Source organism: Eurosta solidaginis, chromosome 1 (genome assembly GCF_040869045.1).
Source record: "Eurosta solidaginis isolate ZX-2024a chromosome 1, ASM4086904v1, whole genome shotgun sequence".
Taxonomy (NCBI): Eukaryota; Metazoa; Arthropoda; class Insecta; order Diptera; family Tephritidae; genus Eurosta; species Eurosta solidaginis.
In genome coordinates this window covers 263,832,571-264,986,003 of record NC_090319.1, presented here as the reverse complement: position 1 = coordinate 264,986,003, position 1,153,433 = coordinate 263,832,571, and the positions used below count along the sequence as shown (strand labels likewise).

The following is a 1,153,433-nucleotide window of genomic DNA, read 5'->3' as shown; positions in this document are numbered from 1 at the left end:
AGAAGTCGTCAAATTACTATGGCCACAAATTTCCGGTGAACCCCTTTCGCAGTTGAGGAAAGAAGCGTCCTCAGAAAAACGCGCGACACTCTAGCTAAACCTCGGTCTAGATACTGAAATAGGTTCAACTCTTTTTAACTCATATCTTTATGGTCCAACCCTGTTGAAGCTGCCAGTTTCCTCGAACTCCTGTTAGAGCATATTGATGACAATTTGTGAGTGATCGAACTTATTCGATGGGGAGAAGCAATGCTACAACAACAACAACAAAAACAAACACATTGATGCCTCTTTGGAAAGTAACGTTTGATCTTATGACCATTTCGGAGAGCCGTTGGCTTATTTAGGCCCACTTGTAGAACTGCAAGTCATCTTTATAACTCAGAGTTTGCTTCTCACGAAGGATTAAACACTGAGTTAGAAATATATTTTGCCGTTTCTTCAAGTGGGTTTTAGAGGTTTAGTTGAAATGTTTCTGTATACTTCGAAAAACTGTTTTGTAATTCTGCTTTTTACTGGAATGAAAGCAGAATACTTTAACTTTCAATCAATGCAAGGTAAATCGGTGACACCCACCGAACAGAAGATATGTATTTTGGGAATGTAATACTTAAACTATGCAAACAAGTTTGGAAGCAGACCAGTAAAGAAATTATAGCACCAACGGGACTATGAAAGCAGTGAGTTAGCGCTAACAGGTGATAAGGTGGGTTGTAATTAGCTGTAAGCGAATTACGATAATGTAAAAACAGTGTGAGCTTGCATTGCCCTAGTAAGAGGTGAATAGAGCACACTCTAGAGTGTGAAGCCAAAGCATTTGCCTGTATTTATTTGAGAAATGAGTGGATCCAACTGCTAATAATACATAGAAAAATCATTGAATTCGTCATAATATATTCTTCACTATATTTTTACCAATCACCTTTCTTCCACATTCGATCTTCACCCCAAATAATTGTAATTCTTAATAATTCCACTGACTTACACTTGACAGAAATTAGTGTTCCTTCAAGCATAAAATCGAACATTTCCGCAATGACAAATTTGAAAGCACAATAATACTCATATCGTATTTGTATTTATATTAAGTACTTATGGTTTTCAAACAAATAAGCTTTTTCAATCAAATGGTGGGGAGGAAAAAACTTGAAACAAACAAATAACAATAGAAAATCTGTAACACCACAGCAGATGGATTAACACTTTCCGGTGACGGCTGCAGCGAAAAGAGAGCGGCTAATATGATACACCACTGACTGCCAAGCTAACTTTAACATCAACATCAACGTCAACATTAACATTAACACCAACAACATTAACGCGAGCAATGTTTATAAAAGCCAAGAATGAAATTCGTATAACAATAACAGAATTAACAATCATAACAATAGCAAATACGCGCAACAAAAGAAAACTTGTAGTACTAAGTATGTACGTATGTAGTTCCCTAGCATCAGACTAACAGTGTACCACACAAATAAACAAACATGTAGATATATGCCGATAATGGGGGAATCAAAGCAGCAGTCAGAAATTGAGAGGCCTGTCAAAAATTCTTGCAGAAAAGGCACCAACGGAAAGCAAAAAAAAAATTGGAAATCAGATTATTAAGCGAAAGAATAACAAACAATATGACAAATGTTGCACGAATACACTGTGGTGGTCTTGTGGTGGGATGTATGATTGCCTGCCACCGTTGCTCTAAATCTGTGTATAACAACAAAAACCCAGCTACTCAAAGCTAATCGTTGTCAAGAAGTCAATTGCAGTTGCAATTTCAATTACAATTTCGAAATTAAAACAATCACATTGTTACTGTTATGTATGTGTATCAATGAGTGTTGTGTTGGTGTAATTGTTGTCAGAGCCGCCGCAAAGGGAGCAGTTACAAGTTAGGGTTTAAAACCTTCGAATGCACCAACACAGTGAAGACATGTACCGTAACTGGTAGTCGTTATATTACATGTTCTGTTTAGAATAATGTACGAGGATATTATTCCAATATCATATATAGAGTTAATGAGGGAATTAGTCCAATTTTTTACATTAAAGCTCTTATACAAATTTCTCACAGAGAACTTATCAAACCATAAGTCAAATTTCTACAATAAAAGGTTGGACGGACTTCGATCAAATTTTAAAGCGGGTAGATAAAATAAAAATAAATAAATGTAAGGCGCGACAACCTTCGAAGAGATTTTAGGCGTCGTGCTCCTTTTAATTTTTCCTACAAAATTGGCGGGACGGGAGCTACATACACTCGAAGTATTTACCACATCAATGCCTAGGGGCGACCCTGTTTAGAAAAACTTTCTTCTAATTGAAAAAACTTGTTTCTAAAATTATGATGTTGTTTTTCCCCTGGGTCTGAACCCAGGATCTTCGGCGTGTTATTCGGAGCACGCTACCACCATACTTGGGAGGCCGCCACAATAGGGGTGGAATTGTATCATACATTCTTCGATGATTTTGGGACTGGTTCGTGAACATTTTGGAATGAATTCAGGAACTCTTCGGTATTATAATAAGGACCATTTCTAAGCTACTTGTATAAGTGCAATTTGGTGCGGTTTCAGGATAATTCCTTGTTTATTTTCGGAATTACTTCGAGGGTATTTCAGTACCAATTTTGAAAAATTTGAGGATATTATAGTTATCACATAATTTCAAGATGATTTCGAGCCTATTTCTAAATGAGTTAGAACGATATTAGATTCTCTACGGGAATATTTCAAATAACATTTCGTGACAACTTCTGGATCATATCAAACCCATTTCCAATCATTTCAGGACTATTTCCAGAATGTTTTCGAGACAATTTCGAAAACAATTAGGAACAGTTTTAGTTTCACTTCGGGACTGTTTTTGGGATCATTTCAGTATAGTTTCTAAATTATTTTCGTACTCATCCCGCACCGAACTTTTTAAATTTATGGGAGTTTTACTGAAAGTTACGAAAAATTAACAATTCATAGGTACTTTATTAATTATCATGTTAACTAGCAGATCCCAATAAGGCATTCTTTACTTTTAACATATCGGAAGAGGTAGGCTTGAGTAAAACCAACATAAAAAAAAAAAAATAAAATAAAAAAAAGTTAATATGCAGAAAAGAACAGATCCCAAATAACCCCGAGATGATCCCGAGGGAGTCCCCAAAAGCATCCCGAAATGACCTCCAAACGACCCCGAAATGATCTCCAAATTAAACCGGGAGGGTCCCGAGTGGGTTCCCAAAATTATCTTGGAACGACCCCCAAATTACGCCGAAGTGACCCCCAAATAACCCTGGGAGGACCCCAAGAGAGTTCCACCAAATCATCCTGAAAGATTACCAAAAAAGCGCCGGGAAGATTCCGAGGGAGTTCCCAAATTCATGCTGAAATTAGACCTAATTTACCCCGGTTGGACCCTGATAAAGTCACCAAAATCATCCCGGATTATTTTCTAATAAGAATACAAGTATTGTCTCTTCCATCCCGACAATGGGAATTCCGCTGCCTGATTAAGTGCACTAAGTCTTTTAGCTAAACATTTGTAATTTAGCTGCATTTATGCACTGAAAGAAATGGTGCTAGTAAAATCAACAAATCGGTTCTGTTGTTCTTGACTTAACGGAGATTCGGTGAAATTGATCGAATTATGGTTAATTCGACCGAGTTCTTTGTACAACGGACATATTACTTTAGTCATTTCAACAGAATAGAAATTGTCGCTCTTAAGTGAACTAAATTCTGTAAAATTGACAGATTCCTGGTCAATATAACTGATTTTTTTGTTAACACAACTGATCTCACTGGTCATTTCAACAGCGATCAACAGTCAATACATGAGCAAATTTCAAAGAGAATTTTGTGCTCACTGCGCTCTCTGCTTTGTACTTATGTACTTGTTTAAAAAAAATACCAAAATAAGAAAAACACCAAATCGAAAAAACACACAAAATGGGAAAACAACAAAAAACTAGTTTTTCAGTTATCAATACAAAATGAAAAACCCTTTTTTGAATTTACTGTGCAAAAAATTACGAGATACCGGAACACCTATTTATCGGGTACAATTTTGCAGCTTCTCGTCCAAGCGAAATGCAAAATTGCGCCCCCTTGTTGCAAAAGTTTTGTTTGAACGAACAGGATTTTTCCAAAGTTAGCAACATTTTGTTCAAGTTTTTACGAATTTTCACTCACGCGAACGAATTTAATAAGATAATAAAAAACATCTTTTTTATGTTGATGTTTCCGAAAACATAAAAGTTTGAGTTGTTTTGGAATCGTTTAAACTTAAAGTGTTACCAAAATTAAACTTGCTGAATGACATGTAAAGTTACTCCAGTGGTGAGTTACCTTCTAGCGATTTGATTCTTTACTTTTCTATAACTTACAAGTTCTCTATTTAAAATGTTATGTCAAATATTAATACAAGTTTTGTTCGAAACAATCAAGTGTGGCAACTCTACATGCGAGAGAAGAAATTGAGAATGAGCTGAGCTGCAACTGAAAGAATTGCGAATCGGTTTTGTGACTTCTATTTTCATTTCTATTTGCAAAGCGAAGTTCAAAACTATAAATTAAATAAATTATAAAATATAAAATTTTGTGAAAGTGCGTTTAATAAAACAAAATAATAAAGTGTATAATGTTTAATGTGTGCCAGCATATTTGATGTAAGCCCAATTAACGTTCGGTTAGTAAGTGCCACCGTGGTGTGATGGTAGCGTGCTCCGCCTGCAGAACCGTATGCCCTGGTTTCGCATCCCGGGCAAAACAACATCAAAATTTTAGAAATAAGGTTTTTCAATAATAGAAGAAAATTTTTCTAAGCGGGGTCGCCCCGCGGCAGTGTTTAGCAAGCGCTCCGAGTGTGTTTCTGCCATGAAAAGCTCTCCGTGAAAACTCATCTGCCCGCAGAAGCCGTTCGGAGTCGGCGTAAAACAAGTAGGTCACGCCCCGCCAATTTTTAGGGAAAATCAAGAGGAGCACGACGCAAATTGGAAGAGAAGCTCGGTCTTAGATCTCTTCGGAGTTTATCGCGAATTACATTTATTTATTTATTTATGTATATGGAAACATAGGCACTTTCGTACAAAGCTGCCGCAACAACTTTTTTTGTTCATTTGACTACTAAAACGGTCAATTACGAATCAACGATTTGTGCGCAGTTGATTCAACATCTTGTTGCGATGGATAAAAAATAACAGAAATTTCGGTTGAATTGACACGTATTTCGGTTAATTTTACCAGTCGTTTTCTTTCAATGTGTGGTACATGGGATATTACGGCCTTAAGAATTGTTAGTATTTTCCGTTTTATTCGGTTTTGAAGTTGAAGACTTGGTCTCAGACAGGGATTTGTTTGAATCATTAGGTCGAAACACTTCCTGAAACAGATGAGGGATTTCCTTAACACTTCTGTTGACCATAGGGGCCATACTATACGGGCTGTAGGTTTCTGGGTCGGCCCTAGAAGCAGAAGTCGCCGTGTATTTACCCCCTTAGTAAGTATGTATTCTAACATATAGCTTACTTGTCAGCGACTGCGCCCGTGACTTTTTCGTTTCAGCTTGTCTTTGCAAGTGTTATAGACTTTTCGTGCATTTTGCAGCTGCTAGGCTTAGTTTTGTATATCATGCTCGAGCTGCATTCTAGCTGGTGGCCATGTTGTCAACGTTTATTGTTGTTTTTGCTGTTAATTTTGATTTTTGACGAATACCCACATGTCATACAAACGATAGATGGACGTTATAGAAAAAAGGGGAAATAAGCAAAGGGATGAATGTCATATTTGGTGCAATTTGTAAAGGCTCACAAGCAATGCATGAGACCTTTTTATCGTCACATACACTTACACATTCACGTATGTATATGTGAGCACACAAATACGAATATGAATATTTTTCATTTGTGTAGCATCAAACACCAGCTGTCAACTGGATTGTTTGTCTGTCAGCAATTAACACGCTATTCATCAAACGCTTGACTTTGCATCACATACATACAAACACACACGTGCACAAATATATATCCCCTAGATCTGGCAAACACGCCTAGTTGCCATCATCCTTTTATTACACACTTACAAAAATATATACATGTATGTATGTATATGTGCGTAACTATTCAATACTGTAGCGAACATTTGACATTTATGCGCTTCGTCTATGCCATTTAAAAAACCAGATCAACCGGCATCAGGATGCCACTGAGCCTGCTAAACAACACCAAGCGATGCTACGACAAATGCGGTTGTGAAACGTGTTTGTAATCCGTTTCGGTTTAAAATGAATAAAATTTAATTTTATTAAGTGGATTGTTCTATAGGCGAATGTTAATTTCTTTATTCATCAGTGGAATTTGGGATTTTGGTTGGATTTGGGATGAGGGGATGTCAGTGATATTAGGTAAACATAGTAGTTAGCGAAGTATGTAGTGACTGCTGATTTGCAAATGACAGTTAGTTTTTAGGGCGACTTACGCCACGCGCACCTGCAGCGGGTATATTCTAAGCCCCCTAAGCCGCTGGGGGCCAAAAACACCTTCTTATGTGCTAAATACACTTTTATTTAAAGGCGGATTTCATCTCGATACTCCAACCCAAAAACTTTCTAAAAAAAATCTGCAATTTCTAGTGATTGGAGACACACTCATTTAGATTGGGCAGTTATTACAAATAAAAAATTTGTCATTGAGACCAGCTACCCTAAAAATTAACTGTCATTTGCAAATCAGCAGTCACTACATACTTCGCTAACTACTATGTTTACCTAATATCACAAAATACCAACTTGATTTAAGAGATTGTGCGGCGCGATTTATAGCTTGTCAAACCCAATTTTCAACCTCACTTACCCGTGACGAATACTGTTTCTTTAGCAGCCGAGGCTCTGGCAACCCCAAGTTTCTGATGGATCTAGGGGGTGGTAGGGCGGGATGGCCTCGAAAGTTTCATGTGGTCTTATTAAATCGTTCCCGAGATGGTCAAGCTGGTACCTTAATTGTGCTTGTTATCGAAACGTACCGGATCTATATCCGGGAATGGACCATCAACATCGATAACACTCCCCAAAACCATCGGGGGATTTGCGGGACAGATTGAAGCCCACCGTGAATCGGTTAATTGGACTTTCTCAGTGCGGGTTCAGATCTGGTAAATATACCATCGACCAGATTTTCACTATGCGTCAAATCTTGGAAAAAATCCACAAGAATTGATACACATCGCTCGTTCGTCGATTTAAAAGCCGCTATGCCTGTTAGGTTCCCTGCAAAACTTATACGGCTGTGCAAAATGACGTTAAGCAACACCACCAGCTCAGCCAGAGTTTTAAAATAGCTGTTGTTGTTGTTGTATTAAAGATAAAGACAAACCCCGAAGGCTTTGGGGAGTGTTATCGATGTTGATGGTCCTTTGCCGGATATAGATCCGGTACGTTCCGGTAACAAAGCACCATTAAGGTACTAGCCCGACCATCTCGGGAACGATTTATATGACCACATTAAACCTTCTAGGCCATTCCGCCCCCTACTCCCTAGTTTCATGATTAACTTTGGGGTTCCAGAGCCTCGGCTGTTAATGCAACAGGATTCGCCACGGGTAGGTGACGTTGACAATATATAAATTATATAAATTGCGCTGGCAACTCCTTGATTTTAAAGAGAGGGGGGCGGGAGGGGGGTTTTAAAGGACTTCTCCAAGCCGTTCGAAACTAAACAAGGTTTCAGACAGGCTGATCATCGACATTCATATCATTGGCCTGAAAACCCGCGCCGTAAGTTCTGCTTTTCTCCAAACTGGAAAAAGAAACGAAAAGTTGGGTTCGAATGTGAATGAGGATAAAACGAAGTACATGCTGCCATCGGGCAAAGATTCAGCGAATTTGCTTTTGGCAACCTCGTGACTGCCGGCAGCCATAATTTCAAAATAGTTTAAGACTTGGTTTTTTTGGGAACGAGCATCAACACAAGCGACAGCATCACTTTTGGAATCCAGCGAGGAATCACTATTGCCAACAAACGCTACTTTGGACTAGGTAGGCAGTTGTAAAGTAAGGTCCTATCTGGGCAAACAAAAATTGTGCTCTACAAGTCACTTATCATACCCAACCTGCTCTATGGTGCACAAGCATAGCCCATTACAACTTCATGCTACTCTGGGAGTGTTTGAGAGAACAGTTCTTCGAAAGATTTATGGACCTCTGTGTTTTGGCGATGTACTGAATAATGTTAATTATAAGCCGTACGAGCTTTACATAAACATAGGTCAGCGAATTAATACACAGCGGCTACGCTGGGTAGGCTAGGTTATGAAAATATGACGCTTCAGCTAAGAATGTATTTTTATCGGAACCCTTCATATGGATGCAGATGAAGAGGAAGGTTGCGACTCCGCTGTGAAGACCAGGTGAAAAACTATTCAAATTACCCTTTTTTCATCATTCCTAGTTTTTGCCAAATAAATTTCAAAGGGCGACTCTAATTGTATGTAATTTTTCCCAAACTCTCAATTTCGGTATGGTAGACGAACACATATACAAAGTTGTTACCTATAAATCTCCACAGTTTTTCTTATTTTTCAAAAACCAATTACACAAATCAAAAGGAAATAAAATTAACTCTCAGTTTACACGCTTTAATTGCGAAAACAATTTGTTTAGCTGCAAAAATGTTTGCTCGAATTTAAAATATAATTTATATGAAATTAAAAGCAAGTGGCAAGTGGCAAATGCTACCACTTGTTGACTCTATCCATATAAGAGAGGGTATAAATAATTTTTGAATCAATTAACATTGCGCTATTAAAACGAATAACAAACGAAGAAAGATTTTATAGAAAGAATCACCAAAATAACATTAATCAAAATGAACGCAATTTTTATGCCTTAGTATGCGTGTTTGTACATATGACGTATGGATATATGTATTTATGCTCATTTTTTGGTTTTTCCTTGGTTGAAATATATAACAATACTAGCAGACCCGGCAGACGTTGTTCTACCCTAAATTTGGTCTATCTGCATACATTTTAATAAGCTTTTTCCGTCTAACTCTGCCCTACCCCTCTACACTTTTTCCTAATCTCTTTATTCATTCCTCCCTCCGTCTTTTTCGCTTCATCTCCATCTTCGTCTCATTCTATCTCTTTCTCAGTATCCTTCTCTCTTTTCTCTTTTCTCAAGTTTTTCTCCTTCTTCTTCATCTCCTATTGCCAGTCCCAGAGGGTGGCGTGTATTTTGTTCCCGTCCCATTCCGAGTCTCAGTCCCAGTCCCACTCCGAGTCGCAGCCTCCATCCCAGTCCTAGTCCTAATCCAAGTCTCAGTCCGTCTCTATTATACTTCCCGAAAGAAAGCATCGTAAATACTAATATAGGCAAATTTATATACGAAATTTCAGGCAAATCGAATAGGACGTATGCAAATAAGTATGTTGGTATTATTAATTCATGTCTTTATTTCGGCTTCGTATGCATATTTATCAGTTTTGCCAGGTTGATGCGACTAAATCAAATATCACAATGAACTTCAGAGCTCTCAGCAACAGCTTTCATTTGATAATCATAATACACACATATTCTACCGGTATCCGGGTCCATTTTTTGGCCTATATTTCGAAACCCTAGTCACTCAGCGGTGCAAAACTTACTCTGTACTAAAGCATAAATCAACAGCTTCAATTTGATATCCATAATGTAAAAACACATTCTAGGTGTATCAGGGTCCGCGTTTTGGGCTATATCTCGAGACCCTCTCCTCCCAGTTGTATGAAAATTATCCTGTATTATATCACTCATCAAAAGCTTTCATTTGATAGCCATATTGTATAAACACATTCTAGGGGTACACGGGTCCACGTTTTGGGCTATATCTCGAGAGCCTAGCCTCCCAGTTTTATGAAAATTATCCTGTACTATAGCACTCATCAACAGCTTTCATTTGATATCCATATTGTATAAACACATTCTAGGGGTACCCGGGTCCACTTTTTGGGCTATATCTCGAGACCCTAGCCTCCCAGTTGTATTAAAATTATCCTGTACTATAGCACTCATCAACAGTTTTCATTTGATATCCATATTGTATAAACACATTCTAGGGGTACCCGGGTCCACGTTTTGGGCTATATCTCGAGACCCTAGCCTCCCAGTTGTATGAAAATTATCCTGTACTATAGCACTCATCGACAGCTTTCATTTGATATCCATATTGTATTGTCACGGATATTAGCATCACTAAATTATCCCATCACTAAGGCGATGCTAAGGCCATGCCAAGCAGTATTTACGTTAATAATCAAATCAAGTATACACATATATAAGGCAGCCCAGAGAGATGTCACACACAGATGCATTTACTTATATTCCTATGTGCGCGCGAGAGACTGTAAACTACAAACATTCACATCAATAATTCAATCTTTATGTATCTACATAAACGAATAAATAATTGCGTCTACCCATATGTACGTATACGAGCAGCGGAGCGGCAATGCACAAACACATGCATATATCTTATCTGAGTTGTCACAAGAGAGAGCAATAATTTGTGCACGTAGTTGTGGCTGGCGATTTTGTAGCCGAAACAACTAGTAAGTTCTGGAAATCGAAGAGCCTAGAAGTATGCAGCGTAAACTATAAAAACGGGGCAAGCGAGTAAGAAGGAATTCAGTTTGAGTTGAGCAATCAATCAGTTATTGATTAAGCACGCGATCTGGCGGCCAATAGTAGAGTTTAATTTGAGTTATCAATCAGTTTGGTTATTAAGCCAGCGAGTAGCATAGTATAAGTGTTATTGTGAAGTACTTTAATAAAGGCCATTTTTCCATTATTCAATATTGGAGTTATTTATTCAACAGTTTAGTGATTCGAACTTAGCAGAGGATTGCAAATAAGAATATTTGCAAGTAAATTCGTTACAGTATAAACACATTCTAGGGGTACCCGGGTCCACGTTTTGATCTCAAGACCCTAGACACGTAGCGAAAAAAAGGTAGACGTTGGCCGATTCTCAGACCTACCCAATATGCTCACAAAATTTCATGAGAATCGGTTCACCCGTTTCGGAGGAGTTCAGCCTCTAAAACCGTGACAGAAGAATTTTATATATTAGATACGCTAGACATTATTGCCAAATAAATAAATAAAAATTCGGCATAGGGTTAAGGAATCGATGAGAGTGTACGTGTATGACATAGGAAGCCTTTAGAAGTTGGGTAAGAGTATGCTGCGAGCTAACTGTTCATTTTGTAAATATAATAAATGTGAAAATAATTATTCGCATTCTTATAGGGTGATTTAAGTACTTCTTATGCACATTCTCTACTACTCCATACTAGAACATACAATTTCTTCTCGAACACAAGCGAGAATTTCGAGACACGAGCAATCGAGAACTCGGCTTCTTGCTAGATTCTCGTATCTCGAAATACTTGTAAATTTCGCGAGCTCCCGACATTGTACTTAGTCGCTGTTTTGACACTATTTACACTCTGTGTTTTTTAATCGTGTTTTTTTTTTGTTGATTATATTGACTTTCCAATGACACTTCACTCAAAACATATTTATATAATTTTGTTCATAATACTGTAATTTTTTATTGAGAAGAGGTGAACTCGGCTTCTCTCGAGATTCTCGAATCTCGAAACACTCGTACAACTCGCGAGCTTCTCGATATTCAATTAAATTGCTGCATTGACGGTACGCTATGCATTTCGGTGTTTTGCAATTGTGGTATTGCGAACATTTTCGCTTGTGCTCCAGAATAAATGGAAGCTTTATATAAAGTGGCCAATGCGTCGATTAAACTTAATGTCGATAAGCTCGCAAGCTTTACGAGTATTTCGAGATCCGAAAATCTCGCGTGATACACATCAAAAAGTGCAGGCATAGTTGGTATATGTACTGTACGGAGTACTAGAGAATGTGCAAGCATAGGCTTGGTGTGGGGTATTGGTAGGCTCTATGGAGTTATAGAGAAAGAGAGCGTAAACGTAGATACTGCACTGTGAAGTAGTGTGGGAACAAGGTAGTTGGTACATTTAATATCAGCGAAACCACACAGCAAGTCAAGGAAAACACGTCACCTACTTATAAATTGAAGTCTAGGAGCATATACACAATTTTGTACATGCAAGCGCTCGAAGAGGTGTTAATGAGTAGTATCTCACTAAAACATCTTTTCGGGTTGTCCTTAATCTGTAGGACGGCTATATAACAAAAACATTCTTGAAAAATATGAAAGATATGAATAATACTGTGCAATACTCGGTCGGATATTGAACCAAACCAATTTTCGAAGGAAGCCTTTAAAAATAGAGTTTGGCTTTCGAAGTTCGAATTTACCAGGTAAAATTTTTTAATAAATTCTGCATTTATAATTTTAAAACACCTAATTTTAAACACCCTATAAATATCGAAATGTAGGAGCACATACACACACATTAGCTGTATATTTGAGGCGGGTTAGATGGAAATGCGGCCACCGTGGTGTGATGGTAGCGTGCTCCGCCTATCACACCGTATGCCCTGGGTTCGCACCCCGGGCAAAGCAACATCAAAATTTTAGAAATACGGTTTTTCAATTAGAAGAAAATTTTTCTAAGCGGGGTCGCCCCTCGGCAGTGTTTGACAAGCCCTCCGGGTGTATTTCTGCCATGAAAAGCTCTCAGTGAAAACTCATCTGCCTTGCAGATGCCGTTCGGAGTCAGCATAAAACATGTAGGTCCCGTCCGGCCAATTTGTAGGGCAAATCAAGAGGAGCACGACGCAAATTGGAAGAGAAGCTCGGCCTTAGATCTCTTCGGAGGTTATCGCGCCTTACATTTATTTATTTATTTTTTTTTTAGATGGAAATTGCGTTGAAATCATATCATTGAATAAAAATCTAAACAAATCGCGCTCGAGATAATTTATGAACATAACCAATACAAAGCAGAAAACCTTTAAGCAGAGTGTTACAAGTCAAAAAAAAAAAAAAAAACGGCGCCAGCACGTACGCATATTAGTCGACAGTGCCAAGTCAACAGTCTTATAGCTGTCCTCCATTTAAAATTTGATTACACATTTTGATTGTTGTTGTCGTTTATCGTTGGCACAGATATAGCGACATAAGCGACATAAGCACTATGCGTCCATGTGGTGAATGGCATGGCGAAAAATTCTTGTTTATATTTTATAAACGACAATATATCAAAACTCCAAAAATTTTAGTCGAAAAAGGGGAGGAGTGGAAATAATAATTTGTTTTCAAATAAAATATTGCCTGTATATTTAAAATGTTTTGCCACACAACTAATTAAATGCGAATAAAAGAAATTAATGGTTTACTTATAAATATTAATATTTAATTTGAAAAAAAAAACGTTCATCAAAAAATGGGTAAGAGACAAGTTAAAGATTGTAGGAAAAAAATTACAAATTATGTGTAGAAATTTGTCATTACGTACGTTTGTATAAATCAAAAATGTTTATTACCGAAATTATCTGTGACATTTTATGTGATTGTTATTACGTACTTACTGGTTGTCGAAAATTGGCCGTGTGACATTTAATGGCGTTTCTATACGGACGCGCGTGCGCAAAGCGTTGAACACGCACAATCTCTTACGTCAGCACATTTTTATTAATCTAAATTATAACAAGTAAGGAAAGCTAAGTTCGGGGGTAACCGAACATTACATATTCAGCTGAGAGCTTTGGAGACATAATAAAGGAAAATCAGCATTTAGGAAAATGAAACTAGGGTAACCCTGGAATGTGTTTGTATGACATGGGTATAAAATGGAAGGTATTAAAGAGTATTTTAAGAGGGAGTAGGCCATAGATCTACAGATGGTCGCCATTTAGGGATATCGCCATAAAGGTGGACCAGGCCTGACTCGAGAATTTGTTTGTACGATATGGGTATCAAATGAAATGTGTTAATGATAATTTTAAAAGGGAGTGGTGGTAGTTGTATAGGTTGTCGCCTTTTTTAGATATTGGCATAAAGGTGGACCAGGGGTGACTGTAGAATGCGTTTGTACAATATGGGTATCAAGCGAAAGGTGTTAATGGGTATTTTAAAAGGGAGTGGGCCTTAGTTCTATAGGTGGACGCCTTTTCGAGATATCGCCATAAAGGTGGACCAGGGGTGACTCTAGAATGTGTTTGTACGATATGGGTATCAAATTAAAGGTATTAATGAGGGTTTTAAAAAGGAGTGGTGGAGTTGTATAGGTGGTCGCTTTTTCGAGATATCGGCATAAAGGTGGACCAGGGGTGACTCTAGAATTTATTTATACGATATGGGTATCAAATGAAAGGTATTAATGAGGCTTTTAAAAGGGAGTGGTGGTAGTTGTATAGGTTGTCGCCTTTTCGAGATATTGGCATAAAGGTGGACCAGGGGTGACTGTAGAATGCGTTTGTACAATATGGGTATCAAGCGAAAGGTGTTAATGAGTTTTTTAAAAGGGAGTGATCCTTAGTTCCATAGGTGGACGCCGTTTCGACATATCGACATGAAGGTGGACCAGGGGTGACCCTAGAATTTGTTTGTACGATATGGGTATCAAATGAAAGGTATTAATGAGGCTTTTAAAAGGGAGTGGTGGTAATTGTATATGTGAAGGCATTTCCAGATATCGACCAAAATGTGGACCAGGGTGACCAGAACATCATCTGTTGGATACCGCTAATTTATTTATATATGTATATAATACCACGAACAGTATTCCTGCCAAGATTTCAAGGGTTTTTTATTGCGCCCTGCAGAACTTTTTCATTTCATTGTAATTAATATGGCAGGTGTCACACCCATTTTACAATGTTTTTTTCTTAAGTTATATTTTGCGTAAATAAACTAATCCAAATACCATTTTTCATACCGTTTTTCGTATTTGGTATAGAATTATGGCATTTTTTTCGTTTTTCGTAATTTTCGATATCGAAAAAGTGGGCCTGGTCATAGTCCGATTTCGGCCATTTTTTATACCAATACAAAGTGAGTTCAGATAAGTGCGTGAACTAAGTTTAGTAAAGATATATTGTATTTTACCCAAGTTATTGTGTTAACGGCCAAGCGGGAGGACAGACGGTCGACTGTGTATGAAAACTGGACGTGGCTTCAACCAATTTCGCCCTTTTTCACAGAAATAAGTTATCGTCCCAGAATCTAAGCCCATACCAAATTTCACAAGGATTGGTAAATTTTTGTTCGACTTATGGCATTAAAAGTATCCTAGACAAATTAAAAGAAAAAGGGCAGAGCCACGCCCATTTTGAAATTTTCTTTTATTTTTGCATTTTGTTGCAACATATGATTACTGGAGTTGAATGTTGATATAATTTACTTATCTAATATATAAAATTCTTCTGTCACGGTTTTAGAGGCTGAACTCCTCCGAAACGGCTGTACCGGTTCTCATGAAATTTTGTGAGCGTATTGGTTAGGTCCGAGAATCAGCCAACGTCTACCTTTTTTTCGCTACGTGTCTAGGGTCTTGAGACCAAAACGTGGACCCGGGTACCCTAGAATGTGTTTATAAAATATGGATATCAAATGAAAACTGTTGATGAGTGCTATAGCACAGGATAATTTTAATACAACTGGGAGGCTAGGGTCTCGATATATAGCCCAAAACGTGGACCCGAATACACCTAGAATGTGTTTTTACTTTATGGGTATCAAATTGAAGCTGTTGATTTATGCATGCGAAGCCGAAATAAAGACAAGAATTAATAATACCCACATACCTATTTACATACGTCCTATTCGATATTAGTATTTACGATGCTTTTTTCCGGGAAGTATACCAGAGACGGACTGGGACTGGGATTAGGACTTGGACTGGGACTGACACTGAGACTCGGAGTGGGACTGGGATGGAGACTCGGGATGAGACCTGAACAAAATACATACCTCCTTCTGGGACTGGCAATAAGAGATGAAGAAGAAGGAGAAAAACTTGAGAGAAGAGAAAAGAGAGAAGGAGGCTGAGAAAGATATAGAATGAGACGAAGATGGAGATAAAGCGAAAAACACGGAGGGAGGAGTGAATAAAAAGATTAGGAAAAAGTATAGAGGGGTGGCGCAGAGTTAAACGGAAAAAGCTTATTAAATGTATGCAGATAGGCCAAATTTAGGGCAGAACAACGTCTGCCGGGACTGCTAGTATACTGTAAAGATATTAAATTTTTTGTTAAAATTTGACTTAAAAACATTTTTTTTTAAAGTGGGCGTGGTCGTTCTCCGATTTTGCTAATTTTTATTAAGCATACATATAGTAATAGGAGTAACGTTCCTGCCAAATTTCATCATGATATCTTCAACGACTGCCAAATTACAGCTAGAAAAATTTTAAATTACCTTCTTTTACAAGTTGGCGGTGTCACGCCCATTGTCCACAATTTTACTAGTTTTCTATTCTGCGTCATAGGATCAACTCACCTACCAAGTTTCATCACTTTATTCGTCTTTGGTAATGAATTATCGCACTTTTTCGGTTTTTCGAAATTTTCGATATCGAAAAAGTGGGCGTGGTTATATTCCGATATTGTTCATTTTAAATAGCGATCTGAGATGAGTGCTTAGGAATCTACATACCAAATTTCATCAAGATACCTCAAAATTTACTCAAGTTATCGTGTTAACGGACGGACGGAAATGACTCAATCAAATTTTTTTTCGATCCTGATGATTTTGATATATGGAAGTCTATATCTATCTCGATTCCTTTATACCTGTACAACCAACCGTTATCCAATCAAAGTTAATATACTCTGTGAACTCTGCTCAACTGAGTATAAAGACACCGATAGGTGCCGCATGTATCGAAATATTTCAAAAAATGGTATTTGTGGTCCGATTTGATTCATATTGGGAACACATAATACATACATAAATAGAAAGCAACCTATGAAAAAAATCGCCGCTAGATGGCGCAAGGATCAAGATATTCAAAAAAACCGTATTTGTGGTCCGATTTAGCTCATATTTGGAACACTTAATACATACATGAATAGAAAGCGACCTATGAGAAAAATTGCCGCTAGGTGGCGCAAAGATCGAGATATTAAAAAAATCGTATTTTATGAATTTTCGAAGTTTTTACAGTGTACTTTTTAGTAGCTCAGTCGCAATTTTTTTTTTTTTTTTTGGATTTCAAATTAGGTGTGGTCGCGCTTCCATAAAAAGCTTTTGGCGATCCCTGCAGTATACTGTAGCGTAATTTGTTGACAAGGTAGAGTTGATAAGAGCAAAATCACACAGCATATCTGGGCAAACACGTCATCCACTTGTAAGGGCTCTGAGCATATACACAATTATTGTGCACGCAAGTGCTCGAAGAGCTGTATACACAGGTAATTTGTTTGAAATAAGGAGTCAGAGATATGGCGTGGTCTTCATTATTTATATACAAAGTGTTTACAAAAAAAAGCACATGGTTAGGTATTCAGGTTTAGGTTGTAATTTGTTTCTCTTTAGAATTTCGTTTGATTTCACATCTCTGTAAATTATTTGGTTAGATTAACATGACACATAGAAAGGTAAACAAAGAAAAGATCCAATTAAATAAAATAAAGCAAAAGAAAACAAAGAAAAATAAAATAACATAAAGAAGTCAAAAATAAAAAAAAAATTTAAATAAGCTAAAATAATTAATTCTCTTCTCACTCACTTAATCTGACCTCTCCGTACTTGGCACATCGCCATTATTTTCCCCCTCTTTCTGAATTGCCGCTTCTTCGCTATTGAAGTCACTTCGCCCGACAGTTTTAGATTAAATGACTTGTCGATGCTGCTTCACGGTCTTAAGGCTGGATATTTTATGTCTTTTAAAAGCTGGCTTATTGCACTCAGCAACTTTCCGCCCATGCGTAGATATTCTCGCACCCTAACCACTCGCTCCTAATGTTTTGTACTCTTCTTAAGTCTTCTTCCTTTTTTGGAAAAACCTGTCACTCTCTCGCTAACCTCATTTCTGCTACCTTCGCTATTCACGTCTTGTAGCGACCATATCGGAAAACTAGATCAAAACAGCAATCAACTAAAAAAATTGCAATATTCAGGAAAGGCAAAAAACTGATTGACTTCCACATATGCTCCAGTGGGAGTTGAATTGGTAAGGTGTGTGTGCTTAACCCATTATTGAGCGATGTGTGCGGTATATGGAATGGAATTAGGTTCATATCAGATGATCATCGCAACAGGGGAAATGCATTCATACCAGACCCTTAAATAAGCTCATAAATAATTTTAACGTTCACATTTAGGAAACATTTTTGACTCATTTGTGACTCCGAATGTTTGGTTGCTTGTGAAAAAAAAAGTTATATCACTTGCAGTACTTTAAAAAAAAAGTTAAGTACACAATTTTTGTTTTGTTCGAAACCGGTTTTAGACTTATTGCTCTGTTCAGGTTAGTTTCAAATAAAAACCATAAAAGTTGAAAACCCGTAGTATTTTTTGAGAAGTTTGAAATATGAAGAAGTTTAGAAAATGGCTTAAGTCATGATGTTTTCCAATTTTAAAACTTAAAATTTTAAAACTCGCTTTAAATTGTTTGCCATAATTTTTCGACCTTTAAGATATAGTCAGAGCTGGCTAAATTCAATTCCATTACATTACCCATTACATTCCTCAGTAATTGGAAAAAGTAATCAATTCCTTTCCTCCACGGCAAAGGAATTGATTACATTTCAATTCCTCAAAAAAACAATACCAAAAGTAATTTCGTTTTTTGAGGCTCAAGTACAAACAATTTTTTGCTTGTAATTGAAAAAAAAAAAAAAATACTTTGCTCAAATGTAATTTCTGCGCCAGTACTTTCGAAAGGAATTGCAAATGTAATTGAAAATTTTCCAATTACATTACAAGGAATTGAAAAAGTACTTTCGAATTTCCCATTCCATTCCTCAAAGGAATTGCGAAAGTAATTGAAAAACTACAAGTGTATAGGAACTTACGCGGGTTGATGTGGGTGACTTTTCGGGTCACACTTTTCATTATTTCATCAGATTTTTCTTTTGAGTGGTAACTGGTAAGGGATCTCCTCTCCTTCCTCCGCTATCAAAGGGTAGTGGCTATAGGTAAGCAGCACACTTTTTAATTCTCTTTGATTCATTCAGCTGGCATAACGTAAATACCAATAATGTTCCAGAAAACTTTTTTTCTCGTATTCTTGATCTTTTGATCCATCAATAGTTGCCTCTTCTGAACCATATTGTAATAAATAATATTAAAGCAGACAATGACAAGTCGTCCGTATAAACGTATAAAACCTCAGAAGCATTTGAGGTGAAGTGTAGCTAAGGTATAGCGGCACAAGGTGCTACTAAATTTCTCAATGCCAAATGCTTCTTAATATTTAAAAGTTTGCGTAGAAATAATGCATCGCTTCGCCTCCTTGTTTGAAAAGTTTAGTGGTCAGATGTTCTTCTGTGCCTCATTGATTTTAAGTCGGGATATTTGCATTTCCACCTCCTCACAGTACGATGTTATCCTCGCTTTTGGCAATAAGGCGTTACGCAAAATTTGTGAGTTTTTAAGTAATGGTATCCCCATTATTCCAGGGGCTGAAACTGTTATTCCTTTTATAATATAAGTCCTTGCAAAACTATTTATTTTGGACTTTAAACATATTTGGATGAAGAAAAAAATTATTTTTGTGGTTTTTATTTTTTGAGTCCGATAGAACTAGTTAAACTCAGACTTTTAAAAATAAAAGTCCGGATATAAAACTTAAATCAAGACTTTTATTTTTTAAGGCCGAAATAAAAGTCCCGCTTGATAACGAAGAAACGACTTATCCGAATTAAAAAAATTTGGTACCAATCGATTATCTTGGATTCCCAAAATTTAAAACCTTATGGACTTTTGAAAATTTCTGTTAATAATACTAGAAATTTATCATAAACAAACTAGATCGAACATCTCGTAGTATAAATGGTGAACTTGCAGTGGATTTTTGCAATAAATTTCGTTCCAATACAACTATTAGAGTGAAAATTGGTAAACCGCATTCTGCTATGATAGGAAAGCTTTCCAAAAAAAGAAATGGTCATAATCGGTCACTAGCCACGCCTCTTTCTGTATATAGAAATTTCCGCACAGAACATGCAATATTTGAGTATCTAAAGAAGCCACGTTATTTTGAATTCATTGCTAAGTACGTGAATATGTCGGAGTTATTTCTATTTCGGGATCATTTGGGGATCCTTCTGGTATCATTCCTGGATGACCTTCGGGATCCCGTCAGAGTCATTTCGGGACTTTTTCGGGATCATTTGGGGATCCTTCCGGCATCATTTCTGGATAGTTTTCGGTATCCGTCCGGGATTCCGTGAGGATTATTTCGGGACTTTTTCGGGAGTATTCTGGGATCATTTATGCATGGTTTTCTGGATCGCGTCGGATTTATTTCGGTATCATTTGGGGACTCTTCCGGTATAATTTCTGGAAAAAATCTTATTTGGAAAGTAGTTGGTGCCACGCCCATTGTCCAAAAAAATTATGTGGATCAACTAAATGCAATGTCAGTAATTTACGTGCCAAATTTAAATAACGTGGCTTCTATAGATACTCAAATATTGCATGTTCTGTGCGGAAATTTCTATATACAGAAAGAGGCGTGGCTACTGACCTATTATGACAATTTCTCTTTTTGGAAAGCTTTCCTATCATAGCAGAATGCGGTTTACCAATTTTCACTCTAATAGTTGTATTGGAACGAAATTTATTGCAAAAATCCATACGAGATTTTCGATCTAGTTTGTTTATGATAAATTTCTAGTATTATTAACAGAAATTTTCAAAAGGCCATAAGGTTTTAAATTTTAGGAATCCAGGAGAATCGATTGGTACCAAATTGTGCTGCAATATCACCAGGCTCAGCGCTATGATTCGAGCTCACCTGATATATGTTTAAAAATTAATTAAAAGATTCTGTAAAGTCCTTATCTAACCCAAAAAAACACAATGATAACACAGGCCGACAGCATCTTTGACCCAGAAACTGGACTATATACTTTCGAAGGATTTTCATGCTATGAGTCGAAATCTGGCCTCAAAATTTCTCTATCAGCTCTGGTTTTCGAGATATCCTAACCTAAAAGTGCCTAACCCCTAGAAACCACCCCTACCACACCACAAAATTTCAAAATGCGATATATCAGGGGAAAAATATTTAAGCAAACTCAACGCCATTTGAAAGAAGAAGACTTGTATTTAAAGATGGCATCCTTAAATATTGGTGAAAGAAAACATCTGCAAGACTACACAACCTCAAATATGGGCAAAAACGGTATTTTTTGCACTTTTAGGTTAGGATATCTCGAAAACCAGAGCTGATAGAGCAATTCTAAACCTTCAGAGCATCATAAACCTTCGAAAATATACCGTCCGGTATCTGGGTCTGAATGTTGGTTAAATTTTGTCGGCCCGTGTAATTTATCCATCGCCTTTGGCGATAAAACTCTTGTGACTCGAAGAGATGCGTGAGCGGTTTTTGCCGATATTTTTTAATGCCCGGAATTTTTAATTCTCCAGATGAGGTGAACATAGACACAAACACGACGTGTGACCCGTTACCATCACCGCACAGAGGTTGAAGAAGCCATGAAAAGAGCCAAACCTTCTAATTCAATAGGTCCAAATGGAGTAGTCATGCCAATGCTAAAACATCTTGGCACTGAGGAAGAAAGCTATCTGACGCACGTTTTCGAGCCTGGGAAACCGGCTAACGAAGGTGAGTTATAACGACCGGTATTACTCTGTTCGCCAGTAGCGAAGACATTAGAAACCTTCCTGCTCCATTTAGTGCGAATCTTCGCCTAGCCACTCATCAGCATGGATTTCGCAAAATATATAGCACTACCAGCACTGTAAAAAGCTTTTGACACAGTCAACCACGGTACTATACTCCAAGATATAGAAGATTCACCCTTTCCCCTTTGTATAAAAACATAAACTGCAAATTATCCGAACCTATCCGGCCAAATCCACGGTCACTGTTTTGCGACGTGGAATATTGGACGTTGACGTCGATGGTGTTGCGTTACCGATTGTCAGCCATTAAAATATCTTAGGAGCAACATTCGGTCACACTCTCACCTTCAAGAAGTATGCCATCGAAGTTGTATCTAAAGTACAAATCCGCAACAAAATCCTCAAGTCGCTTGCCAGTAGCACTTGGGGAAAAGATGAAGAAGCATTGCTAGCCACGTACAAAGCAATTGGCCGGCCATTCAACAGAAAATCTAAACTACGATGATACAATCTTACCATAACCCTCCTCATATATGGGGAGAAGAAATGAATTGCAAGTCACTGAAGGCAGTGCTTGTGTTTTAAAAACATTTTCTTATGGTCCAAAAAGTTACAATGGCCTCATAAGATAACCACTTGAATCGCAAAAATATTTTTTACACTAAGAATTCTTTAATTACTTTTGCAATTCCTTTGAGGATGGGAAATTCGAAAGTACTTTTTCCATTCCTTGTAATGTAATTGGAAAATTTTCAATTACATTTCCAATTCCTTTCCAAAGTACTTGGGCAGAAATTACATTTGAACAAAGTATTTTTTTCTCAATTACAAACAAAAATTTGTTTGTACTTGAGCCTCAAAAAACCAAATTACTTTTGGTATTTTTTTTTTAGGAATTGAAATGTAATCAATTCCTTTGTTGTGGAGGAAAGGAATTGATTACTTTCCTCAAGTACATGTAATGGGGAATCGACGGGTACTGATTACCTAAAGTAATCATTACTACCCAGCTCTGGATATAGTGAAATGTTTATGCTTTCATAATCTCCACTCAAGCACATATCGAAAGCTAAGTGGAATATCGCCCTATCTTCGCTGCCAGTAGGAAAACGTCCTATGTTTTACATTTTTCTTAAATTAATTTAGATTGGCAATAATAATTTTTCATAGCAAACGATTGGGTTATTAAATATGTTTACCTGTTGTTTCTAATTTTTCAGTGGAGTGAGTGATTTCGTCAAACAGCTGACCTGCCAACAAATGTCCAATGATTGTCGTAAACTGACAGCAAAATATTATGGGATAAGTTACTTAACAACATTGTTGATTAGCTATGACTTTGACTTTTTATGTCAAACAATTAGGATTTCAATTTCAATTATGAATACCAATATACATATATTTATGTGGGTAATTATATGAAATGATCAATCGACCATCGAATGATAGCTTTTAGCAGATAACAATTAAGGTGTAAATATCGTTGCAGTTTCCATAATCGTCGCCACAGGGTTTTCAGGTGGGGTGTGCAGAATGGCATACAGTCCCGACGTCGGGGTTGTTTACAGAGCTCCCGTAATGCTAAGCATTGGTAGTCTGCATACCCCTTTTTTGAGAAAGGTACTTTTCTGTGTGACCGTACACCAAAGAAGGACTCAATAGTATAAGAGAGTCTTCACAATCGCTGTAAATATACAATAAGTCAGAGAGCGCCAGACCCCACGTACATGCCAGCGTTGTTTAACATGCATTAATTACCTTCGATGCCTTCTTCAGTCTCTCCTCCTTGTTAACCTTCCCTGACAACTTACTGTCTAGAATGACTCCTAGATATGATTCTCTTGCGGGGGTTGAATCCATAATCTTCGGTGTGGTAGACGGATCACGATGCCACCAAAACATAGCCGCTGTCCCCTCCTGGTAAATAACATCATATCCGTCTCACCGCGTTAGTGCTCAACCCAACATTAAATGTCCAGGTATGTATATCCCCGATCCATCAAAGAGCTAATTGTTGGAAGGCACAACTGCAACGTCATCTGTTTACGCCGTAAGTTTTCCGAAAGACAGTTTAAATATAGGTTTAATGATAAGCGAAGAAGGTAAAAATAAATTAAATAAATCCAAATAAAACGAAAATAATTTCTTGTATTCCGGCCTTTTAGTTAATATATTCAAGGTCGACCAGGTGCATTCATAAGTTCCTGAAGATGACTTCAGATTGAAGTCGAAATATTGGCAAGACAAACCATTCGACAAATATATATACATTGTTTAAACACATTCGCTGTATTTTAATAAACATATGTATATATTGGCCTAGAGCTCAAACATACCTTGAATATAAAACGAAAATATTTAATAATTGTTTTGACTAACTGAAAAGCGAATAAGTTCTGTATCTTAAACCGATTGAAACAAAACAACTTTTCGCTGTACAAAAAAGACAGTAGTTTAGGACTTATTAATACGCAACTCTAACCGCTTAAGAGATATTCCGATTGACTTTCCTTAGAGACAACCTATGTATGTAGTTTTCAAATTTTTTTTCCAGGGATATATGCATGGATCCATGCGCATACATCCGCTCCCATTCCTCAACCGAAATGCATCAACCAAATTGTCACAATTACAATGGAAATGTGTTTATTTTTGCTGGGAATGGTAAAGTAGAAGATATTTGAAGAGAACAGCAGAGTCAAAGTAACAAACAAAAATAAAAATGTAAAATAAAAAAAATATTCTAATAAAAGAAATGGAAATGGGAAAGTCTTTCACAAAAACGCACAAACGAACAAACATACAAATCTGTAAGCATTCAGCCGCGTAGACAATCAAAATAAAGGGCCAAAGTGCGAGTACAAAAGAATTGAAAAGATTTAATGTCGACTTTGTTTGATTTATTACGAGGGAAATTGCGTTGAGTGCATGCAATAAGGATGCAGGAGCAAGAAGCACAACAACAACACTAGTAATGAATGCAATAACAACAGGGCTTAGTATTAGTCGTGGTGGTGTGAATGCTGTCACAAAAAAGGGCAATAGAGTCACTACAACAACAAAAGCAGGAATGAGAACAACGATTTGCTACATTTGTGTTGGAACAATCGAAGGAGCTGACAAAAAGAAATCAGCAGAATGCTTTGAAGTAAGAAAGGACACTGTGAAGAGTCAATGCATAAGCACTTATATACATACATTTCTATTTAGAAGAGGGATATATGAGGGATGGCAAGAGCGATCAAAGCATTAACAGCGAATGATTTCACTTTGAGCTGATATGGCTAATGCTATTAGGACCGATGACGATTTGTGTTGGTCGAATGAACTAAAATAAAGCGTTGTGCAATTCAATTGCAGCGTGTTTCGAAAATTGTTTTTAAAATCAAAATTATTGGTTGCGCGGTAACGAAAAGGAAGAACTCTTGCGAGTTTGATTAAAAAAATATGACGCTTACCACAAATTTTGTATATGGACTGTACAAAGAGTACGGTCCATAGTCGCATTTCAGAAACAAGTACATTTATTTGAGAGAAGAGCAAGGATATTGGAGAAACGTGGAATGTATTTGAGAAATGGCCAAATGAATTTGAGAAAGAAATATTCTAAAGACAAGAGTAAATTTTTATCCCATATCGAGATATTTTTAAATATCAGATGTAACTGGTGCTTAGCATCCCCTGTTCTTCTACGAGAACAGACAAATAACATACATACATTCCATTAAAATAACAAATAATACATTATAAAAAACTATTGGCTCTGAGAATCACCAAAGCTTATACATATATCCACCTTAAAATTTAATCTTTCGGATCCGCGAGGTAATATTGGTAAACGTTTTACTAAAATGTGTATATTGGAGTGATTTTCGTCATCCCTTGTAAAATTTGGTTTGGATACAAACCGGTTTTGGCGTTGTGACATCTTCAGTGTAATTTTTCATTCTAGATATGGAGATATATGTTGTCATTAATCTCGTATTATTGAAAAAAAATAATAATAATAATAAAAATAAAGAGGATAATTCAAAGTGAATCGGCATTGATTCAAATTCTAAGCAGTTTCCTTTTAAATTGTCGTTTAAGCAGTTTTAAAATTTGATCACTTAGGTTAGGTTGGGCGGTAGCTTCCCTGATAGAGGAAGCTCACTTGGACAACATGACGGTCCGTTGTGATACCACATATAATAAACTAAACTAACGGTGACGTAGATATAACTACTTAGAGAATCGTTGGGTAGCAACGATAAAGTTCCGAATGATCCCGATCTCAACCTTGTATAGCTCCTCGGGAGATCCAAGTGAGTCACGACCGAAATACTTTCGCCTAGTTCTGGCAAAAGCTGGGCAGTCAAGCATAAAGTGATTTGGTGATTCCACCTCATCATCCTCCATACAGCTGCAGCAGGATGGAGTTTCCAATATATTGAGACGTACCGCATGGATACCCATGGGACAGTGCCCTGTCAAAACCCCAATGACCATTGATAGGTGAGCCTTAGTGAACCCAATTATTTCAGCAGACCTCCTGCCATCCACTTTCGGCCAGAAAGATCTTGATATCCTACAAGACGTAGTGTCCGCCCAACGTTTGCTGAGCTGACTCGAGGCCCAGCTATGGAAGAGCAATCCACAGGTGGCTAGCGGAATCCCGAAATCCCTACAGCCATCTTCATCCGGTTCAGTTGTACCGATTCGGGCTAAGAGATCCGCTTGACAGTTACCCGGAATATCACTATGGCCCGGGACCCAGATAATCTTAATTGTAAAATAATTCGGTGCAATCGCAAGTGAGGTCAGGCACTCCCAGACCACCCTCGATCGCACTGTAGTTGAGCTCAAGGCCTTTATAGCCGCTTTGCTATCAGAGTAGATGTTAAAATCCCTAACCGTAGTAGCGCTGGATAGCATTTCATCCACCGCATCCTTAATCGCAGCAACTTCCGCTTGGAATACACTGCAGTGATCAGCCAACTTAAACTTGCGGCTTACATTTAGCTCTTGACAAAAGACCACCCCGCCAACCTTTCCGTCCAACTTCGACCCATCCGTGAACAAGTTAACCGGTCCCATGCCCCAGATAATTCCTCTTCTCCACTCCTCCCTCGGGGGAATGACCGGGTGAAGGTTGTATAGGGAGCGGTCACCGGCATGCTATAGTCCGTCCTGTCCGGGATAAAGTCGAAACTAGTAAGAAGGCTAGAGTGTCCGAAATCAGAAAGCATATAACCCATATCACGAAGCCTGACCAACGACCGGGCCGCGGCTGCCTTTCCCGCAATATCTACTGGATGTATATTCAGCATGACATTCAGTGCCAAGGTAGGTGTTGTTCTCATAGCGCCACTGATATCGATAAGCGCCGTCCGTTGCACTGACACTAGCATTTTGGGGGTGCTCGCCGTGTCCAGTGCTTTCCACCAGACCAGCACCCCATATAGCAGAATCGGTTTGACCACCATAATTTGATCACTTGAAGATGGATATTTTTTTTTTGAATACGCGGATAACGAAATGTAAAACTTTATTTTGTAATTTACACACAAAATTATCACTTTCTAACAGTGGTGCGTAGGACTTCTTAATTGCTCGCCATATTTGTGGATGATCTAACTTCCTTCTTTTCGAAATTGTCTGTACCATATGTTTTAATCAGAAAAAAAATCCAATTTGTGCTTTAACGGATGGGACAATCACATTGGAAGAAAATATTTCGTGGACATTAGCTTTTTTTTATTCCCGAACAAAGAAACCGAGCCCAAAGCCCGGCTCAAAGACCACTTTGAAGATAAAAGTTCAAAACCGGTTCGAACCGCTGAAGCTGACTGGTCACATTTTTCATCCGGTCCCTGCACCTGATTATTTGCTTGTAGCTCAAATAGAAAAGTTACTTAAAAGTCGATGCCAATGTCCCTTTGTTCTGTACTGATTTTCTAGAAGTTCTTAATATCTCGACTCCGGCCTCATCTAGAAACATTTTATAACCTAAATATCGCATTCAGAGACTTCTAAGGTATGTTCATAGTTTCAAGTTAGATTATCGGGAAAGTACTTAAAGCTTGACCGCCAGTTCTCAAATTCGAAGAAACAAATTTTGGTGTCAAAACAACACTTTGTGGTGTTGCTCTGTATAAAAAGCAAAAAACTGTAAATTTTATCCTCAAGAAGTGCTGAAAAAAAAAATTTCTAAAAATAGAACATAAATTATAATAATAATAAAAAAATGGGATCTGCAAGTAAATTAATTTTCCCTGAGAAGTTTTTCACGGCTCAAATATATATGTACATTCTGGGTATTCGCTATACCTCTGCCGAGGGGCGATGCCTCGTCGAAAAGCTTCTTTCTAATTGAAAAAACTTCTTTCTAAAGATTTTGATGCGCTATTTCCATTCCTTGAACCCTGGGCCTTCGGTACGGTATGCGTAGCACGCATGATCGTAAAAGTATATTCAAAGTCGAAAAGGTCTATACTTTGTATTGATCACTATTGCACAACACTGTACATAGCACAACTAACAATATAAACTAGATAAACCGATTTTTACACATAACTTAAGGAAATAGAATGGAATTGCATGAATTACCGAAGCAGAAGCTGAAACTGAATATTTGTACTTTCATTTGTACATACATAAGTATATTATAAACATATATGTATAGATATACAAAAATAGCCTACTTTCCTTTAAAAAGAAGAGGGTGTGAAGTGGTGTGAAGAAATTTCATAAAGTTCAGTGAAAATTTTCAAGAAGATACGCACTTCGAAGCATCGCCATAAATGTGAATGAACGCTAAATTGAAAGCGTGAGAATTTTTTTTTATTTTTTGTTGACTTTTTTTTATGAATTTTTGAAAATTTTAAGTAAATTTATTATATCTGAGAATTGTTGTTTTTTTACTATTTTTATCTTGTACCTGTCATCTTTATTACAAAACTCACAAAGGTTTATAGGTAATTAAAATGACAATAGCCGTAAAGAAAGAGTAAATTTGTCATATCTGCATCATTAAGATTTAAAACTATGATGACGAATTTCAAAAGAAACCACATCTGAGAGGTTATATATTCATTTTTATATGTATATGCACTTACACATACATACATACCTCTATAGTTGGGTATTAAAATTATAAGTACAGTGAGTTTTTTTTACAAAACGCTTTTTTTGTCCTAAAAAACATTTAACTTTTCGTTAAAATATGTAGTTCAGTATACACATAAAAAATAGCTAAGTCTGCGAAAGTTTTTTTAAAAGATTACCCTCCGGAACCAAGAAAATGTGGTGGGGCTGTCAGCGGAAACCCGTTGAATATATATGCCAATTCTGTAAACCAGAACAATACTCGAATAAGAACTCTAGGTTGTGATGACGATCTTGTTCTTGATGATCTTGTTGTAACGGTAGTACAAGGAAACTTGCAGTTTCAACAGGTGTGGACAACAACAATATGACGATCTTGTCAAACGTTTTAAGTACTGATTGAAAATGCTATGCTTAGGCGCTTAACATAAACAGAGCATATAGCACGAGCTAAGTCGTTTCTAGAGCGAATAGTAGACGAAGTTCTGCGTAACAGAGCAAATAACATTTTTTCTTGCTACCACTCCATAACAAATAGTATATCGTTCTTTCGTTCTGAAAAACGACTTAGGTGGTATCAGTGCATAATAAACGCTATCATTTTTTTGCACCGGCTCTGCTCTATGATCTGTTATGCTCTGTTCACAACCGGATGAGCAGAGCAGGGCAAGAAAGGAGCGTTTGATCCTACAGCCGAAAAATCCAGCTTCCACATTTACAAATGGGTTGAGGTTGATCAACTCCATAATATGACATCTGTGGTACTAAGTTTCAATATAAAAATATACACCAAGGTCCTAGATGAAAGGAAAATGAACAAAGCCCATCTCATCGTTGGCGATAGTTCTAGTCTAGTTCCTCTATGTCTCACGTACTCTAGGAGGTCCCAAATATCGACTTGGACCATTACCAAATATCGACTTCGGGATACGCCCACAATTTTGTACAAAGATGTGAGTGTGCGCATTGAGGCAGGGAAAGCTTGCTGTCGAGAAGCTTCTCACGAAACAGACAACTAATGATTTTAATACTCGGTTCTCACTTCTGTTCACTGAGAGTCATATTAACTTAACAAAATAAGCTAGCAGTGGTCGCAAATTTCTTACTATCTAAGTACATCCGCTGCGGGTGTCATAAAGTTCCAACAAGCCCAAAAAAAGTACAAAAGAAATGCAGCGCTACCTTGGACAAAAATAGGACTATGCCGACATTGCTGCTTAGGAGCACAACAACGATCGGTGAAGAGAGACACGCCAAGTTAAAAGAAAAAGATGCGAATTTTAATGGCGCAAGTGTGGGAAATTTTTGATGTTTGATAGAAATAATTTTCGAAATTCTTTCAGAAAATCTGGCGAAAGTTGGAAGGTTTCAAGGCCGGGAAACATTTCTGAGTGATCGAAAATAACCACATGATAGCCGTCGTAGTGATATTACTTAAGTTATGAACAACAAAAATTGCCACTTTGTTGTCGAGGGAAATGACTTACTTCACCCTTCAATCCCTGATTCCTAAAAATAAGTTCCGCCGCCTAACTATGATGATATGGCGGTGGCCTATTGGTCGAGTTGTTCAAACAGCGAAGCGAACGGTTGATAAAAGCATGTATAAATGTTTATTCAAAATATAATGGGAGGAGCGCCACAAAACATTTGATCACACAAACTGCTCCATCTTCAGAGAAATTAACTTGCTTGAATTGGGTCTAGAGCGCTAATTCATAGGTCAAATTGGATTTTATAAGTGAAACTTCAGACCTGCTAAATCTACTATTGAACATTTTTAATGCTACACCGAACCCTAGATAAGTCCCACGAAAAGGTACACCCACCAGCTCTTCGCAAACTGTAGTTTCCATACAAGTCTTATTCAGCTTTTCTAAAACATGCTTTTCTTTATTGACGCGAGCATGTAGACGCAGTTGAACCTAAAGTTCAGACACGTAACAAAAGTCACGAAGTCCCTCGCTGGCAGCACTTGTGGCAAAGACAAAGAAACGCTCGTAGTTACCGATAAAGTAATTGGCCAGCTGCTTGTGTGCTACGCATTTCCGCTGAGCTTAAAAGAAACACTTCATCTACGTGCTGCAAAATTTTGAAAACACCGCGCTCAGAACTACGACGAAACGAAATGCTGAAGAAAAAGAGCTCAGTCCTTTGCAGAAGATGAGCGTAAGCAGGCCCTCAGCCCCACCCCCGACGAGTTGGTAGAGCTTTTTTCCCACAAATTCTCGGCTAACCCCGTTCTCAGACAACCGAAACTTGCAGTTGAGAAAAGCATAATTCTCAGGAAGAACTCTTACTTATTCAGAATAAAATCCCACACACACAATGTATTTCCTGCATGTAATTTGTATCCACATGACACCAAACTTTTCAGTGTCTCTAACAAGCGTGGTTCTTTGGCCCTATCCTACTTAAACTACAAGTTTCCTTAGATTTCCGCCAGAGGATATCAGAACAATTTGTGAGTGATCACAACTACAGGATGGGGTGAAGCTCAACTACAAAAAGAAGAAGTATACATGGAGTAACACCATCACCTTGGTAAGGAAAGGGGGTGAGCTCTCCAAGCCATTTGAAACCAAACAAGGATTTATACAAGGCGGAGAAGATAATTCCAGCAATAGATCTAAATCATGGCGGTACCATCTGCCTTCTCTGACTTAGGTAAAGAAACGAAAAAGTTGGGTCCTCCGATGAACGCATTCGCACCTTGAAGCCATTTCTTCTGTTGATGTAAGAAAACGTTGATAAGTGAACACTTTAGCAAAAAATATCAGGAATTGAAATTAAAAACCCAAGTTAAATGAGTTTGGCCTTTCACGTCGTGCTAACAAATTGCTATTCCACTTTTGAAATCTCCATGAAGAAAATTTTCGAGCCCCGCACATTTTCAACATCAGCAGTGGGTTTGAAACAACGGGTGTACCATGGCTTTTTTAAAGATCTTACATATATGGCTAAATGATGGGGCAACTTTGTTAGGGTTTTACTCAAGTGTTACAGGTAATATCCTTAAAATACTTATGTCATTCACTTGTTAATAAAAAAAAAACGACCATGTCCAGAGTTGCTCAACTCCTATATACTTACAGAACTTTTGTTTTTCTTTTGCACTAAGCCATAGGCACAGATACAAATTTACACTTCAAAAAAAAAAATTTTAAAGCACTCCCATTTGCCCTCACATATAAATAAAATTCATATAGTAGTTTTGGATTTTCATATGTAAGCAAAGGCACTTTCATATGATGAACGAAAACTTCGGTGTAGAAAACAAATTGATAATTAAAAATTATTCAAAAATATTATGGCACTGAAAAAATTTTTTAGTCAAAATCGATTCATTAAGAAAATTAAAATTACTCCAGTCATTTAAGGGTTTGACTTCGGAATTTTAGATAAGACTTGGAAACTTGCATATGCCTTTATTTTATTAATGGTATTAAATTTCATGATAAGTCGCATGTGCTCGTCTTGAGATAATCGAGACTCGGGGTCGCAAAATTTTGTACTTTGCAAATATCTCGCTTCCCATGTCTTGCTCGAATTTCGCGCTCAGTTCGAAGCTGAACATTGTGAAATTCTCCACCCGTCCAGCTATTTCTAAGTTAAGGCTCGAGCAGTTGCTGCGACCTAGATTAGATTAGATATTATTGGAGCGAACTCTTTCAAATATTGTTTTTGGACTAACATATGCGTCGCCAGCAACATCGATTCAAAATTTTAAGATATGAGGATTGCTGCGCAATTTTTAAACTCAGTGTTTTCACCACAATTCCGAAGCTATAACAGTGCAGTGAAATAACTCCCAAATGAAATAAGTCCCAATGAAATAAGTCCCTATAAAAATGAAATAACTCCCAACTTTAATAAATGAAATAACTCCCAAAGAAGGAAATGAAATAACTCCCAATATTTGCCAGATATTTCATAATGAAACCAAAAGTCCAAAAAAAATTAAATAACTCCCAAATGAAATAAGTCCCAAAAAAATTAAATAACTCCCAAACCAAAATTTGAAATGGTATCTTTATACTATATAATCAGCTACAATGAGATTTGAAAAATACAGCAAACTATTATGTACATATGTAAAAGTTACAATTACAAGAAAACTTGAATAGCCTCGTCGAAGTAAACGAAATTTACTTTAAAAGATCGCATTTTTTTTATGAAATTAAAATAATTTATTAAAAGTAAATAATAAAAGGAAAAAGTCTGCGTAGAGCACCTTTCTGTATAGGCGGCCTTCCGCCGCGCTTATAAAAAATAACCCTGGGCTACGCCATGCCAAGTCCGGGTGTGTGGTATAACCGTGGCTACCGCCGCGGCGATGTCCTTCTACACAGAAGGGTGTGCTACGCAGAATTACTGCGCATCGCGCGATTTTTTATTCCAAATTTTCTATTTTTTTGTAAAATAAATAATAGAGTTGAATGAAAAAAGGTCAATTTTCCTCGTTGGTACTATTTAAAAATTTTTCATTCGTTGGAACAATTTAAAGCATCTGGTATCACAATGCAAGCAGTGAATTGGATAAAATGGCTGTATGCTTGTGTTCGCGGAAAGTAAACAAATAAATCATTAAATTTTACAATAATACGCAAATTTAAACAAATGGAAATAGTTGATTGTGGTTTTATAAACATTATAAAATATACTTATATATAAAATGCTTGTGAAAGTGTTCGTATGTAGATAAAAAGTGATAGTTATACCATGGTAAATTTAACTACTAATTACAAGTAAATTGTTAATAACAATTAAAAATTACTTACTGATTCTCGTTGGGGAACTCCCTGAGAACTTATGTGCAAAATTTCAAAGTTCAAACCCCTTTGGTTTACGAATAAAACCAATTGGTCCCTTAATGTATAGCCGACCAATAGAAACTGTTAGAAGAACGTCAAAGTTTGATAAAATTGTATTTTTAAGAAAGTGAAATAACTCCCAACAAAAATGAAATAACTCCCAATCTCAAAAAATTATGAAATAACTCCGAAAGCAATTTTATTGGGGATTATTTCATTTGGGAGTTATTTCATAATGAAATAAGTCCCAATTTGTATGGAAAATATTTGGGAGTTATTTCATTTTTTTTGTTGGGAGTTATTGCATTTGGGAGTTATTTCACTGCACCAGCTGTAAATCCGGTGATAACTCACGCATAGTCCAAAAAATTGGTGGCGATGATTTGAATGCTCTACTGATGACAATAACAATTGAAATAAATATCAACCGGTGCTGGGTGAAGGTGTTGTGCTGGATTTTGATATTTAAATTTAATTGCTCACGAGTATTGTGATGATATAGCGATTTACGAAATGTTTTAACAAATCGATATATTAAAAATTTTAAGCTTTTTGAACATATAAAAATTTAATTTTTATATTTTAAATAAAAAAAAGTTCAGTGTATATACAATTTTGTACATGTATTGTGATTTGCACTTCAATATAAAAAAATTTGAGCATATCAAACACGGCCTATACTACATACACCTTATGCCTTATATGAAAAAAAAAAAACACGTTATCAATAAATTAAAATTTACGTCACCAATTAAGCATTGATTCCCTCCCATAATCGCTAATTGAGCCGGATTTAAGCGATGTACAAGCTGAAAACGTAACAAACTCATTTGGTATTAATTTGCAATTTCCTGCAGCAATAAATTTTGCGCTCCAACTTCAAGCTACATCAAATCAATTGACAAACATTGAATCTTTAATTACAAAAAATAAGAATACATAACAACAAAATGCTTAGTGAGTAGGCAGCACAAATGATGACTGGACAAACCCTACGCTAAGCCATGGAAGGATCACGCCACACTCGGTTGATAATCAATACAAAGTGAATAAAGAAAACAACGAAAATAATCAATGTAGTTACTATTTATTTGTAGTAAAAACCGGAATTAAGTTGAAAAAATGGTTGGGTCATATAGTAAAACTGTGCAATATTGAGTACTTAAAAAGTGCTCCTCTATCATGCAGTAGCGGTCTCTATGCGAGTTCGCAGTTCTCTATAAATACAGGACTAGAATTTTCAGACTAAATTCTTGACTAAACTTTCCAAATTGCAAGGTTCAATCTCCCATCCTTTATGAGGATGACAGAATTTAAAGGAATATCTACACAATACCGAATTCTGAGTATAATGTCACCCTATGTCAACAGCCGTTTCGAAAGAGCACTCAACAAACTTTTCAAAAATGTCGGAAGTTTTTGGAATAATGCCATATATTTAAACAAACTCTAAGGAAAAGAATTCTTTAAACTTTTCAAAAATATCAAGGACACTAAGCTAATGGCGTATAAAGAAAAATACCTGCTCTATTCCAAATTATTCAAAGCGTTAGGCAAGAGGCTCCATGGTAACTATGTTCGTAATTTTGAATCTGACATTAAAGAAAACCCTAGGGCGTTCTGGAATTTTGTAAATTCCAAAAAACGATGCTCAAGTATCCCGGCCTCAGTCATTTATAACTCTGAGCATCAATAGCTGAAGCGGCCAATCTTTTTGCAGCCTTCTTCTGCTCCAATTTCGTTACGTCACAGGAGGTCCCGCACGAGTTGCCCACTGTTGTTGACACTCCCATTAACTTTGGCGCGCTGACTCTATCGATTGAAGAAATGGTCGATGGAATCCAGAATATTAAATCATCTACCTATAATGATATTGACGGCTTATCGTCTTATCTTTTGAAAAATTGTTTGGCTCTGGGTGTCTCCCTCCTTTTAATTTTCAACAAATCTTTAGAGTGTGGCGAATTTATTGATGGGTGGAAGATAACCTTCATCAGCCCGATCTTCAAGTGTGGTAACAACAACAATGTCGCAAATTATAGGCCCATTGCAAAATTATTATCTGTTTCAAAATTATTCGGGTACATCGTGAAAAAAAAAATGTATTTTGCTGTCAAACTTCTAAACATTGAAAATCAGCATGGTTTTATGGCAGGTAGGTCCACTGTAGCAAACCTATCTATCTTCTCTGATTTTTGCCTATCTTCTTTTAACGACCGTTGTCAAGTCGATACTGTGTAGACCGATTTCTCAAAAGCATTTGAGAAAGTTAGTCACCCAATCCTGATTTCTAAATTTGCCCGTTGGGTTTCCACTCGATGTTTTTATCATGGATTAAATCGTAACTTCACCAGCACAGCTGTGTTGTAGTTATGGACAATGACTCTTCTAACCCATTCACGTCCACCTCTGGGGTGCCTCAAGGTAGTATACTTGGCCCGTTACTTTTTGTAATTTTTATAAACGATACTTCCACCTGCTTCTAGCACTCTAATTTTCTATTATACGCTGATGACCTAAAGATTTTTAATACCATCACAAACTGTGATGACGTGATTTAGATAACGTTGATGTCTGGTACAGTGCCAATAACTTGCCACTAAATGTCAGCAAATGCTTTCTTGTAAACTTTTCTAAATCACGTGGCCTCATTCTCACTTCCTACCCCCTTGATGGTACCCGCCACTCAACTCTTAACGAGATAAAGGACTTGGGTGTTGTCTTCGATTCGAAATTTTCTTTCACGACCCATATAAATTCTACTATTGTTAAGGCGTATTCACTTCTGGCCTTTATTAGGCGTTGTTGCACAGACTTCACGGATCCCCACACCTTCAAGTTATTGTTCACTGCAATAGTTCGATCGAAACTGGAATATGCCTATTTTATTTGGAGGCTATATCATGAATGCTATATTGTTAGGCTTGAACATGTGCAAAAAACGTTTGTTCGGTTCGCGCTGCGCTCGATGAACTTTTCTGAACCTATTCCATCATATAAAGCCAGGTGCTCACTTATCAAACTAGAGTCCTTGGAATGTAGAAGAACTCCTATCGTTAACGTTTGTTTATGACATCATCAATGGTGTAGTTGATGCACCTTGTCTCCTTAAGAGTCTCCGTTTCCATATCCCTATAAGGCCTCTTCGTAATGTACCTATTTTTTATACAGATTGTGTCCGAACCCTCTATGCCTCAAACGCACCTTTGCTTAAAGCTATGACGGACTTTAATCGTATCTCTGATTCTTCAGCTATTGATTTTGCTCTTCCTAAGTCTACTTTTAAAACAATACTTATTGATATCTATTCAAACTGATTAATGTTCTGGTCAATCTCTTCGTAGCATGTAAGTTTTATTGTGTCTATACTCAACTTATGTACTATTAAGTAATTATCTAATTTTAATTAAACATTGTTATCTAGTCTGTAAGGGCTTTAAATGTCATAGACTGAAATAAAGAAGTAATAATAATAAATTCGGAGAGAGGTGCTGAAACAGGGTGATACTGTACTGTAGAAAATTCGAAACTATTGAGGGTCAAACCTTTTTTCAATGATTCTCTGCAATAAATCTGCAGCCGGTTGAAATTTTGAACAATTAAAAAAAAATTTTTATCGCAAACAATTTTAACAAGTTGGCTGCACTTGTATCACCGGTGATTTTCCAAGCTTGGAGGTGGCTATGGCGGGATCATACAAGATGGCATCACGGCCACATACATACAAACATAAAGAAACATTACATGTACTTGCTTTTGTAAATCGATGGACTAGTGACTAAGTCGTAAAGCGCCAGAAGTTGAAGTTTCCAATCACATAAAACGTACTAATCAGCTAATTTCCGGCAGTCGCCTGTTCCAGGTTCCGCCATTGAGGTAGCTCTTTGCTGTGATGCTACTGGCAGCCAATATGTTAAAGTTTGAATTGTAAACCAAATTTTCGTTGCTCATACATAAATGTAAGCTATATAATTTAAACTATGCTCCTACCCCCACAACTTTGAAGTGCTATTAGTTTTGGAGTACTCTTTAGCCATTACGAAGTACTTTTTATATCCGATTTTCACAGCAAAACATCCAAACTTACTGACATTCACACATATACTACATGTTTAGATCCTCATACAATTCGATTTCTCATCGCATTTACTTTAGTGACAGCGAGTTCTGTGACTTAAAGATAGTGCAGCAGTAGACGTTTAACAGCATCGATCTTTGATGTGACCGCCACGAGTGCAGAAATCAGAGATCATAAACTACAATTTGTTACGATACACGTTTGGAAATGTTTTGCACATTCAGTTTATTAAAGTGGTTGAACTTGATTTTGGAAGAAACGACAATAATAACAAAACAAAGTTAGGTTGAGTAGTAGGTGTATAGAATGGAAAGGATACCAAAGTGAAGGGGGATGTATGGAAAGCCAACATATTAAGTTCAAGGGGCTTTGGATATTTTCATGTGAGGATTGTTGCTTGCAAACTGAATTTTATATATGCAACACGTAACAAACGGTGTTGTGGCACTGATTGGTTTTACTGATGACAACCTGCCTTAGGTCGGTTCTCTGACCTGCCCTAAATATTCCTCTTTTAAGGCGGAGTTGACATTTCGTGCAGTCATTAGTTTGGGATTTTCATTTTGTCGATTTTGTGTCATGACTTTTTTGAAAAAAAAAAGACACAGCTATGTTCTTCAGGAAGTACTGCGCAATGCCAAATAGAGGTGAAAAAGTAGTGGTCGCATGGCACGACTTCTCCAGTACATTTCGCTTCATACCGCACTCCTCGATTCTTAAAGCACTGGAAATGCATGACGTGCCGGGCATGACTATTAAATTATTAAGGGTGCAGAGTGCATCTCTTTTCGCATAAGCATGCAGGCGGAAGCATACCAGGGATGCCCACTAAGCCCTATATTACTTCACCTAGTTCTGAAGGTCGTCATACGCACGGAAGCCGAAGAAGGCTGATCAAGTAAAACACAGACAAGTTATGAATGAACTTGCCTAAACGTGTAAGCGCCAAACATGCTTTTCGTCCGCCTCATAAAGGAGGTGGCGATATATCCAACCCGGGGATTCATTGGGTTAATAAGCGCAATTCATAGCTTTCGCAACCCAATTGTCAACCTCATCTACGCGAGGTGAATCCCGTTACAAATATGCATGTATCATACGCATATTTAGCAGGCGATACTTTGATGATCCCAAGTTTCTCATGGAAATAGGGGTTGGGGGGCGGAATGGCCTCGAGGATACAATATGTTCATATTATACAGCAACAACAAAAAGGTATCTATCATCGAACAAAATTAGCAGCAAGGCCAAATTCCACCGGATATGGTCCTCACCCGGGTCTGCGTTGTGGATAACGTGGGGTTAACCGACCAACCCTGAAACCAACCTCAAAAAATTAGATTTATTACATTCCATCGCTAGACGTGTTGACAAAGAATATAACAGCTGGAGCGCTGACCATATGGCCATAGTAGTACAGTGTCATCACAGGGCAAACAGACTATTTGACTCCGTATTTGCGTATCGAAGGGGCTTTTAGAGTCATAATAGAGGTTGATGGTTGGGGCAAGGGAGCCCAAGTGGCAGATGATACACGTGTACACTGATGGTTTCAAAAATAATGGAAGGAGTAGGGTCATCGTTATGAAGTGCTAATCCGGAAATAAATAGATCCTATAAGCTGCGAGAACACTGTAGTGTTTTTCAGGCAAAAGTAGTAGCCGTAACCAAAGCAATTGAAATACGGGAGGAAAATAGCTTAAGCTGCAACCGCGTCAACTTTTATATTGACAGCCAAGCAGCAATAAAGGCAAGAACCTCACACGGCATCTATGTGTTAGAGTGTAAGCAATCCCTGTAAAGAATCCGGATAGAAAGAACTAAATACATACAGTGGATCCTAGGGCAAATGGGAATTAAAGACGCATCTCTCGAAGCTTGCTCCGTAGATGGACCAATTAGGTTGTGCGAGATTAAAAGAGGGCGAGAGCTGCAATGATTTACCAAACAGGAAAGGCGTGGAGCCAAGCGGCGGACTGCAAAGTGCTGAAGATCATGTGCAACTCACTTGCAACCTTAGATTAACAAATTTATTTCTATCATTAAAAAGAAAGGACTGTAGACTTGTGAAGATTATTCTGAGTTGACACTGCCTTCTGGCGTCACATGCTTTTAAATTAGGCTTGGACGGTGCTAACCGAGGAAGGAAGTGCGGGTTGGAGGATGAAATAGTCTAACACGTTTTGCGACCGTGCGTTGCGCTTGCCAGGATAAGACTCCAGCTATTTGGAGTGATAGAGCTGTCAAAATGAGAACCGGGTATAGTAAAAGAATCCAGCAACTTTACAACATAAGTCTTCGTTTTTGGTGGGGTTTTTCAGTTGGGTCGTTAAACAAACTTCTTCTTATTCAATCTGTGACAAGGTCCTCACGCAACGGCCAGTTTAACCATACTTAACCTAACCTCCGAATAAAAAATTCAATTTTCTATGATTTCACTTTTTACACCTAACTGCCTTTTTGCTATAGGCAGCGATATATTAAAGTAGCCTTAAAAAATAAGAAAATCCACAAAGGCTATGAAAAAAATTAGGAAAAATGTGACAATGTTTTGAAATGGCATAACGATATACATGACCATTTTGTCTTGAAACGGGTGTGCTTAAAGGAGGAAAATCGTAGCTCCCTTTACCCTTTGCTGTATTTATTGAGTGACAGCTGAAGCAATCGTTTTTTTTTTTTTAATCAAGAAAACTCTCACTCTTTGCCCAACAAAAAGAACAGCCCAACATCCAAAACTTAAAAAACAAAAAAAAAAAAAAAAATACTGACACCAAACAAAACGGTTGGACTAATTGGCTTAAATGGAGGAAATTTATTTAAACACATTAGTGGGCTATTGGTACCTTCTTTCTTTTTGCATATTCGTAGTCCCACAAAAAAGGCATTGTAGACTTTTGTCTTTAAGTTTCTGAGACTTTGTAAATATTTTTAAACATTGAACATCTTTTTATTTTAATTTGATTCTCCCTAATCTCTTTCATTTGTTCTCTTTTCACATTTTTATTTGTTAGCTCTTGGCATTCTTTAATATTGTTAATTAGCCCGAGTAGCTGACAGCGTGCCACAGTCGCGCTAACGTCACAGAAAACAAAAACATATTACCCCTATACATAATATATAGAATTTAGCGATATGTCTATACTAAATTTAAAAGCTATGTGTTGGGCAATGGCAAAAAATCGGTATTTTTCTCAGGGCTAATAACAGGCAAATGCATTTTTTATTTATAGAGAAAAATCGACTGTTACGTAAATGGAATTAGATAACTCTATGCAAAACTTGGCGTTTTTCTCCCACTCCCTCATACTCAACCTTAACTTAATTGTCAGTCTCATCCTCTAAATCACTGTTACCGTCTTTCCTCCCCTAGCCCTGTTTGCTTTGAACTCTAAATTCGATTTTATCTAAAAGCGGTCCTTGGCCCCATTTCCGCAAAAAAGTTTCCTGTAGAATGACAAAGGCAATACATTACGCTAACTCTAAATGTCAAGCACTGGTTCACAGCCCGGGCAAAGCAACATAAAAATTTTAGAAATAAGGTTTTTCAATTAGAAGAAAATTTTTCTAAGCCTGCTATCCCCCCTCTTCACTTTTTCCTCATCCTTTTATTCACTCCTCCCTCCGTCTTTTTCGCTTCATCTATCTCCATCTTCGTCTCATTCTATCTCTTTCTCAATCTCCTTCTCTCTTTTCTCTTCTCTCAATTCCTTCTCATTCTTCTGCATCCCTTATTGCCTGTCCCAGAGGGTGGTATGTATTTTATTCCAGTCCCAGTCCCAATCCCACTCCGGGTCTCAGTCCCAGTCCTGGTCTTATCCCAGTCCCAGTCCGTCTCTGGATAATATATTACTATGTACTAAAGCACTCATCAACAGCTTTCATTTGATATCCATATTATATAAACACTGTCTATGCATTCACTGGCCCACGTTTTGGCCTATATCAAATGTCATAGTACCTCTAAAAATGTCATAGTACCTCTAAATTTCAAAGTAAATCGCACAAAAACTGTACTGTACTGCACTACTGAACTGTATTGTAATGTACTGTACTATACAGTACTGTACTATTTTGTACTTTTCTTTACCTTAATGTACGGTACTCTACAATGCATTTCTGTACTGTACTATACAATACCATTCTGCACTATACTTTAGTGTAATGTTCTTTACTGTACTGTAACAAAATATTCTGTATTATACTGTTCTGCCCAATACTTTACTGGAATGTTCTGAACTGTACTGTACTTTTTTCTACTGTACTGCACTGTAGTGTATTGTACTATACCATACTCTACTGTACTCTACTCTACTCCACTTTACTGTACTGTACTTTGCTATAATTGCATTGTACTTTATTGTACTGTTCTCAGCTCTACTCTATTCTACTGTACTGTAGTGTATTACATATCAAAAAGCTCCGTAGGATGAATTTAGTGGAATGTATTCTCCTTATATCAAAGTAAGCCTCACTAAATTTTTGACTGGAACTATTCAAACATGGGTGATTTTGCAGGCTGATTGGATCTCATTAGTGCGGCTTCAGACCAGGCAAATCTACCATCGATTAGATTTTCACTATGGGCCAATAATTGGAAGAAAACCCGCAAAAAAAACTCAACCAGGACCCTTTCCCAGATTTTAATACCGTCCATTAAAAAGCTCAGCCAGGATTGAGAAGGCCGTTTCCGAACAGTTCGAAGGCCCTTTCGGAACCATTCGCTTCAGACAGGGTAACCCCCTACTGTGTGATTTTTTTAGTTTTCTGATGGAGAAAATAATAAAAGCTGCAGAACTTAAGAATAATATTCTATAAGAGCGTGCAATTACTGGCGTAGGCTGACCACAATGATTGAAGAGTCTGTACGAGACGACGACGGCGAGTACCGAGAAAGATTCTATAATGAGTTGTACGAGCTCATTACATACATCTACATATCCCAGCGAATTAAAACACTGTGTCTCCTCTGACTAGGTCATGTTATGCAAACTAAAGATGGTGCTCTCGCCAAAAATGTATTCTTATCGAAACCCACGTATGGAGGCAGAGAAAGAGGGCGGCCCAAATCCCCTGGAAGGACTAGGTGAAAAGTAATTTAATTTTCCTTGGTGTTACTAATACGAACAAATTAGATCAATGAAGAAGCGATTGGCGTGCCTTGTTGGACGGCTATAACCGTTTAAACGATTAAGCGTCAATTATGTCGGTAAGGGCTAAGACCCGCTCTATTCCTAAAAATTGCTTTTGAAGTTTTTTGAACAGAATGAGAGAAAGAGCCTTGATGGATATATAAGGTACGGAGAAGGGGGGAAAAGGTACAGGGAGACTAATAAAAACTGAAAGACCGAGAGAAAATGAAAGATATATACAGCCTGTTTAACCAAAAGTAAGTTGTGGAAGGGAGAGGAAGAGTTAATTTAAGAAAAGAAGAGGTGAGTGAGCGGTAAACACTCCTTCAAAATTTATGCAGGTAATTAATATACTCAATAGATCATATAATCGCACTATATTGTCCAGTTATTATATTTTTCTCCTTTTCTTTTACATACTTAAGCGTATGTATATTAGAGTGGATATATTCACATTTAAAAATGAAGCAGTATAAGTTCTACCTCGAATTTGAAGCGTATGCATATTCCTTCAAAAAGGCTATATTTATCTTTCCAATTTACTTTTGGTATCCGGAATCATTTTCCCACTGTAGTTCTTTCAAATATATGAAAACACCATCAGAGCTTAAAGGGAAATAAAAAGGAAATATGAAAATGAATTTTATGAATCAATAAATTTCAATTTTAAAAATCAGAACTAAATGACCAAGGACAAAAAAATCATACATTTGGAACAGTCTAATGTTCCTTCATGTTTATGCATTTGAACGTACTTGAGTAAGTTTATTTTGTTTCATAATTTATTTACACTAATTTGTGAGTAAATATATTTTATCATAGCTACTGTTGTGCGCTATTTAAATATAAATATTATTTTATTTAAGCTTGTGACAGATTTGTTCGGTGAGCACATAAATTTTGTGAAGCACGGCGGTGCCTAAACAAATTACTTTATACATTTGTTTACCTATATTTCTATGCTTTTACGTATGTCATCTAATGGCGTAATGTAGCTGCGCGTTGGAAATGTTGCCACAATGTTCACCGATTGTATCAGAATACTCATATGTCGTCTTTGTTATTTTATATCATGATTTACATACAAATACTATTAATATTTTATAAGCCTCTTTATTACTTAAGATAAAATATTTATTTTGTCGTCAGTCTGGTTACCCCCAATACGTTCACGTTTTGCAGCAGAGTTCATTGGTCTGATACTGGATAATTTTTTGGATATTTTTTCATTCCTTCACATTTATTCACACAAAGTGGCCTAGTCAGAGTCTCTGCTTTTGTTTAGTGTACTATTTGGACGAAATTTTCTCGCATGTCCCTAAGAATCTTCAATTTTCAAGTTCTCGTGGTCCAGGACGGATATAAGATACTTGTTTTTTATCATTGTTGTTGGTAGTCTATTCTGCTAAAAGTATAAACAAAATAATTCCCGGTTTCATATTTATTGCTATTACCGGGACACAAGCGGCATTTATGACGCGATTTAAAATTTTACAACAATTGCATGGAATACCCTTCTCTCACCCTCTCCACAGTTTTTTTGTCTCTATAAACATTTAGAGAAACAAGAATTCAATAAAGAGAAGAAACACCCTGTATACTCCAGCTCTGGATTGCGATCAAATCTCACTGAAATAATCCGGATCAGTTCTAAGTGAGCCGGGAGCACTCAACTCACATAATAGTGCGACTGTTATTTATTAACTTTTTTTCCCGAATCGCCCTTAATTCTTAAAACATGCCACAAATATTTTCGCGATTTCACGTTCAAAAACAAAATAAAATTGTAATACTTAATAACCGGCGCCGGCAGTTAAAGCACGTCCAAAAATGTCAGGAAGGTAATCGCAAGAAGCGTTTTGAACCAAATAGCAATCATCCGAAGGCTGATAGTAAAACGTTTACCTCTGTCTGGAGCTAAACAATTGCACATTTCGCTTTGATTCTGGCCTTTTTCCTATTTTGTTTTAGATACGCAGGTGGAAAACTTATAGTTTATTTATCATGGTTTAAAAATAATATTATGTAATTATTACATAACCTTAATAAATAGTTTCAGACTTGAAGAAAAAATTTATCGAGGGTCGAGGGGATGCAAATAATGCATATCCTACTTCATAGTAAGCGCTACCAAAAAAAAATCTACCATAAAATATAAAATCAGCAGAACCACCCTGTGGATCCGAAATTTAAGCAGATATATGTCCAGATCAACGTTGTTCTTGCCCTTGCAAGTTGCATTTTTATCGAGATCTAAATCAGTGTTCATTGGAACTCAGATTATGTGCACTTAAAAGCAGGTTGATTTTTAGGGAATCGAAAACACAGAAAACTGCACATACGAAAAACTTTCTACGGACTATTCTGAGCAATAATATTGTGCCAAGGTCGCGCTTTCAAAAAATTAGGAATGTTGTGAAAAATAGACCTGGCCTAATATACATATATATGCCCATACATCAAAAACAACGTAATCTTAGATTGCAGAGTTATAAAAACTTCCATCCGTTCGTACGTCATTGACATTCTGCGGAGTTGTCTCGTTATGTCGATTTCACTGCAGTCTTTAGCTACAGCATTTACACCGCAATTTACTTAACTCAATCAACTAATAAAATATGTACAAATTTTGCAGATTCATACGTTATTATCTGGTTTACCGCTTTTTGTTCAGATAATATCAATTTTTTTTATTATATATAAATTTGCCGTATGTAACTCATACAATGAGCGTAATACCATTTTATTGAGCAGATTTCAGCATTTTAAATGATTTATAATTTAATAAGGCCTGCAACCTAGGACTGAGTAGGCAACTGAAAAGTAAATTCCTCTCTCGACGAACAAAAATCACTCTCTACAAGTCGCTCATCAAAGGGGTTGACAAGCACAATTCATAGCTTCCGCAGCACAATTGTCAACTTCACCTACGCCAGGCGAAGATCTGGCGACCCCAGGTTTCTCATTAGTTCCATGAGAAACCTAGGGTCGCCAGATTTTCGCCTGCCAAATATGAGTATGATACATGCATATGTGGAGTGGGGGCGGGATGGCCTAGAAGGTGCAATGTGATCATATTAAATCGTTGCCGAGATGTTCGGGCTAGTACCTTAACGGTGCTTGTTACCGGAACATCGACAACACCCCAAACCTTCGGCGGGTGTCTTTATCGCTACATCATCAACAACAACAAGCACTCATAACAATGTGCGTCCAGCTAGAGGCCGAAATTTCGGCAAGACATTAGGGAGATTCGTTTTATCTTGCAAACGGTTTGCATATATTATACGGACCAAGCAACAAAATTCAGGCAAACATTTAAATTAAATCCGAGCAATTTATAGTATACTCAAACCTATGTATTCCTCGCAATCCGCTCATTTCGCTCACGAAAAGATTGGGCAGTTGATTTTCATATTTTTTGGCCATATTTTGTTATTTATGAGCATGTATTAACGCTTCTATTGCAGTGGGCCGCTCTCGTAGTCTTGTATATTTTGTCGTAGGATATAAACAATCCGTGCAATCCATGCACAGTGAATCAACGTATTTTCTTTTCGTAGGGGTAGCCTAAAGTTCGTGTACATTAACTCCCTAGAATAAGATGAAAACACTTTTTAATTCAACGAAACATAGCTAAAAGAATAACTATGTAAGAAACTTGATAGAACATTTTTACAAATTAACAAGGTTTATTTTTAAATGTCAATTAGCGCTAACGAACCCCTCTCTTAGGCAATCAATACTGTAATATGTTAAGGTAGCTTTCCTGTCAAACATACGCACATATAACGAATGTAAATAATAAGTATATTATTATATACTTGTCCAAAGCAATTAGACAATGTCAAACAGTAGAAATTTAATAATTTAGTATAGTTCATGGCAAGTTTTTCAAATCAAGTTTAAAGTTAAGCTGAGTTTATCTTTAGCACTAATTCGCACTGAAAATACGAGCCTTAACAAATGAAGTGGTACGAATAAAGGGTGAGTTTAAAAATGCGTGATGTATATTTCGTTCTGATATAGGTAAGACGCAGTATAAGTAAAACTTCTTTTACCAATAGATTGTACTGTTTATGACGTTTTTTGTGCTTAATAAAAAATACCTATAAGGCATTTATTCCAAGTATCGCTCCAGAAATAATGGCCCTGTCAAAAATCAATTTAAAAAAATGTAACTTTAATTTAAACCATTCATCGATTTAAGCAATTTTTAAACTTTTTTGTTTTAAATAGGAAACCTCTCATTTTAGACAATGCGTGTTGCGGTATAAATTTTTAACTAAAGACCTCACATTGACTAAATGTGTGCATAGTGTTATCAGAATTGCAGAGTGCAGCCCCTAGCAGCTGCGGCCCTAATACTAGGTTCAAACACACACCAAATTGGCAATTTATACTATTTGGGCAATTTATTACGCAATTTGTCATATAATAAATTGTAATAATAAATTGCCAATTTAAAAAAAATTGCGTAATAAATTGTTTCAAACTGCAAATGCAACAATGCAAAGTGTGTATATTGAGTATATTTAAACGTCAGTTACGCACGGCTGAACTATATGGTTGGCTCATCTCATCAGCTGATTTTATGTCCTTCATTTCACTGGAGTAGAGATTGTCAAAGGAAGATGGCAAACTCAAAATGAAACCAAAACATTGAACACGTTTTCTTACAACACACAAAAATTTCAAAGTTTTATGTTTTCATTCCATTTCATTCGCCCTATACCAACACGCACATTTTGACAGTATGAACAAAGGTATGTTCTTGCTGTAGAGATGAGCCAACCAGCTATCAAATTACTATTGTGTAAGCTAAATCGAGTTGTATGAACAGCACTCAATTCAAATCGAAATTTCCTCAATTTATTTTTCTGTTTGAACATAGTATAACCTCGCGATCGCAGGATATGAAAACAGAACGTACTCAACCGTTTCTTTCTGCAGCTCGCACATCCTATATCTGATGTTACTGATGAGGCCTTTCTAATAAGCATGTGACGCCGGAGCGCAATGCTCAGTTAGTATGCCCAACGGGAACCTTAAGTCTCTCTTTAGATATATAAGCAACTTTTTGAATCTAACGTCGCAGGATTTCACATGCAGCCCTGCGCTACTGTATACCTGCTTGATGGATCATATGCAACTCGTGTCTCCTTTTGATTTCTTCCAAATGGATTGGGACGTCTACCGTCGATTCATCGAGTGCTGCATTCTTCTTTTCCCACTTAACTGCTTTTTTCGTTAGCTTTTATCCCTTTATGACAGGTAACCCAGTATACTGCCTTCCTAATAAAGAATGTGGGTGTTTGCATTTCTTTATTCAAAGATTGGTTATTTACAAAGGCGTATTCGTAAGAGGATTTCAGGTTTGAACTTGTTTTTCATAAATAGAAAGATCACATACCACATAGTCAAAAATACTTATATTTAATGACAGGTTAACTTCAATGTGCTTGTTTCATAAATAATATAGATACCCACATTTTTTCGGAACGGCAGTATAGATGTATGGTCCAGACTGAGCGAAGTCTCTATGTTGCTTCTTTGCATTCCACGACACTTCGTGGTATGTGAGATGATTTTCTTGATCGCTGCCTAACTATTAATATATATATTGATACGATTCCGCCTGAAGTACACTACAGTGATCTGACAGCCTTATGTTAATTTGGAACCATCGTTATTCACGGTTCTATTGTTGCCCCAAGATCTCTTTCGAAGCTCAGGCAATGTGTCGTGTAGTCGATTTGCCCCATATTTAAAGGTACTTTACTGCTACGGCCGTACGAGCGCCACTCAAGCTGCCCCGAGGCCTGAAGTCTGGTTGCAGTTGCTAACGCAATACTTTTGACCATTAGGTCTGGAGGTGCGATCTGCAGAATGGCATGCAATGCTGCTGTAGGAATACTTTTCAAGGCGTCTTTCATGATAATCTGCATACCCTCTCTATTTTTTTTTTTTTTTTTTTGTATACGTTGTTTTTTGTGTGGTTTTCCACCAAAACTGAACGCCATAGTAATGTATGGGCTTGACAATTTCCGTTAATACCCAATGAGAGAGTTTGGGCGATAGGTCCCACATGCATTCTAGCATCCTCTTACATGCATACAGCATCCACGAAGGCTGTTTTCGCTCCCTCTTCCTGATGGACTTTCTACAACAACTTACTATCTAGTATAGTTGCTAGATATTTTGTGCTGTACAGGTGACGTACTCTACAAAGACAACATTAACACCAACTTTGGTGGATTTTGGAGATATAAAGTTTTTCGAGTCGGAACACTTAACTTGAAAACCTCATATGAAGTACAAAAAAGCTTCATGTTGATATATACGTTTTCCTTGCTGGAGCCTGTCTAGCTTATGTAGTTTTCTCTCATAGGGGCCCATGTTCTTCTATGAGTTTCTATGAGTTTCTTAGTTTATTTTCTAGTAGGGTTCTTACCCCTTACGGTTAGCTTACGTACATCTTTACCATAGTTGTTCGTATAGATTGAACACCAATGAGATGATGAAGCAAACACTTCAAAAATAATTTGGTAAATAAGAACATTAAGAAATTATAGTAGAATCGCTCCACGCTAATTAGGTAGATGAAAAAATAACAGAAAAATTATTAAATACAACTAAAAATATGTAGCTTTGTATTGTAAAATGCCAAGAAAATGTCAACTTGCTAAATGACTAACTAAATATGCAAATGACAAAAGGTCTTGATTATATTTAAGGAAGGAAAAAGGGACGTAACAAATGAATTTATTTATATCAATGGAATTAAATGTTGATGATTCAATTAGTTATGAGGCATATGGTAAAAAGCATGTTTTGACCTTAAAAAATTAACTTTGCATAAACCTTCACATTTTGTACTACACTGGATAGCGATACCCTGCAGGAAAATAAATGTTCCCGCTCGAAAAATTTGATATCGCCAAAAACCACCAAAGTTGGTAAAATGTGGAACCAACGCTCCTAACACTTCTCTCATTATGGTCTACCCCTGTTGAAACAGCAAGTGTCCTCGGACTCCCGTTAGAGGACATTGATGACAATTTGTGATTAGTCAGACCTATTGTATGGGGCCAAGCATTGCTACAACAAAGGCCGTTTATTCCGTAAAGCGACCCTGCACTGTGGCAAGTAAACGATTAATTACGAGATTATATTATTAATAAAGGATTGCAACAAAACGAAGAATTAGATTTTTCTAGATCGGAAAGACAGTATAAAAATCAAAAAATATTTCTGTCGAAAAATATGTTTGAGGTAAAGCTTGTTAATGGCGAAATTGTGAAGAGAAGCTGGTTGGTATACTCAGAATCCACAGGTCGTGTGTTTTGTGGTGCTTGCAAATTATATGGAGGAACATCCGTATTTGCCAAAAGTGGATTTAATGACTGGAAAAATTCTAACTTAATAACTGATCACGACAATTCTCCGGATCATCGTAAATATTTGGGACAATATGTATGTAGAATAAAACTTTCACAACGATTGGATACGTAAATAGTCAAACACTATAATGAAGAAATAACTTATTGGCGAAATGTATTAGTACGTGTAAAGAAACAGTTAAGTTTTTAGCTTCTCGTGGGCTTCCATTTCACGGTCAAAAAGTAAATTATTGGATCTGCACTAAACGGCAATTTTCTTGGATGTATATATCTAAATTTGATCCTTTCCTGGCTGAACATTTGGTGAGATTTGGACACAAAGGCAGAGGTTCTCCATCGTACTTGTCATGCTCTATAACCGATGAGTTAAAAAGGAGGCGATCTTTCATCATTGATAATTATTATGCAGCGATTGATTATCTTAAAGTGCACTTACAAAACCGGCAAATTATTTATAACACAGTAAGCACAAAATTTGGTTTCTTATGGGAATTGCATGAACTAGATGACAGTGAATTTATTAGCAGCAAAGCAAATGAGTTAAAACAACTATGTGGGGGCGCGTCCTGATTATTAGCCTAGAAAGGTCAAAACTCTTGATCAGGCGCTGATGGCCAGACTTTTATTCTGTCCTTAAAGAATAAAAGTCCGGATTTAACTTTTACTATCGCATTTATAAAATAAAATTCCTGACTTTTCTTTCATTTGTGGATTTTTTTGAAAAAATTCCGCAAAATGAAAAGATTGCATGACTCGCCATGAAAATGCCATGGTTATCCCCGAGATCTCATCATCTTTCACTTTGAACAATTTTTGACGAGAACTTTTACAACTCAAAAAAAACTTTTGAAACTTGTCCCTGCTCCTTTGCATTATAGGCCGTGTTCGATTTGCTTTTATTGTTGCTCAAAATAGAGCCAAATTATTCTCCAAAATAACACTTTGTGGGGTAATGTTTTAAAAAATAGAGCACATGTATTTCCTTATACAAATGTAGGGGCCACTTTGTGGGGAAAGTCAACTTTTATTGGTTTTGCAGCTGCTTTATGGCGAATGTTCTCTTCAACATTTAATCGAGAATGCATACCACGCACAGTGTATTATTTTCATGTTCTACAAAATATTAATTAAAAAAAGCATATTATTGAATTTCAAAAATTCTTTTGAAATTCTATTTAGAAATGCATAATTAAGCGAAAAAATAAAAAACTAGGAAATTTTAACTAAGTTGAATCGACTAACGGAGCTTTATTTGGAAGCATATCAATTGAGAAAAAGTTTTAACTCGAATTCTTGCCATTGAATGTGAAAGTTTAAATTGCTGGCCTGCTGTGAGTTATACTTCAATTGCTAAAATATTATATTGTTTTTATTTTCTGAGGTATGCTTATTTTCGTAACTATACATTTTTGTGATTATAATTGAACAGGAATTAGTTTTTCATGTTATAGTGGGATAATGTTAAATTAAGTAAAATTTTTGAAATGTTTTGAATTCATAAGAATAGCAGTCTCGTTATGCGCGTTTATCCGCTTTAATTTTTATCTAAATTTGTTTGCTACTATTCGTATAACAAAAATAGTACAACTTAAGCTGCAGGAAAATGCACGTTTTCATGTAATACTTTGTTTTCAGGAAATATGGCAATTTCAAAGGATGAACTTTTCGAGATTCATAAGCAAAATAACGCAACAGAAAAAAAGGACAGCTCAAAGTTGAATCCAATAAAAAAAGCCGTTTCAAAATGTGTGAGTGGAAAAGTTGCAGACACATTGTAAAGATGAAAGGATGAACACTGATATCTTTTTCGGAGACTAGTCATCAGTCCAAAAGGAAAAAGTTATCACATTTGATAAGAAACTATTCAAAAGAAGAGTTGACTTTTGCAACTGCTTCCAGCTTGAGGTTATCAGGTCAGCGGGATGCAGAATTAATGGTAGAAGCCATCAACAAAATTGCAATCGCAATTAAAATATAACACGCCCTTACTCGTCCAGCCTCAGTGATAGTTAAATATACTCCTGAAGAGGCAGTAGCTCTATACGTAAAACGAAAGTTTACAGTTAAAACGTATTTAGAAATACGATCTGGGGCTAAATAAAGTTATGCTGACATTTACCCAGCATATGAATTAGAAAAGAAAAAATTGCATGCCATCCTCCAAAAGAATCCATTCTTATAACTGATCTGTCAGCGGAAGTCCACCTGCAAGCGTTGGTGAACAAAACTCTTGAAGGAACCGAAAAAAAGATTGTTGAAGAGAGAAAAAAAGATTTAAAGAAGACATGGGGTTATTAGTAGATTTTCCAAAACAAATCTTTGGGACGACCAACGATGGCAACACAGCCAGACGTTTTTTCAATGCCCTTCAAATGCTGTGGAAATAACGGGAGTAGACGACAATCTAATTAAGCGATTTGCTGTCATACTTCAAACTATATCATGTGGATTCGCCGTTGACCACAAAAAAATATTTGTAGATTTGTACCCATGGTATTACATGCCATCAAGCATTCACAAAATTTTGATTCATGGGGCAGACATTATTAATAAAGCTTTACTTCCAACAGGAAAGCTCTTAGAGGAAGATCTGGATAATAGAAATGAAGATTTTAAGAGCTACAGGCAAAACATCATAACAAAGATGTCTCGTAAATATACAATGGAAGATTTATTCAATATTTGTTTTTTGTCGTCGATCCCCTAATATACTCTATTTCAGAAAAGAACTCGAAGGAATTTAAGGCAAATTCGACAAAGAAGTACTTAAACTATTGTCAAACCCAGAAGCAAATTTTGTTCAAGGCTCCGATATCTCAGACCTAGATGAAGAGTTCGACTCAAGTTTCAGCGATTAACATAACGTTATCGACTTAGATTTGTTTGATTTTATTACAATTATTTAAATTTATAGCAATTAGTTATTACTACATACAAAATAAGTTTTCTCTAATGCATTTATTTAGCTTTAATATAACCTTTCTTAATTTAAATTTATTTAGCTCAATAAAAACTTAAAAAGTGGTGAAATAATAATAAATATTTACAAATATTATATTTATTTTTATGTAAAATCGTTAGTTGGTGAGTAGAACTAGAAAAATTAATTATTTATTCCAATCGTGACTATATATCAGCTAGGTTGATGATAATTTACACTGTGCCACGTCGGAAAAGCGTCCAAACATAGCAAGGTACAAAGCACTTTTCAGTAAAAAAAAAATTATAATGAGGGATAATCTCTAGTTCAAAACTGGTGCGCTTCTATTGCATGTAGAACCACTACTAGTTCGCAATCTATCTCTTTTACATGCTTTTAACTGGCGAATTTAACATGGCGATATCGTCGTTTTTTTGTATATAGCCAAATACGTTATAGGTAAATAAAATAAGATGATGTAGATTTTGGAATTAAAATAAATCTAGATAACTAACATATAATTTAGTTCTTCAGGTCTAGTTCTGAACCAGAAATTTAATTTCTAGTTACTGACTTCCCTTCGGGGTTGCTTAAAATAAAGGAGATTCCTGCAGGCTTGTCTATTAAGGCCAATAGCTCGACAATTTATTTATATCTTATATGTTGTTGTTTTGGCCCTTAAATGCTTGAGTGTAATTGCTTGTAATAAGGCGCTTAAAAAAATATCTGTATTCTCATTAATTGACCCCTTACACGCCAACACACATTTTACAGTCAGCGACATTCCGTGCAGAATCTGACCTTGCCTTTAATGCAGCTCCGCTCATTTTCTTCATTATCGTCCTGTTGAAAAAGGTGTGTGGATGGGCGGACGCATAAATATTTCCATAATTAAGCAATTACGCATACGAAAGCCATACAGTAAGGAAAACGAGTGATACACCATACATATACATGGGTAATTGACTGGGTGAGGTGCTGCAAATAGAGACAATAGATGTGCATGTGTGAGTCTAAAGTTTTTTCTTATAGCGTGTCCTGTCGACAAAACTTTTTTTTTGTTTTTATTTTCGGTCTACTCTTTAGTACAACAATTTTTTGTTAATACCTTTTTTTTTTGTATTTATTTCTAGTTTTTTAATTTTTTGCTTTTCGCTGATTAAAACCGACTGATTAACTTCATAAGCATGAAAAGAAGAGAAAGTGTGTAATGCATAAAGAGGCAAAATGCTTCAAGTCATTTATATTAATTTGCGTGAAACCACTGACAACGTTTGTCACAAATGTGTCGCCTGGTACATATCAACTCATCACATTCACACGTTGCCAACGACAGAAAAATTAAAAGAACAAGCAGTCATTCATATTCATATATAAGAAGTATAGTAGATATGTTTGTATATTAACTCATTTGCAAGCGGTAATGTATAAAAATGCTGTTTTTGTAATTTGTGCTATTTGTAGTTCCTTTCTGTCGTTATTTATAATTTCGCTTCTTATACTCAGCTGAGCAGAGCTCACAGAGTATATTAATTTTGTTCGCATAACGATAATCCGTAAAGGCATAAACTAATCGAGATAGATCAAAATGATCTGGGCGAAAAAAGAAATTCATTTAGCCATGTCCGTCCGTCCATCCGTCCGTAAACACGATAACTTGAGTAAATTTTGAGGTATCTTAATGAAATTTGGTATATAAGTTCCTGGGCACTCATCTCAGATCGCTATTTAAAATTAAGGAAATCGGACTATAACCACGCCCACTTTTTCGATATCGAAAAACCGAAAAAGTGCGAAAATTCATTACCAAAGACGGATAAAGCGATAAAACTTGGTAGATGGGTTGATCTTATGGCGCAGAATAGAAAATAAGTAAAATTTTGAACAATGGGCGTGGCACCGCCCACTTTTAAAAGAAGGTAATTTAAAAGTTTTGCAAGCTGTAATTTGGCAGTCGTTGAAGATATCGTGATGAAATTTGGCAGGAACGTTACTCCTATTACTATATATGCTCTAACTAAAAACTAGCAATATCGGATGACGAACGCGCCCACTTAACCAAAAAAATTTTTTAAAGTCAAATTTTAATAAAATATTTAATATCTTTACAGAAATTATGCCAACATTCAACCCCAGTAATGATATGGTGCAGCAAAATACAAAGATAAAAAAAAATTCAAAATGGGCGTGGCTCCGCCCTTTTTCATTTAATTCGTCTAGAATACTTTTAATGCCATAAATCGAACAAAAATTTACCAATCCTTGTGAAATTTGGTAGCTGCATAGATTCTATGATGATAACTGTTTTTTGTGAAAATTGGCGAAATCGGTTGAAGCCACGCCCAGTTTTTATACACAGTCGACCGTCCGTCGTTCCGCTCGGCCGTTAACACGATAACTTGAACAAAAATCGATATATCTTTACTAAATTTAGTTTACGTACTTATCGGGGGGTCAATTCACGTTCTATGAAGTGAAAAAAAAATCCATGCTCGCTGAGAAATAAATTTTTTCATGTTATCACATCACTTTTTCTTATTAGGCGATTCGTGTTATTTGGAATAATCGTTCTGAAAATCTAATAACGAGCACTGTGAGTAAAAAAAATGATATTTTCTGTCAAAAAAAAAAAAAAATTTAATGAATGAAAGTAGTAAATACTTTCAAGTTTTCAATACGAAGAGAAGAAAATGCCCAATATTCGCCTTTTGCTTTCTTTGAATTCTCATCTCCCTCTCGCGACTGCATAGCATTCCATCAGGATGTGCTTTGTAGTCTCATCTTCGTGATCGCAGAATCGACAGAGGCTACTAGACAATATACCTAGCTTATTCATGTGGCTCTATAGCCTGCAGTGACCTGTTAATTATGCCTGTTAAAATTCTAAAGCTGCTTTTTAGGAGCTTAATCATGGCTTTATATCGCTTATCCTCCTATCCTAAACTTTCGCGCCAGTGTTGTTCTCTGAGTCACGCTTCTTTTTGCCTGAACTCTTCCCTTATTTTGTGTGACACTATCGGTATGATGGGCTCGGGTCCTATTGGCTTTTCCTCCGCCGCCAACCTGGCAAGCTCGTTACCATCCACTCCTCTGTGTACAGTTACCCAGGCTAAACGGATGGTGTTATTGGCCCCTAGACTGCTTAACCTCTCTACTCACCTGACTGTCGCTGAGTATAGCGATTCCCTCGTTTGTATATCCCCGCTGTAAATTTATCTCTGGACACCGGCTCATGGCGAAAACTTCGGCTTGGAAGATGCTCGGACATTTTCCGATTGGTAGGGACATTTTGATTCGGGGGACAAAGATCTCCGCTCCTATGCTCTCCGGTGTATTCGAGCCATTGGTGTACCTTATTATAGTGTGTTCCTGGTGAAGCGCTTCAATTCTGAAGGTGTCCTATATACACTTGTTCCCCAGCTCTATTTTGAAGCGCTTCTCAAACTTAATTAGCTTCCTCGTCTCATCACTGGGAATTTGGATGAGAGGAATCTGCTCCTTCAGCTTCTCCATGTTTCGTGACTGTATCATTTTGCCTCTTCCGTATCCCTCTTTAGCTATGTTTATTAAAGTACTCTGGCTGACTGCTGAATTATTATGCGTAGAGGCGTTAATTTAAGCAGCACCTCTATTACTGCCGTTCGGCCATGTTCGCATACCTCCCGTAATGCAGACACATGCCAAGCGGTGAAGCTTCGTGAGTGACTTTTGTACGGTCACCATGGTTGTCTTTGATGCCCACGCAACTGCTTCATACACTGTGATAAGACTCACTATAATAGTGTACATCCATCTTGGGATCTTTGGGTTGCATCCCCCGGATCTTCCTGCAATACGTCTGCACACCAATGGCTGTCTTATTAGGGTTAATACTTAGCTCCACCTCAGTACACCATTCTTTCGTTACCCTCAATGCCTTTTGAATTATGTCGCAAAGGGTGCTTTCAAATCTGCCTCTTACAATTATAACAATATCATCCTCGTAACCCTGACATCGGATTCCGTTCTCTGAGAGCCTCTGTTGAAGTTCGTCTACTACCAGGCTCAACATCAGGGATGTCAGGACACCCTCTTGTGGACATCCCTTCGTTGTCTTGAACTCTACTGTACCGTCCCCACTCGAGGGTTCGGCAATCCTCGTATGCAGTAGAGCGTTTATCCGCATACGGATTAGACGTCGTATCTCTCTTCTCTCGAGTGCCCGATTCACACTCTCGTAGGCCGTGTTGTCGAATGCCCCCTCTATGTCCAAAAATGCAATAAGTGCAACCGCTCCACATTCGAACGCACTTTGGATTTCTGACAGCTGATACAATGCAGTTTCTTCTCCATTGCTTTCAGAGCAAAGGATGTCAATTGCTGTAGTGACCAGCCAAATTAAAATTTGCGGCTTACATTTAGCTCTTGACAAAAGGCCCCCCACCAACCTTTCCGTCCATACTCGACCAATCCGTGAACGTGTAAACCGGTCTCCTTCGCCGGATGAGTCCTCTTCCCCATTCCTCTCCCGGGTAATGACTGGGGTGAAAGTTGCAAAGGGAGCAGTTATCGGCATACAATAGTCCGTCCTGTCAGGGATAAAGTCGAAGGCTAGAGTGTACAAAGTCATAAAGCCCATAGCTCATATCAGTGGATCCCCTAGTAAATAATAATCGACTTTTAAAGAATTTTGGCAATTAGTGCGTCTAATTTATTATTTGTTTTTTTTTTTGGGCATTTAGCATCTCTTTAGCCTCATTATTATGGCTCTTCCTCTTCTCCATCTTTTTATATCCCTCCCTCTCATTCTGCTTCTAATCGGTCTCCCCCTCTCCCTCCGCCTTTCCTCTCCTCTACCGGTCTTTTCCCTCTTCCTTCCCCTTTTCCGTTCCGTTTTTCTTCTCCTTTCCTTCCCCTTCTTTCCGTTTCCTTTTTTTTCCTTCTTCCTTCCCCTTTTCCATTCCGTTTTTCTTCTCCTTTCCTTCCCCTTCTTTCTGTTTCCTTTTTCCTTCCCCTTTTCCTTTTCGTTCTCCTCTACTTCCCCTTCCACTTTCTCTTCCTCTTCTCCTTTTCCATTTCTTCTCCTTTACGTCTCCGTCCCCCTCTCCATCTTTTTATCCCACTCCTTCTCAGCCTCTCTCGTTCGCCCTCCCGATCTCCAACTCTTCTCCATTTCTTTGTCCCCATACTTTTTAATTTTCGTTTCCGTTCACATTTCCTTCTCCTATGCCTTCTTCCTCTCCCTTTTCCTATGCTTGTTCTACCCTTACCTGTATTCTTGTATCTATTCTTATTCGTCGGATAGGGACCATTCTCAAGAAGTGGGTTTACCAGTGACCTCGTCCGCAAGGAGAAAATAAAATATATGGACTATTCATGTTAACCTGCACATCAAATTATTTGTTTTAAAAAAGAATAGAGTAAATAATGAGCTGATAACCTGATAGGATCCCCAAATGACCGAAATTATAAAGAAAAAGCCACGAAATGAGACCGACGGTACCGCGGACGGATCCCGAAAACCATCCAAAAATGCTTCCGGAAGGGTCTCCAAATGGTCCCAGAATAGTCCCAAAAAAGTGCCAAAATGATAACGACGCGATTTTAGACTGATCCATAGAACCACACAGAACTGATCCCCTGAAGGGTACCTAAATTAACCCGAAATAGTCTCGAGAAAGTTCCGAAATGACCCTGACGGGCTCCCGGATGGACCCCAAGCACCATCCGGAAAAGGTCCTTAAATTATCCCGAAATGTCCCGAAATTACCCCGACGTGATCCCGGGCGGATCCCGAAAACCATCCAGAATTGATCCCGAAATGACCACGACGAGATCCCAGAAGGGTCCCGAAATTACTCTGACCGGATCCCGAAAGTCATCAAAAAATTGTGCCAGAAGAGTCCCAAAATAATCCCGAAATAGTCCCGAAATTCCCCTGAACGGATCCCGAAAGCCATCCAGAAATGATGGTAGAAGGGTCCGAAAATTATCCCGAATTAGCCCAAAAGTGTTCAGAAATTACCCTGAGGGGATCCCGAACGGATCCTGAAAACTATCCAGAAATGATGCTTGAAGGATACCGAGAATGTCCCGAAATAACCCCGAAGTGATCTCAGATGGATCCCGAAAACTAGCCAGAAATGATGCCTGAAGGATACCGGGAATGTCACGAAATAACCCCGACGGGATCCCAAATGGATCCCGAAAACCATCCAAAAATGATCCCGGAGGAATCCCCAAATAACCTTGACATAGTCCCTAAAAAGTCCCAAAACAACCCCGACGGGATCCCGGATGGATCCGGAAAGCCATACAGACGGGATAAAAAGTATCGTATGTCCGTCTCCTGGCTCTAAGCTACCTCTCGCACCAATTTTCAGCCAAATCGGTTAATCCGTTCTTAAGTTATAGTGTAACTAACTGCACTTTCTTTTATATATATACATTTTTCACCGGCAAATTCAACGGTGAAAAAATATTCGTTAAAAGAAAAAAATTTGACAATAAATATCACTTTTTTTTCGAACTGAATCGCATATCAGATGAAGTGGGGATAAATGCTTTCACTTCACAACTTCATAGAACGTGAATTGGCCCCCTGAGCTCATTCTATCTTGGTATTAAAAATGGGCGAAATCCGACTATGACCACGCCTACTTTTTCGATATCGAAAGTTTCGAGAAATGAAAAAAAAAAATGCAATAATTCTATACCAAATACGAAAAAAGGGATGAAACATGGTGATTGGATTGTTTTTTTGACGCAAATATAACTTTGGAAAAAACTTTGTAAAATGGGTGTGACACCTACCATATTAAGTAGAAGAAAATGAAAAAGTTCTGCAGGGCGAAATCGAAAGCCCTTGGAATCAAGGCAGGAGTACTGTTTGTGGTATTACATATATAAATAAATTAGTGGTACCCGGCAGATGATGTTCTGGGTCACCCTGGTCCACATTTTGGTCGATATCTCGAAAACGCCTTCACATATACAGCTAAGGGCCACTCCCTTTTAAAACCCTCATTAATACCTTTAATTTGATACCCATATCGTACAAACAAATTCTAGAGTCAACCATGGTCCACCTTTATGGCGATATTTCGGAAAGGCGTACACCTCTAGAACTATGGCCCACTCCCTTTTAAAATACTCTTTAATACCTTCGATTTGATACCCATATCGTACAAACACATTCCAGGGTTACCCTAGGTTCATTTTCCTATATGGTTATTTTGCCTTATTTTGTCTCCAAAGCTCTCAGCTGAGTATGTAATGTTCGGTTACACCCGAACTTAGCCTTCCTTACTTGTTTTCCTTAGAATAAGCGTTCTTCTGGTTGTCACTGAAACTTTCACAAATATATTTACACAAAATAACCCAGCAAAAAGAGGGTGGAAGTATTAACCAATCTCTCAGCTTTTGTGCTTAGTTTTTACTTTAAAAAAATTCTACCAACAAAGACCAAATATTGAATTATATTTTTTATCAAGGTTACGTTAAATAGTCAGCTCATGAGAACTTTGCATAGGCTGAATGAATGTTACCATGTTAGTTAGTGTTAACGACCAAACTGAAAAACCCTATCAAAAACCAGCACCTTTGTTATAGAACAACTCTGTCCTTTGGCAAATACTAGAATCTTTCTACGACCAATGCAACTTGCTGCTTCTAGATCTGACAGGTGTATCGCTTCTTTTAGGTGGAGTCTTAGCCTGGAAAGTGCAGGACACGAGCACAAGACGTGTGCCCCAGCGGGTTAGGGGATCAGAATATACCCGCGGTAGATATGCCTGTCGTAAGAGGCGACTAAAATACCAGATTCAAGCGGTTGTGTAACGCAACCCTTCAGGTTGCCAGCGCAATATATAGCTTCTCCGAACCCAATTGTCAACCTCACCTATCCGCGGCGAATCCTGTTTCACTAACAGACGAGGCTCTGGCGACCACAAGCTCCTCATGGAACTTGGGGGTGGGGAGGGGGGAATGGCCTGAAGGTTTAATGTGGCCACATAAATCGTTCCCGAGATGGTCGGGCTAGGCAAAAGACCATCACATCGATAACACTCCCCAAAGCCTTCGGGGAGCAACCTTATCGCTACAACAACAACAACAACAGCACAAGACGTGTTCAATCATATACAGTCCTCTTTTTTCAATGATAGAAGTAATTTTGTTAGTCTAAGGTTGTAAGACATACAAATGATCTTCATCACTTTACAGCCCCGCGCTTGGGTCCGCCCACACCATTCCAGTTTGGTCGATTATGCCTACGGAGCAAGCTCCGAGGGATGCGCTCTTTTTAGCGAACTGATTCGCTTCTTCATTCCCTTCTTTATGCCATATGCCCTGAGACCCAATTAATTAATCAATTAATTGCTGCTTGGCTGCCAATTTAAAAGTTGACGCGGCTGCGATGAAAGTTATTTTCTTCCAGAGTTTCAACCACTACTTACGCCCGAAAAACAGTTCAGTGATATAGCATTTTGAAAGGTCGGTCTATTTTCGGATCAGTACAGCATACCCTACTCCTTCTATTACTTTGAAATCATTGGCGTACACGTCCGCCTCATCTGCCATTTGGGAATCCTTGCGCCAACCATCCATCTCTAGTCTGACTATAAGAACCCCTTCGAAGCGCATGTATAAAATTAGGTAGTCTGTGCGTCCAGTTATTGATGACGCTATGCTACTACAACCATATTGTCTGCGCTTAAGCTGCCCCGAGGCACTGAGTCTCGTCAAAATTATTAACGCTATGTTCTTTGCCACCAGGTCTACAAATGGAATTTGCTGAATGGAAAACAGTGCAGCATCGGAGTTTTTTCAAGGCCCGTAATGGTAATCATTGGTAGCCTGCAAACCACCGCCTAATTTTTTAGGTCGGACTCCATAGCATAAGACTGGCTTGACAATCGCTGTAAATAACCAATGAAAGATATACGACGATAGACGCTACGTACACCCCAGCATTCTTTTACATGCATCAAGTGCCGTCTATGTCTTCTTCACTCTCTCATCCACGTTGAGCTTCCAAGACAACTTACTGTAAAAAATGGCCCCGCATATTTTGTGCAAGGTTTATCTGGCAGGGTCACCCCTCCTAGCTTAGGCATAGTCCAATTTGAGACAGTGTACCTCTTAGTAAATGACGCCATATCCTTCTTCTACGCTTTGGCTGTAAACCCGACATTAGATGCCCAGGTATGTATATCCCGAGGTGCCCAATCCATCACAGCGTCTACAGGAGAGGTGCCCCGCCCGGTGGCGTTCCTTTGTTTACATATGTATGTATGTTATGCAATTTGTAAAGGCCGGATGCATTTCAATCGAGTTGAGGCTGTCGATGATTGTTTGTTTTGGGACAGCTCAGGGCTTTCTCTATATTCATGACCAACCTATGCTTTGCAATATCAACTGACATGCCTATGTATAAGCATGTTGTGCTGGAGAGAATAATGCTTCTTTCATATTTGGTTTTGTAGTCTTGGGAGTAGATAACTGGTTCTTTCTGCTTTCGGTATCAGTTTATGACTTCGCTCTAATTTAAGGCTTATAGATCCTCAGCAGATCCCCATGTTCTTCCTCTCGCTTTCCGCAACATTTGCAAGCTTAAAAATTTTCTTTATCTGTTCTCTAAAAATAACCAACTCCTTACTTTGCCATGGCGGCTTTGCTTTTCCCTTGTATCTTATCAGAGGACAAGCTCTGTTATACGCAGTTGTCAACGCCTTTGATAAGGAGTTGCTCCACTCCACCAACTCCTCCAATGTGGTATCCTTTTAGGTTGCCCAAGTCCTCTTAGTTCATACGTATTTCCAGAATTTGTAACAGACCGTTTTGCTAAGGTCTGAAAGGTTTTCGTATTCTCTACCTTGTTTAGGAGGACGCATGGTCTGAAAGGGATAGCCCGTCATGCACATTCCATTCATATCCTGATATATCATGCTCAGAGCTCAGAGCTCGTGTTACTTTACTTTGGCCTAACATGTTGGAAAAAACTTTGCTTAATTTGTTTAACGAAAAAGATCAAGGAAAGGAATGATGGCCAGTGCACTGAACATACATTGCCAAAGGACCCATTTTCGGTACTATTATCGCAGAGCTATCGAATAAAGAGACGGTACTAGTTTTTATTTTGTCCCTCGCAGTGCTTTTAGCTGACATTTTTTGCATTGTGATGTCCCACGAATTGGCAATAGCTCCTCCCCCAAACCTGTCAGACCTTCCTCTGAATTAGTCTCAGCCTTTGATTTATCAACTTAAATACGTATAGCTCAGACTTAAGCGCTGTTTATACAGATGTGTCGAATAACTGTTCCGCTGTGCATCCGATTAGCACTAGTACGGAGGTAAGCACTAAGCCTGTAGTGCGAAACTATTTCCCATATTCGCTGCAGGGTACATATGTATGTACATACATACTCTTTAGTGAAATGCTAACGAAGATGAATTGGTTTTTTATTTAAATGTAATTTGGCTAAACGTCTTGTACAACACCTTTAAACAACTTTTTATTTTAACTTAAGACATTCGTAAATGTATTTCAATTCTCTTGGAATGGTGGATGGGTGTGGGAATTTATGTAATCACTAGCCTTTACCCGCGGCCCCGTCCGCAAGGAGAAAATGAAATATGTGGGCTATTCACGTTAGCCTGCTTATAAAGTTATCTGTTTAAAATTTTTTTTCTGTCTAATGCATTTTATTTTTGTAATTGAGTAAAAAAAAGAACTTTATGAGCTGATAACCTAATAGGATCCCAAAATGATAACGAAATTATCCAGAAAAAGCCACGAAATGACCCCGACGCTATCGCGGACGGATCCCGAAAACCATCCAGAAACGCCCCGGAAGTGTTTCCAAAAGTTCCCGAAGTAGTCCCAAAAAAACCCGAAATGACAACGACACGATTCTAGACTTATCCAGATAACCACACAGAAATGATGCCTGAAGGGTACCAAATTGATCCCGAAATGGTCCCGAAAAAGTTCCGAAATTACCCTGACGGGCTCCCGGACGGATCTCAGAAACCATCCAGAAAATATCCAGGAAGGGTCCCTAAATTATCCCGACTAACTCCAGAAAAAGTTCCGAAATGGCTCCGAGGGGATCCACGATGGATCGCGAAAACCATACAGAAATGATTCCGGAAGGATTCCAAAATGATCCCGAAATAGTCCGGAATTGACCCAGATGGGATCCCGCACAGATCCAGAAATGATCCCGGAAGGGTGCAAAAACTATCCCGGAAAAGTAACAAAAAATCCCGAAATGGTTCCTACGGCATCCCGGACGGATCCAGAAATGATCTCGGAAGGGTCCCCAAATGATCCCAAAATGGTCCCGAAATGACCCTGATGGATCCGGCAAACCATCAAGAAATTATGCCGAAAGGGTCCCAAAATGATCCCGAAATAATACAGAAAAAGTCACGAAACGACCCCTAGAGGATCCCCAAATGATCCCGTATTAGCCCCGAAAAGGTCCCGAAATAACCCCGACGGGATCCCGGACAAATCCCGAAAACCATCCAGAAATGATGCCGGAAGGAATCCCAAATGATTCCGTAAAAGTCCCGCATTGATTCCGACGGGATCCCGAACGGATACCGAAAATCATCCAGAAGTGACACCGGAAAGGTCCTCAAATGATCACCTAATAGTCCCGAAATGACCCTTAAGGGGTCATGGACGGATCCCATAAACCATCCAGAAATGATCCCGATATATTCCCGAAGAAGTCCCGAAATGACCCTGACGGGATCTCGAACGCACCCCTAAATGACCCTGACGGGATCCCGGACAGAACCCGAAATCCATCCAGAAATGATCTTGGGAGGGACCCCAAATGATCCCGAAAAAGTCCCGCAATGATTCCGAGGGGATCCTGATCGGATACCGGTAACCATCCAGAAGTGATGCCGGAAAGGTCCTCAAATGATCACCTAATACCAAAATGACCCTGACGGCATCCCGGACTGATCCCAAAATCCATCCAGAAATGATCTTGGGAAGGTCCCAAAATTATCCCGAAATAGTCTCGGAAAAGTTCAGAAATTACCCTGACGGGTTCCCGGACGAATCCTGAAAGCCATCTCTAAATGATCCCGAAAAAGTCCCGAAATGACCCTGACTGGACCCCGAAAGGATCCCGAAAACTATCCAGAAATGATGCCGGAAATGTCCTCAAATGATCACCTAATAGTTCCGAAAAGACCCTGACGGGATCCCGAACGGATCCCGACAACTATCTAGAAATGATGCCGAAAGGGCCCGCAAATGATCCCGTATTAGTCGAGAAAAAGTCCCGAAATGAACCCGACGGGATGCCGGACGAATCCCAAAAACCAGCCAGAAATGATGCCGTAAGGGACACCAAATGATCCCGAAAAAGTCCCGCAATAATTCCGACGGGATCCTGAGCGGATACCGAAAACCATCCAGAAGTGATGCCGAAAAGTTCCTCAAATGATCACCTAATAGTCCCAAAATGACCCTGAGGGCATCCCGGACAAATCCCGAAATCCATCCAGAAATGATCTTGGGAAGGTCCCAAAATGATCCCGAAATAGTCTCGGAAAAGTCCAGAAATTACCCTGACGGTTTCCCGGACGAATCCTGTAAGCCATCCTTAAATGATCCCGAAAAAGCCCCGAAATGACCCTGACGGGATCCCGAAAGGATTCCAAAAACTATCCAGAAATGATGCCGGAAAGGTCCTCAAATGATCCCCTAATAGTTCCGAAATGCCCGTGACGGGATCCCGAACGGATCCCGACAACTATCCAGAAATTATGCCGAAAGGGTCCGCAAATGATCCCGTATTAGTCGAGAAAAAGTCCCGAAATGACCCCGACGGGCTCCCGGACGAATCCCAAAAACCATCCAGAAATGATGCCGGTAGGTATCCTAAATGATCCCGAAATAATCCCGAAATGACCTCGTCGGCACCCCGGACGGATACCGAAAATTATCCAGAAATGATGCCGGAAAGGTCCACAAATGATCCCCTAATAGTCCCGAAATTACCCTGATGGGATCCCGGACGGATCCCGAAAACCATCCAGAAATGATGCCGGAAGAGCCTCCAAATGATCCCGAAAAAGTCCCCAAATGACCCCGACGAGATCCCGCACGGATCCCGAAAACCATCCAGAAATGATGCCGAAAGGGTTCCCAAATGATCCCGTATTATTCGCGAAAAAGTTCCGAAATGACCCCGACGGGATCCCGGACGGATCCCGAAAACCATCCAGAAATGATGCCGAAAGGGTTCCCAAATGATCCCGTATTAGTGGCGAAAAAGTCCCGAAATGACCCCGACGGGATCCCGGACGGATCCCGAAAACCATCCAGAAATGATGCCGGATGAGCCCCAAAATGATCCCGAAAAAGTCCCCAAATAACCCCGACGAGATCCCGGACGGATCCCGAAAACCATCCAGAAATGATGCCGGAAGAGCCCCCAAATGATCCCGAAAAAGTCCCCAAATGACCCCGACGACATCCCGGACAGATCCCGAAAACCATCCAGAAATGATGCCGGAAGAGCCCTCAAATGATCCCGAAAAAGTCCCCATATGACCCCAACGAGATCCCGCACGGATCCCGAAAACCATCCAGAAATGATGCCGGAAGGGTCCCCAAATGATCGCGAAATAGTCCCGAAATGATTCCGGAATAGTCCCGAAAATGTTCCAAAATAACCCCGACGGGATCCCGGACGGATCCCGTAAACTATACAGAAATGATCCCGGAAGGGTCCCAAAATGATCCCGAAATAGTCCCGAAAAAGTCCCGAAATTACCCCGGCGTAATCCCGGACCGATCCCGAAAACCGTCCAGAAATGATCCCGGAAGGGCCTCGATATGACCCTTACGGGATTACAAATAAGGTGAAGCTAATTATAAAACCATGTTAATAAGGCAGCAGGCGCATTGGAGCGAATAAAAAGTTAGATAGAAACATACAGGTAAAGCTAATAAAAGCGTGCTAATAAAAACAATTGATGGAGGGCGGATGGCGGGAGTAGAGGAGAGGACCACTGATCGTTCCTCCAAAATTGTCTAGATCTCGTCCTGTATGTACCAGATATCAAAAACTATTGATTTAGGAGAAAATTTAGATTGAGTTATAACAATTTATGGATTTTACACCAGAGGGGGAGATAAAGGGGGGCGGGCGGAGGGTGTCACTGCTTACTTTGTAAGCCCTTGACTTATTTGACCCCTTGAGTCTGTGATATTGGTGAAGGCCAGTATACGTAAAGTTATAATGTGTAAAAATTATGAAAAATAATTTCTCGAAGGGTCGTGGGACCCCCACCCCTCTTTCCATGTTCGAAAAAAATTTCGCTAGTAGACTACTGTCTGTGTCCCAAATTTCATCAAAATCCGTGTAGCCATTCTGGCGTGATTCAGTCGCAAAGAAGAAAAAATATAATAATTAAATTATAACTGTTCCTAGGGGGCGGGGACCACGCCCCTTTTGAAAAATATATAGCTAGTAGATCCTTCTAGACTATTGGCTATATGTGTACAAAATTTCATTCAAATCGGTCCAGCCGTTCTTGCGTTATTGAGTCACAAAGACAAACGTCTGGACAAACATCCAAACATCCAAACATCCAAACATCCAAACATCTAAACATCCAAACATCCAAACATCTTAACATCCAAACTTTCCCATTTATAATATATATTAGATTTATGAATTTGTTTTTGTTGTTATAAGAATAACCGTATTATTTTTATGCTAAAAAACAATAAAATCACAACAGTTAATTAAATATTTAAAAAAACGTGTAATATGCTTATTGTATAAATTTTTCATTCTCCTATATATGACCCTTTTATCCCCAGTTCTTTGTAAGCATATTTCCTTTAGAACTAAACTTATATAATAATTACTGGGACGTAATAAATCCCGTTCCTGGATTTTCTCTAGGCTTGGAATCTGCCACGTAAAAACACGTTCCAATGAAAAATATAAACAAGCCTCGGATAAGAACTCTTTGTTTCTGATGACTATTAGGACAATCGTTAATTCGACTATGATTTTAAAGACCATGATTTGAGGGCATGAACCTGGAATGTCCGAACTGTTCCAAGGTACCGATACCCAGCTGTTTCGGGGCAAGGCAGAAGAGCAACACGGTCCTGCGAAGCAACCATATGAGCTTGTTCATGGAATTCGGAGCCAAGGTGTTGGTTTCGTGGTGGAAAAGAAATTCGCCGCCGAGTAACATCGTTCAATGCTGCTAAAGAGCATCTCGCCGCGAACCGCATTAAAGTGATTTTTTTTTTCAATATTTCGCGTATGAAAAAATGAAAATGATAAAGACTCCTTCTATGAGAAACTAGAGAAGACCTGCTATAACTGCCTCCGCCATAATAATGAAATCTTTGAGTCTTTGGACCTACAGTCGGGAAATTTAGACTCCACAATTTAACACGAAATGCACTACGTACCGCCGCTGCTGACACCGTAGGTTTCCAGCAAGCCTGCAAAAATAACTGGTACAATGAGGAATGTTATGTTACTTCGGAAAAGAAGAACGAACTCTAGGGCCACGCAGCGTAAGGGCGCGGCATCGCGCTCTATTGTAGAGTTGTCTTGAGGCGAAGAAGGAAGAGAGACGTCTATTTAAAAGTAAAACACACGAGGCATAACGGCGTGAGTGCGAGAAGCTTGAGCTGTTGGTTGATAGAGATAGTACCCGAAAATTCTAGAAAAACTTCTGCAGATGGCGGAAGGTTTCAAGATCGGGCAGATTCCTGCAGAAATTATAATGACGGCCTGATGACTGCCGTACGAAAAATGTTTAAGTAAGTAAGATGGAAACAGTGCAGAGCATTAAAAAAAAACAGAAAGATGTTACTGTTAGACAAATAAAATTAATACTATCTGCCTGCTGTCCGCGGCTGAGTATAAAAAATCATTGCGGACGGGTTGTCGCTCTTAAACTTTAAGTGAATTCATTTTTCTACTCGTCAAACACATTTACGTGGCTTGGCTGTGCCCCCCGAACACTAAATAGCGCTCGGAGTACCACTTTGATGCAAATTTCTCATGGAACCAAGCGCTGCTGTTTTACTACAGCAAGTCGGTACTCCTTTCGAAACATTTGATGCTGACATCTTTAACAGAGCATCTTCCTTAAGTAACGACAGTATATTACATAGGTAGTGCGTGACTGTTTCTTTGCTGTCCTTCTCGCGGCAGCTCCAGCAAACGCAAATAAAAGGGATCCCCATTCTCTCGACACGCAGGCCAAGTGTCCAGTGACTTGTAATTATGGTGATGATCCTAACAATGTCTTTCCTTGATCTATTACCTCTCTTTTCCTACTATCGTAGTTTGGCAAGGTTTTCTTTGTTATCTTGCAGGTGATCTGGGAGTACCGGTTGGAGACTGCTAACTCCTTATATCTGCTATATATGTTTATTTTGATTGATGTAAGAGGATGATACCTTGGCAAGATCGTCTGCTTTCTCATTAAATAGCTGCGGCTTGAAGCTGCTGACGGACCTAGACAACGTAACGGGGGAGCTAAGCGCCATGAGACATGTCTTTCTTTACCAAACTGATTGTAATTAATTTTTAATTTGCAATATAGATTCCCCGGGCCGGGGTTTCTTAGGGGACCCGCGATTTAGAAACTTTTTTTTTTAATTCAAGAGAGTCTTTAGCTGTTCCATGTGCAAATTTAAAGCCGAATTTCGAAAGCAACGAATATTGATAATGATTTTTTGCTTGGGCCTTCGAACAGTGAGGCGACAATGAAAACATCGAACAAAAATGTATGTTAACATGAATCCGAAATCGTAGAGTTTTCGTGGTGACACTGATGAAGGTTCATCTTCAAAAAGTCTTCCAACAATACCACCAACTCTGTATCAAAGTCCAAATTATTTAAACGACTTCGATATCGGTACCGTGAATAGTGAGTTTTTGCGATCTGAAGAAGTCAACGAAATAATTCGTCGAGGTCCTCAAAAGTGTGCTGTTATTTTCCCACGTGATTGTCATGACGAGGCATTACCGACCTCGTTGTTAAACAGAATCTTGCCAAATGGAAAGAAAGTGGAGCGTGATTGGTTAGTGTGGAGTGCCAGTAGCAATGCTTTGTATTGCCTATCGTCTGTTAAGCGCCAATACTTTAAATCGACCTAAAATTTGTTGTGCGGATATTCGGTATACCAGGTATGAAAGAAGCTATACGATAAACTGCCATCACACGAAAATACTCAAGATCACATTAAATGTTTTATTCAATGGTGATCTTTACAAAACCTAATTCAAAATGGGGCTACAATTGATACACTTATCAATGAACAGCTGACATTCAGAACGAGTTCATAGAAATTTGTGCAAAGCACGTAAGGGAAACTATATTAGATCAAGGCAAGTAAGCCAATTATTTTGCTATTATCATTGATGCTATCCTGATGCTAGTCACGTTGACTACGTTCATTTTGCCCTAACTCCACTTCAATTAGAAAGCAGCAAATTTTACATTTCAAGAACGGGCTTTGGCTTTCGTGAATTGTAACCAAAAAACTGGTCAGAAAATCGCTGATCTAATTTGCCGTACTCTAGGTAAACATGAAATCCCATTCAAAGATTGTCGTGCACAGGGGTACGATAACGGCGCCAATATGAAAGGAGCTTACAACGGAGCACTACGTCGATTTCTCGACAAAACCTCGAATGCTGATTACTCGCCTTGTGCAACCCACAGTCTCAATTTATGTGGTTTTGTTCCTGCAGAATGTTGTACAGCTGCAGTTACTTTTTTCGGAGTTATACAAACACGTTTTACTATTTTCAGCAGCACTCCACAACCATGCGACATCCTAAAAAAATTAACCGAGCTCTATTCATAGTCTTTCAGCCAGAAGCCAAATTTGACTGCGCAAGCATAAGGCGATGTTACCGGAATTCTCAAGTACATCCACAAGTTCGAATGTATCTTAAATAAAAAAAAAATAAATGTAAGGCGCGATAACCTCCGAAGAGATCTAAGGCCGAGCTTCTCTTCCAATTTGCGTCGTGCTCCTATTGATTTTCCATACAAATTGGCTGGATGGGACCTACATGATTTTATGCCGACTCCGAACGGCATCTGCAAGGCAGATGAGTTTTCACTGAGAACTTTTCATGGCAGAAATACACCCGGAGCACTTGCCAAACACTGCCGAGGGGCGACCCCGCTTAGAAAAATTTTCTTCTAATTGAAAACCTTATTTCTAAAATTTTTGATGTTGCTTTGCCCGGGGTTTGAACCCAGGGCATCCGGTGTGGTAGGCGGAGCACGCTACCATCACACCACGGTGGCCGCCAAATGTATCGAATGTATCTTGCTGTCCTCAATTTGGTTCAAAATACTGACTACCATTAATGAAAGAAACGTGGTCCTCCAAGCTAGAAACGCCACCATAGATGTTGGGGTCCGACATCTAGATGCCTTATTAGTGGAATTGAAGCTGATCAGGAGCCAATGGGAAACAATTTTAAACGAATGCAAAACAATTGCTTTTCAATTGAACATCTCGCCAAAGTTTCCGGACATTCGAAAGAGAAAAGCCAAAAGACGATCTGAAGATAATTTAAATGAGATGATTACGGATGATCCAGAGTCTGATTTTAAAAACAATACATTCCTGGCGATCGTTGATTCGGCAATCACTGGCATTACTGAACGGTTTGCAGCTATGAGAAATTTGAACGAGACGTTTTCCTTTTTGTGGCAATTTGAAGACATGGATGAAACTACGGTTCGGGCGTGTGCAGCAAAATTTGTCGAAAAATACAAGTCGGACATTTCTCAAAGCTAAGAATGCGAAATAATTCACTTGAAACACATTTACGAAGCAAATTTTGATAAAGGTCTGTCACCATTGGAATTGCTAAATGCCATCTATATATGTGACCCCGCCTATGAAAAGGTGGCTTATGACTCAAAAATCTAATCAAAAATCAAATTACTAAGAAACTGAAGAAATACATTGTTTATCTTTAACAGCTGTTTCTCGCAATTTCTTTTTTGAGTCATAAGCCACCTTTTCCTAGACCGGGTCACATATCGCTTCCCCGGTTCAATAATGACGCAATTGTAAAATATTACGTTTTGGTGAAGCAAGGTTCAATATTTGCATCAACTAGGAAAATGTGCGAGTGCAATAACGACGCAAGTGGTCTAGCGCGGAAACTATTTGTAATACAATTATAAAATTTATACACAGCAAAGATTAGTACTCTTTAAAGCTTTTGTGCGCGTTATCTCGAAACTTTAAAATTGACATTTTCGTCATTATTGAACCGGGGTAACAGCACGGAAATTTACAAAGTAACCAAAGTATATAAATTCTTGCAGATCTACAGTTGTCTGCTAAGCAGGTTTTACTTGAACGCCGATATCTACTCATAATTTCTTTTAGAGATAATTCTTGCGATATTTCTATATGAAAGATAATTTTCCTATCCGAATATGCATAAAGCCGTGGTTACTCACGAACGTACGTAGAAAAAACGTGTCAGCTGACACGACCTATCTTATGAGTGTGCAATGTAAACGAAAACTCACCGACGTGCAACGCCCGTACGTACGTAGTCCGGAACGTAGAAATCAAAACAATTTTGATTTTTTCCGTATGAACGTGTCAGCTGATCGCTCTCTCACTAGACAGAGTTGCCTAGTAAACTTTTGTGCGCTAATTTTTAACCGTTTGCAATTTTATGCAAAAACGCCTAATTAAAGTTTGAAAAATTGTGAAAATAATTCGAAATAAATATGGAAAAGTGCTGATTATAAATATTTAATCTATTTATACTTATTTAATAGTATTCCGGCCTTTTACAATATCAAAAATTAAATTGGAAAAAGTTGATGTTTCCATAAGCATACATGCAAAATGGTCAATGGCAACAGTGCTTATCTGTAAACAATACACACACAAATATCTTATGTACATGTACACAGACGCACACATTGATTCCTACGGGCTTGAGAGTTCGGTCAAACGTGCTTCGTACGACAAACGTCCTTACGTACGGTACACGTCGGTGGGTAACTGCCGCATAACAAATTAAATGTCTCGGAAGCAACGATTTCTACATACTAAACTGTCAAAATATCAAAAGTGCTTGACAGACGTCAAAAATGTATGGACAAATCAATAAACCCACTTATTCCAATAAGAGACAAAACGACGGGTTCATAGCTGTCAACGCTGGTGCTATGATAGCCTTAAGCGCCAGTAAATTCGGAAACTCTCGCGAGCATATCATATTCCAGTGTCATCATTGACAACACCGACAGAGGTCGTAGTATACTCGTATAGTGAAACTGACAGCTAAGCGAACACCATATATTAACAACAAGCTGAAGGATGCTTTTAAGCGCTCTCACCAAAGCAACTTAAGAGAGTGGATGGCTAGGGTGCGCGCATTTTATTGATGGCTAATGCTAATTTTGCGAAAGGAGCGCGATGCGTCATTAAAATCACATAAGATGAGAACAAATGTCAAACATTGCTGAGGTTGACAAAACAGCATGCGATGGTTGAGGAATTTGCTTGAGAAGGGGCATTTGACAAAGAGTTCATGGTTAGTTTTGCGGTATTGATGTCCTTGCAAATTTTGATTTTGTACTACAAAACAAAACAATTTCTGTATAATTCCTATGCAAAAAAACCGGTTAACTCTACTGTTTGTAATGAAACTCTTCGATTGAATTAAAATGTTTAGTAGGCAGCTGGTTAAGTAAATGCCGACCATTGTTTTGGCGCAGGCACTGTTTACTCTCTCGCACTCTTGTGAGTTGTTGTCAAATTATATTAGTGAGTTTTGATTTTTGGTTTTACTACGTTTCGTTGGTGCTTACTCCAATACGAATGTTGTTCCCAGGCAACATTCTAAAACTTAAACTTTCCTTATTGTCTAAAATTTCGATTTTCAATAATATGCTTTGCAGCTGTAAATTAAACGTAATCAAGTCCGGTAAACACCAAACTATTGACGGAATTTAGCTGAAAGCTGCTTAAAGATATTAAAGCTCATAGAAAAATTTACGCCAGATATCCGAAAGCGGACTATTTAATGCTTGCCGAAAAAATATAAATAATCGTTTCTGGTATCGAGTTTGTGATCTCATCGAACTACATATGCGACTAGGTAGGGATTTCGGAAATGCCCAAACTTTAAGGACAGCCTTCAATATGCTCACTTGGTTGAGTTATTCCTATATCATTCATGATACCAGTAAAAATGCACAATTGGAAAACTATACGAAAAAGTATTTCTGTATCATCATGGTCCATTGCATACAAAAAATCAGCTGCTATATATGTCTACATCAGAGGTTTTCATTTAATAGCACAGTCATGCTCCCCATGCAGGCTCGCGGCCTAAATGCTTCTCGGAGGACCCATTCATATAGTCACTGAAAGCATATACGCTTTCTCCGACCCCTGCCATCATTCGGCGTAGGGTAGGCTAAGGTAATGGTGGAATATACGAATCGTATGCACCGATCTGTTTCGAAATCCTAAAAGCTGTTAGATCTATGAAGTGTTTTTAACTTACATGTGTTCTGGGTCCTCGATCATATGGGAATAGTGTTGAAGTCTTACGACATTTGACTGAAAAAGTTACTCCCATAATTAAAAAAAAACGTACTATCGGGTCATCATGGGCTTACTTACTGCGTTCCCCCTTTTGGGGTCAAATACTCAAAAATTTGATCTGGGCTGCTACGAAAAGTGGGTTGGGTCGGTCAAACCTTTCATATTACAGCTTGAGTGATCAGGTTTTTGGATAATTTGTGGACTACTTTCTGGACCATTTATAAATCGCCTCCTGATCCTTTTTAGAATAACTGTTTGAAAATTTCGAGATCTCTTTTGCCGTATTGGGTATTTTTTTCTAATTTCTTAACAGTTTCGGGATTACTACTAGTATATCTTGGCATTGCAGAATGATCGGTATCATTTTCGTGAAGGGATTATATCAATTTAGTTTCCCTATTGTGCTCGGTCGTTTCCTCCCTCAACTCGCACTTCCTACACCTATCACTGACCAAGCCTATCTTAAAAGTATGTGAAGCCAGAAGGCATTGTCCAGTCAGAATACCCGTCATGAGTCTACAACGTTCTCTTTTTAATGATAGGAATAACTTGGTTAGTCTAAGGTTGTAAGACCTACGCTCGATCTTGTGTCAACGCATTTCCCACTTGGTCGATCGTGTGTAGCTCTCACCTTTTCTTAATCTCGCCTAATTTGATAGGAACGTCTACGGCACAAGCTTCGACCCATATGCCCTGGAACGCAGTAAAGATGTATATATCTCCCTATCCTGATTCCATTCAGGAATTCTTTATACCCAAACATACTTTTAAATTTTGTGCTATGAGCGATTATAGCCTTTATTGTTTGCTTCGCTGTCAATGTAAAAACTTACGCGGCTGCAGTTTAAACTATGTATTTTCCTCTGCACTACAATGATCTTGCAACTTGTAGGATTTGTTTATTTATGGATCTGCGTAGTATGACGCAGACCCTACTCCTTCCATTACTTTGTAACCATCGATATGGACGTATATCGCTTCATCTGCACATATAGGAAACTACATACGTGCACATACCGTGCAGCCGTCGGGGTTGTTTTTAGGGTTCCCGTAAGCATTGACAGCCTACATATCCCCTCTAATGTTTATACTCAGCTGAGCAGAGCTCACAGAGTATATTAATTTTGTTCGCATAACGGTACGCCGTAACGGCATAAACTAATTGAGATAGATATAGACTTCTTGTATCAAAATGATCTGGGCGAAAAATACGATAACGTCTGTCCGTAAATACGATAACTTGAGTAAATTTTGAAGTATCTTAAGGAAATTTGGTATGTAAGTTTCTAGGCACTCATCTCAGATCGCTACTTTAAATAAACGAAATCGGACTATAACCAAGCCAACTTTTTCGATATCAAAAATTTCGAAAAACCGAAAAAGTGCGATAATTTATTACCGAAGACGGATAAAGCGATGAAACCTGGTAGGTGGGTTGACCTTATGCCGCAGAATAGAAAATTAGTAAAAGTTTGGACAATGTGCGTGGCACCGCCCACTTTTAAAAGAATGTAATTTAAAATTTTTGCAAGCTGTAATTTGGTAGCTGAGCATGTAATATTCGGTTACACCCGAACTTAGCCTTCCTCACTTGTTTTAATTACGTTCTTTTTTGAGTTGTTGTCTACCAAACAAGAACTCCGTAGTACAGGATAGGCTTTACAATTTCTGTAATTATCCAATGAAAGAGAAAGTGTGATAGACACCGCGTACACTCTTTTACATGAATCAATGCCCTAAGATAGACTCAGTGTTTTCCAAAGTTTTTCAAAAAGGTTGATGTGCGATTTGTACTTTCTGCAACGATATGATGTGAATGGAGCGCTGGGAGTCCACTATTGTAGCCGTCATCACAATCGTCGCTAAAAGTGTCGATTGTGTTAGCTGTCACTTTGGTTTAGCTCCCTTTGACAAAAACCCCATACAACAAAGGCAGCGCGAGCGAGCCTGAGCACATACATAGCCTCATCAGTGTGTGCGTGTGTTTAGTTGTTTTTTGTGTTTTGTGTGCACCGCGCTGATGATGATATTGCTGCTGCTGCTGCTGCTGCCGCGACTTCTAATCAAAATCGAACGAAATAGAATTTTTTGTGATATTTTCACGTTTTCCTAAAAAACAAAAGCAATACTTAAAATAATACTGGGCAATGAGCCGCGTGAATAAATGTTCCTAGAAATGGTGGTGAAAGTGTTAGTGCATGAGTTGCAAAAAAATGGAGTTTAGAAAAATGTGCAAATATTTAAGGTGGCTTCTAAACAGTTAAAGCTGTCTCGACATGCTTTTGGTCGTCTGTGTGTGTATGTACATCTTTGTTGGAAATGAAAAAAGTGAGCTTCTTTTACATTTCGGATACGTTAATTTAATTAAATTCGTTTCCGATATTCACAATAAATTTGTTTAGTAATCATTCTTGCCGTCTCCGTGAATACTACCGCTATTCCTCCCCCCCCCCCCCCCTTCCCCCACCAAATACTTCAGCTAACCCTCTTAGAGTGCAAAAATTCCAAACCCTATTCATGGTACGGGTATGGTGTTGTGGTGACGGCAGGCGCCTTACTTGCCTTGTCGCTATTGTGTCAGACAATGTCGATATGTCGCGGCTAAAAATCGTTGACTGGAGCTCGACACAATGGAATTTCGCGTATTCATTCACCCCTTTCGTCGTGTTGTATTGCTTGTCTCCAAACTTCTAAACACAATCAACTCAACTAACCGCACTACAAGTTTGACAGTAAGTGTCATTTAAAAAAAAAAATTTGTTTCATTCGTGTTTACATTTTTTTAAGCTAAAATCAAACACTCTCTTCGCCGCTCTATGACTTTGACATTTGCCATCCCCCACTCAGATGGAGTTCAATTCTCTTGGCTCCATTTGACTGCTATGCGGATGCTGTGAGCACCGTATTTTGTATCTGTGGAGAGAGTTAAAAGTAAAATAGAGTGGCAGGACATTTGTGTTTGTGTTAACGCGTGTTGGATGCGCAAAGAAAATGCGCAAAAATTTGACAACTGCTGAAGGAAGTGTCATACCAAATATTGTTTTGACAACTGTGATGGTTTATAAAGTTTGATTGTTTACTTTTTTGCAAGCAATATGTAAACAATAATAGTTAACTGTAAATGATTGAAAAATTTAAACATTTTTGCCGATTAAAATATGAAATGAGAAAACAGCCTTATGAAAGGGTAAATTATTGGTAAGTAGTGAGTCAATATATTAACTTTTTTAATACCCTGTAGGAAAAAGTTCGATCTAAAACAGAAATATTAAATAAAAAATCTAGTTTATATCGATTTGGAATATTTTGTATATTTAACCTTGCTTGAACAACTAATTACAAAGTTCGGTTACTTTTGGAACACAATATTTGCAAACAGATTTCTTAACCACACGAAAATATTGTCAAATATACTGGAGTATCTGACAGGCTAAACTTAGCGTGATTGAACCAGACTTGGTAAATTTCCATTAACAATAATCTTTAACTTCGTTGACTTTTTTAATTTTAGTGATTTGCAAGTTTTTTTCGCATGACCTAGCAATTAATAATTAATTCAAATAAAAAAGTCAAATATAAATGGAAAAATTAGCCATTGTTATGGACTAAAAAGTAAGGAAGGCTAAGTTCGGGCGCAACCGAACATGACATATTCAGCTGAGAGTTTTGGAGACAAAATAAAGGAAAATCACCATTTAGGAATGTGTTTGTAAGATATGGGTTTCCAATGAAAGGTGTTAATGGGTATCTTAAAAGGGAGTGGGCCATAGTTCTATAGGTGGACGCCATTTCGGGATATCGCCATAAAGGTGGACCAGATGTCACTCTAGAATGTGTTTGTACGATATGGGTTTCCAATGAAAGGTGTTAATGGTTATCTTAAAAGGGAGTGGGCCTTAGTTCTATAGGTGGACGCGTTTTCGAGATATCGCCATACGGGTGGACCAGAGGTCACTCTAGAATGTGTTTGTATGATATGGGTATCAAATTAAAGGTATTAATGAGGGTTTCAAAAGGGAGTGGCCTTAGTTGTACATGTGAAGGCGTTTTCGAGATATCGATGAATTTGTGGACCAGGGTGAACCAGAATATCATCTGTCGGGTACCGCTAATTTATTTATATATGTAATACCACGAACAGTATTTCAGCCAAGATTCTAAGGGCTTTTGATTTCGCCTGCAGAACTTTTTCATTTTCTTCTACTAAATATCACTCTCACTCTCACTCAAAATCACACTCATTTTACAAAGTTTTTTCTAAAGTTATATTTTGCGTCAATAAACCAATCCAATTACCGTGTTTCATCTCTTTTTTCATATTTGATATAGAATTGTAGAATATTTTTCATTTTTCGTAATTTTCGATATCGGAAAAGTGGGCGTGGTCATAGGCGGATTTCGGCCATTTTTATACTCAGCTGAGCAAAGCTCACAGAGTATATTAACTTTGTTCGCATAACGGTAATCCGTAACGGCATAAACTAATCGAGATAGATATAGACTTCTATATATCAAAATGATCTGGGTGAAAAAAGAACTTCATTTAGCCATGTCCGTCCGCCCATAAACACGATAACTTGAGTAAATTTTGAGGTATCTTGATGAAATTTGGTACGTAGGTTTCTGGGCGCTTATCTCAGATCGCTGTTTAAAATGAACGAAATCGGACAACAACCACGCCCACTTTTTCGATATCGAAAATTTCGAAAAACAGAAAAAGTGCGATAATTCGTTACCAAAGACGGATAAAGCGATGAAATTTGGTATGTGCGTTGACCATATGACGCAAAATAGAAAATTAGTAAAAGCTTGGACAATGGGCGTGGCACCGCTCACTTTTAAAAGAAGGTAATTTAAAAGTTTTGCCAGCTGTAATTTGGCAGTCGTTAAAGATATCATGATGAAATTTGGCAGGCACGTTACTATATGTATGCTAAATAAAAATTAGCAAAATGGGATGACGAACACGCCCACTTGAAAATTTTTTAAAGTCAAGTTTTAACAAAAAATTTAATATCTTTACAGTATATAAGTAAATTATGTCAACATTCAACTCCAGTAGTGATATGGTGCAACAAAATACAACGACTGCCAAATTACAGCTTGCAAAACTTTTAAATTACGTTCTTTTAAAAGTGGGCGGTGCCACGCCCATTGTACAAAATTTTACTAATTTTCTCTTTATCGTCATAAGATCAACTAACCTACCAAATTTCATCGCTCTATCAGTATTTGGTAATGAATTATCGCACTTTTTCGGTTTTTCGAAATTTTCGATATCGAAAAAGTGGGCGTGGTTGTAGCCCGATTTCGTTCTTTTTAAACAGCGATCCGAGATGAGCGCCCAGGAACCTTCATACCAAATTTCATTAAGATACCTCAAAATTTACTCAAGTAATCGTGTTTACGGGCGAACGGACGGACGGACTGAAGGACATGGCTAAATGAATTTCTTTTTTTACCTAGATCATTTTGATATATAGAAGTCTATGTCTATCTCGATTAGTTTATGCCGTTACGGATTACCGTTATGCGAACAAAGTTGATACACTCTGTGAGCTCTGCTCAGCTGGGTATAAAAAAAAATCAAATAATTAAAAATTATCAAGTATTTTAAATTAATCGAGTAATCATGATTAATAAAAAAAAATTATTTTATTTTAATATCAAAAACACGGATCTAATTTCATGATCAGCGGCCCAACCAAACAGCTCCATGTTCCCTACCCAAACACTGGCCGAATCTTAGGTGCCAAATTAGCCTGTAATCGGGTGTACAATGATAAGATCTTACATTGGTATGATACGGAATCCATCAAACCTTTTACAATTTAAAGGATAAAACATAAATAATTCGCTGGATGATTTTCTTACCATTTGGCACAATACAATCAGATACATGATACAATTCCATGTTTTCAATACAAGCATCAAGGGATGTGAACAACCTTTTCTGAGCACCAGGATAACCTGCATTACATAAGTAATTTAATCAGATTGTAAAAATATCCGTTCGAGTCCAGGATATAAGGCCTCATCTTCAAACACAAGTGAGCGCAAACCCACTCTTGCAGTTATCAACTGTTATCCACAAAAGATGGGCATCTGCCTAGCCAATATACATAAGTCGATCATTTTCAACCATTTTTCATCATAACTAACGAACTTGATCTACCTTTTCTTTGAACTTTCGCAGAAAAATCATTGACAAATTTATTCTTAGGCTAAAATGGAAAAAGGGGCTGCTTTACCATTGTGGGCGAACCAAGGGAAAACGTTATTGCCAACTTTCCAACGAAGAAGACCACATTACTCCGTAGAGAATGCTTTATTGCGAACTTCAGACTGCATATCTTCGTTAAGTATGCTTTAATGTCAACTACTCCCTCACATGTTGGGAAAAAACCAACCATGCTAGATGAAATCACAGCTATAACGGGAATCTCCCACTCCCCGATCCCAAGGACAGGAGATGAGACCTGTATACGATAATGACTGTAATAGTGACTAGCGACAGCTTACTGAATTCAGCTGTTAATCTAACTACAGTTGCTGCGTTTACATAGATTTTGGTTTGCATTTTAGGGGGCAGTTGTTCGCCATGCCGTATGAGTAACCCAGGTACTCAGCTCGACTCCCAGTGCAGACAACATAAACCTTCATGTAACCGGGCCGTATTTAGCCCGCAAGGAAAATCTCTAGTTCAAAACTGTTGCGCTTCTAGTGAATTTGGAGCCAGTACTAGTTCGCCATTTATCTCTTTTACATGCCTTCAACTGGTGAATTTTACATGGCGATGTCCTAGGCGGTGGAAATTTTTCCCGTTGTATGAGTATTTTCTCTAGTTCCGAACTAGATAAAAACTTCCACTTTAGAACTAGTTGCTTTATTGACAACTGTTTGATAGTTCCGGACTAGTGTAAAAATTTACAGTTCTTTTCATGGTAATATTTCGTTGGCTCGAACCGGACCGAAATTATAGATGTTGTTTCTGGCACAATATCATCCCCTTTGTCGTTAGTTCTGAACCGGTGGGGAAAGTGTGGGCAAAAAGGCATACTCATGGTCTAAGCTGTTTAAGCTGGTAGCAGTTTTTTTGTGGGTGGCCAATTTCTCAAACATATCTTAAATATGAAATAGAATAATCAAATTGTCAATTTTATAACGGGAGAAAATCTATTTACTAACAAACTAGTACTTATTTGGCACTTTAGGTCTAGCTCCGAACTAGAATTTTGTACCATTAATGATTGACTTCCTTTCAGGGTATTTACTTATTTCACATTTGAATGCAATTTTAAATATTTATGTATGTAATATTTGCATTGTCCAAAGAAGTATAGCCAAACAACCAAAAATGGATGCTGCCACATATGAATTTGAAAAGAGGCGTGACATTTTTATGAAATCGAAATTTCTGAATATTTGAGGCTTCTGTTATTTTCATTGTATTGTTTAAAATTTGAGAGACAGTGGTGGTAAATTAAAAAATATGCACATCGCCTCTTCCAATGATGGTCAACTAGAACATTTAAGTTACACCGCTCAAGTTTTTTATTAAGAGACTGAAAAGCTTCCGATTTTCGCTGCACCAACACCTGAGAATGCAAGCATATGCATCGGATAATACTGGAAATGATTTCTATTACATGAATTTTTATATGAAATTATTTCCTAAAAGTGACTATGAGTCAATATCCAACACAAATGTTTATTGGGAGTGAAAGTCTTCCAGTTAGTCAATGCTGCTCACTTCATTACTGTCTGCGCTCGCCTTATTTCATTATCAGCCATTCACTCTGTTAACATTGCGGTAATGGTTGAGGTAATGGTGACATGAGGAGAAAGTTAATTAAAATAATGAGCTTTTTTGTGCACACAATTGTTACCTGAATATAGTGACGAAACTAACTGGCATTTTCACAACTCAGTTATTACACTTTGTTGGTAAGTTAGCTGTCTGTTTGCTAATTTTGGCTTTCTCTTGGCAAAAGCCACTCATTCCAAAAATGATCCTTTAAAACGATACTCTATTCCCTTGTCTACTTAATTGTGATATACCATTTTAAATTTATATATTTTTTAAACTCAATTAAAGTGGTTTATTTATTAGGAATGAAATTTATTATTAACTAGTGTATCCGGCAGATATTGTCCTGCCCTATATTATATATAAATATATATATCAATTGGATCTCCAATCCCTCTATCTCCCACTATATTCCTTTTATCTCCACTCCCTTATCATTATAATTCTCCCTCTTACTCCCCCCTACCTATCCCAAATAATAATCTGGAATTATGCGGAATCTATACGCCAAATATTGAGGATTCGCTTCAAAAAATTACGGAGGCATTGCGAAATAAATTTTTGTTGCATTCACATTCTCACTACTGAACCCACTTCCAAACGCTCTACCTCTCCTAATTACCACATATATGGAATCTGCACACCCAATATTGAATACTGCCTTCCAATAATTGCGGATGTGTCCACCTCTACTACCTAATTTTTTCGATAGTTGGAATTTCTTTACCAAATATTGGATACCGGCTGCAAATAATATGGAGATGAAGAGAATTCAAATATATTCTGGTGTCTATGTATTTTCAAATTTTACAAAGCTAAAAAAATACCTGGTGACCGTGAAACTTTTTTGAAATTTTTGTCAAGATCTGTTGGACGCCTATATAACACGCACACACATCCATTTTTATACTCAGTTGAGCAGAGCACACAGAGTATATTAACTTTGGTTGGATAACGGTTGGTTGTACAGGTATAAAGGAATCGAGATAGATATAGGCTTCCATATATCAAAATCATCAGGATCGAAAAAAATTTGATTGAGCCATGTTCGTCCGTCCGTCCGTCCGTTAACACGATAGCTTGAGTAAATTTTGAGGTATCTTGATGAAATTTGCTATGTATCTTCCTGGGAGCACATCTCAGATTGCTATTTAAAATGAACGAAATCGGACTATAATCACGCCCACTTTTTCGATATCGAAAATTTCGCAGGAACGTTACTCCTATTACTATATGTGTGCTAAATAAAAATTAGCAAAATCGGATAACGAACACGCCCACTTTAAAAAAAAAAATTTTAAGTCAAATTTTAACAAAACATTTAATATCTTAACAGTATATAAGTAAATAATGTGAACATGCAACTCCATCAATGATATGGTGCAACAAAATACAAAAATAAAAGAAAATTTCAAAATGGGCCTAACTCCGCCCTTTTTCATTTAATTTGTCCAGAATACTTTTAATGTCAAAAGTCGAACAAATATTTACCAATCCCTATGAAATATTGTATGGGTATATCTTCTATGACGATAACTGTTTTCTGTGAAAATGGGCGAAATCAGTTGAAGCCACGTCCAGTTTTTATACACAGTCGACCGTCTGTCCTCCCGCTCGGCCGTTAACACAATAACTTGGGTAAAATACAATATATCTTTACTAAACTTAGTTAACGTACTTATCTGAACTTACTCTATCTTGGTATTAAAAATGGGCGAAATCAGACTATGACCACGCCCAATTTTTCGATATCGAAAACTTTAAAAAATGAAAAAAATGCCATAATTCTATACAAAATACGAAAAAAGGGATGAAACATGGTGATTGGATTGGGTTTTTGACGCAAAATATAACTTTAGAAAAAACTTTGTAAAATGGGTATGACACCTACCATATTAATTAGAAGAAACTGAAAAAGTTCTGCAGGGCGAAATCAAAAGCCCTTGGGATCATTGCAGGAATACTGTTCGTAGTATTAAATATGGGGTATTTCATCCTATTTCGACCAATTTTGAACCCGACCCCTTTAGAATTGGCTGAAAGTTTTTCTTATTTTTCTAGCTTACGAAAGACGTTTTTCAGAATTTTTTCAAATTTTTTCATCCAACTAAAAAAAAGTTATGAATTTTAAAAAAAACACCGTTTTTGTTTTCAAAATGCTATAACTTTTTGAAAAATTGACCGTTTGGGATCTTTTTTTTTTAAATTTGTTTTTAAATGTACTTTTCGGAAAAAACACAAAAAAATTTTTAAAGTTTTTTTTTTGCAATTTTTCAGTTTTTCGAGATTTTTCGAATTTCGTCATTTTTTTTTTCTCACAAAAAACTTCAATCAATGCTGCAATCATCCCTACTAATCCCGGAGTGGGCCGATTTTTTTTTTTTTTTATTTAATTGAAAAAAAAAAACTGAAAAGAAAGAAACATTTACTGGCATATTGCGATGGACCCATTTCGAAAACCGCCAACGTAATCATCATCAGGCAATTTTGTAATGTTATCAAAGGTTTCACCGGGATTCGAACCGTGAATTACATGGTGAAACTGCAGTAGTCTTTAACAACTAGGCCATCCTGCTGGTATTTGTTTTCATGCTTAATTCAGTTTTTCTCATTTCTACACTAACCACACCATTGAGACATTTTGTCTCTATATTGATTTTTATGCCATGTAGATTTTGTTTTTGTAAAAGCCGGTGTTAAGCTCATGAATTCTTAAATATAAGTATAAACTGAACACACAATTAAACAAACATACATAAATATGTACAACTGTGCCCGAGTTTACAAAGCTTCTCATTCGCAACGAAGAAGAACTTTATTAAAACAAATCTACATGGCACACAAATCAATATAGAGACAAAATGTCTCAATTGTTTTGTTAGTGTAGAAATGAGAAAAACTGAATTAATCATGAAAACAAATACCAGCAGGATGGCCTAGTGGTTAAAGGCTACTGCAGTTTCACCATGTGATTCACGGTTCGAATCCAGGTGAAACCTGATGATAATTACGTTGGCGGTTTTCGACATGGGTCCATCGCAATATGCCAGTAAATGTTTTTTTTCTTTTCAGTTTCTCTTAGAAAACATAGTAATTGAAATTCAATTATTATAAGCCGGTGTTAAGCTCATGAATTCTTAAATATAAGTATAAACTGAACACACCATTAAACAAACATACGAAAAAAAAAACTTTAAAAATTTTTTTGTATTATTTCCGAAAAGTACATTTAAAAACAAATTTAAAATAAAAAAAGATCCCAAACAATCAATTTTTGAAAAAGTTATAGCATTTTGAAAAAAACACGGTTTTTTTTTAAATTCATAACTTATTTTGAGTTGGACACCGTTTTTGTTTTCAAAATACTATAACTTTTTCAAAAATTGACCGTTTGGGATCATTTGTTTTTTAAAAAATTTTTTTTAATTGTCTTTTCGAAAAAAATACAAAAAAATTTATAAAGTTTTTTTTTTCAATTAAATAAAAAAAGAGATGATTGCAGAATTGATTGAAGTTTTTTATGAGAAAAAAAAAAAATGCGAAATTCGAAAAATCTCGAAAAACTGAAAAATTACAAAAAATAACTTTAAAAATTTTTTTGTATTTTTTCCGAAAAGTACATTTAAAAACAAATTTAAAAAAAAAAGATCCCAAACGGTTAGTTTTTGAAAAAGTTATAGCATTTTGAAAACAAAAAACGGTGTTTTTTTTTAAAATTCATAACTTTTTTAGAGTTGGATGAAAAAATTTGAAAAAATTCTGAAAACCGTCTTTCGTAAGCTAGAAAAAGAAGAAAAACTTTCAGCCAATTCTAAAGGGGTCGGGTTCAAAATTGGTCGAAATGGGATGAAATACCCCATATATAAATAAATTAGCGGTACCCGACAGATGCTGTTCTGGGTCACAATGGTCCACATTTTCGTCTATATCTCGAAAACGCATATACAACTAAGGGCAACTCTCTTTTAAAACCCTCATTAATACCTTTAATTTGATACCCATATCGTACACACACATTATAGAGTCCCCCTGGTTCACCTTTATGGCGATATCTGGAAAAGGCGTCCACCTATAGAACTAAGGCTCACTCCCTTTTAAAATACTCATTACCACCCTTTCTTTTGATACCCATAACGTACAACCACATTCTAAAGTCACCCCTGGTCCACCTTCATAGCGATATCTCGAAAAGGCGTCCACCTATAAAACTAAGGCCCACTCCCTTTTAAAATACTCTTTAATACCTTCCATTTGATATCCATGCCATACAAACACATTCCAGGGTTACCCTAGGTTTATTTTCCTACATGGTGATTTTCCCACGGAGATAGTACTGTAACGATATTTACTTGCAAATCCTCTTATTTGCAATCCTCTGCTAAGTTTGAATCACTAAACTGTTGAATAAATAACTCCAATTTGTAATAAGGCAAAATGGCCTTTATTAAAGTACCTCACAATAACACTCAAATGATGTGCAACGAATAGCTGGCTTAATAACCAAACTGATTGATAGCTCAAATGAATCTCTACTATTCAAAATAATACTGCTGTTGCTCGCTAGATATCGTCTTAATCGAAACTCAAATCAAACTGAATTCCAGCGCCTCTACACTTGTTGCCTTATATACTGTCTGATTTCAACGTTGCATCTTCTAGGCGCTTCCAGAATCTACTAGTTGCCATTAGCTCTCAAACTTCTCAGCTGTAACTACAATTGCACAATTTTATAGCTTTTCTCATTGCATACTTACAGGAGTATCTCAGATGTATGCATGTGTTTGTGGGTTGACTCTCCGCTGCTCGTATACGTACATGGTACATGTGTGTAGACGCAATTATTGTTTCGTTTATGTAGATACATAATGATTGAATTATTGATGTGAATTCGCGTCACTGCTTAGCATCGGCTTAGAGATAGCAGCACCCCTTAGTTTTGCTAATATTCGTAACACTGCCCTCCACCTAAGTCTGATCGTCCCGATCAGACAAATCTCTCGATCTAAACGCTGCTAGCATCGCCAAATGTACCACTCTTCTATTTCGTAATTTTCCAATTGCTTGTATGCGGTAGACGACATCACTGATCGTCTTCACAACTCTGTACGGGCCTTCCCAACTGTACCGATATTTGGATGGAACACCTTTCCGCCGGTGAGGGTTGTATAGCAGTACCAAATCTCCCTCCCGGAAACCTTCCAAATTATTTTCTTTGTCGTACCTGTGTTTCATCTTACTACTCATTATCCTGGATCGTTCCCTCGCACTCTGTTGCTTGGCCAATGAACTACTTCGTAGAGCTTGCGCTTGACGGATTGGCTTCGCATAATCAGTATCGTTGCCACATTTCACAACAGTAGTGCGCTCCGGCTTGAAAATACCCTCGCATTCTTTCTCGGAAATTCGTTGCTTCGTTTTCCTGCGTCTTTTAGGTTTTGCCAATGCCAGTGTTTTTCTCGCAGGTACTTTTGGTTTTGCTTTATTTGGCCCACTCGACCTATTAACCTTTGCTTTTGACTTCCGTGGTTTTTGTCGAGTCTTCTCCACCAGTAGTCGATTACTACTGAACCCTTTCTCCAACTTGAAGTTAAGTGGTATATCCTGGTTCTCATAACGCATCACCCTTCTCTGCATATCGATCTTGACGTCATGGTCAACCAAGAAGTCTACTCCCAATATGACTTCTTCAATGATCTTCGCCACAACGAATTTGTGTAGAACCATGACCTTTCAAATCAAGACTTCACATATCACTTCTCCCTGAACTTGGTTATACTCGCCAGCAACCTTGCTCCAGGTAACGGTTTTATTCTCCTGTTGACCAAGTCAGATCGGATCAAGGAATGAGATGCGCCCGTATCTACAGTCAGTACACGTTCTTTGCCATCCACATTCCCTCTGACGGTAAAACTGCTCAATTTTCTACCAATTTGCAACACAGATATCACAGGGCATTCAATAGCTGGATCTAGCTCTCGATCTCTACCTCTTACTCGCTCTTGCTTATCTCCTCCAGCTTTGCGTTTACGGCCATCCACATTGTTGGAACTATTAGGACCAAGATCGCAATGACGTGCAATGTGACTTGGGTTGCTGCACTTGAAACATTTAATAACTCCGGCATTCTTCTGTTGAGATCCCTTCAGTGCTTCCAAAATTGTGTCTACCCACTCTTTTCTACTTCCACACGGCGTGCTTTGAAAACTGGCTTACACAGAAGCGACGCTGTTTCCTGAATCAGAGCTTGTGACACCGTTTCTGCGAATGTTGGCTTTGGGTTTGCGTATGTAGCTCGCTTTGTTTCGGCGTCCCGTATGCCATTTATAAAGCTCTGAATCTTTACCCCTTCAGTGTACTCCACTGGTGCGTCCGCATTCGCTAAATGTGCTAGCCTTTAAATATCCGACGCAAACTCTTGCAATGTGTCAACAGGCCTCTGGAAGCGGTTCAGCAACTCCATTTGGTATATCTGTTTTCTATGCTCGCTTCCATAACATCGTTCTACAGCAGCCTCAATGCTTCATAATTGTTCCGATCTCCTTCGGGAATCGTCTGTAGGATTTTCGCTGCTGGCCCCTTCAATGCCACGAACAGTGCAGCAACTTTATCTTCCGCATTCCAGTTGTTCACTGCTGCGGTCTTCTCAAACTGTAGCTTGAAGACCTGGAATGGAACAGAACCATCAAACGTTCAATTGTAACTCCTGAATCCGATCTTGCAAAGCATCTATCTCGGCCTCCATTTTATCTTGTCGACCACTGAACCCTTCCTGAAACTGCGTTAGTTTCTCTTCCATACGCGATTCTAGTTGTGTAGAGATCTGCGATGATACCTGTGCTGAAATTTGTGTCAACATTTCTGATATACGTGCCTCTTGTGCTTCAATTTTAGATGTTATTTCTGACGACATTTCTGAGATACGTGTCTCCTGTGATTTAATCTTTGCTGTTATACGCTTCTCCTGTGATTCTAGTTGTTTTTCCATCTTGGGTGTTATGCGTGTCTCTTGGGATTCCATCTGTGATGACATATTGGTGGATATTAGTGATGACATTTCTGTTATACTTGCCTTTTGCGCTTCCATCTTGGATGTTACTGTCGATGTTTGAGCAGTTATTGCAGCCAATATCATGTTCAAGTCTGTGCTGGTAATTGTCTGCGATGTTTCGTTTTTCCCTTCAATTTTTGTTGTCACCTCCCCATCAAGATGAAAGACATACTCTTCCACATCAATTCCTTCTAATTCCATTGCCTCTCGTAGTCGTGCCTGAAGTTCGAGTTTAATGCCGGTTGTATTCAATCCACGGTTCTCCAACTCCTTCTTCAGTTGCGGGATCTTCAACTCACTTAACTTTGCCATGTCCTTGTTGTCCTCTGGAATTTATTCAACAATTCCTCTTCTGACACCAATTGTAACGATTTTTACTTGCAAATCCTCTTATTTGCGATCTTCTGCTAAGTTCGAATCACTAAACTGTTGAATAAATAACTGCAATTTGTAATAATGCAAAATGGCCTTTATTAAAGTATTTCACAATAACACTCAAATGATGTGCAACGAATAGCTGGCTTAATAACCAAACTGATTGATAGCTCAGTGAAACTCTACTATTCAAAATAATACTGCTCTTGCTCGCTAGATAGCCTGCTTAATCAATAACTGCTTGATAGCTCAAACCAAACTGAATTCCAGCGCCTCTACATCTGCGGCCTTTTTATACTCTCTGGTTTCCTCCTTTGCATCTTCTAGAATCTACTAGCATTGTCCATTAGCTCTCAAACTTCTCAGCTGTAACTACAATTTCACGATTTTATAGCTTCTCTCTTTGCATACTTATAGGAGTATCTTAGATATATGCATGTATTTGTGTATTGACTCTCCGCTGCTCGTATACGTACATGGTACATATATGTAGACGCAGTTATTGTTTCGTTTATGTAGATACATGATGATTGAATTATTGATATGCATTCACGTCACTGCTTAGCATCGGCTTAGAGCTGGCAGCACCCCTTAGTTTTGCTAATATTCGTAACAATACATAATGATTGAATTATTAATGTGAATTTAGTTTTGCTAATATTCGTAACAGTACTATGTTTACTTAAGCCTCAATCTCTACGAAAAAGTGGGTTTGTCCAATACCCAGAAAAAAAGTTGATTTTGTCGCATAGCGTTATTATTATAAATACGAAACTGCAGGTTTGACTCACTTATTTACTTTGACTTCTCCTATTCCTGATATTTGGCATATCTTTATTAACTTTTCAATGCAAACCCTGCAATTTTTCCTCCAAAAATATTATGAGTTTCAGGTCTAAGTATAATAAGAATCAGGTAAAATAACAGTTGCAATAAATATTGAAAGTGCTATAACTTCTTTGTTTATTATTTTAGTAATATGGTTTCAAAGCAACATTTTCTTGCATTTTTAAGTATTTTCGTTTGGTAAGGAAAAAAAAACATATATTAGGGGGGGGGGGGGGGGGGGGGGGGGGTTTAATTTTGTTAGCTGACCTAATCATGTGAAAACGACTTCATAGCTTAAAGGGACATTAAACAGAAATGTGAATCTTCTCAAGGCCAAAATAACGGCATATCAATTTTAAAAATCGGACGTCAAATAACCAAGTTACAACGAAAAAACCTTTTTGACTGTATTTCGAAGGATCAAAAAAAAATTTTAAAAAATTTTTCCGAAACCCTCTCAACATAATCTTCAAATTTAGGGGCGGACATTAGCAACTTTTTTTTTTGTATGGGGACCAACCCAGTCTATTCTACACGTTTTATTTACATACAGTTTCTTCAAGATAAAATTAGAATTGTTATCTTATGATGATGATATTGATAACATCTGCCTTTCATAGGCCCCGGAATCAAGAACCGTGCCGAAAGGAGACCAGATGGTCATTTTGGTGTTCACGGGAAAGGCTTTCAGGAAGATGTATGCTCCAGTCCGTTATATCGACTGCAGATCTCGACAGAGGTATAATGGTGAGCTGTATAAGCTTTGCGCAAATTTGAAGATGTATTGTCTAGTAGTATTTCTATCAACATCCATATTTAGAGGCAGAGGAAGGGCAACACCTCCACTGAGTTGATAGAGACAAGTGGAGGCCGATGTTTTTTTTAGGTGCCCAATTGGCGTCAGTTAACTCGAAACAGTGATAGCTGGCGTGATTTGTTGCGGAAGAGCCAAAGTTGCTAAGGCGGTTTGGTGGCAATTATTAACGATGCTAATGAATATTGCTCAGGTTCACAGTTCATATTAACTATATTTCTTCCATTTTACCATATTTATTTAACACCCCAAGCATCCGTACATTTTTAACTCAAAACTGATCTCTGTTGACCTTTGATAGCTTAAAATTTTAAGATAATTTATTTGCAAATGGCAATGCAACAAAATTTTAACTTGACATATTTAGGTGTGCTATGTATTCACTGGCCTAATTTGGCATACAGAATACATTTTTAAGCTTTTAGTAAGAATATTTTTAATGTAGCAGTCAAAACCATATTTAGATGCGTCGTAGCACAGATTTATTTCTTCCATTGAGTGGCGGTGATTCGCGAGCAGTTATTGCTTATAAATATGTGCTAATCTACGCATATGCAATAGCTTTTTTGTTGTAGTTGTGTATTGGCGGTACATATTTGTCATTGGACTTGATTTTAGTAATGCTTATACCTTCCACTAAACGGTGATTGGTTTGGCAATTCTTTACTTTAGGGTACAACTGCTAAAACTCCTCCAAAAATATCGGGAGAGGTGTCAAAAGACGCGCTTTGGACCCGGGATCACCAATACGAAAGCGGAAAATGTTCATGAGGTTGTTTTAATTTCCATCATTTTGTTACCCACAAGAAAAACTGTGGGTAAAAGTATTTTGTGCGGATGTAGTTTTGGTCTCAAACCGGTGTTGCACCCACCCAGGGTAATTTTTTATAAGAGCGGCCGAAGGCCGCCAATGAACAAAGGTGTTCTGGGCAAAAATACTATGGATCCCATCCCCGGCTTCGGAACGCTCCGGAGCCATTTTTCGGTTTTTTGGAAATATATTTTCACATTAATAAAGTTCTTAATTTCTACTTTCGGATTCTTGGTCACAGGATGAAAACGCGTCTCTTGATACCCCTATTAACTTTTTTAGTGAAATTTTAGAAGCTGTACCCTAAAGTAAAGAATTACCATTGGTTTAAATCAGAGCCGGCCACACAAAGGCTAAAACAATTGCATAAGTGTGTGTAGAAATTGAGTTACAACTCCCCACAGTGTGCTAAAAGAAAATGTGGACTGTGAAGTTTGAAATTAAAAAGGACTTTGGTTATTTGATTTCAAGCTAATCCTAACTATATTTACTTATATTCGTATAACTAAGAACGCGGAGGTCGAGCTAGCCATATAAAACTTTTTTATAAAAGAAGGTATGGTGTTTCTGCGATGCAAAATTTACTTAAAAAAATTCACTTTTTCATTAAGAAAGAACTATAAAACAAAGTAAATGTAAAGATATATATTTTCAAAACATAAAGTTATTCAATAAAAAAAAAAAATTATAAAAATTAATAAAACTAACTAAAACGTATAAAAAGTTACTTATATTAAATTTTCAATATGTATTAATAATTAATAAGTTGTCAATATTAATATGTATGTTCAAAGGAACTTAATAATACTAACTAAAACGTATTACACTCAGAGAAAAACGCCGTTCTAAAATCCAGCACCACCGGACTCATTTCAAGCTTTTCATGTTCTTACTTTTTTGTTCTTGAAAAACGAACGACCTGTTCTCAAAACAACAACCTTGTTCTTGAACTGACAACCATTTTCTTGAAAACAGAACGGCTGGTTTTAAAATATGAACAAATGTTCTAGTAATGAGAACAATGTTCTTAAATTAAGAACAATGTTCTTAAATTAAGTTCAAGAAAAAAGAAACGGTATAATTCGTGTGCACTAAAATGTTAAATACAACATTTGGCACAATCTATCGAGCAGTTGTAGTGGCTCAGCGGCTACGATGTTGCTGTTGTAATCGTGTGTCTCGAGTTCGATCACCGCCAAACTCTGAAGTTTTTTAAAACAATTTTTTTATATTCTATTTTTTTAACTCTTATTTTTCGTTCAGTTCCACTCATATATGTACAGCTAATTCTCAAACTTGTTATGAAATGTTTTAAGTATATATTCAGATTGCATCAATAAAATGAACAATTTCTCAATAAGAGAAAGACATAAAAAAAATGCATATTATGCGTTTTTCATCTTTTGGTCTTTAATAATAGCTTTTTTGTTATTAATATTTTTTATTAATTACAAAAAAATTATTATTAATAAAAATAAATAAATGAGTACTAATTGGAAAAATCACCTTCCCTCTCCATCCCCCACCCCCTCCAACAAAGATCAAGAACAAACCGTTCTTGAATTGAGACCGAAAAATTTTAAATCGACCACAAATCGTTCTCGAAGCGTGAGAACGAAAATTCTTAAATCAAGCCCAAGTATTGCTTGAAATGAGCACTGAAGGTTCACACATCAATACCAAAGTGGTCATAAAATACGAACGGTGTGCTTGGAAAAACGGTTCTTAAAACAAGCCCATCGGTCACGAGTTAAGAAAAAACGTACTTAACAGACTTTTGTCAACGAATGTTCTTAATTTTGAACTTGTTTCGTTCGTTTTAGAACGATTTTTTCTCTGAGTGTAGGTCACTTTAACATTGCAGTATATTGTTTTTATTATGTGCCCAAAAAGTAGCATGGACTTTTCCTTTTGCACTCACTGTTGATTTTAGTGAGTGAAAAGCGAAAGCAAACGATCGTGATCACACATCGTTAGTGTCGGTGAGGAAATACGAACTCAAATTGCACAATGTGCAACTTTTGGCCGGCTTTGGTTTAAATACACATGTACCTATTAGAGGTTTACGCCGATCGCTTTATCGGCGGCGGCGGCGTAGGCGGCGCGGCGGCGTACGCCGGTGATCTTACTTTAAAAAGCTTGATTTTTCTATTTAAAAAAATAATATTTAGGAAAGGTTTTGTTTGTATGTATTTAAGGAAATCAACGTGTTGGCCATTTCGGAAAGATCCGGGTTTTTTACCTCAAGATATCGCAGACCGTTCAAAATTTTTCAGGAGTAGCTCCTTTCGTAGGGATTGTCCCTCGTTCACTTACTCCAGAGAGGCTTCGAACCTAACTCTGGTCTTTGGAATTGGTACTGCTGCGTCTGCTGAAAAGAAATAGAGATACATAAAATAGCCACACTTTTGTCTGCATATCTCGTGCAAAGCGTAGTTTCACCTAGGGTTAACTCCTAATAATCGTCGCGAACACATTTTCTTTAAATCATTTGTGGCTCCTTGGCGGTCACGCACAAAGGCGACTTACGGTTGCTATTAGTGGTTTATTAATACTCATTACTCTCGTAGCACAGGGCGCCTCCAGTGTTTTCGACTGTTTTAAGAGCTACAATTACCGATGTGCGAACAGTAGCAATCCCTACAACCAGTCGCTACCACGACTCCTGACCCTCACATCATATGCCAGTACAGAAGCTATAGGACCGCAACTTCGAACTCATACCTTCGTCGACTTCACTTTCCTAGAAGCTCTAGGTGTAGCCCCGAAGACTTTCCAACGGATGCTTTTGTCGCGCTATGCTGCCGAGCTACACCAGAGAAACGCCATGAAACGTTACGGAGTGACTATTCGGCCAAGGATGCCGCCTTCGAAATCATAAGCAATCTAAGTGGAAGTCATTGCGTAATGGGTGAAAACCGTATAATACTCGGCGCATCTGAATGATTAAAATTTTACAAGGACCCTGGATAAAATTTTTAAAATGTAGACCAAAGTTTGCAGACGTTTGTGTTCACAACATTGATTTCAATAGGCTTCCTTAAATCAAAACGATATATTAGAATGAGACTCGACCAATTTTAAGTTGAAAATGTTTCTGCTGTTTTCCGGCCTTATGATATAACAGCTCATTATGGATGACCACGTAGCTTCAGTTTTCAGATTAGTTCGAATGTCCACTACGTTAGGGTAGTAGCACACACGGTCGTTAGTTCGACTGTCTTGGGAAAGCTTTTGCTTCACCACTATGAGTGTTCTTGCGAAGGACAAAGCCTCACCTGGTAAACATACTTATGTGCCTACGTATTAACATTTTTAAAAGGAGCCGTAACGTGTAGGTGATATTTAAACTTGTTTGATAGGCTATAATCAATGTAATTCACTCCAAAGGACTAGTTTTGGATAGGACCAACTTTAGGAAATGTCAATATACAGGGAGACTTGGGTGTTGAAGGATGAAGTGTGAAAATCAAAATTAAAATTTCAGACGCTATTGCATAATTTCGCAAATAAACAAGAGATGTTTGAATGTAAGCCCAAGCGATTTTTCAAACCCTTCTCATACATACATATATCCTCAACTTAAGTATGAGGTAAGAATCATTTCAATGGACTGTTTATGCCCCTAGAACCTGCTAAAGGATTTTGCATCCCTGATTTCGATTATTCTTTCAGCCAATCGCAATATAATATTTAAAAAAAAAAAATCGGCGCCTTTTTGGGTATTTTGGTTTTTTTTTTCAACTTGACAATTTGAAAACAATTCGAAACGCCTTGGGTCATTTTATTTGAATTCGTTATTAATTTTTTGAAAAAAATATGCAAAGTGAGAATATAAATTTATTATATAACTTTTCTTTTAGTGTTTTGTTTTAATAATTTGGTGAATTTGGTGATAGAAAGTCCGTGTTAAGCAGACATCGAAAACGCCTGTTTTTTTAAATAACTTTTGAACATTTAGAACGAGTTAAATTTCACAATTAGTTTCTTATAACTGGCAGTAGAAAACACAGTAACGCGCCGGACGCCGCCGCCGCCGCCGCGCCGATATTTTTGACTTTCGGCGGCGGCGTGCGAAAAACGATCCTAATCGGTGATCCTATCTCTAATTTATATAAATTATATTTTATATTTTTGTATATGGTTGTGAAAGTGGGCGGGGCCACGCCTACAAGTAGTATAAATATCACTTACCTTACAACGAATATCCTTGAAACTTTTTCTGCTGAGTCGCAGAGCTTATTATCCAAAGGTGAGTGTACAACAAATCCTCCGCCTGTTTGTTTATTTGCAGGGGGTAGTCCTAACTCTCTTCCGTAGGTCGAGATACAGTAAGTGCCTTTCGATATTGTGTCGGTATATTCAGGCTCTGACTAAAGGCTTCAACACGCATGAGCTTTACCCTTTGACCTTTACCATCATGCGAATCTAGGCTTTATCCACCCTCTCAAATCGCGCGCTTGTACCTTAATTGATTCATTCCGCATCATCTTGAGCACGAAGCTAATAGATAGGGGCTTCCATTCTATATATGTATCTCCTGCTTTCGGCAGACATCTGTCTGGGACTGCTTCGCCACGTCACTTATACTCTCAAGAACAGCCAAAATCTTAGTGTTATCTCCGTTTTGCTAACCACCCACTTCCACAGCCGTTTTTGGCATACCGCATATTTTTCCACCCTCTTTCTCAGTCGCAGCTTTTGGATATGTTGCTTCCGAGTGCTGCAGGAAAAAATGGTTGGGAACGTTTTGTGTACGTGTCCTGCACTCGTCAGGTCAAGGGTCCAGTTAGTTGGAGAGGCAGAGGTCAGATAGCGAGGCCAAGATTATTTAGTTATTTTTTAGCCTAAGTCCTGCTACCTAGTTGGAGTTTTTCCGTTTGGTCGTCAAATAAGTTCTGGTAATACTATCGACACATTCAGCCTATGTGAGATCTTTGTCCACCGACCAGTTCAACCTAACCTAATCTTGGTTTTTTGAATTTTCACGTCCACATTATATCAAGGCGTAATAAACAACGTCCTTTAAACATTGTTGTTGTAGCGATAAGGATACTCCGCGAAGGCCTTGTGGAGTGTTATCGAGTTGATGGTCCTTTGCCGGATCCGGTACGTTCTACAGGATTCGTCACGGATAGGTGAGGTTGACAATTGGGTTTGGAGAAGCTATGTATTGCGCTGGCAACTTGAAAGGGCTGCGCTACACAAACCCCTTTAATCCGGTATTTTAATCGCCTCTTACGACAGGCATACCTACCGCGGGTATATTCTAATCCCCTAACCCGCTGGTGGGTCCTTTAAACATTCGAGTATTTTTATGTATTTTCGAAGACCGCTCACTACAGGCATGAGCTATGGTACTAATAAAAAAAATAAGAGAGATCTATACTTAGTTCCATATGTATGTACATACATTCTTTGTAACCCTGTAAGTATCTTCTAGTACATGAAAGACAAACTCATGTTTTTTTACTTGAATATTTTTTTCTGTGCATATTTTCTTGTTGTTTAGCTGTTGCTGCCGTTGATATCGCCCGCTATCTCCTCTCTTTTCACATACCAATCCATAGCCCAAGCTTATGTTTATTTATCTTTTAATATGGTTCAGTTTTTGCTGACATTTTTTTTTTTATTTAACTCTACACATTGCAATTAAAATCATGTTCAGAGCGCATGCGCAAATTTTGGAACGACGTATGACAAATTCTATATAGCTATTGTACGACAGTGTATTGTCCCACCACAGATTTGTAGGCACATATATACAAGTTTGTGATTGTTTTTCTTGCAATTTACAGCACTGCTTATTTTTAGTTCCCTACACAACCATGTTGGAGAGGAGGCCACCATCAGAGCTACTGCCTCACACAACCAGCGTTATTGCCATATAATCATTGTCAACGCGACACATGTACGCTCCCAGCGCCATGCCATGCATACGCAAATGACATGAACGTGGTGCTTCCAGATGAAGACCCCTGGGCCCGCTTAATATAAATACCATCTCATTGCAATGGCTTACTCTTCTTGTTACCTCCCTAGAAACAGTAACGCCGCCACATGTATTTTCCTCCTTGCTACTGTTATTTCTGTTGTTGTTGTGTTTCCTTGTGTTTGTATGTCGTTAATGTTGTTCGTTGGCGCTGGTATCTGCATGTTGTTGGACACACACGCTGTTGTCGCGCCTGCGCTATTCTGGAATCTTGTATCCATAGAATTTAACATGCGTGCATCCATTCATATGTATGTACAAATGTATAGATATAGCAACAAAGTTTGTTTAGTGTGTTCCCAATAAGCACAAAAGATTGACCTAAAATTTGAAAGCGGCGGTAATCATTTATCGGATATGACACCGGTACTCTCCGGTAATTACACGACATCGGCTGCAACTATATTGCAAAGAATCGATGTTTTGAAATTGTTCGGTAAATGTATTTTTTAGTCAGGAAAAAGAACTGTTCGACGGCCATTACATTACTCTACCTCAAATGCGTCAGAGTAACGGAGTACAGTTTTTTTATGAATTGAGTATTCAAAAACACATTTTCTGCAATTTCATGCTTTATGAATCACGCATAAATCTAACCTAATTATAATTTTTGCAATTATTAAGTTCAAACATATTTTTATTTAAAACAATGAACGGCCATTTTTTCAAATAAACTTTAATGGCGGCCGCCGTGGTAAGATTTTTGAATTAGAAAAAACTTTGAGCCGTCACTGGACGCCTGGCAGATGTGAAACATGGACATCATTTTCCAAAATGAATATGCAGAAAAGAACAGATTGCGATAGAAACTAAATTTGGCATAGCTAAAGAATAAGATAAAAGGTTTTTTTTTTTTTTCGAAGTGATCCCCAAAAGACCCCAAAGTATCCCGAGAGAGTGCCCAAAATAATCCCGAAATTACCTTCTAAAGACTCCGAAGTGCTCCTACGAGGACCCCGACGTAATCCCCGACGTCGTCCCAAAATGGCCTCGGGAAGATCGGTAGGAGTTCCAAAATCATACAGAATAGACCGCCAAATGAGCCCGTGAGGACTACGAGGGAATGTTAAAAATTATCCCGAAATGGCCTTGCGAGGACCCCGAGAGCATCCCAAATAATCTCGAAACAACGCTAAAATAACCCCGGGAGGACCTGAAGATAGTCCCCTGGAGAATCCCAAGGGAGTCCCAAAATCATCCCGAAATGACCCCGGGAAGATTCCAAGAGAGTTCGAAAAATCAGACCAAAAAATGCCCTGGGAGTCCCCTATTATTTTTATTATTATTAATAGGTCTGGAAGCACTGCGATCTTTGTGCAGATCTATTGACCTTTCAGCCTAATTTTGTATCTGGAGGCTCTTGATGTATCTAAGTACCTCTTCAGGCTTTATACTCCATATCACATAGGGATTAAGAATCCCACCACCTAGATGGGATAGTCTCCGCCTTGCTGGAGTGACGTATTCGCAGATAATGTGAACCGGCGTTTCATCATCCAGCTCACAGAAATGACAAATTTGGGTATCAGATAGATTTAATTTACTGAGGTGATATCGTAGACCGCAGTGTCCCGTGTAGTACCCAGTAAGAGTTCTTAGGTCCACCCTGCTTACGTTAATGAGTTTGGCTGATTTTCCGGAAGTATAAACAGGTTGGCCCGCCTTTGCCTTGGGTAATCAATCCAGTGACGTCTGAATTGTTTAGTTTCCCAGTTACTTATAGTTTCCCTGGTGTATGCTTTGGTGAGTGCACAAAAGGACTCTGGACCATAGAATGCTGATGTAGCACCTTGCTTTCCTAGGTAATCTGCATGTTCATTACCTTCATATCCCTGATGTCCGGGATCCCATCCCAACAAAACCTTGTTTTTGGCTCCCACGGCATTAAGGATTTCAGTGCATTCATCCACCAGCTTAGGTGTAACTATGTAGGATTGCAAAGCACGCAGTGCCGCCTGGCTGTCGGACAAAATGTAGATGCTCTTCGATGTTGAGCCTCTCTGCAGACATTCTCTACCACAGACCTCTATTGCATGAATTTCTGCCTTAAATATGATGGGGTAAAATTCCATTGGTATCGATTTTTTGAAGTTTGGCCCAAAGATGCCAGCTCCCGTTCTTCCGTCATCGAATTTCGATCCATCCGTGTACCAGACCTCTGAGTCAGGGTCGTTATAAAGATTCCTTATTTCCCAGTGGGTCCTGTCCACAATGGACACTTCAAAGTTCCGTGAGATTCTCAACTTAGGGGACATTACGTCACGCAGTTGTAATGAGGGATTTCCTATGAATTTTCTTATTACTCTCATATGCCCTATCATATTTCCTTCCTTCAACTCAGAAATATTTGGAAGTCTTAGTGCACCTAGTGTTGCCTCTTTCTCTATCAGAATAGGGAAGGGAGGTATTCCCACTAAAGCACTAAGTGCGTCAGCAGGGGCGGTTCTCATCGCACCCGTTATGCCAACGCAAACTAGTCGATGCAGTTTGCTTAGTTTAGCCCTTGTCTTTCTTTACGTGGCCTTCTATCACCAAGCTAGAGAAGCATAGGTGGCTATTGGCCTTACGACAATATTAAATGTCCAATATACCATTTTTGGACAAATCCCCCATGTTTTGCCGTAGAGACGAGTACAGGCGAAGAAAGCTCTTGTTGCCACGTGAGGGTTCTATCCAGTGTGACCCCTAGATATTTAGCCTCCATTGAGAATTGTATTTTTGTACCACCCAGGGATGGTTCTGGGATGGATACTTTCCTTCTCCGGGTGAAAGGGAGTCCTCTAAGAAAGTCACCAAAGTCATCCCTAAATGTCCCTACCACTTTTTGTTTATATAGTTTGTATGAAAGAAAAATGTCCATTTTAAAACTCACACTTACTGAATACAGCTCCTGGAGAGTCCTCTATTGATGTTTCATCTCAAACAGTTTTTCTAAGCGAGGTCGCCCCTCGGCAAAATCACTGTTAAACACTCCGAGTGTATTCCTGCCATTATAAGCTTGTCAATGAAAATTTATTTTCCTTGCAGATATGCCGTTCGGAGGCGGCATACACATCGTAGCCTCACTGGAACTGAAGTTAAACGATTTTGGGCATGTTAAGCATTGTTATTGTTTGTCGGTCTCCTAGTTTTGCTAGATCGTGGGCTCGAATAACAGTGTCTTTCTTTCTTTAGTTATATGTGTGTGTATGCGTGAGTAACACCTTCTGACTACATATGTGTATGTGAGATGTATTCTTTGCTTTGAACTGCGGGTTATGTGTGTGAAATTCTACGTCGCCTTCTATGGATGTGTGTAAATGGCTTACGTTGATGTGTTCATGTACACAAGTGTTGCTACTCGCTGTTTTTGTTGTTGGGATTATTTACTAATAGTGATGTTAATATTCGCCACAATACATATGTATGTGTGTATGTTGCATTTACCAAATGGGCAAATGCATTCAAGTTTACTGTCATTCACTTATATTAAGTTCAAGTCATACAGGAAAAAAGGCCCAAACACATTTACCTTTTGGATTTTTTTTTCGCTGGCGTTACCTTGAAACAACGCATGTTGGTTTGAAAGCTTTCCTGTCATAACAAAGGTAAATTTAATTTTTTGTCATTAGGAAAAAAATAAAAATAAGATTTTTTTAGATATAAATCAAAAATACTTTCTAAACTAAAAAAATATGAATTTAAATTAGGAAATTCAAAATTAGCTGTTGAAGCAATGTAAGCGCCAAAAGAACTCAAAATTCGAATGTGTTTAAACCTAAAGTGTCTCATTGCATAACTCCATATATAATATCACTCTTAGCACCAAATTTTGTATGATGCCGCGAACACTTTACATCGCAATCACCCATATTCACATTAACTACAATATAATATCGACATTTTCACAATGACACTGAAGTGAACTGTCACTCTCTGAAGTTAGTGAATGCTTCAGTATTATACGAATCCGGTATTAAGGGTCATATTATGAGTCGTATTTTCTCGTGTGAACCAGAATTCGTTTAACATAAGAGCATTCATTCACTTCAGTGAGTGAAAGTAAACCTGATTGCCTTTGTGAGATTTTTAGTATTATATAGGTGTGAATGTGTATGCCAGTGACTGCGACGCAAAGTGTCAGGGCGTCATACATAATCTGGCCCTAAGCGAGAAAAAATATGTAGAGTTGCAATATAAATAATTTGCCCCTCATGAGCTCCACAGCATGTGACAGCACGTGGCGGGGGCGCAAAGTGCGACACATAACAACTGACGTAAGAACAGTTATTTAGCCGTACAATTTTAGATTCTATGATCAAAATAATAACAGTTTATCAACTAATAGCCGTGCTAATTTAACACACCAATTTTTCGCAGGCATACTATAAACGGCAAAACATAAAGTGAAGAAGCATGAAAGGGACCAAAAACGAATAATTTTGTTTTTCCGGAAAATTATTTTCTCGATTTCGAAAAATTAAATTCAAGTAAACCTAACTTCGCGGATCCGCATGCAATTCATAATATTATCCTCTTTTTTTGGGTTTATTGGGATATTTTTGTTTCTTCTTTAGATACATATGAGCTACGTAAGTAAATTTTTTTTTCATTGTTGCAATTTTATTTTTTTTGCTGCTTAAATAGTGGCAACATGACCACCGCGTATTGGTGCAATATGAATTGATAAAGTGCCGCGTATTTACATGCATACATACATACCTTCATACAAACAAATATACATACATACATAAGCAGATACAGATTGTTTATTTGAACACCTAAAATAGCCCCTGCTAAACCAAGATGGTGTATTCGTGTTCTTTTCAGTTTTTCTAGGTCTGCTTTTAAAGAGACAGATTTTCGACACCCCCAATTATGTTTGTTAGCTAACATTTATACACAAAAGAATGTAAGAAAAGTAACATTCCTTCCAAAGCTTTCCTATTTTTGTTGGTGTTCTTGTTGTTGTTGTTGTTGTTGTTGTAGCTATAAAGGCACTCCCCGATGGTTTTGACAAGTGTTATCGTTCTTGACGATCCTTTGCCGTCCGTATATAGGTCAGGTACTCTCCGGTAACAATCACCATTAAGGTATAAGCCCGACCATTTTGGGAACGATTTAATATGATCACATTGAACCTTAGAGGCCATACCCCCCTCCCCACTCGCTAAACCCACTAGATCCATGATGAAGTTGAGGTTGCAAGATTCTCGGCTTCTAAACGAACAGGGCTCGCCGCGTGTAAGTGAGGTTGAGAAGCTAGAAATTGTGCTGGCACCCCTTGAAAAGGTTGCGCTGTATAATCATTTGGGTTTTTTAGTTGCCTACTACGACAGGCATACCTGTAACCTAAGTAACTTACCCGCTGGAGTCCTATTATCCTTTAAAGTGTTGTTTCATCCACAAAATTGTGTTCCTAGCGCTCCCTTGAGTCTGGGTCGCTTATTCTGTAACCTACAAATAAATGCAATGCTGCCTTGATGTCATCTGTACAAACCTTGCCCATTGCATTTAAAGCTAATGTTATCCTGTAGTATGTCTGTCTATATGGTAGGATAACAGTTTTACTTTTTTCATATCTGCTATTTAAAGTGCGTAAAGTATTATTTATCGAGTGACAAGAAAGTCTGCAAATTGCAGTTGGCTTCAATAAATTGTCCATACAGCATACGAAGGAGTAAAAATAAAAAGTTGTACAACTCTTTTATTGACAAAAGATAATCACAAATTTGCATACCGTTGCTTGGTAAATATATATAGATATATATTTATTTATGATCGTTACATAAAAATCTTTAGACCACAATCTAGCTGGCATATTTATTGGAATTTTAGTGCGTGGTCGGAAAATGTTTATTATGATCGCATTCTGATCGCTGCAGGCATCAGAAATTCAATATTTCTATTACAATCTATTTATGTTCTTACATGTCTACATAGTAAATTCATTTTTTTTTTTCTCATTCGAAACACCAATGTAAACATGATGCTAAAAAATGTTTTTTTGGGAAAGCTACTGTTGAAACTAAAAGGAGAGTCGGCTGTTTTGATTACATCTTATAAATCTCTTCAAACGGTTTTCATAGTCGCAGCATCACCTTTAAATCGCATAACATGGCCTAGGCAGCGTAACCGCTGCGTTTTACTTCTCTGGACTATGTTGATGTGTGCGTAAAGCTCGTAAAGCTCATCATTAGATCTTCTGCGGTACTCGCCGTCGCCAACGCGTAGAGTTCTGCAAATCTTTCGAAGAGCTTTTCCCTCGAACACTCTTAGAGTCGTTTCATCAGATTTTGTCAGTGTCCATGCTTTGCGCCGCTGAACGAGTACGACAAGTGACTTGTAGAGCATGATTTTCGTTTGTCGAGTTAGGACTTTACTTTTCAATTGCCTATCTAGTTCAAAGTAGCATTTATTAGCAAGAGTGATTCTTCGCTGGTTTTCAAAGCTGATGTTGTTGCTAGTGTTGATGCTGGTTCCCAAATAAACGAAGACTTATTATTTCGAAACTATGACTACCCACAGTTGCGTGTTTGCCTAGGTTCAAATGCGCTGACTCTTTGTTTGATGACAGCACGTAATTCGTTTTGTCCTCAATCAACATCAAACTCATCTTTTCCGCTTTTTTTCTAGTTTGGAGGTAGCCGAACTTATGGGGGTTCAGGCCGTTTATATCAATGTCGTCAGCATACGCCAGCAGTTGCATGCTTTTATAGCATATTGTTTCAGAGTGGTCAAGTTCTGCAACTTGTATTATTTTTCCAGCATCAAATTAAAGAAATCGCAAGAAAGGAGGCCTCCATTTCTAACACCTCATTTAGCTTCGAACGGATAGGTGTTTCTAAATTCTGACTGAGCTGATGGTGTTGCTCAACTTCATTTTGCAAAGCCGTTTTTGCGGGGTAACCAATTTGAGACATAGCGCCATCAGGTCCAATCAGCCGATAAACTGTGGGCTTCAATCTTTCGTACAAAACGCTTTACAGTACCATATATGTGATATTAATAAGGCTGATTCCGCGACAGTTGGCGCAGTATGCAGAATCCACCTTCTTGTGGACCGGGAAAAAGACGCTTAAATTCCAATCCTTACCAACTTCTCACCACCGTTTTTGAATAGCCCCACAGGCAACCCATCAGCGCCCAAGCCTTTTTTAATTTGGTTGTTGCTACTGTTTTTGTTGTTGTAGCAATGCTTCACCCCACCTAATAGCTCCGACCGATCACAAATTGTCATCAATATCCTCTAACGGGAGTACAAGGAAACTTGCTGTTTCAACAGGGGTGGACCATAATGAAAGGGGTATTAGAGGCGTTGGTTCCACATGCAATTAAAGAGATGGTTGGTGTCATATGGGAACACATTGGAAGCGGGGCATACATTTGGGTTGATTCTGGATATGTAAGAGTTTAACCTGGTACAGTATCCAGAAAGAAGTTGAACCAGAGTGACTCGCGTTTCCCGGAGGAGTATGCGTTCCTCTTCCGCAAGTTTTGGGTACTGTTCTTTGAGCACTGGATTCTCCGGAAAATTCCTGGCATGAAGGTCCGACGCCTGTTTATGGAGTTCACCAAGGACCTGCTTGTGTTTTTTTGCTTCATACGGCTGAGTTCTCAGGTGCCGTACTTCCTCAAAATTCTTACGGAGATGGCTCCTTAAATCCCTAGGCGGTGTTGGCTCATCAATCAGATGTCTGTTGGGATGCCCAGGTTTCTGGGTATTCAACAGGAACTGTTTGGTTAGCATCTCATTTCTCTCCTTGATGGGGAGTATTCTCGCCTCATTATGTAGATGATCTTCTGGGGACTTAAGAAGACAGTCTGTGACGGTTCCCAGAGCAGTATTTTGGCAGGCCTGTAGCTTCTTCCAGTGGGTAATTTTTAGGCTTCGCGACCATATAGGGGACGCGTAGCACGCAATCGGCTGGCCAATTGCTTTGTATGTGGTAATGAGCGTTTCTTTGTCTTTTCCCCAAGTACTGCCAGCAAGGGATTTGAGGATTTTATTACGGCTCTGGATTTTCGGTACAATTGCGGCTGCGTGCTCACCAAAATGTAGATCCTCATCAAACGTCACACCCAAGATTTTAGGGTATAGGACAGGCGGCAGCGTAGTGCCATCGACGTGGATGTTCAAAATGGTCGACATTTGGGACGTCCATGTTGTAAATAAGGTCACGGAGGATTTAGTCGGTGATAATACCAGATTTCACGAGGCGAAAAAACTGGAGATATCAGGGATGTAGCCGTTTATTCTGTTGCACAGCTCATCGATCTTTGAGCCGGGGCCTGTGGCCATTATTGTGCAGTCATAGCCGTAGGAAACGATTTAATTTGGTTGTTGCTACTCTGACTCTACATTCGACATTAATTCTATAATCAAATGGTGAAAGCTGGGGTTCGTCATCTTCCCTAGGTGTTTCGTCGGTATTTCCATTTAAAAAACAGAGAAGTGTTACCTCTGAAATCTTAGTTCTCTCTGGGAATTCAGATCGCCGTTTTCGTTCATACAGGATTTGCCCCGGGCCTAAAGCCTTCTGTCTGCTTGATAAAATTTGCACGCGTTATTCCTTGTCGCTAGCAGCTCAAGCTCCTTGCACTCACGCCGTTCTGCCTCTGCTTTTCTTCCTGTAAATGTACCTCGCTTCAATTTTTAACTCGCGGTAAAGTATGTGTTGGTGCGCTGGCTTTTAATGTAGTACTGTAAGCAGCGTCTTTACGGTTGCATTCTTCTTCGTACCGATGTCGCCGGTAACAAGTCTTTTCTGTGGCGGCGGTACAAAGCGCTTCAGAGATGTACTCCCAATGCTTCTGCATTCCGTCGGGTTGACTTGTGCTCTTAGAAAGCATGATTGTTATGCGTGTACCTCGTACTAGAAATAGTGGGTGTAAAATTGGTATAACTGCATCAAAAAGTAATTTTTGTAAACAAAATTTACTATTTTTTAAATTAACAATTAAATTTTATAAACATATGCTTGCCATCTTCCATCTAGAACATTGCATTGAGCACACAAACAAATTGTCATGTTCATCTTGGTTTGCTACTTGGTACGAATGACAAAATCACCTGCTCCAATTGACCCGTCCGCCTTCAAAAACTTCGTCATTAGCATTTCATACCCCCACAATAGAGCATACCTGGACAGGTGCGGTGAATGTTGTAACCATAATTTAACATTTAGCATTGCATTATCTTGCACATTAAGGCTACAATGACAACGTAACAAAATAGTCAAAAACATTGAAGACACAAAATATCGTCTAGAAAAGCTAGCCTGACAGCAAAGTCTCAATTTCGTGGCAGGCATTTGCCATTTTTTTTAACCTTGTATGTTTTGGCGTTTTTTTGTTGCACAACTATACAGACATAGCCACTTTAAACTTATCTTCAACATGATAATTTTAAACAAATACATTCATACAAATAAATGCACCGAGTCGATTGGGTCGCGTCATCTCAACTCATTTGCAACACCAATCCATACTGAGTTTTGGTAATGATGCATTCGCATTTTCTCATCGTTTGTTTGTACACATACATTGCCAGCATGTAAGATCTGGCTAAAAAGGTAAAAATAGCAACTACAACAGAAACCGACCAAGAATAGTAAAAGTTTTGGCTGAAATTCTATACCCAGTACCGTCTAGAACTATTATTTTTTTTACTCGGGTGCTCTGATTCTTCTCATTTTCGTAAAACTGAAAGCCGAGTTTAAAAGAACGCATATTACAAACTAGACCATAATCGGAATTTACGACCTAGTAGATAATATAGACCATAATACCTGCATGCCGATTCCAAACTCCAAATTCTAGGTTAGGTTAGTTTGAACTGGCAGTTCCGTGAAGACCTCACCTGGACTGAATGAGTTCATCTTATTACGAGAAGTTTTTTTTTTTAACGACCAAATTGGAGGTTCAGTCCCCGCATATCTTGCTTTCACGATCATGTGCAACTATAGCCTTCTCTTAATCTCGCTCATTTTAATTGGGCCATGCATGGAGCAAGCTTTGAGAGATGGGCCTTGTTTAGCTAGCTCATCGGCTAGATATACGCACCTCTCAATCCCGATTCTTTCTAGGGATTGCTTACACTCCAACACACTTTTATATACTACAGTGATCTGGCAGCTTGTAGGATCTCTTTATTTCCGGATCAGCACAGCATGCCGCAGGCCCCACTCCTTTCACTACTTTGCAACCATAGGTGTACACGTACGTCGTGTATAATTCGGGCACCCATACGCCAAACATCTCTCTATTTTAGCTCTAAAAGCCCCTTCGAAACGCGGATATGGAATAAGCAAGCATCTGCTAAGACAGGCGAATATTTTCTAGTAAGCTTTTATGAGCTCGAAGACTTACAGTGTTTCTAAAACCTTTTAAGTTTTTGTTACCACCAAATTTGAACCGAGAATATTTGAGAAGCAAGGTAAGCACACTATTATACTGCAGCCGCCAAGTTTTAATACTGGGTATACAAATTATATGAAAAAGTATGTATGTTAAACAAAATCCCAATAAACATTTTTGTTCAATAAAATTTGAGAACAAATCTTATACTCGGTAATTTGGGATGGGTATTTCGTTTTTAAAATATAAGTCCCGGACAGCTCAAACTTCATTAGTATTCGAATGCTAAATGGAATATCTCCATATGTCGGTTGCCGTTTCGAAAACGCCGTAGAACTCGGTTGAAGAACGCAAAATTTCAGAATTTGTTTCAAAAACGTTCTATTTGAGCTTAAATTCAATACATTTTGACATTAGCTGGGGCTTTTAAGAAAAAAAATTGTGAAGTAAGGTCTTTTTGAAAAGTATTCTCAGATACTTTGGGCGATTTCAAATGGGCAACCGAGATAGGGTGATTTTCCACTCAGCCGTATTGGCATTTACAGAAAAAATTGTTTTGGAACCCGTTCTTTTTTGGAAAGATTTTTTTTTTTTCGGAACCGATTACTTTTTCACATCCGCTCCATATTTAAAGCTTTAGGCTTAGGAGAACCGGTTATTGTTTTTATACTCAGCGTGCCTTGCACACAGAGTATATTAACTTTGATTGGATAACGATTGGTTGTGCAGGTATAAAGGAATCGACGTAGATATAGACTTCCATATATCAAACTCATCAGTGTCGAAAAAAAATTTGATTGAGCCATGTCCGTCCGTCCGTCCGTCTGTCCGTTAACACGATAACTTGAGTAAATATTGAGATATCTTCACCAAATTTGGTGCACGAGCTTATCTGGACCCAGAATAGATTGATATTGAAAATGAGCGAAAGCGGATGATAACCACGCCCACTTTTTATATATATAACATTTTGGAAAACACAAAAAGCCTGATTATTCAGTAAATAATATACCTAGAATCAGGGCCGGATTAACAAGTAGGCAGATTTTAGGAAGCCCCCGAAAAATGAAGAGGACTTCTAAAATTTTCTTACAAACATAAAATTCTAGAGAGTGAAAGAAAAACATAATCAGAACTGAAAATAAATTTTACTTAAATAAATAAAACTCAATTGGCCGCATTCGAAAGGCGCGACCGACAAACTAGACAAGGTTCCTAAAAAGGACATTTCCGACTTATTTGACATATGAGCGTGCAAGAAGTGTATGGAAGTGAAAGGATAGTATATTGAATAATAAAAAAGGTTCATAACTTTTCTTCAGTTGGAAGGTCATACTCGTGAAAGTCTAGCGAATCAAACTTTAAAGTTTCTTACTGAAGACTGTGGTTTAGATATTCAAAATTGTAGCGGAGAATAATATGACAACGCATTAAACATGTCCGGGAAGTATAAAGGTATGCAAGCCAGAATATTGAGTTTGAATGAGAATGCGATCTATGTTCCCTATTCCGCGCATTCCCTTAATTTGGTTGCTGAGCATGTTGTGAAGTGCTGTTTTTATGCAGTAGATTTTTTCGCCATTCGACATTATATAATTTTTTTTCCACTTCCACCTATCGTTGGGGCGTATTAAAAAATAAAATAAAGAATGAGAAAACTTTTGAAGACATTTTCAACTTCACGCTGGGAAGCACATTCGAATGCGACGAATGCAGTTTACGATTCATTTGATAACATATTAGAGGCTCTAGAAATCATTGCTAATAACGAATCACAAAATACTGATACTCGTTATGAGGCGACGTGTATCGCAAAAATCCGAATTTGGTTTCATGTTCATTTTATGGAACTCTATTTTGCCTGCTATGCATTCAGTGATTAAGTCACTGCAAAGAGAACAAGTAAGGAAGGTTAAGTTCGGGTGCAACCGAACATTACATACTCAGTTGAGAGCTATGGTGACAACATAAGGGAAAATAACCATGTAGGAAAATTGAACCGAGGGCAACCCTGGAATGTGTTTGTATGACATGTGCATCAAATGAAAGGTATTAAAGAGTATTTTATGAGGGAATGGGCCATATTTCTATAGGTGGACGCCATTTAGGGATATCGCCAAAAAGGTGAACCAGGGCTGACTCTAGAATTTGTTTGTACGATATGGGTATCAAATGAAAGGTGTTAATGAGTATTTTAAAAGGGAGTGATCCTTAGTTCCATAGGTGGACGCCTTTTCGAGATATCGCCATAAAGGTGGACCAGGGGTGACCCTAGAATTTGTTTGTACGATATGGGTATCAAATGAAAGGGGTTAATGAGTATTTTAAAAGGGAGTGGGCCATAGTTCTATAGGTGGACGCCATTTAGGGATATCGCCATAAAGGTGAACCAGGGCTGACTCTAGAATTTGTTTGTACGATATGGGTATCAAATGAAAGGTGTTAATGAGTATTTTAAAAGGGAGTGATCCTTAGTTCCATAGGTGGACGCCTTTTCGAGATATCGCCATAAAGGTGGACCAGGGGTGACTCTAGAATGTGTTTGTACAATACGGGTATTAAATTAAAGGTATTAATGAGGGTTTTAAAAGGGAGTGGTAGTAGTTGTATAGGTGGTCGCCTTTTCGAGATATCGCCATAAAGGTGGACCAGCGGTGACTCTAGAATGCGTTTGTACAATATGTATTTCAAACGAAAGGTGTTAATGAGTATTTTAAAAGGGAATGGGCCTTAGTTCTATAGGTGGTCGCCTTTTCGAGATATCGCCATAATTGTGGACCAGGGGTGACTCTAGAATATGTTTGTACGATATGGGTATCAAATGAAAGGTGTTAAAGAGTATTTTAAAAGGGCGGGGGGCTTAGTTCTATAGGTGGACGCCTTTTCGAGATATCGCCATAAAGCTGGACCCAGGGGTGACCCTAGAACTTGTTTGTAAGATATGGGTATCAAATGAAAGGTTTTAGTGAGTATTTTAAAAGGGAGTGGGCCATAGTTCTATAGGTTGACGCCTTTTCGAGATATCGACCTAAATGTGGACCAGGGTGACCCAGAATATCATCTGTTGGATACCGCTACTTTATTTATATATGTAACACCACGAACAGTATTCCTGCCAAGATTTCAAGGGTTTTTTATTTCGCCCTGCAAAATTTTTCATTTTCTTCTACTTAATATGGTAGGCGTCACACCCATTTTACAAAGTTTTTTTCTAAAGTTATATTTTGCGTCAATAAACCAATCCAATTACCATGTTTCATCCCTTGTTTCGTATTTGGTAGAGAATTATGGCTTTTTTTTCATTTTTCGTAATTTTCGATATCGAAAAAGTGGGCGTGGTCATAGTCGGATTTCGGCCATTTTTTATACGAATACAAAGTGGGTTCAGATAAGTACGTGAACTGAGTTTAGTAAAGATATATCGATTTTTGCTCAAGTTATCGTGTTAACGGCCGAGCGGAAGGACAGACCGTCGACTGTGTATAAAAACTGGGCATGGCTTTAACCGATTCCGCCCTTTTTCACAGAAACCATTTATCGTCCTATAATCTAAGACTCTACCAAATTTCAAAAGGATTGGTAAATTTTTGTTCGACTTATAGCATTAAAAGTATCCTAGAAAAACTAAATGAAAAAGGGCGGAGCCACGACTATTTGGAAATTTTCTTTTATTTTTGTATTTTGTTGCATCATATCATTACTGGAGTTGAATGTTGATATAAATTACTTATATACTGTAAAGATATTAAATTTTTTGTTAAAATTTGACTTTAAAAAAATTTTTTTTTAAAAGTGGCCGTGGTCGTTCTCCGATTTTGCTAATTTTTATTAAGCGTATATATAGTAATAGGGGTAACGTTCCTACCAAATTTCATCATGATATCTTCAACGACTGCCAAATTACAGCTTGCAGAAATTTTAAATTACCGTCTTTTAAAAGTGGCCGGTGCTACGCCTATTGTCCAAAATTTTACTAATTTTCTATTCTGCGTCATAAGCTCAACTCACATACCAAGCTTTATCGCTTTATCCTTCTTTGGTAATGAATTATCCCACTTTTACAGTTTTTCGAAATTTTAGATATCGAAAAAGTGGGCGTGGTTATAGTCCGATATCGTTCATTTTAAATAGCGATCTGAGATAAGTGCTCAGGAACCTACATACCAAATTTCATCAAGATACCTCAAAATTAACTCAAGTTATCGTGTTAACGGACGGACGGACGGACGGACATAGCTCAGTCAAATTTTTTTTCGATCCTGATGATTTTGATATATGGAAGTCTATATCTATCTCGATTCCTTTATACCTATACAACCAACCGTTATCCAATCAAAGTTAATATACTCTGTGAGCTCTGCTCAACTGAGTATAAAAAGCAAATTTGCAAACGTGTGGTTTTCTGTACGGATTGTTAGAAGAGAGTTTCCGTAAAAAGTTCAATGATTTCGAGGAAAAAACAAAACAGTTATTACCTGGTGTAGGTTATACAGAAATCGTAAAATGTACTCGTCGTAGAAAAAACCAACCTAATGACGGAAGTGCTCCAGAAGTCCAGAAGTAGAATTTTCGCCTCGCGATTATTTTATTACAAAAGATTTCCTCGAAATCATCGACAATCTTCACTGTGAAATCAAACGACGTGCGAAAGTGTATATGGAAGTTTCAGATAGATTTGCGTTTCTCATCAACTTTTCTCTAAGTGATGGAGACCTCCACGAAGCTATAAATAACTTAGTTCGTTTTTATTATAGAGATTTGGAAGAATTTTTCATTGAAATGAAACAATTCCAAAGTTACGTGAACTCCAGATACACTGATGCACAAAAAACTCATAGTCATTTGTATAAGATTTTAATGGAAGATCAATTAGCCGATGTATTTCCTAGCACAGAAATAGCTCTTTGGATTTTTTAACATTAATGATCACAAATTGTTCTGCCGAACGATCCTTCTCGCAATTAAAAAGAATCAAAGCTGCTGAAAGAGCTACAACGCGACAAGAGCGACTCGAGATATTAGGTATACTTTGCATTGAGTCAGATTTATTGAACAAAATCGATATTGATGATATAATTGATGAATTTGCCGAAAACAAATGTAGAAAACGACATGTTTAAAATGTAGATAGTATTTTATTGATATTATTACATTGTGACAGTAAAATTTTAATGAAATATATAAGTTTGTATTTTTTGATCGAAAAAAGAAGGAAACGGACGTGAAAAAAGGGTCCCAAAATTGATGGTTGCCTAGGGCCCCTTGAGGGTTAATCCGGCCCTGCCTAGAATGTTGAAATTTGACGTGTGAACTGATATTGAGACTCTTGATAAAAATTAAAAAAAAAAAATTTAATGGGCGTGGCACCGCCTACTTTTGATAAAATCAATTTTACAAATTTTATTAATCATAATTCAAGAGAGGTTGCCTCTACTATAAGAAGAAAAATTAACGAAATCGGTTAAGAACCACGCCCACTTTTATATAAAAGATTTTTAAAAGGGTCGTGGACGAATAAAATAAGCCAAAGCTTTGCAAAAAAGAGCTTTATATCAATGCTATTTCATTTCACAAGTGGATTTATAAAAATAAATAGGAAAAACTTCAAATTCTTAAAAATGGGCGTGCCACCGCCCCTTTTATGACCAAGCAATTTTCTATGTTTGGGGAGCCATAACTCGAAGAAAAATTAACGGATCGTAATAAAATTGGGTACACAAATTTTCCCTATAGAGAAAATATTTCTAGTAAAAATGGATGGGATCGGTTAAAGACCACGGCAACTTAGATATAAAACAAGTTAATGAAGGTTGTAGATTAGAATAATAAGCTACAACTTAGCAAAAAATAGTTTTGAATCAATGATATTTCACTTATCAAGTTTTATTGTAAGAGGAAATGGGGGGGGACATTAAACGGGCGGTGCCACGTGTTATGTAGAAAAGTAATTTATCTGAAATGTGCAATTGAAGCTCACGCTGAGTATATAATGTTCGGTTACGCCCGAACTTAGACCGCTTTACGTGTTTAAATTCATTTTACTTTTTTGGCGTACCGGTTATATTTTGGGAACTGGTTACTTTTTGGGAACCTCGCTTATAAAAATTTACCCTGGATGGGTCCACCACCGGTGTGGAGGCCAAACGCCGCCAATGCAGAAATGTGTTCTGTGCAAAAAATGTATGGCCTAGAAGGTATAATGTGGTTGTATTAATTGTTCCCGAGATTGTTGGGCTAGTACCTTTTTCGTGCTTTGTTATTGGAACGTACCGGATCTGTATCCGGCAAAGGACCAAAACCTTCGGGGAGTGTCTTTATCGTTAATGCAACAACAACAGAAATACAATTTTTATTTTCGACTTTCATTTCCGTGGTCCTCTGCCGATATTTTTGGAAGTGTTCTAGTAGCTGCAGGCTAAATCGAATAATTGCTCAGTTGCTTTTGGGAACATCTTGGCATTAGGGAAACCGGTTACAATCTTCCTTTACGTAAATATTAAGACTTAAATTTTTTAATATATTGAATACATTAGTTTATGTACTTTAGGTTCATTGTTAAGAAAATTTTGAAATTTAGGATTTTCAAGCATGGTATTAAGCCAAAAATAGACATTTGATAAGAGCTTGAGAAAATTTTAAATGTTAGATAATAAACAATGCTGCAATAGTATTAAAAAAAATAACATTTCCTAAGCTTTTAATAATTATATTGTTGTTGTTTATTGGGATGTTGCTCATAAGAGCCATTTGAGTAATGGTTTATGATGTTGTGCTTTTCCATATTCTATTTTTTCCATTTTTTGTTGTTATTGCTCACTCACTGACCATCGCCAATTATGTTGCCGTGAATGTTTCAGTTGAGGATTCGAGATGCGTCGTCGTTCATTCGTTGATTCTAGGTGAAATCTGATACATTTTGACATTGGCATGTTGTTCAATGTATGTATATTTTTGTTGTTGTGGAATTTGTTGTCGTCATCTTCATCGCGTTGTTGTCGTTCTTGGTCATCAGCGACATCACAAGCCAACATCATCTTAGCATCAGCAGCACCAACATTTCTCATTTTGGAACAACATTACAACAATACCACACACATATGTATGTACATGTAGTAGATATGAAAGCATATAGCAAGCTGCTAAAACATTTTAGCTGCATCAAATTGGTATATCGCTGTCTTTTGTTGTACATTGGTGCCAACAACAAACGTACAACGTACAACCACATTCTTGACCACCGCACAACGTTCCTAACAATGTAGTCACATTTTTCACGCTTACACCCACCATGAAATTGAAGAATATTATCGATATTTAGAATACAAAAAAATTATTAAACGTGAATAATGAAGAAAAAGGAACACCAAAAACTTTAAGATATCTACAATACAGTGAGGTCAAGGTATTGTTGTACGAAGTCGACCCGGTGTCCGTTAGTAACATTTGTTCTTGTATAGGTGCGCTGGGGTATGAACTGCCGTGACGTGACAGCCATGCGATTCTTTGCTAAATTATATTTCTCTTCATTTTCGCATCATTTTACAAGAAATCCAAATTGTAAATTATCTTTGAACTCTTAAATATATGCGTCTATATTGCTGCGTTTGATAAATTACTGATTAAAACGGTTAAGGTTAAACTCGCCAATTGTCAATTTGTAAGTCTCAGTGATTGTATAATTTTTTATCGGGTACTGAAAATAATACTTATTTATTATAAATTTATACTAAAGTCATATTTAGAGACTATTCTAGCTGCAAAAAAAGATCCTCACACATTGGGATTGAAGCGGCCGATAAGCGCAGTTCACATCGTCCGGAACCCAATTGTCAACCTTACATACGCGAGGGAATCCTGCTAGAAAAATGAATGCATCATACACATCTTTAGCAGGCGAGGCTCTGACGAAGCCAAGTTCCTAATTGCTGGCCGCCTTATAGATGCGATTTAAAATACTATGCAATCTTCAGAGCGTCATCAGTAGCTATCTGAGTGAGCACATTCTTATATACCAAATCTCGGATTTTCCGCGGACCAACAAAGTACGGGGATCAACTCTCGACCTGTAGAACGTCTGTTACGATAAAATTTCAAATCTTGAAATTCCTGATGAATAATTCTTAAACAAATTCGTAGTGGACATTGCCGCAGTCATTACAGCCCGAAAACAGGAGATGCATGCATGAAATTTAATTAGGGTTTTTTATCTGTATCAGCCGATACGACAAATTGCTGCCATAAAGCTTATTACCGTCAGCGAATTATTATCGTCGAGTTATTGGTTTGTTGATGGTTTCTTATTGGCTTGTTACATATGTGTAATTAATTTTATAGTGTAGTTTTATCCGATCTGTTTCATAACAAATCGGTGAGTCGTCGATAACAATTCGATATCACGCCCATAACAAATAGGTCATATTCCGATAAAATTTATAGCTTTATGATTATAATTTTATAATAATTAATAATGTATTCAATAACAAATCGATAAATTCTAAACAATAAACCTATTACACTCCGATAAAAAAATGTTAACACTTCGAAACGAAATCGATAAACTTTTTAAAACATTTCGACAACTTTTCGATAATAAATCGATAACTTTTCGATATACTTGTGCTCAGTTTTTTATTAATAAGCGGTAATTCGTCGATAAGAAGTCACGTACTTGCTATCCTTAGCATATTCTTAAAACTATGATAGCAATTCAATAACTCGGCCATACTTGTAACTTAATAAATTTTCCGTTAATTTAAAATATGTCAAGTTGGATGGCCACTCTAATGTACATACATACTTCATGCATGTATACTATGCTCACAAATGATCATGGAACAAAGTGCTTACACCGACTTAAATTTCCAATTGAACTCCATTCATTTTGGTCACATTTTCAATTCTATTCCTATACTTCCATTCTAATTTCTATTAGCGATTACCATTTTCAAAGTTACAGCAACAACAATAATAACAAATACAGCATCTAGCAAGCGACGAGTGCACAATCGACGACACAAAAAGAAGATGGATTGACTGTCGTTTATTTTAATGTTTTGTCTCTACAGTTGGTCGGTCCGCTGTAGTCTGGCTTTTGGAGTCGTATCGTTTCAAACGTCAACTTAGTACAGCAAGTGAAATGGTTTTGGATTGCAACGCGCACTGCAGTCGGTGTTTCCTTTTCAACTATGCGCTGTCTTTATTTTATTATTAAGGTTTTTAGTTTTTCTATTTCTGTATTTTTTCTTGGTAGCGCCTTTAGTTTTCTTGCTGGCTAGACAATCTGTTGGTCGGTCAATCTATCGGTTTGTAGTTTAACGTTCAGTATCAATCCTATTTCGTATTACCCGTTTCTTATTCAGATATTGCGCTATATTTTGTTAATAAGTATATGGGTATGTTTGTATATTACATTTTGGAGTTTATGTTCCAACACAACCCAATAAACAATAGAAAAAACTCTCAAAATGTTATGAAACTGACATTATGTTTTTAGAAAGCTTGGAAATTAATTTGAGAGCTAACGAAACCCCAACCGTGCGGCTCGATATGCATTTGAGAACAAAATTTTGAGATTTGAAAGGCAGTACAGTTCTCAAGCTTTAAAATAGAGATTGAAGAAAACAGTTGATTGGGAAATCTCAGTCGTCTAATAACGTCATGACTGTTTTGCGCACACCAGACTATCCCAGTGGTGCACACCGCCTGCAAAGCTTCGAATACAAACGCAAATTTTATGTGTTTACATGGAGAATGTGGGAGCTTAAAGTTCGAGCATGGGATGTTTACTGCTAGAAGTACAAGCTAAAACTGATCACGACATTTACGTGAGTGCCGAATAGTTTCCGGCCTTCTACGAAGCTCTCGAGTGCACCACTGGTCTATCCACTGATTCGTTTGCCGTCTGCCGGACGAAGTACTCACTCATTCGTCTAATAATTAGTGAATTGGTCAGCCAGTCTATTGACGTATCCATCGTTTTGTTCATACATTTATGATTGTATACATTGATATATATCTTTGTATATTAGGGTGCTACATACATATATTGCTACATTGTCCTACAAGGCAATACCCGCTTTAAAAATCTACGTCAGGAAATATTAAACTTGCTTTCGTATACTTTTTATGCTGATTAGAAATCACTCGGTATCAAGTAAAAACGAAAATCGCTGTGAGGCACCTCATAACATTAAGGGCATTATCCTATTACGAAACGAACATTCGTTTCGCCTCAGAGACGAAGCGCAAGTGTATTTGCACTTTGTTAAACGATGGTAACATACTACTTGACAATTGCTTACGCCTTCCTGTTTGACATAAATTAAGAAACGTAAAGGCCGATAGAAAATAATGAAATATACCATTGCTAGACGAAATCCTTTGGAGGCGAATCATTTGTCTGAGTTTTCGTTCGCAATACGGAATGAAGCCTTAAAATTAAAAGCTGCCAATTTTACGCTCTAGTTTTCGATATACTGAAAATATTTCTACGTTATCGTAAAAGCAAACATTTTTTTGTTCACCCGCCCTAATATACATATTAACATAAAACCACCAAAAAATGTTCACTTAATTAACTTTTCGTTGTCAAAATAACTTGCATAGCTACTCCACGCTATCACCACTAATATAGAGAAAGGGACTGCTTTCATGAACTATACTCAAGACATCTCTGTCGACATAGAGAGAGATTAATAACGTCTATTCTAACGAAACTAAATATCGTATCATGTCTGGGAATAGTGGCACTCCCAAAAGAGGTGTTTTATCTCTTTCACTGCGAAACTTTGTGGTAAACTCCTTATAATTGAAGCTAGGAAGAACTGTTTGCCAAGTTATCGCTTACGGGAAGACTAAAATGGTTCTATTCACCAGATACTACAAAATATTACCTTTCAAAACCACCGTTATTAAATGGGATAAGACTCGTGCTATCACCAGAGGTTGAAGTTATTTAAGGCAGTTAATTTAACGGAATAAACATGTCGACGACAGATCCAGAAGACCCATAACTGCGCTTCAAGCTTCTAAGGCATCCGTGGGAAAATTTTTGGGTTTAAAGAACCACATTATGCATTGGTTGTACACCGTGGTTGTTAGAACCATCTCATTCTATTGCATTACGGTTTGGTAGCCGACACTCGAAAGAATCAGCCCAGTCAGCAAGATGGCTTTATTGCAGCTGTCAGCCACCATGTTTATATTGGGGACACTACCACCCACACCCACATTGTCTCCAGAGATTATACCAACCCTTCTCCCAATAAATTCTTCTAATTCGACCCTTCCTCTAGACAAACAGTTGATATCTCTATTCCATACCTAGAAAGCACAGATGTTTTCACAGATGGTTCCATACTTAATGGCAAGGTGGACAGTGGTATCTACACAAATGATTTTTCATTCTCTAGGCAAAACTAACAGCTTTTAAGGAGGCTACTCGATGGCTGCTATCTTAAAATCTAACGTCCGTTGGAATCTACTCCGACAGTCAAACGGGTATCAAAGATTTTCAAGGCAGGAGCACATCCGATGAACTAGCGAGAAAAGCCTCTGAACAGGCCGATCCACTTCAGTTATGGCATCTCGATTCTCCTCTTGTTACGTGCAAACACGGTCTCATGTCTGTATATACCGAGAAATCCAATGCCAGATGAGCATTGGGTCCCACTTGTGATCTGTCTCAGCAAAACTGGCCTTACGTAAATGAGAACGGAACCAGGTTCATTGATCGGTATATTAGTGGGCTACTGTCTGATGAGAGAAAACGGCGAAGGCATGGGAGTCTCAAACGACTGACTTCTGTAGGGATGAAGGGGAGACAGAAAGTGCTGAACATTTCCTCTGCACATGACAGAAAAGAAAAAAAAAACTGGTAAAATCAACCGAATGGTCATTTTAACCGATATTTTTTTATCTATGGCAAATAGCTGTTAAATCAACTTCGCACAAATTGTTGATTCTTAATTAAGCGTTTCAACAGTCAAATCAACAAAAAAAGTTCATCGACTTTAAGCCACAGCTCTGCTACGAAAAAAATACAAATTAAACCTTTTATCAAAATATTTTGGTCTTGCTTTTCCAGTCCTTGATCCAGGGTTTTCGGTGCGGTAGACGTAGGCCGCCTAGCTCTGGTGTATTAACTAACAATTAGTAATGTCACCCTTAAAATACCAAAGAAAACTGTTAAAATAACAGATTTTCGTCAACATTAGAAAAACATTGGCTATTCTTTCGATGGTATAGAAATTTTTATGGAAAGATAGTATTAACAACAATGTAGTGAGGGCCGTGAGCGTAAGTCTCCCTGCAAAAATTGGCTGATGCATTTGCATAATATTGTTCGCTGTTGAAATGACCAATGAAATTTGTTCTTTTAAGAGAAAAATCATTGATGAGATTCTGTAATTGTCTGTACAGAATATTTTTAACTTGAGACCAACAGTTTTTCTTCTAATGAAACGACAGTACAAGTTTGTTCTCTTGAAAAAAAAAACTTTGTTGAATCAACGATAATGCTATCAACTTCACTGAATAACTTTCAAATAAAGAACAACAAACCTTAAAGTTTGTTTGACTAAGGTCATAAGAGTTGCACAAGATCTTCAACACTTTGCAGCTCGCGCTTGGTTCGACACCTTTTCTGCTTGATCGGTCATGCGCCTTCTTTTTATCTTGCCCAAAATTATTGGAACGGGTACAGATTAACATAGGCTTATTGGAACTATTTGTAAGCTAAAATATCGACAAGACTATAAAGTGTTCAGAGCTTTGAAAACAACTTTGGCATCAGTTCGATGTGGATCGAACTCCAAACAAGCACTGCTACTGGCTCAGAACTGCATACACCAATTTATGTTGGATACGTTTATCTTTACATTCTTGCATACATTCATGTTCTTAATATATTTTTTGAATATTAGCAGTAATTTCTAATGGATTTTAATTGTGTATTCACATTTGTTTGAACGACTATCCATCGACGCACATAACTCACCAGCTAAGACCAATTATACCCATTATTACATACACATACAAACATTTGTTCCTAACTATCGGGCATTTGACTTTAGAAGAAATTACAAAAACAAGTTTTTTGTTTTGTCGTTCAAAAGTTATGACCTTTCTATTGTGCTATTTAGAATTTTAGTGAATTAATATTTAAATGACTGGTGCCTTATTTACATAGATAAACTATCAGCTATTTTTCTTCTTATTCCGTATATTCTTATGTCCTCAAGTTAAGAACTGATGCAGTCATATAAACCAAAAACTTTGGTATTCGAAGCATCTTTTTTATTCGCTTAGTTTGATTTATTTAGTTGTTGGGTTTTATTGGATTCCATTTGTTGCTGAAGTTAATTTTTCATTTTTATTGCATTGTATTATTGTTTTAATATGAAATTTATTAATAAAATCTTTTTTAATTACACCAGCAGTGCCTTTGTGGGCAAAGTAGCTTATTGACTTATGTGCATATGTATATACAATTTTGTTGTTGTTAGAATTCAAGATATATGTAAATATATTTTGTGCAATCTTAAAGGTGGATGTGTCTCAAAGCAAAAAGGTCAATCATATTAAGTTTAAATTTGTACCATATTTTGAGGTAGTTAATGATAAAATTTAGTAGGTGGTTAATAATAACTTATTTTTTTATTAAGACGTTTTTCTATTTTGTTTAGATTTTAGGCTAGACAGTCAGTTTTCATAAAATGACAGTCCAGAAGAATATATGAAAGAAATTGGCTACGAATATGAAAACAACATCGGACACAAACGAAGATGGGGATGGCCACTATTATGAACAAAGAGCCTCTATAGGCCCCGCTGCAAGAGACCATTATTAGTGTTTGTAGGAGTATAATCGACGGTAACTTCACACAGTCCTATTCCTTTTACCAAGGGGAAAAACTATCCGTGACAGAATGCCAGCCCTAGATGGCACAGAAATCACCTTAAATAAAGCAAGGAGAGCTTGTTTCGCCTGCACTCCACTCAATGGCGAAACAGCCACAATGTCTCACAAAATGATATACCGGACATTTAATACAGTTTTTAAGCCAATAGTCACTTATGCTTCCTAAGTTTAGTAGCCGAAGACAACGCAAACTGCATCCATTAGTTTGTATTGGCATAACGGGTGCAATGAGAACGTCTCGTGCTGATGCACTTAGTGCCTTAGTGAGAATAACTCCCTTCCCTATTCTAATAGAGAAAGAGACAACACAAAACTACAAAAAATAGCTCTAAGCTGACAGGACATATCAAAGTATTAAGAAAATCCATAGGAAATCCCTTATTGAGGCTACGTGACGCAATGGGCCCCACGTTCAGAATCTCGCGCAGTTTTAAGGTGTCCATTGTGGACAGAATTCTTTGGTAAAGAGGGAATCCATAAACTGACCATGACCCAGAGGTCTGGTTCGCGGATGGATACAAATTAGATGACGCAAAAACCGGAGATGGCATCTATATTTCTTGCAGAAATCCATACAATAGATCTAAAAAAATCTAAATCTATTTCCAAGAAAGTTGAGGGCATGCACAACAGTGCACTGGTTTCAAAAGGGGTTGGAAAAAATGCAGTGGTGAAGGAAGATCAGATAAGACGTATCAGATAACAGTTGGAGCTGTTTGTGATTGATAAGCTAAAAAAGATGGTAATGTAGCTAATCAGGTCCCAAAGAAATCACATATAGCAGACCGGTGTTGGAGGAGTATGATGCTTCCAAAGGATTCTCCCGCCTTTCAAAATACCACACAAACCCACTTGCTCGGTGATGTTGCTAAATAGATCCTGACCGCTACATGCGAAGAATCTGTGGAAGCTCTAGCTTAGGCAGAGGATAAGGTTGTCTTTGCCTAACGACCAAAATCGTGAGTCATGATGATGAAGACGAGCCTGAAGTCGTGGAAGGGACAGTTTAGCTGCTGCGGGGTATCAGCATCCATAATAAAGACACAACAGAGCTCCAAATGCGTACAAATTACTCTTCTGCAACTACTCCATAAAATTTGGGTACCCAATGACAGTAATAATATCGCGCGGTATGCCTCCGAGAAGGTTAAGGAAGGACTTTGGCGGGGTGATATAAGGTCAAATGTCGAACATAAATTGACCTTATAACCACTCATTTTTGAGTTGAGCCGAGCTCACAGAGTATATTAACTTTGATTGGATAACGGTTGGTTGTACAGCTATAAAGGACTCGAGATAGATATAGACTTCCTTATATCAAAATCATCAGGATCGAAAAAAAATTTGATTGAGCAAAGTCCGTCCGTCCGTCCGTCCGTTAACACGATAACTTGAGTAAATTTTGAGGTATCTTGATGAAATTTGGTATGTAGGTTTCTGGATACTCATCTCAGATCGCTATTTAAACTGAACGATATCGAACTATAACCACGCCCACTTTTTCGATATCGAAAATTTCGAAAAACCAAAAAAAGTGCGATAATTCATTACCAAAGACGGATAAAGCGATGCAACTTGGTAGGTGAATTGAACTTATGACCCAGAATAGAAAATTAGTAAAATTTTGGAAAGCATCGCCCACTTTTAAAAGAAGGTTATTTAAAATTTCTGCAAGCTGTAATTTGGCAGTCGTTGAAGGTATCATGATGAAATTTGGCAGGAACGTTGCTCCTATTACTATATGTATACTTAATAAAAATAAAGTAAAATTTTAACAAAAAATTTAATATCTTTACAGTATGTAAGTAAATTAAGTCAACATTTAACTCCAGTAATGATATGGTACAACAAAATACAAAAATAAAAGAAAATTTTAAAATGAGCGTGGCTCCTTGTGAAATTTGTTAGGGCTTAGATTTTAGGACGATGACTTATTTCTGTGAAAAAGGGCGAAATCGGTTGAAGCCACGCCCAGTGTTTATACACAGTCGACCGTCTGTCCTTACGCTAGGCCGTTAACACGTTAACTTGAGCAAAAATCGATATATCTGTACTAAACTCAGTTCACGTACTTATCTAAAGTCACTTTATCTTGGTATAAAATATGGCCGAAATCCCACTATGACCACTCCCACTTTTTCTATATCGAAAATACCGAAAAATGAAAAAAATGCCATAATTCTATACCAAATATGAAAAAAGGGATGAAACATGGTAATTGGATTGGTTTGTTGACGCAAAATATAACTTTAGAAAAAAACTTTGTAAAATGGGTGTGACATCTACCATATTAAGTAGAAGAAAATGAAAAAGTTCTGCAGGGCGAAATAAAAAACCCTTGAAATCTTGCCAGGAATACTGTTCGTGGTATTAGATATATAAATAAATTAGCGGTACCCGACAGATGATGTTCCGGATCACCCTGGTCCACATTTTGGTTGATATCTCGAAAACGCCTTCACATATAAAACTACCACCGCTCCCTTTTAAAATTCTCATTAATACCTTTAATTTGATACCCATATCGTACAAACAAAGTCTAGAGTCACCCCTGGTCCACCTTTATGGTGATATCTCGAAAAGGCGTCCACCTATACAACTACCACCACTTCCTTTTAAAACCCTCATTAATACCTTTAATTTAACACCCATATCGTACAAACACATTCTAGAGTCACCCCTGTTCCACCTTTATGGCGATATCTCGAAAAGGCGACCACCTATAGAACTAAGGCCCACTCCCTTTTAGAAAGACTCATTAACAACTTTAATTTGCTACCCATATCGTACAAACAAAGTCTGGAGTCACCCCTGGTTCACCTTTATGGTGATATCTCGAAAAGGCGTCCACCTATAGAACTACCACCACTTCCTTTTAAAACCCTCATTAATACCTTTCCACCTTTATGGCGATATCCATAAATGGCGTCCACCTATAGAACTATGGCCCACTCCCTCATAAAATACTCTTTAATACCTTTCATTTGATACACATGTCATACAAACACATTCCAGGGTTACCTTCGGTTCATTTTCCTACATGGGTTATTTTCCCTTATGTTGTCGCCATAGCTCTCAACTGAGTATGTAATGTTCGGTTACACCCGAACTTAACCTTCCTCCGCTTATTTTTCCATACTTTGCTTTCATTAGTGTTGAAAAATCTAGCGGTTTTTTATTGGAAGCTTTCATTTTCGGCGTTCTGGTTTCGTTCCAATTAAAAATCTGATTAAAAACAGGTTTGGTTTTAATTCCTTTGGAAAAAAAGCTCTTGGAAAGTTTTCTGTTTCTATGCTGGTTTCAATTCCAAATATAGTTATGGTTTTTTCCCCCAAATGGTCGTTAGATCCAATGGAATTGTCTTAAATGACCATTAGTCAGATTTTAAAGGGTCATAACGTCAACTGAGCTGATAGTCAATCGGCCATAAGGCCAGCTGACTTTTTGATTGTTTGCACTGGTTATAAGATCAGCTGACTTTATAGCCGTTGCACCTGGCAGATGAATTTTTATCTCAGTTGCCCCTCATTTGCGTTGGTTAAAAAAAAATAAATGTAAGGCGCGATAACCTCCAAAGAGATCTAAGGCCGAGCATCTCTTCCAATTTGCGTCGTGCTCCTCTTGATTTTGCCTGCAAATTGGCCGTACGGGACCTACATGTTTTATGCCGACTCCGAACGGCATCTGCAAGGCAGATGAGTTTTCACTGAGAGCTTTTCATGGCAGAAATACACCCGTAGCGCTTGCCAAACACTGCCGAGGGGCGACCCCGCTTAGAAAAATTTTCTTCTAATTGAAAAACTTTATTTCTAAAATATTGATGTTGCTTTGCCCGGGGTGTGAACCCAGGGCATATGGTGTGGTAGGGGGAGCACGCTACCATCACACCACGGTGGCCGCCGGATGGCCGGTTGGTTATCTTTGGTTAATCAGACCAGCACACGACTCTACATCACGGCGGCCGCTAATGCATCATTAGATCATGATAATAATAATAATAATAATAAACCCAACGGATTAATACCCTCCAAAGCCCGCCCAACCGACACGAGGGGCGCATCCGCATGACGCACGGATTTGTTTTTGTTTTTGCCGAGTTGTTGATAGGCGGAGGTTTGTTAAGCGTCGAGATCTAAAACTGCTCAGCTACAGAATAAAAATCATCAGCTGAGTATTATATACATAACAGTAGAAAATTATACATATAGTAAATTGTTAAATAAGTTAAGGATTTAGCATATAAAGATTTTTATTTTTTATTTTTATTTTTATTTTGTTACGAGTTAAGATAGGATAGGACAGTTTTCCTTATAGTAAAAAGTGAATCCGTTATATCAAATGAATTCGAGTGAGAGTTAAAATCATAACACAAACACCGGAAAGGTTCATTTAATTCGAAGTTAGTTCTACACTGCCTCAAAAGAAGAGGTTTGTAATGTCTTGACGCTCGTGATGGGATATTGAAGTTTACTTCGTTCAAAAGAAAGGGGCTAGAAATTAGTCCATTCAGTAGTTTAGCCATAAATAATACTCCTAGCATTTCTCTACGGCTAGCGAGAGTTGGAAGATTGATAAGCCTTAACCGACTAGTATAAGGTGGAAGATTATATGCAGAGTCCCAATGAAAATTCCTTAAAGAAAAAAGTAAAAATTGCTTCTGTATTGACTCAAGCCTATCTGCATGAACTTGATATCGCGGATTCCAGACTACTGATCCGTATTCTAGTATCGGCCTAACCAATGTGGTAAAAAGGGCTTTGGTTACATAAGGGTCACTAAATTCTTTAGACCATCTCTTCACGAATGATAGAACACCTCTAGCCTTATTGGCAGTAGTCATAATATGAAGGTTGAAACTAAGTTTAGCATCCATCGTAACTCCCAAGTCAACAAAATAATTTACTGATGCAAGACAAAAATTATCAATTACGTAAGAGGCTGCTGGCAAAGATCTCCGAGAGAAGCACATGAACTTACATTTATTGATGTTCAGCGGCATTGAATTCGCGTTGCACCAAGCAACTAAGCAGTTTAAATCCGCTTGAAGCAATGGACGTTCTTCAATAGACTCATAAGACCTAAAAAGTTTTACATCATCAGCATACATTAAAATTTTGGAATATTTTATTATGGTACAAATATCATTAATAAATAGCAAGAACAGAATTGGACCGAGATGACTGCCCTGTGGGACGCCAGAGGGAACATTAATGACCTCTGAAAGAGTATTTTTAAAAATTACTTGTTGCGTTCTACCGCAGAGATAAGAAGATATCCACTGAGTGAGACCTGGTTGGAAACCAAGTCGATCTAGCTTGTGGATAAGCAATGAATGGGAAACTTTGTCAAATGCTTTACTGAAATCAGTGTAAATAACATCGGTGTGAAGATTTTCTCTAAATCCATTAGAAACATGCGTTGTGAATTCAAGTAGGTTGGTAATGGTAGATTTGCCTCTACAGAATCCATGTTGAGAGTTTGCAATCAATGCAGAAATGGAAAATGTTAGCTGATTAGTAACAATGGCTTCAAACACCTTTGGGATGGCAGACAATTTTGCAATTCCTCGATAATTTTCTACACATGACCTACTGCCGTTTTTGTGGAGGGGTATTAGAAAAGATTCCTTCCAAGCAAAAGGAAAAACTCCATGTTTTAGGGACATGTTGAATAAATCAGTTAGGGGCAGATAAATGTGTTCTGCACATCTTTTGAGAAAACATGTGGGAATTAGATCAGGACCGTATTTATAAGATTCCTTCAAAGAAGTTAAATATGTAAGAACCTCTTCTGGAGATATTGATGGAATATTAATTGCGTTAAGTGAGTCAAGTTCATACGGGTATTCACTAGACAAAGAAATTAATTCAGCGGAATAGTTAGATTTGAAAAATTGTGCAAATAAATTAGCAATAACTTGATCGTCGCTAGAGAAATCATCACGGTATCATACCAGAAGGAAAGCCTTTAACCCTACGTTTAGAGTTCACGAAATTATAGAAAGCTTTCGGATTGCAAGTTATTTTCTTTTTCATGGCACAGAGATAGGTATTGTAACACTTTTTATTTAATTCAAAATATTTATGACGCAATATAGAGTACTTCAAGTAGTCGGAGTGTGACCCCGTCTTCTTGTACAGCTTGAAGGAACGCGTTTTTTTGTTTTTTAAAGATTTCAGTTCTTTGGTGTACCATATTTGGACTAGTTCAGTGAAAACACGTTTACGCTTAGGTACATGTCTGTCCAGAATAGCGTGAATGACGGCGTTGAAGTCAGAAACGTTTTTGTCAATATCTGCACCGTATTTGGGCCAAACTATTGTAGATAAAATTTGGTTGAGTTTATTAAAATTAGCCTTCGCGAATTCGAATCTAAAACTAGAGTCGGTTTCTGTGGTAGTGCAACTCCGAGAACTTTCTTCCAATTCGTAAACTATTTCCAGCGAAGGATGGTAAGGATCCTCAGGTACAGTAAGAGGTTCACCCCTCCTAAGAATGGATTTTGAAGTATCATCAACAAATACCAGATCAAGTACCCTCCCGTACATGTTTGGAACTATATTTATCTGTCTTAGGCAAAGTTCAGTTATTTCTGCTAAAAAGTCGATGCTGGAGAATTTTGAAGAAACCGGTACAATACCATGGTCGGATGTGGTCCATGATACGTGCGGAAGATTAAAATCACCCAAGACAATTATCGAGTCAATAGGCTTCAACAATGAACTAATATCTTTCAGTAACGAAATATGGTTCATATACACCGAGGGATCTGAAGATGGTGGGATATAGCAAATGGCAATATAGGTAAAACCTATTCCCAGCTGGGTTCTAATGCACTTAAATTCCGTAGCTTCAATAACAGGTAAATTTACCTCAGCGGAAGGTATAGAAGAATGTACCGCGAGCAAAACTCCACCTCCAACTCTGTTCAAGCGGTCATTTCTATATATTTGATAATCATTGCAAAGAATCTCCGAATTAAAAATATGAGGCTTTAACCAAGTTTCAGTAAAAGCGATGATATTGTAATTACAGTTAAATGATCTCAAGTATAGATCAGTTAGTTTTGTGTTTAGGCCTCTTACATTTTGATAAAATATATTAAGGACAGGTTTAATATTTAGTTTTTTGCAGCATTATTGGTTTGAGGAACGGTAGCAAGATTACGAATATTAACGTTGCGTCTATGCTCGAATTCACGTACAAAGGCTCCGGGTGGCCAAAATGAATTATTCAAAATTGTTTCAAAATGTTGCGCTGATACGTCGATCCTAAATGACGAAATGTCTCTAGGATAATTAAAATTAAATTTACGAATAGACACATTTTCAGATTTAAGTTTACTTATGATGTACGACTTCAGGTCCTCTTCTGTAGTGTCTCTCTCGAATCTGGAGACGAAAATCGACTTTTTAATCGGGACAGTAATCAATCTACCAGCCGGCGGTTCAGATTCCGCAGAGGGGTTTTGGGGAACCTGGTTCCTTTTTGTGGAGGGTACAGTAGATACAGCTGAATGAGCATTCGATGTCGATGGTTGAACTGCCAAGGGACTCGGAGAGGACAGATTTATCAATTCAATAGTTGGGGGTGGAAGATCTGGAGGTGAAGGAACTTTCCGCATAATTTCACTGTTGCTTCCATCTTATTTCTTTGGGTTCGTTTGTTCGTATATTTGTCTAGGATTTGATGTCAGATTTCGTTCAACTTTCGATACAAAGTATACCAATGAAAACGACTTGTCTTACAACAACAAATACGGTTGCAGTTCGTTTTGACTATAAAGAAAAGGGCAATTGCCCAAAGGAATGTCAAATTTGACTATCAAATTTCGTTTGCCAACTGGTGTCCCATCAATAAATAATGTCAAACCCTGTGAAACAATGGGAGGTAATGAAATGGGTTGTAGAATAAATGAACATAAAATTTCAGCGTGGATTTTGACCAAGCACTGCTTTACCGACTTTGAAGTATAATGGGAATTGGTTTGACCCGGTGGTCAGGGGCCAGCTGGAGGCATTTTTTGAAGTCAGTAATTTCGACTTAATGAAAACCAAGCATGGGATTGTTTAATAACAATTTTTTTAATGAAATTTGACGTAGTTCGGCACATGGTTCGCTGCAAAAACGACGAATAAGAGAGCAAAATGAACGAATGAGAGATTACGTGTACACATCGCATTAGTATAAACGCCAATTAAATATAAAATGTTTTATTTGCAAAATCTGACCGTAAATTATGAATGTAATTCTTAGTTTGCAGTAAGAAATCAAGAAAAAGTTAGGAACAAATACCGGGTTTAAATATTTAAGACTGCACCCGTCTGTGTTAAACATTTCTAAAATATATTAATACTAGGCACGAAATATTTATTGTTGCAACATATGATAATAACGTAAGCGCTTAGAAGTTAGACAGTAAGCTAACTTAGCTTGGTTTGTTGCAGTTATGATTAAATATTTAGTAGTTTGCGTGTGCGATTGTGTGTATGTGGGCTTGAAAGCATTAACGCCAAGTCCACACAAATCCACTTTATTTAATGAGCATCAAATGTCTTGCATTCCCAGCGCGCATACATAATTCAAAACTTGCAAAAACACCAAATGTTATGAGTAAAGTAATTTACCAAACAATAATATGGGAATACACTGCCGCTATTCTGACAAAAGGATGTATGTGTAAAAATTAATTTTTTTATAAAAAGTTGAATATATATTCACTCAGAAAAAAAAGACTTACCTAAAATGAGGCAAATATTTCCTAAAAAACTTTCTTTTAATTGCGGAAAATTTCAATTTAATGAGTAAGATTTTTTTTAATTTATGTAAAAAATTGTTTCATTCATTTGGGGGAAAAATGTTCTTAAACCAAAAAGTAAAATAAAATAAAATAAAATAAAATAAAATAATATAAACTAAGGTAAAATAAAACCCTTACGACGACCCCGGAGAAACTAAAATTAGAAGATAAGCTTCTACCTATTCAAAAGGCAGTAATTCTATCAACAACATCCATTGTTCCTTCGTTTTTAGACATTGACATGTAATTTACAGATTATTATGAATTTACCTATGTATATTTAGTATAAATAGCTTTATATGTGTTATTGTATACAACCGATGTATAATGTATATCCCAAAGTGGAGCTCAAGGAAGAAATAAAATAAAATAAAACTGAATAAAAGAAAATTAAATTAAAAATAAAACAAAATAAAATAAACTAAAGAAAAATAAAACAAAATGAGTTAAACTGATTTTTAATGGACGAGTTGTTATCGAAAAACTCGCGATTTGCTATCGGAAAATTATAAGAAAGTTATCGATTACTTACAGGAAAATTAATGACATGTTACCAATTTTTTTTGACGAGGCGTCATCGGTTTGTTATGAAACAGATACCGATAAAACGTTAACCTTAAATCGATGACACCTGTACAACCAATCCATAACAAACCGATCAGAAACCAATGAGAAAGTGATGAGAATCTGATAACAAATCGAAAACTCGGCGATGATAAATCGCTATCAGTTATAAGCCGATAATAAAACCATAACTTGTCGGTATAGGTTGTTTCCGTTAAGAAGTCGACGACGCTCTTCTAAAAAAGTCCGAAACTATTTGTTTCTGGTAAAGTTAACTATTCTAGGCGACCTCAAAACCATTATTTTCCAAAACGTAGGTACACCTGCACTTGGTACTCATGCTTTTTTTTGTAAGAATTTCTCCGTTTTTAAGAAAATTAAATTTTTAACCAAGGAAAAAATAGTTTTATTTTTAAAGAAAATTATTTGTGCAGTTATAGGAAAGAGTTCCTGTGGTAGAATATCGAATGATTGTATAATATAAAGCAGTCAAAAGTTAATCAACTAAACGGACTAGGTCGACATTATAAAAACGTACGTTCATATTGCGCGTTTAAGCGCGATGAGGCATAATAGAAAATCTCTAATGCGCAAAGTAGCATCAATAAATGGAGGTATTTGGACGATAAAACAACATTTCAATTCCGACACAAATACATATCGTGGGTGAAAACTCAATATCGCTAATTCTAAAACCGCGTAACCTATAATCGTATCATACTTATTTTCAACCACCTTTCATCAGGAATTTTTCTCCTTAAAGGTATAAGGAAGGTTGGAGGAATTATAAAAAAACAATCGAGCTTGAAGCGATTTTATTATTTAATAAAATTAACTTTTATTTAGTGACAAAACCACGTAAATTATAATGAGACCTAAGTGCCGTTGCAAATGTTGCATAGGCGATTTTGCATCTTTACGGTTACTATGCATGTATGTTCTTCCTAACTCACTTCATAACAATTGAAAAGGACACTACAATACACTATATAAGGATAATCACTTTGCTTGCCACACCATTGGGAATTCGTTTGACAGCATTTGCAACAAAAAGACAAGAAGATATAAGAATGGCTAACAAGTGAAATCAATCGAGCAGACAAATAAGAAAAATGTAACGTCAAGTTTGCGGATGTGTGTGTAAGCGCACGCTGATGAGGAAGAACATATAGTTGATAGTATATATTTGGTGTCGTTACCGTCTCACACCCAGAAAAAATATACACCCACAGGACTCATGGTAGAGCAGGGAAAAGCATAACGTAATAAAAAAAATCATTGAAAATATGTTCGTATTTTGGTGGCATTAGTTGATCAAGTAAAAATATTAAGCTCAGGTAGAGTATATACCCAGATGCAACTCTTGTTTACAAAAACTGAAATAAATATTCGAATGGTTGTTGAGAAAATGGGAGGAACAGTGAAGATATATGGCTAAGAGAGTCGAAAAGAAAGAGGATACACTTCAAAATATAAGACAAGTATTTGGACAGATTTGGCTAAATATACACTAGAGCGGCACGATCTCCATACGGAATAAAAAAGTTCCATAAGGCCGGCCCTAAATTTAAAGTTTTGTTAGTTTTATCCTTGAAAATTCACCTGAAGGTGTTTTTATGTTGTTGCTTGCTGATTTGATTTTTAAAATTAAAATGTCATAATATTTGGTCCCAAGAAGCTCTTCTTTATAACATCCGTTTGAACTCTGCACTAGCTGTCACATTTTTTCATTGTTGGTTAAAACGAGAAGCAAAGTTGAAGGGGATAAAGCTGATATAGCAGACAGAGGTTAGGTTGAACTGGCCAGTTCGCAAGGACCTCACATACACTGAGCAGCAATATCACAAGCGGGTATCAAAGGCTAAAACGGTAGTTTTCATTTCCTTTACTATATCCAGACAAGCAAGCAAAAAACGTGTCGTCTTCTTCATTGCTGACCTATTGTTTGGCTGCACATCGGTCGCACTTTAGGGAATTCGCTACCACTAGCTATATATGTATGTAGTAGCGGACTTTCACTTTATGTGCGACTTACTTATTCTACATACAACAGCTCACACTATATGTCTTAATGTATTGTTTTAAGCAAATATTCTTTTGGATTGTCTAACAAAAAAAAAAAAAATAAATAAAAAATAAAAGCAATTTTAGTAAAACGTTTTGTCAGTGCTTTTACGAATTTAACATATTGAGAAAAAGCTGCTTTGCGCCTCCCTCCAATGAGCCCATCTTATACCTGATGCTGAGTGCGTATGCGAACTCGCCACTTTCTGTTGCTTACTTAAAGCCCCGACACATAAGCAGTTTTTCATATAGATGAGTTTAGCACAAGCTTATGCATTATGAGTAGATTGCACGTATTTTTATGGAGAACGGTAGATTGGGCGACACTGGCGCCATCTGACATGGAAAAGTAGCCAACTCCCAAATTTTGTTACAAGCAAAGCATAAGAAGAAGAATTTGACATTTGCTTTGGCTAAGGGTCCGTTACTTTGCTGGATTTTTTGGTAGAAGTTTCGGGCATTGTTTACTATATAGTTTGGCAGCTTAAGTAGAGGTTATGTTGCGAATAGAGTGGAAGGCAGTGGACTAGGCAGTCGAATGTCATATAATGAAGGAATGGTGTTCGGTGATTTTTCAAAGTTAAAAAAAAAAAATGATAAAAGCTTTAATATAAATAAAACTATTGTTTTAATAACAACAAAAACGCCATATATATTCTGTATACATAAATTTGTAAGGATTATCTCACTTTAAAATTTGAATTAAATAATCTAAAGTTTTGTTTTGAAACTGAGTCGAGAACTGTGCGTGTGAATGTGCGAATTTTCGCCGATCAGCTGTTAGTTGCGCTACTTGGTAAAATTTACAATGGTTTCGGGCATCATTCCTATCAGCCAGCATCTGAAGCTTGCTGTACTCACGCCGTTGTGCCTAACGTTATTCGGAATCTATATTTGGAGCTCACTTCCAGTACACTGGAGCTATACCCACCATAGATCACTAAATGATCGGTTTGTTTTCGGCCTACACCGCACCCGGCTCATTTCCGATTCCACTCGCATTTCGAATAAAAATCTAAATATTTAATACAACCGATCATTAAGTCGTAACTATAACTCATTTACCAATTAAAAAATTCACGGCTCTTGGCACTTAATATTACGCAATCGGCACTATTTAATAAAAGCACAAAACCGTACTTTTATTCATAAAATGTTCATATGTTTGAATGTGTGTTTGCATTTCATTGTAAATACTCTTTTTTAATTCTAAAATGCATTGATACATACATATTTTGGGCACATACGTATGATATATCAATGTAGCAACAAACTATTTCAACGGTTTAGAAGACTTTAGGCCACATTGAGCTGACGCGCTTAGGCTTGTAAATCTTACTTTGAGCAGCATTGACATGTTGCAGGATTAAATTGTCAATTTACGCTTCCACAAAAACGAGCACAATATATATAATGCGCATATGTTAAAGTTCATACTTATAAATACCCACCAAAAAATATTTTGCACCTTATCAGCACACATTTAGCAGTTTGGTCGCATATTAGCATATACCTCAAAATGCGCCACTTATTTTTGTATTTTCCTTAAAAATTTGGACTTCAAAGTACTACTAAATGCTGCCGCATTTTAGCATTAGCATTATTAATACGGAAATCTACATTTTATTCTTAGAAAAAATTCACACAAAAGCGGCAATCCTAGTTAATTATCTTTTAACTTCCCTATTCACTGTCATTCCTCAATGCAAGTGCCTAATTTATTTTACTTCAATATATTTGTCTATTTAAAATAAATATATTTATAATTATGGATGCATCATGTGTGATTTAATATTACTTGCTTACGTAATTGGCGCTTAACCATTTAAGCTGTTATGGCCGTCCAGCAGGGCGCGCCAGTCGCTGTTCTATCTGATGCCAATTGGTAACACGAAAGATATTTATGGAGTGGGGACCGCTCTCCTTCAGAGCTCATGAGAAATTTTCATTTTATTTTCGTAAAATAATTTTTAATACTTATTATTTATCTAAAAGATTTTGAAGTCGTGTTGAGATATCTGACTTAAAATATAGAATCAGCGCTACGAAATGCAGCAGAGAACAGAAAATAGCAGTTACAATTTTTGCAGACCAATCTCAAAAACGTCTTCGAAAAATTCGAGAAAATTTCAAACTTTCTTCTTTGTTTTAAATTTCTAACAAATGTTTCCATAAGGTTCTCTTTACTTTCTGTTCTGTTTTACTTTCGAAAATTAAAAAAAACTTTAAATTCCAGAATGAAACAATGCAAATCAATTTCAAGAGCTTTTTGGAAAAATTGGAGAATATTTTACGAACATTTTAACCAGGGTTTTCAATTTTAATATTTCGTTAATTAAATTGTTTTTCTGTTTTATTTTCGATTAGCTAAGAAAAACTTGTACAAATTTTGTAACTAATCAACCTTAAAAAACGTTTTCGAAAAAATTCGGAAATTCAAGAAAATTTCTTATTTTGTTTTATTTTCGATAATTTAAGAAAAAGCGAGTAATTTGAAAGAAAATTTTGCGAAAATTTCGAACTTCTTATTTATAGTTTCCCGTTTTTATATTTCGTCAATTAAATTATTTTTGTGTTTTATTTTCGATAAATTAAAAAAAAAAAATTGAATGAATTTCATAACTGAAACTATGCAGACCTATCGCAAAAACACTTTCGATAAATTCAAAAATTCGAGAAAATTTTCCGAAAATTCCAAACTTTTTATGTAGTGTTTTGAATTTTTATCAAACTTCGTAAGTTTTTGATAATTCAAACAAATCTTGAATGATTTCTTTACCTTTTACGAAAGTTTCGAACGTATTATTTCGGATTTTTAAATTTTTATAGAATATCTTTATATCTATGCTAATATCTTATTATTATGCTGTTTTCATGTGCGCTAGGTAAATGTATAGCCCACTTTTTATATGTGATAGGGGAATCATTAGCCTGATACATCAATTTATTCTATATCAGTTTATAGTTGGCCTGAACTCAATGGGCTGCAACAACACTTACAACATTTATTTATACACTAACGTAGAAATGTGTGTTACGTTTGAACGTGCGTATCAGTTGAAGGTCGCTGAGTGAAAATTGTTTATGGAGAATTTATTACAGGTTGGTATTTTGATGGATTTGCATTGATTTATTTATTTATGGCCTTATAGCAGACACACAATTACAGCCGATGGTTACACATATGTACATACATACATAGTTACTGTTTTTATTGCTCTTGTTAATAATGGCATTATTGTCCTTGCTTGATTTTGCAATTAGCAAGTATTTTGCATGTTGTCGATCACACATTCATTAACTCATTTACTTTAAGTGCGTGTATCAGTGGGTCGTTCGTTTACATACCAACAATCAATTTATAATTTATTAGTGCATCAGTGGGCAAAGGATACAATTGTGCCAAAATGGAAGTTGGAGTGGTGAAAACTTACCCTCACCACAATGTCCACCGTATGATATAAAGTTGTGCATCAATAAATTTTGTTCTTGTTATGGGCCCGTATTCACAAGTTCTTTGCCATGGAGGAGCATTTGTAATTATTTTCTGAATGTGTCGGGTTTCATCGTTTGGCGCACGACTCAAAAACAATTTTTATATTCAAACTACAAAAGTTCAGCTTAAACGCTAGGTACCATTAAGTTTATAGAAACATTTCCTAAATGATCCCATGAAATGGTTTTGTAAACAACTTACAATACTCGCCCTCATAATTTTAATTGTTGCTTCTTGAATTATCTGCAGCATTAATTTCTTCAGTATCATAAAAAAATATTGATTATCTGAAATACGAAGTAACTTGCAGAAAAAAAACGCCTACGCTCTGAGTTCCATTTTGTGGGAGGATTCATTTCCTTTAGTCAATTGAACTGAATGGGTGGACCATCACATTTTCCACAATTAAGGAATATGGAAACATACTGCTGACGTCAGTGAGGTGATTAACGATCTGGAACAATATCATGAAGTTGCGTATGAGTATTTGGGAGGCTTGTAATGCGAAAACTCGAGACTGTATACCTTCCGAAGTCCCTTCATTTATCTATGTAATCCAAGCGTCGATATATGCTCATTTACCAGAAAAAGGTGGCTGGATTAAAAATATATAGAGGCAGTGGTTTAATAGCAACGAACTTGGCTTATCAGAACTTTATTATAAACGGTATTGGTTTACCCTGCAAACGTTTAGATAAACATGAAATACTTCCAGCCTTATGAGCAGACCCGCAAGACATTGTTCTGGCTTAATCTCCTCTGGCTCTTCTCTGTCCAACCCTTTTCTCTCTTAGTTCCTCTCCCTCTGCATTTTCTAATATACCTTTGAGTTAGGTTAAACTAGTCGGTGCTTGAGGACCCTATTCTCACCTTAAACGGTGCATTCAATTTCTCATCCCTTTCATTCTTCGGTAAATCTTGCAGCTTTTCCTCTTACTTTTCTTACTCTTGCTCTTATTCAAGTCTTGAGAAAAAATTAGTCAGTAGCATGGTGCCAATTGAAACCGAACCCTATCCCCATCAATTCTTAACTTTTAGCAGGTACTTTTTCAAGTAAAAGTGATGTGAATTAAAAAAAAACTTAATAAATAAGAGCACAAAAGCAAAAAAAAAAAAAAAACACTACACATCTTAGGTGACTTTTGTTGTATGCATACAAATTCGTTTTGGTTTGATTTGACTTTTAATGAAGGAGAAAGTGCATTCACGTATTCAGAGGGAAGGAAAACTAATCTAATCCACTTATCCGCTGCGCGTGCATTGGGAAAAAACCTGAATTTTTAACAATTTTCTTCAGATCACTTTCTTTGACTTTCAAAGGAAACAAATCCCTGTAAATTTAATTCAACAGGATTTTCTCAGTAATCAATTTGGTGCATATTGAATTTCATGCACACACCCAAACAGATGCCTACACATGGATTCGAATATATGTATGCCATGGGTGCCGGTGACAATACTTTGGGAGGAACTTTACATATCTTAAGTTAAACTGCCAAAAAATGCTAAATACTTGATATAGGAAGCTTCTTATTTTAAATATAGGTATTTATCTGCTCATTAAAAATTTTTTGCAGTCAAAACTAAATATGGTGTACTTTCAAATTTAGGACAAAAATAGTGCAATGTTTGGTGTAATTGTACAGTTTTAGACTTTTTAGAGTGATATTAAAAGCAATATTGGAGTCAACGCTGTTGCTCTCGGCTTTGACACCAACATTTTGTTTTTGTGAGTAATAGTAATAATAAAAGGGCTTTATCGCGCCAGGATGTTAGGCCTAAACTTCTCCGCTAAACTACGTTTGAATTCTTCCTATAATTTGGGGATACCTACGGAACAGATGAAAACCTTTTCAGTTCTGAAATACGTCCGGAAACTTTGCCAAAGCACCGTTCAAGAACACCCCCTTTTAGAATAAATGTTTAACCTTCTTTTGATACTCGTTCCGAAAATAAAGAATAGAACTTTAGATATAATAGTGTTCTTTTCAACTTAAAGTGAGCATTCCGTTCTTATCCTTTCGTCAGATTGGACGTGCAGTGCCAGCCTCGGCTCAACGAAAATATTTTCGGGCGTGACTTAGTTGAGGTAGTTTTCGCCTAATGGACCTAAAAGTGACACCTAAACTCCATTCTGGCGAATTGAGGGAGTTGAGACGTGCAATGCTTCCCTAAACTAGATTTAGGGAAAGTTTTTGCACTCCCAACAGGAAGTATTGTAAATTAAAAGGGTGTGACACCATATAACTGTGAAACAAAAATTGAAGTAAAGCGAACTAACGGAACAAATATAACAGATCGCAATGGGACAAAGGAAAACACATGGCAACACGCCACATATTGAAACTAAAACATACATATAGATATTAAAATAAGAAAAAATTCTCGTAATTTAGTAAACTAAAACTATAATTATCAAAGCACACTAAACGAATTGGCATTGGCGTTTTAGCTTCCGAGCTGGCCAAATAATTGGAAACTTATTCGACCTTCATCCGGTATTACTATATACCATGAACCAATAAACAGATCCCGCATTAAAACATGAGAGGGCTTAAAATCATAGTTAGCTGTGAAATACATTTTCTCGTCGTGACGTCACGCTTTTGACAACATGTTTCATTGCTGATCCAGTGTTCAGAATTTATTCCAATCGGAGTATTTTACTCCGCTCTTACCTCCTACTGTATTTTTTATCTCAAAGGTTTATTTGGGTCGAGTTGAAAACTAAATAGTATTACTACCTAATATCTTTTGGTTGAAGTTTTTATTATATACGTATGAAAAGCTGATTGTTTACAAGTGACGATTGGATGAAATGACGTGAATTCATTTTTCGTGTCTTAAGACATGTTTCTTCACATTGTACTCACAATTTTTGTACTTTTTTCGTACGGAATGAGAATAGAAGGAGTAAAATGTAAGCAAAAAATGTGTCTTGGCGCGATCTGTAAATCCTGCCAAAATTCAAAGTACTGTATGTTCTTGAAGTTTTATATAAAAATTAAGTACGTTAAGTCAGTGAGGCCAGCTAACCCAGTTTTGCGATAACAGTTGCCAATTGGGGGCACCAAGCTGGGTCAAATCTTCCTCCAACTATCTATTCCAACTCAGCGAAGGTCTTCTCTTTCCTCTGTTTACAAACTGCCGGAGCGTATTCGTTCATCCGCATAACATGCCCCACCTAGCGAAGACTTTGGAATTTTAATCGCTGCACTATCGTCTTGTCTGCGTAAAGATCATATGGCTCATCAGTATACCTCCTTCGATACTCGCCGTCGACATCACGCATAGGATTATAAACTTTCAGGAGAACTTTTCACTCGAATAATCCCAGAGACATCTCATCTTTTCTCGACACCTTCCATGATTCCGAGCCATACATCAGGACAGGTATGATGAGTGACTTGTAGAGCGAGAATTTTGTTCGTCGAGAGAGGACTTTACTTTTTAATTGCCTAAAGAAGCACTTGTTGGCAAGAGTTATTCTCCATTTGATTTCTAAGCCGACATTGTTTTTGCTTTTAATGCTGCTTCCCAAATGAACGAAATCCTTCACAATCTCGAATTTATATCCGTCAACAGTGAGCTACAAAGGCCGCGATGACAGCAAGTACTTCATCTTGTCCAAATTTACTGCAAGACCCACTTTTTTTGTTTCTTTACCTTATACCAACTCTTCGCCTCCCTGTTTGAACAGCCCGGCGGGTATCCCGCCATTACTTGGCAACTTGTGATTTTTTAGCCGTGATATTGGATGCCGGGGAGTGTTTTTCATCATCGGCGATCGCGGTATCGGGTTCGTCTTCCCCCACACTCTGTACGTCAGTTAGCAGGTCGCCATTGTCGTTCCTACAGGAATCTGGCCCATGTCTTCAAACCCTAGGTCATTAAAAGAGCATGAAATATATATGGTAAACCGAAGATAATAATAATAACATTTTTTCGCGATAAATATCCGTGGGGATAGAATGTGGTGTGTTAATGGGAGCATTAATTGGTGATCCTACACGTTTTAGGCCGAATCCATGTGCATCTGATAAGGCAGATAACTTTTTTGCTGAGATACATTTCATCGCAAAAACACAATCGAAAGGCTTGCCAATCCACCACATCAATTTGATGTTAGTTGTTCGCCCGCTTTCAAAAAGGAAGAAAAAAAAAAATACTCCGAAATTTTAATTTTTACTCCGGCGTAGTCGTTTAGTCAGGTAACAGTTTTAAATACACCGAGCACTGGCAGCAAAACATGAGAGAAATCTAATAAATCGAAAAATTTCAAAAGCGCTACGTCATCAAACTTTTTTTCAAATTCGATTACAAATACAACAATTCCGGAATGCGGGATCTTAGCTCATTCGATTATGACTACTTACGCTCAATGAAGTAACTTAAATATCAAAAAAAAAATAAAACTTACCTTGATTTAATTAATGGTATTTCAGGGATTTTGGTGACTTCTGAACCTCAAACCCCCGCTCCTGCGTGCGCCAATGATGAGTGCCATCTATTTTGTAGCATTCCTTTGCATGAATGGTGCACAATCCAAAAACAACAACAGCTTCCCTTGTTGTATAGCCAAAAATCGAACGCTGCTAAAGGACAAGAAGTCACAGTTTCCAATTTATGAACGTTTCTAAATGAGCGATTTCAGTTATTGTCCCTCCTCATTATACATGCCTATATTTGTATAGAACTGTTACATACATACATATTGGATATGCATTTTGTGTATATCACTTTGTGTCCTGCTGTTATGTGATGCATTGTGTGCCGATGTGAAAATTGCTTTGAGTTGACTATTTTGACTTTTCTCGTGAGCTTCATATTGACTTTCATTTCTTTCTTTTTCAATATGACATATATTGGAACGATTTTCCGTAATCCTTCATCAAATTTTGTTAGGAAACAAACCGCTTTCGGTGTTGCGCCATCAACAGTGTCATTTTTCGAAAGGCCCTGCCTAAATTGAGGAAGTCATATAAAAAAAAATATTTAATACAAATAATTATTGTTTCACCATTTTTCACGGCTCTCTAAGTCCAGAAAGTCTAGGAAGATGGTCGTTTTGGTTTTCATATTAATCATAACAAAATTACATATTTGTGCGAAAAGTAACGCATTGCAAAATCTTTTGTCTGTTTTAATGTGATAGTACCGATCGCCCCACTCAGGAAATTCTTCAACGATTTTGCAATGTCAAGAATGCCACCAACAGCAAATTCTTTTTATTCTGCGGACCACTCTTTTTGCTCTACAATATAGTGGAGAGCTATTTCCGTTGACCTGCTCGTTGACTGTGAATTCCCAAGGAAGCATATCCAGTTTGTAGAGCCACTGCAACATTTTTAGGAGAAACGACGAGAGACTGTTTGCTCCCTTACTTCCAGAGTTCGGTGCGTAGCCCCCTTTTAGGTAGTTCGTGTGACGAAACAGCCAACAAGATGACTTCCTATCTCAAATTATTTTAAGTTACTTGCTCGGATCAACTGATAAGTTGGTTTAGGTAAACTCTGAATGCTATCTCACCGCGAGCTTGTACATCTGTATATGTTTCCAATGTAAATATTTATAAAGTCTAGGACACCCCTCTTTGTATGGCCTTTATGCACTGAGACATTGCACTGAAAGAAAAAACTGGCACAATGAACCGATTCACGAGTTAATTCAACCGATATTTCTGTGAATTTTATCCATCGCAAATAGCTGTTCAATCAACTTGGCTCAAATTGTTGATCCGCAATTGACTATTTAAACAGTTAAATCAATAAACACAAAGTTCATAAAATGTAAGGCACATCTCTGTTAAAAAAGAAAGAAATAAAAAAAAAATGTTTCTAAAGATTTATATGTTGCTTTTTCGAGGCCTTGATAACAGGATTTTCGGTGTGGTATAATCACACCACGGTGGAATCGCGTGTTAACTAACATTTATTAATTTCACCCTAAAAATACCAATAAAAAATATAACAGTGGATATTATCATTACAGAAATTTCTGTGTCACGATAGTTATGATCAAAGTAGTGAGCGCCATGAGCGTAAGTCTCTCTCTAAAATTAGCTGATGCATTTGCATAATGTTGACAGTTGTTCGTTGTTGAAATGACTTATGAATTCAGTTCTTTTAACAAAAAAATCAGTTAGATTGATTAAAAATCTGTCATTCTTACAGTATATTATTAACTTTATACGAACAGTCTTTCTTCTGTTGAAACTAAACAAGTTAGTCCACTTGCCAAAAAACCTCTGGTGAATTGAATGTGATCAATTTTACTGAATAACTATCAATACAAGAATAACAAAGCTGAGTTGTTGATTTTACTAGTTCCATTTCTTTCGGTGTGCATTCAAGAATAATGATAATTTTACTATTACATTTGACTTTGGCTATGACGCTATAATTGAACTCACAAACTGGTGTTAATGACCATCGCAGATTGCAACAAAATTGTGAACTGTGTAATTTCACGCGCTCGTTTGTAAGCAAATTGAGAAAAAACAATTGAAAAATAGTAAAATTCGTAATGAAATTCAAGTCGAAAAAACATTAAATTTCGAAATAAAAATTAAATAAAAACACTAATTTTCTAAAGTGTTCACAACTTAATTTACAGAGCCGTAAAAATACATATTTACAAACATTCACACACACACACACACACACACACATATATTTCAAATGTAAATCAAAAGTAGCTGCATCAGAAGTTCAAAATGTAAAAGTAATAAAAATTTTTTAAATAAAAGGGACATTGATGGCTCGAATGAGTCGTAACTTTTTAGTTCAGCCCTTTCGTATTTGTATAAAACTTTGTATTATGTAATTTTGTAGTTCAAAGCGCCTCATCAAATTTGTGGACAAGGAAATTTTCTGGAGCACTTGCTACTCACATTATAATTGTTGTTGTCTATGGTGGGGTTCCCAGTAGAAAATATGAAAGTGTAAGAAGCACTTAGAGAGTTGTTCGCTTGTGTCTGAAAGGCCTGAGCGTCTTCATGATTTGGTAAAGATTTAAGCACACAGCCGTTGTAGAACCTCTAGTTTTCAAAAGTAACACCTTCCCAACTAGCTTCTCGAAAAATAGCTGATAAAACACTCTTCATGGCATGCAATAGCTTCCAAGGAAGGTGAGGTAAGGTTGAACTGACCAGCCAATAAAAACCGCACATAGACTGAATATGTCCATAGTATTACCAGAATTTGTTTGACGATCAAACGAAAAAACCCCAATTAGGTATCAAGACTTACGTTATAAAATAACTGCATTCCCTTGGCAAATGCCAGAAGTTTTCTAGGACCTAGCTTAATTGATTCCCAGGATCTGGCAATTCTGCCGCCCTTAATAGCTGGAGCCTTGGCCGGGCGAGCGCAGGACACAAATACAGAAGGCGATCTACCATTTTGTCCTGCAGCTCGCACTTCCTACATCTGCTGTTAATGACGACGCCTAACTTTAAGCATTTGACGCCATAGTGAGCCTTAAGTATTCTCTCTTTAGAGATATGAACAACTTTAGAGATAGGCAACTTGAGTCTAACGTCAAGTTGCCTGCTTGATGGGTCATATGCAATTTCTGCTGGTTTCTTCACGGCTACAATCTCTACCTGAAATACAACGCAGTAATCTGGCAAACTGTGGGATCTACTTATTTCTGAATCGACACAGTAAACCCTGCCAAGGAAAAGCGCTTGACAATTTTTTCTTCTGGGTTGTTTTTAGTTAAATATAGTACTTGTTAAATGTGTGTCTCTGCTGTTGTAAATATCATGTTGACAATGTGCATAAAAACCACCTAAAAACCCTAGTGCGACAATAAAATTTGAAATCTTATCAGCACGTTTCCCACTCAAGACATACACCTCAGCAAATCCTCTGAAACCCTTCATCAGTGCGACTTATGTGGCAAAGTAAGTTTTGTTGATGTTGTTGTTGGTATGCGAACTCAAAGAATTTATGTGTTGTTAAGTAGGATACATATTTACGTCGGTATGCTTAACTTCAATTGTTAGTATTTCAATCATAGTCATATAACTATGTATGTACATTAGGTCGTTTCGTAAAGATAAGTTTGGTATGTTAATAGCACACTGTTAGTGTTAACGTGATCCAACCCCTCTACTCCGGGGTATCATGCAGATGGTGTATATTGGATGATTTGCAACCAGAGCAGCCGTTGCGATATGGCGCCCCTCGGGAAGTAAATGTGACCTTACCATTGCCAAGGGTGCTCCTGTTATGGACGAGTTTTCTTCCTCATGTTTAATATTAGTCCGCTTAGTGTGCTTAATCGGACACATAAAATCTTATAATGAAGATAAGGAAAGGAGAAAAGGAAAATAGTGGCGAGAAAGATAGAAGCGCTGCAAACGATTAACTGGACTTGGAAACCGAAAATGGTGAAGAGTTTATGAGCGGTACACGTGAGAACATAGAAGAAGAATGGATAAGGGTCAGAAGCGGAGAGACTAGGAGAGCACTTCCAAAGTACATTTCAGCATTAAGAACTATCGAGCGCTAAGGAACCGAGAGAGTTAACACTATTTGATAGCTCGGCTCCTCTGTTATTTTAGAATTTATTATTTGATGTCCCATTTTAAGAATAGCTATTTCAATAATTCAGTTTTGGAAAGCTCTGTTATTCCTTTTAATTTTGTTTTGCGTCGTTTTCATACAGTTGTTCTTCCATAGTTTGTCATACGGAGAAGCATGCTTTAAGGGGCTGCAGCTGTTTTAGCAGACCAAAATATATTAAAACGACTTTAGAGCTCAAGAGGTCATTAGAAAGAAATATAGAATTCCTAAATGCAAAAATTATGAAATATCATAGCATAGACAAACGATTTTTTTATTTATTTTTTAGGTTCCCGCCCTTTTAACATAAATTTTAAATTTAGGCGCAAAATTTTCTTGGTTTTTTTTTTCTACCCAGTCTGATGTACACTTTGCCTTCTGTCGGTTTCGGTATCTTTTTTACGATTTTTATAGCGGAATTATTTTCATTTAAGCTTCGACTTTTTACGATCAACAAATTGTCCTACAAATTATACGTTAAATAGAAAATTATGACAAATAACAACATTTGCAGTACCATAACTGTCACTATGCTGCCATTGGTTAAACGTGGTGTAGGTTTTTGTTATTGCCTTTGTACAAGTTGACGTTTATATAGGTCGAATTAATGTACTAAGCTACCCATATCTTTGTCTTCTGTAACTAAAAGAACGGCTCATCAATACAAGCGGCAAGTAGAATAATAAAGAGAGTAGCGCCATAGTTGGATGCACATACATACATATGTATAATTGTGACTTTTATATGTAAGAATGCATGTATGTATGTATGTTGACTTAAGTGAGTTAAGTAACTTTTTCGATACGGGCGATCGTAAAATTCCTGTTATGTCAATTTGACATTTAAGTAAGTGTCATTGTTATGATGATGTTGTTTACAAACACAACACTTTTCCGCTTTGTCAAAATTTATGCCCTTCTCACATACACTGCTTTAACTGTATATTACATATGTAGGTACACACACGCATACAAAGGTCAATTGAGCTGTTGCGTCGCGCTTGTTTGCTGCTTTTTTTGTGTTGGTAGCAGTGATTTTCCAAACTGGCTTGAATTATAAAAGAAACTAGCACGAATATTTATTGTTATTGTTGTTTTTATTAGCAGACTGATACACTCAATCAGAAAGTCGTAAAATTTGCGCTGGGAAATGATGAAATTTTTACGACCTTTACTTATGTTTGCTGCTTGTGCGGCCGGCCGGTCTTCAAGTGCCTGCGGTGGTAATTGATATAGCAGGTGTTTTATCGTCAACATGCGGGTTGCGGGTGCCAAAAGTGGGGGAAGTATATCATAAATTTTTATAAATTATAAGGAAATATAGGCGAAGAGGTAAGTAGCATTTGCTGCTTGACAGCTGTATTTTTTCAAGCATTGTCTTGCTTTGATTTGATTTTATTTAAGGTATTTAATTATGTTTATGTTAACGGTTCACGATGGGCACTGCCTTCTGGCGTCACATGCGTATAAGTTAGGCCTCGTAAGTAACAGCAAGTGTAGGAAATGTGAGCTGCAGGAAGAGACGGTTGAGCACGTTCTGTGTCCATGTTCTGCGCTCGCCAAGACAAAGCTCCAGCTATTAGGGGCAGCAGAGTTGCCAGATCTTGAGGCAGCAATTAAGCTGGGTCCTAGAAAACTACTAGTATTTGCCAAGAGGACGGAGTTGTTCTATAACATATGTCCTGGCACCTTATTGGGTTTCTTCCGTTTGGTCGTAAAACAAATTCTGGTAACATTATGGATGCGCTCCGTCTACGTAAGGTCTTTATTGACCGCCCAGTTCAACCTAACCTAACCTAATGTTGCGTAAATATTATCAAACGTTTCGTTTTGTTACAAAAGTCAGTAGATATCCTACATGCGGCTGAATTCAAAATATTTGTTGGTTTGTATATATGACACTGAAATTTCTTTCGAAATTGGCTTCAACTTCTGCATTAAACAAATTTTTAAAATGTGAAAAATATATGTGACCAGGAATCATGAAATGACCCTATTGTGCGAAAGTACCGTTGTTCACTTTTTGAGTGATTCTTATAGGAAATTTAACGCTCTTTCTAATGGAATAAACCGCAGTTATCTGTCCTTCGCATTTAAAGCCGAATCGGACCACAAGTACGATTTTTTGAAATATTTCTACCCACACGCCACCTATCGGAGATTTTTTTCTTATTATTGCATTGTTATCGGGTCCTGAACTATATTCCAAGTTTCAAGCTTGTAGCTTATCGGGAAGTTACTTAAATTCTAATTACAAAATTCGTTCACAACGGCCGGCCGCTACACAGAGCCAAACTATACAAAAACTTTGAACGCGTTTTTCCCGAAAACTTGTTTTCGCACAATAGGGTCGTTTCATGATTCTAGGTCACATATATTAAAACTAGCAGACCCGACAGACGTTATTCTACCACAATTTTGGTCTAGTTGCATAAATTATAATAATTGTTTACCTCTTACTCTCCCTCCCCCTCTCTATGCCTTTTCTTTGTACTTTTATTGACTCCTCTCTACATATCTTTCTCCCTCTCCGTCTTTTCCATGATTTCTTTTCTCTCCTTCTCGCTCCCCAGCTCCATCTATACCTATCTATGTTCGTCTACCTCTCTCCCTCCTCCCCTTGTTTTTTTCTCCTTTCCTTATTCCTAGCTCCAGTCCTAGTTCCTTTCTTTATTCCTAATTCAAGTCCCAGTTGCTTATCTTAGACATACATACGGAGGCTCGACACACCAACCGGGATACACCGCGCAGGTAATTTGTTGTTGCAATCAAAAAAGTCCATAATACCTACAAACATTGTTAATATACGAGTAATTAAAAATTTGTAGACGAAGCGTCCATGGAAGAAAGGCGTCCATACCAATTTACAAAGGGAACGAAAAGAAAGGCTTTGATAATATTCAATGTGAATATTAATATGAACGCGAATTTGTTCAGAATGAAATACGAATATCTGCTCTAAAGATTGCTGAACACTCTTGACAGAAGGCTCAAATCTTTTATCATATCCGAGTCATAAAGACGCCTATCATATTTCTGAGAAAGTTTGAGGGAAATTGTAATCGAATCTTCAAATCACTTGAAAATTTATGGTGCAATTACAATTAATTTTCTGTATAAGTTTCAAAGCAATTTGCTTCAGCATCTGAACTCTTTGTTCAGGTAATCAATATCGTTTTTTTTTTTATTTAAGAGCTTAAAATCAAATATTTGCACAACGTGAATTGAACACCCGCAAATTGCTTGTAGCAGACGCACGTTTTACACTTGCATAGTAGCAATAATAAACAAACATGTATAAACATAAAAACGTTTTACAAGACATTAATTTAATAAAAACAATAACACAAAATACAACAAAAAAACAAACGTTTTAATTTTTCACTCAAAGCGTGAAGTCATAAAACTGCGAGTAATCATTTGATGATACCGTAAAAACCATAAAAATACAAGAAATTCACATATCATAAATTTCATAAGAGAACAATGAAAATAAACAAAAAATCAAATATAAACACACTATAAATGTCTGTGCACATGCGCGCAATAACAGAAGTGCTCAAAATGATTGTACAATAAAAGTAGCTGCAGCTGGCGCAAGACACTATTAAGACATCGTAAAGATTGAATTTTGCATTTGACACACTACAACAACAACAACAACAACAACAACAAAAGCCAATTTATGAAGTTACATTTTTTCAGAATGCAAACTAAAAAAACGCAAATAAATCGACATAAAACAAAAACATTGATGTGGCGCAGCCTTTAAGCTTGAGTCCCTGTACGCTCACGTTGGACGAGCTGATAGCAAAAAGAAAACTTTTAACCAAAATAATAATCGTAAGCAGTAAATCTTACAGCTGACACTGACTTCAAATGTGCGCATGCGCACAGCCTCCAACATAACCTCGTACACATACGCAATCTTGCATACGAATACTCACGCAACCAGATGCATATTTCCATGTTCATGGGTAAAAACTTGGGCGCATGTGCAAGCGCGTTGATAGATTTATGGCGCCAAATGATATGCTATAAAATAAAAACAAAATGCATTCGTAGTAAGTTTGGGCGTAGCGCAATTCTTCAATAGCTATTGCAGCGCGGTTGTATGACATACCTACATACACACATACATATGTGCGTAGGTCCAATTTTGCGGTGTGTGTATAAACTGCAGTTAAAATTGAGCTAAGTTTAAAATCTTGCCACTTTTTCAATTGAAACCAGGGGTGTCAAATACCTTTTACTGAAGGGGTGACGCCATTTGCTTAGAAAGTTCTTTATTATACAGACGAAGGAAAATATATACTTAAATATGGAAAAATGGTATTTGATATTTCCTCCTTAAATCGACACAGATAATTTTCTTAAAAATTAAAATTATTTTTTCCCTAGTTATGGAAAAATATTTTCTTAAAAATGGAGAAAATTTTCTAAAAAAAATTTAATTTAAGCGAAGTGCTCAATTTTACAGATAAGTGATCTTATTCACCGAGCTATCTCGTACATGTAAATATTGTGAGAAATATTCAATAAAGTATTCTTGATTGAAAAAACTTAACAAAAGTTTTCACTTAAATTAATGAAAAGTTTTATACAAAAATTATAAATTCTTACTCGTTAAGTTGAAATTTTCGTCGATTTAAAGAATATTTTTTTAAGAAATACTTTCCCCATTTAGGGCAAGAATTTTTTCCTAAGTGTATGTTAAATATCCATATCAACAAGATTGACATGCGTCTCCAAGGGCAGTTTGCGTTCCCCTTTTGTAATTGTTGCAAATTTAGATCTGACAACTAAGCTAACTGGGCGTGAGTTGTTAAAGAAGGCTTACGGCTAGGTTTGGGAGCAATTGCGGTTCCACTTACGTTATTGAAGTATATGTTGCAAGAGCTCGTCATTTTGCTATCACGGATTGTTCCTTATTTACCATGTTGTGCTACGTAAAAGAGTTTGTCGTCTAGAATAACTCAATTTATGAATATCAACATTTCATTACGGTCTTTAACAATTTTGTCAATTTTCTTTTCAGTATGCCAATGAGCTGAAAGATCATAAGGAGACAGCGCAGGGAAGTTCTTAATGCCAGGTTTTCAGGCCTACGGTTTTTTTTTTTTTCAATGTATTTATATCTTATAAGACTACTAAACTGTGACGATGCTGATTGATACAGATTATTATTAAGGTTATTATCACACAATTTTAATGTAATTTCAAAAGTAAATTTGCCTGATATATAGACATATGATTGAGTAATTGATGGATACAACATTTTTTCTAATAACTTTTTGTGATTCAAAATCAAAGAGCGAACAATAACAAAATACTCAAGAAACAAACTTGAATTATTGAAACCTTTTTCAAAGCCTTAGATTTTTTGGGGTATAATTTAGGGAATACATAATTTAAGCGTAATGTAAGTGTAAGCGTAGTCGTAGTGTTTAAAAAAAGCATGCTACATGGCGGATTATATAAAGTAAGTGTAAGCGTAGTGAGTGGTATTGGCATGCTATATGGGGGAATACAAAATGTATTAATAAGCGTTAGTATGGTCGAAGAGAAAAGAAACGGAAAGGAAGTTTAGGAATTTTAGGAAAAGACAAAAGGAACTGGCCGGTCAATAAAGACCTCACATAGACTGAATGTATCCAAAGTGTTACTAGAATTTGTTTAACGACCAAACGGGATAACCCCAATCAGTGCCAGGACTTATGTTATAGAATAACTCCATCCTCTTGGCAAATTCTAGAAGTTTTCTGGAACCTAGCTTAGTTTGCTGTCTCGATATCTGATAATTCTGCCGCTCCAAATACAAAATGTTGCAGCCACGCGCTTCTGTCCAGGCCTTTATGGACCATATGCAACTCCTATCCCCTTTTGTATTCTCCCAAACGAATTGGGACGTCTACCGGCGATACAGCTAGTTCCGCACCCTCGGGGAACCAGTATAGACGTCGGGTCCGACGTGAGCGAAGTTTTTCCAATGCTTTCTTGCATTCAATTCTTGATGAAGTGCTGTGCGAGGTTATTGACTAACTGACTATCAATATAGATATTGATACGACTGCAGCTTAAGCCCGCTTCCTGCAAAATGCCTGCTGATTTCTTCAATTTCCGCTTTATAGATACTGCAGTAGTCTGGCAGCCTGTAGGATTTACTTATTTCTGGAGCGACACCGTAAAGCAGATCCGATCTCTTCCGGTAATTTAGAACCATCGGTATGCAAGTGTAAAGTATTGCTTGCTGATATACGAGTATAGGTTTAACTTTTTTATTGAAGAAAATACACATTCAGCAAGCAATTTTGAAGAGTGAGTTATAAAATCCATTTCCAGGTTGTGTTCAGGATTATTTGGATACAGTTTAGGGAGATGTTCGGGAATGTTTCGTAGGCGTTTTAATTTTAGAAAAGCTGCCGAAATTTGTTTCAGAATCATTTCGAAACTATCTCCATATCATTTCGAGTATACTTCGGGATGATTTCGAAACTTTTTAGGGACAATTTCAGAACTCTCTCCGAAACACATCCCGAGAATAATGCTGTGATAATTTAAGAATAGTTTTGGGACTTTTTCCGTATAATTTTGAAATTGTTTTTGGGATGATTTGGACTGCTTCCTAATCATTCCCTGAATCCTTTCGAGACTACTTTTGGGATCCTTTCCTTTTGGGCCAATTGCGGAATTGTTTAGGGATTTATTATTTATTCGAATTATCTAGGGATTGTTTTGGGATTATTTGCAGATCATTTTGGAATCTTTTAAGGACCATTTCTTGATAATTCTGGCATGCTTTTTGAGATAAATTCGATACTATATACTTCTAGATTATTTGGGAACCATTTAGCATAATTTCAGGACAGTTTTGGTACAATTTCAGTATTACTTTCTGGGATATTTTAGGACTATTTTAAACTAAATAAAAATTAGTGGATTTTTGTAATTTTTTTTGCAAAGTTGCACAATTTTGTATTGCATTGGTCAGATTTGTGAAGAGAGCTAAAGCTTTTTTATGAGAAAGGTACTAATGGTAAAAAGGTGCCGTTATATTCAGTTGCAAAAAAGTTCTCCGCCACTTACTTAGTCTTTACTTTGTGCCGTTATAATTAATTTGAAAAATATTAATGAAATAATGATTATTGCACTTAGAAAGTGTTAGACCTATATATGCTGTTCTGTTTGAGTAATTAAGTTGAAACCTCGCAATCATTTACAATATAACTAAACATTAGGTAAAACAAGTAAGGAAGGCTAGGTTCGGGTGTACCGAAATTACATACTCAGTTGAGAGCTATGGTGACAAGATAAAGGAAAATAACCAAGTAGGAAAATGAACCTACGGTAACCCTGGAAATGTGTTTGTATGACATGTGTATCAAATGGAAGGTATTAAAGAGTAATTTAAGAGGGCCATAGTTCTAGGTGGACGCCATATAGAGATATCGCCAAAAAGGTGGACCAGGGCTGATTCTAGAATTTGTTTGTACGATATGGGTATCAAATGAAAGGTGTTAATGAGTATTTTAAAAAGGAGTGGTGGTAGTTGTATATGTGAAGGCGTTTCCGCGATATCGACCAAAATGTGGGCCAGGGTGACCCAGCACATCATCTTTCGGGTAACGCTAATTTATTTATATATATAATACCACGAACAGTATTCCTGCCATGATTCCAAGGGCTTTTGATTTCGCCCTGCAGAAATTTTTCATTTTCTTCTACTTAATATGGTAGGTGTCACACCCATTTTACAAAGTTTTTTTCTAAAATTATATGTTGCGTCAATAAACCAATCCAATTACCATGTTTCATCCCTTTTTTCGTATTTGGTATAGAATTATGGAATTTTTTTAATTTTTCGTAATTTTCGAAATCGAAAAACTGGGCGTGGTCATAGCCACATTTCAGCCGTTTTTTATACCAATACAGTGAGTTCAGGTAAGTACTTGAACTGAGTTTAGTAAAGATATATCAATTTTTGCTCAAGTTATCGTGTTAAAGGCCGAGCGGAAGGACAAACGGTCGACTGTGTATAAAAACTGGGCGTCGCTCCCTACCAAATTTCACAAGGATTGGTAAATTTTTGTTCGACTTATGACATTAAAAGTATCCTAGACAAATTAAATGAAAAAGGGCGGAGCCACGCCCATTTTGAAATTTTCTTTTATTTTTGTATTTTGTTGCACCATATCATTACTGGAGTTGAATGTTGACATAATTTACTTATAGTATACTGTAAAGATATTAAATTTTTTGTTAAAATTTGACTTAAACAAATTTTTTTTAAGTGGGCGTGGTCGTTCTCCGATTTTGCTAGTTTTTATTATATTTATTTTATTTTTATTATTTACTATATATATAGTAATAGAATTGACGTGCCAATCCAAAGTCCTGCCAAATTTCATCATCATATCTTCAACGACTGCCAAATTACGGCTTGCAAAACTTTTGAATTACTAATTTTCTATTCTGCGTCATAAGTTCAACTCACCTAACAAATTTCATCGCTTTATCCGTCTTTGGTAATGAATTATCGCACTTTCTGTGTTTTTCGAAATTTTCGATATCGAAAAAGTGGGCGTGGTTATAGTCCGATTTCGTTCATTTTAAAAAGCGATCTGAGAAGAGTGCCCAGGAACCTACATACCAAATTTCATCAAGATACCTCAAAATTTACTTAATTTATCGTGTTAACGGGCGGACGGACGGACGGACGGAAGGACATGGCTTAACCAAATTTTTATTCGATACTGATGATTTTGATATGTGGAAGTCTATATCTATCTCGATTCCTTTATACCTGTACAACCAACCGTTATCCGATCAAAGTTATTATACTCTGTGAGCTCTGCTCAACTGAGTATAAAAAGTGCATGCGTGCAAATCTACAAATTATACATTTGTGCGTTATTAGTTTCTTGGATGTATTTGAGCAACACTGGTAGCTAATAATGTTATGTACTCCTCGAATTTCGAAAATGTTTCACTTCGTGTTTGCGTAGAGTGCTTACATATTGCATATGTATAAACGTAGCGGCCCAAAAATCAATGGAACTAGTTCCAAATGAACTTACAACTAGTATACTTTAGAAGCTAAACTAATCTTCAACTCTCTCTTTTTCCCATTCAATCAACATAAGGCTGTCCAATGAGTGAGAACACTTAGATCGGGGTCTAATCAAAAGTAAAAGGTATCACACTCCACCATCTCTCCACTTCACATCAATTGCAAGAACAAATTCCAAAATTGTTTTTGGGGCCCCTTCTTGATAATTTAATTTTTTCGGACTATTTTGGTTAAATTGAACATGCCAGAAGTCAGTGTCCAGTCAAAATACCTATCTTGAGCCTACAGTCCTCAATTTTTCATGATAGGAGTAACTTTGTTAGTCTAAGGTTGTAAATGCTGCACATGATTTTCGACACTTGGCAGCCTCGCGCTTGGTTCAACCCCTTTCCTGCTAGGCCGATCATATGCAACTCTCACCTTCTTTTAATCTCCCAATCTGATTGGGACGTCCATGTTACAACTTCGAAGGTTGTCAATCTAGATGTATATTCCCGCTATCCTGCTGCTTTCCAGGTATTGCTTACATTCTAACACACTTTCCTATGTTGTGCTATGAGAGATTTTAACATTAATTGCTGCTTGAAAGTCAATGCAAAAAATTGATGCGGTTGCAGTTTAAGCCATTTTCCTTCAGCATTGCTATTGGTCTAGTCACCGCAACTATTTCCGCCAGAAAAGCACTATAGTGATCTGGCAGCTTGCAGAATTTGTTTGTTTTCGGATCAGCGCAGTGTACTATAGACGCTACACCTTCCATTACATTGCAGCCATCGGTGTACACGCGTATTGTCTCTTCTGCCATTTGAGCGCCCTTGCATTAACCTTCTACTTCTATTGTGGCTCTACACAGAGACACAAGCGCAGGTAGGGAACTATATGGTCTGTTCGTCCAATTTTTGACGGCGCTATACTACTATGCCGTATGGTCTGCGCTCGAGCAGGCACTGAGCTTCGTTGCAGTTTTTAACGCTATGTTCCTTGGCACCAGGTGTATAGGTGGAATAGGCAGAATAACATACAGTGCATCCGTCGTGTTTTCAGGGCCCTCAGGGCATTCAAAGCCTACATACCTCTCTGATTTTTGAACTAAGGAAGGTACTTTTTAACATGATTATATTAGCTTCACTTGTATGTATGTATGTATTTTTTTGTCTGTAACTCTCTAGGCCTGGCGCGCCAAACAGAGTTACAAACAACTAAATATAGTTTAAAAAAACTAAAAAACACGCTTTTAAATAATATCGAACTAAAAAATTAAAACTAATTTTCAAAATAAGTTAAAAACAATAATGAACGAAAAATACTAATATTATTGTGAAAAAGCGTGGGCACTTTGTGCCATATTTTTCGTATATCGAACACCCGGCACCTTTTTCACAATAAAACTAGTATTTTAGACTCGATTATCGCTTCTAATTTTGTGAGCATTTCAGGAAAGTTTTCAAGTGTTTTTTGTTGTATATTGCCGAAATTTCAGGAAAATTTCAAGATTCTTTAAAAAAAAATCCGGATATTTTTGATCATATCGGGGTGGCTTTTACAATCGATTCACGACCACTTCGGGAGCACTTTAAGAATAACTGCGGTTATTTTCGGGACTAACCTCGGAACATGATTCTGTTTGAATAGTATTTGGCTTGTTTCCGCATACCTTTGGGACTATCACGGGATCAATTTGCAATAATCGTTGGATCATTGCTGGACTGCCTATGGATATATCGACTGGCATATCGACTCTTTTTCTATATAGTTTTCTACCATTCCTGTACCAATCAAAAAACAATTTTCGACTAATGCGGGACTATCTCTAAATCATATTAATATAATATTTTGAAAGGATTTTCAGAATTGTGCATAGAGAGACTCTATCGATAGCACTTCGGAATTGCTTCAGGGATCGTTCTGGTACAATTATTTTATTGTCTTCGTGTTAGTTCGATATCATCACCAAAAAAAATTGGACTATTTCAAGATTATATAGGAACTATGTCCCAGTACTTTCGGCGCGTTCTTTAGAACATTTCGGGATGGTCTGAAGCCGGTTTTAAGTATCATTTCAGCATTGTTCTGAGTTCATTTCTAATCATTTTAAAAGTCTTTTGAGATAGTTTCTATGTTTTTGTTTGAAATGGTTAAGGCACTATCTTCGAATTATTTTGCGACTATCTGAAGAGGTTTTGGGTATGGTGCCGGGATAGTTCTGGGGTTATTTTCTTCATTTTAGTAATACTTTGAGCTCGTTGTCTATATCATTTCGCTCCAGCAGTCTTCTGAAGTTGTGGATGATACCTTCACTTTTACGAACTTGTTCTATTTCTGTCTGAAAATTCCTGTTGTAAACTAGTTATCTTTCAAGGCAAGGGACATTGTGAACAGCAAATGTAAGCGTGTGTGCAATTGAGTTATGGTATGTTCTTTTATTATACTTGATAAGTCATTAATAACAGTACTGCAATTCAACTTTATCACTAACATATTTATACTAAAAAAAAAATAGAATAATGAATTATGTATGTATGTACATAATTTAGCAAATTTTTTTTGCAATGTAGTTTTGATTTGTTTTATTCTTATTTGAGCAAAAATTTAGATGGGTTTTTATATGGTTTTATGTTATTTAGACTTACTTTTGCACAATATAGTAGATAACAAACACGCAATTTTGTTGGTTTGGTTGTTAACTTCATTTAAAGTTCAAGTATCTATATTTTTTTTTTATTTTATCGTATTTAGTTGTATTTAAAATACAATAATTCTACTTACAATACTAGAAAGTTTTCATTAAATAGCAACTTGAGGTACAGCAAAACTTTCGTAGCAATTGTTGTTTGTGTTGTTTTCGTAATTGGTCTTACCTCGTTGACTGTGGCATGCGAGGAGGTTTTCTGATTTCGGAATTTGATATGCTCACGCATGATTATACTTACAATTCATACTTGTGTGATTAATAAATAAAATGCATGGCCACCCAAAACACGCATACGTGTATATGTATGTATGTTTGTATGTACAACTGTTTGTTTCAAATTTGTGGCTCCAAATGCAACTATTTGGAATGGATTGCTGCCATGCAAGACTTCATCCATGATAACTTACACTTTATTGTTTTGGTAATGTGATACTTATGATTCTGCAGCGATGATCCCTCTCTCGGCGCACGCACACAAATTTTGTATGCTTTTGTTGTTGTATTTGATATATTGTTCGATGTTGCAAGTTGTTTTGTTTTTGTTGCATCATATCTTGTTATGTTTTCAAGCTTTTCTTTTTCGCTGGAAACGTATTCTGTCTGGCGCGCAATGAAGCATTGATGGAAAGTTTTGGACACAACAACACTTCTGACCATTTCGATAGCATTGGCTTTGTCGATAACGAATGCCGTTATCGTTGGCGTTAATTTATTTATGTTGTGAATCTTAACAACAACCGCAGCAACTATACACGATCAAAAATTGCTGTCATTTCACATGTTCAACTAGACTCGCTCCTTCTTATCCTTTGGTAATTCCGTAAAAGGTACCACCTAAAATAATCAGATAATGTTTAAAGCTCAAGTCACATATGCTCATAACACCTTTGGTAATAAAATCTCAATTAAATCAAGATGATTTGATAAAATGTCCGTTTGTTTCTGATTGATAGTAACGAAAAAAAATTGGAAATGAATGAAAGAAATAAGTAATATGAAAGTAAAAATGTAAGCAATTCCTGGAAAGAATCGGCATATGGAGAAGCATACATCTACATTGAATCCTAGGGTTTGTTTATGGGAATAGATGATAATGAAAAAACGAATAAGCTAGCTTAAAACGGCGCATTTCTCGTCCCAATCAGATTGGGCCACGTTAATAGAAGGCGAGAGTTGCACATGTTTCACCAAAATTGTCATCAAAAAGAAAGCACTGTGGGCTGATGACGGATTTTCTTACTTCTTGCGTTACATGCTTTCAAATTAAGTCAAGTCAGTGATAGCAGAGATAGAAAGTGCTAGAACGGATCAGACCACTTTAGCATATACAACCGAATTTTTAGTAAAAAGGTTTTTTTGTCATATCTTTCTCAATTTATCAGATGAAAGCTTCAAATTTCACCAGATGTTTTCATATGTGACACATAAAAAAAAAATCCCAAAATTGAGGATAATTTCAATAAGGAAGAATTTCTTATTTTTGTATAATAGTAGGTAGGTAGGTAGGTGAAATGGCTGCGACCCTGGTCGCCCAAGTAGCTATTTAAAGCCGTTTTGATGCCATGTAACTCGTCTAAAAACGTACGGAATGTTACGGTCAATGTATTACAACCAGCCAGAGTTTTTGATAAAATTAAGAATATTCGGGATTGCTATTACAGATAACCCTCTGAGGTCTTCTAGAAACGGGGTTCCAAGGAACCTTAGCCAGGCTATAGCTAGAGCCGGGCATTTACACATAAAGTGTTCTACTGTCTCCCTGGCATTTGGATCTTTGCAGCTTCTGCAGTATTCGTTATATGTAATGCCCATCCCCAATGTATAATACTTTTCATTAATTTGAGTATAAAATTTTCTCATAATATTCACATGTACGAGTAAGCTCAGTGAATGAGAGTTCTCGACTGTAAAATTACAGACCTGGACTAGAAATCTACGGCCGTTTAATTTTCGGGATCATTTCAGAGGTTTTTCGGGATTATTTCGAGACAATATAGAGATATTTTCAGAATCACGTCATGACTATTTCGGGATTGTTTTAGGGAAAATCTGTTAACCATTTCGGAACCTTTTTGGATGGTGCTCGCAATCATATCGAGTTTATATTGAGATTATTTGCGACCCAAAATTACATAGCCCGATTTATTGTATCTCACAACAGACGCCTAGTAAGATTATGTTCGCATACATAGAATACTCCTAGATGACCGGCCCAGTGGTCTTTGAATATAATTTTTGTAATGAATGTGTAAATAAAACTTTAATTGCGTTTTCCCAACAATTCTCTAAATAATTTTCACTCAGTCTATATAATTTTGCAAGGATAGTGTCTCTGCCAAATTTCAATGTAATACCTTTAACGACTTTTGATTTACGGCTTGTTGAATTTCCAAATTTTCTTCTTCTAAATGTGGGTGCCACGCCCATATCGTATTTGATGAAGATATTTCATTCAATATTTGCTCAAGTTATCGTGTTAACGGACGGACGGACGGACAAACTGACGGGCAGACGGACGTGGGTTAATAAAAATTTTTTCGATGCGTAAGTTTTGATATATTAAGTCTCTATCTATCTCTATTCGTCTATACCTAAACCACCTGTGTACAAGTACAGGGTATAAAAATGTTATCACTACCAATGCCCAACACGTTTTTAAAGCTATGAGAATATTTACACCCACACTACGAACGTAACATGTGTTTGATGTTGGTGTGTTGAGAAAAAACACCTGGTAATACTTTCTATCAAATTTTTGCAAAAAAGCTATCCAATGGGCTCAGCGCTCTTCTAGGGCAGTCTTCTGCAGCAAGGTTGATTCTAAACCTGGTACTTCCCGCTTGAGGAGGGTGCTCTCTCGATCGCAAACGATTCTTAATTGCCTTTCATTAAAAACACAACGATTTTTGGCATGTAAGCCTACACTCAGAAAACACCGTTACCTAAAATGGGGAAAACATTTCCTTAAAAAATTTCTTTAAATTAAGGAAAATTTCAATAAATTGAGTAAGAATTTTTAATTTTTGTTTAAAACTTTTCATTAATTTGAGCAAAAATTTGTATTCATTTTCTTTTTTTATACCTTTATATTAAGTCCCCTTCATGTTTCTCCACTCATTTCCATTCGAACTTTGACCCACAGAAAAGTCTTTTTCGGTAACTTCCCGTTGAGCTAGACACTTGATACTTAGAACATAGTTCAGATCTGGGAGACGTTACAATGCAAGTGAAAAAAAATCCGCTAGGAACCGAAATATACAGAAAATTTAAAATGGAAATTTTTCGATCGACTTTTAACTAACTTTTCGGTGATCCAGGGACATGAAACTTAGCACATAGTTTGCGATTCGATGGCACTACAATCCGTGGAAAACAAAATGTCGCCAGGTGGCAGACGAATCGAGATAAACGAAAATCCCTGAAAATCCCAGAAAAACGCATGGAATTTTGCGATTAATTTTTAAGTAACTTCCCGGTGAGCTAGAGACTTGAAACTTAGGCCGGGAGTCAGAACCCGGTGACAATGCAATATTTGATCAGAAAAGTTTCGCCAGGTGGTGCATGGATCGAAATATAAAAAAATTTATTTTAATTTGGGAATCTTTCAATCCATTTTTAACTAACTTGGCGGCGGCCTAGAGACTTGAAGCTTGGCACACTGTTCGAGGCTTAGTGACAATACAATTTACAGAAAACAAAATTCCGCTAGGTAGCGCGATAAGTGAGATAACTACTAATTCTTGAAAAACGAGGGGAATATTGCAATCGATTTTTGAGTAACTTCCCAGTGAGCTGGAGATATGAAACTTGGGCCGTAAGTCAGAACCCGGTGACAATGCAATATTTTATCAAAAAAAATCCGCTAGGTGGCGCATGAATCGAGATATTGAGAAAACTAGTTTTAAATTGGGAATCTTGCAATCGATTTTTAACTAACATTCTGGGTATCTAGAGACTTGAAACCTGAAATATAGTTTAAAACTCGGTGACAGTGCAATGTTTGATAAACTGTTTGAGCTAAGTAACGGACAAGTCGAACTAATTAGTAGATTATGCCATACCTTCATGGCTATCTTCCTGAGTGTTGCAGACGTTGTAGAATTCCACCTCCTTGAAGACCCAACTCAATGCACGTCCTTGCATACTTTAGGCGTACGCGACTTTCAACACGATTCTTTTAGACTTTCAGGCGTATGCGAATTTCGCCATTATTTTCAGTTGTGCAAATTAAGCAGCTGACAAACGAGGTGGAATTCTCTTGTTATGATGCGAGGTGGAATTCTGTTGTTTTCGCCAGTGTTGTCAGCGGAAATTCCACTAATTCTCTTAAATCTTGCTATTTTGAACAAATAAATAAAGATACGAATTTTCACTTAGGAATTACTTAAATTACTAATCAAAGTTGAAATTGTCGTTTTGTAGGCAGTACTCAAAAATTGAACATAAAAAGATGATACAAAAATTTTAAGGACTACCCTTATATAAATGTACCAAAAAATAGAAGCAATTTTTCCATTAATACAGACATAGTCTTGTTGAATTTTGACTAAAAAACTTTAACAATAGCTCTTGTAAAAGAATTTTGGGATTTAAAATTATAAAGGTAGAGCGCGTGTTTAAATTTTAAATAATCAATTAGTTAATCCCAAGTACATGGTTTGCCTTAAATTGAAAGATTGCGCTCCACATTTATAGTTTTAAATCCCAAAATTATTTTACAAGAGCTAGTGTTAAAGTTTTTTAGTCAAAATTCAACAAGACTATGTCTGTATTAATAGAAAAATTGCTTCTATTTTTTGGTCCATTTATATAAGGGTAGTCCTTAAAATTTTTGTATCACCTTTTTATTTTTCAATCAAGAATACTTGACTGAATATTTCTCAAAATATTTACATGAACGAGTTAGCTCAGTAAACAAGAGTATTTTTTATAAAATTTTCTTCACTTTTAAAAACTATTTTGAAAACTACCGAAACAATAGTTTTTGTCTACAAATAAAATCTATTCTTTAAATTCATCTTCAACTTAAAGAATTTATATTTAAGGGCAATAGTTTACCAGCCTTAACATTCCATCAACGTCAATGCTATCATAAGCACTTAAAATTGATCGTTCGTTCGAATTCACAAAACAAGCACTCGCCAAGCATTTTCTGCACACAATAGACAGGAATGATATAAAAAATTTTATCACACAAATAACAGTCATCAAAAGCATGTATTTAATTTGATACTAAATGATGGTAGGTGAGCACACGCCTATAATATATTTATGTAGGTATTTAAAACATTAAAATGCATTTTATTAAGTACACACCGACATTTATCCTTGACAAAGGATGAGCTCATTTTTATGGACAAAAAAACTTTACGAATTAAGTATCTATGTAGCAATGGATATCATAAACTACGGTTATTGCAAATAATTCATTAAGAAATTTTTATTTAATTTAACATAACTATCAAAAAAAAAATGTTAGTAATAAAAAAGGGATAACTGCCACTTTAAACGACTTCACGCATGGGCAGTGCATTGTAAAACGAAAGAGCAGAAGCGATGACAATGCCGGCAATACGTGTGACTGATAAATGCCCACAGTTTGGCTGGCTGATGCCATTTTGCATTGTTGGCTATTAAAGTTGGTTTTATTAGACTAATTGTAAATTGTCTAAGTAACGAGTATCTCTTGGACATTTGACTTCTAAGTGTAGATAATCAGCTTGACGCCTTGTTAGTATGTTCGCCTGTCGCCCCGGAGGACCTGGATTAAAAATATTACAGCGGACACCTCTCAACTTTGCTGAATATACTTGGGAACGTTTTTAGTATATATTTTTCAAATTTCAAACCAAAAAGTTAATTAGAAGGAATTCATCGACTTTTATATAATACCGTCTATCAGCAAAAACACAGAAGAAAAAACCTTTTTGACAGCTACATACATATACATATTGTAATTGCTAATAATATAAAGAACCCCAGTGGGTGGTAAAAAAAATAGTGAGATCTCCATACCGAGGCTCTTTAGTGGGTATTATCAAAAACTTTAACAGCTTAAGGACGGGCAGACCTGGCCAAATCTTTCAACCTCGATAATATGGATTTACGTAAGTTTATGTCTACATCGAACAAATAAAGCTATAATACATATGTATAAGTGCACAGCTGAAAATTTTGGTTTAAATCTTTAACTTTTTGATCTACATATATGACCAAATTTATTTTGGTTTTAAATGCAGGCCTTGCAAAGTTTAAACAAAAAACAACAAGTCAGTAATTTCAAAACTTAATTGTTTGAATGTGAAACCAAAAAATATTAGAACTAAAGCACTCTGCTTTTTAGACCCTTGAATATATATTTGAAACCTTCAAAAACTATAAGCAAAACATTGCAGTTTAAATTTTAGACCTAAAATGGTCCATATTTTAAACCAAAGGATCTATATTTAAAACTTAAAAATGTATGTAAGAGTTTAGGTAATAACTTGAAAATAAATCTAAGAGTTTAGGTTATAATGGGAGGAAGGGAGGAACTGTTTGGCTTTTAATTTTAAACCACTCACTGATCTAAAATTTAAATACAAAAATATTAGAAATTAGCCTCCAGGCTAGCTTTTAATGCAAGACTTTGAGGTTTTAATCTAAAACCCTCTATTGGCAATAATATTTTTCGAATTGCTGGACTAAAATTTAAGTCTAAAACGGTTAAAACACTGGATTTATCCTCTAATATTTTACAATATAGACCAAAGAAGTTTAAAAAAGCGGTACGGGTAAAACTTTTTGGTTTTAGTTTTGAACTTTCCATCGAAAACTATATTTTTCTTATTATTTTGTCGGAAAATATTTCAGTCTCGAAACTACCTTCTCGATACTTTTGAACTGTTTTAAGGTCCATATTGTTACTATTGCAGTATGATCCCAGATTAATTTGTTATTTTTAAGTTCCTTAATCCGTGGATACTTTAAATTTTTAAGGTAACGTTGGGGTGGTTGCGAAAATGTTTTCGGAATAATTTGGAGGCAATATCAACATCATTTCCGGTCTTCTTCTTCAGATAATTTCGATATTGTGTACGGGATGTTTTTGGGCATTTTTTTGGAATTGGTACAAGAATATTGTTTTCCGAATCTTTTCGGGCCTATTCCGAAAAGTTTTGGGGTAATTTTCAGAACACTTCGTGAATATTTGGATATGGTTTTTTTTGCGATATTTTCTTGCCAATAAGGGTTTTTTGGAACTGTTTTGTGTAGGATCTGAGGAATTGTTAAGTACTGCTTTTGGAATTGAAAATTGGAGAACACTGCGGCACTATTTCGGGATAATTTGGGACTATTTTTATACAGTTTCGGATTGGTATAAGGATTATTTCGAAGCCAATTCGGGATAACCTTAGGTTAATTTCGGGATTATTTAAGAGATCTTCGGTACTTTTTCTGGATCATTTCAAGTTCTAATTTGTTTTCTGAGTTTTCAACATAGAAAGTGGTTGAAAAATAGCACATACGACGAATAGGAGACCTTGTGAATTGCATAATTGTTTTTTTTTTTAATTTTAGCATTTAAAATTTGTGTTAATATAAAATTGTTTCTGTTATACATGATGTATGTAATTATGAGCGCCTGTTGCACTTAACTAGACGAAATAATTGTCAGAACTGTGAAAGACGGTATTGTCCATTGGGATAAATGAAGGAGTTTGTATTTCAACTCAAATGCTTTTTTTAATTATCTCAAATTAGAAAAGATTCTTGGAAGCGATCAGGAATTCGCTAAAACTGCTGCTGGCTTAGTTGCTACTATAGGCAGGAGGGGCTTTTCTATATGGGCAATAAGGGCTGCTGCCCAGGGGCGACGTGTTATATAGGAAATCCATTAACGTTAATGGAAAGAAAAATAACATAGAAATTCAAAAATTTAAATTGCCAAAAATTATGAAATATTAAGACTGCTGCCTTATTATACTAAAAATTTATTGGGTCGCAATAAATACTCAAAAAATATCTATAAATTCTAAGTAAAAATTCGTTTATTCTTCGCAATTATTGAAATAAGTTTCAAGCTTAAATTTAAATCGCGAGAACTTGTAGCCCATTCCACGATTATTTCATACACCCTGCACTGCTCTTAAGGAACATTTACGCATTTAACCGTTTAAAGGTGAGCTCGTAGCTTCTTTGCTCTTCTAGCTGGTGCCAATTGGTCCCATCAATGGAATTTAGATCGTTTTTCACCTGGTCTTCACAGCGGAGTGGGGGGCCGCGTTATTCCTCTGCTACCATGGGCGGGTTCCGATAAAAATACTTTCATCTTTCATTCCCACAGCCTAACCAGCGTAGCCGCAGCGTTTAAATTTGTTGGACTATGTTGATGTATGCGTAATAGTCGTACAGCTCATCACAAAATCTTCTTAGGTACTCGCCGTCGCCAACGCACAGAGGTCCGTAAATCTTTCGAAGAATTTCTCTCTCATTTATTCAATATTATTTCAGTTTCGATAATTTTCTTATAGGTATCTTAGCTCATCATAATAAATCTAAGTTTGGTACTATCTTATACACATTTAAGAGCTTTTACTTTTGTTTTTTTTTTTTTTTAATTTTCTAAACTTTGATATAAAAAACTTATAACAAGGTTTTGTGATCCATTAGATTTTAGTCTTACAGAGTGCGCCTATTTTGTAGTTATAGCTTACAATTTTGTTCTCGAAGAAAAATTTTGCAGAAGCAAACCTTGGTGAAAACTGGGATATTTAACCTATATATATGTTTTAGAAAAAATATCCTATGTTCGTAAGGCTTTTACGTTAAGTAATGATATTGTAACGAATTTTGTGCAATTCCTCTTATTTACAACGCTCGAACCACTAAACTGTTGAATAAATAACTCCAATATTCAGTAATGGAAAATGGTCCTTATTAGACTACTTTCCAATAACACTTCTACTTCTCAACAGATAGCGTGCTTAAATCAAACTGATTACTGCTTACTCAGCTTTAACTCCTTTTACACTCTGCGATGTCTCCTTCGCATACTTTTAGGCGTTTCTATTTCTAGAATTTACTACTCGTTTACCCGCTATAAATTTCTCAGCTATAACTACAGATGCACGATTATTATAGCTTCTTGCATAGCCAATGCGCGTGTACATGTGAGTGATACTTCCACAGATGATTGCCTACTTTTGGGAGTATCTCAAATATATGCATGTGTTTGTGAGACTCTCTCTGCTGCTTGTATGGACATATGTACAGACATAATGATTGATTTATTGATGTGCATACAAATCACTGCTTAGTATTGGCTTAGAGATGATAGTCCCTTAGTGTTGCTAATATTCGTCACACTGCCCTCCACCTAAGTCTAATCGTCCCGATCAGACAAATCTCTTGATTTAACGATGCCAGCCTTTCCAAATGTACCACTTTCATTTTGGTTCGTGGTTTGCCAATGGCTTGTATGCGGCACACTACATCGATGATCCGTTTTACAACTTTGTATGGGCCTTCCCAATTACACTGCAATTTCGGGGACAACCCTTTTTTCGTTGTGGGTTCTATAACAGCACAAAATCTCCTTCCTGAAAACCTTCCGAATTAATTGCTTTATCGTATCTGGCTTTCATCTTGTCTCTCATAATCTTTGCTCGTTGCCTTACAAGATCATTTATCTCTCTCAGCTCTTCTTCCAAGACACCAGTGGATTTCTTGATATTTCTCTCCGCATCGGCATCTATCCCAAACTTCAAATCAGCTGGTAGTCGAAGGCTATTGCCAAAAATTTCCTTTTTAGGAGTTTGGCCCGTTGTCTCATGCACTGTCGATCGGTAAGCCATCAAGAATAATGATATGTGTGTATCCCACTCCTTATGGTATTTGTCTACTACTTTCCTTAAATGCTCCTCCACGGTTCTATTGAAACGTTCCACCATACCATCGGACTGAGGATGCAATGCAGTTGCCGTGTTTTTCGAATATCCAATGATTTACACATTTCCTAGAACACAGCTGATTCGAAATTCCTGCCTTGGACACAATGGAACTCTATTGGTACACCATACCTTGCAACCCAAATGTTTATAAACACTTCTGCTACTGTTTCCGCTTCTTGATTTGGGATTGGGTATACCTCTGGCCATTTGCTGAAATAATCCATAACCACCAGTACATATTTGTTTCCGCAGTTGCTAGTAGGAAATGGACCTTCGACATCCATAGCGATCCTTTCAAATGGCGCACATGAGTTACATTGCTTCATCTGGCCATGACTGCGGGTTTTGGGCCCTTTCGCTCTGCTGCAAACCTCGCAGTTTGCAATACACTCAGTGACCGACTGACGGCAACCAACCCAATAGAATCTCTGTTTAATCTTCTCGAGCGTCTTCGTGATTCCAAGATGACCTCCGCTTGGACCATTATGCAGCCCACTGGGCACATCAGGAATCCTCTTTCTGGAAACAACTATCAGTTTCTTCTTGCATTGGCCATCCTCACTCTCCCATACTCGATGTAAGCAACCGGATATCAATTCTGTTCCACTGTGCCCAATATGACTTCGCAATGGGACTCTCTGCTGACATCTCCTCTCTTTCGTTTCGTCCGAGCCCTTGCATAAAATGTGACAGATCAGCATCTTCTAGCTGACACTTCCTTAATTCTTCCTTGTCCCATTCATCCGTACATGTTATAGTCATTAGCCGGACATCTGTAATGTCTTCTTAAGCCTCGGCCTTTGAACAGTGCTTGCATTCCAAACTACATGGTCTTCATGACATTGCATCAGCATTTCCATGGGTACTACCTTTTCGATGCTCAATGGAAAATTTATAGCTTTGTAGTCGCTCGATCCACCGTGCCAATTGGCCTTCCGGTTACGGAACTGCAGAAGCCATTTCAACGCTGCGTGATCTGTCCTGATTTGGAATTGCTGGACGTAGAGGTATTTGTGAAAATATATAATGCACTCTACCAATGCCAAGAGCTCTCTCCGTGTAACGCGGTAGTTCCTCTCTGGTTTTCCAATTTAACAGCTGTAATATGCAACTACCTTCTCCTGTCCATCGACCAGTTGTGATAAAATGCCTCCTATAGCATATCCACTCACATCTGTATCTAGAATAAATGTTACTCCTGGAATCGGATATGCCAAAATTTGGGCAGTGCACAAATGCTCCTTCAATATTTGGAAAGCCACCTCTTGCTCTTTCTTCCATTCAAAAGCTTAATTTTCCTTGTAAGCTCATGGAGGCTATGGGCTACGCTGGAAAAGTTTGGTACAAATCGGGGGTAATATGTGCACAGCCCAAGGAAACTTCTTAGTTCATGCAAGTTCTGTGGTCTTGGCCAATCCTTTACTGCCTCTATCTTTCCATTCGCAGTACAGATGCCTTCTGTCGTTACCTTGTGACCCAAATAATTTACTTCCTTTTTAAACATCGACCACTTTTTGGGACTTAGTTTTAGACCAGCGCAAGCTATTCTCTGGAAAACTTCCTCCTAGTTCTTCAGCTGTTCTCCGAAGTTCTTTTCCAATACGATGATGCCATCCAGGTACACCAAGCATGTTTTCCAATATAGTCTTTTCAATACCTGATCCATGAGTGTCTCGAAAGTAGCTGGTGCATTACGTAGTCCAAAGGGCATTACTCTAAATTGCCAAGGACCATCACCGGCACTGAAGGCTATTTTCTCTTTGTCTTCCTCCTTTACTTCCACTTGCCAGTAGCCGCTTTTTAAGTCCAGTGTGGAAAACCATTTCGTACCAGATAGCGACTCCAGAGTATCGTCAATTCTTGGCAATGGATAGCTATCCTTTTTCGTAACATCATTCAACTTTCGATAGTCCACGCAAAACCTCATTTTTCCATCCTTCTTCTTCACAAGTACCACAGGTGAGCTCCATGGACCAGCTGATGGTTCGATGACGCCGCTGTCGCTCATTTCTTGTACGATTTGACTCACAACTTCCCGCTTCGAGGAGCTTGACGGATTGGCCTCGCATCTCCATTGTCAATTTTATGTTTCACAACGTTCGTGCGGCCCGGTTTGGAGCCATCTTGGTCAAATATGTTGGCGTACTTGAGGAGCAGTTGTTTTGCCTTACTCTGATAGGCTTCTTCTAGTCCCTTCGTCCATGCCGTGATGTCATTTGAAAGATCAGTATTACTAGATGAAACGTGTTCCTGGAGCTGTTCACAGTTAATAACTACTTCAGCCTCTTGGCATCTTCCCAAAATAGCTCCTCTGGTCAGTTTGAGTGGTGACTTGAACTCATTGAGTACTTTTATCGGAATACGTCCATATTGTTTTGTAACAGCCAGGGTTTTTCCTACAAGTATGTTCGGTGTTGATTTGTTTGCTGCCTCGACAACCCACAATTTGTTTGTCCCACAATCTCCATCAACCTCTGCCCAGATTACTGCTTCGGATTTTGGTGGTATTTGCTGACTCTCTTCCACCAGCACTCGTTTGCTGCTGTAGCCTCTCTCGTAGCCGAAATTGAGTGGCACATCCATGTTCTTATATCGCATCGTCTTGCTTTATATATCGATCTTGATGCCTTGGTCGATTAAGAAGGCCACTCCAATTATGATTTCACAACAATCTCTGCCACTATAAAATTGTGTACTACCGTGATGTTCCCAATTTCTACTTCACAATTACTACTTCCAATTACCTGGGTGTCCTCTCCCGTGGCTGTACGTAATCTTGCTCCAAGCAATGGTCTTATCTTTTTGTTGACTAAATCTGATCAAATGATGAAATGAGATACACTCGTATCTACAGTCAGTAAATGTTCCTTTCGATCCACATGGCCTCCGACAGTAAGATTACTTGACCTTCTTCCAATTTGCGAGATAGAGATTATGGGGCATTCAATTGAGGGAGCCAGCTGTCGCTCCTTGCGGCTGACTCGCTTTAGTTTAACGATTGAGTGGACTTGGAGATTCGCTCATCTCCTTCAGCTCTGCGTTTACGGCCACCCACATTGTTGGAACTATTAGAACTGGTGCTGCAATGACGTGCAACGTGACCTGGGTTGGCGCACTTGAAACATTTGACGGCACCATCGTTTTTCTACTTCGTTCCTTTTAATGCTTCCAAAATTGTGTCTACCCAGTCTGGCCTTTCCACTTCCACGCGATGGGCTTTGTATGCGGGCTTACTCAAAAGTGAGGCAATTTCCTGATTTAGTGCATGTGATACTGTTTCAGCAAATGTTTGCTTTGGGCTTGCGTATGTAGCTCGCTTTGTTTGGACGTCCCGTATGGCATTTATAAAACTCTGAATCTTTACCCTTTCAGTGTATTCCACAGGTGCGTCCGCATTTGCAAGATGAGCTAATCTTTCAATGTCTGAAGAAAACTCCTGCAAAGTCTAGTTAGATCTTTGGTAGCGGTTTTGCAATTCTATTTGGTAGATTTGTTTCCTGTGTTCGCTTCCGTAGCGTCGTTCTACAGCAGCCATCAATGCCTCATTATTGTTCCGCTACTCTTGGGGAATCGTCTGTAGGATTTCGGCTGCTGGCCCCTTCAATGCTATGAACAGAGCTGCAACTTTATCTTCAGCATTCCAGTTGTTCATTGTTGCGGTCTTCTCAAACTGAAGCTTAAACACCTGGAAAGGAACAGAACCGTCATAGAATGGTGTTCATTGTTGCGGTCTTCTCAAACTGAAGCTTAAACACCTGGAAAGGAACAGAACCGTCATAGAATGGTGTTTTTACCTTTGGATTACTCGCTGAACAGCTGTGCAATTTAGTTGTAACTGCTCCTTACGACCCTTCAAATCATCGACTTCTGCCTAAAATTGAGCGATTTTTGCATCTTGCGCTTCCAGTTTTGATGATACCCCGTGCTTCCTATTCTGGCAGTTGCGAGGATATGCGAGTTTCTTGTGCTTTCAACTGCTCAGCCATATATGTCTTCTGTTCTTCTAACTGTGTTTCCATCTTAGATGTAATTTGTTTCGACATTTCTGAAATACGCGTCTTCTGTTCTTCCATCTTGGATGTTATGCGGTTCTCCTGCGATTCCAGTTGAGATGACATTTCAGTTGATATTTGTGACGACATTTACTTCAACACTGCTAGTATCGCGTTAGTGTCAACACTTGCCAATAGATTCGGGGTCTCGATCTTTCCTCCAAATTCGTCGCTGGCTCTTCCACATCAGGATAAAAGACATACTCTTCTACGTTAGCTTCTTCTGATTCCATTAGCCCTCGTAGTCGTGCCTGACTACAGATGCACGATTATTATAGCTTCCCGCATAGCCAATGCGCGTATATATGTGAGTGATATTTCCACAGATGATTGCCTACTTTTGGGAGTATCTCAGATATATGCATGTGTTTGTGCGTCTCTCTCCGCTGCTTGTATGGACATATGTATAGACATAATGATTGAGTTGTTGATGTGCATACAAGTCACTGCTTAGTATTGGCTTAGAGATGATAGTATCCCTTAGTGTTGCTAATATTCGTCACATTATTTTTAGTATTTTACATAGTGTGGGCGCTCTAGGGCTAAATCCGGCACTGACTATAGTGCAATATACCTGTTTCGCTAGTAGAAAATCTCTACATTGCTTATTGACAAAATTACCAAAAGATGTAAATACATATCTATGAACTACATATATAAATACGTATGTAGATATATATTTTTAAAAAGTACATTGCACTAATCGTTCCCATTGTCTCGTAAACTGTTGCATTTTATGACACCAAAACTATCAGAATGGCTACAATACTTTTTTGCTATTTCAAAGATTACATTTCGAATTATTATTTTTTTTTTATTTTTTTTATGGTTCACCTTCATTTCTAGGTATATTTTTTCATAACTTGGCTGTCAACAAACTGATTTCATGGATACTTCGTCCGCTTAGTACTTGCTGAACTTGAATATTCATTTTTTGCTTAGCTGCCAGTGATGCCGCCGTTGCTGCTGTCTGCTTTTATGCAACATTAATTTTAAGTGTGGAAAAAAGGCGTGAAACGTTCAATTATCGTAAAATTTACGATGGATGTGTGACAGGCAAGAAAATGTCTGAGAACACCTGAGCAACATATGGAAGCGGCGTTTTGCACAATTCAAGTACAAAGGGTTTAGCTAGTGTGGTCATAAGTTAGACTTAGTGCGAGATAAGCTACAGCAGGTGAGGTCGTAGCAAACAATGAAGAAGCAAAGAAATAAATGCAAAAATAAAATTGCCAATACGCAGCATGAGATAGTGAAAACTAAACTCAAGGTCTAATGTAAAAATTTAAAAATTCTAAAAGCAAATTTTGAATGTGGCATACATACATACATATATACCCGTATATTCAATATATCTATGTTTATATATACATTATATTTAAAAAAGAAATTAAGTAGCAACCCGATTATGGACATTCTCATAATGTTTATTCTTAACAGTTTTCTTTTTTCTATTTATTTATTTTTGATGTGTAAACATCCCTGCTCGCTGCATGGCGGAGTACTGAGTGTGAGTGTAAGGTATAAGCATAAACGTTAGGGTGGGTCGATTTGTATGGACGAAAGTTAACCGATATCGCGCCCAACCGATATACCCAAAAAAATAATTTTCGGGCTTACGAAATTTCATTTTTTTTACTTTTTTTCGACTTTGATTTTTAAGGTTTTTTTCATAACCTAACAAAAAAAATTTCATATGGACATGTCTGGGTCGGACAGAGTATACATGAAAATTTTACAATCAAATGAAAATTTTTTAGTAGGTCATGTCATGAAAAAATCTTAAATATCAAAGTCCAAAAAAGTCAAAAAAATTAAATTTCGCAGACTCGAAAATTATTTTTTTGGGTATGCGTAGTGGAACTTTTTTTCTTGACCCCAAATCCTATCGAAAAATCGATGGCGCGATGTCGGTTAATAAATCGACCCAGTCTAATAAACGTAGGCTTTGTAAGTGCTATGCTATCTGGAGGATATACATGTGTATGTAAAACGTAAGTCCTTGAGCTTATACACAATTTTTATGCATTCAAGTGCAGGAAGAAATAAACTAAAATAAGAGGAAAATATATTAAAAAAAATAATAATAATACAGAAAAATAAAATAAAATTTAAAAACGTAATAAAATAAATTCACATAAAATAAACTTAAATAAAATAAAACAAAATTTAAAAAATAAATAAATAAATAGAATAAAACAAAATAAAAAATGTAAAATTAAATAAAAAATAAATAAATAAAAATAATATAAAATAAAATCAAATCAAATCAAATTTAAAAAATTAAATGCAATAAAATAAACTAAAATTAAAGAAAATAAAATGAAACAATGTAAAGAAAAATGAAACAAAATGTTTGATCGACGAGATATCGGTTTGTTACCGAAAAGTTATCGATTTGTTTCCAGAATATTTTCGATTGGTACAGATTTTTAGCAATGTCTTATCGGAGTGTTATCGATAAGTTATCGATTTGCTGTCAAAAAGTTGTCGAATACTTATGGACAGCTGTTGAGATGTTATCAAAAGTATATCAATTTGTTTTCAGAAATTTATAGATATGTTTACCAATTTGTTCTCGACGTGTTATAAAAACATTAACGATTTTGTTATCAAGAATGTACCCGTTTGTTATCGAAAGGTTATCGACTTCCTCTGTTACCAATTTTTTATCGTTAGTTTTCGATTTCTTAGTAACGATGCATCGGTTTGTTGTGAAACAGATACCGATTAAACTTCAATATAAAACAGATGACACGTTTGCAATCCTTCGATAGTAAACAGATAAAAAAACAACAAGAGGACGATCACAAGCTGATAACAAATCGAAAACGAGCCTCTAATAATTCGCTACGAATAATAAAGCAATAACTTGTCGGTGTCGGTGCATACCGATAAGCAGACGAAAGCTATTGTTTCTGGTAAAGTTACCTCTGTTGTGGCTTAACTTCAGCCCCACGTTAACTTAAAACCCTTAGTTTTCTAGACTTCGCCTTTTTCTATATATATATGATTTTTTTTTTTTGACGAGTAATAAGATTTAGATATTGGAAAAAACAACCTAGTTTCAAATCCCTTAGTGTCATAAAATCGCATTTAAATTTCATTTGCCGAAAATCTTTTCTATTTTAAGTACATGTCTTATTTATAAAACAAATAAATGTGTGCACTCGCTTCTTTGTTGCTGCTAACAGATTCATTTGCGTCACAAAACACTTCATATCGATTCGTGGGCTCTTCACTTCACTCTTCTGCAATGCGTTACATTCATTAAGTGTCTTTTGGTTAGAAGGGAGGAAAATAGGAAAAAATAGAAGTTATAAATAAAATTCCTCAACACTTTACCACTTCATCATATTTCGGCGAACTCATCGCTATGTTTTGCCCTACAATGTATGACATACTTCAATAGAACATATGTATATTTGTATGGGAGACTGTATTTACTGCTGGCGGAATAAATAGATATAATAGGGTGTACTTAAGATCCCTCCTTTTGGTGTGGCATCTGAAGTTTCAAGTTTCTGTGTTAAAAATACGCGAATATCCGATCAAACAGTTATATAAATTTTATTTGGTTTTAGAACTGGCAGTTCTTAGAACTCAAATTCTAACCTGCAGTAATTTTTTTATTATTTTCTACTAGGTACTATTCATGTTCCAAGTCCATTTTTTCTTAAAACAGCAAGATCAGATGCAATTATACTAAATGTAGGAACTCCATTAAAAATTTCATATTTTATACATTCTCGTTTGATTATAAATTTTGGAGCACGATTTTGGCAATTATTAGTTTTGAGACGATTAGTTTTGAGGCGCTAGTTAATACTGGACAAAATAACGTTAAGAAATGATGAACAACCCAATTATTGCTTTATATATACATATCTACATATCCTTTTAAAGGAAACACTAGTTTATAGATATATGCAAACATCCATTCATATAAGTACATCTTATGGCAAAAATTCTTAGGTTTTTCTAAGAGGTAATCTCATTCATTCCTAAAATATGTATGCTTATACGAACGAACACTAAATTTAGTGTAACAGCGCCAGAAGTGTGAATTTGTGAGTCGTAAATCAAATGCCTTGCGTTTATTCGACTAACAAATTGGTTAAGCATGTGTGGTGTTTATTTCATCATACGTTGGACGCCTTACATCTGTTAAAGTAGGTACAAGCTTAATTTCAAACTGAGAAAGAAAGAGCAAAGTGGGGCTATCACGTATTTACAGTGAAATCTTTAAACGTAAATCATACCGAAAACAGTGACCGTAGTCTTTTAAAGCGAATGTTAATAGTGTTCCTCAAAACGCTCTTCACAGCGGTGTTGTTTTCCGTACCGAGCACTTCTGATGTAGCAGTTCTCATACGCGGACATCAATTTAATAGTCGAGACATTGCGATTCATAGTCATGATGACAGTTTGCGTAGAATATCTGAAGAAGGTAGTCGAGTTACTGGAGAGCAGACACGCGAAACGGTCCCATCCATGAACTATGACGCATGTAGTATAAGGGAACACTCATTTAGTATTATATATTTGGTTGAGGTATGAGTTTTTATGTTTCAGAACAACTTAAGTAAATGATCCTAAGTAATTTCCACATACATGGAAGTGTACACTAGGCGCGTTATGAAGCCTCGCTCAACCATGGTGCATAGATAAATGTACAATTCCGGAATTTTTCAATAATTATACCAGTCTTGTAAGGGTACAAGGTTAATCTTTTTTAAGAAAGATATAACTTAATGCCAATGTAAACTTTTACCGCTTTTTCCTATAACATTGTCCAAACTTTTTAGTGCAGGCGGTTTTAATAGCCTCCCACGGCATCAAACAATCTTGTACTCTGAATAAATGTATGAATGCGTTTGTAATTAACTACACCGAGATCACCTATGTCATACATAAGACCTACATATATTTAAGAGAATAACTTCACCTAGTACAATACTTTGTTGTGCTTTTCCATGATTTTTATTTCACTCCATTTTATTTTGATTTATTGCTTTTAGGGTTTTCATTTCCAATTAATAAAAATGTATGAATGTATGTAAGCAACCGTCTTCACGCTGTTTAATTGAAGTCAATTTTGCTTACGATCAATTACTTCTAATTAATCAGAGCAATGCGCTTTTGTTTTAGGGGTTTTTTTTTATTGTAAAGTGGCGGTCATTAGGGTTCAAGACATTACAAACGAGACCCGCACTTAAAAGATTCAATACCTGTTCCAAAAAAATGACTCATATTCAATTTCAATAAATATGGATAATTATTTATTGCGATTGTAGATATTTCAATCTTAAATAACTTCAGAGTAAAGTGATTGTAATCACGTTTTGATTATACAATCACTGATTGTATAAAAATTAGAAGCATACGTTTTTTTTTTAAATAATCGCTTGTTCATTTCTCACTTCTTGTGATTTAAGTTATTACTGCTTCTTTGAATTGAATCAAGTTGAGTGCAAACGAAGTGATTATATTTATTGAAACTTTAACTTTTACAATTACAATCTTAGCAACAAAGTTTTATTGCAATCATGTAACAGTTCTGCAACTAAGAGAGAATTAAGGGAACAATTTTGGAATAATCCAGGGATTATTTCAGTCCGATATCGTAATTTTTTGTTTTGGGGTCATTTCGGGTATTTTCCGGTATTTTTTGGAATAATTTAGAAGTTTTTTAGAATCATATCGTTATTACTAAGGATCACTTGGAGGAATATTTTGAGATTAGTGTGGACTAATTTAAGAGGTGTTCCTGCATAATGTTTCTAAATAACTTTATCATTTCAGAAATTTTTCAGGTCATTTTGAATAGTTCGCCACTTGGCGGGATATTATTACCTCTGCTGTGGACGCTGAGCAACCAACTGCTCAGGCGATGCCATGAGGAACCCGTAAATTTCACGGCGTACGCAGATAACGTTGAAATTTTCATAGGTAGAAAGTGCCTTCCGACAATTGCTTCGGGATATTCATACCTGGGCATCTAATGTCAGATTGACCGCCAATGTGGCGAAGACGGATATGGTCTCATTATCCAACAGGTACAAGATCCCAAATAAGACCAGGCCTAAGCTAGGAGGGGTACCCTGCAGTAGAAAACTTGATCAAAATGTTTAAGAATCATTCTAGGCAGTGAGTTGTCGTGAAAAAAAGACCTCGAAGGTCCTTATATGTATTTAAAGCGATTGTTAAACCTATTCTATATAATGGAGTCCTTGTTTGGTGGACAGCCAGACAAAAAAGAGCTTATCCCAAAAAATTTAAGGGAATATGCAGGCTATTGACCTGACCACAACTCCGACGGCTGCACTGTATGCCATTCTGACATTACACCTGCAGACCTGCTTGTAGCTTCAGCGCATCCCATACGACCATAGTAGTTACAGGATGAAGTGACTACCTGATTCTGTACCTGCGCTTTGAAGGGGCACTAATAGCCACAAAAGAGGTGAATGGTTGGCGAAAGGGTACCATATAACATACGAGAAGGAGTAGGGTTTACGGTGTACTGGGCTTTTTTTTATATTGATAGCCAAGCAGCAATTAAGGCTATAATCTCGCATAGGCCAACATCTAAAAGTGTATTAAAGTGTAAGTAGTTCTTGAAAAGAATAGGGATAGGGAAAAGCATACATATAAATTGGGTCCCAGGGCATATGGAAATAAATTGGAATTAATAAGCAGATGAGCTAGTTAAAACGAAAGCATCCCTTGAAATTTGCTCCGTAGACTTTACACATGGTCGACCAAGCGGGAAAGGCATGGACCCAATCGAGTGGCTGCAAAGTGTCGAGGATTATGTGTAGTTCTTAAAACCTTAGACTACAAACCTCTTATCATTAAAAAAAGCTAACTCTATACTCATGACTGGTATTCTAACTGGGCACAGCCCTATGGCGCCACATGCCTTTAAAATAGTCTTAGTTACTGATAGAAGATGTAGGAAGTGAGGGTTGGAGGACGAAACGATTGAGCACGTTTTGTGCTCGTGGTTTGCGCTTGCCGGTCGTCGGGCTAGGATTGCAGCTATCAGATCTATAAGCAGCAAGTGGCATAGGTCCTAGAAAGCTTGTAATATTTGCCCAGAAGACGGAATTATTTTATAACATACATCATTTACTTCAATAGTGTCATAACTCAAAAAACACAATTTTCCAGGAGAACCATTCAAATATTTTAACTGCCATATGTTGCGCCTATAAGAGCACATTTGCATTTTTATAGCATGTGGCAAATTTTTAACTGATCACAAAGATTTGTTTATACAACATAGATCATGATATTGGGTACGTTTATGTGTTATTAACTTAAAAGTCGTGTTTTTGAGTTATGACACTATTGAAGTAAATGAGCAATATGTCCTGCTTTTTGATAGGGTTTTTCAGTTTGTTCGCTAAACAAACTTCTGGTAAAAATATGGCCCTCACCGACCGGCCAGTTCCACCTATGATGAAAACACTGTTTCAAAGATAGTTGTCGATGATCCGCTATGTAGCTGTTGTGTGGCAAACTAGGTAAAACGCGAAAGTCTAAAACAAAAGTCGTATTTTATGAGAGCGTTCACTCACCTCAGCGTAATTTATTTGGTATTTTATACTGCTGAGTTGAAATAGAAGCGACAAGAATTGAACTTAAAAGCCTCGTCACTCAAGCAGATTTTCATATATATGCGTTTAGCGCAATCTTATGCATGTTGAGTAAATTTTAATGGACAACGGCATGACATGAAAAAGTAGCCAACTTCCAACTTTTGTTGCAAGCAAAGCATAAGAGGAAGAATATGACATTTGCTTTGGCCAAGGGTGCTTTCACACTTTGCAAGTGAAATTTATTTTCCCACTTTTTAGTACTTTTCTAACATGTTTGACAGTTAAAAACTGCAATTTAACAAATGAATAGGACAAAAAATATTTTAGCAAGTATTTTTCTTGTGAGAATGTTTATGACAGTACTTCGCGAAATTTTGTATGTGAATTGGCAAGGCGAAATAAATTTCAATCGCCAAGCATGAAGTTCCTTTAGTGGTGTTACTGGCATGAATAAGACTTCGTTGGTCGCATCTGTATGAAAAACTTTATTGTGGCTCGGTCATAATCCGGAATTGAAAAACTCACCAGAGATAGCTAAAACTTTTCAAAAAACGACTTTTTCAAATATAGATGCTTTGGCGATATACATGTTTAGGGACATACATAACGCGGAGTCTTCTTATCTTAAGCGCAATATACAGATCACAAGAGAACGCATACGATTTTTTTTAGTTTCCTTTTGTGAGCCAGATTTAAAAATTTTTATTGTAAACTATATATGTAATTTGCTTTGGTTGGACTAGCTTAAAAGACCTTTTGGACCTAGTGCAGCGCACAATATTTTAAAAATATCACTGGCAAATTCGTCGCACTGGCGGCCGCCGTGGTGTGATGGTAGCGTGCTCCGCCTACCACACCGTATTCCCTGCGTTCGCACCCCGGGCAAAGCACCATCAAAATTTTAGAAATAAGGTTTTTCAATTAGAAGAAAATTTTTCTAAGCGGGGTCACCCCGGCAGTGTTTGGCAAGCGCTCCGAGTGTATTTCTGCTATCAAAAGCTCTCAGTGAAAACTCGTCTGCCTTGAAGATGCCGTTCGGAGTCGACATAAAACATGTAGGCCCCGTGCGGGCAATTTGTAGGGAAAATCAAGAGGAGCACGACGCAAATTGGAAGAGAAAGTCGGCCTTAGATCTCTTCGGAGGTTATCGCGCCTTACATTTATTTATTTTTTAAGTTCGTCCCTTGTCCAAGTTTAATGCTTGACATAATGCATATTAAAGAATTAGAATGTTTTCTTTCCCCTTTTGAAATAGTCTTTAATACTAATATCAAATCCAAACTGATTGGTAAAAGCCTAGGTTAGGTTAGGTTAAAGTAGCTGCCTCCGCTGTCCGAGCGGAGACCCATATAGGCCGTTGTGGCCCGTTGTGCTACCACGCACACTTTCCCTACTTTCGAAGAAGAAGAAAGTTTAGACCCCAGTGAGGCTAAACCATCGCGTTTGCCTGATGAAACGCAAGATGTCGTTTGTGTTTGTAGATTCAAGCTCTGGAAGGCACCCAAAGGAGTGTATTCGGAGGCATGGTACCTGGTTTTTGACAGCGCGGGACAGTGGCACAGATAGTGCTCTACGCTTTCAATCTCCTCTTCGTCCCTACAGCTGCGGCAGAAGTCATATTTCTGTAGACCCATATAGGCACCGTGAGTGCCAATGAGACAATGACCTGTGAGCAGGCCCACTAGTGGGCTTATAGAGATACGGTTTAACAATATCACCAATTGCGATCTCTTTTCATTCAGCTTAGGCCAGATTTGCTTGGATATACTACATGTAGGTTCCTTGACCCATCTGGCGTCTGCTTGTTCCGTGAAAAGAGATCGTAGGCAGGGTTTGCAAGTGTTTAGAGGAGGGCTGGCCCAGCCAGCGGAGGTTATTGTTTGCAGGTTGGTGCCTTCCCTAGCTAGTTCATCCGCGGCGCAGTTTCCTGAGATGTCAGAGTGGCCAGGAACCCATATTATACTTACGTTGCAATTTTCAGCTAGTTTGTTGAGGGTTTCTCTGCACTTCAATGTCACTAGTGACGAGGTGTTACTGCATTGCAGGGATTTTATGGCAGCTTGGCTGTCAGAGAAAATCGAAATAGAATTGGTCACCTGCAGGTTGGCCAGATAGAGGGCTTGGTAAAGCCTAGCTTCTACTTTAATTTAAGATATGCCAAACACAGCTGGGCAATTTCATTCATTATTAATATTTTCGCCCCCTAAGGCTCGAACCCAAGAACCTCTCGAACATGAGTCGGGCACTCGCTCAGAATGTTACATAATCGCGGCTGTTATTATCTACCAACTAACTAATTTGTCGATGTGTGTCACGTATACATTTATTATTTTATATTTATTGATAAATAAATCTTACACGAAAGCATAAACTGTAAGTGTTTTCTGTTATGTATGTATATATATATGTACATACATACATGTGTACATATGTATGCATGCAAGTATTTTTGTTTTTATTTGTGCTATTAAAATAATGATAAATCTCAATCGACTTTGTGGGCAATTTGTCGCTATGTATTAAACGCTGTGTCAACGGCGGCATTCCTTGTTGGATGCTGGCTAATTTTTTTTGGCTCACAAATCACATTGGAAATTGTTGCTGTTTTGTTGTTGTTTTCGAGTGTGCCAATCTATTAAATGTACATAACTCATTTCTTGCAATAATATCCAAGCAGGCGGTGAAAACGTTCCATGCACTCTCAAACGTGGTGTTTGTCCAAAAGGAAGGGGGCAGACATGGCTACAAGCAATTGTGAGCATAGTTAAAAGCGAATTCGAGCTTTGAGTTTTTCACTTATTTTTTTTTTTTCATTTATACTACATGCTTCAACTGAGGTCAAAAGGCTTGAACGGTGCTTTTATGGCATATTGATGTGAAAATTCGTAGTAGCTGCTGTTGTTGCTGTAATTTACACTATTGTATTCATTTGATAACGCTGCTGTTGTTATTGTTACTTCTGCCAATTCAACTACACCACCACTGATTGTCTCGCACAGTGCTTTTGTTGTTGTATGATTTTGCAATTTGATTTATTGCCGACCTTGTTACATTAATGCAGCCCCTTCATATCTCTATTTCACTTTCTCGGCCATTACGAATTTTCTTGAGTAATGGTTGCTGCTACAATCGAAGTTCATCTCTGGTATAACAGCAGCTGTAAGAAATAAAAAAACAACAAAAGTAACGTGCTATAAGAAATATCTTGAAAACTTCAGGAGAAGACTATGCTCACTCATTTACGCCCTACAACAACGTTCAAAATAACGTGTACGTGTGAATGAGCTAGCATGCTTCGTATTTAATGTTAAGGTGTGTGAACAAGTGAAATAGCATATGTGAGAGTTATCTTCGTAGCTGAGAGGAAGTGTACTTTTAACGAGTACAAACAAGTGGTACGCTTCAATTATAGGGGAGGGTAGCATTAATCACACAAACGTCAGTCATTGTGGTCTTTGTCGTCAATTTGATGCGTTCCGAAAACGACACTGCATATCAACGTGTTTGTACACAACATTTTTGCTCATGTGAGGGGAAACAGCTGCATGCAATAACAAAAACAATATCTACATCATAAATGTATCGTGTGAAGCGGAGAAATTTTGGCATTGGCATTTCCCCTTTTTATAGCATGAATAGGGGTAAGTATTTATGATTTTGGTATTCGCTTGTGCTTTTTTCACTTTAGTACTTTCAGCGAGTGATAAAAGCTCACTATTCCTTAATAAGGATAATGATGATAATAATGCAGCTTTTTAGCGCCGTAATGTACATAAATATGAGGGTATATACATATGTATGTAGATACTTTATAGCAAATGTAATAAATTTACATAAAACTAGTTTCAGCCCCTAAATTTTAAGCTAACGTATGTTGCAAGGGTCTCCGAAAATTAAAAGTTTGTTTATTCTTGCATTGGCAATACAGCGAAGCGGTTCACCTTTGAAAATTGGTTATTTCTTATGGTCTGAGAAACTCTCGAAATTTTGAGGTGGACATTATGGATAGAGCTCTTTGTGAAAGAGGGCATCCATATACCGACCTTGGCTGAGAGGTCTTGTGCACGCATGGATGAAAATGTGATGACGGAAATCGATACCAATGAGATAAATCCTCACTATTTGAAGGACTCATGTGCGGAGAAACTTATCCTCGAGGATTCAGACAACCAACAGCCTTGCGTGTCTTGCTATCTTACAGAATCACGTGCTTCTAGTGTATGAATGCATAGGAGTCCATAACGATCTCGGAGCCAAAATTAAGGTTATGGTTATCATGGTTCCAGGGCATCAGGTACATGAAGGTAATGAACATGCAGACTAACAAGCCATGGAGGTTGCTATAGCAGCATTCTATGGTCCAGAGCACTTCTACGAACTCACAAAGGCACACACTAGGGAAACCGTAAGTACATAACTGGGAAACAAAGCAGTTAAGATAATACTTGATTCAATGCACAGGGCAGAGACAAGCCAAATGGTTTATACTCCCAGCAAAGAGAGTATGCGTGAAACTCATTTATCTAAGAGAGACCACTACGAACTCTCACTGGGTACTATACCGGACACTGTAGTTTATGATATTACCTTAATAAGTTAGATCTATCCGACACATAAATCTGTCACATTTGTGACCTGGAAGATGAAGCTTCGGTTCACACTCTCCGCGAATGCGTCGTTCTGCAAAGCAGAGACTCTCCCATCTATGTGGCGTAACTCTGAATCCATTCGTGATATGGAAATTAATGTAGTTGCTAACGTGTTTTGGTGTGTTAAGATTTTAGCTCACGGTACGGAGGACTAAATAATGTAAGCGTAAACGTAGTCTTTGGAAGGGGTATGCTGTATGGGGGAGTAAAGAATGTAAGCGAAATTGTTTCTACTACATTGTAGCATAATTTGGAAAAAATATACTGAGATATGGAAAACAAAGGAAGGGAAATATTTGTAATAGGTATTTTGTTATCAACGAGGTATAGACAAGTTACAGTTTTCTTATCGTAGTGTTTTAAATTTTCTATCGATAACGGTTTGTTATCGAAGAGAGTATTAAAATGTTATCGATCTAGCAACGAAACCTTATCGATACGTAATGAAGCAATTATTGAAAAGGTATCGATTTGTTATAGTTGTGTTGTCGATTAGTTATAAAAAAGTTATCGATTTGTTATCTATTAGAAAGCAAACTCTGCAATAACAAGCCAATAAAGAACAGGTAACTACCTATCTGATGATAGTTCGCTATTGGTGATAATGAAACAATGACTTGTCGGTATCGGTTGTCACCTCTGATGGGGTTAAACTTCAACCCCTGGGCGAGCTCTAGCTAATTTTAAAATATTAGCTTTGTAGACGTGCTTCTGTATGTTTTCACATTAAACTTCACCATACTTGGTACTCACAACTTTTTCAGAATTTTCTATAGAAATAAATATGGCTATACATACCTATATACATACATATGTATATAAAAAATAGAAAACATTTTGTTTGAAATACCTTTAAGTGTATTCTACATAATACTTACTTACATACGTACTCATGACATGTGACCTTGCGACAATAAAACTTAAGCCGCTTGTCAGATCTGTCAGAAAGTTTTGCAAAATTTGTCTCAGAGATGAAAAAGTAGATACCTATTTATGACTCAGCAACATATATTGCAAGGTAACTAATATATAAGTAGAAAGTAAATTAGCGAGACAGGCTCATATTGTTTTATACAATTATTTTTGTTATTGATATAAGAGAAAAATAACAAATTTTACACACGGCGATGGTTACTATGACATATTTCTGAGTTTCAATTTTTCAGCAGGTAGTTTTTCGGGAGCTGAGTTTTGAACTCGAAAACTTCTGCATTCATACTGGTGTAAAGGCAAATGCCTCTATCCACTCAGCCATATAAATGACCCGCTGCATGCTTTGTAATTTTTCTGTAAGTATTGCCTTTTTGTTGCTATTCCTTTTGAACACAATTTGATACACTTTTATAATACATATTTTTTAGTCCTAATTGTGAGGAATATTTAAAGGTGCGCTTCAAGAGCTTAGTAATATTGCATTTGTAGCAATGCTTTCGCTGTTCACTATTATACGCTGCAGCGATATATTTTTGAATTTCTTCGCTATATAACAAATTAAATGAGATTTTCCAACAAAAAAAACAAATTTTACGTTTGAGGGTAAATGATGCCGTTAAAACAATAAGCAAGTATAGGACGATTTCTCTTATTTTCGAGTAGCTGTGTCGCAGAACAACTTTTCCATCCTATCCTATAAAAACTCATTTGAAGTCATGCGCGAAATCTATATTTTTTGGTATAATCGATGTGAGAACGAATTTTAATAGTATTATTCTTAATGAAAAATTTCAAAAATTTTGATAAAAATACTCTTTTGGTGAAATAAAATACATGAATTAATTGAAAAAAGATTGATGTTAACCCTTACCATTCAATACTCATAAAAATGTATCTGCTCATGTAGCTGCATGTAGGTACATATGTACATATGTGCCTTTGTTTGTTTAGTTTGGCGGGTTTTTCAATGTCATCGATTACATTGCAAATTTTACGCCAAACACAAAACATGACACCATCGAGACGAGTCATTCGGCTAGACTCGCGGGCCACCTTCAAAAATTTTACTTAACACTGACAAACTCATGACAGCAACAACAACAATAATAAAAAATAAAATAAAAACAATATAATATATTATATATAAATTCATACAGAGGAACGTAGTACAACGACACAACACCTACGCTCGTGACGACAAAAGCTGTGTCAGGATGATCAACAAAAACATCATCAATAAAATCTAAAATAACTGCATGAAATGCTACGCGAGCTATACATACAACCACATGTACATATTGAGCACGTGTGCCTATTGTGTGGCTAAAAAATTTGCTCCTTGAATTAGGCTTATATAACTTCATAATAAGCCTTTTAAACTTGGCCACCGGTACCTTCGCGAACACGATATCTTGACCAATTTTCTATATCGAGGATTTCGAAACATGGGATTTCTCATTGATTAATACCTATATACTCATGAAACTAGGCTATATGTTTTTCGGAAGATTTATGATCCAGCCCGTGATGCCGACGGCGAGTATCCAAGAGAGTATAATGAGGAGATGTATGAACTTTACGCAGATATGACGATAGTACAACGAATAAAAGCCCAAAGACTTTGCTGGCTAGGTCATATTATGCCAATGGACGAAAAAAGTATTTTAGCCAACACCGCAGTTTGGAAGCAGAGCAAGGGGAAGATCTCCACTGAGTTCAGAGAGGCAGGTGGAGGAAGGCCTGACCTCTCTAGGTGGTACTCCAAATTGGCGTCAGGTACCGGAATTGTTACGAAAAGGCCAAAATCGCTTAGGCGATTAAGCGCCAATTAATGATGATGAATTAAGGAGAAAAGGCTTTGTAAAAAAAAAAAAAAAAAAAAAAAAATTTACGGACGTCGATCAAATTTTGAAAGAGGAGAAATTGTACCACATATTCTTAGGACTGCTTCGGAACTATTTCGTAAGATTTCGTTATGACTTCAGGAACATTTCGGAATTATTGTAAGGATCATTTCGAAACAATTTCTACTTAAATTGGGGGTATTTTCAGAATCACTTCTGAACTATTTTCGGATTAATTTCGAGATTATTTCGGGACATATATTATTTTAGGACCATTTCAAGACTATTTCGAAACCATTTTAGGACTATTATAGGATAATTAAGGAAATATTTTAAGACTATTTGAAGTACTTCTAAACTATTTTCAAATCGATTCAGGATTGTTTTCTGAGTTATGTGGGAACCATTTCGGAACCATTTGGGAACAATTTCAGAATCACTTCGGGGTTATTTCAGGTATCATTTCGGGATAGCTTCTGGATCATTTCGAAATCATGGAACTGTTATAGGACCATTTCAGTATCACTTCGAGATTATTCACGGAATCAAGTTCGGAACTATTTCGGAACAAATTTGAAAGCATTTCGAGATCACTTCGGGATTATAGTAGGAATGATAACATGTCAAATAATACCGAATTAGTTCTGAATTGATCTCGTAAGTGCCCCGAAATTAGTTGCAAATATATACAATACAATTCCATCACCTTTAGAATTTGATCAAAACCCGTCAATACGTTACGTATGGAAACAGGGCAGCACTTAGCTCCATATTAGTTGATATGCATGCGCATCCCCCATTTACTGAATAATATGACTTGACCATCTTTAATTGTATGATCTGGTATGTCTGCTTCTATGGAAAATTACGAGTCCCCGTTTTATTGTATGAATCGATGTGACTTAATTAAAAAAAAATAAAAACACGACAATTTCCGTTTATACTGCGCTCGTTCGTTTTGTCTATCGTATAAGGCTTATCAGTTGTTTGAAATAAACGATGCAAAAGGCTCATTGGATTATCACATATTGTTACTTACATAATTTTTTTTTGGCTACTTAAATACTATACATATACAATTGCAGCTAGTTCAATGGCTCAATGTTGTTGACATGTCAAATACTGTAAATGACACCTTAGCGCCATCTTTTGGTGTATAAGCTGACTGACTGTCAGTTTGAGATATGTCAACGGCGACTGAGTTTATTTGACTGATGCCACGTGTATATACACATGGTTGAACAGTATATAAATATACATACATATTTATAGATGCATTTCTTCAAATACATAAACATTTTAGGTTAAGTTGAACTGGCTAATCCACGAGGACCCCAGATAGACTGAATGAGTCCATACTGATACCAGACGATCAAACTCCGTCCTCTGGGCAAATACTAGAAGCTTGTATCTGGAGTCTTAGCCGTGCAAACGTAGGACACGAGCACAAAATGTGGACGATCGTTGCCCATCGTGCATTTCCTACATCTGCTATCACAGACAAGGCACAAGCTTTCAGCAATGCGCCCTCTTCAACTAGATCATCCACTATTTAATTTCCCTCTGTTTCCATATGCCCAGTGACCCAATATAGATGTATGCTCTCCCTGTCCCAACTCTTTCCAGGGATTTCTTACACTCTTAGCACCGTTTGGCCGAAAATGGCAAAATTGAATCGTTACGGCTACTACTCCAACCTGAAAAAAGGCTACAGTAATCTGTATTTTGTGCAAGGTTTCTCTTGCAGGATCACCCCTGTAAGCTTAGACTTAGTCCAATTCGGGACCTTTTACATCTTGGATTGCGCTGTAGTTAATTTTTTTTTTTTTTAATTTTTTTTTTCAAAGAAGAATCTATTCAAATTATATTAATTAAATATTTCAAATATATATATTGGTCCACCGACAGGTTTCGAGCTGGCGTATTCCACAATGTATAAAACATGTATGTATGCTTGATTTATCTCTATGAAACATGAACACTATATATTTGTTGTTGTATCTATCTGTTATTTAAATGTCCTGCAAATGTCTTCCTTATAGTTTAAATACTTTTTTTTTTACCATCCTGGTTGCCTATGTACGTAAAATAAATATTTCCTACTACTTTTTTTTATACTCAGCGTGCATTGCATTGCATAACTTTGATTGCATAATGGTGGGTTGTACAGGTATAAAGGAATCGAGATAGATATAGACTTCCATATATCAAAATCATCAGTATCGAAAACAAATTTGATTGAGCCATGTCCGTCCGTCCGTCTGTCCGTTAACACGATAACTTGAGTAAACGAGCTTATCTGCACCCAGAACAGATTGGTATTGAAAATGAGCGAAATCGGATGATAACCACGCCAACTTTTTTATATATAACATTTTGGAAAACACAAAAAACCTGATTATTTAGTAAATAATACACCTAAAATGTTGAAATTTGACGCGTGAACTGATATTGAGACTCTAGATAAAATTTTGAAAACATTTTTTAAAATGGGCGTGGCACCGCCCACTTGTGATAACATCAATTTTACAAATATTATTAATCATAAATCCAAAATCGTTAAACCTATCGTAACAAAATTCGACAGGGAGGTTGCCTTTACCATAAGGAATGATTTGAAGAAAAATTTACGAAATCGGTTAAGGACCACGCCCACTTTTATATAAAAGATTTTTAAAGGGGTCGTGGACGAATAAAATAAGCTACATCTTTGCAGAAAAGGGCTTTATTTCAATGGTATTTCATTTCCCAAGTGGATTTATTACAGTAAATAGGAAAAACTTCAAATTTTATAAAATAGGCGTGGCACCGCCCCTTTTATGACTAAGCAATTTTCTATGTTCCGGGAGCCATAACTCGAAGAAAAATTTACATATCGTAACAAAATTGGGTACACATATTTTCCTTATAGCAGGAAATATTTCTAGTAAAAATGGACGGGATCGGTTAAAGACCACGGCAACTTAGATATAAAATAAGCTTAAAAGGGTCATAGACTAGAATAGTAAGCTATGACTTAGCAAAAAATAGTTTTGAATCAATGATATTTCAGTTATCAAGTTTTTCTGTAAGAGTAAATGGGGAAAATTTTTTTTTTAAATGGGCGGTGCCATGTGTTATGTAGAAAAGTAATTTATCTGAAATCAAATGTACAATTTCACGCTGAGTATATAATTTTCAGTTACACCCGAACTTAGACACCTTTACTTGTTTATACTAATTTTAAACTCTTCCTACTTAAATCGAAATTGCAGTTAGTTACTCAGCCATCAGTTAGTTCTATGTTTGTTGTTCGTATTTGATATTGTTTACATTAACGATTATTATTATACCTTTCATGAAAATGAAATGGTATATTAATTTCGTCACGAAACCGAAAATTGTAAGTCCTTAAAGGAAAATAGATAGACCCACCATTAAGTATACCGAAATAATCAGGTTGAAGAGCTGAGTTGATTTAGCCATGTCCGTCTGTCCGTCTGTCTGTTTGTATGCAAACTAGTCCCTCAATTTTTGAGATATCTTGATAAAATTTGGTGAGCGGCTGTATTTGGGTGTCCGATTAGACATTTGTCGGAACCGACCGGATCGGACCACTATAGCATATATCCTCCATACAACCGATTTTTCTGAAAAAGAGGATTTTTGTAATATCTTACCCAATTTAACAGATTGAAGCTTCAAACTTCACCTTATACTTTCGTATATTGCACATATTGTTGCCTGAAAAAATTTATGAGATCGGTCGTATATATAGTATATATCCCATACAACCGATTGTTCAGATAAGGAACTTTTCGTAATTACTGCCCTATTTTAAGAGCTAGAGGCTTCAAATTTCAACGAATGCTTACGTATATAGCATATATTGTTTTCTGAAAAAATCATAAAGATCGGTGGTATATATAGTATATATATGGTGGTATATATAGTATATATATATAATATATATATATATATATTTTCGCAAATTTTAGCCCCATTTTAACAGCTAGAAGCTTCAAATTTCACCAAATATTTACGTATATAGCATATATTGTTGTCTGAAAAAATCATAGAGATCGGTTGTATTTATAGTATATATCTCATACAACCGATTGTTCAGATAAGAAAGTTTTCGCAATTTCTACCCCATTTTAACAGCTATAAGCTTCAAATTTCACTGATTGCTTACGTATATAGCATATATTGTTGTCTGAAAAAAATCATAGAGATCGGTTGTATATATAGTATATATCTCATACAACCGATTGTTCAGATAAGAAACTTTTCGCAATTTCTACCCCATTTTAACAGCTAGAAGCTTCAAATTTCACCAAATGCTTACATATATAGCATATATTGTTGTCTGAAAAAATCATTGAGATCGGTTGTATATATAGTATATATCTCATACAACCGATTGTTCAGTTAAGAAACTTTGCGCAATTTCTGCCCCTTTTTAACAGCTAGACGCTTCAAATTTCACTATATGCTTACGTATATAGCATATATTGTTGTCTGAAAAAATCATAGAGTTCGGTGGTATATATATTATATACCCCATATAAACTCTAATCTTTGCCCCCTTTTTACGGCTAGAAGCTTCAAAATTCATCAAATTTCATCAAATAGTTACGTTTACGTCATATATTGTTGAAATACGTGATTCGTAGTCATAGTTTTTACATGCAGACCACAAAAAAACCTGAAACTTTGCATCCTCATACAAAGTACCTACCTGTTTTTATTTTATATTTATCTTAAAAATCGTTAAGGTATGTAGATCTGTTCACTATATATTTCTTATCTTATACATCCGATTATTCGGAGATTAGGAACGGGATAAGATTATTGTTCAGCCCCATTCATGAAAGGTATGAAGTCTTCGGCACAGCCGAAGGCAGTCCCGTTCTTACTTGTTTTTTGTTGTTTTTTGTTGATGTCTATCATAATACATATTTGTTATAGATGTGGCCATTGAAATTTCTTCGTTTTGCTACTTTCCTAATGCATACCAATAAACTGGACTGAGCAGGATTATTTTTTTGTTATTGTTGTTGTTGACTTGTGGGTATGGCCTCTGATACAACTCGTCTAAGTCTGCTGCTCGTCCTTCGTGCTGTGCTCTTGCGATAACAGAAAGTAATATTTGTTATTTGTTTTAGCGGAAACAAATGCAATTGTTGTAACAAAAACAACAAAATTAATAAGCGTCACAACAAAAAATTTATATAGTAGCTAGTACAGTACAGTGTAATAATGTTGGCAATAGCAACAATTTCTAAACGGAAATGCGCATAAATTTTGTGAATATACATACATACATACTTACTTGTATATTATTATGAGCTGCTTTTGCCTTTTTTTATTATTGTTGTTATTTATAACGAACTGTGTTGATACAGTTTTGGCCACAACAGACACATTAATGTGCTCCAAAAACTTAGCTTATATCAAGTAAAGAAACAATTATTTGTGTATCTTTATTTTAAGAGTTTTTCGTCGTTCCCTGCCAAAATTTTTGTTCCGGTGTTGCGTTGTGTTGCGCCATCTTCAGCGTATTTTTTCTTTCTTAAACAATGTGCATTACAGTAAAAACAAATATATCGCGTTCTTAAATACAAAGAATACAAAAATAACTGAACTTGTTATAGTGTTAACTACTTTGTATTCTTAACTTGAATTTTTAAAATAATTTTTAATTGAGTTTTCGTGTTAACTTAAAATTTATGAATAACTACAAAAAAAGAAAATTCTAATTAGTTTGAAAATAATTAAACTCAATAATAAACAAAAATAAATTTTTAAAAATAAAATAAATATTTGGCTTATTACCAAATATATTGGCGATCTTGCGCGAATCTTTTATAGTATTGTAAAAATTGACAGCGCCAACGAACAACAATAACTTGAATGGGTCAATTAATTGTTAAGAATTTTACCATAAATTGAACACAAAAGAACTTTATCTATTTGTTATTCAAACTCACTAAAGATATACACCATTTAAGTGTGAACTTGTAAAATAAAATACATAATTAAACTTTGAAAACAAAACATCTACTTAACTTAATAACTGTGGCGAAATGTGAAATATATTGCGAAATAAAGTGAACAACAAAGAAATAAACTGAATTAGCAGCTAGACGACAAATAGTCGAACAACAACAAACATCAGCGGTAACTATAAAATCATTGACGCATATTTAATGATAATACATAGAAGTTTTGATAGAAAATATATCATAAATTTACAAATTCATCCTATTTTAAAATTTGATTAGAATTACAATCTAATTAAGTGAAATTTTGTGTCCAAAATAGAAGACAAGAAATATCTACCAAAACTTAAACGTCAAATATCTAATTGAATGATTTCATATATGTACATATTTCTTTAGGTTCAGACATACATATAACATTTTTAAGTGCACGACTTGATTTGCAAAAGCAACAAAATTTACTGAAGAAAAATGATTTCAATTAAATAACATATAGATTGCATTGAAAGAAATGGATTTGTAGATAAGGAGATTTTGACTTTCACTACAAACTTAATTAATATTCTAATCACAGTTAAAGTCATATTGAGATTTTGTATAATTTGTGCATTCTACATGTATGAAAGCTATTTGCTCATCAGAGAAATCAATATACATAACTCAATAGACCTTCTCATCACGGCCAGACTTCCAACTACAATCAAAACGAAAATATTTATCAAAATCAACAATCAAAATTTCTCGAATAACGTAAATACCATTGCAAATCATCAATCAATATTCAACAATAAAAATTTCAATAAATATATATATTTTTTTTTAACTTTTTATGATAATATATTCATGTGAGTATATATATATATATATTTAAAATAATTATTTTATTAAAGAATTTATGATATAAAATTAATTAAATTTAATTATTATTTTTTTTTTTTAATATTATTGATTTAAATATAAATATATATACAATTGTTAATATTATCTATCAACTATTATCTTATTAGTATCTTTTTGTTGTTAACTCCCTTTCCAAAAAAAATTCTTAAATATTTTCTAATTTTCAAATTATTCATTTAATTTTTTTTTTTTTATATGGTTCTACGTTCACCAATACGAACCCGTAATTTTACAAATTCGGAAAATCGAAATAACAACCATACAAATAACATCATGACTCACAATACAACTCAAAATTCTAACATTAATACAACACAAAACAACATCTCTAATATAATACAAGTTACTTCAACACAAGATAACTTTACAAATTTTCCTTCTACTAAATCTATTAAATCACCACAATTTTGGCAAGATTGTCCTGATGCTTGGTTTTTACTTATTGAAGGACAATTTGAAATTAATAATATCACTGATGATAATTTAAAATTTCAAAATGTTCTAGTTACCCTTCAACGCGATACTATTTCTAAAATTTTAGATGTTATTAACCCTGCTCCTCTTTTTAATAAATATGATACAATCAAAAAAATTCTATGTGAAAGATTTTCTCTTAGCGAAGAAAAACAATTAGAACAACTATTTTCAAAAGCTGAACTTGGTGATCGTTCACCATCTGAATTATTCAGATTTATGAAATCACTTATAGGTTCTGACTCCATAGTTAGCCAAGAATTACTCTTTAAATTGTGGATTCGTAAATTACCACAAGAAATACAAATTCATTTGACTTCCAATAATAATCAAAACAGAGATGAAATTATTATTTTAGCTGACAAACTTTTTGATTTAATCATCATCATCAAACCTCATTTTTCCAAATCTCCTGTAGTCTCAAGTATAAATAATAATATTTTAGAACAATGTGTTAAAAATTTAACTGAATTAACTATGGCTATTTATCAGAATTTAAATAAAATTTCTAATGATATTAATCAATTACAAATCCGTTTAAGATCTAAAGATAGAAATATATCTAAATCTCGAAATTTTTCAATATCAAGAAATTTTTCAAACAATCGTAATTTTAATTCACAAACAACTATTTGTTGGTATCACAAAAAATTTAAGAATAACGCTCTTAAATGTCAAAATCATAATTCAAATTAAGAACAAAATTTAAACTGAAACGATCCATTATGACGGTGACGGATAATAGAATTATTATTAAACCTACTCGTCGCCTATTCATATTTGATAAATTCAATAAACTTAATTTTCTTATCGATACAGGTGCAGTTGTATCAGTTATTCCTTTTTCTAAATTTAAAATTTATAAAAGAAATTCGGATCTTACTTTAACTGCAGCAAACGGTTCTTCAATTGAAACTTTCGGTACAAAACTACTTAATATTGATTTAGGTTTAAGAAGAGATTTTGAATTTCCATTCATTATTGCGAATATTGATACACCAATTTTAGGAGCAAACTTTTTAGAAAAATTCGGAATTATTGTCAATATTAAAAATAAAGAAATAATGGATTCTACTACAAAAATTAAAGTTACTGGATCTTCTGGATTTTCTGATATTTTCTCACTCAAAATTCCTATTGTCGAAAATAAGTTTTCAAAATTACTTAATGAATTTCCATCTATTACCTGTGAACCAGATTATACTAAAAAAGTTAAACACCATACGGTTCACAGAATAGAAACACAAGGTATTTTACCATTTTCGAAACCCAGACGACTTGATCCAATCAAACTTAAAATCGCTAAAGCTGAATTTGAATTTTTAGTTAAAACTGGTATATGCAGACCCTCAAATTCTCCTATTGCATCTCCACTTCATCTCGTTCCTAAAAAAGAACCAAATGATTGGAGACCTTGCGGAGACTATCGAAGACTTAATTTTATTACTACACCAGATCGGTATCCTTTACCACATATTCACGATTTAACAATAGATTTAAAAAACAAACAATTTTTTTCCAAAATTGATCTTGTGCGTGCTACCACCAAATTCCAATGGCAGAAGAAGACATTCATAAAACTGCAATAACTACCCGTTTTGGAATGTTTGAATTCGTAAGAATGCCTTTCGGTTTACGAAACAGTGCTCAAACTTTCCAACGCTTTATTAATGAAGTATTTTCTGATTTCGATTTTGTATTTACATACATTGATGACATTCTTATTGCCAGTGATAATGAAGATCAACATATAAATCATTTAAAAGCAGTTTTCAAAAGACTTGAAGAATATAATTTAAATATCAAACCTTCAAAATGTACTCTCGGTGTAAATAAATTAAATTTTTTAAGTTACGAAATTTCAGGCGAAGGTATTAAACCATCTTTAGATAGAATTGAAATCATAACAAATTTTGAAAAACCAATTTCTATAAATAAATTACAAAAATTTTAGGTATGATAAATTACTATCACAGATATATTAAAATGTTAGCAACAGAACTTAGTCCTCTGCATGGAATGTTAACACATGCAATTAAAAACAAACTCAAACAATTAAATTGGACAAATGAAACCACAACAGCTTTCGAAAATGTTAAAAAAACTTTTTGCTAAAAATACTTTACTTACACATTTCGACAAAAATGGTACTTTATCATTAGCAGTAGATTCATCAAATGTTGCTATTGGAGCAGTTCTTCAACAAACTAGCAATAATATACTAGAACCCTTAGCTTATTTTTCAAGAAAATTAACTACAACAGAAACTAAATATTCAACATTTGATCGTGAACTTTTGGCAATTTATAATTCAATTAAACATTTTAAACATTTTCTTGAAGGTAGAACTTTTACCATTTATACTGATCATAAACCGTTATTCATGTTCTAAATTCTAAAGTAGATAGATCTCCTCGTCAACTACGTCATCTTGAATATATTGCTCAATTTACAAATGATATTCAATATATACGTGGAAAAGACAACATAGTTGCCGACACACTTTCCCGTATTCCAGAAATAAATGCAATTTCAACTAAAGATATAAATTTAGAAACTTTATATAAAGAAAAACAAACTGATACATTTTTACAAAAAAACCATTTCTGATCAAAATTCTAAAAATAATTTGAAAGAAATTCATATTCCAGTTATTAATTTAAACATATGGTATGATGTTTCTCTACAACCTTTTCGACAATATGTTCCACATTCTATGAGAAGAATTATATTTGACAAAATTCACTCATTATCTCATCCAAGTATAAGAACAACTAGAAACTTAATTCAAAATAAATATTATTGGCCTAACATGCGTAAAGAAATTAACGATTGGACTTCATCTTGCATCAATTGTCAAAAATCCAAAATTTCAAGACATACTAAATCTCCTATTCAAAAAATTCAAATACCATCAGGTCGTTTTGAACATATTCATATGGATATTGTTGGACCTCTTCCAGTTTCAAATGAAAATTGTTATATTTTAACAATTATTGATAGATTTTCACGTTGGCCTGAAGCTTATCCACTTAAAGATATTTCAACAAATACTATAGTAAAAACTTTTATTCAAAATTACACTGGTCGACGGCCAAAATTTACCAGAGACGCCGTTATGAAATTCGTATGTAAAACCACCCCCTGATTTCGAAAATCGAGTTCATTTTTGATTCTATGGTACCGTTTTTTAGATATTTGCCATTTACCGTTATTCGAAAAAACCAAAAAGATGGCTCCCTTTAATTATGTATATCTCACGAACGGGTCAAGCAATTGCAAACAAGTTTACAGAATCAGAAAAACGATAAAATTTGCTATCATACATTGTTTTTTACTCAACCAGATAGTTTTCGAGATATTAGCTTATCATTTCAGGTTTTTGTTTTTTTTATGAAAAAATATGAAAAAAATTACTTTTTGCGAGGGCAGCATTCCAAAACCACAACTTTTTTCCTAGATATTTTTTCTTTGCGTAAAGCTCCGTTTAATTAGAAAAAAGATAAGCTTTCATCGAAGAAATTCGATGCAAAACTACGTAAGTTATAAGCGATCAAATAAAAATACCAAGGTTGCGCAATTTCAACGTATACCTCAAAACGTATGTATGGTATAAAGAAGAGTGAAATATCTAGCTATGGTCTGTTTCTATTTAGTTAAAAGTTAAATTTATGAATAAAATTACCCATATTTTTAACTTTTTTTTAAATTTATTTATTTTTATACTATATTCTAACAATCTTTATCATAATTTGATTTTACTATGTAGTCGAAATAATTATGTGTTCTACTTTGACGCTTATTCAGTTTAGGATCGGATTCTCTTATGAGAAACCAGCAGTAATCACCCATCATTGCGACGTCCCAGAATCCTTGATATCGATTCTCAATTAATTTCATTTGCTGATGAAACCTTCCGCCATGTTCGTCACTTTCGCGCCAAGATTTGCCGGAAAAAACTCAAATGTGAGTGCAGAAAGTGAATTTTTAAAGACATGTTTACGCCAAGAAAGAAAATATTAGTTAGGTAAACAAGTTATAGAATTTGAGGAAATTAATTTTAATAAGCCTTTAATATTTACCCATTTTCGCATAATTATTGATTAAGTCGTTCACTATCTGCTCGTAGTTAGGACTTTTGTGTCTACTGAGAAAAGAAGCAACGACCTTTTCAAAGGATTCCCACGCTGCTGCCTCAACTGATGAGAGTAGTCCTTTGAATTGATTATTGTTGATCAACTTTTTTATTTGTGGTCCAACAAAAATACCTTCCTTTATCTTGGCTTGAGAAATATCTGGAAATTGTCCAAAGCTTTAACAAATTTTTTAATGAGACCGAGCTTGATGTGTAAGGGTGGAAGTATGATTTTCTCTTTCTTGACAAGAGGGGCGTATTTGATGTTATCCACACCAACGGTAAACTCGACTCTTTCCGGCCAATCCTTTCTGACATAGTGGTCCTTACGAACTCGGCTATCCCACTTGCAGAGGAAGCAGCATTGTTTGGTGTAGCCACTTTGTAGACCGCATAGAATTGCAACGACTTTGAGATCAGAACATATTTTCCAATCATGTTCTTCATATTTGATAAATTTGAGTAGTTTTTGCATTTCCTCGTAGGTTTCCTTTGTATTTACTGCATGTGCGATCGGGATAGGCTTTTTGTTACCAATATGCAATAATACAGCCTTCAAACTCAGTTTATTGCTGTCTATGAACAATCGCCACTCTTTTGAATCAAATGTTTGACCAAACTCTTTGAATAAACCAGGAATGTCGTCGCAGTAGCATATACTGTCTTTCTTGGTATAGTGTTTGGAAAATGGTTCGTGACGAGTTCTACAATTTAAATTGTTGCATACGAGAAGTGTGGATTTCGGCCTTTTCCCTGGATAGTTAAAAATCTCTTATCCAATCATTAAGTTGTGCTTGTGATAGAACGTTTCTCTCCTTTCCCATGCGAAATTCAGTACAACTTGATTCCCCGCACTCAGACATTACTGTTGACAATGGAACTGAATCCGCAACTGCCGTTCAATGTAATACTGGTAATGTCACTGTAGGTACGCTGGCATAGGTTACTCTTCTTGATCTTCCAACGCTAAGTACTTTTGTTTGACAAATATAACACTCTATTGAATGGCAAGTAGGTTCTCTCCATATCATTGGTGTATATTCTACTCGACACTATGTACACAAAGTGTTCAATGTCCATGGTTTTCAGCAGTTTTAGGCTCAATGCCAAAATACTACCTGCTTTAGATGTGGGCTTTAAAAATTTTCTGTGTCTTATAATTTTGAAAATCTACCTGCATACTTACCGAACGGAAATACATGTTTATAACTACATGCCTACAGCAGGTTTCGAACCCAACCACTCTTCCTTTCGATGCAACCACTCTACCTACTATAAAACAATTCGAGTATTAAAAGTACTATTTGATTTATTTAAAGAAAAAGTATTATCATTGTTATGGTGTTATTCGTTTATCCGGATAATATCCCATTTGCACTTTATACCTTTAATATATGTATGTATACATACATTGAAGTTGCGCAACCTGGGTATTTTTATTTGATCGCTTATAACTTACGTAGTTTTGTATCGCTTTTCTTCCATGATATACTATCTTTTTTATAATTAAACGGAGCTTTACGTAAAGAAAAAATATTTGAAAAAAAAGTTGTGGTTTTGGAATGCTGCCCTCGCAAAGAGTAATTTTTTTCATATTTTTTCATAAAAAAAACAAAAATCTGAAATGATAAGCTAATATCTCGAAAACTTTCTGGTTGAGCAAAAACAATGTATGATGCATTTATAGAAAATTTTATCGTCTTTCCGATTCTGTAAAAGGTTTTTGCAATTGCTCTACATGTTCGTGAGATATACGTAATTAAAGGGAGCCATCTTTTTGGTTTTTTCGAATAACGGTAAATTGCAAATATCTCAAAAACGGTACCATACAATCAAAAATGAACTCAATTTTCGAAATCAGGGGCTGATTTTACATACGAATTTCACAACGGCGTTTCTGGTAAAGAGAAAAAGTTGAAATTCGTGGTCCAGTGTTATATACCACGATTTGGTATACCACTAAATATTACAGTAGATCAAGGTTCACAATTCACTTCAAAATTTTTTACGGAATTAACTAAACTTTTAGGTTCTCATAAAATTCATACATCTCCTTACCATTCCCAAGCAAATGGCATGATAGAGAGATTTCATCGAACTTTAAAAGCAGCAATTATAGCATCAAACGACTCGGTTCATTTGTCTGACATTTTACCATTCATTCTACTTGGTTTACGAACTTCTATTAAAGAAGATTTAAAATGTTCATCTACTGAACTTGTTTATGGCCAAACACTTAGAATACCTGGTGAATTAATTATTTCAAATAGTAATAAAGAACATGATTTTTCTAATGACGCTCTTCATAAAATAAGAGAATATTTTTCGATTGTTCGTTCTAAAGTTTTTCATCATAACAAAGAAAATTTTTTCGTTCCTAAACAATTAGAAAATTGTGAGTATGTTTTTGTTAAAGTTCTTCGTAAATCTAATTTAGAATCACATTATGAAGGACCTTTTAAAGTTATCTCTAAGAAACATAAAACATTTACAATTCAATACAAAAATACTATTAAAAATATTTCAATTGATTTACTTAAACCATCAAACATACTTATTAACACTAATTTAAATACAAATACATTAAACAACAAAAAACAAAAAAAAGGTTACATTTAATATTAATTAATAATTTGTTTGTTTCAAATTTTCTTGGAGGAGGAGTAAATATAGTGTTAACTACTTTGTATTTTTTACTTGAATTTTTAAAATAATTTTTAATTGAGTTTTCGTGTTAACTTAAAATTTTTGAATAACTTCAAAAAAAGAAAATTCTAATTAGTTTGAAAATATTTAAACTCAAAAATAAACAAAAATAAATTTTTTAAAATAAAATAAATATTTGACTTATTACCAAACTTGTATACAAAAACGTTTGACGGTAGTTCAAAACTATCTAGTAGTGGATAAATCATCTAGATATTGTTTTTCCTTGTATTCGGAATAAATATGGACGAACTAGTCATGCGACGGTTCGAAGAAGGACCCGTTAAACTTACGGCTTATGCAGATGACGTTGCAACTTTGGATCTACATCTAATGTCGCGTTGACCACCAACGCGGAGAAGATGCTTATGGAGGAAGACCTCGACGTCACGTTCTTCATGTACAATAATGCCGGGGTGTACGTGGGATACTTACAGAGATTTTAAAACCTATCCTATACCAAGAGTACTTGTTAGGTGGACGGCCACACAAATAACTACCTTTCTCAAAAAATTATAGGTACTATGCAGGCTATCAAAGCTCAGCATTACGGAAGCCCTGAAAACAACCCCGACGGCTGCAATTTATGCCATTTTGCACATGCCACTGCATTTAAGGCAATAATCTCGCATATCACAACATCTAAATGCGTGTTAGAGTGTAAGCAATCCTTGGAAAGGATCAGGATAGGGAGACACATACATCTATATTGGGTCCCATGGCATATGGGAATAGATGGGAAAGGAAAAGCGGTTGGGCTAGCTAAAAATGGGGCATCTCTCGAAGCTTGCTCCGTAGACGTCCTAATTAGATTGGGCGTGATTAAGATAAGGCGAGAGTTTCACACGATCCACGAAGCCGGAGAGGCCACAAGCACGGGCCTGTAAAATGTAGAAGATCATGTGTAGGAATTTCAACCTTAGATTAACAAAGCTACTTCTGTCATTAAAAAGAGAGGACTATAGACTCATGACGGGTATTCTAACTGAGAACTGCCTTCTGGCGTCACATGCCTTTAAATTAGGATTGGTCAATGACATCAGATGTGGGAAGTGCGGGTTGGAGAAGGAAACGATCAAGCACGTGTTATGCTCGTGCCCTGCGCTTATAAGGCTAAGACTCCAGCAATTAGGAGTGATATAGCTGTCAGTTCTAGGAAGTGGTATAGGTCCTAGAAAGCTTCTAGTATTTGCCAAGAGGACGGAGTTAATTTATATCATAGGTCCTGGTTTTAGATAGGGGTTTTCAGTTTCAGATCTTGTAACAGTAAAGACCTTCAGCCTATGTGAGCTCGATGAGTAAGCGTTCAGGTATATAGTTAAACTATAGCAGAGGCAGCTTTACTAGAAACATAAAATTTCGGGCTTTGCATTTTTTTTAACTAAAATAAAGTTGTCTTATAAATTGGCTGTACATGTTTATACCGACTCCGAAAGGCTTCTGCAAGGCAGATGGATTTTAACAAGAAGCTTTCATGGCAGAGATACACTCGTAGTACTTATTTGAGTAAAACTTATTTCTAAATGTTCAATGTTGCCTTTTCTAGGCCTTGAACACAGGACCTTCGGTGTGTTAGCCGGAGCACGCTTCCACCACACCATGGGGGCTTATTATAGAAAGCGAATTATTATCGTAGAGTTGGTTTCTAATCGGCTGATTATACACGGGTAAGAGATGTGCCATCGATCCCCCCAAGCGGGTTAGGGGGTTAGAATATACCCGCGGTAGGTATGCCTGTCGTAAGAGGCGACTAAAATACCAAATATATTCAAGGGGTTGTGTAGCGAAACCCTTGCAAGGGGTGGCGAGTCCTTCTTCATTAACAGCCGAGGCTCTGCCGAACTCCTCCTGGATCTAGGGGCTGGGAGGGCAGTATGGCCTAGAAGGTCGCATGTGGTCATACCAAATCGTTCCCGAGATGGTCGGGCTTGGTACCGGAACGTACCGGATCTGCATCTGGCAAAGGACCATCAACATCGATAACACTCCCCAAGGCCTTCGGGGAGTGTTCTTATCGCTACAACAACAACAACAACATGTGTCTTCGATTTTGCAGTGTAACTTCATCGGTATCTACACAAATAGGTAACAGAAAAATCGATACATTTCGATAGCAAATCGATAACTATTTGATAATGTAACTTTTCGATATATGTACATATAATCGATAATAAATCGATAACTTCCCTTTTTTGGTAATTATAACTATACACACATACCCTGACATAAACATACAAATATGTAAACCAAAGACTATATCGCCTCATCAAACGTTATTCATTGCAAAATAGCTGATCAAACGCTTCACTATTGTTCCAATTGCTGACTGACACTTCCAACCCATTTCATTTGCACTTATATTTTTTTATCAATTGTTTTTCCATTGATTGGATTTTTGTTTTGCACAAAATTTTTTTATTTGTATTTTACGCATTGTTTGATATTAGGAACAAAAACGCGTTTCGGCTTTTTAAAAAATTTTTTTTTTGGCTGACAACAAAATTGTTCTTGCAATAATAAGCAATGGCGTGGTTGGCGGAGAAGATGCAGATATTTATACATACATATGTATTTATTTATTTATTATACTCAGCTGAGCAGAGCTCACAGAGTATATTAACTTTGTTCGCATAACGGTAATCCGTAACGGCATAAACTAATGGAGATAGATATAGACTTCTATATATCAAAATGATTTAGGTGAAAAAAGAAATTCATTTAGCCATGTCCGTCCGTCCGTCCGTAAACACGAAAGGTTGAGTAAATTTTGAGGTATCTTGATGAAATTTGGTATGTAGATTCCTGAGGGCGCTCATCTCAGATCGCTATTTAAAATGAACGAAATCGGACTACAACCACGCCCACTTTTTCTATATCGACAATTTCGAAAAACGGAAAAAGTGAGATAATTCATTACCAAAGACGGCTAAAGCAATGAAACTTCGTAGGTGCGTTGACTTTATGACGCAAAATATAAAATTAGTAAAATTTTGGACAATGGGCGTGGCACCGCCCACTTTTAAAAGAAGTTAATTTAAAAGTTTTGCAAGCTGTAATTTGGCAGTCGTTGAAGATATCATGATGAAATTTGGCAGGCACATTGCTCCTACTACTACTATATGTGTGCTATATAAAAATTAGCAAAATCGGATGACGAACACGCCCACTTTTAAAAAAAAAAAATTTTTTAAGTCAAATTTTAACAAAAAATTTAATATCTTTACAGTATATAAGTAAATTATGTCAACATTCAACTCAAGTAATGATATGGTGAACAAAATACAAAAATAAAAGACAATTTCAAAATGGGCGTGGCTCCGCCCTTTTTCATTCAATTTATCTCCAATACTTTTAATGCCATAAGTCGAACAAAAATTTACCAATCCTTGTGAAATTTGACAGGGTGCATAGATTCTATGGCGGTAACTGTTTTCCATGAAAATGGGCGAAATCGGATGAAGCCACGCCCAGTTTTATACACAGTCGACCGTCTGTCCTTCCGCTCGGCCGTTAACACGATAGCTTGAGCAAAAATCGATATATCTTTACTAAACTCAGTTCACGTACTTATCTGAACTCACTTTGTATTGGTGTAAAAAATGGCCGAAATCCGACTATGACCACGCCCACTTTTTCGATATCGAAAATTACGAAAAATGATAAAATGCCAAATTCTATACCAAATATGAAAAAAGAGATGAAACATGGTAATTGGATTGGTTTATTGACGCAAAATATAACTTTAAAAAAAACTTTGTAAAATGGGCGTGACACCTACCATATTAAGTAGAAGAAAATGAAAAAGTTCTGCCGGGCGAAATCAAAAGCCCTTGGAATCTTGGCAGGAATACTGTTCGTGGTATTATATATATAAATAAATTAGCGGTACCCGACAGATGATGTTCTGGGTCACCCTGGTCCACATTTTGGTCGAAATCTCGAAAAGGCGTTCACCTATAGAACTAAGGCTCACTCCCTTTTAAAAGGTTCATTAACATATTTCATTTGATACCCATATCGTACAAACACATTCCAGGGTTACCCTAGGTTCATTTTGCTAAATGGTCAAATTCCCTTATTTTGTCTCCAAAGCTCTCACCTGAGTATGTAATGTTCGGTTACACCCGAACTTAGCCTTCCTTACTTGTTTATATATGTTCATATATGCAACTGCTTTGGATTTTGTATATTTATTCAACTGAAATCGAGGTATTGTTTTGAATTTTAATTCATATCGCAAACATGTTTACTTAAAAAACAATTAAACAAATATGCAAATAAATAAATGAATAAGCTTTTGATTCCATAAGTGAGTGTTATTTGAACAAATAAATAAAATCCACTTCATTTTTTTATAGAAACACTTTCATACATTTACGCATGGTATCAAAAAGAAGGTGTTCCACTCAAAATTTTTTGACGTATTTGGGGATTTTTGAAATTTCATAATTGTTGTTGTTTTACTAGAAGCGTTGCCATACCGTTACTGTTTAAGGCGAAATTGTGGTTTTTCGGGAAGACAATTTCCTTCAGAATGAAAACGCAATGGTCATCTGAGACAATAATAATATCCTTTAGCACGATTTATGTGCATACATGTTTATTCAGAATACAGTAAAATACGCAATTTTATTGAAAAGTAGTGGATAATGACTCATACATTGGTTAATGGCTCATATCTTTATGGCAGATTGACCCCTAGACAGAAAAAAATACACGAAAAATCCTGTTGTTCTAGCATGGCCCTAATATCATGTCTCTGCAGTTAATATTTCTCAAGGCATGTTGAGAAAAAGTGTACCTCCAAAGTCTGGTAGGTATTTAATTTGTTAAGTTTGTGGGACGCTACATCCATGTCAGTGCTAAAATGGCACAGAATGTGTTGAGGCGGGGCTTGCCCAAAGGTGACCCCTGGTACAACGGGCAAAACAACTCTCATTACTAGTGGCTTACCTGCAGAGCTACTGGGCATTTGTTCTCCCGGCAAAATGGTTTAACAATTCCCTCCTCAAGCGATACGCTTGAATTATACAATAAATAAAAAGTGTGGACTCGTAGCCAATTTATCACCATTCAATTTCATAAAACTTGCGTTTAAGTGTGCTAAACTCTTTAGAAATTGCGGTGTCCGCTTATAAGGACCTCCTTTGGCAATCAGTTGACAAACGTGTATGTTTTGTCAACATGTTCTGGGCAAACGTACGGACACTTAAGAAGGCTATATTCCCTCGCTTTGTACTTCTAACCATGTTTGTTCAACCAAAGCAATTTTTCTGGAGCTCGAAAAACTTATTGAATACCTTCTTTTCTACGCTGATATTTCGTAGTAGAATATTTCCAACGCGGCGGCCACCGTGGTGCGATGGTAGCGTGCTCCGCCTATCACACCGTATGCCCTGGGTTCAACTCCCGGGCAAAGCAACATCAAAATTTTAGAAATAAGATTTTTCAATTAGAAGAAAATTTTTCTAAGCGGGGTCGCCCCTCGGCAGTGTCTGGCAAGCGCTCCGATTGTATTTCTGCCATGAAAAGCTCTCAGTGAAAACTCATCTGCCTTGCAGATGCCGTTCGGAGTCGGCATAAAACATGTAGGTCCCGTCCGGCCAATTTGTAGGGAAAAATCAAGAGGAGCACGACGCAAATTGGAAGAGAAGCTCGGCCTTAGATCTCTTAGGAGGTTATCGCGCCTTACATTTATTTATTTTATATTTCCAACGCATGCGGCTAATTTTTTTATATTTATTTAAAATAACTATGAAAGTAATAAAGTCGTATCCGTTATTATGAAACCCATCAAAATTAGAATAATTCGTAACATTTTTCAATCTGGTAGCTTGTTTTTTGTGAAATTGTCATTGTCCCCGCAAAAGTCTAGTGGCTAACGTCACACTAAATGGAACTACCTCCATTTTTTGTATCATGCATTTACGTATGTGCTGACATTAGAATGCTTCACAATCGACATAAAAAAATATTTTGAATAATAAAAATATTTGAAACTACAAAAAGTTGCACAAAAATATATTTTTAATGCAATAGGGGAATTCGCCTTGTCCCGCAAATGATGGACAATTGCATGGATTACACGGATTGTAAAGTCACAACAACAAGATACACGCAAAAGCTTAAACGCAATCCGTGCAAATTAAAGTGAAGTCAAACCTACATTTTCCTGCAAAGAATTGCAGGATAATAAAATCAACCCTACTTTAAGGGTATTCCCTTTAAAGCTCTCATTTCGCTAATAAAAATATTGAGAAATTGTTTTCATTATTTTTCGTTTGTATTTTGTTATTTTCTAAGCCAATTTTTTGGCGCTTCTTAAATGGTGTGCTCAACTAGTCTTGCATATTTTGTCGTAGTACAATCCCTGCAATCCATGCACTTTGCAAGACAATGCGAATCTACTTAATATAAATTAGGAGGTTTGTGATGTCGTATGTAAGATATTTCCGTAAAAAAAAATTTGCCCGGTTTAATAATTTTAAGTGTCTCTCAGAACATAGGTTATGTTGAAATGGCCGGTCAATAAAGACCTCACATATAATGTGTCCATAGTTTTACCAGAATTTATTTTACTACCAAACGAAAAAATTCAAATTAGGTACCATGACTTATGTTGTAGAATAACTGCGCCCTCTTGGCAAATGCTAGAAGTTTTCTATGACCCAGCTTAATTACTGCCCCAAATCTGGCAACTCTGCCTTGACCTCACGAGCACACATGAGCACAGAACGTGCTTAACCGTTTTTGCCTGCAGCATGCACTTTTCTTCATCTGCTTTTACTGACTTACTTTTTATACTCAGTTGAGCAGAGCTCACAGAGTATATTAACTTTGATTGGATAACGGTTGGTTGTACAGGTATAAAGGAATCGAGATAAATATAGACTTCCATATATCAAAATCATCAGTATCGAAAAAAAATTTGATTGAGCCATGTCCGCCCGTCCGTCCGTTAACACGATAACTTGAGTAAATTTTGAGGTATCTTGACGAAATTCGGTATGTAGGTTCCTGGGCACTCATCTCAGATCGCTATTTAAAATGAACGATATCGGACTATAACCACGGCCACTTTTTCGATATCGAAAATTTCGAAAAATCGAAAAAGTGCGATAATTCATTACCAAAGACGGATAAAGCGATGGAACTTGGTAGGTGGATTGAACTTATGACGCAGAATTGAAAATAAGTAAAATTTTGGAAAATGGGCGTGGCACAGCCTACTTTTAAAAGAAGGTAATTTATAAGTTTTGCAAGCTTTAATTTGGCAGTCGTTGAAGATATCATGATGAAATTTGGCAGGAACGTTACTTGTATTACTATATATATGCTTAATAAAAATTAGCAAAATCGCAGAACGACCACGCCCACTTAAAAAAAAAATTTTTTTAAGTGAAATTTTTACAAAAAATTTAATATCTTTACAGTATATAAGTAAATTATGTCAACATTCAACTCCAGTAATGATATGGTGCAACAAAATACAAAAATAAAAGAAAATTTCAAAATGGGCGTGGCTCCGCCCTTTTTCATTTGATTTGTCTAGGATACATTTAATGCCATAAGTCGAACAAATATTTACCAATCCTTGTGAAATTTGGTAGGCGCTTAGATTCTAGGACGGTAACTGTTTTCTGTGAAAAAGGGCGAAACCGGTTGAAGCCATGCCCAGTTTTTATACACAGTAGATCGTCTGTCCTTCCGGTCAGCCGTTAACAAGATAACTTGAGCAAAAATCGATATATCTTTACTAAACTCAGTTCACATAATTACCTAAACACACTTTGTATTCGCATAAAAAATTACCGAAATCCGACTATGACCACGCCCACTTTTTCGATTTCGAAAATTACGAAAAATGAAAAAAATGCTATAATTCTATACCAAATACAAAAAAAGGCATGAAGCATGGTAATTGCATTGGTTTATTGACGCAAAATATAACTTTAGAAAAAACTTTGTAAAATGGGTGTGACACCTACCATATTAAGTAGAAGAAAATGAAAAAGTTCTGCCGGGCGAAATCAAAAGCCCTTGGAATCATGGCAGGAATACTGTTCGTGGTATTACATATATAAATAAATTAGCGGTACCCGACAGATGATGTTCTGGGTCACCCTGGTCGACATTTTGGTCGAAATCTCGAAAACGCCTTCACATATACAACTACCACAACTCCCTTTTAAAATTCTTATTAATACATTTAATTTAACACCCATATTGTACAAACGCATTCTAGAGTCACCCCTGGCCAACCTTTATGGCGATATCTCGAAAAGACGTCCACATATAGAACGAAGACCCACTCCCTTTTAAAAATACTCAATAACACCTTTCACCCCTGGTCCACCTTTATGTCGATATTTCGCAACGGCGTCCAGCTATGGAACTAAGGATCACTCCCTTTAAAATACTCAGTAACACCTTTCTTTTGATACCCATATTGTACAAACAAATTCTAGGGTCACCCCTGGTCCACCTTTATGGCGATATCCCTAAATGGAGTCCACCTATAGAACTATGGCCCACTCCCTCATAAAATACTCTTTAGCGCCTTTCATTTGATAGACATGTCATACAAACATATTCCAGGGTTTCCCACGGTTCATTTTCCTACATGGTTATTTTCCCTTATGTTGTCACCATAGCTCTCAACTGGGTATGTAATGTTCGGTTACACCCGAACTTAACCTTCCTTACTTGTTACTTATAAGCATGTGCCGCCAGAAGGCAGTGTCCAGTTAGCATACCCATCGTGAACCTTAAGTCTTATTTCTTTAGAGATCTGAGCAACTTTGTGAGTCTAGCCTGTTTTCCGTCGATTCATCGAGTTCTGCAGGCTCCTTTGCCAACTTATAGGCCTTTTCGCTACCTTTTATCACAGGGAACCTAGTATATATGGTCCGGCCTGAGCGATGTCTAGTGCTGCTTTGCATTCTAATAGCGTTTTCTTTTCTGAATTAAATTGTTGCCTAAGTAAATGGTAAAACCTTAATAGAGTTACTCCTACCCCAGAAAATTGTCAGCATTTATAGTGCATGCAAAGAACGTAAATGGCTACCCCGTGTATTAGCTGATTTTCACAAACGCGCTGTCAATGATAATAAAAATTCATTAGCAATTATTTCCTTCATTTCAATTTTCTTCGCTAAAAATATGTGAAGTTATGAAAATAAAGAGCAGAGCTGCACTGCCACACCGCCATTTTATGCAGGGTAAAATTGTAACGCTTTTGCGTTGCGAGCAGGCAACAATTTTCACAAAAGAACGAAATACGCCGTAAAGTGTTACCTGCTTTTTAGAACAGAACAAAATATATTTACAACCCTTGCGCGGCGTACAAAAAGCGTAACACTTTTGCCAGAAAAGAAAACGCTACAAGACTTCGCTTCCCAAGGCAGTCGGTTCTATGTACCGGAGCGACTCGGGATTTTTCCCGCGCAAGGACTGTCATTTCAGTGTAACCCCATTTAATTTGTTGCGTCCCTCCCACAAATTGTGATCCTGCCAGCAGCTCCTTGCAGCGGGACTGCTCCATATTCTCTTGCTCTAGTAAGGTATCGAATCCAATCCGGGTCTGTCTCCTGACCCCGGTCCTGAGAAATGGTTTTGCTGCATCTGCCGGAAAAGAATCTTTTTAGGACGGTCATACTCTGTTCAGTGTGTCTCGTGTAAGGGATGGTTGCATCGGACAGGTTGTTCTGGGCTTGATCCCAAAACTCGACGTCCACGTAACTTTTATAAATCTTTTGTGGCTCCTTGCTGTTCACGTCCAAGGGCGTCTTGTAGTCTACGCCTTAGCGCCCCCCACTACCTTCCAGCAGCCCCGCTGCTCAGCAAGCCACAACTAGTACCCCCTGTTGCTCGCGCCCCGCGGCGCCAACAACTCAAACAGCTGCTACCACTCATAACTACTATCTTCGTAGTAGAGTCGGTAGCAATGCTGAGCATCAGCCCTTGCCCCCGTCTTCTCCCCCCCCCCCCTTTCCGGTAGCAATCGTGTAGGTCAGGGAAACAGACTCTTAGTTCCTAACCCCGTTTGCACCGTTTGCCAGCACAGAATATATATGTTTGCGACATCCGCCCAATGCAGCTCCTGCCTTGGGCGGTGCCACTTTCCTAGATGTTCTGGTCTCCGCGACGGCAACCCCACGACGGGTTTCATTGCGCCATGTTGCCAGGTCGCAAACCCCAATCTACCGGGTACCCCAATGCTTGCCCAAGGACGCCCAGTCCCAGGGCCACAACAACAGTTGCGTTCTGGCCTTCCTCAACCCAGGCGTAGTCATCCGTCACTTACTCCCAGAGTGGTGACGTCTCCCCCTATGCACTTCAGAATTCTGCAGTTAAACTGTAATGGATTAACTGGGAAGATCAAGGAGATAGTCGATTTCATGAGACTAAACTCACAGCAAGATCTGCACTGCAAACCTGTTCTGGGTATAATGTCCACAGAAAAGATCGCATGAGCTTTGACTCATGACTTTAATGCCCATCACGATCTATGGCATTCAAACTTGCGGGCGGACAGTAGGGGGGAGATGTTGGCGGATGAAATAGAAGAAACGACGTTCTGCACAATAAACGGAGATGCCCCCACACGTATGGTAGGAAGCTGTCACAGTTCGCCGGATATCTCAATCGTGAGCGCAGAACTCGTAAACTGCGTCAACTGGCAGCCGATGGTAACATTGGCATCCGACCACCTGCCTATACTAATTTCGTTCGAGCGTACCGCCGACGTCGAAATCGTTACAGAAAAACGCACTTTCATAAACTTTAAAAAAGGAAAGTGGGAGGAATACAAATCTTTTACAGACAACCTCTTTGCTGCCCTCCCTATCCCGACTGATGCCCGCCAAGGGGAGCGTGCTTTCCGCAAGGTCATTGAATCCGCCTCGGCACGTTTCATTCCCGCCGGGAGAATATCCGAAATTCGGCCCCACTTCTCGGCGGAGGCCGCAAATTTAGCGAGAGAACGTGACCTTATAAGCCCGTGGAACAGGCGACCCCCAAATAAGGGACATAAACCAACGCATCAGATTGCTTGTGGATGAACACAAGCGGGCGAAATGGGAGGAGCACCTAAGAGGTTGTACCCTCTCTGCCGGTGTGGGTAAACTTTGGTCCACCGTAAAGTCCCTGTCGAATCCGTCTAAGCACAATGACAAAGTTTCCACCGCCTTCGGCGATAAAGTGCTGTCGGATTCGAAAAAATGCGCGAGCGCTTTCTGCCGTCAATATGTAATGCATTCTACGGTCGACAAAGATAGACGGAGGGCCAACAGACACGCACATAAACATAAATTCAGTGCGTCACCAATTACCATTACTGCCAGAGATGTTAAAGATGCCATTGGTCACGCTAAACCGTCCAAAGCAGTGGGCCCAGACGGCGTAGCCATGCCGATGCTTAAAAGCCTAGGGAAAGAGGGTTTCAAATACTTAGCACATGTCTTCAACCTGTCTCTTTCCACCTTTGTCATACCCGAAAAATGGAAAATGGCCAAGGTGGTCCCGCTATTAAAGCTTGGGAAACCAGCTAACATAGGAGAGTCGTATCATCCGATATCTCTCCTATCGCCAGTAGCAAAGACGCTTGAAGCCATTTTGCTCCCCTACTTCCAAGCAAATTTGCAGCTAGCCTCTCATCAACATGGCTTCAGAAAACTCCATAGCACCACCACCGCGCTAAATGCCATTAGTACCCATATAAATTGCGGTTTAAATCAAAACCCCCACCATAGAACAGTACTCGTAGCGCTAGACCTATCAAAAGCTTTTGATACGGTCAACCATGGAACGTTACTGCAAGACCTGGAAGGGTCTACCCTTCCCCCATGTCTTAAAAGGTGGACCGCAAATTATCTGGGTGGTCGGCAGGCATCGGTGAAATTTAGAAACGAAACATCAAAACCAAGAAGAATTAAACAAGGGGTGCCACAGGGTGGTGTCCTATCCCCACTTTTGTTTAATTTCTACATATCTAAGCTATCTTCACCACCAGAAGGAGTCACTATCGTTTCATACGCCGATGACTGCACAATAATGGCCACAGGCCCAGGCCCACAGATCGATGAGCTCTGCAACAGAATAAACGGCTACCTCCCTGATATCTCAATTTTTTTCGCCTCGCGAAACCTAGCATTATCACCGACTAAATATTCCGCGACCTTATTTACAACATGGACGTCCCAAATGTCGACCATTTTGAACATCCACGTCGATGGCACTACGCTACCGACTGTCCGACACCCCAAAATCTTGGGTGTGACGTTTGATCAGGTGAGCACGCAGCCGCAATTGTTCCGAAAATCCAGAGCCGTAATAAAATCCTCAAATCCCTTGCTGGCAGTACCTGGGGAAAGATAAAGAAACGCTCATGACCACATACAAAGCAATTAGCCAGCCGTTTACGTGCTAAGCGTCACCCATATGGTCGCCAAGCCTAAAAATTACCCACTGGAAGAAGCTACAGGCCTGCCAAAATACTGCTCTCAGAATAGCCACGGGCTGCCTTCTTATGTCCCCAGAACACCATCTACATAATGAGACGAGAATACTCCCCATCAGGGAGAGAAATGAGATGCTAACCAAACAGTTCCTTTTGAATACCCAGAAACCTGAGCATCCAAACAGACATCTGATTGATGAGCCAACTCCGCCCAGGGGCTTAAGGAGTCATCTCCGTAAGCATTTTGCGGAAATACGGCACCTGAGAACCCAGCCGTATGAAGCAAAAAAACACAAGCAGGTCCTCGGCGAACTCCACAAACAGGCGTCGGACCTTTATGTCAGGAATTGCCCGGTGAATCCACTACTCAAAGAAAAGTACCCAAAACTTGTGGAAGAGGAACGCATACTCCCCAGGGAAACGCGTGTCACTCTTCCTCAACTTCGTTCTAGATACTGTAGCAGGTTAAACTCTTACCTATCCAGAATCAACCCCGACATACAAAATGTATGCCCCGCTTGCAATGTGTCCCCACATGACACCAACCATCTCTTTAATTGTAATGTGGAACCAACGCGCTAACACACCTTTCATTATGGTCCACCCCTGTTGAAACAGCAAGTTTCCTTGGACTCCCGTTAGAGGATATTGATGACAATTTGTGATCGGTCGCGGCTGTTAGGTGGGGCGAAGCACTGCTACAACAACAACAACAACAAGACTTCATGATGAAGTACTGTGTAAGTTTATTACCTTAATTACCGCCTGACTATCAATATATATATTGATGCGACTGCAGCTTAGCACGTTCCTCCAGAGTTTCTACTGCTTTCTTCACGGCTGCAATTTCTGCCTGAAAGACACTGCAGTGGTCTGACAGCTTGTAGGAACTAACGCAACAACGTCGTCAGTTTTTTTTTTACAGAATTTGAAGATGGCACCCCGAAAACGATTTTTTTATAAAAAATGGTTAGATTGCCTAAGTTTATGACACATGGAAAAAAAATTTCGTAAAAAAATGTAAAGTTGGTTTATTTTATTTTATTTGAGATAAATAGCCATCTTATAGAAAATTGTAAAAGATGTCAGAGTGCCAGAAACGATTGAAGCTTGTAAAATATATGGGAATAAAAACTGTTTATAATTTCGATAGAAAATTTGCAAAATATTTCTTCGGCAAAGCACCCTAATGTATTGTTACGAATATTAGCAAAACTAAGGGGTGCTGCTATCTCTAGGCCGATGCTAAGCAGTGACGTGAATTCACATCAACAATTCAATCATTATGTATCTACATAAACGAAACAGTAATTGCCTCTCGTAGTCGTGCCTGAAGTTCGAGTTTAATGCCGGTTGTATTCAATCCACGGCTCTCCAACTCCTTCTTCAGTTGCTGGATCTTCAATTCACTGAACTTTGCCATGTTCTTGTTGTCCTCTGGAATCTATTCAACAATCCCACTTCTGACACCAATTGTAACGAATTTACTTGCAAATCCTCTTATTTGCAACCCTCTGCTAAGTTCGAATCACTAAACTGTTGAATAAATAACTCCAATATTGAATAATGGAAAAATGGCCTTTATTAAAGTACTTCACAATAACACTTATACTTTGCAACGAATAGCTTGCTTAATAACCAAACTAATTGATAGCTCAAATGAAACTCTACTATTCAAAATAATACTGCTCTTGCTCGCTAGATAGCCTGCTTAATCAATAACTGCTTGATAGCTCAAACCAAACTGAATTCCAGCGCCTCTACATTTGCTGCCTTTTATACTCTCTGATTTCAACGTTCGCATCTTCTAGGCGCTTCCAGAATCTACTAAATGCCATAAGCTCTCAAACTTCTCAGCTGTAACTACAACTGCACGATTTTATAGCTTCTCTCATTGCATACTTTCAGGAGTATCTCAGATATATGCATGTGTTTGTGCATTGACTCTCCGCTGCTTGTATACGTACATGGTACATATATGTAGACGCAGTTATTGTTTCGTTTATGTAGATACATAATGATTGAATTATTGATGTGAATTCACGTCACTGCTTAGCATCGGCCTAGAGATAGCAGCACCCCTTAGTTTTGCTAATATTCGTAACAGTATATTTATGTGGAAAAACATTTAAAATGGCAATTGGAGGAGCAATAGTAGAGTCAGCAACGTGTTTTGATTGCTGATGTTGACGGTGCTCCCGATTCTTTAGTGGTTAAGAAAATTTATTAAGTTATATATGCATTGAAAATTATTTTTTTTTGCCATATACACATAATTATAGTGCCCATATTTTTTATTGAAATTGGGGCACGTTATTTGACCTTTAGCGTCGGACAAGAAATTGCACACTTTTACGATATAAGCGAAAGGAACGCACCTATTAATAGGAACACACATACATATTATTTAAGTGATAAAAGGTGGCGAAAAACTATCTGCGACACCCAGACTGATTTACAGTTTTGAATCATAATGAAATATGTGCTTTTTCTTCTTTGTCGTTTTTCAGAAAATCGGCTTCTTTGGCCTGGTTTTTAAATGCAAGTTTCACCCTTTCAGTACCGTTCTACAAGTAGCGATGTTACACATATTAGGCAAATTTTTCTGTAGCTGTAGATAGCAGCAATACCCAATTGGTATAATATATCCTACTGATTTTCTTACAAGCCGTTGCTTGGAGCCCGCGGTATCATTTGTTTAATTATATTGAGTTTTATCCCTTTTTTGTATACCAACGGGATATTAAGTCCTTGCTCTGCCCGAAAATTGGTTTGCATACATTAAAAATTTCCTTCATCACTCTCTATCCCATTCTCTTCTACTTTGTCTTACATTTTTTTTTCTTATTCTTATCCATCGTTTATTCCATTTATTTCCCTTCCACTCCCTCTCCAACCCTCACTCTCACTCACACACATTTAAAGAGGGGCCTCGATTGCCCTCTTCAATCAAATTTTCTTCTACTTTGTCTACCTTTTTTTTTTTTATTCTTATGCATCTGTTATTCCATTTATCTCCGCACCACTCCATTTCCAACCCGACTATCACTCTCACTCTCACTCACACTCCCACTTCAATTCTCACTCCAACTCCCACTACTTCACCGACTCCCATCTCAATTTCCTCATATATGGAATCTTTATACCAAACGTTGAATACCATTGAGATTTAGCGGGACTAACGCACAGCAATTGAATTGTATACATATCGATTCTCAGGAGTAAGTTTAAAATGTTTGGTTTTGCCTGAAAACTGTATTCAAATAATTTTATTTTAAAATCAAAGAATAAAAATACGAGTCGAATAGCAACAATTCATTCCACGGCGCAATGAACTGTATGATGACGTCAAAGCCAACCAATGCGTATATTGAAGTAAGCGGGTTTTTTCTTTCTGAGCTGATTATTCATTGATATTCTTTCACCTCATATGTGCTTGTAGTTGAAGAAATAAATTAAATTAATTTAAATATATACTTATAAAAATTTTAAGTACGGGTGTATCTCACAAAAAAATGCATATGGGTAATATTGATATAAATATTAAAAATCTGTTTTTTGAATTTTCTGATTCGCAACTCTGAAATATGTACAGCAGTGAACACGAAAATAGCAGCGGCAATTTTTCAAATTATGTGTATTAAATTATTCTTTTTTATTTTCGATAATCAAAGGACAATTTTCTCTGATTTTGCAACTAAACTTAACTCGAAAAAAACAATTTCCTAAAATGAGGGAAACATTTCCAAACCATTTTTTTTTTAATTGAGGAAAATTTCAGTTTAATGAATAAGAATATCTTAAAATAAAAAAATAAATATAAGGCGCGATAACCTCCGAAGAGATCTAAGGCCGAGCTTCTCTTCCAATTTGCGTCGTGCTCCTCTTGATTTTCCCTACAAATTGGCCGGACGGGACCTACATGATTTTATGCCGACTCCGAACGGCATCTGCCAGGCAGATGAGTTTTCACTGAGAGCTTTTCATGGCAGAAATACACCCGGAGCGCTTGCCAAACACTGCCGAGGGGCGACCCCGCTTAGAAAAATTTTCTTCTAATTGAAAAACCTTATTTCTAAAATTTTTGATGTTGCTTTGCCCGGGGTTTGAACCCAGGGCATCCGGTGTGGTAGGCGGAGCACGCTACCATCACACCACGGTGGCCGCCAAGAATATCTTATATTTTTATAAAACTTTTCAATAATTTGTTTAAATTTTATTTACAGTTTTCTGAAAATTTTTAAATACGCGGTTTTTTGGCCCAATTAATTTTAGACGGACAAAATACAAGTCTCTTGAAATTTGTTTTGCTTTTGGAAAATTTTTAACTATGTTGTACATTCGAAGGCCCTTATTTCTTATATCTCAAACATCCTGCGGAAAAAAATTTTCAAAAATCAGTATAAGTTTTGAGAGACCTATAACTTGGCAGTGGTTAAACAACTAGCTACAGCACAGAGTGTACCGAAAAGCGGAGACACAATCCTCTGTTGTATTTCTGTGTATAACATATAGCTGAATCAGTTGTGATAAATAGTGGACGCGCATAGAATACATAGAATTAGTGTAGAGGTGAAACAAAGACACATATTTCAGTTACATCTGAGTATAATGCGTATCGAAATTTAGTAGTACTAATTTTATGCGTAGTAATTTCAGAGGTGTGTTTAAAGTTTGTCGCTTAGCAGTCCATACAAAGATTAAGCGTAAACGTATATAGATGTGAAAAAAAAACGCAACTAATATGACAACAGTTTTGACAAAACAGCACAAGTATTCTTATACTAAAAACCTTATATTTATTGTTACGGCATAACTTGAATTGTGTCACAAGATGGTAAGACTGTTAGTTCGAAATAATGGCATAAATTTACTTACGTCTTTGGTCTATGTTAAATTATTTTTCGGAAAAAAAGTATAAATTACGTTTTTAAGCGTATTTGGAAAACTAATAGTATTTACGTAAGTTACCTGCCAGCATAAGATGCATATAATATCATCTGAGATATTCCAAACAAAGTTTGTTTGATTCCCTCGAAAACTTTTTTGAGATTATAATTTAAATCTTTAAAATGCTATCCTGAAAAACGCAAAAAACACACTTGTGCTGTTAAGCCTTGTGACCACAGATATGATATTATCATAACACCTTATATATATGTATATCAATTTGTTTCGAAAAACAATACATGACTTGCAGCACTTTTCAAAAATGAAATTTTTCATTTTTAGATTTTCAGCAATTAATTTGAACTCTTTTTAAACTTCTGTAGTTTGGTTTTAAACCAACTTTAAGGTTTTGGACGTATGGATCGATTAAATTTAAAACTTAGACTCAATTAACTTAATAAACAGAGTAGGATTTAGAGATTTTGAATTTAGATGAAAAAGTTTGAAAAAATTATTAAACCGATGAATAGTTTAAATATTAGATCCAAATTTCTAACAGTGTACTGAGTATGATACACAAAGTCAAAAAAATATTTTTGTACGCAAAAATCGGCGCAAAAAGTCCTTGTAACATTATTATGTGAGATTTTAATAACTGATTAAATTGAATTACAATTTTTCAGATTCAAAATAAAAAATAAGGCTTGAAGAGTCATTTCCTCATTGCAGTGTTCAAACTACCGATTTCTTTGTACGAACGGTCAAGGAGGCAAGTTAAGACTCGGGGTAATTCATTTGTAGTTTAAACTTATACTCGCCCTAAGACCACGTTTTCACATGCCTTAATCTACAATAAATCGTCAATAGATAATTTACGCATTTACATATGTTTCATCCCTGTGAACTAGATTATTTTCTGCCAAATTTGCACTTTTCTCTTTTATATTGAGCTTCCAGCCTAGAAGTGGAACTTTTTCTATAAAAATACGCCGCATCTCTAAAATTTCTTTATAATTACCGATTATCGAGGGTTGTAATTTATATATAAATTTTAGTTATATAATGAACGATTGGGAGTTAAGTACAGAGGTGAAGATGATCTCGATATATGTAAACTAGGTTTAAGTATTTCAAGTTACATGTTTAAAAGGTTGAGTCTAAATATGAAACTTCTTTGTACTACATAAACTAAATTTGCTTTCAAATATATTTAGACTATACCGGTGCTTCTATAGATGAGTGCACAGAACTGGGTATTAATTTGAAACTAGAGAGGTCTACACTTGCAGTTTAAAAACAGAAAATTTTAGTAGGCGGTGGTCTGGTTTCAAACCGACGTGCCACGGATACTAATAGCTTGCACTACCTACAGAGCTAACACATTTATGTGAGTAAACATAGCATAACACCATATAAGTATAGGAAAATGTTTCGAAAAAGAAACTATGAGTTGCAGTACATTTCACAAATGAAATTTTTGTTTTTTTTTTTTAATTTCCAGCAACAAGTTTAAACTCCTTGGTTTTGCTTTAAAACTAGCGAGAATACAAGTTTCTATTTTTAGGCCTTTAAAAGTTTTTTGGGTTTGTTTTAAAATAATTTTAAAAAATCTGCGCAGCTATGGCAGGTTGTCTGAAAAATTTTCTACTTACTATTCCAAAAAAAAAAAATACAATTTTTCAAATTTAGAAAAATTGAAAAATAACAATAATTATCATTGGAAAAAAATTATTGTTCTGGCCTTGAGCTCGAATCGAACCTTGAATCGTTTTAAAATAATTTTAATATTTTAGACTTACTATTCAAAGTTAAAGCTCATAATATTGCTTTCTTTCTTTTCAGGTATTCTAGATTAAATAAATTGATTTGTTTACCAACGTGCACGAGGTAAGTTGATTCCGTTATAAAAAAATTCGACCAACAAATTTCACAAGCAATGTTTTAATAAATGTCAAGGTCAGCCTGTAGCTACATTTGTAAACATAACATTGTTAAATTGACATCCTACATTCTTTGTTGACAGAATGTAATGAATCTTACCCCTGTAGGCAGTAAAAGAATTGAACTGCCAAGAGCTATGACAAGAAAAATGAACTTGAACAATTTTTACTTTTGGACGGCGCTAACAGGATGACCAGACAAATTTTTGATGAAGATACAACAGGAACAAAAAAAAATTAATTATAGACGGAAACATCTTTGTTGCTTTGTCGTACTGAAATATGTTTTTAAAAGTGAACATATACTACATATATACATATATATACACACGGTGGTATATTTGTATAATGGAAAAAATAAAGTCGGAGTTGAGTTAGGCAAGCTGCAATGATAAATGACAAACATTTAGTTTTAAAAGTGCTGGCAAAATATATTTGGCTAACAACTAGAAAAATAACAAATCCTATAGGCAGGTCAGTTCGTGGATTTTCAAACCGCACTTGTATCAAATATTTTTATTTTTCACCTTTGAAAGGCGTGACAGTGAAAGCAAATGTTGCACACATAAATTAACAAATACTTTTTAACTTCTAGGTAAATCTTCAATTTGCAGTGAGTTTGCGAATTATTTGTTTAAGGGATGAGTTTAAAATTTATCAACGTTAGGTAACATTGAAGCACCGATACCTGCTTGCGGGTGACGCTCTTGAGTACCTGACATGACAATGTCAACTGTACAATATTTCAATCAGACATTCACATTGACTAAAAGATGAGTTGTCGGCGATAGTTTTGTAGACAATGCTGCTGCCGACGGGTATGCTTATATATTGCATTAGGTAAATAGCAAAATATGGTGGCACTTGGTAACCTTGTCATCGTTTTTCGCATCTAAATAAAAGCCTTTTAGCACGGAGCTTGTCCCAGCAACTGATGACATTCCTCTGATCCCAATAGTTTATAACGGATTGGCACGCAAATTAAAAAAAAAAAAAAATTGGGACTTTTTTGGGGGTTTAGGTTTGAATCGCTTTGGTTTAAAAATTGCATAACAATTAAAGTCTGAGACGGAATAATTTTGCTGCTAGAAAAGTGACAGTTTCTAGCCAACTATGCAAGTTTAGTGTTGCCATCGAAAACCTCACAAAATGGGATAAATCTGTCCATTTTCTTCCTAAATAAGCAAGAAATTAATTCCCTCAGAAAGAGTATAGTATGAAAGTAAAGAAATTTCCAAAAATCTGAAAGTCATTTTAACGGGGAAAGAGTGGCATGTTATCCGCCTCCATTAGAAATAACAGATTAATAGCTAAATCAAGCGACACATCTCGGAGTAGCCTTCATAGATATCTTGCTTGATGAACCAACAAAATCGCACAGCAATGCCATAGAAACAAAAATAAAAGTATCCCGAAGTGAGTTGAGTTCTCCCATTCTTTTCTCTATTCGAGTGAGAAATTCCCTTATGTGTCCCATAAAGCCTCAATACATAAAATAAAAAAATGTAAGGCGCGATAACCTCCGAAGAGATCTAAGGCGAAGCTTCTCTTCCCATTTGCGTCGTGCTCCTCCTGATTTTCCCTACAAATTGGCCGGACGGGACCTACATGTTTTACGCCGACTCAAAACGGCACCTGCAAGGCAGATGAGTGAGAGATTTTCATGACAGAAATACACCCGGAGCGCTTGCCAAACACTGCCGAGGGGCGACCCGCTTAAACAAAATTTATTTTAATTGAAAAATCTTATTTCTAAAATTTTGATGTTGTTTTGCCCGGGGTGTGAACCCAGGGCATACGGTGTGGAAGGCGGAGCAAGCTACCATCACACCACGGTGGCCGCCAGCCTCAATACATATTGTAACGAATTTTGAGAAACTCCGCTTATTTGCAACTTTCTGCTTACGTTCGTGTCGCTAAACTCTTGAATAAAACACTCCAATATTCTGTACTTCGCAATTAAACTTCACTTCGCAACTTCGCGTGCTTAAATCAAACTGATTAACTGACTACTCAGCTTTCGCTGCTTTTATACTCTGTGCCCAAATATCTAGACGTTTCTTCTGCTAGAATTTTCTACTTGGTTACCAGCTTATTTTTCCGCTGCTTGTATGTACTTATGTGTATACATAAGGATTGATTTGTTTATGTACATACAAGTGACTGCTTAGTATCGGTTTAGAGATGATAGTATCCCTTAGTGTTGCTAATATTCGTCACAGTATGATTAATTCTCTCAGCCTCAGCATTTCAATGGGCTAATTGTGTCACTTTAATTCGAGTACCCCTGATTATTGTTGTGTTCTACTGACCAACGAGAAAGCATGTATTTTGAAATTTACTTTATTTATTTGTTGCGGAAATTCCTTTTACTATTTTAAAAAATTAGGATCTTCGGTGTGGTAGGCGGAACACGCTACCACCACACCACGGCGGCCACTCGATAATAATCGCCATGTAAAAGGATAGGATTTCACAAAAGAAATTGGTTTGTATATTTGCTAAATCCAAGTCTAAGGTTCTTTAAGTACAACAACAAAAATCAAAAAATTTAGATTTTTAGTTATATGTATATATATTAACATATTGCCAACTTACTTGGTTCTTTGCTGTTTTTTGAGTTAAGCAGACTCGATATTCGGAATCAGCACGTCAAAGCACATGTCGATAGATGGGCATGGTCAAATATATAAGCCACGCATTTGTTTTGCATGTCAGTTTAATCTTTCCGAGAAGTTCACTGATATTAAACAAAATAGTAAATCTTACTATGCATGACGCTATCTACCGAACATGCAGCATATCAAACTGGCACTCACTAGTCACAGCATAATTCAACTCCTGTCTCCCAAGCGGAGTTTCGTCATTCCGAATTTTGGCTTCACTAAACTGAGTGAGTGCAGAGATAGTACCAACCATTACCAATTTAAAACAATAGAATCCGTTTAAATTAAAGTAAGAGTTAATAATATACTTGAATACAGGTACAACGTGAACTATTAAAATGTTTTGTATAGAAATGAATACTCAGGCAAAGTTTTAAAACGCCCCTAATCCAGGTATAACATATAGTCAATAAGGGTCATACATACCTTTGCGCCTAGAAACGTCGTAAAACAGTAACGTAATAGTAATCATTTAGACATTTTAAAACACGCTTCATCTCGAAAAATCAATACTCAGACATACTTATCCCTGGGTGACGGTTTCTAAGAACGTTAACCAAATTCACTTTTTGAAACTGTATTATAAATTATCTAATAATATCAAGCTGTGAGTAATGTTGAGGTTTCCAAGGAAGTAGCTTGCAAAAAGTAATTGTTGTTGTTGTTGTTGTTGTTGTTGTAGCGATTAGTTACTCCCCGAAGGTTTTGGGGAGTGTTATCGATGTGATGGTCCTTTGTCGGATACAGATCCGATACGCTCCGGTAACACAGCACCATTAAGGTGCTGGCCCGACCATCTCGGGAACGATTTATATGGCCACATTAAACCTTCAGGCCATCCCTCCCTCCCCACCCCCAAGTTCCATGAGGAGCTTGGGGTCGCCAGAGCCTCGTCTGTTAGTGAAACGGGATTCGCCGCTCGAAGGTGAGGTTGACAATTGGGTTGAAGAAGCTATATATTGCGCTACACAACCCCTTGAATCCCCAAAAAGTAATTGGAGAGCATCGTTATTTAGTATTTTTCAACAGTTGTTGTACCTCCTTTGACTATTGACCCAAACAAATTTGACTTTGTGACATATGCATATACACATACATATATACACGTACTTTAATATTTTGGACAAAATACTTTGAATATTTTTTTGACCCAAAACACAGCAGGACATTGAATTTGCAAAACTATTTTATTTGTTTTGCTGACAAACAAACTACAACAAAATTTAAATGAAATTCAAAGCAAAATACATAATCCTTTTTAGTTGATCCTTTTTGCAGCCACAAGCAATAACCAACATTTGAAATATAGCAAAAACCAAATAACAGGTAAGTGTTTTAGATTTGTTAGTTATTTGGAATTTAAAATAAATAGTCAAAAACACACACTCACCGAAAAAAGTAATGGCACAAGAACCGTTTGCTCGTTTCATCTAGTTTGGCTTAAGTAAAATTATTTTCGCAACTTTTTTATAAAAACATATTTAAATATGTAATAAAATCGATATAAACTAAAGTTTAAGATCTAACGCCAAATTCGCGAGAATTCGAAACACGAATCTTCAGTAAAATTTTAAAACTTTTTAAATTTCTCTGAGTATGCAGTTGTGATTAAGATTAAGTTGTGAAGTGATTAAGATTAAGATTCGTGATTCGAATTTCAGCGAATTTCGCGTAAGATCTTGAACTTTAGTTTTTATTGATTTTATTACATATTTGTAAATAATTTTATAAAAAAAAAATGCGAAAATTATTTTGCTTAAGCAAAGCTTGCTGAAACTAACAAAGTCCTTGTTCCAATACTTTTTTCTGTGTGTGTATGTACTTAGATATATTTATACTACGTAGGTATAGACATTTATAAAATATGCTTCACCATATGAAAGTCACAAGTTTTTGAAAGGTTTGAGCGGTGTAGGATTTGTTATAAAGTTAAATCTAGATAAATATTATCTAAGGCCACGCGTTTTTGAGAAACAAGAAACGGACAGTTTTTGAGTCCCATGGTAAAATGTTCGTAAATATAAATATTCGCTATGTTCCTGAATTTGCTTATTTGCAGCTGATATTTTATACGGTAAACAGTGCCAAAGATGTGTGGCACTTTTAAACTTCTGGTTGAAATGTTTGTAAGTATTAATAGTGTAAATTTTTCTTTCAGCTTATGTTTTAGCGATTTTAGGTGGACCTATGGAAAATTTGTCTACGTAACTGGATTGTATTGGCATTGCTATTTTTAATAGAGACGACGGAAAAAATTATTGACACAAAGTATTAACTGCAAAGACTTTTTACTGTTTTGAACCTAGTTTTGTTTAAGGAAAATAATTTTTGCTATTTTTTTATAAAAAAACTTATACAAATAGAAACTAAAGTTCAAGATTTACGCAAAAATTTTTTTCTGAGTATGCAGTTTTGTAGCTCATTGAATTTGAGTGCAATAAAGTATTATACTTAATTACCTAAAAAAAATTCCTGATTTTTGGCAATTTTTTCAGTAAGCAGAGTTGGGAATTTTCTTCCTTTTAAAAATTTTTTTATGGAAAGAAATGCCCAGCTCTGCTGACAAACAAAAAATTGGTAAAAATCAGAACAATTTTTAAGGGGAGTTAAGATTAACACTTTATTGAACTAAAATTCAATTATCTACAAAACTGCATACTCAGAAAAATACTAATTCTTTCGTATACGAATTTTCGAGAATTATGCCTTATAAATTGAACTTTAGTTTGTATTGATTTTATTACATATTTGTACATTTTTTAATACAAAAATATTGAAAAAATTTTGCTTAAGCAAAACTAAATGAAAGCAGCAAAAATATCTTGTGCCAATACTTATTTCCATGAGTTTATGTAATAATCATAACCATATTTATATGTTTGATCATCGACACAGCCTCGTATTGGTAAAAATTCTGTAGATTATATTTTCTAGAATTGTTTATTCAGTGCAATCTTATTTTGATATATTTTTAAATAGCTTTGTATGGATGTAAGTAAAAATATTTAACGATATATAACACCGCCGGCCACGTTAAAAACTGTATTAATTTACTATTTTAAAAATTACGCAAACGAAAATCAAATCTGAAACAACAAAAATTCAATTACATAAAAATGCGTTTAAATAAGTTTTCGTGAAACAAACTCTACAAAAAAAGACACGCGCACGCACTTGATATAGTTTCAACGCATTGCAATACAACGTAAGAAATGCGTATTCACGCGTCGGAGCTGCCCGTGTGCGCTGTAAACAAATAATAAGAAACAATTCCGGCGAATACGGAAGTTAAAAATACGCGGCGAGCCAATAAGTCAAAGTAAGCGTTAAAAAAAATATAAAAACACATTATAAAAATTATTAAACAAATTTTAAGAAACCAAATTTCATAAATTAAAAACAAAAGATGCAATGATACAAAATAGTTAAAACTTATGTTTTCGAACACATCAGCACAAACCAACTCATTGCTAAAATGAGTTGCACTCTATACACCTCAAACGCGCTCACTCATTTTGTTGCAACCGCGCGAGTAACTACTCATCTATTAAGCATATTTTCAATTATTCTCATTTCGCTGCACTAACACACACAAATATGCTCTACTCTCTGTTGCGTTTGCGTTCTTTTACCTTGCTTTATTTGAATTGCTCACTCTTAAATGCTCTTCGCTTTACTCGCCGCATAGCATCGTCCCTCTCACTACACACACTAGCTGTGCTTTTCATAGCAATCCAATTATACACAGTATTATGGTATATTTGTCTCATAAAATAAAAAAAAAAACAAAAAAAAAAAAAAACAGAAAACAAAAAACGGCGAAATTAACAAAAACAAACCATAAAAATTGACGGCCAACACGTGTGCGTGAGCATACAACTAAAGCAACACTAACAACAATAAAAACAAGTAGCTTATTTTCGTATGACCGCAAAACAGCCAACGCGTCGACATGAAATATGAGCAAAACAAACCCTGCCGCTTGCGGCGCCGCATCTCTTAACCGTAACAGAAAGGCGGCCACGACGACGGGTTGATGGCTGACGGCTGATGGCTGAATATTTGCCGATTGGCTCGCTATGTTAGAGCGCCATTATTGCACTTGTGCGAGCAAGTTGTAGTGCTTACTGTTGTTGGGGTATCTCTAAATGGGTAGGTGTGTGAGTAAATGCATAAAGATGTGTATGTGATCGATTGAATGCTGTTACTACTGAATGACTAGCTAAATTTTATTTATTTATTATTTTAAACTCCCAGCCTTCCCAATGTGTATTTTTGTATGTATATGTGTGTGTCATATACCTACATTTATCTTTCAATTCCAATTAGATATTTCCTAAATCTCATGAATTCGTTATATTAGAAGCTACTTTTCTGCACTTTTGCGATATCATGATTTCTTTTAATTGAAATACACACAAGGTCATAAATATTGTGTTTTTGTTTACATTCATGCCTCTTACATACATACATATGTATATCTGTCGTAAATAGTTGCACCACCTTTACATAAAGCTTTAGTTTTGCCAATAAAATTCACCAACAGCCACCATCTATTCATCATTTCATCAAGTGCATATCCTTTTCTTAAAAAAAAACATCCTTATAATGTTTTTTTTTAATTCGCTCGGGCACCTAAACACACACATACATATCTACAGAACTACTTTCTTCAAAGCCTTTTGCTCTCGCTCATCCTGCATTCGTTTACTTCAAATGACTGTTAGAAACGTGTGCAAAAATGAGAGGTGCAATTTTTCCTCGTCAACAGCCCCTACTGCAAATGCAATAATGATATGTAAGTACATAAACACATACATGTGCACACACAAGTTTTGGTAATGCTACTGTTATTGTTGGTACTATTTTCATTGCTGCCAATCGTCAACTTCAAAGTGGTCTTTACCTCTTCGTCTTCTTCAAGTTCGTCGTCTTTACGTACATGCACTCAAATAGCTTTTGTTGTCTGAGCTATTATATCTACAAACGGACATACATACAAACACATATATTCGTAGTCAAAAGTCTACTCTTTGCTTTGTGTGATAGTCACTGCCTTTAACTGCCTAACGAAAACATCGTATGTTGTTGCTGCTGTTGCTGTCGTCGTTGCCATTTGATAAATTGCGTTTATAAGAAAGAGATGAATTGTCATGCATACACAACAAATCCTCCTTCTACTCATCGGTGTCATCGTCAACGCTGTCATCGTCGTTGGCGCAATCGTTGCCAGTTGCATACCAACAACCTTGAGCACCAAGTCCACCCAACACACCCATTACACATATCCATACATACATATAGCTAAACATATCAAAACTTTTGTTTTGCGCTGTATGTGCAATATCTTCACTCAGCTCTCTCTTTATTTGAAGAAAGTTGGGCTTTCAGTTATGTATTTGCGTATGTATGTATGCATGCATACTTTTACTCAAGTGCAAGTAGAATATGCGTAAATATATCATGCATTTGAAGACGTATTACATTCGTATAAAGGATATTAATGGGTGATGGAGCTTGTGGGTGTTTAAACTAAGTGTGAGTAACTATAAAGTGGACGACGTTGTAAATCATGTCCACACATGGCGTTGACTTGATTTTTTTTGTGTTGGTTGGGCAATATGTATCTATGTATGTATGTATGTACACTATTGGGTAGTCACAATTTGAGTTTACATCTCACATAATTTTTCCTTTTTTTCTTTCAGAAACAATGTGTGTTTGTCGGTAGGTATGTAAGCGGAAATTTTTGATTTTTTGTTTGTACTTGCAATGGCTAAATTTTCGAAATGCATTTCGTAATCAGAATCATTGACAGGCTTCTGTTGTAGCGATAAAGACACTACCTGAAAGTTTTGGGGAGTGTTATCGGTGTTGTTGGTACAAGCCCGACCATCTGGGGAACGATTTAATATGACCACATTGATCCTTCTAGGCCATCCCACCCAATTAGGCCTGAGTTACACAACGAACTAGGGCTCTTGCGCCGGCTGTTAAATAAATAGGATTAGACACGGCTACGTGAGGTTGAGAATTAAAATGGTGAAGCTATAACTCCGCCGGCAACCCCTTGAAACGACTGCGCTACTCAACCCCTTGAATATATGCCCCTTGCCCGCTGGGGGATTGATAGGCTCCTATTTTCCACTTGCTACTCCTGACAAATGCCTAAGGCTTCGCGTTCCATGTGGTCCCTTAATCATTGCAAACGATCATGAAAACGAGTTTAACGATAAACACAAGCAAGTGGGTGTCGAAGTTTCTACAGCATACTTAAGTCTTTTTGAAGCAACGAAGTAAGAGATTTGTTTTCTAACTCTCCATTGTATTAGCATAGCCCTTTTCGAGCAGCTAGCAGTTGCGCTCTCCATTAATCTTCCAAGCTTAACCTTCATGTTCCAAACGACGCTAACCGAAGAATCGAGATGTCCTGTGTCTTCTTAATAGAAACCTCCATAAGGTTTGCATGGTCTTGAACTGTACATTCATGTCGTCTCAAACTGGCGATATGTCAAAAAGATCACCGATTGTACAGCAATTGTACTTTGTGATAGTTATGACCAGCGGTGGGCACCACTACCTTTACACGCTTACCAAATTGAGAATGTGTTAGTAAACACGAACGCGTAGCGAGCACGAAAGCAAAATGAATTATTTATTTAGTTTGATTTCAATACTTGAACGGTGAACACGTGTCACACGCACTCTTTGGTACTCTGTTTTAAGCGCGCGTGCGACACTTCCTCACTGTACGACCATCGAAATCAAACTAAAAGAGCTGTCGTTGATTTTGACGAAGAAGCCATTGTGCTCTCGCTTATCGTATACATATATGGTCCCATAGCAGGTGCTAAGCTCACGCCCACCCCGGGTTATGACATTCAATCCCGAAACAGCTCATTTCACAACTGCTCCTCACGCTATTGCTCAAGATTGCCGGAAATAGAGGCACCAATCTCTGGTATACAGGAACCACAAATCCTAGAACCGAGACAGCACACTTAACCCTCAGAGAGACTTTATTCGTTTCTCAACTGCAAACTTGCAACTAGTTTTTACGGTTTAGCTGGAAGGACAAAGCCATAAGAGATAAAGCTATCAGACATGGTTGATTGCTGTGGCGCCTATATACTAAATACCCCGCCCCAAGTAGCGCGTGGGACGCCATTTCGTGGAACTTTTACCTGGAACCATTTTCCTTGGTTCATTCAACAAATAAATATCTTTAACAGAGAAACTTTCTGAAGTTCCGCCAGTAACAGGCGATATTGTATTCATCACCAATCTCAATAGGCAGTTCAATTTATTTGACGCCACATCGGCCGTGAGAGCCAGAAGATAGAAAGTCTAGATAGTAATATCTTATCCGATCATGGATTCCGATTGCTAAATAATAAACATCTACATTTTTTTGTAACCTGTAGTCGAGTGGATATTGGATACAGGGATGGAAAGCGTATAATAATCGCACACATTGACCTCTGACATTCCAACTTTGCTACCGATAGCAGAGGACCTTGAAGAGCTAATAGAAAATACGATGTTCAGTGTTTTGAATGGTGGTGCTCCCGCCAGAGTGGTAGTTGTCACAATTTGTTAGATATTTCCATCGTCAGTGCAGGACTCATAAGCTACGTTGACCGGTGACTGATGCTAAGTCTTGAAATAAATCACCTACACATACTTATCTCACTATATCGACCAATCTATTTCATCACCTTCGAACACCGAACCTTCATTAACATTAAGAAAGCTAATTGGGTATTTGTGGAATTTACATCACAAGGTCATTTTGAGTTTTTCGATATCCTCGATTTCGGTCCGCTTTTACCAACTGGTGGAACTCCGGAAATTTCACAAAACAACTCAGCCGTAGCCGCAGCCTTAGCAAGAGTGACGAAATATCAATCACTTTTGCTCATAAAGTTGAGTCGGAAACAAAGAAATCAGCATTATAGAAAAATACTACGCCCATTACCATGCCGACGACAGAGGTTTCTAATGCCATGCAAAACGCCAGCCCTTCCAAATCAGTGATCAAGGCAGCATATCCATATATATATATATGTTAAACCCATTGGTTAAAACACATTGGCGATGGTGGATAGATACTTGGTGGTAATCTGGAAAGACCATTTCAACATTATGTGCAGAGCAGGTTGTGCGGTGGGCTCGCAATATAAAACTGCACTCCACTGAAAGTCCACACAAAGCCTCGGATACTATACGACGCCATGAGCCAGGAACGTCATGATCCTTAATGGAGTTGATATCCTCGTTAAAGCAAAAGTTGATATCAGCACTATCCAAGTGATGCGATTAGGCGGGACATGAAAATATGAACAGAAAAGTATGTAATATTTACTGCAGAGCCGCCACTGATCGCCAAAATTGAATATCCCATTCATCAGCACCCATTGACTGACGGAGGACAAGGTGGGAAAAGGAGGTGTATTTTGCTCCACGGTCTAAAATTACAGTATCCATAACAAAACCTTTACCTATTGGATAAGGGGTGACCCACTGCCCTGGGGCCCGAAACATGGGAGTATCCAGCACCAGGTTTAACCAAACAAAGGTCCATCTACCCACATTACGGTCTCCTTAAGACATGCTTCCACTGTTTTAAATGAACGCACGAATAAATACAAGAAAAGTTAAACGTATTTAGCATCACAAGACATGCCGTCGTAATGCGTAAGGAAGGGCATATCTCTAGATCACTTTGTACAGCCACTGGCGAAAATGTTTGCCGGTCAAGTTGAAACTGAATGCAATAAGAATAGTGTGCAAACGCGACCGTAGGTTGAAAGTGGAAGTGAGACGCAATTACACAAAAAAAAAAAAAACGTAAAGGCAGAAACGCGAGAGTTCGCAGGGCTCGCGCTACTAGCCAGCAGAAATAGCGACAGCAAAATTTACCAACAATTCAACGATAGACGGAAAGCCACGATCCACGCACTGAATGCCTGTAACAACGAAAACGGAAAATTTGTAATCGATGTCCAGAAAGTGCTACGGTTGTGGACGGAACACTTCTCCGGCTTCTTAAACCGAGGTAGGTATATACCAGCCATTGAATATGGTGAACTCGATCCTACACTCTAAAGAAGTATTTTCCACCTGCAGCAAACTGCAGCAACTACCGCGGTCCTGTCAAGCTCGCTGATTGGACCTTATCAGTATGGCTTTATCATCATTATCATAGCACGAAACGGAGCAGCCTATGTGCCGATGTCTCTGAATTCAATTTCCTAGAAGTTCGAAACTAAGGTCTTTAATTGTGCGATTTTTTCAATTTCAAAAGGTCATTTAAATGAATTTCACTTAACGTCTCGTCCTAAACTCATTGTAAATTTTACAATAAAAGTGATCTTTTACCTGCACCCAGTATTTGTTGCAACGATTTAGTATTTGTTTTTAACAATAATAAGTTTGTAACCATTATTTTAACTCAAATACCTCTGCTACCTACCCCTCCCGTCCATTTCACGCATTATCCACTCAATACTTTGTTGTATTTTTGCAGTCTTTTACTTGGCTAAGTTTTTACTTAGTTCTTTATTTCGCTGCAGGAACTTTATTTTCCTCAGCTGCTGCTGTCGAACTTTTGAAATATACACCATACATACATATCACCTGTGTAAATTGTTTTTGCATGCTGCCTTTCTTCTTCAAAGCTATTGCAAATTTACCTACGAGAAAAAGTTTTGAAACCACTCTTCGTTAGCTCCATCTTGCAATTTTCAACTTTTTCTTTTATATGTTTTCTTTTTGTTGTTCCGGCTCACAACTGTCAAAGTGATTGTGTGTGTGTGTGTGTATAAAAAAGTGGGCGGTCACAAACCACATTGCAGTATGTACTCATGTATGTGTAAATGTGTATGCACTCTCGCATACATACATAAGTACACGTATTAGAAGAATTTAAATAAATTAAAATTTAAGAACTTGGTCAGGAAAAACATGGGCCGAGCTTTCTTCCAATTTGCGTCGTGCTTCTTTTTAATGTTTTCTACAAATCGGCCCGACGCACCTACATGTTTTATGCCGACTTTGGGCGGATGCTGCAAGGGAGATGAGTTTTCACTTAGAAGCTTTTCAAGGTAGAAATACACTCGGCGTGTTTGCCGACCCACTGTCTACGGCCGCCATCGCGTAGAACAACTTTTTTGTAATTGAAAAACTATTTTCTAAGTTTGTGATATTGTTTTGCCTGCAACTTGAACCTAGGGTATTCGGTGTGGTTGGTGTAGGAAGGTACCACCACACCATGCCGGCCGCTATGCTACAACTCACATTATTTGAAGGGGCACCAAAAGAGATCGGTTCTTTTTCATTTGGAATAGGCCGTTCGGGATTATCGTGGTGGCTTAAGTATATATCCAAATGCGGAAGAACTGTTTAACTCGAATATGTGGCTACTTCGCAGCAGGAGCCATGACCCATTGATTGCAAAAGGTTTTAGATAAGTCTCCAACCCTGCCAAGGTTAGGTTGTGTCCACTCACATCATCAATTTTGACCAAGGTAAGGAAGTCTTGGACGCTGATGAAACGTTGTTTTGACTGGTCATCATTGGTGCATCGTGCATGAGGTTAGGCCGACGATGGCAGATAGTTATGTAAACTCAATCATTTATTTTATTTATTTATCTGCCTCTTCCAACTCAGCGGAAATCTTCCTTTTTCTGCTGCCAAATATGGGCATAACATGACCTAGCCAATAAAGCCCCTAGGCATTTATTCTTTGCACAGTTCAAGCCGTTGTTAATAGGGGAGGTACCATAAACTTTTCGGAGAATTTAACTCTCGAATAATAAAATGTACATTCCATCTCTTTCCTACAGTGTCTATAATTCTCGCCCATATATGTATTATTACAAGTATGATGATAGACTTACAGAGCTTGCTTTTTGTTCATCTGAAGAAGGCTCTGCTTAACCATTGCCTACTCTGTATAAAGCGCTTGTTGGCAAAAGTGGTTCTCAGTTTGATTTTTAGGCAGAAATTGTTCTAGCAGTAATGTGGCTCCGAAGTTGTTCTCATTTCCCGCAGGACAAAGTTTTTCCTCAGTATCCCAACCAGAGAAGGCAGAACTTACGATGCCAGTGGAATGCTCTTATAATCGATTATACCTTCGCTGTTTAGATCTGCTGCTACACTTATCTTCTACAGCACCCTGTTAAAGAAATATCGCGATAGGGAGTCGTCTTGTCTTTTGACAAAGCCTTGTTAGATTAAAGATTTACTAAGTCTGAGCCTAAGTTCCCTCAAACTATGCTAGATCGAACCTTGTTTGCCATATTAGGTACGCGTACTGTGTGCGTACTTTCCATGAACACTACTACAGTAATCTGGTCCGGTCTTCAAACCTACCATCATCCGTCGGATTTTCTCATATGCATCTAAAGTGCAGCGCACCGACGCCATTCTGGCTTACGTTTCTTTCTAACAAGTATCCGTCACTCTTCATTTTTTGCGTCACGAGGCAGCGCGAGATTCGTCAACATACTAGTTGTAGCTGTACATAGCGAATTAGGAATGTGCTATTCTTGTCGTTGTTATAACAATAAGACACTCCTCGAAGGTTTTGGGGAGTGTTATCGATGTTGATCCTCTGCCGGATATATGTAGATCCGGTACGACCCGGTAACAAGAACCATTAAGATGTAAGTCAAACCATCTCGGGAACGATTTAATATAGGGCATCCCGTCACCACCCCTTGCTTCCACAAGGAACTTTGGGGCGATAGAGACTCGTCTGCTAGGGAAACAAGACTCGTCCGGGTAGTTGAGGTAGACAATTAGGTTGGGAAGCTATAAATTGCGCTGGCAAGCACTTTGAGAGGGTTGCGCTATACAACGCCTTGAATCAATTGGGTATTTTAGTCGCCTCATACCACAGACTAAGCTGCCGCTGGTAAATTTTAAGCTTGCTAGCTCGCGGGGAGTTTAGGAATGTACTCCTACTTACTGCTTTGTTACTTGGACAGATCCAATATTGCTCTCAGTGAGCAGGCATGAGACTCGTGAGGGGTGTTCGTTAGCTGCTGTTTCATGATCATCTTCTAGACGGCAAACTTTGGTGCACAAACGCGTTCGTGTCGATATTTGGACCTCGTAGATTGCGCACATCCAGAATGCTCGTGATTTCTTTCCGTCGATAGCGATGTGACCGATATAATTCGTTTTCCCCGATCATAACGTGGAACTATAGATAACTATAAATGATCATATTTCAAAATATCACTCTCGCAGTATGATATAAAAAACAGACTCGATACAATAACAAGTGTGCAACTGTTACCATTTGTGTTTTTTTTTTTGTTAATAGACTGTTGTATTTTGTTTGGACTTTTATTGCGAAACGCTGATTGCCATTTACTGTTGTTTATCTTCCGCTGCGGTAGCGACCTTTCTTGCGGAATCACTTGCAAATCCACAACCGCATATCAATCAAAGTCTCATAAATTTGTCACCGCGCACAACGAAAATTAAAGAAAAAACTAAAGCAATGCACAAGAAAGAGCATCAAAAGGGCATAGAACAACAACAACAACAAAATTGCTGTATTGTCGACGCAAGTTTTTTACGTATAAATGGTATATGAATTTATATAACATGTCAGCACATGTAAACAAAAACAATGACGTGCACAAAGTTATACATATTTACTTAAAAAAAAAAAAAAATATTGCAAAAAGCCTGGCAATCAGCTGTTTTTGATGAATTTTTGGTAGTTGAATTCCGCCATTGTATTATTTTACTACACACAACCTGGTTTTATTTGCTTATTGCCTTTAGACCAATTTTACAATGCAGCATAGCGCCTTACAACACAAATACAACAAAAAACGCTAACAACTACAGTGATAACAATAACGACCAAAAATAACAGCAGCTACTGCCGCCGCCACCGCCAAATCAGCAAAGTAATTTTTCATTTTACTAAACGAAAAATTGAGGAACAACCAACCAAAGTGGCAAGCCTGCCGGGCCAACATCCAACGACCCAAAAATATAGCGTCGGCAATGCCAAATTCAAACATAGCAAACCAAAGGCGGCAGATGTTGCTGTTGCTGAATTGTTATTGTTGTGGTAATGTTGCCAAAACAATGCGGCGAGAGAGTGAGAGAGATCGCTGAACGAAAGTGGCAAACTGCAAAAAAAAAAAAAAACCCGGCTTAATGAAAAATTACTTGGGAATATGTGTTAACCGCTTTTTAAACTGCCACCAGGACTTGGCGTAGACGGATATTTCATTTCATTTCATTTCATTTTTTCATTTCATTTTTTATTCATTTTCTTTCAAAACAGCATATATGTTACAATAGCGACTTAAATTAAATTAACCATAATTACAGAAAGAAAAGTAAGGCATTCTGTAAAAATATATGTATTTTAGTATCGAATGCCATCTCCGAATAAAATTGAATTCAAAAACATGTAAAATAGTGCGTGGGGTGAAGTTTGATTAAAAATAATGAGTAATAAAATATATTAATACAATATGTACATATACTTTTTTAAGTGCTATGGTTCAGCAAAATTTTGATGTCTTCGTGTGATTTCTCTAGTAGAAAAGATTTAACCTTTCCCAAAAACTCATTCAGATTTCTAGTGACACGTATACATGCAGGCAACGCATTAAAAGCTTTACAAGAAACGATAGTAAAGAAGTTGTTGAAGCTGGTTGTTCGAGAGGTCGGGACATACACAAGTCCATATGAGTTTTGCCTCAAGTTATAACTATCCGATACCAGGCTATGTAAATACCCACAGCGAATGAAAAATATCTTTAACGTTTTATAGTAGTACATATGCTTAACAGGAAGAACTTTCAGATCCCTAAACAACTCCATAGAGTGGTGAAAACGATCAACATTACATATTTTTCTTATGACCCATTTTTGAATAGTTAGAAGCTGCTGGATTTTATTACCTGCAGCGCCACCCCAACAGGTTATACCATATTGGAGCTTGGAGTGGACTAAAGCGTAGTAAATAGTTTTAAGTGTTTCGTTTGAACAAACTTTTCTTAAATTGTAAAAATAACGAACGGAAGATCGCAAGTAGGACTTCAAACGAGAAATATGCGTAGACCAACTCAAGTTTTGGTCAACAATAACACCAAGATATTGGAAGTCGCTTACTTTTTCAATAGTGAAGCACTTATCGGAACAATTTACTTCAGCTTTAAACGATGCACAGAACAGAAAATTATTTAGTACAAAACGTTTGCAGTCAGTAGCATGGAATACAATGGCTATGTCAGGTGAGGATTTTGGATGCAAATTGAAATACATCAACTTCGTTTTCTTGCTGACACAGAGCTTATGTGCTGCAAACCACACTCTTAGCAAATGCACATCGTTATTGATTCCTGCTACTAAATCCAGATAGGTCGATGAGCCATAGGCGATAGCAAGGTCGTCAGCGAAGGCTGTTACTTTTCCATACAATGGCAGCGAGAATATTGAATTAAGGTAAATCAAAAATAGAATAGGACCTAAGACAGATCCTTGAGGTACACCTAAGCTAATTGTAACTGGGTTACTTATACTACTTCCAACTTTTACTTTTTGAATTCTTCCTGACAAATAAGATTTAAACCAATTATATATAAAACCACGGAAGCCTGCAAAATACAATTTGTCTAATAAAATTTGATGATCAACCATGTCAAATGCTTTAGTGATATCAACGAACAGTCCAGCACAATTCTTTTTATTGTCTAGTTCCCTATATATGTGAGAACAAAAGTCCAGCAGGGCATCTTCTGTTGACCGCCCATATCTGTATATAGATAGAACAACAACGCTAAAAATATATATTAAACCCATTTGACCGAGCTACAGTGACTAACAAAAGTGTAAGTGCTCGTTGGTAATTATGTATATACATAAACGCTCTTCATGATGGGTGAGTATTTGCTGAACTAACTATGAAAGAGTGCAAAGCAATGAGGGAAGAATAGAAACTCGGGTTAGAGAGCACATACATCCTTATAGGGTAGACGCACAAGTATCCGGACAGTGTAAGTCTTCGGACATTATGCCTTTTTTCTACCATTGATAGAATAATAACCTAAAAAAATATTCTGAAATAAAAACACAATCGTTATTTTGTACATTTCTTACGCATTCTCATAAAGACTCAGGGCTGAGATCGAAGAGAATGGGAGTGTCTTGAAATAGTATGAAACTAAAGAAATATTTTTAAACTTATCATAATATAATTAGCTATCCCTTTTGGAGATATACTAGATACTCTTCATGAGTTATTACGAACCACCCACCTTTCATTACCAAGGCTAAATGGGCATCAACTAACCCTATCAAGTCAACTGGAAAACGGGCATCGAGGAACGGTTACGATAGGCCCGTATCGCTTTCTACGCCTACAAGCCAAAGTTATGGTCTGGGGCCAAAGGTAGTGCTATGGCTTTATGAGGCAGTGGTGCGGCCAGTACTGACATATGGCTCTATAAGGTGGTAAGAAGCTCCTCGTAATAACTAAAATCTCATCAGCCTACAAAAAGTTCAGCGCACTGCATGTTTTGTTGCCATCGGTGCCAGTCGCATCTGCCCCATGCAGGCTTTAGACCCCATTTTTAAACTGCTTCGGATAAACATGCATATACAATGCAAGTCGGCACAAACCGCAGTGAGACTCGTGGAATTTGGGTGCAAGCAGAGTACTCAGAAAGGGCACAGAAGTATCCTTAGTTTACTTCCGCCTGAAACTTTTATTTCCGAAAGATATTATTATGCCGGAAACCGCAGTTTAAGGACGCTGGTACTACTAGCATTCCAAGTAAGAACGATTGGAAGAGGGGCCGGTTCCAGCAAATAACGACATACTTATCTACACCGATGACTTGAAAATGAACTCAGATGTGGCGGCTGGAATCTGTTCACATTCCCTAGGGAGTTCTATGTCATTCAAACTGCCGCCATACTGCAATGCGTTTGCAGCAGAAGTTCTTGCGCTTTGGCAGGCATGGAAATCACTCGAGTTTCGGAATATTCTTGGCAAAGTATTTGAATTTCTGACAGCAAAGCAGCACTAATGGCACTAGCTGCACCACACACTAGCTCAAAGCTTGTAGGGTCATGCAAGCAACGTATAGCTCTGTTAACCGGCACCCTGGAAATATCCATTATTTGGGTTCCGGGATAAAGGGGAATCAAAGAAAATTAAATGGGTGATAAGCTGGCACGTAAGGGTAGCCAAGGGCAGCAGAAGTGGAAGAGTCCCACCGGCTGTGCAACCGGTCATTGAGTACACATGCGGTAAAGATGTATACTCCACATAATGACCACTTCAGAAGTTGTAAAGACGTAACTACAAAAGAGACTGAGACAACTATAGAGAAAAACTACGAAAATATCTTATACTAGGTTCAAACACACACCAAATTGGCAATTTATACTATTTGGTCAATTTATTACGCAATTTGTCATACAATAAATTGTAATAATAAATTGCCAATTTAAAAAAAATTGCGTAATAAATTGTTTCAAACTGCAAATGCAACATTGTAAAGTGTGTTTATTGAGTATACTTAAACGTCAGTTACGCATGGCTGAACTATATGGTTGGCTCATCTAATCAGCTGATTTTATGTCTTTCATTTCACTGGAGTACGGATTTCAAAAGAAGATGGCAAAATCAAAATGAAACCAAAACATTGAACACATTTTCTTACAACACACAAAAATTTCAAAGTTTTATGTTTTCATTCCATTTCATTCGCCTAATAATGTGCGTGTTCATTTTGACAGTCTGAACAAAGGTATGTTCTTGCTGTAGAGATGAGCCAACCAGCTATCAAATTACTATTGTGTAAGCTAAATCGAGTTGTATGAACAGCACTCAATTCAAATCGAAATTTCCTCAATTTATTTTTCTGTTTGAACATAGTATTATTAAAATTTGCATGTGGGGAATAAATTTTATTGTCCGGATACTATGAAAATAATATTTTTTTGAAAATTTATTTTTTTTAATCTAAAAATTCTATGTATAAAAATTATGGGTACACCACACTATTAATAAATATTTGCACCAACTCAAGCAAATTACCACTCGCAGTACCGTTTATAGCCAGCAAATGAGGTGAAGTCACAGTTAAGGCACATGCTAAGTGTCCGGCTACTAGTGCGTTTACCCTATAAAAACAATTTGGTATATGAATGTTCGTGGGATTGGCTGCGTAACACCATATTGCACAAAAGGTCGATGAAAAAGCAAGCAAGCGGCAGGAAGGCATCAGAAGGACGAACCTTAAGCTGAAACCTTGCTGTTATTGTGTGCGCGGCGCACCCACACAAATGGAGAGTAAACAATTTTCAGCGTATAAACAGAAAATGATTTATTAATAACAAATTTGTTACTAAAATATGGTGTTGGCCTAAAACTTAAATGTGACACATAACTTCCACTCCCCGCCTGTAATGCTGCATGACAGTAAATAAAATAAAATAAAGCGAACGTGGTGAACAGCTATTTTGGGTCATGAAATTAGTTTGCTAAAAATTTTGAAAAAATTAAAAAAAAATTTTGTAAATACATACATATGTTATTTATATACAACTTTGAAAAGGAATTTTACCTAAAAAAAAAAAACAAAAAAAGTCCAATAAAAACAAGTGGGTGGGGTTGACAGTTTCATTGCCCCCACCCATTCTTTTTGTTTTTTTTTTTTTGTTAATGCCTTCAAAACATTCGCCGTTCATCATTGTTGTTGTTCGCGCTGAGTCAAAAATAAAAATAACAAAATTATACATTTCGAAGGCGTTACCTTTTCTTGTCTACACAAATCCAACAACAGCAGCAATAACACCACATATAAAACATATAAAAGCTTAGCGCAAGAACGAAGAGTGCATGTTTTGTCAAAAGACGAATGCGTCGTGTACAAAAGCCATCCATACACATGCACACACATGCATAAGCGCAGTCAGATCCAGTCTACAACCGGCAGCAATTGTAAAGCAATGGCATCGGCAACGAAGGCAGGCATCAAAAGTAGTAGTAGCAGCAACAACACCAACACTAAAAGCATCAGCCCCAAGTTGCCTAGAAAGCGCCAGTACCAACGATTCGTAGTGCGATATAAGAAAAATCAAGCGTCCGATTTGCAGAAGAAAAATAAGAGGAGCTTATAAATCGGCAGCAGAGCAACTAAATTTCATTGTACATAAGTACGTATGTAATTAGGGTCGTTTGAAGAGAGCGCGAGGGGATAGGTGCCGGTGGATAAATAAAATTGTGAGCGAATGCGAGAGCAATTTCCTTACTTTGAGCGTTTTTTGACTGATAGCAAACCACAGCAATGACGACAAGGACAACCAAGAAAAAAATAACAAGAACAACACTAGCGTAAAATGGCATTGAAGGGAGCGAGATATGGCGTTGTTGTTGTTTCTTGCATACGACTAAGATGCAATTGCATTTAATGTACTTACCTCCATGTAGCATGTATCCCAGCAAACATTCGGATTCATAAAGGAATTAAAGAGGAGTCCTAAATCGGAGCATTTACGCTTATTATGAGCTCATTCAGAAGTCGGATATGAAAGCGATTCCCTTCTTGCGGTGGTAGTTCGATATGAGCCTAATTTCATTTATGATATGAACCTGAATATAATTATATACATATGTACATGTGACGCATATTGGTGTCATTAACGGCAAATCACGTTTTTTGAAAGCTTTTCGGAGCCATTTATGAATCTTACACGTATCATATACATATGTATATACATATTGTATTTTTTTTTTTCCAAATACATTATTTTGACATTCGGGAAAGGTTATTGCAATTATGAAAACATATACGAAGCTTTTTTTGGAGCAATGGTGTTTTTGAAAAAGCTCAAGGATCCATATGTACATATGTATGTATGTACTTATGTCATACTGATAAAAGAATTATCGGGTGGAAATCCATCAACTATACCTGGAGCACTTACGCTTCTGAGAAGTAATGATTTGACATGGCCAGCGCCAATAAAGTGTTAAGTGTAAGTGAGTAAAGAATAAATCCAAGTTAAAAAGCAAATCAGAGCGCGTATCATGTTTACGATGTTTGAAATGGTGGCTATCAGTACTACTTGCATCCTTAACTTATTACCATTTTTACGAATCTTTTGAGAGTTTCTTATTTATCGTTTGAGTGAAATTTGTTTTCCAATACGTGATCGTAAAACGATACGGGTCAAGGAAACGATCTAACACTGATTTATACATTCAATTTAACAAAATATGAATACTTGTTTCAAACTTACTTTGTTAAATATACATACATTCTAAGCTTATGGCTCATAATTTTCATGATATTGAAGTCATAAAAGACGCCTACATAATCATATTTCCAATGCTCATATTTATCATATATTGCCTATATCGGGCCCTCGATACCTTAACCGAGCACCGGGGATAGGTACTACATTAATTTGCATTACAAAATTATGCTTTTCTGTCCGATAAAATATTTTAATCAAATTTTTACTTCTGATAACAGACTGAACACACAAGTGGCGTTCACCTCTCACTGGTATATTATTATTTAGAAATCGAATGTGATATTGGATTAACTTACAAATTTGCTGGATGTAAAGTTTTGAGATAGATGTGTATGTTATAATATATGCACAGTTAATACATAGAAAGGTTGAGCGATGATACTAGCAGCTAATTTTTCAGCGAACCGCTGTATTGACGCTTATTCAGTCCGTTCTGCGCGCTGGTAGTCAAAAACAGACCAAAAAGCTCGCATTATCTACTTCTTCTTAAAGCGATAATAATACTTCCTGAGGATTTTGAAAATTTTAAGTTGCGCTGGCAACCCTTGAAAGGCAAGCGTCTCAAAGCCCGATGAATAGTCCGCATTACATGACCGGAGGTGGTATCACCCTAGAGCTTGCTTAGCTGACTCAGGGCCCAACTGTCCGGAAGCAGAAAGTACGCGTGAAAAGCGAAATCTCAAAGCCTGCATTAGCAGTCACATATGATTCGCATATCCTCGTTCGGACCAAGAGTTAAACGCGAGAGTTGTTAGAGAAAGTTTTTATGAAAAAGCAGTTCGATGGAAATACGACTAACATCAAGCAATGCCTACAGCTCTCTATTTAACGGTGGCAGGTCTTTGCGATTCATCCTGCTGCGTGGCTATCTGAGTTGATAAATATGTACCTATTAAATTCCCTTGTAGTTAAAGTGGCGCATAGCAACTCAATCACAGGAACCTTAATAGTGGCGCTTTAGCCTAGAAGATGCTACCCGAATAACGCAGCTATAATTTACGGTTGCAACCGAGCTCCTCGCAGAATATCGCCCACCTTAGTCCTACCAAACTTACCTCATTGATTTCTCAACCCAATTCTCCATTAATAGGAATTCAAGCCGATGAGGAAATCAAGAGCAGCTAGGAATTTTAGGCAGTGGCTTATATGCGCATAAAGAAAATTACACATTACAGAGGACGCAATATGGGCCTCTTAGAGCTTAGAGGCATAAACGCAACTTATTTCACACATAAGTATGTATCTTTATATACATATATGATCATTTCCACACAACTCAATTAACTCCATTCAACAGAAGTTTAAGCCGAACACCTTAATAAAAATTTGAAAAATTACATTTAGCTTCATTTAATTTTTTTATTTCAATCCATCAGATTTTCAGAGCCCTATTAATGGTCACAGAGTGGCCTTAACTCCGCTCAGTGGAGCTGACTAACGAAAATCGCATATAAAACTTGGAATTTAGCGAGAGCAATAACACAAACCGCACACAACACGATTGTGGGCTGGCTGGCAGGCTTGTGGTGAGTGAGTGAGTATTTGGAGCAGTGTTTGTTGTTATTGTTATTGCTGACAAGCTGGTAATGGCGTTGATGAAAATGATGAGTATAGCGTGCTTACACCTGAGCTTCACAAATACCCCCACACATGTATACAAGTGGTGTTGAATAAATGGTAGACAACAACAACATAATCGTTACATTGCACAGTCGATACGCTTGACTAACAATGCAACACCAACACTGCCAACATAAATATATACTCAATCCAGTTATACACACACACGTTCACATACACTCTTGAGGCAAAGTGAGTTAAGCCAAACCCGCCCACCGACTACGCTATGCAAAGCTTATGAAACAACAACCACATTAGCAATGAAATCGACAACAATATTGACTGAAAAGACTGAAAACCGAACTGATGCAAACTGCCACTCACTCAAGCGAAAATAACAAATTGGATTGGTTTTTGCTGATTTCCAAGGGAGGCGAATGTCATGCGGTAGAGTCGGCGTTGATTGTTGGTGGTGTATGTTTACCGGCGTATGCGGTGTAAAGGAGTATGTGATGATACGACAGGTAGGCTAACAGAGAGTGACTGAACTGAGTTGAATGATGAAAACACCAATGTTGAAAAGCGCTCTTCAAAGCTTTTGAGAGCGCATAAGCAAGAAAAAGTGTTTGAAAGCAGGGTGGTATAGATTTGTACTACATACATATTTCATCGTATAAGCCATCTCATTTCTGCGAAAGCCAAATAAATTAAAAATGTTAATGTTGAGAGGTGAATGTGAACTGTGGCTGCATGACGTGAGTTGTGCGCGGTCAGAAAAATTAGCAATACGAAGTTAAGTACATACTCAAATCATTGAAGTCACTCAAAACACTGAGTTGAAAGCAAGTTTGTATTGCAAACTAAATCGCTTGGCGTAGTCATTAAGAACAGCTGACGAACGCTTTTTCGAAATTTTGTATGGCATAGTGCAGAGCAACGCGTAATCAGAATTCAACTCAACTGCAACCATTAAAGTATCTTGACAAAGAAAAAACGCACTCGCGCACTCAAAAATTAAGCAACGAACTAAGTGGGCGTCAGAGATAATAAGACGTCATGATGAGCGCGTTGTTACTGTTTTTACTTTGCTATTATTACTCGAAAATTGGTATGAAATACGATAAGAATAAGAAAGATTGCTGATATTGTTGTTGGTGTCATGACAAATTAAGTACTGTTACCGCATTTCAGTATGTGTCACTTAGACGCGTACTAACAAATCAAATTAGTCGTTCCTAGTTTTCTAAGCGCGCGCGCTGAAACAGCTAAGCGCTGCTCACACATACATTACGCAATGAACATATCAAGCGAATTTATTTTGTCTACTTTCACTCCAGATAAATTCTGGTCAAAAATGAGAAATGTACTCGTAAATGAATTCGCCGTGCATGAAATGAGTGAGCACAAACAAAATTGATTTTCCAATTTGCGCGCGCTTTGTGCGCGCGCTCTCTTTTAAAAATATCGTATATGTGTTCAACGTAAATTTATTAGGCTTACGCTCCCTTTTTGCAAGTTGTTGTCCACAATCACTAAATTACTCAATCATACGCTGTGTTAAACGCTGTTATTTACCTTTCAATGTTGTGTTGATGTCTCCATATACTCAATTTCGTCTTGTTCTTCTTCTCCTAACAATAGTTATTCATATACATATATATGGCACCAACAATTACCACCACCGCCACCACAACAAAGCATGCTAACACGTTCTAACATATATTACGCTTAGCACATGCGCTCTCTTTCGCACAATTTTAATGGCACAATTGTTGCTCTACTCGTCAATGCGCCTGCTTGCACTTTAAACGCGCTATATGTTAACGGCGCTAGGGCTGTTCTTTCTTTCTTATATTAACGTGAAGTCATCCATCTCTAGCTATCCATCCATCTGTTTAGCTTGTTGGCTGTTCATATATATATGTTTGTGTTCATGACTCGTTTGTCGTATATTTAGCAGGCGGCTTAGGCAGAAAGCGGTAGCGTTTGTTTGAGTGTAGGTGCAACGCACCGCTGCTGCATGTAAACTGGCACTACACAACTTGCTTGCTGTATTTCAAATTGCTGAGTGCGAGCATGAGTACATGTATGAGTGTGTGTGTGTGGTTAGCTGCCTATCGGTGTGCCGACGCCAACGACGACGGCTATGATTTACCCCTACCAAGTGTAGTTGCCGTTGTGATTGACAAGCCCAGTGTGTGTTTGCCTTCGAAACGCGTTCGACGTGTGTTTTGTAGAGAGCGAAATATATTAAGCGTAATTTCCAATTTATTTTTTTGTGTTGCAAACAAATAAAAAATAAATCGCGCAACAACGTGTATAAAATATTTCATACAATAATTTTCATATAAATTATCTACTACAAAAAACGGTGTCGCGTAACGCGTTTTATAACTGTAAAAAAAAACATATTAATATTTTAAAATATTTTTGATTTTATAAAAACAAAAATTTATAAAAAAAATTTTTGTGTAGCGCGGCATATACAAGCAAGTTTTTTAAGTTTATGCTATGCGAATTTTAACTGTTTCACGCGCTCAAGCAGCAAATTTGTAATTTGTCTGCGCGCTATTGAAATTTGCCGTCGCTACTGGAGCGCGCTCAGCATGCATTAGCAGGACTTTTGCAAATTTACAGGATTTTGTTGCAGCGCAGTCAGGTAATAATAAATAGCAAGCAGTTAAGCAGCAGACAAACAGGCCAAAAACGTAATATAACCGTTTTGCCAGCCATGGCAGTACGTTAGACAGCGCGCGTAAATGCGTTCTGAGAAATGCGCGCGTACACAAACAAACAAAACTAGCGTGAGTGCATCAGCAGGTCATATTGAGGTAAGCGCTGAGTCAAAGTCAGTCAGTCAGTTACAGCCAATGCAGTCGTAGTACATAAATCATTTGTTACTTCAGCTGCAGTTACGCGCGCGTTTTAAAAGAGTAAACAAAAAAGCAAACAATAAAATCGTAATAAGAACTACAAAAATAAAAATCGTGAAATAAAAAAAAAAACAAAAACACAATCTAACGACATACACTTGTTGTGAAGCTTATAACAACATAAAATTTGACAACAAGAGCAAGAAAACAATATGCAACAATAAAAAATTATTAAATTTGCATTTTTCTTTTGCAGTATTTAATTTTGTTTGAAATTTTTACTTTTTACTAAACTACCAAACAATTTCTTTAAACTCAGTTATTACTGTATTATGATGAAAATATAATTGTGTAGAAAAAAAACCTGCGCCCACAGTACTTCTAAAACTTTGAAGCGGTTTCTGCGGTTTGTAAAACGCGTCGGTAGTTCAACGTGCGTAACGTAATGAAAAGTAACTTAAGAAGAACTGTGGTTCAAGAAGTGGACGCTATTTTAAATAAATTAAGTACTGTACGCATAAATTTTTTGCAGTAGTAAAGCAAATTAAGTTTTTCTTTTATAAAAAAAAAATAACACGAAAAAGGTAGTAGCAGCAGAAGCCTTCGAAAGTTGAAGGAATCTACAGCAAGAAACAATAGCGGTTAGTAACTAAACAAATGAAAAAATTGAACATTGTGGCAGAAAAAGAGTCGTTGAAGCTGTGATATCTGTAAGCATATGTTAGTGCTAACAACAACAAATACTATAACCACTATAAAACCAACAACAAACGCTCGGGAATTTTGCAAAAAATATAGTTGAAACAGCAAACACAGGCGTTTCAACACAAATTTTTACCTAAACGAAACAAAAGCAACATAACTTTGCCACAACAACATTGTATACGAGCAACAAAAACAACAAGAACAACGCGTGTTTCACGAAATAATAGGAGGCGGCATTCAAACAGCCAAGTAGTTAAGCTGGCGTAAAGAAATCAAGTCAAAGTCAGCAACAACAAGCAGACAGCTTGCTAAAAATGCATTTATGACAGCTGCAGTTCAAGGCTAAAAGCGAGAACGCTGAACAAATGCAGCGTAAAACAAGTGAAATGCACAAGCCGTTGTAAGAAAAAAAAAAGATTAAATAAATAATCACAACAAACCAAACAATTCCGAAGCAATCAAGTATACTAAAACGTAAAAATTATATACGAGCACTAAGCGCTAGGCAAACAAAAAATAAGAATATTAATATATTATTAAATACCTATAAACATAAAGGCATAGTACACAGAATACAAGCATTGTATACGATTTTAAAATTATAACTTGTTATTATAAAAAGACACTTTAAGCACAAACATTATTAGGAACAAACAAAGAAAATACAACAAAATATCGTTACAACAACAATCAATAAATGCTACAAAATAAACAAAGAACAAATACAAATTAAAAGGAGAAATAAATTATTTTAATAACACAAAAAAAAGAATAAAATTTTACGTTTTTCGTCGCGTTTTTTCCGTCGCGTGTGTCGCTAAAACAAAATAAATTAAAATAATAATAAATATATATAATACAAATAAAACAACTTTCCACCCAACAAAAATATAAGAAAAATTTAAAATATTCAAATTGCAAACAAATGTGCCTGTGTTGAGTAATAATCAGAAAGAAAAAAGCAAGAAATTAAGCAAACAAAACTAAATTGCAAAAAAATTGATATTTGCAAAAGCAAAAATCATGCACAGTTGCTGTAGAAAATGTATTAAATGCAACTTAAAAAGTTTATGAAAACTGCAGTGAAGTGTTCCTAAAAAAATTACTATACAAATTTTGAATTAAAAAAAAAAACATACAAATTAGAAAGAACCATAAACGAAAAAGGAGCGCGTAAAGTGGACTTGCTAGTCAGGCCCACACAAACAACAAAAATCCACAAGAAAACACCAATTTTTGTTGAAAAACTTACAACACATTAATTGTGGCACAGCGTGTGCTGCTTGCAAAAGTGGCACAGGTCGGGCTGGATATCGCTCCCAGAGCATTAATGGCTCAACCTAGGGTAAGTTTTAGATATAGTGGGTGTATGAACTATTTTTATTTGATTTAACGACAACGAGCAGTTGCTTTTGATTGAATTGCAGTTAGCGGCGGTAAAACGAGGGTCTTTTAAAAAATGTGTTTTTGTGAAATGTTTGTTAGGTAGTTATGTGCTTCTAGAAGTGTTGTTGTGAGAAAACAAAATAAAAGTATAGCAAAAGTTAAAAAAAACTGCAACTAAAAAGAATAAAAAAAGTTAAACAAGGCGTTATTTTTTAACGTGCGCGGATGTTTACGAAAGACTAAGTGCAAATTATTCTTGGGACAGAAATTTTTTTTTGTTTTTCTCGGACGTTATGACAGCGCACTGCCTTCAAATTGCACCACGAAAACAGGCTAATCGTGTTAACAATTTTTTTTGCCAAGCCTTTGAAAGGCAGCGGTTTGTTAAGCGTTGAGATCTTAAACTGCTCAGCTACAGTGAAAAGCTCATCAGCTGAGAAATAAATAAACATACGACGGCTGATTTGAATATCACCCTTTCTCCGCCGCCGTTTTAAAAACGCCCTATATGAGGATAAATTCAATGTATTTTGGCGTTCCTAAATACAAAGATAAGGTATTTTTGAAAAAAAATTCTCAAATAGGGCGTTTTCGAACAGTCAGCTGAGATAGGGTGATATTCAAATCAGCCGTCGATATAAAAAAAATATATATGTACGTATTATTCAATTATTATCAGCAGAAAGAACAGTTTTTCGTTGTAAAGGGCGAGTCTCCGAAAAATCAATGATTTTCGAGTGGTAGTTATTGGTTAGGTTTAAGTGGATGGTCAATAAAGACCTCGCATAGACTAAATGTGTCGACAGTGTTACCAGAAGACCAAACGGTGGATTCCCAACTAGGTACCAGGACTTATGTCATAAAATAACTCCGTCCTCTTGGTGAGTGTTGGAAGATTTATAAGCTTTAACCGATTACTAAATCGAGAAAGATTATAAAAAGAGTCCCGTTGCAGATTTCCCCTATCGCTTCATTGACTGTGGTATTAATATGTGAGTTGAAACTATGTTTGCAGTTCATTGTGATGCCCAAGTCGGCAAAAACATTTTCGCTGTCCAGAGTTCGGCATTAATTTTGTAAAATCTATGCCAAATATGTTCTAAACCCTATAACAATATCTTTCCTGAGAGCAAATTATACGAATTTGCTGGAACTCAGACTATTGTACCAAAAATTATTTAGTTTTTGTTAAGGAGCTTGTAGTCTAAACAAGTATAACTTCTCAGACAAACAAAAATTATGTTTAGAAAGTAGTTATTTGAAAATTGTCGAAGAAAGCGGGTAGACAGCACCAAAGATTGATGTGGAAGAGATCGGTTCGAAACTACCTGACGAAGTCACGTCAAATCACTTATTCAGATTTTTTAACAACTTAAAAGAAAAAAGAAATAAAGATATACTTATAGAGTAATCAAGTCCTATATGGAGTCGATAGATTCTTTGCGAAAGCGTGCCAACTTCCTCATGCAAATTTACTATAAACGTAAAAAAGTTGGGTTTAGTTTCGCCAGCTCCTTAGACTCAGCGTAAATCACGACTCGAGAAAATTGTTAGGGAATTACATTAGTAATCGAGTCGAAAATGATTGGAGAACTATTGAAAATTCAACTCACATTAGGAAATCATCAGAGAAAATACAATTCTATTGGGGAACTATAATTATTCTTTATTCTCTATTTGATAATAGGGTCCCATTTCGTTTTAAGGACTCCGTGTTTTTCGAGTCGTCCACTAACACTAGAAATTCGAGATAAAGGTTAGCCATATAATCTTTATCTAGCTTATGCTAGGGTATAATAAATTGAATATATATAAAAGCCCGTTATTCAACTTTTTTATTTTATGAATACAATAACCATTAAAGAACACTTTAAGCGCATAAATGTTGTTGCATAGTTCTTTTAGAGAGATATAGAGCTTTTTAGGAAGTTTTAAGAAAGACATGAATACAACGAGCACAGCTATTATTTTCATGTTTTATTTAAAAAATAATTTGTCATAAATTATTCATAATGGTTAGTGTCCCCTATGATCTAAATTTATATCCTGGTCCTGATGAGCATATGCTGTTCAATAAATTCAAATTCTGGAACGATTCTGTGAAATTTTTCCTTGTATACGTTATTTTGTTGTTTTTATTTCTACTATCATCTGCTTTATTATATGGGGGCTCCCGATATTCTATTCGAGATTTAGAAAGCCCTATTGACTTGTGTTCCTTGTTTCAAGTACTAATTTGCTAAATCAAGGCTGTGAATGATTTTACCAAGTGGAATATTATTGGTTGGTTGCTGTTGAGTTGTATCAACAAAATCAGTTATTTTAACAGAAAAATCAGTTATAATTAGATTGATTAGGAATCAGTTACTTTTACAACATATTGTTAATTTGAGACCAACAGCTTTCCTTCTATTGAAATGACTAATCAAGTTTGCAGTCTCGACAAGAAACTCCATTGAATTAACCCCAATGCTATCAATTTTACTGAATAACTGTTGATTCAAGGCCAACAAACCTGATTTGTTGAATTTACTAGCCAAATTTTGTTCGGTGTAAATAACTTATTACGCATATTCGCATGAAATAGTAGGAGCAACATTTTTATTTAATAATAGAAAAAAATTGATTAATAAACTTGATTAAAAAATCAATTCATTGACAAATATTTACACATACCATGTTAAGTGATTGAGTGAGTGTACTAAATGACTTCATATTTGTGCAGACAATATATGTATGTAGACACCCTTCTACTTATAGGTAGATACATTTTTTTAGTAAATAAAATCGATTTATTAATTTAAAGTTATCATAAATAACATTCAAAGAAAATTAACAGCGTTTTTTTTTTGCTTGACTATAATTGTGTTTTTATGCAAATGAAATCTAAAACACTGATTTAGTCAAATTGAATTTAAAACCAAGCAATGAAGCCCTTAAACATGGCGAAACGATACAAGGTGGCAGCATGGTGACATACGTACCTACAAACTTAAATAAAAATTTCATGTACTTTGTTTTTGTACATTCGATGAGCAAATGCCAAAATCGTACTGCACCGGAAGTTGATGTATCAAATCAAATAAAAAAGTTTATAATCAGCTTTCCCATGCTGCCACCTTGTATCGTTCCGCCATGCCATTAAATAACAAAAAAAAAAAAAAAAAATTTGTGTAAAAAGCGTTTAGAAAAAAGTGGGAAAATTCGCACATACAGTACAGAACTATAATAGTTGTAGGTGCAATACCAGTTCTGCTGCCTGCTTTGTTATTAACGGTTATTATCAATTACTTAAGTGACTTAATTTTGTTTGATTTGCTAGTGCTCGAGATATGTCAGGACTTAAAGTAACATACAGACAATTTTTTTTTGAATTTCCACTTTGAGTTTTTATGTGAAATGCCCTACAAATTTGAATCTTAATATACAAAGATGTCTCGATGCGCCTCATATGCACTATATGTGTAGATAGGGTTTCTTTAGAAGTGAATCCTGCAAAAAAGTGTAATGTGGATTTTAAGCGCGGTATCCACATCATAAGAAAACGCACCAGAAAATTTTCGTATATATTTCTTATGTGAAAAATACACTCAGAAAAAACTTGAATGAAATGGCACTTAAGAAATTTTTTCCTCTTCGCATGGCCAAACTTTTTTCAAAATGAGGAAAAATTCCTCAATTTGAAGAATTTTTCTTCATTTTGAAGAAATTTGGCCATGCGAATGAGGAAAAAATTTCTTAAGTGCCATTTCATTCCCATTTTTCTTCAATCGGGAGAAATTTTTTTCTGAGTGTATTAGCAGCCAAGAAATTTTGACATTTCTCTCATCTCGCACTTCCCCATACACTTAACAAGAGAAGAAGAACATTTGTGCTCAAATAGAATTGGAAATTCCATTCAAAAGTGTTATTCTTGGTATTTATTCTCACAGGGTCAGGTTAGGTTAGGTTGAACTGTCCGGTACATGAGGACCTCACATAGACTGAATGAGTACGTAGTGTTACCAGAAGTTTGTTTTAACGACCAAACTGAAACTCCGTCCTCTTGGCAAATACTAGAAGCTTCCTAGGACTTAATCCACTTGTTGCTCCTAGATCTGAGAACTTTATCACTCCTAATAGCTGGAGTATTAGCCTGGCAACCGCATCTGCTATCACAGGGTACTGCTCAAGAAAAAATGTGACGGACATATATTCCTTGACGAAACTAGGGCTCTACTGGGCACGTTTGCTAAAAAATCTTTAGAAAGAGATAACAGAAAGCGTAAGAGTTTGAGGTGAATACTTTTTCACAAGCAAAATTTTTCTTGGGTGTTTTTTTATATGGAATTTTTCATTTCTTGCTTTACGTGAACATAGTACCTACTATTTATTTATTAAACTGAATTTATTTATTTATTTCTTTTTTTGAAAACTTTTTTTCTCATAAGTTTGTCATTAAAATTTTTCGTTAGCGTGATATATCAATTTCTTTACACAGATTGTTAATGAAATAATTAGTCAAGTTGTCTACATTAAGGCACTTATTGAATTCAATCTTCCATACAAAATACCAATTCTTAATTATCTCATTATTGTTTTATCGAATGGAATAAAAAATCTTGGTGGCTTTGCTTTATGCTTCAGTTTTTATTGCCAATGTTTTTAATTGTTAGTTTTTAATGTCAATAATCAACAAAATCTTTTTTTTTGCAGCAAATGAATAATATGGCATTTTTAAAATTAAGGCCCTTATTTGGTTAGATGTAACATCTATGAATAGCCGCGCATTTTATTTTGATTTTGACTTTAAAGATGAAGTAATAAATGACTGCTACCTATTTTAAAATTTTTTTGTAAAAAGCGAAATATTGTTTTGGAGATGATGGCGGATGTTCGTTATTGAAGCAAGTGGTCCTGTGTGAAAACGAAAAGTTAATTATCTCATTAAAAAAATTGTGATTCCATTATTTTTTTGTATGTGACTTTTGTAATATGAAAAAACAAAATATATAAAATTAAAATTTTCCGCCGGCTTTTAATGGTTTTAAATAAAGTGGTATTTTTAGCATAACTCAGTCTAAAAGTTTCGGTAAATTGTTCCAACAATTTGCGTTCAAAAATTCTAAATCATTCATCGGTTTAAGCAATTTGTGAAAAGTTTTTGTACTAAATTGGAAAGCTCTCAATTTATTGCGGTTTTTTTACTTTTTATTTTATTCGGTTTCAATTTAAAACTTATTTGTACACAAAGTTTAAAATTTAAAAAAAGTTTTAAAACAAAACCAAAAGATATTTCAAAAATCTAAAAATATAAACTTGCATTCTGGTCTGGTTTTAGAGTAAAACCCAAGAGTTTAAATTTGGTGCTGAGAATTTTAAAATTAAAAGTTTCATTTGCGAAAAGAGCTGCAAGTCATAGATTTTTTTTGTTATACATATGGAGTGTTGTTATCCACGGCACGTTGGTTCGAAATCAAGTCACCGCCCACTAGGTGTTTCTTTTATAATTATAAGTGTAGATTTATCTGGTTTAAAATTGAAACTGAGTTCTGTGCACGCATTTTTACAAAGACCAGTATAATCTGCATTTGAAACCAAACTTGGTTTGCTAATATATGTTGTGCAAACAAGTTTCAGATTTAAGCAAGAAATGAAAAAGTCCATACAAAAAAAGAAGAGAAGCTCGGCCCAAATCTCTTTGGAGGCTATCGCGCCTTTCATTTTTTTTTTTTTTTTGACTTAAATGCATTTTCAATTCGAATATGTTAATTTTAGCAAATTTTCATCATATGCATTGCTGAATCTGACTTTCATGCCTTGCAGGGCAGCGAAGCGTCTTCACAGAGAATGGGAGATAAAGGAAATGTAAAAATTATTTGGTAGCTACTATTTTTCACACAAGAAATATATACGAAATTTGAGCGTATTCTTATGAAGTGGATACCGCGCTTAAAATCTCACTTGGTTGGTGATGGTGATAACGTACCTAAAGGAACAGTTTACAATTTTGGGCTTTAAAAACTTGTCGTAAAATCTACATTTTAAAACATAAACTTCTAAAATGCAGACCTAATTTAGAAAACCTCTTTAGCTTTTGATTATTCGATTGAAAATTCCAAAAAATAACGTCAAAAATGTGCAAATTATTTGCATATAAGAACTATAACATTATTTTACAAATGGGAAAACAAAAGAATCTATAATAAATTAGCGATAATGTGCAAAATGGCGGCATACTAATATTACGTGGTGTGTATGTATGTATGTACACTAGGCATTATCGTCGACATGTCACGAGTAGCAAGTCAAATGTTTAAACAAATTCTTATAAGTATGTCCGCTAGTAAAGAACGCGATTTAAAAATTTTCCAATATTATTTCACAAATATAAACTAATAATTTTTTTTACCAAAATTCAGCACATGAGCGGCAACTAATTTAAATATTTTGCTAATTTGAATCTTGGTGAAGCTACTAAACTTCTTTTGTTTATTTACTTAAATTTCTTCTTCACAATTTTTTTCATAAATAAATTTTCTTAAAAAAAGAGGCTCTGTTCTTAAAGAATTACTTTTCTTTGGTGGCCATATTAACGATTTGCTGCTAAAGCCGTAAAATAGTTTATAGTTTAGTTATTAGTGTGACATGCTATTTGCGCAAATCATTCGCGTCTTTTTCTTATCAATCATAAATAAATATTATATATGCATATATACTTCCAGTCTATCGGTTCAATGGAGGCAACAATAGGCTCGTTAATTTAGTGTGGTAACAAAATAATTTGAATTAAAGCATATTTTTATTAGACCTGATTACATACACGACGGCATCTGCAAAGCGATATATGTCAAATTATTTTTACGCTTGTTCTTATGAGCGTCCATATGTTCGGCTCGACAGAGCAGCACGACAATCAATCACGAATACTACAATTATATTTTTGGCAAGCGACAGAGAGTGGCGCTCTTTTTATTTAAAAAACCAAAATTCCAATAAGAATTTTTTGAAATTGTTCGCTACTGTTCACCATAATTTATATTTGTGGCTGCCGCGTTTAAAGTAATCAAGAAACCGTTGCTTGGCTACGGTTTTCGTCAAGCTTTGCCTTATTGTGGTTGTGGTGCGTAGCCGCCGTGTTTAATGTAGTCAAGCCGTAGGGCGTACGCAGCTTCATCTTCTCATAACAACGATGTTTTCATTAGCAACTTTGAATGTTGCTCAAATTTTGATTTTTAAATAAAGCAAATATTTATTTTGATAATTAACAAGCTACCAAAAACTTTCTGTAATATATTTCTTTACAGGAGTCCGTATAGAAATATGAAATTATAAAGTACAAAGGTCGTTGGAAAAAATCAGTCAAAAAACTAATATTTTGAAAAGAAAATTTTGGAGCTATACGTTTAAAGTCGAGTATTAGCTGTCACCCGACATTAAAGCTTTTCCGAATTCCGAAACTTAATTTTAAGAAATTTTCACAAGTCTCAGGCCAAAATACTTGGCATTCTGTTTGTTGTTGCTGTTATTATAACCGCGAAAGCACTTCCTGAGAAAGTGTTGTGGATGTGGACAGTCTTTTGCCGAATATGAATCCGGTACGCTCTTTCCAGCACCTTATTGTGCTGGCCCAACTGCTTTGAGATAGATTATTTTTGTCTACTCGAACCGTCGTTCTATGTAATTTAGTGGCCTCTTACGATATGTATGCCTATCGGGGGAATATGCTAAACACATTCACCCACTATTATAATGCATTCTTATAAACTTGATTTGCTACTGAGGCCACTGCATGAATCGGAAAAATTTGTTTGTTATCAACCGCGAGACAAGGACAGCTCAAACTATTTGAAGTAGACTACTCTTCCCCATAAAGAGCGGTATCCAAATTATAAGAAAACACTGAAGAAAAATTTCGTATGTATTTCATGGGTGAAAAATAGTAGCAGCCAAGTAAATTTGACATTTCCTTCATTTCCCTGTCCTCTATGCAGCATGTTCGCTTCTCTTCAAGACACGAAAGTCAGATCCAGCAATGCTTTAGAAGAACATTTGTTAAAATTAGAAAGCACTTAAGTTAGAAAGAATATACTAAACAAGAGATAAAGAACACTTATGATTAAATAGAAATCAAAATTCCATTTCAAAAAGTCATACATACAGCTACTGTTATCCTTGATATCTAACTAAGGGTGTTCTTACAGTGTCGTTTCTCAAGATAAATTGAGTCGCGCATATATTTTTTAACGAAATCAGGGCTCCCCTGTGAAAGTTTGCTAAACAATCTTTAGAAAAAAGTAGCAGAATGCGAATGAGTCCTCTCATGAAATGAACACTACATGAAAAACGAAATTTTCCTTGAGTTTTTTTTATGGAATTTTTTATTTCTTGCAATGTGTATACCGCGCTTAATAATAGATACATATATGCAGGGGCGGATTAAAAATTTACGAGGCCCGGGACTAAAATGAATATGGGGGGAGCAAAATATGTTCCTTTTTTTTAAATAAATAAAAACTGTTATAATTATTTTTATAATTTATTCTCGCAAATATGTTTTATTTGGTACTTATATATTAAAAACTATAAATTATTATACAATTAAAAATATTTTTTCTTGATTTTGCTCTGGCAAAGTTTCGTATCAAATCATCAAAATCAATCGATCAAAGTAAATCAACTTCAATGCTTAACCTCATCAATGCGGACAACCGTTCATCTAACATAGTTGATCGATATATATTTTTTATTCTTTTTAAACCCGAGAATGACCTTTCAGATGCGCAGTTTGCTACTGGAATCGTAACCAAAATCCCGTAAGCGATGTAGATATTCGGGAATACTTCGATCATGTTCACATTTACAATCCAATTAAGAACTTGCAAAGGACACAGAGTTTGTTCTGTTTCAATATATAATTTTTCTGTTCTATTATTACAATGAGTATATGTCATGATATACATACTATAGTCCGAACTCTGAACGTGCTTGCTTATATTATCTTATTCTTAACGAGTGTGTGTATTCTTTTCCATATTACTATTGTATATAAATTTTGAGGTGCAAAATTAAATTATGTGTACGCAAATACGTAATATGATATTATTATTCGAGCTCGCGGGGCCCTCCCGATGCTGGGGCCCGGGGCTATAGCCCTTGCTTGCCCCTATTTTAATCCGCCCCTGCATATATGTAATTAGTTTATGGTTATAGAAACTTTGAAAAAAAGTATTGCACCCACTATAATGGAATTCGCCATATGTAAAAGTTTTGTATTTGCAAAAACATTACATCAAATATAAAAAATAATAATAATTGCACAATAATGTAATGGTTAACCCAAAAATTTAAGTCGCATTTCCGTATTGTACAATAAAGCGCACATTACAATAAGTACTTTTATTGGCATTAATTTTACGGCTATTGACATAATATGTACATATGTACCTAATGGTGCTTTGTGCACAATGGTTTGGTGTTTGCTTTTGGTGTGGAAAAAGTTTATTGATGTGCCGCAAATATAAACCAAAGAATTGTTGGAAATGACATTTATGAATAAATCTATATATGTAGGTGCATTTTTATATATACTTCATATGTAGATTACTGTATGTTCCATTAGGCACATTAACATTAATGTAAAGAAATTTTTTTTATACATGTAGTATAAATTAACGTTTGTGGTTTAATTTTCGATTTTACACTCATGAAAATTATGTGGCTTGCCTCTTTTTAGTGCATCCATACGCATTTTGCATACCACAAGGCCAAAATAGCAAAAGCAGAACCGAAGTTGCTGAAGTTGCCAACTTGATGCTATTTTTTTGGTTTAATAATTTTTGAATGTTTAAATGAAAAAAAAAAAAACGTTATGGAATTATGATCTTGATAACCTTATTCAAAGTTTTATCCCATGATGTAATTACAAGGCGACTGACGTTGGCAGCTTCTCTTTCTAATCCGCCATCTTGAACTCCCACTCTCAAACTCAATTTGCCTCTTTGCGAAACTGCTTTTTCATTCAGGGGAAAAATTGTAGTAAAACCCATACAAATCAATTTTTCTGGAAAAGTATGCAACAGCATCACTTTTTTTTCTCCAATTCTATTTTGTGTTGACTTTTCTATAGCTCAAACTAGTGACAATTCTCAAAAAAATCATTATTTTTTCAACAAAAACATTTAAATTTGCCATTTTTTTAGTTCTATGAGCAAACCGATCGAATATATTCAATAACCCGTGGTCATTTATTTCTTAATCGTTGCTTGTTCGCGGCATTAAATCATCGAAAATATTGTCCAGAATGTAGACGACCATGCACACACAACCGAGTGTACCCCACGGAGAACGTTCAGAGTTAGATAAGAAATTATGATTCCGATGCGGCTGATATGTATACCAATATGCCGATGTGGACACCACTTTTCGAGTTAGAATTAAATGGATCTAGAAATGTACCAATGGCCCAACCTGAACCATCTGATGCTATACAAACTGGAACAGATTCAGATGGTAATCCAACGTATGTAGCACGTGTCTATTTTCAAGATATATTTCCTGCCGCCTATGCACCGGCAAAAGGTGTCGCACATGCTTCACATAGCAGTAGTGTTTTAGTCAAAACGTCGAGTTACTAAATAATTTCAAACATAAATGGGTGGCCGATTTAAATGGACATGTACCGGAAGGAGCTGTGGTTGGTGGTAATAACCATTAGGAATTAGGTGAAACATACGTTTCACGTGCTACATATAAAGACAAAATGTTACTAGGCAAAGTACATCCTTCGCATAGAGTAATGTGTATGCCAAACAATGCCACTGAGGTGAAGACATCTGAATATGAAGTACATATTAGTACCAGAAACTATCACAGCAGAAAATAACGACGAAGCTAATGACGAAGCTTAGTCGTACGTAATGTGGGTAGTTGTTTACTTTAGGGTACAACTGCTAAAACTCGTCCAAAAAATATTTATTTCTGTGAAAAGATATTTCCAAAAAAACCGAAAAATGGCCCGGAACGCTCCGAAACCGGGGGTGGAATCCGTAGTATTTTTGCGCGGAACACCTTTCTGTATTAGCGGCCTTCGGCCGCGCTTATAAAAAATTACCCTGGGCCCAACACCGGTTTGGAGACAAAACTATATCCGCGCAAAACACTTTTACCCACAGTTTTCCTTGTGGGAACAACAAAATCATCAAAATTACAACAACCACATGAAAATTTTCGATTTTGTTTGCAAATATCTCCGAAAAGAAATACAATTTCTTATTTCCGCTTTCGGATTCGTGGTCCTGGGATAAAGACGAGTTTTAGCAGTTGTAGCTAAAAGTAAACAATTACCGTAAATTGAATGCAAAATTATAGTGGTGAGAGGAAAGGAAAATAATCAGTTTTAGTATATGACAAACTAATGACTTCGTATGGATCTTTTACTGTGTCGTTGTAAAATGTTATCCTAACAAAATCATATACCGAAATGTAATCACTTAATGTGTATTTGTGTATCTGTTTTTATTATTATTGTAAATATTATTTCAAAGGACAACTTTAATATATAAATCGAAAATTTTTAAATAAAATAGTTGAAAAATTAAAAGTCACTGAACTTCTTAGACTATTTTGTAGATAACACACAAACTCCTATTAAACCAGTCGATCTCACTTTAGAGCAGGGCTGGGCAGCTTCGGCAGAGAACTACTTTCAATCTAACTTTACTGTTTTGGCCATAGGCGTTAGAATTTTACTGTTCCTTTCAGTAAAAGGGCCAAAGTGACAATATTAAACTCTATTTAACTCAACGTCGCACTGAACAACCTGGCGACAGAGTTTAAACTCTAATAACCAGGGGCGGAAACTGTTATTCGTTTTATAATATAATTCCTCTAGCCATGAAAAGCTCTCAGTGAAAACTCATCTGCCTTGCAGATGCCGTTCGGAGTCGGCATAAAACATGTAGGTCCCGTCCGGCCAATTTGTAGGGAAAAATCAAGAGGAGCACGACGCAAATTGGAAGAGAAGCTCGGCCTTAGATCTCTTCGGAGGTTATCGCGCCTTACATTTTTTTTTTTTTTTTTTTAATATAATTCCTTGCAAAACTATTAATTTTGGACTTTTAATATAGGTATTTGGATCAAGATAAAAATTATTTTCGGATTTTTATTACCTGAGTCCGATAGAACTAGTTAAACTCGGACTTTTGAAAATAAAAGTCCGGAAATAAAAGTTAAATGCGGACTTTTATTTTTTTAGGCCAAAATAAAAATCCGGCATGATAACAAAGAAACGGCTTAACCGAAATAAAAAAAAAATTAATTCCGATAAGCCGTTTCGTTGTTGTCAAGCCGTACTTTTATTTTAACCTTAGAAAATAAAAGGCCGGATTTAACTTTTATTTCCGGACTTTTATTTTTAAAAGTCCGAGTTTAACTAGTTCTATCGGACTCAGAAAATTAAAATACAAATTTTACTTTTATATGTGGACTTTTATGGCAAAAGTTCGAAAAATAAAAAGGATGATTGTTTCGACATGATATTGCTATAGGGATACCTGACAACTCAAACATTTTCACCTAGGACAATTTTTTGACCCGGGCTTTTTCGACTCCGAAAAAAAAAAAGTAATTAATTTCCGTCCCTGTTAATAACAAGAGATATTTTTCGAATTTTTCTGTAAATCAACGTGGCATACCAAATCCAGCATTTTCCATATTTTTTTTTTACAAAGGAGTTCAATGAAAAAAAAATTGAAAGCGCTAGTTATTGTTGTGCAGTGTGAATGAGATGACTCCTTCACAGTTGAACATAGTCTTAAATTTAAAATTCAAAATTGTCGTGCAAGTTACTTATGTCGATTTTGAAAATAAATAGGAAGATGGAAAACCGCTCGAACATATCCCATTTTATATTTCAAACCTTGTTACGGATATGAAGCATTTAACTATCAGTCTCCTTCAAACTCATCGTGAGCATATTTTACTAGAAATATAGGAGTATTAAATATATAAATAGTACACTATCCATAAACAGAATTTTACCCAAATCGGTTGAAGCGATTCAGAGTAGGACTGAATATATAAATATACAAAAAGAAACAATTTTAAGTTTTAAGATTAATGTAAGTTATATTTTAATCTAAAAACTAAAAAACAATAAAGTTTCGTTACCATCAAGGATTTAATGCTTTTATTCAAAAAAGTATCAAATTTAATTCTATTTTAGAAAACGGCCTCTCCTGTTCTTCTCCTTTCTCTCATAATTCGAATTATGTGGAAGTTTCAGAATGAGCTGTCACTACATATAACACCTGGCATTATTTATTACATCATGGTTTTATCCGTGATTCAAAAACAATAGGTTTTGGATGTAGTATTTTTCAAAAATGTGACACTCCGCACACTTGGTTGGTTTTTATAAGGAAAGTAGAAAGGGAAAATTTTAAAACAAACTTAAAAATTCGATAAAAGGGTTATGAAAAGAGTACTAAGGAATACTATATTAAAATAAGAACGAGAATTTCAATTAATAAATTTCCTTCAAAGTGTAGCGTCTACTCCTAAAGCAACAAGGAGCATAAAACATTAGCCAAAAGATCTTTGACAACACTGACACTTATAGCTGCCTATTTAACAGATTCCTTCCCGAACTTGACGTGGTCCTTCGACATTTTCAGACAACCCGTCACAAACCGTCTCTAATGGAGAGGTGTGTAGTGTACGGCACTGGGCAGGCAGGTAAACAGATACCTCCACACATCACCGGACAACAGCAATCCAGACTGATTTCAAATACTTAGAGGTAGTGCTTTATGCTCTCTTAGGCATTTAGAAAGCCTTTGACAAGGGCGCCCATGCGTGGTAAAACTTAGTACTACAAAAAGCTGTTCACGGGTGGCGTCCCGTCACCCCTCCTGCTTATGTGTGATTTATAGAACATTGAGGTTGTCAGAGGAAAAATCATAATATGCACACTCTTTTTTCTGTGGTTTTTTTCGAGATGTACAAGTTTTGTTCAAATTAAAATTATTTGTTCTGGAGATCGTCGTGCTTCTCTAGCAGAATATGCCAATTCCTTGACTGCGAATATTTTTTGAAAATATTAGCTGACAGTGGTGCGCTCAAGCAGAAAGGCGCACTAAGATGGCATTCAGTAAATCGCAAACCGATGTTGGACACGGTTTTCTTTTTGAAGCACAGACGAAGCCGTTAAGCCAAAACGTTTTGCGCAGAAAAACTGTACATCCTTTAGCAGATGTTGGAGCAGTCCAAGATTTGTGTTACTTTTATGTAAACAAATGCGGATGTATTAAAATATGTTGTTTTGGAGGCCTTGTTCTTGGAACCTTGCAATCCGAATACTCCTAAGTCATACGAGAAAAATTAATGGCACAATGTGTAAGTTATCTGGGAGTCACATTTGATTCCAAGTTACTGTAATTAAACCATGTGTATGTTGTCGGTATGATATATATACATATATTTTTAACTTGGTTGAAAACCCAAGGGCTACCCATCTTTTATGCTAAAAATAATTTGTGACTTCACACTTCATATTTTTGTAACAGGGTTCACGGAATGTCATTTTCTATCCACATATAATACTAAAGTAATTTTTTTTATATTTGTATTGTAGTTAGTTTACTTAAAAAATTACGACTGTTTATCTGTAAAACAGGCTTTTTGGAAATCTTCTCATTGGAAACTGCAGATTCATTTAAATAAGTTTCGACGTAATATTGATCTCGTATCGGGAATGAAAATTTGACACAAGGGCCAAATTTTGTATTTTATCCAAATCGTGCTGCTTAAATATATATTTATTATAGGAAGTAAATACGTGTATATATGTAGATAACGTTACGATAATACTCAAATTTCAAATCAAATTTATTTCGTGGATTTTAGACTTGTTCCCGGTATAATATTTTCAAGCATATTTTTTAGAATGAGCTAAAGAAATTAAAAATATTTAACTAAAATTCTTAAATGTGTCGCTGAATTTATGTTAATCAGAAAGCAAGATGCAATTTAAAATGTTCGGGGTCGTTAGTCAGAAAAAAAGTTCCAACTTGAATTGTCCATCTCCTTGATATTGCACAATAAGCGAAATATCACATTTGCACATCACAAATTCCAAACAAGACGAATTTCCTCATACAAATCGCATTTCTGAAATGACTCATATAATTGCATTTGGATCGCAAACGCAATCGACACGGTTTTGACATTTTCATGCTAGAAGCAACCCGGTAAGAGCACAATGGTTAAACAACGTATCATATTCTTAGTACTGTACCAGAGTATAAGTAGCAGTTTCCACTTGTTTTTTAGAACCAAGCTGACAATTCTACCAGAAAATTCTTTCTATTTTTGATACTCTTCGTCGTTTATCAATTACGTCAGTGCATTTTCGTGCTATATATATTGGTATCCTCGCAGTCAAGTCTTGCAGGGAAGGTTAATACTTAACGAATATGGCCAATGTAAACGTTGTCAAATCAATCTTTTGGAAGCACGCATTTGAGGCCAGTGAATAAGTAATATAATAATTAAATAATCTTACATAATATTTATATAAAAAAATGTGCTTTTCCACTAACATTTAGGTGCTTTTTGAAACTCAGCAATTGGTAGCTTTGAACAAAACGATATGCGCGTTATTTGTGACAACCCTAGCGGCGGTAATAATGGCAGCTGCAATACACCACGTACATACTTGTTGTTCCTGCTTAATACTATTGTTGCTGTTGTTATTGATGCTGCCATTTTTGTGCAAATTTGCCATTTTGCGTCGTGTGAAAGTAACTGTGCATCAGTGCGAGGCAGCGGTTTAGCCTATAAGAGCGCGTTCATACGCAGCCTCACACCAACAGAGAGTCACACGAAATTTTATTGCATTTTTAGCGACAATTCGATTAAATGTTTGTGAGTTTTGGTGTCACGCCAAGCATTCAAAGTTGTTCAATATTATGAGGATATTCGTTGCGGTTTTATTATTTACATACATTTATGTATATGTACCGACCTATGTACATATTTGCGTTAAAATTTTTTACCTTTAATATTTTTGTTGTTGTTTTCCCTGTTATTATTTTTGACGCATTTTTCCAATGCGCTTTTTTTCTGCTGCATTCCTTTTAGTTTAATTTTGGTATGCATAATATTTATTGTTGTTATTATTGCGCTATTCTCTGCGGCATAAAAGCAAAATTGGCAATGGAAAATAAAAATCTGTTGAAGTAAACAAAAATATAGTAAATGCAACTACAAATATTGCGCGCTATTCAGGCAGTCAAGTTTGACGCTCATTGGATTATGAAAAAAAATCTTATTACAATTCAGTATTTTTGTTATTGTAGGCGAGAAACAATTTTAATATTTAATTTGATTATTTTATATAGTAAATATAATCGTGTGTGTGTATTGTTAAAAGCTTTTATGTACATCGAATGTTGCAAACCGCAGTTTTTCCACAAGCTTTTATTACATTGCAATGCATTGCAAAGATAGAGGGGATTGTGCGTACATTTTTTTTTTTCAAAATGTTAAAATTTTTTTTTAACATTTTACTGTTATTTTAAATTGTAGGTTAACCGCACAATGTGTTTGTTTGCACATTGTAAGCACAGTAAATTTGCATACATGAAAATATTATAGACGAAGCAGTAACTACACAGCGAAATCAATGAAATAGGTCTACTAAATTTGAAGAGAAAATTCATATAAAAATATATCGTGTAATTCAATCGCAGTTTAAGCTACTTGCTCTTTGTATCATAGCATTGCAGCAAATTAATTCTGCGACGGGAGCTATTTCTGAGTCTGTGATTGTTATTATTGCTAAGCGTGATTAGGAGCTGGAAGCAGATGATGTCACAGTCAGTCACAGTTGTTCCTTCCAATCTCTCGCTGAAACTTAATGTGATCTTTCAGTAGCTGTGACAAAGTAACAGGAAGACAAATATTTGCGAACTCTAGTACTGGTCTGCTGTTTGAAAATTGAAAATACTACACTGAAATAACTTCTTTGTTTCCAGAGTTCGATTGTTTTTTTATTATAGGAATTTCATCCCTTAAACTATGGAATTTTTCTAAAAACAAGTAAACCTGTCTTATATGCACGGAGGTTTGGTTCGTTATTAAAAAACAAAAAACAAAATCGTAAAAACTTCTGTGTCGAAAAATCAATCCCTTTTTCCATGATCTGAAGAAATATTTTTCCACGTAACTAGAGAACACAAAGTTTCACCAATTTTGAGTAAAAAGTGACATTTTTCGGTAAAACCGGGAAGCCACAGAAGTATTAAGAAAAATTCGTGTGAGTGCAACCCAATTTTTTTCAAAAATTGCACTGAAATCTGGTATACGGGTGTAATTTCATATTTCAGCAATTATAAGTCGAAACCAACGGCATCTAGACCACTGTAACACATTTGTTATACAATTATGTGACGAATTTAAGTTGGAAATTGTTTTCTGCCTAATGTTTCAGATAATTTTTAAACTTTATATCATTTCCAATTAATATAGTTGGTAAAGCGCCACAAATAGGAATTTCAATTAATAATTTTGTTTTTTTTGTTTAATTTCCCTCTAAGAAAAATGCGGGGTCGCACCCAAGACCATAAAATAAATTTCAACTGCGTAAGCAATACAGTAGAGATCTACCTTAAGTAGTAACACGCCTAACGTTAAATATATATGTTTTCGTTTTATAAGAAATATATGGTAACTACAAATAAATATTTAAAAGTTTTGCTTTTTCGTCATTCCGAGAAGGCGGCAAATACGTCAAAACTTTTGCAATTGAAACAACAGATTCCACTGAGAAACCTTTCAGAAATTCTGTTTGACAGATAAATATGTAAACGCTGCAATATTTTAATTAAGGAACAGATTATGTATGACGCCGTGACACTTTGCGTCGCTATCACTTGCAATCATCTTCACCACAATATAATACTAAACATTTCACAAAGGGAATCAGATTTACTTTCTCTCACTGAGGTGAATGAATGCTCTTATCTCATACAAATTCCGGTTCGTACGAGCAAATACGACTCACGTTGTTCGTAATATGCCCCTAAATTTACACCCATCAAAAAGGAAAAGTAAGAGATCTCAAGTGTTTTATCTGGATTGCGTTTGAAAATTCAGCGCCATTCCAGAAACGTTGCTTTAAAAGGTGTCAAGATTGAAAACATAGAACGCATTAAAGAAAAAATTTTGGTTTTTATCGACGCAAAACCATTTTTTTTATAAGATTGTCAAAATCGTATTTTCGAGAACGTTCCTGGCATGAAGACCTTTGTAGCCACTTCACATAATTTTGTAAAATTTTATTTACTCTTCCGCATTCTGAAAACTTATTGTACTAAGTGCTACTAAGTATTTTCAAGATACAAACATATACTTAAACTTTTTCTTCACACAAATTTTTCATGTGTATTTAAATAAGCGAAGTTTAATGACGACATTGCGTGTGCCAAGCACTTGCCCTGCTTTCGCCGCCTTCATAATTTTCCGACGCATTTACCCTTCTTGTGTTTGCCTTCTTTGTTTTGGATTTTTATACCTTACATGAATATCCGATGGTAGTTTTATATTCTTTGCTGTAATAACTCAAGTTTTCAAATACAACGAAAGTAAAAGGTAGACTCATCATCAAAATACCGACATTGTCAGTTGAGTCGATGTAACCAAAAAGTAGTCATCATATAGTGAAAAAGTTGCCTTGCAAATTTAGAGATATTCACCTAAAATGAGGTACGCGGACCTATGTGTATCGGGATCGAGTCGCGAATAATTCCGCTTCACCGAATTGTTCAGATCAAACAGTACTTACTAAGAATGTGAATCTTACACAAAGTGCACTCTCTAGAAATATGGGATTCACACTGAATGAATCGCAACTCTCTGAGAACAACGTTCCCACTTTATTCGAGAAAGGTATAAAGTGTTCAGTATAGCCAAAATCAGCGTTTTACTCACTTGTTTTTATTTAGCTTATCGTTTTTGTTAAAAACAATTATTCTTATGCATTTTGAAGTAATGTTGCCCTTTTAGGTTTTAACTTGTAAATTTTGAAAATAATGACGCTTAAATGCGATGCATTTTTCAAAGACTAAAGTAGCTTGGAACTCGCATGTTTGCGTGTGCTATAGTTAAATTAAGTGAGTAGTATGATTGTGTACATGTGTCAGTTTTAGAGGGGGACAAATAAGAACGCACTTAAATGCGTCAAAAATTGTGTATTGAGGAGAGGTTATTTAATTTATTAAAAGGGTTACATAAAACAAAAATAAACTAATGTTACGATATCGAATGCAAATTATCGATACGCTACTCATATGAAGTATAGCTCTGAAAGAATTGAGTAACAGTCGATATTCAAAGTCTCGATACGAAATTTAAAAGACCAGTGTGCGGGTCAACAATGCACATTGAGATCTCATTATATTTTGGTATGTGTAAATTACAAGAGCTTCAACTTTTTCAGAAGAGCTCTCAACTTTTCGCTTCGTATCTTCGCGTAGCAAGACCGCACCTAAATCATACATTTAACTAATCTGTCAAAGCGTTCAATATAATGACTGATTTACATAGTATGCGAAACAAATCAAGAAAGGCGCAAATATACAGAGCATCTATTTGGTCGATTCCCTCTCTTTCCTTGCATGTATATATGCCCCAACCTTTTGCAGAAAATTTGATGCGATACTGTCGCCGAAATAACCGATGTGCAAGGTATCGCCATAGAAGTATCGATTATAAAGTAGTGGTATCGAATGTCAAAAGTATCGATATGACAAAGTCCCTAACAGTGTAACACATCTTTCGTAATACAGACTTGGCACGCCAGCTTTGTATTGGAATCTTTTTCAATTTGTAATAAATACTTTCTTTCTTTTGGTTTTTTTATTTTTGGGGTTTCAAAATTTATTATAAATATCTACTCAGAACTTTGTATTATATAACTTAAGGTTGGTATTTGGTTCAATTATTTATTTATTTTCCTACAAATTAAACAATCTTACAGATCTTAGAGAATCGTACAATAATATTTATAAGCAACGAGTTTAAAAGATTACAAAATAGATTGAGTTTCTCTTAATTACTAAGAGTATATGAGTTTATAATTAAATTTTTAGTGGTGTCGGAATGAACGGGACCCCAAGCACCAAAGTGAAGATTGTTGGATGTTTGAAAAAACTATTTTCAAATTTATTCTATCCTTATTATAATTTTAAGTTGTTGATAGTCTAGTGATGGCGAGACGAACGAAGTTTATTGTGGTTTGGAAAGCATCTTCTCCATTCAAATTTTATTTTTCACAAAGTCCTTATATATATATTAGTGTACAATTATTAATGATGCTGTCGTAGTGGGCGTGATTTTGAGCAGCAGGGTACAATTTTCAAATCGAATTTATGGTTGCGCTGCATGGGAAGTTGGAAAAGACGAGTTGCGCAGCCACTCATCATAAATACTAACTAATCATGCTGTAACAACTTTAAAGAAAAAAATATAGTTAAATTCAATAAAATTAAGTGATGTTTTTAAATAAAGTCTCAAAACCATGATGATGATATTTCGCTGTCGCACTAGATTATAAACATATAATATAACAATTTGTGATTATATTTTTCAACGTGTATTAAATATAGAAAAAAACGTTCGTATTCAAAGGCTTATTGAACTTGATAATTACAAACCATTGGAATGTAGCAACAATTTCTTTAAATAAAAAAATAAATTAGCTATACAAACAATTAACTGCGATGACCTACGCAGAAAAGTGTAAGTTGAACGCTTTAAACTCATCAATAAATAAACCATCCATTTAAGGCCACAATAGATGAATTGAACGCTTCTAGGTAAAGAAAAAACAACAACAAAAAAAAAACAACATAAAAAAAGTTGAAGCGAAAAGTCATAAAACGCTCAGGTGTATGATTATAGTTTTCTTTATTTCTTTAAACGTTAAAAAATAAAATAAAAAAGACGAAAGCTATAAAAACAAAAAACAAAAAAAATATATATATGTAGGTATAAAACAAAAATCATTTAGACAAGTTGCACGCTGCTCATTAAATTAAATGAGCCATCAGCACGCAACTTATTTTCAATATTTTTAAGGAGATATAAACTTCTTTGCCTGAGGCATATATCTACATATATGGGAATACTTCTACTTTCGTCGATTAGGCGGTGATGCCAAATACCGCGTCAAATAGACTCGCTTCTAGTTATGGACAATTCAGTCTAGGTGACGTTCTCACAGACCGGCGTGCTGAACCTAGTTATAAATGCACTTATAAAATGCCAGAAGATTCGTTTTATTTGATTGGATCACATTTGCTGAATATAACATTAAAATTATGGGTTTGAATAACATACAGGCCGATAAAACTAGATTAAATTTAGTTTGTGGGTACTGATTTCAGGAAAAATACAGAAATAAAAGTTGACATATATCATCTATGAGTATCTTCTTTTCCCGAATTTGAAGTGTGCTTATTTCGCGTATTAGTTTTTTGATGTGCTGAATCTTAGGTCACAGCACAGTAATTGGGTAATGGGTTTGTTATTTTTTATTTGCCGAGTCGTCGTTGGTAGGCAGGGATTTTCTAAGCATCGGGATTTTAGCTACACAGAATTTTGAAACCCATCGGCTAAATAAAACAGTAATAAGGTAAGGCTTATAGCCCAGTGTCAGCGTTTTTATACTCAGTTGAGCAGAGCTCACAGAGTCCGTCCGTGCGTCCGTTAACACGATAACTTGAGTAAATTTTGAGGTATCTTGATGAAATTTGATATGTAGGTTCAGATCGCTATCGATATCGGACTATAACCATGCCCACTTTTTCGATATCGAAAATTCATTACCAAAGACGGATAAAGCGATGAAACTTGGTAGGTGCGTTGAACGTAAGACGCAGAATAGAAAATTAGTAAAATTTTAGACAATGGGCGTGGCACCGCCCAGTTTTAAAGGAAGGTAATCTAAAAGTTTTGCAAGCTGTAATTTGGCAGTCGTTGAAGATATCATGATGAAATTTGGCAGGAACGTTACCCCTGTTACTATATGTATGCTTAATAAAAATTAGCAAAATCCGAGAAAGACCACGCCCAATTAAAAAAAAAAAATTTGTTTAAAGTCAAATTTTAACAAAAAATTTAATATCTTTACAGTACATTATGCCAACATTCAACTCCAGTAATGATATGGTGCAACAAAATACAAAAATAAAAGAAACTTTCCAAATAGTCGTGGCTCCGCCCTTTTTCATTTAGTTTTTCTAGGATACTTTTAATGCTATAAGTCGAACAAAAATTTACCAATCCTTTTGAAATTTGGTAGGGTCTTAGATTATAGGACGATAAATGGTTTCTGTGAAAAAGGGCGGAATCGGTTGAAGCCATGCCCAGTTTTTATACACAGTCGACCGTCTGTCCTTCCGCTCAGCTGTTAACACGATAACTTGAGCAAATATCGATATATCTTTGCTAAACTAAGTTCACGTACTTATCTGAACTCACTTTGTATTGGTATAAAAAATGGCCGAAATTCGACTATGACCACGCCCACTTTTTCGATTTCGAAAATTACGAAAAATTAAAAAAATGCCATAATTATATACCAAATAGGAAAAAAGGGATGAAACATGGTAACTGGATTGGTTTATTGACGCAAAATATAACTTTAGAAAAAAACTTTGTAAAATGGGTGTGACACCTACCATATTAAGTAGAAGAAAATGAAAAAGTTCTGCAGGGCGAAATCAAAAGCCCTTGGAATCATGGCAGGAATACTGTTCGTGGTATGACATATATAAATAAATTAGCGGTACCCGACAGAAGATGTTCTGGGTCACCCTGGTCCACCTTTATTGCGATATCTCGAAAAGGCGTCCACCTATAGAACTAAGGCCCACTACGTTTTAAATAATCATTAACACCTTTCATTTGATACACATGTCATACAAACACATTCCAGGGTTACCCTGGGTTCATTTAGCTAAATGTTGATTTTCCCTCATTTTGTCTTCAAAGCACTCAGCTGAGTATGTAATGTTTGGTTACACCCGAACTTAGGCTTCCTTACTTGTTGATATATATTTTCTGCTAAAAAATATTAATTTCAAATGTCTCTTGCGCATTTGGAAGTAGTTTAACGCATTGAAAGAATTTATATGTAGGTATATAAATTCTTCAAAAACGACTTTTGTGTGTCATTTAATGATTTTGAGAATTTTAAAAAATATCTGTTAATTTTTGTTTGCGTGTTTGTGGTATGAGTTGGTTTTAAGTTGATTTTTATTGTTTCTGGCAGACATTTTGATTAATTTTCTATTTATGTTGCTGCCAAGCATACAAATATTAATATCTTAAATGACTGTTCCAAAATGCTATAATATAAATTTTTTTATTTTGAAGAGTTTGTTTGGACCAATTTTAAATCTTATGGTTTGCTGGGTTGAGCTTATTGGTTGTCTAAATAAGCAAAATTTGTTTTTGTTTGATTTGCTTCAACGCGTTTCAACGCTTCATGCGTCATTTTTTTATTGTTTAAATGACGCCTTTACGTGATTTTATGTTTTTGATAAATTGTTCTTAGTTCTAAAGTAAACCAATATTTATAGATGAGAAAATAAATAAATTTTATAGTTTTTTAACTGTATGATTTATTTTAAAAAAATGCCATAAAATTTTACTTTTTTTCGTAACGCTGTGCTATTTAAAGTAAATTTTTTGAAAATATAATTTTTGACACTGAAAGAAATGATGATAGTAAAATCAACAAATCATGTTTGTTGTTCTTGAATTAGCAGTTATTTAGTAAAATTGATGGCGTTGTGGTGAATTCAACGAAGTTTTTTGTTAAGAGCACAAAATTGTATAGAAATCGCAATAGAAGAATAACTGTACAAACAATATGCTGTAAAAATTACAGATTCTCAATCAATCTTACTGACTTTGCTATCACAAGTACTGATTTCATTGGTAATTTCAACAGCCCACAACTGTCAATATTAGTCATTTGCATCAGGCAACCTTAAAGGGAAACTTACACTCACACCGAAAATGCTAAGAACAAGGTCTGGAAAACGCAACACCAAAATCTTTGGGAAAAAGTTGTTTATTTGTATTTTTTTAACAGAGCTGTGCTTACATATGCTAAATTTTTTTTTTCTTGGTTTGACTGTTGAAAGGGTCATTTCAACCGCTATTTGTGATGTATATAAGTTGACAGAAATATCGGACGAACTGAACCGTAATTCGGTTGGGTTGACTAGTTTTTTTTTCTTTCAGTGTATAACTCAATTCTTAAACAAATTTAAAAAGCGACATCTTTGTACTAAACCTCACTTTAATACTCAGTGGACTTTGGTTTTAGACCACAACCAAATGTTTAACTTTATTAGAAACAACATAACTGTGACCTTTCAACTCAAAACTACAATTCAAAATAGCACTTTTCCAACATTTATTACGCTTATCTGTAATCGTCATGCGACACAAATATGCCATGGAGGAGTTTCCCAAAGAAATTTCTAAGCTGCAAAGTAAGTAAGTAATAGATAAAGCATGGCGAAGAAATTTTGAAAAACATGCCACAAAAATGTATAAAAAACATTTCTATTTTAATTATTACTTAATCTTTTGATGCGCCATACATTTTTATGTGTCAGTCGCTGTACAAGCTTGCTTATAGTATACAAAAATATGTATGTTTATACTACTTACTTATTTTTATCTACACATAAATATCTAAAAGCAAATTAAAAAAAAAAAAACAAAGTTTTGTAGTGGGAGGCGGCCTTTTAATATTTTCATTTAGAAAAAGCACAAAAAAAATAGCAGACGTAAGCGACTGTCGTCCAAATAACCAAATGACACGCAACAAAAATTAATTGCCTAACACCAAATAAATATGGGTGTGTGTCAAAAATTAAAACAAAAAATACGAAAATATTAGAGAAAAAAGCGAAAAGATAAATTAGTAAACTAAAATTAGAAGCAAAGCTCTATACAAAATTCTATTGAACCAAAATAAAGGAATATATGCTAAAAAATTTGGAAATTAAAGCAACAACACCCACACAACTATTATTGCTAAAGAAAATTAAACAAGGGATGACCAAAGCACAACAACCAAAGTTCATAATATTAGCATTTATTAGCACATATACTCGTACACTTGGCTTTATTTTTATAGCGTGTTGTGGGCAGTTTGAACAACAATAAAAGCGACAAAATAGTTTTGGTGAGCATAAATGCATAAATGAAATGAAAAGAGCGCTAAGAACCATTTTAGTGTAACCAGAATAAAAATAAAAATTTACAGCACCAAAAAAAAGTTTCCTAAAAAGCGAGCAAAATAGCTATTAAAATAATGAAAAATATTATAAAATATTTTGCCATAGAAATCCTTCCCTAAATCTACACACAAAAAATTGTTGGTGTCAAAACCGCACTTTGTGATGTTGGTCTATATAAAAACCAAAATAGTGTGAATTTCATCCACAAGAAATGCTATTCTAAAAATACAATTTAAATTATAATAATACTAAAAAAATTTGGATGATGCTTCGGCCGGGACTTGAACTCAGGACATTCGGTGTGTAAAGTCGATTAGTCTACTACTACACCACTGCAGCTTGCTGTTCACATCTGCTACTCAATACAACGAGCAACGGCGTCGACTTCAAAATTAGTTTTGATATCACTCCGAAAGGTGTAATACTGTATAATTACACCAAATTTTGCAAACATTTCTTTGTGGAATATTCAACCAAGTGTTCTGGATTTATTTTGAAATGAAATATCCATCCACTCAGCCATATGAATGCCCCACTGTACGCTTTGTAATCTATGTTGTTTGTGTTGTAGCAGTGCTTCGCCCCATCCAATAGGTGCGACCAAGGACGCAACAAATCAAATGAGGTTACACTGAAATGACAGCCCTTGGTCGGGAAAAATCCCGAGTCGCTCCGGTAAATAGAACCGGCTGCCTTGGGAAGCGCTTTGTAATCTATCACTAAGTATTGCCTTTTTTGTTGCTACTCGCTTTATACAAAATTTTGGTATATATTGTGTGGAATATTTTCAAGCGCGTTTACCAAAACTTTATTATATATAGGTATGGATTTTTAGCAATGCTTTATTAGCAATTTCTACTAAATAAATTTTATTAAAATTTACTTAAAAATGCGCTTTAAAGAAATCAATGCTTTTCCACACCATCAACTGAAAAACCTATAAACATAACTGCATAGCCAAAAATATGTGTGCCTTCACAAACATACATGTAGATATACTTCAAATGCATAAATAAGCATAGATATGTAGGTACATAGTATGTAAATTAGTAATATGTACTATTTAGAGATAATGTGGCTCTAACGCCATGAAAAGTTACGAGCAACAACAAAATTCACTTAATCGAGTGTTCTATGAAAGCTTGTGGCATGTAGCCCCACACACTTGTAAGTAAATAAATAAAATGAATAGCATATTTACAAAAGCACATAAGCACTTTCTCTTAGATACATATATGTAAATAAATAAATAAGTACATAACTATATATACATTGTGTATATGTAGGTGTTCAAATCGAAAGATTACCTCGCTATAATTGCAATGTTACAACATTGTTGTTGGAATTACCTGCGCGCCACTCACACATATGCAAATTTTTAGCACAAACAGATGCACATTACTAGGCACTTATCTTTATGTCGATCTCTGCAAATATCACATCCATATATATATATGTACATATATACCACACATATTCCAATGTATGTCTGCTTACTTAGAAGCTCTGGCCAGCAGACGCGATAAATGACCCCGAAAACCTCAATGGGCTGTATAAACACTATGCAAAATATATGTATGTAATACAATCGCTGTAGGTTTTGCATTTATTCTATTTAGCTGACACAATCACTCTACGATTCCCCCATAAAATGCTGCACATATATACATACGCATATGCGCCTACCTATGCAAATGCTATATAAATGCTGCGGAACATATACAAACACATGTATTTCCGCACATAAAGTTAAATGCACTCCCTTTTGGCTAGCCGAAAATGCATAAGCTTTTACGCACTCATACTTAAATACATATCTACGCATGTATTTGTATGTTGGTATTTACACTCACGGAAAAAAGTATTGGCATAAGGACTTTTTGTTGATTTTACCTAGTTTTGCTTAAGCGAAATATTTTTCAGATTTTTTTTATAAAAAAATGTACAAATATATAATAAATACAATATAAATTGAAGTTCTAGTTCCACACGAAATTCTGGAAATATTTCTGATTTTTGACAATTTTTCTTCCAAAATTCAGCTGAATAAAAAAATTGCCAAAAATCAGGAAAATGTTTGATATGATTAAGACTTGTACTTTGTTGCAATAAAATTCAATAACTTACAACACTGCATACTCAGAAAAATTATTAGTGAAAATTTTACTATAGTGTACTGTAGTGTTGTAGTGTTTACTGATTTTATTAAATATTTGTACACGCTTTTACAAAAAAAAAAAAAAAAAACAAAAAATTTGGAAATTTAGGTAAAAATTGCAAAAAATCCTTGTGCCAATACCTTTTTCCGTAAGTGTACAATCTAAATGCATTTGAATGCAAATAAAAACAATGGCGGCAATGTGCAACAGCTTCGCTATGCAATTTAGTAAAATATTGCAACAACAAACATGAATGTGTGAAAATAACAAAAACAAAGAAAGGTTCATAAGCGTATATGTATGTCTATTTCCACCATAACAGTTGTACTGCGCCTAAGTACGACTTTTACTAGACACAATCTAGCATAGCAGCAAGCACATCCCATAGTTTTTGTTGGTATTTTTTTGTTGTTACAAATACTATATGTATATGTAGTTTTTGTTAGTTTTACTATAAGCTGTTGCTGTTAGTTTCACTATAAACTGTTGCATATTTGTAAATCAATTTTCTAGTGAAATAACTGTAGTGGCAAAGAGAGTGTCGAACGCATAGATGGGTGTTTACATCTACAAGAAAAAATGCACTAAAGAACTAACTAGTGAGAATTGGTCCTAAAAAGGCAAAACTTTTACCAAATACAAATTCAAATTCAAAGCAATGACGAATGTTGGAGTATCTCGGGTATGCGCAAAACTTAAGCACAACTCACCAAGGTCTGTTGCGAACCGAACTGTAGAAGTTTCGCCTTTTTTTTTTTTAAAAGTAACACCTTGATGGTTCCTATAAACTTCAAACAGAAAAATTTAAAAAAAATTCATAAAATAAAAATTCAAATCGTCTAAATTGAGCTCGACAAGCTGTTGGGGCTGTTGGCCAACCAATGACTAAAACAGCAGCATGGGTATAGCCATACCCTGCGCCCATATAAATGTATGTATATTAGGGTGGGTCGATTTGTATGGACGAAAGTTAACCGATTTGACGCCGTCGATTTTTCGATAGGATTTGGGTTCAGGAAAAAAGTTCCACTACGCATACCAAAAAAAATAGTTTTCGAGCCTACGAAATTTCATTTTTTGACTTTTTTTCGACTTCGATTTTTAGGGTTGTTTTCATGACCTACTAAAAAAAATTTCATATCTGTACCCTGTCCGACCCAAAAATGTCCGCTAAAAACGTTGCCGATAACAGGTTTTAACGGACACTTTTGGGTTGGACAGGGTATACATGAAAATTTTACCATCAAATGAAAATTTTTTTAGTAGTGAAAAAAACCCTAAAAATCGCAGGCTCGAAAATAATTTCTTTGTGTATGCGTAATGGAACTTTTTTTCTCGAGCCCAAATCCTATAGAAAAATCGATGGCACGATATTGGTTGATAAATCGACTGAGTCTAATATATATACATACATATATATATAGTTTCATATAGGCCCATATCAAGCATTTAGTGGCAGTAGTAGTTAGGAGCTATGGAACGTAATATCTAAATGGCTACATAAGTAAAAATGTGTGCCAACCTAGACTACGGTATGCCATTCGACGAAAATTATTGTTTTTCATCGGTGACCAAATCGACCAAGTGGACTTTACCACCACATACGAGGTTAGATTAAATGTATGTGTTTGTATGTACTATGAAAATATCAGAAAACCTTCATATACTTTGGTATTTACATATCGTTGGCAAAATTTTTTGCCAGCTGCAACTTGTGCCGGAAAATAGGCAAATGTTACTTTGCAACTATTTCAAGTTCACGCATTTTTGTTGCAAATATACAAAACAAAAGTTAGTAAATGTGCAACATGGTTATATACATACATACCGGTATATATGTCTATGTACTCGTAGATATGTAGTAGGTGTAGTCTGTATAGATAGTTAAACAGTTGAACTTCGTTAGGCAAACTCAATATGTCTAGAGGCAACTTATATTTACATACATATGTTAATATAGGAGTGCATGCGACACCATTTCATTTTTAGGTTGTTTGTCTGAAGACAGCTACATAAACTTACAGCAGCGCACAGAAATATAGCAGCGACAATTTTTTTTTTTTAAATTTCGTCGGTTAAATCTTTTTATTTTATTTAATAATTTGGGAAAAATTTAAACAGCGTGACATCATGACGAACAAGGCGACAGCTTTTTCGATTATACATTGTAAATCTCTTCAAAACCTTTTCTCCCGGGAGCGGGATTGAACCCGCACTCCTACGATGGTTGAAGTGTTATAAACGCATTCAGCCACGGCATGCCTTAGTTGTTTTAAACTTATCCCAATTGCCTTCTATGCATATTTTATTCTTTTCTTTCCCCAGTACATACTTCGTATATTATCATGTGTTAAAGATATGCTTTTTGTTGTTGGCAGTTTCAAAGAAACTGGTATTTTTTGCTTTTGCTCTATTTATAGAACTACAAAGAATTAACCAATGTTGTCTATTGGTATGAGTTAAGCGCTCGAACTCATACCAATACACTTGAAGTGATTTACAAGTTATAATCTAAACAGCTGTCGCCTTGACCGTCCTGATGTCACGTTGTTTGAATTTTTCCCAAATTATTTAATTAATAAAAACTTGCTTCAAATAAATGTTTTCATACATTTAAAAGCAATTAGGGCAATGCGCATTCTTAGCATCAATAAACTGTTTTTATTTTCTATATTTTGAGAAAAGTGATAGAAAAAAATTCGAAAAATAGTGAAAGTTTCGAACTTTTTATTTCCAGATCTCTGAATTTTTTTGAGTATTCGTTTTTGTAGCTAAATCAATTTTAATCCAACAAAGTACAAGTTATATATTTCTCAAAGTTCGCATTGATTTTTGTCAATTTTTTTTTCGAACGTAATTTAGATTTTTCTTCATGAAGAGTGTGTAAAATTATTTTTTTATTAAAACTGAAACGTATTTCTGAAAAAAAAAAAAAATTTTTAAATCAAAGAAAATTTTTCGAGACCTATAACTTTAACTTTGTCAAACCAAAGAGCTTTTATTTGTTAAGAGCCGTCACTCGATACTTTGACAAATTACTCGATGTTTTCTCAAGGTAGTCGCTATTTTTTTTTTTGTCAGATACATATGTTTATAAAGAAGACTTCTATACATTTTCGTGGCATATTTGTGTTTATTTTATTAATTGCATTAACGAAATTAATCAATTCTCTTTCTAAAAATCGTTTACATATATGTATATATAGGATGCAAGTAAAGAAAATTAACCAAAACTTCCTTGAGAAAACATTCGGCATGAATTCGTTGCTTTCTTGTTGCCAAAGTATCGAGTGAAGCCTTTTAACAAAAAGAAAAACTTTTTGGTCAAACTGGAATCAGTTGAGCTATATGACTGCATATTCAAAAAAATCAAATAACTTCAAATAAAAAGTTCGAAATTTTCGTATAATTTCCTCGAATTTTCCAATTTTTCAAAAACGTTTTTGAGTTTACTTTGCATAGTTTCGGTTACAACAACCACATAAGTTTTTTCTTAAAATAAGGAAAATAAAATGGGATGAATTTAAATGACCAACATTTGATAAAAATCGCCACTGCTTTTTTTCTTTTCGCTGCTGTGTGTGTTTACAGAAACTTAAGTTGTATATACCTCCATTTATACATAAATATAGTTCTGATTTCGTCGCCAGTATTTAAGTCCAAAACCTTTTATTGTTACATTACTTATTCAGATGGAAGTGATAGCCTGAATTATGTGGCTTTATAGTTTTGCATTTGTTGTCCACATATCTTCACAAGTGCATTCTTAATATCGGTTTAACATTCAAAAGAGAAATGACATTTTATGTGAAAACATTTTATAGGATAATTTTTTGAGTAGGGTAAGAATTTTTATAATTTAAATTTTTATAAATTTTTATAAATTAAACAATTTCCCTTTTCTACAAATGTATGCATGTATATGATAAACTTGTGAAAAAATAAAAGAATTTTACAAAAGCTGCGTAAGACATGCACTATCAGTACGATAAATTGAAGAAGGGAATTTGGCTTAGTAAACCGAATATTCTTTGGAAACGGGTACTAAGTACATTCATATAAAAAAATTGGAGTCCCTGAAGATGGTACGAAATAGTATCGAAACGCGTACGAAATAAAATATAGAAAGCTCGCAGGATAAGGAATTCGTACTTATAGCAATATCCATTTACCCTCTTCATTCATTTAAAAAATTTAAATCCCTAATGATAGTAGGAAATAGTATCGAAGCGCGTATGAAATGAAACATGAAAAGCTCACAGCATAAAAAGTTGATACTTATAGAAATATCGTTTTGCACAAAATATATATTTTTTACAATACAGTCCAGCTTTGTTTTACTATTAAATTTTTGTAAAGCAGTGGAACATACTTATCCCGGATAGCTGATTGTGATTCAACTGAATGAGCAAGGACTTCTTGCTCTTTTCAATATTTACATATGTACATGTTTAACCAATTTGTGAGTCTTACGTCCAACAAGTTCAACGGGATTTAGCTTCGTTAAACAGCCATTTCAGATATTCCATACGCATCCTAGCAAGCGCAGTATGTAGATAAGATGGCCTTTCAAAATCACACACTTTTCCCAAAGTAGTTTTAGAGGAATAGCGGGCAGTTATAACATTTCCGGATTTGTCCTCGACATATATGTGGAATTTCAATTTAGTTTCTAAAATAACTCGGAGGAGTGTAGCTTTAAAGATGGTATTTGAGGTCAATTTCCCGCAACCAGACTATCACTGTAACTCGCCTCGGTTTCTGTTTCATCTATTAATTCGGCATAAGCGTTGACTCACCAGGCAGTTTCTTCTAATAACACTAATAAGTTGTTCATTCCTATGCTCCCTGTATAGGTGATAACATATCTATGTACTTCATTCTTCATACTCAATTCCCCATTTTTCCCAACTTAATAGTCACCAACTACGCCTCCAGTAAGTGAAATATCTCGCGGAAATAAGCACTTGAAGAACGCAGTTTTAATATATTCGCTAACGTCACTCAACACGGCACTTAAGTCTGCTTCATTTGTTGGAAATCCTGTGCAATGTATTGCTTGCACAAAAATATGGCGAAAGAAATCTATGTACAAATAGAAAATATGTGCACTCTACACGCTTTCAATTTGTACTAACTTGATACTTTTAACAATTTTTTTTTATTTCTAGAAAAAATTCTAAGAATTCAACGCTTGCAATACAAACCTATGGTACGTGTAGAACAGTCAATGCTTATCGCGTGTAATTTTTTATGCAAAAAATTATTACTTTAGTTAAAAAATAAAATGCAACAAAGTAAAAATAAATATTAAAATAAGAACCATGTTTTGTGTACATGTGTACTTAGTAGTTAAGCCTAGTTGGTTGTTGTTGTTGTGACGTGGAAAAACTGTTTTTTGGCATGCGGTTGGTATTCACCCCCTCAATCCTGTCACTATAGTGAAGCAGGGTAAATAAGTATGTTTGTTGTTGGGAGCTTCTACTGGAAGTTAAGCAAATGTGGGATGTGTGTGTATATTAGACAGTTTGGGAGACGCAAATAAATAAAGAAAGAAAAATCGGAAAGATTTGAAAAGGGTTATTTCTTAATTTTAAACATTACTTTAAAACTTGAGTGCATGTAGAGAAAATTTAAGGCATTACGATTCCATTCCGTTCCGGTCATCTTTGAGATATGTTTGAGTATACAAAAAAACATTTCCTCAAACTCTTTAAACATAAATTTACAGCTTGTGTGCGTATAGAGAAAACTTTGGAAAGGCATTTTGATTCCATTGCGTTCCGGCCATTTTTGAGATGTGTTTTCGAGAATAAAAAAAACATTTCTCCAACAAATATTAATTCACATCTTGTGTGCATGCACAGAAAATTTTCGGAAGCATTTCGATACCATTCCGTTCCGGCCATCTTGGTTTTTTTTTTTTTTTGAGAATACAACAAAAACATCTCAAACTCTTTTCAAATATTATTGTACAATTTGTGTGTGGGTAGAAACATTTTGAGACATGCATTTCGATTCCATTCCGTTTGCGCCATATTTGAGATATGTATGAGAATATGAAATTTTCCAATTGTGTGAAAAATATGCCTTTTTGTTTTGACAACTAAAGTTTTAGGTGAAACAATTTTTATTGGTCTTCTTCCAAATAAGCTCAAAAATTATCTTTATATGGAAAGCATGGACCAACTGGTGAAATTGGAGCCCTAAGTATTACCATTAAATAATTTCCCCTTAATATAACAGCAACTTTAAAACAAAGTATTTATGTTATTTTTCTGAAAGTTGGAATTACATAGATACATTTTTCTATACAAACTTGTACTCCATCTCCTATAGTTTATATACTTCTAATTTACATTTAAAGATTAAACTGGTCGTAAGGTGGCCCTCGGTCTGGTGCGTAAACTCCTGAAAAGTTTAAGCTTATATTCCCAAAGAATATTGGTCCTTATGAAATAAGTAAAATTTCATTTTTGTAAACTGAATGCCAGAGATATACTTGTCATTTTCATTTCTGGGGTAAACAAACTGCGGAAGGACTAACAGCGGAGAGTTGAAGTGATATGTTGAGCTTCGTACAGGGTGAAATATTTTCTAAGAAACGAAAAATTTTACATTTCAAGATTTTTTGGAACTTGATCAAAATCAACATGTTCCCCCTGAGCGCAGTTTCACTTTCTCCACTTAAGTTAGGTTTAAATTGGAGGATAGCAGTCTATATGATAACTCCATTTGACATTTTCGTTTTCACCAGCACAGGGTGATCAGCCCCAGGTTAAATCCATAATTGTGAATATTTTATAGAACAAATCGCAAAAATCTATTATGAATATACGAAAACTAGCCAGGAGTTAACTTAGACGTGAAGCTTCAGTTAGCATGAAGAAATAGAAAATGTCTATAAATTATAGTTAAGTGACTAACTGAAGATGGGGAAAATGGCCCTTAATCTTTGAGAGTGTATGATCTCTATGAAGTAACCATAGTTAATTTGTGGCAAGAAATATTTCTGAATTTGGTAGACTGTGTAATAACTTGTCACATATAGAAAGAAAATCCTGATTTTGGATGAAATTTTCGGTTGAGAAGTGCCTTATTTCTTATCAAATTTTATACCGAAACAAAACTTTCAAGTTTGCTTAGAGACAAAACTGATTTTTTTGGAACGCTCTACTTTACATTCGCATCATATGTAGTCATGTATTAGCTGCAGACCTAGCAATATACCAAAGCTTCTAAATTTTCAGTGGAAGTTAACGTCATAAATAAAAATACCTTAAAATAATCTTGTAACAAATTCGAGAAGCTCGGCCCAAAACAGGTCATTTATAAATTTGAGCTAAATTGTTATGACGTATGTATATGCATCATTAATTCTACTGAGCCTAATGTGTTGTAGACATGAAAAAAATTGTAATTTTATGCGGCCACTACAATCACTTTAAGTATGTGCATACAAATATTAAAGTTAATCAGCATGAATAGTTACATGTATTACATAAGAGGAAGTTTATAATATCCACTAATTTGCGTGTTATATAAGGAGTATCAGTTGTTTGCAACATTCCTTATATTTCATCTGATTTTGTTGTATACATGACAGTCCGTCTTAAACATCTTTTCAATTTTTTCATGGCTCTATTCTTGGTACACCGAACAACGAAATATGTATGAATCAGCATAGGTAGACCATTCACGGCTGTGGTTAAAGAAAACATATACGGTAATGACAAACGATCCAACTCGAAGAAGCAGATATAATTTCATGCATAATCTAGGAAAACTAGAAAGTCCGTACACGGCTCTTAAATAAAACTTTCTACTCAAACTCATGTCATGCCCTTTATATCATATATAACACATTCGCCATAAATTTTCCATACTAGAACCTAGACAGAGATTTCTATCATAGAAAATCGAAAGGTACCGAATAATGAAAAACATTTGCACAACTTTCCGGTCTGATATATTTGCAGATCATAATAATCAGTATTTCAGTAGTTCTAAGGCAAATTAATTAATAACTTCGAAAACACAAAAAATAAGATTCTATGGTCAATCGTCCCCAAAACCATTATATATCGCAAACAATTTCTATCTGTTCATCATCATCATGATTCATGACCTATGTATATGGAATCTGACGAAGAACTCTCCCTATAACAGCTCTCTGCATAAAATTCAGGATCTGCACGTTTTACGTATGGATTTGCCTAGATTATTATCTTAAACGCTTACAAAGTATGAACAAAAATACTGGCCTCTGGCGGCTGCATGACTTTCCAATCTGACAGATTGATGGACCATTATTATTAGAAATTTAGTAGTTCTTAGGGAAGTTTAATACAACTTTTGTAAGACAAATATTTTTTGAGAGGATTTACATATCAATTGGCTAAAAATAATTTGATATCCAATCAATTTCCATTTCTTCATCATCATGACCTATATGGAATCTGACCAAAACACTCAGTACAACTGCTCTTTGCGAAAAGTTGAAGGAGTGTACGTGTGGTTATAACAAAAAACTATAATGGCGTATAACCTTTAAATCATTTTGCCTGCAACAAAAACTAAAAATCAAAGATGAGCTTCAAATTGCTTAATTTTGTTCAAGACATTTAATGAATAATTTCATGTTGCCATTTAGACGAAATCAAAAATGCACAGACAAACTGCAAACTGGAAAGAAGGCAAATTTATAAAGAAGCAAAAACGTTTAGCTAACTGAACATTAAAATTAATACATAATATGATATAAAGACAATGATAGTTTGGGGCAAATTTGTAAGAAGATACATACATACATACACGTATACATAATCAATTTAACAATCAAAAATTCATAAAATATGAAAAAAGTGAATAAAAAACATTTTTTTTCAACAAAAAGCATCCAAATGAATTATTGATTTCATAATGATTAATAAAACATTAGAAATGACAACAAACACGCGTTACCGAAGATGAATTGACGAAAAAGAATAAGACAATAAAAAAAGGAAAAAATGAAACGAGGTTTCAAACTGTGCGCAATGTGATAGAAGAGTTAAATGCTAAGAGAAACGCAATTGAGTTGGAGTTGGCAAAAAAATTCTGCATAAACGTTCGATCAGTTTGGACCACTTTTTTGTAATTTCTAAACAGAAAGCTTAGTGACCAGCATATGACTTAAAGTACATATTCAGTGGTGGTGCACAGTGCCGGCAGAGCTTCGAATACGAACGCAACTTTTTTTTTTGTAGTATTATGTGTTTACTGAGCAGAGAGTTCACGCATGAGTTGTTTACTGCTTGAAGGATAAGCTAAATCTGATTGACTGCTTGCATTATTGAATTTCTGTCACACGATATATAGGTGAAAGCCTCAAAGTTTTTTGAGGCCCTACGAAGCGTTCGAGTGCACCACTGATCTACATGTACCTTAAATTGTATATTCGCGTCGCCAATAAAAGACAATATTCGCCGGTATGTTTTTATGCCTGAATTTCATTATGTGGTACCGTTACTTATGTATGAATGTCTACAGCAGGCGTGCTCATCCAGTGTAGCACAATTGGTTCCCATTCAAGTCTAAAAGATAGGTCCTCATAGGTAGGAGAAAGTCAATTTAATGCATATGTTAAACACTGATTTAATGCTTTACAAAAGCAAAGTTACTAAATTTCGTTTAGTATAGACAGACAAATTTGACAGAAATTCCAAATTATTGACTTTGGCTGTGAAATTAATTGATTACTCAAAATCTGCACATATTGTTTAATCACAACTTGAATAACTCATTTAATCGTTTAAATATAATATTTTAATCAGCAAAGTTATTTGTTTAAAGACAATCCAAGTTAGTTGAGTAATCGTCATTATTTTAATTAATCACAATACGAATAACTCAGTTAAACGATTTTAATCAATATTTTTTTATTAGTCTCAATGCAAATTCAGTAGTCGTCGTCCACAATTTAGCTATTTGCAGTCAGCATTGATTAATTCCATTATCGATTATCGAAGAATTTTTTATGCAACTTCATCGATTAATCGAATAAATGCACAGCCCTATAAATAACCAAAAATGTGTCTTGTTAGACAATGAAGCTATTGTTTTCAAAGTACCCTCGGCGGATCCAAAAATTGTGTCGCAAATTATTTGCTAATAAGTTGCCAAGAGTAAAAAAAGGAATCGTTGCTAACAAAATTTTAGGTCAGAAACTTTGATCTTATATCGGTTTGAGAGGTTCAGATGCCTGTCGCAATATATCGCGAAGTACTGTCTTTAGAAAAAGGTGTAAGTACCAAGTACTTGGGAAGTTCGACGTATAAACATAAATTTTCTGTCCTATAATCGGTTACTTATCGATTTGTTATAGCCAAAGTTTTAATATTGAGGCTTTATCGGTATCTGTATCAAAACAAATTAACGAGTCGTCGATAATCGTCAACTTTTTGATAACAAGTCGATAGATTTAAGATAAAAAATCGGTAAATTTTCGATAACTTATTTATTATTTTTCGATAATATATCGATAACTTTTTATAAGAAATCGAAATTTTTTCGATAACACATCGACAACTTTCGGATAACAAATGGATATCTTTTCAATAACATAGCAACGCTTTGCGATAGGTGAAGTTAGCTCCTATAATCCGTCGTTGAAAGTGGTGACCTTAGTAATCGCAACCAAATTTATAAAGCCTCGACAGCAAATCGATAAGCCGCCTATGCCTCGTCGATAACACATCTAATACAGACCTTTCTTTTGTTTCATCTTTCTATTCTTACGCTTACATATAATGTAGTATCCCATACAGTATATAAACACCAAACACTGCGCTGCATTTCGATTTTACAAATATCCCCCATATAGCATAGCACTTACAAAGACTACGCTTACCTTTTACACCTTAAGTTTACATTTAGCATTCTCCATACCGTGAGCAAAGATGTTTACACATCTAAAACTCTTTGACTATTATCAGAAAAAAAAAACTGGCACTCTGATCATTCCTTATAATGCTGACTGGGTCAGCACAAATAAAAATCTTTACACCTACACATGCGGGATCCAACTTGTATACTAATGCATCTCACTGTGTCTCTGTGTATTATGCTGCCACTTTTGTGCCACATGTAGCTCTTTGCAGATTATGTCTCGTTCAGCTGTTAACAGGCCAGTCAAGCCCGTCTAGCAGGACAGTTTTGCTTCAGGCTAACGACAACCATTGCTGTGGCATTGCCAGTTCACATTTTTTTCTGTGCAATGTGCAACATATGATATTTTTTGTTGCTGTTATTACAACGCTTATTGTTATTGCGCTTCGTTTACAGATTTTTGTGGGTTAACTTCATTTTATGTTTATTTTTTGTGCTCTTAATTTGTCGTGTCAATGCATTGCCGCGAATTCTTTTGGCTTTTTCACCAAAAGAACGTTGATTGTGTGTGATTGAATTTGTTGTGCAACATTTGTCATACTTTTTCAGCTTTGATGGTGGTGGAGTGTTGCCAATGTTGCAAGTTGCACTCATTCTGCACGTCTGCAAGTTACTTAAGTGTACTTAACAACTCTTCTAGCCGGTCAGTTGGCGGAGCTCTGCATGTAACTTGGGACTTTCTATGTCAGCTGCTGATCAATTTAAATATTTTTTGTTGTTTTACTTTTATATTTTTTTTTTTGATTCATGAAACCTTTAGCATTTTAGCGTTTTAGATGCTTTTCCACTGATATTTGTAGCATTGCAAGTAGTTAAACTATAAAGTTGTTATGCTAATTTGTTGTGTGCAGACGTTGAACTCGATAGTGCTTTTTTTTTTGTCTTAGTTTATTTAAACATTTATTTTGTTTGTTGCTGCTAGCTAAACTGACTAATCTATGTTTATTTATTTTATTTGCTGGATTTTAGTGCATTTTTTTCTCATTGCCTAAGTAGGCATCTGGCCATGACGGTTTATTGTATGTATATATACGTATTTGGCTTTGTTGTGTGAAAAGTTGTTGGTTCACCCGTAAAGGAAGCAGGAAGTAATTTAGCGTAAGAGCGCCGCAGTTAAAGAAGATGGAATAGCAGATATTTACTTAAGATAGAATTGTTTAATTTATTTCAAGATGTAAAAAGTGCTGAATTGCACTTTGATTTAACCGTGTTGTTCATAATTGGGTACCTCGATCGAGCATGTTTTGTGCTAGTATTAGAGCTGTCCGACCTAGAAGCAGCAAGTGGCATAGGTGCTAGAAAGCTTCTAGAATTTGCCAAGAAGAAGGAGTTATTTTATAACTTAGGTGCTGGTTTGTAGGGGTTTTTGGTTTGGTCGTTACACAAACTTCTGGTAACACTATGGACTACTTCAGCCTATGTGGGTCTTTGTGAGAACACGAGTATGTTTAAGGCGAATTGGTTTTCCACTGAAGCTGCATTTTTCGAGTTTTGCGTTCGACTAGAACCAAATATGAATGATATTTCACACGTTTGGTTACTTTTCCTAATCTCAGATGAAGTGTACGGTTTATTTTGTTTTATAATGTCAACCAGTTTGAGACTACAAGACTTAAGTAAACGAGCAAGTGGAGCGAGGTAAGAATAGGTGGTTTTGACGGCATGTAACTCTTTTAAGACCTCTATAATTATGAAAGGTTGGAATTCAACATTAGCAATATATAAATGGGAAATATATGTATAAATATGTACGAGTTCTTACTCTTTTAGATCCTCTTCGAGGTAGCTGGATATCAAATCTTGGAAATAAGCCTCTTGCTGTTCATAGCTGAGTTAAAAAGATACCGAAATATGTAGTTCGTCCTTAATTAATTTTTTGTATATCATATTTTTATACCAGCTTTATTTAGCAATCATCTCCTTACTTCTGCAAATGAAGTTACTATATTTGCTTTACAAAAGGAAGAAAATACTTAATAAGCCACGCTTTTTTAATTAAACCATAAAATCAACTTACTTTTCATACTTCACTTCAGCTTCATACAACCAACATTACAAATAAAGAATACCACATTTGATACTTATCAACTGCTTCATCAGCTCATTTGCCCTCCGTCGTCAACTAATAGCCCCGACACATAAGCTTAACACAAGCTTATGCTTTATGAGTAGATTGCACGCATTTTTATGGAGAACGGTAGAATGAGCGACACTGGCGCCATCTGATATTGAAAAGTAGCCATCTCCCAAATTTTGTTCCAAGCAAATCATAAGAATTTGACATTTGCTTTGGCTAAGGGTGTTGGCACACTTTGCAAGTGAAATTTTTTTCCCACTGGTTGGTAAATTTTCTAAAATTTTTCGCAATTAAAAACTGCAATACGACAATCGATTACGACACATTATAACAGTGTTTCGCGAAATTTTGTATGTGAATGGGCAAGGCGTAATCAGCTTCAATTGCCAAGTCTGAAGTTCCTTCATATTTACAAACGCAACATCTTGGTTGATTATCGCGATGTTATTGGAATGCATAAGCTTGTGTTAAACGCATCTATATGAAAAATATCATTGTGCCGCGGCCTTAACTTACCTCACAAAATGCACAAAAATTCTTCCAAACTCATTTTATGCGTTTTGCGTTGACGACTGTTGTTGAGTTGTTGCTACTTGGATGGTTGAAGCCTGTTAGGAGGCTGATGGCTTTGTCAATACTGTCGTCGTTGATGTTACTGATGAGCCTGATCGGTGAGTGCTGATAATCGTGCACTTGTTCTCTTTTGTTCGTGTGTCTGATCTGATATGTGTCTTACTAGTATTTTGGTATGTGGTGTATATACCTGTTACGGCATAACATCCTACACACGCTCCTCAATACAACAAATCCATGCGGCACAATAGTGTTGTATGGTGCTCTTTTTCTTTCGAAAGTGGGGTCTATATCGCTTTTTATTTTTTGCTTGTCAACTTGACATTTACACCAACTGTCAATCGCTCATTTCAGTCAAGCGCGAAGAATTTACCAGCATTTCTGTGATTTTGTGCCTCTGATAAGCTCGTGGGAATGTAGATTCCCAGCAAATTTTTTTTTTTGCTCGATTGGCACTTATTAAAGTGGAGGAAAAACACAAAAAATTAACTAGCAGGAACAGCAATTCCACCATAAAATATGCAGTGTGAAGTACAGATGAATGGCGATACCTTCTATATGCACACATTTGTAGACTACACTGAGGGGAAAAATGGTAAAATCAAATACAAACGCATATGATTTTACTAAAAACGTCAATGAAAGTGCTGTAGAGAGCAATTATTTAAATCAAACATGCACATATTTGATATGACATTGATTACGAAATTATTCGAATCGAATATGCAATATTTGAAGCTCAATTGAATACTTTCATATTTAATTTAAATACATAGTTTTTGAAAGCGATCTGAATACGAAATATTTGCGTGTAATAAGATGATATTCAAATCCTATTCAAATACGAAATATTAAATTCAACAACTTTCATGTTTAATTGTTTTTTGAATATTAAATAGTATATTTAAATTTAAAAATATTTAAACTTGCTTTTGCGGGAATTAAAAAAAAAACTACTTTCAAAGTTTTATATATACTTATTTTTGTTAAATATAGTTTGGTTGTACATATATGTATAGTTATATTAGGCACAAAATAAGCTTAAATGCTATTACTGTATTAATAAAAGTTCTGGATAATGGAAACTACATAATGGAAATCACCTTGATCATCTTTTTTGTGGAGCTCATCACCAGCACAGACCTACATATATATAAAAAAATATATTAATATTTATAATAACCAACATTTTTCACTTCAAATTTTTGCTACGCTAACAATGCACAGAATCCTCACAAAATGCACCGCGTGGTTATTCAGCCACAGAAAAACTGCTCTGCTAAGTCCAGCGCTGGTAGCATGAACGACGTTAGCAAACATATGCACATGCATATTTGTGCTTCCAAATGCATTATTTTCTATAAAATATACTTGCACTTTCAAAAACAATTTCACAATTCAAAATATAGTATTACTTACATTTTTCTTTCGCCAAGCAAAAAGCTTTTCTCGAAATTCAGCTCTTTTCCCAACTTTCTTCACAGCGTCGTCAATATCAGCCTCACTTAAATATGTAACTTAAATGAAGGAATTCAATGCCATCGACTATAACAAACAATATTACATGTTTTTTAATAAATATTTTACACACAGTTTTTAGTTACCGGTTAATTCTTCTAGGAGTTTATCTAATTGAAAAAGTTGTTCACATATTTTTTCCTTTTTCTTGAAGCTGCTACATAATCATACCGTTATTAAAGAGTTGCCACCTAATTTTATTCATTTGGCAGGTACCGAATTGATTTAAATTGCAGATATTTCTTCCGTAATATAATTTTAATTGACGAAGTGCACAAATTATCGAACTTCGTTATCTAGAACTAATTTTTCGGTTGAACTTACGTTCGGGATTATTTGAGGACCCTGCTGTGGTCATTTCTGTATGGTTTTCGGGATCTCGCAGGGTCATTTCGGGACTAAGGATATAGTTAAAACAAAAACCAAAAAACTCATTTTATAGAATGTCAAATTAAAAAGTGAAAATTAATATAAACTACAAAATTAAATTATAATAAAATGTAAGATATTAACAAACAAATTCAATTCAGTGTAAAAAAGCGTGTAGTGCCTTACTTTTCATAACTTTTCTCTCATAGATAGTTGCCAAAAGAAGGATTTTTGAATATTATTTAAATACATCAAGCACCCCCCTTTTAACTCTGAATTGAATTTTTCTGTTAATAACTTAGATTTTATTTTGAGTTGATTAATTATGATTGATTGTTCGATCTTCTACTGCAATATTTACTGTTTGTACTTAAAAATATGTTTCTATTATTTAATTCGGTTAGCTATTAAACCTTGTTTCTTTTTAATTTTTAAACTGTTAATTAGAAACGTAAAAGTTTTATTACGGCGGGTGATTGCTAGTAAGCAATTGCTTATTAGCAAAGGCAATTGCTGAAAAGGCTATTGCTTGAACTAATAAGCAATTGCTAATTATTATATGAATAAGAATTTAAATCACTGCTGCTTTTTCTACAACTTTTAAGCTTTTACTAGAAGCAACACATAAATATATGTTGAAAAATTAATTTAAATGAATTAATTTTTATTTGTACCTAAGAAAGAGATCTCAAAAATTAATAAAAGTTTATTTAGTTATATTTATTAAACTATTTATTTAATATATTTATATAAATTTTTATTTAACATTTTTGGTATACAGTTTTGTAGCCCAAACAATTATTAAATATTAGTAAATATTTCAAATTCGATCACAAAGCTGCTGCGTTAAAAGTTCTCGCTTTTGCAGGCCCAATTGCCCCATCACGTTGTTATTCACAGGTTCGGCTGGAACCTGTTCGAAGTAGTGGGGCTCTTCCGGCAGTTCAAAAGGTTCATCTTTTAAAAACTTTGCAATATTGTGCAAAACAATGCAACAAATTATAATTGAAGGGAATTTTTTCAATCTTACTTCAAACTTTGTACTGTAAGATCGCAAACCTTGCTTTCAATTGTCCAAAACATCGTTCAATTACAACTCGTAATCTGGAAAATACTTATTACATTCCCTTCGCACATTATAGTGTGTTCTTTTACGAATAGTCAAAAACTGCGCCATAGTTAAATGTTGCGCGAAGGAAAATCGAATAAAAACTAAATTACAAAAAATTTAGCATGGGGTATAGCAGCCTTGAAAAGTCGTAAGCAAATGCCACCTAAAAATAGCAAATGCTTCATTTACTCATTCGGAATTCAGGAATTGCTTATAGAAATAAGTAAATGCTGAATGAAAATAGCAATTGCTTTTAGAAATAGCAAGTGCTTAAAAAGGCAATTGCTTGGATTTTTATTCATTGAAATTTAAGGAAAAGGTCAAAAAAGCAATTGGTTTATTCCATTCATCAGGGCCAATAAATTTGTTCTGGAACTGACAACCGTTTTCTTGAAAAGAGAACGGCTGGTCTTAAAATATGAACAAATGTTCTATTAATGAGGACAATGTTCTTAAATTAAGAACAATGTTCTTAAATTGAGTTTAAGAAAAAAGGAACGGTACAATTCGTGTGCACTACAATATTAAATACAACATTTGGCACAAGCTACGAAGCAATTGTAGTTGCCCAGCGGTTATGATGTTGCGGTTGCGATCGTGTGGCGCGAGTTCGATCGCCGTCAAACTCTGAAGTTTTTTTAAACAATTTTTTGTATTCTATTTTTCAACTATTATTTTTCGTTCAGCTCCATTCGCATATGCACAGGTAATTCTCAACCTTGTTATGAAATGTTTTAAATATATATTCAAATTATATCATCATATAAGACAAATTTCTCGATAAGAGAAATATATGAAAAAATGCATATTATGCGTTTTTTCAAACCTTTTGCAGTTTTAATAATAATTTGTTTTGTTATTAATCTTTTTTATTAATGACAACAAATTATTTATTAATAAAAAAAATAAATGAATGGGTAGTAATTGATAAAATTATCTTCCCCACTGCCCCCAAAAGTCAAGCACAAACTGTTCTAGAATTGAGACCGAAAAATGTTAAATCAAGCCCAAATACTGCTTAAAATGAGCACAGAAGTTTCACACACCAATACCAAAGTGGTCATAAAATACGAACGGTGTGCTTGGAAAATCGGTTATTAAAACAAGCCCATCGGTCACGAGTTAAGAAAAAACGTACTTAACACACTTTTGTCAAAGAATGTTCTTAATTTTGAACGTGATTGGTTCGTTTTAGAACGATTTTTTTTTAGTACTATACATAAAATATGTAAAATTAAGTCAACCTATAGTTCTTTGGGCAGCTCTTAGTAGTTGATGAAACCTATCTTTCTCCGGTCTGAAATTCGGTTAATGCACATCTGGTGGCACCGTGGTGTAGTGGTAGGGTACTCCCCCTACCACAGCGAGGGTGCTGGGTACAAGACCCGCGCAAAAGCAACACCAAAATTTAAGAAAAAAGTTCATCCAATTACAAAAAAGCATTTCTAAGCGGGGTCGCCCTCAACAGTGGTTTGGCAAACACTCCGAAAGTTTCTGCCATTAAAAACCTTCTCAGTGAAAATTCACCTGCCTTCCAGGTGCCGTTCGGAGTCGGCATAAAAAATTAAAGCCCCGTATATTTGTAGGAAAAACTAAAAAGGGGAAAGATGCAAACTTGAAGAGAAACTCAGCCTAAATATTTTCTGAGATAAATCGCGCCATGTATATATTTGTTTTTATTTATTTTTTATCACGGTTCAGGCCTGCTTATTGAATCGTTTATTTGTCAATTTAGCAATGTCTGGCTCCGTCTTAAAATGCTGTGATAATTAGGTATTTCTTTGCGCTAAAAAATCTGAGAACGTGTGTTAAGTGATCCTATTGCCCTACTATGAAAAAAGATATACGCACATAAAAATAAATCTTTTATTGCATAGTTTTGATATCGGCTGACACTTCGGGCAAAAAGCCGCCTTAATATGCATTGCAATGTGATATCTTGGAGAACAACTATAATTTTGTTTATCGGCTTGGTTTAAGTATATATTTTAGTGGCGCAAAGAAATCTATTTTTTTTTATCACTTTTGCTCTCGCTTCCGTATAAAGAACCAGGCTGGAGGTAAAGTAGCCATCAGACCAAACCTAAAAAAAGCACCAGTTTTGTATAAATGGATTCAAGTGGTAACCGTAGCCGCTATCACAAAAGTACCGTTCTTCAAATCTGCTTTGAACAGTGTTGTCGTTGAGAATTTTCAAAAAGCGGTCAATAGGGATTTTACTTTTATGCTACACTTCCACACAGAAGCGTGCCACAAACTTTTTGTAGCAAGACCGCACCAAAATTATACATTGAACTGATCCGTTAAAGTCAAGCTCTTAGCAGTCCACCTTTTAATTGAAATTTTGAACAGATATAAGCTGTAAATCAATTTAAAAGGACTAATAAAAATCCTTCTCTACATTAAAATACCCAAAAAACTATGGTCATATTCACAATCAATGTTATGTAGGTAGGATTTTTAAAATAATTTGCTATGGACAATATGTCAAAAAAGCTGTGACCAAATTTGAAGTATAGGTAACTATGTTTCGACTTTGAATACGCACCTTAATTTTTAAGTTATGGATTTCTTATAAATTCGAAAGGATATAATTTCTGATTCATATTTTTAAAGAATTTTGATGTTTATGACAGGGTAAAATATTGAGCCTCAAAATAGTTCTAAAAATATTTGAAATAGTTTTCAAAGGAGCAAAATGTTCTAAAAAGGATGAAATCTCCGCAAGGCGACACAAGGGCAATACTGTATGTACATAACTATTTCAAAAAATCTCTCTTTGATTGCCCGCAAACGTTCATGCAAAACACCATCTGAGAAATAAATTCTAAAAATTCTTACTGAAAGCTAAAAATTTGCATGAAAATTCGCGGAATTTTCCCGAATTTTCTAAAAAGTCTTAAGTGTATATTTGGATTGTTGGTGTTATATAATAATACATATTAGTGAAAATAGTGAATGTCGAAGCAAAACTTAGTAAAGAATGGAAAAATCTGCGTAATGATGACTTTTGTAGATGAGTGTAGATATGTATGTATGTGTGTTTGTATGAAAAATTTTAAGGTCACTTTATCTTACTTAAAAAGTTGACTTAAATCGCCCCTCCCCTTAAATCGCTCCCAAATCGTGCTGGATCCGCCCCTGCATGCTTGGTATGCTTACATCTATGATTAAAGGTTCTCTGTACAGGATTTAAATACGTACGTATTAAACTTTGGTCTGATCGTATTATTTTTGAACACGAACATATTTAAACGCCAATCAAGTAAAAAATATTAATTTTTACTATGCATATTTTCTCTCAGTGTAATTAATGGAGTCATGCTAAACGGCTGTTTTAAAATTTTTTCTTTCAATTATTTCAATTTAAATTCAAAATATAACTCTTTTTAACACTAATGCACAGAATGCTTTAATTTTTTAATGTTAGGAATATATTTCGTTAAAATTTTTTTGTTCGACTCAAGCAATAAAATACTATTTATTTTATAGCATATTACTTACGAAAAACTAGACTCAGAAATTTGATCATATGACTTTTATGACTTCGTTTTGATAAAAAATAAGAGCCGTCAGCTAGGAATGTATAGTTAACCAAGAAAACTTGAACAAATATTCATATTTTTTTTGATGTTAGCCAACAATGCGTGCGCTTGTCTTGCTTTATTGCTCGTTAATCAACGACCAAACCACTAACACCGCATAATACTCTTACTAGCACAGTCACAGTTTTAGTTATGAAGAGCCATGATGCAGACGACAAGCAGTTAAACTTCAGCTTGTGATGCTGTTATGAATGAAAAGGAAAAAGAAAATTGTAATTTTATGTTGTCTCCATTAATTTGTCCACCAATCACGGCTGACACACCATGTTTTCATTTAGGGCCAAAATTCGTCGAAAAAAAGGATCAAATCTCAGAAAAAAGGACCAAATTTTTGTTTTATTTGATTGTGATACAAGCAATTCACAAAAGTGTCGTAGTCGTTGTTAAATATAAAATTTCAGGATGTTTCCATGGTTTCCTATACAAAATTTTAATAAACTTAGCGAATAGGAGACTTAATTCAAACTGCACAAACAAAAAGACTACTTTTATATATTATATTTTCAAATTTCTAGGATCACTAACTATACGTTTTGAACGTAGTTTTGCTGACAAAGCTCTTAGTTCCAGCATTATATTTTTAATTGGAAAGAAATAAAATGTATAGCGCAGTTAAGTTTCAGTAAGAAAAGGCTCAAAAATTTCGGTGTCGCCGAACTATGAGCAAACTTAGTAAATCATAAATGATGCTTACTTTTTCCCCTGAACGTTGAAATTTCATACCAAAGCCTAGATTTAGTAAGTGTTATTTTTGAAAAACTCACATTTACTGAATCTAGCCCCAGGCTTCAGATTAACAATCAAACGTCTTAAAAGTTTCAACTGTGCAATAACGGAACCTGATTATTAAGTAGGTACTAGAAATTAGTTAACAGAGTTGGTATTGAAGTTTATGGGGTTGTGTACTTATGAGAATAAAACACAAAAGGCTTCTTTCGAAATCAAATCTTTTTTACATTTGCCTCAAAATCTGAATACAAAAGTAAATTTTTTCAATCGCGATTCGTTATTCATTTATAAAGTTACCGCTTTCAAGAAGTATTCCTGCCTTACTTGCAGTTAAAATATTTCTTATGCCAAGCTTCTTAGTTTTCAAGTATTCGGCGTGCCTTAACACCACAATACTCCTGGAACACCACAATACTCCTGTAATTTTTACATAGGATTTTTTGTAAAAAAAAATTTGAAAGTGTTGCCAAACATAAAACCAATTAGTTTCATTATTTTACTTAGTTTTCAATTCAAATCTTAACTCGACGGCCATCGTAATGGCTGCATCAGTGGAAAGCCCTGCCAAATTTCTTAGAGGCGCACGTGCATTTGAGAAAAATTTTCTTAGCTCAAATAGTGATACTAAAACAAGATTTTTTTCTGATAAGTCCGTGTAATGTGTTTGCCCTTAGATCCATTACTTTTCTTATTAATGCCTCGCCTAAAATATCTCCTATGAAATGTCATTGGTTTGCTACATTTTATTGACTGAGCAATTTTTGTGGTAAGATTTCCATATATATAAATAGATACAAAATTATATGCGTAATGAAAGTGTGCCAAATGTTGTAGGCAGAGTCGTGAATTTTAACCTCAGTGAAAAAGGAAGAAAAGTACCAAAATTGTGGCTACTGCCTAAAAAGCGCTTAAGTTGAAAAAAGGGACCAGCGGACCAAATGGGGTTGAAAGGGACCATTTTTGGTCCAAGTGGACCAAAAGTGGCAACCGTGCCCCCAATGTACATACATACATAGCAATGAGAGTGTCAAAATGAAATGTGATAAGCATCTTTAACGATTCTCAAGTTGCGGTTAAGTGTTGTTTGTATTTAATCAACTTTTACTTTGTATTTTTGACAAAAATCAGTAAAAAGGTGTCAATAAAAAACAGCGAACGTGCAAAAAAACAAAAAAATTATATAAAGCAACAACAACAACTACGAAAGAAATGTATGAGTGAGAAACTTGTTGAATGCAAACTTAGGTAGCCTGCACTACGCTCGCATGTCTACACCACCGCCCACCCAAATAAATTTGAGGTGAATATCATATTGCCTACCTAGATCAAAAGCGACCTAACTCGAAAATCCGAAATTTGGAAGTTATGAGTACCACCGGACTTCCCAATTCTATACCTACCGAACTGTGTGCTCTATTTGTTAATAACTCCACTTATCAGCAAAAAACACTTTGTAAAAAATAAAAATGGTATTCACGCATATGAGGAAAGTAATCCGAGTTTTCGCGTTTTTTGAACATTGCGATTTTTTGAGTTACTATCTGTTTAGTTCTAGGTATGCGATATAATAGAACGTGAGACGTGTACTATATATATACACGTGTGTGTTTATATACAGTTATTATGTATTATGTATGGATATGTACGAATGTTTTTTATGTGAGGGGAGCGTAGCGTGAAATTTTTTAATGTCTTACAAAAGTTTTAACACTGCAAATCTTGAAAAGTTGATATAATTTCATGACTTTTTTGTGTTGTTGTTTTTATGTCGCATCACCTTTTCAGTGGAGTATTTTATATATTGTAACTGAGAGCGCTCTACCAACGCATAAAAAGCCAAGTTAAACCAGCTCAGTTAAGGCGTTAAATTTCGTATGCAAAATGCGTACAATAAGCTAAGTGAATTTTTTTGTTGTAATTGTAGTTAATTGTGTTGTGTATTTGTATGAATGTGTGTTTTCTTCGGTCTGTTGTCAAGTTCATCTTTATTCCTGGCGTGCGTTGGGGTGTCTCAAGTGATTGTTTTTAATGAAGAAGCGTATTAAAAAATTTAAAAAAAAGTTATTGGAAGATTTACAAGGTCAAGCAGTTAAATTGTTGTCAGTAGCAGCATAATAAAAGTAGTCAGCAAAAAAAAAAAAACAACAATAGCAAAAACAGTATAAATATGCTCTTGCGACAAAATAACTCTTTTAGGCTAAAAAATATTACCTATGCATGAGAATATATATATGAATATATGTTTATATGCATATGTATGTGAGTATGCAAATTTTCGTGGGAATAAATTTGGAAATATTTTCGCGTAAATTTTTGTGTATTTTTTGTATATTTTGAAGCGTTCGAGTTTCTCTGTATCAACTGCTGCAGTGAATAAAGCTGGTCATTTATATATTTGTAGCTGAGAGGAAAATAATTGTAAGGCTACATTTCATACAAATGTAGTTAATATTATTTTTAAACTTTACTCTATCTTCTTGATCTTCTGTCAAAAGTTCGGAATTCAGATATTGTTGAAAATGTATGTATCTCCATTTATCATTGAGGTAACGATTGTAAAATGGCTTAGAACAATCTTTGAGGGCTCGAGTAGTAGAGTAGATGTATATAAGAAATCGGATATGAATGAAGCAAGTCAGTTGACACAGCACTGCATGGGGATGGTCATGAATAAAGAGAAAGTCCTGGAACACCAGGAATATTACCTAGGTGTTTTTCTGGACATTGCTAGGGCTTTCAGAAATCTTTCGAAACGAGCAATCATTGACAGCCTCAACTCTATTGAAATACATTCGGCCTTAACAATTTGGATCGACTCCATGTTAAGCTGCAGCATGATCACGTTACAATGGGGTCTATGCGTGGAACCCACCCTGCGGTATTATTACGAACGTGCATGAAGGGCATAAGGGCAGTCAAACTCACTGCGTATGCAGATGACGTTTCAGTCATCATAAGGTACAGATGTCTACCAATAAACAGTTCTCTGATGAATGTGCATACCAAGGCATCTGGAGTTGGCTTAACCGCTAACGCGGATAAACCGATCTAGTATTATTAACTAGGAAATGTAAGGTCCCTAATTGGACTAAGCCTAAAATTTGAAGGGTAAACCTGCAAGAAAAGTATAGCACAAAATATCTAGGAGTTATACTAGATAGTAAGTTGTCGTGGAAACTCCATGTGGAAGAGAGAGCAAAAAAGCTTCTGTGGTACTTACTGTATGCATGCAAGAAAATGATGGGTTGCAAATGGGTCCTATCGCCCAAACTCTCATATTGGGTATTTACGTCAATCTCAAGCCCGTACTCTAAAATACACATTAAGTCTTTGTGAGGTATTCATTGGTTGGCCAGTTAAACCTAACCAAAACATATGTAAATTTTTGCAAATTTTGCTATTTAAAATTGTTTCACTTTTTTTTTTGCTTTTGCGTATGTAATGCAAGTAATTTACGACTGTTTAATAGCTTCACCACAACACACATACACTCAGTAATATTACGCGATGTCTATATTGACCATCGTTGGTTGGTGTTAATGAGCCTCTGCGTTTGACATTATTGAGCTATTAAATTCGCTATAAAATATTTATCAAACTATTTTATGGCAATAGACGTGGAGATAAAACAGATATAATTTAATGAAATAGTAGATAGATATGTATGCTCCAACCTGTGAATGAGGTATGCATAAAAGAAGAGTTATGATATAGGTATTGACGTTTAATAAAAAAATATATATAAATTTCGTATTTAGCTTATAAAACCTGTAATAATAATAAAAAAATTTAATAAAATAAAAAATTATACAAAAATTAAATATATTCTAGCTTGTTTTGACACTCCAACAACAAGAGCTCGTTCATAAATGCAAATCAAACGTTTCAACTCGCAAAAACGGAGCTTTTAGTCACAAGTATTTATGCAAGTATTTTTGTGCAGTCCGGCACATCCGCGCCTGAGTTCGACTTTGAGATGTACTACATACAAAAAAAAAAAAAAATTATAAAAATAAATAAATATATCTCATTCCACGTTAGACTCATAGCTGTGTCTTATGGCTGACTGCCAATTAAAATTGCTGAGATTAGTTTGCAATTAATTTTAATTAACAACAATTTTAACGCTAACAGTGACGCGAACAAAAATCATATATATGTATATGCACATGTGCATATTAGACCGTCTCAGAATTCAAAGCTTGCACTTTTTTCCCAACTAATACAAAGGGTGTGTTTGGAAAAAGAACGTTGGCATCAAAAATTTTGATTTTACAGTGTTATTATGTAGAATAATTGTTTGCACAAGTTTTAAGTTGAGATGGTAAATTTGAAGTATGCGTGCTTTATTTGCCGTGTTGCTTTATAACGAATAACTAGTTTGTATTTTTAAGTGATTGAACAGCTTTTTTGTGAAGCGTAGTAACGAATGTGGTTATTACGCCTACAAAAAACTTTCAAGAGTGTTGAATAAAAAAAAATTTTTTTAGTACGGTCAAATGCTTATAAAACACATGCACTATTGGATAAGCACTTGCCCATACATTTGTGTAATTGTATGTAAAATAACAACGGCAACAATTATATTAACTGCTAAAAACACTATTAATCAAACAAATGTAAATTTAGACAAAAAACAAGAAAAAATACAACAATTTTACAAATGAAATAATTACTTGTATTAGGCTTTTTCTGTAATTTCGTGCATAGTGTTAATAAGTAGTCAGTGTAAAGTTCATTGAGAAAAAAAAACAAAAATATATACCTTTGTAAATTCGAGTAGATATAAAAATTAAAAAAGCAACTGCTACCGGAAAATCACACTAGATTTACAATATTCAGATGCACATTGGACTGGGTTGTAAAAATATGTTTCAAAGAGCTACACCTAAGATTTAAACTTATTTGAGAGTGTTTCGCAACAGTTTCGACTGCATTTAAAGAGTTAATTTTTTTTTAAATTATGTTGTGAGACCTTCTCAACATACGCTAAAAATTTTGGGGCATATTTTTATTTTACACGCAGACCGATACAGTCTAATGTGCGAAAAAGACAGGAGCAAAAAATATTACTTAATTTTATTGTTGATATTTTTAAATTATTATTTTTCATTAATTTTAGAAAAGCGTGCGTGTTTAACGAAAACTGTGTAAACTAATTTCGAAAAGGTGTTCGAAAAAATTCGAAAATCCCATACATTTTTAAAAATCGTCCAAAAATATGAAAATTTATATTAAACATTTTCAAATAATTTTTTTTCAGAATTTTAACATTTTCGAATTTTCAAATTCTTTCGAACGCCGATTTGACACCAACTTGCACAGTTCTCGCTAACTCAATTCACTTAAATTTATTAAAAAATGAACGAACAACTAAAAAAAAAAATAAATAACTAAATTTTTTAATAATTTTTTGTTGCTATTTTTGCGCTCACAATTGTACACATGTAAAAATTTTATTGCCTAAAAATATTACAATGCAATTAAATAATTCCTTATCTTATTCTCTTTTTCTTTTTCTCTTATGCAAAAACAGTATGATGATGGCCTGCATGGCTATGGTATGGACTCGGGTGCTGCAGCAGCTGCCATGTACGATCCACATGTCGGACATCGGCCGCCCGGCTTACAAGGCCTACCCACGCATCATTCACCGCACATGACACATGCTGCTGCGGCGGGGGCAACAGTGGGCATGCATGGCTATCATGCTGGTGGCCATGGTACACCTAGTCATGTATCTCCGGTAGCTAATCACTTAATGGGCGCAATACCCGAAGTACATAAACGTGATAAGGATGCGATCTATGAGTAAGTATTTTATTTATTTATGTATACTTAGTGAATATCATATCAAATTATTTGACTTTTAATTGAATCGAACTTGAGATATGTATTTAGGTATAGATGTACTTCATTAATCCGAAATCAATTAATCTACGGTTTAAAGTTATTTTTTTAGTTTTTGTCTCGCTCGGAAAATAACGGTGCATTAGGTTAGGTAAGGTTAGCAAGGTGTGCGTGGGCATTTCCTACACTTCTATTCGGAGACTTTTTCGTCCATTGTGAGTGCAGAGTTCCTTTCCTATCATATCATGGCTTTAAGCACTTTGGTCAGCTATCCGGTTAGTTTATAGCGAGCCCTGTAAACCAGTAGGCTTAGTCCTATATTTCTCGATTTCGCTCAAGAGATAACCAAGCGGTGGTCGTTCGGAGCTGTTCGCCCCGCTTATGTCCATTTCGGAACCCTTCCGGTCCAACCCATCTGCAAATTCATTCCCTTGCTTGCTGTTGCCCGAGCTTTCCTTAATCTCACCTCAAGATATATTAGAAAAAACAGTAATTGTTTGACTTATTTTCTGAGTTTTTTATTTCGGTCGAAAAAAACAGTTATTTTTTGAGTTTTGCTCGGAAAAAATCAGGTTTTTTTTTTTGAGTAAGAAGAAATGCATTCTCTTATCATTCTCTACAAACGTGTGAGAAAAAATTAAGAAATTTGAAAGTTTAGCACACCTTTTACATATCGACGCACCTACTCATTTCTTCATTCTGCGGTTTTTACACGCGCGTGCAACGCCAACTTCTTTTTCCTACAATAAAAATGAGCCTTCGCTTTGAAGGCGTTGTCCAGGCGTAAATTGTTAAATTAGAGGTTTTCGAAATTGTGTGCTTGCCTGAGCGTGTCATATATCAGTGTGTATCAAGTGTGTTGATTGAAGCCAAAATTTATTAGGGGTTTGCCGTCAGTTAGATATTATTTATTTGTGCATTTTTTTATATTTACTTATGGTAACAACTAAGTCACCTGTGGTTGGCGTGAGATAAATTTTAATGTGTGTTGTTGCCCCTCATTCATTGCAAGTGTTAATTTGCTGATTTTCGAACTAACCAGCTGTCGGATAAGCCTTGTTGAGTTTGCTTTCTTTGTTAGATGTGTGAAAGTAAAAAAAGATAAATAAGCGACAGTTTGGAAAAGTCGAAAAAACATTTTATTAAAAGTGTGTTCATTTGTATTTACGGAAATGTAAAATGTGTTCCACATTTGAATAAAATTTTGGCATCGCAAAAACTGGCTTAAAATGCGTCATAGCAGGTTCAATAACTTTTTTTTTAATAATACGACTGCGTTAATTGCTCAAGGTGTAAATGCAAGCAATTACAAAAATTTTATTTGCGCATTGCGTGCGAACTTGCAACAAAAAACCAGAGAAAATAAAAATATAGATAAGTGTTATTTCCAGTACTCCAGGTGTGGGCGCATCCAATGCTGGCAGCAGCGGCGATATTTCCTCTCAATCAGCGCCAATACACACACACTTTATCGTTACATGCCATACACGGGTGCGTAACGCAGCTGATGAGTAAAAAGTATGCGTATTTTATAATGCAGCAATGCAGCAATGCAGCGTTTACTTTACCGTTTAGTCTATTTATGTTTTTAGATCTGCTTTTACTTTGCTAAACATACCTAGCTCTCCTCTTTCTTCAAATTTGCTTGATTTCCGTTAAGCGACTACCATAAAAATAACTAACTACTCATTAAAGCTGTACACTTTTTTTGCATTTTGCACTGATTGTGGTGTTGTGTGCGTGCTTTTTGCAGTGAGGTTGCATGCGAACTTGGGTTTGAGATATCGGCATGAAACTCTGTTATTGTTGTTGTTCGTCTTAATCCTTATGGTCATGATCAGCAGCCGCAAAGTTGTTGCCGTGGCAGCACTTGCTGTTTGTACTAGTAGTTAACGATCGTATTGTGTGACAGCTTTTTAGCGCGCAGCATTGCTTGCGAAACTCCGCATTGTTTACGTTATCGTAAAGCTGTGCCTGCAACATGGTAAGCTTGAGCAAACACACATTAACGTGCAGAACAGCATTCATATCTACATAACAGGCCACACGGTGGGGCAATAGTATACTAACGGTTATAAATAACTTTTATTATACGAATTGCTTTTTTTAATTTAATTTTTTCTCTCAGATAATAAGAGTTACTTTTTGAGTTTTATATTTTCTCTCAGTTAATAACTGTTATTTGCCAAAAAAAATCGGAAAATAACAGTTATTTTTCTTTCGCTCGTAAAAAAACTGCTATTTGTCGAGTTTTGTTCTTTCGCTCAGGCAATAATATTTTTTTTTCTAGTTGCAATATTTTTCAAAAAATATCGGCTAATTAAAAAAATCGAAACAACTGTTAGTTTCTGAGCGAAATAAGAAACTCGAAAAATAACCATTATTTTCCGAGCGAAAAAAACCCCAAAAGATAAGCGTTATTTTCTGAGCGAAAAAAAACACAGAAAATAACTGCATGTTTTGTAGTAAAACTCGAAAAAAATTAAAATCAATCCACTTCTTATATAGGCGGAAAATTCATTTTAGTATGATGTTTTTAGTTTAAATTTTGACCAGTGACAGTTATTTGCAATCCCTGATTTTAACTCTGACGCAATGAAACCCAGCTAACAACTTTGGTACCAGTTCCAATAGCAGCAGCTTAGCAACAACGGCGCCCAGATGACCAGCTTGCATGCGCCCTGCATAGCGTGTATGAGTTTTGTTGTTTTATAACTGAGAACAGGCTACAATGCGAAATCAGACAGGCCAATATGATGCGTACTATGCGCGCTTTGTGGCCGTGGCCGGCGTGCTGAATTAAATATTGTTTTCCTGTTGACTTGCCGTGCTACTTAATGACTGCACGCGCTACTACAGCAGCAGCAGCGGAAAGAGACGCACTAAGTTTTTCATCATTATTATTATTATTTTTGCTTGTTTTGTAACGTTTATCGTAAGTTCCTTATTTGGTCATGCGACTTCAATTTATTACACACTAGGCTCAATGCTCCACTGCCGCATCCCATGTGTACCTACTCATTTAAATGCCTCCATTCATGACGCATGCAGCATGCTGCATTGCCTATTGGAAGATGCCGTTGCATATTGAGCATTGTTACATTCTATGCAAAAGATTTGCTTCAGCTGATCGTATTTTTATTTTTTTGCGAAACAGCTTTTTATTAGAGCATTCTTAAAAAAAAATTAAGAATCAATATTTAAAAAAATCGTGTGCCTGTTTTTGCTTCCTGTTGCCTGCTGCTTGCATCTTTTGTAATAAGTCGCAATTTGCTACATTTATGAATTTATGAATGAATGCAATAATGCTAACGGACGTCACATAACGTTTCAGCGTATGTTTGACGTTTGCGAACAAGGCAAGGTACAATGAGAAAAAAAAAAACGAAATGAAATATGTGTAATGAACTCGCTTCGTCGAGATCGGTATCCTCTCTCAAGCCAATCATGCAAAAATGTGACAGTTTTTGCCATGTAGCGAATATCATGCATGCAAATATCAATCAGCTGCGTTTACACACATACGTACAAATATGATAATGTTAATTGCATATTTTCTTTGTTTGTGTACATATTTGCATTTAAAAGTCTTTTATTGAAACAAATTCTTATGAATTTCACTTGCACTTCCTATGTACACAAATATATATGTACTCGTTTGTACATTCTTATATTTACTAAAAAAAAAAAAATATTTATCAGGTCTTCGACTTCTTTGCTCCTGTCACTTTCTCATCTATAAGTGTTAATTTGTTTTGCCTATATGCTTTAACAATCATCATCATCAAGCAGCAGTCTCGACCTCTAGACTCTGACTCTCTTACGCCCTCTCAATACGTATTAACTGCCCTACAAACTTAATGTTCACACATTGCATGCCTGTCTGTTTTTATGACAAGTTGTCATATTGTAATATGTCATCCTTTTGACAGCAACATAAATACGCGCGTCACTTGTCGCATTGTTCGTCGGTCATTCTTGTTATATGAAAATTGTGTGCGTGTGTCGTCGGTATGTATTTATTTATTTATTTGCAAAAATGATCAACAGCGTGTTTTTAGTTGATCAATAAAAAACAAAAAAACATATCGGGCTTACTATTTTTGCCATGCATAAGCTCTATTACTCAAGCCCTCCAGTCAGTTGCTCCTTCATCGTATGTCTGTCTGTCTGTCCCCTCTGTGCGTATGGCTGCTAAATTTTGCTTATCAAATATACAATTTGTATCCGTCATAAGCTGTTGTGGATTAGTAATTAATGAGTATAAATATTGAATGAGTCATACAGCTGTTGTGAAGTTGATGTGATGGTGATGTGATATTGGTGTTAATAATTATAACTGACCTGTCGTAACATAGACGCAAAACGGCTGAGAACTTTCAATGGCAAGCGAGTGTGCAAAAATATTAAGCAAAACAAGTTTTATTTAATTAATAAGGAGTATTGAAAGAAAGTTCTTAAAATATTTCCTTAAAAAGAAGTTCCAATTTCGGTTTTTTCAGTTTTTTTAAAGTCCTACACTTGAGATGACAAATTTCAGTATTTTTTGGCTCTAGTATGATTCGGAAATTTAAGGCCTCCTTTTTCAGTTAGATGTTTTAAGAAATAAAGTAACAAATTTTATGATTTCTAGATATATTTTTATCAGTGATTTGCCACCCAAGAAATAAATGCAAATACTGTGCCCCCGAAATTAGATAGATATATTTGCCATTAACAGTATCTAATATTAAACATTTTAGACGTTAATTTTCGATATTTTTTTACTCTAGTGCCTTTCAGAGCTTGACCGCTTAATACCAGTATCAATTATAAGGCCTCCTTTTTTCAGTTATCTTTCTAAATGATGTTTTAGAAGTAAAGTGACCAATTTTATGATTTCTCGTTGTTTTGTTATCAGTTCGTGTTACTGATTTGTCAACTGAAAAAATTCAGCAAATACTGTATACACCAGCTTTTTCCAGTATTAAATATTTTAGACGTCAATTTCCGATATTTCCAGTATTACAAATTTGCGTTTCAATGAAAATTCTCGATATTTTGTTATTGGTTCGTGGCACTGATTTGTCAATTCAAGCAAATACTATGTACACCAAGTAGGCTATATTTACTACTACTAAAAATATGTAGTAGAACATATTTACACGTAAATGAGAATTCACCTCACTTAATTTTATATTTTCGAGGAGCTGGGGGTCTTCTTACCTAGAAGAATCGACGCCTTAGACCATCCGTTCACAATCAAGTAGTTGGAAAAAATTGTCACACCTATCTTATCTTGACTGTACTTCAGCATTTAGTTCACATGTTAATGAAAATCCCAAATATTATAAACTGCAAAACATTACGTATTTTACTGTCAATTAGCACTTGGGTGCGAAATTTGATTCACCTGCTTAGAGAGTATCCGTTTTGTTCCTGAAGGAAACCTCAAAGCGCCAAATAAAATATTGCACTTATATGCTATTTGCACCTACTAAAGAGTACTAATATAGACAGAGAAAAAGATATAACACAAGAAAATGTGGAGAAAGAAGAAGAATTCATAACAAAATAAAAACTGATATCAGCAATATAAAGATGCAGCAGGTGAAAAGAGGGACACTTTCATTGTCATTTTAAGCCACAAAATGCCAGCAGTAAATTCATGAGGGTTTTTTTTTATAAAAAGTGTAATTTTCGAAATAAGTGTTGTTTGTGAGATCCGCTATTTGGATTGGGATATAAAATTTTCTAACAAAATTAGGGAGGCTCGAAATTCATTTCAGACCTATGGTCGCATGGACAATATTACTCAGTATGACCCATAGATTCAGAAACTTGATGTGCACCTGAAGTTTTTTCCCATAAAATTTGACCCGCCCGCAGAATCCGAAATTGACATTTACTTTCATGTATTTTATTTGTGAGAGCCGCTATTTGGATTGGGATATAAAATTTTCTAACAAAATTAGGGAGGCTCGAAATTCATATCAGACCTATGGTCGCATGGACAATATTACTCAGTATGACCCATAGATTCAGAAACTTGATGTGCACCTGAAGTTTTTTCCCATAAAATTTGACCCGCCCTAATGTATATATATTTTTTTAATAGATTTTATAACAATGAAAGGTATATTAGTACGGTCCAAAATCGAAAATTGTAAGTCCTTAAAGGAGAAGAGGTAGACCCACCAATAAATATATCGAAATGATCAGGATGACGGGCCGAGTTGATTTAGCCATATCCGTTTGTACGTCTGTCTGTTTGAATGCAGGCACTCAATTTTCGAGATATCTTGACGAAATTTGGTGAAGTGGTATATTTTGTGTTCCGACCATATATTTGTCGGTCCCGACTGGATTCGAACACTATATCATACTATATCTCACATATAACCGATTTTAAGGATTAGAGGATTTTCGGCAAACGTTCCTCATTTCAACAGTTAGTTAATTTCTTCCTGATTTTAACAGCTTAGAGCTGGAAATTTCACGGGGGGCTTACATATAAGGCATTCATTGTTGCCTGAAAAATGGTCCTGATCGGTCATATACATTTATAATGTATGTCTATCCTATACAACCGCATGTTCAGATAAGAGGATTTCGTATTTTTTCCTCATTTAAACAGCTAAAAGCTTAAAATTTTACCAGTTGCTTAGATATATAAAACACTTTATTGTATAAAGGTCAAGATCAGTGAAATATATACTTTATATACCATAGAACCGATTGTTCAGAATTTCATCAGATTAATTTTCAGCTCCATTTATGAAAGGTATTCGGTACATCATACTTTGGTTGGGTTACGTCGCATTAATTCCTTATTAGATAACTGTTGATTTCCTTTGAGCACAGTCCCCAAATTTTCGAATCCTTTCGAAGCCTTTATCGGGGGCCCTAGATAGTAACCTCCACCACCACATGAACTGTCCAGTTTCGAATATTTATTTATGAAGATAAAATAACTCATATCCACGAAACGCAGTAGCAATCACCTTGAGTTAGAGTTAATCGAGTTTTGTTGCAACAACATCAATAACAACAAAATTTATTGTATGTAGCAGCAGTAAAAATGTGCACATTTTTATTAAGAACTTAACACCTTTGCTCAAGTGTTTGCTAACAACTTGTAAGCGCACCCAAATAAATGTTCAGTTTAGCTACAAACATATGTTTTTATTGTTTTATTAATTTTTTGGCGAAAAGTTGAGAAATGGACAAGATACACACGTGAGCACTCATAAACACGTCAATGGCATGCGTACTGGTTTACCAGATCATAAAAGTAAATAACCTGAATGTATATGTATGTATGGATATAGCAGCAGCAGCAACCAATTTTTAGTGTTGCCAACTGTCCGTAAGAGTTTTATGACTTACACAAAAGGTAGTTGCGCTGAGACACTTCTTAAAAACGCATTTTCATATGCTCTCAGGTGTGAGTGAATTTTGTAGTACTTTGCAGCTGTATGCGTATGTCTTATTTCTCACTAGGCATGAGTCGTCAATTTTATTTGGTTAAACTTTGCTAATGGCAAGTAACAATAAAAGGACATTTCGATTGTAAAGAAAGGATAAAAGCGTTAATGTAGTCGATTTTACTTCACTCGAACGGCTGCTCTCTGTGTGCTGAGTGCCTTAAGTGTAGGCTCATCAAACGCCACATAAAAATAGTTTTATATAAATTTTATATATCTATACTCACGGAAGCAATTTTTGCAGTTTTCAACTAAATTTTCTTAAGCAAAATAATTTTCGCAATTTTTTTTTTTTAACATGTGCAAATATGAAATAAAATTAATATAAAGTGAAGGACACTTTCATTTTTCATTAAGAGTTTTCAGAACTTTTCCGAGTATGCAGTTTTGTAGATAAATGAATTTTAGTGCATATAAGGACAAAAGTGCTGACAAAAAAAAAATTGCCAAAAACCAGGAAATTTTTTACTTGATTAAGATTAGCATTTTATAACAAAACATTTGAAAAATCTAAAAAATTCTAGTTCTTAGTGAAAATTCCAAAATTTCGAATTTCGCATAAAATTTTGAATTAGAGTTTATATTAATTTTATTCCATATTTGTGAAAAATAGCCAAAACCTATTTTGTTTAAGGAAAACTGTGTCAAAACTGCAATACTTTCTTCCGTGAGTGTATGTGCTCACATACATATATGTGTACTAAAAAAGTTCCAACCTCCATTTAAGACTTGCAATGGCTATAGCTATCCAGTCAGAAGAAAATTATTTAATTAAATGTCAAATAAACGAGCAAATGACTGAGTGCTTACAAAGTGGTGAGGAGTGACAGAGACCATTTGAAATTGTAATTGAAAAATTATAGTGTTTTCGAAATGGCCAAATCGAGGGTGAAAAAGAAAAAACACGAAAAGTGACTATTAACCGCAGCTTGCTACCAAAACAAAGGTTAGGGCGCAACATACTTATTAGGGACTTGAGGGTTTTTATTAATTTCTATTTTACCTTACGAGCGTTAAGTAAGTGAGGAAGTGAAGGTAGAAAAAAGCATGCACTTATGAAATGAGAAAAAAATATATGGGGTATTCCATCCCATTTCGACCAATTTTGAACCCGACCCCTTTAGAATTGGCTGAAAGTTTTTCTTCTTTTTCTAGCTTACGAATGACGTTTTTCAGAATTTTTTCAAATTTTTTCATCAAACTCAAAAAAAGTTATGAATTTTAAAAAAAACACCGTTTTTGTTTTCAAAATGCTATAACTTTTTCAAAAATTGACCGTTTGGGATCTTTTTTTTTTAAACTGGTTTTTAAATGTACTTTTCGGAATAAATTCAAAAAAATTTTTAAAGTTTTTTCTTTTGTAAGTTTTCAGTTTTTCAAGATTTTTCAAATTTTGCCATTTTTTTTTATTTAATTGAAAAAAAAAACTAAAAATTTTTTTGTATTTTTTCCGAAAAGTACATTTAAAAACAAATTTTCAAAAAAAAAAAAAGATCCCAAACGGTCAATTTTTGAAAAAGTTATAGCACAAAAAAGTTTTTAAAGTTTTTTTTTTCAATTAAATAAATAAGAAAATCGGCCCACTCCGGGATTAGTGGGGATGATTGCAGAATTGATTGAAGTTTTTTATGAGAAAAAAAAAAAAATAAAATGGCGAAATTCGAAAAATCTCGAAAAACTGAAAAATTACAAAAAAGAAAAAAACTTTAAAAATTTTTTGGTATTTTTTCCGAAAAGTACATTTAAAAACAATATTTTTAAAATAAAAAAGATCCCAAACGGTCAATTTTTGAAAACAAAAACGGTGTTTTTTTTTTAATTCATAACTTTTTTTGAGTTGGATGAAAAAATTTGAAAAAATTCTGAAAAACGCCTTTCGTAAGCTAGAAAAAGAAGAAAAACTTTCAGCCAATTCTTAAGGGGTCGGGTTCAAGATTGGTCGAAATGGGATGGAATACCCCATATATACATAAACATACAAAAGTCCTTTTCAAGTCGCTAGAAACATGTTTGTGTTGCAAACACAAGTTCGTTCGTATGCCCTAATTGTGATCAGGTGCAGTTTGTTTTGCCACCAAACCGTAAAGGCAAACTGAAATGTTTTTTTCTCAAATCTTCGGTTAGATTTTGCGCTAAAAGCGATAAGTTGATACAGGCAATTGTCAAATTATCGAATTGTTCAAAAATGAAAATGTTGTACAAATCACACGAACAAAAAATATTGAAATCAAGAATAGCACAGTGCAACAAAACTAGAACTTTTTCTGGCAACACACTAGTCAAAGTAAGATTCTTACAGAGCATTTTCCCTGCAAATACTTATAGTCCAGCACGTATGAGTGGTATTTTATTCGCACTTAAAATCGTTAGTTGCGTTCCCTAACAGTCAGAAATATTGTTTACTACTACAAGTTATTAAGCTTAAGGGAACGCAGCTAATCTTTCTTTCGCAATTTGTTGTCTTGGAGAAGAAGTGATGGTTGATGGTCTCCTTAGGAATTTAGGCGAAAACTCTTTAGAATTCCGTAAATACATATAATTCAAACGTATCTTGTGACGAGCTCAATCTGTTTATGCTAATTTGAAACAAATTGGAATAACTGGGCATTAAGTTTGTTGTGACAAAATTATCTGTGCAAAGACAAGTTTCAGAAGAATACCAGGGTAACTCTGTCGAAGATGTTGTAATTGTACAGTGGAATTTCGATCAACATAGAATAAATGTTTCTCCAACCTTTTGAGAAATATATAGCTCCTAAGGCTCTTTAACTAGTTTACAACCTTTGAGAAACTTACAGTTCTCAAGATGAGACATTTTGTTAAGGTTAAAGTTGTCGAGTTACTTATAGAGAAATTTACAGTCTCCGTTAGCTTCCAATCCTTCACTTATTCTCTAAGCTCTGAGTTTTGAGAAAGCTAAAGTTTTCCATAGCAAAATTTCACATTTGAATACAAGTTGAGAACTTTTTCTCAGCTCGAGAAAAAACATTTTTTTCGTCCAAAAATTGTTTTCTTTTCGGGGCGTTGCAATTTCAAGTTAAGCCATTGTGTAATAACAACGCTTGAGATTTGAGAAGCATGCTAGTTCTCAACTTGAGCTCTAATATGTTTCAAGCTTAAATGTTTGTGAAAAATATTCTTCCTTGTGCTTTTTTTGAGTATGGACAGAAGCGCGAACTGCAAAGTTTCTAAGATGAACACTGCGTTCTGGTGTCACATTCTTATAAGTTAGGCCTCGTCAGTAATAGCATGTGTAGGAAGGAAGCGCGAGCTGCAAGAAGAAACGGTTAAGCACGTTCTGTGTTCGTGTCCTGCGTTCGCAAAGTCAAGGATCCAGCTGTTAGGGGCGGCAGAGTTGCTATATCCTGAGGCAGCAAATAAGCTAAGTCTTAGAAAGCTTCTAGTATTTCCAAGATGATGGACATAACTCTGGGTAACTAATTGGGAGTTTTTCGTTTGGTCGTCAAACAAATTCTGGTAACACTGTGGACGTTCAGTTTATGTGAGGTCTTTATTGACCAGCCAGTTCAACCTAACCTTACCTTCTTGTGATCATTTCATGACTCACAAAATATATTTCACTATTGTAAATAAAAAAAGAAAAATTAAAATTCTATCAAATTTGAAATGCATATTTTTGACCTAAAAAGCAAATGAACGCTCACTATAAACTCAGCTAATGGACGCTCACAAATTGACCCTAAAGAGATATTAAGGGTGTACAAAAAATACCTAAATATATTTAAGGCCTTCATATTGTGAAATTGGATTTCTGTTGAAATGGCAGACAACGCGGCACAGGCATAATTTCAACGCAAATGCCCATACATAATCCATCAATTCATGCAGCCGAGGTACAACGTTGAACCAAAGGCATATATTTTCATTTTTTTTTTTTTTAACTAAATCAACCCATACTATACATTCACATTTTTGGCTTCTGACCATTTTAAGCCATTATTCAAAATATACAAAAGTCCATGATCATTTTATAGGCAGTCAGCAGGCACTTTTTTGTAGTTCTTCTTCTTCTTCAGTCAGCATATACAGGAATTCTATTCTTTCAGTTGTTTGCGCATGGATTATTGAATTTTGTTGTGAGAAAAGGATATGAAAAAAAGAACAACACACATATTTTATAAAGCAGGTATATGTGTGTATATTCTTGTGTGTGCGCGTTTGCGGATAAAGTGAAAGGTGTAAGAAAAAGAGCAATCATTAGTGGCAAGTTCGTAAGCAGAGTCCGTAAGTAAATGAAAGGACCGGCTGTTAAACCAGGCAGCTGTTTTGCATTAATAGATTTAATTTTTTTTTTTTGTATTATTATTATTATTATTTTTTTTTCCAAAAAAGGCAACCTAGCAGCAAACAATCAACGTAGTGGGTTTGAATAATAACCTGCGTCGAATCGTACTAGTTCCCAACTATCGCAGAACTAATTCTGTCCTCTCGCAGTAATTTCTAACGGCCCTTTCTAATGTCCCTTTTCAGACCTTTTGAACGAGTTATTAAATGTTTTATTCGTATGTGGTTCTGAGACAGTTGTTGTTGTTGTTTTTGTGTCGATAGAGACACTCTCCGAATTATCAATGTTGATGGTCCTTTGCCGAATATAGGTCCGGTACGTTCCGACAAAAGCACCAATAATATAAAAGCCCGATCATCTCGTTTTAATATGTCCATATTGAACCTTCTAACATAAGAGGACCTAGGAACCAGTGTAACCTATACTATATACTTTCGAAACAAGCTAGGTCCCGTTCAGAATGTATGTATATTAGACTGGGTCGATTTATTAACCGATATCGCGCCATCGATTTTTCGATAGGATTTGGGCTCAGGGGAAAAAAGTTCCACTACGCATATCCAAAAAAAATAATTTTCGAGCCTGCGAAATTTCATCGATTTTTTCGATTTTTTATGCATTTTTTTCATTTTCAAGGCTCCAAATCATAATTTATGTATTTTTTTTCGTGTCAATTGTCAAATGCAAGATTGTTAAATGCAGTTTTTTGAAAAAAAATTCTTTTATGGAGATTTAGAAGAAGTTTGGTCGAAAAATCGATTATTTTTTTTTTGTGTATGCGTAGTGGAACTTTTTCCTGAGCCCAAATCCTATCGAAAAATCAATGGCGCGATATAGGTTAACTTTCGTCCACACAAATCAACCCAACCCAATGTATATACAAGCTCTTGAGGAACACTTATTGAACAAAGCTTCAGTTTTAATGTTTAAATTTATTTTTTTTTAATCTCAAATTTTTAAATAAACACCGTAGCCCAAAATTTTTAGTCCATGAATTTTTGAAGTTGTGTGGCCACATATTTCTCAATATCTGTATGAGAAATACTTTTATTCATACATTTGTTGCTGTAGCATGTTTATAAACATTTTATACAAACCTAGCATTTCACTGTTGTGTGAGAAAAATATACGTATTCATGAATTTGTTGCTGCACCACGTGTATAAACATTTGTACGCCAAGCCAGCAACATTTAAAAAGAGACAGCTGCATTAGCTACATATTATTAAAATATATTCATATATGAAAACATATATAAATTGATATTTATTGTATGTAGGTCGCTTTGAGCTTTAATCAAATGTAACTTGTGAGACACAAAAAAAAAAAAAATTAAATGAATAAAAAAAATTAAAACAATAAATTTTAAAAATTGAGTGGCAGCATTCACATGTGCACTCACAGACGCCCAAATAAACCATTTATCATGTGGCAGTAGCGCATAACAACAAACACAGCCGGCCAAATAAACAAATATACATTCATAAAAACCGTCTAGTTGCACACGAAAATCAATTTGTCATTACGGTAGAGCGCGACAGTAGGCATTTGTTGCAAACAGGCTCTCAATAACTGGATAAAATAAATGCTGTTGCTGAGTCCAGTTTTCTGTGCTGAGGATGATGATGACGAGACTATCGCACTACAGCTTGAAGTTCAGTGCTGACATGTACAAATTGACGGTGTGACAAGTCTAGAGTTGTATCGTCAAAAGTGAATCGCACAAAAAAAGCATGTATGTTAAAGAAAGTAAATATTAAAATAAAAATAAAAAACCATGTATGTAAAAGGTATACATCATATGAACCCACACAAACGAAAGTAAATAAATATATACTTTTCGTTTTGACACATATTGGTCAAAGTTACCAATGGGCATGTTTGCGTGTGCTTGTCACTTTTTGATAGCATGTTACGTCATGGACTCAGCTGTTGATGTTGTTGCATGCTCATCATACTTGCTCTTGACTTATGTAATGAGGCATGTGTATTAGGCTGAGCAAAACTTCTCACTTGCTTTTTGAAAACTTAAGTTCAAGAGATAGATATTATTTAAACTTTTGGCGGTATGATGTTAAAAATTTGTATAGTCTGTTATTTGACAAAATATTTTCATGTAAAAAATCAATCGTATAACAGCTATTCGTATGATGTGGTGATATGACTATTTACACCTTAAAATTTTCAGTTATTATCTCCAGACACTTCAACGAACAATTTCCCAGCGGCGAAAGTATGCATTACGTAATCCAATACTTCTCCAACGCTTCGAATTCAGTATGCAATACAGAATCAATTACAATCAATATTACTTTTCCATAAAAATTGCCGCTTTGTGGACAGAACTGATTACTTACATTATTACTGGTAATGGAATAAGTAAACGATATCCGAACAATTTTCGGATGTTTATTACTCTAAGGCATAGTTTTCTGAAATTGTAACCGGCATTGTAGAGAGGTCACCCACACGATTTCTAAAGGGTAAAGAACCTTGTAAAACAGCCACTATACCAATTCGTGTACTTGTAATCGAAGTGGTAAAGTATAGTGAACACATTGCACATTACATTTATGCAATTGTAATCGGCATTGTAGAGAGGTCACCCACATAACGATACACAAATCTGAAGTGGTAAGTGCTCTTGGAACAGAATCACTGTACAACTTAGTGTACAATTCAAAGGCAGGGTAACAGCAAAGGAAATTATGTATTTTCATTTATACCATTTGTAAAATATTTATTTTTATTTCATTTCATTTATTAATAAATGCATTAGTACAATAAGAAAAGTAATTATTTTTTAGTACAACAATAGTAATTTAACACATATCAAGGAACATTATTATTATTTATTAAATTATTATTTTAGAAATTATTAAATTTGTATGAAATATTTCAACAAAAAAGCTTAAAAAAACTTAAGTGGCATCCACAAACCTAACCTATATATATACTTATAATTAATAAAAAAACTGAAATATTATTTGAGAAAAAAAAAACGTCAAAAGGATAAAAAACAAACTATAATACGAAGTCCATTTTTATACTCAGTTGAGCAGAGCTCACAGATTATATTAAGTTTGATTGGATAACGGTTGGTTGTACATATATAAAGGAATCGAGATAGATATAGACTTCCATATATCAATATAATCAGGATCGAAAAAAAATTTGATTGAGCCATGTCCGTCCGTCCGTTAACACGATAACTTGAGTAAATTTTAAGGTATCTCGATGAAATTTGGTATGTAGGTTCCTGAGAACTCATCTCAGATCGCTATTTAAAATGAACGATATCGGACTATAACCACGCCCACTTTTTCGATACCGAAAATTTCGAAAAACCGAAAAAGTGCGATAATTCATTACCAAAGACAGATAAAGCGACTAAACTTGGTAGATAAGTTGAATTTATGACGCAGAATAGAAAATTAGTAAAATTTTGGACAATGGGCGTGGCACCGCCCACTTTTAAAAGAAGGTAATTTAAAATGTTTCCAAGCTGTAATTTGTCAGTCGTTGAAGATATCATGATGAAATTTGGCAGGGACGTTACTCCTATTACTATATGTACGCCTAATAAAAATTAGCAAAATCGGAGAAGGACCACGCCCACTTTTAAAAAAAAATTTTTTTAAAGTAAAATTTTAACAAAAAATTTAATATCTTTACAGTATATAAGTAAATTATATCAACATTCAACTCCAGTAATGATATGGTGCAGCAAAATACAAAAATAAAAGAAAATTTCAAAATGGGCGTGGCTCCGCCCTTTTTCATTTAATTCGTCTAGAATACTTTTAAGGCCAGAAGTAAAACAAAAATTTACCAATCCTTGTGAAATTTGGTAGGTGCATAGATTCTACGACGATAACTGTTTTCTGTGAAAACGGGCGAAATCGGTTGATGCCACGCCCAGTTTTTATACACAGTCGTTCGTATGTCCTTCCGCATGTACTTACTTGAACTCACTTTATCTTGGTATGAAAAATGAACGAAATCCGACAATGACCACGCCCACTTTTTCGATATCGAAAATTACGAAAAATGAAAAAAATGCCATAATTCTATACCAAATACGAAAAAAGGGATGAAACATGGTGAGGTAATTGGATTGGTTTATTGACGCGAGATATAACTTTAGAAAAAACTTTATAAAATGGTTGTAACACCTACCATATTCAGTAGAAGAAAATGAAAAAGTTCTGCAGGGCGAAATAAAAAACCCTTAAAATCTTGGCAGGTATTACATATATAAATAAATTAGCGGTATCCAACAGATGATATTCTGGGTCACCCTGGTCCACATTTTGGTCGATATCTGGAAAACGCCTTCACATATACAACTACCACCACTCCCTTTTAAAACTCTCATTAATACCTTTAATTTGATACCCATATCGTACAAACACATTCTAGAGTCACCCCTGGTCCACCTTTATGGCGATATTTCGAAACGGCGTCCACCTATAGAGCTAAGGCCCACTCCCTTTTAAAATACTCATTAACACCTTTCGTTTGATGCTCATATTGTACAAACAAATTCTAGGGTCACCCCTGGTCCACCTTTATGGCGATATCTCGAAACGGCGTCTACCTATGGAACTAAGGATTACTCGCTTTTAAAATACTCATTAACACCTTTCATTTGATACCCATATCGTACAAACGCATTCTAGAGTCACCCCTGGTCCACCTTTATGGCGATATCTCGAAAAGGCGACCACCTATACAACAACCACCACTCCCTTTTAAAACACTCATTAATACCTTTAATTTGATACCCGTATCGTACAAACACATTCTAGAGTCACTCCTGGTCCACCTTTATGGCGATATTTCGAAACGGCGTCCACCTATAGAACTAAGGCGCACTCCCTTTTAAAATAATCATTAACACCATTCGTTTGATGCCCATATTGTACAAACAAATTCTAGGGTCACACCTGGTCCACCTTTGTGGCGATGTCTCGAAACGGTGTCCACCTATGGAACTAAGGATTACTCCCTTTTAAAATACTCATTAACACCTTTCATTTGATACCCATATTGTACAAACAAATTCTAGGGTCACCCCTGGTCCACCTTTATGGCGATATCTCGAAACGGCATCTACCTATGGAACTAAGGATTACTCGCTTTTAAAATACTCATTAACACCTTTCATTTGATACCCATATCGTACAAACGCATTCTAGAGTCACCCCTGGTCCACCTTTATGGCGATATCTCGAAAAGGCGACCACCTATACAACAACCACCACTCCTTTTTAAAACACTCATTAATACCTTTAATTTGATACCCGTATCGTACAAACACATTCTAGAGTCACTCCTGGTCCACCTTTATGGCGATATTTCGAAACGGCGTCCACCTATAGAACTAAGGCGCACTCCCTTTTAAAATACTCATTAACACCATTCGTTTGATGCCCATATTGTACAAACAAATTCTAGGGTCACACCTGGTCCACCTTTGTGGCGATATCTCGAAACGGTGTCCACCTATGGAACTAAGGATTACTCCCTTTTAAAATACTCATTAACACCTTTCTTTTGATACCCATATTGTACAAACAAATTCTAGGGTCAACTCTGGTCCACCTTTAGGGCGATATCTCGAAACGGCCTCCAGCTATGGAACTAAGGATTACTCCCTTTTAAAATACTCCTTATCATATTTCGTTTGATACCCATATTGTACAAGCGCATTCTAGCGTCACACCTGGTCCACCTTTATGGCGATATCTCGAAACGGCGTCCACCTATGGAACTAGGGATTACTCCGTTTTAAAATACTCATTAATACCTTTCATTTGATACCCATATCGTACAAACGCATTTTGGAGTCACCCCTGGTCCACCTTTATGGCGATATCTCGAAAAGGCGACCACCTATACAACTACCACCACTCCCTTTTAAAACCCTCATTAATACCTTTAATTTGATACCCATATCGTACAAACAAATTCTAGGGTCACACCTGGTCCACCTTTATGGCGATATCTCGAAACGGCGTCCACCTGTGGAACTAAGCATCACTCCCTTTTAAAATACTCATTAAAACCTTTCTTTTGATACCCATATTGTACAAACAAATTCTAGGGTCAACTCTGGTCCACCTTTAGGGCGATATCTCGAAACGGCCTCCAGCTATGGAACTAAGGATTACTCCCTTTTAAAATACTCCTTATCATCTTTCGTTTGATACCCATATTGTACAAGCGCATTCTAGGGTCACACCTGGTCCACCTTTATGGCGATATCTCGAAACGGCGTCCACCTATGGAACTAGGGATTACTCCGTTTTAAAATACTCATTAATACCTTTCATTTGATACCCATATCGTACAAACGCATTTTGGAGTCACCCCTGGTCCACCTTTATGGCGATATCTCGAAAAGGCGACCACCTATACAACTACCACCACTCCCTTTTAAAACCCTCATTAATACCTTTAATTTGATACTCATATCGTACAAACAAATTCTAGGGTCACACCTGGTCCACCTTTATGGCGATATCTCGAAACGGCGTCCACCTGTGGAACTAAGCATCACTTCTTTTTATAATACTCAATAATACCTTTCTTTATTTATTTATTTATTATTTAAAGTCGACGACAAACTATGGTCGACTGCATAATATAAAAGATATATAAATATACACCTCAAAAGATAAAATTTAAGATATATCGAGATTTCAACAATGTTATATTACAAACAAAGAAATATTAATGAACATTACTATTTAATTTCAAAATATAATAATAATAAGAAATATAAGTAGAAATAAGATCTTATGCCGAAATCTTATACTGGCGGAATGCATCAGATTCCGCTCAGCATGATATCGGAATGCAGTGGATTCCAATCTCCCTGTTGGAATGCAACAAGATTCCAATCAGCATGTTATGGGAATCCGGCAGTGCTAAGAGTAGTGTAATGAGGATACGCCATCACAAGGCATAAAAAAGTAACATGACCTGTGTTGTTGGAATGCACCGGATTCCAATCAGCTCGATGCCTGACCCAGAAGATTATACTGCCGGAATGCATACGATTCCGGTCAGTGACTCATGAAAAATCATGTTTTTTACGTTGTTGGAATGCACCAGATTCCAATCAACACAGTACTGTCTTGTTCCTTCTTAATGATACATGTTGATAAATGTTCCTACATCCTTAAGCGAAATAGTTCCTGTTTTTTATCGAAGGAATAAAATGCCGGCAAAATAAATTAGCTTGTATCTCTTAAATTAGATAGGCAAGTATTGCATTACGTATAGTGGCAAAAGTACATTCAAGACTGATGCAGCTATACAAGTCATTGTAGTGCGCGCACCAGATAAGAAGAGGATTATTTTTAGCAAAGTTTCGTCGACAAAGGGGTAAATAGAAAGGAACGTAGTGTCTGGATACTCTAGGGGGAACCGCAAAAAACAAGCGGCTGAGGAGGTCCGCGGAATCAATTTCCACAATAATGAGCTTATGGATGAACAATACACCCAGTAATATTCTCCGATTTTCCAGAGTGGGTAAGTTAATAAGAAGATGTCTACTTCTGTATGGAGGAAGGTGGAGACTTGAGTCCCAATTAAGGCCGCGCAATGCAAATATCAAAAATTGCTTTTGAACTGACTCAAGACGCTTTATATGCTTTTGAGAAACAGGGGACCAAAGGCATGAGCAATACTCGAGTATTGGACGAACCAGCGATGTGTAAAGAACCTTAGTGAGGTACGGATCATCGAACTCTTTAGCCCATCTTTTAACAAATCCAAGTAAACCCAAAGCTTTGTTGGCTATAGATGAAATATGCATGTTAAAATTCAATTTCGGATCAAAAAGGACACCTAGATCATTTGCAATAGATATACGCTCCAAAGGCGTACCATCTATTACATAAGATTTCAATGCTGGCTTCACTCGGTGAAATGTCATATGCTTACATTTAGAGCAATTTAAAGCTAGTAAATTTGTTGTGCACCAACATTGGAACGAGTCCAAGTCGGCCTGAAGAAGATCCAAGGAACTCAAATCAGTAGGACAGTAAGTGTAGCAAAGTTTTACATCATCCGCATACATTATAGTATGGGAATATAATATTGTCTGTGGCAAGTCATTAATGAAAAGGGCAAAGAGCAAAGGGCCTAGATGACTTCCCTGGGGTACGCCGGAGGAAACTCCGAACGATTCCGACAGATTGCACTTGAACAGGACATTTTGGGTCCGGTTAGAAAGATAGCTTGTCAGCCACATTAATAGGTGAAATGGAAAGCCCAGTAAATCAAGCTTATGAATAAGCAACTCATGGTTGACGGTATCAAATGCTTTGCTGAAGTCCGTGTAGATGACATCCGTTTGCTTGTTCGCTAAAAATCCTTCCATAACTATAGAGGTGAATACAAGCAAATTTGTAGTGGTTGACCTTTGACGAATAAAACCGTGTTGGCATGCAGATAAAAGACTAGAACACTGATATTGCAGTTGACTGGTGACAATGTGTTCAAAGACTTTAGGAATGACTGAAAGTTTAGCAATACCCCTGTAGTTTTCAACTTTTGACCTACTACCTTTTTTATGCAGGGGTATAATAAAAGACTGTTTCCAATGTGCCGGAAATGACGCAGATCCCAGAGATAGCTCAAATAATTTTAAAATAGGCTCATACATGTTTTCGGCGCAGTACCTAAGCACGCAACTAGGCACACCGTCCGGTCCCGGAGAAAAGGTGGGCTTCAAAGATTGAAGACTCTGAAGAAGAATATTACCATCAATAGCAGGATTCCTAATGTAATTTGAGCTATCTAAGTGATAGGGATATTGACCGGAATGAAAACCACTGGATGAATACGTGGACTTAAAGAACTCAGAAAATAGTTCAGCAACGTCGTCATCAGTGCAAGCTTTTTTACCTCCAAAGGTTAATGAGGAAGGATACCCAGAAGTTTTCCGCTTTGAATTTACGAAACTGTAAAACTTTTTTGGATTTCTAAAAAATTGGGCTTTACAACAACTCAAGGAATTTTTATAACAAAGCTGATTAAGACGGTGAAATTTAGAACGAGCTATTAGATATTTAGAGAGGTGTGCAGATGCTCCAGATTTCTTGAACCTCTTATAAAGCCTAGATTTAATGTTACTAAGTCTGATAAGTTGCCTTGAAAACCAAGGGGGCTTATTCGAACATAGGGTATAGCGAGTAGGAATGCAGGTATCAAAGAAGCCATCAAGCGTACTGTAAAATATAGAGATAGCCGAATCGACATCAGTGCAAGCATAGAGATCCGACCAATCATGGGAAGCCAACAGATCATTGAGCATAATGAAATTCGCTTTGTAGAAGCATCTAGATCGGGGACGAGATTGTACTTGAATCCTACGGTGTAGGCTGATATCAAGTGATATCTCTAGCGTAGGGTGAAGAGGGTCTTCTGGAAGGGATAAAGGTGGTATTCGCGTAAGGGCAGTACCCACCGAGCCATCCACAAATACTAAATCCAGCATTTTATTTCCACTATTTGGAACATTGTTAATCTGTAAAAGAGATGAGTCTAACAAGCAATTGAGAAACTCATGTTGAGCAGTGGGAGTTAAAAAGTTTGAATCACTTATATTAACCCAACTAACTTTTGGCAAGTTAAAGTCACCAACAACAACAAGTCGATCGTTATCTCCCAACTGCGAATGCAAATCACAGATGGCCGAGCTATGACTAGCATAAACATACATATCCGAACGAGGTGGTATATACGAACAGCAAACAATTACGCTATAGCTACCAAATGAAAGCCTAACTGCTATGAATTCGATATGAGAGATATTGTCCAGCGAAATCAACTCAGACGATAGGTTAGATTCAACAGCAATAAGGACACCTCCCGCTCTAGAGATGCGATCACGCCGATAAACAGCATATTTATTTGAAAAAACCTCAGAATTGTAATTATCAGGCTTTAGCCAGGTCTCCGTTAAAGCTACAACTTGTGCAGAAAAGTTGAAAGAATTAAGGAAGAATGGAACAAGTTTTGATCGTAAACCACGAACATTTTGGTAATTAATGAGAAGACGGGACAGATCAGCAATTACCTTTGTGTTGTTATTACTGTGTTCGTCATACCGTTTTTTGGCTGTAATAAAACAGGTTCGGCCCTCGCCTTTCTCGTGAATAAGTGAACCACAGTATGCTTGGGCCAAAAAGAGGAATCAAGTACCTTATCGAAATATTCATCTGAAAGGGATATTTTAAATGAGGAGATGTGTCTCTCATATTTAAAGTTAAATTTATACACATTGATGTTACTAGTGGGTGCAACACCAAGTTTAGAGCAAACGTAATGAGCAATGTCATTTTCGGTAAGAGATGCGTGTAATCGGGACACAAATACAGCCCTACGAGGTGGCACGGCAGTCACCTGCAAAGGAGTAGCGGATAGCGCACCAGAGAGCTGGGAAGGTGCGGCCGTTATAGCGTTGGTTATCGAGCCCGTACTATTTTTTTCAGGTACACTTGTATCGTTAGCAACAACCCCAGTATCGGTAACTGTTATTGTTGGAGCTAAAGATACCGGTGGAGGTGTAGGATGAATTGGGGAGTCCAGCGAAATCAACATTGGTGACGTAGAACAAACAGCCGCAAAGGTACCACTATTAGTTCGTGCATCGTTTAATTTGCCAGAGATCGTTTGATACCCATATTGTACAAACAAATTCTAGGGTCACCCCTGGTCCACCTTTATGGCGATATCTCGAAACGGCGTCCACCTATGGAACTAAGGATTACTCCCTTTTAAAATACTCATTAACATCTTTCGTTTGATACCCATATTGTACAAATGCATTCTAGAGTCAACCCTGATCCACCTTTATGGCGATATCCCTAAATGGCGTCCACCTATAGAACTATGGCTCACTCCTTCATAAAATACTCTTTAATGCCTTTCATTTGATACACATGTCATACAAACACATTCCAGGGTTTCCCTCGGTTCATTTTCCTACATGGTTATTTTCCTTATGTTGTCACCATAGCTCTCAACTGAGTATGTAATGTTCGGTTACACCCGAACTTAACTTTCCTTACTTGTTTTCTTATAAGTATATCTTTTGTGACTTCTTATGTACTACCAGCACTTTCAATATTTTTCTTGTTTTTAATTTGTTTAATTTTATTGTCATATTTTCGTTTCGCTAAGCGACCCTTCTGCGTTTTAAACGCTTGTCGTATAAACTGTTTATATATGCGCTCATTGGTGCCATCAATTTTGAAAGCATCTGTAAAAAAAAGAAAAAATTAGGACTTGATTTGCATATATATATAAATATAATAAATAACACAGTTCTACACAAAACACAAAAGTGTATTGGGGTATTCACGCCAGCAACTTATCAGCTTATCTTAAAGAAAATTATTTGCCTCTAGTATATTTCGTTTTTGGTAGTAATGTAAAAAATATACCACATAAGCATATAAGCTGATAACTAGGCTCACGTGAATACCCCATATATGTCTGGGAAATGATGTTTTTCTTGCAGGTCTCGTCGAGTAGAACATGAATTTGGGTAGGAGATTTTGCAAACACACCCAAAATCTTGAGTTACGGTAAAAAACTGTTTTAATGGGAAGAAAAGTTTCTTCCTTTCCTATGATACATAGTTAGGAAATTTTTCATAGGTTTGATATTGTTCAACATAACTCAAGATTTGAAAGATGTTTCGTAGATTTCGCTTGATTAACCCCTTTTTGCTACTTATATTAATTTTCCTTTTTGTATTGGAATAGTAGTAATATTACTAAGTAAACAAATTACGAATATGTTTTTAACTATAAGCTGGTACTGCACTTTTATAAAAAACAATTAACGCACAAGTTTTACACGCAAATACATGTTACGAATATAGGTATATGTGTACATAAAATCACAATATATCAGTAGTTCACAGAACTTACCGTTATGCTTGATGGAACTCCACAATGCACACACTAAATAAGAAGAAACCTATTATTATAATATGTAAATCTAAGTAATTTAACAGAAAAACTCACTTAAATAGTTTAAATTTGTTTTTATTATTTATTGCCTGAGGTTTTTTGCTTTTCAATTTTTTCATTACTATTTACAGCGCACAATCTTCACACGAATAATCGACTGACGCGTGCCATAAAACGATTTACATAAATGTACATATATATGCAAAAGTATGAACATACATATATATGTACATATGTATTTTACACGAACCTTCACGAAGTTTTGAAATCTCTATTACGAAGAATGCATAGAAATTTCTTCATTACAAGTCAGCATACAATTTAAGTGAATGTAATGCATTAGTTGTAAGGGGTTCGTAATGCATAACGTGGAAGGATCGCAGACTCACTTCGCCGCTGGTTTCTTGTCTTTAAAGTAATGCAGTAACAATCTTTTATTTGAAGAACCAAATTCCGATAAGACTTCCGAGGAAAAAATTTCTGATAGATATCTCAATGTTGGTTTGCCCAGTGTTTGAAAAACATACAGTTCTCGAGGTGACATTCGACACCATTTCCTAGTCATGCTACGATTGTAGTGAAATTTATTGCTGTCTAGTTGATATCCAACATAATTCTCCCCAACCTCTAGGAAAACTGTTGTGCTCGTATGGACCCTTAACGTAATTTTCCAATTAGAGCAACTCTGAGAAATTTGTAACATTCATGTTGAAATCTAACATTTAATATTAAAGAAGCAAAAAAATTAACAAAAAGATATTAAAAACAAAAATTTGATTTTTTTGGTACAAAAAAAAAAAATAAATAATGAATAAATAAAAATATAATATATGTATATATATAAAAGTTTTTAATAAGCATTCATGTAGTTTGTTTCCTAATTTACAGTCCAATTGAAAAAGTATCAATACAAAAAATATCAATACAATTAAAAAAAATTCATATATACATGTTTTTTTTTTTTTAATTTGATTCTAAGTAAAAAAAAAGAACTTAAAGGTCACATAAATATTTTGTTAATTTATCCAAATAAAAAAATTTGAAACAAATAAATTTTAACAATTTGCCTTAAGCATTATAATTTGAAAACTATACCATATTTTTTTTACTTTTTAGTCCAATTAATAAAATTAAAAAAAATTTTTTTTTAAGATACAAAAAATTTAAAATTAATTTAGTAAGTGTAATAGGGAAAAAAATGTTATTTGTTTCAATGTATGATGTAATTAGATTACTATAAATGTCTTATTTTTTCGTATATTTATTAAAACTTTCCTGAGGAAGACGCGCATATGCGTCGAAACGCGTAGAAGATAAAATAAACGACTGTTTTATTTCAAAAAAATCGGCCGAAAAGCTCCATAATTTAATAATTAAAATTAAATAAGTTTTTTTATAATTTTGAGTGCAATGAAAAATGCGCTATAAATGCAATTCAAATACAAAAAAAAAGTTATATCAATTTATAATTACCATTAGATTTTTAATTTTTATTTACAAATATATATTTTTCTTTATTTTTCAGTACAGTTTTAAAATATATCAATAGCGTTATAAATTAAAAATCATATAAATATTTTAATTAGTCTTCAGTACATTTAAAAATTAAATTATTAAATAAAAAATAAATTATATGAAATTATATAAATATTTTTTTTTAATTTTTAGTCCAATTAAAACAATAAAATAAAATTTTAATCTTAGCGCTGTGGATTAAAAATTAATCAGAAATATTTTTTTTAATTTAAAGAGAAACACATTTGAGTACAGGGAGGACTATCTCTTTCTCAAAGTAAAAAACATAAATTTTTGCCATACAAAATAATGCAATATTTATTGCGAACGCTGTGATTCACAATTTAAACGATTATTGAGAAATAACGTTTGATATTTGAGAGGTGTCAAAACCGCACTTTGTGGTGATGTTCTATATAAAAACCAATATAGTGTTTCATACCCAAAAAGTACTGAAAAAATATTATAGAAATTGAATTCAAATTACAATAATAATAATAAAAATAAAAAAATGTGTGTGTTGCTTGAACTCAGAACGTTTGGGGTGAAAGGCGATTCACGCTACCACTTGCTGTGCGTTACTCATAAATTGAGCAACAGTGTTGACTTCAAAATTAGTTTTGATATCACTATGAAAAATTTTAACACTGTACAATTACACAAATCGTCTTCACATTGCACTATTTTTGTGTTTAGTACACCAAACTTAGTTTTGATATTTCTCCAAAAAAATTTTAACACTGCACTAAGTTTATGTGTGTGTAGTTTTGCAATTGAAAGTGATTAAAGTTATCTGGGTCCCAGACCATAATGATATCCCAGGCAACTGTCAAGCGAATCTCTTAACCCACATCGGTACAACCGAACCGGATGAAGATTGCTGTAGGGATTTTGGGATTACGCTGGCCACGTTTAATCTGTTCCTGAATAGATGGGCCTCGAGTCAGCTCAGCAAGTGTTGGGCGGATACCACGTCTTGCAGTGTAGTAAGATCCTTCTGCCATAAGTGGATGGCAGGAGGTCTGCCCAAATGATTGGGTTCACTAAGGCTCATCTATTAATGGTCATTGGTGTTTTGACTGAAATTCATGCGGTATATCTCAATATACCGGAGGAAACCCCATTTTGCCGCAGCTATAAATATTCTTTAGGCCACAATCAAATTACTTGGTTTTTATTTGCATGAGACTATCTTCTCTTCTTCCTATATTTAAAGAGCAATTTAATATACTTTGTGTTGGGTATGTAAAATTACACACAAATAGTGATGCAACTATAAACAGCTGATCGGCTTTAAAAAAATATTTACTGTTTTGTTGTTATTTCTTTATTTACACTCGCCACATTTATTGTTTTTGTTTTCAAATTTTGCAAGTTTTTTGACAACAGCTGTCAATGTTGATTAAGTCACACAAGTGCTTCGAGTTGTCATTCAAGCATACATTTGCCATGCAACCGACTGTAAACACACTAGTAAATACCACAACAGCAACAAAAATGAACGTAATAGTGTGCTATAATTTTATTAATAAATTTGACAGCAAACAGCAAAAATTTGCCACAAGTGGACTATGCTCGTAGTGCCTCTACAACTAAATCTGTCCCACATGTGTCACACATACATTTCTATGTGCATGTGTGTTTGTTTCGTGTATCTCCAGCGTCTGCGCTTGCATTGTGTCGTTGTTTTTTTATTGTAAGTGTATGGTGGGGTTTTTAGCTTTCTGAGATTTATTACGTTTTCGTGCAGCAATGACCCTCCTTTTTAGCGCTGTTACTGTCACATACTTGTTGATTTCAATAAATTATTACCATTTATGCAGGTTTTTGGCGCTATTCTTACATACATTCGTACATACACATGGAAAGATTCGTTTCAATTTTTTATATTTTTATATTGCTAGCAACAATTGTATTCTGTTTAAAACTTTTGGCTCACCCGCCTGCTGCTCTACCGCCTGCCTACTCTTTACCCAGACTCACTTACACCAGTCATTCGTCGTATATTACATATTCATTACTCTCTTTCAATTGTGTACCGTAATTTATTTCGTGAGTGGAAGCATTGACACTATAAAACAATTTAAAACAATTTAGCCATTAATTTTAACACAAATGCTTTTAAGGTCAGCAACATGCTGCTTGACATTGAAGTGTAGATGCGATGTGCTGAAACAGCACGAAATGCAAACATAATGTTGTTTTGAATGGTGTGTAACGTTGTGTCCAGCAATGTTGCTTACTTTTTGTCTACAACAGTTGAGTAATGCTATGTAAGGTTTTTCCAATTCTTTAGGCTGAATCTGCAAAAATAATTATTTCTATACGCCTAGGTATATTTTTACGGCAATGCAACAAAAAAAAATAATCATACAAAGAAACCTTCAACCGCATATACATACATAATTTCAGTTTATTGATTTTTCCTGGATAAGCTCAAAGAATAAGAAGATGGTATTTCCTTGCAACATGTTGCGGAACAATACAATAGACAAAGACTGCTTGTATTTCACTAAAACTTTACCCTTTTTTTTGCTTTATTTTGCATTCACCTAACTTATAAATAGCTTTTACAAAATTTCATTTTCCCATCACAGTCATATACGTATCCCTATATATACACGCCAAGCACTAGCATTTGTGTCATCAAGTAAAGACATTCCATGCACCAACGCCATCGCATCTCATTATTTATACGCATTTATTGATGCAACCACGGCATGCAGCATATGAAATGATCACCACCCCGCTTTCATTGCCTTTCTTTTGGTTGTCGATTGAGTGCCTGTGTTTGTTTGAATTTGTTCATTTAAGCATATAAATATAATTCTTTTTCAGCGCTAATCTCCTAGCTTTTGAATATTATACTTTATGACTATAATATGTACAAATGAGACAAAAAGTAGAGCAATATGCTCCAGTCTTTTTCACTCTATTTCGGTCGTCATACAAGCTAAACTCCAAAAACTTGCTGTACTAAGAATAGCTCTCACTGTTTTGACGCTCTTTATAATATGTTACGTATTTAAGGATTCTTGATTATTCCTTGCCTTCTGCTATCGTTCGAATCACTGAATTGTCGAATCAAATAGCTGAAATGTTTTGTTTGCCTAGTGCTCTTTATTAACAGCACTACTATGGTAGTAGAACTTAACAAATTAATTTATTCGCGTGCTTCACTTATAATGTGTTAAACTGATTCTTTCCCAGACTTTGCTAGTTACATATTTCCTTTATCTATTGTGTGTATCTTAAATCTTTTGTTTTTACATTTAAGTAATTTCAATAATTTTAAGTAATAATATTAACATTTTCTAAGATTTTTTTTTTTTTAATTTTTCTCTTTACAGACATCCACTTTTCCCGCTTTTGGCGCTAATATTTGAAAAATGTGAGCTAGCCACATGTACGCCCCGAGAACCTGGCGTTCAAGGTGGTGATGTCTGTTCGTCAGAATCATTCAATGAAGACATAGCAATGTTCAGCAAACAGGTAAGAGCGAAATTTATTTATTACAAGAATTTAAAATTCAAGTGTTGTAAAGAAAAGAATGTGATTTTTTATTAGGGGTTGCAGATTAGAATAATATGAAAACGTGAAATGAGTTTGGTTTATGTTTTCAAAAATATTTTTACACAAGTGGAATTAAAAAACGATACCACGTGTCAAAGGTATGCCAGTTTCAAAGCGCTTATTGAATTCAATTTTTAATAAGAAATGAAAATTTTCAATAAAAAAATAATTTCCTCTTTTAACTATTTTTTATAAAAAACAAATCATTTCTTAAAGACAGCTGACAGTTTTGCGTTAATGAAACAAGTGGCTCGGTGTGAAAGGCATGCATTTCTTATTTCATTAAAATTCCTAATGGTTTCATAAAGCTTCTGTGTGAAATAAGTTTTAACTTTTGTTTTCACACAATGTTTCACAGTCTTACATCATTCGAGAGTAAGAGAAAGAGTCAATATATGCTCTGTTAAACTAACAGCTCCTTTTTCTAAATTAGAAACTTTACAACGTCATTCAAAAATAAAATCGTTTTTCATAATACAAACAAGAAGCGCAGTAGAAAAGTCTCAGTGGAAACATAAATCAAAACTTTCTGATCACTTCACGATTTCAAAGAACGCTAATCGACTTGGTCGTTGTTCTTTGCCTTAATTTATGTATTTCACAATTTTCTACAAATTACCGAGTAGTTTGGTATCAAAAAAATTAAACTTGACTCAACGTGCTTTCTAAGAAAGTTATATAGCTTCTTTATTCTAGATTGGGTTGTAGTAGGGACAAACTTATTACGAAATCCATTGTCATAGTACTATAAACTTACTTGCATCTGGTAAATTTTTATTATATAGTTGCTTACAACTTTTCATAAAGAGCATAACATAATTTTTGAGTTAATCTTTTATATAAACTTCCTTTTGGTTTCAATTTACTTAATGGTCTGAATATTAATCTGGGGTTCTTAATTCTTCTTTCCATAAGATACTTTTACTCCACAACATGTGTTTGCAGATATGCTTCCTTAGCGAGCACAATATATATCATACATGACCTGCAGGAAAAAATCATGTAATCTACAAACAACCCTGCATATTGAAAATTTTTTAAAAAATACATTTTGATCATGTTTATTTAATCGATTTTTCGTCATACATTGTCACCTTTGTTTCGGGTATAAACCGGTTGCGTCGTTGTGCAATCTTCAGTTAGAAAAGTTGTTAGCTATTGATTGTGTGCAATGCACCGAACATAGTGGTTACTTTTTTTTGATATTTTTTTTTTATTTATTATTAAGAATTCACGAGCTTAACACCGGCTTATAATAATTGAATATTCAATTTTTATGCTTTTCTAAGAGAAACTGAAAAGAAAGAAAGAAACATTTACTGGCATATTGCGATGGTACCGTTTCAAAAACGGTAATCATCATCAGGCAATTTCGTAATGTTATCGAAGGTTTCACCGAGATTCGAACCGCGAATCACACGGTGAAACTGCAGTTGCCTTAACCACTAGGCTATCCTGTTGGTATTTGTTTTCATGCTTATTTCAGTTTTTCTCATTTCTACACTAACAACACAATTGAGACATTCTGGCTCTATTAATTTGCGTATTGTGTAGATTCGTTTTTGTGAAGTTTCTTTTTCGTTGAGAATGAGAAACTTTGTAAACTCGTGTTCAGTTTTACATATTTATGTTTGTTTGTTTAATGGTGTGTTCAATTTATACTTATTATTAAGAATTCATGAGCTTAACGCCGGCTTATAATAATTGAATATTCAATTGTTATGTTTTTCTAAGGAAACTGAAAAGAAAGAAAGAAACATTTACTGGCATATTGTGATGGTACCATTTCGAAAACCGCCAACGTAATCATCATCAGGCAATTTCGTAATGTTATCAAAGTTTTCACCGAGATTCGAACCGTGAATCACACGGTGGAACTGCAGTTACCTTAACCACTAGGCTAGAACACACCATTAAACAAACAAACATAAATATGTAAAACTGAGCACGAGTTAACAAAGCTTCTCATTCTCAACGAAAAAGAGACTTCACAAAAACAAATCTACACAACACGCAAATTAATAGAGCCAGAATGTCTCAATTGTATTGTTAGTGTAGAAATGAGAAAAACTGAAATAAGCATGGAAACATATACCAGCAGGATAGCCTAGTGGTTAAGGCAACTGCAGTTTCATCGTATGATTCGCGGTTCGAATCTCGGTGAAACCTTTGGTAACATTACGAAATTGCCTGATGATGATTACGTTGGCGGTTTTGGAAATCGTACCATCGCAATATGCCAGTACATGTTTCTTTCTTTCTTTTCAGTTTCTCTTAGAAAAACATATAATTGAATATTCAATTATTATAAGCCGGTGTTAAGCTCATGAATTCTTAATAATAAGTATAAATTGAACACACCATTAAACAAACAAATATAGATAGTTTTTTTTTTAACATTTGACTAAGGACTGCAATCGTCATACTAACTGGGCAAATTTATGTCGTTGAAGGAAAAAAGTTGCTTCAAGAGCAATAACTACATTTCCTACAGGGTATGTGTCGGCGTGCATATATTCTTCTTATGATTCCCACTCAAGTGGTGTTTAATAGAATTTCATTTGTACCAACGAAAAATGCTCGATTTTGTTGGTGTTGCAAAGCAATGTGCTGTTTTCTGCCAGCAAAATTCTTTCCCATTGTACATATATGTGTGGCTCATTTGCAGCTAATACTTAAGGATAAATCTTATAATTCTTATATGCTAGTAATTATGTACTTTTTTCGAGTAGCACATCTCATTCAAATGATGGATTATCTCTGTTATACTTCGCCACCGACTAACTGACTGACCGAGAAGTGACGGGGTTGTAGTACTAGAACGAAGCAAATTCACTACCATGGTAATTGGAGATTATTTTTCCAAAGCCAACACATGTGGCACACACGCCGTTCTTGAAAGGGCTCACTAAAAACTGTTAAACGATCAAATTACACGGGGGAAAATAGCTGAGAGAAGGAAGAAGAAAAAAACACGAAAATTATTTGAAGACTAAATCAAGCTGAGCTGTAATGCTTGGCCTTATGATTTCGATCAACAGGCAGTGATTACCACCACTCAGTCAAAAATGCATCAACATTTTTATACAAATACAAGTAAAAACTTACCAAATGCTGTTTTGAAGTAGGGATATTTAATTAAATTTTCGTATTTTTTTTGTTTGGTATTTTTGTTCGTCCCCTAGTGTTTGTCATAAGATTTAGTCTGTTTTTAGGTTGTGCATATCCGTGCTATTGAAAATAATTTTAAGATGTGCATAATAATAATATTATTTCGGCGGAAAAGGCAGAGGTTCAGTCCAAAACAGATGTGACAAATATGTGGGACAAGTAAGCGGTACATAGTGAAGGAATGTGAATGGTGTGGGATGCTTGAACTAAAATGCATAAAGTTAAAGACACCGTAATTTGTGTATTGAAGTGCCCACTCAGTCAAGTAGTCTGCTTGTCAGCTTGCTAATTGGGCCCACATGAGCTAAGTATCACAAAAAAGTTAAATAAAGGACAGAGAAAGAAGTGTCAGTTCACGTGAAGATGGATACTAAATGCACAGCTATGGAGTTTCCACAAAAGGTCACATATAGCAAATATTTTAGGAACGTTAGACGCTTACTTAGAAAAAAACAATAACTAAAACATGCCTACGCTCACACATTTACCACTGATAAGCGATTAAACGAGCAGCAACATCCACTAAAATATTATTCGAGGAACTGTCCGTCTGAGCTTTTATGCGAGAAAGCTCAAAAAAGCTTCGACACGCGTGTAATGGTTTGCTCATCTCCGATCTAAAATATTAGCCGTGTTTTTTTCACACGCATATATGTTTACGTTTGCTGGTAAAAAAACGCTTATCCTCGCTTAGATAATGCTTAGAAGATCCATCTAGCGGCAGTGGTTAAGTAACTAGCTACAGTACAGGGTGCACCGAAAAGCCGAGACACAACCCCCTGATGGCCGTAGTTTATAACATATAGCTGAATCAGTTGCGATGAAATGTGGACACCCACCATTTTAAGAGGTGATACATAGAATTAGTGTAGAGGTGAAACATAGACACATATTTCAGTGGAATCTGAGTATGATGCGTATTGAAATTTAGTAATACTAATTTTATGCGCGGCAAATTCAGAAGAGTAGATAAAGTTTGACGCTTAGCAGTTCATATAAAGTTGAAGCGTAAACGTCTATCGATGTAAAAAAACACAGCTATTGTTAGAGTTATGGCTCAAGTTAAGCGAACAACTTTATTATGCCCCATGTACTAGTGCAGCTCTATATAAGTAACACCCACGGCGCAAAAGAAAACACCGGAAAGGAAATGAGTGGCATCAAAAGTTGTTGCTTCCCTTTTTTATTTTAAAACTTAAATAATCCCCCTTCCCCAGTAATATTTCGCGAATTTCATGCAGTGTTGCCACTCCAAAAAAGAAAAACTAAAAAATAATAAAAAAAGAAGACCACACTTCTACAAACAACATCCCCCTTATAACACTTATGAATTTCCTCCTAAAGTCAGCAGCAATTGCGTCAACATTCAGCTATCTCTTCAGCATCACTTGCGTGCTATTGCAACTTCATAAAGAGGTACTTGCTGCATGTCACTGCTACTCGGGTTTTTTAAATAATTTACCATGTCTAATCAAAAAATTGTATATTCCACATTATGCATGTGCATAATGTAAACTACCCACTAAACAATTGTTTAGACTTTTTCCTGACGTTTTTTGTTAAATGTAAAGAGTTTTTCGAAATTTGAATGAATTTTTTTCAAATCATGCTCGTAACGGAATGGAATCGAAACGCTCTTCTCATATGTTTCTCAAGTTGTACTCTAGTTTATAATAAACGTTTGCAAATAGTTTTAGTTTCAAATGATGGACTTACAGCGTACAAAAATTACGTTCAAAACTTTGTATGGAAGAAATTGCTCAACTCAGCTAAAAACAGAAAAAAAGTACCAAAAATCATAAAAATTTTTTGAAGGTTTAAAATGCACACTTTATAATACATACTAAAATTCATACTGCATACTCAGAAAAATTTTAAAAATCTAGGCGAAAATTTCAAAAGAAGATTCGGGAAGATTCGTGCTTTGCATTAATTTAATTCATTTTGACTTTATTACATATTTGTACTTGTTTTTATGAGAAAATAACGAAAATTATTAACAGTCTTTATTCCAACACTCTTACCCTCACTGCATGTAGAGGTTCACACCAAAACGCAATATTTTTATAAAAAATAATATACAAATATCTGGTTTTGGTGTGGACTTCCTCACAAGTACTAAGGTTGTCCAAATTGTGGTCATTGCTTTACATTCGTCTATAAATTTTAACTGTGTTTTTGGCGGTTACCTTAATATTAATTCTTTTTCATCGCGACTATGTAGTTAGGCTTCCTTTTCGCGCACTTGCCTCACAAATTGCAGCAACTATTTTTATGATACTACAACTTAAAGTGTGCAATTGTAGGCAGGAAAAAAGATAAAGCAAAAAAAAGCAACAGCAGGATTGCAAACAACATCCAGTTGTTGGTGCGAGATCGCATTAAAAACACCATCAACGCAGGCACCTCATCACATTATGATTACTATCTGTCTGTCTGTCTACCCTTTCGATGCGTGCTTAGCTTGATTTTATTGCATGCCTCAAATGATACTCATGCATCACAAATGTAAGTATATTTGTGCTAACTATGAGTCATTTTGTGCTGCTGCGACAAAAATTCAAAAAATTGTCTGATTTTGCAGCCTCTAAATAAAGCTCGTTTTTTCTTGATTTTTTGTAATATTTTTGATTTTTTTTTAAAGATGTTAACCAAAAATTGTTTCAGCCGCAAAAGTATAAAAAAAATTGAATATGCCAAATATGACATGTCAGTGCATTGAAATAATAATCATAAAAATGATGTTTTTATTTATGGCTCATTTGTTTGCTTTATGGTTAAATTTATTTTATTTTGGTGCTAGATTGACTGAGTTAAGAATGTTGCTGTGTGAAAAAAGCTATTTCTGAATTTTGTGCTGCCTTGTATCATTTGAGCTGAACCTGTTTTTGATTTGAAAGTTTGAAATGACATTGAAGTTAGCACAACGTCTAAACCAGTCTATGCCAAAACCAAATTTGACCAGGAATGACTGAAAATCGTTTCAATATAAGTACATCAATAATCCACGCACAGATATTATTGATACTGTGAGAAATAATAAAATTAGTGCAGTACTACCCTGATGAAGCTAATGGGCTTAGCGAAGCGTCGGGTCATAGTAGTGAACAGTGAAAGCAACTCATTGGCCAGAAGTTAGCCCAATTTTCAACGCACTGCTAGAAAAATCCAATGTGAGTAAGGAAGTTCTGTTGAACGAGCCTAAAAATATTCCACACAATTTGGGTTAAAATCATATATTATATATGTACCTAGTTGAGTATAAAAGGAATAGCAACAAAAAAGAAAATACCTAGAGGCCAATTACAAAGCATGCACCGGGTCATTCATATGACTGAGTGAATGGAGGCACCAAGATGAAACATGAATGTTAAAGATATCGATCTCAAAACTCAGGTTCCGAAAAGCTAGCTGTTAAACAAGAGAAATTCAGAAACATGACCTAATAACCATCGCCGCGTGCCTATGTCGTTATTTTTTTCTAATTTCAATAACAAAATAATGTAGAAAGCAATATGAGCTAGTTAAATACAAATGGATGTAGATGATTTACATGGTTCCAAAAGTCCAAAAACTTGAATAATTTAGTTTATGGGACATTTTTTTTAAATTAAGTTATCATTTTTTTTTTTTCAAATTATGTTTTACTTTTGAATTTATGATTGAGTATGCTAAATTAAATATATTTTTTTCTGATTAAAATATTTATGAAGGTAAAAATTAAAAAATTTTTTTTCGGTTGTCAAACAGATTTGTTGCTCTTTTTTACTGTATTTTTATATTAAAAAAATCATATCCTATCCATTCCACCTTGCTTTTGTACACCCACACGGCTTGCACTGTTACCTAATTAATTTATCTTGTACTCATTATTAATGACATGTTACTGACAAAATTAAGCATACATATTAATTATTTTAACAAACATTGCTTTATGAATCATATATATCTTACCTACGTAAAATTGAAAACCCAACATGCTTACCTCATCAACATTTTGACATACACACAAATATACAAATGTAATGTATTAAAAGTTTATAAAAAGAAACTTCTTAAAAAGTTTCAAAAACCACAGCAACAATAACAACAAAAATTATGTGATCACAATTTATTGCAAATCAGAAACAAACATTGACAACACAGAATTGAACAAAGTCTAGAATCTGAGAAATTCATGTTTTCATGCTGATGACTACGAGTCACATATTGAATAAAAAAATAACTAACAGAAGGAAGACGAAGACAAGGAAGTATTCATATGGTAGACAGATATTTGTCAGAGCATATAGACAAGCAGACATTCAACGGACAATATATACGTTGATGCAAGACATTTATATATACCCAGTAAACATGTCTTCTTGATATCTACCTAGGATGCATTTTATATAAAATATTATTCTCGATACGCAACCTTATCTGTCAACAATATCTCCATAGTGGATTTATCTAGCGGTGCTCTTCAAAGTTGAAACTATGACTTAGTAAGAGTATTATGATTGTAGTGTTAGCGGTTTAGTCGTTAATTAACGAGCTATGGAATTAATATTTTATTACATGAGTTTTGTAGCACGATTAGCAACACGATATTCAAAACCATAATAGTCGACTCTTTTGCATCTTGGCACTTTCTATCACGAATAGCTCTAACGTAAAGCTAGACGATAAACGACAACTGAAGGTTCAGAGTACCATATGCATATGATATTTCCAACGCAGGTATAGTTAAGGCCGCGGCACAATGACATTTTTCATATATGTACATATGTTTAACATAAGCTTATGCATTCCAATAAGTTCGCCACAATCAACCAATATGTTGTGTTTGTAAATATGAAGGAACTTCAGACTTGGCAATTTAAGTTTATTTCGCCTTGCCCGTTCACACAAAAAATTTCGCGAAGCACTGTTGTAAACATTCTCCCTATACAACAAAAATACTTGCTAACATATTTTGTGTCGTATTCATTTCTTATATTGCAGGTTTTACTTGCGAAAAATGTTATAAAATTTACCAACGAGTGGGAAAAATAATTTCACTTGCAAAGTGTGCCAACACCCTTAGCCAAAGCAAATGTCAAATTCTTCTTCTTATGCTTTGCATGTAACAAAATTTGGGAGTTGGCTACTTTTCAATATCAGATGGCGCCAGTGTCGCTCATTCTACCGTTCTCCCTAAAAATACGTGCAATCTACCCATAATGCATAAGCTTGTGTTAAACTCATCTATATGAAAACCTGCTTATGTGTCGGTGCTTTTAGACATCTCGTTCGCCAATGCGGATGTAAGGATTGACTTAACGCTGAAGAATAATTTTTTCATGCTCATTGGGTATCTACATACATACATATGCATGTAAAATGTTCCCAAATGAAAAGCAGCAGTTAGTAGGTACCATCATCAACAACATCATTGAGGCAGCAACGCATGTGAACACCAGCAATAACAACAATAATAATAATAACCAAACTAACAACCATGCCATTTACCCGCACTTCATTAATCATTATGCCAAATGCCAAAAATCCAAATTTCAAAAAAAAAGAACATTACAAAAACAATACAAAAATTGAAAAGGCGATGTTCACTTATGAATACTTAGCATTTTAAGGCAGTTGAGAAGATTGAGGCAGTTGACGATTGTGCGCTGGGGCCATTGTTAACCCAGTAAAGAATAATGAGATATTTCCTAGAATTAGTAAAACATATTTACGGGAACTTACAAAGAAAGAAGAAAAACGTTCATGCTTTGAAAATGAGTATTAATTGCTGTAGTCTAACTAGCGATTTGCTTAGGGTGATCAAGCAAATAAGTGATACTAAGAGCTCTCATGAGAGTATCAGTAATAGCTACTACAGCCTATTAAAATTTTTATGGCTTATTGGTTTATGTTAGATATATGGCCCTGACGTTAGCATCTCATTTCAACTCGAATATGTGTGTATTTATAGTTTTGAAAATCAAATTAATTTTTTTGTGCGTTATGAATAATTTCAGAAATGAATATGCAATACAGTGTAAACTAAAATAAACGTGCAAGGTATTAAATATACATACATACATACATATTTACCAAGATGATTAAAATAAAGTGAGAAAGAGCAGCGAAAAATGTGCAGGAAAAATTAAGTAATGAATGAATTGAGAAATACAAAATTTGCCCTGAAGTTGTAGGAAACAGATGTTTGAATTGTTCAAATATATCTTTTAATAAAAACATTTTTTTTTAATTCTAAGTTTTTGAGTAATATCTATTATCAATTATTAAAATAATTCTATTAAAATGGAATGGAATTTTTAAAATCTATAAAGTTTTTTTGTTTTATCTCTTAATATAATGTTAAAATTTTTTAATTTTATATAATATAAAAATTTAAGTTTATCTTTTTATTTTTTTGTTTAATCTTTTTCTATCGCAATTTAAATTTAAATGTAAATAATTAAATGTAATAAATGAATAGACTATTAAATCAATGAGCAGTTGCTGCATCAAGCAAATAAAATGAAATAATAATAACAGGAACAACAAACGGGAAAACTGAGGTTAGTTTGGGGTTCTCCCCTATAATATCTAATTTAAAAATACAAATATATCTGAAGAGATCTTTGGCAAGGTCGACATAGCTATAATATCAGCCAGTATGTTTAATTTCTTTCATTTTAATAAAAATAAAATAATTTAGTAAGAGAAATTATTATGAATATGTCTCAAACTCATTAAATTTACGAATTGTTTTACTTTATATTATTTTATTTTTTTTTTAAATTTATATAATTTAATTTAATTTAATTTAATTTAATTTATTCTATTTTATTTTAATTAATTTTTTTAATTGACTTTTTTCTATTTAATTTAATTTAATCTTATTTTATTTTATTTTTCTTTATTTAATTTATGCTACTTTATTATATTATATTTTGTTTTATTTTGCTTTATTTTACCTTTCATGAACATGTAATGGTATATTAACTTCGGTCAGATGTTTGTAACGTTGAGAAATATAGAAGATAGACTCACCATTAAGTATACCGAATTGATCAGGGCGACGAACTGAGTTGATATAGCCATGTCCGTCTGTCTGTTTGAACGCAAACTAGTCCCTCAAATTTTGAGATATCTCAATGAAATTTGGCACAAGGATGTATTTTTGTATTATATTAGACATTTGTCGGCTCCGGTAGAATCGGACCACTATAACATATATCTCCCATACAACCGATCGTTCCGATAAGACGATTTTGGTCATTCCTGCCGCAATTTAGAAAGTATAAACGTGAAACTCGGTAATATATATGCTTATATATCATAGAAGATATCCTGAAAAATTACTTTGATCGGAGCTATATATAGTATATATCCCATACAACCGATCCTTCAGATAGAAATATTTTTGGCAATTTCTCCCTTAATTTCCAATACAAAAGCGTTAAATTTGGTGATATTTATCCTAATATATCGTAGAATTTTTCATGAAAAAATCATTTCGACCGGAGCTATATATAATATACTACATATATCCCGTACAACCGATCGTTTAGATGAAAAGATTTTTAGCCACTTCTCCCTTAATTTCCAATATAAAAACGTTAAACTTGGTGATGTTTATTCTAATATATCATAGAAGATTTCCTGAAAAAATCACTTTGATCGGAGCTATATGTAAATAGTATATACTAGGGCGGTTCGATTTAAAAATCGCTCATTGCTCTGTGAAAATCGTATTCTAGGGATCAAAATAGGAAACTTTGCCGAAGGAACCATACCTCTAAAACGAATTCTGATGTCCCCCCTTTGGTTCGAACTTTTGGGTAGGGGCAATTTCAGTTCTACTTGCTGTGTCTTGTGGTGGCTTAAAAAAAATACCACAAGCAATTTTACGATCTGCAATTGTGTCACAGTGAAACCTTCATTTTTTAAAACGGTTGAATAAAAAACCCACACAACTATGTTTACGACGTGCAAATGCATCACAGTGATGCCTTGGTTTTAAAAGGGGGTTGTAAAAACGCCTATTTCTAATAATTTTTTTTAATTTCTTTTCTATTACTAAGTTAAATTCATTTTTCCATTTACATATATTCTGACTAAATAAATTTCTAAAGAGAAAAATAAACTCCAAAAAGAAAAAACATAGGCATTTCAAAGTGGGATTTTTCAAAATTTGCCCCTACGACCCAAAGAGGGGACATCAGAATTCGTTTTAGAGGTATGGTTCCTTCGGCAAAGTTTCTTATTTTGATCCCTAGAATATGATTTTCACAGACCAATGGGCGATTTTTTTGCCTCCCTATATACCTATCCCATACAACCGATCGTTCAGATAGAAAGATTTTTGGCCATTTCTCCCTTAGTTTCCAATATAAAAACGTGAAACTTGGTGATATATATTCTAATATATCATAGAAGATTTCCTGTAAAAATCATTTCGATCGGAGCTATATACAATGTGTATCCCATACAACGGATCGTTCAGATAAGGGGGTTTTTTGCCATTTTTTATTTTATATTTATCTTAAAAATCGTTTAGGTATGTACATCTGTTCACTATATATTTCTTATCCTATACATCCAATTATTTGGAGATTACGAACGGGATAAGATTATTGTTCAGCCCCATTCATGAAAGGTATAAAGTCTTCGGCACAGACGAAGACAGTCCCGTCCTTACTTGTTTTTTATTATTTTCATCTGTATTTAATTAGCAAGACATGCTCATATTGTACAATTGTTTTTGTATTTTGTTATTATTTGTTATTGATATTATTTATTATTTTGTTTAATTATATTTTATATAATTTTATTTTATATAATTTTATTTAATTTAATTTAGTTTATTGTCGCATTTAATTTTTTATTCTATTTTTTTATTTTGTTTTATTTTATTTTTATTTTATATTATCTTACTTTATATTATTTTATTTCATGTTACTTTAGTTTTTCTAACATGATGTTATTATATTTTATTTATATTTTATTTTATTGATACTAGAGAAAAACTACAAAATTTGCACAAGGCTATGATTACTTGGATATGTTTCTGAAATTAACTTCTTTATGAGACAGATTTTCGGGAGCTGAGTTTCGAACTCGAAATCTGCAACATTCATACTTCATACTAGTGGAAAGGCAGATGCATCGAACCACTCAGCGATTTGAAGGTCCCGCTGTATGCTTTGTAATTTGTCCCTAAGTATTGCCTTTTCATTGTTTTTTATTTTATACACAGCTAGACATATACATATTCTAATTCTGTTTTAAATCCAAATTGTGTTAAATAATTTTAGCTCGTTGATCGAAACTTGATTAGTGACATTGGATCTTTCTAGCAGTGCATAAATTCTGTGTTTTAAATCAAAATTGTGTTAAATAATTTTAGCTCGTTGATCGAAACTTGATTAGTGACATTGGATCTTTCTAGCAGTGCATTATTAGCAATGCTTCCGCTGCTCACTATTATATCAATATTATTTATAAGTTTTACTTAGCGAGACAAGCTCATATTGCTTTATACATTTATTTATTTCAAAAAGCAACCATTGCAATTTACACCTAGTTGGGTAGCCCTGCATTTTTACTCAAAACAAATTTCAATACATTTTACATTTGCTGCTTGCCACAACTACAAACATTTATATTTCAGCCTGCTCCATCACAAAAGTATATGCCTACATTTTTATCATATCCCAGCTGATCTGTCTGTCGGCTTGTACGCCTATTTGCCACAATACAAGCGCACACTTTGTGTACTCCTAGCCACACACTTATACGCATTCGTTGAGCCTGAAAAATTCTTCGCACCCAACAACTGTTTTTGTCCCCTACTTCTAAGAAATGCAATGACAACAATCACACGATCATACTTAAACAAATTAAAAATCTAAAAATTCTAAAGCAACAAAACATAAAATGAAAATGGTAATGGGTATAAAAATACCGCATATATGAGTTTTCGATAGACATATCTACATTTGTATGTATACCTATGCAAGATCACTCACCAGCTCGACAGCAAAGTTTAACCTCTACACTCGTTGTCTACAAATATTTCAAAAAAAAAAAAAGTATATATATATTTTTCACGCTGCTCCTTCACACTTAAATAAAATAGAGGTGGTGTTTCGAAAATAAACTTGCACGAAAGTCAATTGCAGCAACCGAATTAGACACATTAATAACAACAACAACATAAATAATGTAAAAAAAATGAAAAGAAAAAATTTTTAACGAAAATAAAACTTTAATTAAAAAAAAAAAAAGAATTGGAAAATGCAACACAAATAGCTTACCAACAAATGTGAAAGCAACTAATATGCCATTGGTGTTTTTTTGGCGGCAAAACTAAATAAAAATGTACAAAAAAAAAAAATAATCAAGAGTTCTATTTTTTTTTTTAATTTATATCTTACAATTGCATTAGTCGAGTGATAGCAACACGAAAAAATACGCAACATTGATGAAGACAACTTTGTAAGACCACTGACAATCATGACGATGTTGATATAAAAACATGCACATACACACATTCACATTTTAATACGCACTTTTGAATGATGATCGACATGATAAACATGTTGATGAAGTTTCTGTTGCTGTGTGTTGTTTGCTGCTCCTTATGCTGCTGCTGTGTGGATGTAGTGATGCTTTAAACATATCAGCTTGCCGACGCATTTTGCTTGCTTCCTCGTAGTATTCGTGGAGCGAGTTACACGTGCAAAAGCGCATATTTAAAATTTGCAATAATGCATAAAGTTTGAACAAAAATATGCGTGCATACATCTTGCCTCTTTGCCCGTTAATCAACAACTACACCATTGACTCTACGATGATTTTACTGTTACCAACAAAGCCACAGTTTCAATTTTGATGACCGCTGTTCTAAATAAATGCCACGCAAAGAAGCTGAACTTTTGAATTTTGATGGCAGTATAGAAATAAAACTATTTACGCGGTTTTACAGTCGCGTTTTATGCTGTTTTGCACATTTACATGCGATTTTATTTTTATTATTGTTGCTCATATTTATTTTCACTAGTTTCTTAGGTACTTCTTTTTGTAGCTATTTTTATGAAAATCCCTTAGTGTGGCGCGCTAAGAAGTCGAAATGAAAACAAATTTGTTTATGGAGCGTGTCTATGAAAAGCGACACGTTTGCAAATTGTTATATGAAAAATTGTGCTTCAAATTTGTATAAAAATATGTGTTTTTAGAAATAATTTTTTTTGCAAAGTGATTAAATGAAAATATTGCATTTGTTGAGATATAAATTTTTGTTGGCCGTGATATAAGAATTTGCAGTGTCTGCAGCAAGTTGTAATAATTTACTTAGTTAAAGGGCGTTAGTACGAAGAGGTGTTGAAACATTAGGGTGTCTTTGATAACATTCAGTTGTGTAACCGTATAGTTGAAAAGGTCTAGGGACAGGAAATCTGTATATGATCAAGATTTGCATCCACATTTCGTATTGAAACTCAAGTACTCACGTAGAAGTTGTTGCCACTGTAATAGGCGGACAACAATGACCATATTTCGAACATCTAATTGTTGACCGAATCTTTACTAAGAATATCGCGAACGCATCGTGGTCACATTCGTCTTATAAAAAATCTCGTTAGGTCCGTAAGCGTCAACAAAAACTCGTACAAATTATCATAAATTTTGTCAAAATCGAGTTCTTTCAGTCATTAGATGTTTTTTTTTGATAAGAAAGTTTCAATATGTTTCTGATTGGCTTAAATTGTGATAGTGCCTGACTTATCGAAGTTTTTCAAATTTGTTTAGAATAGCTTAAACGGGAAATAATTTGATGATCTTAAATATTGGAATAGAGAGATGGCGAAAAATGAAAAAATGGAGGGAATTTATTATTTCTCATTTGATTAAAGTCGTTTCCTTTTGCAAAGGCTTTAAACGTGGTCAACGTAGCACTCAACAGTTGCATGCTCGAAACACGATAAATAGAACACAGGTTCACTAAACATTTCTTTTCTTACACAAAATCACGACTTTTTTTTTATAATCTAACTTTAAATTTCAAACTTTGAAAGAAATTTTTCTATGTAATGCCTTTTTGTAGCAATTCTTTTTAAACACAATTACGTACATGTACGTTAACGCTATGGTTTTAATTCAAATTGTCTGGAATAATTTTAGGCTCGTTCAACGGAACGTGATCAGTCATGTTGGATGTTCAATTTCTTCAATTATAAAACTGCACACTCAACAGGTTTCTGCAAATTCTGAATAAAAATTTGGAAATTTTTTGTAGGTTTTTTAACTCCTCCCAAATTTTTCAGATATTTTCTATTGGATTTCATAGTTTTCGTTACACAATTTATAAAAGTGTTTTCTCAAAATTTACAAAACATGAATAAAAGTAGAAAATAATTGATAATATTTGTTTTTAATTATTGCTGCTATTATTTTGCTCACAGCTGTATGTAGCACAACTTTTATTATTTTATGTACATTTATATTTTATTACACAAGGCTATGCCCTTCTGACATTTAGTCATACATATTAGCAATTAGAGCTAAAAATCACAACTAATTAATTAAATATTTAATAGTGTAAATCAATCGGTTAATTGAGCGCAGCATGCAAGCAAATAAATTACTCAATGTAGCAAAGCAATTGTTGTTACAGTTGGTAGCAACATCACCTACACAATTGTACCACCTGTACATACTATGTGTCTAAAATATATGTAATACAGTATACCTACATACATGCATATAAAACTAATGGTTGGCACTTGCTACATTTTAATAAAATTTATCGTGCCTCTTATTTTAGCCACTACTAATTATAAACAAATAAATTACATGTTAGTAGACATTTTTATTGCACTCGTCCACCTAAAAATGAGCCGAGCAAGAAACATGACCAAAAATACAAATAGTGAAAATATACATATGTATAAGTTTTAAAAAATACACTATAGCAAGTGACTGAGAGTGTTACCAGTTTAATAGCCAGCAGTGTTGACATAATTGTAGCAACAACAACAACAGATTTTCTTATAAATGCAATGAAAAAGCAAAAAAAAAGTGAATGAAAGATGCATATATGACATTTATGCGCTCATTTCACACAATTCTTAGCATGCGTTTACCCTTCTTTGCTTGCTACGCGTTATACAGTAATCTCTGGATACAATGAACTCACCTTAATATGAAAAACGCCGAAATAGTCGAAAAAAACGCTCCAAATGACACGAATTATTTGTATAAACATTCATATTTCTATTCATACATATGTGCAGTTGTGAACATCGAAATAGCAGCAAACGGCACCCCCAAATTTTACCAATTTTATTTTCCTCTTTGAATGTTTTCATTAATTAAAAAAAAATTATTAAGAAAGAGAAGGTATTCATAAATCTTTATAAAACTTCGTTATTTTTACCTATGCGTTTAGAAACTTCTTAAGTATGCAGCTCATTGTTCCCAAAAATTATAAATAAAGGATTTTGAATTTTTTCTGAAAGTTTTCAACACTTCTATAATTTGTTATTAATATTAGAGAAAAATTAAAAAACTTGCACACGTCGTTAGTTTCTAGGACATATTTCTGAATCTCATTTCTTCCTAGCTTTGCGGTAGCTGAGTTCTAAGTATCCTGCATTCATACTGATGTTAAGACCACTCAGCTTCTATCCACACGGCCATATGAATGCCCCGTTGGACGCTTTGCAATTTGTCTCTTAGTATTGCCTTTTTGCTGCTATTTTTTATTCACAATTAGGTACATATAGATACATACATACATACTAAAAGTGTTTCAATTTAAATTGTGTGGAATATTTTTAGGTCCGTTCAACAGAGCTTATTTACTGACATCGGATTTTCTAGCGGTGCATTATTTGCAATGCTTTCGCTGTTCACTATTGTGTATTATAAATTATAGTTGCATAATTTTCAAGTTTTTTTTCTAAAATAAACGAAAATAAATTAAAGAAGGAAATATTTAACATAAAGTGCTAATAATTTTCGCTTCTATTTTCAGGTTTACAGCTATGTATGTTTATTATAAAAATATGTTGTGGTTGCAAACACAAATATAAATCGTAAGCTGGATGCTGTTAACAATAGTAGTTCAATATATCTAGACAGTACTTTAATACCTAACGTAACTGCACTGCTTCACCTCTAAGCGCATTTAAATGGCAAAATTCGCTGGTTAACCTTTGTTGCGTCATCATAGTACGTTCATATAACCGGCTCCCAGCTGTCAAAGCAACCGAAAATACACTCTACATTCCATGCGCTTTGTTTTATCTCATCATGAATCTGAAGAAACTGCTTTCATTTTACTTTCGTTCTTTCTCCTTTTGGCTGTTTCGACACGTATTTCTAATTAACAAAAAAAAAAAAAATAAAATAATTTTTTTGTCTCAGCATTTTCTCTCATGCACAAATTCTTATTTGGGTGTTCCATCATTTGTTATACATTTTCTTGTTTTTTTTTCTTACCATGTAATTTTCGGTATTGTCTTTTTCTATAGAATTACTCAAAATTGCTAGTTTCGTTAATTTCATCTATGATTTCTTAACAGCATAACGACCTTTCTTTCAATACTTACCTACTGCCATACATATATATATATATAATACATACAAAAATAGTTTAAGGCTCGTTCAACAGAACATGTGTTTGTGTGTACAAAAGAAACATAATAGGTTTGTATGTACAAAACTCTGAGTATGAAATCTCATACAGGTTCTAACTTTGTATTTCAATTCATTTGTACCCATTCTTAAAACAACAAAAAACAAGTAAAGGTGTCTAAGTTCGGGTGTAACCGGACATTATATACTTAGCGTGAGTTTCAATTGCACATTTCATTTCAGATAAATTACTTTTCTACATAACACGTGGCACTACCTGTTTAAAAACAAATTTTCCCCATTTCCTCTTACAATAAAACTTGATAAGTGAAATATCATTGATTCAAAACTATTTTTTGCTAAGTTATAGCTTATTATTCTAGTCTATGACCCTTTTAAACTTGTTTTATATCTAAGTTGCCGTGGGCTTTAACCGATCTCGTCCATTTTTCCTAGAAACATTTCCAGCTATAGGGAAAATATGTGTACCCAATTTTATTACGATATGTTAATTTTTCTTCGAGTTATGGCTCCCGAAACATAGAAAATTTCTTAGTCATAAAAGAGGCGGTGCCACGCCCATTTTTCTAAATTTGAAATTTTTCCTATTCATTGTTATAAATCCACTTGGGAAATGAAATACCATTGATATCGAGCTATTTTTTGCGAAGATATAGCTTATTTTATTCGTCCACGACCCTTTTAAAAATCTTTCATATAAAAGTGGGCGTGTTCCTTAACCGATTTCGTTAATTTTTCTTCAAAGCATTCCTTAAAGGCAACCTCTCTGCCGAATTTTGTTACGATATGTTTAACGATTTTTGGTTTATGATTAATAATATTTGTAAAATTGATTTTATCACGAGTAGGCGGTGTTACGCCCATTTAAAAATTGTTTTTCAAATTTTTATCAAGAGTCTCAATATCAGTCCACACGTCAAATTTCAACATTCTATTATTTACTAAATAATCAGGGTTTTTGTGTTTTCCAAAATGTTATATATATAAAAAGTGGGCGTGGTTGTCATTCGATTTCGCTCATTTCCAATACCAATCTATTCTGGGTCCAGGTAAGCTCGTGTACCAAATTTGGTGAAGATATCTCATTATTTACTCAAGTTATCGTGTTAACGGACGGACGGACGGACGGACGGACGGACGGACGGACGGACGGACATGGCTCAATCAAATTTTTTTTCGACACTGATGATTTTGATATACGGAAGTGTATATCTATCTCGATTCCTTTATAGCTGTACAACCAACCGTTATCCAATCAAAGTTAATATACTCTGTGTGCAAAGCACGCTGAGTATAAAAAACTTATCAGTAAGGGTTAAAAAGTATAGAGGTAACAGCAGATAAACACGAAGAAAAGGTTCACCTCAGCCTTTTTCTTATTGTTTCTATTGGAAATGGGATTTCTTACGCCTGATAAAATACTGTAGTTTATTAAAAAAAAAAAAAAATGCAGTCCCATACCGACTTGGTTGAATGGTTCAGCGACTTCAATACAAATGGATGGAGGCATTAGAAAAGGCATTATTAACGCATATTTTATGTCTCCTTGCTGTGTTTGTTGAGCGCTTGCACATGCGCTGCTTGCTCACTATTTGCAGTTGTAGCGAGACACAAATACTTTTCACCGGTCCAAATATATCACACAAATATTATTTTTGTAAATACTGAATGTAAATACGTACAGTGTTGCGCAACGTAATACTAATGTGAATTTAAATTACTATACATTAAAAAAATTAAAATTTGAAAAAATATTTAACAGAAAATTCAAAAAAAAAAAAAAAAACTTTGAAGAAAAAAATAGAAAAAATATTAAAAAAAAATTAAAAACAAAAATTATTTTCATTATCTTAAGAACTCATCTCTTATGACTTAGTCGAAAAGCTACTAATAAATGTCAAGCTATTCAACTAAACTCTTCAAGATCTCGTGTTTCTATTGTATTGCACAGCATTGTGCATGTTCACTAAGAATTGTATTTGTATGTGTAATATATTGTTTTGTTCTAGTTCCATTTTTTTGTTAGCTCGAAAGTCTAGGAATAAATTGTTTTCCTCACTTTAGACTTAACGAAAAAGGTGTGGGGTAGGTAATCTTTTAATTTTTCGTTACCTCCCTTGTATCAGCTCCGATCATAGGCGTAGAAGGAAACACTTTAGAAACAAATTAGCAAAATTAAAAAACTAAAAAAAATATAAAAAATTGCGGCTTATTCTTGCTGGTTTTTGTGAAAGCTTACAATAAGTACTAACTTTGGCTATGACAAATTTAATTCCCATAGTTAGCGAGAAGCTTTACTTTGGTGCCGACTAAGTGAAGGTCCACTCTATTTACGACATGAACGAACGATGTAAAACTGCAATTGGGTATCCATCCCAGTCTAGGTAAAATTTGATATCGACCATAAGCAATATAAGAATGCTGTGAACAAATTGATTTTCAGTGGGTGAAAACCCCTTAAATCTTCCCCTACCATCCCTTGCAACACTACGCCCATATAACCGATCCTTACGATTGACATGATAATAATAAAGCAACAAACATAGACGAAACCCAAAATCATATTATAAGTTTTCGCTGCTGCAATCTCTTCCATTCTACCGTCGTCATCCCTTAGCATGCCTTTAAGCGCGGTTTAGGTTACTGAATAACGAATTTATTTTTATTTTCATTTCCCGCTGTTTTGGCATTTAAAATGCTTATGTAATGTACAGAGATACATATATACACACACATACAATATTAATGATTTTAATGCGCTCATAATAGACGCAATAGGACAACGAAATGAGCATCCTGATTCTTTTGTTATCCTTTTGAAAACATATTTTGTATACATACATACATACTGCATGCAATTGCGCAGTCGTAACTGTTGTTTCGTATAATTTTAGGCTGTACTTAATAGCATTTTTATTTTCGTTTTAATGGTGTGTACTCAGAATATGTTCACTTTTGAGCACAGAAATTGTAGCAAAAATTATTAAATAACGAAACTATATCGAAATTCGGGAGCTAAAATCTATGAAAGACTTTTAGGTTTTGAAATTTTGAGTTTTTCAAACTGTTCGAATTTTTCCGCCCACGAAAGATCCGACGGAACGGGGATAAACACTCTTTTAAATTTTGCATTTTTCATTAAGATTTTAAAAAACTGTTCAAGAACTCGAAATTTTCAAAAATTTTTATAATTTTTTTTAAAACTTTTCAAACTTTCAAGACTTTTCGAAATTTTTTAATAAGAATTTGAAAAAATTTCGAGTGTTCGAATATTTCGTGGTTTCGAGCATTCGAACTAAAGTATTTTCGAGTATTCAATTTTTAAATTTGGTTTTTTTTTTAATTTTTATACATTTCTTTTAATTTTCGAGTTTTTAAAATTTTTCGAAAATGTTTCATCAAGATTCTTAAAAGCTTTTCGACTGTTCGAATTTTTTCGAAAACATCTTTTCAAATTTTACATATGTATGTACGTATTTCTTAAATATTCGAAATTTCAAGATTTTTCGAAAAAGTTTTCGAAATTTTTTCACAATACAATTTGTTAAAATTTAATCGAACTCACGGTTTTAGTTTTCTCAACTTAACGAAAAAGTAATAAAAGCTGTATTTCGTTGGTAACTACTACAATTAAAACACTAGCTAGCTTACCGAATTGCAGGGAAAGCAACAATAACAAGTAAGGAAGGCTAAGTTCGGGTGTAACCGAACATAACATACTCAGTTGAGAGCTATGGAGACAAAATAAGGAAAATCAATCTGGGGTAACCCTGGAATGTGGTTGTATAACATGTGTATCAAATGAAAGGTATTAAAGAGTATTTTAAGAGAGAGTAGGCCATAGTTCTATGGATGAACGCCATTTAGGGATATCGCCATAAAGGTAGACCAGGGCTGACTCTAGAATTTGTTTGTACGATATGGGTATCAAATGAAAGGTGTTACTGAGCATTTTAAGAGGGAGTGGGCCTTAGGTCTATCGGTGGACGCCTTTTCGAGATGTCCCCATTAAGGTGGACCAGGGGTGATTCTATAATGTGTTTGTACGATATGGGTATCAAATCAAAGCTGTTAATGAGTATTTTGAAAAGGAGTGATCCTTAGTTCCATAGGTGGACGCCGTTTCGAGATATCGCCATAAAGGTGGACCAGGGGTGTCTCTAGAATGTGTTTGTACGATATGGGAATCAAATGAAAGGTGTTACTGAGCATTTTAAGAGGGAGTGGGCATTATGTCTATAGGTGGACGCCTTTTCGAGATATCGCCATTAGGGTGGGCCAGGGGTGACTCTAGAATGTTTGTACGGTATGGGTATCAAACGAAAGGTGTTACTGAGCATTTTAAGAGGGAGTGGGCATGAGGTCTATAGGTGGACGCCTTTTCGAGATATCGTCATTAGGGTGGGCCAGGGGTGAATCTAGAATGTGTTTGTACGATATGTGCATCAAACGAAAGGTGTTACTGAGCATTTTAAGAGGGAGTGGGCATTAGGTCTATAGGTGGACGCCCTTTCGAGATATCGCCATTAGGGTGGGCCAGGGGTGACTCTAGAATGTTTGTACGATATGGGTATCAAACGAAAGGTGTTACTGAGCATTTTAAGAGGGAGTGGGCATTAGGTCTATAGGTGGACGCCTTTTCGAGATATCGCCATTAGGGTGGGCCAGGGGTGACTCTAGAATGTGTTTGTACGATATGGGTATCAAATGAAAGGTGGTAAGGAGTATTTTAAAAGGGAGTAATCCTTAGTTCTATAGGTGGACGCCTTTTCGAGATATCGCCATAAAGGTGGACCAAGGGTGACTCTAGAATGTTTGTACGATATGGGTATCAAACGAAAGGTGTTACTGAGCATTTTAAGAGGGAGTGGGCATTAGGTCTATAGGTGGACGCCTTTTCGAGATATCGCCATTACGGTGGGCCAGGGTGACTCTAGAATGTGTTTGTACGATATGGGTATCAAATGAAAGGTGGTAAAGAGTATTTTAAAAGGGAGTAATCCTTAGTTCTATAGGTGGACGCCTTTTCGAGATATCGCCATAAAGCTGGACCAAGGGTGACTCTAGAATGTTTGTACGGTATGGGTATCAAACGAAAGGTGTTACTGAGCATTTTAAGAGGGAGTGGGCATTAGGTCTATAGGTGGACGCCTTTTCGAGATATCGCCATTAGGGTGGGCCAGGGTGACTCTAGAATGTGTTTGTACGATATGGGTATCAAATGAAAGGTGGTAATGAGTATTTTAAAAGGGAGTAATCCTTAGTTCTATAGGTGGACGCCTTTTCGAGATATCGCCATTAGGGTGGGCCAGGTGTGACTCTAGAATGTTTGTACGATATGGGTATCAAACGAAAGGTGTTACTGAGCATTTTAAGAGGGAGTGGGCATTAGGTCTATAGGTGGACGCCTTTTCGAGATATCGCCATTACGGTGGGCCAGGGTGACTCTAGAATGTGTTTGTACGATATGGGTATCAAATGAAAGGTGGTAATGAGTATTTTAAAAGGGAGTAATCCTTAGTTCTATAGGTGGACGCCTTTTCGAAATATCGCCATTAGGGTGGGCCAGGTGTGACTCTAGAATGTTTGTACGATATGGGTATCAAACGAAAGTTGTTACTGAGCATTTTAAGAGGGAGTGGGCATTAGGTCTATAGGTGGACGCCTTTTCGAGATATCGCCATTAGGGTGGGCCAGGGGTGACTCTAGAATGTTTGTACGATATGGGTATCAAACGAAAGGTGTTACTGAGCATTTTAAGAGGGAGTGGACACTAGGTCTATAGGTGGACGCCTTTTCGAGATATCGCCATTAGGGTGGACCAGGGGTGACTCTAGAATGTTTGTACGAAATGGGTATCAAACGAAAGGTGTTACTGAGCATTTTAAGAGGGAGTGGGCATGAGGTCTATAGGTGGACGCCTTTTCGAGATATCGCCATTAGGGTGGGCCAGGGGTGACTCTAGAATGTTTGTACGGTATGGGTATCAAACGAAAGGTGTTACTGAGCATTTTAAGAGGGAGTGGGCATGAGGTCTATAGGTGGACGCCTTTTCGAGATATCGTCATTAGGGTGGGCCAGGGGTGAATCTAGAATGTGTTTGTACGATATGTGCATCAAACGAAAGGTGTTACTGAGCATTTTAAGAGGGAGTGGGCATTAGGTCTATAGGTGGACGCCCTTTCGAGATATCGCCATTAGGGTGGGCCAGGGGTGACTCTAGAATGTTTGTACGATATGGGTATCAAACGAAAGGTGTTACTGAGCATTTTAAGAGGGAGTGGGCATTAGGTCTATAGGTGGACGCCTTTTCGAGATATCGCCATTAGGGTGGGCCAGGGGTGACTCTAGAATGTGTTTGTACGATATGGGTATCAAATGAAAGGTGGTAAGGAGTATTTTAAAAGGGAGTAATCCTTAGTTCTATAGGTGGACGCCTTTTCGAGATATCGCCATAAAGGTGGACCAAGGGTGACTCTAGAATGTTTGTACGATATGGGTATCAAACGAAAGGTGTTACTGAGCATTTTAAGAGGGAGTGGGCATTAGGTCTATAGGTGGACGCCTTTTCGAGATATCGCCATTACGGTGGGCCAGGGTGACTCTAGAATGTGTTTGTACGATATGGGTATCAAATGAAAGGTGGTAAAGAGTATTTTAAAAGGGAGTAATCCTTAGTTCTATAGGTGGACGCCTTTTCGAGATATCGCCATAAAGCTGGACCAAGGGTGACTCTAGAATGTTTGTACGGTATGGGTATCAAACGAAAGGTGTTACTGAGCATTTTAAGAGGGAGTGGGCATTAGGTCTATAGGTGGACGCCTTTTCGAGATATCGCCATTAGGGTGGGCCAGGGTGACTCTAGAATGTGTTTGTACGATATGGGTATCAAATGAAAGGTGGTAATGAGTATTTTAAAAGGGAGTAATCCTTAGTTCTATAGGTGGACGCCTTTTCGAGATATCGCCATTAGGGTGGGCCAGGTGTGACTCTAGAATGTTTGTACGATATGGGTATCAAACGAAAGGTGTTACTGAGCATTTTAAGAGGGAGTGGGCATTAGGTCTATAGGTGGACGCCTTTTCGAGATATCGCCATTACGGTGGGCCAGGGTGACTCTAGAATGTGTTTGTACGATATGGGTATCAAATGAAAGGTGGTAATGAGTATTTTAAAAGGGAGTAATCCTTAGTTCTATAGGTGGACGCCTTTTCGAAATATCGCCATTAGGGTGGGCCAGGTGTGACTCTAGAATGTTTGTACGATATGGGTATCAAACGAAAGTTGTTACTGAGCATTTTAAGAGGGAGTGGGCATTAGGTCTATAGGTGGACGCCTTTTCGAGATATCGCCATTAGGGTGGGCCAGGGGTGACTCTAGAATGTTTGTACGATATGGGTATCAAACGAAAGGTGTTACTGAGCATTTTAAGAGGGAGTGGACACTAGGTCTATAGGTGGACGCCTTTTCGAGATATCGCCATTAGGGTGGACCAGGGGTGACTCTAGAATGTTTGTACGAAATGGGTATCAAACGAAAGGTGTTACTGAGCATTTTAAGAGGGAGGGGGCATTAGGTCTATAGGTGGACGCCTTTTCGAGATATCGCCATTAGGGTGGGACAGGGGTGACTCTGGTATGTTTTTGTACGATATGGATATCAAATTAAAGGTATTAATGAGGGTTCTAAAAGCGAGTGGCCCTTAGATGAATATGTGAAGGCGTTCTCGCGATATCGACCAAAATGTGGACCAGGTGATCCAGAAAATCATCTGTCGGGTACTGCTAATTTATTTATATATGCAATACCACTAACAGTATTCCTGCCAAGATTCCAAGGGCTGTTGATTTCGCCTTGTAGAACTTTTTCATTTTCTTCTACTTAATATGGTAGGTGTCACACCCATTTTACAAAGTTTTTTCCAAAGTTATATTTTGCGTCAATAAACCAATCCAGTTACCATGTTTCATCACTTTTTTCGTATTTGGTGTAGAATTATATGGGCGGAGCCACGCCCATTTTGAAATTTTCTTTTATTTTTGTATTTTGTTGCATCATATCATTACTGGAGTTGAATTTTGACTTAATTTACTTATATACAGTAAAGATATTAAATTTTTTGTTAAAATTTGAATTAAAAAAATTTTTGTTTTAAAAAGTGGGCGTGTTCTTCATCCAATTTTGCCAATTTTTATTTAGCACATATAGAGTAATAGTAGTAACGTTCGTGCCAAATTTCATCATGATATCTTCAACGGCTGCCAAATTACAGCTTGCAAAACTTTTAAATTACCTTCTTGTAACAGTGGGCGGTGCCACGCCCATTGTCCAAAATCTTACTAATTTTCTATTCTGCGTTATAACGTCAACCCATCTACCAAGTTTTGTCGCTTTATATGTCTTTTGTAATGAGTTATCGCACTTTTTCGGTTTTTCGAAATTTTCGATATCGAAAAAGTGGGCGTGGTTATAGTCCGATATCGTTCATTTTAAATAGCGATCTGAGATGAGCGCTGTGAGCTCTGCTCAACTGAGTATAAAAAGTAATCGAGTTGAGTTGGCTAAGCGCTTAGGTAATTATCGACCTGATTGATAGTGTTGTATAGTGTTGCATATTCAAAAATAGGGCACTATTGTGAACGAGCGAATGAAATGAACATACGAATGTGCAGATAAACAAAAATAACAAAATAACAACGGTGCGGCAGGGTGACATACATACAAAAAAAACGCACGCATTTCATGTATTTTGTTTTTGTAATTCTCTGGTTGAGTGTCAAAAACATACTGCGCTAGAAGTAGAAATGTCATAGCAACTAAAAAAAGTAACAATTAGCTGATAAACTGCCACCATCTGTATGGTTTTGCCGTAATGAAACTGTTTAGCTAGTTGAAGCGTTTTTTTCAAGCTCGCTTGCAAAAAAACAACTAAAATTTGTTAAGTTTTCTTGCTACTATTATTGTGTGTATATAACATCTGTCGAGATTCCGTTAGTACATTATAATGTTTTTAGTTCTAAGCGGCTGTTACACAAACGTTGAGATTGCGTTCTTTGATTATGGTACATTTCATCAATTTTTCTCCAATTTTTATTCACTTTTGCATTACATAGCGAAGGTAGCAAATTCGACTTCATTTTCCAAACTGAAACATACATATGTACATGTTTCATGTTTCTTTTCTTTTTCGTTTTTTCCCAAATTTTCAATTAACTATCAACTTAAACTTGAAAAACTTTGAAATCTATCATGTAGAACATTCTAAATCTACCTTCAATTTGTTTGTCGTTTAGAAACTGAACATTATTTGTTGTTGCAAATCGTTTCAATTATTTTACAAACAAACATAATCCATTTGAAATGCTTATTTAAAATATATACAGCCCTATTCTGCATTCGACTTGGATTGAAATTTTTTCGATTTGGCAATTTTGGTATTCTGTGTTCCAATCTCTTTCGATCCAACTTCGAATCGTTCGATTCTGTTGTTTTTCTGCATTTCGATTGTAGTTCCATATTTCTAAGTTGCTAATTAGTTGGCGGAAAAATATTTTCTTTTTATTTTTTTATTAATTTATTAAAGAAATTTAACAAAAATGTAAGTAAAACTTGTTGAGAAACGTAAAAGGCTTGATTATTATTGTTTTTTATATGTTTCCAGGTCAAAAACCACATGTCGATGTCGAAGTCCTTGGACGTATTTGCCCCGCAAAAGTATATAACACATACTTGAAAGCATATTTATTAAGTCGAAAGTTTTTTTTTACCTAAATAAGAAAATAAGTCATTAAACTTTACCACTTTTAAGTTAAATTTCTTACAATTCGGCACTCATCTCAAATGGATTACACAAATCTCGCAATATTTGCCTTTCCATTCTCGCCTGGCCATTTTCGTATGCGTTGCTTTTCAACTCCACAAATAATGCCGCGGCTATTGATTTCATTATAATAGACAGCTATAATTTGTGTCTGTTCGTTGGGACCAGTTATATGCCAAAGCAAGCTGTCGGAGTAGAGGAAGGTGAAGCGAAAACCTAAACAATCTTTGCGGAAAGAATAAATAAATCTTCATAAAGTATTTTAGGCCAGTGCAATGAAATTAGAATTCAGAAAAAGTCAATTATATCCCTGCAGGAATCCGTTTTAACAAAACTTGGTGGCCGCGGCAGGGAATTGGACAAAAGAACGACAAAAAGACACTTAAAATTATGAAGGCACTTCACTCGAAAAAACATAACACGGCGGCAATATATTATATTGCTTTTTTTTGTACAAAATGGCGTGGATAATAAAATATAAACGCTTTTCAGTGTTTTTTTACAAATTTTCTTTAATTTATTTTGTTCCAATGTTCACACATTCCGTACAAACAGCTGATTTCGAAAAATCATTTGCTCTTCCTCTTCTCGTTACGATTCCGTCGTAATGCAGAATACCCAACTTCGATTAAAGCGGAGTGTAGAACGGGAACGTAATCGAAATGCAGAATAGGGGTGATATATACACACAATCATACAATATGTATACACACATACGTCATTTGAATGCGCTCTCCAGCCAAAACTTATTTACGCTATGAAAACATGCTAAAATATCTGACAGACTTTAGACGATTGACGCCAGCCACCTACCGCTCTGGTCTGATGCCGACGCCTTTACCACTGTACTACATAGTAGCTGCCAAATCGCTTTGTTCATAAAATGCTCATATGTTTTTGTGGTTCTAGAAAAATTAAATACTGTTTGCATTTCTTCTTATACACTAAAAATTTCATAAGTGACGTATGAACTGCAAGAAAAAATTGAATTTCATCTCAGCAAAGTGCTGAATGATAGTTCGACTGATAGACAGTTTGTTGCCACAGACTAAGCAATAGACAAAGATGCCAGAGGCATTACTTGGACCGACTACCTTATTACACTCAATATGATTATTGTTGTTGTTTAACTTCGGCCTCAAATGTTTGTTTATAAAACCACTTGGCGCCTTTTAATTTTATGTTATTAAATCCATTTGTTGCATTATTGTAATACAAGACGTGTGAGCTGATTTGTCGATTGTCTGGTTTGTTGGCTGCAACACTATATACATATTCATACAGTTGGAGCATAAGAGTGCTTAATAAGCGTTTATTTAACATGAATATTGATATGGGTTTATTTAGAAAAAATAGCTTAGCGCTGAAAAGGTAAAGGTTGAATTTATTTTTCGTATTCAAGCATATAATTTTTGGTGGTGTACCACACAAATATAGCCACCACTGTCACAAGCGCCACACAGAGTGCAAGAGCAATAACAGCAGTGGCGGCAGTAAGACGCCTGTTCCATGCGGTGCTACTCATAACAGCATAGTTTTCTTAAATGTTTACATTAGAAGGTGGTAATATGTGTAAATAAAAGTTGCGCTGGTCATTGCGTGTGTGTGGCGTATGCACGCATATTTGTTAACACTCAAAAAATAATTCGCATATATATATATATGCAAGGCCGGATTAACAGTTAGGCAGAATAGGCAGTTGCCTGGGGCCTCCGATTTTTGGAGGCCTCCTAAAAATGGAAAAGACTTCTAAAATTTTCTTACAAACATAAAATTGTAGAGAGTGAAAGAAAAATATAATCAGAACTGAAAATAGATTTTACTCAAATAAATAAAACTCAATTGACCGCATTCAAAAGGCGAAACCGAAAAACTAGACAAGGATCCTAAAAAGGATATTTCCGACTCATTTGACAAATCGCATGAGCGTGCAAATAAGTGTATCGAAGTGAAAGGAGAGTACATATATTGAATAATAAAAAAGGTTTATAACTTTTCTTCAGTTGGGAAGTCATACTGGTGAAAGTCTAGCGAATCAAACGTTAAAGTTTCTTACTGAAGACTGTGGTTTAGATATTCATAATTGTAGAGGACAATTATATGGCAACGCATTAAACATGTCCGGGAAGTATAAAGATGTGCAAGCAAGAATATTGAGTTTTAATGAGAATGCGATATGTTCCCTATTCCGCGCATTCCCTTAATTTGGTTGGAGAGCATGCTGTGAAGTGCTGTTTTTATACAGTAGATTTTTTCGCCATTAGGCAGACATTATATAATTTTTTCCGCTTCCACCTATCGTTGGGACGTATTAAAAAATAAAATAAACAATGAGAAAACTTTGAAGACATTTCCAACTTCACGCTGGGAAGCACATTCGAATGCGACGAGTGCAGTTAACGGTTCACTTGATATCATATTAGAGGCTCTAGAAATCATTGCTAATAACGAATCACAAAATACTGATACTCGTTATGAGGCGACGTGTATCGCGAATAAAATGCAAAAATTCGAATTTGGTTTCATGTTGATTTTATGGATTTGTAAACGTGTGGTTTTTTGTACGGATTGTTAGAAGAGAGTCTAGTTTCACTCCATGAAAAGTTCCATGATTTCGAGGAAAAAACAAAACAATTATTACCTGGTGTAGGTTATACAGAAATCGTAAACCGAACTCGTCGTAGAAAAACCAACCTAATGACGGAAATGCTCCAGAAGTCCAGAGGTAGAATTTTCGTCTCGCTATGATTTTAGGATAAAAGGTTTCCTCGAAATCAACGACAATCTTCACAGTGCAATCAAACGACGTGCGAAAGTGTATATTTAAGTTTAAGAGAGATTTGCATTTCTCATCAACTTTTCTCTAAGCGATGGAGACCTCCACGAAGCTATAAATAACTTAGTTCGTTTTTTATTCTAGAGATTTGGAAGAATTTTTCATTAAAACGAAACAATTCAAAAGTGAACTCCAGATACACTGATGCACAAAACTCATAGTCATTTGTATAAGATTTTAATGGAACATCAATTAGCCGATGTATTTCCTAGCACAGAAATATCTCTTCGGATTTTTTTTTAACATCAATGATCACAAATTGTTCTTCCGAACGATCCTTCTAGCAACTAAAAAGAATCAAAACTGCTGAAAGAGCTACAACGCGATAAGAGCGACTCGAGATGTAAGGTATACTTTACATTGTCAGATTTATTGAACAAAATCGATATTGATGATATAATTGATTAATTTGCCGAAAACAAATGTAGAAAACTACATGTTTAAAATGTAGATAGTAATTTTATTGATATTATTTCATTGTGACAATAAAATTTTTATGAAAGACATAAGTTCGTATTTTTTAATCGAAAAAAGAAGGGAATGGAGGTGGGAAAAAGGGCCTCCAAATTGATGGTTGCCTAGGGCCCCGTTGAGGTTTAATCCGGCCCTGTATATATGTATGTACATATGCTTACGAAAATATTAGTTTATTTATGAGTCCAAAAAAATAGAAAAAAAAAATATATACACTGAATGAAATGGTGGTCGTAAAATCAACAAATCGGTTCTGTTGTTTTTGACTTAACGGAGATTCGGGAAATTGATCGAATTATGGTTAATTCGACCGAGTTCTTTGTCAAGCGAACAAATTAGTTTAGTCATTTCAACAGAAGAGAAATTGTCGCTCTTAAGTTAACAAAATTTTGTAAAATTGACAGATTCCCATCTAACTGATTTTTCTGTTAACACAACTGATTTTACAGGTCATTTCAACGGCGATCAACTGTCAATACTTGAGCAAATTTCAAAGAAAACTTTACACTCACTGCGCTCTCTACTTTGTACTTATGACGATGGTACGTGCTACTTGTTAAAAAAAAACACCAAAATTAAGAAAACCAGCAAATCGAAAAAACACACAAAATGGGAAAACAATAAAAAACTAGTTTTTCAGTTATCAATACAAAACAAAAAAAAAACCTTTTTGAATTTACTGTGCAAAAAATTATGAGATACCGGGACACCTATTTATGGGGAACAATTTTGCAACTTCTCGTCCAACCGAAATGCAAAATTGCGCCCTCTTGTTGCAAAAGTTTTGCTTGAACGAACAGTATTTTTCTAAAGGTAGTAACATTTTTTTGTTCAAGTTTTTATGAATTTTCACTCACGCGAACAAATCTAATAATAAAAAAAACATCCTTTTTTAATGTTGATGCTTCCGACAACATAAAAGTTTGAGTTGTTTTGGAATCGTTTCAACTTTAAGTGTTACCAAAATTAAACTTGCCGAATTACATGTAAAGTTACTCCAGTGGTGAGTTACCTTCTAGCGATTTGATTCTTTACTTTTCTATAACTTACAAGTTCTATATTTAAAATGTTATGTCAAACATTTATACAAGTTTTGTTCGAAACAATTAAGTGTGGCAACTACATGCGAGAGAAGAAATTGAGAATGAACTGAGCTGCAACGGAAAGAACTGAGAATCAGTTTTGTGACTACTATTTTCATTTCTATTTGAAAAGCGAAGTTCAAAACTATAAATTAAATAAATTATAAAATATAAAATTTGGGAATAAATTATAAAAAAAAAATGAAAGTGCGTTTAATAAAACAAAATAATAAAGTGTATGTGACCCGGTCTATGAAAAGGTGACTTATGACTCAATGTAGCTGTTAATAGCTATTTCTCGCAATTTCTTTTTTGAGTCATAAGCATCCTTTCATATATGATATGTTTAATGTGTGCCAGCATATTTGATGTAAGCCCAATTGAAGTTCTAATCGAACTAAGTGCGTGCATATGTATGTATATGTAGCAAGCATGCGTAATTATGTATTCACATATTTACGTATGTATGTAAATGGCAACCGTGGTGTGATGGTAGCGTGCTCCGCCTGCCACACCGTATGCCCTGGGGTCGCACTCCGGGCAAAGCAACATCAAAATTTTAGAAATAAGGTTTTTCAATTAGAAGAAAATTTCTCTTAGTGGGGTCGTCCTCGGCAGTGTTTGGCAAGCGCTCCGAGTGTATTTCTGCCATGAAAAGCTCTCAGTGAAAACTCATCTGCCTTGCAGATGCCGTTCGGAGTAGGCATAAAACATGTAGGTCCCGTCCGGCCAATTTTTAGGGAAAATCAAGAGGAGCACGACACAAATTGGATGAGAAGCTCTTCCTTAGATCTCTTCGGAGGTTATCGCGCCTTACATTTATTTATTTATGTATAGAGCAACATAGGTACTTTCGTACAAAGCTGTCGCAACCACTTTTTTTGTTCATTTGACTGCTAAAACGGTCAATTACGAATCAACGATTTGTGCGCAGTTGATTCAACATCTTGTTGCGATGGATAAAAATTAACAGAAATTTCTGTTAAATTAACCCGTACTTCGGTTGATTTTACCAGTCTTTTTCTTTCAGTGTATAATGCAAGCAGTAAATAAATAAAAAATTCTGCGGACGAGCGGGTTTAGATTTTTTAAATACGCAATGCGGATTTTATTTTTTAATTTTTGTTATAATTTCATTCTATGAATTTTGCATAAATTTTCTTGCAATTTGCTCTCTTGATATATGCAAAGTGCATATATGGCTGAAAAACTCTGCGAATTGTATAAGTATAAACTCCACTCCATATTTATTTTAAGCAGTTTGTTGCTTTCATATTTCTATTTAAATTTAAGTTATCGCCTGTGGCTACGGTTGACTTAATGTTCTTCTCACGTCAGCACGACAACGATTGGCGTACGTCGAAATTTGCCATTCTCTATAACTATCACACCTAATTAAGCACGCTTAGCGTTGCGTTTCTAGTGTCAACAGGTATTAGATAAACAATGTTTAAAATTTTCGTATTTTCTCGAATTTTTTTCTTTGGTTTGTTTATCACTTTATCCTTCAAGACTGACACAACTTAACAGTTATTTAGCACTAAACTTTTTCGAAATACTTATTTAAATTACGAATGTCCAAAATATGGCTCACAATAACATTAATTTAGCCACATTTAGCTCCCTACAACAAACTACTCGATTTCGGCTTTCATTTACTGCTGACCGGCCTATTGCATAGCCATATTTGTTTAACTGTAGCTCCTTCTTCCTAGCATTTATAATCTTCTTATCGGCCTCGAGCTTGCCCATCCTTGCTTTATACTAAGCTCTAAGTTTTTTTGAACACAATCATGCGTACATATGCATTATCTTGTTGCTCGTTAATTAACGTAAAAACCACTACCAATAAGATGATTTTACTTTTACCTAGATAGTCAGAGTTTTTAGTTTTGGTGGCCACTGATTTATAACCAAACAATGCTGTTTTTTCTAAAACTGTTTGTTGTGGAGCGGAGTTGTGAAATGTAGGGAAATCTTAACCATAGATAGGCAAATGGTCTACACTAAAAATGCACTAAAACTTCCTTTAAACTAATTTATTAAAAATGCTAACGATATTAGGGGGTCATATTTTATAAATCACTTTTGGTATCAAAATAGAACCTTTGAGTGCGGTTGTTGGAAAAAACAAAGTTTATTTTATTGAACGCATATATAACATATAGACATATTTAAGTTAAACTCTTGTAAGTGCAATGATTTTTTATGGCAATGCAAAGTGCCCATCTATATTACCGCACAAAAATGATTAACTTAAAAGCTTGCTATATAATTGCCATTGTTATCAATACGGGACTTTGCTGATGTTGCCGGTTGCTTGTTGTTGCTTGTTTGTTGTCACCAACCATATGTAATAACTGTGGCACCACTCTGTGTTGTTGTTCATATATTTACATGCAGCGGAGTAATAATAAATGTACTGAACGCTCGCTTTGAGCTATAAATCATTTTTGGGTTGTTGTGGTGCATTTTTGTTGTGAATAAACTTTGGTTTTTTGTTGTTGTGTTTTGCTTTTTGTTTCAAATATAAAGTGTTAATTGCTTAACGTTTTACCTCTTTTTATATAGGTATGTACCTTGACTCATAGGCTACGAGCATGTGGTGGTGTGTGTTGAGAAACAGATAAAATATATCTTTTATAGCAACTTGTTGATTGGAGAGTGCATAGTGATAGTTAAGTATATGATAGCGATTCATGTTGTTTCGTTGATTTTCCGATAAATGATGCATATACATACATTGTAAAGACTTTCCGTCAGTTCTTGTCAAATTCAGTTTGGATAAAAATCGGATTCGGCGTTGTGCGATCTTCAATGTCATTTTTATTAGAGCTTTCGGTACTTAAATTTTAAAACATGAGATCAGCAATATTTTGATAGTTTGTAAAGTGATCAAACGATAAAAAATTTCAAATACATCTTTTTTTTTCAAATGTATGGATATTTTTTCACTTCATCCTTCCACCGAACAAGAATTCTCAGTTAAATAAATTTTTTTCAAACAACAAAAGTTGATAAGAATTGAAGCCAAATATTACGTCTATCCTAAGTCCAACACATAACACTGAAGTGAATTTGACTATTACTCACTGCAGTAGAAACGTTACAATAAAAATCCTACTAGCCATAAAATGTTAACAAATCGTCACTTTTTTTATTATTGAATATGATTGAATCAAAACGATTTTTAATTTCTCACGTGATAACTGCTTAATGGCGCAGTCATATATATAAAACCATAAAAAATTTATTAAAAATTCTAGCAAAGAAACGGAAACTCAAAACAATTCATTAAAAAAAGTATGTGTAAAAACTTTAAAGCAAATTGTAGATAATAAACAGAAGTGTTTATACATTTGTATGTATAGTTTTACAGCACTAATTATACAATTTGTTGTTTGTATTATACATATATACATATATCATGTGTGTAGGTGAGTGAGCGCCTGTGTTTATGTTTGTTTATCTTGGCTACCGCCGACACTGTCGTGAAGGTTTTTATGAAGACCCAGTTTGTGGCTACTATTATATGCCGTAAAATTGAGAACCACTAAAGTGTGTGTGATGTTTTAAAGCACAAGCATTCAAAAAACAGGAAAATAGAGGGAAATATAAAATACGTTTGTATATACATATAGCGTATAAAGTAATAAGGAATCAAAGTTGAAATGGAAATTACATGTTACAACGTTGTAAAAAAAATTCTATGAATTTTATATGAAATTCGAAAATTTCAAAAACTTTTTAAAAAAAAATTCGAGAAAGATTTTACGCCAAATTCGAACTTTTAAATAAAAACTGGTTTCATTAATTTGCAAGTTCTACATAGATCTCCCAAAATTTCATTGATTTAAATTTTTTTTTTTGCAAAAACTCTTTGGAAAAAAATCTAAAATTCGAAAAAAAATTTACGAATAACTCAAAAAAAAATTTTCGAAAAAAGTTTTACGTAAATTTCGATTCAAGACCAGTCTCACTAATGTACAAGTTATAGTTCGCATTGCTTTTTGACAATTTCTTTTCTGAAGTGTGTTTCAGATTCCATAAAAAAAAAATTACACACTTTTCATGGAGGAAAATCCAAAACACACTTTGGAAAGAAAAACTGCATACTGAAAAAATTCAAAACACTCAAAATAAAAAGTTCGAAATTTTCTTCAAATTTTCAAGTGTTTTAGAGTTTGGTTTAACAGCTTCAGTTATAAAACTCGTGAAAGTCGTTTGCTTAATTGTCGAAAATAGCGAATATGGATTAAAATGACGAATTATTATAAAAATTATCACTGACAGAAAAAGCCGCTGTTGTATATTATTAAGAGCAAAAAAAAAAAAAAAACATTTTGCAAACATAGCTTTCTGTGGCACGATATTCTTAAGAACAAAATAATGAACGCCGTGAGCATAAGTTTTTCTTCAAAATTTGCTTATGAATTTGCATCATATTTATAGCTGTTTGTAGTTTAAATAGCCAATGGAATCAGTTCTTTTAACAGAAAGATCAGTAAGATTGTTTGAAGCAGCGTCTGCCATTTTAAATGAATATTGTTAACTTGAGACCACCAGTTTTTCTTCTATTGAAATGACCACAAAAGTTTGTCATCTGGATATAAACTCCGTTGATTTAACCATAACGCGATCAATTTTACTGAACAATTGTTAATTCAAGAACAACAAACTGACTTATTTTGTTTTGTTGACTTCCGACAGCGTGGATAAATGGCGTACATTGGAACGATTTTCCGCCATCAAATTTGGTTTCGAGACAAACCAGTTGCGGCGTTGTGCAATCCTCAGTGTCGACTTTCGTTCTGATTTGTTGTTGTCGTTTTTCTTGTATTTATAGTTCGTAGGTATTGTCAAAATGGATGCTTGTGTATATTTATGTGTATGTGCTGTGTGTTCATTCAGAACCGAGGGTGGGCTTTACTGATCGATTTGTGTGGTTGACTGAGGCAGGTAAAAGGCAGTAATTATAGTTTGCCTCGAAATCAAATTTGACAAGGGATGACTGAAAATCGTTCCAATATACAACAACAAACTTGTTGATTTTACTATAGCTTCATTTTTTGTGGTGTAGTGTGAAATTTGTCTTTTCTATATTTATAAAGTTTTATTTTTTTATGCTTCAAGGCATGTAGAGCACCATTGATTAAAATTTTACCAGTTTGCCATTACTAAAACCCATCAGCAATCAGCGCATTTTCTTATCAAAAATTTTGTTCAAAAGATTATTTGGTAAGCTTATAGCGCGCAACAGGCGACGAGCTAGCGCCAGTCAATGTTAATGCCATGCGGAAAAAAACTTTCGTTTCGACTTTACCTGTATCCATGTATTTAAGTGCACTTGTATGCATATATATTTTTTATGCATTTGACACGATTATTCATAGTTTAATTTTCCATAAAAGCTTCATTGATCAGGGGCAAAAACGAGTAGGAATTTTTAGCGACGTCAAATGACTAAATCAAATAAATATATAAAAAAAATGCTTAAGCTTATTATTAAAGTATGTGCCATATTGAATTGTCTTAGGCTACATTAAAATTTTTTATAAACCAGAGCTGGGCAGCGTAGTCCGGTTGGTCACTTTCGCGGATACATATCTTACATATACACTCGAGAACAGAAGAATGCCTCTATTGTACAGTGATACAAAGTGCGATTTTGCATCAGCCTTCGAAGCAAAAACTCGTAATAGACAGTTAAACCATTGGTGTTAAGCTGTGCGTGTACTTATGCCTACTGGTATAAGTAAAGTTCCCTGAATCTTGCTATTTATTCACAGAGATCAGAAGATCGCCAACTTTTGATAGAGAAATGTCCAATGAAAAAAGAAATTGTAAAAGGTTTTAATTTCCATGTGGGCATTAACTCAATACGATAATGGAATGCGTCACAGCACGCAATAAAACTACAAATATTATGACAGCAATAAAGAAGGTACAAACAAAGTATGTACAAGCAAATGGGTGGTAGATACAATAATGTGGCTTGTAACTTTTATTTGCTCCATAAAAAATATGCTGCGGATCGACGTAAAGCCGTAATCTTTTGTAGAGCATAACATCGCATTGCACACTGCGTTAATGGCCAATAGAGAACATCCGCTCAAAATGCTCCCTCTATCTTCGAATAGCTCTCTGTGGAAAACAATAACATATTTTTGCCCCCAATTGGCTCCTAACAACAAATCAATCGATTGTTTTTGAATAATATGGAAAATTAGCACATCATCCCCTGTATTGCATTGACTTCGCTAGGAGCAGGCTCCAGTAGCTCTCCATGGCACACAACAACATCCTTTTGGCTCTTAACAAAAAAAAAAAAAAAAAACTATTTTCTTAGGAAAACCAAAAATTAAGACATCATGCTACAGAATTTCCAAATTTAATTGATATTTTGGTTCCATGACAGTTGTTGTTGTTGTGTTATTTTGCAACTTTGTTAGAAATGATTTCGGCTGCTTAACAATTTTGTTTAGTCTTAGCATAAAGCCGAGATCCATTTCATATTCATTATCTGTTTGTATACCAAGAGAGTAGTAAATATTAAAACAAAACAAAAAAATCAGTTTTTGGTTTATTTTTTTCATTTTTATGGGGATGACTGCAATATAAAATGAGAGCGGAGAAAAATCATAAATATGATAATAACCAGTTACCCAAATAAGCAGTTGCTTTCGACTCAGTCTATTTAAAAACGCCGACGAAAGTATTCTCTTTGAACAAAACTAATATAAGAAATAAACAAAACGCAGTAGTTGTGTGCAGAGTTGGGCAATTTTCGAATACAATTTACACGGCATTCTCCGATTTGCTTCGGGGTTGATATATGGCTATTTCTAAAACACTACGGTACTATGAATGACTATTTTTGGAACATTTCGAGGTAATTTTTTTTAACATGTCGCAGCTTTTTCTGGATTTCGCGATGTTTAGCTGAGTGCAGATTTCTAGCTTACTTCAGGATACTATCTGAACCATTTCTGGACTGTGTTCGTTATGAGACTATTTTAAATACTTCAGTACTATTAAAGGGCCATTTCGGGTTTGTTTAAGCACCTTTTCGAGGGATTTTTCTCTGAAATATTTGGATTTGTGTGCTCTCATTTCGAGATATATTCGGGATTGTATGAAGGTTATTGCACTGTATTATCTCGAAACTGTTTTCAGGATCATATCGAAGTATAGTGCAAAACTTGTATGCTGCTTTTTCTTCGTGCGGGCGGGACCACGGGTAAGGACTAGTTGTGAATCATATGGTAGTCAATATTTAAATGTTTGTGTAAAAGTTAAAAATGTGAAACTAAATCGTTTAGAAATTTTCGATATTTTGACACTTAATAATTTATTTGTTTGTTTTCCCCCAACTCTGCTTGTCTGTTTATAAACACGATAGTGAGAATGCGCGAGAACAATGCAACTGTTGCTCAAAGATATACAATAAGAAAATGTGTATCTGTATGCATAATAAAAACATATTTGAAAGCATAAATATGTAAATATTTATTTAGTAACGTTGTTATGTCAAGACTACAATTGTTTTTGGTAGCTGCGCTTCACCGGTGATGTTAATACTGTTAAAGGCGCATTTTATGCTACTGATTTGATTATTTCGAAACGCGAAAAACAAATATAGATGTGTAAATATGTATGTAATTCTAAAAGAAATCGTCATACATGTCAAATAGTCTGATTTTTGTGTAGAAAACAAATAATCTCAGAAAAAATATGTGTTGAAAAATTCTTAGGTGAATGCACCTTAAGAAGCCAGTTGTGTTTGCTAAGAAATTTTGAGGGAAACAGGCAGCTAGAGCGATAAGTTCTAGTTGATACATTAAAGCGAGATATATTTTATCTAGAGTGTGCAGTAGCTAATCTAGCAAAAGATAAGACGGACACATAAAACTTGATTTTCTATGTAGAGTTTTAGAATTTGAATATCGCTTTATGACTTTAATTTAATTAGGTAAAATCAGTGATAGGCAGCAGAAATCCGTGTCATAAAAATTTTATAAGGGGATACATATTTTATTTGGTAATTACTTTGATAATAAAATATGTGCGTCGCATTTATAAGTACTTAAGCAAAGAAGTTTCTTAAATAAAATATGAAAGATCTAGAAAACAAGGTAGTCGAAACTAAAATTATAATTTTTTTTTTTTTATATTTATAAATTTTTTTCACAAATCAGGTTCCGTTGAACGAGCCTTAAAATATTCCACGCAATTTGTATTTAAAGCATAGAGTGCTAATACTTACAAACAAATTACAAAGCGTACAGCAGGGCATTCATATGGCGGAGTGGATATAGGCATATCTGCCTTTACACCAGTATGAAGTTTGAATGTTGAAGATATGGAGTTTCAAACTCAGCTCCCGAAAGGCTGGCTGATGGAAAGCGAAATTCAGAAACACTTCCTAGTAACTATTGCCGTGTGTAAATTTTGTAATATTGCTGTAATATCTATAACGAAAAATGTATAAAACAATACGAGCTTGTCTCGCTAATTTAATACATTTATCTTTTGTGTAGTAAAGGATCAAATAAAAAAAATGAAATAAAAAATAAAAACGAAAAAAAAATCGAAAACTTTTGAAGTGAATTTTCCGAACCAATAGTGACAGCCTTAATTTAAATCAAATCTCTACAAGACAAGTAACTAAGCTTTTTAATATTACTCAAATTTAAATTTGATCTAAACTAACCCACTGTGACATGTTTGCAAAATACGACGCCTGCATTTTAAAAAGCCACCAGATATACCAGAAACGTAACAACCACAAATATACGTCAACATTGTATTTATAAAATTTATTTTAAATATTTAAATATATTTTTTTAGCCAATTTTAATTTTGAAAATGCTTTGCTCTTCAGTTTGTGTACCACATCTTCACTAAAAATCACCACAACAAGAACAACGACAGTGAATTTTGCTGTTGCTTTTATTTATATATACATATATGTATGCACATACAGCCACAAAATTTATTTATAGTCATGTCTCATGCTGTGAATTTACTTGTTATGATGATTTATGTATATATTTTTAAAAACCAAAGCAAAGGCATAAATAAGAAACATTGAAAAGCGTATGGCATCAGGAAGAAACGAAACAAAATTACAAAAAATTAAATAAAGAATTCACACATACATACATGCGAACTGAAATATTGAAAATGGAAATATTGCAAAAAAATATTATAATTTTTTCGAGTATAAATGTAGGTAATTTTTTCATATACATTAGGGTGGTGCTTGTAAGTCAAATAACACCCTTTCTCCATATCAAATGAGAGATTTTAGCCGATAGCCCCACGTGCATTCTAGCATCCTCTTGCACGCCCACAATGACGCAGGTTTTTTGTTTGCTCTTTCTTCCACATGAAGTTTCAATACAACTTACTAGCTAGTTCAATTCCTAAATATTTTGTGCTGTATTTTTTTTTTTGCAGGGTTACCTTTCCAAGTTTAGGTTTTGTCCAACTAGCGACCTTATACTTCTATGTAGACTAATTGTTTTTTTCCGCGTTGGCGGCTTAGCTGACTCCAAATGTGATGTCTGATCCATTAGACAGCTGATTGTTGGTAGACATCTGCCGCTTATGATGACTGAAACGTCATCTGAACACGCCGCGAGTTTGACTCTCCCTCTGTCGAACAGCTAAACAATTGATTTATGACCACACTGAAAGAAATGGTGCTAGTAAAATCAACAAATCGGTTCTGTTGTTCTTGACTTAACGCAGATTCGGTGAAATTGATCGAATTACGGTTAATTCGACCGAGTTCTTTGTCAAACGAACAAATTAGTTTAGCAATTTCAACAGAAGAGAAATTGTCGCTCTTAAGTTAACATAATTCTCTAAAATTGACAGATTCGTAATCAATCTAACTGATTTTTCTGTTTAAACAACTGATCTTACAGGTCAACAGCGAACAACAGTCAATACATGAGCAAATTTCAAAGAGAATTTTATGCTCACTGAGCTCTCTACTTTGTACTTATGACGATGGTGCCACTTGTTTAAAAAAAATACCAAAATAAGAAGTAGTTATCAAATCGAAAAAACACACAAAATGGGAAAACAACAAAAAACTAGTTTTTCAGTTATCAATACAAAACGAAAAAACCCCTTTTTGAATTTACTGTGCAAAAAATTATGAGATACCGGGACACCTATTTATGGGGTACAATTTTGCAACTTCTTGTCCAAGCGAAATACAAGTTTGCGCCCTGTTGTTGCCAAAGTTTTGTTTGAACGAACAGGATTTTTCCAAAGTTAGTAATATTTTGTTCAAGTTTTTACGAATTTTTACTCACGCCAACAAATTTAATAAGATAATAAAAAACGTTCTTTTTTAATGTTGATGTTTCCGACAACATAAAAGTTTGAGTTGTTTTGGAATCGTTTCAACTTAAAGTGTTACCAAAATTAAACTTGCCGAATTACATGTAAAGTTACTCCAGTGGTGAGTTACCTTCTAGCGATTTGATTCTTTACTTTTCTATAACTTACAAGTTCTATATTTAAAATGTTATGTCAAACATTTATACAAGTTTTGTTCGAAACAATTAAGTGTGACAACTACATGCGAGAGAAGAAATTGAGAATGAGCTGAGCTGCAAGGGAAAGAATTGAGAATCAGTTTTGTGACTACTATTTTCATTTCTATTTGCAAAGCGAAGTTCAAAACTATAAATTAAATTAATTATAAAATATAAAATTTGGTGAAAGTGCGTTTAATAAAACAAAATAATAAAGTGTATAATGTTTAATGTGTGCCAGCATATTTGATGTAAGCCCAATTGACGTTCGGTTAGTAAGTGACATCGTGGTGTGATGGTAGCGTGCTCCCCCTGCCACACCGTATGCCCTGGATCCACACTCCGGGCAAAGCAACATCAACATTTTAGAAATAAGGTTTTTCAATTAGAAGACAACTTTTCTAAGCGCGGTTGCCACTCGGCAGTGTTTGGCAAGCACTCCGAGTGTATTTCTGCCATGAAAAGCTCTCAGTGAAAACTCATCTGCCCCGTAGATGCCGTGCGACGTCGGCATAAAACAAGTAGTTCCCGTCCCGCCAATTTGTAGGGAAAATCAAGAGGAGCACGACGCAAATCGGAAGAGAAGCTCGGCCTTAGATCTCTTTGGAGGTTATCGCGCCTTACATTTATTTATTTATATGGTAACATAGGTACTTTCGTACAAAGCTGTCGCAACAACTTTTTTGTTCATTTTACTACTAAAACGTTCAATTACGAATCAACGATTTGTGCGCAGTTGATTCAACATCTTGTTGCGATGGATAAAAATTAACAGAAATTTCGGTTGAATTCACCCGTATTTCGGTTGATTTTGCCAGTATTTTTCTTTCAGTGGACCTTCCACAGCGTTAATGAAAATATCCCAACCTGCGGCGTTCTTCTCTTCATAGATTTCGTGGCCTCGCATTGGCTTCATTGCGACATGATTATAGCATAAGGTCAATCCAATTTGTTAAGGCCGGATATGCTTGAATCGTGTTGAGACTGTTCATGATTGCTTACCTCGAGACAATGTTGAAAGCCCCGACAATGTCCGGAAAAATACCTAGGGAGTGTTGATGGTGTTCCCGGACTTTCTCTATATTCATGATCAACCTATGCATTGCTGTATAGCAGGCATGCTTAACCAACGAAACGATATCATTTCGTTACGATAATCAACGTTAATAAACGAAACGAAGTCATTTCGTTTCGTTTATTAACGTTAAGATCGTCAAATTAACGAAATGATTTCGTTTCGTTTTCTGCCATATCAAAACGAAATCAAATCGTTTATGTTGATTATTAATTTCAAACTATGCTGGCAAAGCTGATTGATGGCGGAGTCATTAAAGGTGAAAGCATTAGCCAAGCTGATTGCAACTTTTCTCATGAATTTTGACAGTACAAACATTTCTCAGAGTATTTTTGACATTACCACCAACGAATTACACAAACAAATTACATAGAGTTTGTGTGTGTATGTGCGCTCGTTGTTGCCACCTTACGGCTTCACCATGGCTATAGCATTGCCAGCACAATTCAAACATAAAGTATCACGTTTTTGTTAACGTTTTTAACGTTAACGAAAGCTTTTCGTTTCGGTTAAAAACGAGATACAATTTATCTTGATAATTTCTTTATCGATAATATTTCGAAGTGTTTCAACGGAAACTGTGGAAATTTTTTGATAAACGATTAGCTTAACGTTAAGGTGCATCCCTGCTGTATAGACTGTCTTGCTTTTGGTGTAAGCACGTTGTGCTGAAGAGAACAATGCTTCATCATGACTATGTCAAACAAATAGGTCTGTAGTTTTTCGCGTGCAAATTACGGGCTCTTTCCTCTATCGATATGAAAACTACTCGAGCTTTTCTTCAGTTCAGTTTTATGCAAACCTTAAAGTTCTGATATAAGCCATTTTACAATCGTTCCACCTGCCCTCCGCAGCATAGCAGGGAATTAAAATAAATCCAAAATGTTGCATGATAACCATGTACATAGGCTTCCTTTTGCGGCTTTGCGAATTCATTAATTTTACTGATGATTATTTCTGCCACATCATTGCCTTCAGCAGCAAGTTCATGTTGCGTACTCATGTTTTAATTAGTTGCAAACAACATTTTAAATGCACTCTTGGCAGCCGTTTTTAATTTTTCATTATGCTATATATATTTATTAGTAAAAGCAGACATACAGCACTACAATGTGGCTCAAAGTTACCTTTGTAGCTTTTTTGTCAATTTGTGTTTTTGTAAATGTGTATGCGCGTGTACTGTGGGATGTGTCTCAGCAATTTAGTGCGTTCCATTTTAGTTGCTTTTGTTATACAATTTTCGATTCTCCATTTCGTTTTAAATTATTTATTTCACAGGCTGATATAGTTTGACTGTTGTTGTTGTTGTGCAGTCACAAAGCACTGTAATTAACTTCATGCCAAGCATTCATTGGCATTTGATGTATGCATACAAATATACATTTGTGTGTAGTGTATATGTTTGTGTACCCAATAAACCACATAAACAAATTCTCAGAGCTTAGCACCCGAAGCATAGTTCAACGCTTCAAACTAAGCAATTTATATTTATTCAAACTTATTCTGCCAGATTAAGCAGGCTGTGAAGAAGACTTCTTCTTGTTTGAAATGTTCTCGAGAAAACTAAGTTTTCTTATTTGAAAACTTGTCAAAATACCATGTTAAATATGTTATGTTTGAGAACTAATGTTAGTCCGTTGAAAAATAGTAGCTCTATAGACACTTTCAGTCGCCTATGCACTGGCTTCACTGACCGAGCATTTCAACCTCCCCTAGCTTATAAAAAGTAAACTAAAATGTTTATTGGGTTTTGTACAAACTGACTTGTATTCGTTCTTTTCCACCATTCGACAATCGCTGTCATATGCCGCTGACGTTTTCTACGGCAAGAGCTATCAAATATGGCGACCAGTCACACAAGCACCAGTCATATTGCATTGGCAAATCATCTTGGAATCGCGAAAAGTTTTTTAATTTATTTTTATTTCTTTTTTGTTTATTATTTTTTGTTTTATTTAGCTACGCTTCATTGACTTTATTAAAAAATGCGTGCAATATTGATTTTGACGTTCCACTTAGTTTATGCTGCGTTATTGTATTCCCGTTTGACGGCTGTTGTTGTGCTTTACGTTATTGTTGTTGTTTTTTTTGCCTATTTATACATAAGCTGCTATAGCTGATAAACCTGTTGAACAGCTTTACTTGTTTAGCAACATAAAATTGTGGTTATGCTGATGCTTGAATGCTTCTATATAGGCTATTTCTAATGCTTCTGCAACATGTTGCGCGTGGTTATTTAAAGCTATACAATTGTTTCCAGCTATGTAATACATATCTACATATTTATAATTTTGAATAAAATAGTTATTTTTAGGTGGCATTAATACGAAATTAAGAGATATTTTTTTGATCTGTTTACACTAACAAAACAGTTTCCTGAAAACCAGGAAAAAAGCTACTAAAATAAGGGAAAACGGGATATTTCGCCATAGAAAATCTACCCCAAAAGTGGACCAGTAACTTTCTTAAAAGTTACTGCGAGCTTTATTTAGATCTATTGCGCTTGACCTTTCATCCTATTACTATATGTGGATGCTTTTAATGTATTTTAGTACATGCTTTTCACTCCAAATCACGAAGGGATTAAGAGTCACGCCACCTAGACCTAACCTCTGCTTTGTCAGAGCGACACATTCCCAGAAAATGTGAATCGGCGTTTCATCCTCCAGCTCACAAAAGTGACAGATTTGGGTGTCGGATAGATTTAACTTACTAAGATGATATAGTATACTACAGTGTCCCGTATAGTATTCAGTGAGAGTTCGTAGGTCCTCTCTGCTTAGTATAAACAATTCGGCCTGTCTTTGCACTTGACATTCAATCCAGGGTTGCTTGAACTACTTTGCTGTCAAGTTTCTTATGGTTTCCCTAGTGTGTGCCGTTATGTGAGTCCACAGAAGGGCTCTGAACCATAGAACGCTGCTATAACACCCTGCTTGGATAAGTAATCTGCATGTTCACTACCTTTATGTTTTTGATGCCCGGGAACCCATCCCAACATAACCTTGTTAATATGGTTTCCATATTCTCCTATGTATTCATTCAATAGCTTAGAAGTAATTGTGTAAGACTGCAGGGCAGACAAGGCTGTCTGGCTTTCTGAGATAATAAGCATACTCCTCGAGGGTAAGCCTCTTCGTAGACATTTTCTACCGCAAACTTTTATTGCATGGATTTCTGCCCTAAATAGTGGGTATTGATTTTTTGAAGTTCAGCCCTTAGATGCCTGCTCCTGTTTTTCCGTCATCAAACAACCATACGTGAACCAGACCGCCGAATTAGGGTCGGTATATGGATATACGTACCTACATAACTCTTTCATGTACATATATATTGTCAGAAATATTCAATCAAGTTATCTTAATACAATTGAAGAAAAATTTATAACAATTAGGCACATAAGCACTACCTATTAAGCAGTTCGCTACCACCTGTAACCAAATTTTGAAATATTAAAAAACCCAAATTTTAGAATATTAAAAATTTTAAACTAAAACACGTGAAAAAACTCGTTTGTTTCCCTCAAAAAATAAAAATGAAACTATCTTTTCACTCTCCTGGTTGAGTACAATGCATCACATTCAATACACATCTTTCTTTTGCATTAGTGCGTGACTAAATGCACGCTAAGCACCCACTGTCCATTTGACAGCTGTCACTTTGACACTTTCGTAATTCGCAATCTACTGACAATTCACCACAAGGTCAAGCCGATGGATCTTACTGTGTGAGAGGCGAGACAAAATCGAGACCGCCTACATATAAGTTCATCTCTACAACAAAGCCATTATTTGAAGACTAACTGACATACAAATACATTTTGACAGACAACTGTCAATGCCGTCGAAACTAGATACATACATACACACACACACGTACAACACAACACAAAAATGCACAACAATATCAGAACAAAAGTAAATAAAAGAATTTACAGCAAGAAAAAAAATATAAAAACATAATTGTTTCAGTGGAAAAAGACGAAACCAGAAATACTTGTGGTGTGTTGCGGAGATTTTAAGCAGATTATAGGTTAAGCGCGTAAAACAATAACAAAAGCAGCAAAAACAACAAGAAGTTTACCATGCACAGCGGGAAGTGCATCGAAATGAAAACAATCAGAAAAGAACAAAATTTTTAATGCTAAATAAAGTAACGATGCATACAATGTAACTACAAAAATAGTTGTTGGGAGATATTTTACCTGCACCGCAGAAGGCAAACAATGTACTTGTAAGCAGATGCAGATCAACTACCTGTATACATATTATACACGGATGTGTGTAGTAGTAAGAGGGCTACAATACCCCAAAAAAACAAAGGACAATATTAAAAGGTGCTGGGTTTTAGTTGTATTTTTTGTTGTATTGGCATGGAAATCAAAATGTTGTGCGCAAAAATGTTGATTCGTCATGCAGCAAGCATGACTAATAGACTTACTGATGGAAGTGCTGACATACAAGTTGTCATTGAAAGTACAAAACAGCGTAACTCGTGTACTAGAAATATAGGAAGTAACGTTAGTAGCAGCATTATTTTGAAAGTGCAATTCAAAAGAATTTTAAGGCTGCCCATAAAAGCTATACAATTCAAAAGCTGTTAATAATTAACGTCACTAAAGCTCTTCGGGTCAATTTTGACCCAATCAGTAAATTTGTGATATAAAAATTTATAAACACACTAAAATATTTTATTAGAGCTGTCAAAGAATGGGAAAATTTGTCAATAAGAATATTCAGGAAGGAATTCTGCACAGAAACACAAAAAGTTATAATTTTTGTACAATACGTCAAATTTGAGCCGTAGACCAAATATGATCCCAATGTCATGAATACCTTTTTAGTTTAAAAAATAAATAAAAGTCACATTATATTGAAAATATTAAACGCAAATCTTTTCATTGATCAGATCAATTATTATTGATTAGGTAAAACGTTGATATGAATAACTTCAAAATTACACATTTTTGACTTAATTTCTTAGATTTACCATATATGCTTCTTTTACTACGAACTTATTTGAATTTGCGGGCGATTTTCACTTGCAACTCCACTGCCAAAAACAACAAGACCCAAAGAAATAATGTCACAAAAATGCAAGAAAATTGTAGAGTAAAAAAACAACAATAGATAAAATTGGAAAAAAGACGCAAACACAAAAAACATAATAAAACTGTGGAACTGAAACATTTTTGACAACTAGATAAGCTAGAGCCAGAGTTTGTTTTTGGCGCGGGAAAAATAACAGGGGGACTCATGTAACCGTATAAATGCCTTATAAAGTGTGTAAACGTATAAATTTATCTAGTTTACGCAGGAGCTGTCAAATTTTGTATGAAAAATCATTTACACAATTTGTGTAAATTTACGCGCATATTTCATTGTGTAAACGCGATAAACTCAAAGGAATGCAACCTTGCACACATTACAGCAGGTAGGTAGGTAGGTTGAACTGGCCGGTCCATGAGGACCTCACATAGACTGATTGAGTCCGTAGTGTTACCAGAAGTTTGTTTTAACGACCAAACTGAAAAACCCTATCAAAAACCAGGACCTATGTTATAAAATAACTCCGTCCTCTTGGCAAATACTAGAAGCTTCCTAGGACTTAAGCCACTTGCTGCTTCTAGATCTGACAGCTGTATCACTCCTAATAGCTGGAGTCTTAGCCTGGCAAGTGCAGGGCACGAGCACAGAACGTGCTCGATCGTTTCCTCCTCCAACCCGCACTTCCTACACCTGCTATCACTGACCAAGCCTAATTTAAAGGCATGTGACGCCAGAAGGCAGTGTCCAGTCAGAATACCCGTCATGAGTCTACAGTCCTCTCTTTTTAATGATAGAAGCAACTGTGTTAGTCTAAGGTTGTAAGACCTACACATAATCTTCGACACTTTACAGCCCCGCGCTTGAACCCACGCCTTTTCTGCTTGGTCGATCATGTGCACCTCTCGCATTCGCTTAATCTCGCCCAATCTAATTGGGACGTCTACGGAGCAAGCTTCAAGGGATGCGCCCTTTTTAGCTAATTCGTCCGCTTTTTCATTCCCATCTATTCCCATATGCCCTGGGACCCAATATAGATGTATGCTTCTCCCTGTCCCGATTCTCTCCAGAGACTGCTTACACTCTAACACGCATTTAGATGCTGTGCTATGCGAGATTATTGCCTTAATTGCTGCTTGACTGTCAATATAAAAGTTAACACGGTTGCAGCTTAAGCTATTCTCTTCCAGGGTTTCTACTGCTTTGGTTACGGCTAATATTTCCGCTTGGAAAACGCTACAGTAATCCGGCAGCCTGTAGAATCTGCTTAATTCCGGATCAGCGCAGTATACCGCAGACCCTACTCCTTCCACTATTTTGGAACCATCGGTGTACACATGTATCGCCTCGTCCGCCATTTGCGCACCCTTGCGCCAACCGTCCACCTCTATTGTGGCCTTAAGATCTCCCTCAAAGTGCAGGTAGGGAATCATGTAGTCTGTTCGTCTTGTGACTGAGGACGCTATACTACTATGGCCATATGGTCGGCGCTCAAGCTGCCCCGAAGCATCGAGCCTGGTTGCGGTCGTTAACGCTTTGTTCTTTGCTACCAGGTCTACAGGTGGAATGTGCAGAATGGCATACAGTGCAGCCGTCGGGGTTGTTTTCAGGGCTCCCGTAATGCAAAGCATCGATAGTCTGCATACCCCCTCTAATTTTTTGAGGTATGTTGTTTTTTGTGTGGCTTTCCACCAAACAAGAACTCCATAGTATAGAATAGGGCTTACAATCGCTGTAAAAACCCAATGAGAAAGAGAGGGCGATAGGCCCCACGTACACCCCAGCATTCTTTTACATGGATAGAGTGCCGTTGATGCCTTCTTGACCCTCTCCTCCACGTTGAGCTTCCATGACAGCTTACTGTCTAGGATGATTCCTAGATATTTTGTGCAAGGTTTCTCCTGTAAGGTCACCGCTCCTAACTTAGGCCTGGTCCAATTTGGGACCTTGTACCTCTTTGTAAACAAGACCATATCCGTCTTCTCCGCATAGACTTTCAGCCCGACATTAGATGCCCAGGTATGAATATCCCGAAGCGCCCGATCCATCAAAGAACTAATCGTTGGAAGGCATTTTCCACTTATGACAATTGCAACGTCATCTGCGTAAGCCGTAAGTTTTACGGGTCCCTCATCGAATTGCCTGAGCAGTTGGTTGATGACCAGTGTCCACAGCAGAGGTGATAGCACCCCTCCCTGCGGCGTGCCCCTGTCCACTGATTTCGTGGCCTCGTACAATCCCCATTGTGATGTAATCTTTCTGCAATTTAACATGCAGCCGATCCATCTGATTAAGGCAGGATGTACTTTAATGTAATTAAGACCATCCATAATCGCCCATTTTGCAACATTATTGAAAGCCCCGGCAATGTCCAAGAAGACTCCTAGAGCATACTCCTTATATTCCAGGGATTTCTCTATGCTTATTACCACCCTATGCAATGCGGTGTCTACCGACTTGCCTTTGGTGTACGCATGCTGTGTTGTGGAGAGCAGCTTTTCATCCACGTTGGACTTTATGTACACATCTATCAGCCTCTCAAAGGTTTTGAGCAGAAATGATGTTAAGCTAATGGGTCTATAGTCTTTGGGATACACGTGACCGATCTTCCCCGCCTTTGGTAGAAAAGCTACACGAGCAGTTCTCCAAGAGTGCGGTACATGATTCAGTCTTATGCACCCATCGAATATTATTTTAAGCCATTCCACGACCGCCCTACTTGAGACTTGTAGCATGGCCGGGAATATACCATCTGGGCCCGGCGATTTAAACTTAGAAAACGTCTTCACTGCCCACTCGATCTTGGTATCGGTCACCAAGCCCGGCACCACTAGCTCCGTGATCGAAGTGTGAGTGATGTCTGCTGGTTCTTCTAAACCGTCTCCCGATGGGAAATGTGTATCGAGAAGCACCTCAAGGGATTCCTCACTATCACGTGACCATTCCCCGTTCTCTTTCTTTATTAGTCCCTGGACTATGTTTCCCTTTGCTAGGGCTTTTTTCAACCGTGCTGTTTCACTGGAGCACTCTATGTCCGTACAGAAACTTTTCCATGAGTTTCTCTTCGCCCTGGTAATTTCACGCTTGTAGATCCTCAGTAGATCCCTGTACTCGTCCCGACACGCTTCGCTTTCCGCGGTCTTTGCGAGTTTAAACATTTCTTTTACCTGTCTTCTTAGAAGACTCAGCTCATTGCTCCACCATGGCGGCTTTGCTTTTCCTCTGAATCTTCTTAGAGGGCAAGCTTTGTTATACGCAGTCATAAGCGTCCTTGTTAGGAATTCATTCGACTCCTCCAGTTCCTCTACATTAGCAACCTCTTTGGGTTGTCCCAGTTTCGTTTCTACATGTTTCTGGAATTTAGTCCAATTCGTTGCTCTAGGGTTTCTAAAGGTTCCTCCCTTCTCTACCCTCTTTAGTGGGATGCTGAAGCTTATATACGCATGGTCGGAGAAGGATGGTCTATCGAGAACCATCCAATCATACCTTGATATATCACGCTCGGAGCTCAATGTAATATCCAGAACATTGCTGGATGTTGGACCAATGTATGTAGGAACATTTCCCCTGTTGGCTATCTGCAAATTGGTTTGCAGGATGTAACAAAATAGAGATTCGCCTCTCTCGTTCGTATCTGCTCCTCCCCACGCATTGTGGTGCGCATTTGCATCTGCGCCTATGACCAACCGCCCTTTGCGCCCTTCCTCCTGTACTAGCCTTTTGCATTCCATCGGTGGAACCTCCGCAGCATGGGCCATGTAGCAGGATGCCAGGATAAATGCCTGCTTATTCTTTTGCTCAACGGCCACCGCTACGAGATCCTCGGTGGTGTAATTAGGCAGCATATATGAATGCAGCTGTTTCCTTACCAATTACAGCAGGTATTTTCATCAGAAATCTCCAACATCAGCAAGTAAAGGCGTTTTAGTTTTGATTTTTCACTTAATCTTGGTATTTTTAAATTTGTATAACAATCAAAAAAATTTTTTTGGCAATAATACAGCTGATAAACAATCAAGTTTATCAAGAGTATTACTAGGTGCGTTCATATAACCGCGTGTGTAAATGGATATAATTTTACACCTTATAAGTTTATATGCTATCATGAGTCCCCCTAACATTTGTAGAAAACAAAATCTGCCTGTTGAGTTTTTAATATTCATACATTTATATGCGTTGGGCAAGTCCACGAAATCTTAATTTTTTTTTTTACAAAATTAAGCAGTTTTAAGAACTCAGTAATTAGTTTAAGGTATATCTAGAAAATATAAAGGCAAATTAAAAAAACAACATTCGAACTTATATCTTGTACTATATTTGCACACTTCTTATTCCTGCAGACCTATTTAAAGGGGTGCTCAAGAAATAAGGCATACGACAACAAAGTTAGTTAAAATTTTATCAGCTGTCGTCTTGAAATTACCTAAAATAAGTTAAAACTATTTCACTAGTGAATAACAATAAAAGACTGACAAGTATGTACAAACTTTTTCGTTCAAAGTTAGTACCCTCAAAAACTTAAACTGTCGGAGACAAACAACAAAAACGTGAAATAGTTACTCAATGTCGATCGATTGTTGTGTCGATTACTGTGACTGTGCCCTTTAACGAAGCTAAAGCGACTATAAGAATGTCATGATGATTTCGTTGTTATACCACCGAAATGGATTTTTTGTTCTTGGGAGCCAAACGACACCAAATTATGTTGATATAGGACATAGAAACCCATTAGACATTGGTTAACCATGGTAAGCAACGTCAAAACAAAAAAATTTGGATATCATTATTTTAAGCGCTGGATAATTGAGTATTTTTTCTGGACTTCCCTATGTCAAAATATAAATGCTCGCAATAAAAATTGGTAACACACTTGCTGTAATAAATATGCGAATTGCTACGCAAGCAGAGCAATACTACACGTACAAAAAAATTTATTAAAAAAAAAAAACAAGCATAAATAAATATGTGACTATTTCCAAGCATTCTACTTTTTATTGCATAGTTGTTGGTGGTAATAGTAATTTTTATTACCCTCAGTTGTGGTGTAAATACGATTACAAGTCATAACATAAACAAAGCTGAAACGCATTCATATCTACAAATGCAACATATGAATGCTTATGGGGTTTAGATAAAAATCAACAGAGTCATAAATTGATAAAATGCCACCTAGGTCGGGGCAATGTATCTGCAACATACAAAGGAAATATTAATAGGCACAACTTTGTGATTTTTATTTATTTTATGATAGTTCAAGAACACTGTACAAAAATAGTAGTAACTATGGTATTTTCCTATTATTATTTCATTTTTTAACAAACAAACTTATACTTGCACTTCAAGGATAAGAGTGATCACATATCGTTTATGGATCACAAGCATAACAATTTACTCAGTTTCAATTTTGTTGGTCAGCGAGATATTGTTCCTTATTAATATAGTAACTATGGTGACCATACGTCGCGGATTTTGATGAAATGTTCCAGATGTTACTAAATTGGAAGTAAGAAGAGAAAAAAACCGAAAATGTATTTTGACGACGATAAACTGTATAGAGAGCTGCAAAAGTTACTATCGATGTAAGTTTTGCAGTTCTGTAGATGCATTTGGCAGACCTTATGAGTGTTAAACTTCTGAAACAAATTGCTAGTTCACAGAAGTATGGGATGAGTCAGAAAAAAGTGGACAAAGATTCAACTGAAATTTAAATTTGATGATGACTACATTAAATGCGTTAAGTAACGTGACGTGTGAATCGTATATTATTTTAATCTTGTGCTTAAAAACATGCCAATTGTCCTTTTACCTCTCCCCTTCCTTCTCCCCTACATGTTTGATATTCCCCTCCACAACTTCGTTAGTAGAAGGGGGGGGGGCGGTTTTGAACAAGGCGTCCCGAATTGGTGTTCGGACGATCTGGTCACCCTAATAGTAACCCATCATAGTAAAACTTTTAATGCCATTGTTTCTCTTTCCAAAGCTTTCTCAAACACTTTCCCAAAAGCATCATAAAGTTAAACAAGTAAGGAAGGCTAAGTTCGGTGTAACCGAACATTACATACTCAGCTGAGAGCTTTGGAGACAAAATAAGGGAAAATCACCATGTAGGAAAATGAACCTAGGGTAACCCTAGAATGTGTTTGTATGACATGCATATCAAATGGAAGGTATTAAAGAGTATTTTAGAAGGGAGTAGGCCGCAGTTCCTTAGGTGGACGCCTTTTCGAGATATCGCCATAAAGGTGGGCCAGGTGTGACTGTAGAATTTATTTGTACGATATGGGTATCAAATGAAAGGTGTTAATGAGTATTTTAAAAGGGAGCGATCCTTAGTTCTATAGGTGGAAGCCTTTTCGAGATATCGCCATAAAGGTGGACCAGGGGCGATTCTGTAATGTGTTTGTACGATATGGGTATCAAATTAAAGGTATTAATGAGGGTTTTAAAAGGGAGTGGCCCTTAGTAGTACATGTGAAGGCGTTTTCGAGATATCGACCAAAATATGGACCAGGGTGACCCAGAATTACCATATTTCATCCCTTTTTTTGTATTTGGTATAGAATTATGGCATTTTTTTAATTCTTCGAAATTTTCGATATCGAAAAAGTGGGCGCGGTCATAGTCGGGTTTCGCCCATTTTTAATACCAAGATATGGTGAGCCGAGATAAGTACGTGAACCAAGTTTGATAAAGATATATCGATTTCTGCTCAAGTTATCGTGTTAACCGCCAAGAGGAAGGGCAGACGGTCGACTCTATAAAAACTAGGCGTGGCTTCAACTGATTTCGCCCATTTTCACAGAAAACAGTTATCGGAATAGATACTATGCCCTTACTAAATTTCACAAGGATTGCTAAATTTTTGTTCGACTTATGACATTATGACAGTTTTGTATTTTGTTACACCATATCATTACTGGAGTTGAATGTTAACATAATTTACTTATATACTGTAAAGATATTGAATTTTTTGCAAAAATTTGACTTTTAAAATTTCTTTTTTAAGTGGGCGTATTCGTCAGCCGATTTTGTCAATTTTTATTTAGCACACATATAGTAATTGGGGTAACTTTCCTGCAAAATTTCATCATGATGTCTTCAACGACTGCCAAATTACGGCTTGCAAAACTTTAAATTACCTTCTTTTAAAAGTGGCCGGTGCCACGCCCATTGTCCAAAATTTTACGAAGTTTCTATTCTACGTCGTAAGATCAACCTACCTACCAAGTTTCATCGCTTTATCCGTTTTTGGTAATGAATTATCGCACTTTTTCGGTTTCTCGAAATTTTCGATATCGAAAAAGTGGGCGTGGATATAGTCCGATTTCGCTCATTTTAAATAGCAATCTGAGATGAGTGCCAAGGAACCTAAATACCAAATTTCATTAAGATACCTCAAAATTTACTCAAGTTATCGTGTTTACGGACGGACGGACGGACATGGCTAAATGAATTTCTTTTTTCGCCCAGATCATTTTGATATATAGAAGTCTATATCTATCTCGATTAGTTTATGCCGTTACGGATTACCGTTATGCGAACAAAGTTAATATACTCTGTGAGCTCTGCTCAGCAATCTCAGACGGGTTGGGTTACAAACATGTTTAACACAGTGTGCAAATAATGAACTGAAAAATATATGAAGTGGAAATTGATGTCAATAGATAATAAAAATTATTAACTATACGTATAAAAAAAGTAAATAGGATTCTTAACTAATCTGTCGATTTTTCTGAATTTTATTTTAGATACGATCACAGAAACCCTACTACACAGCGGATCCCGAAGTCGACTCACTGGTAAGTACCATATCAAACATATTTAAAATGTGCACACTATGCATATGACGCATTTTGACCAACTGGTGAACAACGGTTGAGCACGATCTAGGTTCGTATCTTGCGCTCGCGAGATCAAGGCTCCAGTTTCTAGTATCTGCCAAGAGGACGGTGTTATTCCATAATAATAGTCCTGCTATCTAAGTGGAGTTTTTCCGTTTGGTCGCCAAACAAATTCTGGTAACACTTTGAACATACTTAGTTTATATGAGGTCTTTATTGAGCGGCCAGTTCAACCTAACCTAACGTACCTTAAATAAAAAATATTTAAGCCCGATCTTTAGACATAACGCCACAAAGAAAGCATCGGATACACAGTCAAAAGATAAAATTTAAGTCTAAAAGTTTTTTGGTCTATTGATTGGACCAAACCAAATTCGTTTAAAGATTAAACCGGTTTTCGTGAAAATGAGCGCACAGAGCTAGGTTTTAATTTTAAACCAGAGAAATACACACTTGTATTTAAAAAAGGTTTTGCAATCGCCTGCAGGTTCCGATTCAAAATGCTTTAGTAAGTGTAACCATTGTGGTTTTGTCTTAAAACCAGAAGCGTTTATATTATTTTTATATTTTTAAATTTTTTGGTTTAGTTTACAAGCTAGAAGCGACTACAAGTTAAATTTAAGTTGTCTTATACTTTATGGTTTTGTTGTAAAATAATTTTGAGATTTTTAACTTGTTGTTCAACAAAGTTTAAAATTTAAACCGAATAAAATTTAAAACGGCAGTAGTAAATCACTAGGATTTCATCTAAGCCCAACAAAAAGTTGTGCAAAATAATCTATGACTTTCAGTACTGTTAAAAATTGATTTTTTATTTTTGTATTTTCAGCAATAAGTTAAAACTTTGTGGTTTTGTCTTCCAACCAGAAGAGTCTACCAGTTTCTTTTTTGACTAGTTAAACTTTTCAGATTTGTTTTAAAATAGTTTAAATTTTAACTTATTTTAATTAAATTAAGTTTAAATTCTAAACCGAATTAAAATCAAAAACGCAGCAGAGGCAGAGGTTTAAAATTTAGTAAAAAAAAGTTTGAAAAATTCCAATACCGAGTAGTGATTTAAAATTCAAGCTAAAATTTTTAACTGTGTATTTACTTATAAAAAATGTAATAGTGAAAGAATTTAGGATATAGAAGAAAGCGCATGACTGATATTTATTAGGGTACCCTCGAGAGCTTCGGATGCTTTTTAGCATTTATTTGCATGTCGTGTAGGTGCAGAATTGTGGCAGTTTTGGATTTAGGGTGCAATGTATAGTGCACAGACGTACCTAAACAAAGAAAGCATACCAAGTTTTAACAAAAGGCTTCAATATGTTGCCCTCACACTTCATATGCTGCATATATATGTTTATAGTATAGCGCTGCAATAAACAAGTTCACCTTGACCTCGAATAAATCGCAAAAATTTAAAACACTAAACTGAAAACTATAAAAAAATGCAATGAAATAAACTTAGCTGTAAGCAAACACACAAATACATATTTAATGCACTATACATACCCTGTTGGGAAAATGTCTAGTTCTGAACTGGTGCATTCGGAACCATTAATAGTTTGTTCTCAATATCTTATACATGCTTTAAACTGGCGACTTAAGGCGATGTCCTATGAGGTGGAAATTGTCCTCCGCTGCATGACACTTTCTATCGAGCTAGTTCTTTTTTCGGACTTAAGGTCTAGTTCTGAAGTAGAAAGTTGTACACTAGTTACTGACTTTCCTACACGGTATAAACCACGCTGCATTTTTATTTATATTAGTATGTAGATATACATTTTCCAATTCAATTCAATTAGATGTGTAGCAGTCGCTGCTTTAACTGAGACTCGTTGTAAACATTTTTATTTGTTGCTTAAATAAATATGTCACAATTGATCGCCAGTCCACTGGAATAAGCGCAGAATTGGACTGCTGTGGGGCAGGTTTTATGCGCACGACAGTTGTCAAGTAAGTTCAATGTCATTGTAATGCTTACAATTTTTTTCTACTATTACAAAAACTTTTGCAAAAATTACAAAACAAATAAAAAATAATGAAAAAAGTAGAAAAAATAAATTAGAAAAAAAAACGAATGTTAAAATTTAAATGCAACACAAAATTATCATTCTTAATCTCAAGTGGCTTTGATCCGGCATGTCAAAGCAGTACGATGCATAAACAAATACAAAGTTGTGACGTAAAATCGCGCCGCATTCATTGTTAGGAACACACACACACACTAAGCTTATTTGCTTTTACAGCGCAATCTCACTGCCTGCCTACGAACAATGCAACAACTCTACAAGTATCTAGATACAATTGCACGACTGTGCCTCCAAAGAGGCTGAAACTTATGTAGGTATATACTTATGATCGTGCGGCCCACATACGCCATTCGTTTGTTGTTGGACATAAATGCAAAAAAAAAAAAAAAAAAAAAAACTATACACTTTTTCGACATTTACAATAATAAAATGTACATACATGAGAAAAAGAAGTTAAAAACAATCATTCCTCCAATAACTGAGTTGTTAGCTTATTTTATTGCCAAGAGTTTGACTACTAAATACAGCTGAGAGCTCAGCTTGTGCCAATGCGGGGTATTTGTTGTCGCTGGTATGCATGGTGCGGTAAATTCCTTGCTCAGCAAATAATAGTGTGTGGTGAAGGCTGAATGAAGCAAAAAAGAATTGAGAAAAAGTATTAAAAAAAACGCCCATGAAAAAATATTTACAAAATTAGTAATCATTCAGTACTGCAAAAATAAACGTTTCCCCTCTCTAGAGTATTAATATATGTACCAAAGTACTCACCATACAATAAATGTAGACAATTAACTACACTTTTTGAATATGAGAAAATAGATGTTTTTCGTTTAGATTGTTCAATTATCAGACAAGCCATAAGCTTGTAGTATTTTGAAACGATTTTGTATCTCTCCTTGGAAATTTCGTGTCAAAGGCAAATCGTTTTAGGTGTTGAGCTATTTTCAGGGAATCTTCTATTATATTTCGGAAAGCGCATACGAGAGAAACAAATAATATTCACATACATATGAAGTTATCTGCTCTTCAAAAATTTTTATCAAAAATATTTCCATAATCTTTTTTAATAAAAATAGTTTATAAAACGTAAGTAAGCAGCATTTCATATTTTCGATACAAAAAACACATATTTACTACAATTTTTTCATCAATTCTAGTCCTATTTCACATTTGTAGATTGGCAACACTGTTATCAACATGTGTAATGAATTTTAAACATTTTATTTTATTAATGCATGTAAAATCCCAGCAATATGTCAATATGCCACTATGCAACAATACACACCAGAGGCAGCTTCACCGCATGCAAGTCTAGTGCAAGTCTCACCGACTATACAAAAAACAGTAAAATTTAATCGTAAAATTTTTACTACATATACAGTCATACCAAAGCTTCTGCTGCATCTGGCATCTTTATAATATAACCACGAGCTGCTTAAGTGGCATGCCGCACTATTAAATTAAATGTAGTTTCATTGTAAATTTGTTTATATGTTTGTGTATGAAGAATACTATACCGGCTCAAAGTGCAATTTGCAACAATGAAAAATATCTCAGTGATACTTACATATGTATGTATGTATGTACATGTGAAGTTGCCACATTGTGGCGTAGGCGCATATGACGCGTAGCATTTAAATGAGCCGTACGACATTTTCGCGCTCACAATTGTGTGTATGGATAAGTACATATGTACATATTTTGAATATAAAAGCGAAGGCATAGCATTCAGCTTAAAGCTTTATGCTCCGTAGTCTGCTAGCCTTGATATGATATAAGGAGACGTACTTATAAGTGAGGGTTTTTAGATCAGGCATGCTTGCCTTTCGATAGATGTTTTGAAATTTGAAAAATCAGCCTAATAAAATAAAAAGGGAGAAACGGATTGAGGGTGATAGAGAGGGAAAGAGACTAATGTCAAATTCGTACGGCACTGGAAGTTGAAGTGTCCAATCATATTATAAAAGCACCGATCATCAAAGTTCCGAACGTCACCTGTTTCTGGTTCCGCCATGCTTTTGCCTAGGCATTTGTTCTGATTCAGTCACAGTCACGGGGAAAAACCACTGTGACTGAGAGGTCACAATCACAGATTATCACGGCATCGGCAACGTTATTTTGTACTAGTACATGGCAAATCAAGCTCTAAATGAAAAAAAAATTCAGAAAAAATTCCTAATCGTTATTCATTGCACTGTTCTCAACCATTATTACACTGCGACAAAAAAAGAACAAAGCTGGATATTCATATCCGTGCTAGTAAGAATCGAAAACAATTCGATACATCTGGTGGAAAACCCTTTTGAAAAATTACAAATATACATACCATTACAGTAATCATTCCCATACATATATCCATATCACGGATGTAATTACCAATCAACGCAATGTAATGCAGTGAAAACAAAGTGTGCATACCAATAATGTCACATCGTTAAAGTGACACTTTAATCGCACTAAAAGTGCATTTATAACGTGTTGGAATTAGTATTAAATGGTTAGTTAAAGCGTTGATAGCAAGTTGTGTGTTGCATACGAAATTGTTTTTTGCATGAAATGATAACAATGAAAATGCTTTGCGTGGTAGCTTCAAAGTGCAATTATGCATTAGATATGGGCGATACAATAAAATTTTTGATGCGGCGAGTGTGTTATTAGCAATCAAAGTTGAATTGCAATTATAATACATACTATATAGCTATACCGCTTAGAAAATTATATTGAAAAGCTTGCGCTAAGTTAATATTTTATGGAAATTAGAAATTAAGAAAAATTATCAAGTTTCGCATAGTTCGCTATTGCGTTCATTAAGAACTAACAATGCATGAGATTATTCGCTCTCAAATTCTTGTATGGAATTAAACGTTAATTGCGTTTTGGTTTGAAGTTGAATAAGGCACGAGAGAGTGAACTAAGAAGGAGAGCTTCTTTGTGGAGATTCTATTGTATGATGTTCACACGACACGTAATTTAGCCTCATTTGCCATACGTTGATACCAAATGAAGAAATATTTTTTTTCAGAGCTGTAATATGGTTGCTGAGCATACTTTAACCTCTCGAAATACTTTTTGAATAATATCAAATATGCATTTATTATTTTGAACTTTTTCATATGATTTGTTAGTTTATCACAAACTTCTGTATAGGGTTTGAGACCGAGCAAGGAATAGTAAAGTGAACTCAGAAGTATGGTTTGGATTGGTTCTTATGATGGTTTTCAGTTTTTTTTATACCTTTTTAGCTTTTTTTATTTGTTTTTATGCATATTCATATTTTTAAATCCAGGCTTTTGTTATATTTCTTTTTTTTAAATTTTTTTTTTAGTTTTTTACTACTTATTTTCTTTAGTTTAATTTTATATATAATTTTTCCACCTCTGTATATTAAAGTTTTATATATTTTAAATATTTTGACACCCAAAGCTATGAACAAGAGCCATTTTATAATTTTCTTTGATTAAATTTTATTTTTTACATTTATTTTGTATTCACTAATTAAAAAAAATATTCTTCTTAAAAATTTTGCTTATTTCATTATTTTGAACAAATTGATTCAATAGGACAGTTGTACCCTTTTTTATAATTTTTTTTATTTTTATAATAAATATTTTTTGTAGTTATTTTTTTAAATTTTTGCTAATCTTCCTTTTTATTCTTATAATAATTTTTTTTGTGTCTTTATATTTTTTTCTGGCACTGATAATTATTGTAGGTTTTTCTATAATATTTTTGTATTTTGATGTTTTTTGGTTTTTTTATTTGAAAAAAAACTTTAAATATTTCTTTTTACTATTTTTTAGTATTATTATTTTCTCGGCAACTTATTCAAATAGCAGTTATACATGTTTTTTAAGTTTTTTATATTGCTATACATTTCTAAAATTATTTTTATAGTTAAAAAATATTTCTTCTATCATATTTTTTAAATTTGTTTTATTTTTTATTTAATTTTTCTTCATTTGCATATTGTACATTTCCTTGTGATATTGTTTAAATATACTGACACCGAAAATTATTCCGAAGAGCAGTTATAATTTTTTTTTGAACATTTTTTTATTTAATTAAATTTTTCGAGTATTTTTATAATTTTTCTTTTATTTAATTTAATTTTATTTTTTATATAACTTTGAAGTTTCCGTACATTGAGATGTGTTATATTTTTAATATTTTAACAACTAAAATTAATCAGAGGAGCAATAACTTTTGTTTCGAAATTTTTTTCCTTTATTTTTTTTATATTTATTGGTTTCTTAAATTTTTTGTTAAATTTATTTTCTAGAATTTTAATTTGATTGGTACTAAAAACTATCCTGGAGAGCAATTTTAATTTTTTTGTTGTTTTTTTTTTTTGTATTTTTATAATTTTTGAAAATTTTTTACCAATATCTTTTTCCATTTTTTTAGATTATTATTAATCTTTTTTTTGTATTTTTTCTTTCTCTGTATGTGGAGGGGTGATTTATTTTAAATATATTATTTAATAGAGCATTTAGAAAATTGCCCAAATTTCACAATTTCCCTCTGAAGGAACGATATATATATATATATATATATATATATATATATATATATTTACAAGCATGCATATGACGAGCCAGCGTCAACTAATATTCGTTCACAGTTTTGTTTCTAAATATGCTCTTCAGTTGTATAATAGAGAGCTTATACGAAAATTCTTACACTTAGCATCACCCACACCCTGTTTATGTAGTGACAACAAAAAGTTCATCAACAACTATAGCTACAGCAACATTAACAAAAGCAATAACAACACAAACCAAAACACCAACAAAGCAATAAAAGTTCTACCATAACCAACGATATGTAACAGTGGCGCGTCATTTTATGGCGTTGTAGTGTTTTGTTGCAACTGTCAGTTTGACAGTGCGCCTTCGTACTTATGCCATAAATCATTACGGCTCGCTTCCAAACCAAAGCTGTCATGCGTTCCGCTCTTCGCTTTGCAATGCAATGCTCAACATTTAGAGTACGCGGTAACAGTCTTATGATGCCTTGAATGAATCGTTGTTCATATATGCATATCTTGATATGTGTAAGTGTGTGTGTGAATGCGCGCCAAATGTTGAATATAAACATTTAAATGTGCATTTAGTAACACATACCTAATGTTTTTCATACATAGCTACATATTTTTTTAAGTACTACTAGCAACCAGCGACTACTAGATCCTACATGCGGTGGCCATAGCAGCGCCGAGACCAACAATGCTTGGTCATAAATTCAGTTTTATTTTCATTGCATATTTGCTACATTACCATTAACTGCACTTATTTCTACTTATTTGTTTTTACTTATTGCTAGCTGTTTTGGACATAGTTAGCGCTAGCCTGTTGTCATAACAAAGCTAACAGCACAAGGCTATGTAGCCAATGTACGTATCCACCATGATTATGTTGTTATGGTTTGTATGGCGAGAAAATTGCAATATGTTGCACAGCTGAACTTGTCAATATATGTCATGCTATGTCTTGTTTTATACATATGTATATGATTATTGTTGCTTTTGTTGTTTATTGATTTCTTTATGCTCTTTTGTTGTTACACCCTTATGAGCCTTATTTTTGTTGTCGTTTTCTTCCATTCGTCAGTTAGCGATTTTAGTCATGGTGTAAAACTTTTTAATAGCCAAGTTTCTGCTGTGTTGATTTGTTGTTGTTGTTGTTTTTGCGCCACCACTTGTTTTTACTGGTTGCAAAGCATCGTAAAAATGTCAAATGTCAAGTTGACAGTTTAATTAGGTGAGGCTGTAACAAGGTATCCAGCCAAGAGCAAGATTTATTTTTTTGTTCCTCTTAAGCAGTGCATTGCTCACACATTTTAGTTGTTATTGTTGGCAGCATTGAAATTTGACAGTGACTGTTTTTTTTATAGGCAACCCACTTTGTTGTGAGAGCGCAGGCATTGTTGTTGTATAGGAAAAACAGTGTGAAGTATGTAGTAAGAGAAAGTATGCAGATGTGAAGCGGGCGGTGAGGGAGGTGTGTTAAGTTTGTTCAGCAAATGTTAAACTTGCCGTATTAATGCACAGCGTTACCGCCTGTTGTGATTAAGGTTGTGGAAAATTTGCAAACCATATTTATAAAGAAGTTTTGCCTTACTGTTTTTTTTTGCAGTGTCGTAAAGCTTATTTATTTATGTTTGTATAAGTTTGCATATTTCTATATAAAAAGTATGTATGTATGCGTTTTGGTCATCATCATTAGCCTGAAATTTCAAAACGTTTTTAATGCGATTAAAAATGACTAAAACTGCAAGCACAAAAAAAAAAGAAAGAATAAAAAGAGCACAAAAAAAATGAAGAAATTTGGAAATAAACTCTGAGTATCAGTAACGTAACTAAATATAGTAAGCCAGCCAGCCGCACCAAATGAAGCATGCAAAGAAAAGTTAATATTTACAATATTTTTGCACCAAGAGTTGCGAAATCGTCTGATTTCTTTATAAAAACCTTTAAATTAACAGCATGAAATTTATAAATTACGCGTGCAGCAACTACAACAACGAAAATGTACATATGTACATACATCGACTTTACGCCAGTCACACACTCCAACCATGGTTTTGTGCTGCGCGATAGGGATTAAAAGTTTTGCATTTTTTTATTTCGAGTTTGTGTCTTAAGTCTTTTGTATTTATGAACAACCAATTAAGGTGCGTTTAAAGGAAGCGTAAAATTTAACTTATCGACGTTTATCTACACGCTCAAGTCACATTTTTTCATCACCGGAATAATGAAACAGTAATTACTGAAATAAATTGTAAAATTAACATAAGTAAATTAACATAAGTACCAAAGAAATATATTTTAAGTTAAATCGATTGAGTCAAGGCGTACTTTTGAGCTGGTTTTTTTGGTTAGGTTAGGTTGAAGTGGCTGCCTGAGGGCACACTTAGGTCAGTGATATAAGGCCCGTATTGCTAACATAAAAAGACAGCATTACCTTTTCTCTTCGAACACACTTTGAGGATAGAGACTACCAAGTGCTTGATCTGGTACAGATTTTGCAGAAAGGGAGCTCCCAGAAAGCGCTGCCTTGCGCCATTCACACCAGGCAGTTGCAGATGAGGTGAATTTACGTTTTCTCCTCTTCATCCTCTTTGAAACTCCTGCAGTAACGAAAGCAAGGCGCTCCTAACCTTTCTGCAAGATTACCTCAAAGGCAGTGCCCAGTTAGTAATCCTACAAGCGTGAAAATTTTATCCCTTCTTAGATTGTAAACATGACGGAATATTTTAGCATCCCATTTCGGCCAAGTTTCCTTCGATGTCCAATATTCCGGTGTTGAAAGCCGTCTTTCTTCGGCTTGACGGTGATTGAGCTTTCTTAGCATAAGCTTACATATGACATGCTGCATGCTGGCTTGAAAACTGTTTCTCTCTGCCCTAGGGCCTATGTGAGGTTTACACGGTTCTGTTGGGCCTTCTCTTGAAGAGATTGGCTATTCAGAATTGAAGAAGTAAGACCCAAGAGATTTGATAGCAGCGTGGCTATCGCTGAAAAAAATACATTGCTGCCAATATTTTGTGTGTGACGGCAGATATTTCTGCCTGGAAGTACTATAGTGATTGGGTAGTCAGAAGGAGAGTTGAAGGTACCCCAACTGTTGTGGTCGAATGTGCTAGAATGTAGAAACCCTGATTTGTGTAGTATGCTAGAGTGTCCTTTGGTTTTATTGTTTCGATTGGACAACTATCCCAAACATCGAGCTGACGTTGCCGCTGCCTGATAACCAGCTAGATTCAGTGGTAGAATGTCAAGATTCATCTAAAAAGCTTCGCTTGGCGTTGTTCTCAGAGCACCAATAATGCTGATCATACTAGATCTATGGAATTTACCCAACAAGTTTAATTTTGATGCCTTGACCAAGGCTGGCCACTATATATTATTTATATATAACATAACTCTAGAATAGAAAAAAAAAAACATATGAAAATGATTTTTACACGTTTTGTTAATAAATAAATTTTTTTAATTGCAGATGGTGCAAGCAATACAAGTACTGCGGTTTCACCTTTTAGAGTTAGAAAAAGTAAGTACCAAAATTTCAACTAATAACACATTTAAGTAAGAGCCACATATTAGTTATTTATAAGTCATGAAAGAAGAATGCAAATTGATTAAAGCTTGGTTAAAATAACTAAAACCTCGATAGCTATCGAGGGTAATGTATGCGTGCGAATTAAAAGCGGGAAAGTGCCTTGGCGATGCCAAGTTTTTATTAGAAAGAGAGGCTCTCGTTGGTACTGCAACACCACCCGATAGCCAACTCTTTAATATGACAATTTTCAGGTATCTGGTTCAGGAACTCCCTCCCTTAAGAGCTTCGTAAAGCGTCGTAAATTTGTTCAACATTAGCACAATGGCTGAGATTCAACAGAGCATACCCGTGAATCACGTTGTTAACACCCAGAGCAAGGGTCCTCATTTCATGGCACAATAATGCAGGTTTGATTCATACTGATTGCTGCATTATTTTGTTCATTGAATGCGTTAGTTTTCGCTGAATAAGCAGAGTAGCTACATTGGAGGCAGCTATTGTTTATTGACGCATTTCAAAATGTCGTATTTGGCAAACAAAAGTTAATATTTTCAAAGCATATTTATGAAATATTTTTTGAATGTTAGCAGGCAGTGCGTGCAATCGCCTTGCTTCATTGCTCGCTGATCAACGACTAAACCACTACCATCATAATACTTTTACTAACACAGTTACAGCTTCGATTTTGAAGAGCCCTGAAATACATGAATAACTTACGTATAGTTCTTTGGCAGTGCTTACAATTGCTTTTCAATATCTCTTCATTAGCAGAAGTGCTCAGAAGAGCTTCGTACAGCGTCGGAAGTCTATTCGCAATTCACCTAATTATCGTGCCAGCCAAGCGACATCTAGTGCATAAAAATCAGCGCAGAATTGAGTCGTAAAATATTTAATCACTTTTTCAATACCTTTGGCGCTATAATCAAATCGCGTTAAATCGAATAAAAATTACTCAATAACAATAGTACAGACCTATAGTCTATTAGTTTCAAAACATTTAGAACTCCAAACCAAAAAGGGGATAAAGCAATAAGAAAGCAGTAATTTCATATGTTTACATTGCAAACATATTTCATGTCAAAATCAATTGTAATATTCATATACAAATTAGCACCAAAACACACACACACATATATAACCATAAGTTTATAATAACAAAGCAAGTTAAATACAAACAATACAACAAAAATTGTGTGTATATAAAATTGATCGTTGTTTAAATTTGGTTGATGATGTTTAAAGCAAATGCCAAATTAAGTCAATACTGATCAGGGTAAATGTAATAAAATGAAATGAAACACCAAGAGATAATAACTAGTTGAATAGTTGACTGATGGTCGCTTGGCTTGTTGTCTGTTATGCCTGGTTGTTGGGCGCTAGACAGCTGGTTTGTTGGCTGGCTGAATGAATGAATGAGTAATTGGTTAGCTAGCTGAACTGTTGTTGACATGGTATGGTAATTGTTTTTAGCAATAAAATTCGTCAGCAGTAGCATCAACAAAAATGGCAAACAATCAAAGGTAACAACAAAAATACGAAAAGCATATGTTTGTACAATTGTGGTCCAAAATTTGGCATCGAATTTAAATTAAAAAGAGATTTGTGCTCTGCTTCGATAATGACTCGTTATGTGCGTGTACAAGTTTTTTTTTGGTAAGAAAACTTTTTTTTGAGATTCACTCAAATTTGATGACAATTGTTGCTGATTGACCCTTGAGGTTTTATACTTGTTTAGTTTCAACTGAAAACAATGATGCATCTGCCTAATGGTCTTAATTTTTCGTAACTTCATGGTTTATTTTTAAAAATGATATCTTTAACCGAGTTGTTAACAACGCCATTTGAGAAACTAATAGTTTACGTTATGCTGCTAAGCGTTTCGGTACGCTCACGTCACACCTTTCTTAAGGAGATTTGGCACCCCAACTATCTAGCTATTCTCATGAGCATAAGCAATTAACTGACTAAAAAAAGTAAAATGTCACATCTTGGAAGTTTCATTTGTTTTTTAGGTATCATTCCAGAAATAAATATAAGAAAATCGAAAAAAAAATATTTACTTAGAACATCTACCTTATCGCTCGCTCCAAAACATACATCCTGTTGCTGTATAAAAATCTACAAAAACATAAATACGATTGTTGTTATTAGAAGAAACTAGTCAGATATTCTCATGCTCGCAGGTGTCTCTTTACACAGAAGTAAAAAAAAAAAACAAGTACAATGTTAATTATGTTAATATTTGTGTTATGCTTCATATCGGCTTTTTAACTGTTGTTTGTATGCAAAACTTTATCAGCTCTATTCAAAATTCCAGTTACAACCGTCACAATTCAAATGAATAGCAACATTAATGACTTATTTCCCAGAGTTTGTTTTAATTGTACACCGCTTTTTTTGTTTGAATGCAGAAACAAATAATTCCGCAACCACTCATTGCTAGAAAACTATTCGAATGTATTTATGCAAACAATCAGCAAAAAAAAAAAAAAGTGTACAACACCAACACGAACTTAAACAATACTGCTTTAAACGTTAGTGATGCCAACATAACTTGAAAAAAAAAAAACTCACATAAAATTAACATTAAATAAAATAATACATGTCAACAATATGTTCACCGAAAGAAAAGAAGCTAGTAGAATCAACAAATTAGGTTCGTTGTTCTTGGATTAACAGTTATTCAACAACAGTGATTTCAACAGAAGAAAAACTGTTGGTCGCAAGTTAACAATATTCTGTAAAAACGACTAATTCATAAACAATTTAACTGATTCTTATGTAAAAACAACTGATTTCATTAGTAATTTCAACAGCTAATTTTAAAAAGAATTTTACGCTTATGGCTCTCATTATGAGGTACTTACAAGAGCACGATGTGTCGTTAGAGAACTATACTTAGCAACTCCCGGCGCATCCCTCGAACCTTGCACTGTAGATGTCTCAAAAAAATTTTGTGAGTTCAATAGAATACGAAAGTTGCACATGATCGACCTAGCAGAAAAGTAGTGGACCCAAGCGCGGGCTGCAAAGCGTCGAAGATCATGTTCAGATCTTACAACCTTGGACTTACAAATTTACACTTATCATTAAAATAAGATGACTGGTATTCGGACTAGACACTGCCCACACAGGCTTTCAAATTAGGCCTAGTTAAGGACAACAGAAGAAGGAAGTCAACTTCTGCTAACATGTTGGACTTTTTTAATCTATGTGACGTCTTAACCTAACCTAACTCTAAATTTTGCTTGTGCCAATTTTATTTCTGTTATTCCGTTTTTGTACTTTTTAGTGAAATTGGTGCCATATAATTTCGGTAGCCAAATTTTTTGAGCATCTTGATCTAAAGTAGCATTTTTTGACAGTTTCGGATTGTCCTTACTCAAAAATGGCAAATGTACCTCAAATGACGTGACTTTACAACAGAATTGCGCACATAATTAAGGGGTATTTTTTGCTCCGTATGGCTCCCAACAACATCACTTTGGCCCCAGCTGGCTCCCAGCAACATTAATTCGATTTCAATAAAATAACATAGTAAACAATTACAGAATGCTTTGAAAATTTGAGTTTCGTTGGAACCCAAAAAAAAAAGTTTCAATCTATCTATTCACGCTCTAAGTCACAACGCGCGCAAATACCATTCACATAAAACTAATAAACTTTTATTGAAGTCACTCTTTTGTAGTTCCTTCCTGCCTAAGTGACCTTTGAGTTGAAGTCATGAGGTGTGATTTTATAATATGCACCAAACAGGTTGTTAATTAGAATTTTTTTTTTGTTGTTTATTTTTTTTTTTAATTTTTACTTTGCAAATTTACATAAAAACATTAAAACTGTGTTCACATAAAATAATATATAAAATGCATGACTTAATCATTTTCACATTTTTTTTTTTTTTGTTTTTTTTTTGATTACCCTAAAACTGTTTTGCGATGTTAAAAAAATGATAAAAATGCTAGACTATCTTTTATATACGTACAACATTTCAATTTCTCAAATATGACTAGTTGTATGTGCCCTCATTTGCTTTGATGAAAAGATGTTTATCAAACATCCGTGCTAAGTTCATCAAAAATGAGCCGGACCTTTGTATTTACTAAAATGGAAGTTATTTTTTTTTTTTTTTTTGTACATTTGGCTAATTAATTCACAGCAACACCCACGTCATTAAAACTAAGTATTTTCAGTGTTTATTATTATTTTTATGATTTCTTTGGTTTTATTTCTAACTGTTAATTTGTGGATAATCTAATTTTTTAGATTGTTATTAGCATAAAAAAAATATATTAATAAATGAAAAAAAAAAGTTAATAAATTTTGGCTGAAAAACTTGAAAAAAAAGTTGTTTAACAGCCTGAGAATTCCAAATGTATGTATTATGCTCAAAAATTAATTAACTGAATGCTAAACAAAGCGTGACGCTATATTTGAAGCGGTAAATTTCGTGAGACATCACCGATAATCGTCAATGAGCAAACTCAGCCCGCCACACAGACTATTATACAGAGCACCAGTAACTTCAGATCTAGTCCATAAAACACAACATTTGCTCTGACTAGGTTTTCTGAACAAAAGTTTGGGATGCGATCAATGAGATTGCTTCTGATGACGCGTTTGCAGCACGTTTGCCCATCTCGCGCTGTTAAAAGAGTTCCTTACATCTAAGTTTGGAAGGAGGACAGCTCGCCTGGATTTAGCATTACCTGCTGCGTTATTTATGTATAGGGCCCATTGACGCTTAAACTCATTTTATATATTGAATTTGGTTTTGGAGCAACTATGTTCAGAATATTCATGAATAACCAGTCCAACCTAGCATAGTAAGTGTTTCAAACATTTAGACCCACTTGCAGTATGAGTTTAATGAGTAAGGTTAACTCTGAGTTAAAAAGTTAACTTGGCGTTCTGCAAGTGGGCCTTTTAAAAATTTTTTTTTTTGTGAAATTAATAACCAGTGATTTTGATACTGATATTTGAAAAGAAAGAACAGCTTTTTTGTTTTTATAAAATATCGTTAGCTTAATGTGAAAAAGTGCAAAGTCAACTTCTACGAATTTTACAGGAGACGAAAAAAATGAATAACTTTTGAAATAACCTTCTTTTTTCAAAACTGTGAATGAGGATACCTTACTTACAATGCCTTAGAGTGTAGAAGCTTTAAAAAAGATAAATAGAAATCATGTATGCCAACCAGTGCACGGACTTTACCACTTTATTGGTAGATCTACCAACTTTTTAGCCTATTTTCATTTTCTACCACTTCTACCACCAAAGCCCAAAAATCTACCAACATTTCAATATACATATTCGATTTGAAACCAAATACTGCGATCATTAGGTGTATAATAATTTTGCCATTGCTATTTCAAACGAAGATTACATTTATTTCGGTTTTTATTTTGAAAAGTTTGTGTACGAATTCAACAAGAAATATGTTTATGAAATAAATGTGGTAAATGAGCACGCAAATATTTCCCTGCGCTATTTTCACCAGTTTTTTGTGAATAATTTTAAACAAAAATAAAAAAAAGGTTTAAGCAAATACCAAAGTCGGTTATTTTGTGCCAGTATTCTTGGTATTTTGGAAAAATGTTGTTGTAATTAGACGTTTCGGTAAATTTTCGTCAGTATTTCAAGCTCGAAATCCAGCAAGCAAGTATCATATAGGCATAAGCTATGTATATACAAATTTACAATATTTTTTTGTTTTGTTTACATGCTTTTTTAAAGCGCTATTTCCGTGTCATGTGCTTTATTTGTTTTACAATGAAATATGAATTGTTTTGTACAAATATAGATAGATAATTAATTGAGGATCGCACTGCCGCCATTGGTCTATTGTGCCCTCATCTGCTTCACAACACCTCATCCAAGCCGACATCTCTGATGAACCCTAGAAAATTGTACAAATATAAACTGTAGCTATTTTTTTCTTGGAAAAAAAAAATCTACCAACTTCTACCCTTTATTTTAATTTTTCGTCTACCAACATTCTCTTTTTAAAAGTCCGTGCACTAATGCCAACCCAGCAGCTATTTTATGACTTAGCACAATTTCCGCGCTCATAACAAATTTTTTCTCCTGACTTAGCACTTTTTACTCAATATGTTTTCCCATCACTCTTCACCTTTAATGATTGAAATAAAACACTAACACTATATATTTCATAAAAAATTTTATGTATTTGTCAAACTCTTTCTAACGGTTCTGATCTAGACTCTTTTGCCGGATGGTGCGCAGACAATAATTTATATTTAAATTCAAACAAATGCTGTGTTGTGTCTTATTGTAAAAAGACAACTGCCACATACTTTATCTACAAACTAAATGCTAAATCTTTTAATCGTGTTGTTAAGAGAGTAAAGACTTGGGTGTAATTTTTTACTCCAAACTATCTTTTTCTAGTCACATTGACTTCGTTGTTTCAAAATTTGTTGCAATGGTTTGGTTCAGTATACGTAACACCAGTGACTTTAACTATGACGTTGAACGCACTTTATATATCCTTGGTCAGAAGTCGTCTTGAATATTGCTCAATAATATGGAATCCTTTCTATGAATATAACTCCTATAGAATTGAGAAAGTTCAAATTTTTTTTACAAATATTTCTTTACGTATGCTTCACTGGCCATAGGGCCTCCCATCAAATACCAGCAGGTGCAAATTGCTTGGTCATCTGGCTCTGCATGACGGAACAACTTGAATTTCACGCATGCTTGCCTATAATGTAATAAACGTTAGCACGAATAGCTCTGATTTATCTAATTTGTTCATTCCATATATTCCAATGCGTGATCTTCGTCATAATAGATTATTTATCTAAATAACTCATAAAACGTATTATGCTATGAATTAACCTATAACTAGGACTGTACATCTAGCAAATCGATTCAGTAGTGTTATTAATTTTAATAACAGCTTATATAAGTTTAAGCTTGAATTGTCTTCTATTTTTAACTAGTCTGTAACAAAGCATGTCGTTATCGACATGTAAGAATTGAAGTAGATTATGGTCAGCGCAAAACATTTATCAAATACCAAAGATATGCCTCAATTGGGTGAATCCAATTTCAAGGGGTTGTGTAGGCAACCCTCTGAAGGGCTTCCCAGCGCAATATATAGCTTATCCAACCCAATGCCAACCTCACCTACCCATGGCGAATTCTGTTTCATTGACAGCGGAGGCTCTGGCGACCCAAAGATCCTCATGGAACTAAGGGGTGGGGAGGATGGGATGGCCTAGAAGATTTAATGTGGTCATATAAATCGTTCCCGAGATGGTCGGACTAGTACCTTATTAGTGTTTTGTTACCGGAACGTACCGGATCTATATGCGGCAAAGGAGCATCAACCCAAAGCCTTCGGGGCCTGTCTTTATCGTTAATACAACAACAACAACAAAGCATATACTTTTAGACTGAATGAATTAAATAAGTAAATAAAATGCGCGCACAAAAAATGACTAGTAATTTAGATTGATATTATTGACTGGTTGACTTAGCAAATTTTTTTTTGAACAGTTGACGACTAATCACATTTACACATCATTGCAAACAGCACGTAAAAATTAAAATATTTTTGTTCCTGTGACCGATGTTTTTTGAATTCAGTTTTAAAACTGCATTAAAATACAATTTTTCAAAAAAAGTGACTTAGCACATTTTCACATTAAGCTAACGATATATAGAAATAAATTCGAAACAAATTCCATTTCAACAAACAACTCAAACAAATTTTTCGTTTTTAAATTTTGTTGTTGTTCGAATTTTTGTATTCGCTTTATACACAACCGAAGTTAGCGCATATTTTTATAAACATTTTTCCTTCAATTCCATCTTCAACCAACCAAGCAGCCATGCTCTCCATCAACATTTTCATGTTTCATGAACTGCTCATCAACAGATGATCCCCTGTAGAAATGAAAAAAAAAAAATTTAGTTTCGTCAACAATTTTAAGCGCATTTTCGGTTTTACCAGTTTCAGAGCTTAACTTGATGCCGCCAGCTTAACGAAATAAAAGCCAAAAATAAAGAAAAAAAAAAACAATAAATTTGTTAAAAATCAATGATAGCATACAAATGAAATGAAACGCATACTCTTTGCCCCGCAAAATCTTTAGTTATTCAATATATTTTTGGTCGTTTCTTATTGTTTTTTGTTTTTTTTTTTATAAACACACAAATATTGGGACCTACTTGTGTTTTTTTAATTTTCAGGTAAATTCGATTGTCTGTTGCCGTTGCTGTTTATTGTTGTCTGCTATTCGTTTGTTGCATTGGTTTTATGTTTATTTCGGTTTCAATTTCATTTTGGATTTTGTCTTGTTTAAGCTTTGGAATTTTAACTTTTGTTACATTTATTTGGTTGTTGTTAATTTTCTTTCTTTTAATTTCTTTGTAGCATTGTTCGTTGCTTATATGTTTCAGTTTTTTGTCTATTTAAAATTTTACTTTACTGTTAGCGACAACATTCGCTGGCCACATTTTTTTGACTGCAACTGACTGACGGTATTAAGATTTTTTCTAAAGCTGCCTGAGAACTTTGTTAAAGCTGAAATATCATTTCAATTTTTCGAAGTGTTCTGAGAGTACTCGCCAGAGTAATGGCTCTGCCTGAGAGGCTTTGCCGATTTGCACCGCACTTTTATGCCACTTTCAATTCGAGGTAGTTTTCGAAATCTTTCTTCTCTGCTGTATTTCGGTAGAGTTTGCTGAACTATTTCGGAACGTATTCTGAACAGTTGTCGAATTATTTCCAATATAAATTCGGAGCTATTTTGGTATTGTTTTCGGGACCGTTTCGGATCATTTCGCGATTATATCGGGAATGTTTTGGAATTGTTTTAAAGATAATGCTTGGCCTATTATTGATGATTTTTGAAAGTATTTTTTATTGTAAAAATTTATATGTGTTAAAAGGCCGTAGTTAAATAAGGATACAATATTTAAAATTGTATTTTAATTTTTAATTCGTCGATATTTCGATTTCAGTCTGACATCATAATCAGGAACATATGACTATGTTTGATCGACCTAATGACTATATTTCGATAATACCAGTATATTTTGCCAATTTTAGAACTATTTCAGGTTTAAAACTGACAGGAATACCGAAATCCAAATTAAAAAAATTTTTTTTTAATGAATTGAGAGTACAAGGTGCACCTAATTTCAAAACTATTTTGCGATTATGTAACGATAATTTCAGATTTTTATCGGATTTTTTCGGCACTATTTACGAACGGGATAATTTCGGTTTTATTATCTGAACTATTTCGGAAACGTTTCCCAACTTGTAGGATTCATTGTTGATCATTTCGGGACTATTTTGGTACTTTTTCGAGACTTTGTTTCGGAACTGTTTTAAATATGATGTGTGGTTAATATTTTGATAACTTCAGGATTTTTTTTAGATCATTTCAGGACTGTTTTGGGTCTATCTCAGAATAATTTTACAGAATTTCGAAATAATTTAGAAATTATTTTAGGGGTAATTACGAGATTATCTGGGGATTTTACTAAGAAGGTTTTCGACTCTATTTGAAGATGAATTTGATATGTTTTTTGGGATAATCTCAGCACGATTTTTGTTTTTTTAGGAAATAAAGCTTGAATTTTTCGATATTGTTTTCAAGTATATTTCAAGGTTATGTATGACTGTATCCGAATATTTTGGCATTTTTTTTTGTGTATTGTTTTGTGACAACTATTTGGAAGTTCGTTTCATAGAACGAACGAAGCTGAAACGAATAGGGTATTCCTGTTGTAACTTTGTTCTCAGCATAGATTCTCGGTATAGCTGCTTGGGCTTGACGCTAAGAATTTTCTAAGCTCCACTCAAATCTAGCATTGGGGAGCTGCAACATAAACGTAACCTTAATCAGGTTGTTTTAGCGAAAGTTAGCTGACTAGTTAATTAAATTCAATTATTTTCTAGTTCTAATGTTATCATAACACATTCAAAACTATAAAATTGTGTTGTATAGATTAGTTCTGGTTATTAATTTTTCGAGTTATGTATGTTTGTATGTACATTAATAGTTTGCTTTGTAAAATCCATGCCATATGAATAACTTATTACGCGCTTTCGCTTAAAGCCTACAACAATTAAAATTAGTTTAACTTAGTGGAATATATTATTTATATACATATGTACAATAAGCGTAAAGATACGTGCTGTTTTTGTTGTTTTCACAATGCATATTATGCACGCACATACTATGCACTTCAGCTCATAATCACAGCGCAATTGCAGCGTAACAACGCAACTGCGAAGAAAAAAAATTGGGGCCATTAAAAAAAAATGTCTTAATTACTCTAGCTTTCTTTGTCTCGATTTCTTGGTTTTTTTATATTTTTTTCAAAGTTTTTCCGTTTTCATAGATAAGTGAAAGCTAGACGTTAAATAAGGCCTAACATACGCATTTAGTTATAAAAAGTTAATGAACTGTCAACTATTGCATATTGACAAATGTGTGTTAATAGTGATGCATCTACTTTCCTACTTTTCACAAGAGTGCAAGTGCTTGTGCTACTTTGTAAACATTTTTGATGTAGCGTGGAATTTTATAACAATTTACAATGTCTTCGACGAATATTATTAGTTTCGACACGTCACTATGCTACTAGTATATAAATGCTGCACAAGCACAACAGCAATATAAGCAGATGAGGCAACAAATAGCTACGCATGCACGAACACAGCAGCTAAGAGCATAGACGACATCACACGCACTGTACACCACAACAAAGAGCGCAGACGACATGACTCAAACATATATACACAGTAACAAAGCCATGTAATGTCATCATTACTCACACATAATCATAGAAAAAAACTGCAAATATGAGAAACAGCAGATGAAAGAGGTAAAAAGCATTTAATCGAGAAGGTTGGTCGTGAAAAGTATAGACCCTGGGAAAACGTTGCAAGTGAAGTGCGCGAGTAATTTCAATTGTGAAGTTTTACTATCATAGTAGTGCTACCATTTTGATATACTGAAGATTTGAGTTTATTTATTCGACAGTTCAGTGATTCGAACGTTAAGAAGGCAAATAGTAATCGAGAACTCTTAAGATTCGTAACAGTACTATCAAAATGTATGCCTCATTTCAGCTATATATCGCTAAAAACACTATCCTTCAGCCCAATCAAATTTGCTTTCATAATGCGCCTCAAAAGTGATTAAGTAGTCTAACTAAAAGCGCTTACATACAAAAATCATTTCATATAAAAATCAAAAGTACTACAGTTTCAAATTCCCTGCAATAGTCCCACCACTCACAACGTTTTTTTTGCCCCGATAGTTGTATATGTGACGGATGTGCATTTTGTTTTAATGCTTTCAACCCAATTTGACCAGTGATGTATATCGCAACCCACGACAGGTTTTTGTTTTGTCATTTGTCACTCAATCACTGTGGCGCTCTGATGTATAAAAAGCGACTCAAGAAAGAAAAAAGTATAATTAAAAAAAAATAAATAAATGATATAAGAACAGACATACAAAATTGCGATTTTAGCATTTAAAAGAAAACAACGTGACACAGAATGTAATTTTAAGAACAAGTGAATGGATACTCTACAAGAAAGGAAACCGAGTAAATGTTTTTTTAGCTTACAAGATGGATCATTCATATACCTAAAAACCTAGGCACATGCAATGGTATGAAGCAAAGTTCTATTTCTGTTACCCAGTAGTATCTGCGTACAGAATATGAGTGCATAACCGGTTCATAATATATTTGGTATAAAAAAAAAGCCAAATGATAGATACAAGTCTGCATGTAAGTGTGTCAGTTAGGTAAGGTTGAATTGAGCTGCCAATAAAGATCTCATATTGACTAAACTGTTCGACAGTATTAACAAAATTTTAAAACTCAAATATGTCTGCATACGTCATGCCTCGTCGCTCATTTATCAATGACTTAAACACTACGATGGTTTTTCGTTACCAGCAAAACCACAGTTTCAAATTTGGTGACCACGGCTGTAACTGAGCAAGCGACTGAGAAATATATCGACTAATGAATTAAAAAGGCCTGAGTACCAAGTACTCATGAAGTTTGATGTACAAACGTACATTTGTACGTCTAAAAAACTACTGTTTTTGAAGTTAAACTACAACATAGGTAACTTTAACAGAAATAAATAATTTCGTACTATTTGAAAAGAGCTTCCTCGAGATCTTATAGGTAACAACCAATACCGACATTTGTTGGTTATATTATCGGCTTGCTTGTGATTGAATTTATATTGAAGTTTTATCGGTCAATGTTTTATTTTTATAACTTGAGGTAAACGAACTGATAACTTTAAGACAGAAAATCGATAGTTTGAAGATATAAAATCGATGACTTTTAGATAGGATATCGCTAACTTTCGAAAAAAAATTAGTAAAAAATCAATAAATTTTCCATAAATAACTTTTCTATAAATCATCGGCATCTTCTTCACCTTTTTCCTTCCTTTCGTGAAGTGATGGCATTTAGCATTACATTGGCTTGCGCTAACATTCTATATACTCCCATAACGCATTTCACTTCCAAAGACTACGTCCACGCTTACACTTAGCTTACGCTTACATTCTTAATTCTAATATATCGTACGCAAAGATGTTTATACCTAAAAAAAGCATGAACATATTTACTCTTATAAAAAGCAATACTGGGTATACACTATTAGGTTCCGCTAAACTTAAACGCATTGTTTAAACTCATATTTTAAAATTTTGTTTATTTTCCTTTTCTTCTGCCGCCACCTGTCTACCAGTTTCATGCATGCATTGTTGCGAACTTGTTGACGATTTTTATTTTTAATTAAATACTTACATATAAACTACCTACTTAAATAAGTTAAATGTAAAAAATGCTAATAGTAACAAGTGCACTGCACATCTCCCTTATGCCGCCCATTCACAGAGCACAACGGTAATCGTATGCTCCATTTGTCAGTTTGCCCTATTGACAATATGTCGCGTTTTTTTATGTAGTGTTTAGGTGTTTGTGAAAAACTGGTTCTTTGATGTAGCGATCCCACCAGGCACGATTTTGTTGAGACTCCAAATGAGTTGAGTATTGTCTGCATGCATAATACCCTGCGGAAAAAATCACCATCAATTGCTAAAAACATGTTTAGAAATAATTGACTATTTCAAGTGATACCGGATGGTAACTCACTTTTAGTTTACCAAAACAAAATCTGACTTGTGATAATACTAATTCTTCTATTTCCAATTAAACTTAAAACTCATTTTTTCTTGAAACGGCCCCACACAAGATATAGATAATTTTTGCAAATTTCAAAGATCATTTAGTGAGATTCGAAGTGTACATTTTAATATTGATTCACTGCAGAACAAACGATCAATTGCCAAACTAAACTAACTGCAAGTTGACTATTTTCCGGTATTCTGGAAGGAAACTCACTTTTAATTAACTAGAAAAAGTCAGCTACGAGCTGGTTGGAAAATCAAGCCAGCTTTCCATGGAACAACAACTTTAACTGTGATATGGAAAAAAATAATCACCTAACCCCCCTGAAGAAGGTACAAAATGTTGCGAAAGGCGTAGGAGGAAAAAGCAAAACTTTGTTTTTACCGAACCACTTGGGTCAAATAGCTCTTATATAAAAACCAAAAGAAATCAATCATGAAAAAATTTGTTAAAAAAATATACGAGAATTTGTGCCTTTAACACCATATTGCAGACAACGTTTTTAAACTCAGTTGAGCAGAGCTCACAGAGTATATTAAGTTTGATTGGATAACGGTTGGTTGTACATATATAAAGGAATCGAGATAGATATAGACTTCCATATATCAAAATAATCAGGATCGAAAAAAAATTTGATTGAGCCATGTCCGTCCGTCCGTCCGTCCGTCCGTCCGTCCGTCCGTCCGTTAACACGATAACTTGAGTAAATTTTGAGGTATCTTGATGAAATTTGGTATGTAGGTTCCTGAGCACTCATCTCAGATCGCTATTTAAAATGAAAGATATCGGACTATAACCACGCCCACTTTTTCGATATCGAAAATTTCGAAAAACCGAAAAAGTGCGATAATTCATTACCAAAGACAGATAAAGCAATGAAACTTGGTAGGTGAGTTGAACTGATGACGCTGAATAGAAAAGTAGTAAAATTTTGGACAATGGGCGTGGCACCGCCCACTTTTAAAAGAAGGTAATTTAAAATTTTTGCAAGCTGTAATTTGGCAGTCGTTGAAGATATCATAATGAAATTTGGCAGGAACGTTACTCCTGTTACTATATGTATGCTTAATAAAAATTAGCAAAATCGGAGAACGACCACGCCCACTTTTAAAAAAAATTTTTTTTAAGTCAAATTTTAACACAAAATTTAATATCTTTACAGTATATAAGTAAATTATGTCAACATTCAACTCCATTAATGATATGGTGCAACAAAATGCAAAAATAAAATAAAATTTCAAAATGGGCGTGGCTCCGCCCTTTTTCATTTAATTTGTCTATGATACTTTTAATGCCATAAGTCGAACAAAAATTTACCAATCCTTGTGAAATTTGGTAGGGGCTTAGATTCTGGGACAATAACTTATTTCTGTGAAAAGGGCGAAATCGGCTGAAGCCACGCCCAGTTTTTATACACAGTCGACTGTCTGTCCTTCCGCTCGGCCGTTAATACGATAACTTGAGCAAAAATCGATATATCTTTACTAAACTCAGTTCACGTACTTATCTGAACTCACTTTGTATTGGTATAAAAAATGCAAGAAATCCGACTATGACCACGCCCACTTTTTCGATATCGAAAATTACCAAAAACGAAAAAAATGCCATAATTCTATACCAAATACGAAAAAAGGGAAGAAACATGGTATTTGGATTGGTTTATTGACGCAAAATATAACTTTAGAAAAAAACGTTTGTAAAATGGGTGTGACACCTACCATATTAAGTAGAATGAAATGAAAAAGTTCTGCAGGGCGAAATAAAAAACCCTTGAAATCTTGGCAGGAATACTGTTCGTGGTATTATATATATAAATAAATTAGCGGTATCCAACAGATGATGTTCTGGGTCACCCTGGTCCACATTTTGGTCGATATCTGGAAAACGCCTTCACATATACAACTACCACCACTCCCTTTTAAAAGCCTCATTAATACCTTTAATTTGATACCCATATCATACCAACCCATTCTAGAGTCACCCCTGGTCCACCTTTATGACGATATATCGAAAAGTCGAGCACCTATAGAACTAAGCCCCACGCCCTTTTAAAATACTCACTAACACCTTTCATTTGATACCCATATCGTACAAACATATTCTAGTCACGCCTGGTCCACCTTTATGGCGATATCTCGAAAAGTCGAGCACCTATAGAACTAAGGCCCACTCCCTTTTAAAATGCTCATTAACCCCTTTCATTTGATACACATATCGTACAAATAAATTCTACGGTCACCCCTGGTCCACCTTTATGGCGATATCTCGAAACGGCATCCACCTATGGAAATAAGGATCACTCCCTTTTAAAATACTCATTAACACCTTTTATTTGATACCCATATCGTACAAACAAATTCTAGAGTCACCCCTGGCCCACCTTTATGCCGATATCTCGAAAAGGTGACCACCTATACAACTACCAACACTCCCTTTTAAAACCCTCATTAATACCTTTAATTTGATACCCATATCGTACAAACATATTCTAATATGGATATGTGGGTATGTACCTATGTGATATTGTGACACCCGTTCATCCGATTGCAATTCAATTGAGGTATTCACCCGAGTCCCGCTCTAAATTTAACCTGTGTGCCATATATTCCACCGCACTGGCTATTTAGGTTTGGATAAGTACATATGCAGGTGTGTAGGCTGCAATTAGAAATATTTTTGCTTTTTCGTCCCCTTTTCCAATAGTAAGATAATAAACGTTTTATGGTGTCTGCCTAGTTTTGTTCTTTATATTAATTATCGTAAGATGATAGCACCGCTTACACACATCGAGACAATTCCGTCTCTATTTCTCAGTCATTTGTTGTCATTTAAAAAGGAAATCGAAAATTACTATAAAAAGATTTATATCTATATTTAATAGGTACAACTAAACGACAAGCAGCATGCAAATTGTCTTGTGGTGCATTAATGGAACATAGATGTACATTTACGTACAAATATTTAATGATTTCTCATACAGTCTACTTACGTGTGTATATATTGCATATTTAGTTACTAAACCATAGTGTGTATTGGTCAATAGTTCTAGTTTGCATGACAAATGAGTTTCTTGTCTCAAAGCATATCTTTGCCGATACCTTCCTTAACTCTTCTTGTTATAACAAAAAAAAAAAATATATATATATATATAATTATTATCTACTGTGAAGTCTCTTTGCAACTGACGACGTTTCACATGAAGATGAGCAAATAACATAATGGTTTAGGTCGTTTTTTTTGTTGTAAAGGTTTGGTTGTTCCATTTAAAATTAATGATTAAACAATTATACATATATGGGTTATTTTTTTTTTTCCTTAGACTTGCTTTTCTGATATATATTGCTGTGAATCTAAAATATTCTCGATAAATATATGCCTTCTAATCGTTCGAATCAATGAACTGTTGAATAAATAACTCAAATCAGTATATCAAAACGTTTTTTATTTACAACACCACAATTCGCTTACTTCACTTACAATGTTTTAAAATCAAACTGTCTAACTTTTTCCCATACTGCGCTGCTTATGTACTCTTAGTTGCCTATAGTGCCTATTTCTCCTAGAGTCTGGACTTTTTGCGAACAGCCTTCTCGATGAGTTCCTTATTTACTTCTCTCTTATCTCTATATTCGGTATTGTCATCTATGTCTATGCTAGAGTACTGTCGTCTGCGCTCTTTGTATATGAATGATTAATGTCATCTGCGCTCCTTGCTACTATTTATATGTGTGAGTAATATTTTCTACGCTCTTAACTACTATTTTCATGTATACGTAGCTATTTTTTGTCTCATCTCCTTACACTGTTGTTGTGCAGTATTTATTTACTAGCGGCATAGTGACGTGCCTAAACTGATTATATGTGATTATGTATGCTTTAACTTTAAAATTACGTTCCGTGCTTTCTGTTTTAACTGCTAGGAATTTTTTCAATGAAACTTAATCGTTGTACCTGGAAGTACAAAAAGTACTGAAAACGAGTAATTGGTTTCGAAGTGAAAATAGTTCTCCTCGAGTTGTTTTTGATGAAAATCCTTTTTTTTTTGCTTTGATTGTATCTGAGTTACGTTTCGTAAATTAGATTTTTTTTGCTTTCGCTTTAAGTATAAATAGTCTTAATACAAACTTCATCCACCATTCTTAAACTCTGTATGATCGAGAAAATTTTTTTGCGTACTTGGCTTTGGATTTGCGCATCGTCTGCCACCACCGCAACCACCATTACCGCAAATGGGCCAACTAAACAACTAGTAATATTGGCAAGAAAATGGCTGATTCAAAGAGTGACTTATGTTTTGTATGTACACATACGTAGGTTTGAATGCCTGCAAATCGCATGCAAATTAGCTTTTGTGCGTAAACACATACAGACATACATATGTATGTACATAAGAGTGAGTATGAACTCACCCATTGCTCTGGCTATGAAATGAAGGGCGAAAAAAATATCCCGCGCATGAAACCTGAAATTGAACTCAAATGGCGGGTAGCAAACACTACACATATTAGGACGCAAAAGCATAAAAAAATTAAATAGGTATAGAAGTTTAAAAAAAGACCATTACCTAAAGCATTTTTGTTACCCGACATTGACTTAAACTGGCCAACCGATGAACGACCAGCTGAAATGCAAAAATTCGCATAAATATGCATACAAGTTTCAGACTGCTTGCGGGCTCAATGAACAAACACAAGCAAAATATACATATATATGCATGTATGTATGTATCACCGACGATATACTTTCAGCAAGACATACTTATAAAAGTATGTAAATATATACATACGAGTTACCCAGCTGCGCGCTTAAGAGATAATAGCAGTTCCAGTAGAGGTACGCATGCGCGGCAGCAGCAATAGCACCACCAACATCATCAACAAATGCAATAGCAGCAATGCATTTCGGTATAAAGAAGTAGTGCACAAAGCTAAGATAATAGCAACAACAACAACTGAAGATAAGCAGAATGCATTAGCCAAAATCTGGGAGAGTTGTACGCATACTCCTAACATCCCCGTAGGGAACGAAAGTTCAAATCGAACCTTCAAGGTCATCCCTTCTGCGTTTGCCTGGTGGAGTTGGTGTATTTAAGTACCTTTCATGCTTTTTATATGGGAGAGTTTCTGCCTGCTAGGGTGACGCATTACCGGAGAATGTGAAGCAGCGTTTCTTCCTCCAACTCACAAAAGCGACAAATTTGTGTGTCGGACAGATTTTCTTACTTATGTGATAACGTAGACTACAGTGCCCGTATACTTCGTAGTTCCTTTCTGCTTATATTAATTAGTTTAGCTGATGCTGGGAGTATACAAAACTTGGCCTATCTTTTGCTCTGGTCATACAATCTAGTGTTGCCTGAACTACGTTGCTTCCCAGTTACTTATGCTTGGCTAGGTGGTCTGCCTGTTCGTTACCTCAAGGCACTGATTCCCAGTTTTTTGACGTTTCGTACTGATGTAAGCTATAACTTTGCAATGGAGTTCTCTCATAATCTTGTATATTTTGCACTATGATATAAACAATTCATGCAATCCGTGAAACTTGCAAGACAAAGCGAACCACCTTATTGTCTTCAAATACATGCATATATACGCTACAAGCAATTGCGATAAGAGACTGCAGACGAGTGATTTGCATGTGCAGCTAGCTAGCATCATACGACTTACAACTGTCCAAAGTCCACTGCACTCTTAGCGAAGGGCGTGCTGAATTATATGTTGGGAAATGAAGAGCATGCGCGCTGATGCTCCACATTTCTTTCATTTGATGATGCACTTGCCGCAATTGACTTCAAAAATTGGGTGTGCTGTGTGGACTCATAAAATGTAGAATTTATTAGATTATGTTGAAATTTCTTAAAAAATAAGAAAAAATACAGGTTAGGTTAGGTTGACCTGGCCGGTCTATCAGGACCTCACACAGACTGACAGAAACTGATAACCCCTATCAAAGCCAGGACTTATGTTATAAAATAATTCCGTCCTCTTCGAAAATACCACTTGCTGCTTCTAGGCCCGATTAACACTCAACGGGGCTCTAGGCAGCCATCAATTTGGGGGCCCTTTTTCACGTCCGTTTCCTTCTTTTTTCGATTAAAAAATACGAACTTATATCTTTCATAAACATTTTATTGTCACAATGTAATATCAATAAAATTACTATCTACATTTTAAACATGTCGTTTTCTACATTTGTTTTCGGCAAATTCATCAATTATATCATCAATATCGATTTTGTTCAATAAATCTGACTCATTGCAAAGTATACCTAATATCTCGAGTCGCTCTTGTCGCGTTGTAGCCTTTTCAGCAGATTTGATTCTTTTTAATTGCGAGAAGGATCGTTCGGCAGAATAATTTGTGATCATTAATGTTAAAAAAATCCAAAGAGCTATTTCTGTACTAGGAAATACATCGGCTAATTGATCTTTCATTAGAATTTTTTACAAATGACTATGAGTTTTTTGTGCGTCAGTATATCCGGAGTTCACGTAACTTTGGAACTGTTTCATTTCAATGAAAAATTCTTCCAAGTCTCTAGAATAAAAACGAACTAAGTTATTTATAGCTTCGTGGAGGTCTCCATGACTTAGAGAAAAGTTGATGAGAAATGCAAATCTCTCTGAAAATTCCATATATACTTTCGCACGTCGTTTGATTTCACTGTGAAGATTGTCGATGATTACGAGGAAATTCTACTTCTAGACTCCTGGAGCATTTCCGTCATTAGGTTGGTTTTTTCTACGACGAGTACGATTTCTGTATAACCTACACCAGGTAATATTGTTTTGTTTTTTCCTCGAAATTATTGAACTTTTCACGGAATGAAACTAAGCCCTCTTTTAACAATCCGTGCAATCAACCACACGTTTGCAAATCTGCTTTTTCACTTTACAATGACTTACTCACTGAACGCATAGCAGTCAAAATAGAGATCCGTAAAATCAACATGAAACCAACTTCGAATTTTTGCATTTTATTCGCGATACACCTCGCCTCATAACGAGTATCAGTATTTTGTAATTCATCATCAGCAATGATTTCTAGAGCCTCTAATATGTTATCAAATGAATCGTAAACTGCATTCGTCGCATTCGAATGTGCTTCCCAGCGTGAAGTTGAAAATTTCTTCAAAAGTTTTCTCATTGTTTATTTTATTTTTTAATACGCCCCAACGATAGGTGGAAGTGAAAAAAAAATTATATAATGTCTGCATAATGGCGAAAAAATCTACTGCATAAAAACAGCACTTCACAACATGCTCAGCAACCAAATTAAGGGAATGCGCGGAACAGGGAACATAGATCGCATTCTCATTCAAACTCAATATTCTTGCTTGCACACCTTTATACTTCACGGACATGTTTAATTTAAAATTTGATTCGCTAGACTTTCACCAGCATGACATTCCAACTGAAGAAAAGTTATAAACCTTTTTTATTATTCAATATACTCTCCTTTCACTTCGATACACTCCTTTGCATGCTCATACAATTTGTCAAATGAGTCGAAAATGTCCTTTTTAGGAACCTTGTCTAGTTTCTCGGTCGTCGCCTTTTGAACGCGGTCAATTGAGTTTTATTTATTTGAGTAAAATTTATTTTCAGTGCTGATTATATTTTTCTTTCACTCTCTAGAATGTTATGTTTGTAAGAAAATTTTAAAAGTATTTTTCATTTTTCGGGGGCCCCCTAAAGTCGGGGCCCAGGCAGCTGCCTATTCTGCCTACCTGTTAAGCCGGCCCTGCTGATAGTTGTATTACTCCTAACAGCTGGGGTTCGTTTCTCAAAAATACGAGTTTTGTAAAACAAAGAATTTTGTTCTGATATTTTTTTCTTTTCAGAAGAAGTTTCTTGTAATAAAGGTCTTTTATGTTTCTTAAAACGTAACACTTAGAGCTGTGCACGAGAAAAAAAATGTGTTCGATCGTTTCGTCCTCCAACCCGATCTTTCTGTGTGCATTTGCTATCGCTGACTAAGCCTAATGCGAAATCAGAAGGCAGTGCCAAGTCAGAATACCCGGCATGATCCTACAGTCTCCTCTTTTCAATGATAAGAGTACCTATTTTATGCTAAGGTTGTAAGACCTACACATAACCTTCGACACTCTATAGCCCCGCAATTATGTCTACGCCTATCACGCTTGGTCGATCAACTCTCGACTTCTCCCAATCTCGCCCCATCTGATTGGGACCTCTCCGAAGCAAACTTCGATAGATTCCCCTTATTAGCTAGCTCATCCACTTTTTGATTCCCATCTTTCCCTATGCTCTGGTGAGACTCACTTTAAATGTATGCCTCTCCTTGTACCGATTGTTTCTAGGGACTGCTTACACTCTAACACACCTTTTTTCGCTTTAATATTTCCGTATTCTGTAGTTTGTACATCTTCTCCTTTTCAATGAACCTGCTACATTCTTTTCGGCTTACTACGCGCTTATTTACATACTATTGCATTGGCATAGTTTACCAATAAAAGTGACCAGACTCGTTTGTGCAGCAACATCGCCCGCTTCCTGAAGTGCAGTCAAAAAAGGAATAAAATAGGAGACGCATTTTTGTTAACTTTTCTTGTTTTGGCTTTATGTGTCTACCAGTTAAGTTGTTGTATGTACTGAGTGGCGGTTTCTGATGCATGTGGTCAGTGTTATTGTCACCAAAGTCAAGAATATTGTAGGTTATGGAAGGGCATTAAACAAAATAAGCTTAACAATTTTAAATTTTTTTTACTTTTAGCTAAAATTGATGGCATTACTTTTTATTATAAAAATTCTGTATAACAAGTTTATATTTGCTTTAAATAAAATAAAATTAAATCTTATTGATATTTTTTTGCTGTAAAAAATCACTGCATTCAATTCAATTACAATTTGCCACAAATTGTTGCACGTGTCTCGCCGGTCATATGCAATTTACATAAAAATGTTATTATATGAAACGGTGCTAACACTGCCTCACTGCACTCTGCTGCCTGCTGAACACCAAATCTTAGGCAATAAACTCAGTAGTTACCTGAAAGAAAGATCTCATACATTTTCTACTTTACAGTTGCAAGTATAACTTGGCCAGACAACACATTTAGGTTCTACCACGCTAAAACTTTGTGTTTGGTTGTCACTTCTTGGCAACTTCCAAAGGGACTAAAAGAATGCGCCGGCAAAATTCTTTAGCGCGAACGTCAACGCTTTTTTTTAAGTAGTAGCAGTCGGCTGTTGCAGCTAGAAGTTGTTGTTAATGCGTGCGCTGGTGGTGTGACAGATAACATGCGTACAAATCAATTTTATATGAACAGCGGCTGCGTGAATGATTGCATGTTTTTGTTGTCGTTGATCTTGTACATATCTTTATATTTTGAGTTGTTGCTTTTGCTGTTGCAATACCACATCGACATAAGCATAACAATAATCGTAACAATATTTACAATAACAACAATAATGCTGATAATAAGTATACTAGCAGAAAAAATAAAGAAAAGCGAACTCACAAATAATTATCACAATTCCAACAGATATTTTAAGTGAAATGCTACAGAAGTGGCAAAATTGTTGAACCCAAAGTTTTATTTGTGGTAAGTGCAACCCATATTTTTGACTAACTTTATATAAAGCTGATTTATTGTTTAACTTGTTAAACGCAACGATCCACATTTAAGTAACTTGGCGACTCGACTACTTTCGCGACCGTTTCATGATTGCGTTCTAGATCACCTCGGGTTGGTTGGTCCGTTTCGGGATTAAGTTCGGGGTAAGTTTGTGACTAGTCCGGACCCCTTCGGGATTTTGACCGAGATAATTTCTGAAATATATCAGACAAATAAATTAAAAACACAAACGAAAGGTTCTTAAGTAACTTGGCGATAAGGCTGTTTTCACAAACGTTTCGGGATTGTGTTCAAGATCACTACGGAACAGTTTCGGGCTAGTCTCAGAACTATTTGATGAATGTTTTCGGTGTTGTGTTTGTTCTATGATATTTTGGGATTGAGTTCGGGCCATTTTTGAACTAATCTGGGATACTTAGAGAATTTGTTCGAGATAAGACTGTTTTCGGGACTGTTTTCGATATCACTTCTCTCAATTTTCTGGTTAGTTTCAGAACTTTTTTGAATTCCGTCAATGTTTTCGGTATTAATTTTGTTCTGGAATATTTCGGGATTGAATTCGGTACTTCAAATCATTTCCGGAGGGCTTTCTTTATTATTTCTGAGCCATTTACAGACTTTTTTGGGAAGCATTTCGAGAATATTTTGGGCATCTTTCCAGATCTTTTCGAGACCATCTATTTATTATTTCGGAATGATTTTCAGATAAATTTGAAATTTTTGGTGTTATTTTTTGTTTTGATTTTTTCGGGATAGTTTCTGGAATGTTTGGGTATTCATTACTGATATTCGTTATGGTTATGTCGATATCATTCAACCTCTGGAAAAATGAGAAAAAACAAGCGTTGTTTTCAAGACATCGCAGAAAATTAGTATCAATTTACGTTAGCACAAATTCAAAATTTTGGAAAAAGTTCCAAAATCCACAAAGTCCAAATGGGTTTATTTTTGACACCACTGTGCCTTACGCATACACTCATAAAATTCCAAATTAATATGTTTATAGTGTGATCTTACTCATCGGCATCTACTACAGACAGCGAATGCGGCTGACTGATGAGCAGTTGCTGATAATTACTAAAGCAACAACAACAGCACCAGCAGCAGCAATGACATTTACAATAGCAATAACAATAATCATAAACATAATAATTTTTTGATTAATCTGTCAGTGTTGAGGTTGACAGTTGAATTTTATGGCCAAAGTATAAATACCGGTGTGTGTGCGTGTGTGTGGGCATGATGCAGCATTGTGCGTACAGTTGCAATACTAACGTTTAATGCGGCATGTCTGGGTGGCAATTAATTGCGCGGAAAATGCTACTTGCAACAAGTGAATATTTTATGATGTACGAGAATGAGTGAATAATGCGTTGAATGGGCAGTTAAATAAAGTGTTTTGAATATGCTTTTTTGATATGAGTTTAAAAAAAAAATAATATTAATAAAAATAATTATTAATCAAAATTGCATTCTTCTATCATATTTTGTACTTGTATATTTTTGTTTTCCATGTATGTTATTTCAGTAGTAAAAACTGCTTAAAAAAATATATGTAAGAAATAACATTTAAAGGCTATTGGTTTTTAATTGAATTAATAAATAAAATATAATTAATATTACATGTCTTGCTTAATAGGGACATAACAATAAATGTTATAACATCTGTAATTTTGTTTTACATCCTATTTATTGTAGCAAGAACTATTTGCATATTAAATTAATAAAATAATTTAATATTTTAATTTTATGCGTTATTATTAATTACTAAAAAAACGCAATAACTGTTAGTTATTTAAAATTATTTTTTTTTTAGTTTTCCGGGGAAACCATTTAAAACACATTTTCTTTTGCCCATTTTTTGTTTTTGTTTTTGAAAGCCCGTAATTATATAATTTTATTGTTACTTTTATTAGAGAAAACAAAATACAAAATTTAACACAAAATTTGTTAGTAAGACATGTTTCTGAGTCACCAGCACTTCTTCCGTTAACTTCTCGGCTACTTAAAATCAAGCTCATCAGAACCTTATAACGCTACGCAGCGTCGCGTAACTGCGCTGATATTGAGAGTGCTTAAATCGTCAGGATGTTATATGGATGATGATGGGTTTAAGAACGAGATTCCCCTTCAAATTGTGGTACTATTTTCCTACCGATGATCATGACTCATGTCCGAGCTGCTTTTTTAAACGACAGCCAACTCAGCAGTCCACAAATAAAGTTTTCGGATTTCTGCACAATAACACTAAATTTAAAAAGCTAAGTCATAATATTTTTCTAACTGAAATGTCCTCCAAAAAGAGACCGCTAAATATGTGAATGTATGAGTGTCTTAAAGAAGAAATTAATATATGCTGGTGATATTGTATTCATCAACAATTCGGCGTCAATTCGTTTATTCCTCACTCATAGGTGTTCGCGCTGTTGGCAATCGGCCTCTCTGAGTCTAAAAAGTCGATCAACCGTCTGCGGGGGCCGAATATAGTAATTATTCATCCATCTATTTATCAAAATTTCGTCCCGATAACTACGACCTTTGAATTCTTTCAGGTGATTGAACAAGCATTTAGGGTGCGCCGTTGCTCTGTGAATAGAACAGTTCGATGTCTTCCGGCCCGAGATATCAAATTTGTTTCACAAGCTCAGTTTTAAAATTGGCGTACGAAAAATTCAGTACAAAATTTGCAGAATAAAAATTAATTTGAAATATACGAGCTAGTTTAGTATAAGCAAATTATTTGTATTAAAAAAAATCTTATTCAAAAAAAAAGCTATGCAACAAATAACTAATGTTTTCTTTTTCTCTTTCTTTCTGTTCTTTTCTTCCTCTTCTTCGTCTGCTCTCTTGTACAATTGCAGGTGCATGAACTATGCGATAATTTCTGCCATAGATATATCTCATGTTTAAAGGGTAAAATGCCAATAGATTTAGTGATTGACGAACGGGACACCACCAAACCACCGGAATTAGGTTCAGCTAATGGTGAAGGAAGAAGTAATGCCGACTCGACATCGCACACCGATGGAGCTAGTACACCAGACGTTGTGAGTACCCCCTTCGCGGGAGCACATGGTCCTATATTGGCGAGCTACAATGCGGTGGTGCACCCATGTTCGTAGTACGATAACGACCTTCTTGCAAAAACGAAGCGGGTGCTCACAATGCCCTGGGATTAAAAATTAAATACAATTTTGAAAAGAGCAAAACAAAATTCACAAGAAGATAATAACAATAATTTAATTAAATTGAAATAGAAACGTACTGATTTAGCTAAAAACAAGAAAGAAATACATAATGCCAAACAAAGAAAAAAAAAATTGCAAAACTACGAAGAAAAGCTTAATAAAAAGATTTAGACCAGAAAGAAAAATTGTTTAAATTGATCACACAAGACCGCACCGCTAAATAACAAAAACAAAGACCAACAAACAACTTCATAACAACTCGTCTCTCGCGAGTTACGCACACGTATAGCGACAAAGGAAAATTTAAATGGGCAGCTAACAAAACTGAACTTTTGGAAAGCGCACAAAATGCCTGAAAAACTTTCAAAATTTGTTATAAACGTAAATAAAAAAAAAACAAACATACGACAGCACGCCATGTACATACAAACTAGCCGCCAAGCGCCAGCAATAGCAACAACAGCACCAACATAGCCGCAACAACATATTCTTCCACTGGTGGATAAATGTCCCAGCAGCCAAAGAAGAACAAAAAAAAAAACCAGAAAAACTAGTACTTAAATTTGTTTTTCATACATTTTCGAACAGCAAATCAGCCTACAAATGTAAATCAGCTCTAATTATTAACAATAATAACAGAAACATAGAAATGCATAAAATAAAGAAAATGAATTTTTTCTGCTGTTGCTGACGCACGGACGTTGCTGCAGGCCACATCATTGACTGTCACAGGCATTTTTCATTGTCACTATACGTGGGTGCAACATCGCCATAACAAACAACAAAATAATACAACGTTAAAAATAACAACTTAAAAAAAAAACAATACAAATCAAATGTATGAACAACCCAAAACTTGAAAAAAAACAAAAAAAACAAAACAAAAAATAAGTGAATTTGTTTGTTGGCCACCAGCATTGCTCAGCGCGTTGCAACAATGTTGCTAGCAAACAGATGTAAGTATGAATAATATGCCTACAAGCTTTGTTGCAAGCAGCAATGTTGCAGCGTTATGGAAGCATGAGCTGGCAGCGGTGTATGGAATTGTTGGTTATTGTGTATATAGCACATAAGAAACGAATATTTGCAATCCATAACTAATAATAATAACAATAATACCTAATTGTTTTTGTTCATTTGATTTTTTTTCGCAAAGAAAAAACATTATTGTATAAATTTTTTCAACAATCTAAATTTTGTTAAAAAAACAAAAATCTTACCAACAAGCAAGAAATGTTAAAGTAAAGCAAGCAAACAAATTTCTAACACAAAAAGTACCACAACTAAAGTAAATAAGTAAACTCAAAAAAAGAAAAAAAAAATTACAAGTACTTTGCATACAAAAAAAGCCAAAACCTTATCCAGGGTTTTTGATGAAATATGAAAAGAAAGAAGAACTTCGTTTTTGCAAGAGGCCCATATAGCTCGCCAATATATATATAAATATATATTTATATATACATATGTATAAACTAACATATTATTCTATTTACAATTTATTATTATTACAAAAACAAAACATGTCTTTATGTATATATATATATGTATGCCAATCAACTATAATTATATACCATACGTATATATTTACATATTTTGTTTTAGATTTATTTCAACTATAATACTAAAGATTTGTTTATTTATATAAATAGTTAACTTTTTATCAAACCTGTAATCTGCCGCCCATTAAGAATCAAACTGCTCAGCGTTTAATAACGGGAAGCTTAAGCTCTAACGGTATTCACAGTACGGCTATAATGCGGAACTTTAAGATATATTGCCTATTAAAACCAATATTTAAAATTTTTTATTATATATCGGCTTCTAAATGGAATATCACCCTATCTCGACTGCCGTTTCGAAAACTCCCTATCTCAGATATATTTAAATAACGCTCTATACCAAAAATTTGTTTAAAAACGCCCTACCTATGAATTCAGTTAAGGAGCGTCTTATCTCAAAATTTGTTACAAAAACGCCATATCTGAGCTTATGTTCAATACCATTTTACACTAGTTGGGACAGTAATGAAAAAAATACTGAGATAGGGCGTTTTCTAACCTAATTCTGAAAAGGGGCGTTTTTTAAACACATTCCGAAATAGGGCGTTGTTCAAAGATTTTCTGAAATGGAGCATTTTTGAAACGGCACCCAACATAGGGCGATTTTCCACTCAGCAGTCGATATATGGTGTAAAGTTTCTAAAGCAGTAGTCCGAAAGCAAAAATTAGAAAACGGCAGTCATGCTCGCTTGATAGTTTATTTACTACTGATCTATTTATGTTATCTTGCTGTCGTGAAGATTTTAACCACCCCATTTCTCACAACTATAGAAATAGTTTTCTTAACAGAATACTTCTCAAACCAGCTGACGTGATTACCCAATTGTTGATTAAATTTTAGATTTTGATATTTGTTTTATGTTTTTGCGAGTACTGAAGTCGTATCGTCACATCCGCTGAGAGATTGATCGCAATACGAAAGCGAATTGCATCATATGTCAGTCGTATAAGTAGTATGGGATAACGTGTGATAGCAAAAAAGTTCACATTTGTTTTGAAGTAATAATATTGCATGAGATCACACTAATATTGTATGTTGTTTTGATGTCACATATAACGTAAATGTATCGAAGATCATCAGTAAATGATCAATCCAACTATTACGTTCAGCCAGTCTTTCACGTGCAAAGTTAATGATCAGTCACACGATTATGTTCCGTAAGTGTTTCACATGAAACATCATAGCGTATAAAATACAAGTATCATGAAAAACTGTGGTAAGTTTTCTTTAACGTAGGTAACGATTTGAAGCAATCAGAACCGAGTTAGTATCGTGTATTACGGTCCTTCATCTAACTCCATTTTTTAGATAACAATAGCTCTGAAATAAAAAAACTGCTGTAAAGTCAAACGTGAGCTATTGGAAATGAGTACCATTTAAATACATAATTGATAGTTTTTTTTTCACAGAATGGTTGTGCGTTTTATATTTATCGTTTGAGTGCAAATGTTTTCCGATACGTGATCGTGAAACACCATACGTGTCCAGCTTTCAAATTGAATATTTCGGGAATATTGATATAGCCAGTTTTACACTGTGTTTGTTTCAACTTACTTAATATTGTGAATACCACCTTTTTTCTACTACAATGTTTTCTTGGTTACCCTTTTTTGTTGTATTACAATATTTTCTTTGATGTAAAATCACAGTTATCTGTTCTTTATGTTTTAATACACTTAATATTTCGTGTTTCATATAGAAAAAAAAATTAAACTTATTCCGCTAATATATGAACTTAGTTTAAAGTGAATGTTTTGCTTATTCCATCCCTTTGTTTTGTGTTCGATTTGAAAAAAAAAAATGAATTTTATTCCAAAATGCCAACCAGGATACAGCGAACCAACAACAATTACAACACACATTTACGCCTTTGGAAGAAACGTATGCGAGTTATCGCATTAAAAGTGAGGCTGATTATTAGGCCGGCTGGTGTATGAGAGTAATGAAAACAAGTTTTTTTTTATAAAAATAATACTTTCAATCACAGAAAAACAAAAAAAAAAAAAAAAAACAGAACAGCAGAGAGCTAATACGTAAACATTTGACTTGCTCATTTTTATAGTCAAGAATAACAGTAAAGTTATGCTAACTGAGATTAAGAAATGAGGTAAAGTCTATGTTCCAACGTTGGTCTCAAATGTCACCCAAGTGTAAAGAATCTTAGCGCCCTGTACAGAAAGTCATTTTTTTGTATGACTTTGATGATGATTCTGATATTGGTATTTTATGATGATTTATGTTGTGAAAATAACGTTTCATGAGAACTATATTAATGACACAAATTACAAATTGGCACTTGATGTTCTGTTAAATTCTCCATGTTTTCTAGACATATTGTTGCAATGTTTGTTAGGGTTAGAACCGTGAATGTTTTAGCGTTAGGAATTTGTCATAGCATGTTTATGTAATATTTACACGAGGAGCGCTAGAATTCAAGTTAAGTTCAGTAAGTATAACTAAATTGTTATGATACGACATTAGCAAACAGCTAATCGTTATGGTTTGAGTTTTCTTGCGAAAATTCTATGCAAAAGAGGCAGGTTGAGGAAATGATACTTCTACTACAACTACAAAACACTATTAAAACTACTAAAACCCAACTTTTTACGAAACGGATATACGTAATAATTTGTATTGACTGAGTAAATAATATTCAGCAGAAAAAATATATATGCATGTATATATAATATATATATTAACAAACTAATATAGATTATAGAAGAAGGGAAGATGGTAGTGCTATTTCATTACAAAAAAGATGAAAAAAAAAAAAAAAAACACCCAAAGTATACGATTTTCTTAAGAAAAGGTAAAATAAAAAAATTTATACATATATATAGAACAAAAAAAGAACTATTATTATACGAATTGAAAAATATATATACATAAAAACACACACGTCCTTAATAAGTACTATTTAGCTGTAAACACAAATACAATTACTAAAAATATACATACATACACACTAAGCAACAATTTAAACCAGAGTTCGTCAGCTAGTGAAAAAATTATACGCGCTCACTTCACGTATGTATGTATATTCAATTATTCTCTTCCGTGTAGTGAGTGGTTGCTGAGCAACCGTGGTAGCAACATAGGAGGAGGCTGTTTATTTGCGTTGAGTGTTAGCAAATATGTCTTGCATCGTTGATCGTTAATCAATGATTAACTCCTCTTAACAGCTTCAATTTTGGTGACCACTGATTTAAACTTAAACTTTTTCTTTTCTATCTATCAGTTAGTGGGTTGTTTACTTTTTTATTCAATATAACTCTTATATATCATTTGTTGTTACGCGTCTTACTTTATTAATTTCCCTCAATAGCAACAAAAAACAAAACATCTTGACAACAAATTCAAACCACAAAAATTGCTCAACGCCTCTGTGTGTATGTTTGTAAATGTAAAAAAAAAAACACAAAACCTAAGTTCAAATGAAAGTATACGAAATTTAATTTTTAAAGGGATTTATCTATTCTTAATTTAAAATGTTACATTTTAATGCATATAAGAACAAAACAAAACATTGTGAGGAAACTTTACATACATATATATATACGAAAAACTACTAACATTTAACTATACTTCATACAATACAAATGAACACGCAAATGTAGATCGTATCCTATTACTACTTAACAAAATACTACTCCTATACTTGAGTTTGCATTTTCAGCCTCCTCAGAAGTATGAGTGCAAAGCAATCGTATACTGCATATACTACTTCTTTATATATAGGATATGTATGTATATAGTTTCGGACTTTATTCTTAGCGTAAAAAAACAATACAAACTACAAAATCGTTGGACTCAAAATACTACAACTAAAATACTTATAGACAGAGCTGGGATGAGCGGTTTGCTGTTTTAGAGCGACTTGTTTTCTTCAAATATGCATAAAAAATATCATGAAAATGAATTCTAACTGCAGCTTGGCCACAGTTCATCTTTAAACGGTTGAAATATCGGGTTTGAATCACGCCTACAACTGTTCCAGAGTATGTAGAATTGAAAGAGATGAAATTGCAATAAAAGATCTTTTGCTGACCTATTCATCCGGAATTACTAAAGAAAAGTTTAAAATGAAATATAAAAGTCATAGAAACAATATATAAACAAAATTTTTTTCGAACCTAACATACATTGGACAGACTTAGTTCTTTTGTGACTTAAAAAATTTTAAGCAAAGATTAGCTTTCGGAAACTCAAATTTACACAGTAGAAATTATGCGAATCTGGAGCCACAAATTTTATAGCCGCTAGACTATTCGAAATCCTAAATCCTGGTCTTATGCTTATATAAAATTCAAAACTCATTTAACAGTTTAGAGACCCGTCGTATACACCTGGAAAAAGAATTAAAGGTATAACCAAATCCTGTACTTCAAACTAGCTGCTAGCAAAGCGAAGTAAGCTGCTAGTAAGTTTGGGAAAAGTTTTTAAAGTAAAACGTATCGCAATATTCACATTTGTGAAGCGTTAGAAATAGATGTGCAGTGAAATCTTTCATGCCGTGATTTAATTTCCTTTTTTCTAAAATAATTTGATGCACTTATGCACATATACTGAAATTTCAAGAGGTTATTGTTTTTGTAATAGAAATTACATATTTACCTTAATAAATTAGATGCCGTTACGTCACTTCATATCATTTCAACTGATGAACGCACTTCACATTTAATTTCATCACGTTTAAGGCATATAAGGAAAAAATTTGTCGACACAGTTTTTGGTGACGACAAGCGCGGCAGTACAGAACTCAGCTATTAAAAATTCAAAAAATAAGCTTTTTTTATGATTTTTATGCTTCTTATTTATTAATTTTTTATTCAATTTCAGAAAATAGTCAAAATAACCAAGAACAGTCAGTTCAGTAGAATTATGGTAATGTTCTAGGGCAGCGGTCGACTGCTAAAACATGTCCAAAAAACTCAGGAGAGGTACCAAAAGACACGTATTGACCTCGATTTTAATAATCCGAAGGAATATAAAAATTTTACTTGCGTTGGGAAATATTTGGAAAAAAATAGTTGCAAGCTTACAAGTGGTTCATTTAAAGGTTTTTGTGAAATCTCAAGGATTTTTATTTCCGCCTTCAAATTATTAATACCGAGGTCAATTCGGGTATTTTGATGTCCCTCCCGAATTCGATTAAGTTTTCCATTAGTGCACCACGCTCTGGGAGGTAGGGAGTTGCTGATGGTGTACTAAAGAGAAATCCAATCATCTACAATATATTCACTAAAGTTCGTAAACAAATTCCTTGTGTGTATTTTGCCCGGAATGCTTAATTGTGCACTAATAGATTTCAGCAGTTATTTAGATCCACAAATTGTTCACTAAACAAAAAATTAACTCAATACAAATTGTAAATAAACAACTGTCAAAAATATAGGGATCGTATTTTTATCGATATCACGTCGACATCAATACATTGCCTTAGTAAATACCAATTATGCATTGACGTGACACTGATGTTGATACGACGTGATGTCGACGACGGTACGAAGTGATGGTTGATGTTGACAACCGTAATAGGGGTGAATAATAAATATTTGCGACTTAAATGCAGCAATATCACATCATCTTCACATCACCTTCTTACGAATCCTTTATACCATGATAAGCATTGTTAACTATCACAATGTCAATCTTAAGTTATATCCTACCGAACTCGTCATGCGAAATGCGAATTTAGTTTTCTAGCACCTCAGGCCTCAATAATCCCAAATCTGAATGAATTAGATTTCATCACATCACATCATCTTGCATCCGCTGTTAGGCCTGCAAGAGCCTTTGCATCGAAATGCGCATTTATTTTCTTTCCCTATAAAACCTTCCATGATTTTGATATATGTTCTTTGATTTAGCCTTAATTTATTTAATACATTCATAAATTGAATGAGTTTAAGACATATGTATTTACAATAATTTCTCTTATTAAATTATTCTCTTTTTTATTATGAAAGAAAAACGGACAAGTTACCATTCAAGCAAATATTATAGCTATTTCGACCCTGGCAAAGATCTCTTCAGATATCTTTGTATTTTTTAAATGAAAAATCGTATTCTGCCCGAGTGAGATTCGAACTCGAGTCGTCAAATTTCTAACACCGCATGCCTACCATTAAGTTATCACTGCGTCTGTATGTATGTGGCTTAACTTAATTTTTTCCCGTTTGTAGTTTTTTGTGCAGCAACACAAAAACCTTTTTACACAGTGTCACGCAGAATCAGAATGATTCAGCTCTGCTGCACCAAGCAAATAAAATGGAATTAAAATAGTAGTATTGTAGTGGCAAAGCTCCATAGAAGGGAAAAGCCAGCTAAGGCAGGGCTTTTATAGACACTGCAGAGCGCTTTAAATATCAAATTTTCTTTAAAAATGTTACAGATGCTCTTAGTTTTGTGCCAAGGCCAATTGATATGACTGCTCATAACACTCTCCGACTCAGCTAACATCCACTCATCCTAGCACTCTAACAAAATGTTTACATACTAACTTGTTCTTGCGCTTTTAATTATATGTACTTAAACTCAAAGGAGAAACTGATAAACTATTTGTATGCAATTACTAATAAATCTAGTATAGTTATTGAATATTATTATTAAATCTAAACATTTTATTTTTATTCTTTTGCTTCGAAAGAAAAGCTATATGGGCATGAAAAACAGCATAACTACAAAAATAAAAAAAGTATGTTGAAAATTTCCAAAAAAAAAAAAATGTTTTTTAGAATGAACTAGTAGAAATAAATTCAAACAACTTCTGAAAGGCAACACGAATTTTTTTAATGTATAAAAACTTGTATACGTTTTTCTTAAACTTACGGGTAAGTAGGGAAAATAAAAATTAAATTAAAATTAATTTAGTTGTATGCAATAAGGTTTGAAGAGTGAAAATTCAAACAAAATTTGCTAATAAAGAAGTAGTTGTTGTACTTTTTTGTCATAGAAGTGTGTAAAAAAAAATAATAATAATAAATATTATAAAAATAGACGCCGCATTTTGTTAAAATACAAAATAAAATCGGCGTGCTTTTTGTAAAATAATTGATAACAAAAATTTCGTGAATGCAAAAACAAATAAATGCAATGTAAAACTAAACCTTAAAATGTGTTACGAGCCAATGCGGATAATTTATTATTTTATTTTATTTTCTAAGCCAAATAATGGCAGAATATTTTTTTTTTACTATTTAATAAAACGAAAAAAAAATCAGGACGTGAAAAAAAATTCATGTTATTTTTTATCAGTGATTTAAAATGCTATTTTACACTGCAGTTTTTTTTTTTTTTGCTTTCACTGCTCATCTTAACACGAACAGAGTATAGATCTGAGCCATAACATAAAAAAGTTATAGCTATATCATAAATGCATTTTTTATGCTCTTACACCACTACAAGTAGAATTTGGTTCGTACATTTTATTCTGCTATTTCCTACGCTCTTAAACAAGACTTAGCTCATAGTAGAGCATAAGAAATTCTATCACTTTTTATGCTACGGCTCTGCTCTATGCTCTGTTCAGCAGTAGCAACGCATACATTTCGCTACTATTGCTACATTGGAGTAGCAAAAGCAAACACTGATAGTGTTTTTTTTTTTTTTTTTGTTAACAAAATGGATGCTTTTCATTGTATAGGAATATAGCTTATAGTTTAATAGTGCATTATTTTTATTGCCAGATAAAGTTTATGAAAATTTGCAAAAAAATATTTTTATTAGTAGGCAAAAATTTTGTTCACAATTTGTTATTCTGTTAACTTCAAAATTCTTAAAACAAAAAAAAAAATATATATATAATTGAAAATTTTTAAATGTTGGTTAGAAAGAGCTGTTACAACAGCTGTAGATGGTGGAAAGGGTGAAAATAAGTTGATATCGCAACTGAAATACGTAATTTGCTTTAAGTGATATATGTACATATACATACATATACTTATACATACATACTTATATATATTATTAAAGCTTAATTAATTGTCTAATAAAAAATTAAAATTAAAACAAAAACAAAAAAAAAGTTATTGTTTTTTACCTTTATATATACATACATGCATTTGTATTCATGAAGTGTTGTGCTTTAAATTATTTTAAAAAAATTAGAAATTGTTTTGCATATATACATGGTTACTTATTGTGTTTTGTTTCAAAACCACTTATTATCTTACTCGCGAAAAATTTATAGTTTCAATTTGTGTAAACCAGTGATTGAAAAATGCTATGCTACACTGAAGTTTTTTTGTTTGCTATTGCTTCGAATCTGAACATGAAAAGAGCATAGAGCAGAGCCGTAGCATAAAAAACTGATATCATTTCTTAGGCTCTGCTCTGAACTACATCGTATTTTAGTGTGGAGCAAATAGCAAAACAAAAGTTCTGAACGATATGCTATTTGAAGTGAAGTGATAGCAACAATAAAAAGTTGCATGTTATTTGCTCTGTTGGGAATTGTTTTTTAGAACTTTCTCGCACTATTACTTATCTTAAACAGCTTGCAATGCTTTTCGCTCAGAGCTCTAGTTTTGCTATTTGCTCCGCTCTAAACCACAACTTAGCTTATAGCAGTGTCTTAGACCTGCTATAACTTTTTCATGCTACGGCTCTGCTCTATGCTCTTTTCATTCTCAGAGCCGGAGCAGTAGCAGAGCATTTTTTTTCGTCGCTTCTGCTACTATGGAGTAACAAATGCAAACACTGGTGCAAAACATGCACTTTTGCCGTAATCTGTTTTACCCCATATTATATACAATGGTGCTTAAGTAAATAACACACTTAACGTTTTGATGCTGTACTTACAATTGTTTTGATCTTTAACTTTTTTTAAATCAAGTTCAATGCTTTTAGTATAAAGCAAATAGAGCGCATGTAAAAAAGTTTATGACAAATTTAGCATTTCATTGAATTTCTGTGAAGTTTTCTGAAAGAATTGAAAATGTAAATGGCATAGAACAAAGGAATTTTTTTTTGTTTTTTAATAAAAATTAGAAAAAATTTTTAAAAGTTGTAAAAACTTGAAAAAATGTAGGGGGTGCTATTTAGTTGAGCACCACCGTTATTAAAATGTACTTCCTTCGTTTGTTTTGTTAGCTTAGTTTATTCAATTGCTTATTGTGTAGTTATTAAAAAATTGTAATAAAACGCAATGAAAATACCAATAAAATAATTTTTAAAAGTGAAATGAGAAAATAAATAAAAAAATTACAAATAAAAATAAACATGATATACGAGTACATTTTAATGTAATATTTTTAATTATTTGTATGTATATTATTAATTAAATAAATTAAATAAAAAAACTAAAATTTACTTATAAATAATAAAGCTAAAGAAAATTAATAAAAAAAACTATATACTTGTATATATACATATGTATATGAGAACTGCAAAACGTAAGTTGTAATATTTAACTAATACTGAAGCAAAAAAAACTAATATTAGTAACATAATTAAAAAAACAAAAGGAAAGAGTAAATAATACCTATAAATTTAAAATAAATAAAAATTATTATTAATACATTTAAAATCATGATGGTTGAATGAGTGGGAGTTGGAAAAAAATTAGCCAATAAAATATATAAATAATATATTTGAACAAAAAATGTTTTGTAATTTTTGTACAATGAGAATGTAGAAGAGAAAGAAAGCAGATAAGAATGTCATCAAATCGAATCAACGGTGGAGCTGGCGAATTTTTAACTGCGAAGGAAAAGAATCGGAACCAAACAATGGAACATTAATAGTATGAACAAGGCCGAGGTTGCACCAGATTAATATTAACTATAGAAGAATATTTATTATTGTAGGAATTAATTACAATCGACATGATTAGCACATTTGAAAGAAAGGAAAAGATATTCACGAAAGGGTGTTGGAATACTATGCCAGGGATTGCCCGGTCAACACCGTTCATAAAGACAAATACCCTAAACTCATAGTTGTGGAAAGCAACCTCCCCAGGGATACTGGGGTATGGATCCTTTATTAGGGTAAACTTTTACTTATCCGGAATCAACCCCCAACATACCCAATGTATTTCCCGTTTGTTATGTTTCCCCACATGACACCAACCATCTTTTCAATTGAAATGTGGAACCAACGGCTCTAACGCATTTATCTTTCTGGTCTAACCCCGTTGAAACAGCAAGTTTCCTTACGATTCCCGTTAGAAGATATTGATGAAAATAAGAGTGGGGTCGATCGGCCAACAGAGAAGTTCGTTTTGAATAGATACCTGGCCTGCTTAGGTTGATTTAGTTTTCAACGCTGGGCGGGGAAAGTGAATCATTCAAAGGACTTAGTTTTGGTGTGCGACAATGCAATCCATGCCATTGGACCATCGTACCTATGTGTATATATGAATATAAGATTTTTTCATTTCTGTGGTCTAACAGATTCTTTGTACAAAGATTTTGCATTTAATACAATTACCCTGAAACAGCACACCACTCTCTCTCACTCTGATATGCTTTAATCTCTTTTGCCATTTATTTTTAAAACTCTCAAGCAAAATATTGCAAATTTAAAACGGCGTCTGAGTACAATGACCCTTAAATTGTTTCACGGTGTAATTGGTAGGTTAGGTTAGGTTAGGTTGAACTGGCCGGTCCATGAGGACCTTACATAGACTCAATTAGTCTGTAGTGTTACCAGAAGTTTATTTTAACGACCAAAGAGAAAACCCCTATCAAAAACCAGGACCTAGGTATAAAATAAATCATTCCTCTTGGCAAATACTAGAAGTTTTCTAGGACTTGAGCCACTTGCTGCTTCTAGATCTGCCAACTGTGTTACTTCTAATAGCTGGGGTCTCTGCCCTGGCAAGCGCAGGGCACGAGCATAAAACGTGCTCGATCGTAATTGGTAAGAATATAGTCACCATTGGAGAACAACATCGTCGTAACGTAATTTCATCGATTGATCTTCGGTAAACTATTCGGAAAGAACCCATAAATTTCAGATTTTTTTACTAAGGTGAGTGTTTAGATGCGCTGTAGCTCATAAAATATGGGTATATCTTCACAAAACAGCTGGATATGAGTCAGAAAGGCTTCGGTACATCCACTCCCTGGTAACAGCCCGACTTCAGTTGATTTGGTTTGTGGATTTTAGCTAATTCTTAAGACAGATATGTGGACTTTTCCCATTTTTTTTCACGAAAACCAGTATAATGCTACACCACCACAACGTCACAAAGTTTATGATTATACTAAAATTTTTGGCTGGGTAAAGATGAGAATATTGAAAACAATCTCAAAATTAAAAATCATACTATGAGACTAACTATTACTAATTTTTTTAGCCAGGACATAAAATATAAATTCATCATAAGAAAAATATATATTTTTTTTTCAAATTTGTCTTCAGTGTAGATATTTTGATTTGATTCAAAGTAGGATTTGTATATCTTTTAAAACTACTTATGAAGTGCTTTTTGATAGAAATTAGGTTAGTTTTGGCCAATGAAGTGCTTTAGTGGAAGAGAATCTTCACTATTATAACCGAAGGTTTCTCTAAGCTCGTTAGCTTTATTAGGGGAATAACTGTATTTTATTTTAAAATTTTATCGCAGCATCCATAATATATTATGGGCAATATTTTCATATCAATTCAAAACATGTTGTTGATAATGTGGTAAAATTATAAAATAAAATGCAGTTTCCCTTTGATGAAGCTAAGGAACTTCACGAAACGTTGGGTCATAATAGTGAAAATTATCTTGCACTAGCCTGATTTCTATGAAAAAGTACGGAATACGTTTGACCTGCTATCAAAAAGTTTACACATAGAGGTCATTTTCAGTGATATGGGTCTTTGTAAATAATAAATTTTCCAAAAAAATGTTGTTGCCTTTCAAAGTTGTGGAAAATGTCCAAGCAGTTGGCTTATTATGAAATTTACTTTTAAATGTTTAGTAAGCATACAATTTCTTTATATAAATCAAAAAGAAAAATATATATATGAATATTTGTGACTGTAAATAAGTTATAACGTTTTCATATATAATATTGCGAAGATTTACTATTTAATTTAATATCAAAATATTCAATAAAGTAATTTAAAATAAAAAAATAAAATATATGCAAACTTGTTATTGAAATCGGAAAGTTTAAGGGAAACATTCTACAGAAGAAATTTTGCTGGACTTAACTGGAGCAACTAGATGTACGCATGGCTGACGATTTCAACCGAAAGAAAATTGAGAACGAGTTATTACTTTTTCGGACTTCGGAACTTCGCATAGATCCAACCTCTATAATGAACAATGTTTAACACTATTAGGGTATTCACAATATGTTAGAAGACGTCATATTGTCGTTATTTCATAAATGTATAACCGTCTTACAATTTATGATATTATGACATTATTTTGGTCTTTTGAAAACGCCGCATAAGAACTTGTGACTTTCATGGTTAGGTTAGTTGTGTATAGTCATTTGTTATTGCATGTGTATATTAATTATAATATTCAAATAATTGTTTATTAAATTTCCGCAAGATGATTATGTATTATGTATGTATATATGTTTATTAATATTAACAACTAGCTCAATACATAAGTATATGTGACCCGACCTATGAAGAGGTGGCTTATGACTCAAAAAAGAAACAGCTGTTAAAGATAAATAATGCATTTCTTCAGTTTCTTAGTAGTTTTTCTTTTGTATTATTTTTTTTTAGTTATAAGTCACCTTTTCATAGGCCGGTCACATATAGTTTATATATATAAAAATTACCATGTGACATGTAACAAAATTAATTTCACCGTCACAGGAAACCTCTTATTATCATTCCAGCATTATAGATGAGTTATTTTGTGGCACAATCCAGTCACAATTTTATATTATTAGTACTTCAATTTTAATTTCAGCAGTCTATACTTCAAAGGATTGAAGAAATGGGAGAACTAATTTCTTCATCATAGTAAAGCACATGATTCAATGAATATATTGTGACGAATTTTAAGGAATTCTCTATAATTCTGCGCTTCCTGCTACTGTTCGAATGACTCAACTGTCGAATAAATAAACTTGTACTTATAACGAGATAAAATCAAACTGATTGACTATTTTTTTTGATTGCGCTGCTATTATCCTCTCAGTTGGCTCGCCATTGGTTTCTCTCATGGTCCCGACTTTTCGCGAACAGCATTCTCCATTAGTTTACTCTATCATCTGCTGCATGTCATATTCGCTGTTGCCTTCTATGTATATGTACGAGTATATGTGTAGGTACGAGTAATTCCCGCGCTCTTTGTTACGGTGTACATGTTTGAGTACTGTCGTCTGCGCTTTTAGCTGCTGTGTTTATGTGTGCGTAGCTATTTGCTGCCTCATCTGCTTACATTGCTGTTGTGGTTGGACAGCATTTATTTACTAGCAGATAGTGAAGTGTCGATACTGCTAAAATTTGCCACAATACATACAATTTTTGTAATATTCGAAATGTTAAAAAATTCTGCTGCTTTTAAATCGGAAAATAAGTATCTTAATGTTATTGAACATTGTGTGTTACAGTTTAAGTCATCAATGCCTGACTGAATTATCACTCTATCCCGGTTGCCAATTCGAAAAGGCCCATTTCAGATTTTGTTTCAAGTTCGCTCTATTTCAGAATTTGATGGGGAAACGTCGAATGGAATAATTCATTCGCCTCACATCAGAGTCTGCTCAGAGAACGCCCTAGCAGAATATGTTTCGAAAATACCATATCTTCAGAATTTATTTAAATAACACACCGCAGCAGTAATTCATAAAGGCTTTACTAAGCTCAAAAAAGTATTGAACTCATCTTGATGTAGGGTGTTTTTGAAACAAATTGAACAATTAAAAAAATTAAAAAATACGAGGTACAAGTACGTCGTTTTGCAAACGCGTACTATAAATGGTAATAAAAAATAGAGTGCAACATATGTAACGTGGCTGGTTATGTCAAAAGTAGAAAATCGGCAAAGAATGATGGATGCGATGGACCGATATGTTTCCTGTGTGACGTTGTCCATAATAATAAACACAGTAAACTCGGCTGTCAGTTTCTTCTTTGTTCGCCAAGTAAGTGGCGTGTGGTATCTCTTTAATTCGTTATTCACAAAAGTTTGCTGAGATAGGACGTTTTCGAGACGGCAGTACAAATACTTTAATATGAGTCTTTCAGCAGTCAATATATGTATATAGTCACTTTCAATACCAATAATAAATATTTCGATTTTTTTGTGTCAACTTGCCGCTTGAATCCCTTTTTGCAATGTAAACCATGTAATATCCAAAGTATCATTTGCACATCACATGCGCCAGCAATCGTTTACAGCACTCAAATTACATGAAAAAAAAAATTATACACACATTCAAACGAGTATATATGTATATTAAACAACACGCTGTGAATTTATATTTTTGACGGCAAAGTTTCGTCTGGTCAATCAATGGCCTGTTCGCCTGTTCACCTCTCACCACTATGGAGAATATCAAATGTTAAGCTACTTTCACACAGCATCCTTAGGGATACAAAATTCTGCGGCATTTTCAGTATGTAGCTATTTTTGTTGTCTTTACTTTTGAGCAAAAATTACTATGAAATTTTTGATAAGTAAGTTATTAAAAATTCTTCACCCTCCAAATTATAGCTGTTGGCATAAAGCCGCTTTGGGACAAACGAGCTGCTGCATATATAGACGTCGGCATTCGTGACGTCTCAAATTACAAAAGCCGTATTGCACAACAGCTGACTGCACCCGACCAGAAGCAAAATAAAAATTTTGAGGGCGGCAGCTCAAAAGTGATTCACAAACCATCAGCGTCAAGTTAAAAATTAAAAAAAAAAAAACGTTAGGTATTACTGTAAAGCCGCCTAGCATTAAGGCATGCTTCTGAGTTGGTGTTGTGTTTTTCTTTTGAATATTGATAAGTGTGCCAAAAATGTCAGGAATTTCTACACTGCGTTCACGAAAAAAAAATGTTGCGTGGTTATTCGAAATTTGCTGGATACTTAAAAAAAAAGTTATCGAATTAGTGGGCGAAAATGTTATAATTTGATTACAGTTAACTCATTTTCCTTACTTAACGTATTTTATGGGTGTGTCGCGTCAATAACCATTTAGCATTGCTAGTTTTTGTATGGTGTTCCTTTAAGTCACTAATCAAGAATGTTCATAGTTGAAATCCATTCGAGGGTTGCTAGAAAATGCACGATTTTATAAGAGTTTTTTTCCGCTGTATACCTTTTTTTCTTGTTTTTTTTTTTTTTTTTTGGATTTGATTGCGTCGATAATGTTGGAAACGACTTGCTATTGCTTACTAAATTCGTGTTCGCATTTGGAAAGTTGTTACCAAAAGTACAACAAGTACACATCAATCTGAAGCGTTTAAATCATGCAACGAAGCATGTGAAAACACCTCAAATGACTTTTTTCCTATGGTCATATCTTGCGCTTTGTTTTCCTTCAAGTAATTGAAGCGCAGGCGCGAAAAGCGTTGTTTTTTGACAATTGTTGAAAATAATTAAATTAGAGAGTTAATATTTCAAATCGAGTAGCTTTGAATAAATAAATTGAAAATATTAAGAAAAGGTCAAAACAGTTGCCTTATTGACAGCTAAATCTCGACATGCGACTTTTTTTGTGTGTGACGTCACATCATCCGACTTTCGTATATCCACAAAAAAAAAATGGTAGTGTGCCTTTTGAGCGAACCCCTTCTTCGACATTCATTTCGAATCTGCAAAACGTTTTGCTCCAAATATTTATCTACTAAAACAGCTTATCTTGACACGTGACTTATTTTATGCGTGATATCACATCATCACAGAAGTAGTGTACTTATTTGGGCGAGACCCTGCTTCGAAATGTATTTCGAATCTGAAAACACCTTGACTCAAAGTTTTGGTGGTGTTTAACCAAGGAGGGGCTAGCTCAAATAGCGACACTACTTTTGTGATGATGTGATATTACGCATAAAATAAGTCGCATGTCGAGTTATAGCTGTTTTGGTAGATAAATATTTTCAGCTAAAAGGTTTTCAGATTTTAAATGTCGAAGGAAGACTTTGCTCAAATAGAACACTACTTTTTTGTGGATTGCCAAAATAGGATGATATGATGTCGCAAGCAAAAAGTCGCATTTCGCATGACAAAATGGTATATAGGTTTAGTTAATGCCCAATTTTTGTTTTAATTGCTAGTGTAATCTACAAAATCTTATTTTAAGAAAAAGTATAATTTATACAACATTTTCCAATGTTATGATTCTTAAACCTTAGCTATTGTTAATTTTTTGCAACTTGTTTTTATTGGGAACATTTTAGAAGGGTTTTCCCATTTCGTTTTTTCTTGTTTTTATATTAAGGTAGGCTGGTCTTAGCGCGCACTTAACTTCCCAACTGTTTAAGCGTTTGTTGATTGCATTTTTCTTCATACACCTTGTTGTTGTTGTTTTAATCGTTTTCTCTACAAAGGTCGTTTGTTGTATTGCGTGATTGCTGTGGGCGTGTTGACTTCGACCTTTCAAGCGTTTCAAATAAATTGGTGGTTTTTTTGTTTGCACCCAACAATTTTGTTGGTTTTCGTTTTTGAATAGCTACGGTACACACAACGTTGCTGTTGTTGCTTATAAGAAGAAAATGGTTAGAATCTTAACAAAAAATGTTCAAAATTGACTTTAAGTGAATGACGGCTTGACTGACTGATTTCAACGCCCCATTTATATTTTCCTTAATTTCTTTAAAAAATGGCTGTGGCCCGAATTCGATTTTCTTTGATTTGTAAAAAAAAATATATATATATATAAAGTAGTCGTGTAGTTAATTGGATTAATAGAACTTTTATTTAAATAGTAGCGCAAAGAAATTGAGTAAGATTAGAGTTAGAATAATGCATGAGGGTAAAGAAAGGAATATGATGAGAAAAAATTATCCAATACCGAAACTTATTTACTGTATGGCTAACGAGTATACCATACATATACATGTACATCACTTTGCGAAGACAACATCAAAAAAGCTTTTAGCTACCCCGAAAATCTCTAATCTTGAACATGCTTTGAAAGTAATTTAAAATTCTGTATTACTGATAAATATTGGAATGAATTTCCGTCATAATACATTGAAACATTCAATATGAGGTACAGAAACGAACAATAAATATGCTACTGAGTATTCGAAAAGGTTGTTCGTGAAAAAGTGTAGACTCTGGGAGAAATAGGCGAACGAGACTACTGAGAGTATGGAGGTAGAGAAAGCTAAGGAAAAGTTATTCAGTTTGATTTGAACACGCTATAAGTGAAGTACGCCTATATATTAAATTAGGAAAATCTACTAGAAAAGAGCATTTTATATACAGAACAATTGCGTTTGTTTATTCGACAGTTCAGTGATTCGAACGATAGCGGAATACTAAGAATTAACGAGAATTTCCAGAAATTCGCTACAATATGAAATATAGTTTGGGGACAAACCAAAAATATAGTTTCTGAAACCTTCTCTGAACATTAATTGACACTGGTAAATGGCTTCTAGCGGAAGTTGTTGGATCTTGTACGAAATAGATCTTCCCTTTTTGATTCCCCAAACTGAAGATTTTGCAGACTTCTACATCAAGTGAGTGATAGAACGCTACAAACAACTATTATTCACTTTAATTATAATACGTCAAATAAGTTTTATGCGAAATCGAAATTCAACACTTCATCTCACTTCCGTCAGCACAAATTTTGCGGTTAATAAGGGTTAACCAAATTTTCAAATATATCCGACGACGTCATACAGTCTGCTAAGTTTACTACCCACATCAATACACATAATGGTAGAATAAAATGCGTTACCAACATATTTGTGCAGTAAAATTTACGATTGACACTCGTAGCTGTCAATGAATATCAACGCAAGATCGACGCAAGTGCCTGAAGTGATTAAGATGATCGGCAGCGAATGTAGCCCGAAATTTGTGCAGTCATTTGTGAAAACCAAAAGAATTACAGAAAGAATGAAAACAAAAAAAAAAAAAAAAAGGTGGCACCAACAATAATGAATAAATGCAACAATATGTATCGTATCAAAGGAATCACTACTAACGCTAACCTCAAAAATAAAAGTTGAGTAAAAAGTAACTTCAAGCGAAAACTAATACGCAAACAGGATTTCGCAAAACGGCATTAAAATTTACAAAAACAACTCTTTATTTTATTATTAAAAATTTGCAAACTTTTTTCTTGGTTGTTTCATGATTTTATTATGGATGAAGTGTCGCGTCTGCGCAATTTTTTTGTTTGCGCTGTCAACTAAAATAAGAAACTGTCACAAAACGTGAAAGAGAGTTGGTTTAAGAAGAATTGTGACTACCTCGTCAATATTCAATGAGTCGTACTACGTCATTATTATCGCAGTCGTCATAATCATGCACATGTGATTTCAACCATACCATTTGTTGTACAATCATTGAATATAATAATAAGAATATAACACTGACGGTTATAGGCCGAACTTCTACTATTTGTGTTTTGTTGCTTTTAAAATGTTGCCTAAAGTTTGATGTCGCATTCACTTAGCAGCAAATGCTTGCAAAGAAGAGCAGAGTTTGCTCACAACTATCGAGTGCGAGCGCGTAAGTCAACAAAATTTTTATGAATCGAGCTCAGCACCTGTGGCGTAAATGAAGAGCCCACTAGGAACTATGCACAGCAGCACGAACAATAGCTGTACGCGCATATATGAACCTTGACATAGACATTAAAGTCTACGAGTCAGTATATGCTCTATCGATGTATGATGTGTTTTGTTTAGATCAAGTTTCGGTTTGCCTTGCGAAAAGGAGTCGACAATTTTCCTGTGGTTTGCAACGATATGTTGTTCATACTGTTTTTTCGGATTTCAGTTTGACAGAGTGTGTTTGATAGAATTGTATCCTCTACCTTTGAAGTTTCGATTAATAATATTTGTAAGTCGGTATAGTGGCGTCAAATTGTCGATAGAGGATTATTATCGATATATGAATGATATGATGAACATTTTTGATGTCGATATTTGTTGTTGCCGTTGTAGCAATGGAGTCACTCTCCGAAGGTTTTGGTAGGTGTTATCAATGTTGATGGTCGTTTGCCGGATATATATCCGGTATGTTCCGGTTACAACCACTACTAGGGTCCAAACCATACAATCTCGGGAACAATTTAATATGACCACATCGAAGCCCCTGGGCAAAACCGCCTCCCACCCCCTAGTTCCTTGAGGGACTCGGGGTCGCCAGAGTCTCGTCTGCTAAGGAAACAGGATTCACTACGGAAAATTGAGGTTGACAATTGGGTTGGGAAGCTGTAAATTGCGCTACACAACCCTTTGAATCATTTGGGTACTTTAGTTGCTTCTTACGACAGGCATACCTACCTCGGGTATATTTTAAGTCTCATAACATTATGGGGGTGATGCTTCTTCGTATCCAATAGTGGGGCATGGCCACCACAGTTTCGATAAAATAGATAGAAGTTGTAATTTCATAGCACAATTGTGCAGATTCGACTCACATTGATTGCTTCGCTATTTCGTTTATGGGAAAAAATCTTAAGTATTTAATTTTAAGCTGTTTAATGTTAACATTTTATTTTATTTTAATTTACTCTCCGGTTAGCAAACAATGCGTGCATATGTCTTGTTTCATTGATTGTTGATCAACGACTAAACCACTGCAACTACAATCATATCGCTCTTTCTAACGCAGTCACAGTTTCAGTTTTGAAGATCCCTGATCGATTCGAGCTCAAGGCCAGAACAATAATTTTTTTCTAATGATAATTATTGTTATTTTTTAACTTTTCTATATATCTATAAAACAAAATACAATTTTTATACTCAGCTGAGTAGAGATCACAGAGTATATTAATTTTGTTCGCATAACGGCAATCCATAACGGCATAGACTAATCGAGATAGATATAGACTTCCATATATCAAAATGATCTGGACGAAAAGAGAAATTCAGTTAGCCATGTCCGTCCGTGCGTCCGTCCGTCGGCCCGTAAACACGATAACTTGAGTAAATTTTGAGGTATCTTAATGAAATTTGGTATGTAAGTTGCTGGGCACTCATCTCAGATCGCTGTTTAAAATTAACGAAATCGGACTATAACCACCCCCACTTTTTCAATACCGAAAATTTCAAAAACCGAAAAAGTGCGATAATTCATCACAAAAGACGGCTAAAGCGATGAAAATTGGTAGGTGGGTTGACCTTATGACCCAAAATAGAAAATTAGTAATGGACAATGGGCGTGGCACCGCCCACTATTAAAAGAAGGTCATTTAAAAGTTTTCAAGCTGTAATTTGGCAGTCGTTGAAGATATCATGATGAAATTTGGCAAGAACGTTACTCCTATTACTGTATGTATACTAAATAAAAATTAACAAAAACGGATGACGCACACACCCACTTAAAAAAAAAAAATATATTTTTAAGTCAAATTTTAACAAAAAAATTTAATATCTTTACAATATATAAATAAATTATGTTAACATTCAACTCCAGTAATGATATGGTGCACCAAAATACAAAAATAAAAGAAAATTTCAAAATGGGCGTGGCCCGCCCTTTTTCATTTAATTTGTCTAGGATACTTTTAATCCCATAAGTCGAACAAACATTTACTAATCCTTGTGAAATTTGGTAGGGGATTAGATTCTGGGACGGTAACTTATTTCTGTGAAAAAGGGCGAAATCAGTTGAAGCTACGCCCAGTTTTTATACACAGTCGACCGTCTGTCCTTCCGCTCGGCCGTTAACATAATAACTTGAAAAAATCGATATATCTTTAATAAACTTAGTTCACATACTTATCTGAACTCACTTTATCTTGGTATACAAGATGGCCGAAATCCGACTATGACCACGCCCACTTTTTCGATATCGAAAATTACGAAAACTGAAAAAATGCCATAATTCTATACCAAATACGAAAAAAGGGATGAAACATGGTAATTGGATTGGTTTATTGGCGCAAAATATAACTTTATAAAAAACTTTCTAAAATGGGTGTGACACCTACCATAATAAGTAGAATAACGAAAAAGTTATGCAGGGCGAAATCAAAAGCCCTTGGAATCATGGCAGGAATACTGTTCATGGTATTACATATATAAATAAATTAGCGGTACCCGACTGATGATGATCTGGGTCACCCTGGTCCACATTTTGGTCGATATCTCGAAAACGGCTTCACATATACAACTAAGGCACACCCTTAATTTGATACCCATATCGTACAGACATATTTTAGAGTCACCCCTGGTCCACCTCTATAGCGATATCTCTAAAAGGTGTCCACCCATAGAACTAAGGCCCACTCCCTTTTAAAATACTCATTAACACCTTTCATTTGATACCCATAATGTAAAAACACATTCTAGAGTCACCCCTGGTATACTTTTATGGCGATATCTCGAAAAGGGGTCCACCTATAGAACTAAGGCCCACTCCCTTTTAAAATACTCATTAACACCTTTCATTTGACACCCATAATGTAAAAACACATTCTAGAGTCACCCTGGTCCACCTTTATGGCGATATCTCGAAAAGGCGTCCACCTATAGAACTAAGACCCACTTCTTTTAAAATACTCATTAACACCTTTCATTTGATACCCATAATGTAAAAAACACATTCTAGGGTCACCCTGGTCCACCTTTATGGCGATATCTCGGAAAGGCGTCCACCTATAGAACTAAGACCCACTTCTTTTAAAATACACATTAACACCTTTCATTTGATACCCATAATGTAAAAACACACTCTAGAGTCACCCTGGTCCACCTTTATGGCGATATCTCGAAAAGGCGTCCACCTATAGAACTAAGACCCACTTCTTTTAAAATACTCATTAACACCTTTCATTTGATTCCCTTATCGTACAAACACATTCTAGAGTCACCCCTGGTCTACCTTTATGGCGATATCTCGAAAAGGCGTCCACCTATAAAACTAAGGCCCACTCCCTTTTAAATAATCACTAACACCTTCAATTTGATACCCATATCGTACAAACACATTCTAGAGTCACCATGGTCCACCTTTATGGCGATATCTCGAAAAGGCGTCCACCTATAGAACTAAGACCCACTTCTTTTAAAATACTCATTAATACCTTTCATTTGATTCCCTTATCGTACAAACACATTCTAGAGTCACCCCTGGTCCACCTTTATGGCGATATCTCGAAAAGGTGTCCACCTATAGAACTAAGACCCACTTCTTTTAAAATACTCATTAACACCTTTCATTTGATTCCCTTATCGTACAAACACATTATAGAGTCACCCTGGTCCACCTTTATGGCAATATCTCGAAAAGGTGTCCACCTATAGAACTAAGACCCACTTCTTTTAAAATACTTATTAATACCTTTCATTTGATTCCCTTATCGTACAAACACATTATGGAGTCACCCTGGTCCACCTTTATGGTGATATCTCGAAAAGGCGTCCACCTATAGAACTAAGACCCACTTCTTTTAAAATACTCATTAACACCTTTCATTTGATACCCATAATGTAAAAACACATTATAGAGTCACCCTGGTCCACCTTTATGGCGATATCTCGAAAAGGTGTCCACCTATAGAACTAAGACCCACTTCTTTTAAAATACTCATTAACACCTTCCATTTGATTCCCTTATCGTACAAACACATTCTAGAGTCACCCCTGGTCCACCTTTATGGCGATATCTCGAAAAGGCGTCCACCTATAAAACTAAGGGCCACACCCTTTTAAATAATCATTAACACCTTCAATTTGATACCGATATCGTACAAAAACATTCTAGAGTCACCCCTGGTCCACCTTTATGGCGATATCTCGAAAAGGCGTCCACCTATAAAACTAAGGCCCACTCCCTTTTAAATAATCATTAACACCTTCAATTTGATACCGATATCGTACAAAAACATTCTAGAGTCACCCCTGGTCCACCTTTATGGTGATATCTCGAAAAGGCGTCCACCTATAAAACTAAGGGCCACTCCCTTTTAAATAATCATTAACACCTTCAATTTGATACCGATATCGTACAAAAACATTCTAGAGTCACCCCTGGTCCACCTTTATGGCGATATCTCGAAAAGGCGTCCACCTATAAAACTAAGGCCCACTCCCTTTTAAATAATCATTAACACCTTCAATTTGATACCGATATCGTACAAAAATATTCTAGAGTCACCCCTGTCCACCTTTATGGCAATATCCCGAAATGGCGTCCACCTGTAGAACTATAGCCCGCTCCGTTTTAAAATACTCCTTAATACCTTCCATTTGATACCCATGTCATTCAGACACATTCCAGGGTTACCCTGGGTTCATTTTCCTACATGGTGATTTTCCCTTATTTTGTCTCAAAAGTCTCAGCTGAGTATGTAATTTTGAGTGAACTTAGCCTTCCTTACTTGTTCAATTATAGAAAAATTAAAAAATAACAATAATTATCATTAGAAAAATATTATAGTTCTGACCTCGAATTGAACCTTGAATCGTATTAAAGTATGGTTTCCGTTTCACCGAGTAATTGAAAGAGGACTACGTGAAAATTACTGCGGCGATAAAAGTTATATCAGATGGAATTGTATAGAGCTTCTCAAAAGCCGAAATAATGTTAATCAATCTTGAAAAATCGGCAGTTCTTTTAAGGGAATAAAAAACTAAACTTTGATTTAGAGGCCCTCGCAAGGCCGACCCATTTTAGTCAAGTAGTAATTAATGTCACTTCGATAGTCTTACTAACATTTCACAATCGATAGTTTGCCAGCAGTACTCACTCAAAAAAGTTAGGATAGGAAGCAACTCCTCAAACTTTGCCTTGATGTACAGCAGCGAACAGAAAAATAGCAGTACAGATTTTTAACAGATTTCCCTAATTAATTTCTTTTTCTTTTATTTATGATATTTTAAGACATTTGAGGCAATTTTTTGAATTTAGTAAATATAGTATACCAAGAAATTTTTCGTTTCGAGCTTCGTTGGAAGTTTTCCTTGAAATATCGAAAATTAAAAAAAACAGAATTTAATTGACGAATTTTGATTAAATTAACCTCTACTATTTTTCTGTTCACAGATGCAGGAATACAATCAATCAAATATGTGTTTGAAGTTATGTGCGTCTGGCACTGACGAGATGTCTTCAAATTATATTGGTGACGCGTTGAATTCGTTGCCTTGAAGAATTGTATCAACATATTTTTGAGTAACTTTTTGCGTTTTTTTTTTTTTTTTTTGATTTCTGCGGAAAAAATTAGTTTGCCTTTGACATATTTAATTCAATGGTTTTCAACTTCGTGAAACCATAAAATTTGTCAAACTTCTTTTATGTGCTCTTTTTTACTGTTACTAATATTTTTTTACATGTCCTACGTTCTCGTCAAGTCACACATGATATACCTCACATCTTTGGAGGAAATGATCGAGTCTTCGCTTGCCAGGCTAAGACTCCAGCTAATAGAAGTGTTACAGCTGTCAGATCTAGAAGCAGCAAGTGGCTTTTGCCAAGAGGACGTGTACCGGTTTTCAAGTTTGGTCGTTGGACAAACTTCTGGTAATATTATGGACTCATTGGGTCTATGTGAAGTTCTCACGAACCGGCCAGTTCAATCTATCATAACCTCACATCTGAAATCGTTGCATACCCAAATAAATAAATTATAAATGATGATAGTCTAATCATTTTTCAATTCTCTTTTAATTGAATTCAACTAAAATAGTTTTTATACAAATATACATACAAATCTATCTACCTTTCTTCTACATACCAAACATATTTTTTCTTCATTTCACGGAATTGAATACTTAACCTTTTGATTTTTTTCTCTTAAGTTCCCTGCATTTTTCTGCTTTTATTTTGGTTGTGGTGATCCGCTTTTATGACGCGATACAAGAACGCGGCCTAGCGAGTTTCTTCCATAATCAACCGATTTAAAGACGCTACGTTGCAGCTTATTGGAATCCAATATTTTTTTTTGATTTTTCCATTATACGCCACTCCAAAGCACCTAAAAAATATTTTTAAATTATTTGTTAAAAATAAAATTTCAAATAGAAGCCGCAAAGTTGATGCCGCGCATTAAAACCGATTTCTACAACGTGACGTTTGACAATGCACACATAGGACATTTAGATACAAATATACATACATACACGTGATTCACTAAAAGACCAACAGAAAAAAAAAAAACTAAATAGTGATATATCTACTCCAAAGAAAAAAAAAAATACAACAAAAAAACGAAAAAATCGGGAGCATTAAGTCAATTCAAGTCGAATCAATACCATTGGTTGCTTCACATTGCCGATGCTCTCGTTTATGTTTTTCTTTCTTTATTGACCGTCGTTTTTGGGGCCAACTCTTCTGTTATATCTCTGTAGAACTCCTGTTGGTTAGTGTTATTGTGTATATTTTGTGGGAAACGCTTTGCAGGAGTCGTTATAGCAGCAGCAGCAGCGTGAACACTTCAAAATTCTATAGAAATTTATGGTATTAAATTAGTTTCGTTTCGTTTGGGTTTTTTCGTCTCTACAATTTATATTTTTTTTTTGCTTCGAGTTGGTTTACTCTCTTCCAAAGGTGACCGCGCAATACAAATTCCTTGGCCCAAATCAGGCTTAAAGTTTTGATTTTCGACGGATTTTGTTGTTATTCATTCTATTATGTAGTTGGTTTTTATGTTTGTGTTTGGAGGTTAATTTTGGATTAGCGCATTCTTTGTCGTATAATTGGAGTAGACTTTATACGAGATCAAACTGAAGTGGACAGTGGCGTGAAGAGGGTATTGCAATATAGGCAGAAAAAAGGTAGTGGCCGTAATATACTTCTATCTCGGAAAAACTGTCAATTTTTATGTATTGAACTCAAAATTTACTGTCAGTTATTTAAGGCAAACATTTTCTTCAGGGGTCTAGTTGTTATTTAAAAGGAAAGCAAATAGTTAACAGCATTACTTACGTTCTTATTACATTTTTGAAATTTCATTAAAATTCATTTTTAGCACAAACAATCCACTGTGCATAAATTCTTTTATTTGAAATGATTGTGTTTGCTGCCATCTATGGCTTCTTTGTTTTTAATAATTTTCTTATAAAAAACGTTTAATATATGAACAACAATTTACTATTCTGAAATATAATTTAGAGATTTTTAATTGAAATTGGCTTTTCTGAAGTACATTTTACGACTTTGGAAGTTCATCTGACTTGTCTCAAGTCCGTTTCTAAAGTACAAGTGATTATTCTGAAGTACATTTTACCGTTTCTGGACAAGATTTTTTAATTTCTAAAGCACACTTGCAAAAGGGCGTCTCACGAAATGAAAGTTTTTGTCCTTCAAAAAACCCTTCGGATCATCTTTCTCACAAAGTAGACTTTTTTTAGAACACAACATCAAATAGGAGGAAATAAAACGAGCCCTAAATGACTCAGAATCTGATTAATTTAGAAGGTTTATAGCTCTCTTTTAAATCAAATTAATGGGTAATTCGAATCTTTTTATACTCAGTTGAGCAGAGCTCACAGAGTATATTAACTTTGATTGGATAACGGTTGGTTGTACAGGTATAAAGGAATCGGGATAGATATAGACTTCCATATGTCAAAATCATCAGTATCGAAAAAAAATTTGATTGAGCCATGTCCGTCCGTCCGTTAACACGATAACTTGAGTAAATTTTGAGGTATCTTGAAGAAATTTGTTATGTAGATTCCTGGGCACTCATCTCAGATCGCTGTTTAAAATGAACGATATCGGACTATAACCACGCCCACTTTTTCGATATCGAAATTTTCGAAAAACTGAAAAAGTGCGATAATTCATTACCAAAGACGGATAAAGCGATGAAACTTGGTAGATGGATTGACCTTATGACGCTGAATAGAAAATTAGTAAAATTGTCGACAATGGGCGTGGCACCGCCCACTTTTAAAATAAGGCAATTTAAAAGTTTTCAAGCTGTAATTTGGCAGTCGTTGAAGATATCATGATGAAATTTGGCAAGAACGTTACTCATATTACTATATGTATGCTTAAAAAAAATTAGCAAAATCGGAGAACGACCACGCCCACTTAAAAAAAAAATTTTGTTAAGTCAAATTTTAACAAACAATTTAATATCTTTACAGTATATAAGTAAATTATGTCAACATTCAACTCCAGTAATGATACGGTGCATCAAAATACAAAAATAGAAGAAAATTTCAAAGTGGGCGGGGCTCCGCCCTTTTTCATTTAGTTTGTCTAGGACACTTTTAATGCCATAAGTCGAACAAAAATTTACCAATCCTTGTGAAATTTGGTAGGGGCTTAGATTCTAGGACGATAACTGTTTTATGTGAAAAAGGGCGAAATCGGTGGAAGCCATGCCCAGTTTTTATACGCAGTCAACCGTCTGTCCTTCCGCTCGGCCGTTAACACGATAAATAAAAAAATAATAACTCGCTTTGTATTGGCATAAAAAATGGCCGAAAACCGATATCGAAAATTACGAAAAATGAAAAAATGCCATAATTTTATACCAAATACGAAAAAAGGGATGAAACATGGTAACTGGATTAGTTTATTGACGCAAAATATAACTTTAGAAAAAACTTTGTAAAATGGGTGTGACACCTACCATATTAAGTAGAAGAAAATGAAAAAGTTCTGCAGGGCGAAATCAAAAGCAATTTGAATCTTGGCAGGAATACTGTTCGTGGTATTACATATATAAATAAATTAGCGGTACAAGACAGACGAAGTTCTAGGTCAAACTGGTCCACATTTTGGTCGATATCTCGAAAACGCCTTCACATATACAACTAAGGGATACCCGATAAACTAATTTGATACCCGTATCATACAAACACATTATAGAGTCACCCCTGGTCCACCTTTATGGTGATATCTCGAAAAGGCGCAAATCTATAGAACTAAGGCCTATCGTACAAACAAATTCTAGAGTCACCCCTGGTCCACCTTTATGGCGATATCTCGAAAAGGCGTCCACCTATAGAACTATGGCCCACTCCCTTTTAAAATACTCATTAACACATTTCATTTGATATCCATATCGTACAAACAAATTCTAGGGTCACCCTGGTCCACCTTTTTGCCGATATCTCGAAAAGGCGTCCACTTATAGAACTATGGCCCACTCCCTTTTAAAATACTCATTAACGCCTTTCATTTGATACCCATATCGTACAAACAAATTCTAGAGTCAGCCCTGGTCCACCTTTATGGCGATATCTCGAAAAGGCGTCCACCTATAGAACTATGGCCCACTCCCTTTTAAAATACTCATTAACACATTTCATTTGATATCCATATCGTACAAACAAATTCTAGGGTCACCCTGGTCCACCTTTTTGCCGATATCTCGAAAAGGCGTCCACTTATAGAACTATGGCCCACTCCCTTTTAAAATACTCATTAACGCCTTTCATTTGATACCCATATCGTACAAACAAATTCTAGAGTCAGCCCTGGTCCACCTTTATGGCGATACCCCTAAATGACGTCCACCTATAGCCATAGTTCCACTCCCTCTTAAAATACTCTTTAATACCTTCCATTTGATACACATGTCATACAAACACATTCCAGGGTTACCCTAGGCTCATTTTCCTACATGGTGATTTTCCTTTATTTTGTCTCCATAGCTCTCAGCTGAGTATGTAATGTTCGGTTACACCACACGTCCAATTTCAACATTCTAGGTGCATTATTTAATAAATAATCAGGTTTTTTGTGTTTTCCAAAATGTTATATATGTATACAAAAAGTGGGCGTGGTTGTCATCCGATTTCGCACATTTTCAATAGCAATCTATTCTGGGTTCGGATAAGCTCGTGTACCAAATTTGGTGAATATATCTCAATATTTACTGAAGTTATCGTGTTAACGGACAGACGGCCGGACGGACGGACATGGCTCAATCAAATTTTTTTCGACTCTGATGATTTTGATATATGGAAGTCTATATCTATCTCGATTCATTTATACCTGTACAACCAACCGTTATGAAATCAAAATTAATATACTCTGTGTCCAAAGCACGCTGAGTATAAAAATAGGCAGTTCATGAATAGACTGCTGAAAATTTCGTTTGGCCTTAAAGTCATGCTGAAGAAATGTTCAAGTTCCTTGAAACTTCAAACACTCTACAAAAACAATGTATGTAGTTCTATATAATAAGCTTAAATGTTGTATCTGCTTTTAAGGGCTAGATATTAATACTTAATTTAAAGAGGAAAATTTTTGTTTAGCTAATGCTCATATTAAGTATTACAACAGCAAATAAGTCCAACGCAATTGCTTTTAGACCATCCTTAATAAATCTATAAACTATCGAAGAAATTCAATTGCGGAAACACACTAAAATATTGACCAAAGTATGCTGATGTATTTACTTACCACATAGCATATACATACATATATTCTTTAATACATAGTTACATACACATACATACATACATACAACATGATATTTAACTCCCCCTTGAGAATAGAAATATATATTGAAGCGAACAAAACAAAAATTATTTTCAGCAATATAAAATCAATAAGTGACCACAACTGAATTTACCTCATAAAGGGTTAAAAGCAATTGCCTGTTGTACATATATTTGCGTGCACTTGGCGTAAAAGATTAAATTACAATTTACAAGTGGTCAAGATGCCGGTCAAATGCGCTAAGCGCTTTTAAGCGATCAAAGCACATACTTAGTGCTATGTATATATGTATATAAGAATATAGAAGCACTTAATGGGAAATATTTTGCTTTTACTTTAACCCTTTTGGGTATGATATTTGATGCGTTCAAATAGCAATCGAGTTTCCTATTTACTTTTTTTGAAAGTAATATTTGCGCTCATTAGCTGCACAGGGATTAAGACCTTTGATGAGTGCGCCCCTACTTTGACGATGTTGAAGTGTTCGTGGGGTTAATAAATTGACTTGGGAGGAATGTCTTAAGCATCCCAATTAGAAATTTGACTCAGTAAATGTGCACTAAGTCATGTATGTACTTGGTAATTATGAGCAAAAAACGTTACTCCTTTCCTTAAGTTTTCTAAAACCTATCTTAATTGCTCCCTCGAGATCTGGCACCTCTGCTGACCCTAGTAGTTGGTCCCTTGACCTCGCGAGCGCAGGACACGAGCACAGAATAAGCTCATCCGTTTCTTTCTGCAGCTCATATTTCCTTTATCCACTGTTACTGATGAGGCCTTACTTATAAGCATGTGACTTCAGAATGTAGTAACCAATCAGTGTGAACGTAGTGAGCCTTACGTCTTCTTTCTTTAGAGATATGACCAACTTTGTGACTAACGTCTTAGGATTTGCTCATGATCTTAGAAATTTTACAGCCCCGCGCTTTTGTCCGGCTTGTTTTACTTAATAGCATTCCTTATTTCATTTTCCTACACACCTTTTTAAAACGCGCAGTCCTTTTGATATTAGATCCGTAAAAGCTTACCAAGGGATTTCGAAAATTGGCAGAAGAAAAACGTGCTGAGCTCAGCTGGGCTAAAATCAATTACAACCGTATTAAGGGTCAGCAAATTCTATGGAATGCCTGGTATTTGCACAATTGTTTTTATTTCTGCAAGCGAAACCAACATAAAAAGCGTAATTAATTACTAATACACTTGGTTAAAGTGCAATTTCATCTCTCACCCACATTTTTTAAATAAACTTAGAGCAATTACGACATTAAATCGAAGCTTAAAAGCATGAAAATGAGCTTTTGAACTTTTGCCGCAGTTGTATGTTAACAGATAAGGTTTCCTGCGTTTAGGACTAAGCTAACTCACGTGTGAGCATTCATTTAGAGGTAATAATAAAAAAAAAGCACCACTACACACAAACAATCACATTAAATAATTTTTAGCGCGCAAAGTTGAACCTTCTCATATGTATTTTGTGACTAAAAGCAGTCAAGTTAGCTATATTTGGCCTTTTAAGGAAGAGTGAAATTATTTATTTCTTCACAGCAATGAGGTATCGCTCTGGCTATCAGAGGAGGTGTTTAGTTAAATCACCTTTATGTGGGCTGTGCGCTCTACTATAATTTTAAGCTCTTAAGCCGATTTAAAGCTTATGAGGTAAGGTATTTTGCCCGTGTTTTTTCCTAAACTTTTTTTTGGTTTTTGTTAGGCGTGGTGTAGGGGTTGTTATTTAAAACTTTTACAGGTACGTAATTGTGTTGCGTATTAAGCCTCACGGTGGAATGTGCTACAGTAAACACATTTTGTGGTGAGCTAAAATATGTTACAAAGAAACTAATGAAGAACTCACTAAGTAGGAAAAGTTTTAAGTCGAAACAATTTTTTTTATTTTGCGGCGGATATTAGCAATTCCGACACATCACTATGCGGGTAGTAAATAAATGCTGCACAACCATAACAGCAATGTAAGGACATGAGACGACAAATAGCTACACACACAAGTATACATCAGCTCAGAGCGTATACGACATAACAAACACATGTACACTGCAAGAAAGAGCGCAGACGGCATAACACACACATATACACAGCAAGAAAGAGCACAGACGACACTGCTCTCACATATACATAGATAGGAAACAACAGTGAATATCAGATGCAGAGATGTGGGAGAAGTAAACATGCAACTAATGAAGAAAAACCTAGACCAGGCATCGGCAAATTGGAAATGCAGATGTGTTAGTGAGAGCGCGATAATCGCGCACATCATTTGATGCATCGGTTTGCGTAGTTCATTCTAACAACCCAACAAACATTTAGACTAGAAAACGATTAGAAGACGAATCGAAGTCTAATGTGTTTCTCTAAGGTAGAAGGTTAGAGGACGATTTGCGAAACTGTTGCGAATTATACGTTCTCGACAAAAAGGGGACTTCGTTCTCGATATCGAGAAAAGGATTAGATTCTAACAGTCAAATGCTAATGGGTTTCTAATGAGCATTTTTTAGTGATGCGCAATTAAGTTCAGTTATTTAAAATCAGCGAAATTTTCATTGTTTCATTATATCAAATACTTTTATTAGGTTATAAGCTTATAAATTATAATAAAATAAAAATAATCCAAAATCCTATCGTATGTTTCACAGTTTTCAGTACTAGTTATTATGTTGAAATTTTCGCTTCCACTCGGCATTGGTTTGAGGTACGGATAAGGAAGCGTTTTCTTCATGCCATTCAAATAGCACTTCAATAATCTGTTCGCTTTCCCTTTTTGACTTTTTTGATTTTCACTTACAGTATTTATTTTTATAAATAAAATAAACTTACTACGTAGCTTATAGTATTTCCACACAACGTTTCACTATTTTTATTTTGTTTGTATAGCACTAAGGATGAGTGATCATGTCGTGCAAATAATCGATAACTGTGACAATAATCATGACATCGCATTTCTAGTGTTATTAGAATCGTTTCACAGTCGAATTCTAACCTAGTTCTCTAACCTAGTTTTCGATTCGAAATGCATTAGAGAACTACTTTAGAATTCTAATGTAAAACTACAATATTTTTCTAACGTTAGAAACTGTGTTTGCAGGGAAGACAGGATCGTTTGTCATTATATTTTTAATGCGCACAATGGCAAGCAAAAGGTTTATACGATTAAATACATTGTATTTGCGCAAAAGGGTTGGCCAACATTAAATATTTTTCGCTTGTGCGCATTGAAAAAAACTAAATAACGACCTTTGCTTTTTGCTTGCTAATAACATTCGTCAACATTGCTATCGACGAAAACAATCGATGTTACTGCGCCAAATGCTCAGCGACAACTAAACTAAAAAGAATATGAAAACGTGTTGAGTGTGCACAATTGTGCCATTATTTGCCGATGCCTGATCTAGACTCTTGCATAAATAGCCGAATGAGGCAACTGATAATACTAGCGCAGTCTAAGAATAGTCAATTCCCAACAAACATTTAGGTTAGAAAACGATTAGAAGACGAATCGAATTCTAATGTATTTCTCTAAGGTAGAAGGTTAGAGCACGATTTGCGAAACTTTCGCGAATTATAGCATTCTCAACATCACGATGTCACGTTGTTTAAGTTTTTCCCAAATTATTAAATAAATTATAAAATTAAAAAATTGCTTCAAATAAATGTTTTCATACATTTAAAAAAAAAAAGCAATATGGGCAATCCCCGATTATTAAAAATCATAAAAATCATTTTATATACAGAACATTTAAGTGTATGTATTCGACAATTGAGTGATTTGAACGATAACAGAAGCGAAGAATTATCAAGAATTGCTTAATATTCGTTACAAAGCCTAATCCACACTCTATAATCATAAACTATTTAAGTTTTATAAGCGATTCTCTTTAAATTTTTTTTGATTTTTAGTTTTGACCATTTTTTTTTTTAATTAAGAGTTCTTCAAAGCATTCCAAAGCATATCACTTTCAAAAGTTAATTGTATGTACTCCAAAAAAATAGATAGTTTTGTTGCCAGCTTAATGACCAACATTTAGTTATTTTATATTTTTGTTTGTTTAAGTAAAAATGTGTGATATTCGCTTCTTACGCACACACACAAACGCTCACATTTGTAGCAACCATCTTATCCTCTTCAAGCTTAGGGATATTCTAGTTTAGCATCCCCAGAGTTGGTTTGAATGCGACTAGCATAATATAAATGCTTTTCATGGCTTTACTGGATCCCTTATATGTCTACATTAGCTAATTTCTTTGCTGGACAACGTCAATGTGTGACAGAGGGAGGCAAGCAATCCAGATACACAAATACATGTGCCCATATGTATGTTTGCAGCAGCGAACAGAAAAATAGCAGTGAAAATTTGTATCACATTTCGTCAATTATGTCCTTTTTTTTAATTTCGATATTTAAGGAAAAACTTCTGTGAATTTCCTGTAACTGTAACTGTACAAATAAATCTCGAAAACGTTTTCGAAAAAATTCGAAAATTAAAAAACAAATTACGAAAATTTCGACTTTTTTATTTGTTTTTTTCTAAACTTTTTTGAATATGCAGTTTTGTAGCGCAATCTGTTTTAGTTTCACGAGGTACAAAATTTGGTATTTATTCTTCCGTTTGGAAGAAAATACGAAACGAGACCTTTAACTAGTACTTCGTTATACAAAAATTTATTGCGCTACCAAACTGCATATTAAAATAAATTCAGAGTACTCTAAATAAAAAGTTCTAGGTTAGGTTAATTTGAACTGGCCGGTCCATGAGGACCTCACATAGACTGATAGAGTCCGTTGTGTTACCAGAAGTTTGTTTTAACGACCAAACTGAAAAACCCTATAAAAACCAGGACCTAGTTATAAAATAACTCCGGCCTCTTGGCAAATACTAGAAGCTTCCTAGGACTTAAACCACTTGCTGTTTCTAGATCTGACAGCTGTATCACTCTTAATAGCTGGAGTCTTAGCATGGCAAGTGCAGTGCACGAGCACAGAACGTGATCGATCGTTTCCTCCTTCAACCCGCACTTCCTACATCTGCTATCACTGACCAAGCCTAATTTAAAAGCTTGTGACGCCAGAAGGCAGTGTCCAGTCAGAATACCCGTCATGAGTCTACAGTCCTCTCTTTTTAATGATAGAAGCAACTTTGTTAGTCTAAGGTTGTAAGACCTACACATAATCTTCGACACTTTACAGCCCCGCGCTTGAACCCACGCTTTTTCCGCTTGGTCGACCATGTGCACCTCTCGCCTTCGCTTAATCTCGCCCAGTCTAATTGGGACGTCTACGGAGCAAGCTTCAAGGGATGCGCCCTTTTTAGCTAGTTCTTCCGCTTTTTCATTCCCATCTATTCCCATATGCCCCGGGACCCAATATAGATGTATGTTTCTCCCTGTCACAATTCCCTCCAGAGACTGCTTACACTCTAACACGCATTTAGATGTTGCGCTATGCGAGGTTATTGCCTTAATTCAGCTATTCTCTTCCAGGGTTTCTACTGCTTTGGTTACGGCTAATATTTCCGCTTGGAAAACGCTACAGTAATCCGGCAGCCTGTAGGATCTGCTTATTTCCAGATCAGCACAGTATACCGCAGACTCTACTCCTTCCACTACTTTGGAACCATCCGTGTACACATGTATCGCCTCGTCCGCCATTTGCGCACCCTTGCGCCAACCGTCAACCTCTATTGTGGCCTTAAGATCTTCCTCGAAGCGCAGATAGGGAATCACGTAGTCTGTTCGTTTTGTAAATGTTCTAAATTTTCGTAATATTTTCTTAAATTTTCGTTTATTTTTACGTTTTTGAGATAAGTTTGCATAGTTTCAGATACAAAATTCATAGAAGTTGCCTCTGCCATTTTTCTGTTCGCTGCTGTAGATATATATTTATATATATATATTTTTGTACAGTAAAGTATCCATGTACATATATTATCAAAGATGAGCCTTGCAGATTTGCTCTTTGTTGTTTGCTCGCTTGGATAAAGCCCCAAAAAATGTAGAGAAAGAAAAAAAAAAAACAACGCGATTGAATCAATAAATCACTTGCACTTAAATCCGTCTTTGGTATTTCTGTGCTAGATATTCTATTTGTGTGCCTTTATATTTGTTGTTTGTCATATTGTTGATGCTTTTTTATTGTTCATATATCCTCTGGACAGGACATCATTATATAAGCTTTTATTTTTCTATTTCGCTAACTGAACATTTTCAATGGGGATTTCTTGTTGATGGAGAAAGCCTTGTGGTGCATATTCGAACACACACACATTAATATGGGCCCTATAGGTCGCTAAAAGCCTTGTATTTCATATGTACATTTGCCATGGTCTAGAACCGTTGTGTGTCTGCGCATAAACGTTTTCATTTTTTATTTTTTGATAACTATTCTCCATTTATATTTTGATACTCAGCGTGCTTTGCTCACAGAGTATAATAACTTTGATTGGATAGCGGTTGGTTGTACAGGTATAAAGAAATCGAGATAGATATAGACTTCCATATATCAAAATCATCAGTATCGAAAAAAATGTGATTGAGCCATATCCGTCGTCCGTCCGTCCGTCCGTCTGTCCATGAACACGATAACTTGAATAAATATTGAGATATCTACACCAAATTTGGTACAGGAGCCTATCTGGATCCAGAATAGATTGGTATTGAAAATGAGAGAAATCGTATGATAACCACGCCCACTTTTTATATATATAAAATTTTGGAAAACACAAAAAACCTGATTATTTAGTAAATAATACACCTAGAAGGTTGAAATTTGACATGTGGACTGATATTGAGACTCTTGATAAAAATTTGAAACCATTTTTTAAAACGGGGGTGGCACCGCCCACCTATGATAAAATCAATTTTACAAATTTTATTAATCATAATTCAAGAGAGGTGGCCTCTACTATAAGGAATGCTTTGAAGAAAAATTAACGAAATCGGTTAAGGACCACGCCCACTTTTATATAAAAGGTTTTTAAAAGGGTCGTGGACAAATAGAATAAGCTATATCTTTGCAAAAAAGAGCTTTATGTATTATAACGCTAAATTGGAAAACATTTTTCTTTTAAACGGGCGGTGCCACGTGTTATGTAGAAAAGTAATTTATCTGAAATGAAATGTACAATTGAAGCTCACGATGAGTATATAATTTCGGTTAAACTCGAACTTAGACATCTTTACTTGTTATGCTTTATTTCATTTCTTTCAATGCCCTTCATCTAATGCAATCTATTTGCTTGGAATTTTTTCACATTTGTTGTTTGATTATACGAAATGCGTGTCCTATGGCGCCTCACTATGCCAATCTCAAATTTGTACGCTTTTACCGTGTGGGGATACGGGCGGACATTGGATTGGACAAGTGTTTGCGCTTTTATTGCTGCTGTGCACTTACAAATTTTTTTACTTCAACTACTTGCTGTTAGTTTTTTAACATATTTTGTATTGTAAGGATTTTTCATAATTTGTTGCAGCTTATTATTTTTGGGGGATATTATTCCTTATATTTATGTATGTATAATATATATTTCTTATTTATGTGTATGTGTATACAAAAACGAATTCTGCGCAGTACATAATATGCTCATAATAACTAAATAGAACGGATGACGATATTAGCCTGACGACTTTTTGGTTAAGATAGCTTTATGTAAATTTTTTCTAACTCGGAGAGGTGGGCACAAACAGTTCATTATAACAAAGTCATAGCATATGTGCTTTAGGCGTTGAACAACAAGCAATGAAGCAGGACGAATGTACACATTTTTTTTGTGCAAGACACTTTGTATGTAAGGCCTAGGCTTGGTTTTCGTCAAATTTTGGTGCATGAGATTTGGTATTCTTTGAAATCAAGAGTTCAATGTAGTTTGACATGTGTTGACAATATGCAGCTGAGTCGGTAATTAACAATCCTATCACTGCAATTTATGGAGATTTCATTTGATAAAGGTCCACTCTAAAAGCTTATCATCGGTGAATTCCTTCACCAGCTATACGGAAGATATTACCCCACTGGTTTCCGAAATCGACACTGACATGTCGATGCATACCAAAATGTGTGTACCTAAAACAAAACTGAAACTGTGGTAGTGGTTTACCAAATAATTTCAAATTAATCATACTAAAATTTCACTCAAAAATGATATCTAAGTTATTTATTCTGGTTTCAGCATAGTGAAGTTAACGGCTGCAATACGATGTTACTACTTTGAGCGAACTTTGTCGTTCGTCAGAATTGTGTTTCAGCAGTTAGTATGTAAGAGTAGTCATCTATATTTTCAAGTTCTAAAAGAGTAACAAAAATACGGCGAATATAATTTACTGCATATTTAATGGCACACGTGCTGGCTAACTTCAAGGAAATTGCTTGAAATTACTACTCCTTGCAAAAAAATTTATGTATATATGCATATCAATATACCAAATTTTGCAATAAAAATTACGAACAAAGACTACTACTCTATTTCGAAACCGAGTTTAAATGAATGTCTTGGTTGAATGATTGCATAATTTATTTACCAATTTCACACATCATCATTAATTTGGCCCTTTTTCGCGATATCTGACGCCAATTGGGAGCACCAAGTGAGGTCAAGTCTGTAGACTTTGGTTGATGCGTCTTCGTCCATTCGCATAACATGACGTAGCCAGCGAAGCTTTGGTCTTTTATTCGCTGCACTATGCGCATAAAGCTCATACAGCTCATCATCATAACTCCTTCGATACTCGCCCTCGGCACACGGACAGGAGAATTACTCTCCCAGAGAATTTTTCCCTCGAACAGCCATACCATCTTCTTTCGACACTGTCCATGATTCCCAGCCACGTGTATGATGATCGACTTGCAGAGCGTGATTTTTGTTTGTCAAGCAAGGACTTTACTTTTCAATTGTCTACTCAGCGAAAATTAGCACTTGTTAGAAAAAACTTTTCTTCGTATGAATTCAAAGCTGGTATTGTTTTTGCTGTTAATGTTGGTTCCCAAATAGACGAACTCCTCAAAGTCTGCAACTTGTATCCATTAACAGTGACGTGGCTTCCAAGGTGCAAATGCGCCGATTCTTTCTTGGAAGAGAGCAAGTACTTCGTCTTGTCCTTATTTAACGCATGCCCCATTTCTTCTGATCTTTTTTTAATCCAGGGAAGGCAAAACTCATAACGCCTTTATTAATATGTTGCTTCATTGAATTTATCCGGCCGAAATATAAATTACTACTTCTTTCAGAATTTCGCTATAAATTTTTTGACTTTTTGTTCAGTTTTTCTTTTTTAAATGACGTTTTCTAATATCGGTCAACAACCTTTTTGCTTTAATTAATAAAGTTTCTGAAAACTTAATGCCGTATCTGAAAATTCTATGTCTATAATTATTTATAAGGTTGTAAATCAAAATGTACTTACTTTCTCATTAAATTTTCGAAATTTTCATTTTAATTAATAAAGTTTTGCGTACTTTAAAAGCCTCTGATTAATATCTAATACCTCTGAATTATTCAGAACTGCCTATTTTTATTTTTTTCCACCTTTTACGAGGTAATAAAATTGTACTTTCTGTCTCTTAAAAATATTTAATGCCCTTCCTATGGAAATTCACACCTGTGTCTGAATTTTTCTTGTAATTTGAATAACAACTATGAACACATTTAATTTAATATATTTTTCCACCAGAAAGGATTCACTTGCCAAATACGTGCCTGACATTGCTTAATGTCGTGGATTACTAGCATTAATTTAAGTAAAAAAGGGGGTTGTATACATTTGTTTTTGTTATGCCCTCAACTGATTTCGTCAATAATATAAGGAAAATTTCAAAACAATCGTTTGAAGCTGTACTCGAACTCGCTTTTGTTTAATTTGAAACAGAGGCAAGTTCCCTCAAACTTTACGCGTCCTGATGCAGGTAGCATTGCGAGAGGTTTCCCTATAGGCCCTCTGATGCGGGCTCAGCGTCAATTCCGATAAGGGTGAGCTTGTCTTATATACCAAGCGATACAAAATACATCCGTTAAACTTACTAAATGATTTTGTCTAAGCCTGGCATAAAACGCCAAATTCCTAGGCGAAGTTTTGAACACAAAGCTGAACTTTCAGGACGACGTCATACAGCGCAAAAAGAAAGCTTTTATTGAATTATACATATGTAAAAAAGCCATAGGCAAAAAATGGGGACTCAATCCCAATTTATGCAGAGGGATTTATACCGCAATTATCCGACCCATGCTGTTGTATGGGACTATTCTATAGTATAGTGGCCTGCTTTGAGCAAGGCGTTAAACCTAAATTTATTAGGTAAAGTCCACAGATATAGTATGATAAGCTTAAGTAGTACTCTGAGAACCACGCTTAGCAAAGCTCTTCAGATCATTCTTGGCATTCTACCACCGAGCAGCGGCAATGTCAGCCCTGCGTTTAAGAGAGTTCTCTAATTAGAACAATAAAACCATAGGACGCTATAGACTAATTAACACATACAGTTTTCTTCCTCATAGCACAGATTGCTCTGCGACCACAACAGTTGCGGAAAGCAACTTTGTGGTAAACATTCCCAGTAGAGGTGATTGGGCGGAGTCGGATAGGTGTCCTGCTGTTGACGGCAGCATTTCCTTATAGTTTTAACGATAGCCAGGCTGTTCAGTAGTGAAATTCACTAACTTTTTTAACCACATTTGCCATTGTTTTATTTTCGAATTGAGAACTATAACGATTTCGTTATTCAGTAGCTATTTTGTATCGATATTTGTTTTTAGACGATCAACTGTGTTGTTAAATAAACGGCAAGTAATTGGCTAAGTTAAAAATCACGAAATTAATTTCTGGCAGTTTTAGTTAAAAACAAGTAAAGAAGGCTAAGTTCGGGTGTAACCGAACATTACATTCTCAGCTGAGAGCTATGGAGACAAAATAAGGGAAAATCACCATGTAGGAAAATGAACCTAGGGTAACCCTGGAATGTGTTTGTATGACATGCGTATCAAATGGAAGGTATTAAATAGTATTTTAAGAGGGGGGGGGGGGGGGACCAGGGGTAACTCTGGAATTTGTTTGTACGATATGGGTATCAAATGAAAGGTGTTAATGGGTATTTTAAAAGGAAGTGGGCCTTAGTTCTATAGGTGGACGCCTTTTCGAGATATCGTTATAAAGGTGGACCAGAGGTGACTCTAGAATTTGTTTGTACGATATGGGTATCAAATGAAAGGTGTTAATGAGTATCTTAAAAGGGAGTGTGCCGTAGTTCTATAGGTGGACGCCTTTTCAAGATGTCGTTATAAAGATGGACCAGGGTGGACTCTATAATGCGTTTGTACAATATGGGTATCAAACGAAAGGTGATAATGAGTATTTTAAAAGGGAGTGGGCCTTAGTTCTATAGGTGGACGCCTTTTCGAGATATCGCCATAAAGGTGGACCAGGGGCGACTCTATAATTTGTTTGTACGATACAGGTAACAAATAAAGGTAAATGAGGGTTTTAAAAGGTGGTTGTTGTATATGTGAAGGCGCTTTCGAGATATCGACCAAAATGTTGTCCAGGGTGACCCAGAACATCATCTGTCGGCTACCGCTAATTTATTTATATATGTAATTCCACGAACAGTATTCCTGCCAAGATTCCAAGGGCTTTTGATTTCGCCCTGCAGAAATTTTTCATTTTCTTCTACTTAATATGGTACGTGTCACACACATTTTGCAAAGTTTTTTTCTAAAGTTATATTTTGCGTCAATAAACCTATCCAATTACCATGTTTCATTCCTTTTTTCGTATTTGGTATAGAATTATGTAATTTTTTTCATATTTCTTAATATTCGTTATCGAAAAAGTGGGCGTCGTCATAGTCGGATTTCGGACATTTTATATACCAATACAAAGTGAGTTCACATAAGTACGTGAACTAAGTTTAGTAAAGATATATCGATTTTTGCTCAAGTTATCCTGTTAAGGGCCGAGCGGAAGGACAGACGGCCGACTGTGTATAAAAACTGGGCGTGGCTTCAACCGATTTCGCCCTTTTTCACAGAAAACAGTTATCGTCCTAGAGTCTAAGCCCCTACCAAATTTCACAAGGATTGGTAAATTTTTGTTGGACGTATGGCATTAAAAGTATCCTAGACAAATTAAATGAAAAAGGGCGGAGCCACGCACATTTTAGGAATTTTTTTTCGTTCTCCGATTTTGCTAATTTTTATTAGGCATACATATAGTAATAGGAGTAACGTTCCTGCCAAATTTCATAATGATATCTGCAACGACTGCCAAATTACAACTTGCAAAACTTTTAAATTGCCACGCCCATTGTCCAAAATTTTACCAATTTTCTATTTTACGTCATAGATTCAACTCACCTACCAAGTTTCATCGCTTTATCCGTCTTTGGTAATGAATTATCGCACTTTTTCGGTTTCTCGAAATTTTCGATATCGAAAAAGTGGGCGTGGTTATAGTATCGGACTCGTTCATTTTAAATAGCGATCTGAGATGAGTGCCCAGGAACCTACATACCAAATTTCGTCAAGATGCCTAAAAATTTACTCAAGTTATCGTGTAAACGGACAGACGGACGGACATGGCTCAATAAAATTTTTTTTCGATACTTATGATTTTGATAAAAGGAAGTCTATATCTATCTCGATTCCTTTATACCTGTACAACCAACCGTTATCCAATCAAAGTTAATATGCTCTGTGAGCTCTGCTCAACTGAGTATAAAAAAAGAAAATCGGAACTTTAATTGAATACTTTCAAACAGGCAAATATGCTTTATAAATCAAATGGCATTTAAGTACTTGGCGTACGTGTTATCACAAGATGAAGAAATACTAAGTTCATCGCCAGTGTATATATACACCTTCTTAGAGAAGTAGATAACCCATTACACTTGCATGCAACGGACTTTCGAAAGCTGTACCGACTAACCCCAGACTTGGCTCTTTTTTAACTTGAGGGGTACAAGAATAACTGCGATAGCAACAGAGAAAAAAAAAAAAGAAATGAATACTGCATTTACTTACCTTTTGTTAAAATAGGTAAAAACTTGCACAATAATGACTTTTAAAAGCAGTTAGTTTATGGAATTTATATATTTTTGGAATTCCTTTTGTGCTTTTCGCATTTTTTAGGTTTCGTTAAGTTGCGCAGCCACCTTTCTACTATTAAAACGAAATTTAAAAGTCATTTATTTCGAGTCGTTAAAACTAAGTTAGTGAATAGTACAATCGATAAGGCAAGCGACAAAATCGTCAATTAAAATCTCGACAAATCGCATCGTTATAAGTTAGTGAATTCCACTACAAGTCAGTTCTAAACTAATATTAAACTGTCGCCGATCTGTTCAAGAGATGGCTAAAAGTCGTGTACACCGAATAGGGGTCCACATACACAGTGATATCGAGGGAAACTGAATTGCAGACGAACTCGCCAGACAGTGTACCTTCCTGATCAAGAACGCTTAGGTATGCTCCTTGCCATATGCAAGGTAATGCTAAAGAAGCACATCCACCGTCAAGACGACGTAAGAGGGATACAAGCACCGGAGTATCGGACATCGAAGGAAACGTGGCCCTATATAGGGATACAATTTCCACACTTTTATGAGTTTTAACTGGGTACTGCCTTATACGTAGTATAGGAGTTGGAGCGCCTTACTATTGAAACAAAAGAAGAATTTAAAAAATGTTGGAACTTTAAATTAAAAGAAAATGCTTAAAGGGTTTTCTTTGCACAATTGCGAGTGTTTTAAATTTCTGTTTGCTTTTTTCATCATCTAACTTCAGTACACTCCCTATCCATCTATTTATTTAATGCATTTCGGCGTCCATTAAGGAAAACGCTAATTACAATTTTACATACTTAACGCAAAACTTTTGTCATGCTATGTATACTTGAGCTTATTTAAATGTACATTAAACTGGTTTCAGAAAAAAAAAAAATAATTTGCAATTTGGCCTTCAATTAAGTCTGGCTTTAAAATAGCTGAAATTATACTTAATTGTAATTTGGTTCTATGATATTCGATATTAAAATTTGGTATCGATAAGTTCTATAGCTGCTTCCAATATTTTCTTTAGCGCTGCCTTCATTTTCAGATTCACTTTATGATTGGATGAAATAAAGGGGCATATTTTAAGGGTCTATTTCGTCGGCTTCCTACAAAAGTTATAAAACAAAAAGATTTTATTCCTAGACTTTCAGAAAACCTTCAAATTGGTCTTTTGCAACTATTTCTTCTTTTTTTTTTCAACCAGGTCTAATGTACACTCACCCGTATACTTTGTTGTTGTTGTTACGCATCCTTTAGCTTTCGTAAAGCATTTTGATAATTGTCTACTGTGTTGTGTTGTCGCGTGGCACTAGGCGGGCTTGTGGAGTTCAACTTTACATACTTCTGCCCTTTTTCAAGATAGTAAAAAACGAACGACAACAACAAAAATAAAACCAAAAAATGGAGCTCTTAACTTTTTAATAAACTTGCCTGGCTGTCTAAGTTGCAAGAGTTGTTACCAAGCACGTTGCTGTTTAAGAAAAGTAATTAAATTAAAATGAGGCAAGTGCTTACGAAATTCGGCAACATATTTTCGTTTTACATATTTTACTTTAAATTATTTTTACATAATATTTTTATTTAATTTTCTGGTTAAATATGTACATACGTAACCCCTTATTCGTAAAAAAAAATAAAAAAGGCTTATTAAGCTTTTTAAAATAACAAAATTGACAAATTTTGAAGTGCTGAATAATTATTTAATAATATAAAACTAGAGTGCCCTTTACTCTGCCCAAGAATTGGCTTGTCTACATTTAAAATGTAGGCATCGCTTGCCATCTTCACTCTCTATCCTATTCTGTTCTACTTTATATTCCATTTTTTCTTCTTATTTCTAAACCCATTCCCACGCCCTCTACTACTACCACTCCTACTACCACTACCACTACTACTCTCACTCCTGCTTCCATTCCAACTCCCACTTCCACTAGCACTCCTACTCCCACTTCCATTAGCATTTAAACTCTTAGGCCCACTATCGCTCCCTCTCTCCCTTGCAGTTCTATTATACTCCCTCTTCCACTACCACCCTCTCTTCCTCTGTCACAACAATCCCTCATATATGGGATCTTTATACCAAATACTGATTACCTCCTTCACTTGACCGACCGAATTCAACATCCTTGTTTTTATAAATGCCTACAAAACTATATGTATCTACACTCCCAATTGGCAGAGGTATTTGTCATGTAGGGGCTTCTGCAAAAAACATTGTTATATCATTTTTCCTTTCCCTCCTCTCCATGTCGGATCGCTTTCTCCTATCCGTATCTTGCTCTTTTTGCTTTCCCGATCTTTTTATTCTACTCCCATTTCTTTCCTCTCCCTCAGGAAAAAACGTCTACAATTTTTAAAATTCTTTTCTTGAGTATTAGAGCTAACTCGAATTTTATAAGAAATATAAACATAAAGAAGCTTCTTCTTTCTTTTGAAAAAAAAAAAAAATCATTATTACACACATTGCATTAAAAAAACAACTCAAATCAAAAGAACTTTGGCAATTTCCCGCCTCATGACACACCCAAATAACTTTGTGTTTAGTACAACTTTTTATTCAGTCTTCATTGCACACAGCACTTAACCCCCCCACCACTATAGGGTATAACCATCAACAATATATGTGTGCCTCATATGCGCATACTTTCACATTATTGCTTCGGCGTAAATCTTCCTTACTCTAAAACAATGTTAGAACTTTGCAGCGATAGTTGCAGATTTACTACAAGTTCAAAAATTCACTACGCTGCCACATTTCCTTTTTCTTTTTGCTTGATTTTCATTAGGTCAAAGGAACTGACATCAAATACTGCCCCGAACTTACCTGCTGGTCAAATGAGGTCAAAAGCATTTCTATTAGTGACATAACTGACTCGAAGTCGATAGCGAAGTGTGTGGTGAAAATTTAAGCCAAAGTTTCATTTTCAGGATGTTCGTGGTCAAAGGTTGTTCGCGCTACCAATACCAATAACAGCGTTGACCCCGAAATTAGTTTAAATATCACTCCGAATGGTGAAATACTGTACAATTACCCCAAACTTTGCACTATTTTAGCAATAAATTTGAAAGTATACCAAAACTAGTTTTAATAGTACTCCGAAAAGTGTTAACACTGGATTTTTTTTGTGTGTACGCTAGATTTTGCCACTTACTACGATTAAGCTTCACGACAGCTGCAACACTGTGGTTGAATAAGATGAAGCAAGAGTATGAAGCAAAAACATTGAAAATTCCCATTTGGGACATATGCCTTGTATTATAATAACACCAACAACGACAGTCATTTACAATAAGTAAAATATTACAAAAAAAAAAAAACTTGCTTAAAAAAAGGAATGTAGGCATATTTTAATGCTTATAAGTCACAAAAATATGCGAGCAAATTTTTGCTTTTAACAGTTTCTCCTCGGCCCTGTGACGTTTTTCCAACCTTACATGAAGAAAGGTAATTTTATTTGCTCTTACATTTTATGCATACGCGTTCTCCCTTACTGAACAACCAGCTCACCAGCTAATAAATGAAATATGATGCCACCTACTCAGGCACATTGCTCTGCCATTTGGCAAAATTTGGTAAGGGGACGGCAGCGAAAGGCTCAATGATTTGCCGAAAATGCGTGAGTTGCCTTACCCGCTTTTCTGCCGCATGCCATAATTCTGTAAAAGCCTTCAAAACTCATATTTGCCAAAAGTTATACATATATACAAATGTAGATACCCACCAGCAATGATTTATTTTGTGCCAGGCGCCACCCTCTTACGGCCTACTTGAGCTCTTATACATAGTAAATAATGCCCTTTTTGCTGCCATAAGAATTAGCGGTGAAAGTTCAAAATCGTATACATTCAACATTTGCAATAGCACAATAATGCGCGGTCTTGTGATTGCGAATAACTCAATTTTAAGACGTTTAGGTTATTCTGAAGTAAGAGGCTTTGGAAGCTTCACTTTTTGAATACTTATACCCAAAAGTTAATTCAAATGATAATATTTAAAAAGAGCTCAAGTTTTTTTCGCAAATGATGCTTACGCCGTTTTTCCCTACAAATGATAGTATGTACGTACTTACTCGCACGCACATTTATTCTGATTATTGGCTTGCGTAAATGCCAATTTCTTTTTATATATTCTTCTTTCATTTGCTTTATTACATACGACCAAAATTGCAAAAGTACATACAGTAATTGTTTCTATGTGTGTATATATGAGTGTGTGTCATTTTACGTTAAGTTGCTATATCCCGTGTCATCATAATTTTCAATATCCTTCCTTTGCTTTTGCTCTATTTCATATACCAGTAGCAGCAGCACGCCAACCTCCCCTCGGTAATAGTCGGTGCTTTGGGAGCCAAAAAAGGCATTCGTAGTGGTTAAGGATAAATTGCGTGCTGGAGACATGCCGGGGGGTGCGTGACTCGACAGTCATATGTATTTTAGTACACTAGTGGCAAAAATAGAAGAAATATGTCGTGGTTGATTTTTATATCCAGAAACGAATCTATATTCTCCAGAAGTCCTTCGCACGCTTAAACTTGGTCTAATTTTCAAGATATTATTGTATAAAACAGTGGTGCACTGGACACCTCCTCACGATATCCGACTTTATCACGTTGTATTCGAATGCCTTTAGGGCTGGTCCTGCTGTCGACAAAGATGGTTACATTGATGTCTGGGATCGTACTATGCCGGAGCAGTCTGACTGTTGTTTCTATGGCGAAATCCCCAAAAGCTTACCTCTTAGATCTTAGTATCACCATTTTGCTCTCCAGTGTACATTTGTACGTGCGTATGACTGCAATTTAGCATTGGTATGCGCAGTGTGAAAACTAAATTGACGTCAATTATGGCTCAAACACGCACAGACAATGGAAATACATCAGCTATCAGAGTCTCCCCACTACCAACCTCCCTCCTCCCGTAGCAGCAGCAGCAGCAGTTACAATAAGTATTTTGTTATAATAAGCTGAAATTCTTCAAGTCTCTGCTTAGTGCTCCCACTAATCCGCTTCGGGGATTTTGGGAATAACTGAAGCTTGTTATTGTTTTTTTGGCTGCTACAGCCATAACGGTACTCTCAAACAATGCTGCATACTTTCAGGGTATTAAGCTTGCTAATATTCTGGTGCTTACTATGCTATTGCTGTTCATTGTTTGTTTTAATGCGCGGCATATTAGATTGTTGTTGTGGCTGTTGTTGTTTTAGCATCGGCATGCTGTTTGCATGACAAATATGATTTGTAGATTGATTTTTTACACCCTTCAAAAGCATGCACGCACTCAGCGAGATGTTGAAACAACAACAATAACGAATAAACAATTTTTGTCTTGGACTACTTTAATCACATTCATTCACCACCATTAACCACAGAACAACAACATAAGCAAGACATTTCAGCTCACCCTCAGCTAACAAAAATTGCAGTCCTGCTTATTATATTTTATTATCAGCTGGTTGTTTGTGTAATTAATACATATAAATGTTGGCGAATGCCGCATATTTGCATATTCTATTTTTCTCCATACAAAGTAGGATATATTTTTTATATATTAAAGAAAATATGAAAAGCCCTTTGGAAAAAAAATCAAAATTTAATGTGATTTTTGGGAGAACTCTACCTTGTACTTTGTTAGACTAAAACTACAAAATAGAGCTTACGATTTCTTCTCGAACACAAGCGAGATTTTCGAGACTCGATAAATCGAGAACTCGAATTCTCGCGGGATTATCGGTCTCGAAGTCCTCGTAAATCTCGCGAGCTTCTCGACATTCTTATTTAATCGCTGTATGGACATTATTTATACACTTGTTTTTTTTTTACTTCTGACTTTTTTGTTGATTATATTGCTCCAATGACATTTAACTCAAAACATATTTATTATACATATAATTTTGTTCACAATATTTTATTTTTCAATGAGACATCAAGAACACGGCTTCTCGCGAGATTCTCGAATCTCGAATTACTCGTAAGGCTCGAGAGATTCTCGGATGTCGAATTTCTCGTAAGGCTCGCGATATTCTCGAATCTTGAATTACTGGTAATACACGCGATCTTCTCGACTTTCAATTCAGTCGCTGCACTGGCAATATTCTATACATTTCGGAATTTTTTACTTGTGGTTTTGCGGACATTTTAGCTTGTGCTCCAGAAGAAATCGTAAGCTCTATATAAAACAGCAATGAATCTATTAAGTTGAATGTCGAGAAGCTCGCGAGCCTTACGAGTAATTCGAGATTCGAGAATCACACGAGACTTACGAGTAATTCGAGATTCGAGAACCTCGCGAAAAGGCGAGACTCACGAGAAATCTCTTCTCGAACATGTTCGAGAAATCGTAAGCTCTACTATAAAACCGCAAGCTCAAAAAAATACAGAGAACCCAAAAAAAAAAAAATTCGAAATTACGTAAGTTTTCTTGAATTTCCGAAAATGTTTTTGATTGGTTTGCTTAATTTCAATAAAACAATTTATAAAAGTGTTTTTTCAAAATATAGAAAATAAAAAAATTATTTAATATACGAAATTTGTTAAAAATTGTCACTGCTATATTCCTTTTTGCTGCTGTTTATTAATACATACATACTGTACAACAAACGACTCTTTATTGAAATAAAGCAATTTTTTTAAGTGCAAATAATTTCCCCGGTTTTCGAAGTTAGTCTCTAACACAATGATATTTGCTTCCGACGTTTGGAATGGGACCTTTTATAACATTTGTGATTTAGTTATTGCACTAAAAATCAAAAAAAAAGAAAATGTAAGCGTGGTCTGTCTATGTTCGGATTTGCGGATATTCGAAAAACATTTCAAAGAAAATATTTTGCAAACAATGTTTCCATTGCTTAGTATTAATGCTATATTTTGTTTTTATTTTTGTTAGACTCAAGCGTTAATATAACAAACATGCGTTCATACGAGCTGCCTCGTTGCTCGCTAATCAATGATTACATCCCTAACACTACACTGATTTTTACTCTTGGCAACACAGCTACGTTTCCATTTTGGTGACCGCTGAACTCAATAGATTTGAAATTTTAAAACCGCAAAAAAAACAACAACAAATCAATTAAAAATTGCTTTAGAAATAAATGCAGCTGTCAACAATTCTCAATTAACTGCTAAGCTATGCTAAACGTGTCGAGCAGCAAACGCAAAAATGCTCTTAGAAGTTAAGCGGTAAACAAACCACCGCAATTTTTTTTATAGAAAGTCAACAGCAACAACTAATAACAATACGAAAAAAGGTCAGGGGTGCTGGAAGATTGCTGAAAAACATATCAATGATAAAATCATATCGTAAATATAAAAAAGTATCCAATCAAACAACTAAATGAAAAAAGCGGCATATGCAGCAAATACAACAAACACAGTCATTATACACTTGTTATTTGTTGTAGTTGTTGTTAAACTTGCCAACGCAAAATCACAAATTAATTAAAAGTTCTCGCGCATAAATTTACATTTCCAACGCCACTCATTAAAGCAACATGTGTGCGCTTGCAACAACAACAACATCAACAAAAACAATAACAATAACAACAACAACAATAGCAGCAGCAGCAGCAGCAAGCAATATCAACAACAACACGATACATCGACATACACATACATATGTCAGCTGACATCTTCAGCTGCAGTTCTCAATATATAATTTTAATTCCAGCTTGAAGCTGGTTTTCAACTTCAGTTTTTCTTTTACTTTTCTTGTGCTTTTTGTCGTTCTGTTGTTATTTTGCTGATTGCTGTTTGTTGCAGTTGTTGTTTCAACATTGCGCAGCCAATAAAACTTACATAATAATTGTTCATAAAATTCACAATATTATGAGCTTTCAAATTAGTTTGTCTCAGCGAAAATTGGCATCGATGCGCTTGTCAAGCAACAGCATCAGCAAAAAGTTTGTTGCTAACACAAAACGTGCAGCCTGTGCTTATTGTTATTGTTATTTAGTTGCCCATCAGCTTATGTGATGCTAAGTAACTAAAACAAAGAAAATATTAAATTTACAAATTCTAGTTAGTGTTCTGTTTCGTTTAGTGTTTGTTTGCAATTTTTTGTTGTTTTTTTTTTTTTTTTGATAAAAAGTTACCCGCAACATGCAATATTTTGTGTTGCTGACATGTGATGTGGTATGTGCTTGCAATAAGCGCGAACTTACCGAGCACGCATACTCATAAGTAATCACATGTGCACACTTAAGTGCGATTTTCATTACCTATACTCTAGGTTGTTTTTGGTTTTTTTTGTTCTTGCTGCTATGGCAATTCTAGCTGTTGTTGCTTAAATGTTGCCGCGCAAGTCTTTTCTATTTTTTCTATGTTGTCAACTATTTTTTCGGCTCATAAAAATTGTTATTAATTGCCACTTAAATGCTTAAACGCGTAAACGTATTGCTGATGAATTTTTTTCGCACTGTCACTACATATGTGTGTGTGTCACTACAAGTGTTGCAAGTTGCTGGGGCTCTAGGTATTTTCTTTCTTTTTTCACAAGTTGCAAAGCACAATTTGCGATTCTGGATTTTTTTTTTTTTTTTGAGACATTGCTGCTTTTTCGAATTTTGTCAATTATATTCTTTTTTTTTGTTTCAATATACATATGTATTAAGAAAAATCTTCTATGAATTTTGTAACTCAAAAACCGGTTTCGAGTAATTTCGAATATTAGAGAAAATTTTATAAAAATTTCGACATTTTTTTGTATGCGCTTGTAGTCCAATCGATTCTAGTCTCACAAGGTACAATTTATAGGTCTCTCAAAACTCGCGCTGATTTTTGACAACTTTTCTTCAGATCTATTGAGATGACCGCTGAAAATTGAAACTGTGGCTGTATTGTTAAAAGTAAAATGATCGTAGTCATAGCGATTTAGTTGTTGATTAACGTGCAACGAAGCAGGACGGATGCATGTAACTATCTCCGTTAACACACAAAAAATAGTTTGTAAATATGTTTAGCATACAAATATTATTTTACTGCTTGAGTCTAACAAAAATAAAAACGAAATATATTGCTATCACTAAATAAATCTAACATTGTTTGCAGATTAGATTTTTGAAATGTTTTCGAGTATCTGCAAATCAGAAAATAAGGCAGGCCACGTTTACATTTTCTTTTGTTTTTTACTTTTTAAATGCAATAAATAAGTCGAAGGAAGATATCATTGGAGAAAGTCGAAGGAAGATATCATTGGAGAAACCTTCAAAAACCGGGGAAACTTGTACGCTCATGAGCACTCTTAAAACAAATTGCTTGGTTCCTATATACAGTCGTGTGTTGTACATTGTAACTTGTGTGTTGATATACAAGAGCAAACAGAAAAATAGCAGTGGTAATTTTTTATTCAATTTCGTCTATCAAATTCTTCTTTTTTTATTTTCGACATTTTGTGTTACGAAAAAAAGTCAAACCAAACTTGGACAATTTTGAAAATTCCAGAAAATTTTACGAAAGCTTCGATTTTTTGTTTATCGATCTCTGATTTCAGCTATATACACAAGACAATTTAGAAAACTCTTAACAAAAGCTCGAAATATTTTTAATATATTCTAGAATTGTTCAATTTTTTCGAAAACGCTTCAGTGATTTTTTTGCAAAATTTCACTTGCTAACTTCATAGACGTTTTTTCATTAAATATCGAAAATAAAATAATTTGTCACTGCTATTTTCGTGTTCATTGTTGTAGATAATAATCATTTCCCGAGATCTTATAAATATTTTTTCTCCCTATAAGGGCGGCCGGTCTAAGCAAACAATTTGTATGCTTCAAACACACATACACTAAAATCATAGTACATATTTTATATGTAATTCTATATTATATTCATACATAAATTTGTCTATTTAATGCGACAACTTTGTTGAAATATTTAACCTACCTTAAGCCTATTGCGATGTTAATTTTTGTTTTGTTTTTTGCTTTGCCATTTTGGTTCTTTGTTGCAGCCGCATTTTTTTTTGACATTTGCTGTTGTAAACTTGATACTTTGTGTGCATTTGCTAAGTTAACGCATATCGTCTATTAATATATATTATGAGCTTGAAAAGAATTAAATAAGCGAAAAACTTGTTGTAATTTGTTTGGCTATATTTCGAAATATGAAAGCAGTGTATTAAGTAAAGACGAAGATGTTAAAATTTTACACAGTATTTGCATTTGCTACTCAAGATCAGCAGTAGCAGCGAAAATATGCTCTACTACCGATCCGGATCTGAACATGAAATGAGCACAGAGCAGAGCCGTAGCATAAAAAAGTCTTGACATTTCTTAGGCTCTGTTACGACCTACAGCGTGCTTTAGAGTCGAGCAAATATTTAATTTAATTTATTTATTACCACGGCTGTTTTGGCCTAAAACTTAAACTACTAAATACAATTCATTATTACAATCACTTAGTAATACTGAATATGCTGTCGGAATGCCATATGATTCCGATCAGCATATTTACTAGCGTGACAAACGGACGAGACTGGGAGCCACTCTTTTAAGGGAGGTTGGAAAGGACGCGTTTCCAATCCCAGCATAAGACAAATAAATATTGGAACATATACATATATTTGAATGTATAGTCTCCAATCAACACAGTTGAACATGTATTTCGATATTGGAAAAAACGTGTATCCAATCACCGCTCAAATTTGTTTAGTAATGACGCTGTTGGAATGCATGAAGATTCTGATCAGTATTAGCAGAATAAAACCTAACAATGAAAAGCTGTTTATAGTGGAGCCAGAGCAAAAGGAAAATATGTATTGCTACTGTTGGGCGTTGTTATGCTGAACCCACACCAGAGCGAATAGCAAAAAATTTGTTATCATTACACTCTAAACAGTATTTCGTTCGTAGGTTTTATTCTGCTATTTGCTCCGCTCTAAAACACTCTGTAGATTATTATAGCAGAGCCTAAGAAATGCTATCACTTTTCTGTACTCTGTTCATGTTTTTTGTGGCTACTGCCACTCATTTTGGAGTGGAAAATGCAAACACTGAGTGAAACTATGCAAATCATTCTCGAAATCTATTCCGAAAAAACTTTGGGAATATGCAGTTTCTTATCAGATTAAAATTTAGTCCGATTTTTGACAATTTTTTTCCCGAAGGTTGTTTCCGATTTTCTTCGTTGTAACTGATAAATCTATGCGCCCTTCGTATAGAAGAAAATATAAAACACCCTTCAGAAAAAAATGTTTCTAAAATCAATTCGAATTTTGAAAGAACTCTTACTTGATTGGGCTACCCAACTGCATACTTAAAAGAATTCAGAAACTCTTAAGAAGAAATTTATTTTCAGAAAATTATCGAATATAAAAAAGCATTAAATTGTTGACTGCTATTTTCGTGTTCACAGATGTATATTCATATATTTATTTATATATAGAGTATATAAATATATTTATTTATTTATTTGTACATATTATTATTTATATATTTATACATATAAATATATGTATATTTGTTTAGTAAGAGAAGATACGTAAATGATATAAAAAACCGAATATACACCACCCGATGTGCTGAAGTAATTTCTTTGACGGTGTCTGTTTAAGTTGACTAAACGAAAGTCTTTTTTTTAATATCCCAGCTATATTTGTTGATTTCGTGGCTCATTTAGGGTTGATCCTCGAGTGCAACTTTAAACTACAGTTAAAGTTATACTAACCTTTTCTGGGCCACTTTGGCCGTTTCGTCTAAGGGGGGTAGTCAAATTTCTTATTAAAACAGCCAAAGAGGCTGGATTAAACATGAACATGCAATGAAGAACTTGGCCTTACAATTTAATTTTTGATACTTTCACATATATACTCATGTGAATACGTATATGTGTAAGTTTATTTTTTTAAGAATTTAAAAATATTCCCTTCTTGATTTTATTTAGCATTTATTTCGCATTCGGGCCTGCATTGTTTTAGTCGTTTTAATTTTATATTGTTGCCTCTTACAATGTCCTATTGTGGCGACTCAATAAAATTTTTTTAAATCGCTTTTGTTATTATTGATGCTGCTGCTGTTTTTGTGTTGTTAAAACGTGAAGTACTAATAATTACGAAAGGCATAAAATTTTAATTAAAAATCGTTACGGTATCAATAAGCAGCGTACAAAAGATATACAGGCAATAGCAGCAGCAGCACAACCCCACCACCAGCAGCAACAACAGCAACAGCACCACCATATTGTGGATCATTATCATAAGCGTCATACTGCAACTAAAAAAAAACATATATAATCACAATGAAACTCATCAGTCTCGCCAGCCATATGACACAGCGGGCGGTCACGCGAACCCAGTCAAAAATAAAGCATTTATTCTTGTACTAACCAACCTGCCAATTCATTCAATAAAATGCTCATCCATTCGGTGAAGCAACCGCTTTGCGCGCCGCTTGCTAACTCTGACAGTACAACAGGCAATTTGCAATAAAATTACACTTAGTTTAACCTCAAATATCAAAATGCGCACAAATCACACTCAACACAAAATCGAATTCTCAATAAAAGAAAAGCATGTGACCTGCACACATCTCAAGAGTTTATTTCGTGTGTAGTTTTGTTATTTTAAATTTGATCTGGCAATTGGCAAAAATGCAACATATCTTGAGATGTGGTCTTTTGTACGGCATGCAGTAACTATTGCACCATATGGTCCATTTGTATCATTATGATAACGCAAATACCCTTGAAGTGCTCCTCAATACGCTAGATTCTTCACCGAAAGTATTATCTCTAGTAAAATTAAAAATCGTGTATGTTGTTCTTAAATCAATTGATGTTCGGTGAAATCGATCGCATTATGGTTAACTCAGTCGGGATTTTTGTCAAGAGAACTGGCTCTCAAGTTAACAGTATTCTGTAGAATCTACAGACTCTTTATAAATCTAGCTGATTTTTCTGGTAAAAGAACTTATTTCATCGGTGATTTTAACAGCACACAACTGTCAATAAAATGTAAATGCATCATTTTCACTGAACGGTGTGATTCAGGTATTCGTAGATTATAACCGATGTGATTGAACTTAGTTAAAATAACAGTTTCTCCTAATTTCCAAAATATTTTGCTGGTATTGTTCGAAAATCGATTTTTGTTTTTAATAGTCACGCAATACAAATAAATATTAGTATTCATATTAACACTAATAGACAGCACCTTGAACATATGAAATTATCTAATCAATTTGCAAAACAAAAAGTCAGCAAAAGTCGGCTTTTTGGTTAAGATATAATTTTTCTTAATTTGTTTTGAGATACAGATTTTTTTAATTGATGCTTGAGAAAAATTACAAATTTGCAATGGCGATGATCACTAAGACATTCCCTGGCATTCTGAACTTTGCTCCTTCATCAGCTAACTTTTCGAAAGCTGAGTTTTTGTACTGGAAATCTCCTGCATTCATGTTGGTGTAAAGGCATCTATGAACTCACACATATATATTAATGCCCCGCTGCCCGCCTAGTAAGTTGTCTCTCAGGCCCGGTTTTTCCGTGTGAGTTTAAACTACAGTTTCAGATTAACAGCAGTTTATACTCGCACTGAAAACCCGGGCTCAAGTATTGCCTTTTATGTTGCTTTTTCTTTTATACACAATTAGGTAATACGTTTGTTACTAAGTATATATTTTTAAACCCAATCGTGTGGAATATTTTCAGGCGCGTTTTACAGAACTTGATGAATAACATTGTATTTTTAGCAGTGCGTTATTAGCAATACTTTTGCTGTTCACTACTAAATTAATATTATTTATTTGTGAATTTATAAAAGACAGTTTGTCTATCTAGGCACTATCTATTCTCAGATCGACCTTGTACAATATCGCTATGCTAATAGGTTCAAACTTTTGAACCATTTTAGATTACTTTGTCTACATAATGTGCTCACGTTTCTGTATGCCTTCATACACATGCAATTGCAAACAGCTATGGAAAACCATTCCTTTACATTGTTGTACTGAGCAACACTGAGCAATAACACCACCCAAATTGTTGAACGCCGCACCATACAAATGAAATGTTTGTGCCTGCCTTTATTATTATTTTATTTTCCTTCAATTGGCACAGTTAAACGGCTGATCAATGCCAATGATCGCACAATTTCTGTTGATCGCAAACGATCTCACAACTGTCTGCGAATGTGTTTCCTTTACTGAGACAACAGACTGCGTGCGGCTGGCTGTTAGCGGCTGTTTGTAAAAGGCATTCGAATAGAAATTAAACGTGATCAAAAGTTTAATTTGAGCAATAAAATCTACGACGATGGTCTATGATGTGTGTTTGTGTTTATGCTGTGAAACGACAGCCCAGTAGGCCATTTGGATTCAGAAAAAAAGAAAAATAACATATTTGCAGTGTAAAAAATTAATGAATTGAAATCAGTGTGTATGTATGTTTTTTTTTTTATTTAACAGAAGATACATAGAAGTAGTTCGGGGGTGTATAGGCAGGTAAATAGTTTGAGTGATCTTTCTAAGTTTTAAAAGCTCAACATAATATCTATAAGCCATACATTGAGTTATATATTTAAATGCATTTCCTTGCAAAGACGTGCCAATATTAATATGAGGAAACAATTTCAATGAATGTTTTGCTGATTCCTGGCGTATCACTCTCTAAAGGTGAAACAGCAAGTCAACAGTCAGACAAACAAAAAGCAATTGGCTTTGGCGCTTTCATATCAACTGTAGAAAATTAACAAACCATTTGGCCTGACCTGATTACTTAATTGAAGCAACCGACGCGAATAAGTTAAGCTAAAACAAAAAATCATAATAAATAAAACAAAGTACAAAAAAAGCATATCTAAGTAACAAATTAGTAGCAGAAAACAAAAAACACCCATGAAAAAATTTTACAAAGAATTTTAAGAACAAATGAATATGGAAATGTATATTATAATTACCTTATATCTATTTAGGGTCATATAAAACGATTATATATAATGTCGCAGCTTAACCAAACCCGTACATCCTGACCCAGATAAGTTATACCTATCGTAATTCTATGGATTTTAGCGTTGTAGCCTGGTCAGAAGAAAATCTTAAGAGAGTGTTATATATTGCGGCGAATATAAGCAGTTTCGATACGCATATATACATTGCGAATAAGGTGCACATAGGAATAAGGTGCGAATATGACCTTATATAACCTTCAGATATACATGCATATAGACAACCCAAGAAGGCTACTTGCGTAAAATGCAACTGCGAGTATAAAAACAGTGCAAGCTAAGGAATGGTCAATTAGTTTAATTTTAAAACGTTATAAGTGAAGTACGCGTGTAATTTAATTGTGAAGTACTACTACCACAGTAGTGCTGTAAACAAAGGGCATTGTGCTGAAATGAATATTTTAGTTATTTATTCGAAAGTTCAGTGACAGATGGTGCAAAAAAACCAAGAATTTCTTAAGATAGTTAACAATATAATTCAAATAAAGTAAATGATAAATGAGAGCTAAGCAATATACCTGCTATATTTCAAAACCAAAAACCAAAAAACTGAAGTTTTAATACTAACTAGCTTTACCCGGCGTACGTTGTAACGTCCGAGATCGAATGAATGTTGCGATATTTCTTCTGTTTTGTTTGTTGATAATTTAGTTTATTGTTCTGTAAATTTAATTGAATTTTGTACGCATATTTGGTGAAATTTTCGTTTAAAACAGTTTATTATTGTATCTTATTGTAATGCATGTGTGCAACTCTAGAGCAACCAACATATAGCTGGCCATGGGAAAAGCACGGACTCTCTAAATTTAATCCTGCAACAGTAAGCGATTGTCCTTGTGCTTTGTTGATTGTAATTGCAAAAGCAAGGCATACAGGAAACTGTAAGAGTTTAAAATTGAATGGAAAATATGTAGTTATCATTGGGATCCGTGGTATAAGAACATCTTCACTTTTGCTTTTACCGCTGATGATTGTTGCTTCGATTATATTCGGCATTAATTTCTTAACGCAAAGTCTGGTTCCATTGCACAATTTTGGTGGGTCTACATACCGAAGAAGCATGATTGGTGAGCCAATTTTTAAAGTTAATATATGCGCAGGCATTCCAGGTGGTTCTAGAGAGTTTAGAAATCCAATTGGATAATTCACAATTTGATCTTCATCTGTAACTGTGTCCATCGATTTATATTTCGTGACTTCACCAGGAATTTGGTTTTGAATGCGATCATTGATTTTGTTAACGTGATCATTTTTGGAAGCTAAAATTGCTCGTTCGCATAACCAAAAAAAAAAAAAAATTGAATTTAAAATTATTAATTCTGAGATATGAAAAACATTGAAGCGTGGGAAATACCATAGGGAACACACACACAGAAATTGATTTTTATATATATAGATGAAGATAGACTGAAGCTAACAAATTTTTTTAACGGCGGAAAATTACTAAACGCCCAAAAGGAATAACAGCCAAACTCAAAAATGCAGTCAAACTTTAGGTGTTAAAATAACCTAATTTTGTACGCCAGCCATAGTTCTGAAAAATCACACTTGTAGGGAAGGTGCCACGCCCTTTTTTCCCAATTCCACATTTTACTGAAGGTGTTAGGACAACGTCATTTAGCTCCTTACCAATTTTTGTTATCCTACCATTACTACATCCAGTGATATGCAGTATGATATATTCCATTTGTATGGGAGGTGCCACGCCCCCTTTTTTCCTAACCCAACTTTTTCTTGGTGATGTTAGGAATTGACCCCTTACTGAATTTCAATGTTCTGGCATGTATAATTTCAGAGTGACGCAGTATCAATGATTCCATTTGTATGGGAGGTGCCACGCCCCCTTTATATATCGACATTATTTTTAGCCTAAAACCTTCGTGGTAATCGAAGGAACCTGTAGCCGAAACTTGGTGATAATTGAGGTGTGGGAAATACCTTTCCATAGCGAACACACACACACACTCACACAGAATTAGATTTTTATATATATAGATAATCACATATTTAAAAAAAGGCCTGTTGAAAGATATAAATATTTTTGTTGTACAGGAAATGTTGCGTATAATTCAGTACCTTAAAAATTTCAGTCCTCAACTTACAAGCATTAAAAAACAGCTTTATTTGAGATGTACTTTTTTTGGTGGGTAGCTACTTTAAAGTGCTATAGACATAGATATTTAGATGTATATAAATATACAAGACTGTTTTTAATGTAAGCCACAGCATATACAAATGAAGAAGCAGCAAACAAAGTGATGCGATGTGAGCCATAAGATATATATACCAAAGTATAAGCACACACTGAAATATGGGTATAAACGGGTTTTCGTCACAGTTCGATGTTCGACTTCTATCAGCAATGCTGTCAAAAGTGTGCATGTAAAATATTATATTATACAGACCTTTTTTGTATACCATTTATAAATATAAAAATTATCTTCAGAACTAACTTTGAGTCGAAGATCCCCAAATTATTGAGAAAGGTCCTCCTCCAAAATTTGTGTAAAGAACGCCATATCTCTAAGATTTTTCTTCAAATATAAACCATATCTACGGTAATTCGAAAAAATTTAGGCGAGATAGTGCGTAAATTTCCAACCGGAAACTGAAATGGAGTGATCTTCCACTGAGCCAAATTTTTCTTTCAAAAATATTCTCTTCTTTAAAGAAATAGAATAATGGGAGAAGGACTAAACTGCTTCGTTTAATTTAAAGCTCATATATAGTCTTAATGCAAACAATGCGTGCGTTCGTCTTAGTTTATTGCTCGTTGATCAACGACTAAGCCACTACCACTACGATCATAATACTCTTACTAACATAGTCAATGTTTTGAAGAGCTATGCTATAAAGTAAGACTTCGAGACATCCCCAGTGGTGCATCTAGGGGAGGGGGGGGGGGGGGCTATGGGGACCAAAGCCCCCCCTCCGTTCGAACTAAGTCATTACGTGCAAGGTCGAGGTATCATACGTGCGAGTTACATGCATTTTCCACGTAACGGCATACTGAGGACACACGGTATGGTTTTAAATTTTGTATGCCAAAAATTGTCTACTGTGAATATTTTTACCGAATGCATCTCGAATTTTTTACAGAAATTGAATTAAACTCACTTTCTTATGGTTAGGAAGCTCTGAAAGATGAAATAAGTGGCATAGAGGGATCTACTCGTTAAAAACTTAACAGCATATTGTCAGCCCCGTCCTTACTTGTTATAATTCTATTTATATTTTTTAATAATAAAAATATGTTAAGTAAGCAGTAATTACATAGTTCCGCCAAATATAAGAAACACATATGGCTCGTCTTGTTATCGAAACGAGATTTCATCACTTTCATCGCTTTCTTCATTTTCGAAGTTTTCTGCCGTTGCTGGCACTTGCTTTTTTATTAAATATCTGATACACAAATTATTTTGTGGCGTTGTATGCAAAATATTTCCTTACCTTTTAATTTCTACGTTGTGTAAGTGATGACACTTGATAATCGATTAATGTTTTATTATCAGCTGATTGCCAAGCTGCCACATCATCATAACGAAAAAAATAAAATAAAATTTCTATGTCATTTGATACATACATTACAAATTTTACAATCCGAGTAGCCCAAATAGATTTGGAGCCAAAAAGGGGCAAACATTTTAAAGAGGGCAAAAAAAGGGCTAGGGACTAAATTTGAAAGTGAAAAAATTTCAAGCCCGCCCCCCCAGCACCAAAACCTAGATCGGCCACTGGACATCCCTCAAATACTTTTGTGTTACCACCAATACATGACTGGTATAGTTCGAATGCGGCAGTATGAAATACGCTGTGCTTTCCTCAAAAGTTTTGATATTCAAAAAAATGTAGGAAAAAATTTAGACAAAACTCAAAAAGTGGCGAATGAGATTACGTAAACCAAATAATTCGAAAGTAAGCACAACAGCTACAGAAGCAAAAATAACAATAACAAGAACATGAACACAAATAAATAATGAGAACAAAAATGCAACAACATTAGCCGTAACTAAAACAAAATCTTCAGAATAATGGCAACAACAACAGCAAAACGAACGATATAAAAACAACAACAACGAAGGCATTAACTTAAGCATATATGCCGGCGAGCTACTTACTGTATCATTTTATCTTTACGGTTCCAAACACACACACATAAGAAGCTCCACGTTGATGATGATCAGCTATTGCCTAGTTAACGAACGACACAGGCAACAACAAAACAAATATCCAAAAAGATCGACAAAACAAAAAAAAAAAAAAAGATTCATTAAAAACAAAATTAAATAACAACGCTAATGTGCATATCTAATCGCAAATGAAGTGCGGAGAAAACCCGAAAAGAATTCTATATTTGGCTTCTACAACTTAGCTGCCATACAAAGGCCGTAGCTATGTAGTTATTGTTAGTTGCCGATTGAAGATGCCTGGTGCCGTATGGGTAATTTGTATGTGGTTATTTGAGGAAAGAAAAAATAAAACCAAATAACAGCACGTTGAATATTTTATAAATAACAAAAAGTTGAATAAAACAAGTTATGAAAAACAAATGTCAGACTTTTAAGAAAGAAGAAGAAGAAATTTTATTGAAAATAATTTTGTGTGATATATGAAAGCCGAACTCAGTACAAGGTGTTGTTTTCCCATCAGATGATTCTTTATGTTTTCCATACAACGCCTTAGCAAAACAAGATGTCATTAATGGAAATCAATGCTTCTTTTTTTGACTTGACATTTTCTGCACATTTTTTCCGGTTTAATTCACTTCGCCATCACCTTGTATAGATTCGCCTTGGATCTATATATCGAACACTAAATGATGTATTACAATAACGCGGCTACTGTTTCGAAATCGCATTGGCTCAGCACAATTTTAGAAACCGCCCGATTTCATAATTTGTTTGAGAAACGCGCTATCTGAGATTGTTTTGCAAAAACGGCTTATCTTCTATCTCTGAGCGCTCATACTTTATTCGTGTGAACAACTTTGTATCTCAATATAAATATACTAAGTTTTGAATTTAGAAAAGAGTTGATGGAATGTGGCGTTTTGCAATAAATTTTGAGATAAGTCGCTCTTCAGTTGAATTCTGAGATGGGTTGGTTTTTGAACAGACAAGCAAAATATTGTGACTTTCAACAAAACCGTCGACATTGAAACTTTTAGCTGCAGTTTTTTTAAATTAAAGAATCACAAATAATTATGTTTTCAAATATTCATATGTTTAAAGCAGCGAACAGAAAAATGACAGTAGCAATTTTTATCAAATTTCTTCAATAAAATGCTTCTTCGCATTTTTCGATATCTTATGAAAAAACTTCCATCAATTTTCTAATTAGGACTGTGAAACGCAATGTCAAAAATGTTTTCAAAGAAAATCGAAAATACGACTAAAAAAATTTTCCGAAAATTACGAACTTTAAAATTACGTTCTCTAACAAAGTAAAAAAATCGCATTGATTTTTTTATATTTTCTACCGATGGAGTGTAGATTTTTAAATTTTTCAAAATCAGTGCTAGTATTTAGATACTTATACCTTTCACTTTGCTAGACTAAAATTGATTGAAATGCAAAACTGCATATTGAAAAAAATTTAGAGAACTCAAAATAAAAAATTCGAAGTTTTGGTAAAATTTTCACGAATTTTTTAGGAAACATTTCTGACATTTTTTTACATAGTTTTTGTTGCAAGCTTCAAAGAAGTGTTTGCTTAAAATATCGAAAACAAAAAGGAAAGATTCAATTGACGAATCATGCGTAAAATTGCCACTGCTATTTTTCTGTTCGCTGCTGTATATAACGAAATAAAAGCTATAAAGGAAAAAAATCTTTTAAAACATTTTAAGCGCCCCACCTCCACCATAAAATGGCGCTTGTCCCCGTTACTCATTGCTTAAATCTTAAGTCAATTTATTTTATAATTTCTTTTATTACATACTCTCAATCTCGGCAATTTTCCCCCTATTTGCTCCACCCCCGAGATGCTATTTAGATATCAATAATAGCACTGTCAAGTACTTAATAAGCACAAGCCTTTATTTGATACCTTAGAAATGCTGTTTGTGTCCCAAATACCAATACTTGATGATAAATATACTTGCCCGTTGGTACAAATGCTTTACAAGTACGTCCTTTCCTACCATCAACACTTTTTTGTAGCATTGCAGCAACACATTTTATGCTTAGGTATGCAAATGTGCAACATTTTCAATGATTTGATTTTTCTACGTGTCAATCTCACTTCAACATGAAATCCACAAATCACGTGCATCAAACACACACGTATATGTAAACTTGCATATACAGCGGCGAGCAGAAAATTGGCGGTGGTATATTTTATCAAATTTTGTTAATTAGACGCTCCTAGTTTATTTTCGATATTAAAAAGAAAGAACTTTTTATGAACATTTTTATGAAAATTTCGAATTTTTTATTTGGAGTTCTTCGAATTTCTTTTTAAATATGCACTTTTGTAGCCCAATCAATTTTAGTCTAAGAAAGTACAAGTTAGAGGTCTATCAAAAATCCCACTGATTTTTAAATTTTTTTTATGTCATATTTTCGAAGTTTTTCAAAAATATTTTCGAGACTGGCTTACACTATTTCATATACAAACTTTAAACAAATTTTTCTTAAAATATATGAAAAAAAATTTAATTGACGAAATTTGAAAAATATAATGCCACTGCTATTCTTCCTGCTGCTGTACTTATATGTACTGATATGAAGGCATATGGCGCTTTATTGGCTTTGCTATTTACCACCTTTATGGCTGCAAGAAATATTATTCGTTAAATATGTATATGCTTAATACAAAAGGTAAAAAAAACGTGCAAGTTTATGCAAAATAAAGCTTCCAATTGCAACGGGGAAAAAAGACCATCATCTGCTTTACAATTGTAAATGGGCGGATTGTGGTCTTGAAACCCGCAAAGTGCGTGTTTTAAATCCAATTTAAACATTATCTAATTTAGCGCAGATGAGCAACTCTTAAGCATTGTGTGTCTACGTATTCAAATAACAGATAGCAACAACAATACGGCCAACGCCATCAAATGCAAATTTTCTAAAAATTAAATTTTCAAATCTAAGCCGATGGGTTGTTTACCAACAACTTGCTTTGGAAAACTTACTAGAAAACATAGCTTTCAAAGCTACACACAAAAAAATGTGTACAGTGTGTACACTTTTCGGTGTAATATCAAAACTAATTTTGGTATACTTTCAAATTTAGCTCCAAAATCGTGCAATTGGAAAAAGTTTGATGTAACTTTACAGTATTACACTCTTCGGAGTGATATTAAAACTAATTTTGTAGTCAACGCTGTTGCTATTTTTATTGAGTAATGGCAGCTGTGAACAGTAGTAGCGTGATCCGCCTTTCATATCGACCTTCCTGGGTTCAAGTCACGGCCGAAGCATAATCCAATTTTTTTTTATACTCAGTTGAGCAGAGCTCATTCATTAAAACCTTTCATTTGATACCCATATCGTACAAACAAATTCTAGGGTCAGCCCTGGTCCACCTTTATGGCGATATCCCTAAATGGCGTTCACCTATAGAACTAGTACCCACTCTCTATTAAAATACTCTTTAGTACCTTCCATTTGATACACATGCCATACAAACACATTCCAGGGTTACCCTAGGTTCATTTTCCTACATGGTGATTTTCCCTTATTTTGTCTCCATAGCTCTCAACTGAGTATGTAATGTTCGGTTACACCCGAACTTAGCCTTCCTTACTTGTTTATATTATTATTATTTAAATTATATTTTTAGATTAGCACTTCTTGGATATGAAATACACACTATTTTGGTTTTTATATAGAACAACAGCATAAAGTGTGGTTTTGACATCCACATTTTTTTCTGTGTAGCATATTATGAATTTCATTGGATGGGTATGGTAATTTAGTATTCACCCCTTTTATTACTTTTTATAGTATGTTAGTGCCGTTGAAAAATAAGAAACTTTGTTAACTTTTGTAACAAATTTTTTTTTAATATGAGTCCTATTTGTTGTTGTTATTCTTGTTGCATCCTCCACAAAATATGCCAGTCAAAATGTAATAAACTCATTTAAGTGCGCAACTGTGCTGCAACTTTCCACGCACATTAACAAACATATAGAGCCGAATCAAAAGTCATTGAGAGGGTTGGTTTTGCTAATGAAATTTTTCGTATATAAATTTTTGCTCTGTGCTTTGCTCGACTTCTTCTTTAAATTGCCCTTTTTCTTCTTGGGTGTTAAATAACAGTGAACAGTGGTTTATATGCAAATTTTTGACATCCTACCAGCAGGCCATTCACCATTTTAAATAATCAAATTTTCTAATTTTTATGACTCTCTAGTGAGTGGCGAGGTTGCGCGCTCAAAATCAACTTCGAAGCTGTCGCTCATCGAGGGAATACTGTGTGTACATAGAAATTGTGGCTAAGTGGCGGCGTGTAATTGTTTTAGACATAATCAAATAATGGACAACACGTTTATTGGATTCTTTTACACTTTTAAGGGGTAAATAAATTATGAATGTTTTTTGTTTGCTGATGAGAAGAAGTCTATGATTTGTAGAGGTGGGAAATGGGTATTTAATGGAGAAAATTTAAAAAGAATTTTTGAACTCTGTAAATTCAGTATAGTAAATGTAGGCTATAGAGGAGATAAGTTTAGTATGGTGAATAACTGCGGTTTTGGTTTACAGAACTACTATGGTGGCAGAACTTCACAATGTATACTTCACTTATAAAAAAATAAATGTAAGGTACGAAAATTCCGAAGATATTTTAGGCCGAGCTTCTTTCTAATTTGCGTCATGTTTATTTTAATTTTTCCTACAAAGGGGCTGGACGGGACCTACTTATTTTATGCCGACTCCGAACGGCATCTGCATGGCAGATGAGTTTTCACTGAGAGCTTTTCATGGCAGAAAAACACTCGGAGTTGTTGCCAAACACTGCCGCTTAGAAAAACTTTCTCCTAATTGAAAAAACTTGTTTCTAAAATTTTGATGTTGCTTTGTCCGGAGCGTGAACCCAGGATCTTCGGTGTGGTAGGCGGATAAGGTGTTAAAATCAAACTAAATAACTAGTGCCGCTTTTATACTCTCAGTAGCCGCGTTCGCCTATTTATTCCAGGGTCAGACTTTACGCAAACAGCTGTCTCGATTAGTTGCCTGGCTCATCTACTTATATTGCTGTTGTGATTGTCACTCTCGTCACACTATCAAATAAAAAACGCCAAGTACGTACCTAACGTAATAACTCGCACAGCAAGCTCTATTTAGAAATAGAATTTTTATCTTTTAAAGTTTAGCTGTGTGAGATATAATAAGAATTAATCTAAAAAATGGGCGTGACAAATTTCCACAATGTGGTGAAAATCATAAAACTTATGTTTTTTACACAGCCTTGAATCAAAAGCGAATCACTTTATTATTTAATATTTCTTATTTGCAATTAAATTTTAAAATATTTGCTTTAGTTATGCATACAAAATAGCTAATTCTTTTTTAAAACAATCAAATTGGTTTAAACAAAAATAATATTTTTCAAGTAAAACGCAGCTTGTATGTTTGTTCGCTGAGAAGCAAACGTTCAAATACACGATCAGCGAGAACATATTAACACAACACATTGTTGTATAAAGAATAAATGATTAAGCTCGAATACATCTTTTGAAAGTACTACTACGTATTCTCGAAAATCAAATTTAAGATTATAAATTACGTTTCCCGGAGTTTTGAAAGCTAGTATTGTTTCGCTGGAGGATGATTCGTCTTCTTGTGCTAGTTGGGCGATTTTCTGCACTCTTTTTGAGATAATCCACCTTCAAAGTTGTAAACAGTAATGCAATTACACACTTCCTGCCAAAGATTTCCTTACTTGGCCAAACTCATTCCATAAATTGACTGTAATCAATGTGAATATATTTTCTAAAAAATGTTAAACTATATCTTCATATCACCGGGCTATCTATGGACATCACAGTTCATGATATATTGTGGCGAATATTAGCAATTCCGAAACATTACTATACCGGTACACAATGTGAACAGATAAGGCAGCACTTGTACGATATTACACACATGTACACAGCAACAAAGAGCGCGGACGACGGTATGAGATGCAGATATAGGAGAGAAATAATTAAGCTACTAATCGATATGGCTGTTTCCGAAAAGTGTAGATATTGAGAGCAAAAGGCGAACCACGCAATTTAGAATTAAAAAGCAGTGCGGCTTGGGAAACAAATATTCAGTTTTTAACACGTTGTAAGTGAAGCACGCCCATAATTTCAATTGCAAAATTTTACTACTATATTAGTGCTGTAAATAAAGAGAATTTCGCATACACAACATTTGAGTTTCGACAGTTCAGTGATTCGACAGTTCAGTGATTCGAACGATAAGAGAAGGCTAAAAATTATCGAGAATTTTTTGAGATTCGTTACATTATGCATAAAAAAAAATTCAAAATATATTTAATTTAAATATATACAAATAAATAATCGAATATATAAATTAATACAATAATGTTCATGAAATAAAGAAAAAATGTTAAATGAAACACAAGCTGATTTTTTTTTTTTTTTTTGAAACAGAATTAACTCAAACCAATTTCCTTAACCATTACAACTCGCTTTCGGCTCTAATGCTTCGGATCGACAGCAACCACCAACAAAGTTACTGATTATTATATTATGTTCCTCCTCATTTTCGTTTATGCGTTTTTCATACACATTTCAGGTAGAGAACATAAACAAAATTAAGTAAAAATAATACAAAAAAAAGATTTGCCATTCTTGGTAAATTGACTGCTATGCGAATTTTACGCAGAGTGTAAATGATACATAAGACCCCAATGGTATTTGTTTGGTGCCATAATACAGGGTGTGTGAGGAAAGTTTAGAGCACATTTTTTCATGTTGCTTGTAATGCCGATTTCAGTAGTATCACCACTCCCACCCCATTCATATACTAAAACATACGGCCGCGCTGTAAATCGTCCAATTCATTTATGAAAGGCAGATGCCACTATCCACTCAGACCTGAATGCCCCGCTGCACGCATTGTTAGTTTTCCCTATGTATTGCCTTTTTTGTTGCTGTATTTATACACAATTTAGTACAATAATACTCCATGATTTTAATAGAATTTCAGAGGAATATTTTTAGGCTCTAGCTGATGAAGAAGTTTACTTCAGAAGCATGTCCTTGTAACCATACATAAATAAGTACTTGATGTGGCTTACCTTCGAGGAGATTAAGGCCGCAGTTCTCTTAAAACTTGCGTCGTGCCCTTTTTAATCTTCACTGCAAATTGGTAGGATAGGACTTACATGTTTTATGCCGACTTCGAACGGTATTTGCAAGGCAGATCAATTTCCACTGAGAACTTTTTCATGTAAAAAATATACTCCTCGGAGTGTATGCCAAATCACTTCCAAGGTTCGACCCCAATCTGAAAAACTGGTTTTTCTAATTAGAAAAACTTGCTTTTACATATTTGATGTTCTTTGCCCGGGTGTTGAACCCAGGACTCTCGGTGTGGTAGGCGGAGCACGCTACCACCGCACCACAGAGACCGCCCTAAAAACCATGCCGCGTGCAAATTTTGTAATTTTTCTCTAATATCAATAACAGAAACAAATTGTATTGAGCAACATGAGCCAGTCTCGCTCAATAAATACAAACTAAAAATATTTTCTAATTAAATAAATTACTTATATTTTTGCGAGAATGTTTTTTATTTATTGTTAGAGTCAAATTTTTTACACGCAATAACTAAAACGAAAATCAGGTTAGAATTCAATCATGCCTTCAACCTCGCCCACTTAAATACCAAGACACAAAATTGTTTTCTTACCCATACTGATCTTATTAACTCAATGCCACACCCTTTACTACAACCTTTAAGTTTTTTTGTTTGATCAACTCCTAAAAGTCATCCCAACTCATTTAAAGGTAAAAGTTTTAAAAACCAATGTCATACCCTGACAATGCCAAAACCAGCATCAACTTTAACTCATCAGAACCAAAGCAGCATATTAGCTCATTGTATTTTAAGTACAACACACATGCGTACCTTTCGGGCATAGACAGTTAATGCCAGTTAATGCTCTGTTTGTATGATTCAGTTGGGCTGTTGGCCAGGTATCCCGGCGTGTGAGCACCACATTGGGCGCGCGCACCCAAGTGCAAATGACTTATAAGAATTTAATATTTAACAACAGAAATCAATTCCAAAATCGCAAAAGTAACACAAAGCGTGCATTTGTGTATGTGTGTGTGCTTACATATGTATATACATACATATATGTGCATGCAAAAAAGCAAAAGCTCAATTGTACTGCAAAACATTTATTTTTTCTGCATTATGATTTCATTTTATTAAAAAAAAAAAAAATTTATACATTTGAATGTATAAATAAAATCAAAAACCAAAATTTTTTCAAGTTATACTTAAGACAAGATGCTTGCCGTCGGGTGTCTCTCTTTATGTCTGTTGGTTTGGGCCAAAAGTGAAGGCAACTCTATAAACGTTGGGCCCGACGGTGCAGACGCGTCTGCCGCGGTGCTCGCTGCGGGTGTTCGTTCGAGGTTAACTGCGACGCATACTAAGCGTATATATGTACGTTTGATTATAAGGTTGTTGTTGTTTTGATGGCACTTTTGTGTGTTTATGTGTAATTGGGATTTTGCTTTTATTTCTATTGATGCCATTTTCTTTATAAGTTTTGTTTGAATAAGTTAAGTGCGTTCGATCGTTTTGAGTTGAACGTTCATTTGAAAAAAATTTGTTTTTTTTTACAGTTTTTGATGGGTTCATAGATCAGAGTATAACAACATATGAAAAAGAATGGTTTGTAAATAACAGATCTTTCAAGTTTTTTATTTTTTTTTTTAAATAAAGAGAAAATAAAGAAAAAATTAAGTATTTAATAGCAAAACCCCCCGACTACAACACAACTTGCTACATAACGACTGGAGTCACCTCCGAATTTGGGATTAAAGGATAGAAGCATTTCACAGCACTCTCCAAAATCATAGTGGAGAGTCTTATTCGCTAAAACAACAATTTCCGAAAAAAATACCTTTACTTTATATCAGCCCTTAAATTCTTCCTAAAATTTTCCGGAACTGATCAAGAAGTATTCGGAAAATGATAACCAAAAAACAATGCCGAAATAGTCCACGGACAATCTCGAAGTAGCAGTGAAATTATTCCTAGACGATCCCAAAATGCTACAAATTATAATTTTGGACTTATTTCAAAGTAGCTGGCAGTGAACCATAAAATATTACCTAAATGTACTTAAATTAAACCAAAGGCAGTTTGGTAATTATTCCAAAACGATTCCAAAATAGTCTTCAAATGATCTCAAAAACGCAATCGAATTACTTCAAAGTCAGATTCGAAAATATAACGAAATATGCCCAAAATTGTTACGAAGTAATCCAAATATATATCCCTAATGTTCCCGAAATGATCCTGAAACTGTGCCTATACGTCATAAACCAAATATCCAATGGTCCAAGTGAAACATGTTCAATATCGATTTAATAAAATATTTCAAACGGGAAAAGGAAGGGCAGGGTGACACTGCTAATTTTTCCTAAAATGCTTAAAATTCCAAAAGTGAGTAAATGTGACCACATATATTAAATTTTTATACTCAGCGTGCTTTGCAAAAATCAAAATCATCACTATCGAAAAAAATTTGATTGAGCCATGTCATTCCGTCCGTTAATACGATAACTTGAGTAAATATTCAGATATCTTCACCAAATTTGGCACACGAGCTTATCTATACCCAAACTAGATTGGTAATGAAAATGAGCGAAATCGGTTGATAACCGCGCCCACTTTATATATATATATATAATATTTTTGAAAACACAAAAAAATTGATTATTTAGTAAATAATACACCTGGAATGTTGAAATTTGACGTGTGGACTGATATTGAGACTCTTGATAAAAATTTGAAAAAAAAAATTTAAAATGGGGCGCCCACTTGTGATAAAATTAATTTTACAAATATTATTAATCATAAATCAAATATTGTTAAACCTATCATAACGAAATTCGGCAGAATGGTTGCCTTTACTATAAGAAATGCGGTTAAGGACCAAGCCCACTTTTATATAAAGGATTTTTAAAAGGATCGTGGACGAATGAAATAAGTCATATCTTTGCAAAAAAGAGCTTTATATCAATAGAATTTGGTTTTCTAAATTGAGTTATAACATTAAATTGGAAAACACTTAAATTTTTGAAAATGGGTGTGGCACCGCCCCTTTTATGACTAAGCCATATTCTATATTTCGGGAGCTATAACTCGAAGAAAAATTAACATATCGTAATGAAATTGTGTACACGTATTTTCCTTATGGCAGAAAATATTTCTAGTAAAAATGGACGAGATCGGTTAACGACCACGGCAACTTAGATATAAAACAAGTTTAAAAGGGTCGTAGACTAGAATAATAAGCTATAACTTAGCAAAAAATAGTTTTGAATCAATGATATTTCACTTATCAAGTTTTATTGTAAGAGGAGTATATAATGTTCGGTTACACCCGAACTTAGCCTTCCTTACTTGTTTTAATATAACATGAAGACTTAATATAAATAATTAGTAGCTTTTCGCAGAGAGCGTGGGAACCTCCATTTTTTCAAAAGAATATAGCCATGAGACCATTCCGGGATATTTTTTATGTAAGCGTGCCAAATTTTACAAAAATATCTTTAACCGTTTCTACTCAGTAACAAAGACAGAAGTACAGACCAAAGGTGCAGCGAAAACTTCGTAGAATATTGGTAATTTAATCTTTAATCGGATTTCACAAACATGTGGTGTGAGCTCAACGACTTAGATTCAATGAGTAAGCAGTGAATCAGTTTCGCCTGCACTTTAAGCAGTAAACTTCTTATGTGGAAATTCTATGCAACAATTTTCCTTCACTGTTCTCTTTGTACACACATAGTACTACAAAAGACATCCAAACTACCAAACTTTCAATGTTTTGGTACCAGAAAATTTACTTTTCCACATTCAGAAAGTAATCTTCACTCGCGCCCCTATCTCTTGCTTCTTCTTCAGGTTCCCCTTAAAATCAATCACCAGTTTGCTCTTCGTTATTCACTTCCTCCTCACCTTCTTCTTTCTCTCTCTTTTCTCTGCTCTTTTTTACTCTCCTTCCTACACCCTATTTCCACCAAATATAGTTTGGAATATAAAGCTAATTTAGCTCTATCCCATCAGGAGTGCTATATAGAAAATTTATACCCGTTATTATATCCCTAATTCGTACCAAATTTCATCAATATTGGTTCGAGGACTTTCGATGCCCAAATATCATACACAGTTACAAATATATTTTTCTTTGGTTAGAATTATTTTTCTGCAAACACTTTTTTACTCAAATAATTTCCAACCGTGCTTGCGTTTGACTGCGTCACCGCCTTTGAGACACCTACGTATTTGCCACTCCTTCATGCATCGCTCTCCGCTTTTTCGTCCTTTTTATATTTGTGTGTCTTTATCCGTACTTGCATTACGCATATGCTTGGCTCAGCTGGATACCAATTGCTCAGTTTTCATTATAATAATGCTTGAACGGCTTCTCCCTAACCCTAAACGGAATCAGTTTGGTTAGAGGTGAAGTGCACAACAAAAATTGTGCATTATCCTTTGTATAACTCGCTAAATTTTTACTCTCTATTGTTTTATAGGTTTTTGGATTTTTTTTTTTAATTTTCGCTTGAACCATTTTTTTTTTTGTTTTAAAACAAATCAGAACAAAAATAGCATGAAATGAACAAAAAAGTTAATTGTTTGCTGCGCAGCACTAGGCATGCTGAGTGGCTGCATTTTGTACAATTGCTAGGTTTGCAGCAGCAGCAAAAAAATGGAGAAGCAAAGCGCTAAGAACTAATGAAATCTGTTGTTAATTCTGAGCTCAGTTGCATTTTGAAAGTTTTCGTTGTTGTATTCGGCCGATGGTGTGATGTTGTGCTGTAGTTGTGTAGATATGCACATTCAAACGCCGCGCGAAGCGTGTCCTTTTCCCTGCAGGTCCTCGCTGCAAAAATGCGTCCTTTGTTCTTTGTTCGAATCTCCGCGGGTCCTAACTGCTCTGACTCTAATCCGATTTTTGGTTAATTTTCAGCTGAAACAAAACCAGTCCATCCGGAGCGCCCGCAGTCATCGCGCGGCGGTGGTGATGCGCTGCAGGTAGGCGGACTCTAGGGCTGGCACATTGTCACAGCTGGGGGATATGCGAAGCGTTTTGTGTTTTCTTTTTGCCATTTCAATTTAGGTAACAATTTGATTGATTACTTTTTCCTGCTCGCTACCATAATATATACCGTTGACATTTACTTAGTATATGGGAATTTTATGCAAAACAGGGCGGGGATTAGCTTGGCAGGATATTTTTTGTTGCTTATGACGCGAGAGCGTCTGCTGGCGTTTGCTTAAATAGCTGGCATGCAATTGCAGTTAACAGAGAGTATGGAAATATAATGTTTTTTTTTTATTAGCTCGTTATATCATCTAGTGATATGCACACACATACATATGTACATATTACCCATTTAAATATTCTATGTGTAGCTGTTTGTCTACATTATATCCTTTTGTGTGAAAGTGGGAAGTTGATGGCTGAAGCTGCTGATTTAATTAACGTCAAGGCGTGCAATTTAAATAAAAATTTAATCTGAGCAGCAAAACGTGAAGGAGGCTTGAAGATTTTGATTAAGTTGATGTCATAGGAACTTTTGCTCATATTTTTTTATTATCCTTGGGAATGAGTCTTTATCTAGAAAATGTAGCATGTTGTCATTTTATGCAAAGGATAACTATTAGTAGATATAGTTTTAATTACTTACATATATTATAAATTTATTTCTTAACTAACATGCCCTCTCAGCCACCTTCTCTCTCCTACTCTCCACATTTCTCCTACCCTTCTCACTTTTCCTCTTCTATTTAATCGCTTCTCCATATATGTGTCTTTTGCTCCTTATCCAGATTTGTCTTCTTTTCTCTGTCTCCATTTCTGTCAAGTTCTCTATCCTGCCTGCCCCACTTTTTTCCTGCATCTTTAAATATGATTTTTTATAATTGATCGATCCCTGGTTAACATTTCGAAAAAAACTTTACTGCAACACTCCCCCTGAATGTTCATGCAGCTATCTTAAAAATTTAAATAAAAGAATAAGCAAACTTATGGGTTTCTGGAGATGGTTTCAGAGTGATGTCGTAATATCGACCAAGTAAAAGTTGTATACAAAAACAAACATTGCGTTTTACTTTGTGGCCTTAAGCTCATCAAACATATCACAAATGGCTGATATTTTTACAATTTGTACGACAAAATGTCAAAATGAAATGGAAACAAACAAATGTCATCTCAAAATATAAACGTTACTTAGAACTTACATAGAAAATCAAAATTCAACAGACTTCTAAGTCAAGTTAAGTTTTGAGTAATCAGTAACATGCAATGTTCATTTAACAGAACTGTAAGTGACAGTTCGCAAGCCAAGTCAAGTCCATGCTAAGTATCAGTAATGGAGCCTTAAGGAATATCTCAAGCGTGTTTGATGGTTTGGGCTGGTTGACAGCAAACAAACACACAACCTGTTTTTTTTTTTTATTTCATTTTTGCTTTAACATTTTTGGTTACATTAGTATTGAATCAACGTTCCCGTCGGAAAAAAATTTTTCAAAATCAACGCGAATTTTGGTAGACCTATAACTTGTTCTTTGTCACACTAAAATTGCTTGGGCTACTTAATTGCTAACATAAAAAGTTCAGGAAATTAAAAAAAGTCTGAAATTTTCTCGAATTTTCGAGCTTTTTTTTACGTTCTTGATATTGCTTTGCATAGTTTCAGTTAAACTTTTCAGTATAATTTTTTTTTTTTTAATATGAAAAATAAAAAAATTACAATTAAACTGACGAAATTTTATAAAAAACTGCCTCGACTATTTTTCTGTGCGTTGCTGCACATGCATATGCAATAAATTTTTTAAAAATATTCAATCGTTTTTTTCCGCTACATAAAAGTTTCAAGCGCCCAAAATTAATGGCATCAGAGAAGTATTGTGATAATTTTATTTGCAATGTTTCCATATGCTCTAATATTTTGCATATTTCCGACGAAAAGCTGTTAATAAAACACATTCTTTTTTAGTGTAGGTTGTCAAATTTCTTTGTGCATTTGTAGTTATGTTTAGTTATTAAATAAAAATCATTGCTTTTAGTAGTACACATATTTCTATTGATTTTTGGTTTCTAGTGCTTTCAGCCGCCAGTTTTACGCTTTCCTATGCCATTTCCGACACATAAAAACAATTCAAGTCAATTTCCGTGATTTTAGCACATAACACAAAATATTTGCTTGTCATATTTTTTTTTCAAGCAAATGTGTTAAATTAGTACATTTTATTGTGTTTTTGTTTAGGATTTTTTTTGTAATTTTTGTAATATTCCAAGCATTTTTTGCTGGCTTCTTCTTTTTGTTGTATATATGACGTCTTTGGTACATTTTAGTACCAGTTGAAAATTTCATGATATGCTTGAGCATTTATAGGCACGTTAAGAGGATAAGCACAATTTTTACATACATTAGGAAATTATTAAATTTTAAGTCGAAAAGAAAATTTCAGTGCTAATAACAAATGATAAATTTTTCTGCGATTTCTGTGAAACTGATGCCATCTTCCATACAAATTTTGTTTTTAAGATTGCAATTGCTTTCTCTAAAGCGGTGATCACCAAACTTGAAGCTGTAGCAGTGTTGGTAAGAGTATTACCATCGTAGTGGTGGCGGTGGCTTAGTTGTTGATTAATGAGCAACTCGACATATCCACGCATATTTGTTAACTCTGAACACAAATAGACACCAGCGCACTTCTATGTTGCTACGACGCTTCCTCAGCGACTACTACACGAAAAAGTATAATAATATATGTGAAGTGAGTGGAATAATCATTTTACTAGCTGATGACCTCTGCTTTGAAGTCATACTTTGATTATTGCATGAGCGCTTCCTTTCCTTTATAAAAACAAAACGAAACACCTTCTTAACAAGGGCAATACACAAATCTAGATATCAGGTGCTTTTTACTCCTCCGAATTTTCGAAATATTTTCTCGTATTTTGGAAAATGTTTGTGAGATTGGTTTGCATAGTTTCAATAACAAATTTTATGGATTTTGTTTAACGATCGGAAATTGAAAAAAGAATTCAATTGACCACATTTGAATTGCCCTGGCTATTTTCTTTATCGCTGCTGTATGTACGTTAAAAATTTTTATACAATCTTTTCAAAATAATATATTCCATTAAATTATGCAGACGTTGTTCTGCCCTACATTTAGCCTACCTGCATACATTTTAAAAAGCTTTTTCCGTCTAACTCTGCCCCCCCCTCTTCACTTTTTCCTAATCCTTTTATTCACTCCTCCCTCCGTCTTTTTCGATTCATCTATCTCCATCTTCGTCTCATTCTATCTCTCTCTTAGTCTATATCTTTTGTTCCAGTCCCAGTCCAAGTCCCACTCCGAGTCTCAGTCCCAGTCATAGTCCTAATCCCATTCCCAGTCCGTCTCTGGTCGGAAAAAAGGATCACAAAAAGGAACACTAATATAGGAAAATTTATATACCAAGTTTCAGGCATATCGAATAGGTCGTATGTTAATAGGGGTATTATTAATTCATGTCTCTGTTTCGGCTTCGCATGGATATTTATCAGTTTTTCCAGGTTGATGCGACTAAATCGAATATCACAATGAAAATTACTTTAGAGCTCTCAGCAACAGCTTTCGTTTGATATCCATATTACCCACACATTCTAGGGATATCGGGTTCCCCGTTTTGGCCTATATCTCGAGACCCTAGTCACCAAGCGGTAAAATATATTACTCTGTACTAAAGCACTCATCAACAGCTTTCATTTGATATCCATATTGTATAAACACTCTCTAGGCATTCACGGGCCCACATTTTGGCCTATATCTCGAGACCCTAGTCACCCAGGGGTATGAAAATTACCCTCTACTAAAGCACTCATCAACAGCTTTCATTTGTTATCCATATTCTATAAACTCATTCTAGGGGTAACCTGGTCCACGTTTGAACAAAATCGATTGACGCATCTCTTCAAACACCGGCGACAAACTAACACACATTTTAGCCTTTCCTTTTATATATAAATTTTTATTTTTCGCACTTCACTGTAATATTAAAACGAAATGCAGATATTCATTGCGTTTGAAATTCGGCTTAAAAATTGCACATGTAACAACTAAAGACTCTAAATCGCGGGTCCACTCACAAACCCCGGGTCAGGGGGTAATCCCCCCCCCCCCCCCCTCTCGACGGGCCTGGTGATGTGCTATACTTGATATCATTCGCTATAATATTTTATATTGATAAGCAGGTTGTATAATTAAACACCATGCAATTACACGGAAGTATATCCGCACCACATGAAAATATGAGTGCCACTGGCATACGTAACATTTTATTATTACGTATAAACATTTAAAAAAAATTGCAATAAAATAATATTGCGAACATAGACTGAGATATAACCTATCCTATATTTCAAGTTAGATCAAACTACACACGGGGTGCAAAACAAATTCAAAATCGGTTCAGTAGTTTAGGAGTCCATCGCGGACGAACATAGTGATACGTGATTTTTATATATATCGCTATGATTATATACAAACATATACATAGGAACGTACATTTATATGCCCATATATCGTCAATATATGCGCATATTTTATAACCAGCTTTCAAATGTAAAATATTTTTGCATTATTTTATAAATTAAGTAGGAGTTAATTAAAAAAAAAAAACACTTCACAGTCGCACCGCGTCTAATGTGTCGCTAAAAATATTTGCTGTAACTTAGCAATTTAAATCTTAAATCTTCAAATGCTGTGGATAACTTAATTGAAATATATTGTGACATAAATTAGCAATAAATCGAGAGATGGCGATAACTAAACGAATAATGCGAAAAAATGTATGAGTAAGTAAGCAAACTGGTTTATTAACAGCTGGTTCATAAAAAGTTTTGAGGGAAATGTGGATGTACATATACAGTTAAATGGTGAACTCTAGAGCTTCAGAAAACTATTCGACGTTCATATACATGTCGTGCCAGCGCAGCGGCAAAGTTGCATTAAAGCAGTTATCACCAAAATTGAAAATGTGACTGTATTGGTAAGAGTATTACCATCGTAGTGGTAGCGGCTTGGTCGCTGATTAACGAGCAACGAGGCAAGGCATATGCACGCATATTTGTGGACCCTCAGCACAAAAAAAAAAAAACAAAAAAAAAAAACAGCAGCCCCGTCCGATGTTACAGCATTTGCTCAAAACGAAAGAGAAGAATAATAAATGTGGAGTGAGCGCAAATCATTACTTTACTAGTCAAATCTACAGTCAAGTTAAACAATTTTAGGTCGTACTTCAAGCAGTAAACAACTCATGCGTAAATTCTATGCTCAAAATTCTCAATGTAAACAAATAATGCTACAAAAAGTTCTGCCGGCGTCGTGTACCACTGATCTAGCGCAACCTTTTCATATAGCTTTTAACTCAAAATATCTTTAGTCAGGGTGGATATTCAATTTTGCTTAGGTCTCTTTTATCATTGTTGCCATTGTCATGGTCACCAATTAATTGAAATGATTTTAAAATTATTTAAAATAAAAAATATGGATGTCAAGCAAACCCCTTTACATCGCTTTTTTCCGTATGGATGCCATCTAAACTTAATTATATATTCGTACTAGCAGACCCGTCAGACGTTGTTCTGCCCTAAATTTGATCTATCTCCATACATTTTAATAAACTGTTTCCGTCTAACTCTGCCCCCCCTCCCCCTCCTCACTTTTTCTTAATCCTTTTATTCACTCCTCCCTCCATCTTTTCGCTTCATCTATCTCTATTTTCGTCTCACTCTATCTCTTCCTCAGTCTCCTTCTCCTTCCGTTTTTTCTCATCTTTAAAGTTTTTCCCATTCTTATTCATCCCTTATTACCAGGCAAATCGAATAGGACGTATGTAAATAGTTATGTGGGTATTATTAATTCATGTCTTTATTTCGGCTTCGCGTGCACATTTATCAGTTTTGCCAGGTTAATACAACTAAATCGAATATCACAATGAAAATTACTTTAAAGCTCTCAGCAACAACTTTCATTTGATATCCATATTACATACACATTCTAGGGGTATCCGGGTCCAGGTTTTGCCCATATCTTGAGACCCTCGTCACCCAGCGGTATAAAAATTACTCTGTACTAAAGCACTCATCAACAACTTTAATTTGATACCCATAATGTAAAAACACATCCTAGCGTCACCCTGATGCACTTTTTGGTCTATATCTCGAGACCCTTCACAAATAGGTATAAAAACTACCTGTACTAAAGCACTCATCAACAGCTTTCGTTCGTTATCCATATTCTATAAACACATTCTAGGCGTACCCTCGTCCACGTTTTCGCTTATATCTCGAGACCCTAGTTACACACGGGTACGAAAAATACCCCGTATTAAAGTACTCATAAACAGCTTACATTCGATACCCATATTGTACAAACATATCCCAGATTACCCAGGTCCACGTTTTGATCTCAAGACCCTATCCAGAACGGGATAAAAATTAGCCTATGTCTGTCTCCTGGTTCTAAGCTAGCCCTCCACCAATTTTCAGCCAAATATGTTCATCCGTTACTTCCTCTTCAATCACTCTTTATCTATTAAAAAAAGCGCATCAAAATCCGTTGCGTATTTTTAAAGCTGGAGACATTGGTGCTTTATCGGTAACCTTTTAACAACCAACCTTATGAAAATCAATGCAATCGATTATTGGTGCCGCTAAGGTCGTAACCGTATCGTAGCCAACCAATTGGGTTTTGGTTTACCGTCGTAACGATAAACAGCTGATTACGTTAGGGATACGGATACAGCGATACGACATATGGCACCAATGACTCCGGCTTAAAGGTTTAAGCATTCAAAGGGACATAGGGACAGAAAAAGCGACTTTGTTTTATACTATGTAGTGATGTACATTCATACATACCTATAAACCTTCGCCCGAAGTTAAATAACGCAGCGAATGCTATATATATACGGATGTATGTGTCGCATCACGCCTCACTCAAAAGCAATTAGCGCGGACAGTTCACAGCAAACAAACACACATACGCATTTTTTTGATAAAAATGTTACTTTTGTTTAAACAATTTGGCTGATATAAGAAAGGAATCAAGTGTTTTTTTTTGATGCAGATCGTAGGTAAATATTTCAAAGTTTTACTGAAAAGTAGAATTTTTTAAATCCATCCATCCGTTTATGAGTTATAGCTGTGTAAACAAAAATTTTATGATTTTTGACTACATTTTGGCAATTTGCCACGCCCCTATAATATATACCTTCAAATTATATTAACTGTACCATCTCACGTAGCTAAGCTTTCAAATGAAAAAAACCGTTTTAAAATCGGAGCATTCTGTGTGAAGTTATGTGCATACATGGCATTTAGCGACTTTATTTTATAAGATTTATAGAAGAAGATAGATAGATATCCATATGATATGTGTTGTTTCACCTAGGTTCTTTAAGTAATTGAAATTTGTATGAATAGATATCTTTAAATATATATTTTTTTAAATTTTAAGTCATTCTTAAATAATTAATGATTGCATATTCAAATGTTAAATCAACTTGAACTTTATTATGCTTGCATGTCTTTGGCCAATTAAAAATAGGAGCAACCTCAAAGCAATATTTGTACAACATTTGACCTTAAAATTAGAGAACATAAATATATAATAGCATGCAATTTTAAAACAAGTATAAACCTTATTTAATGGCTGGTGTTTCATAGACATACAAACATGAAATGATTGATCGCCATCAAATAAAACGATCGCGCCACTTAATTTGTTGGCATGCGATCAAGCTGTGACGGCACAACTAGCACTTTTATAGTTTTTATTATTATTTCATTCGATAAAAATTAAGTATTACATATAAAATAGTAATTCAAATCAATATATACAACTGATTATTGCACGTTATACTTTATTGAGAAAGGTCAATTGTTGCAGCAAGCAAATATAAAAAACGTTGAAATCAATACAGTTAAACTTAGCACAAGTGTTTGGGTGGGCGCAGTAAGGTTATCGGCTGCCTTATTTTCACTCCTCATATTTTTCCCAGTATTTTGAATTTTGTGTAATGCTCGCCTTTTTTAAAACACAACTATATCAATTTTATTTGTATGTACTTGAATATGCTTTGTTTCAACGTGATTTACATTTGACTCTGGAGGAGTGTTCTGCGCATGCGTAATCACGCCTTCTTTAGCTTTAAGTGTTTAATTTATAGCAGTTCAAGAGCATTTTGTATCAATGTCGTGTGATATAATTTTTTTTTTGCGTTGGACTCTTTTAAGAAAATAAATTTAGTGTAAGCTTGAATAGGGGATTTTTAGTTAGTGTGTATCTCTTTTTCCATTTTTAATCGCATAAAGTGTGTACTCTCTCAAATTAGGCTCAATGGCAATATATGTATATATATACTGAATGGTATATAAGCGGCGCAATTGTAAGTGAAGTATGCGAACACATTGTGAAGCACCGCTACCATTGTTATGGTGAATAAAACGAGTCTGTTGTACAAAATATTTGAGTTACCGGCCAAGTACAAATAGATGTCGCACATGCTTCTTATTGTCACAGCTACTAATCCCTGTGACCAGAGCTGTGCGCGGGTATGCGCTGGCGATAAGTGGCAAGCACAACTGTGCCACGATGCTTTCTACGAAGCTTCCGCTGCGATTTATTAAATTCCATAAAAATGTTTGACTCCTTTTGAAGACGAATTAAGTAGAACACAATTCACTCTCCTCAATGATGTCATAACAAATAATTAATTGTTTTCAGTTAGCTACTGTTTGCAGAAAACACTTACATCTACGCTACAGTTACAATATACGTTGCAACAATCACTCAAACAATTTTCTTAATTTTTTTTTAATAATTATGTATTATAAATTTACCTGTTATTATGTTTGTAGCAAACTGCACTGCTCTTGCTAACTCGTATTTATAAAAAAGTGATTCTCAGCGCATGTCAGCATACATTTTATGGTCACATATTTCTTGCCCATATAAATACTTAAAATCTTAATTGTATTAACACACGCCCTACTACATACAACACAGCTGCTAATGCATAAGAATGTTCGTACATGTATTCTTAGTGGCATAACGTGCATACCAAAACAATCGTCAAGAGAATAATAAAAGTTTTCGTTGCAGTTGTCACTATATTGCATTCTTGCAACAAAATGTTGCAAGCAAACGGCACAAGCAAAACAAAACACATCATTAACAGTAATCGAATTCAAAAACAGCAACAATGAAGTACTATCTCAACACTGTTTGTAGTAGTTGCTGTTGTTTTTATATGTATGACTTCAACCAAGATGTCCAATGAATTGTTGCTCATCATTGGACTTCATATTTTTCCCATAATGAGTTAATAGCGCGCGAGCATAAGAATTATGACAGCAAATGAAGGGCGTTTGTATAGTTGCTATCAAGGCTGTTTGTGCATTAGTTGTTGTTATTTTATTTGATTGCTCAAGAATGACTTTTAAATAAATGTAACAACAATGACGACAACATAATTAAAACATATGTATAAATATGGCCAATGTTTAGCACAACCGGCCTAATGTAGAAAAGCGTAGAAGTGTGGAAATGCACAGCAACTAAACGGCTTGTCTGTCTGTATCTTAAGTAAGTAATTATGCTAGGTAGCATGAGCAAAAAAAAACAGCACATACATATACATATGTTTGTTGGTATATATGTACGTACATGGCGTTTAGACGAAAAAGATGTCTGGCCAAGTTGAGATCAGCAAATACCAACGCGAGCGTCTAAGGTTGCATGAAGAATAAGTCATTTGGTCATCATACAACAAATGCTACAAATATTGTTATTTGCAATTAAAAATCAATAAAACAATTTCTCAATTTTTTCTCACTAACTTTTTATAGTCATAAATGTAGTCACTAGTTTGAGTTGCAGTTATTTTTTCCTGTACACTGAAATAAATGAAGCTAGTTAAATCAACAGGTTTGTTGTTGTTGAATTAAAAGTTATTAAGAAAATCTGACTGCATAGTAGTTGATTCAATGAAGTTTTTTGTCAAGAGGACAAACTTCTATAGTCATTTCAGCAGAAGAAAAACTGTTGGTCTCAACAAAACAATCTAACTGATTTTTCTGTAAAAAGAACTGTTTTCTTTGGTCAATTTCACAGCTAAGAACTATACTGCAAATGCATCAACTAACTTTAAAGATAAACTTACGCTCACTACTTTGTTCTTGGATTATCGTGCCACAGAAATATCCGCAATATTAAGAGCCCCTGTTATATTTTAATAGTTTTCATTGGTATTTTAGGGTGAATTTAACAATTGATAGTTAAATTGCCAAGGCAGGCGGCCATCATGGTGTGATGGTAGCGTGCTACGCCTAACACACCAAAAATTCTAAGATCTAGGCCTGGTAAAAGCAACATTTGTATTTTTTCTTTTTCAACAGTGCCATGTTAACATTTAAATTTTTTTTGTTGATTTCACTGTGCGAGCCCATACAACCGCAACATATGACATGTATGAAGGTATTGAGTCTTCACTAGTCGTTTTTTCTACGCTAGGCGAGGCGCTGTCCCCGATCTGTAGGCTTTGCATTCTAAATTTTCTGTAGTTTTTGGTTTTATAACGACTAATCAAATTTCCAAAATTGCTTAAAAATGCTATTGATATCTGAACTTTTACCTCTGTTCTTTCTGCGCAGAAGGTTTACCATTTACTGAACTGAAAACATTGCGTTATAAGCCATGACTCCCCACGTTCTCGCTCTAACAGCGCATTATGACTCACATCATGTTTGCTCCGTTTGGCTCCCAACAAAAAACAAAACAATTTCGGTAGTATGATACGTGAAGATCCCACCTAATACTTTGAAGTGCGTGGACATTGCCATGGCGCACACTCAAAGCAAACGGTACGACAGTCGATCGACATTTTTTCACTTTAACATTTTATACATAAACATCAACGAATTTGATGAAGGCCTCCACAAATACCTTCAACATAAGCTGTGTTAATGCATTAAAATACTGTATAATATACATGTATATATATAATGCCAAAATTTGTACTGCCAAATAATCCTCTGTATCTGACAAAGCCTTAAAATCGACTTTGGATTCAGTTTCTGAAAAAATAACATTACTTTGCTAAATGTAAATTTCGATTTTTAGCAAATCATTCCATATACGCTTTCGACTAAGTAAGCACTAAACGGGCAGGCGTCATACGGTATAGTCAGACTTCCCCTCCCCAACATGCGGGTAATTTTGAATTACTATTTTACCTTTGGTTTGTGTGGTCACGGTATGTGTGTAAGTTAAAGAAAACATTTTCATATACCCACATACTACTTTTCACTTTACCTTGAGACTAAAATATGACTTGCAATTTCTTCACCACCAAAGAGATTGATAGTTGAGCTCATATATACTGACGGCTTTTAAATACTTCGACGAAAAAGTGATTACCGCCCTAAGGATTTACTAGTGGTAAGCCATTGAATTATTTTGTGGCAGTTCCTTTTTAATGTAGTGTTCAAAGGGATGATGTATCAGCAACGCTTCGAACTGTCATAAAAAGAGTAGAATTCAACGTGAGAATTGTGGTGCAAGTTGCATAAAATGTTATTCTGCCTCACTCCTTCAGCCTGTAATACCCTCCGTCAAAAACATCATACATAAATTTTGATCCCGACTGAAGATGGCTAAATGGTGTCGCACAAAGGTCAAAGTCAAAGTTTCTCTAAGGAGATTCAAATAATTAAATTGGAATGTTTTTGAATTTCGAATACCCAAAATCACACTTAGGCGCTCTTTAATCGAATCAAAAAGGGGTGAGAGTGAAAGTCGTTCATTGATTTATGAGAACCACCGTTATATACATACAGCAGAGAAAACGAAAATAGCAGTGGTAATCTTAATAAAATTTTTCCAAGTACATTGTTTTCGAAAGATAAGAAAAAACGTTTATAAATTTTGTAACAGAAAGAATACAAACCAAATTTACGAAAATGTTCGAAAATTTCGAACTTTTTACTTAGTGTTTTCTGAATTTCTTTAAGTATAAAGTTTTGCAGCCCCATCGATTTAAATCTAAAAAAGTGCAAGTTATAGGATTCTCAAAATTTGCATTGATATTTGAAAATTTTTTTCTGAAGAGTGTTTTATATTTTTTTCTTTACGAAGGATTTCGTATTTATTCCCAAGGAAGTCTGAAAAAAAAACTGAACCAAATCAACTCAAATTTAATGGGAACTATAACTTACACTTTGTCGGACTAAAATTTATTGAGCTACGAAACTTTATACTAAAAAAAAAAAACAAAATAAAATCAGAAAACTATAAACAAACATTTCGCAAATTTTAATACAATTTGTATCCAATTTTGGAAAATGTTCAAAAACTTTGGATGCGAGTTTTGAGGGAACTACCATTGTGCTTTGTTAGACTAAAATCAATTGAGCTACGAAACTGCATACTGAAAAAAAATTCAGAAAATTTGAAATAAAAATTGCAGAGTTTTCAGAACTTTCACAAATGTTTTTAAATTTATTACCAAAAAAAGAAGTTTAGAATTTAGTTGACGAAATTTGATAAAAATTTCCACTGCCATTTTCGCGCTCGCTCCTTTATTTACAGCTAACTCAAAATATAGTTATTGGAAGCTCATTATTGACATTCTTCGAAACTAAGCTAGCACTTTCAAAACTATTTAAATGACAGAATTCCAGAAAGCTTCTGGTTTTAAATTTCAAAACACAGGGCAATCTATGAAAGCTCTAAAACCCTTCGCAAACCGAGTAAATCTTACAAATTTATATGAAAAATTATTTGAATTACGGGGTTTCCATTTAGACTCCCATTTCCAATCAAGCATAAGCTCCACGATATTTTTCCCTACAATTTGTGTATTGTTAAACGAATTTAGGCTTTCTTCTTGGCAAATTCGAATAAATTTGGAAAGAGTATTATCTAACTTTTAACACGCTGATGTTAGCTTTTCTTGCATATATATTTGTATACATATATTCTTCTTTGTTTAAAGCAAAAAATTAAAATTAAAAAAAAAAATGTGACCGGTACTCGTCCTTTCAGGTTGTATATATGCATATGTTTGCATGTGATTGGTTGGTTTTAAACAAAACAACGTGGTTTTTGTTTGTGTTGGTCTTAAACGAATATAACGAGCTGACCCAGTCTTCCATACGATTACGGATTAATCTTACATGGGAACGACGATATAACTGTAAAATGTTACAGTTTTGTTTCATTTAAGTTTTAAATTTAAATAAAATATATGAAAAGAACTTATATGTTCAATGACTTGATTATTACTAGTACGTACTCAATATTTAACAATGAGGGTGCCTAGGGAGTAGTTAGCAACCTAGTTCATCTTTGTTCGAAAAGCACAGCTAATGTTTACTTTTGCTACTTCGAACATATGAAATGACGCGAGCATGACTTGACACTCTTTCAGTGGCGGCAAGTAGACTTCATTTGCTATTTACCCAGAAAGCAGGCTAAAATGACATGCTTATTTTTTTTTTACCAGCGCAGACTGGCCGACGTCGAAAGCGTTACGCAACAAATAATAATAAAAAAAAATTAAAATAATAATAAAAACAAAATTCATTTGTAAATGCAAAAGTAATAAAATAAATGATTGTAACCAGACAAACAAAACAACATAAGAAAATTTACTGAGTAATACAGTGAATAGCATTTTTTGGCTTTTTATAAAATCCCAAAGGGTTTAGTACAGACATAGGCATGTGCCCAAACAAAACAAAAACAAAACAGCAGCAACAAAATATAAATAATATTACTTTTATGTGTCCTACGCGCTTGTTGTGGCAGGTGGCACTAGTTATAGTTAGTATTCCATTTATGTTGCATTGTATTACACACAAAAAAACTTTTTGCAGTAATATCAAAACTAATTTTAGTGTACTTTCAAATTTAGACCAAAATAGGTAATAATTGTACTGTTTGGTGTAATTGTAAAATACAAAACTTAACTTCGAAGTGATATTTCAACTAATTTTGGAGTCAACGCACTCGCTCGCTGTACTGAGTAATGGAAGATGTGAACAGCAAGCCTCCGTGGTGTGGTGGTAGCGTGAACCATCTTCAAGTCCCGGCTGACGAAACATCAACATTTTTATTATTATTATTATGTATTTTAATTCTATTTTTGGAATAGTTTTTTCTAGCACTTCTTGGAAATGAATTTCACACAATTTTGGTTTCTATATAGAACAACATCACAAAATGCAGTTTTGACACCAATTTTTTTTTGTGTGTAGATATTATCTATGTGTGTACACTTGATATTGTTGCGGTTTGTTTTACACCTGACTGCCAACATTTGGGTGCGCGTCAGCAGCATCAAATATTAATAATCACTTCTTAAGTACCTCCTCACGAGTCTCAGCGAATTCAAAGAAAATTACTTAGAAAGTACTTTTATACTAAAATCATTTTGATATAAAACAAAAATGAAACCAAAAAAATATACGCTTTAAAAGTGGTAAAATAATTAGATACCTAAAGCACAACAAACTGCTTGTAATGTTGCCGGCACCTCCTCCTCCCGGCACACAGTTTTTGGGAACTTGCCATGCACCGCAATGGTTGGCGTTAAAGAAATGAGTTAGCATCGTTTTTTTGGTAAAATTTTTTTTTTATTGTTTACTACTTTCTGTCAAATCATGTTATTTGTACCCCCCTTGGAATATTTTTGGAATACATGGAAACGACATTGGCTGGTTTCCCGCAGCTAAATTAACATTCATAGAATTTTTTTTTTGGCTTTGCCTTTTTACTGCTTTGTCGTGAAGATGCAATTTGGCTGATAAGCAAATTTATTCATAAAAAATTTCATCCACATGAATATGTATATGAGTATTTTCCGTGAATTTTAGTTTTCATACTGTGCAAGAATTGATTGTTGTTACAATTTCAGTTTTCATGAAATGTATGCGTTTGCTAAAAAGCAAGTATATATAAAATTATATTGGACAATTTAAGTTAGTTATATTATATTCAGGACCATAAATCGATCCCTGTGCTGCTTCGCATGTGGCCTTCATGGTACGCGGACAATCTGAGGAATGAAAATACTTTAATAACTTTGTATAAAAAAAAAATCCAATTATTAGTGCCTAACATATCATGCAATAAAAAGTTGTCTATACAAAGCAAAATTGTTTAAGTAAAGGCAAAGTCCACAATAAAAACATATAATTAAAAAAAAAAACAAAAAAATTTAAATGCGAACAAAAGAGGCTTGCACATGTAAAATTATTTATGTTTTCACACACACACACATCGATACTTACATATATGAATTTATTTAAATAGCCGTACATCAAATTAATTACACGATTAATGCCTTCATGTATGCCAACAAGCATTTAGTTGCATTCAACGCTTTACCCGCTGCTGCTCCACCGCCCAAAACAATCCTCACACTCAATTAGAGCCACATATTTATTTCTTTCTTTTTAGTATTTTTCATTTGGTGTCATTCATTACATGAAAGACTTAATATTCACATCTTACATATGCAAATGCATTGATGATCTGATAAAATTATTCTCCCACTTACACTTACACATTTTAGCTCACATATATGAGTGTAATTTTGTGTAAGGTGCTGTTGGTGCAGCTAGTCAATGTTAAAACTCTAGACTCTTGGTAATAAACTAGTATTTGAAGTGCGAAATTGTACCAGTACTTTGCAACCATTGAAAATCGAGCCTACAAAACATCTTATATAAGACTTTGTTTGAAGAAAACCCTTGCTTAGACGTTTTTGTCCATTGTGAGTGCCCTCAGTGACTGCTGGGTGGCGGCACATTCGTCCAACCAGTTGGTTGACTCACTAGTGGTCCTCATCGAACCGTTTGCTTTCTCTGATAAAACCAAGTGGGAGTAAAGTATCCACTTACCCAGAAATCCACCCAGAAATCTGGGTCGTCCTGGACATCGGCAGAGAAAGTAATTTATCGACTCCTCTTCCTCCTAATCCTTACAGCTTCTGTAGTGGAAGTTTATTGGTATGCGCCACAGATGAAAGACTGGTGCAATTATATGTGATGACACCTGTAAGTATTCTCCTTCGCTTTGACTCAGCTCAAAATGCACTGCTCTTCGTATTATAAAAATAAAACTAACTTACAGAGAAAATTTACAGAAAGGCAACTAGTCAGAGTTAAATGTAGACTGGTTAGTTTTGCCCAACAACAGAGTTCTTTGCCTACATGGTGATGTTGCATGCAAGTAATATAGAATACACACATACATATGTAAGTACAGCAGCGAACACAAAAATATAAATGGCAATTCTTTTTATCAAATTTCGTGAATTAAATTTTTCTATTTTTATTTTCGATAATTAAAGAGAAAACTGTCATACATTTTGTAACAGAAACTATGCAAGTCTTTCAAATTTCACATTGATTTTAGACAATTTTTGTTCCGAAGAGGGTTTCAGACTTTCTGTAATATAAATAATAAAGCCATGCACCCTTCGTATCGAAGGAAATGTTAAACACCTTTTAGAAGAAAATTGTTTAAATATGGAACAAGATTTGAGAGACTTTTAACTTGTGCTTTGTTTTACTAAAATTTATTGGGCCGCAAAATGGCATACTCAAAAATTCTGAGAAAACTCTAAATAAAATTTTAAAAACTTTTGTAAAATTTTCTTGAATTTTCTAATTTTTCGAGAACGCTTTTTTATATTTGTTTTGTATAGTTTCAGTTGCAAACTTTTGTGAATGTTTTTTTAATTAACGAAAATAAAACAAGAAGATTTTAATTACGACATTTAACACTATAAACTCATTCAGTCACGGACCAGCAAGTTCAATCTTATAACGGAGTTTGATAAAAACGACCACTGCTTTTTGCGTGTTCACTGCTGTACAGACAAATACACATGCATTGAATGTTGCTCTAATTTTTGCAATACAATTTAATTTTTATTCTAAACTTTTTTATACTCAGCGTGCTTTGTACACAGATTATATTAACTTTGATTGGATAGCGGTTTGTTGTACAGATATAAGGGAATCGAGATAGATGTAGACTTCCATATATCAAAATCATCAGTGTCGAAAAAAAATTTGATTGAGCCATGTCCGTCCGTCCATCCGTCTGTCAGTTAACACGATAACTTGAGTAAATATTAAGATATCTTCACCAAATTTGGTACACGAGCTTATCTGGACCCAGAATAGATTGGTATTAAAAATGAGCGAAATCGGATCATAACCACGCCCACTTTTTATATATACAACATTTTGTAAAACACAAAAAACCTGATTATTTAGTAAATAATACACCTAGAACGTTGAAATTTGACACGTGGACTAACATTGAGAATCTTGATAGAAATTTCAAAAAAAAATTTTAAATGGGCGTTCCACCGCACACTTGTGATATAATAAATTTTAAAAATCAAAAATCGTTAAACCCATCATAACAAAATTCGACATAGAGGTTGCTTTACTCAGGGATGCACCTTAACGTTAAGCTAATCGCTTATCAAAAAATTTCCACCGTTTCCGTTGAAACACTTCGAAATATTATCGATAAAGAAATTATCAAGATAAATTGTATCTTGTTTTTAACCGAAACGAAAAGCTTTCGTTAACGTTAAAAACGTTAACAAAAACGTGATATTTTATGTTTGAATTGTGCTGGCAATGCTATAGCCATGGTGAAGCCGTAAGGTGGTAACAGCGAGGGAACATACACACACAAACTCCATGTAATTTGTTTGTGTAATTCGTTGGTGGTAATGTCAAAAATACTCTGAGAAATGTTCGTACTGTCAAAATTCATGAGAAAAGTTGCAATCAGCTTGGATAATGCTTTCACCTTTAATGACTCCGACATCAATCAGCTTTGCCAGCATAGTTTGAAATTAATAATCAACATAAACGATTTGATTTCGTTTTGATATGGCAGAAAACGAAACAAAATCATTTCGTTAATTTGACGTTCTTAACGTTAATAAACGAAATGAAATGACTTTGTTTCGTTTATTAACGGTAATTATCGTAACGAAATGATATCGGTTCGTTCGTTAAGCATGCCTGCCTTTACTATAAGGAACGCTTTGAAGAAAAATTAACGCAATCGGTTAAGGACCACGCCCACTTTTATATAAAAGGTTTTTAAAAGGGTCATGGACGAATAAAATAAGCTATATCTTTGCAAAAAATAGTTTTGAATCAATGATATTTCACTTATCAAGTTTTACTGTAAAATGAAATGGGGAGACATTTTTCTTTTAAACGGGCGGTGCCACGTGTTATGTAGAGAAGTAATTTATCTGAAATGAAATGTGCAATTGAAGTTCACGCTGGGTATATTATGTTTGGTTTCACCCGAACTTAGACACCTTTACTTGTTATATATATATATTTGTTTTTTTTTTTCAATTTAGCAACATGACGATGCTTATCAGCAATCTAACTCAAGATTCTATAAAATCTGTACATTTTTCTACAGCCGCCGATCGCAACATGTCGACAAGCAGTCGTTTGTTTTTGTTATTGCTATTTTGCATTTTTATATAAATGCAAATAAGTATTTATACTGTTTATGTGTAAGTTGCAGATTGTATTGCAGCGAAAAGGATGAGTGCTACTTTTTGTTGTTGTGATGGTTAGCTAGCGATTTTTCGTAGATTTGGCCGGAATGCGGTGAAATTGTGTGAAACATGCAATTTGAATAATTACTTGCAACTTAGTTTTATTATATGTATGCCACAGAGGCATGAATATGCTTTTGTAAGGCTTGTATGCATTAAAATTCTTATATCTTTTGCATTTTGGTGAAAGGTTCTTTGTTAACTAACTGCATAAGCCGCAATCTTTTAGAGTCTGGATCAATAAAAATTGTATTTCAATACTTTTGGAAATTCATATTCTTTGATCAAAACCAGTAAAGAAAAACAAAATACTTAGAAAAATCCTCGACCATCAAAAGGGATAATTGGGTTTATAATAAGAGGATCACAAGACTTAGCTCTTAGTTAATCTGAACGATTTACTACTAAGCTGCGGATATTTGTTCCATCCAGCTTTGCGTTTTTGAAAAAGCAACAGCTAGATATTAGGACGATTCATATTTAATTTTTGTATTGCTTGCGGCAGGATTAAGGTACAGCTTCAAGCTTCTATGGTGCTTTATATCGGTTTTATTAGTTTTATTAATAACGAAAAAGTTTTTGTATACCTTAAGTATCAAGTTTTTGGTAGATGCCCCACGTTGGGCGCCAAACAAATTTTTATAAACTTCGAAATGATGTTGACTTACGCAATAAAACTTCTAATTTGACATTCAAAAAGTTTGTATATTTTTAAATTTTTTCCTCAGTAATCCAAAAACATTACGAATATTAAATTTGCATAAAGTGAATTATTTTTGGAATTTCATTTTCTTTGATCAAAACCTGTAAAGAAACACAAATTATTTAGAAAAATCTACGTCATTCGAAAGTTATTGTTGGGTTTATAATAAGAGGATCACAAGTCTTAGTTCTTGGTTATTCGGAACGATTGCCCAGTAAGCTGGGAATATTTGTTCCATTTCGCTTTGCTTTTAAGAAGAGGCAAACAGCTAGATATTTTAATGATGCGTTCATACTTAATTTCTACATTAGTTGCGATAGGATTAGGTTATGGGTTATTTTGTTTCAACGCGTACAATTATTTATATTATTACTTTTCTATCGTAGTTTATATGGTTTTTTTTTTTTCATTTTATAACGAAAGTTTAAGTTCTTGTATTCCTTAAAATAAATTTTTTGGTATATGCCCCACGTTCTTCACCAGAAAAATTTTAATAAACTTCAAAATGATAATGGCTGAAGCAATAAAACTTCTTATTTTCCATTTAAAAAGTTCGGATATTTTATATTTTTTCCTTAAGGGTCGAAAAACATAAAACCCCTTCTTAAACAGAAATAACCATTTAACATTACACTAATATAAAATAGATAATAAAACTAGTACAAGTGATTAAAGCGTCTTTAGCCAATTCCATTAATTAATGTTTTTATTGAATTAAATCTTATGAAAAAATTATCTGCTGGTAAAAAGTAAAGCAAGCCCAATTATGAAAAATAATTTTACAATTTTATTTAATGAACTGTTCAGAAAAAAACTTAGAAAAGGCCATAAAGCTCAATTATAATATCCCTAACTATAAAGATTTTATATTAGTAAGAAATTGAATTTTTGACAGGAGTCCAACGTTGGGCGCCAACAAAATTTATTTAGTTTTAAAATGAACTTAACTCAAACAATTAAACTTTCATTTAGTCATTTAAACAAATATCATTTCATATTTTTTAAAGAAAATCAGAAAAATTTAAGCTCGTTAAATATATTACGGATTGGCAAAGAAAAACAAGTAAGGAAAGCTGTAACCGAACATTACATACTCAGCTCAGAGCTTTGGAGACAAAATAAGGGAAAATCACCGTTTAGCAAAATTAACGTAGGGTAACCATGGAATGTGTTCGTATGTGTAAGTGAACTAAGTTTAGTAAACAATTTTTGTTAGGCCATGAGCTCGATTCGAACCCGCGATCTTACAAATCAGTAGGCCGATAATAACAACAAAAATTGTTAATACATCCCAGAGCACGGGGAAAAAAGTGTCAATAAAATATGACACTATGGCAGCATTGCCATCAAACAAGTCCAACTTCCACAGCCGTTCTGCAACAGATGCCGCAGTGTTGTGAATATCAATTGGCAGGAACCAGAATAGAAGTAGGAGTAATGAAGACAAACAAAAAACCGCTGTGATGGCTGAATGGTTATAGCAGCGGCGCCTAAACGTTGCCGATGAAGGAATTTAGCAGTACCCGAAATGGATCTATACAACGAGCTTTGGCAGTTGTCTAAATTTTTTCTTTTTTCTATTCTAATTTAAAAATTTTTTCAATTAAGACAAAATTTATCATAACAATAATAATGATAAAATAATTATTGTTAGGCCTTGAGCTCGATTCGAACTCGCGATCTTTAGTTTAGTAAAGATATATCGACTTTTGCTCAAGTTATCGTGTTAAAGGCCGACCGGAAGGACGGACGGTCGACCGTGTATAAAAACTAGGCGTGGCTCCAACAGATTTCGCTCATTTTCACAGGAAACAGTTATCGTCATAGAATCTATGTACCTACCAAATTTCACAAGGATTGGTAAATGTTTGTTCGACTTATGGCATTAAAGTATTCTAGACGAATTAAATGAAAAAGGACGGAGCCACGCCCATTTTGAACTTTCCTTTTATTTTTGTATTTTGTTGCACAATATCAGTACTGGAGTCGAATGTTGACATAATTTACTTTTATACAGTAAAGATATTAAATTTTTTGTTAAAATTTGACTTAAAAAAAATTTTTTTTTAAAGTGGGCGTTTTCGTCATCCGATTTCTCTAATTTTTATTTAGTAGATATATAGTAATAGGAGTAACGCTCCTCCCAAATTTCATCACGATATCTTCAACGACTGCCAAATTACAGCTCGCAAAACTTTTAAATTACCTTCTTTTAAAAGTGGACGGTGCCGCGCCCATTGTCCAAAATTTTTCTAATTTTCTATTTTGCGTTATAAGTTCAATGCACCTACCAAGTTTCATCGCTTTATCCGCCTTTGGTAATGAATTATCGCACTCTTTCGATTTTCGAAATTTTCGATATCGAAAAAGGGGGCGTGGTTGTCGTCCAATTTCGTTCATTTTAAATAGTGATCTAAGATGAGCGCCCAGGAACCTACACAACAAATTTCATCATGATACCTCAAAATTTACTCAAGTTATCGTGTTTGCAGACGGACGGACAGACGGACGGATGGACGGGCATGGCTAAATGAATTTCTTTTTTCACCCAGATCATTTTGATATATAGAAGTCTATATCTATCTCGATTAGTTTTTGCTGCTACGGATTACCGTTATGCGAACAAAGTTAATATACTCTGTGAACAAGAGGGAAATCCCATCGACCTTACAATTCAGTCATCATATCTATTCAATTCAAAATATTTTCATTTAATTCAAGCTCGCGAAAAATGTTCTGTGTTATAATAAAAATTCTATATGAGCCCGTTTGCAAAAGATAACGTTTCAGTAATAAATGAGAAACAACCTCTCTATTATGGCTTTATGTATGTAGTTGCTTTCGAATAAAATGTGTGTGAGAAAAAGGAAAATCTAGAAAAGAAAGGGAAAAACAAAGAATGGCACAAGTTTTGTTTGGCAGCTCTGGTATGTGTTGCCACATAAGATCTGTCTGCTGATAAGCTAACAATTTACTGATGTCTATAGTGAATTTTTCTAAAAGTAAAACTAATGAACTTGCCACAATAATGCCTCAACTTTGTGGGAATGCACGAGACAAAGTAATTAAAAAAAATACTTAGAAAAGAAAATATTCAAATACAAAATGAATAGAATAATAGGTTTGAAATGGAAAATTCGCTATAAAACAACAAATATTTATTAATTTTTGTGCAATAGTGCATAAAAAGGGATTTTGAAAATTCTGAATATAGTCGTACATGACAGGACTGTACTGCTGTGAAAATTTATATACAAAATTTCAAGTTTATTAAAAAATTTGAGCTAACGCTTATTAGGTAGAGCAGCAAAAGTACAAGTTCTATAATCATATTCAGACCACTTCTAAATATTCTCGCGGAATTTTGTTCTCGCGAATTTTTTTATTCCCGCGGAAAAATTCCTCCAATTCTTTTCTCCTAGGGAGAAGAATAATTGGGGAATGGGAATTTCGTATTTTCGAAGTCAGCTATTTTGTCAATTGAAATTTCGTAGCGCATTTCTTATTTTGCTTAAAATATTTAAAAGTTTAATTTTTGTTGCGAATTTGTTTGAAATAAAGAAATAAGGTATAAAAAATGCACATTATTGCATTTCATGTAGTATTCACTGAAATGAGTAATGAATTGGTGCCACAGCAACATCAACAGAGAAGCATAAGAAGAAGAAGAAGGCGGGATAACACAAATCCACCGGAGTTGCCTGCTTTCATTCTGCAAAGCAATTTTCTGCCGGCCAAGTTGAGCTGAGTTCGCCTTTTGCCATATGCCAAAATCTATTTAAGCCTTCTTAAAAAATCCTTGCGCAGTTTCTGGATGGCTGCATCAAATATGCGAAGAGCTCTTCCGTTGCTTATGATATACTTTTCGACTTAAAATAAAGAATATTGTGGTTGTGTTCTTGTATTAAAAGTGAGAATATTATGGTAGAATGTAAATACATATTTTAACACAAATTTGTACAAATAAGTGTTCTTTCTTAAAAGAACCAATATACTTTAACTATTTTGATGCATTCCCTTTAATTTAAATAGTGAAAAAACTCCTATGAAATGGCAGAGAAATATCCCTCTCCCTCACATTCATAATACCTACTTTTCTCCCATAACCGGTTTCCGCTTTTTCGAACATTGTTCAGAATAGGAGGAAAGGGAGAAGCGAAAAAACTCACAAGGAATTTTTATTTAGAATACGAGGAATGGGAGAAGGGAAAAAACTCGCACGGAATTTTCGTTTAGAATTGGGCTGATTGTAACCATGGTTTCATTGAAATCTATAGCTTTCACAAAAGTTAACCGGATAAACGAAGAAGTACTTAAACAAATTTTGAAGCATACATTTGGGCTTCACCTTTCGTTAAAAGTAATCAATAATAGAAACAGCAATTCTCGCTCTTGCATAATTCATATTAAAATAACTTATATATCTCATATCGTGCGCGAGGTGTTTGCTTGAAGTGACCAAAAGACATCACGCGATTATCTACTTGCTGATGAACTCTGTACGAATGAATGTTGCAGGTTAATAATATGCTATTTCGCAATACAGAATATATGCAGAAGTGCATTTGCATGGGTACTTATATTTAAGCAAAAGTTAAATTTAACCATATGCACACATACACACATGCAAGTAAACGTCTTGAGCCGAAATTGACCAACGGTGGAGATTAGCCTGAGATATGCAGATTTTTTTGCAAAACAGACCAACGCGTCGCCTGTCGTCCACATATGTCCGACACCAGGTATTAACGTCACAACAACACCAAGCAGACACTTTTATTTAGCGCTAGCGATAACAAATGAGCGGCACGTTGCACTGCGAAACATTGGGTGAGGCGGCGATGAGACGGTAAAAAAGTATGGCTCGAGATTTTATAGATTTAAGATTTGCAATTTTGCTTTTCGTGTGGACACTGACATTATTATTTCGATTTTTGTTTTTGTTTTTGTACGTTGCAAGCTAAGTACTGGTGATTTTTGTTAACGATACAAAGATTTTCGCCACATTGCAGTGACATACATATTGTTTGTAAAAAGTTGTTGCAACATGGCAAATAAACAACAAACGACAAATAAGCAATGTTGGCAAGAAAAAAATAATAAGTAGAAGCAACAGCCAACAACAAGTACAGCAATCATTAATATCAGCAGCACTGTCGACGTTGTTGTCGAGACTGTCGAAACTGTCGCCGCTCGATTGCTGAAGACGCGTCTCTGGCAGTTGTTGTTGTTGTTGGTTTCACTTGACATGCAATGAAGCGATAATCTGCTGTCGTTGAGCTGTCTCCGAGGTGTTGCAGCGTTGCGGTGGTGGCGCTGTTGCTAGTTTCTTTTACTTTTTTTTTCTTTTATGCAGTGTTGTTGTGTGCTGTTTTAGCACAACTGCTTAGAAGGCAACATAGACAGCCAGCCGTACATTTGCAGCCACTACAAATGGTCAGCTATTCAGCTCCTCCTCCAGCCAACACACGTCAACTTGTACTGAGGCGCTGAAGAATAGACAGCTGGCGAAACATTCAAACCACGAACAAGTTTTGGAGATAACACGCACACATTGACACAAATATTTGTTTGTGTGTTTACATTTACATTTTTGGTATCTGTTTGCATGTGGTCAAAGGTATTTATCATGAAATCATGTTTGCTAGATAAGTCTGACATTTAAAATTAGTTTGCTGGAATGTTTCGCAACACAACCACAAACATACTCCGTTGATTGTTGTTGCTGAGAAATACAATGAAATGAAATAGTGAAAAACAAGTATCTACATAAGTAGAGAAAACAACTATCTCCTATCTTATTTTCTTATTTTTTAACTTATCATTTCCTTTTTCCTATCATTTTAATTTCCACTAACCATTTAGTTCATTGAATTAAGCAAATGAAATTCTTAAGGATTAAGTCTAAGCTATGCAACCGGTTTCTCATACCAGTTCCGTTTATTACATCGCTGGGATATCGTACTTGCATTGTTTCTTGTAGCTGCGGTCTTGCAGGGTTAAAGCACGCTTGTGAACAAATTTTTGTTACCGCTCATGAAAATGTCAGAGAACTTTTACACAACTTTGGATTCTATCTCTAAATCTAAATGATACTAGATTTCGTGGTATATACTGAGAAGGTAGCTCCCTTCAAAGTAGATGCTGGCCAGACCTGTTAAATTTCCATTAAGACTATTAATTTTTAATTTCTTTCCCTCTTAGATGCAAGACCTAGAGTTCATTAATTATAAAGTTAAAAAAATAGTCAAAAATAATCATGACTATTGACCATTAAAAATATAATCAAAAACAATTGAAGAAATTATTCATAATAATTAGAAATAATCAAATGATTTTATTAACTATACATTAATTGAACCAAAACTTAAGGACAATAATCAAATAACTATATTAATTCTGTAATAAAAAATAATCCCAATTAATTAAAATAATTATATTAATCATGCAATAAAAAGTATTTAATTAATTAAACTTGTGTGAAAGTAATTATTTATTAATAATTAAAAGGGCAATCAATTGAGGTCAATCAATAACTAATTATTTGACTCCAATCTTCAATGAACATTAAAAATTATTCAAATTATAAATTTTTCATTTCTACATAAATTTTTTTTGTAATTTTCTCTCTTTTTAATGTGTATGCCAGAATAGCACAAAATTTCCCGGTTGCAAAATTACCTATAACAGCCAGAATAAGATTGTTAGTCATGTAACATGCATACGTTAACTTTGAGTTACTTACATATTTGAAAACGTTGAATTGAAAATACGAATGAGTTGCAGAAAGCACAAGATTGTGCAAATTGATAAGGATAACGATTAAATACTAAAACAAGTTGAAAGTCAAAATGTAGACTGCTCTGCACAAGATTTGTAAACTCTTTAAGTTTAAAAAGAATAAAATGCATGTCATCATCGTCATCATTAGTTGGAGCCTAGGTGATTCTTACCCTTAGAAGTTACGCCAGTCACAACTTCTTCGCGGTAACATTTGGAACACCTTGTTTATTAAGACAAATGGTATCAACATCATTGGCATTTCCAACAATTTAACGATCTTATGGTAGATTGCATCCTTGTGCCTTAGGTCTGAATCTCGAAATATTTTTTTCAGCATTAGGTTAAAGAAATCATATGATATGGAGTCGCCTTATTCGAAGTCTCCTTTTGGGGTTAATGACATTACTCAAGTTCATTTAGCAAAGTCGTATAAGCTCTAACAGAAACTCAGATTCGATGCATATTTGTTATTTTATCGCGGGTTTCGTCCTGAATAAGCGTCCGCGATAAAGCGAAAATAATAGATAATAGGTTTACCGGGTCTCAACCTGTACCAGTTAGACCAAGAGATTTGTCGATTATTGGCTTCAGTCTTTCGCACAATACAGACGGATTTTCATTAATAATTGTGGTGACATTAAGCAGGTTGGCATCGCAGTTATTGGATCAGATTCATTGTAAAGGGCGCAGAAAACATTGATGCATTATCTCTACTAACATTCCGCCTCAGTTTTTTAATAGCTCGGACGGGATCTCACCTTTGTCGGCTCTTTAAATTTTTCTGCCGGCATATTGGCATTCACAATTGATATCTTTAATTACGTTGTCAGCGATTGAAGTATCGGTTTCGTCATTCTTTTTGCTACTCACTTAAAAATAACAAAAAAAGTTTCTTGCATAACTCAATCACTATACTTCGGATATGAAATCGCTTCTATCATTTAACTCGGCCTCAAACCAATTCGGCGCCTACCTAATTTTCGGATAGAATTTTTGTAAATTTTTCATATAAAAAAATATCTGCAGCTTTTCGCATTTAGTCCGTTCGACCTCAAGCTTCCTACTTTGACTAAGCGTCTCTCTTCCCTTGCATGCCATGGCTTTGTAGGCAGCATTCTTCTTTGTTGAGGCGGCAAAACCTTAATAGTGGTTCATAGCAGTTCTATTAGTTTTTTTCGCTTTTTCGGTCTAGCCCGGCTACATCGTTAGGTCGAATATTGTTCACAGTGAGCAGGTGTGAGAGCGGATGCGAGAAAGTATTCCAATATATTTCTTATACCAAAATCTATGACAAAAGCTGCTCCGAAACGATTGCGGCTTACACCTCTTCTGAATTAAGATAACTCTAGCCACCATTTTTCAAAAGCAATGCATCCAAATTTAAATATCGCGCCTGCATCTGTCATATGTGTTCCGTAATACCTCAGGCAGTACAAACGTGAAACCGAAAAAGTCTAACAAGAAATCTGATCAAATCAATTCCAAAGCAGGGTGTACAATCGTTGGTGTATGCTGTAATTTCAAACCATACAACCAACACTTCTTTCTTAATCAGGGAAAAAGTAACAACAAACACACTACATTCTACAACTGCTAAATAAAGGCATTTAACTTTCAACGAATATCTATAAATGTTAAGCAAAAAAAAAAAAAAAAAAAAATACCTTCAGGCTTTTATTGCCTTTTTTCGAAATGTAATCCTCCAACTTGCTTTATGGCTTAATTTTTTTTACGCATTAACTCTACTGGTAAGGTCGGAAAGGATTATGATTTTTAGTTACACATGTATGTTTGTGGAACAAAGCAAGAAAAAAAACAACAACACAAACAACAAAAGGATTTATATGAAGTTTTTGCGTTTTATATTAAAACATTTTTACGATGTGAAAATTCATCCATATATACGTATGTTGCTCGAGCGTTTTTTTAAGTGTATACTCGTATGCGTAAAATTGAAATTGGAAAAACCACCAAACGCACTACAATGAATGGAAATATGATCGATTGTTAATCACCACAAGGCTCGTTTCACAATTAAATCGGAAATAATTTTCCTGCAAACGAGTGCAGTAGAAACGTATGTAGGGATATGCTTTTGCTATGCATTTTTGTGCTTATGTATGTGTGTTTTTCATTTGTTGTTAGAACTCGCTTTACTTATGAGTAAGAATAAAATACCCTCGAGTACTGTTTAAACAGTGCTAGGGATTCAATTCAATGAATAGTAGATTTCATGTGTGAATTACTGAATAATCAAACTCATATTATTTTGAGGGTATAATTTATCGACATATACATATATATTTAGTTATCTCATAATAAAATATATATAATAGACAGTACCAGACTCGGATTCTATAAAAAAGAATCCCAAAAAATGTATTTGCTCGAAAAGTTTTTGAGTTCATTTCCAATTTTTAAAAAGGAGACAAAGATCCATTGAAAAACGTACCGCTGAGCCTTCTGCCCACATCTAGAATCAAAAGTTGCACGCTTAACTGAATGTATAAAACTAAATGACTTGGCAGAAGTTATGCTGCTCTAACTTTGGGTTATCTGTCAGACTTTTATTTGGTTTTTCTCACTTAAAAAGCAGTCAAAGAAAATGAGAGAACACAGGGTGTGCGGGAGAGGCGCGGTCAACTCTGAATAGATTTTAGACCGAGCTTCTCTTTCAGTTTGCGTCGTCCTCCTTTTTAATTTTTCTTACAAATTAGCCGGTCGGGACCTACATATGTACATATTACTCCCAACGGCATCTTCAAGGCGGATGAGTTTTCACTGAGAAACTTTTCATGCAGAAATACACTCGGCGTGCTTGCCAAATCACTGCCGGGTGCGACCTCGCTAAAAAAAACGTTTTTCTAATTGAAAAAAACTTGTTTATAAATTTTTGATGTTGCTTTGTCCCGGACTTGAACCCAGGATCTTCGGTATGGTAGACGGAACACGCTACCACCACACCACAGCGGCCACTCTCTTACTTAGGTGTTCATATTTTCGAGTAGATTTTTTAATAATTTTCTATTTTAATTCAATATTTCCAACGCATTCCACTTCCCCCCATTTTCCTTTTGCGTACAGTTTACGCATTGCACTATTTGTTTTGCAGATTTTCTGCTATATAAATACAAATACAAGCGTGTAAATAAATACGTACCCCTGGTCTCTGTATGTATGTATATTGTAAAAGTGTTTGTTGTTGTGATGTGGTGTGGCGTTTAACAAATAAAATTTGATGAAAAGTGGACGTGCAACGTATTTTTTTTCCCATACCCACAAAATAGATTTGAACAATAACATACAAATATGTACATACGTTGCTCACCGCAACAGAAACGTTAATTGTTTTGTAGACAACAATAACAATAACAAACACGAAATAGAAGCAATTGTTGTATTATTGTGATGTGTGTATACATAACGCTAATATCCTTAAAGCAAATAATTAAATCCTTTTCGCAGCTATGCTTTTATATATTTGTATTATGGAATGATAAAATTTTAGTGTGCATTTGTACGTTTCTTCATTAGGGTGTCTTACTAAACATTTTGCGTTTTTTGCACTAAAGTGCAAGGTAGAAAAATATGTAAAATATAAATTTTCGATAACAAATCCATATATTTTCGTTAAAATATTAATATTTTTCGCTAACAAATCGACACTTTTTCGATAGTTTTTGATAACAAATCGATAAGTTTTCGGTAACAATTCGATATCTTTTCATTAACAAATCGATATTTTTTCGATACCAAATCGATATTTGTGCTAAAGCACAGGTCTGGTATACATTTTAAGGAATAGCAATTATTTGCAGACACGTAAATTAACGTTTTGTTAAGTTTACATTAAGTTAATGATAACAGAGCAGAAGAGATTCATTCTTTCTTCAAAACTTATTTCGATCGCAATATAACAGTTTTGAAAAACCTTAAATAATAAAGGATCTCAGTGACATTGCGAAAGCATTTGAAAACAAATTTTACCTCTAAGAAAAATCGTATAAATTCAAAGATAAACATGGCTCACTTGGAAACCCCTTTTTTCTTCTTGGATATCGGTTTTCGTTTGCGATACGCTGAAAAGATTTTTCTGGTTAGCTGTTAAATGCAATCTCTTTTTCTTTGACCACCGATTTTTAAAATTGATAAAGCATTATTTTGGGCTTAAAATGTGCCTTTGAACTCTGGTGCCGTTTTCACAGTCTGTTAAAGAAGCTATAGCCTCTTGAAGTATGCTTCTCGTATCAACAAACTATTTAAAACTGTGTCAGAGGGTGAGTGAGAGGTCGAGTGGAAGTGAGAGTGGAAGTGGGTGTGGAAGGCAGGAGGGAGATAAATGAAATAGCGGAGGAACAAGAATAAGAACAAGTAAAAGTGTCTAAGTTCGGATGTAACCGAACATTATATACTCAGCGTGAGCTTCAATTGTACATTTCATTTCAGATAAATTATTTTTCTACATAACACGTGGCACCGCCCGTTAGAAAAAAATGTCTCCCCACTCCCTCTTACAATAAAACTTGATAAGTGAAATATCATTGATTCAAAACTATATTTTCCTAAGTTATAGCTTATTATTCTAGTCTACGACCCTTTTAAACTTGTTTGATATATAAGTTGCCGTGGTCTTTAACCGATCTCGTCCATTTTTACTAGAAATACTTTCTGCTATAAGGAAAATATGTGTACACAATTATATTACGATATGTTTTTAAAAATTTTAGTGTTTTCCAATTTAATGTTATAATTCAATTTAGAAAGTAAAATTCTATAGATACAAAGCTCTTTTTCGCTAAGATATAGCTTACTATTTTCGTCTACGACCCTTTTAAAAATCTTTTATATAAAAGTGGGCGTGGTCTTTCATCGATCTCGTCCATTTTTTCTAGAAATATTTCCTGCTATAGGGAAAATTTTTGTACCCAATTTTATTACGATCCATTAATTTTTCTTCGAGTTATGGCTCCGGAAACATAGAAAATTGCTTAATCATAAAAGGGGCGGTGCCACGCCCATTTTTTAAAATTTGAGGTTTTTCCTATTTATTGTTATAAATCCACTTGGGAAAAGAAATACCTTTGACATAAAACTCTTTTTTGCAAAGATATAGCTTATTTTATTCGTCGCGACCCTTTGAAAAATTTTTTATATAAAAGTGGGTGTGGTCCTTAACCGATCTAATTAATTTTTCTTCAAAGTATTCCTTATAGTAAAGGTAACCTCTCTGCCGAATTTAATTACGATAGCTTTAACGATTTTTGATTTATGATTAATAATATTTGTAAAATTGATTTTATCACAAGTGGGCGGTTCCACGCCCGTTTTAAAAATGTTTTTCAAATTTTTATCAAGAGTCTCAATATCAGTCCACACGTCAAATTTCAACATTCTAGGTGTGTTATTTACTAAAGTATTAGGTTTTTTGTGTCTTCCAAAATGTTATATATATAAAAAGTTGGCGTGGTTATCATCCGATTTCAATACCAATCTACTCTGGGTCCATGTAACCTCGTGTACCAAATTTGGTGAAGATATCTCAATTTGACTCAAATTATCGTGTTAACGGACAGACGGACCGACGGGCTCGGCTCAATCAATTTTTTTTTTCAGTGTGCAAAGCACGCTGAGTATAATAATGGAGGATAAATTAGGCGAGAATGGTATAGGGAGAGAAGAAAGAAAGCATGGCTCTCTTTTTGAATGTCAAACCAATCTTCGGGCAAGGAAAAACCTGCCGGGTACACCGTCCAAAAATATTCTTTCAGAGGTCTTAATAAAATACAATAAATACTAAAATTCCGATGAAAAAAGTCGAGTGTTTTTGTAAGGCATTCTAATGTATTTATGTGAGTTTTGATGGATTTGTGCTGCTTTTATTTTGCTTTTAGTTGTTGTGGTTATTGGCTGCCGCATTATATTCGGCGTAAATAATTGTGTATAAGTGATTGTGCATTCACTTATGCATGTTTGTATGAAAGCACGTCCTGCGAAATCCGCCACGCCACCTCACTTGATATATTTGTTTTATAATTGTGGTTTTGATTAGCAGCGCCTCGGTTTGGCTGCGGTTTTGCTTTCCTACATTTCTTGAATACAGCAATGGCAGCTCAAATTTCCAAACACTCTACATTGCAAACATTGGCGAGAGTGATGGTTTGTTTGTATAGTTGTACTATGATGTGTTGGTGTGCGTGCGTATATGCGCTTTTGCATCACAATGGCGCTCGTTGTGTACGCTGTACTCTGAGTTCCTATTTCATACGCTTAATTAAGGGAATTGCTGTTTTTAAATGAAAGGATCTACCCGGCAAAATTATACCACCCATAAAACGGGCGCGTGACATATATATACACAAAATATACCCCTTTACATACATCATACAAATATATATTAAACCATTAAAATAACTCTCTGCCAACCAAGCAAAAAAATATTATAAAATAACCCTCCTCAATTCAAGTATATTCTACTCGAGTGTTGGTGCCACACATCAGTGGCGTTCTTTCAGTCTAATATAGATGTGTGGGTGGGTGTGGTTAGTCTACAACACATAGTTACCACCTTGTGAATTAAATTGCGCGCATGAAATTTAATTGTTCTTCAAAAAGTTGATTGTTTACGATGGCTGTTTTTAGAAATGTGTAAGAATGGTTTTGTCTATACCAGTCAGGTGGCCCAAGGATGGATTTCTGGTGAAAATATATTCCATGTTATATGCGAGACACATATCGCATGTATCTGCAAAATATACATATGAATATATTTCTGTATAAAATCATATATGTTCGTAGGTACATACATACATATGTATATACGTATGTATATCATCTATAATTGGCAGTTTGTATAACAAAACATTCACTTGCATATTCGCAGTACACAGTACATACAAGCGGAATCCATACAGTGTATTTAAAAATTCACAACATATCTATTATTCACCGAATTTAACAAAAATATAATATGTATGTGTGCAAACTTTTTGAGATGAATGTATGCACACAACAATTTTTTCGAAAAAAATCGATCAAATACTACAAATATTTTGAACCTTTTAAATGAAGTTTTTACAAGGTTTAGTCCAACAAAGTGAAAGTAATAAGTCCTTCAAAATTCGCTCTGATTTAAAAAAAAATTTTTTTTTGCGAAGGGTGTTTTAACTGTTTCTTCATACAAAATGTCACACTTTTTTTTTGTAAGAAATAAAATTTTAAATAGCCTTCGAAAACTATTTCCCAATAAACAACAAAAAAATTTGGAGAGACATCTAATTGTACTTCGGTAGACTTAAATTGGTGGGGCTACAAAATTTGCATACTCAAAAAATTTATAAAATTCTAATTATATAAATAGTTCGAAATTTTTCTATAATTTTCGATTTCTTCCAAAAACTTGTTGTGAATTGGTTTGCATACTTTTAGTTATATAATTCATAGAAGCCTTTGCTTAAATTAACGAAAATAAAAAAAGAACTAATTTGACGAAATTCAAAAAGAATGGTTGTGTGCTATTTTCGTTTTCGCTGCTGTATATGAATAACCTCGTAGATTTGCCAAAATTGAGGGTGCCTTAATAGCTTTACTTTTTAATTACCAACGCCTGTCTGCTGCTTCTTTCTTTGGTTTTGTTTGAGGAAATTTAATAATATGGCCGCTTTCTCTGTTCGGTATTCAACAATTCTCCCCATTTACACACACACATACATACATACAAATACACACACTTATCGTCGGAAATTAGTGGGAGGTGATGTTACGTTGCTTGTTAGTTTTGTTTTTGCCTTGTGATTTGCTATAAATTGAAAAAATTTGAATGCACAGACTTTGAGAAGAAATTTATATGAACGTACATTGCATTATAGGACATACACATTAAACCGTTAAAAAAAAAAAACCTTAAGTTTCTCGAGTATCATAAGTTGTATGTGAAAATAAGGCCTTGTAAACTTAATTTCTTTTGATCTATTTAAGCATAAATGGGCAATTATTTGCACCATACATTTTTTTCAACTATACTGAAATACCGACCATTTATATTTGAATAAGATAAATAAAACACCTCATTCTACATGATTATTTAAAGATAAATCCATTATATATTTGATATATGATATAAGTGAATTAGCTAAATAAGAAAGTAAAAATACGCTTTAATCTAGCGCAATCACACCTCCATTAAAATGTAGCCGAATAAGCAGCAATAAATAAAGTTCGAAAAAAATCAATGACGTCATCACATTTACATTTCAAATAGAGATGATGCGCTTGCTATGGGCCTTGTTATGGTGCTACCAGTGCTGCCAAATGCGTGGCGTATTAAAGTAGATATCATCAATTAGGGCGTTCCAATGAACCACCCCGCTCTGGGTCACGATCAAATACCACTGGGACAATCGGATAAGTACTATGAGAGTTAGCAGGAATCAACTGATATGTACACATATTAGGGTGCCTGTTTTTAAGAAACTTTTTTTCCCCGAAAAGCATCATAAGACCTTATTTAAAAATTTAAAACAAATTATCAAACCAATAACTAGTATATAAATAATGATACAAATGCGTTAGTTTTTGCATATAAAATTGTATAGAATTTTGCATTGTATAGATTGTCAGTTAAAACATGTTCAAAAATATCGCAGGAGTACGCATTTTGAAAGTAATAGTAATAGAAATTTGGCTAATATCGGACACCCTAGTACATATGTCTGTCTAGTGGTGCCAAGTAAAAAGAGTTAACTGTCTAAACTATTTCACAAGAAACAAAATCAACAGAGATATCACGTGCATCCGAAATTAATCCAGATAGATATCATTGTTGTTGCAGTTGTAAGTTAAATTTTTAGCGGGATCTGGATCAGTATTCATTGGAACTCAGCTAATTACTTAATAAAATAAATATTTTACTTCTTCGTCGGCAATTAGCCGATAATAAGGCGAATTTTAAAGAGCTGTAACGCCAAGTAATAACAGGCAAAGTCGTATAGAACAGTGATCAGCAGCTAGTGAAATAATTATGCGCTCTCACTCCACATGTATTATTGTTATCTTCCGTTTAGTAGTCACTGAACAAGCAGAGTAGCAACAAACATGCGTGCATCTGGATTGTCTTGTTGCTCGTAAATCACCGACTAAACTTCTGAAAGTATGATTATTTTACTCTAACCGAATTTTGGTGACCACTGCATTAGAACGAAATTGAGCATTTACTCTCTGAATTTTACTCTCCGTGCTCAATTCTACATTCTCTCAAATCTTCAGGGATTTTGCTCAAAAAATAAGGATTTGCCAAAATAGTGAACTGCTTGTTTGTGTAAATTTTAAAAAAATAATTGGAGAAGGTCTTGAAAAAGTTTATTTAGCCACTTGAACGCTTTCTTCACCCTAACGAAATAAAAAACCTTTGCATAAAAATATTTCCTCTGAGTCGGTATAATATAAAAACATGCTTTTGTATACACATACATACATAAGTATGTAAAAAGTTCATACCTATCAATACTAATACATGTTCGTTAAATATTTAAAAGCTGTTCACATGTGTGTTTTTGTTTGAAAGAGTAAAACCCTTCAATTTTTGTACAATCAAACAAATGCGCCTTTTTAAGTAAGTAGGCTTGAATAAATATACATACATATCCTCATGTACAAGGATGCGTATATCTTTATCTATGCATAATGTTTTACAAAAATCTACATAAATACACGTACATATATATAAAAGTATATTGTCTTATGTCACCTGTATGTATATACATACATATCTAAATCTTTAGCTTTGAAGGCGGGGAACTTACCCAGATGGCTCATTAATTGGCATGTAGAGTTTATTGATTTACCCATAACTCAAATGTATTTAGCACTTTTTACAACTTTTATCATATATGCACTGTGCGCAATTTTAAGTGACAAATTCCTAATGCAAAGCATTTCCTCGTAAAAGTCGTATTTTCGAATTGACTCATTTGAATACATTTCATTGCATTCGGACTGAAAATGCTATCCACACAACCGATCCACATACGCATTTGACACTTTCCTTCTAAAAGAAACCCGCCAAAAACTCAATTGTTAAACGAGGTACCATACTCTTGGTGCTGTACCAGAGTTATAAAAAGCAGTTTGCACTAGTTTTTTAAAGCCAAACTGACAATTTCACCAGAAACTGCTTTGAGTTGCAAATGTAATACAAGACAAATGAAAATTTACTTATAAATTTAAAAGAAGGAAATCCACCTGTTTGAGCTACCAAACCACTGCAGAAACCCTTAATTGTTATTTTTTTTTTATCTACAAAACACTTTCCTTCGCTATTTTCAATAATTTAGCTAAAACAACAAAATTAATATAATCTTTGAAAGCCAGACGCGTCCGTAGGAAACAAGCTATATCATCTTTCAAACCGCAAAACATCATGCAAAAACATTCTTATAACAGACTGGACAAATTCTAAAGAATTTGAAATTATACGGCGGACGCCTTGGAGTGATGGTAGCGTGCTCCGCCTACCACACCGAAGGTCCTATGTTCAGGTCCCGGGCAATGTACCATCAAACATTCTTAAATCAGTTTTTTTAATTAGAAAAAATTTCTTCTAAGCAGGGTCGTCCCTCGGCTGTGATTAGGCAACACTCCGGATAGTTTTCTGCAATGGAATGCTTCTCAGTAGAAATTCATCTGCAACATGTAGGTTCCCTTCCGCCAGTTTTTAGGGCACTTTAAATTGGAAGAGAAGCTAAATCGCACCAAGTATTAATTTTTTTATTGGTAGAATATTGAAGTAATCATATGCATAAACCACTTAATGAAAATTCTTAATGAGTTCTTTTTTAATTTCTTTTTTGATATATTGTTGCTAACCACGAAAGGCTCTTGAAAATTTACAAATTAATTTTGAGCTAGAACATCACCATTATTATTTATTAAATACTTGTGAAAAGTACTAAAATTGTTGTTATAAAAATTCTATTTATTTTTTGCTACTTATAAATAAAATATCTATAAGCTACCGTAATTATCATTTGTTTTTTTTTTTAGAACAACAACGAAAAACCAAAAAAATTTTCGACAAGAAAATGTTATATTAACAAAACGAATAGATAAAAATCTGTCAACAATATAAAATTTAAACAATACATAGACAAGTACTATTAAGAACATAGAAAAATTATTAGACGGTGTTGAGCGTAAGTCAGAGGTGTAACAAAAACGTAAAAAGGGGAAATATTTGTTTTACCAGTTGGTACATTTTTAGAGACGGTAAGACAATTAGAGACCGTTTTATTTATTTATTTATACAATCTACAGAATACAATCCTTACAGACTAATTGGCATATTAGAAAACTTTCTAAGCTAATTATTAATTAAATAAAAGACAGATTTAATTTAAACATATCAATATTAAAATTAAAATTAATGGAATTAGAGTAAGTATTACAAAGCTTGACGCATCTAGTAATTGTATATAATTTGTAACAGCTTTAGTTGTAAACTCGTTCCTCTTCCAGAATGGATACTTGAACATTTTTGCAGAAATTCGGATTAGTTTTAGGATTGACTTCGGAACTATTGGGGGCTCGTTTTTTAATTAATTCAGTTTAATTTCTCCATAAATTTAGGTATAATATTTCTGTATCAGTTTGAGACAGTTTTTGGCGCCAACTCGGACCTACTTCAAATGAATTTCTGAACTGTTCTCGAAGATATAACGGGGTCATCACGAAGCTATTTCTGTACTATTTCGGCACCATTTCGAAGCAAATTTAAAATTATTTCCGATATTGTTTCGGATGATTTTGGGACAACTTTGACATTGCCTAAGCGTTTTTGGCGGGATCACTACAGAGCTGTTTCTAGAATATTTCGGTACCGTTTTGGGGTAATTTCGGGACAACTTGGTTTTTTTTGGGTTTCGGAACCTTTACGGAATTGATTTCAAGACCATTTTAAAATCAATTTGGTATAATTTCGAGGTTATTCTTGGGACTACCTAGGGCCTAAGACCAAAATATAAGGGGCCTAAATTAACTGAACTCCCCACCCTTCGCAGTAACTGTATCTATACATATGTCTGCGTTTCTAAGTGGGCCATGTAGCACCTGAGGAATAACATATGCAGGTACACATGTGAGTTGCAGTGTGTGTATGTATTTTAAGTACACGACTGTGATTAAATATTTATAATCTGATAAAAATTAAATTGACGCTTTAAAACTCTGCAACACATTAATTAAATATACAGTAAAGATAACAAAAATAGCAACAATAAACATATATACAAGTATAGATATGGAATGAGATTCACAGAAATTGTTCATTGAATACTGAACGTCTTTCTGCGTCTCTTCTTCAATGTATACCCAGAATCGAATCACATTATTCTCAAGCCAGCGCAGAACTATCGCATTAAGAGAAGGTACTAGTCTAAATTATGTGCTTTCGCAGTGTTTTCAGCTGAAACTTTTAACATTTCGATGTCCCAAGAAATGTTAATTGCCCCCTTTGCCGGCCTTTTGAACGTCTTCTTAATTGGTTCAGTAGTGGGTAGTTCCGAAATTGTGGCTGCCTTTGATTGATTGAATTAAATACATATTGCTAAGTATAAAGCGCTGTTGACACAAGAGTGAGTATCAACTGTCTAGTTCTGCATCCAGTTGTCACCAGTTTGAAATTAGTCACCATTTTTTCTGCAGGGTACGACATACTCACGTACGTATCTACAAACAATTTTATGATTTTTACGGAAATCTTAAGTAAACAACACTGAAATTAGTGTTGATAATAAAAAAAAAAATACAGAAGCTACCTGAAATTATAGATAACTATATGAAATTATCAAATTATAAAATTGTTGTATGTGTGTATGTGTGAAATGTATCCTATAGGAAAAAATAACTAACACCAAAAACCAAAAAATTTTTAAGGACTCCTGCGAAGAGCACACTATAAGCCATGTCATAAATGCTAGCTTCTGGTTGGTTAAAAAAAGTGGTCAACAGAATTGAAGCTGTGGTTAGATAATAACGGTAAACTCTTAGTAGTAGTGACCTAGTCATTGATTAACTAGCAACGAGGCGAGACGTATACCAGCAATAATAATATCGTATTACGAAAATCGTTATTACTAAATTTTTAAATTCAACAACTTCTTTTTAGATTGCACTAAAAGCTATTCAAAAAGTAACTTACTTCATAATTTCTCAAAATCGATTTAAATTCCATCAAGCGAACTCCTTACAGGGTTACCACCGCTTATTATCTTAGCGATTTCTAACTGATATGACGCTTGAATAGTAAACACCTTTCTTACTTCATCACATTCCTACTTACTTACTTTCACTTTTACATTGAAATAACATTTTAGGGTCTAACGCCAGCGCCACAACTTTGAAGTACTAAAAAGGGGGGCAAAAAAAACGTTGAAGACCAAGGAATTTTGTTAAACAAAATTTTGAAGATAGAAATTTATTTATTATAGAAAAAGATAGCACGAAAACCAAAAAAAAAGACATGGCTAAACACATTTACAAAACGGTATATCAATTTACAGAAAAAAACAGGAAATTGTGAATCCCAAAAATTAAAAACAAAAGTTATAATTTTTCAATGCGTTTTAGAAAGGAGGGTGATAGCTTATGTTGGTTTGAACTCGCCCGTCAATAAATTGACATAGATTGAATGCATTCAAAGTTTCACCAAAATTTTTTTGACGACCAAACGGAAAAGTCCCATTTTGGTAGCTGGATCTCTGTTAGAGGACAACTCTGCCCTCTTGGCATATACTAGTCCTTTTCATGGTCCTAGCTTAATTGCTACACAGAGATCAGGCAACACTGCCACCCTTCTACACGTCTATGTATGCGTGGGCTAAAGCAAAGCCATATAAATAATAAGGCACCTCATGAGTGCTCGCAAGGTCCTCGCAAAACTCGTAAATAATGCAAGGCTGAAATTTCGAGTTATAAGAAGTTGCCTTAGTTATTATTCTCGTTAATAAGGAAACTATGGTGAAAATTGAGCGTTGAAGGGTTTTGTTCTTCATACACCCACCTACTACTTATGTACTTGGTCTTTATCTAATATTGGGGTAGACGAACAAAAACGAATGAAACGTGTCCTCGTCGCGCCATCAATGCCCTATGGATATGTGCAACATTATGAATTGAGCGTGCAAATGACAGCGGACAAAGAGACTTTTATACACGTCACATGCATACACAGATTAAGTACCCAACAAAAAAAATATGCGCCTTATATAAAAAGCTTATTGGTTAAGCATTCCAAAATAGAACTGTAGTAGCAATTTTACCGAAAACAAGTAAGGACGGGACTGTCTTCGGCTGTGCCGAAGGCTTCATACCTTTCATGAATAGGGCTGAACAATAATCTTATCCCGTTCGTAATGTCAAAATAATCGGATGTATAAGATAAGAAATGTCTAGAGAACATACCTAAACGATTTTCAAGATAAATATGAAATAAAAAATGGCAAAAAATCCCCTTATCTGAACGAACGGTGTATTGGATATACATTATATATAGCTCCGATCGAAATGATTTTTACAGGAAATCTTCTATGATATATTAGCATATATATCACCAAGTTTCACGTTTTTATTTTGGAAACTAAGGGAGGAATGACCAAAAATCTTTCTATCTGAAGGATCGGTTGTATGGGATAGGTATATACTATATAGATATAGCTCCGATCAAAGTGATTTTTCCAGGAAATCTTCTATGATATATTAGAATAAATATCACCAAGTTTACCGTTTTTATATTGGAAACTAAGGGAGACATGGCTAAAAATATTTCTATCTGAATGAACGGTTGTATGGGATAAATATTATATATAGCTCTGATCGAAATGATTTTTTCATGAAATCTTCTATAATATATTAGAATAAATGTCAATAAGTTTAACGCTTTTATATTGGAAATTAAGGGAGAAATGGCTAATAATCTTTCTATCTGAATGATCGGTTGTATCGGATATATACCATATATAGCTCCGATCAAAGTGATTTTTTCAGAAAATCTTCTATGATATATTAAAATATATATCACCGAATTTCGCATTTATACTTTCTAAATTAAGGGAGAAATGGTCAAATATCTTTATATCTGAACGATCGGTTGTATGGGATATAACTATATATAACTTCGATCAAAGTGATTTTTCAGGATAACTTCTATGATATATTAGAATATATATAACCGAGTTTCACGTTTATACTTTCTAAATCGCGGCAGGAATGACCAAAATCGTCTTATCTGAACGATCGGTTTTATGGGAGATATATGTTATAGTGGCCCGATCCTACAGGATCCGACAAATGTCTAATATAATACAAAAATACGTCCTTGTGCAAATTTTATTGAGATATCTCAAAATTTGAGGGACTAGTTTGCGTTCAAACAGACAGACGTACGGACAGACGGACATGGCTATATCAACTCAGTTCGTCGCGCTGATCAATTCGGTATACTTAATGGTGAGTCTATCTTCTATATTTCTCAACGTTACAAACATCGGACCAAAGTTAATATACCATTTCATGTTCATGAAATGTATAAAAATCCGAAAATTATGCCGAAATTGGCCCGAAAAAAGTTCGGAATTAGTCTCGTAACAAATTTGAAAAATCTCAAAAATAACCAGAAATGGTCACTAATATAATTCCGAATTCTTTCTGAAATTATCACAAAAACAAGAAAGGACGGGACTGTCTTCGGCTGTGACGAAGACTTCTTACCTTTCATGAATGTGGCTGAAAAATAATCTTATTCCATTCGTAATCTCCAAATAATGCGCTGTATAAGACAAGAAATATATAGTGAACAGATGTACATACCTAAACGGTTTTAAGATAAATATAAAAAATGGCAAAAAACCCCCTTATCTGAACGATCGGTTGTATGGAATATATCTTATATATAGCTCCGATCGAAATATTTTTACAGGAAATCTTCTATGATATACAAGAATATATATCACCAATTTTCACGTTCTTATATTGGAAACTAAGGGAGAAATGGCCAAAAATCTTTCTATCTGAACGATCGGTTGTCTGGGATCGGTATATACTATATACATCAGGTCGGCTCATTGCTCATTGCTCTGTGAAAATCGTATTCTAGGGATCAAAATAAGAAACTATGCCGAAGGAACCATACCTCTAAAACGAATTCTGATGTCCCCGCCCCCCCCCCCCCCCCCCCCCCCCCCCTTTGGGTCGAACTTTTGGGTAGGGGGAATTTCAATTCTACGTGCTGTGTATTGTGGTGGCTTAAAAAAAACAACACAAGCAATTTTACGATCTGCAATTGTGTCACAGTGAAACCTTCATTTTTAAAACGGCTGAATAAAAAACCCACACAACTATGTTTACGACATGCAAATGCATCACAGTGATGCCTTGGCTTTAAAAGGGGGTTGCAAAAACGCTAATTTCTAATAATTTTTTTTAATTTCTTTTCTATTACTAAGTTAAATTCATTTTTTCATTTACATATGTTCTGACTAAATAAATTTCTAAAGAGAAAAATAAACTCCAAAAAGAAAAAAACATAGGCATTTCAAAGTGGGATTTTTCAAAATTTGCCCCTACGACCCAAAGGGGGGACATCAGAATTCGTTTAGGAGGTATGGTTCCTACGGCAAAGTTTCTTAGAGCAATGGGCGATTTTTTTTACCTCCCGAAAAATCGACCCGGCCTAATATACATATAGCTCCGATCAAAGTGATTTTTTCAGGAAATATTCTATGATATATTAAAATAAGTATCACCAAGTTTAACGTTTTTATATTGGAAATTAAGGAGAAATGGCTAAAAACCTTTCTATCTGAACGATCGGTTGTATGGGATATATATTATATAAAGCTCCGATCGAAATGATTTTTTCATGAAATCTATGATATATTAGAATATATATCACCGAGTTCCACGTTTATACTTTCTAAATTAATGGAGAAATGGCCACAAATCTTTGTATCTGAACGATCGGTTGTATGGGATATAACTGTATATAGCTCAGATCAAAGTGCTTTTTTCAGAATATCTTCTATGATATATTAGAATATATATCACCGAATTTCACGTTTATACTTTCCAAATTGCGGCAGTAATGACCAAAATAGTTTTAACTGAATGATCGGTTGTATGGGAGATATATGTTATAGTGGTCCGATCCTACCGGATCCGACAAATGTCTAAAATAATAGAAAGATATATCCTTGTGCCAAATTTCATTGAGATATCTGAAAATTTGAGGGACTAGTTTGCTTTCAAACAGACAGACGGACGGGCGGACAGACGGACAAGGCTATATCAACTCAGTTCGTCGCCCTGATCAATTCGGTATACTTAATGGTGAGTCTATCTTCTATATTTCTCAACGTTACAAACATCGGACCAAAGTTGATATACCATTTCATGTTCCTGAAAGGTATAAAAATTCGCAAATAATTTGGGAATTGTACATAATCATGCCGGAAACGGTGTTTAAGAACGCATAGCAAAATATCGAAACAATTCAGAAATTGTAGCATATATCGCTCATTTACTTCAATTGTGTCACAACTCAAAAAACATGAGTTAATAATATATAAACGTACCTAATAACATAATCTATGTTATATAAAAAAATCTTTGTGATCCGTTAAAAATTTACCGCGTGCTATACAAATGAAAATATGCCTTTATATGCGCAACATATGGCAGTTACATTTTTGAATGGCTCTCCTGGAAAATTGTGTTTTTTGAGTTATGACACTATTGAAGTAAATTCTCGAAATAATTTCAAAACAACCTCATAAAACCAAAAAGTATAAGTGTATATAACCTTTTAGCCGCTTGAGAAAACGAAAAAAGTTGACTTTATTACCATTTCGGAAAAGCATGGTCGTTGACATTGTAATCAATTCAAATTTGAGGTTGTTATAATATGGTCATTACTTCAATTGGCGTTATGGCCGTTGATCTCATATCACCCATCCCAAAAAGATCACGAAACTATGTCGAACTCAATTATACAAAAAGTTCCGACAATGCCCTTAAAGTTCACAAGTAAATTTATGGAACAATCACAGATCTGCTATCATAGTCTGGATAAAGCCCGAATACCTGATTTTTATATGGTGGCAATTGCTTACCGGCTATGACAGTTGAATACGTATTAGAGTACACGTCTCTTTCATACAAGAGAATCGGTTACCTAATTCCATGCCACCAAAGTACAACATGGATGCCAATTACTTTAATCCAAAGTTTTCCAGCGAAATGCTGCATTATTTCTATAATAGATCACAACATTTCCTGCTGGGCGCTGAAATCTTGCAGCGTAAAATCGAAAAATATCTTCCCACACACACATTTACTCCGACCTATACATACATATTTCTAAATCGGCCTGATGAGAGGAGAAAAAACTAATTGAGGGTTAAAAATATATTATAATTCTGAAACGAACCTGGAACTCGATAATTTGATTGTTTAGTACTTGTGTATTTGCGCGCAATTAGGCGAAATGGGCGCTAGAGCGACGTTGTGACAGACCGCTGACAAGCAGACCATCAGAGAGTGAGAAGTAAAAGTATTGGAGCAGACATAGAGCAGTATGAGAATAGGTAAAATGGATCTTGAGGTGTGCTTACAAGGATTATATGTATGTATGTATGTGTGCTTGTTAACTAAGTAAAATGTCGTGATGCTTTGGATTATGGATAACTAACAGCAATAATATTGTAGACAAAACCAATACCCCTACCCTCTATTTGATTGCAGGAAGTTCATATTGCAATCAATTTGAAGCCAACTCCACTTAGGATTACCTGCATGCCACGTTGTACAAATATTGCACTGCTGTATTTTTTATTTTTTTTTTTTCAAAATATTTGTAGAAAACGCCTTGATTATAGTGATTATCCGTCGTTGAACGCACGGCGCGCGTGAGTACGAGAAGCGTTGGGTGAGTGTGCAGTGCAAGTAATAGGCAAGCGCTGGTTGAGCTGACTCTTTGACTGACTGTACAAGCGGGTGGAAAATTATACGTTTTTGTCTAAATGCATTGCAAGTGGTGTGTTTTGATTTTCATTTATTTATTTTTTTTGTTTTTTAAACAGCTTTTTTATACATATTGTTTGGTACTTTATTCATTTTCAGAATCTTTAATTAACCATGTTTTCTGTGAGCAAATTTTTGTTTTTGGCTAATTTGAATATAATAATATGGGATTTGATATAACAACTAGAAAATAGCACTATAATATGCGCGTTAGGATACCGCACTTGAGAGGCGTGAAATTGGGTGAATTTTGTTAGGTCTGCTGGGGTGTGACTGGGCGTAGAGACTGATGGCTGCGTCTTGTAAATATGCTGCCAATTAATTGGACGCTGCGAAAAAATCACAAATTTAAATTTGTTGAAAAAACATTTTGTAGGCGGAAAGGTAGTATCTTCTGCATGTAAAGTAGTAAGCAAAAATAAAACCGTTTTCTCTCAGGGGTGATCGACCGTATGTTAACATGAAATTGTAACAACCTCAAATTTCCAATTTTCACAATGCTAACGATATTGCCATTATGACAATTGTGCTCATAAAGTCAACTCATGTTTTCTCAAGAGTCCATAAGGTCAAGATTTGTTTTCGCACCAACATTGAAATGTTAAAAACTGGTGAATTTACAGTTACTTTTTATTAATTTCCCTTATATTTTTTTCAGTCAAATGAAAAGATCAATAAAGGGTCAAACACATTGAGTCCTCTATTCCAATCTCCTAAATTGTATAGGAAATCCTTTAATTCCTCTTTTATTTTGTTTACTTTGAAGAATATTTCCAATTTTTTATACTCAGTTCAGCAGAGCTCACAGAGTATATTAACTTTGATTGGATAACAGTTGGTTGTACAGGTATAAAGGAATCGAGATAGATATAGACTTCCATATATCAAAATCATCAGTATCGAAAAAAAAATTCGATTGAGCCATGTCCGTCCGTCCGTCCGTCCGTCCGTCCGTCTGCCCGTTAACACGATACCTTGAGTAAATTTTGAGGTATCTTGATGAAATTTGGTATGTAGGTTCCTGGGAACTCATCTCAGATCGCTATTTAAAATGAACGATATCGCACTATAACCACGCCCACTTTTACGATATCGAAAATTTCGAAAAATCGAAAAGGTGCGATAATTCATTACCAAATACGGATTAAGCGATGAAACTTGGTAGGTGAGTTGAACTTACGATGCGGAATAGAAAACTAGTAAAATTTTGGACAATGGGCGTGGCACCGCCGACTTTTAAAAGAGGGTAATTTAGAAGATTTGCAAGCTGTAATTTGGCAGTCGTTAAAGATATCATGATGAAATTTGGCAGGAAAGTTACTCTTATAACTATATGTCTGCTTAATAAAAATTAGCAAAATCGGAGAACGACCACACCCACTTTAAAAAAAAAAAATTTTAAGTCAAATTTTAAAAGAAAAGTTAATATATTTGCAGTATATAAGTAAATTATGTCACTATTTAACTCCAGTAATGATATGGTGCAACAAAATACAAAAATAAAAGAAAATTTCAAAGCGGGCGTGGCTCCGCTCTTTTTCATTTAATTTGTCTAGGATACTTTTAATGCCATAAGTCGAACAAAGATTTACCAATCCTTGCGAAATTTGGTAGAGGCTTAGATTCTAGGACGATAACTGTTTTCTGTGAAAAAAGGCGAAATCGGTTGAAGCCACGCCCAGTTTTTATAAACAGTCGTCCGTCTGTCCTTCCGCTCGGCCGTTGACACGATAACTTGAGCAAAAATCGACATATATTTACTGAACTCAGTTCACGTACTTATCTGAACTCACTTTGTATTGGTGTAAGAAATGGCCGAGATCCGACTATGACCACGCCCACTTTTTCGATATCGAAAATTACGAAAAATGAAAAAATGCCATAATTATATACCAAATACGAAAAAAGGGATGAAACATGGTAATTGGATTGGTTTATTGACGCAACATATAACTTTAGAAAAAAAACTTTGTAAAATGGGTGTGACACCTACCATATTAAGTAGAAGAAAATGAAAAAGTTTTGCAGGACGAAATCAAAAGCCCTTGGAACCTTGGAAGGAATACTGTTCGTGGTATTACATATATAAATAAATTAACGGTACCCGATAGATGATGTTCTGGATCACCCTGGTCCACATTTTGGTCGATATCTCGAAAACGCCATCACAATACAACTAAGGGCCACTCCCTTTTAAAACCCTCATTAATACCTTTAATTTGATACCCATATCGTACAAACACATTCTAGAGTCAGCCCTGGTCCACCTTTATGGCGATATCCCTAAATGGCGTCCATCTATAGAACTATGGCCCACTCCCTCTTAAAATACTTTTTAATACCTTCCATTTGATACACATGTCATACAAACACATTCCAGGGTGACCCTAGGTTCATTTTCCTACATGGTGATTTTCCCTTATTTTGTCTCCATAGCTCTCAGCTGAATATGTAATGTTCGGTTACACCCGAACTTAGCCTTCCTTACTTGTTTTTTCTAATGTGAGCATGGTAACAGGCAAACTTCCATCCTGCGTTTTCAAAGTGACACCAGTGCCCAAATGAAAAAAAAGTCGAATGTGTTCGGGCCTTTAGTTCTCGACATTTCTTGCATTTCCTGAAAAATCTCCGAACTTTCATCCCCCTTCAGCTCAATTTAAAACATAACTTTGCATGTTTACATGTTTAAATAAATTGTTGTTTTTCTCTTTTCATCATTACAAATAATCAAATCTTTTGTATGCATTGTGGCAGGCAATCTTTCAACAAGCTTTTTTCCCAATATAACGCCAGTGCAAACACGACTCAAAATTCGTTTGTGTTAAGGCCTTAAGGTCGACAAAAAAAATTGTGTGAAGTATTTGAGTGTAATAGTTGTCTTATTAAAAAAAAGCGATTTTTATAATTCTAATATATAAACGGTTTCTGAAAAAATTATGCGGAAAGCTTTTTTCTATAGTTGGTTTTATTTCAGCGAAAAATTATATTAAAAAAAGGTCCGCTAAAAATTTCTTTCAAATAAGAGGAAATTATACAACTAAAACCCCAATGAAAGTTTTAAATCAAAAATCTCATTATTCCAAATTTTCGACTGCAACGTTTTTTCTTCTGTTTATATTCTGAGCTCTCTGCAATGGTATATCGAGTAAAAGCATACAAAGCAGTGATTGTGGCTGCGTTGGTAGGAGTAAAATCATCGTAGTGTTAGTGGTTTACTCGATGATAAACGAGCAACAAAGCAAGATGTATGTACGTATGCTTGTTAATACTCATAAAATAATATTTCATTTCAGTTGCAAGTCGCGTATGGGGTGAATCCTGAAAAGACGTTTATTGAGTTATAGCTTAAGGTCTCTACATACAGACAAAATGTCCTCCACTCACTTTTACTTCCAAGTTCATTTATCTACATCATTTTAAGTTGGGTATTATTTGCTAGCTTTGCATTATTGTCAACATTAATACATTTTGTGGTTTGCATCAATTCTTAATGCTCACATGCTGGTAATTATATTTCTGTGTTAAATAGTAAACGTAATTTCAATACTGTTATTAGATATCGTCACTGTAGTGCCTAAAATTGCATTATGTATTTGTTTTAATTGCTAATATTTGAGGCGTGCTAAAATTTACTCAAACTTTGATTTTATGAGAGCGGGGCATTTCTGTTAGAGAATATTGGAAGGTGTATCTATATGCAGTACAATAAGTGTTATTTAAAACCTTATATATACATATATTACATTCAAATTAAATTTTTATTGAATTCGAAATTCCTCTGGAAACATATTTTTTCCTTCAGAATGAAAGAAAATGAAGAAAAACAAAAAAAACAAAAAAAGAAATTAGAAAAGTTTCGGAATAAAGACAGCCCTTTTGACAAGCTTTCTCAGACGAACTTCAACCAGCCAGGTTTCGGCACCAATACCGTTAAGGGAACGGACATTCCAGGTGCATGCCCTTAAATCACAAGCCTTTAAACTTTTGCCGAGGTCGTCATCAAAACATTGGTTTCTCTTTATCCGAGGCTTAATTGGTATTTTTATTTTAGTCTGATACATGTTTGTAAAGCAAGCCGCTTGATCCAAGACAGACGCCCGCTTGCAGGTTCACCTAACGGTGATCAGACGCTGCTGATAAAGTCACCACCGGCAAACTTTTGGAGTCAAACAAGTGTCATAAAAGACAGTTAAACCCGAGCGCTTGCACTCATTATGAGCTCACTTAAGACCCCGAAATGAGTGTATTTCCCTTTTTACAATGGTTGGCCTGAATTAGCCATATTTCTTATTTCTTTACTTCTTATATGACTCTATTCGTAGTAATTTTTATACAATGTATAAGAGATAAGAACTGCATATTGGGAAGCCTGGTTGGAAAGTACGATATGTGGAACGGAACCCCTTAAAGAGGGGTATTCCGACATCAGCGCTAATCTAAGACATTCGAAGGCTCGACACACCAACCGGGGTACACCACGTAGGCAATTCTTCGTTGCAAACAAAAAAGTCGAAAATACTTACTAACAAAGATTTTCCCAAAATATGAATATCTGTTGTGGAGTTCTTATGTTTGCTAAACACTTCTGACATAAGACCAAAATCTTTATATATACGAGTCATAATAGACTTCCATATTATCATATTTTTGAGGCTTATAGTTTTTACATATTTCAGACTGATATCGGATTCCTAAATTATGAGCGCTCCGAGATTACTTGAGGGGGTAAATTTGTGCTCGGATTCTTCCAATATTTGACTACCAAAATAATAAATACATTTTTAACTATGCTGCCTAGTTGGCCCTTCTGCCACAGAGTGATGGTCTCATGGTTCATATTACACATATTTCTCTACATCCATTTAATAGCGTGATGACATATTTAATCTATTATCCTTTTGAAATCCCAGCTTGAAGGTGTTAAGACCGCATAATTAAGTTTTGTTGTTGTTGCTTGCGCGCACTATAATGTCGTTAATCGGCAATTACACACAAATAATTACATACTGACTTATACATACACACAAAACAATGTTGGTGCCTAGACCGCACTTTTTGTTATTCTTCTATATAAAAACCAGAATAGTGTGAATCCTATTCTCAAGAAGTGCTATTCTAATAACAGAATTTAAATTGTACTAAAAAAAACTTAACATTATTTTGGTGCTAAATTTGAAAGTACACAAATATTAGTTTTGATATTACTCCTAAACGTGTTAACACTGCACTATATTTTTGTGTACGTTAAACACGAAAGTATGCCGTCATTTCTCCGTCAATCCCGCAAACGTCCTTTTTCCCGCGTCATAAATATCTAAACTTCTGTTCTTAGTTTGGCCAGTGATGCCCCACAAAAGAAACAAATAATATTTTAATCAATTTATAAACTCCATGACTAAAGTTTGCAAGTTTTCTTCTTAACCAACTTACATCAATAAATTACTCACTGATTGTCACAATGATTTTCTGGGGCCAGCAAGCCCATTCATTGCGCTCCACATCACCTCAATTGTATTTAAAGTATTGATTAGTAAATAAGTAAGTTGTACACAAAGTTTTGTTTTACTTAAACTTTTTCTACTTTGGTTACTCGCATCCCTGCCTCACAAACTTCAACCCTCTTTATACACATATGTGGACTATTTCTAGCATTTTTATATTTTGCTCCCTTAGTCACATTGAACTTTTGTTCATGTAATTATATAAATAGAAAAGTTTTCGTTTTAAGTGTCTATTGTTTTTGTTGTTTCTTATTTGTTTGTTTATCTTTTAGTGATTACTTAATATCAGCGCATTAGTTGAAGTATAGATTTCTGTTTACTTCCTGCTATTCTCTTTTGTCGTTATTTATATAATATTGTTTATTACTTTTTATACTCAGCTTGCTTTGCACACAGAGTATATTAACTTTGATTGGATAAAGGTTGGTTGTAAAGGTATAAAGGAATCGAGATAGATACAGACTTCCATATATCAAAATCATCAGTATCGAAAAAAAATTTCATTGAGCCATATCCGTCCGTCCGTTAGTCCGCCCGTCCGTCTGCCCGTTAACACGATAACTTGAGTAAATATTGAGATATCTTCACCAAATTTGATATACGAGGAAATGGGGAGACATTTTTTTTTTTAAACGGGCGGTGCCACGTGTTATGTAGAAAATTAATTTATCTGAAATGAAATGTACAAATGAAGCTCACGCTGAGTATATAATGTTTGGTTACAACCGAACTTAGCCTTCCTTGCTTGTTATATCTCATATATATTGGGTTAAATTTTGTTGGTGTGATTACCAAATATTTGTAGTGCATTTAATGTTACTTTAATTAAAGGGTTTATGGTGGGGAGTTTTAGCAGTTACGTTGCTGGAGGTGTAGAACAGTATGTAAGTCGTTTTTCCGAAAAACCTTAACGCAAGTTAGGGTGGTACAGTTTCTTGAGCTCCTCCTCTCAAAATTATATACTTGTTCGATATAAATAAAAAAATAAATGTACGGCGCGATAGCTTCCTTCTCTTCCAATTTGCGTCGTGCTCTTTTTAAGTTTTCCTACAAATTGGCAAGACGGGGCCTACTTGTTTTATGCAGACTCCGAACGCCATCTGCAAGGAAGATAAGTTTTCACTGAGAGCTTTTCATGGCAGAAATACACTCGAAGTGCTTGCCAAACGCCGCCGAGGGGCGACCCCAATTAGAAAAATATTAATCTAATTGAAAAAACTTGTTTCTAAAATTTTGGTGGAGTACGGATCAGTGCCTGATCCAGAAGGTTGTTCACTGCTGCTTCATTGCTCTAAATAAGTAGTGATATTTCTGTCTAGACGAAAAATCGGGGACAAACTTTGTCGTTCGCTTTATTATGGCTATTTTCTTGCAGCTTTACTTCCCATCTGTAAATTCAACGTTAGTGCTTATTCTGTTTCGGTCTAATGGTTTTTGGCAAATAATTTTTAATATTTGTTGGTTTCTCCCTAGAGAACATAACAGAGTGTGTCAAACGCGAGTTACCCTTTTCATGAGCTATAACTAACTAGCGATTAGGGCATGAAAGGACACACTGTACTCACCCCAAGCAGAGTTATTCTGGCCTGCCTGCTTATATGTAGAGTAAAATATTGAAAATACAATGAAATTCTAATTCTATTCTATTGGAGCTCCCTAAAGGTATCAAGCACCGTTAGCTCCCCAAAGTAACATTACCACTAATAGTTATAACGGTAGCGATGGTGATGGTGATTGTCAATTTAATTTATCAAATATGGGCAAGTGAAAAAAAGTACATATTTTCTTTAAATACTGATTTAAGAGCCAGTAAGAACTCGCACGATGCCACATTACTGTGTTGGAGGTTTATCTGTAAGAGTCGCAGCGCTATTCAGCTGTTTGTCTCTCTCCAAATTCTCCGCCAGTTTGCACACGTATGGATACTGCCCGCACACCAGCTGTGTGTGCAAAACATCCTGTGATTCCTTATTAGTTTGGAGGATATACCCGTGGGCTCCTTCCGTGGGTCGAGATGCATGAAGCTTCTTCTACACTTGTTTGGCTTTGACGATGCAGCATGTTTAGCTTATCCTTCGACTTCACCACACTTGGTACTCAAGCCCATCCAGCTGTTTCGTAGCGCTTTATTTGGTTCATTGTGCATCATTTTGATTATGATACTAATCAGCTCCTGTCATACGGATTTCACCATTCGGAAGACATCTGCCCATTGGGATGCTGCAATCTACTATAGCCATAGTGAGGGACTGCTTCACTACTTCGTTCTTCTTCTTCTCTGGGGCAACCCGAGTCTCAGCGTTAGCCCGCTTTAGTATCACCGAGTAAGCTGGTGTCTGAGGGGGCCCCTGCTGCCTCCCAAAAGTAGGCTTGTCGTTTGCTGCTACAAAATTGAGGTAGCAGTGTCTTTTTCAGCGAACTGTCTTCCAAATTCCTTCACTGTCTAACGGGCCCATGCTAAACGCTCGCTTTTACGATGGTTGGATGAACTATTGCATCTAAGCGCTGCATAGTTCTTAATGCTGCCCGGTATTGTGAGAGGTTTCTCCTAAACTTCCTTTATCGTTCCTGTCCTATTAGTGGTTCTTTGTCCAGCATTGAAGTTTTTGCGTGCATCTTCATTCTAGACAGCAGCGATGTAAGGTCGGCATTACCTCCCGAGACGGTCCGTTATGGATAAGGCTCCGTTAAAATACAGCCGTAATTCCCCCTAGGTGCAAATCATACCATATGCGTGGTCTGCATAGCACTTTGGATTAGCGGGTTGGCAGCTCTTGGGCACCGAGATCCCTTCTATGAAGCGAATCGTTGTATATAAAGGCCCCTAAATTGCACCATGGTGTTCGGCTAAGTCGTCACACGAACTACAAGGTGCTTGCTAAAGTGAGGGAAACCACTTAATATCATATATTTTAACTGGTGTATGATTTGAATTTTTGTGTGGCATTTTCCCTAATTATTTTAAGTTTTCTTTATTGTATCTGTTTGCATAAATATTCGTTAGGTTGATGTAGCAATTAAGCGCATTTCTTTAATGAAATACAATTTAATATTGATAAGTGTTTGGAGACATGCAAAGTATTATGTCTGACCATTATAAAAATTACTACATACATACATAAAAAATGACAATAATTGAAACAAAAGCGCATTTTGTTGTAATTATTGCATTGTGCAATGTTAACAAAATATTGCTTGATATACAAATAAAAATTAGCCTAATTGCTTTGCAAACGCTCTGAACGTGGTTTTTGTGAGTTGGGCGTATACGAATGAGTGTGAATCGTTGCGAGCTATAGCACTCAGTAACCTACACACGCATACACATACATATACAACAAATACCATTCCTTACAAGCTCACTTATTACACTTTCTCTTTATTGTCCAATTTCGTGTTCGACTGGACTACAGAGTAACAATATTAATTTAGCTTTTATTTAGTCATGCGGGGTTCCAGGGGGGGGGGGGGGGGGGGGGCTTTTTTTGTATTGACTGTAATGAAGTATATGATACTAATCTACATAGTAATTTCTTATCACACAATGGATTTTTACTAATTTTTAATTTTTCTTGCTTTTTTACGTTCTAGGGGGGAACTTTTTTTTAAATCTATGTAATAATAACGTAAAAAAGCAAAACAATTCAAAATTAGTAAAAATCCATTGTGTGATAAGAAATTACTATGTAGATTAGTATTATATACTTCATTACAGTGCATGATTTAGCTATTACAGTGATGCCCTCAAGAGCTTCGTAGAGCTTCGGGAATTTATTCGGCGTTCACCTACATGTCTTGTGAGCGCAGCCACTGAAATTTAGCAGATCAAGCAGTGAATCAGTTCTCGGTTGTACTTCAAGCAGTTAACATCTCATGCGATAATTCTGCGCTCTAATTTTTTCTCCACTCTCCTTGTACACACATCCTACTACAAAAAATGTTGCGGTGGTGTTATAATATCTACTGGCTTTGTGCACCACTGAGCTAGTGCTTTCTGCTAATGGCTGCAGAACGAGTGAAGTGTCGCAATTTTTGATGACCGCACCACATTTCAAAAGCTCACCCGTTACAAATATTTGGTTACTCTTTTTTTTTTATACAATGTTTTAGATATTTTGTGTTAGATAGTTTAATTAATATTAATTTAAAGGAAATTAATTCATGTTTTGTACTCCAGCTCCTTTTGTTTATATTTTGGTTGGCATGTGCCAATGCGGTAAAGTGGAAAAGCTCTTTTTTTACACAAACTCAACTCAAGTAAAAAAATTGTCCGTTTTATAACAAGGGAAGTGACCTCAACTGGTTTTGAAAAAATGTCTGCATATTTAAGCATACATGCATACATATATTTATATATTTAAAACTGCATTCTATCCTTACGCACTACGGCTCCCTAATTGTAATTTAATAGGTTTTTGCCCTGTACAGGCAGGTGGCAACTTGCGAACTATAATTTACAGTAACCGTATATTTATGTCGAAAGTGGCCTTCTCGCTGTTTTCATGACACGCACGATTTTGTAGGAGCACAAAACTGTAACTTTGTGTTAATTGTGCGTAGGCAAACTTTATAAATAAAACAAAAAAAAGGATATAGTATTCAAACAAGTGTTAATAAGTCGGTATATGCTTAAGGATATCAAATTTTCTTCTGATATGTTAATGGAAAAAACAGTGCAACGAGAGGTCAATATCAAGATGAATGAAACTTTACTTTCGCGGTCAGCAGCTCTCATTTCATAAGTCGAAAATTTTTTCATGATTAAAGTTTGGAAACCATAACAGTATAGAACGTGAACAATCTATCACGTTCCTACACAATAGGCGAATAGTGGCTTGAATAGAAGAAGTTTTTACCCACTAATAAGTAAAGCATGAACTAAAAAAAGCCAAATTTTCTTGTACCGGGTAAATGATTGATTTAATATTTGATTGCTGTGATATGACATGTGGCGGTTGATGGGTTGAATGTTTGTGTTGACTGCAAGTGGAATGTATGAGCCGAATGTGATATATATGAATATGATGTCGACTGCATGATGTGATTGAGTGTGAGAGCGGTCGTGTGATGTGATGTCTATGAATGTGAATGTGATGTAGAGCTTACGATTTCTTCTCGAACACAAGCGAGATTTTCGAGACCCGAGAAATCGAGAACTCGACTTCTCGCGACATTCTCGCGTCTCGAAATACTCGTAAATTTCGCGAGCTTCTCGACATAAATTTAATTGGACAGTATTTATACACTTGTTTTTTTTTACTTGTGAATTTTTTTTTATCATATTGCTCTCCAATGACATTTAACTCAAAAAATATTTATGATACATATAATTTTGTTCACAATATTTTATTTTTTTAACGAGACATCGAGAACACAGCTTCTCGCAAGACTCTCGAATCTCGAAATACTCGTAATACTCGCGAGCTTCTCGACTTTAATTCTCACGAGATTCTCGAATCTCAAAATGCTCGTAATACTCGCGAGCTTCTCGACTATCAATTCAGTCGCAGTATTCTATACATTTCGGCGTTTTTTAGTTGTGGTTTTGTGGAAATTTTCGCTTTCACTCCAGACAAAATCCTAAGCTCTATATAAAACAGACAATGAATGAATCGATTAAATTGCATGTCGAGAAGCTCGCGAGCCTTACGAGTATTTCGAGATTCGAGAATCTCGCGAGAATTTAAAGTCGAGAAGCTCGGGAGTATTACGAGTAATTCGAGATTCGAGAATTTCGCGAGAAGGCGGGACTTGCGAAAAAATCTCTTCTCGAACTTGTTCGTAAGCTCTACTGTGATGAGAACTCTGGATGAAGTGATATCACAGATGAAGTAATGTGTTGTGTGCGAATATATTAGCTTGAGAGAAAATAAATAAATACATACATACAGAAATATAAAAAAAATAAAAAATATCACACTCTCACTCCTATACGTTAACGTATATATGTATATAAAAAAATAAAGCATGAAATAAACAAGTAAGGGTGTCTAAGTTCGGGTGTAGCCGAACATTATATACTCAGCGTGAGCTTCAATTGTACATTTCATTTCAGATAAATTACTTTTCTACATAACACGTGGCACCGCCCGTTTAAAAAAATGTCTCCCCATTTCCTCTTACAATAAAACTTGATAAGTGAAATATCATTGATTCAAAACTATTTTTGCTAAGTTATAGGTTATTATTGTAGTCTACGACCCTTGTTTTATATCTAAGTTGCCGTGGTCTTTAACCGATCCCGTCCATTTTTACTAGAAATATTTTCTGCTGTAAGGAAAATATGTGTACACAATTTCATAACGATATGTTAACTTTTCTTCGAGTTATGGCTCCCGAAACATATAAAATTGCTTAGTCATAAAAGGGGCGGTGCCACACCCATTTTGAAAAATTTTAGCGTTTTCCAAATTAATATTATAACTCAATTTAGAAGGTAAATTTCTATTGACACAAAGCTCTTTTTCGCTAAGACATAGCTTATTTTTTTCGTCTATGAGAATTTTAAAAATCTTTTATATAAAAGTGGGCGTCGTCTTTAACCGATCTCGTCCATTTTTCGTAGAAATATTTCCTGCTATAGGAAAAATATGTGTACCCAATTTTATTACGATCCGTTAATTTTCCTTCGAGTTATGGCTACCGAAACATAGAAAATTGCTTCGTTATAAAAGGGGCGGTGCCATGCCCATTTTTTAAATTTTGCAAAGATATAGCTTATTCTATTCGTCCACGATCCTTTTAAAAATATTTTATATAAAAGTGGACGTGGTCCTTAACCGATTTCGTTAATATTTCTTCAATATCTTCTTTGTAGTAAACGCAACCTCTCTGCCGAATTTTGTTACGATAGGTTTAACGATTTTTGATTTATGATTAATAATATTTGTAAAATTGATTTTATCACAAGTGGGCGGTGCCACTTCCATTTAACAAAATGTTTCCAAATTTTTATCAAGAGTCTCAAAATCGGTCCACATGTCAAATTTCAGCGTTCTAGATGTATTACTTACTTACTTAATTGGCGCTTAACCGTCTAAACGGTTATGGCCGTCCAAAAAGGCGCGCTAGTCGCTCCTTCGCTCCGCCAACCGGAGCCAATTGGTACCACCAAGGGAGTTTAAATCGTTTCCCACCTGGTCCTTCCAACGGAGTGGGGGCGGCGGCCTTTACCTCTGCTGCCATAGGCGAGTTCCGATAGAAACACTTTCTTGGCCGGAGCATCATCTTTCATTCGCATAATATGGCCTAGCCAGCGCAGCCGCTGCGTTTTAATTCACTGGACTATGTTGATGTGTACGTATAGCTCGTACAGCTCATCATTAAATCTTCTTCGGTACTCGCCATCGCCAACGCGTAGAGGTCCATAAATCTTTCGAAGAACTTTTCTCTCGAACACTCCCAAAGCCGCTTCATCTGCTGTTGTCATGGTCCATGCTTCTGCCCCATATAGCAGGAAGGGTACGATAAGTGACTTGTAGAGTATGATTTTCATTCGCCGAGAGAGGACTTTACTTTTCAATTGCCTACCTACTCCAAAGTAGCATTTATTGGCAAGATTGATTCTTCGCTGGATTTCAGTGCTGATGTTGTTGCTACTGTTGATGCTGGTTCCCAAATGATGTATTATTTACTAAATTATCAGGTTTTTTGTGTTTTCCAAAAATTTTATATATATAAAAAGTGGGCGTGTTTATCACCCGATTTCGCTCATTTTCAATACCACTCTATTGTGGGTCAAGATAACCTCGTTCACCAAATTTCGCGAAATATATAAATATTTAATCAAGTTATCGTGCTAACGGACGGACGGATGGACGGACATGGCTCAATCAAATTTTTTTTCGATACTGATGATTTTGATATATGTAAGTCTGGCGGTGGTTGAGTGTGAGTGCGAGCAGTGCGTTGCAATGTTTGCGTATGTGACTGTGATGAGAACGTAGGACGATGTGATATCACATATGAAATAATCTGTTGTGTGCGAATATATTGACTTGAGAGATAATCATATATAATCCCTATTCCCAAGAGTAAAGTAAATTTTTTTCATGTGTTGTGTAAATATCTTCGTACCGGTATGGGGATATTCTGAATGTAAGCATAAGGTGTAAGCGTAAGCGTAACTATACGCGTAGTCTTAAGTGGAATTATTTATAGGGGATATACGTAGGATGTAAATGCAGGCGTAGTGTGTGGTATTGGTGTACTGTATGGAATGCTAGAGAATGTGTAAACAATGAAATGCTATGCTCCTCTGTAGTTTTTTTGCTATTGCTCCGGCTCTAAACATGAACAGAGCAGAGAGCAGAGCAGTAGCATAAAAAAATTATCGCATTTCTTGGGCTGTGCTATGAGCTGCCTCGAGTATTATAATTAAGAAAATAGCAGAATAAAAGCTCCAAAATGGAGCAACACCAAAAAAAATTGTATGCAATTTGCTCTGTTGACATTATTAAGTAGAACGTTTTCTTTCCTCGCGCTATTACTTATCTACAACAACGCACTAACAGAGATGAGGCTCACGATACAATGACAATAACAACAATAAGAAGAAGCTACAAGAAGTGCTTAGAGAACGTAAAATTAAAACCACAAGTACAAAAACAATATCATTACATCGCTACATCAGCTTCAACAAGAAAAACAAGAGACAAGATAAAGTTCTGCTTAACCATGCCAAAAAGAACAAATATCATAAACAATTTTTTGTTGTTATCACTCCACTAAAAATATTGTTACGAATATTAGCAACACTAAGGGGCACTGTCATCTCTAAGCGATGCTAAGCAGTGACTTGTATGCACATCAATAGATCAATCATTATGTCTACACATATGTACCTACACGCAGCGGAGAAGTGACGCACAAACACATGCAGATATCTTATCTGAGATGCTCCCAAAAGTATGCAATTATAATTGTGGAAGTGTTGCTCACAAATACACGCGCATATGATAAGCTATACACGTTCATCTCTAGTTATAATTTTGTAGCCGTAACTAATTTTTTATTATTTTTTTTTTTAACTAAGTAAATTCTGGGAGTGCCCAGAAGATGCAACGAGGAAATCACAGAGTATAAAAGGCAGCAACAGTGGAGGCGCTACAATCAGTTTTTATTAAGCAAGCTATTGGTTGTGAAGTATCAGTGTTATAGTGAAAAGTACTTTAATAAAGGCCATTTTGCATTATTGAATATTGGAGTTATTTATTCAACAGTATATCGATACGAACGTTAGCAGAAGATTTAGAATAAGCGGAATTGCAGTAAGTTCTTTACAATATGATATCGATCGTAGTTTTTATTCTGATATTTTCTCCACTCTAAAACGGGACGTAGCTCATAGCAGAGTCTAAGAAATACTATACAATTTTATGCTACGGCTCTGCTCTATGGTCTGTTCATGTTCAGAGCCGGAGCAGTAGCGAAGCATATTTTCCGTTGCTACTACTACTCTGGGGTAGCAAATACAAAAAAACTGATTTAATGGAACGTTGACAAATTCAAGTTCATTATCATTAACTCTACCAGAGATATTCTTAAATATTCTTCTAAATATGTTCGTAAAAATTACAAATTTCCCCGTTATATATATATTATGTATGTGTGTTTTGATGTATATTATTTATATTATATTCCATCCAATGTTTTCAGTATTACAATTTTTGTTCTTTACAAGTATCAACTTGAATTTTCATTCCAAAACTGCAAATTAAACTACCAGCTCATTTAGAAAACACTTCAAATAGTTTTTTTTTTTTTTTTTTCAAAAAGCAATTTCTAAATATTCTTAACAAAGTATCTTATCACTAAATGCTCATTTTCACTTAATTATTAATACCATTTATAAGTATTTTCTCAATCTCTGCTTATATGGAGCATTCCCCTTCAAAATAAATAAAAATTGAAAAGCAGTGGCATAATGAAAGACAATTGCATGCGGCAAACATTTTTTTAAAGCCTATTAAGTGGCACTTTAAGAGCAATCCTTAAACGCTTTTGAAAGCTTTTAAAAATTAAACTTGCATAGAATAATTTAAAAATAAGACAATGAAAGCACTTTTCACAAGCACAAAAGCAATTATCTTTCGAGTGCATTTGGTAAACGCGGCGTGTGGTATGAAAGTGAAAATAGCAAGCAATATTTAAATATATAAGTATGTTCAACAAAATTTTTTAAATGACATTTCTTAGTAAGCAAAAAAAATAGTACACAAAATAATAAATAATGCCCGCTTTATGTGCTTTGTACTACATATTTACTGTGTTTATATCTCTCATGCGCAAATGGAAAATTAAATTTTACATGCGTTAACATTAGCGTGGTTTAGCGTGAATGCGTCCATCAATTTAATATGTTGCTCCTCTGATTACATGTTTTATTTGTTTAATCAAAAGCAATTTGCGTCGATGTTTATTATCACAAATTTGATGTGTATTTAACACAAAGACTAGATTTTTATGCGTTTGCGCATGCGAAAGTTAGCTTAATAGCCGCTTAATGACTTTGCCTTGGCTTACAGGCTTAACCATTTTGTTTGCTGATCTGGTCAATAAGAATGATATATTTAATTGAGAATTTATGTCATGGGTGAACTCAAGAGTTATAAAATATATACACAAATACTAGTAGACCAAGCATACGTTAGTTATTCTGCCCTATCTTTGGTTTATCTGCATTATTTTTAAGACATTTTTACCTCCTACTTTCCCTTTCCCACACTCCCCCTTTAATTAATCCTTTCCTTTACTCCTCTCTCTGCATCTCTTTCTCCCTCCATCTTTTTCATCCCTTCGTTCCTCTCTACGTCACTCTCATTCTCTTTCCCCCGCTTCATCCATCCCTATATCTCTAAATTCTAACAAACTCTATCTCTTTCTCAGTCTCTCAGTATATTCTTGTCCATCCCTTACTCCCAGGCCTAGTTCCAGTCTCAGTCCCATTCCCAATCCCAGTCGCAGTCCCAATCCCAGAGGGCTGTATGTAGTTTTGAATGCTGGTTCATAAAAAAATAAAAACAAAACATTTTGCCTAAAAAAACTTAATGTGTGGACCACCCTTGCCATTTTGAGGTATGAAAAATAGATAAGATGCGATTCTCAAGCCTACCCAATACGCTCACAAAATTTCTTGAGAATTTTTCAAGCCGTTTCGCGGGAGTTCAATCGCAAACACTGTGATACAAGAATTTTATGTATAAGATTTTGTATCTAAGTATTGATAATAAAAAGTAGGTGTGGCAACTAAAATCCGAGAATTTAGTTATAATTTAAAAACAGGCAATACTTTTGTTTTCGTCATCATCTTTATATAAGAAGAGATCTTCGTTTTAGTTAGAGTTTAAAGTTGAAGTATATAGCACGTTGTGGAGTAGGGCATAGTGAAAATTTGGGAGTACTTTACAAGCAACGTGTTGTGACTTAATTTTCAGTTAAATTTGGCGAAAAGCCCTCAGAAGTAGTCACTGGAGATGAAACTTGAATATTGGAGTATATAGACCCGATATTATTCCCTGCGGCTTTTTTTATTTCCCAAGATGAAGTCGCACCTCAAGGGATCTTGTCTTGGCTGCATACAGGAGTTTCAATAAGCTGTAACTGTGGTGTTAAACAGCCAACTTCGAAGCACACTATTGACTCATTCAGTCTCAAGCTAACCTAGCTGAGCTGTGGCTTACATTTGATGAACTTGTTTTTTGTTAATTTGACTTTAAAAACAGTTAATTCAGAAACAACAAATCGGTAGATTTTACCAGCTTTTTTCTTCAGTGTAGTTATTGTACCCAATATGGGTTTTAAATATCTTTATTAATATGCATATATATTTACAATATTCTGTTAAAAAGTCCATAAGAAAAAGTCTTAATTTCTCCCACACACAACGAAATCGTTACTTCTACATCGAAAAAATTCCTTATACGGTTCACATTTGTACTATGACATCTCAATCACAACCAGCAAATGCCATTGACCATAAATGGTGAATTGCAAAAAAGATTGTTACTTACTTTGGCAATATAATAAACTTCTCTTCGCAAATGCATTAATTCTATGGCACGTGTTAGACAATGCCACTAAATCGCAGCTTGTGAACGAACATCAATGTTAAGAGCGAAAGTGATGGTAAAGCAGCAATTTTAATTTTAAAAATAATATGAAGACACTTAATTATGCATTTATACATTTGAATAAGCAATGGTACTATAATTTTAAACACTTCCTGCAGATTGACTACGCCGGGCATACAATCAAACTGCGCTAATCGCAAAACGTGACAGCAAGTTGCGCGCTTAAGTCTTTCGGTTCTTAGGCATACATATGTGTATATGTATGTATATATAGAATTCGCAAATGCAAAAATGTGAAACAAGTTGAGTTGAGGCATAAAAGCAAATATTAATACGAAAATAAAAAAAAAAAATGTGGAAAAATATTAAACAAGAATTACAAAATTATATTGAAGGCATTTTTCTCAACATTTCATACTAACAATCTCTATCCTGCTATCTTTTATATATAAATTTTTACAATAGTTGTTTTTTAACTAATTATGTATGCAAAGAACAATGCCAGTGCTGCTAATATTAAACAAAATTGTACATTTATGACATAAGCGTATAATTGTTGTAATTTCTTTTATTATCCTCAGGCCGTAGATATTTTTGATGACAGAGCGATCATAAATATTTTTTATTAACTTTCTTCACACTCAATTTTTTTTGTACCTCCAACATTAAAAAATTTGCACGCAATTGTTATTGTACGCATTACAAGAATATGTGACTTTTTAATTTGTGGCTGTTACTATGGTCATTAGTATTGTTGTAATTGCTCAAGTATACCGCAAAGACATTGACTCATGCGTATGAGTACTGTGTAAATCGATACATACATACGTGTATGGCTAATTTGTAATTATAATTGAACGTTGGTGCTATTTTATACTCAGCTGAGCAGATATCACAGAGTATATTAATTTTATTCGCATAACGGTACCCTGTAACGGCATAAACTAATCGAGATAGATATAGACTTCTATATATCAAAATGATCTGGGCGAAAAAAAAATTCATTTAGCCATGTCCGTCCGTACGTCCGCCCGAAACACGAAAACTTGAGTAAATTTTGAGGTATCTTGATAAAAGTTGGTACGTTAGTTCCTGGGCACTCATCTCGGATCGCTACTTAACATGCACGAAATCGGACTATAATAATAATTCATTACCAAAGACAAATAAAACGACGGAACTTAGTATGTGGGTTGACCTTATGATGCAGAATAGAAAATTAGCAAAATTTTGGACAATGGGCGTGGCGACGCCAACTTTTAAAAGATGGTAATTTAAAACTTTTGCAAGCAGCAATTTGGCAGTCGTTGAAGATATCATTATCAAATTTGGCAGGAACGTTACTCCTATTACTATATATTTTCTAAATAAGATTTAGCAAAATGGTATAACAAACATGCCCACTCTTTAAAAAAATAAATTTTTTAAGTCAAATTTTAACAAAAATTTAATATCTTTACAGCGTATAAGTAAATTATGTCAACATTCAACGGCAGTAATGATATGGTGTAAAAAAATACAAAAATAAAAGAAAATTTCAAAATGGGCGTGGCTCCGCCCTTTTTCATTTAATTTGTCTAGAATATATTTAATGCCATAAGTCGAACAAAAATTTACCTATCCTTGTGAAATTTGGTAAGGGCATAGCTTCTATGACAATAACTATTTTCTGTGAAAATGGGCGAAATCGGTTAAATGCCAGTTTTTATACACAGTCAACCGTCTGCCCTTCCGCTCGGCCGTTAACACGATAACTTGAGCAAAAATCGATAGATCTTTACTAAACTTAGTTCACGTACTTATTTGAACTCACTTTATATTGGTATTAAAAATGGGCGAAATCCGACTATGACCGCGCCCACTTTTTATGATATCGAAAATTTCGAAAAAAAAATGCTATAATTCTATACCAAATACTAAAAAAGGGATGAAACATGGTGATTGGATTGGTTTTTTGACGCAAATTATAACTCTGGAATAAACTTTGTAAAATGGGTGTGACACCTACCATATTAAGTAGAAAAAAATGAAAAAAGTTCTGAAGGACGAAATCAAAAGCCCTCGGAATCATGCCAGGAATGCTGTTCGTGGTATTATATATATAAATAAATTATCGATACCCGACAGATGGTGTTGTGGGGTCACCCTAGTTCACATTATGGTCGATATATCGAAAACGCATTCACACATACATACAACTGAGTGCCACTCCCTTTAAAAACCCTCATTAATACCTTTAATTTGATACCCACACATTCCGGAGTCACCCCTGGTCCAATTTTATGGCGATATCTCCAAAAGGCGTCCACCTATAGAACTATGGCCCACTCCCTTCTAAAATACTCTTAAGTACCTTCCATTTGATGCCCATGTCATATAAACACATTCGAGGGTTACCCTAGGTTCATTTTCCTAAATGGTGATTTTCCCTTATTTTCTCTCCAAAGCTCCCAGCTGAGTATGTAATGTTCAGTTACACCCGAAATTAGCCTTCCTTACTTGCTTACATTTATAATTTATTATTTTTGATAATCGCTTTGCTTTGCCTTTTATTAGTCGTTTATCTTTTTATAGTGTTGTTCTTGCAATTGCTTGCAGACATGTACTTACCGGGTTCTTATTTTCATATTTATTCTGGGGGGCGTTTTGGCCTTTGATCGCATTTGACATTCAACTAATATTTTTTTTTTTTTTTTATGGTATTAATATTTATTGCAGATATTACACATAGATGATACAAATGCGGAAAATTTCAAATATCTTCATTAAAATGCAATGCATATAATATTTATTAACAATTAGAAACGTTGTCTGCATTAGAAAGCGGTATAATTTTATGTTTAGTTGTAGTTTTTTTAAGGGGTGTATGGCTTTAAATTAGAAAAGACAATAAATGGTGGGAGAGCTCTAAGTTTTCTATTAAGTTGCGAGAGCAACCGAGCATTTATGGCGTTGACAACAATTGTCTACTGTGTGCAAAATCGAGAATAAAGGTTCGTTGATGAAAGGCGAGCCGTGTTTTACGTGGTTCGCTGTTCGGAGGACGAGAAGCGTGGGCAAACACATACGCTTGCACAAAGCCATGGGCACTGTGCTAGTTCCAATTTCCTTACCTTTTCTCTTCACCCTTTCTACGTGGCCAAACACTAACCTCTGAACCCGGATAAAGACAAACAAAACGTTTAAGACATAACCACTGAAAATATTATTTATGGCTTGATGTCCCACTGCTGAAATAATAATACACGTACGCCTCTTGGTGTAAAAAAATTATTTATGTCAGTTTTCCACAGATAGATTAAAAAACAAAAAAATTTTGAGAAATAATATAAAGCGAAATAAAACAAAACTTAGATTTAAAAAAATATAATAACAAAAAAATTAATAAGAATAAAATGAAATAATAAAACAAGATAAAAATAAAAAAATATATAAAAAAATAAAATAAAAAAAAAGATAAGACAAGTAAGGAAGGCTAAGTTCGGGTGTAACCGAACATTACATACTCAGTTGAGAGCTATGGTGACAACATAAGGGAAAATAACCATGTAGGAAAATGAACCGAGGGAAACCCTGGAATGTGTTTGTATGACATGTGTATCAAATGAAAGGCATTAAAGAGTATTTTATGAGGGAGTGGGCCATAGTTCTATAGGTGGACGCCATTTAGGGATATAACCATAAAGGTGGATCAGGGTTGACTCTAGAATTTGTTTGTACGATATGGGTATCAAATGAAAGGTGTTAATGAGTATTTTAAAAGGGAGTAATCCTTAGTTCCATAGGTGGACGCCGTTACGAGATATCGCCGCAAAGGTGGACCAGGGGTGACCCTAGAATGTGTTTGTATGATATGGGTATCAAATTATAGGTATTAATGAGGATTTTCAAAGGGAGTGGTTGTTGTTGTATAGGTGGTCGCCTTTTCGAGATATCGCCATAAAGGTGGACCAGGGGTGACTCTAGAATGCGTTTGTACGATATGGGTATCAAATGAAAGGTTTTAATGAGTATTTTAAAAGGGAGTAATCCTTAGTTCCATAGGTGGACCCCGTTTCGAGATATCGCCATAAAGGTGGAACAGGGGTGACCCTAGAATTTGTTTGTACAATATGGGTATCAAAAGAAAGGTGTTAAAGAGTATTTTAAAAGAGAGTAATCCTTAGTTCCATAGGTGGACGCCGTTTCGAGATATCGCCATAAAGGTGGAACAGGGGTGACCCTAGAATTTGTTTGTACAATATGGGTATCAAAAGAAAGGTGTTAATGAGTTTTTTAAAAAGGAGTAATCCTTAGTTCCATAGGTGGACGCCGTTTCGAGATATCGCCATAAAGGTGGGCCAGGGGTGGCTTTAAAATTCGTTTGTGCAATATGGGTATCAAACGAAAGGAGTTAATGAGTATTTTAAAAGGGAGTGGGCCTTCGTTCTATAGGTGTTCGCCTTTTCGAGATATCGCCATAAAGGTGGACCAGGGGTGAATTTAGAATATGTTTGTACGATATGGGTATCAAATGAAAGGTGTTAATGAGTATTTTAAAAGAGTGTGGGGCTTAGTTCTATAGCTGGATGCCTTTTCGAGATATCGCCATAAAGGTGGACCAGGGGTGATTCTAGAATGACTTTGTACGATATGGGTATCAAATTAAAAGTATTAATGCGAGTTTTAAAAGGGAGTGGTGGTAGTTGTATATGTGAAGGCGTTTTCCAGATATCGACCGAAATGTGGACCAGGGTGACCCAGAACATCATCTGTTGGATACCGCAAATTTATTTATATATGTAATACCTGACAAGATTTCAAGGGTTTTTTATTTCGCCCTGCAGAACTTTTTCATTTTCTTCTACTTAATATGGTAGGTGTCACAACCATTTTATAAAATTTTTTCTAAAGTTATATTTCGCGTCAATAAAACAATCCAATTACCTTACCATGTTTCATCCCTTTTTTCGTATTTGGTATAGAATTATGGCATTTTTCGTAATTATCGATATCGAAAAAGTGGGCGTGGTCATAGTCAGATTTCGTTCATTTTTCATACCAAGATAAAGTGAGTTGAAGTAAGCACGTGAACTAAGTTCATTAAAGATATGTCGAGTTTTGCTTAAGTTATCATGTTAACCGCCATGCGGAAGGACAGACGGACGACTGTGTATAAAAACTGGGCGTGGCATCAACCGATTTCGTCCATTTTCGCAGAAAACAGTTAACGTCATAAAATATATGCCCCTACCAAATTTCAAAAGGATTGGTTAATTTTTGTTCGACTTATGGCGTTAAAAGTATCCTAGACAAATTACATTGAAAAAGGGCGGAGCCACGCCCATTTTGAAATTTTCTTTTATTTTTGTATGTTGTTGCACCATATCATTACTGGAGTTGAATGTTGACATAATTTACTAATATACTGTAAAGATATTAAATTTTTTGTTAAAATTTTACTTTAAAAAAAATTTTTTTTAAAGTGGGCGTGGTCCTTCTCCGATTTTGCTAATTTTTATTAAGCGTAGCCATAGTAATAGGAGTAACGTTCCTGCCAAATTTCATCATGATATCTTCAACGACTGCCAAATTACAGCTTGCAAAAGTTTTAAAATACCTTCTTTTAAAAGTGGGTGGTGCCACGCCCATTGTCCAAAATTTTACTAATTTTCTATTCTGCGTCATAAGTTCAACTCATCTACCAAGTTTCGTCGCTTTATCGGTCTTTTGTAATGAATTATCGCACTTTTTCGGTTTTTCGAAATTTTCGATATCGAAAAAGTGGGCGTGGTTATAGTCCGATATCGTTCATTTTAAATAGCGATCTGAGATGAGTGCTCAGGAACCTACATACCAAATTTTATCAAGATACCTCAAAATTTACTCAAGTTATCGTGTTAACGGACGGACGGACGGACGGACATTGCTCAATCAAATTTTTTTTCGATCCTGATTATTTTGATATATGGAAGTCTATATCTATATCGATTCCTTTATATATGTACAACCAACCGTTATCCAATCAAACTTAATATACTCTGTGAGCTCTTCTCAACTGAGTATAAAACAAGTAAGAACGGGACTGTCTTCAGCTGTGCCGAAGACTTCATACCTTTATGAATGGGGCTGAACAATAATCTTATCCCGTTCGTAATCTCCGAATAATCGGATGTATAAGATAAGAAATATATAGTGAACAGATCTACATACCTTAACGATTTTTAAGATAAATATAAAATAAAAAACAGGTAGGTACTTTGTGTGAGGATGCAAAGTTTCAAGTTTTTTGTGGTCTGCGTGTAAAAGCTATGACTACGAATCACGTATTTCAACAATATATGACGTAAACGTAACTATTTGATGAAATTTGATGAATTTTGAAGCTTCTAGCCGTAAAAAAGGGGCAGAAATTGCGCAAAGTTTCTTATCTGAACAATCGGTTGTATGAGATATATACTATATATACAACCGATCTCTATGATTTTTTCAGACAACAATATATGCTATATACGTAAGCAATCGGTGAAATTTGAAGCTTCTAGCTGTTAAAATGGAGCTAAAATTTGCGAAAAAAAAAATATATATATACTATATATACCACCATATATAAACTATATATGTATACCACTGATCTTTATGTTTTTTTCAGACAACAATATATGCTATATACGTAAGCATTCGTTGAAATTTGAAGCCTCTAGCTCTTAAAATAGGGCAGTAATTACGAAAAGTTCCTTATCTGAACAATCGGTTGTATGGGATATATACTATATATACGACTGATCTCATCAATTTTTTCAGGCAACAATACTTGCAATATGCGAAAGTATATGGTGAAGTTTGAAGCTTCAATCTGTTAAATTGGGTAAGATATTACAAAAATCCTCTTTTTCTGAAAAATCGGTTGTATGGAGGATATATGCTATAGTGGTCCGATCCGGTCGGTTCCGACAAATGTCTAATCGGACACCCAAATACACCCGCTCACCAAATTTTATCAAGATATCTCAAAAATTGAGGGACTAGTTTGCATACAAACAGACAGACGGACAGACCGACATGGTTAAATCAACTCAGCTCTTTAACCTGATTATTTCGGTATACTTAATGGTGGGTCTATCTATTTTCCTTTAAGGACTTACAATTTTCGGTTTCGTGACGAAATTAATATACCATTTCATTTTCATGAAAGGTATAAAAAGATAAGATAAAATAATAAAATAAATAACAACAAAAAATAAAAGATTAAAAAAATTAAATTAAATAAAACCATTACTTATCTTATTTTATTTTAGTTTATTTGTTTATAATTCAGTACAAAAATTTCATCTTATATAAAAGCACTGAATAGTTTTATAGTCATATTAAAAATGATTATATAAATAAAATAAAATTATATAAAAATAAAATAAGATAAAATGCAATGGAATAATATAAAATAAAAAATTTACATTTAATTCAAAATAAAAGACTAAATAAAAAATACTAATAAAATATAATTAAAAAAAATAAAATAAAAGAAAATTAAATAAACAAAAAAATTAGTTAAATTAAATAAAAATAAATTAAATTAAATAAATAAAAGCAACATAAGAATAAACCAAATGCCATACATTTTTGAGTATTTCTTCAAAACAACAATCACTTTTGCATTTAAAAGCTCATCACATCAATAAGTCAATTCATTATTATTATAAAATTTTTCTTGCAATTTTTCTATTGTTAAAGCTGTTCGATGAAGAAGCCTACAATGTATGCTATTCTAGTATGTAGTACTTAGGAGCAACGAGTACTGCCAAGGTATTTTGCAAACAACATATAATTAATACTCACTTGAAATACTTTCAAATTTTAATATGCCGTCAGTAACTTAAACTGTAAGTCGTCAATATTGCTGGCTATAGAATGAAGAAAAAAGCGTCCGCCACAAAGAAAACAGCACGTTTTAAACTCAGAATCATGGTAACGTACACTTCTTTACTCGGCATATGTACGTTAGAGCGGATCAAATTGTTTGGATGAATTTTTTCCCATCAGGAGTATAGCAAAAACGTAATCTGCTTATTACTTGAAAATATAGGTTTTTTTTGAAAATTTTTTTCTACTAAAACGAATTCGAAAAAAGAAAAACTTTCTAAACGAAAGTTGTTGCAAATATTCTGAACTTATTTTAGCTCTAAAGAAAAATCCATAAGAAATTTTTTAAAAATGGTAATATATTAGTTGAAAGTTCATTTTAGGCAAATTTCTCATAATTTAAGTCTGATATCTCTACTAAAATTTAAAAACACAGATATTAATACAAATTCTGAAATGTACGTAAAATACCTTTAAAATAAGCCCAATATGATATTTTTCCTATAATTCTATCAGAAGTTATGTAGATTTTTAGCCAAACCTACATTCAAATGCAAAATATATATTTTGCAAAAGTGGGGACCGCGAAATCGGACTTAGAGCTGCGGTGTCTTCGGCAATTTTTCTTACAATCATCTGCAGATTACGTTTTTGCTATACTCCTGATGGGCCAAAAATTTCACCCACTCTAATGAACGTACATGTAACATATAGCTATCCAAAAATATGTGTTTATATAAGGTTTATACCATAATTTCATCAAAGCCTTTTAATTTGAAGAATAAAATCTATAAGCAGAATTAGTTATAAAAATGTCTTGCGATTTTGCTTCCGACGGTATTGTAAATTGAAAGACTAGGCTTTAAACCCAATCACAAATACTTTCAAGATTTTCTTTTTTCTGCTAGAGAAACAGTCTGTTTGACACCTTGCCGTTCTGCATCTCGCGAAGTAGTGCAGGAAGTAATCTCTGTAGAGCACTGCAAGGATAGTATTGCTCTAGCTCAGTAGTGCACTTAAGAGCATCGGAAAACTATTCGGCGTGCACTTAGATGTCGTGTGAGCCACAGTGCATCAGTAAAGCAAACAGTTACTCAGTTTTAGCTTGTAGTTCAAGAAGTAAACATTTCAGGCGTGAAATATATGCTCAAATATCCTTCATAGTAACACATACCTACTACTACAAAAAAAGTTGCGCTTGTACTCGAAGCTCTGTCGATGTTGTGCACCACTGATCTAGCTTAAAAGCGAGCAACTTTTCTTAAAGGTCATTGTCAATAACTACGCAAATACTCACACCGTTTTTTGATGGGCCTACTTAATATTCATACATAAATATGTTCATGCAGTCGCATGTTAATTTTATATTTTTTACATATATAAACTAAGTATATGCATACAATCCTTTAAATAATTAGACATATATTTGTAGCTTAATAGTAAATAAATGTATACATTGTACATATATCAAATATATTAATACTGTGTGGCCGTTTTCCTCAACTTAGACACAGTCTAGACGCTCTGACCGCGCACGCACATACCATGATAGACTGGAGTTCATACATATCGTCGACTTCTAGTGTAAACCTACTAAAACCGTTTTTAAACAAACTTTGTTTTAGTGGCTGTTTGATAGCGAGGTCTTCTACTTGAACCCAGAAAGTCAATTTAAACGTTTTGTGATATATGTCAGTGAGTTAACATTTTTTTTAATCGAATTACAACATGTTTGATGAATTAGTTAATTTATTTTCTTTCCTGCCTGGGATTCTGTTAGTAGGTTTATACTCTAAGCCAAACAAAATATTATTATGCATTTTCGTATTTACAACATTTATGCACATATATGTGTGTATGCATGTGTGCATGAAGTTCATCGTTTGATTTTTTTGACATTTTGACAGGCCGACAGGTTGGTCTAGTCAATATGTTGGCTTCAGAAATATAATAAAAATAAATAAATTGTTGACTTATAAAAAATTCCAAGTAGGCTAGAATTTGAAGTGAAAGTGTGTGGTAATTATAAAGAAAAAGATATAAACACAAAAAAACATATAGTGCAATTGTAATACATTTCGGAGTGATGTAAAAATTAATTTTTTTGTACTTATAAATTTGCACCAAAATAGTGGAGTGTGAAAAAGTTTGGTGCATTACACTTCTCGGAGTAATATCAAAACTAGTTTTGGAGTCAAAGCTCTTACTGTCGTCGTTGTTCTTGTTATAGCGTTAAAGACACTCCCCGAAAACTTTGGGAAGTGCTATCGATATTGATACAGATCCGGTGACATCCACCATAAAGGTACTAGCCCGACCATCTCGGAAACGATTTAATATATCGATATTGAACCTTCTAAGCCATCCCGCCCCCACCCCCTAGTTCGATGAGAGCCTCGCAAGAGCTTAGCATGCTAAATAAACAGTATTCCGCATTGGTAGGTGATGTTGATAATTGGGTTGCAGAAGCTGTAAATTGTGCCGGCAGTGCTTTGAAAGGTTTGGGCTACACAGCCCCTTAAATCATTTGGGTAGAAGCCCCTCACGACAGGCATACCTGCCGCGGCTATATTCCAAGACCTCTAACTCGCTGTTGGACATTGTATTGAGTAATGGGTACCTAGAGTCTTTGCAATACACCTTAGCGTCTTATTTCAACTTAATTCTCACGATTGCCATCGCTTATGAAATTAAACATCTTTTCACAAATAAATTGAGACGCGTTTGTCACGTTTTCTGAATTAAAGCTAATTACATTTGTTTCGCTCGTTTTTGTGTGTATATAATCTAGCGTGAATTAGAATGAGATTTCGTTATATGCAAAATATGTAAATTTTAATTTAACAAATTAAAAATTAACATAAATTTTCAATATTTTGATCGGGATATCGTGACGATAATAATAAGCATAGCTTACGATTTCGTTTCGAATAGAAGTGAAAATTTCGAAACTCTAGAAGTCGAGACTTGCGACATTCCCGAAGCTCGAAATACTCTTATGTGCGCGATCTTGTTGACGTTCAGATTAGTTGCTACGTTGCCAGCATTATATGTAGAACTTCTCATTAGCTCTAATAATAAGAAGTTCTTGCTGTTCTAAAACTTCTCAAAGATGTTATGGCGAATATTAGAAGTTCTCATACATCACTATGCCGCTAATATATAAATTCCGCACAAGCACAACAGCAATATAAATAGATAAGACAACAAATAGCTACCCACACATGTTTACAGCAGTTAACAGCGTAGACGACATTACACCACAGCAACAAAGAGCGCGGACGAGATCACTCACACAAATACACTCATATATATTAATATGAGGTGCAGAGTAAACAAGTAACTAATCGAGAAGACGGTATGCGCTAGGTGAAGCACTCAAAGCAATAGGCGAACGAGGCAATTGAAGAGTGGATCAGTTTGATTTAACAATGTTGTAAGTGAAGTACGAGAATAATTTCAATTGTGAAGTTCTACTGCAATAGTAGTGCTGTAAATAAATTTCATGTTATGTATACAGAGTTTGAGTTTTTTTATTCGACAGTTTAGTGTTCCGAACGATAACAGAAGGCAAGAAATAATCGAGAACCATTAAGGTTCGTTACAATATATGTTGGCAAACACAACTATGAAAATGATGTGACATATATATTTAAATAAATATACTTACAAAATCGATGAAATATCGACAACATCACCAGCTTAGTATTCGACTAAGGCCTTACCCTGGATTGAAAAACTAAATTGAATCTCTGGGAACCAGGGGATGAAACTGTTATTCCTTTTATAATATAATTCCTTGCAAAACTATTAATTTTGGACTTTAAATATATTTGGATCAAGATAAAAATTAATTTCTGATTTTTATTTTTTGGTCCGATAGAACTAGTTAAAATCGGACTTTTAAAAATAAAAGTCCGGAAATAAAAGAAAATCCGGACTTTTATTTCTAAGCCCAAAATAAAAGTCCTGCTTGATAACAAAGAAACTACTTATCCGAATTAAAATTTTTTTTTTTAATTTTTTTTATTTCGGATAAGCCGTTTCTTTGTTATCAAGCAGGACTTTTATTTTGGCCTTAAAAAATAAAAGTCCGGATTTAACTTTTATTTCCGGACTTTTATTTTTAAAAGTCCGAGTTTAACTAGTTCTATCGGACTCAAAAAATAAAAATACAGATTTTACTTTTATATGTGGATTTTTATGGAAAAAGTTCGAAAAATAAAAAGGATGCATGATTCGACATGATATTGCTATGGGTATACCTAGGAACTCAAACATTTTCACCTAGGACAATTTTTTGACCAGGACTTTTTCCGACAACAAATAATAATTATTTTCCGTCCCTGCTGGGAACTATATTACCTATATTACCAAATATGTAAATTAAAATTAAAAATGTGTTTCGAAATTCGAAATTTTACGTGATTTGAATGTAGTTTTTTTCTGCGAAATTACACAATAGGTATTACAAAAAAAAAAAAGAAACCTTTCGAAAGTAAATCTCTCTCCAGAATACACAATTAAGCATTTATAAGTGGTGTGTGTTGAAATCGAAATGTGCACTCTAATATAACAAACAACCAACGCTTTGAACTCTGCGCTTAACCCTCATTGAATTACGCTCGTGCAGAACACAACGACATCGTATCTAAAAATCAACTAGCCATGACTTTACTTCAGTGATGCACAACGGCCGCAAGTATTCGAATTCAAACGCACCTATTTTTGTAGTAGTAGATATGTGTTTAAATGAAGAATGTTTGAGCATAGAATTCATGCAAGAGATGTTTACTACTTGAAGTGCAAGCTAAAACTGATTGACTGCTTACTTTACTGAATCTCCGTCTCTGCGCTCACACAATATGTAGGTGAATGCCGAACGGTTTAACGAAGCTCTACGAAACTCTTGAATGCACCACTGCTTTACTTACAACAGAGCGCGCCACGTTGCGCTTATATGTAAAAGTTTACTTAATTTATTTAAATGTTATGTACATAAGTATGTTGGTTTTGTTTGTTATCATATATTTTAAAATTTTAGTTTTAATTAATTTACGACTTAGCATTAAAATTTTACGCATTTACTTATATAAGATACAATAAATTTATTTAACACAAATAACTTGATATATGCAATACATAATTTTTAATACAATTTTTTTTCTCTTTTTTCTTAACAATCTTTAGCGGCCTCCTAGTTCACAATTATCGTATGGCGGCGCCATGAACGATGATGCTAGATCGCCGGGCGCTGGTAGTACACCTGGCCCATTATCACAACAACCACCTGTCTTAGACACATCAGACCCTGGTAAGTGTGACATATATACTCGTAAATATATGTATAATATTTTCATAGAATTTCTGATTTTGCGAAGCGAAATTATGGAAGATGTAAAACATGAAGTTTTTAGAGAAAAAAGTTAAGGAAACGCTTTCGGGAGATAAATTTGCCAAATAAAAAAATACACTTTGAAAAGCATAACTCAAAAATATTTTGATAAACTGAAAACACTGTGCAAATACAATTTTGTGCTCGCTTTTTCCCTTGTGCAAATTCGGATTTGAAAGGGATGTTACGGTAGAACATAGCTTACCGACACCGGCAGAGATACTACAGTTCTTTAGATGTTCCTCCCAATTCGCCTTGTATTGGTCAACGATCTATCTGATGCGCAGGTTTATGTCCCTGATTTGGGCGTCGCCAGGGCCTGCTATCAGGTCACGCCCTGTCGCTAAAGCTGCGGCCTATGTTGGAAGGTATGGCCAATTGTTTTAGCAGGTATAAATGAACCGAAACAGATTTAATGATCTGGCAGAAAGCACTTTCCTAAATATAAAACAAAAGCATGCATTTAAACAAATCTGCAAAATCTCTAAAGCTCATTGAATTTGAGTCATTTCAAATACATACGTCCTCCTACGGGCCTTTGTTAGATGCACACATAGATGCAGATGTATTTTCAAACACGAATTAATACAATTTTTTTTAGTCGCCACAACCTTCCACCTTTAGATTTGCTAACATCCTTCCTTTTATCATTTTTACTGAGTTGCTTTTTTTTAGATTCAACAATTTTATTTTGACTGCTGATGCGATCTAAAGTAAAAAAAATGGTTCAAAAGTCGTTGACGCGCTATTCGAGTGAAGTAAAATTGTTGTTGAACCTTTGATGGTTGTTCGCATTTTGTTGTTGTAGTTGTACTTTTTGTTGTTATTATTGTCACATTTAACTGGTGTTGCTTGTTTGTCAACTTTTATGATGGCATCTTTTTTTCTCTTTTGCAACTCGCGCTTGTTGTTGCTATTGTGCTTATTGTGTTTGTTATTGTTGTTGCTTTTATTTTATACATAACTGCCCTGCTTTTTTATTTATGACTAGTATTATTCGGTACTTTTCGTACTTCAGTTTGTCACAAACGCATGTTACCAACGTCAAGCTTTACAATGTGACTATTGTTGGCGTTGTTGTTGCTACTGCTTTTGCGCAATGATTGTTCCATGTTGTTGTTGTTGTTGTTGCTGATGCTGTCGCTGATGAATGCGCGTTAATTTTGATGGTTTTTTTACAATATGATGTGATGTGATGTGAGCCGTGTGATGTGCGCGCCAACACCAAAAACACCCTGAAACATTTTTCGAATAGTGACGCAGAAAGGTTCGCATAGCCAAATAAAAAAATTATAAAACACAAAATGACAATAAAACAGCAAACGAAAAATTGCTACACATTTGTGCATGTGTGTGTTTGTATGTTGCGCACGCAGACAAAAGAGGTGGAAATTTGATGCGCACCCTTCGCACCACAAAAAGCGAAAGACGAAAATGTATACAACAAAAACAACATCAAACGCAATAATAAAACCAACCACTCTTTGTTTGAAGGCAGCCCAATAGTTCGTCATTTCATCATTCCGTCCTCATAAATGCGAAATATGATAATGCATTATTGTTGTTACCGTTCAAGAATTGCCTTTTCTGACAGCGGCGGCGCCACGCCATCATTTGTGTTGTGCGTGCAACAGCCCGTTCGTTAAAATTTCAATTTTTTTCTTATTCGCATTTTACATTGTCTACTTTTAGGGGTTGTGGCATACGCATGATTTTGTAACTGTTTTTATTGTTGTTCTCTATCTACTTTTATTCATACGGATGCGCTGATTTCGTAGTAGGCCGTCAAATTATGGTGTTTCTCTTTTTGTGGCAACTGTGTCGAAAAAAAGAGGTGTGTTTGCTGTTGTTCCTGATACTGGCAATTTTTCGCTATTTTGCAAATTAACTTTTGCGTAACATTTTGATTTAATGTAATTGTGTATACTGAAAGGAAATATTTGGCAAATCTGCAGATCGATGCGTAAATGATTTTAAAGAAAATAAAATGTTTTTTGAATGTACATTAGACTGGGCGGAAAAAAATTGCAAAAGACAGACCCAAAATTTCAGGGGTACGTTGATAGAACATCTGCAACGGATTTATGTTGTGCCTTACTCGCTTGTTTAACAGCCGCTTTTAAAAACTCGTATGTTGTTATTTTGGTCATTCCAATATACTCTAAACTATTGAAGTAAAATTGACATAGTTTTGGCTGTTAACAAATTAAATAAATTATGCTTCTCTTCTTACAAACTTATGAAAAAACAAAAAAACAAAGAAGTTGTTTAAAAGAATAATAGACAGCACTTAAATCGCACGGGTTTTAGTGAGAAAAAAAACATTGAACCGTTTGATGAAAAAGAGCACTGACTGTAGACCAAGCAAGCATTTTGTTCTCAGTTATAACAAAATCCAGGTGCTGAAGTTAGGTCCTCCAAACTGTGAGCTACTCGATCACTCTTTTTTCGCTGCTTATAGCTCAAAATAAAACTGGGAGTACAATGAAAACATACAAGCGAGTGCCTAAAAGTATGCTAAGTTAAAGATAACATCTTGATTATCATTTATTTGAAAAGTATTTGTTTTCGCTAAGGATGGATCGATATAAGAAAGTTTTGGCAAATGTCTTTGTTTTGTTTCATAAAAAATTCTCAATTATTATAAAAAAGTTCTTTTGTTGTTGTTTTCGATTCACCGCCTCAAAAATAATGCGTAAGTTATTTGGTAATATGACATTCCATTGAAGGTATGAATCCATGCAGCAGCCTGGAATTTATTCACTTCAATCCTTTAAAGTCGCCTAAAAGTGGTTCTTCGTTTTCCAGCTAGATGCTTAGAGTTGAACTATGCTACTTTTCAAAGATAAAGGAAAATAAGATAATGGAATGACCTTGTTGTCGTATATCATCTTTCTTTTTCTCTTTGCATTCTTCTAGGTTCACTTTTTTTACCAACGATAAATGAGTTTTTCTATACATTTCAGGAGCATCAACTCCAATAACTGTGGCTTTCAAGTTCGGGTTGAATGAGCCACATAATTTTCACAGCAAATAGTTTTTTCGGGAAAGCTGCATAGTATATACTTGAGAACGCAACCGCTGTCTCATAACAAGTTCTATTTTCATAGCATACATTTAGGAGTAAAGTAATAACTGAACTCATCAAGTTTAAAGGGCAAACAAAGTCTCTCGTAGAATCATGTTAAGCCTTTAAGTCCCTTGGTCCCATAATCCATTGTTGGGAAGATAATAAAATGATGTTTCAGAGGTCGTTAAGAGTTTGAAATGTTTTGCGGCTGAAAATGCAATAAAGCGGAGAAGACAGGAAATATAAAAGAAGTTGATACTAGATACATATACATATAAGTGTTTTAAAATGTCACGCCATCAAATCTGCGGGTCAAATTTCAGCAAAGCAGTAAGTGTATGCTATAAAATAATTATGTTGCAGAAATTCATCAATTAGATGGTTAAGTACGTAGGTCTGTCCAGAGAAACTAAAAAATTGATTTCTACAATGGGGCAAATTTGAATCGAAGACAAAATTTACACAAAAAAAAAAAAGCGTGCGAGTCCCAAATCATGAGGAGCTTTTTAGTTTTAAAACAAAAACGAGTAATATAATTATTATTGACTTTAAAGAAATTTGAAATTCTTCAATAAGATTGTTGAGCTGAAAATCGAGTAAAATCTTAAATATATTAGCCTAAGATCATAACTTAATGTTTGAAATAATAAAAAGTAATAGAATATCAATAAAATTAACCGCAAACTTCTCAGGGGAAAGCTATTTTCTTTTTCAAAAGGGAAAAATTTGACCCGAAAAACCATCGTGGTATTGACCTTTTGCTCTCTAGAAAGGAAGAAAACTGATTATGTAGCTATGCACAATGAAAGCATTCTAATATTGTTCGTTTGCGAAAAAGAATTCAATTTAATTAAATATAAAAATTCTTGCATACTTCACGGCGCCATATGTACTTTTTTTATTCTCTCCCAGCCAGCATTTTTTGAAAATTTTGATCAAAAAATATTTCAATATCATACCCCAAGATGATTAAAAACGTTCAAATTTAAAAGCATTTTCTGTTCGAAAATTAATGTATCGTTGGGAGAAAAATGTAACCTAAATGTGCTCATTCTTTAATAATAATTTTTGATTCCTATTTCGCAACGCTTTTTATTCATATTTGATATCATTGTAAAATTGAGTTTTAATTGTTTTATAGTATATAATATTTGACTACTTTTCACAGTCATTTTCTGTTTATATTCGTGAACATATTTCAATTGCTTTGGTTGAGATTTTTGAATGCGATTATCATGCATTTATTCTTCATATCTCATTCAAAATAAGATGTTACATAATAATCTCAGGGGAAGAAAGCATGCGGAAGTGAGCTATTCGAACCACAGGTAACTCGCAAACAATATATACACCTGCGACTACAACATCCAACGTCAGTTACTATCGTCTACATCTTAAAATATGGACACGATACGGGATTTCGAAGCCGTATCCAAGTATGTCAAGATAGTTTCACTTACCTGGGGTCCAAATAGCTCACAACCTTTGTATTGTCCAACCGTTATGTATTTTCTGGGAAGCCGAATGCGGAGAAATGGTTGAGGAAATCTTCGGTCACGAGCAGCATTTACATTATTTTTTGTCTTGAAGAATATCTTTTGTGTAAATAATAAAATTTTTATATATTTTTCACAGCTTCATGATTGAAAAAATATATGTATGTGAAAAAATAAGATTTTTAATGAAAAGTAAAATTATAACAAGTATAAAGTTCATTATTCAGTCAACAAATATATTCATAAAAGTTTCAGAAAGCTGAATTAAAAATGATTATAAATTTTCGATCACTTAAAGTAAACACATTTAATTCAAATATGATTCCGAAATGTGATTGAAAAACTATATTCAGTTTTTTTTCATCGAAAGGTAAGCATATTTGATTATTCTTTTTGTTGACTTTTATGAAATATTAAAATTTAATCATCAAAAGACTTCAAAAATGATTCCAAAAAGTGGTCGAAAAATGATTTTCAGTTTTTGATCATCAAAAGTATTCATATTTGATTATTCCTTTTATTCAATTGTATGATAACTCATTATTTAGTCAGATAGAGTAATCTAGTTGTATTGGTATGTAGGGAAATTCAAAATTTTATCACCTAAATATTGAGTGGGCTGTGTTTTTCCATATTCTTTGTAAAAAATTTTAGACCCTCCAGTATAATCGTTTGCTCGGTCGAAAAATCGAAGGCTTAAGCGCCAGGCGGTAAAATGTTAAAGATCATATGCAGGTCTTACAACCTTAGACTAAAAAAGTTACTTTTATCATTGAAAGTAGGTACTGTAGGCTCATAATGGGTATTTTGATTGGAAACTGCCATCTGCGTCACAGGATTTTACAGTTTGATGGTTGAGCAAACCTCTGGCAGCACTATGGACTCATTCAGTCCATGTGATGTCCTTACGGACGATCCAGTTTAACCTAACTTACCCTTACTGCCTGTTTTGACCAAATATAAATTTGAAACGTTTTTTCACTTATTCCAAAACTACTTAAAAAATTTGAGTAAAAAATTTAAAACGTTTCGGGGTTATGTGGGTTTTCCTCTGTCTTTCATTTCAGCATGGTAGTGGTAAGTTGAAAAATATATAGGTGAAGAAAAATTACAGACCATGGAACAAAAACTCGAATATATATTTGAACACTGTTTAATAAATTCGAAAAGATATCAAGTCTATATTTTTGAGGTGGTGACACTGATTCTGTGATATCCACTACAAGCAGAAATTAAAAAATAGCTGAATACTTGCAGCACACTATCATGTGAATGAAAAGCTCTTTGAAAATAGGCCGCGTTCTCCTCAAACCATACAGAAATAGAAACAAAAAAACAACTTCAAAGAAAAACAATTGTAACAACACCTTTAAAGTATACTTCAAAAGTCGAACTCAAGCAACACTTGTACTCATCTTTAACATAAAACAAAGCAAAAAAATTCATTATTATGAAAAAAAAAAACGTTAAACAATAAAAGCAGGAGCAAAGAAAAGAGTTTTTTCAACAAAACACTTCAACCAAACACTTTGAAAGTGAAGCGCAAGCGGTCACCTTTGTGGCACTACTTGCATAATATGTATCTAGATACTTTTATACCTGCACATACATTCAGCATAATGAATTATTTACGGTGATAGGCAAAAATTGTAACTAAATGCGCATTGGTGCGTTATAAGATCTACTACACCACTTACCATCCGCCAACGATTGTTGCAGCTGCGCGATGCAGTGCGCCTTAACAGCAGGCAATGATAATGCATTTTATGCGCAAAGTACGCATGCGCGCCCATCTGTCTGCTATGCCATCAATGGTAAGTATGTGCGAAGATCGTTTGTATTTTTATTATGTTTTTCTGTTTTGTGTTTTTTAGAAGTATTTTAATGCTTTGTAGACATACGAAAAAAAAATCGGCTTACTATGCTTTAAGCGCCCAAAAGTGGCTGTAGAAATAATAAAAATGAGATTTTCAGCTTTGCACAAAGATTTATTTTTTAATATTTTAAAGTTTTTTTTTTTTTTTATTAAAATACAAAATTTTGCGCTCAATTGTGATTTGTTTTTAACTTTGCCGCTAAAAAGATTTTTTACTATCCACGTCTAGTCAATTTATTTTTTACATCTTCACTGGTTCTACCGTCTTAAGTTTCCAGTATTGTTGTGTATAGTTTCTGATTTTTTTGTGCTTTTAAGGTTTTTCTCATAAACTAGGCGTGGCGCAATTTTACAAAAGTAATTAAAATGATGAATTTATGTTGAAGTTTATTAGGCGAAGCTAATACTATTGATTTATACTTAAATTTTTTAAAAGGTCTTCTTCACAGTAGAAATTTAAGAATATATGCATTTTTATGACTGCAGTCTAATAAGTAAATTCATTAATCTTATTTGCGGTAGAATTTGTTTGTAAAAAAATCGTTTCTAGGATCTTAGAAAATATTTTGTTCCACCTCGAAAAATTTGGCACTGCCACCGACTAAATCCTCGGCGACCTTATTTACAACGTGGTCAAAGCAAATGTCGACCATATTGGACATCCACGTCGATGGTATTTCGTTATCGACTGTCTTACGCCCAAAATACTTGCTGTGACGTTCGATCTGGTCCTACATTTTGGCGGATATGCTACCGCACTTGTACCCAAAGTCCAAAAATGCAACTAAATCCTCAAGTCTCTCGCCGGCAGCACTAAGGAGAAAGGCAAAGAAAAGCTCGTAGCCACTTATAAAGCAATTGGCCGGCGTCTTATGTGTTACGCGTCTCCAATATGGTCGCCGAGCATTGAAGAAAAACACCGGAGGTTTCCTTTGCCGACCTGTTTAAACATTGTGCTATGAACTGTCAATGGATGTCTTCTTATGTCTGCAGAAAATATTCTACATAGTAAGGTGAGAACTCTTCCCATAAAGGAGAGAAATGAAATATTGAACAAACAGTTTCTGCTGAAAACTCAGAAGCCCTGGCATCCATACAGACATCTGATTTAAGAGGCCTTGCCTCCCGGGAACTTAAAAAGTCATCTCCGCAAATGTTATGTAGAAATTCGGCACTTAAGAAGTCAGCCCATTCAAAAAAGGCTTTTTTTTTTATTTTATAGACGCTGATTTGATAGAAAGTTTGGTATATGCCGTAAATAAGTGAAATGGTGCTCACGGCAGCTTTATTTAAGAATTAAATTTTGAACAATAAATACAAAGTCAAAAATTCATAATAAAAATTCATCAAGACTTTCTTTGTTTAAGGAAAAACGGACTTTGGCCCATTTAGTAAACTATCGATGACCCATCCAGGTCACAAATAAACTATCAAGAACTCAGTACACTTTTTTGCTTGCTCAGGGACAACTTAGGGGAACAAGACAATATCTAGATAGACGACACTAGCTGGACCAACCGTCAAAAGCATTCGGAAACAAAGAGCATCCGATGCTCTACAAGGGGAAGTATTAAAAAGGAAAATCTAGCCAAGCCCTATGAAAAATCGAGCCGCACTTTCCCCATCGTTCTTTCCAAGAATGAGAAAGGTCATCTTCCTTTCAACTTTCTCTCCGCTTACCTCTTCCCTCTCATCTTTTTTTCAGTTCATCTATTTGTATTAATATGTTTTTTCCGAATATATCACTGTTTGGACCACTTGTAGGGTAGAAGTATTTCGTAGGCTAATTAGGGAAAACATTTCTCTTAGCTAAGTAAATAAGAACCAAAGTATATATAATTATAAGTTTTCTATGCAATTGCAATAAATTCAGATTACACGTACTTAACGCCCTTAAACAAGGCGGTGAAAAGTTGTTGTCTTAGCCACCACAAATACCACAATACTTGTGTCTAAATAAATTTTTAAATCCTCAACATATGCAGCACATCCGCTAATGCCAATTTTCGTTCGTTATCCATTTAAAATTCAAAACCCGCAATATTTAAGTAGAGTGGGTATGAGTTAAACTGATGTTTTGAGTGACAGTTTACCTTGCAGCCGCGCAGCCCACTTCTAGCCACCACCACCACAGTGTTGGTGTTTTTTTTTTTTTGATACGTTATACTAAATACAAATAATCAACCCAGCTGCACTACATTAATGTTGTTGTTTTTATTTGATATTTTCCTGTAACATAAGCTTAAAATAAACAAATCAGCAGGATATTAACAATAACTGAGTGAGCAGTGGGTTTGTTAGGGTATAAGGGTCGTTAAACGAAAATACTTGGGCAAAAGATTTCTATGAGCGTAGTGTAGCGACTGAGAACACTACAAAAAAATTATGTGACTAGGCTTTCGCCGAAGTCATATTGGTTAATTCTATCATGACTACTAGTTGGAAAACGTAGAAGAAATCCCTGTCCCCAATTAGCCTTTCGAAAATAGTCCTGAAATAATCTTGTAAGAGTCCTTAAATGTTTTCAAATAGTCTCGATATGATCCAAAAGTTGTTCGGCAATGTTACCTGAAATAGTCCCGAAGTGATCCTGTAACGGTCCTGTATTGGTTTCGAATTGGTCTCAAAACGGTTCATAGGTTGCTTAAATATGATACCTAAAATATTTCCGAATTGATCCTGAAATAATTCCGGAAATAATCTCGAATTGATCCTATGGTTGCTCCAAAATTGTAATGAAATGGTACCGAAACGATCCTTTAAATAATCCTTAAGTGCTTCTCAAATCGGTGCAAATTGACTCCGAAATAATCTATAAGTGCTCCAATAAGTGCCCCAAAAAAACCAACGAAATTATTTCGAAACAATCCTTAAAATAATCTTGAAGTGCTACATAATTCGTTCCAAATTTGTTCTGGAAAAGGTTCGAAATAATTCCGAAAATAGTCCCGAAGAAGTCCTGAAATGATACCGCAAATCTCCCGAGAAGATCCCGAAATTACCATGAACTTATCATAAAGTGATACTTAAAATATTGATGTAAAGATCCTGAAATTGTTCCATATGTGCTCTGAAATGGTCTTGCAATGTTTCCAGAAATAATCTAGAAGTGATCCTGAAGCTACTTCGAAATTTCCTTCAAATTTCTTTCAAAATGATCCTTAAAATTATCCTGAAGTATACCTAAAGTCGTTCCAAATATTTACCGAAATTCTCGAAATAATATCGAAAATAATTTCGAAGCAGTTCTAAAATGATCCCATAACTCTCCTGAAATTGTTTTGAAGGAGTTTAAAATTGTTTCTGAAGTTGTTACAAAGTGAAACCCTAAAATAATCTCAAAGTGATCCTGTGTGAATTCTGCCAAGTCAGATTGTCTGGAAATGATTCCGAAAGTAATATAGAGGTGATCCAGAAATTGCCCCAAAATTGCACCGAAATAGTTGAAGTAGGGAAATGTTTCTGAATGTATAATGAAATCAATTATGTGCCGTGTGGGCAGGCTTATACTTCAAAGGAAATCACGCTAGTAAAATGAACAAATATTATGAGTTCTTAAACTAACAGAAGCTCAGTGAAAATAACCGCATTATAGTTAATTCAACCAATTTTTTTTTCTAACAGCCAAAAATTTGTTTAGTCCAACAGAAGAGACAATCGCCCTAGTAAACAATGTTCTCCAAAAATGACAGATTCTCAATTTATCTAACTGTTTTTTCTTTTAAAAGGACTGTTTTTATTGGTAATTTAAATGGCGCAAAACTGTCAATGTTATACAAAAGCATCGGCTAATTTGAAAGAAAAACTTACACTCAAGGCGCTCACTATTTTGTTCTTATGACCTTGGTGCCGGAAAAATCTTTGTTATATCAACAGCCTTTACTCTTGTTCTAATGTAAAAAAAATTGTTCTTTAACATTTTTCATTCGTATTCTTAGGGTGACAGGAATATTGAAATACATCTATCTTTTGTTGATTTGACTGTTGAAACAGTCAAGTTATAATCACCAATTATCAGAAGTTAATTTAGCAGCTGTTAGCCTTGAATAAAAATTGACAGAAATTTGGGTCGAATTGACTTAATTAATTCGACGGATTTTACCAGATTTTTTTCTTGCAGTGAAAATTGAGAGCTAAAGGCCCTTGATGTAAGAAATTTTTATTTTAATCTAATTTTAGAACAGAAGTATACTTCCTTTCCGTGAGAATCATTTTGAAAGAAACAAGGATTTCGTAGCTTTTACTGCGAACACGAAGATACCAAACATTTTTTAGGGGTTGTTAAGGCTGTCTCATAAGTAATACATATTAATTAAAATTTGCTATTGCACTTTAAATACAAAAAAATTAAATCTCCTTATCATCACTTAGTTACGTCAGTTTTTCTTTCATTACTCGGAATTGATTTGTATCATGCATATTTGCTCTATATATTTCAATTATCAATTTAAATGTCAAATTATTAGCAATAAAATATATTTATTGCACACGAAAACAAAGTGATACTGGCAAATTTGGATTAAATATAAATTAATGATGTAATGAATGTATGATTTAAACGGAAGTGAGTCTGTTGTACTTATGTATACATAAATTCTATATATTTTACACAATCATGTATACATACATACCTTATGTAAGACTTTTCTGTAGTACACCAGCAACAACAATTTACATATATAATTATTACTCATCGTGATTGTAAGTTGAATTATAGGCATATCAAGTTCTTATGGAAAAAATCTAATATAAAAAATCCAATTTTACAAAGCAAACTCTGTTGAACACGCTTGAGCATATTCCACACAATAGTATACATATGTACATATGTACGTAATTGTGTATTGAAGGAGTAGCAAGAAAAAGGCAATGCTTAGAGACAAATTACAAAGCGTTCAGCGGCTCATTCATATAGATAAATAGATAGAGATATCTGCCTTAACGCTAGTATGAAGTATTAATGCAGGAGTTTCGAGCTCAAAACTCAGCCCAGAAAAGCTAGCTGATAAAGAAGTGAAATTCAGAAACATGTCTTGTATTTTTCTATATTCTGTATTTTAATGTCAGTAAATCTTTATGGAATCAGAGATTGAACAAATCACTTATCGAACTATCAAAGAAAGCTAAAGATACTGCGTTCCATTTACCTTCCCTGCAAATTTTATGTGAACACATTTTCCTTAACAACTTTTGCAATTTCAAAATTAAGCTTGATTTCATGTATAATTCAAGTCCATATTCTGTTGCAAAACTATTACTTGCTGCACTTATAATTCAACCATCATGTCTATCAATACAATCTACCTTTTTCCAACAACCCACAACTATCGACTTCCTTCCGCTATTGATAGAAACTACTTCTTTATTCCTGCGCGCTTCTCCAAAGTTGACATGTGCTGCGAAGAATTCCTGTCTCAGTTGATAAAAATCACATTTTCCATTTGAATGGTATTTTACGTATTCGTGCAGAAACTCAACAGATCTCAAGCACTGGTTAGAGCAATCGGAGCAACCAAGTAGGAAATTGTACTCATTTTGAAATAGGATTGTATATCGAAATGCTGAACTTTCCTATAGAGTTCATGAAAAGAAATCCACTTTTTCAGTTGATGCAACATTACACATTAATATTTTGCGTTTTCCTTTTTCTTTTAATTTTTGCACAATTTCTATGCGGTATTCAGTAGCCTCGGCAGGCGCAGGAAATGTCTATGTTTGTAAAACAACTTGTTAAATTCAAACATTCATGCACACAATCATTTATGTTGAAAATATATTTTATCAGCTGCATTGGGGCAACAGTAAAACGGTGGAAGGAAATATCTATTTTCCACAATTTTTCATCTCAATGCCAGAAGTTGCAAACTCTTATTACACCGAAAGAAATGAAGCAAGTAAAATCAAAAAATTAGGTCTGTTGTTCTTGAAATAACAGGAATTCAACGAAATTCATCGCATTATGGCTGATTCCACGGAGTTTTATATCAAGAGAACAAACTTGTAAAGTAATTTCAACACAAGTAAAACTGTTGGTCTCAAATTAACAATATTCTGTAAAAATGACAGATTCTTAATCAATCTTACAGATTTTTCTGTTCATTGGTAATTTCAACAGCGAGCAGCTGTCAATATTATGGAAATGCATCTGCTAATTTTAAAGAGAAACTTTGTTGTTATGACTATCGTGCCACGGAAATCTCTGCAATATCAACAGGCCCTGTTATATAATAACAGTTTCCATTGGCATTTTTAGGGTGACATTAAGAATTGCTAATTAACGCAACAGAGGGCGGTCAACTTGGTGTGATGGATAGCGTGCTATACCTACCACACCGAAAATCATGGGACCAAGGCCTGGAAGAAGCAACATCAAAAAACTTCAGAAAAAGTTTTTTATTTTTATAAATTTTTTTTTTACAAAACTGTCGCTGACTTTTGACGAATCAGGTAAACGGTTAAACCAAAATCAATCCTTTGTGCGAAATTTATTCAACAGCAAATTCGCGACGGTTACAAATTGACAGAAATATCGATTGAATTGACCCGTGATTCGGTTGATTTTACCACCTTTATTCTTTTAGTGTGAATATGTATTTGTGTAGTTGCTACAAAGTTGCTACACATGTACGTCTCTTTGTTTGTTTGTATGTATGTACATGTGTATTTACGCGTGCTAAGGTCCTTATCGCTGTGGTAACATTTTTCAGTTCTTCCACATTGGGAAATTAACGTGAAAATTTCACTTAAATTATTGAAGTGGAAAAAATTGTTCGCACAATTCGCTGAATTCCACTTACACAATTTTCGTTTCTTTTTTTTGTAACGAAACATGCATATCTACATACTTGCCTGCTAATGCGTTGTCTGTTGTTGGGGTAAAGACGCCGTCGTTGCGGCTGCAAAACTGTCAGCGCAATTTGTTTTTGCCTAATCACATGTGAAAATCGATTTTTTTGTATCTTATTTAATGAGCAGAAAATTTATTTAAATATTTCTGCGGTTGTATAACAAATATATTTCCAAGCGTATCGACGTTGTATGGAGTCAAAAGAAGGCTGAAATTATCACTCATTGAAATCAATGATCAAGTAGATAAGTTATAAAGAAAAAAACATGAGGACCTTCTTTCCATGTTGATACATACATATGTATATTCGGATTTTGATGGTTCAGCATGTTTGGCTTATACTCTGACTTCACTTGGTATCCAAATTTTAGCCTTTGGTATCGAGGGCTCAGTGCTCTATCCATCACCTTCAACCTTGTGACTTCTTGTCTTTGAAGGTCTGGAGTAACTCCCCTGTAGTCAAACCAATAAGTTGTGTACTAGAAGAATACTAGTTTGCCAAAAATCCCAACTAGTTAGAGTTCCGTCTTTTCCTTATTAGTATTTTTAACACGACGATGTGCTACGAAATATCAATTGACAAACTAGTTAGGTAGCCGAAGCTCTTATACCCAAAGTATTTTAGCATCGGCATAGCTATTCCATCTGTGCCTATTAATTTAAGAGGCATGGCTCTTTTAATGGCTTCTTTAATCTGCAAAAGTAACGGTGAGGTGGTATGTGCCTAGCCTTCTTAACTGAAGTATGTATTGCAAATTGCCTGCAGAAACCATTAGCGCATTCCATCGAGTTCGACAGACAAAATCAAAATGAAATACTAACTAGTATGAATAACGCCACCAAATTGTAGTCAATAAACTGTTCTAACACCAACTAGTATGAATAACCCCAAACAATTCTAGTGGCTTTTGACTGCAGGGTCTCTGCAGCCATTATAAATTCGCTTTGATGGTGCAGTCCACCAGCTTAACTCGATTGGACCATTCTGTTTCGAAAACTGGTGGCGCTTTATTTGGTTAATTATAATCATGATACTAACCAGCTTCCTTTATACTGATCTCCACCTTTCGGTAGACATCGGGGTAGACATAGGGGTTGCTGCAATCTACTAGTGCCACAGTGGCAAATTGCTGCGCAACTTCGCTCATCTTCTTAACTTTCAGTAGGGAAAGGATCGAGCTTTGTTTTTGAAAGAGGCATTGTAAGGCAAATATATATGTAAGTGCTACATGCACTCTCAAAACTATTCCAAATGAATAATTAAAATTATTTTATTAATTTCAAATTGTTCTATATTTGCTTTACGATGCTAAAATACACAAAATGATAGACAACACCAATTATCAGCAGCCAATTGCTCATCATATATAGCAATTCCACACATTTTATCAGCTTAATAGCATATAAATACATACATATGTATTTACATATATAAAATAAAATGTTGCCTTCCAATCAGCTTCTGATGCCTTGCATTGGTGGCTTGTGGTGCGCCATAAAGGGAATTCACATTGAAATTTAAATCAATGCTCGAGCATAGTTTTGTTGTACCACAGTGGGGGCAAAATACAGTGAAAGCATTTTATTGTTGATTGTAAAAAAAATATATATATATATCAAATTTAAAATAAAATAAAACTAAACAAATTAAACATAAACCAAGCATGCATAATAAAAGTACTAATTATTGAAAATAAAATGGCAATAAAAAACAATTCATCAGAGAGACAGCATAAAGACAGCAATTGATGGCACTTAAACAATAAAGGCAGTGTTTGTGAAGTATTAAAGGTTAAAGGTTGCAAGACAGTGTAAAGGAGTGTGCATCCATACATTAGGGTATGTGAACTGTATGCACTGCTCTATAATAATGTACATCTCATAAACACTGTATATTTGTGGTCACTAAGATTGAAATTGGGGCTGTGTTGGTATTGGTTTAGTCGTTGATTGACGAGCAACGATACAAGATTGCGTTTGCGCCAAAACTGCGAGAGTAATTTTAAAGATTTAATTCCTTGAACATTTTATCGCTTCGTTCATTATACGCACATATTTAACCGAACATGTTTGTTTGATTGATTAATATTTTATTTTGGAAAAAATACTACTAATATGGTTTGAACCAAATGTTGGCAATCCTAGCAAACATATGTATTTTATATGAAATTTTATGTAAAAACGAGCACATAAATTAAAAAAAAAGGTAAATTAAAATAATGTTTGCGATAATATCCATAATAAGGAAATTTCATTTGTTTGATTAAATAGCACGCTTTTACATTAGACTGTATAAAAAAAATTCTTGCTTCACTTATTTGCTTTCAAATTGGCTTCGAAGTTAAGTTATAAAGGAAGAACAAATCCCACTCCTACTGACCTTTATATGGAAAGATGAATTCGCCACAAAGCATATCATGGCAATGTAATTCAATTTAAAAATTCAGGTAGTCGAGCTAAATGGCATTTCCAGGACAAACGTAACTTTTTTCAAGTGAAATTAAACTTTTTTAAATCAAATGAAGCTTTTTCATGTGATATCAAACTTTTTTTTTAAATGAAACGAGACTTTTTTCAAATTAAATGAGATTTTTTTAATTCAAATCAAAAAACTACTTGACTTGGTTTAAAAAAAAATCATTGGAATGAAAAAAGCTTAATTTAATTTGAAAAAAGTTTAATTTGATTTGATAAACATTTCATTTGATTTGAAAAAACTTTTATTTGAAATGAAAAAAGTTTTATTTGATTTGAGAAACATTTCAGTTGAAATGAAAAACGGTTCGATTTATTTGACTTGAAATATGTTTAATTTGATTTATGAAAAGTATCATTCATTGTGGATAAAGCAAGTGTGATATCTCATCCGTAAACTGCCTGACAGCTACTATGGCTACTTTTTAGCATTTTGGCAGCGTTTTGACAGGGTGTTCAATATGGCGGCGCATAGGGCCAGCTACCTTTAGCGGTTGATAGAAAGAGATACAGAATGAGATAGCGATAGTCAATCAAAAATCAGGTGATCCATTCTGTTTGTAATTTTGACGTCTACGCAGAAGTTATCACACTTGTTTTATCGACAATGATTTCATTTGAACCATTTTCAGTTCGACTAAAGTACGAAAGGTTAAGCTCTTTTTGAATTTACCATTATTTGTATTTACCATAATTTTATCCTTTTTTAACTCAGTCTATTGTGCATACACAATTGTGTGTGTATGTGCGTTTATTCAGCACCTCTTTACATACACGCCTATTCATCAATATACACATGGCTAGCAGTCAGAAATTATTATGAAATTAAAATCGCATCAACTTAAAATATTTGACACCCATCTTAGCGAGCAATTTATGATGGCAACAAATATTTAATTTTAGCCGGTAGCAAGAAACATTAAAAAAAATATTTATATATAGGTATATTTTATTTATTTATTTTACTTACACATTTATGGGTATTTCCAAAGAAAGTCAACTTAGATCAATATAAATGATTCATAAAACACTTAACTACCCAGAGTCAACATTACTCATGCTAACCAAGATTTATATTATATAAAGGTAAGGACTTTGATAATCATTTTGTAGTATTGGCATAACTAAATCTGAATGTAAATGACTGTAAATACAACGTTTTTTAAAATCAATCTAATTACAGTATAGTGTAAGACATAGAAAAGTTGTGCACTTGTCATTTTTTTCATTTGTTTTATACTGAAATGTCAAAGGCGTTCTCGGCTTTGCAATTCCCCTTTTGTATAGAAATATAAATCTTCTTATATCAAAATTATACATACAATGTATATGCTGATATTTGATTGGCGGTCAACATTTTTACCGACAAATCGTTCCCTTCTTGACCTTAGATTACTTTAATATATTGGTATGGTGCTTGCAATCAATTATGGTAACACTATGGACATGTTCAGTCTGTCTGAAGTCATTTTTGACATCACAGTTCATCCTTACCTACAGTATCGAAAACGCTCTAGCTCAAAACCATTTTGAAAAACGTCCTATCCCAGAATAAAGCCCTATTTTAAAAACCACCTAAAGAATGATTTATCTCAAAGCTAATTTCAAAAATGTCTTTTATAATTACCTGAATATACTTCGAGCTTTGATAGTTTGCTTGTGAAACAAATTCTGAGATAGGTCATTTTTCTACTGAATGCTGAAAAAACTTTTGAGTTACCCTCCAATGTCCCTAGTTAACTACACATTTATGCAAGTTTACATAGTATACATCGTTAGCAATTTAGTAGATACAGTAATTTTCGACGCGCACACCCAACAAATTAATACTTACTAAAGACCATAGTTAGAAAACAATTTTTTGTCTCCACATTTTACTTAGCATTAAGCAAAACAACCCCACAAATACCTTGAGTAGAGTACTTATTTAGAACTCAACTATATTATTAAATTAAATTGTATAGTTCCGCAATTTTGTGTTTTCTTTTTGTTTACAGCACCCTTTTTTTATTATTCAATGCTTATATAATTTTTTTGTCATACTAAAAGAAAACCTGTAGACGTAGAAATTGTTGTTGCTCTTACCTTTTTCCTCGATAAACGCGTACATATTTAATTTGTCTACCAAGTGACACCTTACACATTAGCATATATGTATGAATGTATACCCATACATATGTACATATTCAATAGGACATAGATGAGGACTGACATGATTTCGGTGATGGACATTAGGAAATTAGCTGGGCTGGGCGATCGCTGACTAGCAATATGTCGATAGTATGGGCGGACAGATAAGGTGGCTAGAACGAAGGTAAACAATAAAATAAAACTAACAATCATTAGGAATATGCGACATGCCGAAATGAAGTGTAAAAGTGGAATATTTTAGACGTTAAATTATATTTGGGTATTAGGCCGGGTCGATTTGTGGGGAGGCAAAAAAATTGCCCATTGCTCTGTGAAAATCATATTCTAGGGATCAAAATAAGAAACTTTGCCGAAGGAACCATACCTCTAAAACGAATTCTGATGCCCCCCCCCCTTTGGGTCGTAGGCGAAATTTTGAAAAATCCCACTTTGAAATGCCTATGTTTTTTCTTTTTGGAGTTTATTTTTCTCTTTAGAAATTTATTTAGTCAGAACATATGTAAATGAAAAAATGAATTTAACTTAGTAATAGAAAAGAAATTAAAAAAAATTATTAGAAATTAGCGTTTTTACAACCCTCTTTTAAAACCAAGGCATCACTGTGATGCATTTCCATGTCGTAAACATAGTTGTGTGGGTTTTTTATTCAACCGTTTTAAAAAATGAAGGTATCACTGTGACACAATTGCAGATCGTAAAATTGCTTGTATTGTTTTTTTTAAGCCACCACAAGACACAGCAGGTAGAATTGAAATTGCCCCTACCCAAAAGTTCGACCCAAAGGGGGAGGACATCAGAATTCGTTTTAGAGGTATGGTTCCTTCAGCAAAGTTTCTTACTTTGATCCCTAGAATACGATTTTCACAGAGCAATGAGCGATTTTTAAATCGACCCGCCCTATTGGGTATACATAAGATTGACCGAGAGTTGATCGAAGTTGTTACGCTTTGAGTTCGCATGACAGTATAAAATTACTTCAGAAAGTTCGAAATTAAAAAATAAAAATAAATGTAAGGCGCGATAACCTCCGAAGAGATCTAAGGCCGAGCTTCTCTTCCAATTTGCGTCGTGCTCCTCTTGATTTTTCCCTACAAATTGGCCGGACGGGACCTACATGTTTTTATGCCGACTCCGAACGGCATCTGCAAGGCAGATGAGTTTTCACTGAGAGCTTTTCATGGCAGAAATACAATCGGAGCGCTTGCCAGACACTGCCGAGGGGCGATCCCGCTTAGAAAAATTTTCTTCTAATTGAAAAATCTTATTTCTAAAATTTTGATGTTGCTTTTCCCGGGAGTTGAACCCAGGGCATACGGTGTGATAGGCGGAGCACGCTACCATCACACCACGGTGGCCGCCGACCAAGTTCGAAATTATTTCAAGGATAACTCATATGCGTATGTACGTATGTGTTCATACAAACGAACCAAGTGGTGAGTAACTAAGTTGTGTCAGCAAACAAATATAGAAACTTATGACTAAACAGAAATTTATTTATAACTAAATGGAAGGAATAAGATACAGTTTGAGAAAACGAAGGAGGTGACAATATTATTATTATAACTAGTCCTATTACTTTACATGGAGGCTTTTAATATATTTAAGTACCACTTCAGGGTTTTACTCCACATATCGCTAAGGGATTAAGAGTCACGCCACCTAGATGAGAGAGTCCCTGCATTCTAAGATAATGTGAACCGAAACGACAGATTTGTTTGTCGGATAGATTTAGCTTGCTTACGTGATATCATAGAATACACTGTTCTGTAAAGTACCCAGTGAAAGTTTTCGTTGGTACTCTCTGCTAGATAAATTATTTTTCTTGAGGGAGTATACACAATTTGGCCTGTCTTCGTCCTGGACATTTGACCCATTGTTGTCTTTTCTGATTTATTTCCCAATTACTAATGGCTTCCCTTGCGTGAGCTCTTGTTTCTGTCCACAAAAAAATGTATACGAAATATTACAAAATAAAATAAAATAAAATAAATTAGAATAAAACAAAATTAAAAAAATGTATAATAAAATAAAGTAAATCAAAATAAAATAAAATAATATAAAACAAAATAAAACCAAATAAAATAAAGTAAAAGAAAGTCAAATAAATTAAAATAAAATAAAATAAAGTAATATAAATTGAATAAATTAAAGTAAAATTAACTTAATTACTTACTTAATTGGCGCTTAACCGTCTAAACGGTTAACTTAAATAGAATAAAATAAATTTCAATTAAATTAATTACTAAATACCTGGGCGACCGAGCTTTGCTCGGCAAACTTCGAGTATGCCGCATAACTTACTTTGTTCTACATGTCATCATTAATCAAACTCTACTTTTTTATATGCACATATATTATATTGTAACGAATTTACTTGCAAATCCTCTTATTTGCAATCCTCTGCTAAGTTCGAATCACTAAACTGTTGAATAAATAACTCCAATATTGAATGATGGAAAAATGGCCTTTATTAAGTACTTCACAATAATACTTATACTTTGCTACTCGCTGGCTTAATAACCAAACTGATTAATAACTCAAATGAAACTCTACTATTGGCCGCCAGATCGCGGGCTTAATCAAACTGATTGATAGCTCAACTCAAACTGAATTACTTCTTACTCGCTTGCCCCGCTTTTATAGTTTACGCTGCATACTTCTAGGCTCTTCGATTTCCAGAACTTACTAGTTGTTTCGGCTACAAAATCGCCAGCCACAACTACGTGCACAAATTATTGCTCTTTCTTGTGACAACTCAGATAAGATATATGCATGTGTTTGTGCATTCCCGCTCCGCTGCTCGTATACGTACATATGTGTAGACGCAATTATTTATTCGTTTATGTAGATACATAAAGATTGAATTATTGATGTGAATGTTTGTAGTTTACAGTCTCTCGCGCGCACATAGGCATATAAGTAAATGCATCTGTGTGTGACATCTCTCTGGCTGCCTTATATATGTGTATACTTGATTTAATTATTAACGTAAATACTGCTTGGCATGGCCTTAGCATCGCCTTAGTGATGGGATAATTTAGTGATGCTAATATCCGTGACAATATATTTTTACTTAAAAAATAAAAAAATAAATGTAAGGCGCGATAACCTCCGAAGAGATCTAAGGCCGAGCTTCTCTTCCAATTTGCGTCGTGCTCCTCTTGATTTTTCCCTACAAATTGGCCGGACGGGACCTACATGTTTTATGCCGACTCCGAACGGCATCTGCAAGGCAGATGAGTTTTCACTGAGAGCTTTTCATGGCAGAAATACAATCGGAGCGCTTGCCACACACTGCCGAGGGGCGACCCCGCTTAGAAAAATTTTCTTCTAATTGAAAAATCTTATTTCTAAAATTTTGATGTTGCTTTGCCCGGGAGTTGAACCCAGGGCATACGGTGTGATAGACGGAGCACGCTACCATCACACCACGGTGGCCGCCGACCAATATTTGATTTCCTTAAAAATAGATTTCAAAAGCATATCAAACACTAACCGCGAAATGAACTGGAATGAAAAATTTGATATGGGTAATTCCAGCCCATAATATAAGGGATTGTTATTACAATTAGTGAAATCGATAACTAAGTTATTTAGGTCGAGTATCTTCATGCGCCGAATTATTGATTTCAAACATTTTTTAGTTATACACTATGAAAGTTTCACAATTTTATTACATTCCTAAAACATGTAAATTTCACGAATGACAACTATCAGTTAGTTTAATTACATGTCAACTTACTTCCCTAAGCGCCATCTGTTGGTAAGTAGTTAAATGGTTAGATGTCGCTTTCAAATTGAGCATATGCCTCTAGTGTTCAACGGTAGAAAATTACCTTGGTGAGAAATCTTTTTGCTACGGTGAGAAATCTTTCTAATAGTAATCTGTGAGAAATTGCAATTATTCATTTCATATTTGCCAAAAATATGCATTTATATATACTTTGCTAGAATTTGCCACGGTGCCTTGATATTGCATTTTATTAGCGTGTATGAAATTTAGAAAATTAAGTCGAATCATGTGTAAGATTTTTTTACGAAGATTTTTAACTTTAATGTTCTCTTTTAAAGCTTTAATAGAATATAAGTAAGTAGAGTGCTATTTCGTCTAACTACCCCTAGCCTAAATGGCAACCCTACTCAAAAATGTCCCTATCGTAATGCGGAGTGAAATACCTTTCGTTTGATACCCATATCGGTACATCTCATGCAATTTTTTTTGAATAGGTGGCAACCCTAAATGGCAACCCTACTCAAAAATTACCCTATCGTAATGCGGAGTGAAATACCTTTCGTTTGGTACCCATATCGGCATATCACATGCAATTTTTTTTAATTTCGAATAGGTGGCAACCCCACTCAAAAATGTCCCTATTGCAATGAGGAGTGAAATACCTTTCGATTGATACCCATATCGGCATATCTCATCCAATTTTTTTTTAATTTCGAATAGCTGGCAACCCTAAATGGCATCCCTACTCCAAAATGCCCCTATTGTAATGCGGAGTGAAATACCTTTCGTTTGATACCCATATCGGCATACCTCATGCATTTTTTTTTAATTTCGAATAGGTGGCAACCTTGTGAATCATTCTCAGTGGCAACACCTAGAAGGAAAGTTTTAGGAGGTGATACATTATCCCTGTGCCATTTTCATTTAAATCGGTTGAGCCGTTCCCGAGATCGTTTCGGCTATACAAACAAACAATAATTGCTCGTTTAAAGTTATAACATATAAAACATATAAAATAAAATAAAACAAAAAAATTAAACCAAATGAAAAAAAAAACTTAATTAAAAACAAATTCAATTACATAACTTATAAAAACAACTTAGATTAAAATAAGATAAGGTGAAATGAAATAAAATAATATAAATAAGATAAAATAAAAAATAAATAAAAAAAAAATAAATGTAAGGCGCGATAACCTCCGAAGAGATCTAAGACCGAGCTTCTCTTCCAATTTGCGTCGTGCTCCTCTTGATTTTTCCCTACAAATTGGCCGGACGGGACCTACATGTTTTATGCCGACTCCGAACGGCATCTGCAAGGCAGATGAGTTTTCACTGAGAGCTCTTCATGGCAGAAATACAATCGGAGCGCTTGCCAGACACTGCCGAGGGGCGACCCCGCTTAGAAAAATTTTCTTCTAATTGAAAAATCTTATTTCTAAAATTTTGATGTTGCTTTGCCCGGGAGTTGAACCCAGGGCATACAGTGTGATAGGCGGAGCACGCTACCATCACACCACGGTGGCCGTAAAACGGTGGTGGTAAAAAATAATATTTACTAAAATGCAATAAAATATAACTCAATTACATAAAATCAAATGAGTTAAAATAATATAAAAAAATAAAATAAAAAATAAATAAAGAAGATAAAATAAAATAAATTGAAACAAAATAAACAACTGAAATGCAATAAAATAACATAGGATAATGAATAAAATGAAGTAAAATATAAAAATATAAATTAAAAGAATATCATAAAATAAAATAAAATTAAATGTGGTATAATATAATAAAATACACCAAAGTAAAATGATAAGAAAAGAAAATAAAAGATTAAATTGAAATATAATACAACAATTTAAAATAAAATAAAAAAACATAAAGTAAAATATAATGAAACAAAATGAAATAAAATTAAAGAAATAAATTAAATTTCATTAAACAAAATTAAATTAAATTAAATCAAGTAAAATAAAAATTAATACATTATTTGCATCGTTCCCTTTTAATTTTTCCTGCGAATTATCGGGACGGGACCTATATGTTTTCCGTCGACTCCAAACGGCATCCGTAAGGCAGATGAGTTTTCACTGAGAAGCCTTTCATGGCAGAAATACACCAATCATGGCAGAAAAAGCCTGTTTCTACATGTTTAATGTTTTTTGTCCGGGACTTGAAGCCAGGATCTTCAGTGTGAAAGGCTGATCACGCTAAGACAACACCACAGCGGCTTGCTGTTCACATCTGCCGTGAGAACGAGAAACAGCGATGACTCCAAAATAAGTTTTAATATCACTCTAAAATTTGTAATACTGTTCAATGACATCAAACTGTGCAAACGTTACACTATTTTGGTGCTAAATTTGAAAGTACACCGAAATTAGTTTTAATATTACTCCTAAAAGTGTTAACACTGCACTTTATTTTTTTGTGTGTACGTACATGATGCATTGACGCGTACAATTGCCAACACATTTGCCGTGAAATTTTTAACAATATATTTTATTTCTTGGCCGCCAACGCATCCCAACTTACAAAGCACTGCTAAGCAATAATAACAACAACATCTAGAACAACATAGTAACCTTCCTTTGCAATGCCACTTAAATAGAATATAAATAGTAACCTTAATGCGTTTAATGAATAAATTTGTGCATGATAAGAAAAAAATCTACAATGAAATATTCTTGTGAATATTAACATTTGAATGTTCATATGTCTGTATGTAGATATGTACGTATGAGCGTATGGTAAATATAATGTATACTTTGTCGATGTCACTTTGTTATTTTCGGTTTTATTTTATTTTTCACATAATATATATTAAATTTACGGAACAAAAACAACTAAATTTACCTACTAAATACATACACACATAAATTAAAACGATTTCTTGCGTAGACAAAGACCAAAGCTAGCAAAAATCACAAAAGTTTAAATATAGCACAACTCAACAATAGTCAAATGAATGCAATTGCAGCTAAATAGCTAAAAAAAATAAGCAGAACAACAATAACAATTATACAGTATACATGCAACATGCAAGCCATCAATGACAACAACAACAACAACAAAATGTTGTGCTGCCAACCAACAACGACCGCGTGAGATGCGTATTAATTTGAAAATGCTTTTCACTCGTTGTTGTTATAGTTCTTGTCCCTTTCTTTTTGTTTTTAAACTTACTGATGATTGCTCTTGTCATTCTTGTTTTTTTTTGTCCCTCTGTTTTGTTATAGCAATCTTGGTTTAGTTGTTGGGCAACGCCTTCAATTTTCGCCTTCACTTTATACAATTTGTGTGTGTGCGGGCACAAAGCACCCAACAACACAAAAGCACATACATATATACATATATAAATACATTGCACATATGATCAAGAAAGAAAGTTCATCGATCTTATCCCATTTGAAGTGTACATCCAACTTTACACACGAAAATTACCAAAAATAAAATTACTTTAAGAAAAGAAATCACACAATATGTACAATTCAAGCTATAACAACAAATACAACAATGCGGGCAATCATTATTGAAAACAAAAATGACAAAATCGACAAATTCAGAAAATTAAAGGCATTTCGGTTCATTGTTGTTTAAGTTAAATGATCATCGTTTTTCTTTTTGTTCGTTCTTAAAATTTTGTTTTTGACTTGATGCTTTAGTTCTCTTTGTGTTGTTGTTTGTGTGTGGGTATGAATGTCTCACCAACGTGGTATGTGATCTTCTTAATTTCCCTTCGTTTTAAATTAAATTTAAGATATTTAAATAATGCTACAATTTAATTTGATATGAGTCACTGTAGGTGCACCATTTTGTGCGCTGTATCAGGGCCTAATTTACAATACCTAAAGCTCTAGAGTTACTAAAAAAGGCACCAAAAAATTTGAAAAATGATTCCGAGTTTTTATATTTTTTTTAAACTCGAAAAATTTTATTATATAAAAAAAATTAAATCCAATATTATAAAAGAAAAAGTATAAACAATTTTTTTCTGAGTTGCCTTTGAACAGCTCAAGATTTTAGGATGGTATTTTCAGAGTCAAAAAAAACACAGAGTCCTTGGAAATTTAAGCTCTTTTTGCTCTTTGCGTCATGCTGTTGGGCTATTCAGTTTTTGACAGAACAATTTATTTTATTTTATTTTTTCAGAGCAGGAAGCATCTATATAAAAAAAATTTGGTATAAAACCGCACTTTGTGGTGTTCTATGAAAATAAAAAACAAAAATTGTGTGAGTTTCATCCTCAAGAGTTGCTGAAAAAAAATTTATCTGAAAATAGCATTTAAATTGCTATGAAAATAAAAAAAAATGTTGATATAATCTCGGCCGGTACTTCAACCCATGACGCGTTGCGATGACGGATCACGCTACGACCACACCACTGTAGTTTGCAATTACGTAATACAACGAGCAACAGCGTTGACTCCAAAATTAGTTTTGGTATCACTCCGAAAAGTTCAACACTATACAATTACACCGAAATTTGCAAACTTTGCATTATTTTGGTGCTAAATTTGAAAGTACACCAAAATGAGTTTTGGTATTACTACGAAAAGTGTTAAAACTGCACTAAATTTGTTTGTTTGTTAATCTCTAAAATTTTCTTTCTAATATAATCACAACAGTTAAATTGATTGCAGTTCTCAATATTGCAATAAGATGATGTTTTAATGTGCAAGCGAGTACGCAGTTCAGCCTACACTTTGACATTAATTTCCACTAAACGTAAATAGTAGAAGCAAATGTATAGAACTGTCAACGACCAGCTGTCACGCTTGACGCTGACATTATCTTTTGCATTAATTTTTCAACAAATTAATAACGACAAATTGTTGTCATCGCAGAAAAGGACATACATACATAGGCAAATGGAAACTAAGGCGCTTGCACGCATACAAACAGTAAATAGTTTGAGAAAAAATGTACACTCACGGAAAAAAATCTAGGCACAAAGACTTTTTGCAGTTTTCACTTAGTTTCGCTTAAGCAAAATAATTTTCGCAATTTTTTTTTTACAAAAACATGTACAACTGTGTAATAAAATCATTCCAAACTTATGTTTACAAAACACGAAACATTGGTAAAATTTTGAAATTTTTTGCTAAGAATTTTCTTGAGTTTGTAGTTTTGTAACTCATTGAAGTTTAGTATGAAAATTAGTGTAAAAATAAATTTAAGAAACTAAAATATTTGAAATAGGTGTTTCACCACTCCTTCTTCGACCATTCAATACTCTGCGTTTCGATAGCCATTACTGGAAGAAGAATTGAACTTTTGTGAAGAAAATATATATCCTTATTTTTTATACATATATATGAACATTTCTAATAAAATCGGTCAAAATCATTTAATAAATACCCCCCTTGTGACAATTGTATGACAGTGCTTAACCGTTTAACCGCCCCAATCGCTTCTTCGCTTCGCCAACTGACGCCAATTGGTCACACGAAGGGAGTTTTAATTTTTTTCCCACCTGGTCTTTCCAACGGAGTGGAGCCGCCCTCACCCTTTTCTTTAATAGGCGGATTCCGATAAAAATATTTTCTTGGCCGGAGCGTCATCATTCATTCGCATAACATGGCCTGCCCAGTGTAGCCACTGCATTATAATTCGCTGGATTATGTTGATGTATACGTAAAGCTCGTACAGCTCATAATTAAATCTTCTTTGGTACTCATCATCGCCAACGCGTAGAGGTTCATACATCTTTCGAAGAACTTTTCTCTCGAACACTCCAAGAACCGCTTCACCTGATATTGTCATGGTTCATGCTTCTGCATAGTATAGCATGACGGGTACAATAAGTGACTTGTAGAGCATGATTTTCGTTTACCGAGAGAGGACTTTCTTTTTCCATTACCTACCTAGTCCAAAGTAGCATTTATTGGCAAGAGCGATTCTTCGCTGAATTTCAGAACTGATGTTGTTGCTTGTGTAAAGCTGGTTCCCAAATAAACGAAGTCTTACTATTTCGAAATTATAGCTGACTCTTTCCTCGATGTACTTCGTTTTGTTCTTATTCGCCATAAAACCCATCAATTTCTTAATTTCTTGTCTTTAGTTTTCAACGTTGCCTTTACTGAACCTACTTTTTCAAAAATATATGTCGCTACTTGGCCTTTAGCCGCATGTTTTAAATGAAACACAAAGGCGATATCTGTCAACTTATTTGTACATATCACAACCTCTGTTTCTCCCATCTCCCAATGATTCAAATCATTCCTTGAGAATTGAGAGGGATAAGGAGCTAGAAAACTCACGGGATGATTGCTATTAGGTGTTAAGTGAGCGCGAATCATTATATCACTAGCTGACGTCCACTGCCTTAGACCATGGAGGGGTGTTTATTTAATGATTTTGGTTGTCTTTTATAAGAAGTATTCCTCTTTGTACAGGAAATAAGTGTAAATAGTTTCTACACAGTAGGTTAATTCTTCTTCATTGGTCAAAAGAGGTTGCCACACCCATTTAAAAATGTTTAAGTTACGTCAAACGGTATTCGAGTTATGGCTTCAGAAACGGTACCCAAAGCATGATCAAATAAGAGGCGCTGCCACGCCCGTCTCCAAAAAGTGTTACCATTCATTTAATTGTTATAAATACACTTTAGAAGAGAAATACCATTTTAACAACTTTTTTTTATAAGATTTTGTCCAGCATGGCTCTCGAAATTATAAAAAACCCGAGTCTGGGCATTTTCAATGAAAATGTGCCACGCCTTAACCTGAAGTTATCTGCCCAAGAGTTTTGGTATTTTATTACCTACATATAAGAATAATTTAAGGGGGCGGTACAGCTTTTAGTTATTTTTTTATTTTTTTTTCATACAAAAAATGTCCAGTCTAATGTACATACATATGTGAATTAAACACCTAAACGAACATTAAAAGTTATTTTATCACGCGACAAAGAGCAATTTTCTAGGCACATTCTCATCTGCCCAACATAGATATTTATGTAGAACAACAACAATGATAATTGCTTGCTTAATTTCATTTTAATAACATTTTTCATTACTAATTACATAAATGTATGAACATAGGCACATGAAATACCAACAACAATGACAATATTAACTACTACCTATGCCTAAATGGGTATGAACATAATTAAGTTCTAATATGTTTAGGGGTATGCCAAGTTGTTTGTGTTGAGTTGAGTAACGGTAGAAAAAGTTGAAGTTTTCAATCCTCGTTTATATACATTTTTTTCACTCCAATGATAAAATAAATTCTTAACACACATTTTATACAACTTAAGTGATTTCGTAATTTAGCTTTTAATTTTACAAATTTCATTAGTGTTTTAATTATGGTTGTAACAATTATTCACACTACAACAAATTCTTCTTAATATTATTATTCTCTCGTCACTTAATTAAAGAGACAATTTTAGTTTCCTATGCGCCTTCAATATGATTATGGTGACAAATTTTTCTTGGAAAAAAGTTTTGGCTGTTGATGTGTATGTCCTTGCTTTAAGCAATCAATATCAACAAAATATTTACAAACTTACCCATACTCTCTATTTATTTCATCATCATCATCATTAAGCGATTTCGCCCGTTTTATAACAAGTCACGCCAGCTATCCCTGTTTCTCTATAATTGACGCCAATAAGGAGCGCCAAGGGAGACCAAATCTTCTTCCGTGGAGGTCTTCAGCTTATAAACTGCGGTGTCGACTAAAGTATTTTGTTAGAGCGTCTTCGCCCATTCGCCTAACATGACCTAGCCAGCGAAGCGTTTGAGTTTTTATTCGGTGCTAAAATCGGGTTTCTTATAGTAATGGGCTCATCATCTTGGATTCGAATCGAGGTCAATATTTAAAATTAGAAAGTTTTCAGACAGCGACCGTAGCTCGTTATATTGATCAATTCCGGGGGGAGGGGGGGGGGGGGGTGCTAAGCTCCTTCATCAGAAATATCTTAGGCCCCGCTGTTCTAGACATTCACCTATTACAGCGGTGCTTCGTTTGACTTTATGATTTTTAATTCTAAGCAATTGGTATAAATAGCGCTGCGATATCTGGCGGTGGAACATTGTGAGTAAATTATTGTTAAAGGCTTGAACTCAATTCGAATCTATGATCTTGAAAATCAATAGACCTATAAAACTACAATAAAATTTTGATTACCTTTTTTAATGATTTCTTTTCAGTGAGCATTTGATAGAATAGGTCTGAAAAAATACATATAGAAATCAATCGACCTTCAAATATGCATATTACCCATTAGACATTTTTAAGCACAAAACTGTACCGTCATACATTTAACAAGTAAGGAAGGTTAAGTTCGTGTGTAACCGAACATTACATACTCAGCTGAGAGCTTCGGAGCCAAAATAAGGGAAAATCGCCATGTAGGAAAATGAACCTAGGGTCACCCTGGAATGTGTTTGTATGACATGGGTATCAAATGAAAGGTGTTAATGGGTATTTTAAAAGGGAGTGAGCCTTAGTTCTATAGGTGGACGCCTTTTCGAGATATCGCCATAAAAGTGGACCAGTGGTGACTATAATATGTTTGTACGATATGGGTATCAAATTAAAGGTATTAATGAGGGCTTTAAACTCCCTTTTAACTCTTTCTTATATATGTGAAGGCATTTTCGAGATAGCGACCAAAATGTGGACCAGGGTGACCCAGAACATTATCTGTCGGGTACCGCTAATTTATTTATATATGTAATACCACGAACAGTATTCCTGCCATGATTCCAAGGACTATTTTATTTCGCCCTACAGAACTTTCATTTTCTTCTACTTAATATGGTAGGTCTCACTCCCATTTTACAAAGTTTTTTCTAAAGTTATATTTTGCGTCAAAAAACCAATCCAATTACCATGTTTCATTACTTTTTTCATATTTGGTATAGAATTATGGCATTTTTTTTCATTTTTCGTAATTTTCGATATCGAAAAAGTGGGCGGATTCGGCCATTTTTTACCAAGATATGTTGAGTTCAGATAAGTACGTGAACTAAGTTTAGTAAAGATATATCGATTTTTGCTCAAGTTATCGCGTTAACGGCCGAGCGGAAAGACAGACGGTCGACTGTGTATAAAAACTGCGCGTGGCTTTAACCGATTTCGCCCATTTTCACAGAAAACAGTTAAGGTCATAGAATATATGCCTCTACCGAATTTCAAAAGAATTGGTAAATTTTTGTTCGACTTATGGCAAATTAAATGAAAAAGGGCGGAGCCACGCCCATTTTGAAAATTTCTTTTATCTTTGTATTTTGTTGCACCATATCATTACTGGGGTTGAATGTTGACATTATTTACTTATATACTGTAAAGATATTAAATTTTTTGTTAAAATTTGACTTAAAAAATTTTTTTTTTTTAAAAGTGGCCGTGTTCATCATCCCATTTTGCTAATTTTTATTTAGCACACATATAGGAATAGGAGTAACGTTCCTGCCAAATTTTATCATGATATCTTCAACGACTGCCAAATTACAGCTTGCAAAACTTTTAAATTACCCTCTTTTAAAAGTTGGAGGTCCACGCCCATTGTACAAAATTTTACTAATATTCTGCGTTATAAGGTCAACCCACCTACGAAGTTTCATCGCTTTATCCATCTTTGGTAATGAATTATCGCACTTTTTCAGTTTTTCGAAATTTTCGATATCGAAAAAGTTGGCGTGGTTATAGTTCGATTTGGTTCATTTTAAATAGCGATCTGAGATGTGTGCCCAGGAACCCACATACCAAATTTCATCAAGATACTTCAAAATTTACTCAAGTTATCGTGTTTACGGACGGACGGACGAACGGACGGACATGGCTAAATAAATTTCTTTTTTCGCCCAGATCATTTTGATATATAGAAGGCTATATCTTTTTCGATTAGTTTATGCCGTTACGGATTACCGTTATGCGAACAAAGGTAATATACTCTGTGAGCTCTGCTCAGCTGAGTATTAAAAATATCCGCACTGCCATATCACCCCTTATCTCTCCTCCTATCCATCTCACTCTTCCATTCCCACTCTCAATCTATTTTTTCCCCTCTATTTCGCCCCTTTTCTCAATCCTTCTTCTATCCTCTTCCTTTCTTCTCAGTCTCTCTTCCCCTCTCACTCGCGCAATCACTCTCCCTCCCCCGTATTCCCCTCGCTATGCCACTCCCTCCCGCTTTCTATCTCACTCCCACTCCTAATCCCACTCTCATTCACACCCCCAATCTCACTCATACCTCCATTTCTGCTCCCACTTCCCATCCCTCTCTCATTCTCCCACCCTTCTTTATTTATTTTGCTTCTTTCGCCCTTCCTTGCCCTTCAACATCCATCTTTCGTCATTTATGCGATCTTTCACTGTACCTAAACAAGCAACATTATTTCCATTGTAATTATCAGCAAAACAGAATCGTACAAATTTAATGTTAACATATTTAAATGCAATTACTTTTCACTGGGTTGAGTTTTGAGTGGTTGTACTTACAACTATTAAAATAAAAGGTGTGTGGGGAAGAGGTTTAAATGTACTAAGTAAATGTGCTTGAAACGCAATGTAACACCTCACCTCACACATTGTCATGACATATCGTCAGCGCGTGAGTACCAAATAACACCTTTTTGTCGTCATAATATGAGCAAGTGAGCATTTGTCCATTATGTGAATGTTACAATAGTTGGCGTGTTGTTGTTGGCTTATGTCATTACAAATATATTGTTGGAATGCTCTCGTTGTTTGTTGGCGCTGTTATTACTATGCTTATTGTTGTTATAACAATCATTTGCTATTGTTAAGCTCTTAATTTTTTTTATTACATAGTTTTTATTGTGAGCTTTAGCATTATATTCTACTGATGATGATTGCCGTTTGGTTGTCATAAAGATCTTTTATCAAATCTTTAATGGATTGTGTCATACGCCGTGATCAGGGCCAGCACCCACACTCATTAAAAAATTTGTTTAGATCCATAACGCTGGTGAAGGTACAAATGGCATCTACATTGATATGCAGTTAGTAGATGTAGATACTTCGACGAACTAGACTTCGCTGATATTCTTATCAATTACAGGAAACCCGCAATTCACAATTGGTGCTCTACGGATACCTGCAAAATCACCAAGCAAACATGGCCTGATTACAATGAGAAAAGAACAGAATCTCTACTTAATATGTCTAAAAAAAATATTTAGTATTGCATCCACCATTACGGGACACTGAGCATTTGGCCCACACGCGGAGAGAATGGGAGTCCCCACTTAAGATAGATGAAGGAGCTGTAGCATGGACGTTTATCAGAAGAAATTCAACCATTTTCTCTGCGAAAACACAAACCTGGCCAACCGAAGTCTAGGCAGTTTTGTGATTCCGACCTCAAAATACTCCATGGAGGACACAGAAGGCTAATTGATTTAACCAAATGGTCTGGGCGAACACGCAGAGTACATTATGCAATTGATTCCATTAGAATGTGCGTCAAAATGGCGCTACTTGGATCCGATCTCTTTGGCTGGGCAGCACAGCAACCAAGCAACCAGCTTCGCCAAACCTGATAACATACGGCGTAAAGCCTGTTTTGAGTTTTCTATAATCTAGATCTTATCCTTCATGCTTATTGAAAGTTTTAGGTACTTGGATTGAGAGAATAATTAGGAAATATCTCTTATAATATTTCAAAATGGTACAAAAAAAAATTACTAACACAAATATCGTTATGAGTGTGCGAAATTTTAGAAACTTGCATTGTCGGATTTAAGTAAGAAAAACTGTATTTATTAATCATGATGCTTACAACACGATTGTTCAAAACCAATGAAAGATTTATAGCATGTATGCGCCATTCTTTTTTATTATCCAGTTTTAGGTCGGAAAATCATGATCAGAAATGTTTTCAAACGCCGTCGCCATTTAGAAATTGTCAATGTAAGCGAAGCACCAGAACATAAACCCAGCACCATTGGAACCATTAATTCAAGAATTCTACAGTGTAAAAGTTTGTCTCTTTTGCAGTAAAACTCGGTCCAAATTCCACTCTACAACTTTTAACAGAATGGCATAAAAAATACAATCACAGCAAAAGGGAGGTCAAGTCATACTCGAGAATTTCGCATAAAAAAGAAATCATTATTGCGTTTTACAGACATTCTGAGCTCCGTGAATTTGCTGTGAACATTCCCGTATTATCCTCTCAGAGCAGGGGTCATCATTTCATAGCGCAATTGTGCCAATTCGATTCACACGAATTACTTCGCTATTGCAAGTATGTTAGAAGTTGCTGAACAAGCGGGGTGGTAGTAACGTCTAAGGAGACCTTTGTTTATTTCTGAATTTCAAAATAATATACATATTTTGCAAAACAAAAGCTCAAGTTGACATACTATTTTATTTTAATTTAATTTAGAGCTTACGATTTCTCGAAATTGTTCGTAAAGCACAGAGTTCTCGTTTTCTCGATAAAAAATTAGCACATTATGAACAAAATTATATAAATATATTTTGAGTGAAGTGACATTGGAAATGCGATTTAATCAGCAAAAAAACCATAAGTAATAAAAATTTCCAGATACCATAATCTCGCGAGAAGCCGAGTTCTCGATTTATCGTGTCTCGGATTTCCCGCTTGTGTTCGAAAATTAATCGAAAGCTCTAGTATATATACCAAATATTCTTCAAATGTTAGCAAAAAATGCGTAAACTCATCTTGCTTTATTGCTCGTTTATCAACGACTAAACTGCTACCACTACGATCATAATACCCTTGTTAGCGCAGTCACAGTTTCAGTCTCAGACGAGCCCTGTCTCATGGTATTTCTTTGTAGTTGTATTGTATGTGTCTGCACTCGAAATATACATGTGTACGGAAATTATAACGCGCGGGAACTGTAACGATTTGTATCGGAAGTTGGAGAAGGTTGTTAAAAAAGAATAGAAGCATGTAAAAAGCTATAAAATATCCATTGGAACTATAATTATTACTAGTAAAAAAATAATAAAAAAAAACAGCTGCAATAAAAAAAGTCACACAATATGCTCGATCGCTCAATATTTTCAATTTGTGATTTTATGATGTTATGATTTTATGTTTCTGTCATTAATTGCTCGTCATTCGTTTTTGTTCTTTTAGTGGATTTTACTGCTATGTGGTTAAAAGTATTACTTATTTACTTGCACTTAGACATAAACATGCATATGTAGGTCCTTGGTAAGTTATATATTATTATATTATTTTATTTCCCAATCTAATACGCTTGCCAATTAAAAAGTTAGTTTATTCCATAAAATGCTTGGAACTCATTTCACATGATTTGATATGGTATCAAATAATAAAAAGCTCTGAAAATTGAAAAAAACGGCTAAAGCTGGCCTCTTAATACTAACCTACAAATTTTGTGTGCAAGCTCGCAGGTACAAAATAATATTCCACTTCCTACAAACGAAATCTTTCATTCATAAAAATTTTCTCAGTAACACTCAGTATACATTTGTAACTCATTGAGGGTGTTGCAATGATTTAAAAAATTTTACTATCAAGGCGTTTCGTAAATTTCGATATGCAATCTCAGGTTCTACATATATGTACATATGTATGTAAAGATATCGATGTTTATAGTTGTGTTTTTCATTAAAGCCTACTCCAACATTTGCTGCTATCGATCTCGTGCAAGAGCGTATAAAGTTGTATGGCCTTTTAATAGTTTTTCACATATATGTACGAATACTTACTTGTTGTTTAGTGATTTTGTGGTGGCTTCACACAGTAACTTCACATGGCAACTGATATGAAAAAAAAAATCATGAAATCAACAAAAAAAAAAAAATCACAAGAACGTTTGTGCAAAGACGCCGCACGCATTTGACAGCATTTTGTTTTTGTTGTTTTTTAATATTTTTGATCGTAAAATTGATTTCCTTTTTAGCTGCAACGCACCCTTTATGCTTGCTTCAATAAGAAATCACAAATAACAATTCCACACATTTACGAGCTTGGCAGATATGAAGGCTTCACTACTTTTGCTGTTTTCCTTTTGGTTTCTCAAAATTTGTATCATCTTCTCAACACAATTGTTTAGATAGTATATTTTAGCTGTAAAAGTATATTCTGGATTCTTGTTTTTGTATTTGTAGCGATAAAGACACTCCCCGCAAGTTTTGGGGAGTGTTATAGATGTTGATGGTCTTCTGCCGAATATAGATCCGGTATGTTTTTTTAACAAGTACCATTAAGTTATTAGCCCGACCATCTAGGGAACGATTTAATATGATCACATTGAACCGTCTAAGCCATCGCACTCCCCATATTTATGTCGCTTCTGTTCAATTGAAAAACTAGTTCCACTCCTAACGAGGAAACCCATGCAATGCCTCTATTTGGCTCACAGCAGTACCATTCTGTCTTCATTTGGCTCTCAACAACAAAGAAATCGATTTTGATACCGCGAATGACACAGCACGCTTTGAACTGCTTTGATTTCACCATGGTGACATCAGTCGATCGGCATTGATTTTTTATTAAAACTCGTTACCAGTCATTCTCTTCACACTGTCATCATTTCCCTTGAGCCAAACTAAACTTCCTAAAATTTTATAATTTTTATTCTCAATATCGTAAATGCTGTCACTTTCGTTCAGTTGTAAACTAGTTCTCTGCCTACATCAAAGGCATCCAGGCAACGGCTCTCTTTGACTCACATTAATATCATCCTGTCTCCATTTGGCTCCCAACAATAAAGAATTAAATTTTGATACCGCTAAATGGCATAGCACGCTTTGAGTTGCTTCGATTTCAGTACAACAATCGATCGGCATCGACTAAATCCTGACCTGATTTTTTCTTTAAACTCGCTATTGGTCATTCTCTACACACTGTCATCATTTCCTTTGAAACAATTCGATTATATTACTTTTCAGTTTCGATACATTTATTGTTTCTCTTTTACCGACTTCATCTTCATCTCCAGCAATCATCTACTATTCGTCTGTCATAAACTTTATGTTTTTGTCGTAAAAATTTAAGCGTGTTTCCTCAGCCGTATTGGCGTCATCACCGATTGAGAGTGTGCGTGTGTATGTGTGTGGGTATAAGTACTGCACTGTGGTCAGCACGCAGCCACATATGTAGCTAAAGTTTGCAGTACCTACACATACAAGTGCACTCCCCCATACTTATTTAATGTTATTTTTATCATTTATGGTGCATTTAATAGTAAAAATTGATTCTTTTAAAAAAGACCACCCTGCCAATTGTGTGTTTATAAATATGCAATACGTGCAATCCGTTGATGATCTATTATATGTAATTGTGTTTGGTTTATTGTGGGTTCCATAAAAGCATTTTAAATGCAGGCAGTATATACGTGCATACTAAGCTGCATGCACAAAGGGGTATAAGGAAGGAAGTGCAATAAATGGAATTTTCTTTTATGTGCGCGCGATTGATCTGTGAAAGTTTTTGCTTGTCGTAAACGCGCAATAAAATTTGTGGATAATGGTGTATTTTTAAAATTGCATTTTTTATGATGGAAAATTCTTTCTTTTGCTTATTTTTAATTGTAGTGTAAATATTATTGTAAACTGATTTTTATTTGCCTGTGTGAGGAAATATTTGTGAAGAAATGAGTATTTGATGATAAAAGCGAAATTGTTGATGATTTGGCGGTATGAATGCGATCAGAGGCAAATCCGATATTTAACAGTTATTTTTAAAATTTTTATTTCGGTCAAAAAATAAAAGGTATTTTTGAGTTCTTTATTTCACTCAGAAAATAACAGTTATTTTATATTATTCTATTTCGCTCGAAGAATAACTAATCTACAATTTTTATTTTATGAGCAAAAAGAAACAGAGTAAAATAACCTTTATTATTTTTCCTTTTTTTCGTTAAAAAAATAACAGTTATTTTACGTTTTCTTTTATTTCCGGCTTTCAATTCACTAAATAAAAAAATATTTTTTTATTCTATTTCGCTCGAAAAAGAACCAATCTACAATTTTTTACTTTCTGTGCAAAAAGAAAAATATTCAAAAATAACTTTTATTATAAAAATCGCTTTTTGACAGTTATATTTGGTGTTTAATTTTACGCTCAGTTACAATAACAGTTATTTTTCGATTTTCTTATTTCGCTCAGAAACTAACATATTTTTCGATTTTTAATTTCGGTAGGAAAATAACAGTTTTTTATCATTCTCTTTTGAGTGATAAAAAACTGTCCTACAATTTTTACTCTCTGAGAAAAAAGAAGAAAAATCTAAAAATTACTTTTATTTGTTGAACCAAAAAAAAACTCAAAAAACAACTTTTATAATTCCACCGAAATAAACAACTCAAAAAATAACTTTTATTTTCCGAAAATACAAATTTTTATGGCATTTGTAAGTAAAAATGTGGAAAATTACTTATCAATTACATATTATCTTTTTATACTTTTTAACTCCTTCTGCAAAAAAAAAAATATATATATATATAGGTAAATATTTACTAAAGCTTCAAAGTGGATATGCCTTTAGGGTTTAAGAAATGCTGCTCTCAAGTTGCTTTTAAGTACAACCCAAACATAGCATAAGCTCCCCCCTGCTTATCCCTTCATTTGTTTGTCTTATTTTTTTTACTTTACTGTTTCTTCTCTTTCATTATTCTCTTGCTCGCAATTTCCAATCGTAGTATACGTTATTTTCTTATTACTGTTAAGGTTATTGTTGATGTTGCTGTTGTTGTCGTTGTGCGAAAGTGTCTATTTGATATAAACAAACGACTGACATTTATTTTTATTACACACCTTTTGGTTTTTATTTTCATTTCTCACCCAGCAACAACACCAGTACCAAAATTACCACCCTATTTTTTTACTACAGCCCAACCACTTAGACTTAAGCAGCGCGGCGGCACACCTTAGCATAAGTATAACAAAATGATAGCTAAAGTAGCCATTTTACTACTTATAATGCGCATTCTGCAAGCAATTTGAAATTAGGCAATGTTTGCCTACACCTCTCCACAGTCATCATTTTCATTTTCATTGCCATTTCCACTCTTACTCTTATATATAAAACTATGTGCTTTCTTTCCACGCAGCTTCTCAAAGAAGCATTTTTTCTACGCTGGCTTCGAATAATACTGACATCTATTGGCTTAAGTTGCCATTCGGGGTTGCCTTCGCTCAACGCATTTGTGGTTTCACGTTTTAGTTTTTATTTTCTTAATATTTATTCCATTCGAAAAAAGTAATTTCTTGTTTGCCGACAAAATAATTTTTATATTAGAAGAAATGACTTTATTTCTGCGTTAATGTAAGCAAAGGGAATTTTTGCACGCCAGTGATGCACAACACGTTCAGAGTTTCGAATACAAACGCAACTTCTTTTGTAGTATGATGTGTTTACATGGACAATGTTTGAGCGTAGAGTTCACGCATGAAATGTTTACTGCCTGAAGTTCAAGCTAAAATGTATTGAATGCTTGCCTTACTGAATCTTTGTCGCTGTGCTCACACGACACGCAAGTGAACGCCGAATAGTTTTTCGAAGCTCTCGAGTGCATCACTGATGGTTTTTCTTGTTCTCTTTACATTTAGTACACGCCTTTGTAACAAGTTTTTCGTTTTTCTTTTTAATATGTCTTGTTACAGTATCAGCACTGATTTTTGGTTTTTCCCACAGGAGCTGGTAGCGCGTATTTAGCGCCTGTCTGCTCGACGCCTATAGTGGTGGTTGGGCGATAAATTAGTTGCGCAAATTAGAAATTATGTTCACATTCAAATGGAAAACTGGCGTATTAAATAGTAGACATAAGCGTTAACGTTAATAAACGTTCTTGATATGGTTTGTGTAGAAGTAATATGAGCAGGATATACATGACATAAAACCAAAGTTTTATATATTAACTTTTAACTAAAGTTGCAAAAAAGTTGTGAATTTTATTGATATTCCAAAGTAAATGGACAGCAAGAAAGTGTAAAGAAAATATTATAAATTATGGTTTGAAAGGCTGTGCCTAAAAGCAGCCTATGCTATTTTAATTGATGCAAGAGAAGCGGCATTGTTGGCAGCCATAATTTCGTAAAAGTAAGATACTTCCTTCATTTGGGAACCAGCACTAATGCAAACAACAACATCAGCTTTGAAATCTCTAGCTAAAAAAGTTCTTTTATCGGAACCAGCCTACGGAAGTAGAGGAAGAGAGCAGACCCCACTCCGCTGGAAGGACCGGGTGGATAACGATTTAGGCTCCCTTGGTCTTACCAATTGTCTTCAGCTAGCGCAGCGAATAATAATAATTTTTTTGTTTTATTTTTCGCTCGGAAAATAAGATTTATTTCTTGAGTTTTTTTACTTCGATGAGAAAATAACAGTAATTTTTAGGTTTTTTTTTATTTCCCTCGGAAAACAAAGGCAATGTTTATAGTATTTATCTCTCAGAAATGAACATTTTTTATAGAATTTTTTCATTTCGACCAGAAAAAAAGGTTTTTGTGTTTTTATTTGTTTAGGAAAATAAGAGTTATTTGTATTGTTCTTTATTTTATTATTTGGAAATGATTAGTTAAATTTAGAGTTCGGAAACAGTTATTTTAAGAGTTTTTTTATTTCGTTCGGCAAATAACAATTATTTTTTAAGTTTTTTTTTTTCGCTTGAGAAATAACAGTTACGTATTAAGTTTTTTAATTCTCTCGAAAATAACAGTAATTTTTTAAGTTTTTATTTCATTCGAAAAAGCGATTATATCTAGAGTTTTTCATTTCTCTCAGAGTGGGAGTTATTTTTAAAGTTTTTGCTTTGCATCGCGATGCAAATAGCTATTTTTTGTCGTGTGAGCCAAAATTCCTACGATTCAAGAGCATTCACTCACTTCAGTGAGCGACAGTAAACGCCAGCGTTCCTGTTGAATGTTTGGACGCATACATGGGTGACAGGGGAACATGAGGGACTACGATGCAAAGTGACAGCCTCACATATAACCTGGCTCTAAAACAAAGATATTTGCATATGAAAATAAAAGTTTTTGCACTAAAGGAGAAAACTCGAAAACTAACTATTGTTTTATGACCTAAATAAAAAAAACTCAAAAAATAACTGCGAAGTAAATTTTTATAAAAATATTTTTATTATCGATTCTTAAGAAAACATGTGATGAAATTCAAGCGAATTTGTCCTGACCAAAGATTAGTATTATCTATTTTTTTTGACCCTATTTTGCTCCATTTCAATTTGCGGCTCCTTCTTCTTCTCCTTCTGGTCCTCCTCCATATATAAAATTCGTAATGAAGCTCGGCCTTAAACTTATTAAGCAAAATGTTTGCTAACTATTATAATATTATCAGGTACTTACATTCACTAAAAAACGTTATTAAAACGACAAAATACCAAAAGTAAAAAATTATATAAAACTGTCATTATTAATTAAGCTGTACAAGAGATAAAATTAAATATTTATAATTACAAACCGCACGTTTAGCTGCAAAAAAAAAGCTTCTGAAATATTAATAAATGAAAAATTGTTATATAAAAAAAATACACATTGGCATCTCATATATACATGTGTATGTATATTTGTGTGTATGGACATTTGTATGCTTATTAGAGTGTGTTGGTCGCAGTACGTAATAAAAAAAGGGTCGAAGTTAATGCTGACAATTTTTTTTTTTCATCCTTGCAAATACAGTTAAAACTATGTCATTTTCTATCCGATTTTTAAAGCAGATATAAAAGTTTTTTGAACTTTAGAATCTGTATAATTTCTTTTGATAGTTTAGAGTCCTTGTATCATAGTTTGGTGAAACGAGAATCATGCTCTAAGGGGTAACAATGAGCTAAGCGTAAAAAACTATACGAAAACGACTGCAGAGCTAATAAATATATTGGAAACAACTACAAAGCTTATCAAGGATAAGAAAATAATATATCAACTAAAATAAAAGATGAATAAAAGGAATAGCAACAAAAAGGCAATACTTATAAACCAATTGCAAAGCGATTAAAGTGGCGGAGTAGTTAAAGGCATCTTTACACTGGTATGGATGTTAGAGATTCGAGTTCAATACTCAGCTCCCGAGAAGCTAGCTGATGAAGAAGTTAAATTCAGAAACATGTCCTAGCAACCATCGCCGTTTGTAAACTTTGCAATTTTTCTCTAATATCAATAACAAAAAACAATTGTATAAAGCAATATGAGCATGACTCGCTAATTAAATACAAATGTTAAAACATGTAAAACATTTGCAACCCCTTTTTTCGAATCAGTCTAATGTATGTACATTAACCTCGGTCGATTTGTATGGACGAAAGTTAACCGATATCGCGCCATCGATTTTTCGATAGGATTTGGGCTCAGAAAAAAAGTTCCATTACGCATACCCAAAAAAAATAATTTTCGAGCCTGCGAAAAAAAGTCGATTTTTCGACCAAAATTCTTCTAAATCTCCATAAAAGATTTTTTTTTTTTTTTTCAAAAAATTGCATTTACCAATTTTGCATTTGCCGATTGACACGAAAAAATACATAAAAAATGATTTGGAGCCTTGAAAATGAAAAATAATGCATAAAAAATCGAAAAAATCGATGAAATTTCGCAGGCTCGAAAATTATTTTTTTGGGTATGCGTAGTGGAACTTTTTTTCCTGAGCCCAAATCCTATCGAAAAATCGATGGCGCGATATCGCTTAATAAATCGACCCAGTCTAATGTACATATAATACAAAGCATCAGCGGCACGTATACGCCCCGTGTTACCTGCATGAAAGTGCATTTCGCATTTCAACGTTTGAACGGTACAATGGTTGTACGCATACATACAAGACAACGTTGCCTGAATCATGGTTGCATTTTAATTGGTTGTGATGTTGCAATTATATGCAAAAACTATGAAAAGAATAATATAGAAAAACAGTATGTAGATATGTATATGCACGTGTGGTTGCCAAAGTATTAATATGTAACATATAATAGAACATTATTCTATTTTTTTTTTTAAATAAAAAAAAAGAAGTTAAAAAACATAAATAAATCAGAAATTGACCAATAATAAAAGGAAAATAAAAATAGTGTTGACTTTGTCACACTCACTGATGGCCATCACCATTTACAGAACAGCGCGTGTTTTGTATGTACTCAAATGGCTCTCCATTGCTGGTTTTATGTTTATTGTTATTGCTGTGTGTTATCTCGTTATTATGTGGCTTTGAATTTCTATTAAATTTAATTTTAAATAAACATTTTTAATTGGTTGTTTATGGAACATTTAAATAGCGCAAAGTATTTGTATTAAACTTAGACATGGTAGCACAAAAATAATTTGTTGAAAAATGAGGGGGAATGTTGCACACATAGTGTATATTACATATGTATAAGAATCATAACGGTTATAGTTTTTATTCAAAACTCGCTTTCTAATAGTTATTTTTTTAGTTTTATTTTTTCGCTTACAAAATAACAGTTATTTTTTAGAGTTTTTTATAACGCTTAGGAAATAATAGTTATTTTTAAATTTTTTTTATTTGGCACAGAAAAAAACAGTTATTTTTAAATTATTCTTCTTTTATGTTAACTTATTAACAAAAGTTACTTTTCGAGTAGCAGCTGTTTTTTTTTGCTCAGAAAATAAGAAATATTTTTTGTTTTCTTCATTTTGCTTATATAGTAAAAGCTCTTCCTAAATATTTTTGCTTTAGAGATTGGTAATCATTGCTTTATATGTTTTTATGCATATTTGTGTAAAAATATATAAAACATGAAAAAAAAATAATAAATTGACGGAAACCGAAATGATAACAAAATATCCCCAGAAAACAATCCGGAAGTGATAGAAAAATCGTTTTGGAAATACGGCCTATGTATATGGTCCAAAAAATATCTGAAATAATTTTTGAATGTGCCTATTGTTCCATAAAAAATTTTTTAACGTCCAGAATGAAGTATAATGAAGAAAAACCGCAATAAAAAAAAGAAAACGTGAAAAAAATTATCGGAAATTTATGTTCTAAAATTTTCCGCTGAAAAGGGACAGATATATACTACATATATCCAAACCGAACGACAACAGATTATATATCACCCACATGGCACTTTGCCAAGAATTTCAAAGAGGGCGTAACCTCACTCTACGGTAATGGGCTAGCGGTGTTGGTACGAGGATTTTCTCCGAACAGCTCCGAAAAGTTGCGATATCCATCCATCTCCCAAACGCAGCTAGTATCTACCAAGCAGAGATACTAGGTAAAGAGAGGGCCTGTTTTTTCTAGCTAAAGGATCGGGTAAGCGACGGTGAGATACGCATATATACTCGGACAGCTAAGCAGTGCTCAAAAAACATCCGAAAAGGATTTACCATATGCGTTCCCTAAGCCCTTCGAAAATTGTAAAAGGGCGTCACGCGAAGCAGCAAACCTTGCGCCCTCGCGCTCACTTGGGAACCCTATCAAAGAAACATTGACGGAAATAAATTAGGGGATAAACTGACAAAGGCCGGTGCATCGTTAGACACTTCAAAGGCAGTCTCAGTGCACCACGGCAGCCGTTGAGCTTTGTGCGGTTATCGCCCGAATGACCGTCTAGTTGTCAAAACAAAACTTTTTGCGACTGCAGTTTGCGCTATTTTTTCCAGTATCTTTGCAAGTTTGCACGATCTTGTTATTACGCGATCGGCACGGTATATCATAAATCATTCCGGATCCATTATTTTGGACCCATTTTCGTTCCATGTATCGTATCTTTCAACATTTCGGCGCCCAAGCCCCACATTTTCAACGCTATTTGGGCTCTAAGATGTCAACCGAAGCTCGGGTTTACATAGTTTTTAGAACAGAATATTATATATAAACTTTTCTCTAAAATGGAAGCTTGTGAATATTTAATCTATATTAGTTAAAAAAAATTGAAACAATGTGGCGAATGTGAGCAGTTTTGATACGTCACTGTGCAGCTAGTAAAAAATGCTGGACAACAACAACAGCAAGACAAGCAGATGAAATAGAAAACAGCCACACACTAATATACAAAGAAGGCAACAGAGAATACGAGATGCAGAGATGTACAGCGCATATACATAGAAGGCAACAGATGGTCAGAGATAAAGAAACAAGTAATAAATAAGCACCTATTCGAGAAGGCTGTTCGCGAAAAGCCTAGTTCATGGGAGAAATAGGCGAGGGAGGAAATTGAAAGTACAAAAGCAGCCCATAGCTGGGGAAAAGCAATAAGTTAGAATTTAACATGATATAAGTAATGTACGCGAATACATTAAATTGCGAAATCTACTACCATGATATTGCTGTTAATAAATATCATTTTATATAGAGAACATTTGCGTTTATTTATGCGATAATTCAGTTATTCGAACGAAAACAGAAGGTTAAGAATAATCTAGAATTTCTTGCAATAATAGCTACCCGCTGCGTTGAGCGGACACCTCTTTTGGGTGGATAAAAGTTGGCTGACGGTGAGTGTTCGCCCAAAGGAGGTCTCACTGTATATATACATATATGCAAATAAAGGTGAACATATATTAATAATATTTATATAAAGAACTTAATATGCTCACTTATTACATATTTATATACGACCTGACTATTCAATCTTTTTGGTATGAGTTTCGATGCTAGGCAGTTACTCAAAAAGAAAAAAACCCAAAAAAAAAAAAAATTTTATTACAAGCCTACAAATATTGTTGAAAAATTTGCATTTTTAATTAGTAGATGGTAAATCTCTGATGTTCTTTTGCTTTGTTTTTTTGCGTTTTAATTAGTACGGCATTATGGCATTATGTTAGCTAAAAAAAGGAGCAAAATAACAAACGATCAAAAAACCAAATGTCACATAAATATAAACGCTTAATTGGAAATATATGTTTTTAATGATCTTGTTCTAAAAGTATTTGTTTTTGCAGTTTTCTTTTTCACATCCAAAAAAATCGCTTGTAAGTTCACATAACATATTTTTACTTACTGTCATATGCATAAACGAAACAAAATCAAAAATGTCTATATTTATAAAAAAAAGGGTTTAAATGCAAATAAAACGCAGAAAAATTATCCACATTAATGTATGCATATTATAAAATTTATTAACAAAGACAAAAATGTAATTAAGCATAGCGCAGCAAAGGTTTTTTGTTTTTCTTTTTTCAAGCCTGCGAATTTATTTATGTCCCCCACACTCATTCAAAATAAGGTGATGAACTTTTTAACTATAGCATTTTTCTGATTATAAACATATTTTTTGTTGTTTTCGTTTTTGTGTGTTGTGCATGTTTATTAAAACATGCATGACATGAATTGCATTAATATTTTAATGCAACGGCATAAAAGAGACAATACAAAGTTTAACAAAAAAAAAAAAAAAAAAACAGAAAAATCTCCCAAATCCATGCTTATTTCAACTTTTATAAATTAATAAGTTGTGTGATTTTTTATTATATAAAATTAATTTAAACACAGCTTTCTGCAAAAAAAAATATGTATTAAAGCGCTGAGCGGTTTGGTAAAACATGTTGCCCGCTTATAACAGTTCACCACACGACAGAGGCGGCCTTGAGTTTGTTTACGGAGGGTGGAAAAATTTTGTTTAAGTAGTATGAATCTTGTTTTTTAGCACATAGACTTCATTATTCCCGTTAAGGAATCTCTTCTGCTGAATACGCAGCGCACCAGACATCTGATTGAAGTGCCCCCGCCTCGCAGTAACTTAAAAAGTCATCCCCGTAAGCACTATGACGAAATCCCGCACCGAATAATTCAGCCGCATGAAGAAATGCTAACAATTGTCTGGAGAACCCATCAAAGACAACAAACTTGAACTCGCAGTTGACGAAAGCAAGTTCCCTAGGGAGGCACGCGTCACCCTAGCCCTACTACGTTTAGGGTACTGTAATTGGTTAAACACTTATTTATTCAGAATCAACACCGACATACCCAATGTATGTCCTGCTTCTAAATTGTCGCCACGTGACACTAAACATTTTTTCAATTCAAATGTAGAACCAACCCCATTAAAACAGCAAGTTTCCTCGGGCTACAGCTAGACTATATTGATGACAATTTTTGAGTGATCGCACCTTTTGAATGCGGCCAAGCACTGTTACAAAAGCAACAACAACAACATGAATCTCTTCCAAATTACCAAATAATTTAGCACACAGTTTTAAAACAATTTTTCGATTGCAAGTCTCTTTACAGCTCTGTTCCCTTCTTAGTTATTTATTTAAGAAAACTTGAAGAAAACAGATATAACGGATTGCTAATAACGCAGTGTTTTAGCCTAAGGCATTTGCTTCTATAGCTTTATAACTACATATAGTATAGTATAATTTAATATCTGCAGCTTTTGAATAAATAAAATAAATAAACAAAAATCCGATGTTGCTGACGAAGTTCTGTTAAATGTGCCTAAGAATTATTCCCCACAATTTGGTTTTTTTTTTGCGGGTTGAAATGGAAAATACCTTATACACCATAACTGCTGCCGTCGCATCAACCATGTATACGTGGTCCAAAAACCATCCCATTACGAAGCATCGCCCACCCCGGAACCGCTTTCGCATAACTTTCCGGAGGCGCTCCATATTTCTCGCTTTTTAAGAGTATTTTATTGTTCCTGCGTCCAGGTGCCGATTTTTTAATGAGTATGGTTTATGCGAAGCTACTGATTTGTTGACACTCTATTGGGTTCCTCAGCATTTCTGATGTAACATTATCGACTGTGATTTGTCCTCGAGTACGTGATGCAAGTGAGTTGGAATAGGAAACTCAGCATTATCTTCTTATGATTGAGATCGATCGCCTCTTTTGACCCCTCTCGGCTTCCGCCATTGACAGCTGTGCGTATTTTTAATTTAATTTAAAACTGAAAACCGCAATGAAATTTTCAATTAAATATCAAAAGTCCATGTAAATATTAAATTTTTGTTTGCATTTAATGCCACTGTTTTTACATATGTGGGGTTTTGCAGTTTTGTTTGCGATAGATGTCTTGGAATTTAATTTTGAAAAATTCTATTTAATTTATATATAATAGCATTAGGTATATAATTAAATTTTAAACATTTAAATGTAACAAAAGTTAGTAAGAATTTTACCTATTTAAATATCACATTATTAACAAAAAGTGAGCCTGCTCTCAATATCTTGCTTTTTGCTTGAAATATTAACCTAAATGTGGACCAGGGTAGTCCGTGAATGTGTTTTTACGAATGTTGGGCGAATCTCTAGTTCAAAACTAGTGCGCTTTTAGTGCATACGGAACCAAAACTAGTTCGCAACTAGTTAGCAATATATTTTTTAACATTTTTTGTTAGACTCAAGCAATCAAATGCAATTTTTGTGGCATATTTTGATTTTTTGAGTGTTAATAAACCTGCGTGCATAGATCTTGCTTCGTTGCTCGCTGATCAACGACTAAATCACTACCAATATTTTACTCTTACCAACACAGTCACACTTCCTTCTGGCGTCACATGCTTATAAAAGTTAGGCCACGCCAGTAACACCAAATGTATGAAGTGCGAGCTGCAGGAAGAAACGGTTGAACACGTTCTGTATTCTCGTCCAGCGCTCATCATGTCAAGGTACCAGCTGCTAGGAGCGGCAGAGTTGCCTAATCTCGAGTCTGCTAATAAGCTAGGTCCTATAAAACGTTTAGAATTCGCCAAGAGGACAGAGTTATTTTATAACATAAGTCCTGGTACCTCGTTGGGGTTTTTAATGTTTGGTCGCCAAACGAATTCTGGAAGCACTCAGTCTATGTGGGACCTTTATTGACTGGCTAGTTCAACTCAACCTAACACAGCCACAATCTAAATTTTTCGGACCAAATTGTTATATTACAAACCTCAGTTTCAGTGTTAATAAGGCAGACGTTTATATTCTGCAAAGAATACCTGCTTTCTGTACCGCAGACTTTTGTCTGCATGTGCGCAGCAATTTATTGTGCTCATCTCACTATTTGCATATCCACTTAAAAAACAATTTAAATTATCAGTGAAAAAACCATATAATGCAGCACATACACACACACACACACATTTGGGACGTCATCTTGGCAGTCATTACTTCACAACGGCTGAGTGATACCTTTGCTATGCAGCTGGAGCTGATGCAAAACCGCTTTTCAAACATAAGCAATAAAGCATAGGTAAACTCTTTAAGTTTTGCAGTTTTATTGTTCAAGGTTCCTAAATTACAGGACTATCACTTCATTAATGAAAGAAATTTTTAGTAAGCTAGACTCTTAGATGAATCTTTTGACCAAACACGCCCAAATGCTAAAAAATCCAATGTCACTGTTCCAGTTCTGTTGAAAGAGCCTGAAATTATTCCACACAATTCGGATTAAAAACATGGAGTATTATGGATCTAATAGGCAATACTGACAGATAAATTACAAAGCGTGCAGCGAGGCATTCATATGGTTGAGTGGATAAAGGCATCTGCCTTTACACCAGCATTAAGTATGAATGTTGGAGATTTCGAGTTCAAAACTCAGCTCCCAAAAAGCTAGCTGAGTACAAGTTATTAAGTTTGAAAAAATGTTCCACACAAATGTTAGATACTCGATTTTGCAAAACTACGATACGCAGTTTAGCACCATCACTGACGACATGTGCTTATGTATGTGCGGATGTATGAGCTTGGCTTCAAGTTACATAGCCTCTGTCGTAGAACAGATAAAAGCAATGGCGCTTCATAAGTAAATTTGCATTGGCCGTAGAGACGTTCGAACACGAAATGCGAAATATCAATTTTGCGCCAATTTCGTGTTAAAATGGTTCGAGTCAACGATTAGGAGCTTAGTGGTATTGGCCACTAGTATCTACTTCATGTTGCTTACTTTTTCCCGGTTTTTTTGGCTTTTGCCACTGTGTTTGAGCTCGCTGTTGTTGCACGCACTTTGCTTGCTATCATATGCATGTAGTCAATCATTTTATCGCGCCCTCATTTTATTATACTCAGTTGAGCAGAGCTCACAGAGTATATTAAGTTTGATTGGATAACGGTTGGTTGTACATATATAAAGGAATCGAGATAGATATAGACTTCCATATATCAAAATAATCAGGATCGAAAAAAAATTTGATTGAGCCATGTCCGTCCGTCCGTCCGTCCGTCCGTCCGTTAACACGATAACTTGAGTAAATTTGGACGTATCTTGATGAAATTTGGTATGTAGGTTCCTGAGCACTCATCTCAGATCGCTATTTAAAATGAACGATATCGGACTATAACCACGCCCACTTTTTCGATATCGAAAATTTCGAAAAACCGAAAAAGTGCGATATTTCATTACAAAAGACCGATAAAGCGACGAAACTTGGTAGATGAGTTGAACTTATGACGCAAAATAGAAAATTAGTAAAATTTTGGACAATGGGCGTGGCACCGCCCACTTTTAAAAGAAGGTAATTTAAAACTTTTGCAAGCTGTAATTTGGCAGTCGTTAAAGATATCATGATGAAATTTGGCACGAACGTTACTCTTATTACTATATATACGCTTAATAAAAATTAGCAAAATCGGAGAAGGACCACGCCCACTTTTAAAAAAAATTTTTTTTTAAAGTAAAATTTTAACAAAAAATTTAATATCTTTACAGTATATATGTAAATTATGTCAAGATTCAACTCCAGTAATGATATGGTGCAACAAAATACAAAAACAAAAGAAAATTTAAAAATGGGCGTGGCTCCGCCCTTTTTCATTTAATTTGTCTAGGATACTTTTAACGCCATAAGTCAAACAAACATTAACCAATCCTTTTGAAATTTGGTAGGGGCGTATATTTTATGGCGTTAACTGTTTTCTGTGAAAATGGGCGAAATCGGTTGATGTCACGCCCAGTTTTTATACACAGTCGTCCGTCTGCCCTTCCGCATGGCCGTTAACACGATAACTTGAGCAAAAATCGATATATCTTTACTAAACTCAGTTCACGTACTTATCTGAACTCACTTTATCTTGGTATGAAAAATGAACGAAATCCGACTATGACCACGCCCACTTTTTCGATATCGAAAATTACGAAAAATGAAAAAAATGCCATAATTCTATACCAAGTACGAAAAAAGGGATGAAATATGGTAAGGTAATTGGATTGTTTTATTGACGCGAAATATAACTTTAGAAAATACTTTATAAAATGGTTGTGTCACCTACCATATTAAGTAGAAGAAAATGAAAAAGTTCTGCAGGGCGAAACAAAAAACCCTTAAAATCTTGGCAGGTATTACATATATAAATAAATTAGCGGTATACAACAGATGATGTTCTGGGTCACCCTGGTCAACATTTTGGTCGATATCTGGAAAACGCCTTCACATATACAACTACCACCACTCCCTTTTAAAACTCTCATTAATACCTTTAATTTGATACCCATATCGTACAAACTCATTCTAGAGTCACCCCTGGTCCACCTTTATGGCGATATTTCGAAAAGGCGAACACCTATAGAACGAAGGCCCACTCCCTTTTAAAAATACTCATTAACACCTTTCATTTGATACCCATATCGTACAAACAAAGTCTAGAGTCACCCTGGTCCAGAAAGGCCCACTCCCTCTTAAAATACTCATTAACTCCTTTCGTTTGATACCCATATTGCACAAACGAATTCTAGAGTCACCCCTGGCCCACCTTTATGGCGATATCTCGAAACGGCGTCCACCTATAGAACTAAGGCCCACTCCCTCTTAAAATACTCATTAACTCCTTTCGTTTGATACCCATATTGCACAAACGAATTCAAGAGTCACCCCTGGTCCACCTTTATGGAGATATCTCGAAAAGGGGTCCACCTATAGAACTAAGCCCCACGCCCTTTTAAAATAATCATTAACACCTTTCATTTGATACCCATATCATACAAACAAATTCTAAAGTCACCCCTGGTGCACGTTTATGGCGATATCTCGAAAAGGCGAACACCTATAAAACGAAGGCCCACTCCTTTTTAAAAATACTCATTAACACCTTTCATTTGATACCCATATCGTACAAACAAAGTCTAGAGTCACCCCTGGTCCACCTTTATGGCGATATCTCGAAACGGCGTCCACCTATGGAACTAAGGATTACTCCCTTTTAAAATGCTCATTAACACCTTTCATTTGATACCCATATGGTACAAACGCATTCTAGAGTTACCCCTGGTCCATCTTTACGGCGATATCTCGAAAAGGCGTCCATCTATAGAACTTAGGCCCACTCCCTCTTAAAATACTCATTAACTCCTTTCGTTTGATACCCATATTGCACAAACAAATTCTAGCGTCACCCCTGGTCCACCTTTATGGCGATATCTCGAAACGGCGTCCACCTATGGAACTAAGGATTACTCCCTTTTAAAATGCTCATTAACACCTTTCATTTGATACCCATATCGTACAAACGCATTCTAGAGTTACCCCTGGTCCATCTTTACGGCGATATCTCGAAAAGGCGTCCATCTATAGAACTTAGGTCCACTCCCTTTTAAAAAACTCATTAATACCTTTCATTTGATACCCATATCGTACAAACGCATTCTAGAGTCAAACCTGATCCACCTTTATGGCTATATCCCTAAATGGCGTCCACCTATAGAACTATGGCCCACTCCCTCATAAAATACTCTTTAATGCCTTTCATTTGATACACATGTCATACAAACACATTCCAGGGTTTCCCTCGGTTCATTTTCCTACATGGTTATTTTCCCTTATGTTGTCACCATAGCTCTCAACTGAGTATGTAATGTTCGGTTACACCCGAACTTAACCTTCCTTACTTGTTTTTTATTTATTTTTGTTAGGTTTTTCTGTAAAAAAAGCTTCTTTTTAACATTTTCCAAGAAATTTTTATTTTGATTTTTTTTGTGGAATCAGTTTAAGTCCATTTATGCGCAGATAATTTGCTAGTTGCAAGCAATTTTTCTATTTCCAGGCGTTTTTTTTATTTTCAGTTTTTTTTCGATACCAACACATTGTTGTGTGCTGTTGCTATGCAAAAAATTTTATACATACATATGTCAGCCATTTGTATACAACTTTGTTACAACAAAAAACCTATTGCGCTGTGTATTTGAGTATTTAGAAAGCTTTGCTGCATGCTTGCCACTTTTCATACTGAGTCCAGGCTTTGTTAGTCGTTTCTTGAATATTTCTAATGCATATTGGCTGCTGTATTGCCAACTTTAGTACATACATACGAACCAACATGTTGCTGAGTAGCAAAAGAAAAAATCAAATATCTTAGCACCAACAGCAATTTTAACAGTATTTACATACATACATATGTAGCTATGCGTGCGTTTGCAACAACATGCTGTTGAGTGCGCTTTTAGCTACTAAAACTACCACTAACAACAACACCACCATCAACACTTCATATTAATGACTTTGTTGCTGTTATAATCTGTACAAAAACTATGCAACTGCAACTGGACTTAGTGTTAGTTGATGGGGCAAGTAACTTGTATTTAGAAACAAAAGTTTGCTTTAGCTTGTTTGTGTTAGCAACAACAATAGCAACATTGCATACTCAACATGTGGCAGATGCGTCCATTGCTTGAGATTGGCCGATGCTTTGCTGAAGAATATATGCAGTGGCAATGTTATGTGTGTAAGGATGTAAAAATAAGTATAATATGTGTGTAAAACAGCTTCATATGCAAAAAAAAAATTAAAAAGGTGGGAAGAAAAGCAAGGAAAATTATGTTAAACCAGACACAAGCGGTGGATGCTGCCTTACAATTAGCTGCAGCTTAGTAACAAGTGTGGAAATAACATACCAAAAAATATGTTGCACGTAGTTGTTGTTGTAGCGTTAATGCGCTTAAATTTTAATTAGAAATTTTTCACTTCAACTTTGCAGCAAACCAATTATGCTGTCAGCTTAAAAAAATGAAGAAATTGTTTATGCAGTTTTCTTCTTTTTTTTTAATTAAACAGGCTTTATTGTGGTGTCGTCAATTGTTTAACTAGTAAATTAATTAGGTAATTTACAAAAGTTTAATTATAAAATATTTTTATATGGTAAACCAAAGAAATAGTTTACGGATTGTGTTTTATCGCCGATACATCGGTTTCGTATTGATTTTTTATCGGCTAGTTATCAACGGATTACATACATACATATTTGTCATCGATTTTATATTCAAGCTTTATCGTTATCTCTTTCATAACAACTAAACAGCTCAATAAGAAATCGATAATATTTCGATATTAAATCGATAACTTTTTTATAACATGATAATTTTTCGATAGCAAATCGACAAATTTTTGATCCGAAAATGATAACTTGCCCATAACAAATTGGTAACACTCTTATAACAAATTGATGATTTTTTGATAACATATCGATAACTTTTCGATAGTTTATCGAAGTAATTAATAACTTTTTAATTACAAATCGATAATAAATGCACTCCGATAGATTTTTGATAACATGTCGAAAGATTTTCGAAAAAAAAAATACATAAATTCCGCTGTCAATCGATAGAAAACCGATAACCCATCAGTAAGAATCTCGAATTTATTCGTCAACAAATCGAGCACACTACAATAATAACTAGGGCATATTTCTGATTCACCAATTCTCTTCAGCTCGATTTTCTGGAAAGCTAATCAACAGTCAGATCGGAATACAAGCCAAGTAGGTGTTTCACATAACGAGAGCAATGAAAGCATACCGTATCTGCGCTTCGAAGGAGCTCTTAGAGCCACAAAAGAGGTGGATATTTGGGTATTCAAATGGCAGATGAAGCTATAAAAGTGTAGACTGAAGATTCCAAAGTAATGCAAGAAGTAAGGTCTGCCGTATGTCGCGCGCTGATCCGGAAATAAAAAAATCCTACAAGCTGCCAGATTACTGTGGTGTTTTTCAGGCGCGAATAGTAGCCTTGACTAAAGCAGTTGAAACAGTAAAATAGCTTAAACTGCAGCCGTGGAAATTTTAACATTACCGGCCAAGCAGCAATTGAGGTTATAATCTCTCATAGAACAATTTCTAAAAGTGTGTTTGAGTGTAAGCAAGTCCACGAAAAGGATCGGAATATGGAGAAATAGCGGTATCTCAATCGATGAATGAAAAAGCGGATGAGCTAGCTAAACAGAGCGCATCGCTCGAAGCTTGTACCGTAGACGTTCGAATTAGATTAGGAGAGATTAAAAGAAAGCGAGAGCAGCAAATATTCGACCAAGGCGTGGAACCGAGCGCTTGGCTGCAAAGTGTCGAAGATCATGTGCAAGTTTAACAAGCTTTCATTAACAAAGTTACTCTTATCATGATGAGCACTATGCGTATGCCCTGCGCTCGCCTGGCTTAGATTCTAGCTATTAGGAGTAGCACAGCTATCAGACCTGGAAAAAGCAAGTAGCATAGGTCCTGCAAAGCTTCTATTATCTAACAAGAGGGAAGAATTTTTTTATAACATAGGTCCTGGTTTTTGATAGAGTTTTTCGGTTTGTTCGTTAGACAATCTTCTGCTAATACTCTGGACTCTTTCAGCCTATGTGAGGTCTTCACGGACCGGTCTGTTCAAACTAGCCTAACCTCAGAAAATTTAATGTTTTAGCTTACTTTTTTTAGGAATTTCAAACCACAGAGACAAAAGCTTGAATCAAGTCAGCAGAACTGCAATGCTGACTTCAATCGGACATTTCTTATTTATAGCTTCGTATCAAAGAGTCATTTTTGTAAAATACAAATTAAGCAGGGTTGCACTTCAATACATATGTACTTACATGCATAAAAGGCATTATATACCCATAACCTTATCACTCTTATCAAAGCTAACTTGAAGCGAACATGTAAATTTACTTATAAAATGAATTTTCCATTCTCTTTAAACTTTTTTTCATCAATTCGTGTAAATGCATCTTCGGCAAAGCTGTAGCTGATAAAGAAATTTTACAAAAGTAATATATTTGATAGCAGTTAATGAATGCAACAGCAAATTTCAATTTAAATATGAGATGGAGGGTTAGGGGTGTTCAACATTGTTGTTGTTCCTTGTTTTATTTTTGTTTTTGTTTTTTGAGGTTAAAAGTGAAATTGAGCTGTGCAAGTATATACAGATTTTTTAGACCATAGCATTTTTTTCGCTTACTCCAATCGTGGCAAAGTTATTATATGCAAAGTACTCGAAAGTCCATTTAATTTTTATTTTGTTCCAATATTTAGTCATTAAAATTATAAAATAAAACAAAAAAAACATGTTTATAATTTTTGAATGGAGAATATTTTATATACAGCATTCAAAACGCATCGTTATTTTGACTGCCAACCATGAAACAACGTAATAGCCACTTAAAAAAAGAGGAAATGAAAAAAAGGTTTCCAAGCGTTAGAGCGAAGGAGTGAAAAATAAAACAGAAAATTAACTTCAGAAAGGGCTACAGCAAATCTGCATTAACAACAACACGAACAATAATAGAGCTTAATATTTAATTGCGATGCCAAAGCAATATCGAATATGGCCAACTCAGAAATCCCATCAACATAATTTATGCGCTCAAGGCGATAATGAGCTATAATGGAGTTCGCCATTGACTTCATCACAAAGTTAACAACAACAGTAACAACCAGTTAAAAAAAAATAATAGTGCAACAACAACAATAAAAGAGCCATATCGTGGCGTTATAAAAAGTAATTCGACAGCGCTTTAATGTACACCACTACCAACAACAACACTGAGAAAAAAATTAAGAATACAAAAAACCAGAAAAAAATAACCAAAACTAGCAAACACTCGAAAAACAACTTTAAAACGCATGGCAACATGAACTTAATGCAACGATAAACAAAAGCAAAGCCAAAAAAAAATCATATAGGCAATACAAATCGAATAAAACAATAAAAAACAAACAAGAAAAAAGCAAAGTTACAGCTATTTGCATATTTAAAAATGCGACTGCAGCGCAAAACACCCCAATAAACACTTTTGTTTCAGACCCACTTTTTGAAAAATATTTCAAAAGTTACACCTCAAAATTAGATAACTATTAAAAACTTCTATGGACTTTGACATATATCTGCCGAAAAGGTTCTCAAATTAAAAACTCCAATCAACTTTTGGATAATTCAAAGAGTTTGTAGTATTCTTAAACAAAAAAATGCTATCAACTTTAAGATAGTTCTAGATAACATCTCATAGCGCTCTCAATCTAAAAACTCCAACCAACTTTTGAATAGTTCAAAGACTTCGTAGTATTATCAAAAAAAAAAAAAAAATCTGTCAACTTTAAGGTAGTTCTGATGTAACATCTGTTAGCACTCTTAAACTAAAAACTCTTTACGGCGTTTAAATATTCTAGCTGTTGGTAGTGTTATGAAACTAAAAACTTTTTTCAACTTTGAGATAGTTTTAACATAACTAGTGAAAGCGGTCTCAAACTAAAAGCTCTTTTCGAATCGTTGGCAGTAGGTATTCTCAAACTATAAACTCATATAGACGTATAGATAGTTCCGGCATGTTTACCAACTCATTCTCAACTTGAGAATAAACGCAGAGATGAGTTTCAGAAAACGTTTAGTTTGGAATAAAAATAAAGAGTGCTGCCAATCAAATCAAGATTTGAAATTTTTTCAAACTTTTGATAAAGTTTTTGTTTTCAGCTGCTTATTGGGATCAATGGTAAGAAACAACTTAACACGACACTTGTGGCCTGCGCATAGAACCTAAATACGATTTCAAACATCGCGTCAAGCTATCGACCAGAACAAGGAAAGACCAAAAACCAAGCGCAGCTGAGATTTTAGTACTATGGTTGTATCGTCGTTCGTTGTAAGTGGCGAAGTCATAAGGTAGATATTGTGATTCTCGTCTTGTGTGAAGTTAGTACTTGGCGGCTGTGGTCATTTGACACATTGACTGAGCTAACGAAAGATAATAAAAAAGAAAATATAAGAACATGCTAGCTGACTATAAGACAGTTGTCATATGTAAAAATATATAGACGTATGTGTGTATGTATGTTTATAAAAGCAGTCAGTCAGGCCGACAACACTTGAACATGGCATGTGATGCGTTACGATTATCACCTAATCAAAAAGGCTAAAATCCGCGACTTAAAACGCAGTCAACAAGAAAAACAACAACAACACTTTGCAACGCAAAGGAGTCGAAAATATGCTAACAAAAAATTAAAATAAAATAAATGGATAAAAAATGTGTATGTTTTGGTGAAAAAGACTTGTATAGATACCCAGCAGTAATTTGTTTTTATTTTTTTATTATATTTATTTTATTGTACAACGATGTATTTAAATAGATAATATTTATTAGAACGATTTTCCGTCTTCTCTTGTCGAATTTGGTTTGTAGGTAACCTTCAGTGTCATTCTGTTGGAGGAAAGTGGGAAAAAGTTGCACAACAACAAGACATAGCTTTGGTCGAGTATGTTTGCAGACAGATCGATCATAGCAATAGCGCGGGTTCGAAAAATCTGTTTTGAAATCTTTCTGAAAGTAGCAAACAACAATAAGGTTGTACATTGGGAATTTTCCAAAGAAAAAATTTTTAGAAGGCGTGATTTAGATTTTTTTTTTTTCTAATTTGTGCATAATGATTTTTCTCACCTTTGTATACAAGGTTTCGAAAAAGTTTTTAAACCAAATAAAATTTAGCTACCTTGCTATAGGGTATAGCTTAATAATCAAAAATAACTTTATTCTGAATAATGCATTAAAAGCTAAATATTCAAAGGCAAGAAGATTAAAAAAAATCATTTATTGAGAGTTACCGGTCTATAGACGAAGTATATGGGCATACTTAAAACCACGCAGCCATAAATATATACATACATATGCACATATGTATGTATGATGAACAATAGCCGGTGAAGTAGCTGAAACTAATGGTAGAAATCAGGAATATGCAACGATTCCGAGCCGAACTGTGCCAAAATACATACGACAGCTATTTTTAGAAAGAAAGCACATCTCTAAGTGTGTAAAGAGATAGTCTAGCCTTTTGTAAATGGGCTCGCCACTCGCCGACCATTCCCCATGGGCCTATGTCACACCCGTTGCAACACAAACACGGTAATTTTATTTAAACATTAGTTTTCTAAATTTGCTTATGCCATAAACAAAAATGCATCATATAACTGTTTGTGAACAAAGCTGCTAAAATTTAATATTCTTAGGCAAAGAATGCGAGCCACTCGTCTTGCTTTACTGCTCGTTGATTAACTATTGCATAGATTTTATCGCGGGCTTGGCGACTAAATCAAAAAAAAGTAACGGATATTTGTCAAAAAAGGTTCGAAAAGGTTCGGTGTTAGCAACAGGCCAAATACATAAAATTGGATCTCTATCATAAAGTTAAAGTTAAAGTTAAAATTAAAGTTAAAGTTACAGTTACAGTTAAAGTTAAAGTTAAAAATAAAGTTAAAGTTTAAGACAAAACTTGCATTAATATCAAAGAAAACAAAATGTTGCATAAATATTATAATTGCATAAGTTGATAATATGGAATAGTTTTACCGCGGCAGTCCCCGAGTGCCACACGTCCTTTTTTTTTTTTTTTTTTAATGTCAAAACCTTAGTTATTCCTAAAGACAAAGAAAACGCCGAACAAACCCTAACGCACAAATTTTTCCATCCAGTTCACGTCCCTGATAGGAAGCGCCTATAACGCACACGATAAAACGATAGTGTATTAGTACGGTAAAATTTCAGCGCCGTTAAGCTTGACTAAAGCGCTGATTTCATACCATCCAATGCGAACGACATGTCTGAACGCCATCTTCATTATCCCCATCGTAGCAGCCGCTTAACGCTGTTCCTCCTCAACGCTATCATAGTGATTGTCATGGTCATCGTTACCATCATAGTCAATGTAATCCACCGTCACAGAGTTCTCACCGAGTTGAAATCATCATGCAAAGTGGTGTCGCAGTTGTTGTTTTTATTTTGTATCGCATATGATTTGCGTACTCCTCAGACACTAGCGTGTTATTATTGGAAGGATTTTGCAAGCACATTTTTACCGTGTTGATGAACAAACAACTTTTGCATAAATTCCAAACGAGGGCTAATTGAATTGAAAATGAAAGATCGTTCAAGATCGATGGATATTTTATATAAACACAACAACATGGTAATGTCCCAAAGTGCAAAAAACAAAAAAAAAAAAGCAAAGAACACATCAACCTCAAAGCGCGCGATAATCGCAAATTCAAGCAAATAGCTACTTACCTGTGACAGTCATATGAATTGGCATTGTATATGGGAGTTTCTATATATATGTGTGGATAGTTGTTGTTGTTGGTAGGCAATGGTGCGCGATCGGTGACTGTTGAAGACAGAAAACGTGTTGGCCGGCAACGGAATGCTGGTAATTCTACTTGGAGCTTAGTTTGCAGGTTCAACGCATTTTGATAGGCAGATAATCTATGGTAAAATAACAGTCAACTGGCAAATGAGTACCTTCGTTGTTTTTTGTGTAACCGTAACCGAGGACATATGTTGAGGCGCCTTAATGCTGCTGATGACTCTGTTCTGATCGTAGTTGGTATATTTGTGCTGTCACTACGATGTGATGGTTACATTTAAATTAAAAGTTAAGTGTCCGAAGGAAAAACAAAGTCGCCATTGTGGAGCAATGAGCTGAGTCTTCTTAGAAGACAGGTAAGAGAAATGTTTAAGCTGGCAAAGGTCGCGGAAAGCGAAGCGTGCCGGGACAAATATAGGGATATGTTGGGGATCTTCAAGCGTGAAATTTCCAGGGTGAAGAGAGAGTGTCGTGGAAAATCCCTGTACGGACATCACGTGCTCCAGTGAAGCAGCGCGGTTGAGGAAAGTCCTAACAAGGAGACATTGTTCAGGAACTAATAAAATAAAAGAGAACGGGGAATGGTCACGTAATAATGAGGAGTCTCTTGAGGCGCTTTTCGATACACATTTCCCATCGGGATATGATTCAAATGAACTAGCATTCAACACTTACACTACGATCACGGAGCGGATAGATGCGGATTTGGTGACCAATACCAAGACCGAATGGGCGAAGAAAACTTTCTCAAGTTTAAATCTCCGGACACAGATGGTATATTCCCAGCCATTTTTTTATTGACAGCTAAGCAGCAATTAAGGCTATAATCTCTCATAGCACAACAACTGAGAGTATGTCAGAGTACAAGCAATCTCTGTAAACAGTCGGGATAGGTAGAAATAAAAATCTATACCGTGTCCTTCCGTATAATGGAACAGATGGAAATGAAAAAGCGGTTGATCTAGCTAAACAGCGCCTATCGCTCGAAGTTTGTATTCAATGAGATGGGGTGAGATTAAAAGTAGGCGAGAGCTGCATATGATCGATCAGGCAGTACTAAGCATTAGGGTGCAAAGTGTCGAAGATCATGTGCAGGGCTTACAACCTTAGACTAACAAAGTTACTCTTATCATTGAAAAGAGAGGACTGTAGGCTCCTGACGGCCATTCTACCTGAACACTGGGCTTCTGGCAATACATGCTTTAAAATGAGGCCTATTCAGTGATAACGGCCGCCGTGTTGTGATAGTAGCGTGCTCCGCCTACCACACCGATGATCCTGGGTTCACTCAGCGGGCAAAGCAATATCAAAATTTTAGAAAAAAATTTTTTCTATTAGCAGAAAACTTTTCTAAGCGGGGTCGCACCTCGGCAGTGTTTGGCAAGCATCCGAGTGTATTTCTGTCATTTAAAGCTTCTCAGTGGAAACTCATCTGCATTGCAGATGCCGTTCGGAGTCGGCATTAAACAAGCAGGTCCCGTCCCGCCAATTTGTAGGAAAAACTAAAAAGGAGCACGACGCAAATTGGAAGAGAAGCTCGGCCTAAAATCTCTTCGGAGCCTATCGCGCCTTACATTTATTTTATATTTTATTTTTATTCAGTGATAACAGCTGTAGGAAGAACAATCGAGGTTGTAGGTGGAAACAATCGAGCACGTTTTGTGCTCGTACCATGCGCTTGCCAAGTGTTCAGCATTTAGACGTAATTTAGCTAAAATATAGAAGCAGAAAGTGGCACATGTCCTAGAAATGTTTTAGTATTATTGGCATGAGGACGCAATTATTTTTATGGGTCCTGGTTTTTGATAGGGCTCTTCAGATTGGTCGTTTAAATAACTCCTAGTTACACTATGGACTCATTCCCTCTCTGTGTCTCGTACTCACGGACCGTTCAGTTCAGCCTTACCTAAGCTATCCTCATCGTTGCCACTCCAATTTAAAGTTTATTTCACCAAAAAACAGGTTAGCCTGCATCGCAAAATTTTGTCACCCCAATTCGGTCTTCTCTCAAATGCCGCCAAAACCAGCCATACCTCGGGCGTGAAATTACCTTCTTTATATATATGGACTCAGTTTACTTATCAGCTTAGGGCGGTGTTTTGACTATGTCAACTTACTCGTATTACATATTGATTTCAAAAAGCTTAGTAAATATTTAGTAAAAAAACAGATTATTTTGAAAATGGTATAAGTACACTTTTGGAAAATATTTTATTTTTTTTTTTTTCATTTGAATATTTACGGCTATTTTTAATCACTTAATTATATGAGAAAAGTTGTCAAAAAAAATTTGAAAGAAACCCTGAATTTGGCTGTCGTAAGGTACGAAAAAATTGCGCTTTGTGCTTCTATTAGAATTCATTTAAATTAATTATTTAATAATGCAAATGAAATTACAGGAATTAACAACCAAATAATTAATTGCTATAACTTTTTTTTTGTTATTGTATGTTTTTTATTTATCTCACGTGCTTGCTTTTATATGTTTTTTAGTTGTCAGATTAACCATTTCGTAGCCGCATAATGGACAATACGGTATTAAATGAGACACACACACACATATAAATCACATACACACACAAACAAAATCACATGGCAACGAATAAATGAAATAAAATTTTAATAACAAACAAAAATTTGCTTATCAGTGAAGTTTTTAATGAAAAATAAAATTAATGCAATAACCACAAAATAACAATACAAAAATATATTCAAACACATAAATACATACATATATATGCACAAATAAATTAGCAACAATAATTAAATAGTAAAACGAATTAAAATGAGACGTGCTGCGCTGTTGTTGGAAAATTGTTGTGGTAAAAAATCGAAAATGCGCATTTGCATAATTAAAAATATAAAATGTATAATTTTTTTTCCTTCATTCACTATTGTTGCATTAAATTTAATATCTTTAGGAAAAATTAAATTATTTTAAATTTGCCATGACAGCGCATAACTGCATAAAGTGTCATTGATTTTTTTTTTTTTTTTTAATGTTGTTATGTATTATCACTGCAATTTAATCAATTATGGTGGCATTTAGCCATATTTTTCATCAGTGCCATTTGCAAAAATTTTTCCATTTATTATGCGCATTATCAAGGCATGTTTATTTTTAACAGTTTCATATTATTGCATTCTTTTATTTGGTTGAAAATGCGTACATCTTTTTTCATAACTGATTTGCATATAACTATGAGTGTTTACTAAAAAAAATTTTAAATAATTAAGAATAAAAACATGAAAATTATATGTGACATTTTTCATACCTGTATTTGGCTTTCAAATTTATTTAATGCATTTGGTTTTTGTATGTTATAATTTCTCTGACCAATCGCATGAACATATTGTTTGTTGGCCTTGTTGCACTTGAAAAATACTGCAATTGATTGGTTGGATAGATTTTAAGCACATAAGTATGCTATTGATATGTGTTAAATAGAAATGGAATGATATAAAAAATAATAATATTATTGAACATTTACCACCCATACATGGCCTATAACCATCTTTGAGGGTTGCATAAAACTGAACCACATCCCGCAAGATTGGAGAAAGACTCGAGTTGGTTTCATACCGACAGCCGGAAAACCCAGTCAGTTGCACCCACAAAACTACAGGCCTATTAGTTTGACATCTTTTCTGCTCAAACCCCTTGAGAGATTAATAGATGTATGTATATTGTAGCGAGTTTCAGGAAATTTTTTATTATCACGCACGATTATCTGTTATAGTTCGAATGACTGAACTGTTGAATAAATAACTCAAATAGACAGTGTAGTAAAATGTTCTTTATTTACAAAACATCTATGGCAGTAATATTTCACAATGAAATTACTCACGCACTTCACTTACAACGTTTTATAATCAAACTGATTGCCTATTACTTAGCTTGCGCTGCTTTTATAGTCTCAGTTACCTTGCTGGCCTATTTCTCCCATGGTCTAAACTTTGAAAGTGCACCTTTCTCGAATAATTGCTTATTTATTGCTCGTTTCTGTATCTCATATTGAGTATTGCGTTCTATGTATATGCGCGTATATGTCTGAGTAATATACGATGTACGTCTCTGCATCTCATATTCTCTATTGACTTCTATGCATACTCGTATGTGTGTGACTGTTTTCTATTTAGTGTGCTTGCCTTGCTCTTGTTGTTGTCCAGCATTTATTACTATCGGCATGTGAAGTATAAAAACTGCTTATATTGGCCACAATATATAAAAACTGAATATGCATTGCATTTGTTGGTAGTGCATAAAAACAAAGCCTTGGAGCACCAGAAATATGACCTACTTGTTTTTCTGGACATTTCCGTAGCTTTCAATAATGTATCGAAACAAACAATCATCGACAATCTCAGCTCCATTGAAATAAATGTGTCCTTAAAAATATGGATCGGCTCCATCTTAAGCTCCAGAATGATCAAGTCCGAATGGGTTCTAAATATTTAAGGCCACAAAATCTGTAATCAGAGGAACGCCGCAGGTTGGGAAACTATTGCCATTGCTGTCGACGCTGGATCAGCCAATTGCTAAAGGCGATTCGACAGATTACCAGCCAAACCCAGGGCGTATGTTGATGACGTTTCAGTCATCATAAGCGGAAGATGTCTACCAAGAATCAGCTCTCTGATGGATAAGGCGCTTTGGGTTGTACATGACTGGGCATCTGTTTTCGGGTTAACCGTCAACGGTTCTTAGCATTCTTAGCGATTTAGTATTATTTAATAGGAAACCTACAAGAAAAGTTTTACACAATCTACAATTTATATTAGATAGTAGTTAGCTATCGTTGAAACTACATGTGGAAGAGATAGCGAAGAAAGCAAGAGGATGTTAGGTTGCACGTGCGGCCTATCACCCAAACTTTCTCACTGGATATTTATGGCAATTGTCAAGTCCACACCTTACTATTGGGTTCTAGTTTGGTGGGCAGTCACACAAAAAAAGAACGTACACCAAAAACTAGAGGGGGTATGGGGATTATCAATGATTAGCATAACGAGAACCCTGATAACTACCCCGACAGCAGCATTACATGCCATGCATACACATCCAACCTGCAAACCTTATGGCCAATTATGTATTTAACGCCAGCAACTGCAACAAGGCCTAAGATCTCGGAGATGCTTGAGCTAAGTCGTATCGCCATAGCAGTATAGCGTTATTAAATTTAGGGTGAACGGACTACATGGAGCCATGCCTGGGCTTCGAAAGTGTAGAAATGGCAAAACGGACTATACAAGTGTTTACGGATGGTTCCAAATTAACGGAAGGGGTCGGTCTGCTGTTTGCTGTGTCGTTGCAGATATAAGTTGATCCTACAGGTGCAGTACTTGATGATCGATGGTAGACTTCCCAATCTATTTAGGAGAAATTAAAATCAGACAGGCTTTAAACATTTTCCATCAAAGCACCATGTCTTCCCAGATATGTTTCAGAATATCAAATGTTTGCACGCAGACAAAAAAATAAAACAATTATGGGGGGTACCTACATCTGTACTCCTCATAGTCCCATTAATTTTTTTCTTTCAATGGAATGTCACCACACATTTTCTTTTCACTGCGCAAAAACATTAATTGCCCTCAAAATAACAGTGTGTAAGAATTTCCTCATTCTAGCACAACTAATTATCAAGAAGGTCTGCTTGTAAGTACTTGCTATATAAGTTTGCAGTGCCTAATAATATTTCTGTCTCCAAATTATACATTTATGAATTTGTTATGCAGAATGATATTGCCAATGCATATACATACATACATACAATGTAATTATGAATGGGTAAAAATAAACATTCCTAGAATTAATGCAACCATATGTTGTAAGTTATCAATGAATCTTGTTTGGTATGTTATGCATAAAAAAAAATCATTTTACTTTAATTGAAATTTTGCAAAAATACCAAGAAAATCAAATAAATATGTACATATTAAAAAAAAAAAAAAAAAACGGAATAGGGAAGAAGTGACAGCAATTGCGTTGAAATATTGTCAATTAGCGCTTTATGAGACAAACAGTGGCAACACAGCAACGATGCAAACAACAATATATGTATGTATACGAAATGAGATTTGTATGTATGCATATTAGAGTGGTCACTTTTTTTGCGACATTAGTTCTTATGTATTTACCCAATTAGCGAGACAGGCTCGTTTTGCTTTTGTGTTATTGATGTCAGAGGAAAATTACAAAATTTTCTTCATTTTCTCACTTCTTCATCAGCCATGAACTCGAAATCTCCAAAATTTACATATATATCTTTCAACTTAGCCAAATGAATGCCCCACTGCACGCTCTGTATACTGAATTTTGGTTCATATGTACTAAGCCGGTTGATTTGCATGGACGAAAGTTAACCCATATCGCGCCATCGATTTTTCGATAGGTTTTGGGCTCAGGAAAACAAAGTTCCACTAAGCATACCCAAAAAAATAATTTTCGAGCCTGCAAAATTTGAGTTTTTTGACTTTTTTTCTTTGATTTTTAAGACTTTTTTCATGACCTACTTAAATAATTATCATTTGATTTTAAAATTTTCATGTATACCCTGTCGACTCAAAATTTTCCGCTAAAAACTTTGGCGATAAAAGTTTTTTGAAAAAAAAAAATAAATATTTTTTGGGTTTTGAGGAGTGTTTTGGTGAAAAAATTTATTTTTTAGCCATTTTGTATTAAGGGTTTCTTCAGAGACGTGCAAAAGTGTTGCCGATGAAAACGAATTTGTCTCATAGTTTCTATCCCACTTAAAATTATGCGATAAAAACATTGACATTAACAGTGTTTTAAAAAAAATTTTATTTCTTTTGTTTTTGAGACTTTTTTTGGTCGAAATCGATTTTTTTCATTTTCAAGGCTCCAAATCATTTTTTATGTGTATGTTTCCGTTAGACCCACCAATAAGTATACCAAAATGATCAGGGGACGAGCTAAGTTGATTAAGCCATGTCCGTCTGTCCGTCCGTTCGTTTAAACGCAAACTAGTCCTTCAATAAATCGGTATATATATATATATATATGGTAATAGGTTAATAAATCGACCAAGCTTAATATGTACTCTATGTTTTTATTCCAAATTGTATGGAACAATCTTAAGCTCAGGAATTGATAAGTTTTGTTTCTTGCAAATGCGAAGGATAAACACACAGTTTCAATACAGCTTCTCAAGACCAAAATAATGTCATAACAATTACTAAAAATTGTATATCAAATAAAACCAGGTTACAATAAAAAACTAATTTCAGTTTTATTTGGAAGAATAATGAAAAAATTTGGTTGTATAACTTTTAAATTTAGTGACGGTTTTTTGCGTTCGTTTTATTTCAAATATTGGTATCGACACAGTCTAATGCAAATATCCGTTGTAAGCATTTTCGAATAAATAAGTGTAGAGCACGAACAAAACGCTTGACAGCGAACATACAGCAGCAAACAGTCGGCGTTAAGTAGTTGACATGAGACAGCAACAACAACAACAATGGCGACAGCAGCAGAAACAGATATGTACTCATTTAAGTTGCAGAAGCAGCAAAACAGCAACGTGTTGACAGCTAGAAAAGTTGCAAAATAATTACGATAAATTGTGCATATGATTAGATTAAATAATTTTATACATAAATGTACGCGTATGTACATATAAGTATGTATGCTAGTTTATGTGTAACCAATTTTGCCAATAAAGCGCAACGATAGTCTGCGCTGCATCGCACCATGCCACTTTGGTCTATACATCAAGCCTAATTTATTGTGTGTTTCTTACAACAGTACTATTAAACGCACATTTCATATCCATATGTACCTAATGATACATTATCATATGTATGTATGTATGTGTGTACCTGTGCAAGTTTTGTTGTAAGTAGTGTATTAACAAATAAAAGTTGCACCCATTTAATTTTTAATCAGTTCAAACTCCAAACATTGCAACTGCTTGATTTGATGTATTGTTCAAAGAAAGCAACTTATGTCTCTACATACATTAGGGTGGTCCTTAGAAATCAAGTTTCAGATTTTTCCAGTCTCACACATTCAAACGGTAGCACCAAGGTCAAAAATATCACATATAATGTTGCGATTGGATCCGACTAAGGGGCTTCACACAGGAATTAAAATTAAGATTTATCTATGTGGACTGGAAAAATTTGAAAAAAATTTGCGTTTTCTAACACCCAAAATCGATAATATTATAATAGGCGATTTTATAGATACGTTCCTATGAGGCTAGTAATGAATTCTAAACAACAACAACAAGGCATGCATATGAAATAGAAAACAGGCACATTTACATGTACACAGCAGGAAAGAGTGCATATTACTCACACATATACATAGAAGGCAACAGAGAACAAGAGATATAGAAACGAGCAGTAAATAAAGAACTGTTCGCGAAAAGTCTAAACACTGGGACAGCTGAGAGTATGAAAGCAGCGCAAGCTAAGGAATAGTAAATCAGTTGATTTTAGACGTCTTAAGTGCAGTACGCGGGTAATTTAATTGTGAAGTAATGCTACCATAGTAGTTTGGAAAATAAAGAACATTTCTGAGTTATTTATTCGACAGCTCAGTGATTTGAACTATAACAGAAGGTGCAGAATAGTCAAGAAATTCCTAAAATTCGTTACAATATATAACTTTTGGTTTTGATTGGAAGTGGTTAAGGGACGTCGAGTGTACTCAGAAAAAAACAATTAGCTAAAAAGAGGAAACCATTTCCTAAAAAATGTTCCTTAAGTAGAGGAAAATTTCAATTTAATGAGTAAGAATTTTTAATTTTTCCGAGTTACTCAACTTTACCGTGCTCTTATTCACAGACAAATATTCAATGAAGTATTCTTGATTGAAAAAAGGGAGGAACATAGTTTCCTCAAATTATTGAAAAGTTTTATACAAAAATAAGGAATTCCTAGTCAATATATTGAAATAATATTCCTCAATTTAAAGATTTTTTGTTTGGAAATAATCTTCCTCATTTTAGATGACTGTTTTTTCTGAGTGTGTAACCGCTTAAGAAATATCTTTTTACTTGCAACATCAATTCATCTGCTTCTACAGTATTTTGCTTGCATAATTCAGTCAGCAAGTTGTCGACAACTGCACGACATAAAACAAATTGCTTGCAACAATCGAGACACAAGGCACGACAAAAGTGTAATATACAAGTGCTCTACTAGCAAACGGCCAACCAAGCTATCTAGCAATAAAATTAAAGGAATGCCTGACTGACAGACGACTATTAAGTGACAAAGTGCACGAGACAAAAGCTAGCAACAACAAAAACATTGCATAAATAGTGATAAACAAAAAAATTTGTAATAACAATGATTATTCGCTAGATTCACAACAAAAGCATATCTGTACACGCTTACTGGTCTATTATGGGCAAAGCTAGAATTTTCATTCGCTATAGATACGTACAACATTTCTATCCACCCAGAAAATTGTTACCACAACATAAGTGAGATAGACTATGCTTGTAGTAAAGCAATAAGCGAATACACTTAAACACTGGTTTCATACTAGAATATTGGTCATAGGTGTAGAGTGAATACAAAGAAATTAGATTTGGGACTTTTTTGAGTTTTAAATTGTAATTTTTTGTTATGCCAAGCATTTTTTATTGCAAACTGTTTTTTGTAAGTTGATACCGTAATTTTTAACTGTTCTTTTTCTCGGTACGTTGAAGTGTGATATATTTTAAGATTAATAGCATGGAAAATTTATAACGATAGCAATTCGAAAATCGGCCAAAACTTACGATTTTCCATGGAGTGCTCGGATAATGCTGATCTGATCAAGTCAACTAAATAACACATAGGTCTAACAATTCTCAAGTGAAGAGAAATTACTATTTTTCGTTAGCTTCAGAACTAAACTGTATCTTAGTACGTTTCTCTTCGTTGGATTTGACGAACAATACCTGGTCTGATGTGATACCTATTTATTAAAATTTGTGTGATAGTTAAAGCACGATTTCCTCCATTTATGATATCCTCACTTCAGACGACCACTAATTTCTTGGTATATATTACAATAAGCCACTAGGCACACGCCCGATTTCCCTATCTAATGACAAAATCTCTTAAGGATTTCTTTACTCCACAAGATTAGATATCATATTTTAAGAATTAATTTTGAGCTATTATGAGACTGATATATAGCTGTCTTCTCGAAGGAAAGTCTGGTGCTAAAAACATAGATCAATCATTCCGATTCTTATCAGTTGCAAGGTGATACAAAACTAGTTGCCTTGTCTGCAGGGATGCAGTTCAGTGCCAATACATTTTCTCATATAAAAAGCATATACATTGATATTCACATAAACAAGTATATGTTGGTATTTCATTTGTTTGAATTTTCAGAAGTAATTAAATACTGTTTAGCGTAATAACTGAACGATTTTCGTGACGCCACGTTGAAGCATTGCGAAGTGATGGTGGCGTTAAAATTGGCATTACACGCTATCTTAATTAGCATTTAATACATTTTTATTTATTTTTTTTGCTTTTAAAATATTATTTTTATTCACTTTCTTTTTTAATTTTTTCACTTTTGAATCTGTAGCTGTTATTATTTATTCGCTAGGAAGAACTAAATGCTGCTCAGTTGCCTGGGCATCATGTTTTACAATAATTTAGTTGTGCTTTTCTCGATTGTTTTGGCATGCATATCATTTTGATGTCAAACTTTTCTTGAATATATGTGCATATGTGTGTGAAAGTATGGCTGTTTTTCCTTAATTTACATAATTTTATTTTACATAAGTTGAACATTTTTTAATTGCTACTGAAAAACGTGTTGATAAAAGCGCTCTTAAAGGCATCTGAAGCATACACGTTACGAATTATTTGCTGCCGGATGTGAGGTGACTTGAAATGCATATTTTCACTACATATTAATTTTGTTAGATATGAACATTAGGGTGGTTACAAGGTATATGGTGAATTTTAATTATTGTTCTATTTTCATCTTAATCTTATTATATTTCATCTTAATGCGGCCACCCTGATCGGATAAATGCCAAATACTGCTAAAAATAACCGTTTTATAAAAATATTATATATTATATCAAAATTAATACAAATAAAATTACCTATCGAAAGATATACGAGTGAAGTTCCTGGCATAAATGATTTCGCTTTTACCGATGAAACACTAACATTTTTTCTGAAAAATCGCTGTTTTTCCTAACTTTGACCTCAATACCTCAATGAGGCACGCGTTAACATTATCGGATTGGCCTGAAACTTTGCAATAATCATTTTCTGATCTATTGGCATATTTTAGGATGGTGACCCGAAAGATAGAACAAAAAATAAAATTCACCATATACCTTGTAACCACCCTAATGTACATACATAGTGAAAAAATTAAATTACTGCCCTACACTTTTTTAGTCTCGGTGAAGAAAGACTTCACTATCAGTAAGCTGAAAGAAATGGTGCGCAATCAAATTTTTCCAATATGGTGTAATGCTAATGGAAGTACTACATATAATGCAATCAAACTTTAGTGCACTACCCCCAACTATGTGCATAATTTTACAAGTACATAAGTATTCTAATTTACAGAGCAAACTCGTATTTGTAAATATTGTGAGAAGTACCTATTTTTAATTTGCAAAAATTTTCTTGAAATTAATGAAATGAAAACCGCAGCCTTGTCAGTTATACAATTTATTTATTTTTTTAAATTGTAATTTTGTTCCATTAAAAAAAAAAATATTAAAAAAATGGTTTTATTTGTTTTTAGATTTAGGGAAGGTTTACTAAAGCGAAATATCATATACGATTTTTCCTTGATTTATTATTAACTTTCCTTATTTGTAGGAATATTTTTGAGTGTATTTGTTTTCCTATTGCTATTCCTATTCCTGTTCCTTTTCCATCTCTGATTTTTATCTCTACTCTTATTAAAATTCCTGTACTTGTTCCTCTTTATTTTACGATTTCAATTGCTGTTTTAATTCCTATTCTAATTCCGATTCCAATTCCCTTTCCTATTTCTACTCCTACTCCCATTTCTATTCTATTTCTATTCCCACTTTAATTCCTATTGATTTTATTATTCCTTTTCCTATTCTTTTTCCTATTATTGTTCCTTTTCCTATTCTAATTTTTCTTCCTATCCCCCTTCTTATTTCTATGCCTATTCTTATTTATGCTTTCATTCCCGTTAATATAAATAAATAAATAAATAAACCTTTTCTAATTTATATTCCTATTCCTATTGCTAGAGCTTTCCCTCTACTTTCTAGCCATTTCACTAGTTCCTCTCTATCAAATATTATAAAACGAATGCCACTAGTTTAGATGATATGGACACATTAGATTTTTCGTGATAGAGGTCGGGAGTCACCTCCTATTTTTTCAATATCTTATACTGATTTATTTAGAGTTTTAAAGTTACCGTATCTGTTTGCGCACAAGCGAGTGGCCGCCATACTCACTTTCTATTTGTCGTGAACAAATTTATTGTTACTGATTTCAAGAAATTCCTGACTACCCTGCACCTTCGGTTACCGTTCCAATAGCTGAACTGTCGAATAAAAAACTCATGTATTCCGTATAGAAAAATATTCATTATTTACCACACTTCTATGGTAGTAGCAATTCACCATTAAATTACTCGCGGACTTCACTAACAACGTTTTAAAATCAAGCTGATGCCATCTTTTGGACTGCGCTCCTTTTATACTCTCAGTTTGCCTTTACACTCTCAGTTTGCCTTTTATACTCTCAGTTTTCCTTTTATACTCTCAGTTTGCCTCGTTCGCATAGTTTTCCCAGGGTCTAGACTTTTCGCTCGAACAGCTCTCTCTCATAGTTGCTTATTTATTGCTCATTTCTGTATCTTATAATAGATCTTGCCTTCTATGTAAATGTGTGTATTTATCTAACATAGTTATATGCGTTCTTTGTTGCTGTGTAGATCTCTGCATCTCACATTCACGGTTGCGTTCTATGCATGTGTGTGTGCGGATCTTTTCTATTTCAACCGCTTGCATTGCTGTTGTTGTTGTTCAGCTATGGAATCGCGACATACGATCACGGATCGAAAACTATTTTCACTCAAGCGATAAAAACTAGGATTTCCAACTATTTAAAAAAATAATAATATATTATGGATCAAGTGAGTACGCGTTGTCCCTATTTCACATATTTCATTAATCCTATACACCATTTCGGAGCTATTGTTATTTTAAAAACGGCATTCGATCACAGATCGTATGTTATGATTCGGCCCCAGCATTTATTACTAGAGGCATAGTGACGTATCCAGATCGTTAATACACGGCACAATATCTAGGTGTGCAACTGTGATATCAATTTGACGTTTACTTCTTTTACTTATGTATAACAACTGCATACGTCTCTACGAGCAACAGCGCCAAGATAAAACTTCTCAAAATAATTATTTGCAGATTTTTATTTTTTTTTTTTTGTTAAAGTTTACTTTGAAACTCAAACCCTACTATATTACACATTTGAATTGCATACTTTTTAATTTTTATTTACTACCAACCATGTAGTATTATTGAGTGATTTGTTGCAATTAGCAAAGCAAGCGTTGCTAGAATTGCTTTTATTTGCCACAAACTTGGCTATCGGAAAAGGACAATCTTAAAATATGCGTTGGTGTTAAAAAAATATAGAAAAAAGAATTAGGTAAAACTTAATAAAAATGTAATATACTCCTTCTTCATTTACGCCATACTTTCATATGTCAATATATTTAGCTGTACATGCCTGAAGTGGCGCATTCGCCCGCATATCATACCAACTGATCGGCAAATAAATCACTATAATTAACCGCACTTAGCAATAATTTCGCTGTCAATATTGTCAATGCAACGTCGCAGCAGTTGCCACAATGCTGTACGGAGCACTGCACAGTTCATGCATCATTTTGCATTTAAATTGACTGAGTACACATATAAAATATGTATGCCATCTTCACTACATGCCACTCTCTTTCTAGTTATGTATGTACATATGACGTTAGTAGAACCCTTTTGTGCTATAATCAACCTTTTTAGTGGGTTGCAGTGTAAAGAACAATCAAAGCTTAAAATTAACCCACAATTAATGTCAGAATGCGGTCGCACGCGCACTGTCTTACCTGAGCTCGTTCGAATGGTTGCAGCAAAAGGACGACGACAGCACTACCAACAACAACAACCATCATTCACTATCCAACATCAACTCCATTGCCGCATTTGTCATTGCGAACTTACGTTTTGGCGACAATTTGCACTTGCCGGCATTTGCGATTGTCTGACACAAATAAGCAAACAATTCATACTGTGCAACACCTTTTAAAATACGCGCGCCCAAAAACAACAAAGAACAAAAAAAATAAAGAAAAAATTGCAAGAAGTTAAAAGTTGAAAAAAAAAACATAAGACAATAAGACGAGTGCGCCCTCATCAACGCCATCGCACTCATCGACATTTATTGAAACGATTTGACTGGAAATCTGCGCGCAAGGTGCTGCCCCCTATAGACATTGAAGCGCCGGTGATGCACTCAAAACTTTTTTGTTTTCTTGCATTTGGTCTACAATTAAATGCAATACATTTAAAAAATAAAAATGGCGCATAAATGCAGCTTCCAGCATAAAGCGCGGTATCCACATCCCAACAAATGAAAAATTCCATACAAAACAACGCTCAGGAAAATTTTGGCATGTCCAGTAGTATCAACCTCTAAGGAAACTCTTACGCTTTCTGCTACCTTTTTAAGATTTTTAGCAAACGTTCTCAACAGAGCCCTTGCTTCGACAAGAAATATATGTGCAACGACCTTGTAAGAACACAGTCGATTAAATAGCAGGCATAACAGTGAATGTATTTTCTAGTCTTTTGAATATAATTTGCAATTCTATTCGAGTACACGTGCCCTTTTTCTCTTGCTAAGTGTATTCTCTCACAGCTGCCGCCGTGGTGTGATGGTATCGTGCTCCACCTCCCACACCGAGGGTCCTGGGTTCAACTCCCTGGCAAAGTCACATCAAAAATTTAGAAACAAGTTTTTTCTATTAGAAACAAAAATGTTCTATTCGGGGTTGCCCCTCGGAAGTGAAAACCTTCTCAGTGAAAATTAATTTGTCTTTCAGCTGCCTTTCGGAATCGGCATAAAACATAGGACCGTTCCGGCTAATTTCTAGGGAAATTTAAAAGGAGCACGACGCAAATTGGAAGAGAAGCTCGGCCTTAAATCGCTTTGGGGGTTATCACGCCTTGTATATTATTTTTTAAAACTGTTTTTATTTTAAATGTATTCTCATTAAACTTAAGTGCATTTCAATTCGAATATGTTAATTTTATCAAAATTAGCTGAATATAACTTTCGTGTCTTTCAATGAAGTGACGCCGCTTCATAGAGAACAGAGAGATAAGGAAAATTTAGATATCACTTGGCTACTACTTTCATACAAAAAATATATTCGAAATTTTTCTTGATCGATTTCTTATGACGTGGATACCGCACTTTACGCAACATTTTCACCAGCAGTGCGCTGACCAAATAGTCAGACAGTCAGTGAATAAATGCATTTCAAGATTGTAAAAAATCACTTTGCGCCATATCTACTAAATATGGTATGCGCTTTATTTATCACCTGTCGTCCAAATTGTGCAATTGTGGTGCGGTTGGTCTGCACGCCTGCGCAATAAGTAACCGCCGCCATTGGTAGATGCTGCGAATTTTTTTCTTACTTACTTACAATTTTATTTCTTTTAATTTTTCAATTTTAAATGAATTTTTGTATACGTAAGCGATTTTTTCTGTGTTAGGTCGACTTAAGCATTTTCATTAGCACTTTGCGGTGGCCTGCATTGTGAAGTGGGTGCTGCTCCTGCTGCTGAGTTGCCTCTTGACAACATTGTCAATTCAGCACAGTGCAATTAACCAATTTTAAATTCGTAAATTTCTCCATTTCCTTATTGAAATTTCATGTACATTAAGTTATGGCAGGATTTCTACTGTGTACTATTTTAGCTTTATCGAAAAGTGCAAATTTCTTATGAAAGATACTGGCCTTAATGCAATTAAAGATAATACTCGCTGAAATCATAAAAAAAAAAACGATAGCAACAAGCTCAGTAATTCATTGAATAATAATGCTGCGTTCTCATTATTCAATGCGTTGCGATTAGTCATTTCGGAAATATGTTTTTTTTGGGAAAATGCTGCGCTCTTTCATTTTTTTTTTTTTTTTTTTTTCAAAGGACTATATAACTCACGTATTGGAAATGTATTATTTAGTCAATGCTTGTTATTTTTGCAAATTGACCCTGCGCCATCTCATAAGCTAGGTATGAGCAAAAAATAATTTAAAAAGGCCAAATAAATCAATTCGTTCTTATAACGGCTTTCGCTATCGGCCTATGAAAATTCGGTCCTCAATTCCAGCTGTCCGTCTGAGCCATTTTGCGGGACGAAGAAGAAAGCGTTGATACGGAAATGGACCACAAAATAATTTTTGAAAAGTTTCCAACTCAAGTTCGATTGAATTGTTTAAGAAATGTTTTTGATTCCACACTTAATTGGTGGTTTAAATATTAAAAAATTCTTTTCATTTTATAATTAGTTACTAAGCAGACCTCTCCATAACTGCATTAATGTGTAACCAGAAAATAGTAAATCGGCACTAGTAGTTGTACCCTCAGCATCAACTCAATAACTCCGCAGAGTTACACAACCTTTGGCTACACTTCACTCACCGCACTCTCTTGTTTTGTATAACGCTGCTCTGCGTTTCTTACTGCGCTTAGGTTAGCACCACAAATGCTTAGACACAACCGCAACGCAATGGCGCTAATGATGCCAAAATTAAGTCAGAGACTTATCTTCTGTTGCTCGCTCAGTTTTTTAAAGGTTCAAAAAAAGGTTCTGACTTAAAACTTTTAGTCATGGAAAAAAACAATTGTGGACATTTGATTAAAATTTTTGGTAGGCTTTCTGAAGAGAGCGTTAAAATGCATCTAAGACTTTATAAAATTTCGCAAAAAAAATGTACTTTTAAAATTTTCAAAACAAGTTTAAAATCTTGTTAAAACTGTGTGTACTATATTCCATAAATATTTCCTACTAATTTCTATATACTTTTTTTTCGTTTCAGATGGTAAGTTCTTATCATCACTAAATCCTTCAGAACTAACATACGATGGTAAGTCACATTTCATGGCATCATTAACACAATTCTTATTATGAACTATTACTTGGTTTCTCTATTATTTTCATTTAATTTATTATTAATTTAAAACTAGCGTAAGTTGACCCATTTCCCTATAAAAAAATTGCAGCGTCCAATTTTTCGCAAAACAAGTTGACCAACAAAAAATTCTACAAACACTTTTGTTCTCAACATTTGAAGCTCCAAACGACGCTCTTACTGTGATGAAATCTGCCACAACAGTAGCTTCATTTAATCACATAAATTAATTATAATGAATTTATTGTATTAGTATTACAACATAAGCGTAGCACTTTTCGTAACATCAATCAAATTATTTTAAGTTTAAGCTCAAAATATACAAGCCCACAGCAGCGAGCAGAAAAATTGCAAAAATATTTGTAGTATCGATTTGTTTTTTTTTTTCTTCTCAGTTCGCATTTTCGAAAATTTAAAATTTTTTTTGAGTATTTCGAAAGGTTTTCTAAAATTTCGAACTTGTTATCTAGATATCACGGATATTTTTTTTGTTATGCCTTTTTGAAAAGTTCTCGAAAATTTCGAGCTTTTTATTTAGAGTACTCGGATTGTTTTTGTGTATGTTTCTTTTAAAAATGTTTGAACTTGGTATTTCAATTACAAAATTGTTTAAGGTTTTTTGTTAAATAACAGAAATAAAAAAATATGAATTAAATTTAGTACGAAATTTAAAAAAATGCCACTGCTATTTTCCTATACTCAACTGTACGTACATAATATATACGACTTATATGCCGATACTAGTCAATTTGATGAGCAAGTCTGATGTGAAGAGCAGCAGCTGACATAATCTGATGGTACGTGCGCACTGACACGCCCACATCCCCATCACTTGCTTGTGAACGTAGCATTCGCAAATGAGAAATTTGTTTTTAATTTAAGGCATGAAAAAGGGCAGCTGAAAAAAACCCATTATAAACTTAAGTTTTAATTAAAAAGACTCCTTTTGCAAGGAAGCTATAAAAAATATGATGCAGTTGCCGCATCACTTCAATCGAATGTGGTGGTAGACTTGATTATTTTTGCTTCCGTTAATTTTTAATCATACCTCTTCGTGCAGCAAAAGAACCTGCGCAAAAAAAATTGTCTACACCTTGAGCGCATTCCATCATTTTTATATAAAAAAAAAACACGGAAAAACCTATAAAATTTTTTATCAACATCATCAACGTCATCGCCAAAACATCACCCTTTTACTGTCTCCTATAGTTCGCTTGGAGCCACAAAGCAGTTGTGTTATTGTTGTTGTCAACAGCGTCATCACATAAATTGGTATAGCGGGATGTGACGGCTCCCGCGCGTTCACTTGATCGATCACGTTCGATTAGACGGGTGGAGTAAACTGTGAACGCCCACAATGTGTGCGGAATCTCACTAAACACAATACTTAGTAGTGATCTAGTGAAATCAGCAGTCTTTGGTTAGTGAAAATATGTAGGTATATTAAAAGATCACTTTAATGAGTTTGAATCAAATATGAAGCTACAGTAGCATACGTGACAGTGGCGGATTGTGTCAGATTTTAAGAAGCGCCCAACATGTCGATAATTGTTAGAGATTTGAGCGCGTGGAAGCAGCATACGCGCGGGGCACTGAAAATAATTGGTTGTTGAAAGTAGCCGCATAGAACGTGCAAGTATATTCCCTTTTTATAAATTATTAAAAACAAAGGGTGAAGTTAAGCAAAAGGGTTTATTAATACATAGGACTTCTTGCTGAACTTTTAACTTCGGTTAAGCAATACAAAGCCAAGCAGTAATTTTGCGTAGAGAAAGGGTTTATTGTTTACACAAAAATGAAGATAAAAAAAAAGTGTTCTGTGTGTTTGCGCGCTGCGAACTAAACTTTCAAATACTTACTAAATGGTAGTATTCCAACACATCGCATGTTGAGTTGGATTACAAAATATAAAAGGCCAACATGTGACAGCATGCATACTCAGGCGGCTTAGTAAAAACTTCCAATAAAGCTGTATAGACAAACAGAGAGTGCTTCTGTCTAGGTTTTTTTTTCGAAAAAAGGACCAGGGACCGATCAATTTCACTTGGTACATTATTTTTCCGATTACTGGACTTGGGACTGATCTAGGCAGAAAATCGTATGGCTAGTGCGTTTTAAACTTGTAAGGGAAAGTTAAATGAGGTAAACAGAAAGAAATTTACTAAGATGATGATAAAGAAAAATAGGGAGCGGGTATGGAAGCTAGAGTGAGATATGGACGCAGAGAGAGAGAGAGAGAGAAGAAAGGGGATAGAAATATACGGAGAAAAAGAAATATACGCAAAGAAAGAGCAAGGGAGAAGGAAGAGATCAGGAGATAGGGAGAGCGAGTGAGAGCGAGTGAGAGTTAAAATCCTCTTAAAAGCCAGGAATGTAAATCAAAATTTGAGTAGAAGAATGTCTGCCGGGCCTTCTAGTACCTTAACATATTTACTATTCTCAAACTACACAATAAAAAAGCACAAAACTTAAGTACCCGCATACTATTATTGGCACGTGATGGCAGAGCTGTGAGCGCGTTTGTAATAAAATTTTTGTGGCGGCACATTTACAGTAAAGTGTGGCATTTTTGATTTATTGCGTGCGCTTGTATGGGCAAGGTTAAATGAAAGAGTTGTAGAAGATACGCAGAGAATCACAACCAAGGTTACTAAAACCTACAAGGGCCAGTTGATAGGTCGAACTTTGTAAACTATTTTATTGGCAGCTTAGTCAAGTTGCAAATAGTAAAGTAAAATGCGCACTGTTTGGGATGAGAAATTAAAGTTACGGTAAAACCTCAATCGTCTAGGTAAAAAATAGCTTAGCAAAGATGTTCAACACAATTTTCCACCACATTTTTGATTCTTTGCTCAACTAATTTGGAAAACTTAATTCGTGGAGGGAAATATATAGCATCATGAGAAAAAATTCGGCCTACAACTTGGAAGCCTATCGCTTCTTGAAGGGCCTTTTGAACGTAACAAAAAATTAAGTTAAACAACCAATCAATTGCCGAACATTTTTCTAAATTTTATTTTTCAATATGAATTGTTGTTTCATTGCTAAGTACATGTATCTGCGAACCTACCAACCGTTCTTTGTACTCAGCCTTGTCTAGGTTAGCATCTGCGGTAAGCCATTTTTATGATCATTGTGTGCACGCCCCCGCTTACAGGCATTACATTCGTATTTTTCAGAGATCGTGACCATATTTAACTAAAAATCACTGGTATATTTACTAACCTTGGTCGATTTGTATAGACGAAAGTTAACTGATATCGCGCCATCGATTTTTCGATAGGATTTGGACTCAGGAAAAAAGTCCCACTACGCATACCCAAAAAAATTATTTTCGAGGCTGCGAAAAAAAATGGCGAGAAGGTCAAATTTTCGACTAAAACACTCCCGAAAACCCAAAAAATATTTTTTTTTTTTTTCAAAAAACTGTTATCGCCAAATGTTTTTACAACAGTTTTTGGACAAAAAAAATATTTTTTGGGTTTTGGGGAGTGTTTTGGTCGAAAAATTTACCCTTTCGCCATTTTTTTTTCGCAGGCTCGAAAATTATTTTTTTGGGTATGCGTAGTGGAACTTTTTTTCCTGAGCCCAAATCCTATCGAAAAATCGATGGAGCGATATCGTTTAATAAATCGATCCAGTCTAATATATACTATTACAGATCTTACGAATTCTCGATAAATTTTTGCCTTCTGTTATCGTTCGACTCACTAAACTATCAAATAAATACTAATATGTTTTGCATACAAAATGCTTTTTACTTACAACACTACTCTGGTAGTAAAATTTCACAATGTATTGGCTTACTTCACTTATAACGTGTTAAATTTCAACTGACTATTCTTTAGATTGCACCGCTTTTATTTCCTCAGTTGCCTTGTTCGCATATTTTGCCCAGGGTCTAGGGTTTTCGCGAACATCTTTCTCGAATAGTTGCTTATTTATTTCTCTCATCTGATCTATCACATCTCACGCAATTTTCTTTATATATAGGTGATATTTATGTCGTATACGCTCTTAGCTGCTGTGTTCATGGGTGCGTAGCTATTTATTGTCTCATCTGCTTACATTGCTGTTGTGGTTGTGCAGCATTTAAAAACAAATTGTAAACATGACAGACTTGGGCATTATTCGAGAAAGCTTTTATTTAGATGATAATGATGCTTTATAATAAGAAAATTACAAAAAAAAAAAAAATATATTCATGAATAGGCTATTCCTCAAACATTTTTTTTTTAAACTTCATAAATTGATTGTTTCTCAACTAGGTTTTTGACAGATAATGCATTTTTTTATTGATAACTTTTTTAAAAAGCTCATAACTTACTCATTTAATTAGTACTACTTGTAAATAGCCGACAAAAAATTTATCTTTTTTCGACATTCGTATACGTTTTGTCGAACTCTCAAACCTCCCAAGTCAATGTAAAAAGTTCATAAAAATAAGTGCCAAATGGTATTTCTGACAAGGCCATATTCGATCGCCAACTATGTATACTCCCTCATCAGTTACTTTTAGCTTATACCCTGGCCACTCTATTACAAATATTCATTATTTTAACTGCCTTGCTGTACGTTTCCTTTGTAATATCTTCCTTATCCTCTATATGCACTATTTATAGTTTTCGTTTGCATTTAATTTTTATGTTTCATTCACTTCATTCTCACACAGCTGTTCGGTTTTTTATGGCGTTACTCAATACTTAACTACCAAGTATCCGTCTGTAAATGAAAAATGAAGTGTAAAAGTACTGACATCGTAAAATTTAATAATAGTAATAAAAAATAAGCGGCATTCCAACTTCTAGTGACTGCAAAGATGGATTTCACTTTTCCATTTTTTTTTCTTTTTCAATTTTTGTATCGTTTGGCACATAAGCGAATTAGCTGTTTGCCGCAGATTCTTAAACAGAATTAGCTCCATTTCTGAATAGTCATTGTATTACCTATCCAGCAAACATACTTTGTTAGGCTTGACTCTAACAAAGCGTATGGTTACTGATAAAGTTAATACTTTAATTAAGCACACTATTGATTAAAATTGCATTTTAAAAATACTCCTATGATAATCACTGGCATGAAAATATCAAACTTAAACATGATTTATATAAATCAGCTCAGTAGATCGGCTGTTTAGTGCTAACAACTCTATAGGCCTCTAATTGTATGATTATTACAGATTAGTACTTTCTTCGAACTAATATGTTATTCAAATTACATTTAAAATATACTTCTATATCATTCTGATGCATGAAGGTGTAAATTTTAAATTTGATTTAGTTAAATTGGCCCAGTAGATCACATATTTTGCTCTATAGGCTTATAATTTGTAACTATTATTATTGGTGAAATATGTATGACAAGTCTTCCTCCACCTGCCTCTCTCAACTCAGTGGAAGTCTTCCCCTATCATTGCTTCCAAACTGCGCTATTGACTGAAATACTTTCTTAGCCGGAGTGTATTCGTCTATTCGCTTAATATGACCTAGCCAGCGAATCCTTTGGGTCTTTATTGGCTATACTATCTCCATATCTGATTTAACCTCATAACATTACCACCTTATACCTTATTCGATATTCATCGTCAGCATCTCACGAACACTCCAAGAGCCATGTCAACTTCTCTCGACACCGTTCATGATTCCGAGCAATACATTAGGACAGGTATGATTTTTGTTCGTTGAGAGCGTCAATTCTTTCTTGAATGACAGCAAGTAATTCGTTATGTCCTCATTTATCGCAAGGAGCACTTTTTTTGCCTTTTTATCTATTCCAGAGAAGGCAGAACTCATGGCACGTTGGTTATGGCCAATAATATCAATCTCATCAGCATACGCCAGTAATTTTACGATCTTATAATAGATTGTACAATCACGGTTTAGTTCTGCTGCTGGAAATATCTTCTCCGATATTATGTCAAACAAATGGTATGAAAGAGAGTTGCCTTGTCTGAAGCCTCGTTTGGATTCGAATGGCTCGGAGTGGTCCTTCCCAGTTCTTACGGAGCTGGCGGTGTGGCTCAAGTGGCTGAGCCTTATTAACACCACTGGGCACTTTAATTCAGACATACCAGCATACAAGCAACTTCTTTTACCGCTATCAAGGACTGCTTTTAAGTCGACAAAAATATTGGTGAGTGTCGATTCTCTTATTGTGAGTCTTCTCTATAATCTTACGCATCGTCAGTATCTGGTCGATAGTAGATTTACCAGGTATGAAGCCTTACTTATAAGGTCCAATAAATCAATACATAGAACCTTATACGCGATATTAAGCAGACTTAATCCACGTTGATTGGTACGTTTTGCGAGATCGCCTCTCCTGTGGGCACTTAAATTCCAATCGAGAGGCATGCACTCATCCGACCATATTTATTATAGGAGTTGATGCATTTTTTTAACCCTTTCGCTACTGATGTCCACTACAGTGGACATGACTTTGAAGCGACTGTTATTTTCAATTTGAAGCTCTTAAGCATCATTTTCTATGAAAAGAGGCCTAGCGATTTATTTTGAGTATAAAAACAGTGTTCCCGGTAATTGCTTTAACATTTTGTCAGTATTATGCAGACTTTTGTGAAGGAAGGTTGTTATATTATATTTGGTGCGTTTGTTCTTTAATTATTTATAATAAACAATTTTATGTTTATTTGTGCCAACGGTATTTTTTAGCTCGAAATTCTCTCTTTGAACGGTTGTAAGTGAAAAAAGATTGGAATACAGGTGAGTTTTCTAGAAACATAAAACCTTATGTCCTTTATAATGGACATGAGTAGTCAAGAGTTACGAGTTAAGGGAAGATAATAATACTTTGTAGGAAAACGTTATGATGGCTAGGCGCAAAGTGTTGACAGAAAACGAGATGTTTGACCTTCTAAATAATTTCTCAGATTTCGACGATGAGTTGGATAATGACGAAATTGATTCCGCAGCGTTAATTAGGAAACGTAATGAAGGAGATGAAGAGGTGGAAAGTGACGATACGAGTTGTGGGGAAAGTGAAACGGAACGAGATCCGAGTCCAGCATTCGAAAATCAACCAGATGCACGTCCTCAACAAACATCTTTTTCAACACCATCCTCAATAAGGAGCGAAGAGAATGTTCTACAAAATGAGAATTTTTCCGTGAGAGTATTGCGTTCAGTTTCTACTAGAAAAACAAGTATACCAGAAGCAGAAGCGGGAAATGAATGTTTTGATTGGGCAAATATAACTCAGATAAGTGAAATTCAATGGAGGCGCTCCCGGAGTAATGACCGAATTGCTGATTTTAATTTTTCCCCACCTGTTAAGTTGTCTACAGGAATCAAAAGTGAGTACGAGTATTTCCAAAAATACTTGCCTACTCAATTTTTTGAAGATGCATCCAACTTCACTAATCTTTATGGTGTGCAGAAAGAATCAAACTTTCGACCAACTAGTCCTGGAGAAATTCGGAAGTTCTTTGCCTTACACTGTATGATGGGTATATTGAAGTTGAAGGTACAGCACTACCATTATTTGCTAACAATATGACACGTAACCGTTTTTATGAGCTGCGAACACATTTGCATTTAGTGGATACTAGTCTACCCCCACAAACCCAAGATAAATTATATCGCGTAAGACCTATAATGGATTCTATTCGGAAAAGATTATTGGAGCAAGAGCTGGAGGAAATCCTTTGTGTTGATGAACAGATTATTCCATTTAAAGGGCGCCTGGGAATAAAACAGTATATACGTGGTAAGCCTTGTCCATGGGGAATAAAGCTTTATATTCTTTGTGGAAAAAGTGGTATGCCGTATGATTTCATTGCGTACCAGGGTTCATCCACTGAAATTGATGTAAATGTTATAAGCAAACTTGGTTTTGGTGCCTCAATCACGTTGGAACTTCTAAAAAGAGTGCCCCAGGATTCTGTTGGTCGCCAAATTTATACAGATAATTTCTTCACCACGTATTCTTTACTTGAAATTTTTGAGAAAAGGAAAATCTTTGCTGCTGGCACAATTCTTGTTAGTCGTTTCCAGAATCCACCTATCTCCACGGATGCTGATATGCGAAAGAAAGGTCGCTGATATGCAGAACAAGTTGTGAGCCGCGATGGAAAAGTTGTTGTAACAAAATGGTTCGACAACAAAGGTGTTTACTTAGCATCTAACTTTGTAGGAATCGGCGTCAAGGACAAGGTGCAACGTTACGATAAAAAAGAAAAACAATTTATTGATATTGAAAGACCTGAAGTTGTGCAGCTCTATAATAATGGTATGGGAGGTGTGGATCTTTTTGATCAAATGTTGCAGTACTACCGTATTTTTATCAAATCTAAGAATTGGACCCTTCGAGTGATCATGCATTTCTTCGATATAGCAATTGTTGCGAGTTGGTTCGAATATAAAGCAGACGCAGATAAATATGCTATACCCCAGAAGGACCATATGGATTTACTTGCTTTCAGAAAAAGATTGGCAAATACTCTATTGACAGTATCATGCACATACCCTCAATGTTCTCAAAATGCAAGTAAACTACGTCGATCTTCAAATGCCTTAGACAACGACGAGGAAACAGTACCTAAGAGACTGAAGTATTTCCACCAACCACCGATTGATACGCGTTATGACCAAAGCGGCCATTTACCAAAGTTTAATTCTTCACAGAGCAATGCAGTTCGTTCTAAAATGGAAGGATGCACACAAAAAACGTACTTTTATTGCACGAAATGCAATGCCCACCCCTGCATTCGTCGAAATTCCAACTGTTCTTATGAATACCATTCAAAATAGTTTCCTTGAAATAAACCTTTAAACTCATAAACTGTAAGGCATATTTACATTTTCTCTAATAAATCTGAATTTGGTTGTAAAATTATTTAAATTGTTTTCCTCTGTTCGAAATTTGATAGACTTTACTGCATTAAACTGACTACCTTGACTACTCATGTCCACTCAGGTGGACATGAAATTCTGACAACGCCCATATAAGGAGACAATTTTTGCTTTCACTAAAGTGCTTCGGAAATTCCTCACAGTAATTACAATTACTTAGAAATATATTTGTAATGCGTACTAGCTGGCGGTAGTGAAAGGGTTAATCTCTTCGCATTTGTTGTTGTACAGCTCTTCGGGTAGTACGTCATTAACTGGCGCCTTCCAATCAGCCAGCATCTGAAGCTCCTCGCACTCCCTCCCTTCAGCTTCACGTTTTTTCTCTTCTAAATAGGCGTTTCTTTTTCTTCTTCTCACGAAAGTGCTCCAATATACCGCGCATTGTTGCGCCCATACGCAGCATGGCTCTACAAACAGCGTCCTTCTTTTCCAAGGCAGCGCGATATTCCTCATATAATGTTTTGTTCCTTGCTGACGTATTGTACTGTGCTTGCTTATAATAAAACCTTAAAATGGTCTCACTTTATGAGCAGAACCAATTTCTGTTTGGGGCTTCAGAGCTTTATTACCTCATACATATGTATATGCATATATGTTAATACACTTGCCTGTGAGTATATTTCTCTTGTGTAGAATTATGCGAAGATTTGTTTTACATGCAATTACATATATAGAACATTTACAAGTTAAACTCTTAACAATTGAAACAGTAGCTAAAGAGCACATGAGTAATCAATGTACTACAACTGTTGTCTGTTCATTAAAAACGATTTCCTCTTTTGCGATTTGCTCACATCAAAGCGTTAACTCATAAAAAATAATAAAATCACATTAGCGTTGGTAGCGTTTAAAATTTAACAGAACTTTAGCTCGTGCTACCTTCATATATTACTACTATCCAGTGATGGTACTTTGTATGTAAAATTTGTGAATCGCATAAAAATGCAGGCGCTTAAGAATTATATGAGCGCATTTATATCGGTGGTGCATAACGCCGACAGTGCTTTGGATACAAACGGAAATTTTGTTTGTAGTAGTATGTGTTTACATGGAGAATGTTTGAGCACAGAATTAGCGCATGAGATGTTTACTGCTTGAAGTGAAAGCTGAAGCTGATAGACAAGCCAACCTAATAAAACCGCACGGCGTTTTTTGCCCTAACTCAAATAAGCATTCGTTGCGACAATGTAAAGCACGTGTGCAAACGTCAAATCTAAATCTCACGCAGAACAAAAATTGGAAATCGAGTTAGGTTTTCACGCAGCAAATTCAATTTGGGTTGCTCTCATATAAGTTGTATGTGCATGAGACATTTTTGACAGAAAATGACTTGCGTGCGTTTATATTAGGTTGGCTTGAGACTGCTTACTTTACTAAATCTCTGTCGATGCTCCCACACGACATGTTGATGAACGCCGAAGATTTTTTTGAAGCTCTACGAAGTTTTCGCGTACACCACTGATTTATATGTGAATAAATATGATGGCCTGCTTTGCAAGCACTGATTCTAAGCGCTAGATAATTCCTAATGCTGGACGGTACTGTGAAAGGGCTCTTTTACTCCCTCTGATTCATACTCTACTCCAACCTTCTTCTTTCATTGGATTCACGCGCCGTTTCATGACAGAGCTCGCTCGTTATCAGCTAGTTCTTCTCACCTGTGACTCGCTTGTAACTCTCCCCTCCTTATTATCAACACAATATATCGGAAAGGTTGCACTGAAATACATGCCAGGTATACCCTTTGGCTGCATATCGTCCAATAGACACTGTTCTTGGTCACCAAAATTCCGCCGCCTTTCCATTGGACAGAACTTCGTAGATTTTGTGCTCTAAATCTCGCTTTCAGAGACATGGTTGAAAGCTATGGAGATCGCCTAGACCATGACACAATCGGCCAGGTGCCTACACTAATGAAAACCGTGATGAAAAAATTGAAGTCAATAATATTTATTTATTTATTTATTTATTTCAAAGTAAATCTAGGACAAATTAAAATATCCTTACAGACTATTTACAAATTATTAGCTTAAATATTATCTACCATATTAGTCATTTAGTATAAGTTTAAACTTTGATTTATTTACTGAAAAATCAATTTCCCTGGCATTAGTAAGAAGATTGAATTCCTTCAATGCCCTAGCAATAGGCCAATTAGCGACATATGTCGTTCTGGCCCTATCCAATAAAAAAATATCATGATTTCGAAGTGTTCTAGATGGTATATTGAAGCGAATACGCTCCAAAAGAAACGGTGAGTCAATCGTGCCCCCTATCAAATCATAAATAAATATCAGCGCTAAAATAGATCTTCTACTATCCAGAGGCTTTAGTCCTATAAGTAGACATCTAGAGTAGTAAGATGGTAAAGGATCCTGAAAACGTAATGACCGGAGCCCAAAACGCAAAAATTTTTTCTGGATCATTTCAAGTCGCTGTATATGACAAGCGTGGTATGGTCTCCATATATTCCAGTTTAGACCGTACAAGCGATGTATGTAGTAGCTTTAACGTATAGGGATCATAGAAGTCCGAGCTAAAGCGGCGAATGAACGCAAGCATTGAATATGACTTAGCAATAACACATTTAAGTTGACTCTGAAAGAGAAATTTAGCATCGAAGACAACTCCAAGATCTAATATTTCATCAACAGTTTTCAAAACAGAAAGACCGATGTGATACGAGGTGTTAATACCATTACGGGATTTTGAAAATGAGATGTGAAAGCACTTATTAATATTTAAATGTAAGCAATTCCTACTACACCAATCTATTAGTCTGTCAAAATCTGACTGCAGCCGTAGGGAATCTGCCTGATTTGTGACTGATGTAAAAATTATCAAATCATCTGCGTACAACAAAAAATTCGAGTAAATGAAGCAATGACGTATGTCATTAATAAAAATTACGAATAGGAGAGGTCCTAGGACACTTCCTTATATAAAATTTAAATATAATAAAATTTTCTATATATTTTATATGATGCAAATGTAGACTACCGGTGTTATTTTTAAGTAGGGTCTGGCATTCAGGCAAATATTAATTTAAATGATCTTAGCCACTAAAACACCTTAGAACTGATAATTAGGAAGCTCCTGCGGTTTAAGACATTTTTATTTTATTTGACTTTTTTTCAAATTTGCTATAAACGTAGACTACCGATTACAGAAAGGTTAAAATGAATGAATCAAATAGCGCTGCTATCGCATTTGTTATTGTTTACAACTACTCACACCACTTTTCGTGGGTATTTATATGCATTTCATGGCTTTTAAAACTCATAAGCACACATCAAGGAGCAACAGCACCAACATTTAACATATCTGGTTTTCGAGCGATAGCGCATTTAACCCAAAAACCGCATATCATAAATTTTACTTACACTACGCGAACAATCGCGCTGCTTCAGCCCATCGCCATTAAAATGCTCCAGTCAGGCGCTATTTAAACATGGTCACCATACCTTGGTCACATTTCCGCTATCTCACTTGCTCCATATTTCACTAGCTGCTATATATGTACATATGTAGATGTGTGCGTAGATATGTATCATATATATGAGTGTGCATATTTTCTGGCGAATATTTACCGGCTACCACGCGCAAAAATGTAAACAAACCATAATTCTCCTGCATTGGACAGGCCAACCGCCGGAAACCGGAAAGCGCCCTCTCAGTGGGCACACTCGCAAACAACACAACATACATGCAATCATAGGTCAGTTACCCAGCAACCGTTAACACCACAACAAAAAAAAAAAACAAAAACAATAACAAAAAGTGCGTGCATATTCGCATTTATTATATGCATGTAGTAGGCAATGTAAGAAATGAAAATGTGAGAGTGCGACGACTATAAATACACAATCAACCCAATAGCGTAGTGAGGGCCGTAACTATAATAATAACAATCAATATATTTAATCAAGCACCGACCCACAATACCGCTAAGAGTAGTATGATGCCATGAGAAATAATATAAAATATGGCGTCTGATAATAATGACAACCGCCGTCAATACACGAAAATTTTCATTTATAGGGGAATAAACAATAACTTTGTTGATTTAGTTCAGTGGTGCACAACACCGGCAGAGCTTTGAATACAAATACAACTTTTTGTGTAGTAGTATATGTTTACATGAAGAATGTTTGAGCACAAAATTCACGTGGTGTGAGATGCTTACGGCTTTAGGTACAAGGTTGATTACTTGCTTTACTAAATCTCTGTAGCTGTGCTCATATGACATGTAAGTGAACGCCGAATAGTTTTCCGAAGCTCTCTAGTGCACCACTGATTTATATGCTACGAAAACCAGGCGTTGGCAGCTCAAGCAAGCGTTTTAGATATTAGGCGAACTCAAGCTGCTTTGCCCACATAAGCTGCGTTAAAGTTGGTGATGGCGTAGGTCTTTAATAACACCAATGACTAGTTTGTACAAATTATGGTTGGCAAGCATAATTTATGTAGTGGAGTGCGTTAGTTGCTAGCGTTTCTTAGAAATAAACATTTCAACGGCAAAAATAGATCAGAAAACCACCAAATAATTTTCGTGTCTTATTTAATTCTCGAAGCAGATATAGGAAAAGAGGGTTGGAGCAGGAAACGATCAAGCACGTTTTGTGCTTGTTCCCTGCGCATGCTAGGCTAAGACGCCACAAATATCAGATCTAGAAACAGCAAGTGGCATAGGCCCTATAAAGCTTCGAATGTTTACCAAGAGAGCGCGGTCATTTTATAACATACGTAGGTCCTGGTGTTTGATAAGGTTTTTCAGTTTGGTCGCTAAAAAAAACTTGTGGAACACTATGGACTCATTTGGTCTATCTGAGGTCCTCACACACCGGTCAGTTAAACTTAACCTAACCTTCATTATGCAGAATTTTGATAGTTTCTTAAAAGGTTGTCCATATTTGTCCAGAAAATTCAATAGGTGAACGCCATTTAGGGTTATCGCCATAAAGGTGGACCAGGGGTGACTCTAGAATGTGTGTTGTACGATATGGGTATCAAATTAAAGGTATTAATAGGGTTTTAAAAGGGAGTGGCCCTTAGTTGAATATGTGAAGGCGTTTTCGAGATATCGACCAAAATGTGGATCATGGTGACCCAGAAAACTGCCATTATTAAAAGGGCTTTTGATTTCGTCCTGCAGAACTTCTTCATTTTCTTCTGCTTAATATGATAAGTGTCACACACATTTTACCAAAGTTATATTTGTTTTTTCCAAAGTTATATTTGCGTCAACAAACCAATCCAATTACCATGTTTCATTTCTTTTTACATATTTGGTACAGAATTATGGCATTTTTTTAATTTTTCGTAATTTTCGATATCGAAAAAGTGGGCGTGGTCATAGTCGGATTTCAGCTATTTTTTATACCAAGATAAAGTGAGTTCAGATAAGTACGTGAACTAAGTTTAGTAAAGATATATCGATTTTTGCTCAAGTTATCGTGTTAACGGCCGAGCGGAAGGACAGACGGTCGACTGTGTATAAAAACTGGGCGTGGCTTCAACCGGCTTCGCCCATTTTCACAGAAAACAGTTATCGGCACAGAAGCTATGCCCTTACCAAATTTCACAAGGATTGGTGAATTTTTGTTCGACTCATGGTATTAAAAGTAATCTAGATGAATTAAATGAAAAAGGGCGGAGCCACGCCCATTTTGAAATTTTCTTTTATTTTTGTATTTTGTTTGATGTTGAGTGTTGACGTAATTTACTTATATACTGTAAACATATTAAATTTTTTTTGTAAAATTTGACTTAAAAAAAAATTTTTTTTTAAATGGGAGTGTTCGTCATCCGATTTTGCTAGTTTCTAGTTAGCACACATACAGTAATAGGAGTAACGTGTCTGCCAAATTCCATCATGATATCTTCAACGACTGCGAAATTACAGCTTGCAAAACTTTTAAATTACCTTCTTTTAGAAGTGGGCGGCGCCACGCCCATTGTCAAAAATTTTACAAATTTTCTATTTTGCGTCATAAGGTCAATGCACCCACCAAGTTTCATCGCTTTTTCCATCTTTGGTAATGAATTGTCGCACTTTTTAAGTTTTTGGAAATTTTCGATATCGAAAAAGTGTGCGCGGTTGTAGTCCGATTTCGTTCATTTTAAATAGATATCTGAGAGGAGCGCCCAGAGACCTACATACCGAATTTTATCAAGATACCTTAAAATTTACTCAAGTTATCATGTTTACGGACGGACGGACAGATGGACATGGCTAAATGAATTTCTTTTTTCGCCCAGATCATTTTGATATATAGAAGTCTATATCTATCTCGATTAGTTTATGCCTTTACTGTTATGCGAACAAAATTAATGTACTCTGTGAGCTCTGCTCAGCTGAGTATAAAAAAAAAATGCTTTAGATTTGCATTAGATATTAAATATTTCTAGAGTTTGCTAAAAAGGACAAAAAGCTTGTTAAAATAACGACGAATTTTTATAGTTTTCAAAAACATTTTTTTAAAAGCTCAAAAGTAAGAGAAAATTTATTTCAAAATTTGGCAATTATGCCAAAATAGATTATATCACAAAGTCAAAAATCTGAAACTTAAAAAAATGGTGCTCTGGAAATTAGAGGAAAGTTCTGAAAAATAAAGCTAACTAGCTATAATTATTCACTCGCTCACAAATATACGCATGCGTGCATACTTCTTGTATCGTTGCTCGTTAATTAACGTCTAAATCATTGCCACTACGATGGCGCTTTAACCTCTACCAACACAGCCACAGTTTCGACAGTTTCGGTGACCACTGTATTATATCAATATTGTCCCTATGCTCTCGCATTAAATTCAAATATCTTTATGAAGTTATCTCTTTCACGCAGTAATGCTCATTGGCTTATAATGTGGTTTTGATAACAGTAACATGACTGCGGCGATAGAACCTATTCATTGGTGAACTTTAAAGCACAATATAGATAACGCTGCGCTTTCTCTCACATACAGATGCAAAGAGATATTAAATAATTCTCTTTACTTACAGCACTACTCTGGTAGAAGATCTTCACATTTCCTAATATTGGCGTAGTTCACTTACAACGTGTTAAAATCAAACTGACTAACACTCACTTCGACTGCTCCTATTTTGTACTCCCTTTTGCCTCTTTCGCATATTTCTCGGGGATATATTTTTTCGCGAACAGCCTTCTCGATATTTGCTTATTTACTACTCTCATCTGCTGCATCGCTGTTGTCTTCCATGTATATGCATGAGTAATGTCATCTCCGCTCTTTTTTACGGTGTATATGTGTGAGTAATGTCGTATGCTCTCTTTATTGCTGTGTTCATATTTGCGTAGCTATTTATTATCTCATCTGCTTACATTACTGTTGTGGTTGTGCAGCATTTATTTACTAGCGGTATATTGACATGTCGAAACTGCTATTATTCGCCACAACACCATCAGATTTTTTTGCAAATACTACATAAACCTTTACACTTCCCTAATCTGGCAACACTAATTTAGGCTACAGGTTTGCATACACAAAACTGCCCAACGCCAAAAAATAAATGGGAGGTTATTGCAAAAACTCGACCGGCCTATACACAGTGCCATACCGGCAAAACTATTATTAATAACGGTCTATAAATGTGCCGCTAACCTACATACGACTAACAAACTACTAACTAACTGTTATACCAGTATAACGATTTATAAAAAAACAAAAACAAACAACAGTATAAACGAAGCGTACCAACAAAGGGAGGACATTTGGAAGGCGGGTCCACTGTCTGGCGGCCGTGTTAATACAGGGCTGCTATGTATAAACCAAAGACAAATTACACGCTGCCATACAACAAAAAAATTTACAATTATTCACGAAACAGCAACTATATTATGAATGGCAAATTTACACTTGAACGTGAAAACGACGTCGCTGCGTAAGCTTTGTTGCACTGCAGGTGGCGCGTGCGAGCGATGGTGGGCTGAAGCGGTGCGGCCGTGACGCGACATTGGCTACAGCTTTGGCAATTCATTCACATACACAGCGGAATTAAGGCTCGCACGCGGGTGGGTCTGACTGCAACGATACTCTACTAAGCGCAACTTTAAATAATAGTCTGTCAGAACTGTCAAAGAAGTCGGCAAGCGCTAGAATTAATGGCGGCAGCACACAAACGCAGCGCAATAGCGTAGTATCTGTTGTATTGTGTGTGGTGTGTACGTGTGTAGGTGAAGAAGGCTGGTGCTATGTTGGTTGTCTCTTTCGTAACTTCATACATAAATACATTCGTGAAATAGTAGAATATTAATAAAGCGTTTGAAATGTGAGCGCACGTAAAATTAATATGTAACAGCAGCGGCGTCGTTAGCAGATGTGCATTGTTGTTGTAAATATGTATGTAAATAATACATTGAACCTGCCGCGGGCATTCGTTTGCTTACAATTCGCAAAGTTGAATTATTTTTTTTTTTTTTTGGTGTAAAATTTATTGTAGTAGAATGCGCTTTGTTGCCATCATCAGAAATGTTTATGGTTTGCTTTATGGCATTGCGCGTTTTTTGCGGCGCTTTGTTTTAGGTGCTGCTTGCTGGCCGCTTAACAACACTGTGCGCGCATTTCATTTTGTTACAAATACATACGAACATATGTACAAGTATTTTTGCTTTGTTAAATTTCATTGTCCATATGCGGCGACCTTTCCATTTTTGTTGCTGCTGCTGCTGCCACAGAGGCAACTTTTAACCATATAATTTATTATGTATTTTCGTAGTACTGTTTTGCAATATGCGCTGCTTATTGTTGTTGTTGTTGCAGCTACTACTTGTTTGTTAAAATTAATGTGCGGCGCTGCAGCGTTGGCGGGCTTTGAACTCTCAACTTGATTTCAACTGTTGCGCTGCGTCTGTTCGTGCTGTCGGTATCAATTGTAGTAGCACGTTGCTTGTTTTTGTTGTTACTTCAAGATGAAAAATTATTGCTGATAATTTATTGCCTCAGAGAGTGCATGAAACATAAAATGTTCTTGTTTTGGGTGTGTGTGTGTATGTAGGAGAGGTGTGTTAATCTGAATGGGTGTGTCTGTATTGGGCAATATGAATTTGTGTTTTTCTGTTGTTTACTGTTGCCATCGTTAGCTGTTGTTGTAACGTATTTATTACTTTTGTTGTTGCCCTTTCGCCAGCTTTTCAAGGTCGTAGCACAGTTTTTACTTTCGATTTGAATCAATAAATCTTATTTTCTTTTCGGTTTTTTGTTTTGTTCCAACTACACGATATTCTCTGCTGGTTTAAAGTAGCAAAATTTCTGGTGAGAGTTATGTGTGCTTTTCAGGTTGTGTGTAATGTCTTAAAATCTAAGTGTGACACTTGTTATTAGTTTAAACTTTTTTGTTTAATCTTCGATTATTTATTCAAAAATGTACGTATATGAAAAAGAAATTTTTCTTGCAAAGCAAATATACATTCATATGTAGGTGCAACAGTGATTGTCAAAATTTAAATTGTGAATGTGTTGGTAAGAGTACTATCATCGCAGTGATGGGCGCTTAGTCGTTGATTAACGAGCAACGAAGCAAGTCATATATGTGTGAAGTGAGCGCTAATAATTATTTCAGTAGCTGTCGATTTCTGATGTACAGACATATGATCTTATGTTTAACCAAGACTGCAATATGTCAATAAATTCCTTAATTTTTTCGTTCCTAACCTTCTATGACACACCTCATCACATTGCGCTGGTTTGTCTTCAAAACTCTCCAGCCTTAAACAATTACTAAACTGAAAAAGCAATATATTTTTTGGGTCTGCTTTGAGTGCGCCGTCTTTTCCATCGTTTTATTTTTCAATTGTTTCGGCCTGCGCCCATTTTACGAACACCATTCATCGAACAGCTTTGACGCTTCACACTGTCATCAGTTGTCAGTTAAATATGAGACCTGTCAATTATGGTATATGCTTGTAGTAAGAGGAAAGGTGGTGGAAGTATTCATTTTGCACATTCCAAATGATATTTCTGAGTCGAACAATTATATATTATAACAATTACTATTTAACCAAACGAAGAAATAAAAATAAAAAATTGTTTTTTTTTGGGCAAATAAACAATTAAAATTTTTTTGTTTTGAATACCAGATTAAAACCCCATAATTATCCCATAATTATTGCTTTTTTTTCAAAAAAAAAACACTACCTATCACAAAACCTATTTTTGTAGTCCTTGATCTCGAATTCAAACCAGTAAAAAAATTTTACTTTAATTTTGTTAAAAAAAAGAACAATTATTATCACAAATATGATTGTCATAGGCCATGAACTCGAATTCGAACTAAGAAACTTTATTAATAAGGCCGATAAAAATCAAAACAATAATTACAATGGATTACATATTCCAACTTTTTTGCTGCACCAGAGACACCAAGGTGAAATTCCTATGTAAAATCACCCACTTATTCCGAAAATCAAGGTTATTTTTGATTCTATGGTAACATTTTTGAGATATTTAAGAATTAGGAATTTCACAATGGGTCTCTGGTGCATTTTGGCTATAAACCAGTGTTATTAAAAAAATTTTATAAACGATATAACAAACTCGAAAAATAACATTTATTTTCAGAACGAAATAAAAAATTTAAAATATTATTTTATTTGTTAAATTTTAACTAAATAATGATTGTTCTTTCGAGCTAAATAAAATATCAAAGAAAATTATTATTTTCCAAGCTAAGTAAAAAAAAGCAAAAAAAAACCCAAGTTAATAAAAAATTCTTGAAATATTTATAAGTAAAAATAAAAACTTACTATTATTTTATGAGTGAAATAAAAATAGCTACTACTTATTTTAAAAAATTCAAATATGCAATTTTTCGAGCTAATAAAAATTTATTATTTTTTTTATTATTTTTTCTCGACCTAAGAACTAAGAAACTTATTATTTTTAGAAATATTTTTTGACAAACCAAAACTCAACATTATTATAATTTTCCGACCGAAATAAAAATAAAAAAAAAATTGCTAAATAAATAGCTCAAGACGTAATTATTTGTTTTAGATCAAAATGAAAAATTCAACGAAAACTCATAAGAAAAACATCATTTTCCGTGCTAAATAGAAAACTAAAAAAAAAAAAATTATAATGTTTGAGGTGAAATGAAAAACTCGAGAAATAAATTTTTTTAACTTTTTTTCTCGGGCCATGCAAACAAATTGTTTTCCGCGCCAAATGACAAATTAAAAAATATTTTTTTTTTTATAATTTTTGTTTTAGCAAAAAAAAAAAACTAAAAATTTTTATAATTTTCCGACCGAAATAAAATAAAAAAAACTCTTTTTCTAATAAAAAATAAAAAAAAAAAAATAACTATTTCCGGGCCAAAATTTTTTTCCGATCTAAAAAAACATAGCAAATAATTATCATCTTCCGAGCGAAATAACAAATAAAATCAATTAAATAATATGGTAAAAAAGTATATTAGTTTATGAGCAAAACAATCAAATAGTTATTATTTGCCGAGAGAAACAAAAAAATAAAAAACATTACTTTGTGAACGGAAAATAACATTACCTTCACACTTAATAAAAAAATCGAAAATAAAAATTATTTTAGTTTTTTATAGTTTAACTAAAAAAAAAAATAAAAAAAAAAAAAATTAATCCATTAAACGAAAGTCCGTATAGTCTGTGTAATAATGAATACATTGGTGTAATTATGTGGCATCACCTCTTCAGTATGATTTTTCTTGGTTTCATTGACCATTTGCAAAACTTGCTTCAAATTTGGATTTAAATTTTAAATTTAAATTATTTGGGTTTTATTAAAGAATAAATTATGCATGCTTAGGAATAGAATTTATCGATTTTCTTGTCAAATATTTTGCTGTCAATGAACCAACACAAACATATTTCTGTACAAAAATGTCGACTAATATTAGCATATGTATATATGGAAACTTCATATATGTAGGTGCACATCCACACAACACATTGCCTACGTTAGGGACAGTCATTAATAAAAAAAGCAACAACACAAATACCAACAAAAAAGCACTGCTGATGGTTGCCTTCAATTTATTATTTAATAAAAACGAAAGTGGCAGTTTTGACGCAAGTATATACTTCATACAAGTGAAGCGTAGAAAAAAAAACAATGTATGGCAAAATTTTTAGAGGTCAACGCCCACAACAACATCACCAGCGCAACAAAACAACAAAAGGCGTAATAACTAGTAGAAGAGGCTTCCAAAAACTGTCACACCATATTCATTCATTTTGAAGCGACACCATTCGCCATGTCGGTTCAAATACAGACACACACGCACACATATGTACGTTACCGCCTCGCCGACGCTGCATGAATGTGCACAGTTTTTGACAGCTCTTTGACAGATTATCAGCAACTTTCATTTAGCTGTCATTCGCTGTTTACATGCAGATATACTCGTATATATGTAACTTACGCACAAATACATCACCTAATATTTGCATGAGTATGCGAGTTTTGGTGCCTTTTGTTTGTGCATTTGTTCGTTTTTTTAAGCTGAAATTAGTTTCCAGTTTCAAGCGCGTCGTCGCGCCTATTTGTCTACCGGTCGATCATATTGACAAGTTGAAAAATGATTGTCATAACCGTCTGTCTCGATTCCGTTGTTTGTTGGCGATTTTCTGTCTGCCAATCAGCTGTTTTACTATTTTGCTTTACAATTTTTGTAAGGAAAATATTTTATTTATTTTAGTTAAACAAATTTTCTCTATACACATATGCATGGATATGGTATGTATGTACATGTGTTTGTTTGTGTACTAGGTGGGGCGTAAAAATCCAAATCAACTCAACTCGCTAATTTGTTGATTGCCAATTAAGTTTTGTTTGAAATATTTTTGATTTATGATCACATCCAATTACAAATTGAGTGGTGCTTCGTTTGTGAATCAAAGCGTGACTGCTTTTTGATTTGTATTTTATAAATAGGCAGAAGTTTGTTCGACGAGTAAAATGAAGAATTCCACCTACAACCGGTAACGATGTTATCAAATAGGTTAGTCCTATTGGAAAATACTAAAAGCTTTCTAGGAACTAGCCTACTTACTTCTTAAAGATTTGATGGCCATATCACCCCTTAATCTAGCGAGCGCAGAATACGAACATAGAACGTGTTCACTTCCTCCTACAATCCTCATGTGTTATTACTGATAAGGCCTAATATAGCTTATTAGTATTATAAATGTGAAGCCCCCAGCGAGTTAATGGGTTAAGAATATATCCGGGACACGTATGCCTCTCGTAAGCGGTGACTAAAATACCCAAATGATTCAAGGGGATGGGTAGCGCAAACCTTTCCAGGTACTAAGCAAGTGGTCCTGTGTGAAAAGGAAAAATTAATTAATTTATTAAACGAAATTGTAATTCCATTTAGTTTCTTGTGAGAAATTGGTATTATAAAACTTGTTCATGGGACGTATAGAAATAACGTAAATGGTGAATACATAATTCAACCTGTCAAAAACTAGTTTTTAGGCCCTATAGAGCTTTTAAAAAATTTCAAGAAGAGAGTGGTGAAAATAAAACTCAAATTATCGTCCGTCTGTCAAATGCTTCAACTAAGTTGTACTCTGTAATTTTCTATTTCTTTTCAACCGAAAAACCAACCCATGCCTCATAAATTTCATACACAACATGTGTCCAGTCGCCGCCGCAAACGGTACCTATTGAGCTACTTTTTCAACACTTGCTAATATTTTTAATGTCGATACGTTGACACTTTGGCTGCACTTAAAATTGACAATTAAGTGTTTAGTGTCACAACTGTCAAAACATATCTCCTACTACAGACAAGCAACAGTGTTGCAAATTTTTAAGTGGCCTAAAATCGTTCCTAGAATTGTTCATAAAATTAAAATGTAATTCTTTGCGATCAACTAGTCGAATGAAATGTGTGCCGAAATTGCCGGTATGCTTACTTTATTATTATGTTGTTTTTTTTTTTTGCTGTTTCAATTTTACTACTTCTGCGTTTATAATTTCTAGTAGGGCTTGCAATTTTGCGGTACACGCTTCATTTTGGTGGTTGACTCAAACTTTTACGACTGTCTACAAATGCATAAAGTTTATGAGCGCAAATCATTTCACCGATTATTTAACTTTAACAACACATTTGTGTTTGTGTGTGTGTTACATAATTTTTATAGCCCTTGTAATTAAAAACAGAAATTCATAAACTGCATTGTAGTATTTTGTTGATTTGTCAAGTGGTTTTTGGCCTCCCTGTGTTCTATTGCTACGGTTGTCATAAAAGTTTTTTCTATGTAGCACGAACAACATAAATCCTTTATTGTTTACAGTGAACATTTCATAGGCACACATACATATACATATAGAGTGAAAATTCTCTCGAGTGGACACCCAACTCCCTTGGGTGAACCCTCACCGTCAGCTTGTCCGCCCAAGAAAAGTTTTGATGGATTCATTTGTTATGAAAAGAGATCTCAGTGTCCGCCAATAATAGGTTCGTGACCGCTCAGTAGAAGGTTTTCATTCCATTTGTAACGAATCTTAAGGAACTCTTGATTATCCTGCACCATCTGTTATCGTTCGAATCGCTGAATATAGCAGTAAGTCCTTTATCAAGAACACTAATATGGTAGTAGTACTTCACAATTAAATTGTTTGCATACTTCCAACGTTATAAACTGATTGACTATCCCTTGGGCTACTTTTATAGTCTCAGTTGTCTCGTTCGCCTATTTATCCCAGGCTCTCGTCTTTTCACTAACAGTCTTCTTGAATAGTTGCTTATTTATTTCTCGTTTCTGTATCTCATATTACATGTATATCTGATTTCTCAGTTTTCATTGATTATATCGATTGTCTCAGTTTTCATTGATTAATACGGTTTTTAATCGGTTTTGAGGTAAAGACGAAAATTTTGATGTAGAAAACCTTAAGTTTCGATAAACCGTTCACGAGTCATTAATTTATTCAAATAACATGATAATAACATGCTCAAAAACTCTAACTGTTAGTAACTAATTTAAAAAAAAATTGTTTGCAAAAATATTTTGGGGAGATCATCTTTACCTCAAAACCGATTAAAAACCATATTAATCAATTAAAACTGAGACAATCTATTTTAAAATGTCTGACTTGAGAAATTTCGACCCTTATATAAGGCCATATGCGCTCTTTATTGCTGTGTACATCTCTACATCTTATATTCACTGTTGCATTCTATGTATATGTGTGAGTATGCCTGAGTAATATGCGCTTCTTATGGCTATATACATGTATGTGCGACTGTTTTCTACTTTATCTGGTTGCCTTGCTGTTGTTATTGTCCAGAATTTATTACTGTAAATAACTCTCCCCCCTCCAGCAGGAAAGTGTTAACCTAACGGAGAGTAATTTTTTGTAAAAATTGTACCTAAAATTTTGGGCATGAAAACCATTTGGCCAAGGGAGATGTCGACCTAAAAAGGGGTCCGTAAGTGGGGTTTCTCTGTATTTAAATAGTAATGAATTTGAGCGCTAGAAAAATTATTATAACGCGATTTTTATATTTTGATAGTTTGTCGAATGCAATTTTTTAATGTTTTTTCTTAGTTTTTGTTTTTTATCACAAGCTTAAATCTACACACAACTATTCACACAAGCTTAGGCATTTTTTATTAGGTCTATGTTTGTATGTATTTGTATATTACATTTATGAGAATTTTTTGATGTGCTCGCTGATATCTCAGACAATAACACATGGACATGAAATGACAATAACAAAGCACTCATTTCGCCTGAAATGCTTAATGAGACACGAGTGGATGAATTTTTGTTTATTTTGATTGTTTATGTTGTTTTTTTTATTATTATGGTGGATGCTGTAAAAAAAATTTTCATGGGTCACATTTTTTATAGCGTTTTAACTAAGCATGGTTTATTAGCTATAAAATGGTTTATGGCAGCAGGCGACATATGTAAATGCATGCACAAATATACACACATACATATATACATAAACTCATATAGTTGCTTGTATGAAATTTGTCGAGTTTAGTGTGACATATGCCAGTGTCAGTGACGGGAAGCTGTAATTAATTTTTTTTACTACTGTTTTGTTTTTTATGATTTTGTGACTTAAAATTTTTTATTTGCCATTTTTCCACTTTACTGTCTACTTATGCTAAGGAAAAGAAATATCATTTTCATGAAATCTTACAATCACTAATTAAAATCAGATTCAAAAAAGGCACTTTCATTGGCGTTCTGTCATTGGAGATCAACTAGACGAATAGTGACTCTTTTAAATATAGTTCAGAGAGTATGTAAATTTGTAACGCGCTCAATATAGGGTGGAGTCGAAAACGCACACGATCAACTCATTTTTTGGTCGACTTAATGAAAGGAAGGTACTTTACGACTCACACAATCACACTTCTTGCCGCTACAGCACTAATTTTTCATGTGTTCGTACCAATGCTTTGCGTAGTGTAAACAATTTTTAAACTTTATTCTTAAATACATCGGAAATGGATGGGCACAGCTTAAATTTGTTAGTTAGTACCAATTATGCTTAACAAACCTGCAGTTATCAAGCAGGGATAATCTATCGATTAACGGTTTTATCTGAATAACATCAATTATTCCAGAGCTTCAAGAGATTCGAAAGTAGCTTCACTTAATATAAGTCAAAAAAATTTCAGCAATTTTTTTTTAATTCAGCTATAAATATTAGCTGTGGGTGCGAAACGCTTAACTTAAAACCTTTACATATGAAATCAAAATGGTGCCCAACGCTAGTAATGTTGCTTTCATAATGGGCGTGACACAATAACATTTTTCATATAGATGCGTTTAACACAAGCTTATGCATTCCAATAACATCGCCACAATCAACCAAGATGTTGCGTTTGTAAATATGAAGGAACTTAAGACTTGGCAATTGAAGTTTATTACGCCTTGCCCATTCACATACAAAATTTCGCGAAGCAATGTTGTAAACATTTTCCCTATACAACAAAAATACTTGCTAACATATTTTGTGTTGTATTCGATTGTTATATTGCAGTTTTCAATTGCGAAAAATGTTAGAAAATTTACCAACCAGTGGCAAAATAATTTCACTTGAAAAGTGTGCCAACACCCTTAGCCAAAGCAAATGTCAAATTCTTCTTCTTATGATTTGCTTGAAACAAAATTGTGGAGTTGGCTACTTTTCAATATCAGATGGCGCTAGTGTCGCTCACTCTAGCATTCTTCATAAAAATACATGCAATCTACTCATAATGCATATGCATGTGGTAAACTCATCTATATGAAAAACTGCTTATGTCTCCGAGCTGTAACGTAGAGCGGCTTCTCAACGATCACGCTGTGCAAAATATGTTGGTAATTGTCCGGATGCTTTAAAATTTCTACTCTATATGAGCTGATCCCATATAGTTAAAAGGGTAATAGTTTAGCTCTCTCGTTAAAAAGAGCTTAGGGTGATAGCAGGATTCAAGGTTCCTCCATCTCACGCCCGTCTCCCTAGTAAAAATCCCTTCCATAATGCGCTGATAGGTAGCGAGCAACGGATGTGCCCCTCTCGCAATTTCGCCAGCCATCCCATTGCCCGGTATATCCGAGTGTGAACCGATAAAATGTGAACCGGCGTTTCATCCTGCAGCTCACAAAAGAGGCAGATTTTGTGTCCTATATCCTTTCTGCTTAGATCAATGAGTTTGGGAATGAAATCCAATTGGCCTGTCTTTGCTCTGGGTAGTCAATCCAGTGTTGTCTGAACTGCTTTGTTTCCCAATTAATTAAGGTTCCCCCAATATGTGTCTTTGGGCTCTGTACCAGCAAATGCTGCTATTGCTAGGTAGTCTGCACGTTCATGAACGGGAACCCATCCTAACAAAACTTCGTTCTTTTTCTCCTTGTTCATTTAGGACTCATATGCATTCCTCCACTAGCTAAGAAGTTATTGTGTAAGACTGAAAGGCACGCAAGGATATTCCAAGAGAATGCGCGCCTTCGTAGGCATAATCTACCGCAAAATTGTTGAAGGTAGAAAATATCTTTTTTTCGTCTCGGTGGTTTTTACGCTTTTTGTGCACTGTTTGGGTATTTTAATTTTGAATCTACACCTGCATTGATGGCAACTCTGCTACCTAAGCACAATTGTCACATACACCGCTTAAAACATTTGACACGTAATCAATTTGTCGTAAAGCATAAGCAAGTGAAAAATGTCATTTATGTAAATGTAACTTTGACTCAAATGAGACCAGGGATAAAACACAACAATACACACTAGGCAAAGAGAAATAAAACATGACAAGCATGCAAATAAAGCATAGTTACGACTTCAAAGTATATGTATGTATGTAGCACGTGCAAATACAAACTCATCATAATTCCTAAGCATACTTAAAGGCGCTTTATCTCGTAGATTTAATATAAACATTTATGCAAAAGCAACCAGCAAAAGAAGATGAAAAAAAAGTACCGAGCTGTATTATATTTACAATTTTCCAAACTACATAATCAATCCTTGTAAAAGTACGATGCTGGCACCAAAAGGGGATGCTGATCATGCTTATGTGTGTGTACGTGTGTCTGATAAAATTGTGAATTATGCATGTTGTGCATTTTGTGCTGTTAGTCTTTTCTAGTTGATGGGCGCTCTAGCACGGCATATAAAAATTGTTACTTTATAAATGCACGCTCCTATGTGACGTGCGAAATTCAAGCAACACACACACACTCACAATCTTCAGAAAATGTTTCTTTAGCAGGATATATTTTTTTCGCTTAACGCTCCTATATACATATTTTTGTTTTCTATAATACGTATGTGTATGGGTTTGTGTTTAACTTTGAGTGGGGTGTGTGTAGTATACTTTTCGGCGCTGGTGTTTTAGCTGCTGTCGAATTGTGGCAGGCAGTACGATAAACTTAACCGCTTTACGATGCGAATGCGTCGAGCAACAACAACAAGAAAACACCAATCAGCTTTAGCTTTAGCTTTAGCTTTAGCTATTGCTGTGACCAGCATAACTAAACATTGCGCAACAACAACAAATGTATTTGAAAAAAGTTTTGCAAAAAAAGAACACACAACTCTGTACGACTTCAATTTTATGCAACAAAGTTTGAGTGGATTTTCTCCAGTTTTTGTTTCCGCTTCGGCCTCAGCGAACTGTGGCCGAATGGGGGCTACTATGTGCGGTAAAGGCATTCATATAAAAATATCAAATAAATTCGGGTGGATAAATTCCCAAACGGCCACAACGACCGGCAGGCAACTACGACGGCGGCTGTCTTTCGCCTGTGAGGGGTTGGCATAAACGCTTACAAAGTGATTACTTATGTTTAAATATTGATGTTTGTTTGTTGGACACGTTTTCAATTTGCCCAACGTTTTTCTATTTCGCAGCAATTTGGCAAGGCATTAAATTTGCCATTTCCAAAAGTGTATACAAAAAAAAAAGGAAATGAAAACAGCAGAGAAGCATAAAACAATTTCTTAACTTTCCATTAGTACCTGACACGGAACACCGTAAAACAAAGTGTTCGTTACTTAAGTTTTTTTGTTTTTACCTTTTTTCTAAGCCTAATATTTTGTATCTAACAAATTTATATTAATATTTTGCTGTGCGGATCAAGAACATTTAGAGTTATGATTATTCTGAAAGCACGTGTGCTCATAAGTTAAGGTGAAAATTGTAGTTTGGTATTATGTAAATGGGTTTGGAATCAGCTAAAAAGTATATATATAACAAAGCTAGCACTTTTTTGCAACAGATCATGAACTTATTGATGCGTTACAAATTTTGTGTCCCCAAAAAATATTTTTCCTCATGCAAAGCTTAGCATTTCATACTCATACTTCAACTCGTTAGTTCTTCCATAGTTTTTTTTACACGGAAATGAAAAACCGTGTAAATTTTTAGCAACATGTTGCATCAACATGTAGCAAAACATGTGAAAAAGTGGTGGACGGAGAAATGTTGGTGTCTTCAGGTGATAGTAGGTAATATTACTTAGTTATAAAGACCAATATTTCTTAAGAACAGAAGTTTAAACACTTCAAGGCTCTAAATATGAATGGCAACTTTTAACCATTTTGATTATTTTAGTTCGAAAAAGTTCGGTTCAAAAATTCTCTAATGTGAAAATGTTCATGTCTTCTGTCCTACTGAGCCTTCTCAGCATGAAACTAAAACATTTTTATTTTAAATTTTCTCAGAAATCGGCAAATTATTGATGATACCGTGCACACCTCTTAAAGGTTTTTTTTTTTACAAAAAATCCAATATTTGGATTAATTGGTAGATGGAGCGTAGAGCATTTAATGAGACTACGCGAGAGCATTCCAGTCTGCACCATCGTTCCATGAAAATGCTCTCTTACTCCAAGATATGTCAGTCGGAAAATATGAAATTTCCCATCAAGTTTTAGCATCTTTGGAGGATGTGCACATGCATAGCTTATCTTTATTACAATTCTAAATTACAAATTACGACTTCACATTTTCATTTGATGCTCTCCCTTATACGAGTGATAATTCTTATTTCCATATGACGCTTCCGCATTTGCGTTTGATTATTTTCATTTTCATATGACGATTTCGAACTTCCAATTAACTATTATCATTAAGAACTGACTGTTCTCAATTACAACTGTTGCTTTCGAATTTTCATGACGCTGTCTCATTTAAAAGTGACTCTTCTAATATGAAGCTTTCGCATTTACATCTGGCGCTTTCTCAATTACAACCAGAAATGGTGTAGACTAAAAATTTATTTTGTATGACTTAACTTAATTATCTATGCCAAGTGATACAAGGCTTTGAATTAGTTTATCAACATGACAAACTAAAATGTCTTTAAAGGACGAAAACAAGCATTGAAGAGATTTCCCAATCCACTTGAGAAAAAGATCCATCAATCAAGAAAAGCGTGGACACAAGAGCGAGGATGCAAAATAAGATTATCTGCAAATACTACGATAACAGACTTACAAAGGTGCACATATCTCTAAAGAAAGAATACTTGGTTCTCCTGATGAGCACACTTAGTGGACAATAGCATCTGGCGTCACATGCAGATAAATTAGGCGGCGCGAGGTTAAGGCTCCAGCTACTTGGCAATAAGCTAGAACTTTAGTGTTTGCCAAGAGAGCGGAGTTATTTTTTAACATGAGTCCTGGTGATAATTCGGAGCTTTATGTTTGATCGTCAAACAAATTCTGGGCACATTCAATCTATGTGAGATCTTTATTGACCGGCCAGTTCAACCTAACTTACTTTAGGGCAAAAACTGAAGATTTAACGGGAATATGGTAATAAAATTATTTTACTTATTACTAAAAAATCTCGAATGAGAAAATTTACATGATTAAAATATTTCATTTATTTCATCAATAAATAAAAACTTGGATGCGAATTATTTCTGTATTTCAACATTTTAGGACTTTGGGCGAAAATCGCCAAATCCAAGTTACAAAGTAGCTTATTGTAGTTGTTTTATGTATCAAATACAGAAGACCCCTGAAACAGGTACGAATAGTACCAAAACGCGTACGAAGAAAAAGAAAACATCTGTTGTTAAAGATAACTGGCTCGCAGCCTCAAAAATACTTCAAGTAAATACAGTTTGCTCACAAACAATATTTGTATACACCAAATGAAGTATTAAAGGTCCTGAGAACTTGTGGCGGGGATATGTTATGCATTTTAAAAACAAATAAATGAAGACATCAAAGGTCTTTCAAGCACTCGCAAATACATTTGACGAAAACATACTAATTGCAGAATTTGTCAAATTGCTATAAATCATTCAAAAAGTAAACAGTTGACATGTGAAAACCACAAAAGCTATAACTTGTTACCTTAACGCATACTAATAAATAATTATTACCTTAACACATATATCTATTAGCCATTCATGATTTTAGGTGTATGCATTTAGAGCAGTGGTGCACTCAGGAGCTTGGTAGAACTTCGGAAAACTATTCGGCTTAACCTGCATGTCGTGTGAGCGCAGCAAAACAAACAGTCGATCGGTTTTCGCGTGTACTTCAAGCAGTAAACATCTCATGCATGAATTCCATGCTCTTAAACTCTCCTTGTATGAAGCTCTGCCGGCATTGTGCACCTCTGATTTAAAGACTCATATGTTTACAACATGTGCTAATTGTTTGTTATACTTTTTTTTTTTGGTTTTACTGCTACCGCTCAAAGTCAAAGAGCAGACGCGTTAAGTTGGCAAATGCTGTACAAACATTTTTTTCAAATAAAAACCTAAAAAAATATATAAAAAGCCATAAAGAGAGTAAACCGCGAGCACAAACAAATGAAAAGGCTTTAAAATTGCCATAAAAGTGTTTTAATTACATTACAGCAGTTTTCGTCTTATGAGTTGAAAAGAAGATACACAAAATTTTTTTACATACAAAAATAAGCAACGCGCCAGCCGCAACAAACCATAAAATGGAGTGGAATGAAATGAAACTCATCAAAGATCATCAACTTCAGTTTTATTCGATTTAATGCTTTTGCATATTATCCATTAGGGGGGTATTAGAAAAGACAAATTATTGCTTTTTTAGTTACACATCTTCTATGGTCAAATATATTATTAATATTTTAAGTGTGAAAGCTTTGATGTGATTTGTGACTCAATCACGTCAGAAGAACCAAAGGGATTTAAACGAAATCTTTCATACAGATAGCCAATAGTCCGAAAGGATCTACTGGTATCTCTTTTTTTTGTTTTGAAAGGTTTCGCAGATTCTGCTTCCCCCTCCGTGTTGGCCACTCTGGAATATTATCTTTAAATTGCTGTAACTCATCGCGCATTTGTCCCAGACCAATAATATTTGATCATACGAAACTGAGATCAAAGAAATTTTGAAAAAGCACCCTCTCTCCATTGAACAGTAGTTTTAAATTGTTCGGGATTGTTTAAGGATTTCTTTGGGACTTCTTTGACTTCTTTCGGAATTGTTTTTGTTATCGTTTCGGACTATTTTGTGGATCGGTCAAGGATTATTTCAAGATCATTTCGATCATTTCTAATATATCCACGGATTATTATGTGATTGTTTTCGAGACAATTTCGGGATAGTTTCAAAACACCCCCGCCTCAAAATATAAACCCACTGGATCCTTCTTTTTAATAAATTAATTGTGTCGTGCTCTTGTGAAAATAAATAAAAAAAACTGTACTTCGGAATCCTTTCCGGATTGTTTCAAGACTATTTTCTGTACTGCCTTAGACTGTTTACAGGATAATATCTGGGTTTATATCGCAATAATTTTATGTTGTATTTTTGCGTGCGGACTAGGCCACGGGTCAAGACTAGCAAAAATTTCGACGCCGATTTATTAAAGGCGTGTTAGTTCAAGTTTCGATTTCGGTATGTTGAACTAATATAAGTTGCAATAAATCAAATCAGTCGAAATAAAATGTTTCATCTCAGCACGTATACACAATAGCTAAGTATCAGACTATATATTTTACAAAATACCTTTTTATTTGTCTTATGTTGCGAACTTATATTTCCATGTTCGGCATAATGTAACTATATAACTTTATATATATCTGAATATATATATGGCAACCGCATATGTGCTATGGAGAATATCATCACCAGCTTTGAGCACCATTGGGCTCGTTATGCTCATTAATGATTTTAAATAAACAAATGACATTTTAGCTATTTTGGGAAACAAAATATTCAAACGAAAAATTAATGAAATCAACGTTTTGCTTGCTTACGGTCTTAAATTTTTTATGACAGTAATCATTATATTTCTTTTCTAATTTGTTTTGTTTGATGTTGTCATTAAGATTTTAAGCAGATAGTAAAACACAACAAAAAAACAGGGAAGTGTCAGTGAAATTCGGATAAAAGTTTTAATATAGATTGTATAACGTCATCATTTCAAGGGCACTTAGTGAAGAATCCATACTGAATGGCATAAGATTGCTTAGTCATTTGATTGGCTTGGTATAACATTAACTTCAACCTTTACAGTTCGTTTGTATTTATTTATTTTTTTATATCCCCATCAATAAAAAGTGTCCCTTAACATAACTACACACGGTTTTTATTCAACGCCATTTCTCAAAGTTTAATGCGCTTCTTATTTTATATACAGTAGCATTTTTTAATGATTCCTTTTCGGCATTCGCATATATAATTAGCCAAAAATGGGTTTCATCGTAAGATTTTTTAAAGGTGAAACTGCAGAAGCTTAGGTAAACTTTGAAAGATGTTGTATTGGGTTTTTGCAAATTTTTATTCACGTGCATTAAATTTATCTCCTTGGAACTGTTGTTGAGGTTCAGTTTTAATAAGTTCATAATGAGTTATTTTTATAACCAATTAAAGATATATGTGTGTAATACTTGAACTCTAATTCAGCAATCTACAACTAAGTTAAACCGGCCGATTTGCGAGGACCTCACTTAGGCTCATATATGTAATACCCCTATATTTTTTTTTCTCGGACGTTGGCAGCGCACTGCCCTCAAGTGGCCCGATGAAACCAGGCTAATCCTGTTTTTTTTTTTTTTTTTTTTTTTTTGTTTTGTATCCTAATTCTTATTTATGTGTTACTTATAATTTTTTTGTTACCGAGTCTTTGAGAGGCAGTGGCTTCTTAAGCGCCGAGATCTAAAACCGCTCAGCTACAGAGAAACTCATCAGCTGAGAAATATAGATTCACAAAATACAATAGACTAAAAGTATAAATATAATTTTTTAATTATTAAGAGAAGATAGAACCGTCTTTTTTATGGCAAAGAGCGAGTCCGAAACATCAATTATTCTCGAGTGAGAGTTATAATCTTCACACAAACATAGAAAAGGTTCGTGTAGTTGGAAATTGCTTCTGCATTGTTTAAGAATTATAGGTTTATAATGCCTTGAAACTCAGCATGGAACATTAAAGTTTACTTCGTTCAATAGAAATGGGCTTGAAATCGATCCATTTAAAAGTCTAGCCATAAATAGTACACCTAGCATTTCTCTACGACTTGCAAGGGTAGGAAGATTTATTAGCTTTAATCGATTAGTGTAAGGAGGAACATTATACGGAGAGTCCCATTGAAGATTTCTAAAGGCGAAAAGTAAAAACTGTTTTTGAATTGATTCTAGTCTATCCACATGAACTTGATAACGCGGATTCCAAATTATCGATCCATATTCTAATATCGGCCTCACCAATGATGTAAAAAGGGTTTTTGTAACGTAAGGATCACTAAACTCCTTTGCCGATCTTTTCACAAATGCTAAAACTCCTCTCGCTTTATTGACTGTGGCATTAATATGAGGGTTGAAATTAAGTTTGCAATTCATTGTAACTCCCAAGTCGACAAAAACATCAACGCTTTCCAGAGTTTGGCCATTAATTGTGTAGGAAGCTGGCTGTATGTTCCCACGTGAAAAACACATGGATTTACATTTTTCTATGTTGAGAGGCATAAAATTCGCATTACACCAAGTAACTAAACGATTTAAATCCGCCTGGAGTACAGAACGTTCTTCAACCGACGCGTATGACTTAAACGTCGTCGGCATACATTAAAATTTTAGAATATTTTATAATTGTGGAAACATCGTTTATAAAGAGCAAAAACAGAATAGGACCGCGATGGCTGCCCTGAGGCACACCGGAGGGAACATCGATGACATTCGAACAAATTTTTTTAAAAATGACTCTTTGAGTTCTACCGCAAAGATAGGAGGAGATCCAGCGAGTTAGGCCAGGTTGAAAACCAAGCAATTCGAGTTTATAAACAAGTAATGAGTGGCGTACTTTGTCGAATGCTTTTCTGAAATCAGTGTATATAACGTCGGTATGATGATTGTTTCTAAACCCATTAAAGACGTGAGTTGTAAATTCAAGCAAATTGGTTGTGGTTGATTTGGCTCTACAAAAGCCATGCTGAGAACTATCTATCAATGTAGAAATCGAAAATGTAAGGTGATTAGTAACGATTGCTTCGAAAAGCTTAGGGATAGCGGAGAGCTTTGCTATTCCACGATAGTTTTCAATAGACGACTTGCTTCCTTTTTTATGGAGTGGGATAAGAAAAGATTCCTTCCAAGCCGTCGGAAAAATGCCATTTTTTAAAGAGAGGTTAAACCGATCAGTAAGGGGCTGGTAAATGTATTCCGCACATTTTTTAAGAAAACATGTTGGGATTAAATCGGGACCGTATTTGAAGGATTCTTTTAGGGTCTTTAGATGTAGTATGGTTTTATTAAAATGTAAAACGTTTTCCTCTACATCCTCTTTATATCGAGGCCAAGTTATCTCAGAAAGCTATTAATTTAAATTGTTCAAATTAGTTTTGGAAAAATCAAAGCATCTGGTAGAGACACATGTTTTGTTAGTGCAGCCGACTTCGTTGCTTATGATTTCGTAAGTTATCTCAAGAGAAGGATGGTAAGCGTCTTCTGGCAAAACAAGAGGTTCACACCGATTTATAGAGAATTTAGATATGTCGTCAACAAATGCTAAGTCTAAGAATTTTCCATACTTATTTGGAAAGAAGTTGATCTGATTAAGGCAAAGATCAGTAATTCCATCCAAAAAGTCATTGTTATGCATCTTGGATGATACGGGGACAATATTGTGATCAATGGTATTCCAAGATATATGTGGCAGGTTAAAGTCGCCTAAAATAATGCTAGAGTCCGTGGACTTTAGCGTAGAATTGACTGATTGTAACAGTGAAATATGGTGCATATACACTAATAGATCAGAAGACGGTGGAATATAGCAAACGGCTAAGTAAATATGACCCCGGTCTAGTAAGATTCGGATGCATTTAAACTCGATGGAATCAACTTCGGCTAAATTAACATCTTCAGATGGAATTGAACAATGTACAGCTAGCAAGACACCACTTCCGGTCCTATTTAAGCGATCATTTCTATAGGTCTGATACTCACCACAAAAAATTTCGGAATTTAAAACATTGGGTTTCAGCCATGTTTCGGTAAAAGCAATAATATTATAGTTACAGTGAATGGTTTTCAAATATAAATCAGTTAATTTAGTATTTAAGCCTCTAACGTTTTGATAGTAAATGCTTAAGCAAGATATTAAATTAAATTTTTTGGTTCTGAACTTTGAGGAGGAATTTTTGCTACATTTTGAGTAATCTCAATAGTCTTATGCACAAATTCGCGAACAAAAGCCCCTGGCGGCCAAAATGCGCTGTCCAAAAGTTTATCAAAACCTACTGAGTAGACATCAATTCTAAATGAAGAAATGTTCCTTTCGTAATTAAATTTAAATTTTCTTAAAGTCATGCCGTCAGCCTTAATTTTCGAAGTGACATAAGACTTGATATCCTCAACGGAAGTGTCTTTGTCAAAGCGAGATACAAAAATCGATTTTTTGAGCGGGACTACAACCAGCTTCTTAGCCGGTTCTACTGAATAAAAAGTCACAGATTGAGAAGTTACAGTTTCAGAAGTTACAGTTTAAGGCTCTAAGGTTTTTTCCGCGGCCTTAGAAGTGGATGGAACCACAGCTAGCGGATTAGAGGAAGCCAAGTCTATGAGCTCCACTTGCGGAAGATTAATGTTCTGAGCAGGATTAAGATTCAAAGTGTTAGGTGAGTCTTCATAGTGTTTTTGATTATTATCGCGGTTGTCTTTATTTCTATTTAAACAATGCGGTAACTCATCCAAACACTTGAAGGATTTTAACAAGCTATCGTATTGATTGAACTTTTCCGTGATTATGGAAAACTCTTTAGCAATATCAGAAAACGCACTTCGTGTTTGTCTAAACAGTTTAAATAGGTCAACCTCAGTTGATCTGCATTTGATGCATGACGAACGTACTCCCTTCTTCCCATCATTGACAGTGTCAACAACTCTAGCCGTTAGTCCCGCGCACTTTCCATGGGCGAGCCCATCGCAAAGCCAGCAAGAGACAAAACGTTCGGATTCGCTTTTTACCTGACAGTTTCTGAAAATGCAAGTCATTTTTTATAGAAAGGTGAAAAGAAACTAGTATAAGAATATAGAAATGGTAGAGATATATTTGTAAATTACAAAGAAAAAACAGTTGAAATAGCACTGGGAATGAGAAAGGTTATATATAAAGCAACTCTGAAAGTTTGGGAGCTTAGCGGTAGCTAGCAGTTTTAGAGTCACTGTCACTCGACACTTGAAAAGCGACGCAAACAGCTGCGAAGACAGTAAATTGCGAGAAAAACAAAAAATGTGCGCACAAAAACAATTGCAAGGTGAAAAGGTGCCAATCAAAATTGCAACAAAAACACAAATGCACAATGACTCGGCAAACACAAAATCAATAATAAGAAATTGATTAAAAACTTTAAAATTTCACAAAATCTTAACTTTTCAAAGCAAACCAATTGTATTAAAATGAACTCTAGGTTTTCGCACTTATTTTTGTCACAAACTAGTATTACAATTTAGATATTATAATTTAGAACTCGCAAAATAAAATGCAACTTCACAGCTATAATGAAGTTTGCTCGCAATGTGTTTTGAATTCGAAATCAAAACAAGACAGCCTATAAAATTTTTCTGATTGTAGCAGCATAAATGTGACAAGAAAAAATTTTAATTTAGGTACATTCGATTTTGGAATACAAAAACAAAAACGTTTAAACAGCAATATATCGGCACTCTGATGTTTGGGAATGTACCTAGCCTTTTGCAGCAATATAGGAGTATTACATATATGCATAGGCTGAATAATGTTCAACCTACAATTAATACTAAATTAAAATCAACACAAAAATACTAGAACTGTGCCGTTATGTGGTTAATCGACTAAGTGGAATAGTCTAACAATCGTTTAGTCGACTAATCAAAATTCTGATTATTAGAATTAAGCATTACATTTGACCATACAAAAATTACCTTGCAAAGTGTGAATCTGAGAGCGAATAAATAATGTCAACAAAGATGAGTAATGAAGCTAATCACTTTTTTAGGATTATGATTAATCAAACCAGCGTCTGCCCAATTAAATATCTTTTTATTAATTAAAAACGCCTAATAACGCAACGAAACTTCCATTCGATTAGTTATTAATTATTATTATTATTATATACAGATTATTTATGAAATAGATTTTACAAATAAGCTTATAACTAGGCACTACAACTAAGGTCTTCTTTTAATAAATCTATTTACTGAGTAATTAAATTTTAGAATAATTAAAATTTTTAACTATCAGTTAATCACACAGCCCCACTGATGAAGGAAAGTGCGATGCTCGCCCGAATAATATTTAGCATACTCCTTATAAGTAGGGTTTTGCCGGAAATAAACTTTGCTAGATAACATTATATAGCGTAGACGCTGTCCCTTGTAAACACTAGTGCAAATATTATTACTATTTTACTAAAATCATCACATACCTACTCTATCTTTCAGTGGAAAGTGGCTCAAGGTAAGATTAATCTTTTGAAAGCGATAAAAGAATAATGCAGTTCAGTTTGAACTATCGAGACTTAGGTTTGGTTAGGTTGAACTAAAATAAAAATAAATGTAAGGCGCGATAACCTCCTAAGAGCTTTTAGGCCGAGCTTCTCTTTTAATTTGCGTCGTACTCCATTTAATTTTTCCTATAAATTGGCCGACTCCGAACTCAACCCAGGGCATTCGGTGAGGTAGGCGGAGCACACTACCATCACACCACGGTGGCCGCATATTGAGAATAGTTATTTCGCCAGCGGAATTTTTCATTTAGTTCGAAAAATTACTTGCACACCGCGCATAAAAGTAATTTAAATTTTTTACTCTTTTCTTTTTTTGTCATCTCTTGTATTCGCATTTTTTGTCAAAATAAGCTGTAGTAGAAGAGTATAAGGGATGTACGAGATACGGTTGAAGACAACTGAACAATGAACAAATCTATATATATAATAAAAATGAATGTCCGTTTGTGTGAGGCTTATAGAATCAAAAACTATCCGGTCTATTTTGTTCAAACCTTCACATAAGTTGCGTATACCTCACGCGGTGGTTTGCATATACATAGGTTTGGTTGCGATCGACGCACAGGGTCTCGAGATATAGGCCAAAACGTGGACCAGGGTACCCCTAGGATATGCTTATAGAATATGGATATCAAATGAAAGCTGTTGATGAGTGCTTCAGTAGAGGGTAATTTTCATACCTCTGGGTGACTAGGGTCTCGAGATATAAGCCAAACCGTGGACCAGGGTACCTCTAGAATGTGTTTATAGAATATGGATATCAAATGAAAGCTGTTGATGAGTGCTTTAGTAGAGGGTAATTTTCATACCCCTCGGTAACTAGGGTCTCGAGATATAGGCCAAAACGTGGGCCCATGAACGCCTAGATAGTGTTTTTACATTATGAGTATCAAATTGAAGCTGTTGATGAGTGCTTTAGTACAGGGTAGTTTTCATACCTACTGGTGACTAGGGTCTCGAGATATAGGCCAAAGCGTGGATCAGGGTAACACTGGGATGTGTTTTTACATTATGGGTATCAAATTGAAGCTGTTGGTGTGTGGTTTAGTACAGCGTAAGTTTTATGCGGCTGGGTGACTAGGTTCTCGAGATATACTCCAAAACATGGAGCCAGATACCCCTAGAATGTGTTTGTATTATGGATATCAAATGAAAGCTGTTGCTGAGAGCTTTAAAGTAATTTTCATTGTGATATTCGATTTAGTCGCATCAACCTGGCAAAACTGATAAATATGCATGCGAAGCCGACATAAAGACATGAACTAATAATACCGCATACCTATTTACATACGTCCTATTCGATTTGCCTGAAATTTGGTATATAAATTTGCTATATTAGTATTTACCATGCTTTTTTCTAGGAAGTAGACCAGAGACGGACTGGGACTAGGATTAGGACTAGGACTGGGACTGAGACTTAGGCTGAGACTCGGAGTGTGACTGGGACTGAGACTCGGAATGGGACTGGAACAAAATACATACCACCCTTTGGGACTGGCAATAAGATATGAAGAAGAATGAGAAAAACTTGAGAGAAGAGAAAAGAGAGAAGGAGATTGAGAAAGAGATAGAATGAGACGAAGTTGGAGATAGATGAGGCGAAAAATACGGAGGGAGGAGTGAATACTTTAGCATCCACTCATTAAGTTATTCATTCATTTGTACAAACATTTATTTCAACTCGTTTTGGAATGTCTTAAAATATATTGACTCTTACATACATATTCATACAATTGTACATGCGTATATTTTGGCTCGCTTTGGTACGGCATGATATTCTGTTGACACATGCATTCATTTGTACAAACATATATTTTGTACACCGTGCATCATACGGTAACCTGAGCCTTGGTATGCCACTGTTTAGAGCTTGCTAGCGACAAGCCTTTACCTGTAGACAAATTATTAACATGATTCATTTATGCTTGCGTTGCACATTCCACATCCAATTTTAATTATGCTTAGAATGCAGTTCCCAGGGAACTGAATTGAATGTTTATGTGTGTTATACTTAGTTTGTAAGTATTAGTGTAAGTAAGTGTTTTAGCTCATAGAAATTTTGTAAAAAAGAAACCAACTTTTGAATAAAGAGAGAAATTCAACATGCTGCCGTTTCAATTGGCAGTAAATTCTATTTGGTGCCGCTAACTGGGCACTGCAACCTAGATTTCGATTTCTCTTTGTATAAAATTAGCACTAACACAGCACTGTCTTTATGGAAAAGAGGACACACGGTTTTATGTTAATAAATGCACTTTTTTCACACTTCAAACTTTAAAATATGTGAATGTAATTATTATTTAAAATAAAAAACAGCTTGTGCGATGGCGGGCGAAAAAAAACTCCGATTGTCGAGCGAACGGTCGGACTTGCGCGGTGCGTGACGGCTGGTGGTTTTAGATAAACTGAAAAACAATGAGAGCGCGGTGGTGGTTGGCAAGCCACAGCTGAGCTGCACTGCCAGCGCTTGGCCGCACTGGCCGGGTGTTGCCAGACGGAGGGGGCGGACTTAGTCCGAAAACTCGATCATGTCTTCAACATGCTCCCCCCCCGCCCGACGCGTTGATGGGTTAAGGGCGGCATCAACCCTGTCCAAGGCCGCCCGTGCCTCGGCTACTAATTGCCGTATTTTGTCGTCTTTGTGACGAGCCGATCGGCTTTGTACCGCGCTCTGGCGGTTTTCCGTGCGGGCTCGTGGGGTTGCCCTATCTCTTCGTTGGCTGTCGTTGTCCTGGCGTCTAGCATGGTTGTTCGGTCGAGCCCGGTGGAGCAAAGTATGGTGGCCGAGGGAGCATTTACGGCAGCTGCTTGCGGAGTCCCACGCTCCGGTGGAGTGTGAAATTGCGAGGCAGTTGAGGCAGTGCCGGTGGGTTTTTGCACACTGGTATCTCTCCTCGGGTTTCATCGCTAAGAATGCCCGGCACTGTCTCAACACATGTCGTTGGCCACAGAGGCGACACTTTGGTCCCTCAGTTGTTCTGCGGGTCCTGCAAAGACAAGAAAGAAAAATATTCGTATTTGCAGGCATGGGTGAGGGTAGCTTATAAATCTCTTTCAGATTGCTAGGGGCATGAAACAGAGGGTACCAGAGGTAGGGTTGGCATTACTAGGCAGTTGGTAGCACGCACAGTTTGGCAATATTTCGGGTTATTAGTCCGTTTTGTGTTTTGAGTTTCACAACTCGAACATGGTTATCCGATCCAGGGTGTAAAGTGATTACCCGTCCCAAACGCCATTCGTTCGGGGGTAGTAAATCATCCTTTACCACGACTAAATCTCCAACTTGAATATTGCGTTGAGGGCATTTCCATTTGTACCGCTTATGCAGCTCCTTGAGATACTCGTTCTTCCATCGTGTGCTGAATTGGTGGTGAAGCACTTTCAGTTTCTGCCATTTGTTGACCAAGGTGAGATGCTCTGCAGTTGGCTCCGGTAATGACAAGAGCGGCGCGCCACGTAGGAAATGCCCTGGGGTTAGGACTAGGGGATCCATTGGATCTTCGGACATAGGGGAGAGCGGTCGGGAGTTGAGGACCGCCTCTATGCGTACTAAGAGGGTAGTAAGCTCTTCGAAGGAGAACTTCTGGTTTCCTGCTACTTTCGTAAAGTGTATCTTGAAGCTTTTCACGGCCGCTTCCCACAGACCACCCATGTGGGGAGCGTATGGTGGGATGAATTTCCATGAGAATCCGTGAGTTGCATACTTTTCGGCGACGTCTGTAGCGACTTCCTTGAGGAATGTGGTGAATTCTCTTTGTAATCCGCGTTGTGCGCCGACGAACGTCTTTCCGTTGTCAGAATATATCTGGTGGGGTAGGCCACGGCGGCCAGTGAATCGGGCAAAGGCTGCGTTGAAGGCATTCGTGGTGAGATCAGAGCACACTTCTAAATGAACAGCCTTTGTGGAAAAACAGACGAACACACAAACGTAAGCTTTGACGTACGAAGCTCGGCGAAGGGGAGAAGTTTTTACCATAAATGGTCCAGCAAAGTCGACTCCTGTTGTATGAAAGGGTAGGGAATACGTTGACCTCTCGGGTGGCAAGGCTGCCATTATCTGCGTTTTCATCTGCTGTTTATAGATGGTGCAGGTTTTGCAGTGGAAGACGAGCTTTTTGACCTTTTGCTTCAAACGTGGAATGTAGTACTGTTGCTGTACCATTCGGATCATCAGCTGTTTGTCGGCGTGCAGCAGGTGCGAATGGAGGAAGTCTAACAGAAGAGAACAAAATCGAGAGTTTTCGGGTATGATAATTGGGTGCCGCTCATTAAAGCTATAGGTGGCATATGCTAATCTTCCAGAAACTCGCATGATTCCTGAGTCATATAGCATGGGGTTTAATGTCAGAAGGGTGTTTTTTTGGGTAAGGGTCCTGACGTTTGAAGCAGCTCTATCGTGTCTCCGTAATGATTCCGTTGAGTTTGAATGATGATTTTGATTTTGGCATCATTCACTTCGTCGTGGGTGAGGTTGAGCGTGGCTGGAACTTTCAGTTTCCTTGCTGTCTTGATAAACCGCAACATATAGGCCACGACTCTAAGCGCTCGAGAAAATGACGAAAAACGGTCGATTATATCTATATTTTCTTCCTGCAGGGTGTGGAATACTTCCACATGTCGTTGTTCGGGGGGAGTTGGGTGGTGAGAAACATCCTTTGGCCACGAAGTTGATGGGTTGATAAGCCAATTAGGTCCTTCCCACCATAATGGACATTGGACTAAATCCTGAGGCTTGCAGCCTCGAGTGCCCAAATCCGCTGGGTTATCCTTACTGGAAACGTGCCTCCAAGTGGCGTTGTCAACGTTCTTAAGAATTTCAGAGGTTCTGTTGGCGACATACGTTTTCCAGGTATGGGGTGGTTTTTCTAACCAGGCCAGTACGATGGCAGAATCGCACCAGAGAATGAGTTCGTGTTGGGGTAGATTCAGCTCACTTCGCAGCTGTTTCACTAACTTGGAGAGTAAAACTGCTCCACAGAGTTCCAACCGTGGAAGACTCACGGTTTGGAGGGGTGCTACTTTGCTTTTAGCAGCTAGCAAATGGGATGAAAACTTATTTTCATGGGTTTGTACTCGTAAATATATACAGGCACAAAATGCTTTTTCTGAAGCATCTGAGAATCCATGCAGCTGGATTAGTTTATCGGGGGAATACTGTACCCACCTAGGGATTTTAATGTCTCTGATATGAGGTAAATTTTCATAAATTGAGGTCCATTTTTGGAGAGCTCCGGGCTTCACGTCTTCTTCCCAATCCGTTCCTTCCATCCAGAGTTGTTGCAGCAACATTTTGGCAAGAATCATTATTGGTGAAAGCCATCCTGCGCGGTCAAACAGTTTTGCGACTGCTGATAGAATCTGCCTTTTTGTAGTCGTGTTTTCTGCTGATGGTGGATCATACGTGTAGGTGAAGGTGTCGGTTAGCGCGTTCCACTGAATTCCAAGGGTTTTTGTGGAACTCGAATCATGGAATTTAAGGAAGTCGACGTCTAGCAAATCAGGGTCGGGAACGGGTTTTAAAATTTCAGGGTGATTTGCCGACATCTTCCTCAAAGGGAACCCTGCCGATTTTAAGGCTTCGATAACTTGAGTCATAGAGTTCAAAGTGGACTGTATATTATGACCGCCTGACAAAATATCGTCGACATACGTTTCATTCAACAAAATGTCTTTAGCGAGCGGATATTCATCTTGACAGTCGTGGGCGAGTTGGTGTAGGGTTCGAATCGCCAAATATGGCGCGCAATTTACACCAAAGGTAACTGTTTTTAGTCGGAAATCTTCTATCGGCAGAGTTGGGTGTTTTCGAAAAACGATTCGATGAAAATCTTTATCTTCTTCATGGATGAGTATTTGGCGATACATTTTCTCAATATCGCCGTTGAAAACAAACTTATAAAGTCGCCATTTAAGTATGACGAGCATTAAGTCATTTTGTAGAATGGGGCCTGTATGAAGGACGTCGTTCAACGAGTTGCCAGAATGCGACATTTTTGATGCGTTGAAGACGACTCGCACTTTTGTGGTTTTGCTGTCGGGTTTTATGACAGCATGATGGGGTAGATAAAACGATAGATATTTACCATCTCTAATTATCTCTTGTTGGGAGGCGGGTTCCATGTGATCCATGGTTAAATATTCATTAAGGACTTCAAAACAGTTGTCTCTTAATTCGGGTTTTCTTTCGAGCGTGCGTTCGATGCTGATGTACTGCTGTTGTGCTGCGGGTCGTGAATGACCGAGTGCCAGATTGGCTGGAAATTCCGATTTGAAGGGTAGTTTGACTCTGTAGCGTCCATCTTCCTCACGAATTGTGGTTGTCCGGTAGAGTGCTTCGCAGTATTCATCATCTGCTGATCGTTGTTGGGTTTGGTGAACTTCTTCCTGTTCCCAAAATTGTCTCAAAAGTTGATTGATGGGGTCATCGGTGCATTCCGTGACATGAGTGCTGAAGGTTGATACCTTTTCAGCTACAGGGCCGCTTATTATCCATCCGAATATTGTGTTTTGGGCAAGTAATGTTCCACTCACAATTCGTAGGAGCCCTTCGGTGAGGATTTGCGGGGTGATATCGCTGCCGATTACCACATCGATTTTTGATGGTATCGAATACTGCGGATCGGCTAACGGTAAATGAAACAGTTCTTCGAGATCGATGCTTGAAACTCTGACTGTGGGCAAGAACTTCGTTAGTTTTGGAAAAATTATTGCTTGTGCGTCTATCATTTGGGTTAAGTCTGCTGAACAGAATGTTATCTGGCAGACTTTGTTGGCATTTTTCACAACCGTTCCACCCATTCCAGATATCTGGTGGAGAGACTCTTTTGTGGGTAGACCAAGAACCTTTTGTATGCGGGATGATACAAAGGTTTTTTGTGAACCTTGGTCTATTAGGGCACGAATTTTATGAAATTCGCCAGCAAAGTATACTGATACTATTGCTGTGGGTAGTAGGGTGGTTCCATGATTACTCGAGAAGAGTGAAGAAACCGGGTTTTTGTCTTGAGACTGTTGGGAGGAGGTGGCTCTTGCGGCGGCTTCCGATGTTGAGGCTCGCTCGTCGTCCGTTCTCCTAGGGGTGCCGGCTTGGGCATTTTGAGCTCTGGGGTTTGGTTGTGATTGTTGGGGTTTGGGCTGCAAATGCAGTAGCGAATGATGACGCTTTTGGCAATAAACGCACGTGAAACTACTTTTACATTCGTTCTTGGGGTGTGACGTAGACAAACAGTTTTCGCAATAACTATTTTCTCTCACAAATTTGATTCGGTCTGATACCGATAAATTTCTAAACCTAACGCAAGATTTGACTGCGTGGTATTGATTGCATAATCTACACGAAGCCGTTTTATTGAACTCCGTGTGATATGTATGGGTTCTATTATTGTTAGATTGGGTCGAGTTTTGATTCACCGTTCGTGGCGTAAAACTCGAAAATTGGGGTTTTGCCTTGCCTGGTCGATAGGTACTTATTCTCTCTACTACCTCGTATCTGCTGGTCAAAAATTTATTCATATCCTCCCAAAGTGGGAGTTCTTTTCGGGAGCTGAGGGATTGTTCCCATAGTGAAAGGCTTTCACTTGGCAGCTTGGATGAGCAGAGGTAAACGAGGATTGGGTCCCAGTCCGTTGTCGGGATTCCTTGGGTGTTAAGGGTTGACATGCAGTTGTTGATTGTTGTCTGCATCTTCTGTATTTGTTCTCCGCTTTCTGCGAATATTGTGGGTACGTTGAACAGCGTCTTCAGTTGGTTGTCGACGAGTATCCTTCTGTTCTCGTACCTAGATCTGAGCGCTTCCCAGGCAAGCTCGAAATTATTATCGCTCAGTGGGTATTGTTTTACAATAAGCCCAGCTTGTCCTTTTGTTTTCAGGCGTAGATGGTATAATTTTTGAGCGGGTGATAATTTAGGGTGGTTTTTATAGACTGCCGTGAACATATCTCTAAAGGATGGCCAGTCTTCGTATCCACCATGAAATACTTCGGTGTCGCATGGTGGTACTTTTAAATAAAAACCGTTTGCGTCTGAATTGTTTATTGGGTGGGCGGGTATTTGTTGTTGGTTGGTGCTAGCAGTATTAAAAAGCTGTAAGGCTTCTAAAATTTCTGATTTGCATGTTTGGTACGTTTCCAAGCATTTAGCGAATTTTTGCTCAACCGAGCCGCTAACATCTGTGTAATTATCTGAGAAATTTACTTCTCGATGGGACTCTAGCACCTTTGCCCATATTTTATCAAGGTCTTCTAGTTTGACCTTAAGCATACACTCTGATAAATCGGTAGCTTGGGAGGGTGACCATCTCGAGCAGTAAACCTCTAATTGGTTACCGTCATATATAAATTCCTGCAGGCGTTGGTCTGCAGTGGTCAATTTTTGGGTTTCGTTTGTTTTTGGCATTATAATTTAATGTAATTTATCAAGAAATGGGAGCTTTTATTAAGCTGTGAAAATCGAAAAAATGTTTTGTCAAAAGGAAAAAAAAAATTTTTTTTTTTTTTGAAACCAGCCTAATGTACGCTTGGTTCTTTATACGGGCTTGTCTCAGCGCTTCTGAGTACAAGTAATGTGGGTATATAATAATATAAATATTATAATATTTGTGTTCACTGGGATTTTATTTTTTATTTTTTGAGACCGGCCTAATGTGTACCGGCTTTTCGCTTTGTTATATGTACTTGTCTCAGCGCGTCTGAGCACAAGTAATATGGGTATATAGTACGTATGTATGTATTTATATATATGGGTGAAATATATTTGCCGACAAACTGTGGTGTACCAACAATCTTTTGTCTGCCGTGCCAATGCACTTGATCTGTATTGACAAAGTAAATGTATGCAAAATATGTAACCGATGATCTTCTTTGTTGATTCCTTCTATTATGTTGTTACATATGCTCATGCAATTACTTTGTTGAGGGTGGGTTTTTGGCTTATGCAAAAAGATATACAAGTGCGTGTGGGTATTATGGGTGCATATAATTGTAGGTTTGTATGCAAAATTAATATTGGGTGCACCGGTAAAATAAACTTTTGGAAAAATGACAAAAATTTGGCAAAGTTTGTTGCTATGGGTTTTTTATAAAATATATATTATGTAATATATGTATATAAGGGTAAACTGGGCAGCGGTGCTTTTCACGCTGGAGAAATATGTAGCTCGGGTAATATTACCGAGCTAAGTGGGTATATACATATATTACATATATACGTATATATTTTTATAATTATGTAGATATTTAGCGCAACGAACTTATTGGGTATATAGAACCGGGCAGTGGATTTTCCGTTGGTACGGGAATGCAAATTTACTTGTTGAAAAATTTATATGGGTTTTTTGGACTGGGACTGTACCTGTTGGTAACAGTGAGGAAGCCAATGAAATATTTTGCCGTTTAGGCTTTTTGATTTGGGTTATATACCCAGGGTCCGGATCTTTAGATCGGAGGGGTATATAAATTTTTGGATTTTAGATTTGGGGTCCGTACGTTAGACGGAGGGAATATATATGGGACTATATTGGGTAACGAGAGTACTTACTCAGACATTTTTGTGTGACCTGTGTGTGACTTGTTGGTTTTGTGTTGTACTTTAGCTTTTGTTGTAATGTTCCTCTCGTTGATATTTTGTGTTGTAAAGTTGTACCTCCTTTATGTTGTGTAGTTGGTTTATGTTGTAATAGTGATGTTATTTTGATGTATGAAAATTTGTATTTTTCTTCTTGGTTTTTTCAAACAATTCCCTTTTTTCGAGTAATTATATATTTTTCTAATGTATATTTTTTCTTTATATTGAAACAAAAAAAATTTTTTTTCTGTTTCCACCAAACCTCTCTTCTGTTTTTACTTATATTTTCCGTTTTTTGTGTTTTAGCCACAAAATTTATTATATATATTTTTATTTTTTTTTTTTTTTTATTTCACCTTATATCTTTTCTTTTGCGATTTTTCGAAAATTTTCTTTTTTTCAAAATTATATTTTTTCTCCAAAACTTTTTTCCTTTTTTCAACTTCACCCTAATTTTTTTCCTGTATATGAGTAGGTATTTGTTTTTTATTTTACCGAACAATTTTTATCTTTCTTTTATGTTTTTAGGTACACAAGTTTTTGTCTCTCTGTGTTTGTATATATTTTGTTCAACTTTATTAATATTTTTAAATAATTGTTTTCCTTTTTTTCTTTTATTTTTTGTCTCTTGTATATATAGCGTTTTTATGTTTCTTCCTTCCTTCACTTTTATGTTATTCAATTAGGATTTTAAATTTTTTCTCTTTTTGTAACACCTTAATGTATTTATGTATGTATATACTTTTGCCGTTCAAAATTTTGACACAAACGCAAATAATTTTTTTTGATGATAAAATGTTGATTTTGTTTAAAATATTTTGTTGTTTTTTTTGTATGTAGCAATTTTCTAGTTTTTTTCAAACACTATTTTTATCACTTTTTGTTTTTTGTGTCCGTACCGGCCGCGTATTTCGTTTAATGTTAATTGTATAAATGTACATATATAAACTTTGAAATAATTTGTTTTTGCCGCTGGTTGCCTTTTTAGCACCAAAGGACCATGTATAAAATTAGCACTAACACAGCACTGTCTTTATGGAAAAGAGGACACACGGTTTTATGTTAATAAATGCACTTTTTTCACACTTCAAACTTTAAAATATGTGAATGTAATTATTATTTAAAATAAAAAACAGCTTGTGCGATGGCGGGCGAAAAAAAACTCCGATTGTCGAGCGAACGGTCGGACTTGCGCGGTGCGTGACGGCTGGTGGTTTTAGATAAACTGAAAAACAATGAGAGCGCGGTGGTGGTTGGCAAGCCACAGCTGAGCTGCACTGCCAGCGCTTGGCCGCACTGGCCGGGTGTTGCCAGACGGAGGGGGCGGACTTAGTCCGAAAACTCGATCATGTCTTCAACACTCTTATCTGCAAGCATTACAATACAAAGATTAGGAAAAAGTGTAGAGGGGGAGTGCAGAGTTAGATGGAAAAAGCTTATTAAAATATATGCAGATAGACCGAATTTAGGGCAGAACAACGTCTGCCGGGTCTGCTAGTAAAATAATAAACAAAATGAATTACGAAAGGGGTGGTTTAATAGGCATTTGCATAAATATGTTAAAAACCAAATAAATATAGCTAAAGAAATTTTTGGATTATACAACATTTCATTGATTGCTTTCCCTGCTTCTATTCTAGAAGATAGTATAGACTTATTTAGTAACTGATGTATGCCCTGTCATATTTGGTTTGGAAAAAAACCAGTTGCGCCATCATCAGTGTCATTTTCCATTCTCTAAGACCTAAGAAAAATGACACTGATCGTCAACTAGTGAAATAATTATTTGCGCTTACTTTACTTTTCTCTCTTTTGTTTAGCCCTTGGCACAAGCAATAAAATAACATAACCGAAACATTTTTTAAGCGTTAGCAAACATGCGTGCATACGTATGGGCTCGTTGCTCGTTAACCAGCGACCAAACCAATACCTCTTCGATAATTTTACCTTACCAACACAGTGACAGTTTCAAGTTTGGGGAATTAACGCATAAGTCTTTAGTTTCTAGCAAGTATGTAGCAAAGAACAATATTTCTAACAAAGCAGTAGATATCTGTAAAGTCGAAAGAAAACAAGTAAGGAAGGCTAAGTTCGGGTGTAACCGAACATTACATACTCCTTTGAGAGCTTTGGAGAGAAAATAAGGGAAAATCACCATGTAGGAAAATTAAACTAGGGTAACCCTGAAATGTATTTGTATGACATGGGTATCAAATGGAAGGTACTAAAGAGTATTTTAAAATGGAGTGGGCCATAGTTCTATAGGTTGACGCCATTTCGGGATGTCGCCATAAAGGTGGACCAGCGGTGACTCTAGAATGTGTTTGTACGATATGGGAATCAAATGCAAGTTGTTAATAGGTATTTTGAAAGGGAGTGGGCCTTAGTTCTACAGGTGGACGCCTTTCGAGATATCGCCATAAAGTTGAACCAAGGGTGACTCTGGAATGTGTTTGTACGATATGGGAATCAAATGAAAGGTGCTAATGAGTATTTTAAAAGGAAGTGGGCCTTAGTTCTATAGGTGGACGCCTTTTCGATATATCGCCATAAAGGTGGACCAGGGGTGACTCTAGAATGTGTTTGTACGATATGGGTATCAAATGAAAGTTGCTAATTAGTATTTTAAAAGGGAGTGGGCCTTAGTTCTATAGGTGGACGCCTTTTCGAGATATCGCCATAAAGGTGGACCAGGGGTGACTCTAGAATGCGTTTGTACGATAATGGGTATCAAATCCAGGACAAAGCAACATCAAAATGTTACAAACAAGCTTTTTCAATTAGAAGACAATTTTTCTAAGCGGGGTCGCCCCTCGGCAGTATTCGGCAAGCACTCCGAGTGTATTTCTGCCATGAAAGGCTCTCAGTGAAAACTCATCTGCCTTGCAGATGCCGTTCGGTGTCGGCATAAAATCATGTAGGTCCCGTCCGGCCAATTTGTAGGGAAAATCAAGAGTAGCACGATGCAAATTGGAAGAGAAGCTCGGCCTAAAATCTCTTCGGAGGTTATCGCGCATTACATTTATTTATTTATTTTAAATTGGCCTTAGATCTATAGGTGGACGCCTTTTCGAAATATCGCCATAAATGTGGACCACGGGTGACTCTGTAATGTGTTTGTACGATATGGGTATCAAATTAAAGGTATTAATGAGGTTTTTAAAAGGGAGTGGCCTTTAGTTGTATATGTGAAGGCGTTTTCGAGATATCGACAAAATGTGGACCAGGGTGACCGAGAACATCATCTGTCGCGTACCGCTAATTTATTTATATATATATGTAATACCATGGACAGTATTCCTGCCAACATTCCAAGGGCTTTTGATTTCGCCCCGTAAAACTTTTTCATTTTCTTCTACTTAATATGGTAGGTGTCACACCCATTTTATAAAGTATTTTCTAAAGTTATATTTTGCGTCAATTAACCAATCCAATTACCATGTTTCATCCCTTTTTTCGTATTTGGTATAGAATTATGGAATGTTTTTAATTTTCCGTAATTTTCGATATCGAAACAGTGGGCTTGGTCATTGTCGGATTTCAGCCATTTTTTATACCAAGATAAGGTGAGTTCAGATAAGTACGTGAACTAAGTTTAGTAAAAATATATCGATTTTTGTTCAAGTTATCGTATTAACGGCCGAAGGAAGGAATGACAGACGGTCGACTGTGTTTAAAAACTAGACGTGGCTTCACCCGATTTCTCCCATTTTCACAGAAAACAATTATCGTCATAGAGTCTATGCCCCCACCAAATTTCACAAGGATTGGTGAATTTTTGTTCGACTTATGGCATTAAAAGTGTTCTAGACACATTAAATGAAAAAGGGCGGAGTCATGCCCATTTTGAAATTTTCTTCTATTTTTGTATTTTGTTGCACCATATCATTACTGGAGTTGAGTGTTGTCATAATTTAATTATATACTCTAAAGATATTAAATTTCGCTATTTTGCTATTTTTTATTTAGAACATATATAGTAATATAAGTAACGTTCCTGTCAAATTTCATCTTGATATCTTCAACACTGCCAAATTGCAGCTTGCAAAACTTTTAAATTACCTTCTTCTAAAAGTGGGCGATGCCACGCCCATTGTCCAAACTTTTACTAATTTTCTGTTCTGCATCAGAAGGTCAACCCACCTACCAAGTTTCATCGCTTTATTCGTCTTTGGTAATTAATTATCGCACATTTTCGGTTTATCCAAATTTTCGATATCGAAAAGGTGGGCGTGGTTATAGTCCGATATCGTTCATTTTAAATAGTGATCTGAGATGAGTGCCCAGGAAGCTACGTACCAAATTTCATCAAGATACCTCAAAATTTACGCAAGTTATCGTGTTAACGGACAGACGGACGGACGGACATGGCTCAATCAGATTTTTTTTTTTCGATACTGATGATTTTGATATATGGAAGTCTACATCTAGCTCGATTCCTCTATACCGTTATTCAATCAAAGCTGAGTATAAACACTTGAATGGCCTTTTCTTACAAACTTCATTAAATTGCTCTATTTTTGTCTTGGTCATATTTTTTGCAGCATTTTAAAAGTATTTTTCCATTAAAAATGGCTGAAGAGCTGACTTAAGCAACCAAAAGCAGTTGAAAAGTTATTTGTGTGAGTGAATATACGTCTGTGTCCATGCAAATCCCCAACAAATAATGGTGTATGCGATAATGAAAAACGGGAAATATGTCCAAGTTGTTACTTGCTCTCATCAACGACAAGCCGGACCCCGTGGTAGCTAAAATATTTGCCTACTATTCGTTTAATATCTTTATTCTCGACACATCTTTAACACCCATATACATATATATTTTTGACGTATAAACATTTTTGCTCACGGTATGGGGAAATGCTGAATGTAAGCTTGAGGCATATCGTGTAAGCGTAATCGTACTCTTTGGAAGTTATTTGTTACATCGGAGAAACATGTAGAATGTAAGCAATGGCCTAATGTGTGGGTTTGTATACTGTATGGGGGGAGTAGACGTGTAGTGTTGGAGTGCTTTGTAATGCAGGTGAAGTGTAGCGTAGGGTGTAGTGTAGGCGTATTGTGTGTAAGCCTAAGTGTAGTCACAACACTTCTGACAAGAAAACAAAACATCTATCTGTTATCTGTTAGTTATCTGTTTGTTAAAAAGTAAACGAAAATTACAAAAATATTTTATCAAATATTACCGATTTGTTATCAAAATTTTATCACTTTATTATCGGAAAGTAGCCGGATTTTTATCGAAGAATCATATCGATATGTTATCAGAAGTTCATCGAGTTATCGATTTGTTATCAAAGTGTTATTGATTTTTTTTTCATATATTACAAGTTTTCTTCGGAAATATATCGGGTTTTGATTGAAAAGTTGTTGATTTGTTATTGAAATATTTAGATTTTTTATCGGAGTGCTATTAATTATATACAGGCGAGTTACCGAGTTGATATGGACGATCCACCGATAACTTAAAAAGCGTTAGTTTTCGCAACCTGCATGCTCTTGTATATTTACACATCAAACTTTACGAATACTTGGTATTTAAAGCTTTTTGTTATTTACATTTTACGATGACATAATTTTATTTACAATTAAAAAAAATCCTTAAAACGAGGAATATAACTAAGTAGTCTCAGTAGCAAGACCTATATAGAAAGATTTAGAATGCTATACACCAGTTGCTTAATAAATTTCATCCGAATCGGCTGGTTCGTTTCTGAGAAAATAAAAAGATTTATATATGATAGATCAGTTGCAGTATTTCCCTAAACATAAAAAACGTGCTGCCAGTCGCTTGCTTTTTCTGTACAGCGAACAGCTGTTAGGTTTGGTGATGCCGCCTTGAAGATAATGTTTATTTTCAGCTTCGTTATCCAGTGTGGGAGCTATATATTTCGCAAATTTCGCTTGGAGAATAGTTGAAGAGTGATTTCGAGATTAGCTTGAGAGCTTTAAATGTTCGTGAAGGTTGTAGAAATATTTTTTCAACATTTGTTCGAAAGTCATAAAACAAAGATGTTTCTCGACTTACATAACCCTTCAGTCAACTCTGCTTCTGAGTCATATGATATAGAGTAGGTGTAGCATAACGATTATCTGGTGCCTTTTTGAAATTTTTTAGAAATTTTTTGTGGGTTTTGTTTAACTATTAAACAAATGTTTATAAGTAAATACGAATGTGCGTGTGTATATTTTTCAGTGACTATATAACAACTGCAATAGGATAGTGTATATGTGTCACAATAATGCCATTAGACTGCAAGCTAAAAGTTCCAATTTACAGTTGATTCAGTTTTTCCATTTTCCTTTTTTTAACTTTCCGAAGAAACAATTAATTTTTACAAAGCTCACACAATATGCGCAAGGAATAGTTGAGGGATTCCTATGTCAAGTATTGTATATATATGTATACGAAACTATGTATGTGTGTTTGTTAGCAAATGAAATGAAAAAAATGTCACAGGAAAATAATAAAGTATTGTAGTAAAACGTAATTGCAATAACGTAATAAAGCAAGTTTTGTGTCAGGGAAAAAGAAAATGGCGAAAATAATGGTTTCATATGGTTTGATGTATGCCCGTACGTTCTATATGGCATAGTTGAAGGGTAAATATTATTATATTAAATTCGTTCAGAAATCAGAGCTGATTTAGAGCAGACATCAAAAAAGAGTAGACCAAAGCAAACTATAAGGACTGACTACTTTTTCACATCAAAAGTGGTCGCAGAAGTTGGCGATTGAAATTTGTGCAGGAAAAGGAGAAAAAAAAAAATAGTTTTCCGACATATGCAAAACCTCCGCTCTCATGCAGACGCTGCGAATGCTACGTAGATCTCAAAGGGGTTATTTTCAGTTTTTATGAAACAAAATCTCTCTATGGCACCACACTATCGGAGCAACAGGTTCCGAGGATGTTTCCTTAGATGATCTATGTTAAAAAATTATAAAAGCATTCGTCATTTAGGCCTGTTAAAATTCTCGCACTACAAAACCACTTAAATATCTTTAGCTATTTGTTTTACAGAGTAGTATAGAGTAACACCGCATATAGTCATTTGGAAGTACTTCTACTTACGGTTATATAAATATTAAATAGTATGTATATAAACTCTTACTTAAAAAATCCTTTGAGGCTGTAAATTTCTCCAAGCTGAGAGTGTTGTTGGATATCCACCAAAGAACTATACATTTCACGAAGGTTAAAGAGATATTTTTAGATTTTTATTAAGAATCATAAATCAAAGAAGCTTCTCGATCAACTTAACCCTTAAGTCAACTCCCACAATTTTTCCCCAAAAGATAAATCTCCTACTACAAAAACAACTAATATCTGACGATATCAAAATTGTGTTCGGTGAATCTTTCATTAAATGATCTATGTATATTAAAATTTGTGAAAGGAAATTTCCCTTCTACAACAACAAGTCAAATAATCAGAGCGCTCCCAAAGTCTAGATTACTCGCACCGCCGTAACTGTAATTTCGAAAAAATTTTCTCTCAATTGAAGATCGCTTAAAGTTCAAAAATTCATCTTTTAAAATATTTTTGAGTTAAGTTGTATATAAAAAGATTTGCATTAAAATCCGTCTCCAAACTTAGCCACTAACACTTAATTGCTACATTTTGTAATAAAACACGGCCTGGAATGCGCCCTTTTTCCATATGAAACATTCCATGTTCCAAAACAAGCGCAGTCAAATAAAATACATCGAAGAATGAAATGAAAGAAAATTCCTTGAAATCCCCGCTGTCACAATATATTTTTTGTGGCTCACTGAATTTCCTTGCTTGCATTTCATACGTTCATTCCTTTACAGTTTTTACTTGATGGTAGATGCTTTTGTTTTTTTTTTTTACAATTACATACATACATTCTTTTTCATCATATTGTGCACAGAAAACCAAACTTTTATACATACTCCATTCCTCGAGTATTTGCCATTCAAAGTTTCTTTTTGTTGTTCGGTTGCAATCAAGTAGCGCTGACCTCACTTTGGCCCGCGCTCCTGCAAGTACTGACACCCACATACATACATACATATGTACGATTATATACTAAATACAACATGGCTACCAAATTTGTTCCTGTAGGAGGTGACTGTGCAGCCGCCAGCCACATTCCGCATGCCAAATTTTTGCTCCTTTTTTGCTGTCTTTCATTTCATTTCATTCATTCTTGTCGTTCACTCAGTAAGCGCTCAAATAGCGACGTCAGCGCATACCTCAGTCAGTCATTCGTAAAGTTTTCTGCATCAAAACTATACAACCTCTATATACATATACGAACATGCACATACTTTCATATATGTATGTGAGCACCCTGTATATGTAAAACAGCATAGTGTAATTTTTTCCTTTATTTGTACAAAGTGAAAAAATATAAAGCTACAGGAACGCTTGTACCGAGTAGTCCTCACGGGTTGAGGAGTACTCTGAAATTAACCAGAACTCCATGTTCATGAAGCTCTGTTATCCTTTATGATGACACAGTAGTAGTTCTCTAGAGTGAACTTCCTTACAATGAATCCCTCGAATTTATTTCAAGAACACAGTTTTGGCTCTGCTTTCGTCGCATTTGATGCTCTCAAATCTTGCTTATAATTTTGAAAAAAAAAAAAAAATTGTATCTTTTGTGGGGCCGCATTGTTTTTGTTTAAAAACTATATTAGTTAGATATCTTTACTAGCATCCATATCATGAATTTGTACAACTTTCCGAGCAATATACAAAAATGTTTCAAATATTTCATGCGGCCGTTTTTCGAAACATCGATTTTTTGTGGGTTTCTAGTCGTGGTGCTCAACGATACAGCCGAGTGCCCTTTATCACTGATATAGGTCGAATGTGTGAATTTTGTGAGAAATTAATTTATGTATATTGGAACCACTTTAAGTCATCCCCAGTTAAACTTGGTTTGGAAACAAACCGGTTTTACCGTTGTGCCATCTTCTGTGTAACTTTTCGTTCTGATCTGTTGTTTTAGTTTTTGTTGTATTCATTGTTTAGTAGTAGCATGAGTCGGTATTTTTAAAATGGATGTTTTTGTATGTATTCATTCAAAAACGGGGGTGATATTCACTGATCCATTGAGTGGTTATTTTTGATAGGTAGAAGTCAGTAATTTTAATCTCTTGAACTTTTTTATGTGTTTGTTTTTATACCTGTGTGATAACTTTGTTTATATATTTTTTTTAACATATTTTAAAGGGTGAAATATTGTGTCGGAAATTTGGTTTATCTATTCGTTTATTATTCTACTTTTTAATTCTTTCTGTTTACAGATTTCCATATTTTCGAGTACGTTCAGACGTTGGACCTTTGCCTGTATGTGAAGGACCTTGGCCGTTTTAGTGATATTTTCTGGGGAATATTTATTTTTGACACTTATTTTCTCAAAGTTAGGCCCTAGTGAACCTCGTTCGTAATTTTCGTCCTGTTTTTCCTATGTAAATATGTTGATATTCGCTTTTCTGAGTTCTTTGTTTTCCGCAAATATTGATCGATGTTTAGAACGCTGTGCTAATGTTGCATTTTTTTAAAAAACGTTTCTTATTTTTTTATGTTACCCTTCCAGGATATGTGTTTGTCGTCCAAGTGTTGGTACTCTCCTTTTCGTCACTTATTTTTTGCTCTCCATGATTTCTTCTGAGTTTATCTACTAGTGCTTTTTTATATCCGTTGTTTTCAGCAAGGTTATATATTTATTACTCCAAGCTTTCTCTTATATACTTCTTATGTAAGAAGTGTTCTTTCAAGCCTATGCACCATGTGCCTATATTATGTGTTATTGTGTCGGTGTCATGTTGAATTATGTCGCTGGAGTGCGAATCCAATCATCATTCCAGATATTTTCTAGAACGGTCCCATGAAAGATCACAGAACTATATTCTCAGCATGTGCACGAATTGGTTCGCTACTGCATAAGAATAGAACACTTTTAAAAACTCAATTATGACACAAATGGATCACATGATTCAACGATTTTTCTCCGCATATTATGCTCTACTTTGGAGTACGACTTTGTTCAAGTATGCATGTACATATGTACATACATATGTATAGGTGTCATTGCTGCTTGCTCTTGCGCTATTTCCAGCCACCGCCTACTGTGGCGAGAAGACGGAAATGCATTCAAAGTCGAATATGGCAGCCATGGTCATGAGCAAAAAGCGCCCAAAGAGGAAGAAAAACAAAAATTCAAAAAAAAGCCATGCAATGAAAAACTACAAAAAAAACCAAGCATAGCTAAAGAAAAGCAAGAATTTTTGCTTCACCACTGACAGTTGGGCTCGGATCGATTTGGCGCCCCAGCTTGTTACTCTTCATTCAACTAGCTTGCATTGTCAAGTTTGGGTCATATTGTTGTAGATTGTGTGTGCTTGTGTATGACTAAATATATCTATATGTATATATGAATGTATATTAGCAGCTTTAGCTACTTCTCTTACTTAGTTGCTTTTAGGGTTGACTGACAAGCACCAAGAAAATATTAGAAATATAAGCACATATACATAAGCAAAGCGCACACAAACAAGTGCACTATGAACTGCATGGCATATAGTGCTTGGGAAAGTTGAAAAAAGAAAGTAGCGCAAACTAGGAACTTATCAAGAAAATGCAATTTTCTCAAAATTGCATTATGTAGACTACTCACAACAGCTGCACAAAAAAAAGAATACAAATAAAAAAGTTCACAAAAGCAAGCAGCTTTATCAAATTATCTATAGATATAACCCAAAAAAAATGTGAGTAGTTATAAAAAATTGCGAATACGGTCCAAGCTGTAACACCGCTTTATAAGCTGCGGCAGGAAGTCATAAGTGTACCCCGATTTCACTCACAGTCTACACCGGCCTCTTAACTACTGTAAAAAGATGAATTATAGTAAAGAAGTTGCGACACAGCCCTACAATAGATGTATGGTGCTTGGATTTTGTTGTAATTCGGTATATGGTTTCAAATCGGACTGAATTCCAGACCACCAGATTTGAAAATGCTTGATAATGTGCGGTGGATATATGAAAAGTGATTTTGATTTTGGAATATCGCCCTGTCTTACGGTTGTCATTTCGAAAATGCTCTATGCCAGCAAACTTTTGCAGAATGCTTTATATTTTCCTTGATTTTTTTTTAGAAAACGACCTATCTCCGAGTTTCACTGAATAACCTCCTATTACAGAATTAAATTGAAACGTTGTCACAAAATTTGTTCTATAAACGATCTATTTCAACAAAAAATGCATAATTACTAAGCTGAGAGAGGGCTATTATGAAACACATTCTGAGTAGGGCGTTCTTTAAACGTGTCTGTGATAACTTTACTATTTAATTCAATTTATTAATATATTTAATTTATTTTTTTCTCATGTTTTCTTTTTAATTTTTTATGTTTTTTTTTTTTTTAATTTAGTATATGAGTATAAATATTTGGTTTTCATCAATCCTTTTAGGGTGTCTTACCCTACCTTGTTCATAGTTGCGCCATTGGAGAGGCCTTGTCTCCAATCCGCACCTTTAAATTTACTTACTATCCCTTCTTTACTTCTTCTTCGGCTTGATATTGTGTCATCTGTATATAGTTTTGTGGGAATTTTATAATGCCTGCAGTAGCTCTTGTCGGAATTTGTGAAATTTGTCGACATTATAAACCTCATTACCTTTGACGCTATCGTGTTCAAATCGATTGTCGTGGGTCTGTTTGTATCTCGATTAGCAACACGATAGACAACGAAAACGTAAGATTCAGAGTACTATTAGCAGACGATATCGCCAACGCATATGTTGCTCGTTAAGCGTCACGTTCACCAAACAGAATGAACTGTATGTCTCTTCGAGACTATGAGTTGCACTCCTTTGCGGAACATATGAAATTCAACTTATATAGCCTACTTATTTTTTGTTGGGTATGTGCTATATATTAGTACATATCTTCAAAAAATAACAAAAATGAAAAATATAACGAAGAAAATTGCATGAAAAGTTGGTTAGATTGTTTGAGTGCTTTATGCGATAGAAAGCCTGTACACCCTAGCGAAACGGGTGTGCGGTGCGCGGCTATGTTGCTGAGTGAATTGAGAAATTAAATTAGATTGCTGTGTACTAGAGATATACGCCGCTGATTTTGGCCGTTTTCGCACGCCGCCGCCGAATGTCAAAAATATCCCTGCGGCGGCGGCGTCCGTCGTTCTACTCGTTTCAGACTGTTTAGGCCATTTATTGTTCATGTCGAAAATTGGTCGGATATGGTCGAAGGTGGCATCAACGAATGCGCATCACTTTCAGTTATAAGAAACTAATTGCGAAATTTAACTATTTGTAACTGTTCAAAAGTTACTTAAAAACAAGTAAAGGTGTCTAAGTTCGGGTGTAACCGAATTTTATATACTCAGCGTGAGCTTCCATTGCACATTTAAATTCAGATAAATTACTTTTCTATATAACACGTGACACCGCCCGTTTAAAAAAAATGTCTCCCCTCTTCCTCTAACAATAAAACGTGATAAGTGAAATATCATTGATTCAAAACTATTTTTTGCTAAGTTATAGTTTATTATTCTAGTCCACGACCCTTTTAAACTTGTTTTTATACTCAGTTGAGCAGAGCTCACAGAGTATATTAAGTTTGATTGGATAACGGTTGGTTGTACATATACAAAGAAATCGAGATAGATATAGACTTCCATATATCAAAATAATCAGGATCGAAAAAAAATTTGATTGAGCCATGCCCGTCCGTCCATCCGTCCGTTAACACGATAACTTGAGTAAATTTTGAGGTATCTTGATGAAATTTGGTATGTAGGTTCCTGAGCGCTCATCTCAGATCTCTATTTAAAATGAACGATATCGGACTATAACCACGCCCACTTTTTCGATATCGAAAATTTCGAAAAACCGAAAAAGTGCGATAATTCATTACAGAAGACAGCTAAAGCGACGAAACTTGGTAGATGTGTTGAACTTATGACGCAGAATAGAAAATTAGTAAAATTTTGGACAATGGGCTTGGCACCGCCCACTTTTAAAAGAAGGTAATTTAATATTTTTGCAAGCTGTAATTTGGCAGTCGTTGAAGATATCATGATGAAATTTGGCAGGAACGTTACTCCTATCACTATATGTACGCTTAATAAAAATTAGCAAATCGGAGAAGGACCACGCCCACTTTTAAAAAAAAAAAATTTTAAAGTAAAATTTTAACAAAAAATATAATATCTTTACAGTATATAGGTAAATTATGTCAACATTCAACTCCAATAATGATATGGTGCAACAAAATACAAAAATAAAAGAAAATTTCAAAATGGGCGTGGCTCCGCCCTTTTTCATTTAATTTGTCTAGGATACTTTTAACGCCATAAGTCGAACAAAAATTAACCAATCCTTTTGAAATTTGGTAGGGGCATAGATTTTATGACGTTAACTGTTTTCTGTGAAAATGGGCGAAATCGGTTGATGCCACGCCCAGTTTTTATACACAGTCGTCCGTCTGTCCTTCCGCATGGCCGTTAACACGATAACTTGAGCAAAAATCGGCATATCTTTAATGAAGTTAGTTCACGTGCTTACTTGAACTCACTTTATCTTGGTATGAAAAATGAACGAAATCCGACTATGACCACGCCCACTTTTTCGACATCGAAAATTACGAAAAATTAAAAAAAATGCCATAATAATATACCAAATACGAAAAAAGGGATGAAACATGGTAAGGTAATTGGATTGTTGTATTGACGCGAAATATAACTTTAGAAAACGCTTTATAAAATGGTTGTGACACCTATTATATTAAGTAGAAGAAAATGAAAAGTTCTGCAGGGCGAAATAAAAAACCCTTAAAATCTTGACAGGTATTACATATATAAATAAATTAGCGGTATCCAACAGATGATGTCCACATTTTGGTCGATATCTGGAAAACGCCTTCACACCACTCCCTTTTAAAACTCTCATTAACACCTTTCATTTGATACCCATATTGTACAAACAAATTCTAGGGTCACCCCTGGTCCACCTTTATGGCGATATCTCGAAAATGCGACCACCTATACAACAACCACCACTCCCTTTTAAAACCCTCATTAATACATTTAATTTGATATCCGTATCGTACAAACGCATTCTAGAGTCAACCCTGATCCACCTTTATGGCTATATCCCTAAATGGCGTCCACCTATAGAACTATGGCCCACTCCCTCATAAAATACTCTTTAATGCCTTTCATTTGATACACATGTCATACAAACACATTCCAAGGTTTCCCTCGGTTCATTTTCCTACATGGTTATTTTCCCTTATGTTGTCACCATAGCTCTCAACTGAGTATGTAATGTTCGGTTACACCCAAACTTAACCTTCCTTACTTGTTTATCTATATTTTTACTAGAAACATTTTCTGCTATAAGGAAAATTTTTGTACCAAATTTTATTATGATCCGCTAATTTTTCTTCGAGTTATGGCTCCCCAAACATAGAAAATTGCTTAGTCATAAAAGGGCGGTCCCACACCCATTTTCAAAAATTTTAGTGTTTTCCAGTTTAATGATATAATGCAATTTAGAAAGTAAAATTCTATTGACAAAGCGTTTTTTCGCTAAGATATAACTTATTATTTTCGTGTGCGACCCTTTTTAAAATCTTTTATATAAAAGTGGGCCGATCTCGTCCATTTTTTCTAGAAATATTTCCTGCTATAGGGAAAATTTGTGTACCAAATTTTGTTATGATCCGCTAATTTTTCTTCGAGTTATGGCTTCCGAAACATAGAATATTGCCTGTTATAAAAGGGGCGGTGCCACGTCCATTTTTAAAAATTTGAAGTTTTCCCTATTGTTATAAATCCACTTGGGAAATGAAATACCATTGATATAAAGCAAGGATATAGATTATTTTATTCGTCCATGACCTTTTTAAAACCTTTTACAAAAAAATGGGCGTGGTCCTTAACCGATTTCGCTAATTTATCTTCAAAGCATTCCTTATAGTAAGGGCAACCTCTCAGCCGAATTTTGTTACGATAGGTTTAACGATTTTTTTTTTTTTTTTTTTGATTTATGATTAATAATTTTTTGTAAAATTGATTTCATCACAAGTGGGTGGTGCCACGCCCATTTTAAACATTTTTTTTTAATTTTTATCAAAAGTCTCAATATCAGTCCACATGTCAAATTTCAACATTCTAGGTGTATAATTTACTAAATAATCATGTTTTTTGTGTTTTCCAAAATGTTATATATATATAAAGTGGGTGTGGTTATGATCCGATTTCGCTCATTTTCCATACGAATCTATTCTGGATCCAGATAAGCTCGCATACCAAATTTGGTTAAGATGTCTCAATATTTACTCAAGTTATCGTGTTAACGGACGGACGGACATGGCTCAATCAAATTTTTTTTCGATACTGATGATTTTGATATATGGAAGTCTATATCTATCTCGATTCCTTTATACCTGCACAACCAACCGTTATCCAATCAAAGTTATTATGCTCTGTGTGCAAAGCACGCTGTGCATAAAAACGGACGTTTTCGATTTCAGCTTAACACGGACTTTGCATCATTTCAATTCACCAAGTTATTAAAACAAAACACTAAAAGAAAAGTTATATAATAAATTTATATGCTAACTTTGCATATTTTTTTCAAAAAATTAATAATGAACAATGAATTCAAATAAGATGACCCAAGGCGAACATGTTTGCAAATTGTCCTCAAGGTGTTAAAAAAAGCAAAATACCCAAAAAAGGTGCCGATTTTTTAAAAAATTTTATATTGCGATTGGCAGAAAGAATAAGAGAAATCAGTGATGAAAAATCCGTTAGTAGGTTCTAGGGGCATAAACACTCCTTTGAAATGATTCTTACCTCATACTTCAGTTGAGGATATATGTACGTATGAGGAGGGTTTGAAAAATCACTTGGGCTTACATTCAAACATCTTTTGTTTATATGCGAAACTATACAATAGCGTCTGAAATGTTAATTTTGATTTTCGCACTTAATGCTTTAACACCCAAGTATCCCGGTTTGAGATTTCCTAAAGTTGGCGGCCCTATCCAAAGCTAGTCCCTTGGAGTGAATCACATTGATTATAGGTTATCAACCAAGTTTAAATTTCACATACACGCTCCCTTTACAAAGGTGAATACGTACGCACATAAGTATATTTACCAGGTGAGGCTTTGTCCTTCGCAAGAACACTCATAGTGGTGAAGCAAAAGCTTTCCCAAGACAGTCGAATTAATGACTGTGTGTGCTACTACCCTAACGTAGTGGACAGTCGAACTAGTCTGAAAACTGAAGCTACGCGGTCATCCATAATCAGCTCTTATATCATAAGGACGGAAAACAGCAGTTAACATCTTTCAACTTAAAATCGGCCCACTTTCATTCTAAAATATCGTTTTGATTTAACGAAGACTATTGAAATAAATGTTGTGAGCACAAACGTCTGCAAACTTTGGTCTACATTTTAAAAAATTTTATCCAGGGTCCTTGTAAAATTTTAATTATGTATATGCGCCGAGGATTATACGATTTTCACCCATTACGCAATGACATCCACTTAGACTGCTTATGATTTCGAGGGCGGCATCTTTGGTCGAATAGTCACTCCCTAACGTTTCAAGGTGTTTCTCTGGTGTAGCTCGGCAGCATAGCGCGATAAAAGCATCCATTGGAAAGTCTTCGGAGCTACACCTAGAGCTTCTAGGAAAGTGACGCCAACGAAGGTATGAGATCGTAGTCGCAGTCCTATAACTTCTGTGCTGGCATATTAGTAGCGACTGGTGTTCGGGATTGCTACTGTTCGCACATCGAGAATTGTAGCTCTTAAAAACAGCCGAAAAAACTGGAGGCGCACTGTGCCACGAGAGTCATGAGTATTAATAGACCATTAATAGCAACCGTAAGTCGCCTTTGTGTGTGGCCGCCAATGAACCACAAATGATTTAAAGGAATTGTGTTTGCGATGATTATTTGGATTTAACCCTAGGTGAAATTACGCTTTGCATGAGATATACAGACAAAAGTGTGACTATTTTATGTAGGTATCTCTATTTCTTTTCAGCAGACGCAGCAGTGCCAATTCCAAAGACTGGGGTTAGGTTCGAAGCCTCTCTGGAGTGAGCGAACGAGGGACAATCCCTAAGCAAGGAGCTACTCCTGAAAATTTTTGAACGGTATGCGAGATCTTGAGCCAAAAACCACGGATGTCTCCGAAATGGCCAACACGTTGATTTCCTTAAATGCATACAAACAAAACCTTTCCTAAATATTATTTTTTTAAATAGAAAATGCAAGCTTTTTAAAGTAAGAACACCGGCGTACGCTGGCGCGCCGCCCACGCCCAGAGCCTACGCCGCCGCCGCCGATAAAGTGATCGGCGTAAAGCTCTACTGTGCATGGTAGGGTATGAAGAAAATTATCAAGACTAAGGAAATGCATTGCATACCGTTAAGCTTGCGTTGCGATGAGTGTTTAAAGTTTAAAATATTATTTTTAGTTAAAAAGCTATTTGCTTAAAATCCAAATATGTTTATAAATTTGCTGTTTTAAAGCTTTCACAATTTTGCAAGACTCACCAACTATAAATATTTTAAGGCTTCTTTTGTTTGTCTTCCAAGAGACTGAAAGCACTTTTTAAAAGTATGGACGAAATTTCTTTCAGAGCCGAAGCGTTTTATCGTAACGAAATCTGGTTGTCTTAAGCACCACAATAGTTTCTTTATTTTGAATCTTGTTTTATTTCCCAAGCATAAGAATCGGAAAGTTTTGATAATAAATCGACAACTTTACGATAAATGATATGTACTTTTTCTATAACAAACTTATGACTTTTCGTTAACAAATAGAGATCTTATTCAAAACCAAATTAATAGCTTCTCAATAATGAACCAATAACACGTCCGTAGTTCATTTATAATATATCGATAACTCTTCGAGAAAATTGTTATCGATAACAAGCTAATAGCTCGTCACAAACAAATCAAGAACATGCCGATAACAATCCGAGAATAACAATAGCCGGATAATTGTTTATATTCATAATCTAATTTTTCATTACCCCAAAATAATCGCTAACATAATCCCGTAATTATTTTGAAATTCCTCCACAATGATCTCAAAAGGAATTAGCAACGATCTTAAAATAGTCACAAGACAGTCCCGAAGCGATGCCGAAATAGTCTAGAAAATAATTTCGAAATGTTCCCAAGCACATTCCAAAATTGATCCCGAAATAGCACGAAAAAAAAAAAATCGGAAATAGTCCTGAAGTGATCTCAACATTGCTACAAAAAAGTTACACAATTTTCCCAAAATTATACCCGAAAAGTCCAGAGTTGATATTAAGGTGGCTCTGGAAATAATCCCTGCAACTGTAATGTGGTTGTTGTGTTAACACTGCTTCGCCCTATTCAATAGGTGCAACCACTAACAAATTGTCATCGTAATCCTCTTACGGGAGTCCAAGGAAACTGGCTGTTTCAACAGGGGCGGACCATAGAGAGATGGGTGTTAGAGGCATAGGTTCCATATTACAATTGAAAGGTTGGATTGTGGCATGCGGGAATTCATCGCATGCAGGTCATATATTACGTATGTCCATCCAGTAAGAGTTTAACATGTTATAATATCCACAACGAAGTTGGGCCGGAGTAATTCGTGTATCTCTAATAGTATGCTTTCTTCTTCAGCAAGGGTTGAATACTGTTCCACATCAAAAATAGGTGGTGAGGGCGGGATGGCCCAGAAGTTTCAATTTGGTCATATTAAATTGTTCCCAAGATGGTCGGGCTTATACCTTACTAGTGCTTGTTATAGCACGTGCGGATCTATATCGGGCAAAGGATCATCAACATCGATAAGACTACCCAAAATCTTCGGGGAGTGTCTTTATCGCTACAATAACAAGAAAAGGATTTTGTTGTACTTTAGATACCTTTTTGAAGGCATGCGCCTTGAACGTGAGAATGTTATTGAACGTAACCGCTTTGATCTCTGGGTGACTGACAGTAGGTAGGGTAATACGACATTTCTTCCTTCCACGTCGCCAACGGAGTGGCGGTGGATTTGACGGTGGAAGGACTTAATTAATTGTTTTGAAAGTATAGAGTCTATTGCAGGCCAAGTCATGTTGCCTTTATCATGCACTCGTCGCTTAGGAAATAATAGAAATTACTTCTGTTGGGGAAGGCAGTATTGATATGAAGAAATTAAACAGTGTGTTTATAATGTAACACTCTGTGGCACCATCTGTTTAATTCTCCTAGATTTTGAGGTCTGGTTCCTAGATTGAACAGACGCTTGTCCAACTTTCAGTTAATATCTGGCCCCTCTTTTTAGACAAGGGGGAAGGGGTGAACCTTCTATGTGTTGGAGCAGTATGTAATGGTTGAATGTGTTAGCAACACAGTTATTGCTTACTTAAAGGCAGCACTAATTCAAAGTTCTTACAAATTTTAAGGTTTACTTCTTAAAATATTAAATTTTTCAATTTCAGTGGCGCAAATCATGCAAGCATTTACTCATATCCCTCTTATTGAATTCAATTTACCAGATTTTGATTTGCATTACAATTTTTTTCTGTTCAAAGCAATTATATTTTGCTATTATATATTATTTTTTGTTACTCTTATTAGGTATGTACATAGTATCCTTTATCTTTTGCACTTGTGCTCAGGCTATATTTTTAAACCAATTCGCCCCGCTTCATACCTCCAACCACCACGTGACGTAGAAGACAACATGATAGTAGGATTCCTTTGCTAGCACAAAAGTAGTTTACACTATATATATATATATTATATGCAGCTAAGCACATAGTTTCTTTGTATATACTCAAAGCAAGCATCAGCAAAAAGCAAATAAAATAAAAGCATTGGGAAAATGACAAAAACCACGGTAACGTTGGCATTAAGGCGAAATGAATAAAAGCTTTTTTGTTAGTAGTATTAACTAATACTATAACAACAAAAAAAAAAAAAAAAACTTACGAAATATCTCTGTTATACAATACGGGTATTAGTATGTGTGCATGTGTGTGTGTGTGTGTGTTTCTTGTAGCAGCTGTCGCTCTACGCATTGGTTGCCGTATTCATTTACTTTTGGTGCGGCGAAAATTTAACCACCTACACAAAGCTTCTTTGGTCTAGCTTGAGTGTGTGTATGCATCTAAACGCCTCCAAGCTTTAAAAGTGAAAAATAGAAAAACAGAAATCAAGCAAAAATAAAAAAAAAAAAGAAAATATTGCGAAAATAATTTTTTCGTATTCCGCTTTGCCACTCAATTTTCTTTGCTCTCGGCCATAACCAATTTTTTTTTGTATTTCTTTTACTTGCGCTACAAAGTACTTTGAGAATATTTTTATATATAATTTTTTTAATATATTGTAGATCACGGCGGCAACCGTGGTGTGATGGTAGCGTGCTCCGCCTACCACACCGAATGCCCTGGGTTCACACCGCGGGCAAAGCAACATCAAAATTTTAGAAATAAAGTTTTTCAATTAGAAGACATTTTTTCTAAGTGGGGTCGCCCCTCGGCAGTGTTTGGCAAGCACTCCAAGTGTATTTCTGCCATGAAAAAGCTCTGAGTAAAAACTCATCTGCCTCGCAGATGCCGTTCGGAGTCGGCATAAAACAAGTAGGTCCCGTCCCGCCAATTTGTAGGAAAAATTAAAAAAGGAGCACGATGCAAATTGGAAGAGAAGCTCGGGCTAAAATCTCTTCGGAAGTTACCGCGCCTTACATTTATTTTTTATTTATATTCTTGTTTCTATCTCGGGACATTCATATATCTAAGCTGCCTACCGCATCATCATGCTTACCACACTTGGTCTTCATCATCTTTCTTCGTTATATTTCCTCATTTCTTTTATGCTTCAACTACTTGTATACCACTTATTTTTTTCAAGTTTCTGCTTTCACATATACTTTCTACCATAAAATATTTGTTGTTTGTATTTTATGTTAATACTTCTATGTGTATGTGTGTGTATTCTGTGACTTTGCTGTTCTTTCTGCACACTTTTCTTTTGAATGATTCGATGATTTTAAGCGCCTGCGTTATATGAAAACCAATCGCATCAAAGCACCCCATTAAATTTCATCATCAGGCATATATATTTTGTATCCTTCGTTAGCTGAGGCAAGCAGAATCTCATAGCAAATATACATACATACATACATACGTATACCAATATCCTCTTAACTTTGTCGACCGCCGCACATCATACTCATACTTACTACTTACTTATGAGTATGACGATGTGAAAAGACCAACTTTTCACAGTGCTATGCAAAGCTTTATAGGTATCCAGTTGAAGCAGCTGTTGTTGTTGTTGCGCTTGTAAGTATGATTGCGCTCGCTATTACATATCATCTTCCGCTTCACCTAAACACAGAACCCAACTCAGCCCATCTTCACTCAAAATCCAACTCACAGCTCGTCACAATGCATTGCACAAAAAAATTGTGCGCGTCTCGTCTCATTACCTCTTTTCTTGATTCCAAAGTGTATTGTTGCTATTCAATGTTGTTGTGGCAACATCCTTGCCTTTACTCAGCTATGTTCGTGGTCCTTTTTCGTATATCCAAACCTTTTTTCGTACATTTACATACATATATGCACATAAGGACACACAATTTATGTGTTTTATATCGACATACATACGTGTGTGAGTGCCAGTGAAAAATTCGATCACCTTTCACTAGCCACTGCTCCATCAACTCACCTACATGCAGCATACGAACTGGCACCTAGGTGACACTAACTCACTTCCGCTGTCATACTTCAATTTGCATCTGTGCTTATGGCTTGTCTGAAAATTTTCGTTGAATGCCTGCTGCCTCTAGCTAAAACCAGCGACTGCTAAACATTTTTGCTCTACCGTTCTGTGTGTATGTAACTTTGTATGTACATATGTATGTGTGCTAAAGTTTGTGTACTGTCGTCCACTTAGTCAATTCACATTCAGCGCATCATTTACTTTTGTTTGCAATATTTTAGTTGCTTCATTTTGGTGCCAAATATCATCAATACCATCAACGTCGTCATCACAATCATCATCATTATTTCCTGCAGGACTCAACTGGGAGCTCCTTTTAAAGAGATTAATGTTTTTTTCTTCAGTTAAAGCTTTGACTTTTGTAGCGTTTTACATTTACTCGCTACTATCCTTGGTCTGAGTGCCGCCGTTGTGTGGTGGTATCGTGCTCTGCCTAATAAATCGTAGATTCTGGGCTCCAGTCTTGCACGAAGCAACATCAAAAATTTATAAACAAGTTTTTTCAATTAGAAAAAGAAAGGTTTTCTAAGCGTGGTCGCCACTTGGCAATGTTTTAGCAAACACTCCGAGTGCTTTTCTGCAATGAAAAAGTTCCCAGCGGAAACTCATCTGCCTTGCAGATGCCGCTCGGAGTCGACGTAAAATATGTAGGACCCATCACGCCACTTTGTAGGAAAAATTGAAAGGAGCAAATTGGAAGAGAAGCACGGCCAAAATTTTTGCGGAAGTGTATCGTTGTGTTCTTGGTATGAATTTTATTGCTAGCCATCTTCGTTGTTCTTCTGTATGAATAACTCCATCGACACACCATTAGGGCAGCATTTTGTTGAATTTCTATGCTTAGCATTTTAACTTTCTTTATACTTCGTTTTATTTCATGTTTAAGGTTAAATTTAGTGTATGTCAGACTTTTGGTTCATGTGAAATCATTGTATGGAATTTTTCATTTAGTTTAACCTTCACCCAACTCTCAGCTGCATATTAAGCCAGACGACGACCAGTTTGATTAGTCTGACTGAGTGCTTTTGGAATTAGAATGCAACTAACGCAGCGGTTAAAGTTGTGTGACGCTAAGCGACGAATCAAGTAGCTTTCATGCCAAAATTGAAAGTTTGGCTGTGTTAGTGAAATTAAAGTCACCGTAATGATTGTCGATTAACGTACAACGTGGTAGGACGTATGCACGCATGTTTTTTAACACTCAAAGAATAATTCGCAAATACGCCATACAAATATTATTTTATTGCTTGTGTATAACCAAACAATTAAAACAAAATATTTATATGCAGCACCAAATAATAATAAAAATATTACGTATACGCACCGGTACCTGCATTTTCAGACATGTAATCAGATGATTTTTATAAAACATCATGCTTATATTTAACTGAAGTTTAAAGTACTCTTTGTTAGTGAGCGAACTTATACCTACAAGCTTGCAGAGTAGTTTACCGCGAAAAACCCCTCATATCTAATACAGTTCGTATTAGACTAAATGATTGTGAATTTAGCGATTTGTAGAAGTTAAGCTTTAGTCGTCTTTTTATTTCCCTTATGCAAATGTAAGCTATAAAACGTATAGCATAAGTAATCTTTTAATAACTTACAGTATAGAATGTTAAATGGATTCTATTTCGCATGATCTCGATTAATAATTAATTAAATAGTTGAAAAAGTAATAAAAACTTATCATGATTATTGGCCGCTAAAAAGATTATCAAAAATAATTGGAAGAATTAATATTTGTCATAGATAAAAAAAAAAAAATTATTAAAAATAATCAAATAATTAAAATTAGTCAAACATTTGAAATTAGTCAAATAATTTAAAATAATCAAATAATTTTAAGAAGAAGAATTAATCTTTGTTTTAGGTTAAAATAAAAAATTATTAAAACCAATCAAAAAATTAAAATTGGTCAGACATTTAAAATTAGTCAAATAATTTAAAATAATCAAACAATTATTGAACTAAATTTAGGCTGGAAACTGCATTATGGAAACAAATTAAAATTATGAAGTAAGTATTAATCATTAAAAAGACATATCCCCTGGCAATTAATGATTAAACGATTGCCTGAAGACTGCTCAGAATAAACCATAATCCCCTAAAATTTTAATCATCATTTACCAATATTAAACTCAACGGATTATATTAATTAATTTTGTAATTAAAATAATCAAAATTTATTAAAATTATAAAATTGAAATAATCAAAATTAATTAAAATAATCAAGTAGTTATGTTAATCATGCAATAAAAATATTACCCACTGGCCATTACTCATTAAACAATTGCTTGGGAACCGTTCGATATAATTAATAATCTCATTAAAATAGTTCATCATCATTCAACGGGTCTGCTTCGAATCTTGAATTCAATGCAATTATGTATGCATATATTTTGTAATTGAAATTTCTTGAAACTTCCTACGTAGTTACAGCAAAACTACGCAACAAGTTGCTTATTACTATTACCCATAATTGGGCAATCGGCCATAGCTAGGACTCATTGTTATTCAGCCATTTTACACAAACGATACCTAGGCCAGGGAAAGTGCTTCTATGTATGACCTCTTATTATCTATACGTATGCATATTTTCTTTTGTAAAAGATACTATACAAATTTTAGTAGAAGTGTAAAAGAGGAACAAAATATTTTAATACATTTACCCACATACAGATGCAGTTGCCTAACTACATATGTACGTTCAATCAATGAAAGTGGCAACAGGGCGTATAAGCAACGTAACTCAAACATATTTACAGGCGAGTTACCATTAATTTTATAATGAATACACAAAATGCGACAGTGAATATGCAGAATAGTAAGGTATGTGTATGTATGTATATGCATATGCATGCTCATGTTGTGATAGAACTTTAAAGCAAAGTACGTACAATCGAGTTATCGGTTTGTTATTGCCAAGTCACCGGCTTCTTATTTGTTTACCGCCCTGATATCGACGGGTTATAGATGTGTCACCGAGTTTGAAGTTGTATCGCTAATTGTCTCATAAGAAACCGACGAGTCGTCGATAGTCAATCGATAACATGCCAATAACGCACTGATAACACTGAGTTAACATATGGATAACTTTTCAATTACAAGTCGATGACACGACAATAACAAATTGGTAACACACCAATAAAAAATCGATAACGCTTTGATATCATATCGATCATTTTACGATAGTAAATTGATAACTTTACGATAGTAAATCGATAATATTTCGATAACAAATTGTTAGTTTTTAATGGCAAAATGATAACGAATCGATTACTTTTGGATAACAAACCTATAACTATCAGATAAAATATCGATAACTTTTCGACATCGAACCGATAACTCGGTTTATTTACATATGACCTTTGCCATATTTACACGATATTTTAGCAGCCATGCAGCGAATATGGAAGACAGTCCCGCAAAGCGAGAGCTTCGCACTACAGATTTATGAGTGGGGCAGTTGGCAGCCATTGTTATGCAAAAAGTTCTTAAGTTTTAGCAATATTTTGTTGTTGGTGTGTTAATAATACTTTGATCCAATCAATGGGTTCGACCACTTACAAATTCTCACCAAAGCCCCCCAATTGTATTCCAAAGAATCTAGCAGTTTCAACAGGAGTGGACGATAGGGAAGTTGATGTAAGAGTCGTAGTTTGCACACTACAATTGAGCATATGGTTGTTAGGAGTTTAACGTGTTACAGAACGAAGTTCGGCCAGCGTGACTCTTGTCTCCCTTGGCAGACTGATTTTTTCTTCAGCATGGGTTGGACAATGTACATTCATAATGGGGTTCACCGGGCGTGACTTAGCAGAGGTGTTTGCCGATTCTGTGTGGATTTTGCTTGGGGCATCCTGGTGCTTATCTATATCAAACGGCTACATAGGTAGGTGCCGGATCTTATGTCTACAAAGCAGCTAGCTACCTTATACTTCTTGGAGACGGGGTTCAAGCAAGCAGTTTTCTTTATATTTCCCCAAGTTCTATATGAAGGTGAAAGTTTTATCCAACGTTACTCCTAAGACCTTTGGGTGACTGACAGTCCGTAGCCTAACAACATCGACGTGAACGTCCAATATATGCGTAAACTGCTCCTTACACTTTGTAAACAGAGTGGCGATGAATTTGATAGGCGATAGTACCTGGTCGGGCGAGGTGAAGAAACTAGAAAGAGTGGCGAGATAGGTGTTTATTCTAGAAACTAATCGTATATTGGAAGGGCAGGTTCCATTTACCATTATCATGCAGTCGTCGTTTTAGGAAATTATAGAAATTCCTTCTGGTGGGGAAGGGAGCTTTGATAAGTAGAGATTAAACAAAAGCTTTGAGGTATCGCTCCTAAATTCAATTGACGCCTGCAAAGAAAGCAGTGAACCTTATATGTCTTGGAGAAGCCTTCCGTGGATGTCTGTATCAAAAGCTTTTGATTGGTCAAGTGCCCCGAGCACCCTAAGAAAACGAGCTCATATGGCTTTTAAAATTGTTGCATTTTACGACATGTTTCGGAATTTCACTGTTTCATCAGCCAGCTTTTCGAGTGCTGTGTTTGGCGGTCGAGTTCACCTACGTTCATACTGGTTTTCTGGCAAATGGCTCTATAAACTCAGCCATTTGAATTCCACGCTACACGCCTTGTAATTTGTCTCAAAGTATTATTGCCTTTTCTTTGCTATTCCTTTTATACACATATATACTCAGTGTTTGTAGCATAATTGTGTAAAAATATCTTTAGGCTCATTCAACAGAACTTGATCAGTGACATAAACTTGTGGATTCATACAATAAGATGGTATTCTTTATCTCTTTATAGCTTTAAAATTATCTTTTGTGCTTATTCATAATATGAAGAAAGAAGCTTCTAGGCCATGATCAATTTCATTGTTAGACAATATTTCTGATTTTATTTTCTTTAATTGTATTTTCTCCATATTTATATGTATACGTATAGAGGTATATAAATACATATATCTCATATATTTAATTGTTTTTATTTAGTTTTCATTTGCTGCAACAGACACAAAGAAATACAAACTTAACTACTTACAAACTTTATTACATACATAGTTGCATGCCTTCAAGTAGTGCTTTTAAAGAGCAGGCGTTCGTTATATATGTATATATATTTTTTTTAATTATGACTTCGAAAATCAGGACAATTTGTCTGGTGACTATGCAAAAAACGATTATTTTCGCTTTTTGTGCATGAAATTATCTGCATGGCTCAGAGTTGGTGGTTGTTGGCTAGTAATGTCTGTGTCGACTTGTAGGATGTATGTGATGATGATAGCAGACTTTTAGGCGCATGTTATGTGTTGTTGTTGGTTGTATTTGTATGACTTGTGCTTAAGGCTATGCTGCAGACAATTGTATTGATTATTTTTAATTAAAGCGAATGAATTTATTTTAAAGGTTTTTTTCAGTAAGTCAACTGAAAACGTTTTTGAAAAGGATAGTTATGGATAGAAGTTTGTGAACAAAGTACACTGAAGCGGGATTTAAGAATGATTTACAGAAGCTTTGTAAAATTAAATGCAGATTTGAATCAAAGATCCTACTATCTTAAATTTCAGCAGTCCTTTTATGCTTTAAAAATTGCGTATACTTTTCCCGGATACGGACATTTTGCAGAACCGGTTACTTCTTTTAGAACTGAGTACTTTTTATAAACGTTTATTTTTTTCAGAACTGGTTACTCTTTTAAAAGCGGGTACTTTTTTAAAGCCTCATACTTTTAGAACCGAGTACTTTACTAAAACCAATTCTTCTTAAAACCGGGTACTTTTCATAAATTGAATACATTTACCTGGTACTTTTTGAACCGGTTACTTTTTAAGAACCGGGTAATTTTCAAAACCCGGATACTTTTTGAAACCGGGTATATTTTTATACCCGGCTACTCTTCTAAAACTGCATACTTTTCTAAAACCGAATGCAATTTAAAACCAGGTACTTTATTAACTGGGCAGACAGAAATGCCTTTGCCTAACTTTGTCAAATATAAAGTGAATCAATGATGCCACTGCGTGAACCTCTCTGTAGCTTCAACAAACACACATTTTAAAGTAAATTGAAACTTGTTGCATGGTCTTCCATTACACGGTATCGCGTCAGAGCCTTTATCAATGAGAATACACCTTGCCGCGGACTTCCGAGCAGATAAAACTACAAGAACCGAACAAAAGTGGCCAACAGTACTCATATTTTGTACAGGTTCCTTTCATGATATCCGCCTGGCAGCTGCTCGAGATATTGCCATGGCGTGTACCCAGATAAAAATACTCTTAGTTCGGGTCAACAGAAGCGTGGTTAGGCCATCCAGATCGGGATATTAAATTTTTCAACCGAAGAAACACTGCACATCATCACATTTTCGGCATCTATAATCGCGTCAGGTCCCACTAAAAAACACTAGTCTGAAACTTGCATATTAGAGCGATCTTCCCAAGCGAAATTCACAATCAGATTTCTGTTCCCATTTCGACTGAACTTTAAACCAGTTTACCAGTTCTATACCACGTTTAAAAAGTCTTTTGATCCGCTCTTTTCTGTGGAAAAAGAAGGTGTTAAAGCAAGCAACGAGCTCTTACTGACCCTTGAGGAGTGTTCGTTTGATATGGCGCTGACATTGGAGCTATGGTTCTCATCTGCAGGAAAGGTTTCTGTACTTAGAGCGCGCGAATTCAGCGCTTATTACGCAAACACGGAAAGTAGGGTTAGAGCTGCAGTTATGGTAAGGAAAGACCTTTACTCGTGTATGATATCCAACTTCAGCACTAAAGATCTAGCGGTGGTGTCATTCTAAGAGAAAAATAACCGTGCCTTGTTCTGGCATCTAGCAGCTATAGGCACTCAGTAGTCTGACTTTTCTGGGATTACAACGAAAACGATGTATAGTTCCAAGTTAGCTGTTGTACGTCTAGTGCGTTGCAACTGACTGGTACCCTACAGTAGAGTGACATACAAGTGAAGTCGATATAAGCATGTTAATAAAATTAAAATAACAAAGCAAAGTATTAATGTAAATTAAAAGAAATTATATCGAATAAACCTACAAGCGGAACACCCTAAGGCTAATATAAGAAATTCTGCCTGCAGCGATCATAATCGTAGAAAATATTAAATTACATTTTAATGCCCGGTTTTTCAGTGCGAGTTTAAACATCAGTCAAAGTTGACTAGAATTTGACCTTGCCACTTTCGATAACATAAAATGTTGCTGCTCATCTCAACTTAAGCGTCCAAAGTGGCAAGGTTAATCTCTAGTTAGTCAACTTTAAGCCTAAAATCAGCTTAAAATTTATCTACGACACTTTCGGTTGTATTTTAACGCCTCAAGCCTAAAGTTTACACTAAAATTCATGTCATACTACTCCCAAGAATCTAATACTGCTTATGAAAGTAAAATGTTTAGCTATCAAAATGTTCAGACTTTTGAATTAAGTCTCAAAACTGTTGCATTTCAATTGCGCACGCCTAAAAGCATACTTTTATTAAATTTTTTAAAAGGCCATTAAAATATGGCACAGTTTTAACGCACTCAACTGCTAAATCTATTGATTTTTCAAGCACTGTCGACATGGTGTTTCCTAATTTTTTATGAGTTTTATTTATCCCAACTCTTTTTTCTTGCACGCATATTTATGCAATGTGTGTGTGTGTGTATGTGATGGCAGTGTAAATAAAAATCACTTATGTGAAAAATTTGGTTGTCTATTATTTTTTTTAAGTACGCCAATCGGTTGTTTAGCTTACAGTGCTATGAGTTTTGATATGCTGAAAATTCAGGCCCTAGACTTCGACTTTTTAACCTAATAACACCATAAGCCTATAGTTGTTGCGAGCGCATACATTTTCAATACACATCTACGCATATAGAGTGCCATTTTTTTTATATTTTGATGTGGGCGTTCGTATGTGTGTGTGTGGAACGGATTGTACGTGTGTGAAAGCTTTATGGCACTTTCGTTGCGGCAATACCACTCACAACCACCACACGCATAGATACTTACATACATATTTAGGCATATGAGTGTATATGCTTGTGCAAGCCTACCACGAGTCATGCTCATTCACTACTTTTATATGTATACCGCAATAAAAAAACACTAAAAATAGCAACAACAAAAACAACTAAAAACTGCCGCTTTTACATTGACACTTACAATGAAATGGTAACAGTTTTTGATGGTTTCTAAAGCTTTTATGGCAGTTTACATTGACTGTTTGTCTGACTGTCAGCTAAAACGATGCGACCTTTCTTCTTTGTCACCCTCTCTCCCTTACACATCGCTTGATTACAACTGCACTTGCTGCTCTTTGTTTGCGGCGTGCTTGTAGCTGCTTTACATGCACCAAATTTGTATGCCCAAACAAAGAGAATCATAATAATAATAAAAGAAATAAAAAAGTAGTAAAAGGCACATGAAAACGCTGGTAAAAAATCTAAAGCACAAACCTGTGCCAGGACAAGCAAACTTGAAAGCAGGCGTAATGCAGTATACTGGCAAATGGGGGTGGTAGTAGCGTTAGCGGTGTCTACCCAACCAGCTGAGCAGGCTTCGAAAGCTTGATGGCGCGCGCCATGTATGTAAGCGTAGTGCACAATGGAAAACCAGTGTCAAGGTTAACGACCAATGAATTTATTTTGCTTGAATAAATTTTACGATAATGAGGAAATTGTCGTTGTCGTTTTGGGGGTTTTTAATGTTAATGTTATTACAAACTACGTACGTACAAAGAATACGAGTATCTTTCTTGTTCCAGTTACCTTGTAAGCATATAAAATGTGATTGTTTCTGAGGTGGAAGTAGAATAAAGTTGGTTATGTACACCCAGTGACAAAAATTGTCTTTAATCAAAGTATATGCTATTAATATGTCTTAGGAAATGATTTTGCCCATAGTTTCCCAGAGCTCTGCTGTTTGCTGCATATAAATCTTCTATCAGATTTTCAAAATTTATTTAAGTTTTCGTGATATTCTTGCCTAAGCGTGCGAGCATCACGCTTTTCGGCTTTTATGCACTACGCCTTTTCGACAAGAAAATTTCTTTTTAATAAAAAACAACATACAATGTTTGAAAGTGCTATTGTTTTTGTTGTTGTTTTAGCGATAAAGGCACTCTCGGAAAGTTTGGGGATTGTAATTGATGCTGGTGGCCCTTTGCCGGATAAAGATCCGGTACGTTCCGGTAACAAGCAGCATTAAGTTATAATCCCCACAATCCCGGGAACGATTTAATATGACCACATTGAACCTTCTAGGCCATCCCGTGCCAATGACATAGTTCCATGAGGAGTGTGCGGCTGCCAAAAAACAGGATTCGCAATGGGTAGGTGAGGTTGACAAATGGGTTGGATAAGCTATAAATTGCGCTGGCATCTCCTTGAAAGGGTTGCACTATAAAGGGTCCGTATTATGTGTTGCGATCAGTGACTGAAAACCATTTTGAATCAAGCGATAACTATGCAACTGTCAAATTATTTCTATTTATTATAAAAATTTATGGATCTAACGAGTGCTATATGTTGCTAGTTCGCATATGCCATTAATCTGGTCCACCATTTCTGAGCTATTGTCATTAAAATTATATTTAATTAATAATAGAAGACAACATTTTAAAAAAATATCATAACCACTTCCTCTACTGCTTCGCAAATTCTACCTTTAATAAGAAAACCTGCCCGAAAGTGTGCCACAAATATTTTCACAACTCTAAAGCAGATGTCAAAAAAAGACGAGTTTGCAAGTCCCATGATTTATTTTAAATAAAAAGCTATTTCCCTTTAGAATACTTCTTCAAAGTTTCCTTTACATATTTGGAATATACATTTAGGCGCATTATTAGTAGCATAATAGCGGTGTTTTTTTTTTTTTCAACTCTATATACGTTTACGCTTAAACTTTATATGGACTGCTAAGCGACAAATTTTAAATACACCTCTGAAATTGCTACACATAAAATTTGTCCTACTAAATTTCAGTACGCATTATACTCAGATGTAACTGAAATGTGTGTCTATGTTTCACCCTCTGCACTAATTCTATGTATTCTATGCGCGTCCACTATTTATCACAACTGATTCAGCTACATGTTATACACAGAAATACAACAGAGGGTTGTGTCTCCGCTTTTCGGTACACCCTGTGCTGTAGCTATTTGTTTAACCACTGCCGCTAGATGGATCTCCTAAGCATTATCTAAGCGACGATAGGAGTTTTTTCACGCGCAAACGAAACGTATACGCGTGTAAAAAAAAACACGGCTAATAACTATGAAAGTGGCTTCATCAAGCCATGGGTGTTTAAAATGCAGCTATGTTAAATTAATAAAGATTATACATTTAAGTTCATATTATCGACTATCTCTTCTGCTGCACAACTCCAAACCTTATATAAGAAAACCAGCCTGAAAGTATGCTACAAATATTTCCACATCTCGAATGCAGTTATCGGAAAAATCCGTGTTTTGAAGCGTCTTGATTTATCTTAATATATAAAAAACACGTGTCACAACATTTTCGACCGCGATGGACTCCTAAACTATTAAACCGATTTTGAATTTGTTTTGCACCCCGTGTGTAGTTTGATCTATCTTGAGAGATAGGATAGGTTATATCACAGTTTATAACCGCAATATTATTTTATTATATACGCAGTGGCACTCATATTTTCAGGTGGTGCGGATATACTTCCGTGTAATTGCTTGGTGTTTAATTAAACAATCTGCTTATCAATAACAAATATTATAGCGAATGATATCAAGTACAGGACATCACCAGGCCCGCCGAGAGGGGGGCGCGGGGGGTTTTTCAGAGAGGGCCCCCGATTTAGAGGTACTATGACATTTTTTTTAGTTAAGGAAAGTCTTTAGTTGTATAGAGGGTAATTTTCATACCCCTGGGTGACAAGGGTCTCGAGATATAGGCCAAAACGTGGGCCAGTGAATGCCTAGACAGTGTTTATACAATATGGATATCAAATGAAAGCTGTTGATGAGTGCTTTAGTACAGAGTAATATATTATCCAGAGACGGACTGGGACTGGGATTAGGACTAGGACTGGGACTGAGACTCGGAGTGGGACTGGGACTGAGACTCGGAGAGGGACTGGGACTGGGACTGGAATAAAATACTTACCACCCCCTGGGACAGGCAATAAGGGATGCAGAAGAATGAGAAGAAATTGAGAGAAGAGAAAAGAGAGAAGGAGAAGGAGATTGAGAAAGAGAAAGAGATAGAATGAGACGAAGATGGAGATAGATGAAGCGAAAAAGACGGAGGGAGGAGTGAATAAAAGGATTAGGAAAAAGTGAAGGGGCAGAGTCAGACGGAAAAAGATTATTAAAATGTATGCAGATAGGCCAAATTTAGGGCAGGACAACGTTGTATATAAAAACTTTTGTCCTTTAGAATGCTTTTTCAAAATGTTATTTTTATGTTTTTGAAGTATACATTTAGGCGTATTGGTTAAAAGAATACAAAATATGGCGGTAGCTTCATCAAACCATTAGAACAAAGACATCATGCGACTACCTTTTATACTGCACAAGTGCAAACCTTAAAGGCTATACTTAGCATAGACTTGACTTGACTTGAGAACTGTCACTTACAGTTCTGTTAAACGAACATTGCATGTTACTGATTACTCAAAACTTAGCAACACTTCACTTAACTTAGAAGTCTGTTGAATTTTGATTTTCTATGTAAGTTCTAAGTGACGTTGATATTTTGAGATGCCATTTGTTTGCTTCCATTTCATTTTGACATTTTGTCATACAAATTGACATTTATTGATTATGATGCCAGATTGTATGCGCTAAGTGGAGTATAATCGTGGCTAAGTTGCCAAGTTTACGCCAAGTCAAGTCAAGTCTATGCTAAGTATTAGTAATGGAGCCTTAAGTCAGCCTGAAAGTGTGCTACAAATATTTCCAAAAATTAAGTGTTGATACCGAAAAGAAAACTATTTTTTTTTTTTTCAAATGTGAAGCACTATTTCTTATTAAAAATTTAAACTATTAAAAAAAGATTGATTTCTGCGTTTGTTTTTTCAAATTTTGTCTACCTTTGTTACAGGAATCGAAGCGCTCGATCAATTGTGATCTTTAACCAATTGCGCTGTGGACGGTTAATAAAATAAGTAGAAAAGACAGCCTTCGTGTTTTCTTTTTTTGCTGACTTTTTCTTAGAAACTTTAATATGCACCCCAGGTAAAGCTTGAAATCAATCAGAATATATTATACGGGTTTGCTTACCACTTCCGCCTGAAATTAGATCTGTAGAAAAAAAGTTTTTAAAAAAATGTCAGGGAAAGCAATTTTTTTCATTTTACATTTTTTATAATGTATGATAGAACCAATGCGCAGAATAAAAAGCCACCGTGGTTGAGGATGCGGACTTTTTCCTATAACATCTACATTACACTGGGTTGACCTATATACCAAATAAAAAATTGCAAATGTACGCTATAAAGCCTACGCTGAAAGAATTTACAAAAAAAAAGAAATTTGCTGCCGAATTAGTTTTCTTTTTAGTTGGAACTTGGTGATTCGACATACCATTTTCAGAATAGATACGTCATTATTTTGTTCTTGAGAGGGTCTATAATTTTCAAAGTTGGCTTAACGTGAAGCACACTTTAAAGCGCTACAACTTGTTTAGTACACAAGGATATATGAAAAAAACAGGGTAAAAAAGAACTTTCAAAACAAATATTATGACATGAATAATTACACTCAGTTGAGCAGAGCTCACAGAGTATATTAAGTTTGATTGGATAACGGTTGGTTGTACAGGTATAAAGGAACCGAGATAGATATAGACTTCCATATATCAAAATCATCAGGATCGAAAAAAAATTTGATTGAGCCATGTCCGTCCGTCCGTTAACACGATAACTTGAGTATATTTTGAGGTATCTTGATGAAATTTGGTATGTAGGTTCCTGAGCATTCAACTCAGATCGCTGTTTAAAACGAACGATATCGGACTATAACCACGCCCACTTTTCCGATATCGAAAATTTCGAAAAACAGAAAAAGGGCAATAATTCATTACCAAAGTCAGATAAAACGATGAAACTTGGTAGGTGAGTTGAACTTATGACGCAGAATAGAAAATTATTAAAATTTTGGACAATGGGTGTGGCACCGCCCACTTTTAAAAGAAGGTAATTTAAAAATTTGCAAGCTGTAATTTGGCAGTCGTTGAAGATATCATGATGAAATTTGGCAGGAACGTTACTCATATTACTATATGTACGCTTAATAAAAATTAGCAAAATCGGAGAAGGACCACGCCAACTTTTAAAAAAAATTTTTTTAAAGTAAAATTTTAACAAAAAATTGCATATCTTTACAGTATATAAGTAAGTATGTCACCATTCAACTCCAGTAATGATAAGGTGCAACAAAATACAAAAATAAAAGAAAATTTCAAAATGGGCGTGGCTCCGCCCTTTTTCATTTAATTTGTCTAGGATACTTTTAATGCCCTAAGTCGAACAAAAATGTACCAATCCTTGTGAAATTTGGTAGGGCTTAGATTCTAGGACAATAAATATTTTCTGTGAAAAAGGGCGAAATCGGCAGAAGCCAAGCCCAGTTTTTATACACAGTCTTCCGTCTGTCCTTCCGCATGGCCGTTAACAGGATAACTTGAGCAAAAACGACATATCTTTACTGAACTTAGTTCACGTACTTACCTGAACTCACTTTATCTTGGTATAAAAAATGAACGAAATCCGACTATGACCACGCCCACCTTTTCGATATCGAGAATTACGAAAAATGAAAAAAAATGCCATAATTCTATACCAGATACGAAAAAAGGGATGAAACATGGTAATTGGATTGGTTTATTGACGCGAAATATAACTTTAGAAAAAACTTTGTAAAATTGTTGTGACACCTACCATATTAAGTAGAAGAAAATGAAAAAGTTCTGCAGGGCGAAATAAAAAATCCTTGAAATCTTGGCAGGTATTACATATATAAATAAAATAGCGGTATCCAACATATGATGCTCTGGGTTACCCTGGTCCACATTTTAGTCGATATCTGGAAAACGCCTTCACATATACAACTACCACCACTCCCTTTTAAAACTCTCATTAATACCTTTAATTTGATAACAATATCGTACAAACAAAGTCTAGAGTCAACCCTGGTCCACCTTTATTGCGATACCTCGAAAAGGCGTCCACCTATAGAACTAAGGCCCACTCCCTTTTAAAATAAACTTGTCATACAAACACATTCCAGGGTTTCCCTCGGTTCATTTTCCTACATGTTTATTTTACCTTATGTTGTCACCATAGCTCTCAACTGAGTATGTAATGTTCGGTTACACCCGAACTTAACCTTCCTTACTTGTTTTAAAAATCGTATCTGAAATAACTAAATTAAAGTAAATGAAAATCTGTTGTATTTGCAATGAAAAAATAAAATAAAATTGCCTAGAGAAAATCTCAATATAAAATTCAAATTAAGGGGCGATCTTTAACAACTTTCTTTTTCTGTCCAGTCAAACTGACACCTTCAAGTTGGCTTTTTTCCTGCTGGGTTTTGTGCGCGATCTTCGCACGTTATGTAAGCAGATAGCAAGCTATACAAACAGATACTACCAATAGTTCAAGCCAGGCATGCTTAACCAACGAAGCGATATCATTTCGTTACGATAATCAACGTTAATAAACGAAACGAAGTCATTTCGTTTCGTTTATTAACGTTAAGATCGTCAAATTAACGAAATGATTTCGTTTCGTTTTCTGCCATATCAAAACGAAATCAAATCGTTTATGTTGATTATTAATTTCAAACTATGCTGGCAAAGCTGATTGATGGCGGAGTCATTAAAGGTGAAAGCATTATCCAAGCTGATTGCAACTTTTCTCATGAATTTTGACAGTACGAACATTTCTCAGAGTATTTTTGACATTACCACCAACGAATTACACAAACAAATTACATAGAGTCTGTGTGTGTATGTGCGCTCGTTGTTGCCACCTTACGGCTTCACCATGGCTATAGCATTGCCAGCACAATGCAAACATAAAGTATCACGTTTTCGTTAACGTTTTTAACGTTAACGAAAGCTTTTCGTTTCGGTTAAAAACGAGATACAATTTATCTTGATAATTTCTTTATCGATAATATTTCGAAGTGTTTCAACGGAAACGGTGGAAATTTTTTGATAAACGATTAGCTTAACGTTAAGGTGCATCCCTGGTTCAAGCAAAGTTACCTATAAAAGGCGCCTGTATGTATGCTACAAATTTTATAAACGACATGTGCAGTCAGTGAAAGCGCACAACACCAACAATACACTCAGAAGGCAGACGCTGTTATTACAACAAATATACGTACATACATACGTGTATGCAGCGCCAAAGTAAACATATCCATTTGGCTTGGTACGCTTTTCCTTTTTAATTTTATTTGTATTGTTATGATAATAACTGGTGCACGATATGTAAGTGCATACATATATATGTACCTACATAATGTCGATTAAGGTGCAAAAATGCATAAAGTGCTCTTCGACAACAATATAATACCGATATGACTAATATCAAGATTTGTCAATTCGTTCACATTTAACTTACGTTTTGGGTCTGAGGAATTTTGCCGACATTGCACCTTTAAGGATTTCATTCAATAAAAACTCAATTGGCCTTAAATTAAAAACTTTAGTCTAAATACGGTAGCACACTCAAATTATTGCATATGTTCGATACGCGTTTTTGTACTTTAAACGACTACATGCTCCCTTCACTTATGTATGTAAAACTACATAGATATAAGTTTGAATGTATACATGTAGAATTTGCGCCGCCACATACATAGGTAAATATATACACATACAACCTCATTTAACAATTTTGTATGGAGAAAACCCATTCAATGCCAAATAACTTCACACATACTCATTCACCAACACATTGGTTTTGTTTTCGGTCCGGTACTTTTGCATGAATAAATGTTAGTGTTAGTGCATGTTCATTGGTGAAAGTTCTTTGACTCCTTTAATCGATATTTTTCTGTACGCTGAGGTGTTCCATTGAAATGGTGATAAATTATGAGGCACAATTTTAAATTGCAAAATAAAAGCGAAAAAGTAGTGAATCAGAATGAAAGTGTGTCTATTGTGTGAATACAATGATATGGCATAGTTTTAGGCGCTACATAACTCCTTAATGTATGCTATAGATAAAACTGTAAAGAGTATTTTCTTCGGAAATTTAAAATATTTTGAAAGAAAGTAATTGGTATTGGTTATTAAATACGCCGTTTTAATATGAAGCAGTTTTTTTTTTTTTTTTTATTCTGAAGTGGTGATTCATTGCGACTCATGCAGAAAGTATGAGTAATTACAAAAATTCCATTTTCAAAAGTGATAGGTGCCTTAATTTGCTCTCAAAACAGGCCATTTGTTTCAGTAATGAGCTCATAATAATAATTCATCTACTCATGTTTTCAAGATTAGAAACAGGAAATAGCTAGAGGGAGCCCTCAAGTATGGAAGGCACGCTTAACGAGCTAGCAGTTCGCCGCATACTTTATGACATTTTACCATTTTTTTCTTTGCCAACTGAAATCGTTCGTGCTTTAAAACGATAAAAAAAATCATAAAAACGCTCGGTGTGACTGGCATCTCCTGCTTACTACAAAATTAGGGTCATGTTTTTATTGACGGGCACATTCATTTTGGTCTGCTTAGTTCACGTCCTAAAGGAAAAACGTATTTCCTTGGTTTCTGGTGTGGTATAATGGATCCATGTTTCGTCACCGCCAAACAAGCATTTAGAGTGGTCACACACGCATGCGGAAAGTTTTTTGATGTTCAAGTACGTGACGACTTCTTATAGTCGACCTAAACATATTGGGTCACTCGTGCTGACATAAACAATACGGAACAAATTAAACTATTTATTAACCATGGAAATAAATTGTGCAGCATAGCCATAGCTGGCTAGGCCATGTTATGCAAATGAACGAAGACGCTCCGGCTAAGAAGGTATTTCAATCGACAATGCTATTTAGAAGAAGATGATTCAGAGACATCTACTGAGTTGGGAGAGGCAGGCGGCGGAGAAAGATTTCAACTCCCTTGGTACTCCGAATCAAAGTCGTTCATCGCGAAACTAGGATACTTTTCGTGGCTTACCATGAAACGGCCAAAATCGCTAAGGCAGTTAAGCGCCTATTAATGTTGATGATGTTATTGAGTACCCATAGTATCTATCAGGCCTCAAATTAAAAGTTTCGAGGAACGTAACTGGTTCGAGAAAAGTGACCGGTTTTAGAAAAGTAACTGTTTCTAAGATGGTAACCAGTTTAAGAAAAGTGAACGTTTCCAAAAAAGTAACCGGCTCTAGGAAATGAATCGTTTCCAGGAAACTAATCAGGTTTATGAAATTAACTGGTTCTATGAAAGTAACCGGTCTCCGGAAAGTTCCCGAAAACAAGCCAGTTCCAGGAAAAAGACCGCATTCAAAAAGTAACAGGCTACAGAAAAGTAACCGACTCCAAAAAACAAACGGTTTCAAAAAAGTAACAGGTTCCAAAAAAGTAACTTATTTAACTCCAGGAAAGTTCCAAAAACGAAGCCGGTCCAAAAATAAGTGTCCGTTTCCAAAAAAGTGACCTGACCCAAAAAAGAAGCCGATCCAAAAATAAATTTCCGTTTAATATAAGAATAAATTTTTTAAATCGCAATAGCTTTGAAATGGTTAATCGTATTTGGGAAATATGTGAAAAGGTTCTCATTAGATCCATAACTTATTATCATTTTTACGAATCTTTTGACAGTTTCTGATTTATCGTTTGAGTGAAACTGCTTTTCGATAAGTGATCGTATAACACGATACGGGCCCTGATATTGCGACTTCTATTATTAAAGTCATAACTAGATGAAATTACTCTCGCAAGTCTCAAAACGAGTGCAGTACATTTTTAAATAATGAAGATCGCGTTCTGTTGTGGGTAATTCAAGGCGTAAGAAGAACATCTAAAAATTGGTGAATAAGACATCCTCCATAAAACTTTCTCGAAAAGGAAGTCCAACTCTCAATACCGGGCGGAAGTTCGCTTTGCACATTAGTAAAGTGAAGGCTGAACAAAAATGATCACTAGGTGGCGCTGAAGTTAGATAAATCCCAAAAGCTATCTATTTCGCTCATATTTTGGATATGTTTTGGTGACAGTATCTAATATATTACTGTAAAATCGAGTGGTGCTGATATCGCGCTAACTCGTATTTATGATTCAATTGGTAGCATAGTTGAGATATTTATTTTCATAAGCCTATTTGGAGCATGCCATATTCAATTCATTTCATTGCATTAAATGGTTAAATTTAATAAAAGTGGTTTCTTCTAACGGATACATGTTCTGAATACAAATACATATGTACGTACGCATATACTTCCATTTGTATGAACTTATCAACTTAATTTCGAAAATGCACATGATTTTGGTCAATGCTTGATCAATTTACCTCCAAAATCATTGACTCTGTTGACGTCCACTGTGACATTTTTGTTGATGCCTGTAACGTCATCGTTGGCCTTTCACAAATGTTGTCCAAATGTATGTATGTAATTATGTAGAATACCTACTTTCTTTTAGGCATTTATCAATTTGTCCACTAGTCTGCCCGTTTGTGTTCGTTTGGCGGTCACGTGACCCTAATAAATCACAGATTTAATGTTACGTGAAATGAAGTGTGTGCGCGACACTACAGACAGCTTTACCGCGGTCTAACACAACAACAAAAATAAATGGAGCTGATCTTCCCTTCCCCTTTTCAAATATGCCTGTGTACAGTATGATTGACAGAGTGATTGTTACAGTTATAGCTAGAAATGTTTTGATTGCGCCTGTGCTTTTCATTTTTAGGAAGGACGAAGCGAGTTTTACGTACATTTGACCGGCACATCACCATATCAGCAACTCAGCCGTCTGCAAAACATGCAAACATTTTGGGGTTTTTGATTTTGCTTTGCAAATTTTGTGCGAGTTGTTTCGTCTATTTTGGATTTAATGTGCGGTGTTCTGGGGTTCTTTTAGCTTAGCTCCGGTTGGAAAATAGCTTGCAGTTTTTTAATATTGGCATTGGGATTTGGAATTAAGATGATGAAAGGACTAAAGATATAAAATTTAGCAGCACTAAATTTTAGAAAACAGTTGGGTTGTTGATTGGACTTTCTAACTCGACATAACTCATTAGTTCTCTTTTTTTAATGCTTTCATAGGGATACTCAAGACTTTAAAGTACAGAAAGTGAAGAAGTAGAGGTGAAGGTAGAGATAGAAAATGAAAAAGACGTTGGTGGAACGACAACATAGTGGAGGATCGCAGAAAATGCCACAAAGCATGACGAAGGCGCAGAGCGCTCAATTATCACCACGATATGAGGAACTACACAGTACTAACATAGCCCAAAGAATAGCGCTAACAAATGATATAAAAAAGACTAAGACAGCGTACTTCTAGGAACTAATGGATAGTGGCGATTTTCATCCTTGAGATTGGCCTAAATAACGTCTATAATTAAAAGACAGGAATCAGAGTAAACTACATGCCCGATACAAATGAAAAGAATCGTCGAAACTCTTTTTCCGACACAAGATTACTGTATCTACCAAAGCCAAAACCTTGAAGGTATAGCAATCGCAGGAATAATAGAACTGTAGGTGCTAGATGCAACACATAGAGTTACAGATAATAAGTACCAAGGTTCCGATTAAGTGCCAATATAGTATTTTAAGCAGCAATAAGGTATAGACCAAAGGTCGCCAACTAGTGAAATAATTATTCGCGCTCAGTTCACACATATTATTCTCTTTCGTTTAGTTGACGCTAAGCAAGCGTCCTAGAAACATCGGAGGATGCTGCCGTTTATTTAAGTTGCAAGTTAACAAATCCGTACATATGTATGTGTTACCTCGTTGCGCGTTAATCAACGACTCACTTTACCAACACAGTCACTGCTTAAACGTCACTGCTTAAAACGTCAAAGACTGATCCAATGGATTTGAGGGAGTTGTAGTAACAACATTTATGCATGAACCAACGTAAACACCTCAAAAAAATATAATGCAAAAATATATGCCAGCTAATGGAAATATTAAAGATAATAATGGTGCACAACAAAAATTTACTATGCAAATAAAGAATCAGTAAAATGCAATAAAATATATAAAAAATATATTAAAATGAGCAATAAATAAATAACGAAATTAACTTTGTCATAAAGAAAGCACGCTGTGTGGGAATGTAAAAGAAAATCGCTTTACGAAGTAAATCGCTTGTAGTTATAATATAGATTGGAAGAGTGGAGACGAGCAGCTCAACAGAGCAAAAAATGGTCAGGCATGCGACATTAATAACTGATGGGTGCTCGTTGATGATGCGCTGTAGCTTTTTAAATTGGTGTTACTTGTATGACTGTGTCAGACTAAGTTTGCCCCCTTTTAGCCTCAACGGTATCTTATAACGTTGATGCTGGCCACAACTGGTCGATTGGGCAGTGGTGACATCGTTTGTGCTGCAAGTGTCACTGACTTTCAGTTGTCTGCGAAATTGGTTTTTATTTTTTCTTTTATTTATTTTACATTTTTCTTAAGTTTATTTTATATGAGGTATCACTTTTGAGCTTTTACAAAAATCCACAAAATAAATGTATGTATGTACTATACATGCAAAAAAAATTCTTACACAAAACATTACGAGCTATACTTATGCCTGTTGATCGGCGCACGATCTGTGTTGATGTCGCCATATGCTGTTGTTTGTTGCCCTTTGCTTGTAAAATGATATGCCAAGCAACAACAAAATGTATAAAGCCAAATAAACAAAAGCATTTCACAAGTATGTATGTTTGTAGTATAAGGATACAAATAAAAAGAAACAAAACATCACAAAGATTTTGATTGTAAAGGCTGGGATAAATGTAAAATTCTCCAACAAGATGTGCCAAAACAAAAAAAAAATTGATACGAAAAGTGTGCAACCGAAAGTGTGTTGGAGTTTGAGCCGATATCTTGCAGAGTTGCATTGCTGTCACATAATATCTCTTTCAATATTTTTTTCTTGCTTCAATTGTGATGAATGACCGTCTAGGGATAGTACACGGCATTCACTCCCTAACCGGATGATAAAATAACTTTCGGCTGATGTTAATTTTGCTGATGTTTGCTTAATTGCAACATACATGAATGTATTGAACTATAAAATAAGGGTGCAGATTGTTATTGTTGGGAATATTTGCCATTGACACGTGTCATATGCATTACGCTAATGAGCTCAGTCGAAATTTGAGAATTCAATCAGATGAATTTAGTTCTTGTATTTTCTTGTATATTTCTATCATAAATGATTTTGTGAACAAATCACGCTATAGATAGAGACAAAGATACACCCAGCGGTCTAGGGGACTTAGGTTATACCCTAATTAGCTTTGCCTGTCATAAGAGGACTAAAATATCTCAATTATTCAATGGGTTGGTTCCTTCAAGAGGAACCCCGCGCAATTTATAGATTCTCCAACCCAATTGTCAACCCCAACTAACCGTTGCGAATCCTGTTTCTTTAGCAGCCAAATCTCTGGCGGGCCCAAGTTTCTCATCGAACTAGGGAGTTGGGTGTGGTATGGCTTTGAAGGTTCAATGTGCTCATAATAAATCTTTCCCGGGACAATCCGACTTACATCTTAATAGTGCTTGTTACCACATCTATATACGGCAAAATACCCATCAACAGCGTAAACACTCCCCAAAATCGTCGGGGAGTGCCTTTATTGCTACAACAACAACATAGAGATAGAAATAGAGATGTAAAGATAGAAATTCAGATAGAGATGGATATAGTTATGGGGAAATAGATAAAGATAAAACTAGGTATACCTAGAGATGTAGATATAAAATATCTATTAAAAAAAGGAAAAATAGTTTATGATATTTCGCCATTGAAACCCTTCCCTAAATAGGTAACAAGTAAATTATCTAAAAAAATTAGTTAAATATTTTTTTTTCTTAAGCTTATCATTTCGAAACTCCCCATCTTCATTTTGTTGGCGGATAGTTTTTATGACCATTTTTACATATCTTTTTCTTATAAAAAAAATTCGGACTGCATATTAGAATAAGGCAAGACTCATTGGACTCATTCGCCATGCAGAAGAATGTCAAATCAAAAGAAAATTTTCATTGATTCCTATTAACTGACATGTTGTAATACAAGGCGTTGTATGGAAAATAATCAAGAAGAAGCAATGGGATAACAACACCTGGTACACTGGAAGAAATGGTGCTAGTAAAATCAACAAATCTGTTAGCTTGTTCTTGACTTAACAGAGATTCGATGAAATTGATCGAATTACGGTTAATTCGACCGAGTTCTTTGTCAAGCGAACAAATTAGTTTAGTCATTTCAACAGAAGAGAAATTGTCGCTCTTAAGTTAACAGAATTCTGTAAAGTTGACAGATTCTTAATCAATCTAACTGATTTTTCTGTTAACACAACTGATCTTACAGGTAATTTCAACAGCGAACAACAGTCAATGCATGATCAAATTTCAAAGAGAGTTTTACGCTCACTGCGCTCTCTACCTTGTACTTATGACGATGGTGCCACTTGTTAAAAAAAAAACACCAAAATAAGAAAACCACTAAATCGAAAAAACACACAAAATGGGAAAACAACAAAAAACTAGTTTTTCAGAAACCAATACAAAACGACAAACCCTTTTTTGAATTTACTGTGCAAAAAATTATGAGGAACCGGGACACCTGTTTATCGGGCACAATTTTGCAACTTCACCTCCAAGCGAAATGCGAAATGTAAAATGCAAAATTTCGCCCCCTTGTTGCAAAAGTTTTGTTTGAACGAACAGGGTTTTTCCAAAGTTAGCAACATTTTGTTAAAGTTTTTACGAATTTTCGCTCACGCGAACGTATCTAATAAGATAATAAAAGACATCCTTTTTAATGTATGTTTGTTTAATGGTGTGTTCAGTTTATACTTATATTTAAGAATTCATGAGCTTAACAATTCTTGTTAAAAATTCTTGCTTGAAAATTCAATTATTATGTTTTCTAAGAGAAACTGAAAAGAATGAAACATTTACTGGCATATTGCTATGGAACTATTTCGAAAACCGCCAACGTAATCATCATCAGGCAATTTTGTAATGTTGTTTAATGTTGATGTTTCCGACAGCATAAAAGTTTGAGCTGTTTTGGAATCGTTTCAAAATAAAGTGTTACAAGAATTAAACTTGCCGAATTACATGTATAGTTACTTCAGTGGTGAATTACCTTCCTGCGATTTGATTCTTTACTTTTCTATAACTAAAAAGTTCTCTATTTAAAATGTTTTGTCAAACATTTATACTAAAAGTTTTGTTCGAAACAATCAAGTGTGGCAACTACATGCGGGAGAAGAAATTGAGAATGAGCTGAGCTGCAACTGAAAGAATTGCGAATCGGTTTTGTAACTTCTATTTTCATTTATATTTACAAAGCGAAGTTCAAAACTATAAACTAAATAAATTATAAAATATAAAATTTGGTGAAAGTGTGTTTAATAAAACAAAATAATAAATTGCATAATCTGGCGAAAACGAAAAACACGTAAAACTCCTTTTCGTCACTTAATATATTTTTTATTGTATTATAAAAACAATAATACTTTCCAATACAAAATTGTTTCGGCACTCGCGTGGTGCCATCCTCAGTTGGTAGTATTCAACTAAACATTGTCTAATACATATATCGCAGAATAAGTCCATAAATATTAAAAATATGCAAACATAATTTACTAAATACAGTAGCTACATATAACAAAAGTAATGAGAAAATGTGCAATGATACAAAATACATTTCGACCAATAATTGCCGGTTATACTTCCCCTACATCTAATATAGCCAGATGGCTGAGCAATTATTTTAATAGTCTCAAAAGCTTTGATGAATTTTCCATAAAGGATTCTTTGGAATTAGTATCGAAAATAAAAGATGTACGCCTGAGCTCAAATGAATGCTTTGCGTCATTCGATATATCCTCGTATTTCTCCAGCGTGCCGAAGAAAGGAGCCTTGGATGCGCTACTTGCTTGGCTCGATAGGCAAAACATTAATCCCTCGGTCGCTGGTGCTTTATTTGAACTAACCGTTTTATGCGTGAACCAGTCATTTTTCCAGTTTAGAGGCCAATTCTTCGAGCAAACCGATGGCTTACCGATGGGATTAAATATAAGCCCCTTCTAATGCAACCTTTTTATGAACACTATCGAAGAACAATTAATCCAGAGCTCACTTTTCCCACGGGTATATTTTCGATATGTAAATGATTGCGTGGTCGTTATTGAGAAGGAATAACTAGAAAACACGCTTAACTTGTTTAATTCAATAAATAATGCTATACAGTTTACATATGAAACTGAAGAGGATAATGTACTACCTTTCCTTGATCTCAAACTTATACACAATATCGACGGATTTATCGAATTAGATATTTATCGAAAACCCACATCCACTGAGCATTTCATTCCAATTGAATCAAACCACCACTACTGCCACAAATTGGCAGCTTTTAATTCTATGGCTCATCGCCTTGTAAATGTACCGCTCAGCTGCAGCGCATTTAAAAGAGAAAAAGAGAAGATAATAAGTATAGCTGAAACGAATGGGTACTGCCCTAACATCATCATACAGCTAATTAAGAGGCACCAAATAAAAAAGAAAAGAAGAGAATGCACCTCGTTTTTCGATACAGTGGGCAAAAATGGTGGCAACGCTATTTGTAGTATCGCGTACGATGCACATTATTTCAACAATATTAAAAAAGTTTTCAATAAAGCACACCTTAAGGTTGTTCCAAAAACAAAGACAAAGCTGAAATCTTTGCTTAAATCGACGAAGGACAAGTGTGACAGTTTAGATAAGCCGGGGGTTTATTCGATCACATGCTCACAAATCAATAACGACGGAGATGTATGTGGCGCAAAATACATAGGCCAGTCGACTCGCACTGTACGTATCAGGATGAACGAACATTTGAAGTACATTAAAAATATTGAACCGAAAAGTGGAATTGCGGAGCACGCTTTATTGAACGAGCACGTATTGAGTGAGGATGACTGTAAAGTGATTAAATCGGAATATAATATCAATAGATTAAATATTTTAGAATCATTACATATTTATGTAAACAAAAATGTCGCGGTGAATCGGGATATTGGCCCACTGTACTCTACTCTTTTTTCAGCCATACAGTAAACTTATGATTTGCTTGCTATTGTTATTGTTCTTGTCATTGCACATTTTCTCATTACTTTTGTTATATGTAGCTACTGTATTTAGTAAATTATATTTACATATTTTTAATATTTATGGACTTATTCTGCGATATATGTATTAGACAATGTTTAGTTGAACACTACCAACTGAGGATGGCACCACGCGAGTGCCGAAACAATTTTGTATTGGAAAGTATTATTGTTTTTATAATACAATAAAAAATATATTAAGTGACGAAAAGGAGTTTTACGTGTTTTTCGTTTTCGCCAGATATTTGCGTCGCTTAGCACTCAAAACAAACATATAATAGAGTGTATAATGTTTAATATGTGCCAGCATATTTGATGTGCGCCCAATTGAATTTCGGCTAGTAAGTGCCACTGTTGTGTGATGGTAGCGTGCTCCGCCTACCACACCCTATGCCCTGGGTTCACACCCCGGGCCAAGCAACATCAAAATTTTAGAAATAAGTTTTTCAATTAGAGGAAAATTTTTCTAAGCGGAGTCGCCCCTCGGCAGTGTTTGGCAAGCAGTCCGAGTGTATTTCTGCATGAAAAGCTCTCAGTGAAGACTCATCTGCCTCGCAGATGCCGTTTGGAGTCGGCATAAAACAAGTAGGTCCCGTACCGCCAATTTGTACGAAAAATCAAAAAGGAGCACGACGCAAATTGGAAGGTCGGCCTAAAATCTCTTTTCGTACAAAGCTGGCGCAATAACTTTTTTTGTTCATTTGACTACTAAAATGTTCAATTACGAATCAACGATTTGTGCGCAGTTGATTCAACATCTTGGTGCGATAGATAAAAATTGATAGAAATTTCGGTTGAAATTACCCATATTTCGGTTGATTTTACTAGTATTTTTCTTTTAGTGTACTGAATTCGCCTTGGAATAAGGTAAAATATCCTAAGTTTATTGACAAAACAATTGCCAAAAGCAGAAATTGTGTTTAGGGTTTTAAGATAAATATTTTATAGCACTAAATTTCAATAATCTACAAAACTGAATACTCAGAAAAATTCTAGCGAAAATTTTATTGATAGTTCGTGTTTCGGATTTGAGTTTTAGCAAATGTTGCGTAAGATGTCGCAGATTAGTTTTTTAATGATTTTATGATATATTTGTACATGTTTTTATAACAAAACAGCGCAGACTATTTTGCTTAAGCAAAACTATTTGAAAACTTCAAAAAGTGCTTGTGCCAATACTCTTTTCTGCGAGTGTTGCCATTTTTGAGTTATGAAAAACGATATCTCCAGAAGTTATGTCTTGAACATTGTTAGACCCTGATGAAAAACGCACTGTATGGTATATATAAATACATACTGAACATTCTAGATAGAAAACGAAATTTGTTAGTGAGAACTTTTTATGGGTTCGTACTACAGTATTTCACTGCAGGACATACATACATAAAACAGAAAAGCCTAAGTGTATTTTGTTAAAGCACCAATAACTACTTAAAACGTCAACAACAAAACTAAGATTTCAACTACAAAAAATATATAAGAAAGAAAAAAAGAAAATTTTAAAGCAACTGCTGCAACTGCTTGCTATTTAGATAAAATTGTATTTCAAAAGTGACAGCTGAAATGATTTATCACTAACGCCCGTTCGAATGTCCCACTAAATACATATGCATGATACCACGCTTCCACAATTCACTATTACAGCAGAGCCCAAAAGTTTGCTCGTCGCAGCACTCAGTGGCAACGTCACAAGCGACACTTTGCTCGCTAATGCTAATGCGCCAGCTTGTGTTTGTTGTAATGTTGTCTACGACAGTTTTGTTGTTGCCGCCTTTCACTGATATAAGAATGTAATTTCAATAGCTATGGTCTCAAAAGCTCGCCTGTTTGAACACACTGTGTCTATCCCACTGCTTGTCTATCTACTTAACTAACTGTAACTGTCCGCTAGTTTTTTGTTTTTGGTTTGTCCATTGCTATACTTGTACAAAGCGTCTATCATTTCTATTGCTATTACCGTTTGTACACACTTCTCCCACCCGCTGAAATGTGTTCTTTGTGTTCCCGCGGATAGCGAAGTATGGAAGAAATTTTACTGTGACGGAGTGAATGTCTTTGTTTGTCTGTGGGTGTATGTGTGTGTATGTGTGTGTTTATGAGCCCCATCTATTATAGCATCATAGCCTTACACTGCCTCAAATTCCATCTTCACCTTTTGCCGCTCCTATCATGTATTTTATGTTGTAATTTTTCCTTTTGCTCTAAAATTGCTGTTATCAAACTTTTTAGCGCAAGTGTTCTACGACTCGCCGTCGCCGCTCTGCTTTAACCTAGAATACTGCATCAAAATGCGCGACCGTCAAATGCTTTCCCAAGCATCTAAAGAATTTTGTCCGAAGCAAGCGCTGTAAGAAAAAAATTTAAATTGCTTTTTTGTCAGCATTACTTTTGTTAGTATTTGGTGGAGTTTCATGAAAGTCACAGCCATTTGTTGATGCTGAGAGCCACATTAGAAGCGTTGAGAAAACAAAAACATAAATGAAAAGAGAATCCAACTCAACAACGAATAATCAAATTTTCTCAAATTTTTTATTTGATTAAAGAAAACACTGAAATAAATTTATTTTAAACTAGAATACCCGGCAGACGTTGTCCTGCCCTAAATTTGGCCTATATGCATACATTTTAATAAGCTTTTTCCTTCTGAATCTGCCCTCCCCCCTCTTCACTTTTTCTCAATCCTTTTATTCACTCCTCCCTCCATCTCTTTCGCTTCATCTATCTCCATCTTCATCTCTCATTTTGATTTTGATTTTCACGAGTCGGCCAGAGTCATATCTGTGTGACTAATATTAGAATATTTTCACTAACACATCGAAAGTGACTCTTGACCCTGAATCACTGTGTGTAGACCTTAAAATATTTTCTAATTTTGGAAAAAACGATTCATTAATTTGAGGGAACATTTTTTTCAACTTTTCTAATCAATAATATTTAAATTTAAAGAACTTTCAGCTTATTCGCATGCTCATATTTTATCGCTCAGTACTTTTTTTTTCAATTGATGAAGTCTTTTTTTAAGTGATAACTCATCAAGGCATTTTCTAAGCCACCAAGCACACTTATTTTTTTTTAGATCATAACCTCTTGACCAAAATTGTTTAGTATTTGATCATATATTTAGGTCTAAGGATTATGAAAAAGTGGACAGTAGCAGCCTTTCCTTCCTGCCGCGAAATATTTTTGAAATTTTTTGGGATTTCTGGTTGTCTACTTCGTTTCCTTGCAGTTCTTTGAAGTTATGTTTTGGGAGCATTTGGGGACCAATATCTTACAACTTCAGGATTCTTTGTTTCCATCCAGATAAGTCAATCGAAAAAGTCGATAGCATGCTCAACCATAAATCCGTTAGCCTATCCGTCAGAAGCCCCATCGTCATATATTTTTTGCATATATGAAAATAAGAAATACTCGTATATATATAAGAAAGTTGGCCCGGTTACCAGCCCATTTTTGTGAGGAGCTACATGGCTGTCTCCTGATCGAAATACTCGCAATCAGATCGATCACGTTGTGATAGACGGACGGCATGCCTCCAGTGTTTTAGATGTGCGCACGATCCGAGCACCTAACATCGATTCGGACCATTATCTCGTTGCAGCCAAAATACGCACTCGCCTCAACGCGGCTAAAAACAAGGAACAAAAAACACAAGGAAAGCTAGACGTCGAAAAGCTTCAATCACAACAGACTGCCAATGATTTCACAACTCGACTCTCACACCTGCTCTCTGAGGGCACAACTCATCCTGAAGGAATACAGGAGCAGTGGGAGCATATCTCCAAAGCACTTCGTACTGCCGCCGAGGAAAAAATTGGTTACCGGCGGCCACGAAAAAACAACTGGTATGATGAAGAATGCCGCGTTGCAACCGAAAGAAAAGACGCTGCCTACAGGGCTACGTTAAAAGCGAGCGCGACAAGATGAGTGTGTGAACGCTATCGTGGGTTGAAAAAGGAAGCGAGACGCCTTTTCAGGAAGAAAAAAGCAGAAGCAGAAAGGCGTGCGTGCGAGGATCTTGAGCTGCTAGCCACCAGGAATAACGCCCGAAAATTTTACCAAAAAATACGGTGGCAGACGGAAGGTTTTAAGACCGGGGCAAACTCCTGTAGGAACGAAAACGGCGACCTTGTAACTGATGTCCAGAGAGTGCTTAGATTATGGAGGGAACATTTCTCTGCTCTCCTAAATGGAGACAGCAATTTACCGCGCAGAGATGAAGAGCCCGATCCCGCAATCGATGATTATGGAATATATGTCCCCCCGCCCGATTATGACGAAGTTAGAATAGCAATAACCAGATTGAAAAACAACAAGGCCGTGGGCGCTGATGGATTGCCTGCGGAGCTATTCAAGTTCGGCGGCGAGGAGTTGGTAAGGCGCATGCAGCAGCTTCTTAGCAAAATATGGGCGGACGAAAGCATGCCCGACGGTTGGAATCTAAGTGTTCTTTGCCCAGTCCACAAGAAGGGGGATACTGCAAAATGCACCAACTATCGTGGAATCAGCCTTCTTAATATCGCATATAAGGTCCTTTCAAGTGTATTGTGCGAAAGATTGAAGCCCACCGTGATTGGATCTTATCAGTGCGGCTTCAAACCTGGTAAATCTACCATCGACCAGATTTTCACAATGCGCCAAATCTTGGAAAAAACCGTGAAAAGAGAATAGACGCACATCACCTCTTCGTCGATTTTAAAGCCGCCTTCGACAGCACGAAAAGGAGCTGCCTATATGCCGCTATGTCTGAATTTGGTTTCTCCGCAAAACTTATACGGCTGTGCAAAATGACGTCGAGCAACACCATCAGCTCAGTCAGAATTGGGAAGGACCTCTCCGAGCCGTTCGAAACTAAACGAGGTTTCAGACAGGGCGACCCCCTATCATGCGATTTCTTTAATTTGATGCTGGAGAAAATTATACTAGCTGCAGAACTTAACCGCACTGGAACAATATACTATAAAAGCGTGCAATTACTGGCATATGCTGATGACATTGATATCATCGGCCTAAACACCCGCGCTGTTAGTTCTGCTTACTCCAAGCTGGAAAAAGAAGCGCTAAAGATGGGTTTGATGGTGAATGAGGGCAAAACGAAGTACCTGCTGTCATCGAGCAAAGAGTCAGCGCATATGCGCCTTGGCAACCACGCTACTGTTGGCAGCCATAATTTCGAAATAGTAAAAGACTTCGTTTATTTGGGAACCAGCATCAACACTAGCAACAACATCAGCACTGAAATCCAGCGAAGAATCAATCTTGCCAATAAATGCTACTTTGGACTAGGTAGGCAATTGAAAAGTAAAGTCCTCTCTCGGCGAACAAAAATCATAATCTACAAGTCACTTATCGTACCCGTCCTGCTATATGGGGCAGAAGCATGGACCATGACAACAGCAGATGAAGTGGCTTTGGGAGTGTTCGAGAGAAAAGTTCTTCGAAAGATTTATGGACCTCTACGCGTTGGCGATGGCGAGTACCGAAGAAGATTTAATGATGAGCTGTACGAGCTATACGCAGACATCAACATAGTCCAGCGAATTAAAACGCAGCGGCTGCGCTGGCTAGGCCATGTTATGCGAATGAAAGACGATGCTCCGGCCAAAAAAGTGTTCCTATCGGAACCCGCCTATGTAGGCAGAGGTAGAGGGCGGCCCCCACTCCGTTGGAAGGACCAGGTGGAAAACGATTTAAACTCCCTTGGTGTGACCAATTGGCGCCGGTTGGCGGAGCGAAGGAGCGACTGGCGCGCCTTGTTGGACGGCCATAACCGTTTAGACGGTTAAGCGCCAATTAAGTAAGTAAGTAAGTATATAAAACAATTATCCTAGGAGTGGGAGTGGTTGTCCAAGGATTTTTTCCCTGGAGCAGGTTACCTTCGAAAAGGGAAGATGCGCGCCAAATTTCCTCACCTTACCCTAAACTGATCTGGACGTATCGCTAAATAAATTTTAATTCAAGCTTCATTTCTTTCATACATGTGCATTAACCTGGGTGGATTTGTATAGAGGAAAGTTAACCGATATCGCGTTATCGATCCTTCGATAGGATTTGTGCTCAGGAAAGTTCCACTACGCCTACCCAAAAAAATAATATTCGAGCCCGCGAAATGTTTTTTTTTTATTTTTTTAAAAAACTGTTATCGCCAACGTTTTTAGCGGACATTTTTGGGTCGGACAGGGTATACATATGAAAATTTTTTTTATAAGGTCATGAAAAAAACCTTAAAAATCAAAAAGAAAAAACAAACAAAAAAAATTTCGCAGGCTCGAATATTATTTTTTTGGGTATGCGTAGGGAACTTTTTTTTCCTGAGCCCAAATCCTATCGAAAATCTGTTAATAAATCGTCACAGTCTAATGTCATACCTAAATAACTCATGTTGTAAATGAAATTTTCTATTCTAAAACCTAATTTGCTTAGTTGTAACATGCAAACACTTATACAGACATACTCTATCAGTTATTACCAGCTTTATAGCTTTTTTTTTTTTTTTATAGCTTTTTTTTTAATTTTTTTTAGTTTTCTGTACTTTTTTGTTATTATTGCAGCTGTTGCTTTTTGTAATTTTTATCTTTTTTCAATGCGGTAAAATGATTTAAGAGCGTTGAAAAATTCATATCAAAATACAAAGCGAAAAATATAACAAAGCGTAACTGTAATGAAACAATAATGTGAATGAAAAACGAAAACTTTAACAGACTAACTAAAAAAGAATGAACTAAATAAAAAAAAGCTTTCAAAACAAAAATTGTTTTATTTGTAAAAACTGTAATATATCCGCATGCAAACATTCACTTGTACATACATATATACATTTGTAGATCTTTATAGTAAAAACGTAAACAACTGAATGCAAATTGTTTGTTTAGTAAAGTTTATTACATTTTCATTACACTGATTTGTGGTAGAGAATGTAATATTTTAAGCGATAGCACTCTTTGTACGAATTGTATATATATTTTGCCCAGTGATAGTTGGGTTGGCAATGTGTGCAAGTTTTCTTTGTTTTACATAATTTTAGTTTGCCTAATTTAATTTCTTTAGTTTGAATTAATTGGTAGTGCAAATTATTGCTTTATATATGTTTTTGCTTGTTTAACCTATCTCAAAATGTATGTATATTCTAATTTGTTCCATAGCTCAGCTGCCAATTCGAGAATGCCCTATATCCGAATATTTTCCAAAAAATCCCCAGGCTTGTTTCAAAACCTACCTAAAACAGTATTATGGAGAAGAACGGCCTATCGGTTATTTTTTTTTTTATAAACACCCTAACCAACGTCAAAATGTATGGAATTCATGCTCAGATATGGCTTTTTGAAACAAATTCTGATATAGAACAATCTTCAGTCGAACTCTCCTACCTACATCAGAATTTGTTTCAGAAACGACCCTTCTCAAAATTCAGTTGAAAAACGTCTTATCTAGCAACTTTTTTCTCAAGTGCCCTAGGAAACATCAAAATGTATCGAATTAATGGTCATATATGGCGCTTTTTAAACAAATTCTGAGATAGATAATATTTGAAGCAAGTTCCAAAATAGGGCGTTTTTCAAAAGATTACTGAGATTCGTCATTTTCAAAACAGCAGCCCAGTTAGGGTGATATTCCATTGAACAGCCGATTAACAATACGTATTAGTACTCCTAAATTAATAGCAATAAATCCACCTTATCCAACTATAAATTTCCAGCTCAGATTAGACCTAGCCATTCTCCGCTACCCAAATTTGGGGGTTGGAATGTGTCGACGCTAGTCTTCTCTAGGATCTGGCACATCGTGAAGATGTGGCCGATAGTAAACCTACCAGGTCTGAAGCCGCATTGATAAGATCCACTCATCTCGTTGACTATGGGCTATAGTTTTTCAAACAGGATGCTAGATAGGGCCTTATACGCGATATTAAACAGGCAAATTCCGCGGTTATGGGCACATTTTGCGGGGTTGTCTTTCTTGTACATTGGGCAGAGCACACTAAAACTTCAATCTGAAAGTTTGAGCTCATCGCACTCACCCCGTTCTGCCACACATTTTTTTTTTCTAAAAGACGCGTTTCTTCCTACTTTATATCGCAATAACGTTCCAATATACCGGCCATTGCCGCGCCCGCACCCAGCGGGACCCTATAGGCACCTTTTTCGATTTTAATAGATTTCAAAATTTCGGGGCTACCAAGAAATGAACCCAACTCTTTTTGGGCGTATTTTATACCTATCGCTTGAACATTTGTAAAAAGTGATTTATTGGATTATAACGTAAATTGACATCTACAACAAAAAAAAAAAAACAAAATTGGTTGGACTGTCTGATGTCCAAGCAGATTACTTCCTAGTTGTCATCAAGGAGCCATTTGCTTTATTTGATGAACCTAAGTAGGAGTGAAAGATCAGTCCTGGACACCGATAGAGAAAGTGATGAATTCACTGCTCTTCCTTATCATCCTGACAGTTTCTGCGGAGGGAGCTTATTGGTATGTGCCACCGTAGGAACATTGGTATAATAGCGCAATGACTTGTCATAACTCCCGTAAGTATTCTCACTGCACATTGGTTAGCTTGAAAATGAAGTTAGTTGCCTTCCTATCCAAAAATTACCATAACATGACATAAGACCTCGCAATCATTCCGGCTGGTGCACAGCAAGTCCGTTCCCCTAATCTTATAATTTCCGATTTTCCTCAGGAGATAACCTAGCGATATTGAGCTGGGCTATCCGCCTCGAAGTTGTTCATTTCGGAACCTTTCCTGGCCATCTCATCTGCAAATTCGTTCCCGTCAATATCGCTCTGTCCTGGGACCCAGCAAAGTGAGACATTTAGGTGTCTTATGAACGCCAGCGATGCTCGACACTTCTGCACGATATCCGAATTTATCAATTCTAATGTCTTTAAGGCGTCCTGCCTGTGGACATAATAAATAGCACTAAATATAAAATCAAGATTTCAGCGACGGCAAAAACACCCACCAGCTTTCTGATCAAATCAGACGAAATACGGGCGCAGAAAATAATAAAATTTTTATGAAAACAAAATACTTGCACGTGTACATACATACATACACAAAAACAATTGCATATGTAAAACCGTTATCTTAATAAATTAATTAATTTGGTTATACTTCATTGGAGCTCATCGCCAAAATAAAACAAGTAAGGACGGGACTGTCTTCGGCTGTGCCGAAGACTTCATACCTTTCATGAATGTGGCTGAACAATAATCTTATCCCATTCGTAATCTCCAAATAATGCGCTGTATAAGATAAGAAATATATAGTGAACAGATGTACATACCTAAACGATTTTAAGATAAATATAAAAAAATGCAAAAAACCTTGAAAAGAACCCTCTGAACGATCTGTTGTATGGGATATATATTATATATAGGTCCGATCGAAATGATTTTTACAGGAAATCTTCTATGATATATTAGAATATATAGCACCAAGTTTCATGTTTTTAAATTGGAAACTAAGGGAGAAATGCCAAAAATCTTTCTATCTGAACGATCGGTTGCATGGGATATTACTATATATAGCTCCGATCAAAGTGATTTTTTCAGGATATCTTCTATGATATATTAGAATATATATCACCGAGTTTCACGTTTATACTTTATAAATTGCGGCAGGAATGACCAAAAGCGTCTTATCTGAACGTTCGGTTGTATGGGAGATATATGTTATTTATAGTGGTCCGATCCTACCGGATCCGACAAATGTCTAATATAATACAAAAATACATACTTGTGCCAAATTTCATTGAGATATCTCAAAATTTGAGGGACTAGTTTGCGTTCAAACAGACAGACGGACGGACGGACAGACGGACATGGCTATATCAACTCAGTTCTTCGCCCTGATCAATTCGGTATACTTAGTGGTGAGTCTATCTTCTGTATTTCTCAACGTTACAAACATCGGACCAAAGTTAATACACCATTTCATGTTCATGAAAGGTATAAAAAAATGCAAGCTATGTAGACGAGGATATTTAGTTGTCTTTTCCCCTCGCCCCCTTACCAGGTTACGCTTACTTATTTATTATTTGATGAATAAAATAAAGTGGCACCTAAATTATTTCACAAAAGGGTGTCCCGCGCCGGTGCATCTGTACAATCACAAAATATGCTGTGCGATGCTGCGGAAATTGACGAAGAAGAATTATCAATTCGATTTTTCTCAGCAGCTTTTCAATTATATTTCTCTTAGATAAATTCGCTTTTGTTTGCAATGAGTTGCTATTGATAAATTCGCCGTTTTCGCTTTAAAAATAAATTTACGATATAAAGCCTGCGCTGAGTAAAAGAGTTTACGCTATTTAGCCACTCATATGCCCGCTGCTTTTGAAAATGTGTGTGTGTGGGAATGAGCTTTTGAGTTTTGAGTAAATGAGTACATATGAATGCTTGAGGGGAAATGTTTGTTATTGAATAAACAAATTTAGAGTGAGAGATAAATTCGCCGTAGGCTCTCTTTTGTATGAATACATTATTTGAGTTGAGCGAATTATGAACGAACACCACCATTAAACAGCGGCATCACACACACACACTAAGTTAAACACACACGCACACATTTCACCGTCACTCAAGATTGATATATGGCGTATGCGCTCCAATGCCCTGCCCAACGGCCCGCGGTCTTAACGGCGACGGCAAAAAGCCATGTGCTAGCTGTGTAGAAGTTGTCGCCGCCATTACAGCGACACGCTGGCTGATTTTAAAGCGCGTCACATAAACATACATTTATACAAATTCTAAATGTTCAAAATTCGACGAAATGAATAGCAAGTATTCAAAAAATTATTAAGATTTATGTGCGAAAAATGTTGGAACACTAAAGACTGTTTGTTATTTTTTTTGGTAGAAATGTTTATGTTGTTGTTTTTTTTAGGTAGGAATGCGGTGAGCACACCGGTGAAGTCTATTAATTTATTCAAAAAAATCCAAAAATAAATTTTAATATTTTTTATGTGCAAGACCAGAGGCTTTTATACAGATCTGTACGTAGATATGCCTTGGGTAATGAGTTTAGCATTTTAAACGTCATTCAGTCAGCCACAAAGTTACTCCGTCCGTCATTCTGTCAATTGGGCAGCGAAGTTAACAACGCTACTTATTGTTGTTGCAAATGTGAAATGTACGGTTCTGCCGCATATTGTGGCATGTGTGTAAAATATTAGTAGCGCGTCGGTGGCAACTCATCAAGTGTCACAATTTGTTGATTTTTAATGATTTTTATGGTGATCTTTTTTTTGGAAATAGGAAACCGACTACAATGGGAATATGTATACATTTATGTATATGTAGATACTTATACGTATGCACTAGCTTATAATAATAGGTACAATAAAAAGTATGACATTAAATGTCTGACTTTACTTAGAAGTATGTATGTCTACTATATACACATATGTACATATATACATATGTATATTATACATAATATGTATAACTGTTTGTTTATTTGGGTGATACAACATGTGTCAGGGGGAAATTAAAAAATTGTATGCATTCAGTAGTTGAGTTTTATAAGAGCGCTAAACGAGCTGTGGCAATTAAGTTTCGCAGCCTCTCCAAAACGACGGCCTCCGCAAAAAAATACGCATAAATACAAAACAAACGCGATATACACTTCAACTTTGAATTCTAACTAAAAGGAAGATCCCTCTCTTAGACAGATGATAACGAATGAAAACGCTTTGTCAGTTTTTAAACTATAACTAAATTCCCGACCCTTAATTGCCACACCTCGTATATATCCAGCTCTAAACCCAAATTTCACTAACAAAAAAACAAGTAAAGGTATCTAAGTTCGTATGCAACCGAATATTATATACTCAGCGTGAGCTTCCATTGCACATTTAATTTCAGATAAATTAATTTTCTATATAACACGTCACACCGCCCGTTTAAAAAGAATGTCTCACCATTTCCTATTACAATAAAACTTGATAAGTGAAATATCATTGATTCAAAACTATTTTTAGCTAAGTTATAGCTTATTATTCTAGTCTATGAACCTTTTAAATTTGTTTTGTATCTAAGTAGCCGTGGTCTTTAACCGATCCCGTCCATTTTTACTAGAAATATTTTCTGCATAGAAAATTGCTTAGTCCTAAAAGGGGTGATGCCACACCCAATTTCAAAAATTTTATTTTCTAATTTAATGTTATAATTCAATTAAGAAAGTAAAATTCTATTGGTACAAAGCTATTTTTCGCTAAAATATAGCTTATTATTTTCGTCTACGACTCTTTTAAAAATCTCTTATATAAAAGTGGGCGAGGTCTTTAACCAATCTCGTCCATTTTTTCTAGAAATATTTCCTGCTATAGGGAAAATTTGTGTACCCGATTTTATTAAGATCCGTTAATTTTTCTTCGAGTTATGGCTCCGGAAATATAGAAAATTGCTTAATCATAAAAGGGGTGGTGCCACGCCGAGTTTTTAAAATTTGAAGTTTTTCCTATTTATTGTTATAAATCCACTTGGGAAATGAAATACCATTTTATTCGTCAACAACCCTTTTAAAAATCTTTTATATAAAAGTGGGCGTGGTCCTTAATCGATTTAGTTAATTTTTCTTCATAGTATTCCTTATAGTAAAGGCAACCTCTCTGCCGAATTTTTTTACGATAGCTTCAACGATTTTTGATTTATGATTAATAATATTTGTAAAATTGATTTTATTGCAAGTGGGCGGTGCCACGCCCATTTAAAAATTTTTTTTTAAATTTTTATCAAGAGTCTCAACATCAGTCCACACGTCAAATTTCAACATTCTATTATTTACTAAATAATCAGGTTTTTTGTGTTTTCCAAAATGATATATATATAAAAAGTGGGCGTGGTTATCATCCGATTTCGCTCATTTTCAATACCAATCTATTTTGGGTCCATACCAAATTTGGTGAAGATATCTCAATGTTTACTCAAGTTATCATGTTAACGGACAAACGGACGGACGGACATGGCTCAATCAATTTTTTTCGAGACTGATGATTTTGATATATGGAAGTCTATATCTATCGCGATTCCTTTATACCTATACAACCAACCGTTATCCAATCAAAGCTAAAAAAATAAGCAGGAGGTGATGCTCAGCAGGCCATGACTTAGTTCCAAGTAGCACAATTTAAAGAAAAAATTTGATATTTTATCTACAAGTGGTGCGACAATGCCATCTTTTTTTTCTTGGTATTTTGCCTTTTGGAAACGTGGAGTGGCATGTTGAAGAACTTCTCCTGTAAGATTTTATTTTTGTTGATTACACTTACAGTTGATGTTATGACTCAATATGTAGATTGGCATATTTACCGCGGGTAACCTCTAAGTCCCCTAACCCGCTGGGGCTTTAGATGAGTTTTTTCTGAAGTTTTCCAGAAAAATGAAAATAGGATAAAGTAAAGGAAGTGAGATTAAAAAAAAAAAACAACTTTTTCAGAAATTGAGACCGCTACACCGAAAGAAATTTGATTTTCCAAGTTTTACAATTAACAATTTTTTTTCATGATATATTCTAATGTTTATATATAAAAAAAAAAGAATTAATGATATTATTTGAAATCCTACTTCCTAAAATTGCAATAAATCTTTATTTAAAAAGTAATCACACAACACATTACAAAATAAAAAAAAAACAAGTAAGGAAGGTTAAGTTCAGGTGTAACCGAACATTACATACTCAGTTGAGAGCTATGATGACAACATAAGGGAAAATAACCATGTAGGAAAATGAACCGAGGGAAACCCTGGAATGTGTTTGTATGACATGTGTATCAAATGAAAGGCATTAAAGAGTATTTTATGAGGGAGTGGGCCATAGTTCTATAGGTGGACGCCATTTAGGGATATAGCCATAAAGGTGGATCAGGGTTGACTCTAGAATGCGTTTGTATGATATGTGTATCAAATGAAAGGTGTTAATGAGCATTTTAAAAGGGAGTGGGCCTTCGTTTTATAGGTGTTCGCCTTTTCGAGATATCGCCATAAAGGTGGACCAGGGGTGACTTTAGAATTTGTTTGTATGATATGGGTATCAAATGAAAGGTGTTAATGATTATTTTAAAAGGGCGTGGGGCTTAGTTCTATAGGTGGACCCCTTTTCGAGATATCGCCATAAAGGTGGACCAGGGGTGACTCTAGAATTCGTTTGTGCAATATGGGTGTCAAACGAAAGGAGTTAATGAGTATTTTAAGAGGGATATCAAATGAAAGGTGTTAATGAGTATTTTTAAAAGGGAGTGGGCCTTCGTTTTATAGGTGTTCGCCTTTTCGAGATATCGCCATAAAGGTGGACCAGGGGTGACTTTAGAATTTGTTTGTATGATATGGGTATCAAATGAAAGGTGTTAATGATTATTTTAATAGGGCGTGGGGCTTAGTTCTAAAAGTGGGCCCCTTTTCGAGATATCGCCATAAAGGTGGACCAGGGGTGACCCTAGAATTCGTTTGTGTAATATGGGTATCAAACGAAAGGAGTTAATGAGTATTTTAAGAGGGAGTGGGCCTTAGTTCTATAGGTGGACGCCTTTTCGAGATATCGCCATAAGGATGGACCAGGTGTGACTCTAGAATGCGTTTGTACGATATGGGTATCAAATGAAAGGTGTTAATGAGTATTTTAAAAGGGAGTAATCCTTAGTTCCATAGGTGGACTCCGTTTCGAGATATCGCCATAAAGGTGGGCCAGGGGTGACTCTAGAAAACGTTTGTGCAATATGGGTATCAAACGAAAGCAGTTAATGAGTATTTTAAGAGGGAGTGGGCCTTTCCAGATATCGACCAAAATGTGGACCAGGGTGACCCAGAACATCATCTGTTGGATACCGCTAATTTATTTATATATGTAATACCTGCCAAGATTTTAAGGGTTTTTTATTTCGCCCTGCAGAACGTTTTCATTTTCTTCTACTTACTATGGTAGGTGTCACAACCATTTTATAAAGTTTTTTCTAAAGTTATATTTCGCGTCAATAAAGCAATCCAATTACCTTACCATATTTCATCCCTTTTTTCGTATTTGGTATAGAATTATGGCATTTTTTTCATTTTTCGTAATTTTCGATATCGAAAAAGTGGGCGTGGTCATAGTCGGATTTCGTTCATTTTTCATGCCAAGATAAAGTGAGTTCAGATAAGTACGTGAACTGAGTTTAGTAAAGATATATCGATTTTTGCTCAAGTTATCGTGTTAACGGCCATGCGGAAGGACAGACGGACGACTGTGTATAAAAACTGGGCGTGACATCAACCGATTTCGCCCATTTTCACAGAAAACAGTTAGCGCCATAAAATCTATGCCCCTACCAAATTTCAAAAGGATTGATTAATTTTTGTTCGACTTATGGCGTTAAAAGTATCCTAGACAAATTAAATGAAAAAGGGCGGAGCCACGCCCATTTTTAAATTTTCTTTTATTTTTGTATTTTGTTGCACCATATCATTACTGGAGTTGAATCTTGACATAATTTACTTATATACTGTAAAGATATTAAATTTTTTGTTAAAATTTTACTTTAAAAAAAAATTTTTTTTAAAAGTGGGCGTGGTCCTTCTCCGATTTTGCTAATTTTTATTAAGCGTACATATAGTATTAAGAGTAACGTTCCTGCCAAATTTCATCATGATATCTTCAACGACTGCCAAATTACAGCTTGCAAAAGTTTTAAATTGCCTTCTTTTAAAAGTGGGCGGTGCCACGCCCATTGTCCAAGGTTTTACTAATTTTCTATTTTGCGTCATAAGTTCAACTCATCTACCAAGTTTCGTCGCTTTATCGGTCTTTTGTAATGAATTATCGCACTTTTTCGGTTTTTTGAAATATTCGATATCGAAAAAGTGGGCGTGGTTATAGTCTGATATCGTTCATTTTAAATAGCGATCTGAGATGAGTGCTCAGGAACCTACATACCAAATTTCATCAAGATACCTCAAAATTTACTCAAGTTATCGTGTTAACCGACGGACGGACGGACGGACATGGCTCAATCAAATTTTTTATCGATCCTGATTATTTTGATATATGGAAGTCTATATCTATCTGGATTCCTTTATATATGTACAACCAACCGTTATCCAATCAAACTTAATATACTCTGTGAGCTCTGCTCAACTGAGTATAAAAACAGCGACCACATTCACCAAATCCCTAAAGACGCATAACTAAACATTAATACAAATTTTATAGTTCCATCAACTTGCATTTTATTTATTTATTTTTTCATACAAAGTAAAAAGTCAAACATTTGCCTACTTTCAAAGTACGCATCCAACCACACCACTTTTTTTACATCTCATATATATGTATTTAATATCAGAGTCCCCAACACTGAATGAACTTTCTTAATATGCACGTTTTGTTAATGTTATAGCCACTATAGCGGTTAAGGTGTCATACAAAAAAAAGTTTAATAAGAAATTAAAAAAAAAAACGTAGCTATCAAGCAAATGTTGCTAAAAAGTATCAGCATAAGACTACACACAAGTCGAAATCAACCAACAGACAAAGTCACTTCATTTCACAACGCAAGCTAATAATAATTCATTTTATTAGTTGCAATTGCCATAAAGACAATGGAAATTTCAAAGTACAATTTTTTTAACAGCAGTAACGCCATTATGTAGCTAAGGTGCGTGTAGCCGTCATAACATCCACTCTAAAACGAAAAAAATAGGGAGTTTAGAATTTCACGCTTAGTACCTTTTTGAAATTATAAAAAAAAAAACCAACACAAAATTTTAAATTAGAATTGTGTCAGCACAATGCAGGGCCACAACACATATATTTCTTTGCTGCGCGTGTTCGATTTGTTGAGTGGGTGGCGCGTATTGTCAGCACCCCGCCGGTGGTGTAAATTTGCATTAAATTTTTTTCATAAGTAAATTTTGTTGTTTTTTTTTTCATTTTAAAGTCGCACCTTTGTTTATTATGCAAGCGTAAACTAGTATGCTTAGTTCTTTTTCCTGAGTGGGACATTTTTTTTGTCAAATTGCTTTTGATTGCGCTCTTACACCCAGCCCAACGGCGATAACACGCCCTTAATGACTAATTATCTTTGCCGTAATATATGTTGCAGTGAATATTAGCAATTCCTGTATATGACCTTTAAAAACATCCATCTCAGCCATGGTTTAATTATACAAGGTTACCCATGTAGCGCAATGTCACCCTGTACTTTTCACCTTCCAAACTCCCACATTGCTCCTAAAAACTTAAGGTGTTACTTCTTTTTAAACTCCTTTTAGAATATCGAACAAAAATTTTAAAAACGTATTTTTTTTTAGGGAAAAGTATAAGTTGGGTACACTTATATACTTTTGATAGTTTATTTTGTTCTCATCCGTTAAAAAATAAAATATTTTCCTTGCATTGTCAAAATTTGTTTATATTGTTGTTTTATGTATTAACATTTCGTTTTTTTTTTTTGCAAATCTAAATTTTGCGTCCCCGTCAATAACACGATTACCTCCATGAATTCGTTAATAAAAGATCTTAACGTTTGAAATTAAAGCGAAAATTATAAAATGACGCTCATGTACACTGGCCCCTAAGGATATCGATTCCCGATGAAGATGTGCCATACGAAGAAGAGACCGAAGGCGCCAAATTGTATTTATGGACAAAATGCCAGTATTTATTATTTGAAATTTGTACAATGCTTTGCGCATGTATAGACGACGCTAGCTGAAATAATGCCCAGAGGATGCGGAAGAGTGTATTTAGTATTTAATAGATGTGGGACGTTGAGATGAAGCTGCATAATACTAAGCTTCGCGGTGGACAATGAAAACGTTTTGTCCAAATACAGAAAATCAAATCAGTTATTGAACAAATTCTGTGAAGAATACTGATTGTTGAATGTAGGTGTCTATACGCAGTGGGCTTAGGCGCTACACCGACCAACTTGGCTATTTATGTAACACTTTAGCCGATTATTATGAACTCTTTGGTTTATTTTCTTGTTTCCGTGAAATATACCTATGAAGAAACCAAAAAAACCGTGCTATATACGTGATTGGCATAAACGTGTAAAGTTCTATGGAGACATGAGATTATCATTACCAGTGCAGTCTGTTGGGTGTTCTTTACTGTACACTTAATATAAATAAATAAATTCAATTCTTGTGTTTAAATACAAAACAGTTGTACTTTTGAGTTATAAAAGGAGTTGACCAACGCAATGCAACATTTGCGATCGAGCAATTTCTTCGGCTTTATTGCGTTGGTCCATAAAGAAGTTGCTGTTTATTCATATTCATGTTCATATCTTTATTAAGTCAATGGTAAAAGACCCTACTGACTAGGTTTACAATGTTATTATAAATTAACTTAAAACCAATTAACAGTGAGTTCAAGGAACAGTTGTATTTGCTCGGTAGAAAGACTCAATCAGTAACTTAAACAAATGTCTTGAAATCGTGAAGTCAAGATCCAGATTTCTAGAGATCCGATTAAAATGCAAGTCCTCTAACGACAGGTGCAAAATTAAGATTATTAGATCTCCTAACTTCAATGTAAAATATATTATAAGAACGGAGGGTTCCATTGGGAACATTGAAACAAATTTGTCCAAGAAGAGCCAGCGATAATGTCGAAGATAAACATTTAATTTTGAACAAAACGTCTGGTTTCGAGCGGCAAAATATTTATAGGTAGTTCAACACTGTGCCTCCTGGCTGGCTTTGCAAGTACGATGCTTAGCCCGGGTTTTTCAATGCGAGCTTAAACTCGAGTTAAAGTTGACTAGAATGTAACCTTGCCTTTTTGTTCAATAACATAAAGTTTTGCGAATCATCTCTGCTTAAGCGGCTGAAGTGGTAGGATAAACTCTAGTCTACTTAAACTGGAGTTTAAACTCTCACTGAAAACCCGGGCATTAAATTCATAACCTTCGTCAGATATTATTATAACAATATTAGTAACTTCAATCCATACCGTCTTGTAAAATTTTAATACCTTTTTGAAAACGGGATTAAATTCTTCTCCTTTTTCCTCTCGTTCTTAAAAACAACCATGAGTGCGGAGTGTCACATTTTAAAAAAGGTTACATCCGGAACCTCTTGTAATTGAATCATGATCTCAGCCTCGAGTTTTTACTCAAACTGCATTATTTTTTCGTCGTCTAAAGGTTCTTCGAGCTTTGATGATATACGCGCCTCTTGTTCTTTCATATGTGTTTCCAGTTTTGATTTTAATGTACGTGTCTCCTGGGCCTCCAGTTGAGATATCTTATCTGCTGATATTTGCGCCATTTCTGAGTTACGTCTCTCCAGCTGTGAAGACATTTTCGACGTTTATGCAGCCAATTTAATGTTCAAGTCTGTGTTCGCCATTGTGTCGTATCGCCAACAACGTGAAGGATATACCCTTCAACGTTGATTCCTTCTGGCTTCATGACCTCTCGTAGTCGTGATTGCAGTACGGACTTATTACCTGTAGTATTCAATCTGTGGGTTCCCAACACCTTTTTGGTTGCTTTATATCTTTCTTCAATTTACTAAACTTTGTCATGTCCTTGTGGGCCTCTGAAACTCTGGCATTTATTCAACAGTTCCTTTTTTGACACAATTTGTTGTGAATCTGAAGAATTATCGATTATAGTTTGCCTTCTGTTATCCTTTGAATCATTTAACTGTCAAATAAATATAACTCAAATCTTCCGTATACCAAAATGTTCTTCATTCACAATAACACTATGGTAGTAGAACTTCACAATTGAAATTATTCGCGTATTTCACTTACAATGTTTTAAAATCAAGCTGATTAGTCATCACTTGGACTGCCCCGCTTTCATAGTCTCACTTGCCTCGTTCGCTAATTTCTCCCTAGACTCTAGACTTATTGCGATTAATGAGTAATGTTTTCTGCGCTCCTTGTGGCTATGTTCACGTGTGTGTGTAATGTCGTCAGCACTCTTTATTACTGAGTACTCTCACCTGCCTAGATTGCTGTTGTACAGTATTTATAAGATGATGTATTTGAAGACGTTAACTAAAGATTGCCTAGTAAGAAAGAGGGTGAAGGGACAATGATGAGTCAATACATAAAATTCATTTGAAGGCAAGTACCATCATGTAAATGCTTTGTAGTTTTAATTGAGAAATTTCTTACTTATACTCATCAAGTAGAAATTCACTTTCATAATTTTCATTTCAATCCAAAAGTAGGGCAACCCAAAACATGCAAAAAAGACTGATTTTAGGCGGTAATAAAATGTCTTTAATACCTAAATTTATGCTTAAAAATATGCAACTAGGGTCGTTCTAAGCCGTAAAATACACACAATTAATTTTGATGTCAAAACAGCACTTTGTGGTGTTGTTCTATAAATGCCAAAATAGTGAGAATCGTATCCCCGAGATATGCTGAAAAATGGAATGTAAACTATAATAATGAAATAAAAAAATTGGATGTGCTTCAATTGAACACTGGGTGTTCGGTGTGAAAGGCGGTTCGCGCTACCACTACACCGCTGCGGCATTCTGTTCACATCTGTCAGTACTTAATACAACGAGCAACAGCGTTGAATCCAAAATTAGTTTTGATAACACTCCGAAAAGTGTAATACTGTGCAATTAAACAAAACTTTTTCATATTGGACCATTTTAGTGCTAAATTTGAAAGAACATCAAAATTAGTTCCGATATTACACCGAAAAGTGTTAACACTGCACACAATTTTTCTGTGTGTTTTCAGAACATTAAAATTCTCTATGCGGATGCTGCAATACCTTTTAAATAAAAAATATTTAAAGAATAAAAAGTTGATATTATGTTTTCTTAATTTGAAAGATTTACTATAAACTCTAATTTTAGTTCTTTATTTTGCTTTGTAGTCTATTGATGATTTATATTTTTCTTTTCTCATATTTCAATCACTCTTAATTTTACATTATATAGTTGTCTCTCTTTGAAAATTTCAGGTCGATGGTGTCGGAGAGAATGGTCCTCACCTGCCGATGCTAGAAATGCTGATCCCTCACGACGGTTATACTCCTCAGTCTTCCTCGGCAGTCCTGGTAAGTGGAATATACAAACAAGTTTTCTTAGTATAATTATAATTGTTAACATTTGGGCAATTCACAATAGAGTCAAATTCGTTGTAAAGTGTATTTTTTTATGTTTCCTCAAATTCTTCACATAAAAAAATTTGGTGCAAAAAACTGACCTTGCATTTTTCCTTAATTTTCCTAATTGAGGAAAAGAGTACCTCATTTTTACGAATTTTTTTTTTTTTTGAGTGCATGGACAAAAGTGCGAACTAGATTTACAGAGGGAATAAATACATGGGTGGAAGGACACTGATTGACTTTTAGAGCAAGCAGAAAATTGAAGAGAGAGTAAATGATTTTTTTTTTTTTTGTGCTACAAAAATGATTTCCTCAACAAAGACGTTAGAATTTGTGATGTGATACGTCAAAAACAAAAACATGAAATTATTTATGTATGCATATTTCAATATTGTTTGAAAATGTTGAATGAATGTTGCCTATGAACATCACCTTAGATCGCTAAGTCCAAGGAAATAGGTATGGACACTCTTGGGGAGTAAAACGGCAAAAACAACTTTCAAACAATAAGCAAAGAATGCAATGGCAATTGAATACCGTTGATAACACATGCAAAAAATACATCACAAACCATAAATTCTTCTCTGACCCCCCACCAACAACATACAACATAGATATAATACTCACAATACTAAATGCTAACCGATGTTGATGCCGATGCTGAGGATAATGATGAAAACGTCAGCTATCCAGCCAACAAAAAACTTACTGTTCAGACACAATCATCTAGAAAGCCTCGGGCTAAGCTCAGCTATTCAAAGGCACTCTAACCAAACTATGCAGGCTGCCACATGCCACATGCATAATCCGTAGTACATACAAACGTAGAAAAGTTAACGCATCATCTTGCAGGCTGGAAAAGTTGGTGAACAAAAGAGACAAAAAAAAAAAAAAACGGTGAAGTGATGGAGTTAAAACAGTAAGCGCACTTCTGATGTTACCTTCTAAGGATATATAATACGTTGCTTGTTGTTGCTTATACTATTGTTTTTTTTTTTTTGGTTTGCTATCGAAGCCGGAGGTGCTAGAGCTGTTTTGCAATATGATGGCGCTGGCCACGGCGGGAAATGAGCTTCTCAAACACATTTGCGGTATGCATGTTGTAGATGTTGTAGAACAGTCGATGGAACATGCCCGGCTTCCTAGCTGCTGCACAATCATCGTACTCTGTATATACCAACAACGTTCATAGCTTTGTCTTGCCGGTTTGTTAATAAGTCGGTTGATTGTGTGACTAGCTGACTAGTGCGAAATTGCTGCCACACAACTTACGCGCATGTGGAGTATGCAGACTTACATATTTAGTAGGAATGTGGTGGCAGCGCCAGCTTCCACATGTGGCATGGCATAACCAAGTTAATAAGTAGTAGATGGATCAACGAACGAATGGCGCAACAGTGGAAGATTGAGCGATGCTCGATGAATGGTTGGTCGGCGAAATTGTGTTGAGCGAACTAGCTTAAAGAAATTGTCTCGTATGTGTGGATGTGAGAGGTGGAAGGCAGCTTTATTATAGACATAGATATGTTTGTAGATGTTGTTATAATCAAAGTGTGTGTAAATAAGTGAATTTAAGCAAGTGCGTATGCACAAGTGCTGATAATGACCGTTGGCGCATAGAGAGAACTTGGGTAATGCTGGCTACAGTCGACACCCAGCGAGTTAGCAGGCTGAAATTGCATTGTTCAATGATATTTACGCGCCATATAATGTGAAGTCTAAAGGTGGACGAAGAAATCAAGAGAAGCCACAACCACAACCAAATCAGCAAACAGTCAAGGAGCCAGTCGTGCAACCATGCAGAATGAGCAGCAGCAAAGGGGTAGAAGGTCGCGGCAGAAACTCAGAAGTTAGATGAAGTAACATGTCAAAGCTGCGCAGCAACAAAACTTAGCTGGCTCTAGTACTGCACATTAGGGACAGATGCTATAACCTTTTTCTCGGATATATTTTATCTTTTAGTCTAAAAACGAGGCTATTGAGTCTTTGCTCCCAACAAGAACAAGCACGTTTCAAATTCCCATAGAATACTAACACATTTGGCTTGTTTGCATGGAAGTCTAGAATTTTTCGTTCTGTTAGCTTTGCACTTTTGTTTTGTTTTTATGTTAATAGCGCTTCGCCCCATTAAAAAGGTGTGACGCCTCACGAATTGTCTTCGAAGTCCTCTATCGGGAATCCAAGGAAACTTGCAGTTTCAACAGGGTTGGACTATAGGCATACTGCTGTTAAAGACGCAGGTTCCACAATACAATTGAAAGGATGGTTGGTGTCTTATGGGAACACATCGCATGCAGGGCATGCAATTTACGTCGGAGTTGCTTCTGAACAAATAAGAGTTTAACATGTTACAGTATATAGAACGGAGTTGGGTCAGATTGACTCAGAGGCACTCCAAAATAAAAGTGTTAGTCTTCAAAGGGCCGCTAGGTCTAAGCCACGCCGAGGGCAACATTTAAATTTTCTCTTTTGATGCTAAGCATTTCGATGGTTGCCTTATAACTGCCGGCCGTAAAGGTCCAACTCAGTTTATAAAAACTGACATGTTGGCCCAATAAAAACGTATTTTTTTTCTTCTCATCTTTTTAAGCTGTTTTAGCGCTTCTGTGAGGCTTTTTTTTTTAAACTATGCGCTTTTAAGCTTTATGCTTCCATTTAGAATTTGAATTATTAATCGCACAAGTGCGTTGGTGCGGTGAGCTCTTCACCCCTGACTTAACCACCCGCACATTGGATCAAAGCGTATAATGAAGATAGCGCATCAGTCGTTGACTGCAACTTTGGGTTTCTTGGTATCTCAAGCATCTCAAGTCTTATACCTCAACCATAAAGATTTTTTTTTGTGCTTCACTTTTTTTTAGAGCGTTTGGTGTTGTATGGCTTTTATTTTCCGCTCAATGTGCGTTTCTTTTGGATATGTTTTTGTTGCGTATGGTTGTAACATCATCATTTTGAGCACATTTTGGCTAATATGCAGCAACTATCGATGGTCTGCTTCATTGCCGAATTTAAGCGTCATTGTAAGCCATTATTGATGTCGCTTTTGTCGTTGATGCGACGTTAATGGAAAATGCACACAATGATACCGTTACATATCCACATACGAAATTGACCATAACAACACTTTTATAAAGGCTTGAGTTTACATGTGCCTCTGGTTATAGGCGATATGATGTAATGCAATAACTTGCGAGTTCGAAGGCCAAATGAAGGTTGATATTGCACACATATCGGCAAATATCGACCTACGGAAGGTCGTAGCGTAAACGTTTTAGTGAAGAGAGCTTTCTGTTAAAAACGTTGTATCTCGAGAATTGAAACTTCGTAAAGGACGTAAATCAGTAAACTATATATGTGACCCGGCCTATGAAAAGGTGGCTTATGATTCAAAACAAAAAAAAAAGAAAATTACTAAGGAACTGAAGAAATGCATTGCTTATCTTTAACAGCTGTCTCTCGCAATTCCTTTTTTGAGTCATAAGCCACCTTTTCATAGGCCGGGTCACATATATTAATTTTCCTATAATAAAAACTATGTAAAAATAAATTTCATCCGTAATTTATCAATTTTCAAATCAAATAAAAGATTATTAAATTTATTTGGCCGATATCTCAGATCTAGGTTGAGATATGAAAATGGATGAGCACGCTTTGTGTGAAAAATACCTACAAATATACCAACCTAGAAGAAGATACGCGTAGGCTTGATAGCGTATGAGCTTGAGCGTAGTAGCGTATGTGCGTGTCAGTTAAAGCGTGAAAGCGTATAAGCAAAACGAAGAAACTGTTGAACACGTCATATGTGAAAAATATTAATAGCATTTATACACCCAAATATATTTCAACCTTGAAGTATATAAGCGTAATACCTTAAGCGTAGCAACAACGTGTAAACTCCAACGCAAAAGCATTACTTTTTTTATTTATTTTTTGTTTTTTACGAGGAGAAAGCATCGAAGGTCAGTGTGGGACTTTAACCGCAGTAAACCTCCTACCGTCTGAGTTCCATTTACCCCCGGTACTAGCGTCAAGTATTCCGTCGGGAGGCTGAGCACTAGCGTTCACGATGCTTTACTTTGATAGTCGCACGGCATAGTTTAAGCTGGGACTGGTACCCGCCTGCGTATATGCCGCTTTAATCCCACCCCTGTTTACTACATCAATGTGTTGACACATACTAGATCTACGAATATTTGCATACATACCTTAAACGATGTACATACGGCGCGTGTTGCATGTTTGTTACACGGGTTTGTGCTTATGACTTCCTTATTGCAACTGTTGTAGAGGTTTTGTCTCCAATCCGTAGGTTTGTCGTTATGGTTTCTTTTCTTCCTTCTAGACTGCTTCTGATCACTCGGTTGGAGAGGCCTTGTCTCCAATCCGTGCTTTATTCCTTTATCTGGGCCGTTTTCGAACGGATGAAAAGGCCTTTTCTCCAATCCGCCGCCTGGTTTGCTACTATCTTTCCTATATTCCAGCCTTTACCTATTTTATCATTCTGACACCGCTAATTATACGGAAGCCTTGTATCCAATATGTGCTAAGCTCGATCTCCTGGACCTTTGAAGTTTGATCTCCACCCAAAATTGGACTGTTTAATATTCGCATATGTTATTATGCTTGTGATTGAATCGGTGCAGATATTCGTTGAAGCATCCGTGTCCACTCAGTAATTGTGTGAGGTAGAAATCTACCACGCCGTTCTTTTTCGATATCCATATATTAATATCTGGGATACTTCGGTGTGTCCAGCGTTCCTTTGTTGAGGCATTCTACCTGAGCTGTCAGTTCTGTACGCTTATCTCTCTCGACCCCTCACGTGAGCTTGGATCTGAAGAGTGTTTTAGATTTTCTTCCATTAAAAAAAGTGGCATACTTTGTATGGAGGAAAATCTAAAACACCCTCGGAAAAAAATTGCCGAAAATAAATGTGAATTTTAGGAGATTTAGAATTTGCACATTTTAAGACTAAAATTGTTTGTGCGACAAAACTGCATGCTCAAAGAAATAAGAGAACTTCAAATAAAAATTTAGAAGTTTTTGTAAAATTTTCTGGAATTTTCGAATTTTTTCGAAAAAATTTTAGGTTTACTGTGCATAGTTTCAGTTTTAAAGTTTATGAAAGTTTTTTCTTAAAATATGGAGAATAAAAAAGAAAGATTTAATTGAAATTTGATAAAGATTTCCAATTCAGTTTTTCTGTAGTTTATGCGCTTTCATCAACACTTTAGGCGCCAACAATACCGAATTTACAAGATAATTACATGTTGCAATCAAAAGAACGCTTCAAATTGCAGTCCTTTGGCAGCAGCAACAATCAACCAAGCAACTCATATGCAATTCTATTACAAAAAGATTGTCAAATAATGCTGCTCTGAGTTTTATTAGCGCAAATCTACAAATTGGCAAAAAAAATCATACAAATCAACAACAACACCAAATGAATGCCTCGAGTTCAAATGCGTACCGCTTGCGCCTACTGATTTTCAAGTTCTTGCATTTGCCATAACACGCTTTGTTGCTCTTATTACTTACTATTCATATAGTTTTTCTTCCACTTCAGCACTCTACTGCTGTTGGGCAATTCGGTAAAGTTAATTTGCAAATCATTTTTCCATTGAAAGCCATTTCGAGCGCGACCACAATCAGCAGCACAGCGCACCATGCCAATATTGCTGCGTCCTCAGCCTTTCATGAAACAAACAATAACAACAAACAGTGATCTTGCAGTGCTCTTAAACTTAAATTGTAAAGTAAAATAAAAGTAAAAAAGTGGGTGAGAAATCAAATAAAGGCTTTCAGATCAATACGAAATGTATCCGTAGATTCTTCAGTGTGGTAGAAATGAAGCAAAAACGTAGAAAAAAATTAAAAAAAACAAGTAAGGAAGGCTAAGTTCGGGTGTAACCGAACATAACATACTCAGTTGAGAGCTATGGAGACAAAATAAGGAAAATCAATCTGGGGTAACCCTGGAATGTGGTTGTATAACATGTGTATCAAATGAAAGGTATTAAAGAGTATTTTAAGAGAGAGTAGGCCATAGTTCTATGGATGAACGCCATTTAGGGATATCGCCATAAAGGTAGACCAGGGCTGACTCTAGAATTTGTTTGTACGATATGGGTATCAAATGAAAGGTGTTACTGAGCATTTTAAGAGGGAGTGGGCCTTAGGTCTATCGGTGGACGCCTTTTCGAGATGTCCCCATTAAGGTGGACCAGGGGTGATTCTATAATGTGTTTGTACGATATGGGTATCAAATGAAAGCTGTTAATGAGTATTTTGAAAAGGAGTGATCCTTAGTTCCATAGGTGGACGCCGTTTCGAGATATCGCCATAAAGGTGGACCAGGGGTGTCTCTAGAATGTGTTTGTACGATATGGGAATCAAATGAAAGGTGTTACTGAGCATTTTAAGAGGGAGTGGGCATTAGGTCTATAGGTGGACGCCTTTTCGAGATATCGCCATTAGGGTGGGCCAGGGGTGACTCTAGAATGTTTGTACGGTATGGGTATCAAACGAAAGGTGTTACTGAGCATTTTAAGAGGGAGTGGGCATGAGGTCTATAGGTGGACGCCTTTTCGAGATATCGTCATTAGGGTGGGCCAGGGGTGACTCTAGAATGTGTTTGTACGATATGTGCATCAAACGAAAGGTGTTACTGAGCATTTTAAGAGGGAGTGGGCATTAGGTCTATAGGTGGACGCCCTTTCGAGATATCGCCATTAGGGTGGGCCAGGGGTGACTCTAGAATGTTTGTACGATATGGGTATCAAACGAAAGGTGTTACTGAGCATTTTAAGAGGGAGTGGGCATTAGGTCTATAGGTGGACGCCTTTTCGAGATATCGCCATTAGGGTGGGACAGGGGTGACTCTGGTATGTTTTTGTACGATATGGATATCAAATTAAAGGTATTAATGAGGGTTTTAAAAGCGGGTGGCCCTTAGATGTATATGTGAAGGCGTTCTCGCGATATCGACCAAAATGTGGACCAGGTGATCCAGAAAATCATCTGTCGGGTACTGCTAATTTATTTATATATGCAATACCACTAACAGTATTCCTGCCAAGATTCCAAGGGCTGTTGATTTCGCCTTGTAGAACTTTTTCATTTTCTTCTACTTAATATGGTAGGTGTCACACCCATTTTACAAAGTTTTTTCCAAAGTTATATTTTGCGTCAATAAACCAATCCAGTTACCACGTTTCATCACTTTTTTCGTATTTGGTATAGAATTATGACATTTTTTTCATTTTTCGTAATTTTCGATATCGATAAAGTGGGCGTGGTTATGGTCAGATTTCGCCCATTTTTTATACCAAGAAAAAGTGAGCTCAGGTAAGTACGTGGGCTAAGTTTAGTAAAGATATATCGGATTTTGCTCAAGTTATTGTGTTAATGGCCGAGCGGAAGGACAGACGGTGGACTGTGTATAAAAACTGGGCGTGGCTTCCACCGATTTCGCCCATTTTCACAGAGAACAGTTACCGTCATAGAATCTATGCTCCTACCAAATTTGAGAAGGATTGGTAAATTTTTGTTCGACTTATGGCAATAAAAGTATTCTAGACAAACTAAATGAAAATGGGCGGAGCCACGCCCATTTTGAAATTTTCTTTTATTTTTGTATTTTGTTGCATCATATCATTACTGGAGTTGAATTTTGACTTAATTTACTTATATACAGTAAAGATATTAAATTTTTTGTTAATATTTGAATTTAAAAATTTTTTTTTTTAAAAAGTGGGCGTGATCTTCATCCAATTTTGCTAATTTTTATTTAGCACATATAGAGTAATAGTAGTAACGCTCCTGCGAAATTTCATCATGATATCTTCAACGACTGCCAAATTACAGCTTGCAAAACTTTTAAATTACCTTCTTGTAAAAGTGGGCGGTGCCACGCCCATTGTCCAAAATCTTACTAATTTTCTATTCTGCGTCATAACGTCAACCCATCTACCAAGTTTCGTCGCTTTATCTGTCTTTTGTAATGAGTTATCGCACTTTTTCGGTTTTTCGAAATTTTCGATATCGAAAAAGTGGGCGTGGTTATAGTCCGATATCGTTCATTTTAAATAGCGATCTGAGATGAGTGCTCAGGAACCTACATACCAAATTTCATCAAGATACCTCAAAATTTACTCAAGTTATCGTGTTAACGGACGGACGGACGGACGGACGGACGGACGGACATGGCTCAATCAAATTTTTTTTCGATCCTGATTATTTTGATATATGGAAGTCTATATCTATCTCGATTCCTTTATATATGTACAACCAACCGTTATCCAATCAAACTTAATATACTCTGTGAGCTCTGCTCAACTGAGTATAAAAATATTCAGAAATGCCAAGCTTAGTATGCGCGATATGGAAATTTGGTTGTGGCGGCGATTGGTCATTGTTGTTTTTTTGTTCTTAAATACATTTTTCATGTTTGCTGCGTTTTATTTAACTCGCTCTTTTGTTAGTTAAATTTGAGTTGGCATTACCAAGAAATTGTTGCTGAAAGCCATATTTAACTGAAATGCGGAATTTTGTTTGCAAATGAGTTGGCTTCTTAGAGAAGGAGCGAGTGAGGAACATAGGTGTTGGATGTGTGGACTGTGAAATAAGCCAACTTACTTGATAGGTTTTTTGTGAGCTCATGGCCTTGGCACGGTAATAACCGTAACAGTAATAGCAATCACAATAACAATAGCAACAATAATAAAAAACAAAAATCACAAAAGCATATAATGATTTTCTTTGAAATATACGAGCATATCTCGGCAACAATAACATTACACAAACTTGCTCTTGTGGCAGCGACATTAAGTCTAGGTTAGCGAATACTATTGGTTCATTAGGTTACTGTCGTTGTTGCAATGCAACCTCCCTACATGGCTCTTGATATAAAAGAGATAGTGAGACCCGTGAGCGCGTGAGCGTAAGCTTCCCTATAAAAAAACTTGTTCGCCGTTGAAATGATCAATGAAACCAGTTATTTTAACAGAAAAGTCAGTTAGATTGATTGAGGATCTGTAATTTTTTAAGAATATTGTTGACTTGAGACCAACAGTTTATCTTCTGTCAAATTGCAAATTGTTTCTATATGACATGAGGGGAGGTCTCTCTAGCTACCCCAAACTTTATTAAATTGCCCAATATTTAATGCTAATATAGGTTCAACAAATTTATTACACTTGTATTTTTGAAAATATCACATATTGGGCTACCTTTAGTTTAAGCTAGCCCAACCACAAAACAAAAAATAACACAGGTTTCGCTAGCTCAAACTTAGACAAGCGTTATAGAATAATTAAACCTGTATTAAATTGGATTTAAATATTGTGCAATATAATACGTTTCAGTTTTTAGATTGTGCTATTTTTTTTTTGTGGTTGGACTAGTTTAAATATAAAATTTAATTAAAAAAAAAATGCAATAAATTAAATTAGTATTAAATATTGTGCAATTTACTACGTTTTCGTTTTTTGATTGGGTTTGTTAAGGTTGAGTTAGCTTAAGATAACTCGAAAGGACATTTGGAGTAAGAATGTTGCTATACGCCTAAATATTCCACTTCGGTTAACTCGGAAAGATGTAGATATATTGCAATGATTTCATTGTTTCAAAAATGGGACTGAAGATGGCACAATGTCGAAACTGGCCTGTGTTCAAACCAAATGTCCCAAGGGATGACGGCAAATCTTTTCAGTATAAATCTACCATCGGGTTCTCAACAACATGTGGGGTATTAGGTCTGTAGCTTAATAGAAAGTGTCTCAAATCCATTCTGTTCGTCAACTAATGAAACTTTTCTCCCTGAATCACATGTTAAATTTCAAGTCCCTAGCTCAAGTTCAAGTTACTTAAAAATCGATCCTAATATTTCAAAACTCGTTTAAATTTTCTTATTATCTCGACAAGTGCGCCACCTAGCGAGATTTATCTATTTTTATTGCATTGTTTCTATTCACTGAACTAAGTTCAAGGCTTCAAGTTTCTAGCTTCATGGGAAGTTTCTTAGAAATAGATCGCAATATTCCTCATGCTCTGTCAAGATTTTCTAAAATCCACTTTATATTTCGACCCTTACCATCTTGAAAATTGGTTTTCCTAAATATTCCATTTTAAAAGGGTTAAAGGTTTAAACAAAGTTTGAGAGCTCCAGGTTATAGGGAAGTTACTTCAGAAATCCATTTTATGATTCGATTCCTTATTTCGTGCGAATTGTTTTTTTCCAGCCACGTCTAGAAGAATTTGTTGTCTAAAATATTGCATTTTAACATGGTTCTAAACTTTGTTAAAAGTTTCATTTAATTTTAGGAGATTACTTTAAAGTCGACTCAGAAGTTTCCAAATTCGGTCGCGACGTTACTCATAAATCGTTTGCAAGATTTCTTAAATTGCAATAAGAAATGTGGACAAACATGAAGGCGACTTAATATAAAACAAGTAAAAATCTAAGAAATAAATAAGAAGCGGTATGAGCAGTCGGAGTTTTACTCATCTATAATATAAAAATAAGTCGGGTTTTCTTTCCTGACGCTTTAACTCCAGAACGCACGAACCAATTTCCACGATTTTGCATTCGTTGGAAAGGTCTCGGGCTCCGTGAGGTTTATAGCAAAGAAAATTCAGGATCGACGCACAGGGTCTCGAGATATAGGCCAAAACGTGGACCCGGGTACCCCTGGAATGTGTTTATAGAATATGGATAACAAATGAAAGCTGTTGATGAGTGCTTTAGTAGAGCGTAATTTTCATAGCCCTGGGTGACTATGGTCTCGAGATATAGGCCAAAACTTGGACCCGGGTACCCCTAGAAGGTGTGTGTATTATGGATATCAAATGAAAGCTGTTGATGTGGGCTTTAGTACAGAGTAAGTTTTACACCGCTGGGTGACTAGGGTCTCGATATATAGGCCAAAACATGGACCCAGATACCCCTAGAATGTGTGTGTATTATGAAAATCAAATGAAAGCTGTTGCTGAGACCTGCAACGTAATTTTCATTGTGATATTCGATTTAGTCGCATCAACCTGGAAAAACTGATAAATATGCATGCGAAGCCGAAATAAAGACCTGAATTAATAATACCCACATACCTTTCTATACTATTTACATACGTCCTATTCGATTTGCCTGAAATTTTTTATATAAATTTGCCTATATTGGTAATTACGATGCTTTTTTCCGGGAAGTAGACCAGAGATGGACTGGGACTGGGATTGGGACTGGGACTGAGACTGAGACTGAGACTCGGAGTGGGATTGGGACTGAGACTCGGAATTGGACTGGAACAAAATACATACCACCCTCTGGGACTGGCAATAAGATATGAAGAAGAATGAGAAAAACTTGAGAGAAGAGAAAAGAGAGAAGGAGACTGAGAAAGAGATAGAATAAGACGAAGATGGAGATAGATGACGCGAAAAATACGGAGGGAGGAGTGAATACAAAGATTAGGAAAAATTATAGAGGGGCGAGGGCAGAGTTAGACGGAAAAAGCTTATTGAAATCTTTGCAAATTTAGGGCAGAACAACGTCTGCCGGGTCTGCTAGTCATTTTATGAAAATATGGTCTATGTTAGTCGTATATTTCTAGAGAAGAGGTCATCAGCTGTTGATATACATAACTGTTCGGTTTACGTCACACATATCATGATTAAGCACTCTTACCAACACAGTCCCATTTCTCAGTTTGGTGATCACTGTTCTAGAGGTTGAGCCTAAAACCCAAACGTGTTTCTTTTTACTAAAAGGGTCACTCTAATATTCATATATATGTAGGCACCACGCAGCTCTCACAGTTTTAGATGTCACTCCTTGCGGCATCTGCTTTGTTATGATCGATCTCGATTCCTAATCGAACGTGGTGTAATAATACTAAATTGTAGCTGATTATCCTTTTGGCGGTTTTGATACATTTAACTATGGAAGAATGGTATAACCGAGAGCAATAGACTGGAATGGCCAAAACTCTTTAGCATATCAAGCGTGCCTATCTTTATCTATGAGGAGAAAAATAATAGGGAGGGGGACTCGCATGCAAATCAACTAATATGGCAATAAAGGGCTGACGGAATTCGATAACACTTTGAAGGGGATGGCACTGTGTCGTTTATTCTTGGACCATTTTGGGACTACATCCCCACCGTTTCGTGAACATTTCGGAATGACTTCAGAATCATTTCGAGACTATATCGGAACCAATTTTGTAGAATTTTTTTTTCAGTGCGAATATCTCTGAAGATATTCTTATCTGTATTTGTGAGAGCTTTGAGCCAACAGTTCTGTGTCTTCGTGCAATGCTACCGGATGAAAAAAGTACATAGTGATGCTTTTTACCGTTCCTACACAATTTCTTGCCAATTTTTCTACACTTCCTCTGACGCCAGCTTCTCTCCTCATTGCTGATCATCTCGATTGTTGTAAAAGCCTTTCGCAGCGCCTGCGCGCCCTTAACTGCTTTGCATATTGATCGTTGTATTGAAAGTCGTTATTATCTTGCCATGCGCAGCCGCATTTGTAGACGCTGTTGTTGTGGTGGCATACCGCCATTATGCGCGTTCGTCTTTTTGTTTTTGTTTTCTTTTTTGTGGGAACATATGCATGTGTTTGAAGTCATTTGCTGCACCTTCGCTGCATCGTACATGGAAAATGGCATTATGGCCGCTACGCAGCCGCCGAAATAAGAATAGCAAACTTTTTATGCTACAGCAAACAGATGTACATATGTAGGTACATACGTACATTCATAGCTGAAAAGCCGCGGCACATGGTGCATGCCACTTGCATATAAAACTCTTTTGCATGCCGCGCTGCCTGGCTGGTTGCTGCATATGTGATGTTGCTACATATATGCATGATTCGACTTTTGCTTTAGTGTTTTGTCTATCTTTTTACGTAGTTGTTGTAATTTTATTTTATTTTTTGCCCTTTGCTCGTCCTTTACTTGAATTTGAATAAAATCAAGCAAAAATCAAAGCACTTCTGCCGCTTGCACTGACAAGGAAGGGCTGGAGAATAAATAGTCAAGTTTTTTGTAGATATGTACAGTGCTGTGCAAACACTTAGCAAGATAGAATATCGGAAAGTTCACTAAAAAAAAGATTTCCTACAAACGTGGAAAATAGCCATTAAAGTAAGGAAAATGGTACATAATATTTCGCTTAAGAAATCCTTTCCTAAGTCTGTTCAAGTAATTTTCTTAAAAATTTTAGCTGTTTTTTCCTGGGTTATATTTTTTCCTTGGTTTAAGAAAAAATTTAGAAAATTTTATAGAAAAAAAAAAAATTAAATTGTGCAATTTGTTCCATAAAACTGATTACAGTTACCACAGTTCCTTGAATTTGGAAATCTTTCTCCTACTAGCTTTACCCGGCGTACGTTGTAACGCCCGAGATCGAATGAATGTTGCGTTATTTTTTCTGTTTTGTTTGTTGATAATTTAGTTTATTGTTCTGTAAATTTAATTGAATTTTGTACGCATATTTGGTGAAATTTTCGTTTAAAACTGTTTATTATTGTATCTTATTGTAATGCATGTGGGGAACTCTAGAGCAAGCAACATATAGCTGGCCAAGGGAAAAGCACGGACCCTCTAAATTTAATCCTGCAACAGTAAGCGATTGTCCTTGTGCTTTGTTGATTGTAATTGCAAAAGCAAGGCGTACAGGAAACTGTAAGCGCTTAAAATTGAATGGCAAATCTGTAGGAATCATTGAGATCCGAGGTATGAGCATATCTTCAGCTTTGCTTTTACCGCTAATGATTGTTGCTTCGATTATATTCGGCATTAATTTCTTAACGCAAATTCTGGTTTCATTGCACAATTTTGGTGGGTCTAAATTCCGAAGAAGCATGATTGGTGAGCCAATTTTCGAAGTTAATATATGCGCAGGCATTCTAGGTGGTTCTAGAGAGTTTAGAAATCCAATTGGATAATTCACAATTGATCTTCATCTGTAACTGTGTCGATCAATATATATTTCGTCACTTCACCAGGAATTTGGTTTTGAATGCGATCATTTATTTTGTTAACATCATCATTTTTAAGATTGCTCGTTCGCATAGTTAAAAAAAAATTTTATTTAAAATTCTTAATTCTGAAATATGAAAAACCGTCGTCTTGATCGAAGGAACCTATAGCCAAATTTTGGTGATGATTGAAGTGTGGGAAATACGTTTCCATAGGGAACACACACACATAATTTGATTTATATATATATATAGATGAAGATAGACTGAAAATAACAAATTTTGTTAGCGGCGGCAGATTACTAAACGTCCAAAAGGAATACGAGTAACAGCCAAACTCAAAAATGCAGTCAAACTTCAGGTGTTAAAATAACCTAAATTTGTGGCAGCCATAGTTCTAAAAAATCCCATTTGTAGGGAAGGTGCCACGCCCCTTTTTTCCCAATTCCACATTTTACTGAAGGTGTTAGGACTTAACGTCATATAGCTCCTTACCAATTTTCATTATCCTACCATCACTACATCCTGAGACTGCAGTATGATATATTCCATTTGTACGGGAGGTGCCACGCCCCTTTTATTTATCGAAATTATTTTTAAGCTAAAGCCTTCGTGTTGATCGAAAGAACCTATAGCCAAAATTTGGTGATGATTGAAGTGTGGTAAATACGTTTCCATAGCGAATACACACACACATACACACACAGAATTTGATTTTTATATATATAGATTTATTTCTGTATAAAACACGCTTTCACCAATAGTTAAGAGTTCAAAGCTTTGGTTGAACAATTTTTCTTAAATTTAAAACAAAATCTTTGTTTTTTTCTCATTTATTAACAGTATTAGAAAAAATTCATTAAAAACTTTTAAACATCTCGTGCTGCTATAATATTGCACAATACTGTATATAAACAAGCATCTGAGTGCTTAGTTAATCTCGGCTTGAACGGCACTTATCATGGCACGTTACGATTGTGTTTAGCGCGAATCACTTATTACTTGAGAACAATCTGAATGTGATTGCTTTGAGAATGCAAAATCAGACATTTATAGAAAAACGCAAGTACATGTGTACATAGCCTACAAAAATTTATATAATTTGCATATAAGCGCTAAGCCTTAAACCACTGTACATGAAACGTGTCGTCAAAGACGCCTACGAAAGCTGTAGGCTTGCCGTATTTAAATGCTGAGCTGAAACCGAGTCGTCTGACTTACGAGTAAAACAAAACATGACAACTTCAAGTCGCCTAGCCACTCAGGTCGAGAATATATGAAAAAGCTCCGTCCGTTTTTAAATATAACGAAGTGCTATAAAAATAGGACAAACTTTTTTATTCGTGCAACTAGAATTGTTCCTCTGGTTAGCCCAATACGTAAGAATGTATCTAAGAAAATCAGAGAATAAAACTTTGTGCTAAATGATGGAAATTTCTCACATCTTCAGAGAACTACAACTTCTTACAAAATTCATAAGTTTTGTGAGCAAACTATATAAGCCCTTTATAACGCACACAATTTTTTGCTGGGTAATATATATAATATATAACAAAATACAAACAAATGCATTTAAGCTCGTATTTAAAGATGCAAAGCATTGCGCGATCGTGTACCGCTTCAGTGATCAGCAGCATCAAACAAGTCGGCAAAAAAAGATTTTCTTTTTTCTAGTTTAGAAACTTAAGTACATAATTACAGTATGCTTCATTTGAATAGAGACACCTTGCGATTCGTAATATAAAACTTGCCCATATATTTATGACTAAGCGGTTTTCGATGCAAAAATGCACTACTTCAGTGTTTCGATTAAGGTAGGGCTTATTTCAAAATTTTTCTTCCAGAAGATCTTTGTCAATCTAAGTTACCTTGAACTGGCTGGTCGGTGAGGACCTCATATAAACTGAATGATTTCATTGTGTTACCTAGAAGTTTGCGCGAACACGAAACCAGTAGTGGCAATTTTTATCGAATTTCATTAATTAGATTCTATTTTTTTTTTTTTTCGTTAATTTAAGAAAAAACTTGCATTAATTTCGTAACTGAAACTATGCAATCCAATTTCAAAAACGCTTTCGAAAAAGTACGAAAATTCCAGCAAATTTTTATCGAAATTCGCATAAGTTTTTTATACATTTTTCCACACGTCGATTGTAAGAAATCAATGCGAATTTTGCGTAACCTATTACTGGTGCCTTGTGAGACTAAAATTTATTAATGTACGAAACTGCATTCTCAAAAAAAATCAGAAAATTCAAAATAAAAAGTTCGAAATTTTCTCGAAGTTTTCTCGAATTTTCGAATTGTTTCCAAAAGTTTTGTGACTGGTTTGCTTAATTTCAGTTACAAAATTCATGGATATTTGTTCTTAAATTTACGGAAATAAAAAAACAAATGATTGATGAAATTTTTTTAAAATTGCCACTGCTATTTTTACTTAAGTTCCTATTCATCTGACGCGGTGTGTACATATTTTAGTCATGTATTCTAAGCTTTGTGTGCAGATTTTTGTATTTTTTTATATTTTTGTGTCGAAATGAAACGCTTCACTTGTGAGCGATTTGCTTTGTCGGTATTTTGTTGCTATTGAAATGTAGTTAATATAATATTTTGAACGATTTCTGTTTTCCTTCACTTAAATACAAATTATGTAAATGAAATCCTTTGCTAGCCTTCAAAGTTGTTGTTAAACTTCTTACGTTATTAAGATGCTGTGGATACTCTCAATTGGCTTTTTTTGTTGAAATAAAAACAAGAAAATTTTAGATGGTGTCCTGTGGTCTATGTTGTGTTTAATTAGCGAGGAAGACTCATATTGCTTTACACAATTTTGTAATTATTGATATTAGTGAAAAATTACGAAAATTAACGCACGGCGAGGGTCCTAATAACCCTTCTTCATCAGCTAGCTTTTCGGCAGCTGAAACTCTAACCCTCCTGCAATTTTGTTACTATTCCTTTTATATACAATAAGGAACATATGTACATACATATGTACACTACAACAGAACTTAATCAGTTTGGATTTTCAGCTTTGCATTTAATATCTCAAGCACCTACAGTTTCAGGTCACCAATTCTCTGACCTCTACTCTAGCCACTCTTCATAGTCACAAACCTCATCCTCCGCTACGAAACACCACGCTTTCCTTCTTCGCGAATCAGCTGACCGGCTGTCATCTAAACCATCCCGCCTTACCCTCCCTCCACCTTCACTTTATTGTAAGTAACTTTTCACCATTCACCGCTTGTGATGCAATAAATTTGAATTAATTTAAATTTCAGCTAATTTTTTGTCATTAATATTTTTACACACATACATACATACATGGGTGTAAATACGATTACAATTCATTTCATTAATTTACATGCAAACATACAATTCCAATTTATTTTATTGTTTCCATTCAAATTTGCTGTCTTGTCTGGCTGCCGCCCACCTACAGACTTTGTGCTTGAATGTAAAAAATGCAAACTTTTTTTGGAGTTTCCTTCCTCAGCCAGCTGCTTTTATATTAGAGTTCAAGCTTATATGGATATACATATATGTATGTACGAGTATATGTGTTCTTACGTATGTACCTCAAACGAGAATTGCTCTTCGCAAAATTTTAATATCACAAAAATAATTTAAAAAAATTGCCGACTTTTTGAAACGCTACGATACAAAACAACAGCCAAAGCCAGCGGCTATGATTTCCGCTCTGTAATGAGTTTTTGAGTTCCTTAACAAGCCATTTTAAGGAAATAATTGAAACAGTTTTCTGTTATTTCACAAAGAATTGCAAATTTGTGATTTCATTGTCTTAATTCTTAACAAAGATACTGAGGAGTTCGGAGGTTATGTGAACATCCGTAAAATTTACCGTCACTTTAGGAAATGGTGGCATCAATGTAAAAAGTTGTCGCCGATTTTCCGACAAGGTGGATAATCGCAGTATATTGAAATGATTTGCCGTCATCCCTTGTCGAATTTGGTTTGGAGACAAACCGGTTTCGGCGTTATGACATCTGCAGTGTGAATTATTAGAGAACGAATGAATCACAAAAATTACACTGAAGATAGCACAACACCGTAATCGGTTTGTCATCAAACCAAATTTGACAAAGCGTGACGGCAAATCATTCCAATATACAACGATTATTCACCTTGTAGGAAAATCAACGAAACAAAGTGAATTGGGGCCTAATGTTGCACAGTGGTTAGGTTAAGAAAGTATAAGTAATAGATCTCTCAAAGTTCGCAATGATTTTTGACAATTTTTTTCCCAATGGTGTTTCAGATTTTCTTCTATATAAAAAACAAAGCTATGAGCCCTTCCTTAGGAAAAAAAATAGAAAACACCCTTCAAAAAAAAAAAAGTGTTTCAATAATCAATACTAGTTTCGAGAGATCTATAACTTAAACTTTATGAAACTAAAATTTATTGAGCTACAAAACCAAGTAGCCAAAAATTTCGAAATTTTCATACAACTTTCTCGAATCTCCGCATTTTTTCGAAAAACTTTTTGGGTGTGGGTTGCACAGTTTCAGTTCCAATATTCATAGAAACTTTGTTGGTCCGAATTGAATGAGTTATGCTACACGCAAAAAAGCTATAATAAAATATTGATAACTTTTCGATAAATGATCGATAAGTTTTCGAAAGCAAATCAATAACTTTTTGATAATACATAATTTGGTAATTTTTTGATAATTCGATAAGTTTTTGATTACAAGTTTGTGGCTTCTCGTGGAAAACTGATAGCTTTTCGATTGTAAACCGATATATCTTCGATAATATACCGATAACTCGTCGATATCTCATCGATAGCCTTGAAACATTTTTATCGTTTCGATAAGACGTCGATAATCTGTCTTTACTTCGTCGAAACCAATCGTATTACTCGTCGATAACAAACAGATAATTCGCTGACAACAAACCGCATTAACAAATTGACAAAATGTCGTTCTTTTGCGTTTCCGGCTTCGGGTTTGACTTCCAAATATTTTCCTTTCTCCACCCAGATTTTTTTTTTTAATTTATTTCCTCTCTTTTCCTTACCTTTCCATTTCTTTTTATACTCAGCTGAAAAGAGTTCGCAGAGTATATTGACTTTGTTCGCATAACGGTACCCCGTAAGGGCATAAACTAATCAAGATAGATATAGACCTCTATATATTAAAATGATCTGGGCGAAAAAAAGAAATTTATTTAGCCATGTCCGTCCATCCGTCCGTCCGTCCGTCTGTCCGTAAACACGATAACTTGAGTAAATTTGAGGTATCTTAATGAAATATAAGTTCCTGGGCACTCATCTCAGATCGCTATTCAAAATTAAATGGCACCGCCCACTTTTAAAAGAAGGTAATTTAATTTAAAAAAAAGGCGGCCACCGTGGTGTGATGGTAGCGTGCTCCGCCTGCCCTGGTTTCACACCCCGAGCAAAGCAAAATTTTAGAAATAAGGTTTTTCAATTAGAAGAAAAGTTTTCTAAGGGGGTCGCGTCTCGGCAGTGTTTGGCAAGCGCTCCGGGTGTATTTCTGCCATGAAAATCTTTCAGTGAAAACTCGTCTGCCTCGCCGTTCGGAGTCGGCGTAAAACAAGTAGGTCTCATCTCGCCAATTTGTGGGAAAAATTAAAAACGAGCACGACGCAAATTGGAAGAGAAGCTCGACATAAAATCTCTTCGGAGATTATCGCGCCTTACATTTATTTATTTGTTTTTAATTTAAAGTTGTACAAGCTGTAATTTGGCAGCTGAGTATGTAATATTCGGCTACATCCGAACTTAGCCTTCCTTACTTGTTTTCCTTGCCTTTTCTCGGCAAAACTTTTCACATAAATTTGGCTTAAAGCGATGAAAATACTTTTAAAATCATGTCTATAAAAACTTAGTCTTATTTGTTAAAATTTGTTTTGTATTTGTAAGAAATTTGCGCAGATCACATTGATTGTTTTGCAACAGATCATCGCTCTATAAGCCATAACCATTTGTCCCTGGTGAGCGATCGATGGCACGAAGCGCGTCTTTATTATTACTTTGAGCTTTTGCCAATTCAAAAAACTCCAGAGCACTACAACTAACTATAAATGTATGTATAATACTTAATTTTGCGCTTCAATGAAATGTGATCCGCCAAAGGCGTGCGCGGCAAACGCATACAAGCGGTGATCAAATGAGGAGATGAAAAGAAAAAAATTGGAAAAAAATTTGGAAAAAATAAGTATAAATGGAAATAAAATAACGTCAGATTAAATAAAATGAAATAAAAAACAAACAAAAAAAAACAAACGCGAAAAAGTAAGATACATAACTGCAAATAAATATAAGCTATAGCATTGAAGAAAATATTGACTACAAATACCTGCAACACACCTTTAAATCGCTGGGGGATATCATCAGCAATGGAGTGGTGCAATGTCGAAATTTTGCGCGTAAGGAGTTATGTTAAAGAATTTGTATGGTTTGTGGAAGTTGCTAGCTGATCCAGCAGTGATCTCCGAAATTAACAGGAAAACATGTATTTATTTATTTGTTTAGTTTTTGGGATTTAAGTAGGTATTGATGTATGTTTTTTATACAGGGATCGTAGCTACTATATTTTTTATTTTTTATTTTTTTGTAAAATAACAATAATTTCTTGAGTTTTTTGTTTCGAGCGAAATATAAAAGTTATTTTTCGAAATTTTTATTTTGCTCAGAAAATAATAGTTCTTTTTCGAATTTTTTATATCGCCCGGAAATAATGGCAGTTTTTAATTTCGCTGGAAAAATAACAGTTGTGTCTAGAGAAGAGACCGCATAGACCGCGAAGAGAATGCTTTACTGTCAATATCAACAGCTGAAGATACAGCATAGCCCCGAAGAGAATGCTTTATTGTAAACTTCAGCAGAGAAGAGACTACATAACTCCATTGAGAATGCTTTATTGCCAACATCTTGTCAAAAGTGAACTCTCTTCGCATACGAGGTAAAAACACAGCCTCCGCGATTCACTCACTGAAGAGCCAACCCAAGGACAAGAGATGGGACCTGTACACAAGTATGAATGATACAACATATACAGATCACAGCTGCTTTTCATGCTCCCTGCGAGTTCAATTTTAATAAAGACCGTGTTAGGGTGGCGCAACTGATACACCGCGTACACATTGCGTCCTTTCGTGTAATACACCACGTATGGATTAAGTGAGCAATGGTATTATTATCGCCCTTTACAATAGGTATACCTACCGAGCGGGCATATTATAACTTCCAGCCAAACAAAAAAGTACATAAAGTCAATCTAACTATCTATTAACTTATCTAGTTGGCGGTTAAACATTGGCGTTTAAACGTTCATGGCTGTACAACAAGTCAAGTCAGGCCAGTCGCTTTTTCGATGGGTTAAATGGTGCCTGTTTCTTCCAGCAGAATGGGGGCGCTCTCTTTCTTCGCTTCCATATGCGGGTTCCTATAAGAGTACTTTTTTGACCTAGCCAGTGTAGCAGTTGTGTTTTAATACACTGGACTACGTTGGTGTCTGCATAAAGCTCGTACAGCTCATAATAAAACCTTCTTTTGTACTAACCGCTGCCAACGCTTAGAGGCTTATAAGTATTTCGAAGAACTTTTCTCTCGAACACTCCCAGAGCCGCTTCATCTGATGTTGTCATAATTCATGCGTCTGCACTATATAGCAAGGCGGGCCAACTGCTGACTTGTAGAGCAATCTTCGTTTGCCAAGAGAGGACTAATTTACACTCAATTGCTTACTTAGTCCAAGGTAGTATTTGTTGGCTAGAGTCCATGGTTCAATTATGTACAGGTTGGCTCATCTCATCAGCTGATTTTATTTATGACATTGCATGGACGAAGGGATTGTCAAAAGGAGATGGCAAACTCAAAATGAAACCAACACATTGGCAACATTTTACTTACACATACAAAAACTGCTAAGTTTTATGTTTCCATTCCATACCATTTGCACCAACCCCAATACACAGATTTTGACAATTTGAACAGACATATTTTGTTGCTTTACAGATGAGCCAACCTGTGTATAGTTGAACCATGCTAGAGTCTGTGCAATAAGGGCGGTATTGGTTTACTTCTTGTGTTAAAATTTAAAACGATAACACTTATTTGCAATCCCTGATTATATCCATTTGTGTTGGAATTTGTTTTTTTAAACATACCCATAAGCTCGTCTCATTCATTTACGCACTTTTCGCCTGCTGCATCGCCAACTTTTTTGTGTTTTTTTTTTTTGTCTGTCGCTTTTACTTGTAAGTTCATTGTGTAGATTTGTTGTGTGCATTGTTGTTGCTGCTGCTCTTCGAACATGCATTGATACATGTTGTTGCGACAATAAACAATTCGTGTAGTTTTGGTTTACTTCATTTCATGCTTTAAGGCTTCATCATTTTGCTGTTTTGACTTCTTCAATGTGGCTTTGTGCAGGTTCGGGTGGGCGGGTATACGGTAAAGTAGTTAACTTAGTTGACACTTGGCCGAACGAAGAGTTCATAAATAATCGTCTTAAACGGCAAATGATGCCAATGATGGTGGCGAGTATCCATCGATTGATGGCGAGGTCGCGCGTGCGCGCTGGTGCGAGTATTCAAAAATATAACTATATAACTCAGGGATGCACCTTAACGTTAAGCTAATCGTTTATCAAAAAATTTCCACCGTTTCCGTTGTCTCCACTTCGAAATATTACCGATAAAGAAATTATCATGATAAATTATATCTCGTTTTTAACAGAAACGAAAAGCTTTTGTTAACGTTAAAGACGTTAACAAAAACGTTATACTTTATGTTTGAAGCAGGGATGCACCTTAACGTTAAGCTAATCGTTTATCAAAAAATTTCCACCGTTTCCGTTGAAACACTTCGAAATATTATCGATAAAGAAATTATCAAAATAAATTGTATCTCGTTTTTAACCGAAACGAAAAGCTTTCGTTAACGTTAAACACGTTAACAAAAACGTGATACTTTATGTTTGAATTGTGCTGGCAATGCTACAGCCATGGTGAAGCCGTAAGGTGGCAACAACGAGCGCACATACACACACAAACTCTATGTAATTTGTTTGTGTAATTCGTTGGTGGTAATGTCAAAAATACTCTGAGAAATGTTCGTACTGTCAAAATTCAAGAGAAAAGTTGCAATCAGCTTGGCTAATGCTTTCACCTTTAATGACTCCGCCATCAATCAGCTTTGCCAGCATAGTTTGAAATTAATAATCAACATAAACGATTTGATTTCGTTTTGATATGGCAGAAAACGAAACGAAATCATTTCGTTAATTTGACGATCTTAACGTTAATAAACGAAACGAAATGAGTTCGTTTCGTTTATTAACGTTGATTATCGTAACGAAATGATATCGTTTCGTTGGTTAAGCATGCCTGGTTTGAAGTGTGCTGGCAATGCTATAGCCATGGTGAAGCCGTAAGGTGGTAACAGCGAGCGGACATACACACACAAACTCCATGTAGTTTGTTTGTGTAATTCGTCGGCGGTAATGTCAAAAATACTGTGAGAAATGTTCGTACTGTCAAAATTCATAAGAAAAGTTGCAATCAGCTAGGCTAATGCTTTCACCTTTAATGACTCCGCCATCAATCAGCTTTGCCAGCATAGTTTGAAATTAATAATCAACATAAGCAATTTGATTTCGTTTTGATATGGCAGAAAACGAAACGAAATCATTTCGTTAATTTGACGTTCTTAACGTTAATAAACGAAACGAAATGATTTTGTTTCGTTTATTAGCGTTAATTATCGTAACGAAATGATATCGGTTCGTTGGTTAAGCATGCCTGATATAACTGGATACGTATAATATACAATAATTTTTTTTTTCAAAAAACTGCATTAACCATCGTCTTTAGCGCATGAATTCACTTGGGACTACGCCAAATGACACGAAAAAAAACATAAAAAATGATTTGGAGCCTTGAAAATGAAAAAAAAAAAAATGCATAAAAAATCGAAAAAATCGATGAAATTTCGTAGGCTCGAAAGTTATTTTTTTGGGAATGCGTAGGGGAATTTTTTTTCCTGAGCCCAAATCCTATCGAAAAATCGATGGCGCGATATCGCTTAATAAATAGACCCACCCTAATGTATATACATATATATATAATTATATGTATATATGAAAGTATGTATAAAAGTAAAAAAATATATGTATATATATATGAAACATGAGAGCATTAAAGTATAAAGGGAGTTGCTTACAAGCTTAAGTCCTTATTCGCCTTATTCGCACCTTTGTCCTCATTTATTTTTAGCGCTGCCATGGCAAGGAATTTGCCATTTTTTCCCTTGACGGGCAGACATCTTAAAAAAAAAACAATTGTTGATGGACTTCAAGTCGAATTTACAGAAATCAAAACGCCATTATATCAAGCCAAATTCACTTGCCTCTCATACAAAAATTTTCCTGCGCAGTGAATTGTGAATGTAGCCGCATCTGTGCAGCACTTTAAATAGCTGCAACTACTGTGAAACCTTCCTTGGGCGGAAATTCGCCATCAGCGAACTTTCGTCCAACCAAGAGAGGTGTCTGCTCAACGGAGCTATTTTAAATTTAGCTAATAAACTTGGCATTCGTAACAAATTTTTATAATATTATGTTCTAAAACTTATGTAAGTCCGTGATTCGGTTGAGATTTTAGAGCCTCAATAGAATAGAAAAGATGGGGCAAGGACGCCGAAATGTCGAAAGATACGATACACAATACGAAAATAGGACTAAACTAATGGTATACAATAGATTGTGCCGATTCGATAATAACCAGTTCGTACAAACTGGCAGAGATACTGGAAAAAACTGCGCAAACTGCAGTCGCGTAAACTTTTGTATTGAGATCCAGCACAACAACTACATAGAAGTGTGTTAGGGTGAAAATAAAGACTTGGCAGAATTGGAACAGGAAGAAGCTTACAACCATTAAAGGGCTCCGGTCATATGGGCATATTTGGTAACAAGAAGGTCGATGAACTGGGAAAGGAGACAATAGCTGCTCATGATCAACTAAGCAGAAAAGTTGTGATATCAAGTGTAGGGCTTCGAGGTGTCATAGATCGCGTTAAATCAAGGCTCCTGGTGGGGTTTCTCAGTTGGGTCATCAAATAAGCTTCTGGTAACTCTATAGGTACATTCAGTTTATGTGTAGTCCTTAAGAGCCGACCAGTTCAACCTTAACTTAGGGCAGGCAGTCTGAAATCTCTAATCCTCATTAGGTATAAATTGAGTCCTTCAAACGTATAAATTGATATTCATTCTCTCACTTGTTTCGCGTTGAGAGGTTTTAGATTTTTGATTTGTTATGAAAGCAGGTCTCAGTGACCGCCGATAAGAAGTTCGTGTTTGCTCGGTAGAGGTTTTTTAATTCCATTTTAAAGCAAAGAACTGTTTGCGTCTGCCTAACGTAGAGCAATTCGTGCTAAAAAAGTTATACCTCAAACTTGGTGCACGAATAACTGTCCGGCCAAGGAAGGCGTCCATCAAATAGAGGCGTCCGCTGGGATGGGCTTCTCTCTATTTTGATTACACAGTTTATCAACAAAATGTAAACAATGCTATTAAGCATTCCACTAACGTCGTTTTTCCTACACCACCAAGTTGTCAAAAGGAGCGAGCGCCAGACGCAGGCACCATCATCCTGTTCATCTTGAGTTTTGTTTGAATTTTTCACTCAAGACCCTGCGTGAGACACTGATTTCTTTCTGATTCTATTTTCATTCTTCATTTCTGTCTACCATTATTCATTTACAATTTTGTTTCTTCTTCTTCTTTTATCAACGCTCATGATACACTTGCGACGAATTTAAATGACCAAAAAAAGTCGTCAGTTGTCGTCTGTTGATCCCATTTTAATATTCTAGATACCCAAATGAAATACGTGTCTGGCAGCACAACAAACGTTTATTGTTTTGTTAATTGATTATAAAAAACATTTATATGGTCACAAAACTACTGTCGCACTGCTGTCGCACGGTTTGGTTGATATTTTTTGTTGCCTTTGATTGTCATTTGCTACTGCAGCGCATACAATTTACATTGGTTTGGTTGCATGCCTCAAAAAATTAAAAATGCGCACTGCATCAGCGCAATTCACTTTGGCACAAAAATTGGTATGCAAAATTGGTTTTGGCGACACAACAATTCGATTTGAGTCGGGCGTTTGAATTGGTGATAGCGAAATTTGTTGTTTTTGAAGTTGTGTTAGTTTGTTTATCCTTTTGTATTGTTTTTGCTTTTTAATCTGCATACATACTTTTCTTATTTCTTGATATTTTAGCTTGGCTCAAATCACGCCAGCGTTTGTGGCTAAAATATTTGTGCTTCTTGTTTTATGTAACTTCCAAGTATTTGTTTGCTAAGTTTTTTTTTACAGATTTGGCACTATTGATGTCTTGGAAGGTCATTGCAGTTGCTTGACAACCTTGAAAATTGCTTGGTTGGGGCAATGCGTCTGCATTTAAGAACAATTCACATAGACACATAAAAATATATTGCAGTGTCAACACTTTTCGGAGTGATATTAAAACTAATTTTGGATTCAACGCTGTTGCTCGTTGTTTTGAGTAACTGCAGATGTGAATAGCAAGCACTTGTGATGTGGTGATAGAGTGATCCGCCTTTCACATCGAACAACCTGGGTTCAAGTCCCGGAAAAGTCATCAGTATCGAAAAAATTTGATTGAGCCATGTCCGTCCATCCGTCTGTCCGTTAACACGATAACTTGAGTAAATATTGAGATATCTTCACCAAATTTGGCACACGAGCTTATCTGCACCCATAATAGATTGGTATTGAAAATGAGCGAAATGGGATGATAAACACGCCCACTTTTTATATATATAACATTTTGGAAAACACAAAAAGCCTGATTATTTAGTAAATAATACACCTAGGATGTTGAAATTTGACATGTGGACTGATATTGGGACACCGCTCACTTCTGATAAAATCAATTTTACAAGTATTAGGTATTAATCATAAATCAAAACGTAACAAAATTCGGCAGGGAGGTTGTCTCTACTATATAGAATGCTTTGAAAAAAATTAACGAAATCGCTTAAGGACCACGCCCACTTTTACATAAAAGATTTTTAAAAGGGTCGTGGACGAATAAAATAAGCTATGTCTTTGCAAAAAAGAGCTTTATATCAATGATTTTTCATTTCCAAAGTGGATTTATAACAATAAATGGGAAAAACTTCAAATTTAAAGAAATGAGCGTGGCACCGCCCCTTTTATGACTAAGCAATTTTCTAGGTTTCGGGAGCCATAACTCGAAGAAAAGTTAGTTCAGAATAGAACCATATGTATGTATATGTATTATTGCGCAGCTAGGTATGTAATATTCGATTTCACCTGAACTTATACTTCCTTACTCGTTTTTATTATTAATACAATTTAAATTCTACGCATATAATAGCACTTCTTGGGAATGAAATTCACACTATTTTGATTTTTATATAGAACAACACAAAAAGTGCGGTTTTGACACCAAATTTTTTTGCGTGTATGAGTATAGCAATGGCCGTTGAGGTTAGTCTACCCCTAATTTAATTGAAAACTGATTACGATTGTCTTTGTAGTTTCTCATGCAATCGAAAATCTTCTAATATGCAGTTAGATCTGTAGTATATCTATAGCAATTTTGAGCTAAAAAAGCAAAAGTTAGTCTTTATGAGGCATGCGTGATCAAATGTATCTGAAGCGAAAGGCGTAAATCATATATATGAAAATTTGCTATATTTTAAAGTTTTTCTTCACATATCAATTCTCCCTGCGAGTAAGGGTTTGGGTATGCCCGCGATATGGTTATATCGGTCGTAAAGTGCGACTACAATACCATGACTCATCCAATCCATGGGTGGTGTATCACTCAAAAGGAAGTAATGTGGACGCGGTGTATCACTTGCGCGAACCTAGCACGGATTTTGTTAAACCAGTTACCCGCAGTGAGCAGGAAAAGCAGTTGTGGTCTGTATAGACTGTATCATACGAAACTTGCATGCAAGTCTCATCTCCTATCCCTTGGTTGGCCCTATAGTGGGTGAGTCGAGGGAGCTATTGTTTTTACCTCGCATGTTAGTAAGTGCACTTTTATGGAAGTTAACAATAAAGCATATTCAATGGAACTATCCTGCCTTTTCGACGCTGAAGTTGACAATGAAGTATACTCAACGCAGCTCACTAAGTCGACAATAAAGTATTATCTTCGGAATAATGTTGTCTCTGCGCTAGAAAGTTGGAAATAAAGTTCGTTCTTGGAGGCTCTGTCGCCAAGTTTTGAACAGCGTTTTTACTTTTATGAATGCATTTTTTAATTGATTCTTCTGTGGAAGGTCAGAGAAAAGGTTGAACACATCCCTTTATTGTGCGGAGATATCTGATGAATAAATGGCTGATAAAGCAGATCGTTTGTGGATAACAAGTGACAATTGAAAGACTGGGGTATGTGCTCAGTCTTCTTATTGAAATATTTGAAACTACGTGAGGATATGCTTAACGGTATCGAATTTTGGGTAAATGTGCTTAAAAGTAGTCTCCAATTCTCTGGAAATTAATCCCGGTGCGAGCTAAACCCAAACCAATACGAAATTATTATAAAAGATCGCCAACTGGTCTGTAAAGTGACGTGACATCACGGTCGAAAAATGCATCCAACGCATCGCGGAGAGAGCCAATAAGAAATGCCAGAAAGCTCATGAAACTAGCGAATATACAAATTCGTTGAGTAATAGCCTGATCACTTTCCGGAAAGATTCCCGAAAATGATTTTAAAATTCTAAAACTCAGCATAGTACTACAATTTTGTGCAAAAGTGAATAGTAATAATTTGTTTTAAATTTGCGTAGTGGCCACCCTAAAGTGCGCTTAAAATTTTCGGCATAATAAGCGCTCATATTAATTAATACTTTAAAATTGCTGTTCTTAGAAATGTCATTTAAATTTCCTTCCAACTAAATATTACAAAGTTTGCCTATACTTTAAATTGAAAATAAGCCGAACGCATAAAATGTATTCATATATTTTATTGATTTGCTTATGACTAATCACGGCTAAAATTTGATGGGTACACTTGAAAAGTCATAAAAATTCGCAGAGCTTTGATGAGATCTTTTGAACGCCCAAATGGTTTGTTTTAAACCAAAGGTTTTAATTTACTTGTGTTTTTATCATCCTTAAAAAAATTTTTAAGACTTTTGCAGTTTCCGGACATGATTTATGTGAGGCTGAAGCGTTTGTTTCATTAATACTAAAATGTTTGTTTTTATTTAACGCAGTTTCCTACGGTCTTTTTTGTTATGCTTTGCGCTTCTTAACGTTTCGCGCCTTTGTGGCATTGTGCTTTATTGGGGTATTGGCTTATTTATACTTCACACAAGTCATATCAGCCTAGCAGATCCTTGTTCACGAAAGGCAGTGGTGCACAACGCCGGCAGAGCTTCGAATCCAAACACAAAATTTTTTGTAGTGGTATATGTTTACATGAAGAATGTTTGAGCACAGAATTCAGGCAAGAGATGATTGAGTGCTTGCTTTATTAAATCTCTGTCGCTGCGCTCACCCGACATGTAGGTGAGCGCCGAAACGTTTCCATAGCTCTACGAGATTCTCGAGTGCACGACTGACTTAAGGAAATACACCATACGCATTACGCTTATGTGTAACAGATCATTTAATTTTGATACCCATTCATTCATTCATTTGCACGTTCATTCACTTTTGCCTCAATGAGCTCGTTTAAATGTGGGGCTCTTTTTCAAAGCTCCTAACTCATTGGGCACCAATTTGATTGATGGCGAAACATATATTTCATTTTTATTCGTTTATTATAACAAACAGAAAAAAAATTATAAATATACATGTGTAGATATAAAAAATATAAATATCACATATACAAACGTACACATATATTGAGTGTCATGTAGAAAAAAAACTTTAAAAACTGAAACCCACAAAAACACCGGGTCTTTGCAACAAATCACAGCTTTTGGTCGACTTAGCGGTATTTCTTTTTTTTTTTCAAAAATAAAAATGATTTGCTTTTGTTATGCTACGACTTAAACTACATACGTAGTCTGTTCGTACAATTTGTTCGAACCTCTTCGCGAGATTCTCGAAATACTCGTAAAGCGCGCAAGCTTCGCGACGTTCAATTTAATCGCTGCATTGACAGTATTATATAGAGCTTATAATTTTTTCTTGAACATAAATGAGAATTTCTAAAGAAATTGTAAGCTCTCTATATAATGCTGCTAATGCTGCGGCTAAATTGAATATCGAGTAGCTCGCGCGCTTTACCAATATTTCGAGATTCGAGAATCCAGCGGTAAGCCAAGCTTACGATTTAATGAGTCTCGATATTCTCTGTTGTTTTCGCGTAGAAACCTTATGCTCTAATTTAACGTTTTTTTAAATTGAAATATCAATACATGAACTAATCAGAATATTTTGTCTCTTTCTATTTCAGACAATTTCGGCACAAGTGCAAGTGGTAAGAGTATTCCAAAATTTTTTATTAATTAAGATATACAGCAGATGTGCGAAACAAAAAAACACGTATATACATATATTGATGAGTAAAAAACGTTTTCTTTTTTTGGTAAAGTGATTTTCTTTTCCTTCTTTAGCTTTACTGCTTCTTCTCTTCTTTCTCTCCCTGTTACTTTTTTCTACACCTCTCAACATTTTTCTCCATCTCCTTCGCCACATCTTGGCTCTTCACCTAACCTTTGCCACTCTCTTCACTGTCCCAGTTCACCTCCCGGAACAAAATATACCAAGTTTTAGTAAAGAAAAACAGCCAACGTTGTATCAAATTTCAAGCAAACTGCGCGGAAATCAGATTATTTGACAAAGTCAGCCCTAGATCCGCTACGCAGATGAAACTTGCCAAAGGATTAATCGAGGCAAGCTGTCTCCCGCTCTTCCAAATTTCAATAAATGATAAATTAGATTATTCGAATAAATCGGTACCAGATCCATCTACCAGAAAAAAGTATACTAAAAAATCGAGTAAATCGCTGCCAAGCCCACCCTACACATAAAAAAGACTAAACATAAATATAGGTAAAACGCCTTCTATGCAACTTAAAGCAAATCGCACCAAAATGCAATTCTTTTCAAAGGTCTCTTGAAATATAGCTAAGTTAATGAGCTAGCTACGAGCCCAATATGCAGCATATTGGGTAGTCAATTTTGGTGTCCATTGACGACTACAATATGGCACAAGAAGCCCATATATATAATCGATGTTTACGTCGAATATGAGTCTAATTGGGCCACAAGTACTAATTAATAAAAATAGTGCGAACATCTGTTCCACCTATCGGCGTTATGGAAGCATGCGTTCATACGTCTTTCCTCTTTGCTTGATAATCAACGAACAAACCACTACTATGATTTGTGAGCGACCAACACAACCACAGTTTTAATTTTGGTCATCACTTATACTAAATTGAACTTAACCAATCACGCAAATTTAAACCAAAAGTTTTCTTTATCAAGGAGAGTAGGTGAAAAATTTTGTATTAAATAATAATAGATAATAATAATGATGGTTTACCATGCAATACACTAAACGCAGTTTACTTAATCGCCAACATTTAACTTTTTAAAACGTGTAGGAAAACGAAAAAAAAATACAATGAAATAATTCCACACTTTTTCTTATAAAAAAAAATTATGAAAGGTCCATGCACTACAATTGAGCGCAACCAGAAAATTGGGCTACTCTTGCGCGTATTTACTTTTAAAAATATCTATATACATTTGTATACATTCATTCAAAATATCAACTCCTCCATACCATACCATTTTATGAATGTATGCATGCGTGTAAGTATGCGCTTTTGGGTTTTGATATGCATGTGTACCTTTTCATTTAACATTTGACAGGACCTATAATTATAGCCAACCATAACCCATCATCAACTTGCGTTCGACGCGCAAAGCGATATATACAATAAATTTTCTGATTAAAAACCAGCTTATCATTATTATAGGCTCATCGTTCTTCGATGGTTGTAAACCCTTGTGTTTGAGTGAGTGACTAGCTGACTGGTTGTTAGTTGTTTGGTGGGTTCTTTTGTTTCTTGATTGTAGTTCCTTTTTTTTTAATGTGTGGCATTCACTCACCACAGCTTCACTAATTTTGACTTTTTGACTTTAAATATCTTCACCTACCTTCATCGAAAAGGCTTTCCCACCATTCTTTGCTTTTTTTTATACATATGCATATGTATATGTGTTCATCAATTGGCTTTATAAGCATGTGTTCGTGTAAGCACAACAAAATGTCTGCTAGGTTTTGATAGGGAGCATCTTATTTCGACGGTTCAGTGCAGTGGTGCACTCGCGAGCTTAGCAACCTATTCGGCGTTCATCTACATGCCGTGTGAACGCAGCGAAAGAGATTCAGTAATGGCCGAGCCACAATTAAATATTATTTTTCCCACTCCTAAGAACTTTTCGAACAAAAGAATAAGAAACAAGAGGCGTAAGAGGCGACTAATATAACCAATTGGTTCCACGGACTCCCAGCGCAATTTGTTACTTCTCCAACTTAACTGTCAACCTCACCAACCCGTGGCGGATCCTGTTCCTTTATCAGCCGAGGCTCTGGTGACCCCAGGTTCCATGGAACTTTGAAATATCGTATCCCGGAGTTACAATTGAACTTAAACGATCTACTCTGAAGGTATAAAATCCTCAACGTTTGATGGTCCTGTTCCTTTTCAGACATTTGATGGAATTGCTGAATCGCTTCACATTCGCTGAAACGATATCACATCCACTGATTCAGGAAACAGCGTCGCTTTTGTGTAACTCAGTGTTCAAAGTGCCCCGCGTCGAACACAATATTGGCAGATATAAAGGGATTTCAACAGCGTAGTGACGGAATAATCATATGCATTGCATGCGAGAGGTCAGCTCACATAGCACATCACTGCGGCATCAGTATCACAACTCGAAAGAAAATTGAGCAGTTTAACCGTCGGAAGAAACTTGGATGAAAGGAGCGGTTACTGACTGTAGATACGGGCGCTTTTCATTCGATAATCCAATCTGATTTAGTCAAAAGTAAAATAAGACCCATTACACGTGGCAAGATTGCGTACGGCTACTGGCAAGCACAACCATGTCCAGGAAGAAGTGATATGTGAAGACGTAATCGCAGCGATTGTTAATGAAGTTATATTTGCTTCGGCCGGTACCTGAATCCAGGACGTCCCAAAATAAGTTTTAATATGACTTCAAAATAAGTTTTAATATGACTCGGAAAGTGTCAAACTGCACAATTAATTACACCAAACATTGCATATATTGCACTTTGTTGGTATTAGATTTGAAAGAATACCAAAATAAGTAATAATATTACTCCCAAAAATGTTAAAATTGAACTTAAATTTTTTGTGTGTAAGTATGTATATTTTCGTTTTAGGAAATTTAATATATATTTTTTAGAACGTTTTTTTTTTAATATCTGTACATCGAATACATAAAATTGTAATGCTTAAAGTAATTTAATAATCTTCGAAAAGAATTTTTTTTTTCAAACAAAGATCAAATTCCTCGATTCTATTTGAATTATGTGGTGAGTGGCAGGAGATTGTTGGCGCATAGATACCTATGTACGATGTGCATTAGACTGTTGAAAAAACAAATTTCTTCGCTCACAAAAAAAAAAGGAATACTAAATTTAAAAATATGGAAACTACACCAGAAGTGCGTGTTTCATGTCACCGCATGCGGTTTTATATAAAACTTTTAAAATCCATCACTCACTTTTTTAAGGAATATTTCTTTCTTTGTTTTAAGATTTTTGCCCTTATTACCTTTTTGTGATTTTGACTGCCTATTTGACTTTACTTTCATTTCGGGCACACTTTTTTAATAAATTAACAGGTTATTCTGAAACACAAGTCAAACTATTATGCCGAAAAATGCACTTATCTATCAGTTAACCAAATTTTCGTTTTCTCTATGTTAACAGAAGGCTCGTGTCTCAGTTAAGTTCAAGGAAGAAGTGCAAACAAAAGTCAGGTGTTTGGCTAGTTTTCGTGTGTTCACAATAGATTACTACGATTTTTTCTACAAAATATTCACAATTAGCGCTTTAATCCGAGGTTAGTTATTCTGTGTTGGTGAAAATGAAAACGCCATATGAACCTATGACGGTGAAAACGGCTCTGACATATAGTCGGGAAACGGCCCTCAATCCAGCGATGTATTTTTTCTGGGAAAAGTATCTTTCAAATGAGAAGATGCGCAATAAAAACTAAGCACGTGTAACTAGCGTTATCGACATTGCTTCGAGCGCTCTCGCCACAAAAGTATTACACACAAGAAATTAGTATGAAAGTGAATGGTAATATTTAAGTGTCCACCCTATAACTCTGAAACGAAAAATCAAAATCCCAATCGCTTTCTGCAAACTGCATTGTTTATGTAACAATTTTTTGATTAAATTTCTCGAAAAAGATATTCAAATTCAATTTGAACAAACATTTTTTATTTATATCTATCTGTTCCCTGTGAAGCGCCGCCACTTCCCTGAAAGACACGAGAGTCAAATTCAGCAATAGAATAGAATAAAAGTTCTTCAAATAAACATATTGGAACTGAAAATGAACTTAATTTAAAGAGAATACACTAAACATGAGAAAAATACACTTGTGCTCAGGTAGAATTGCAAATTCCATTCAAAAGACTTGTAAATACTGCCACCGTTATCACTGGTATTTAACCGATTGTGTTCTTACAGGGTTGTTCATCTTTAGGGAGCTCTCTATTACATTTTTCATTTTTCTGAACGATTAACGAAATAACAAAACAAGAAGGTTTTAAAAATATGGGTTATTAATTTCTTTAAATTTCACATTGTAATGTAAATGAATAAGTGATTTTGAATTTGTGCAAAAAATATTATTTTGAATCGGTCTATTGTATGCACATACATTAAACAACTAATCCTATGCTCACATATGTGAATATAAGATCAAAAAAGAAATCTGGGATCTTTGAGGAATTTAACGAAATATTTCATTATTATTAGACAGTTGGAGTTGAACGACAAATAAATATATGCGTCAAAGGCTAAACAAGCAGCAATACTATGAATATTTTAGTAATAGAGGGAGGATTTTATACACGAGATATTAGCGTGGGGGAACGAGTTGTTAACATAAGGATTAAAGATAGTGGAGCGTAATGTTGCATGCTAGCGATGTTATTTATTATATACTTTTTGTTAATCACATACATATGTAAATATCTGTATGCAGTATGTATATGAGTATATATACTAAGAGTTTATTGCTACGATAGGCATACACATACATATTATCTCTCTATAAGTTTTTTTTTCATATTTAAATTTGTTTTTTTTTTTCAAATTTGTTTTTCATGGTCACTCAATCAATTGCGTACATTTGCCTCATTATTAAAGCCACTTAGGTGCATGTATGTGTATATGTATGGTAATATACATATGCTTTATAATTTTTGAATATCCCACACACAAATATGTAGTACATATGTTCTGTAGAAAATTTTTGAGTCTGACAAAAAAAACTCTTAGTAAGAAAAACACCAGCGCATTGCAGACAGAATTCAAACAAGAAAAAAATGTATGTACATATATCAAAAACGCGCTGAAGCAATACAGAAACATGAAGAAAAAGCAGAAAATTGTCGGTTAATTAACTTTAGCACGCCATCATGCTACGGCTGATGATTCGTTTCGTGCCCCCGCCGCTAACAATTTGTAGTTTTTTGTTTTTCATTTTTTTTTCTGCAATGCTACTTCGTTTTTTTTCTATTTTTACTGCTGCCTTTTACATTTCGCATTGCCAGCAGCAATTGCGCGATCTCTTTTCCACACACACGCCTTCATATATAGACAGCCAGACTATTATATGTATGCATGGTACATATTTGCAACAAATTGCACAATTTCTGCAATGTAATAATTGTTGTTGTTATTGTTGTTGTTTTGTTAGCTTCAGCTGTAGCTGTTTTTAATTTCTGCATGGCAAACGCCTCATTTCCCTTCTTAATAAACCATTTTGTTGTTATGGCAGCGCGTATAAAATTAGTCTTACATATGGTAGACTACATGCCTAAAATATAAAAAATATGCATATAGGCATGTACATACAATATTCATACATACATATACATATACCCAGTAGCAAAAGTGGATTTACGAGCATTCTATGCAAAATGATGCATTTTTCAATGGAGCTAGAGTGAGAGTGGAATGGGAGAAGGAATGGGAATTTTAGTTTGAGGGGGAGTGGGAGTTGGAGTTGGAGTAAGAGTTGGAGTGGGAATAGAAGTGACAGTTGGAGTGAAAGTTGGAATGGGAGTGGTAGCGAGACTTGGAGTTGGCGTGAGAGTGGGAGGGAGAAAAGTGAAAGGTGAGTGGGAGTGAAAGTGAGAGTGTGAGGGAGATAACTCGAATAAGGTATGGACAAAATTAGAAGAAAAAAGGAGGATAAAGTAGACGAGAATGGTACAGAGAGAGAAGAGAGGAACCGAGGCTCAATTTTTGAATGTACACAAACCTATTTGCAGGCAAATTCCGCCGGGTACACTGGTTATTCATATATGTACATAACTAAAGAATAAAAAAAAAACACAAAAAAATTGAAATACAAATTTTCTTTTTTTTTCAAAATATGGGAAAAGCAACGACTTGTCACTTTTGAGTTGGCTATACGTATGAATAGGCGGCTCGAAAAGATTGTAATCCCAAATCATAATTGTTCTGGAACGTCAATATTTTGTTTTTCAAATTGCATTTCTGAACAATTATGATTGGCGCTTACAACGTTTATCGGACTGCCCATTCATATTACTGCGCTATATGATACAAGAGGTTGCGTAGAGCAGAGAGGTTGCCAGCACAGTTTAAAGCTTTTCCAATATAATTTTCAACCTCATCTACCTGTGGCGAATCTTGTTTCTTCAGCAAGCGAGGCGACTATAAATTCCTCCTGGAGCCAGGGGGTGGAGGGCGGTATGGCCCAGAGGGTTCAATATTGTCGTATTAAATCGTTTTCAAGATGGTCGGGCTTCTACCTTAATGGTGCTTGTTACCGGAGCGTTCGGGATCTATATCCGGCAACATCGATAACACCCTTCAAACCCTTCTGGAGTGGCTTTATCGCTACAACAATTGCCTTATATGAATAAGAATTTCTTTGCAATGACCGAGTTGTTGAGAAGGAACCTTAATATCACTTGTTATTTTGACTATTGGGTATATTTCTACACTTCAAAATCGTTGCCTAACATCCATTAATAGAGTTGCGTGAGTTACGTGGGTCTTATTGGAATATGGCTGCCACCAAATAAAGCAGCATTGCACCATAACGTTAAAAAAAAAATCTTCGAAAAAAAAACTTTGACAAAAAATAATTAAAAACAGAAATTTTAAGCGATATAAAGGAAAAAATATATTCTTAAAATAAAACAAATGGAAATCACTATACTCAAGCTAGCAGAGGGGAGGCGGAAACACATTCACATGGCTGGGCGATAACTGTTTTGAAGGCAGGAGTCAAATATTCAAAAAAATTTGTTAAGTCCACAAAAAAAAAGAAAAAAATGCTAGTAGAATCAACAAATCAGATTTGTTGTTCGTGAATTAACAGTTATGTATTAAAATTGATCACATTATAGTTAATTCAACAGAGTTTTTTTTCAAGACAAACAATTTAGTTAGTGATTTCAACAGAAGAGCAACTGTGGTTGAACTGGCCGGTCCATGAGAACCTCACATAGACTGAATAAGTCCGTACTGTGGGTTTCAAGTAAAAATGATAGCTTCTCAACCAATCTAATTGATTTTTCTGTTAAAAGAACTAATTCTGTGGGTCAATCGGGAACAACTGTCAATATTATGATGCATATATATCGCTTGATTTTAAAAAGAAACTTTCACTCATGGCGCTCACTTACATACCTGCTCTTATAACCAGGGACGGAAAATAATAATTATTTTTTTTTGCGGAGTCGAAAAAGTCCTGGTCAAAAAATTGTCCTAGGTATCCCTATAGCAATATCATGTCGAATCATGCATCCTTTTTATTTTACGAACTTTTTCCGTAAAAGTCCACATATAAAAGTAAAATCTGTATTTTTATTTTTTTAGTCCGATAGAACTAGTTACAATCGGACTTTTAAAAATAAAAGTCCTGAAATAAAAGTTATAATCAATTTTTTTTTTAATTCGGATAAGCCGTTTCTTTGTTATCAAGCGGGACGTTTATTTCGGCCTTACAAAATAAAAGTCTTGATTTAATATTTATTCCGGGACTTTTATTTATAAAAGTCCGAGTTTAACTAGTTCTATCGGACTCAAAAAATAAAAAGCCGAAAATAATTTGTACCTTGATCCAAATATATTTAAAGTCCAAAGTTAATAGTTTTGCAAGGACTTATATTATAAAAGGAATAACAGTTTCAGCCCCTGCTTATAACCATGGTGCAGCAACAGGCGTCTAATATTATAACATACTAGCAGACCCGGCAGACGTTGTTCTGCCCTAAATTTGGCCTATCTGCATACATTTTAATAAGCTTTTTCCGTCTAACTCTGCCCTACCCCTCTACATCTTTTCCTAATCTCTTTATTCACTCCTCCCTCCGCCTTTTTCGCTTCATCTCCATCTTCGTCTCATTCTATCTCTTTCTCAGTCTACTTCTCTCTTTTCTCTTCTCTCAAGTTTTTCTCCTTCTTCTTCATCTCTTATTGCCAGTCCCAGAGGGTGGTATGTATTTTGTTCCAGTCCCATTCCGAGTCTCAGTCCCAGTCCCACTCCGAGTCTCAGTCTCAGTCCCAGTCCTAATCCCAGTCCCAGTCCGCCTCTATTATACTTCCCGGAAAAAAGCGTAGTAAATACTAATATAGACAAATTTATATACGAAATTTCAGGCAAATCGAATAGGACTTATGCAAATAAGTATGTGGGTATTATTAATTCATGTCTTTATTTCAGTTTCGCATGCATATTTATCAGTTTTGCCAGGTTGATGCGACTAAATCGAATATCACAATGAACGTCAGAGCTCTCAGCAAAAGCTTTCATTTGATAGCCATAATACACACACATTCTAGCGGTATCCGGGACCATGTTTTGGCCTATATTTCGAGACCCTAGTCACTCAGCGGTGTAAAACTTACTCTGTACTAAAGCATCCATCAACAGCTTCAATTTGATACTCATAATGTAAAAACACAGCCTCCTAGTTGTATGAAAATTATCCTGTACTATAGCACTCATCAACAGCTTTCCTTTGATATCCATATTGTATAAACACATTCTAGGGGTACCCGGGTCCACGTTTTGGGCTATATCTCGAGACCCTAGCCTCCCAGTTGTATGAAAATTATCCTGTACTATAGCACCCATCAACAGCTTTCATTTGATATACATATTGTATAAACACATTCTAGGGGTACCCGGGTCCACGTTTTGGGCTATATCTCGAGACCCTAGCCTCCCACTTGTATGAAAATTATCCTGTACTATAGCACCCATCAACAGCTTTCATTTGATATACATATTGTATAAACACATTCTAGGGGTACCCGGGTCCACGTTTTGGGCTATATCTCGAGACCCTAGCCTCCCAGTTGTATGATAATTATCCTGTACTATAGCACCCATCAACAGCTTTCATTTGATATACATATTGTATAAACACATTCTAGGGGTACCCGGGTCCACGTTTTGGGCTATATCTCGAGACCCTAGCCTCCCACTTGTATGAAAATTATCCTGTACTATAGCGCTCATCAACAGCTTTCATTTGATATCCATATTGTATAAACACATTCTAGGGGTACCCGGGTGCGCGTTTTGGGCTATATTTCGAGACCCTAGCCTACCAGTTGTATGAAAATTATCCTGTACTATAGCACCCATCAACAGCTTTCATTTGATATACATATTGTATAAACACATTCTAGGGGTACCCGGGTCCACGTTTTGGGCTATATCTCGAGACCCTAGCCTCCCACTTGTATGAAAATTATCCTGTACTATAGCACCCATCAACAGCTTTCATTTGATATACATATTGTATAAACACATTCTAGGGGTACCCGGGTCCACGTTTTGGGCTATATTTCGAGACCCTAGCCTACCAGTTGTATGAAAATTATCCTGTACTATAGCGCTCATCAACAGCTTTCATTTGATATCCATATTGTATAAACACATTCTAGGGGTACCCGGGTGCGCGTTTTGATCTCAAGACCCTAGACACGTAGCGAAGAAAAAGGTAGACGTTGGCCGATTCTCAGACCCACCCAATATGCTCACAAAATTTCATGAGAATCGGTTCAGCCGTTTCGGAGGAGTTCAGCCTCTAAAACCGTGACAGAAGAATTTTATATATTAGATTTGTAAATCTTTTTATCAAAAGAGCGAAAATTATTTTGCTTCAGCCAAAGTAGATGAAAACTGCAAAAAGTCCTTGTACTCAGTTACCTAATTGGCGCTTAACTGTTTAAACGATTATGGCCATCCAACAAGTCGCGCCGGTCGCTTCTTCGCTCTGCCAACTGGCGTCAATTGGTCACACCAAGGGAGTTTAAATCGTTTTCCATGTGGCAATACTTTTTTCCGTGGGTGTATGTTTTGTATTATGGTTTTCTTATTGGGAATTTTCGGGCTTAAATTCGGGAACATATGGTTGCAATTCCTACAAAAGCGACAAAATTGCCAGTTATGACTTATGTATTCTTAAGCCCCCATTACTGATACTTAGCATAGACTTGACTTGCCTTGGCGTAAACTTGGCAACTTAGCCACGATTATACTCCACTTGGCGCATAAAATCTGGCATCATAATCAGCGTTGAAATTTATTTTTAAATAAATGTCAATTTGTATGACAAAATGTCAAAATGAAATGGAAACAAACAAATGGCATCTCAAAATGTAAACGTCACTTAGAACTTACATAGAAAATCAAAATTCAACAGACTTCTAAGTCAAGTTAAGTTTTGAGTAATCAGTAACATGCAATGTTCATTTAACAGAACTGTAAGTGACAGTTCGCAAGCCAAGTCAAGTCTATGCTAAGTATCAGTAATGGAGCCTTTATGCGCTTACAAACTCTGCCCGCATTTTGCATTTTGCACGCCTTGCTGCATGCGCAGTGCTGGCCATCTTTGTACAACCAGTGGTGTGTTAGTGTGAGACTGTTGTGTGTACTTTGTTTATTTAATGTTTAACTCCAAGTATGATGTTCTTTGTTATTTGTTATTTAAGTAAAGCAAATTAACAAAAATGTATAATATAAACAAAATTGTTTAGTAAACAAAAACGTTTTAAACAAAAAAAAAATATATATGTATATGTTTCAAATTTTGGAAAATGCGCATTTGAAAGATGCAGCGAGCATGAACACTTCTTCAAATCCTATGCTAAATGCCAAAATGAGCATGAAAACTTTACCAAATAGTGCTATAGTCAATCGACTTACTTACTGACTTACTTGGCTCTTAACTGTTTAAACCAGGCATGCTTAACCAACGAACCGATATCATTTCGTTACGATAATTAACATTAATAAACGAAACAAAGCCACCTTACGGCTTCACCATGGCTATAGCATTGCCAGCACAATTCAAACATAAAGTATCACGTTTTTGTTAACGTTTTTAACGTTAACGAAAGCTTTTCGTTTCGGTTAAAAACGAAAATACAATTTATATTGATAATTTCTTTATCGATAATATTTCGAAGTGTTTCAACGGAAACGGTGGAAATTTTTTGATAAGCGATTGGCTTAACATTTAAGTGCATCCCTAGTTTAAAACTGTTATGGACTTCCAACAAAGGCGCGCTAGTTCTTGTTGGGCTAACTGCAAATTGGCCATGCCCAAATGTATTAAAATAAACTTCCACGTACTCCTTACAGCGGAGTGGGTACCGTCCCTATTTCTGTTTTTGGCCGAAGCCTCATCTGCCATTATTTCATTAAATCTTCTTCGGTACTCGCCATCACCAACGCGTCGAGGTTCATAAAGAACTTTTCTCTCGAACACTCCCAGAGCCGCCTCATCTCATGTTGTCATGATCCATGCGCTGACTCCTTGCTTGATGACAGCAGGTACTTTGTTTTGTCCTCATTCACCACCAAGCCCATCTTTTCCGCTGATTTTTCTATGCCAATGAAACATGTGTCATCAGCATACGGCAGTAATTGCACGCACTTATAAGTTCTGCGGTTAGTAGCATCAAATTATAGAAATCGCACGATATCGGGTCATCCTGTCTGAAATCTCGCTTAGTCTCGAACGGCTCGGAGAGGTCCTTCCCAACTCTGACTGAGCTGATGATGTTGCTCAACGTCATTTTGCACAGCCGTATAAATTTTCAGTTAAACTAAATTCAGGCAAAGCGGCATATAGGCGGTTTATTTTCGTACTCTCGAAGGCGGCTTTAAAATGGACGAAGAGGTTATGTGTGTCAACAAAGTGCATCTTATTGCAACATTGTTGCAATCATATTCAAACATTACCATTTCGCCTTATACACACTTAATATTAGCTTTTCAAACAATATCAACTTTAATGCATATTTGTACATATTTTAAAATGCAACTGAACAAATTATTCCAAAAGCTTCCAATGTCAATGCAATAATGAAGGACAAACAACCACCAAAGTGGCAGCAAAACGGCGGATGGCACAACCAACAATCCAATGATGTTGAGTGTGAGTGAATGACAGAGTGATGACATTCAAGTGGTGCAGCCACCGCAGCAACAACAACAAAAAATGGGAATAAGAGCCACCGCCCATAGCCGAGAACATATGTATATACATATGTATGTATATATTTACCTGTTGGATACAAATCTCCTGCTGTGCATGGCGCTGATGTGACATGAATACTTTTACTTATTTGATGGACTGTCAGTGTGGCAAACCTTTATTTTAGGTGCATAAATAGATACATACATACATACATACTTCTATGATGATGACAAACTACAATGTTTATATTTAGTTATGGTGTCGTGGTTTTATTTTTTTTATTCATATTACTTTGTTTCTTATTCTTTATTTTATTGCATTGGTAGGAAAGATAAATCAACATATTCATATTATATCAAAAAGTAAGCAGTGGCGAGTCGTAAGATAGGTGCAGCGTGAGATTTGTGTTCGGTTGGGTTAGAGTAATTGAAAACAGGGACTATTATTATATGAAGATTTGTCTTATGATTTGGTGAAATAAGTCAATTACCTAAGTACTTTTTAATAATTATTGTATCTACATATCACTCACGGAAAAAAGTATTGGCACAAGAACTTTTTGCAGTTTTCATCTAGTTTTGCTTAAGCAAAATAGTTATCGCTTTTTTTTGTATAAAAGTATAAACCAATATACAATAAAACAAATATAGACTCAAATTCAAGTTTGTACGCAAAAGTAGCTAAAATTTGAGTTTGAAACACGTATATTTAGTAAAATTTGAAAATTTTCGCATAGAATTATTAGAATTTTTGAGAATGCCAGTTTTGAAGCTCATTGATATTTAAAATTTTACAGAGGATTTACATACATGATTTTGATAAAGTGATATAATATAAAGAGTGCCCTGATTCAAAAATATTTTAATTCAGAAAGTTCAACATTTTGTTTGTAATGAAGATTGTGTTGCCTGATTAACATTTAAGCAAATTTCTTTAGAAGAAATGCATATGAAATATATAAAAAAAAAAATTTAGTAAAGTAAAATTAAATGAAAAAAAACAAAGTAAATAAAGTAAAAAAAGTGAATAATATAAAACAAATAAAAATAAAGTTAAATAAAATAAGGTAAAATAAAATAAAATAAAATAAGATCGCGAGTTCGAATCGAGCTCAAAACCTAACAATAATTATTTTATAATTATTATTGTTATGATACATTTTTTCTTAATTGAAAAAGTTATTAAATTAGAATAGAAGAAAGAAAAAATTTAGACAACTGTCAAAGCTCGTTGTATAAATCTATTTCAGGAACTGCTAAATTCCTTCATCGGCAACGTTTAGGCGCCGCTGTTATAACCATTCAGCCATCACAGCGGTTTTTTGTTTGTCCACTAATCCTACTTCTATTCTGGTTCTTGCCAATTGATATTCACAACACTGCGACATTGCAGAATGAATGTGAAAATTGGACTTGTTTGATGGCAATGCTGCCATAGTGTCGCATTTTATTGCCACTTTTTCCCCATGCTCTGGGATGTATTAACATTTTTGTTGCTATATCGGCCTACTGATTTGTAAGATCGCGGGTTTGAATCTAGCTCAAGGGCTAACAATAATTATTTTATCATTATTATTGTTATGATAAATTTTTTTTTAATAGAAAAAAATTATTAAATTAGAATAGAAGAAAGAAAAAAATTTAGACCACTGCCAAAGCTCGTTGTATAGATCCATTTCGGGAACTGCTAAATAAAATAAAACAAAATAAAATAAAAAAATGAAATAAATAAAGCTAATTTAAGGATTTGGGAAAAATTTAAACAACGTGACATCAGAGCGGACAATGTTTAAATTTTCCCCAAATTATTAAAAAAAATTATAAAATTAAAAATTGCTTCAAATAAATGTTTAGATACATTTAAAAGCAATGAGGGCAATCAATCCCGCCTAATTCATAAAAATAAATGTAAATTAAATTGAGTGGAATTAAATTAAATAAAATAAAATCAAATAAAAAAATTTAAATAAAATTAAATTAAAAAAATAACTCTAAGTAAAATAAAATGAAATAATACTGAACTCAGGCCAGTGTCAATAAACTTCCCTTACTCGTCGTGCTATTATTTTATTTCAGCTTTTTACTTCGTTACCATAATGGCTCGGTTGTGTCGGTTCAGAAAACATATTAATACATTAAAAAATAAATAATAATAGAACTTATACGGCAGATGGTGTTCGAAGATTGTTTTAGTGCAATTGTAAATCCTACTTTAAGGAAAATAAATAGGATTAAAAAGAGAAAATCTCAACATGTTTAAATTTATTGCACATGCAACAGTAATTATTATTTTTTTCTACAATATTATTTCAGTATGAAAAATTTTCATAAAAAGGATAATTCTTTAGTAAATATTAATTTGTATCAAGAAAAAATTAATTACATAATTCACAAGAAAGAGAACCAACCTGTATGTGAACAACAGCAAATTTATGATTGATCACCAATCAAATAACACTAACAACTTGGCATAAAATCGTGCTAAAAATGAGCCAATGCAGTTATAGTAAGATGGATTAACAACGACATCAACAGCATAACAATAAAAGCACAAAGCGAGCAAGAAAAAGAAAAAAAAAACAACAGCCACGACAACAAATAACCTGCTCATAAAAACTACAGCAAAATAACAACAACTTGGAGCGGATATAAAAATTCACTGAGAATTTGAGTACTTTTGTTGAAGTTGTTTTTAAACCGATTTTTTTTTCTTTTACTTAGAAATTGTGTTTTTTGTTGTCGTTGATTTTTAAAATAATTTTTTCGGGCTTTAGAGAATTTTTTGTTTGGTCGCTTTGCAAAGTTGCGGTCAATTCTTTTTAAGCAAAGTATTAACGAAAATATCCATCCAGCATTCATAAGCTAGGCATATACATTGTGAGTAATCGGCGTGGACCTTTCGGCGCTTGTACACAAAAACATACATACATACATATGCATTTATACACTCCAAAAAAAAATTCTTTAAAACGAGGCAAATAGCTTTTAAAATAAGGTAAGATGGTATATGACATTTCGTCGTACAAATTCTTCCCTTAATCGGGACAAATAATTTTCTTAAAAATTAAAACTATTGTTTCCTTGGTTATTGCAATAATTTTATTTAAAATGGCGAAAATTTTATAAAAAAAAAATTCTAAAATTAAATTTTGTAACTGTCACTGCTGTGGTTTTCGAGTCAAAGTTATCAACTTTGCAGTTGTTGTTGTTGTAATAACAATAAAGACACTCTCCGAAGGTTTTGGGTAGTGTTATCGATATTGATGGTCCTTTGCCGGATATAGATCCGGTACGTTCCGGTAACAAAGCACCATTAAGGTACTAGGCCGACCATCTCGACAGTCGAGTGCTCTTATTCACTGAGATAACTTGTAGATGTAAATATTGTGAAAAATATTTCTTGATTCATAAAAGTGAAGACAAAAGTTTACCCAAATTAATGAAAAGTTTTATAGAAAAATTTTTTAGAATTCATTAATAATGTTTCTAGAGGTTTTAGAAATTACTTGCAGACTGATGTCATCTACATTGACTTTACTAAAGCGTTCGATAAGGCCTCCCACGCAATCCATTTGTTTAAAATTGAACGTATAGGTTTTCCACCTATTCTGGTATCTAAAAGATAGAACACAAAAGGTAATATTTAGGGACTGACTAACTTGTTTCATAGATGTTACTTCCGGTGCGCCGCAAGAAAGCCATCTCAGCTCTATTCTGTTTTTATTGTTTATAAACGACCTTCCCACTGTTCACACTAAACTTACGCGAATTTGGCTAAAAGGGCTTTGGACTTTGTTAAACGTTGGTCTAAGGAGTTCAAAGATCTTTACATTAAAACAACGCTGTTCACCTCGCTGGTTAAACCAATCTTGTAATATTCCTCAATGGTATAAAAACAGCGCTATCAAGTTCGTTTAGCTTTGAGATATTCATCATAAGATCCAGGTCCCGTATCGTGTTATACGATCACGTATCTAAAAGCAATTTCACTCATTCTATAAATAAGATACTGAAAAAAGATTCGTGTAAATAATAATAAGTTTTGGATCTAATGAGTAATGGTAGCTACCATTTCACATATTTCCCTAATCCGATTCACCATCGCTATTGCGATTTCGATTGATTTCGATCACGTATCGTATAACACGATACGGGCCCATAACGAAATCTTCCTACTAACAGCAGCCATCAAAAACTTATTAAAATGCCTACCTTACAGAGTCACAAAGAGATGCTTGGTGTGTTATCATGGTAAAACTTACGAGAGGGATGGTACACAGCCCATTCTTGCGTAAAGGGAGTATGTTCAATGTACCTTTTGGACCTTTGAATTATTTTCAAATACTTTTCTTAAGCAATTCCAGAGCTAATTTAGAACTGCATGCACTTTTCCGTTGTATGTGTCAGGATTTCGCTAAGCATTACAATAACTCTGATACCTCTGAATCGCTGTTCCTAATTAAAAAGCATATATTTACTATCTTAAATAATAAAAAACAATAATTCGGACGGGGATTGAAACCACGTCAGTTCCAAACTCCCTGGCATCAAAGCCTTACTTGCAGTATTATAGATGAATTCTGCTGCTCTAAATCGCGTCCATTCTGACAGCATCATAAACAATGTGAAACAAAGAAAACGTTAACCCATTATAAGCTAATTATGTGTATGATAATGTATGAAGGAAATTACAAAGAGGGGGATAATGGGATAGGAGTACGCCAATCCTCCGTGGACTTCTGCTGCATATTCAACACTCAAGAGTTGCTTAGTACCACGTCCATCCCGGCAAAAAACCTCACTCATACATAAATTATATCAGCTGCAACGCGCACTTCATTAACAAACCAACACCATGCTGCTCGGAGTCTCGTCCTTTCCGACAGCATCAACACCGTAGTTCTAACTTGAATTGAACTGAATACACTTTTAGTCTGTAAGATTTACAAATCTCTAGATTAACTAAATATTCTTACTCACTAAGTTGAAATTTAGCTCAGAAAATACTTTAAGAAAATGTTTTCCTCATTTTAGATAAGTTTTTTTTTTCTATGTGTATATAAAATATGGTTCTACATATTTATAGCGGATTTGTGTGATCCGTTGCAATTTTGTGTTGCATTGTTTTGTGGCCTCAAACGTGTTCGATTTTTACTACGTTAGTGTTATTATTGTGCTCGTTTGTTGCAGCGATTTTGTAGCAATTTTTTTTTGCGTTGCTTATTTTTTTTCTCAATTTTAACAGCAAATATTTTTTTGTTGTTAAATTTTGTTGCACATTTGGCGTTTTTCATTCATTCATTCAATATAACAGTGTAACAGATACGTATGTCTTACTTCCATGCACTTATATACTTGGTTGTGTTATTGCAGGTTTCGTAGTTCCGACTGACTGAGTGACTGTGACGAACTGCCGCATAACTATCAATTGAAAATGCATTGTATACCTCTTTGTTGTTGTTTTGTCTGATTTTAATGTTCGTACGTTGTGGAACGTTTGTTTGTCCGCCATTGCGGATCTTTTGTCTATACTTACTTTTGCAACGTACAATGTTTAAGCCATAGCCAAGAGCATAAAGTTCAACCGATCACCAAAGTCATGCGGCTGACTGTTCGGCCATAAGGTTCTCATGAAAGTTTGTCATAATTTTTTGCTCATCTGCTACGCTTTGTTTTTTTTGTTTTTACAATGCAATTTTTAACTTTTTTTCTGCTCTTGCCAAAGCAATTTTCTTGCTTTTCGGTTGTACTTGCATTTTTTGTGTTTTTGTGCAACAAAGATTATATACAATACCGACATACGTATATAGGTATAAAGGTATACAACTGTACCTACTTATATGAGATAGGTAATTTTTCATTGTTGCGAGCATTTGCGCAAAGATTTTGTTGCGGGAGGGCATCTAGTGCCATTTATTTTTTGTTGTTTTCTGTAATGCCCTGCAGTTAACGACCGCTTTATCAGCGAGTCAAACGAACATAAAAAAATAACAACAATAAAAGCTTTACAACAAAATTTACGTAGAAAGCGCAAAAAAACGGAATGCCACCACCAATCAATGCGCCGTTTTCAGGAAGAACACATTTTTTTTTATTTGAGAAAAGCCATCAATAAAATTTAATTTGATATTTTTACATAATTATGTATATTCAGTTTAAATTTGTTGTGTTCTGGGTGTATGTACATACACTGTACTGTTTGTTTCGCATTAATTAGTGCCAATCATTAAGGTCAAAGTGCAAGATTGTTAGGGAAAGGCAGCTCTTGTACTTAAATTACAAAAATGTTTTTTTCCTAAATCATATTTTAAAACATTTTAGGATGAGAAGAAGATGCTGGCTGCTGCATGGGTCAATTGCCAAGCTAATTGTGAGGTAAAGAAGCGGTCATCCATTTCGATTCTGAGTGTTGAGCTCTAGCCAAAAGCAGGCTCAAAACTTTGGTTAGGTTCATATTTCTGGATTTCGAAGAGTTATCAAGATGATCCATAAATTACATCAATAGCTTAAATATCAATCCAAATGGTTTAAAGTAGTGTTTGGCGGCGTTTATTTGTACTTATTCATATACAGTGAAGCCACCGTTGTGCGGATACTCACCGTCAGCATACTTTTCTCTGCCCAAGAGAGTTATCCCGTAGCTATTTTAAATTCTTTAAAATTCGTGAATGTACTTATTAAGTATTCACAACCTTCTATTTTAAAACCAAAATTTTTAAATTATTTTGCTATAAAAATTATGTAAGCCGCGCTTCGGTTAATATTTTGGATAGAGTTGGAAGGGTGGGGCACATAGGTAAGATCTATTATTTTCCAAAAGAACGTAGTTATATCATTATACAGGTCATGATTCTTCAGGGGGTTTTTCATTTTGGTCGTCGAATAAGCCTCTGGACACTATTAAATTATGTGAAGCTCTTAAGGATCGACCAATTTAACCAAACTTAAAGTCAGGCAACCTGGAAGCTTAACAGTTCATTTTAATAAAGGCAAAGGATGTTCCAAAAAAATGTAAACTCAATGCATGAAAAACTGTCCAACCCAGGGAGGTGTAGACCAAATAGTGGTGTCCTCTAGAAGGGGTTTCTCTGTATTATTACAGAAGTATTTTCATACACATGCGTACAAATGAACGACAGCAATTCTCGCTTGGTGGTTTGATTACTAACAATCGGTTATTTCGCTCTTGTGTTTGCATCAAACTCGTATATTCTCACAGCTACCTCGAAGAGCCACGCTGGGCCCATACCTGCTTTATAGTAAATGTCTGTCGAAAAATAATAGCGTCTTGAGGATCGTTCCAGGAGGGCGTTCATCTAATTGGCGACTAGTGTTGCCCTTATTGGGTCCAGTTCAGTGGTGCAAAACGCTGGAAGAGTTTCGAATACAAATGCATCCTTTTTTTGTAGTTATATATGTTAACATGTGGAATATTTGAGCATAGAATTCACACATGAGATGTTTGCTGTTTGAAGTACAGGAAGAATTTAATTTTTAGCCGTGTGAATATGTGCCGTGAGCATAGCGTAGAGATAAAATGGCAAGACACATTTACGTTGTAACTAAGTATAATGCGTACTAAAATTCAGCAGGACACATATTTTGCGCAGCAATCTCATAAGTGTAATAAAGGTATGCACTTAGCCGTCCACATGAAGTTTAAGTGCATATGTACATATGTATATACATGAAACAACAGCTTTTGAGTCTCCATAGAAAAATGTTAATTTTAACCCCTGTGCAACAACCCTTCATCGTCTCGTGGCCAAAATTTATATGTTATAGTTTTGTCTATGGTATTATTGTTTGAATGTGTTAGGCTTGAAAAATCTATAATTTGATTTACAAGTACCTAATGCACATGCTTCATTGTTGTTAGTTACGCACTCACCTTCAAGATTAATGGCAGTTAGGTTTAATTTGTTTTTGGGTGTTCCCATATCTTTTTATTTCACATTTCGATAATTTCTTCGGGTATTTTGATATCACAATGATGATCTTCCTACTCTTACCACATTTCTTTGGTGCATTTTATACTAAGTTACGGATACCCACACATGCATGTGGCAACAAAAACAACAACACACATCCATACATATAATAATATGATTTTATAAAAGACCAACAACAATAACACTGTTCACATACCATAAAACATAAAAACGTATTTGCAGTTGACAAACATGTTGCTGTCCCTCATAGCACATGCTGATGATGATGTTGGTTGCTGCTGCAGCTCTGCATAAAGTGGAGTCAAACATTTTTTTTCACATTTTAATTTTATTTAATCTTGCTGTGTATATGTGCCACACATGCGTTTCTACTTTGAATCGTTTTAAGTTTTTAATTTTTATTATTCTTGTTTTTTTTTATTTTATTCAAAATGCGCACGCACAACAAATCTTGAAACACATTTCTTACATCACAATGCCCATAGCATTCTTTAGAAAGAAAAATATAAATAAAACACATAAAAATCAGCATAGAAATCACGACGTGGGCGACATTTTTGTGCCACAACATGGCTTGCATTTCTCTTTTGTTTTCGAGATTTGTTTACCTTTTGCTGTTGCATTGCTTGCATAAATAGACATCTGTATGTATGTAAGTAAATATGTAGGGTCGTGCATAGCCTCCACAACTGCCATAAAAACATTTTGGTACGTGTGCCATAACAGTCGAGAAGCTTAGTTGAGTGTTAAGTGATTTCAGGCCATATTTGACACTGGTTAGGTGTCACAAAAGCAATTCATTGAAGTGCAAATGCGCGTGTTTTTACGTTTATGTTTGCACTGGTGCGAACTGCTGAAATAATTTTAGAAAAAACATCATATCTAGGTGTTTGTTATGTTCCTTGAGTGTTCTTTATTTGGTTAGTTCTAAAGATATACATAGTCATTGATATTTCCTCTGGGGAATTGTTTTACGGCACTAGATGTTTGTTGGTATATTCGCGTTAGAGTGGGTCGGTCTGCATACGAAATAAATGGGTTGCAAAATGCAGTTGCTTATTTGGCGCCCAATTTTTAAAACTGATATGCCTTGTATTTTTTGAGTAGGCTAGTCTGATCTAATATTTCCTGGTACAAATAAAGATTTATTTTACCTTTCGCCCGACGTTTCGCTGAAAATTTCAGCCTCTTCAGGGGCTACACTATTTTTATTTTCAAATAAATAAATAAAGAAACCAAATGTCACAACACATAGAAATTAACATGAAAACCTCAAATTACACTTACAACAATATTGGACAATAAGAACACACATATAGAACTAAAATATCAGTACCACCCTACGTGGTAATCTTGTCATTTCTAGTTTATTTATTTACTCAAGCATAGCATGTATGCAGCGGCGATATTGTCGCGGTCGTCCTTTCTGTTCATCGTCGTTTGTCTGTTGTTTAAAATGTGTATGCTTTCAAGTGTGTATCTCATCTCTGATCTCTGATATGCTATTGTTTTGGTCTTGAGAATTTCTCTAATTCTGCACATGATACACCCAACAGTTATGGTTTGTCGAAACGAGAAGCATATCTTAGCGAGCGAAAACTGGATGAGCAGACGTCTCAGGAATAGGGATTTTAGCAGTTATATTTTATTTTAAACCCGCGTTTTTGTATAATTATTATTATTTATTTTGTTATCCATAATTAAAATTATAAAATAACTTGTACCTACGCACAAACTAACAATGCTATCGGCGAATTTTAGTATTAGTTTTTTAAGTTTTATTCTTTCTAACGAAAATAATAAAGTTACCGATTTTCACCAGTTTCACCGCTTTATTCAGTAAGGGCTTTTGGCTTAGCCCTGCCGCCTCACGGGCCCATTCCAAGCGCTCACTCTCGGATCGACCACTGTTCCTTAGCGTTGAACAAAATTGATATATGATATTAATATTATAGTATTATAGATTGTTCGTTATAACAAAAAAAAACTATATTATAATTTTTTGAGTCTCCATAGAGCAATCTTAACGTTGTTCTCGATGTGATGCTCTATAACCGTCTAATGTGAAGGGTTCAGACTGCAAGATATCGTTGATTTGATTTTTAAGCGCCACCTTAATTTTCATAGGCAACTCCTAGAATATAAAAGAAATATTAAAAAAAAAAACGTAACACAAATTCGATTGCAATCAATATGTTATGAGAGTAAGGTTCCAGTACTTTTAAGTCAGTTACAATGAAATTTGTATACAGAATTGGCACAAATTGGTTTTGCGGAATTCATAAGATTTTTTTTTAATAATGGTTGAATATGTAAGCACTTATTACCCTAAAATACTTTTCCACAAAATTAATACCAAACTAAAAATCCTACCTATAGGATAGGATAGGATATGTTAATTGGTTTTGAACTAAGGAATGATACAAATGTTATCAATGTTGTGAAGAAAGAGACAAAGTTATTCTGATAGTCTTTGCCGAATATAGTAGAACGCTGCAGGAATCGCATCATAAGATAATATTCTGACAACGCATGTGCAATGTCATTGATCCAGTTCTATTGAATAAACACAATTTGGAATAAAAACATTATGTTTATACATATGTACCAAGTTCTGCATAAAAGAAATAGCAACAAATAGGCAATACTAAGAGACAAATTACAAAGCGTGCAGTGGGCCATTCAAATGGCTGAATGGATAAATAAGTTTGTCTTTACACCACAATGAACGCAGGAGATTTCGAGGTTCAAAACTCAGCTCCCGAAAGAAGTGAAATTCAGAAACATGTCCTAGTAACCATCGTCATGTGCAAATTTTTCTCTTATATTAATATCAAAAAATTTTATAAAGCAATATGAGCCTGTGTCGATAATTAAATACATATTTTAAATATACTCGTAGTTTTCTCCTAAAAATTTAAATTTTCCATAACAACTTTTTTATTGAGCTTTAGTGCTTTTTAATTATGCAAACGTATGCAAATCCAGTTACCAATAAATTTTTAATATTTTCATTTATAAAAAAATATATACCACGTATACACATACATATATTATAGCGATGCGTGCCAGCAATCCCACCACAATAATCAACCAAACCAAACGCTCGTCGTTATCGTAAAACACACCAACCGTACAACCATTCATTGAACCATATAACAACAGAGCGCTGCTGATTGTTGTATGTTGCATGCCACACAAGGCTGCAAAGTGCTTGCGTCTGCCCCAAAAATGCACCCAACTCATATGTGTATGTACATATATATTTATTGAACAATATGCACCTACATTTCACCGATGCGCTCCCCTACCTTCCCAATAAGCATATCCGATACGCTGCCCTTATTCATGCAATACATTTCCATTGTGAATTATTACTTTTCGGTTGCAATTTTTCTCATACATTTAAATGGTGATATCAAGGATGCCAACTTTTATTTTGGGTATACCCGCTGGGCGTCGCGAAAATACCGTTTGTATTACTGCAACGACCTCTGCATACGCCGTAAGCCTGAAGGGTGTCACACATCGAACAGCCTGAGCAGTTGGTTGATGAACAGTGTCCACACTAGTAGTGAAAATACCCCGCCCACCGAATTTGTGGCCTCATGCAGCCCCTCTGCGAAACCGATCCATGTGGTTAGGGCTGGATTGCTTCAATGTACTTAAGACCATCCATTATCGCATATTTAGAGACATTGTTGAAAGCAATTTCCAAGAAGACTCCTAAGGAGTACTCCTTATAATTCCTCTTTGTGCCATGTCTATCGACATGATTGAAATTTTATGCACCTCGAATATTGTTAAGTACTTGTCTCTCCGAAATATTTCGAATCCTTCAAAGAAATTATATTTTACTGCAAGATGGCAACACTTGTAAAAGTGAGTATGTATGAATGTATGTATGTGTTTAAAGCAATATTTTTATTTTATGCATAAAAATTGGAAAATTGTTATTGAAAGTGTGTGTTGCAGTCACCTGCACAACACCACCGCGCCCAATTTCACATTCCACATGCCAGCGCTTTTTGCGCGTTTACACGTTTATTGGGGCGCGTTGAGCTGTAGCGACGAACTGTACCGCCGCGTTGGGCGTATAGCAGATAACACATGAGGGGAATTCATTTTGTCTTGCAAAATGCACGGATTGCACGGGTTTTTTATATTCTATGAAAAAATATGCAAAACTACGAGAGCACCCATTGCGGAATAATAGCATTTATCTATACGAAGCGTAATAATATTAGCATAGAAAATAACAAAATACGTTGAAAAATCGTGAAAACCCATTGCTCAAATTATAATGAACGTAATGAGAAGATTGAGAGGAATGCTGTAGAAGCAGAGTTACTTTTTCATTTCTTACAATTAATTGTACGAAAATATACATAAGTAGAGTTTAGGATCTTGTGCAAATGGTCCAGCATTGTAGCATTTGCAAACTGGTGAAGTGTATTTACACAATACACCAACAAATTATTCGGCTATGCATTTGCCAGCCATTGCAAATACGCAACATCAAAAGTTGCAGTATATTTTCCCAACATGAAATAGTAAATCAGCAACTGTCAATCCGAAAGAAATAGTGCAAAGAAAAAATTTTAAATTAAGGATGTTGCTCACGATGCCTAGTTTAAATAAATAAAAAATAAACGTAAGGCGCGCTAACCTCCGAAGAGATTTTAGGCCGAGCTTCTCTATTGTAACGTTTCCAATACCAATTGCACAAAGCAGTAAACTGCCTTATAGGTTTGGGCATACAAGTAATTGCACGGATTGCATATCGTTTACGTGTATTTTGTTTTTGAGGCTTTTCAATCCGTGCAATCCCTGCATTCCGTGCAATTCGTGCACCGTTTCCAAGACCAAGCGAATCCCCCTATTGCATTTTGATTGCTTCTTTTCTCAATTTTCTAGTTGACATTTGAGTGTTTATTTTTTTTATTGGAAGGGTTACAGAGTTACACACGTACATTGTTGTATGTATTGTTTATAAATTTGGGTGCGCTTGATGGATTTATGTTTCGCATTCGCATCAATTTTTCATTACTGGCTTTGCAGTTTTGTGCATATGCTTTGTTTTTGTGCGGTGTTATAGTTTTTTGTTATAATTTTTTTTCTTTCTTATTTACATTTTGCATATTTGCGTTATAATATATTTTATTTACTCGTGTTGTATTGCGGTATATATGTATATGTAATTTTTTTTATATATTTTTTTTTTTTTTTTTGTTTGCTATTGTTTGTTAATATTGTGTGGATGGCGTGCAAAGCCGTGTTATGTTGCAATTTTTTTTCTCGTATTTGAAATTAATTTTTATCTATTTGTTTTTTGCATATGTCGTTTTTGTCGCAATGCGTGCATCTTATTTTTTACTTTTATTAAATTTTTTTTTGGCTTTCACAATTTTCCATTTGCTGGCTGAGCGCGAAAATTTAATTTGATGTGCGGTTGGCGCGTAATTTGTTGTATGCAACATCGTGTTTGTGTCGTTTGTGGCATTGCATTTTAATGCATGCTATGCAAAACATATAATCACACATATACATATGCAAGTGTATTAAAATATGCCGCCAAATCAGAACACATCTCAATTGAGGCTTCGTGAACCCAGAATTGACATTAGGGTGGTACTATGAGAGCATAGCATTTGCAATTAGGTATGTGTAAATCAGAGATGCTCACAAGAGCTTCATAAAGCGTCGGACATTTACTCGGCCTTTACTTACATATCGTGTGAGCGTATCGATAGAGATTTAGCAGAGGAAGCAGTGAATGAGTTTTCGCTTGTACTTCCGGAAGTAAACCTCACATGCGTGAATTCTGCGCTGATATTTCGTTCACCATCCTCGCTATACACGCACACTACTACAAAAAATTGTGCGTTTGTGTTCAAAGCTCTGCTGGCTGTGTACACCACTGGTGTAAATGCGTTTTTTATGTTTTATATTCTTTCTATATTAGTTAGTAAATTGACATTCTGTTGACGTTGCCATTCCTCCGCCTTTTATCAAATTTAATTTAATCCCGCATTCCTACACTTCCGTGTTATTTATAATTTTTAATACATTAATTTTTTGCAATTAAGTGATAAATTTTGCGGTAAGGCTTTGTGATTTTCGTAGTGATGTTGCAGCTGTGAGACTTTACCGCTGGCAGCAATGTGGGAAAATATTTTCGATTTTTCAAACTGACTTTTTTTGTTGTTTTTCTTTAACTGTTTTTTCTCTTTCGCTAGCGTGTTTTATGTAAGCATTTTTTTATGCTTTCTTTTTTTGTTTTTGTCAAAGAGATATATAACTTTTAATTAAATTATAGTGATAGGCGTTGCAAATGTTGCGCTTAAACGGCGTGTGGGGACGTTATTGCACCGATAACGTGTGTTTTGCGGTTTTGCATTTTAAAATGTGCGGTTTCAGCTTAAAGCGCCATATCAGCCAATAACCAATAACGGTAAGTTCTTAGCAACAATGTAGTATAATTTAATTATTTTTAATGCATTCCATTGTTATGGCTACATTTAAAGAGCAATAAATTTTTTTAGCAAAGCAAAAATGTAGAACCTGGTTATTATACATAAAATAATATCTCTTTGCAATACTCCATGCAACATTTAAAATAATAAAACAGAGTTTATAACAAAATAATTGTCCCATGAGTACTGTTTTGGTTTATAAACGCAGTTTCTACCAAGACCGAAAGCCAATACGGCTTTTATAAAAACATTTATTTCTTATTATTAGAAAAAATATATTTTTATAAACAACTACAGGTTCCGGCAGACTTTTTTCTCCCGAACATTGGTTTATCTAAATTTCAAAAGTGAGTCGCTTTTTCTTTACACTCTTTCCCTTTCACTGCTACTTTATTTACCATTTTCTTCTTATTTTTGCCCATCCCTTAGTTCATTTATCTTCCACCCCTCCTGAGCCCATACCTACTCTAACTACCGCTCCCACCACCACTCCCACTCACCATCCAACTGCTACTTCCGCTTCCACTGCGATTCTTTCTTCCACACCCATAAATTCCCACTTCCGTTCCTAGTCCCACTCCCACTACCACGCCCACTCCAACTCACACTCTCTATACTTCTCTCACCTCCATTTCCGCATATATAGAGTCTCAGCTGACCTATACGTATTTTATTTGTATAACACTAGGTAGGTAGGTAGGTGAAATGGCTGCGACCCTGGTCGCCCAAGTAGCTATTTAAAGCCGGTTTGATGCCATGTAACTCGTCTAAAAACCTACAGAATGTTATGGTCAATGTATTACAGCCAGCCAGAGTTGTTGATAAAATTAAGAATATTCGGGATTGCTATCACAGATAACCCTCTGAGGTCTTCTAGAAACGGCGTTCCAAGGAACCTTAGCCGGGCTCTAGCTAGAGCCGGGCATTTACACATAAAGTGTTCTACTGTCTCCCTGGCATTTGGATCTTTGCAGCTTCTGCTGTAGTCGTTATACGGAATGCCCATCTTTTCCGCATGCGTACCTACTGCCCAATGACCGGTGCTGACTGCTATCAGTTGCGTGTGTTAGCCCTGGATTTGTTCAGAAGACTTCTCGTCCTCTTTCCATCATAGTTTGACCAAATGGATTTTGATATTGCACAGGTGGTGATGTTATTCCACTTTGTTTGTGCTTTCTTCAAGTAGAGGTTTTGGATATTCCCCTTGGCTACTGCTAAGGGTATGCCTACGGCGACATTGGTTATTTACGGTACCCCGTAATGGCATAAACTAATAGAGATAGATGTAGAATTCTATATATCAAAAGGATCTGAGCGAAAAAAGAAATTCATTTAATCATGTCGGTCCGTCCGTCCGTCTGTCCGTAAACACGACTTGAGTAAGTTTTGAGGTATCTGTTTAAGCGACTTAAACTATGACTTGTTTTATTTCGTTTGTTTCATTAGCCATTGAGTGTGCTTGTAATTCTCAACTTGTTAGTGAAATATTCTAAAGATATAGTTTTAGTTTTTAATTTAAAATTGAGGTTCTTTGAGTAGAAGATGGGGGTGCCAATACCTCAGAGCCCAGTGCTCGCCTCCATATCACATTTTTTAAGGGGTTTCTTCAAATAGAAGATGAGGTGGCTCATTAGAGCGAAACCTCAGAGCCCCAGTGCTTGCCCCCAATGAATAAATACAAGAGGTTCTTCAAATAGAAGATGAGGTGGCTCATTAGAGCGAAACCTCAGAGCCCTCAGTGCTCGCCCCCAATGAATAAATACAAGAGGTTCTTCAAATAGAAGATGAGGTGGCTCATTAGAGCGAAACCTCAGAGCCCCAGTGCTCGCCCCCAATGAATAAATACAAGGGATTTTTCAAAGCAAAACAAGGTGGGCTCATCCCGCAGCCAATACCTTGGAGACCCCAGTGCTCGCCCCCAATGAATAAATACAAGGTGTAACAGGTACATAATGACCTCTCTCTAAATAAATTTAAAAATAACAAACAAATACATTAAAATAAAGATATCGTAAATAAGGTGTACCGATGCTTTGCATCGTCCCGTATTTTAAATACACCATAAACAAAGTAAAATAACATACAGTCCATTAAAATAGTAATTTATAAAATAAAAAAGATAATAAATTTAAAAAATGCTTGCTTGCAGTGGGCTTTGAACCCGCAACCCCAAACGTGTGAGTCGGGTACGTCATCCACTGTGCCACGACTCATACGCCTACAAGCGCATCAAATTACTCCCTTATAACTCATATTAAACTGCTCGCCCTCAACTGCCCCACGCTTAGCTAGTATCTTAATGAAATTTGGGGTGTAAGTTCCTGGGTACTCATCTCAGATCACTATTTAAAATGAACGAAATCGGACTATAACCACGCCCACTTTTTCGATATCGAAAATTTCGAAAAACCGAAAAAGTGCGATAATTCATTACCAAGGACGGATAAAGCGATGAAACTTGATAGTTGGGTTGACTATATAACGCAGAGAAAAAAATTAGTAAAATGTTGGACAATGGGCGTGGCAAGACCCACTTTTAAAAGAAGGTAATTTAAAAGTTTTGAAAGCTGCAATTGGCAGCTGAGTATGCAATGTTCGGTTACACCCGAACATAGCTTTCCTTACTTGCTGAAATTACATTCATATTTACATATAAGATGTAGTTAGATAATTGAGACCTTCTGCCCGATAATATTCATCTCTGCAATGTATCTGCTTTGCCAGTAAACAAAGGTATTTGCCATATTTTTGCTCCGCCAAAGATCAATTTTTTGTATCTTCTTACATCTCTCCCCTCTCCGTATTTGGTATCTGACTGTCCTTCGTATTCACCTTTTATTTTCTACTTCCACCTAATTCCTCGACCTCCAATTATTTTTCTTCATCTCCTTCTCTTCGTTAGGTTCCTGCCTTCGTATCTTTTATTTACGCTTCCTCCTTTTTTAACTTATTTCATACTTCCACTTTCTTTCCTCTCCCACACCTCTTCCTTTTTTCTTCTTTTCACCCTTCTCTTTCACTCCGTTTTCAATCTCCACTCCTATCTCTTCTCTTTCTAGCCACGACCCCTTGTTAAAACTTTCATTAACACATCCTATTTGATACTCATGTAGTGAAAAAACATTCTGGGACTACTCTGTACCACATTTTGCTCTATACCTCAGTAATGGGTCTACATATGGAACTAAAATACTTTTATAGACCATCTACGAACTAACTCAGCTATGACTTTTAAACCTGTCTCTTCTGTTTTAGAAGAGGCCGGTTATTGGTTCACATTCCGGAAACATTAGAAATAATTTGTGAATCTAAAGCATCAACAAATTCTCTTGACCACACACACAAAATTTCATCAAAATCGGCATTCTACAATTGTTTTATGATGATTTTTATTAGCGACGTATTTTGAGTTTATATTTTGTCTTCCAGATCTTCAGCATAATCTCCATAAGATATATGTATACCAGCAGCTTTTTAATACTACGAGCTCTTACGCTGATTTCTTTCTTTCTCAGTCCATTGACTATATTTCCGTAAGTTATAGAGCTTTACCAAGCAGCACTGCGGTATTGGAGATTTCAAAGTCCGCGCCTAAAGAGTTTGTTTTGATCTTATTAACTTCAAACGTTCATATATCCTCTACAGGTTCCTAAACTCGTCCCCGCACATTTCGAAATTGAACTTTAAACACGCTTTTATTAAAAGGTATTTAAAATAACTGATCCATTTCAAAGACCATATCGCTCGTAGTTTTTATGCTGCTATTAGCTTCGCCCGCTTTCACACGAAGAGACTCGTAGCAGAGACTGAGACATATTTTCACTTTTGTGTTTACGGCTCTGCTCCATGCTTCGTTCATGTTCAGAGCCGGAGCAATAGCAGAGCATATCTTTTGTTGCAAATGCAAACACAGATTAAAATCAAATTTATTAACTCTATTTCTATCCAGGGTCTAAATTTTCGCGAATAGCCTTCGCGAATAGTTGACTATTTACTTTTCTCATATCACTGTATCTAATATTCACTGTTGTCTTCTATATATGCATGGGAGTAGTGTCGTCTGCACTCTTTGTTGTTGAATAGATGTGTCCGTAATGCCCATTAAAGCTTAGCTATTTGCTGTATCAACTGCTTACAATGCTGTTGTGGTCGTGCAGCATTTATTTGCTAGCGGCATAGTGACGTGTAGGAATTGCTAGTATTCACCACAATATCAATTTTCAGAATGTTGTCATTTATAAAATCACCAACAGTTAGTATCCTACACAAAAAGTAGGGAATTTATAAAGACGCCATCTAAAAATAACAAAAAAATATTTTCAAACGAATTTCAAAAAATCATACTCAATTTTTCTTTTTCTAAATAACAATCGTTATCGGTTAATAAAAACCAAAAAAACGAGCCAAGAACAAAATCGCACCACAGTGCATGTTTTGAAACCAGTTAACCTATTATGACCCCACAAAAGCTATCAGCAATATGCCGCTTACTCACAAAGCCTTGATAAGCGATTTAATGTGAAATAAATTATACAACAATTTATTTTAAAAAATTATTGATGACTTAAATAAAATATTGTACATTATCTAAATGCAACTGCCAACGCATTTAAGCTGCAAGGCAACCAACAAATGTGATCATTCAATCCAGCAGCTCTTTTAAGGTGGACAGCTAAATGCCACCGCAACGATGGCAATCAATAATCGCTTAAAAACAAACAAAAAAATACAGAAGATAATAGCTAACTAGTTGCTACTGCCAAATTAATAAACATTTTTTTTAATTTTCTAATTTTTATGTATTTGCATATAGATGCATACGTGTACACTCAGAGAAAAAATCGTTCTAAAACGAACGAAACAAGTTCAAAATTAAGAACATTCGTTGACAAAAGTCTGTTTAAGTACTTTTTTTCTTAACTCGTGAACCGATGGGCTTGTTTTAAGAACAGTTTTTCCAAGCATACCGTTCGTATTTTATGACCACTTTGGTATTGATGTGTGAAACTTCTGTGCTCATTTCAAGCACTACTTGGGCTTGATTTAGGATTTTTCGTCTCACGCTTCGAGAACGATTTGGGGCCGATTTAACATTTTTCGGTCTCAATTTAAGAACGGTTAGTGCTTGATCTTTGGTGGGAGGGAAAGTATTTTTTTTAATATATTTATTTAATTTTTATTAATAATAATATTTTGTCCTAAATAAAGAATATTTACAACAAAAAAATTGTTATTAAAATTCAAAAGTTTAAGAAAAAATGCATAATAAGCATTTTCTCATACATTTCTCTTATAGAGAAATTGTTCTTATTTAAAGATGTAATCTACATATATGCTTAAAACATTTCATAACAAGTTTGAGAATCACCTGGGGATATTTGTGAATGGAACTGAACGAAAAATAAGAGTTAAAAAATAGAACAAAAAAAATTGTTTTAAAAAATTCAGAGTTTGGTGGTGATCGAACTCGCGCAACACGATCGCAAGCGCAACATCATAGCCGCTGGGCCAGTACAACTGCTTGATAGCTGCTGCCAAATGGTGTATTTAACATTGTAGTGCACACGAATTGTACCGTTTTCTTTTTCTTGGGCTTGATTTAAGAACATCGTTCTCATTAATAGAACATTTGTTCATATTTTAAAGACCGGCCGTTCGTTTTCAAGAAAATGGTGTCAGTTCAAGAACAAGGTTGTTGTTTTAAGAACAGGTCGTTCGTTTTTCAAGAACAAAAAAGTAAGAACATGAAAAGCTTGAGTTGAGTCCGGTGGTGCTGGATTTAGAACGGCGTTTTTCTCTGAGTGTACGTGTGTGAGTCTGAATCGCAATTAATGTGCTACCTGCTTAATATTATCAGCGCAACGCCTACGAAATGCCAAAATATCACCACTTACACATTTAAGCCGAAAGGCAAACGAGTTGCAAACACAGGCCTAGCATCAAAAAACGATTACAAAAACAATGCCAAACTTTGCCGCAATTGATTTAATTTTTAACTTTTAATATTTTTTTTTTTTTTTTGTAAAAAACAACATTGCAGCTGCTTTAAACTTTGCGGCATCAACTCATCAGCGAAACATGTTTGCTTGTTGGTAAGGTTTAGCGAGTTAACGGTGTTGCCATTGTTGCTATGTTGCTGCTGTCATAGTTAGTTGCGTGATTATTCACTTTTCTAGTTGCCATTTTGGCAATGCGCAAATGTAGCTTCTGACAACAACAACTTTTGTGCCACAAGCGTTTGCGCAAAATATTTGTCTGTTGTTTTTTTGGCTTTGTGTTCTGTGTTTGTTTTTGTTGCACAATTTTTTTATTGCCATATTTTGTGTGTAATAGATTTTTATTGAGTTAAGTTAGTTGTTTTTATTTCGTTGCAATAATAATTTTTAACTGCTTTGTCAACTTGGCTGTGCCAAAATGAAAATATTGATAATTAATTTTTTTTTTTGTCATTCCTTTAAATTCATTTAAGTCATTTATCATTTGCGTGTTTTGAGCACGATCAAATAAAATTAAGTTCTTTGTAAATTTGTTTTAAAAAATTCATATTTCTTTAATTTTGTGCTGGAGGTAACGATCAGACTCCAGCATACTTGGTGATGCAAAATGGAGCTAACTCTCAGACTCCGGTTTTCACCTAGAAGTATATAAACGAAGTTGCAAACCAGTCCCTGACTGTGGCTCTAGAGATTGCAGCAATCCAGTGGGCAGATGTTTACCGAAAAGTGAACTAATTAGTATCATGGTAAAAATAATACATAATAAACCAAATAAAGCGCTACCAGCCTTCGAAACAGCTGGATGTTACAATTGGAAATGATGATCTGCACAAATAATGCGACTTTAGAATGACGGCAGAGAGTTGCTCCACACTTTCAAAGGCAAGAAGGCGACGATTAAAGGTGGTGGATAGAGCACTGACTCCCACGATACCAAAGAAAAGGGGGCCCTCCAAGGTAATAAAGAATCGGAGGATGTGTTGCACCTTCAGTGCATGCCTTTTGTCTATAGCAGTTTATCGTCATCTTATATAGGGTGAACATACTACATGGTGCCGTGCCTATGTTTCGAAGGACATCTTAAGGCCACAATACAGCCGGAGGATTGGCGCAAGGGTAGAACAGCATAATATGCACGTGTATAGCGATGGTTCAAAATAAATGGAAGGGGTCGGTTTGCTGTTTACTATGTCGATCCAAACATAAGTAAATCCTAAAAGGCGCCAGTTTACTGCAGTGTCTTTCAGGCTGAAATTTTAGCCGCCGTAAAGAATGCAGCAGAAATTTTGTAGGAAGCGTGCTTAAGCTGCAGATGGGTCAATATATATTTGTATTGATAGTCAGGCAGCCATCAAGGCAGTCATCTGACACGGTACTTCATCAACAAGTGTCCTGGAATCTTAGCCTCGCAAGCGTATGTTACGTACATAAATGTGCTAAATTGTTTCTTCCTCCAAGCCGCACCTCCGAAATTCCCTATTACTGACTAGGCCGACTTTGAATGCACGTGAAGCGATAAGACAGTGTCCAGTGTGAGAATACTCAATAGGCTCATATTTACGAAAAAGGTTTGAGTGTTAAAAAGGTGTGTGGATACATCTTACCACTTTTCTCGCCAATCTACGACTAGCTAATACTACTACGTTGATTTGACTCTTACCAGCACACTTTTTGGGTGACCACTGCACACAGAAGTATGTATGTATGTATGTATAAAAATAACATAAATAATAAAGTATACGCACAGTGGCACTTAACTTGTTTACCAAGAAAACACTATCGAATCGTTGTGAATGTATGTATTTATATTGACAACAATTGAAAAATAAATATATGTATAATAAGTAAAAGCAGAAAAAGAGTAGCCAAAGACAACGAAAGTATAAACATAAAACATAAATATTTAAGCATTGAAGCTACTAAAAGCGCTAAGGGACCACCCAAAACCTGGATGTACTTCTTGTGCGTTCCCTAGCTTTAACTTTATTTTGTCAGCATCTTATTATTTTATTTATGTAATAAGTATTTTTTTAGTGTATTTACATATACGTATCTGCATAAATGTGATATGATTGTTGTACTTTATTATCATAATTTTTGAATTCAAGCATGAAAGTATACAATGCTGTCGAGTCAAGCATGCCCAATGGAACTAGTTTATGGCAGTGGTGCACTCGAGAGCTTCGTAAAGCTTCGGTGAACTCTTCGGCGCTCATCTACATGTCGTGTGAACGCAGCGACAGATATTCAGTAAAGCAAGCAATCAGTTATAGTTTGTACTTCAATCAGTCAACATCTCATAAGTGAATGCTCTGCTCAAAGATTCGCCATATTAGCACATACTACTACAAAAAAGTAGTTTGAAGCTCTGCCGGAGCTGTGCACCTCTGGTATATAACCAAATAAATCTTTTGTTTTTGGCTGTGAATGCAGATAGTGGATATGTTGTACTAAGTGTTTGTGACACTTCAACATATATGTAGTATATTTTCTCGAGTACCACTTACCTATATGAAGTATAAGCATCTACATACATTCATGCGGTTAGCTCTTACTGTAAGGTCTAATGTACATATATAAATATAACGTGCATGCATAACAAGAGGCACAACTTTAAGCGAATATTTGAAATATTTTTTCGCTGTTTCTGAACCGTTAATTTTTTTTTAGTATTTTATTCAAGCGCTAATTCCACTCGACACAGCTTCAAGTGTTTGTCTATGAGTTTTGCTAATAGAAGTAAAAAGCGAAAATATTATATAGATTTTTTTAGAAGGCAATTTGAAAAACTTTACCGCACACTGAAATCAAAGGCAATTTTGAGAAGAGCTTTTTGCCGGCTCCTTATTTATCGGCTTTTTATTTATTTCTTATGGGCTTGTAAAAGTACGGGTAACTGATACGTGATTGATTGACCTTCTATCAGAATTATAACAACCTGATGAGTCGATGATAACAAATCGATAACAAGCCGATTGGTGACAATCCGATAAGAAATCTATAACTTTTCGATGTCAAATAGTAGATAGTTTTTTTGTGGCATAGATTGTCGATGAATAATCGATAACTTTTCGAGAGTAAATCGATAATTTCCTTTTTGATAACAAATCGATAACATTTCAGTAAGTAATACAAAACTTTTAGATAGTAAATCGATAACATATCGATGAGTTTTCTATAATAGATCGTTAACTTTTTAATGCCAAATCGAAAACTTTACATAAAAGCGATAACGTTTTTATAAGATATCGATAATTTCAATAACCAATTGATAATTTTCGGTAATTCACCTATAACTTTTCGAAAGCAACACAATAACTCGTTGCTAAAATATCGGTAACTCGTGTATAACCTTTGCTGTCGAAATACATAGTATGTTAATTCTTTATGGGGAGAAAGGTTTCGTTATGTTGAAATTAGGCGTAAGAGGGGATAATCCATAACCCCGGTTTAACAGATGTATCATGTTTAGCCATCGTTAAGCCAGCGCCTTGTAATTGTTCGACAATATCTAATCTTCGAATAGTTATCGTCTCGTCACTGTCTCGTTTTCATCTCTTCAGCATTCCGTCTCGTCATCCACTAGTAATCGTTACCTCACCATTTCTTCTATGTCCCGTCATCATCTCTTTAACGTCTCGCCCCGTTTTTCGCGACGTTTTCGTCTTCGCTTAATCAAGATTGGCTTTAAGGGAGTAATGGTTAGGAATTTTTCAGTCGAAATCTGAAGTAAATTCACAATTATGTGTTTCAAAAACGATTTGAAAATAATTATTTTTATACTCGGTATTATATGGCAGAAAAAATCCGATAAAAATATTTGTCATATAAATTCGCATTACTTGCGTCACAATTTATCACGGGTTTTAATACTTAATTGTTTATTTCTCGATTACTTACAACCACTGCTGCATGAACTCCTCCACAAAGGTTAAAACCCAAAACAAATTTAAATTCACAAAAATCGCAAGTAATCGCCCAAAGCAATAAAGACATCATTTTTCGATTTCACTATCAAAACACTAAAAACCACTTTAATCACTTCGAAATCAGAGTTTACTTCAAAATCAACTCGGTAGATCTATAAATTATGTATTCGCTGTTCAAGTGGATGCAATCTGCGTTGAGCTAAAACGCAAGCATTTGGTGTATGTGTGCCCAGGCGTATATTATGGTGGGTCAAAAAAAGTTAGAACTGAAAAGGTTAGAAAATGATATGTTAGTATGCGTAAAATAATAAAGAGTTTAGTTTGTTAAAAATATGTTTACTTTTTATGAATAACTAAAATTTTTGGTTGAGCTCAAGGCCAGGTTTTCTTAAATAAAACACTTAGATTTCGACTTCAGTCTGAAGTCATCCTCAGGACTGGACTCAAACACCCCTAAACCTATTCAGTTTTGTTGGTAGAAAGGCAAATAACTTGCTGAGCAAGCTATTTTTATATAATAAATTATCTCTTAGGTTCCAAACTTCATATTTAGGGCGCCCCACATTGGGCGCCATTTATACAAACGTTTTTAAAACCCAAAAGAGCCATAACGTAAAATAAATCAATAAGTGAAGATTTTTGAGCAAAGAGACGTATTCTTATGAACAAATTTTCAATTCGCGTTCTGATTAAATGATTTCATTGTGCAGCTTCTAATCTTATAAGACAGAAAATAATTGAAATTCTCACAAAAAAATGTTTTTAGCAAGATATTTGAGCTACCCTAATACATACATAATAAGGTGGTAGAGATAGTCCAACATTCTTTTGCTATGTGGTGCACTCACTTGTCTCCAAGAAGCAGGCCATTCGTATCTACCAAAAGCCATTACAAGTACTTTTGCACATCGTTATTATAACAATAAGCAACACGCTCATAAGATTAATTTTCAAGTTTAAGTACAAAAAAACTACATATATACATATGTACATACGTACGTTTGTTAGTGTGTATGGTAATTGCAAGTGGATATGGAAATTATCATGGAAGTGGAAATAGTAATGGTAATGATAGTGAAGCACGGATTGTAAGCTCTTTTCAGCCTTTATAGAAGGGGAAGTGGCAATATAAGGCATCAAATGCATTTATAAAATAAGTTATAAAAAATACTTTATTATTTATACATACTTACATACAAAGAATCATGCATTCACGCATGTCCATGCTTTTGTGGTAATGCAGCTGTTATTGAAGACGTTGATAGAGGGCATCTGCTTTCCATGCCTTGTGTTTCCAGCCCAACATAACAATACACATGCAGTGGCACAAACAAACATCACCCAATAAACTTTTAATTCAATCGTGGTTTGAGAAGTATTTGAAAACTTAAGTTAAACTAAATATCTAATGGCTCTTTTTGAATATTTCTTCATTCTATTATTGCTCTAAGAGCCTCTTCGAAACGCAGATACGGAATCAGGTTCGTCCTGCCGTTGAAGACGCTATACTACTATGGCCGTATGGTCTGCGCTCAAGATGCTCCGAGACACTTAGCCTCGTTGCAGTTGTTAACGAGTTCTTCTTTGCCACCGGGTCTATAGGTGGATTGTACAGAGTGGCATACAATGTAGCCCTCAGGGTTGTTTTCACGATAAGCATTGATAGCCTGCATACCTCCTCTAATTTTTTGAGGAAGGCTCTTTTTTGTGTGGTCACCGTGGTGTGATGGCAGCGTGCTCCGCCTACCACACCGTATGACCTGGTTCACACCCCGGACAAAGCAACATCAAAATTTTAGAAATAAGGTTTTTCAATTAGAAGAACATTTGTTCTAAGCGAAGTCGACCCTTGGCAATGTTTGGCAAGCGCTCCGGGTGTATTTCTGCCATGAAAAGCTCTCAGCGAAAACTCGTCTGCCTTGCAGATGCCGTTCGGAGTCGGCATAAAACATGTAGGTCCCGTTCGGCCAATTTTTAGGGAAAATCAAGAAGGGTACGACGCAAATTGGAAGAGGCTCGGCCTTAGATCTCTTCGGGGGTTATCGCGCCTTACATTTTTTTAAATTATTTTTTGTGTGGCTGTCCACAAAACAAGGACTCAATAGTATAGGATAGGCTTTATAATCGCTATAAATACCCAATGAGAGATAGAGCGAGCTATAGACCCCACGTACATCCCAGTATTCTTTTACATGCATAAAATGCCGTCAGGCCTTATTCACTCTGTCCTCCACGTTGGGTCTCAACGACAACTTACTGTCAGAATGATTCCTAGATATATTGTACCAGGTTTATTTTGTGGAGTCACCTATCTATCCTAGCCTAGACTTGGTCCAATTTGAACCTTGTACGTTGGTTTTATTCAGCAAAACCATATCCGTCTTCTCTGCGTAGGCGATCAACCCTACATTAGTTGCCCGGGTATGCATATCCCAAAGCGCCCGATCCATCAAAGAGCTAATTGTTAAAAGGCACTTTCCTCTTATGACAACTGCAACGTCATCTGCGTACACCGTAAATTTGCCGGGACCCTCCTGCCTGAGCAGTTGGTTGATTATAAGCGTCCACAGCAGAAATGATAAGACACCGGAGTACCTTTGCTCATAAATTTCGTGGCCTCATACAACACGCATTGTGAAGTTGTCTTCCTGCATTTTAAAATGCAGCCGATCCTTCTGGTAATAGCTGCATGTACTTCAGTGTAGTAAAGACCATCCATGTTCACCCATTTAGAGACGGATTTGAAAGCCTAGTCAATGTCTACAAAGACTCTTAAAGTATACTCCTTATAATCCAGAGCTCTCTCTATGGATATGTTTATAACCACCCCATACAGTGCCGTGTCTACCGACTTGTTTTTGGTGAAAGTATGTTATGTTGTAGAGAGTAGATTTTCATCCACGGTGGACTTTTTGTACACATCTATTAGCCTCTCTAAAGTTTTGAGTAGAAATGATGTCAAGCTAATGGCCCTGTGGTAGGTGATCAAACCTGGTATTACCTGCACCGTGATCGAAGTGTAAGTTTTGTGTGCTGGCTCTTTTGAATCATCTACCCGTGGGAAATGTTTGTCGAAAATTGTCTAAAGGGGCTTGTCGTTAATATGTACGCAACAATTCCGTTTTATTTCCTTATCTTGATAGGACTTTCCGCAACCGCGCTGTTTCGCTGGAGCCCTCCATGCCCACACATAAGTTTTTCCATGAGACGCTCTTCGCCCTGGAAAATTCACGCACGGAGATACTCAACAGGTCGCTATAATCGTCCATGCACCCTTCGCGCTCTGCCAACTTTGCCAGCTTAAACATTTCTTTTATCTGTTTTCTAAGGATACTCAGCTCATTGCTTCAATCTTCTTTGAGGGCAAGCTCTGTTATACGCAGTCATAAGCGTATGTGTTAGGAAATCATTAAACTACACATTGGTAACCTCTTTATGTTGTCCCAGTTTTGTTTCTACGTGTTTCGGGAGTTTAGTCCACCTGATATAGCGTTTATAAAGGTTACTCCTTCTCTACTCTTTGGACCAACAGATGTAGGGACACTTCTGCTGTTGGCTATTTGCAAATTCGTTTGCAATAAGTAACAGGCATGTTTGCTTTTTAGTTTGTTTGATGACAATCTTGTTTTTATTTGTTTTTTATTTGTAGACAAACACACTCAGATACTACGATAAAACACGCAAATTCTCCGAGCTTTGCGAGGCGTTTGCGAGCCTTTATGCGTTGCAGTACTAGAACTCTCACTGAAACCCGACTGGCCATCTAGCCCCGATACTTGATCTAAACCGCTCTCAAACTTGAAGTTTATTGTCCTCAAACCGATCCAAAACGGAATAGATGGATGCTTCTCAACTTAAGCTCACGCTGACAACAATCAATTCTCAGGTCTTTACTTCTGTTGCTTACTGGGTATATCTGTGTATGTTAATATGTTTGTAAATTAGCATATGTGTAGAGTGCATATGTATTTGTATGTCTGCCTTGTTGGCTGCGCCGCCGTAAATGCATTAATCAATTTCATGTTCTTTTCCAATGATGCTTTTACGATTTTACGATGAGTCTGCGCGCATTCAAGTGCTTGTACAAAAACAATAACAGCAATATAGATATCTAAATATATACATATATAGGTGCTTTATAAGTGCATTAAACCAGCGTTGCAAGTGGCGCGTCGAAGTACTTGTATGGGGTATTTGCGCCCCAATACGATTGGGTATGGCGAATGTGGCAGCAATGTGGCGAAATAATCAATTTCGAGCATCATAAACAACTTTTAATGAAGTTGTAAAAAGTGTTTTTATGTATGTAGATATTATTTTTTGTTGTTGCCACCAAAACCCAATAAAAAACAAACACACAGCATTTAGGCTATAAAAACTATAAACTGTATAATCTGCCACTTAAGCACATAACATTTTACACTTTCCGGGCATTTTCATGATTTAATACCCTTTTTTTATTTGGAGATGTCTTTCAAGTTAAGTTTTGATATTTTTATTTCAAAATTTTAAATTCAAAATATGTTAATTGTTTTTTTTTTTTTTAATTCTTGGTTTCTGAATTGCACTTTTTCATCAGCTAGCTTCTCGGGAGTTAAGTTTTGAACCTCGAAATCTTCTGCATTCATAGCGGCATCTATCCACTGAGCCATTTGAATGCCCCGCTGTACGCTTTGAAATTTGTCTCTTACTATTGCCTTTTTATTGCTATTTCTTTATATCTACACAATTAGGTGCATAGCTATGTATACTATATGTACATATGTTTTTAATCCAAATTGTGTGGAATATTCTCAGGCGCGTTCAGCAGAACTTGGTTATTAACACTGATATTTTAGCAATGCGTTAGCAATGCTTCTGCTGAAAGGATGATGAGGACTTTTATTTCATGCAGAGTGCACATTTTATCAATTTGAAGCGGTTTTAAGTGATTTACTCGAAACTTAAATGGTGTTTGGGACAAACGGATCAGAGATTCGTGTTCAGCGTGCTGAAATGCATATCTGATCGCAGCTCACTGTTTCATGTCGTGGTTATTGTTCCATCACGTATTTGCACAGATCTGTCATCCTCTAAATTTTTTGATAATATTTTGAGTCGTTATTCTAGTGAGTCAATATCTGAAGCCCTACCTACTTATGTACAAACAAGTTTAAAAAATATGATGTGCTAATTTAAAAACACGTCAGCTCTCACCTTCGTCTTTTGTTTAGTCTTAATGTTTATTTTTTTTTGATTTCATAAAATTTGTTTGCTTCATAATTTGCCTCCGTCCAGATTGCGTTACTTTGCGCCTAATGCAATTAATCAAATTAAACTTCCGGTTTACACAAGAAATGCTTTGGATGATCAAACAAACGTTTGTATATTTAAGTACAACCATTTGTGCTTAATGTACGTGTTTTGGGCATATTTAATATACTTTTGATTATTTTTTTTTTAATAGTGAGAAAAGCTTGTAAAGCTTTCCACAATTTTTGCATATCAAATATATGTATTTAAATAAAAAAAAATTTATAAAAGAGCAGCATGGGAGATGATTTTCTTAAATAGTTTACACATGCAAAGATGTGTTTAATAATGTCTCGAAACGAACAATCATGGACAGTTTCAAGTCGGCTGAAGTACATCCGGCCTTAACAAATTGGATTGGCTTCATGTAAAGCTGCAGAATAATCACGTCGCGAGGCCACTAAATTTATTTCATGCACTTACTATAAATTTGGATCATACACTTCAAGATGTATTTGCTTGAGCGCGGAAACCCGATCTAGTACTATTAGGAAGGAAGTATAAGGTCCCTTATTGGACTGATCTCAAGTTTGGAGTGGTATCCATACAAGAAAAATACAGCAAATAGTATTTAAGAATGATAATAGAGTGTAAGTTGTCATGGAAACCACATGTGAAGAGAGCGAAGAAATCTTCTTGTGGCACACCGAAAAAATTAATGGGGATTGAAGATTATGTGATTAGCAAAACGGGTTTGTAGGCCTTATGGCCAAAAATACAGCGCTAGCAGCTGCAACAAGGCTTAAGGCCTCGGTACATCTTGAGTGCAGGTCGTATGGCCATAGCAATATAGCGCCACTAAATATAGGGCGAGCGGAATCCATGGACTTGCGCCTGGGCTTCGAAAGAAATTTGGGGCCACAATAGAGCCAGAGGGTTGGCGTAAGGGCACGACAATTGCAGAACATACTAAACATGTATATATCGACTATTCCAAATTAATGAAAGGTATCGTATCTACTGTTTACTGTGTCCATCCAGAAAAAATGGATCGTACAGGCTTCCAGATCATTGCAGTTTGTTTCGTGCAGAAACGGAAGCCGTAAACAAAGCAGCATAAATTGTGGAGGAAACGTGCCAAAGCTGCTGACGCGTCAGTAATATATATTGGAAAAATCTTGCTCAGGTCGAATTATGTGTCACAAAGAGTTAGGAGGTAACAAAAAGTCCGATGAACCTGCAGCATTTATCGAGTGCTTTGGTAGACGGCCCAATCCATTTATGAAAAATCAAAAGGAGACAAGAGTAGCATATGATCCGTCAAGTAGGAAAGGCGTGGACAGAAGCGCGGCTCTGTAATGCTTCTAAGTTCTCGTGCAAATCCGTTGGACTCACAAATTTTCCCATATCACTAAAAAGAGAAAACTTATCAAGAAACGATTGAGCACATTCTGTGTTCGTGTACAGCGCTCTTGTTCAAGGCTCCGGCTACTGAGGGCCACAAAGTTTCCAAATCTCGAGACAGTAATAAAGCTGGTCCTAGAAAACTTCTAGTATTTGCCAAAAGGATGGAGTTATTCTATAAAATGATTGCTGATGCCTTATTTAGGTTTTTCCGTTCATTCGTCAAACAAAATATGGTAACACTATGGACACATTCAGTATACGTGAGGTCTTTATTGACCGGCCAGTTCAACCAAACCTTACCTCTAGTGACTTCATTGCATTTCTGGCTTGCACTTAACTATTGCAAAAGTTCAATTTCTTTTATCAATGTTATTATTTTTTGAAATAAATTGCATTATCTCGTTATTTTCGCTTAAATGCAATTTTTTTATAATTTTTGCTATTTCATTTATTTCTTCTTCCGACTTTTAAATTTATTATTGGCTTTAGTTACAAATTTTCATACACGCATACATATCTGGCCATATTTTTGCTCCATTTTGTTGGTATTTGCACTGGCTACAAGAACAACGACGATATCTTTTTTTCCACCCTAACTTTGCGCTGCAACTTTTCAAAGATTTCTTTAAATTTTTGTTAAATTTTTATTTCACTTTTTGCATTTTCTATTATATTTTTTTCGGATTTTTCTTGCTATTGTTGGCCTTCTGCAATTCCAATTTGCAGTAAATTTTGTGATTTTCCTTAAGCGCCGTGTCTAGTAAAGAACGCGTGTAAATACAGTCAATGCGCGATATTATGGACTATATAATTTTACACATTCATATCGTCATCCTCTTGCTAGAAGCTGACTGTGTAAAAAGCTGTTTTAGCAGCTGCAATTGTTCTGTGAAATATACTTACTTAATTGGCACTTAACCGTTTAAACGGTTATGGCCGTCCAACAAGGCGCGCCAGTCGCTCCTTCTCTCTGCCAACCGGTGTCAATTGGTCGCACCAAGGGAGTTTAAATTGTTTTCCACCTGGTTCTTCCAGCGGGGTGGGGCTGCCCTGTACCTCTGCTTCCATAACGGGTTCCGATAGAAACACTTTCTTGGCCGGAGCGTCATCTTTCATTCGCATAACATGGCCCAGCCATCGCAGCCGCTGCGTTTTAATTCGCTGGACTATGTTGATATTTCGTATAGCTCGTACAGCTCATTATTAAATATTCTTCGGTTCTCGCCATCGCCAACACGTACAGGTCCATAAATCTTTCGAAGAACTTTTCTCTCGAATACTCCCAGAGCCGTTTCATCTGATGTTGTCATGGTAAATGCTTTTGCACCATGTAGCAGGAGGGGAAAGATAAGTGCCTTGTAGATATGATTTTCGTTTGCCGAGAGAGGACTTCACTTTTCAACTGCCTACCTAGTCCAAAGTAGCATTTATTGGCAAAAGTGATTCTTCGCTGGATTTCTGAGCAGATGTTGTTGCTAGTGTTGATGTTGATTCCCAAATAAACGAAGTCTTTTACTATTTCGAAATTATGGCTGCCAACAGTAGCGTGGTTGCCAAGGCGCATATGCGCTGACTCTTTGCTCGATAACTGCAGGTACTTCGTTTTGTCCTCGTTCACTGTCAAACCCATCTTTACCGCTTCTTTTTCCAATTTGGAGTAATCAGAACTAACGACGCGGGTGTTTAAGCCGATGATATCAATGTCATCAGCATATGCCAGTAATTGCACGCTTTTATAGTATATTGTTCCAGTGCGGTTAAGTTCTGCAGCTAGTATAATTTTCTCCAGCATCAAATTAAAGAAATCGCATGATAGGGGGTCACCCTGTCTGAAACCTCGTTTAGTTTGGAACGGCTCGGAAAGGTCCTTCCCAATTCTGACTGAGCTGATGGTGTTGCTCATGGTTATTTTGCACAGCCGTATAAGTTTTGCGGGGAAACCAAATTCTGATATAGCGGCATAAAGGCAGCTCCTTTTCGTGCTGTCGAAGGCGACTTTAAAGTCGACAAAGTGGTGTTGTGTGTCGATTCTCTTTTCACAGGTTTTTTCCAAGGTTTGGCGCATAGTGAAATCTGGTCGATGGTAGATTTACCAGGTTTGAAGCCGCACTGATAAGGTCCAATCAGCCGGTTCACGGTGGGCTTCAATCTTTCGCACAATACATTTGAAAGAACCTTACATGCGATATTAAGAAGGCTGATTCCACGATAGTTGGTGCATTTTGCAGTATCCCCTTCTTGTGGACTGGGCAAAGAACACTTAGATTCCAATCGTCGGGCATGCACTCCTCCGACCATATTTTGCGAAGAAGTTTATGCATGTGCCTTACCAACTCCTCGCCACCGTATTTGAATAGCTCCGCAGGCTATCCATCAGCGCCCGCGGCCTTGTAGTTTTTCAATCTGGTTATTGCTATTCTGACTTCGTCATAATCAGGTGGGGGGACATTTATTCCGTCATCAACGATTGCGGGATCGGGTTCGTCATCGCTGTGCCGTAAATCGTTGTCTCCATTTAGGAGAGCAGAGAAGTGTTTCCTCCATAATCTTAGTACTCTCTGGACGTCAGTTACAAGGTCGCCGTTTTCGTTTTACAGGAGTTTGCACTGGTCTTAAAACCTTCCGTCTGTCGCCGATTTTTTGGTAAAATTTGCGGGCGTTATTCCTGGTGGCTAGCAGATCAAGCTCCTCGCACTCACGCCTTTCAGCCTCTGCTTTTTTCTTCCTTCTTCATTCATAAATTTTTTCACATTCACCTTATTAAAACCGTAAAAAGGTGTGGTTTACTTTCCTCTTTCATACGTGTGTTTTTTAAGAATTCTCGATAAATCTGCGTCTTCTGTTATCTTTCAAATCACTGAGCTGTCAAATAAATACACTTAAATGTCCTATTTATGAAATGATATTTATTTACAGTTTGACCCTGTTAGTAGAACTGCACAATATATAAGCGTACTTCAATAATAACGTGTTAAAGCCTTATTCCTAGGTTCTAGACTTTTCTAGACTTTTCGCGAATAGCCTTCTCTATAAGATGCTTATTTACTTCTCTCATCTGCTGCATTTCACATGTCTCTTTGTCTTCTATGTATATGTGTGCACTTCGTGGCTGTGTACATGTGTATGTAAAGTCGTCTACTCTCTTAACAATCTGGTTTAAAATAACATGCATTCGGTAAAAGTGAACGCATTATTGCTAATTCAACCGAGTTTCCTGTCAAGACAAGAAATTTGTTTAGTATTTTCAACAGAAAAGAAACTGATGGTCTCAAGTTTACAATTTACAGATTCTCAATCAATCTAGCAAATTTGTCTTTTTAAGATACCTAATTTCATTGGTATTTTTCAACAGAAAACAGCTGTCAATGTTATGCGAATACAACAACAACAAATTTTAAAGGGGAAGTTACGCCCAGGACGCTCACTATTTTGTATTTATGAGTATGAGCCTCCCGCAGAAATCGCTGTGAAATCCACAGCCTTGACTGTTGTTCTAATAATGACCAAAATCTGTTTTACGAAGATTTCTTTTTTAATATAATCTTTGTAGTTACCGGAGTAAAAAAAAAGGTATTGTCTAGAAAATCTAATTTATTTTTGTTTATATTTTTAATGTGTAAAATAACAATTGTCAGTCTGCTATTACTACATTAAATATGTGTTAAAAATGCGGGGAAGACGGTTTATTGCCGTTGTCCATAAACATCTTAAATCAGCGCATATGTGTGTGTACTTACAGAAAAATTTCACTCGCATATACTCACGAAAAAACATATTGGTACAAGCAGTTTTTGCAGTTTTCAACTACTTTTGCTTAAGCAAAATAATTTAAGCAATTTTTTTTATAAAAATTCGCGTTAGTTCAAATTAAAAACACGAATCTTCTGTAAACTTTTTACAATTTTGACTAAGAATTTTTATGAGTGCTCTGAGAATGCAATTTTGTAAATAATCTAATGTTAGTTCAATCATGTGTTAATCTTAATCTCAATGAAATATTTCCTGATATTTCGGCAATTTTTTTTTCATCAGCTGAGTTGAGCATTTTCTTCCATACAAACTATTGAACGTAATTTTTTATAAGGAAGAAATTGCTCAATTCAGCTGAGGAAAAAAAAACTACCAAAAATAAGGAAATTTGCATAGCAGATTAAGATTAACACTTTATTGTACTAAAATTCAATAATCTACAAAACTTCATACTCAGAAAAGTTCTAATTCTAATTTTAAAATTTTACTGAAAATTCGTATTTTGTATACGAATTCCCGCGAATTTTGCGTAAGATGTAGAACTTTGGTTTATATTGATTTTAGTACATATTTGTACATGTTTTTTACAAAAAAAACGCGAAAATAATTGTGTTTGCCGCAATTAGTTGGAAATTACCAAAAAGTACTTATACCAATACTTTTTTCTTTGAGTGTATAGAAAGCACTTTAAAGAAATAATATTTACATGCATATTTATGGCTTTCAATGCATGACCATTGCTATTCGTATGTATCGAGTTTTTTTTTGTATCCATAAGAATCTTGCTAATAGAATAATTTTGACCAAAAACAGATTTCCTACCCAAGAAACATTTGCTTTATATGCTAAAGGATCGCAATACATTGTAAAAGATAATGCGTATCTGTTGTGTTAATTATGTATTTATTTACAAAACGATCAATTATGCTTGTGTTACTCCTTACGTTTACAATGGATTTCTTATACATATTTTTTCACGTTTTATTTTTAATTTTTTGTTTCGTGCCAGAAGGAAACATGATTGACAATTGATTGGCATGATTATCAATAAACAGTCAAATTCAATGCAATGCCATTAGCGAATGCATTTACCATATGTGCAGTTGAAGGCAAATTCATATTTATATGTAAATACATATATATATATGGGTGTATACAATAAGCATTTGTCTTAAAGTACGAGAAAGAATGCTGAATTTAAAGAGTCTATAAATAAATTAAAGCAGACATATTTGAAAAAAAAAAATTAATAAAGTAAAACTCGTACACACACATTATTTGTAAAACTAAATACACCGAAAGAAATTAAGCTAGTAAAATCAACAAATTAAGTTTGCTGTTATTCAGTAAAATTTATCGCATTATGGTTAATTGTATAGTCATTTCAACAGAAAAGAATCTGTTTGTTTTAAGTAAACAATATTCTATAAAAAATAATAAAAAAAAATGTTTAAGTTAAACGGTTTTATTGAAAACAATACTTACAAGAAGTAATAACAATACTTAAAGCTAAAAAATAATTAGGTAGGTCCTAGGTACTGGTAATCACACTCCTCATCAATCTAGGGCGTTGATCAGATAATTAAATAAAAGCGTTGGGCGTGTCAAGTTTTTAGTCTTTATTTATTATTTCTCATTCTATTTAGTTCATTTAGTGTCTCATTATTACAAGGACTCTTTCATGACAATTTGTTACAATCTAAGTCCTCAATACATAATCCTTCCAAAGACTTTACTCGACTCTGCGCCACGTATGCCTGTTCCTCCTCGGACTCCAAAATATTTTGATGTCACTTCTACTGGACTGTATGTAATATTTGTTCCAAATATAAACCAAATCCGACCACAAATACGATATTTTTGAATAAATTGATCTTTGCGCCACCTAGCGGCGATTTTTTTTATAGATTGCTTTCTATTCTTGTATGTATTATGTGTTCCAAATATGAGGCAAATCGGACCACAAATACGATTTTTGTGAATATCTCGATCCTTGCGCCACCTAGCGGCGATTTTTTCTTATTGTATTGTAATTGTATTGTCGTCGGGTTCTGAACTATATTCCAAGTTTCAAGCTTGTAGCTTATAGGGAAGTTACTTAAATTTCAGTTACAAAATTCGTGCCAGCCAGCCAACCAGCCTGTCAACTCAAGCTAAATAAAACCGTTTAAAAAATGACAGCTTCGCAATCAATCCAACTAATTTTGCTAGTAAGACAACTGATTTCGTTTGTCATTTCAACATCGAACAACTGTCATTGTTATCAAGATGCATCAGCTAATTTTAAAGAAAACTTACGCTCACGGCACTACTTTATTCTTAAGACTATCGTGCCACCGAAAACTCTTTAATATCAACAGCCACGTTCATATTTTAACAGTTTTCATTTGTATGTTTAGGGTTACATTAATAATTGTTGATATCTATGTCAATAAGAAATGTTTAATATATTTTCAGTAAAAAACACTAACAGCGCTAGGCGGCCACTGTGTTGTGTTTGTTATCAAGGTCTGGAAAAAGCAACATCAAAAACTAAAAAAAAGTGGTTTATTTGTATATATTATTTTTTTAACATGTTATTTTTTTTTTTTTAGTTGATTTGGTTGTTAAAACGATTAATTCAGAATTAACAATTTGTGCGAAGTTTATTCAATTGCTATTTGCGATGGATACAATTTAACAGAAATATCGGTTGAATTGACCCGTACTTTGGTTGGTTTGACCAGTTTTTTTTTTTCTTTCAGTGTATGCAAAACAAAATACAGTTCACAGCAGCTACTTTTCTTGCCATTTGCGCTTGAGTAACTTTTTGTTTGTGGGTGGCATTAGCTCTCCCTTTAAATTGAAAATTACATATAACTACAATATAAATTACTTTTAAAAGTATAAAATTTTTTCACCTACTATTTGCTTTTAGAATACAAGTGCTTTGGCCGCTCGAACAATCACTTCACCCTTTTCTTGTTAAATGTTCGTTACCCTTTAAATTTATTCTTTGAGATTAGTCAATTTATTTTTAATTTGTTGTTGCTTGTTGTTTCAAATGGTGTGTTTATGAGAATGGCAGCTACTTTGCAATCAATAGAAAAAAATACATATATTATATGTATATATTAAAGCTTTGCATTTCTTTATTCATCGATTTTAGGTCTCAGCTAAAAAAAATTTTAATACTGTTTTATCGGCCAGTTGATGTGAAAAATCCTCGGTTTGAATATATTTAATGACATATTTTCCTTAATTGAAAAAAGGATCCACAATTTAAAAAAATTTTTTTTTGTCAATTTGTTGCCGTCTTGACTAAACGATTATAATTGTTTAAGTCAACTGCATTGCGGGTCAATTTGACCGTAACTCTGGAAATTTGAATCCACCAAAAATAGCTGTTGAATCAATTTTGCCCGAATTGTTGATCAACAAGGATCGTTTCAATAGTCAAATCAACAAAAAGAAATTTCGTCGTATGTTAGCCATAAAACTGTTAACTTATTATATTATTTTTCACCACAAGTATGACAATGAAAACTGTTAAAATAACTGTTTTTCGTTAACATTAGAATAAAATTGATATGCGAGAGATTTTTGCGGCACTATCCGGCACAAGAATAAACAAATGCACCGAGAGTGTAAATTCAAAATTAACAATGAAATCAGTTCCTTTAACAGAAAAACCAGATTACATTGATTGACAATTTGTAAATGTTACAGAATATTTTAAGCTTTAGATCCATAGCTTCTCCTCTGTTGAAGTGACTAAAAAATTTTGTTTTTTTTACAAAAATTGTTTGCTGATTCAAAAACAAAAACTGATTGCCCGATTTTACTAGCATCATTTCTTTTGGTGTCGAAATTTGCACTCCAATGTATTAAACCTTTCAGGATCTATTAAACTACGTAAAGTTTTGTCCGTATAAGTGATTTCTTCTCCTTCTATTTCTGTAGTACTAAATCGCTGCTCGAAGATTTTGATCTATAATGTAATGATATCTAAAATCTCGGCTGGTGAAATAATTATTTGGGCTCTCTTCACATATAGCATTATTCTCTTTCGTTTGAAAGTCGCTGAGTAAGCATGGTAGCAACATCTCAGGAGGCTATTCTTTATTTGCAAAAAAAGTTTGTATAGCATATTTACGAAATATTTTTTGAGTGTTAACAAATATACATACATATATCTTGCCTCGTTGCTTGTTAATCAACGACTTGCTTGTTAACCACCACTGCGAGTATGGTACTCTTACCAACACAGTACCAGTTCGCAGTTTGGTGATTTATACGTAGTAGTGTTACCTCATTCTGATAAATTTTTTCTATGTAGACTTTTCTGAAACTTATATTTTTCAAGTTATCCTTATTTGCAGATGAAAATTGTGATTTTCCATAGAATATACCCAAGTAAAATCGGCTTAAGGTAAATTTGAGTAAAGGCAATTTAATCTTATCTTCAACTTATAATAAAGAATTGGGAGTTTGAATTAATAAATGTCCATGTTTGCTCAAATGCTGTTATCTAAATACTGCACTTGTGTCATTACAACTGAAGTAACAAAGCAATAATATCACATTTTTTAAGCCGGAGAGCTAACTCAACATATATCACACATAAATAGCTGTATAAGCACTAATGTTTATGTATATGTGTTAACTCGTATAAGCACATACAATGCTTATAAAGAACTACCATTCATTTACCTTCTTATAACTTCTTTATCTAAGACTTATTTGACACGCCAAATGAGTCAACTCAACCGGAAATTTACCTAACAACCTCAGCTTAACTAACTTCCGTACTAATTGTGGCAGGCTTTGCGTTGAAAATCAACCAACATTTATAAACATGTATATCAGTGTATTTGTATAGGTGCCCCGGAGTGATCATAAATTACATAATTTCTCTTGATTTTCATAAAATGCATAGACCTGACAAAAATTTACACCACAAATAAGGCTTATTTTGTTATATAATCAAAAGCGTCACAATAATATAAAATCCCATACAAAAAGTGCTCACGAAAAAAAAATTTTCGTTTATCAATTAGTACCCACTTCTTAAGAAAACTCATACGCTTTCTGCTACCTTTTTCTAAAGATTTTTAAGCAATCGTGCACAGAATGTGCTAGTTTTAACAAAGTTTCTTCTAATGCATTACTGAATCTGACTTTCGTGTCTTGAGGGCAGTGACATCACTTTATAGAGAACAGAAAAAGAAATATATCAAAATTACTTGGTTGCTGTTTTTCACAAAATAAATATAAAGGAAATTTTTCTTAAGCGTTTTCTTATGATATGGATACCGCGCTTTATTTAGACTTTCCTCCTTAAAAAGTGTGAAATATTCTTTATATGGAAGAAAATCTAAAACACCCTTCGGAAAATTTTTTTTTTAAATATTGGTAGGCGTATAACTTCACGGAACATCAAATAAAAAGTTATCGATTTACGTAAAATTGTCTCGAAGTTTCCAGTTTTTCAAAAACATTTTTGAGATTTATTTTGCGTTGTTGCTGCTACAAAACTGATGAAAGATTTTTCTTAAAATATCGAAATTAAAAAAAGAAGAGATTGATTGGCAAAATTATTAAAATTTATTACATGATAGTAAATAACTTAAGACTTATAACCATGTGGTGAATATTAGTAAGCTATTCCAATACATCACTATGTCGCTAATAAATGAATGCTGCACAAACAAAATGGCAATGTTAGCAAATGAGACAGCAAATAGTTATGCACACATGTACACTGCAGCTAAGAGCAGACGACATTACACACACATATGTACACAGCAACAAAGAGTGCACAAGGCATTGCTCACACATGCAAATAGAAGACGACAGCGTATATGAGAAGACAAGATATACATAAGAGAAGTGAATACGCAACAATCAATCGAGAAAGCTCTTTGCGAAAAGTGTAGACCCTGACGCAGTCTGAGAATCTTTCAATCAGTCTGAATTTAATACGTTGTAAGAGATGTACGCGAATAAGTTGAATTGTGAAATTCTACTTCGGTAGTGGCGCTGTAAATAAAGAGAATTTTGCATGCAGAGATTTGATTTGTTTTTTTGACAGTTCAGAGATTCGAACGATAATACAAGGCAAAAATTAATCGAGAATTCCTAAGACTCCTTGCAATAAGAAACAGCTAAGGGTTATCGGTAACCACAATCACTTACAATATTTTTGTTGAAACATTCAACCATCTTAAGAAATTTTCAAATTATTTGTAAGGAGCAAACTATGAGTTATTTTACATATCAAACAGAAGCTTGATAAACATTGAAGCGATAAAACAATGAGGCGCATTATACATTAACATTAAACATAAAATTACATTATGCTGCCCATATATATGAGTACTTAGATGAAACTAACTTCAGATAGAAAGTCAGTGGTTAGCCACTACCAATAATGTTAATATGCAGGAAAATTTACAAACATGCATACATACATATTTCAGCATACAGGTATAAGTGCCATATGCAGACAGCTATTATGTTGATAGTGAGCCTACCGTTAGATAAATACAAATAAATATATACATACAAAAATTTAAAGTAAATAAATAATACACATATACAGTTAATATAGGCAGTCTCCCTTAGGTCAAAATCTGCTTTTGTATTGAAATCTTTTGAGCTCTGGCTCTAGTCAAACAATTTACGCATAGTTAGATAAACTTGACTGAAAATTAACCAAACACTAATTTAACACCAAAATTATGCATGGACATTATTATGCGTTGCATCCAAGCATAATAACAAATATTAATTTTGGTCAAACAAACGAAATGATGCAAATAAAAACACATAAGTAAACAAAAATATTTAGTTATAAAACGTTTTGACGGTGTCGACTAGTTAATTTTTACCTCATTTGGAAGCAATATTCGATAGCGTCTGTATTTTCAGTTTTGAATTTAAGCATATCTTAATGAATTTAAAATTTAATTCAAATTACGATAATTGTGTACAAAAAAGTGCAGTGATTAAAGTTTAAGTATTTCAAATTGAAAACAAATATAAATTCTTCTCTTCTGACGTAGCAATATCTTCAATAACGTAATAATGTTAACACACCATCCGTTACAAATAAGATATTTATAGTTTGTACAAATATATAAGCTACTTACAATTAATATATTATTTGCTTAACCTATGGTATGGCACAACCTCATGGTGTCATAGTGGCAACCGTTTGCACGGCAACTACACCACGAATTCCAATACCATTCTAATCTAAGCACATATAATTCACTGCATTACGTTCTGACCCTTCAGCACTATTAGGCTCATGATAAAATTCCACATTTCAGGTCTGTAAACAACGTTTTCTGAGTACCAGGAATAACCCGCAACACAATTAAGGGATGTGGTTACAATCTTTTTGTCACATCGAATCAAAATATCTGTCAGCTCTACGGCATAGTAAAGTCCCAGCTATTTATCACATTCACAGAAAATCAAATATCACTAACGCAGTTTCACACATTTCATCAGGTACCAATCAACATTTTCATTAAGCTTACTCCGAAGCGTATACTTTATTGTCAAATTTAGCGGAGAAGCGACTGCAAGGCTTCATTGAGTATGCTTCGCTCCTACCTACCCAAAAGTGAACTCCCTTCCATAGTCCCGGCAATTCTTCCACTAAGGAGCCAAACTGAAGGCCAGTAGCTAAGACATGCATATAAGTATCATATGAGAGTATACACAGATCAAAACCGATTTCCTGCTCCCCGCGAATATGGTTTTTAATAACAACCGCGATAGAGTCGCAGAAGTAATACACCGCGTCCACATGCTTCCTTTCGCTTCATGGATTGTATGACCCATGCCAAACCCACAGGGGGATATGCCACCTATTTGAAGAAATTAAAAAAAAATTTAAATAAATTATAAAAAAGTACGACTAAGTATTTATAACAATTATGTTTATCATATATTTTCAGGCGACGCTAGTAATGCCAGTATAGGCAGCGGCGAAGGCACAGGCGAAGAGGATGACGATGCGAATGGTAAAAAGAACCAAAAAAAACGTGGCATTTTCCCAAAAGTAGCAACAAATATCTTAAGAGCGTGGCTGTTTCAGCATTTAACGGTAAGTTCTCATAAAAATATTTGTAATTAATGTAGCATAATTTTATAATATAATAAAGAAGCTTAAATCAAGCTTAAAAAGTATATGATAATGTGGTTTAAAATTAAACATCTCTTCATAATGAACAACAAATATGGACAAAAAGCTGAATTAAAAGGACGGTGAGCTGGGGTGTTCAAGTCCACCAGCCTTGGTTTGGCCGAGGAGGACTATCCATCCTCCTCTTCCATTTTCGGGTAATGGCACCCGGTTGCACGGCAAATCCACCGCGAGTTCCGTGCTTGCCTCAGTATCCTTCTTTCATTGATTTTATAATCTCGGGTATCTAATTGTCAGGTCAATCAGATCGAGATCTGTGTTTTGCCGCAATTTAGGAATGTGACCAACCTTTTCTGTCCTGCAGTGTTCCAACAATGTATAATACATTGTTAACGACGGAGCTGATTTTGCTCAGACATTGCTTGAGGGCGGCACCTCCCTCCAACGCTATGCACCACATGTTATGATCAGAAACGCCCGTTCGCCGTGAACCAAATACCGATGTAATCTATCAGCGCAAGTGTCTTTATTTAAGCATGAATAGCTACTTAAATGTTCCATAGAGTGAGAGTGTCATATAATTCCTTGTGAATAAAACTATCTGTCGTTTGGCCAACAGACAGTGATGCTCACAAGTACTTACGACACAAACACTCACAAGATACATCTTCACTAATCATGGTACTAAACCACTTGCGCAGCAAGACACATCTCGCTAGTCACAGGTACTTGTGCGTTTAAGATCATGTTGCAACTGAAACCCTCTAAACGTTCTATTCAGTTTTATGCAACTTTGTTCTGCATTATTTGCTACTTTATATATGCCCACATATTCATCGTTATTTGCGTTTCTCAATGAAATTTGGGTATGCTATGACAAGCAAGAGACCGAGTTCCCTTGGGTTTGCACGCCCCAAGGGAAAACAAGTCTACTCAGAGCGTGTCATAAAGTGAACTCTTATTTGAAACCACAAGCACCGCGATGCTCCCACAAGGGGGCCATCCCAGGACAGGAGGTGAGACCTAAGTACAAAGCATCGTTCGATGCAGTGCATCAGATCACACTGGCTTCTCCTGCTCTCGCGGTAGCAGTATTTATAAAGACCTTGCCTAGGGTCCCACAGGGTGATACCCGCGTCCACCCTGCTACCTTTCGAGTAAAACACCTTACTCATGGATTGGGTACCCATGGTATTATTGTCGCCTTTTACGACCGGTATACCTACCGTGGGCATATCCTAACCCCTAACCCACAGGGGGATGATGAGTTGGGGTGTAGCAACCGCCCAAATGGGTTGCAGAAAAGTTGGGAATGTCATATAGGTACATATGCGCTCATCTCTAGTAGTCTCAAGTTTAGCCAAAATCTAAAAGTGCAACTAGTAATTCCACGAAGTTACCAAGAGTTAGCCAGTGTACCCACTTCATTAATATTTCTAGGATTATAATAGCGCCTGAATGCTGAGGTTTTTAACTAACCTTAAATTTATATTTGTTGATGTAAAAAGTATTAAGAAATTAAGCACATTATGGGCATAAATATGTTATTATGTACTTACAGAAATATATGTTTATTTTTGTAAAAATATTGCGCTTATTTCCGTGCTAGTTTTTGTTTGCTGAGTTTTTTATTTTACCTTAGTTTTGTTGATGCTCATATAATAGAACAATTTTATAGTTGCTGTATACACGAAATATTTAAGATTTATTGTTATGCGTTTATAAATCAAAAAGATTTGTTTGATTTTATGCAATACTTGGCTTTGGTTTTAGAACGGATGTTTGAATGGTGATGCCAAGTACTGGGGGCATAATAAATATTTAGATCAAAAACTTAGTTTGGCTTAAGCATTTCAGAATATCTTAAACTTAGGTATTAGTAAATAAATTGCCTAAATTACATATTCATTCCTTACCAGTATATTCACTGAAATTATCCGTTTTAATTTCAGCCAATGCTGAAGATTTTATCTTTTAAGTTAATTAGGGTAAGCTTAGCCAACATTGGTTTTTCCTGTTCAATGAATGATAGTTTCGTGGCCCTAGGTTTGCGGCGACGTGATTGATTTTTCGGAGCACATTAAAGAGTAAAGGCGAAAGCATAGTTCATCTTCTACATCTATGCCGGGGTTCGTCCAATATCTGGAAATTTTCGAAAACTTTAAAGTTTTTTTCTCAAAATATGGGTCTGCTGAAAGCTTTAAATGAAGTTTTTGTTGCTTGCATATATTTTATTTAATTTTTTTGATTCTCTCATGTAGCAAAATACCAATTTTATAAGATATATACGGAATACTCTTTGAATATAAGCAAACAATGCGTGCTTTCGTCTTGCTGACTTTGGCGTTGATCAACGACTAAACCACTACCATTACGATCAAAGTACACCTACAAACACAGTCACAGTTTCAGTTTTGACGAGCCCTGGTCTAGTCTCATACCACTTTTGCTGGAGTATTTGATACAAAAAAAATAAAAAATTAAAACCATATTAGCACCCACCTCAATTTCTTGGACGACAATTTTTTAGGGTTATTTGTTGTTTTTACAACTATTTTTTTAGCAAAATGTTAGAGTTCGGCGGATCTTTTGGAAATTATCGCAAAGTCAATCGTAATCAGCATAACGGTATCTATCAAAATGGACTTGGTCCAGATTTAATATGATGCAATAACGCTACTACAAGCTTAAGTTTTCAGCAGTTTGCGAAAATTGTTAAACTTTTCTTAGCGTCTTTCTTTGTAGCACAATATTGTCAAACCAGGTATACCCTAATGCATATATCTACCTGTATCGAATGCATTTTCCGTTACATACTATTTAAACAACATTATCTATGCATATGTATTTGTACATATTTATAGCCATGACGTAGATAAGAATCTTTGTGCAGTTCTGCTACCGATTTTTACTACTTATTTAAGAACACCAGTAGTTGGCTTCTGTAGAAGCGTTTAGGTTGTTGCTGTTGTATTTTAAGCTCTTTGTTATTAAAAATCTACCCACTGCCATTGTTATTAAACATGCTGATATCAGTTTTATTATATTTGTCACTGGCATTAACGGTTTATAATACCTGTACATTTTTATTGTATTTTCTATATATATATTTTTTCTTTACATATCTACAACCATTTTTCTCTCTCGAATTACGTTGCGTGTATTATCCAGTTTGAGCAGTCATTGTGATATGATTTTATACATATATATATAAGAAAATTTGAATATATTTACACATATCTACATAATTTGAAAAAACAAAAAACTTTTTTATGAGTTCACCGAGTTGATAAACGTACAAATGTATGTACATATGTATATGCAAGGGCTTATAGAGGAGGAGATGAAAAAGGAGTACAGATGACCTTCATTACAGCATAATACTGTTGGAAAATTTAGGAAATTACTGATAACCCTGCGCCTTCTGTTATCGTTCGAACCACCGAACTGACGAACAAAAACACGCAAATGTTCTCTGTGTAAAACGCTTTTTATTTACAGCACTACTATGGTAGTAGAACTTCAAATTATTCGTCCACTTCACTTAGAACGTGCTGAAATATAACCAATTCACCGTCACTCAGACTGCGCCGCTTTTCTACTCTCAATTGCCTCGTTGGCCTCTTTTCCCAGGTGTAGACTTTTCGGAAACAACCTCCTCGATTAGTTGCTTATTTATTTTTCTTGTCAGCTGCATCTCATCTGTCTCACTGTCTTCTTAATAATAATGCAAGCATTACACTGGGTGACAAAAAAATATTAAAAAATCAATGCCATAAATTTTTTGGGGTTTTATTCTACAGAACATAAATCTGTAGTCAGGTTTCCCAAATTGGTTCAGGTTATTGAGATAATCGTGTTTGAAATTGCGACAAACGTCTTTTTATGCTATATTACATGCAAATAAAAATCCAAATATACATTGAAATCAGAAACAGGACTAACTTTCCCGAAGGTTTTGACGGGACACCATTTAGATAGATACATTTGAGATCGGGCCACCTTTAGCATTTTTTAGATCATTATTTCTCTTGAAAGTAATACCACTCCTACTCTGTAAAATCGAGCTTTTAGAAAATTATTCATTTTGTTTTGTTGATTTTCCGACAGGGTGGATAATCGTTGTATTTGGAACGATTTTTCGTCATACCTTGCCAAATTTGATTTGCAGACAAACCGGTTGCGGCGTTGCGCCCTTATCAGTGTAATTTTTCGTTCTCAGAACAAGCACAAGAAACCAGGTCGTCTCCAAAATCAGACAAAGGATGAGGTAAAATCATTCCAATCGTTCTTTTACAAAATCTTTTTTTTTTCTGCTTCTGACTATTGAATTTACTGAGTTTGGCATGTTCTTCATTGTGTTGCAATTTTTGTCAAAAGCCGCAAAGAAAATCTAAACAGGCTGAATTTTGGGACAATTTCGGGATTCGCGGATTGAACTTTCAGATAACGAAAATCCCGGGAGCAAAAAATTCAGAAAATCATCATCCCTAGATACTACGCCTACATTAAATTAAGCAGACGAGATTTTTCTTTGAAATGAAAGAAACCAGTTCATCTCCAAACCAAATTGGACAAAGGATGACGGAAAATCATTCCAATATACATACATACATATTTTAGAAAATCTTTATTTTGCTTCTGACAAATTGTATATTGAATTTGCTGAAATTGTCTAGTTCCTCAATGTGTTGCAGTTTTTGGCAAAAGCCACAAAGAAATCTACACAGGCTGAATTTTGGGACAATTTCGGGATCGCGGGATTAAACTTTCAGATCCCGAAAATCCCGGGAGCAAAAAATCCAGAAAATTGTTGGCCCTAGTAACTACGCCCACTTTATATAAATCAGACAAGAATTTCAATCTGTTTTAGAAAATGTTTAGATGGATGTTTTCGGCACCCGATTTGAATCCAAGTAGAAAAAGAGGTTTGGTCTGAACCTCGCCAACCAATATATTTTCACTTTATTTATTTAAACGCTGCCCCGATCGCTGTTTAAATAATAGCTACGCCTATGCCTACATACAATAATTATATTTAACTCTTCCTCATATATGCGGCTCATAAATGCGATTAAAAATATTTATTCATTTTTTTTGTTTTTTTTTTTTTTTTTGTTTTTTGCTCTACACACTCGTATTAAATACGCGTACAGTAGCGCTCACATATATCAACAATTAAATACATATATGCATATATACATACATTCATTCATCGTAACCTTTAACGGCGCCCCATTGGAGCTCTCTCACTCCCATTACCGTTTGGTAGGTGGAGTGATATTTCATTTTGTATGCATTTTGTTGTTGAGATCTGCGCATACACACCCCTTTGCGCATGTTTGTTGTTCTGTTGTTAGTATTTGTTGCACAGTAGCCACTATTGCTGCCATTGGTTGAAATGTGTTGACTCGTTTAGATGTTGTTGTTGTAGGATTGTTTTACTTCAGCTACTGTGGTCGGTTTGCTTAGTTCGTCGTCGTTATATATTTTTTCACTTCATCCATTGTAAGTTGTTGACGCTTTTTCTGTTGTTATAATTGTTGTTGTAACTTTTTAATACCAGTGTTGTTACCAGATATTATTGTTAACTTGAATTCCTATTGCTTTGTCGTTTAAGACACCGCCTGACAGTTTGCGAACGTATAAAAAAGTTTACGCTGGCGAGCACAAAATTAATGGGGCAGTTACTCACGAACGTACGACCCAAAAACGTGTCAGCTGACACGACCTATCTTATGAGTGTGCAATGTAAACGAAAACTCACCGAAGTGCAACGCCCGTACGTACATAGCCCGGAACGTAGAAATCAAAACAATTTTGATTTTTCCCGTAAGAACGTGTCAGCTGATCGCTCTCTCACTAGACAGAGTTGCCTAGTAAACTTTTGTGCGCTAATTTTTGACCGCTTGCAGCTTTATGCAAAAACACCTAATTAACGTTTGAAGAATTGTGAAAATAATTCGAAATAATTATGTAAAAGTGCAGATTGTAAATATGTATTCTATTTATATTTATCTAATATTAGTTCCAGCCTTTTACAACATCAAAAATTGAATTGGAAAAAGTTGATGTTTCAATAAGCATGCATGCAAAATGGTCTATGGCAACAGTGCTTATCTGTAAACAATACACACACAAATATGTTATGTATATTTACACAGACGCACACATTGATTCCTACGGGCTTGAGGGTTCGGCCAAACGTGTTTCGTACGACAAACGTCCGTACGTACGGCACACGTCGGTGGGTAATTGCCGCTTAAGTATGCCGACATTTGTTTATACTGTGCTGCGATTTGTTTGCTGATCGTACAAAGTATTTATGTGCAAACGTTTAGGGAGGAGGGAGTCATTCTTAACATCTCTTAAAATGCTGGAACGTAGATTTAAACCTCTTCTGAGTTGTGTAAGAGTTTGGCAAGTTTTTACATATTAGGTACATATGTGCTGAATATCGATTTAAAAAGCCAAAAGTTTTAAAAGTTGAACTTACATATATAAGTCGTCAGCAAACTTGTCATTTTTGTACATTAGACCGACCCATTTAAAAAAAAAAATCCAATTTTCGGTGCTCTGTACTGAGAATGTTTGTTGAGGCCCCCAGGCTTGTGGGGTGTTAGCCATACTTGTTAATTTTCCACTCACATTAATAATTGTTTTTTTTTTATTGCATGACTTAGCAATAAATAATTAAAAAATAAATGGATAAATTAGCCATTGTTTTAGCGAGGTTAGGTTAGGTTGAACTGGCCGGTCCCTGAGGACCTCACATAGACTGTATGAGTCCGTAGTGTTACCAGAAGTTTGTTTTACCGACCAAATACTAGAAGCTCCTAGGACTTAAGCCACTGGCTGCCTCTAGATCTGACAGCTGTATCACTCGTAATAGCTGGAGTCTTATCCTGGTAAGCGAAGGGCACGAGCACAGAACGTGCTCGGTTGTTGTTGTTGTTGTAGCGATTAGGTTACTCCCCGAAGGCCCCGGGGAGTGTTATCGATGTGATGGTCCTTTGTCGGACACAGATCCGATACGCTCCGGTAACACAGCACCATTAAGGTGCTGGCCCGACCATCTCGGGAACGATTTATATGGCCACATTAAACCTCAGGCCATCCCTCCCTCCCCACCCCCAAGTTCCATGAGGAGCTTGGGGTCGCCAGAGCCTCGTCTGTTAGTGAATCGGGATTCGCCGCTCGAAGGTGAGGTTGACAATTGGGTTGGATAAGCTATATATTGCGCTACACAACCCCTTGAATCCCCAACGTGCTCGGTCGTTTCCTCCTCCAACCCGCACTTCCTATATCTGCTATCACTGACCAAGCCTAATTTAAAGGCATGTGACGCCAGAAGGCAGAGTCCAGTCAGAATACCCGTCATGAGTCTACAGTCCTCTCTTTTTAATGATAGAAGCAACTTAGTTAGTCTAAGGTTGTAAGACCTATACATAATCTTCGACACTTTACAGCCCCGCGCTTGAACACACGCCATTCCCACTTGGTCGATCATGTGCACCTCTCGCCTTCGCTTAATCTCGCTCATTCTAATTGGGACGTCTACGGGGCAAGCTTCAAGGGATGCGCCCTTTTTAGCTAGTTCGTCCGCTTTTTCATTCCCATCTATTCCCATATGCCGTGGGACCCAATATAAATGTATGCTCCTCCCTGGCCCGATTCTCTCCAGAGACTGCTTACACTCTAACACGCATATAGATGCTGTGCTATGCGAGATTATTGCAATATTATAAGACAATTAAAAAATATTCAAAACAATTAAAAATAATCAAATGATAAAAATAAATCCAACAAAATAAATTGATCGAAATTAATCATTAAACTGTGATGATTATACAGTTTAAATAATCAAAATTAATTGACATTAATTATATAATTATTTCTATTTTGTAATTAACAGGAACAAAATGAATTAATGTAATCAAATATATATATATTTATCATGCAATTAAAAATAATTAGTTAACTAATTTCACATAAAAATGTTTTAAAGGGAAATTAACTGTCATAAAAATGTTTAGTCATTTTTTAATCTGTTTCCTTCACGGAACATTTTAGAATTTCCTTAAGTGTTGACATTATATAGCCAGCCAGAGTGTAAAATCTAGAGTATACAAGAACTGGGAGCTCACACAAATAGGTCGTTAACGTTTATTTCAAGTCCAAGTTAAGAAATCTCCAGTCCATTTGCGTGAACATTTTGGGCGATGTGATGTGGGCAAGTTAGATCATAAGCTGGCATGCTAGCATTCATTTTCGACAGGCATGCTTAACCAACGAACCGATATCATTTCGTTACGGTAATTAACGTTAATAAACGAAACAAAGTGATTTCGTTTCGTTTATTAACGTTAAGAACGTCAAAGTAACGTTAATTCAACGTTTCGTTTATTAACGTTGATTATCGTAACGAAATGATATCGGTTCGTTGGTTAAGCATGCCTGGTTTTCGACGATTAGCTTCTCTTTACCCTCTCCCTCCCTCTTTTAGTCCCTTTTTTAGGGAATATTTCTTTTATAATTCCTGTCAAAGCTCAGCTATGGCGCTTGGTAATCTCTTGTCGGAGTCACACCGGGAGGTCTGCTGAGGATACCACTGTAACCACACCACCTCGCGCTGCAATAATCAGACTCACGAAGCCTTACCGCTGAATAGGTTGTATCTTCGTGTTAGAAAAGGTCCAGAAGTAACTGGTCTGTCAAGTGTAAATCGTCTGGTCGGCGACTGTAGCCAGACCGACCTATGTATGCCTTTTAACGAGACTAAAGTTGGCATTAATTTTAATGTATGTATTTGTCAATTTTTTTTTATTTTTTATTTGTCAATGCCGATAGTATCAATTATCAATGTAATAAAGGTTTACCAGGAATTTTGCGATCTGGTGATGAGTTTGTTTAGTTCTGCTGCTCTGATACTCTTGTTTGCAGTTTGTTTGCAGTCCTTATGGAGTTGTTGTTTCTGTAGCCGCTTTAGTTTTGCAGAGAAACCAAATTTAGGATTGGCAGAAGAAATGTCATTACTTTTCCATTGAAAATCACATGCATTGATATGTGAGTAGTTGGAAGATGTGATGTGTATTCTAAAGTTCTCCCCTCCAACGTCAAAAACATTTTTCTTATTTCGATTCTGCTTTTGTATGGCAATAAATCAAATCAAATTGCAATCTGATGTAAAATCCTCAACAAAAAAGAAAAGAAAGCAAATCCACTCAATTCACCAATAAGACAAAAGAAAGCATCCCTCATTAAATTTTCCTAAGATTTAGATATTTGATTCTAAATGCTTACGCAAAAAATCTAACAAATTTAAGCAGTTTCTCCGCGAAGTGTGACTTCAGGCGTTATTAGAATGAAAAAGAATTCATCACTCAATACTGATGTGCGATTAAAAAAAAAATAAATTCAGTCACAGAAAAGCGGATTTATTCAAGTGGCACTAAAAGTTTGTAGAAATACATTCACAGCTGAAGAATGCTGCAGCGGAATTGGGTCCATTAGTGTTTTGGTTCGAAACTACGATGGATATTGAAAAAAGCTTTGCTCAATGCATATAAGGTGATAAAAAAAATTTGAACCTCTTTTTTTTTCATTGACTGAATAGTTTAAAAAGAAACATTAGAACCCACAAATATGGCAAACTCACTGATGCAGTACAAGTTCACAAGTGCCTTCTGCTGCAGGATATATTTTTACCATCAAATACGTAGATGCGTAACTAAAAAATTAAATGTTTTTTGCATTGTACGTATGTAGGTATAAGGTCAGTTGAGAGTGTGTCAATTGAATGTTTCAACTTTCTTCTACCAACAACAAAATCAATTTGTTTAATGCTTTCGCAAACTGCCGTTAATAGCATTAAGAGCAATAGCTCAAAATTGGTAGGATGAATTGATGAGCGTGTGTGTAGACTGTGAAACCTCCCTTGCACGGACACTCACCATCGTACTTCGGTAAAGATCTTACAGTCTCAATAGAGTTGGAAGAGTGGGGCAATGGCGCCGAAATATCGGCACACAATACGAAAATGGCACTAAACTAATGGAGGTGGGATGGTCTACCATAGACTGTGCCGATCTACTAATAACAAGATCATACAAACTGGCAGAGATACGAAAAAAAGCAAACTGCAGTCGCATAAACTTTTGTAATGGCCACCGTACCATCATTTGGGATGAAAATCTCGCATAGCAAAACAACTAGAAGGAAAAATGGAACAGAGAGAAGCTTACAATCATTATGGGCATAAAAAAGGCGGATGAACTGGGAATAGCTGCACATAATCAACCAAGAAGGAAAATGGTTAAACCAAGCGTCACGTCAAATTAAATTTTCCGGTCTAGAAGCAGCTAGTGGGGTGAGTCCCAGGTAACTTCTAGTGCTTTCCAAGAGTACGTAGTTACTTTTTGATATATTTAGGTCACGGGGGTATTGAGGGGGTTTTTCTGTTTACATAAAAGCGATACTAAGTCAGTGACAGACTATGAAACTTCTTGAGTTTGAGTACATACTTATCTAACCCAAAATTGGTTTCATTCGGGAGTCCCCTTTTTCTATTTTGATATTCATTCTCATACTTTGTCCGCCTATGAGCAGTTCTAGTCCGTCCAAAAGAGGGTTTTTATTAATTTGTTATGAAAACAGGCCTCAGTGTTCACCAGTAAGAGATACGTGTCCGCTCAGTCCGCGCATCCCATTTTTTGCCCACGTCTGGCCAAGAGAGTTCCCACCTTACGGAGGAAAATTTGTTTAAAATATATGTAACTAAAACTTGATGCATGAAAACTGTCCGATCAAGGGTTTTCCCTGTATAAAGCTCTGTACATAAACTGTGTTACTTCTAAGTTTTTGCAAAAGTAAACATAAGCGATTCGCTGATTTAAACTGTAATTCATCACTGTCGCACAAATCCTCCTGTACGTCGTAACGTCTGTCTCCTGTTGGCGAAGCGTGAATGCGTGAAGTAAGAGTGGGGCTATGGCGGGTGTGGCTGTAGGGTGGTGTCGTTGATTGCTCAGACGGGTATTGGAAAATCATTAGGCGGGTTTGTTATTCATATATGTATGTATGTATTCTATTTATGTATATGGCCAAATCCAGCAAACCATTGACTTTAAACGAAATGGTTTTTTAATCTTTTTTTTTCTATAAATCTGCTTTGGTACAAATTTTGAAATTAAATAGCAGTGGCAATTATTATCAGATGTCGGCAGTTAAATTCTTTTTTTAATTTTAAATAGTTTAGTAGCAAAAATTTAATCTTCCTCAATCTTAAAAACGTTTTCGAAGAAACTCGTAAACTCGGCAAATTCGTTCTCATATATTTTTTTTTTTTTGGAGTATGCAGTTCTGTAGCCCCAACAATTAAAAAAGTACAAGCTATAGGCGACTTTTAACAATTTTTATTTCGAAGTTATGTTTTTCAGATTTTCTTCAGTTATATAAAAAAGTAAGCGCATGGAAGGAAATATAAAACACACTTTGCGAAAAAATTTGCAAGAATTAATACAAATTTGTTGAGACCTATAGGTTGTATTTTGTAAGAATAAAATTGATGGGACTACAAAAAATATTGAGAAAACTCTAAATTGAAAGTTCGGAATTTTCGTAAAATGTTCTCGAATTTTCGAAAACGTTTTTGAGATTGGTTTGCATAGTTTTAGCTACAGAACTCATAGAAGTTTTTTGCTCAGTTATCGAAAGATAAAAAAAGAAGAATTTGAACAACAGAAAATAATTTAAGCAATGAAAATCATAGCTATGCCAACAAAAAAAGTACACTTTTGAACAAAAGTTACGCTGTCAACTTTTTCGACATTTTTGCTCACATATGTATATTATTTATCTTCCAAATTAAAGCTCATCTATCGAGTTAGAAACCACAGCTGTTTCAAACTTTTTATAAAGCACGTATTTTTCCCAAACCGAATTTGGATACTTTGGTGCTTCAAAAAACTATAAGCAAAAACTCCAAATATTTCGGTTGAGTCAAAATTGATCTACGCTATTTTGCGTGCTTGAAAGTTTTGTATAATTGAGAGGCACTTTGAATTTTCGCTCACATATGGAATTTTCACTAATTTTTCGTAAACCGAGTTTTGATACTTTGTCATTTCAAAAAACTATGAGAAAAACCGCAAATATTTCGGATGAGTCAAAAACCCTTTTGGATGCTCATAATAATTGTATAGCGGAATTTCCGCTCATATATGTACGTAATTTGCGCTAATTTTTCCCAAACCAAAATTCCGATACTTGGTTGCTTCAAAAAACTATGAGCAAAAAACTGCAAATATTTCGGTTGATTCTCTTTTGCGTGCTCGTAATTTTTATATAATTGAGAGGCACATAGAATTTTCCCTCACATATGTAATTTGCACTAATTTTACTCAAACCAAGTTTGAATACTTTGTTATTTCAAAAAACTATGAGAAAAAATTGAAAATATTTTGGATGAGTCAAAAACGAGCTAGGATATTTTGGGTGCTCATAATTTTTTTATAAATGAGAGGCACAATAGTTTTCGTTCACATGTGGAATTCTTACCTAAACCAAATTTGGATATATTGTTGCTTTAAAAAGAAATAGAAATATTTCGGTTGAGTCAAAAATGAGCTATGGTGTTTTGGCCGCGGTGGCAGCGTGCTCCGCCTACAACACCGAAGATCGTTAGTTCAACTCCCGGTCAAAGCAACAACGAAAATTTAGAAAAAAGTTTGTTCAATTATAAACACGTCTTTCTAGGCGGTTTCGCCCCTCGGCAGTGATTTGGCAAACACGCAGAGTGTATTTCTGCCATGAAAAGCTTATCAGTGAAAATTCATCTGCCCTGAAGATGCCGGAAAAATGAAAAAGTAGCACGACGCAAAATGGAAAAGAAGGTTAGGTTATGGTGAAATGGCCGATCCAGGCACAGTAAATTTTCCTTCACATATGTATTGTAAAAATCATGCAGTTAAAACTTCAGAACCATACATCAGAGCATTAAAATGTTATATTCCTTTGTGGAATAATCAGTGAATTCACGAAGAATGTATTTTAGATCGTTCGAAGAACGGACCACCTTTCTGGACGTCTCTCTCTTCATGTTTGTATTGCTTCACTTCCTTTAGATACAATTTTTTTTTGCAATTGTAATAGCTGCTCCAATCATTTATTGAACTTTAGAAAATTCACAAAACTCAGCTGCTGATGCGCCAAACCTGCTCCAACCATACAACAAAAAGCATTCGCCTCCTTCTACCATGCTTCTGCAAAACTATTTTTTCTCCCCTAACGGTCATCTTCATTTTCCTGTTTTTCTCGTTTCTTGCCAAAAAACTTAATGGCATTTTCAAAACAATATTACAAAATACCATTAAGATTGCTATCAATATCTATTATGGCAATGAAGAAAAAATATAAACGCACACACACATGTACATATGCATTTACCTTTTCCGTTCTTACCAGCAGTGGTAAACTTAAAAATTAACTTAAACCACATTTTGGTCAGTTTCCTTAAGCTACTACCATTTCCTCTTCACTACCATCGGCCGCATTATGCGCCACACACTGCAAAAGCTTAGTTAGATAATGTCCTTTTTTTTGCTGTCCATTTGCGGTCAGCATCATATCGCCAACAGGAAATCTTTGAGAAAAATAAGTGCATTTGCAATCACTGGCGTAACGAGTTGTTGCTTTATTTTGAAATGTTCAAAAACGGTCAAAGGAAAAAGTAAGTGAGCAAAGTAAAATTTAATAGTTTTATTTGTTGCTGTTGCTGTGCGAAATTTTGTAATAAGATATACACGCATATATTTACATACTCATAGATGTAAAAGTTTAGATATTTTTGTGGCGCTCATCTATGGACGGGCATTTGCTGTCGGAAACAGTAGCTAGCTTATAGTTCATAGCCAAAATAAATGGTAAATATTAGTGGAATCAAAGCTTATCTAAATTGCCAAAAGCACAATCTTCTTGCACTAACATACATCTGTAATCGATAAAAGTGCAAAAACACGTATTAATATTTTTTTTTAAAATGGCGTAAGTCGCCTGCTTTAAAGAGGCAGAAAGTACCCTATCCCATGGCCACGGAGAGGGGCAGCTGCATAGACAAGACAAGTGGGTCCAAAGCCGTAGGAAAGATGGGCCTCAATAGCGAGGAAGTCATTACCTCGAAAGCAACCACCTCGAAAGCTGCAAACCAGAGAGAGGACGTTAAGAGTGGCGATATGCCAACCACAGAAGTATTAGATAAGCTAAAGGGAGATAACGCTACGACTTCGGTTTTCTCGGAGGTTGCAAAGAGAAGAAGCACTAAAATTTCCGGTGTTTTCGAGAAGATGAGTGATGTGGCAAATCAGTCACTGACTAATGCTCTGGTTAATCGTAGCATTCCTTTCAGACAAATGACTACTTAGAGGTGAATATAAGGCGAAAAGTACCTGGAGGACGCGGACGTCACGACAAAGGTATAAGTGCAGGATGAGTGGTGCTGCGAGTCGCACAGAATAACGTCCAACACAGCATTTTAGGCAGTTGTATCGATGTTGATGGTGCCGCATGCGGTACGTTCCGTAAACAAGCACGTTGAACCTTCTATACTTTCGCGCCCCCAACAGCTCTAGTTCTATGGCCACGCTTGCTAAAATTCTGCATAATATATCGGCATCTTTTTGGTTTATTATCGGCATATTATAGACGGTTCACAGGTGTGTATTCCACTTTATATTTGAGTATTATCCGTGTCATAACAAACCGATGAGCACCTGTTAACAAACTGATAACTCTGTGATAAAATATCGATAGTTTTTCATAATAAATCGATATGAAATTGATACATTTAAAAAAACATAGATTTTTGATAAGAACGTTAAAATTTCAATATTAAGTCGATAACAAATCGATAGCACAGCGATAAGGAATTTGTCACACTTCGATAGAAAAACGAAAACTTTTCGAAGTTTTTATAGCAGTTCCATAACTTTGCGATAGTAAATCGATAACTTTTCGATAAGAAACCGAAAGTTTTTCGATAACAAATCGATACATTTTTGTTAAAAAAAGATAACTTTTAGATAACAAACTAGCACGCCGATAACAAATTAGTAGCACTCCGATAAGAATACGATAACCTTTCCAAAAATTTTTAATAACAAATCGATAACTTTTCGATAGGAAATCGAAAACTTTTTGATAGCAAGCCGATAACCCACCTATGAAAAATCGATCTTTCCACATATGGTCTACCATTTCCAAAGGCTACGCTATCGCTTACACTTACCTTACGCTTTTATTCTCGATTCCCTCATGAGCAAAGATGTTTACACAGCAAAAATTGTTAGCCTATTCATTAAATCAAATTTTACATAAAATAACTTACGCGGTTTTGCACTTCAATCGACGAAATGTATTTGCGTAAAGAGTTTCAAATTGAAATTGAGCAAATGACTGAAATCCCATAATATTACCGAACTTAAACAGTTTAACTTCAAAATGCATAGGTGTACCAAAAAAGCCCACAAAATTTCCAACCATTTCAGTATCTACTGATTTCAGAAGAAAAAGAATTAAATATGTAGTGGTCATAAAGATCAACTTTACAACTACACACTTTCATATGTGGTGGGCCTAGAGTCTATGCTATCGCCCCATTGTAATGGTCAATTTAGTTTTGGTAAATTCGTTTTTATTTCATTGGTACAGTAGCGAACACGAAATTAGCAGTTGCAATATATTGATGAAATTTCGTTCACTAAATTCTTCGCCTTTATTTTGATAATTTCAGAAAAAACGTATATGATTTTCGTAACTGAAACTATGCAAATCAAACTCGAAAACAAAAAATTCGAAAATTCAAGAATTCAAGAAATTGTTGGTTTTTCAAATTTTTTCCCCGAGTATGCAGTTTTGGAGCCCAATCAATCTTAGTCTAAAAGGGTATAAGAATTTGCAGTAATCTCAAAATTTTCATTTATTTGTGTCAGCTATTTTTCCGAATAGTGTTTCGGACTTTCTTCGATAATAAAAGTAAAGTTATGCGCCCTTCGTATGGAAGAAAAAGTAAAAATTTTGAGAGTGGCCTATAACTTGTACTTTGTTAGACAAAAGTTGTTTGGGCTACAAAACTGCATACTCAAAAAAGTTCAGATAACTCCAAATACAAATTTTTGGAAATTTTCGATTTTTTTAAAATTAGTAGGTACGCAAAATTATACAATTCATAGGCGTGTTTTCTTAAGTTATCGAAATTAAAAAGAGAAGAATCGAATGATGAAATTTGTTTTAAAGTTGCCCTATGCTATTTTCGTGTCTGCTACTGTATGTACTTTATTTTTATGCTAGCTTTCTTTAAGGTTTACTTAACTATGCACAAAGCTTTGCCGCTTTGAACTCACTCTCAGCAAGAGCAGCAGTTAGTAAAAATGGAGCATAACAAATTTGTTTATATCGGAAGTGTCATTTAGAGGTCCGGTCAACATTCATAAAAGACATTAAGCAAATACCTAAATTTCTGTAAGCCATTCAAAAGCTATTTGTGTCCATTTGAAATGTATTTAAAGTCACTTGACCATCAGCGCTAGATTTGTATGTATGTATGTAGCGAAAATTGAGTTGCATAGTTTTTTTTATAAGTGCGTAATTTGGTTGATAAAGCACAAGTTTGTTCAATTTCATTTCCTATTCTAAGTAGAAGGGTAAGCTGTGAGGTCACTAAAAGGGTTTAAATGCGGCAATGGCTTAATATTTAGCTGTATTTAACTGTTTTTTAGTCTATAAAAGTAAAGGATTACTGCCACTGTACACAAATTTAGTATTGATAAGCAGTGATAAAGTGAAGGATTTAAAAGAATGCCTGGAAAGATTGTGAATTTTGGTAATTTGTTTTTTGCTGATTAGTCAACTTTTTTCGCCAGGGAGTGTTTTAAGATATTCTTTCTCTGACCTCCGTAGACCTTGGCTATAACTCATGGCTTCAGGCCCGGAAAATGCACTTCAGGCGCAATTTAAGACGTCTTTAAAAGCGTTGAAATAGCTCAGCGAGGTAATGCTAAATTGAAGCTAGTTGTCCTGCTTGCAACCTTAGGCGTAAGAAACGCTTTCAATGGCGCGAGATGGGCGGAGGCTGGCCGGGAGCTGGAGGTTTTTAAAAATATGGAACGTCATCATGAACTTATGCGATAGCGGTGCCGTGGTGGACAACGGTTACAAACAGGTTGGTTTTTAGCTCATGGACACATGGTTGCTGCAACGTCAGCAGTTATGATGCATTATGCATTTTCTATCCCAATTCGGAAAAAATTAAAAACATGACTTTCTAACACATTACCCCCAAAATAATATTGATATTTGAAACAGCGGTTGAGTTAATATGAACTCCTGGTTAACCAACACTCTCTCTTGTTCAATTATCAGCAGTTCTTGTTAAATCAACATCACATAATTCTAGAGATCTATAATTCAGTCGCAGATTGCTCTCAGAGAAAGGCCGAGAGTCGAAAGGGGAATTTTTCAGCTTCTTGTTTCGTGCACAGGAACCTTCTTCACTGCAGTCCTCGCGGAGTGCATATATGCAGTACGTTACAGCTGTCTGCCGTAGATCGCGGTATGCTTTCACGTTTTTTGATCAGGAAACATTTTACTACATGTTTTCATATATAAAAGTAGTGAGGTATGCCATATTAGTTAGACGATTTCTTTTCTATTCACCAACAATTATTCGACCTTTTTGTGGTGTCTGCGAGTACGTGTTATACGAGTATGCCTACAACATATAAACAGACTTAGATACATAAAAGTCACGTAATTGGCCCGCCAGACAACCTCGTGTCTATATTAAGTGTCGATAATTAACCGTTTAGCTGGCAATTAAAAATGTGTAAAAAAAGGTAATAAAATGCTAAAGGTGCGAATTGTATATGGAGACGGCGACGGACAACGTCAGAAAGTTGATGGAAATGCCAAGCAAAGCGGCTAAGCAGTCAAGTCAGTCAAAAATAAAAATAGTTGGCCAACCAAAGTGTCGTCTAGAGCGAGCGCAAAGCACGAAATAGTTAATGTTGCTCTGCCAGTCAAGCCGCCATGCAGCTTGTAATACAACAAACATTCAACCATTTCGCGATTTCCCTAGCGAAGTTGAGAATGCAGTTCAACCAAGCAAGCGAGCAACCAACCACGTACGTGTCCAACGCGAAATGTGAGAAAACATCAAACCTGACATGCGTCGTCTCCGTCTTCGACAGGCGGCCAAACGTGGCTGGCTATAATACAACGGCCATGCTTGACGGTCGTCAGTGCAAATGGCAACAAATGCAATAACAAAAACATTTTCTCAACAACAGCAACAACAACGTGTGCTAACAGCAACCCAACATTCGTCATGAAATAAACGAGTCTGCAACACCATGTTGCAAAGAAACGCCAGATACGCGAAACAGTCCAGAGAAAGAAAAAAAAACATAAAATACATGCATAATAATTTACCCTGGAGTATTAGTAAAAGGGGGGCGGACGCCATGGCGACGACGACGCACACATTCATACACTTATGTATGTATAGCTGATGTGGCGCTAATGAGTGCTTATGACGAATGTATATAACTTGCAAATTTGTATGATGGGCGCGTTCTACATTGTTTAAAGATCAAGGGATAGAAGAAAAATAAAATTTGAAAAACAAAATAGGTAATAGCAGAAAATATGAAATAAGTATGGCTTAAACTTAAAACCAACGAACCAAATGGATTGTGTCTCGGTTGCTGATGGCGGCCTAACAGGCGCGATTGGCTTGCAAATGAAATGTTGCAAGTACAAAATATAGCAATAAGAAAGACTTTATAAGCAGGGATCCTAATAATTATAAGTTTAAGTTGGAAAATGGCTCATTAATAATTATTTGTGGAGTTCCCTTTGAGTTATTATTTAAGATTTTAGCCCAATTAAAAAAAAAACAGCTATTCATCGAGCCTTTCATTTCGTTTGGCATAAAATATTTATTTTTAAAATATTTTTTTCGCTCAAATAGTTACATCTTAACTTTTTTATTTATTTTTAATAGTAACTTTTTTTTATTTGCTTACAAAATAACACTTACGATTTAAATTTTTATTTCTCCCGAAAAGTAACAGTTAAGTTTCGACATTAATCAACAAAAATAAAGATATTTGCTAAGGAAAAAACACGTTTTTGTGAAAAACGGAATAAGTGGACAAAAAATATTTCTTATTTTCCGAATAAAATAAACAAACCTCTAAAATTAAGTGTAATTATTCGAGGGAATTAAATGTCTTAAAAAATAAGTGTGACTTTGTTAGCGAAATTAAACATAAAAATTAAACTTTTACTTTCTTATTGAAAAAAAAACTTAAAAAATAAAAATGTTTGTAAATTGTCGAGCTCGAGGCCATACAATATTAAATAACAAACAAATAATAACTGTTTATTTGTATATGTTATATATTGTCGTTTTTTATTTATCGATATTTCGACTTCAATTAGAAGTCATCTTCAGGACTAGAAATACAAAAATACAAGTATTATAATAAAAAACATAAAAGTACATGTATACATTTGACTTACATCGTTGGATGTACCAGATCGACTAATTTAAAATTTGATATGACAAAAACGAAAATAAATATAAAAAGTAAACAAATAAAGAACCGTAATTATAAACAAAATTCTTAACTAACAACAATATAGCATAAAAAGTTAAAATGTGAGCGACACCCATAGCATAAGTATGTATTAAATTCCCACCAGGTAAATGTTGTTGTATAACACTCTCAGCATTAAAACCAACAAAAAAATTAAAAAATAGTTACTATTTTCAAAGCGAAATAAAAGGTTATAAAAAATAATAAAATAAAAAATTTAAAGAATAACTACTCTTTTCCAAAAAAACTTGTATTTTTCGAGCGAAATGACAAAGCTTAAAATAACTGTTAACTTCCGACCAAAATATTTATTCAAAAAGTAATTGTTATTTTCGAAGCGAAATGAAAAAACATAAACATAAAGCTCTTTTCCAAAAATTATCTATTATGTTTCAAGCGAAATGAAAAACTCAAAATAAATGTTATTTTCCTAGTGAATTTTTTTTTTATATTTAGGGTTATTTTTGATTTTTATAGTACACTCAGAAAAAAAATCGTTCTAAAACGAACGAAACACGTTCAGAATTAAGAACGTTCGTTGACAAAAGTCTGTTAAGTACGTTTTTTCTTAACTTGTGACCGATGGGCTTGTTTTAAGAATAGTTTTTCCAAGCACACCGTTCGTATTTTATGACCAGTTTGGTATTGATGTGTGACCCGTCTGCGTTCATTTCAAGCACTAATGGGCTTGATTTAAGATTTTGCGTTCTAACGCTTTGAGAACAATTTGTGGTCGATTTAACATTTTTCGGTCTCAGTTCAAGAACGGTTTGTGCTTGATTTTTGGGGGGAGTGGGGAAGGTAATTTTCTCAAGTAGTACCCATTCATTTATTTTCCTTATTAATAAATAATTTTTTCGCTATTAATAAAAAAGATTAATAACAAAACAAATTATTATTAAAATTCCAAAAAGGTTTGAAAAAACGCATAATATGCATTTTTTATATATTTCTCCTATCGAGAAATTTTTCTCGTTCGATAATGCAATCTGAATATATAATTAAAACATCTCATAACAAGTTTGAGAATTACCTGTGCATATGTGAATGGAGCTGAACGAAAAACAAGAGTTATAAAATAAAATATAAATTTTTTTTTTTTAAAAACGTCAGAGTTTGACTGCGATCGAACTCGCGCCACACGATTGCAACCGCAACATCATATCCGCTGGGCCACTAAAACTGCTTGATAGCTGGTGCCAAGTGTTGTATTTAACATTGTAGTGCACACGAATTATACCGTTTCTTTTTTCTCAAACTTAATTTAAGAACATTGTTCTCATTAATAGAACATTTGTTCATATTTTAAGAGCAGCCGTTCTCTTTTCATGAAAACGATTGTCAGTTCAAGAACAAGGTTGTTGTTTTGAGAACAGGTCGTTCGTTTTTCAAGAACAAAAAAGTAAGAACATGAAAAGCTTCAATTGAGTCCGATGGTGCTGGATTTTAGAATTCGTTTTTCTCTGAGTGTATAAATCAAAAAAAAAAAAAATAATATATCAATTCAATTTACAATAATCTATGCAATAAAGAATGTATTGATGTACTTCTTATGCAGGTGGTATAACCCCATCAGTATGAGTTTTTTGAATTTAAAGTTTAACAAAGAATATTTATTTGCAATTTCTGCTGCCACGCTGCCATAATTGCGCCACACTAGCTGTTGTTAACGACAAGTTATAATAGGGGCATTCGCTTAATCTTGCAAACGGTGCACGGAATCCATGGGTTGCATGGATTGTAAAGTCCCAAAAATAAAAATCTATTCCAAACCTATAAATATGAAAACCAACCCTTCTTCAACGGCATTCCTCTCATTTGGTTCACGAAATATTGAGCAATAGTTTGTAAAAATTTTTTCATCGTATTTTGTTATTGTATGTGCTAATTTTTTTACGCAATTTTTTAATGCATTGTATAATTTCGCAATGCTCTTGCATATTTTGTTGTATGATATAAACAATCCGTGCAATCCGTGAAAACTGTGCACCTTGCAAGACAAAGCGAGTCCACCTAATATGCTTTTTTTGGACTTGGTGATTGTTGCTGTTGTTTTCTGTTCCTTTACTGCCACTTACGGACATTTTGTTCTTTGTTTACATTTGTGGTGCGCAAGCTATTTTGCATACAACGCCTATAAATTGCATTTATTGTTATTATTGTTGTTTTAGCTTGCTACCACAACAATTTGATGTTGCATTTATGTACGTAATAAAGTGCGCGTCGTCTTGAATGCAAAAGTAATGCGTTTTATTTCACCTTTACCAAGCAAAAGCTGTGAAATAATTTGCTATTCCAAAGCACCACCTCGATGCGCAGCGCGCGTGTTCTCGGACTCACTCGCCTACTCATAAACGTTGCAAGAAGTATTTATCCAACTGTAAGCTATTTGTTTACCATATTAAATGCATATAACATAATATATGTATGTTTATTTGAAATTAAACATTTAGATGGCGTAGACATGCATACTGCAGGCGTTCGTTTGTGTAGGTGTTTTCAGCAACCCTTAGTTTGTGTGGCTACTGTCAGCACCCGGCTAGGCCAAACTTGGCACAACCAGACGCGTCGCACTAAGTATGCATGTAGTATTTTGACCGATATGAATATGGCATGAGTGTTGCATATTTGAAAAAAAAAACGCTTAACGAACGTGCTAGCAACAAAAATTAAGCTTACAAACTTGGCTTCGACGACTCGCCCCCAAATACGTAGTACCTATGCACACAATGGAAAAAGTGAACTAAAGGACTTTTGGTAGTATATATAGCAGACTTGTATACTTTCTATGTTCACACTGCAATTTTCATAGTTTTACTCAAAAAAAAATTAACAATTGTTTTTGTTTTTATTGACCTATTGATAAAGGATTCCTGGTTCGTATTCGAGCTCAAAGCATATAAAAATTATTTGTATGATATATAATTATTGTTTTTTTTTATGGCAGGCTCAGATACCTATCTGATTTATTTCTATCTCCTGTTGCTAATTTAAAATAAATTTTTCAATTATAGAAAAAAAAATTTTATAATTATCATAAAAATATGTACATATATTGCCTTGAGCTCGAATTCGAACAAAAAAAAAATAAAATTATGAAAAGGGCTGGCCTGGCTTCATTGGGCTTTTGAGGGCGTGCGCTCCCACAACGTCCAAGGAAAAAGAAAACGGCGTTGAGTATAAAAACTTCCTCCAAACGATGGGCCCTGTCGATTTAGACATGTCCTCTCCTTTAAATTTGGCATACGGTTGGAATCAAAACCACTATGGCATATGGGCAAATTAATACACCAAGCCTTTGATGACTTTTCTGTATCTCGAATGTTGCGCTGACTTGATGTAAAAAGTTGATAAAACAAATTTTAAAAAAGCTTTGAAAGCTGAAAAATATAATATTTAGCTCTTTTTTAAGCATAGATCTTGACAGCTTCTTTTTTATTATTTGTTTTGGGACACTAATATACTTTTATGAAACCTGGACAAAATCGACGACAGTATGATTGACGTAGAAATCTCTAGAGGATGCGAATACATTCCAACCCCTACATCTAGGTTCATATTAGAGCCGTCGGTGTATATAAGTATGCCGTTATTAGCTGGAAGCGTGCCCATCTTCCAATAATATTAAGAGGTCCCAACCAAGAGGTTCCCCCCACACTATTGAGCCATACGTCAGCACTAACTACACAACTGCCTTATACAGCATCATAGCAGCATCTTTGGCTTAAGACGAACATCTTGTTTTCCGTACCCGTTTATCGCTGCACGTTTTCTCGTTGAGTTCAAAAGCGATTATGAATTTCAGATATTTGGTACTTTTTGATAGGGTATAGGGATTACGCCTGAAGCTAGATCCCTGTGCTCACCTACTTAGTTTTACCAACGATCTTTCCCCGACTTCACTTATAACTGAATTGAATGAACCTGAAACCACGATCACCACATCGTAAGCGAACAACAAAATATTCACACCATTTGTGTCGAGTTTTTATGGAATATAATTTTTACTCATGACCCATGGCAGAAGTGAGAGCGCCCTACCTTGTGGTGTGCCTCTAAATATCTGCTTAGAAATTCTCGATTAGCCAGCTCACCTGATATCTCGCGGTATCAGAAGAAGAGACGAATCCAAATCCTTACTGGTTCCTCCATCTCTGCCGTCCCAAGGGATGATTCCATGTCTCATCAGCTCTTACGTTGTTCAAAGCACCTTCCACATCAACAAATGCGGCGAGAGTAAATTGTTTATGCATAAGGGATTTCTCCACTGTTTGCACCAACTAATGTAACACTGTCTCTGTGTAACTTTACTTCAGGTAAGAATGTTGTGTCAAGTAACCACTAAAGATGTAACACTTATTGCCCTTTTTTTTTTTCTGAGTGTCCATTTAATCGGCACTGCTTCGCATGCACATTTCTCTGCGCTCCCTCTCAGCATCCAACAGGCGTGTCATTACTATAAATGCCATTATGCTCACTGCAGTCCAGCACTCTTTCCTGTTGTACATATGTGATACTAAATTTCTCGTGGTAGGTTCCTCCCCAAAGACTCCATGCAAGGTGAGTATTTCTTCGTGGAAACGGGGGCAGTGGAACATGACGTGTTCTGCATTTTCTAACTCCGTGGTACACATTGTGCAATGAGGATCTTCCTCTATCCTACGCTTCCATAAATACTCTTTGAAACCGCCATGTCCACTCATTATCTGCGTGAGATGGTAGTTCAGTTCGCCGTGCTTCCGCTCCTTCCATTGGGCTACGTTCCAAACTAGTGCGAAAGTCCAGCGCATTTTACTCGAGGCCTCCCACCGTTCTTGCCACTTAGCTATTGTTTGTGTCCTTGCTCTTTTCTTGTCTTCTTTAGATGGTAGCTCAATATTAGTGTTATACAGATCGGCCATTTCGCTTGCCAGTAAGTCCACTGGGATTTTCCGGGTTAGAACCAGGATCGCGTCGTCGGACACCGTCCGTAAAGCACTTGCTATTCTTAAAGAAGCAAGTCGGTACGCTGCTAATATATATTTTTGATGGGTCTGTTTAGATCCATACCACACTGGTGCTGCGTATAGTATTATTGAGCTGGTTACTGTGGACAATAGCTGACGTATAGCTTCGCTCGGACCACCAATGTTAGGCATTATTCGCATAAGTGAACACTTATTGCCCTGAAAACGTTAGGGAGCTCGTGTTCCTTTCTTCCCGACTATAGTATGAAGATCACCCTTAAATTTTGTTGTCTCAAGACCTTAAATGTATGAGAATAAGGTAGTAGTTTGCTGTAAGGTTCTGTTCCCTATTTGGTGTCCAGCAGCGCAATGCAAAAAATCGTCTTTCCCTAGTACGTAATGTTTTTGCTCGATATTTCAGTTAAAACACTTCATTGTATTGACCAAGTATCACAATGCTAGTTCACTAAAGTCCTGCTCTACTTTGTATAGGTTTTTCTCAAAACTCATTTCAATTTGTTTTTAAAAAGCGCGCTTTCCCGTTAGGGCGTGACAGTAATTAATTATTTGGTATATGGCAAATTAATATTCCGAATGGACTTTGTGCTTTTATTTTCTTTATGGACGTAACCAAAACGCACGTCCTACGCGCCAACTTTTGTCCTGTAGTAGTGAGCGCGCACCAGTGAGCATTCACCAACGCCAACATACTCATATTTCTTGACTCATACTCATAGCAGCAGTCATGCAAATTTACTAAAATATATATATGGTACATACTTGTGCAGTTGTGTTTGCAAGTATATATTTATGTAAGTGTTGCATGCCACAGCGCGTAATTAGTGTCAACATTGCAATTTGTGTAAGGAGGCGCGCGATATGGCGGGCGGTGCAAAGCGTTGACTACTTCGTCTCTACAAAAGCGTAAATTGAATTTTGTATACCGCCCTACAACTTCATCTCAGCAGCAAGCTTTCGCGTTATCGTCGTCGTCCCCTCTTCACTTTTGTTAACCATCATACTTGCTTAATGGAATTACATGACAGGTGAAAAGGTAACGGGTGCATAGGCAACATTTGCCAACGCAGTGAGCATTGTGAGTTATTGATGACTTACAAATTAGTTAGAATTGTAGTGCTAATTAAAATTTGCTGACGTCTAGTAGAATGGTAAGAGAGTGATTTCTTGTATTATATTTGGGTTAGTGAGACTCGAAGGTTGAGGTATTTGATAATTTAATGGAGGCATTTAGGTGCCGTGTGGACACCAGCGATGCTTGACACCTCCCCACAATATCCAACTTTATCACGTTGGCTTAAAATGCATTCAAAAGGCTGTCGACCAAGCTCGTTATAAGATGTCAGGGATCGTACTATGCTTGAGCAATCTGGTTGCTCTCCCTATGGCGCAAATGCCCGCCTGGAAGCCACTACTAGAGTCACGGAGTTGGTAATATTGATTTACCTTCACATGCTATGAGGTGCATTCCAGCTCAAGTTCTCTTTATATTTATCTTATGTTATGCATCTAGAAGTCAAAACCCGTCGTGATGTGGTCGGTGTCGGACCAGGTCAGTTTAATTATCGCCCTCTCATATAATCTAATATCGTCACGTCGCCCTATTCAGTTTATTTCCACATGTTGGATTATCTTAGTCGTAGAGTCCGTTATGTTGCAAAAACACTTGTAGACTTCCAGATATGCGCTGATCACCGCGCCTGACATACCCAGGCGTGCTAGCGTTTGGACCTTTCCCGAGCTATGTTGGTTGCTCTCTTTGTCTTGCGCCTTCAACCTGCCATGAGCTCCAAAATACGCAATGACAATCTGTACTTCCTCCCGAAAGCCGTTTTGCAGGTGAAGTATGCTAACGGAGTTTCCTTTGATCTCCCTCAAAGTTCCGTTTCAGCTGAAATTCGGTGTTGATTATCATGCCAAAATTTTTGTTTTTTCTTGCGAACAGAACAAGGTCCGTTTTTCTGCGTCTATCACCTGCCCGGTTTACCCTGCACATCGCGAAATGTGGCAAAGTGCTGTACTCGTGAGCTTGCCAATCTATTTTTCCCGTTTTGAAAATGTTTTCTTGAGTGTATATCCGTTTATATGTTCTTGCTTAACACGAAGATCAAATGTGTATAAAATTAGCTAAATGTGTTTTTCGTAAGCCAAAAATTCATTTCCGTTACAAAATGGCTTCCCTTCCGCAAGGCAGCCGTGCAGACGTTGATACTAACAATAAATGTCTTTATGCATTTTAATTGGATGGAAGGGAAAGAAAAAATGTGATACATGTCTACTACTATTTTATTTTAGCAACTCAGCTCGTATGTATGTGTGTTCGTATAGCTAAATAGCACAGATGCTTTTTTAACATGAACTAGAGTTCGCCCAGTGGTTGAAATTCAAACACCACAGACGTCACTTTACTTGATTTCCTTTCTTTAATTCTCTTTGTTTTCTTTCCTTTTACTGTCCTTTCCTTTTATTTTATTTCATTCTATTTTATTTTATCTTGTTTTCTATTATTATTTTTTACTAACAAAGTAGTACAAAATTGTTGCAACCAACAAAACGAATAAATACTCCAAATTAAATTTTTTGTTTTTTTTTTGTTTTTGTAAACACTTTGTATAACAGTAAATAAAATTACACATTTACTTATATTTGCTGATTCTCCCGCTATACTTCGAAGAATATAATTATAATTACACTCTTCGTCCATTCGCGAGATCAAAACTGAGTACGTTTGCATGAGGCCTGTGGGTTTCCTCAACACAACAACACCAAACTTACGTAGCGCTCGCAGTATGAGTGTAGATATTCTCATGGTTTAAGTACGTGTTTGTTATTTGCAGAGGTTTAATTTTTAATGTCCTGCTCTGCTCCCTCAGTAGACCATAGAATAATAGTTTGGCCGCAAGGGGAGCGGAAAATTTTCAACTTACCTCTTAATATATAAAGGCAATAAAAATAAAATGCATGCTCAACTATTCATAAATGGAACACCTAACCGAATATGTGCCAATTTTTCTTGCTTTAAATGCTATCAAACGAACGAAAAATAGCACTGAAGATGACATAACGCCGAAACCGGGGTTTCCTCAAACAAAATTTGACAAGTGCTATCCGAATCGTTTCAATATACATAAATTTAAATATCTCTCAAGGCTTTGTACTCTATATTACGAAGACATTAAGACTCACGCCACCTAGATGAGAGCTCTTGCCTTGCCAGAGCGACGCATTTGCAGAGAATGTCAACCGGCTTTTCACCATCCAGCTCAAAAAAGCGACAAATTTGTATGTTGGATAGATTTAAATTACTTAGCTGATATCGTAGACTATAGTGTGCAGTATAGTAACCAGTAAGAGTTCGTAGGACCTCTCTGCTTGGACTACGCCTACACTTACATTCCATATCTATTCCTTCATATACCACTTCCTTACACCTACACCTACCTTCCGCCTACATTCTGTATTTTCCTATAACGTGTGTAAAGATGTTTCGAAACTTGAATATTTTACAGACCTTAAGTTGCTCAGAGTAATAATAATTTCTGATTATCTTTTACCCAATTTGTCATAACTAAATCTAATAACAGTTCATTCTTGCTTTATATAATCAATACTTTTCTTCCTTCACAAACTCATTTAGGATAAACTTCAATAATACATTTATTTACCCGCTAGACCAGAGGTATAGCTTTTAATATTTGAGCTTATATGAACAAATTTGCTTACGCAAGCACTTTGCTCTTAGCCAATAATAAAGCTTTATCCAAAATCTTCATTCACTCCCTTTACTCAACTACCAAAGTTTAAGGGCGAAAACGAAATGGAAATACAAAACAGCATCGATATTTATTATATTCGTATGCCAAATGGCAACTTGCTTGAGCCAAGCGTCATAGAGGCGTGCCACAGGACAGCTAAGGACAAATTGGAAGCAATAATACATCAATTGCATTTGATATATGCAAAAAACTGTTTATATAGGATGTCCAATCAACATTTTGAGAACTTTTTCCATGACTTAGGATATACTCAAATCACTTCTGAATCGAGTGTACGAAAGCCTATCTAAATACAAATTCGGAGTAAAGGTCTAATTATACTTACAGCGCATTGCATGGCAAAACAGTACATGGCATGTCAAACATAGAGCTGATTGTACTCTACGTAGCGTTCATAAACTATGGCTGACAAGGGAAAACTCACACACGAATAAAGTTAGTATGTAAAAGCTACACAAATGCAAGCAAACAATATGTTTGACTCTGAGAGTGATGCTAATTTTTCCACTCTTTGTAATAACAATGTTAACAGCACGAAGAGTGAGAGTCGCGCGCATAGCGCATACATGGAAATCAAAATTCAACAGATTTCCATGCAATGCACTGCGTAGTCTAATCAAGTACAGGTAAACCCCATTGAACAGGCATTGTTTGTGAGAGCAATGTTGCTGTGCCCTGCTATGCTATGTAAGTATAACTGACCCTTAAGAATTCAAATTTGACAGCTAAGTGCATCATAAGTGAAGAGTATTCGACTTACTGCTTTTGTGTGTAGCAGTACCCTAACTAAATCATAAATCATACACTCAAATGATCTTTCAAGATAAAAATCTGGTGTTTCAAAAACATAACTGGGTAGCTGCATATGTATTGCCAAACTTGTGTGTTTGTATTTTAGTGTATATTTCTAAATATTTTATATTGCATATGCAAAGGCGCACCTATTTAGAAATAGTAATATGTAACTACCTGTCGCTATGCTAACATTTTCTAAGTCTAGTTGTATCTACATATGTATGCTTGTATGTATGTGCATATACTGTCAATAATCGAATACGTTTTCATATACCAAGTAAGTAGTTAGTAGAATTGTAGTTGTTGTTGTTGCGCTCGTAGAACATGTCATAGCGAAGCGTAAAATGCAATTTTCTATTGGCAGTTGTAAGCATATATACATATTAGAAACATGTTATGCAGTGCGGTGCAGAGTGAATGTGGTGAGCTGCTTGCTGAACTTTGACTAGCAGCAAGCAAGACGATGACAGTGTGGCCAAACCCATTTTTGATTGCCACAACTTGCGCACATTTATTGCATTTGTTCGGTGCAGAATTATTTGGAAGGATATGTATGCATTACTTCTTTTTTTTATACCCAATAGTGCTAGCATGCATATTTTTTTAAAAAAATGTATACAAAAACGTGATTTGCCCTACTGCTTTAAAGAGTCATGATGCGAAAAAGTTATCTTGTATTCATTGTTAGCAAACAACGCGTGAATTCGTCTTACTTCGTTGCTCGTTAATCAAAGATTAAGTAATTAGTACAACGATCACAGACCTTTTGCCAAAACAGCCACGGCGCTACTCATACCAACACAGTCGCAGTATTAATTTTGGTGATCACTGTTCAAAACCGTCTACTGGTCTATGAATAATTCACCTCACAGATACATTTATAGAATTGCATTTTATTTTTTGTTGTTGTTGTTCTTCTTCTGCCTTTTGCTGTTTAGTATCTGTCGTACATGTCGAAATTGTCATTTGTTGCATGAAATTTACCGTTTTCTTATGCAAGAAATACGCCTTTATCACTAAATAACTGCAGTGACAGCATAGGTTGAGTATACGACAAGGAGTGCGGGTAACGTAAGTGAAAGGACATTACAAAACAATAATAGAATACAAGAAACTAAGCAAGTATTGAAAGGAATTTTCAGATATTCAAAATTTTATTATACATATTTGTATGTTTGCATATTAGAGTGTGGCAAAAAAATAGAATGTGTTAAGAGCGCTGAGAACTTAGACTAGTAGCGCACTGGATATGTAATTTTAAACAAAATTATACGGCGCCCCACATGAGGCGCCCTTTTAAAATGTGGACTATGTCAAAATGTTTTTGAACTGTATAATATTTTTATTAAAACAACATTTTCCCCTGGTTTTTGTTCAAATAACTAACATATTTATAATTAAAAACTCCTAACCCTGCTTTCCATATTTTTAAATTGAGTATTGCCGTTAATTTTATATTAAAAAAAAAATATGGGAAGGACTACTGACCACAATCAAAAACAAAACTTCAATTCAAAGTTGAAAAAAATTGTTTGCGCCATTTGTCGCAATTATTATTTTCTGGATTTTCATGAAAAAATTTTAAACTTACTTTTATTTTTACGCACTTGAAAATAGTTTTTTTTATGTTGAGCGTTCAATGTTCTAAAATGCCGAAAGTACATATATCCAGACTCAGTGTTTTATATCATTCAATATTCGATTATGCCATTTTTTACTACTACCGAGCTGGTTAAGTAGTTATAAACAAAATTATTCGGCGCCCCACGTTGGACGCTAATTAAAAAATTGGGTTAGGGTAATACAGGCATCGATAAACCAATGCTCATGCTCAAACTTTAGAGGAAAATTTGCTAAGTGTTAAAGTAGAATGGGAAAAGCCTATAGTTTTTCTGCAACCTTCTAATATATTTCAATTTATTTGCTGCTTGTTTTGTTGTTAATGTTATAGTGCTAGTTGTTCCTGCAAAGAATATATGTACATATGTACGTAAAAGCAATGATATTACAATTTATGTAAAATACGTTCAAATTGAAATTTTTGAAACTCATAGAAACACATGCATACTTCTTTCCATGTCAGCTAAAGTTAGCAGGTAAACAAAGGAGAAAACACCGTGCTATGAGCTCATATGCTGGCATTGGTAAACCTGCTTGCATCCCTCAGTTCGCCTTGTCCTGTGAGTCCTTAAGATATAGCAATATGTTATGCCTTCCACTCTACCTTCTCTTGGTCTGAAAAATTCCTAAGAATGTGTGTGTGAGTGTAAATGGAATTCAGTTATAGCATATTTGTATGTATGTTTTTAAATAAATAGAGAACAGGGTTTCCAACAAGTAGCTATGCAAATATCTAATATTAAAAGTTAATATATGTAAGCTCGGCGGCCGCCGTGTTGTGATGGTAGCATGCTCCGCCTACCACACCGAATAACCTGGGTTCACGCCCCGGGCAAAGCAACATACAAATTTTAGAAACAAGTTTGGAAGAAAATTTGTATAAGCGGGGTCGCCCCTCGGCAGTGTTTGGCAAGCACTCCGAGTGTATTTCTGCCATGAAAAGCTCTCAGTGAAAACTCATCTGTCTTGTAGATGCCGTTCGGAGTCGGCATAAAACAAGTAGGTCCTGTCCCGCAAATTTGTAGGAAAAATTAAAAGGAGCACGACGCAAATTGGAAGAGAAGCTTGGCCTTAAATCTTTTCGGAGTTTATCGCGCCTGTCATTTATTTAATTTTTATATGTACATTCACATACGTAACACACATACGTACCCATAAACAATTTTCCTCTAGACGGGTTTGAGCGAAATGCATTTTCTTTGTTCGCTTGTTAATAAATTTAGTTCGGATATTGGGCGACGAAGCACCTTAAGCACACACTGACTTATGCGTGTATGTATTTGCTTATAAAACTGCAGCGGGCTTTTATTGTCGGTTATCATTTTTGGCAATAACGCATAAGTGATTTTTAGATAATCACACAAATTTTACTTTATAGACAAAATTTCCAAAAATATAGATTTTTTTGTGTGTTTGCTAAAACAACCCTGCAAAAAAAAAAGTTGGTAAAATCACAACCGAAATTTGCAATTAGCTGCTGAATCAACTACTTTTGATTCTGAATTGAACGTTTCAACATTCAAATTCAGAAAACAGATATTGATCATACGTAAGCCATAGCTCTGTTAATTTAAAAATGATTACCTTTACCCTTAGAATACCAATGAAAACTATTAAAAAACAGACTCCCGGCAATGTTAAAATAACATTACAGCCCCTATTGAAACGACAGAGAATTCTCATAAGCATAAAGTAGTAAGCGTAAGTTACTCTTTAAAATTAGCTGATGTATTCGCATAATATTGACAGTTGTTTGCTGTTAAAATTACCAATGGGGTATTTGCAATTTTTACAGAATACTGTTAACTTAAGACTTGGAGTTTCTCTTCAGGTGAAAAAGTTAAACAAATTCTTGACAAAAACTCGGTTGGTTTACCCATAATGCGAGCAATTTTACCAAGTATATGTTAATTTAAGAAGTAAAACATGATTTGTTGATGCTACCAGCGTCATTAATTCTTTAGAAACTATTTGTATCAAATATCCTTTATAGAATGCCACCGAAGTTTGTTATCTTTCACCGCCGATTGAAAATATGCGAAAAACTTATACAACAACAACTATTACAATGTTCAGGAGAAGCAAAAACGATTGACTTCCCCATATGTGGCAATACAAATGTTAGTTCTTACCAACCTCCCACTGGGTGAGTAGTGGAACTAATATTTAGTAGAGTATGCAGATCGATAGGCATTGAATTGGGGAATCCGATAGTATGCATAACTTCAAAATTTCAGATTTTTGACTTAGTTTCCTACTGATCTATTTGAGCGATATGTTTGCAAGTGTTTTTATGTATTACAAGCAAGTGTCTATATGAATGTATGTAAAATGAAAAGTTTAACTCGTATACGCAATTTTCTAAATGTCATTTTATATTTATGCATTTATTGCTATTGTCATTATTATTGTTGTTGTTGTTGTTGTTGTAATTATTCGTTTATTGGCATAGTATGACCAGAAAATAGTCAACAAGCATAAATTACCTAGCGGGAGTATATTAAAATGAAATTTATGTTATTCAACACATACTGACGCACTCTCATATGCATTAGCTCTTCTTTTATGCCGGACTTAGCGCTGAAGTGAAAAGTTTTTCGTAGTAAAATATATTTATCTACTTACCTATATGCATACCAGTGTAGGTTTATAAATAATCTCACAATTTAAGAACTTTTTATTATGTTTATTTAAATTTGTTTTTCGAGCAATTAAAATCGTTATTCTGCTGAAGTAACAAAAAAAAAACATACTTACAGTTTAACATAATCTAAGCTTTTGCTAAGAAAATTCCTGGGCGGTATAGATTACAATAAAAATAATTCATATACTGCTTTAAATAATTTGTAGCATAATACTTCTTTTTAATAAAAGTTTTTACTAAATTTGATAAGTAAATCGTCAAAAGAAATGATTGGAAAAATTTTTTCCATAATACCAGAATCAGCTCTATAAAATATTATTTCAAACTTTGCTCTCTCATTCTAATTATGTTTGTTGATCATTCATATGGTCCATAGATGGCAAGAAATAAAAATCTAAAAGTTGATGATTTACATCTTGTATGGAGAACAATAAGACAACTTAAACCTTTTTCTGTTCTTGATTAGCGAGACATCTTCCTTGCTTTATTCATTTTTTTTATTGCTATTAGTGAAAAGTAGACAAAATTTCCACACGGCGACGGTTACTAGAATATATTTCTGAACATTGTGAATTTATACAAGTGGCGAATGTTTGATAAAAACGTTCACAATAGTAAACAGCCTCGATCACCTGTTCAATCGCTCTTCGATTACTTAAATCATTTGCTCAATAGTGTTTTTCAAACATTTTTTTAGACGACTGGTATATTGCATTATTTACATATTTTAAAATGTTTGCTTAACTTGCTGCTCACATTTAATCTATTAACTTGATTTTAAACAAGTAGGGAAGGCTAAGTTCGGGTGCAACCGAACATTACATACTCAGTTGAGAGCTATGGAGACAAAATAAGGAAAACCACCATGTAGGAAAATGAACCTAGGGAACCCTGGAATGTGGTTGTATGACATGTGTATCAAATGGAAGGTATTAAAGAGTATTTTAAGAGAGAGTAGGCCATAGTTCTATGGATGGACGCCATTTAGGGATATCGCCATAAAGGTGGACCAGGGCTGACTCTAGAATTTGTTTGTACGATATGGGTATCAAACGAAAGGTGTTACTGAGCATTTTAAGAGGGAGTGGGCATTAGGTCTATAAGTGGACGCCTTTTCGAGATATCGTCATTAGGGTGGGCCAGGGGTGACTCTAGAATGTGTTTGTACGATATGGGTATCAAACGAAAGGTGTTACTGAGCATTTTAAGAGGGAGTGGGCATTAGGTCTATTGGTGGACGTCTTTTCGAGATATCGCCATTAGTGTGGGCCAGGGCTGACTCTATAATGTTTGTACGATATGGGTATCAAACGAAAGGTGTTACTGAGCATTTTAAGAGTGAGTGGGCATTAGGTCTATAGGTGGACGCCTTTTCGAGATATCGCCATTAGGGTGGGCCAGGGGTGACTCTAGAATGTGTTTGTACGATATGGGTATCAAATGAAAGGTGGTAATGAGTATTTTAAAAGGAGTTATCCTTAGTTCTATATGTGGACGCCTTTTCGAGATATCGCCATAAAGGTGGACCAAGGGTGACTCTAGAATGTTTGTACGATATGGGTATCAAACGAAAGGTGTTACTGAGCATTTTAAGAGTGAGTGGGCATTAGGTCTATAGGTGGACGCCTTTTCGAGATATCGCCATTAGGGTGGGCCAGGGGTGACTCTAGAATGTGTTTGTACGATATGGGTATCAAATAAAAGGTGGTAATGAGTATTTTAAAAGGAGTTATCCTTAGTTCTATATGTGGACGCCTTTTCGAGATATCGCCATAAAGGTGGACCAAGGGTGACTCTAGAATGTTTGTACGATATGGGTATCAAACGAAATGTGTTATGAGCATTTTAAGAGGGAGTGGGCATTAGGTCTATAGGTGGAGGCCTTTTCGAGACATCGCCAATAGGGTGGGCCAGGGGTGACTCTAGAATGTTTGTACGATATGGGTATCAAACGAAAGGTGTTACTGAGCATTTTAAGAGGGAGTGGGCATTAGGTCTATAGGTGGAGGCCTTTTCGAGACATCGCCAATAGGGTGGGCCAGGGGTGACTCTAGAATGTTTGTACGATATGGGTATCAAACGAAAGGTGTTACTGAGCATTTTAAGAGGGAGTCGGCATTAGGTCTATAGGTGGACGCCTTTTCGAGATATCGCCATTAGGGTGGGCCAGGGGTGACTCTAGAATGTTTGTACGATATGGGTATCAAACGAAATGTGTTACTGAGCATTTTAAGAGGGAGTGGGCATTAGGTCTATAGGTGGAGGCCTTTTCGAGACATCGCCAATAGGGTGGGGCAGGGGTGACTCTAGAATGTTTGTACGATATGGGTATCAAACGAAAGGTGTTACTGAGCATTTTAAGAGGGAGTGGACATTAGGTCTATAGGTGGACGCCTTTTCGAGATATCGCCATTAGGGTGGGCCAGAGGTGACTCTAGAATGTTTGTACGATATGGGTATCAAACGAAAGGTGTTACTGAGCATTTTAAGAGGGAGTGGGCATTAGGTCTATAGGTGGACGCCTTTTCGAGATATCGCCATTAGGGTGGGCCAGGTGTGACTCTAGAATGTGTTTGTACGATATGGATATCAAATTAAAGGTATTAATGAGGGGTTTAAAAGCGAGTGGCCCTTAGATGTATATGTGAAGGTGTTCTCGCGATATCGACCAAAATGTGGACCAGGTGATCCAGAAAATCATCTATCGGGTACTGCTAATTTATTTATATATGCAATACCACTAACAGTATTCCTGCCAAGATTCCAAGGGCTGTTGATTTCGCCTTGTAGAACTTTTTCATTTTCTTCTACTTAATATGGTAGGTGTCACACCCATTTTACAAAGTTTTTTCCAAAGTTATATTTTGCGTCAATAAGCCAATCCAGTTACCATGTTTCATCCCTTTTTTCGTATTTGGTATAGAATTATGGCATTTTTTTCATTTTTCGTAATTTTCGATATCGATAAAGTGGGCGTGGTTATGGTCGGATTTCGGCCATTTTTTATACCAAGATAAAGTGAGTTCAGATAAGTAGGTGGGCTAAGTTTAGTAAAGATATATCGTTGTTTGCTCAAGTTATTGTGTTAACGGCCGAGCGGAAGGACAGACGGTGGACTGTGTATAAAAACTGGGCGTGGCTTCCACCGATTTCGCCCATTTTCACAGAGAACAGTTACCGTCATAGAATCTATGTCCCTACCAAATTTGAGAAGGATTGGTAAATTTTTGTTCGACTTATGGCATTAAAAGTATTCTAGACAAACTAAATGAAACTGGGCGGAGCCACGCCCATTTTGAAATTTTCTTTTATTTTTGTATTTTGTTGCATCATGTCATTACAGGAGTTGAATTTTGACTTAATTTACTTATATACAGTAAAGATATTAAATTTTTTGTTAAAATTTGAATTTAAAAAAAATTTTTTTTAAAAAGTGGGCGTGTTCTTCATCCAATTTTGCTAATTTTTATTTAGCACATATATAGGAATAGTAGTAGCGTTCCTGCCAAATTTCATCATGATATCTTCAACGACTGCCAAATTACAGCTTGCAAAACTTTTAAATTACCTTCTTGTAAAAGTGGGCGGTGCCACGCCCATTGTCCAAAATCTTACCAATTTTCTATTCTGTGTCATAACGTTAACCCATCTGCCAAGTTTCATCGCTTTAACCGCCTTTGGCAATGAATTATCGCATTTTTTCGGTTTTTCGAAATTTTCGATATCGAAAAAGTGGGCGTGGTTATAGTCCGATATCGTTCATTTTAAATAGCGATCTGAGATGAGTGCCCAGGAATCTACATACCAAATTTCATCAAGATACCTCAAAATTTACTCAAGTTATCGTGTTAACGGACGGACGGACGGACGGACGGACGGACGGACGGACATGGCTCAATCAAATTTTTTTTCGATCCTGATTATTTTGATATATGGAAGTCTATATCTATCTCGATTCCTTTATATATGTACAACCAACCGTTATCCAATCAAACTTAATATACTCTGTGAGCTCTGCTCAACTGAGTATAAAAATGAATATTAATATGTAGCCTGATTTTCAGTATATATATTTAAAAGAAAAACTGATTTGAAACACAATTGGGCAATTCATGGCATTTCAATTTAATAACCGCTAGCAAAAAACAAACCTTTCTTCCATTCTCTGGCCATTCGTGACAGCCGTTCTCCCTGTCAGCTATTATTTGACAGGTAGGTATGGCAATGGAGAAATAGAAAGATTTTTCACTTGTATGAATTCACAATGTTTCTGAATTTCACTTCTCCATCAGCTGGAATTTCGGCTGCTGAGTTTTTTAACTCGAGTACACCTTCATTCAAACTGTTATATAAGAAAAATGTCTCTATCAACTCAGCTATGTATATGAATGCCTCACTGTTAGCTTTGTAATTTGCTTCTAACTTTTTTCATTTTGTGATATCCACGCAATGTCACTGATCAAGTTCTGTTGAACGTGCCTTAAATTATTCCACACAATTAGGATTTGTAACAAAATGGCAACAGTTGGGGACAAATTAAGAAGCGAGTTTGCTCTATTTGTTTTTGACAGCTGCTCTACTCTGCTCTGCCCTGAACTTCTCTATACTTATTTTTGGTTCGATAAACATACCTATTATACTATTATAATGGGTCTGTAAAGAATTGAAACAGACGAAAAATCATACTGCGTCGATCTAATATTTTTGGTATCATGCTGAGACTACTTTCGGGACTATTTCGAAATCATTTCTAGTCTACTTGTAGACTAATTTGAAGACTAAAAGTTTGGGATCGCATCGAGCCTATTTTGAGATTATTTTCGATATTATATTTGGACAATTTCGAATTTTTTTGGCATTGTTTTAGATATTGCTTCGAGATCTCTTTGGGTATGTTTTATTGATAAATTCAGGATTACTTGCACGACCAGTTGAACGGGCCTTAAATTATTCCACACAATTAGGATTTGTAACAAAATGGCAACAGTTGGGGGCAAATTAGGAAGCGAGCTTGCTCTATTTGTTTTTGGCAGCTGCTCTACTCTGCTCTGCTCTGAACTTCTCTATACTTATTTTTGGTTCGATAAACATACCTATTATACTATTATAATGGGTCTGTAAAGAATTGAAACAGACGAAAAATCATACTGCGTCGATCTAATATTTTTGGTATCATGCTGAGACTACTTTCAGGACTATTTCGAAATCATTTCTAGTCTACTTGTAGACTAATTTGAAGACTAAAAGTTTGGGATCGCATCGAGCCTATTTTGAGATTATTTTCGATATTATATTTGGACAATTTCGAATTTTTTTGGCATTGTTTTAGATATTGCTTCGAGATCTCTTTGGGTATGTTTTATTGATAAATTCAGGATTACTTGCACGACCAGTTGAACGTGCCTTAAATTATTCCACACAATTAGGATTTGTAACAAAATGGCAACAGTTGGGGGAGAGCTTGCTCTATTTGTTTTTGACAGCTGCTCTACTCTGCTCTGCGCTGAACTTCTCTATACTTATTTTTGGTTCGATAAACATACCCATTATACTATTATAATGGGTCTGTAAAGAATTGAAACAGACGAAAAATCATACTGCGTCGATCTAATATTTTTGGTATCATGCTGAGACTACTTTCAGGACTATTTCGAAATCATTTCTAGTCTACTTGTAGACTAATTTGAAGACTAAAAGTTTGGGATCGCATCGAGCCTATTTTGAGATTATTTTCGATATTACATTTGGACAATTTCGAATTTTTTTGGCATTATTTTAGATATTGCTTCGAGATCTCTTTGGGTATGTTTTATTGATAAATTCAGGATTACTTGCACGTGCCTTAAATTATTCCACACAATTAGGATTTGTAACAAAATGGCAACAGTTGGGGGCAAATTAGGAAGCGAGCTTGCTCTATTTGTTTTTGGCAGCTGCTCTACTCTGCTCTGCCCTGAACTTCTCTATACTTATTTTTGGTTCGATAAACATACCTATTATACTATTATAATGGGTCTGTAAAGAATTGAAACAGACGAAAAATCATACTGCGTCGATCTAATATTTTTGGTATCATGCTGAGACTACTTTCAGGACTATTTCGAAATCATTTCTAGTCTACTTGTAGACTAATTTGAAGACTAAAAGTTTGGGATCGCATCGAGCCTATTTTGAGATTATTTTCGATATTATATTTGGACAATTTCGAATTTTTTTGGCATTGTTTTAGATATTGCTTCGAGATCTCTTTGGGTATGTTTTATTGATAAATTCAGGATTACTTGCACGACCAGTTGAACGTGCCTTAAATTATTCCACACAATTAGGATTTGTAACAAAATGGCAACAGTTGGGGGCAAATTAGGAAGCGAGCTTGCTCTATTTGTTTTTGGCAGCTGCTCTACTCTGCTCTGCCCTGAACTTCTCTATACTTATTTTTGGTTCGATAAACATACCTATTATACTATTATAATGGGTCTGTAAAGAATTGGAACAGACGAAAAATCATACTCGTCGATCTAATATTTTTGGTATCATGCTCAGACTACTTTCAGGACTATTTCGAAATCATTTCTAGTCTACTTGTAGACTAATTTGAAGACTAAAAGTTTGGGATCGCATCGAGCCTATTTTGAGATTATTTTCGATATTAGATTTGGACAATTTCGAATTTTTTTGGCATTGTTTTAGATATTGCTTCGAGATCTCTTCGGGTATGTTTTATTGATAAATTCAGGATTACTTGCACGACCAGTTGAACGTGCCTTAAATTATTCCACACAATTAGGATTTGTAACAAAATGGCAACAGTTGGGGGCAAATTAGGAAGCGAGCTTGCTCTATTTGTTTTTGGCAGCTGCTCTACTCTGCTCTGCCCTGAACTTCTCTATACTTATTTTTGGTTCGATAAACATGCCTATTATACTATTATAATGGGTCTGTAAAGAATTGAAACAGACGAAAAATCATACTGCGTCGATCTAATATTTTTGGTATCATGCTGAGACTACTTTCAGGACAATTTCGAAATCATTTCTAGTCTACTTGTAGACTAATTTGAAGACTAAAGGTTTGGGATCGCATCGAGCCTATTTTGAGATTATTTTCGATATTATATTTGGACAATTTCGAATTTTTTTGGCATTGTTTTAGATATTGCTTCGAGATCTCTTTGGGTATGTTTTATTGATAAATTCAGGATTACTTGCACGACCAGTTGAACGTGCCTTAAATTATTCCACACAATTAGGATTTGTAACAAAATGGCAACAGTTGGGGGCAAATTAGGAAGCGAGCTTGCTCTATTTGTTTTTGGCAGCTGCTCTACTCTGCTCTGCTCTGAACTTCTCTATACTTATTTTTGGTTCGATAAACATACCTATTATACTATTATAATGGGTCTGTAAAGAATTGAAACAGACGAAAAATCATACTGCGTCGATCTAATATTTTTGGTATCATGCTGAGACTACTTTCAGGACTATTTCGAAATCATTTCTAGTCTACTTGTAGACTAATTTGAAGACTAAAGGTTTGGGATCGCATCGAGCCTATTTTGAGATTATTTTCCATATTATATTTGGACAATTTCGAATTTTTTTGGCATTGTTTTAGATATTGCTTCGAGATCTCTTTGGGTATGTTTTATTGATAAATTCAGGATCACTTGCACGACCAGTTGAACGTGCCTTAAATTATTCCACACAATTAGGATTTGTAACAAAATGGCAACAGTTGGGGGCAAATTAGGAAGCGAGCTTGCTCTATTTGTTTTTGGCAGCTGCTCTACTCTGCTCTGCCCTGAACTTCTCTATACTTATTTTTGGTTCGATAAACATACCTATTATACTATTATAATGGGTCTGTAAAGAATTGGAACAGACGAAAAATCATACTGCGTCGATCTAATATTTTTGGTATCATGCTCAGACTACTTTCAGGACTATTTCGAAATCATTTCTAGTCTACTTGTAGACTAATTTGAAGACTAAAAGTTTGGGATCGCATCGAGCCTATTTTGAGATTATTTTCGATATTAGATTTGGACAATTTCGAATTTTTTTGGCATTGTTTTAGATATTGCTTCGAGATCTCTTTGGGTATGTTTTATTGATAAATTCAGGATTACTTGCACGACCAGTTGAACGTGCCTTAAATTATTCCACACAATTAGGATTTGTAACAAAATGGCAACAGTTGGGGGCAAATTAGGAAGCGAGCTTGCTCTATTTGTTTTTGGCAGCTGCTCTACTCTGCTCTGCCCTGAACTTCTCTATACTTATTTTTGGTTCGATAAACATGCCTATTATACTATTATAATGGGTCTGTAAAGAATTGAAACAGACGAAAAATCATACTGCGTCGATCTAATATTTTTGGTATCATGCTGAGACTACTTTCAGGACAATTTCGAAATCATTTCTAGTCTACTTGTAGACTAATTTGAAGACTAAAGGTTTGGGATCGCATCGAGCCTATTTTGAGATTATTTTCGATATTATATTTGGACAATTTCGAATTTTTTTGGCATTGTTTTAGATATTGCTTCGAGATCTCTTTGGGTATGTTTTATTGATAAATTCAGGATTACTTGCACGACCAGTTGAACGTGCCTTAAATTATTCCACACAATTAGGATTTGTAACAAAATGGCAACAGTTGGGGGCAAATTAGGAAGCGAGCTTGCTCTATTTGTTTTTGGCAGCTGCTCTACTCTGCTCTGCTCTGAACTTCTCTATACTTATTTTTGGTTCGATAAACATACCTATTATACTATTATAATGGGTCTGTAAAGAATTGAAACAGACGAAAAATCATACTGCGTCGATCTAATATTTTTGGTATCATGCTGAGACTACTTTCAGGACTATTTCGAAATCATTTCTAGTCTACTTGTAGACTAATTTGAAGACTAAAAGTTTGGGATCGCATCGAGCCTATTTTGAGATTATTTTCGATATTATATTTGGACAATTTCGAATTTTTTTGGCATTGTTTTAGATATTGCTTCGAGATCTCTTTGGGTATGTTTTATTGATAAATTCAGGATTACTTGCACGACCAGTTGAACGTGCCTTAAATTATTCCACACAATTAGGATTTGTAACAAAATGGCAACAGTTGGGGGCAAATTAGGAAGCGAGCTTGCTCTATTTGTTTTTGGCAGCTGCTCTACTCTGCTCTGCCCTGAACTTCTCTATACTTATTTTTGGTTCGATAAACATACCTATTATACTATTATAATGGGTCTGTAAAGAATTGAAACAGACGAAAAATCATACTGCGTCGATCTAATATTTTTGGTATCATGCTGAGACTACTTTCAGGACTATTTCGAAATCATTTCTAGTCTACTTGTAGACTAATTTGAAGACTAAAAGTTTGGGATCGCATCGAGCCTATTTTGAGATTATTTTCGATATTATATTTGGACAATTTCGAATTTTTTTGGCATTGTTTTAGATATTGCTTCCAGATTTCTTTGGGTATGTTTTATTGATAAATTCAGGATTACTTGCACGACCAGTTGAACGTGCCTTAAATTATTCCACACAATTAGGATTTGTAACAAAATGGCAACAGTTGGGGGCAAATTAGGAAGCGAGCTTGCTCTATTTGTTTTTGGCAGCTGCTCTACTCTGCTCTGCCCTGAACTTCTCTATACTTATTTTTGGTTCGATAAACATGCCTAGTATACTATTATAATGGGTCTGTAAAGAATTGAAACAGACGAAAAATCATACTGCGTCGATCTAATATTTTTGGTATCATGCTGAGACTACTTTCAGGACAATTTCGAAATCATTTCTAGTCTACTTGTAGACTAATTTGAAGACTAAAGGTTTGGGATCGCATCGAGCCTATTTTGAGATTATTTTCGATATTATATTTGGACAGTTTCGAATTTTTTTGGCATTGTTTTAGATATTTCTTCGAGATCTCTTTGGGTATGTTTTATTGATAAATTCAGGATTACTTGCACGACCAGTTGAACGTGCCTTAAATTATTCCACACAATTAGGATTTGTAACAAAATGGCAACAGTTGGGGGCGAGCTTGATCTATTTGTTTTTGACAGCTGCTCTACTCTGCTCTGCCCTGAACTTCTCTATACTTATTTTTGGTTCGATAAACATACCTATTATACTATTATAATGGGTCTGTAAAGAATTGAAACAGACGAAAAATCATACTGCGTCGATCTAATATTTTTGGTATCATGCTGAGACTACTTTCAGGACTATTTCGAAATCATTTCTAGTCTACTTGTAGACTAATTTGAAGACTAAAAGTTTGGGATCGCATCGAGCCTATTTTGAGATTATTTTCGATATTATATTTGGACAATTTCGAATTTTTTTGGCATTGTTTTAGATATTGCTTCGAGATCTCTTTTGGTATGTTTTATTGATAAATTCAGGATTACTTGCACGACCAGTTGAACGTGCCTTAAATTATTCCACACAATTAGGATTTGTAACAAAATGGCAACAGTTGGGGGAAAATTAGGAAGCGAGCTTGCTCTATTTGTTTTTGACAGCTGCTCTACTCTGCTCTGCCCTGAACTTCTCTATACTTATTTTTGGTTCGATAAACATACCTATTATACTATTATAATGGGTCTGTAAAGAATTGAAACAGACGAAAAATCATACTGCGTCGGTCTAATATTTTTGGTATCATGCTGAGACTACTTTCAGGACTATTTCGAAATCATTTCTAGTCTACTTGTAGACTAATTTGAAGACTAAAAGTTTGGGATCGCATCGAGCCTATTTTGAGATTATTTTCGATATTATATTTGGACAATTTCGAATTTTTTTGGCACTGTTTTAGATATTGCTTCGAGATCTCTTTGGGTATGTTTTATTGATAAATTCAGGATTACTTGCACGACCAGTTGAACGTGCCTTAACTTATTCCACACAATTAGGATTTGTAACAAAATGGCAACAGTTGGGGGCAAATTAGGAAGAGAGCTTGCTCTATTTGTTTTTGACAGCTGCTCTACTCTGCTCTGCCCTGAACTTCTCTATACATATTTTTGGTTCGATAAACATACCTATTATACTATTATAATGGGTCTGTAAAGAATTGAAACAGACGAAAAATCATACTGCGTCGATCTAATATTTTTGGTATCATACTGAGACTACTTTCAGGACTATTTCGAAATCCTTTCTAGTCTACTTGTAGACTAATTTGAAGACTATAAGTTTGGGATCGCATCGAGCCTATTTTGAGATTATTTTCGATATTATATTTGGACAATTTCGAATTTTTTTGGCATTGTTTTAGATATTGCTTCGATATCTCTTTGGGTATGTTTTATTGATAAATTCAGGATTACTTGCACGACCAGTTGAACGTGCCTTAAATTATTCCACACAATTAGGATTTGTAACAAAATGGCAACAGTTGGGGGCAAATTAGGAAGCGAGCTTGCTCTATTTGTTTTTGACAGCTGCTCTACTCTGCTCTGCCCTGAACTTCTCTATACTTATTTTTGGCTCGATAAACATACCTATTATACTATTATAATGGGTCTGTAAAGAATTGAAACAGACGAAAAATCATACTGCGTCGATCTAATATTTTTGGTATCATGCTGAGACTACTTTCAGGACTATTTCGAAATCATTTCTAGTCTACTTGTAGACTAATTTGAAGACTAAAAGTTTGGGATCGCATCGAGCCTATTTTGAGATTATTTTCGATATTATATTTGGACAATTTCGAATTTTTTTGGCATTGTTTTAGATGTTGCTTCGAGATCTCTTTGGGTATGTTTTATTGATAAATTCAGGATTACTTGCACGACCAGTAGAACGTGCCTTAAATTATTCCACACAATTAGGATTTGTAACAAAATGGCAACAGTTGGGGGCAAATTAGGAAGAGAGCTTGCTCTATTTGTTTTTGACAGCTGCTCTACTCTGCTCTGCCCTGAACTTCTCTACACTTATTTTTGGTTCGATAAACATACCTATTATACTATTATAATGGGTCTGTAAAGAATTGAAACAGACGAAAAATCATACTGCGTCGATCTAATATTTTTGATATCATGCTGAGACTACTTTCAGGACTATTTCGAAATCATTTCTAGTCTACTTGTAAACTAATTTGAAGACTGAAAGTTTGGGATCGCATCGAGCCTATTTTGAGATTATTTTCGATATTATATTTGGACAATTTCGAATTTTTTTGGCATTGTTTTAGATATTGCTTCGAGATCTATTTGGGTGTGTTTTATTGATAAATTCAGGATTACTTGCACGACCATTTCGAGATCATTTCGATACTTTTTTAGGAATATTTTGATACTATTTTGAATTTATTTTTTAATAAAAATTTTTTTCTTTATTTGATTTGAATTGAGAAGCATCTCAGTTCAATGAGTGAGAATTTCTAATTTTTGCATAAAAGTTTTCATTAATTTGAGAGAAAGTATTTCTTGAATTTTTTCCATCAAAAATACTTATTTTAATATTTCTCACAGTATTAACATGTACGAGTTAGAGTTAACTCCGTCAATGAGAGCACTGGACTGTAAAGTTGAGCACCTCGATTAGAAATCCACGACCATGATATAATAACGTAATTTTTAAATTTCTTGTCGGCAATTTTCTTCATTTTAATATCTTATGCTTTTCTCCTATTTTAATAGCTGCTCTAATTGTTTTTAGGATATTTTTTTTGAGTGTAGGAACATAAATTTTATTTAAGCTTTAACACTTAAAACTCAGAGCCTTTAATATCAGTAAATTAACTACAATTTTAGAGACAATTTGAACAAAAGTTGAAGTAGTATGGAAATAACGGCTCTAGCCCAAATGTGGAAAGGAAAAATGTGAAAGGAAAATTATGTATGTATGTGTGTGTGTATAACCGCAAAACCCCAAATCTGTGTGTGTGTGTGTGTGTGTGTGAACTTTGTGAATCCAGCAAGAAATCGAGCGACTGATACTGATCTGATCAGATACTGATCGATTTCTTACTGGGTTCACAAAGTTCACTCGCACACACACACACACATCTGGGTTTTGCGGTTATACACACACACACACATTTGCGTGTTTGCGGTTACACACACATACACATAAATTTTTCCATTCACCATTTGGGCTGGAACCGTTATTTCCATACTACTGGTTGAAATCAGAAAGATATTAAAACAGTTTCATACCTCAAAGCTGGGTGGCCAATAAGGTTTAATGTGGTCATGTTAAATCGTTCTCGAGATGGTCGCGCGTGTACCTTGATGGTGCTTGGCATCGGAACGTTGCGGTTCAATATCTGGCAAAGGACCATCAACATCGTTAACACTTCCCAAAACCTTCGGGGAGTGACTATATCGCTACAACAACAACATTATAATAGTTTATCCGATGCGCTATAAAATTAAATTTCCGTCACATATTCGATTACGCAATTGTTCCTTAGTTGATTTGCAAAGGCAGCGGCGCTAAAAACCTTTACATTTGTTTAAATATATATGTGGGATTTTCGGGTTTTATTTTATAAAAATGTATTTATGTTATTTAAAAACGTTTAAAAATCCAAGTACAATTTGATCCAATCCAATTTTACAATGATTTCTCCTTTTATAATTAATTCTTAAAATGTTACACAGTACATTCGTCCAGGTCAGGTTACCTTACTATTACAATCGTAAGATTCTATTATTTTTACAAAACTTAAAAGCTACTATGATGTGGAATCCATCTTTGCATATATTCTGCTGCCGTCGACGTACTACCTGGACCCTCATGTTCTCCTACTTTTTCCACAACATATCGCTCATGACCTAATCTTCTCAAAACTTTATATAGACCGAAATACTTAAGTTTAAGATTACTACAAACTGTGTTCTTTTAATGGCAACTAAATCGCCTTTTTCATATCGTTCAGCTTCTTTACGTTTAGCATTAAAACCCCTTCGATTTTCCAACTGGATTTTTTGCAAGTTTTGCCTAGCTTCATTTCTGATTTCATTTCGCTCAGTTTCTAAATCATCTACAGCCGAGTCTTGTATAAATTCATTTAAATCTGGCATATTTTTCATTCACAAGGATGTACAACATTAAGGTGAAAAAGATCTACCTCATCACTAGGTGTTATCTCAGCTTTATACTCCGCGCAAAGACAGCTGAATTCGTTAAGTAATTCATCGCAGTCCTTTTCTATACATTTTTGTTCTTTGTAGTTTTCATGCCCTTTCATATTGAAAATCTTAAAACATTCAACACCGCTCTTTCATGTCAACATATTCAAAAATTGTATTTCCTATAATAACTTGATAATCAATTGCATCTTCATCTACCGTGTGGTAGATTTAACATTATATCTAATAGTAGTCAACTCACTATGACATAAACCATGTAAAATACGTTTTTCTTTTGTTAAATTTTCACCTAAACTCATCTTCCTTAGAACATATTCCCTGAGTAAACACAAGCTAGATCCTGTATCTATTAAAGCATTGCACTCAAAAGTTCCCCATCGATATTCGTTTAAACATAAGACCGCAAACCTCGTCCATAATATTTCCACGTTCCTATTTTACCTTAGCCTCTTTTTTGCACTCAAAAGACCGATGTCCGGTTTCATTGCATCTAAAGCATTTATATTGTTGACTTTTACAGTCCTTAGCCAAATGTGTTGACTTCTTCTTAATGTGTACTTCTTCTTAATTTCTGGCCGTTAAGCATTTTGTTTTTTGGAAAAATTTACGTGATCTGGCTTTACACATATTTTTTCGTATACTTTAATTTGACCTTTCAGCTCACTGATTGATGTAGCCTGGTACAAAGAGAACTTATTCACTTTCAAGTCGGGAATACCTTCTATAAAATAACTGATTATACTTTCATCATCCAAACATAGTGGCTTGGCAATTTCCATTAAAGTATAGAGGTATTCCCTAAGTGTTTCGCTATATTTCCTTTTTCCTATTGCGCAACTTATTATGAATATCTGATGAACAAAACTTTGCACCAAATTCATCAATCAAAGCCTTTTTCAATGATACCCAATCTGTCAGCTCCCTTTCACTTCTAATATACAACTTTGCAGCACCCTTAAGCAATTGCTTGCTGTAAATAAATTTTTGTACATTATTCCACCCTACCCCTGAAGAATTCTCCTCAAATTCCTCTACCCAACGCCTAACATCTACAGAGTCTGTTCCATTAAAGTGAGATAAGTTTTCTTCTATATCTTTAAATCTAAACAGTGGACGCCTTGGGTAAAATGTTCGCCGACGGCAACGTCCTCATAAACAGGAGGAATTTCACGCTTGGTCATCACCTAATAATGCATTTACTTGTTCAAGGCCAAAATGTAGGACGAGTCCATGATTCAATTACTAGAGGTTTGTTATCCAACTGACAGCAGAGCTTTGACACTCCCAAATTCTAAAATCACTCCGGGTTGCATTTCTGTAGGAAGCAAAAAGGGGAATAATTTTCCCCATGATGGTAGGAATGGTAGTATACTAGTATGAAAGGTAGTATGTTAATAGTTATCAATTTTGCATTTTAAAGTATATATGCTTACACGCCCAGACGAAATAAATAAGTACATATGTATAATCGTATTACTGTACCTGAATAATTGGCCTCTCTTATAAAAAGATGATTGTTTAGTTTTTTCAAGACGTTATAGTTTCAGTTTTTAGTATTTTCTTTATCTATTAATGATTTTACAAAATTCACTTTTTACAAACATTTAACAATAAATACACGATTGGTATGCAAAGATATCCAAAAGGAGCGCGCCCGCGATTGCCGGCTATTGGTTTTTGACTAGTTCGTTGCAGTGCATTATTTAGGACGATTTTGAGGCAAAACCCGCGGATCTTTCCAAATGGCCGAAACGTTGATTTGCTTACATACGTATAAGAAAACCTTTCCCAATATTTTTATTTTTTTTAAAACCCTGCCAGATACTCATCCCAACTTTATGATATTGTTCCAGATTGTCAAACATATTATTGACGTCAGCAGTATGCTTCCATATTCATTAGTTGTGGACAATGTGTTAATCTGAAGCCCAGCTATTCAGTTTAGAGGCCGATTATAATAGAGCTTACGCCGCCGCAGCCGATAAAGTGGTAGTAAAGCGTAAACCTCTGGGTCTCAAAAACAAACCCAAAATGATCTAGAGATCGTCCCGAAATGATCACGATATAATGGCGAATTGGTCTGCGGATAGTTGCGAAATGATACTGAAACTATGTGTTTACTTATTTAATTTTCACGGCAGAATAGAACATTAAAATATATTTGATACTAAATACCAGTTAAATAATTGCACAATATTGCATTTATGCTCACTTTCAATAACGGCTGCCTTTACTTTTTACCGATTTATTTAACTTCTTTATGCGTTGGTACATTCGTGTTTTGAAAAATAATTTTTTTTATTTCGATTCCTGCATCTACGTGCTCTGAACAATCAAAGAGTTTTTGCATATAATTTGCGCATGTATTTATTTGATCACCATTAATAGATGTGAATATCGTCTCAAGTCTTTTAATAGTGTTCATAAATTCACTGGACGGCTTAGTTAATGCACCCATTGACACTTCGTCTACATATGTAAAAGTTGCCGTTTTCGTAACATGGTGTGATAATCCAAGTTTCCTTATAAGGAAGCATGCAATATATTCCAAAGCGTCTTCATGAAATTCGCTTATTGCGATGTCCTGTAGCATCTCTTCTGGAAATGCCAACTCATCCGAAAGTTCGAATTCCTTCAAAACCACCTCTTCATCAGTAAGAATATTTTTAAGGCTTTCCACAGATGTGTCACCGAGGCGAATCCACTCAGTTTCGTCGGACTCTACATTTCCACGACCAGCTAGGTACTCAGTACTGCGTGCTAAAATTAGGTACATATTGTGCTTAAATAAGTTAGGGACGGGGCTGTCTTCGGCTGTGCCGAAGACCTCTTACCTTTCATGAATGAAGCCTAGCAATAATCTGATGAAATTTAAAAAATTCATAAAGTCTGAACAATCACTTTGTATGGGATATAAATTATATATACACGACTGATTTCTATGATTTTTTTAGACAACAATGTAAGCATCGTGGGAAATGTTAGAAGCTAATAAAATAAGGAAGAAATTGCGAAAATCCTGTCATGTGAAGATAGGTTTTATGGGAGACATATCCTATGAATATGAAGATATCTCAAAAATGTATGACTTTTTGCGTTCAATGAGACAGGCAGAAAGACATTGTTAAATCAACTAAACTCATCATCCTCATCAATTCTGAACACTTATTGCAGAATCTATCTTTTTTCCTTTAAGCACATAGAATTTTAGAGGTTCGGAACAAACTAAATAAACCATTCTTTTTCATGAAAGGTGTTAAAAGAAATAATTGTGAGATGTTACCTAGCAAATACTTTCGTAGTCGGTATTTAAAATGCATAGGGCTGGGGTTGTCAAATAGGCCACCTTTTGCACGCATGGCGCCGAATAAATGCTCAAGAATGTCTTGATTTAGTCTGTATGTTAAAATATATTGCAGACCATACCTCTCCCTCACATAGTCGTACAACCCCCTTAGTGCATGCTTGCTCATAAGAACCCCTTTTTGAAATGGTAGCAACGACCGGCGACCATGTACTCTCATGTTTATTATATATTCGTCCATTTTTGCCAAAATGTGCAACTGCTCAAATATTTTCATTCCGAAAGGTTGATTTGCTGGATGTGATTGGAGCGTGCTAAACTTAGTGTTAAACACGTCGAACCAATCATTAACCGTCGAAATGAATTCGGCTGTTTCCACAGGATTGTATAAATCATACCCGAGTTGATAGCACCGTCGAATGGCACTTGCGACACTATGCGAAAACAGTTGAGCAGCCAACTTGACTTTTTGACGGCCAGCGTGGTGGGCTGTGAGGTGTTCTTCAGTTATTTTGTACGAAATCGATGCATCTGATACTGAGGTAAGAGCGAGCAACTGTGCTATAGTGACGGGGGTAAGAAATTTGCCAAAAACATCGTAACCGGTGGTCAGATAATGGTTACGGATAAGTTTTAGTAAGTACGGAGTATCGGCAAACACGAAAACCTTTCCGCTGATGGCCGGATTTTGGAACCATGATTGCTCTGAAAAAATATGTTAAATATATGAACTACAAAAACAAGAAATATTTAAATAGACAGTTCAATATACCAATCGTAACGTTTAGCTCTTTCCAAAGAGAAATATTCTTTGAGCCCATGTCGGAGACAACTCCGACCACTGTATATCCCACTGCTTGAATTTTTATTAATAAGTTTTCCAAAATTTGTTTAGTTATTTTGCAGTCATATGCACAAAAAACTGGTTGCTTCCAGGATGACTTTAATCCGCGCACTATTCCTAGATGTACGTTGTTGGAGGGTTTCCGAAGTGTGTCTTGCGCAGCATCGTATTCATAAACGGTTTGAACTTTCATCTCATCGAAACTAAGAATACATAACCGGTCTGCAAGAGGCTGTTCGTTTGCGTGTTTCAGAACTCCAAAGGAGAAACCCAAAATTCCTTCTTGGAAGGGCACTTTCAGCAACCATTTTCGAATGGTTGATTCACCTGGCAATGGGAATCCACTTTTATATAAATGACCATATGCCCTGGGGCCTGCAGCATGAAGCGCAATGGTGGCAGATATATCTTTCCAGTCCCAAACAGTACTTCTTGCCGAATTAGATAATTTCTTTACTTGGCCTTTCGTGAAAATTGAAGAAATTCCTTTCTCAAGTTTCTCCAACTCTTCAACGCGCGCTTTTAAGCTTTTGATAATTTCATCATCAGGGGATTTAGATTCAGTATATATGCTGACTCTTAAAGAATAAGTTAGTAGACATTTTTTTTTTATTTACTGAATATTTGCTCTGTTTGGGTTCCTATGTCGATACTCTGAGGAGTCTTCGAGTAATTCCACACGCATAGGTAACGCGTCGTTTGCTAACTTTATTCGTTTGGAATTTGGTTCTGATAAATAATCAGCCGAACTAAAATGTAGGATACAAATTTTCGAAGATTCGCTTAGGAGCTCTCCGCACGATTCGGACCAGTACATTCTCTTTAACTCATTCTTGGGGACATGTAACATCTTAAACCCCTCTTGGGTCCAGGTTCTTCTACACAAAGTACAGCTTGCTTTCCGCATTTCACATTTACTAAATCAATAACAAAGTTCAGAAAGCTAAGACTTATATATATAATGATATTAAAGAGTCAATATATGTATTAAACGCGGTTTATTTGTTTCAAATGCTTAAGTAGTTACTTAAACTCAATCATTTCCTGAAACAACATTCTACATTTATTCAGGTTTATGTGCGAAAGACTGAAGTGTGGGTCCTTTATTTTGGATAAAGGTCGAAATGTCTACTGAGGAGTACACGGATATTTTCCGAAATGTTAAGCTGACATATGAGTGGAAAAACATGCCACTCACATTGTGTTATAACCAAGATAACGTACAAGACATATTTTTCGGTTGGTATCTCAGTGGTTCAGGAATGGAATTCTCACATGTATGCAATGGCCAAATCAAACCCCTGACCTCAACCCGATTGAGAGCTTGTAAAAAGGCCTTAGGAGAAGATTGTCATCCTTTTAATTTCAAAACAATTACTTATTTTAGCAGAACACGAAGGATTGGGATGGGATAGTACTCCATTGGAGATCTGCCAAAAAAATTTATTAAAGCCGTGCTCAATAGAATAGGGAAAGGTATACATAACACTTAAAATGTCCAGAACCGGTCACTCACCGTCCCAATGGTTTTGGATGGGTGTCCTTTATTTTTGATTAATCTGAAAAATGGTCACGAATAAATTTTAAATTTATGTTTTACAATTAATTGTCTTACCTCTAACTAAGCAATCGAATGCACAACAATTAAACTGCAGTAGCGGGTATTTACTAATGCTTAACACCTGCAAAATGAAGAATAGTTCCTGTATATTGCTTCATTATTAAATTTTTGTTTAAACTTACCAATTTTCATGTGATGAAAACTGTTTGTTTTTTCAAAAATAAATATAAATTAAAACGTCAAATAGATATAAGTGTTGCTGAAATATATTTTTATTCTAAGATTTTGCCTTTAAGTCCTTTTTTTAAACAAACTTGCCAAGAAGCAACACAGTCAGGGGATGTCAGTTCAACTTGGGAGCAAGATGGCCGCAATTGTCAAAAATTTTGGCTGTGGAGCAAACCTCTTGTGATTGAATCATGGGACGAGTCTATTTTGCAATACTTTCTTAACACCAACCACGTCCAGATTCGTGGTAATGACTCACAATTCATATTTAAAATTGTCGGTACATCCATGTTTACAAAAAAAAAAAAAAAAATATAAATTATATCAAAATAAATGATATTCAAAAAATTCTTACATATTTATCAAAAAGTAAACAAACAATATTAAAAACTGAGTTAAAATTGAATATTCAAATCAAATGAAGGAAAAAAATAAACCATTCAATATTTTGACAGTTAGTTTTAAAATCAGCAAAAGAAACATTTTGAAATTTATATTTTTGATGTATTAATACAAATGTAATTTCAACTTTACTTTTACTTATCTTCTTCTTTGTATTTCTATACTTCATCTTCTTTCGCATATATTTTCTTCTTTCTTCGTATTTATTTCCTTCTTCCTTTTTGAATTTCTTTTCCTTCCTTCCTCTTTCGCTTGACGGGAAAATTTTTTCTTTTTTCGTATTTATTTCCTTCTTCCTTTTTCGAATTTCTTTTCCTTCCTTCCTCTTTCGCTTGACGGCAAAATTGGTGAACTTACTTCCCCTAGAAATCTTCTTTAAATCTCATTTTAGGCTTCCTCTTGAATCATCATTCTTCTTATTTTTTGACCCTGTTCTTTCTCCCTTTGACCTCTTTAGTTAGACTCCCTTTCACTTGATGGCAAATTTGTTTTAAGCATCTTTCATATTTTCTCGCTTTCAGCACACAAACAGTTTTCGGATAAGCCATCCTTTGCAATTTGTACGATGTACGTTTTTAAAAATTTAATTTTTTGTATTAAGCGGATTATTATTTCTTTTAAAACATTTCGATTCGCGAAAATATTTGAATAAAAGAAAAATTTGACGATTTTTAATAGTTAATATTTTTCACGGCAAATCGGTTGAGCCCCCAATTTGTGGGATTTTCTGTTTTTATTTTATAAAAATGTATTTATTTAATTTAAAAACGTTTAAAAATCCAAGTACAATTTGATTTGATGATAGAATTGAACTGATCTAGTTTTACAAATGAATTCTTCTTTTATAAGTTTTTTCACATTCGTTATTTTTTACAAAACTAAAAAGCTACTATGTTTAATTTTTAAAATGTTATACAGTACATTCGTCCAGATCAGGGGGTCGATTCCGGTTGTTCGATATCGTAAAGTGTAAAGTATGAACACCAATTCACCACGATTATTGATTCTCGTTTTGCGTTAAAACTTCGAATTGAAGTGAAGTGAAAACAATTTTAACGCCGATACAAATTTTGTATTTAAAAAAAATTGTCAAAAATAAAAAAAAAATATTACAGACAACAAAATAATTTTATAACGGAAAATGGAAAAAAGGGCTATGGGATTCGGCTAGGCCTTCCTCCATCTCCTTCATCTGGGTCCACGATTTGGTCTATATAGCGATACTACTAAAGCATTCACCAACGGCTTCCATTTTATACCCATATTGTTGGTGACACATCCTAGGGTTACACAGGTCCACCTTTTGATCTATACCTCGAGACCCTAGTCACCCAGTGTATGAAAAATACTCTACACCAAAGCACTCATCAAAAGCTTTAATTTGATATCCATATTGTATAAACACATTCCAGGGGTACTCGGGTCCAAATTTTGTCCTATATCTCGAGACCGTAATCACCCAGGGGTATAAAGCACTTATTAACAGCTCTAATTTGATTCCCATATTGTACAAATACATCCCCAAGTCCACGCTTTGATCTGAAGACCCTAGTTTCCTAGCGAGACAAAAATTAGACGTTGACGGATTCTCAAACCTAACCGATATGCGCACAAAATTTCACAAGAATCGGCCTAGAAGTTTCGTAGGAGTTTTACCACTAACACCGTGACAGGAGAATTTTATAAACTTGAATTAAAAGCTAATATTAGTGTTAATGATAGTATTGAATACTATTTTTATTTATTATGTATTTATTTTCATATCTATATTTTTAAATAAATGCTTCAGCAATTCTTGGTCTTATTCTTCTTGCTTGATGTAAAATTGCGTCAGATGTTGGACTTGATTCATTGTCGGTAGATTGGTTAGACTCTTCAATTACATCGGTGAAAGGTACTCCCGCAGAAATAAGGTAATTAAGCAGTACGATATAGGCATATATAAGAATGGCTGATTTAGTGGACTATACAAAAGTGCGCGTTCTTTCGACAAGCATCGAAATCTGTTTTCAGTACCCCAATGCATCTCTCGTTTTTTATACGCTATATTATATGATTCTTCGCAGTTGGACACAGGTTCTGCTATTGGAGTCACGAGCCCAAGCTTAGTAGGAAAACGTATATGCAGGGTAAAATATCCGGAGAAAACTGTTACAAAAAGTGCATACCTATAACGGATATCCGCTCTCTCCCAAGAGCCAGAAATCCCGCTCTCCACTATTAAAAAGATCTTCAAGGGTTGTTCGTAGTTGCGAATTACGCCAGATATAAGCGTCATGGGCTGTGACTCCATATCGAGCACTTGCACTTAATATGCGATAATCGGCATCACATATTATTTGAACATTTTTTGAATGACCTCCCTTCCGACAATAGTACACGTGCTCAATTTCCTTTTTTGGTGCACATATTTTTATATGGGTCCCATCTATTAATCCTATTACTCCCGGATATCCATGCTTTGCAAAAACCAAAGTGATAATTTTTTTTCACTTCACTATAACGCTCAACCGGAATCGGCCCCCAGGTTACCTTACTATTACAATCTTAGGAAACTATTATTTGTACAAAACTTAAAAGCTACTATGATTAATTATTAAAATGTTATACAGTACATTCGTCCGGATCGGGTTACCTTAGTATTACAATCGAATGATCCTACATATATACATATTTCCTTTGCATAGCTCTTTTTGTTTACTCGCAACTAACGCATTGACATTTAACATTTCAAGTTATATAAATACAAATAAATCCCAAAAAATGTGTGGGTAGCATCTGCGGAATAACAAGCAAAACGCCCACATCTGCCGGAAGTTAAATATCGAGAAAGAGAACCCTTTTCATATTGTCGGAGCCGGTGGTCTTTTGTTTGGCGCGTGCTCACATAAACCATAGAATTAAAACTTCTGTGTGTTTTTTTTTTATAAAGAATTTAAACGTGCATTTTTTTTTTCTTAACATTTGTATTGAAAAATGTTTAATATCAAACTGAATAGACTTATGTATGAAACGCATGCGTTACCGAACAATGGCAGCCAGGATAACATAAATACACAAAAATCGGAAAGGATATGCGGCATAATGTTGGTTGATTGTTTGGTGTAAAAAAGAGGATTTCCATGAAACAGCGAAACAATGCGCTGATTCAACAAAATAAGGGGAGTGTGTCTAAAAATTAAGCAATAAAAAAGATAAATATATAAATATAGGTAAAGAAGTAACGCTGCGGTGCTGGGGAAATGAGGAAAAGAAATAAATTGAAACGAGCAAAATACCACCAAAAACCACAATAATTGATGTTTGTATTATATAAAGAGCTAAGCAGTGACTAAAAATGCTATAATACTATGTTGGCTTTTTGCTATTTCTCGGGCTCAAAACATAAACTGAACATAGAGCAGATCCGTTGTATAAAAACGTGATAGAATTTGTTATGCTCTGCTACGAGCTACGTCGTGTTTTAGAGCAGAAAAAATAACTACAAAAATCAAATAAAGACCGAAAAAAAAACTACAGAATAAAATATTGACGCTACATCAGCTCGAACAACAAAAACAAGAGAAAAGACAAAGTTTCTGCATAAAAATGCGAAACAAAGCAAACACCAATACATTTTTAAGTATGTAGCTCGTAGCAGAGCATAAGAAGTGCTATAACTTTTTTATACTTTGGACCTGCTCTATGTTCTGTTCACGTTCAGAACCGGAGAAATAACCAAAAAACCACAGATTAATATATTTTCAGTCACTGGTTAGCTTTTTTTATCCAAATGCAATCGTCTGTTCTATGCTCCATTCATCATCAAAGCCAGAGCAGAGCATATTTTTCGCCGCGAGCGTAGTTGTAAAAAATTGTATAAGTTTCCTATAACAATAAGAAACAAATTGTTGTATGTTAAATTCACCACCCAAGCCTGGTAGAAATAAAACCAGTCGTAAGGACACAAAAACAATCACAATACATGTACCTCCATGTTAAATATATTCTTGGAAGAAGAAGCTTCCGAAAACAAAGATCCAAAAAAGTTTCTATTTTGAGCTGTTTTACGTCTTTTTTGATAAATACCGGAAACTTTTCACAATTTTTTTTAGGATTAACAGGGCCTTATGCGAAGCAATGAACTTTATATGAGAAGACTCCACTAAATCTTCGAATAATTACCAAATCGTGTACAAGAAGCATTTTAAAGTTATTCGTAATCACTTTAGATTCATATTTTATAAGTCCGATGCGTTCACTTCGTTGAAATTTTTTTCCTCGTTCAGGGCTCCGAAAAGAGTCCAGTTATAATGAGAATGTTCCGTAAAATTAATTTCTAATGGCTCCTACTAGAGTCTTTGGTTAGGCTGGTGTTCACAAACTAGGAATACTTACAAGATAAAGAGAATTGGCGGGTAAAGGTTGCATAACGTGCAAATTTGGCAAGATATGACGTTTTAGCATAAAAAATTTTGAAATGACATTTTCGCTGGGAGTTTCAACTAAAACATGTTGGTTTAACATGGACTTGGCAGAAAAACACATTTTACCATAAAAAATGCAGAAATGACATTTTTGTGGGCGACTCCACATCGGATCATGTTCTGTCAACATTATATTGAAATTACACTTTTGTATTATTATTCTCTTTCGTTTAGTATTCGCTGAACAAGCAGAGTAGCGACCTCCAAAGAGGCTATTATTTAGTAGAGCGTTCCAAAAAAGGTATACATATTGTTACAAATATTTGCAACACTAAGGGGTACTGCCATCTCTAAGCCGATGCTAAGCCGTGACTGTACGCACATCAATAATTCAATCATTATGTCTACACATATGTACGTACACGCAGCGGGGATGAGATGCCCAAACACATGCAGATATCTTATTGAGATGCTCCTAAATGTAGGCAATTATAATTGTGGAAGTGTCGCATACATATACAAGCGCATGGGGTGTGAGAGAAGCTATACAAATTATACATCTGTAGTCGTAGCTGAGAAACCAACTAGTAAGTTCTGGAATCGAAAAGCCTAGAAGAATGCAACTAGGAAATCAAAGAGTATAAAAATGCGAGAACAGTAGAGGCGAGAATTCAGTTTCATTTGAGCTATCAATCAGTTTGGTTGTTAAGCAAGCTAGTTGTAAAATATAAGTGTTATTGTGAAGTACTTTAATAAAGGCCATTTTTTTTTCATTATTCAATTTTGGAGTTATTTATTCAACAGTTTAGTGATCGAACTTAGCAAAAGGGCAAATAAGAGGATTTGCAAGTAAATTCGTTACAATATTTTGCAAACGAATGCTTATGCGCAGGATGTTGTAATTGTTTGATATTAACAATATGTATATTTTCTTTTAGTTTTTGCTAAAATTCAAACATTTCAATAATGCTATTATAGCATATTTACGAATAATTTTTTATAGTGTTAACAAACATGCATGCACAGGTCTTGCCTCCTTGCTAGTGAATCAACGACTAAACCAATAACACTACGATAATTTCACCTTTAAGCTGCAGACATTGGTGCTTTACGGTAACCGTATCGGTAACCTTATAACAGCTGATTCGACCAACCTTATGGGAATCAATGCAATCGATTATTGGTGCCGCCAAGGTCGTAACCGAATCGTAGCCAACCAATTGGTTTTTGGTTTACCCTCGTAACGATAAACAGCTGATTACGTTAGGGATACGACTACAGCGATACGACATACGGCACCAATGACTCCCGCTTTACCAACACAGCCAGTGGTTCATATATACTACTGATTTACATATACTCTTGTACTATAATCTTAAGCTGGGCGCATTCTGATACCAAAAATACCGTTGCACTGTGTAAGAGATACTACCGTTATTATTTTGAAGAACAAAAACAAAAAGACACCACACTGCAGTTGTCTAGCCTATGCAACAGGTTTTGTGGCGCCAATATTTCTACTAAACTTAGATCCAAAAACAAACCAAACGTAAAACTAGCGAAAGTATTGTCATAAAGATGTCAATATTATCAGTATCGAATGACAATATTAATTATTTGTTTATGTTCAAACATCGTCATCACGCATGTAATAAAGGCTGACTTTTTAGAATGTAGATAAGCGATGCACACGCTCAATTTTACGTTGGACACTTATAACAATGACACTGCATAATCATAAATGCAGATATGAAATTAAAAAAAAAAAACAAAAAACATTGAACAATTTTGTTTACATGTACATATTTAGTATGTGGTATGTAGTCACAGTAGGGTTAATTCTGATGAATAGATAACACATTTATTGATCAGTTAAAATGTCATAAAATTTATGTAAATATTTATTTTCCTATGCAAACAGAAATCGTAATGCAAGAATTGAAGAAATTATCGTAAACTAACGTTAAATATGTAATAAACAGTTAAAGCACCAGCTACTGGTTTTGTGGATTTTCTATTTGATTTGTTCTAATTTTCACATAATTTTACATTGTCTTGCTTTTGTGTGGGTGCTCTAAAATGAGTTTAGGCGCTGTATCTACACCGCAAGAAATTAAAAATTCCATCCAAAAAAAATTTCGTTTTTCAAGTAGTCTCCACCGCTCAAACGTGCACAGGGAAGCTCTGGTTTCGCCAAAAAATAAGTGTGCGTTTCATTATTTGTTGAGCAACGACCCTGGTAGAAATATTGAATACCAGGTATAACAATGACTGTATCTATGAGTTTTTTTAATATAATTTTCAATTCTATTTGAACGCAAGTATTCTTTTTCTCGTGTTTAGTGTATGCCCTTAAACTCAAGTGCATTTTCAATGCGAATATGTTAATTTTAACAAATTTTCTTCAAAAACGTCGCTGAATCTGATTTTGTGTCTAGCAGGGAAGTGATGCCGCTTCATAGAGTGATATAAAGGAAACTATTTAGCCGCTACTATTTTCACACAAGAAATACATATCGAAATTTTTCTTGAGCGTTGTGGATACCGCGCTTTATTCTACTAGCACATAATTTGAGTGGCTCATATTTTTTAGATAGCAATGCAGCAGTTGTGTGTGGCATGCAACATGTTGGCTTAGTACATAGCAATCGTCACTCATACATAAAATAAACTCAAGTATTTGCTATACATACAAACATTGTCTGATTTTTTTTTATATTTAATTTTACTTTTTCACAATTTTCATAAAAAAAATTGTTTGCATATCTTTTTGATTATTTTTGTGTTTTTTTTTTTAATCCACTCGCTTTCATTTGCTTGCCCAAGTTAATTTTTTTGTATAAATGTATATATTTTCCCTTTTAATTTTCCAAAAAATTTGTTTACACACTGACGCCACTGTGGCGGCTACTGGTCGTCAAGATTTATGAGGGCGCGCTTTGGGCTGATTTGGTTGTTGTTGATGGAGCCCTTTAAAAAAAAAAAAAAAAATACCAATAACAACTCTGAAGTACTGTGCGCGCGGGTGTCGGTTGCATATCTTGCATTTACTATTGCACCCGTTTATTTAGGACATGTTGAATTTAATAAAAAAAAAGTTCAGTTTACAACAGGACAACAATACTTCTACAAACGTACTCAAGTAGTCATAGTATTTGACCGATTTTATGGCTAACTGAACTTTATTGTTTATTTTATTATTAGAATTATTTATGCATGCGGTTTCATGCATACATACATATGTATGTGTGTATGTTTAAAGCAGCGCCGCCTAAAAGCGCTCTTACTATTTTCCAAATGCTATCTGAGTGCGTGTGTGCCTCTTTCTGGGGGTTTTAGCGTGCTTATTAAAATGTCAGTTTCGCATAAAGGTGCTGACAGTTGGGCATATAGCGTTCATATGATTGATCTGTTTTAGTGAAAATATGCATACATATACACAGAGGAGCTCCTGCTAGCGGACACCTCTCTTAGGTGGAAAGAATTGCCGTTAAAAAACCTTTACTGCATTAAAAAGCCCTTTACCGGGCGGCCACGAGCTTCTTATCGGTGGCAGTGAGACCTGTTTTCATAGCATATTAAACAAAAACCTATTTTGGATGGATGCGAACTTCTCATAAGCGGACAAAGTGCGAGAGTGAATCCGTTACGCGATAACTCTCTTGGACGGGCAAAATTTCGTTGATGGCGACTGGCCGCGCAAGGGAGGTCTCACTGTATGGAATACTTTCATATCTTTATTCACATATATATCACCAAATACTGATAGTAAAGTTGAGTGTGGCGCTGTATTGATGGTGTTATAGATAAACGAAAAGCTGTCAAATAAGTCTGCACTTATTTTTTTTAGCTAAACAACGAAAACTTAATGCACCGCACATTAGTTTCTCTTGTAATTAATATGTTGAGTTCTAGGAAATTTTTGTCGAAATAATTCTTGACGGAATATGATTTACATTGGTATATTATTTAGTAAAAACATTTTTTTTAACACTTTTCATTGATTTAGTTGTGGATTTCCTAGAAAGATCCTAAATATTCAGAAATACATACATTAAGTTAAGATTTTCTCAGAAAATATACAAATTTTAGCAGTGGAATGTGTTTTTAATTCTCCGAATTTTCAAAAATTTTAGTGGTGGAAAAATTGATTTTGTCAATTAAATATTTTTTAGTACTCTCTCTAAAGTAAATTTAAATGCACATTTATCAATTACTGCAATAATCGGTCTGTTGACATACAGACTTGACCAAAGCCACGTGTTGTTGTTGCATTTTTTCTCTCAATTGCCTTCTGCTTTTACTTTCATAAAGAACGCAATTCCTTTGTATACCAGTAAGCAGACATGTTGCTGTTGTTGTTGTAGCCGTGCTTCTCCCCATCTAATAGCGGCGATAACTCACAAATTGTCGTTAGTATCCTCTAAAGGGGGTCCGAGGAAACTTGCCGCTTCAACAGGGTTGGAACAAAGAAATAAGGGTGTTAGAGGCGTTGGTTCCATATTACAAATAAAACGAAGGTTTGGCTCATGTGGAAACACGTTTCAAGCGGTACGTACATTGGGTATATCAGGGTTGATCCTAACTAAGTATGAGTTTATCTATTACAGTATATAGATCAAAGTTAAGCTACAGCGACGCGCGTATTTCTGAGGAGGTTGATTTCCTAAACTGCAAATACAGCTTATGTGTCTTTGAGAACGAGCTTCAACGGCAATTGTTCTCATAGTAATCCAACGACTTTTGTGGATGTATATGAAGGCCTTTTCATGTTCATTTTCTTTATACGGCTGACTTCTTAAGCGCTTCTTCTTCTTAAGTTTCTTCATAGTGCTTACGAAGATGACTTCTTATGTTCCTGGGGGCGGTAAGCTATTTGTTCAGCATTTCATTTTCCCCTTTATGGGAAGTATTCTCGCCTCACTTTGTATATGATGTGGTGAGCGTTGGGCTTTGGATAGGTCCTCACGAAGGTCACACGCAGTATTTTCGGGTGTAGGACAGTTGGTAACGTACCGCCATCGACTTGCGAAGGCCATGAGCTTTGTTCTTGGAGTCTTTATGAACATGTTTCTGGCATTTGGCTTGAAACTCTGCGTTTATCAACAAAAACCAACTTGCATGGTTAGCTATTGTGCTTCTAAAAATTACAGAAGTGAATGTTTTGTTCAAAATCTTCTTCATTTCATTGATATAAAACAGTATATGAATTGACTACCTGCTCTTATTTTTCTGTTTTTGTCAAACAAAAAAAAATTAAGAAATAATGCTCACGGTAGAAAAAGACGATCACAAATTTTATATATTTTGTATATTTATTTACTGCAAATATTTCAAACATATCCAAATCATTACTTAATAACAACAATTTTGATTAAATCCATAATCTCAAAACTCATAATTAATTTAATCATTAATTGCTTGTTTATTTCAGCATCCCTACCCCTCCGAGGATCAGAAAAAACAGTTGGCGCAAGATACCGGCCTAACGATACTGCAAGTGAATAATTGGTAAGTGCTATTGTTGTTATGCTAAAGTTTTAATTTTTTTTTGGCAGTATTAAGGGCCGGCGAAGCCAACTGAGTTTATATGCATTAAAGAGAAAGTTATTAGAGCAGTGGTGCACAAGGCCGACAGAGCTACAAACGCAAGTACAAGCAAAAACTGATTCAATGCCTGCTGCGCAAAATCTCTGTACGGCATATATGTTGGTGAAAGCCGAATTATTTTCTGATGCTTTACGAGGCTCATCTGGGCACCTCTGTATTAAAGCAACACATGAAAACTCGTAAATAGCTCTCAAAAGCCTTACTGTAAGTATTAGTAACGTTGTAACAAGAGAGGTAAGAATTTATCTGGAACAAAGCAGTTCTTCAGCGGGCTTAATTTAACATTTATTTTAACACCAACACAACGTCATCAAAGTCTAGTTAAATCGACAGTTGTGAATATTTTGTGGAACAAATCGCGAACATCTATTGTGAATACACTAAAGCCAACAAAACAGCTGACTTTTTTTACACTTTTGCCTGACACTTAACAGTCAGTTGATGCTTTAGTTAGCATGGAGAAAATAGATACATAGATAACTTATGTTTAAGAGATTGAAATGAATATGATGAAAACGGGCCTAACCTGTACATTGCTATAGATTACTGGTGGACAACGGCGGCTGAACTTCGAATACGAAAAACTTTTTTTGTAATAGTATATGTTTACATGGAGAAGGAGATGTTTACTGATTGAAATTCATGTTAAAACTGATTGACTCATTACTTTAGTGAATCTTTAACGCTGCGCTCACACGGCATGTAGGTTAACACCGAATAGTTTTCCGAAGCTCTAAGAACCTCTCGAGTGCACCACTGCTATGATACATACATGGAAAGAAAATAATTTACAAAAATTTTTTCGCTAGATGGTGTGACTATCTATGAGTTTTAAAGTGTACTCAAGAATTTGTGTAAACTTTGAAATTGTGATTATGTAAAACAAAACTGTGAACAAGAAAACTCACTGATAAAACTTCGTTAGTTTTCTTGACAGCCAGTGTACACTATTGTGACATTAAAAACGCATACTCACTGTTTCAGAATAACTTTTTTCTTTTCATGGCGTTTGATAAACGTTTTCTCACTGATATATGACTTTTACATTCAGCGCTGATTCAGAAAAACAATGTGCACAATACTTTACAGAATCGCATGATAATTCAATTTGTACATTTTGTGTGCAAATGAGTTTTCAATAAGTATACATTTTTCAGTTTTTCACTGTTAGGGAATTGACCCCCCGGTCATAAGAAGTGAATTAACGCCTAACCAGTATACTGAACTTTTAATATTTTATTAATAAAAACGAGTTATTGTGGAGGCTGAAAAAATTAAAACTTTTGAGTATCTGCAAATTTTTGACTACGCTCACATTTTGTTGTATTTTTAAAACTTAAAATATATACACGAAATTGTGGCGTATATTACCCTGCATTCCTTATCGCCTAAAATGTGTCAACCGAAGTAACAAAAATTCATTTACGCTACGATTACAACTAATCAGTGAAAAAGTTTTGCATTGCTACTTGTAAAGTTTTTTTTTATTCTTTTCACCCTAGTAGTATAAAGTAGGACTATTCGGGTTTTTTTTAGTAAAATTCCATACTAAATAAAGAAATTAAGAAAATGCGCTTAAAAACAACAAAGAAAAGCACCAAAATATTCTAGTAATGAAGCCAACTGAAATAAATAAAAAAAACAACGCAGAAACTCGGCAACAACAACATCCTAGAGAGCACAATAAATACCTTAACAAACTTTTTCGATTATAATTCTTGTGTGACCAACTCACATAATCATTCACCCTCGTATTGCCCTCTGCAGCAATGGCACCAATAATGGCCACAAATCGCAAGAATTCACTTTTAAATTTCCGAGTCTTTATTGCTGTTATTGCTTCAATTGGTTTCTAGAATATTCCTTGCTTTTAATTTTCAAAAAAAAAAAAGAGAAACCCGAGTAAATTGTAAGAGAAAATTCCACAAAAGTTTCAGCTGATGTGCGCATTCCGAAAAAACAACAATAACAATATAAGTGCCATAATATACTTCTAGGGCATTCCACGAAAGTCGCAAATTTTCACTGATTTGGAACGGCTATTATTATTGATTTTCAAGTCTAATATGTTACAAATATGTCACAGCAGAGCATACAAAGAATTTAAAATTAGTACATACCAACCAATGTGAGCATGTCTTGCTAATTACATACAGATAAAATAAAATAAAATCAATTGAAAGGAAATAAAAAAGTAAAATAAAATAAAATAAAGCATAATAAAATAACATAGAATAAAATGAAATAAAACAAAAAAATATTTAGTAAAAAAATAAAATAATATTAAATAAAGTAAAATCAAATAAAATAAAGTTAAAGAAAATAAAGTAAAATAAGCTAGCTGATGAAGAATTGAAATTCAGAAACATGTCCCAGTAACCATCGCCGTTTGTAAACTTTGTAATTTTTCTCTAATGTCAATAGCAAAAACAATTGTATAAGGGAATTTGAGGATATCTCGCTAATTAAATACAGATAAAATTAAATAAAATAAAATAAAAAAAATTTATTAAATGAAATCAAAAATTAAATATAAAATAAAGTAAAATAAAAAAATTATAGATGACACATGTGCAACCCTTCGATAATAAACCGATAAGAAACCAATAAGAAGACAATGACAAGCTGATAAAAATTCGAAAACTGGACGATAGTAGTAAATAATACACCGATAGCAAAAGAATTAACTATCGGTATCGATTGCTACCGTTAAGAAGCCGACGCAACTCTTCTCGAAAAGCCCCAAAGTATTTATCCACAAAATATAAATGCAATAAATTTGTTGTTTGTCTGAAAATATTAAAGCGTGTCTTTAGTTAAATTCAAAAACTAAATATGCGTACGACTTGTCCCGTACCAACAATCTTGGAATGCTCCGTTTACTTACGCTTGCGCGAGCTGGCGGAATGGGCACATTAGTGGCAGCAGGCGCCACATTAAATGAAGAAAGCTTATTGCAATAACAAACAATAAATACATATATAATGACACAAATATAGTGTGTACGTGTGTAAAAGTTACAAAATTATAAACTTCTAGCAAAGGCGGCTTTCTATCGATATCCAAGTACTCCTCCTCCCTTTATGCATCATCATCCACCGTATATTAAGCCACATCGTATTGGGTGCTAATGGCCGTTAGTTGGTCATTTAAATGGCTACTACGCCCCAAAGCTCTAGTTTTACAACAAATAACAACAACAACATGCATAATCTCACTCCCTTTGTAAGCTCTGCTTTTGCCCCCCTCCTACTCTTTCTGCTCTATACCTTTTCGTTGCCATTTCCTCTTTTATGTATTTTTAGTTAATTCTAGACCATTTCAAAAGCGCCCAACCGATCATCCTGTTATAGTAGCGTATGTTCGTTGTTGTTGTTCGCACAGTTTCAGTTATTCGCTTTTTGGAGCGTATAAATATAAATTTTAGTTAAAATAAGCAGTAAAAGTAACAGTAGACCACCCCTAACTTGACGTTTCAACGAAGCAGCAAAACGGCAAAAGCGTCAAACCTACTTTTTAGCCTATAAATATGCTATGCTAACACCGTCTGCGAAATTCCCACTGGATTCCAGCATCCGCCAGTTGATATTGGGTGTACTTTTCACTTGTTTTTTTTTGTGCTTTCGTTTTTATACTCAGTTGAGCAGAGCTCACAGAGTATATTAAGTTTGATTGGATAACGGTTGGTTGTACATATATAAAGGAATCGAGATAGATATAGACTTCCATATATCAAAATAATCAGGATCCAAAAAAAATTTGATTGAGCCATGTCCGTCCGCCGTCCGTCCTTTAACACGATAACTTGAGTAAATTTTGAGGTATCTTGATGAAATTTGGTATGTAGGTTCCTCAGATCGCTATTTAAAATGAACGATATCGGACTATAACCACGCCCACTTTTTCGATATCGAAAATTTCGAAAAACCAAAAAAATGCGATAATTCATTGCCAAAGGCGGTTAAAGCGATGAAACTTGGTAGATGGGTTGACGTTATGACCAAGAATAGAAAATTAGTAAGATTTTGGACAAAGGGCGTGGCACGCCCACTTTTACAAGAAGGTAATTTAAAAGTTTTGCAAGCTGTAATTTGGCAGTCGTTGAAGATATCATGATGAAATTTGGCAGGAACGTTACTACTATTACTATATATGTGCTAAATAAAAATTAGCAAAATTGGATGAAGAACACGCTCACTTTTTAAAAAGATTTTTTTTTAAATTCAAATTTTAACAAAAAATTTAATATCTTTACTGTGTATAAGTAAATTAAGTCAAAATTCAACTCCAGTAATGATATGATGCAACAAAATATAAAAATAAAAGAAAATTTCAAAATGGGCGTGGCTCCGCCCATTTTCATTTAGTGTGTCTAGAATACTTTTAATGCCATAAGTCGAACAAAAATCTACCAATCCTTTTGAAATATGGTAGGAGCATAGATTCTATGACGTTAACTGCTCTCTGTGAAAATGGGTGAAATCGGTGGAAGGCACGCCCAGTTTTTATACACAGTCCACCGTCTGTCCTTCCGCTCGGCCGTTAACACAATAACTTGAGCAAAAACCGATATATCTTTACTAAACTTAGCCCACGTACTTATCTGAACTCACTTTATCTTGGTATAAAAAATGGCCGAAATCCGACCATAACCACGCCCACTTTATCGATATCGAAAATTACGAAAAATTAAAAAAATGCCATAATTCTATACCAAATACGAAAAAAGGGATGAAACATGGTAACTGGATTGGTTTATTGACGCAAAATATAACTTTGGAAAAAACTTTGTAAAATGGGTGTGACACCTACCATATTAAGTAGAAGAAAATGAAAACGTTCTACAAGGCGAAATCAACAGCCCTTGGAATCTTGGCAGGAATACTGTTAGTGTTATTGAATATATAAATAAATTAGCAGTACCCGACAGATGATTTTCTGGATCACCTGATCCACATTTGGTCGATATCGCGAGAACGCCTTCACATATATATCTAAGGGCCACTCGCTTTTACAACCCTCATTAATACCTTTAATTTGATATCCATATCGTACAAACACATTCTAGAGTCACCCCTGGCCCACCCTAATGGCGATATCTCGAAAAGGCGTCCACCTATAGACCTAATGTCCACTCCCTCTTAAAATGCTCAGTAACACCTTTCCTTTGATACCCATATCGTACAAACATTCTAGAGTCACCCCTGGCCCACCCTAATGGCGATATCTCGAAAAGGCGTCCACCTATATACCTAATGCCCACTCCCTCTTAAAATGCTCAGTAACACCTTTCGTTTGATACCCATATCGTACAAACATTCTAGAGTCACCCCTGGCCCACCCTAATGGCGATATCTCGAAAAGGCGTCCACCTATAGACCTAATGCCCACTCCCTCTTAAAATGCTCAGTAACACCTTTCCTTTGATACCCATATCGTACAAACATTCTAGAGTCATCCCTGGCCCACCCTAATGGCGATATCTCGAAAAGGCGTCCACCTATATACCTAATGCCCACTCCCTCTTAAAATGCTCAGTAACACCTTTCGTTTGATACCCATATCGTACAAACATTCTAGAGTCACCCTTGGTCAACCTTTATGGCGATATCTCGAAAAGGCGTCCACCTATAGAACTGAGGATTACTCCATTTTAAAATACTCATTACCACCTTTCATTTGATACCCATATCGTACAAACACATTCTAGAGTCACCCTGGCCCACCCTAATGGCGATATCTCGAAAAGGCGCCCACCTATAGACCTAATGCCCACTTTCTCTTAAAATGCTCAGTAACACCTTTCGTTTGATACCCATATCGTACAAACATTCTAGAGTCACCCCTGGCCCACCCTAATGGCGATATCTCGAAAAGGCGTCCACCTATAGACCTAGTGCCCACTCCCTCTTAAAATGCTCAGTAACACCTTTCGTTTGATACCCATATCGTACAAACATTCTAGAGTCACCCTTGGTCCACCTTTATGGCGATATCTCGAAAAGGCGTCCACCTATAGAACTAAGGATTACTCCCTTTTAAAATACTCATTACCGCCTTTCATTTGATACCCATATCGTACAAACACATTCCAGAGTCACCCCTGGCCCACCCTTATGGCGATATCTCGAAAAGGCGTTCACCTATGGACCTAATGCCCACTCCCTCTTAAAATGCTCAGTAACACCTTTCGTTTGATACCCATATCGTGCAAACACATTCTAGAGTCACCCCTGGCCCACCTTAATGGCGACATTTCGAAAAGGCGTCCACCTATAGACCTAATGCCCACTCCCTCTTAAAACGCTCAGTAACACCTTTCATTTGATTCCCATATCGTACAACTAGAGACACCCCTGGTCCACCTTTATGGCGATATCTCGAAGCGGCGTCCACCTGGGGAACTAAGGATCACTCCTTTTCAAAATACTCATTAACAGCTTTCATTTGATACCCATATCGTACAAACATATTCTAGAGTCACCCCTGGTCCACCTTTATGGGGATTTCTCGAAAAGGCGTTCACCTATAGAACTAAAGCCCATTCCCTTTTAAAATACTCATTATCACCTTTCATTTGATACCCATATCGTACAAACACATTCTAGAGTCAGTCCTGGTCCACCTTTATGGCGATATCCCTAAATGGCGTCCATCCATAGAACTATGGCCTACTCTCTCTTAAAATACTCTTTAATACCTTCCATATGATACACATGCCATACAACCACATTCCAGGGTTACCCTAGGTTCATTTTCCTACATGGTGATTTTCCTTATTTTGTCTCCATAGCTCTCAACTGAGTATGTAATGTTCGGTTACACCCGAACTTAGCCTTCCTTACTTGTTTTTTTTTTTCACTTTAGCTGTCAAAGTTTTTTGTTGTTATTTTTGTCTTTATTTCTTTTTTTCTTTGTTTCTTTTTCTTTTTTTCTTGACTGTGACAAGCAAATCGCCAAGGTGTCAGGCAATAAATTACGAAAAGTGTCTACCTTCTGCTTTGTTGTATTTCTGTGCATTTTCTCTCAAATTTTCTATGTAAGTATAAATGTGTTCAAGTATTTAGTTTGTTTGTAACATGCAAAGGCGTTTTCCACTTACTGACTATGTTACTATTAGTACACACTGCCCGCCCACGTTGACTATGCGCTTCGCTTGTTATGAGGTGTTAGTGCCGGAGAGGGGGGGTTGGAGGAAAGCCTATTTCGCATTTTGTTACGCTTTCTTGCATATTTGGTATTAAGTGTGGCGTAAATGTGTTTACGTTCAAAGAATGGTGTGGAACCGAGCTTCAAAACGATGAAAATTTTATCAAAAAATTAAGTGCAAAATATAAAAAATGTCCAACGTATAAAGGCAATGTCCAAACGTATAAAGTAGTGGTGGGATTATTTTCGAATTATATCCGAATAAACGTTATTCGAATAAACGAATAAATTTATTCGTTTCAAATAATCCGGGTAATATTTATTCGGATTTTTTATTCGTTTATCCGGATAGTACTATACGGATAATTTTTATTCGGATAGTACTATCCGGATAGTGCGCACTATCCGGATACTTGGAATAGTAAAATAAAAGACATTGCGTTTATGTTACGCTCATCGCTTGTGCAGATGAGCATGCATATATATTTATACGTACATATATTTATGTGTGTATAGATGCATATATGCATATATTTTTGTTTGTTTGGGGTTGCTTTGTTAATATTCATTTATTTAGTTACATATATTTACGTAACCAAAGTTGTGCTTGAGGCTTAAGCTAGAAATAGTTATCGGGGTCGTTTACAACTGTACTGATCATAGAACTTTGTTTATTAGTAAACAGGTGTGGAAATGGTAATATGGTAGGGATTTTTGTTTCCCATATACATACATATATACATATGTATGTATGTAAGTTGTATGGAAAATGTTTGTTTTGATATCGTTTGGTTTGTATAAACATCTAATTGGTCACCATTAAAAAAATAAGTTTACATGTCATTGTCAACATTTTTTGCGAAGTCTGATGGATCAAAAGTTATTTAAGGTCAATGTTAACTTAATGAAAACTTTTGAAAAAATTTCCTAAAATAAAGTTTGAAGCAATCAATTTTAAACGTAACAAAATTCTAGTGGAATTAGTGACTAGTTTCAAAAACGGCTGTCTGTCTCTTTTTGCCGCTCCTTAAAATTTTGATTGTCCTTGAACGCGTTAAACGCTGTAATATAAATACCCAAATGTGCATATAAGCATATTCTAACATATGTACATGTTGAATTCGTGCAGATTCCTTTGAAATTAGATTCATATACAAGTGCATGTGGGTATCTCTATGTGTATGTATATGTATTCAAGAAAATGCGCAAAGGGTGATATGAAATAAGAATCCCACCTACTTTTACGGTTAGTGTGGGTATTATGTTTATTTTTTTTTATTTAATTTTGTTGATGCTTGGACTAGCTGAGTATTTTTGCTTGCGAATGAAATTCTTTTCTTTTAAATCTTTTGGTTGTTGCAATACGTTTATGTGGGCATGCTCGTGTATTCTACCTGCTACTGACTGACCTAACTACTGCTACTGACTGATCACAGTCCTACAACCATAAATACATACGTGTAGGTAATTCTAAAATAAATTTGCATATACATAGATGGAAATATTCAGGCAAACTTTTCCTTCGGTTTTTAGTTGTGGATTTTTAATCGATTATGTATATGTTCTTTGTCTTTCTTTAAATGCCGCGCTTGGAAATGAATAATTAAGCAAAGATTGTTTTTATTGTAAGTATGTATATAAAAGAAATAAATAAATAAAATTTTATCATGAAATTAAAAAAAATTGTTCACTTTGAAGGGCAAAGGTTAAGGTTTTTTGCTTTTTGAATGTCTTATAACTCGAAATAAGCCTCAAAATACTACTGATAATTTGTGATAAGTGATTTGTCTTCTGTTCAATACGGAGTATAGGTACCCACACCATCAACAAAAAGAAGATGGTATCCTCATTTTATACTTTCCATTGTTTCGTTTTTTATTTATGAATAAGTTACGCGATGCAGGATATAAAAGAACAATGCTGGTTAATATTTATTGTTAACGAAATTTCCAAGCGCGGCATTTAAAGAAAGACAAAGAACATATACATAATCGATTAAAAATCCACAACTAAAAACCGAAGGAAAAGTTTGAATGAATATTTCCATCTATGTATATGCAAATTTATTTTAGAATTACCTACACGTATGTATTTATGGTTGTAGGACTGTGATCAGTCAGTAGCAGTAGTTAGGTCAGTCAGTAGCAGGTAGAATACACGAGTATGCCCACATAAAAGTATTGCAACAACCAAAAGATTTAAAAGAAAAGAATTTCATTCGCAAGCAAAAATACTCAGCTAGTCCAAGCATCAACAAAATTAAATAAAAAAAATAAACATAATACCCACACTAACCGTAAAAGTAGGTGGGATTCTTATTTCATATCACCCTTTGCGAATTTTCTTGAATACATATACATACACATAGAGATACCCACTTGCACTTGTATATGAATCTAATTTCAAAGGAATCTGCAAGAATACAACATGTACATATGTTAGAATATGCTTATATGCACATTTGGGTATTTATATTACAGCGTTTAACGCGTTCAAGGACAATCAAAATTTTAAGGAGCGGCAAAAACAGACAGACTGCCGTTTTTGAAACTAGTCACTAATTCCACTAGAATTTTGTTACGTTTAAAATTGATTGCTTCAAACTTTATTTTAGGAAATTTTTTCAAAAGTTTTCATTAAGTTAACATTGACCTTAAATAACTTTTGATCCATCAGACTTCGCAAAAAATGTTGACAATGACATGTAAACTTATTTTTTTAATGGTGACCAATTAGATGTTTATACAAACCAAACGATATCAAAACAAACATTTTCCATACAACTTACATACATACATATGTATATATGTATGTATATGGGAAACAAAAATCCCTACCATATTACCATTTCCACACCTGTTTACTAATAAACAAAGTTCTATGATCAGTACAGTTGTAAACGACCCCGATAGCTATTTCTAGCTTAAGCCTCAAGCACAACTTTGGTTACGTAAATATATGTAACTAAATAAATGAATATTAACAAAGCAACCCCAAACAAACAAAAATATATGAATATATGCATCTATACACACATAAATATATGTACGTATAAATATATATGCATGCTCATCTGCACAAGCGATGAGCGTAACATAAACGCAATGTCTTTTATTTTACTATTCCAAGTATCCGGATAGTGCGCACTATCCGGATAGTACTATCCGAATAAAAATTTTCCGGATAGTACTATCCGGATAAACGAATAAAAAATCCGAATAAATATTATTCGGATTACGAATACCTGGCGAATAAAAGAGTTTATTATTCAGATAATTTTTATTCGGATAGTCCCACCCCTAGTATAAAGGCATAAGAGTATCTATATAATTTTCGTCCTCTCTTTTTGGTTGACTGCTTTGTTGGTTTTTATAATTTGCTTGTTTATTCTTAATATTTGGTTATTTCAGTGTGCTCGAGTGAGTTTTATTTAATTAAAGCTTAAGTTGGAATTATGTTGCAAGGGTTTCTTCCTATTGGTACAAAAACTGACACTCAGAAATAAACGCTGAGGAAAACATTTCACAATAACCAAAAACGCATGCTCATGAGGTTGATAAGCGCAATTCAACGCTCCGCAACGCATTTATCAACCTCACCTATACGAGGGGGATGCATACATGTATCATATACATATTTCGCAGGCGAGACTCTGGAGACCCCAAATTCCTCATGAAACTAGGCGGTGGGGCGGGATAGGCTAGAAGATACATACGTAGTCATATTAAATCGTTCTCGAGATGGTTGCGCTAGTACCTTAAATAGCGGATCTATATTCGGCAAAGGACCAACCACATCGATAACACTCCCCAAAATTCTCGGAGAGTGTCCTTATCGCTACAACAACAACAACGCATGTTACAGTTTGTGGCCAAGCGGGCGTGACCCTTATAAAATGCAATTTTAATTATTAAATATTCTGGAAGAATTTTAAGCTACACGACATCAACACGGACAAGACAACAAATATTTCGATCATACCTTGTAAATATTTTCAAAGCCTTTTCTGGCATGATCGATCTATTGACAAAGTCACGTATTGTTGTTGAATGACTTTTTCCCAATTTCCTTCTGCTTTTTATTACTTCACGAGTTTGTGAGTATGCCATGATTATTTTCAAAAGGGGTTCGGTATTAAGTATTCAAGGATCTTCGGCGGAGTTCCTTGAGTATCTTTTCAGAATCATATCGGGACTACACTATCAGTTGGGGATCTTTGCAGAATAATTTCGTGATGATATACAATTACTTTTGGATATTTTTGGAATGATTTTGGAATCTTTTTAACAAAAACGCGACCTTTTCGCAAAGATGTGGGTGCTGCCGTGGGATCAGCTCGGACAACTGCGAAGTCATTGTTGTTGCCTTGTTGGGAAACTTGCATGTATTGTTTGGAGATTATTTTTCAATCGCTTCGAAACTATTTCGGAATAGTTAGTTAGGAAATAAATTTCGAAAGTAATACTTTCTATTTTGGAACTTTTTTCAGAAGCATGTCGGGAATAATTTAGCGCAATTTGGGTATACATTTTGGACTATTTGAGAAAAGCAATATCGGCTGTTATATCTAGCAAGTGATAGTGACAAGTTATCTGTTTGATATCGGCTTGTTATCGAGGTATTATCGATAGCATCCAATATTTGCATAGTGATGATGAGTTATATTTTTTTTATTGATGGTTTATCAATTAAAGGGGCTTTTGACACTAATGGCGAAGTCAATGTTATCACCAAAACTTAGTTTTCGTCGTGTCTTGTTTTTCTGAGTGAATTTTTCGGATATGCCGGAAAACTACAGAATTGGTTTTCACTAGTTATATCGTTTTATCCACTACATATTTTTCGTATCTCGTATTTTAACGATTGTAGTACTCAATTGGCGGCCACCGTGGTGTGATGGTAGCGTGCTCCACCTATCACACCGTATGCCCTGGGTTCAACTCCCGGGCAAAGCAACATCAAAATTTTAGAAATAAGATTTTTCAATTAGAAGAAAATTTTTCTAAGCGGGGTCGCCCCTCGGCAGTGTTTGGCAAGCACTCCGGGTGTATTTCTGCCATGAAAAGCTCTCAGTGAAAACTCATCTGCCTTGCAGATGCCGTTCGTAGTCGGCATAAAACATGTAGGTCCCGTCCGGCCGATTTGTAGGGAAAATCAAGAGGAGCACGACGCAAATCGAAAGAGAAGCTCGGCCTTAGATCTCTTCGGAGGTTATCGCGCCTTACATTTATTTTTTTTTAGTACTCATTGTATTCGGTTCTGTTTGTATTCGTTGTCAGTTAACTGGGTTCGTTCAAGTGTTGTTATCAATCGTCAACAATAAGTATTAACCTAAAGTCCCGAACACATACGATGTTTGAGTCAGCATCGTGCGCTGACAGATGAGAAGGTTGCATGCGTTTGCATTTGTTGCTACGCACGATGCTGCATCAGATATCTTATGTGTTTTGGCTTGAAAGCAGAGATCGTCAGCTATCACACATATTATTATTTTCTCTCGTTTAATAGCCGCTGAGCAAGCAGAGTAGCAACATCTACATATGAGCCGTTTATTTTGAAAGTGGCATAAGTTATTTCCAACTCATGGTCTTAAATGCATTGTTATTTTTGAACGAATGCATATATAGAAGGTTCTACAATTATAAAATAATAATAAGAATTGCATCTTTTGGATACTGGACTCTAACAAACTGGAGGCGAGGAGAGATACAAACAAATTATCACTGAACCTAAACGACATGAAATGACTTATGCCACTTTCAAAATAAACGGCTCATATATAGGTTATTGTATATTTGCTTATTTCAAAAAGCAAACAAACGATTGTGTCCAGATTTTTCTGACTGTTTAGTAAATTTATTTAAATTTTTTGTTATACCATATTAACGAATCTTACCTCCTTGCTCGTTAAATCAACGACTAAACCCCTACCCCAACTCGCAGATTTTACTCTAAGCAACACAGACACAGTTTCAGTTTTGGTTACCACTCGCCTAAGGGCGGCATGAGGTATAAGCCTAGTTTGGCAGACGATTTTTACACCTATTTTGGGCCGACGCTACCACCCCGGAGACTGCAGGAAAAAAGTGTTCAACCCGTTACAGGTGCCTATGACTAAAATTTTAAACCCTGAGTTAAAAAATTTATTAAAAATATGTATGTTTTTTTGAGGGGAGAATGTAAAAAAGTCACCCCGGTGACACGTCGGCCGAACTAGGATTAAAGATGTATTTTCGTGTTGATTCCTATTTACTATTCTCTTGTTTGTTTTTTTCTTTATTTTTATGTTCATGGTTGGATCCGAATAGTCCGTTGAAGCTGTTTTCTAATATAATATGTGACCCGGCCTATGAAAAGGTGGCTTATGACTCAAAAAAGAATTTGCGAGAAACAGCTGTTAAAGATAAACAATGCATTACTTCAGTTTATTAGTAATTTTTCTTTTGCATTATGAACAGTAATGGCCAAAAGGCAAAGCACAAACCAGTTTCTGACCGATATTTTGGCTCCATTGCCATCGAAAAAAATGCTATCAAAAAAATCAGAGGATGCTTCACCAGCTACTAAAGTGGCATCGAAGGAATCAATTCTGTTTTTCTTTCATTTGTGCTCGTCTTTCTCTACATTTTTAGTATACTTCTAAGCAAGTTAGGACTTTCTAATTTTCACCGTCTCAAAAACTATCGAAACCAGGAAAAAAGTGAAAAAATTTTGTTTGAGCCATAAGCCACCTTTTTATAGGCCAGGTCACATATAGCTTTTGACTTTCCTAAACCGTTATGTGCCTACATATGTAGGTGCACTTTACATGAAGATGTTTTCACCATTAAATTAGCCACATTGGCAGATGCAGGGCCGCCGAGAGAAAATCCGGGCCCGGGGCAAAAAAATACGGGCCCGATACTAAAATGAACAAATTTTCAAAATCTAAATTACCATCTTTTACATATTTACATGCATGTATATAGTATGTATATATACAATATATGTATATATACATGCGTATTCAATGAATATATAGTTACGAACCTTAATTTATTTACACATTCATACAGATCAACATATGAGTAAATATGTTTACAAAGAAATATACATATTCTTCATAAAGTATTAATATATTTGTAGAAAATAAATTATTATATTGATTGTGAGAAATATTACACTTTAAAAATCGGTGAATAGAGGTGTGAAAACTAATGAAAAAATAAGTACAGTTTATTACTTTTGGATTTTTATATAAATATTGCATTAATTGTACGAAATAAATTTCTTTAAATTGCAATACAAATATTTTTTGGTAGTAATTTGGTATATTAAAAGAGTTTAATTAACACAAGTGGGCTTTCCTGGCCTTAACAGCTGCGAAATTATCTATGATAGTGTCAAAATCCAACTGTCTCGCTGTTGGTGCTTCAATACAGAGCATGCCAAGTCCTGTAAGGCGTTTTTGAGTTGAATACGATCGATGGAAGTTCTTTATCCTTGCAAGAACACTGAAGGAACGTTCAGCACTAGCTAATGTAACAAGTATGGTGCAAAAAATACGTAGAGTAACACAAATGTTAGGAAAAATTCTAGCTAGATTTAGAGCACAGACAGAATTCAACAATTCAAATGGTGACAGATTTTCGTTAAAATTTGCTGAGTAAATGTGCTTCAAGTGGATCATTTCATATCTTAAAATCTGGAAAACGTCTGAATTGTATTTGCTAACAAATTGAACGGAATTTTCTTATATTGAAACCTCATCCATGTATGGAAAAGGTGTTCTTCAAATTTTTCATGACAGCAAATCATTCGGTAATACCTGCAATAAACGAATCAAATATCACCAAGAAGGTGTTGTCTTTGAAATCAGTCTCGTGATCGTCGTTGATCGTCTCGTTTTCTTCACATTCATAAAAATAAGAAAAAAGAATTTGCATCATACCGAAGATTTCTGCTGCAACAGAAAACGAATTCAACTTTATGCTACAAAGCCGACGCCAAAAACTAACAATACCTTATGCGGGGTGCAGACACGTGCACAGATTTATAAAATTTGTTGAAATTTAAACCGATTGCAATATACGAAAGGGGATTAAAGGTGTGGTTTTTTTTATTTTCTGTAAGCAAAAAGCTTGGATAGCATTTTGAGATTCCCGGGCCCGTCCATAGCCCGGCCCGGGCGTAATGACCCCCTCAGCCCCCCTCTCGTCGAGCCTGGGCAGATGTTGCTTGAATTTCCTTAAAAATGCTAAATCAAGTAAAACATTATTTATTAATTAACACTTTACGTTATTTTAATGATTTCTTCTCTTCTCACACTCTTGTCTCATGAATTTTTTTTAAGTTCGCAGCCAAGTTAATTAGGATTATGAGAAAAGAAATTCTCAATTAGTGTTATAGCATACAAACTGAAGTTTGTGGTAGATGTTTTTCTTGGTCTCTAAAAATAAATAACAAACTGTATGCAACAAAATTCTTATAGGAACATTTTTCTTTATCCTGTCAGGTACAAAATAAACCATGCAATCTTCGCACCGTTATCATCCCATACATGCTCATGTTCGTGAGCAATTCACATAAAGCTTTCGCGTTGTCAACATTTCATATGATTTTATATGCCTGACATTGTCACAAATGTTGTTAGCTGTTATTTTAGTATTATTATTTTTATACTCAGCTGAGCAGAGCTCACAGAGTATATTAACTTTGTTCGCATAACGGTAATCCGTAACGGAATAAACTAATCGAGATAGATATAGACTTCTATATATCAAAATGATCTGGGTGAAAAAAGAAATTCATTTAGCCATGTCCGTCCGTCTGTCCGTCCGCCTCTAAACACGATAACTTGAGTAAATTTTGAGTTATCTTGATGAAATTTGGTATGTAGGTTTCTGAGCGCTTATCCCAGGTCGCTATTTAAAATGAACGAAATCGGACTACAACCACGCCCACTTTTTCGATATCGAAAATTTCGAAAAACCGAAAAAGTGCGATAATTCATTAACAAAGACGGATAATGCGATGAAACTTGGTAGGTGCGTTGACCTTATGACGAAAGATAGAAAATTACAAAAATTTTGGATAACGGGCGTGGCACCACCCACTTTTAAAAGAAGGTAATTTAAAAGTTTTGCAAGCTGTAATTTGGCAGTCGTTGAAGATATCATGATGAAATTTGGTAGGCACGTTACTCCTATTACTATATGTGTGCCAAATAAAAATTAGCGAAATTGGATGACGAACACGCCCCCTTTAAAAAAAATTTTTTTTAAGTCAAATTTTAACAAAAAATTTAATATCTTTACAGCGTAAAAGTAAATTATGTCAACATTCGACTCCAGTAATGATATGGTGCAACAAAATACAAATATAAAAGAAAATTTCAAAATGGGCGTAACTCCGCCCTTTTTCATTTAATTCGTCTAGAATACTTTTAATGCCATAAGTCGAAAAAAAATTTACCAATCCTTGTGAAATTTGGTAGGAAAATAGACTATATGGCGATAACTGTTTTCTGTGAAAATGGGCGAAATCGGTTGAAGCCACGCCCAGTTTTTATACACAGTCGACCATCTGTCCTTCCGCTCGGCCGTTAACACGATAACTTGCGGAAAAAACTATATATTTTAACTAAACTTAGTTCACGTACTTATCTGAAGTCACTTTATCTTGGTATAAAATATGGCCGAAATCCGACTATGACTACGCCCAGTTTTCCGATATCGAAAATTACGAAAAATGAAAAAAATGCCATAATTCTGTACCAAATATGAAAAAAGAGATGAAACATGGTAATTGGATTGGTTTATTGACGCAAAATATAACTTTAGGAAAAACTTTTTAAAATGGGTGTGACACCTACCATGTTAAGTACAAGAAAATGAAAAAGTTCTGTAGGGCGAAATCAAAAGCCTTTGGAATCTCGGCAGGAATACTCTTCGTGGTATGGCATATATAAATAAATTAGCGGTACCCGACAGAACATGTTCTGGGTCACCCTGGTCCACATTTCGGTCGATATCTCGAAAACGCCTTCACATATACAACTAAGGGCCACTTCCTTTTAAACCCCTCATTAGTACTTTTAGTTTAATACCCATATCGTACAAACACATTCTAGAGTCACCCCTGGTCCACCCTTATTGCGATATCTCGAAAAGGCGTCCACCTATAGAACTAAGGCCCACTACGTTTTAAAGAATCATTAACACCTTTCATTTGATACACATGTCATACAAACACATTCCAGGGTTACCCTAGATTCATTTTGCTAAATGGTGATTTTCTCTTATTTTGTCTCCAAAGCTCTGAGCTGAGTATGTAATGTTCGGCTACATCCGAACTTAGCCTTCCTTACTTGTTTATTCCTTATTATAATACAAACATGAATATTTTCTCTCACTCCAAGAGCTCATATATACATACAAACATAGTTCTTATTTGCAATTGTCTAATAAAAAATTGTATACTGACTAGTTAACCGGTAAGTTTGTGTTACATCACAGAAGAAACGGTAATGCACGGGAAGGTATCTAAGAAATGCATCGATTGCTTGGTTGTAAATAAATATATATATTTACAAATGTGTGTATATATGAATCATGATGACAAGTTGTTGGATGTGTTGGATGCAGCAATAGTAATACGATGCCTACAATAACTAAATAGTAGACAGGAGAACACATCACGGCTATCAAATCCCAGCCGAGCCAAACGTAGGAAGAAATCTATACTTGCTAGCTTTGTAGTGTCAAATTGTTGCAACTGTCGCATAAAATTCAAATTTGATGATGAAGTTGTTGAGCTTGGTCCACACTCAGCGCTCAGCAGGAACTAGAGTATTCATGTAGCGTATAAGTGGTAGATGGGCGGTTAGTGTGTTTGACTACTCACACGGTACATCATGTCATCTAATACTTGTGTATCGTACCTACTCCTCACTACTTGCTCTGAGTTCGGTGTTTGTTGTTGGAGCAACCGTGCATGCAGAGCCTGGTATGAAAATGAGTAGGAAATAAGTGTCTACCAGAAATGTGTTGAAGAAGTCGTGTATGCAATAAATATGTCACATGCGATAGTTTAACATTTGGTTGTGTATTTTCGACGAATTAATATATTTTTATTTGTCTTCTGATGACTGCAACATTGCTGATGTTTAGTTGACATGAAAAGTTGCTGTGCTAAATATTTGTTAAAGATAGTGTGGCGAATGTTGTTGGTATGGTAGAAAATTAACATATCATATTCTTTAGTAAATAAAAAAGTAATTTTTTCATCGAATCTATGCATAAATATTGTATATCATTTTAAATTTCTATCTTAAATAGATTTCACCTAAATTTTATCCTGCAAATAAGCTTATATTTATTATTTTATAATTAGTTATAGAAAGTAACTTGAATCAAATATGAGAAGCCTACGAGGATATAGAAAATGCTTTTTATTATATCTTCATCAAAAACCTTTAAAAAGCCAATTTTTTTCGCTCAAATCAACACTCCTACTTAGATACACTCACGAATTTTAAGTAAAATTTTAAAATTTTCACTAAGGATATTAAATAGCGGCCACCGTGGTGTGATGGTAGCGTGCTCCGCCTACCACACCGGATGCCCTGGGTTCAAACCCCGGGCAAAGCAACATCAAAAATTTTAGAAATAAGGTTTTTCAATTAGAAGAAAATTTTTCTAAGCGGGGTCGCCCCTCGGCAGTGTTTGGCAAGCGCTCCGGGTGTATTTCTGCCATGAAAAGCTCTCAGTGAAAACTCATCTGCCTTGCAGATGCCGTTCGGAGTCGGCATAAAACCATGTAGGTCCCGTCCGGCCAATTTGTAGGGAAAATCAAGAGGAGCACGACGCAAACTGGAAGATAAGCTCGGCCTTAGATCTCTTCGGAGGTTATCGCCCCTTACATTTATTTTTTTATATTAAATAAGGGTTGGTCTGAATACTCTAAACAAATTTTTTAATTTTTGGTAATTTTTTGTCAGCTTTTTCTTCCAAACAAATCTTTGAACGTAGTTTTTTATAAGGAAGAACATGCTCAAGCAGACAAAAAGAAATAGTTTCAATTGCATCAGGAAATTTTTTTTAAATTACTAAGATAACACATTCAATGAGCTACAAAACTGTACACTCAGAAGAATTCGGAAAATTCTAAGTGAATAAATTTTTAAATTTTACTGATTATTGCAATTTCGAACTTTCGCGAATTGCGCGTAGGACCTTGAACTTTTGTTTATATCGATTTTGTTACATTGTAAAATTGCTAAAACTATTTTCCTTAACCAAAATTAGATGAAAACCGCAAAGCACTGGAAAAGTGGTTAATGGGTAACGAGGTATAATAATTTTATGCCATCTTCCTTTAAACAAAAAAAAAAAAAACAAAAAAAAAAAATAATCAACCAAATTTCAGTCGTTCAACTCCGTAATCGCTTTCTGCACCATTACAATAAGCTATAAATCATCAAAATTAGAATATCATGTAGCCTAACTACCCTTAATTGTAGGCGTAAAACAAAACCAATAAAGTAGATTAAGAAACACGGAAAGAAGCATCAACTCATATAGGACAGAGATTAAAAAAAAAATACACAAAACAATAGCACACGCGCATATGACGAGATAACCTGTGCACATATACATACAAAAATCTGCATGCACCCAGTTGGAAACGGCAGCCAAAACGCCACCAGCATCACACAGAAATTAATTGCCTCCAAACAAGTTATCATTTTGTGAGGTCACATACCCAATGCTTCGTACAACATATCACCTAATACATCATGTAGTTCGTTTTGTTTTGTTGATTTTCCGACAGGGTGGATAGTTGATGTATACTGAATTTTCTGTCATTCCTTGTTAAATTTGGTTTGCAGACAAACCGGTTTCGGTATTGCGCCATCATCACTGTCATATCAATCAATAATAAGGCAGTGCGATTATTTGATTGCATCAAATTGATAAGTCATAATTTTAATCAATCGGTTATTCCATTTATTCTAATTTTTAATTATGAAAAGTGAATTTTAATCAGTTCTTTGATTAATCAAAGCATGTATTACTTAAGAAGTCGCTTTTTTGATAAATCACAATTTGAATAAATAAATTGATTAATCATAATTATTTGCGGCCGCCTATCAACCTTATAAACCTTTGGCTGATTAAATGACTGCTAGCTTTTTATATTTACTTTGTTCTCAAAATTGATATTATTAGGTATTTGTTTTTAAGGGCAGCGAGTCATTTTTTCTCGCATGAACAAAAATTCATATCATATAAGAGAATTCATTCACTTCAGTGAGTAACAGTAAACCTGAATGCTTTTATGAAATTTTTGGTGAATCAGAATCAGAGTCAACTAAAGAAACGTTAAAGGGGAATGCAAGAGATTGCACTGTGCAGTATATAGCCTTTCCCAATCCAACTATCGACCCAGCACGTATTTCATAGATTTGACAAGGAAAATTTTGTTACAACAGAATTTTCAAATGCATTTCCACAAATTTGTTTTATAAAATTTTCAAGGTTCATTTGTTTTGACAAAATTGTTTGTTGTTTTACAAAATTGTAGAAAACGAAAAAATACAATATATATTCAGTAAGCTTTTTTCCATCTGGGAATATTTTTACTTGCGCTCCAAATAGTATGTATGCATGTACTATATGTACATGTGTATGATGGTATGCAAGTAATAGCATTTTCAGAATCGTAAACACCCTTCAAAATCGCCATTTTACGACCATTCAACAGCAACAAATTGCATAGCCCAACGGCTTAACTGGGGCTAGCTGATATATATACATACATACATAGATTCGAATGTTGGAGCGGCTGATATATCGCATACACACAAATCAAAATTAAACAAGATTCTTTAATGCTCAAAGCAAGCTACCCAACCACCCAGTGGAGCCACCCTCTAAAAGTGGTAGTAAAATTTGTTTGTTTACATATCCGTTCAGCATTTTGTGTGTGTGTATAGGTTTTTATACATTTTTCAAAGAAAGTTCTTCCAGTCGCTTTTGATTTGTTTGATGGATTCTTTGGCTGTCATTTTGTGGTGACGCTGCTATATGAACCAATGATGAGGATGTCGCTTCGTAGACACTGCTTCTTTTATTGTTAATTATGAGACGAATGGCAATCGGATGGGTCAAATACATAATAAGTTTAAGTGTGTGAATGAATGAGTTTGGGAATGTGTGTTACAATCAGACTTGTTTAATTTCCATTAATATTAATAATCATTTATTTCTTTGCCTTTTTTATTTTAATGGTTAATTTAATTTTTTGGCATGACATAGTAACTGAAAATTAATTAACTAAGAAAATAATCATGATTGTTGACCATTAAAAAAATAATCATATTATTGGTTTAATCAAAAATAATTGGTAAAATTAGCTATTGTTTTAGATTAAAAACCATCAAGTATTTAAAAATATTTATAAATTAAAATTAATCAAACAATTTTAACTAATAACACTACATAAATGATAAAAAAAAAATCATTTAATTGTATTAATCATAGAATCAAAATAATTATTGTTAGGCCTTGAGCTCGATTCAAACTCGCGATCTTACAAATCAGTAGGCCGATATAACAACAAAAATTTAAAATAATCAAAATTTATTGACATTAATCAAATATCTTTATAATCATATAAAAATCAATTAAAATATTCAAAAAGTTATATTAATCATGACAAAAAAAAAAAAAAAATTAATTAATTTGTGTGTAAAATTAATTGATTACACTTGTTTACAGCCAAAATGCACCAGAGACGTTATTACGAAATTCCTATGTAAAATCACCTCCTGATTCCGAAAATGAAGGTTATTTTTAATTCTTTGGTAAGGTTTTTGAGAATTTACGAATAACCTTTTTTTCAACAAAAAAAAAAAAAAAAAATTTTCCTTTTTTTTTCACTTAATCATATATATCTCAAGAACGAACCCTACTGGTACATATGTGTTAGTATTCATATATCAGTTAGTTAGTTTATGCAGATTTTTTTTCTCTCTATGCTCTGTCTTAGTACAAAAAAACAGCTTTCGTTCAACAAAATCGATGAACTAATACAAAAGTTATAAGCATTCAAGTAAATATATCCATTTAATACTTAAGTAACCTACTGGTACATATGTGTTAGTATTCGCTAACTACCCTGTATTAGTCCATCGATTTTGTTGAATGAAAGCTCATTTGTTTTGTAATAAAACAGAGCTCAGAGTGAAAGAAAAAATCTGTAAAAAAATAAAAAGTTTTCGAGATCCTTCCTCGCAAAGTACACATTTTTTTTTTATATTTTTACAAAAAAAAATTGAAAAAATCCGTAATGATTGTTCGTTATCTTTGAATCTGCAGGGCCTAGCAAAAGTATTGTACGCACAGTTTATAGAAAATTTCATTTCCTTTTAAAAGATTCAAACCGTTTTGGAATTGTTCAATTCGTTCTTCAGATATATAACTCCTAAATATCTCAAAAACGGAATCAGGGGGTAATTTTACATAGGAATTTCAAAATGGCGTCTCTGGTGCAGAAAAAAGTTGGAATTTGTGATCCATTATTATCAATGCGTGCTTTGAAAAAAATTGATAAATTTCTGAACATTAAGTTTAGAACAGTCAACATTATATCGTTCCAAATGATTATTAAAAAACAGAAATTCAAGGACCTTATTTAAAAGGCTGAATTTTTATTCGAATAATCATTTAAGTTCAATAACCAATTGTTTGTTTAATTGATTCTTCGACTAATCAAAACTTTGTTTCATCCCAATCGAGCAATATTTGAGATATTTCAAAGCTTCCTCATTTGGTTCAGTTACTCGTTGTATTTAAAGCTGCTGATAAAGAGTAGAAAGTACAGTAATGCGATAAATAACTTTATTCAAAATCGGATTAATCAAAACAGCTTTTACTCAATTAATTTGTTTTTTGTTTAATCAAAACACTGATTACAAGAGCAAACTACCTTTTTGATTAATCATAAAATAAAATTTATCGATTAAAGGAATATAATTTGTATTAATCAGAAATTTGAGTAAACAATTAATTGGACAACAACACATATTATCAAAAAAATTCTGGTCGAATATAGATATTTTGTAAATAATTCAATTAATTGGAGTTTTGACTTTTTCACAATATTTTTGAAGTTTAATTAAGATAGAAACAGTTTTTCTAAATGACGGATTTTACATTCAGACTTGATTTCTCTTTTGAATATACCGTAAAACTTGCTTTAACTTTTTATGTAGATTTAGAAAATGAATGTGTAAGCGATTTACTGTTTAAAGCACACTTCATGCAACGAAAAAAAAAAAAAAAAACAATGTATAAAAATAATTAATTTCCATGGCGAATATCGATAATTGTATAGAATCTATAAAAATAATAAATAAATCATATGTATGCATTCGTGTCGCACAATCCAATACATCCCAATTTAATGAGCGCAATATCCATTTATTTTACAAAAGGAGCGCTTCAAATCGCATCAGTGCATTAACATTAACCTTAATTTGTTGGTTGCCAAAAAGCGCAAAACTAGATTTATAAAAAAGCCGAAATAGTAAGTTGCGAAGGAAATATACAAAATGCGCTCTAGCCCGCTTTTATACAAAAATAAAAGTCAAAAAACCTTTGCCGCCGACAACCTTTAAGGCATTGCACCATGAGACACAAAACTTTTTTGTGAGCAAAAGATATCTGAATGGTTGACGGAATAAACGTTGCAAGCCTTTTCGTTTAACAAAGTACAAGTTTTATTTAGGTCTCTCAAAATTCGTTATGATTTTTGATAACTTTTTTCCGAAGGGAGTTTTAGGTTTTCCTTCATACAAAGTGTTATCATTTTTTTGTTTATATGGAAGAAAATCTGAGACACCCTTCGGAAAAAAAATTCTCAAATAGTAATGCGAATTTTGATACACCTATGATTTGTACTGTGTTGGACTAAATTCATGCTCGGAACATATTAAAGGAACTCCAAATGAAAAGTTCGAATTTTTTGTAAAACTCTCGAATTTTCCTGGGTTCAAGTCCCCGCCAAAGAAACATACAATTTTTTTTTAAGTATTATTATAATTACAGTCCTATTGTTAGAATATTTTTTAGCACTTCTTGGGAACGAAATACTTACTATTTTGGTTTTCATATAGAAAAACAATAAAAACTGCAATGTTGGCAAAAACATTTTTGTATATGTAGGGAGTCAATATCAATTTTTGGATCAATTTAATTAAGCCACTTAATTTTCTCGCCTGGCCCATAGTGCGATTAGCTCCACAGTATTTTTATTTTTGCAGAAATGCTTCCCTACATTTTTTACTTTTATTAACATTTCCATGATTTTCTTTTTTTTTTGAAACTTTTTTATTGAGATTTCTTTATTTTTTGCAATCCAAATTTTTAACACTCTTTTTTTAACTCTCACATTTTTTTCTATATGATAAAAAAAATTAAATGATGTGGTTGCCAAGAAATCCGTAACTTTCGCCAAGAAAAGGTTAAACAAGAGAGGTACGTGATAGTAGGTAGTGCCGTCTGTCAGTCGTCAGCTCAACTAGCCACCAACCACCAGCAGTCGATCCAGCGGTCAGCTTAGTCTGATTTTGTTGCATTTTTTGCGATGCTGCATGTGTCCTCAACAGATATGGGTGTTTTCTTTTTTGCAGCCGACTGCTGAGCCTCGCTAGCCTTCTTTTGGGGTAACCGCAACGGACAAATGCACACACCTACATACATGTATAGGTATATATGTGTGTGAAAACCTTTGGATAGCTTACTCACAGATTTTCGGTATATTTTGTTATATAAATGCCTGCAATGGCTTTGTAAGTCACTTAAAAGTTCTTGCAACCTGTCTGTCGCTGACCGCTTAGCCTTTGGCGAGTTGCTGTCCCCCCTAGCAAATAATCACAATTGGCGGCATTTTCGCTTTTATCGTGCTTTTACGTATAATCTGTTAGTTAGTTGTCCTCAATTTTTTGTTTAGTATCAGTACTCATAGCAGCACTGGCTGAATATTTTTTTTTTCACCACACATACGGATTTAATTTTTTGTGCGTGTGTGTGAGCATATTCGCCGTTTATTTATTTTTAATAATAAGCTCCATACTTATGGCATACCTTATTATTTCTTCCTGTATTTATTACCAATAATCATAACAAAACGTTTTCGCGGTCGCCTTCAGCCTCTGACTGCTGCTGGCGGTTGGGTACTCAGTCAAGCTACTTACCAAAACGGCGAGCAGTTGAAGAGTTTTCGCTTGCGGCGGCGTTGTAGGCTACTGTTATATATTAAAATAAAAAATATTTACACACATATCCATACTCGACTTATAACTCTATTGTTGTTAAGGTGAAACAATTTTTTACGATCGCTGCACTTAAACCGCCACAAGCTTCAGTGCGGAAACAAGTGATCTTAGTAGCCTTGCAATCATTTTTTGCTGATTTAGCTTTTGTGAATTGCGTGGATTGTGAGGATTTCATAAATAATTTATAAAATAATGCGTGGCGACGTTTTTTCCGTAATATATACACATATACACACATAGGTATATGTTGCAGTTTTTTGTTGTTGTTAGACTTTTTTAAAGCTGCCGCTCGTTTTTAATTTTAATAAATTCTCACAATGCAATATTTCAACAAAGTCGGCTTTATTTGTACTTCATTCGTTATTTTTTTGTTGGGGTTGTTAAATCTGCTGTTATGCTTCTATTGCTGTTGCTGTTTTTGTAATTGCGGTTTTTTTATTACGTTTTGAACAAACGCTGGCCAATTTAGTTGTAAAACACCGCCATAACTTTAAACTAATTATTTTTTATTATTTGTTACTTCAATTTAGCCAGCGCTGTACATACAAATCCACGGCTTTGTTAGTGTGCGCAAATTCGAAAAAAAAAATAGTTTCCCAAGCCACGTTAACTCACATACAGGAAGAATCTTGCATTATTGATTATTATGTTAAAAAGAGCATAAATATAAAATTTTAATTTTGCAAGGGGATGTACTTCATTGGGGACTGAATGCTTTGAAGTTTATTGCAAATGGAAAATTGAACGGAATCTCTCATTATTGAAAGAAATCGGTTCTTTGCTTTCTGACATCGTTCGAATCACTAAATTGTCGAATTAATAAACTCAAATGTTCTGTAGGCCAAATGCTCTTTATTAACAGCACTACTACTGTAGTAGAATTCACAAATTAATGTCTTCGCGTATTTCAGTTATAGCGTGCTAAAAGTATGCTGATTGGCTATTTCTTAGATTGCTCTAGTTTTATACTCTCCGTTGTTTCGTTCGCCCATTCCTCCAATGGTAATAACGCTTCGCAAACAGCCTTCTCGAACCGCTGTAACTCATATTGGCTTTAGCTTTATACATGTACAAATATCTTAAGTTTATTTTGCGTCATATGCACTATTTATTGCCGTGTACATGTGGGTGTAATGTCGTCTGCGCTCTTTCTTACTGTGCACATGTGTGCGTATAGTCGTCTGCACTCCTAGCTGTCGTTCACATGCATTTGTGGCTGTTTTCCATTCCATTTACTTACTTTGTTGTGGTTGTTGTGCAGCATTTATTTACTAGCGCCCCCATCAAACAAACTTCCCTATCCAAATGAACCACCCTCATATAGGACATTCTTCAACCGCGCTCTGAAATAGAGCAAATTCTGAAATTGGGCGTAATTCACTGAGATAGGGCGTTTTCGAAACGACGGTCGAGATAGAATGATGTTCCACTCAGCAGTCGATATAGTTTTACCCAAACGGTGACTCATCGCAGATCTGCCAGCATAGTACCTACTGTTAAAGAGCTAGTTCTTTCAACTTATTAAAGGTTTGCCTTTTTGAGGGAGAATTTGATCAATACCAATGATAACTACCATTCTTTTACATGCCATACCTTTGTAAAACATATTTTGCGATGAGCATCTTTTATGCGTAAATCGAGTGTTTCAAAGTTATTTCTATGTATTTTTTTTATAAAGAGTACTTTATTCAAATTAAACTATTCAACACACTTTTTTCTGAAACTTTTTACTGATATTTAAATTTTTGTTTCCTTATACATTCCAGGTTTATCAATGCGAGACGAAGAATTGTGCAGCCAATGATCGACCAATCGAATCGTGCAGGTAATTTTAAATGAAATATATATGTATATAATTGAGGCATTAAGTAATGAATTAAAAAAAATTACGCGATATCTCAAAATTGACAAATACTCTCTTGGGGAATCCCTAAAAAATAAAATTAAAAAAACATTTCAAATACATTAAGCTGTGTGGTTTTTGAAACGAATTGTGAGATAAGTATTGCTTCGAATGTGTAGTCAGATATGTCGTTTTTGAAGCGGCAGCATTGAGTAGGTAATGGTTATTCCAATCAGCACACACCATAGAGTTATTTCATAAGAGAACTAATTTTTTTAAATCAGTGGTGCACAACGCTAGACAAGCTTTGAATGCAAACTCAGCTTGTTTTTTAGTAGTATGTGTTTACATGGAGAATCTTTGAGCATAGAGTTCACGCATGAGATGCTTGCTGCTTGAATCACAGATGTACAGATATGAAACATTCTTCATCCCTTAATTCGTTTCCAAGAAATGGCTCAAATTCCCAAAAATTAAAGGAATATTTGCAAAAAAAAAAAAAAACAAAAACAGTTTCAAATTTTGAGGCGGTCGTTGTAACTTTCATAATTTTTTTGCACACTCAGAGATGCCTATGCAGAAGGTTGTTCTTGCGCCGTAATATCGTATCGTGTAGCCGGTGTTGAAACTAACCAGAGTGTTTTGCGAAGAAATGCAATGGATCACGCCATCGATTTTAGATCGGTCCAGTTTTTTATGCAAATATCTTTTAACAGAAGCGACATTTTTATGTCTGCTTTCGTACTATAGAACTCGAGGTCAAAGCGCGTCTTCCGACGTTTCTAGATTTGGTTTAGCAGTCAACAATTAATGTAAAGTCTTACCTTGTAATTAACTGATTATTTTGAGAAAAAATTATACAACACAATGTCAGAACGAAAAAGGCGACAGCTGATTCGATTATACCTTGTAAATCTCTTCAAAATCTTTTCTCCCGCCACTCCTGCAATGATCGGTTTGTCGACAAACACTCGGGGTTAATGCCTCTTGTGGCGTAATACAACTTTATACTTTTAGTTAAGTAAATTTGCGATCTATGGCACTCAACGAAATTTAGGCTGAAATATTATGATAAGGTTTCCAAGTATATTGACTTTGAAAAATATTTATTAAGTAGCTGGTACAACACCAGGTATAAAAGCCAAGAAGTTTCTGCGCAGAACAACTTTCTACTCAGCGGCTCCCCTATCAAATAGTATTCCACTGATAGCTTTTCAACGCGAAAAAATATATTCAGGATCTTAATCAATAATGTTACCTTAACAGCCGAGGCTCAGGCGACCCCAAGTTCCTTATGGATCTAGGGGTGGGAGAGCGTTATGGCCTTGAAGGTTTCATGTGGTCATACTTAATCAAACTTGTTGACCAATCGAAAGTAACTACCAAAAAAGATTTCGTGAGCGGCCTTTCGATGAAACGCGTTGTCACGGAAAAATTTTTGAGGGGATTGAAAAGAATTATTTTTTTCTTCGGATTTGTAATCTTGATATAAACTCGTATTTTTCGATACCCCATTTGACCAATTTAAGTAAATTTTCGGTGAAAATCATAAATTATGCACTACCATGTAAATTCCCCAAAGTTAGTATAAAATGCCCAATTTTGATTTAGGATGATGGCATATATGGCCAATGTTACAAAAATGAACCTTTTCGGGTGCTCTCAGAGAGTAATGAAACTTCTTATCTCGGTGGCTTGAAGTACAAGCAAAAACTGACTCTTACTTACTTACTTACTTACTTAATTGGCGCTTAACCGTCTAAACGGTTATGGCCGGCCAACAAGGCGCGCCAGTCGCTCCTTCGCTCCGCCAACCGGCGCCAATTGGTCACACCAAGGGAGTTTAAATCGTTTTCCACCTGGTCCTTCCAACGGAGTGGGGGCCGCCCTATACCTCTGCTTCCATAGGCGGGTTCCGATAGAAACACTTTCTTGGCCGGACATCATCTTTCATTCGCATAACATGGCCTAGCCAGCGCAGCCGCTGCGTTTTAATTCGCTGGACTATGTTGATGTCTGCGTATAGCTCTTACAGCTCATCATTAAATCTTCTTCGGTACTCGCCATCGCCAACGCGTAGAGGTCCATAAATTTTTCGAAGAAGTTTTCTCTCGAACACTCCCAAAGCCGGTTCATCTGCTGTTGTCATGATCCATGCTTCTGCCCCATATAGCAGGACGGGTACGATAAGTGACTTGTAGAGTATGATTTTCGTTCGCAGAGAGAGGACTTTACTTTTCAATTGCCTACCTAGTCCAAAGTAGCATTTATTGGCAAGATTGTTTCTTCGCTGGATTTCAGTGCTGATGTTGTTGCTAGTGTTGATGCTGGTTCCCAAATAAACGAAGTCTTTTACTATTTCGAAATTATGGCTGCCAACAGTAGCGTGGTTGCCAAAAACTGACTCACTGCCTGATTTATTGAATCTCTGTCGCTGCGCTCATATGACATGAACGCCGAATAGCTTTCCGAAGATCTGCGAAGCTGTCGAGTGCACCACTGACTTAAACTTACCAAGTTACTTATTTTTGACTAGGAAAAAGGGACAGACTGAGTCATAAAAAATAAGAGAAAAAAAAATTGCTTATTATTCTTAGGGCCGCTTTCTCGTCAACCCAATAAAGCTCATTTAACTTACCGGGCAGATAAACTATTCCTCACTTTAAGGTCAACTTTAACGATTTTCATTTTGTCATCTGCCCTGTTAATTAAACCTTGCATTTGATGAAGATACGGCAACGTCGCATGAAAACTGTAATACGTTCACATTAAAGGTATACTACTTTTCGTGAAAACTGTAATACGTTCATATTAAAAGTGTGCCCCTTTTTTTTGTTGCTTACTTTTAAGCTTGACATGATATACTTTAATTTGAACCTAAGAATAAATTTTAAAGGCTAGATGAGCTGCCGGTAAATTTTTCCGCCCGGTAATTTAAAAAGAACTCGAGCAAACGAAAATTAACTTATAGGCAGGATAAAGTGAGCTCTAAAATTAAAGGCTTGATGAGAAAACGGCTCTTAAACGGCAAGGCATGATCACTTGATTAATAACAACACGTTGAGCTATAAGCTGACCAAATGCAAAGAAGCGAAATGAAAGGCACACATAAAATACAGTTCATTGTTCATTGTTGAACAAGAAAACGCATAGGAAATGTCAACTTTAAAAAAGGCTGTGTCATCCTTCCAAGGGCGGCGTAGTAAAAGACGACTACACGTGCAAGAAAAAAAATCACACAAATCAAATAGGGCGAATGAAGCACGAACTAAAATTGTGCTCAACTTTATTTTATTTGAGAAAATTGCAATTCAACTAGACAAGTAGTAGAGTGCATTCTTAATAAAAAGCTTTTTCGCTCACCAAACGAATATACTGTTATAAATTATAGTTTTGAAGTGATGATTGCTTCGCATGATAGTGAAAACCGTTCCTTTCTTTCATGCAGGAGATAAAAGCACAAAGAACGTGCGTGCTCCTTTGGAAATGCATGTGGTTGATGTTGCAACATAAATTCGTGTCTTTATTGGTTATAAAAGCTGGAAGTGCTCAATAATGAAATGAGTACATATTTCCTTATTGCTTACGAAATATGAGTAGGAATATATAAGTTGCTCTTTAAAAGAGCTTGCAACTTGGTAACGTTGGTAGTGTCCTAGATTTCTATACGAAAGTCTTGGCTTCGATTTTCGTTTCAGGTGAAGAGAAAGCCCTGATATATAAGGAGTATGCCTTGGGAGTATTCTTAGACATTGTCGGGGGTCTCAAAAATGTCTCTAAACAGGCGATAATGGAGGGTCGTAAATACATTGCAGTACATTTAGCCATAACCAGATGTATAGGCTGCATACTAAATGCAGGATGATTCCTTCACAATAGCGATTGTATGAGGTCAAAGAATCAGTCGACAGGAGCACGCCACAGGGCGGGGTATTATTCTCTGCTGTTTACGCTGGTCATCAACCAACTGCTCAGCCGGTTCGATGAGGGATCTGTCAAACTAACAGTGTACGCAGGTGCCGTTGCAGCTGTCAAAGGTGGAAACGCTTTCTTTCTTTGATGGGTCGGGTGTATCGGGTTATTCATACCTGGGCATCTATTCTGGGGTTAACCGTGAACGCGGAATCATTCTTGACAGTAAATTGTCGTGAAAGCTCAATGTGGATGAGAGAATGAGAAAGGTTTCGGCGTCACTTTATACAAGTTGAATAATGCTGGGGTGTACACGGGGTCTATCGCCCTCTCTTATCAGCTATTTACAGCGACTTTAAAGTCTTTCCTATACTATGAAGTCCTTGTTTGGTAGACAGCCACACAAAAGGGCCTACCGCAAAAAATTTTGAAAACGGTGCAGGCAACGAGGCTGACTGCTCGGGGCAGCGTGAGCGCATACCACACGGCCGTATTAGTATAGCGTTATCAATTACTGGACCAACAGTCTTAGTTCCGTACCTGCGCTTCAAAGGGGATCTAAGAGCCACAATAGAGATGAGCGGTTGGCGCAAGGATGCCCAAAATGGCAGACGAGGCGATACTCATGTCCACCGACGTTTTCAAGGTAATGGAAAGAGTGGGGTATGCGATATACTTAAATTATCCAGAAATAAACGGCGCTGGCAAGGCTAAGACTCCACCTTTAGGATTAGCACAGCTATCAGATCTAGAAACAGCAAGTAGCATAGGTCCTAGCAAGCTTCTAGTATTTGCCAAGAGAACGAAGCTATTTTATAACATAGGTCCTGGTTACTGATAAGGTTTTTCAGCTTGGTTGTTGAGCACACATTCTTTCATAAAATTTAATGGGTTTTAGGTGCCTTTCACAATAATTCTTATATTAAATTATTATATTTTATTTTCTTGGAAAATTTTTTAAAATTTGTTTACTTTTCTAATTGTTTTCCAGTTTATACGCCACATCCAGGTCCATCGCCGTACGGTCATGATGCCATGGGTTATATGATGGACAGTCAAGCGCATATGATGCATCGTCCACCAGGTGATCCGGGTTTCCATCAAGGCTATCCCCATTATCCACCCGCCGAGTATTATGGACAGCATTTGTAATTAATCGATGCAGTTGAGAGTCAAGACTATAGTCAAGGTCATGGGCAATCAACTTTGCAGGTGGTGACACAAGCAGCATCTGCAGCGGCAGCAGCAGCAGCAGCAGCGGCAGAAGTAACGTCGGTGGCTATGCTAGCAACTGGCGTAATGTCAACACCAAACCTAACAACATAGCAAATCAGCAACATCCACAACAACAACACCAAAAACTTTATGATTTGAAAATAGCACACAATATAAATAAACAATAAAACGAAGGCACAGTAAAGCATATAGTGTAAAAACATAGAAAAAATATATATATGTATGTCTACTATATCATCTAGAAACGGCAGTAAATATGTTCAAAATACATTCATCCACAAACGCTTCAATAGCCTGTACGTACGCACTATCAACGCATGAACTCATCTCATCCCATCCTAAAAAAAGCAGCAATTATTCACACATTCAATAAAGTTTCGACACAACATCTTCAGATTTAAAAAAAATTTTCATAAAGATCGCCTTTGCTTCAAACATCGGAATTCTTCGGCAAGCAGCGCTTTTCAGCTTTACCTACCAGAAAACACATTCGTTACCAGCTTTTCCTTTTTCAACTAACAATGCCTAAAGCCTCGTATACGTAATTGGATTTTAAGGAAACCAAAAAAAAATATTAATAATTAATTAATTATTATTAATCGAAACAAAATTATTAAGCAGAAATCCATTGGTCTATAGGAGATCTTCAACGTTTTTTTGTTTTGCTTTAAAAGTTCTCTGACTTTGAACGGAATGCAACGGAAACATTTTTAGCAAAGTTGGTAAGTAAAATTCTCTAATGTTAATCAATACTTGGATATACCCTTGCTTAAAATTAAGAGCGAATTTAATAGTTTTTGAAACGATTATTTTATGCTAGAATGAGTAAAGTTCACAAGCACAAACAGGCTTCATCATGATACTTTTTTTTAGCAGCAAATTTCGATTAGTACGCCAAATATTTTTCCAGTCCACTTTTCACCTTGAACATTATGGAGCGGAACTTTTTTCATGGCAATTCTCTCATTTTTGATAATTATTTACCTTCACTACTTACCCGGTTACGTGTTCAACAGATAGCTGCAATCTTCAAGATTCCAAGAATCACCTTTCAGTATAGGCTTTTTATGGTCCTTAACTTCATTATATATGTGATTCCATCTTTTAAATAATTTATTAGAAAACTTGTAGGTGATAGTATCCTTCTCATATTTCGATAAAATTTTAGTGCTTGAATTGTTAAAATTGTCATTATATGAGTTTGTGTTGATTTTTTCTGTTAGAGACAGATTTTCTAAAGATTTATTTTTTAAATGGTTTTATTTAGGTTGACTTCACAGTTGTGAACGAATTTTGTAATTAAAATTTAAGTAACTTCCCGATAAGCTACAAGCTTGAAACTTGAAATATAGGTCAGAACCCGATGGCAATACAATAATAAGAAAATCGTCGTTAGGTGGCGCAAGGATCGAGATATTCACAAAAATCGTATTTGTGGTCCGATTTTGCTCATCTTTGGAACTCATAATACATACAAGAATGGAAAGCGACCTATGAAAAAAAATCGCCGCTAGGTGGCGCAAGGATCGGGATATTCACAAAATCTTATTTGCGATCCGATTTGGTTCATATTTGGAATACATAACACATACAAGAATAGAAGGCGATCTATGAAAAAAATCTTAAGTTATACGGTTTTATTGAAAACAATATTTACATGAAATAATAATAATACTAAAAGCCAGAAAATAATTGGCTAGGTCCTAGGTGCTAGTCATCACACTCCTCATCAATCTAGGGCATTGATCAGATAATTAAATAAAAGCGTTGGACGCGTCAAATTTCTATTGATAGTCATATATAAGACCAACAGAACCTTAATAAGGTTATGCTACGCCTCACATTTTGAGAAATTTCACGCCCCCAACGCTTTTATTTAATTGTGCGATCAACGCCCTAGATTGATGAGGAGTTTGATGACTAGTACCTAGGGCCTACCTAATTATTTTCTAGCTTTTAGTATTATTAATATTTCATGTAAGTATTGTTTTCAATAAAACCGTTTAACTTAAAAATTTTTTTAAATTATTTTATTAGACATTAAAGTTTATATTAATTTATATTAAAAAAAATGTCAAAAATATCAGCCTATCTCTGAGCTATACAGTTAACTTGACGCTCTGCAAATGGAGCCTAGTCTGCTATGATCTGTTAAATCGGCGTTGTGTGCAATGTTTGGAAATTTGGTGGCGGTAGTAAAGCTTATTTCCTGATTGTTTTATCAAATAGGTCTATGGAATTATTTGAGAGACAAGCCGGCAATACCATCAGTTATAAAGAACTAAGAGTTTCAGTTTTGTCTATTTATGGATTATTTTTTAATACTAAACGTGTTCTTTAGGAATATTCTGTCATCCTAATAAAGAATGTGGGTATCAGGATTTTTTTTAGCGTCAGGTTTGCGTGTAAGCAGTTCTAATTTGTGCATATTTTTGTATATATAAAAAGATTTCATCCAAATTGCAGTCGAAAGGGGAATATCCGTAGTAAGCGATAGGGCAGATTTGTAAATTATTTACTAACGCAGGATCTTTAATGGTGATTGTTCCAGCCATAGAGTCTCCTCAGCAAAGCGCACCACCATGTATGTAATTTATCGCATAGCACATCTTGTACTTGTTCCAACTTTTATATAGCATTCCATGCTTAAAAATGTTTTTAATTACTTTGAATTCGTTTACAGCTTAGGAATTAGTATGTTTCCACTTTTCACTGTACCAAAATATCAGTTTTATGTACCGTGTTGGGGCGTTAACAGCTAGTAGTTAGAGGGCAAAATTAAAATTAAAATTTTCCCTCCTACGCGTTTCGATGCTTCCGCATCTTCTTCAGGGAGTATGACTTTGAAAAATTACTAAGACATTTTCTTATAAATGCCTTTGAAAATTTATTTTAAATTTCTTAATTTCTACAAATTGTCTGCCACTATTAATTTACTTTATATTTCAACCATAAATGTCTTTTACAATTTTCAATTTGATTTTTTTCTCTTTGCAGTACTTGCATTGCTCATCGTGTAAAAGTCAAATAAAGTAAAAAGGCGGAGAATTAATAAACATTTAACTGCACCATGGACCGATCGAAATATACCAAATTTTCAAATAGTTTTGAAACCCGTGCAAAAACAGCTTTGGAAAGTAAATGTAATGAAAAAATAATTAAAAATTGAGAAGCTGGAAAAAAAATTAAAAACATATACATACATAGGTACACTTTGACTTAATTTTTATAATGTTTCGTTGAGTCGCTTTTTTAAAACAGTTTTTTTTTTTTTTTTAGTGATTTGTGGTCAGTTTATTTTATTGTAATACTAAATTTCAAGGGTGTTATGTAAAGTTATATAAATAAATAAAACTTTATTTAAATTTTTTGCTTACACGTATTAATACCACACACAAAAATTTTGATGTAAAAACTGTACTTTGTGCTGTTGTTCTGTATAAAAACCAGAATAGAAAATGTTATACAATACAATACACTTAACTTTTACACATTGCACTATTTTGGTGCCAAATTTGAATCTACACCAAAATTAGTTTGATATTACTCCGAAAAGTGTTAGCACTGCACTTAATTTTTTTGTGTGAAAAATTTAATTACTTTTTTGTTGTTGCTATTTAAAATTTTGTTGCATATAAAAAATTTTATTTTTATAAACTCTGTTGAATCTCTGCTCAAACAAATTCCTCACATACACAAAGCGACTTAAAAATGCAAATACATATATGTATATACATAGAAGCCAACAACCAACAACTAAAAATATTAAATTAAAAACAACAATAATATTAAAATATTTACAAAACAACGCAAACATTAGCATTAACGCAGGCAAAGACAAAACAAAACCAATAAAAATAAAAAACAATAAAAAAAAAACGATTGTGGCAATATCAGTAAGTTTAAATAGTAAAAATATACATAAAAATAACAAAAAATTCATAAATAAATTACTGTAAACATATATGTATGTATAAAATAGCTACTAATTCTAAAATATAAAACTACAAACATACATACACTACTGAAACGATGATATTATTTCAAAGCTTAAACTACGCAAAAATATGTGTAAAGCAAACAAGAAAATTAAAAAAAAAAAATGTATTTTCTAATACTGCAAAAAGTCATAAGCAAACAAAAATTTAACTATATAGTAGAAGAAGTAATTGTAGCGTTTACCAACACTATGTATATGTATATAGCTAATTGCTAGGATATGTGAAGTATTAAGTTAAAAAAAAAATTAAAATAACTTTAAAGGCAATAAAACATTTGGTGGCTATGCACTGTAAGTTGAGTACTTGCACTTCGCAAAATCTAACAGAAAACAAGTGCACTTGAATGCACAAAATTGAAAACAGCGTACACAATTTGAAACTTTTACTGTTGTATATTTCCTATAACACGTTTTTCAGTGTATCCACCATTTGCCAAAACTTCCGCAGAAAAAAATTAAATAAATGCGAACAATACAGCAAAAATCTACTTAAAAACAGTAAAGGCGACGAAGCAAGGCGAATTAAGTAAAATACACTGCTGTGCCATCAGCTGATTGTTTCTTCTAGATAATTTTTAAGCAAAGCCTTGGTACAACAAGATGTCAGTTAATCGAAAACATTTCTTATTTTATTTTGACTTGACATTCTTATGCACGGTGAATTGGTTTTGAATTCGCTTTGCCATATAGCTTTCATAGATTCGCCTTGGCGGCTAAGTAGAAAATAAGTGAAAATATGTTGCATATGTAAAATAAAATTGTAAATGTATGTAGAATAAAAAATTTTATGTATGTAGGTATGATTGAATAAAAAAAATATTTAAAATAGAGAAGAAAATCATATTAGAAAATAGTTGATTTAACAATGAAAGGAAATGAGAACAAAGTAGGTAATTAGGAAAAGAAGTTACGAAATTAAAAAAAAAAAAAAAACATAAACGAAGATGCGGTATTTAAAAAAAATTTAATTTGCTTATAAAAAGACCAAACATATACATAGATCAGCTTGCCTCACTAAAAGAAAATGTAGCAGTTTTTTCAGCGGAATTATATAGTTTTTTTTTCAATTATGAGATGAACCAACATTTATTACCTTTGGGTTTTTCATAAATAAAAACAGGTCTCCCTGAGGAAGGTACAAAATTTATCGAAACGCGGTCAAGTAGCTTTTATAAAGTTTTTCTTGTTTTAAGACTCCTTTCAAAACAAGGTTTAAGTAAGCTGAATACCTTCACAAATCAGTTTGTTGTAGATAAAAGTAAATTTTTGTTTTTTTCAATATTATTCACATTTGCCAGCAAAATATTTTTTGAAAATGACACATATAGAGCAGCGAAGAGGAAATCAGCAGGGACAGTTTTTTCCCGTTTTTAATTTTGCAAATTGCTAAATTTCCTAAAATGATTCTTTTTTGTTTTCCATAGTTTAGAAAAAAAGTTTCATGAATTTTGTAACCAAAACATGCAGACCAATCTAGAAAATGTTTTTTGAAAATTTCGAAAATTCTAGGCAGTTGTACGAAAACTTCGATTCTTTTTTTTTTGGAGTTTTTTGATTTTTTTTAAGTATGCACACTCATGAGAAAAAAAAACAGGAAAATGGTTTCTAAAAATATTTATTTAAATTGAGGAAATTTTCAATTCAGAGAATAACTTCTAATTTTTGTATACAAATTTTGAATAATTTTTGGGAAGTTTTTTTTTTAATTTATTAATTTTTCGTTGCTGACAATTTTGATATAAGGAATCCTTATCTATTTCGTTTGCTTTAAGCCCTTACCTACTTCCGTTATCTAATAAAATGTATAGTACATTTGTGTACAAATACACACTGGGTATAAAAATTCATAGGGCTCCAAATAAAAAAATTGTAATTTTCGTAAAATTCTCGCAAATTTTCGAATTTTTTCGAAAACGTTCTGAAGATAGGTTTGCATAATTTACAGCGGTGGCTAGAAAATAAAGTTTTTTTTTGTTTTTAAATTTCAGTTTTCAAAATTTGTTTAGTATGAATATTTGCAGCTTAAAAATGCCAAAATTTGTTAATCCTTTTTGAAAGAAGACCACGTGTTACTTACGGTGGGCATACTAATTTTTTAACATATGAAATTCATGAAATTTGTTATTAGTTTTTACCTAATAATATTTTGAAAAGCTTACTGAAGTGGCTAGGAAAAAATTCGGTTTATTTTTTAATGAAGGGTTTTAATTTTTTCTAACATATCAAATATACGAAATTGAATTTTAATTTTTTTTCTGTTTGAATTCTGAAACTTTTGACAAAACCATTTCAAAAAGTAAATTTTCGACATCAATAAAATTCCCAAAATTTTTTGGTTTTCAATATTTGTTTTTTGTGTTTGTACATGTCAAAACGCATACTTTTCTGGAAAAAACCTACACTTTTCCACTTCAAAGCATTCGTAACAGTGAAGGCAAAAAAATTAATTTTTATATAAAAAATCTAAAATTTTATATGAATTTCGTAGTAAATACAGTTATTTTTTTAGTTAAGTTGATAAAAGCACTTAATATTAGCTTTAGTTATTCAATCTTATAGCTTCTTCGAAAAAATTATATATTTTAAATTTTATGAGTGAGAAAAGTAAATATACATATTTTACTTCAGAATATAAGGGCAAAAAAGTTAGAAAGTGAGCTAAAAGAAGCAGCACATCAACCATTATCTTGCTTTATAATGTTAATTAGTTATTATTAAAAAAAATTTAGTTTTAAAATGTTTCTTTTTTCCTTCACGCTAGAACAATAAGAAATATAAAAATAAATGTGAGTTATTTGAGCGTTAATTTGTATGTATTGAGCCAATAAGTAAGTCAATAAAAATATTATTAAATTTTTAAATATTTCTAAAAACAAACATAACACAAATTCATATTTGTTGGCTTTATCTGGATTGTGTGTGTGTATACATTGCAATTTTGAGTGTTTGTAAATAAAAGTTTTAAATTGTTTTAAGTTCTAAAATATACTTTTTTTGTAAAAATTAATGTCTATACTACATATACGCAAAACACAAAAACCTACACACATATATAAGCCTAAAAAGAATTTTTATGTACATTTGTAGTTTTAGCAAAACTTTGCAATTATTTTAATTGCATTGCTCCATTTAATTATTTTAACTACTAACATTATAATTATAATTAAAATTATTTTAGTTGCTATTTGTGTGTAGTATTGTTTGTTTGTTTATTGCCTCTGTATAGAGAGGAAAAACATTTATAGCTAGAAAAAAATAATTCACAGCCAACCAATAATATATATAATTTTAATTAATTTACTTAAAATTACACTATTATTAATAATTATTATTATATTATTAAAAGAATTATTGAAATAAAGAAATGAAGAATTTTAAAGAAAATTTAATCAAACACAAATGATTTTGTTTTTATTTTTTACTGCACACATATTGATTTTGATTGGTAGCATGCCTGTATTTCTCTATTTCAGTTATTATAGCTTTTTTTGTTGTATTTGACATCATAATCTTTACTTGCAATTATCAAGCAGTATTTATTATTTTTACATTTAAAGTAGGTATGAGCAAACCATTACACGAGTGTGTAGCTTAATTGAGCTTTCACACATATACCAACCGCAGATATTACAAAAGCTGTGTACATGTGTGTTCATCACTGATTTAAAAGGCTGCATAAAACTGAACACAGTGAAGTTCTTCATAAATGACTGCAATCACAAGGACATCTGATTTGTTTGCAGTAGAAACCATGTTAGCGCCTAGGATAGGTCAAGTTAATAGGCCGTGCGGTGGAATTTTCCACACTTTCACTTGAATAAATTTGGTTCCATTGTGAGTGTCCCAAGTGAGTGCCGGGTGGTACCACATTCGTCCCATCATATTACTTTTTAGTAATCCTCAACGAACCATTTGTTTGCTCTAATGAACATATGTAGGAGTGTAGGATCCACAACCTTTGTCAGACTGTCGAAAAACCGTGCATACAGAAATCTGAGTCGTTTTGTTCGCAGTTCTGCACATCCGCAGAGAAAGTGATGAATCTACTCTTCCTGCTGCTCATTTTGAGAGCTTGTGCAGAGGGGCTTGTATGCGCCACCGTCGAAGCACAAGTGCACAAGCGAATTAATCTATGATAACACCCGTAAGTATTCTCACTGGAGATTTGTTTAGCTTAGTTGCTTTCTTATCGAAGATCTTTCGATTACTTTATTGTTTTTTTCTAAAACAATGACAAACTTTTCCAATTGTTTTGATTATTTTCTAATGGCGAATAGTCAATATTTTTGATTTTTTTAATGGCCAATAACCATGATTAATATTAATTATTTTCTTATTGGCCCATAATCATGATTATTTTTAACTATTTTTTTTAATGGTCAGTAATCATGATTATTTTTAATTAATTTTTTTAATGGGCAATAATCATTATTATTTCAATTATATTTTTAGTAGACAATAAATAATCTTGATTATTTATGATTTTTTCTTTTAAAGGCCAAATTATGATTATTTTTGATTATTTTTTAATTAATTTAGCTTATGCGAAAAATTTTAATTAATCACTAAAATTATAAAAGTAAAGGAACGAATGATTATTAATCTTAACGGAAATTTAACAGGTATATTCTAAACTTATTTGTAATGTACGATAAACAAAATATTATAACAAATTCGAACTTCCTTTTCTATTACACACTATGTAGTACAAGTTCTCTAAAAGTACTGGATGTGAATAACTTGTATATTTTGGCTTCTATTACCTTATACAAGCAGTTTTGTTTTATTTTTTTAGCTACTATAAATGATTTCTATAATGTTTTAAAAGTAAAAGTGCGTTAATTACCAAAAAAACCGAATGGAACTGGTACTGGATGATAACGATATACGTAATTTGATGATGATTTTAGCTATTAAAAAAAATATATATGTAATAAGAAAGTAATCTGCACTGATGTTCTTTTTCTAAGCTTGAATCATATGTACCTTTTTTTATATACATACATGCATACCTATATACATACATATATGTATATAAATGTATTTACCTAGTTATTTCGCAAGCACTGCTATATTTCGCACTACAAACGTACATATTGGTAAATTTGAACTGTAACTATATAAAAAGAAATGTGCACATTCACAGCAATTTTGCAGATTGCTTAATGAAATAAAAATAAAAAACGCTGTTTTTTTGTAAAAATGTGTACAAATATGTAATGAAATCGATATACATAAATTAAAGTATAAGATCTTCCGTTAAATTCGCAAAAATTCGAATTCGAAACACGAAGCGTCAGTCAAATTTGCACTTAAAATTTTTTGAATTTTCCTGAATATGCAATTTAAGAGCACGTTGAATTGTATATAGCGTGTTAATCTTAATCCATTAAAAAACTTTCTGATTTTTGCCAACTTTTTTTTTGTCAGCTGAGTTGAACAAAATGCTCGCTTATAAAAAATTACTTATAAAAGTTTGTATGGAAGAAATGCCCAACTCAGCTGATAAAAAAAAATTGTCAAAAATCAGGAAATTTTTTTTGGGGATAAATATTAACACTTCATTGTACGGAAATTCAATTAGCTACAAAAGTGCATACTCAGAAAAATTCTAAAAAATTTTAGTGAAAATTTTAAAATATTGATGGATAATTAATTGTGTTTTTTGAATTCGAATTTTGCGTATTCTCTTGAAATTCAGTTTATATTGATTTTATTATTGTTTGTACAGATTTTTATAAAAAAAAATAGCGAAAATTATGTTGCTTAAGCACAATTAGGGCAAAATTGCAAAAAGTCCTTGTATACATAAACAAATTGGAAATATAAAGAGCTTTGACTTACCCTTTTAAATACGTATGTCATTTAATTTGAAATGCCTAGCTATTATGTACTTAATAAATTATAACAATTTATTTTGTATATAAAACACAAGCAGAAAGCCTTAAGTTTAAATATTTAGCATGAGCACATTTTAATTGATAATCTGAATAACCAAATACCAAACCAATCAAGTAAAAAAAATCGAATTTGAAATGCTAGTTTTGTGATTTTTATTTTAGTACATAATATGTAAAAAAAAATTAACACTTTTTTCAGAAAAATTAAAATGTCATACAATCAAACAAATGTATACGACTTTCCATGAAATAATAAAATAAAATAAAAAATATATATTTAATTATATGTAAGTTATGATAAATAAATTTCTTTTAAAATATATATAATAACTTATGTATATATTGCACTTAAAAAATATAAACAAACCAAGGTAATGAAAAATTTTTAACATTTTACATTATTCTAAATCAACAACATACGATTTACCCAAAATAAATATTTAGCATAATATTTTGGCTGCACTTGGCTGACATATGAATATGGTGTATTGAAATGGCAACTGAGTTGTAAGTGTAATTTAGTCATATGCAATATATTATTAGGTGTAAAGAAATAAAAAGTAAATAAATAAAAAAACTAAATCGCCTTAAAATTATGTATACGAAATGAGAAAGGTAAAGAATCATAAAAAAAAAAAAACAGTTACAATATGAATTGAAAAATTTAGCAGTATACGAATATGAAGCAAAGCAAAGTACATAGATTTTATTTATAAACATTATTTGTAAACTCATATATATCTAATCGTGTGTATGGAAAATTTGTTCTTAAATTACGTATTTAACTTAAGGTTGCGTGAATTTTGGCAGCTGATTTTAAAATTAAAATACTCTGTTCCAATAAAAAAAAAATTGAAAATTATATTGTAAGAAATCTTTGATTTTTCTGCACCTTCTGTTATCGTTGGAATCGCTGAACTGTCGTATAAATAACTCAAATATTCCGTATAGCAAAATACTCTTTACTGGCAACACTGCTACAATAATTTAGCTTTGAAATTAAGTTACTCGCGTACTCCACTTACAACGTTTTAAAATCAAATTGATCGACAATTTCTTAGCTTGCGCTGCTTTTACACTCTCAGTTGCCTCGTTCTCCTATTTCTCCCAAGGTCTGGAATTTTCACGAACAGCCTTCCGGAATAGTTGCTTATTTATTTCCCATTTCTGTATCTAATGTTGTGTTCGACAATATACACGAATATCTGAACTTTATATAAGGTCATATGAGTTCTTTATTGGTCTGTACATTTCTGCATCTCATGCTCACTGTAGCCCTGTATATGTATGTGAATATCAGTGGTCACCAAAATTGAAACTGTGGCTGTGTTAGTAAGGGTAAAATCATGAAGCTTGTAGCTTATTAGTAGTTGATAAAAACGCAATGAGGTAGGACGTATGCACGCATGTTTGCTAACACTCAAAAAATAGTACGCAAATATGCAATACAAATACTATTTCATTGCTTGGGTCTAACAAAAAAATATATTGCTCATAAGTATTTAACTATTAAAACATTAAGCGCATAGGCGTTTGTTTGCAAAATATCTGTATGGAAACGTGCAAATAAACAATAGCCTCCTACCATGTTGCTACTTGTTCAGCAAATATCAGCTAACGAAAGAGAATAATAATATGTGTGAAGTGAGTGCGAATAATTATTTCACTTGCTGACGACCACTGGTGTATATGACTGATTAACACTGATGACCTGATATGAAACTTCTCGCCCTCTGAGAGCGCGTGAAAATGTGCATTTTTTATAATATTGGCCATAGATACCATCATGCTCAAAATCAAATTTGGGCATTTCAGAATAACTTTGGGGTATTTTACATGGTAAAGGTTTAATTTATAATTTTCACCGAAAACTTACTCAAGATTGTCAAATGGGATATCAAAAAACTCGAATTTTTGTCAGGATTACAAATCCGAAGAAAAAATAACTCTTTTTCACCCGTGGAAAATTTATCAGTGACAACACCTTTCATCGAAGGGCTGCACACGAAACGGATTTTGGTAGCAGCTTTCGATTGGTGAAAAAGTCAGCTTCTTAGTCTTAGCATTGATGTAAATGGATGCATAAAGGCCAGGTTTTGTGGAGCGTTGCAACATTCCACTTTTGACAGCTGAGATAAATTGTAGGTATACGTATAGGTTAACGCACCATGTTTAATTAACAGCCTTTTGCGGACAACAACGCAGATACTTCACCAAGTGATCTAATTTCGTAATTTCTTATAAATTTTTTGCGTTTTTTATTGTATGTGGATATACATATGTATGTACATAAACATTTTGGTAGCATCAAATTGAAAAAGGGGCTAGCCGTTCATTGTTATCTTATGGCGGTGCCAGCGCAACAAAGCAAAGCAACGCAATCGAAATATATTATTTCATATTTTTTCACTTATCTACCGCAAAATATTTCTACAAAACTTTGCCTTTTTTATAAATTTTAATAAGTTTTTATCACCTTACTTGCTGATTTTTTTGAAAATAATGAAACCGAACGGATTTCTTGGAGTTTTTTTTTTTTGGTAGTTTAGGCAACTCTATAGCCATCTGATGTTCAAGACCCCTTCTTGGAAACGAATGAACTTTTGTTTACAATCGAATGAACTTCAAGACCCATTCTTGGAAACGAATGAACTTTTGTTTACAATCGAATGAACTTCAAGACCCATTCCTGGAAACGAATTGAGAGAGAATAAATGTTTCGTATCAGGTTATCAGTGCTGATTAACACTGATGACCTGATACGAAACATTCATTCTCTCTCAATTCGTTTCCAGGAATGGGGCTTGAAATCAGCTGTCTGTTCATTCAATTGTAAACAAAAGTTCATTCGTTTCCAAGAATGGGTCTTGAACATCAGATGGCCATAGGGTTGCCTAAAATACTCAAAAAAAAACTCCAAGAAATCCGTCCGGTTTAATTATTTTCAAATAAATCAGCAAGTAAGCTGATAAAAACTTATTACAATTTATAAAAAATGCAAAGTTCTGTAGAATTATTTTGTGGTACATAAGTGAAAAATATGAAATAATATATTTCGATTGCGTTGCTTTGCTTTGTTGCTCTGGCACCGCCATGAGGTAACAATGAACGGCTAGCCCCTTTTTTCACTTTGATGCGACCAAGACGTTTATGTACATGCACATGTATATCCACATACAATAAAAAACGCAAAACGTGTATAAGAAATTACGAAATTAGATCACTTGGTGATGTATCTGCGTTGTTGTCCGCAAAAGGCTGTTAATTAAACATGTTGCGTTAACCTATACGTATACCTACAATTTATCTCAGCTGTCAAAAATGGAATGTCGCAACGCTCCACAAAAACATGGCCTTTATGAATCCATTTACATCAATGCGAATACTAAGAAGCTGACTTTTTCACCAATCGAAAGCTGCTACCAAAACCCGTTTCGTGTGCAGCCCTTCGATGAAAGGTGTTGTCACTGATAAATTTTCGACGGGTGGAAAAAGGTTATTTTTTCTTCGGATTTGTAATCCTGACAAAAAATTGAGTTTTTTGATATCCCATTTGATAATCTTGAGTAAATTGTCGGTGAAAATCATAAATTAAACCTTTACCATGTAAAATACCCCAAAGTTATTCTGAAATGCCCAAATTTGATTTTGAGCATGATGGCATCTATGGCCAATACCATAAAAAATGCACATTTTCACGCGCTCTCAGAGAGCGAGAAGTTTCATATCAGGTCATCAGTGCTGATTAATGAGCGCTGTATATCTCTGCATTTCATATTCACTGTTGTCTGCTATGGATATGTGTGTATATGCTTGAGTAATATGCGCTCTTTATTGCTAAGTCTAGCATTTATTGCTAGCCGCATAGTGACGTATCGAAACTGCTTTTATATTCTTAACAATATTTTTTGAAAACTCAATGGAACAAAACTTCTTGCAAGTAATACAATATGCAATTAAGAAACTTATCAAGATTTTAAGCAGAAAGTAGTCAGTGTGTTATAAAATCTATGAGAAATTGCATAAAAATCTAAAATACACTTCGAAACAAATTTTTTTAAAATAAATATGTCCAAATTTTAAAATTGCTATAACTAGTGCTTTGGTTGACCACAATTGTTTGGTCTACAAAGCTGCATATCTAAATCCATTGAGCGACGTCCAAATAAAAAGCTATAAATTTTCGTAGTTTTTTCAGATATTTTCATTGTTTCGATAGAGTTTTTGGTTTGATTTGTATAGCTTATGCTACGAAATCCATAGCAGTATTTTCTATAAAAATATAATAAAAAGCGTGACCTAATTGATAAAATTTGATAAAATTTGCGGTTGCTACTTTTTCTGTAACCTGCTGTACATACATAAATCTGTTATTTAATATTTTTTTATTTTTATATTTCATTTTACAACCTAACTGTGAGCAAGAGTATACTACATGTTTATGAAACACATTTGAAATAGTTATTATTCAGATTTTCAAAATTCGCTAGTATATTTTATACTACCAAAAAATACCATCTTTTATATTTTATGAATTTATATTTCAAAATTAGCAAACGATTTTTTTTTTGTAGTATATGCTAAGATTGTATATAGATGTTAATTTAATAATTTTATAGAAATACATAAATTTAATAATGAAATAAAATAGGCTAAAGGAAATGTAAGATAATAATACCCAATTGAAAGTAAGAAAGAAAAAATGCATTGAAATCATGTGCACTAAGTATAAAACAAAAATATTTACATATGTAAATCTTAGCTTAATAAAAAAAAAACGCAGAAAAGGGATATTAAAAGCGAAAGAATTGGTGCACATTATTAGACAAATTCGACTGAAAATAAATAAGCATTATCACGTGGTATACAAATATGCAATTCGAAAAAGAAAGTAAAAACAAAATGAAAAACCTTTTCATGTTTATTTAGAAATTAGTAAGAGGGCAATGTTGAAAATAGCAAGACACAGAAACAAGTAACAAAAGTTTAAGCAGCATCTAAGAGCACTGCAAAATTTTAAGTGAGTGGCAAGGCGAATTCATTATAGGTGGTGTTATCCCATCAGCTGATTGCTTCTTCTTGATAATTTTCCATACAAAGCCTTGTACAACGAAATGTCAGTTAATCGAAATCTATGAAAATTTTCTTTTGACTTGACATTCATCTGCACAGCGAAATGATTGAATTCGCTTTGCCACCACCTGGTATAGATTCGCCTTGGTGAGTGGTGGGAACACCAACGGAGAGTGTTTGAGCACAGAACTCTCGCATGGAATGTTTACTGCTTGAAGTACAAGCTAAAACTTATTGACCGCTTGCTTTACTGAAACTCTTTCGTTTCGCTCACCAGACATATAGATGAACGCCGAATAGTTTCCGAATCTCTACGAAGCTCTCGAGTGCACCGGTGCTTCTGAGCGCCTCTTCAAGCGAAGCATAATTTTTTTTTTGAGTGTAAATATTAATGTTAAAAAAACAGATATTCGCTATGCTTGCGAAATTCTTTTACATACATACATCTAGATAATGCCGAAAATATGAATATATAAAACAAATATTCTAAAATAAGTGAAATATCTTTAAATTAGACAAGAAAAATATTACTATTGCTTTATTAGTAGGGCACAGTGAATGAACAAAACAAAACAAAATAAAAATTAATGTTTATATTTATATGTAAAAGAAAACAATTTATTTATTGTATGGGTATTGTAAATTTACAAAAAACAAAATTATTTTATAAATGATAGTATTAAATGTTATTAAAAAAAGCTCATAAACGAGCAATGAGATGGCATGCTGTATGAATAAAGATATTGCAAATTAGGCTTGATGTAAATTAAAATTATGATATAATTTAATGCATATATAAACAATAAAGCAAATAAAATACGATAATAAAAAAAAACATACCGAATATTTTCAATTGTAATAAGTAATGGAATTATAATTATAAAAAAAAAAAAATTATAAATAAAAACTTAATCTAAAAATAAATGCAAGGAAATTTAAAGTAATGAAAATTTAAAAATGCGTATTTTCTTATTTGGAATTTAAAACCGCTTTAATTTAACGTAAGTGCATATGTCCTTTGCCTTTAAATATTGGTAGTGGGTTGGGTTTTTACTCTCCGCCTAATATTTTGTAAAGTTCTTCAATGCTGACTTCAATAGTTGGCAAATATTCGTGTACCTGGGATTTTGTTACAGCTACTTAAAGATCACAGAACATTTCAGCGACAGCTTCGAAAGAATCACAGTGACTAACTGACTGACACGCAAAACATGGGGTATATCTCCCAAAATTGTATACTGGACATTTAATAATCTTGTGAAGCCACTAACCCATGCATACTGCGTTTGGTGGTCAAAGACCACGCTCAGAACAGCAATAGCAAAATTAAGGAAATTGCATCGACTAATTTTTATTGGCACAACGTGTGCGATGAGAACGTCCCCTGCTGATGCATTTAGTACCTTAGTAGGAACAACACTTGCTGTACTAAGATTTGAAAACATTCCTGAGTTAGGCGACCGTGGTGTGGTTGTAGTATGATCCGCCTACCACACCGATGATCCTGGGTTCAAGTTCCGGGCAAAGGAATATTAAAAATTTACAAACAAGTTTTTTGATTTGGAAAACACTCCGAGTGGATTTCTACCATGATAAGCTTTTCAATGAAAACTAATCTGTCTTACAGATGCCGTTCGGAGTCGGCGTAAAGTGTCAAATAATGAAAAAAATGTAAAAGGAGAAAATTGGAAGAAATCTCCTCAAAGGTAAATCGCGCCAAGCATTTATTTTTTATCAACACCTTAATTGCCATACATCAAGTTTAAACTGTGGGGAGATGTTACGTCCACTTCTCTGAATTTTATCTGCAATGCGAAGAGGCACTTTTAACAAGGCCAAGTGAGATGGCCACTAAGCACTTTACAAAATTCTTACAAAAACTCAGTCGTTCAAGCAATCATTTACAACTGCTGCTCCCGCATGGGGAGGGCTCTCTCTACATTTTCAACATCGTTAAACTTTCTTTTAGATTAGCGGTCGTCAATTCATAGCATAATCTTGTAGATTTAGTTTATTGAATATATTAGTCGTAGCTGAACAAACGGAGTAGACTGTTGTCTATTTACGTATTTCAAAATAGCAAATTTTGCAAACGCTCAAGCGCGGAATTTAAAGCTTTTTAAAACTGGATTATTAACGAAAGATTTTTTGAATGTTAATAAACAACGAGTGCGTTCATCTTGCTTCTCTGGGGTAACAATAATGCAATGCGAGCAAAAAAAACAACAGCTATGCTGTTCTCCTGCAAGAGAGAATTTGATGTCTCATTGTATAAGTGATTCTAATTTAAGGTGTTTTTATTTGGTAGCATTGAAAGGTCTACAAATGGAAAAATTCCCAAGGAAAGTAGTGTTATGCGTTAGCGTTGCTCTTGTCTACACTCCGACGGAAGCACTCAACACTATGCCACACCTACCACCAATGGAGATTAGATCCAAATTAATATAAAAAAATCGGAGCATGGAAGCTACGATTGGACTCGGAGGCTACGGTATTGGTATTTAATACTCACCCGCTTATGTGCGTCTAGAAATATGCTAGTTGGGTCTACAAAAGACGAGAATGTGCTAGTTGACAGCATGTAAAGATTGAATAAGTGATCTTTGCGCCTAAATTGATATTAGAAATGCCTTTCCGCGTTCTTGACCACGGTGCCGTAAATCAGTTAACGTCTATGCCTAAGAAAGCAAGGTCCACACTAAACACGTTGAACTCATGTGCCATTCAATCACAGAATGCTGCAGATTTCTCAATAATATGGTCTATCATTTCGATATAAGCTTTAAATTGATACCTGGACACCTGCATATTGGATTCAAATCTGCAAGAGATGTGCTAATCAGGAGGGTTATGACAGCTTAATTTTTTTAGACTAATTTAGTAGTTCTGCATATAGCCACTTTTAAGCTGCGGCTGGTGTAGCCAATGAGCTCTGGACAGATCCTTGTATGCGGGAGACATCAAAAAACTCCCTATTTAATAGACATTTACGTCGCTAGAACGAGTATCATATCCAGTGGCGGATTTACGGGAGGGGGTGGGGTAAAACTTAAATAAATTAACATACGCACTTTTAGCAGAAGTTCAATGTAAATGCATACCGCTTCATGACATTGGCCCATCTTGTTGGGCAGACGCTTTGTTATTTTTTTGGTATCAAACGCCTCAAACTTTAGTTGAAGCAAATAATCCCTCCTTAATTGCATAGCTTATTTCACAAAAATTTTACGTATTAATAATGAATTTGAAGAACTCATCTGTTATATTACCTCAAAATTTTAAAGTGTACACATCTTTTAATAATAGCAAACGACGCGCACTTTACTGTTACATGTGACAGCAAAATGGCCAAAATCCTCAACAGCATATAGCTATATATACGCGAAATGGAGTATTCCACGCTTGGTACACGATAAAAATAGAAACCTGGTTTTGAAATATTCGTATAAATTCGGCGAAACTAATAATATTTGAAAATAAACCAAAACTCATGTTTAGTAGCGGATCATGGTTTATTAAAAAAAAAATAAGACATGAAATCGCCGAAAATTTACGACAGTATTTCATGGAATGGTCCAAATACAAACAAAAAAATCAAAGCTAAACCAAATTTTAAAAGTTTTTTCTTAAATAAAAAAACTGTATTGTGTCGCATTTAAAGTCTTTTGACATCCCATATAATATGCGGGATTTTGATGCGCTTTACGCGCCTCCGACGAATCACCGTTATACAGCATTTAGCGCTCGGTGTGGTGGACTTTGTGTTATAAGTTGGTGTTACATGTGGCACGTTGCACATATGCGTCGGATTAAACTATTATAAAATTTTAATATTTTCGAAAGCGCATGGCTTTAACAACGCCAACCTGCCAAATGGGTGCAACACAAAGGCATACAAATATATACACGAAAAAAAAACAAATCTGTAAGCACCAGCGCATACAAAATGTGTATACAAAAAGTGTAAGCTAACCAAAGGGTGCAAGTCGTATTAACTCACAACAATAACAATAACAAAATTAACAAAAGAAGACAGGTGGTGGAGGTGAAGCCATGTGGATATAAATATGTACATATGTATGTATGTAATGCAGTGAACAAGAAAATAGCAGTGGCAAATTTTATCAAATTTCGTCAGCTAATTTCGTCTTTTTTTATTTTCGATAGTTAAAAAAAACAACTTCAATGAATTTTTTAAGTAAAACATGAGCGTTTTCTAAACAATTCGAAAAAATTTCGAATTTTTAATTTCGCATTTTTTTGAGTATGCCGTTTTGTAGCTCAATCAATTATGGTCTAACAAACTACAAATTTTAGGTTTATATGCGTAAAGTAAACTATGCGCCCGAAAATATAAAACAGCCTTTGGAAAAAAAAATTGTCAAAAATCAATACGACCTTAGAGCAACTCACAACTTGTGTTTTGTTGGACTAATATGGCCTGGGCTACAAAACAAAAAAAAACAAGTAAGGAAGGCTAAGTTCGGGTATAACCGAACATTACATACTCAGTTGAGAGCTATGGAGACAAAATAAGGAAAATCACCATGTAGGAAAATGAACCTAGGGTAACCCTGGAATGTGGTTGTATGACATGTGTATCAAATGGAAGGTATTAAAGAGTATTTTAAGAGAGAGTATGCCATAGTTCTATGGATGGACGCCATTTAGGGATATCGCCACAAAGGTGGACCAGGGCTGACTCTGGAAATTGTTTGTACGATATGGGTATCAAATGAAAGGTGTTACTGAGCATTTTAAGAGGGAGTGGGCCTTATGTCTATCGGTGGACGCCTTTTCGAGATATCGCTATTAAGGTGGACCAGGGGTGACTCTAGAATGTGTTTGTACGATATGGGTATCAAATGAAAGGTGGTAATGAGTATTTTAAAAGGGAATGGGCTTTGGTTCTATAGGTGAACGCCTTTTCGAGAAATCGCCATAAAGGTGGACCAGGGGTGACTCTAGAATATGTTTGTACGATATGGGTATCAAATGAAAGCTGTTAATGAGTATTTTGAAAAGAGTGATCCTTAGTTCCATAGGTGGACGCCGTTTCGAGATATCGCCATAAAGGTGGACCAGGGGTGTCTCTAGAATGTGTTTGTACGATATGGGAATCAAATGAAAGGTGTTACTGAGCATTTTAAGAGGGAGTGGGCATTAGGTCTATAGGTGGACGCCTTTTCGAGATATCGCCATTAGGGTAGCCCAGGGGTGACTCTAGAATGTTTGTACGATATGGGTATCAAACGAAAAGTGTTACTGAGCATTTTAAGAGGGAGTGGGCATTAGGTCTATAGGTGGACGTCTTTTCGAAATGTCGCCATTAGGGTGGGCCAGGGGTGACTCTATAATGTGTTTGTATGATATGGGTATCAAATGAAAGATGGTAATGAGTATTTTAAAAGGGAGTAATCCTTAGTTCTATAGGTGGACGCCTTTTCGAGATATCGCCATAAAGGTGGACCAAGGGTGACTCTAGAATGTTTGTACGATATGGGTATCAAACGAAAGCTGTTACTGAGCATTTTAAGAGGGAGTGGGCATGAGGTCTATAGGTGGACGCCTTTTCGAGATATCGTCATTAGGGTGGGCCAGGGGTGACTCTAGAATGTGTTTGTACGATATGGGTATCAAACGAAAGGTGTTACTGAGCATTTTAAGAGGGAGTGGGCATTAGGTCTATAGGTGGACGCCTTTTCGAGATATCGCCATTAGGGTGGGCCAGGGGTGACTCTAGAATGTTTGTACGATATGGGTATCAAACGAAAGGTGTTACTGAGCATTTTAAGAGGGAGTGGGCATTAGGTCTATAGGTGGACGCCTTTTCGAGATATCGCCATTAGGGTGGGCCAGGGGTGACTCTAGAATGTTTGTACGATATGGGTAACAAACGAAAGGTGTTACTGAGCATTTTAAGAGGGAGTGGATATTAGGTCTATAGGTGGACGCCTTTTAGAGATATCGCCATTAGGGTGGGCCAGGGGTGACTCTAGAATGTTTGTACGATATGGGTATCAAACGAAAGGTGTTACTGAGCATTTTAAGAGGGAGTGGATATTAGGTCTATAGGTGGACGCCTTTTCGAGATATCGCCATTAGGGTGGGCCAGGGGTGACTCTAGAATGTTTGTACGATATGGTTATCAAATGAAAGGTGTTAATGAGTATTTTAAAAGGGCGTGGGGCTTAGTTCTATAGGTGGACGCCTTTTCGAGATATCGCCATAAAGGTGGACCAGGGGTGACTCTATAGTGTGTTTGTACGATATGGGTATCAAATTAAAGGTATTAATGAGAGTTTTAAAAGGGAGTGGTGGTAGTTGTATATGTGAAGGCGTTTTCCAGATATCGACCAAAATGTGGACCAGGGTGACCCAGAATATCATCTGTTGGATACCGCTAATTTATTTATATATGTAATACCTGCCAAAATTTTAAGTGTTTTTTATTTCGCCCTGCAGAACTTTTTCATTTTCTTCTACTTAATATGGTAGGTGTCACAACCATTTTATAAAGTTTTTTCTAAAGTTATATTTCGCGTCAATAAAACAATCCAATTACCTTACCATGTTTTATCCCTTTTTTCGTATTTGGTATAGGATTATGGCATTTTTTTAATTTTTCGTAATTTTCGATATCGAAAAAGTGGGCGTGGTCATAGTCGGATTTCGCTCATTTTTCATACCAAGACAAAGTGAGTTCAAGTAAGCACGTGAACTAAGTTCATTAAAGATATGTCGATTTTTGCTCAAGTTATCGTGTTAACGGCCATGCGGAAGGACAGACGGACGACTGTGTATAAAAACTGGGCATGGCATCAACCGATTTCGCCCATTTTCGCAGAAAACAGTTAGCGTCATAAAATCTGTGCCCCTACCAAATTTCAAAAGGATTGGTTAATTTTTGTTCGACTTATGGCGTTAAAAGTATCCTAGACAAATTAAATGAAAAAGGGCGGAGCCACGCCCATTTTGAAATTTTCTTTTATTTTTGTATTTTGTTGCACCATATCATTACTTGAGTTGAATGTTGACATAATTTACTTATATAGTGTAAAGATATTAAATTGTTTGTTAAAATTTTACTTTAAAAAAAAATTTTTTTAAAAGTGGGCGTGGTCGTTCTCCGATTTTGCTAATTTTTATTAAGCGTACATATATTAATTGGAGTAACGTTCCTGTCAAATTTCATCATGATATCTTCAACGACTGCCAAATTACAGCTTGCAAAACTTTTAAAAGTGGGCGGTGCCACGCCCATTGTCCAAAAATTTACTAATTTTCTATTCTGCGTCATAAGTCCAACTCATATACCAAGTTTCGTCGCTTTATCTGTCTTTTGTAATGAATTATCGCACTTTTTCGGTTTTTCGAAATTTTCGATATCGAAAAAGTGGGCGTGGTTATATTCCGATATCGTTCATTTTAAATAGCGATCTGAGATGAGTGCTCAGGAACCTACATACCAAATTTCATCAAGACACCTCAAAATTTACTCAAGTTATCGTGTTAACGGACGGACGGACGGACGGACGGACGGACGGACATGGCTCAATCAAATTTTTTTTCGATCCTGATTATTTTGATATACGGAAGTCTATATCTATCTAGATTCCTTTATATATGTACAACCAACCGTTATCCAATCAAACTTAATATACTCTGTGAGCTCTGCTCAACTGAGTATAACAAACACAGTAAACTCTAAATAAAAACTTTGAAAATTTTTTTCGAATGTTTACATTTTTTGAGCACGTTTGGGATATTGGTTTGCATAATTTCAGTTAAGAAATGCTTGAACGTTTATACTTGAATTATCGAAAATAAAAAAGATTTTATTGACGAAATTTGATAAAAATTTAACTACTATTTTCGTGTTCGCCGCTGTGTTTATGGAAACGTATTATATGAGTTCAACTTCTGCGTCGTTTTAGCGCTGGCGTTGCGCCAACAGCTTACTTTGAACACACACGTCTTTATTGACATGTTCTCAATCTACATGCAACGCAACGGCAACGTCAAAGCAAAAGCAAAATAGTTCAAAAGCTTAGGTTTTTTCATGCGGTGCCAATCTCTTATTCTAATATCCTAAATTGCATGCGAAATCCATTAATATGTGTATATCTATTCATGGAAAATTTTTTTTTTTTTTAATTTAACAAAGAATGGAAAGAAATCAAAATTTGAGTGTTTTTACGTTTATTTTGGCAGGCAAACTTCAATCGTGCGTTCTTTCCAGGTGACAACAGCGCCAAAACGACGCAAAATCCGAATGTGTTCGGGCTTTAATAAAGAACATTTTTTTAGCAAGTGTTTTCCTCATTTTAAGTAAGTGTTTTTCTGAGTGTATTTATGTCGGTATGTATCAATATACACATGCCATATATTTTAGTACAGATGCATATAAGTTTGCATATATTTTGAAAATCTTTTAAATTTTCATGCTCATATGTAAAATAGCGATAATAGTGGGCGCCAATAATAATGACAACAACAAACAAATGCAATTTAAGCCAAAAACGAACCTGCACACGTGATTTAATACTAAAGCAACAAACAAATAACATATTCAGATAAACGTACATATATTTTTTGAAAAAAGAAAAACAATGCAGCTTTGTTTAACAACAATAACGAAAGTATTATGAGCTTCGAAATGGGCTATGAAAATAAATTAAAATTTCTATTTCCTATACATGTGCGTCACCTTCCCTTTACAATTCACTGCAGTACACCAACCCTCCAAAAAATTTCACGGGTGGAACAATGGACCACAAAAACAATTTCACAGACGCCCGCCGGCACGTCCAGCATACTTTACATGGCGTCGTACATATAATACGTTCTTTATGCAAAATTGCGTGTAGAAGAGGACGGTGGAAAAATAGCGGGTGGGGGTTGAAACTCTCACTTTCATATATACAGTAACAAACAAAAATAATCGCATACATACATAGAAACATATACATACATACACATAGATGTAAGCATGTTAAATTAAGTAAAGCCTTCAACGTAGAGATGTTAATGGGGATTAGTAGCTATTGTGTGGCTTCTTACTTACAGCCTACTTTTCAGGCAACCCCCTGCTATATGATTGTATGTATGTTGAAATTTGCGACTAGGCATTTGTGTTTGTTTGTTTGTTGTTTTTACTTTAGAATGCTTTTGTTAAAATTTTTGAAATTTGCATAAATTGACGGCTAAAAAGTGGACTAAAATGGTACATAATGGCTTGTAATGCGGTAAACAGATCGTAAACGTAATTGTTATTGGGTAGTAAAACTAAGAAAGTCGGTTGTTAGTAGTGTTTACCGGGGGTGAAGTAATGCTTGCAGCTTGGCGAATGAGGAATATGTTCTCATTCGCTTTTATAATCACTAAACCTAAGTAAATTTAAAACGATTAAAGTAATAAAAGTACTAAAATGCAAAGTTAAATTATCAGTAAGTGCGTTGCTTGAAAGAGGTATGATGTACTAAACACTCCAAAACTAAAGAGCGTGATATAGAGCAGTGATGATAATCATGGTACATGTGTACTTTTTTTGGTACATTTCGTTTCCCGAAAGTACGTTGGTACTGCATTGACATGTTTCGTATATTTTTTGTAAAATTCAGCACTACACTTCAAGTCATGTGCAAAGCAGCTCGGAACGTACAAAAAAATTTAAAAATTTTCGAAGAAAATATAAAGTTAAGTTAAGAAAAATATCATAACTGATTCTAAAATTATGAACAAATTTTGCATCAATAGAATTAAAGCACAGGAAATAAAAACAAATAACAGGGCCAGAAAATTATAAATCCCTAATTGCATTTTGTCAGAAGAATTATTACTCTCTAATAATAGATGAAACGGCTGATATATGTATATCAAAAAATTAGGCAGTTTGGATTCGAATTTTTGATAAAAAGTGCATTGAAAAATTTTTAGATTTGATACTTTTGACCGATAGTAGCACGGAGGGTATTTTTAATACCATTATAAAATCTTTAAAAGACCTTTCAATACCACTTGAAAAAATGTTTCGTTTCACTGCCGACAATTGCTCGGTTATGATGGGAGCACAACGCGAAGTGCAGGCAAGGCTGAAGCAAGTTATTTCAAATCTGCATGTTAATGGAAGTGTTTCTCACATTTTAAATTTAGCTTTAATGGCCGCTTGTGATGCATTTCCCAACAAGATTGATAAATTTTCAAAAGACGTAAACTATCATTTTTGTAACAGCCCCTTTAGGAGGGCAGACTTTTATTAATCTTATATCTGAAAATTTTCAAAGTCCTATTTATAAAGTATATTTTACATTTCTTTCTTATATTTTAAATGAAATAAATAATGAGAATATAGAAATGCAGTCTGAATATATTCGCATACATTTACTTATTACCAAATTAATTTGTTTCGTCCCTCCCACAAATTGTCATCCTCCCAGCAGCTCCTTGCAGCAGGACTGCTACATATTCTCTTACTCCGGGAAGGTATCGAACCCAATCCGGGTCCGTCTCCTGACCCCGGTCCTGAGAAATGGTTTTGCTGCATTTGCCAGAAAAGAATCTTTTTAGGACGGTCATACTCTGTTCAGTGTGTCTCGTGCAAGGGATGGTTGCATCGGACAAGTTGTTTTGGGCTTGATCCCAAAACCCGACGTCCACGTAACTTTTATAAATCTTTTGTGGCTCCTTGCTGCTCACGCCCAAGGGCGTCCCGTAGTCTACGCCTAAGCGTAACCCCACTACCTTCCAGCAGCTTCGCTGCTCAGCAAGCCACAACAAGTACCCGCTGCTGCTCGCGCCCCACGGCGCCAACAACTCAAACAGCTGATACCACTCATAACTATTACCTTCGTAGTAGAGCTGGTAGCAATGCTGAGCATCAGCCTCTGCCCCCGTCTTCTTCTCCCCCCCTCTTTTCTGGCAGCAATCGTGCAGGTCAGGGAAACAGACTCTTAGTCCCTGCCTCCGTTTGCACCCTCTGCCAGCACAGAATATATAGGTTTGCGACATCCGCTCAATGCAGCTCCAGCCTTGGGTGGTGCCACAGGGTGGTGTCCTATCCCCGCTTTTGTTTAATTTCTACATATCTAAGCTACCTTCACCACCGGAAGGAGTCACAATCGTTTCCTACGCCGATGACTGCACAATAATGGCCACAGGCCCAGGCCCAGAGATCGATGAGCTATGCAATAAAATAAACGGCTATCTCCCTGATCTCTCCAGTTTTTTCGCCTCGCGAAACCTGGCATTGTCACCGACTAAATCTTCCGCGACCTTATTTACAACATGGACGCCACAATTTCGACCATATTGAACATCCACGTCGATGGCACTACGCTACCGACTGTCCTACACCCCAAAATCTTGGGTGTGACGTTTGATCAGGATCTACATTTTGGTGCGCACCGTAATAAAATCCTCAAATCCCTTGCTGGCAGTACCTGGGGAAAAGATAAAGAAACGCTCTTGACCACATACAAAGCAATTAGCCAGCCGATTACGTGCTACGCGTCACCCATATGGTCGCCAAGCCTAAAAACCACCCACTGGAAGAAACTACAGGCCTGCCAAAATACTGCTCTCAGAATCGCCACGGGCTGTCTTCTTATGTCCCCAGAACACCATCTGCATAATGAGGCGAGAATACTCCCCATCAGGGAGAGAAATGAGATGCTGACCAAACAGTTTCTGTTGAATACCCAGAAACCTGGGCATCCCAACAGACATCTGATTGACGAACCAGCACCGCCTAGGGGCCTAAGGAGTCATCTCCGTAAGCATTTTGAGGAAATACGGCACCTGAGAACCCAGCCGTATGAAGCGAAAAAACATAAGCAGGTCCTTGGTGAACTCCATAGACAGGCGTCGGACCTTTATGTCGGGAATTGCCCGGTGAATCCAGTACTTGAAGAAAAATATCCAGAACTCGCAGAAGAGGAACGCATACTCCCCAGGGAAACGCGTGTCACTCTTGCTCAACTTCGTTCTGGATACTGTAACAGGTTAAACTCTTACCTATCCAGAATCAACCCCGACATACAAAATGTATGCCCTGCTTGCAATGTGTCCCCACATGACACCAACCATCTCTTTAATTGTAATGTGGAACCAACGCCTCTAACACCCCTTTCCTTATGGTCCACCCCTGTTGAAACGGCAAGTTTCCTTGGACTCCCGTTAGAGGATATTGATGACAATTTGTGATCGGTCGCGGCTATTAGGTGGGGCGAGCATTGCTACAACAAAAACAACAACCAAATTAAAAATTTTATAAAAAAATCTTATTTAGACTCCAGTCTTATTTGGATGTTAAATATTGATTCAGACGAAAATCACTTAACCCCAGATGAAGTTTACTGCGGTGTTAATGTGGATATTATTCTATCAAACAACCTTTTCGAAAAGATGATGTACACATATTTAAGAGCTGTGCTAAGCCATTTTATATACAATATACTTTATTAAAGAAAGTAAATTTAAATGATAAAACTTTGTTGTGGGCTTCAAAGCTTTCCCAGAAAGTATTTTAAGCGGTGAAGTTATGGACTTGCTTCCGAAATCTGAATTTGATAAAATAGAGAAAATTAATTCTTAAATTTAGAGCTTTAGCAGAGAATGAGAGCTTTAAAAAATTCAAGAATTTAAATATATGCAGCTTTTGAGAAGAATTAAGATCAGTTAAAAATGAATTAAATGCGCAAATGTTTTCCAATATTTATAGAATAGTTCAACGCATATTGTCGATTCCATATTCATCCACAAACGTAGAAAAGATATTTTCTGTACAAAATTTAAATAAAACTAAGTGAAGAAATATACTTCAAATAAACACAGTTTCCAATTTAATAAAAACGAAAGACTTGATGGAATCAACTAACAGTAGTTGTCATAATATAGATACGAAAAAAAGGTTTTTTTCAACTGAACTCAAGGAAGAAGAACTGTTAATGTAGTGATTGAAATATGAGTTATTAGTATAGATGTAGGCGACAATTTGTCAACTTTTATCCCTGAATCTAAATCTTTTGTACCTAAAATGTTTTTATGAAATGTTTTTGCATTGAATGCGGATGTAATTTTTTTTTTTGAAATATTAATTTTGTGTTCCTTACTGGTACCCAATAAAGAAATGTTTTTATATATGTAAATAATTGTACGCTTCTATCGATAAATTTCTTTTATTATTTTTACTGGATAAGTGTTTCTTCATAAATCATATTTCCCTGTTATACCACCTTTAACTTTAGATCGGGTCTACAGAAAACTTCATATTCCTATCTTATGTATCATTTTTGATACATACCGAAATTCTAAGATAAATGAAACAAATATAGCATTATTTTAACGAAATTTGAAAAGAAATACAAAATTAAGTTTTATTGAGGCATTTACTGCAAATATTTTCCATATGAAATTCTTTACAATAAGGTTTTTTGCATTTGCAGCAATACAAAGAAGTCCATTTGTTTTTATATTTTCCGGAATTGTAACACGAGTAACATCATCCTCTATTCATTTTTAGCGAAATTTTAGTTTTAGCACCTTTTGATGACTCCGGCTCACTATCGTCTGCACTGTTAACAACGTTCATGGAAAAAACACCGAAGCGTTACTATGAGAACGACGCGATCGTTTTTCAACATAAGGCTTGGATAAGAAATAGCTAGATTATGAGAAAGCACTTTCGCTTTGTATGTTTGCTTGTAGGTTTCCAGTTTGGATCTATTTCTTGTATATAATATATGTGCTTAATGCCGAGATGTCGATCATATTGGAGAACACAGCCATACTCCAACGATTGTTTTTACGCTTAGTGCTGTAACAGTTTAACATTTTGTCCACCGTGTCAACCCCTGCTTTCGTCGAGTTATAAAAAGAAATAATTTCCGGCAATTTTTTGGTGGTAGTTTGAATATTGGCGTCGTGATGCATTGTACTCATAACAATTGTACATTTGCTTTTTGGCTTTTATATGAAACAAGAGTAGTATCCGGCGTGAACGCAAAAGTTGATTAAAATCTAGGAACATTTTTGCATATATGTAATTTAGGAGGAATGGATCTTTTATTTTTACGCATTGTCCCAACCATTGCCAAATTTCGCTGCAAAAGTTTCTGGTTCAAAAAACGTGAAGAAAAAAAGGTATCCATAGTAACGTTATGACCTTTTAACCCTTCGACCAGATCCAATACGACTCGGTCGCCTTGGTTTCGCTCTGGAATCCCAGAAATTCCCTTTCCCAAATAAGGCTGTATCTTCAACACATAGCATGTTTGTGCATCAACAGCCAGCCAGAATATGCCGTACTTCTCGGGTTTTAAGGGAATGTATTGGCGGAATTTACAGCGACCATGGAAACCCAATAATTGTTCGTCTATTTTGATGCAGTCATGAGTATTGTAGAATGTGGGAAGTAAAGCAACCCACCGATTCCATAAATCGCGAATTGGAGCAAACTTATCTTCACTCCTTCTTTCGCGTCGACTAAGTACGTCATCAAAGCGTATAACTTTTAGCACGTACAAAAAGGTATTCTCACACATAATTTCGCGAAATATAGGACGCCCATATGTACTATCGAATAAGTCGTGTAGAGTTTCATTTTTGGATCTATTAAAAATGGACTTATTAAAATATATCAAGTTTAGATACTGATTACATTTACTTACTTATATACACCAGCTAATATTAAAACTGCTAGGAAGGCATGAAGTAAATCTTCATCAATTTCCAAATGCTTATCTCCATGCAATTCTTTTCCATACTTATTCGAATTTTCGATTATAACTTTCGTCGCTGATGGAGGAAAAAATAAGAGCATAGCGTCACGGATATTTTCGACACGACTGGATGCATATATTCCTAAAACATATTAGATACTCAATATTTTACTACAACTCATTATAAAAAATAAATTTTCCCAGTAACCTGGTCGTAAATTTATGATATTTTCTGCTCTTGAACGGCCGATGGTGTATGGTTTTGGATTCAAAATAGTACCGTCCTTCCCTATGTAAAGGGGATCCGTACTACAACTTGGGGCAATATCTTCATCAAGATCAGATATACATTTTTCATTTGAATCACTCTCGAACACATTGTTTTCCTCTTGAGTTTCAGAATTGGAAATATTTTCATTTTCGGATTCGTCGTCTGAGCTATTTTCCATCACTTCAGTCACGAGTTCCTCCAGAGTTAAATATTGAGGACGCGACATTTTTGAAGAAAAATTTATTAATAAACACTTATTCACAGAAAAACCACCGTTCAATATCAAAATAACACGCAGCTAATATTTTTCATACTTAAAGCCCCTCAAAATTACATATGTATCATAAATGATACATGTATGGAATCATGAAGTTCGCAAATTTCTTGCAGCCTACTTGATCAAAAAATTTGAATTCTTGTTTGAAATGCGTGCAAGAACGGAAAAAACAAAGTCACAAAAGTTAAGATATGTGTTGCCATCGTGGACGAATTTAATGACTTTTGAAAAATGGAATGTATAATTTTTGATACAAAACTCGATCTACGGTTAACTTGTGTTAGAAAGTTTCGTGACTAAAAACAGTTGTTGTATAAAGAAGCAGAATATAACTCTAGTTTGGTTCAAATTCGCATCCGAAGACTTTTGGCACATTTTTGGATGATTTGGTAAATTTTTTTCCTCGTTTGGTACAAAATGAAAAAATCCATTTAGATCCCTGATATAGAGGTGGATATGCACACATATATATTTAGATTTAGATATATGTATATAAAAATCTATGGTCACCAAAATTGAAACAGTTGCTGTGTTGGTAAAAGTGAAATCAACATAGTAGTTTAGTCGTCGGTTAACGAGCAACAGGCGAGACGTATGCACGCATGTTTGTTAACACTCAGTAAATTCATATACTTGATTAAAAAATTAAAGAAAAATTGTCCTACAAAATTGTGAAAAGTTTTATATAAAAAATAGAAATTTTTACTCTTTAAATATAAAATTTCCTTAATTCAAAAAAAAAATTGTTTAGGAAATGTTTTCCTCATTTTAAGTGTTTTTTTTAGTGTTGTCCCATTCCATTCCAAATATAACGAATTGCATAAAAGGTTCATTGCAAGGAGCCACTCGGTATCGCGAGAGCTGTGTTTGAGTTTGTGATTTTTATTATTGGGTAACGTTATTTCGAACGGGTAGCTGTCAGTCAGTTATTATTATTATTATCATTATTATTATTATTATTATTGTGTAAAAACAACTTGGCCTGGGCATTAAATCCAATGTTGTCTGAACTATTTTGTTTCCCAGGTACCTATGGTTTCCCTATAAAGTGCTTTTGTGAGTCCACAGAAGGCCTCTGAGCCATAAAATGCTACTGCAGCACCCTGCTTGGCTAGATAGTCTGCAAGCTCATTACCTTCATGTCCCTGGTGCCTGGGAACCCATCCTAAAAAAATCTTGTTTTGGGCAGCTGTGTATTCATATACTATTGTAAAATTAAGTGAGTTAGGCTGCAAGGTTGCTGCTGAGGATATTCCTCAAAAATAAGCCTCTCTGTAGACATTCTCTATCGCAAACTTCTATTGCATGGATACCTGCCTGAAAAACAATGGTAAAGCATCCCATTGAAATCGATTTCTTGAAGTTCGTCCCATAGATGCTAGCTCCCGTTCTTCCTTCAACAAATTTTTACCAAACCAGATTTTGAGTCGGGGTTGGTATATAGATTTCTCCCTTTTTGAAAGAGTTTCGACCACAACGGACATTTTGGGTCATTGCATAACGCAGTTTTTATACGGGATTTCCTATGAATTTTCTTATTACATTCGTATGCCCTGTCATGCTTAGCCTCTTTAAAAATAAATAAATAAATAAGTACAGGACACGGTATACCTCCGAAAAGATTTAGAACAAGTTTCTCTTCCGAGTTTCGCCATGTACCTTTTAACTTTGCTTACGAGTTGGTGGAACGGGATCACATGTTTTACTCCGAATGGCATCTGCATAGCAGGTGAGTTTTCACTGAGAAGATTTTCATGGCAGAGATACACAGTGTTGGATGGTCGATAATATTATCAAACAAAAACATGGAAGGAGCAATTCTTGGTACCACAATAACAAAATATACATATACCCACCGAAAATTTTCGGCAAATGTAAGTACTAATTTGAATAAGAATTTGTAATACAATACTAAAGTATAAATAGAAGAACAAAATCTTAAGTAGCCAGGCGGGGTGGCAATGCTCTACAAAATTTACATTTTTGCCAAGTGAAATTCGAGTGGAAGCCGTAATTGAAACAGGATCCAAATAACTCCATATATTCCCACAAATAAATTTGAAATTCTGGGCTTAATTATATAAATTTTTAATGCAGGTGACGAACAAAACACGAAACAAAGAGATAATTGGCGTCGGGGCGTTGTAAGCAAAAACAGAATTTAAATTTGATTAGTTTTGCAGCAGCAATTCAATTCTAACAACAATAGCAGCCAGTTTAGTTGAACCAATCAAAAAGAGATAAATATTTTAAATGTTTATAGTAAAACGCAAATAAAAAGAAGGCATAAGAAACATGTACCCGTGTTGTTCGGTGTTTAAAGTTGTTTAATTTACTAGAGCTTGCCCATGAGAGGAAGTTAAACCACAACCGAGGCAATTTCCCCATAAACCAATTGTTTTGGGATTTTTGAAAAGAGCTTCATCGGTTTTGTTGTTATTGTTTTTGTAGTTATAAAGACATTGAAGATATTGGGGAGTTTTATCGATGTTGATGGTTCTTTGTCGGATACAGATCAGGACGTTCTGGTAACAACCGCCATTAAGGTACCAGTTCGACCATTGCGGGAAATAATTAATATGATCGCATTGAGCTTTCTAGGCCATCCCGCCACCACAACCTAGTTCCATGAGGAGCCAGAGCCTCGCCAACAAAACATGTGTATGACCCATTTATATTTGTCACAGAATCTATGATTTGCGATTATCAACCCCTTGGATCCCTTCGGAAACAACCTATACCGACAAAAAACAAATTTTTGCTTAATAAACGGCTTGTTATCGAAAGCTATTTGTCATAGACGAATTGTTATCGGCTTGCTATCGATGGGTTACAGATGTGCCATCGATTTTATATTAAACTTTCATCAGTATCCGTTTTATAACAAACAAATAAGTCGTCTTTAACAAATTGATAACACACCTATAAATAGCAAATCGATAGAAAATAGAAATAGATAGCAAACGGTAACTTTTTAATACTCTAAAGATAAATTTTTTGTTAAAAAATGTATAACAAAAACATGAAAAATTTGTAACACTACCAAAACTAAATGATGAAATTCTGATAAAAAGTCAATAGTAAGTTGATACCACTCCGATAAAAATTCGATAAATTCTCGATAACAAATCAATAACTCTGTGATAACATATCGATACATTTTCGTTAATTATTCAACAGTTTATCGATATTAAATCGATACCTCATTGATAACTTATGTTACCGATAACTTATGTTACCGTAGCAAATAGATAACTCGTCTAAAACTCATGGATAATGCACAGTTAAAAAAAACACTTACATGTTTAAAATAATGAAAACTTTTTTTATACTCAGCTGAGCAGAGCTCACAGAGTATATTGACTTTGTTCGCATAACGGTAATCCGTAACGGCATAAACTAATCGAGATAGATATAGACTTCTATATATCAAAATGATCTGGGCGAAAAAAAAAATTTATTTAGCCATGTCAGTCCGTCCGTAAACACGCTAACTTGAGTAAATTTTGAGGTATCTTGATAAAATTTGGTATGTAGGTTCCTGGGCACTCATCATAGATCGCTATTTAAAATGAAAGAAATCCAAATATAACCACGCCCACTTTTTCGATATCGAAAATTTCGAAAAACCGAAAAAGTGCGATAATTCATTACCAAAGACGGATAAGGCGATGAAACTTGGTAGGTGGGTTGACCTTATCACGTAGAATATAAAACTAGTAAAATTTTGGACAATGGGCGTGGCACCGCCCACTTTTGAAGGAAGGTAATTTGAAAGTTTTGAAAGCCGTAATTTGGCAGTCGTTGAAGTTATCATGATGAAATTTGACAACATCGTTACATCTATTCCTATATGTGTGCCGAATAAAAATTAGCAAAATCGGATGACGAACACGCCTACAAATATGCCAAAATTTTTTTAAGTCAAATTATAACAAAAATTTTAATATCTTTCCAACATATAAGTAAATTATGTCAACATTCAACTCCAGTTATGATATGGTGCAACAAAATACAAAAATAAAAGAAAGTTTCAAAATGGGCGTGGCTCCGCCCTTTTTCATTTAATTTGTCTAGAATACTTTTAATGCCATATGTCGAACAAAAATTTACCAATCCTTGTGAAATTTGGTAGGGACGCAGAGTCTATGACGATAACGGTTTTTTGTGAAAATGGGCGAAATCGGTTGAAGCCACGCCCAGTTTTTATACACAGTCGACCGCCTGTCCTTTCGCTCAGCCCCTAAAACGATAACTTGAGCAACCATCGATATATCTTTAATAAACTTAGTTCACGTACTTATCTGAACTCACTTTATCTTGGTAGAAAAAAGGGATGAAACATTGTAATTTGATTGGTCTATTGACGCAAAATATAACTTTAGAGAAAACTTTGTAAAATGGGTGTGACACTTTCCATATTAAGTAGAATAAAATGCGAAAGTTCTGCAGGGCGAAATCAAAAGTCGTTGGAATCTTGGTAAGAATACTGTTCGTTGTATTACATATATAAATAAAATAGCGGTACCCGGCAGATGATGTTCTGGGTCACCCTGGTCCACATTTTGGTCGATATCTCGAAAACGCCTTCACATATACAACTAAGGGCCACTCCCTTTTAAAATACTCATTAACACCTTTCATTTGATACCCATATCGTAAAAACACATTCTAGAGTCACCCCTGGTCCACCTTCATGGCGATATCTCGAAAAGGCGTCGACCTATAGAACTAAGGCCCACTACCTTTTAAAATACTCATTAACGCCTTCCATTTGATACCCATATCGTACAAACCAATTCTAGAGTCAACCCTGGTCCACCTTTATGGCGATATCTCGGAAAGGCGTCCACCTATAGAACTAAGGCCCACTCCCTTTAGAAATACTCATTAACACCATTCATTTGATACCCATATCGTACAAACAAATTCTAGAGTCAACCCTGGTCCACCTTTATGGCGATATCTCGAAAAGGCGTCCACCTATGGAACCAAGGCACACTCAATTTTAAAATACTTATTAGAACCTTTCATTTGATTCCCATATCGTACAAACAAATTCTAGGGTCACCCCTGGTCCACCTTTATGGCGATATCTCGAAAAGGCGTCCACCTATAGAACTAAGGCCCACTCCCTTTAGAAATACTCATTAACACCATTCATTTGATACCCATATCGTACAAACCAATTCTAGAGTCAACCCTGGTCCACCTTTATGGCGATATCTCGAAAAGGCGTCCACCTATGGAACCAAGGCCCACTCAATTTTAAAATACTCATTAAAACCTTTCATTTGATTCCCATATCGTACAAACACATTCTAGAGTCACCCCTGGTCCACCTTCGTGGCGATATCTCGAAAAGGCGTCGACCTATAGAACTTAGGCCCATTCCCTTTGTTCGGCCTGAGTGCGTCGTGAACCGGCAGTGGGTAGGCGCGCAAGGGTCGATCTTGGAGTGGATGGTTCGCTCAAAAGAAATAAATAAGTACACAAAGAGGAATTCCTCGTTATAAAATAATATTTAATTTGAGTGTGCGGAAATGTAAAAGAGGATACAATATTACCTTTGTGTATAACTTGACGATGGTGATCCTGGGCGATGTGAACTGCTTGGCGGTCAATCGAAAAAGAGGCCGGTTATCCCGTTGAGGACAACCGCTAAGCCGCGAAAAAGTCCTCTGGTATTAAGGAGGGGAAAAAAGCCACACACACAACAACCCCCACATATACGTGCATGGGTGCTGACAACCTGCACACACACGTGCATGTGTATGAAACGCATGCATGTGCATGCATGCACACAAATGCGGCGTCAGTGTGGGTGGCTGGAAATATTATTAAAACGATAGGGAGGGGCGCCGTCAATCAGGTAAAAGTTAGGCATTTGGCCTAAACATACCGCCCCCTTGCGGTACGCAACATCACAGTCCGCCAAGGATCACCGACCATGAAGAAGAGAAAAAAAAAAAACTTATAGCTAGTTATATCTAACTTAACATAACGCCGGCCAGTCCGCCGGCTTGGCGACACGCAAGATGGTTTGCGCAATGTGCGAGCTTGGTTGCTGATGCCTCGGTCATTCGGCACTTTCCCGGTCTGGGTCAAGGCCTGAGCCAGGTTTGCCTAGAGCTAGGGATTGCGAAAAGAAGTAAGAAGATACATGTGTTGATATTTCTTGCCGTTTATTACAAAGTCATTGGAAATGAATAAGCATAGAATTTTGTATGAAGAAAATTCAATAAAGATAACTTATTGTAATGATAAATGGTTGCAAACGCACACCTCCATTGTGAATTCATACAAGTGGCGAATTTTTTATAAAACGTTCACAATAGTGAACAGCTTCGATCACCTGTTCAATCGCTGTTCGATTACTTAAATCATTAGCTTAACAGTGGTTTTCAACCATCTTTGTAGACGACTGGTATATTGTTTCCTTTACCTATTTCAAAAAATGCCGGCATGGCGGATTGCTCAAACTTAATCTATAAAGTTGATTTTTGGAATGAATATTAGTATGTAGTTTGATTTTCTGTATACACATTTAAAGGAAAAGCTGATTTGAAGCACAAAAGTGCAATTTGTGGCACTTCAATTTAATAACGGCTAGTGAAACAAAACCTTTCTTCCATTCTCTGGCCATTCACGACAACCGTTCTCCGTTTATTATTTGACAGGTAGGTATGGCAATGGAGGAAAAGAAAGATTTTTCGTTGGTATGAATTCACAATGCACATCCTTTGCAATCGTGTACAAAAAAAATTCGATAAAGATAAAAAAGTGTAAAAAATGCATGGGTTTCGGTCGTTACCGGACATTTTTTATGTTAGGCCTTGGTTGTGCCCGAGAGTACCCAACCGAAGATGGTACTCTGAGCTAGCAAAGGGCCAAACGTGGTGGGCAGAATCCCTGGTAGCATTATTTCCGCATATACGTCTGTCCCTAGCACGAGGCGGATAGGGGCGGATGAATAAAATTGCAGATCCGCCAGACGGAGATGTGCATACGGGGATGCGATGGCGCTGTCGACACTGGTCGTGGGGGCCATTCGCCGAAAATTGGACACGACCGCCGCATGGGTTGCAATCCGTTTTTTTTGACCGTGTCTTCCTCGTATGCGTAGTAGGCATCCTGCTTGCCCGCCAATGGTGCTGGTAGGGAGTTGGAGCTCCTGGGCGAGCTCATCCGCAATCACTGTGGTGGGGGAGCATCCATCGATTAAGGCGCGAACGAGGTGGAGCCGCCCCCCCCCCCCCCCCCCCCCCCCCCCCCCGCTTCTATTTTCACGACCGCGGTGGGGGTGATCGCTACCGTCGGTATCATGGTGGCGGTGGCAGCGGAGTGCGGGGCGAGGAGCCCTGCCCGGAAGGTGGACGCTGTGGAGAGCTGCAACGAGCTGTATCGTTGGCTGCGGTCTTGTGTCTGATGATGGGTGTGGTGTCGTTGTTGCAGGCGAAGAGGCCTTGTCTCCGCTCTGCGGTCGCACGGTTGTTGTCTTCGTTGAGGTTCCTTGGTTTGCCGGCGAAGAGACCGAGTCTCCGCTCGGCCGTCACGAATATGGCGCTGGACTGTCGATGTGTTGTGCTGGAGCCGCTTCCTTTCATGCTGCAAAAGCGGTCGAAACGATTTGGCTGCTGGTGTTATGTTCGGGCGAAGAGACCGAGTCTCCGCTCCGGTTCGGTGGATTCGAGCTGGACGAAGAGGCCCAGTCTCCGTTCCAGCATCTGACGCATATAACGATATGGAGTCGTCAATCCGCTCACGGGGTGATTCCAGCTCCTCCTCAACTTGTACACTCCATGGCTTGGAGCGGGCTTCGTGGAGTAGCTGTTCCTCTTCATCAATCGAGGAGATGTGAAGCATCGTGTGATGTTTTTCGCCGCATTTCTTACATCGGCCTTGGCTTGGGCACGCGTTCGAGCGGTGGTCTAGAGCCAAGCAATTTCCACAGCAGCTCCCGCGGATCGCTAAGTAAAGACGCTCCTCGGGTTTTTTGGCCCGAAAGATGGGGCACAGGCGTATGGGATGTTGCTTAAAACAAGCGCGGCATTCCGACGTATAACGCATGACGTTCTTGGCAGCGCTTCGTTGCATAGCGGCAAAGCGACCCATTTTTCTGAAAGAAATGCAATATGTTTGACTGGGTCGAGTCATTCTCGAAAATGCGGGGGCGAGTGGTCCCTAGTTGTATTATTGGGAATTTGGGAAATTTTATTAGCGCGCGCATAAGGGGAAACATCTGTCGCTGCATAAACAAAAATATTCATATGTGGCGTGCATTATATGCATGGCCTCTTTCCCCGCAGGTTATATGCCTGGGTCTTTAGTGCCTTATTTTGTTTATTTTGTGTCACCCGGTAGCGTTTTAGTTAGCCACGGGCACACTAGTGCTGCAGAAAAATTAGCCTTTACGATTTTCGGTTCGCACATTCTGGTACCGAACCGGGTAGAAAGTGTATAGCGTGGGTTCTTTTAAATCGCTGTTATTTGTGTTGTTGGTGCTAAAAAACAACAACTTCCCTGCCCGCCACAAAAAAAATGTTTGGACAGCAAATTGTATGCTATGTAAAGACCAAATAAAAAATCTTCGTTTTGGACGAAGAGAAAAATTTGTAGAATGAATCATTTTTTTTTTTTTCGTATTGCCCTTCACTTATTTCTTCAACTTTTCCCCAAGTACGCGTGTAGTCCTGTTTTATTTATGGCCGTTAGCAAATGGCACGGTTCCCGAAGGGTATTTGGCTCCGGTACCGATTTTTCGGAAACGGAGATTCGCGAAGCATTACACTCAGCTGGCTTTCCATTGCGCAAGTGGACATCAAATTGTGAGGAAATCCTTCAGGACATCCCCAAAACGGATCTGCTCAGCGAGGACTTTCTAGCGTTTGAAGAGGCTAGCTCGGTGAAGGCACTCGGAATACGATGGAACGCGCATTCAGACATGTTTTACTTCACCGCAGGAGTTTTAGAGAATGGCGAGAACATCACCAAACGCGCAATCCTATCCGCTATAGCCAAACTTTTCGACCCTTTAGGCTGGCTTGCACCAATGGTCATAGTAGCAAAAATACTAATGCAGAACATCTGGTTAGAGGGCACCGGGTGGGATGAACCTGTCTCCCCAACTACCTTAGAACGGTGGGAAAATTTCACCCAACACTATAGTGAAATAGATAACATTAGGATACCGCGGTGGGTAAATTTTTCACCGGAAGACGACATAGACATCCACGGCTTCTGTGACGCTTCCGAGAAAGCATATGCGGCAGCGATATACATGCGCGTGAAAAGAAACGATCAGGTTTTCATACACTTACTTTTAGCGAAAACCATAGTAGCTCCAGTGAAAACCATCTCGCTACCACGTTTAGAACTATGCGGCGCCGTGCTGCTGGCAGAGATCATGGAATCAATATTCAGAAACATTCATTTGGGGCCAGCAAAAGTTCACCTCTGGACGGATTCAACCATCGTACTCGCATGGATAAGAAAGCCGCCCTGTTCCTGGTCAACCTTCGTCGCACACCGAATCACTAAGATCATCGATATGGTCGGTAGAAAGGACTGGCTTCACGTGGACTCGGAATCTAATCCAGCGGATCTAGGAAGCAGAGGACTACTTGCATCAGAGTTGGTCAACAATTCGTTGTGGTGGCAGGGACCTTCTTGGCTGCAAGAAGACAATTCCCACTGGCCAGCACAAGAGACGGAATACAAAACGTCCGTTGAGGAGAAGAGGGCAAAAACATATGCCACGACAAGGGTAGATCAGGGAGATATTCTCGACCGTTTTTCACATTTACCCAGGGCTTTGAAGGTTCTATCCTATGTTAGGAGATTCTATAAAAGAACGCATCCTAAAACTAAAGCAGTGTTCCAAGAAAAGTCGTGCATAATCTCAGCCGATGAGATTAAGGCAACGACTCAAGCATTAATACGAGTCTGCCAGAAACAATTTTACGGTACAGAATATTTAAAATTAAAAAATAGGGAACCTATTGATCGGAAGAGTGAAATCCTGCCACTCAACCCATACATCGACAAAGATGATATTATCAGAACAGGAGGGCGTCTAGGGGCTTCAAAAGACATGTCATACAATGAGCGTCATCCGATCATCTTGCCTTACAATTGTAGGCTGTCTCGCCTTACCGTTATGATGGCTCATCATGACTCCCTTCATGGCGAGAACCAGCTCATGCTCCGTCTCATCCGAACCCAATACTGGATACCGAATGTCAAGACCATGATCAGAGCCATCATCCACAATTGCAAAACCTGCATTATTCACCGAAAGCAGGCACAGTCCCAACTTATGGGGACCCTTCCCTGCGAGCGGACTACTTTTACCCGCGCGTTCACCAATACCGGGGTAGACTTTGCAGGGCCTTTCGACATCAAAAGCTACCGCGGTAGGGGATGTCGACTGCCAAAGGGCTACGTATGCCTTTTCGTCTGTTTTTCCACTAAGGCCATCCACTTAGAGGCCACTAGTGACCTTAGTACCCCAGGCTTCCTCGCGGCCTTTTCGCGTTTTATCGCGAGACGAGGATGTCCGAAGAACATCTACTCCGACAATGGTACGAACGTCGGAGCTTCCAGATCTCTACGATCGGAATTCAAAGCCTTCCTGGCAGAAAGCCGAGACAAAACAGTCTCCAAGTATAGCCATCAAGCATTAACTTGGCATTTTATTCCCGCTGGCGCTCCACATATGGGCAGCTTGTGGGAAGCGGGAGTGAAGAGCTTCAAAAGCCACTTCAAAAAGATCCCTTCTCCCCACAAATATACTATGGAGGAGTTCCAAACACTTTTGTGCCGGATTGAGGCGTGCCTCAACTCGCGCCCTCTCAGTCCGGGGTCGAATGACCCAACGGACCTGGAACCCCTAACTCCAGGACATTTCCTAACAGGCAGCCATCTTCTGGCGCCGCCAGAACCGGATGTGAACGAAAGCCCGGCCTCCATAATAAACAGATGGCAGAAGCTCAAAGCCCTCCATCACACTTTCTGCAAACGATGGAAGGTGGAATATCTATCCGAACTTCAAAAACGAGCGAAGTGGAAGCATCCCAAAGAAAATATAAAAGTGGGAGATCTCGCTGTCCTCAAAGAGGACAACTTATCTCCCAACGAGTGGAGGCTAGGTAGAGTCGTCGACGTACACCCCGGAGAAGATAACCGAGTACGTGTAGTCGACCTCTTTACCGAGAAGGGTCAAGTCAGACGACCTTTGGTCAAACTGATCCTTCTTCCCAACGGAGGAGACAGATTGCGAGAAGGCCAATAGCTCCTCGTAACAATCCCTCCGTTCCCCTCCCTCACTCCCTGCCGAACTCCACTTCCCGATCGATAATCCCCCAAAAACCCAGCGCTCGCCCACAGAGGCCAATCAACTAACCTAACGCAGATTCGATATCTGCCACAGAACCGAGGGCATTCGGCCTACTAGATTTTAATTTTTAAAAACCAACCCACAATTCACCCGCTCTCCCAGAGCGAGGACAGCAAATCAACCCAACTTCACTCGCTCACCCCGAGCGAGGACAACAGAAAAGCCTACGACAGAAGGGCGAACCGATCTGCCAGAGAATCTATTCATATTTTTAAATTTCAAAAAAAAAAATCAAACCCGAAATTCACTCGCTCACTTCGAGCGAGGACACCAGCACCCTAATGCGTGCCCATGGTCTGCCACAGAACTCTTTATAAATGATGACCTTTATTCTCGTAATATTATATCGAATACATACTATATATGTAAATCTACTCACTAAGATTAAAATTCGGGCATACACTAACTGGAGAATGGCCGCATTTTTAGTTGGTTGTTGGAGAATCCAAGAAGATGGTTTAAAGCAGCCTTTCTCTCTTATGAAATCATTTGAAATTTGCCAGGCTAGGTATACAGGAAGAGTAATCCTTTTGTGTTCATAGGTATAGAAATTCAAAATTGCTGAGTGGGCATTAGCTCTTAAATGGTGAATCGGATTAAGAAACCATGGTAAATAGGGTCTATTCATCTTCCCGATTTTATCAAATCGATAAAACGAAATAAATATGCAACATAATTAGACATCAGTAAACTCCTTTGAATATTTTTCAATGCTTGAAATAAGAAGATCTTCCTCTTCATAATCTACAAAGCTACTGACATCATTGACCCATGCCGTGGGGTGTATACCAAACGATATCCCGATACCCATTCTTACACCAAGGGTAGTCAACAAACTAAACAGCATTCCAACTTTTATCGGGATCTTTATATATACGTTGTGGAGGGCAAAGACATTAACTAGCACTACTATCATTAAACCCCCACTATGTACAGATATACCCATCCTAAGTGCATAGAGCGCAGTGGCTCCAACCCGCACCACAAACGAACAGAAAGTGGGTGGGAGGTCGAGTAGGGTCGTTTCGGTCTGAACTTGTTCGTGCATCAGGAAAAAATAACGAAAGAGCCGAATCTCTGAAATGAACGAACATCGAAAATGATTCTTTAAATAATACTTTTTTTTAATACACTTGTACGCACAGCTTACACAGTTATATTTATTAAATTATCATAGAACAAGGTATTGAAGCATTACTAATTGTGGGGTTTTTAGTAGATGAAATGGAGAAGAAAACCTAGCCCGTACGAAATCCATACAATTTTAGGTACCCCATTAGTGCAACTTACCCTTCATTTGTTATCATCAAGTCCATCTTCGGCCCAACGTTCATCATGTACTGTCCGTTTCACCAGAGAGATCATTTCCCCGCGCCAGCCGAGGGCGGCCGACCCGTTTCATTCCTTCACAATGTTTGGTTCTCATTTGTCGTATGCGCGTCTTGCCTAAAAAGTTACGCCTGTTATAAATCTTGCACACCATTCAGATACAATATTCATGGAAGTTGAAATACAAATGCAAATTCGAGCACCGCTCGTTTTTTATTTACCTTTCAAAATTAAAGCTCCACAACCAATTTCCATTCGTCAGGATTGCCCGAAAACAAGGTTGGTTCCTGGTTTACAGCCCATATAAAGCTACGTAATCAAACTAGACTTAACTCTCGCAGATCGATATCATCCAACCTTACAGTGGATCATATAAACGTAGTCCTAGTGTAGAAATTGGTTTTTGTTCCCGAACCACTTCGTCCGGCCACCGCTGTGGACTCTCCCGGTTGAAGCGTGAAATGCACACGCCGGAAAACTAAATTGTACGTTTTCAAAGGTCATCTTGCCACACGGGGGCGGTTTTTTTTTTTGAAAATATACCAATGTGTAGTGGAATTGCCCATTACCGATCGAGTATTCCCCAACCACGTTGCGCTGCTCCCACGCCCTTATTGAGTTCAGTATAAAAGTTAGATAAATCATTTATGGATATCGCTGAATAACCAGAGTCTAATATGAAAGAAGTCAATGCACCATTCTGAAAAATTTCTTAAGGATAAACTGCAATTTCCACTTGTACAACTATCACTGATCTTTTCTACTTCCCAACTTTCATATGGGAGACCACCGTATACTTTTTTCCTTGTGAAGTTTCTGAATGCATAGCAGCTACACCGTTTACAGTACGTGAGCCGACAATAGACAAATGCGCCATATTAATGCGCTTCCTACCATCCTCCTCTACCAAAGACATATGACGCATACGTTCAAAGTCGCCCGGATATTTGTTGGCTACGGTTTCTATGAATAGGAAATTAATATGATAGATGATTTGTAGATGACGTGGCAGAATTGACTCCAACAATGAAACGGGCCAGCGTTCCAAAGCTTCGGGCAATATGGTGTAATTTGTGTAGCCGCAGGTACGTTTAGTTATATTCCAAGCTGTACCCCAATCCAAATTCTCCTCATCAATAAATATACGCATCAACTCGGGTATAGCCAGTGTAGGATAAGTGTCATTCAATTGGATGGCAATTTTATCGGGGAAATGATCGAAATGATGTCGCACAGTTTCGCGTGAGCCAAATTTGGAATTTTGTAACGACGTACAATGTCATGTAAAGTGGCAGCAACCATGAAATATTCTTGCTTGAGACGCAATGCCTTGCCTTCGAAGAAGTTGTCATCGGGATAGAGTACACGTGTAATGTTCTCAGCGAGATTACGATACAATACGGCTTGAATGTAGTCACCATTGTTGAAGAATTTCAAATTGAAGTCAACAGGACTCTTAGCAGACCATAAACGCAAAGTATTCACGCGATTGTTACCATAACCAGGTATGGGAATATCGTATGGCATAGCATACACAACCTGTGTGTCCACCCACTTCTTACCCTCAGGCGTATCAATAACACGTCCATAGAAATTAACTGGTTTCATAAGTTCAGGATGTGCGTTTTCCCATGGGTTACCAAAACGTAACCAGTCATCAGACTCCTCCTGTTGCTCACCATTCAAGATCGTTTGCGCAAATATACCATATTCGTAACGTAAGACATAACCATAGGCCGCAATACCAAGAGTAGCCATTGAATCCAATAAACATGCCGCCAAACGTCCCAATCCACCATTTCCCAAACCAGCATCTTCTTCAATATCCTCAAGCGCTTCAATATCTAAGCCCAGCTGATACATAGCCTCTTCACATTCACTTTGAATGCCCAAATTTATCATCGTATTTTCTACCTACTGAACGTCCCATACAGTACTCAAGTGATAAATAGTAGACACGTTTAGGATCCGGCTCGAAGGACCAATGTTCGGCCTGAGTGCGTCGTGAACCGGCAGTGGGTAGGCGCACAAGGGTCGATCTTGGAGTGGATGGTTCGCTCAAAAGAAATAAATAAGTACACAAAGAGGAATTCCTCGTTATAAAATAATATTTAATTTGAGTGTGCGGAAATGTAAAAGAGGATACAATATTACCTTTGTGTATAACTTGACGATGGTGATCCTGGGCGATGTGAACTGCTTGGCGGTCAATCGAAAAAGAGGCCGGTTATCCCGTTGAGGACAACCGCTAAGCCGCGAAAAAGTCCTCTGGTATTAAGGAGGGGTAAAAAGCCACACACACAACAACCCCCACATATACGTGCATGGGTGCTGACAACCTGCACACACACGTGCATGTGTATGAAACGCATGCATGTGCATGCATGCACACAAATGCGGCGTCAGTGTGGGTGGCTGGAAATATTATTAAAACGATAGGGAGGGGCGCCGTCAATCAGGTAAAAGTTAGGCATTTGGCCTAAACACCCTTTATAAATACTCATTAACACCTTTCATTTCATACCCATATCGTACAAACCAATTCTAGAGTCACCCCTGGTCCACCTTCATGGCGATATCTCGAAAAGGCGTCGACGTATAGAACGAAGGCCCACTAGCTTTTAAAATACTCATTAACGCCTTCCATTTGATACCTATGTCATACAAACACATTTTTGGGTTACCCTAGGTTCATTTTCCTACATGGTGATTTTCCCTTAATTTGTCCCCAAAGCTCTCAGCTGAGTATGTAATGTTCGGTTACACCCGAACTTAGCCTTCCTTACTTGTTTTTAATATTTCTTTAAATTGAGGATTCAATTCAACGAATAACATAACAATTACACTGGCCTGTATCATTTGAAAGCACTTATATTGGCCTCATCCGCATCTTGCTTAACCTTCCCAGCAAGACCAAACTATGACGTAATTGATTAAACAATTGTACGAGTAAAAAATATATAATAATTTAGTAATTTAAAAATCAGTTTTTGGTAAAAAAATATTGGGAACTGCTATTAATAATTCTGGTACAGCACTAAATGTATAATATGTCGTTTACCCATTTGTTCTTGCCGGGTTTCTTTTAGTAAGAAAATGTCAAAAGCGTATGTGGATCGAATCGATCGTTTGCAGGCCAAATGCAATGAAATGCACCCCAATTAGTCATTCCAGAAATGTGATTTGTACGAAGAAATGCTTCGGATTTGAATTTCTAGTATTTTGTATAAAATGTTTCATTAAATTGGTGGACAATTTTTAAATTTTTTCATCAAGAAGAGTTGACTGAACACTTCTCACAGTATTTGCTTGTACGAGTTAGCTCAGTGAATAAGACCACTCGAATCTAAAGTTGAGCGGCCGGTATAGAAGGCCATGGCCGTGCAAGTTAAACAAATTAATTTTTAAATTTTTTTATACAATTTTCTACCTTTTTAAAAATATTATTCTAATAAATAAGGAAAGGAATAGTTTTACTTAAAAGAAAAAATACTTGTCCTAATTAAGGAAAGGATTTCTATGGCGGGATATCATTTACCATTTTTTCTTATTTTAATACCTATTTTCCTAGGAAACTTTTTTTAGAATGTTAGACTGCACTTATTATGATTTGTAATTCCTGGTATGAACTGTTCATAATGAACATAAAATATTCTCAAATAAAATGGCATAAAATCAATTCTCAATTTATATATTGTTGTTTTATTGTTGAAAAATTGCTAAAGGAAACATTTCAGGGAGGATCTTGTTAATTCTGTTACAATTGCATGTTACGTACATACATGTTGCATGTAGTAACAACATAACATTTAATTCATTAACGGAGGCAAGGAAATACCAATACTCACCCGCACTTTAAAATGCTTCCTACTCAAGTTGTGGCTCACTTTTGCGACGACTCACTTACAAATTTAATTAAGCTCAATTGAAAGTAGCACTGTATTCTTTTGTTGTGTCGCCCACGCCACAGTCGCAGACGGCTTGGCTTTACTGACAGTATTTTAAACAATTTATCGTTTCAATTGGTTTGTGGAATGTGTCATGCTTAGAATATGCTATGGAATGCATATATTTGCTAGACTGAAGTTTTGAAAAAGTAACTGACGTGGGGAATCGTCAGCTGTACTTGGGGCTTCTGCTACTTTTGGGATCTTGGTTTTGCTCGCGGTTGCCATTGAGAGCGGTGTTGCTGCTGTTTCGTTTTCGTTTCGGCGGACGCTGTATTTTGCTGCTTCTTTTCTATACCCGTAGTTCTGCGTTATCTTCTTTTTTCTCTTTGTTTTCTACTTACTAATTTCTTGCTTCAAGCAGCTATATCTCCCCGTTGTACAGCCACTTTTAAAAAACAAAGTCTCCGTGGTTCTCTTTGCAAGCAGCAGGGAAGGCACGCTATGGTTGATACAAGTCCTTATGGGATCTTGCATGCAGAGCCAGAACAAGGAGTATAATTCAACTTATCCCGCTCGGCTACTTTAGTGGCAATCTGGCTAGGAACGTACTTAGACCTGCCAGGGGTTTAACGGCACGAGGGCGACTATAACATTACCCCACCAGTCATCTCAGCGGAATGAGCTCAGCCATAGTATTGTAACTAATTTACTACAATTCCTCTTATATTCAACCTTCTGCTAAGTTCGAATCACTAAACTGTTGAATAAATAACTCCAATATTGAATAATGGAAAAATGGCCTTTATTAAAGTATTTCACAACTAGCTTGCTTAATAAACAAACTTACTGATAGCTTAAATGAAACTGATTCTCGCCTCTACTGTTGTTGCCTTTTTATACTGTCTGATTTCCTCGTTGCATATTTCTAGGCTTTTCTAATTCCAGAACTTACTACTTAGTTATATATTTCTCAGCTACAACTACAGATGTATAATTTTTATAGTTTCTCTCATACCCCATGCGCTTGTATGTGTGAGCGAAACTTCCACAATTATAATTGCATACCTTTAGGAGTATCTCAGATAAGATATCTGCATGTGTTTGTGCATCTCTTCTCCGCTGCGTGTACGTACATAGGTGTAGACAAAATGATTAAGTTATTGATGTGCATTCACGTCACTGCTTAGCATCGGCATAGAGATGGCAGTACCCCTTAGTGTTGCTAAAATTCCTAACACTGCCCTCCACCTAAGTCTGATCGGGACGAAATCTCTCGATGTAAATGCTACCAGCCTTTCCAAATGGACCACTTTCATTTTGGTTCGTGGTTTACCGATGGTTTGTATGCGGTACACTACATCGTTGATCCATTTTACGACTTTGTATGGGCCTTCCCAATTACACTTCAATTTCGGTGACAAACTTTTTTTCCGTTGTGGGTTGTATAACAGCACCAAATCTCCTTCCTAAAAACCTTCCGAATTAATTGGTTTATCGTATCTGGCTTTCATCTTGTCACTCATAATCTTTGTTCGTTGCCTTATCAGATTGTGTATTTCTCTCAGCTCTTCTTCCAAATCACCAGTGGATTTCTTCACACTTCTCTCCGCATCGGCATCTACCCCAAACTTCAAATCAGCTGGCAGTCTAAGGTCATTGCCATAAATTACTTTTGCAGGGGTTTGGCCCGTTGTCTCATCCACTGCTGATCGGTAAGCCATCAAGAATTATGGTATGCGGGTATCCCAACGTTTATGGAACTTGTCCGCTACTTTCCTTAAGTGCTCCTCCAATGTTCTATTGAATCGTTCCACCATACCATCGGACTGAGAATGCAATGCAGTTCATGTTTTTCAAATGCCCAATGATTTAGACATTTCCTGGAACACTGATTCCTAATTCCTGCCTTGGTCAGAATGTAACTCCATTGGTACACCATACCTTGCAATCCATTCGTTTTTAAACACTTCTTCTACTGTTTCCGTTTCTTGATTTGGGATTGGGTATACCTCTGGCCATTTGCTGAAATAATCCATAACTACCAGTACATATTTGTTTCCACCGTTGCTAGTAGGAAATGGACCGGCGACATCCACATCGATCTTTTCAAATAGCGCACCTGAGTTATATTGATTCATCTGGCCATGACTTCGGGTTTTGGGCCCTTTTGCTCTGTTGCAAACCTCGCATTTGGCAATCCACTCGGTGACCGACTGACGGCAACCAACCCTATGAATCTCTGTTTAATCTTCTCGAGTGCCTTCTTGATTCCAAGATGACCTCCACTTGGACCATTATGCAGCTCGCTGAGCACGTCAGGAATCCCCTTTCTGGGAACAACTATCAGTTTCTTTTTCCTTTGGCCATCCTCACTCTCCCATAATCGATGCAAGCAACCGGATATCAATTCTAAACTGTTCCACTGTGCCCAATATGACTTCGCAATGGGACTCTCTGCTGACATCTCCTCTCCGCTTGGTCTTTCGTTTCGTTCGAGCCCTTGCATAACATGTGAAAGATCTGTATCTTATAGCTGACACTTTCTTAGTTGTTCCTTGTCCCATTCATCTGTACACGTTATAGTCATTAGCCGGACATCTATAATGTCTTCTTTAGCCTCGGCCTTTGAGCAGTGCTTGCATTCCAGACTACATGGTCTTCGTGACATTGCATCAGCATTTCCATGGGTACTACCTTTTCGATGCTCACTGGAAAAGTCATAGCTTTGTAGTCGCTCGATCCATCGTGCCAACTGTCCTTCCGGATTACGGAACTGTAGAAGCCATTTTAACGCTGCGTGATCTGTCCTGACACGGAATCGCTGGCCGTAGAGGTATTTGTGAAAATGTGTAATGCACTCTACCAATGCCAACAGCTCCCTCCGCGTAACGCAGTAGTTCCTCTCTGGTTTTCCAATCGAACGGCTGTAATATGCAACTACCTTCTCTTGTCCATCGACCAGTTGTGAAAAAACGTCTCCTATGGCTTATCCACTCGCATCTGTATCTAGAATAAATGTTGCTCCTGGAATCGGATATGCTAACATTGGGGCAGTGCACAACCGCTCCTTTAATGTTTGGAAAACCACTTCTTGCTCTTTCTTCCATTCAAAAGCTTTATTTTTTCTTGTAAGCTCATGCAGGCTATGGGCTACGCTGGAAAAATTTGGTACAAATCGGCGGTAATATGTGCACAGCCCAAGGAAACTTCTCAATTCATGTAGGTTGTGTGGTCTTGGCCAATCCTTTACAGCCTCTATCTTTTCGTTCGCAGTGCCCAAATAATTTACTTCCTTGTGACCCAAATAATTTACTTCCTTTTTAAACAGCGCGCACTTTTTGGGACTTAACTTCAGACCAGCGAGAGCTATTCTCTGGAAAACTTCCTCCAAGTTCTTATGATGTTCATCAAAGTTCTTGCCCAATACGATATCGTCCAGGTACACCAAACATGTTTTCCAATGTAGACCTTTCAGTACCTTGCCCAGGAGTCTCTCAAAAGTAGCTGGTGCATTACAAAGTCCAAAAGGCATCACTCTAAATTGCCAAAGACCATCACCGACACTGAAGGCTGTTTTCTCTTTATCTTCCTCCTTCACATCAACTTGCCAGTAGCCGCTTTTCAAGTCCAGCGTGGAAAACCATTTCGTACCAGATAGCGAGTCCAGAGTGTCGTCAATTCTTGGCAATGGGTAGCTATCTTTTTTCGTAACGTCATTCAACTTCCGGTAGTCCACGCAAAACTTCATTTTTCCATCCTTCTTCTTAACAAGTACTACCGGTGAGGTCCATGGACTAGCTGATGGTTCGATGACGCCGCTGTCGCTCATTTCTTGTACGATTTGACTCACAACTTCCCGTTTCGCCAGTGGAACACTACGAGGAGTTTGACGTATCGGCCTCGCGTCTCCAGTGTCAATTTGATGTTTCACAACATTGGTGCGGCCTGGTTTGGAACTATCCTGGTCAAATATGTTTGCGTTCTTTAGGAGCAGTTGTTTTGCCTTACTCTGATAGGCTTCCTCTAGTCCCTGCGTCCATGCCGTGATGTCATTTGAAAAATCAGTATTACTAGATGAAACGTGTTCCTGGAGCCGTTCACACTTAATAACTACCTCAGCCTCTTGGCATCTTCCCAAAATAGCTCCTTTGTTCAAACTGAATGGTGACTTGAACTCATTGAGTACTTTTACCGGAATACGTCCATCTTGTTTTGTCACAGCCAGGTGTTTTTCTACAAGTATGTTCAGTGCTGATTTGTTTGCTGCTTCGAAAACCTATGATTTGTTTGTCCCACAATCTCCACTAGCCTGTGCCCAGATGACTGCTTCGGATTTTGGTGGTATTTGCTGACTCTCTTCCACCATCACTCGTTTACTGTTGTAGACTCTCTCGTAGCCGAAATTAAGTGGCACATCCATGTTCTTATATCGCATCGTCTTGCTTTGCATATCGATCTTGATGCCTTGGTTGATTAAGAAGTCCACTCCAATTGTGATTTCATCAACAATATTTGCCACTATAAAATTGTGTAGTACCGTGACGTTCCCAATTTCTACTTCACATTCAACTCCTCCAATTACCTAGGTGTCCTCTCCCGTGGCTGTACGTAATCTTGCTCCAAGCAATGGTCTTATCTTTTTGTTGACTAAATCCGCTCGAATGATGGAATGAGATGCACCCGTATCTACAGTCAGTAAACGTTCCTTTCCATCCACATGTCGTCCAGCAGTAAGATTGCTCGATCTTCTTCCAATCTGCGAGATAAAGATTATGAGGCATTCAATTGCCGGAGCAAGTTGTCGCCCTTTGCGGCTGACTCGATTTAGTTTAACGATTGTGTGGTCTTGGAGATTTGCTCATCTCCTTCTGCTCTGCGTTTACGACCACCCACATTTTTGGAACTGTTAGGGTTGGTGTTGCAATAACGCGCAATATGCCCTGGCTTTCCACACTTAAAGCATTTGACTGCATCATTATTCTTCTGCTGCGTACCCTTCAATGCTTCCAAAATTGCGTCTACCCAGTATTGCCTTTCCACTTCCACGAGATGAGCTTTGTACGCTGGCTTACTCAAAAGTGAGGCTGTTTCCTGAGTCAGTGCATGCGATACCGTTTCAGCAAATATTAGTTTTGGATTCGCATATGTAGCCCGCTTCGTTTCCACATCTCGTATGCCATTTATGAAACTTTGGATTTTTACCCTTTCAGTGTATTCCACGGGTGCGTCCGCATTTGCAAGATGAGCCAATCTTTCAATATCTGAAGCAAGCTCCTGCAATGTCGCATTTGCTTTTTGGTAGCGGTTTTGCAACTCAATTTGGAATATCTGTTTTCTATGCTCGCTTCCACAACGTCGTTCTACAGCAGCCATCAATGCTTCATAACTATTCCGTTCGTACTCTGGAATCGTCTGTAAGATTTCCGCTGCAGGCCTTTCAATGCCACGAACAGTGCAGCAACTTTATCTTCTGCATTCCACTTTTCACTGCTGCGGTCTTTTCAAACTGTAGCTTGAAGACCTGGAAAGGAACAGAACCGTCAAAGGATGGTGTTTTTACCTTTTGATTGCTTGCTGAAACAACTGGACGATTTAGTTGTAACTGCTCCATACGACCTTTCAAATCATCAACCTCTGCCTGAAATTGCGCCATTTTTTCATCCTGCGCTTCCAGTTTTGATGATACCTGTTCCAAAATTTCTGCCAACATTTCAGATATACGTGCCTCTTGTGCTTCCAATTGAAATACCATATATGTCTTTTGGTCTTCCAGTTGAGATGACACTTGCGACGTCATTTCTGAAATACGATAAGGTATTTGTGCATCTCTGCTCCGCTGCGTGTACGTACATAGGTGTAGACAAAATGATTAAATTATCGATGTGCATTCACGTCACTGCTTAGCATCGGCATAGAGATGACAGTACCCCTTATTGTTGCTAACATTCGTAACAGTATGCTATTTAGCGGGATTGGTGCCATGTTTAAGGTATGTGCCATAAGGGACCATTTACAGAATATATCAGGGTTCGGTCCGGTCATTACCTAGATGGAAGTCGTTATAAATTGACACGTGTCTAGATAGTCTGCTTTTTTAAACTGTTCTCCGTGAAAATTTGTCTCTGATAAATGCATTATCTGGTTTCTTAAAATTTTTGATTCGTAAACATCTTTGCTCCCGGTATGGGGGAATCCTGAATGTGAGCGTGAGATGTAAGTGTAAGCGTAAGCATAGTCTTTGCAAGTGGTATACTATATAGGGATATAAGTACATATGTAGAATGTAAATGCAGGCGTTGTGTGAAATACTGCTATGTTGTATGAAGTAATTAAGAATGAGAGCGTAAGTGTCACTACACGGTAGCATAATATGGGACCAAGGTACGTGGTTGAGTTGCTATAAGCGAAATCACTCAGCTAGTCAAGGCAAACACCTAGCCTCTGTATAAATTTAAGTCTGTAAGCATATACACAATTTTTGCGCATGCAAGTTCACGAAGATATGTATAAACTGATGTTCTGTTGGAAATGAAGAGCCAGGGATATAATGGGAAATACGACCGTTTATTACTGGTACACAAATTTTTACAAAAGAAAAGCACATGGTTAGGTATTCAGGTTTAAGCTGAAACTTGATTCCTTTTAGGGTTTTGTTGGTTGTAACATTTTTGTACATTAATTGCTTGGATTTATATGAAGTACTAAAGTGCAAAAAAAGAAAAAAAAAAAATGAAATAAAATAAATCAAATTATATTAAATAAAATATTAAAAAAATAAAAATAAAGTATAATTAAATTAAGTAAAATAAAAATACTTAGTATTTAAACAATTCAGGAGCTTAACACCGGCTTATAATAATTGATTATTATGTTTCTCTAAGAGAAACTGAAAAGAAAGAAAAAACATTTACTGGCATATTGCGATGGTACCATTTCGAAAACCGCCACGTAATCATCATTAGGCAATTTCGTAATGTTATCAAAGGTTTCACAGAGATTCGAACCGCGAATCACACGGTAAAACTGTAGTTGCATTAACCACTATGCTATCCTGTTTTATATGTTTCCTCGCTTAATTCAGTTTATCTCATTTCTACACTAACAACACAATGGAGACATTCTGTATCTATACTAGTTTTGTGTGCTATGTACATTTGTTTTTGTAAAGTTTATTTTCGTTGCGAATGAGAAGCTTTGTAAACTCGGGCTCAGTTTTACATATTTATGTTTGTTTGTTTAATGGTGTGTTCAATTTATACTTGTTATTTTAAGAATTGATAAGCTTAACACCGGCTCATAATAGTTGAATATTCAATTATTACGTTTTTCTGGGAGAAACTGAAAAGAAAGGAAGAACCATTTACTGGCATATGCGACGGTACCATTTTGAAAACCGCCACGTAATCATCATCAGGCAATTTCCTAATAAAAATAAAATATAACAAAATAAAGTAAAACAAAATGAAAATAAATAAAATAAAAACGATTTTCAATCGACGAGCTGTCCGTTTTTATCGAAAATGTATCGATATGTTGTCAATATATTATCTATTTGTTACTAATTTCTTATCGGAGTGTTATCGGAAAGTTGTCGATTTTTTAACCACAGTTTTTCGGTTACTTTCAAAAAGTTTAAACTTAAAGATTTTTTGTCAGAGTGCAACCAATTTGTTATCGGCGTGTTGTCGAAAAATAATCGAGTTTGTCGTGAAAAATGTGTGGATAAGTTATGAAAAGTTATCGATTTCTTATCGGAGTCTCACCAATTTGCTATCGGAATGTTATAGACTCATTGCTTTGTTATGAAGCAGACACATACCCATCAAAATTCAATATAAAACCGGTGGCCAGTCGGTAAAAAGCCGAAATCGAAAACTCGATGATAACAATTCTCTAACAATAATAAACCAATATTAAAACAAGAACTTGTGGTCTTTATTTATTATAACAATGACGTAAAATGGTATATGTAGCTTTAAGATGTGTCTGTTATTATGTTTTACGATCACGTATCGAAAACCAATTTCACTCAAAAGATAAATGTGAACCTTTTCGTAAAAATGATAATATATTATCAATCTATTAAGAACTTGTAGTCACTGTTTTACGTATTACCTTAATCCTTATCACCATTTCAGTGCTATTGCGATTTGAAAAAGTGAAATCGATCACGGATCGAATAACACGATACCGGCCCAGTACAATTTTCGTCTTAAGCGACTTATACAAATTTCTAAAAAAAAAAAAAACAAATACAAAATTTATGTAACAAGCCCAAGTAAAACTGTAATTAAATTCCAAAATCAACGCACATAAAGTACCTTATTACTGCTAAATACAATAATTTTTTCACCAGCAAATATCAGGTTAATACTATTTTTCGGTCATCTAAGTATTTACAGGACTATTAAAAAACCATTTGCTAGCCAACACCTTGGCTAATTGTAATTAATTAGTATGTTGTCTGGCATAATTGGTTATCTATGAATGTAACCTGGTTTCACTTTGAGGTTATGGGCACATTGACCGTGCCACATGCAGCATACTGTGCATGCCACATGTCATCAATGAGACAGAGCATTTATTTTACTGCTTGGTCCTGTGAATTTTTCTTTAACAATACAGCTGTTGGCGATATTCCTTATTATAGCGAACCACAAGCAAATGCTGTTGAAAATTAGTTAACGTGTAAAGAAAAAGGTACAAACTTTCACACTACAAATTAGTTTATAGGTTTGTATTTAAATGTACAGTAGCGAGAAAGAAAACAGCGGTGGTAATTTTCATGAATATCATCAATGAAATTTCTCTTGTTTTATTGCCGATATTTTAAGAGACAATTTTTATGAATTTTTAACTGAAATAATGCAAACTAATCCCACCGATTTTTTTTGAGTATGCAGTTTTGTGGAAAAATCAATTCTAGTGTCACCGAGAACAAGTTTTATGTCTCTCCAATTGGTATTGATTTGTGAACATTTTTTTTTCGAAGGCGTTTACGATTTTCCTTCTTACAACACAATTTTCTTTTATATGGAAGAAAATCGAATTCACACTTCGGAAAAAACTGTCAAAAATCAATGCGAATTTTGAAAGGTCTCCAAACAAAAAATTCGAAATATTCGTCAAATTTTCTTGAACTTTCAAATTTTTCCAAATCTTTTTCCAGACTGATAATAAAAGTTTCAGTTGCAAAACTCATTGACGTTTTTTCCTAAAATATCGCAAATAAAAAAAAAAAAAGAATTTAGCTGATGAAATTTGAAAAAAAAAATTGTACTGCTATTTTCTTGTTCGCTGCTGTACAAGCATACGTATTGTTTGACCGCAAGGAAACGGAAATGCCATTCGCACGCTCTCTCGCTGCCCACTGTTCCATAAAGGCGCTCAACAAATTAACACAGTGTATATACATATATACATATACACCTATCCTCCGATTTACACGGAAGATCGATTCCAGACAAAACCGTGTAAAGTGAAATCTTCATGTTCCTATATAAAACCGTGTAAAGCGAAAAAACTACCCAATTCAGTCATTTATTTAAATAAAACAAAACTAAAACATCTTAATGAAGGTTCACGAAAAGATAATTCAATCGATAACTCACAAGTTCAAACCAAAAAAACTCGCAATAATAGTAAAAATTATCTTTTTGTTCAAATTTTCATCAAACGATTTTCCTTCCACATGAACTACATATGTACTCTGTGTTTGGTTATGTACATACATATTCACAATAAAGGGAATCCATCAATATTGCAATCAGTGTTGCCAAGGGGACTCAAAAAGGTTTTTAATGATTTGTGAATCTTCGGAGTTTTTCAAATTTTGCTGATTTATGAACCGTGTGAAAGCGAAATCGTGTAAAACAAGTACCGTGTAAATCGGGGGATAGGTGTACTTATATATTAAGCTTAAATGTTTTAAATGAATATAGAAACAAGTAAAGGTGTCTAAGTTTGGGTGTAACCGAACATTATATACTTAGCGTGAGCTTCAATTTTACATTTAATTTCAAATAAATTACTTTTCAACATAACACGTGGCACCGCCCGTTTAAAAAAAAAAATGTCTCCCCATTTCCTCTTACAATAAAACTTGATAAGTGAAATATCATTGATTCAGTTGTTGCTTATTTTTCTAGTCTACGACCCTTTTAAACTTGTTTTATATCTAAGTTGTCGTGGTCTTTAACCGATTCCGTATATTTTTACTAGAAACATTTTCTGCTATAAGGAAAATATATGTACACAATTTCATTACGATCCGTTAATTTTTCTTCGAGTTATGGCTCCCGAAACGTAGAAAATTGCTTAGTAATAAAAGGGGCGGTGCCATACCCATTTTCAAAAATTTTAGTGTTTTCTAATTTAATGTTATAATTCAATTTATAAGGTAAAATTCTATTGATATAAAGCACTTTTTTGCAAAGATATAGCTTATTTTATTCGCCCACGACCCTTTTAATAATCTGTTATATAAAAGTGGGCGTAGTCCTTAACCGATTTCGTTAATTTCTCTTCAAAGCAGTCCTTATAGTAAAGGCAACCTCTCTGTGGAATTTTGTTAGGATATGTTAAATGATTTTTGATTTATGATTAATAATATTTGTAAAATTGATTTTATCACAAGTTGGCGGTGCCACGCCCATTTTAAAAAAATGTTTCAAATTTTTATCAAGAGTCTCAATGTCAGTCTACATGTCAAATTTCAACGTTCTAGGTATATTAGTTACTAAATAATAAGTTTTTTGTGTTTTCTAAAATGTTATATATATAAAAAGTGGGCGTGGTTATCATCCTATTTCGCTCATTTTCAATACCAATCTTTTCTGGGTAAAGATAAGCTTGTGTACGAAATGTGGTGAGGATATCTCGGTATTTACTCAATTTATCGTGTTAACGGACAGACGGACGGACAAACGGATGGACGGACATGCCTCAATCAAATTTTGTTTTTCGATACTGATGATTTTAATATATGGAAATCTATATCTATCTCGATTCCTTTATACCTGTACAACCAACCGTTATCCAATCAAAGTTAATATACTCTGTGTGCAAACCACGCTGAGTATAAATATGTATATATAAAAAAGGCAGACGAACCAGTCCGGAACGTGCCTGATTCATATTCTATCAAATTCCGTCACTCAGGCTCAACACGTAAACGATATCTGGTTCATTCAAAGTCATACTTTAACAAGTTTTGGGGCCATCCCAACTAAGTACATTAGCAGCATCAGAATCCATCTCAAGTTTTTAGGAAACTTTATTTTTTGCTTCTGGAAATCGTCTATTGAATTAACTGAGTTCGATGAATTGTATAATCATCGAATTTTTTTTCAATATCTCGAGACCTGCGTAAAATCCAATAAACTCGAAAGACAATTTCTTAGAAGCAAAAAGAGATTTTCCAAAAATTCAAAATACCGTATGTTGTTTAAATATCGGGACAATCGCGGCATACTGGGTTTGAATTTTCAGATATCAACAAAAACTTGGTAGGCAAAGATCCCGAAAGTGACCATTCCTTGTATGTACATATAAATATAGTACATATACATATATCCAAATGCATGCCGATTTCAAATTCACATCGTAAATTCCTCAATTTTGTAGCCATAATTATTTTCCATCTTGCACGCTATTCTTGTACACACTTAAATAAAACAAATTATTTATGATAATGTTTATTGAACAGCCTATCATTTTGTATCTCCTTTTCGCTTTCACATCAATTATCCTTTCGTGACCTCTAGCCATTGATGGCGTACGTTTGTAACTTAACCATTTGTGGTCATCTTCATGGTTATTCCTTTAATTTGGTTTTAATTTCTACGTTCATTGAGTACTCATTGAGCACCAACTGTTCTTTGTTCGTAGTGAGTTGCTTACCATTAATAACTTTTGTATAATCGATAAAAGTGCGGTAAAAGAAAAACCGGGCTTATTTTTTCCCTTTCAAACGGGGACACATCGATTCATATAAAAAAAATCAGGGAATTATTGTTTCTATGTTTATCATTCAATTCATTTTGAAACTACTTCGGGACTGTTCGTGCACTTTTTGGGATAGTTTCAGGATAATTTTAAAGACCATTTCCAAATTATTTCAATTTCGGATTACTTTGAGTAAACCCCAATACTATTTCTGAAAAAATTTGGAACCATTTCACTTCGGAATTATTTTAGGTATCACTTTTGGGTACTTCAGAACCATTTCGAACTTATTTCGAAACCATTTCCCTCTCCGGAACAAGATCATTTCTTGATCACTTCTGGACTATTTCTGAAGTCTATTTTGGTACCTATTTGGAACGATTGCAGGATAACTTCTGCTTTTGAGACGATTTCGAAACGGATTTACAATCCCGAAGATACCCTAAAACCGTTTCAAATAGGTTCCGAAATAGTATCGAATGTATTTCAAACTAATCCCGAAGTGAATCCGACATGATACCAAACCAGTTCCGAAGTTTCCCTGGAACAGCTTCGAAATGATTTTGAAGTTTCCCGAAATGATACCTAAAATAATCCTGAAGTGACCCTGAAATTTTTCCAAATTGCTTCATAAATAGTGTTTAAATGATTCCAAAAAGAGTCTTTAAATGAACCCGAAACGATACCAAAACTGTCACAATATTGTCCGGAAACAATCTCAAAGTGATTCTAAAGTTTTCCCGAAATGATTCGTTAAATAATCCCGTTCCTGAAATTGTTCCAAATCGGTCCAGAAATGTTTTCGCAAATCATCCCAAAGTCTCGATCCTGTAACGGTCTTAAAATGGTTCAAAATAGTCTCGAAGTGTTTCAGAAGTTGCTACGATTTGTTAACTAAAATATTCACGAAGTGATCCTGAAATCGTTCCACACTGGTTCCAAAATAGCGTCGAAATATTTACGAAAATAATCCCGAAGTGATTATGAAATGTTCACGTAGCTCTCCCGAAATGGTTTCGAAATAATACGGAAGTCGTCTCAAATGGATACCTAAAATTATCCTTAAAATAGTCCTGAAGAGTTCCTGAAGCCATTCTGAAATGCTCACGAAACGCAGCCGAAGAAGTACCAAAATAGTCGAAAATAACGATAAAATTTCATCCCCTTCAACAATTGATTGGAGTCCGCCGAGTAACGGCTCTTGTACAAAGGTGGGACTTAACTGCATATAAGTTGGTGAATAATGAAATTTACAGAGATTAGTCGAATAGGGTTTTATATGTATGACTTCATAGCTTCTTGAACCTTTAAGGTTTGCCTACAAATTTAAAGCAAGTTTACTAAATTGAATAACCTGTCGACAAAGTTATTCAAAAATACAAAGTGTCACTGTTACCTCGATGTACTAACCTAGACCTTCATTCGGTCATGTAATCATAAAACCAAAATTTATTTTTTGTCGTTAGTTTGGCTGCACATCGAAACAATCATTCATTTATTCACTTAACGAATCACTCATCCAATACTCAATTATGTTTGGCGTAAAGTGGCGATACTGTAATGAAATTGCCGCAGTTTATACCATGTTCACATAAGAGGCGCTTCGTAAATCACTAAAGCAACATAACACACAATAAACCAGGCGACAATAAAAAATGAATCAGGCCATGATCGGTACCACCCGAGTGTAAGATGTGGCAGCCAAGATACGTACACCTATGGGAAGAGAGCGATCGCAATTACGCTAAGAAAGCTGGTAAGGAAACAGATAGCTGATGTTAAATCCGCTCCGCTATTACACCATGCTCACTGAGAGTAATTTTGAGCTGATACCGGGGGGATTACAGGCATAGCAAAGTGCACATCGTGAAGAGGTACCCATAGTTAAAAGAAAGATAGCCGAAAACTGTTAATACGGAGAGTTTAATTCGTTGACCAAGAATAATGGAATATCCAGATAATAAGCGATAACCTGATAGCGGAGCAAACGTTCCGCCACCGGACTGAGTGGACGTGATAATGGCGGGATAATATCTGGCCTAAACTCCAACAAAGCGCTGGAAAACTATGCACTACCGTCCGATCTTCCTAAACACATAGAGTTGGTTAATTAGGTCTGCTTTACGAAATATACGCATTCTGAGATTGGACCTATTATCGACCATATTTTTTTATTGTATCCCCCAAAGATCTGACTATAAGAGAAGCGAACCGCGCAAACTCTTCTTCGACTCTGAGGGAGCTCTTGACAGCGCGAAAAGGGATTACTTGGTTTTGCGATGAATGAGGACAAAAAAGAATCGGATCATTCGCGCCTTGGCAGGCACGTCTTTGTTGATGATTGTAAATTTGAGACTGTGATGGACTTGGAAATTAACATTACCAGCGAAAACAATGTCATTTAAGAAATAAAATACAGAACAATCCTGGCCAAGAAGTGCTATTTGAGTTTGATAAAGCAACTGAAAGTGAAGTGTTTGGCTCGGGATAATGGACGGTGCTAAAAAAGGTGGCTAGGTCATATTTCGAGAATCAGATATTACGCTCCCGGTCAGAAAGTATTACTGTTGGCATCCGCATTTGGACGCAGAGGAGTGTTGAGATCTTGACTTAGTTGGGACTTGTGGAGGAAGAAGAAGGGTCGGTCGCACCGAATAGGTATGGCTGGGACGATTGATTCAAGGGGCTGCCAGCGCAATTTAAAGGTTCTCCAATCCAATTATTAAACTCACCTACCCGTGGCGAGTCCTATTTCTTTAGCAGGCGCGGCTCTGGAGACCCTAACTTCCTCACGGAACTAGGGGGTTGGGCGGGATGGCCTAGAAGATTAAATGTGTTCATAATAAATAATTCGCGAGATGGTTGGGCTTGTACCTTAACGGTACTTGTTACCGGAGCGTACTGGATCTATATCCGGCAAAGGACCATCAATATCGATAACACTCCCCATAACTTTTTGGGAGCGTCTTTATCGCTACAACAATAACAACAACAACTCCGGTAAGTAATCGATATTTTTGGATATTAAATCGATAAATGTTTGTTGACAAATTAGTAATGTTTGGATGACAAATCGATGACTTTTTGATAAAAAATTAATAGATTTTCGACAACAAATTTATAATACGCCTATAATAAATCGGCAGCACTCCGCTAACAAAGCGATAACTTTTTGATCAGAAATCTATAACCTCTAGATAAAAATCGACAACTTTCCGATAGAAATAGTAATCAATAATTAAAAAAAAACCGACAAATTTGTTGATAACATATCGATAAATTTTCGATAAGATACTGATAAGTCGCGTGCATTTTGTACTCCTCGATACCGCATACCAGTCCCACAGACTAAGATTACACTACCCACTACGCTTATCAACTGGATTCCCCATACCGTGAGCAAAGATGTTCACACATCATAGTGCGTGTTGAAATTTGGTTATATCACCTATAGTAAGATCATAGTATAGGAACCGGTCATTCATTCACACATACATATATATGTATGAGGATTAAAGTCAGTAACTCGACAATTGCTTTTGTTTATTGTATGATGATCATTGATGCCTCCGTTGCTTTTCGCAATTCTTACTGCTATTACTTGTACCGATGTCAACGTAATGATGGTACGGTTTCGGTGTTCTTCATACGCCTCGACGACACTATAATGTTACATTTATGGATTTACATAATTGAATTAGTTATGTGACAATACATTTCAAATGCAGATTTCTTCGCGTTAACATACCATAAGTTGTCGTTGTACTGTTGCTTGAATCAATTGATAGATCCGGTCGAATGTTATGAGATATCTGCATATATTTAAATGTGTATTTATAAATTTGTATTACAAGCTGCCCTTCCGTAGCAACATTATTGAGATATTTGCGTTGTCTATCTGCGCCGCTCACAGCATCCGCTTTTACGTCGCCTTCCAACAACACCCCCATATTAATGTATACGAATAAACAAAAGCGATTGTCTTTGATTATTGAGATTCTCTGCTCTGTTTTAATTTAGTTGTTGCACTTATGTACATATGTACATTTGTGCGCGCGTTCTTGGTATTCATATGCTCACAGTTGCATGCCCCATGGCATGATGCCCTACTGTGCCACCGTCCACTGCTGCCACAATTGTCGACAGTGGCAATTTGTCAATAAAAATGTGGAAGTGATGTGAAGTGGAAATTTGTGTTGCACTGATTTGATGGACACTGATTGAAGTATTATTGAAATAACTAAAATAAGCAGCACTACAAACGAGTGAGTGCGTAAGTATGTATTACGTATTTATTATTTAAAAGAGGTTGTTGAATGTGGTTGATGGTGTGGTGTGGTGTTATTGTTCGTATTCGATGTTCTTGTTGTCAAGTGCAACACTTATTCAATAAACATATATTAAATGTTGCTTTTCGCTTTAATAAGAATATTTAAATACTACAACTTATATCATTCCTTTCACATATTTATGAAGATTTTTTGCAAACTGCTTAGGAGTTTCGTTGTGGGATGCTGAGCTGATTGAGTTTAGGTCAAATGCATACAATTTAGGGATGCCAATTGTTCCGATTTTTATAATCCCCGGATTTTTGGGATCTCGGTGTTGCAATTGAGGGATCGCGGTATCAGTCCCGAAATTTAGATATTCACTACTGCTAATTCGTCGGCCTAACCTTACGATGCATCAATGTATATGAGGCAGAGACCATCTGACCAGCACTCAAGGCTTGCTTACCTTTGTCCCAATTGATGACGTGATCGGACACACCATCATCTTGCTGGGATTGGAGGCCTATTTAACACCTCTTCCTATCCATAGTAGGTCATTGAACCCGGTTGAAATGCAACTCCACATTCGCGATAACCAACTCTTACCGCATTTGGATAATAACCACAGCCACCACGATGAGCACGAAAGGCCTTTCCCAAGTCTTCATAGCCGAAGCTACTACTGTTAGAGTATCCACTTCCTCCGCATCAATGGCCTAGAAAAAAATGTTAGGTTAGGTTAGGTTAGGGTGGCTGACCGATGGTACACTTAGGCCAGTAGTATTAGGCCCGTTGTGATACCACGAAAAACACCGTTACCTTTCCTCTTCGAACCATTTTGAGGACCTGATGAAAGTTATCAGGTCCTTGACGTCATGCTCCACAACCTGGCTCAGATTAACAAGAAATGGAGCTCACAGAAAGCGCTGCCGTGCTCCGCTTAGTGCTGGGCAGTTGCAAATGAGGTGAACCACCGTTTCCTCCTCCTCATCCTCTTTACAACTTCTACAGCAACGACGATAAGGCGCTCCTAACCTTTCTGCATGCCTATCTATGAGGCAATGACCCGTTAGTGCCCCCACAAGTGTGGAAATTGTATCCCTTCTTAGGTTGTACACGTGACGGGATCTTTTAGGATCCCATTTAGGCCAGGTTTTTTCGATATTCGACACCCCTGTGTTTGTAGCCATCTTTCGTCGGCTTCACGGTAGATGTGCTCTTTTAGCATTAGCTTGCATATGGATAGGGGCAAACCTAAGCGTTCTTGGCCAGGAAGAACCTGCCTGGTTGTACCCTGCCTAGCGAGTTCATCTGCAATGCAGTTTCCCTCGATATCCCTATATCCAGGGGCCCATGTGAGGTGTACACGGTTCTGTTGAGCCATCTCTTGAAGAGATCGGCGACAGTTTAGTGCTAGTTCAGAAATGAACGAGTGGGAGCCAAGAGATTTTAGGGCAGCTTGGCTGTCGCTGAAAATAGAAATTTCTTTGCCGACATTGTATGTCCCTATCCTAGCTGCGGCTTCCATTATGGCTGCAACTTCTGCCTGGAATGCACTGCAGTGGTCGGGTAGTCTGAATGAGAGCTGGAGGTCAAGGTCACTTGAGTATACTCCACCTCCAACTCTACCGTTTAGCTTGGAGCCGTCCGTGTATATGGAAATGCTGCTGCTCATAGCAAGGCACTTATCCGACTCCGTCCAGGCATCCCTGCTGGGTATGTTTATCTTAAAGTTGGTATCCGCAACTGTTGTTGTCGCACAGCGATCCGTGCTAAGAGGAACAAAACTGTATTTGTTTAGTATACTTGAGTGTCATGTGGTCTTGTTGTTCCAACACGACAACTCCCTTAGACGCAGGGCTGACGTTGCCGCTGCTCGATGACCAGCTAGATCCAATGGAAGGATGTCAAGAATGACCTAACGAGCTTCGCTAGGCGTTGTTCTTAGAGCCACGCTTATGCTTATCATGCTGGATCTGTGGACTTTACCCAACAATTTTAGGTTTGACGCCTTGCTCAAGGCTGGCCACCATACGACTACCCCATACAGCAGTATGGGTCTGATAATCGCGGTACAAATCCATTTGCATATGTTGGGGTGAGCCCCCATTTTTTGCCAATGGCTCTTTTATACGTATATAATGCAATGTACGCTTTCTTTTGTCGCTGAATAGCGTTGTCCTTCCAGTTCAGCTTTTTGTCTAAAACTACGCCTAGAAATGTGGCTTTATCTGCCAGGCTTAGGCGCACCCCATTTAGTTCTGGTAGGGTTATCGATGGTATTTTGTATCGTTTGGTATATAAGACAAGCTCAACTTTATCGGAATTGACGCTGAGTCCACATCGGGAAGCCTACAAGGAAACCTCTCGCAATGCTACCTGCATCAAGTCGCATAAAGTTTGAGAGAACTTGCCTCTGTAGGCAATCGCTAGGTCATCAGCATATGCCACAGCCTTCCCGCTCCCCTAAATAGTATCTCTTAATAGCGAGTTTACCGTTAGGTTCCATAGTAGAGTGGAAAGGACACCACCCTGGGGCGTGCCCCTTGCGACAAATCGTGTTATATCAACCTTCCCCAGTGAGGAAAGCACTTTCCTTCCCCTGAGCAGTTGATCAATCGGTCCCACTAGGGATCTATTTACGTCCAGACCAGTTAAAGCATTGTTAACGGCGTCTGGACTTATATTGTTGAATGCTTCAATGTCTAGGAAGGCCACAAGACAATAATCCTTTTCGAACAAGGATGTTTCTATAGTAGAGACTAGGCTGTGAAGCGCAGTCTCCGCAGATTTACCTTCGGTGTACGCGTGTTGATAGCCCGAAATGAGGTTCCTATCAATTCTTGTAGTGAGAAAATCGCTAACTATTCTCTCTAGGGTCTTGAGTGAAAGACTAATAGGTCTGTAGTCCTTCGGCTCGTAGTGAGAGGCTTTGCCTGTCTTAGGAATGAATATGACCGTGTCGCTCCTCCATGCAAACGGAATATAGTTCAGAGCCAAACAAGCGGTATATATGTGCCGCAGCCAGCTGGCTGATAACTCCAAAGAGTAGATAAGTTGAGCAGGGATAATCCCGTCAGGTCCAGCAGCCTTAAAAGGTTTACAACTTTTAACTGCCCACCTCACCCTCTCCTCAGTGATGGGTATATTCAAAGCTTATTTTGCTGCAGGTACTTCCGGTGCGTTGGTCATATTTCCGGGGAAATGTGTGTCCAGGAGCAGCTCTAGTGTTACCCCTTCTGTGCTGGTCCACGTACCATTCGGTCTCCGCAGAAAGCTAATAGCTGTTTGCGTCTTAGAAAGCACGCACCGTAGCCTTGATATGTCAACGGCACTTTCGACTCCAGTGCAGAAATTTCTCCATGAAGTTCTCTCCGCTTGTCCCAGGACTATTTTGTAGGTCCTTAGTTTGTCCTTGTATTCTATCCATTGTGCCTCGTTAAAGATGTTAATGAAAGGAAAATTGAGATCAGGTTAGAGCTCAAAAGCCCCTAAACGTCACCAACTTTACACCGCGTCTCCTCCGCCTAAAAATATCCAAAGCATACCTATTTAAGAGCATAATTTGAAAAAGATGAATCAATTACTTTCTTAATTGGCGCTTAATCGTTCAAACGATTACGACCATCCAACAAGGAGCTCAAGTCGCTTTTTCGCTATGCTAACTTGTGGTAATTGGTCACACCAAGGGAATGTATATCGTTTTCCAACTGGTCCTTCCAGCGGATTAGGCGACGACCTCTTCCTCGACTTACGTAGGCGGGTTCCGATAAAAATACTTTCTTAGCCGAAGCATGATCTTTCATTCGCATTAGATGGTCTAACCAGCGTAGTCGCAGTGTTTGCTTGTGATCCTAGTGCCTTAATGGTGGGGTGACATAAAGTCAACGGGTAACAGGTGAATTTAACATTTCAGATGGTCTGAGCCTATAACCTGACCTTAGAACCTAGACTGACTTTGAACTTTTCTCTTATCTTACGACCAATTCAAGATCAGCAAAAGCAAAATATGCTCTTCTTTTTTCAAAGTAATATTTACCTGCCCAGCTTTCAAATCGATTTTTTTATTAAAATGAGACCACAATATCGAAAAAGAAGCGCCGCAGTTGAAAATTTGGATTAAAAAATCTCACGGTTTTGTATTCTAAATTTTCTCTAAACTTTTAGTTGAATGAGTTCTTCTTAGCTCAGAGAGGACCTTATCAGGCCAGCTTTTTAACCCAATTATGGTAACTTAAGCAAAAAAAGAGTTATCAAATGACCATTTCAGAAGTGCAGGATGACCATAATATCAACAACTTTGGCCATTTGGAGCTGTCATAAAGTCAATTGACGATGTAGGAGTTGACGTTGTAAGAGTTGACCTTATGTCACCGCTCCACCTGAATGACGGTAGTGTTCGGAAAGGGGAGGATAAATGTCCGGTAAAGAACGATCAATGTCGTAAACATGTCCCAAAACTTTCGGGAAGAGTCGTTATCGCGACAAGGCTAAGAAAGTCACGATATACCTTCGGCGATATTAAGGCCAAGCTTTTCTTAATTTCTATTACTATTTCTTAATTTTTTCTTCAAATCGATATCGCCGTTATCCTTACAGAGATGAATTTTCGTGACGGAAATACACTCGGATTGTTTTCCAAACCACTGCCGAGGAGCAGTCACGGCTAGCCAAATTTCTTCCTACTGTTTTTTAAGATTTTGTTTTTGTTTTTCCCATTAACTTTGGTGTGCTAGGCGAGCAAGCCACCACCATAATTGGTCAACATTTTAAACGAAATTTAAAATTTTTAAAATCTGAATTTTAGCCAACAACTATGATTATGAGCCAGCCTTGTAGTTGTGTGGATACCTTGTCTTAATTTAGCAACGTTTTTCTGTCACTGGCAAGTGCATGTTGAGCTACTTATTTAATTTCGTTTATGAGTATGCATATGAATACATATTTGGAATATTTCAAAGCACTTTTAGTTGGGCAAAACATGACAACAATCTTCGTACAAATTTAAGGATTTCTAATTATGTATACATAAGACAAGAAGGAAATAAATCATATAAAAATGCTCTACAAACTAATTTCACTTCCAAGGATGTAATTTCCCTCCCATACATCCCTACATATACGTATGTATTTATATATGTGAGCCTGGGCTTATTCAATAAGCACAATGGATTCAGATAGAACTGTTAAGACTATAGAGACTTTACTTATAGGTAGGTGAATGCGTACTTCCAGGTATGTCATTTGCCGTTAGCGAGACTTTCGGTCGATGAGCGAACATAATTAGTTTCGAGACATCACTACGCGGCCAGTAAATAAATGCTGCACAACCACAACAGCAATGTAAGCAGGTGAAACAACAAATAGCTACGCTCACACGAACATTGCAAAACTAAGACTACTGTTAGGAGTAATACAGCTATCAGATCTAGAAGTTGCAATTGGCAAAATTCCTAGAAAACTTATAGTATTTGACAAGAGGACGGCATTATTTTATAACAAAGGTCCTGGTTTCTTATAGGTTATTTCAGTTTGGTCATTAAACCAACTTCTGGTAAAGCTAAGGACACTTTCAGTCTATATGTGGTCCTCACGGAGCGGCCAGAAACATAACCTCTTACATCAGTTTATAAAGCTTAATTTCCGATAAAAATACTTCCTAGTCGCAGCATCATCTTTCATTCGAATACCAAGGCCTAGCGAGTGTAGCTCATCATTAAATCATCTTCAGTACTCGCCGTCGCCAACTCGTAGATGTCTCTCGAAGAACTTTTCCCTCGCACATTGAGCTGATGTTGCAATCTATAAACGGTTTTTTTGGGTAATGTGGAGAAAATCGTGTGATTATATTTACATTGATTATATTTGCAATTCTTCTGTGCATTCAAGGATGTGCAACATTTCTTGAGCATACCAACAAAAACTTAACTAATTGTTAGCTATACATATATGTATGTTTGTATGTATCTACAAATTTTGTTATGTAGAAAGTTCACATATGCATTTTTGTTTTAAAATTCTTACGCTTCTTTGTTGCAGATAGACAGACTGACACTAGCAGAGATTAAAATACTTGTATATAAAAATGTTGAAATTTTAATGCAATATAAAGCATTGAAATTTATAGCTCATAAATTTTGAAAACAAAATACAATTGTCGACAACAAAATGCTGTCGATTGCCGTTAACCACCACCCGCCGTGTGCAGCACTACGTTCCCTCTACAAAACATTTTGTTGCTCTTCAAGCCTTCAACTCTTTTCCACCATTGCGATCAACTGCACTTCATGGCCCCTCTGGCTTAGAGTTGGCGCAAAAATGTTTGTCTGTAAATGAAATTCACAAATGTCTGGCATCGACTACATTAAGCAATTCAATAATTTAATTGCCGATTTATATATTGCGACGTATTTATTTTAATTTAAAATTGTCTATGAATGATACTCGTTTTTTGGCAAACTATTGTATGTAAAGCAAGAGCTATATTTAATTGAAGAGTTAGTTAAATCAAGGTGAATCTACTTAAGCTGGTTTGAAAACGAATACAACCCAATTCGCCGTGCAGAATAATATCCAATCAAAAGAGCCTTAGATTTGTTTCGATTAACTAATATCAGGGTGAATCTAAACAAGTTGGTGACAAAGCAAATTCAAACCAATTCGGCGTGCAGAAAAACGTCAAATCACAAGAAAATTAGAATTGATTGAGATTAACAAACATCAAGGTGAATCCATACAAGTTGGTGGTAAAGGGAATTCAACCAATTCGCCACGTAGGAGAATGTCAAGCCAAAAGAAAATTAGCTTTGATTTAGATTAACTGAGATCTTGCTGTGCCAAGGCGTTACTTGGAAGCTGTCAAGAAGAAGCAATCAACACTACCTTGTACTGAATTCGCCTTGGGTTAAATGTAGGACTATGTACTTTTACCTACTTCCCATTTCTCTCAAACTTCAAAAAGATTGCAAATTTTATTTTCAATTCCAGTTATTTTGAAAAAACTTCGCTTTAATTGAATTTGCATCAAATTTCTTCTCAACTTCGTTTACTCTCATTTGCATTGCCATTGTATTCGACAGCATTTGAATTATCAAACTCACTAATGCAAATTTGCTAATATATTCTTATTGCATTATGCAGATTTTTCATTATATTTCACAGTATACTATATACATACATACATACATACATATGTATGTATTTAGTTATCATTGTGACACTTCTCCAGATGGCAACGACCCACAAGTATAGCCGTCACCACAAAGTCTGTGACAGCTCATTGCGTGGTGAAGTGTCCTCCAGTGTGCGTCATGGAGTGCAAGCGGAAGTTGAGTTGAAAACATTTACGCATATATTAAGAAGTGAATATTTTTTGAAATTATTAAATTTTTAGAATTCTGTGGCACTTTTAAAGAAGGTAATATTGAAATCTGTTGAATTTAAAATTTTTGTATCACAATGAAATAAATACCGACCATTACAGTAACTGGCAGATCATAGCGATGTGTTAGTCTATTAGGAAGGTTGGAAAGGATGTGCTTTTAATCAGTCCTCTACTTCAACTACTACACACGCATACTTTCTCATAGTATATGTATATTAGTTTACTGTTGTCGGAAATTACGGGATTCGGGCCAATACAATAGCGATCGAACTCAGTCAACTCTTTTAAGGCGATTAAAAACTCTTATTGGTAGGTTGGAAAGGTCGCGTTTTCATTCCCTTCTCCAACCTAATTTCTACATACTCAAACTTTGTAGTAGCATTTAAGTGTTCTAGTATTGTTGTAGGGAAGTGCGTGATTCTGATCATAATAGTAGTATATTCTGATCAATTTAGGCGGTTCGCAAGAGATGATGTTTCTGTCATCATAAGCGGCAGATGTCTATCAACAACCAGCTCTGGAGTTGGGTTGACCGCCACGCGGAAAAAATCGATATATTATTGTTTACTACGAAATATAAGGTCCCTATTAGACTAAGCTTAAGCTGAGAGGGGTAACCCAACAAGAAAAGTACAGCACAAAATATCCAGGAATTATACCAAGTAGTAAGTTTTAGTGGAAACTTCATGTGGAAGAGAGCTTAGTAATCCCTCGTTACACTGCATGCATGCAAAAGGGCCTTTCACCCAAGCACTGTCATTGACTATCAATCAGACTATCAATGATTAGCATTAAATGGCATTATTGGTAAAAATATAGCCCTAGCAACTGAAACAAGGCTTAAGCATCGGGGCAGCTTGAGTGCTGGCGGTATGACCGTAGCATTATAGCGCCATTAATAATATGACGAACAAACTACATGATCCCATACCTAAGCTTCAAAAGTGACCTTGGGGCTACAATGAAGCCAAGGGGTTGGCGCAAGTGTGTGGAAATGGCAAAAAATAATATACATGTGTATAGCGATTTTTGAAAATTAACGGAAGGCATCGGGTCTGCTGTTTACTCTGCGATCCAGAAATAATTCGATAACTTCAGTGAGAAAGCAGCAGAAAATCTGAAGGAAGCGTTCTTAAGCTGTAGTCGCGTCAATATATATTGATAGCCAGGCGGCGATTAATTCAATAATCTCAAACAGTAGTTCATCAAGACTTACTTACTTACTTAATTGACGCTTAACCGTCTAAACGGTTATGGCCGTCCAACAAGGCGCGCCAGTCGCTCCTTCGCTCCGCCAACCGGCGCCAATTGGTCACACCAAGGGAGTTTAAATCGTTTTCCACCTGGTCTTTCCAACGGAGTAGGGACCGCCCTCTACCTCTGCTTCCATAGGCGGGTTCCGATAGAAACACTTTCTTGGCCAGAGCATCATCTTTCATTCGCATAACATGGCCTAGCCAGCGCAGTCGCTGTGTTTTAATTCGCTGGACTATGTTGATGTCTGCGTATATTTCGTACAGCTCAGCATTAAATCTTCTTGTTCTTCATCAAGAAGTGTCCTATAATATAAAGAAGCACTGGATAGACTTCTAATATTTCCGAGAGGACTGAGTTATTCTTTAACAAAAGTCCTGGTTACTAATTGTTGTTTTTCCTTTTGATCGTCAAAAATTATAGTACCACTATGTGAGGTCTTTATTGACCGGCCAGTTAAACCTAACCTCGGTGCTATCGCAGACTACAGTATCCTTTATACTACCCAGTGAGAGCCCCTAGGTGCTCTCTGCTTGGATTAATGAGTTTGGCTGCTAACCTCGTTGCTAGGAGTATACAAAATTTGGCCTGCCTCTTCAGTGGGTATTAAATCCAGTGTTGTCTGAACTGCTGTTATTTATAGTTTCCCTAGTGTGTACCTTTGTGAGTCCACAGAAGAACTATGGACGACTATAGTACCCTGCTTGCCTAGGTATTCTGCTTGTCACTTGCCATACTGAAAGCTTTCACCTCATGTGTAATGCTTTGAGATAATCTTATACCGTCATCACCCAGTTCCAAAATTATTGCACCCAAATATATTCGAAATTTAATTCGAACAGGCTAAATGTTTCTTTTTATTCGAATTGCTCTGAAGTGGAAGAGAGTGGAAGAGAAGTAATAAGATTAAACTTTGAAAAATGTTCAGTATGGGTAATCCCTTTTTACTCTTTTAGCAAATGTTTATTAAAAAACCCAAAAAAGGCGAAAATTCCTCGATTTGCATCACTGCAAGAAAGTGCAAAGATGCCAAATCGAAGAATTTTCGCTCAAGTACATACCAGTCGGTATTTGGATTAATAATAAAATCGAAAATGAGTCTTCTATGCACGTCGATACGAATATAAAACTACTCACAACAGCAAGAAAAAGCGCCTTATTAAAATTACGAAAAGAAGCTGGGTACTCTCAGTCAAATACTCACACCTGCATACATATCCACCCACTCCGATTGCATTGCATTCTTTTTTTTTTTGACTCGAAGGTATGTAGGTATTGTTGTGACAATCTAATTGCGGAATGCAGTCAGAACGAAAGTGCAAAATCATGTCAACAGCGATTTTCCATTGGCAGCTTCAAATACGAATTCGTGTATGATTCTTGCACTCAAAATGCATGCGTGTATATATACATACAAAAATACCTACAAACATAAATACGCATATGACAACAAGCTTAATACAATACAATGAAATATGGTGATATATATATGCGTGTTAAAATGTTGCATTTTGTAGCAGTGTCATGCACCCACTGAGCCATAAATGGATGACTGCAAGTAGACCAGTCATTTTTGAGCTATAAATGTGTATCAGCTAGACTGCGTGACAAAAAAGGTCATAACAATCAAGACATATTTTTTTGATAATGTCAGCACTTCGTATAAATTACTTATGTATGTATATGCAAATAAATTTTAAATATTATAACTCTGCTAAATTAATTAATATTTCTTATTTTTTGACAGAAGAGTGGCAACAAATCAGCAAATTCGTAGAAAGAACCACATTTAAGACAAAAAAGCGGTACCTGGTACCTAAAAGAACAGAAGGTTCTTCAAATATTTTAAATATAAACGCTACGCTCAATCGATGGGAAAATTGTTTAGGGATGGGCGACCGTCACGACGCATTTCTGCCGAAAAAGCCTGGCAAAAATCAAAGATGTCATGAAAGCGTTCGGAGGGTGGATCCATATGTAGAAGTCCACGTAAAATCTTGTGATCGCTATTCACGAGGGAATGACCAGGGGTTGCATGCCGTTCAAGCACCTCAATACTCCCGGTCGCAGGCAGCCAAGTATCCTCTAGGTTCCCACTGAACATCCGTTTGGTAGTGAGCAAATGTATGAAGGCCACTTCGTCATAATCGGTTAAAGGGTTAGCTGGGGATCATTTCAGCTGCATCTGATCACCATAAGGTGCGGTCGTCTGTCTTGGATCAAACGGCTCGCTATAAAAACAATTATTATAAATGCGACATCCCCGCTGAGAGGGCTGTGCGCTGGGCTTTGGACAAGCGATACTCAATCTCCAAACTCCAAAGAAGCTTCTTCTTTGTTGACTTACTCGGCAAACGTTTAAATGCTTATGGAATTTCCGTTCATTTAATGGGATTGGTGCCGATACCCGGCTGGTTGATGTCCTCGTGCAACAAAAGCCGACATCACTGCCATCCAAGAAATATGAGGGATGAAGCAAGAAAATAAGACAATTAAAAATTGTGACATTTACTGGTGTTCGGTGTTCGATTTGTGGTGTAAGAGAGACTTAATCGCCAAAATCAAAATTTTGTAATATCTAATTGATCTGCGCCCACGCACCGATGGAGGAGAAGGACGATGAGGTGAAGAACGAATCCTGCAAGCTCTTAGAACACATATATGAGCGCTGAGCCCGCCATGATATAAAAGACGTGCTTGGCGATTTTAACGCCCGGGTGGGCAAAGAAGGTGTTTTTGGCCTCACGTTCGGAAAGTTTGGCTTCTACAACTAGTCGACTGAGGCTAATCGACTTCGCCGGTGCTCGAAATATGGTCATAGCCAACATTAGGTTTAACCATAAAGATATGCATCAAGCTATATGGCCGTCCCCTGATCAAAATACATATAACCAGATCGACCACGTTCTGATAGATGAAAGGCATGCCTCTTGTATTTTAGATGTACGCACGATTCGAGGACCTAACATCGACTAAATTCACTACCTCGTTGCACCCAAAATACAAGCGCCTTTGCGCCACTTAAAGCAAGGAACCAACAAACACTAGGAAAACTAGACGTCGAATGGCTGCAATCGCAAAAGACTTCCAACTCTTCTTCCAACAACTTCTCTGAGAACACAAGTCAACCCTATGGAATGCAAAATCACCCTATAGAGTGCAAAACTAGTTACAGGTGACCACGGATACACAATTGGTACAATGAAGAGCGCCACGTTGCAACCAGAAGAAACGACGCTGCCTATAGGGCTACGTTAAAAGCGAACGCAAGAAGAAGAGTGTGAGCGCCACCGCGAGCTAAAGCGAGGATTTGGTAAGGCGCGTGCATCAACTTTTATGCAAAATATGGTCGAACGAGTGCATACCCAACGATTTGCTTTTTAAGCTTTCTTAGCCCAGTCCACAAGTAGGGGATCCTGCAAGCTGCACCAACTTTTGCGAAATAATTCTTCTTAGTATTGCTTATAAGTTCCATGTTAGGCATATTGTGCGGAAGATTTAAGCCCACCGTGAATCGGCCGATTGGACTTTATCAGTGTGGCTTCAGACCTGAAAAATCAACCATCGACCAGATTTTTACCATGCAACAAATCTTGAGACAACCCGCGAAAAAACAGTTGGCAAACATCACACATCTTCATGCCTATATGCCGCAATGTCTGAGTTCGGTTTCACAGCAAAACATAAACGGCTGAGCAAAATGACGTTGATCAACACCATCAGCTCAGTCAAGATTAGGAAGGACCTCTCCGAGCCGTTCGAATATAAACAAAGTTTCAGACGGTGTGACCCCTCTTTCAAGCGACTATGGAAGCCAAGGAAGAGGGCGGCCCTCATTCCGCTGGAAAGACCAGGTGAAAAACTGGCGCGCCTTGTTTAGCGCCCATAACCGTTTAAACGGCCAAGGGCTAATTAAGTAAAGCAGTAAATAAAAAATTGTTTAATTTTTAGTCATTTAATTGAATTTTTTGTCAATTTAAAGAAATTTTTTTAAAGAAATGTTTTCTTCATTTTCGCTTAGTGCTTTTTTTTGTGTGCGTATGTATACATATATATATATATGAAAATATTGATCCATGCTTTAACACAAATTTATCAAATAGTATAACCCAACAAATGAATCATCGTTTAAATTTGAACTGTAAAATGATTTTTTGTTATGCTACAGCCGAATACAATAATGATAATAATAAATAAATATGTACCTTAATAACAAAAAAAAAAAAATAAAAATAAATAAATACTCGCGAGAACTGTCAAATCCAGCTGAGACTGCATTTGATGGACGCATTGTGCGTCAACCGCCCGCCGTTGAGCGATTTGTAAAACGAACGGCAGACGAAACAATTCATAATGCTTGAACGCAACAGGATATTTAGCCTGTGGGCTGATTATGAGAGGCAGCCGAGTTTTTATGCTCATAGATACGTCTTTGTTAAGTAGCGTAAATATCTCAAAATACAGACTTGCTTGATGAATTATTATCAGCTTTGGGAAGGAGGCGCTGCCAAAATACCTATTGTGAAACGGGCAGTGAATGACGAACACGTGAAATGATAACCGAAGCGGCATATTAAAGCTTTCAATATGTATGTCATAACCTGTTTTAATTGAGGAAGTTAAAAAAAAAAAATACAGGGTGGTCCAAGTGGTTTAAAACTATACGTCTCACCAAAATCACCATAAATCTACTGGGGCAATTTAATTGGTTTCTATAACAGGAAATGCATTATTCCTGAATTTAAGTAACGAAGTGACAGCATTTTTAATGTTAAAGAAATGGAGGACTCCTCCAGTGCACAAAGATTTTATTCTAGGCATCGAAGTAGCGTTTAATAGTGTCCTATTTTGCGCGTTCGCAGAGGCTCAGATTTGTTTCGGAGTGCTTTGTTTTAGTTAATTAAGGTTTATGCAACAGAACCGTTGGAGTTGGATGAGATTATAATCGAGCATAGTTCATGCCCATATTCTGCTAGCACTATGGATACATACAGTCCATGTGAGGTCTTTATTGCCGGGTCAGTTCAACCTAACATAACCTAGCACCATTGATTGTACTACACCAGATATGCCCTCAAGAGCTTCGTTGAACATCGGTTATTCATTCGGTGTTCACCAACATGTCGGTGAGCGAAGCGATTGAGATTTAACAGAGCAAGCAGTGCATCAGTTTTCACTTGTACTTCAGGCAGTAAACATCTCACACGTGTATTATATCGTTAGCTTAATGTGAAAATGTGCTAAGTCACTTTTTTCGAATTTTACAGAAGACGAAAAAACTGACTAATTTTTTAAATAACCTTTTTTATCAAAACTGTGGATGAGTATACCTTAGTTGCAATACTTTTGAGTGCAGAAGCTTTGAAAAAGATAAATAAAAGTTATATATGCTAACCCAGCAGCTATTTTATGACTTAGCACAATTTCCTCAATCAAAACAAATTTTTTCTCCTGACTTAGCACTTTTTACTCAATATGTTTCCCCATCACTCCTCCCCTTTAATGATTGAAATATAATACTAAAACTATATATTTCACAAAAAATACTATTTAATTGTCAAACTATTTCTAACTATTGGCGGCCACCGTGGTGTGGGTAGCGTGCTCCGCCTACCACACCGAATGCCCTGGGTTCACACCCCGGGCAAAGCAACATCAAAATTTTAGAAATAAGGTTTTTCAATTAGAAGACAGTTTTTCTATGCGGGCTCGCCCCTCGGCAGTGTTTGGCAAGCACTCCGAGTGTATTTATGTCATGAAAAGCTCTCAGTGAAAAGTCATCTGCCTTGCAGATGCCGTTGGGAGTCAGCATAAAACAAGTAGGTCTCGTCCCGCCAATTTGTAGGAAAAATTAAAAAAAGAGCGCAACGTAAATTGGAAGAGCAGCTCGGTTAAAAATCTCTTCGGAGGTTATTGCGCCTTACATTTATTTATTTATTTCTTGCTTTTATTTCTAAGGGCTCTGATCTGGACTCTTTTGCCGGATGGTGCACAGACAATAACTTAATTTTAAATTCAAACAAATGCTGTGTTGTGTCTTATTCCATAAAGACAACTGCCACATTCCAATTAAAATTCAAATTTATTAGTTGAACAAAGTGGTTGTGACAGTAAGACGGAGTCTTTTATAGCACATCGTCCGTTTTATAAATACAATATAATTACCATAAAACTAAATTCGAGTTTAAAATTAAAAATAAAACGATTTTCTTACAATTCAAATTAATGTTAAAACTAAATTTAACGTTAAACCTTAAATACACATTTAAGACTAAAGAGCAGAGCCATTTAAATATGGTAGGATGTACTTTATACTTTATCTACAAACTAAATTCTAAGTCTCGTAATCGTTGTCAAGAGAGTAAAGATTTGGGTGTAATTTTTGACTCCAAACCCTCTTTTTCTAATCACATTGATTTCGTTGTTTCAAAATTTGTTGCAATGGTTGGGTTCAGTAGACGAAACACCAGTGACTTTAAGGACCTATGACGTTGAAGGCACTTTATATATCCTTGGTCAGAAGTGGTATTGAAAATTGCTCAATAATATGTAATCCTTTCTATGAATCTAACTCCTATAAAGTTAAGAAAGTTCCAAATTTTTTGTACAAAATTGCTTTACGTATGCTTCCTGGCCAGAAGGCCTCCCATCATATACCAGCAGTCACAAAATGCTTGGTCTTCAGGCTTTGCATGACAGAAGAAGTTTTATCTCACTCATGCCTGCCTATAATGTAATAAACTTAAGCACGAATTGCTCTGATTTATCTACTTTATTCATTCCATATATTCCACTGCGTGATCTTTGGCATAATATATTATTTATAGAAATAACTCATAAAATGAATTATCCTGTGAATGAAGCTATAACTAGGACTATACATCTAGCAAATCGATTCAGTAGTGTTCTTAATTTTAATAACAGCTTATATAAGTTTAAGCTTGAATTGTTTTCTTTTTTTAACTAGTCTGTAAGAAAGCATGTAGTTATCGACATGTAAGAATTGAAGTAGATTATAGTGACCGCAAAGCGTTTATCATACACCAAACGCATGTCTCAATTGGGTAAATCTAATTTCAATGGGTTGTGTTCGCAACCCTGTAAACGGGTTGCCAGTACAATATATAGTAGCTTCTCCAACCCAATTGTCAACTCACCTAACCGTGGCGAATCCTGTTTCATTGAGAGGCGAGGCTCTGGCGACCCCAAGTTCTTCATGGAACTAGAGGTGGGGAGAGCGGGATGGCCTAGAAGGTTTAATGTGGTCATATCAATCGCACCCGAGATGGTCGAGCTAGTAATACCTTAATATTGCTTTGTTACCGAAACGTGCCGGATCTATATCCGGCAAAGGGGAGTGTCTTTATCGTTAATACAACAACAACAAAAACATAGAATGTACTTTTAGACTGAATGAATTAAATAAATAAATAAAGTGCGCGCACAAAGAAATGACTAGTAATTCAAATTGATATTATTGATAGGTTGATTTTGCATATTTTTTTTAAAAGCTGACGACTTAACACATCATTGCCCACAGCACGTAAAAATTAAAAATTAAAATATTTTTTTAAACTCCATTAAAATACAAGTTTTCACAAATAATACTACAAAAATGATTGCGTTTGTATTCGCAGCTTTGTGCACCACTGGACTAATCACGTGCCACCCTGTTTAAAGTTTGATTATATGTTCTGTTTGGAAAACAAATTTATAAATGAATTTGCTCAAGTAGCTCGAAATAGATTAAAATACAAAAGGTTCATTGATTGTGCGTTTAAGTACAGTACGAACAAAAAAGGAGAATTTACTAATTATAAATATAATTTTTATAAATAAAAGTGTGACATGAGGCGTATGAGCACCATTGAGTTGTACGTATAGTATGTGGGTACTCCAATAGGATATGCGCACATGCTTGTATGTGTCCTTGGGGCATCATTTAATTACTTTCATCAACAATTGGCTCATTTCAAAAACATTATTGTTCAACAATTTTATAGAAATTAGTATGAGAATACATAAAAGAGCCACTTAGGAGTGTGTTAAGATTACAGATACTATACGTTTGTGGAGATCTCTTTGGAAAGTGAAAGTCTGGGGCTTAACAAAATGTTTTTACTTAACATATGTATGTGTAAGTGTGTGTTTCTCCTGTCAGACGTTGTGACTCTACATATCGGATGTTAATTGCTGTGCGTGCAAATGACGCACTTCAATTAATTGAATTTCGTTTACTTCATTAGAGCCAAACCAATAATAAAATAAAAATTAACTTGAATGTCTTCATATCGTTGTCCTATGTGCCTGAGTTGATAGTTGCATGGATCGATTCTATGCTCAAGAATGAGTTTGTCAACGCTACTTTAGGAGCTGGCCCAGTTAATAAAGTGACTACTAGAGGTACACCTCCGGGCGGCGTTCTATCGTATTTCCTTTAAGTACTGGTAATTAATGAAATTATAGAAACTTTTAGTGTACAAGGAACGAGGGTAGTCGAGGCGAAATGGTAAAACGATGAATGTCTCTTCTGTGGACAAATATCATTGCATTATACTAGACTCCATACTAAGCTGGAAAAGGAACCTTAAGATGTGATCAGAGAAATCTGTAGCAGCATATTATACCTGAAAAAGGTCTTTCTAGATGGCATGTACAATAAATTCATCCGAACGTTACCTACGTATGGAAAGGCGCTAGACAAGGAGATCAATAGAAATCATTAGAAAGGGTTAAACGTGATTTTTTACTTGATGACTTTACAAATGTTCATGCAGGGGTTGGCCGCGAAAGGAGCTCTACGACTAAAGAAATATAACATGTGGAAATCAACCGAAAATGACCTCGCGATAATTTTAGATTACTTGAAAGAGGGACGATTAAATGGAATCACAACTCACCTAACGTCCGAAATCAACCACATGACGACGCGTTTTGACTTCCATATACGGAAGATAAGATATATTTCATGGAAGCTGGAATATACTCAAAGCATCTGAGGGTAAATCAATCGTACCGACTCTCTGACTCCTGCAGTGTCTTCCTGACGGAAGTCTATATCATAGAGGGAGCAGGCAGACTGCTCAAATGTACTACGGGCCCAGACATAATGTAACATTCTTTGCCGACAGCTAAGCCATACGAAACCAACGTGATAAAGTCGGATATCGTGAGGAGATGTCGAGTCTCGCCAGCATCCATATGGCACCAATATGTCACCCTTTGTTGGAGCAAAGCGATATCTAATGAATGAGTTTGAAGATGAGATGGCCAGGAAAGGTTCTGAAATGGACATAAGCGAGGCATTGAGTTCCGTAGGACCCCCGCTGGGCTATCTTCAGAGGGAAATCGAAAAATTTAAGATGAGGGAAACGGACTTGCTGTAGAACAACCGGTTGATTTCGAGATCTAAAGTTCCTGTGCAGAAGCTGTCAGGATAAGGAAGAAGAGGAGCCGATTTATAACTTTCTCTGCTGATGTCCAAGATTACAAACAAGATGACTCCGATTTCTGGGCGTATGAATTTTCGAAAGTCTGGCAGAGGTTGGGAAAGTGGATCTTTCGCTCCTACTAAGGTTCATCAGAGCAAGAAAAAGGCTCATTGTGGACCACTAGGAAGTAATCTGGCTACACTTAAGACCATATTCCAACCCGCTGCATTTAATTAAGTTCTACGTTTAAACAATGTTGCTTATTTATAGCTTTATTCTTTATATTTTAAGCAGCAAGAACACCGGCAGCGCTACGCAAAGGTATTCACATTTTGTTGTCATTAGTTACGTACTTCATCTTACTTTGGTTAAACTCAAGACTCAATACAATGAAGTATACAACAGCTAAGCATTTTTTTACAACCGAGGCCGGAAATGTGCAGCTGAGTCAGCACCAAGAGGCACAGCTAAATGATGAAGTTGCGCATTGAAGTTTTAAGTTGCAACTTTAAATGAAAAAAATGAAAAAACTAAAAAAATAATTACTACAATTTTAAACTTCAAAACTCACACCTATTAAATCTTCCAGGTTGTGCGTTTAAATCTTAATAAATCTTAGCACAGCCTTCACTATCCTTAAACCTATTGTGAAAGCCTAAGTTGCACAGTGGGGCTACAACCACAATGCAATCAAAATAAAAAGTAGATACAAAATTTGCAAAAGCTTCATTATATAAATGGATTATAACGCAGAATAAAATGTATCCTTAAACACGGAAATAATGTTGATGAATTTTTATTTTGAAATTTTCACAATAATTATTGTAAACAGCTTGTCCGAAATGAAGATATAAAGAGGGAGCACATGTACCGATCTTTGGGGAACAATTACAAAAGTGTAAACGTATTTGAGAAAATATATTTGAGAAAAATGTTTTATTTTAATGTTTTTTTGATTAGTTGTGAAATATGTTTGCACATTTCTCAAAAACATTCTCCCTTTTCATAAATTCGTTTGCCCTTTTCTCAAATACAATTGGAAAAGGTGTAGATTGGAAACTTTGCAAAAAAGAAGTTTCTAAACGTCTATAAATTACGCTCTAGGTTAGGTTTTTGACTTTATGTCTCTATTTAAGGACACATTTTGCGTTGTGTTTTGTTGAATTGGCATAAAAAAGTGTTTGAATTTCCTTTAGCTGAATGGAAATATTATTCCGTATATGATATTTTACGTATGAACTTTTTGTGATTGGTATAGCAATTTGTTGTTGCTCTTGTTGCTGTAGCAGTGTTTCGGCGCATCCAATAAATGTGACTACTCACTTATTGCCATCGATGTTAATTACAAGGGTTAACTTTAGATACGTAGGAGTTTAAGCTATTACAATATCCAGATCGAAATTGAGCTATAGTGGCGAGTGTCTTCTTGTATTAATGTATTGCTTTTATCAACTGTGTGTTAAGGGTATTTGTATTGAAGAACGGGGTTCATCGAGCAATCCCTGCCATAGTGGCCTGACGCCTTTTAGTGGATGTTTCTGAAGACCAAGGAATACAAAGTTTCATATCGGGAAATTACTTAAAAGCCGAACTGAAGATTTGTAAACTCGTATACAGCGTTTCATCATCCCTACAGTGTATCACCTAGCGGAAATTCGTTCTCATTTTAAGGCATTGTCAGCGTACCCTGAACTAAATGAATGTTTACAGTGTCTAAATAAATTAGCAGCTACTCAAATGTCGATTGTTTGATTTGCCGCTGCCCTATTTGGATTTTCTAAAGTTCTTTAAATATTTCGATCCCTGCGCCATATAGAATAACTTTTAATTCTTAATATTTAAATTTTTAATTTTTTCAATAAGATTAGTTTAGTGGGTAAAGATTTAGCTATGCAATCCATATACTACTTGAATGGACCAAGCTTGTTTTTTTTTTTCAAATTATGCGCGCAGATTTCGTTTACCTGCCCCACTGTATTTCACAACTTTGCTTTGCTTCCTTTACTAGTGCAAAACAATAAAGTTGGCATGTATTAAAGTGCAAAACAGTTGTGCCTAATAAAAAGTTTGCAATGAAAGATGCAAATACTGTCGTAAGCCAATGAGGCGATGCAGCTTTTGCCGCCTCATAACCAGTCACAATCAGCCCGTCGGACATCTTTATGCCATTCAATTTTATTCATTGTGTGCCGCTTTTGTTTATGGGGGATGTGCCCAAGTTAATTGAGTGCCTGAGTCTTTGGTCTAAATGGCATTTTCTACTGCTTGTGCTTTTTGTTTGTTGTTTGTCGTCTCTGGTGCAGCCGAATATCTCAACAAAATCTCATAGCAACGGACCGGTGACATTGGCGGATTCATAATTTTGGTCGGGCCGATTGGAGTTAACTTTTTAGGTAATATTTAATAAAGAAAATGTATATGAAGAAAAGCCAACTCTGGAATCGAACAAAATAGGTATTGGTGGCGTCTAGGCATTCAGATCGCTTTATAATTGAAACTTTGTGCACTTTTCGAGCATTATTTTAAAGAAACATGTAAGCTTAGGGCGGTCCTTTTAGATTAAACGATTTGTCTCATTTCTTCAGATCGTAGCACCAAGGTCAAAAATATAACATGTAACTTTTGTTTCCGATTGGAGACGCTTAAAGCTCGCTGTAAAGGGATCCAAACTCAGATTGCTCTAACTATGAAGACTCAATGTACGAAACCCTGAACTTGAATAACACTTCTTCTACGCTTCTAATCGGAACCAACATTTATTGTTTGTATCCTAGTCTAAAGTATTTACGGTTTTCAACATCAGGATTTAAAAAATGCAATTGTTTAAGTCTTTATATATCAATCTTAACTTTTGTCCGCCATTCAACAGCTCAAGAAAGCGTAAAATAAGTTAACCGTCTCCAGTTCGGATCAAAATTCGGTTGTGATATTTTTGACCTACCATCTGAGTACCATCCATCAGAAAGGGTGTGATTGGAAAAGATCGTTAATTTTATTTATATGGACCACCCCATTTTAATCTATTGCTCAAAAAGGTATGCCAAACAAAGAAAAGCTAATGCTTTCAATTTTTACTCGCGATTGTTAGTGGCTCAAACTCCGGGGGCCAACTATCCAAGATATTGTTCCAATTCCAGGAATTCTCCACTATTCTGGACCTTCTTTCATTATTCCAATCACTGAACTGCCGAATAAATAAACGAGAATGTTCTTTATGTAAAATGCTCCGTACTATCTTCACTACTATGATAGTAGATCTTCACAATGTAATGGTATTCGCGTACTTCACTTTCAGCGTGTTAAAATCAAACTGATTGACTATTCCTTAGCTTTCACAGCTTTTATACTCTCAGTTGCCTCGTTCGCCTATTTCTCCCAGGGTCCAGACTTTTCACGAACAGCTTTCGCGAATAGTTCCTTCCTTATTTCTCGTTTCTATATCTCATGTTGTATTTAGCTATAGACATGCATATCTGAGGTTTATATGAGATCATATGCGCTCTTTATACTCTGGTCGTCTATGCATATGTATTTGTGGCTGTTTTCCATATCATCTGATTGTCTTTCTGTTATTGTTGTTGTGACATGGTGACGTATCGAAACTGTTAATATTCACAATAATATTTTATGTGACAATTTCTTAACCAATTTCTTAAACAGATTTGAAAATTGTCAGGCTACTTAATATGTTTTCACACAAGAATATTATAGGTCAAACTTCATTCAAATTGAAGCCTGAAATATTGATTTTTATATTTGTGGTACTTTAAATTATCTGAAATAGTCGGTTCTCAGGGCGGTTTACAGCTTCTCTACCCTTTTGATCCGCCACTGACTGCTTTCTACCCACCGATAGCATAGATGAAAATTTTATATTTTATGATCAATTTAATGACCAATAGACTTTAGATATGAAATTCTTGTAACTTCAAACAAAAGTCATGTAAAAATGTTCTTCAATATTAAGCTAGCTAATCCTTAAGCTGACTTACAGCCTTTGTTAACATTTAAGATAAGTTATTTTCATGACCTGTTTTAGCATTTATTACGATTTTAGGTAAAATATTTACTTGACGCTTATTCCTCGACTTGTACGGAATTTACAAATCAATTGAGAAGATGGGAGTAACATCCGGGAGTGAGGCATCCGTTGCGAATCATTTATTTTCAGCATGATTTAAACTTCCTTTTAGGCTGAGATCACTATGTACAGATGCTGGTAGAGATGTTATGTTGAATATTCTTTAAAATGAGCGAAGATGGTAAGTCATTCTTCACTTCGAATGGTGTGAAGCCATCCCTCTTCCTGTGCTTCCATATGCGGGTGCCGACCAGAACACTCTCTGGGGCAAAGCATCTTTGTCAATTCGCACAACGCGGCAAGCCTATGAAGCTGCAGAACCTTGATTTGGTTAAGTAAAGATCCGCAGGTCATATTTTTGCTGTTACTCAAAAACTCGAGTTTGAGCAAATGCTCTCTTTTCATGTATGAGGCCCATTATTTCCTTCAGCATCAAATTCAAGAAATTTAAGTACAGTGGGTCACCTCGTCTGAAATCTTGTTTAGTCTCGAACTGATCCTGTCCAACTCAGATAGAGCAAGCACTTTAAACAGACTGAGAAAATTGGCAGGGTGATGCATGCCTGTTTGAATAAAGGTGCCACAAATGGCACTACCGTGCCTCACTTTTCCTTATTAATTTTAGCAATGCTAGTTTTCTTTGGGAGCGATGATATGTACACAAACAAATATAATGTTCACATTTTTAGTTTCTCCCGATAGCTTAATACATTTTTCACAACTGAGGTTGACTTGTAATTAATTGTGTGCGCAGACGCGTTATTAGTTAACACTAACACATGTCTAGGAAGGTAAAAATCTAAAAAACTTAATAAAAAAAACAAAGGAATTATGGTGTAGATTGTTAATTCAGAAACAATACAATAGTCCCAAAATAGTTCTATGCATGTATTTAAGTATATGGAGCATTCCACGAATGGTGGGGGACAAATCATACACATTTTCACAGTTCTCAACCTTAACTTCAGCTAAACTAAAACGTTTTACAGGGAACTATTATAATATTGTGTGTTAAATGTTTAAACAAATATAGAAACCTGATTTTGATTTTGTACGGGACAGCAAGGTTAGGTTAGGTTGAACTGGCCGGTCCATGAGGACGTCATATAGATTGAATGAGTCCGTAGTGTTACTAGAAGTTTTTTTAACGACCATACTGAAAAACCCTATCAAAAACCAGGACCTATGTTATAAAATAACTCCGTCCTTTTGGCAAATACTAGAAGCTTCCTAGGACTTAAGCCACTTGCTGCTTCTAGATCTGACAGCTGTATCACTCCTAATAGCTGGAGTCTTAGCCTGGCAAGCGCAGAGCGCAACCACAAAACGTGCTAGATCGTTTCCTCCCCCAAACCGCACTTTCTACATCTGCTATCACTGTCCAAGCCTAATTTAAAGACAAGTGGCGCCAGGAGACAGTGTTCAGTCAGAGTACCCGTCATGCGTCTACAGTCCTCTCTTTTTAATGATAGAAGCAACTTAGTTAGTCTAAGGTTGTAAGATCTACACATAATCTTCAACACTTTATAGCCCCGTGCTTGAACCCATGCCTTTCCCGCTTGGTCGATCATGCGCACCTCTCGCCTTTCCTTAATCTCGCCAAGTCTAATTGGGACATCTACGGAGCAAGCTTCAAGGGATGTGCCCTTTTTAGCTAGTTCATCCGCTTTTTCAGTCCCATCTATTCCCATATGCCCTGGGACCCAATATAGATGTATACTTCTCCCTGTCCCGATTCTCTCCAGAGACTGTTTACACTCTAACACGCATTTAGATGCTGTGCCATGCGAGATTATTGCCTTAATTGCTGCTTGACTGTCAACATAAAAGTTAACACTGTTGCAGCTTAAGCTATTCTCTTCCAGTATTTCTAATGCTTTGGTTACAGCTAATATTTCCACTTGGAAAACGCTACAGTAATTTGGCAGCCTGTAGGATTAATTTATTTCGGGATCAGCACAGTATACCGCAGACCCTACTTTGGTATCATCTGTGTACAAATGTATCGCCTCGTCCCCCATTTGAGCACACTTGCGCATACGGGACAGCACAAAATCAACGGATTTTGGGGAAAAATTCAGTCTAATGGAATTTCGGTGGTTGCGCTGATAATAATATTTGAAGAAAAAAAGAAAACATAAATCACCTTTGGTTTCACTTGGATCAAAGTTTATTAAAATAACAAAAAACCTGAAATATGTTTATTCCATAGATGTTAAGTAATGATTAGATAATGCTAATGATTGCTAATTAACCTTCATTTGCGAAATTCTCTAATTCATTAAACAATTAGAAATAGTTCAACTAATTCCCATTAGATAAAACAAATTTTTTTTCTAATGGTAAATCTAATTGCAATTAGTTGCCATTAGCAAAAAAAATTAGTTTACCTTTACAATTAGAAATTTAATTGACTTCTGCTAATGCAATTAGATATTCAATTAGCTCGAATTAGAATCAATTATTTTGATAAAGATACATTTTTTTCAAAGAACGATTGACGTGAACGAATAATGATGTAAATAAATATAAATAATTGATTCTAATTCGAGATAATTGAATATCTAATTGCATTAGCAGAAGTCAATTAGATTTCTAATTGTAAAGGTAAACCAATTTTTTTTGCTAATAGCAACTAATTGCAATTAGATTTACCTTTAAAAAAAAAACTTCAATTATCTAATGGGAATTAGTTGAACTATTTCTAATTGTTTAATGAATTAGAGAATATAACCCAATTGCATCAATTACTAATTCTAATTGGAATTTAATATGTCTGGTTTATTCCAATAAAAGCTTTTTACACTTTAGCTGCGATGCTCAAGGTGCCTCTACTGGACATGAGCGAAAATTAGTTTTGAAAAAAATAAAAATTTCTTATATTGAATAAAGAAAATTGATGTTGTGGTAATCTTAAGTATTGTATATACATCGAAATTTTTTACTGATCAGTGACTGCTAAACACGGCCCCTCTGTAACAGCAATCAGCAAGTGAATGGGAATACACACTTAAGTACTGACATGCAAGCACTTCACTGGTATAACAGTTGCTTAACCGCGAATTCGAAAACTTCTCAAACTGTTTATAACGATTTATACTTAAGTAGCAACAGTTTGCATTTAATAAATTATCGAAGGCGCACACACTTTTGATCTATAGATGACCACGATCACCCACTACTTTTGGTCTGTAAGGTGATTGGGTGTAAGGAAACCTAGTTCTTACCCGTACCTACCTAGATCAACCGATTCGTGAGCTGTAACTCGTAAGAAACCGATTTCACCAACCACCAGCTGCTTGGAAATCAATCAACCGATGCTTCTTCTGGGCACCGCCGATTCACTTAACCCATCCACCGAATTCATCTAGCCCACCGATCCGTCATTTGCGAGATAGCCGGGTATCGATTGCACCAATCATCCGTTACTTGGGAATCAATGTACCGATCCACCAATTAAACGAGTCGTCATCTACGATTCACCGGGTATGATTTTCACCAACCACCCGCTGCTTGGGAATCAATTATCGAAATTTCTAGGTCTGAAGATATTAGTAGCCTCGAACGACATGCATATCTTCCCGGGAATATTGTAAACCCCTCAATCCGCTGGAGTTTGTGCATAGTCTTTCAAGAGTGTTTTCGACATGTTATTGAAAAGGAGTAAGATTCACGTGAGTAGGACTTTCGCAGTAAGTGAAAACTGTGAGTGAAAATTGTATTATCAATATTATCAATATGATGTTTTTGGTTTTAGAAAAATAAAAGTTATTTGAAATCCCTGAAAAAATCATATGCATAAAACTTTTTCGAAGAGTTCAAAAATTTGAGTTGTCATAGAACGCCCCATATATAATATGTAGATATTTGCGCAAAATAATGGCGCGCTTTTTGTTGTAATTTATTAAATTATCAAATACTCGTCTTTTTTGACGCAATATTTAAGAAAATGCCTTTGTTTCACATACAAATGTCTTAGTTTTTTTTTTTTTTTGCTATTATTCGCACGTCAAGATATTTTTCCTCACCAGCCATTGCCTCTTCTGTGCGAATGAATGTTTGTTCAGATTGTCGTCGCCGTGTCGTAATGTCGCATGCGATTGTGGCTAATTGCGCATTTTGCCACAACAATTTGCCATTCAGTTATTAATAGAATTTCGCAAACAGTTAACAAACCAAATTATAAATGTAAGCAAAAAGACGGGAAGCAAGAGAAAAATTGTGTGTGTTGTATGGGACAAAACATAAAAGTAGAATTTGAAACATACCCAAATATACTTGCACTTCATTCATTATACGTCTTATATGTGACCAGTACAAAGGACTCATAAAAATAAGCTCTGAAATTTGAGAAGAGTTGTATGCAACATACCTTATAGGCCCAACACATACGATTTTTGATGCAGCAACGAGCGCTGACGGATGAGCATATTTCACGTGATTACATGGGGTGCTACATGCGATCTACTCATCAGTTCGCGTGCGATGCTGCATCGAAAATCTTATGTGTCGGGCCTATTATGCTCAATCTCATTCTGATGTGCTGATGCTATTAGACACAAGATTTATCTCTCTCTAAAAGATTACCCTAGATGTAGAGATGATAGGTCCATTGTTTCTAGAATCTACTGCACTCTTTATTTTCTTAACCCAGTTCAACTATTGACACTATAACATTGATGGACACTCCACCGGGGTCGCAAGGACGGCTTCTAATAGGTTAGCTGCGAAACACCAATAAATAGTCCCTGATCAAGAGTGGCCATAGCGAAGAGCGTGGCTCTAGGGGCCATACATACCCAATTAATTTTAGTAGCAAGGCGATTCTGGATCTGTAAACAAACGCTTATAAGGACCTGTGCCAACCCTCTCTGCATATGCATCGCCTCCCTGCATATGCATAGATAATCAAGGGAGTCTAAAAGGCAACTGCACGTGGGCGGTGATAGCGGCTTGGAGCGGAGACCCAACCGAAAAGAAATAAGTCAAAACAATAGTAGTCATTATGAAGGTAAACACAGCTGTGGAACCACTTTTCAAAGGAGCAACTAGGTGCTCCGATCGCCACTGTTAAAATCCCCTGGAAACGCAGTTACGGTGGCAGCAACAAGGACACCCCACCGAGAATTCAGGGGTGACACTACAGATGAAACTGAGGAAAAATAAGAACAAAATAGGTGCCACCCGATCCACCCCGCGAGCGGTAATACTGGAAAGGGAAAGTCAAGGTGATCACCTCGAATATGCATGGATGGTTTTGCGCAGTTTGCAAACTGTTGCAATGAAGCAGAAAAATATGACGATATACATAAAGAACGGCTGATGAAACTTGAAGTAACATTGAGCTGCATGCGCTCTTTAATAGAGGGCAAGGAACCGAAATTGGATAGGGGAAATGAGAGAACACGCACGAACTATGGCTCTCAACCAGGGTCCTCGAAGACTAAGAAAAAGAACCGATGTGGCTTCCATGAAGCAACCCACAGACGAGACGTGGAGCAATATGCAGAGCTGGAAGGAAAAGGTCGCTATGCGCAAGCGCAAAAGAAACCTTCCGAGCAAGCTAAGATGGCAAGAAGAGAAGAGGGGACTAGCAGAGGGTTTGAAATACGCCGAGGTCGTAGGAGCTTCATTGAAGCTATAGAAAGCGCTCTGGGAGAAGCGAGCGAAGCCCATCAGCTTACATGGCGGCTGAGGCTTGTACTGCGCATGGGCTTCAAGGGGTTGATAAACGCAATTCACAGCTTCCGTAACTAAATAGTAAACTTCAACTACGCCAAGTGAATCTTGTAACAAAAATGAATGCATCATACACATATTTGGCTGACCAGGCTCTGGCAATCCCAAGTTCCTCATGATCATATTAAATCTTTCCCGAGATGGTCGTCCTAGTATCTTAACGTAGTTTGTTACCGGAATGTACAGGATCTACATACGGCCAATGACCATCAACATCGATAACAATCCACAAAACCTTAGGGGAGTTTCTTCATCGCTACAATAACATGGACCGCTTGACAATCGTCGAAGAAGTTACGGAGGCTGATCGGAAAGGTACTGACGGGAGAAGAGTGAAACAGGTCCGTGTCTCTATGTTCTCGGCAAACTAGCGCGAATAGAAGATTGCAGCCGTTGAAGTATACAAAGGTGTTGTTTCATTTTATAAGCGAATGTAGGCGGAGAAAGAGTGTAGAGGTGCAGCGAAGCCCAACCGTTGCCCGAATACAGCAGCACTGTATACATTTTTGTTATTTCTTATAATCGCTTACAGAATTTTTTGCTTCGATTAAAAATAAACACCTATGTATATCCCCTTTTATGAAACGATGTCTTAGATCTCGGTGTGCTATATGCATATTTGCAACTTAGATGCCTTTATGTATTTGCATGCTTCTATGAATGAATACATCGCTTTGCACTTTGTCTTTTAATATTTTTCTAAATAAAATAAGTAATGCAATGAAATTTTTTGTAACAATCTTGTTGTAACAAGACGTTTTTCAACTGTCACTGAGTAAGAAAAAAAATATATTTGCATAGACTTACTTCTAATTGATGTTCTTAAGAGCAGGAGGATGGAAGGGGAGAAGGGATTTGATATATTTACGTATGTATATTAGACTGGGTCGATTTATTAACCTATATCGCGCCATCGATTTTTCGATAGGATTTGGGCTCAGGAAAAAAAGTTCCTCTACGCATACCCAAAAAAAATAATTTTTGAGCCCGCAAAATTTCAACGATTTTTTCGATTTTGTATGCATTTTTTCATTTTCAAGGCTCCAAATCATTTTTTATGTTTTTTTTTCGTGTCAATTGGCAAATGCAAAATTGGTAAATGCAGTTTTTTGAAAAAAAAAAATGTCTTTTATGGAGATTTAGAAGAATTTTGGTCGAAAAATCGATTTTTTTGCAAGCTCAAAAATTATTATTTTGGGTATGCATAGTGGAACTTTTTTTCCTGAGTCCAAATCCTATCGAAAAATCGATGGCGCGATATAGGTAAACTTTCGTTCATATGTTATTAATGTATATTTTTTTGCATCTATATATATAAAAAGGAAATGATGTTCGTTCCTGTCCATGTTTTGGGGCCGATACGAGGCCAATTTTATTCGTTATTTTTTTTCATATTACAGGGATCAAATAGGGGAAGGTTTTTAGAAAAACAAATTTTTTTTTTTATTTCTAGGGACTTGAGATATAGGTCGAAACGTGGACCCGTATAACCCTAGGATGTGTTTGTATAATATGGATATCAAATGGAAGCTTCTAATGAGTACTTCAATATGGGGTACTTTTCGTACCCCTAGGTGACTAGGGTCTCGAGATGTGGGCCAAAGTGTGGACCCGGATACCACAAGAATGTGTTTATACAATATGGATATCAAATGAAAGCTATTGATGAGTGCTTTAGTACATGATAATTTATCGTACCTCTGGGTGACTAGGGTCTCGGGATATAGGCCAAAACTTGGACCCAGATACCTCTACAATATGGATATCAAATGAAAGCTGTTGATGAGTTCTTTAGCAGAGGGTAATTTTCATACATCTTGGAGACAAGGGCCTCGAGATATTGCCCAAAACGTGGATCAGAATAACCTTAGGATGTGTTTTTACATTATGGGTATCAAATGGAAGCTGTTAATGAGTACTTTAATATGGGTATCAAAAGGAAGCTGTGTTGATGAGTTGTAATTTTTCTCTGGGTGACGAGCGTCTCGAGAACATTTCATGTGTACAACATTTTTTGAATAAATATACGAATTTTTCGATTTGCGTCGTGCTGCTAAGCAGCGTTGACAGATTGTCGACGCTGTCGTCATTTTGACGACTTTTAACTAGAATGACGCGTGGACGATTTTGTAATGAAAATGACGATTTAATTTAAATATTTAAATATTAACGTTTTATTTTAAATATTCAAACACCAAGAAATTACATATATTTAAAATTGACAAGCTTTATTGAACATTGTATACCTTATACTAAAGATATGCTAGCTTTTGCTGCAGATGGGGCCAATAACATGACTGGCTTGAAGCATTCGGTCGCCCGAATTTTTGAAAAAGAAATTCCTATCATTTTGTTGCTTTTAAATTTATATGTGACCTGGAATCATGAAAGAGGCCTATTATGCGAAAATACCGTTCTTAACTTTTTGAGTGATTCTTACAGAAAATTTAACGCTCTTTCCAATGGAATAATCCGCATAGTTTTCTATCTTTCTTAGTTTTTTCACAAATCGCATTTAAAGCCAAATCGGTCCACAAATACGATTTTTTTCTTATTATTGCATTGTCTTCGGGTTCTGAACCATATTCCAAGTTTGAAGCTTGTAGCTTATCGGGAAGTTACTTAAATTTTAATTACAAAATTCGTTCACAACGGCCGTCCGCTACACAGAGTCAAGCTAAACAAAAACTATAAACATGTTTTACTCGTTAATGATTCCTGGTCACATATGTCATTCTTTGGCACTTTGCTCTACGTATTCCTGCTTAAAGCTACCCAGCAGTGTAGAAACATTGGTGCGCAATGTGTACAATTGTATAAATGATAACTTGGATGATATGAATGAAATTTATATCTCCATCCTGAAGTATATCCTTCATAATATCCTCCTTAATAAAGTTAATAATATTTTCCAGAATGAGGGCCCTCAGTATAATATGCATTAAGAAATAAAAAGACTATTTAAGTATATTGTATAATTTGGTAAAGACGGAATATATACATTAGACCATATGGAAATTATAGATTATAAAAACAATTCAAATATATTGCAAAGTGACCAGATTTATATAGGAGTTTATGCGATGGATAAGCTTATAGGTCCGACACATAAGCAGTTCTTCATACAGATGAGTTTAACACAAGCTTATGCATTATGAGTAGATTGCACATATTTTTATGGAGAATGGTAGAATGAGCGACACTGGCGCCATCTGATATTGAAATGTAGCCAACTCCTCAATTTTGTTCCAAGCAAATCATAAGAAGAAGAATTTGACATTTGCTTTGGATAAGGGTGTTGGCACACTTTGCAAGTGAAAATATTTTTCCCACTGGTTGGTAAATTTTCTAACATTTTTCACAATTAAAAACTGCAATATAACAATCGAATACGACACAAAATATGTCAGTAAGTATTTTTGTTGTATAGGAAGAATGTTTACAACATTGCTTAGCGAAATTTTGTATGTGAGTAGGCTCGGCGTAATAAACTTCAATTGTCAAGTCTGAAGTTCCTTCGTATTTACAAACGCAACATCTTGGTTGATTGTGGCGATGTTATTGGAATGCATAAGCTTGTGTTAAATGTCATTTTACCGATGCCTTTATCGCCTCTAACATTTCCGAGCAAGAAGAAGTTACAGTTAAACAACATTGTATTATTTTTCGTATTGAACTGTGTGATCAAATTAGAAAGTGTTTTGATTCTAACAAAATATATGACAACTTAAGTTTCATGGATCCCAAAGAAGTTGCTGGAAAAAAATTGATCCTTTGCATATGGTCTTACAACATTTGTCGCACACAATCGATCAGAAAATTGTGCAGGATATTGATAGCAAGTATAGGGAATTGAAGTTTTTAGAACTTAAGACATATTTTGAAGACATTTCTAAGGTTCCTCCAGAAGTTTTTGGAAAACTATTTCTACTATCAAAAGAGCTGACTATACATACGCTTTTTCTAATTTATGTGCATTCGTTGCAGATCTAATGTGCTTGCCACACTCTTCAGATAAAATAAATTTAAACAAAACAAAAATCCGAAACCCTTTGGAAACTGATTATTTAAAATTGAATAACTTTTCCTGTGATAATATTGAACCGCAAATAAATATGCTAAAAAAAATGCACTGAATGTTTATATCACAATTCATACTTACTTCTCGCTTCTTTGTTGAGTTAACGGGGGCCAATTAGTCGCACCAAGGGAATTTAAATCATATTCCACCTGGTCCTTCCAGCGGAGTGGGGACCGATTTATTAACCGGAGAATCATCTTTCATTCACATGACCTAGGCAGCGTAGCCGTTACGTTTTAATTCGCCGGAATATATATTTTGATGTTTGCGTAGAGCTCGTACAGCTGATCATTTAATCTTCTTTGGTACTCGCCGTTGCAAACGCAGAAGAAGAATTATCTCTCAAACACTCCCTGAGCCACTATATAGTAGGACGGGTCGGATAAATAACTTATAGAGCCTGATTTCCATTTGCCGAGGGAGGACTATTCAATTGCCAACTTAGTCGAAAGAAGCGTTTGTTTGCAAGAGTAATTATTCGCTAGATTTCAAAACAGCTGGTGCCGTTTATGTTAATGCTGGCTCGCAAATAAGCGAAGTCTTTACTATTTCGAAATTATGGCTGGCAAAGGCGGCTCCATTTCGTGCTGTTGAAGGTGGCTTTACAATCGGCGAAGAGATGATGTATGTCAATTCATTTTCCGACGGGCTTTTTCCAATATTTTACGCATAGTGAAAATGTAGTCGACGGTAAATTTGTCAGGTCTGAAGCGCACAGGTAAAGTCCAATCAGCGTATTCACGGTGGGCTTCATTCTTTCGCAGCATATGATTCACAAAACTTTATAGTGCCCGGCATAAATAGCTGGACTTATGTTGGTTACGATTATGTCGAAAGCTTATTTATTGCCATCTTTATATTTTTGATCCTCATTAAAATTTTGGCTATGTTAAAATTTGAATACCAAAGTTCAGCAAAATTATTTGTATGAGTTAAGAGGGGATTACCCTTATCCCACACGGCATTTAGATGATTAAATTTTGAATTTCCCTACATATAAATACAATTTGATTCTTCTTTCTGACTAAATAATGAGTTATCATACAATTTAACAAAAGAAATAATCAAATATGAATACCTTTGATGATCAAAAACTGAATATAGTTTTTCAATCACATTTTGGAATCATATTTGAATCAAATGTGTTTACTTTAGGTGATCAAACATTTATAATCATTTTTAGTTCAGCTTTCTGAATCTTTTCTGACTATATTTGTTAACTGAATAATGAGTTTTATACTTGTTAAAATTTTACTTTTCATTGAAAAACTTATTTTTTTAACATACACACATTTTTTCAATCATGAAGTTCAGAAAAAATATGTATATAAAATTTTTATTATTAAGACATTCTTCAAGACAATTTAATGCAAATGCTGCTCATGCCCGAAGATTTCCCCAACCATTTCTCCACCTTCCCAGATAATACATAATAGTTGGACAATACAAAAGTTGTGAGCTATTTGACCAAGTAAGTGAAACTCTCTTGACATATGTACCTGGATATGTCTTCAACATCCCGTACCGTATCGTAATTTAAGATATTGACGATCATAGCTGATGTTGGATGTTGTAGTCGCAGGTGAATATCGGTCAAGTTTGTTTGCGAGTGACCTGTGGTTCAAATAGCTCACTTCCGCATGCTTTCTTCCCCTGATGAAATAAGATTATTATGTAGTATCTTATTTTGAATGAGATATGAAGAATAAATGCATCATAATCGCATTCAAAAATGAGTCAAAAATCTAAACCAAAACGATTGAAATATATTCACGAATATGATCAGAAAATGACTGTGAAAAGCAGTCAAATAATACTCTAAAACAATTAAAGCTCAATTTTACAATGATATCAAATATGAATAAAAAGCGTTTCGAAATATGAATCATAAATGATTATTCAAGAATAATCACATTTATGGTACATTTTTCTCCCGACGATACATTAATATTCGAACAGAAAATGCTTTTAAATTTGAACGTTTTTAATCATCTTAGGGTATGATATTTGAATATTTTTTGATCAAAATTTTCAAAAAATGCTGGCTGGGATTGCTTTAAATGTATGAAAACATTTATTTGAAGCAATTTTTAATTTATAATTTATTTAATAATTTGGGATAAATTTGAACAACGTGACATCAGGACGGACAAAGCGACATCTGTTTCGATTATACCTTGTAAATCTCTTCAAAGCCTTTTCTCCCGGGAGTGGGATTTGGACCCGCACTCCTACGATGGATGAAGTGTTACAAACGCATTCAGCCACGTCATGCCTTAGTTGTTGTACCAACAAGCATAATTTTAACACATAATTACATACGATGTATGTAGTGTGTAGAAGAGTAAAATATGCAAAGAAGGCAAATGGGAAAAACTTTACAACAACTAAGGTATGACGGGCTGAATGCGTTTGTAACACGTCAGCAAGATTATGTCTTTGTTTAATGAGAGATTTTTCGTTTCTTTTGGTCTATTTATATAAGGGAAGTGCTTAAAACATGTTTATTTTCTTTTTATTTTCTCTTCTTGTTGCATTGTCAAGGTGACCTGGACTATGTGTAAGGTTTCATGTTTGTATCTCAGTGAGTTACTCAATAATCGATCGCAACATTCCAGAATTCTAAATGGACTTTTTAATACATCTAAATATCTTGATAAAACAATTTATCGAACAATTATTTAAGCCCGAAATTTCGTTCTAAATTCCTGGGTTATTGGGAAGTTCCTTAAAACTCGCAAGCGAAATTTCCAAATTCGAACATTTTTTTTAAACTTTCACTTAACGAAAATGTGTGCCTCATGTTGCACCGTCATGAGGTTCTTCAATATTTTATTAGTTTCGACAATTATATTATACGGGAAGTTATTCAAACAGCGGCCGCCGTAGTGTGATGGTAGCGTTCTCCGCCTACCACACCGAAGATCCTGGGTTCACGCCCCGGGAAAAGCTACATCAAAAACTTAAGAGACAAGTTTTTTCAATTAAAAGAAAATTTGTCTAAGCGGGGTCGCCGATCGGTAGTGTTTGGTAAGCACTTCGAGTGTATTTCTGCCACGAAAAGCTCTGCGTGAAAACTCAACTGCCTTGCAGATGCCGTCCGGAGTCGGCATAAAACAAGTAGGGCCCATCCCGCCAATTTGTGAGGAGCACGACGCAAATTGGAAGAGTAGCTCGGCTTTAGATCTCTTCGGAGGTTATGGCGCCTTACATTTATTTTATTTTTTTTTTATACAAACAGCGGTCGCAAGGTGCCACATGTTATAAATGAACTTTCTAAATATCTATAAATATCTCGATCCCTGTATAATAAATAAAACTCTTTTATCCTAAATACTATAACCTTATAGAGTCAAAACTTTTCTTCAAAATATCAGGTCTCTGGGTTATCAGGAATTTCCTTAAAAATCGAAACATTTCCAAGCTTGGATATTTTTAGAACTTTCCCGATCCTTGGACCAACTAGTAAAGCTTATTTTCTCTTTCGCCACCTGGTGGCAGGTCCTGATGTTTGTTCCAAGTTTCAAGACTCTAGCTTTCCGGGAATCTACTAAAAAATGGACTGCAAGAGTCTCCAAATTTGCATGAAAATTGGAGGAAAAACATCAAACGAAATTAATATAAAGGAAGTAAAATGACATTTATTATTATCGACGAAAAATTAACCCTTAACAAACATTCTCGATATCTTGCCAGATTTTCAATAAACTCAACCGACCATTTCATTGATTTTCCTTAAAATAAAATGAAAATTCCATCCGTTTTCCATATCTTGCAATCTAATTACATTGAGAAATATTCACACATACATGATAGACACATAAACACACATACATACATAAGTAGGCTATTATAAACGTAAAAGCCGCAGTACGCCGCTGACAAATCGAAAGGGGTTGGCTGACTGTAAATGGAAGGAGGAGAAAAATCTTTGCCAGTCAAATGTTAACTACTCCCAATAGAGACATTTCCAACATTCTAGAGCACTTTTCCCATTAAAAAAATATCATTCTTGGCCGCAAATAAAAGGCAATATGCCATTAAGGTGCAACAACAAACAACATACACAAGAAAGCGCACCACTGCCAACTGCTCGACTGTCAAGATATTTTAATATAAAGTTGTTGTTGGCAATATGAATAATACGAGTATTATGCATCTCAAGACAAAACGATGGGATAATACTTTTGGTTCTAAAAGAAGAAGACGTGAAGGAAATGCAGGTAATATGAATTTCATTTTGATGAGATTTTTTAAAACAAGAAAAAAATAAGAAACTGCATAATAAGCAGTTGGGATGCGCTCTAAAGATTTTTTGTTATATCAAAAATTTCGCTACAAGAAATATACCATTAAAATTTTGAATGTACATTTTATACTTTGGCTGTTGTTTTATTTTATTCTCCTACCACCCTACAACTTTTGGCATTTAAATGCAGCAAAAATCTATAGAATACAAAAAAAAAAACAAGTAAGGAAAGCTAAGTTCGGGTGCAACCGAACATTACATACTCAGCTGAGAGCTTTGGAGACAAAATAAGGGAAAATCACCATTTAGCAAAATTAACCTAGGGTAACCCTGGAATGTGTTTGTATGATATGGGTTTTAAATGGAAGGTATTAACGAGTATTTTAAATGGGAGTGCGCCATAGTTCTATAGGTGAGTGCGATTTCAGGATATCGCCATAAAGGTGGACCAGAGGTGACTTTAGAATATGTTTGTACGATATGGGTATCAAACGAAAGGTGTTAATGAGTATTTTAAAAGGGAGTGGGCCTAAGTTCTATATGTGGACGCCTTTTCAAGATATCGCCATAAAGGTGGACCAGGGGTGACTCTAGAATGTGTTTGTACGATATGGGTATCAAACGAAAGGTGTTAATGAGTATTTTATAATGGAGTCGGCCTTAGTTCTATAGGTGGACGCCTTTTAAAGATTAAGGTGGACCAGGGGTGACTCTATAATGTGTTTGTACGATATGGGTATCAAAATAAAGGCATTAATGAAGGTTTTGAAAGGGAGTGGCCCTTAGTTGTATATGTGAAGGCGTCAATAAATCAATCAATCAACATGTTTCATCCCTTTTTTCGTATTTGGCATAGAATTATGACATTTTTTTCATTTTTCGAAATTTTCGATATCGAAGAAGTGGGCGTGGTCATAGTCGCATTTCGCCTACTTTTAAGACCAAGATAAAGTGAGTTCAGATAAGTACGTGAACTAAGTTTAGTAAAGATATATCGATTTGTGCTCAAGTTATCGTGTTACCAACCGAGCGGAAGGTCAGACTGTCGACTGTGTATAAAAACTGGGCGTGGCTTCAACCGATTTCACAGAAAACTGTTGTCGTCATAAAAGCTTTGCCCTTACCAAATTTCATAAGGATTGGTAAATTTTTGTTCGACTTAAGGCATTAAAAGTATCCTAGACAAATTAAATGAAAAAGGGCGGAGAAACGCCCATTTTGAAATTTTCTTTTATTTTTGTATTTTGTTGCACTATGTCATTACTGGAGTTGAATGTTGACATAATTTACTTATACACTGTAAAGATTTCGAATTTTTTCTTAAAATTTGACTTTAAAAAATTTTTTTCAAAAAGTGGGCGTATTCTTCATCCGATTGTGGTAATTTTTATTAAGCACACATATAGTGATAGGAGTAATGTTCCTGCCGAATTTCATCATGATATCTTCAACGACTGCCAAATTACAGCTTACAAAACTTTGAAATTATCTTCTTTTAAAAGTGGGCGGTGCCACGCCCATTGTCCAAAATTTTCGATTCTGCGTCATAAGTTCAATCCACCTACCAAGTTTCATCGGTTTATCCCAATTAGTAATGAATTATCGCACTTTTTCAATTTTTCGAAATTTTCGATATCGAAAAAGTGGGCGTGGTTATAGTCCGATATCGTTCATTTTAAATAGCGATCTGAGATGAGTGCCCAGGAACCTACATACCAAATTTCATCAAGATATCTCAAAATTTACTCAAGTTATCGTGTTAACGGACGAACGGACGGACGGACGGAAATGGCTCAATCAAATTTTTTTTCGATACTGATGATTTTGATATATAGAAGTCTATATCTATCTCGATTCCTTTATACCTGTACAACCAACCGTTATCCAATCAAAGTTAATATACTCTGTGAGCTCTGCTCAACTGAGTATAAAAATGAAATAAAGCCACCTTCATTATTAAAATATAAAAGCACCCAAATTGAAATGCTTTCTTATGGCTTTGACAAGCTGCCAACCACACCCACTTACATGTGCTCTCCCTCTTACGCCCATGCAAAGGTGAAACCGCAGTCACTTTATGGTCGTTAAGGTTTTTAGTAGCACTCCCACGCCAACAAATACCTATACACCAACCACCACAAGTCATTCTTACATCCTTACGGTTGCATTATCCTTAGACGTGTAAGTTTTTAGCTCTTAGCTATGCAGAAGAAGAAGCAGCTAAATGGTAATGTTTTGCTTGTCAAAAGGTGCTTTTTCATTCATTTTGAGACACTTCGCTTCACCACCCCTCCCACAACTGTTTCATGACAGCTTTTTTAGAGCAATATTTGGCAAGAAAGGTGCTGATAATCGAATCGTTGCCACATTATTGATTTGATTTGTCTAACAAGCTCGTTTATTGTTTTACAAGTGAATAACAGATTTTGTTTTTGCCTCAACTCAAAGACTCAATTTTATGCGCATAAAATATGCACACACAAAACATGAATTTCCAATAGAAAATTTTGCATAATTCGATGTATTTTTTTTTCAAAAGGGAGAATATTTGCTACAGCAGCTTAATAAGTGTATGAATTAGAATTTCAAATGTTAAAAACTGTACTTTTCCTTTTGTGTCAAAATTTTAGCAATTATTGTTGTTGTAATGAACATATACACCGATCTTTTGATGCAAATAAAAAAAGACAAGGTGCGAATACCTCCGAAGCGACTTTGGCCCGAGCTTTTCTTCCAATTTGCACCGTGTTCCTTTTTAATTGTTCCTAAACATTAACGGAACGGGACCTTCATCTTTTACGCCGACTCCGAACGGCAGAAGCTTTTCATGGCAGAAATACACTCGGAGTGTTTGCCAAATCACTGCTGAGGGGCGGCCCTGCTTTTTCCTACATTTTTTTATGTTACTTTGCCCGGAAGTTGAACCCAGGATCTTCGGTGTTGTAGGCATAGCACGGCGGTCGCCGTTACCTGAAATTCCTCTAATTGAATATATGTACGTTATAGGAGATTCATTACCAAGTACTCTAAGTAAGTTAGAGCTATCCACCAAATAGCTGTTCACCAGAAAAAATGTATGTATTATCTACAGAGGAATGCCGCAGGGTCATCACCAATGCTCTGGATGCTGGTCATCAAGCAATTGCTTAGGCGGTTCGACAGAGTACCAGTCAAACTCACCGCGTATGCAGCTGACGGCTTAGTTATCATAAGCGGGAATGACATTCCTTGAGTGAGCCGCCAACGCGAAAATAGCGATCTAGTATTATACACTGGGAAGTAAAAGGTCCCTAATTGGGTCCCTTGAAGGGTTAAACAAACCTACAATAAATGTACAGCCCAAAATATCTAGGAATGATTCTTGATAGTAAAGATTAGTGGAAACTCCTTGTAGAAGAGAGAGTGAATAAACCATTCGTGGCCATGTATGTATGCAAGAGGTTGCTAGGATGCACGTGGGGCTTATCGCCCAAACTCTCTCATTAGGTATTTATGGCAATTGTCAATCCCATACATTACTATCGGGTCCGCCATACAAAAATGTACGTTTTCGTAGTTTTTCGCACGCTGTTCTCCATAAAGTGATCGGCGTAAACCTCTATTATGCTTAGCGTAACAGCAGCTTTAAAAACCCCGATAATAGCATTGCATACCATTCTGCAAATCCCGCCTGCAAACCTAACGGCCAAACAAATAGCATTATCAAGTGCAACAAGGCTTAAGGCCTCGGGGAAGCTTAGGTGCAGACCTTATGACCATAGCCGTATAGCACCATCTTATATTGGGACCACAATACAGCTGGATGGTTTACGCAAGGGTGCGGAAATGGCGGTACACACTATGCACGTATATACCAATGGCTTCAAATTAATGCAAGGGAGTCGGGTCTGCTGTTTACTGTGTCGACCCCGAAATAAGTAGATCCTCCAGGCTGCCAGATCCCTGCATTGTCTTTGACGCGGAGATTGTAGCCGTGAAGAAAGCAGCGTTCTGTAGGTAGCATGCTTAAGCTGCAGCCTCGTCGATTAAGGCAGTACTCTCGCAATTAATACTTAATCAAGTTTCCTGGAAAGCAAAGAAGTATTGTTAACAAAAAACACGTACTTCGAGTTCGTCTCGGTCGAATCTGGCTTTATTAAAATTTAATTCTATTTACAACTTAAAACTAATCAGAAGGTATTGTAGGTTAGCTACTAATTGGTGTGAATGGACAAGGGTAATATGAGTACACATATGCAGACCGCTAAATAAGTCAAACGGTACTCAATATCGAAACATCGAAAATGTATTGCACTGCAAATGAGTTGAACCATACGAGCTGATTTAGAGATAAATAACCTCAAGCAATATATTTATGTTGTAAAAGTGCAATTGTGCTTAAAACCGTTGTCCATTACAGTATTAGAAATACTTCGCTCAGGCCGGACCATCTACACTGGGCTACCGGCCATAAAGGCACAAAAAGTAACTAAAGGCCAATGAGTTAGCAAAAGAGGGTGCAGCACTAAATGACTCGATGGTAGATGGCCCAATCCATTTCGGAGAAATCAGAAGGGTACAGGAGTTTCTTATCATCATCCATCAAGCAGAAAACGTGCGAACAGAAGCGCAAGGCTGCACAATTTCTAAGATCATGTTCAAATTACATTTGTCTGACAAAGTTGCTTATATTTCAAACGACAGAAGACTAAAAGCTTACGATGGGCGTATTAACTAGACACTACCTTCTGGCGTCATATGCTTATAAGTTAAGTTTTTCGTTTGGTTGTCAAACAAATTCTGGTAGCACCATGGACATATTCAGTCTATGTGACTTCTTTATTGACCGACCAGTTCAACCAAACCTAGGTGAAATGGGACATTTTGAAAACAAATATGCCGTTTTTAAAAAAATACTGAAGTAGAACGATTTAAAATTATATGAAATTTATTTAAAGAGATTCTAAGATAGGGCTTTTTCGAAGTCTCCGATCAGGCGTATAAAGAGTATGATTGTATGCATATTTACTCACCAGTCCGCACCAAAAGTTAAAGGAGAACAAAATTAGAATAGAGTAAATTAAGCTATAATAAAAGAGAAAACAATGAGATGAAAGCTGTAGAGAATTTAAAATAAAATGAAACCACGACCACCACCTCCTTTCGCACTCTTTTTAGCTGCTCTTACTTAAGCTCTTTTTGCTCCTCCACTACTTGCCCAAATGCCAGTTTGGATTTTAGAACTACATCTTTTAGCCGCATCAACGACCGATGAAAGCAACTTTTCTATATTGTAGCTGCTTTTTCTCAAAGATTCGTGTTTTTATACCTTTCATGAAAATGAAATGGTATATTAATTTCGTCACGAAACCCAAAATTGTAAGTCCTTAAAGGAAAATAGATAGACCCACCATTAAGTATACCGAAATAATCAGGTTGAAGAGCTGAGTTGATTTAGCCATGTCCGTCTGTCTGTTTGTATGCAAACTAGTCCCTCAATTTTTGAGATATCTTGATAAAATTTGGTGAGCGGGTGTATTGGGGTGTCCGATTAGACATTTGTCGGAACCGACCGGATCGGACCACTATAGCATATATCCTCCATACAACCGATTTTTCAGAAAAAGAGGATTTTTGTAATATCTTACCCAATTTAACAGATTGAAGCTTCAAACTTCACCATATTCTTTCTTATATTGCACATATTGTTGCCTGAAAAAATTGATGAGATCGGTCGTATATATAGTATATATCCCCCACAACCGATTGTTCAGATAAGAAACTTTTCGTAATAACTGCCCTATTTTAAGAGCTAGAGGCTTCAAATTTCAGCGAATGCTTGCATATATAGCATATATTGTTGTCTGAAAAAATCATACAGATCGGTGATATATATAGTATATATATATAGTATATATATATATTTTCGCAATTTTAGCCCCATTTAAACAGCTAGAAGCTTCAAATTTCACCAAATTCTTACGTATATAGCATATATTGTTGTCTGAAAAAATCATAGATATCGGTGGTATATATATTATATACCCCATATAAACTGTATTTTTTGCCCCTTTTTTACGGCTAGAAGCTTCAAAATTCATCAAATTTCATCAAATAGTTACGTTTACGTCATATATTTTTGAAATACGTGATTCGTAGTCATAGTTTTTACACGCAGACCACAAAAAACCTGAAACTTTGCATCTTCACACAAAGTACCTACCTATCTTTTATTTTATATTTATCTTAAAAATCGTTTAGATATGTAGATCTGTTCAATATATATTTCTTATCTTATACATCCGATTATTCGGAGATTGCGAACGGGATAAGATTATTGTTCAGCCCCATTCATTAAAGGTATGAAGTCTTCGGCACAGCCGAAGACAGTCCCGTCCTTACTTGTTTTATATTATTTTCCTTCACTTGGAGTGAGGCAACTACGGTCGAAAGGATTTCTCAACAACGATAAGGGAATTGCTCTGTCAAGCAAAGTGATATATGGTCGAAAAGGACTTCAATTTATACAATTTTTATACTTTATTCTTATATTATATTTCAGCGAGAAGATACGAATTTGCGATTTTATTTTCAATATTGTTTGTTGTAATGTATACGGTATTCTTTGGTATGTTGTTGTAGTTGTGGCAGCTTCTATTAACGCCGTAGTTATTGTTCGCTGAATTGTGTTGCTTTTGCCTTTTATGTGGCGCTTTTCTTATTTGTATTGTTGTTGTTGTTCTTACCAGACAGAGTGTGCTAACATACAAAATAATTGTACCGTTTAATATGTACGCTTCGTGATAAAAAACTGATTACAGTGCAGCAGTGATTGGCCCCATCAAAAAAGTGTGATCACTCACAAATTGTCATTGATATCTTCTGCCGGAAGTCCAAGGAAACTTACAGTATCCACATCGATGTTATGCCAGAGTGACGCGCGTCTTCCGGGAAAGTTTGCTTTGCTCAAATGCGAGTTCCAGGTATTTTTCATTGAGTACGGCTTGTGCCAGGTATTTATCGCCAGACGACTTTGCCAACTCTTTGTGAATGTGTCTAAGGACCTTTTTACGGTCTTTTGTTTTACACGGCTGAGTTCTTATCGGGGAGGTGTGGCCCCTTAAATTAGATGTCTGTTAGGATTTCCAGGTTTCTGAGTATTCATTAGAAACTGTTTGTTCAGCATTCCGTTCTCTCCCTTATGGGGAGTATTTCCGCCTTACTGTGTAGATGATGTTCTGGCAACAAAAAAAGACCTCAAGTGGCAGTTCTGTGCGCGGTGTTTTAACAGACCTGCAGTTTCCTCCATATATAAAAATTTAACAAAAGTGATATAGGGGGGGGGGGGGGGAGGGGGGGAGGGTAGAGACTTTCAAATCGTGCAATAACTTGCTGTGATTGATTGTATTTTGATAAGCCAAAGAACTAGGAGAGCGTCAGCCGAGACTATGCGGCAAGCCGAAGCTTACCGTACTGAGTTGGTGGCGATTCGTTTCTTCTGGTATTTCATTGGGTCCGCCCAGATTTCTGCACCGTCTAAGAGTATAGAATTCGAGGCTGATGCAAGCAGCTTCCTTGTACATGGCTTTGAAAGCTGCCATCTATACTCTTATACGGTGCAGAGATCTGGGAGGATGCTATAAAATACCGGAAGAACGAAATCGCCCTAGTAAAAGTATTTTATTTTATTTTATTTTATATAATTTTATGTTTTTAATAAATATTTTTTTTATTTTATTTTATTTTGTTTTAATTTATCTTATTTTATACTATTTAATATTTAAATTTATTAATTTTTTTATATAGTTCTTTTATTTTATTTTATTTGGTTTTATAATATTTAATTTTTTTTTGTATTTTTTTATTGTGTTTTATTTTATTTTATAATATTTAAATTCTTTCTAATTTTGTGTTTTATTTTGTCTAATTTTTTGTTTTTTTTTATTTTATTTTATTTTACACAATTTTTTTATAGATAACTAATGAATCAGAAGAACTGAATCATGTGAGCCTTTAAGCTTGATTTTTTTTATTTCTCGTAGAATTTTCCTGCAAGCAAAGCAAATGAGGCGTATGAGTAACTTTCTGTTGAAAGTTTCTAAAGTCCAATTGAAATTTTCTGAACTAAAATTTAAATATGATGAACATGAATTGTAAGTTTCTGAACTAAATCTAAAAAGGCGCAAACCGTACAAATAATTTGTTTCGTTGTGTTCGGATTCACACTCTGACTGTTACTGTCCTAGAAGAGTATAAATAAAAGTTAGAGTTAGTGAGGCGGGCTAACAGCTGCTATAAAGGGCGGGCATGTGGCAACAAAATAGAAATGACAAAGAGTTTCTGAATAAGGAAAAACGAAATTTTATCAACAAACAACTGTAACGAACGGCGCATACTAGTACGCATATTCGTATGCAAGGATATGAAGAGAGACGGGTTAGCAGGCGCTTATATTGGTTTATACGCAAAGTCTTTTTTTATTTTTTTGTATTTATTAGTGTAACTTTTTAATTTTAATAAATAAAAGCATGGCGCCTTAACTGTAAATAGTATAAATATTCTCACGGCCACTTTAAATATTCCTAGTAAAAAAATACATACGCATAAGTAAAATTTAACTCGCAATACAATTTAAAATATATCATTTTATTGCTGTTGTTGTTGTACGCATGGTTTTTTTTATTTATTTACGCGTACTCCACCTTCAAATACCCCTACACATTCACTAATTCTGCTCAGCTCAGTAGATAGTAGAAGGACACAGATGAAAAATATTTGTGTCAGCGAAATTGTAATTTTCGCAATTGTCACGTTCTCCATTTCAAAAGATTATATTGGGGCTGGTGGGGGAGTTTACGCGCGCGGGGGTCACACCAATCTGTGGTCTTATTATCCGTTCTAATCTAATTGAGCGCACACAAAATCGCTGACAATAAATTTTACTTATGCAAATATTTCAATTTTTTATCCATGTGTATTGCTTAAAGATGAAGTATTCGAGCGAAATTATATGAGTTGGGTTGAGGGCGTAGAAATGCAGTAATCCGTTTTTTTGTAAAGATATGTACATATATATGTATGCGCCTAAATAAACTCATAGCGTGATTTATTTGTGTGTAATTCAGTTAATTTGTAGATTCTTTATTAAAGTCATATCGATAGAATAATTCATCGCCTCTTTCCCAGTATTAAAAGGACCCGTTTTGTGCACGGGCAGGATAATACTGATATTTATTTAGACACACGCATGACTCGAAATTTTATTTTATAAGATTCATTGAAACTACAAGTCAATTTTCGCATGTTAAAATACGAGGGCAATGCGTCAGTATTACTTACTTTATTGGCCCTGAATCGTTTAAACAGCTACGGCCGAACATTAAATGTTCCTTGGTCAATACAATACAACTTTGACCATGTGAACTCTGTTGTTAGTAAGGTGTATAATGTTCTGAGGAACCTGAGAATGCTGCAACCTTTACCCACGCTAACATTAGGAGAAAGCTTGCCATACAATTAATTATGCCGATAATTTGCTACTCTGAGCTAGTGTACAGCAAGTTGAGTTCCCAGTCTTAAAACAAAATTGATGTAGCATTCAACTATGTCACCCGTTATATGTTCGGATTAAGTAAGTTTGACCACATATCTGGTTGGAGATCGCGGTTGTTGGGATGTGAAATTTCTAATTACCTGAAAGCCAGAAACTGTATTTTTATCTATCGACTTATTAGTTATAAAGAGCCAAGCTACTTATATGATAAATTAGTTTTCCCCAGATCTGCCCGAATCAACGATTTAATAGTGCCAACTTATAACTATTTAACTTCGGCCCGGCTATTCTTTGTCAATGCTATTCGTACATGGAACTCTATTCCAGCACCTATTCGAAGTAGTCTTAATAAAAGCAACTTTAACAAGTAAGGAAGGTTAAGTTCGGGTGTAACCGAACATTACATACTCAGTTGAGAGCTATGGTGACAACATAAGGGAAAATAACCATGTAGGAAAATGAACCGAGGGAAACCCTGGAATGTGTTTGTATGACATGTGTATCAAATGAAGGGCATTAAAGAGTATTTTATGAGGGAGTGGGCCATAGTTCTATAGGTGGACGCCATTTAGGGATATAGCCATAAAGGTGGATCAGGGTTGACTCTAGAATGCGTTTGTACGATATGGGTATCAAATGAAAGGTATTAATGAGTATTTTAAAAGGGCGTGGACCTAAGTTCTATAGATGGACGCCTTTTCGAGATATCGCCGTAAAGATGGACCAGGGGTGACTCTAGAATGCGTTTGTACGATATGGGTATCAAATGAAAGGTGTTAATGAGCATTTTAAAAGGGAGTAATCCTTAGTTCCATAGGTGGACGCCGTTTCGAGATATCGCCATAAAGGTGGACCAGGGGTGACCCTAGAATTTGTTTGCACAATATGGGCATCAAACGAATGGTGTTAATGAGTATTTTAAAAGGGAGTGGGCCTTAGTTCTATAGGTGGACGCCGTTTCGAGATATCGCCATAAAGGTGGGCCAGGGGTGACTCTAGAATTCGTTTGTGCAATATGGGTATCAAACGAAAGGAGTTAATGAGTATTTTAAGAGGGAGTGGGCCTTAGTTCTATAGGTGGACGCCTTTTCGAGATATCGCCATAAAGATGGACCAGGTGTGACTCTAGAATGCGTTTGTACGATATGGGTATCAAATGAAAGGTGTTAATGAGTATTTTAAAAGGGAGTAATCCTTAGTTCCATAGGTGGACGCCGTTTCGAGATATCGCCATAAAGGTGGACCAGGGGTGACTCTAGAAAACGTTTGTGCAATATGGGTATCAAACGAAAGCAGTTAATGAGTATTTTAAGAGGGAGTGGGCCTTTCTGGGCCAGGGGTGACTCTAGACTTTGTTTGTACGATATGGGTATCAAATGAAAGGTGTTAATGAGCATTTTTAAAAGGGAGTGGGCCTTCGTTCTATAGGTGGTTGCCTTTTCGAAATATCGCCATAAAGGTGGACCAGGGGTGACTCTAGAATAAGTTTGTACGATATGATCAAATTAAAGGTATTAATGAGAGTTTTAAAAGGGAGTGGTGGTATTTGTATATGTGAAGGCGTTTTCCAGATATCGACCAAAATGTGGACCAGGGTGACCCAGAACATCATCTGTTGGATACCGCTAATTTATTTATATATGTAATACCTGCCAAGATTTTAAGGGTTTTTTATTTCGCCCTGCAGAACGTTTTCATTTTCTTCTACTTACTATGGTAGGTGTCACAACCATTTTATAAAGTTTTTTCTAAAGTTATATTTCGCGTCAATAAAGCAATCCAATTACCTTACCATATTTCATCCCTTTTTTCGTATTTGGTATAGAATTATGGCATTTTTTTCATTTTTCGTAATTTTCGATATCGAAAAAGTGGGCGTGGTCATAGTCGGATTTCGTTCATTTTTCATGCCAAGATAAAGTGAGTTCAGATAAGTACGTGAACTGAGTTTAGTAAAGATATATCGACTTTTGCTCAAGTTATCGTGTTAACGGCCATGCGGAAGGACAGACGGACGACTGTGTATAAAAACTGGGCGTGGAATCAACCGATTTCGCCCATTTTCACAGAAAACAGTTAATGACATAAAATCTATGCCCCTACCAAATTTCAAAAGGATTGGTTAATTTTTGTTCGGCTTATGGCGTTAAAAGTGTCCTAGACAAATTAAATGAAAAAGGGCGGAGCCACGCCCATTTTTAAATTTTCTTTTATTTTTGTATTTTGTTGCACCATATCATTACTGGAGTTGAATCTTGACATAATTTACTTATATACTGTAAAGATATTAAATTTTTTGTTAAAATTTTACTTTAAAAAAATTTTTTTTTTAAAAGTGGGCGTGGTCCTTCTCCGATTTTGCTAATTTTTATTAAACGTACATATAGCAATAAGAGTAACGTTCCTGCCGAATTTCATCATGATATCTTCAACGACTGCCAAATTACAGCTTGTAAAATTTTAAATTACCTTCTTTTAAAAGTGGGCGGTGCCACGCCCATTGTCCAAAATTTTACTAATTTTCTATTTTGCGTCATAAGTTCAACTCATCTACCAAGCTTCGTCGCTTTATCGGTCTTTTGTAATGAATTATCGCACTTTTTCGGTTTTTCGAAATTTTCGATATCGAAAAAGTGGGCGTGGTTATAGTCCGATATCGTTCATTTTAAATAGCGGTCTGAGATGAGTGCTCAGGAACCTACATACCAAATTTCATCAAGATACCTCAAAATTTACTCAGTTATCGTGTTAACGGACGGACGGACGGACGGACGGACGGACATGGCTCAATCAAATTTTTTTTCGATCCTGATTATTTTGATATATGGAAGTCTATATCTATCTCGATTCCTTTATATATTTACAACCAACCGTTATCCAATCAAACTTAATATACTCTGTGAGCTCTGCTCAACTGAGTATAAAAATATTGTTACGAATATTAGCCAAACTAAGGAGTGCTGCCAGCTCTAAGCCGATCTAAGCAGTGACGTGAATGCACATCAATAATTCAATCATTATGTATCTACATAAACGAATCAATAATTGCGTCTACACATATGTACACATTCCGACGAGCAACATTTACATACAAGGCAGCGAGAGATGAGATGTCACACACCGATGAATTTACTTATACGCTTATGTGTGTGCGGGAGACTGTAAACTACAAACACATGCATATACCTTATCTGAGTTGTCACAAGAGAGAGCAATAATTTGTGCACGTAGTTCTGGCTGGCGATTTTGTAGCCGAAACAACTAGTAACTTCTGGAAATCGAAGAGCCTAGAAGTATGCAGCGTAAACTATAAAAGCGATGCAGGCGAGTAAGAAGTAATTCAGTTTGATTTGAGTTGTCAAGCAGTTGCGATTAAGACGATATCTAGCGAGCAATAGCAGTATTATTTTGAATAGTAGAGTTTCATTGAGCTATCAATCAGTGTGGTTATTAAGCAAGCTATTCGTTGCACAGTTGAGTGCATTGTGAAGTACCTTAATAAAGGCCATTTTGCATTATTACAAATTGGAGTTATTTATTCAACAGTTTAGTGATTCGAACTTAGCAGAGGATTGCAAATAAGAGGAGTTGCAAGTAAATTCGTTACAATTGGTGTCAGAAGAGGAATTGTTGAATAAATTCCGAAGATTGGGAATACAACTTGGACATGGCAAAGTTCAGTGAATTGAAGATCCAGCAACTGAAAAAGGAGTTGGAAAACCGGGGATTAAATACAACTGGGAATAAGATCGAACTTCAAACACGGCTACGAGAGGTAATGGAATCGCAAGGAATTGATGTGGACGAGTTTGTCTTTTATCCTGATGGGGACGAAACAACAACAAAAATTGAAGAGAAAAACGAAACATCGCAGACAGTTACGAGCACAGACTTGAACATGATATTGGCTGCAATAACTGCTCAAACATCGACAGTGGCATCTCAGCTGGAATCGCAGGAGACACGTTTAACATCCAAGATGGAAGAACAGAAAACGTATATGTCATCACAGATGGAATCCCAAGAGACACGAATAACATCGAAGATTGAAGCACAGGAAACACAAATTTCTTCACAACTTGACGAACAGAAGACGTATATGGTATCCCAACTGGAATCGCAGGAAACCCGTATAACATCACAATTGGAAGAACAGAAGACACATTTGGCGTCTCAACTGGAAGCGCAAGAGGCACGTATATCTGCAATGTCGGCACAAATTTCGGAACAGGTATCATCGCAGCTCTTTGTGAAACTGGAACAACAGGATGCAAAAATTTTACAACTCGAGGACAAAATTGATGCCGAAATAGAAGCGTTAAAAGGTCGTATGGAGCAGTTACAACTAAACCGCCCAGCTGTTTCAGCGAGTAATCCAAAGGTAAAGACACCATCCTTTGACGGTTCTGTTCCTTTTCAGGTCTTTAAGCTACAGTTTGAGAAGACCGCAGCAGTGAACCAATGGAATGCTGAAGATAAAGTTGCAGCTCTGTTCGTGGCACTGAAAGGGCCTGCCGCGGAAATCTTACAGACCATCCCAGAGTACGAGCGGAACCACTACGAAACATTGATGAGCGCTTTAGAGAGACGTTACGGAAGCGAGCATAGGAAACAGATATTCCAAATTGAGTTGCAAAACCGCTACCAAAAAGCAAATGAGACATTGCAGGAGTTTGCTTCAGATATTGAAAGATTGGCTCATCTTGTAAATGCAGACGCACCCGTGGAATACACTGAAAGGGTAAAAATCCAGAGTTTCATAAATGGCATACGAGATGTGGAAACGAAGCGGGCTACATATGCGAATCCAAAACTAACGTTTGCTGAAACGGTATCGCATGAACTGACTCAGGAAACAGCCTCACTTTTGAGTAAGCCAGCGTACAAAGCTCATCGCGTGGAAGTGGAAAAGCCAGACTGGGTAGACGCAATTTTGGAAGCATTGAAGGGTACGCAGCAGAAGAATAATGATGCAGTCAAATGCTTTAAGTGTGGAAAGCCAGGGCATATTGCGCGTTATTGCAACACCAACCCTAACAGTTCCAACAATGTGGGTGGTCGTAAACGCAGAGCAGAAGGAGATGAGCAAATCTCCAAGACAAATCAATCGTTAAAATAAAGCGAGTCAGCAGCAAGGGCCGACAGCTGACTCCCTCAATTGAATGCCCCATAATCTCTATCTCACAAATTGGAAGAAGGTCGAGCAATCTTACTGTCGGAGGAAATGTGGATGGAAAGGAACGTTTACTGACTGTAGATACGGGTGCATCTCATTCCATCATTCGAGCGGATTTAGTCAACAAGAAGATAAGACCATTGCATGGAGCAATATTGCGTACAGCCACTGGAGAAGACACCCAGGTAATTGGAGAAGTAGAATGTGAAGTAGCAATCGGGAACGTCACGGTACTACACAATTTTATAGTGGCAGATATTGTTGATGAAATCATAATTGGAGTGGACTTCTTAATCAACCAAGGCATCAAAATCGATATGCAAAGCAAGACGATGCGATATAAGAACATGGATGTGCCACTTAATTTCGGCTACGAGAGAGGCTACAGTAGTAAACGAGTGCTGGTGGAAGAGAGTCAGCAAATACCACCAAAATCAGAAGCAGTCATCTGGGCAAAGGTTGATGGAGATTGTGGGACAAACAAATTGTGGGTTGTCGAAGCAGCAAATAAATCAGCACTGAACATACTTGTAGGAAAAACCCTGGCTATGACAAAACAAGATGGACGTATTCCGGTAAGAGTACTAAATGAGTTCAAGTCACCATTCAATTTGACCAAAGGAGCTATTTTGGGAAGATGCCAAGAGGCCGAAGTAGTTATTAACTGTGAACAGCTCCAGGAACACGTTTCATCTAGTAATACTGATCTTTCAAATGATATCACGGCATGGACGCAGGGGCTAGAGGAAGCCTATCAGAGTAAGGCAAAACAACTGCTCATAAAATACGCGAACATATTTGACCAGGATGGTTCCAAACCAGGCCGCACCAATGTTGTGAAACATCAAATTGACACTGGAGATGCGAGACCGATCCGTCAAGCTCCACGTAGTGTTCCACTGGCGAAGCGGGAAGTTGTGAGTCAAATCATTCAAGAAATGAACGACAGCGGCGTCATCGAACCATCAGCTAGTCCATGGAGCTCACCGGTAGTACTTGTAAAAAAGAAGGATGGAAAAATGAGGTTTTGCGTGGACTACCGGAAGTTGAATGACGTAACGAAAAAGGATAGCTACCCATTGCCAAGAATTGACGACACTCTGGACTCGCTATCTGGTACGAAATGGTTTTCCACGCTGGACTTGAAAAGCGGCTACTGGCAAGTGGAGGTGAAGGAGGAAGATAAAGAGAAAATAGCCTTCAGTGTCGGTGATGGTCTTTGGCAATTTACAGTGATGCCTTTTGGACTTTGTAATGCACCAGCTACTTTTGAGAGACTCATGGACCAGGTGCTGAAAGGACTACATTGGAAAACATGCTTGGTGTACCTGGACGACATCATCGTATTGGGCAAGAACTTTGATGAACATCTTAAGAACTTGGAGGAAGTTTTCCAGAGAATAGCTGGCGCTGGTCTGAAGTTAAGTCCCAAAAAGTGTGCGCTGTTTAAAAAGGAAGTCAATTATTTGGGTCACAAGGTAACGACAGAGGGCATCTGCACTGCGAACGAAAAAATATAGGCTGTACAGGATTGGCCAAGACCACAGAATCTACATGAATTGAGAAGTCTTCTTGGGCTGTGCACATATTACCGCCGATTTGTACCAAATTTTTCCAGCGTAGCCCATAGCCTCCATGAGCTTACAAGAAAAAACAAAGCTTTTGAATGGAAGAAGGAGCAAGAAGTGGCTTTCCAAACATTGAAGGAGCGTTTGTGCACTGCCCCAATGTTAGCATATCCGATTCCAGGAGCAACATTTATTCTAGATACAGATGCAAGTGGATATGCTATAGGAGGCGTTTTATCACAACTGGTCGATGGACAGGAGAAGGTAGTTGCATATTACAGCCGTTCGATTGGAAAACCAGAGAGGAACTACTGTGTTACGCGGAGAGAGCTGTTGGCATTGGTAGAGTGCATTAAACATTTTCACAAATACCTCTACGGCCAGCGATTCCATGTCAGGACAGATCACGCAGCATTGAAATGGCTTCTGCAGTTCCGTAATCCGGAAGGACAATTGGCACGGTGGATCGAACGACTTCAAAGCTATGACTTTTCCATTGAGCATCGAAAAGGTAGTACCCATGGAAATGCCGATGCAATGTCACGAAGGCCATGTAGTTTGGAATGCAAGCACTGTTCAAAGGCCGAGGCTAAAGAAGACATTATAGATGTCCGGCTAATGACTATAACGTGTACGGATGAATGGGACAAGGAACAACTAAGAAAGTGTCAGCTAGAAGATACAGATCTGTCACATGTTATGCAAGGGCTCTAACGAAACGAAAGACCAAGCAGAGAGGATATGTCAGCAGAGAGTCCCATTGCGAAGTCATATTGGGCACAGTGGAACAGTTTGGAATTGATATCCGGTTGCTTGCATCGAGTATGGGAGAGTGAGGATGGTCAGTGCAAGAAGAAACTTATAGTTGTTCCCAGAAAGAGGATTCCTGACGTGCTCAGCGAGTTGCACAATGGTCCAAGTGGAGGCCATCTTGGAATCACGAAGACACTCGAGAAAATTAAGCAGAGATTCTATTGGGTTGGTTGCCGTCAGTCGGTCACCGAGTGGATTGCCAATTGCGAGGTATGCAACAGAGCGAAAGGGCCCAAAACCCGAAGTCGTGGCCAGATGAAGCAGTATATTTCAGGTGCACCATTTGAAAGGATCGCCATGGATGTCGCAGGTCCATTTCCTACTAGCAACCGCGGAAACAAATACGTACTGGTGGTTATGGATTATTTCAGTAAATGGCCAGAGGTATACCCAATCCCAAACCAAGAAGCAGAAACAGTAGCAGAAGTGGTTAAAAACGAATGGGTTGCAAGGTATGGTGTACCAATGGAGTTACATTCTGACCAAGGCAGGAATTTTGAATCAGCTGTGTTCGAAGAACTGTGCAAGAAGTTGGGCATTCGAAAAACACGGACAACTGCATTGCATCCTCAGTCCGATGGTATGGTGGAACGTTTCAATAGAACATTGGAGGATCATTTAAGGAAAGTAGTCGACAAGTACCATAAGGACTGGGATACACACATATCATTATTCTTGATGGCCTACCGATCGGCAGTACATGACACAACGGGCCAAACTCCCGCAAAGGTAATTTTTGGCAATGACCTTCGACTGCCAGCTGATTTGAAGTATGGGATAGATGCCGATGCGGAGAGGAATGTCAAGAAATCCACTGATGTCTTAGAAGAAGAGCTGAGAGAGATACACGATCTGGTAAGGCAACGAGCAAAGATTATGAGTGACAAGATGAAAGCGAGGTACGATAAAGCAATTAATTCGGAAGGGTTTCAGGAAGGAGATTTGGTGCTGCTATACAACCCACAACGAAAAAAAGGTTTGTTCCCGAAATTGCAGTGTAACTGGGAAGGCCCATACAAAGTTGTAAAACTGATCAACGATGTAGTGTACCGCATACAAACCACTACCAAACCACGAACCAAAATGAAAGTGGTTCATTTGGAGAGATTAGCAGCGTTTAGATCGAGAGATTTGTCTGATCGGGACGATCAGACTTAGGTGGAGGGCAGTGTTACGAATATTAGCCAAACTAAGGAGTGCTGCCAGCTCTAAGCCGATCTAAGCAGTGACGTGAATGCACATCAATAATTCAATCATTATGTATCTACATAAACGAATCAATAATTGCGTCTACACATATGTACACATTCCGACGAGCAACATTTACATACAAGGCAGCGAGAGATGAGATGTCACACACCGATGAATTTACTTATACGCTTATGTGTGTGCGGGAGACTGTAAACTACAAACACATGCATATACCTTATCTGAGTTGTCACAAGAGAGAGCAATAATTTGTGCACGTAGTTGTGGCTGGCGATTTTGTAGCCGAAACAACTAGTAACTTCTGGAAATCGAAGAGCCTAGAAGTATGCAGCGTAAACTATAAAAGCGATGCAGGCGAGTAAGAAGTAATTCAGTTTGATTTGAGTTGTCAAGCAGTTGCGATTAAGACGATATCTAGCGAGCAATAGCAGTATTATTTTGAATAGTAGAGTTTCATTGAGCTATCAATCAGTGTGGTTATTAAGCAAGCTATTCGTTGCACAGTTGAGTGTATTGTGAAGTACCTTAATAAAGGCCATTTTGCATTATTACAAATTGGAGTTATTTATTCAACAGTTTAGTGATTCGAACTTAGCAGAGGATTGCAAATAAGAGGAGTTGCAAGTAAATTCGTTACAATATTATTTATGCTTATTTCTGTTAACGTAAATATGTATATCTGAGTTTTCGCTATATACAATTACTAGTCAATGAATGAGTTTTCCCGCTGTGTTATGATCAAAGTGTAATAATTTATTTATTTATATATTAAATATAGATGCTAGTTTTAAATTCAATTTTCCTATTAAATTTTTTATTTGTAAATTTGAGTTTGTTATTAAGTTTGACATAGTTCGATTTATTTTATTATTTGTATTATTATAAGAGTTATTCATCTTGGTTGTACTATAAAAGATCCTAGATCTTATTGTACTAATATCTTGTCGATAAATACATATATACATACATACTCGCCGTCGATGACGTATAGAGTCGGTTAAATCCTTCCAAGAATATTCCTCCCGAGCACTTCCATATGATGTTATCTTGATCAATGCTTCTGCACCATATAACCCTTCCGGTAAGTGACTTGTAGAGCTTGATCTTCGTTTGCCGAGCTCTTCTTGTGCAGACAAAGGGAAATATCGATAACGGTTTGTTGTCGATGAGTTATCGCTTTGCTATCTACGGGCTATGCGCGTATTATCCATTTCTTATCGATCAAAAATCTATCCATTTGCTATCGAAAGCTATTAACAATATGAATATATCATACACATATTTAGCAACGAGGCTCTGGCGAGTAGTATGGAAATGCCGGTTCTAGCCCAATTTTGTATGGCAAAAATGGTACAAGGGAATAGGTTTGTGTCCTGGCTAAACTCACCACAGACCGATCTATACACCGCTAGGTGTCGAATCCGTTCTTCCGGTTTGTGTTCTCACCTCTGACTGTTCTCACCTTTGGCTGTTCTCACCTCTGGCTGTTCTCATCTCTGGCTGTTCCCACCTCTGGCTGTTCTCACCTCTGGCTGTTCACATCTCTGGCTGTTCTCACCTCTGGCTGATCTCACCTCTGGCTAATCTCACCACTGACCGATCTATACACCGCTAGGTGTCGCATCCGTTCTTCCGGTTTGTGTTCTGGCTGAGCTCACCTCTAGCTGATCTCGCCTCTGGCTAACTTCCGCAAAGTGGCGCTTATGAAAAAGCTTAGTGGTGTATAAGAAAAAGCTTAGAGCTTTTTACCTTTAGCAGAGCTTGTGAAATTTTAGCTCAATCCGAATATCCATGGGACCGCTTTTTATAGATTCATTCTGATGTGTAACATCTAAAACAATTATTGGATCATGCTGAACAAATTGATCAGGCGATAAAAGTGGTTGGGGAGTGCGTCCATAGTAACTTTGTTGAAATTTCAAATACATGTCATATAATAGAACATACCGATTTCGATCAAATTTAATATTTAGATCATCATATGGATATGTTGTGGAGTTGAGGTGAACTTTAACATCCAATAAGTCACAATGTGTAAATTTATTTTCATTTTGAAATCCTAAAATAATATAGCGAGGTCTTTCATGTTCACCAAACAGTTTGACATTCCATAAGATATTAATGCTTTCCTGTAGAGACGGGTTATGATAAACATCCCAACTTCTAAACGAAATGTTTAGTGGTTGTTTGCTATTAATTGCTCTCAACATAGTTAACCGATATGAGTCTGAAAGTTCAACATGTGGCACTTTCCATGCAATATTTAAAAGTTTTAATAAAAGCTTTTCCGATGGTGTAGTTGACGTCATAACAGCATCGTGTTCTTTGGCTCGTATTAAGATTAATTCATGTTTAAAATTAGCAATAATTTTATCAAAATTTTCAGCGAATCCAAGCAGTTGTTTCAACGGTGTACAAAAATTAAAATGTGCAGTCTTTAGGCTAATATTTTCAAATGGACACCACCCTGCACTTTTTAGATTTTTACTCTCAAATTCGTTAAGTGATACATAATTTTTCATTGCTGTTGCAATACCCAACTTTCTAGTGCGACCAATTTCTATTCCATTAATTTCATATCGAATCTCCTCGAATAAATACGCCATACAATTATTAAGCAGCTGCACAGTTTTTGAAACTTGCGAATTAGTATTTGATATGAATCCCTCAATGTATAAAATACTCTCACTAGGTAACACATATAGGTCTTGATTTTGTATAGGGATCCGAATTTCATCGTTGTTTTGAAACGATTGCAGATATGGTATGTAGCTATGGTAATCCTTTTTATACTCAGTTGAGTAGAGCTCACAGAGTATATTAAGTTTGATTGGATAACGGTTGGTTTTACAGGTATAAAGGAATCGAGATAGATATAGACTTCCATATATCAAAATCATCAGGATCGAAAAAAAATTTGATTGAGCCATGTCCGTCCGTTAACACGATAACTTCAGTAAATTTTGAGGTATCTTGACGAAATTTGGTATGTAGTTTCCTGAGCAGTCATCTCAGATCGCTATTTAAAATGAACGATATCGGACTATAATCACGCCCACTTTTTCGATATCGAAAATTTTGAAAAACCGAAAAGTGCGATAATTCATTACCAAACACAGATAAAGCTATAAAACTTGGTAGGTGGGTTGACCTTATGACGCAGAATAGAAAATTAGTAAAATTTTGGACAATGGGCGTGGCACCGCCCACTTGTAAAAGAAGGTAATTTAAAAGTTTTACAGGCCTTAATTTGGCAGTCGTTGAAGATATCACGATGAAATTTGGCAGGAACGTTACTCCTATTACTATATGTACGCTTAATAAAAATTAGCAAAATCGGAGAAGGACCACGCCCACTTAAAAAAAAATTTTTTTTTTTAAGTAAAATTTTAACAAAAAATTTAATATCTTTACAGTATATAAGTAAATTATGTCAAAATTCAACTCAAGTAATGATATGGTGCAACAAAATACAAAAACAAAAGCAAATTTCAAAATGGGCGTGGCTCCGCCCTTTTTCATTTAATTTGTCTAGGATACTTTACCAAAACTTTTGAAATTTGGTAGGGGCATAGATTTTATGACTTTAACTCTTTTCTGTGAAAATGGGTGGAATCGGTTGAAGCCACGCCCAGTTTTTATACACAGTCGTCCGTCTGTCCTTCCGCATGTCCCTTAACACGATAACTTGAGCAAAAATCGACATATATTTACTGAACTTAGTTCACGTATTTATCTGAACTCACTTTATCTTGGTATAAGAAATGAACGAAATCCGACTATGACCACGCCCACTTTTTCGATATCGAAAATTACGAAAAATGCCATAATTCTATACCAAATACGAAAAAAGGGATGAAACATGGTAACTGGATTGGTTTATTGACGAGAAATATAACTTTAGAAAAAACTTTGTAAAATGGTTGTGACACCTACCATATTAAGTAGAAGAAAATGAAAAAGTTCTGCAGTGCGAAATAAAAAACCCTTGAAATCTTGGAAGGTATTACATATATAAATAAATTAGCGGTATCCAACAGATGAAGTTCTGGGTCACCCTGGTCCACATTTTGGTCGATATCTGGAAAACGCCTTCACATATACAACAACCACCACTCCCTTTTAAAACTCTCATTAATACCTTTCATTTAATACCCATATCGTACAAACATATTCTAGAGTCACCCCTGGTCCACCTTTATGGCGATATCTCGAAAAGGCGTCCACCTATAGAACCAAGCCCCACGCCCTTTTAAAATACTCATTAACACCTTTCATTTGATACCCATATCGTACAAACATATTCTATAGTCACCCCTGGTCCACCTTTATGGCGATATCGCGAAAAAGCGACCACCTATAGAACGAAGACCCACTTCCTTTTAAAAATACTTATTAACACCTTTCAGTTGATACCCATATCGTACAAACAAAGTCTAAGTTGCGATACCTCGAAAAGGCGTCCACTTATAGAACTAAGGCCCACCCCTTTTAAAATACTCATTAACACCTTTCTTTTGATAACCCATATTGTACAAACGCATTCTAGAGTCACCCCTGGTCCACCTTTATGGCGATATCTCGAAAAGGCGTCCACCTATAGAACCAAGCCCCACGACCTTTTAAAATACTCATTAACACCTTTCATTTGATACCCATATTGTACAAACGCATTCTAGAGACACCCCTGGTCCACCTTTATGGCGATATCTCTGAAAAGGCGACCACCTATACAACTACCACAACTCCCTTTTAAAACCCTCATTAATACCTTTAATTTGATACCCATATTAAAAAATATAAGGCGCGATAACCTCCGAAGAGATCTAAGGCCGAGCTTATCTTCCAATATGCGTCGTGCTCCTCTTGATTTTCCCTACAAATTGGCCGGACGGGACCTACATGCTTTATGCCGACTCCGAACGGCATCTGCAAGGCAGATGAGTTTTCACTGAGAGCTTTTCATGGCAGAAATACACCCGGAGCGTTTGCCAAACACTGCCGAGGGGCGACCCCACTTAGAAAAATTGTCTTCTAATTGAAAAACCTTATTTCTAAAATGTTGATGTTGCTTTGCCCGGGAGTTGAACCAAGGGCACACGGTGTGATAGGCGGAGACGGCTACCATCACACCACGGTGGCCGCCAAATACCCATATTGTACAAACAAATTCTAGGGTCCACCTTTATGGCGATATCTCGAAGCGGCGTCCACCTATGGAACTAAGGATTACTCCCTTTTAAAATACGCATTAACACCTTTCATTTGATATCCATATCGTGCAAACAAATTCTAGAGTCAACCCTGATCCACCTTTATGGCGATATCCCTAAATGGCGTCCACCTATAGAACTATGGCCCACTCCCTCATAAAATACTCTTTAGTGCCCTTCATTTGATAGACATGTCATACAAACACATTCCAGGGTTTCCCTCGGTTCATTTTCCTACATGGTTATTTTCCCTTATGTTGTCACCATAGCTCTCAACTGAGTATGTAATGTTCGGTTACACCCGAACTTAACCTTCTTTACTTGTTTAGATAGGTTTTAAATGCAGTCTTATTGATATGTTCAATCCACGAATATTAACGAAGCTACCAGTTTGATCAACAACTCTAAGAACTGAGTGCTTATTTGACGTGTATTAACCCGCAAGTATATAACATTAGCAGGTGTTTCTGAGATTTTATATCCTGGACTAAATCTAAGCGAAAATTGATGAATTGTATGCACAGATAGTTCATTTATATATGATCCGTTGATGATATTACATTCAACAGATATTGTGTTTATTTTTGTTATATCCACTGGATTGTCGGAGTAATGAACAATCCCCGGCTTCAGTACTCTTCTACTGAAACCTAGTAATGGACCAATTGAGCGTTCTTTATCAAAATTTACTTCTTCCTTAAAGCTCATAATTTCAATTCGAAATGGTAAAAGGGGACTATGTCTGCAACATTTTTAATATTTATACAATTGTCGGCATTATTAACCTTAAGTTGGAGACGTTGTTTAACAACTTTCATTTTGTTTACTAGATTTATAACAATATAAACAATCGCTTTTATAATAATATCACAATTTAATTATAACTCGCCCACATACACTCTCACTATTATGAGAAGAAACCAAATACTTAATGGGACGAATACGTAAAAAGGCTGGCCAGGGTTTTATAATAGTTAGATTAATTATTTACCTATTGAGCTTCATTTACCTGGATATCAATTTTGTGGTCCTGGAACGAAACTCCGATAACGGATAGAAAGGGGAGATAAGGGTATAAATCCTTTAGATGAAGCCTGTAGAGAACATGATATTGCATATTCCCAATCGAAAGATATAAATAACAGACATCAAGCCGATAAAGTTTTATCTGAGAAAGCCTGGCAACGTGTAACATCTAAGGATAGTGATTTCAAAGAACGGGCAAACGCTTGGTTCGTTACAAATGCAATGAAAACAAAACTCAAATTGGGGATGGGTATAAAAAATAAGAAAAGAAATTCATCTTAATGTAAAAAACGGAAAAACATAAAAACTCGTAAAGTATCATGAAATAAAAATTTTTTGATGGCAGTTAAAAAAGGTATGAACATACTTAACAAAAAGAAGCCGCAGTCATTTAATGAGGCCTATAATATTTCTAAGAATGCTATAGAGTCTAGCTTTAAAAATAAAGAAATTAATATACCGAGAATAATTCCAGTCCCAAAAATTGGTGGAATTTTACCACTACTTCCCATTTTAACAGCGTTGGGTGCGCTTGGTGGTATAGCATCTGGTGGATCAGCTATAGCAAAAGTTTTGAATGATATCAGGAATAGAAAGGAGCAATTGGCCGAGGCTAGCCGTCATAATAGATATATGGAATCAATCGCTATGGGGAAGGGACTATTCCTCAAACCGTATAGAAGGGGATATGGTTTATTTTTACGACCCTATCAAAAAAACGAATAAAAAGCATATCCAAAAGATCGTTAACAGACATAGATTTAATGAAATATTGCAAACATATTAAACATTTCAGAAGAATTTTTATGCGAAATTCCCTACTGAATAAACCGAATGCTCAAGAATGTGGAATTCTTAATTTAGACGATGCTAATGGTCCCGGCACTTATTGGGTAGCATACTATAAAACAAAAATTATAAAGAATATTTTGATAGTTTTGGAAATTTGCAGCCACCGATTGAACTGATTAATTATCTGAGCCACCAATACTTTACAATTATGATCAGAAACAAAAGTCAACACAGTAATATGTGGTCAATTATGTTTAAAATTTTTATTTAATAAAAATAAATTATATGAAAAATAAATTGTTTATTTTATTTTTAAATATATTACAGTATAGTACTATTAAATATAATAATTCAAAATCTGTTTATTCTGTATGAAATTCAAATAATGGTGAGTTAAATTTTCCACCAGGTTTAATCAGTTCTATATAAAATGTATTCTTATTTATTGTTTCAATAGTTGAATCTTCTAAGGAGTTGTAGGAATTCGGAAGAAAAATAACATTATCATCCAGTTCTATCATTAGCTTCTCCCCAAACTTTGTCCTCACTCTTAAGGCTTTTACTATTTTTAATTTTTTATTAATTGGTACATCAGTCGCCTTCAGTATTGGTTTTTGAAATTTTTCCTTTGAAATGGATTTTAAATCCTTAAGAGCTTGATTCATAATGTGGAATATGTCTATAATCATCAGCGGTGTTAAGAGATGTGTCGATGTATAAGTAGTATAGTTTATTACTGTTTATTAGAAGTGAGCTTGGTTTAACACAGTTGAAAATCCTTATAAAATGATTATCCTTGAAATATAGATGAGTACTGAACAGCTTTAAAGAATTTACTGCATTTTTTACCGAAAAGATGTTCAATTTAAATACATTGTGACAAAAAGCTCTTATTTATTTATTTATTTATTTAAGTAATCAAACACAACAACCATAAGTTTTATTTACAGTGTTTGACAATAGGACTTAAAATAAAGTAAATATACGCAGATACAAAGTGTGTTTAAAAAATTTCAAATAGTTTAAATTTTAATAGTAAGAAGGATTGATGAGGTTGTAAGGGCAATAGGTAGTAGAAAAAAGATAAAAAAAAAAGGTGTAGGAAAGTGTGGAAAGTTTATAGAAAGAAAGGATCACATTTTAAAATATTTAAATTTGTTGAACAAAATAACGCAATAGTTGTCTTTTAAAGGGCAATGTTCCCTTGATACTTCTAATCTCCATCGGTAATGTGTCACAAAGCCGAACCGCAGAAACAAAAAATTGACGCTCAGATGTTCGTAAGTTGAATGCCAAATGCAGTATTTGTGAGGAGCGCACTGATCTTGTGAATTTTAGCCGTTCACTAAGATTTAAGGGTTCCTTATTTACCAGAATCCTTTGTAGGAGTGCTACGGACCTGAACTTTAGTAGATCATCTAGTGGAACACAGCATTTTTTCACAGCATATTCGGAAATGTGTTCGTAACGGCTAATGTCGTAGATATAGCGTGCAATATTATTGTACAAAACATTAAGTTTTCTACTACAGACACTGTCACAATTCGCATAAAGTTCGCAGCCATAAAGTAACGTTGGAATCAAATATGACTTCGCTAAGAGCAACCTTATTTAAAATGGTGTGAAGTGCTGAGTAGTCCACAGTACTCTTAGCCTTCCATAGACTTTGCCTATTGCTGCAAAAATATGATTGTTCCACGTCAACGTTCTATTGAAAGTAACACCAAGGTTTTTTACGGGGACGGCAAATGGTATCTCAGTGTTGTTAAGCATTACTTTGGCATAGCGGTTAAGGTCAAAGGGTTTCTTATAGATAGCGATGCACTGCGATTTACTGTGGTTTAAGAATAGTCCATTATCACTAGCCCATTCATTTAACAGGCGTAGATCGACGTCCAGATTGCGTATGCAAGTTTCAATGGAGGCGAATAGACTACTTAGATATATTTGAACGTCACCTGCATATATGTGAACATTGCTGTGCTTAAGAACATTTGGTAGATCGTTTATATTACTTACTTAATTGGCGCTTAACCGTCTAAACGGATCGTTAATATATAACACGAAAAGTAAAGGCCCAAGTATAGATCCTTGCGGAACACCTTTAGTTACAGGCAATAGGTCAGACATAGAACTACCCACATTTACTGATTGAGATCTCTCATTGAGGTACGACTTGATTAGATCTACAGCTGGGTAAGAAAAGTTAAAAAGGTGCTTAAGCTTAAAACAAAGTAATGCATGATCGACCGAGTCAAATGCCTTCGAGTGATCCAAAAGAGCAAGAAATGTAACACGATCATGGTCCATATTCTGCCTTATATCATCCGAGACATTTAATATCACAGTGATACAGCTTCTATTTTTCCTGAAACTGGACTGGTATGGACTAATTAGGGAGTTACTATTTACGAACGAGTTCATCTGCCGATTCACTATACGCTCGAACACTTTTGACAGAAATGGCAAAATAGCGATAGGCCTAAAATCACCATTGGGCTTGGGAATGGGAATAATTTTCGCCTCTATCCAGCATTTTGGAAAGACCGCCATGGTTAAAACTGTATAGAAAGCATAAGTGAGGTATTGTAGAATTTTTGGCAATAGGCATTTAACAAATTTTGGATGAACGCCATCAAGGCCGACGGCAAATGATTTTACTGACAGTATAGAATCGACAACGTCGCAGTCATCAACACACTGAAAACCAAAAGCGGAAAAAGAGAAATCAGAACTAGCACTATGGCGAGAGTAGTTTGCATTACTCTGATTGCAAAGCAAGCTAACGCACTCTCGGTTCAATTCATTGGCATTTATATTTATATTATCATGTGTGATCGTACTTCTGTTAGTGCTTCCTATATTACCAATCTGCCTCCAGGTTTGTTGAGAGCCAATAACTGTACTGAATATGTTTTCGTAGTATTTCCGTTTATGATTCTTAATACTTCTAGTAACGTCTCTTCTCAAAGTCTTATAGTTAGTGAAGGCACTTTCTGACTTTGTCTTCTTCCAAACCGAGTACGCTCTATTACGTCTTTCAATTAGTTTCTGAATATAGGCGTTAAACCACATGCGTCTTCCAGATTTAGTAGGTTTTGTTATAAGAGGGACAAATTGGTCAAAGAGCATACTTATGTTTTTCTGAATGAAGTTGATTTGGTCATTGGCAGACGCAAGTTGATAAATAGACCTCCAGTTAATGTCATTAACGGCTGCATCGAGTTGTTGGTACTGTATGTTATTAAAATCACGATATGAATAAGATGAAATGGCTCTAACAAATTGAAAATCGTACGTTAAGAATATCAGGTCGTGTTTGGAGAAATTCGGAACTGAAATCTGATCATACAAAAGCACTTTAGACGCATCGTTTACCAAAAAAATATCAAAAAGAGTACTAGAAGAACAGGTAAAGTGGGTTGGTTCAGTGTTGTTTACAAGAAAAAGCCCCAAATTTTGTATAGTCAGCGGAAATTTTAAATCAGTAAGAATATTACAATTAAAGTCCCCTGTCAAAATTATTTTTCTATAGCCGATCAATACATTCTCTAGAAAATCTACAAATTGCATGTAATCAATTTGTTTGTTGGGTCTGTATACACAACCAATGAGCAGTTTCTCAGATTTTGAAAAAATTTCCAAAAAAATATACTCAATCGAGCTTAGAGCCGGAGACGCTTAGGCAAGTTTGCATGAAATACCACTCTTGACATAAATAGCCACTCCCCACCATGCCCGATTCTATCCACACGATATAGATTATACCCATTTACAGCAAATAATTGATCACTGCAACCAGCAGAAAACCATGTCTCCGAAACACAGACTACATCTACATCAGAACCCTCGAACATAAACCTGAATTCATCAATTTTTTTTGATAAGCTTTGCGCATTAATGTGGCAGATTTTTAAACCTTGCTTTTGCCTACTTAAAACGCGAACCATACTGCGGGAACTGTCTTTAGAACAAACATAATTATTACAATGCATCAAAAACAATCAAACGAAATAATTTTATCTTGCTAAATGTATGTATATGGATGCATGTGTCTGTGTCGGTATATATATATATATATATATATATATATATATATATATACCTTGGAACAAGTTTCCCATGGATAGATGTATCCATCGATATCTATTTTGTAGTTTGTTGATCGTTATATCGTACAGTTTCACATTACTAGTAGAGCGACATAATTTGTAATTCAGTATCAAACAGGTGACACAATAAAAAAGAAGAAAATTTCTTTCCCGCAATATTTAGAAACGTTTTTATCAAAATATGGTGACTTAATTGATGATGGTCATCGAATATTTTTTTATTCTATGATAAATGAATTGAGATCATGTCTATCAGAACCATTTATATATTCATTCAATGGATTACACAAGAAAGATTGCAATTTTGCTGATAATTCATATAAGGAAACAGAAGATATATGTAATAGTATTTCGTATTATTACCGATATAAAACATTAAAAAAAATTTATAATTTATATGCTGTCATATTTAAGGAGCACAGATGGTTGTAATCAGTGTGAAAGCACGTTTTATTAAAATACAAAGCAAAAAACTGCAAAACTGTGCTCCAATAATTGTTTTAGATGTTACACATCAGAATGAATCTATAAAAAGCGGTCCCATCGATATTCGGATTGAGCTACAATTTCACAAGGTCGTATCTGCCAACACCGCTGCTTATTGTATACTCATCCATGATAAAATGTATGAATATATTCCATTTACAAATGTTGTCAAAAAGATTATTTAGAAAAATAGTAGTAATTTTATGAAACTACACACACAAGTATATTACGCATTGCTAACCACACCAAAGTATGGAGAAAAATATAAATAAGAAATTTTAAATAAAAATTGTTTTTATTTATTTGAAAGAGATTTATTTGACAAAAAAAGTAAGTATTTACATTGGAACAAGTTTCCCATGGATGGATGTGACCATCGGCATGTATTTTGTAGTTTGTTGATATTCACATGTACAATCAAATGTGTAAGTATGTACATACAAATAAAATGTTCAATAATCGAAAATCATGAGTTCCATATTAAGATAACCTTTAGTTACCAATCTGCCCCTGATCGGGTGCCTGACAGGCCCGTTTTACAAACGAGAAAAAGGGGCGGCACTACAAGTGCCCATCGACTCCTAGGGCTAGGGATCAAAATAAGAAACTTTGCCGAAGGAACCATACCTCTAAAACGAATTATGATGTCCCCCCCTTTGGGTCGTAGGGGCAAATTTTGAAAAATCCCACTTTGAAATGCCTATGTTTTTTCTTTTTGGAGTTTATTTTTCTCTTTAGTAATTTATTTAGTCAGAACATAAGTAAATGAAAAAATGAATTTAACTTAGTAATAGAAAAGAAATTAAAAAAAATTATTAGAAATTAGCGTTTTTACAACCCCCTTTTAAAACCAAGGCATCACTGTGATGCATTTGCATGTCGTAAACATAGTTGTGTGAGTTTTTTATTCAACCGTTTTAAAAAGTGAAGGTATCACTGTGACACAATTGCAGATCGTAAAATTGCTTGTGTTGTTTTTTTTAAACCACCACAAGACACAGCAGGTAGAATTGAAATTGCCCCAACCCAAAAGTTCGACCCAAAGTGGGGGGGGGGGGGGGACATCAGGGTTCCATTTTAGAGGTATGGTTCCTTCGGAAAAGTTACACATATATATATATATGTATATATTAGGGCGGGTCGATTTAAAAATCGTTCATTGCTTTGTGAAAATCGTATTCTAGGGATCAAAATAAAAAAAATTGCCGTTATATATATATATATAATTTATATGCTATCATGTTTACGGCAAAGCTGTACTAAAGGTAAAAAGCTCTAAGCTTTTCTTATACACCACTAAGCTTTTTCTTATGCGCCACCTAGCGGAAGTTAGCCAGAGGTGAGATCAGCCAGAGGTGAGCTCAGCCAGATCACAAACCGGAAGAATGGATGCGACACCTAGCGGTGTATAGATCGGTCAGTGGCGAGATTAGCCAGAGGTGAGATCAGCCAGAGGTGATAACAGCCAGAGGTGAGAACAGCCAGGGATGAGAACAGCCAGAGGTGAGAACACAAACCGGAAGGACGGAAGCGACACCTAGCGGTGTATAGATCGGTCTGTGGTGAGTTTAGCCAGGGCACAAACCTATTTCCTAGCACCATTTTTCCCATAAAAAATTGGGCTAGAACCGGCATTTCCATACTACTCTGGCGTCCCCAAGTTCCTTATGGAAATATGGGGTGCGGGAGGGACGGCCTAGAAGTTTTAATGTGGTCATATTAATCGTTCACGAGATGGTCGGGCTAGTATCTTAATGGTGCTTGTTATCGGAACGTACCGGATCTCTATCGGGCAAGGGATCACCAACATCGATAACACTCCCCGAAACATTCGGAGAGTGTCTTTGTCGTTAATACAACAACAACATGCTGGGGTATACGTGGGGTTTATGGCCCTCTCTATCTCGTTGGGTATTTACAGCGATTCTATTTATAGCCCATCCTTCATATACTATGGAGTAATTGTTTAGTGGACAGAGAAAAAAAGCGTACCTTAAAGAATTAAGGGGCGTATGCAGGCTGTCAATGGTTAATATTACGTGAGCACTGAAAACAACTCCAGCGGCTGCACTGTATGTCATTCTGCATATTCCACCTGTAGACCTGGTGGAAAAGAACATTGCGTTAACAAGTGCGGCGAGGCCTTGTAGCCTCGGGCAGGTTCAGGGCAGACCAAATCATAGTAGTATTGCATCATCAACTAAAGGACGAATAGACTACCAAATTCTGTACCTGCGCTTTGAAGGTGCTCCTGGAGTCACAATAGAGGTGGATTATTGGCGCAAGAGTGCCCAAATAGCAGACAAGGCGATACGCATGTGCAAATATGGTTCTATAATAATTTAAAGAGTACAATCTGAGTTACACTGCGCAGATCCGGGAATACAGAATTCCCATATGCTACCAGATCACTGTAGTATTTTTCAACCGGTGTTGGTTGCCACGAGTAAAGCTGTAGGAACCGCGCCAATTCTTACATCGACAGCCGAGCAGAAATTTAGGCCATAACCTCTCATAGCACAGCATCTAAAAGTGTGTTAGAATGTAAGCGATCCCTGAAAAGAATCGGAATAAGGAGAAATATAGATCTATATTGGGTTCCTGGGCATATCTGAATAGATATACCTAAAAAGGTGGATGAGCTAGCTAAACAGCATTGCTCGAAGCCAGCTCCGTAGACGTTCCAATCTGATTGGGAAGGATTAGTTTCGTAGATCATATGCAGGTCTTAAAACCTTGCACTAACAAAAAAAATCTAATTTTTGCAAAGCGGGGACTGTAGGCTCATGATGAATATTCTTACGGAACACTGCCTTCTAGTGTTAGTGTAAATTAGACCTTGTAATATCACGATTTGTGCTTGTTCCCTGCGATCGCAAAACTAAGACTCCAGCTATAGGGATCTAGGAACAGTAAGAAACATTGGTCCTAGGAAGCTGCTGGAATTTGCCAAGAGTTCGGAGTTGCTTTAAAACATAGCTCATGGCTTCTGATAGGAATCTTCAGCCAGTTCAACCAGGCTTAACATAATTCAGAATTAACAGTGATCCATAATGTATTTTTTGAAGCATTTTTCTTTCAGTGTAGACGTAAAATCTAAAGGTGACCAACGACTTCTTCATAAGATTCTAATTAATTGTTCTTCTTAGCAATAATAATTTTTTAAGTTGATAATTTTGCACTAAACAAATGTACAAATCTAATATTTATGCCGGCCTTTCGCAATTTACGCGACAACAAGAACAACACAAACTTATTTGCGGCTGCTTTGAATATGATTTATGATTTGTCCGAGTTTTGGTGCTGACTTTGTTTATCTCCGCGTAGTTTCATTGTTGATTGCTTTATAGCGTTCCTTAAGGCGCGTTGACTTAGTTTTACTTATTCTATGACATTTGCGTTTCTCGCCTTATTCCGTACTTTTTGATGTCATAATATTTTTTTTTGCACTCTGCAAGTGTGTTTATTAAAATATTTCATTTGACATAATTGGAATTTATTGTGCGCTCCCCAAACTTAGTATGTGGGCTTGTGTAGTATTTGTATCTGTGTGTGTGTGTGCAGTGTTTCGGTGAACGTAGGGCAAAATGTTGATGCTAATTAAAGTCATTTCAGATGTCAAATTAGTTGGATATTAATTCATTGCTTGCATTTCAAGCGAATTTTATTTTTTATGGTTTATCATTGCAACAATAAATACAATTCTTGGGCAATACTTGAATTTCCGTGGGCTGTAGCTTGAAAGGTTAGGTTAGGCTGAATGGGTCCATAGTGTTATCAGCAGTTTACTGAATATCAAACTGAAAATCCCTATAAAAACGAGGATCTGGCAGCTGAACCACTCCTAATGGCTGGAGTCTTAGCTTGGAAAGAGCAGGGTGCAAGCACAAATCGTGTTTCATGGTTGCCACCTCAAACTAGTGTTTCTCAAATCTTCTATTATTGACTGGGCCTAATTTAAAAGCATGTGACGCCAAAAGGCAGTGTCCAGGCATAAAACCAGTCATGAGCGTACAATCCTTTCTTTTTCATATAAGAGTAAGTTTGTTAGTCCAAGGTTGTAGGATATACACATGCTCTTAGAAACTTTACAGCGCTATATTTTGGTTCACTCCTTTTCTTGCTTGGTCGCCTTCTTTTAATAGCGCCTAATCTGATTGTAAAGTTAACCGTACAAGCGATGCGCCCTGTTTAGCCAGCTCATCCCCTTTTTCATTTCCTTCTATTTCCATACCCCAGGGACTCAAAATGGATGTACATTTCTCTCTATCCCGATTCTTTCCAGAAATAACTTACGTTTTAACACACTTCTAGATGTTGTGCTATGCGAAGCAACTGCCTTTATAGCTGCTTGGCTGTCCATATAAAAATTCACGCGGCTGCAGCTTAAGCGATTTTCTTCCAGTTTTAGACTACTTTAGTTGCGGCTACTGCTTCCACCTGAAAAATAGTACAGTGATCTGGTAGCTCGTAAGATCTGTTTATTTCTTAACCAGCACATTATACTGCAGACCCTACTCCTTCCATTACTCTGAAACTATCGCTGTACACGTCTGCAATTTGGTCACCCTTGCGCCAGCTATTCACCTCTATTGTGGCTTTAAGAGCCCCTACGAAACGCATATACGGAATTCATACTGTTTTAAATGACGTATACTACCATGGCCGTATGGTCTGTGCTCAAGCTTAAATGCTGCAAATATACAATAAGAGAGAGGGCGATAGATGGCATGTGCGCCCTAGCATTATTTTCCTGTTCACTCTCTTCTCCACGTTGAGCTTCACCGACAATTTACTGTCTAGAATGATTCCTAGATATTTTGTACAAATTTCTCTTGTAGGTTCACATCTTCCAGCATGGGCGCAGTTTATTTTGGGACTTCTCCGCGTTGGCGGTCAACCCGATATTAGATTCCCAGGTATCTGGAAACGGTCGATCCGTCAAAGAGCCCCTACGAAACTACAACTGCAATATCATCTGCGTATGCCGTAAGTTTTACGGGCCCTTCGTCGACCTGCTTGAACATTTGGTTGATAACCAGCATCCACAGCAGAGTTATAATAACCCATCTAGCGGCGTGCTACTGATTTTGCGGCCAAATACAACCCCCAAAGTGAAGTAATCTTCCTGCAATTTAACATGCAGGCGATCCATCTGGTTATGGCCAATGTAATAAAGTCCTTCCATGAAAACCCGTTTAGAGGCGTTTTTGAAAGCCTCCGCTTCGTTAAAGAAAACATCTATTTATATATTTTTGGTGTTTCCTTCATGCACGAAAATTTTCCCAGACCTCACTTTAAGTCTGGGTATTTTATAATTACTTTTATATTTGTAAACCTAAACAATGATTTTCCCATTCATATGTAATTCTGCACTCATTTGAATTTGATACGATCGAAACACCCAGCTGTACGGGTCAAAACAATACTGCAGCCATAGGACCTTTACTTCACACAAATACGCGTACATATGTAAATACATACGTTAAAATGAATGGTTGAAAAGAACATGTTATCCTGCAAGCTAAATTAAACCTAAATCCTGTTAAATGGCGACAAACTCCCATGAACATCAAGCCCAGGCTGTATTGAGCTCATTCACATCACATCAACACAGCCCACATTGACGGTTGCATCTTATCAGTCGTTAAAGATCTTTTAATGTGGCGTTGTTTTGAGCGACGCTTGCAGGCCTCAAGAGATGATGATGGTAAAAAAAAGAGATGACTGACTGTGATATTAGTGAGGTGCAAGGTAAAATGGAAAATAATTTTTAGACCCACAGAAGCGTACGCCTGTGTGTGTTTTGACTACTAGCTGCGATAAGTTAATCCCTCAAACTGCTTACTTACCTACTGACTATGTACATATATAGATACTTACATAGATACAAAGGTACTTTACGCTTAACAATGACTACGAATTGCATAATTTTACAATTTTCCATTTGATGCTCGTTTTGTGCCCTCTTTGATGGCTTTGTTGCTATTCCTGCTGCTCCTGTTTGTTGGTTTTTGTTTTTTCTTTTTTAATGTTGCGCTTGTAGCTACTAACTGTAAGCATTGTTGTTGTTGTTGTTAATGCTATTGTTACTGCTTTTGATAGTGTTTTGTGTCTATTGTATAGCTGCCGCCGCTCGCTAGCTTGTGAGATTCTTGTCTAATCAACTGTCATTTGTTTGACGTTCCCTAGAGAGTTTTGGTGTTGCCACTTTTGTTAATGTTTTATGCCCGCATTCGTATGCGTGTTTGTGTGTGTGTGTGTGTGTGCATGCATGAAAGTATGCGTTATTTGTTAGGTTTTCTTTGTTAACAGCAGATTGTAGACTAGTCTTCTCCCGTTTGTGGTGGGTGGGCGCTTGCTTTTAATTTTTAGTATACTAGGCGGGTGGTTGGGGCGTTTTGAGTAAAAGTAAAAAATGCGACATAGCAACAAAATGATTGGGGTATAAGCACGAAGAATAAAGTACGCCTTAACTGAAATGTTGTTTTCAGTGAATTTGATGACTTTTATGTGTGTTTTGATGTGCCATAGACGAGATCAACATTTAAGATGACAGCTTAAACGACAACCAGGCAATGGTATTGCGGCTGTGAATGTTTTTGTTTGCTAACTGTTTTATGTTCTCATTGTATTGTTTTTTTTTTTTTTGTATGTGTGTGTGTGGAACACTTGAATGCCAATTATGTGCGGACGCAGTTTATTCAACTGTGGAATTGTTTCTAATTAGGGTCATCAAAGTGTTATGGAAATTGTTATGATATTTGACAAATCCGTAGATAAGAAGTGTTTACGTTTTTTATGAGATCTGCTACGTAAATTTTCAATAATTTGCATATGCAGTGGTTGCTGTAATGGTTTAGGTATGGATCTCGAATTGATGTGGTTGACTTTTATACTCAGCTTAGCAGAGCTCACAGACGGATAAAGCGATGAAACTTGGTAGGTGGATTGACCTTATGACGCAAAATAGAAAATTAGTAAAATTTTGGACAATGGGCGTGGCACCGCCCACTTTTAAAAGAACGTAATTTAAAAGTTTTGCAAGCCGTAATTTGGCAGTCGTTGAATATATCATGATGAAATTTGGCAGGAACGTTACTCCTATTTCTGTATGCGTGCTAAATAAAAATTTGCAATATCGGATGACGAAAACGCCCACTTAAAAAAAAGATTAAAGTCAAATTTTAACAAAAAATTTAATATCGTAACAGTATATAAGTAAATTATATCAACATTCAACTCCAGTAATGATATGGGGCAACAAAATACAAAAATAAAAGAAAATTTCAAAACGGGCGTGGCTCCGCCCTTTTCCATTTAATTTGTTTAGAATACCTTTAGTGAAATTTACCAATCCTTGTGAAAGGGCATAGCTAACCCGCTGGGGGAAGTTCATATTAGCTCATTTAAATGTTCCTGTGTCGGGAGGTGTAATGATCTTCGAAAATGTCATAAATCGATACACAGAGGCCATCGCAATCACTGAGTCACAGCGATTTCTTCTAAGCTGCCGCACAGTGCCGTGACTCCATGCAAAAGATGGACAAAAATAGAAGGAGTGGTCCGAATTGGCTGAAACTTCACGCCTTAAAGTATTATGCCACGCTAATTTCAAAAATGAAATCGGTTTTTCTGTACCGGTTATTCGTTTCGTGAAAACCGAGTTTTTCTCGCATTTTTGTATGAAAATAGTTATTGCGGACATGTGTTGATATAAGTGGAATGAGTCGTCAAAATGGGCCGAAACTTCACACCTCAAAAGACTATATTACGCCAATTTCAGAGAAAGAATCTGTTATTCCATACCGGTTACCAATTAATTTAAAAAAAGTGAAATGTGGCATATAATTGTTTGTAAATGTCTGTGAAAAAACAAAATTTTTTTGATTTTGATATGGATTTAAAATAAAGTTTAATCGCTGTTGACTATGTAAATAAAAACAGAACTATTTTTTATAATCCCTCAGTTTCTGAGTCTTCAGAAGATTCCATGTCGTTGTCGGCTTCATCATTTTCAACAATATATTTTTTAAAGCTGAGATCAGAACCCTTCGAATATTTGTTTCTCTGTTTAATATTTCTTTTAAATGCAACTAATGGATCTGATGATAATATCAAACGGGTCATTAAATTCGTATTGCTTTGTACTCTTCCAGTTTTTCGTGTATGATTAAGGCGATATTTTCTTATGTTTTTGAGTGAACATTCTAAGGCTTCTTCTGATAAAGAACATGATAAAAAACGTAGAAGTACAGATTAAGACAAATAAATCAAAACATAGCTTAAAAATCACTACTTATTGGTAAATTAAAGTATTTAATTACAATATAATAATACAAGTTATACATGAAATTTGAAACTCGCGTTGAGCACCATCTTCCACTAATAGTAAAACTATGAAATTTTTCACAGATAAAGTGATTAGTTAGGTGAACAAAATTATAAAAGAGATCAATCAAAAAAAAAAAAAAAAAAAAACAATTGGACCACTCTAATGTGCATTTTCGGAAAGCTCTTTTTGTTTGTGTTTAAGCTAAATATGCAGATGAAGATGAATATATCACATATTTATATTTTCTTTTTGTTCGCCTTTCGTCTAATGCTAAAGCAGTACCAAAAAACAGCATTTAGTCACTTTTTAAAAATTGAACATTTTGGCGAGGCGGAAGAAGGCGGAAGAGATTTTGATTGTTTCTGTTAGAAGAAGGTCCAAACTACCATAAAAAAAAAAAATTCTGTAAATTTTTTTTTTGATTTAGAAAGAAGAAAAAAAATATTTCACCGACTTGGGTTTTCTTTGTTTCCAAAATTTACCAATTTTTGGATTTTGGTATGTTTAATCATATATTTATTTATTAATAAAAAAAATATTTATAAATTTTGATTTTGGCGACCTTTTTGTTAACTAATCACTTTTTTTCTAGCTAGCTTGAGGTCTGAATTGAAATAAAAACACAAGGGTTTTTATATATATTTGCTATAATACACGAAGATGATGTAAAAAGTACGCTGGACACACTAAACTCTTTCAATAAATATATAAATTTTACAACGGAACTTGAAGAAGACGGAAAACTACCATATCTTGACTCACTTGTTATTAGAAGCAAAAACGAATTGAAGTTAAAGTGGTATAAGAAATCAACATCAACAGGACGAATCATCAACTATTACTCAAAGCATCCAAAGACGATGATAATGAATACAGCAATGGGCTGTATAAGAAGAATGTTAGAAATTACGGACGACACTTACCACGAGGAAATTAAAAATGAAATAAAACTATTGTTAAGAAGAAATGATTTTCCTGAAAACATAATTAAAACACTTTTAAATAAATATCAAGAAGAAAAGAATCAAGAAAAAGAAAAAGGAAAAGAAAAACCGCAGAAAATATTTAAGTCAGTAGCTTATGTGCCAAAATTGTCGGAACGATTGGCCAAATCAGACTGCTACAACAAAGATGAAGTAAAAATAGCCCATAAGCCGATAAATACATTAAAAAACATATATAATCAAACAAAATCAAAAATTCCACATACAGAAAAAAGCAGTATAGTTTACGAAATCCCCTGTAATGGAAAAAACAACCAACCATGCCACAGCGTATATGTTGGAATAACAAAAGGCAAACTTAAAACTAGACTAGCGCAACACAAATCGGATTACAAATATTGCCAACATACTGCAAACCAAAAAACTGCACTTATGACCCACTGTACTGAAAACTCCCACTCACCAAACTTTGACAAAGCTACTATTCTTCAACAAGAACAACATTACAAAAAACGATTTATTCTGGAAATGCTTCACATTATTAACACACCAACCAGTAAACGAATGAACTAACTCTGCTAGCTTCTATAGATATTTGTTGACAAACAAACGATCAGTGATAAACTCCACGTCAAGTGATACACACGTGTAAAAAATGTATGTTATAATTTTTTTAAATTTGTATGTTAGAAAATTTGTTATTTATTTATTTATTTTGTTGTTTTTATGTTTTGTAGTGTTCATCCTGAAGACGATTACCGTGTGTAATCGAAATATATTGGTAATATATAAAAAACCCTTGTGTTTCTATTTCAATTCAGACCTCAAGCCAGCTAGAAAAAAAGTGATTAAAAATATTTATATAAATGTTTTTTTTATGAACCACACATTTTTTGGTTTGCCGCATATATCTTCATAAAAGTGCAAAAGTTGATTTTGCTAGGAATAAAAATGTATTTTTAAAAATTTTTTAACTGCGACCACTTTTATGTGCGAAACCCCAAAATGAAATAAAAAACAAGTAAGGAAGGCTAAGTTCGGGTGTAACCGAACATTACATACTCAGTTGAGAGCTATGGAGACAAAATAAGGAAAATCACCATGTAGGAAAATGAACCTAGGGTAACCCTGGAATGTGGTTGTATGACATGTGTATCAAATGGAAGGTATTAAAGAGTATTTTAAGAGAGAGTAGGCCATAGTTCTATAGATGGACGCCATTTAGGGATATCGCCATTGGACCAGGGGTGACTCTAGAATGTGTTTGTACGATATGGGAATTAAATGAAAGGTGTTACTGAGCATTTTAAAAGGGAGTAATCCTTAGTTCCGTTTCGAGATATCTCCATAAAGGGATGACCCTAGAATTTGTTTGTACAATATGGGTATCAAAAGAAAGGTGTTAATGAGTATTTTAAAAGGGAGTGATCCCTAGTTCCATAGGTGGACGCCGTTTCGAGATATCGTCATAAAGGTGGACGAGGGGTGACCCTAGAATTTGTTTGTACGATATGGGTATCAAATGAAAGGGGGTAATGAGTATTTTAAAAGGGAATGGGCTTTAGTTCTATAAGTGAACGCCTTTTCGTGAAATCGCCATAAAGGTGGACCAGGGGTGAGTCTAGAATATGTTTGTACGATATGGGTATCAAATGAAAGGCGTTAATGAGTATTTTAAAAGCGAGTGATCCTTAGTTCCATAGGTGGACGCCGTTTAGAGATATCGCCATAAAGGTGGACCAGGGGTGACTCTAGAATGTGTTTGTACGGTATGGGAATCAAATGAAAGGTGTTACTGAGCATTTTAAGAGGGAGTGAGCATTAGGTCTATAGGTAGACGCCTTTTCGATATATCGCCATTAGGGTGGGCCAGGGGTGACTCTAGAATGTTTGTACTATATGGGTATCAAACGAAAGGTGTTACTGAGCATTTTAAGAGGGAGTGAGCATTAGGTCTATAGGTGGACGCCTTTTCGAGATATCGCCATTAGGGTGGGCCAGGGGTGACTCTAGAATGTATCGTAGTATCAAATGAAAGGCGGTAATGAGTATTTTAAAAGGGAGTAATCCTTAGTTCTATAGCTGGACGCCTCTTCTAGATATCGCCATAAAGGTGGACCAAGGGTGACTCTAGAATGTGTTTGTACGATATGGGTATCAAACGAAAGGTGTTACTGAGCATTTTAAAAGGGAGTGGGCATTAGGTCTATAGGTGGACGCCTTTTCGAGATATCGCCATTAGGGTGGGCCAGGGGTGACTCTAGAATGTGTTTGTACGATATGGATATCAAATTAAAGGTATTAATGAGGGTTTTAAAAGCGAGTGGCCCTTAGATGTATATGTGAAGGCGTTTTCGCGATATCGACCAAAATGTGGACCAGGGTGATCCAGAAAATCATCTGTCGGGTACTGCTAATTTATTTATATATGCAATACCACGGACAGTATTCCTGCCAAGATTCCAAGGGCTGTTGATTTCGCTTTGTAGAACTTTTTCATTTTCTTCTACTTAATATGGTTGGTGTCACACCCATTTTACAAAGTTTTTTCTAAAGTTATATTTTGCGCCAATAAACCAATCCAATTACCATGTTTCATCCTTTTTTTCGTATTTGGTATAGAATTATGGCATTTTTTTCATTTTTCGTAATTTTCGATATCGAAAAAGTGGGCGTGGTTATAGTCGGATTTCGGGCATTTTTTATACCAAGATAAAGTGAGTTCAGGTAAGTACGTGGACTAAGTTTAATAAAGATATATCGGTTTTTGCTCAAGTTATCGTGTTAATGGCCGAGCGGAAGGACAGACGACGGACTGTGTATAAAAACTGGGCGTGGCTTCCACCGATTTCGCCCATTTTCACAGAAAACAGTTATCGTTACAGAATCTATGCCGCTACCAAATTTAAGAAGGATTGGGAAATTTTTGTTCGACTTATGGCATTAAAAGTATTATAGACAAACTAAATGAAAATGGGCGGAGCCACGCCCATTTTGAAAGTTTCTTTTATTTTTGTATTTTGTTGCACCATATCATTACTGGAGTTGAATTTTGACTTAATTTACTTATATACAGTAAAGATATTAAATTTTGTGTTAAAATTTTACTTAAAGATTTTTTTTTAAAAAGTGGGCGTGTTCTCCATCCGATCCTGCTAATTTTTATTCAGCGCATATATAGTAATAGTGGTAACGTTCCTGCCAAATTTCATCATGATATCTTCAACGACTGCCAAATTACAGCTTGCAAAACTTTTAAATTACCTTCTTGTAAAAGTGGGCGGTGCCACGCCTATGGTCCAAAATCTTACTAATTTTCTATTCTGCGTCATAACGTCAATCCATCTACCAAGTTTCATCGCTTTATCCGACTTTGGCAATGAATTATCGCATTTTTTCGGTTTTTCGAAATATTCGATATCGAAAAAGTGGGCGTGGTTATAGTCCGATATCGTTCATTTTAAATAGCGATCTGAGATGAGTGCCCAGGAATCTACATACCAAATTTCATAAAGATCCCTCAAAATTTACTCAAGTTATCGTGTTAACGGATAGACGGACGGACGGACGGACGGACATAGCTCAATCAAATTTTTTTTCGATCCTGATGATTTTGATATATGGAAGTCTATATCTATCTCGATTTCTTTATACCTGTACAACCAACCGTTATCCAATCAAAGTTAATATACTCTGTGAGCTCTGCTCAACTGATTATAATAAATAAATGTAAGGCGCGATAACCTCCGAAGAGATCTAAGGCCGAGCTTCTCTTCCAAATTGCGTCGAGCTCCTCTTGATTTTCCCTACATGTTTTATGCCGACTCGGAACGGCATCTGTAAGGCAGATGAGTTTTCACTGAGAGCTTTTCATGGCAGAAGTACACTCGGAGCGCTTGCCAAACATCGCGAGGGGCGACCCCGCTTAGAAACATTTTCTTCGAATTGAAAAACCTTTTTTCTAAAATTTTGATGTTGCTTTGTCCGGGGTGCGAACCCAGGGCATACGGTGTGGTAGGCGGAGCACGCTACCATCGCGTTTTTATCACAAAAAAACTTATGAACTTCTCTTAGCTGGAGTTTTAGCTGTAACTTGACATCAAAACATCTAAGTTTCAAGACAGTCGATTTTGGAATTTTTGTCCACCTTCGCGGCACTGTGTGCCGCTGCTATTTAATGCGATGTTTTAATGGCCTTGCTAAACCAAAATGTTGACGCTCAATTCTTTACCATATTATTATTTTTTTTTTAGCCAAACCCTTCACCTGGCCTTAGTCGTAACCATAACCCTGAACATAACCAATAGTTCGGTTACGATTGCGCCGTAAAGGTTTTCACAAAGTATAAGGAGCAGCACAACTATCAGATTTAGAAGCATATTGGGAAAGCCGCCAAACTTTGGTTTTTTTTGGAGAAAAACATTTCTTTTGAAACATGGTATCACGAAAATATCTTTTTGTTAGGAACATTGAAGTGTAAATTGGAGCTATAGTGCATCGAGTTACTCGTCTTACATAATGCCTCGAAAAGATATAGTCAAAAGATTGAGCAAAATATATATAAATTGAGGTCGCAATGTTAAATATAGATTTATTTCAACACTTCTGTACCGATTATATCAAAATTTTAACAAAATATGGAGATATATGCAGCTGTTAGCTATGTAAAATTTTTTTGACGAGACCCGGTTCTGTAGATATAGATAGAAATATTAAACCAAATAACCGCCAAATATATTTTACTGCAAAGTTTGCAACACGTTTATTTTAACACCTTTCTACCGATTCTTTTGTAACTTTAAAAACGTGTAGATATGTGAACGAAGTATGTTTAGGTAGAAAAGCTTTAATACCCGATAATTGATTGATAAATATATAAACCCGGAAAACTCTAATTTTTTTTTACTTATTTAAACACTTCTTAACCGATTGTGTTGAAATTTTATCAGGATATACATATCTATGTGGGGTATATTTAGGTAAAATTTTGTTGATACCCGAAACGCGGTTTTAGAGATATCGGCAAAAATATGAAACCGGGTAACCGTCAAATATTCATACCCGTTTGTTAATTTTTTCTGTACACCACAGTAGGATACCATCAATTGCCTCATCTTGGAATATTCGCTCAAGGAAAGTTTTTGATGTTTGTACATGGGGCAAATATACGAAATTTTCGCCAAAAGTTCAATCGTCAAAAAGTGTAGACAATTTTTTTATTTTTTTGTTTAATTTTTGTACCAAATTTGGTTTCTTTTCATTTAATTTTAAATAAAACCTTCTTTTCGACGATTGCCTCAAAAAGCTATAAGCAAAAAACTGTCAATATTGAAAATGACAAATAAAAAAGAGTATCGCTATTTTGATTGATGATAGTTTTGAGTATTGAAGGGGCACATTAATTTTGCTCATACTTTTAGAATCTCAGTCTCAGAAACAACATTCAGTTTAAATTCCATAGCGTTTCAGCGATGCCTCAAAATTTTATTGAAAAAATTCAAAAAAAAAAAAAAAAAATCAAGCGTATCGCTTGAAAAAGTGTAAAAATCGACGTTTTTTACATTTCGAAGTTCTGCAACAACTTACTATCAACTTTATTAATTTTTAAAATCATCAGATCGGATAGTCAAAAGGTCAAGCTTAATGTCCTTGTACCTTTTTCTGGCCTTAAGTTTTTTGCCCGTGTGTAAATCCCGAGTATCCAACAAATTAAAAATTTTTGGGATTTGCCCATATGTTCTAGGAAGCTTCTGGTATTTGCCAAGAGAACGGAGTTATTTTATAACATACTTAGTTCCTCGTTTCTGTTAGGGTTTTCAGTTTGGTCGTTAAGCAAACTTCTGGTTACACTATGTGCACAGTCAGTCTATGCGAGGTCATCGCGGACCAGCCAGTTCAAGCTAATCTAGCCATACGATTCTGTAGTTTTGATTTGATTTATATACACCGCCTCAGCCTTTCTATTTATAAACAGGTAAGGAAGCCTAAGTTCGGGTGTAACCGAACATAACATACTCAGCTGAGAGCTTTGGAGACAAAATAAGGGAAACTCACCCTGTAGGAAAATGAACCTAGGGTAACCCTGGAATGTGTTTGTATGACATGGGTATCAAATGGAAGGTACTAAAGAGTATTTTAGAAGGGACTTGGCTTTAGTTCTATAGGTGGACGCCTTTTCGAGATATCGCCATAAGGGTGTACCAGGGTTGACTCTATAAAGTATTTGTACGATATGGGTGTCCAATTAAAGGTATTGATGAGGGTTTTAAAAGGGAGTAGCCCTTAGTTGTATATGTGAAGGCGTTTTCGAGATATCGATCAAAATGTGGACCAGGGTGACTGTCGGGTACCGCTAATTTATTTATATATGTAATACCACGAACAGTATTCCTGCCATGATTCCAAGGGCTTTTGATTTCTCCCTGCAGAACTTTTTCATTTTCTTCTACTTAATATGGTAGGTGTCACACCCATTTTACAAAGCTTTTTTCTAAATTTACCAATCACCATGTTTCATCCCTTTTTTCGTATTTGGTATGGAATTATGGCAATTTTTAAATTTTTCGAAATTCTCGATATCAAAAAGTGGGCGTGGTCATAGTCGGATTTCGCCCATTTTTAATACCAAGATAAAGTGAGTTCAGATAATTATGTGAACTGAGTTTAGTAAAGATATATCGATTTTTGGTCAAGTTATCGTGTTATCGCCCGAGCGTAAGGACAGACGGAAGACTGTGTATAAAAACTGAACGCCCCAAGGCCTTCGGGGAGTGTCCTTATCGCTACAACAACAAAAAATGCAACAACAACTAATATGAATTAATAAGCCTCTGATTTGTTCTGTGATTAAGTAGCATAAAATGTAACAGTAAGCAATTAAGCAATTACATCTGCGACAATTTAAACGCCTTCGAATCGACGATTCTGTGCTGTTATCATACCCGCCTAACTAGGATTTTGCTGCAAAATTTGGCAGTAGATAGTAACACGACTAACATACTCATTGATTCATACTGCAGCAGCTTAAAGCTCTGTAGTGATAAGCGCTATGATTTTAGTTATTTGAAAGCGTGCAATTTTTTATCATATTGCTTTTCTGTTGTTGTTGTTTTTGTAGAAGTGCTTCGCCGCATACAATAGGTGTGAGCGATCACAACTTGTCATCAATGTCCTCTAACGGGAGTCCAAGGAAACTTCTGTTTCAGCGGGGGTCGGCCATAGTGAGAGGGGTGTTAGAGGCGTTGGTTCCACATTACAATTGAAGAGATGGTTGGGGTCATGTGGGGACACTTTGCAAGCAGGACATACATTTTTTATATCGGGGTTGATTCTGGATAGGTTTAAGCTGTTACAGCATCCGAATCGAAGTTGAGCTAGAGTGACGCGCGTTTCCCTAAGGAGAGTGCGTTCCTCTTCTGCGAGTTCTGAGTGTTGTTTCTTAAGCACCTCATCAATTAGATGTCTGTTGGGATGCCCAGGTTTCTGGGTATTCAACTGAAACTGTTTGTTGAGCATTACATTTCTCTCCCTAATGGGGAGTATTCTCCCCTCATTATGTAGATGATGTTCAGGGGACATAAGAAGACAACCCGTGGCTGTTCTGAGGGCGGTGTTTTGGCAGGCCTGTATTTCCCTCCAGTGAGTAACCTTTAGGCTTGGCGACCATATCAGGGACACGTAGCATGCAATCGGCCGGTCAATTGCTTTGTAAGGGGTAATGAGCGTTTCTTTATCTTTACCCCAAGTACTGCCGGCAAGTGAATTACGGATTTGATTACGGCTCTGGATTTTAGGAACAATTGCGGTTGCATGCTCTCCAAAATGTAGATCCTAATTGAACGTCACATGCAAGATTTTTTGGGTATAAAACAGTCGGTAGCGTAATGCCATCGACGTGGATGTTCAATATATGTTCAATTTGGGACGTCAATGTTGTAAATAAGGTCGCCGATGATTTGTCGGTGATAATATCAGGTTTCGCGGGGTGAAAAAACTGGAGAGTTCAGGGAGGTAGCCGTTTATTTTGTCGCAAAGCTCATCGATCTGTAGGTCTGGGCCTGTGGCCATTATTGTGCAGTCATCGGCGGAGGAGACGATAGTAACTCCTTCTGGTGGCGAAAGCAGCTTTGATATGTAGAAGTTAAACAAAATTAAGGATAGGACACCACCCTGTGGCACCCCTTGTTTAATTCTTCTTGGTTTGGATGTTGAGTTCCTAAATTACACCGATGACTGCACCACCCAGGTAATTTTCGGTCCACCTTGTAAAACTTGGGGGAAGGGAGGACCCGCCCAGTTCTTGCAGTAACGTGTTGTGGTTGACCGTATTTACGGCGGTGTGCACCTTCCAGTTGAAAAGGTTGGCCGCATCCCTTGATTGTTTCAATACAAGTCTGAAATTACAGAAGGGTTTTATAAGAATTATTCCTCTTCTCTTAATGTTCAGTCACAGTCACTAGAACAAAAATTGAAAGAGAAGATACAGTCACACATCATGTGCTTTTGTGATTGTATGAAGGTAACAGGGCTGACAAAAGATGTCAGCGATTTTCTTTAAGTTATTTGGTACCATTTATGTTTAAAATACAAAAAGTCTGCAAATAAATAAATTCCATTTCATAAATAACTTTTTGATTTTACTTTTGCAACAAACTTGCAAACTCTCCTTATGTTTAACAACTTAATTCGATGTTACATTCAACTGAATGATTTACGAGCGCTAATGTTAATAATATAGAAGGTGACACCTTCACCAATTCAACAAAACTGTAAAAAAACGTATCAAATATAAAATTTATCCAAGGCTATTCGCGTCAAGCGGCGAGACAGAGGATTAACCCATACTTCGCTCAGTTACAATGAACATTGCGAGACAGACAAGATCTCGACGAAGACAAGGCACACAAATTTCGCATGTGGGTGTTATCAGAACGACAATGAAATGATGATGATGTTGATAGGCTTGGGCAGCGGTGCGCGGTTGTCTTAGATGCCGGAAAATGCAACTGCATATAGTTGAAATATTTTTACAGAAGATATATATGTCATAGTATATTTTGCTTAAAATGGAAAAATAATTAGATTGTAAAAATTAAAAGCTAAAAAAATGTATACCCAGTTGTGTGATTGTAAGCAAACAGCTAAACAAATATATAACTTTTTAATGGGCCAAAATGTCGGTTTTTATATAATGAGTTGGAGCTTTACGATCGGTAATTATAAAGCAAAATTTAGCTTTCCTTTTCACTCCCACGCATTTCGATGTTACCACTACTCTTTCTGCCTCGCAGCTTTGATTGTAATTGGTTTTTGTAAACGATTCGCTTGGAGTTGCCCCGAAAGCAGCTTTGAAATGGAAGACGTTGTGAGTTGTGCAGTTCTTTTTCACGGCACTTATTCCAATTTGTGTCATAAAAGGAGGTGCACTCAGTATGAAGGCTGATTCCCTGAAAATGAGCGCAGTTTGCCCATATTTGGATATATCTGCAAGCAGTGGCTGATGAGATTGTGGGCTAGGGATCAGCATCTTCCCTGGGTGCTTCGCCTTGAGCACACAGCATTATTTTTTCGATACCCCCTACCATACCAGATACTTTTTTTTCTCAGTGTCTTTTATTGTTGTTGTTGCTGTAGCGATAAAGACACTCCCCGAGGCCTTGGGGTGTGTTATCGATGTTGATGGTCCTTCGCCGGAATCAGATCCGGTACGTTCCGGTACCATGCCCGATCATCACGGGAATGATTTATTATGACCATATGCGACCTTCCAGGGCATACCATCAATGAGGAGTTCGGGGTCGCCAGAGCCTCGGTTGTTAATGAAACAGAATTCGCTACGGATAGGTGAGGTTCACAATTGGGTTTGGAGAAGCTATATATTGCGCTGGCAACCTGAAAGGGTTGCACTTCACAACCCCTTGAAGCTATTTGGTATTTTAGTCGTCTCTTACGACAGGCATACCTACGGCGGGTATATTCTAACCCCCTAACCTGTGGGTGGGGGGGGGGGGGGGCTCAGTGTATTTTCAAAATGCTCTCTTAGAGTTGCGGCGATATATTGGTTCAATTCGACTCTGAGTAATGCAAACATCTAAAACACTGCAGGCATGCCGTTCGCCTATTTCGCCTATTGCAACATGGATGATCTGGTTGTGTGTTCTACAGTCGCATGACAGCCTAGTAGCATGATAGATCTTTTTATGCTTATGTATAGGCCACCTGCAAAATCTATTGGCCTTAATCCACTGATGAATGTCTGGAATTGCTGTTTTCATTTATTAGCGCCTGAGTGTGAGGCTTGTCTTCGCGGCTTGCGATTCTGGGAATATGGAATTTTTGCTCCTCTTCCTGCTTTTTAAAAGCTCGAATGTCGCATTAAGCCGATTGCTGTCTTTATTTCGCTCTCTTCTTCCACTGCTCGCGACGATATCCACTTTTTCTACTTACGCTTGTCGATCGATTATTGTACCGTTTGCTCTGAGTGTGCGCCATGACTTAGCCAAACTCAGGCGAAGTGTAGTTGTCGTTGCTGACAGCCTTGGTTTAAACGACTAAGCCATAGCCAATGCCGTTTAATGATTACAAAAACAAATTTACAACATTCTAACACAATTGGGTATAACTAAATATAAATACATACATGTATACAAGGAAAAAAAAGTATGTACATTTTAATATTAGAGGACATCTAACAAGTTGGTTGCTATCAAAAAAGACGGGAGTATGAACAAGTAAGGAAGGCTAAGTTCGGGTGTAACCGAACAATACATACTCAGCTGAGAGCTTAGGAGACAAAATAAGAGAAAATCACAATGTAGGAAAATGAACCTTGAGTAACCCTGGAATGTGTTTGTATGACAGTGGTATCAAATGGAAGGTAATAAAGAATACTTTAAAAGGGAGGGGACCATAGTTCCACAGGTGGACGTCTTTTCAAGAAATCGCCATAAAGGTGAACCAGGTGTGACCCTATAATGTGTTTGTACGATATGGGTATCAAATGAAAGGTATTAATGAGGGTTTTAAAAGGGAGTGAACCTTAGTTGTATATGTGAAGGCGTTTTCGAGATATCGACCAAAATGTGGAATAGGGTGACCCAGAACATCATCTGTCGGGTACCGCTAATTTGTTTATATTTGTAATACCACGAACAGTATTCCTGCAATGATTCCAAGGGCTTTCGATTTCGCCCTGCAGAACTTTTTCATTTTCTTCTACTTAATATGGTAGGTGTCACACCCTTTTTACAAAGTTTTTTCTAAAGTTATATTTTGCGTCAATAAACCAATCCAATTACCATGTTTCATCTTTTTTTTCATATTTGGTACAGGATTATGGCATTTTTTTAATTTTTCGTAATATTCGATATCGGAAAAGTGGGCGTGGTCATATTCGGATTTCGGCCATTTTTTATACCAAGACAAAGTGAGTTGAGGTAAGTACGTGAACTAAGTTTTGAAAAGATATATCAATTTTTGATCAAGTTATCGTGTTAACGGCCGAGCGGAAGGACAAACGGTCGACTGTGCATAAAAACTGGGCGTGGCTTCAACCGGTTTCGCCCATTTTAATAGAAACAGTTATCGCCAGTTCTTTACCAAATTTCACAAGGATTGGTAAATTTTTGTTCGACTTATGACATTAAAAGTATTCTAGACAAATTAAATGAAAAAGGGCGGAGCCGCGCTCATTTTGAAAGTTTCTTTTATTTATGTATTTTGTTGCACCATATCAGTACTGGAGTCGAATGTTGACATAATTTACTAATATACTGTAAAGATATTAAATTTTTTGTTAAAATTTGAGTTTCAAAATTATTTTACAAAAAGTGGGCGTGTTCGTTAGCCGATTTCGCTAATTTTATTTAGAACACACATAGTAATAGGAGTAAAGTTCCTGCCAAATTTCATCATGATATCTTCAACAACTGCCAAATTACAGCTTGCAAAGCTTTTAAATTGCCTTCTTTTAAAAGTGGGCGGTGCCACGCCCGTTGTCCAAAATTTTCTATTTTGCGTCATAAAGTCAACCCACCTACCAAGTTTCATTGCTTTGTACGTCCTTGGTAATGAATTATCGCCGTTTTTCGGTTTTTCGAAATTTTCGATATCGAAAAAGTGGGCGTGGTTATAGTCCGATATCGTTCATTTTGTACAGTGATCTGAGCTGAGTGCCCAAGAACGTACTTACCAAATTTCATGACCTCAAAATTTACTAAAGTTATCTTTTTGACGGACGGACGGACGGACATGGCTAAATGATTTTTTTCTCCCAGATTATTTTTTTTGTCTATATCTATCTCCATTAGTTTATGCCGTTACAGGGTACCGTTATGCGAACAAAATTAATATACTCTGTGAGCTCTGCTCAGCTGAGTATAAATATAAGAAGTCACCAATGCGCTCCCCACTACCATTACCACCCCCAACATTGCTACCATTGCTATTGCTGCTGACATGACACTTTCGCGTTTATGTTAATCACCTGCATGAAAGCCAGAGATGAGAAATGTTGACAATGACAAATACACATGCGCACGTAAATTCAGCCAAAAATGCAAAATTTTAAAGTGGGTAGCAGCCGCAGCCAAATGGGCAAGCAAATGCAGAACAGGCGACAGACGACAATCGAAAAGATACTTTGTAGCTGCATTAATAGGTGCAATAAATAGCAAAAAGTAAAAAAAGGACTTAAACAACTTATGAACAAGAGCAATGACGAAGAGTTTGTGTGTTTAAAATGTTGTTGATGCAAGTGATGGGAATTAAATGGGTGCCGCTGAGCTCAGTGAAATTTTGTTGCGAAATGTGTCCAAATTTAGAACATGTAGGCACACACTTACACATACAGACGTTCGCTGCTTCTTACTCTGAAGACTAAAAGCCAACGCGCAAAAGAGAAAAGGGAAGCGGCATAGGCTGTTGTTAGATGCAGTCCTGTGCTAGCGACTTTCTTACTCATGTAGTCATGCTTCACAAACTCACATAAACACATTTAGAGTAAGTAATATGCAAACAGTTGGTAGAAGTCATAATGGTATTCATTTTTATACTCAGCTGATCAGAGCTCACAGAGTATATTAATTTTGCTCGCATAACGGTACTCCGTAACGGTATAAACTAATCGAGATAGATATAGACTTCTGTATATCAAAATTACCTGAGCGAAAAAAGAATTTCATTTAGCCATGTCCGTCCGTCTGTCCGTAAACACGATAACTTGAGTAAATTTTGAGGTATCTAAATGAAATTTTGTATGTTTTTATACTCAGTTGAGCAGAGCTCACAGAGTATAATAACTTTGATTGGATAACGGTTGGTTGTACAGGTATAAAGGAATCGAGATAGATATAGACTTCCATATATCAAAGTCATCAGTATCGAAAAAAAATTTGATTGAGCCACGTCCGTCCGTCCGCCCGTCCGCCCGTTAACACGATAACTTGTGTAAATTTTGAGGTATCTTGCTGAAATTTGATATGTAGGTTTCTGGGCACTCATCCCAGATCGCTAATTAAAATGAACAATATCGGACTATAACCCCGACCACTTTTTCGATATCGAAAATTCCGAAAAACACAAAAAGTGCGATAATTCATTACCAAAGACAGATAAAGCGATGGAACTTGGTAGATGAGTTGAACTTATGACGCAGAGTCCAAAATTAGTAAAATTTTGGACAATGGGCGTGGCACCGCCCACTTTTAAAATAAGGTAATTTAAAAGTTTTGCAAGCTGTAATTTGGCAGTTGTTGAAGATATCATGATGAAATTTGGCAGGCACGTTACTCCTGTTACTATATGTATGGTTCATAAAAATCAGTAAAATCGTAGAACAACCACGCCCACTTAAAAAAAAAAATGTTAAGTCAAATTTTAACAAAAAATTTAATACCTTTACAGTATATAAGTAAATTATGTCAAGATTCAGCCCCCATTAAGGATGTGGTGCAACAAAATACAAAAATAAAAGAAAATTTCAAAATGAGCGCGGCTCCGACCTTTTTCATTTAAATTGTCTAGAATACTTTTAATGCTATAAGTCGAACAAAAATTTACCAATCCTTTTGAAATTTGGTAGTGACTTAGACTCTATGACGATAATTGTTTTCTGTGAAAATGGACGAAACCGGTTGAAGCCACGCCCAGTTTTTATACACAGTCGTCCGTCTGTCCTTCCGCTCGGCCGCTAACACGATAACTTGAGCAAACATCGATATATCTTTACTAAACTTAGTCCACGTACTTATCTGAAGTCACTTTATCTTGGTACAAAATATGGCCGAAATCCGACTATGACCAAGCCCACTTTTCCGATATCGAAAATTACGAAAAATTAAAAATATGCCATAATTCTATACCAAATACGAAAAAAAGGATGAAACATGGCATTCGGATTGGTTTATTTACGCAAAATATAACTTTAGAAAAAAACTTTGTAAAATGGGTGCGACACCTATCATATTAAGTAGAAGAAAATGAAAAAGTTCTGCATGGCGAAATCAAAAGCCCTTGGAATCATGTAAAGAATACTGTTTGTGGTATTACATATATAAATAAATTAGCGGTGGTCTACATTTTGGTCGATATCTCGAAAACGCCTTCACATATACAACTACCACCACTCCCTTTTAAAACCCTCATTAACCGTTAATTTGATACCCATATCGTACAAACACATTATAAAGTCACCCCTGGTCCATCTTTATGGCGATATCTCGAAAAGGTGTCCACCTATAGAACTAAGGCCCACTCCCTTTTAAAATACTCATTAACACCTTTCATTTGATACCCATATCTTACAAACAAATTCTAGAGTCACCCCTGGTCCACCTTTATGGCGATATCTCGAAAAGGCGTCCACCCATAGAACTAAGGCCCCATCCCTTTTAAAAAACCCATTAACACCTTTCATTTGATACCCATATCATACAAACGTCTTCTAGAGTCACCCCTGGTCCACCTTTATGGAGATATCTCGAAAAGTCGTCCACCTATAGAACTAAGGCCCTCTCCCTTTTAAAATACTCATTAACACCTTTGATTTGATACCCATATCGTACAAACAAATTCTAGAGTCACCCATTTTCCACATTTATGGAGATATCTCGGAAAGGCGTCCACCTATAGAACTAAGGCCCACTCCCTTTTAAAATACTCATCAACACCTTTGATTTGATACCCATATCATACAAACGTATTCTAGAGTCACCCCTGGTCCACCTTTATGGCGATATCTCGAAAAAGCGTCCACCCATAGAAGTAAGGCCCCCTCCCTTTTAAAATACTCATTAACACCTTTCATTTGATACCCATATCTTACAAACGTATTCTAAAGTCACCCCTGGTCCACCTTTATGGAGTAACTGTAATATTTGTATTTCGTATCACAATCAAGCACAGCCATGGAAAACTCATTACCATCGTTTGCTTGCAATTGATGATAAATTTCCATTTCTTACGCGACGCCAGCAAATTTTCACATTTCGTTCCGAGAGTGTTGCTCACATTAATCTTACCGCATGCAAGCAATGCAATGAAATGTGGCAAATGCTTATAGAATCATAGAGGCATTGTGGAGGAGGACGCAAAAAGGTATAATGCAAGATTATTGAAAATGCGAAAAGTCAAAAGTATCCTTCGATATTTGCTATCCCACACACTAATGTATAGCAGCGACGTTTTTTAGTTTTGTGTTGTTGTTGCATGCATATGAAAATGCATTGCGCGTTAATTATCGACGACGAAATGTTGTTAGTAGGAGGCCAAAAGGCATTTATGCATACATACGCACATACACACATACATTTAATCATCTTAGTTGGCGTGTATGTACCTCGATTGCGTTTGTTTATGCATAGCCGCACATTCATTATCGCACGAACGCACACTCATACGCCACGTAGTCCCCACCGTTAGCGTGTATCATTTATTGAGTGCGCAGGCAGTTTTCGCATTTAGTGCATTTCATTAAGAATCGAAGGAAGGTAACGAATTAATATGGTATGAGAACGTGAAGGGAGTGAAAAAAAAACTGGAGTATGTAGTGGCATGCATGCATAGTGGATATTTACAACTTTATTTCGCTCGAAATATAGTTTTTATACTCAGCGTGCTTTGCACACATAGTATATTAACTTTGAGTGGATAACGGTGGGTTGTACAGCTATAAAGGAATCGAGATAGATATAGACTTCTATATATCAAAAACATCAGTATCGAAAAAAAATTTGATTGAGCCATGTTCGTCCGTCCGCCCGTCCGTCTGTCCGTTAACACGATAACTTTAGTAAATATTCAGATATTTTCACCAAATTTGGTACACGAGCTTATCTGGACCCAGAATTGATTGGTATTGAAAACGAGCGAAATCGAATGATAACCACGCCTACTTTTTTGGAAAACGCAAAAAACCTGATTATTTAGTAAATAATACACCTAGAATGTTGACATTTGATGTGTGGACTGATGTTGAGACTCGTGACAAAAATTTGAAAAAAAAAATTTAAAATGGGCGTGGCACCGCCTACTTGTGATAAAATCAATTTTACAAATATTATTAATCATAAATCAAAAATCGTTAAACTTATGGTAACAAAATTCGGCAGAGAGGTTGCCTTTACTATAAAGAATGCTTTGAAGAAGAATTAACGAAATCGGTTATGGGCCACGCCCACTTTTATATAAAAGAAAAAATCGTTTTTTAGACGTACACTTATTTGCTTGTACATCGAACTTCACGAGTACTTCTTACTTTGGCTTTTTATACGTCTCTCACTTCCGAAATCTCTTCTTCCTCATCTGCGTTTTTCTGAATAAGAGTTGAAAAAAGGCAACAAGTTTTCAACGAATTTGCAATTTTTTGCTTTACATCATCTGGCGAAGACAAGCCGCGAACTAGATTATAAAAATGATGGCTAATTATAGAGCAGGTGTAATCAACGTTAGTTCCTGATTCTTATATTTAGCTGCCAGCCGCGTAGATTGAAGTTTCGTTTGTTCAAAAATTATATAATATCCTGAATTTACTGGAAACTAGCCTAAAGTAGTCGGCCATTCGAAGCAATTGCTGTTCACATACTAAGTGTCGTATAAGGCTGGATTCCTTCCGATTGATGAAGAATTAAGACATACAATCATAGAATTGTAGAAAGGCTTTCACTGGTCAAGCGTCACGGGGGTCCCCAGCTTTGTGCACATAGTTTGGCTTTAATCCAGTATTAATTCCAAACATTATCACGTAAAGCTCATTGGTGCATATGTTTGTAGCCATAGTTTCATCGCCTATTGAGGAAGAGGCATCATTTTATTTGACCGCCTTGTTGAAAATTTGTTTTGGATATCTTCAATCGTAGAGTTCCAGACGTTTTAAAATCAACAGGTAAATGTCACTGGTCTTAGGTATGTGAACATTTTAGCCTTTTTGAAAATTTGATGTTCGTCAAAGACGATGCTCCCTGCTGCGTCGTCGTTCGATGTTACCTGCTATCTCACATTATTTGAGTTCAGAAGTGCGCTTTCGGCAAAGTTGGGAAAATGTCATTGTGTTTTGCAGGGCTGGTCAAGGTTTTTTCGGTTGAACATACCAGCATTACAAGTAGGGAAGATGTAGATGTCCAAAAGGTCTTCCAATCTGGTCAAGTGTGACTGTCAACCCTATCCGCCGTATTTGACTCCCTTATTCCATCTGATGAAACAAAACGGCATCAACCCATATAATGAAACGAACGCACTGTCTAGCGACAAATTTGATACCAATATCTGAATGATCGTCTTTCCTCCTTCATAGTTCAATATTTTTAGTGCAAAATGTTCAAATGTTCGCAAAATGCGCCAAGTAATCGGTTCTGCAAATACTGCGTTAGCTGAATGGAATGCATTTGCAACGCATGAACTTTCATTGGTACAGATGTATGTATGTACTTAGTTATGTGCACATTTACATATCTACTTCATTTGGGTTTCAAAAAAGATTTGTTGGTATGTCGGTACTTGGCACTGTTGGCGCTTAATATGGCGGCCGATTACAAAACCCGTTCCATGCTGTTTTTGCGCATGAATGCAGGAATTTGTGTTGGCACTCATGCAACACACCCCGTAATTAGACGAAATGTCATTTTAGCGCACACGCATGGCAAACAATTTCCGTGCGGCCATGGGGATATACAAAAACAACACAACATTCATTGTGGCATTCAAAGCAAAAGCCAAAAAAATAAAATGAGTAAAAGAAGAAGAGTAGCCTAAATGCAACGATGCCAACATGCAAAAATAGGAACAAAACACAATGCAGGGGGAAGTATGTTGTGAGGTGCGTAAATGGGGAGTGTATTTAAGACGCTTTTGACGAGAATAGAACATGCGATATTTAGCAGCCTGCCGCGCACATTAAGCTTTTACAATCAAAGGCCTACAAGTACTTATATTCGTTCGTATTTGTAGAGATTTAATTTTCAAGTGTTTAGGCATTTAATCCGTTAGGTTAGGTTAAACCGAACTGGCTGTCCAATAAAGACCTCACATCGACTGAATGTGTCCATAGTGTTACCAGGACCTATGTTATAGAATAAGTCCGTACTCATGGCAAATACGAGAAGTTTCCCAGTACCTAGCTTAACTGCTGCCTCGGGACCTGGCAACTCTGCTGCTCCTAGTAGCTGTAGTCTTGACCTCGCGAGCGCAGCACATGAACACAGAACGTGCTCAGCTCGCACTTTCTACATCTGCTGTTACTGACTTCGCCTTATTTATAAGCACGTGATATAGAAGGCGGTTTCCTGTTAGTATGTCCAACGTGAGCCTTGAGTATTCTCTCGTTAGAGTTATGAGCAACTTTGTGAGTCTTACGTCGTAGCATTTGCACATAATCTTAGAAATGTGGCTGCCTTTAGCTTTTGTCCGGGCCTTTCCTGCCTGATGATAACATGAAACTCCTGCCTCCTTTTGATTTCTCCCAAACCGATCAGGACGTCTACCGATGATTTATCGATTGCTGCATTCCCCTTCGCTAACTCATCAGTTTTTTCATTACCTTGTACCCATTATTGACCGGGAAACCAATATAGGGGTATTGTCTGGTCTGAGCGAAAACTCTCCAGTTTCTCTTTGCCTTGTAGGACACTTATTTATGATGTAGTGTGCGAGATTATTGCCTTAACCATCGCCTGACTATCAATAAACATATTTAAGCGAACGCAGTGTAAGCACACCTCCTCCAGGATCCCTGTTGCTTTCTTCATGGCTACAACTTCCGCATAAAGGACACTCCAGTGACCTGGTAGGATCTACTTGTTTCTGTATCAACACAGTAAACATCAGACTCAACAGCTTTCGGTCATTTCAAAATATCGCTATACACGCTTTTAATGCTGCTATTTAAGCACCCTTGGAAAAGGAACAGTAATAGAAATATGTATGGGGATAAGATAAGGATTAGGACCAGAAATAGGAGTACAAAGAAGAATAGGATTAAGGATAGGAATCGAATTAGGAGTGGGAATTGGTATAAGAATAGGAATGGGAATAGGAATAGGGAAAGGAATGAGAATAGGAACTGGAATAGGAATACGAGTAGGAATAGAAATAGGTAAAGGAATAGGAACAGGAAAATGAAAAGGAATAGGTATAGGAATAGGAATGGTAATAGGAATAAGAAAGGAAATGGCAATAGGAATATATATAGGAATAAGAATAGGAATAGGAATAGGATTAAGTGTAGAAATAGAAGTCGGAATTGGAATTGGAATAGGAATAGGAATAGAAATATTAATAGGATTTGGAATAGTTATAGGAATAGGAGTAGGAATATGAATAGGAATAGCAATAGGAACTTGAAAAGGAATTTACTTAAATAGGAAAAGGAATAGGTATAGGCAAAAGAAGAGGTATAGGAATAGAAATAAAGATATGTATAGGGCTGGGAATATATAACGGAATACGAATGAACAATGCAAAGGTCGAAGAAAAGCAAAGCAAGAGGAAAGGCTTAGAAAAATAACTTGACATTTAAAAATATATTCAATAATATTTGTCTGTATTAAAATCTAAAAAACAAGTAATTACTTGCTGCAAAAGTTTCTTCTGAAAACGTAGTTGAATGTGGACTTTTTTCTTGTTTCGAGGATCAGAAAGAAGTAAAGTGAAAAGTCTGTTAGCTGCTGATGGTTAATAGCTCCAAATTTTCTTATCAAATTGCAAAATGCATTAAAAAAACACAAAAATATTCGAATAGTCGAATCTGTCATTAATTGAATAGTTGTTTGCATTAAATTTTTTTATTATTTTACCAAGCTGTTTGCTAATCGATTATTGCTAAAGTCGATTATCAAGAGTACTAGTAAGAAGTCACCCTGTTTCTAGATAATGCCAATTGGAAGCACAAAAGAAGAGCAAGTATTTCCCTTTCTCTTTTTTACAGCGCCGGGGCGTATGCATCGATTCGCTTACTCAATTCAAAGTTAAATAGGTCTCTTTTTCGTAAAATATTAGCCGAGTATATTAACTATTACGACTTCTCCAATATGTCTTAAATAAAGCTGCAGTATAAACAACAAAACGCACATTTATGCATGATATCATATAAAAAAATATATATATATAAGGCGCGATAACCTCCGAAGAGATTTTAGGCCGAGCTTCTCTTCCAATTTGCATCTTGCTCCTTTTTTAATTGTTCCCACAAATTGGCGGGCCGGACCTACTAGTTTTATTCCGAAACCGAACGGCATCTGCGAGGGTGAATCATAATGACTCATTAGCATAAAAAGAGCTACCGACATATTAACATATTTGTTTATTTCTGAGGATTTATGATATTCGCCCCGCAAATATTTTTTCTTAAAAGTCATTCTTTTCTGGAAAAAATGCAAATATGGTTTTACCTAGGGCTAGCATAGCCAACAGTTTTTTTTTTTTCAATCTAAAAATTTATTCGGCGGCATATAGGAAATGAAGTTTCCTAACTCTTCAAGCCCTTCTTTATCTCCTGTTCATTTTACAATTCCGTATCCGCTTCCTCTCTTTTTTTCCTTTTGCATCCTCTCCTTATCTCACGCACCACACCCTTTGTTCCTTTTCCTTTCCCTATCCCTTTTTCTTCCTTTATTTTTCCATAAATATCTACTGCTTCTCCCTTTTTCTTTTCCTTTTGTAAGATGATTTGCCTGCAGAGGCTGTATTTGCTTAAATATTTTTTTAAAGAATTGCCGCGAGTTCCATCGTTAGCTTTGCCTCTAATAACTTCTTTCTAACTTTTTCTGCTACTTGTTCTTTGTCTAACATTCAATCACTCTATTCTTATACTTCTATATCTTCTTCTCGCTCTTGCCTTTCCTTTTTCTTCTCCTCTTTCTCTCCGTCTGACGTCCTTGTCTTTTAGTTGGAGCCTCAACATTACCTTCATCATCATCTTCTCGTTATATCGTAGAAGATCAACTATCGGACTAGAGGGCTAAAGAGATTTATGTAGCAGTCCCGAGCATTTAAGGCGTTAAGAGCAACAACAATAACCAAAAATCTGCCGTGAAACTAATTCGCAAGTTTTTATCACTCTAAGCAGTGCGCATGATAATATGTGCGCTTTGTATTACAAATACATATCACTCCATGTTACTACTACCCCCCTTTACTCACTTTTTTCATAAACTTTTCGACAACAAGAATTGAACTCGGATATCCTTTGACATTTCCGGTTTTTCTTAGTCACTGATTTTTATTCGCTGTTTGAGGATACGCAAATGACCCATTTGGGGGTTGTTATTGTTATTTAAACATATGCATGTGTATGTACCATAGCAACAGCGTTGACTATACTCTCCCAGTATTTAACGCAATATTCTTATGTACATATGTACGCTACATCATGTGGGCTAAACATTTTTAAAGAACTGCTCTTTGAACTGGTGCTGTGATAAATACTTCGGGCCAACTTTATGCTAACGAGTTTTAGAGATTAGGCCCAGCTTCTCTTCCAATTTCCATATTACTCCTTTTTAATTTTCTCTAAAAATTAGAGGTACGGGACCTACATGTTTTGTGTCGAATTCGTAGCCGGCTGCTGCAAGGCAGGTCAACTTTCACTGAGAAGATTTTCAAAGAAATACGACCGGAGTGTTTGCCAAATCACGGCCGAAGGGCATCCAATTAAAAAAAAAAAAAAATTCGTGAAAAAATACCATACAAACAAACTTATGGAAATTTTACCAACTAAATTAATTTATTTTCTATTTTTGGTATTTTGGAAAAAACGTCTATAAATATTGTAACTGAAACTATGCAAACGAATTTCAAAGCAACATTTTCGAAAAAATTCAAAACTGTGAAAACTTCGAACTTTTTATTTGCATTTCTCTGTTTTTCTTTTAAGTGCGCGCTTTTGTAGCCCAATCAGTTATAAGTTAAACGTCACAAAAAATTCGCATTGATTTTCACCGTTTTTTCCGAATGTGAGAACACCTTTTCGAAAAAATGTAAAACTTCGAAAAGTCTATTAAAACTTCGAGCTTATTATTCAATGTTAGTCCAACAAAGTACAAGTTATACGTCACTCAAAATTCGCATTGATATTTGGCAATTTTTTCCGAATCTCAAAAACATTTTCGAAAAAATTTAAATCGTTGCAAGAATTTTACGAAAAGTTTCGATTTTTTTATTTGGTGTCCTCGGAATCTCAAAAATATTTTTGAAAAAATTCAAAACTTCGAAAATTCCTTTTGAAAATTTGGAAATTTTTTTAGATTTCTCTAAATTTTGTTTGACTATGCAATTTTATAGCCAAATCAATGTTAGTCTAAGCAAAGTACAATTTAAATGTAACCCATATTCGAATTGATTTTTGAAAAATTTTTTTCCGAACCTCAAAAATATTTTCGAAAAAATTTAAAACTTTGAAAAAATTGTGCGGAAACTTCGGACCTATTTATTTCTTGTTCTGCGAATCTCAAAAGCATTTTAGGAAAAATTTTAAAACTTCAAAAAAAATGTACGTAAGTTTCGAAATTTTTATTTTTAGTTCTCTAAGCTGTTTTGAGTATAAAGTTGTGTAGCCCAATCAATGTTAGGTTAGCAAAATACCAGTTATATTATATGTACGTCACTCAAAACTCGCACTTATATTTGAAAATTTTGTTTTCGAATCTTAAAATAATTTTAGAAAAATTTAAAACTTCGAAACAATTTTGGTAAATTTTCGCTCTTTTTCTCCGAATAAGTTCTCCGAGTCTAAAAAACATTTTTAGAAAAGTTCAAAACTTGAAAAAAAATTTACAAAATTTTCGAACTTGTTATTTGGACCTCTCTAATATTTTTTGAGTTTGTTGTTTTGTAGCCCAATCTATGCTAGTCTATCAAAGTACAAGTTATGCGTCACTCAAAATTGGCTTTGATTGTTGACAACTTTTTACCGAATCTAAAAAACGTTTTCGAAAAATTTCTAAATTTCGAAAAAATTTTACGAAAATTTTTAAATATTTTTACAACATTTTTTGGAGTATGAAATTTTATATGAAAACTTTTGCAAATATTTTTTTGAATTTTCGAATTTTGCGAAAAGGTTTTTGAGATCTGTTTGTACACGTTGAGTACAATATTCATATAAGTTTTTCTTTAAAATGTCGAAAATAAAAAAAGCAATTTAATTGAAGAAATGTGATCAAAATTGCAAATGCTTTTTTCCAATTCGCTGATGTACCTACTTACTACTGGGTTGCAAAAAAATGGTAAAATTTACACAAAAGTGCTCCTTTTCTGCTCCTGTGACTATGCTGTACGCTGCTTTGTGAAGCTTTGTCTTGTGCATTGGCACATGTCAAATGACCACATAAAAGGGATAAAGAAATTATTTTCACATTTCAAATGTAGTAAAAATAGAAGTGAGTGAACCTGAAGTGCACTAAAAGCAAAAAAAAAAAAAAAAAACAAATTACAATAACAACACATTACGTAAAGCAACTCAAGGGCAACTTATGATAAGAATTTTTATGATATCACAAAGTTAAATCCTTTTTCGCGTTGAGTTTGCTTATAAAACACACACATAGATATTTGTTTGCATAAAACTTTGCTGTTGCTTACGCATAACGCGTATCCTGCAGCGTTGCCACCGGCCTCTGTACTATGCTTGAATTACGTTTAAATGGGAGTGCAGGGAATCGGGTTTTTACCGCGTTATTTTTAGCTATGCTTTGGCGTAGAGCGAAACATTTTTGGCTGATCAACTGTTATTGCTATTTTGTTAAGTTTGAATGAATTTGAATCACAGTTGGATGTGCTATTAAGATATGAATGAAATTGTGTTACAAGGATAATGAATTTTTGTATTCTTTGTTTTGAACCAAAAAGTTAATTTGAATATTGTGCATATAATTGTACTACCAAAGTTAATGATTTGTGAAAGAGAGTGGTGAGGAGTTGAAGTATACATATCATCATAATTAATTGGCGCTTAACCTTCTAGGCGATTTTGTCGGTAGCGAAGCAAGTAACGCTCTAAGTCTGCGCATAGGAAGGAGCGTTCTGGCTGTTGAAGAGATTCGCTGCTTTAGGTTTCTCTTAATGAAGTGTGGCTAGCAATTTGTTCTTGCATTGAAGGTCTTTTTTAACACGCTTATATAATCATCGCTTGTATGTATGCTTGCTTGTAACTCTCTAGGCTAGTCGCGCAAAGGAGAGTTAGACCCATCTAGCGGCATTTATTGATGACTCGCGGCAGTGGGAAAATAACTCGTTACAAAAGCGAGTGCTGAATAGCGGAGACCCGAACTTCTGTGCTATGGTGCTATCAACATAAATTATCTAAGTGGATTGTAGATACTAAAACGGCACCATATTTGCGTGTTTTTTAGTTTTTCTAACTGTATTTATTGTTCTTTATTACATTTTTTAAATTTTTTATTGTTATGATTTATTTTCTTATTTTGTTTTTGCTTTGAATAATTTTTTTATTTTTATAGTTTTCTTTCTCTTTTTTCCCTCAACAGTCTACAAGTGTGTATTCACTCTGGTGTCGCTAGTTACCCAGGTTGAAGAGGCCGTGTCTCCAATCCATGCTCAGACAATCACTACATTTGGAGTTATTGCTTTTTCACTCCTACATTTTCATTTCTACAGTTTCTCTTCTTCACTGCTTGTTTCGCGAGTGATATGCTTGGAGAGGCCTTGTATCCTATGCGTAACTCGCTTTTACTATTTGATTTCTTCTATGCTATAGTGCGGTTGGAAGGGCGGTATTTCAATCCGCACGTGGGATCTCTTTATCTTGCCTTGTTTTCGCTACAGCGTCGCAAACTTGCCAGACCTTTTAGCTATTTCATGGTGTATGTGATGACGTCGAACACCACTGTAAATTTTTCCCACATTTCAAGCATACGCTCTACGAAAGTTTCGTGCGGTGAATTATCACTTCTGCTTTGGACGCTAGTCAACCACCAACTGCTCAGGCGATTCGATGTGGGACCCGTCAAACCAACGGCGTGCGCAGATGAAGTTGCCTTCCAATTACCCCTTTGATGGATCGGACGTTCCAGGATATAGATACCTGGGCATCCAATGTCGGGTATAAGGTCCGGAATCGGTTGAGGCCTAAGCTTGGAGGTATGAACATGCAGGAGAAAGCTTGTACCAAATATCTAGGAATTATAATTGACAGTAAGCTGTCTTGGAAGCTCAACGTGAAGGAGGTCTCGAAAGCACTTCATACATGTAAAAGCCGGGTCTATCGCCCTCTCTTTCTTATTGGATATTTACAGAGATTGTTAAGCCCATATTATACTATGGTGCCCTTGTTTGGTAGACGGCTACTCAAAAAATAATGTACCTAAAAAACTAGAGGGGGTATGTAGGCTATCAATGTTTAGCATAACAGGAGTCCTATGATGGTGACCTATGATCTGGTAACCTTGCCGTGCGCGGACGTGTTTTTGATCGCTCTTCGAATTGTTATTCTTTTTACTTTGTAAACAAGTTTTGTCTTTTATAAATATTTATTCATATAATAGAAAAGAGTTTATAAGTTTAATTTCGTATTAAATCTTTACACAGTGCAATATACATAGTGGATTTTTGTGCAATTTAAACATTCAGTCTCTGTGTTCATATATCATAGATTTTCACAAAAATTTGTGATAACTGCATACCTTTTTGTTGGTAGCTGCTATTAGCAAGTCATTGTGTGCCCTTTTTGCTTTGTGTTGTGTTCGCTGCTAGCTATACGCTGTCTTGCGATTTGCATCCAGTGCTCCAAAATAACTCTTGCCAATAATTTTTGAATAGCTGTTCAATTTATCTTATACTTATAGTTTCTTTTGCCTATTTTTCTTTTGGGTTTGTTTAACTTTGCAATTATGTTGGATTGCTGTGTCAAGAAGTGCAGCAATCAAAAGAAAATTTCCCGTGGTGATACTTATGTTTGTTGTTGGCTCTGTGATAATATGGCTCATGTTATCTGTGACGGTTTCTCTCACATAGGTGGTCGGGTGGTTGACCTAATATCCAGCAAAATTGGACTGAACTGGACATGTCATGATTGTCGTTCCGTAGAAAATGACATGCGAGCTTTTATGAGGCAAACTCAGAAAGAGTTCAACAACATTTTTATTGGGTTTCGTGACCTTAACGAAAGATTTAAAACGATGGAGGCTCACTTTAAAAAATTGAAAGTGATATCTGAATCCCCAAAACGAAAGAAATGTATGCCCAACAATGACTCCAACTTGTCTTCGAGTCAGGGGCAAGGCTGTCCTCCTACGAATGTCCCTTCAACCGCGTTGACTAATACGAACAGGCTAACCAAAGACGTTATGAACAATGCAGCTCAGGAATCTCCACAAGAATCTCCACAAGGTTGTGTCGCGACTTCCAGTGAGACGATCTATGGCAAATTAAACGATGCACCAACTAATAGTGGTACTTTTGCGGCTGTTTGTTCTACGTCACCAATGTTGATTTCGCTGGACTCCCCAATTCATCCTACACCTCCACCGGTATCTTTAGCTCCAATAATAACAGTTACCGATACTGGGGTTGTTGCTAGCGATACAAGTGTACCTGAAAAAAATAGTACGGGCTCGATAACCAACGCTATAACGGCCGCACCTTCCCAGCTCTCTGGTGCTCTATCCGCTACTCCTTTGCAGGTGACTGCCGTGCCACCTCGTAGGGCTGTATTTGTGTCCCGATTACACGCCTCGCTTTCCGAAAATGACATTGCTCATTACGTTTGCTCTAAACTTGGTGTTGCACCCACTAGTAACATCAATGTGTATAAATTTAACTTTAAATATGAGAGAGACATCTCCTCATTTAAAATATCCCTTTCAGATGAATATTTCGATAAGGTACTTGATTCCTCTTTTTGGCCCAAGCATACTGTGGTTCACTTGTTCACGAGAAAGGCGAGGGCCGAACCTGTTTTATTACAGCCAAAAAACGGTATGACGAACACAGTAATAACAACACAAAGGTAATTCTGATCTGTCCCGTCTTCTCATTAATTATCAAAATGTTCGTGGTTTACGATCAAAATTTGTTCCATTCTTCCTTAATTCTTTCAACTTTTCTGCAAAAGTTGTAGCTTTTACGGATACCTGGCTAAAGCCTGATAATTACAATTCTGAGGTTTTTTCAAATAAATATGCTATTTATCGGCGTGATCGCATCTCTAGAGCGGGAGGTGTCCTTATTGCTGTTGAATCTAACCTATCGTCTGAGTTGATTTCGCTGAACAATATCTCTCATATCGAATTCATAGCAGTTAGGCTTTCATTCGGTAGCTATAGCGTAATTGTTTGCTGTTCGTATATACCACCTCGTTCGGATATGGATGTTTATGCTAGTCATAGCTCGGCCATCTGTGATTTGCATTCGCAGTTGGGAGATAACGATCGACTTGTTGTTGTTGGTGACTTTAACTTGCCAACAGTTAGTTGGGTTAATATAAGTGATTCAAACTTTTTAACTCCCACTGCTCAACATGAGTCTCTCAATTGCTTGTTAGACTCATCTCTTTTACAGATTAACAATGTTCCAAATAGTGGAAATAAAATGCTGGATTTAGTATTTGTGGATGGCTCGGCGGGTACTGCCCTTACGCAAATACCACCTTTATCCCTTCCAGAAGACCCTCTTCACCCTACGCTAGAGATATCACTTGATATCAGCCTACCCCGTAGGATTCAAGCACAGTCTCGTCCCCGATCTAATGCTTCTACAAAGCGAATTTCATTATGCTCAATGATCTGTTGGCTTCCCATGATTGGTCGGATCTCTATGCTTGCCCTGATGTCGATTCGGCTATCTCTATATTTTACAGTACGCTTGATAGCTTCTTTGATACCTGCATTCCTACTCGCTATACCCTATGTTCGAATAAGCCCCCTTGGTTTTCAAGGCAACTTATCAGACTTAATAACATCAAATCTAGGCTTTATAAGAGGTTCAAGAAATCTGGAGCATCTGCAGAACTCTCTAAATATCTAATAGATCGTTCTAAATTTCACCGTCTTAATCAGCTTTGTTATAAAAATTACTTGAGTTGTTGTAAAGCCCAATTTTTTAGAAATCCAAAAAAGTTTTACAGTTTCGTAAATTCAAAGCGGAAAACTTCTGGGTATCCTTCCTCATTAACCTTTGGAGGTAAAAAAGCTTGCACTGATGACGACGTTGCTGAACTATTTTCTGAGTTGTTTAAGTCCACGTATTCATCCAGTGGTTTTCATTCTGGTCAATATCCCTATCGCTTAGATAGCTCGAATTACATTAGAAATCCTGCTATTGATGGTAATATTGTTCTTCAGAGTCTTCAATCTTTGAAGCCCACCTTTTCTCCGGGACCGGACGGTGTTCCTAGTTGCGTGCTTAGGTACTGCGCCGAAAACATGTATGAGCCTATTTTAAAATTATTTGAGCTATCTCTGGGATCTGCATCATTCCCGGCACTTTGGAAACAGTCTTTTATTATACCCCTGCATAAAAAAGGTAGTAGGTCAAAAGTTTAAAACTACAGGGGTATTGCTAAACTTTCAGTCATTCCTAAAGTCTTTGAACAGATTGTCACCAATCAACTGCAATATCAGTGTTCTAGTCTTTTATCTCCATGCCAACACGGTTTTATTCGTCAAAGGTCAACCACTACAAATTTGCCCTCTATAGTTATGGAAGGATTTTTAGCGAACAAGCAAACGGATGTCATCTACACGGACTTCAGCAAAGTATTTGATACCGTCAGCCACGAGTTGCTTATTCATAAGCTTGATTTACTGGGCTTTCCGTTTCACCTATTAATGTGGCTGAAAAGCTATCTTTCTAACCGGACCCAAAAAGTCCTGTTCAAGTGCAATCTGTCGGAATCGTTCGGAGTTTCCTCTGGCGTACCCCAGGGAAGTCATCTAGGCCCTTTGCTCTTTGCCCTTTTCATTAATGACTTGCCACAGACAATATTATATTCCCATACTATAATGTATGCGGATAATGTAAAACTTTGCTACACTTACTGTCCTACCGATTTGAGTTCCTTGGATCTTCTTCAGGCCGACTTGGACTCGTTCCAATGTTGGTGCACAACAAATTTACTAGCTTTAAATTGCTCTAAATGTAAGCATATGACATTTCACCGAGTGAAGCCAGCATTGAAATCTTATGTAATAGATGGTACGCCTTTGGAGCGTATATCTATTGCAAATGATCTAGGTGTCCTTTTTGATCCGAAATTGAATTTTAACATGCATATTTCATCTATAGCCAACAAAGCGTTGGGTTTACTTGGATTTGTTAGAAGATGGGCTAAAGAGTTCGATGATCCCTACCTCACTAAGGTTCTTTACACATCGCTGGTTCGTCCAATACTCGAGTATTGCTCATGCGTTTGGTCCCCTGTTTCTCAAAAGCATATAAAGCGTCTTGAGTCAGTTCAAAAGCAATTTTTGATATTTGCATTGCGCGGCCTTAATTGGGACTCAAGTCTCCACCTTCCTCCATACAGAAGTAGACTTCTTCTTATTAACTTACCGACTCTGGAAAATCGGAGAATATTACTGGGGGTATTGTTCATCCATAAGCTCATTATTGGAGAAATTGATTCCGCGGACCTCCTCAGCCGCTTGTTTTTTGCGGTTCCCCCTAGAGTATCCAGACACTACGTTCCTTTCTATTTACCCCTTTGTCGACGAAACTTTGCTAAAAATAATCCTCTTCTTATCTGGTGCGCGCACTACAATGACTTGTATAGCTGCATCAGTCTTGAATGTACTTTTGCCACTATACGTAATGCAATACTTGCCTATCTAATTTAAGAGATACAAGCTAATTTAATTTGCCGGCATTTTATTACTTCGATAAAAAAACAGGAACTGTCTCGCTTAAGGATGGAGGAACATTTATCAACATGTATCATTAAGAAAGAACAAGACAGTACTGTGTTGATTGGAATCTGGTGCATTCCAACAACGTAAAAAACATGCTTTTTCATGAGTCACTGACCGGAATCGTATGCATTCCGGCAGTATAATCTTATGGGTCAGGCATCGAGCTGATTGGAATCCGGTGCATTCCAACAACACAGGTCATGTTACTTTTTTATGCCTTGTGATGGCGTATCCTCATTACACTACTCTTAGCACTGCCGGATTCCCATGACATGCTGATTGGAATCTTGTTGCATTCCAACAGGGAGATTGGAATCCACTCCATTCCGAAATCATGCTGAGCGGAATCTGATGCATTCCGCCAGTATAAGATTTCGGCATAAGATCTTATTTCTGCTCATATTTCTTATTATTATTATATTCTGAAATTAAATAGTAATGTTCATTAATATTTCTTTGTTTGTAATATAACACTGTTGAAAGCTCGATATATCTTAAATTTTATCTTTTGAGTTGTATATTTATATATCTTTTATATTATGCAGTCGACCATAGTTTGTCGTCGACTTTAAATAATAAATAAATAAATAAATAAAAAACCCTGACGGATGCACTGTATGTCACTCTGTACATTAGACCTTTAGAGCTGCTAGCGAAGAGCGTTAGCAACGGCAATGAGACTCAATGCCTCGGGGCAGCTTGAGCGGAGACCATGCGGTCATAAAATATTCAAAGGACGACTACCTAGTTTTCAACCTGCTCATCGATAGGTCTCTTAGAGCCACTCTAAAGTGGAAGATTGCGCAAGGGCGCTCAGAAGACAGACGAGGCGATACACGTTTACACCGATGGTTCGAAAGTAATTGAAATAGTAGGGTCTACGGTATCCTGCGCAAATCCGGAAACAAACTAATTCTATAAGCTGCCAGATCACTGTAGAGTTTTCAGGCGGAAGTAGTAGCCGTCACTAAAGAGGCAGAGATAAAAAATGGCTTAAATTGCAGCCGGAATAGATGGGAATGAAAAAGTGGATAAACTAGCAAAAACGGGGCATCCTTCGAAGCTTGTTTCATAGATGTAGCAATTAGATTGAACGAGATTAAGGGAAGGCGATAGTTGCATTGGATCAACCAAGCGGGAAAGGCGTGGACTCAAGCACAGGCCTGTAAAGCAGGCATGCTTAACCAACGTACCGATATCATTTCGTTACGATAAACGTTAATTATCGTAACGAAATGATATCGGTTCGTTGGTTAAGCATGCCTGCTGTAAAGTGTATAAGATCACGTTTAGGTCTTCCAACCTTAGAACAAATTAGTTACTCCAGATGTAGAAAGTGGGGTTTTGAAGAAAGAAACGACTAAGCACGTTTTGTGTTCGTGCCCAGCGCTTGCCAGGCTAAGACTCCAGCTATTGGGTGTGGTACAGATGCAAGACCTAGAAGCAGTATGTGGCATAGGTACTAGAAAGCATTTTGTTTGTTGGTTTTTCAGTTTGATTGTTAAACTACATAACTTCTACTAACACTAGGGACACCTTCAGTCTTTTGAGGTCCACACGAACCGAGTTGTTCAACCTTACCTAACGGTAAATACTATTGGGCCGCCACAATAACAGCAACATATTGCTTTTCAGGAACAATTCGTTTACGATCTACTTTTTCAAAAGATTAAAATATGTTTTTTTTTTGTTGTAAAACCAATTGTAGCCGCATTTCATAGCTGACTTACTTAGAACTTAATTCAAGGATCTGAATATTCCTGAAAATCATGCTAATTTGGAAGAAAAAAAATGCATTACTGAAATGAGTTGTCAACTTCAATGAGACTCCATCAAAATATGAAATATTCGTACTTCACTAACAAATGCATTGTTTCTGTTTAGAGTAAAGCCCTTCAAGGTAAATGCAATAGCAGCAGAAAAATCTTAAAAATGAGGGAATGAGCTGAGTTTATCCTTGAAGCTAATGCAATGCGCACATCCTTTAGTGCGTTTTGTTTGTTCAATTGTTGATTAAACAAAGGAGTAAGCGATGAATGTGAATATGAGAGTAGTGCAAAGCAGCCTAAGGAAGAAGAAGAAACCGTAGCAGTCATAGAGCATAAGCACCCACGCAACACACAACACGCACACTCATACATAGGTACATATGTGCAAAAATAGAAGCATCAAAAACAATAACAACAAAAATTAGGGTCACGACACAAAAGCGAGCGCAACAATGAAAATCACATAAACAACAATAGCTGTACATTTGTATGGATGTGTGTGTGTATATAGATTTTGCAATTGCTTTGCTGCAACTAACAGCAACAACCACAAGAATGACACACACAATAACAAGAAACAAAGGAAAATGCCACAAGGCGATAGCACGAAGTATGAATGTTCACGAAAGCCAAAACCACAACAACAATACAGCTGTGCTTGCGCACACTTAGTAACGGCAATGCCAACAAAGCAGCAAAAAGAACGGTAACAACAACTTACGAGCAACAACAAAAGGTCGTTGAACAAAAGGACACCGAAGACAGAAAACGTAAATGCAATTTGATCCTTGCGAAAGGGGTAATTCTGCGTTTCAAAATTTGCAAACAAATTCAAAGGCGCACACACATGCGATATAAAAGTGCGATTGTGGGTTGTTACGCACGCGGCGCTTACAGAAAGTGATAACGAACAGTGAACGATTGCATTTCATTTGCTCGCACTCAAGGCAAGGGCTTTTTTGTTTTGGAGTGGGAAACAGTTGCGGGAAAGGATTTTCCAAAGGTCAGTTTCGAAAAGACTTGTAAAGCCAATATATGCAAAAATAATAATAGTTTTGTTTCCCAGCTGATGCCGCTACAGTTGTTTTGATGTATTTTAATTACCCGCGTGTGTTTTTTCCTTTTTTTGAATAGTTACTGAGAAGTGCTGATCGTAGTGTGGAGGGGTTTCGATAGGAGATCTGTGTATGTCACAAATTGCAGTGCTTTCATCTTAATGGATGCTCTAAGAATGAGGACACTCAACTTTATGTACATTAGACGGGCCTCTTTTAATTTTTTATACTCAGTTGAGCAGAGCTCACAGATTCAATCTTAGACACTCTAGAGAGTTGTAAACCGCTTCCCAAGGCAGTCGGTTCTATGTACCGGAGCGACTCGGGATTTTTCCCGACCAAGGACTCTCATTGCAGTGTAACCCCATTTAATTTGTTGTGTCCCTCACACAAATTGTCATCCTCCCAGCAGCTCCTTGCAGCGGTACTGCCCCATATTCTCTTGCTCCGGGAAGGTATCGAACCCAATCCGGGTCCGTCTCCTGTCGCCGGTCCTGAGAAATGTTTTTGCTGCATCTGCCGGAAAAGAATCTTTTTAGGACGGTCATACTCTTGCCAGTGTGTCTCCTGTAAGGAATGGTTGCATCGGACAGGTTTTTCTGGGCTAGATCCCAAAACCAGACGTCCACGTAACTTATCTTTTGTGGCTCCTTGCTGATCACGCCCTAGGGCGTCCCTTAGTTTACGCCTTAGTGTCGCCCCCCCCCCCCCCCCACACTACCTTCCAGCAGCCCCGCTGCTCAGCAAGCCATAACAATTACCCGCTGATGCTCGCGCCCACGGCGCCACCAACTCATGAGGCTGATCCCACTCATACCTCCATAGTAGAATCGGTACCAATTCCGAGCATCAGCCGCTGCCCCCCCCCCCCCCCCCCCCCCTTTCCGGCAATAATCGTGGGAAACAGACTCTTAGTTCCTATCTCCTTTTGCACCGTTTGCCAGCACAGAATATATATGTTCGCGAAATCCGCCCAATACAGCTCCTGCCTTGGGTGGTGCAACTTTCCTAGATGTTCTGGTCTCCGCGATGGCAACCCCCGACGGATTTCATTGCGTCATGTTACCAGACCACATGCGCAAATACACCGGGTACCCCAATGCTTACCAAAGGACGTCCAGTCCCAGGCGTAGTCGCCCGCCACTTACTCCCAGGATGACGACGTCTCCCCCTATGCACTTCAGAATTCTGCAGTTAAACTGTAATGGATTACCTGGGAAGATCACGGAGATAGTCGATTTCATGAAGCGGCACAACATCCGCATTGCTGCGATTCAAGAGACTAAACTCACAGCAAGATCTGCTCTGCAGAACTGTTCTGGGTATAATGTCCACAGAAAAGATCGCGGGAGCGGAAATGGAGGCGGCCTCGCATTTATCATACACCACTTTGTGCAATATCATATATTTGATCCCGACATCGGCCGCAGGGACAGTGTCTTAGAACGTCAAGTGTTATCTCTCTGGCCAAGCGATGCAAATCTAGAAATCATCAACATCTACATCCCTCCTGCCACCTGCTGCCACCTGTTGCCACAGTGGACACCGCCCTAATATCAGCGCTTACTCATTGGCAACAATCGTATTATCTTAGGCGATTTCAATGCCCAACACGATCTATGGCATTCAAACTTGCGGGCGAACATTGGGGGTGAGATGTTGGCGGATCGAATAGAACAAACGACGTTCTGCACAATAAACGGAGGCGCCCCCACACGTACGATTCGAAGATGTCACAGTTCCCCGGATATATGAATCATGAGCGCAGGACTCGTAAGCTGCGTTAACTGGCAGCCGATGGCAACAGTGGCATCCGACCACCTGCCTATACTTATTTCGCTCGAGCGTACCGCCGACTATATCGTCACGGAAAAACGCACTTTCATAAACTTTAAAAAAGGAAAGTGGGACGAGTACAAATCCTTTACAGACAACCGCTTTGCTGCCTTTCCTATCCCGACTGATGTCTGCCAAGGGGAGCGTGTTTTCCGCAAGGTCATTGAGTGCTCCTCGGCTCGCTTCATTCTCGGCGGTAGAATTCCGAAATTCGGCCCACTTTCCGGCGGAGGCCGCAAATTTTGCGAGAGAACGTGACCTTATAAGAGAGCTCGATCCCAGCGACTTCCAAATAAGGGATATTAATTAACCAACGCATCAGATTGCTTGTGGATGAACACAAGCGGGCGAAATGGGAGGAGCACCTAAGCGGTTGTAACCTCTGTCCCGGTGTAGGTAAACTTTGGTCCACCGTAAAGTCCCTATCGCATCCGTCTAAGCGCAATGACAAAATTTCCATCGCCTTTGGCGATAAAGTGCTGTCGGATGCGAAAAAATTCGCTAGCGTTTTCTGTCGACAATATATAATGTATTTTACGGTCGACAAAGATAGACGGAGGGCCAACAGATACGCACATAAACATAAATGCGGGCGTCTCCAATTACCATCACTACCAAAGAGGTGGAGGATACCATCGGCCATGCTAAACCATCCAAAGCAGTGGGCCCGGACGGCATAGCTATGCAGACGCTTAAAAGCCTAGGAAAAGAGGGGTTCAAATATTTAGCACATATCTTCAACCTGTCTCTTTCCCCCTTTGTCATTCCCGAAAAATGGAAAATGGCCAAGGTGGTCCCACTACTAAAGCCTGGGAAACCAGCTAACGTAGGAGAGTCATATCGCCCGATATCTCTCCTATCGCCAGTAGCCAAGGCGCCTGAAGCCATTTTGCTCCCCTACTTCAAAGCAAATTAGCAGCTAGCCTGTCATCAGCATGGCTTCAGAAAACTCCATAGCACCTCCACCGCGCTAAATGCCATTAGCACCCAGATTAATTGCGGTTTAAATCAAAACCTCCACCATAGAACAGTACCCGTTGCGCTAGGCCTATCAAAATCTTTTGATACGGTCAACCATGGCACGTTACTGCAAGAACTGGAAGGGTATGCCCTTCCCCCATGTCTTATAAGGTGTACCACAAATTATGTGGGTGGTCGGCAGGCATTGGTGCAATTAAGAAACGAAACAACAAAACCAATAAGAGTTAAACAAGGGGTGCCACAGGGTGGTGTCCTATCCCCACTTTTGTTTAACTTCTACATATCAAAGCTACCTTCGCCACCAGAAGGAGTTACTCTCGTCTCCTACGCCGATGACTGTACAATAATGGCCACAGGCCCAGACCCACAGATCGATGAGCTTTGCAACAGAATAAACGGCTACCTCCCTGATCTCTCCAGTTTTTGCGCCTCGCAAAACCTCTTATTATCACCGACTAAATCCTTCGCGACCTTAGTTAGAACATGGACGTCCCAAATGTCGACCATTTTGAACATCCACGTCGATGGCACTTCGCTACCGACTGTCCAACACCCCAAAATCTTGGGTATGACGTTTGATCAGGATCTAAATTTTGTTGAGCATGCAGCCGCAATTGTTCCGAAAATCCAGAGCCGTAATAAAATCCTTAAATCTCTTGTTAGCAGTACTTGGGGAAAAGACAAAGAAACGCTCCTTACCACATACAAAGTAATTGGCCAGTCGATTGCATGCTACGCGTCCCCTTTATGGTCGCCAAGCCTAAAAACTACTCACTGGAGGAAGCTACAGACCTGCCAAAATACTGCTCTCATAACCGCCAGGCGCTGTTTTCTTATGTCCCCAGAACACCACCTATATAATGAGGCGAGAATACTCCCCATCTGGGAGAGAAATGAGATGCTAACCAAACAGTTCCTGTTGAATACCCAGAAGCCTGGGTATCCCAACAGATATCTTATTGATGAACCAACACCGCCCAGGGGCTTAAGGAGTAATTTCCGTAAGCATTATGCGGAAATATGGCACCTGAGAACTTAGCAGTATGAAGCCAAAAAAAGACAAGCAGGTCCTCAGCGAACTCCATAAACAGGCGTCGGACCTTTATGCCAGGAATTGCCCGGTGAATCCAGTACTTAAAGAACAGTACACAAAACTAGCGGAAGAGGAACGCATACTCCCCAGGGAAACACGAGTTACTCTAGCTTAACTTCGATCTGGATACTGTAACAGGTTAAACTCTTACCTAGGTTAGGTTAGGTTAAAGTGGCTGCCTCCGCTGTCCGAGCTTAGACTCGCTTAGGCTGATGTGGGCGTTGTGCTATACGCGGGGGGCCCCTATTTCCTGTTACCCTACTTTCGAAGACGAAGAAAGTTTGACCCCAGTGAGGCTAAACCAGCGTGTTTGCCTGATGAAACGCAAGATGTCGTTTGTGTTTGTAGATTTAAGATCCGCAAGGCACCCAAAGGAGTGTCTGTGGAGGCATTGGTACCTGATTTTTGACAGTGCGGGACAGTGGCACAGATAGTGCTCTACGCTTTCTATCTCCTCCTCGTCCCTACAGCTGCGGCAGAAGTCATTTGTCTGTAGGCCCATATAGGCACCGTGAGTGCCCATGAGACAGTGACCTGTGAGAAGGCCCACTAGTGGGCTTATAGAGATACGGTTTAAAAATATCACCGATTGCGATCTCTTTTCATCCAGCTTAGGCCAGGTTTGCTTGGATATACTACATGTAGGTTCCTTGGCCCATCTGGCGTTTGCTTGATCCGTGAAAAGAGATCGTATGCAGTGTTTGCAAGTCTTTAGAGGAGGGCTTGCCCAACCAGCGGAGGTTATTGTTTGCAGGTTGGTGCCTTCCCTAGCTAGCTCATCCGCGGTGCAGTTTCCTGAGATGTCACAGTGACCAGGAACCCATATTATGCTTAGGTTGCAATTTTCAGCTAGTTTGTTGAGGGTTTCTCTGCACTTCAATGCTTCTAGTAACGAGGTGTTACTGCATTGCAGGGATTTTATGGTAGCTTGGCTGTCAGAAAAAATTGAAATAGGATTGGTCACCTTCAGGTTAGAAAGGTAGAGAGGGCTGCTTCCAAGATAGCTATAAGTTCAGCCTGAAAAACACTGCAGTGGTAGTGTAAGCGAAAGCTCTCGCTTAGATTGAGCTTCTCCGAGAATTTTCCGCTGCCGACTATGTTGTTTAGTTTAGATCCATCTGTAAAAACGGAGATTTCGTGAGATCCCTGCTTCCCGCCGTTTGCCCACTCGTTCCTCTCTGGGATTCCTGTGGAAAGTTTGTTGTCCCAGCAAGGGGACGATGTTGTATGGTCCAATTTCGAGAAGGTTTCGGGGACCTGCTTCTGGATCCGGGTGTGGCCGAACCTGCAGTCCCTCCATGGTTCGATAGCGTTGAGCCTTGCCGCGTTGCAGGAGGCACAGTATCTACCATATAGATCAGTGGGGAGAAGGAATAATATGGTTTCAAGAGCTTTGGTGGGAGTGGAGGGAAGGGCAACGCTGGTAAGCATTGCCGCCATCCTCTGCACTCTCGTTACTTTGCTCTTGTTAAATTCGATATCGAGTGCCGTCCACCATACGGTGATGGCGTAGAAGAGTATTGGTCTCACCACTGCCGTGTAGATCCAATGGACGATGCGCGGCTGGAGACCCCACCTTTTTCCTATTGTCGACTTGCAAACGTAGAGAGCCATTGTGGCTTTCCGGGATCATTCCTCCACATTTCGCTTCCAGTCAAGCTTCCTGTCTAGAATAACTCCGAGGTATTTAACCTCGGTAGAGAGTTTGATTTCCCTCCCATTTAAGGACGGGAGGGTAAATTCCAGTATAATGCGTTTGCGGGTAAAAAACAGCATCTCAGTTTTTTCACTGCTGATGCTGAGTCTGCATTCCCTAGACCAAGTGTTTGTTAGATTAAGAGCATTTGGAAGAGTTCGCTAAGCACCGGAAGGTGTTTGCCGGTAACTGTCAAGGCTATGTCGTCGGCATACGCAATGACTTGGCATCCGATGGGCTGTAGTATAGATAACAGAGCGTTCACCGTCAGGTTCCGTAGTAGAGAAGAAAGAACGCCCCCCTGGGGGGTTCTTCTATTGTTATACCTTATTAGCGTTGAGCTGCCCAGCTCAGAGATAATGCTTTTCATGTATAGAAGGAGCTCGACGAATTCCACAAGAGGCCTTTCCACCCCCAGTGAACGTAGAGATTTTGTGACCGCTGCTGGGAAAAAGTTTTTGAAGGCCGCTTCTATGTCGAGAAAGATACCCAGCGTGAATTCTTTAAAGGCAAGAACCTTCTCTATCTTAGTAGTGATAGCATGTAGAGCTGTCTCTATGGAATTGCCCTTAGAGTAGGCGTGTTGGTTGTTGGAGATTAGTGCCTTATTTTCCGATCGTCTAATATAGGCGTCCAGCAAAGAACTTTTAGGAGGAAGAAGGTCAGACTTATTGGTCTGAAATCCTTTGGTCTGTTGCCCGATATCCTGCCTTTTTAGGGTATGAAGACTACCTTTGCCTTGGTCCATTCCATGGGGATATAGACCAGTTTGAGGCAATCCCTGTAAATTTTAGCTAGCAGCGGGTTTATTAGATCGCTTGCGCTTGTAATTCAGCGGGAAATGTTCCATCCATTCCCGGAGATTTGAAGGGTTTAAAGGACTTGATTGCCCAGATAACTCCTTTTTCTCTTACAATGTGGTCCCAGGAATAGATTGCGTTTTTAAGAGGTATTGTTGAGGGCTGCAGCCTGGAAAGTGAGTGCTGACCAGGGTTTCTAGAATTTCTGTACTAGAAGTGGCCCATTCTCCGTTCGCTGTGCGATTGCAGCTGGGAGGTATGGGGTTTCTGGAGAGGACCTTTCGTTGGCGATTGGCCTCTGAGACTTCTTCGATGTCATTGGTGAAGTTCTTCCAGGAGTCCCTTTTGGCCTTCTGGATTGACTTCTTAAAGGATTTTAAGGCGTCCTTATAATGGGAACAGATTCCAGTTCGCTTAGCCTCGTTAAAAAGTTTTCTGCTGTTTTCCTCTGCTCGGAGATTTCTTGGTTCCACCAAGAGGGTTTCTTTTTACCCCTTACCTTAATCTCCGGGCAGGCTATTGTGAACGCAGCGTTACAAGATTTGGTGGTAAGATCTACTGTTTCTTCTATTTCTGATGATGAGTCTAGCTCACCGAGAGAAGCAAATGTTGTGTCTAAAGGAGGCGCTTCATCAGTTGTTAGCGGTAGGCTCGACCTACCGTGAGAAGCGTTTTTTAGGAGAGTAGTAGATAGGACTTTTTTATGAAGGTCCAGTCCGTACGTCTCCTATTCCTGTAAGCCACCCTAGGCGGTGTACGCAAGAGCAGAGTAAAAGTGATATACATATGATCAGAGTAGGAGTTTTCGTTGGAAACTCTATAATTTTTGACAAGGTCAGAGAATGGCCCTGAAACTAGAGTAATATCCAGAACCTCTTTCCTATTTGAGGTGATGAAAGTTGGTTTGTCTCCAGAGTTGCATATACTTAGATTATTATTACTAATAGAATCAAAAAGAGACTCACCCCTAGTCTTAATGTCGGTAGAGCCCCAAGCGGTGTGACGTGCATTGGCATCGGCCCCAATTATTATAGGGAACCCTTTACTGTGGGCCTCCCGTACCGCTTTGTAGAGCCGGTCCTGCACAGGTCGTGCGCAAGATAAGCGGACATCAGCCAGATTGTTTGATCCTGTAGCTCGAGGCTAATACAGGTAAAGTCCTCGTCGCTAAAAAGATAGTAGAATAAATACTAGAGTTTTCTTTATTAGAATACAAGATCTGATTCTTCCTGTCACGGGCGGTGTCACCAGTTGGTAGTCCTTAGAAAAGAGTTCACACACCTTGCTGCCAATGACCCAAGGCTCCTGGACTAGAACGACGTCCTCATATGTTGTGCTGGGGAGTAAGTTTAGGGCAGCCGAGGCTGCCTTAGAGTGGCGCAGGTTTATCTGAAGTACCTGCGCGCCCGTTAAAGGTCCTTTGCGGCATCGACGTCCATCCTCTGCTGATCCGCATTGTCGGATGCCTCCTCTACGATAGTATCGTCGAATTCGGCGTCCGACGGGTCGGATTCCAGCAGAAGCTGCTCGTCCATGCAAGTAAAGAACTGGCCCGCAAACTCAGATACCGAGAGTGTATCGCTCTCGGAATCCGGAGTGCTGCGTGCCAGTTCGATATAGGCCCCATGCCCACTCAAGGTGTTGCCTGGGTCCCTGAGATTCGTTGTGGCGGTTTCGGGTTCGCTCGAGGCGGTATGCCCAATCACCAGATCCTCCGGCGCGGTGGCGGTTCCCTCCTCAGTGCCAGGGGCAGCAGATCCACTCGGGGTGTTTCTGTCTATCTCCCCGCCCTGAGGTACAGGCTCACCCTCGTCCGGTTTTCCTCCTTCGTACCATCCCTTCGAATTTTTAACGGGATGGAGTAGAAGCCGTAGCTTAAAACTCCACCACATACTTCAAGCCAAGGGAGCGAAGCCTCGTTTATGATGAACATAACGCTGCTTCGCCCTTGTCTCGCCGACCCGGACTATCCTCTAATCGCTCGAAGGTAGCCCCTTATTCGACTCCGCGATGGTATCCAAGATCTCGCCAGGATCCGCTATGCCGTCTGGGACCCAGTCCCAAGCTCTCGGTCTGATCTGAATTTTTTTCCAAACCGACTGCATCCAACCTGGCCCCAGGCCACAGCTGTCCTAGCGCAGCAATGCGAGTTTCTAGAGCTTGCACGAGCGTTCGTCGGTGCAGAAAACAAGCTTGACCCTACCCTCGTACCAGCAGGCTTCGCGGATAGTGGGAGCCGGCCCCGGATACTTGGTCATGATGTCCTTAAAGATCTTGAGAAGGCCGTTAGGGACATCCTTCCCGTTATCCGGGGTTATGTTCCCATCCGGGTGACCGCGGTTCAAAACCGCCAGCGAAAAGTTGGCTTTAGTCGCCTCGCTGATGGTTTTGGTCAGGGCAGGGGGAGTAGGGCCCGAAGGCCTGTGCCTTTTAGGATCGCTCAAGGCATTTCCCATAGACCTTTGTCTCTTAAAGGCCGGCATCTTCGGGTCAGAAAGTTGTTTGGCAGAAGAGGAAGAGTTACTCGCAGTACCTTGGGGGATAGGGTTGTTGTTGCTGCCCTTCTTGGCAGCAACAATCTTCCTGGCCCAGGCCAGAGAACATTATTGCTCTGCCGTCAACTTGTCGCTAGGAGAGTTGCCAAGTTTCTCAACGATTTTGAAGGCGTGGCGAATGTTCCGCTGGTTGCGGACCGAAATCGGGGTTCGCTTATTTGCCTTGGAACTCTCAAGGGGTTCAGCCGGCTTGCGACGTAGCTTAGCAGCGTTGGAGGCAGTACTTTTGTCCGTGAAGGACTTAGTGCTGTTACCAGCCACCAGCTGACGAGAGGTGCCCGGTACGGGCGTATGACGGGCCTACTGCGCTTGCTCAGTCGAACGGTGCTTTCCCTCTTTGGGGAAAGCTTTGCCGGCTGCCGCGGGATTGGTCTTGCCCTCAAGGTGTTTAGTCCTTCCGCTAGCTTGCACAGGTGGCCGAAGAGTTGTTTATTACCGTGAAGGCTTGGTAGGAGCCGCTGTGCGGTTCCCGACGGATTGTGGACTTTTTTAATGCCTAGTCCAAGGGCGGCATTTTTACCCGTACAGGGATCCGAAGCAAGGTTTTTATTATTCATTTTCATCTGGTTCGTCGACTGCCTACAAAGGTGAGACCGTTTGGCAGCCTGAAATAATGCGGCCGAAGGCGGTAGAGCCACATACCTTAGCAAGTCGCCGTTACTCCCGGAGGTGGACCGGTATCCGGGAGGCTCCGTAAGAATACATGCCCCTGAGTGCAAACCATCCAATGGGCACGGAATAGCATAACACCCTGGATTAGGGGTGGATCAACTTTTCAACTGGGCGTGGTCCAGTTCCCACCTTGAGGCCACGTTTAAAAACCATTTCCATATGTCTGAGCTATTAAGGAGCCGGAGCACAAATGGAAATTATTCCTAAACTTAGCCAGCACTCCCCTGGAAGGGGAAACTGTGGTGCAGTGTCAGCCCAAGGATATGTGCCAGCCAAACTCTTACCTATCCAGAATCAACCTCGATATACAAAATGTATGCCCCGCTTGCAATGTGTCCCCACATGACACCAATCATCCCCACATGACACCAATCATCTCTTGTAATGTGGAACCAACGCCTCTAACACCCCTATCATTATGGTCCACCCCTGTTGAAACTACAAGTTTCCTTAGACTCCCGTTAGAGGATATTGATGACAATTTGTGATCGGTCGCACCTATTGGGTGGGATGAAGCACTGCTACAACAACAACAACAACAACAACAAGAGTTATAAACATTTTTAAGCTATGGTAGAGATAGTGATAGAGGTAGAAGTTGAAGAACGTGCCTCAAAAAGTAAAACAGGACATTTAGGCTATCAATGCTTAGCATAACGGGCCCTGAAAAAAACCCGATGGTTGCTTTGAGTGCCATTCTGCAAATTCCACTTGTAGACCTGATAGCTGGTAGACTGCAACGAGTCTCAATGCTCGGGGCAGCTTGAGTGCAGGCTTTATGGTCATAGTAGTAAAGCGTCATCAAATATTGGATTGGCAGACTACCTAGATTCCTACCTGCGCTTCGATGGGCCTCTTTGAGCATAAATAGACGCGGAAGTTTGGCGCAAGCGCGCTCAAATTGCAAAGGAGGTAATAGACGTGTATATCGCAGTAGAAGCACTGGAGGAAAATAGTTTAAACTTTAGTCGTGTCAATTTTCTAGATTGATAATCTCTAATAGTACATTATCTAAAAGTGTTTTAGAGTGGGAATAGATGGTAATAAAAATGCGGTTGTGATATTTAAACAGGTCGCATGCCTCGAAAGTTGTGTCGTAGACATCCCAATCAGATTGTGCGAGATTGAAAGAAGGCGAGAGCTACACCGATCGATCAAGTCGGAGTTGAACCAAGCGCAGAGCAGCAAATTGTCTTATTTCATGTGCAAGCCTTACAACCTTAGACTAACAAAGAAAGATGATAATCGAGCACGTTTTGTGGTCGGGCCGTGCTCTCGCAAAGCTAAGGGTGCAGATATTAGGATTGGTACAGATATCAGATCTAGAAGGCGCAGGTTCTAGAAAGATTCATGTATTTGCCAAGAGGAGGGGGGGGGGGGGGGGGTAATTTATAACATAAGTCCTGTTTTCTAATAGGGGTGTCAGTTTGGTGGTTGAGTAATTTCTGGTTACACTATGGACTCACAGACCAGTTAGTTCTACCTAACCTAACCTAAAATAAACCAAACTACACCATCTACCATTATTAGCATACCAAACATACATTTGCATGCTTCAAGTAATTCAAAACTAAGCACGCTTTAGTCGATGTAACCTTGAGCGCGTCCGTCCTTTTGCAAGTTTTAATATCCAGCTGTATTTGTACACAGGGTATTATAACTTTGATTGGATAACGGTTGGTTGTACAGGTATAGAGGAATCGAGATAGATATAGACTTCCATATATCAAAATCATCAGAATCGAAAACAAATTTGGTTAAGCCATGTCCGTCCGTCCATCTGTCCGTTAACACGATAACTTGAGTAAATATTGAGATATTTTCACCAAATTTGGCACAAGCGCTTATCTGGACGCATAATGGATTGGTATTGAAAATGAGCGAAATCGGATGATAACCATGCCCACTTTTTTATATATATAATATTTTGGAAAACACAAAAAACCTGATTGTTTAGTAAATAATACACCTGAAATGTTGAAATTTGACGTGTTGACTGATATTGAGACTCTTGATAAAAATTTTGAAACATTTTTTTAAAATGGACGTGACACCGCCCACTTGTGATAAAATCAATTTTGCAAATATTATTAATCATAAATCAAAAATTACCTAGCTACGTCTACAAATGGTCAGCCATGGATAACTTTTAGATACGGGTTCGTGTATTCACATTCGCTTCGACGGCAGCAAATTACTTTGTTGTAACTGTTGATGAGTTTTTGATTAGGTCCCTGTTGTAGGCGTGGTGATTGGAAGGCAGAGAAGGTAAAATAGTAAGTGCATGAAGGTCTCATAGACAAAGCTGTGTTAAAAATTGATCCGCTAAGCTTTGCGATCGAATCTGTGGATACTGATTGAGACATTTCTGCATGTACGAGGGTAATTTGGTAAATACTAATTTTAGGGGATGACGAAATGGGCGGCTTGAAGGAAACCTTAAATATTTCATTATGTATTTTAAAAACTAAAATATAAGCAGCTAAGTCTTATGCAAATTTAAAAAAATTTATATTAAAGCATGAGCGCAAGACGTGAGAGGTATAGTGGTTAATCGATAGGCTGGGATGCGCAGGTAGTAAGAGAAGGAGTGGGAAGTGAGCGGAAAATGAAGATCGAAGATAGAGGGTAGAAGAGAGAATTTGCTGCTTTTAGATCTCATAGCTGTGTCACTTCCAATAGCTGGAGTCTTAGCCTGGCGTGCGAAGGGCATGGACAAAAACGTGCTCGATCGTTTTCTCCTCCAACTCGCACTTCCTACATCCGATATCGCTGACAAGTTATAATTTAAAAGCATGTCACTAAAGAACTTGTTGTCCAGTCAGCATATCTATCATGAACCAACAGTCCCTTCTTTTCAATGATAAGAGTAACTTTGTTAGTCAAGGTTGTGAGACCTCACATGACCTTCGACACTGCGATTGGTTCCACGGCTTTCAAAATTCGTCGATGGTATGCAATTCTCGCATTCTCTTTATCGCGCCCGATTTGATTGGGATGTCTACGGTACAAGCTTCGTAGGATGCGTCCTGTTTAGTTAGCTTATCCGCTTTTTCATTACCGAGTATTCCCATATGGCCGGAACCGAATATAGTTATATATTTTCCCTCGGCATTTCTACTGCTTTAGCCAGGGCTACTATTTGCCTGAAAACACTGCAGTGATCTGGCTGCTTGTAGGATCTGATTATTTCCGGACCAACGCAGTATACCGCAGATATTACTCCTTTCTTCAAATCTAATTTAAGAAAAGAAATTATCATTACACATAAAATCTGTTGCATCTACTCGTAGTCTTCATGCTATGGTTCTACTAAGCCTCTGTGCTCAATATAAGTAGACCAACGAAACTATTGAACGATGGATCTGGTTGATGATGACGGGTGGATGAATGGGGGAGGGCCTTCCGGTAAAATTTTCCTGTAAAAGGAGATTTGTGCCTAATTAGCCAATCTCGGAATGACCGATGGATCAGTGACCGACTAGGTGATGTCCAGCAACCGATGGATCGACGACAAATCTATTCGTACCTGGGAGATAATAAAATAGTCAGTAACCGATGCCACAAACAGAAATAAAAGAAGCAAGATGAGGGTTTCTGTAGGTTGAGCAGAAGTCGTCTGTTCACCTAGGATATAAGGTACAGATTTATTCTTATCGAAACTGCGCTTTCGACAACTTGTCAAGGGAAAATCGGGCAAATCGGGTTACCTTAATATATAATTATTATTATTTTTATACTCAGCTGAGCAGAGCTCACAGAGTATATTAATTATGTTCGCATAACGATACCCTGTAACGGCATAAACTAATCGATATAGATATAGACTTCTATATATCAAAATGATCTGGGCGAAAAAAGAAATTCATTTAGCCATGTCCGTCCGTCCGTCCGTAAACACGATAACTGGAGTAAATTTTAAGGTATCTTGATGAAATTTGATATGTAAGTTCCTGGGCACTAATCTCAGATCGCTATTTAAAATGAACGAAATCGGAGGATAACTACGCCCACTTCTTCGATATCGAAAATTTCAAAAAACCGAAGAATTTGTAAAATATTGGACAGTGGGCGTGGCAACGCCCAATTTTAAAAGAAGGTAATTTAAATATTTGGAAGCTGTAATTTGGCAATCGTTGAAGATATCATGATGAAATTTGGCAGGAACGTTACTCCTGTTACTCTATATGTTCTAAATAAGAATTAGCAAAATTGGATGACGAACACGACCACTCTTTAAAAAGAAAATCTTTAAAGTCAAATTTTAACAAAAATTGAATATCTTTACAGTATATAAATAAATTATGTCAACATACAACTCCAATAATGATATGGTGCAACAAAATACAAAAATAAAAGAAATTTTCAAAATGGGCGTGGCTCCGCCCTTTTTCATTTAATTTGTTTAGAATACTTTTAATCCCATAAATCGAACAAAAATTTACCAATCCTTTTGAAATTTGGTGGTGAAATAGACTATGACGATAACTATTTTCTGTGAAAATGGGCGAAATCGGTTGAAGTCACGCCCAGTTTTTATACACAGCAAAAATCGATATATCTGTACTAAATTTAGTTCACATACTTGTCTGAACTCACTTTATCTTGGTATTAAAAATGGGCGAAATCCGACTATCACCGCGCCCACATTTTAGATATCCAAAATTTCGAAAAATGAAAAAAATGCCATATTTATAGACCAAATACGAAAAAAGGGATGAAACATGGCAATTGGATTGGTTTATTGAAGCAAAATATAACTTTAGAAAAAACTTTGTAAAATTGGTGTGAAAATGAAAAGGTTCTGCAGGGCGAAATCAAAAGCCCTTGGAATCATGGCAGGAATACTGTTCGTGGTATTACATATATAAATAAATTAGCTATGCCCAACAGATGACGTTTTCTGGGTCACCCTGGTCCACATTTTGGTCGATATCTCGAAAACGCCTCCACATATACAACTGAGGGCCACTCTGTTTTAAAACCCTCATTAATACCTTTAATTTGATACCCATATCGTACAAACACATTCTAGAGTCACCCCTGGTCAACCTTTATGGCGATATCTCGAAAAGGCGTCCACCTATAGAACTACGGGCCACTCCCTTTTAAAATACTCTTTAATACCTTCCATTTGATACCCATGTCATACAAACACATTCCAGGGTGTAGGTTCATTTTCCTAAATGGTGATTTTCCCTTATTTTGTCTCCAAAGCTCTCAGCTGAGTATGTAATGTTCGGTTACACCCGAACTTAGCCTTCATTACTTGTTATTATTATTATTGTTGTTATTACTATTATTGTTATTAAGCTTCGATACACTGCGACCTTTAATAAGATCTGTTGTGCCTGACATTTTAGCCTATACTGTATATTTGTTGGTGGGCGAACGAAACGGGCGTGTTTGTCTTGAGCATAATGGATGTCAGTGAAAAATATATCTTATATGATATAAATTATCTAAAGTGATAGCTTTAAAGAAGTAAGAGAGAGTGACTCTATTTTATAATAATAAATTTTGTTGAAAATCAGTGGAAATTATTTTATATAAATAATATCTGAAGTGCCGTTTAACATGCCTTCCGAGTGTTGTGATTGCACAGCGAAATTGTCGCTCATAGATGAAATCGTGGAGTGTCATGGGGGCTGGGGTAAAAGCTATTGCCTTAAATGCAGTAATATTAAGAGAGCAGAATTAAAAGTTTTAAATGAAAACCTTAACATTAAATGGGTTTGCAATGAATGTAGCTTATCTAGCACTAACATGAAATTTTTGGAAATAAAACATGTAATTGAAAAATCCGAACAAAATAAATTGAAGAAAAACGATGTGAAGGAAATTGTTGATGATATTTTTAGTAGGAAGTGTCAAAAATTTAAGATCGACATAGTAAATGAACTTAGTGTTATATTAGACCAACAGCTACAAGCGAAATATGATGAAATGAAAAAACATATAGTTCAAGAAGTGACCAAAGAGCTAAACAATAACATCGCAAAGAGTAAATTTCCGAACGAACAAAGCACAACTAATTTGAATGCAATAAATGTGGAGAGCAATGTTAATAACAAACCGACATATATATGCACAAGCAGCAAAGAAGAATGTCAACAAAGTAGTTGTTAAACCAAAAGGGAATGAAAAGAAAAATAACAAAGAAACAAAAAATGCTCTTAAATCGGTCATTGAGCCGACAGAATGCCTTATTAAAGATATGAGAGCAATAAACATTGGCGGCATAATTGTTGAATGCGCTGATGGAAATGCATTAGAAACAGTGCAAAAGAAAATCAGTGAACAGATCGGTGAAAAATACGAAGTTGAAAAGATAAGAAACCAAACAAAAAAGAAAATGGTTAAAGTGTTGGGCCTAACAAGTAAACTAAGCGAAGAAAGAATTGTTGAATGTTTAATAAAACAAAATGAAATGGATGACAGTGTGGGGATAAATGATTTCCACATCTAATTAAACGTTTATTTAACTTTAATTCTAACGTTTATTTGTCAATAAAATCCAACTTAAAACTAGTACAAAATTTATGCGTGTTAATTTCAGAAGTTCTAGAAAGTTAATGCTTGGGAACGAAAAAAGAAGTGTTCCTACTGAATACGATTGTAGTCACAAAAAGGAATAAGAAAAAGTACCAATTCCGAAATAATGCTGCCACCCGTGACAGTGGTGTGTAGAGTTCCCACACTACTCCCCCCAAATGATGGCTTGAGCTGGTTGAAAGTCGAATTTAACCTCCGGAGTGGAACTACGGTGTGGCTGTTAAGCACTGCAATGGCAGGCTTGTTGACGTGGCCGGTTCCTGAGGCGGATTTGGCTGGTTGAACACCCGTCTGTGTGGGGTATTGCCAAAGACATCGTCGCTTGCCAAATGTGCTGGTTTCAGTCGTTCGATGTTAACGTTTATTTCTCTGCCGTTGACGTCGATCGTGAAAACTCGTTCGTCAATCCTTTTTAAAATTTTATGCGGACCCGAGTATGGCTAGTCGAGTGGTCGTTTGGTTGCGTCGATTCTTAAAAAGACGTGTGGACACGTCAGTAAATCCTTGTGACAGAAAGTTTTTTGGCGGCAGTGATGTGTTGTAGGGGCCGGTCTGATTTTTCGCATATGTGTGCAGAAATCTTCGAGAAACGAATTCCGGTCGACTGGTGAATCACCATTGATGAAAAACTCGCCCGGTACACGAAGTGTCGTTCCATAGAGGTATTCCGCTGGTGACGCCTTAAGGTCTTCTTTGTAACATGTTCTTAAACCTAGCAAGACCGAAGGTAATGCTTCTGTCCATTGAGTTATCTGGTGGCACATGATGGATGCCTTCAGAGTTCGATGCCATCGTTCCACTAACCCGTTCGCCGCTGGGTGATACGCTGTAGTTCTGATTCGCTTGCCGCCAACCAAACGTGCAAGGGCTGTGAATAGGGCACTTTCAAATTGCGTACCTTGGTCAGTTGTGATCAGTTTGGGGCATCCGAAGCGGGCAATCCAGTGTGAGAAAAACACTTTCGCGACCATGTTCGCCGTAATGTCTTTGATTGGGACTGCCTCAGGCCATTTTGTGAACCTGTCAATCATAGTCATGCAATACTTAAAACCCTGCGACTCCGGCAAGGGCCCCACCAGGTCCAAGTGAACGTGATCAAATCTTTCGTCAGGGTCAGGGAATGACGTGGGTGCTACATGTGTGTGGCGGCCTACTTTGGAGCGTTGACATGGAAGACAATCGCGGGCCCACTGCAACACGTCTTTGTTCATTGACGGCCATACGCATCGCTGGGCTATGATTTTGACTGTGGCTCGGCCACTAGGGTGAGCTAGATTATGTAGTGCTTCGTAGATTTTTCGGCGTAACTGAAGGGGTATGAACGGTCTGATGTTGTTAGTTGAAACGTCGCAGTATACTATGAGCCGACCGGATCCGAAAGTGAGGGTTTGGAGCTTGAGTGAAGTTTCATTGCGAATTAGCAGCTGTTGCAGTTCGTCATCTGATTCTTGTGCGCGCGATAGTTCTTCGTAGTTGATTATTTCCGGAAGATGTATGGTTTCAACACGTGAGAACGTGTCTGCTACATGGTTGTCGGAGCCGGAGATGTGTTGAATATTAGTGGTGAACTGGCTTATAAATCCCAGCTGTCTGATCTGGCGTGGCGACGACTTGTCTGAATTTTGGCGGAAAGCGTAGATCAGCGGTTTATGGTCGGTTCTTATAACGAATTCGCGTCCTTCAATCCAATGGCGGAAATTTTTTATTGCCTCGTAGATTGCTGTTAACTCCCTGTCATACGTACTGTAATTTTGTTGCGCAGGCGATAGTTTCTTGGAGAAGAAGCCGAGCGGTTCCCAGGTGTTGGCGTGTTTTTGTTCGAGAACGGCTCCTATTGCTGTGCTGGATGCATCGCAAGTGATTCGAATATCAGCGGTGGGTAACGGATGCGCTAAAAGCGTTGCGGTTGCGAGTTGCTCTTTGATCGCAGCGAAAGCTTTTTCGGAAGCGTCTGTCCATGGCACCGGTCTTCGGTCATTTTTCTTAGACTCTTTTAAGAACTCGTTGAGTGGTGCCAGGACGTTAGCGGCGTTTTTAATGTGGCGTCGATAAAAATTGATTGCTCCAATGAATCTTCTCAGATCGATGATTGTCTTCGGCTTGGGGAAATCGCGTAGTGATTTGACTCGGTCTGGCAACGGTGCTGAGCCCTGTGCTGTGATACGGTATCCCAGAAAATCGACGGCGGTTGAACCCAGTATGCATTTATCTGCGTTAATGCAAAGGCCAAACTGACTCAGTCTTTGGAATACCAGGCGGAGGTGTTGCTCGTGTTGCTTCTCATTGTTTGACGCAATTAGCAGGTCGTCGATGTAAGCATATACGAAGTCCAATCCGGATAGTGCTTCATTTATGAAGCGTTGAAACGATTGGGCTGTGTTACGGAGACCGAATGGCATACTGACGAACTCATACAAGCCAAACGGTGTGATTACAGCTGTCTTGGGGATGTCTTCTTCTGCTACTGGTATATGGTGGAACGCCCGCCGGAGATCAATTGTGGAAAACAATTTTTTTCCTGCGAGGACGGTGGTATAGTCCTGCAAAAGCGAGATCGGATAACGGTCTGGTATGGTCTGCTCGTTTAGCTTTCGGTAATCTCCGCATGGTCGCCACTCTGCATTCTTTTTCCGAGCCATATGGAGTGGACTAGCCCAGGGGCTATTGGATGGTCTGGCGTGGCCTAGGTCGACCAAAATCTGAAACTCTTCTTTAGCAACTTTGAAGCGTTCGGGGCACAGCTGGCGTACACGTTGGACGCAAGGTGGTCCGGTGGTTGGTATATAATGCTTTATCGAGTGCTTGGTGGCCGTACGGTTCGATGGATCATCCAGTAATTCAGGAAATTCTCTGAGGATGTTTTTGAATTTGCTCGGTTTATTGAGGGCCGTTATCGCTGTGATTGGTGCTGTTGTGTATGCACCTGTGCTGCGAGAACCCGAGTTGGGGTCTATGATACACCCCCGTTTGAGGTCGACTATTAGTCCGTGTTCGTGAATTAGGTCTGCACCGATGATTGGGTATGGTACGTTAGCCATACAAAAAATCCAATGAATTGGTCGGCGGAGCCCAATATTGAGAGTCAGCTCCTTTTGTCCGAATGTTTCGATGACAGTGCCGTTGGCAGCCTGTAGTCGAAATTGGGTTGCTGTTAGTTTGCCCTGACGGGGAGGGGGAGTGACTGAAATATCCGCGCCAGGGTCGACGAGGTATTTTGTGCCTGTTGTGCGGTCGTAAATGAATAGTCGGCGGGGTGTTGGTTTGCCGCCAGTGGTCGCCGAAACTACTGGGGGCATTTTGCGTTTCCCTGATTCTGTGAAAATGTGCATGGTTGTGTGCATCTATTGGCACGTATCCCGAACCTGCGATGATAAAAGCAGGTGGAAGGTGGTGAGCTGTTGGCGTTCGGGCTTTGAGGTATGTTGGTTGCCTTGTTGGAGGACTTGTTCTGTCTGCCTTCTTCTCCGAACGCAGTTGTCATTGTTAATTTTTCAACCTGCTTGGCTAATCTGTTGATTTGTTCTCGTAAACTGCTGCTTGTGTTATCAGCTGTATGTGCGACTGGCATAACGTAACGATTGTCGGAACAGCGCTGAATTTCCATTAGCCGATTTGCCATCAGTGCGAGTGTGGCGTTATCAGGTTCGTTAGATGCAGCTAGTGCTAATTGTACCTGAGGTGGGAGTCGATCGAGCCAAATTGTGCGGACGAACGTAGTATCTAGTTTGTTTCCGCCCAGTCGATTGATCTCTGCAAGTAGTTCCGATGGACGTCGCTCGCCCAACTCAAGACCAGATAGAAGCATTTTGAATTTACGTTCCTGTGAAATACTATAATGGTTGACTAGAACTTGTTTCAGTGTATTATACTTATCGGTTTGGGGAGGGTTTGTAATGACACCCTCTACGATGATAAGTGCATCTTGATCCAGCCGGCTGACTACCGCGTAATATTTTGTTGGGTCGGAAGTGATTCTCCGGAGCTGGAACTGCGCCTCGACCGCGGCAAACCACAGCTGCACTTGTTGCGTCCAAAATGGAGGTAAATCAAGTCGCTCGAATTTATCTATATGTGTCGCTAGTTGTTGATTACCAACTGCTTCATAAAATTCCTCGGCGCCAGCTCCGCCTTGTAATCCAGCGTTGTCGTTCTGGCTTTCTGTTGCATTAGTGTTCATATTGAGTGTGCTGACCAATTATTGGTATATTTATTAAAATTGAAGGGGTCACCAATTATGTGGGGATAAATGATTTCCACATCTAATTAAACGTTTATTTAACTTTAATTCTAACGTTTATTTGTCAATAAAATCCAACTTAAAACTAGTACAAAATTTATGCGTGTTAATTTCAGAAGTTCTAGAAAGTTAATGCTTGGGAACGAAAAAAGAAGTGTTCCTACTGAATACGATTGTAGTCACAAAAAGGAATAAGAAAAAGTACCAATTCCGAAATAATGCTGCCACCCGTGACAGTGGTGTGTAGAGTTCCCACAACAGCAATGTTATCAAAATAATAAAAGTATATGAGGATAAAAACAAACGCGAAGAAAGGTATAATGTACTTTTAGAGAGTGATTTTGATACATGCGAGTTGTTAATTGCGAAAAGAAGAATCAAAATAGAATACGATAGTTGCAGAGTGTTCGAATATTACAACGTACTAAGATGTTTTAAATGTTTAGGCTTTCAACACAAACCCGGTGAATGTACGAGCAAAATTGCCTGTGTAAAGTGCGGTGGTGCACATGAAGAAAAAGACTGTAAGTCTGAAGTAATAAAATGTGTTAATTGCTACGAACTAGTGCAAAAAATGTTATTAGACGTTGACGTGAATCCATGGTTCAACTATATACAGGTTGGCTCATCTGTAAAGCAACAAAATATGTCTGTTCAAATTGTCAAAATCTGTGTTTTGGTGTTGGTGCGAATGGTATGGAATGGAAACATAAAACTTAGCTGTTTTTGTATGTGTAAGTAAAATGTTGCCAATGTGTTGGTTTCATTTTGAGTTTGCCATCTCCTTTTGACAATCCCTTCGACCATGCAATGACATAAATAAAATCAGCTGATGGGATGAGCCAACCTGTACATAATTGAACCATGACGTGAATCATTCTGCATTTAGTGTTAAATACCCGGCATATACAAAATACTGCCAACAAAAAAAGCCAAACCGTAAATAGCAACTATTAGGCATATATCTTAATATAAATAGCATCTTAGCTAAGAAATATGAAGTATAAGCCAAAATGTGTGGTGTATAATTATTAAAATAAGGAACAGTGGTACAAAATGGTGTGTCGGAGTATTATATCATTCACCCAATAGCAATGACATTGATTTTATATATTACTTAAATGAAAGTATTTTAGTGAAATTTGTACCAACTGAGAGTAATATTCTTGTAGGAGATTACAATATAGACATGAACAGAAATGCTACAATTGGAAATAGCTTAAATGACACTCTAGTAAATGTATGCATGACCCAAAAAAATAGATATCAATACCCGAATCACAGAAACCTCCCAAACAAGGATTGATTTATTATACTCTAATAGTGATAACATTAATTATGAGAGACTTGAAGATAATAAAATATCTGACCACGAAACAATTAGAAGTAAAACTCATGAACAAATGGTATGATAGAGAGCTAACAGACTTAAATAAGTGTAAAAATAGCTTGTATAAAATTTGTCAAATAAACGGTGACTGGGTGCAGTATAAAACTATAAACAGGCAATACAAAAAATTAATTAAAATTAAGAAGACTAAATACCTAGAAAATAAAATTTCGATAAATAGCAAAAATAGTAAACAAATGTGGAAATGTCTAAAAGACACTGTAAATTTGAAAAAAGAAAAATCTCTAATTAAAAAGATCGAAATCGATAGTAAAGTATATGTAGATGGAAAAGATATATCTAATAATCTTAATATATTTTTCGTTAAGAGTATAAAAGATATAAACAATGACATTGGAATAGCCACAAATAACTTTAACCACGAATACAACGTGACCAGCTACTTCGAATTTGATGAAGTGACTGTCGATACAGTGACACAAATTGTTAAGAAGTTTAAACATAAGATAGGCGGAAATAATCTTATTACGGAAGGTGTAATTAAAGACTCTGTTATGTACACGGGATACTTTTATACGAATATTATTAATGAAAGCTTCAGAACTGGTACAATGCCAAACTTTTGGAAGCTAACAACAGTTATACCTATTCAAAAAGTTAAAAATACTATAAAATGTAATGAAATGTGACCCATAAATACCTTGCCGGCCGATAAAAAAATGATTGAATCAATTGTAAAAGAACAGCTGGAACAGTACCTGGAGTTGAACAAAATTGTAATACCAGAGCAATCTGGTTTTCGAAAAAAATATTCTTGCGAGTCTGTTTTAAACTCAGTTATTTTTGAATGGAAAAACCAACTTAATGAAAAAAATTTTGTAATTGCGGTATTCTTAGACCTAAAACGAGCGTTCGAAACAACATATCAACAAATTATAATAGAAAAACTTTACAGCATTGGAGTGAGAGATAAAGCGCTTGCATGGTTCAAAAGTTACTTCTCAAATCGTCGCCAAAGAACACTAGTAAATGGAACATTTCTCTCAAATGAAACACCAGTCAATAATGGCCTTCCACAAAGATCAGTACTTGCACCAATATTGTATAAAATATATATAAATGATATAATTAAATCAGTAAAGCATTGTAACTTGAAGTTGTTTGCAGATGATACTCTCATTTTGATAAGCGATAAAAATTTTAATATAGCTATGCAAAAAATGCAATCAGACCTAGATAATATAATTCCTATGGACGTGCCAAAACAAATTAAAGATAAATGCCGATGAGACCAAGTATATGATTCTGAGTAGAACCCCCGTTAGTAACAGTTATGAACTAAAAATAGACAACAGTGTACTTATGGAAACTAAACTATTTAGGTATAGTTATTGATAATAGATTGAAATTTGAAGACCACATAAATGGTCTTAAGCAAAAGATTGCTAAAAAAATAGGTTTCCTGTTCAGGTCATGTAAATACGTATCGAAGAAGCACAAGATCTTAGTATATAGAACTATAGTGGAGCCCCATTTCACTTACTGCCCTACCATACTGTTTCTGGTGGCAGATAACATAATAGATAGCTTACAGAAAATGCAAAATAAGGCGATGAGATTTATATTAAATAAAGAACGTGATACTCCGACAAGTGATATGCTGAACATATTACAATGGCTTAGTGTTAAACAGCGTATACTTTATTTTGTAATGATTTTTGTTTTTAATATTAAAAAAGGGAATTTACCGGAGTATTTGAGCAATAATATTGCATACCAAAAAGATATTCACAATATTAATACTAGAAATAAGAATAACTTTAGGCTTCCGCTCTTTTCCACAGAAAGCGGACAGCTCAACTTATTTTACAAAGGATTAAAAAGATTTAATGAACTTCCTATAGATATAAGAAACTGTGAAGTGCTGAATGTATTTAAAAAGAAATTAATATCATATTGTCGTACAACTGCAATAAGATAGATAGAAGAGATATCATATAATATGTAATATGTGATATGGAGTTATTAATCTAGGCTTATAAGCTGTAATAAGTAAGTAAAAAAATAAATAAATAAATAAATAAATATGGAGTAACGAGGAGACTTAGGGGATATACCTATTTGGGAGAGCCTCTGATTTGCCAAAGTGGTGCATTCGCAGAAAATGTGAACCGGAATTTCAACCTCAGCTCATAAAAGCGTTGGATTCAACTTACTAGATGGTATGTTGTTGTTTATGTTGGTGTTGTAGCAGTGCTTCGCCCTGGACAATAGTTGCGTTTGCTCACAAATTGTCTCCAATATCCTCTAACGGGAGTCCGAGGAAACTTGCTGTTTCAAAAGGATTTGATCACAGTGATGAGTGTCTTAAAGGCGATGGTTCCACAATGCAGTTGAAACGATGGTTGGTGTCATCATCGGTCATGTCGTAGACTACAGGTTCCCCTACAGCTGCCAGTGAGAGCGCGTAAGTCTCTGCTTAGATTTGTGAGTCTGGCTGAGTGGCTCTGATTGCCGGGAGTATAACCAATGTGTACTGTCTTTTCCCTGGGCATTCAATCTAGTGTAGTCCGAACATCTTTGTTTCTCAGTTATTTACCTATGGAAAACTAGTTGGATGGCACCACAAAAGTATCGATTTCTCGAGGTTTGTCTCATAGACTCCAGCTCCCTACCTAAATATAAGTCACTAGTATATCCAGTAGATGTTCTGTCAAAGTCTTTCACATGTTCTTCTACTTTCTCTTCTATTCCTCTTCGTTGTTTTTTAAAACCAATGTCTCTCTGATTCTTTCTTCAAACTCACCTCCTCCCGCGTCAATTTCCCTATATACAAAATGTCGGAGGAAATACCGGGTGACCACGAAAACATACTCTGAAGTTTTCATCTAGAAATAAACATGGAATTATAAAATGTTTGAGAAATTCGCGCATATTCAGATTACTTCGCGAAGAAAATACATGCAGTGCTCACTTGCGTTGAGTCGGTGTCAAGGCAAATCTACACAAAGCAAATTCAAGCAGTTCGCCGTGCAGAAGAATGTCAAGTTAAAATAATTTTTGCATTGATTTCGATTAACGGTTTTACTGTTCTACAGGGCGTTGTATGGAAAATTATCAAGAAGAGGCAATGAGCTCTTGGGATGACAACACCTGGTACTGAATTCACTTTGGCCTTTATCGTTCATTTCGCCGCTTACTGATCGTGTATAGTGGTAACTAGAGAATAAAAACGCAAAGTTTTTGTAGCAGTATGTGTTTATCGCGAGAACTGTGAAAAATATTTGAAGTACAAGCGAAAACTCATTCACTGCTTTCTGTGTTGAATTTCACTCGCTGAGCTCACACGATATGATTGTGAACTTCGAATAAGTTTCCGACGCTTTACGAAGCTCTTGGGAGGATTTCTGAACTAGAGTTTTTACTGTAATCCTACTGCAAACGGTTTTATAAACTTCCTTTAATTTATATTGATTTTTAGTTTTAATTTTCCAGATTTTCCTTTCCGGTGCCTTTTTAATTCCTATTTTTAGTTCCTTCTTGAGCTTTAACTTTTTGCTTTGACATTTGTGAACTATGCTACCTATCCGTCAACGGCAGTATTAGTTTACTGATGAAGATCTTCAAATTTAATAATTTTCGACCAGTTTTTATAAATCACGACAAACTTCCTACCCACAAATAATTTTATAACATTAAAAGCATAACCCGCCCCTATTGAAAAATCCTTTAAAAATACATTCTAAATTTCGCTGATATTTAATTCTAATAAAGCGGAAGCTAAATTTAAAAAATGCACACAAATATGCCGGAAATTCTTTAAATCTAAAAGCGAAACGAATCGGAAGTGTAAAAAGAAAACTTTTTTCAATAGTTTAACTTGGTGAGCAATAAAGAGTTGCGGTTAAGAGCCGGTGGGTTTGGTTGAGCGTTTGAATTTTTGCTGAACGGTGATTTTAGCATTTACATACAAAAGAATTTGTAAAAATTAAAAATAAAATAAAAAACATTTTAAAAAACAAGTTTGCCAAAAAGCAATTGAAATTTTTTCACTAGCAAGAAAAGGGTAGAAAGCCATAAATTTTCTTCAAGTGTCGATATTTGGCAAAGTTGGCAGGAATGCCTGCGGTAGTTGCAAAATAACAAAATATTGAAATACGCCCAAAGTAGTGCGGGCGTGCAAATAAAAAAATGTAAAAAAGAAAAGTAAAATCAACAAAAAATCCTATATATTTGTTTTCTTATTCCATCCAGAATAGCGCAATAAACAGTCAGAGCTCAAGAGTATGAGCCTGATGAGTTTTACATATAACGGCATGTACCTAGATACTTAAGAAGATGAATAACAATTGGGCTCGCAGTGGCGAAACATAGTTGCCAAAGTAATTTTGAAAGTTGGCAAATCATTTGGAAGTTTGGAGAAGTTTGCTTGAATTATACTTACATTGGCTATAAACTAGTGTTGTTTCGGAATAAAAGTATGAGAGTGCAATATTCGAGAGGCAGGACACTACGAGATTCTAGACGGTATACCGTGTAGTATAAGAAATACTTTCAACATATTCAGATATACCAAGACTCAAAATTCAACACACAAATACTCATCCTCTTTCAATAAAACTTCGTCAAGTTATTGCTTATATTAAGTAAATTTGGTGACCTTTAATAATGTATCTCTGAGTTAAGCTGGCACGAAGTCAGTTGTAATAAATACAATAATACAAGAACTTCTTATGTTTTATTACACCTGACCTCGAGCCAGCTTAACTCAGAGGGTTATTGCTTATACTTTGGATGGAGAAGATAATGGACATAGTAAAATTTAAATCTTGTTACGAATAAACGCAAATATTCTTTATATAAAATGCTCTTTATAAATAGCGTACTATGGTATGGCTATATATGGCATACTTCATTTATAGGGTGTTAAAATAAAACTGAGGGAATAGTCAATTCTTTAGGCTGTGCTGCCATTATACTCTCAGTTGTGTCATTCGCCTATTTCTCGGAGGGTCTAGAAATTTCAAGAACAGCTTTCACGAATATTTGCTTATTTATTGCTCGTTGCTCTACCTCATATTGAATGTTGCTTCTATTCTTCTATTCTTCTATTTCTCACAGGGTGTATGCTTTTCACGAACCGCTTTCACGAATAGTTGCTTATTTATTGCTCGTTGCTCTATCTCATATTGAATGTTGCTTCTATGTATATTTATGGTGTATATGTCTGCACATCTCTGCATGCCATATTCTCTGTTGTCTTCTAAGTGTATGTATGTGTATGTGGTTGTTTTCTATTTCATCTGCTTTCATTGCTGTTGTTGATGTATTCAAACTGCTAGTAGTCGCCACAATATATATGAGAGCTCCGTTGAGTATGTAACATTCGGTTGCGCCCGAACTTATACTCCCTTACATTCTAACAAAGCATTCCTCTCCAAAGAAGGAGTTAAATATACAGGATATGTAAAACATAAACAACAGCAAGAAAGAATTTCTCTTTCCAACAAAGAACAACCTTTTATATGTGTTTTCCAAAGTTTGCATATTATAATTTGATTCCTTCCTTTTCGCAATTCCAACGCCATAGTCAACTTACTAAATCGACATGGCGATGATTGAATGGACCAAAAAGCGACTGTAAATAACTCTAGGGTAGGCAAGTGTGGTATGAATGGTGATGTTAGTGAAACGCTTAGAGCTCCCCACTATGACCGCACAGTGGGGTGCGTAAACACAATTTGTGTGCCGGATATGTTACAGCATACATTAAAAGGATTTTCAATTCGCTAGCGCATAAGAAAGTGTGAAAGCTATGGAGAAATTTCTATTTGCAATTGATAAGCATGCAAAAAAGGGATTTGAATGCGGATATACAATTACATACGGATATTCAACTTCATGTACGTATTATTTTGCTCATTTTAATTTCTTCCCTTTACTTTGCTGTTCTGGGAGGGTTGCAGCTTTCGTAAAATAGGTGTGTCGGGAGGCTGGGTTGACTTTGCCAGTTGGCGTGATTTATGAGCTCAGCGCTTGTGGTTAACTTAAGCCAAACGTATATGGGAAAGCGATCTTTTGATATTGCTTTGATGCTTTTGGCTCTTAGAAATGTAGAAGATATGGAGTTGAATTGTATTTTAGATGAATTAAATTCTGTAAATTGGCAGTGATTTTAAGTTGCTGGCGTTTTAGATTTAAAAACGAATTTGGTATATTTAATTGTTTTCAGCGGTAAACAGTATTATGTAAAGTTAGTGACATGGTTGGATGATTTTGATATGAATGAATCACGAATCCAAAAATAATATGTACTTTTTCCTTTTTTGATTTGATCCGATGTCCATATAAAAAATATTCTTTATTTATGATTAGTGCTTTAGCTGCATTAAAGCTACTTCTTCTTATTTTGGGTGTCTTTGATGAGGATTGCTCGCCTAATACACTTCGGCGTCATCCCAAAATGTTAGCAATTGTTGTCGTAGGCGCTTGTACCCTCCCCCAATGATAGTGACACCCGTTAAAGTTTCGGATACGAATACGAGTGGCCAATATAAACAACAATGCAATGAATTTTATTGAATAACCGTTAGTTCAAGAAAAACAAATCTGATTTGTTGATTTTACTAGCTTCATTTCTTTCGGTGTATCCTGGTGTATTTTCATTTTCATATAATTTATTTAATAAAGTAATTCGAGAAAAAGTTTATGTGAGATATCAAGCAAAATAAATTAAAAAAGCACTGAAGCTGTTGATTAATATCGTTTCCTGCATATATTCAAATATATTCACGGCGGCCGCCATGGTGTGGTGGTAGCGTGCTGCGCCTACCACACTAATGATCTTGGGTTTAATTCCCGGGCAAAGTAGCATCAAAAATTAAGAAACATACTTTTTCAATTAGAAAAATATGTGTTCAAAGCGAAGTTGCCCCTCGGCAGTGATTTGGCAACATATGCCGTTAGGAGTCGGCGTAAAACATGTAGGTCCCAATTTAAATTAAAGTAAAACGAGTAAGGCGGAAATTGGAAGGGAAGCTCGGCCTTAAATCCCCTCGGGAGCTAGCGCAGTTTGTATAAATTCAAATGCTAGATACACTGCTGTGCGGGTGACGTAGTGAGGAAACAATATGACCAAAGCATACAAGTAATATTTTTACATCAAACAACTGCTACAACTTTTCCACACCTGTCTTCATAACCGAAGATTTGCTATATGTAGATCTTCGACGTTAAGCAGATGCAGTGGGGTAATTCCATTTATTTGTATATATGAATATACATATGTACATATGTCGGCTATGTGTGGATATAATTTGTAGCTACTAAAGCATCAGCGCAATGTCATCAACTACAATTAAGAGCCTATGGGAAAGTTTCTAATTAAATGATTGTCATCTCCTGCACCTGACCTTGCTGGTTCATTTAGCAGAAATGGTCGAATGGTCGCAGCTATGACCAACTCTGGTCAGTTGTAATCGACTAAAATATAAATTCTTATGTATATATGCATGTGTATTCGTATAATTAGACCAACACCAATAAATACAAGACAATTAAAGATATTTGCAGCTTTCCTGTTTTTGTATTGCATTTGTTACTGGCTGTTAGTGTTCAACTTAAAAAATGACAAACTTTTGTCATTATGCTAAAGCTAAAGAAAAAATAGCAAATTGTCCCAGAAGTGCAGAGAAGCTAAAAGGGAGTTCCATTTTGTTTCTACCAACAGGCACTTTGTTGTTATGTGGCAGACAAAGTGGCGCTGGCAATTTTCGGTGACCAAAATATGGTACGAGAAAAAAAAGCATTTAGGATTTGCATATTTTTGTTGCTTAGTAGGAAGTGAACCAAATTTTCATTTTTTAATTGGCACATAAACGCTTAGTTAACTTTGGCCGTCTCGTAACAAAGTATGTCAGTCATTCCGCTATAGTGTAAGCAAATACGAATTGAGAGAGGTCAAGACTTCCTTCAAGAGTTTATCCCAAATTAGTAGAGGGTTTTCCCTTCTCTTGCTACTGGGGATGTTCTTACTCCATCCACCTTGTGTTAGCTATTGGCGAATCCGTTCGCCTGAGAGGTTATCATGCGATTTCCTTAGTTTGATGCTGGAGGAAATTATACCAGCTGCGGAGCTTAACTGCTCTGGGACAATATTCTATAAGAGCGTGCAATTACTTACGTGGATATGCTGACTTCGCTCATGTCATCGGCCTGAATACCCGCAAGGTTCTGCTTACGTCAAACCAGAAAAGAAGCGGAAAAGATTAATTTGATGGTGAATGAGGACAAAACGAAAAATCTGCTGTCATGAAGCAAAAAAAATTGCGCATTTACGCCTTGGAAATCACGTCTTTGTTGACAGCCATTACTTCGAAATAGTAAAAGACTTCGTTTATTTGGGAACCAGCAATAACACGGACAACAACGTAATTCTAGAAATCCAGCGAATAATCGATGCCAACAAATCCTACTTTGGACTAAGTAGGCAATTAAGGAATAAAATCCTCTCTCAGATAGCGTAAATTATGCTCTACAAGTCACTTTTCGTACCCGTCCTGTTAAATGGTGTTGAAGCATGGACCGTGCTAACATTAGATGGGGCAGCTCTGGGAGTATTCGAGAGAAAAGTCCTTCGGAAGATTTACGGGCATCTAAGCGTCGGTGAAGGCAAGTACAAAAAAAAGATTAAATGATGAGCTGCAGGAGCTTTACGCGAACACCTGCGAATTAAAGCACATCGACTATGCTGGCTAGACCAATTAATCCGCTGGAAGGGCCTGGTGGAAATATTTTAAATTCTCTTATTATGAGCAATTGGCGTCAGTTACTCCAATAAAGAAGTTTG

General features: G+C 35.7%; 1 protein-coding gene and 2 pseudogenes across 2 annotated transcripts; 2 read left to right on the top strand and 1 right to left on the bottom strand.

Annotated features, from left to right (window-relative positions):
• The first annotated feature begins 246,063 nt into the window (after positions 1-246,063).
• hth (homothorax) lies at positions 246,064-958,398 on the top strand. 2 transcript variants are annotated; one of them, XM_067760647.1, is made up of 15 exons: positions 246,064-248,944; positions 302,899-303,173; positions 331,848-331,989; positions 388,512-388,562; positions 398,626-398,676; positions 424,365-424,550; positions 575,718-575,841; positions 652,907-652,954; positions 768,933-769,028; positions 799,539-799,559; positions 854,546-854,694; positions 918,495-918,571; positions 945,908-945,966; positions 950,888-951,854; positions 954,130-958,398. In XM_067760647.1, exons 1-14 carry the CDS (start codon positions 248,930-248,932, stop codon positions 951,046-951,048), a joined length of 1,455 nt encoding a protein of 484 aa, XP_067616748.1. In that variant the 5' UTR covers positions 246,064-248,929; the 3' UTR covers positions 951,049-951,854; positions 954,130-958,398. The 2 variants fall into 2 exon arrangements, with proteins under 2 accessions (XP_067616748.1, XP_067616747.1); XM_067760646.1 differs by having other exon boundaries at positions 799,539-799,562.
• Positions 256,554-259,874, top strand: LOC137250043 (uncharacterized; annotated as a pseudogene).
• A 36,292-nt stretch (positions 958,399-994,690) lies between the features above and the next one.
• LOC137240435 (glycogen phosphorylase-like) lies at positions 994,691-1,003,643 on the bottom strand (annotated as a pseudogene).
• Between the last annotated feature and the right edge of the window lie 149,790 nt (positions 1,003,644-1,153,433).

Coding starts and splice junctions, on each gene's coding strand:
- hth (XM_067760646.1), top strand. Junction 769,029..799,538: donor AGTCTTCCTCGGCAGTCCTG/GTAAGTGGAATA, acceptor TTTCTATTTCAG/ACAATTTCGGCACAAGTGCA. Junction 799,563..854,545: donor TTTCGGCACAAGTGCAAGTG/GTAAGAGTATTC, acceptor ATATATTTTCAG/GCGACGCTAGTAATGCCAGT.